The sequence below is a fragment of the Triturus cristatus genome, chromosome 9, assembly GCF_964204655.1.
Source record: "Triturus cristatus chromosome 9, aTriCri1.1, whole genome shotgun sequence".
Lineage (NCBI taxonomy): Eukaryota > Metazoa > Chordata > Amphibia > Caudata > Salamandridae > Triturus > Triturus cristatus.
The window spans coordinates 1,057,022,415-1,058,074,362 of record NC_140592.1 but is presented as its reverse complement, the minus strand read 5'-3'; the positions used below and the strand labels follow the sequence as shown (position 1 = coordinate 1,058,074,362).

The following is a 1,051,948-nucleotide window of genomic DNA, read 5'->3' as shown; positions in this document are numbered from 1 at the left end:
GTATTTAAAACATTTAACATTTAACATTTAATGAACAACAATGATGGCCATTTAGGGAACTAGTCACTAAGCATAATACTCGACACTAACTAGGTAATTCTGAATTATATACTAGACATACTAGATATACTGCTAAACAGTACAGATACACTGCTGAAACAGTGCAGACCGGATTTGTGTACCCAAACCCGTCTTGACCGGCACAACCTATGTGCACGTCAGAACGCCTCCCCGACAATGGTACTCACCGGGTAGCTCGGAACGGAAGGCCTCGGAACTGAACTGAACTGGACTCGGACCGGACTGGACTCGACTCGAAACTTCGGAACTTCGGAACCTGGTGGGCCTCTGTATACCTCGGATCTTGCTCTCTCAGCTAGGCTCTGGTCGGGATACTTCGCACTTCTCACCGCCTCGTCTGGGTGTTGATCGCAGCCTCAGTTACCCCCGCTCGGCAGGAGGGAGATACAGGAAATCCTGTGGGTACGCGTTGTTGTCCGTCCAGCTGTGGCAGGAGACCGGGCCTGCAACGCACCTCCGGCGCGTGAGATGAGAAAGTGTCCCTGTTCGGGCGCCATTTATGTGGTAAATAATTTAATTACCGGTACTTAATTTGATGCGGAAAATCTATAATAATAGCTCAGTAAAATAAGAGGCAGAATCCGTGGTATTAGAGGTTCGGAACGGGCTTTATTCCAAAATCAATTTGAATTGAGGACTCCATATTCCGTCACCACGAAGGTTCAGGAAGTGAAAGACAATACTTTATTGACAGATAATCATATTTATAGAAGAGGCATTATAGTGAAACAGATGCAGGAGGCGTAACAGTTGATAACAGAGATAAAAACATACATGCGTAACTAAAATGGGTGTAACTAGGCGTAACTAAAGAACGTCATTAGGTATGATGTCACAAATGGGTGGTTCCATGAAGGAATTTCGCAATGTCAGCAAAAATACTTGGCAGAGATGCGCGCGCAGCAGCATGACGTGTGAGTTGACGTGCAACTAGGGGGAGAATGGGACTTGACATTTAGCTCTACATGTGGAGACAAAAAGTCTGGGGTTATGTCAACCTAATCCCGAATCATATCTAACATCCTATGTTTAAAGAACTATGTTATCCAAAAGGAGAGGTCTCTTATGATAGAATCTTATTCTATACTGACTATACTGACTGTTAGTGCGTGTACAAGCGTCTAAGTGTCTACATGAGATGCAAGGGCAGAAATCTTCCATAGTAACAGGGCTATGAATTACTTGCATAAAGACAGAGAAGCCGGGCCCTTTTACACGGTAGCTAGAGGAATGTTTACTTAAACTGCTAGACAGGAATGCATTGGATGAGGAGCGGAGCAGAGCAGATAATCTTGAAGGTGAAATACAGTTTTTGGCAGGCAGATAGGCCGACAGGCTGAGTCAGGCACCGTTAGCCGCGCAGGGAGTAGGACAAAGTTCATGGATACAGATGCGAGCTCAGACTGGAGCTTTCAGAGGCAGAAGGCAGGAAAAGGCTTAATGGCAGAATCAGGGCCTACTCGCCTGGACTGTAAAATGGGATAAATGAACCATATAAAGCCGGTGGCCTTTCATACTTAGGAATAGAATATCCGGCCCATTCATGGCGGATCTGAAAGAGGACATGTTGACGGTGGACGCACATGTGTTTGCGTCTTCATAACTGGAACTGGAGGGAACATACATGTACTTGTGATTTATACATGAAACCGTTGGGGTCCAAGATAGGGGACATAACTGATCATAAAAATCCATATTTCCACATTCCCTCCTTGTCCCCTACTTGCCCTTAAGAGATATCAATCTTCATCAATCCGTTGATCTGTTCATATAACATCATTTGTTCTTCTTTCTTCTTCCGGAATCTCGAACGAAAACTTAGATGTGGGATACACGAGGTGGCACACAGACCACAAATCGCTGGCCCACATTGTAGACATAAGCAGCAACTGAATAGTATGAGAAAGCCAATACCTAGGAAGGAGAGCATTCTCCATCCCCAGGCTGACAACACGCCCCAGAACCAACCGGACCAAGTCCAGGTGCCTGGATTCTGGTGTATCTGGCTTACAATCTTATGAAGGCGGGTTATGGCTTTATATACAGACGGCGAATTTTCTGGTATGAAAATGCAACAACTTGATCCGATGACCCTACAAGCTCCGCCCCTATCGGCCAGGATGACGTCAAGGACAAGACGATTCTGAAGCACAACAATCCGCATAGCAGACTGCTCTTCTGTTAAATTGCCTAAGGCGGAAATAGTTTCGTTCACTACTGCTTCAAGGGTTCTGGTTAATCTACGTATCAACTTACTATTAGTGACTGTACCTATATAAGGAAAGAAACCTTTATTGAAATCTGTGTATTTTTCCCATGCTGTTTCAGTATAATCGACGATTGGGAGATCTCTCTTCTGTCTATTGTGTACTAAATGAGTATTTCTATGATAATCAGGAGGAGCTAGGAAAACAGGTGGTAGAAGGAATGCTATGTAACAGGTACCATCCCAATCTAGAGGTAGGCGTATATATGCGGTCTGGCCACATATAAAGTAGGAATGACGAGAAGCTCTAAATGTAGACTTGCCTTGATCACTGAATTTTATCACAGTGGTGCATTTACTATGGCCCATGTGTATGGAGCCATTCTTTCTTATACATAGTTCCCCTTTAACTGGGAATACGGACATGGCGGGCAATATTGGCGTAGCTTCAGATTCAACGTTCAGGATCATGAGGTTAAGTGTAAAATTACCTAATCCATATACTTCATTTTCTAGATCAGTTCCTGTTCTTTTGGGAAGTCCCTCCTTGTTAGGGTAGCAGACTTTAAGCAAAACTAAGTTCAGGTTTCCCCATACCCAGTTGTCTTGATAAGCTACTGAGTTTGAATCTAAGGAATTAATTAAACTAAACCATGCTCCACAGGAGCCATTGTGTGTGAACGGATAGGGAAAGAGGGGCAAAACTCCCTTATAGTTCTGATAGGGAGGGAGTCGGCCACATATCCAACAATTTGTAGCATTGCTAGTCTGATGGGAATGATGTAACATACTAATAAAAGTGTTATTGCGCAGCGCAAATCTATATGACAACTCATGCGGAGGAAATTCACTAAAAGAATGTTCAGCAGTAACATTGTAAACATGTTTAGAAATAGGATAATATATGTGCAACAATATACTTGCAGCGATTATTAAAAGACATAAGAAAAACAAAATTAACAACGTCACTGTGCAATGACTACGCAGTGATTTACAGTACGCATGTTTTTTCAACTGCATTTGATTATTTCTTTCTCTATTCCGGTCCAGAGGATACATGTCAGAGACAAATTCAACCGATTCACCTTGGAGAGGACTTAAACAATCAAATTGTCTGACTGACTGGACCTCAATTTTAGTCTGTATAGTTCTGAGTTTGATTGCTCAACCAAAGGGAGCTTTGAGTCTGTCTTTGAGGAAATACAGGGTTTAGTCTCTATATCGGATGGTAGTCCATAAAATTTCTTGATATGACTCGAGTGTATCCAACCCTTGCGACCTTCGATCTTCACGGCTGTCCTCGTGGTGAGCAGTACAAGTTGAGGCGATTTTCACCTAGGATCCAGCTGAGTCTTCCGGTCAAAATTACGCACTAACACCAGGTCCCCGGGAACTACGTCATGGGGTTTCACCTCGGTGTTGTCGGGAAAGGCTGCAGCTACCTGTGAACGACAAGATTGTAGTGCAGACATCAAGGAAGCCAGGTAATCTGTCAGCATATTACAGTCAACGTCAGTGATTTTACGAGGTATAGGCGTCCCCCACATATTTGGTGGTCTACCGAAGATCACCTCATACGGGGATAGCCCTGTTCGAGAATGTGCTACCATTCTCATGTAAAAGAGTGCAACTGGTAAGGCTACTACCCAATCGACACCTTTCTGTCTACATATTTTGGACAATCTAATTTTCAGAGTTTGATTATGTCGTTCCACGAGACCTGCTGCCTCGGGGTGTCGGACACAGTGAAATCTCCATTGATAGCCTAACAAAAGTGAAACGTGTTTCATTAGTTCGGATGAGAACGGCTGGCCGTTATCTGAGTAGACAACACGTGGTAAACCGTACCGTGGGAAGAATTCTCGAACTAACTGTTTGGCAGTAGTCGGGGCAGTGTAATCTGAGACCGGGTATGCTTCTGTCCAACGGGAGAGAGCACAAACAACTACAAGAACATATTTGAATCCTCGACATCGTTCCATCTGGATATAATCCATCTGGAGGACTTCAAAAGGGTGATCAGGAGGCTGAAATCCACCCTGTTCTACGGGAATGCTTTTACCTGGGTTAAACTGACAACAGATCATACAGGTACGAACTTTTTGTTTAGCTGCTGCTCGTAAATGTTTGTTGAACCAAATGTGTTGAATGCTGTCTAGCATAGCTTTTTCTCCTAGGTGCGCTGGACTATGTATTGTATTAATGATAACTTGGACCATTGAGTCGGGAAGAAACCATATAGATTTTTCCTTCGTCATCCATCCCTGATCGGTTTGGATCCCTCCTAATTCAGTCCATTTCTTTATTTCATCTGGTGTAGCGTGTGTCTGTATGTCAATTACGTCAAGAGCGGGATCCTTAACCGTCATGCAATGTGTTGGTGTCAGAACTATTGTCTTTGTCATGTCAGATGTGTGAGTTTTATTCTGAGCAGTCTGTTTAGCTGTTCTGTCAGCTAGGTCATTGCCTTGGGAAATGATATCAGTAACTTTCGTATGAGCTTTACATTTCATAATTGATATTGCAGTGGGTAGATGTATTGCATCTAATAAGGCATGAATGAGGGGTCCGTGCTGAATGTGGGCACCGTGAGAAGTTAAATAACCTCTCTCTCGCCACAGCACGCCGAAGTCATGTACAACTCCGAATGCATAACGTGAATCAGTGTATATGTTGACTTTCTTATTTGTGGCTTGAATACAGGCTTGTGTCAGAGCGATGAGCTCTGCTGCTTGAGCTGACAAGGTATTAATACGATTTGTTTCAATGACTTCAGTGTCTGTTGTGACTGCATACGCGGCCACTAGCTCTCCTGTACTTGTTCTCATACATGAACCATCTACATACAACGTCAGGTCTGGATCTGACAATGGGACGTCTGTCAAGTCTTGTCTGGGTTTCGTCGTGATAGTAATAACTTCAATACAATCATGTGCTAGTGGGTCTGTTCCATTTACTGGCAAAAGTGTGGCAGGATTCAATGTACTACAACGTCTGATTTCTATGTGTGGCTGAAACAATGTCAATTCGTAACCGGTGAGTCTTGCTATAGTCAAGTGTTGTGTTTGTGTGCGGTTCAAGAGAACCTCTACTGCATGTGGTACTTGTACTGTCAATTGATGTCCTAACACTATGGCATCGCTTTGTCTGATTGCTAAAGCTGTCGCTGCCACTGATTTCAGGCACGCAGGCAGAGCCTGAGCTACGGGATCTAATGTACTAGAAAAATAAGCACATGGTTTGTGTGCTCCTGCTTGTTCCTGTGTGAGTACTGACAAGGCAGTACCTTCGCGTTCTGTAACAAAGAGTGTAAACTGTTTACTGTAACATGGTGTTGCTAGGACAGGTGCTTGACATAAAGCTTTCTTTAAACTTTCAAAGGCGTGTGTATGTTCTTGAGTCCAAGGGAGGACAGTCGATGTGGCTGCCTCCTGTGTTGTCAACTGAATGAGTGGTTTTGCTAGAAATGCATACTGAGGGATCCACTGCCTACAATATGAAGTGAGGCCTATAAAAGCCCGCACCTCCTTTTGTGTCTTGGGTACTGACATGTTATCAATTAACTGTATGCGGTCGGGTGTAAGCTGCCTTCCCTCCTTGGACAGCGAGTGCCCAAGGTAAACAACTCGCTGGACACAGAATTGCAGCTTAGAAGGGGACACCTTGTGCCCCTTTTCGGCCAAAAATTGTAAAACCGTCAGTGAAGCTTTTTCACATTCAGGTTCGCTTCTAGCGGTGATCAGCAGATCATCGACGTATTGAAGCAGGGCAGTGTTGACTGGCATGTGGATACTGTCAAGTTCTCGTTTCAGTGCTTGGCTATAGATGCTGGGGCTTTCTGTGAATCCTTGAGGTGCGCGTGTGAATTTAAAGCTTCGTCCATTTAAACTAAATCCGAACAAGTATTGGCTTTCCGGATCTATTGGGACGCTGAAAAAGGCATTCTTGAGATCAATTACAGTAAAGAATGTTGCTTCGGAATCAATGGCTGTCAGTAATGAAGAAATGTCTGGAACTACGGGGTATTGTGGTACAATACATTTATTTAATTCGCGCAGATCAATAACCAATCGATATACTGGCGGGGCTTTTGGATCAGTTCGTTTAAGAATCGGAATTATCGGGGAATTACATACATTGGAGTCAGTTTCCACAACCACTCCTTGGGTAATAAGCTCGTCAATGATTTGCAGTAAAGCCACTACAGCATCTGGGGGTAACTTGTATTGTCGCATTCGTGGTAGTACCACTCCTGTCTTTAGTGTGACTCGATATGGTGTAATGTTCATGCAACCAACATCTGTAGGGCCTTGCGCCCATAAATGTGTGGGTAAAGTCTGCAGTCGGTGATCCATGTCTTGGGACACATAGTGCCCTTTGAAATCACGTAAAAACAATCTTACTCCTTCCGGAGAACAACATATTATAGCTCCTAGAGCTTTCAATGTTTTTATACCTAACAGGTTTTCTGGACATGATTTAGTAAGCAATAAATCTGTAGTTCGTGTCAAGGGACCAATCGTAAGTGGAAGAGGCTGTGACACTTCGTTAATGATAGGTTTTCCTGAAAAACCAAGGGAAATATTCTGTGAGCCTGAGAGGGGTGCCCCTGGAACTTCACTACGTTTTATGGTTGTTCGGCTTGCCCCTGTATCAAGTAAAAATTTTCTATCCTGGCCTAATAGTTCACTGTGTACATAAGGTCCTTCTTGATCTACAGGGACCTCGATAAGGGGTAAGCCAACTTCCCTCTCTAGGCTGTTTCATGAGTATCGTTGATAATCAGGATAGTCATACTGTGCAGTCTGGTACATCTGTCGTGTCGTTGTTGGTGTGGCAGCAATAGGCTGCGGTGGTGGAGCTGGCATAGACTGTTGCGGAGCTGGCATGGCCTGTGCATGCTGCGGGGCTCCTTGTTGGTTCTGATCCTGTCTAAATGGCCGTGGTCTTTCTTTTGTATTACCTATGGCGATATTATGTTTTAAAACTGGACAATCGTGTACATAATGACCTGGCTGTTTACAATAGTTGCATGTCCCTTTTACAGAAACTGCTGAAACACTGGACTGTGTCATACCCTTTTTATGACCGTCAGCTGGAACTGTCTGGGAAACTAGCATTTTCATTTTCGTGTCTTTCATGCGTCTTTGTTCATGTTCTTGTTCCTCTCTAATTCTATTGTGATGGTACTGTAGCATTTGTAACATTTGTGACGGAGTGTTACCTTGCCAGGTACTCTCGAATTTCAATACTCTATTCTTAACTTGGGGCAGGGCATTTTCAACTAATTTTGTCACAAACAGATGTGGATAAGATTCGCTACTTGCTTTTATTCCACTATTTATACCAAAACATTTTTCGAATCGGGCATAGAAATCACTAGTGTCTTCATCTTGCTTTTGTTTACAGGCTGAGATTGCACCCCAGTCTTCCTTTTTCGTAGTTAATAAACGTGGCAGTACCTGTACTAGTAAACCTGGTAGTATTTTGGTCTTTTCCCCAAGCCCTAAACCTGGACCTCGAGCTGTTTCTTCGTTTTCTAATGCTGTCCAATCTATCTTTTGGTCTCCCACCTCCCAATCCTTTTCCTTGAGTTTTTCGTAAATGCCCGCAGGCATTAATACCTTTAATATTTTCATAATGTCGGGATAGGTATACTCTCCCATGAGCAACATGTCTTTAATTTCACGGTGGAAACCCGCTGGGTCTTTGTCATGACTGGGTACCACTTTCTTCATTTCTAATAGTTCCATTTTGGATATGGGTGTGTATACAAACACACGTTTAAACTGATTGTCATCACCTTTTATCGGGTGCACTTCGCGTAAGGGATTCTGTCTATCCATATAATACGTCGTTCTTTCCTTGATGGGCAGTGAGACATGTTCGGGGCATACAAAAAGAATGTACTGCTTTCTGGATTCTAGTATTTCTCTAATTAACTCAGTACCTGAACCTCTCCATTTATTCGTGAGTAATTCAGTTAACATATCAGGTAAGGGACCAGGATCGAAGTGTTGGCTTTTATATAATATAAGGAGTTGTTGAATTATGTAGATACCAGCTAGACGCTGTTCATCTGGGGTGAGGTTCAAAAACGTGTGTGCTAGTGTATCATCACTATATTTTCCGGGACTGTCAACCCAGTGAACGGCTGACCTGGCTAATTCTTGTTCGTCCATAGAATCGAGTATATGATAACCCCTTCGTTCTCGGAGTAATTTGTCAGCGGCTTGGAACGCATGTTCGGGGGACCTTATATTTATTATAGGTGCTTGGAAATTTCTGTTATTATCTGGACGTATCGGACGTATCGGATCAGTAAAGCATCTAGTATTATTGCAAGATCTTCCTCTACCTACATAGGCCATTGTTTCTAACTGTCCTGTGGGCAGTTCTAATTCTTCCTCCTCTTCGGTTTGTTCAGGCTGGTCTACTGCTAATCTTTCTTCGTGTATTCGTTCTACTTCTTTGCGGATTTTTCGGCATATAGCTATTATACTTAATCGTTTATCATGTCTCCCTTCTGATATATTCCGACTCCATGTGGTAAGAATTTGCATTTCTTCCGGATTTACTCCTGGTCGGTCTTGATTTCTGATCACACAATTTATGAGGAAACGTAACAGTTCCCCCTGTATTTCCACTTTCTGGTACTCCATGGCTCTATTAATACTCTCAGAATCTCGCCCTGACTGGACAAAATGATATATATTTTCTAAATGTGTAGTCATTCCTGGTAGCCTCCCTAAATATATTGCAGCTCGTCGGATACGTAATGATGCCAGCAGCATTTCGTCCTCTTTGCCGGGCACAGGATCATATCTACAATCTATTAGAAGTTCCTTAAGCATGTCGGGAGTTACTAGTTTGGGCGTACGTTGGTGGGCTAATTCTTGAAAGGAAAGTTTATTTACTCTGGGTGGCGTGGAAAAAATGTTTGTTGTACCTCCTGTAGCACCGCCTGGGGTGCTGGATGTGAAAGGATTCGTTGAACGTGATATAGCAACCATAGGTGTGGGTACAGCTGTAGAAACAGATGTGCTTGCCGGAACTTGTATCGGAGTTTGTTGTTGCGGAGGTACAGACGGAGGAGGGTCTTGGCGTTGAACCCCCTCGGCAGGCGGTCTATGTGGCGCGGTATTAGCATACTCGGGAGCTGCGTCGTCTAAATAAGAAGAAAGGAAAACATCTTCTGCGGTTCTGGGATGCCCTTTGGGATGTGCTTTTATCGGAAACAATGGGGGTGGCAAGTCTTTTGGTATCTCCGGAGTAGCCTTAGGTAACCCTTCGGCCAGAAGAGGATACATACCATTCATAAGGGCATTTCTTTGTCTGTCTACTTGTTCTGATTTTACTCGAGTACCTTCTTCAATTAATAGATTTTCTCGGACTTTATTTGAATTCTCCTTACTCTTCTCTTCCTGTCTACGTGCTTTTTCTGTACGTCTATACGATTCTTTACGCCATAATTCAATGGCATCTTTCTGTGATTTTCTAGCTTTCTTTTTCCATAATTCTTCCTCTACTTTCATGATGCAATCTGCATCCCAGGTCCCAGTTGCGGGCCACCCCTGACTTTCTGGTAATTCCTTGGTGTAGTCTACCCATAAATCAAGAAATAATATGGCGTCTAGGCCATGTTTATGATACATGAAGTACCCTGGAGTGTCCCTAGGAGGAATGGGAACAGCTTCTTCGAGTACCCCTTTTCTAGTTTTGATCTGTCTTAATTTCGAAAAGAGCGGCATATTGAGAACTGATCTGATACCTAATTTTGAACACGTTTAATACAACAAAACACAATAATGAACAGTCATTCATACCACAATATGCAGAACGTATTTAAAACATTTAACATTTAACATTTAATGAACAACAATGATGGCCATTTAGGGAACTAGTCACTAAGCATAATACTCGACACTAACTAGGTAATTCTGAATTATATACTAGACATACTAGATATACTGCTAAACAGTACAGATACACTGCTGAAACAGTGCAGACCGGATTTGTGTACCCAAACCCGTCTTGACCGGCACAACCTATGTGCACGTCAGAACGCCTCCCCGACAATGGTACTCACCGGGTAGCTCGGAACGGAAGGCCTCGGAACTGAACTGAACTGGACTCGGACCGGACTGGACTCGACTCGAAACTTCGGAACTTCGGAACCTGGTGGGCCTCTGTATACCTCGGATCTTGCTCTCTCAGCTAGGCTCTGGTCGGGATACTTCGCACTTCTCACCGCCTCGTCTGGGTGTTGATCGCAGCCTCAGTTACCCCCGCTCGGCAGGAGGGAGATACAGGAAATCCTGTGGGTACGCGTTGTTGTCCGTCCAGCTGTGGCAGGAGACCGGGCCTGCAACGCACCTCCGGCGCGTGAGATGAGAAAGTGTCCCTGTTCGGGCGCCATTTATGTGGTAAATAATTTAATTACCGGTACTTAATTTGATGCGGAAAATCTATAATAATAGCTCAGTAAAATAAGAGGCAGAATCCGTGGTATTAGAGGTTCGGAACGGGCTTTATTCCAAAATCAATTCGAATTGAGGACTCCATATTCCGTCACCACGAAGGTTCAGGAAGTGAAAGACAATACTTTATTGACAGATAATCATATTTATAGAAGAGGCATTATAGTGAAACAGATGCAGGAGGCGTAACAGTTGATAACAGAGATAAAAACATACATGCGTAACTAAAATGGGTGTAACTAGGCGTAACTAAAGAACGTCATTAGGTATGATGTCACAAATGGGTGGTTCCATGAAGGAATTTCGCAATGTCAGCAAAAATACTTGGCAGAGATGCGCGCGCAGCAGCATGACGTGTGAGTTGACGTGCAACTAGGGGGAGAATGGGACTTGACATTTAGCTCTACATGTGGAGACAAAAAGTCTGGGGTTATGTCAACCTAATCCCGAATCATATCTAACATCCTATGTTTAAAGAACTATGTTATCCAAAAGGAGAGGTCTCTTATGATAGAATCTTATTCTATACTGACTATACTGACTGTTAGTGCGTGTACAAGCGTCTAAGTGTCTACATGAGATGCAAGGGCAGAAATCTTCCATAGTAACAGGGCTATGAATTACTTGCATAAAGACAGAGAAGCCGGGCCCTTTTACACGGTAGCTAGAGGAATGTTTACTTAAACTGCTAGACAGGAATGCATTGGATGAGGAGCGGAGCAGAGCAGATAATCTTGAAGGTGAAATACAGTTTTTGGCAGGCAGATAGGCCGACAGGCTGAGTCAGGCACCGTTAGCCGCGCAGGGAGTAGGACAAAGTTCATGGATACAGATGCGAGCTCAGACTGGAGCTTTCAGAGGCAGAAGGCAGGAAAAGGCTTAATGGCAGAATCAGGGCCTACTCGCCTGGACTGTAAAATGGGATAAATGAACCATATAAAGCCGGTGGCCTTTCATACTTAGGAATAGAATATCCGGCCCATTCATGGCGGATCTGAAAGAGGACATGTTGACGGTGGACGCACATGTGTTTGCGTCTTCATAACTGGAACTGGAGGGAACATACATGTACTTGTGATTTATACATGAAACCGTTGGGGTCCAAGATAGGGGACATAACTGATCATAAAAATCCATATTTCCACATTTTAAGAAACCCCTAGAGAAGCGGACTTCTCCATGCGGCCTTTAATCATAATTGATCAGGATTTGCTGCATTTATAATTTGTAATAAATGGAAAACCTACCTCCTTCCTTATTGTTACTTATATGAGTCTATCAACCCGGATTAACTCGTTTTTTTTATGTTATTTTTTTACTATCAGGCAAACAAGCAATGCAGTTGGCATAACATGCTTTCCCCACTCAGTTGTCAGTCCTGTGTGTATTTCCTTTAATCATAACTCAGATCACTAGGCTTTCCTTCTGAAACCTGCCTCATGAGCTTACTTGCTAGGGTGGGACCTTTGTGTAATTCAAAATGTACTGTGTATTACAGTAGTGATGGTATATCTTTAAAAGTTCTAATTGAATATTATAATGCCGTTTCAGCTGTGTTAAGTGAAATTCAATGTTCCACTACAAGGTGATGATGTCTTCTCAAGAATTGTCAAAATGTTTCAGTGCAAGTTCCTTCATCTTTATAGTCTCAACAAGCTAATGATGTAGGCTGTATTTTGACCATTGAGTATTCTAAGATTCAACTGCCCCCAATGACGAAGCTCCCCTCAAACAGTAGTGCCTTCTCTGGCCTGAGTGGGTGGAGGGAATCCACATAGACACTGCTGCCCTAATGATGCAAAAGGTTTGATCCCACTGTTAGAATGTGCAATACTCCTACTCTAGCCATCAAAAAGCCTAGTAACTCTATTGTTTTGTGCAAAACATGTTGTCCATTCATGCTGTTGTAGTACCCAGTTTTCCTGTTGTACCAAATCCAGACACTTTCCTTTTATGAATTCCGACCACAGCCCTCTTTTTTACAGTTATTGATTTATGTTCTGCTTTTGTTTTCTGTTCTAATAAATCCTGAAAGCCAGTTTGTTTTTGCATTTTCATTCAGAGGCTCTCAAATGATGTGGACTCCACTTCCAGATGGGTAAGAGACAACAATATTTTTACAAGCACTCAAAGGATAGGACGATGGTCCTACCATGTGGTTCTACCCAGGTTCAGAATGTTAAAATCGTGCTGGTAGCTTCTGATTCCATGGACCAATGTGAAGGTGATTCCAGTTCTGTTTGTCCTTTGTTTGATATTTATGTTAGAACAACAATGCAGAGAAAGGCTGCCTGTGTGCTGGCTGTATCCAAGCTATCCTTAAGTTAATCCATCTAGTCACCATATCTCAAATACACACTTTTTAGGATTGGTAGGCTACTATCATTCTACCATTGTGAACCTTACAGGGGAACTTATGAAAAAATATACATTTAATCCTTTGCTATAGTCTACAATATCAAGCCAAGCGTTTGTGCCTGATTCACTAAGGTAACTCCACCCCTCTGTAGTTCACTGTCTTGCTTTCGCCTCTCAGATAATACAGAATCTTACACACGGTAGCTCAAACCCACAAGGCGAAGCAGGAGACATTACACAGTACCTTTAGAAAGTGTTTTATTTTACAAAATGCAAGGACTCTCTCTTTTAGAATAAGGCTTGGGATTTTATTTTACACAATGCTCTCTAACAGGAAGGCTTTCCCAGATGCCAAATGCACAACCTTAAAATATATGTGGAGATATATATGTTTATATGCAAGCAATAATCTAAATGCATCAGTAATACTGATTAATAAACAAGCAGCAAATAATATAAGACTCAAGCAAATATACTGGGACGTCCTGCAAGAGATCAGAAAGCTATTTATACATCAAATGATTACTTTGGATGTGCACCTCAACTTACTCACACATCACAAAGAAAACACCTCAAATAATCAAAGCCATGGGCCAAACATCACAATGGCAATAACCAAAATTCAATGCTTCACCAGGTGCAAACTGTTAGGAAGTCACCCACCTGCTCTTCTGATTGTTTCTTCTTTGATGACGATAGATCCCAAATCTCTTCAAGGCTAGACAGGGTGGCAAGGAAATGTACCGACCACTCTGAAAAACCTCCAAGGGAAAGGGGATTGGGAATGAGAAAAACAGAGAGAAACTGAGAAGATTCTTCAGTTTATCATCTGGTATAAGATGCGCTGTTTTCTCAAAAATGAAGCGGCACTGAACCAAAGGGACGTACATCTACGAAAATACAAATAATACTGATTAGGCTTCATCCCTACTGTGCATTAAACATTAACATTCTTTTTCTTATGCATAAAACATACCCTAAAAGGATTGGTTCATTGTTCGCTTCGTAGAAACAGAAAATGTCACTGCTATCAGATTTCAAGGTGTCTCCCCTTAAGAAATATAAACAACATAAAATGTCACTCCAACGTAAATGTAACACTGTTAGTTGTTAGTTGGTTAATTGCCGCGCTGTTAGCTTCCCAAACTCCCCCTGCAAAGGAAGTCCGCCCTCCGCCTAAATCCTTACAGCCATGTATTCAAACCGCACCCATTCCCCACACATCAGAACTTCAGCCCGCACCACGCCCCACTGATTCTAACTCCTACGGGAAGACACCTGAACCCTCATCAGGGACACAAGGCATCGACCCTGGATACAGGTCAATTCACTTGCCCCCGGAAGCAGCCCCATATACCATCATCCTAACTGGCATCCCTGAACTTCGTCCCTTTGCCAAAGAGCCAGTCGATGCCTTAAAAAATAAGGTTATCCACTGGCTCTCTCTAAACAGACCCCTACCTCAGGGTATTCATAGCGAGGTCCTTATGGTGAGGAGGGTTCCGTGGCTAGGGTCCACCAGCAAACTCATCAAGGGAGACTGTGTACTGATTAACTTCCGAGATCCCCGGACGGTGGCACATATATGTAGGTGGCCCCAAAACACCCAGGGTTCTTCCATCCAACCCCAACCACTTACATTCTTCTATCCGGATATATTGCCTGCCCAGGAGCAAGAACGCTGGACATTGGTAGGCAGGAGAAGGAATTGGGTTGGCCAAGGGCTTAGCGGGGACTCCCGTCCCTTGGTTCCTCCTTGCTTTGACTATCTCCCCACATATAATAGGTTCAGTTCCTTAGGTATGGTGGATTGACCACCCACTCGGGGGGGGGGGAGGCGTAGCCCTGCACCAAACCCTTCCTTGCATCCCCCCTCTGCTTTCTGACACTTCGATTGCGCAGGAGGATTATTCTACTTATTTAAATATAGACGGTCCTGTGGGGACTACCTGCCCTTTGCCCATCTTGGCTATGGCCAGTAATGCCCAAATTTCTATTCTCCCTTCCAATCCGCACTTGGAGCCATGTTCTGGTTCAGCCTGTAGCCCAGTCTCACAACCCACGACGGCTGCTTTGTCTCCCCTCAAGATTTTATCTTGGAATGTCGCGGGCCTTGCCACCAAATGGATCAACCCGGCCTGGAGCTCCTTTATTGGGGGCAAAGATATTTGCCTCCTACAGGAGACCTGGGCAAGGGAAGATGTTTTCCATACTGGCTTCGCCACATTCTCAGTACATGCGACATGGGGGGGAAAAGGTCGCCCGTCCGGAGGATTAGCCATATGGGTGGCTATTGACTTGGGGTGTAAGGCCTCTATTTTTCCAACTGACTCAGAAGATATTTTAGCTGTATTGTTGGAATGGCCCAACCTCCATAATCTCCTTCTGGTCAATATCTATGCACGGCCAGTGAACACAGCACTGGAATCGCCCACCATCGCGAAGCTAGTGACGTTCCTGGAAGCAATTCCTGAGGACACCCCATTCATTATTGGTGGCGATCTAAATTGCCAGTATGAGCCCCTCCCAGGCATACTGGAGGGGCTGACCTCGGACGAAGATCTCCTGTGGTCCATTCCCCCCCCACACGCCCCGGCCGTAAGAGCATGCTCCCCCCTAGTTTTACAAATCACCTCCTTGTCCTTGAAATTTGGTCTCAGAGCCTGTAACGGAAGGCTAAAGTCAGACATCCCCTCCAGGTGCACATTTAATCGAAAGGGCAGCGAATCCCGTATAGACTATGTCATGGTTCCTTTGTCTTCATGGATATGTCTAAGGGATTTTAGTGTTATTGCCAGGGAGGACAGTGATCATAATGCCCTTGAACTAGTTTATGACCATCCTGGGCTGGAGGCCAGAGGTACCCCAGGGACTCCTGTGGAGAACTATTTGGACATTGCTAATAATAGGCGCAGACTAAAATGGGAACACTTAGCCTCACACCAAGAGAAGCTCCCCTTACTATACGCACAGGTCATTCCTATTTTTGAAAAGCTTGAGGCACTTAAAATAGAGGAAGCTTCCCAGATTACTTTCATGCAATTGGGTCAGATCCATGAAGACCTGGTTAAACACCTTTTTGAATGCCTAACTCAAAAATCAAATAGGCTAGACAGGAAAAGTCCCCTTCCCCTATGGTATAATAACACTTGCCGGAAGGCAAAAACCGAACTCTTGCTTTCTATTAAAGAGGGAAAGGATAAAAATGAAATCAGGGCAAGAAGAGCAGCCTACAAAATTCTGATTACTAATGCCAAGGGGGAATGGGAGCACGATAAGTGGGAAAGACTGACTACTTTTCTGGCCAGAGGAGACTCTCGCAAATTTTGGTGTTGTGTTAACTCTGGCCTAGAGGAGCTGGCTCCGGCCACGCTTTCAAACATATCACCAAAGGTCTGGCAAGACCATTTCCAGTCCCTTTATAAATCTCCACAGGATGCCCACAATAGTACGACTCCCACTTTTCACCAAGGGGGGACGATGGAACTTTTTAAGGTCGGCGAGGTGCGTGAGGTTGTAGTTGGCCTGGCATCTGGGAAGGCTCCGGGGCTGGATGGCATCCCCGGTGACCTACTTAAACAGGGGCCGGATGTTTGGGCGCCCTATCTCATGATCCTTTTTAATGCTATCCTTGAAGGCATGGCTGTTCCTGGCAGTTGGCTGGGCGCAGAGATTGTCCCAATCTTTAAGAATGGCTCCCCTCTGCTCCCGGCCAACTACAGACCTATTAGCCTTATTGATGTCCCCCAAAAGATCTTTGGTAGACTCATGTTAAACCGCCTCCAGGATTGGATCGAAGACAACGAGATTATGAGCCCGTACCAGGCAGGGTTCCAAAAGGGGATTTCGACTACTGACCAAATTTTTCGCCTGCACCTCATTTACTGGAAAACGGTTCTTTTCGAGGGCGGCAGTCTTTACACGATTTTCGTGGATCTGCGGGCCGCCTGCGATCTGGTCCCAAGAGACAAACTGTGGGCAGTCCTAGCGGACCTGGGGGTTCCGCCTGACATATTAACAACTTTGAAGAGACTGCACCAGGGGAATTTTGCCAGGGTAAGGTGTGGCAGGGACGGCTCCCTGTCTGAGGCCTTCCCCGTTGACAGGGGGGTACGCCAGGGGTGCGTTCTCGCACCTACCCTCTTTTGCCTCTTTGTCAACGGGGTTATAAGCTTCTTAAATGAGCTGAACAACACCGATGCCCCTAAGCTAGATGGCAGCAGGGTTCCAGCAATTATGTTTGCGGATGATACCCTGCTGCTTTCTAAATCTCCCATGGGTCTGCAGAGAGTTCTAGATGGGTTTTTGTGTTTCTGTGCGGACCGTGGATTGGAGATCAATGCCGCAAAAACGAAATACATGATCTTCAATCCACCCCCCAGGACCCGAGCACCGCCCTTTATAGGGACAGTTAGGCTAGAACGGGTATATACGTTCGAATACCTGGGGGTGGTACTAAATCAGTCCATGTCATGGGACCCCCATTTAACCAAGATGAACATGAAACTTTCCCAGCTTGTGGGGGGCATTGCAAGAATGGCGAAGGGATTAACGTACAGGCCGTTTGCGCCTCGCTTGCAAATTTACAAAACACAAGCAAGAGCATCAGTGAGCTGAGCTATGGGGTTACACCATGGGCCAGAAACTCCAAATCACGGAGAATGACTTTCTCAGACGTCTGACTGCTTTACCGAATAGCACCACACTCATGCCGCTTAGATTGGATTTGGGCCTAAGACCAATTTCAGAGGTCCTCGGTCTTAAACCCTTGACCTTCTGGTGCAAACTTTGGTCGTCTCAGCATCTCCTGAAATACAGAGCTGAGCTGATGGAGATCTTACGGTTGTGCAAAAGTACTCAAATTCCATGGCTCAGCTATATCAAACGAATTTGTGAGGCACTCGGCAGACCGGAGCTATGGTCTGATCCGGCAACGGCCTGTCTCAAAGTTTCCCGCAGGTCTATTTCCAAGGATTACTATGACTACCACCTGAGTGTTGCCACTACAAGTGCCCGAGTGGGCTCTCAAACAGCATATTTCCTAGGCTTTAAAGACTTTTTCCAACTAGAGCTTATTTACGACGATATGGGCCCGCCCTTAACGAGGAAACTCTTTATGCAATGGCGTTATAACACACTGCCATTAAGGGCCTACACAATCCGGTGGGCACATTCAAACCACACTGCTCATTGCCCCATATGTTTACTCCCTGAGGAAACGGATCTCCATATCATATTTTTCTGTCCGACCTATCGCAGAGCAAGGAGTTACTGGCTCAGGCCCCTCCTCAGCAATATGGGTTTTAGACATTATGCCCCCGCTTTCAGAATATTAAAAACAGACCTTTCCCCTCCAATAGTATTTGCGGTGGCTAAATTTTTAACTTCCATGTGGTTTACTCGCATGCGCCATATCAAGTATTTGCAAACGAGCTAATTGCCTGATGTTCTTAAAAATTTGCTGTTCATGGAATTTTATTGTTTTTTTTATTGTATTGTAATGTTGTACTTTGTTATCTTTTATGGCCCTGGTGGCCGAAATAAAGATTTGATGAAATATATATGTTTATATGCAAGCAATAATCTAAATGCATCAGTAATACTGATTAATAAACAAGCAGCAAATAATATAAGACTCAAGCAAATATACTGGGACGTCCTGAAAGATATCAGAAAGCTATTTATACATCAAATGATTACTTTGGATGTGCACCTCAACTTACTCACACATCACAAAGAAAACACCTCAAATAATCAAAGCCATGGGCCAAACATCACAATGGCAATAACCAAAATTCAATGCTTCACCAGGTGCAAACTGTTAGGAAGTCACCCACCTGCTCTTCTGATTGTTTCTTCTTTGATGACGATAGATCCCAAATCTCTTCAAGGCTAGACAGGGTGGCAAGGAAATGTACCGACCACTCTGAAAAACCTCCAAGGGAAAGGGGATTGGGAATGAGAAAAACAGAGAGAAACTGAGAAGATTCTTCAGTTTATCATCTGGTATAAGATGCGCTGTTTTCTCAAAAATGAAGCGGCACTGAACCAAAGGGACGTACATCTAGGAAAATACAAATAATACTGATTAGGCTTCATCCCTACTGTGCATTAAACATTAACATTCTTTTTCTTATGCATAAAACATACCCTAAAAGGATTGGTTCATTGTTCGCTTTGTAGAAACAGAAAATGTCACTGCAGATTTCAAGGTGTCTCCCCTTAAGAAATATAAACAACATAAAATGTCACTCCAACGTAAATGTAACACTGTTAGTTGTTAGTTGGTTAATTGCCGCGCTGTTAGCTCTTTGAACCGTGCTAACATACCTTGAATTTTCAGCAGACTTGTCTTCAAGGATTCGAGAACTGAAAGATAATAAAATAAACAGACAACACAAAAAATACTAACTGTGCACTGAATTAAGTACTTTCTCTAGACCTTACAGTGCGTTTTCGTTAGCGCTACAATGCGCTTTCATAAGCGCTACAGTGCGTTTTCATAAGTACTACAATGTGTTTTCATAAGCGCTTCAATACACTCTCAAAACATAAGTCTAAAATATTAACACATGGGAAAACTCAGAGAATTCCTCTGACTATTGGCAGTCTCGATTTTCACTAAACACAGAAGTCCCCGTGAATGTGGCAGTCTTTGTTTAAATACAATAATAGTTGCAAGAAGTAGTCTTTTAAGTGGCTCGAAAGATTGGTAACCCAGCTTGTTTGAATTGCGCTTGGTTTTTGTTTAAATAAACGATGCAAGTCTTACCGCTTTTCTGTATTTGAAGTAGCAATTTAATAATTGCAAGTTACTGTCTCGTAAAATAACTTCTTGTTTCTTCCTCTCTTTTTTCCGCAGGGACTGAAGCTGCCAGGGGAAGAACCGGAGAGGACGTCAGGTCGCAGGAGAACCCGGAGCCAGCTGAAGCCAACGCGCTACTGTTTTCGGATCAGGTAAGTGATGCGCCAGAAAAAGACGCGCTGCTGTCTTTAAATCGGGAAGGGGAGATGCCGGTAATGGACGCGCTACTGTCTTCGGATTGAGCAGAATCCCGGAACAGGTGAGTGATTCGCTACAAGTAAGCGAAGCATCGGGATGGAAACGGGTGAGTTTTTTATAGTTGGACGGAATAAGGGCGTGCTTCACGTTTTGTGATTCTCACGTGTCTGCATCCGTGGTCCTGATTTGAAAAACACGTGAAGCATGTCATTCATTGAAGAAACGTGAGTCAACAAGTGCTTCCCAAAAAACGGTTAACACGTGTGGAGACTGTGCTTCTCGTTTTAGCAAACAATCATTGGTAAAGGCAACAGTAACCCACAAACAATCATTAATACAATCAAATATTATCCCATAAAAATTGGTATTAATCTTTGAGCAAATGAATTTGTTCCTTTTTGGAGAGTGGTGATTAGTATTCAGGAAACACATAAATTACTTTACACGTGGATTGGGTTACTAGGCCATATTACAGAAGGGAGGAAGCAACATAGATTGGGTAAATGCTGACGATTGTTTTTTGCTCATAACACAAACACTGCATCTCAGCCCACTCCTGACTGGGGAAGTTAAACAGCTGTGGTTGAGAGCCTCAGCAACCAGGGACCACGCTCCGAAGTCTGTCCCCGTTCGGATTCCAAACTCCCGGTTTCTAAGTCAACAACCCTCATCTTTATAATCTCAAAACACACTAGAAGGTTCAAGAGGGACCTCTCCCCACGCCAGAGTAATCTTACTAGAACTGGCCAGGTTCCAGCAAGCACTCCCATGGCAGGAAGGAGTTTTCACGTCCCCTTCTCTAATCTATACTGTTCCAGCCTTTATCTTGACGAAGCTCACAAAGCCTTCCGGGTACATTAAACAATCTCTCACAAAAACAATCCTTGAACGTGATTAACCCAAACAACTTTCAAGCACTGCGGTGCACGCAGGAAAAGCTGAAGCAAGGCAGTGTCAGAATTCAGGATGACATGAGGCCATGTCAAAGCCAATGATAAGAACTTCATAATTCACATTCAATGTACAACACAATGCACAATTGTGCACAACTGCTTATAGATTCACATACTTCATCCCTCAATGTCCTATAGCATCACATACTTCATCTCTCAATGTACAACACCGAGCACATGTGTGCATCACTGCCCACAACACTGCACTTCAGGTATTAGCCATTCCTTTGTAGCCTCTGACCATAACACGCTGCATGAGATGAGCCACTCAAGTTGGTCTCACAAAACTGTCCTTTGTATGTGTTTGTTCTGGTCAGAGGCTAGCAGACTTGCCCAGCACCTCTCTGGGTCCTTTTTGCGCTAAGGGGGAGATGAGTTTGCCAGAGAGCCATCTATTGGACCGCACTCATGGTCAGGCACTGATCCCTATGCACCATTTATATGCTCATTTTGCTCATCATGGGTCAATTTCGCTTACTGGCGGGAATGATAACTGTTAGTCCCCTTTCTGTCCAAGGGGGATGATTTTGCCCACCACAGTGTGAGACCGTAGTCGGGCCCCAACCAAGCGTGTCCTCTCCACTGGGGTCTGTTCTCTCACATACCCAAAAGCATCGGCTAGTTCCCCTCATGCTCATTGATGTTCGGGGTATATTCAGCTTGAGCGTCAGCGGGTGCACCGCTTCTTCACCCCCCACGCACCAAGGGTTATCGCTTCTCTCATTGCATGCCTGTGCCTCATCATCACTGTACCTGTTCCCAGGCAGAAGCCTTACGTTACATGGCCATCAGTTCAAGCTAGGTGTTCCGCAACAAGGCCACTGGCCCCTAGGGGTGTCAGGAAGAGGACTGCTATGAAATCTACGCCAATGTTTGTAGAGTCAGGACGGAGATTGGCAGTGTAGGGGCTGGGCGCAGAGATGCAGGAGGGTGCTTTCACTCTGTCGCCATCTTGGTCATGAACCCATCTTTAAATATTTATAGGATAGACATACCATGTCTCTTTCTTTGTATACACATGCTGGTCTTCCATGACTAGCTACAAATTTCTTTTGATCCAGTTTTGCCTTAACTAATGGTACCACCGCCCTCTTGTGTGTTTCTTGAATTATTTGTAACAACTCCTTGATAGAGGGGAATGAAGTAGAATTACTTGGGTAAATTCCCAAAGTACGGAAAAAGGGAGAGTAGCCTGTAGAAGTGTGCATGGAATTATTGTATGCAAACTCTTCCAGTGGAAGCTGCTTTTCGCATTTATGAGAACATTCCTCTCCTTGCCCAAAACTGAGACAAGGAGACAAGGAGAAAGCTGTTTCTCCTCTTTCCCTGAAACTGTGACTACACAAATATATAGATGCGAGTTTAGAGTGAGATCTAGGGAGAGTTAATTATTTGATAGACAACCAAACTTTGTCTCACTTCTGATAATCTAGTACCTTTCGCCTGTGTCAAATCAACAAATCATTTAAAGGCTGCTTTTTCCTGCAACAAATGTTTGTGTGGCTTTCTGTATGCTTTGAGATTTTTCCAAGAGGGTGATCACAGAGGGAACAGTTGAAGTGGATGTCTTCTGGGATAACAGTTGAGTATGGTAACATAGGAACAAAAGCAGGGTGATCTTCCCAAGCTCAAGTCAAATGTGATATGTAAATTTAGTTAAGACAAGTCATTGATATGAGGCATAGGGTGCTCCATGAGCAAACATCATCTTAACTACTGTGACTGAATCACTCATTCTGTTTGTCCATCGGTCTGTGGATGATGACTGGGAGATTGAAAGTGCCTAGCAACTACTCATTTTTATAGTTCTCTCCAGAACAGTGCTGTGAACTTCTGTCAGTAATGATGATTTTAGGAAGGCATGGAGAAAACAGATTTGGATAATGGAGAATTGGACTACTGTTGGAAGATTCTTCAGTGGAATGAAATGTCCTCCCTTGGTAAAAAAGCCAACTACAACTAGTATGTTTGTATAGCTATGGGATGGAGGTAGATCAAATGTAAAGTCCATAGATATCATTATTCATGTATGATGGGGAGTTTGGAGGAGTTGAATTACACCAGCTGCAGTTATTTGACCAGATGTCAGGAATCACGGGAGGTTTCCTCCTCTTACTTCCTCCATAGCTACTATTCTCCCATTACCAACCCAAAGAGCAGCTAATCGCTTTAGTTGGAGCGCTAGTTGGCACCGTAGAAACTCCAACATGGCCGCTAACGTCCTGACACTGCAACAGCATACTGCTGTTTAGCAATCTAGTCTTTCAGCGAATGACAGTTGGTGAGGTGTGCTCCAACATTTTACTGCGCACTTCACTGAAGACTCTTCTGGAGCTGGACTTGTTTTCCTTGCGTCGTGAAAGTTAGTCAGGGTAGTGGCGGAATTATCGGGTTTAGTCTCGGCGGGACCCGAACCTTGTAAATCTAAGGTTAGTGTAAAACCCTACTACAAATTCCTCCCAAAAGCCTATGAGTAAAATTAGTAAATTAAAATAGGTGTTAAGATACTTTTCCCCAAATAATAATAAGGATGTTGATGGTCTGTAAGATTAAGTAGAACACAATTATTTTAGATAATTCTTAACTCCTTGTTACCAGCCGAGTGAGGGAAAAAACGCGGACGAGCTTATCTCTCGCCGCATCAGAGGATATTCATTGGTTGATGATTTATTGTATTTTCCCAGACAGGACAAACGCGGGCACAGTTCCTTCTGTGTCGCGTTGTCCAGAAGATCTCGATTTTGCCAAGACGCGCGCACGTTTCTTTCGTGCGCGCGATAAATATACAGAAACTGCAAACCTCTCTGGTAACATTTAACGCGCTGTCTCACAAAGTCGCGTTGGTTGTAGTGCGGAAGGAGAGCGAACGAGAGACAGGGTTCGCTCGCTTAATATAAATAAAATAAGTGGAAGATTCCACCGGCAACATTCATACGCGGTTATCTCTGTATGTCACATAAATAGAAACACGGAGAGAGAGAGCTTACGCTGGATTGTTGTCGTTCGTTTTTTCTTCTAAATGAAAGTGAGGCAATAATAAGAATTAACACACATCTCTGCAGTCGTAAAACAAGTGGCTAAAACAATTTTCAGAGGCATTGACAGTCGAGTAGCACCTTCTTCAATTGCCTGGACTAATAATTCTGGAGCGTTCCTGATGGTTAAAATCTACAATTAAGAAGCAGCCTCTATTCAGACACCATTAATAAAAGACTCCTCTTTCACTTGCCTAGTGAGGATAAATTAGGAAGAAATAGGAGAGAAAGAAATCACATTTACATCAAAGCAGAATTAATGTTAACTTACCTTGTTTTCTTTTACATTTAGACAAAGCAGAGTTGAGGTAGAACGACCTACGAAGAAAAGAACAAGTGATTAGAGTGAAGACTTCTCTGGGTAGACGTACACAACACTTAAGAGAAGTAAGAAGAGCAGCAAGCCCAAAACTACTCTGTGGTGAGATAAGTTATCCTATATTAAAAATACTAGTAAGTCAAAGTAATAAACCACATCTGACTATGTAATGTTTTTAGCTTGAACAACAAAAGAAGAAGGACCAAGCAGGACCAGCTGAGTTTTGGAGCTGTCTCTACTCTGTCCCAACCCCTTTCCCCCCTCAGTACTTACCTGCAATGGATTAATACAAGACCTAGCAGGAGGGGTTCTGAGAAGGGCATTGGGATATAGCGTCATTCTGTTCCTGTGTGGTTAAACTAGTTCTAGTACAGTCCCGACACCAGAGCACATATGGTACACTTTTATATGTGTTCTTGGATGGCTGACTTAATACCAGCCCACCAAAAGTCCCTCATGAAAAGTTCCACCATCTTTCTATAACCAAGTTGTCCATCTGCCAGAGAGTCATAACACCTCTTCATTAGTTTAGATTGTATTTGCTTCATCTCAGGGCAAGTGTTCACTTTGAAGGGATCTTTTCGGTGGTTCTTGCTGTGTACATTGCTGTGCCAGTTCTAACTTTTGAGTTTGCCTGATGCTTTCTAAAAGATCTTTTGTGGGTGCTGAAGAAAGGGTCGAGGTACAAGGTGCATTATCTTTAATTTTGTAGTCAGAATCCTTCTGTTAAGAATGGTATTACATTGCCAAAGCAGTAAAAGAATGGGGTCCTTCTAGCATGGCAGGCGTTATCACATTTCATTGTTGTTAGATACACCCAGATTTTTATGATCACTCTATGCTCTGATTTTATTACAAATGTCTCTAACAAGAACATGCCTTTTTAATCCTAGGAATTTCCCATCAGAAATGGTGCCTTTCTTCTTTGTGTCAGTCAGTGCTTGGGAATAGTGTGCAACAGCAATACAACTCACTGGTCTCTGAATGCCTTTGTGACAGCAATGCCCCAATGTAAAAAAAAAAACATCAGTTTCCACCACAAAAGGGAGCAGATCCTTGGGATATCACCAGACAGGAGCAGATGGGAATATTTCCTTCAAGTGATTGATGGCTTGTTCCTGCTCTTTACTCCATTAAAATGTCATGTCCTTCTTGGTTAACTGCACAATGGACCATGTGCTGGTTGGAAAGTTTGTATACATTGTTGATGTAAGTTGGCAAAGTCAATTAGTTGCTGTACTTTCTTCACATTCCGTGACAAGGGGTGTTCTTTATCTGGCTTGACATTGGAAGGATCCATACCAATACCTTGCCCAGAGATATTGCAACCTAGAAAAGTAATTTTAGGTACCTCTAACAGATACTTTTCCACATAAAAAATGCTTCCTCGATCTTGTGCATATATCTCATTAATGACAGTAATGTTCTACTGAGGTGGTGGAATAGGTTAGGATATTTTCCAAATAAACTACCTTAAACACACCCTAGTCCTTGGTCCAGACTCCTTGGTCCAGATTCCTTAGTTCTCTGCCGCCCTTTACCTGTGTGATAGTCATATATCACACTAAAAGGCGGCAGAATGACAGAGGCCTGTGGCGTGAGTTTTCTTTTTGGAAATTTACCATCTGCCTTTAACAAGGCAATGATTCACCGTGACTCGCCTCGGCTGGCCTCTTTCCCGCCACCTGCGACGCAGACAGGAATCCAAATGCCCTTTCATCAATTAGCGCAGCTGCTCCTGGCAGGATTGATGTTCCTCTTTTGTTTGGCCCTCGCTGGCATAAATTACTGCTATTCCATTTTTATTTGCACTAGTTCGACACGGGAAGGTTTAAATCTCAGTCTACAATTGTTTTCTAACCAGTCTGTATTTCTCCACATCTTTCATTGCTGCAAGATTACCCTTTGCTTTTCTCAGTTTATTCAGTAATTGGCAGTATCATCTCATTCCACTTCATTGCTGGTGCTGTTTGCTCTTTTTATGGTTCTATATGCTATTATATTGGCAGTGGGGGGCAGCATAAATATGAAAATACCTCCTTCATCAGCGGATCCTCTTCTTCCCACAAGGAAGTTACCGGTGGAGGAGGTAAAGGCCTTAAAAAGACTCCCATTCTGAAAGAATCTCTCCTTACCCTATTACTATGGAGGAACTGAAAATGCTAAAACCTTTCATGATGAACACTACTACTACTATTCTTCAACGTCTTGAGGATAAGTGGTCGACTCTTGAGTCAAGGGTTTTCTGTGACACACGACGTTACCTCAAAAATTACTAACATGGCTCAGGAGATTGCATCCCTCAGGAGACAGAACGAGGACTTAGAAAATGCAATAAATAAAACAATCTTTGCGTTTATGGTATTCCAGAGGGGGCAGAGGGAGGTGACATCACTGCTTTTCTTCAGTTGCAACTACCAAAGTTGGCGGGCCTCTGCAGCGGCTCACCATTGAATATTCAAAGAGCCCACGCCTTGGCCCCAGAGCTTCCACTACTAACTCTAAAGCTAAACCCAGAGGCATAATCATCCTTTTCCTCCAATATACAGATTTGATGTAGGTTCTAGCTGCCTCCAGCAGTGCAAACTATTGATCTGGGCTGGACACAAGGTTTTTATTTAGTAAGACATCTCTTCTGTCACACCACCTCGCTGTAAAGAATTCCAACGTTTGCCCTTCGTTGCATGCTATGAATGCAATATATGATCTTCTTCACCCTTGCACAGTCAAGGAAGCCTACAATGTCAGAACCACTTCTTTTGACTTGCCTGCAAAACTTAAGAAATGTATTCACCTTCACAAGAATGACTCTATGGATACCGGCTTCTCTTAAAATTATTTCTACATTCGAAATCCTTTTCAATTCTGTTTTAATTCATGAATGACTTGTTTTTGTTCTTTTTGTTTTTATTGTATTCCGATTTTGTGTTTTAATAGTGGTATTGTCTCTTTTTCTTTCCAGGTCCTCTGTTTGTCGTCATTAGAGTCCTTGCGTCGCTTCCGTGTTGACTAGCCTTTTCCCACTGAAAATCCCTTCCATATGTTTTCTTCTTAATAGGTAAGATCTTCATTTTTAATTTTACGGTTCATTCATGTATTTATGGTCGTACCTCATTTACATTTCCGTCTTTTTTCTTCATTCTACTCCTCCGGTCTTTGTTGTTTCCTTTTCCTTTTATCTCCGGACTGGGTTCTCTGGTTGGTTCAGATCATATGGTTTCTCCCCGTGCTTCAATTCACAATTGTTCTCTTTCCTTCTTTTTCTTTTAATGGCTCTGGTCTTTCAGATCTTTAGTCATCCTTCTACTGTTTGTTTCCTTGTGGGACCTATTGGAACCCACATCCTCCCCTTTATGTTTTTTTTTTTTTACTTCTGGTCCTTCCCTTTTCCTTTCCTTCTACACATATTCATGTTTTGTTTGTTTGCATTGGATGCTATTTAGCTATGATATTTCCTTTTCTTTTTTATTAATGTGGGGTTATGTTATTGTATATAATGCTTTACTGTATTTCTCATTAATAGTTTTCAAATTATTTTTTGGAATGTCGAGGGTCTCAGAAGCCTTATTAAGAGACCGAGAGTTCTTACACCTCTCTAAATAGTCCTGTCGTGTTGCTATGTTGCAGGAAACTTATCTCCTTGAAAAAGATATTCATATGTTAAAGAAATGTTTGGTAGGTTCTGTTTATTGTTCTCCTGCTGGTAATAAAAAAATGGTGTGGTTATTTTGTTCCATAAATCTTTAAATGCGACTGTTTTAAAGTAAGAAACCAATTCCAATGGCAGATGGCTCCTTCTCCTTGTTAATATTAATGGTAGTCCATTTTCGTTTTTTTTTTATAAACTCTTTTTATTATTGATGCTCATGAGACCAAACAATACAAAACAGTGTCTATATATCACATTGGGAATCAATACCACTGTAAGCAGAAAAGTACAGATCAGAGAACCATAGGGACAATCCATCCTTTGCAGTATTACAACTCCTCCAAGAGTGCCCCCGTTCCCCTGTATTTGCACCAGGGCGCCCACACTTTCTTCCATTTCTTAGCGTAACCCCTACCTTTGTATATAGTTTCTTCAGCTCTCTGGCACCAGTCAAGATCAAGCTGCCATTCCTCCCAGTGCGGGAGCGCCTGCACCCCCCTCCCCCTGGCAATGTTCCGTTCGCTACTCCAGCGGCTAGGGCCAACCATATACCCACATATCTCGACCTGTCAGTGTACACCCTAATCAGCAGTAAAAGCCACTTCGGCTCCATCTGAACCGTTGCCCCAGCACCTTGGACATGATGTCCGTGCCCTTCGTCCAGTAGGGAATGATCTCTGGACACTCCCACAGGATATGAAAGAAGGTGCCCTCCTGTTGACAGCCCCTTACGCAGGACGCCGACTGGCACCTTCCACATTCATAGAGGTGTGTGCGAGGATAGTAGGTGCGGTGAAGGATTTTAAGCTGCACTAACCTGAACCTGGAGCGGATTGCAATTTCTCTAGGACCCTGTAGCGGGTCCTGCCATACTTCATCGTCAAGACACCCAAGGTCCTTGGTCCAGGCTGCTCTGAGGTTGAACAAGGGGTCAGGTATATTGTTTATCAATTTGCGGTATATTGTTGATGTGGGTTTCTCCGCAATGGGGTCAAGTAATAACCTATCTCCCATTGGGGAGTATTCCGGGATGAGCGTGCCACTAGGTATATGGTATCGTAGGGCGTGCAAGAGTCGTACTTGCTGATATCTCTGTGAGTGATGTAAGTCATTCTCCTTTTGGAGGTATTCGAAGGTGCGGGGGGAGTCCCCTTTCCATACATCCCCAAGGTAATCTATGCCTATCAGTTGCCACCCTTTGAACCCCGTCAGAGCCTTGACCTCGCGCAGTTGCTCACCCTGCCACAGAGGCGTTCTCCCGGTCAATTTGCCAGCCCAGCCCAGATGCCTTTTAGCCTCCTTCCAGCATTGTAATACTAACTTAGTGTGCTCAGGCCATGCCTTCTGCGGACTGCGGGCATAGAGAAGATGTTCACAGTTGCCCCTTGGCATAGCCATTCTATCCACCCTATAGGCAGGCTCGTCCCTATCCGTGTTCCCCCAGTCATGGATCACCTGCAGTTGTGAGGCCCAGTAATATAGTTTAACATCCGGGATCGCCAGCCCTCCATCGAACACCCTCCTATGTATCTTATGTAGCGCTATCCTAGGGGACCCCCCGTCCCAAAGCACGGTCCACACCGCCTGCGAGACCCTTTTAAATACGCTTGTGGGGACCGGATATGGAGTGTTCTGCAGAACGTAGAGGAGTCTCAGCAGTGTAAGCATCTTGAACAGAGCCGCTCTACCCATAAGAGATAACGGAAGAGTACGCCAATGAGTGAAGTCTGCACTCAGGCAAGCCAACTGGGGCTCGAGATTTCCCCCCCAAAACTCCTTCCTATCACACGTGATGTACACACATAGGTATGTAAATCCCCCTGAAACCACCGGGATGGAGCAGCGAGATCCGAGGGGGAGAGCCCGACAACGGGAAAATCACAGATTTCGACCAATTGATGTTGTAACCAGAATAGCTGCCAGACAACTCGAACAGGTGTATCACTTGAGCTATCGAGTGGTATGGTCTTGCCAAATATAGGATGATGTCGCCGGCGTAAAGGGATATCCTCTCCTCCCATTCGTCAGTTGCTGCCAGGCCCCAAATCGAGGGGTCCCTCCTGAAGAGGAGGGGAGACAGGGGGCATCCCTGCCGAGTCTCCCTCCGCAGGGGAAAGGCCCTAGATACTGCCCCATTGAGACGCACCTGGGCCGTCGGTTGTTCGTATAGGAGCCGTACCCAGCTACAGAAGATCGGTCTGAATCCGAACCTCTGGAATACCATGAACAAGTATGGCCACTCGATGCTGTCGAAGGCCATCGAGGCGTCCAGCACCATCAATGCCGTCTGGGTTTCTCCAACGTCCTCGGTCATGTAGAGCACCCCATACAGGCGCCATAGGTTATGGCGGGTACTTCTGTGGGGCATAAACCCGGATTGGTCTACGTGCACCGAGTCCGTAACAACCAACAACAATCGATCAGCCAGGACCTTGGCCTCCTCATTTAATAACGATATCGGCCGGTACGAAGCACATTGGTCTGCCGGCTTCCCTGCTTTATGGATCACTACAATCATGGCCTCTCTCTGGTCAGGGGGGAGCTTCCCGGACTCGCGCGCCTCCTTCAGCATCTCGAGCATGGGGGCTGTTACAATTGTAGCCTGCTGTTTATGAATTTCAATCGGGAGCCTATTCGGCCCAGAGGCTTTCCCCGACTGCAGGGAATTTAGAGCATTACTGAGCTCCTCCACCATAATGTCAGCCTCTAGTCGTTCACTCGTTTCTTCAGACAGAATGGGAATCTTAAAGTCCCGCAAGAATTCCGCGCAGTTGCTTTTGGTTCTTGTGCTTACTGGGGAGTATACGTGCTCGAAATGAGCCGCAAAGGCCTCTGCTATGTCCATGCTTAACGAGCAGAGCGAGCCCAACGCATCCCTTACTGTAGATACCCATGGGCGCTCCCTATCCCGACGCTCTAGCCATGCGAGTAGTTTTAGTGCTTTGTCACCTACGTCGTATAGCTGGTGCTGTGTGGCCAATGCATAGGCTCGTGCCTCACCCTCGGCCAGGGCCCTAAGGTCTTTCTGTTTCAGCTTTAGTCTGTGGCAAAGTTCCACGAGGAGGTCGTTGCATTATCTCTTTCTAGCTGCTCGATTTCTCGCTCGAGGAGTCGTATTTGGAGAGACTCCTCCTTCTTCTGTGCCCCAATTAATGACTGGGCCAAGCCCCTCAGCACCGTCTTGTAGGCCTCCCACAAAGTAACTTGGGACTGTACCGACCCCATGTTATCTTGGAAATAAAACTTGGATCCCTCCCAGAGTTTGTCCCCTACTTGCGGGTCACGGAGGCGACAGGGATCGATCCTCGGAAAGGTCGCCTTGTTAACAACCGGACCTCTAAGGGTGGTACTAACGGGGGAGTGATCTGAAATCCCCCGAGCCATATGTTTAGTATCGCCGAATTCCCAAATTTGAACATTGCGGGTAAAGAAGTGGTCGATCCTGGAGAAGGACCCATGCCGCGCTGAGTGGAACGTGTATTGACGAAGTGAGAGGTTGTGCTCTTGCCATAAGTCACCCAAACCCATAGCCGTGACAAAGTCTGACAGACCCCGCTCCCCTTGTCTGCCCGCCGGGGAGTTGGACCGGTCGTATTCCAGATACATGACAGCGTTCGTGTCACCCACAACGAGGAGCACTCCCGTGGGAAGACTTGTCAGGAAAGCACTCTGTTTTTGGAGACACACGGTGTGAAGGCCCGGAGGTATATAGCAGGAACAAAATACCAATAAGCGTCCCCCCCATCTGCCCACCATCGCAATAAAACAGCCAGCATCATCCGCTCACGTGCCGGAAACAACCAATGCTAGGGCGTTGGGCACCAGGATTCCCACCCCTCGTGACCCAGAGGTGAACCCCGAGTGGGCCACCAATTTATAGCCAAAGTGATCATGGGCTTTGCATCTATTCCCCCGTAGGTGTGATTCCTGGATTAGGACTATGTCTGGGGAGTGCGTCTTTATGTGTTGCAGTACTAATGTGTGTTTAATTTTGTTGCCCAGCCCATTGACATTCCAGGACCAGGCCTGTATCGTAGCAGGATCACCCATCACCCTAGAAGTATGCCCACACTCTCAGAGAGACAATTGTCCCTGTCTCGTCCTCAGGATCTATTCCCAGTGAGTGATGAAGATGAAGGCCTCGAGCAAACTTCCCCTCACCCCAAAGTTCCCCCACTCCCCAAAACATAACAATCCCGCAACCCAACACCCCCCCTCCCCACCGCCTTGCCAGGTGAGTCCCCAACTTCCCACCATGTAAACTCGCAGAGTGCCTGTCGCCCCAATAACACTAGAAAAAACATTTCTGAGGAACCGTGGACTCGCAGTCAGCAGGAAGAAGTATACATAAATTAACGGAAGGTACATACCCATACTATGACTATCCAGTTGACACCTCGTGTAGCAGCTCACCTGCACATCTCCAACCCCAGAACCACCTAGGGAACTACGAGTGTCTGTCAGCCATGTAGTGTTCAAGTCAATAATAAAACCAAGATTACCGGTCTCCGCCACCCAACTCTACCGACCCATGCCGCCCACCACCCCACAATCCGAAATTCATAAGAAGGGCTCACACCAGGCCTACCGTCAGGCCCGACAATGTTTGAGCTGTCCCAGAGTCATTCAGTTGTCCACTGCTCTCTGCCCCCAGCGGTCTGTCTCTCCTCGAGTTCAGTGACCTCCTCATTCCTGTACGATACCGGGTGTTGCTGTCTTCCCTTCCAACCAACAGTCCGCCAACCTACCAGCCAGTCGTTGGCCTCTTCCGGCGCATCGAAGTAGGCTTTACCACCATCCAGGATCTTGAGTCTGGCCGGGAAGAGCATCGTGTATTTCACTCCCGGGTCTCTAAAAGCCTTCTTCACCCCATCAAAGGAGCGCCTCTGACGTTGAACCCGGAGTGTGAAGTCTGGAAAGAAATGGATGGTGGCATTTTCAAGCTGAAGATCTCCATGGGCACGTGCTGCCTGCAGGATGGCATCCCTATCCCTAAAATTCTGGATGCAGGCGATGATCGTGCGGGGGGGAGCCCCAGGCCTGGGCTTACCCCCCAGGGCCCTATGAGCCCTTTCGACCGAAAAAAAGTTTGATAGGAGTTTGGGCTTTAAGTGGTTCTGTACCAGATCCTCTATGAACCAGTCAGCCGAGGGCCCCTCCATCCCCTCCCACACCCCCACTATACGTATGTTGTTACGTCAAGCTCGACCGTCCTGGTCCTCCAGCCGAGCGTATATATCAGCTTCGTTTTAGTGAGGGCAGCAACTTTTTTTTTAAAACATATTTTTATTGATTTTCCCAATAACACAATCATCTTGTTCTTCCATTTTTATCTTAATCATTTTCGTTATATACGAACAAGACAATCCAATTACCCCACCCACCCTTCCACCTCCCCATTCCTGGCTCAAACTAACATTTGTATGAATGATAAAAATGTATCATCCGTGCAAGTTCAGTGTTATGTATTATATAAATCCGTTACATAGCATTAGCAAGCATCATATATACAATTTTCAGCATTGCATCTTGTTTAGTGGATACCCCAACTGACATTATTTACAATCCCGATCTGTACCTTCCCTTCATTCCTGTAGGTTTTTGGCTACAAATTCCTCCAGTATTGCATTCCAGTCAAGCGATATTGGTACCCTTCTCATCCCCTTCTGTTCCTCTCTATGTAGCTCCGCTCCTTCTGCCCTCCCCCATCTCACAACTTCATTATACCAGTCTAACAATTTGGGTGGTCTGTTTGCTTTCCACCTCATGGTTATATTTCTTTTTGACAATATCATCGCAAGGTTCACAAACCTGCGCGCAGGGGTTCCCTTCTTCCCATTTGGGCCTAGACCTAATATGCAACAGTCCAGTGATTTGATGTTCCCTGTCGGTGCCACACTATTAATCAGTTCCTGCACCTTCAACCAGTAGTTCAGTAGTCTAGGGCAGTCCCACAGCATGTGTAATGATCCCGCATTTGGAAAACAGCAGCGGGGACAATCACCTGATGACTCTGGGAACATTTTGCTTAGTTTGTGTGGGGTTAAATACGCTCGGTGTACTATCATGAGCTGAATACATTTAAACTTCGGGTTTCTAGATATCTTACATGGGTGTTCTAATATTAACCCCCATTCTTTGTCCCTGAGTGTGCGGCCAATCTCCATGTCCCATCTATTTTGAGGCAGTTGTAGTGACATAGACGTGTGTGTGCGGATACCCCGATACAACCATTTTATCAAGTGACACCCATTACCCATCAGGTATTGCAAATGTGTCAGTGCATGTGTCTGTGGCTCATCCCCCCCAGGGGCCCACATTGTTTTGATATAGCGGGAAATGTGTGTATGCAGCAGGAACAATCTGTCTATCACACCCTTCTCCCTCACAAAAGTATAATGGCTCACTAGCGTGCCGTCAGTAAAGAGGTCGCCTACCGTGGAAACTCCAGACTGACCATATCCCTATATGTCTAAGTGTCACCCGTCCCGATGGAAGCGGAAGGCCTAACAAGGGAATGTTCGGGGCGTAAGGCGCAGAGATTTTGGTATAGCGTGTAGCCCTTTTCCAATAATTTAGGGCGATGCGTCGTAGTGGGGACGCTGTGGACGAAATTTTACTGCCTGGCAACAGTAATACATGCAATTCCCCATGTTCCCATGCGTGAGGGCGGCAACTTGTTCCTCAAGCCTCTTGGTCTTGGACTGAAGGCCCCCAATCCCAGTCTCCGCTGCGGAAACCTTCTCGGACATCTTCCTGAAGTCCGCACATAGGAGATTTACTTCTTCCGTCACTGAGTCTAGTTTAGGTTCCAGGGTAGCCTTCATGATATCTTTCAGAGAGGGGTCCGGGCCGCCGTCTTCAGGGTTGTCTAGCGGGCCACCACCTGTTGCTCCTTTGTCTCGACCCATAGTCACAGGATACTTATCTGTTTGGTTGGTCTGGCTTGGGCCCACTACCCTGTTGCGGCCCATGGAGGATCGTGGATGATTGACTGCTGCCCGCTAACAGTTGGAAGAACGTTGTCAGGACCCTTGGGAACTGTGGGGGCTATCCAGCGGGTACTCTCCCAGGTCACCCTGGGCTCAACCAGGACCAGCCGGGTCCGTCGCACACTATAGGCCGCAGCTACCCCACCATGTAACAAAGTAAGGGTGTTCAACATCAGCCCAAGGCCAATATTCGTGTAGTCGTGGGGTAACCACCAGGAGGGCCCCCCAGCGTATTTTCAGATCGCAGTGTTTGTGCACGGGAAGGCTGGAAGCTCTACTCGCCACCACCCTCCAGACCAATCAATGTGCTGTGGCAACACCGTTTGTGCTCTTCACCCCCCTTATGTGATGGAGGGTGCTCGCACCAATATTTGGGGGTCCAGGGTGTGACATGGGAAGCCCAGTCCAGCAACCAACACTATGGAAAGGTCGATGGGGAGGGGCTGCTCACCGGGCTCGTTTCACTTGTGGCTCCAGCTCGCGGGAGGTTGTAGACTCAATCTGCCACCATCCGGTATTTCACCAAGTGTCAGACACCCCTCTGCGAGGAGGCACAGGATCACACGGGTCACACGCGCACCGCCGTGACAAGTTGCGGCCGCGATGAAGTCCGCGCTGTATCTGGGCCGTGCGCTCACTAGCACTTCTCGGGTGTCCTGCCCTTAGTCACCGCAGCTCACAAGGTGTCCCAGGGGGAGTCCGCTCACACTCAGCTGCAGATTGCGGGCCAACAGGAGGGGATCGGCGATCTCTGATCACGGGTGCAGCACCGGCGCCATCTTAGCTCTCCACAGCCCCAGAGCTCTGCTCGATATTTCGGCGATTACAGCTGCGTTTTCGGCCGTCTCACACAGCCTCGTATCGATGCCACACTCCGGTTGCGATTAATGACCTCGGCCACTTCAGAGGGGTAAGGATTATGCCGGATGTATGGGTTTAATTCCGGACTGCTAGCGCAGCTCTAGTAGGAAGCCGCCATCTTCCGCAGCTGCAAGCCACCCTCCCCCCAACCCCCCAACCCCCCATTTTCCTTTTTTTTTTAAAATGTTTATGGGGCTATTGGGACGGATACATCCTTTTGGGATTCTCTATCACCCAAACTAATGTCTGTAATGCATGCCAATTTAGTCTTAGGAGGCAATTGTAGCTAACTTATGGACCCCTTTTTTCGATTGCAAGTCTATATTTAAATATATCCCTAATAATATGCAAAAGTCCTTTTACAGAACTATAACACATAGAGGATTAGTTGATGTTTGATGTCTTTATAACCCTGACCTTTTAGAATATTCTTTTATTTCTCCTACCCATCAATCCTCCTCCAGAATTGATTATATCTTTCTGGATAAGAACCTTTCTCAACATCTCATACATGCTGAACTAGGTCCTATCTTGGTCTCTGACCATGCACCGGTTATTATTGACTTAGAGCCCTCTCATTCTTCCACTTGTTCTAGCAGATGGCGTTTTAACAATTGGCTGTTACAAGATCAGCAATTTATCACGGGTTTTGAGAAAGTCATTATTGATTTTTTTAAAGTCAATATTACTCCGGATACCAATTTTTCACCATGTTTGTGACTCTTTCAAGGATTCTGTGAGTGGTTATATTATAAATTACGTATTGGAAAAAAAAAGGCACTTCCAAAGAAACCTCCAATCTTTTACAACATATAAAGAAATTACAACATGCTTATCACTCTTCTACTCATAATGTCTTAGATCAGCTCATTCAAGCCAAACTTGATTTTAAGAGAGCTTCCATCACTAATGCTAGCAATACTCTACTTAAGGTAAGTTCAAAATATTATAGTGCCTCTAACAAAGCAGGCAAGCATCGGGCCAATTATCTAAAATTTAAAAAACAGAAATCTAAGAGAGAGATAATACATGACGCCTCTGGTAATAAATTATTTAAAGATCAGGAAATGTTGTCTCATTTTGCAGTATATTATACCCAACTCCATACCGAGGACACTTTACTATCTGATTCTATGGATTATTTTTTTGATTCCGAAACCACAAACCCCACACGTTGACTTTTCTCCACTTAAAGCGGATATTTCTCTTGCAAAGATACGTGAGGCCATTATGGTCTGGTACTGCCTGAAACCCCTTCCCCTTATTAACCAAAGACCCTTGGGGTGTGGACCCTCCCAGCTCCCGTGGGGCTCACAGCCCCCGCATTCCCCCAAGGCAATCAATTCAAACACCACCACTGTTTGGATTAGGGGTTGTCAACCCCGGCCGTATTTTTCTTACATAAAATAATCAAAACATTGAAATTATTATTATATACATTATGTACAATACGCAGAAAGTTCAATACATTGATAGGTACAAGATGTCGATTGGCTAACCTTAACATGCCTCTAGTACATAGCCATTCCTATCGTAATCTAAGCGATGAAGATATTCTCTTTCTGCGTATCCCTGTTAGAGCCTACGGCAAGGTCGATGACTGCCAGCCCCTGATCCCGATCAAACTAGTCCCAAACTCCTACCGGAGTGGCGTTGCGCAGATGGTCTAGCTTACCGGATGGATACCTCCCATGGCCCCCCCACACCCTCAACGTTAACTCCATAAAAGGGGCGTTGCAGTTATGCATCCTTGTGCCCTTGTGCGCATGCGGGAATTGGCCAACCAGCCTACTGGAAGCGAGACTTCCCTTCCCTGCGCACCCTTCCAGCCTACCGGCTGTAACTGCCCCTGGAGTTCCATGAGAGACCCTCTGTCTCCCCCTCGGACGTCCCCATTTAACAATGGTGATGCCCGCTAAGGACCGAAAAACTATGCTCACCAATCATGACCTTACGCCTGACCAAGGGAAACACATAAAATACGACAAAATAACTTTCCTGAAAATTGAACCCTTTAGTTAAGAAAAACATTTTATTCGGACATTACCACAACTCAGACAAGTACATTCCATCACATTACTCCACCTGAAAATAGAAAATTCATACTGTTAACACAATACATCTGCCTTAGGGGATGGTGGGTGGGGAAAAAGAATCGTTGGGGCCTCCGACTGATGCCCTGACCCTTCCTTGACCTGCAGGCTGGTGAGCGGAGACGACAGAGCGTTCGTTCCGGTCCCCAGCCCTTTAAAGGGCAGTGTCAGGCAAACCGGTTCCGACCCGCCTGCCCGACGTTTGCTGTACGCTTGAACCGGAAGCACTTCCAAGTGGTTCGGGTCAAGCGCGCTCGACCAATCATCTGAGGGGACGGGGGGAGGTCGGGGCGCCACGTTACACACTTGTGCGTAGCGCGCCCCGCCTCCGGGTGCGACCGCCATAATGGTGGCGCGCCTGAGTCCGTGCGCGCATTCCAATATGGTCTGGTACTACCTAAAACCCCCACCCCTCATCAAACAAAGACCCTTGGGGTGTGGACCCTTCCGGCTCCTGTGGGGCTCACCGCCCCCGCATTCCACCAAGGCAATCAATTCAAACACCACCACTGTTTGGATTAAGGGTCGTCAACCCGGCCATATTTTATTACATAAAATAATCAAAACATTGAAATTATTATTATTTACATTATGTACAATACGCAGAAAGTCCAATACATTGATAGGTACAAGATGTCGATTGGCTAACCTTAACATGCATTTAGTAAATAGCCATTCCGATCGAAATCTAAGCGATGAAGATATTCTCTTTCTGCGTATCCCTGTTAAAGCCTACAGCAAGGTCAATGACTGCCAGCCCCTGATCGCGATCAAACATGGTCCCAAACTCCTACCGGAGTGGCATTGCACAGGGGATCCAGCTTACCAAATGGATACCTCCCCCGGGCCCCCATACGCCCTCAACGTTAACTCCATAAAAGGGGCGTTGCAGTTATGCATCCTTGCGCCCTTGTGCGCATGCGTGTGCTGGGATTGGCCAACCAGCCTACTGGAAGTGAGACTTCCCTTCCCTCCGTACCCTTCCAGCCTACCGGCTGTAACTTCCCCTGGAGTTCCATGAGAGACCCTCTGTCTCCCCCTCGGACGTCCCCATTTGACAATAGTGATGCCCGCTAAGGAGCGAAAAACTATGCTCACCAATCATGACCTTACCACCACAGGCCAGTATAGTTGACCGACTATCTTGCCTCCCCCTTCCGCCTCCTCGAAAGGTCATGCTTCATTCATTGCACCATTTAACCATGCCAGTAGGTTTTCAAAAAAGACTCATTACCCAGTCTAGAGCGGTGTATGCCATCTTGTAGGAACAAAGGATCGCACTGGATGCACCCATGACCTATTGTTCGCAATTTCGTGGTCCTGAATAATTTAACCAACCGGTTAATAATTCTTTCCACTGGGTGATTTAAAGGCCCACACGGACTCACCCCTTTTTCAGTGGAATCTTCCCTTTTCAGTGGAATCTCGGACTCCTGTGTGACCCTACAATTGGCGCCTCAGGGCATCCTTTGCCAGTCGCCCACCCTCTGTACGTAGGGTCTCCACTACGCCCTTCCTAACCAAGTGCACTGGCTTTTTACTCCCTAGGTAGCCATAAGTAGCTTGTTGACCGAGCACCTGTCCCTGTGCGAAGAATTGTGGCTTGCAACACCGCCTCTTCTTTCTTCCTCTCTGAAAACATTTGACTTTGCCATTGCCAAAAGCATTTCTAGGCGTACACTATAGAACAGTAGATCATATTATCGCTAAGATGCCAGGCCCAATGAGGCTTAACTATGCACTTTCTGAGCTGAATTACTTTATGCGGAATTAGTCATTCTTGTCACTGGCAGGAAGGCTGGCCCGATATTACTCGAAATAACCCCGATCAAACCGCTGTCCAGGGTGCTGTATGGCACACGTAACCCAGGACACTCTGGGAAACAGGGTCGCCTTGTGCAGACCTCTAGAATGGCAAGGTCCGTAGATACTTGAAGGTACCCTGGCGATGGTGTCGAGGGGAGACCCGAGCTTGAAGTGGCTGAATTATAACCTGCTGCCCTGGAAGTATTGAAGAATATGTCGGAGCCACTGTACATTTTTCTCTTCAACTTACTGGTACCAAATATTGCCTGGCACATGCCGCACTACCCTAATAAATCCGATAATACCTGACGTGCTCCATGCCATAGGCAGTCAATCGCAGAAAAACATCCCTCAAGTGGTGATATCGTACAATACCCCATGGCAAATGATATTCCCTTAGCCAACTATGTTCCCGGTGCCTCTATCAAATACTAGTTACAGGCATACTGCCTGTTTTTTGGCATGGCAGGAGCTGGCTACCTTATGGGACTTCTTTACCAGCTGTACACCCATCCATTTAACCTTGGGCTGCATTAAGAGGATATCAACAGACTATCCGGGAGCTGGCTAGACGCCCGATCAGCATTGAGGGACTCCCGGCCATCATAGCAGCGTTAGGAAAGATATTTAGTTCCAGCAGTGAGGTCCAGTTATTCAGACTATCTGGGAGCCAATAAATGGCTTAAATTGATAGAGACAAGTTATGCCAAACAGGAGACCCATTGCTAGCGTAATTGCACCAACCTCAACAGAGTTGGTGCCATACCGCAAAAGTGGGCCAATCCTGGAAAATTTAAAAAAATTGGGATTCTGCTTCCTTGCTTCTGGAGCGCTACCGCAGGAAAAAACCCATACCACGGAGCATCCCAATGCCACACAGCACCCGCCAAGATGGCACTCGCATGTACAAGCGCAGCAAGATATTGTTTAGTAGCAGATCCCAGTTCGAAAAAAGGCCGCTGATGTGCTGTAGCTGTATGTGGCCCCTGAGTTTGGTCATGCTCCTAAGATGGCACTCATGTGTACAAGCGCAGTAAGATATTGCTTAATAGCTGATCCCAGTTCGAAAAAAGGTCTCTGAGGTGCTGCAGCTGTACGTGGCCCCTGAGTTTGGTCATGCTGGCAAGACATGTACTCTTGTTCGCAATGGAAATAACCCTGCTGACGACAAATTCTGGTTGCCTCATCTATACCCAACCAAAGACAGTTCATGGGCCGCAGCATCTCACCCATGCATGCTGGCACCTTGGAGCTTCTCCTTGGTCGCTCACCACACTTGGTGCCTCTGCTTGCCAGATCTTCAGCTCCAACTTCCTGAAAACATCTTGCGATCATTGTGGTGTGGTTCACCTCCCAGGTATCACCGTCATAGATCCATGCCATAAAATTAAACACAAACACAATTGATCAGTGCTCTTAGAATTTGGAAAACGGATAGAGTTCACATGCCAGCTCCATTGTTTACATCATGAGACTGTATCCCTTTATAATCGTTAACCCACAGCAACTCAAGCCTTAGTCCTACAAGAAGACGAAACACAGTTAGGAAAGGTGATACTCCTATCCGGTGGTGTAGCACCTAGAGCAAGCGACAGTGTGAGAAGTCGGTGTGCAGCTATATAGAAGATAACTGGAGGTTGGGTGTTCCCCTGTATTTCATGTGCTATGTTGCGTCTTCATTATACCAGTCCTACAGATATGCGCTGATCCCGGTAGCGGGCCCTGTCTATCTAACTGCCCACCTATTGGAGAAACGTGACACGGGACAGGCCCAGTTATCTGTGACCAAAACAGCGACCCCAACAGACCATCTGGTGATACATTATCTCGCCTCATGGCGTAGCATCCACAGACACCGTGAGCACCTAGCCTGCGCCACCATTTTGGGGGCAATGTAAGGTTTTCATGGAAGGGTTCAAAACATGTAAACCAGTACTAATAATGTTGACCTAGGTTCTCCGCTTGGAGTGTTCACTACATTTCATAACAATGGGACTTGCGTATTTACAAACAGACCTGGAGAGTAACACTGTGCTCATCAATGAGTTGTACGCTGAAGTGTATGCTTTTGGGAGTTCAGTTTGCTATCTGATGTAACACCCAATTGTCAATGAAGTCGGACAATCATGTTGGAATGCGAACCGAGCAAAGGAAGGCAGCGGAGCCTCAGCGGTAAACCTTAGGAACATGCCCAAACAACAGCTCCCATCTGATGTTTCCTACTGGCTGAACAGTTTCAAACAGTTCAGTTCATTTTAGTGACGGTGACTTAGACATATGGGAGGTTCCTTGAGTCCTGCGGACGTCCGTATCACTCTCCCCATGAATAATGCGGGCCTGCCTTCTGCCAACACAAACATCAATAAACAATATATCTTACAAATGTCAGAGATGAGCCTGGGCAGCAAAGGTGTCCATGTGGAAAGGATTAGCCTGTGTTTATATGCCAATCTGTTCCGGAAATGAGCCGGTCATGCAGAGAAGTTGAGAGCCTCCCAGGCTCATCTCTCTGTACAGACCCTCTAAGCCCTCCCCCTGGCTTTCCCACGGAGATAGCATCCCCACTAAAGCATTACTTGCTTGGCCGCAAGAGACTCGGTGTCTCATGTAAGTAAGAAGACCCAGCAGGGGTGCAGATGCATGAAACGATAGACGATGGGCGGTCTGTAACCATATACAGATGAAACCTAACTCAACATGACAGCACTGGAGTAGCATTCCATCAAGGCACGCACTGCTGAGGCACCCATATACTGGAAAGTAAATGCCTGCAGCGTACCCTATATATATTACCTGTGTGTACACAGACTTGATCCACAGAATCACCCCTAGCAGCATATTGGCACGTAGAGTACGTTTGTACGCAATCTAAGAGGAGTTACCTATAGGGGTGGCGGGTACATGAAACACAGGTGAAGCCTTAACAAAAGATGTGCTCATGAGATCTACACTTATGTACAGCCACACAATCTATGCATGTGCACGATGTTTAAGTGTTTAGCACATGCAGCGTACACTATATATATTGCCTGTGTGTACACAGACTTGATACGCACAAGCGGCCTGTATTTTAGGACCCACAGCATCACCCCATATCAGCATGTGGACACAGAGAGTACCTCTAAGAGAAGTTATCTGCAGGGGTAGCAGGTACACGAGACACAGGCGAAGCCTTAACAAAACATCTGCCCATGAGATCCACGCTTGTGTACCGCCCCACAATCTATGCATGATGTAAGAGTGGTTAGCGCACGTGCAGATTGAGCCTAAGGAGTATTTGAGCACAGAGAAAGTTATCTGTGCATGTTCAAGATGAAGTAGAAAGCTGTGCATATACAAACTCTCACAGTAATCGATACCTGCCCATTGTATCAAACATACCCAAGGCATGAGCACAATAGCCCAGTAAATCCATGCATTACACACATAGAAATGACACCCTGTGCTTGTAAATAAGGAGCTTTTGCCGCCTGTACCTGTCATATATATATATATATATATATAGCAGTAATCACAATGCATGCTGTGGGTATTACTCTATGCTTGAATGAACAGCTCATTAGCAGTTCGTACAATCATAATATAACTTCACTTATAAACTATCCATGATGCGTATACACTGCCAAAATCATTTGTCAATGCTTGGCGCGGTAAACTACACTTCGCCGTGGTGCAAGACGCGTCTGTGCAGTAGTCCTTTCCCCAGAGGGCAGGCGCTGCTAAAACCAGCTTCAACAGGAAGGCATACCAGCTCGCGGGCACCTTACATCAGCACAATCTTGCAACTCTGCCCTCTGTGCAAGACAGGATGGAGGCACTTGTAAAGTATTGCTTTCCCCCACAGTGATGGACAGCAGCCAATGCAGGTTTCAACCTTTCTTTATTGTATTTATGCTGCTAACACCTAAGAGCGCCGGGCAGCCGCCTCAGAACGCTTCGTTTCTTTCTCGCGCGTCTCGCGCTCTCTCGCGCATGCGCAGACGTGCCCAACATGGCCGCCACGCGCATTCGCGTGATGACGTAGTGCCCGGTCAACTAGACCGCGACACTACATATCTCCCCTTTTTACCCCACACACAAAACTATTTACATAACTGAGACGGGGTTACCGTTCATAGTCTGTTACTCCAGTTCATAGTCCTTAAGCTTGGCTGGTCTCACCACCGCTCTCCCAACTCGGGTGTATCTTACCAGGGTAGCGTGTCCTTCTCGACCCTCTGCTGCGACAGGGCTTCCCCTTCTTCCTTCTGGGGTACCTTTCCCTTCTCTTCCTCCTTTCTCACCCTCTTCCCGGGTCCTTTCTTCCCTATGTAGTCCTTCTCGTTCATCCTCTTCGTTGATCTGATCTTCCTGCATACTCTCTCCCTTTTCTCCGTTCGGTGTTCCTTCTTCGTCCCTCATGTCCTCTGGGGCTGTCACTCCTTCATTGTCCTCTCGGGGCCACTGTAGGACTTTGTTGTACTTGGCCATGCGGTCTTGGGACCATACATTCCCATCACTGAGTAGTGCCGCTCTGTCATATACCTCTTCCACTCTCAGCGGTGGGGAGTATTTGCTGCCTCCCTTCCTCTTGAGGACTGCCAGCTTTACTCTGACCCACTCCCCTTTTTCCAAAGCTGTCTCCTTCACGTTCTTTCTGTTGTTGTAATGGTCAGTATATATCTTCTGCGCTTTCTCCAGGTTATGTTGCACCACTTCCGGTGACCACTTGCTTGTGATTGTCTTCTCCTGCCACGTGACATTGTCTTTCGTGAAGGGTTGCCTTCCACGTAAAATTTGAAACGGGCTGTACCCCGTGCTAGTGGTGGTGATGCGGTATGCCCATAGTGTGTTTAGTACCTCCTTTTCCCAGTCCTTGCCCCCGGAGATAGCTGCCTGTATTGAGCCCATTATCCCCCTATTGAACCTTTCTACTTGGCCGTTGCTGGCTGGGTGATATACCGCCGTGTGTTTAAGTCGTATGCCATTTCTTTCTGCAAATCGGTTCCATTTGTCCGAAGTAAACTGGGGTCCGTTGTCGCTTATAATGGCTCTGGGGATGCCTTCCCTGAGGAATACCATTGTAAGGAATCGAATGATTGTCCCTGTGTCCATTTCTTCATGAATGTGTACCTCTGGCCACTTTGAGTATTTGTCCACTATCACACATATGTACTTCGGAATACCTATGTTGTCAAGTACCGGCCCCAAGATGTCTACCGCCACTTCTTCCCAGGGATTACATGGGTTCGTGAATCTCCCTAGAGCGGGTCTCATGGGTTTCAGAATTTTGTCAGCTCCTTGGCACTGCACACAGTCTATGACATGCCTCTCCACCTGTAGGTCCATGCCTGGCCACCAATATGTTTGTTTAGTTAGTGCTTTCGTTTTCACGATTCCCAGGTGCCCCTCATGTATTATCTTCAGAAGATGTGGTATTATCTCTGCTGGTGGTACCACACGGTTTCCTCGGTATACAAACACCCCATCATTTCCCACCGACAACTCGTCCCTGACTTAATAAAATTGCCAAATTTGGGGCTTCTGGTGTCTCCTATCGGGCCACCCTCGCACTATGCATTTCTTGACTTCCTCCAGATCTCCATCTGCTCCGTAGGCTTCCTTCCATTCTCTCCTGCTTATTGCCCTTTCCGGATCCTCCATCAAGGCTACCATCTCCTCATCTTCTTCCGTGCCCGTGGTGGCACTCTCCTTTGCCGCTGCCCTGCTGAGATAATCCGCTATCTTGTTCCTTGATCCTGGTATATATTCCACATCATAGCGATATTCCAATAGTTTCAGTGTCATCTTCGCTATTCGGAGAGTAGCGCCGGCATGGCCGCTGGACGTTAATACCTTCACCAGGGGTTTGTGGTCTGTCTTCAGCAGGAATCGCGTGCCCCACAAGAACTGGCGATACTTCCTCATGGCCCATACTGCGGCCAGCATCTCTTTCTCAATCACACTGAACTTTTGTTCTGAATTCGTCAGTGATCTAGATGCAAAGCTGATCGTCTCCTTCTTGCCATCTTGTCTCTCTTGCATGAGCACTGCTCCCAACCCCTTTTCACTGGCATCTGTCATCAGTATCGATTTCCCTAGGGGATCGTACCCTTGTAGCGGGATAGCCTGGCTTATTTCTCGTTTTACTGTGTCAAACTCTTCTTGCGCTTCTTCCGTCCATGCGAACGCTGTTTTCTCCCTCATGATCTGCCTCATGTGGTGCGTTTTCGTGGCAAAGTGTTGGACGAACTTACTATAGTATTCCGCCATCCCTAGGAAGGATCGTACTTCCTCCTTGGTGGCGGGTGGAGGAGCATCGCATATGGCTGTCACGTTCCCCTTCTTTGGTGTTATCCCACTCTCTCCAATTTCGTGCCCTAGGTAGGTGACCGACGACATGCCGAAATGGCACTTCTCCCATTCTGCTGTCAGTCCGTTATCCTCCAGGATCCTAAGCAACACCTCCAGCTTTTCGTCGTGGTCTTCTTGTTCCTTCCCCATCACTAGGATATCGTCTTGGAAGTATTGTACTCTCTCTATGTCCTTGAACAGTCGGGCCAATAGCTTTTGGAAGACTGCCGCTGCCGATGCCAACCCAAAGGGCATGCGGCAGAACTGAAAGCACCCGAAGGGAGTTATGAAGGACGTCAGTTTCTTACTCGTGTGGTGCACGACTACCTGATGGTAAGCTGACTTTAGATCGATGGTGGAGAACCACTTCACTCCTCTTGTTCGTGCCAGCATCTCCTCTATACGTGGTAGCGGGAACTTCTCCACCACAATACACTTGTTGAGTTCTCTGAGGTCCACACATAAGCGCACCTTGCCTGACGGTTTCATGGCCACCACTAATGGTGCCAACCATTCCGCGCTATCAATGGGTTCAATGATCCCTTCTTTTTCCAGTCGGTGTAACTCCTGTTGCACTGCCTCTCTCACAGCGATCGGTATGTTCCTCACTTTGTGTGTGACCGGTTGGACGTTCTCCTTAAGCACGATTTTGTGGGTAAACTTTTACAATTTTCCTATCTTGTCCCCAAATATTTTCGGGTGCGTGCTTCGCAGTCCCGCTGCCTTTGACCATTTTCCTTCCAACGCCACTAACACTTGCGTGTCTCCTCCCGGATGCAGTTGTATGCCCAATTCCCCTTGGTCCATCCACCCCAGGACCGAGGGTCCCTTCTCTGCAACGTACAATTTGCACTGGGCGCTGCGTTCTTTGAACTGGAAGAGCAGTCTTCTAAATCCCACCATTGGGATAGGCTCCCCCGTGTAGGTGACAGGTCGTATGTCGGGTTGTTCCAGATGTGGGCCTACTGTCGGTTCAAATTTCGCTTCCCACACCGACCTTTGGACGATCGTGTAGGGGGACCCTGAATCCGCTACTATGGTGATTTCCACTCCTCCGATGTGGATGTCGCACTGGGGTTTTCGAGCTCTTCTGCAGTCGATACCTAGTACTTGGTCTTCCACGCACAGGACTTCGTCGTCTTCTTCCTGGCCCTCTTCTTCTTCTCCTGGGTCTTGTGCCACATATTTCACCGCGCGCTGTTTCCACTTCCTGCGACACACCTTCTCGTAGTGGCCGACCAGGCCGCAGAATACGCACTTAGCTCTGAAGGCGGGACAACGTTTGTCGTGCGCCACATGGCTCGGGCTCCCGCACCTGTAGCACTTCGACGTTCCTTCTTTGTCCTGTTTCCACATTTGTCCCGGCTTTCCTTTCCCTTTGTACGTTCCCTTATTTTCTCCTGGTGCCGGTTTTCCTCTACCATATTGGTCGGCGTCTTCCACCTTGTTTATCGTTGGTCTCGGGGCCTGGTCTCTCTTCGCTGCGTCTGCGCAGCGCTTGGTCAGTTCTGCTCTTTTCACGATAGCTATTACGTCTTTTAACGTAGCGTCTCCGCTTGCCCACATTTTATCCTGCACCGTTTTGCTTGTTGTGTGCTTGACAATTTGTTCCTTTATAAAGTCGTCGTGTAGAGCTCCGAACTTACACGTTATCGCCAGCTTCCTTAATGCCGCCACGTAGTCGTCTATCGTTTCTCCCGCTTCTTGCTTCCTCTGCTGGAAATTGTAGCGGTCGATAGATGTGCAGACTGCAGGGCGATAGTGGTTGTCTAAGTCTTCAATGGCGTGTTTGAACACATCATCGTCCGCTGGTGGACGGGTGACCGGTGTTAAGTTTTGGACTACTCGTATGCCCTCTGGTCCCAGATTATGCAAGAGTATCCTTTTCCTCCGGCTGCTGGAGAACGCTTCTTCATTCTCGTCTTCCAGTGCTTCGAGGTAATTTTTTTAATATTCTCTCCAGTCCTCCCATTTCATTTGAGGCTCCCCTGGTCTTGGTAGGAACGGGACCGGCGTCGTTAGCGCTGATGCCTGTGCGCACACCTTGGTTTCCACCCGTTTCCTGGGACTACCTGGTGCCTCCGTCCCTTTTCCCTTTCTTTGGGTCGTCTGGGCCTCTTCGGTCCCTTCTGCGCCGTCCCTCCCTGATTCCGCCAGGGCCTCTTCTATCTCTTGCCCCTGTGTCACTTACCACGCTTCCTTGCACTTGGTTGGCACTCCTGCTTATTCTCGTGCCTCCCTCTGGCTCGCGTCTGCCACTGCCGCGCTCTCTCGGTGTCCTGGAGTCTGTCCTGTGACCCCCTGGTGTTCCTGCTCCTGTAGGGCGTTGTCTCCTCCGGTTCTCCTGCTGTTGGGGGGCTTCCTCTGTCCTTGGTGTCCTTCAGGGTCCTCTGCGTCCCAGACTCGTCGCCACTGTAAAGTATTGCTTTCCCCCACAGTGATGGACAGCAGCCAATGCAGGTTTCAACCTTTCTTTATTGTATTTATGCTGCTAACACCTAAGAGCGCCAGGCAGCCGCCTCAGAACGCTTCGTTTCTTTCTCGCGCGTCTCACACTCTCTCGCGCATGCGCAGACGTGCCCAACATGGTCGCCACGCGCATTCGCGTGATGACGTAGTGCCCGGTCAACTAGACCGCGACACTACAGCACTTACCAACTTCAACAAAGTTGTTGTCTTCCAAGGCCGCCCCCAGCGAGTCATCGTGGCCCAGCAGCCCCCAGGCCTTTGCACCTCTAGACAAAGAACTTGACTTTGTCCACCACTTCGAAGCCCCCGTTGTCCGGCTTGTTCTTGACATAGCGCCGCAGGGCCTCCTTCCCCAGCCAGCCCACGGTGTCCGAGTCTTCATGACCGGGCACGGCCAGCCACTCGCCACCCGTTCGGACAGCTGATGATCTTTGTGCAGGCTCTGGAGTGGGGATATATTAGCTGCGGTCCGAAACAATGCTCTTCCCTTCTTGCCCCTGCAGTGGTCTCTGTCTTACCAGATGCCTGTAGGGGGAAACAAAGAGAGCAAAAATGTGCTGGATCACGCCCCAATGAGCAGGAAAACAACAGCTGATTCCCCGGCCGCGCTGTGGCCGATTTTAACCCGACCGGAATTTGAAATGCCAATTAAACAATGCATGCGACGGTATCTCAACCCAAAACGGAATGCTGGCTGTGTCCGATTTAAACGACACAAAACAGAATGCCTGGAGCTCTCGCCACCCAACTACTCACCCGGGCTTTGCCTGGTGCGCTGTGGCTAATTAAAAATACTCTGCCGGAATGCCTGGGGTACTTGCCAACTCGATCGCGCTATACCTACGCACGGGAAAAACAGCTGAGACGCTCCTCTGCCTAACCGCCAAAATCAATCTCGACCTCTTTGTCAAGAAAACAGCTGACCCGCTTTTCATCAGCTGCTCCATGAACTGCTGTGGACAGGTCCGGCTTCGTCCCACGACTGACTCACTCGTTTTCCTGCAGATGGAGAAAGCAACAACAAAGGAAAAAGGCGCGCTCCTCCTGCCGCTCTACCCGAACGGAACCTGCAGAGAGAAAAAGAAAAATAATCGTTGGGGCCTCCAACTGAGGCCCTGACCTTTCCTTGACCTGCAGGCTGGTGAGCAGAGACGACAGAGAGCCTTCGTTCTGGTCCCCAGCCCTTTAAAGGGCAGTGTCGGGCAAGCCGGTTCAGACCGGCCTGCCCGACGTTTGCTGGACGCGTGAACCGTAAGCACTTCCAAGTGCTTCCGCTTCGCGCGTGCTCGACCAATCACCTGAGGGGCGGGGGGAGGTCGGGCGCCACGTTACACTTGTGCACGGTGTGCCCCGCCTCCCCTGGGTGCAGGGGCCCGGTGCGACCGCCATAGTGGCGGCGCGCCCAAGTCCATGAGCGTCTTCCAATTCTAAGCTCCCCAAAGATAAAGCTCCAGGCCCAAATAGCTTTACTGTTGAATTTTATACTATATTTTCTTCTCTTCCGGTTCCTCACATGTTTTCTTTTTTTCAACACATTTTAGCTTTTGATACACAGGCTGATTCTTTTACTGAAGCCATGATTTGTTTGATCCCTTTGTTTGAAATTAGAAAGATAAAGATTTGGTGGAATGTAATAATTATAGACCAATTTCCCTATCAATACAGCCTGCAAAATTTCTCCAAAATTCTCGCTATGCGGGCAAAGAATTTGATCCCTTCTTTAGTCTTCATTGAACAGTCCGGTTTCGTAAAGAGCCATAATATTGCCGATAAATCTTGCACTTTCTTAAATATTTATTTATGATGTGAGCAAAACTAAAAATCCTTTGACTGTAGTCACCTTGGATGCGGAAATAGCTTTCGACCGAGTAAACTGGATTTTCTTTTTAGAGCTCTCAAATGGCACAGCTTTGGCCCTAAATTTCTACAGTACGTTAAAACTCTATATTCTTATCCATCTACCTCTGTATTTCTTAATGGTCTACAGTCTTCATATATTCCTTGGTATCTGGGTATCGATAAAATGTATAAGTCTGAAGTTATGCCTTTTAATACAGTTTGTCTTAAAGATACTGGATTCTTATGGAATTCCTCCAAGATTAAATGCTTAGGAATTCTTTACTCCTCATCCCTTAAAGAAACACTCAAGGTCAATATAGAAGCTCTAAAATTGAAACTTCTCTCTCTCACTGCCAAATGGTCCCTTCTTTGTCTTTTTTAGTGGGGCAGACTAGCCACTACTAAAATGATGCTCTTGCCCATAAGCTTTTATTTACAAATGCTCCCTCTTCGGCTTCCTCACATCTTTTTCCGTTCTATAGATAGTTCACTATCTAAGTTCTTATGGAACAAACGTCCAGCTCATATTTCTTTATTCAAACTCAAGAAGTAGAAAATATATGGTGGAGTTAACTTTCCGGACTTCTCACAATATCAATAGGCTTTTCTTTGTAAACAGATCTGGTCCTCATTAGGTACTTCTAACTCTTCTTCTTCTCCCCTTTGGCAATATCTTGAACTTTCTCTCATCTCTCCCTTTACTTTTCTTCAATTTGTTCGTATTCCTCAAAAACCTAGGCCTTTGCCTTCCCCTTTATTAAACCATTCCAGTAACATCGCAAAAAGTATTTTTCCCAGAAATATTCTCCCTCTCAACTCTTGTTTATATCCCCCGTTTGGTACAATCATGCTATCACTATATCTACTAAAGGTCTTAATTGGCCCACTTAGCTAGCTTCTGGTACAACTTCCAATTTTCCAAATCATTTCTAACAACAAGTTTATTGGTTTTGAGGAATTACGTATCCTTTTCGTATTGTTCTTTCACATAGATACAAACATTCTTTCCTCATACATACTCTTCATCAAAACATTATTGATCTCTATGCTTTCCCAGGAATTCTCTATGGGTGTTAAGGCTGCTTTCGTATACAAGCAATTTTCTTTCCAAGCTCCAGATAGGATCAAAAACAAAACTGGGAACAGGACCTTCTGCCTACTTTTTCAATCTCTCTATGGAGTAAACTATGGCATGGATCCATTATACTTCTTGTTCAGCTAGTACCACTCAGACCATGTATTTCCTTTAGGCTGTTTTACCTCCTTCCTCTCTTTTAAAACGAAACTTTTACCTAAGAATAATTTCTGGTCTTGTGGCTCCCCTAATGGCTACTATCTTCACATGTTTTTTCTTTGCCCCAAAATACTTACATTTTGGCAGCAAGTATGGCATAAAATCTCTTTTATTCTCAGTCTCATCTCTTTTCCACATAGTTAGTCATTATATTGGCACCTTTTCGGATATATGGTCAAACAAGAAAACCAAAGGTGCGTTAGCAGATCTATTGGCGGTTGCTTTCCAGATTATTGCTTCTAATTGGAAAAATTATGTCCGGGTTTCTTATTTGACATGGTGGAACTTTGGGGCTCATTATGATGGCGGGAGGATCGCCACCGCCGGCCCAGCAGTGGCGATCCTCCTGCCATCACAATGAGATTTGCCCACTGCCAAATTAGGATGGCGGTGAGTATCACGGTGGATGCAAAGTCTGTCCGCCACTTTTCCGCCGGAGGCATTCGTTATGATTGCCTACCAGGCGGAGCATGGCCACTAATATGTGCACCGCCCGCCATATTAGGATGAGTGAAAATAAAGGCCTTTCCATGGCGGGAATGCCGCCATGGAAAGGCTGGCAGGGATTGGGTCTGGGGGCCCGTTGCGGGTCCCCCTTGTGTCTGGGGGAGGTGGGGTGCACTTGGGGGGTACCTATGGTACCCCCCTACATTTCACTGCACCAAGTGGCAGGCTCTGTGTGGTGTCTGCTATGTGGTGCAGTGAAATGCCAGACTTGCAATTTTAACATCGCAATGTTAAATTGCAGAATGCAACCGCCATGGTGGAGGTCGCATCCTAATCCACGGTGCGGGACCGCCGCATGTCTGGTGGCCAGTCCACACACTGCAGGGATGGCAGGCAGACTCAGGTCCGCCCGCCATCCTAATGAACCCCTTAGTATTTCATAATCATAGATTGGATACCTCTTGCTCTTCCTTATTGTACACAGCCAACAAGAGAGTTTTAATTAGTCTTCCCTTGGTGTCATACCTTTTCACGCCCTTTCTCTATTAACGTTCAAACAGTCGAAGTCTCCAAGCTTCCTTGAATTCATTTTTACTTGCATCTCTCCTTCATTCATTTCCTAATTCTCTACATAGCATTTTGTATACTTCTCATGCTCACATTTTCATTCCTGTGCTTTTTCTTTATGAGGTGATATATTATTTAGTTTCTCATTTTTCTTTTTTTTTCTTTATCAACCCTTTTATTAAATACAAAACATTTATAAAAATGCTTTTTATATAGTGATGCAAAACTGTTTTCTGATTTTCATTATGAAATTTGTCTTATTTTTTATAGCCTCTGTCATTGAATTTTATGCATTTCCCTATTGTTTATTTTCCTCCACAACTAATACTGTTTTCCCTATGACATGTCTCAGTTTTAAGTTTATCGACATATTTTGCTGTATATTCTCTTGAATGTTCTTAAATAAAGCATCTTAAACTAAAAAGGATTTTTTTCCACGTCTTCTCTGTGTTGTCATGAACAATGGTAAACTGTTGTGATACACTGCCCCCGATGTTAAAGCTGTTCCCTCAACCCCTTAAATCTCTTTTTGCATTAGCTTCTTTGAATTTGTTGTGGGGCTTGAAATTTGGAATCCACAAAGTACCCGGATGCCCCTAAAATCCACTTGGGCGTGTAACATGATGGGGCCTTGATGTTAGCAATAAATCTTCCAACCCTCCTCAGAGCAACGCAAAGAAAACACAGACAGGCTCCGACACAGATGAAATGTATTTGCAGCTACCAATTATTATTGACATGCCAAGGCAGACGGCAGACGCACATCTCAGTGTTACGTCTTGGAACAAGCTTCTTCTGCCCTGGTCTGACTTTTCAGGGAGATATATATGTAAGAAAGTGCCGTCACCAGTAAAAACTCCAGAAGGGGACAAAGTCCATATACAGATATATAGAAAATAGATTTGCCATGCAAGCACAAGACATAGGGCAAAATATACTTGTTGCAATATAAGCAACAAGGGAACAGAAAATAGGTTGAGCTAAACTTGTAAGAAACAGAGTCCTCAGAGTGTGTATGTTGACAGCTGTTAACCAAGACGGTGTCAGAGAGGGCTGTAAAGGCCCTAGGGCCAGGGTGGAATAGATTTGTAAAGGGGAGGGGGGGGGGGGGGTGGGGGGACTTTGGAGGACAGAGCACGCAGTTTGGCCAGAGACAGACATAGCTAGCTCAATGAGTCTGAGATAGTGAAGGGGAGAAATGAGATTCCCCTATCTGGGTGATGCATACATATGGATATATATTTTTCGCCACACTTGAGATGTGATAATCACTACTTGTAAGAAATAATGAACTCAGTTAGTAACACATTAATGTGCCAGCTTATCCCTGATCTGCTCCACGCAGAAGGTAACTTGTTTCCATAAAGCTACAAGCAACTTATCAATAAACACTCCACCTTTCCACTGTAGAAAAAGTCTTCTTCTAAAGACATGGTTTTTCTGAGTTGTATTCGTTCATCTACCATGACCACCATTTCACTACTTTCAGATACCTTATACGTTCACATTTGGGGGTAAAAAGGTCTCTACTCTGCCCTGCTGAGGCTTAGTTGAGCGTCTATGTTGAATGTTAAATCAATTAACAATCTGGATGCAATCTGTCGATTTACAACCAAATGGCCGAGCATCTTTCAAACTAGTAAAATGTAGTAGCCACTAACTCTTCTGTCCATGTGGCTTCTGCCTCCAGCTATTTGTACCAACTATTACAGACAATGAGTTCCTGGCTACCTATTTTAGTATATTTGAGTATTGGAAAATTGAGTTGTATGTCCCTTGTCAAAAGTAGGTGTGGGCTGCTGTGAACTGGGTGCAATTTTGTAACCACTCTGGTTCAAAATGAGAAGCATGGCCCATGCTAATGTATCAATATTTAAAGAAGTTAATAAGAAGGCTATTGTCGACTCCTGGTAAACATCATGTCCACCTTTGTTCCAAAAACATAAGGCAACCTTTAGCTAAACATTGGGGATGATGTGTTCGATTACAATGCACTTTTGGAACTTCAGGTCCCACAATTCCCAGTGCTGCAGCCATCTAGGGCACCTCCCTGAATAAAAGGGAGCTATGCCCCCAATTACTCATGCTTGCATTGAGAACCTCCAGAGGAGAAGCAGGTTCTGCTGCCGCGCCCTAGGACTCCTGCTTGCTTTTGAGAACCTTTAGAGGAAAAGCATGTTCTGCTGTGTGTTTGCAACATTGAAGAAAGAGTCAAGCTGCTACTGCGTTACTGTGGGGTAAGCGTGCCAACGTCCTTTGAGTTTTCTTTAATTCATACTTAGTAAAAAGGATTGCGTCCAAATAAGAGTACACTGTATTTCTTCACAAAGAACTACTACTGATTGGAATCTTCTTGAGAAAAAACAATATTTAATATTTGACTTTGTGACTTCTTAAAAATTACAATTGAACGTTTTTTTTGGTCTGACAATTATTAAAGATAAATTTCAATCATTTTAAAGGTTCCAGATTTTGTTTAGAACCCTTGCTGTTGAAGTAATTAACATTGCATTTTATCGAAAGCTATTTGGCTATGAAAAAACACATGCATTTGATGTTACCAATGACTCTGGAATTTCCATCAAAACTCAAGACTGCAAAGTGAAATAAACTACTGCTCAGGGTGATTTTTGTTTGAAGATTAAAAAATGCTTCACAGCGCACAGTTTGGTATGTTAAGAGTCTGAATAAACATTGGCAAAACCATTGGCCATTGGCATTGCTAATGTGTTTTAGCCATGTACACCAGTGTGGCTGCTGTTCAGCATGGCTAAAAGTTAGTGATGTAGAGGAGAGTGGCGTGGAGTGGAGTGGAGTGGAGTGGAGTGTGGTGTGATAGGGGAGTGGCATAGACTGGAGTCGCATAGAGTAGACTGGACTGGTGAAGAGTGCATTGGCGTAGAATGTTGTAGAGTATAGTGTCATAGAGTGCAGTGAGGTAAAATTCAGCAGTGCACAATGCAGAGACTTAGAATGCAGTGGCATGGATTAGAGTGTTGCATAGTAGTGTGCAGGGGTGCAGAGTGCAGTGGCATAGAGTGGTGCAGAGTAGAGTGGCGTAAAGTGGTGCAGAGTTGAGTATAGTGCGATAGAGTGCCATGGCAGAGAGTGCAGAGTGCAGTGGTGTAGAGTGGTGCAGAATAGACTGGCTTAGAGTGCGTTGGCATAAAATGAAGTACTGCAAAGAAGAGTGGTGTTGAGTACAGAGGCATAGAGTAGTGTGGTGCAGAGTAGAATGCAGTTGCGTAGAGTCAACTAGTGTAGAGTGCATTGGCATAGTGTTGCAGAGTATAGTGGCGTACAGTGCAGCAGCATAGAATTCAGTGGCGTACAATGCAGCATCGCAGAATGCAGTGGCATAGAGTGCAGTGCAGCAGACTAGAGTGGCGTAGAGTAGCATAGAATGCAGTGGAGTAGAGGGCTGCAGAGGGCAGTGGTATAGAGTGCACTGACATAGAGTGCAGTAGTGCAGAGTTGAGTGGCATAGAGTTCAGTGGTGGAGAGTGCAGTGGTGTAGACTACATTGGTGCGCCTGTTGAGGAGAGCGTTTTCCTTCCTTCCCCTTTCTGCAAGGAGAACCTTGATACAAGCGTTGGTCTTCAGCTGTTTAGATTATGGTATTGCTCTTTTGGCCTTTCCAAAGGAGATGATGCTTTCCAAACTTCAAGTAGTGCAATAAAACGCAGCCCGTCTCATCTGTATTCTTCCATCCGGTGCTGCCTCTTTCCCTCTTTTACAGTCATTGCACTGGTTACCAATCTGTAAAAATATCATCTTTAAAATGTGCTGTCTGACACACAATTCCTTGCTTGGAATAGGTTCCAGTTACCTATCATCGAGATTATCGCAGCACCGCCCTCCTAGACAGCTTAGATCCAGTGACAAAGTGCTGCTTACAGTGTCAGAAGTCAGAAGGATCCGCACAGGAGACAGATCATTTTCCTACTTGGACCCTATGTACTGGAATAGGTGTACGGATAATCTCCAATTCCGAAAATTACTGAAGACATTGCTCTTTTAATGCATTATTCTCTTTCCTGGCTTCAGGGTTCTGTTCTTGGTGCTGAGATACCCCTCTCGGGGTGATGATTCATGGCCATATATAAATTATAGTAACATAAGCTCCTAGGACAAAATTAATAATACAGTCATAACTTCAATGGGAAAGTAATGTGTCTGTTCCCAATTTACTTACATCAGCAAAGGATTGATAAAATTACAGTATCTGAATTTCTGTGTCAGATTTTGATACAACAAAACACCTAAATGTTTGAACACTCTTGAGACCAGGGAGTGGAAAACAATGTTCATGGAAACCTCTGGATGTGAAAGAAAAGGTGCAATTTCTCCAAATCACTATGTAAGCCAGGTTATCAATTAATTAAACAATGATAGCTTCATCATGCCCTACTTCAGTGGGTATAACTCCTGAGTTCCTCAAAAGACATTTCCCTATGTTGAAGGTGTTCCATCAATGCCTTGAATAGACCATGACCCTACTTCCTTCTGCAAACGTATACAAGTTTTAGCATGAAATGTTTGATGCATAGAGCAACCTATGGCTCCGCTGTCTGTTAAGGCCACAGTTTGAAGCAGAACTGTGGCTGTAGCTAAAGGTTTTTAAATAAGGAAAATGTCTCTATTTCAAACTCTTCTTTGAATGACGTCAAATCTGGGCTTGCTAATCAGGGTTGGGCTTTCCCATATCTTGAAAGCTGTGGTCAAGATTTCACAAAGTCACTTGTTTGGGCACAATACAAGAATAACCCATCTGCGACAGTATCGCACTGGGGTGTAGCAGAAATGGGTGGTCTTTTCCCAGATGGGCAATTTTGTGAGAGAATAATCTCAGGTACAGGCGAACCTTTGGACTCGCTTGACCTTTTCTCCTATTTCCATTTACAAGTGAGACTTCAGGATCACTACCCTGAATTCCCAGCAGCACCACCTGAATGTAAGACGTATACCATTTTACTCATGGCTCCCTCCTTGCGACATCTTCCCCCCTTGCGTCTTTACGCTTCTGCCCAATCTGAACTGCCACTGGGTTTGCTGCATGCCAAGGCTCGCTCGGAGGCACATCCATTTCTGACATGGATTGGGCCGTAACGTGTTGTTTGGCTCACTTTTACCCAATGGCGAGCTACGTCTTATAAACTATTGCCTTCATTATCAGACATACTACACCCTATCCCAACTATATACAAATAAGTTACGCGCCCATGACAACTGTGACGGATATCATGGGGGTCGGGCTGACTTCAGGTATTTAGCCTTGCTACGCCCTCCCATTGCAGCCTCTTGGACAAAGGTTTTTTCCATGCTCTGACATATTGCACCCTCAATTACGCCCTTTGCCTGGACTGGTGCTTTCGGGTCTTCTGACAGAAATGCCCGATGAGCATAGAAAGCTGCTTGCCTTGGTATTACTTCTTGCTAAGCGTTGGAAGGCATGCAAGTGAAGTCGGGCCTGAACTTCTGAAGCCCTCTATTCACACTGGCTACTAGATTTGGCAATAAGTCAGCAGCAAATGGATGTACACTATTCTACGCTACCCCTGTCTAGCAGGCCCAGGGATATATGGGGCCCATTCCAAGATTATTTTTTATCACGAACACCAGATCCTTCAACCTGAACCCCCAAAATCCTGTTACGCTTATGACATTCACTGCTTCTTGATTATATCTGCTGTCATGTTATATATCCTTCCCGATATTGATTTGTTCATAGCTGAAATGACCTTCTTACTGCTTCTGCGTTTATGTAGTGAACTTGTTGCCTCCGCATTGTCAATCTTTACTACGCCTAACATGAATTGCTGTATGATCATCTATATATCTGTAGTACCCAATTGATTCCACACTATTGATTGTACTTCATTTGGAGACACAGCTGGTTCTACTGTTGTATTGGTTTTAACTTGAAAGCAATAAATACATTTAAAAACAAGCATTTACAATGCACTAGGTCTTGCATTTGCGAGAGTTTCGTAAATGCAACACCTATTAGATTGAAGTTCTTGTTAGTAAAAGTGCCCTATGCTGCGCTTTCATTTTAATGGCGGTCTCACCCCTTTTCTTAGACTCGGCTTATTTAAGGAAAGGGGCGCGGCCACCATCAAAGTGTAAAACAAGCAAATATATATAATATTGTGCTGCTCACCGAGGGAGAGGATATTGCTCAGTGGCCAGAGCTATGACTCAGAAGCTGGGAACCAGTGTTCAAGCCTGGGTATCGGCTCAGCATCAAATCACTTCATCTACTAATGTAAATGTTAAAGAAAAAAAACTGCACGGTGGGGTGGAAGAAGAGAAAAGAAAATCTAATCAGACCTCGGAGAGGTGGTTGAGGCAGTGAGGGGCAAAGGAGTGGAGCTGTAGCCAAGGAGAACAAGAGCAGCTGTTCCTGCAGTAGGAGAAACTCATGAAAGAAAATAGTGCTTACAGACTAAATAAAACATACCATGTAAAAACAGAAGTAAAAGGGCCAGTCCTCATGGGAGATTAGAAATGAAGACAAGGCGGTATTATGGAGAGACTAACAAGCCTATTAACGAATCAGGGAAGCCAGTGTTTACGAAGGACATTAACACAAGCCAATGAAAAATATGGGCGGAGAGTGGGTGGTGCTTCAAGTCCATACTCGAATACAGCATGCCTCGACCTAAAAAGTTACTAAATATAAGTGGGTTTGGTCAACAAGAAGATTCAGAAACATTGAAGAGGACTTTGACTTGCATAGGACGACATGCCAGGCTATTGCTTCTAAAAGGAGCACTGGCTAGCATGACAGCAGCACCTTCTCTCTAGCAGGCACAGTTAAATACAGCACTTTAGAAACTCCCCATAGTAGCACCATGAATGCATAGAAATACATCTGTAGGACAGTAATAACATACGGAAGAGGTGTTCACTGTGTAACCTTTCCATACACAAGTACATTATATTCAAATTGGGGAGAGGAGTTGGCCTAAATGCTAGGGCGGTCAACATCGAATCTGATGAACTGGGTTCGAGTCTCGGCAATGACGCTGAACATCCTGTGATTCTGGATAAATCACTTACCCTCCCCGTGCCAACAAAACAAGCATTGGCATAGCCAATAGGTCTCACCTTTGGGACCTTATAAGTATTTAGTTATGCAGTACAATATCCTTGGTGCAACAACATCAACTGTTGCATGGCTAAACAATTATAAGGTCCCAAAGGCGAGACCTACTGGCTATGGCAATGCTTGTTACATATGCTAGGGTATGGTGACCAAGTCTGGACACCTTTCTTCAAATCGCCATTTCCATGATAGCGGTCAGGAGGCGATAGACTGCAGAGCACAGCAGCACAAGGTTTGCAACATGCCTCGGTAAGCGTTGTCTTGGAGGTTTCTTTGCATGTTTCTTTACTTGGATTCAGTGACAGACACAACAAGCATTTGCAATGCAATAGGTCACGTATTAATTGGATGCGGAGCTATTGTCTTTGCAAATCTAAAAGTAATATGGTGTACAAAAATCTTTTTTTTTTCTATGTATTTATTTTTGTAAGAGCAGTGGCACGCTGCACGGTGTGCAAACCTTACTACAAAAGTCAATAAATAAAAAATAAAGTAAAAAAAACAAAATAATAATTATCTACCCGCCATATTACTTTTCCATTTGCAAAGCCAATAGCTCTGCATTTAACTAATGCGAGACCAATTGCATTACAAATGCTTGTTTAGCATAACGTTACAATGTGCTCTTATGCACTATAAGATTATTATTGTATTTGTACATTTACTTGAGCATTGCCCATTTTCTATTGACAATACACAAAGCATAGTTCATTTGATTCTATGGACTGAAAGAGACCACTGCCATGCCATTACAAACTGCAACTATATGGCTGTTCTCTAGGTATATAATACAAGAATGAAACCAATGGTCCGAGATAAGAAAAAATATATAGTTTTACTTAAAAATGTAATAAAAAGTCAGCGACACCAAAATCCCCATGAAGGGGAGGTAAGATTAAGCGCAGGGTCAGGCCAGGCTGCTAGTTAGAAACAGGAAATTGAGGATTAATGCTAGGTCGGGCTGCCCAGATTCATGGGAGGACACGTGATCCCAGGGGCCTTCACGACACATGGCAGCATCTTTCTGAAAAGTGACGTCTCCGGTATAGCATGGAGATGAAACAGGAGCTCAAACCAACTGAGAAGGAAATTGAGCAAGGACGAGCAGGATCGCTCAGTACAGTCGTAAGCCTGGTGTGGATTTTATTTATTTTTTTAAACCCCTTTTCAGTGCTGATTTCTTAAAGTCATTCACGAACACATCATCTCACACTGCCACTCCATGATCTCACATAGAGACAGCCGCCCCAATAATCGACAAACAAAGTAAAGTATGCGTGATTATCCAGCGTTTAAGCTATGGTTATCGATCAATGCAACTTATTTAATGAAGTGCTAGATTCTGCTGCACAAGCATCGCTGAGAGATGACGTAGGCTATTACATTCCCACATCACTGAAAGTTCAGGTTTAGAATGGCTAGCTTGAAGCCGGAAATATAGCAGTGTAGAGCGAAAAGTGTCACCTGGTGAAAAACTGCAACGAATTGATACATCATAAACTAAAATGCCCACGAGTCAAGAACAAAGGGTGGGAGAAATCAATAAACAAGCTTGAGGGAGCGTGGCGGCGAAAAGTGTCGCCTGGTGAAAAGCTGCAACGAATTGATGCATCATAAACTAAAATGCCCACGAGTCAAGAACAAAGGGTGGGAGAAATCAATAAACAAGTGTGAGGGAGCGTGGCGCGGGGCAGAGAGGTTGTGAGAGAGAGGGGGAGCAGGAGGTGAGCCCGCGAGTGGTGCGCGCGCGCCCGCTTAGCAGAGCAGTCTTCACTTTTCAAGCACTGCACTCGTGCTTGTGGCGCACCTCTGCTCGCTCCGGCAAGGTGCATGCCACCACAGGCACAAGTGCAGTGTTCGAAAAGTGAAGACCGATGGCTAAAGGTCCTCCTAGAGCAGCGCATGCAATGCAATAGGTCTCGAATTTATGAGAGTTTGAGCTATTGGCAATGTAATAGCTTAAATTCTCGCAAATGCGAGACCTATTGCATTGCAAATTACTAGCGCCCATGCAACACTTTCACATTCATGGAGGCCGTGCCCCTCTCTTTAGACAAGCCACGTCTAAAGAAATGGGCGTGGGCGACATTAAAGTGAAACCGCGGCGTAGGGCGCTTTGACAAAAACTAGTATCTGTTTGTCAAGTAAGGTTTGATTACTCAAGATTGGCCTTGTTATTTTTTGTTCAAGCGGATTCTTATTAGGAGAATTAAGGCTACTTATGATACTTCTAGTAGTATTGGTTTTAAATATGCTTATGCGCTACATAAAATCGAATGCCATAATAAACATTTCTATTGTGCGGACAACTGCAATAAGAAAGAATTGCAACCAAATAATTTATTGCCCTCTAATACTAAAGTTCCTTGGCAACATATTCCAATCTCACAAGTGTATGCAAAGGATCGTGTCATATTTTCATGATGCTTTTTTCACAAACACCAAACACCTCCTCTAACTGCTACCCATAGAATGGTACAAATGCCAGAAAAATTATAATCAACTAATAGGTCACAAATGGGGCCCGACTTGTAAAATGTAGCTAATCTTTTTAAAGTACATAATCCTGATGTTTAGCCTGTCTGAATGCACTCTAAATTTTCACGATTAAGGGAAGACAAGGCACAGGGAGAAAATATTATATGTACAAGATCGCACAATTTTGGTCAAGTGAAGAAATGAGGATCAAACTCCAATCCATCTGGCTCCATAGTCTCAGGATAGTTACTAAAATACATCTCTTTTGGTGGGTATGGAACATACATAACTTCACTCATAAGTAAAAAGAAGCCTATTGGGCAAAACATACAATGAAATACACTTAGAAAGTCTCTGCACCTCACAAATGAAATGTGAGCATGTATGGACAAAACACTTCTGCGGTTGCTGGTATTCCGTACCCAAGGTGTATTTGGCCTTAGTTGAGGCTGAGCTTTTCTACTCGGGGCAGAGCCGGGGCTAATATGAATGTTTTTTTGCAATCGCAGGTACAAGCTAAAAACAATGGAATGGAATGAACACAGAGTGAACACGGAGTACTCACCAGTTTTTTCCGACCAATTCACCCATTTCCTCTTACTATGTTTTTAGCTAAAAGGCTCATATCACATTTTAAAATTTATTATTCAAAGCTTCCCTTGTTCCTGGACATTTCACAACAATAAACTCTTTTCCTGTCATTGCCGAAGCGAGGCTTGGATTTCAGCAGATTGGTCTTCAGTCTCTTGGAAATGTACTCGTGACCTCCTAGTTCTTATAATTAACACTGCGAAAAGACTCGCTGATGCTTTGTTATTACGGATACAAACCGCTGAGTCCAATATGAAATCTGCAGTGCCTAACAGCACTTACAAAACCAAGTTAGCTGAAATCAACTCAGAAATAACGGAGAATAGGGAGTATCTTCTTAAACAGAAGATAGCTAAGCTGCAGAAGGACATCTCTAGGTTTGATAGAGAAAAAATCTTCCCCTACCTGAAACCAGACTTTACACCTAACAGGAACAATTATTCCAGCGATGAAGAATCTAGCAATAATAGCAGGAGGGGTTCCAACAACAGCAACTCAAGCTCTGGTAGCTGGGATTTTCCTAACCAGAGAAGAAAGAACAACCGTTCCTTCTATAATCGAGGGGAACCAATATTCCCAGGTCCACCACCACAAACTCAATTTTGGCAATACCCGATGTTTCCCCCGTGCCCTCCCCAATTCTACCCAGGAACCAATCCCCAACCTTTTTTAGGCAGAGGCTGGGGCAGAGGAAGAGGGCGAAGGCGAGGAACACAACATGTTCAGTGGCAAGACCAAGTTCAGCCACCGATGGAAACCCGGAGCCAACGCAGGGGCAGAAGGACCTAGTGATCAACCTCTCTGAAAGACCACTCGACAACATTGAACTACGAGTGATTCGCAAAGGATTAGGCTTTGTACCAACTCCTAAGGTTGATAAATTCAGGGAAGCATGCGAATTGCATAGTTTCTTTAGAAAGATTCGCCTAAAAGCCTTCTTTCACAACAAATCTGGTAACGATACAGAACATACAGACACTGGGCTACACAATCCCTCAACCTTTACTCCCAACGCTGGCATGGTCCCCCCAGAAGTCCTAACCTTTGAAAAAGCAATACTAAAGGACTTAGCCGTGACACGAGATAGGTCTAACACTTTCTATAATCTCTCTAAGGAGGAAATGAATGCAGCCAGGGCCCTGGCAGATGACCCCTCAATCACCATCAAACAAGCAGATAAGGGTGGGGCTACAGTCATCCAGTCCACCCTTGATTACGAGAGAGAGTGTCGGAGACAACTAGGTGATCGGAAATACTATACCCCGATCACTTTAGACCCCACTCCCAGGCTGAAAGACACCATCAACAGCCTCACGCTGGAGGCTGAGACAAATGGGTGGATCAGAAAGAAAGAGGCTGACTTCCTCAACACACTGAATCCCGTAACACCATATTTTTACACTTTGCCAAAAGTCCACAAGGGAACCTTTCCCACCCCAGGTAGGCCCATTGTGTCCGGAATTGGCTCGGTTCTGGAGCCTCTATCCAGATTTGTGGATCACTACCTACAACCCCTGGTCCAAAGGATACCATCTTATATCAAAGATACTAGTGACATCTTAAGAACAATAGAAGGGTTGGCACCTAATGGGGATATCAGCCTCCTCGTCACTTTAGACGTGGAGGCACTCTACACAAATATCCCACAACAAGCCACCCTAACTGTGATCGAAGAGGTCCTACGTAAGGAAGACTGGACATCACCCACCCCGGTGTCTTTCATTATGGACCTAGCATCCTTAGCATTAACAGAGAACTTTTTCGAATTCAGGAATGAACTGTTCCATCAATGCCAAGGGACTTCTATGGGCAGTACATTTGCCCCTAGCTTAGCCTGCCTTTACATGGCAGCCTTCGAGGAGGAGATCATTCAGAGCCCAACTAACCCCTTTAATGAGAGTCTGATTATGTGGAGACGATTCATTGACGACATCCTCATCCTTTGGAAGGGGTCTATGAGCAGATGTGAAGAGTTCTGCCAATGGATCAATACCCAGAATCCCTATCTGAGATTTACCAACCACATCTCCCCCTCCCACATTGCCTTCCTGGACCTAGACATCAGACTGGAGTCCGGAGTTTTAACCACTAGTCTCTACAAAAAACCAACGGACAGGAACAGCCTGTTGTTGTATAGTAGTCACCACCCCAAAGCACTGAGGGATAACCTACCGTTTGGCCAGTTTCTCCGAGTGAGGAGAAATTGCAGTTCTGTGTCGGACTACAAGAAAGATGCAGATACTCTGGCAAATAATTTAAAAGAGAGAGGGTACCCCTCCGCTACTATCAATAACGCAATGAAACGTGCAAGGAATAACCCTAGAGAGGTTTTACTAGAGACTAAGACCCGTGAACAAACCGAAACCTTGACATGTGTGACTTCTTTTACCCCATCCTCCAACAACATGAAAAAAGTCATTAAGAAACATTGGGGGATTTTGGCGGCTGGGGATCTAACTCTACCACAACCAAGGTTTGCCTTTAAGAGAACGCAAAACCTTAAAGACATTCTGATCCACACTAGACCCAAAAAAACAGCGCAGAACACCCAGGCCACCCTTTGGGGACTTCCACCAGTCACAGGACATTTCCCTTGTGGCAATTGCACATCTTGCCATCAGACGATGACCGTAAAGGAATTGGTTTTGTCTGATAACTTGACCTGGAAATTGGGACGTCACACAAATTGTAATTCAAAGAATTGCATCTATCTGTTACAATGCCCTTGCGCTTTGTATTACATAGGGATGACGACACGATCAATCAAGACACGCATCACAGAGCATAAAAGTAACATCAGATGCTCTAAGGAGACCACAAAATTGTATTGCCATTTTAAAAATCTCCACCACACAGCAGACTCCTTAAGATGGGTTGTTCTTGAATCACATCCAGGCATGACACCACAAACATTGTTCAGATTAGAACAAAGATGGGTCCACAAATTGGCTTCTGATACACGGGGTCTAAATGATGACATACCATGGGTTTCTTTGACTCACTGAGACCTAGATGATACCTACACTTCACTATAGTCCCTATCAGCAAGTAAAACCCAAGCAAGGGAGGGGCACCATCTCATAAATAGTGATAGTGACTGGGCATATCCAGCAACCCTCACTAGTTTTTTCTGGCATACACCGACATGTCGGAGTCACCTCACATGTTTTTTCAAAGCGCACTCCTCCCACGACATTATTACACTAGTCGTGACCTTGCTATACTGGTTGACAGGGATATCGGATGACGACGTCCTGCAGCCCCTTGTTACCTTTCATGACTTTCCACGACTGTCACATAACGCATTATCCCATCTCAAGATGGCGCCCGTAATCAACCTCTATGATGAGACTGCCGTCTGAATCATTAAGTCAGTGTCTAAATACACTTATCATTATTCTCTCAGACCTGACGGTATTGGCCTCTAACTGATAAGCGGGAATTAGACCCGCCACATCTCCTGTCACACTTAGTTATAAGACGCATTCCCATGTATGTATCTGAGTTCCATTCATACGATCATACATACGAAGCGTGACTATTCATTGTTTTTGATAGGGTCACATCAGATGACTAATCTTGTCAGCTCATTGTTATCTCTCAAGGACCCTCTGACCTCCTTATGTCCAATACACGATCTATTACATAGTGATATACCCCTCTCCAAGATGGCACCCATGGTCACCCAGGAAACAAGGCTGCCTGTCTAACTTCCTCGCCAGTTTCCAGTGACCAATCAGTACCCGTCTAGCCTCATAGGATTGGCTCTTAACTGATCAGCGGGAAGCAGACCTCACTTCCCGGTTTCGGCGGAGCGGGGTAGGTCTACAAACCACCCTTGGGCGACAAAACTGTGAGTAGTTGCATTCCGTTCGTAAGACTCCATTTCACGCGCAGAGACTTACTCGGTCTCGGTGATCGGCGAACCGCGGCTGTGGCAGCGGCCCGATCCCTAGACTCCTTCCTGTCTCCCCCGTGAGACACTTGGGTCCGGGGGTCGCGTCGTTCTACGGTCGTTGTTTCTCCTGTCGCGGGCTCCGAGGGTTATTTTGCCACCTTTGCCCTGATTGGACATAGCAAATAGGGAGTATGCCTCTCCTACATGCATGAGCCTCTCGCCTCTTCACTTTGTACCATTACTTACAGTAGGCTATCACGCATTCCCAAGAGGCTCGCCAAGTACCGACTGGAGTGGCATTTTCTAATACGTTAGGTGAGCATAACCGCATTTAACGTAATAATCTGAGTGTTTTATATTTTAGATTTGATCACCTGACACGTACCTGCACCATGCATCCACCTGTGCATGATCACTATTATTTAGCGCAAATTGTTTTCTCAGTGAACATGCATATGAGGAGTCCCTGGCTCCTGTTTTTGTAATGTATAGTTTTGACTAAGTGTGCGTCTTAATGTACTCTGTTGGCCTGTTTTGTTTCTTCTTTCCTTTTTCTATAGGCCTGTCCAGCACGTAAGAGTCTAGTTTTTCCGACACTTACCTAGGGTAGTTTTATCTAGACATCACTGTAAATAATTAGCAACACACCCTCACAAACTTGTAGATAGTTATAATCACCGGTCCTGATGAATTGCCGCTGGATCCCCCTGACCTTGTAGGCATGAAACATGTTGTCCACCTGAGCAGAGTAGAGTAGTCCCTGACCCATTTAGTCAAGACTACCACCTCTCATTTCATTTTTAACAGGGTGGTTTACTGACCGAATAAAATCATACATTCAGACTAACCAACCCCTTTTTAACCACACTCACAAACATCTACACTTACCTGGCCCTCACTTGCACTCACCCTCGGCAAGGAACAAAAGATCTCCGCCAAAGAGCCCCATCCCTGGGTGCCCGTCGGGAATTGCAGCGCCGACCCGACGAGGAGCAAAACCCAGATGATGAAGCATGACACCTAGCTTGCTGGGTGTGTGAGGGTTTTAGTTCCACCAATGTGGGTTCCCCCACCCCACACAGTCTAAATACCCTTCAGGCTTACTAGACATTACCCCCCACTTAGTCTGAATTCCAAGGAGAGTGTACTCTACACTCTCCTATACAAATAGAGGAACTGTATACCCTTTCCGTTTAACCATTTCAGGGCTTGTATACTGGACCTCATTAAATATAGCCCACTCGTCTTTATCATTATTTTTATTTTATTTTCCTTCATTTGATTGGATTTCAGCAGGCAACATTGGAAGAATGAATTTAACCATTCCCGTAAAAACATGAACTCTGAATGCATACAGGCTAACACGCCCATAAACAGTTCCAGAAAAGGTACCATAAAGTCATAAAGGACAGCAGAGGAAATTATCTGTCGCGCGCGCAGATGTACTCCTGCGCCCCACGTGTCAGATTTATGGAAGAGCACAACTCGCTAAGCTAAATGCCATTCTGTTTCCAATAAATTTGAAGGGCGGGGAAAGCCAAACCAGTTGGGCTGTTCAGATCAATGCAATCCACATATAGATTATCTTCATATGACATCGCTCCTCAGTAACCCAAAACCTATCGCGCAGTGAAATCCCCCAATACCGGCTCCGTTTGGGAACTGAAGATTTATTGATAAAACACTTCATAATTTTCCAGAGGAGGAATGCAGGTGAGGAGGAAATGAAACAAGTGTCCAGCATGCCTCCTTCCCGATGTTTTATTCATCAGGGGAAGTGAAATTGCATTTGCTCCCTGGATAGTGAGGGGACGTCGAGGGTTTGACAGGCATGTTCCAGTGAGTGTGGTGCGGCGCGAGTGAGCGAGCGAGCGACGGTCGTTGAAAGACAAAATCCATACAGTGCCGCGTGAGAAATACCAGAAGTGGCAGTTGTAAAGAAGAGGGGGCGCAGGAGGTGAGCCCGTGAGTGGCGTGCGCGCACGCTTGGGAGAGCAGTCTTCACTTTTCAAGCACTGCACTCTTGCTTGTGGCATACCGCTGCTCGCTTCCGCAAGGTGGATGCCGCCACAAGCACGAGTGCAGTGCTTGAAAAGTGAAGACGGATGGCTAAAGGTCCTCCTAGAGCAACGCATGCGCGCTGCCTAGGCGAGACCTAAAAAAGAATGTGTCCTCATGTAACGCAACAGGTGCTATGTAAAGCACTCTGATACCCGATACTTTCGAGTCAAGTTTGCGCTTCAGAAAAAACTGTCAAATAAAAAAAAAAAATTAAATAGGTGAATACCTCATTAACTGTTGGGGCAAGGGCAGCATTGATGAAGCTATATGATTGGATTACTGGGGGCAGTGGTTGGGGTGCATAACCTTTTCTCTTCTGCCCACGTGTATTTGATGTTACAAAGGATTGGACGTCTCACGCAGTCTCAGTGAGAACCCTTCGGCAAACATTGCTCTTTGCACCTCTGAGGAAGTCTGTAACATTATGTTCCGCACAAATAATGTAGAACACGACGCAAAATAACAGCAATAAGTATGAGATACTGCCCGTAAGAGCATGCAGCAGGTATGAGAAACTCTGAGAATAGGAAAGTACAATGGAATTAAACTCGTAATTTGTTGCAAATATGCGGGGCACTTGCAGAACCTGTAAATCATCCAACCAACATTGGAGTAATGAATGCCGCCTCTCAAATATTGGTCCAAAATCTGCGCCAACGTGACTCCAACAAGCTCCGGCAGGACATTTAGAGGAAACAAATCTAAAGTGATTGATTGTCCCAACGCTGCATTCATTTTGAATGGCTCTTCGGCCTTTATGGGGGAGAAACAACAGTTATAATGAACAATGAGAAAGAGGTTTCCTAGATTTGTAGATTTCGACAATAAAAAAGTAGGTGTGTGTATTGGAGGGATTAGTGAAACCTCTTTTTGGACTAAATATTTACCGTTAACATAACAAAACCTACTTTAAAGGGTAAAATTAGTAAATAATTGCCAGGGTGCAGTAGACATAACAAATTGTCCCTTTCCTATCTTCTGAAGTTAGGCGGGGAGGAAAATTGAAAAATATAACCTGCTTATGTTGTAAAGCCTTTTTAATGCACTTTAAAGCGAATTACCCTGTATGTTTCAAGTTAAAATGCTAAAAGTCTTACCAGGACCATTTGATTTTCAGTGTTGGCACAGAAGCCTACGCGATGGAAGACAAGAGTGAGGTGTTGAATGCCATGGATGGCAACCCTGCATTGGCTATACAAGATTTTTTTTCTTTTCTTTTAAATGCTACTGAATTGCAAAAATACTGATCATCAAGGAACATACATACATATTCATCACATGTACAATGTATGATTATGTAGACTTGTCCACAAATTGCATTAAAGCAGAATGTGACTTGCCGCTCCCACGCCCCCTATTTTGTCCAAAACAATTCACTGTGAGAAAATGTCACATACAAACCAATACATTAAGATACAAATCCATTTGCTCATTAAATATTCGATTCATAAATATGACAAACTCGATTTGGTCATGAGAAGCATTGCGTGTTTTTTTTTTAACCAAACACAAAACAATTTGTGGTAAAAGAACGCAATTTAAAATGTGCAATAGTAGCGAAAACGCTTCCCAATGAAGACTGTAGCGAAGAAAAATATTATTGCTGATTTTTAAAGTAGTCCGTAATTCGCTAAAAAATCCTTCACCTCTACACATAAGCAATTGGGTATAAATAATCATGTGTGCTCATCAGTATGCTTTCATGTAGGCCACATTAGGTTTGGTTGCAATTACAGTGAAAACAACAGTAATTAATACATATGATGTAGGACACTTTACCTTCCTGTCCCGGGGGAGAGGAGAGGGAAGAACCTCTGATGGGTCTGTGCTCCATGAAACAACTAAAAACAAGTAACATTCCACCTATAACAAGCTAGGCCTATTGGCTTTGTCAATGGTTGTTAGTTGCATAAGATAAATAACAACTATGGCTTCCTTGTATATAACATTGAAATTGCTTCAGTTCTTAAAAGAGGAGACTTTGAAAGATCTATAATCTCTTTGAAGTTGCATCAAAGGCAGTAACGGGTGGTACTGCTGCAGAGCTAAGATTTTTAACCCTGAGGGTGTGGGCAAAAATTAAGAGGCGAAAAGAGACCCATCTCAGCACCTGCTTTTTAAAACTGCCGGTGCTGAGCACCGGCAGCACCTGGCCCACTTAAAGCCCTGGGGCTGTGAACATGCAGGTTTTTTAATGCCACAGCGTGGTTTCGGCTGCCACAGAAAGGGCCACACAGGCCCTGATGGTACAGGCCGGCACTTGATGCAAGGCTGAGGCCTAGCAGGGGTCCAAGCGCCACCCACAGCAGACCAGAAGCACCCCTCAGTATGCAGCGGGCAACGCATGCAGCCTGACAGAGCCCTGGTCCGAGAGGGCCTCTCCTCCCAGGACAGCTAATTCCTTTCCGGTGCGGCGACTCCATGATAAGTGCTGTCCCTTACGCCATAGTCAAGTGACCTCTACGTTAAACATGCAAACCCGTGATGACTTCCACAGCCATGGCTTTAGAACCCTGTGTGGTCTGGAATTTGTACCACATTTCAAGTAGGTGACTGTCCGGCATAACAAGCACGGTTATAGACATAATCAGACTCTTTTTGAATTGTTTCTGATACATTTTTTCCCTTTCTTTCCATATCTCATGTATTTTCAGATTCATCATTAAACGAGGAATTTAGGTAAACGTATATAGCTTTGGTGAAATTTATGGCTGTGGAAGTCATCACGGGTTTGCATGTTTAACGTAGAGGTCACTTGACTATGGCGTAAGGGACCGTTCTTTTCACTCATTTTTTACGGAGCACGAGATTATTATCTCCGGTGGTTTTACGTCTTTATTTTTCCTTTCTCTCTCCATCCTTTTGGGGTCATAGCCTCAAATATTTGGACTCACAACTTTTGCCATTCCACTCATTGGTTTTGTGAGATTTGTAAGTGATATGTTTAACTCAACTGATGGATTTTCTCTCCACATTGTGTATCCTATTTATTCACGATAAGAAACCCTTTTAATGGGGATTTTAGATTCCATGTACTGGTCTTTATAAATGTTTTTTACTTGTACAGCCTTGAGGAAATCGTGGGACCACAATCCCTACACGACGAAACACGTGTTGGCTGTGGAGTTTCTTATGAAGGCTTCTTGAATAAAAGAAAAGAAGAAGACTTGACTCATGACTCTTCGACTTGTTTGGCTTGCTATGATTGTCATTAACAGACAAAGACTTTGATGTTTTTATATTCACGTGTGCTGGGGAATTAGAATAATTTGTGCTATCTTTGCTTCCCTCTGTAGAGTTTGTGGTTCTCTACACCTTACAGCACCGTCATAGAAGTAGAGAACAGGAAACTAGAGTGTAAATCTTTTAGCGGCGCCAACATACCTATGAACAATACGAAGTTGCTATTTGTAAACAATTTAGTGGGATGCTGAATTATAAAATATCTAAGATTATGACCTATTAATTCCCTGCTTTGCGAAATACTGCAGGAAAACTGCTGTGGCTGCCATCATTGACTCTAGGTTGGATTATTGTAGGGCCCTATATTTAGATTCAGCTAAAACCCAAATTAAGACTTATGGTTGCTCATAATCATGCCACCCGGGCCATTCTACTAACTTCTCGCTTCACTTCACCCACAAAAAGATTATAGAAGCTTTACTGGCTTCCAGTGAGAAAGAGGATCATTTCAGTAATTTGCCTTGTTCATAAATGTATTTTTGGTTCTTCACTGAATTTCCTTAAATCGAAGTTAAACAAGTAAATACCACAGGGCAACTTTTGTAAGCTTCTGATTCTAATATTATTTTTTGTTTACAATTTCACACACCATGAACTTGGCCTGTGGGCATTAGAGTGCTTTACAAGAGAACCAGATTACAATACACATTTTTTATGTTTGGGGATATTAATTGAGTTACCCAGAATTGCTGGATTTTGATAAAAGGCTCAATTTGTACCTTGTTCCCCAGTTCCAAAGTTGGCAGCTCCAGATGTTAGGCCAAATCTCCTCCCTAATGTACTCATAGGAAGAGCTGGGGCCCAGCAGCTACAGCCGCTGACTCCAGAACCTGTTGATCCATGCCACAAAATGCAGCCACAGAACCAACCACGAGGTGTCCCCACACTCTAGCTGAAGAGCATACAGCCCCAGCTCGCTTTGCTTCCAAAAATATGGTAAGATTTCCAGGAGATATTGAATGGCCTCTGAGGCGATGGCCTTGGGGTCATCAACGCCATGTGTCTGGTCACCTAATTCCTTCTTGCAGTCCTCGAGGATTCAGCTTATGATATGTGGTACCTCGAGCAGTTTATACAAAATGGGGGAGCAGGAACATGTCTCATTTATAGTAGTTACCTGACTTAATTTTTTTCTTCACCGCTCCTTCAACTGCAGCTTTCTTCGGTCAATCCAGATGACGACATTTAGGGCATTTAAGGATTCTCTCAATACTTGTGTTTTTCCCATCTAGGGGCAGATTTATCATTCTTTCACGCAGAGTAAAGCAGCAAGCCACCTTGCTACACTGCGTGAGAGGGAAAGGGAAGGGCTGGGGCTGTGGCTGTGTGATTCAGATCTGTGGGCTCCCAGATGTTCAGGAAACATCGCTTAGGTTCAGGCAGAACAGGACTAGCGCTAACCTTGGTAATGGTGTTCATTACTGCCGTCCAATACAATTTGATTACGGGCATTCCCAAAGTGTGTGGTAAAAGGTGCCTACATCACAGAATTGGCGCAGGCAGTACTGATCAGTGATTTTCCCTATCTTGTATAATGTCACTCTAGTAAAGTAGGTCCTGTGCAGCACTTTCAATTGTATGAGGCGTAGCCTAGAGTAAACCACAACCACCCTAGGAGATTCTATTGTCTCCTGCCAATCTGTGTCGTCCAGTTTGCACACTTCAGTCTGCCATTGGACCCTCAACTTTTGCAGCGGGTCTAGCTGATTGTTGACGATCTTCCGGTACGTGAGGGAGATCGCTCTTTTGTACATGTGGTCTGTCAGGAGTCTGTCCTCTAATGGAGAGGCTTCAGAAGGATCATGTCTCGTGGGATGGCCACCTCCACTGCGTGTTTGATCTGTAAGTAGCGAAAAAACTCAGTGGGGGCCATTTCGTGGGCAAAGGTGAAGGTTTTTCCCCCTTTCCAGAGGTCGCCCAGTCAGGAAATCCCTATTGCATCCCATTTCTGGAATCCCTTACTCTTGCCCAGAGTGCCTAGTTTGCCTGTGCTCCAGAGCGGCGTTTTTTGCATCAATTTGTCTGCCCAGCCCAGGGATCGTGTTACTGCGAGCCAAACATGGACAGTGTGCGCAGTTGGCCCTAGGAAGGTTAATTTATGCATTTTGTTATAGAGCACTCAATTGAACCCTCCCGTACCTAGGGAATGCCTATCTATGCGGTACGCGGGGTCGGTATGGGGCGAATGGACCTATTGATTGATCACTGCTAATTGAGCAGCCCAGTAGTATGTCTGGACATTTGGAAGTGCAATACCGCCGTCATACCAGCTTCTGACCAGTTTTGACGCTGCGATCCTGGCAGGTTTCCCATCCCATAGAAGATTGGTGATCTCTGAGTCTATTGCTTTGAAATAGGACGCGGGAACCCTGAAGGGAGTGTTATGAAGGGCATAGAGAAACCTGGGGAGCAACGCAAAACCTTGATTAATATGAGTCACAACTTGGACAAGTGTGAAGTCAGTGCTCCAGCTATTTTGTGTAGCATTCTGCCCAAAGCTTTACTCAGGCCCAAAATGGGTTGAGGAGGTGGGGTCTCAAATTCCTTGGTGAGCTCTTGTTTAACCTTATCATAGTCTAAGGAGATGGTGGCTCTAAAGGATCCTCTCTGGAAGAATCCATCTGATTTATTCTTGAACGCTGTAGGCATACATCATTGTTGCATTTCATGTTACTCAAATCATCATCTATAGGGAAATAGTCCAGGGTCCTATAGGGACCTGAGACTATACCCTCTTTGATCATTAACCAAACAGCAGTAATCATGGGCTGATCCTTTTTCGTTGATTGACCGGTTCTTTGGATTACTTGTGACTAGGTTAAAGGCCATGGTCGAGTCAAGGACGCTCCTCGTGTTTAGTGAATTCCTACCAATACTGCATGATTTTTCTAGTTTTTAATGTCTGTTCCAGGAGCGTCCTGCTCTAGGGCCTTTATTGGAGTTTCAATGCTACTAAAAACGTAATTCACTGGCTCTGATAAGCATGGGAGCCTTGTATCTGTGGCTGATTATTGCATAGGCTGGTTGGATAGAATATATTGGTGAAAGCTGCTTAGATAACTACTGCTGCAAATACTCTCGATTAGAAATAGCTTCAGAATCATTATCCGGTACTTTCAGGGGAAGGGTTCTAAAGTAATTTGTGATTGTGTTGACCGCTGGTTGTCTTTGGTTTAATTTTGACTTTTCAATTATAGTTGAATCATGAACAGGAATTGTCCCATTGCCTTCCTTTCCCTGGACGGTGCCTAGGGTGATTCTAGCAGGGCATTTTACATGAGTGATATCTGCTGTTCGCTCACCTACAAAAGATGAGGCAGTACTTTCTAGGAGGTTGGTTTCAAAGTTGACAATATTAAGGCTGTCAAGAAAGGAGCTAGCACATTCAAGGCCAACAGTATTACTGTAACAAGCTTTGGTCGAAGTCATTAGGCTGATGCTGTTGCTTGCAGCCCTATTTCTTCATTATAATTGATTTTTATTTTAGCAGCCCGTGCCTTACCCCTTGTTTAACACATGATGATACTTAATAAAGGCTACTTAGTGCAAGGAAGAGGGACTGTATGACGTTACTATGGAGCTGGATTATAGATAAACACGTCTTGGCTAAATAGGGCAATGCATCAACAGCTCAATAATCCTTCTTGCAGTGTCTGAATCCTCTGTGAAATTGTCGTCATATACTACTTCTGTTGGCGGCTGATGTTTTTAAGCGCAGGAGAGGGGACACAACGTACTAGATAGAGAAGCAAGTAAGCTATTATCAAAATTCCAATCCAGTCCTGGTCCTATTGTCGCATTACTGGGGAGCCTTCCTTCGTCCTTCATAATTAGATATTAATAAAAATATTTTAGAAAATGCATTAGAGTCAAATTTTTGAACTACGTTAATTGCTTAGAGATACCGGGAGGGTAGCAAAATATAAGCTGAAGGCGCCGCCACGCCTTCCCTTTAGTGACACTATGCAAACCAAATGAGCCATTGGGATGTCACTACTCTACATATGCTGCGGCATTACTGCCGCCTTTGGGGAGTCCGTTCGGTAGGTGGTAGCAGGATGGCAGTAGCTTTTGCAGTTGTGGGATGCCTCGAGCACCACGAGCTAAAAATCTTGAACAGTGGCCTCAACTGTCCCCTACGTAGTGGCAAGTGTACCACCACACAGCAGTAATGTGTAGGGGGGCAAAGGCAGAGGTACAGAGTCAATCAGGCAAGGCAACAACAACAGGCCACCAAAGACAGGTAGATGCAAGTAGGGTCAGCTATAGGTAACAGCTGGCTGGGGAACAGGTAGTGGCCGTGCAGACTCCTCTGTGTGAACAACCTGCGCCGACCTAATGCTAGCTGTCTCCACTCAATCAAGGTTTGCCACTAGTGTCTATGCACCAACCGTCAGGCTGCCCTGCTGTCCCGCTGCCCTTGGCCCCTCTACTGTTCAGCTTTCCGCAGGGGGCCCGGCAACCCACAAGGCGACCCAAGCGGAAATTCGCAGTAATCTGCCAGACTCACACCTTTCTGACACTTGCTCCTTGTAGAGCTCGTCGGTTCCTCCGCCCTCTCGCAGGTCTCCTCTGATTTATCAAAGTTTGTTTTGTTTTAAGACACTCAGGGCCTAATTCTCAAAGGTAACTTACACTTTTCAGTAAGTTTACCACTTTTTGGTATTCACAAATTGCACTTTCGTAGGTAACTTATACTTTTGTAGGAACTTACACTTTTGTAATAAGCCCAGCATTGCACATGGCCAACCGCTGTGGTACTGTAACGCCCTGCCATAGAAAATAATGGAGGTAGGGACTTAAAATAAAACTCCATAGAAATGATGTTAACCTAAACTATTTAAAATAGTTAAAAATATAAATAGTAAAGAATGTAAATAATTATAAATTAATGTAAAAAAATATTTTACAAAGTATGCTTGTTATTTAATTTTAAAATGGGTCATTAAGTATTCTATAATTAAATTATAAATATGTACTATTTATATATTTTACCATTAATTTGGTGCAGTTTGAGAATACTGAAAAGTATTAAACTTACTCAAGAGTGGTAAACTTACTCAAAAGTGCAGTTTGTGAATCAGGTCCTACGAGTTGAGGTTGCTGTGAAGAAGCTTGCATGTAAAAATTAAGCTCTCAAAAACAGATCTACAATTTGTGGATATCCAGGAAAGAGAAGAGGGTTCTTTGGATTTTCCAAATTAGTTATGAAAAACTTTGATCCTTAATGAAAAGAAAGGCATTCACGTTTGAGACTACTTCATAGTAGGAATGCTTTGAGTGCTGTTTAAAAAATCAAAATCTGAGGGGTTCCCCTCGCACATGTTGGTCTTAATTTCAAGATTAATAAATAAATATAAATCCATGTTAAAAAATATAGGAGTACATATTTATTATTTAATTATGAAATATTTAATAGCTCATTAAATATTCATATTTAAATAATAAATATGTGCTAGATTTATATATTGTTACCATTAATTTATACTTATCCATATTTTAAATAATTTAACATTAGTACCTAAGGGGTTTTATTTTGAGTCTCCAACTCCATTATTTTCGATGGGAGGGTGTTGCAGTACCAATGGACGTCCATAGGTAGTGCTGGACTTACTACAAAAGTGTAAGTCACTACAAAAGTGCAGTTTGTGAATACTGAAAAGTACGAAACTTATTCTAAAGTGTAACTGTATGCAGAAGATTGTGAATCAGGCCCTACGAGTCAGAAGTTGCAATGAAGAAGCTTGCAAGTAAATATGAAGCTCTCAAGAACAGATCTATGATTTGATATGCCAGAAGAGGGTTCTACGGACTGTCTAACTTTATAATGGTAAACTTTAATCTTTTACGTTTGAGACTTCTCCATAGGAGGACTGCATGGAGTGCTGTTTAACAAATCAAAATCCGAGGAGCTCCCCTTGCACAATATTGCCTTACTTTCAAGATTACAGAAAAAAAAATGCACCAACAGAATTTTCTTTCCAAGATCTCCTCAATATATCATGTGAAACAGCACGACGAAGCAAACTGATGAGGAAACAAATCCAGAATTTTAAAGGTGATAGTGCACACGCACAGAACATACAACAGTCAAGACTGAAAAACTTTAGTAAGGAGAATTTAAAACTCTGCTTGAAGGAAGGACGCAATAGACTTCCTAAGGTGAATTAAAAAAGATATTGAAAAGATATATTGAACATAATAAGTGAGAATTAAGAAGTGGGTATCTTTGCAAAAATTATTTTTGAATATATCATTGCCAGGGTAGGGTTCATAAGTTAGTTGTTTATAATGAAATTTGGTCGGTATTCAGGATGCTATTTTAGTTAATATGAACGTTTATACTTTTATGGAAAAGAAGGTACAGAGGAGACAGAAGATGAAATAATTGTATACTGTGCATCAAAAAATTTAACTTTAATTATATTTGCGGCCGGGGATCCACACCTCCCTAGGTCAATGATTCTCATACTTTTAGAACCACAAGCCATTTTTTAGAGCAACACACTTTCTCGACCCACCTACCTTTAAAGGACATGAAGCCAGGGGATTTTTTAATGAAATTAAAGCATTGTGTGGTAGCACATTTCCATTGAATGGCCACTAAATTTGCACAGACATACAGTTTTACTGATAAAACTATATAGCACAAAAATTATATAATGTGTGGAAATCGAGTATCTGTGAATATTTATCATTTGTGCATCACCAATTAAGTGTCTTGATTTGTTTTGATTCTATTAAAATAATAGTTTCCAGCACTCAGAATTACAAAAAAAATTGTGCTTCGTTTTTGCTTTCCTAACTGCTGGATGCTTTCATTTACGGCACTTGCATTTTGTAGTGTATTGCAACAACAAAAACAGCATCCTATATTGTCACATAATTCACTTTAAAATCTCTTCTCACTTTGTAGTCAGTGAAAGAAAAGTAAACACTATTCCCCATGTTAAAAGAATAAAGCAGCCTGATTTCTGACCTGTCTTTGAATATCAGGGCAAAGGTGACAAGTCAAACACAGAAGTTAACAGCATCTTTATTTATTGCTCTGACTTTCGTGACCCAGCAACAATCAGGTTGAGACCCCGAGTATGGGAAACACTGCCCTTGATAAATGTTGAAAACAAAGATTCTTGGTGTTTGGGGGGTGAGCCTTATCACTTACCCTTAAGGTGGTAAATACTGGAGGTTTAGTGTATTTGGAATCATTTGATGGTCTTAGAGGAGTAGGGATGAGATTGGAGGAAGCTCAAAAACATGGGCTGTAAAGAAGGTTATAGAGAAGCTGGAAGAACAAAAAGAGTCCTTGTGCATGAAAAGAGGTAATTACAACATGGCAGAATTGTAAATCAAATTCACTTAAATAAAAAAAACAACAACAAAAAAAAGAATTGTAAATCAAAGTCATCTCATGTTAATGGATTGAATGGTATGCAAAATCTCTATTTTACTCTTTTTAGAAAAAGGAAAAAGCAGGTATCTTTTATTACATGAGGTAGATGGTGTAGAGAGATTAAAACGGAAACCGGTGCAGGATGTGTAGCATGCTGCTATGAGGGTGGCAAAAAAGGGGTAAATGTATTTTTCTGGGTTAATCAGAAATGTTCAAGCAAGGGCAATGGATAGCAGCATAGTACGGAGGATAAAAATGTAAGCGTGCTGTTCTGTCCTGCCACCTTTTACGCTTCAATAATAGACGATGACCTTTGCAAAACCTAGCACTACTACTCGCTCAGTACCACATAGCAATCATTTGAAACCAAAAACACCAGATTGCCTAGTTGATATAATGAAACATTTAAGACTCAAATATATATATATATATATATATATATATAGCCATGTTAATAAGAAATACTGAAGTTATTTGTGGACCATGAATTATGTAGACTTGAACTTCACATAGATGATATAGTGGTATACCTAGAGTTATCATCTGCAAATTTAGAAATAACAATGTCACATATAAACAAATGTAGACAAATGTCTGAGCATAAAATCAATGATAATAACACATAAATTATCACTATCCATTTTAAGTGAAACTATTCCTTGGGACTTGAAATCTGTTGTAAATAAAATCTGTCAGATATTAGAGTTTTTGGTTTTCTGCAACTATCTGAATTAAAATATAAGCCCTTGAGGAATACATTGCAGAAACATGAGATTTGATGACGGGGGCCGGTTAGAACCTTACTAAACCAACAGTTCTATTCCAATAGTTTGGAATATTATTATAATTTTTATAAAATCACAAAAGTATACACAGTAAAAAAGCATTACAACCAAAAAAATGAGTGAATCACTCTAGATAAACGCCACTGTAGAAAAAACAGAACAGGTGGATTGCCATAGGAGTGCAGAAAGAAAATACTCCTTAACAGGCACAGTATAAAACATCATACATTCCTCATGCGAGATCCAAATTAGTAGGAGGGCTCATGAAAACACAACTACAATCTATTCGAAACAAGAAGAGTGCTCATCGCCATAAATTGTAGGAGACTGAAGCAGTTGAAATGATGGAAATGCTGGTCTCACTTAACAAAAGTACAAGGTAAGGGGTAATGGATGACTGTACCGGTGGCGTAAACTGTTAAATCTTGGCCAGATCATAACAATATGAAAAGTGTACAGGTGGAAATATTATCACAGGTACATGCCTAAAATGCTGAAACTTCTGACCAAGACCCCCCTTTGGCAACATCAGCTGGTAAAACAAATGTAACCTAAAATGGGTTAACAACCTGTGATGATAACTGTTTTAACCATGATAAAATGGCGCAACGAATGCTTGCACAGGGCAGTGGCCTCTCACTCCACTGCCACCCTTGAGAGAATAGTCTGCTTTATCCAAGGAATATCCCCATTCACTATGCACTCGCGTTCTACGAAGAGTTCTGGGTGGCCCAGCATAGTAAGATTTAGTTTAATAAGGAGACCCATGGAAAATGGGACATATAATCCAGGTTGAAACAATTTTGTACTATCGATCTGTTAAGATTCAGTTCCTCCTTTAACCAAATGGACAACCATAAAAGCAAGGGTCGTAACCTGATAAAATCCGAGATGTACCCAAGCCCTCTTTTACTTTGTGAACAATCTCACTAGCTGTGCCCTTAGGGACTTTTAAGCGGCCTTTTAAGAAAGAATTCTCGATAACCTGGACTGCAGACACAAACCCCAAATATCACACCCAAATCACACTGTAGAGATATACTTGGCCTTGTATGCTTTAAGCATAGCTTCTATATGTGTCTGGCCTAAACGTCTTGAGAAAGTGCTAATGCCATTAATGGCTCTTTTGAACCTTAGAGTGTTTGAAGCAAGGGTTGCCAAGAGAAATTGGAATCCAGTAGGATCCATGGATAGGAAAAATACTCAACCCTGCTGATAGGGTGACTCTTTATCAAAAAACACTTGGAACTGGTGTTTCTAGGGCCAACAACCATAACATGAGACTTGGAATAATTAGTGGTCAAGCCTGTCCATGAAAGAGACAAAAAGGTCTAAAAGGGGCTGCAAGCCCTTAGTCATGCGTGCAATTAAAATGGCGTCATCTGCATATAAAAGAACAGGCAAAGGACGACCGCCCACACCCGGTACATCTAGCCCTTGATCCAATAAGGCTGACTCCAGACCATTAATGTAGAGAGTGAAGAGAAAAGTGGCATGATACACCTTTGACACAGCCTTCTCTTCAAATTAAATAGCTGAGTGCATTCACCATTTGCTTTGTACCTCACAGAGCCAGTGAGGCCCTCATGGAGGTCGCGCAAAAAAGAAACCAGGCGGGCTGGACCCCCATGAACCACAGCACAACCCAGAGCTTAGCTCTGTTAACTCTATCAAAGACCGAGCTGAGGTCCAAAAAAGCCAGATGAACTGCCCCCTCCTTTGCCCTAGGGTATTTCGAGATCAGCAAAGATTCAGGTTCTGTTCAACAGTGCCCTGCCTTACCTGGAACCCACATTGGACCTCCGATAACACATTCTTTCTTTGGCCTAGGTGGCAAGGCGATCTAAAAGTACCCACTTAAACATGTTGACCTCACTTGCCACCACGGAGATGGGTCGGTAACAAGCGGGTCTTACCTGTTTCCTTTTTTAAAGATAGGAACAATTTACTGAAGGGCGCCAACTATCAGGAAGCGAACTACGGGTCGCAGCATTTTTATACTGAGTCAATATAGGGGCCCAAAGTGCTAGGGGTTCATTTATAAGCCCCTTGTGCCGCCGGTGCGTCACTTTTTATGACGCTCCGGCAGTGCAGAGTGCAGATCCATATCTATGAGTCCATGCATGGTTTTTTGTAGCCTTGTAGATATGGTGTTAGGCAATGCTGTGCAAGTTGCTGCGTTGCCTTACACTGCATTATGGGGGCGGTCCATGGGCGTTGCTGTGGGTTTTCCCACGAACACCCATGGCTTTTGACATATCCCCAGATGTACAAGGATCTGTAAACCTGGGAATGTGTCAAAACTGTACGTCTCCGCAGATGAGGCGTAACGAGGAGAAATGCATTCCTCCTTGTTTTTTCCTCTTTCTTTGTGTGCTGCATTCTGCAAGCCTCCATGGATTGTTTTTGTTCAGCAGGGTGTTCCTTCCTGCACAAAAACAATCCTGCCAGCAACTCAGACACCCTTGCACCATGCTGCAAGGGTGCCTGTGTTGGCGCTACGCACCAAATTGAGCGCTGGCAGAAAGTACAGGAATGCACAGTATCTTTTAAATAGGGTGCATTCCTGCCCTTTCCAAATTGACGTTGAGCAGCGCAGCAAAAAGACTTGTGGCGCTGCCTTTACCAATTCATTGTAAATGAGGCCCTCAGTTTGTAATAGTAACATAATTTGTTTTTCTATTTCATACTGTTCGTATTTGCTGAAGAAAGGTTTCTGTATGCAATAGAATAAAATGATAGTTAATTTCATTTGGGCTGGAAAAAACCCTAGAATTACCAGGAAAATGCTGCCTCCATCACTCATTGGTCATAAAAATAATTAAATACAAAGCACTGTGCATCGCCTATAAGGCTTCCCAAAAGCCCGGTCCTGCCGTCTTCAGACGAAAGCTGGTGTGGTATCTTCCCAGCAGAACTCTTCGATCCTCCAGCACAAAGCTCCTGACAGATTAAAGAAAAGCGAACTGGGGAGGTTGTAGTTTCATCCTGGGAGCTGCTAAAACCTGGAATGCTTTACCACTTTCCATTCATTCCTCCTCTAGTCTCCTGGCTTTCAGGAAGGACTTGAAGACTTGGCATTTCTCCCATTAGTTTGTCCAGGTCTGGTACTAGCAGCAAGCGACGGGATGGCATTGGGTAGCTGCACGCTATATAAAAACCCAATAACATTAACATTGGTGGCAGTCGGGTTTCACTTTACTTTAAAGCACATTATTTGATGTATTTTGGTATCCATTTATCTAGGCTCTTGCATTTACCAACTTTGTGATCAAATAAAAGACTAAGGGATGTGTTCAAATTTCTGAATCTATTTTCTTTCAAGAATATTGGGTACAGGATGATAATTGCCCTCTTCGAAATCTGGGGGCTGATGAGAATTACTTGATTATATTCCATTATAGAATAATCTGTCAATCCTTAAACATATTTTAGGGGAATTTACTACACCCTGGATTAACTATGGGCTACAATCTCTGGGACAGCTTCTAGTAGAAGGCGAACTTAAGGCATATTCAGATTTACAATTAGAATTTGATTTACCCCACAGAGCAATGGTTTGTCAAATATATCAGATGTATTATGCACAAGATCATTGAAAAGGGCCTGAATTCTTATCTTTGCCATAACATGCTGGCCCATCACCTCCCAGATTACTCCGATATCTTAAAAAGACTTGAAAGGATAAAAGACAGATAGTGGTCTAAGAGGCTGAGTGGAGTACATTTGCACCAACCGACACAATTTGTGTTTGTTAGAACCTGTAATACACCTAGTATTACTACTTGTACAGACTATACTAGCTTAACTGTTAGGATTCAAATATTTTTGTCTGTGAACCGCTGTTATTGTCTTGGATGCCAAAATATATATTGAGAGTACACAACAGGATAATATCTATCCTTACATTATTTTTGGGTCAGTATATTCCAAATGTTATAAACAACCTTAGAGGTAACTAAAGACTTCCCGTTGATCCTAAAATATTTTTGGGGCTTACAACATGAGAAAACAATTTGTTTGACACGATGAGAAAAATAATTGTTTGACTCATTAGATGACAAAGTTGATGAATTTCTGAAGCCCTTTGGAGGCTAGGTCATCAATGGCTCAATAATAGAAGAACCTCCGATAATCACAGAATGGGTGATCAAAATGAGATGGGTAATGTTTACTATGAAACAAATTTACTATAGGCAGACCAATAGAGAAACATAAGTTAAGAATTTGGAGCATTTGGAAATGAGAATAATATGGAAATTGTGACAACACAAACTTTTAGTGGTTAATTTTACAAAGAATATGAACACTTTAAAGTTTGTGCATGCAAGGTTTATGCTTATACTTTTGCATAAACTCCACCACTGAAAAAAGATTATTAGATGCATATTACCATGAAGATATATTGTATAATCAATTTCTCTGTGCAGTATCCCTCTGTGACTCTAATAAAACCCATTTTCCTCTAGTTGCCAATAGATAGCCTGCCCAATACCTGACACAGAACAAATGGACAGGCAGAATATTACCAGGGGCAGCTCCTCCGTTACGGCGGAGGAGCGTTACCTCAATGAAAATTAAAATGATAATAAAACCAGTTTATTATTTTTGTTGAGCCAGCATTAGGGTGGGGCCATCCTAAGGAGCATCACTGAGCTGCAGTGTGGAGGAGAGTTGTGCACTCTAAGTGCGCATGTCAGTTTGGCTGGCCATCTTAGGAGCCAAACTGACATGAGCACTTACATTTCTCCACCCAGCTGTGTTGACAATCCCAGTGCCTGAGCGAGCGTTAATTCAGGCTCCTTAGGCCAATCACAGTGCTGCTCTCACGTTGGTATTACCAGCTGGAGAGGAGCACCGAGATTAGCCCCTGGGAGCCTATGCAGTGTGCCCAGCTTCAGAAGAGTAGCACTGAGGCGGAGACCGTAGCAGCAGGTAAGTGCTTTGGATTTATCAATTCCACCTCCCCCCCCCCCACCCAGGCGTTCACGTTGCCCCACTGCTTCCAGGATAGAGCAGCCACCATTGAATATTACACCCACCATTAATAAGGCAGGCTTGCAGGAAAACCACCCTCTTATGTAGCTCTCACAAGGAATCCCAAATAATAACACCTCACTGACCATCGTACGTCTACCATACACACTACATACATAAAATTGCAAAAACCGTGGTAAAGTGGGCTTATATACCATTATACAGAAAGTCAGTAGATCTTGTGTAGTATTTGTTCCAAAATTTCGACTTAGAACTGGCATCTTGACAGTTCCAGTAGCATTTCTTCACAGAAGAAGCATGATTCGTTAACATACATTGACTGGAATAGTACTTCGCATGTCCTAACTTGAGAAATTTAGGTTAAAAAATATTCTGTCAAACATCAATGCTGTTAAAACAAAATGTATTTCTGACTGACACCTAATAAACACAAAGGGCCAGATTTAGATCTCTGCAGATGGGTTACTCCTTCACAGCGGTGACGGATATTCCGTCCTTCGAAAAATAAATCCCATTGAATCTTATAGGATTTCTGTTTCTATGGACGGGATAGCCATCACCATTGTGACGGAGTAACCAGTCCGCTAAGATCTAAATCAGGCCTCAATTTGTTTTCTGAAGTCAGTAAAAGAGCTGTTAAAATGAATAGGGCCCCTGTCATTCCTGCTCTTCTGAGATGTATATCTACATGAGATAGGTGACACAGTACAACATGTAGATTTAAAGTAAAACACTACAGGTTCAACTGTAAATCGTGCCGCCAGTTTCTGAACAATTTCTTTTTTTATTTTATACATTCAGATTTTTCTACAAGTATCAAATAATTAGCTTTTAAATTGTTCCTCTTCAACAACAGTATAAGTAACTATATTTGCAAACTGTCATTACTAAATTGTAACTATATTTCCATGTCCTTACTTTATTGTATTTTTGGGACAAACACTTTGGAAAGGGTTGTTTTTTCAAAATATATTTTAGGTCTAGCCTAGAGACATATTTAGCTGTCTACTATTGTGTAATTTAAAATAGTGAATACATTTGGGATAAAATAGATCCTATTGTACACTATAAGGATATTGCAAGACACTGAGGAGTTCCATGACCATATAGAGGAACGAGGCAGAAGGCCAGCTTCCTTTATAAGGTCATGAAACTCTGAGGTGACTTGCAATATTATTATAATACACAGCAGGGGGTATTTTATTCCTTATAATACATGTTGACTGTATCACCCCTCCCATAAACCATTACTTTGTGACTTTTTCTTTATATGAAAGGGATAGTAAAATTGCAGACATGAAAAATAAGGATCCTAGTGCGAAATTAAACACATCAAAAAGAAGTTTGTAATTTGTTGGAAAAATAGATCATTAAACTGTAAGTCACATTAAAAATATTCTGAGGCTCAGAATGTGTAGAGGAATCCTGAGAAATTAATATTTTCCTGTAATGACGTTTGGTGTGCAAAAAATAAACATACTGTCATACATAGTTCCTTTCTGCTCATCACTGTTTGTTTTAGAAAAACATATTAGAAGAAGTAAAAGGCGGTTCCCATTTTCTTTGTTTAAACTGCAGCTATAACTATACTCCATGACTGGCCTATGACCGGCTTTGGCAGCAGGCATTGTAAATTCCAAACCCAATTATAATAACTTATTACAGTTGAGTCACTACTTCATTTAATTATTACAGGTGATTAGAGACATCACGAGTCGCCTGTATTAAGGAAATTATAGATGGGCTTTTATACAGGGATTGCAGACTCGCAAGTATTATATCTTAGTCCTAGTAATGCTACAATCAGTCAAAGCTTTTGGTTCAGCTGTCCTCGGTCATTGACTGCTCTGTGTAATTCCCTTTGTAGTTTGGCCCACAGGACAGCAAACATACATGTGGAAACTCAGTTTGCCCCCTTCAGACATTGGCTTGCGGCAATGTCACTCACATTTTGAATCAGCCCACAGGTCAGCCATTCAGTGTTTCACTTGTTAGGCAATTTGAATTGCAGCATTTTGCCTGCTTACCATGACATTTTATTTACCACTGAACTTCAGAAAACTATCATACTCATAAATTCGGATGCTCTTAGAATTTTCAGGTAGGTCAACATTTACATTTTTTGGCTTGACCAGGGGTTGGTGGATTTCCTTGTGCATGGGTGATTAGATTGTGAACTTAACACTGCTTTGCTTTATACTTTTTGCAGATAACTCCTCAGCTTTATTGAAGATCACCTCCCAGAAACTTCCAAGGGATGATTAGGTGGTCCGGCTATTTGGAGGATTTTCGTAATTCAGTTGCATTCCAATCATATACCCTCTTTAGGGTATGATACTGTTGAAAAAGAAGAACTGAAGCTGCTGGTTAGAAGGCATGAGAATCCAAACAAAGTACTGCAGCACTTTTCTCATGTTCCACACCAACTGTAATTCCCAGCTCTCATGTCCTCTTACAGTTGCTTTTGTGTGGAGTGCACACAATGCAGGGATGTCTGCCCATGCCTACCTCCCCACCCAAAATGGCCAGGCTGGTAAATTATAGAGAGCAAGACACATCCTTCACTGAGCATGGCAAGGGGTTTCAGTACAATTTGAAAATGTAAAGGTAATGATATTCCAACTATAATCTGGTGGTACAGCAAAAACAAAGTTCCTACACAGGAGAAAAAACACTACATGACATACAACTATGACACATACTATGCTCCCAGCAAAGCCGAAGGTTCTAGTGGGGTTTAGAAACACTTATTCACTGAGCCATCGGAAGCATGGGTTTTGACAGAGGAGTGTGCATACTGTAACGGGTGGCTGACATACGCACGCACAAAGAAAAATAAATGAAGCAACAACTCCAAACAAAGCCTCAGAGGGACTTGGAAACCATCATTGAAAAAGACAGCTGTAGAACAGGTCAAGGCGATTGGAAGAGAAGATGTGGTGCAACCCACAGGAGCTCCAACTCCTTCCTCAGACTGTGAAGTGCTGAAGGAGACATCTGAAGATGGCAGAGACTCCTGGCTCATCTATTACTCAACAACTCCTGATAATATGAACTCTGCTTAATTATCCCATTTGGAGCATTCCATGGGACATGACATTTGGAATATGGGTGATTCTTGACACCTGTACCCTACTGGGCACCCGATATACACAGTGCACAGGACATGGATGGGGAGATTGATAGGCCTATATAAATCCTTGATGATGTGACCCTCTTCTCTTGGGTTTCCTTCCTCTTTAACAAGACTTAGGGCCTGATTTTGTTCACTGCAGACGGGTTACTCCATCACAACAGTGACAGATATCCCGTCTACCGAAATATAATTCCTAATATATCCTACGGGATTTATATTTCGGCAGATGGGATGGAGTAACCCGTCTGCAGAGATTTAAATCAGGCCCTCAATCTCCAGGAACAGTGACATTTAGTGAGCTACAGGTTGACCAAAAAAAGAGTGTGGTTATGTTACATAAATTGAAAGGCAGCAATTGGAAGGCTATTCAATGGAAGCCTGAGGTGGATGGGGCTTAGTTGGAAGGATGTTGACAGGGAGGGGGAGGCATTTGTCTAATTTGGTTCAGGCTTAGCTTAGGTTTTTCTCATGTTGAGTAACAGCTGATGATGGCAAAGAAGTGACAGAGAGGAACCTGAGTGTCTGGCCTCCCTGATGCTATGGAGGACGAAAGCACAAGTTGTAAGGTTGTGATTCTAAATGCAGGTCATTGATGGTAAGTGTTAGAAGTATTAAGACAGGCTATCACTTGATGTGGATGATATTCTTGAGGCAGGCCATGGACAGACTATCTGAAGTTTGGCAAGTTTCTTTATGTTTGCATAGTTAACTAAAACCATTGCAATGTAACACTTAAAAGAATAAAAATAATTTAACCAAACGTTCAATGTAATTTCGTCCACCATTGCTGCCTATTTAGGCACTGGAGTTGTAAAACCACAATCTTCTAGGAAAACCAGATAAAACCCATAGATAGGGAAAGTTCCTTACAGTCTAAAATCAAAATTGATAATGGTGGTATTAATAAATGTCCTTAATTTGCTGGGTTCTCCCGGAAGTAGGAAAGATACCTTTCCGTCTAAAATCTGAGTTAATGATAATGATATTTGTAAATGACCTTAGTTCGCTGAGTGCAACAGTCACAGATTTTATCCTCCCGCCATGCTTATCCATTGACCAGTATTGTGTTGTCTTAAGGTCGACCTGCGGCTTCAAAGCATTACGATTGATGTTTCAATCTTGCGTTATTTTGGGCATTTTTTTTCTGCCAGTGTAAGGAATTTTACTAGTCTACAATTCAATTGTGTGTTTTCCGGGTTTAAGCAGTCTAGCACTGCTTGTCTCCTGGTGCAGGTGCCTTTCTGCTTGAGTGGTGCTTTTAGGAGCTGTCGCCGTTCTTGGTGCAGTTTCTTGCATGAGCAGATTGGATGTAAAATATCTCCCTGCTTGATGTTGCACAGCCTGCACGTATCTTGAACTGTTGTCCTCAGCCATGGTGGAAGATGCTGAGCACACGGAAAAATCCCCAAATAAATGCCTTAGAAAGTTCATTTTTAGGGCTTTAGGATATCCCTGGTTGAAGAATGTTTGTGAGGCGGGTGATTTGTAAGAGTTCAATGTCATCCAGGCATGAAATATCTTTGAGAAGCTAGCCATGTCCTCCACCAAGGAAATTTGTTTTATGGACTTCCAGACTAGTTTTTTGAACGTTCAACTACCGAGTTGCGTGTCCCAGAGTCCCAAAAGTTGGGTAGTTTCCAGGGCCAGCTGAAGGTAATTTCTAGTTTGGGAGTGCTCCCTGTGCTGCATGTCTTGCCACAGCAGATGATTTAGCGTGTTTGAACTATAACCTTATTATGAGCAGGTGATGTGTAGTGCCGGATGCTGAACATTATTGTGTATGCTTTGACCTGTGTGTTCCTTAGCGTCTCTTCCCCTCATTGCCTCGCTGCCATTGGCGATAGAGGGGAGAAGTTTGGCTTGGACTACCTTCAGCAGCGGAGTCAGAGTCGGCCCCATCAATTTATTTGCAAGGTTTTTCATTGTTAGGGCTATCAGCAGGCCTTTCTTTCTTATTTCCTCCTTCTGGCGCTTAAACGAACCTTCCTTGTCGATTATGACACCTAGGTACTTGTACTCATGGGCTGGGTCAAGTTTATTGCCACCCAGGAACCAGTGTCTCTGCAAGTTTTTTTTTTTATTGTTTATTGACATTGTCCGAGTCTTACTCAGATTTATTTATAAGTTGTTTTCTGTAGCATAGTTCTGCGTTTCTGTCAGTAAACGTTGGAGACCAACGTAAGTGTGACTAAGCAGAACTACATCGAATGCATACATGAGATTGGTTATTGTTTTTCCTCCTATTTTGGGTGAATGGGAGTTACAGGTGTCAAACGCCTTCAGGAGGTCGCCCATGAATAGGTTGAACAAGGTTGGTGCAAGCACACAGCCCTGTTTCAGTCCTTTTGTTGTGGGAACTTTTGAGGAGAGGTGGGTGCCACCACTTAATTTCACCTGCACCCAGGTATCCGTGTGTAGAAGCAACAGAATGTTTAGGATGGGCTCTGGTATGTCCCATTTTGCCAGTTCCCCCCATAGCCTGCCCCTCTCTATGTTGTCAAATGCAGCACTAATGTCAATGTAAGATAGGTGTAAAGGCATTTTAGAGATTTTTGCTGTGTTGATCAGTAGAGAGACAGACTATCTCTAATACTGTCCACTACCTCATTATTCCGGTTTCTGGGTGTACCCTACTTTAAATTCTTCCCTTTGATCTCAGAGAACTACAGAGGATCCAGATGTAAATATTGAAAGCTCCATTTCGATACCTGAAAAAGAGATCCAGTAAACTTGTATCCTCTGTTTATCTAGTGCAATTTAAATGTAGGATATGCTAGTTTCATGGAGTATATGTGACCACTGTCTAACCGGGTGAACAGCAATGCTCATAATTAACTCACTATCCAAATTTCTTGTATTACAAAATACTCCTTATTATTTCCCTGAGCCTTTCTTATGGAGAATGGAAGTAAGAGCTTCAATCCTTGTTACAGAAGGGTAAAGCACTGAGGATTGCACTGTCTATCATAAATGGGCCACTGTGAAAGGAAGCCATTTCCCTTCTCTCCTCCAGATCCAGAGCTATTACTGAACTTCTCAACTTGAAGTCATCAATGATTGTACCTACCCACTAATGGAAGAACTATCTCTCAGATGGGCTATGGGGAAAATGTGTATAATATTTGTAACAGGGACAAGCCTATCACAGATCTTAACTACAGTTGAAAGTGATATATAAATGGGGGATTATCTTACATAAACCTCAGAGAAGCGGTTGCACAAGTACTACCCCTGTAAGACTGTGCTCACTAAATTATATTTAAGGCTTTGAGTTTTGTGTTTACTTATTTTAACAGTCAGAGATAGAACCATAATTATTTCCATGTCGATATTTCTTCTTAACTATAGAAACAGAAAATAGGTATTTTCTTGAGCGATTCACAGTGCTATCAACACATTGACCAAGAGCGGTAGGAAATACCTGAGCAGATGCAGGGCAGATAAAAAGGGAGAATTTTTCCTAATGAAGCTAACAAGGTGAAAACCCATCATGCATTCAAGAATGAGTGCACATTTATTGGTTGAATTAATGTGCAAATATACTGGTTGCAGCTTAAGTTTTTCACAAAACCCAAGAAAAATATGGCTAAGCAGAGATAAGGTGAGCAAAAAATAAATATGGATAAATACAGACAGATATGTCCAAAAATAAATACCATAAAACCGAGAGCCATAATTATGTTTAACCTTGGAATGCTGACATACTGCCCTGTATCGCAACTAATTTTAAGATGTAGATCATATGGTTTTCCTATTGTAACTCAGTCTGACAACCTGCAATAATGCATCAAAATGTTATAAAAAGAAAAAGGTTCAAGAAATGTTGTTCAAATAAACTACCAGCAAATTGATTTATTAGCTTTATTTTTAAAATGCACAGTGAGCAGTACAACTTATTTCCTCAACTCTTTCTCATCCCAGAACCTAGTTCACTTTAAATGTGTCGACCTCCTCCACACACCATTTGACCTCGCTAAAGTAAAAACATCCATACTCTCTTTGTCTGACCTCCCTCCAAGTTCATTTTTCAAAAGAAGGCACTGTAAAGTGGAGTCCATGAATCATATCTCATTTTTTCTGCATTACATCAAACTAAATTGTGTCCCTGTAGGGGCTGGGGTACTTCCTTGTATCTTTGTGGCTTTTTTCCCCAAACCCTGAGAATATACGGCATTGAGGGGGGCTCACTGCCAATGAGCTGGCATGAAGGTTGGGCTTATAAACTCGGGGCCATATTTATTACGATTTTGCATTGCCCTTGCGCTATGCAAGGGGGTGCAAGGGCAACGCAAAACCTAAGTGAGGTTTATCAAGCCATGCAAGGCCACCTTGCGTGGCCCTGCATGGCTTGATAAATCTAGAGTAACACAAGGCAGCGCAAATCGCTGTGTTGCGTTATTCTGTTGCATTGAACCGCACATTCCAGATTTACCATTAATAGTTGACTTGGAAATGTGTCAAAATGCTACGCGTCCCTAGATGAGGTATTACAAGGAGAAATATTTTTGTTTCTCCTCGTTTTTTCCTCTTTCTACTTGTGCTGCATTCTGAGGCACATATACATAGAGGAAAATGCCTCTCAGGATTGTTTTTGTGCAGAAAAGTGTTGCTTCCTGCACAAAAACAATCCTACCTAAAACGCAGGCACCCTTGAAACATGATGCAAGGGTGCCTGCGTTGGCGCTAAGCAGCAAAAAGTGCACCTAAGAAAGAACATGTTAGAAGTGCGTTTCTGGTTGGCTAGTGTTTGCACCTAAGCCAGGCAGAATCCACCACTCTAGTAAGGGCAAGTAGATTACACAACAAAGATAACCTGTGCTCACCCCCTGGTAGGTTGGCACAGAGCAGCCAGGCTTATCCCCAAAGGCAATGTGTAAAGCGTTTGGGCAACACACTCACACCAGTAACACAATGAATACACCACAAAAGAGAATCCACACAGGAATATATAAACATATATAGTATATTGTACATATCACATAAACCAAAATGACATACATCTTAAATACTGCACATATTTTGCAAATCCGGAGTCAATACTTGTACAAGATGCTCTGGAACTGCGATGCTTGAGTAAACAGGAATGTGTCCAAAAGCAAGATGTTACACTGTATTGCAAGTGAAGGCTAATGTTTCAAACCCAATAACATTGGTTTAAAAATGTCTGTGGAGGTACTGCTGCACTGCACTTCAAGGCCAAACTAGGGTCTTCTTCCCCCTTTTCCTTTGGAGCCTCACCCTGGTGGAATTGTGCAGTTCCACTGCATACCCTTTCCCTGTGTTTTATGCTATTCCTTCTGGTTCGGCGTTAGGGTTACCTTGCACTTCTCCTCCTCTTGTGGGTTTTGGTAATGGCTGGGTGTAAGATTGTCTTTGGATGTTATGTTAAAGTGGATTTATAGAGCACGGCTACTCAATAGAGTGTCCCGGCGCTAAGACAGAAAAGCACACAAGAGGAACCAAGAGGAGGGGAAGAGAAGAAAGGAGAAGAGGAAAAGATGATTTAAGATGTTTTTTGGAACAGCCAGGTTTTCAGTTGTTTCCTGAAAGCAAGCAAGTTGGTAGTTTGCCGAAGTGGGAGAGGAAGCTTATTCCAAAGTCCAGACACTAGCACTTGAAAAGAGCGACCGCCTTTGCGGGCTGTATGGTACTTGGAAGTGACCATAAGATGTAAATGAGCAGATCTGAGAGATCTGCTGGGAACATAGAAGAAAACTCTTCTGCTTATGTACTTTGCTCCCACACCATGCAGGGCCTTAAAGGCCAAAACCAGGGCTTTGAAACGAATTCTACTGCGGACAGGTAGCCAATGCAGATTATTAAGATGGTGCGAAATCCGCTCTCTAATCCCGAGACTCAGGACAGCCCTGGCTGCCGCGTTCTGCACCACCTGCAATCTGTTGAGTAAGGACTCCGGGAGGCCTAGATAGAAGATGTTGACATAGTCCAATCTAGAGATGATAAGGGCCTGAATTACAATTTTTCTGTGCGGTATCTGTAATAGAAATAGAAACCTCCGAAGCATCTTCAGGAGACCAAAGGAGGTCCAGGTTACTGACTGCACCTGGACTGCCATAGAAAGAGTGTCATCCATTTTTACTCCCAGATTCTTCACAGTCCTTACAGCAGCCTGCGGAGGAGACAGATTGATTCCACCATTGATTCCAAGCGGTCAGCGGGAGGCAGCCGAAGAAAATGATCTAGGACTTATCTGAATTACATTTCAGAAGGTTAAAGTTAAACCAAACAAAAAATTTCTTAAGGCAGTTGTTAATCTTCTCCCCATTGAACTCTTCTCCCTTCCTACAGGTGAACAGCAGTTGAGTGTCATCAGCATACAATATTATTGCGACCTCGTACTCTTCAGCCAAAATAGCCAGAGGGGCCAAGTACAGATTGAAAAGTAAGGGGCTCAAAATAGAGCCCTGTGGTACACCCACACTCAAAGATGGTATACTGGCCGAGAAAGGGGGTGACCATACCTCTTGATTTCTGTCCTCTAAAAGGAAGCAAACCACTTCAGCACCGTGCCCTCAAAACCACTCGCCCTCAGCCTCTGAAGGAGGTGGCCGTGGGGCACGGTGTCAAAAGCCGCAGAGAGATCTAAGAGAACCAGGACCGACCTGCCACCAGCATCCAAGGTCTCTTTGATAGATTCAGATGGATGTATGACGTAACAACGCGTGCAGTTACATCGCGGTTTTTACAACGAACCGATGTAACCACGCGATGCCATTACAACGCAAGTCTTTACATCGACTTGCGCTAGATGGCGTGCTAACATTAGAAAAGCGTAATTTACTATTCCAACTCCAGTCCACTTAACAGTAGGGAAGGTGTTGGGATAGTAAACTACACTATTTGTAATGTTAGCACGCCATCTAGCGCAAGTCGATATAAAGACTTGCGTTGTAATGGCATCGCGTGGTTACATCGGTTCGTTGTAAAATCCGCGATGTAACTGCACGCGTTGTCAAAGTTTTGTTGTAAAGGTTGTTCCCCGATTCAGATACTTCCAGCAATGCAGTCTCTGTACTATGATTCTGCCTGAAACCAGATTGACTAGAATGAAACAGATTATTGGCCTCTGCAAAACTGCTGATTACTGTATGAACATATTTCTCAACTGTTTTTGCAAAGAAATGGAGAAGAGAAATGGGTCTATAATTAGCGAAGACCATAGGGTCAGCCGTAGGTTTTTTTAATAGAGGAATAATTTTCGCGCTCTTCCAGCATCTTGGTACCTGGCCGTTAAGAAGGGATGTGTTTACCACACAGTTGACAATAGGATTCAAAATCTCTGCCATGGATGCCAGGAATTTTGCTGGGCATGGGTCTACTGGCGAGCCAGATTTCAAGCCCTTCATTATTGCTAGTGATGTCTCTAAAGGCATAGGCGGGAAGATGGAAAGGCAAGCCCTCTCTTCCTGGTACTGAGTAACAGTCTGAATAGTGGCGGACCCATCATTCACACTAGGGATGTCAAACGAGGATTGTATGGTCACGATCTTTGTGTAGAAGAAGTTCGCTAAATTACCAATCCACTTGTTGGAGGGAGGAGCTAACCTGGACATCGCCCTAGGTGAAGAAAAACCTTTGACGATGTCAAAGATTTCTCTACTTTTGTTTCCTGCCGATTCGATTTTAAAGGCAAAGAAATTCTTCTTAGCTACCTGTATCTGTTTGTGGTAATCTCTTAGGGCCTCTTTGTAGTTCCTTTTATTTTCAGCCTTACAATCCTTCCTCCAAACTCTTTCCTGGCGTTTACAGTCCTTTCTGCTCTTACATAAGGTGTCGTTGAACCAAGGGGCTGAACGTCTAATTGTTCTAAGTGAGACTGGGGTAGGAGGGGCAAGGGTTAAAGTACCCTGTGCAATCCACTTAACCAGAGCCTCTGCATCCAACTCTATGTCACCAGTGAGTAAAGGAGGGTGTAGATCTAATTAATGTTTAAGAGCATCCGGAGTAACCTTATGAAGAGGCCTGGAGGTGGAAGATGGCTGCTTAGGCAATTTAGGTAGCCTGAAACCGACCAGATAATGATCAGACCAGAGAAGGGGTAGAGGAGGCTCTGTCTGAATTAAGCAATTTGCACATACCTGATCAAGGATATGACCTTTCTCATGCGTAGAGGCAAATATACATGGACTGATAGTGAGTACACCCAGTGTTTCTATCAAGGAAATCGTCTCTAAGGCGACCTGTTGATCCATATGTATGTTAAAATCCCCTAAGACGAGGAAATGTTTAAATCTAGAAGCCACAGGCGAAATTACATCCCCGAAGAAAGCCCCTGCCGGCCCTGGAGGTCTGTACAGGAGGACTCCTGCCAGGCACTGATGGGGGGACAGGGTAGCCTGAAAACATAGATATTCTGCCCCTTCAATTTTCTCCAGGGGAATAAAAGTAACGGTAATATCCGTTTTGCTAATAATAGCGATTCCACCTCCCTTGCTTCCAACCCGATCTTTCCTTATAATAGAGTAACCAGGTGGAATGGCTGAAGCTATGGTTGAATTGGACGAAACCGAAAGCCAAGATTCAGTCAGAAAAAAAAAATCAGGTTTGGTTTCAGATAGTATATCATAAATGTGCAAAGCATGTTTATTCAGCGATCTACAATTTAACAGTAGGGCCTCGATGTGTTGTTGTTCCTCATCCATAGCAACCCGCTCCTCCTGTCTATATGGATTGTACTTGGGATGTGTGTTCTCTTTCCTACGTTCACTGTTGGTTCCGACATTACTCAGGCCTCTGGTCCTTTCTACCCACCTGGTTCTATGGAGCTTCCGGATTCTTGCACTGGGGCATTCAGCTCTGCCAGCCTACTGTGCGTATTCCTCTCTTGGCAGATGGTGGGAGGAGCTGTTTTTCCTTTTGTGGCTCCAGCGATGTCTGTTTGCTGGGCGTCCCAGATTTCCATCTCTTTGCCGGATTTTTCTTCTCATTGGCTTGCTCCTCCAGTGATGCCTCCATTTGGGCGTTGGTAAGATTTTGGTTTTTGGGCTTCTTTTGTCAACCTTTGGCAGGGCTTTCCTGGTATACATACATGTTACATACAAACAGAGGCCTAAATGGATGCCAACATGGAGCGCACTAACTCTTTATAGTGTGTGTGTGTGACTTACAGCCTAAAAAATAATACTCTAAATGGTGATGTTAACAACACGTGTGAGATCGCCATATTATTTTGGCTGCCAGTTGACATTAGCTGTGCTAACACAAAAGAAATCAAACACAACAGAAAGGAATCTTCTGGTCTGGAGCAGTGCAGTGAATAACATTGCAAGGCCATCCTGCTTCGCAGAGCGCAAGCTTATAAGGACAGAGGACGCATAATTGATTGACGTCGCTTGTCCTTAACAGAGACATTGTTTGCGTTCTGAAGTGCAGATATGAAAGGATGCACAGAACTTTCCCTACCTTCTTCATCGAAAACCACTGGGAAGAATGGTAAACAGAGACCCGAGAATTTGGGCAGGGCAAATACAGAGACTGATTACTAGAGGGGACATATCACAGCACCATTATTCAACTGCAGCCCCAACATCTTTCTGAGGTATTTGGGGATAGTTACATGGCTTGGCATAAAAAATGTAAGCAGATTACTAATAGTTCAGCCAATGCAATAACCATGAGGCGGACAACATGTATATAAAAATATATATTTTCATATTCTATTTTCACAGGTGATGGGCAGGGAATCAATGAGCTGGATGTATGGTCGCTTGTGCACAGGAAATTATAATAGTATGGACACTCAAAGATGGCTCTGTATTACAACATGTTTCCTTCCTGAAGCTTTATTGATTTTCATACTGATGATGCTTTTTAAATGTACACGGTTTTGGTGGGATGATCACCTGTGATCAAGGCTGTTGCCGAAAGGCATGGGTGTTTATGTTCAGCTGCACTGTGTGAATAGACACATTTCTACAAGAAACCCTGAAGTGTGATTTTCCAGTACTCGATGCTGGACTTTGTGGGGATTTATTGTGCGGGTTCCTCACACCCTTAAATTGCACCTACAGCACATGACCTGAGAGGGGGATCATGTGCGAGGCAAAATGAGACAGACTATTTATGTAAACAATTATTATATACATTATATACATATATTTAGGTGTTCAGTACAGGTTAGACATTTTAGGAGGAAGTAAGGATGTGTGATGTAAAATGCATTGGGTCTTCCTAATGTTCTTTTTCTGTTATATAAGGACTGCTGAGATTACAAAAATAACTATCATCTTGTGCTCACAGTACATAATAAACTAATGAGAGGGCCCTCGGATTGTCCAAGATAGCTTTTATACACACTGGGATTTTCGGTACCCTGGGAGTAGTCCTGGTCACAAGATCCTGAGCCCTCTGTTTGGATAGATGCAACCTAGAGATATATAAGGAGACAGGCAAAGGGCAACCCAGAGATATATAAGGGAACAGGGTAACGACACCCTGACCTACTGAAACTTGTGGGGGGGTCCAGAGGGACCATTTTAGGGACAAAAATTCACGCAGTCCTCCCGTGAGGTATTACGGATCTACCTCCAATGGGAGTACCATTGGTAAAGCTCAACCCCCATGATACTGAAGTACCATGCAAGATTCCTTGAGGAATCTTGCACTGTATTGTGGTACCATTGGGGTGAAGCAGTACAACTGCATTACCTGCAATAAAACAACAATGTGAATTGAGTGTCTGCCTGTGGTGAGATTGGACGCCTGTTGCGTGGATGAATGCAAAGGCTAGGCCTTGCGGCCAACCTGCAATACCTAACTACAATGTCACTGCAACATACATACATACATATATTACCCAGTGTCGCTTGCCACTGTTTAGTTCTAGTTAGTGTATAGTTATTGTCTCCGAAGGAAATTCCTTTTTTGTGTTGTTAATAACTTTGGCGCCATTTGACGGATCTGAAAAAACGTTCCCAAAAAGTTCGTCTTTTTGACTAGTTTGCGCAAGGAAAGTATTGGGGTGATCCGTCAAGAGGGGTCCGAGAAAAAGGGCAAAAATGCATTTTCTTCATTAATTGTTCCTTAGGAACTTTATACACAGCTACAGCCCAAACCAATGGATTAAACAAGATTTGGCAGAAATCTAGATTTTGGTCGAGAAAGAGTGATTTTTGTGATTTGGTGTAAATGTTTTCAGTAGTTTTTGAGCAATTAATGCCCCTCACCGCACCGCCCCAAACAGAAACAGAGCGGTTCACACTTCCTTTGGTCTGCTCATCACCAGCTGCCTGGTGGAGTTGTGCTCTTGATTTCTCACTGATCCTTCTTTGCGGGTCCTTTCAGTCTGTTAACGTTGCAACGTTGCCCGAGAATAGACCAATGTTTTTACCTCGGGTTGAGTCCTCTTTTCATCTAGCCCTGGTGTTGGTGCTTGGTTTCTTTGCAAGGTGAAGATTTCTGTTTCTTTGCATTTCTGTGCTGTCCAAGAATGGTGCTCTCTGCCAGTCTTGAGGTTGGACTAGCTTCTGCTTCCCTGATGTGGTGCTGAGTAGAGTCATATTCTATTCTCTATGCCTCCCAGGGGCCCCTATCTGGGTGATCTGTTGAGATGCTTCTCGGGCTATTTGTCGTCATCTGTATGGGGTTGATGAATGTTGGGGTTGGTTGAACCCCAGTTCTCCTTTGTTGGGGTCGGTATTTGCTCCTTTCTATTCTTCTATGGTGTGTGCTCTTCTTGGCCTTCCCACTGTGCTCCCTGCTGGGCTTTCAGCTGACATTCCCTGTCTTGTAGTCTCTTCCGTAGTTTGTGCCTCTGACTTGATGCTGTGCTTGTTGGGGCCTTTGTAGATTTACTTCTGCTATTTGGCCTGGCCTTCCCAGGTTCCATGCTAGATGGGGGTCTGGGTGTGCTTGTCTCATGTATGCTTTAGTGCTGCTGGCTGGCCATGTGATTCTGTCTGTGCTCCTTGCTGGTCGTAGTGCTCATAGGAAGAGTCCCCTGCCTCGAAGTCTTGGTGTCTTCTGTGCTACTCTGGCTTCTAATTGGGCTTGGAGGGCTGTGTGGTGCTAGCTCTGATATCAGAGCTTCTCCCTACGCTACCTGCTGGGCTTAGGGCTCATGGTTTGTTTGCTCTGTCTCTGTGTCCTTTTCAATGCACTGCTGCCTTGCTGATCTGGATGGCTTTGTTGTGCTGGGTCTGATGATAGACTTTCCCTTCCCTGGCTCATAGTTAGGCATGGTGCTGGGGTAAGTACTCCTTATTTGTGGTCTTGTGACCATAAATGTGACTTTGGGTACTTGGGAATTAATCCTTCATTATACGTTCCCTGCTGCGCTAGGGGGCTGGGGGAGGGAATTCCTGCCCTTTGGTTGTGGAGGTTTGTCATTGGTACAGTGGATCTGTGTGTGGCACCCCAACCCCCTTTTTCTACGAATTTGGCTCACCTTGGGTTCTGGAAGAGAAAACAGAGCTGTGAATAGTGGGATCAAACATGAGTCGCAGAGAGCTTCGGTAACAAAGAAGATCCATATGCGAAGCACCAGTGAAGGTAAGGAACTTCCTTAAATAGTGCCAAAATAAGAACATGTGAAAACTGTTTTTAGAGTAGTTTTCAAGTTGCTGGCACCTGGAGCACTGCTCCCTTTTTCATTGGTTGGATTCATTTTTCAAACAGAATTCTAGTGTGCAAGGCAAGAATGTCCCCACCTCAAACTCAGGGTTCAAACCATGCAATGACTGTTGTAAACAGGTGTCGGTGATGGACCCACGCATGGTGTGCCTCTGGAGTTTGGGCTCGCGCACAATTCCAATTTATGTGAGAAATGTGCCCTAAAGCACCTGAAGGTGATACTAGAGAGTGAAGCGATGCAAACATTGAAAAAAAGCCACAAAAGTCCCACTCTCACTCAAATTCAAAGGCACAGACCCATTCACATTCTTGTGGCCAATCCTGTAATGGGTTTCAGTGTGGTCAAAGGTCATCCTGTACGTTGAAATCCAAATCCAATTGAAACACAAGGTGAAGCAGGACTCCACCTCATCCCGCACCTCTTTATCTAAAAAGAAGTTGCAAGGGCATCAAGGTGCCATTCCATTGTTCTCCAGATTTCGGATTAAGGAGCTGATCCGACAGTTGATCTTGAGCCCTCTGAATTATCTGAGACACTGCAGCAGGTAGAGGCCTTTAAGGAAGCCATGCTTTGTAATTTTGGTACTCTTCCAGCTTCCTCTGGTGTGCTTCTGGGCCTCAAGGATCCACAGAAGCCTCCAGTTGGGTTACTGCTGGTGGATCCGTCCTCTGTGCTGTTTAAGCCCCTGGAATCCACCTTGTGTTCTGTACTGTCTTTGATGCTGACTTTCATTCCAGCTCCAAGACCTTCACTGGCGCCTATTTTGTCAACACCAGTCCCGATTTCGCCGGAGGGGAATCGTCTGCCAATTCTGGTGTCCGACCTGGAACCAAATCCTTCTTGAGCCCAAACAAGGCCACGCTCCTACTCCACTCCAGAATACCCAATTCCCATACAGTCTGATTCACTCTATCACCGAGCCGTCCTCAGATGCTTCACCAGCCTTTCCGTTCCAACTCTGACCAAAGTTTGCCACCATTAGGAGATGACAATGGTGATGATGGGTATGATTTAACCACACATTATGACAATGACAGTTTATGCATGGACTTGCAAGAAGTCAGTGGGCTTGATACTTGCCCTGATACAGGTTTGAATTCCTCTTGGACTACCAGTGGAAGAGAGTACTTCTTTAGCTGTAGTCATCAGTTGTGATGCTGAGATCAGGGATCTACAACAATCTTCTGCTGGAGTTGAAACAAATGTATGGTCTACAGCCTATGCCGGCTTCTTCTGAATCCTCATGAACATTCAATAAAAGCCCTAACTGATACTCTTATGGGCACTTAGTCTAATTGTTTTTCTTGCCCACCAGTGAACAGGACGGTGACACACGTCACAGACAGGCGCCTGCCGACCCTGATTTTCTTACACAGAATCCTAATCCTGTGAGGTTGGTGGTCAAACTCCACCAGCAAGGTGACTCTTCATTCGTACCCCACAACCCTTCATGACAAGGAGTCGAAAAGGTAAGGCGCTCAGGAAATGTTTGTTCTGTTCGGCCAACCTTGAGAACTGTCAACACAATTTGACTACTAGTCCATTATACACACACACTCTAGGACATGGCCAGTGAGACCTGTTGGAGGGTCCAGAAGCGTTTAAGGCTTCCTTGTCTCAGACCATTCAAGATGGCCAGGATGCATCCAAATAAGTGATTTGGGCTGGCCTGGATACTACTGATTTTTTGGGGTGAGCAGTCAGCACTTGTGTGGTACTTTGCTGACAGAAGTGGACGCAATACACAGGCTTCTCTGCAGATGTGCAGTATCCCTTATGGATATGTCTTTTGATGGATCCCACTTTTTTGGTAAAAAATCAGATTCTGTCGTGGAGCACTTCAAGGAAAGCCGGGTCAAAGCACATTCTTTGGACCTTTCAACTCCTACCAGACAGTTTCCTTCTTAGTTTTAGTTCTTCTAAAGGTACTCAAGGGGTTTAGCTTATTGGCTATGCCAGCCTCTCTCCTTGCACCTGCTAGTCACCTCAGTACTTTTGTGGCTGGGACAGAGAACAGACAGGCAATGTGCAGGTCACCTTGGGCACTGATTTTCACAGTCACCCCTCTCCTGTGGCCTCAGCCTCCAAGCCACTTTAGTTTGCCCTTAGCAGTGCAAAACCACCATGTGGGGGAGGCAGGATTCAACACTTTCTCACGAAGTGGCAGTCCACTGCACCTGACAGATGGGTCCTCCAGATCATCTAGCAGGGCTATGTACTTCAGTTTCTTTCCGGACCATCACAGCTTCCTCCCACATCACAGCTTCTTTCAGAGTACCTACCATTCTTTCTGCATGATATGTGAGCACTACTGTTCAAATGTCCAAAGGTGCCCTCAAGAGAGTACTGGCCTCAGAACTAGTGGTGATTTGTTACTGCTGTTACTTCCCTGTGCCAAAGAAGGATGGTAGCCTTCGTCCTATTTTAAATTTTCACCCACTAAATGCCATCCTGCAGAAGGACAAATTCAAAATGCTCACACTCACCCAAGTTCTGTCTGCCCTGGATCTGGGCAAATGGATTGTAACCTTGGACCTGTAGGATGCGTACTTTCATGCGCCTGCCCTGCAGAGCCACAAACATTACCTGCGTTTCAAGGTTGGCCAACAGCATTTTCAGTATGCTGTGCTACTCTTCAGCCTTACAAATGCGCCTCAGGTGTACATGAAAGTCATGCAGTGGTCGATGCCCATCATTGAAGGTTGGAGATACCGGTTTGCCCTTACTGCAACATCTAGCTATTCAAGGCAAACTTACAAGTCGGAGACCACTTCCAGCCAATGACAAACCACCTGCCATTGTTTGGGCTCTCAATCAACGATCCGAAGTCACATGACTCCTTCGCAGAGGTTTCCATTTATAGGAGTTGTTGTGGACATAGTGCAGATCATGGACTTTCCTCCACCACGAGTCGAGGATGTTTGAGCTATGATCCTGATGTTTTAGCCTTAATCCTGGATCTAGGTGGGATCAGCGCTGAGGCTTGTTGGCCTTATGCATCCTGCTTTCCCACTTCCCCAGGTGTCATAGCCAGGTTCTGCGGTGAAATCTGAATTCTCTGTGGGGCTCTGCGCCAAGGAAACCTGTTGAATATCATCCAGGCTTCGGAGGAGACAGTATGAGATCACCAGTGGTAGCTGCTTAACCGCAATCTGACCAGTAGCAGAATGCTCTCCCTTCCCCACCCCGAACCGACAGTGGTGATATATGTGTCACTGCTTGATTGGTGTGATCATCTGGGACAGGTGGAGATCAGAAGACTCTGGTCTCTGGCAGAACACTGCCTCCATATTAATTTATTGATGTTGTGGGCGATTCACTTGGCATTGAAGGCCTTCCTACCATTCATCAACGGTAGGCTGGTACAGTGGTGTTGAGTCACTGACAACACGAGTGCCCTTTGGTACCGCAACAAGCACAGCAGAGGGAAGTACCAGGTCCGGTGCTAGGAGGCTCTATGCCTGTGGAAGTAGTTGGAACATCAGGGCATCTCCCTGATTGTAAACCACCTGGTGATATCATTGAATGCCAGGGTGGGTCAAGCTCAGCCAGCGGCACCTGATAAATCACGAATGGCAGCTACACCCAGAGGTGGCACAAGCTATCTTCCGACAAAGAGAATAAAAGTTGCATTGTGACTAGGGTGGGACACTCTGCCTCGCCTGCCCAGAGTTTTGAAGAAGATCAGGAAAGACCGGGCCTGAGTCATTATAATGGCCCCGGACAGAACCAGGAGAGCATGGTACTCTGAGTTTCTGAGCATGTGCAGCTGTAACAAAGCTACCACTTTGGGAAGACCTTCTCTCACAGAAGCTAGCCAGGGTTCTCCACCTGAACTTGCACAATCTACACCTCCGTGTGTGGAGATTAAGCTGCGACAGTTGGCGGAATTTGACTTGCCACCCGAAGTTGTGGATGTCATCCTGCATGCGAGTAGTCCTTCTACAAAGTCTATTTAAGTGGGGCCCTGGTACAAATTTGCCCCTGGTTCAACACCCACAGGAAAGATCCTGTGCAAGCCAAGCTGTCAGATATTTAGTTGTTTGTTTTGTTTTTGGCTCATCAAGGCTTTGCGGTGGGCACTGCTAAAGGATATTTGTCAAGCCCTTCAGCTTTTCTGTATTTACCGGACCAAATGTCCTTATTTAAATGACCTGTTGTGATGCGGTTTAACACACATGTTCCCTCTGACACTGTTTATGATTTAACAGTGAAACCATAATTTGGTCCTGACTTTTTTCATGTGCACTTGCTTTGAGCTGATGCACAGCTGCTCATTGTGTATTTTGACAACTCCCTATTCTGTGGACTGGTCTCTTTTTCCCATTTAAAAAGGTCCCTAAGTAGAGATCTGCACACTAGTATCTCCAATTATTTTTGCTCTGCAACTGAGTCAAGGAAGAAACTAAATGGCTTTTACACTGTAGTGATCATGACCGCTCTGTGAAATGATCACGGTTGTCCATTCATTTAATTATTTCACCATGCTGTACATGTATTGTTTTGAGCATATGTCCATTGATCATTATGTATGCATGCCATACAAGCCAATATTTTAAAACTACAAAGGAGATTTTGAAAAAAAAAATGGGAGCTTCGTATTCTTCATTAACAACATACAATGAAGCAAAGGCAATTTTAGGTGGGAGTCGGCTAAAATAAAGTCATGTTTGACTTAACACATCGGGAGTTTCCCACCTGAATCGGGGTCTGTTGGCATGTATGATGTGCCCTTACTAGTAATAGATAAATCATTCCATGGTTTGATCTCTATTCATATGTGTGTCAGTTTCTTCTTTTACTTACACCCTTAATGCATTGTTTTATGTATCATATATATGTTCGATGTTATGTTATGTGATTTATAGCCCATATCACCTGTGGCGGTATCCTGGCTATGGTTTACACCTAGCATGTTTTATAGCAGCATAATTAACCAGTGTTTTAAATGCCCCAGCCGGTACAAGAATTAAAAAATATATTTTTTTGTCCTTCTCAGCACATACTTCAAATAGCAAAAGCTAGAATGTTTTCTACGACTGTATTAATGACCCTTGATTGATAATTAAAGTAAACAACGACAGTAAGGGCATGTTAAAAACAAGCATTGACGTAGCCAATAGGTCTCGCCTATGGCTTTGCCGATATGTTTTAGCTAAGTTGTATAATAATGTGGCTGCTATTTAGTATGGGTAAAAGGTACTGGTGTAAAGAGACATGGAGTGAAGTGTTCTAAAGTTGATTAGAGTGTAGTGTTATGGAGTTGCGCAGAGTAGAGTGGTGTAGAGTTGATTTGAGTGGTATGGTGTGTTATGGAGTGGTATTTAGTGTTTTGCAGTGTAATGTAGGAGGTAGTGTTTCATATAGTGTAAGTGTGTAGAGTGGAGTAGATTGTTAGAGAAAAGTAGAGTTTTAGAATGGAGTAAAGTGTTGTGGGGTGCTTTAGAGTTTTGTAGAGCAGAGCAGAGTTGAGTTGTGTAAAGGATGTTGTGTAGATTGGAGATAGAGTGTTGTAGAGTAGACTGGCCTAGAGTGGCTAGAGTGGAGTAGATTGTGACAGTGGAGTGGTGTAGAGAGGGGTAGTGTCGGACAGGGAAATGGTATAGAGTGGATTATCCTGTTGTAGAGTTGAGTGGCGTTGAGTCTAGTGGAGTAGCATAGTCTGTTTATAGTGAAGTAGAGTGGGGTAGTGTGGATGTGTAGTTTATTACTGCGTTGTAGAATACAATGGTGTAAAGTGCCATGGTGTGCTGTAGAGGGATTTGCGTAGAGTGTTGTTGAGTGGAGTTGTTTTGCAGTTTAGTAGAGTGTTGTTGAGTTGAGCAGTATTGAGTTGTGTTGAGTGGAGTGTTATAGAGTGGAGTAGAGTGTCAAAGTGGTGTAAAGTTTAATCGATTTGAGCTTTATAGAGTGGCATTTTGTTGTTTTTTTTTTTTTTTAGAGTGGATCTAGATTGGAGTTTTGTAGAGTGGAGTGTCTTAGAGCGGACTTGGGTGAATTTGTGTAAAGTACAGTGGTGCCAATGAGTAGTTTTGGTTTGACTGACGTGGTGTTGAGTGCATTGTTTTTTAGTAAATCCGTGCTAATAAATTGGACTTTTGTATTTTTGTACAACTCATGTTTTTTTCTCTTGGTTGTTTTATTGCATATAATTATATTATCATATTAAACATGCACATTTATTTCATATTAATATATTTTTTATTTACAATCCAAAGCTATTTTCATTTGTTTTGCTGGGTTAAACTAACTGCAATGTTAAATGTTGAGAAAGCTCTGAATACAAAACCTCGAGACTGACAAAGCAAATAGGTGCATAGCTCTTATTATTACAGCAGGTGCAGTGGCACCGGGGCTCTGGGGTGTAAGGGCCCATCACACGTCAATAGATACTGTTTTTTGCTTCCCCACAGGTAGGTGTAGGGCCCATTTCCTCCTGCTTGCATTAGGACCCATGGTGCCCTTGCTCCCCATGGAAAGCAAAAAAACAGTAAAGAGGTATTGCAATAAAGTCATGAGTTTCAAAACCTGCAAGTTAATGAGTACCCTGCTGAGTATACTTGCGCGCAGAAAAAAACACATCAGAGAGGGCAAAGAGAGAGAGGTGGGGAGACGCAGGGGGGCTCGAGTAACCATTATTCAGGAAAGAGTCCCAGCAGCCCCCTCCTCCACTTCAACAAACCCCACAGAAACTGAGAGGCAGGCTGGGGTACAGCGAGAGAGAGAAATCTTCCCACACACTCCAGACAGATGTTGTGTGAAAGAGGGGGAAGAATGTAATGTCCCCATATATGTGAACCAGACTGAGAAATACTAAGATTTAGTCAAAGAAAATATTACGGTTATAAAAAACAAGCTGCCAGAAAAACAAGGAGTCCCATTCAAGAGTATTAGGTGCCACCCGACAATGCAAAGTGCTGCTTAGGATAAAATGCATTACGCAGGAGTTTGGAAATACTTTTTGCTAGGCAACTTTAAGAAAACATGCTTAGATAGCCCACTGTAAGCACGCACTGTCTTTTGAAGGCTCACACAAACACATACGCAATATTGACTGAAAGGCAAGCTTGGGGGACAAGCCTTTGCCTCAACGTGCCCTGTTGTGGTTGAACGAGCAGCCAGCCTTATGCCAACAGACCTGGTTCTGGGGTCTCGAGAAGCCCCCACAGCCAAAATATTTCTGCTTCACCATCCAGTCTTCGATCCCCTTGCGAGCCAGGCAGACTTTCACCGCAAAACTGTCCCCTGTGAGGAAACAATGAGACAGGCACTTCAGGGCTTTGGTGAGGGAGACCATAAAAGCAGAAACACAACAGTGAAATGTGGCTCTCCAGCTGCAGACCTCGTGGTTCTCAATGGACCCACACTCAACTTGCTAGTCACAAATCACAGTAAGAAACGAATCTGTGAAATTAACTACTATATCCTGCACAGATCATACCTTAGTCCTGAGACGATAAGGAGGTATTTTCAGGTGGATGAGGTCGTTAGCCCTAGAAGTGGGAAGAAAGACGCACACATATTGCTCATGTTTTGGGCAGGCCCTTCCCTGCACAATTTTTCCGAGGAGATCATGGCAACGATCAAGACTGTCATTGAGACTTCCCTGTTCCCCAGGCCATTGCCTGCTAGGTTGGTTTATACATACAGCTATAACCAAAGTTACTGGCAAATTTCAGGACCTAGCCTACGTACTAGCCAAACATGAAATTGCAAGACACTGGAAGTCACCAGGTGGGCCCTGAATAACTGCATGGAGGAGGGATATGGAAAAATGGGTGAGATGTGAGGGAAGGGTACTACTCACGGAGGCTAGACGTGGCATTGGCAAACTAAAGACAGCCAGGGCCTGGAAAGTGCTGGTGGACGGTTTTGTAACCCCGGAATCTGAAACCCCGGTGGCGTCGCCTGCAAGAATGTAACAGCAGGAAATATGACGGGATGCTCTGGGCCCCCATTGATGGTCTGGCGAGCCTCCTGCTACTTCTGCACACTGCCAAGCATGACACTGAATACTAGACCTATTAATCTACATTAATCACCAGTGTACACGGATGTATTACCCTTACTACCAATTTTAAGATATTGTACTGACTCACTGGGGGTGTGTAAGGGGAGAAGGGATGTGAATATTTGATACACTAAGGGTCTAGATGTGCAATGCATCGTTAACACTGTCATTGCTTGAATGTGTCGACTGCCTCATCGCAGTACAATGTATTTTCAGAAAAACCCTAATAAAGTTTGTTGATTTTTTTTTAAAACAGAAACCTATCTCTGCCCGCTACTGTCCAAAAACTATTCTGGGCAAAATAAATTCAGTGTAAAAGTTGAAAAAAGGGGTTAAACTATATACTGTAAAAAACAGTTTAAAAGATTGCCAGGATAATGCTATTAATGTAGTCACACAAATGGTTGCAAGTTCCAATGACCACAGGGTCCTTTCTCTAGAGAAAATGGTACGGCTTGGCTAGCATTTTCAGGTAAAATGACAATTTTACATATTTGACAAGCGGGGAGTCAGCATAGGAAATAGTGTTCTTAAAATGAGGACAGTCAATAGGGGTAAAAAAAAATCTAACTATTCTAAGCAAAAAGAAAAGTTTGCTGAGGAGAATAATAAAGATATTGTACTTTCAGGATTTTCTCTGTGTTTGCACACAACAGCTGCTCATCAGGGCCCATGGAAGAAAGAGTAGTGGATGAGATATGCCAAAACAAAAAAGATAAGGGGGTAAAGTTAAACTCGGTTTATTGAATGCATTATATGATGAAAGACAAGAGAGAAGGCTGGTAAAACGAGAAGAAAAAAAAAAATCACTGACCACGCTTGAAATGAAGTTACCCCATGTCTCTGAAATGGTTCCCAGTTGAGAATTATTGGACACCTCCGCTGTGGATTATGCATTCAAGGATACCTTCGCTTTATTTCCTCTTTGATTTCTTTCAGTAATCCATTTGGACTCCTTTTGTTCCAATTTCCTGTAAGCAAAAATATCAAATCATGCCCAAAAAGACAAGACGAAGAGAGCGAGCTGGCACTGAAAACTCCTCCCCTCCCTGCAGTTTGTCTCATTTTTAAAGAGGGAGCGGTTGGGGAAGGGAGACCTACTAGAGGGGCATGGATATGAGAACTTGCTCGACCAGTCGCCAAGGAAGCGCGACCGCTCAGGAAAAATAAAATGAAACCGGCAGTGCTGAAAAGGCAAATATGCACTTTTGGGAGCAGAAAGCGCATTTCTAAGCTGAGCTCTGCACATCGCCAAGCAACAGCCTGATAAAGAAAGTAAACAGGTGCACTCGTGGGAACAGCCTATGACAGTTGATCTAGTCATTAAATGAACAGCAAATGTGACGAGATAAGGTCAAGATTAACAGTCCTGTTTACAGAAATGTTCATGGCTACTCAAGCACGAACTGCTCTTTCAGAATTCAAAAAAAGAGTTCCTCAGGCAGTAACTAAAATGGGAAAGTGGAGGGCTAATGGGTGCTGCTCTGTGGGAGTGAACAATCGAAGAAAAGGAGGAACAAATAGGGTAGATTAACCACTTGAAAGCTAGTACACTGAAAGAAACAAATGAAAAGCAATGGGATGGCTATAAGCCCACAAAGTATATACAACATGTCTCGAAGAGCCCGCACAGCACTGTGTAGACTTGACCTAACTAGTACAGACTATTTCATGTTCAGACCTTTGCAGAATCTAATCATGTAAATAGATAACCTGTATTTTCGATGGGGAATGTGGCAACCCTGATCCTGGGGCTTTTCAGATCTGCCCAGTCTTTAGCTGCAATGTGGAGTTCTGTCTGCAGTGGTATCCATATTCTTGCTTTAACCGATTGGCGTAATAATTACTGTTGATCTAGATATAGTGCTCTAACCTGGCTATTTGTACACGCTATGCAAAAATAACAAAATAAATAAATTTACTATGATGCCACGGTTAAGAACAATTTTACATAAAGGGAAAAAAAAACAGCTGTGGTTAGGTACCGAAAGTATTTTGAAACAAAACTTGAATTTTCTAAGAGACCTTCAATATTTTCCGCGAGAGGTCTTTGGGTAGGCATACCCCACCTCCTGCGCCAAGAAGCCCTGCTATGCAGTCCTTCGTTCATTTCTTACGACGTCACAATTTCTCTCATCCGGAAGTGAATATCGCTTCATCGAACTGACGCTTGAGCTCCGACAAACAACAACACGCCCATCTACCAGGCCCAACCATGTCCTCACAGGGGAGGCTAGACAGATAGCCTGAATTGAGCGCCTTGTTTCAGCAGAGCGTACCAGTGTGCCTAGCACACATTTAGTGTAAATATTACTAAAGGAATTATGAAGGTAGCCGGCAGAGGAGTGCTTGGCAGAAGCCTAATTCTTATCTGAATCATTCTGGCGTCCCCTCGGCTCTGAGTGGATGCGCCGACAGGGCAGAGAGGAAAGGCGGCCCCGCCCCTCTTTGGCCGCTTGTCATTGAATGTTGTTGTTGTGCTCTCAGCCCGGAGCCCAGCGGCAGCAGGTTGTGGCAACGCCGGGGGTGTGCGGCTGTCGCGGGGAGCCCATGGCCGCGCTGTGCGGGGAGGTGGGCGCCGCGTCGCTGCCCAGCGAGCTGATCGTGCACATCTTTTCCTTCCTGTCTGCGCCCGACCGGCTTCGGGCCTCGGCCGCCTGTTCGCGCTGGCGGGACTGTCTCTTCTACCCGGCGCTTTGGCCCGAGCTGCAGCTCAGCTTGCGGGTGTCGCCCGCCGAGCGGCCGCGCCTGGAGTACCTCATGCGCAAGTGCGGTTGGTTCGTGCGGGAGCTGCGGGTGGAGATCGCCGCTGAAAACTATCCGAACGCCACTTCCACGGGTGGCGGGGACCTCGCTGGTCCCGACCCGCAGCACAGCTCTCGCTGGATGGACGTGCTGCGCACCTACCTGGAGCTGGTGCTGTGCGTGCTGAGCAGCATCAGCAACAACAGGTAGGCATGATGCGGCTCGGTAGCCACAAACCTATTATTGCCACACCTGTTACGTTTCGGTTTGTTGTTCCCTGAGTATGTTTATTTCACGGTCCTGGTTGCGTGCATTGTAATGTTAAATATACGTAGTTGTTTATCTCAACGTTGTGACTATTATGTTTGCATTTGCACGGAAATATTCTCCTTAGTAGGTTTACGAGGTGATACAGACCACAGGAATTCGATTATTGGTGTAGTGGAAGCTAATGCACCCGAAAGTAGGAAATTTCTCCCGCCTGTGTCTGAGTCGCTGCAGCTCCGGGGCCAGCTGGGCCAAACCCTCATGCTGCCAAGACTGAACCACGACATATATTCGATGGGACGAAGAGGCTATTTAGCAATGTTTATACTCAGCAGCCCTCAGTTCTAACGAGGATCGTCACACATTGAAACGCAGGCTCACCTTCGACTCTTTTTTTCCCCCCATGAAAAACAATGTTTTGGATGCATTGTGAAGGGTAACAGAAAGGCACTAAATGGCAAGCATTTGCAATGCAATAGTCACTCATTTACGAGAGTTTGAGTCGTTGGCATTGTAAATGACAATGCTTTTTATTTATGTTTTCAAAACCTGCAAGCAGTGTGTAAACACGCACTTTGTTCTTATAGTTGTTGCTTACGAGAAGCAAGGCTGGCAGTAACTGCCTCTTTTACTGCCAACCCTCTTGTGAGCAAGGACTAAAAGTACAGAGTGAGTGTTTACACATTGCTTGCAGGTTTTCAAAACACAAATAAAATTGGGGAGAGGTGTTGGCCAAACGGCTAGGGCGGTCGAGCTCGGAGCTGGGGAACTGGGTTTGAGTCGCGGCAGGGATGCACAACATCCTGTGGTTATGGGCAAATCACTTAATTACCCTGTACCTAACAAAAAATGAATGTGGCGCAACTGGTGCTCATGTAAAGCACTCTAATACCCGATACCTTTGGGTCAAGTTCACGTTATATAAAACTGTAAAAAAAATATATATATATAATCATTGTCATTCACAATGATATATGTATATCATTGTCATTCACAATTCCAATAGCTCAAACGTTCGTAAATGCAAGACCTATCACACTGCAAATGCCTTTTTGTTTGTTTTGTTTTTGCCCAGTGAGAAGATCTAAGTGTGACAGGTATAGTTCGACCCTGGGCCAGTGGTTTTGTGCCTCAGGACTCAAGTCGCAACCCACAGATGAGGCCTAACAAGGTGGAACAAGTCTGAGCTGGCTTTTGTTCCCTTTTGGGAGGAATGCCAGCTTGCAACTTGGCTTGGCTAGATTCGTACCACTGAGTCTGGGCCATGGGAGGTTTGCCTAGTTACATAGGGGCAATGGAATGGAATGCATCCTATAGGAATTGCCAGTGGTTGACCTTAATTTAAGAATTTCGCTCATAACATCCCTTTTATGAAAAAATATATATTTAAGAGTTAAACAATGTGTGTGTGACAAGCATGTCCAAACATAGGTCATGGTCGCTGTTGTGCAGGGCTCAAAGAGTACTTCACTGATGAGGCCCACTAAGGGCGAAACTGGTCTGTGGTTACTTTTGTTCCAATTCTGAAGGATCTAACCTAGTAGTTCAGGCTGGACGTTCCCCATTGGAGAGGGATACTGATGTGCATATATCTAAGCCACTATTAATTACCAGTGCCTGAGATTAAATACAATAGTTCACTCCTCAGTTTTTTGGTTTTCTTGTACATGTTAGTGACACCTGGAGCCAAGCCAGCCTTGGTATTTTTGCCAAACACACTATTTATGCTGGGTATTTTAAGTCTATATACAGTACAACTACAAGTCCTGGAGTACAAATCTGTTGGATAAAATGTCAGGAATGACTGAAGGTTTTATACTAAACTCCGTAATGTTCATACTCCAATACACAATTCTGGAATAAACAGATTTGATAAGAGCTTGTTTAAATTGAAACTTATCAATGGTACCTGTATTTTCAGAGACACTTTGCAGTGAAATGCATATACCTCCATGTATGTTATGCTGTAGAGTAAATGAAGAGCAGCGAGGATAGCTAGTGATGTGAAGGAAATATGTTACAGCAAGAAGATAGCGATGTAAAGAACGCTAAGGATAGCTGCCATCAATCATTCATTCAGATCAGGAAGGAGAGGCCGGCTATTGTTAACCAGGAAGGAGTGCCTTTCTTACTTTCAAAAGCTTACATTCCAACCACAGTATGCTTTTGTGCCTGTATCTCAACCAGGCTCCAAAGTTAATAGAGAGGCCCCCATAAAATAACACCATAGCATACCTATATGGTACTTATTTCATGAGTCAGACACCGTATTGCATGTGGCTGCCATTGTTTAAGGGCAGCGTACCGGGCCACTGCTGACCCAAAAATGAAACTGAAAGTGCGCCGAAAATAAAAACGAGAAGCGGCTGCTGCAGCCATTGTAAAATAAATAAAAAAGTGGGCTCAGTTTTATTTTCATTTATTAAAACGGGTTGCCTCTTATAATCCTCCTGCTGAGCAGCAGCGCAGGTGAAATAGTTTTTATTATATTAAATTAAGTGGGCACCATAATGCGCAGCACCCATGCATGAAACTGACTGGTACGATGCCTATCCTGTCAGTTGTCCTAGGCTAGTGGTGTTGGCGGTGGGCCCGCCCTCAGACAGAGCACTAGGAGGGCCGGGTTTATTGATTTCTAAAAAACAATAATGATCAAATGGGTGCTGCGTGCCTGTGCATATTAAATTAAGCAAGCACTGTGATCTTGCATTGCGCCTGTGCATATTAAAATAAGTGGGCGCCGTGATCATATGCGTTGCCCTTGCATATTAAACTAATTTAAGTGGGCACCATGATAATGCACAGTGCCCGTGCATACAAAAGTAAAGAGTGCGTCGTGTTAATGATAAAGCACAGTCTGACGCGCTGTGAAAGAAAAATAATGTTTTACGTACGCATTGCCCCTCGCATCACATGTTTCTCCTTGTGAGTGTTTGCAAGCAGTGAAACGAGGCTGGGTTAAAAAAAAACGGTTGTGGGAGAGAATGTCCTCATGCGTGCAACAGCTGGTAGGAGAAAGTCCTTTAAGAAAATAGTGCTCACAGTCTGTAATTAAATCATCCTGAGTAACAACACAAGTAAAAGGACCAGTCCTCATGGGAGAAACCAAAAGTAGAAAAGGCGGTACTAAGGAGGGACTATACTAAGCCTATTGACGAATCAAAAGCAACCATTTATATAAATATAACCCGGTATTTGTAAAGTAAACTAATCACCTCTAAGGGTCTCAAGGCGCTGGGGGCTGTCGGGGTGATTAAGCTAGCTATTGCCCAGTCACAGGGTGCTGGGCTGAGCTGGCGCCAGGAATCGAACTGTGAGCCCTGCTCTCCGGAGTCAGCCATCCTGGCTGCTGTGCCACACCTCTCCTTGAGAAAGGACAGTAACCAGAGCCAATTGAAAAGATGTGCGGAGCTTCAAGTCCATACCTGAATACAACATGTCTCGAAGAGACAGCGCAAGCGCTGCCTAGGCAAGATCTCAAAACTGGTCCTGACAGGCCAAATGAAGGACCGCTTGACTTGTGCGCCGAATTCATGCAAGAACGTTATGCCCCTTTATGTGTTCTTGCACAATGCATAGATACATAGATTTTGTTCCGAAGAACCTATGACTTTGAAATCCTTTAACCTTCTGTTAATTACTTCGCTTTTCCTTGTCGCTGTATTTACATATGAGTATTGTTCATGCCTACAGAAAAGCGCTCTAGGTTCAAAGATAAATGGATGTGTTTTTTAACTTCACCTATTTTAGGAGTACAAAAATACATGTTTTGGTTTGTTTTTGCCTAACAGACCTAGCCGTTTTTTTCCACCAAATATGGATTACCAATTGAGGTGGCTATGACATGGTCTTCACAGAGAAAGGTTTGTTGATTCCAGTTTAGTGGCACTGTGGGAGGTTGTTATTGGTGCTCTTTTTTTGTTTGCTTTTAGATCCTTCTGGGACTTGCTTGAATTTTCGTGGATGATAACATCTGTTTTCGGTGTCAAGAGACTCCTTGGTATCTGATCAATGACTTTAAACATTTGTGTCTATGCACTGGTCTTTTCTCCATGGGCTTGAACATCACGATTCTTGTCGGGCTTTACGAGATGAAAGCACAGGTCTGCTGCAGAACTAAACTGTTGCCACTTCTCCAGACACAAGGTCGGGAAGTGGGTAATTGTAATACATTTTTAATGGGAAAACGTTTTAGATGGTTTTGGTTGGGCCTTAACCTGAAGCTTGTAAGAGGCCCAAACATATGATTCACCGTCTATCCTCTGGGCCTGCAGTCTAATCTCAAAAGGTACTGTGATATTCCTGGTGGCGAGGATGTTTCATTTGAGGGACATACATGTTTTTTTTTTTTTTTTAACTTATTTTTATTGCCATTTTTACATTAGACACATTGTACATCATATAGATCTTTCAGATAGTTATATCAGATTGTACATTCAATAGTGGTACACATCAACTGAGGGACATATATGTTATATCCTATTATGGAAGTTTACTGATGTATGTAGGCTTCATCTGAAGCGATGATTGTTTAACCTTAAAGCCGGTGCATCCAGCTGTGGATATGGGAATTATTTCCAGTGGTGACCAGTATATGCTGAAGCGTTCATTGTGTCGTCGTTCCAAGCAAGCTGTGGGAACAGTATGTTTTATTTGCTCTGGATCCAGTGTCCAATACTGACAGTGCCTGTCACACAAAGTTGCCTTCAGTTACAGAAGGATATAGCATTGCATATAAAACTGTTGGGAAATTTAGTGTATGCTCCATATGGGGAGATTGAATACAAAGGACCTATCCGCTCCTCATTTCCCCGCCCCTACTACCATACTTCAGAGGCAGCACCAAAGATTAGAGGACACCCTGCTACCCCACCTACCCTACCGTGTCAGGTATGAGTCTGGGTGGGGGGGATCACACCAGGGGACCAAGATCATCAAAATCGGGTAAGTACTTTTTAAAATAGCAGGTTTAGAGAGAGCAGGTTTTTTATACTTTAGATCGTAATTGAAGCACTTCGCAGCAATGTTAACCTAGGAAGGAAACATACGCTGCATAAGGTCACTTTACTGCAACTTGCAGGACCCTTCCCCGGGACTTAAGGCGTGTATGGGACAAGGTCCAAGGCAGCACCAACAAGTCACCTTGGGAGACAATGGGGTGTCCGGGTGCAGAGGTGTTTTTCAGCATCAGGTGATTTTGATACTTTAAATCGTGATTGAAGCTCCTTGCTGTAATGTTAACCTTTGGAGGCAAAACATGTTTTGCATTCGGACACTCAACAGCGACTTGCAGCCCAATCTTTTGGACTTGAGGTGAATATGGGGCAAGGTCCAAGGCAGCACCAACTGTTCACTTCAGGCAGCACTGGGGTGGCCGGGTGCAGATGTGCTTTACAGCGTTGGGTGTTCCATTCAAGTCTATGGAGATGGGTCACTTGGAAAAGAGGCTGCAGGCTCGGACTAGGGGACCAGACGGGCTGAACCAACAAGGGGGATCAGGCCTCACGATGCTTGGGGACACCTTCAGTCCTCTTCTCCATGGGCCAGGGGCAATGGTTGTAGAGGTGTCCATAGGCGTCAGGTTTTTGTCACCGGTAGCAGTCGTGGTAGAGGGGGGCCTGCGAACAGAAGCTACTAGCAGTGTTGGGGAGTCCACAGTGGGCAAGTCCAAGGTAGCCTTGTCTCTGGAGTGCCAGGGAAACTCACTGGCACTAATGGCCCACTTCAGCTCGGGCCAAGGAAGCTGGGGTGCAGTGGTGCCTTGCGGTGTTGAAATTTTGCATTTCCGGAGTCTTACAGTGTTGTTTGGGTTGCATCCTGGATGAAAGGAAACAGCTCAGCTGTTCCACATATGGCCCTGGTTCTTTGTTGAAGGCATGCAGGCCACCCAGGCTTTGGTAGCACAGCAGCTGCAGGACGAGGCAACTTTTGGCGCACTGTGTCGGGGACAGCAGATTGGCATTGGGTCAGTTGCTTCTTTCACAGTCTGTGTCCTTCGTATTTCGGCAGGAATCTGCTTCTCTGGTGGCAGGGTCTCCCCTAAATACTGAATTATGGGGCATTAGGGGAGTGTGGCATAGTAGTAGCCAATAGGCTACCTATCCTTGGGGTCAACATGCCCCCTATACAAGCATTTCCTGTGGGAAGTGGGCATAAACCTGTCCCAGAATTCCTAAGTTTGCTATCACCAAGATGTCCAACTTTTAAATTTGCCTCACCTTCAGGTAGGTGTGGCACTAGCTTAAGGGTGGACAAGCCTATCTGAGTAGCACTCTGGACATAGGGGGGTTGTCTTCCTCTCCTGTGAGAAACCTGATTCGCATACCAAAGGCAGTGGGCACCTTGAAGCTCCCCTGCCTTGAAATGCTAATCTGCAGGGAGTCAGGCTTGGTTTCTGGCCTCATGATAGCAAAGGCCCTCACCCCTGGGAGTCAGAAACTTGTCTCTGGTGGCAGGCTGGTGAAAACCAGTCATTCGGCACACCAGTAGCTGGTAGGTCTCCAGAGGCTCCTCTAATGTGCCCTCTGGGTTCATGTATTACTATATTCAACACTGACATCGGTATGGGTTCATTAATATCAGATGCTTGATAACCGACATCCCTAATTTCAATGAAGCAGTCATGTAGCTGGGGAACTCTGTTTTCACCAGTGTCCAGCACATGCTTTTAAAATGGCTTGCCTGATCACTTGTACTGGAAGAAATGTAACTGACCAAGTAGGGTGGCATATCTGCTCCTGCAGTTATGCCCTCACATGTAGTATAGTACACCCGCCATAACGTGGTAAGGCCTGCTGTAGGGGTGACTTACCTATTTTGCATGCAGTGTCTGCAGGCATGGTACACAAGCTGTGTGCCATGTCATGTTTCTTTCTTGTCTGCGCCAAGACACACTGCCTGCAGTGACAGTTTGCATGAGCTTGGTGAGGAGTCCCTTAAGGTGGCACAATTTGTGCTGCAGCCCTTTAGAACCCTCTTTAGTATCGCAGGCCATGGCTATCATTTACTAGGGACTTACAGAGGGTTCTAAAGGTATCGCCAATTGGGGTAAACAATTGCACAGTTTTGGGAAAGCGGGCTTGCACTGGGGACCTTTTTAGCAGGAACACTGTGCACTTCCAAGCGAAATCACTTCAAATACCAGGCAAAAAGTGGGGGAGACCATGTCATAAAGGGGCAGTTTCCTTCACAGGTGTTCAAAGGAGTGCTGGAATCTAAAATACTCATTCTTGGTGGAAATGTCTCTACTATGAGTAGATGGCAATAAATCAATGACTGATTAAAAGACGCAGAGGCAGCGGTTGACTGATTTCGCAAACTCTACCACACTCGGCCAATTGGTGGATAGCATACTGACTGACAGACAATACAATACCCTAATGCACGCCAAGCTGGAAGAAATACAAGGGCAATCAAGGTGAAATAACTTGCACTTGGTGGGGGTGCCTGAGTTGACGGAGGGCCCAGTTTAGACCTTTTTGTGGGACACCTCATCCTAGACATCCTGCAACCCCGGGGGCCTCTCTAAGTTTTTCTCTGTTGAAAGAACTCCTACAATGCCTGGACCACCTCCCAGACCAGGAGTACCCCCCCCAAGAACAATAATAGCTCGTATCTTCAACTATAGAGGCTGGTATGTCATCCTCCAGGCGTCCAGCCAGAAGCCTGCACTAAAATTCTAAAACACAATGATAAGCCTCTACCCTGACTTCACCTTCAGGGTGCAAAAACCAAGACAGAGCTTTGCAAAAGCGAAGAAAGAACTGAGGAACGTGACGCTTCATGCCATCAAAAGTGCCCCACAGAGAGAAGCAATACAGAGCAGTACCTGGGACGACTGCAACATGATCCCGAGGACAGTGGAGAGTAAGGGGTAAATGTGAGATCATTCATGAATATCTTTCTGATGGACTCCTTAGAGGGGGGAGTGAACTTGCCCAATTGGCACTGCCAACAACAAGGCACGCCCCGAGTGTGGACTAACACTCACATTACTAGACATGGGCAAGACCTATTGGTGCCTTAGTCGAATTGGCTAAGCTCTACCCCAGTTAAAAGTTAAACTACCATGTTTATTGGGGCGACAAGTCCTCTGCAAGTTGAGGGAAGGTGGGCAGTTCTGAGCTCAGTGTGCAGCGTGGCAGGGTGAGGATGTTCTCTGGGAAAGTTTGAAATTTAAGAATACAGGCGTTCATGATTCATTCCACATATGTTCTTGCTTGGGAAAGGAGAGGAACCCACTAATGGAAAGCAATAGATTACACGATGCAGGAAACTCAAATACCCACAGCTTCACACCGCCCATCAATCAATCAATTTGGATTTGTATAGTGCAACTAATCAGCCCTGATGGTATCCAGGCGCTAAGCTCTTGCTGGGATCAGCGGAAAAGCCAGGTCTTGAGTTCCTTTCTGAATACCGGGAGAGAGTTTGATGTCAGGCGAGGTATGAGAAGGAGCATCCTCCACTGTAGCTTCGGTGGATGCAGGGGGTGTGAGCGAGGGTGAGGGAGTTAGAGCACATGTGTCAGGAGGGTTGGTGGTAGTTGATGCAGTGTTTGGTGAATGCTGAACCTTGGGTTGTGGATGGCCTTGTTAGCGTTTATAAGGATCTTGAATTTGCATCTCTTCTGGATGGGGAGTCAGTGGAGGTTCCTGATGTGGGGGTGATGAAGGTCTGTTTGAGGAGGTCGTGGATGAGCCTGGCATTAGAGTTCTGTATCGTCTGTAGTCTCTTAAAGAGTGGGTTGGTGATTCCTGCGTAGTGTGTTGCCGTAGTCCAGCCGGCTGGTGGACTGTGAGCCATCTGTAGATATTTCGAAGCATGCACAGGGTGCGGAGGCAAGCAAAGGAGACTGCATTGATCTGACATTTCATGGTGAGGGTGCTGTCCAGGATAATGCCATGTTAGTGAGCGTGGTCTGTAGGCATCGGTGTGGGTCTGATTTCGGAGGGTCACCAGGTGGTCTTCCACAGGAAGGTGTTGTACCCAAAAATCAGCACTTCAGTGTTGAGCTTCAAGCAGTTGGTCTTCATCGAGTGGCTGACGCTCGCCATGCAGTACAGGAAGTGGAAGTAACAGCCAGAGCCCACCCCCTGCCAAGAACGTCATCTGCCTGACGCTTAGAAATACGGTTAATAGATGTGACAATTGTTATAATTTCTTTTATCATAAGCTTGAATTTTCTTTTTTTGTGATATTGTGTTTCTTCTTGTTGAAGCTGATTGTTTTGAACATACATTGATTTTATGACTAGGGCAGTGGTTGGCATAGAATTGTTCTAGAGCTGAATATTTCTTGCTAGTTCTAGCCAGGATTCCCCTTGATGCTGGTCTTTTTGTAGTCTTAGAAGTGTAGGGGTCTTCAGACAGCGAGAGTATATATGAAATGATAATGACCAGGATTTCTAAAGAGCAGCAGATGCCCATAGGCGTCTTGGCTTGGTGTCGTCTGCGTAAGACATGATGTTGCGGCCAAGGGCTCTGACGATGTTGGCCAGGGGTGATATGTAAGTGTTGAACAGGATGGGGCTTGAGGGACCCTGCAGATGATGCTCTTTAGTTCTGAAGTGAAGGGTGGTAGATGCATTCTCTGGTCTGTCCTGTGAGGGAGGATGCAATCCATTTGAGGGCGTCTCCCTGGATCTCCTGATGTGGCAAAGTCTCTTGATGAGGGTGTGGTGGGATATGGTATTGAACGCTGCAGAGAGCTTGTGGAGGATTAGGGCTGTTTCTCCCCGGTCGAGAAGGGTTCTGATGTCGTCCGTGGCAGCTTAAGGTGATGTCCTGGAACATTAAAGGCCTTGGGCATTAGCTGAAAAGAGGTATAGTCCTGCAACACATCAAGCGACAGAACCCCAATATCGTATTACTCATGAGAACCAGCTCCGAGGCAACTTCTGCAAAGCGATGTCTAGCTGTGGCTAAATCTGACAGTTCATGCTGGCCACCCCCAGGACTGCAACTCCACTGGCTACGCTTACAGGGGCTCTTGGTCTTGTAAACACTTGGCATCTCTTCCACCCAGAGGTACGCAAGTATACGTTCCTATCAGAAGTAAACAATAGTTCCTCACGCCTTGATCACATATTCACACTACACTCCCACATAACCCAAGTAGCTGCAGTTAAACACCTAGCCAGGGGCAAATCTGACCATTTGCCAGTATGGTTAGATCTGAGGTGGGACTCCAGCCCAAGAACCATCCACACATGGTATTTGAAAGATCACAAGGTAATGAAAGTCTTAGGACAAGTGGCAGACCAATACTTAACCACTAATGTGGGTTCGGTAGGGTCGGACGCAAGTATTTTTGAAGTCTTTAAAATAGTGCTCCTGATGAACAATGCCCCAGACGCTTTACAACAGCTCAGGGCTAAATTGAAACCAGAGGTGGGGGACTTTGATGAGGTAAATGGGAGCGTTAGGAATGTCGCCATCAAGTCAGGGTTCTGATTAGTGCAACTCTGCATACTCCACAGCTCCTACTTCTTTCGAACTGCCATCCATTCCATAGACAGATGCCTTACAGTAACCTGCTTGAGGGGGATGTGGTGACGTGGGGACATTCCTTCATGTGGTGTGGAGCTGCCCCAGGGTACAAACATAGAGGACATCCCTTAGGGCAATGATGAGTGCCGTAACTGGGTGGCGTAACCGGATTCCCCATACCAGACACAGCTAAATGCTGTTTATTGGACATTTGGGGAGATGATCCTCCGCCCAGATACACAAGCTATTGCTGTCCTTGGGCTGAGGAGTAGCAAAACGGAGCATTGCACAGGGGTGGGGGGGCGATGGAAACCCCGGCATTGCAGGACTGGAAGAATGATATGAACTGATGCATGCTGGTTGAAAAGACAATCTACCAAAGCAGGGAATGCCCCTGGAAATGGGAGAAGGAATGGTATCCTTGGCAGGACTACAGAGGGTGTTGTGGGTGGGGCAGGGGAGCCAGAAGCCTTTATTATGCTGAATGCTATGTTTTACCTTTTTGTTTGTGTTTAAAGCCAATAAAAATAACAAAAAAAATGTACTTCCAAATACAAGGGCACACAAACTGCTATTAAATGTTTATTTTAATTTAGGATTGAAGCCGCAAAAGCAGTGTGGACAGGCTATTGGCTGAACCTCACGATAGAGAGTAGAGCGTGTTTTGTGGAGGTGTTGGTTGGCGCTGTAGTGGCGGTTGGAGGCAGGACCAGCCCCTACAAGCATGCAACATGCCTGTACAGGATGCAGGCAGTGGTAGCGGTGTTAACGGGGCTTGTACCATGTTCCGACACTTTCTTAGGACCCGCTGGGCACATTTCTGGCTACATCCCTTGCTGCGTACGTAGCCAATTTCTACCTGGGCCCAGAGGTAGCAGGAAAGCTGAGCTCCCTACATTCCTTATTTATTTTTCACCAGCAGTCTTTGGTCTGACCTTTTGTCGCAAGGAGGGCTACAGTGGTGGGCAGTAACTCTGCAGTGTCCCAGGAAGCGGCTGGTGCCTGCTCTGCATGAGGAGCAGTTTGCTGCTCAATACATGGATGATGCCTGACCCGAGGAGGGATTTATAGACAGTCCTTGTGCAGGCCTGATGATTGTAGGACCTGGTTTAAATCAGGGTAGTGACAGGAAGGACAGCCTCTAGTTTCTTCGAAGCACTGTTGTAGATGCTTTGTGAATGTGCCTTTAGTTGTCTTTTGAAGGAAGACTTTGGCCCACCTGAATAATACCTACTTGATTCCCCCCCCCCCTTCCATTGTGACTCAATTAAGTTTCAGAGAATAGAAGTGGAGGTAGAGGAGAATACAACACTTCTGCATGGCATAAGGGAAGGGAGGGGAGCTTGAGAAGACTGTGCAGATGCCTCAGATAATAACACTAAGAAGTGGCCAGGGGAGCTCGTGCCATGGAATGCACTGTCTGGTTTGGTGCTTCCCAATCTTGAAAGTCAAGGCTCCTATCACTCTGTGTTTTTCACATCATGTTTTGGGCTCTACATTGACAGCAAGAAAGCTGCACTCCGGAAGATTATTATCGGCAAGATTTTTCAGACAAACAGTAATCCTCCTCAAAATAAATACTCTTGTTAAAATATTCTAAAAGGTATTGCGTCCATCCCAGCCTACTTATTAATATGAGAAGAAAAAATGGGTTCCTCCCCCCGTACTCAGTTTTTTTTCTCAGCAAAACTCTGAAGTTAAACAATTTCAAGATCTTAAAAACTTTAATAATTTGGCTGTGATTAAGGAGCCTCCAATTGAAGAAATTTCTTTTTCTAAGTGTGGGACCATCAAACCATCTATTGCCGACTTTACACTGTCTGATATTGATATTAGCAGCAAACTTTTGTGCGTTCAAAACAAGCGACATATTACTCCTATAACCAGTAAAAAAACATCTTTGAAACTGGTCAGCAGCACCCCTAGTTTTAAATAGTCTCTGGTTTTAGATATCTGATTCACCTGTTATTGATCTGATATATATTTTTGGGGGTTATAAATCTGTTTATTAAGTTCTACCCAACAAATACTTGCTTGGAGAAGCCCACTGTAGTTTGAGGCCCACTTTCACAGCCCAGACCCTCCTTAATCCATGCACCTACTTCAATAACAAATATGAAGCAATCTGACACATCCAGCTCCCCCACACTTACTCAAATCTAGCTTTTGAGAAGGCCGCAGTGGCTCTATCCTTGCTAGAGGCAACGTTACACCGGCAGGTCCTCAGCCCTGTCTCATTCCAAGTCATATTCTGCAGTTCCTCTAGGGGCTCCACACCTTTTCAGATTTGTGGGGGTTTCCGCTGGCCAAATAGATCAACTCCTCAGACCTCATGCACCAGTTAAATTTCGATTCGACAGGATCAATGCCATCCTCCAGTATCGGACTATGTCCCGCCTAACCACCATCCGTTCTACTTTGCAGAAAGGGCGTGTATCTGTCCCGTGTTTTGTTATTTCCAAATACTCAACAATATTTGTTGGGGAGCGAGTTCTACAGTGCCACCAATAGCTGATGTTATTTTACTGTGGTCCTTACACTCTCCGTATCCTTGTACCCTTGGGCAATCACGTGGTGTTTAGCAGCATATCTCACTGTCTACACCCTCTCATACATTGGCCAATCTTAATCATCCTTAATAGGCTAGTTCTCATAAGGTATTCCCTGTGGAGTATTTGTAACTGCACTAGCTGGAATCTTGCACGTATAGCTACCTCCTAGGGGTACTGGCACCAGTGACAAGCGACCGACCGAAGAAGACCGGGATTCTGCCTCCGGCTCCAGGAGGGAGGGACGGACCACATTGGAAAGGCGGGACCGGACAAGCCCGGGCAACAGGAGGGAAAGATACCGGTCCAACACTATCCAAGTAAGCAGGGCGGCAAGTAAGGGCCCGCACAGAGTCCCGGAGCAGGGCGCAGGACTGCAGCGAGGGGAGCCTGGTGGAGGACCTGACAACGGAGGAGGGCAGCGCACGGGCACTGTCCAAGGGAGAGGCCCCGGCTTTAGGTGCACTACGGAAGCGTAAAGGCCAGATGACATAAGAGGCAAGGAGGAGTCCCGGCAGAAAGGGGGCATTAAACACTTTCAGGGCATAAAAGAGAAAGCAAACTTTCAAAGCCCATTCTGTGAAGCAGCGCAGGGAGAGCGGAGAACTCACAGCAACCGAGTGGACAAGGGTGCCTACACACGGGAGGTCAGTAGGGCCTAGGGAAAAAGCAAACGGAGAAAGCGCCCATGCATTGTTGCCACCTGCCAAATGCAAAGGCCCTGGACAAAGCGGAAAGATACAAGGGCACACGGAGACTGGCCCGGGAGAAAAACGGAAGGCAGCAAGTCCAAGCAGACAAGGGGCTAAAATAGTGCACCGAAGTCGCGGCCGGGGCAGATACACTGAGCAGTAGGAAATTGGAGAAACCACTAGTCAGTTGTGGTTCAGGTGGAGAAAAGGTGAACAAAGATCCCTTGACTGCCCATGGGCTGCCAACGAGCAAAAGGAATCCCTTGCCGCAGACTAGAGGCGGAGGATTTCTCCTAGGAGACAGGAGGTCCACCAGTAAGGAGGACAGAAGAGGGTTTGACGAAGAGGCGTATCACTAGCGAACATGACCACAGTGTGGGTGAAAAAAGACAGAACTCTTAAGGATATGCTGACCAAGACCCCTACAACAAATAGTGGAGACAGGTGCATATCCCCCAACCCTCAAGTGGGACAAGATGCGGAAGCTCCTGAGGAACCGGTCACACGTGCGTTCCTGGAAACGTTTTCCAATACCCTTCGGGAGGATTTTCAAGCCCTGAGGGGTGAAATAGCGTCGGAGCTGAAAGAGGTGTGCAGAGACATCGATGTGGTGGGAAGAGAGTAGCCAGCATGGAGGAGCAGAATCAAACCTGGGAGGACGAAGTGGAACAACTACAGCAAGAGGTGATATGACTTAAGGCACAACAAATAGACCTCCAGGCCCAAACGGAGGATTTGGAGAACCGGTCACGCTGGAATAACATCCAAATCAAGGGAGTTCCATCCAAAGAAGAAGGGTCAGACTTTACCCAGTACCTACAGAAACTATTCAGACACATATTGGAAGCCCCCCAAGACTTTGAAATTAAAATTGTACAAGCGCATGGGGTGGGTTTGCAAAGAAGAGCACCAGCACCCCCACCGGATTTACTAGCCTATTTGCCAGACTTTCAGATGAAAGAACAGATAATGCGCAAAGCCAGGGACAAGCATCTACTTAAATACCAGGACCACACTATTGCCCTGTACCAGGACTTGGCCATGATAACCCTACAAAAAAGGAAAGGGTTTCGTCCGGCAACAACATTTCTGAGGAGTCAAGGGGTGGCGTACTCATGGGGCACCCCTTCAGTCTGATATTCAAGTGGCAGGGCAAGCTACACCAACTTTGTTCGCTGCGAGAAACGTGCCGTATTCTTGGGATTGAGCATTTAGAGCAAGAGGATGATGCGAACCGAGGACAACCGGCACCCCAGGGCAGTTGGCAATGGGTCGTAGGAGGTCGTTCCAAAGCATTCACAATGAAGCCGGACACTTCCACGATTGCACAGGAGAGACGAGCAGTTTTAGAATCGCTGACCAAAGAGTAGACATCCCCGGAGGGCATTTGATGGACCGAGGGCCAGATAAGGGTAATAAAATGGCTCAGCAGGTGGCGGGGGGGCCTTCTGGAGATTGACCACATTATGCAACCAACTCTTTTGTGCACCAAGGACACGCAAACTCGATCTGCAGGTCCTGTACTATATGGGGAATTGTTGAGGGCTCAGTTGGGGTTAGGGTGGGGGAGGAAGGGTTCTGGGAAAAGCTTCCGACACAATAGGGACAACACGGGAGAAGTGGTGTGTTGGGAATGGGGGGCGGAGAGGAGGGATAGGAAGGTAGGGAAGTCTCCAGCTCGCATGAGTCTCACTCACATGCAATATCGTACTCCAACCTGAAGGTACTCGCACTTAATGTGAAAGGGCTCAACAATCCCATAAAGAGGAAAGCGATCCTCTCATACCTGGAGAATTCTGATGCAGATGTGTGCCTCCTACAGGAGACCCATTTGCTAACAAAGGACTGACACTGATTAAGGTAGCGAATCTTCCTCCAGCAATTTTTTTCCTCCATAGCGGAAAAGAAGGCAGGAGTGGCAATCTTGATTGCTAGACGATTCCGCTGGGAGGTGGGATATAAAATAGCGGAGATCAAAGGGAGGCTCTTAGCTTACACATCAAGGGTGGGGCGGCCACACCATAGCGGTCGAGTCGGTGTATGCCCCCAACACGGGACCAGAAGAATTCCTAAAGTCAGCCTTCTCAGAGGTTTTGGATAGCCAAGTATGCATGACACTAATAGGGGGTTATCTCAAAAATAGTTAAGCGAGTGGCTAAAGATAGATCTGGAAATCGTTACACACAATCTAGTGAACTCTCGCGGGAAGGGAATAGGTGGCTCCGATCCATGGGACTGGTAGATCTATGGCAGGAGAAACATCCTCAAAGGTTGCAATACTCGTTCTACTCTCACACCCATGGTACATATGCTTTCCTGGACTACCTAATGAGCACGTCAGAATTGAAAAGGGTGGTGGACGAGATATGCATAGTGCCGGCAGCGATCTCCGATCACAACGCCGTGATGGTATCCCTGCAGCTACCTCTACAACGAAAGTATACAGGGGGGCGGAGACTGAGAGAAAGTATGCTATATTAGGACACAGTAGTAAAACAAATCACTACACGCGTCAAAGAATATTTAGAGCTGAATGACACTGCAGACATCTCCATAGCTACGTCTTGTATGGGAGGCCCTGAAAGTGGTGGTCAGGAGGGAACTGATTGCTATTTCAGGTGCAGAAAATAAAGAGCAAAGGGAAAAAAGGGACCAATTGTTAGCACAAGTCTCGGAGCTGTAAAGGGTTCATAGAGGGACAGGAGCACCTAGGGTGTGGAGGCAGCTAAAGGCGGCAAGAATGCAGCTGTCGGGGTCGGATCTCGATAGGGCAGAATATGCAGCATTAAGGTTAAAATATTCCTATTATATAGGCGGAGACAAAACGGGCCGAATGCTGGTGAGCAAACTCAGGTCCCGGAACCAACAGACAAAGATCCAGGTAATTAGAAAGAGTAAGGAGGAGGAACTCCCAGAAGACGAGGACATAGCTTACACATTCAATGAGTTTTATGCAGAATTATACAAAGGGGAGAATAGATCAGAACAACTCATTTTTTTTTTGTTTTTTTTTTGTTTTTTAAAAGATTTTATTACGTTTTTACACCCACGGCCTTACAGACCAACATTACACATATGACCAGCAGACGAGGAATCCCCCCTCCAAATACACATCAGGAGAAATCTGTTCCACTGCATGTCTACCCTACATCCCCCACCCGCCGCCCCCTCTACCCCCACCCCCCCAGCAGCCACCTTCCATCTGGCCCTATGGCCTAAGACATCCCCGCTCCGGGCAAACGGGCAAACCCCTGCTAGTAGTCAGCCCGAAAGAGAGGGCCTCGCCGTGGCCTCCCTCCGCAGCCCTGTTCCCACCTGCGCTCTTCAACCGCTGCCCAGGTAGAATGCAGATAGCAAGTCCTCCATGAGTGTAACTAAGTGACCCCGTCCTGCATGCACTCCCCGGCAGCCCCCACCGACCCCGTCCCAGGTTCCACTCCCCCTTCCCCGTCTACAGAAGATCAGAACAACTCATGACGGCATATTTAGAAGGGGCCCATACGTGTAGCATAGCGGGAGATCAGGCAGAGATGTTAGACACTCCTATCCGGCTGGAAAAAGTGACTGGAGCAATAGCACGACTTAAACTTCTTAAGTCACCAGAGCTGGACAGCTTTTCAGCGGGGTTTTTTAAAACATTCTGCCATATCCTTGCACCAGGCTTGACACGTTTATTTAACTCATTGGAGGGACTGGGATCAATACCTTCTGGAATGTTAGCAGCGGCCATTGTGGTCCTGCCCAAACCTGGGAAGGACAAAAATGTGTTTGGCACGTACTGCCCGGTGTCACTTCTCAATGTGGACTTGAAGTTATTCACAAGCGTATTAGCCTTGTGATTAAGCCCATTAATGCCCGGGATAATTGAGCCAGATAAAGCGGGGTTTGTTCAAAGCCGGCAAAGTGGAGACCATATCAAAAGGATTCTAGATTTAATAGATAAGGCCCACCAGACACGAATGGACGCTTTATTATTGACAGTCGATGCCGAGAAGGCGTTCGATCGGGTAGACTGTGGATATCTTGAGCGTACCCTGGTTCATTTCGGTATAGGGGAGCGGTTCAGGTCCTGGGTAGCGGGTTGCTATAGCTCCCCCACAGCCACCATTAGGGTAAATGGTGTCTGTTCTCAAACTTTTTCTATTCAACGGGGCACCAGGCAAGGGTGCCCGCTGTTGCCACTCTTATTAGGCCTATACATCGAACCCCTTGCTCAAAAGATGAGATAACCCTGAGGTCATGGGTATCCCATTCGGAGGGGAACAACATGTAATAAGCTTATATGCTGATGATGTACTAGCTTCACTGGAATCCCCAGGGAAATCACTCCCAGCTTTCCTGGATGAATTGGAAGCCTTTGGGCCGGTCTCTGGGTTTCGGGTTAACGTAGGGAAATCGCAAATCCTCCATTTAGCAGGCTCTATGATGGGTCAGTGGACATCGGAACATAACCTTTCAGGGATTCAAGCAGCGGACTCTATCCTCTATCTAGGGCTTGAATTCGCATCAACGGTGACACAAACAGCTAAAGTCAATTATGCTAAATTAACGCGTCCGATTACGAAGGAACTGTATAGCTAGAAACAACACCATCTGTCGCTTATGGGCCGAGTGGCCGCTGTAAAAATGTCAATACTGCTGTAGGCTTTATATTTATTGCAGACACTACTGGCCGCCCCGCCCAAGGGAACTCTTATGAAATTGCAAAAAGACATACTCAATTATATCTGGGCAGGTGGACGACAGCGCATTCGGAGGGAACTGGGGTACATGAAGCCTGAGGAGGGAGGCCTAGGGATTCCGAACCTATTCGAGTACTTTAAAGCGGCACAGATGAGATACCTAGTAGAGTAGAACAGAGGAGTCAGAAAAACACTGGTTATTCCACGATAGAGCACTAGCTGGACTCCCTCTGAGGAAAGTCCCATTTTTAGGTCTCGCGAGCCAAAGGCTCGAAGAGACATTTTATATGTGGGATTTTCAAAGTGCTACCCACAGTCTTTTGGCTGGCCTAAACCTTGAGTGCACGATCACATGCACGTGCACAGCTGCTCCTCTGCTCATTGCATTCCCCCTCCCTTCTCACCCAGCCCTTTGATGCTCTGCTCGATTACTTTCACTTTCGCCGCTTTGACCCTTGCATTCCCCCCTCCCTTCTCACCCAGCCCTTTGATGCTCTGCTCGCATCTCCCTCCTCCCTGGGTGTGAAGTGGAGACAGAGCCATCCTGCTTGATTAATGGCTTTGCATTCCCATGTGTTCCCGTAGTAAACATGCCCGAGGCGCCAGCCGAGCACAAGGCTCACGGAGACATTCTCTTTACCCTCGTCTCACTTGCATTCAGGCTCCTCGCATTCCCCCCTCCCTTCTCGCCCGGCCCTTCTTGTTTGTTTTTACCAGAATACTTCTGTGCCACATGCCTTGTCCCAAACGGATGCAGTTTGCCAAAGCTGGTGTTCTTTAACAATAAGCAATTTCTCAGGATATCCCCACATTGCGCAAACCACCCCATGCACCCACTTTTCCTCCCGTCACTTTTTAATCTTCTCCTTTTGGAATTGTAACTACACCCAAAAAAGAATTTGGGTGCATTTATTTCTGAATTTGGACGCATCTAGTGGACTACAACGCTCGACTGCTGTCCCGTATCAATTTACGTGCTTCTTTTGTGTCCTACCAAACGGGCTTTTTTTATTTATTATTTAAGATAAAAAACAAACATCTTAAATTATGAACACAGTACACAGCACTTTCATCATCTTGTCGGGCATTGGTCACGATCAAACTACACTTAAACCATTAGGTACGACGAGATATCGCCGTTCGCTCACATTTTTTTCTCTTCATATTTTCAGTCTACATCAAACAAAGTGACTTAGTCAAACTTCCATTTTGGAATCTTGGCTGCATACTGCAGTTCATTGGGTTTAGGCTGCATAATGTCTACTTTTGTAGATCTATAGTTTAGAAACAATTACAATTGTCGGGTCAAGTTTGCGCTATATAAAACTCCATAAAATAATAAAATTACATGGCATACATATTCGGTCAAACTATAGACCTAATTGACTGACCGTTTAAAAATGGCATGCTGTACTTTAATAAGTACATTCCACTAACTGTATCAACCTGTAATTTAAGGTGTACTATTTACTTGTGCGAGTGTACTGTAGTGCAAACCTTATAAAGATTGACCTGCTGTTCGGTTTTTTAGATCAGAGGATTGTGGTAGGAACGACGAGCTGCGCTGACCAGCTATGAACGTACATTAACGTATGCATGCCCTATTCTGCATCCAATCTTTAACTTGTCAGGCTTGAGGTAGGATTTCAGCGTGCAGTAATGCTCTGCATCGGGCCTCATTTCAACATTGCAATACTCTGTTTCAGTGAGAGGTCAGTGATTGCTGCGGTGCATGTGGCAAGGGGCGCTTTTCATTTCCCAGCTGCAAGCCTCTAATAGCAGACGTGAGTTTGAGGCAAGGGCTTAATGTTCCCGTCTTCTAGTGTATTATAGATGTTTTTATAGTTGCATGACTCCAAACTCGAAGTTATTGTGGAGTTGTGATTTAAAAGTACAAGACTTAAACCCTGATGAAATGCGTTTATTTTTTTAAGTGACATGCTGCAGTCCTCCCACAATCGTTGATATGATCTTAGGAACAATGATCACATGCCCCTTGGCTGTTTTATTTATTTATTCATTTCTCATAACCTATTGTTCGTGTCCGATTGAAGATACCGGTTACAAAGAGGGCCTTGTGTCATGACAGAACTGTGATAACGAAATGAATCTCGGTTGCTGCATTTACCTCCCATTACCATGTGATTAGAGACATAAAAGCAGTCGAACCTTCGACGTGTCCTCTGAATTACTTTCTTGGGATCCTTGCGATTTCGGGTGAGGGCACGTGGTTTGCTGATAGGATTAATGTACTGAAATTATGCCTAAGCCACGTTTTATGGCAACACAGTTAAAATGAGTTCAGTTTTCAGGTTGAAATCTAGATCTGATGTTCTGGGCAAGCTAAGTACTTGTGTGTGCCTACACCTACACATCTTGATGTGCCTGTCAGGTCTTGGTCATGTGTGAACATGCAGCATGAGTTACCATGGGCAGGCCTGTCATTGAATATTGGGTGTGCAATTGCTCCACTGATGGGTATTTGCTGTATTTAAAAGCTTGCATATGTTGTGGCGAGGGTGCACACAGCTGTAAAATCAAATGGTGACGAATGTTATACCAAAGTTCGACATTTTGTAAATCAGAAGTACCATAAATACTGTATTCTCTCATGATTACTTTGCCAATCTCCTATTGGTGCAGCTATATTTTTGCACAAGGCCACTGTAATTGCTTTTGTGAGCAGTGCTGGGTGTTTGAGCCATAATGTAGACTGGCAACTGTGTTCTTGAATGTACAAATGGGCTCGTGTTTGGTGTACTTAGGCATCTTCAAAGGCATATTTAATTTTTTTCCAGATCTGATATGCACATTTCAATTTATCTGTAGTTTGAGTACACAATGTAGCAAGTATATATTTAAAAAAAATCCCAATGTAGTTTTAACCCCTACTAAACGAACAAGCATGTGCAATGCAATAGGTCTCGCATTTATGCGAGTTTCAGCGATTGGCGTTGTAAATGACAATGCTTTTTATTTATGTTTTAAAAACGGAAACAAAAATAAAAGGCATTGTTATTTGCAATGTCAATAGCTCAAACTCACGTAAATGCGAGACCTATTGCATTGCAAATGCTTGTTAAAGATAGCGGCCAGACCACAAAGCCTCTTGAGATCACCGGTTACAAAATCACTGATGACGATATGGGAGTGGGTGGCTACCAAGAAGAGACTTGCGCATTCCCATCCCCAATGACGCCACTGTTGGATAATAGGGAGTTTGCACCAGGGCTAGATACACAGGCATTTGTCAATTGGCAAAATACCCAGTGTAAAGCAGCAGGTCACTTGTTTGACATAGAGGGGATTATCCCATTTATAGAATTACAACAAGATTACTATATGCAAGATTCGACACTGGCTGCTCCACACAGACGTACACCCACAGGTCAGTCGTAAGCTGTCCAGATACGAGAAAGGTGGTTGGTCACTAAATCCTCTGATTAAAAAAAACTGGTTTCTGAGCTATATGATGTGTTGCAACATGTGGACCCCATACAGCCCATTGCCAGTCAGAAGCGATGTGAAAAAGAACTTGGGAGGAAACTATCAAGAAAGGAATGGAGAGAGATTTACTATAGGGCCAAGCATACGGCGCGCAACACATCTAGCAAAGAAATGGCTATTAAAATAGCCGCATATTGGTATTTGACTCCCGCGCGCCTCAATAAAGGGAACCCAGATCGTAGCCACACATGCTGGCGAGGGATGAGGAGGAGGGCACCTTGCTGCACTTACTGTGGGACTGCCCAAATTTATCAACATACTGGGCTAAAATCCTGGGCGAAATAGACCTAAGGTTTGAGAGACCGATTCCACGATTCCCGACATAGACTGTGCTCGGACTGCCCAATCCTTTAACTTGTCCATTGAAATCCCGCAAAGGGAAGCAGATGGGCTTGGCTCTCGGGGCTGCATTGCAAAATATTCTAACACACTGGGGAACACAGACAACACCCACACATTTAGGTTGGCTCCACAGAATGTGGTACACGCTGGGAATGGAGTTCATACATGCTTCGGTGACAAATTCAGAATCAGCATTTAAAGATACATGGAAGACGCTCCTTGCTCTTCTGTCAACGGAATTTCATGAAATAACGTGCCCGAAATATCTCCGGCTTCTCTGGATAACACATACAGGAGAACCCCAAAACACACAACAATCCCACAACTAGGAAGTAGGTAATAAAGCCGGATATCCATAATGGAAATAGATAATACTTCCCCTCCAACCCTCAAACCTCCGTTCTGGCACTGGTATTATCTATTTCCAGCCTGTGAAGCTGTGCTTTTATCTTTCATGGATACTCGCTGTGTGCTGCTCTCATTTACAACGCTGCGCATAGGATGGATGTTACTAAACTGGGCCTGTTGGCGGATATTGAGCTGTTTTGCAGGTGGTGGAACACATGGCGTCTTCGTCGCCACAGTCCCCCACCTTGCTCTTTATGGTGCTGGGCTCTTGCGCGTTGTGGCTGCTGCCATGTAAACACATCTGCCTCGCACCTGCGGCTCAAAGCCAGTCTGCAGCGATGGCAGCTGCCATGGTTACTGGGCTTTGCAGCTCCTGAGCCAGGCACAATCTGGTGGGTGCCCAGTTTTTGGGGAGCTGCTGGACCAGCTGTTGGTCCATGGAGACGGAGAGACCTTCTAGCCAGAGCCCGGTTCCACCGCGGTGCACGGTCTTCGCTGCTCTGCCTGGCGGCTTGTTTGGAAGCATCAAAAAATGAGCTCCAATAATCCCTGGTTCCGCACCCCCCTCCTGCACACTCCTCCTGGTGTGTGAGCGATGTCATTCCTCCCCCTCGTGTTTCTGCTGGATCTGTTCCGTTACGTGACATGATATGGTTGTTTCACTGCGTGCTTGGCAATGATTTCAAAACCTGCAGTGCATGCAGATTAACTATATCATCCCATGAACTATGTGCTTCATCTTGAAAGTTAAGCTGCATTATCAGACTGCAATATATGATCACACTACATGCTCACTGTGTTCTTTTGTTGTTGTGTGTATATTCACCAGGTTTCAGGCTAGGGTTGTTTAGTTGCCGATTGAAATAGAATTAATATGTTTACATCGCATGCGTGTCTTGTGAGGCTTTGGTCCCAAAGTGTCATGCAGGAGGCTCAGCTTCCCGTCCTAAAACTACAAACTAGGAACCGGATCAGACTAGGAGATTCCATCTCTGTTTACTTTTCAACCCGTGGCGCCGCAGAGCGTTTGAAACCAGGGCACACCCCTTGCCAGCATACATTGGTGGAATGCTGTTTGGACGCAACCCCCTGCATGGTGATTGGTAGTACAGATTGTCGTTCACGTTCAAGACTTCTACCCTAACCCCAATCACCCCCATTTGCAGGTTTTTCCCTTTGTGAACAATAGCAGGGCAGAATGCAAGGTAGGAGGACTATTTGTTACCCATTCCGTAAATCTACGTATGTTGGTGACTTTAGTAACAGACAAAGTCCACCCCCTGCCAAGAATGTCATCTGTCAGAGACTTAGGAATACGGTTAATAGATGTGACAATTGTTATAATTTTTTTATTTTAAGCATGAATTTTCTCTATTTATGATAGTGTTCTTGTTGAAGCTGATTATTTTGACCATACACTGATTTTATGACTAGTGCAGTGGTTGGCATAGAATTGTTCTAGAGCTGAATATGTATTGCTAGTTCTTCTAGCCAAGATTCTCCTCTATGCAAGTCTTTTTGTAGTCTCTGTGTCCTTGCACCCATCTCTTCTTATCACACTGCATCCAACCACTAGCCTTAGTTTCACCACAGGTGTAGTCCTCCTGTTCCTCATCTTTAGCACCAGTGTAGCCTTCTTCATCCTCATTTTCATTCTAGAGCAGCCCTACTCGTCCTTGACATTACCTTTGGTACACACATCTTCAGCTTTACCTTCACCAGAAATTCAGCCCTTCTCATATTCAGCACTAGTGTAGACCTCTATATCCTTATCTTCACACTATTGTGACCTCCTTACCCAATCTGTCACCACAGGTGCACCCCTCCTAAACTTTCCCTTCACCACTAGTGCAGGTCTAACCATCCTCCCTTTTGCCCCATGGCAACCTTGAGCAACCTCACCTTCACCTCTAATGCTGCTGTACTCAACCTCATTTTCACCAGTAGTGTAGACCTACTCTTCTTACCTTTTCCACTGGTGCAACCCCCTTCACCCTTGCCTCCACCGCTAGTGCAGGAACAGACTAGTGCAATTGGTTTGTAATAGGTAGAATATGCAAGCTTCACAACATTGTAACTAATTTTTATTTCTCAGATGCTAATAATTAGTTATTTTCTATTGGTTACCCACTAACAGTATCTTAAAAAAAAACTTTAAAAAAACAACATTAAGGTAAACCCTAAGTGACGTAGCTACGTGGTCCTTAGCAGTGTATCTAGATGATAATGTTAACGCTCTTTTTTTCCAAATAGGGCTCCGATTGTTACACCTTTTTGCCGTTAGTGATTATTTGGAGATCTAGTGGCTGGCAAGTAGAAATACAGATGCAGATAAACAGGATAAAAGAATGAGACATTTTGTGATGGTTTCAGTTTTCTATTGCCACATAGCAAAACTACTTCAGATGAAAGCAGGAACATGAAAAGAAAACTTCGTTAAAGTTAACTCAGTTAAAGAACTCAAATTTCCTTATCTTTTTTAACACCAAAAGACACAGATTTGGAGCTTGGCTTCCATACGTTTTCTTTTTTTTGCGTCACCAAACAGGCAAAGCTATCCACTCTGTTCCATGCCACACAATTCAGTCTCAGTCTCAAAAACTTTTATTCGATTCAGAACAAAGGAATCATAAAAGTCAAACAATTTCATTTACAAACATTATTTCAAAATCATTTTTTAAAAAGGCATTCTTACAATTATAACACTAAACTGTTAAAATTCATTAGCTAAAATAATCACAAATAAAACCCCATAGCTGTTACTTCCAATCAAATTAAATGATTTCATTGGTTCTTCATGCCAGGGCATACATTAAAGTGCCGGTCAAAACAAATAGAGAATCAGAAAATCACGATGCAATGATATACAATATAGATAATCAAGGGTCAACTTCATGGTGCCCGATTTAGCCGTAACGTTTCCTGATCAAAAGTGACATCCGTATAAAATTTAGCATTGCACAGCAAACACCAGGTGAAGATAGGGATAGTAAATGATCATAGCCCTCTTCATAATGGCATGGTTGCTTTTCCTTAAGGATCGGCTTAATAAACCTGATTCTCGGGTCCTTATATAGGGAACAGAAAAGAACAATGTGCATCGTGCTTTGGCTATCTTTGTCATTACAAGGACAGGGTGGCAGTCTCTCACACCAACCCCCCTGTTTAGGAAACGCAAAGAGAAAATGCAGGGTGTGTAACCTAAACCTTGTCAAGTAGAATCGCCATTGCACATGGTTTGTAAAAGATAAATAAAACTGGTGCAGCAAAGTAGCCTTAGGGGCATAAGGGCTAACCAGGGAATTCACAAACGGTGATTTCCAATAAGTTGTTTTAATTACAGCTTTGATGTTTCCCTGTATATTTTCGGGGTTGTCAAATATGTCACCCAGGCCTAATTTATGAAACATTTCATTTACATAAGATAGCCAGGGGATCTGTTTCATGTTTGCCAACTTTAAACAATCCCGGAGGATATCTCTAGTAAGCTGTAAGTCCTCTGATTGCCATATTTTGCCCCATAACAATAAAGGGGAAAGGCGAATGGTGTCACTCACGTAACTTAGACCTAATTCGTTGTGGACAAATCTGTTTGAGGAGCCTGATGGAGTAGCCAATACACGCTTTAAAAATTTATTCTCCATAATCTGTAGTGAGTCAGGGCTTTCAATCCCCCAAACTCCTGCCCCATAAGTAGCAACCGACAAACATTTAGCTTTATACAAAGTTTTTAAATGTGTGACAGGTTTTTGTCCTAGTTTGCCACAGAAACGGAACAGACTCTCTATAGAGCGACTAGCACTTTGAACTCGGGTCTGCATTAACGGGGCCCAACTTAGTTTGTTGTTAAAAAGGTTACCCAGATAATTAAAGTTTTCAACCTTTTCAATGGTAGAGTTGTTAACTACAAACTTTCTAGTCTTAGTGCCCTTTGGGCCACAGACCATGGCGAAGGATTTGGCAAAGTTAACCTTAAGGTCTAGGTCCAACATGAATTTGTGGAAGGCATCAAGACAGTGCTGCATACTGTTTCCTGTGAGTGTCATAAGTACCGTATCGTCGGCGTAAGAAAGCATTGGAATGCTCCTGCCGTTGACCTTTGGAAAGTCATTACAATTATCCAACAGATATTTTTCCAGGCCATTGGTGTACACAAGAAACAGAAAAGGAGCTAATATGCATCCTTGTCGGCCGCCCTCAGTTGAGAGGATAGACTTAGTTTTCTCTCCCCCTGGCCCAAACCTTATGGCTACAGTAGTTGATTCATGGAGTCTACGGAGCAAGGTGACCAAGGGTTCCTCGAAGCCCATGACCTCCATCATTTGCCACAACTTGCTCCGACACACAGTGTCAAATGCACTTGAAAGGTCCATGAAGGCAAGGTGGATGGAGGATTTCCTTGCCTTCATGTATTTACCTATGATCAGGGCCAGGTTCAGGCACTGTTCTACAGTACCTTTACCTTTCCTGAACCCATATTGGGAATCCACAATAAGGCCCACCGAATCTGCCCAAGTTTCCAATCTAGCTAAAATGACCCTACCCAATATCTTACACGATGCATCAATTAATGAAATTGGGCGATAGCATCGGGGATCTGATCTATCGCCCTTCTTAAAAATTGGCACCACTATTGCCTCCTTCCATGATGCCGGAATACGGCTAATAACGACTGCTCTAAAAACATTTAATAACAGGGGGGCCCAAACCTTAATATTATGTTTAAAAAAGTCCAAAGGCACTAGATCAGGGCCGGGTGCTTTTAATGGTATGCCTTTCGACAGAGCATCTTCCACTTCCTGTAAGGTGAACGACTCGCTCAAGGACAAGGAAGACTGAGAGACCACCAAATCCCTAACATCTCCTTGTGATGGTTCATTGGATAGAGTACCATGTGGGTTAAAAATCTTCCCAAAGTGTGATTCCCATGTTTCACATGCAATCTGCATCACAATGTTATCCTTGCCATTACTTGTAAAAAGGGGGCGATTAATAACTTCCCAAAAGAGCATGCTGTCCTTCAATTCCGAGGCCTTCTCTAAATCTTCCCAAGCTTGGTTTTTTAGGTCCAGCTTCCTTGTTCTTATGGCTTCTTTGTATGCCAGTCTAGATGCTCTAACCACTTCTGTGTCCCTGGGTTTTTGTTTTAATGCCGCTTTCAAGGATCTGTGTGTTGCCGAACATGCGGCGTCAAACCATCTAGGACCAAGCATTTTGCTTTTACCAATTGGTTTTGTGAGGCGTTCGGCTACATACCCACATAAAGATTCAAAATTCCCTATAACCTTTTCAGGTGTGGTTGTAGGTGTTAAACATGCCTCGAACTCAGAGCTATATCTATTTAGGATCTCAGCCTCAAGACCTACCGCGTCTATTTTGCCCCATTTAAGTGTAATACCTTTGTTCCTACTATACTTTACAGGTTGCTCCCAGACAGAGTGTTTGGGTTTAACGGGACAAAGCAAGGATAAATTTAGAGGATTGTGATCACTGGCAGCATTAGCGATTACTTCCAGCTTGTCAACATGATGGAGGTGTCCACTAGAGACAATTACAAAATCAATAAAACTCATCATACCTCTACTTCCCTGAAACGTCGGTATTGGAGCAGAATTTGGACCAACCCAGGGTTCCACTATACATAGATCATTTAAGATAATGATGTTGTTTAGAGCGTCCCCCTGTGGTGTATGTTTGAAGTGTAACAGGGGTTGGTCATGGGAGTCACTTAAACCACACGCCTTCGAGTCCCCGTAGGTGCATAATGAGCAGTTAAAATCTCCCACCCAAATGACAAATAGTAGGGGTTGCGCGAGGCGTGCCCTGGCTATGGCCTCCTCCAAATTCAACATTACGATTGTCTCTTTGTTGTCAAAGATGTTGTAATACCAATTAATCAGCAGCAATGGTTCAGGAAACAAATTAACCAACATTAACACTTGAAACCATGGGGAATCAACTATCTTAGAAATTACAAGTTTACATAGTTTTAAGGATGTTGCCATCATTAGGCCCCCTTTTGCCCTACCCGCTTGTGAGGGTATCGCAAGGGTATTAAAAGCTTGAAAGCCCTCGATGTTCTGAGTGGATCGGCTCCAAGTTTCCTGAAAGCACAGGATGTCATAGTCACCCACAAAATCTAGCCATGCCTCGTCCTCCAATCTTGAGGCGAGCCCAGCGATATTCCAGGAGATAAGGCGCATCCTTACAGCGCTTTGATTTTGTCTACCTAATTCAGTTAGTGCTTCCGGATTATGCCTTAAGATAATTGGACTTGATTCGCTTTCTTTAGTGTGGCCAGCCTCAGGAACTTGGGGGTTGGATGTACAATCATCACCAACAGAAACATTTTCCCGTGAATTATCAACACAGTTTTCTCCCTTCTCCCTCTGGCTCGGCTCTCCTGATATCAGAGCATTTGTGTCGCCGGGAGAACTCAATGATAGTCAGTCTATCTCTTCCAACCCTGCAAGTGCATCAAAGCGGTTTCTTAGGGGGATATTACTAGGAAACCGTCCTAGATAGTCTTCCCCTTGGAATCGTGGTCTCAGATCATTATGCCGGGTTTGCAAGGGGTTGTTATTGTTATAAATTGATCCCCTAAAGAAACCGTCGCACTGTTGCCGGGGGCCCCAGTTGTTTTGGATTGGCCAATCGGCTCTATTTCTCCGGTCCCACCCATGGTGTGTTTCACTGTTTGATGTCTGCCCAGTGTTTTTATAAAGCAAAGTCGCGGGAGGAAGATGCAAATTTGGATAAAAATATTCTAGACCTATACATTGAATATCCCCAGCTCTAGCAAATCTTGGTTTACCGCAGATGATATTTTTTACCCAAGTATCACTGAAGTTGATCAGAATACAGTCCCCCTCTAGGTCCTTATCACTTGGGCCCACCCAGGGAACTCTGCGTACGCTAAGTATTTTTGTTTTAGATTCAGGAGGGAGTGGTCTGTTGTTATTGAGCCAGTATATTACTTTGTTTTTTAATTCCTGGTTCGATTCCATTTTGTTGAACAAAACTGGGGGTACTCCTGTGAGTATTGCCATAAAAGGAGCTGAATCTGGAGGCAAATTTACAGGTGGTGGTTTCCTTTTAAGTGCTCTCTCGTTATCATTATTTCCTGCAGGCCCCTGCAAAGATGTTTGTTTTGACCCTTGGGTGGTTCCCTGTTTGGAAGTAAGAACTTCTGATGTTAGTGCTGTGCTACCCATATTTTGGTTAGGGGGCCCCACAATGCCCACCACTGCAGGTTTGGTACGAGCTAAAGGAACAGATTTTGTTCGTGCTAAGGGGACCGATGCTGCCTTAGGGTCAGCAGGTATAAGTGTTTCGGGTGGTTTGCTGGCATTTTTATTTACTTCCCCTTTCTTTAAATTACTATTATTGGCGATACTGTTTTTATTATAGTTATTAGTACCCCCCGCCTCGGGTAATTTGTTTTTAATTACTAGAGTTTCAAGGGAGTCAGCATTAAGAGAGATAAGGTGTTCCAGTTGGTCTAGTTTTAGATTAACAATTTGAATTTTCTCTAAAACAGGCAACAAAAGCATCTGAACCGATTTCTCAATTACCCCCAAGAGACGATCATTATTATTAGTGTTGAATGAGAAGATTTTCTGTCCCGCGTCAGCTGGGTGAGTGCCCTTTTGTTTGGTTAGATTTGTCGGGACTTTAGATGGCGTTGGCTTCGCTGACTTAGTTCTAGTTCCTTTTCTATGGTTTCCCCCTCTTTTACGTTTGTTCAGATTGTTTGATTCCCGCTCACAGTCTACTACTTGATCTTGTATATGGATGGGCCCATTGCTGCTCAAATTGCCGTCTAAGGCATTATCCCCCATAGTACCTGATGAAATAGGTATAAGAGTAGATGTGGATGCTTCAATTTGGGAATCCCCTGGGTCTGCTATCATAATTGTCAGAGAGTGCCACTAGGTTTGGACTAGCCTCTAGGTTGCTATCTGCACTATCAGCATTCTTCTCGGGAGTGGGTGCCTTATTGGGTGTGATTTTAAAGGCAATATCTCCCAGGGATGAGCGTTTGCCTGTTATTAGATCTAAGGACAAGCGCTTTTCGGTAAGGGTTATTTCTTTTTCCAGGATAACAGTTGCCCGAGTTATGAAATCGTCTAAGGTTCCAGTGGCTTTCCCATTGTTCGTTTTTACGGTAACCTGTCTACCCTTCCCTGAACGCAAAGACATCATATGGGTTCTGGGAAACAACTAAATGAATAGTAGTACTATAACTTACAATCAAACAGTTTAAAATGAGAAGTCTGGGATGAAGAGGGAGAGCAGCCCAGATGGAGCGGGCGTGGGTGCCTGGGACACCTAGAGAGTGGAGTCACAGCCCACTTGCTCGCAGCCCTCTGCCCCTGTTTTTCCCCAACAGCAGCTTTAATCCAGTGAGGAAAGCGCCCCTCTGCACAGCGGAATCCGGGCTACGGTTTCCGCGAGGCGTGGGCAGAATTGCGTTAAGTGACCTCAAGGAATCCAAGATGGTAGTACCAGGTTTGCTAGGAGGTCCCAGAGAGTACAAGGTAAGCCGGTATTTGCTCACCCGGTCTTTGGGTGCGGGGGTGCGGGGGTGGGGAAGGAGGGAGAGCAGCCCAGATGGGGCGGGCGCGGGTACCTGGGGCTCCTAGAAAATGGAGTCCCAGCCCTCTTGCTCGCAGCCCCCAACCCTCAACCCCTGTTATATCCCAACAGCGGCTTTGACCAATGAAGAAAAGAAAAGAAAAACGCTCCTCTATGAGGCAATGCCCACACAGCGTGAAGGAAGCTGGAATTAATGACAGCAAGCAAAGAAAGGAGGGAACAAAGGAGTGTAAAATGCTCCCACAATGAGAGGCAAGAGAAATTTTCACAGTACCTTAGTCAACAGTCCTAGTGGAAGGGCAGAATCCAGGAACATACATGGAACATACAAGTTAAGGGGGGTGGCCCTGCCCTGGCTCCAACTGGCGATGACGGGCAAGGACGGGCCCGCCCTTGGCCCGGGCTTCGCCCGGGCGCGTCCCGCGCAGCGGGGCGCTTGGGAGGCTTAAATGCAGCCCGGGCGCTGCGATGACGTTAGCAGTGGGCGCCCGGGACTGAGCACTCTGGGGGTTGAAGTTTTTCAAAGGGCCGTTCCCCTCACGGCAGTGATGGTAGCAGAGTTCGTGGTGTCCGTGGTGCAAGGGGCGAACAGGTGAGCCCGTGTGTTGAGCCGTTCTCCTCACGGCGTGCTCGTGCAGTTAATAAATCTCCACCAGGTCTAGGTTCATGTACTCACAATGCGACAAGCAGCAATGCTCTTAATGAAAGTTCCAAAATACGTAATCCCAAAAAAGGCTCCACACTGAGAGATAAAGAGCAGGTACCACGGGATTAAATGTAAGGCAGAAATAAAGTCACGCAAATCACTGCGTCAATGCCCCATAAATGTTCCTTTGAAATGAGCACACAATTCAACTCCGCTCATTTCCAATCCACATCACATAATCCGACACCAAACCACATAATTTAACTCAGCAACGCAATTGCACAACACACCACATACATCTAATCCCCACCACAGAATTCCACATCATGCCACAAAATTCAACAGCACACCACATAATTAACCACCACTACATACCTCTCTCCAAAACAAAATACCATTCCACTCCATAGCTCACAATCCCACTCCACATAATGCCACTACATTTAATACCACATAATTACAATCCACATAGTTCTACAGCACACCATGTAACATAATAATTACACACCACAAATCCACTCTACACAATTCCATGCCACATCTAACTAATCCAACCCTCATAATTAATTGCACCACATACATGCACTCCATAACACATAATAAAAGACCATTGCCATTTACAATGCCAATAGTTCTAACTCCCAAAAATGTGAGACCTATTGCCTTTCCAATGCTTGTTTATTTTATAGCCCAGAATTTCAAAATGGAAAGTTTTGAAAATGTAGTCTTGATTAAAGATTTCAACGCAAGTGCCCAAGCGTGCAGTAAGAGTTTTTGTGTACACAGAAGTTTTTAATATCCCCTCAGTGACACTTCCTGTTGTTACGAAAACGGATTAACAAGCAAGAATGCTCTTGAGAAAATATGAATGCCTGATTGCAAATGGGAGAATTCATTGTGATATTCCGTCGAATTACACCAATATTTCTGCCCAGGATTCTTCTCTTACTGATTACCTGACTTCTTCTTATTCCCTTTTTACCTCACTGACTTTTTTTTTTTATTTTTTTTTATTTTTAAACCTTTATTGAGCATGAAGAAATAGTACACAGCTGTACGCCTACATCCTGAGTGATCAGGCCGGCAGCGACAACATGCAGTGGGGGGGGCATCATTGAACACATTTTGAAAAGCAATCTCTGGTTTACACAGCATGTCGCCTACAACCCAGACGGGCCGGCCGCGTAGCATAGGAACTAGAACTGTGTGGGCGTGTAGTAGTGGACAATCAGAGCTGCCTGAGGTGATCCAATAGGAGGAACATGAGGTTTCATTCAACTTTAATAACGGAACCAAACAAGTGCTACATAAACTGTGCTCTTCCAGCAAGGATCCAGAACTCCCAGCCCTAGGCATCCATGGCAGTGTGTCGCCTGGCTGTGCAGGTCGCGCATCATGCCATGGCGCGCAGGCATCAACCAGAGAGCCGACGTCCCGCGCCCCAAGGCGCTGTCCAGTTAGCTGGGAGGGCATGGCAATGGTCATATTAGAGAGCATGACATGATGCGGCATCCTGTAGTGTCGTGAATGCTATGCCGTAGTGGGGGGGGGGGGGGGTCACTATAAGCTCGCGGCTCCCTCCGCCCGCATAACCCGGGAGTGCTAGGTGATTCCCCGGGACGCGTGAAGCCAGCTGAGTGTAGCGAGAGCGCCTGCGTAGCATGCATGGGGAACTAAGGGAGTGCGGGAGGGGAGGGGTCCAAGCCAGTGTCAGCTGGTAGCGGAGTGGGTGCCGGAGCCGGTGAGGTAGGACGACCCTCCACTGGCTCATCCCGACTCGCGCCTGTCGTGGGCTCGTCTGGGAACTGTATTTTTAGCAGATACGCAGTGAGGGGACCCCAAAGGTCCTTGGGGCGCGATTTGTGAGGCAGAAGATCTGAATAGTTGTGCAGTTGTTCCTGCCAAGTTGTCATCGTATCCAGCCAGGTTTTGAACTTAGGCGCTCGCCCCCGCCCCCACCTGCAAGCGACATGTCGCTTTGCCAGCAGAAGGCCCATCGCGAAGAATTTCCGGTGCGTCTTAACCGCGTGGCTGGAGTGGCCCAGCAGGGCAATCTTAGGACAAGGAGCAATGCTTACCCCAATCATTGCAGTGAGGGCTGTGAACACCTCCCCCCAATAGGCGGCAACTGCCTGGCAGGACCACGCCAGGTGCATGAAGTCCGCCCCCGGCCGTCTGCAACGCAAGCAGCAATCATTGTCCCGGAGTCCGAAGCGGTGCAGTTTAGCGGGTGTAAAGTAGAGGCGATGCAGAAATTTAAAATGAACCAGGCGGAGGCGGGCATTTCCCGTCACCGCGCTGGTATGGGAGCAGCTCTCCTCCCACTGGGCGTCCGAAAGTGGCTCCCCCAAATCGCAATCCCAGTCATTACGCGCTCGGAGTGTGGGGGGGGACGAGTTAGCCTGAGCGTGGGTATATAACATGGAAACCACATGTGTCGGGATCCCCTTCTGCAGTAGGGCATGGAGGGGCGCCATAGTGTCAGGCTCGCTGGGAAAGTCGGGGGTGACTGCCTTGATATTTTGCCGGAGCCGAATGTAGAGAAAGGTATCCATAACGGAAGGAGCGGTGTCTCTAAAGAAGTGTGTAGCCGTGCGGAAACTCCCCTGGTGGTACAGATCTCCCCAGGTGTGCACCGCAAGCTTTGCGAGCATTCTACGGCCAATTTCCTCACGGGCCACACTCACCCTTGGATCGTGGGCCAAGGTCATACGTGGAGAGTATAGGAATTTCACTCCCATGTGGTCCGCCAGTCGTTTCCAGGCACGGACAGTGCAGTCGACCGTGGTGGGGTCTCTATGTTCTATTCGGGCTGACGTGTACAAGTATCCGGAAGGTTGTTCCGGCCTCATATACCCATCTTCGACTGCCAAGTGAGCCATAAAGGGGGGGGGGTGAAGCCAATAAGCGGCAAAGTGACCTTGTGCGCAATCATAATATCGCTGGAAATTGGGGACATCAAACCCCCCTTGGTGATAAGGTAACATAAGGGTTCGCAGACCGAGTCGGGCCTGCTTGCCTCCCCAGATAAGTCGAGATAGCTGAGAGTTGAGGGCACGGAAGAAGTAAGCGCCTGGACTATACGGTATGTTTGTAAAGAGATACAGCAGTTTAGGGAGGATCACCATTTTAATCAGTGAGATCCGTCCCGCCATCGACAATGGGAGACGGATCCATTGGGAGACTTTGTCCGTGAGTTTGTCCACAACAGTCCCGTAGTTGGCTCGAATCAGGGCTTCCCGATTTCTAGTCACCTGGATGCCCAGGTATTTGATCTCCTCTTGCTCCCACACCAGGGGATAATCAAGAGGGAACCGTGTAGTGTTGTCTGTCAAGGGGAACAGGGCGGACTTCGTCCAGTTTATCTGAATCCCCGAGATGGCCCCGAATTTAGTGACCTCCCGCAGCAGAGGGTTCAAGTTTTCGCGCGGCTTATGCACATAAAGAGTCATGTCGTCGGCATATAGTGCAATGAGCAATTGGCGCTCAGGGTAGATAAGAGACCGGTGATTATGATGTTGCCGAAGCTTGGCTGCCAAGGGCTCTATGGCAAGTGCGAACAGCACCGGGGAGAGGGGACATCCCTGTCGGGTCCCTCTGTGAATCAGGAAGGGGGGGGAGCGGGCACCATTGAGCAGCACCATTGCTTGCGGCCGGCAGTACAACAGTCGGATCCAGTCCAGGAAATTGAAGGGCATGCCCATCCGTTCCAGCAGGGCCAGGAGGTAGTCCCACTCAAGGGAATCGAACGCCTTAGTGGCGTCGAGAAAGACCGCGGCCGCCTCGCTCTTCGGGTCAATATCCTGTATCACCGCCTGGAGAGTGCGCAAATTGTGAGAAGTTGCACGGTTGGGAACAAACCCGGCCTGGTCAGGGAGCACGAGACGCTCCATCAGGAGATTAAGGCGAGTAGCCAGGACCTTCGCTAATATTTTAACATCTGTATTTAACAGCGAGAGGGGCCGGTAGGAGTCGCAATATTCCGGCGACTTACCAGGTTTTAGCAAAGACGTTATGAGGGCCTCACGCATCGTGGCAGGCAGGGATCCCTCCTCTAATGAAGAGTAGTACACCTGCTGTAGAATGGGGGCCAGCACATGCTTGTAGGCTTTGTAGAAGTCGATCGGTAACCCGTCCGACCCTGGCGCCTTTCCCGACTTCATGGACATGATTGCGTCCGTTATCTCATCTAGTTCCAGTGGATGATGGAGGAACTGCTGCTGTGTGGGGCCCAGCCATGCAAGCGCGGTGTCGTCCAGGTAATCATGCAACACTATCGGAGCGGTCCTGTGGGAGGAGTAGAGCCTAGTGTAGTGGTCCGTGAGGACCTTGAGTTGGTCAGCAAGATCCCGTTGTGGGGTACCATGCTCATCCAGCAAGGCGGTAACATAATTGCTATACCTGGGGGAACGAGTCGCGGAGGCCAGTGCCCTGCCAGGTCTGTCGCCCTCGCCGTACATTCGGGAGACATAGGGTCTCCCCAGAAACTTACTCTCCTTGGCTGCGGCTTCCGTGTACTCATTTAGCTTCTCTCGCATCTGTGCCGCTGTGCCGGGCTCTCGCCCATTTCGCTCCATTTCGGTCTCCAACTGACGGAGTTCAGCCTCGAGCCTGCTTAACTCTCCGCGTAGAAACTTAAGTACCCCGCCTCCCTTAGCTATGCACCAGCCCCGCACGGTAACTTTGAACGCCTCCCAGACTGTAGTGAGGCTGGAGACGGAATCCACATTTCGCTCAAAAAAATCCTTTATGTCCTGTTCAAGTTCCGCGTGAAACAACGAGTCTGTGAGGTGTGCTGGATTCAGTCGCCAACTCAGGTATGGGGAGACCGCGAGGGGAATACGCAGGGACAGAAGGACCGGAGAGTGGTCAGAGAATGTGCGGGCAAGATGGAGTGCTCCACTCAACCAAGGGGAGAGGCCAGATGAAAGGAAGACTTAGTCAATGCGCGCCCAGGTGGAATGTACTGCGGAGTGGTGGGTGCCCTGCCGGAGCGCGGAGTGAAAGTGCCTCCAAGCATCAATTAAACGGTGCTCGTCCACTATGTTCAGTAGCGCGCGTTGTGTGTGCGTGTAGTGCGATGCTAGCGGGTGCGACCTGTCCATCCCAGGCCTGAGTGCAGTGTTGAAGTCGCCCCCCAATATAATGTGGGAAATACCTAGGGACTGAATCTTACCCCACATAGTGAGGAGTGCAGAAGGGTCATCCGTGTTGGGGCCGTAGAAACAGGCGAACAATATCGTATGCGAGTGTAGTGTCCCCCAAGCGATGCAGTACCGACCACCAGAGTCCACCTCAGAGCCTGCCAGTGTAAACCCCATCCCCCGTCTCACTAGTATGGTCACCCCTCTCGCGTAACTCGAGTATGACGAGAACACCCTGGTCGAAGCCCACCTAGACGCAAATGGGGGGGTCACCCCCGGGTGTAGGTGCGTTTCTTGGAGCATAGCGACTGACACTCCATGCCGAGTCAGGTAGCTAAGGACTTGCCTCTTCTTCCTCGGGTTGTTTAACCCGCGCACATTCCAGGAAAGCAACTGAAAGGTCTGCGCAGGGCGCTTATCAGTTAAGTCCCCCATTCCCCCGTGTAAAGGCATAAGTGGCATGCTCTCACAGCTTGCAATTGCTCGTAGCACTTAGTAACGAACTCCATAACAAAACCCCATTGAACTACCTCCCCCACCCGTCCACCCGCATCTTGCACTAAGGAGGCAACTAAGCCAGATGCAGAACAAATCATTCGACCACCCACGCCGGCTACCCCAACTGGCCGGGTAAACAGTACCCACCCGTCCCCTCCCCTTCCATCCCGACCCAACAAACAGAAAAAATACAGCAACTACCCCTGCCTTGATGAGGAAAGGGGTACTTTGGGGTGCGCCCATTGGGGGGATCGTACTCTAGGGGCGCCAGACCTGCCAACCACCTCCCTACTTGCACCCACGGGGACCCAGAGTCACCCCAGGTCCACAAAGTGGGACGGAGGTGGGCGACCGGGCACAAATTACAACAACGACCAAGCCAAATGATATTGTCATGAAACAAAGAGAGGTACCTCACCAGGAGTGACGTTGATTCAGTCGGGCAAGTGCTGTCTCAACAGCAGCGTGAGTTAGAGGGGGGAACAGCATCCCCGATATGTTCAGTCCTGCTGCTCCATCGGCGAGGGCGACGGCGTCCGAGAGGGCCGCGGCCCAGCAGTCCCACCAGCCGAATCCCCGCGTTGCTGTCTGAGGAAGTCTTCCACCTGCTGCGGCTGCTGAAAAAACAATTGTTTGCCCTGGTGTGAGATCTTCAGTTTAGCAGGGTATAGCATTGCATACGGAATCTCCCGGGCCTGCAGCTTCTTTTTTACGCCAGCAAATTTCCGGCGGGCCTCCTGCACCGACGCAGTGAAATCGGGGAAGAAGGACAGCGTAGTGTTGCAGTAGGGCACCGTTCCCATCTCTCGCGCACGTCGGAGCACCACATCCCGGTCTCGGTAATTTAGGAAACGTGCAATTATGGGCCGGGGCTGACCGCCAGGGGGGGGGCGGGCAGCAAGGGATCTGTGGGCTCTCTCCACAATGAAGTGAGGGGAGAAGGATTCTCGCCCGAACAGGTCGGCCATCAGGTTCTCGATGAAGACCTCCATCTTCCCGGTGTTGGTGGTCTCCGCAAGGCCCAGGATGCGGACATTGTTGCGACGGGACCTCGCTTCTAGGTCCTCATTCTTATCCGCAATGATCTTGAGGAGACGATCCATTTGGGAAACATGTCGGCCTGCAGAGGCGGCATCGTCTTCCAGTGTGGAGATCCTATCCTCCGTCTCCTTGATGCGGGTATCGTGTCGCTCCAGTCTGGCCACCACACCATCCAGCCTGGTAGTGATGGTGTCAATTTTCGAGTCTATGGTTGTTAGGCTTTGTTTTAATCCCAGCAGGAGAGATTTCCAGTCCTCGTCTGGGGGGGCAGCGGCGGGCGGGCCAGGCTCGGACGCCGGCGCGGGGGCCTTCTTGGCATCAAATGATAGCTTGGACTGTCGCGCGTCGTTGCGCCCCATGGCGCTCGGCGGACGAACCCGCCCAGGTCACCCCGACAACAGTCCAGGCGAGGGGGCTCCGTCCAAGCCAGGCCGCAGCCCCGCGAGTGGACAGGGGTGGTACGGCTGCCTCGAGGATCACTGAAATGAGGGAGGCGGCCAGTCCAGGGGGGCAGCCCCCAAGCGAGTGAGCGACCAGGGAGGCCGGCAACGGGGGGGAGGGGGGTGGCAACAGTCTCCGGGCCCCGCGCTCACGGGATAGCAGATAGTGGGCCTGCGGAGGCCAGCAGCAAGGAGTGGCCGGGCTAGCGCGGACGTGACCTCTGCAGCATATGGCGGGTCAGGGGCTCCACGCAGTCACAGTCGCCGATGAGGGGGGGGAGCAGACGACGCGGCTCCCCAGCCCATGCAGCCGGTCAATGCAGGACAGCAGGCGCCGACAGAGCCACGCTACGAAGTCCCCTCCGGCGCGATCCGGCAGCCAGGTCCCAGGTAGGTGTCACTCCCCACGTAGAGGCTTGTGGGGGAGGGGGAGGGGGAGGGGGAGGGGCAGGATAGCCCCCAAGCCAGCGCTCGGAGATCCAAAATGGGGGCGGCGGCAGCCTGCGAGCGTGCGTCTCGGGTGTAGGCCTCAGCCAGCGGAGGCCAAGCGGGCGGAGGGCCCCTCGGTTCGTCACAGCCCCAGAGATGTCGCCACACGCCTGCTGAGAAGCAACTGTACCTTGTAGGGATTGCCGCCGATCCTCCGGCGTCTTTTGCAGCCTCGCTGGTCGGAGCCGTCCAGAGTCGCGAAGGCCCCGGAGCCCCGGGCTATCGTGGATCGCGCCTCCCACAGCTCGCCGGCCGCCGATGTGCTCTCTCCCTCGGCCGCGGGAACTCCGTCGAATATCTCCGCACACCGGCCAGCTCCAGAGACGTGGAGGGTATCGGGGAGCAGCGTACGTCACTGCGGACACAGCTGTGGAGGTGAGGCAAGGGAAAGCCTGGTCAGGATGGTAGATAGGATCGTGTAAGCGCCCGGTCTGGCGGGAGCCTCACTCTTGTGCGGCCATCTTGGTTCGGCGCCCTCTAGCGCCCCCCTTACCTCACTGACTTGAATGTAACAGATAACCCCTTGAGTGACCACAAGTTACTTTTATTTTGAATTGATTTCCCTTTGGTAGGATCGTGGGCATGCATGGGGGGGTTGTGAATTGTAATAGGCTAAATGGGAGAACTCCTTCGAAAACCAACAAAAAAGTTGTCTTGAAAGAAAAGCTCCATGTAATAACTGAGGATATTCAAGCTTTATATCAAGTCCCTCTTTCATGTGAAGTCCTTTGTGTGCGAACCTGACTTCTTGTGCAAAAAAAAAAACTTCTAGGAAATGGTCATCAACTGTTGAAATCATAAATTGGGAGATCAATAGATTAGTTAGATTAGAAGGCAGTTTCTCTATAATTCCTTTGAAACCCGGATCATTGTTTATTGCATTCATGGATCGGTCCTCTGCCTTTAACAGCGTGAACAGATCCAAGTTGTGGCCCATTTTGCTACATATGATAATGGAAGTAGACATTGCCTACTTCCTTAGTGAGCTGCACAGGGCGGTCTTTTCCTTTTCCTCTTGAATCTATACTAAGCCACTGGGCGCATTGATCAAGATCTAGCAGGCCAAATCGGTCTCAGTAGCCACATATGGCAGTAATGTATTGGGATATATAGACTCACTAGAGCTCCAGGTAGAGAAGTAAGGGTTCTGTAGACGCCTTTTGGCAGTCCCAGTATCTACCCCTGCTTTTATGGTTCATGAGAAGCTGGGGCTGCGTTATTTGTCAGACCTCATGCTCTGCGTCCCTTGATTAGTTGGCTTACCATTTGCATGAGACCTGAGAATCACTTTAAAAGGGAGATACTTATTGATTATATGCAGCTTCAAGGGTAGCAGTCAATTAAATGGCTAGCATACATACGGGATGTTAAGCTATATAGAACAGCTTTGTTTGATTCTCCGCAAAATATTTTTGAAACAGACTTTTCTTGGACACAGAAGAACTTCCTGCCATGGTGGGAAGCAGTGAGAGGGTGTAAAACTTGATAATCCTTTGGTGCGGGGATAGGCTCAGATCTTAACGGGGTCAGTTATTGAACCCTGTTTGCTTAATATATCCATCGGTCATCATCTGTTCTTTCTCACTGGATTTGGATTCCATCAATTTCATCTGTTACTGATCTTACCTAGGCTTATTACTGGGAATGCGCAGTTGAGACCCTGTACATGTGATAAATGTTCTGCCTAGGATCTTGTGCATTTTATGTTCTTGTGTGGTTTTTAGGTCTCGGGACCATCCGGTCGGCAGACCGGAAGTCCGGAGATTTAATGTCTTTGAGAAGAGGGGCTTGCACCCGCCCCTCTTCTCTCCTGTTCTCCATTGGCTGTCCTCTTAAATGCTGGCCAGCCACTGGAGAAGAGGTCCAGTCACTCCGATTATGCCCCGTCCTTTTCGGATCGGGGGGCGTGTTTTTTGCGAGAAGTCTCAGGGAGGAGACAACAGCAAAACACGCCCCCGAATCCGAAAAGGACGCTGCGTTTCTCCGAGGCAGTTCTTCTCCGCCTCGGAGAAAGGCGGTGGTGTCTTCTGGTGCCCTAGCTTGAAAACAGACTCCGTGTCACTGAAAGCCTGTAGTGTTCTGTCCTTTTTTTTAAAAAAGATTCTACATTATACATATCCCTTTTTGAAACCCAGGAGTTTACTTTAGTGAGCCCTTACTGTCATTGTATTGGTTTTACGTTACATTTGATGGTTTTATCCATTTACTGAACACTGAAATATCACTTTTTTTGTTGAAGATTTATATCGCGCTAGCTCGACCCGAAGGTATTGGAGCCCTTTACATGAGCATCAGTTATGTCACACAAAAACGAATACATTTTTGGTAGGCACAGGGAGGAGATTAAGTGACTTGCCCAGAATGCTGAGCCGACGCCGAGAATGGAAACCGACCCCCCCAGCACCAAAGTCAACAGCGCTGATCGTCACGCCACATCCTCTCCCCATTTCACACCAGTGTTGGGCAGAGGCACTACAGGGAAACGAAACTCTGCTGATGCTTAACGCTGCTGCCTGCCATGGGCTAAGAAGCCTGGATTCCATGAACAGATGCAGCCATTGAGGTGCGAGGAGCGGTGCTTTCCCTAACCACAGTGACTGCACCGGTATGCTGGGATTTCCCCTGGTTGGCTGAGGCCAGCTTTTGGTTGTTTACAGCCTACAGTGTCCTCGAGCAAGTCGAATAAAAATCAAACCCCCTCCCGCCCTCCCCTTGGATGTGCTTGAAGGAAATGTTTTTTTTTTTTTCTACAGGGCGAGCGAGTCTGTGCTGGAAAACAACGTGCCACGGTATTTTCCCCGTGAAACCCAGGAGTTTACTTTAGTGAGCCCTTAGTGTCATTGTATTGGTTTTATTTTTTATCCATTTACTGAACACTGAAATATCACTTTTTTTGTTGAAGATTTATATCGCGCTAGCTCGACCCGAAGGTTTGGGAGCCCTTTACATGAGCACCAGTTATGTCACACAAAAACGAATACATTTTTGGTAGGCACAGGGAGGAGATTAAGTGATTTGCCCAGAATGCTGAGCCGACGCCGAGAATGGAAACCGACCCCCCCAGCACCAAAGTCAACAGCGCTGATCGTCACGCCACATCCTCTCCCCATTTCACACCAGTGTTGGGCAGAGGCACTGCAGGGAAACGAAACTCTGCCTACGATCACACGTTTTCAGGCATGTCCTCTGACCTGGCACGCGTGTTCTCTAAATACAGCTGACTGGCTCTCACGCATGCCTTTATATAGCACCTAAGCCTTTCAGAATAAAAGCAATGTAAATGCAGGTTTATTATTCATGCAATATAATTAGTGCTAATTCTTCCCATTTCGGAGGATTACATACTTTGAAATCCAACGTGCAGATGTGCGGCCCCGCATTTTACAAATGTTGACACCTTAAGCCACCCAGGTTTGGAGGGGGGGGGCATTCTGAAGCTCGTAGTATCTTTGAGTAAAGGCTAAAAGAATTCGATCTAAGAATTTCATTGGTTTTTGGCTAAAAAACCAAACCTTACGAAACGTTTCACTTATGACGTGGAGTCAATTGGCAGCTGTGGTTGAGGTGACTCCTACCACAATTTAAAAGGGTTCTCCCACGGGCTGGGTGGAAGGGTTAGGCATAAACACATTTCCTTTCCGTTCAATGCAGAGCTCTTGTTTACTGACCTCCGCTTCTTTCGAAAGGGGGCTGGCGCTTGCACCCGTCGCATCTTGTAAACAATGCAGGGAGGAGCCTAGAAGGGGCCGATTTTCTGCAGATGTGGTGGGACAGCGGCAGTGATATCGTCACGTTATCGTAACACTTCGCTTTTGTAACAGATGTGGCACGATGTATTGAGGGGGCCTGAGACCAGCGAGTCACCTCCTAGCTGGTAAGATAGTACAAAGTGGTAAAATGCCCGGCGCTGGCTTCCTTTGCTATTTGACGACTTGCTAGTTAATGTTCCCCCATGACCCTCCAGCTGGTCCGACATAATTCCCAGGCCTACTTTGGGGTTCCAGTTCGGCCCTGTTGTTGAGTATCCTACCCAGGGCTTTAAGTGGGATAAAAAAACATGGGTGGGGGTGGGGGACGGTGTTGCGCCGGGTCGATACGAATTGTATTTTGCTGTCTCTTTTGTCATTGCAACCAGGCATATTGATACAGCAAGTAACATGCTACCTACAACAAGTTAGGACTATTGGCTTTGTCAATCGTTGTTAGTTGCATAAGATAAATTAGCAGTAACTGTGGCTTGTATATAATATTGAGAAAGCATCCACTTGAAGCCCTAGTGACACCACGACAATGTTACTGCTCCTGAGTTTCAAAAAGAGACAACAATATAATCATGCAGTGGCTGAACTCGACAGATTAAGAAATATATCCCAAATTATATATAACAGTCGGTAGACGCATGCCTCTACAGTGTTCTATTGTATTTTGAAAACAGAATTGCTCAAGTTCGTATCCTTTCAAAGTTCCCTTTTTAAACAATCATTATCAACGCCAAGTCTGGCCCTGGCACGGTAGTGCGATTTTTGTTTAGTATTAATAAAATTTGACACTTCAGAGAGCAGTTTCAGCAGAGAGGACAAAGAAGGAATGGGCATGGGATCCAAATACTCTTAATGCATCTTAGTCTGGGCCACGGGCATTTTGCGATGCTGCAGCGTTTTCCTCATAATTATGGGTTTGCCAAACTTCCCAAATAATGCTCGCATAATAAATCTCGCTTTTGAGAGTGATTAAGCTATTGACATTGTAAATAACAATGCCGTTTCTTTAAATGCAACGGTCTCTGCATTGTTAAAGTTAGAGCTATTGGCTCATTGCTCATGACAATGCCGTTTCTTTAAATGTTTTAAAAACAAACACATAAACAAAAATAATGTCATGAGCAATGCCAATAGCTCTAACTTTACCAAGGCCGAGACCATTGCATTGTAAATGCTTGTTATGATCTTGTAAAATGTTTTTTTGTACCTTTTGTTAAAAATCCCTTAATTTGTCCAGGTTAATCCTGCTTATTTGTATCTTAAGTTACTTCAAGATGTTCACGTCTTAAGCTGTTGCCTCTTGTTGGCCTTGTCGCTGAGGCTGAGGAAGACGCTTGATTCGGGGTCTGGGCTGACCTGATCTGTTATTTAGTATGCACTTTATTGATGCCACAACATTCTGCATGATTGTTTTATGCCTTGTAAGGCTAGATATACCCAAATGACATGCACTTTAATGTGATTTGTTGCTTCTTTGATGCAGTTTTAAGGGGTCTTAGTCAAGAATGTTCTGTATTGGCCATGATTTGCCTGGATGGTTTTTACATTTGGCTGATTTGCACCATGTCAGTTTTGATTTTAACTATGTATAGTACAGGAATTAATTGTCTTGACCTGTTATTTGATTGTACTGTCTTGTATTCGTTTTTTAGGTCTCGCCTGACCCAGCGCATGCGCTGGTCTGGCGAGACTTATTGAGAGGGCTCCAAAAAATGCTACCAGGCCAGCCTAGAGCTACAGAGTATGTGCGCGGGCGCGCGCGCCGCGCTTTACCGCGATTACTTTCGCTTTCGATCGCGATCATAGCCAATAGGTCTCGCTTTTGGAACCGTATAAGTATTTAGTTATACAACTGTTGCATGGCTAAACACTTATAAGGTCCCAAAGGCGAGACTTATTGGCTATGATAATGCTTGTTTTATGTTGACTTTGTTTTAAAAATATTGATGCACTTTGTTATTATTGTCTGATGAATACAGTGATGTTATCATGTACTTTTATAGCCCCTTTAAGACCAAATAACGTTTTTTCAATGATATGGTAATAGCTAAATTAAAGCATAAATTAGCAGAGCCCTCTCCTTTGTCACTGATAGTTAAAGGTTGTAAAACCTTGTGACACCTTCGCTGACTGAAAGGTATGATGCAGTGTTTTGATTAATTTATATTATTTTATAGATTTTTCCCAGTTGCTCACCCTTTGTTCGGACAGTTAGCCTATTCCATGCCATTACAAAATGTTTGCTTCTGTTTAATGTACGTTTTCTGTGATTAAAAGCTGAAGGAGTCTATTTTGGACATAAATGCATTTTAGATGTAAATTGTGGCTGCCTTGTCGCTTAAGATGTACTTAATTGTGTTTCAGAAATCTTCAGAAGCTGAGTCTGTTTGGGGACATTGGCATTCTGCAGCAAAATGGTAACTTGACAAATTCTTACTTTAACAAGGTGGACCCTGGCAGCAAGAAAATTAAGCAGTAAGTATAAGTTATATAGGGTCAAGTACGGATTGGTGCTAAATTAGTATGAAAACAAATACAGAATAGTTGAAGTGAAAATTAAATCTGTGGCTTCACATAAAAACAGGTGAAATCCGACTCTACCTGTTAGTGTCACTATAGGTTGGACACCTACAAGCGTCGGTTATGGTACTGTTTAGAGCCATTTGATGTCTGATGGAAAGTTGTGGCACATTTACAGTAACAGTTCAAGCCACAGTCCACATGTACAGTTATGCATGTTAAACAACTCACATTTGAAGGTTTCGGCAGTTGGTGCTTCCGCTGTCGATAAAGACACATGCTATGTTCTGGATGGTGAAAAAGGCACTAAGATTCCCACAGTAGCTGCAAGACATGAGGAACAATGCAGTATACTGGGTCTGAAGCCCACAGGAGTAAATCGGAGTAATGCATCGCAAAGATGTATATTGACTGGTACAAATATGGTTGTGTTCATAATGAAGACATTGAGCTGATCTGATGCAGTCGCTTGGCCTGATGATGGAGCCACCTGGTTGCCTTACTTACTGTTGCAATGCTAAATGTAAGTATGTTCACGTGGTATTTGCATGAGGAGATTATTAGAATGTTTGAGGTATTTTTTTTTTTTTAATAGCAGCACAAATTGTGTGTGTTGTATTTATTTTTTGTCATTTCCCTCCCCATTTGCCTTTTTTTTTCTTTTTCTCCCAGGTTTGATATTTAGGTTTACGGTACATCCGCATCATTACATCGAGCAACAATTACTAGATCTCTCAATAGAATTAGGATTGAACACCAAGCGGCGCTAGCTTCCTGGCCTCTGTGTGGACGAGTGCGCAGTTCCTACCAGCCTCGTTGGTCGGGTAGCCATCGCTCTGGTCCAGCCACCCCCAGCAGCTGCAGCCTCCAAACTTCCCTAAACTTTAGATTATGAGCGGCCATTTGGTGGCAGGATCTGCCGTCACCTCCAGTACTGGCAGTCCCTAACATCGGACAGGTGGGTTCTGCAGAGTGCCCAAAGGGGCTACTCCTTCCCCTTCGAGACTACCCCTAATTCCATACCACCATTTTACAACTGGCTGACTGAGGATTATATGATCCTGCTCTGGGAGGAAGTCATGCCTCTCTTGGGCAAGGGGGCCATAGAGAGCGTTCAAGTGCCAGAAGTAGGCTGTGTTTGCTATTCCCGCTACTTTCTGGTCCCGAAAAAGGACAGGGGCCTTCGTCCTATCCTAGATCTCCAAGCCCTCAAGTACTTCCTCAAAAAGGAGAAATTCTAGATACTCACATTAGCTCAGGTATTGTTTGCCCTGCACGTAGGAGACTGGATGGTAGCATTGGATTTGCAGGACACCTGTTTTCATGTTCCCCTCCTGCCTGCCCATCGGTGTTACCTGTGGTTTACAGTAGGCCGGAAGCATTTTCAGTTCACTGTGCTCCCTTTTAGCCTTACCAGTGCTCCTCAGGTGTTCATTAAGGGTCGCGGCTAATCTGTGTAGATCAGGGGTGCCAGTCTTCCCCTACCTCGACGACTGGCTACTAAGGCAGGCTCGCCCCAGGCTGTTGTCTCTCTCCCACCTCCAGGCTATGACAGACCTCCTGCATTCGCTAAGGCCTCTTTCCTGCCACAGGTGGTAACACCATTTCTGCATTCGCTAAGGCCTCTTTCCTGCCACAGGTGGTAACACCATTTCATGTGAGCCAATCTGTCACCTTTCCCACTTTCTACGTTTCTCCTCATCCCTCTAAAAGAGTATTGTCGTTCTACCTTGACTGCACAAGGGAGTCCCGGGTGATGACCAACTCTTTGTGGGTTGCTGGAGCGCCACACAGAGGCGATCAATGACACCTACCGGCGCATGTGTGCTGCTCACGAAAAATCTCCTGCATGCAGTCTGATGCCTGGTGAAATTTAAAGGTAAGGAATATGCGGCTAGATATTGCCTTTACCAGAAAAGCCATTAGCGAAGGTAAACAACTTGTTCAACTGTGCCATAGTACTCCAAAAATACAAATATATTAATAAAAAGGATGACATTGAGGATTTTTGTATATTGATCATGTGACATTTAAAGCACCCCATCTTAAGGTTCTGTGGCTTTACATATCTGATTGAGACTTCTAGCTGCATATCCCCAGGAATCAAACTAGATACAGATATTTTTACATGAGCAGTACACCTGCGCGCCGGTACTTGACATTGTTTGACACTGCATTTTTTTGCATTGTCTGCACCTTAAGTGACGTGTGTGTAGTGCCTACATAGGCACCACCCCGGCGCGCTGACATCAATTCTTTCTGCGACAGTCAGCGCAAATCTAGAGCGCTCTCCCCCGTCATTTTTTGTGTTTAAAGTATTTTATTCAGCGTGACACATCCAGTCTCATATACAGCAGTATAAGATCGGCAAATGAAAAGGATCGACAGTCCGGCATGACACAACATTTTAGTACCAACGTCCCCCGCCACCCCAACGTCCCAATGCCCCACCCAACACACCCACAGTCCAGTGTGCTACTAGCATACAGCCTATCTCCCAAAGCTATAGATAATTGGGGAGGAGGGTCTCATCCCTCTCACTGATCTGGCGCTAGCGGGCTCGTAAGCCGCAGGAGGCGAAGGTACCTCGGGCAGGTGAGCTCCCGGAACTCTGTGAGCAGCAGAGAGTGGAATGGTTGCCACAGCTCATTAAATTGCGTTACATCCCCAGCCACCACCAAAGACAATTTCTCCATACCCAGCACGTGCCAAAGTCTGTGGAGCCAGCCCGTTATCGTGGGTACTGTGTCAGTACGCCAGTATATCAAGATATTCTGAACGGCAAAGCCGAGTGCAATGGCGATCTGCCTGCCTCTTCTGGACTTAAGGGGATACATTAGATCGTTTGGGAGTCCTAGCAGGGTATATGCCGGGAAGCGCGGGAGCTCTATGCCGAAATGAGAATCAATTTCATCCAGCACTTCCTTCCAGTAGCCAGTTAAGAGAGGACAGTCCCAGAGAATGTGCGTGAGTGTACCCCGTTGTCCGGACCCCCGCCAGCATGTGTCTGTCTTACTATGGTCGAACTCATGGATCCGCTCAGGCGTATAATACCAGTAAGTGGACACTTTAGTAAAAGTATCAGTGAGGCCCATATGATATGCTGAGTGGCGCGCCCTATAAGATATGTGGTCCCAGTCCTTGGGGCTCAGTGTCCTCCCAAGCTCCCGTTCCCATCGAACCCTCCCTGGATTGTGGAAGTGTGTGGAAGGTAGTTGCAAAAACTTATACAGGTCCGAGATTAATTTCGAGTCCGATGTACGGGTCAACAGCCATCTCTCACACGGTGAGAGCCTCCTATCCGCCACATCCCTCACCTGTGGCTGGAGGGCCCAATGCCGAACCTGCATATAACGGTGTCTCTCCGTTTCGGGGAGCGAGAATTCCAGCCGAAATTGTGTGAACGGGATGACACCCTCGGGGCCGTACAGGTGACATAATGCTCTGCATCCTGCCTGCCGCCAATGTGTGAAGGCTCCCTTCTCTATCCCAGGGGTGAAGGCAGGATTATCCACTAGTGGCGAAAGCGGCGAAGGAAATGTGGTGAGGTCATATCTAAGGGAGGTCGCATCCCAGACCCGCAAAGGTACCCTAGTAATGAAAGAGGCGTAGAGATTCTTAGGCCGGTGGGACCGGTGCAGGAACGGTATCTTCTGCAGAGGCCGCCCCTCCACCGCTTGGTCCTGGAAAAGCCAATGCTTATCCGACTCCCACCTGCACCATTCGACCAAGTACCGCAATTGCGTCGCCTGAAAGTATTTACGGAAGTTGGGAATACCTAGGCCTCCAGCGTCAGGAGACAAATGGGAGAGGGTCCTGCGTAACCTAGGCTTTTTCCCCTGCCAAATGAAACGGGCTACGTCCGACTGCAACTGCTGTATCCACCCCTTCGGCGGCAGCAGCGGCAGGGCCCTGAATAAGTAGAGCACTTGTGGCAAAATCGTCATCTTGACGGCAGCAATCCTACCCAACCAGGCAAGAATGCCGCGATTCCAGCGACCTAGCTCGTCCTTGATCTTGGCACCCAAGGCCAAGTAGTTGGCTGAGACCATGGCTGGCAACGTAGGGGCAATCTGAATCCCTAAATATGGTATCGCCTCTGAGGACCAAAGTAACGGGAACCTGTTCTGCAAATATGCCTTAGTATCAGGCGCCAGGGAGATATCCAAAGCCACCGACTTCCCCATATTTACTTTAAAGCCCGAGACCGTGCCGAACGCTGCCAGTTCTTCCATACATGCCGGAAGTGATGTCTGGGGTGTAGCCAATGTGAAGATGACATCATCAGCGTAGAGACTGACCGCATGGGTAAATCCCCCCCCCATCCGTATCCCCTCCCCTCCACTGCCGGCCGCGTCCGCACCCTTTGAGCGAGCGGCTCCATGTAGAGAGCAAAGAGCAAGGGCGAAAGTGGACAGCCCTGCCTGGTGCCTCTCTCGACGGGGAAGGCCGTGGAGGTGTGGCCGTTAACCCGGACCACCGCGGAGGGCTCCTTATAGCAGTTGAGTATCATCGTGCGAAACCGTTCTCCAATACCCGCCTTCACCAGCACTTGTTCCAAGAAGGGCCAATGCACGCGATCAAACGCCTTTTCTGCGTCAACCGCGAGCATCATTCTCTCACCCGGAATCCGGGAGGCCTTTTCCAGCAGGTGGACCACCCGTTTTGTATTATCCACCGTCTGCCGCCCCGGAACGAAACCCGCCTGATCCGGGTCGACAAGGCCGGGAAGATGGAGCGCCAGGCGGCGTGCCAAAATCCCAGTATAGAGTTTCAGGTCGACATTCAGGAGAGATATCGGCCTATAAAATCCACAGTGTTTAGGATCTTTCCCCGGTTTGGGGATGACCGTGACAGAAGCCCGCAGGAGGTCAGGCGAGATGGCTAAAGGTTCCGCAAAAGAGTTGAAGAGACGAGTGAGGATTGGGGCTAACGACCCGCAGAACGTCTTATAGAAGAGGGCCGAGTAGCCATCGGGACCTGGAGCTTTGCCGTGCTTAAGTCTGGCAATGGCTGTCACTACTTCCTCTATGCTAATGGCCCTGTTCAGATGGTCCGCCTGTAGGGGGTCCAAGGAGGGCAGAGTGACTGAGTCCAGGTAGGAGGTCATAGCCGGTACATCCGGCGGGTCACCCGCGTAGAGGTTTCCGTAGAAACCTCGGAACGCGGCTGAGATGCAGGCATCGTCTGTTACTGCACCGCCCGTGGGGTCAGAGAGTTCTTTCACCAACTGGCTCTGCCTAGTGGCCCGAAGTCTATTGGCCAAAAGTTTGCCACAGCGATCCCCCCCCAGTATAAAAAGCGTGGCGCAGTCGGAGGGCCGCATATTCCGCCCGATCCACATCTAAGGCGGCAAGAAGTTTCCTTGCTTCTTTAAGCTGCTGCCATATCCTCGGAGCCCCAGTTCTGCGGTGGATCAACTCCAGTTCCCGGACTCTGTCAGTAAGCTCATCCCTCTTTATCTTGCGCTCCCTATTTTCGGCCGCGGAGATTGACAAGAACTCTCCCCGGAGGACCGCCTTCAAAGCCGCCCACTGGGTGGCTCTGGTGGTGTCTGCGTTATCATTGTGTGCCAAATAATCACTAAGTACCTGCTCAATACGGTCCGTTACCGTTTTCCTGTGAAGCAGCGTATCCCGGAGGCGCCAGACCCTCGCCGGGGCGGCAGACGGCGGCACGCAAAAGGAGGCCACAACAGGGGCATGATCCGACAAGGAAATAACCCCTATGTCCACGGCAGACGCCAGGGCCTGCACCGGTGAGGTGACCAGGAGGTGATCAAGCCTCGCGTACGTCTTGTGGGAGTAGTAGGAGTAATCCCTGTCTACGGGGTGCGTATGACGCCAGAGGTCCTGGAGGTCCACCTCCGCAAGTCTGGCCTTACAACCAGCCGAGAATTCCCCGACCTGCGGGGGAGCGCTGCGCCGACCTGTCGACAACCGAATCAAAGACCATGTTAAGGTCTCCCCCGAGGATAACATGCCTATCCGGCGAGGCCGAAATCTCTTCGACCGCAGACTGCAAGAACCGCTCTGTTTATCATTGGGACTATAAAGGGAGCCTATCGTGAATGTAATGCCCCCCACCCGAAACCTATGTGCCAACATCCTCCCCTTAATTTCTGCAAATTTGTGGATGTGCTCCCCCCTGAAATGTCGAGCCACTAGGATCGCCACCCCGGCCGTCTTGGTAGTACCGGAAGAGAAGAACTGCGTCGGAAATTTACAAGAGCGTAGCCTATGTGTGTCCTGTGGTAACAGGTGGGTTTCCTGAAGGAGGTATATGTCCGCTTGGGCGTTTTCTAACAGGGAAAGCACCACTCGCCGCTTAACGGGATTGTTCAGACCCCTGACATTCAAGGTCACGATCTTAAAGGTATGAGGAGGCATAGTAGGAAATGTGTGGAAAGGCGCAAGTGTCCGGCGTGGCGATCATAGTAGTCGGGCACCCTCCCCCCAACTCAAACCGCAAGTCAGTCTCCCAAAAACAGTATACAAAGCCTCTCCCCCCTGCGCGGCGCAGCCTAGTACCAACCGCCAGTCCCAATGTGACCAGGTCTTCCATCACACACCCGCCAACCCCACACTCCACCTCCCCATGCGCCCCCCCATCGTCACCGAGCAAGACAAGGTGGAAAAACTCAGGCAAAGCAACCAACCCTAGCACAGCGCACTGGACAACTCCTTCCCCCCCCACCCAACTCCCACGACCCCTCCCGGTACCCCAACACCCCAAAACAACCCCTTCCAAACCCAAAACACTGTCCCCGTCCCCCCAAGAAAGGAGTCCAGGAAACCATTGTCCAAGGCCGGCCCGAAAAGGCAAGTCTATAGAAAAGTCTCGAAAGTGGACGTCCAGCCACTACACCACCCCTGCTCCCCCACCCCCCCAGGCCCCCAAACCTGTAGCTCAGAAAAGAAGAAGCGATGTCGATCTCCCCCCGGAGAAGTCCTAGGCGGTCAAGGCAACCTCTCTTGTCGCCGTTTCTCTAGCGACCTCACGCACGGCATTATCCATGTCAGCCCGGATAGTAGGCGAGTCCGGTCGCACTGATGAAGTCGAAGACCTGCGGCCAGGGACCGAATGCCAGCCATCCCTGGTAATCCGGCGACGGCGTGGAGTGGGGGCATCTTCTTCAGTCGCCGTGATGCCCAATACAGTACAGGTGTCCTGAAGGGAGCGCAGCTGATGCAGTATTCCGTTCCAGCGGAAGATAATACGAAAAGGGTGGCCCCAAGAATATTGAATGTCATGCTCCCGCAAGAAGTCAGTCACAATTTTAAAGGACTTGCGTTTCTGTAGGGTGACCACTGAGAGATCCTGAAGGAGGGCTACCCTATGGCCTCTGCACTCCAAGGAGGGCTTAGTGCGAGCCACCCTTAGAATCCGTTCCTTCAGGGGATAGTCCGGCAGGTAGGCCAGAAGATCGGGGGGAGGCGCCGGGGCTCTGCGTCGTGGGCCCACTCTGTGTGCCCTATCGATCCTGAGAGTAAAGTCTGTCGGCTCACCCAGGACTTCCCGGAACAGATCCTGCAGGTAGGAGGCCGCATCTTCCCCCTCTTCTCCGAGCGGGACGCCCCGAACCCTGATGTTGTTTCTCCGGGAACGGTTTTCAAGGTCCTCCACATGGGATTGTAGATCAATCTGCTGGTCCCGGAGCCTGACCACTTCCTGCTGGAGCTGTGTGAGCTCCTCGTCCCGGGCATGTCCCGCTTCTTCCACAGATGAGACCCTTTCTCCTAGGCCATCAACCTCTCTCCGGACCTCTCGCACCTCCCCCGCCACTTCCTGCTTGAGAGTCTGGAAGTCCTCTCGTAGGGAGCTAAAAAGCGACTCAAGGAATGACCTGGTAACTGGCGGCTCCCCTCCGTTCGCCCCCTGTGAACTGCTAGCCCGACTCGGGGAGGGTTGTCCGCGGTCTTGCCGTGCAGTGCTCCTGTTCAACATTTCCGGTAGGGTGCGATCACCCTTCCTGTTCCCCTTGTGGCCGGCCATCTTGGGCGCCGAATGGAAGTGCGCAATCCCCACCAGCGACAGTAGCATACACTACACCACCTAGCTACCCGCTAGGTGACCGCTCCAGCTGGGTAGGCCGTCCGTCCGCTCCTGTGGTGCAGTCCAGCACCCGTTCTCCACCTCCTCGTGCTCCTCGAGCGTCAGCTCCTGCCTGCTCCACCGCAGTGCTAGGCCGGTGGGGCGTAGCCTCCAGACCAAATGGCGTCCACAGTCCGTAGCACGCTGCCTCGCAGGTAGCTCCCCGAGCGGACCCCAACTCGCTCACAACCAGGGAGCCAACAAGTCACCGCGGCCACCGCGGTCAGCCGCTTCAATGGCTTCTGAGACCCCACTGGGCCCGAGTTGCACCACCTGGCACACACCACCTCCTGTTTGGCGTCAACGGGTGGGACGGCAGGGCCCCCCGAGGTCCTCGGCACCGCACCAGTCCCACCCACGGCCGAAGGCGGCCGTTCTTCTTGGCGGGGCCCCAACGTCTCGCTGCCTCGTTCGCTTTCGCTCAGCGCCACAATCGGCGACTCCCCTCCAGGCCGCACCGGCGGCCTCCGCGCGGCGCCTCAGGCTCGAGTATACGCGCAGGGCGGACCCAACTGCACTTCCGGTCGGGCCGCAGCCTTCGAAGGTCTCGACTCGGCTTCCACAGTCCGCCAACGATGCCTTCTGGCGCACCGATGTTCCTCCCAGCAAGGTCCGCTAGTTCTCCACTGCACCCGCCGTCGCCGGCCAGCGACGATGGGGGGAGATCAGCAGTGAATAAGGTGCTCAGGGGCCTGGGCCGGAGGAGCTCGCCGAGGTCGCGTCCTCCTACACCGCCATCTTGGCCACGCCCCCCAGTCATTTTTTGACTGACATTTTTCGACTGTTTATCAGTGTCTTTTTGAGATTTTCTCCTGGTGTGGCAGGATGTTAGCTAGGATGGCCAGCTTCAAGCCCTGTGGTGCCCGTCACCGACAGATGTCAGTGATTGATCTGCATCTTGTTTGCCTCTGGTGTCTCGAGTGCACCCACGACGTGAATACCTGTGTCGACTACTGCACCATGCACCTCGAGGCTTTCAAGCTCCTTGATGTGCGATTTTCTTGATCCCAGTTGAGAAGAAGGTCCTGGGATTGGCTGCAAAGCCCAAGATCCTCACCGCACTAGAAGTTGTCCACAGGCAAGTCCCAAAGAAAAGAAAGAAGTCAAAGAGGGCTTTGACCCCACCACTGTCTGGCGAAGTTATCCGACGAGGCGAGTAAGTGCGTAATTAGAGGTCTCCCTCCGTGGTTTCTTCCGTGCCTGGGCAGGCTCCACACGTTCCGGAATTTCCAGGAGCAGCAGCGACCCCTCCCAACTTTGTGAGTTCTATGAGCTCATGCATCTCAACATTGGGTAGCCTGTTCCTGCTGGCACACCTTTGGGCTCGCGGGGTTTGGGAGGGGCCCCCATTTGTTGAGTACCAACAGCTCCGTCTCCGGCTGCAGTCGGGCTCCTTGGATCCACGGATGGATCCCTCCTTGACCTTCCCCGGCACCCGCCCCGATCCGACGCGCTCTGCACCATCTGGTGGCGCTGACTCTGACATGGAGCCGGGGGGGTGCTGTCGACTGGAGCCATGCCTTCCAGGCTGGACCTCAAACCCTATTCCTATGGGCTAGGATTCTGGGAGGAATGGGAGGGGTACCTAGACCCTGACGAATACCAGTCCCTAACCCCTAACATAGCCTGGTGTGAGGAAGGGTCCGACACTAATGGACTGGAGACCTCTCCAGATACTGGCATGGTCACTCCTCCTTATGTGGTTACAGAAAAGGGAGCCTCTTTTGCTATCGTGGGGAGAAGGGTAGCCGGGCAGTAGGACTCCCTCAGTGGCAGTCAAGACTAACATCTTGACAGAGGTGCTTCTTTCAGGAGTGCCCCCCCACCCCCTTCATCAGCTTCTCCCATTTAATGACTCCTTCACAGATGTCCTATTTGGGACTTGCATGCCACCACCCGCCTAGTGGACTCCAATAATTTCTTCACCCAACACTATACCTTAGAGAGCTTGGTGGTCCAAGCTCCACCTCCAGTGTACATCCTTGCACTTTCCCTTCCACTTCACTGGATAGGGAATCCAAGAGGCTGGACCCCTTAGGAAAGAAAATAGGTGCTGCCCATGGTCCCGTAGGTAGCTCAGGCCCTACTTTCACAAGCTATTGCAGACGGGAGAGATGCAGCCAAGTTCATGATCCGATGTGGTCTGGATACGATTGACTCGCTGGGCCTAATGGTTTCTTAGCCAGTGACCTTAGGGCGACACTCATGGCTGAGAAACACTGACTTTTCTGGGTATGTCCAAGCTTTGCTTATGGACTTGCCTTTTGATTGCTCCTGTCTCTTCGGAGACCTGGCGGAATCAGCGCTGGAGCACTTCAAAGATAGCAGGGCTACGGTCAGGTCCTTGGGCCTTTCCATGGTCCCTCGTCAACCCCAGTCCGCCTTTTGATCCTTTGGTGGTCTTTATCTGCCCAGCCACCACAATGCGCAAGCTCCCCATCCTCTGCGAGGATGCGGTCCTAGTCATTCAGTTGACTGTTGCTGTAGTTCTGGCCTTAGGCAGATAGTAAACAAACCTACCCATAAGGCTAATGATACCTGTGATGGAATTTTCACTAATAATTCAGCAATAAAATTTGAGAAAGCGTTACCTTTGACATGGATAGACCACAGAGCAGTCTTTTTTAAACTAGCTGTTCCAGCCAGTAAATCCTACCCTTCAAATTTGGGGAAATCCATTAAAAACGCCCTTGACGGAAAATTGATAAACTTAATTTTGAAACTGCCTTGAGAAATCATAGCCCAGTATTGGATACTAAAATTGAAACTGCTGCTTCAAACTTCTCTGGTTGAAGAGACTCTGGAGTTACTCGGCTAGCCCCTGAAATAAACATTAAAAGCAATAGGAAAAGGCCATCTACTTCATGGTATTCCCCTGAATTAAAAAACTGAAACACAAATGTAGGGCACAAGAACGGAGATGGAGACAGGATTATGGCACAGAAGAGAAAAACAAATCTAAATTTGTTATTGAAGAGTACAAAGCGTTAAATATTACAAAAAAGGTAAATATTTTTCTGAAAAAGTAAACTCTGCTAAAAACTCTACAAGAGAGCTATTTAAAACAATCACGTTGCTTTCAAATTTTGACCAAAATAAATCCTTTACCCTGCATCAGGTTTTCTGTGAGAAACTTGCAGATTTTTTTCAGATGAAGGTAAACCGCTTTTATGACAGATTTTCGCCCAATCAAAATGTGAACCATGCAGTTGATTCTTTTAGCTCATCTTTTGTGGGGCTTTATGATAATTCTGTTGATGTTCCAAATGGTTTGATAATTTTTTCTCCTCTAACTGAAGACAAAGTGTTAAGACTGCTAGAAACTACCAAATCTTGTTCTCCTTTGGACCCCTGCCCGCCGTATGTCCTACAAATGGTTTCAATTGCATTTGCAACTCCTGAATATTTTGATTTCATGTCAATTTACAGCAGCATGGAAAAAAGCATTGGTTTGTTTATTTTTTTTAAAAAAAGACCTTCTCAGGACTCTGATACCATCAAGAATTAGCTGTCTATTCCCCGCCTACCGCATCCCGCAAAAAATATTGGAAAAGGCCCAACATGAAGATTTGATGGCTTTTTTGGACACGAACAATATTTTGGATCCATGACAACATTTTTTCAGACCGAAATATTGCTCTGAATCAGCCTTAGTTTTCTCCACTAAAGGAGATTTGACTGTTGGTAGACAAGGTACTGGTCCAATCCCATATACTTTCGAGGCTGGACTACGGAAATGCACTATATCTGGGTGCCCCCATCTCAGTAGTCTCCAAATTACAGTCCGTTCAAAACAGCGCCGCCAGACTTCTGACGGGAGCTGCCAACAGACTATCGGCAAAACCAGCAATTCGCTCCCTTCACTGCCTCCCAGTGCAGGAACGCATCAGATTCAAGGCCCTGTGCATAGCACATAAATCCATGCAAGGGATTGGGCCCCCTATCAATTCAGCCATGATCCGTCCTTTCAAAGCTAATAGGAAACTTCGGTCAGATGAACTTCATCTGCCCGAGGTTCCTAGGATCAAGAAGGCCAGAAGCGGTGGACGGCTCTTCTCCTTGCCGCTAAACTCTGGATTTCCCTGCCACTTCATCTTCGCACCATTCCCAACCATCTGGCTTTCCGTAAACAACTGAAGACTTTCCTGTTTCCTTAGTTCATCTGCCTCCCCCGAGTCGGTTCCTAGCGCTGGGACGCTCCCGGTTAGCCATGCGCTTTATAAATGCCTTTTCATTTTAGACAAGGGAGGAAGGGCTGCGCTTATCCTTTTGGACCTGTCGGCTGTGTTTGATTCGGTTAACCACTCAGTGCTTCAACCAGCTAGGGAGGGTGGAGATTGAGGGGCGCAGCCCTTGCTATTCTAAGTTCCTTCCTATCCAACAGGGAACAAACCATTGAGTTTGGAGGTTGCACCTCAAATTAATTCCGTCTTCCATGTGCTGTGCTCCAGGGATAATTGTTCTCCCCCACGCTGTTTAACATGTATGTCGCCCCCTGGTAAAACTATTTCATTCACATGGTTTTTCGGTGATATCCAATGCTGACAATACGCAAATAGTTGTATCAATCTCATCTGACGTAGACATTGTTGCTAAAGCTTTTAACAACTGTTTGGATCATATTTGAATCTGGATGCAGGAAAACTGTCTTAAGTGAAATACTTAGAAAATCGAGGCGCTTCTTTTTGAAAACAACATTCTGTTCTGGAATGATTCGTGGTGGCCTGCTAATCTTGGCCAGCCTCCACCCCCAGTTCGGAAGGTGAAAAACGTGGGTGTCCTATTTGATATGCAGCTCTGCTTTTCAGAACTAATAAATCGCATAACCTCTTCTTGTTTTTATCTGCTTAAGACACTAAAAAACACTAAAAAAGTATTTCCTTTATTCCCTTTGGCATGCAATAAATCTACGATAGACTACTGCAACGCGCTTCACTTGGGAATTCACAAACGTCTTCAATCACTGTAAAATGCGGCAGCCATCTTGCTCTTAAAAATCCCCAAATGAATTCCCATCTCCGAGAGCATACATGACCTTCACTAGTTGCCTGTCTCTGAAAGGGTAAAATTCAAGGCTTTGTGCATGGTGCAGAAAGCATTGTGTGGAATTGGCCCTCATTATTTTCAGAAGGCTTCAAAGTGGTATATTCCACGTCGTGACTTAAGATCATCCTCATCTAGATTTGTGGTCATTCCAAAAATAAAAAAGACCAGTTGGGGAGGCAGAAGCTGTTCATACTTAGCTTGCAAATTCTGGAAGTCTTTGTCCTTGCCTATGAGATGTCAAACAAATCTGATTCCTTTCAGGAACTCTGTGAAGACACGGCCCTTCATTTCTTGTACTAAGTAGGCCTTTGTCTTTTGTCAGCTGAATTGTAGTTCTCTAGTGCCAAGACACTTTTTACTTACTCCGTGGCTAGTTGTCTGTCAGATGAACAAGTTTACCTTTGGTAACTCCTTATCTGCTAGAGAGTCTATCGTTCTGCAGATTCCTTAGTGACCCACCCACCCATCATCCCCACTCAGTGTTCAGATTTCTAGGGACAGGGCTGTTCCCCCTTTCAGGGCCCTAGTTTTCCACACCAGTGGTCAGTGTTCTTTGTAACTCCACGCTCCTGGTGTGAAAAGTCGCAAAAACTGACCTCCGCTTGTGGGGTGGCACCTATATAGGGACTGCATATGTCACTTCTAGCGTGGACGACTCCATGCAGAGCCGAACAACGCCACCTACCAGCGTGCAGTGGTACTGCTCACAAAAAAAAATCCTGATCCAGTCTGACACCTGTGGATAATTGTAGGGTCATCTCCGACTAGATGGACTCCACCAGATAAGGCATTATCGAAGGTAAGTAATTTGTTCATTAAGACATATCTGACCTTAATCTATACCCCACCAAGTCCTAACAATAGATAAAACTAACCTCATTGACAAATAAGTCTTACCGATGTCACTTAGTCATTATTAAATAGAAAGATCGGCTGCATTCAGGAGTCTTGTGTGAAAAAGTGCACCGTGTGATTGAGTAACTTGTGAAATTCCCTCTTATTGCAATACTTTCAAGTAGCTGTTTCATGTAAGTGATCATCATGTATTCACATTAATGAATTAAAAAGTGAAATTTGTGTTTGCTCTTTGTCACAAATGGTTTTCGATTTTAGTTACAGTTAGGATTAGAACAAGACTTGGTGAGGTTAAGAGATAATGTGTAAGGTGTACTTTCTTTTTTTGCATCGCTGTAGTTTCACATACTTAATTCTCGGTTTCATGCCACATGTGAATGTAATTTGGGAACTTGAATACAGTCCTAACAGCAACAACAACAAAAAATAGTACTCCAAAAGTAGTATAACAAATGAATATTCTGTATCCTTGGGCCTTACTAACAGATGAGATACCTGTTTCCATGTAGTTTCTTTTTTTTTTTTTTTTTTTTTTTTTGAAAACCTTTATTTCAAAATGCAGGACACAGCTATTCAGCCGACAGCCCGGAGGTTCGGCAGCATTGCAAGTTAAATACAGTGATGTGTCCCCAATGCAGTTCAAAGAGTAATGCAAAGGTCCAATTTTAAGTAAACACAGAAAAAACTAACAACAAACCCCAGCAAGGCAAGAACATTGAAAGCCCATGGCGGAGGCCCCCAGGGGAGGCCGGACCCCACTCGTCTAATAAGTACAAGACTGTGTACGGAGGAAGAAGGGGAACAGCAGAGGCCCAGAACAGTTACTAAAACCAAACTGTGCTGGAAAGTAGGTCAGGGGGAAAGCTGTTCCTCGGGAGGTTCCAGGTCCGGGGCATGACATATTCCCCCCCTGTATTGGTTCCACCGCCCCCAGATGGCGTGCCACTTCCGGGGGCGACCTCTAGAGCAGTAGACCGTCTTCTCCCTAAACATGCTCTAATCCATGTTCTCCTGCCACGCGGTCAGTGTAGGGGGTCCCGAGGAGCCCCATAGTCGCGCGATATCTCTTTTAGCTACCATGTTACCCAGAGTCACCCATTGGGTCTGCGCCTCATCGAGGTCAGTGGGCCCCCAGACGTTCAGGAGGCAACACCGCGCCTCCGGCTGTACCACAATGCCCGTCACCTCCCCCATAACTGCATGGACTCTCCTCCAGAACTCCACGATGACACCACATTCCCAAATGATGTGCAGGAAAGTACCCACCATACCACATCCCCTTCTGCACAGGCCGTCCCCCGAGAATCCCATACGGACCAGCCTTGGCCCCGTCACATACACCCGGTGCAGTATTTTAAGCTGCACCAGCCTCAGACGCGACGGGATCGCAACCTCCTTAGGCGAGGAAACCGCTGACTGCCAGTCCTCATTATCCAGCTCAAGGCCATCCCTGGTCCACTGTTCTCTCAGCCCCAATAGCAAGTCTGCCCGGACGTTTATCAGCTTCTTATATATGAGTGAGATCGTGCTCTCGGGCATATGACCATCAAGGACTCGGTCCTCAAGGGGAGAGGACTCTGGCACCTTCTCACCCTCCACGAGGACTGATCGGAGGGCGTGACGCAGCTGGATGTACCTGAAATACTCTGAAGGCCCTAGCTCAAACTCAGTCTGCAACTCCTCGAAGGACTTCACCCTCCCCTTATGCAGCACATCTCCCACCTTGGATATACCTATCAGATCCCACTTATCAAAACCCTTCGTGTGCCAGAGTTTTCCCAATCTTTCCGATTCAAACAATGGGGTAGCAAGGGTTAGCCTATCCTTCCAGCCCAACGAGTCAGTCGCCATCTTCCATACGCGCACCGCCACACCTGTGGGCCCCGTGAGGGACGAGTCTAAGGACCGCGAATACAACGCCCTGTAGTAGTTGCCGCCGCGCAGCAGCCACCTATCCATGGCATACCCAGGGCTGAGGGCAGGGCCATAGAACCCATGGTTGATCGCGCTCAGCTGCGTGGCCCAGTAGTACCGTCGGATGTCTGGGAGCGCAATGCCCCCATCGTACCATGGGAGCGTCAACTTTGAAATAGCTATTCGCGGCCGCCCATCCCACAGCAACGTCCTTTGGAGGCCTTCGACCTCCCGAAAGTATTTGGCCGGTACCCAGTCCAAGGTATTCTGGAGGGCGTAGAGGAAGCGGGGAAGAGACATCATTTTGAACAGGGCCGCACGCCCAACAAGGGAGAGCGGCAGCCTCCGCCAACCTTCCACATCTCGCCTCAAGCGTGCCAAGTGGGGGAGCAGATTCCTCTCATATCGCACAGCAGGATCCATGGATATAAAAATCCCCAAATACACAAAACCCTGCTGGGCAACCTGTATCGGACATGTTCTAGGGATCGGTGGGACTTCGCCACTAAGAACGTACAAGTACGATTTGCCCCAATTAATCACAAGTCCCGAGTTCCTACCGAACGAGGCGAGTACGTCACAGACCACTATAAGTGACTTCTTAGGTGAGGCAAGATACAGTAGGATATCGTCGGCATAAAGCGAAACACGGTCCTCGTGATCAGGCGACCACCGAAGGCCCCGTATATCCGGGTGCCAACGTATCCACGCAGCCAACGGTTCAAGGGCGAGGGCGAACAACAAAGGCGACAGGGGGCAGCCCTGCCGAGTACCCCTACCAAGCTGAAACGGAGTAGATGCCCGACCATTCACCACAACATTCGCTAGTGGCCCCTCGTACAGCAACCGAACCCAACTCACAAAACCGCGACCGAAACCCAACTTGGCCAGCACGGCCCATAAATATGCCCACTCCACCGTGTCAAAGGCCATCGTGGCATCAAGAGATGCCACAACAGCCGGTTCACGCAGCGTGCTCGCCCTGGCGATGACGCCATGTAGCCGCCTAAGGTTCAATGCTGTGTTTCGGTGCGGGATAAAGCCAGATTGATCCGGGTGGACCAAATCGCCAAGTACCCTAATCAAACGGGTGGCCAGGAGTTTGGCCAGAATTTTCGGCTCAGCGTTGAGGAGGGAAATGGGCCGATAGGAGGCGCATCTATCTCGGGGTTTACCCTCTTTATGTATGACCACAATCGACGCCAGCCGCTGGTCCAACGGAAGGATCCCATCCCCCCGCGCCTCCAAAAACATGGCGCGCAGGTGAGGGGCGACCCTATCCGGGAACAGTTTGTACAGGTCGATCGGCAGTCCATTCGGTCCAGAGGCCTTACCCGAGTTCAACGCACGAATCGCCCCCGCCACCTCGTCAACCGTGATGTCACCATCCAAATCGTCCCTATCTATGTCAGAGAGGCAGGGCAACTCGATATCACGGAGGAGATCAGACGAGTCCTCGGGTGGCCTGTCCGACACAGAGGAATAAACCCTATGAAAATACTCCGCGAAACACCTCACAATCCCCTCAGGTTCCACAATCGCCTCTCCCCCCTCTCCAATCAACTCTGGCACCACTCTATTGACCCGTTCTTTCCTGTCCAACCACGCCAGGAGTTTCCCTGCCTTATCCCCAACGTCATACAGGCGGCCCTGTTGTTCCCTGCTGAGGGTCTTAGCGGCGTTCGTCACCAGGTCCCTATACTCCGCCTGCTTCAGGCAAAGCTCATGCAATGAGGACTCTGTAACCTCCTCCTCCATATCCCCTTCAAGGGCCGCAATCTCCTCCTCCACTTGCCGCACCTCGCCATCCCTCCGATTCTTGGCAGCCACCACCAGGGAGAGGGCTTCCCCCCGAAGCACGGTCTTAAAAGCTTCCCACAGCGACACCGCCGAGTCCACGGTTCCCAGATTGTCCTTAAAGTAATTATCTACCTTCTTTACCAGGGCGCTGCGCATCTTGGGGTCTCGGAAATACCATGGGTTGATGGGGGCCCCCCTCCCTCCTCCCTCCCGACCTAGATCCAGCCGGATCCACACTGGCGAGTGATCAGAGATACCGCGTGCCATGTGCCTCGCCTCGGATATCAAAGAGGCATGTGCTGCCAGAGTGAGCAAGTAGTCAATCCTGGAGAGGCTACCATGCGCCCCGGAGTGAAACGTGTATTGACTCTGTGTGGGGTGCCAGAGTCTCCTGCAGTGGATCAGACCAAACGTATCCAGGAAGTCTGGAAGCCATTTCTGAGCCCCCCCTGTGTCCCTGGGCGGGTATCTATCCAACAGTCCTGAACCCACAGCATTGAAATCCCCTCCCACTACCAGCATTCCCCCCGGGAGAGTCAGCAAAGCCCTGCCCAGTTCAGCAAATGTGGAGGCCTGCAGGGCCGGCGGGACATAAACCGAAACCAAAACCAAAGTCCTTCCTTCCCACCGCCCCGCCACCGCCACAAACCTCCCCCTATCGTCAACAATGGTGGAGTCCACCTCAATGGGCAACGATGCTCTAACGAGGATGCCCACACCCCTGGACCCTGAAGAGAATCCCGAGTGTGCAATGAATTTATACCCCTTCCTATTCAGGGCATAGCACGTATTGCCTATGAGATGCGTCTCCTGCAGCAGGACAACGTCTGGCATTGAGCGTTTCAAAAATTGCAAAACAATCCCCCTCTTGATGCGATCCCCCAAACCATTAACATTCCAGCTTATAACACTTAAGCCTCTACCCCCCATCCTCAAACGGAAAGAGGCCCACCCCACACCCGAGGCGCCACCATGGAACAGCCCTGAGGATAATCATCATGCCTTGCAGAAATAAACCCCCCAACAACAAACTCAAAATCCCCAAAACTCCCCCCACCCTGCACCCCTGCTGCAGCTTAAAAAGCCCCCCCAACTTGCAGTGTGCCTGTCGCCCTACAAAAACAAAAATCTACAAAAAGTACCCTAAGGGAGGAAAAGAGCACCCCTCGTCCTCCCGCAACCCTCCACAGTTACTGCACTCTGTTCAAATCTTCAAGTATGAGTAAATCAAGTCAGGCCGGCTTTGAAGTATCAGCCCTGTCCATCCCGGCCACTGTCTCCATGCTCGGCTGTGTCGTCCCCGGTCCGTCGCTGGGGCAAAGCGTCCAGCCATTCGTTGGCCATAACAGGAGAGTCAAAAAAGAATGTCCGGTCTTCATGCACCACCCGTAGTCTGGCGGGGAAAAGCATGGCATACTTCAGGTCCAGTTCCCGAAGTCTCCGCTTCACCCCCAGGAAGCTCTGTCTCTGCACCTGCTGGGTGAAGTCCGGATAAAAATTCACCGACGCATTCTGGAAGGGGACTGGGCCCATCACCCTCGAAGCTTGCAGGATAGCATCCCGATCTCGAAAATGAAAGAGCCGGGCGACAATCGGCCGCGGCGGGGCACCCGCCTTGGGCCGCCCGCCCGGCACCCTATGGGCCCTTTCCACCGCAAAAAACTTTCCAAGGCCCTTAGGCTTCAGATGATTGAGGACCAAATCTTCCACAAGCAGGTCTGTCGAAGCCTCATCCGAGGACTCCGGAACCCCGATGACGCGCACATTGTTGCGCCTGGACCGGCTCTCGAAGTCCTCCAGCCGGCGGGCGGCGAGGTCACTCTCGGCCCTCAGCTTCCGGACCTCGTTCTGCAAATCCGCGACATCATCAGTGAGGCCCGTGGTCTTGTGATCCAGGTTCTTGACGCGTTCGTTTGTCTTGCCCAGGTCCGAGCGGATCAAATTGACATCCACCAGGATGGCATCCACCTTATGCGCCAGGGCCTCGAATTGCCTCCCCATCGAGGTCTGCATCCCATCCAGCGCGCCCATGACATCCTGCAGGGATAGCTCCGGTGTCCCAGGCGAGTCCTCCTTCTGTGCATCCGGCGCCTGGCTCGGTCCACCAGGCGATGTTTTCAGGAGGGCGTAGCGGTCCATACTGTTGACTTGGGAATACGTTCCCCGCCTGGTGGACTTAGTCTTCAGCCGATCCCCTTCTGCCTTGCCCGACATAATGGACTCCAGGCAGTCCAATGCAGTGAAGACCGTTCCCTCTCAGAAAGAGGAATAAGGAGTGAACGGGTCCGCCTTGTGCTGCCAGAGTAGCCCGCCGAGCGTCCTTGGGGTTGTAAAGCCACCCAGAGCTCTACAGTGTCCGGGCAGACAAAGGGATCGAAATCGAAAGTGAAAGAGCGAAGGCCTCCGTCCGACAGTTCACACCTCACCCGGCCGTTGTTGATCAACTAGGAGTCGGGCATCCTGCCAACTCTAGCCCCTGGCATCTCCGGGAGTTAGGCCGCAATCTTTCGCCGGTCGTAAGTCCGGTTCCCGATGGGCGATCTGACCGCGGGTAGCATCAATCGCCTCCCTGACAACTCAGCTACACGGTGCCATGCATACCATCAGGATTTGAGCCAGGATAGTCGACGGAGGGCGCGAGGGTCTCGGGAGCTCTAAGCTCACGCGGCCATCTTGGTCAAGCGCTAGGCTCCTCCCCCCTCCATGTAGTTTCTTAGTCAGTATTTGAAGAGGTTTCCACACAATTGTTCCAAAATAACATCCAACATGTGCTTTGTTCCATACATTATCGTTTTGAACGCCCTTATTGATGGAAAAGGAAGAGAATAGTTTTATTAACTAGCCTGATCTTAGTGGTATGTGATCTTGTGGTTTCAAGAAGCATGCTTCATTAGTAGTAAACATGAGTAATTGTATCCAGCAGTCCACTTTGAGGTATCCGTGTGTAAATAATACACGCTGGTTTGTACTAGGTCTAAAGCTCAGCAACATATCACAAAAGTAGTGTGGAGCGCTCGCAACAACAGTAGGTTCTGCACTTTTTCCTGTCTGGTAACGGCCTGATAATGGTTAAATCATATTGTGTATTGCTCCAGATCACAGGTTCGTTAATCACTTGTGTTATTAATGGTATGCCTCTGCAATTATGTAGTCGGCCTGGAGCAGCTGTATGCTTAAGCCTTTGTTTGAACATTGGTAACTGTGTAGACTTGGTGCAGCTCTGTCACAAAACTGGGCTGGGTGTAGGAGGTAGTGGATTTTTCCAACTTGTATGGAGTCTGGCCTCAGGATATATCAAATGAATTTGCTATACCATTGTTGGTCTTTCTACTTTTTGTGAATTTTGGTTTATGCAGATGAAGTTATTGTTGCACTTAAATTTTTGTCTAATGTAACCTGAAGTTAGGGTGATTGCACCATTTGTATACATGAGAGACTCAGTTTAGACATTGGTGACTTGGAAAGTGAGCAGCTGTGTCCGAAAAGCTTTGTTTTTGAAAATAGGATTTCACAGTGTTTGATCTGGAAGAAGGTTGCTGTTTTATTGAATGTTTTTTTTTTCTTCAAATTTATTTGTAACCATTAAATTTCAAGTAATGGAAATGTAATATTTTCCTGCCCCCTTTGTTGCCAGCAAAGCTTCTTTACTTTGTAAGAATGATTGCCAATGTAAAAGTTTATACTGTAAGACACTGCCTCATATATTCGTATGTTCAGTTGTATAGCACTTGTCTATTTAGAATGTTATTTTCTACCAGGGTATCTAATTCGATTTGTTTTATGCTTGCAGAATACAGCAATTGTTTGAAGAAATACTGGGTAACAGTAGGCAATTGAAATGGCTATCTTGTGGGTTCATGCTGGAAATTGTGACACCCACTTCAATGGCATCTCTATCAAATCCCGTTGCCAGTACCATAGAGCACTTAAGTTTACTTGACAATCACATCCCTGGGGACACCACTCTCATCACTGCCGTAGAATTGGAGCGATTTGTGAACCTTCGCTCTCTTGCCTTGGACTTCTGTGATTTCACTGCTGAAATGGCACGGGTCCTGGCCAATAGCAACCACGTGCCTTTGCATCGCCTGTCTCTGTTGGTTCACTATATTTCCCTTCAGAATAAGACTTTGGTCAGGATGCCAGAAGATGAGGACTGGAAGGCTCTAACACGAAACAGCACTAATCTTCGGGTCTACATGATGGCATTTGACATCAAGAGCGAAGACATGCTGAGAATTCTTAAGCCTAGCATTCCACTGGAGCGAATTCATTTTGATACCAACATCACTTGTGTGTCTGGAGCTGTTGTTGACCTTATTTCCAGACAGTACAAGACCCTCACTCATTTTATATTGATGAATGACATGCTAGACGTGTCAGGATTTCCTGATCTCAATGACAACCGGACTGAAGATCCATTGGTTCTGTTATCTTGGAGGTGCACAAGGCTATCTCTGCTAGCGATTCATGGTAGGTACATTTTATATTTCAATGCATGTCGAAACTGATGTGTTGTAGTAGGTACTGCACTACATTTGAGACTGGGATATATTTGCATTTCCAGAGTTTACTTTTCTATTGCATTCCTGTTTAGATATTTTTTTGTATAGTAGTAGTAGCTGCGGTGTATTATGTCATGTCTATCGTGCAAATTTGCAGCATATCAGTGGTTTTTGTGTACACAGATTCTCCGTCTTATTGATGAGTTTTGTTGAAGTGATGGGACTACTCAAATGCTGTGGGCAGGAAATTGTAAACCTTTGTGACCCAAAGGGGCTCTTCGATAGGAAGGTGAGGAGTAGCAGTCTGACAAAGAATGGCGATGGGGAACATAGTAAGCTCTGTTTTAGAGTTTAGGCTAGCATATTGTATTTCCTGACAGGGACCAGTGGTCTTATCTAGTTGTCATAGATACCAGAGATGAGGGCTGATGACCTTAAACTGATTGGAAAAGCCTTGAACCGGGAAAGCTATGTGGGCACGGTTTTTGGGTGACTTCTGTCTGTGGGTTGATCACAGAGATGGAAGACTGAGCTCTGCTCCTGAGCTTTGCTCTTGTTTCTCATCACATTTGTGCCATTGTCTTTTGTATTTAATACTTTTGTGCAGAGCCATATTGGATTTTGTGTACGCATTACTATGCTAGGGAAATTCCTCCATCATGATACAAAGGAATCATCTGTACTGTGTGAGGAGGAGCAGCCGTGTACATATTCATATTCTGAAAATTCTTGGTAAATTGGAAGAGGTGCTGTGGTGAAGAGGCAATACCAAAAATGTTGTTTATATAGCTCTTGATCTATTTCTGAGTGCTGTAAATACCATGTGTACGCCAAGTGTTGCTGTTATGCTGTTAATCGGTTGAGCTGTAGCCTTCTGGAGAGCCAGCTGCAATGTCAGGGTTTCAGATAGCCTGAACCAGGGCCACTGGATTTATGCAGCAGGAGAGTGCTAAATTATGCAGCTTGATTGACTAACTAATGTGGCAAGAAAAATGAAATTATGTGGCGTGATGCATCACATTTTATGGTAGTATCCCTTCGTTATTTTGTCATTTTTACACTTATTAACACTGTCTGGGCATAGGTTGCACCTCATTAGTGACAGTTTAACACCTAAACATAGCCATAAGCAACAGAAAGGTGACCAATCAACGTTTGCAAAGGTCCTTCCACTGCTCAGCAACGTGTGTCACTGCATTTTTGTAACCTTTGGACCATTTGAGCCAGAAACATAATGTTTTTTCGTTAAAATATGCAGGTTATGCAGTGGAAGATGGATTATGTGGCAAATGCGGTAGATCCTTCACTATGCAAAAAATGCAGCGGCTGCATAATCGCATAATTCCAGTGGCCCTGGCCTCAATCCACCCATGGGAATAACTCCTGTCTGGTGCTACACATGGGGTCTGACACAAGAAAACCTGCTCTAAGGGGCTAAGAGAGCCTCATACCACAATACTCCCTCCCTAGTTTCCTTTCATGGTACCCTCCCTAGTTTCTCGACTGTCTCTAATGTAACTCACAAGGACCTCCCTTCCCTTGTTTGTGAGTGCCCTCTTTACATACACAGATCCCTCAGCAGATTTAAGTACAGGGTGCCAGGGTCTACCCCCACTAACCTTGTATTCACTGCAATGTGCAAGCCCTAACATGTATAAGATGAACGTATTGCTCTATTATTAAAAGTTGAAACAGGCTTGTGCATCACCGCTGGGTGGCAGTTGTCGGAACAATTCCCAGGGGACCGAGGAGCAAGCAGGAGCTACTGGGCCACAACCGTGAGTTTTGAGGTTGTTGGTCTCTGAAATGCCAGGGTCGGCCCTACTATGGATTTGCAAACTGGGCCAAGTACAGCCCGTCCGCACTTGACTCTGTGGCATAGTTAATGATCTGTCACAGACTTTGTTGGGAGGTAGCGCTGGGGCGCTCAAGCTCGAGGCTAAGTGATTGTCCAACCCAGTGTTTTACTTTTAAGAAGAAACTTACTTTTTTGCATTCTAGAACTAAATACTACGCATTCAATATTGATAGGATGCAATTTAATGTACTAGGTGCTGGGCTTTACTGCTGCTTTTCTCCACTTAGCCCCCCAACATTCAGTGACAAAGTTATGGCATAAGTGTCAAAGGCAGATTTGCGAGCACCACTTATATTTGATTGTTATTTAAGAGGGGGGAGGCCAAATGCACCAATGGTATTGCAGTCCCTAAATTGTGATTTCCTATCAGGGACCATACGTACCTGTGGCCCTTAGGCCCATAGGTATGAATGTTTTTGCATTTCCTAAATTGCAATTTCCTAATAGCGATTTTAACTCCATAGGAATCGCTATTAGGACATCACAATTTTTGGACATTCCATTTTGCATTTCCTAAATAGGGATTTCTTAGGATTTTCTATTGAGGAAATGGAAATTTGGTACATATGGCCCAAAAACTCTACAGTCTGTAACACACAAACTAAAAAAGAAGGTAGTCACTGCTTGAAGTTAAAACAATTTACTGGTCAGTTAACAGAAGAAATTCCAAAACAAACATACATGCAGCTTTGTTCAAATCATTCAAATGATCAGGAGTTTGTTCACAAAGAGTGCAACCCCTTCCACACTCGTTAAAATAAAAAAATAGAATATGTTTTTCCTAAGTCCAAGGAGGGCTTTACAGATTCATAACATGTTAATCAGAGAGGCATTTTCTTCTAAGTTGCCTAGTTGACAAATTGATGCGACAGATAAACAACTTTCCCTCCACCCAATATCTTGGTTGCACTGCATTCTAAGTTTCAAACGTTTTTGGCTAAGAATAGGTCTCAAACATTTCTGAGATCTCTCTGGTTGGTGAAAACACTATGGGTCCAAAACAAATGCCATACGAGGGAACACCTTCTCAACCCAAGTTGATGTAGGAAAGGAATCCTGACTGTACAATGACCCTAAAAGGGCCTCCTCAACCCCAAAAATGAGGAGAGAGACTAAGATCAACATCATAAAAATGACGATTGTTGGGAAAATGAAAAGTCATAAGCTCAAAGTAAAAATGGGGGCGCTTCTGAAGGGAGACAGAAGGATTTTGACGAAGGTCACAAATTAACAACCAGGGAACCAGAGCAGTAACAACAACAACGCGAGCTTTAACGACATCCTATGTCTTGAACCCTAAGAGTAGGAACGGAAGGAGTTCTACTAGGTTGAGGAACTTTTCGTTAACTCTGTGGCTTACACAGCACAGGATCTAGATACTTGGATGCTGGATGCAAAAGAACTACAACTACAAAGTCTATCTGAGATTGTGGTAAACAAATCACATTATCAGTTCAAAGTACTGCCCTTTGGGATAAAGTCAGCACCAAGGTTATTCACAAAATGCCTCCCGTTGGTTGCAGTTCACCTCACGAGGAAGGGATTATATGTGTACCTCTCATCAGGTTTTCCTAGGGGTGACTGGCAACTCTAAAAATGGGATGTATTTTCTGGTACAGAGGTGAATCGACACAAAAAAAACGGAACAAGCTCCTCTTAACTGAAAGGACAGTCTCCAATAGAGAGAACAGTGACTAAATTGAACATGGTAGCCCCTTCTCCAGGTTGCACATGAGACCAGTCTAGGAATGGTTACAAAGTCAGTGGGACTTGGAGGATCTAGTGGTTATTACAGAGTTCGAAGGGAAATGCAGTTATGGAATGTTCAAAACATTTTAAGGGGCAAAATATTCAAGCAACCATCTTTCTTCTTGACCATCATGACAGATCCATTACACAAAGGATGAGTAGCACACGGGGATATTAAACATCATTGGCCAGAGGACCTCTGAAGAGACAATCAAGCATATAAACATCATGGAACTCAGAACTGTGTTCCTGGCTTTACATGGCTTTTACATGCATATCAAGTGGAAGACAGCACTGCTCCATATAGACCACACACAGACATGGTTTACCTCAACAAGCAGGGAGGGCCGAAATCGTATACCTTATGCAAGCTAGCACAATAGATTTGGAAATAGGATGTAATGTTATTAGCCACTCATCTGCCAGACATCCAAAAGGAAGAGACAGACAGACTAAACAGGCCAGGAGACTTGTCATACGAGTAGAAACTTAAACAAGGTATTCAAAACATTTTCAAGAAATGGAGCATACCACTCCTAGACCTGTTTGCCACTCTTCACCTGCAAGTATCCACAACACTAGTTTTAGGGAATGCCCTGTCTACTGTTGGGTGGATAACATTTGCATGCGCTTTCCCACCAGTTTTGTTAATACTGCTAGTCATAAGCCAATACAGACAGGCCTACTTAACAATGATACTCATAGCCACACAATGCGCCAGACAGACATGGTATTCAGACTTGGTGGGAATAGCACAAAGTAGAGTAAAAAGGGTGCCATCCTCATAAGACTCGTTAACCATATAGAAGGGAACAGGTGTGTCACCCAGAACCAAAGAGCCTCCACTTAACAGCATGACTCCTGAAGAAATAGTTTGGACATTGGGGGCTTATCGCTGAAATGCATGGAAGTGCTAAGGGAATACAGTAAACCAATGGCTGAGAAACGTTACAGCACCAGGTGAAACCGGTTTGAATACTGGTGGAACAAAAGAGACACCACAGTGATTAGGTACTTCACATGTTTATTGGATGAGAAATAAGCTACCCATCTTTAAAAGAACACCAGGAGCCATTGTGACAAACACAAGGGAAAGTCCAGGCAAGTTTTTTTTTACCTCGACAATTGTCAAGAGGTTCTTCAAAGGGGTGAAAAGAATTGCACAGCCAAGATGTGGACTTCCACAACCATGTGGAACCATAACTTGGTATTAACAAAACTGCTGAAAACCCTATTTGAGCCTATCCAATTAAAATTACTAATCCTTGAAACATGTTTTCTATTATTAATGAATACCCCCCATCATTATTATTGATTTCATTCTAGGTTATTTCTTTAGTTTTGTTTTCATTTTTTCTGGGATATTATGGCAGTACACCAACAAGTCTGCAACAGAACTAGTAAACCCATTTAGAAAAATCTTGAATAGACTTCGTGTGAAAATGTAACTGTTAAAGTAAATATGGGTATCATTTAATATCTGAGTACAGAGTAGGCGGCAAACTGCCAGTAACCATGAATCTGGCAGTACTACAGTACTGTCAAATTCTGTGTTAACGTTTAATTAAAAAAAAAAATGAATCCGTAGATGCTCATAGAGCCTGTCCTTTTGACAATATTGCCAGATTCCCACACCATCTTTTCACTGCCAACGACCATAGCTGCAAGTGCTCGTGGCACTAAGGTAATAATAATGTCTGCTCAGCGCTACATGATTTATCACTCAGCTTTAAAAATATTTTGGAAATTCAGCCGTTTTTCACGAATTATATTCTTCTGAGTTTTGGAAATACAAACATTTTCATCTCAAATAAACACTTTTGTATTTTGGTATAATTATATTACTTCTGCCAAGTAAAAGCTTCTTAATTAATGAGCTGGGCTGCTTACAGGAGAGCTACTCAAAGATCGCTGGAGAGCTACCAGTAGTGCAAGAGCTCCTCTGAGAAGCCAGAGTTAAAACGCTCTTCCCCTTGGGCTCTGTTAGCTCCCAAGTTGCTCACAAACTCTCACATCAGCGGTAGTGTACCTGCTCAGGCTGGGGATCCAGCTCTACTCTTATTTGAACAGTTGTGTCACAGATGTGAAAACACACTCACTCTTCAAACCCCATGAAGGATACTTCCTTAGACATACTCTTCCTGGAAATGCATCTCGACTTCTGGTTCAGGCTTCTTATTGGCCCTTTGCCAGTTGTGCAGCAATGCAATAGAAGCTAAGGGGGAAGAAAGGCCAGGCCGCCTCCCACTCAGTGCATTATAAACAACAAATAGCCTGACCCTCAGAACACCTAATACTAAGAATGCGACACGTAAAGGGTTTCCAATACTTTCCAATTCCCTAGAGTGTGTTCCCTACCACTACTCAGTGTCGTGGTATATCAAATTAAAAAATGTCATAAAACCATCATAACGCAAAACCCACCCAGAAGTGACTAGAAAAAGTGTGGGAAAAGAGAGAGAGCACCTCACGGTAGTAAGGCCAAGGGGTATTGCTGGCTGGTACTCGCCGGCATACCCACTTATCATTGGTTACTCTCTCTCCATACAGAAAAAGAAAGTGTGTGTATTCTTTTAAAGAAATCTCAAACCCAGTGAAGTAAGAAAAGATAGTAGACGTAAATGAACTATCGGTGCCTAATCTCTTTACAAGTGCCCATTGGACCCCTGTGAGAATATAAACGTATAATTCTCACCGTTAAAAACCGGTGAAGCTTCCTGGCTCAGCTTTCTGGCTCAGCTTAGCTTTATTAGGTGCTGTACGCTTCTCCAATTAAAAATGGTTTCAATCAAACCATAATCAATTCTCTAAAGCCAACATGTTTCGTTGCTGAATCGTCATGCAACTTCTTCAGGGTTGTTGGGGTTCCAAATATCAACTTCACATGAGATTCACCTAAAACCAATTGGTTGTAAAGTCTCCTCGTACCTGCAACCGTGTCAGACTGGTACATGCGTCCTCCAATCACGTGCCCCTGGGGTGACTGTCCAATGTCTAGTCCCCCCTGCCGCGTCCCACCTGTGTGTGCACCTTACAGCACCTAATAAAGCTAAGTTGAGACAGTAAGCTTCACCGGTTTTTAACGGTAAGAATTATACGTCTATATTCACACAGGGGTCCAATGGGCACTTGTAAAGACATCAGGCACTGATAGTTCATTTACGTCTTCTATCTTTTCTTACTTCACTGGGTTTGAGATTTCTTTAAAAGAATACACACACTATCTTTTTCGGTACTATCTTTTTCGGTATGGAGAGAGCGAGTAACCAATGATAAGTGGGTATGCCGGCAAGTACCAGCCAGCAATCCCCCTTGGTGTTACTACCGTAAGGGGCTTTCTGTCTTTTCCCAAACTTTTTCTAGTCACTTCTGGGTGAGTTTTGCGTTATGATGATTTTATGACGTTTTTAAATTTGATACACCACGACACTCTGAGTAGTGGTAGGGAACACACTCTAGGGAATTGGAAAGTATTTTAAACCTTTGCCAGTGGTGTCAAGGCTCATATTTCACAGGAAAGAGGTGGTGAATTCATATAAGTGATATTTATCTTTCCTAAACAAATTAAAAAGTTAAACATAGCATTTCGTCTTTATTTTAGTGCTGGTAAAAGAACAAAATGCTTTCACAAGGCCAGTACTGCTTTGCTCTTAGAACATTTATTGGCACACCTAACAAGCTCACCATTGCATGCTCATTCTTGATGCTTCCATCTACCATTGAACCTTCCCTTTTTGTGTTGCATAAAATACATTTTAAATATTAACAAAATTCCAACAAAAACACTCATTTCTCAAAACATTTACTGAAACGCATGCAGTCTCAGGCAAATGATGAGTAGTAAATGGATGACACTCCTATGTGATCAATTGTTCTAACAAGCATGAAACTCAATTGATCATGTGATATTAAAAACATAATGAATAGATATAATATGGGCCTAAATTGCCATCTTGGGGGTTATGTGACATCTCTCTCTCTCTCATTCTCACACTCACTCTCTCTGCCTCTCATCAAAGACCGAGGCTGTAGAAAAATAAATATCTTGTGTATAAGGGCAAATCCTCTTTAGATTGGTGTAGTTTGTAGGTCCGCATGGAACCCTTCCGTTACTTCCCTATAGATGCTGTGCATCTAGGTAGCATGCTTTAGGTCTGACTAAGACAGTGCTTTGAGTTGGGATCACAGCAGAAGTAAGGAGGAGCGGGAGAATGTGACCACAGGTGAATGTAGGAAATTGCTGTTGAGTACGGCTCTGTTTAAGTAGAACATATTTTTCTTTTGAGGACTTCGGATTAGCACGGGGGAATGTTACTTACAGGAACAAAACTTAATTTACAATCCTTGCCGCATAAAGACTAAGGTTCCCATATTTAATGCCTAAAGTTGATAGCTGTGTTCTGTCCTTGAAATCATAATGGCTTTTGTTATTAATTGGAAATAGGGTTTTGACCTATACTGGTAACACCACTGCGAATGTGCAAGGGCATATACACCATGGTGCTGACTTATCTTTTGGGGGGCAAAGTTCATATATGGAAATTGGCACGGGCAAGTTGAGTATCAGCGTGCCACTTAAGGTAAATCCACTTACTCGTGCTTACCACTTGTCCTGATTGGATTGTGCATCACTCATTTCTCCCCATGCATTGATAAAATAGCTGCAGAATTGTTCAAAGAGGTAATGTATAGTGAAGTGCTACAAAGGACTAGAACAAATATAATTAATTATTATAGCATCTTTATTCGATTCACAGAATCATAAAAGCAAAAATACAAAAAGGTAAAAATGAGAAGTATATATACATGTGCAAGATTTTAGTCCATCCATTAATAATTTATAATACAGTGGATAACATTTAGTTCAATCAATAGCAGCAACATAATTATTTCCATAGGATTCAAAGTGCATAGTGCGCAAATACTTTCATTAATGATACTTTAACATGGGTTACTCCGTAATACTTAGAGCCAGGTTTTACAAGTAGCCAGAATCTAATTATTTCCATAAAGTGCGAGGTGCAAACTGCAAAATGTAGGAAATTGTACCATTTACATGGCACCGTATATTCATCATTCTTCTAAATGTAGTTGTATACGATAGTCAACGATAGTCAACTATCACAATTCTACGCTTTCAATTTCTATGTAGAGCTCAAATAGTTAAAACATATTATAAAATTCATAGGGTTAAAATTTGAGCCCTTTCTTCACCCTTGTAAAATTTACGGCCAATACAAATCTACTAATACCAAATACAAATCTACTAATACCAAATACAATAAGCTTTGAAGTGTTGGTTTTTAAAATACGCAACATTTCATTAAATTCCCTAATACATAATTTCCTGCCCAAAGGTTTTATCCATTTGTTTCTATGGTGTCTATATGCAGGGCAGAAAAATAATACATGCGCAATATCCTCTTTACTTCCTGTATGACACTGGGTACACCTACAATCATTTTCCCCTTTCTGAGCTGTCCCCCACTTGAAAGTAAAAGACTTGATCTGAAGAGTGCCGTACCTAAATTTTAGATACAGTACCTTAGCAAGTAGGGGTTCAATCTCATCTAAGAATTGTTCAAAATAGGTGATTATTTTAAACATCAAAAATTGAGTAGAGAGTGTGCCAACTCCACAATTTAAAGTGACCTTGTGCCTGATAAAATTCCAATAAATGGCCTTGATTTCCTGTTTTGAATCGGGGGTCAGCAGGTCCGGGTATTCCCAGAACCTGCTCAAGCCCAGATTCAATAGCCATTTACGGATGTGGATCAACCACGGAAAGGTAACATGTATGTCAAGGGCCAATAATTCACTCAACGCTTGTCTATAGGTGTGGAGTTCCTCTGTGGTCCATATTTTTATCCAGTATGACAAAGTCATCCAAACAGCCCTTTGACCAATTCGTTTAGTGCCCATATCAAGCATTAGGGGGATCACAGGTGTATTTTGGGGGAGAGCAACTAGTTTTCTCAATATCTTGTTTTCCCCCGCGGTTAAGTTCAAAAGAGCCCACCCCCCACCCCCTAGAGTTCTGAGCCGTATAGGGCAGCAGATTGGGCCCTGGACTTATAAACTTCCAGGGCTGGAGTGATGGCCTTTGTCGTGGTTGCAAAAAGTTTCTTTAAAACTTGTGCCGAATTTTGTATTAAAACTGATCTTGATTTCATTATCTGTGGATTCCAAGAAAGTTTGGAATCTATAGACACTCCAAGATAAATCAAATTAGAGACACGCTCTAGACTCGCTCCATCCAACTTTGTATTCTTAAAACACTTATGGGGCCTTATCGACATGTATTTAGTTTTTGCAGGATTAATTTCCAGGCCTTTTAGTTTGCAATATTCGTGGAGTGAGTTAAGAAGACATTGCAAGCCCTTTGGCGTTTGCGACAACAGTATTGTGTCATCAGCAAAGGTTAATGCACAAACGTGATTCCCACCCAGTTTCGGGGGAATCATGATTGGATTTTTGCAAGAACTCAACCATATCATTAACATATAAATGAAAAAGGGTTGGCGCCAGGACTCAGCCCTGGCGCACACCTCTCTTGACTGGTATCTCTTCAGTGAGTTCACCCCCCTTGGCCCCAACGCACTCTTGCAAAATTATTCTCATGGAGCCTGACCAGCTGCACTAGGATGTTTTTAGGTACCCCCTGCTGTGGTAGATTTAGCCATAAAAGATCTCTAGGAATTTAATCGAATGCAGCCTTTAAATCGATAAAGGCCACAAATAGATGACCGGGTCTTAGCTTTGTATATTTCCAAGCAATAGTTATCAATTTAAACACCTGGTCTATGGTGCTTGTCCGTCTTCTAAAACCTGCTTGGCATGGAGAGAGTACATCATTTGTTGTCATCCAATCATTCAACCTATCTAGAATCTGTTTAGCATAGACCTTTTGTAATATATCCATCAAGCTAATAGGTCTATAATTAGCGGGATCGTCCCTACTACCCTTTTTATAAATGGGGACAATCTCCGCTCCCTTCCAGGATTCGGGTATGGGCTGCCCTCTGGCAATTGCATTGCATAGCAAGTTGATATATGGAGCCCACACCTCCGGTGCATGTTTGAAAAGATCGCCCGGTATCTTGTCAGGGCCAGGTGCTTTTGATGGCTTGATAGCAGCCAAAGCCAAGCTGGTCTTTTCTATGCTAAAAAGTAACTGGACAATCTCACCGGATGACATAAGATCTTCAATACTACAATGGTGGTCTCTCATCATTGGAGCCAGGGGAGCATATAAATGAGCAAAGTGCCTATGCCATGTGCCAGGATCCAAGTTGTAATCTTGGACTGGATTGCTTAATTTACTGCCATTTGTAATAATCCGCCAAAATGAAAGTTGATCACCCAATTTTAATGCAATTATCAATTCTTCCCAGCTTGTATCTTCCCAATTTCTACGAGCTGCATTCAAGACTTTATTATATGTTTTCCTTGCTTCCCTGATAACCATTATATCCTTACCATGTAAAGCCTTCATTAGGCATTGTTTCATTAGAGCACATTCTTTATTAAACCAGGGGTTAATTAACCTTATCTTGTTATTGTGTTTGGGCTTTGCAGTCACCGATTTAGTTGAATATGGTGTTATATTTTCTACCAATTTTAGGTGGATCTGTGTTATGGGTGTGATCACAGGGCATTCATTTAAATAGGACGATACCAGGTCACTAAAAATAATGTAGATACAGGTTAGTGGTTCTATCTTCCCCAATATGGAAGGCCATTTTACTGCCCTCCTGTTGTTGCTCACTGTAGGCTGTGTAACTTCTATCCCTGATCCAGGGTGAATCAATGGATGGATTTGAAAATATTCCTCTGTGAGATCTAAACACAGAGGGAAGTGGTCACTTTCTCTTCTGTCATCAACTTTAAAATCTTTCACATAGGCCCAGTGAGCAACACTTATCATAATATAGTCGATCCGGGATGAGGAAAGGCCTCTCGAAAAGGTATTAGAACATCCAAGGTCAGACGGGGTTCTACCATTACATGACCTTAATCCTTTCTCTGCATTGAAATTGAGTAATTGTAATGCAGAGACAGAGCATTTAGAAACTTTTTCCGTCCTTAAAGATGGAATACCCAGAGCTATGTCTTCTTCCTCAAAGATTTCATTTAAACCCGACAACGGTTCATAACAACAATTAAAATCACCATAGTGTTATAGATTCCTTTGAGCTTTCTCTTGGATATATATATATATATATCTCCAAGAGAAAGCTATATATATATCTATCCATGATTTGTTTGTGAATTTAAAACTTAAGCCCAGGATATCCTCTGTGTCAATAGGTATAATTCCTATGGAGGCATTTATATTATTCCTTACCCAGATTAGGAGTCCTCTTTTATGTAGAGGTTCCCTTGAAAGAGGCAGAGGTCAAATGTATCAATGTACTCCTGCCAATCTGGTTCCTGGAATTTTTTTTGTAAGACTAGCTATATTCCAAGACCCCATCTTCTCACAATTTAGGGATGGGCAAGTAGGTTTAATAATGGGGCCATTGCAGCCTGGTATTATGTGTGTTAATTGGTTAGTAAGGTAACTATCACCGTTATTGCGTTTAGAACCTCCAGGCTCCACAATATTGGTTCTTTCTCTTTCCTCCAAGCATGATATCTCATGAGGTATATCCGCATCAAATTGTGCGACAGTTAGACTTCGGACCTCAGGCGCTACAAAAAGTATCCCCCCCCCCCCTCCCCAGGGGGATGCTGGTTCCACACTTGATTCAGTCAATCTATAGCTTCAAGATTCCTTTGCTCCCCACGAATGTATGACTCGGTGTCCTTTCTATATATAAAAGTTCTTTTTTGCCTAATGCCGATTTTGGAATTAAAAAGAGAATGGGATCTTAAATTCATAGTTATTAGATTCTCAGCAATGATTTTAGAATAGAATGTTAACCTTATGTCATCTAGGTCTCCCTCATTTTGCTGAATCCGTTCCACATTTTTTATATCAGATCTTATTATAGAGAGGCACTGCCGTTCCTTCCTAATCCAATGTATGACTTTATTTGCAAGGGAATCCTTATCCTCCCTGCTACCCTACTTTAATCTTGGGACATTTGTAAGGAACACACTACCAGGGTCCGAGTCCTCCCTTATTGAGGGGTAAGGAGCCCGATCTAAATCATGTTTTTGCTCTAATCCCCCGGACCCCCTCCAAGAATCCTGGGCAGTTTGTGATAATCCATTTGGGCGTAGGGTTCCTAAGCTTACATGAGTACGTTGTACCTGATGTTGCGAGGTAAGCGTACTAGGATGGTCATATCTATTAGCCAAATTTCTTCCAGAGAATGATGGAGAATGTGACTTTGGAGCTATATTTCTACTCAAAATTAAATTTCGATTTGGGGGATGATTTAAGGTTACTCTAGGTAGTGGTTTGGTCAAATGATCCTCCATATTACTACAGTGCGATTTCTTCTCTATTTGAATATTCTCCTCCAATGCAGAAGTTAGGCCTCCTGGATATCTTGGCAAATGGGAAGTTAGAACCTCAAGCATTCTTCTAATTGTCCTGACCTCTTCTTGAACTGCGTTGAGTTTTTTGTGAAGGTCTACCACAAGTGTATGGGTATCATGTGGCTGTGCCTGGTTGTGATCCTCAATCATACCAGAGTTTGTTAGACCAATTCCATCCTTCCTGCTCGTGTTGTCCATATGGATAGCCCCTGGGTTATCATCTAAGAGTGAGTATCTTTTCGAACACTCTACATTAATCACCTCTCTATAGGTGGTATTTCCTAGGTTCCTATCTAGCTTATCATTGTTGTCTGGCCTAGAGGAACATGTCGTGTCAGTACCCAGGCTTAGCTTCAGGGGCGATGTAGTTAGCAATTGTGACTGAGCTTTGGTGTGGGTTTGGTGGACTATGACAGTTGGACTACTGGGCTTTGCTGGTACCACCTTTTCTCTTCTGCCATAGTAAGATGAAATTTTATTTTTTCCCTTAGTACTAGGCTCTTTGCCACATGTTAACATGTTTTCAACTTCCTCTATCAAATCATCAATGGCAGCCAAAGTACAGTTATTTGCAGCAGATTTAACCAATTTTTGCGTTTTTGCTATTTTTTTTTTTCCCCCGTCATTGGCTCTGCTGCTTTCCTCTTCCCCATTATTACCCTAAAGGTGATGTATACAATTTTCAGATTTAGCTATTAAGGCTCTTTAGCTATAGCCAGATGCCAGGAGCCAAAAGGGTGCCGTACCTAATAGTATGACCGAAGTGGCACCCAAGGTTAACACATCGGTCAATCTATTTTAGTGGACTGAATTCAAATATTTATGCCTGAGTACAACGTGTACATCCCAATGATAAATCAATATATAATTCTATTAAAAAGATGCTAGAATAAAACGACAATAATCGCTCAGTCAATTAGTGAGTAACATAAATAAAATTCAAAGTAAATCATGTCCCGCGTAAATATGTAGGTAATCTTGCCACTATTTTACCAATAAATCTTGTTTAAATGTCAAGAGGTGTGGCCCAGCCCAGTCTTATCCGGTCTTTGACGGGCGCTGACGGGCCAGCCCTTGGCCCGCGCTGCAGGATGCGTGTGCGGCTTATGTTGCGTGGCGATGCCGTGTCACAGCTGCGGGGGCTGCTGGGAACAGTAGTCCAGTGTTGGGAGTTGCCCGTTCCCCTCACGGCGTGGAGCAAGCAGCCTAGCCGTTCCCCTCACGGCGTGGAGCAAAGCAGCCTAGCCGTTCCCCTCACAGCGTCTGGCGGCAGCGACAAAGCAACAGGTGAGCCGTTCCCCTCACAGCGTTCACAGAACAAATATAATGGGGGCAGAAGTGTGTTGTGACCGCTCTTTCAACAGATACAGTCCACACTTGTGATTGGAAAAAGATGTACTGAAGTCCAGAACTATTTTTTTTAGCAAAACACCATGCCCGTACTACTCTGGGTATTTAGGCTCCAAACATCTTAGAGTATTGAATGGAATAAATTATTTTTTCAGAATTTAACAATTGGAAAAACTGATATTAATAGCCGGATTGTTCTTCTGGGTAGGAAGTTCATTTAGTAAAGCATTTGTTATTACTGTTACATACCAAGTTATTTATATTAAAGAAACATTAATACACCAGCATCTGTTTAGATTTGTGGAGCAGAGAATGTATTCAGTGTATTGACATTACAATTCATAAATACGTATGCTACTAACACATGCCTACTTTCATTGATACTTAACTAGTATCTTGTGTGTCTCACCAGAGGCTTAAATCCAGTTAATTTGTATTATGCAAGGGAATGCTATCAATCCTGGTCTCTCATGAGATTTAATCTGGATAACCTGCGTGGGATTTCTCAAAATCTAAATTCAGTATGTTGATCCTTGGCGTGAAATCCGCTATCCCGAAAGTCTCACCGGTCTACGATCTCATTATGATAATGTAAAGTACAGTCCAGTGTGAATGTAACGTCATGTTCTCCTTCCCTTCCTTTTCCCCGGAGCCTGCCTTTGCAGCTACATGTTCTTGTATATACAATGAGTTGATCTCACAGGCTATGCTCTTTGGGATTTTTGGTTCTAGGAGGATGTGTCCATCGATCCAGTCCAATCCTTCTGTAGTACATGAAGAGAGTCATGTGCCCTCTTTCTGATTGCAATATTCCAGTGAGATTCACCTTCCAGAGGTCTGTCCAAATCGTTTCACTGCAGGAGCATGGCTCCAGAACGTTGAGTTTCTGATGGATACATCTGCCAGTGGATTCCTCACCTTGTGAATATCCCCTGCGCCAGCATTCTACGGAACTTTTTTCCCCCAGCTCTCTACGCCGACGTGGACGACGTCATAATGCATCGGCTCCGCTCGCGATTTAGTATGACGTCACCGGAGCCATAAGAGAGCCACGTCGGCATGATGACGTCAGTTCCCTTTTTTCCGCGCCGTCGACGCGCAACGGTTTTTCCAGTACTCTCCTGCTACTTTGTAGTTGTTAGGTGTTACTGTTGGTGAAAATCTGTTATGTCTTCGACGAAGAAGTCGGGTTTTAAGCCCTGTAGGGAATGTGGGGGCCACATGTCTATGACGGACCCCCATGATGACTGTTTGTGGTGCCTTTCATCCGACCACGACGTCGAAGATTGTTCAAGCTGCAGGAGGATGAATCCGAAGGCGTTAAAGGAGAGGAAGGCGAAGCTTTTTATGGCTAAGGTCGGGAAGGTGAAGAGAGGAAGAAAGAAGGAGAGGTCGAGGCCGGAGTCGTCTACTTCGAGATCATCGAAGTCGAAAAAACATCATAAAAAAAGGAAGCATTCCTCTCGGCGCCGGTCTTCAAAGAACAGGAAGTCGAGGTCGACTTCGCCTCGACGCGGCCGAAGTAAGGATTTGTCTCCTTCTCCTTCGAAGTTTCCAGAAGGATCTCCTTCGCCGAAGCGGGCTCCAGTGCGGTCCCCGGAGCAGTCCCCGGCGCAGTCACCGGCGCCTTCACCGGCGTCGTCTCCGGCTCCAGTGGACTCGCCTGTTTCGGATGGTGAGCGGGAACAAAGGGAAGAGCCTTCTCCAGCACCTGAGGATCCTACGGCTCCGGTAGAGGACACTGCGGCGCCGTTGCCAGGTACTCCGCAGAAGGATGCAGGTTTGGTTCCTTATCCGCAGTTCCCGGCTCCAGGTACTGATTCTTCGCATTTTTTAAATGCCATGTATGGAATCTTCAATCTGGCTGCCTTCCCATCCGGTGCACCGACTGGTCCCGTGGGTCCTATGGCGTATACTTTAGGGGTGCCGCAGCATTACGCTCAGGCCCCGTTTATGCCCTTTCTGCCGATGGCGCCTTCGTGGCAGTTTCCGGCACCGTCTGGGGATCCATCACGACTTCGGCTGGATCGTCCTGCTTCGTAGCCTTCCTCAAGGCCGTTTCCGACTCCCTCGGCGCCGCGTCCGACGCCGCCGACTCCGTCTATGGCGCCGCCGACTCCATCTCCTCTAGTTCCACCGACTCCGCGTACGACGTCGACGACGCCGGCTCCACGGATTCGTTCAAAGGAGGGAGGCCCAAAGGGTCTAGGATGAAGAAAGGTATAGAGTGGAGGTAGAGGAAGGTGAAGTGGACACGTCCTCAGATGAATTTGAGGGGATACAAGAGGCTAGTGGCCTGGATACGACCCCTGAGTGGGAGCATACTTCGTCTAGATCCTCTCCACCACAGGAGTTGACTCCTTACCATGTGGTAATAAAAAAGGCCGCAGAGCTGTTGGATTTACAGTTACCTTCTGCGGAGTATAAATCTAACCTGCTGACAGAGGTGTTGCATTCACCTACTTAAACATCTGAGCCTTTACTGCCTTTTAATGAGGCTATTTTGGAGCCTGTTTTGGAGGTATGGCGGAAACCTCTTTCTTCTCCGGCGGTTTCCATGCAGGTGGCGAGAAGATACAGGGTGGCGCCTGGGGATCCGGATTTTCTTTCTACGCACCCGTCTCCAGAGAGCCTGGTTGTGCAGGCGTCCTGCTCTAAGCATGCTTCGGGAGCGTTCCCTCAGTCTCCTACGGACAGGGAGTCCAAAAAGGTTGACCAGGCGGCTAAGAACTTTTTTTCTTCAGGAAGTATGGCACTTAAGTCTACCAACGCCACGTGCTTGCTGGGTCGTTATGTGCATGCCTTAATGGACTCAATGAAGTCTTTAGCCCCTAAGCTGCCTGAGGGTGATAAGGCGTCCTTCATGGAGGTGGTCGCAGATACTCAGGCTGCTGCTAGATAAGTGATTCAATCGGGGCTTGATACAGCAGATTCAGTGGCGAGAATAATGGGCTTGTCTATAGCCACAAGAAGGCAGGCATGGCTCCGTTCATCTGGCTTCTCCACGGACGTTCAGGCCACATTGGTGGATTTGCCCTTTGATGGACAGAAATTGTTTGGAGAAAAGGCTGACTCCGCCCTACAAAGATTTAAGGACAGCAGGGTAACAGCTAAATCTTTGGGTCTGCAAGCTCCTGCTAAAGGATTTGGTTTTAAAAAGTTTAGGGGTTTCGGAAGGTCTTCATTTCGCTCCTTCCGACAGCCTCAGCCTCAGCAGCAGCAGCAGCAACAACAGCAGAATCCCCTCTATAGGTCCTATAGAGGGAGACAAAAGGGTCAGAGAGGTTCTGGACGTAACCCCTCTTCTTCTTCCTCCTCCTCTGCTCCCAATGGGGCTTCAGGGAATCAGCCCTAGATCCCCCATCCTGGACCATGTAAGACCTGTGGGGGGTCGGGTGTCCTACTTTCTGCGGGGTTGGAAATCTGTTACGACCGACCTTTGGGTTTTAAACCTCGTGGAGACTGGGTGCGCCCTTCCCTTTCGGGAGTTTCCTCCCCCCTTAACCTCCTTGCCAAGGTTACTGCTCAGAGGACCATCTGCTTCTTCTGCAGAAGGAGGTTCTGGCTTTGCTTCAAAAAGGGGCGATAGAGGTGGTTCCGGAGCAGGAAAGGGAACATGGATGCTACTCCCGTTATTTCCCGATTCCCAAAAAGGAAGGCAAATTGCGTCCGATACTGGACCTCAGAATCTTGAACTTTTACCTGTAACAGGAGAAATTCAAGATGCTGACCCTTGCGCAGGTTCTTCAGGCGTTGCAGCAAGGAGACTGGATGGTGTCGCTCGACTTGCAGGATGCGTACTTCCATATCCCGATCCTGAAGTCGCACAGGAAGTATCTCTGTTTTACGGTTGGGTCGCAACATTACCAGTTTGCGGTCCTCCCCTTTGGTCTTACTACCGCACCTCGGGTCTTCACGAAGGTGATGGCAGTGGTGGCTGCTCATCTCAGGAGGTCGGGTATTCCAGTTTTCCCCTACCTGGACGACTGCCTTCTGAAGGCAGAGTCCTCAGAGATGGTGCAGCGTCATCTGCAGGTAACATCTCAGCTGTTATTTGACTTGGGTTTTTCGATCAATGTGCCCAAATCTCACCTGGGGCCCTCTCAACGCAACCTGTTTATAGGGGCAGTACTGGACACTACTGTGTGTCGAGCATTTCCTCCTCCTCAAAGAATTCTCGACATTCAGGAGATGGTCCCTTTTATTCCACAATGGAGCGGTTGTTCCAGTTCTGGAGGTCCTTCGCCTGCTCGGTCTGTTCGCTTCCTGCATTCTGTTGGTCAGCCATGCACGCTGGCACATGAGGGCGCTCCAGTGGTGCCTCCGCAAGCAGTGGTATCAGCACAACGGAGATCTCAAGGAGTTGATCAGGATCTCCAGAGAAGCTGCAGCGGATCTATCTTGGTGGAGAGTGGAGGGCAACCTGTCTCAAGGAAAGCCCATTCATCTTCCTCCATCGGTGGCCACAGTGATAACGGATGCCTCTACCCTAGGGTGGGGTGCTCATCTGGGGGATCTGGAGATCAAGGGTCTTTGGTCTCCAGAGGAAAGGTTGCTTCACATCAACCTTCTGGAATTGTGGGCGATTCGTTTGGCGATCGAGGCCTTCCTCCCTTCCCGGTCAGTCGATTCAAGTCCTGACAGACAACACTACCGCGATGTGGTATGTCAACAAGCAGGGAGGAGTGGGGTCTCTGTCTTTGCAGAGAGGCCTTACGTCTATGGTCCTGGGCTCAGGACCATCGGATTTGTCTGATGGCAAATCATCTGGCCGGGGTGCTGAACGTACGTGCAGACAGTCTCAGTCGGCGGTTCTCCGCCGATCACGAGTGGAGGCTCCATCCGGATGGACCTGTTCGCCACCCGCAAATACGCGCACTGCCCGTCATTCTGCAGTCTCCAGTTTCCGATGCAGGGGGCGTTGGGGGACGCGTCTCAGTTGAGTTGGAGCTCACAACTCCTTTACGCGTTTCCTCCCATATCCTTGATTCCTCGGATTCTGAGGAAGATTCGCCAAGACCGGGCCCAAGCCATATTGATCGCCCTGGATTGGCCAAGAAGGGTGTGGTACACAGATCTTCTCCACCTCTCCTCGTGCCCTCCGCTCCGTCTCCCTCTGAGGGCAGACCTCCTCTCGCAATCGTAGGGGCAGGTTCTACACCCCCACCTCCAGAGCTTACACCTTCATGCCTGGAGATTGAACGGGGCAACCTGAGTTCGTTCTCTCTCCCGCCTGATGTGGTGGATGTTATTTTATCGGCCAGGCGACACTCCACCAAGTCCATTTACTCCTACAGGTGGTCGAAATTTGTTAAATGGTGTGGAGAGAGAGATCCATTGACCCTTTAAAGGCCCATCTTTCTAATGTGCTTCAGTTTGCTCTTTCCCTGGCTCAGCAGGGCAGTGCTGTGGCCACGGTTAAGGGCTATCTATCTGCCTTATCGGCTTTTCTATCTCTGCTTGATCAACCGTCACTATTTAAATCTCCGGTTGTACTGAGGTTTATCAAGGGTCTTACAAACATGTTTCCTCCTACTCCCTTTGTAATGCCACAGTGGGACCTTAATCTTGTCTTGACTTTTCTGATGGGGTCCCCGTTTGAGCCTCTTCATAGCCGTCCTTTGAGGCTGTTGTCCTTTAAGGTGGTCTTTCTTGTGGCCATAACCTCGGCAAGGAGGGTGAGTGAGCTTCAAGCTCTTAGTTCTAAACCCCCTTTTCTAACATTACATGCTGAATGGATGGTACTCAGGACCAGGGCTGCTTTCCTGCCCAAAGTTGTTACTCCGTTTCATTTGGGGCAGTCTATTACTCTCCCTGTTTTTTATCCACCTCCTCATCCCTCCAAAGAGGAGGAAAGACTCTATTGCCTGGATCCAAAGAGGGCTGTGAGTTTTTATTTGGACAGAACTAAAGACTTTCGTCTGGACGATCAGCTCTTCGTGGGCTATGTTGGTCATTCGAAAGGAAGAGCGGTGCACAAGCGCACTTTATCGAGATGGATTATCCTTGCCATCAAGATCTGCTACGCCCTGGCTGGTAGGACTCCTCCTGAGGGTATTAGAGCTCATTCAACTAGAGCAAAATCGTCTACATCTGCTTTGGCCAGGGGTGTTCCTGTGGCAGATATTTGTAAAGCCGCGACTTGGGCCTCCCTTCATACTTTCGCAAAGCATTATTGCTTGGACTCTGAGATGAGGAGGGAGGGCCACTTCGCACGCTCTGTCTTGCAAGATTTTTTGGTATAGGAAGATGGACACCCTCCTCCGGGAGTGGGGACTGCTGTGGGAATCTATTCACAAGGTGAGGAATCCACTGGCAGATGTATCCATCAGAAGAACAAGTTACTTACCTTCGATAACGCTTTTTCTGGTGGATACAGTATCTGCCTGTGGATTCCTCACTGGCCCACCCGCCTCCCCGTTGTCCACCTTTGTATACCTTAACAGTTGTCTTGCTTGAGATGTTGTTATACTTTTTTGTATATTGGTAGGAAATGCTTGTTTTATTTAGCTTTCCTTTTCATTGTATACTTTGTGTATATGATTGTATATTGTCTACTGTGTATACTTTGTATCTGTCGTTGGTCCACCTGTGCGCCTCGGAGGCACGGAAAAAATGGGTGGAACTGACGTCATCACGCCGACGTGGCTCTCTTATGTTGAGACGTCATACGGAGTCGCGAGCGGAGCCGATGCATTATGACGTCGTCCACGTCGGCGTAGAGAGCTGGGGGAAAAAAGTTCTGTAGAATGCTGGCGCAGGGGACATTCACAAGGTGAGGAATACACAGGCAGATACTGTATCCACCAGAAAAAGCGTTACCGAAGGTAAGTAACTTGTTCGTTTTGCGCATCCATGTGCTGAGATATCTGATCATCATGACCTGTTCTGCTTCACTCTCCCATACAGATACTATTAGATTGACTGCGATCAGTCAATGGCCTGATGCATACGCGGGTGAATTAATAGTAGCTTGTTTTAATTGGGCACACCACTAAATGCTGACCATGCGATTAATCCATTGCAGCCAGGCTGAGACATGGTCAATGGCATCACTTCTGCCAAAAGCAGCCCTCCTTAAATTTGCACTCGCCCATGTTGTCGTATGATGAAGGATCAAGAGGCAGTTCATGTCTCTGGTCAGTTTGCTACTCCCCTCTCTACAGGTAGCCTCTATGCTGACTATGCCTTATTGTATTTGCATGGTGGTATTGCAACGTTAACTGAAAAGCATTCACAGTTAATTGCTGTTGATCCAATTGTAGGTAACTTGTAGATAGCTGATGGTTTAATGCTTTAACTACTTCTTTTGCCAAATTGTTGATCCTTTCGTTTTTAATTACGGGCCTGTTGAATTCCCAGTTACCCCTCCTGTATTGTGTACATTCTATAACTCTTTTTCTTTCCTCACTGTTTCACTTTGTGGTTCAGGTATTTGATGTAAAAATTTAGCTCTTCTTCCCATATCCCTTTTGAATGCCTACACTTATCAGGCATATTATGCATAGAAGAATTGAATTCTAGCAGTTGTATGTGGATAACCAATGTTAAAATATACAAGTGCCTGCTTCCTAAGACTGATCATGTCATTCTCTGACCAAACATCCATTACGTGCCCCATACCGTGGGGGGTACAGGTTCAAAGCAGTATAGCTATTTTCAAATATAGGTAGCTCTTGTTCCCTATCTGTCAGTTGTCAGATTGTGAAGGTATATACCCTTCCTTGTCATAATTAGCTACATATTTTTTTCATATAACGAATCATATATGCGAGCCTTTGCTGATTCCATGGGTACATCATGTGAATTTGCTGTTACAGCAGTACACACTCAGAATAGACATGCAAACTACGGTTAACATAGAAAAAGGTTTACATGTGCTGGAGTCCATTTTCTACTTCCATCTACAACTGCACTGAATGGTACGAGGTTTTCTCCCACTTTTATATTACCATTTATAACCTGTACTTCGATATCTTCATTTCAGGTTAATTGACACTGGGCCCTTCCTCACAAAACCACTATTCTATGGGCTTCTCCAAGGCTTCTGTCCAGTTATTGTTGTCTCAGTCATCAATGTTGGCTTTTCATGCCACTCAGAGGGCAGGCAGTTTTGTTGAGCTATTAGTGACTAATGATAAACGTTATGAATTTTAAGGTAAATTTGTTAACTAGCACCCTCAAGGGTCTCATTTGTAGCTTCATCAGTCTAAATTCTCTTTGCTCTTTTTTAATCTTTTAGGTGGTCCATGACTGTATTGCATATGATGCCTCTTATGGCAGCAATACTGCTTTTTATTACATAGACCCACTGCCTGCTACATTGTACAGTTAGTATGCATTTGCTGTCCTTAATTTGTCTTCTACTTACCTTCCAGGGTAAGTTTGAGTGAAGTTAAGACTAGTAAATATAGACGTACCTTAAAATGAAGCAGTATGTTGGAGGTCATGGCCAAGCAAGATGGCCAACCGGACGTAGAGCACTTTAGCGTGCCCCACGTTTAATCTTGCAGTATTCTGCATGTGAATGAGCCTTACTCTAAGTCGATGGCGGAGAAATGGTCTTCTTGATTTTAATCTGCTGCGGGCAGACCTGCGGAAGGTGGTGGCGTGAGTGCAAACAGTACAGGGCACGACAAAGGATCTGCTGGAGGAGATAAAAAAAATTGAGAGGGCAAGGGGCTGGTCTGACGAGGGTTGACACCTTCCTGGAGTACTGCTTGGAGGACTTAGTGAACCGATCCAGGTGAAATAATCTCTGCTTCCTGTAGTTCCCAAAGGAGACCAAAGGTGGAAGCGTTCCTAGACAACTGGATACGATTGGTGCTTAACCCAACAGGTCTGTTGCTCATGTTCTGAACTGGCAAAAACTATGGCCCCATACTTGTAGATGAGACTTATCTGGGTGAGGGACTTTACTGTGCGCTGGACTGGAGGATGGATTAAAATCCCCACAGGCCGAGCGTCAAGCCACACATGGCGATTGCCCTCCAGAAAGTGATACAGGTTTTACAGTTCTTTGCCGTTTGGCTACTCCACCATCCAGTGGACCGCGTTTACTCCTATTACTCTCCGGTTTATAGGGGCGGGGGGGGACATAGCTGGTTAGAATATGTGCTGGGGTGCAAGGAAGATGTGGAGTTGTATCAACATTTGCCATACTTGAACCACTACCTCTCCGATCACTACCCGCTGCTTTACACAGTGCTACCTTGGAGGTCCAGGCCCAAGATCCTGTTGTGGATGCTACAGGCTGAGATTCTGATGGATGGGACATTTGGAACTCACATCCTGGGGCTTTAAGAGCCTGTTTTTCCTGGATAATTGGGAACTGCTGCAGGTAGTGCCGTGGATTGGGAGGCCTATGAAGTGACACTGTGTGGAGAATTTATCACAAATGTATTTGAAGTGCAGCAGGAGTTAGAACAGGAATTGCAGGCACTAAAGGGGGAGCAGGCGGGCCTGGATACAAAAGCTGATCTGGAGCCATATGAGAGACTTCAGTTGATAGCTCTTAAGCCACAGATAGGGGAGGTTTGGAGTACACTGGAAAGATACACATACATGACCTACCGCCAGGAGTTATTCCCCGAGGGAGATAAGGCGGGGAGGACGCTGGCGTGCCTGCAGTGGCAGGAGCGCTCACAGACACACATCCTTAGCCTACAAGGGGGTACAGGAGAAGATATTCTAGACCACAATAGAATAAAAAATAGGGCTTTTGCACAGTACACTGATGCTGGGTTGGCCAGGGCACCTGCCATGATAGAAGAGACACTAGAGGAGTAACTTATAGAGGCTGAATTGAGAGGCCTGACAAAGGCCCAGCGACAACTAGAGGCACCGTTGGTGGAGCTGCAGTAAGAGCTTGAGACTCTGCCGCGGCATAAACTCTGGGATCAGATGGCTTCCCTGCAGAAATGTATCACTTAATGTTGACCAAATTCCTCAAAAGCCTGCTGGAAGATTACCTTGAGGCGCAGGAGACCGCGACACTGCCCCCAAGTAAGCGGGGGGCATTGATGGTGTTGATTCCAAAAGCATGGTGAGACCCCACTGATCTGGCTTACTACAGACCATTGTCTATGCTAAGTTTATATTAAACTGCTCTTCAAGGTTCTAGCAAACAGACTGCACAGGGTAGTGGGTACTCCTATACTCTTCGATCAGACTGGGTTTATACCCGGACAGAGCACAAATATTTAATATCCGGAAACGCATGTTAAGGATTTTGTGCTACATAAAAGATATCACCCCTTTTGCCATGTAGTCGTCCAGTAGTCTGTCCTCTAGGGGAGAGGATTCCAGGAGTTCCTCCCCACCCTGCAGCGCTCGCCTCCGCGCCTCACTGATCGGGAGATAGCGAAAGGCTTCAGATTTGTGCCAATTGTTAGTCTCTCTGGAGGTTCGTAAAGGGAATTAATCTGTGCATTTTTGCGCGTCTACACATAGTCATAGAGTGAGAATCTTTACCTAGTATTAATGTTGTTCATTGTTCAGGTTCTGTATGCTTTTAAGATACAGAACACTTGTGCAGATGTCTGCCTAGGATAAATATCTACTGAGGCTTCAGTCACTACTGCGCAAGGACAGTTCATAACCATTTGTTTCTCATATTGTCAAATAACCCGTTTTTTTTTAACTATAGAAATCTTTTTATTACTGTTTTATAGAACAAAACAGAGATACAATACTTTCAATTGTCAGATACACTGGAGGTGAAAGTCAGGAGCAACCTACATCCCTACTGTAACTGCAACCAAACATACAAATGATCACAGTTTGACATAAAGGGTAGCAAGACCGGCCCAAGTCAATTTACTCACGCACTATAGCGACTCCACTTTGGCCCCCAAATCCTCTGCTACGTCTTTATACAGCCACAGACCTTATAGTCTTGACTACTCAGCTTTTGATCACCCATCCATTCCCCTGACCCACTCTTCCAGTGTTGGGGCTTCTTAACTTTTCACTTGCGGGCTATAGCTCTCTTAGCCACCATCAATCCCTCTCCCAGGAGAGCTTAGGGTGCCTTTGGTTCACCGATTCCTCCTTTATTCATAACTGAGCAACTTTGGTGTTAGGAGTGATAGACTGCTCAAATGCATCTGCCTGTAATTGGTGGACTGACTTCCAGTATTTTTTGTCAACCTTGCAGTCTCAAACCACGTGCACAAAGATGCCAATTACTGTTTTACAACAGAAGCAGGTGGGTTTGGGAGTCCTACCCATTTGCCACAGCCTGCTGGGAAACAAGTCGGGTCTATAAGTATTTAAGCTGTATTACTTGTATTCCGGCTGATATGGCTAAGGTATGGGAGCCATCCTCTCCTTCTTCCAATCTCAATCGTCCTGTTTGCTCCCTTTTCTCCTGGAGATTCATTGAGGGATTGTGAGTATTAATCATTGGTGACCGGTAGATTCTGGGGATAAACTTCTTGCCCAGCTGCTCCTATGTTATTTTTGTTTCTAAAAGACTGCATTCGGGAGCAGTATTACTTTACTGTTATGTCTCCAGGGTATGGCAGATTTTTAAGTTGTGGTAAAAATGTGACATAGAGATGAAACTCGGCGGGCAACTGCTCGAATGATTTTTAGGTAGTTAGAGGCCCACTTCTGAGAAACATACAAGATCCCAAGAATAGAAGCCCTGTTGTTGTGTAGCCAGCGCTAATGATGGACCGTGCCACATGAGGGATTCTCCAGTCCGGGTTTTAAACCACTTTGTCACTGTTCTGCTGGCATTAGAGCACAGATAGCTTTGTAATATAAGGAAGTGGTTGGGGGAGGGTTGTCCCATAAAGTAGCGAGAGCACTCTTGTGGCTTTAACAGTTCAAATTCCAAACTAATTACCAGATTCTCTCTGCTACCCATTAATTGGGACCAACTGGGAATCCCAGTAATATAACCAAATATCTGGGTCCCCAAACCACCATCGAACTCTGATTTCAAGTATTTCATGCAGGAAACACTTGGTGTACCGCCATCTCATAAAAAATTCCTCAATAAGGATTGAAGGTTCCGTAACAGTCTGCCCAGTTGTGGAAAATTCAGAAACGTGTTTAAGAATTGGAGTAGTCGTAGCCTATGAAAGATGTCATTATGCCCCATAATGATAAGTGAAAACACAGTTCACCCCTAATTCCCGTCTTGTATGTTGAAAGGTGTTGTAACATTCAGACCCCTGCCCGTGTCTGGGTCACTTGTCAGCCACATCCTGGGTATTTAAAAGAGATGTCCTTCACCTTTCTAGCGCTATGATGCAAGCACGGCTTTGGGTCCCTGCATATATATGATTTTGTTCCAATTTACCTCCAAAAAAGAGGCATGCTGCAGATTTGTAGCACCTGCAATACTCTGGGGAGGCAAGTACTAGGCCATTGAAGTTGGAGTAAGAGATCACCCGCATGAAAGAATAGACTATCATCTTGACTATTCCTCCAACAAAATCCCAGAAATTATGCATCCCAGTGTAACCAGATTGCATGGGGTTCAATTACTAATGCGAGTACGAGTAGGCAGGCATGACAAGCGCCCCTCTCAGCCATGAATGGTGAAGATAGCACCCCCTTTACCCAGCTTTGCACCTAGGAACTAGCGTATAACATTTTCACGTATTGGAAAAGTGGAGCAAAGGTCAACTTATCTTGCACTAGGTGCAGGCAAGGCCAGTGCACCGAATCAAAGGCCTTTTCAAAGTCCAGCAATAATTGAGGTACCTCCTGCAGTCGGTGGGCTAGGACCACGTGAAGTTGGCTGAGACAGTGGTGAGTGCTTCAGCCTGACCTAAAGCTGTTTTGGTCATGCTGATTTGATAGGGTGTATTACTTTGGACAGCCCTGTGGCTAAAAGGTTTGCCAGGCTCTTGCTACATTTGTCAGTGACTTTCCTGGTTTAAGATGGAAGAGATATTTGCACCCTGTAGGCTGTGTGGAAAAGACCCTCCTTCCAAACCCCGCCCTCTCAGTGAGCCTCTTCAAGCCGTGAGCAGGTGTGGAGTTGGCAGCGATGCGCATCTCTTAAGAAACTTGAGTGTTATTCCGATTGGGTCCAAGACATATTTATTATTGCTTGTGGTATCTCTTCAACCATGATGAGGAGAAAATGGTCCGCCTAATCTGTGACTGAGCAAGCAGGAAGATAATTATTGAATGATCCCTTTCCGTTTGTGGGGTACATTCTACACATACTAAATTTTACAGTAATCAGCAAAGGCATCCGCTATGTGTATGTTATCAAAAGTCTCCTGATGAAGATGGTCTCTCATTAAGGGAACAATACTTCCCTTTGTCTTACCTCTTAGCCAACCAAAATAGCAATTACCTCATCTTGTCTCCCCATTCATACACTCTATGTTGAGAAAAGATCCACACATTTAGGGCACATTCCAACATAGTCAGTTTAAAGGTAGTGTAAGCCAGCTCCAGCTGCCTGAATGTGTCCTCCGAGTACCCAGCAGAGATTCTTCTCTCTAGAGTTTCTGTTTCTTTTTCCATCGAGTTCCCCGCCAGGTCCCTGTCCACTTCTAAGATAGGACATGACCTTCCTGAATACGCTTTGTTTTGTAAAACGTATGTTTATTGGCATTTTGTTAGGTAAACATTAGTTGCTTTACAATAACAGGAGCATCAGTATCATATAGTACAGTACACCATAGCTCATGAAATCAAGGCGGAGGACCACATTCCGTACACTGCTGTGCCAAACTGTGGAAAGGGGACAATCCATAGTGATTTGTACAGTTTCAAATAGTTCAGAGGCTTAGTGAGTCCTTCCCTCCACTATGCAGATTCACAGTCACTAGCGTTGTGCCTTATTGACGCTCTACCCTTCCAACCGGGAAGGTGCTCCAAAGAAAAAAACAGAAAAGGCAAAACAATTAACCCAATAATCCCCCTATGCACTCCCCCTCCCACTAACCAGGTGTGTGGTGACGGCTCTACTGATGGGGACTGGGTGTATGGCTGGGCAGAAATGTATGATGTTAGAACTGAAAGAGATGCATGTCTCTAATAGTCGGGGGCACACTGCCAGCGGTAGGCCCCGCGTAAGGAAAGCGACCAAAGGACCCCACTTATATTCAAAGCTTTTATAGTCATCGCAGAATATGTCCGCCATTCTTTCTAGGCAGAGGAGTTTCCAAAGTCGCGCATGCCAGACTGAGAGGGTAGGGGATGTCTTCCTCTTCCATGCTGCTGCTAATGTTACTTTCACTCCACCTGTACATGTCCACATGATGGCTTTGTCGGCCTTGGTCTGGTGTTCTAGAGCGGGGTCTCGAATACGTAAGAGGACTCCTTCCATGGAGGTTGGTATAGGACATCCCAACATGGTTTTAAGTTGAGCTAAGATTTCCTCCCAGAAGGGACGTATAGTGGGGCAGTCACACCAGATATGTTGGAAATCGCCCTAAAGCCCACAACCCCTCCAACAGCTATCAGACAAGTTTGGGAAGAGTCGTTTGAGTTTGGCCGGGCAAAGGTACCAGTCCATTAGAGTTTTTAAATGTGCTTCTCGGAGTTCCAGGGAGTGGAATTTTGGATTTTAATGCCTCACAAAGAGTAGTAGTCCAGGGAAGAGACTTTGTATTGAGCTAATATTCCGTGATTCAGCCCGGATTAGTTTGCCCAAATGCTTATCTTTAAACCACCAGGCTTTCATATGCCAAATCCGCAAATGCCCCATGATTTGTATCATGAAATATATTTTCAACTGGGGAATGATCAGAGATCCCCCTAGGGAGGATACTGACCTGTTTAAATTCGTAGGTCGTAGGAAGCATTCCATCACCAAACCCTCAGAAATGCCCAATATCCAGATTGATTCTTCGGGGCTGTTCCCTCTGCCTCCTCCACCCTCTGTTCCAGGTGCCTCAATACCTCCATTCATTGTGACAGCAAGGTTTACATTAGCTGTGTTCTATCTTACACAGTTAAATATGGGTTTCAGCCTCCAAAACCCTTTTAATTGCCTTGCGCAATTTGTGTCACAAGAGTGAGACATCCCCTTGAAGCTGGCAAGTTCGCCTTCACCGTTAGTCACAGGTGACTCTCTACCTGCACATCGTCTCTTGGGTTCCCGATATACCTCTCAATTTTGACTCAAGACTGGTGAGATGCTCTACCCCTGTCTTTCACCATGTCCGTGTCATAAGGGGTCTGGGTAGACCTCTGCCCCTTCAGAAGGCAGCTGTCAGAGAAGAGGAAAAGGGGGGGAATCCCAGTGCAGAAATCCAGTCAGACCACAACAGCAGGCTTCCACCTCTATGCAGAGGTCCACAGAAGTCCCGCAGAACGGTGAGACCACTGTTGATGGAAGAACCAGATCTACACACCCGCTGGCTCACTGATGATCATGGGGCGGCGCCAGGAGGCGAGTTCTTCGTTTTTCCACAGGCAGGGTGTGTTTTGATGGAATGTGACTGCACCCCCAATGTCTACCCCACTCTAGACACACTATTAAATCAGGCACTCCTTGCTTCTGCTCAGTCTTGTCTGCTATTTGAACAAGTGTGGGCTGGGTTGCTCCCATGTGCAATCCCCATAAGTCCTCGGGAAGAGCACTAAGTGTGGGGGCATTTTTCACCCCCTCCACAGCGCTCTCTAGTCTTCTGTGACAGATACCCCTGAAGTTGGTCCCATTCGCCACCTCTCGGCCCTCCAGTGAAGGGAGCAAGAAGACCAGGTGTGCCCTCCGTCTTCCTGGCACCGGAACCTCCCTCGTCTCGCAGGTCCCTACTGGACTGATTCAGCAAAGTGGGGGGGGAGCACCCGACTGTGCTCAAGTCTGCTCTTCAATGCGGAAAGAAGGCACGGGGTGTCTCCTGAAACTCCATACACAGGGGAACAGACTCCATCTCAACGTTGAGTGTTTTACTGCACCAGACACCATGTCAGTGTACTTGAGCAATAAATACTTACCTTAGTGTGGCACAGGAAGTGTTTTGCATGAAACTACAAAACAAGAGTTTACAGAGTTGTAAGGTTTTTCTGCTAGTAGCATGTGTTCCCGTAGATCTTAAGGTGTGCACTGACTGACTGTAAAGCACTAACATCTTCCTTTCAGGTGGCAATTTGCACACAGAATCTAGAGAGGAGACAAATGTAAGCATTTACAACAGCGTGACCACCTCTGCCTCCTTCTTAGCTTGTATATCCCCATGTCTTATAAATGTGTGGTCTGACCTCCATGTGGCTATTCTGCAGTAGTAAAATGGTACCTAAGAAAGCCAGTGTAGCTCATTTCTTATGACTAGAATGAGATGAGTCTCCTCTTCCCCTGCAAGATTGGCCCATGCGCATACATGCCAACATTTCAGAAGAGCAAAGAGGGAGATTCTTTAAAAAAAATCGGGAGAATGGGGCCTTGAATCGGGTTACTGTCATGTATGGGCCTTGGAAGTGTGCTGCTGCAGGATCGGACATTTGAAACGCAAATGCACGCTTTTAGGTCTCGCCTGGCGAACGCAGCACGAAGCGCTGCTGTCGCCAGCGAGATCTATTGTTGCTGACTTGCCTCGGAAGTGGGACAGGAGATGGGCACGCGCAGGCTTTTGGCGGATTGGAGCCTGTGTACGCGCTTACAGGCACGTGGCGTGCACATCTCCTGTCCCCCTTCCCTTGCAAGCCAGCATGCAGTTTCACTTTCGCTTGTGTTTTTTGTTTTTTAAACTCGCTCTTTCGTTGGAGCGGCCCGCAACGGCGGGTCCGCTCAGGAAACAAACATTGACACTGTGCCTTCATCGGCACAACCACTGGACAAATGGAGAATCCCCCACTCACCCGGTCTGCGGGGTGAATCCTCCCAAACGGCGGCTTCCGGAGCACTCCAGCTCCACTACTGCCAGCACGACGCGGGGCTCTCTCCTTAGGCATGGGAGCCCCGCACTGCTATCTGCCGCTCTTCACCCGGGCCCCCTCCTGGGACCCGGGACTTCAGCTCCCACACTTCCTCTCTGGCAGACAGGCGCTGTCTGCACCGGCTGCACGCGAAAGTGACGGGTACCGCGCATGCGCGGCCAGCCCTCGCCCTCCCAGGTCTCCTCCCCAGCCCGGAGCTGCTTTCTGTTTTACTTGTTTGTAAATGTCATGACTTTTACCAGTTGTTTTTATTGCGTTTATTGAAGAAATGTTGCTTTATTAGATGTAGACCTGCTTTATGCTTCTTACAAATGCTTTCCACAACTGAAGTCTGCGCCTCAGTAGCTCTCTTTTTAAAATCTACCATTCGACCCTGTAATATTCTGCTTTTTTAATTGCATTCATGTATGAAATATTTTATCTTGTAAAATTATGTCCATCTATTTTAGCTGCTATATGGTCATCTAATATCTAACTGAAGGTCATTGTGCATGTTTTATTATTAACTTCGTTCTGTCCATATTTTTTTATGAGCCGTTTTTCAATAATCGAGTCAAATATATTGATTGGTTATGGTGTTCAAACTCCTCCAAAACGAGCCGCTATAAAGAAAGGACTGTAAAATATACTATTTCCCGTTGAAAAACCCAGAATGGAGCAAAAGCAAAAAATGATAAATGTATAAATATAAAGACATTTCAGGGTAAAATAGAGCTTTAAAACCTGGCATTGTAAAACAGAGACTGTCAAAGTAGGTACAGGTGGTGCGCAGAGGAAAATAAACCTAATGCTACAAATGGCGCCATGGGCGACATTGTATGAGTCAAAAAATAATAAAATATATTCTGAATTTCTATCACTGGGCCAGCTGTTCTGTCGTGGCTAGTTGAAAGCTAGTCGTCATGGCACGTTGGGATATTTGTACCCCCGGAGAATGGTGTGCCTGGCCCCTCTTGTGAACATTCACATACGAAAAATACCTGTAAATGAGCGCGTTCTGTTCAGGCGGAATCACTTATTTTATTTCAGATCTTTGTATTGAAAAATTAATGAAGGACAAATTAAATGCAAACACGCTGTATGCAAATTACGTGATTATAAATGAAGGGCAAATGAAATACAAAAATGCTATACACAAATGAGTGATGATAAATGGAGGGCAAGTGAAATCCACAAATGCTACATTCAAATGAATGATTTTAAATGAAGGGCAAATCGAAACCACAAATGCTATATTCAAATTAGTTGTTACTGATCTCTCCTGTGAACATATTTGGAATATTTCGAGCTTAAAAAGCGTGTTTCCGTGTTTTTCGCCTTGCTTGGGTTTGGTTTGTGTTTGTGTTTATTTAAAATAGAACCTTTTTGCTTCTCCTTTTATGCACTGTGGACGCTTCTTTGTACTGCTCTCTTGAAGCTGCCGAACCCACCGGGTTGTCGGCTGAATAGCTGTGTCCCTGATTTTTGATGAATAAAGGTTTTAAAAAAAAAAAAGCGTGTTTCCAGAGATCTTAAAAATGGTTTGGTGTTCTTACCCATAAGAGAAAACCAAGCATTTGCAATGCAATAGGTCTCGCATTGCTAGAGTTTGAGCTATTGACATTATAAATGACAATGCCTTTTATGAATGTGTTTTGAAAACATGGAAGCGGTGCTTATGAGAAGCAAGGCTGGCAGTAACCGCGCCTCTTTAACTGCCAACCTTGCTTCTCGTAAGCAAGGACTGTAAGTACAAAGTGCGTGTTTACGCACCACTTGCAAGGTTTCAAAACATAAATAAAAGGCATTGTCATTTACAATGACAATAGCTCAAACTCTTGTAAATGCGAGACCTATTGCATTGCAAATGCTTGTTGTCTTACCTTTCAGAAGCATGGAGCGCAATGGCGAGCAGAGAGAGGGTGATGCAAGAGTTCTGAACTCACTGGCCTGGCAGGTTGCTGGCAGTGCATATACCCCCCCCCCCCCCCCCCCCCCACCCACCCACCACCCGTGTGGCAGCCCAGGTGCACACACACAGGTCTTTAACCCCATCTGTGCCCATGACGAGTCCAGCTCGTCATGGCACCCACCCACGGGGGAAGCGCTGGCGCTCCCCCCGTGAGAGGGCTTTCTTTTTTTTTTTTTTTTTTTTTTTTTTTACTGGGAAGGCAGGGGAAGACCCCCTCCCTCCCCGCATCATCAATGACGTCCGCGCGCGAGCCACGCGGACGTCATTGGAGGTTTCCCGTTTGCTCTCCGAGGCGCAGGAAGCCATTTGCTTCCTGCGCGTCGGAGAGTAAAGGTGAGTTTTGGGGCTGGGGAGGGGTTTTTTTTTTTTTTTTTTTGCATCGGTGGGTTTGGGTTAGGGTGGGGGCACTTTGGTATGCCCAGGCATGCCACGAGGCTCGGCTTCGTCCGTGTGTGCCTGTTGTTGCTTCCCTGTGAAATGGATCCAAATTTGAAAAACGCTCGTCTTTCTAGTTGCTTCCCTGTGAAATGGATCCAAACATGCAGAGAAATGCCCTTCTTTTTAATGTTTCAAATCCAAAGTGCAGCAGCATGTAGAGAAATAGAATTTCTTATATGATACCTAACTAATAGCAAGACAGAGGGGTTGCAAAGTGGCCAGATTGGTTTTTTTTACATCCAAATATACCAGCATCACTTTACAGAGTTTGCGAGTGAAGTGCTACTTTCATTTTCTCGTCTTTCTTTGAAGAGCATTGTTGTTTCCAGGTTGGGAGAGTGTACCATTCCTGGAGGTACTGCAATACCTGGTTGATGGGTGGATTGGAAAACACAATGTGTACCATGGCTCTGTGTTTATGGATGTGGTCTTTTTATACCATACTGCTTACGTTTTGTAAGGATGTAACCAATGGACAGTGAAACGGTTCCCTTCAGGGCCCTCTAGTCATGTCTATAACTTTTCAGGTGAAACCACTCGCTGATTTCTGAATAGTTAGTGAGAGATCGTTTAGGTAACCATGTTGTTTCTGCTTACATTTCACATGCTTTGCATTCCCTATGAGTGGTTGCTTTTTTTCTTTTTTTTTTTTTTTTAGGCAGCATATTACTCTTATCAAGTGCATAATTTGAATTGTGTCACATCCAAGTGTTTATAGCGGGCACAATTAGGTTACAGCTGAAGGCAGTGCGAGTTTCAGTGGGCAAGTATGGTGTTCAGTGGGGATGTGGCACTATGGCCAGAGCTGTGGAATTTGGAACTGGGGAACCGGGTTCCGCATTCATGACCAGTCCACCACACCACACCACTGTACTGAGGGAGCACATTCCCATGCTAGACCGTAGAAGGCCCCACTAGACCTTAGAAGGCTTGATGTCTTAGCACAAGCAGGTGTACCGTAGTGGTGTCAATTGTGGGTTAACTTTGAAGGCCTGTCCACCACAATCCATACTGAAGTCCATCTCAAATTTCTCACCTCCCAGCGTTCCCCTGGGTCTCCCGGTAAAAATGGTGCCACACTTGTGTGGGAGGCCCAAGTACCCGCGACAGGCAAGGGCCCAAAACGTAGTGAGGTGACATCAAAATTGCCTATCTCAAAACCACCTGGTTTTGCAAGGGGGTCACTTGGGTTTTTGGCCCGGTGCTCGGCGGCAATCTAGGGAAACTACCAAACGCATACATTTCTGAAAACTAGACACCCGGGGGCTTCCAGGGAGGTATGGCTTGCATGGATCCCCCAACGTTTCCTTAACCAGAATCCCCTGCAAACCTCAATTTTAGCAGAAAAAATCACTTTTTTTCCGGGTGTCTAGTTTTCAGAAATGTATGGGTTTCGTAGGTTTCCCTAGATGGCCGCCGAGCACCGGTCCAAAAACCCAAGTGACCCCCCTTGCAAAACCAGGTGGTTTTGAGATGGGCAATTTTGATGTTACCTCACTACGTTTTGCGCCGTTTCAGATTGCGGGCACTAGGCCAACCCACACAAGTGAGGTACCGTTTTTCTCGTAAGACTTTGGGGAACGCGGGGTGGGTGGAAATTTGTGGATCCACGCAGATTCCGGAACTTTCCACCACAAATGTGGGGAAAATGTGGTTTTTTTGACAATTTTTTAGGTTTGCAAGGGTTTCTGGGTAACAGACCCTGGTGGGAGGCAGTCAAGTCACTCCATCCTGGATTCCCCTGGGTGTCTAGTTTTCAAAAATGTATAGGTTTGCTAGGTTTCCCAAGGTGCCCGCAGAGCTAGGGTTAAAAAACTAGAGCTAGGCACTTTGCCAAAAAAGGGTACATTTTCACTGCGATATTGAGTTGTGACCACGTTGAGTTTTGCGCCGTTTCCTGTCGCGGGCACTATGCCTACCCACACAAGTGAGGTACCATTTTTATCGGGAGACTTAGGGTAATTCAGATTTGTAAAGGAACTGTTATTATCTATTGACTTTCGATGCATTTCTGCCTTCCAAATGAAAGACATTGTGTAAAAAAGAAGTCTTACTAAAAAATGACTGATAATTCTCATGCTAGTATGAGTATTCCCAATTTCAGAAATGTGCAAATATCTACTGTTTCTAAACTATATTTTGTTCCCATTTCAGAAATACATAGGTGCCTTTCATACCGATTTTTCCATGTACACATTTTTACAGAATTACTATATACCCGGTACATAATAAAAAACCATTGCAAGTTGCTGCTCAGTTTTTGGCTCTGGGCTCATCGGGTTCTTGGTGAACCTACAAGTCCTATATATCCCCACAACCAGTAATGTCCAGCGGATGCAACGGTATATTGCTTTCAAAGAGCTGTCATAATTAGAAGAAGTTACAGGTGAAAACGTTGCCACAAAAGGCTGTTTTTTTTCAACTAATTTTCAATTTATCCTATATTAAACTGTTTGTTTCTATAAAAAAACCTTGATGGATCTACACAAATGACCCCTTGCTGAATTCAGAATTTTGTCTTCTCGAAAATGTATAGCTTTCCAGGATCCGTTATTGCTTTTGTACCCATTTCTGCCATTAACTGGAAAGAGGTCAAAAGCACAAAAAATAGCAAAAATAGGCTATGTCCCAGAAAAATGCCAAAACTGTGTAAAAAATGTTGGGTTTCTGACAAAAGTCTGGTATCCCCGAAAAGCTGGGAAAATGGTGATTTCAACCCCACAATCCCTTTTTTAGGTCTCGGCTAGCGAAGGCTGCGCTTGCGCAGTCTCGCTCGCGAGACCTAATGACTTGGAGAAGAGGGGCTTGAACCCGCCCCTCTTCTCCCCTGTTCTCCATTGGCTGGCCTCTTGAATGCTGGCCAGCCATTGGAGAAGAGGTCCATCACTCCGAACAGGCCCCGTCCTTTTCGGATTCGTGGGCGTGTTTTTTCCAACTTTTCTAATTATCTCCTCCAGCCAATGGCAAGAGGAGAACACGCCCCCGAATCCACCACTGCCTTTCTCCGAGGCATTTGTGCTTCGCCTCGGAGAAAGGCAGTCGTGTGCTTGTTTCCCCACTTCGACCACTGCCCTTATCAAAGTTGAAATGATGGCATGTATGCTCGTCATGCATGCTGATGCACATAGCGCGTTTGTAACTGGAGTTTACTCATGTGGTACTATAGCTGTATCCGTTGTGTATACAAAGGACGCTTGCAAGTCTTCACTGCTTCTGTCCATGTTCATTCCTCGTACCACTTCTAGTATTGGCCATAAGAAATCAACCTGTCTTGTGTGCGTTCGCGAAGCTTGCAGCAACATTTTTATTATACCACTGTAAAGTGTGTACGTTGTCGATGTCCATTTCTTTGCTGTGACGCAGTCACTCAGTTTAACTATGTGAACGTGATTGACCCTTCCCGACAGCCTACTTCCGCTGCGACGCCATCTTCCTCATCGTACAGGCCCAGCAGTTGTCGGACACGAAAGGGGGCTGCCGTCTGTCCGAGAGACTGGGAAGCCGCCCGCCACGCTATGAAGAGGGGCCATCTAAGTCCCTTACAATACTGAAACCCGGCTTCGACGTGGCCATTTAAGCAACCTACCAATCAACAAGGAACGGAGCTGCCCTACACCCCTTGTCCTTTGAGTATGCTGACCTCCGGACCCGTTTAAGCACCTTGTTCGTCCTCGCACCCGAGACTCCCCAGTGCCCGGCTGGGCCACAGCAAAATGCCGAAGTTCCAGGCTAACGGGTCTGAGGCGTGCCGTCTTGGGCGGGCTCCGAGGGGTGACGGGATGGATGGCCCCAGCACTTCTCCCGGACGCCCTGGTGCCTGGTTCTGCGCTCTGACCCGGCTTTTTCGGCCGTTAGCCCGCCTTGTCGCTGCCTCTTGCTGCTCCCTGCGCCGCTACTGGGCTGCCTGCCCCTGCGCTCCTGCTGGCTTACTTTATGAGCCTCACACCGACCGCGTTTTAATATAGCTCAGGAGGAGGAGGTTAAGTCACCGGCACGATACAGGTATGTTGCATGCTGCAGTTCTCGGGGGTATCATACCAATAAGGTGGCTTATGCTACTAATGCACTTGCGACTGTCTTGTCGTTAATCTCCAGTCGCAGGGGGGTGAGGGGGGGTGGAATTTGCGCTTCGTAGACAGATGTACATCTCGTAACTGTCGGGGTATGATATGGGTAATGTAGGTCAGATAGACGGTTCACTGGCTGCAAATATGTAATCTCTGGTCGCGGGCTAATAGATATTATCATAGCTTAGTTTAAAGGTGTTATCTCCCTTCTCGAGCGTTGCATGAAATTCGCAGGTTCCAGGTATGTGACCTTGTAAGGTTACTCAATGAACTCGTGCACTTGTTTACAAAATCCTTGTGTAACCTCCTGTTCCAAACATCTCCTCTAACGTGTAGTTGATATGTTACATTCCCTGCCGGTTGCATCTCGATATTTCCTTCTTCATAGGCTGCTAAAGTGAGCTTCCTTGGGTTGGGTAGAAAGTAACACCTGTCGTTAAGGTCCATAAACAACTAAATTTGCACGGGGTGCCCTCAAATGGTCACTGTACGTGTAATCATGGACCGATCTATAGGCAGAGTTTAACTGATTGAAATTATTTAATTTTTCTGGCCAAATTGCCACATGACAAAGTTTTTTGTTGTTGTTTTTCCTGATGTTTTTTTGGATCTGAGAGACTTCTACTGAAAAGCTGTAAGTAGGTTAATTTAGACGATCCAGTTTATCATTTTTCAAGTACAGCCAAATTGTTTTTGTTAAAAAAAGCAAGTGAGAGAGGGCAAAATAAATCTGAGTCAGATCTGTTTTTTTGTGTAATATGGGCTAGGGCAAGAGTTTGCAAGTGCTTTAATGGAAGAAGTTTTCCACCTCTCACGGATGAATGTTTGCCACATGACAGGAAGAGGGCCTGAGCTAGCATCAAGTTTATATAAAGAGCACAGAAGGTCAGTCGGCACCATAAAACTAGAATCTGAGCTTTAACTTGCAATGTGGTGGTCAGTTTCTTTTATACATGTGCGGCCGTAAGTACGTCCTACGTTTGCATGTTTGATAAAGCATTTGCTTAAACACATTATATCAAAAAGTGATACTGCCTGCAAAAACAGATAACACGTTTATGGAATGCGACTCGTTCACGTTTGTTGCGCTTCCTCACCACTGCTTGTACTATTGGTTGTCCATGGCTTGTCTCTTTAAAGCCTAGCAATGCTCTACTCCCCACATGTCTACTGCTCTACAAGGCCTGATCTCCCACCTAGCCTTTGCCTCTTTGCTACTTTATCTACATATTTTCTCAGATATGTTACTCGCAATACGGACATGTAACTTGAGATTTCTGCTATGTCCAATTAAATTTCTCTGTTCTCGCGATGCTCATGTCTACTGCCCACCCCCTCTGGTCCTGACTCTATTATCGTTTTCTGTACTACTAGCTTAGGCCTGTGTTTCTCCTTTAAAATGTCCATCTATACACTAATTTCTGCTAATGCTTTCATTGACATGAGTGGGCTGTATTCATTTTCATTTTCTTCATTTACTATAACAGTTGTCTGCCATTTATGGATCACCAAAGGAATTAAAGGTCAATTGCTTTCAGCAAAGAGGGAGGTATAGTTTCAGATAAATTCTGGTCTCGGTGAATATGAGTAGGTAAAGAAAAAGATGTGCCCAAATACCTTTGACTTTAGGCATCTGCATCCGGACAGGTCACAACTCAGACGAAAAGGATTGCTGATTGTCCTTTAGGTGAAATATTTTAAAGCTGGACTCTTGTTTGAGCAAAAAAGAGTCTCCAGTGCGTTCGAGTGACCTTCCACTGCATGCATCTTTGTACAGTGCATACACACTTGATGTACGGAGGAGGAAATGTGTGGGTGGGGGGGTGGTATTCTCACATCTCAACAACAACCGAGGAGCAGACTCCGTTGCATTTTGTGATCTATTATTTCTAAAGTGCGCGTGGAAGCCTGTTCGAATGTGTCTGACTTCGTTTTGAAAGAGGTGGCCATGGGATTTTACGTTTTATAGCCTGATCATATAATAAAACTCTTTGATTTAGGCTTCAGAGCCCGATCCCAATAACATTACTGGCACTTTGTTATCTTGTATCAGTAGAACCTATTGTGATGCTGTAGAAATATCTTTTGAAGTATGTGTATGTATGTGGCTCTGTCTGTGTGTGTGTGTGTGTGGCTCTGTGTGTGTGGGGGAGGCTCTATGTGTATATGTGTGTGTGCCTCTGTGTGGGTGGCTTTTTTTGTAGGTGGCTCTATGCGTGGGTGGATCTGTCTGTGTGTGGGTAACTGTGTGTAGGTGGCTCTATTTGTGTGGGTTGCTCTATGTGAATAGCTCTGTGTAGGTGGCTATGTGTGGGTGGCTATATGTGTGTGGCTCTGTGTGGGTGCAAATGCAATAGGTCTTGCATTTGAGAGAGATTAAGCTATTGACATTTAAAGAAACAGCATTGTTATTTACAATGTGTTAAAAACAAAAACATAAACAAAAACAATGTCATGAGCAATGCCAATAGCTCTAACTTTAACAATGCCGAGACCATTGCATTGTAAATGCTTGTTGATAACATTTGCAGGGAAAAACCCAGATGCTTTCATTTGCAGCCCATTTTTCCAATTTTTCCGAAAAAAAACAAAATTTTGCTGTATTTTGGCTCATTTCTGTGACCCCTCTAGGGGAATCCACAAACCCTGAGTACCTTTAGAAACCCCATGATGTTGGAAGAAAAGGACGCAAATTTGGCGTGGATACCTAATGTGGTCAAAAAGTTACAGGGGCCTAAGCGCGCACTAGCCCAAATAGCCAAAAAAAGGCTTGGCACAGGAGGGGGGAAAGGCCTGGCAGCGAAGGGGTTAAAAGACCATTCGCTTGTTAATGGGGCTTTGTTGGTTTTTCACCCCTTCTATAGCCCCTGCATCGCCACTCTGACTATTGCTGGAAGAATTAGCACGTTACACAATACCAAGCCCTGTCTGCTGAAACCCTGAGGAATCTGGTTTTTGCTTGCAGGAATCGGGAGGCGGGAGACTAGCCTTGAAATCGGTAGTCTCCCGCCGGAATCTGGAGGGTTGGCATGTCTGCATGCGTGCTGATCGGTCACCTGCCATCTCGCTCCCAGTTCGCAAACACACTCAACCAATCTGAGGAACCTTCCTTGCCCCGCACGGCAGCAAACAAGCCCACCAGTCCTCTTTGTTAAAATGATAGAGCAAGGATAATACATTTATTACACCCGGTGTCAGTTTTTAGGACCTAATTGATAAGTGGTTCATGCAGACATCAATTGTATATAGTACTGTTTTTATTCAAGCCAAAGTCAGTTTCCCAAAGTAAAAAAAACTTACAACAAAATTTCTTGGATACTAATTTGCTGATCACACTTCTTTAGTACGGTGCTAACTTTTACAAAACTGTTGTCTTTACCATAAGAACTGTACTGGTTAGGGTTATTAACCCCAAGGGCAAAACTGTTATGTTATTTTGTTATATTATTGCCATTGATAACTGATGAGTAAATTACCTGTGTGCTGAACGATTTTTTTTTTTTTTTTTTAGTATTAATCAAAAATGCTTTACGTTCAGAAAATCTGCTTGTAAATAGGTTGTTTTTTCCTTCGTGAAATGTATTTTTCTTGCATTGCTCTGATTTGCTGTTTGACTTTGTCTTACAGGTTACACGGTCTGGGCGCACAATCTCATTGCGATCGCCCGCCTCCGTGGCTCCGACCTGAAAGTGCTGGAGGTGACGGAAGACAGCATTGATTTCGACCAGGGGGAGCTGACCGACCAGGACGTGGACCCCGTGCACAACCTCATAGAGCAGGTGTCCCTGGGGCTGGGCCGGCCTTGGCACGCCGTCATGGACATCGAGCTGCTCGGCGTCTTTGCCGAGCCATTCCGGCACTTCTACAGGGAGATGCAAAGCTTCAGCGAAGGCATTTAGCTTTCTTTGGTTTTTTTTTTTTTTTTTTTAGTATTATTTAAAGTTCCTGTGGTTACATAAGCAAGTAGGGTCCTATTATGTTTTCTCAGTAGTGTGAAATAACCCTTTGTGCTGTGTTTATTCAGTATTAGCTATATAGAAATATATATGTATATTCTACTTCTTGATCAAAGAGTGTAGTCGGGTATTGGTTTAGAAGTCGAAAGTGACACTGTTTAGGGCTTTCACGGATAATGGACGTGTCCACCACCACACCTTTGGAGAGATCCACCTGAAGGTTGTCTGAGATTGTATTCTATTTTTTACCAAGTAATTACGCGTAAGCTGTGTTTTTACTATTATGTATCAGAATGCTGTGCTCAGGAGCCAAACCTTTTATTTTAATGAAAAGTAGTCCAGGAGGTTTATCTGCAATCCACTGTTGCCATGCATTCTAGTAGCATTTTATCAGCTTGGTGAAAACGACGACAGCACTTTGTAAGGACACATCTTGACCTCTGTTATCAAAGAGAGAGATATCTTTCCTTTAATCAACTTTGGACAATAAGTTCCACCCTCCCAGTACTCCGATTCGGCCATTTGTTTTCACGCTATAACCTAAGAAGGTTAGGTTAGGCAGTTTTCCAAATGCCTTCCCTTCGTTAAGTTCCCAGCCTGTTGATTCTTAGGTCCGATTTTGTAGCATTATCAATTGATCCATTCAGATTAGCTCAGGACGTAGTCTTGATATATATATATAAACGTACAGATAGAAAGAAATACTCCGAGGGGGTATTCATGTTATGTGAGCTGAAACTTACTTGCTAGCAGACATTAGTCGTGAAATCCCTAGCAACCAAGTCACTGGATTTTCTCTGTCAGCGCCTGTGTCAGCTGCCAAAGAATAGGTTAGACATGAAGAAGTGCCCACATGCTGGCAGGGAGGCGGGCCAACACCCGGCCAGCCGGATACTGCTGGATTGTATATTAGAAGGTCGACTTTCGACCTGTGGTACACAGCTGTGCTGTGGCTCGGTCACAACCTCAGAACTCTAAAACAAACATGCACCTGTTTCACTGTGACTAGTGAATGTAAGGAATCGAAAGAGGGAAGAAAAAAGCTTGTTCTATCACAGGTTTGAGCTGCTATGATGCATGAAGAACATTCCATGAAGTTTGTTTTAAAATCTCGTTATATCTGAGAGGCTTTAAAAGCCGATTTAACTGTTTCAGGGCAACCGCGGTACAGACGTGGTCTCTGTGAGACTTCCACCTGACCCCAGTTTTAAGTGGTACGAATGTTGTGCATTTAATGATAAAAGGACAGTCTGCAATAATAACGAAGTAAAAGTGGCCGACGTGGGTGCCCAGCAGTGCTGAGACCTGGCTGCTCTCTTGTAAGCTTTGGAAAACATTTATGCAACAGATGTCCAGATATGATTCTATTTATGGAAAAAGTTTATATGTGTTTTACAAATGGTTTTACCATCTTATATTAAAATAAAAGACCTTTGACAGGCGTGCGCTGTTTTGTCTCCAGTGAGCACATACCATGCGGGTTTTATATGTACATCAGTAGAGTGAATCCACTGGCACAGAGTGTGAATATGCCAGATGTGGTGAGATTTTATCTAAATGTGATCAGATAGCGTAAACTAACTCCTGACAGAAATTATATGGAAACCAGCTGAATGTTTGAAATGACTGATGCTGTATGGTTTATGTTAAATGTATATTTTAATCAATGAATAAAGCATTACAAAATGTCTGTTTGCTATATATTTTATTGTATGAGCAGAAGATTTTAGTTTAAAATAAAAAGTAGCAATCATGAACATTGTTTTTTCAGCTTTCTTGCGTTTACCGTAGTAAATCAAAAGGTAGAAGATGTGTTCTGGTGTCTGTGCTTGCCGTTCTTGTATTCTGGGTACCAGGGGTTTAATACCGACCTCAGAAGTTGACTGAAAATTGTGATTTTTGGGCAAATTACTTAATCTCCCTGTGCCTGAAGTGTAAAAAAAATGTCAGATGCAGTTATACACACATAAGATGTAATTCAAATATATAAATCTCCACTTAAGGTACACAATTTTATTTCGTCTGACAACACCCCCATAATGTAGAGCAGTGCATTGCTCACCAGATACTTTGGTGTTCTAGAAATAGAAGTACTTCATTTATTTTGCCAAGATCTATTGGTGTTTTTTACCCCATGTGTTTGTTGGGAATTCTGTCTTGAAAACACATGGAGAGGCAAACATAAGTAGGAACTTACTGAGGAAGAGTGTTCTAAGACAATAGGTAACCAACCCTCTTGTAAAATGCGAGATTTAAACTACCATTTAACTTCCATCATCAGATGTATATCGCGCTGAAAATGTTGATGAATATACCTAGGGGTGCAAAAGGTTTTTTCAATCCAACGCTTATTTTTATCATATGGTATGGCCGTGCCCAATCATATCGGCATTCTGAGAGATGGTCAGAATTAATGGCGTTCTTGCTTAGCAGAGTGCCTAAGTGTGAACTGATGAGGTATTTGTGGGAATATTATCAATACCCAAGAGTGTGAAGGCCAAAGTGAGATTTGTAGATTTGGGGTTCTTGCATTGCAATAGCCTGCTGGTTGCCAGTGCCCCTCAGCATCTGCCTAGGTGGCACAAGATGCAAAAACGGGTAACAGGTAAGTGTTCTGTTTTGGAAACTATGGCACCAACCTGCGGTAGGCCTATATTGGCTACTGTGCCGGAGATGGTAACTTGCTTAAACCTGCGACTAGGTCACACATTTACCCAACCTGAATGACATGACACAATGATTTAATATTTCTGGAATGGTCAGTTTCTTAATTACATAAAGGTATTGCACTTCCAAAGTAATTGTATGCCGTTGGTACGATATTATTGTATGCCTGTTTCCCTTAATGCAAATAAAATTGACAAGTTATTTCTTGCAATTACTGTTGAGGTCACTGACAAAATCACACCATAGTTCTGTATGTGAAAGTTTGTTGTGAATATACTGTTTAGTTCATTAGCGCGAGTACGATGATGCAGCATATTGTGCGAATTTCTGGTTCTTTATGGCAATAAAATGTAAATAGTTAAAATAAGGGTTGTTGGGTATTCTGACTTTCCATAATTTTTTCCAGCTTGGAAATACCAGATGCTCATGGGGATAGATGGCTTATGATAACACAGATGATCGAATAGTATGTTTTCCTGATCCCTACAAATGTAGTCTTTCATTAGAAGAAAAACTAATGCTTGTAGCACATGCTGTTGCAGGCACACATGCTCTTTATGGTCCTCTTGACACTGACTCACTGATGATCCTTATGATTTTAATGTTGGCCGCCCTAGTGATTTGGACTTTGAGAACTCCCCAATAAAGACGTCACACCCTGATGAAACCACAGCCTGTCATGAGGTTATACAAAGACTTTCACAAGGTTGCTATACAGGTCACCCATGAGGAAGACAACACATCTCCTGAAGAAATATAAAAGCGGAAGATGTAATAGTGTCATAGGGCAAGACGATCACTAATGCCAGTATTTGCTGTGGATTAGATGGTGCGACACAGCCTCTAGAGACATAAATCCCAGTATCATCCTCCAGTACCACACTTTGCTTGACCTCGGGCTTAAACCTAGAGATACAGAGCGACCTGTCCAACCATCAACCTTCTGTTTGATAAGGAACATCTCTTTGGGCCCCGGGTTGATGAGATACTGGAGATAGTAAAGAAAAATACGGAGACATTGAATTCTAAGAGGGTGCTGCAAACTATACCGTACAGGGACTCATTTAAAAAAAAAAAAAAAAAAAAAATGCATCTCAAGGGGAGAAAAACCGACCTTGCCCAAACAGCCACACTCATATCGGAGGCAGCAGTCTTTCCTCAAGCAAATGAGGGGGGGGGGGGTGTTTGGTACAACAAAGACTCTTACAGTGATAACAACAGGAGTAAGGGGAGAGGTGGCTTCCATAAAGGAGCTGCCAGCTCTAGACAGTGACACCCTCCCTCCCGCCCACCTGATCAAACCTCACCTGTAGTTTCCCACAATGCACTAGGCAATTTACTTTTGAGTGATCCCTCGACAGGCCCGGTGGGCTGTGATTCTTTGGTTTCAGGAGCGTGCTTTACCTCTAGGCTGCCAAGGACTAGTACTGCTAGTCCAAGGGAGTTCTGGAGTTCTCTTTGTGCCTTTGGCCCTTAAAGGGTTTCCTCTTTCCTTTGGAGCCAATTTCTGGTTTGGGTCAAGTCATAGTCGTGCAGTTGCAGGGTGGTTGCCACAGGGGCATGTTATCACACCTTTGCTTTGTGCAGGTCCTGAGGTGGCAGACTCAGGTCTTCTCTTTGTCTTTGGTAGCAAGTGGATTCAGATTTGATGGTCTGGTGCCAGTGGTGCCCCTTAAATCCTATCACTTGAAAATCTAGGGGTGTGGGTGCAAGTAGCCAATGCTGCCAGCCTCCGCAGTTAATCCGCTCCTGAGGTGACCAAATCAGGGGGTGTGTGCCACCTTTTCTACCCATAACCCTCTATTTTGCCACTTTTAAAAATGGCATAAACCTACCTTGGCTGTACAGACCAGGTAGCCCAACCTAGGGATTTGGCTAGCCTTTTGGAAGTGTACACCTCCTGACTACCTAATTTTCCCACCTGCTCGGGAGCAAATGTGCCTGGGGCAGGGGGATGGCTGTTTCCTTCTTTGGGAGGCAGCCTGGTTGCATATCAGAGACAGTGTAAGCTTTGAAGCTCACCTCCTTGATGTGTCCTTTAAATAGCCAACCTGTCGGGGAGGAAGGTGTCGCCTACTTTCCAGGCAGGCCTTTGTTTCTGACTCCTGGCAGTCTTCACACCTCCTGGAAGGAGGTCAGATTCCTGTCTTGGCAACAGTCTTTGCAGATTGTCTGCCAAGGCACAGGAAAGGCTAGGGCAACCTTTAAGGTAGCTACCTGCGTGCATGTCATATTCATTCTGACTTTGGGAAGAAGTCTGATTCGATGAGACAAGGCTCCAAGGCACTTTCAGAGTCCTAACCATCAGCATTGAGGGGGGAGGAGGGGTAACCATACAAAAGGGTACTATCCTACACCTCCTCCAACCTATGCGCTGGCACTGAAGCTGTTTGAGCCGAAACAGACACTAACCGCCTGCTTCGTGGAATCTGTCCTTCAGAAGCTGCAGGACAACCTCGAAGCCTGCCAGCGGCTCATCATGATCCACCCCCACACAGAACAGATCCTTGCCCACCCACCAGCTCTCCCCATGCAGATATCTATCAGACAACCCTGTTTTGAGGAGGCTCTAGAACTTCCACCGCCAAAATTGAGAAAGCGGCTCGACAAGGCTAACAGCCTTCTTCCACAGCCTCAGTCACCTGTTCCTTCACTGCCTTCTCCCCAGCCTCTAAGCTCACCTTTCCCACCTCTCCACACTGACCCCCTTCTTTACACATCAAGGCCTTATTATGTATAGTGCGCACTTTCCCCGTTTGCGCCTGGAACCCCTTACAACAGGTGTGACTGGCTTAAAGAGGAAAAGTGCCACCTATTACATAAAATGTGTGGATCCCAGGGCAGCTGCAAACTTGTGCTGCCCTGGGGGCAACGCAATCATGTGAAAAACGGTGCAGCTTTGAAGCAGCTGCTCAGTCTTTCACTCTGCAGGCGGCAACCCTTATGCACTTTTAACGGGGATTAGAGAGCCCCTGACAGGCGGGTGCAGTGAATGACTGAACCCACCTGCAAGGGGATGTGATGGGGGTTCTATGGACCCCTTAACCCCCTCCAGAGTGCTACCATCAGGGGGCGCACTGACAGTGTGCCACCTTTTGCCCGCGTCTTTATTATGGCGCGGGCGCAGAGGCAAAGGGATTTCCTCAATTGCATGGGGCAATGGCCTCATGCAAATGAGGGCATGCCCTCTTGAGAAAGCACCGGTGGTGTGTGTGTGCCAGCGCTTTCAGTATTACAGAAGGTGCCGCACAAGCGTATGAGGCCCCTTCTATAATAAAGTGCCCCAGGGGCGAGCAAAGTGGGCACTTAGTGTAATACTGCCCCACAGGGATCCCCATACTGACTTTGGGGATAAACACCCAAGGATGCTTATGACATGCCCCCACATGATGACACCTAGGATTTGTATGATTTGGACCCTCCAGGATCATGTACCCCGATCTTATCCCCACTTGGCTGTCACCACCAGATGACACCACCATGAAGCCCTCGGTAGAGCTGCCCCATTTCTTAATGTAGGCCTCCATAGGGATGCCATTGAGGAGTATTTTCTGCTAGAAACCTTATCCCCCTCACAACGCTCCATGCAGTACCTCCTGATGCTTAAAGGCATGTTTAAATCGGCCGCAGACATCCTTGGGGAGCCGGTTAAAGCTCGTGTAGTCTCTGCTTGGGTAGAGAAAGCCTCCCCTTCAGACCCACTCTACATCTGGTGTCCTCTCCCTCCAGACTCTTTAGTGGTGCATATGGCTCGCAAACGAGCCAACACACACAGTACCGGAGCTGTGCCACTGCCGGACAAATAAAGCAAGCACATCGAAACGGCTGGTAAGTGCATCTCAATAGGCCAACCAATGGCGCAGCGCCAACTCCATCTGCCTGCTTTCCCGATATGACCAGACCCACTGAAACGAGATGATGGTTCTCCTTCAACATCTCAGAGGAGTACCACAAAATAGGGTATGAGCTAGTGTTGGCAGGCCAATGTATTTCTAACACTACAGTAAGATGTGTCTTTGATGCAGCTGACTTCACTGCTCGCAGCATCAATTTGAGCGTGCTTCTACACAAACACGCTTGTTTCCATGTCTCCGGCTTCAAGCTGGACGTCTAACAGCATTTCCTCAACCTGCCCTTTGATGGGGGAGCACCTATTTGGCCACAGGTAGATGAGATTATAAAAAAGAGAAATAAAAAGGACAAAGAAGCCTTGAAGGCCATGGGTGCCCTTCAGACACCCTCCCCTTGTGGGTCCTTTCGCATGTCAGCCTACCAAGGCTGCTCCAAAGCTACCTCCCCAGACACCTTCACTTTCGTTCCATGTGCGCAGGCTCAGCAACTCTCCACAAGGGGCTACTTCTTAGGAGCATACTGGGGTAACCACTCCAAAGGTACAGGCAAGGCCAGCTCCCCTAAAGTAACTATCCACACCTTGCGCTCCCAACCACACAACACCTGTCCGGGGATGATGACTTCAGATATTCTTTCCCACGTGGCAACATGTCTCCTCAGACCATTGGGTGTTGGGTATCGTTCAACACAGTAACTGTTTGGAGCTCACCTCCCAACATACCACCACCTGTCCTTTCCTCAGAACACCGTCTGCTCCGGGAAGAGGTTCAAGTGCTCCTCACAGTGAGCATAAAGCCTGAACTACAAAATCTACATGGCTCAGAGATATATTCGCTCTACTCCCTCATTCCAAAGAAGGACAGGTCCCTCAAGTATATCCTGGACCTCTGGCCCCCAAAATGAATGCATCCTGTAAGAACACTTCCACATGGTCACTCTTTAGGATGTCATTCCTCTGCTAGAGCAAGGCAACTTCATGGCTGCACTCAAACTCAGACACCAACTTCCACATCCCCCATTCATTCAGCGCCTCATCACTACCTCAAGTTTGTTGCAAGGTGCTACTGTTAGGAGTTAAAACCACACCTTCGTACCTGGACGATTGGCCGACACAGCAGCAGGGTTGTGTGCACACACACACACACACACACACACACACACACACACACACACACACACACACACACAAGCCACCATAAACCTCTTACACTATCTGGGGTTTACCATCAGTGCTGTAAAGTTCCACCTAAAACCCTTTCAGATCCAACCATATTAAGGGGCAATCCTCAATACAGAAGTGGGCAAGGCCTATCCCAACCCAACAAGAGTCCAGTCCGTACATGTGTTGCTTCCTCTTTCATCTAGATCGACAGGTCTCAGTCCGGATGGTCATGTGCCACCTTGGCATTATAGCCGCCTGCATCGCCATAGTTTCCCGTGCAAGGTTACACATGGGCCCACTACAAGAATGCTTAAAGAATGCTTAAAGCATCAATGGTCTCAGGCAGAGGGTCTTTAGGATGATTTAGTGTTGATCAGCCACTGCACCCATCACTCTTTGCAGTGGTGGAACACCAACAATTTGTTGCATAGGCGGACTTTTCTCAACTCCATTCTGCAGATTAACATTACAATCAACGCATCTCTTAGGGGGTGGGTACCGCATCTACAGAAGCAGACTGTTCAAGAGCAGTAGGATCCTAGTCACCAGGGTCTCCACATCAACTTTCTAGAGCTTGTAGCTGTCCAGCTAGCGATTAAAATCTTCATTTTCACATTGTGGGCAAGGTAGTCCTTATCCGAATGGACTACACAACAGCCATGTACTACCTACAAAAACAGGGAGGCACTAGCTTTCCCTGCTACCTCGGACCATTTGACAGTGGGCTTTGAACCACAGGAGCCATCTGTTAGCTGAGTGTTGTCCACAAGTGAACAACAACTTTGTAAACCTTCTGATTAGGATGCAGCAACAACCATGAATCAGAACTCCACCTGCAAGTCCTCTTCCCATACTTCCAACAATGAGGGTTTTGCGATGCGGACCTCTTTACCACGGCAGAAAACACAAAATGCCCAAACATGCCTCCAGATTCCCACATCTACAGTCCATGGGCAAGGCACTATGGACAAATGGCCAGGAATACTTGCCTACCCTTTTCCCCTCTCACTCTCCTTCCATTTGTGGTTCAGAGGCTTTGACAAACCTCTCATCCCAGTGGCTTCCACCTGGACCAGACAGCCTGTGTTCACCACTCTCATAGAGCTCTCTGTGGTTCTGCATGAGAGGCTCCCAAAGAGGCCGGGTAATCTCACGCAGAACCATGATTAAATCTGGCATCCCGACCACAGGAGCCTCAACCTTGCGGTCCTGAGGTCTTTGGGGCAGATTTACCAGCCCCCTGCGCCACTGGTACTTCACTTTTTGTGACGTACTGGTGGCGCATGTTACGGCTCCATATTTATAAGGACAGGAAAAACCACCCTGCGTGGCTTTTCCTGTGATTGTAAATCTGGCTCCTTTACACGCAGCACTTTGCGTGAAAGGGGCATTCCATGGGTGTTGCTGTGGGTGTTCCCACGCAACACCCATGGAACACGACACATTTCCAGATTTCCGATGAATTGTAAATCTGGAAATGCGTCTGAATGCTACGCCACCATAGGGGTGGTGTAGCGAGGCACGAGTAGAAATATTTTCATTTCTCCTAGTTTTTTCCTCTTTCAATGCATTCTGCAGCACGCATTGAAAAAGGAAAATGCCTGTAGTGATTGGTTTTGTGCAGGAAGGTGCCCCTTCCTGCACAAAAACAATCTCCCCATGACGCAGCCATCCTTGCACCATGGTGCAAGGGTGCCTGCGCATGATAGCAGTTTGTGCACCAGCGCAGGGGAGAGCACAGGAATGCGACATATTATTGTAAATATGTCGCATTCCTGCGCTTTGGAAGTGGCGCAGCCAAAGGGCTTGCGGTGCCGTGCTGCAGCACTTCCTTGTAAATATGCCCTTAGAGTGCAGTGGTTACCTCAGTCTACCTCCTGAATGCATAAATATTCTAACAGAGGCACACAAACCTACCACTCATGCCTGCTACTGTGCCAAATGGAAAAGGTTTGTTTGTTAGTGCATTTCAAAACACATTGAACTCTTAGCAGATAGTGTCCAGGACATTGTCTGCTACACTTACAAATCTGTGAACTAGTTTTCCCCTCCATCCGGTTCATTTAGTGGCTGCGGCTGCTTATTTCCAAAACAGGCAACACTTCTTCCTCTTTAGGATTCCGGTCATCAACTTTTATGGAGGGTCTCAAGAGTCATTTCCCCTAGCCTTGGTGTAGTATCTCAATATTGTCCTTACAAGACTCCTGGGTCCTTCATTCGAGCTTGTCAATGCATGCACCCTTCAATTCCTCTCTTGAAAGGTGGTGTTTCTTGTTGCTGTCACCACAGACTTGTCAGTGAGCTCCAAGCTTTAACATTGGAAAAACCTTTCTTTCAGGTTCATAGAGATAGGCACTAACCCTAAACTTATTTTGAAGGTTGTGTCTCCATTCCACTTTAATCAGTCTGTAGAACGTCTCGTTTTCTTTCCTCAACTTGACTCAATTACAGAACGGGCCCTTCATACCTTCAATGTTAACTAAGCCCTATTGTATCATGTGGATAGGACAAAACCTTATTAAAAGATTTAACCCATCTTTGACTTTGACAAAGCTTTACCTTTATGTGGTTTGCAAAAAGTAGCAGACATAGCCAAACATGTTATGCTAAATCTAAGAGGGCTTTGCTGTTCCTCTAAGAGTACACTCTACCAGGAAAAAATGGGCCTTTCCTAGGTGACATCCCCATAGCTGATATTTGCAAAGCAGTTACTTTGTCCACACCTCACACTTTCTCTTACAACTATTGTGTGGATGTACTAACATGCCAACGTTGGTCAAGCTTTACTCTGTACCCTTTTTAAGTCTTCAGCAACACCCATAGGCTTGCCACCGCTAATGTGATGACTGGTTTACAGTCTAGGCACAGCATGTGTACCTACAGCCACGCATGCCTCGAGCTGAAAATGCTACTTACTTGGTAAGCATCTGTTAGTGGCATGTAGTGCTGTGAATTAAGATGCGCCCACTTTTCTCCCCAGAAGCCTCTGGCTGTTGCAGTTATCATTCCTCCTTACTTCTCTTTCATGGTGATCTTTTTCCTGTGTTGATTTGCCCCAGCTTCATCCTTACCTGCCATGCGGATAACAATTTAATAGTGGAGCCGATGACTATGTGCATTACTTGGCTGGCAGATAGACTGTTGGCACAGCTCCTCCTCAGATAAGGTTCTAGTTTTGGCAGGCAGAAGGCTGGTGCTCCAGGCTCAGGATGAGTGACTTTCTGGATGATGTACCCTCGCCCAGCAGGTAGACTGGCAGACTTTGGCCCTCAGTCCTGGTTCCAGTAGAAAGACGTCTTGGCTATTTGCTCCCTCCTGATGAGAAGGCGCTGTTAAACCCCTGATGGACTAATGCTCTCACTGTTCCAGTCCAAATTCCTACACATGTAGGGATTTGGACTCATGAAAGGGGAACCGACCCAAACCTCTTTTCAAGAATGTTGGACCCGGCCTCGTGGCATGGTCCTTACCCCCGTGGATTGTGCCCGTTCCCCGCCCCGGCCTTCACGGGCCACCCTTCTGAACTGCACCGAGGCCCTTCCTCCTGAGCGGCACGAGGTCGCATACCCCTCGTGGCTCCGCCATCTTGTTTGCACCCACGTGACTCTGTGCACCAGCCAGCGCGACCCCGCTCAACCCGGCCTCGACCCCAGCGAAGCCCCGACATCGAGGCACCGCGAACTGGCCAGGGGGTGCCGCAGGAACCATTCATCGCCCCCGGCGGAGGACAGTATCGATGGGACCCCCAACTGTCCTCCCCTCTCGAGGTGTGATCGCCCTGCAACTCCCTTGGGCCTGGCGCCTCTCCTGCTGGGCGTCTGGCCACCTCCACCCGGCCTCTCCGCCCCCACCGGGTGCCTGGGTCCGGACATCAAAGGGCTCCAGACCTATATCTGGGGCGACCCTGCCACAGATCGGCAGTTGTATCCCGGAGTCGAGAGCCCTGCTGATTGAATCGCGGCTGACCCTACGGAGAAGAACTCTTGTCTGAACCATCACGAGCCCTGCTGACTGCGTCGCGGCTCCTTCTTGTGAACACTTTGAAGCCACCTGGAACATCGGAGCCCTGCTGACGCTGTCGCGGCCCAACCTCTCTGAAACCTCCCTCGGAGCCCTGCTGACGACGTCGCGGCTCGAGCTGAGCAGAAACCATCTTGAGAGCCCTGCTGATTGGATCGCGGCTCTCCACGAACTGTCCGCCAGAGCCCTGCAGACGCCGTCGCGGCTCGACCCCTCCGAGATCCGGAGGTCCTCCAGCTTGAGGATAAGAACTGGGCCCGAGGTACCCTCGTACCGCACTCCTGCCGAGGACTGTCCCGCTACCCCTACCCTTCCAAAGAGACACTGAGACTTTTGGTGGATCCCTCGATCCCTTCGTGTAAATATTGACCTCGTAACCTTTTTATTGCTGATAAAGAATTGCTTGTCTTGAGACAACCTCCTTGAGTCCTGTGTGGTGGTGTTACTGTGCTAGTACGGGATAGGAGAAGGATCTCTCAGGAGACTTCTCAGCAGCGCTCGGCTACTTCGTACAGTGTGAGGGCCCCCCTTGGTGGTCTCGCCGACTCCTCGGGGTCCGCCTTCCAACAAAGAAGTAATCCTGTAATACACATCCTCCATATGTATAAACCAGTATAAAGATGGGAGCTCAAGACCCATCGTCGTTGTGGTCTCTTCTACCGAGGCGAGGGTACTCTGCAGAGGACTCGGACTACTATGCAACCAAGTGTTGGTCTTGCACTGACAGTCAACTCCTCAGAGGCGAGAGAACATTGCCTGGTGGAGGAATTACTGGACTGACCTTGGGGCCAAGATATTCTAGCTGTAAGCAAGGTAAGGAAGCGCCAACCCTGCAGGAGGGGGGTGCTGTAATTGACACTGATGTAGAGTCCGTCTGACAGAGATAGCTAGGCAAGTGTGTCAAAGCACTTGCGGTGCTGCCTGATCGGGCAGTGTGACCTCCTTTATCTCTTTCGTTGCCAATAGGCACCTAGAGCGGTGTGCCAATGTGGTAGAATCGACTGAAGCTGGGATCTGTGCCTTCTGGTAGCCCATGTGGTGCACAAGTGGACTATGTGACCACGCCATTGCCAAAAGTGTAGCTAGATTGGAGCTAACTTGGAATATTAAGCGACCCAAGACACCTCATGAACTGAGGTGGTTACCTCGAGGCAGTGTGTGCTGAAGCTAGCATCTGGTGTGCCAAAGAATTACCTGCGACTCTGTGGCCGTCACTATCAAGAAGTGCAGCCTGGGTACTAAGACTTGATCTGGGGGGATGCAAAACTGTCTACTTTGTAATATTTCCTTTTTTTTTAGTAGATTGAGTTTTGCGTCAACAATCAGGAGTGGTTACATGGAAACGCCAATGCACCCCCCCATGGAACGCCCCCTTGATTCTAAGTAATGCAAAGCCGCACTCAGCACTGCTTTGCGCTACTTTCAGGTGAATTTCCAGTGCATAACCTGACACAAAATCTTAGTAAATATACCCCTAAGACTCACACCTGTGAAGCAGGTATTCATGCATTAATGATTGTGACATTCTGTTTTCTGTGTAATAAAGTACTTCTCATTTCTACAAAGAGCAGCACTGGGGCATTATCTTGATCTTATTGCACTGTTGGGGGAGGGTAGTATTGATGCTTGAGTAAACCCTGCCACCGCCACCTCTACCCCATCGCGACCGACCTCTCTGGGAAGCCTATGATTTCTTGCCTTTACTACTGAGAGTCAAGTGTGGCAAGGGTTGTATTTGGCCCTTTCTGCAGAGCAGGGCAGGCCACAGGACAGCAGTGCTAAAAGGCCTAAACCCCTACAATTGTGGTCCAGTTACCCCTGATTTCCCAATGGCCTCCTGAATGGGAGGGTATGACATCATTCCTTTCTCTAGCACTATCTTTATAGGGCACCTTTGGAGAGCTATAGGCGCATCTCCTATAGCAGGATGAACATTTGCTCTTCCGAAATTCGGTCTGGTGTAGGAGGGATATTGGGCAGGTAGGAGAGAAAGGGCAGGCATAGCCTTTTTGAACAGTTTGCAAGACCCATCTGTTGAACATGATGAATCGCCAACTTGGGAGGAAGTGCTGGATCCAGCCTCCCACTGGGTCAGCCTGCACCACCAAAGGCAAACTAAAGCAGTTTGCTTGCCAATGTAGCAAATGAGGAGCAGTTGGATGACTGGTGTGCCTTCTGGCTCGCTCACTGCCTGCTAGATTAGTGGCCCGAAAGGACTAAGCTACATCACTGGCTGGGAAGACTGTCTCTGTCTACATGACAGTCCTATTGAGTGACCTACAAATTTCCAAAACTGGTGTGGAAATTTTTGGGCAGGGGTGAACGGTCTCAAGCAGCATGCTGTAGTTCTACCATCTTTAAAGTGTCCCAAGGCTGAATCATCCTCCTCTGAGGAGGTGAGACCCATTGAAAAGTATGTTCCCACTGCCGGAGAACCCAGTGGACCTCATCTAGGCATGTCTATGCCAGACAAGGTGGGTGGGTACTGGGCTCCCTGCCAAGGTATGTGGTATCCAAACTTGTACTGATAAGGCCGTTTCCAGCTCCTCATGTATCATCTGGTACAAATAATGCTTTAGAGGCGGCAGGCAAAATATCACTGGCCATGTCCTAAAGGGAATGTGGATATCTGCCCAACTGCATTTTCGGATAGCAGTGTCAAGACTGATGGAAGAAAAAATATGTTTGAAAAAGGTGTTCATTCGTTTGGATTCTCTATGCGGAGTAGTGGAAATTAGTTGGGATTCATCTTACTGGCTGAAGCCTGTACTGTAAATCAGGGTCACCAGGCACCTTTCTATTACGTCTGGCCACTTACCTGTCCACAGGCGGGCAAGACTGGTATGGACCAGGTAGCCACCAGAGAATATGTGAAGGAATCATTAAATAGAAGTAATGGCTCCGATGTTGCTGCCCTACACTTTAGAATTTGTCAAAACATTTGTTTCAGTCTCAGTGAGGGGCAGTTCTAATTATAGTACTTGAGCTGCACCCCAAAACCACTACTACAAATGAGGTACTTTCTGCAATTGGTGGCCCATGTGGCAAGTCAAGCTCTGAATCAGGAGAGATATCTGATCCTATGTAAATGAAGGTATAAGGCACCATCAGTGTAATGAGGGGGCACTAGACACCCTCTTCACCATCATCATCAATCTCCTGGGATGCACCCTGCTCTGGCACAAGATCAGAGAACCAAAAGAGAAACATCCTGTATAACCACTAATGATTTTGTAATTTGTAGAGTGACATTTGGTCAAGCTCGAGCCAATATCTGTACTGAATCATCCCCTGGCTCCAGTATGGATGCTTGACCAAGAATGGAACTCTGTACGGGCCTGACAATGGGTCCAAAAGCGGCAGATGGTGTTGGGGAAGGACCTGCTGTGGTAACGTGACTGGAGGCCCTTCTGGTTTCATGGGGCTGAGGGAGGGAGAGGAGGTGCACTGAAGATTTTCATCGTGGCCTCTTTGAAGGTCTCTGTCTGCTTAGGGTCGATGACGGCCCTCGGAACTTAGTGCATTTCTAGACCAACTAAGGAATCTGTTAGATGGAGTGCAACTAACATCTTGAACGCCTTCTCTTTGAAATTGCCGTGGTGTGATTGGGTCAAGTCCTGCGTTGCTTTTTTATGCTTGTGTTTGAGCCTAGCAGAGAACTTACAGTGGGAAGTTGAATGGTCACTGAAATGGCCTGTGACGGAGTATGAGCTCACGACCTGGAGCAGGATCTACATTAACACTGCAACCTTTTCTTGCGTTCAGTGACAAATAACTTCACCTCCTGGTCTAGAATCTCCTTCGGAAGCATGAGAGTGCACTCGTCACACAACTTAGGGCCATATTCACAAGGAGCTATCGCTGAATTAACGGCCCTTTATCGCAGCCAAAGTCGTGATAAATTTACCTCCCCATTCACAAGCTGGTGTTAACAGCCCACAGCACCAGTTTACCCGCGATATCAGCCGCAAAAGCATTGCCACCGAGGCCCCACGCAACTATCGCTAATGAGATGCAGAGTGGGCCAAAAGCTGCGACCACACCACTCCTCAACATTCTTAACAACCAGACAGATATGCGATAAAAACACAAAACGGGCGATAAGGCACATTAGAACCAGGAAATCTACACCTGCTCTGACCTGGTGTTAAGTCGGACGGCAGCCAGCACCACAAAAGGGAGACCAGCCCAGGGCCACATCGGAAGTGCAACAGATGTCAAGGAGCCACCCATCATGCGACCCGGACACGCAGGAGGGCCAAAACACCCACAGGAACCCACTCCACACCCAGAACACTTCAAATACACAGCCAGTGTGCATGATTCCTCCATCCTCCGACAGTCCCTCAGCAACCAGCGTTCCCAGGATGGCACTAAGGGAAATGCACAGCCCCTTGGCAAGTTCCAAATGAACACCCCACTCGCCTCAACTCCACACCCATGCAAATCACAACTCTGGCAATACACCCGTTTCAAAATCACAACCAACATGCACAACAACATGCCCACCTACCAGACACAACAGAGCAATTCACAATGGTTACCTGGCCAAGCCGTGAACATGAGCTGTCAACGGCATGGCACCTCAGCCACACAACAGCTGAATGTGGGGAGAGGTGGCATTCTGATGGATACATCTGCCAGTGGATTCCTCACCTTGTGAATATCCCTAGCGCCAGCAACATTCGGAAACTTTTGTAGCAGTCCACGCCGATGAGGTCGAAGACGACGTCACAGAGACACTGCTCCGCTCGCGACTCCGCTGACGTCACAGGCTCCATAAGAAGACCTCGTCGGCGTGATGACGTCAGTTCCCTTTTTCCCGCGCCGTCTAAGCCAACGGATTTCAGGAATCGCTGTTAGCGTCGTGGATACTTTGTGTATTTTCATTGTTGTTTCCTGTCTTCTTTGAAGATGTCAACGAAGAAGTCTGGATTTAAGCCTTGCCGGTAGGGTGGCAAGCATATGTCCATCACTGACCCACATGAGGACTGTGTGTGGTGTTATCCTCGGATCACGATGTGGATGGCTGTACCAGCTGCCGTAAAATGAGCTCAAAGGCTCTGAAAGAACGGGAGGCAAAACTCTTTATTGCCAAGATGAAGAAAGAGAAGAGAGGGAGGAGGAGGTCGAGGTCTCGATCGAAGTAGAGGTCGGCGTCGAAGTCTACTTCGGGGCATGCTTCGAGAGCGAAGAAGCACAAGAAGAAGAGAAGGCACTCCTCTCTGCACCATTCTGACAAGAGCACGGCGCCGAAGCCGCCTGCTCGGCGTCGAAGGGACTCCGTCTCTCCTTCTCCTGTGCCGGGTTCGCCTGCTGGTCCTTCATCTCCAGTGGTCTCTTTGTCTCCAGCTTCGCCAGTTCCAGTCCGGACTCCGACGCCGGTTCCATCTCCGGCTCCGTCTCCGGTTCCATCTCCGGCCCCGGAAGAACTTCAAGCCCCGGGTGAGCCTGCGACGCCGTTGAATCCACCGTCGGCGCTGGTTGGCCCGAGTCCGGTGGGGCCTGACCAGTATCCTGCCTTTCCTGGGCCAGGTCAGGACCCCTCGCATTACTTAAATGCGATGTATGGGGTATTTGCTCGTGCCATGCATGCCCCTGGTGCACCTACGGGTCCGATGGGTCCTTTGGCCTTTAACTTGGGGGTGCCGCAGGTGTATCCTCAGGCCCCTTTCTATCCATTTTATCCAGCGACGCTGTCTTGGAATCCTCCGGCTCCGAGAACATCGACGCCGCTTCCATCCTCGCCGGCTCCGGCTCGACCTCGTTCGACGCCGATGGCTCCGCTGGATCCACGTTCGACGCCAATGGCTCCACCGGCACCGGCGCCGTCTGAGTCGATTACGGCGCCGCCGACGCCGAGGATTCGAATTCGCTCCAGGAGGGAGACTCAGAGGATTATTGAGGAGCAGAGATACCTTCAGGAGGAGGCGGAGGATGGAGAATTGGTGGAGTCGGATGAGGTTTTTGACGAGCTTAAGGAAGCTAGTGGCTTGGACCTTTCTCCTGAGTGGGAGATTACTCCGCCATCTGATGAGCCATCCAAGGATGTCGCACCCTACCATGCAGTCATAAGGAGAGCTGCGGAGTTGCTTGATCTCCAGCTTCCTACAACAGAGTTTAAGTCAAAATTTTGACTGAAGTGCTGCATTCTCCAACGGCGGTATCAGAGCCTCTGCTTCCCTTTAATGAGGCCATTGTGGAACCTGTATTGGAGGTGTGGCGCAAACCTTTTTCTGCTCCTGCGGTCTCAAAGACGATCGCTAGGAGATACAGAGCGGCCCCAGGAGATCCTGAATTTTTGTCGTCTCATCCGTCACCTGAGAGCCTGGTAATTCAAGCGGCTTGTTCTGGAAAGTCTAAGGGGGCTTTTCCACAGGTCCCTGGGGATAGAGAGGCAAAAAGGCTGGACCAGTCGGCAAAGAAGGTGTTCATCTGCCAGCATGGCCTTGAAGTCGACTAACGCCACATGTCTCTTGGGACGCTATGTTCACGCGCTGATGGACTCTGCTAAGAAACTGGCGCCGAAATTGCCTGAGGACGATAGATCTGGATTTAACGACATCTTGGCTGATGCTCAGGCGGCTGCGCGGCAAAAGTGATCCAAAGTGGGCTGGACACTGCGGATTCTGTTGCAAGGATCATGGGGTCGTCTGTTGCAACTAGGAGAAGTGCTTGGTTGAGAACATCGGAGTTCTCTCAAGATGTACAGTCAACCCTATTGGATCTACCGTTTGATGGGTCTGGCCTATTTGGGGAAAAAGGCAGATGCTGCTCTGGAAAGATTCAAGGAGAGCAAGGCAACTGCTAAATCTTTGGGACTCCAGTCTCAGTCGAGAGGGTCTTTTAAGAGGTACAGGGGTTTTGGAAGAACATCTTTTCGTACCTATAGGCAGACTCAGCAGCAGCAGCAACAGCAGCAGCAGCAAAGTTCCTCGTCGAGAGGTTACAGTGGAAGAATCAGGGGTCGCACACGTGGCTCACGTCAGCTCTCCTCCTCCTCTTCCTCTTCCTCAGCCCCTCCCACCACCGCAACACAGCCCTAGATCCGACATTCCGGATCATGCTGGTCCTGTGGGGGGGCCGGCTTACCCATTTTCTACAAGATTGGGAATCTGTAACTACAGATCTCTGGGTTCTAGATCTTGTAGAAAATGGGTACGCCCTTCCCTTTCGGGAATTCCCTCCAAATTACCCTCCTTGTCAAGGGGCTTGCTCGGAGGACCACCGTCTTCTCCTGCAGGAGGAAGTCCTGAAGTTGTTTCAGAAAGGGGCGATAGAGGTGGTTCCAGAGCAGGAGAGGGGTCAGGGATGCTACTCCCGGTATTTTCTGATTCCGAAAAAGGACGGCAGGTTACGGCCGATATTGGACCTCAGAATCTTGAATCTTTATCTAAAGCAAGAGAAGTTCAAGATGCTCACCCTTGCTCAGGTTCTTCAAGCGCTGAATCAGGAGGACTGGATGGTGTCCATCGACTTGCAGGATGCGTATTTTCACATCCCAATCCTGAAGTCGCACAGAAGGTATCTCCGTTTCACAGTAGGGTCGCAACATTATCAGTTTGCGGTCCTACCGTTTGGTCTTACTTCTGCACCTCCGGTCTTCACGAAGGTGATGGCAGTGGTGGCAGCCCATCTCAGAAGGTCAGGGATCTCAGTTTTCCCCTATCTGGACGACTGGCTGATCAAAGCGGAGCTGTCGGAGAAGGTGTTGCATCATCTGCGGGATACAACTCAACTGTTGTACAACTTGGGTTTTTCAATAAACGTGCCCAAATCTCACCTGGTGCCCTCTCAGCGCAACCTGTTCATAGGTGCGGTACTGGACACTACTGTGTGTCGAGCATTCCCTCCTCCTCAAAGGATTCTCGACATTCAGGAAATGATTCTTTATTTTACAACGGAGCGGTTGTTCCGGTTCTGAAGGTCCTTCGCCTGCTTGGTCTGTTTGCTTCCTGCATCCTGTTGGTCAACCATGCACGCTGGCACATGAGGGCACTCCAGTGGTGCCTCCGCAAGCAGTGGTATCAGCACAAGGGAGATCTCGGGGAGTCTGTGAGGATCTCCAGAGAAGCTGCAGCGGATCTGTCTTGGTGGAGCGTGGAGGGCAATCTGTCTCAAGGAAAGCCCTTTCATCTTCCTCCATCGGTGGCCACAGTGATAACGGATGCATCCACCTTAGGGTGGGGTGCTCATCAGGGGGATCTGGAGATCAAGGGTCTTTGGTCTCCAGGGGAAAGGTTGCTTCACATCAACCTTCTGGAGTTACGGGCGATACGTTTGGCGCTCAAGGCCTTCCTCCCTTCCCTTCGCGGTCAGTCGGTTCAAGTCCTGACGGACAACACTACTGCGATGTGGTATATAAACAAACAGGGAGGAGTGGGGTCTCTTTGTCTCTGCAGAGAGGCCCTGCGTCTGTGGTCCTGGGCTCAGGACCATCAGATTTGTTTATTGGCAAATCATCTGGCCGGGGTGCTGAACGTACGTGCGGACAGTCTGTCGGCAGTTCTCTGCCGATTACGAGTGGAGGCTTCATCCGGAGGTAGTTTGTCACGTCTTTCGGATGTGGGGGGCTCCTCGGGTGGACCTGTTCGCCACTCACGAGAATGCTCACTGCCCGTTATTCTGCAGTCTCCAGTATCTGATGCAGGGAGCGTTGGGGGACGCGTTTCAGTTGAGTTGGGGCTCACGACTCCTTTACGCGTTTCCTCCCATACCCTTGATTCCTCGGGTTCTGAGGAAGGTTCGCCAAGACCGGGCCCAAGTTATATTGATCGCCCCGGATTGGCCAAGAAGGGTGTGGTACACAGATCTTCTCCACCTCTCCTCGTGCCCTCCGCTCCGTCTCCCTCTGAGGGCAGACCTCCTCTCGCAGTCAGAGGGGCAGGTTCTACACCCCCACCTCCAGAGCTTACACCTTCATGCCTGGAGATTGAACGGGGCAACCTGAATTCATTCTCTCTCCCGCCGGATGTGGTGGATGTTATTTTATCGGCCAGGCGACACTCCACCAAGTCTATTTATTCATATAGGTGGTCTAAATTTGTTCTCTGGTGTGGAGAGAGGTCCATTGATCCTTTTGAAGGCTCGTCTTTCTAATATTTTACAGTTTGCCCTTTCTCTTGCCCAGCAAGGCTTTGCTGTGGCTACTGTGAAAGGATATTTGTCGGCTCTATCGGCTTTCCTTTGTTTGCCGGATCAGCCGTCGCTGTTCAAGTCTCCTATTGTTCTTCGTTTTATAAAGGGCCTTACAAACAAGTTTCCTCCAGCTCCCTTTATTATGCCTCAATGGGACTTGAACCTTGTATTAACCTATCTTATGGGTTCTCCCTTCGAGCCCTTACACAAGTGTACCCTGAGGCTCTTGTCTTTTAAGACGGTATTCCTTGTCGCAATCACCTCGGCAAGGAGAGTAAGTGAGCTTCAAGCTCTAAGTTCGAAACCCCCATTCTTGACCATTCATGCTGAACGAATGGTACTCAGGACCAGGGCTGCGTTTTTGCCTAAGGTGGTAACTCCCTTCCATTTGGGGCAGTCCATTACCCTTCCTTCTTTCTATCCTCCCCCTCACCCTTCCGAGGAGGAGGAGAGACTTCACCGCTTGGACCCTAAGAGGGCAGTGAGCTTTTACCTGGACAGGACAAAAGACTACAGGATTGATGACCAGCTCTTTGTGGGCTTTGCTGGCTGCAGGAAGGGTCGTGCGGTGCACAAGCGCACCCTTTCCAGATGGATTGTACTATGCATCAAGATATGCTACTCCCTAGCTGGTAAGGAGCCTCCGGAGGGTTTGAGGGCTCATTCTACCAGAGCAAAGTCTTCTACATCTGCCTTATCTAGGGGTGTTCCTGTGGAGGACATTTGTAGGGCGGCAACTTGGGCCTCCCTCCACACCTTCGCAAAGCATTATTGCTTGGACACCGAGGTGAGGAAGGACGGACACTTTGCTCGATCCGTCCTTCAGAACTTTCTGGTATAGGGGGATGGACACCCTCCTCCGGGAGTGGGGACTGCTGTGGAATCTATTCACAAGGTGAGGAATCCACTGGCAGATGTATCCATCAGAAGAAAAAGTTACTTACCTTCGGTAACGCTTTTTCTGGTGGATACAGTATCTGCCTGTGGATTCCTCACTGACCCACCCGCCTCCCCGTTGTCCATCCTTCTATACCTGCAATTCTGTTGATGGTATTTCAAAATGTGTTTGGTTACTGTCAAGGGCATTATGTTTTTCTTGTGCCTTGTTATTTATTTTCCACACTGTGTGTGTTGATTTGCATATCATGTACTGTGTATACTGTATATATATATATATTGCTGTCAGTCCGTCCGTGTGCCTCGAAGGCACGGAAAAAAGGGGTGGAACTGACGTCATCACGCCGACGAGGTCTTCTTATGGAGCCGGTGACGTCAGCGGAGTCGCGAGCGGAGCCGTGTCTCTGTGACGTCGTCTTCGACCTCATCGGCGTGGACTGCTACAAAAGTTTCCGAATGTTGCTGGCGCAAGGGATATTCACAAGGTGAGGAATCCACAGGCAGATACTGTATCCACCAGAAAAAGCGTTACCGAAGGTAAGTAACTTGTTCAACAGGCATGTGTGAAGGATGCAGTAGTACCTTGATTGGGAAAGTACACAATGCCAGAGTGGCGGAGATGTGCTGGACAGCCCGCAGTATGGAGCACCGACCCATATCCATGGCGACATACACCTCTGGTGTATGGAGTGTAGTGGACAGTGGACGCAACCATGTCACCACAGCCAGTGGGGGACCTCAAGGAATTCTTGCCTGTTACGCACCCCTAAGTGTGACTGGAGTGGGATGGCCCGGCGTATGCCACGCCAGCGTAGGGGTGTGAATAAGTAGCACATAGCCCTGGGCGTGGTCCTCTTCCGGAAAGACCTCGTCTGCCAGGGCGGTGCTTCTCACCCCGCCACGAGGCCGACGCCGTCCTCTAGAGTGGAGGTGCCTGCGAAGCTGTGCGCCTGCTGGACCACAAACCAGTCAGGCCTGCCCCTGCGCAGCCAGGCCTCACTGATCACCTGCCCACACCGGCGTGTGTCAAGGAGGGCCCACCACGTTCCAGCTCAAGCTCCAGGCCCAAGTACCCCGTCCTTGGCAGCCTCCTCAGACCATCGCGGCCTCCTCTACATGGGCCCGCTTGAGTCCTTTTTCGTTGACGTACTCTACTGCCGCCTCGGGCATACTCCTCGGCCCAGTAGGTCCCATGTGTGAAACTGTGTCCTGAGTCATGAATGACAGTGACCCCAAATTCGGGCCACCGGCAACAGCACCAGACTCCCTTAGATCAGTGAGGCATAGTTCCATATGGGCTTCTTGTGACACGTGGTGCCACTGAGCGACAAGTAGTGCCACTAACCCTGTTCAATGCCGGCTGGTGACACGTGGTGCCACTAACCCTGTTCAATGCCAGCCGGCGACACGTGGTGCCACTAACCCTGTACAACGCCAGCCGGCGACATGTGGTGCCACTGAACCTGAACTACGCAGGCCGGTGGGGCCATCAAACCTATTCCGGCGATACTCGGTGAATGGGCCGTGCTGACTGCTGCCGCAGGCCTACACCACGGTCAGGTAGGTCACACATTTGGAACTGAAGATCGATCATTCAAAAGGCAGAATACATGTCATCACACGCACGGAGAGGCATAATAGGATGACGCGTTGCAGTCCGGAGGGAACAAGATCATCTTTACGGAGGTGTTGGAACACTACCGACAACTGCCCTTGTGTCACTAACTCTATGCTGCGCCAGCCAACGACACGTGGCTGTGGGCCACTGCTGACTGCTGCCTCCAGCCTACACTGCGGTCCTGTAGGTCACAGAGTCTTTATTTTGCATTGGCTGAGTTCGTGTCAGTGTACCAGCATCATCGCAGACAGCATCCCCTCTCGGCCCCGGTGCCACTAAGTCTGTTCCCCGAAAATCATGGACACTCTGGTCGAACTTTGGTGGCGTCTGACTGAGCCTATGGCCTAGGGGGCAGTTTTCATCCTCATGTAGCTGATACCTAATTGGTGGTGGCAACGAGGCTGTCGCATTCCACCCCTCTTTTTTTCTGCTTCTGGATAAAATCAAACCTTTCGGCGTCATGCCCTGGAGGACACCTTCCACTGTCCCCCGATACCCTCCACAACATACACCTCGAACATAGATGGTGACCCGCTCAGGTCACATGGCCCATCTGACTGCACCGCAAGTCACCGTCCCGTGGCTGGGTGCCTGTGCCGGCCGTGCATCCGGGGCCACTAAGTCTGTGCTAGTCAGGTCCGGGACCCCTTCTTCTGAGATATTGGATCGCCCCTGAAGTGTTGGCCTTGGGGTCATCAACGCCATTTCTCTGTGGCCCTGCCCGCAGCCTCCGGGCCCAACAGCATCCCACCAGGGCTCACACACCAAATCAAGTCCTGACCACAGAAGGCACATGCCCCCACCGCAAGGACCACCTCCAACAGCCATCTGCCAGAGTCGAAACCGTGGTCCTGACAGACTTGCGGAGTTGCTCAGACCTGTCGTGGATGCCATCATCGGCCTGACACCCTGCTCAGCACTCCAGGTGCCAGTGACTCAGTGCACCGCAGGCCATTGTCCGTTACTGATTGAGTTATGTGGGGAATATGATGCAGGTATGACACACCCCACTGCATCTGCATCAGGTGTCTGTCTGAGGGACACGATCCGAGACTTTTTCTTCACATGGGCGCGCTCATCTCTAGTGTCCCATCCCAAGTGCACTGCAACTCACGGACACTTCTGTTTGCATGTTGGCTGTCCTCTGAACTTCCTCCGGCTTCCTCCAGGTTACTCAGCAGTTGACTCTTTTATGCATGTGTTTTTTGTTTCCGTTGCACTGGTGTCTAATGTTCAAGTGGTTGCCAGCACCAGGCATTCCGTGCAGAATGGCTTACACCCACCCCACACACATCCAGCACAGGTGTCACTGTATATGTGGCCCTGCCAATAAAGGGGCCGGGGACATGTGCCCGTAGCCAGTTCAACATGGTATCTGCGTGTGTCCCTGTGGTCTTGTTGTATGCATGAGGGCCCTGGGGCCGACACCATTACATTGTGCTGTGTACATTGGATGCAGACGTGTCACCACAGGCAGCGGGTTAGAGCTTGGACATGTAGCTTTGTCGTCCCCTACTCAATTCGTAAGGGGAGTGGCCAGGGCTGTCATACGCCGAACCAAAATGGGTGTGTGACTGGAATTTGAGCGCCCCTGCCCGTGGTTCTGTACTGTGAATGTGCAACTGCATGCGTCTCTATGGCAGTGTGGGTCTCCTTAGTGGGGTGTTGGTGGCCCCTGAAGGGTGATGGACACCTACGTGTCCTGGTTCGCATTCCATGGCTTCAGCCCCCACCCACACCTGTTGGGCCACCTCCTTTTGGCGTGCAGGAACATGGCATTGGGGTGCGATGTGCGGGTGGGTGAAGTGTCATGAGCCAGCTGTGCTTTCGGGTGCTGCTTCCTGCTGTGTGTTTCAGGCAGGGTGTTCTCTTCTGAGTAGCTTGGCTGTCCGGGTCCTGGTGGGGGGTTGCGTGGGATATCCATGTGCTGTTGTAGGGCATTGGTGTCGACGGTGTGGTGGTCCTCTCCGGCATCACTGATGTGTTGTATTCTGTGCTCTGCTGAAGGTGTTGTGTGCCCCTCTACGATGTGAAGGGGAGGTGCGTATTGACTTTGCGTTGACATATATGTTGGTGCATTGTGCAGGTTTGCATGCTGACTGTATGGCAATGTACACTGTGACTGTTTGGGGGTGCTGGATTCTTCTGCGGGACAGTGTACATTTGGTCTACATGACGGATGTGATGTCGTACGCATACATTTCCATTTCACAGTTTCCGGCACCGTCAGATGTAGTAGGCATGTTTCTGTGCATCTGCGGAGCCAGTTGCGTCCTCTGTTCAGCAGTGTCGGCTATGCACGTTGTTCCTCGTTGTCGTCAATGTGAGTGTGCTGTTTGTGCTATGTGTGTGTGCTGCAGTGTGCCAAGGGGATTGGGCACATGGACCTGGGTGATTGTGGGTGTGCAGTGTGCTACACCTCGTTGTGCCTGTATGCCATTGTGCCCACTCCCCCCGTCCCCCCCCATTCCCTGTTGATGTTGTGTCAGGTCCTCTCGAGCGGTGTCCGTACTCCCTACTCCTTGCACCGTCTCCACACTGATGACTGTGGCCTGGTGGCAGCGGGTTTGTGCCTGGTTTAGGTAGTCACGTCATGCCGGCGCCTATTGGCCTCCTGGGCACTCCGACTGCAATCCAGGTGGGCTGCTAGTGGGTCAGTTCCAGGTAGTGTTCTGTCAACTCGGTAGCACTGGTCTAGTTTTCCTACGGTCTGCACCCAGTCTTCCTCTCCCTCTTCTCCTTGGCCTTCCCCGACCCCTGTTGTTCGTTGCTGGTAGTCTGTTGGGGTTGTGGGGTTCGGGTTGGCCCCTGCGCTGTCAGGGTGCATCCATGTTGCTATGCACTTTGGATTGTTTTGGTGTATTTTTTTCTGTTTTTTTTTTATAGGGCATAGGTCTGTGGCTGGTTTTCGCAACTCTTTGTACCGCGGTTGGCTTAATCGCATGTTTTTATGCGTTCACGTATCGCATTTATGCGGCCTGGTGTTGGTTTTGACGCGGATATTTGGCACGTTATCTGGTGACTATCGCATGCTACTGCCTTGTTGTGAATCCCACGTTGTCACAGGGTTATTTAACCACAATGGGCTGCGATATTGAAAGTTGCATTACGCTACTCTTGCGGTAGTTATCACACGTTCTTGTGAATATACCCCTTAGTTGTGTCTCAAGCCCAGCCACGAGACATACTTTGTGTGGGTCTGTGACTTACTTAGGATTCCAGCTGTCATGAATGTAGGAAGCAGGTCGTTTCTGGTGGTGGAATCGTTCCTTAGCACACTGAAAATGTTTAGCTCTAGATCTATGTGGGAATACAAAGATAGAAAAAGGAACTTATGCCAGCACCCAGGGGTGGGACTTGTGTACAAGGTAGCGTGGAGCCACACTATTCCATCTAGTGGCGTGTAGGAGCACTGCTACAAAATAATCTTCAAATACAGCCTGATGCCTGGGGGAAGTTGAGGAATCTGTAGTTAGAAGTATCCAGCAGAAATAAAGTTGTATCATCTAGTGCTGAAGGTTTAATGGGTTATGTCTCCAAAGATGGGTCATCTGGAGGGTCCACGTGGTAATCATGCCTAGGGGCATCCTCATCATCAGTAGGCATTAGGTCTCCATAATGGTTTGTGATTTGACTCTCTATGCATAGACTTTGCAGGTTCCCTTGTATTTTTCTTTGGTATTTTAACCCATTCCATGCGCCGTCCGATGTCACAGTGGATGTGTGCGGAGGACGGCCAGGGGCCGTCCGAACCCCGCCCACTCATTAATTCTCCAGCACAGCGGCGGAATTTGCGCCGCGTTCAAGGTGTTAAAGGAGCCAAGTTCCTGATAGCCTCTTCAAATGTCAGTCGTGTTTTTTTTGTCAAGGACTGGTGTGATGCTGGAAGCTGTGCCAATGTTTTAGCCAAAGACAGTGTGGATATAAGGAAAATGCTACTTACCAAGTAAGCATCGGTTTGTGGGATGTAGTGCTGTAGAATCACATGCTTACCACGAGTCCGCCATCTAGTGTTAGTCTTGGAAGTGTGCAAGTTGTTATTCTTCAAAGAAGTCTTTCGAGTCACAAGGTATGGTGACTCCTCCTGTTGCTTGCAATGCCCACAGCCCTCAACTCTATTTTAATATTGTTTTCTGTACGGCAGGTGAGGATGGCGTGTGAGTATGATTTATTCTAGTGTGATGACCATGCAAAGTAATTTAATGATTATACATATTTGTATTTTCAATCCATACCGGTATCCAGGGAGGAGGGTGGTCGCCCGTGAATCTACAGCACTGTGTGTCACAAACAGATACTTATTGGGCAAGTAACATTTTACGTTTGAGGCATGTGTGGCTGTAGATACACATGCTTAGCATAGACTGTAAAGCAGTTTTCCTTCATACGCGGTAGCTAATGTGTGGGTTGCAGTTGTTTGAAATCAAGTTCTTAGACTCGAATGATCCACATTGGCTTGTTGTCATGCCATGATATCTACACCGTAATGTTTTGTAGATCCATGTAGCTGCCTTACATATGTCAGTCATGGGTATATTCCCTTAAAAAGCCATAGAAGCACCCTTTTTGCAAGTGGAGTGAGCTTTTGGAGGGAAAGGTAGATTTAGTTTGGCTTTAGCGTAACCAGTTTGGATACATTTTACAATCCAACGTGAAATACCTGATTTTGAAATCGCATTTCCCTAGTGTGGTTAAGTGAACACAATAAAGAGTTGTGTTTTCCTGGATGATCGTGTTCTGTCACTGTAGTACATAAGAGCTCTTTTTACATCCAGTGTGTGTAAAGCTCTTTCCCCAACTGAGTCTGGTTGAGGAAAAAACACTGGTAACTCAATAGATTACAAATTACAAACTGAGGCAGTGGGAGAGGTGTAAAAGTGTAAGCAAATTTCCCTGATCAACTCATCCATAGTGCATTGCCTTTGGACTGTGGGAACCTAGATGCAAAGTTTTGGTATTTGGCTTTTTCTGCTATGGCAAAGAGGTCTATGTCTTGGTGAACCCATTGTTTGAAGAATGGGAGGGAGGAGTACTTGTGGGTTGAGCCCTCATTTGTGAACTTGTTCACACCTCCTACGAAGAAGATCTGTAAAGTTGTTGTCAGCTTCCAGTATGTACTCTGCTAATAGATGAATGTTGTGTTGAAGAGCTCATTTCCAAATGGTCTAGGCTAAATGTGATAGCTGAGGTGACCTGGAGCCCCTGTTTTTGCAGATAGTACATGGTAGTCATGTTGTTTGTTTTTATAAGAACCAACTTGTTAATGAGATGAGGAAGAAAAGCTTTAATCGCTAGATGAACAGCATGAGCTCAAGGTGATTGATACGGAGATGGGTTTGACTAGGCGTCCAGCGACCCTGTATAGTCATCTCCTGTGAGTGCCCACCCCCAACCGGTGAGTGATGCGTGTTACTATGGTTCTCTGCGGTCTGGGTCTAGGGACGGATGTCCTTTTAGAAGATTGTTGGTATTCCACCACTGCAGAGTGGCAAACGTGATGGCTGAGCAACACTAGATTTTTTTGAGTCCATTGATGTGCTAGGCATTCCTGCAACGGGCGCATATTGAGTATGGCACGAGGTACTATGGCTCTGCATGATGCCTAGCAGACTCCTGACAGCTCTTTCTGTTATCGGCTGATAAGGCTGAAATTGTGGAATTAGTGTTTTGGAGGACCGAATACCGGCTGCATTTGGGTAAGCTAACCCTGTCTATAAGTTGAGGATGAATCTGAGGTAAGGTTGTATTTGAAGAGGTTGTAGGTGGGACTTGACTGCATTGACTGTTAAACATAAATAATCGATCAAGCAAGTTTATGGTAGTTTGAGGGTGTTGAAACTGCTAAATAGGGGGAAACATGAATGTTTTGTCTGAATAGTGAGCTGCTACTACTCTTCTAGACATTCGGTGAACACCCTGGGGGCTGTAGTGTCCTCAAAAGGAAATACTTTTAATTGAAAGTGTTTTCCATTTAGTACAAATCTGTGGTACTGTCAATGTGCTGGTTGAATTGGATTGTGAAAGTATGCATCCTTTAGCTCCAATGCAGCCATGAAGACGCTTTGTTGTAGTAGTGGAATGATATCTTGTAGAGTGACCATGTATGTGGAAGTGCTCTGATAAAATGTACCTGTTTAGGGGTCTAAGTTCTTGGATTGGCCTTAGGGACCTGTCCTTCTTGGGAATGAGGAAGTAAAGTGAGTAAACTCTCGTACCCTGTTGGTGTAGTGGTGCAGGCTCTATTGTTCCCTTTTGTAGCAGTTTTTACTTCATCTCTGAGCAGCTGTTGATGGTCTGTTGGCAGTCTGTGTGTGCGGGGTGGAATGTTTGGAGGTGTTGAAGTGAGCTTCAGGGAATAACCATGTTGGGTAATATCCAACATTGGTCGGACGGGATATTCAACCACACGATAAAGAACTGTTGTCTTCCCCAGACAGGTGTGGTATGATCGGGGGAATGGCAAGTAAGTCAAGGCTTTGTGGAGGCAGCTGATGGTTTATTGAAACAGCCTCCACCTCAGAAATTATTTTCGCTGTAGGAAATTTATAATATCCTCTCCGGGATGTATTTTGTGAGGGGGGACGCTGATATGAGGCGGAGGTGTCTGCAGATGTATCTTGCTGCGCCACGATAGGGGGAGCGACAAATCTTCCCTCTTTACTTTGATGTTTGTAACACCCCCATATCTTTGGCTGTTTTATTGTCTTTCTTACTTTTCTCAAGTAAGGTGTCTACTTGAGTTCCAAAGAGACTTTCCCTATCAAAAGCAAGTGCAAGGATATTTTGTTGCACTTCTGGCTTGAAGCCTGAAACCTTGAGCCAGGTATGTCTTCTTGTGAGGACACTGGTGTTAATGCCTCCTGCTGCATCAACTGCATCTAGTGCACAGACGATCAATGTGTTAGCTATTAGTTTGTCTGCTGAGGCAATCTCAAATGCTCGTTTCTTGAATTGTTCTGGGAGATGTTGGGGAAGCCCGTCCATTTCGTCGCAGTGTGCCCTGTAGTAACGGTAAAGGAGCACAAAGGAGTTGGCTATCCTCCAATGGTTGGCTGATTGTGCTGTCACTCTCTTCCCTGCATCATCTATTTTCCTAGCCTCTTTGTCTGGTGGGGGGTGCCTAACCTGATGTTTGTTAGTTCTCCCTCTTTCTTGCTGTCGCAACCATAAGAGTCTGGTAGTACTAGTTAATTGGGTAACAATAAACATCTGTTATTCAGCGCCAAGATGCCCACAGGTGAACGTGCGCTTTACATTACACATTGCTATGGTGGTAGTTAAACCCTTTATGTATGTTGGATCAGTAGGGGAAAGCTCTATTTTTTTAGCCAGTTTTACTGGGTCCTAAAAATATCTGTTGTCTGTATTAGCATACCTTTAAGCATCGGCAGGTATTGTGCTGAGCGTTGAGTGGATGAAAGTGTGTCGAATGGGAAATCATCCTCCAGTGGTTTGTGTGGAGCTGAACCTTATACTTAGCTACCCTACCTATGGTGTCATGGTATGTGGTAGTATCATCTGGAGGGGAAGGTTTCGCTAGTTACAGAACCGGCTTAGTGTCTGCAGGCGGGTTTGTGTCGTAAGTGTCCCACAGATTATCTTGAGGGGGAGTGAGTATAGGTCCCCATCATCCCCATGCCCCCAAACAAATTAATAGAACCCTCTGCTTCTGGGGAGTAGTGTGTATCTGCAGGAGGTGAAGGTGGCGGAGCGTGTGCACTTGGTGTTGTTGGTGGTGGGTTCATGGGTGAAGGACTGGTGGCCTTGTCCACCCTCTTTCTGGGCTTTGGTGGACAGTGGCTTTCCAAGGCTTCTTCAAATGTTAACTGTCTCTTTGCTGGCTTTCCCTTGGTTTGGGGAGGTGTAGGCATGATTCTACCAGTGTCAGAGTGAATCGGCAGTTTTAGCCTGGCATCCAAATGTTCTTGTGAACGTTCAAGTGCTGGTTCCACAGTTTTGGAGCTGGCCTTCAGTTTGGCTGAAGTATAAGACTTCGGTTCCGAAGTGGCTTTAAGCACCAATTGTTTCCAAGCGGTGCCTCTGGTCCAATGTACTTGGTTTTGGCTCCAGGGCTCTTTATTCAGAGACTTGATGCCGATGACTGGTGGGCATGGGCCTTGTGCTGTTGTTTCGGCGTCGGGGCATGGTGTCACCAGAACACCTGTTTGGCGCTGACATGGCCCGAAGGCATTGGTAGCCCATGTGTGGGTTTCAGTTGTCCAAACCAGATGGCCAACCCTTTGGGTTGGTTGATGGATGAGACACAGTACTTGCGGTTCTCCCGGTGGAACATCCTGGATTTCGTGCCTGGAACCCAAACTGTCGCCATGTGAGAAGGAGCCCTCACCCGCTTTTGAGGCCTGAGTGTGTGCCTTGTGATGGTACTGTTCGGATCCAAAAATGTCCGGACTGTCGTCTACTGTGTGTCTGGACTTTTCGAGGCATCTTTCATACCGATGCACATAGTCTTCTTTGAGTGGAAGGACTTGCATGCCTCACAAATGGAATTTTGATGATCCAGAGAAAGGCACAAGTTACACACCAGGTGATGGTCTGTGTGTGGGAACTTTAGCGTCGGCAAAAACAAAAGGGTGTCTGTTCCATCACCAGATGGGCACGGTGTGACGGAACTTGGAGAAGGATTGTCGTATAGCTTAAGGGTCCTCGTCGACATTTGCTAAGTTAGCATGAGCTTCGCTGCTATGAGGCTGCTTTTGCGCACGACACTGCAAGCATATATTTTGCAAGACTCTGTTTGTGCACCTTTCACATGAGAACTGTCTGCTTTTCGCGTTCTCTGCTGTGCTCTGAGGTTTAGTCTGCACACGAAGTACAAGGTTGATCAACCGTGCCCCTTGTTATTCTGTTCTGGTCAGTCCCTCGCACCTAGACCTAACATATTACCCACAGCTGCACTAGTGGAAATCGTGTGCTTTAATATTGCAAGCTAAACATGTTTTGACACACTTGGAGAGACACCTTTCCAGAGAGAAGAGCTGTGCTGTCCTGCAATGTGAACCTTTCCTCTAGGCCTTGAGGTATGGGGTCTGCTGACACAGCCCAGAAGGTCTTCTTTTTTATAATAAACTATTTCTTACAACTGGGAGGGTGGTTAGGTCTCTTAGTCCTTTTTCCACGGTCTTTATAAAATGATATCCCCGTTTGTATTTGTACCATAGAACGCGTTAGTTAAAATAAACATTTTAAACTATACCCCGTTTCTGATTACTCGCATTGTGGACAAGTATGAGTGAGTGAACTAAAGAGATGTCAGGCTCCTCCGATTCCCAAGAGAGAGTGACGTGTTCTGGGTTGTCTAATCATTGGTAGCTTCTCTGTAGATGGCGAATGAATGAGACACTATATCTAGTCGGTTAGGGATTTTGGGTACTAATGTGGTAGGTTGGTACACCCCTATTCACTGAAGTCCTGTTTTCCTGTGCATAGTTCTGTATATGTGCAGAATCCCTGCAACATGGCGCCCAACGTTTGGTCAGGTTCTGATCTGAAAGATGCTTTGAGTAGTGCTTGTGCTTGTCCACAATACCCTCACTTCTGACTCCGGAGACAGCTGTGACGGTGTAGCCTCCTATATTGACTTTTTATAGGTTCTTTCAATCTTTAAGTTTTAAAAAAGGTTTCTCTCTTTATTCTTAATCCTTGTTGTGCTACCGATTTTTAAGTTGTAATTCTTTGCTTTTCGTGATGGCGCATAATATATTGCCACATAATAGCACTCCGCTCGGGGATTATTTACGACTTCATGGAGTCCCTGATGCTGAAGTGGACCTGATTTTTGTAGTATAGGTGGACCCCGCATACCGCTTCGAAGTCTTTTACTCTTGGGTCACCTTTCTGGCGGTGGACGGAGAAGATAATCTGTTCCATGAATACACTGCCACGGCTGTTCCGATTGCGTATCAGCCCTATCGGACCCTTAAGGTTCCGCTCACAGCTAGGCAACATCGAATTTGGTTTCATAGAGCCTTCCACACTCGTACACGCCGGTCCGTTTAGGTCCTTTATCAATCGAAGGGGCCACTTGGCCGGTGTTGGCTGGGTGTACCCCTCACCCACATGGGTTGACGGTAGCTACGGTGCACAAACTCCGCGTGTTACATGCTTCTTTGATACAAGTGCATAGAGCTGTTATTCAGTTCCTGTTGCGCAATTTCCAGGTGGCTCCACCTGGAGTTGCTGTGCAGCCTGCGGTACCTGGTGGAGTAACAATTAGTCCCGTCATGGTTAATTCGGTGATAGGCAAGTGACCAACAAATAAGGATGAATTACCTTATTGGCTTGCCGAAAAATTTGGACAGCTTGAAGCAGTTTTTCCTAATACCTCTCTTGTAGAAAACACTGGATTTTGACAATTAGTTTGCCTAAATACTTACTTCCCGAGTTAGCTGACTGTAACACCTGGGGCAAGGTGTTTGCAGCTGTGTATTCAAAGTGTTTCTGCACTCCCTCTATGAGTGTACTCCCCTCTGTGATTAAGCGTGTTCAAGATGAACATGGTGCTGAAGCGGCTGTGTAATGAGACTGATGGGAGTATTCAACGTGGTTGCTGATCTGATCCTTGCCAATGTCAAGGGCGATGCAGTAAGCTTACAAGTCGCTAACGGCTTAGAGGCTATCCCTGATGTGGACAAACCAAGCAAATTACCAAAAAGTATTGCAAAGGCTTATAAAACCATTGGCCGCAATAGTTTGGGACTTAAGCCTTTTACTGAGATGCAAACACAGTCTCAAACACAACAGAAAGCTCAATCTGAAACAGATGGGCGCCCAGTCTTTTCTAAAGAGAACTCAAAAAATAAAAAGCGGGGACAACAACAACAGAAGCAGGGGTCGCGTGCTGGGTCACCGACTCCTGAGGCTTTAGAGTGTACTCATGACTTGCGAGACTGCATGAAAATTAAGACTCCTGATAGATTTCAGGTCCCTGATCAGCGTTCTCCTCGTTCTTCACAGGACTCATCTGGCTTACTGATCGGTGGTGGGGAGTGCCAAGATCGTGGCAAAAGTCATCCTGTGCCACAGGGACGTGAACAGCCTCGTCAGTTTGACGGCAAGGGGAAACAGGAGGAACAACCACACTTCCGTGCCCCATTTCAAAAGATAAAAGTTGCTGCTTTGATAGCGAGATATGCCTCAGACGGTGAGAACCAGACTGCTGGACTGGCGGTAACCATGCTAGACAGTGCAGCGGAAGTTACAATAGTGCAGGAGGCACTGCTTCCTTGTCTGGAGGAGACAGCAACTGAAATTTTCATTACTGTAGAGTGCAGCTGACACCAGGGTTCGTATTCGTATGTTGATGATATTTATATCACAGATGACGAATTATGGCCGCATCTATGCCGTGTTGACCGCATAATTCTGGAATTTGCAGACTACGGATACAAATTTAATTTAGCAAAATCACACATCGCTTGTTATGCAGTGCTCTTTTCGGGCAATGAGCTCATTAATGAAGGTTGGGTCTTAGCGCCCCACTTCCTGGAGAAATGCGCACGTTTTCAGTCTCCGACTACCCTGAAAAAACTTCAGTCTTTGCTAGGATTTTTAAATTTTGGGTGGTCTTACATTCCTGAATATTCCCAGCATATCAAGCCTCTTTATACCTTGATACAACCTACCTTTTCAAAAAGCCAGCTGGCTCGAGGAACATTCTGCTATTTTGCATTCTTTGCAACCTGATTTGCTTGAATCTAAGTACTTGTGACACGTGATAATCACACAAACCTGGTGATACGAATCGTGCCAGGTGCAGTGGGTTTCACTTACTTGACATACAACGAAGGTGACACAGTACCTATCGCATACAAATCGCACTTGTACGCTTCAGCCGAGATGCGGTTTTTGACTGTTGAAAAAGTTTTGACAGCTGTACAGATGGCAGTCCTGAAGGAACGCGCACTGGCACAGGGGAAACGCATTTTTTGCTTTGTCACTGCTTTAGAAGCAGTGACAAAGGAAAGTGTGCCTAACTCAAAAGCTTTACATCCCTGTTGGATACAATGGGCTACTTCTTTGACGTCTCCGGATGTCACGTTTAACTTTGACCCCACTCTTCAGACACAGGAGTTCTTGCAGTATGAACACGTTCATCCACAGGAGTTCTTGCAGTATGAACACGTTCATCCGCCTGCTCTGTCTTTGATTCCTTTGGAGGAGTACGCATGTATCATTTACACAGATGGTTCGGCGCAACCGGCCACTGGTTCTAAACATGCTTATTCAGCGCAGCGGCTTGTGCTATTGTGGCTGGTGATTTCAAGTCTCATATAGTGCATACTCGGGCACAAGGAAACTGTATCGCCCAATTGGCAGAGCTGGCTCTCCGGGTCTTGCTCTCGAGTTTACTAATCCAAAGGTGTCAACCCTTATTGTATGTGACTCGTATTACTGTGTTCAGTCTTTCAGTGCCAACTTATTTTTTTGGTCTCAAAATGATTATCGAGATTCTAAAGGCAGCACAATTAAGCATAAAACGCTTTGGGTTTGAGTGGCAGATCTTAAACGACGTCTGCCACTCACACGTTATTCATACTCTTGGCCATCAGCGTGTGGGAGCACACGCTCTTGGGAATTGTTTGGCTGATGAAGCGGCCAAATCTGCAGTAGCCACGTGTTCTGTTGCAGCCGTTACAAGGTCCATGACTAAGATTGATAGTGACATTTTGGCAGCAACAGCTGCAACTGCGGAGGGCTCTAATTATCCACAGGGCTTCCCTTCAAAATATTCTTATCAGTTAACTCCTGAAAAAGGTCGTTTTCCTAGAATTCCTGCCATTGGAGATCGGCTGATTCCCAACGCGGATCGCAGACACACTTTAACCAAAACCGCACACAAAGGTATGGCTTCGGCCCATGCCAGAGTGTCTGCGACTGTTTCTATCTTGCAACAACGTTACTGGTGGCGTGGTTTATATAAACAGACCCATAATTATGTACTTTCTTGTGACATCTGTCAACAGATCAAGCCTGCTCCGGGAACACGTCCACCACAAACACCACTTTGCATTGCCAATTGCCCTTTTGCTTGTGTGTATTTTGATCTTCTTGTGAAATATACATACATTTTAGTTGCAGTTGATTCGGGCACTAGCTTCCTTTGGTTTTGGCCACAACGCAGTGCTGACGCTCGAAATGTCATCAAGGATTTGGGTGGCTTTTTAGGTATTATTGCCTGTGGCGCCTTTCGTTCTGACCAAGGTCCAGCCTTCGCCTCTAAGGCGTACAAGGATGCGATGAAGTCTTTGGGGATGCTGGTGCAGTTTTCGTCTCCATATAGGCCTGAGCGCAACTCAATTGTGGAGCGAATGAACCGTGACTTAAAGCAATCCTTGACAGCTAGAGTCTTAGGTACTGGCAGGAACTGGTTAGCCCATTTGTATGGCGTCCAACGTGCACTTAATAATCAACCTAGAAGACCTCTGGGTGGGCGGACCACAAACGAGATGCTCTTTGGCATGAAAACGTTTGTGCCAGACCCTGATGTTCTAGACGTTGTGGCGGCTGACGCAGCCTTTGATGTAGATAATCATTCTACTATGTTACAGAACCTACAAGAGACCCGAGACAGTTTTGCTACTGAACATTTGTCCTCAGCAACTGATGCAGCACTCCTAAATCCAGTGGTCGGCTGGCTTCCTAAAGTTGGAGATCTGGGCTGAGAAAAGGTGGAGAACAAAAAAGAATTTGGTCCCTCTTATCATGCACCGGTTCCAGTGCTTGGCCTAAAGTGTACCGGAACAGTAATTTTACCTCCTCTTCCTGGTCGCAAAGACGACCGATTCATTTCAGTGGAAAATGTCAAGCTACAACATCTGGCAGATTCTAAATAGTGTGACGCCTGCTGTTTTGTGTCCTACAATTTCAAGGATTAGTGAGAGTGGCACATCTTCCAATTCACCACACGACACGGTCATCGAGATGGACCCTGTTGTTGACCATTCTTCTGTTCCCCCAGCTTCCTCCTGCAACGTGGAGGCTGAATACACATATCCCACAAGCGAGTCTTTGCATAATTTGCCGGATAGTCCTTTACACCATGGCAGTTTTTCCAACGACTCGTCCTCCACCTCCTCAAGTGGCCCATCCGCATTGTCTATTTTTTTTCTCCTGGTTTAAACAGACTTATTTGGTACTTCCATGGACATACGTATGGTTGGTCCTTATTCTGATTTTTCTCTTCATGTCAATTGGATTTATAACAGTTTTTTTCCCCTACTCATCAATGGTCACTATTTGCCTGAACGCTCTGCTGTGAACTTGGTTGATGGTGTTTTGGCCCCCCACTCATCTTCCCCCATCATGAAACGTGACCAGCTCTTGTTAACATTTCAGCATTCCCAGTTTCTGATGGTATTGTCTGGGATAAAGTGAATTGTCAGGTCCATGGTCCGACTGAGATCATCAATGTACCATACATATTTAGTGTTTCTATGGGTGATGAGGTGACACAGGACATACGTTCTGATGATTGGGATGTGCATGCGATACAAGCCTTGTTTTCTGATTTAAAATATGATGCTGCTTTTGATGCTGAAGAGGTTTATATGAATTCTGCCAATCTGTTGTGTTATCAACATTATGGGCATCATTTCCTACACAAGACTAATACATTGCGTCCTGTGGTTAATTACACTCAGTGGTAACATTGCCCAACACCGTTAAAAGGAAGCTCAAAAACACTTAAAAATAAGTTTACATACTTTACAGACTTTGATAAGTCAAATCCTGAGTCGTGTTATTTTAAACTGAGTTGTTCTTCCTCTCCAAAAGTCATGTTGACCCATAGTAAATTAATGTATTCCACTTCTTTTAGACATGATCTGTCTCTAAAAGGTTATGATCATCAGTAAGACACAGTTGATTTGAAATCAATCTGGGGTTCTAAGGACTAGCAGGTGCAAGGTACTGAGACATTACATCATGCCTGCCTCATCTCATCACCGATTTTATTTTTAAATACTACAGTGTACCAAACTACATGCTTTGGTTTGGCTACTGCAAAGAAAATAAACGCCACAGCCATTCCCTCTTAAGCTGAATATAATAATTGGTGCTCATACTCAAATTGTACAATTGAGTCATTATAGGCTTTATTTCAAAATAATTCCTATAATGTATCCGAAATGGATCCTCTAGGGTGGTTAGTTTGGCAGTCAAATTCAAATGCCTGCCAGCTCCGTTTTCATAACACTGCTTTAGGCTATATGCAAGACAGACTCGACCCAAGATTTCATAATTCCCATTCTGTAACAACCTATTCGGTTGGTAAATTATGTCAACAGTGGTTGCAGCACTCTACACTTTTTTCTGTTAAACAACATTCATCGTTGTTATCCAACAATATTAATTTGGCCGATTTTGTCTTGGGACCGAGGGCTACTAGGACAAAAAGATGGATATACACTGCTTACAATGAAATTTGGAAACTTTCACAAATTGAAGCAGCATCTAGTTTTCGGGAAATTGACCAGGCTAACTTAGAAATAGTTCTAGCTGTTGTCGACAACAGTATTAATACACTGTCTTCCCGCATTTATACATTAGACAATATTGTTTCCTCGGTTATTGACATTGTACAAGAAGATGTGCCTCTGTTAGATCATGGTCAGAATCAATTGCATTCTGTAATGCAATTTGCATAGACTTTGCAAACTCTGAAAATGGGAAAAGTACAGTGGGATTATTTGAATGCGACTGCTTTGTTCGTACCGTTTAATTTAACAGACAAACAGCAATTTATGTCCATGAAGGATGCTATCTACACTCTTCTGCACATGTAAAAAATAGATCCTTTACCCTTTTTCTGTCGCAGAAACTGACTCTGCTGTTTGGCTAATCCATGGGCTTATATCTTTGCCTCTGTTGCGGTTTCAATTAAATTCTTGCATGAAACATTACCCTTTAGACCTCTTGGAAGCGCTTTTCTGCTTGAACTATGGTCTTTGCCTTTCACCTATCAATGTTTCAGGGACGATACGGAAGTATATCTTACGGGGAGGACTGTGATTCCACAGTAGGTCATTCCCTGGTATGCAAAAACATAAAGGTGCGCAGAGCATGTAACATGTCAGCACCGAAACTTGCTTGTGTTTTGAAAGTTAACCCAGTTCCCACAATAATTCCCACGTTCACTTACTTTGCTTACTAACGGTAGTCATCTTATTTTAAATAACCAAGAATGCTGCGGCTTGCTTGCTGGCATACCATACATTGTTACGGTTTCACAGCACGTAATTTGTTGAAATAATGTGCTTTATCTGCCCCCGCATGGGTTTCTGGATAGTACTGTCTGGCCTTCAATACCAACTTTGAAAGCAGATTTCAACAAGTTGAGCAGATTAAAGGCACTTTTAACCCAACAAGAAGTACCCCTTACTTCTGCACGAGAAACCTTCAACTTGCAGGTGGCTAGCACTACTACTGAAGTTCAAATGCTTCTCAACACTAACCTCCCACTACATTTTGGGGAGCTTATCCATTGCATATTTAATGCATCGACTACTTCAGGCCTGGCACATTCTTTTAAAGCTATCGGCTCTGGCGCTGTGACTTCTTTTCAGACTATATTTGGTATAATACCTGGATTCATTCATTCATTCATTCTATCTCTTCCAGCGTCTTTGGTGGGTTTCCCTTAATATTGGCGTTAGTCGCTGGAATCCTGCTTCTGCTGTGCCTGCTGCGCAATGGCTGCTCCTCTTGTGGTACTACGCAGACCGGGCTGGCTCCAATTGCACCGTGACTAAATGCATGGATGCTTCGGTACATTACCACTGGCAACACTCGGTGTGTCTTATGGGTTGTCCTTCAGTTTTGCATAGTTCATGTGGGTGCAACCTGTCTTTTCGTGCTTGAGATATCCGTTTACATGGGCGATGGATTTATGCCTTTCCAATACGTCATGTCCGGACCAGGATTTCGACCAGCTAATGGGCCCCTTAGTGGCTCATGAGCAGGACTGTTCTGGGATTGGCTTAGTGGCGAGTGCGGCTGCACTTGGAATTTTGGCTCAATGGGATATCTGTGTGGCTGCACAGAATCTCCTACTTCAGAGTTATATTGAATATCATTCAAGTTATCCAGCGATGCTAATGGAGGCCCCCGACTATGAAGAACACTCTTGTTCATTCACCTTGCTAAATTGGATGGTGTCTCTTTTTCTACTGACCACAATGATGTCCTTTTGGAGGGTGTTGAATTCTTTTGCTCCTACACTCTAATGCATTAAATGCATAAATAGCCAACAGTCATCATTTTGGGTTTTGGATGCCTTTTTTCTGCTATATTTTTTTCTCTTCTTCCAGAAATTGTATTTTTTCCTTTCTCTTATTAGACTTTCGTCTTTGATTTTTTTTCCAATTTATGGACATGCCTGTAAATCTCTGCTCAAGCTTTTTGAACTCTGTTTTCGTCCTATACCTACATACGATGGACTTACCAGGGGGAGGGTGTAGTATAGCTTATGGGTCCATTGTCGACATTTGCTAAGTTAGCATGAGCTTCGCTGCCATGAGGCTGCTTTTACGCACGACACTGCAAGCATATATTTCGCAAGACTGTTTGTGCACCTTTCACATGAGTAGTCTGCTTTTCGCATTCTCTGCTGTGCTCTGAGGTTAAGTCTGCACACGAGGTACAAGGTCGATCAACAATGCCCCATGTTATTCTGTTCTGATCAGTCCCATGCACCTAGACATAACATACTACCCACAGCTGCACTACTGGAAATCATGTGCTTTAATATTGCAAGCTAAACATGTTTTGACACACTTGTAGAGACACCTTTCTAGAGAGAAGAGCTGTGCTCACCCTGCGATATGAACCTTTCATCTAGGCCTTGAGGTATGGGGTCTGCTGACAAAGCCCCGCGGTCTTTTTTTTCTTATAATAAACTATTTCTTACAACGGGGAGGGTGGTTAGGTCAGGTCTCCACTGTATTTATAAAATGATATCCCTGTTTGTATTCTATGTAATTGTGTCAATGCGGACTATATTGTGTTTATGCATTTTGATACTAGTAACAGCACGTGTACTGTACCATAGAACGCATTAGTTAAAATAAAAATTTTAAACTATACCCCGTCTCTGATTACTTGCATTGGGGACAAGTACGAGTGAGCGAGCGAAAGAGTTGTCTGTCTCCCGTGATTCCCAAGAGAGAGTGACGTGTTCTGGGTTGCCTAATCATTGGTAGCTTCGCTGTAGACGGAGAACGAATAAGACACTATAGCTAGTCGGTTTGGGATTTTGGGTACTAATGTGTTAGGTTGGTATACCCCTATTCACTGAGGTCCTATTTTCCTGTGCATAGTTCTGTATGTGTGCAGAATCCCTGCAACAGGATCTGCCCCGAAGAGCGAAAGCCCTTCATGCCTCAGTCAGCTAGAGAGGGTCGACGGGCGACCGATGTAAGCTATGAGTAACCGTGATTGATGACAATACCAACGGTAAAGGCCTAAATGTTAGTTTTTTGATGATGTCGAGATGAAGCAGAAAAGTCCACGACTGAACCCGAAGGCGGAAAAAAACAGTCTTCTTACAATCGAATAGAGGACAATGCGCATTGCAAGCAAGAGGAGTCACAATACCTCGTGACTCGAAAGAAAAACAACTTGAACACTTCCAAGCCCAACACTAGATGGCAGACCTTTGCTAAGCAGGTAAATCTACAGCCACACATGCCTCAAACATCCCCCTCTGCTATACATCTGTTTGAATCCCTATGTTTTCAATAGGACTGGTCACTACACTGGCCTCAGGGGGTTTCTACGGACTCTATCTCAAATCAGAGACAAGCTGGGCAGACTCTTGGTGCTGAGGTTTGGTATTTAAGCATTGAGGCTACCGCTCTAGGGTCTCTTGGTGACTACACACTATGCTGTAGATCTTGCCCTCCAAGCTTGGTCTGTTGTGCATCCAGTACCGGAACCTTCTTTCAGGGTCAAACTGCCTCAGGAACAGTGGGCTGAGAGTCTGTTTCTTCTAGGTTGGTATTGGGCTTGAGGCAGTGCTGTCTTTGGACCATCTACTCCAGAGCAAGGAATAGCACCATCGAGATTGAACCCGGGGGGGGGGAATATCCTTTGTGCATAGTCTTTGTGTAAACCTTAGCGTTATCGTTCTCCTCCGAGTGGGTATAATAGAGGGCCCCAGAAATGGCTGCACTCTGAGGCCAGAGTCATTAGTGGATACATACTTGGTGCTTTGCTCCCCACACATCTTCAGACGTCACACCCCTTTCTCCATCCGATTTAAGTTCCCTTGACACCTTGTCGCGACTGTGGCTCTGGAAAGCTTCAGTGCAGTATCCTGTAATGGACCCCTTTCTATCTCTTCAAGGATAGTTTTCTTGCACCAAAAAGCCTTGCAATACCAACAGCAGACTTGTTGTGTTCTCTTGTTAAACAAAGGTTGCATATCGGCTGCTGGTATGACCACAGGAATTTGCTGTTGAAATCTGGACAGAATTGTTTTATATACCCTCTCCCTGAAAGTGTCTGTGGTCGTATCTGTCATGCTGAAGTGGTCGCTGTCAGCACAAAAGTCTTGTATGTGGGAGTTTTTGGTCGTTGATGTTGGTTTTCTTGAGTGACTGTCCCAGAGCACATGAAAATGAATGTATGACAGTTTTCCGCATGCGTTAGCCTGCATGCCTTCGGAACACGATCATTAGAACAAACTACTCTTCAGCACGCATTCTTTCAGCACGCAAGTTGTTATAACGACTTGCTTTAAGGGGCGCTGGATTTTGGAATTGTTTCATTTACTATTCCATCTCCAGTCTGCAAAACAGTACAGAAGGTGTTGGGACTTTAAATCCAACACCATTCCACCAATGCACCCCCCCCCCCCTCCTTAAAGCAAGTATTTGTAATGACTTGCATGCTGAAGGAATGCGTGCTAAAGCCACATTTGGTATATTGAAGGTGCTGTGAAGGCGCAGCGTTATTCTGGCTTTGTCCTAAAGGACATTTCCCCTCGAAAATTATGAAAATACATCTCAACCCAATAGCAGAAGAAAATAGTCTAAGGTTAAATCTATGTCGCTGTGCATTGTGAGTTTCATGGGAAGGATCACGAATCACCTCACAACCCTCACTTCTAAGAAAAACTAGCAAAGTACACATCTAGCAGTAGATTGCAGGAGCACGCAAAGAATGTGATCTTCTGCAGCACATGCTCCAAACATTTTCCTTAATATAGTTAAAGTTGAATTTTCAACAGTCCATCAAGTGCTATGTACAGTGTGTCAAAAACCTTGACGGACAAGTTACTTACCTTCGGTAATGCGCATGACATGAGACATGATTTAGCCACAGATTTCTTACCTTTGAGGCGTCCGGCTTAATCCAGAAGATTTTAGATATCAGTACCCTTGGGCACCGATAGGTGGCGTAAGTCAACTCCATGTGACATCGTAGGCGTCAGGTTCAGTGTGAAGTCTGCGTCGTCTATATAGGCGCCACCCCGGCGCTGACATCAGTACTTTGCGCGACTTTCCACACCAGAAGTGCGGAGACATGAAGTCACAGACCGTGGTGTGTCAAAAAACAACTAGGGTCCTGAAGGGGAAACAGCCCTGGCACTAAACCAATCCGCTGTGCGGGAGGATGGGTGGGTCGGTAAGGAACCTGCGGCTAGATCATGTCTCTACCAGATAAGGCGTAACTGAAAGTAAGTAACTTGTCCATCTGATGGAGACATCTAGCCGCAGTTTCCTTACCTCTGAAACCTTTCTGCAGTCCCTCCTCTGTGGCTGGTATTGCTTGAGTATCTGTTCAGACTTAAGAAATCCTGCAAGAGGCCTTCCCAGCGGACCTGAGAATCCAGACAGTAGTGTCTGACGAATGTGTGCAGTGATGCTGTGGTGGTTGCCTTTGCCCTGATAGAATGGGCTACAGGGAGTTGTTTCTTTGCCAAGGCGTAACATATCTTTATGCAGAGAATGACACATTGTGAAATGGTCCTCTTCTGAGCAGCTCGCCCCTTCTTTGCTCCAATGTACCCTTCAAAGAGTTGTCCGTCGACCCAGAACTATACAGTGCGATCAAGGTAGAACGATAACGCTCTTTTTGGATCCAGATGGTGGAGACATTCCTCTTCCTTGGGAGGATGCAGAGGTGCATATAAGGGGGGGCAGATTAACATATTGGGCCAGATGGAAAGGTGTAACCACCTTAGGCAGAAAGGATGCCCTACTGCGGAGCACTACTCTGGCCAGAAAGATGGTCAGGTAAGGAGGCCGAGATGACAGTGCCTGCAGCTGGCTCACCCTCCTGACAGAAGTGATTGCCCCTAAAAAGGCTGTTTTGATAGTGAGCAGCCAGAAGGGGCAATTGTGCAGAGGTTCAAATGGTGCACACACACATCAAAAAGGTAAGGACCAAATTGAGGGCCCACTGGGGCATAACAAAAGGAGAAGGGGAAACATATGGGTAAGCCCCTTTAAACATCTCTGTACAAGAGGTGTTTTAAAAAGCAATGGCTGATTTGGCAGCCAAAGAAAAGCACACCTCTTCAGAGTGCCCAGAGCAGAGCCCTGCTGGGCCAAGGTGAGAATGAAAAGAAGAATATCTGATAGAGAGGTAGTCAAAGGGTCAACAGACTGTTCTGTACAGTATTTACGAAATTTGTGACATTGGCAGGCGTATACCGACTTAGTGGGGGGATCCCTGGCTGCCAGAATAACCCTCACAGACTTTGGCAGGAAGGTCAAAAACAGTCGACTGTTGCCGCTCAATCTCCACGCAAGGAGGCGGAGAGTAGACCGGTTCGGGTGGAGGACCCTCCCCTGCTGCTGCGACAGAAGATTCTCCCGAAGAGGCAGCCTGATCAGAGGTGCCATGCTCATTTGCAGAAGCTGGGGATACCAGAATGTCCGTTCCCAGTCCGGAGCCACAAGGATGATTTGGGGTCGGTCGCTCCTGATCTTCTTGAGCACTCTGGGCAGGAGTGGTATAGGCGGAAAGGCATGCAGGATGATTGTGCTTTACTTGTGATGAAAAGCATCACCGAGCGAGAACTGGCTTGAAAACTCTAACACACAAAACTGCTGATAATTGTGTGTTTTCTACGGAGGCGAACAGATCTAACCAAGGCTCTCCCCACTGTTGAATGAGACCTTGCACCACCTCTCAATGGAGACACCACTTGTGACCCGCAAGGCACCTGCAGCTGAGTTAGTGTGCTCTGGCGTTCAGAGAACCAGCCAGATGTTGAACCACCAGGGAAATGTCCTGTTGTTTCAGCCAGGTCCAGAGACGCAGGGCCTCTTGACAGAGGGTCCATGACCCCACTCTGCCCTGCTTGTTGCAGTACCACATGGCGGTAGTGTTGTTTGTGAACACCTGAACTAGCCTGAGCTTAACGGCTTTCAGTGCCAATGGGATGCCACGAAGCTCCAACAGGTTAATAAGGAGCTTGCCTTCCGCCTGATACCAGAGTCCTCTGATCTCCACCTCTCCCAGATGGCCACCCCACCCCAGAAGGGACGCATCCGTCACTACTGTGAGATCTGGGTGGGGAAGGGAGAGGGTTCTGTCTCTGACCCAATCGTGGTTTGTCAGCCACCACCACAGGTCATCCGCGCCGCCCTGCGATATCTGAACTAGGTCAGTAAGATTTCCCCCGGTACTTCAGGTCTCACTGTAGGGCCCGCATGTGCCATCTGACATGGTTCACTAGCAGGATGCAGAAGGCCATGAGGCCCAACAGCCTCAGTCATTCTCACCAAAATCCAGGATTGAGGCTGAAACATCTGTATCATAGCCTGAATATCCTGGACTCAGGAGAATAAGCCCGAAACTGCAATGTGTCCACAACTGCTCCGATGAAAGGGAGCGTCTGAGAGGGAGTCAGGTGTGACTTCGGCCCATTGATAGTGAACCCCAGCGTATGCAGGTCCGGCATAGTCTGGAGGTGGGAGACGACCATAGCCATCACCTTGGTGAACACCGAAGGGCACTGGTGAGACCGAAGGGAAGTATGGTAAACTGAAAGTACTCGTGGCTCACCGTAAACCACAGATAGCGACGATGGGCTGGCAGCATGGGGATATGCAAATGGGCTTCCTACTAGTCCAACGCTACCATACAGTCTCCTTGGTCCAGAGCAGACAAGACCTGAGCAAGGGTGAGCATCTTGAACTAATCCTTTTTGAGGAAGTGGTTGAGGGCCCTGAGGTCTACGATAGGACGAAGGCTTCCGTCCTTCTTTGGAACCAGAAAATAGTGGGAATAGCAACTACAGCCTATTTCTGGCCCGGCAACCCTCTCTATAGCTCTCTTGGCCAAGAGAGTCTTGACTTCCTCGCAGAGTAAGGCAAAGTGATCCTCTGTCAGTTGATTGTAAGTTGGAGGCATGGTGGGAGGGGTAGTCTCGAAGGGGAGGGAGTTACCTCTTCAGATTATTTGCAACAGCCACCTGTTCCAGGTAATATCTCGCCAGAGGTGGAGGTGATGGCGTATCCTGCCACCAACTGGACGTCCATGATCCAGAGGTATCAGACTAGGAAGGTTTTTCAGCGGAGGAGGGGTTTGTGGCTTGGCTCACTTCTGGCCACCCAACCCATGGGGTTCGGGTGAACCACGTCCGCGTCCCCATAAAGGCTGCTGAACTTGCGGGGTCCTCTGGCTGGAGGAGGGTTGGAACCCCCTTCCGTAGCTGCGAAAGGGTCGAAAAGCAGAAACAGGCTAGGATGATATAGTGAGGCCTAGGGACTTTGCCGTAGCACACGAGTCCTTAAAGCGATCAAGAACTGAGTCTGCCTTGTCTCCGAAGAGACAGGAGCCATTAAAGGTTATGTCCAATAGATTACCTTGGATATCCCCTGAAAAACCAGACATCCCTCCTCCGTAGTCAGGTTAGGGGGAGACAGCATGCCAGAATCTGGAGAAGTGTCCAGGCCGCTGGCATCACCCAGGCCCTCACACCAGTCCAGGTCTTGATTGGGTTGTGGGAAAACATGATACATTCCTAACCCTTCAGAATAAGACATGTTGAACAGTATTGTGCCCAACCAGCTCTGCGTCGTCTCGAATGACGATGGGGGAGGTGGCGCTGGTGACGCTGAGGGCCTCAATGTTGGATGCAGCGGTGGGGAAGGTTGCAGAGATACAACCATCGCCGGTCCGGATCCAGGGATGGATACAAGAGGAGGCCGGAGGCACGGAACACACAGGATCTCCTGAAGCTGAGCCGGCAGGGCCAAAAGGCGCCTCAGCAGGGTTAGGCCACCCAAATATGCCACACATGGCATCATAAAATTCTTTTAATTGGGCAGGGGTAACTCCTGGCCCTGGAAAGGGAGGAAAACGCGGAACCATCCCAGACACCCGCTCCGCAGAGCGAGGCCTCAAACGCAGAGGGACCTATGTCTCGTTGCGCTGAACACAGGGCGAAGTCGAAGCATGCTTCGACTTCTTGTGCATTTTATGGTGCTTCTTACCTGACCGTGAGAACTTACAGGAAAAAGACTTTGCCCCCCCCGCCCCCGAAGCGGTGCTCGGACCTTCCTCTCGCCAGACACTGGGACCGAGAGCGAGATCAACGAGGTGACCTCCGTGGCGCCGTACGCTGGCCCGCGATTAGCTTTAAGGACCGCTCCCTCAAAGCCATGGCCCAGCAATCAGAGAATAACATCATGTCGTGGTCGTGCTCGGAGTATTAGAGAGACACCAAATGGGGGTCCGTGACTGACATGGCGCGGTGACAGGCGCCGCACAGCTTGAACCCTGAGGTCTTTTTGGACATCTCTCCACACAAAGGACTTGACAAAAAGTCGTACAAAGTCTATCAAGAAGTGATGGGGGAGCTCACGTCGACAGATCTGCTCTGACTGGCGCAGAAAGAAAAAAACTGACAGCGCCGGGGTGGCGCCTATATAGACGATGCGGATATCATGATGTCAACGAATCCTACACCTATGACGTTACACAGAGTCTACCGACGCCACCTATCGGCGGGCAGGGGTACTGCTATCAAAAATCTTCTGGATCCAACCTGACACCAAGATGTTTATAGGTAAGGAATCTGTGGCTAGATGTCTGGATCAGATATTTCCAATCAAAGTTGTCATCTGTAGCTGGGGAATCAGATTTTGGAGTATTTATAATGTTAGCAGAAAAGAGAAAGGTTAAAGTAAAGGAAACTGAAAAATACTTTAAAATAGCTTAGGTTTATTATTTTAAATACACATTGTAAGTTGGGTATGTCGTAACCTATTTAATTACATGTTAACAATTTGTACAGAAATACAGCAGTTAGAATGCAGAGAAAACTTTTTCTCAGCAAGTATATTCGGAAATCCGCTTCCCAAAAAACAAACTTGTTTTCTTTTTTTGTAAACTTCTTCGATCCTTTTCTCAAAATAAATTAATATTTAAATTTAAAATAATAAGCAACAGAAAACAGCTTGTACAATAGAGATTATTTATTGACAATATTCACAATTAAATCACCCTTATGTACAAACTTCTATCCTGAGAAATATTCTATTTTAAGCTTCAATTTGAGCAAAAATATTTTAATTATATTTAAGTAAAATGTTACTTAAATTTAACAAAAGGCTTTTTAGAACTATAGAAAACTACTTTCTCAGTCTATGTTCTCTTTCTAAAAAAAAAAATATCAAGTTTCCTCCTGAGGCTTTGGGTCTTCTGTTTGTAGAGCTTCAGGTGGCTGCGTTAATCCAGTCATTGGCTCGCTTCGTGTCTCTGGAGGCAGTGGCGGTGGAAAATATCCAGGTCTTTGAAGAGGAAAAGGAAGATAAGGCCGGGGTGGGAAAGGAATCCTCACTATATAAAAAAAGATCATAAACATATTTTAGTGTGAAACAGTCTGACATTTAGCAATTATAGCAACTAACATAAAAATAAAACCTGCCTTTTCATAAGAGAACACCGTTTTTGTTCAGATTAACACCTCTTCCAATTGGGTATTGTATCAAACTGTGAAATGTTCTAGAATTACAAATACTAAAACAGACATGACTATTTGTTATCCCACACAAGAAGGAGGAAAACCTTCCTGCCCACCTAATCTCACATTCTAAATAAATCTGCCACATTAATCTGAATTATATTTTTACACATCTGAAATTTCCTTGGCAATGGAGCACCCAGGACCAGTGAGATGTTTTTTATGTTTAACTTTTTTAGCACGTTACGAACGGTGTACAGTGGTCCCTCAAAGGTTTACACTCTCAGAACATCTAACCGTGAAGGACTGCGAATACAAGAAGTCCGTCTGGCACTGGAAAATGTTGCAGTGACCACCATTACCCAATGTGAGAGATCAGTGATAATAAAAAAATGAATGAATACATTGGAAGGGCTGTAAGTGGATGGGAGAGCCTTTCCTGTATCCAGAAAAAATGTTTTGAGCGGAACGGGGGAGGATTCATGGAAGGGCAGATCCAGCCTTAATTGTTTTTTTAATTATTTTGTGTCAAGGATCTGGTGATACAAAAGGTACACAAGATAGACTAAACATGCTAACAAGTTACATATATACAGTTACAGTAGATAGGCTGAACACGCTAAAACGTTACATATATGCAGTTACAATGCTAACAAGTTGCATATTTATATTGTAAAAAATATATAAGGTGTCAGCGTTTAGTTAGAATAGGAGTAAAATACATATTTACAAAGTTGACCTCAAATGAGTGCGAGGTAAATTACAAAAGATACACAAGATAGACTAAACACGCTAACAAATTACCTATATACAGTTACAGGTACACAAGATAGGCTGATCACACTAACAAGTTACCAATATGTAGTTATAACGCTAACAGGTTGCATATTTATATTGTAAAAAAATTAAAGGTGACAGCGTTAGGTTGAAACAGAAGTAAAATACATTTACACAGTTGTCCTCATGTGAGTGCTAGATAAAACAGCCGAATTTATGTGTTGTATGTGTTTACATGTCACTTCTACGATGCAGAGGTAGTTTATAGGATGTTGGGATTAGTGGGATACCAAAATGAATGTGGCATTTTCCCATTCTTTCCCTTAGAGCGGTGCCTCCTTTTTTCCCTGAGCTGCTGCCAGGTGAGGTGAGGTATCCCCCTAATGCATTTCGGGTAAGAACTATTTTTGCATGTACTCATTATTGGGTTTATTTAGATGATCAATATAATGTCACTACAATGAATGTTTTGTTTTGAACGTGTGATCTTTGTGCATACTAAAATTGTTGCGCCTATTTCCTTCACTGTGTTACAGAAACCGTCAGCAGTACGGGATTTGCAGAAGGAAGGAGTGTACATTCCTGATTGCAGGTGACTCGGTTGTATCTGTTCCAACCGTTTCAAGTGTACTTATATTGATAATATCTTTTTAGTTATATCATATTTTTTCACACTTGCAGTAGCAATATAGTTATGGTCGTGAAGGCGGCACTGGATGAAAAGTTCTCCATATGTGAACAACAGACAGTTATTTGCTACAGACTGTCGTTTGCAATGTTTTTAGTTTGGGCTGTGAGGAACACTAATAAAGGCAGGGTTTCTCATAGGTCAATTTTAAACTTGCACATCACATTATTGTGCACTGCATTATTTTCCCACTCATACTCAATCGCTCTCCTCTGGGAGGTTAGACAGGAGTTTGGTTACTCTCTCACAAAACATCCTCGGGCTCCCCCATCCTTCTGATGAGGTTGCAGCCCTTCGTGTCACTAGTGTGACATCAATGAAGAGACCCAGATGATGAAGCATGTCACCTGGCGATGAGTGATGGGAATCCGTTTACTTAAATAGGACTTTCCATTTTAATGATCTTAATTAAGATAGCTGGCGCATACCCAAATATTGTTCTGCTCTAAAGTTCACAGCGTTCAGAGTTTTGTTCTTAGACCCTTGGATATTTGTGTTGTAGATAAGTTGTTTTGGGGCAGGTTATCCAGGCTAGGTCTCTAAATATTGCCTCAGACCCTACTCATAACTGTGTTTTTTCTAATCTTGTAAATTGACCTTGCTCCGATAGGAAGCCAGCGAAGAGACCACAGTATGGGTGAGATGTGATAATTTCTTTTAGCCCCATACACAAAGCGAGCTGCTGAGTGGAGGATGGATTTTAGTGGGGAAAAGTGGTATTTGGGGAGGCCAACATGGAGAGAGATGCAGTAGTCCAATCTAGAAAAAGAATAAATGATTGGACCAAGGTTTTTAGGTCTTGTTCAGGAAAGAAGCGCCGAACTCCCCAGAGAAGGCGCAGTTGGTAACCTGCATCCTTGGCGATGGAATTGATATGGGACTGTAAGTTGAGCCTTTTATCTAGGCTGACGCCTAGAGATTTGTCACTGTCAACAATGATAGGCTTGTTGTTGAGAATGTTCAGATTGTTCATCCAAGATTGTGTAGGAGGAGGAGATATTGAGGTTGAGAGGAGAAGGAATTCTGTTTTGGAAGGATTTAGTATTAGTTGATGATTAGACAGCTAGTGGTGGATGGAGTTGAGTGTGGTGTTGAGGATTGAAATGTCATGAGTGGAAGAAACCTTTAGGTAGATTTGGGTGTCATCTGCATATAGGTGATAATGGATCCAGGATTTTTCTTGGGCGAGTACCCAGCGGTTCAATGTAGAGGTTGAACAGAGTGGGAGCGAGGATTGAGCCTTGAGGGACACCTATTCCAACAGCCATTGAAGTGGAGAGACAATTAGCTATTTTGATCAACTGGGATCTGCCCGAGAGGAATGATTCGAACCATTAGAGCACTGTGCCTTCAAAACACATTCTTAGCTTTAAAGTGTTCAAAAGAGTGTTGTGATTAACAGTGTCATAGGCTGCGGATAGGTCAAGTAGGATCAGGAGACAAGATTCACCAGAGTCAAGCACTCGCTCACTTGAAGTAGGGCTGTTTCGGTACTGTAACCTTGGGTAAAACCAGATTGGAATTAGTCAAGGAGTTGATCTTGATGTGTTTGGAAAGTTGCTCCGCCACACAACTTTCTGTGAGTTTAGTAAGAAAAGGAAGGTTGGTGATAGGGCGAAAGTTGTTGAAATCTTTTACATCAGCAGAAGGTTTCTTAAGAAGTGGGGTAACCTGTCCTGTTTTAAGGACAGCAGGAAGGGAGCCTTGGTTGAGGAAGAGGTTTATCAGACTGGTCCAGTAGAGGAGTGTGTGGGTGTAAAAGTCAATGGCAATGTCACCGGGAATGGGGTCAATGGAATGGTTAGAGGGTTTAGTTTCTAGAATGCGTCGTCCTTAACTTTGGTGCACAATCATTAGTGCTGTCTCCTGGTGTGCCGCATCCTGTAGTGTTCTGCCATTGAGGCGGAGCGAAGTACTCTATTTGAATCTGCCGTTTAGCGGGCGCCGACGCCGTGGGAAGAGAACCGCTAAGCGCAGCAACTCTATGGTATATATATATATATATATATATATATATATATATATATATATATACACACACACATACACACATACACATACACACACACACACACACACAAACAGAATAGCAGTAGGAATACATATTCACAACGACGAAAAGGACAATATTGTATTTGAATAGTATTTAGTTACATGTACCCCAAGTTAAGACATGTTGTGATCTATTCCTAGGGTTCTTAACTAGATGGTTTTGTTTCTGATTTTGTGGGATTAGTTGAGGTACTAATGAGGTATGTTTGAAATATGTTTGTAGTCTGGATGTAATTTTAGTATGATAGAGGAGTAGGTTGGGATCAATCGTAATAAAGGAATATGCTACTTACCAGTATGCATCTGTTCTTGGCATGTAGAGCTGCAGATCTACACACTGTGCATAGATCGCCATCTGGTGTTGGGCCCGGATGTTGCAGTTGTTTTTCTCTTGGAAAGTCTTTGGAAGTCACGAGGTATGTGACTCCTCCTTTGGATCATATTACGCATGGGCTTCGGCTCCATCCTCAGATTGTTTTTCGCCAGCGGGTAAATGATAGAGCTTTGTAAGAAAGAGGAAAGATGCCCATGTGTGCTGTATCTAAATAAGATAAAACTGGAACAGATAATGGTAGCTGGGGAGGCGGGTGGGCGTGTGTAGATCTGCAGCTCTACATGCCAAGAACAGATGCATACTGGTAAGTAGCATATTCCGTTTGAGGCATATGAGCTGCAGATTACACACTGTGCATAGATTATATAGCAGTACTCGCTCCTAGCGGCGACCACCAGTATCTGCTGCAGTTGTTTGAAACAATGTTTTGAGGACAGCCTGGCCCACACTAGCTTGTTGCTTAGTTGGCACATCTACACAATAGTGTTTAGTGAAAGCGTGCAGTGTAGACCATGTAGCTGCTCTGCAGATATCATCTAAGGGGATGTTCCTTAAAAATGCCATGGAAGCCCCTATCTTACGTGTAGAGTGGGCATTAGGGGGAACAGATAGCGTTCGTTTTGCTTTGTGGTAGCAAATCGGTATGCATTTAACAATCCACCTAGCTATCCCAGATTTGGAGATGGGGTTGCCTTTGTGTAGTGGTGAGAAAGACACGAATAGTTGTTTGGTCTTACGAAAAGGTTGTGTTCTCTCGATGTAGTAGAGTAAAGCTCTTTTGACATCTAGGGTGTGTAGAGCTCTTTCTGCAATGGTTTGTGGCTGCGAGAAGAATACGGGCAGTTCCACAGATTGATTGAGGTGAAAGGGAGAAATGACTTTAGGAATTTTGGATTAGTGCGGAGAACAACCTTATTGTGATGCATTTGCAGAAAGGGTTCCTGAATGGTAAGTGCTTGTATCTCACTGACCCTTCTGAGCGAAGTAATGGCTACAAGGAAAGCAGTTTTCCATGTTAAAAATTGAAGCTCACATTTATGTAGAGGTTCAAATGGAGGCCCCATTAGTCTTGTGAGAACGATGTTTAGGTTCCACACAGGTGAGGGTGGCACTCTTAGGGGAATTATTCTCTTAAGACCATCCATGAAGGCTTTTATGGCAGGTACTCTGAAGAGTGATAGATGCTGTCTATTTTGTAGATACGCTGCTATGGCAGCAAGGTGTAGTCTAATAGACGTGTAGGCTAGGTTGCATCTTTGTAGGTGTAGTAAGTAGCCTATGATGTGTTGGATAGACACATCTAAGGGATTGACTTTATTGCTGTGACAATAGATCACGAAACATTTCCACTTGGCTGCGTAGCAAGCTCTAGTGGTAGGTCGTCTAGCTTCTTTAATGACGTTCATACAGTCAGGGGGAAGATTAAGGTAACCAAATTCTAGGATTTCAGGAGCCAGATTGCAAGGTTGAGCTGAGCTGGGTCCATGTGTCTGATCTCTCCATGGTTCTGGGTTAAGAGGCGTGGAGAGAGGTGTAACTTTTGGTGCGGAACTACGGAGAGTTCCAGCAATGTGGTGTACCACGGTTGTCTGGCCCAAGTCGGAGCAACTAGGATGAGTTAGGGAATGTTGCTGTAGTTTGTGCACCACTAATGGAATGAGTGGGAGAGGCGGAAAAGCGTACGCAAATTTGCCTGACCAGTTCATCCATATCGCATTGCCTTTGGACAATGGGTGTGGAGATCTGGCGGCGAAGCTTGGGCATTTGGCGTTTTCGTGGGTGGCGAAGAGGTCTATCTGTGGTTGCCCCCACATTTGAAAGAATGGTTGAAGAACTTGTAGAGGGAGTTCCCACTCGCGGATCTGTTTTGTTTGACGGCTCAACAGATCTGCTGTCATGTTGTCTGTGCGGACTAAGACAGCCTTGCCTGAGACGTGTGTTTGAAAGGCTTTTAGGGCTAGGAATATGGCCAGTAACTCGAGATGGTTGATGTGGAGTAACTTTTGTTGAAGTGTCCACCTGCCGTGCATGGTGTGATGTAGCAGGTGAGCTCCCCAGCCGGAGAGCGATGCGTCCGCAGTTAGAACTATTTGAGGAACCGGCTCTAGGAACGGTCTCCCTTTGGAAAGGTTTTTGGTGGTCCACCACTGCAGAGAGCGATGGGCACGACCGTCTACCAACACCAGATCTGATAATTGACCCTAAGCCTGGTTCCATTGACGTGCTAAGCACTCTTGGAGAGGACGCATCTGGAGTCTTGCATGAGGTACTATGAATATGCAAGAGGCCATCATCCCTACAAGTTGCATAAACACTCGGCTGGAAGAGAGTGTTGTGGTTGAAATTTGGCACGAAGAGCCTGTATGCTTGCTATCCTGGCGGGACTGGGGTAGGCTAACGCTCGAGGTGTTTATGGTGGCACCGAGGTATTGTTGTGCGTGGGACAGATGCAGATGCAGATGGGACTTGGCGTAGTTTACTGTGAAGCCCAGGTCATGAAGTAGTTGGATAGTGGCGTGAGTGTGTTGTACACACTGGTTGTATGAGCTGGCTTTTATGAGCCAGTCGTCTAGGTATGGGAAGACGTGGATGTGCTGTCTTCTCAGGTTTGCTGCCACTAACGCTAGGCATTTGGTAAACACTTGTGGTGCTGTGGTGACTCAGAATGGGAGTACTTTGAATTGGTAGTGCTGATCGTCCTCTATGAATCTGAGAAACTTCCTGTGAGCGTTGTGAACGGGAATGTGGAAATAGGCGTCCTTGAGGTCTATGGTGGCAAGGAAGTCGTTCTGGGAGAGCAGAGGAAGTACCTGCTGGAGTGTGACCATGTGAAAGTGGTCTGAGTGTATGTATTGGTTTAGGGGTCTGAGGTCCAGAATGGGTCTTAGAAAGCCGTCCTTTTTTGGTATGAGAAAATATAGGGAGTAAACTCCCTTGTTTTGTTGGTGGGTAGGAACTGGTTCTATTGCACTTTTTCATAGGAGGGAGATCACCTCCTGCTTTAAAAGTGACAAATGTTCCTGTGACATTGGGCGCTCTTTGGGTGGAATGGTTGGGGGGGGAGGATGTTAGTTGTAGACAGTAGCCTGATTGAATTATCTGTTGCACCCATCTGTCTGAGGTGATGGTAGCCCAGACAGGAAGGAAATTGTGGAGTCTGCCCCTGACTGGAGTGGAATAGTCTGGGGGGAGTGGAGGGAATTCACTGGGTGGGGGTGGAGGCAGAGCGGGAGGTGTTAGTTTTGCCTCTGCCTGTGTTGTTGTTACCCCTGTAACTGCCTCTTTGGTAACCCCTACTGAAGGTGGATTGGGTAGGGGCCTTGTAGGAAGTGGAGGCACTGACAGAGGAGTAGCCTCTGGTGGTGCTTCTAAAGGAGGAACGGCGAAAGGAGCGCCTGGGAGCTTGTGACTGCAAGGCTCCCATAGAGTTTGCTGTGTCTGTGTCCTTTTTCATTTTTTCGAGGGCTACGTTGACATTAGGGCCAAACAGGTGTTTCTCATCAAAGGGGTGGTTGAGGATGGAACTCTGAACCTCAGGTTTGAACCCTGAAATGCCTAGCCAGGCATGCCTACGCAGAAGGACGCTAGTATTTATTGCCCTGGAGGCGGTGTCAGCTGCATCAAGGGCACAACGGATGGAGGTATTAGTGATTGTTTTACCCTCCTGAATGAGTTTGTTGGCCCTATGTTTATATTTGTCAGGGAGGTGTTGCATTATTGACTCCAGCTCATCATAATGTTCCCGGTCATATCTGGCTAGGAGCGTTTGGGTGTTAGCAATGCGCCATATGTTGGCCGCTTGGGACGCTGTCCGCTTGCCAGAGGCGTACAGGAGTTTAGACTACTTATCTGGCAGTGGAGCCTCACCTGATGCCTGGAAATTGGCACGTTTCCTCGCATTGGAGACTACCAGGGAGTCTAGAGGTGCGGGGCCTCTAATGTAGGTTGGATCTGTTGGGGCGGCCTTCTATTTCTTCTCAATGCGAGGGTTGAGGACCCTTGCCCTAACCGGGTCTTTAAAGACCTCTGGTGCGTGCTTAATAACCCCCTTAAGCATGGGCAGAATTGAGGTGGACCTCTGTGCAGTGTCAAATGTATCTAAGAGGAAATCCTCCTACACGGGGTCTGTGTGGAGCTCAACCCCGTGGTAGTGGGCAGCCCTATGGAGTAGCTGGTTAAAGCCCATTGTGTCCTCTGGGTGGAGGGGGGGGGGTCTGGAAGGGTAAAGATCGTCCTGCAGGACATTAGGGACGTCTGGGATGTTGTAGTTGTCCCATGGGTCTGGGGAGCCTGTAGGAGTAGGGTCCCCTGTTGGTTGGTTGTCTGCTCCGTCCCTTGTGTCGTAGATAAATGTCATCATCATCATCCTCTTCATCTGGAGATGGTGTGGGAGAATGATGGGGTGGGGGAGGCGGAGGAGGAGGAGGTGTAGGAGGAGGTGAAGGAATCCTCAAAGGGGAGGTGGCAAAGTCTCTCCTTTTTTGTGGTGGAGCAGGCTTGCCCAGTTGTCTTTTTCTGGTGCTTAGCGTCAAATGCCCAGTCTTTGGATCCTTTACGAGGGTGTTTTGGTAAGGATCGGGTCGAAACAGTTGATCTGTAGGGGACAGATCCTTCAGTGCCGATGGTGTCGGAGCCGTTGGTTGTTTAGGCGCTGATTCGGCACTGTTTCTTTGTTTGGAACCGTGGGGTGTAGAAATGTCTTTTGTCTTCCTCGGTTTCGAGGTGGGTTTCGGCTTCGAGGCTTGGGAGTCGAGGCTCTTCGGTTTCTTGCTCGACTCCGAGGAGCGGGCGCCAGTCTTCGGCGCCGAGTGCTTCGGTGTCGAGCTCAGCACGGACGAGGAAAGGGGCGTTTTCTTCTTTGGTGCCGGTGTGGATGAGAGTTTTTCGGCACCGAGGGTAGGCTGGCTCGAGCCCGAGCTGCCTGAAGGCTTGATGGGCTTCTTAACCGGGACCGGAAGCGAGGTATGGGAAGCAGTCTCTCATGCATACCTAGGCGCGAAGGCGTGACCGAAGCCTTTTTTAATGGCGTGGAGGGGGGTTTGGGGTCGGGGTCGACGTCTGTACTCGCGCCCCTCTGTGCCGGAGTGATGTCCTCGACGCCGGAGTCGTCCGCTTCGGAGGCGCTGATGAGGCCTTCTTCGGTGTGCGGTTGTTCCGGAACATCGACGCCTTCTTCGAAGATGTCGTCGGGGATCGAAGTCGACGAGTGAGCCATAGTTCTCCTTGCTCGTCGGTCCCGAATCGTCTTCTTCGATCGGCGCAAGCTGGACAGTCCCTTGCCTCGTGTTCTGGGGAGAGGCAGAGGTTGCACACCTCATGTAGATCGGTGTGGGGAAACTTCGACACACATAGAGGACACTTTTTAAATGGCGTCCTTTCCATCAGCCAGGACAGGAGGCCCAGGTAGGCCCGAAGGCCTTCGTCGACGATCGTCGACTACCGGAATCGAAGACTTTGATCGTGGAGAGTCGCGTCGAGTGTGGAGAACGCGATTGAGACAATACCGTTGAACGGGGAAGGATTGCGTGCCGAACGGGAAAACTGGAACGGTTCCGAACTGGAGCGCGAAGAACACATCCGAGCCCGATGGCGGAAAAAAACAATCTGAGGATGGAGCCGAAGCCCATGCGCAATATGATCCAAAGGAGGAGTCACATACCTTGTGACTTCCAAAGACTTTTCAAGAGAAAAACAACTGCAACATCCGGGCCCAACACCAGATGGCGATCTATGCACAGTGTGTAATCTGCAGCTCATATGCCTCGAACATATAGTTAAGTACAATGCAGTATATACCAATAATCATATAAACCTATATGTCCTTATTATTTGTTTATGTAAAGTAGAGTAACAAAATGCACTAAGAGGAGAAATATTAAAAGAACAATTCTAAATAAATAGTGTTAGAGATAAGTGTAGTTTCTACATTGTTTCTGTATATGTGTGGGCTCAAGATATATGTGATATAAATGTGTGAGAAGTATATCCATTCAAAGTATTAGAGTTGACAGCTGCTGTTTACTGTTTTGAGCTTATTTCCCTGGTTCTGCCACTCTACATTAAATGTTAGAAGGCCCTCTTATGTTCTTTAGCGTCTTGAACTCTTTCCTAATTTAGAGCAACCTTGGCAACGTCCTGCTGGATACAGGGATGTTGTTCCTGATCCATGGTGCATAGATAGAAAACTCTAACAGAACGATGGAGCAGGGGCTGTCGGAGGTAAGCCGTCCTTCCCTATTTAGAGTGGACCATCAGAAGGCTTTTTACTGTCTATCACCGTAAGACACACCATGGCGGTGAGGGACAGTGAAAAGTAAAAAAAAACTCTATATCATGAGATAAAACTTGAAGGTGTGGGCAATCATTAGTTTTCAAAACAGACAGATGGCCGTCATGTTTGATGGAGCTGTCCGTCAAACTTTTCCTACGTTGACAGGAACCTCCATGAAAATGATTCTGCCAATGTATAGAGATTTCCGCAGGGTGGGCGACATCTGAAAATTTAGAGGGAGGAGTAAGGGCAGGGTGGCAGATGTAAAGTCCTCTGCCACACTGTCCTTACTTCATCTACCAAACCCTAATTTGGGACCTCTATCAAGTGTAGCCCAGTCGGTGAAAAACAATGGGTTGGAATGCTATCCTGAGTGACTGCCTGTGGTTAGACTATTTGTAAGCATTCCTCCCATTACCTTTTGGGCGTTTGGTTGTGAGTAGTATGCCCGGAAACCTAAGACTAGTGCAGCTTTTTCATGCCTACTACGGTCAATGTTTATGAATTCCAAAATAAAGAGTACATTTTCACCCATTAAAGGCGTAATTCTATAGGCAATATTGAGTACTTATTTTTGCGACTTTTTTTAGTAAACCAGTCCCCATATATTTTTAAGTTCCTGATCATAAACAAATAAACTTAAAATCTCTTAGTGAAATCAGGACGACGAGAAGACAACACAGACTCGACCCAGGGTCTCCATACCCAACTACCAAGCGAAGAATGCAATTATTTGGGGGTGTCACGCCGCCCCTTCCCAGAAGTTACACCCTGGGCACCCACCACCATCCCCTTTGTGAACACCCATGGGAATCTGTTGAGGCCAAAAGGAAGCACAGCAAACTAAAAGTGCCCACAGTAAATCACATGGAGTGCCTATACACCTGCAGGATTGCAGATGTGAAAATAAGTGTCTTCAGGTCCAAAGCTACATCTAACCTCTGAGTTCAAGGGCAGAAAGAACCTGGGCCAAGGTAGGCATCTTAAATTTGTCCTTGCACAGAAAGGTGTTCAAAGGCCAAAGATCTGGGATAGGGCACAGGGCTTGGTCTTTCTTCGGCACACAGACGTTGCGGGAATAACACCAGGCCCCTGCTTCTGAGGTCAGCATCTTTTCTATGACTGTACTTCCTAGTGTAACACTGACATATGGTACTCTGAGAAGTGGTCTGTAGGTGGGATGTGCAGCAGGTTGAAAAGGAATGGCAGGGCATAGCCTGATGACCAATCTGCAGCTCCCATCTGATGGATATAATTTGCTGCCACTCCTGCAGGATGTGGCTGATCCTGCCACCTACCGAATGGCAGTGCACAGCTAAGAGTGCACTAATGGGCTTGGGAGTTGTGACCAAAGAGACAGAAGATTGAGACAAGGGCTGCCCCAGTTGGCCAAGTCACTGTCTGTTGGACACACAGCTCCAACCTCGAAAGGACTAGGAAACCGGTTGTGCGGGGAGTGCAGCGAGACCCTGCCGATATGTGAAGCCTCAGGCATATCGCCCAAAAGGCCCAAGTTGTTAGGGGGGATTGCCTGATGGGAGCTCAAAGGCCCAAGGAGCATGCTGTGGTCCGTGTCTTCTTAAAACGCTTAAGGAGCATGCTGTGGTCCGTGTCTTCTTAAAACGCTTCACAGACGAATTTGCCTTCTCACAAAACAGGTAGAAGCTGACTAAAGGCATGTCCATCAAGGATGCATGGTCATCTTTTGAGAAGCCAGTGGGCTTCAGCCAGCCGTGGCACCGAAGCACCACGCTGGATCCCAGAGCCCTACCTAGACAGTCCGTGGGTCTAGGCCACATCCCAACCATCTTGAATGGTTTGGGCCAAAGAAGCCAGTAAGTCTTTGGGGACTAGAGGTAAGCTCTCACTCATTTCCCACAATGCGTGGTTGTAGCGACCTAGCAAATGTCCTCAAAGTGAAGGTAATGGAGGGCAATATATGCTTTCTGAACGTGTCCATTAGTTTTGACTCTCTGTCACTGTGTGTGGTTGGAAAGGCGTTAGGGTTGACTCTAAGACACCTGTACCACCATACTTTCAGGTGTTGGATGCTGTGTTAGAAAGTTTAGGCCTCTTGGGGCAGGTCTGTGGCAGGAGGGCCTCTTGGGTGACTGGGGGCCAGAACGTGGTTGAGCCTAAGTGCCCAGCAGTCAGTGAGGGCTTCTTTGAAGGGCAACAGAGGTTCTGTTGGTACTTGGCCAGGCTGTAGGACCTCTGTCAATACGTTTTTGTAACCTCTGTAGTGAGGAGGTGAAGGTCAAGGAGCTCAGCAGCCCTCCTGACAACTTTAGCAAATAATGTGCTTTCCTCTGTTTGTGGCCCAGACTGTTAAACCAGCCTAGTATCAGGGGAGGTCGCCAGACCACTGACATCCTTCAGTTGTCATCATAAAGTGGGGGCAAACTCGTTTCTGTCCCTACCATTGCCATCTTCATAAGGCTGGCCCTGGTCAGAGTCTGAGCCAAAAAGTTAGTGTAATGTCTGTGCCTAGCAGCGCGGCAAAGGAATCGTGTAAGTCAGATAGATTCAGTAGAGGCCACGGCACATCAAGATCTGAATGTCTCCTTGGTGAAAGTGATGTCAACTCTGAGCCAGACACTCTGATGGGTTGCTACTCTTCCTCTGGCACCAGTGGAGTCTGTGCCGGCATTGACACATGGGGAATCAGAGCAGATATAAGTCTGTTCCTGAAACGAAACCTGAAGCAGGTTCAAGGGGCCCAGAAGGCACGTGAGTGAACCTGTCAGCTGTAGCCAGATGGAGAGTCCCTGCAAATCCTTGGGCCCGAAAGGGCACCAAGCGGAGCTGGAAGCGTTGCCAAAGATGCGCAGCACGGCTTCTCAAAAGGCTTCGACATACTGCAATGTTGCTGATGGACCAGGAAACTCGTGGTGCAACAGGACCAGAAATTAAATTGGCTCCTCAGTGCAACAGGAGAAAGAACTTGAGGCACGGTGATGCCCTTAAGCCTTCTCTGCAGAACAAGAGTAGCAGGGAAGGAGCAGAGTCACGCTTGGATTTCTAATATTTCTTGAACTTACATGAAGACTTTGACTGGGAGGAAGATCTGCCTCGGGCAGGAGTGTTGGAGAGGGGTCCTCACCTTCGACTTCAAGTGGGACCGGCACAAAGCCTTCTGGTATTTCAATATGAACAGCTATGTCTCACGCCCTCGAATCGTCTTGGGATTCATATGGGCACAGTCGTCGCAGACCTTGGAGTCGCGTGAAGAGCCTAAGCACTAGAAGCACACCTCATGTCTATCCGTCACAGACATTCAGTAGTGGTTTCTGCAAACAGAGTTGTAGTAACCTAGCAAAAAGAGAACTACTATCCTGAGAGGTAACAGGCCTCATGAATGGGATCGGTTGCTATTCTTCTTAGTCTTCCTCAGATGATAAAAGGGAATGGTGGATTCAAATCATTTGAATGAAGTGGTGAGAAGGGCAAAATGTTATTTGAAAAAACATATTTCAAAAGAAACTGATGTGCTATTAGAGAGGCACAATTTAAAGCAGGCACCAGATTCCAGAACCAAATGGAAACCATTTACCTTGCACCTAGACTCCATTCTATAAACAGTTGGTTGGTAACCCTTATATTGTCCTATAAAAGCATCTCATGGGTCAAGAGATTCAACAACAAGAGCTTTACTCTGGCTGAAAATACTGTACATTGATCCATTTACACTGAATAACCATTTCAAAATATCTGTGGGTCTCGATTTAGGAAAGTACAAACACTTTGATAGGCTCTTAAAGAATTTCTACGATAAAAGAAATCAAATATGAAATTAAATGGTGGATAGCCTTTAAATGTCAGTAAAATTAAGATACATTGTTCTACAAATAAAGTACAGACTAATAAATGGATAACTTACTTTCTGCTGGATGACGTGGTATGCCAGAAAAATCTGGCAGTGGAAAATATTCCCGAGGCCCATACATGTCCATCATGCGAGGAGGAAAAGGAGGAATTCTCAGGAAAGGTCCTCTAGGATCCATTGGCAAAAGAGGGCCTCTCATAAGAGGGGGTGGAGGAGCAATGCTGGACCTTACTGCCTCATTGTCAGGACGGAGAGAGTGATCAGCAATGTTTACCGGATTCTACAAAACAATAATTAACAAATAATACAATTAGAACAAGTTGGTTTTAGACTTTGGGGTGAACCTCCCAACACATGCTGAGGGTTTGACTTCCTAGAACACCGTGCGAGCACTGACATTTTTCATGAATGTTCCTTCAGAATTGCATTTAAAAGAAGTGGCTTTTTCATTTGAAATGTTACTGGAAATACACTATTTGCCCTTTTTCTCAAACCGGGTTCTGGGTGGTGTGGATGTACTAAAGAGGGGGCAGGAGGGCAAGTGTGTTTGTTTGGGGATTTGTCAGAGAACAGCGCTTCCAAACACTCCTGAGAAAAGTTGTACTCTGGTCCAGTTCAGGGCAGTTGATTGTTCAAGGGTCACCTCTTTTAAAGAATGAAGAATAAAAATAGATTCTATATAGGACATGTGGAGAGGTGTGGCTCACTGGTTAGAGGCGGCAGACCCGTAAGCAGAGAATCGGCCAGGGACCAGGGTTCAATTCCCGACGCGGCAGGGTCGTGGACCAGGGTCAAAACGGACTCGATAATTCTCGCCTCGGTACCTACTCTAACCAGGAACACACTCGGCAACTCTGGGCATTAAGCTTGCCTCATCTCTACAACGGCCCCCCACAGATGCCGGGGATGCCTGGTTTCACCTTGGAGATACCCAGAAAGGGACCATCTCATAGGGATAGCCAGGACGGGTTCCCCAGCGGTCTACAGCGCCGGGACGCCCCGTTGCTGGGGCAGCTGTGTGCTTTACAAGTCTACAACATTTACAACATTTTTACATAGTTTGCTGAGGCATAGTCAATGTAAGTCAACCAAAAAACCTCAACAAGATCAAATGGAATCATGGTTGGTAATTATTATTTTTGTCAAAACACACTAAGATCTAGCCTGTACCTTCCTACACTGGCATCAGCAGAACCTTAATACCTACAATAACCAGCAGTTCAGATTAAAATTAACTAGATTCTGTTCTGTCACTGCAGGACTTGTATCACCATAGGAACTCAAGGGATATTCTAGTCTAGTTTCCTTCCTTGCAGCTTGTAAAAGATTTGAGAGTGTGGAAACAAGCAGGAATAAATGATTGACAATGCATGATAAACAATATCCAAAGTGAAATGAAAGCCTTTGAACTCTTTCCTATCAGATGCATTTCCACTGCAAGTCATGAAGAGCCTAGTAGTGCCACTGAATGTCTTGAAGAGGTCTTTAAGAGGTCCCTGTAATATCACAGATTGTCCCTCACATTCTGTGTTGGGATTTCTTTGCCCTAAAACATGCAGCAGTAGAAAGTAGACATGTAGAAAGATGACCGGTTTTAAATGGAAATATGCAGTGATTGCAAAAATGTACAAACACCCACTGTATCTGTGTAATTATAATCCATTTCTCAACAGCAGAATGAATTTTACAGGACAATTGCAACTTTACATAATTTTCCCTCTCAAAGACACAGTTAAGAAAGGATGTGTGTTAGAATGGGGATTCTGGTTGGCTAGGGTATACACTTAAGCCAGGCAGACCCCTCCTCTCTAGTCAGGGAAGGGAGTTACACACCCTAGATAACCCCTGCACACCCCCTTGGTAGCTTGGCAGAGCAGTCAGGCTTATCCCAGAGGCATTGTGTAAAGCGTTTGCGCAACACATCCAAACACTAGTGAAACACAATTTAAACTACAAAAAGAGACTCCACTCAAGGTTATATAAAATATACTTTGCATTATTCATAAAAACACATTAGACCACAATCACCTACTAGGCGCTTATCATAATGTCACATAAATCATAAATTACTTGGTAGTATGTAAAGCATATTTAAACCACCACTCACATAAATCACTGTGCCACTAGGCAGGTGTCATAATACATGTAGATCATATAAATCACATTCCTCCAAATTGCTCCTGCAGCTTTTGAAGAAGCACTCGACAAGCAGGTAAGTGAAACCACTTTATTGCAGAAGATGGAAATGTCTTTTCATCCGTTTCTTTTCGTCTTTCTGCCTACGCGTTTCGGAGTTGTGCACTCCTTCTTCTTGGGCTGGTTGGTGAGAAGCGGAATTAGCAGTCTTAGATGGCTTCCCGTGATTGGTTGCACTTAGTAGTGAGCAAGTCCAATTAAAACTGTAGTAGCTGCAAAGTATGCTGGGGCGTGTAGTTTGCCATCTATCATGCTTTCAACCCCACGTGGGTCCCGCAAGCCACCAATACTTTTAAAAGGTTTCAGGGATTAAGTACGAGTCCTCTGAATTTTAAAGCGCTCCAGTGCGCCCCGGATGAAAGGGCACATCCATTAGTGTAATGCCCCTGCTGTGCCGGTTAAAGCAGGACACTACCTGCTTTCACGGCCCCTGTTTCATCGGCTCCTGCCCTCCATAGGTGGTGCTCCTTCCACGACCAGAGGCAGCCGTGTTAACATATTCCTCCAAATTGCTCCTGCAGCTTTTGAAGAAGCACTCGACAAGCAGGTAAGTGAAACCACTTTATTGCAGAAGATGGAAATGTCTTTTCATCCGTTTCTTTTCGTCTTTCTGCCTACGCGTTTCGGAGTTGTGCACTCCTTCTTCTTGGGCTGGTTGGTGAGAAGCGGAATTAGCAGTCTTAGATGGCTTCCCGTGATTGGTTGCACTTAGTAGTGAGCAAGTCCAATTAAAACTGTAGTAGCTGCAAAGTATGCTGGGGCGTGTAGTTTGCCATCTATCATGCTTTCAACCCCACGTGGGTCCCGCAAGCCACCAATACTTTTAAAAGGTTTCAGGGATTAAGTACGAGTCCTCTGAATTTTAAAGCGCTCCAGTGCGCCCCGGATGAAAGGGCACATCCATTAGTGTAATGCCCCTGCTGTGCCGGTTAAAGCAGGACACTACCTGCTTTCACGGCCCCTGTTTCATCGGCTCCTGCCCTCCATAGGTGGTGCTCCTTCCACGACCAGAGGCAGCCGTGTTAACATATTCCTCCAAATTGCTCCTGCAGCTTTTGAAGAAGCACTCGACAAGCAGGTAAGTGAAACCACTTTATTGCAGAAGATGGAAATGTCTTTTCATCCGTTTCTTTTCGTCTTTCTGCCTACGCGTTTCGGAGTTGTGCACTCCTTCTTCTTGGGCTGGTTGGTGAGAAGCGGAATTAGCAGTCTTAGATGGCTTCCCGTGATTGGTTGCACTTAGTAGTGAGCAAGTCCAATTAAAACTGTAGTAGCTGCAAAGTATGCTGGGGCGTGTAGTTTGCCATCTATCATGCTTTCAACCCCACGTGGGTCCCGCAAGCCACCAATACTTTTAAAAGGTTTCAGGGATTAAGTACGAGTCCTCTGAATTTTAAAGCGCTCCAGTGCGCCCCGGATGAAAGGGCACATCCATTAGTGTAATGCCCCTGCTGTGCCGGTTAAAGCAGGACACTACCTGCTTTCACGGCCCCTGTTTCATCGGCTCCTGCCCTCCATAGGTGGTGCTCCTTCCACGACCAGAGGCAGCCGTGTTAACATATTCCTCCAAATTGCTCCTGCAGCTTTTGAAGAAGCACTCGACAAGCAGGTAAGTGAAACCACTTTATTGCAGAAGATGGAAATGTCTTTTCATCCGTTTCTTTTCGTCTTTCTGCCTACGCGTTTCGGAGTTGTGCACTCCTTCTTCTTGGGCTGGTTGGTGAGAAGCGGAATTAGCAGTCTTAGATGGCTTCCCGTGATTGGTTGCACTTAGTAGTGAGCAAGTCCAATTAAAACTGTAGTAGCTGCAAAGTATGCTGGGGCGTGTAGTTTGCCATCTATCATGCTTTCAACCCCACGTGGGTCCCGCAAGCCACCAATACTTTTAAAAGGTTTCAGGGATTAAGTACGAGTCCTCTGAATTTTAAAGCGCTCCAGTGCGCCCCGGATGAAAGGGCACATCCATTAGTGTAATGCCCCTGCTGTGCCGGTTAAAGCAGGACACTACCTGCTTTCACGGCCCCTGTTTCATCGGCTCCTGCCCTCCATAGGTGGTGCTCCTTCCACGACCAGAGGCAGCCGTGTTAACATATTCCTCCAAATTGCTCCTGCAGCTTTTGAAGAAGCACTCGACAAGCAGGTAAGTGAAACCACTTTATTGCAGAAGATGGAAATGTCTTTTCATCCGTTTCTTTTCGTCTTTCTGCCTACGCGTTTCGGAGTTGTGCACTCCTTCTTCTTGGGCTGGTTGGTGAGAAGCGGAATTAGCAGTCTTAGATGGCTTCCCGTGATTGGTTGCACTTAGTAGTGAGCAAGTCCAATTAAAACTGTAGTAGCTGCAAAGTATGCTGGGGCGTGTAGTTTGCCATCTATCATGCTTTCAACCCCACGTGGGTCCCGCAAGCCACCAATACTTTTAAAAGGTTTCAGGGATTAAGTACGAGTCCTCTGAATTTTAAAGCGCTCCAGTGCGCCCCGGATGAAAGGGCACATCCATTAGTGTAATGCCCCTGCTGTGCCGGTTAAAGCAGGACACTACCTGCTTTCACGGCCCCTGTTTCATCGGCTCCTGCCCTCCATAGGTGGTGCTCCTTCCACGACCAGAGGCAGCCGTGTTAACATATTCCTCCAAATTGCTCCTGCAGCTTTTGAAGAAGCACTCGACAAGCAGGTAAGTGAAACCACTTTATTGCAGAAGATGGAAATGTCTTTTCATCCGTTTCTTTTCGTCTTTCTGCCTACGCGTTTCGGAGTTGTGCACTCCTTCTTCTTGGGCTGGTTGGTGAGAAGCGGAATTAGCAGTCTTAGATGGCTTCCCGTGATTGGTTGCACTTAGTAGTGAGCAAGTCCAATTAAAACTGTAGTAGCTGCAAAGTATGCTGGGGCGTGTAGTTTGCCATCTATCATGCTTTCAACCCCACGTGGGTCCCGCAAGCCACCAATACTTTTAAAAGGTTTCAGGGATTAAGTACGAGTCCTCTGAATTTTAAAGCGCTCCAGTGCGCCCCGGATGAAAGGGCACATCCATTAGTGTAATGCCCCTGCTGTGCCGGTTAAAGCAGGACACTACCTGCTTTCACGGCCCCTGTTTCATCGGCTCCTGCCCTCCATAGGTGGTGCTCCTTCCACGACCAGAGGCAGCCGTGTTAACATATTCCTCCAAATTGCTCCTGCAGCTTTTGAAGAAGCACTCGACAAGCAGGTAAGTGAAACCACTTTATTGCAGAAGATGGAAATGTCTTTTCATCCGTTTCTTTTCGTCTTTCTGCCTACGCGTTTCGGAGTTGTGCACTCCTTCTTCTTGGGCTGGTTGGTGAGAAGCGGAATTAGCAGTCTTAGATGGCTTCCCGTGATTGGTTGCACTTAGTAGTGAGCAAGTCCAATTAAAACTGTAGTAGCTGCAAAGTATGCTGGGGCGTGTAGTTTGCCATCTATCATGCTTTCAACCCCACGTGGGTCCCGCAAGCCACCAATACTTTTAAAAGGTTTCAGGGATTAAGTACGAGTCCTCTGAATTTTAAAGCGCTCCAGTGCGCCCCGGATGAAAGGGCACATCCATTAGTGTAATGCCCCTGCTGTGCCGGTTAAAGCAGGACACTACCTGCTTTCACGGCCCCTGTTTCATCGGCTCCTGCCCTCCATAGGTGGTGCTCCTTCCACGACCAGAGGCAGCCGTGTTAACATATTCCTCCAAATTGCTCCTGCAGCTTTTGAAGAAGCACTCGACAAGCAGGTAAGTGAAACCACTTTATTGCAGAAGATGGAAATGTCTTTTCATCCGTTTCTTTTCGTCTTTCTGCCTACGCGTTTCGGAGTTGTGCACTCCTTCTTCTTGGGCTGGTTGGTGAGAAGCGGAATTAGCAGTCTTAGATGGCTTCCCGTGATTGGTTGCACTTAGTAGTGAGCAAGTCCAATTAAAACTGTAGTAGCTGCAAAGTATGCTGGGGCGTGTAGTTTGCCATCTATCATGCTTTCAACCCCACGTGGGTCCCGCAAGCCACCAATACTTTTAAAAGGTTTCAGGGATTAAGTACGAGTCCTCTGAATTTTAAAGCGCTCCAGTGCGCCCCGGATGAAAGGGCACATCCATTAGTGTAATGCCCCTGCTGTGCCGGTTAAAGCAGGACACTACCTGCTTTCACGGCCCCTGTTTCATCGGCTCCTGCCCTCCATAGGTGGTGCTCCTTCCACGACCAGAGGCAGCCGTGTTAACATATTCCTCCAAATTGCTCCTGCAGCTTTTGAAGAAGCACTCGACAAGCAGGTAAGTGAAACCACTTTATTGCAGAAGATGGAAATGTCTTTTCATCCGTTTCTTTTCGTCTTTCTGCCTACGCGTTTCGGAGTTGTGCACTCCTTCTTCTTGGGCTGGTTGGTGAGAAGCGGAATTAGCAGTCTTAGATGGCTTCCCGTGATTGGTTGCACTTAGTAGTGAGCAAGTCCAATTAAAACTGTAGTAGCTGCAAAGTATGCTGGGGCGTGTAGTTTGCCATCTATCATGCTTTCAACCCCACGTGGGTCCCGCAAGCCACCAATACTTTTAAAAGGTTTCAGGGATTAAGTACGAGTCCTCTGAATTTTAAAGCGCTCCAGTGCGCCCCGGATGAAAGGGCACATCCATTAGTGTAATGCCCCTGCTGTGCCGGTTAAAGCAGGACACTACCTGCTTTCACGGCCCCTGTTTCATCGGCTCCTGCCCTCCATAGGTGGTGCTCCTTCCACGACCAGAGGCAGCCGTGTTAACATATTCCTCCAAATTGCTCCTGCGGCTTTTGAAGAAGCACTCGACAAGCAGGTAAGTGAAACCACTTTATTGCAGAAGATGGAAATGTCTTTTCATCCGTTTCTTTTCGTCTTTCTGCCTACGCGTTTCGGAGTTGTGCACTCCTTCTTCTTGGGCTGGTTGGTGAGAAGCGGAATTAGCAGTCTTAGATGGCTTCCCGTGATTGGTTGCACTTAGTAGTGAGCAAGTCCAATTAAAACTGTAGTAGCTGCAAAGTATGCTGGGGCGTGTAGTTTGCCATCTATCATGCTTTCAACCCCACGTGGGTCCCGCAAGCCACCAATACTTTTAAAAGGTTTCAGGGATTAAGTACGAGTCCTCTGAATTTTAAAGCGCTCCAGTGCGCCCCGGATGAAAGGGCACATCCATTAGTGTAATGCCCCTGCTGTGCCGGTTAAAGCAGGACACTACCTGCTTTCACGGCCCCTGTTTCATCGGCTCCTGCCCTCCATAGGTGGTGCTCCTTCCACGACCAGAGGCAGCCGTGTTAACATATTCCTCCAAATTGCTCCTGCAGCTTTTGAAGAAGCTACTACAGTTTTAATTGGACTTGCTCACTACTAAGTGCAACCAATCACGGGAAGCCATCTAAGACTGCTAATTCCGCTTCTCACCAACCAGCCCAAGAAGAAGGAGTGCACAACTCCGAAACGCGTAGGCAGAAAGACGAAAAGAAACGGATGAAAAGACATTTCCATCTTCTGCAATAAAGTGGTTTCACTTACCTGCTTGTCGAGTGCTTCTTCAAAAGCTGCAGGAGCAATTTGGAGGAATATGTTAACACGGCTGCCTCTGGTCGTGGAAGGAGCACCACCTATGGAGGGCAGGAGCCGATGAAACAGGGGCCGTGAAAGCAGGTAGTGTCCTGCTTTAACCGGCACAGCAGGGGCATTACACTAATGGATGTGCCCTTTCATCCGGGGCGCACTGGAGCGCTTTAAAATTCAGAGGACTCGTACTTAATCCCTGAAACCTTTTAAAAGTATTGGTGGCTTGCGGGACCCACGTGGGGTTGAAAGCATGATAGATGGCAAACTACACGCCCCAGCATACTTTGCAGCTACTACAGTTTTAATTGGACTTGCTCACTACTAAGTGCAACCAATCACGGGAAGCCATCTAAGACTGCTAATTCCGCTTCTCACCAACCAGCCCAAGAAGAAGGAGTGCACAACTCCGAAACGCGTAGGCAGAAAGACGAAAAGAAACGGATGAAAAGACATTTCCATCTTCTGCAATAAAGTGGTTTCACTTACCTGCTTGTCGAGTGCTTCTTCAAAAGCTGCAGGAGCAATTTGGAGGAATATGTTAACACGGCTGCCTCTGGTCGTGGAAGGAGCACCACCTATGGAGGGCAGGAGCCGATGAAACAGGGGCCGTGAAAGCAGGTAGTGTCCTGCTTTAACCGGCACAGCAGGGGCATTACACTAATGGATGTGCCCTTTCATCCGGGGCGCACTGGAGCGCTTTAAAATTCAGAGGACTCGTACTTAATCCCTGAAACCTTTTAAAAGTATTGGTGGCTTGCGGGACCCACGTGGGGTTGAAAGCATGATAGATGGCAAACTACACGCCCCAGCATACTTTGCAGCTACTACAGTTTTAATTGGACTTGCTCACTACTAAGTGCAACCAATCACGGGAAGCCATCTAAGACTGCTAATTCCGCTTCTCACCAACCAGCCCAAGAAGAAGGAGTGCACAACTCCGATACGCGTAGGCAGAAAGACGAAAAGAAACGGATGAAAAGACATTTCCATCTTCTGCAATAAAGTGGTTTCACTTACCTGCTTGTCGAGTGCTTCTTCAAAAGCTGCAGGAGCAATTTGGAGGAATATGTTAACACGGCTGCCTCTGGTCGTGGAAGGAGCACCACCTATGGAGGGCAGGAGCCGATGAAACAGGGGCCGTGAAAGCAGGTAGTGTCCTGCTTTAACCGGCACAGCAGGGGCATTACACTAATGGATGTGCCCTTTCATCCGGGGCGCACTGGAGCGCTTTAAAATTCAGAGGACTCGTACTTAATCCCTGAAACCTTTTAAAAGTATTGGTGGCTTGCGGGACCCACGTGGGGTTGAAAGCATGATAGATGGCAAACTACACGCCCCAGCATACTTTGCAGCTACTACAGTTTTAATTGGACTTGCTCACTACTAAGTGCAACCAATCACGGGAAGCCATCTAAGACTGCTAATTCCGCTTCTCACCAACCAGCCCAAGAAGAAGGAGTGCACAACTCCGAAACGCGTAGGCAGAAAGACGAAAAGAAACGGATGAAAAGACATTTCCATCTTCTGCAATAAAGTGGTTTCACTTACCTGCTTGTCGAGTGCTTCTTCAAAAGCTGCAGGAGCAATTTGGAGGAATATGTTAACACGGCTGCCTCTGGTCGTGGAAGGAGCACCACCTATGGAGGGCAGGAGCCGATGAAACAGGGGCCGTGAAAGCAGGTAGTGTCCTGCTTTAACCGGCACAGCAGGGGCATTACACTAATGGATGTGCCCTTTCATCCGGGGCGCACTGGAGCGCTTTAAAATTCAGAGGACTCGTACTTAATCCCTGAAACCTTTTAAAAGTATTGGTGGCTTGCGGGACCCACGTGGGGTTGAAAGCATGATAGATGGCAAACTACACGCCCCAGCATACTTTGCAGCTACTACAGTTTTAATTGGACTTGCTCACTACTAAGTGCAACCAATCACGGGAAGCCATCTAAGACTGCTAATTCCGCTTCTCACCAACCAGCCCAAGAAGAAGGAGTGCACAACTCCGAAACGCGTAGGCAGAAAGACGAAAAGAAACGGATGAAAAGACATTTCCATCTTCTGCAATAAAGTGGTTTCACTTACCTGCTTGTCGAGTGCTTCTTCAAAAGCTGCAGGAGCAATTTGGAGGATCATATAAATCACAAAGGCAATTATCATAATATCACATTTAGTGCACTGAGGTAAGTACCCCTAACTTGCACAGTCATAAAAACGTTTGTGAAAACATCATACAGCGCCTGAACATAGTATGTGTTATTTTGGCCAGTCTGAGGCCAACACCATACCATTATGGTCTGAAAATGTAGCAGTTACCCCACACATGATCCCCAGATATCATTGTGCAGATATTACCATCTTGTACCTTCAAATATGCAGCCCCAGCGCTTCTGCGTTTCTTGTATAGGCTGTACGGTAACTACCAAATAGCATGATCAGGATCTAGACCTCCGTTGAAGAATGCCACCCCGACCTGCTATCAGAGTTTGTTTGTCAAATGCCCCCAAAGGTTTTGATCGCACAGTGCAGCTGAAGATTCAAGAACACGAACAAGACCTCTCCCGGTCTCCAGCGCCCAACCCCGGCAATGCCTACCCACCTGTGAGGCAGCTGCCTGTGATTACACAGAGGGGCAGTTGTTTCAGGGTATCACAGCCGCAGCCGGTGAGGGGACCTCGCCAAGTCCCCCCCTTCTTATAAAACAACCAGGCTCACCCGCAATCTGGGCTCGTTGGACCCTGCATGGTCGAACAGCACGGCCTCAGGAGTCTCCCACCTGCGCCTCTCCTGCTACGTGGGTTCTGGCCTCTGTGGAGAAGGCTCCCAGGGGCGACAAAGAAGTAGGGCCAGTAAGCCAGGCATTGGCCCGCCCGGGGTGACTGGTGTGGAGAGGGCTGGGCTCCTCTTCCGTCACATGGGGAGTGCCCTGCACCGCCCCGAAGCAGGCACTCCTCTCTGCATTTCCTGGTGGTTGCTGGGGCAACGGTCAGGACTCTGGCAGATACGTTAGTTGCCAGGCAACACTGGGAGCTTTTCTTTGTGCTGGCTCCCCTGACAAGCGGCAGCGCTGACGGAGGGGTCTGCTCTGCCCTCGAGGACTGGCAAATATCGCCCTCACTGCGCTGGGAGTCAATTTAAGTGCGCCACACGTGCTTTGCTTTAAAATCAAGGAATGAAAAACACAGCGCTCGCCACACACTTTGCTTTAAAATCAAGCAGGTGAAGAAGACAGCACTCACCACGCGCTTCCTGCAGGACAAAAGCTCTTCACATAATTTAGTCTGGAAACTCCAATGCTCCTGCAGGCTGTCTTTTTACTAAAAGGGTAAAGAACAGTGCAGTCCTTCCCCTGCTCCAGGCCGTCCTACCCCACACACATCAAGGGCAGCGCTCCTCACACAGCTTTGCCAACTCTCCTCCCAGGCATGTCCTTCATAGATGTAGCAAAGATCTTAAGTCTTTTGCATCCGTTAAACTTCCAACAGGAGGCTAGCACACACAAGCCCTTTAAGATTCTTTACAAGCAGGATACCACAGCAGGGCAAAAAGAGTCAGTCCTTTTCCTCCACAACAGACAAAAGCAGCACCTGCAGGCCAACCTACCCCTCACTCAGAAAAGGCAGCGCTCCTCACACAGTCCTTCCGCTCTTCTTCTTGGCTGGTTCCTCTTGTTCCTTATTATAAAATCTGTTTATTGGCATCTAACAAGGTTTACAGTACACTTTGAAGCCAGAGCAACTTACATTAATAGTGGTATCATTGGTATTTACCCAGGCATGTGTACATTAAATTAATGGGAGGTGGGTATATCTCCGAGTCTCATATCAGCATTAGAGGCCGCTCAACTGTGGCGGTAACCATAAAGTCCCTGTCAATATCTTACCACTGAGAGAACCCCCCCATGGGAACCTGTTAGCACTCCACCCACTCTCCCCAGGTGCGTTTCCATAAACAGTTAGCGAACCAAGAAATAATGGGGTAGAACTTCAGATACCCAATCAAAACAACAACCCCAGCAACATCCGGCTTGTGGTCTAGCATCACCTAATTCTGTCCCCTGGTCCGTCCCCCCATTCCGATGCCCCTTATACAAACTGCTTTATTGACATTGTCATATTTACTTTGCGCCCCACCTGGACAGCTAGGCCCTCGCTGCAATACTGCATGCCTCACTTCTGGCTTGGCTAGTGTCTGGCCGCTCTAGGGGAGCGCCCACACCGTGCTCGTGACAGATTCCTGCATGATCCCCGTCTAGTCGCACCATGGCCTGCAAAAGTGCCTCCCACTGATTCGCTATGGGCGTCTTCCTGAGGCCTAGTGTTTCTTCCCTTGAGAGGGCCGTGCCCTCCGCTCTGGCCCACATCAGGAATGAACCCCGCCATGCCCGCACATGGGGTGGGTCAGCTGCTTTCCAGCGTTTAGTGAGCAGCCGCTTCGCCGCCACCAACCCCAGGTCGATAAACCGAGAGGTGATCTTCGTGGAGGGAGTTCTGTGGAAGAGGTGCAACAGGTAGGCAGGCCATTCGAACGGGATATTGTGACCTGTGCATGCGTGGAGTGCTTCTTGCACCACCCGCCAGTACGAACACAGTGCGGGACAGCTCCACAACATATGAATCAGTCCGGCATCTAGCTCCGCACAGCGAGGGCAGCCCGCGTCCGCACGACGGAAGTATCTGTTGATGGATTCGGGCGTGAGGTACGCTCTGTGTAGAGTAAAAAATTGTATTTGGCGGAAGCGCATGTTCCGGGGAATCTTAGTTGGGCCCAGCAGCGCTCTGTCCCACTCTCTGTCGGTCATGGGTCGGGCCAAGTCCGCCTCCCATTTACGACGCAGCGGGGCCAGGCTTATCGCTGCATGCGTACGCAGGGAGGACGCAAACCATCGAACCAGGTGTCTCCCTCGTCCCATCACATGGAGGTATTGCATCGTAAGATGTTGTTCCGGTTCCTCCCAAAGATCTCCCCATCGGCTCGTTAGTGTCGCTATCAGAGACCGGTGGCGAATGAAGTGGCCAGGTGATAGCCCCGTCTCCTCCGCTAGAGAGGCGAACGAGAGGAGGGCACCTTCCCGGTAAAGGTCCCCCAGCGTCTGTATGTCTGCCGCGGTCCAGTCCGCCAGTTCCGAGGCACTAAGCACCCCCTGTCCGCTAGGGGAACCCTCAATCGGCATGGCCAGGGCATAAGGTGTCCGGGCCCGGGTGAGGTAGAGGGCACGGTGGTAGCATTTGTAGGCCACCACCACAAGGAGGGGCACAGGCCTCGACACTTTCGCGGCCGGGTGGAATAGTTTGATGAGATCAGCTAAGGGGAGGGGGGATGCCGCAGTCGCCTGTGTCGTCCCGCCCTCTATCCGCTAACCACCGGGCTATCCACTGTAGCTGCGCAGCTAGGTAATAATGTTCAAAACACGGCAGCGCAAGGCCTCCCTGGTCAGTGGGGAGGTACAGCTTGGGCAGCGCAACTCTGTGGCGTGCAATACCCCATATAAAGTCCTGAAGGGACCGTGCAAGGGCTGCGAAGAAAGAGGCAGGTATATAAGTGGGCAATTTAGCGAAGTAGTACAGGAGCCAGGGTAAAATCCCCATTTTGACTAAGGCGACTCGCCCCGTGACCGTGAGGGGGAGGGTGCCCCAAAACCGCATCTGAGTCCTGACCGCTGCCACGGCTCTGCCCAGATTGCCCTCCAAGAGATCCGCCGGCTGACGATATATCTGGATACCCAGATAACGGAAGGTGTCCGGCTGCCATTGGACCAGCACGCCCCCGAGATGGTAGGTCGGATCCTGAGTGTCGGCTCAGAACGCGTAGAGGCAGGACTTAGCTGCTGCTAAGTCGAGTAGAATGCGCTCCAGTTCGACCGGGATGTGTGCCACGTCTCTGACAAAGACCAGAAGGTCGTCTGCGTAAAGAGATACCTGGTGCGTCGTATCCCCCAGAGGGATTCCATCATTCAGCACCTTGCGGAGCGTGGCGGCAAGGGGCTCTATTGCCAGCGCAAACAGGAGGGGCGAGAGCGGGCACCCCTGCCTGGTGCCACGGCAAATCGGGATGGCGTCGGAAATATATGGCCCGGTTCTCACCCTCACAGTGGGGTCCTTGTAAAGGAGGGCTGCCATCTGGAGGAACCCGAGGCCCAACCCATAGTGCGACAGCGTTACCACCAGGTACCCCCACTCCAGGCAATCAAAGGCCCTTTCGAGATCTAGGACCAGGCAGCCCGCCCTAGGCCATTGCTGCACACTGTCAGTGGCCACCCGGAAAAACCGCTGCAGATTGAGAGAGGTGCTACGCTTGGGCACAAAACCGTTTTGGTCACCGTGTACCAGCACCAACACCGTTGGAGTCAGCCGCTCCGCCAGCACCTTGGCCAAGATTTTGAAATCAGCATTAAGCAGGGCAAGGGGGCGGTATGACCCCAGATTGGTGGGGTCCCGTCCAGGCTTGAGCAGAGACACCAAGTAGGCCTCTCGCATGGAGGCGGGCAAGGTTCGCTCCTCAAGGACCGCGATATAGAGAGCGTGCAGCCTGGGCACCAGTGACTCCCGATTGGCCTTGTAGTACTCCGCTGGGAGACCGTCCGGCCCCGGCGCCCTCCCAGAGGCCAAAGAGGCCAGCGCGTCTCCGATCTCCTCCATGGTGAGGGGGCACTCGAGCAATTCCTGATGTTCCTCTGGGACCGTGGGCAGACAGGCAGCCTCCAGAAACCGATCCAGGTCCTGCGCCTGCCGGCGCCCCGCCGAACGATATAGGGCCACGCAATGTTCCGTCATTGCCTGATGGATATCCCACTGTGTGTACACGAGCAACCCATCGGGCCCACGAATAGCGTCTATCGGGTCGTGAGCAGCTTCCTGTCTGAGCAGCCAGGCCAGTAACCACCCCGTCCTGTCGGACGTGGCATGAATTCGAGCTGAGTGAGCCACATAATTGTGGCAACGCAAGCGCTCCAGCAACTCAGCATGGCGTGCCCGAAGCCGCGCCAGTCGGACCGAGTCACGACCCCCGCCTTCGCCATGATGTTCGCACGAGAGAAGGCGAGATTCCAGGCTAGCAAGCGACAGTGCAAGCTGCTTACGAATGTTCCACGTCGCGCCCAGACAGTGTACCCTGATAGTGGACTTATGAGCGTCCCACTCTGCTAGTTCGCTGCTCGCCGTCCCCTCATTCAGTTCAAAGAACTGCTCGATCGCTGTGCCTAGGGAGGCACGAAATTCAGCGTCCTCCAGAGCTGCCGGCTGGAGTCGCCACGTGGGGACGGGAGGCCGACTGGGGTCCCACCTGAGACGCAGCCTAAGAGGGTTGTGGTCAGAGTGGGTCCGACCCAAATATTCTGCCTGGTCTAATAGGGGAGTCAAAGAGTGGGAGCCCACCACCCTATCGAGACGGACGTGAAGGTCATGTACCACCGAATAATACGAGTAGATGCGATCATCGGGATGCAGGGTGCGCCACATATCGTATAATGCCCAACGCGACAGCCAGTCGGTAAGGGTCCACGCGTTTGAGACCGCCTGCGTGCTGCGGAGGGGCGGAAAGGATCTATCTAGGCGCGTATCAAGGACAGAGTTAAAGCCCAGTAGCCAGGGAAGACCCACATATGGTGCCAGCACCGTGGACAAGTGAGCCAAAAAACGACGGCTGCTCGACATTCGGGGCGTATAAGGAGCCTGGTAGTATGTGTTGACCATTAAGCCTCCCACGAGCCAATGTGTATCGCCATGCCGGGTCAGCTACTACCTCTGTGCATGTAAACGGTGTGCCCGCCTTCACCCAGATCAGTGTGCCGCGGGCATGTGCGGAGTACGTGGTCCCGAAGAGCTGGCCCCCCAACGGGCACGCAGCCGGTCGAGGTCATGTGAGTCTCCTGGAGAAGGGCTATGGCTATGCCGCTGCAGATAAGCAAAAATGGAATAACGACGCGTTGACGTGTGCATTCCCCGTATGTTCCATGTGATTATGTCAGTAGTAGCCATCTAGAGCAATTGAGGTCTACAGGGGCCACGGGGCCAGGGTCGGGTCGGTCGGAGGGGGGAACATAGGCTCTGAGTGTCATGCCGGTGTGTTGCAACCAAAACCCCAACAAGGTAACATTTGTGTACTGCTGAGTACATGTAATGAAAATCGGTAACAGTGTAACTACCGGGGCAAACCCCCAAATGGGCACTCGGATATTCGGGTAGAAAAAGAAAAGTTTCCGTTGCTCTTACAAATTTGATTAGTAATGATGGTCTTACTGATGCATGGGCCTATTTGAAGCCCAAAGACCCCGGTAGCACTTTTTTCTCAGCACCACACAAGGCCATTTCAAGACTGGATTATTTTTTTGTATCGTACCAGTTTATTTCTAATTTTAGGATCGTGAAATACCCTTCAATACTTTCAGATCATAATCCATTGGTTCTCACAGTTACCCTCACTGGAGGGGCTAAGCTAACTTGGGGTTGGACTTTTGAAAAGAGACTTCTACACGACCCAGAATATGTGTCTCGTATGAAGGGGTGGGTCAAGGAATTTTAATCGGGAGACCGCTAGCACAGGGATAGTCTGGGATGCTTTTAAGGCGGGGGTTAGAGGGGAAACAATGAGCTACAGTATGCACCGTCAAAAGAAGGAGGCACAACAAGAGGAAACAATTAGAAACAAGCTGATAAACAGAAGAGGAGCTGGCTCTGGCTGTTAATATTGGTAGACCAACTGAGGATATAATTTTACAGCTGATTGTAAATAAAGCTGAAGTGGGAGAACGGATTGCGGCTACAGCTGCAGAAACTTTTTGGGCAAAGAGAGCATTACCATGAGTTTAGTGAGCGGGCGGGGCATACCCTGGCTGTGAGATTAAGACAAAAGGCTGCTGCAGGAGAGATAACTGAAATTTTGGATAGTAATGGGAACATAGTAGCTGACTCTCTGGGAATTCGGGAGGTCATATTATCAACAGCTTTATAGCAAAGAATCCTCAGAGGCGCCGAATGTAATACAAGAATATTTAGATAAGGGGGAGGAGCCTAGCGCGCATCCAAGATGGTCGCGTGAGCACAGGGCTCCCCGGACCCTTTCTGCTCCTCGGAATAAATCCTGAGACTATCCTGAGTTGGTGTATGGAATCTGAGAGAAGAAGACCAGCTGACTATATATCTCTTTCCAAAATTCTAATCGGACCTGGGAATCCTGAGTTATCGTCGCCGGAACTTTTGGGACCCACCCGACGGAGGAGGCCGGGGTGGAGGTGACCCGTGGGGCCGGGCTGCAATTGAACAACAGCGGCCTCAGCGCGGTGCCAGTCACCGATTCAGCACTTTCGGTTTCGATTTTGGCCTTCAGGAGATCAGCTGGCGTGCGTGCTCAAGGTGGCGGGGTGCCTCTTGGGCCTCTGTCCGAGGTTTGCTTCCATCTGCTACGGACGGGTCTGACGCCTCCGACCCCTACACCGACAGTTTGTGATCCTTTCTCTGGCACCCGTGCACCCCTTGATCGGAGGTCCCAGTGAGTGACGGCGCTCACATGGCGGGCAAAGGGGGACCGGAGGGGCGCAAGACCAAGGCCTCACTACGCGGGGGAGCGGTCCAGAGCAACAACATGGACCGCTATACCCAGGGCAGGGGGTCCCCTGGCGCTGCTGGCCTCTCCCCGGATGCTGCGGGGGGAGGCACGACCGTCGCTGCGGAACCTTCCCTACAGGACATTATGGGCGCCATCGAGGGCATCAGGGAAACTATCGCGACGCAATATGAGGCCCTGGCCCGTAAGATCGACACTGTCGCGATCGACGTCACCCTGATTCGGGCCGACCTCTCTAAAACCAACGAGAAGGTCCAGGCCCTTGATACACGGACCTCCACCTTGGGTGCGGAGGTGTCGGATCTGCGGGCCGCGCTTGGGGACATTAGAGTGGTCAACGACCACATGGCCCGGCGGCTTGAGGACTTCGAGGGACGGGCCCGACGCAACAATATCCGTATCATTGGGGTACCGGAGTCCTCCGACAGCCGCCCGGTGGACCTCGTGGTCGAGGAACTTATCCTGCAGCAGCTGTCCCCGGTTGGCCTAAGTAAATTCTTCGCTGTGGAGCGGGCCCATCGGGTTCCTGGCGGCCGGCCGCGGCCGGGGGCCCCCCCGAGGCCTATCGTGGCTAAACTGTTCCACTACAGGGACCGCGATGCTATTCTGCAGGCTTCACGGACCCGTGGCCCGGTCCGCTACGAGAACTCGATCGTCAACTTTTACCCGGACTTCACGCAACTGGTCCAGAAACAGCGGATGGGATTCCGGGGGGTGAAGCGCCGTCTCCGCGAGCTAGGCCTGAAGTATTCGATGCTCTACCCGGCGAAACTTCGAGTGGAGCATGGAGAGCGGACAGTCTTTTTTGACACTCCTGTGGCCGCAAGTGACTGGCTGGACTCGCTGCCGGACGGGGGTGGCCGGCCCGGGCCCTCTGGGGGCACCGCAGGTGACGGGTCCCCTTAGACTGACCTTTGGTCCTTGCTTTTGCGTTTTTGCACTGTACAGTTGGGTCTTACTTCTTTTGCATACTGTGTTTTACCAGGACTGTGAGGGGTGCGGGCGGGTTCGGGTCCCTTTCCTCCTCCGGGGTCTTTTTGTAGAATGGGGTTAGCGGGGCGACAGGCACACTGCAAGTTGGGGGGGGTCTTAGGCCCGCAGGGGTGCAGGGTGGGGGGCGGTGGACTTGGGGTGGGGTTGGGGGGGAAGAGGGGTTGTTTAGTTGTGTGTTTTTTGTTTACAGGGCGAGGAATTGATTTTTATCCATATTTGGGAGCGGTGCTGCGGGCTGGGGGCTTCTTGCTCTATTGGAGGGGATGGGGGGAGACGGGTTGAGGCTTATGTCGTGGAACGTCAATGGGTTGGGGGACCGTATTAAGCGGGGTGTTGTACTGCAATATTTGCGCCGTTTGACTCCTGATGTGGTGTTTCTCCAGGAGACGCATTTGGTCGGCAATGTCTGCCATGCGATGCACAGAGGGGGATACCGCCTCGTAGCCCATTCTGGTTTCACAACTGGCTCCAGGGGGGTGGGCATTCTCCTGCGAACCTCCCTTCCGGTGGAGATCACGAGGATAGTCTCGGATGACAGAGGGCGCTATGTGTGTCTGATTGGGAGGTGGGAGGGGCAGCCCCTTACCCTGGTTTCAGTCTACGTCCCCCCGGGCCTCCAGAACTCCACCTTTGCTGATTTGGGTCGAATGCTGCTTGACCTCCCGGACGGCCTCCTGCTCATGGGCGGGGACTTTAATTCTGTGGTTTCGGGTGAACTGGATCGTCACCCACCGAGGACCCTCCCCGCTGCCCAGTCATGGCTGGGTGGGATGTTGGAGACCTTCGGCTTGGTGGATAGTTGGAGACTACTGCATCCGACCCAGTGCCAGTTCACTTTTCATTCGGGGGCGCATGGGAGTCTCTCCAGGTTAGACTACTTCCTTATGCCAGCGGCGCAGACTGGTCGGATTCGAGAGGTCAAACACCTGGCGCGTGGTATCTCCGACCATTCTCCGCTGTGGCTTCTCTTTGACACCGGGCCGCGGTCCGCAGGGCGGATAGCTCCCATTAACCCCTGGTACCTGCGGGACCCTGTGACCCGTGACAGCCTGGTTAAGGCCATGGACCAATACTTCAGTGAAAACGAGGGGTCGGTGTCGTCTGCGTTGTCCCTTTGGGAAGCCTTTAAAACTGTTATACGCGGACACGCCCTCGCCCAGATAGTGGTGGCCAAGAAGGTTAGGAGCGAGGCGGTGGTGAAGCTGGAGACTGACGTCTCGGGGCTGGAGTCGGCCTTGGAGGCGAATATTACTCCGGACGGGCTACATGCCCTTAGCCTGAAACAGTTCGAATATAGGTCCCTGGTCACTGACGCGGCCCAAACTATGTATAGGGAGCAGCAGGGCCGATTGTATGACGCGGGGGACAAGGCGGGAAAGTTGATTGCGTGGCTGGACAAAAAGGAGAGAGTGAATCGCGTGGTCCCCGAGTTGCGTGCTGCGGATGGTGGGTGTGTGACTGAACCGGATGAGATTGTGGAATGCTTCGCTGACCACCTCCGGGCGGTGTACTCCCCGGTGGCTGACAGGGACGAGGATGACTCTCGCCTCCTATTGAGAGATATTGCTCTGCCCGGCCTGTCCGTTGAGGACCGGGAGCGGCTGGACGCCCCCTTATCGTCGGATGAAATAGCGACCGCGATTCGTTCCCTTCGCTCGGGCAAGGCTATGGGTCCTAACGGTCTGCCCATTGAACTATACAAATTGCGTCCTGATAAGCTTGCGCCCTTCCTCGGCCGCATGTTCCGCGACTCTCTTGCGGCGGGTTCCCTTCCGGCCGACCAGCGCCTGGCCACTATAGTCGTTCTCCCCAAGGAGGGCAAGCCGCGTGACCGCTGTACCTCTTACCGGCCTATTTCACTGCTCAATGCAGAGCCTAAAATCCTGGCGAAAGTCCTGGCCAATCGATTGTTGAGTGTCGTGTGCGACCTTATTCATCCGGACCAATGCGGCTTCATCCCGCACCGCAACACCGCTCTTAACTTGCGGCGTCTGCACGGGGTCCTCGCCAGGGCGGAGCTCCTCACCGAGCCGGCCGTGCTGGTCTCTTTGGATGCCACGATGGCATTTGACACTATTGAGTGGCCATTCCTCTGGGCCGTCTTGGATAAATTCGGCTTTGGGGAGGGATTTATTGGCTGGGTGAGGCTCCTTTACACGGGACCCATGGCTCAAGTGGTGGTGAATGGGCGGGTCTCTCGGCCCTTTGCCCTCGGCAGGGGCACGAGGCAGGGGTGCCCGTTGTCCCCGTTGCTTTTTGCTCTCGCCCTGGAGCCACTCGCTGCCTGGCTCCGTTGGGAGCCCTCGCTTAGAGGGATCCGGTGGGGCCCGGGCTTTGAAGATCGGGTCTCGCTGTATGCGGACGACATTCTCCTGTACCTCACCTCACCGCGGCAGTCACTCAACGTCCTCTTTGACGTTCTGACCTCCTTTGGGAACAATTCGGGTCTCACGATCAATTGGTCTAAATCCTGCGTTTATCCCATCGCTGGTGGTCCTCCTCTCCTGCCGCCTCGGCTCCCGATTCAAATATCTCTGAGCGGCTTTAAGTACCTGGGGATATACGTTTCGCTGGACCCGGTGGCTCGCTACGAGCAGAATCTTCTGCGTCCACTTCGGCGGCTGCGGGAGGACACGGCCCGATGGTGCAGGCTGCCCCTGTCCCCGCTGGGTCGGGCCGCGCTGTTTAAAATGATGTCCCTTCCCAGGTTCCTCTATGCACTCCAGAACTCCTTTGACGTTATCCCAGTGGCCTACTTTCGGGAGGTGGAGAGCCTGCAGAGGAGACTGGTGTGGAACGGCCGGGCGCGTATTGCTCTTGCCAAGCTCACTCTCCCCTGGTATGACGGGGGCATCGCGCTTCCTGACATTCGCAGGTACTATTGGGCCTCGCAGCTATCTGCCATTAACCACGCCACGTATGCGCCCGGCTTGAATCCGGCGTATGAGATGGACAAGTTCCTGCTTCCCGGCGGGAACTACAACAGGGCACTTTATTCCCGCCTGGCTGACCGGACCCTTACGGGTCCTACTAAGATTGCTGTGCGGACCTGGAGGGCTGCCACTGCGGCCATGGGCTGGAGTGAGCGAATGACATGTGCTACTCCCTTGTTTGCCTCCGACCGCCTGGGCAGCTTGTGGACCACCAAGGGGTTTGACCAGTGGGACACGATTGGTATCAGCAAAGTGGGAGACCTGTGGCACAAGGGCGCGGTCAAGACTTTCGCGGTGCTCCAGGCCGAATACGAGCTGACCGACAGGGAGTTCTTCCGCTACGCCCAGGTTCGACACGCCCTGCTCTCGGTCTTCGGGGAGGGGACCAGGATCCCTGTTTCCTCGCCCCTCGAGGACCGCGTACTTGACGGACATGTCCCTGATAGTACTATTTCTTTAATTTATAAAAAATTGATCAATCACCGGGCGGATCTCCTGGTGCGCCTTCGGGGGGCTTGGACTGGGGATGGGGTCGAATTGGACGACGAAGACTGGCAGTCTGCACTGTCGTCCCCCAAGGAGGTTGCCATTCCGGCTCGTCTCCGGTTGGTACAGCTCAAGATTCTCCACCGGGTGTATGTTACGGGTCCGCGCTTGGTCGCGATGGGATTTTCCGACGACGGGCTCTGTAAACGAGGCTGCGGGCTCAGCGCCACCTTTCTTCATATCCTTTGGGAGTGTCGCGAGGTGGCGGACTATTGGCGCCGGGTCCACACGGTTATGGGACAGGTCACCGGGGTTGTACTGCTGCCGGAGGTGCGTCGCTGTGTCCTGAATGTGTGGGAGCCCAATGACTACAACGCGGCTCAGACTCGGTGGGCGGCCCTAGGGAACATGATTGCCAAGAGGGATATAGCGCAACTTTGGGGCGCTCAACGGCCGCCCACCGTGTCAGTATGGAAGGAGAATATGGACTGGTGTATGTTTCGGGAGAAGACAGTGTATGTGGCCCGTGGCAAGCCGGGGGCATGGGGTAGAATTTGGGGCCAATGGAATGCGTATCGCGGAGGCATCTGTACGCCCCCCCTGGTAGACACTGATATCGCCATGTCCCCCTGACCCTCGACGGTTCCTGGCGCTTTTTGTAACAACTACATAGGGACGTTCATCCTCCTTGACCCCCCTTTCCCCCCCCCCCTCCGTCCCCGGCCTCCCGGTACTCCTCTCTTTAGCGGATTGCTCAAATGTTCTGACTGGAGTTTCCCGGGGGGAGCCTGAACCGCACTGGTATCCCTCGTAACTCGCCTTTTGTTTTTATTGTTTTTCTTTTGTTTCTGTTACTGTTGGACTGACGCTTGCTGTTCTTCGAGAACTATCTTGAGCCACTGCGGGGCAGTGCCCTGGGGACGGATTGCAACTCTGATATGTGTGTATTTCCTTATGTACCTAGCGGCCGGCCCGGGTGGTTGTAGGCCCATACTTGTGACCGAATTGTTGCTCAATAAAAACTTTTTCAAAAGAAAAAAAAAAAAAAAAAAAAAAAAAAAAAGAATATTTAGATAAGATACCTTTGCAGCGGATTGATCTAATAGATAGGGAGACACTTGAGGCCACTTTTACAGAGAAGGAAATAATGGGTGCTCTGCAAAATTTACCATCTAGTAAAGCCGCTGGTTCTGACCAGATACATCTAGAGTTTTATAAAACTTTTATAGATATAATAAGATCGATATGACCGAGGTTATTCGGCAGGCTCAAAGGGGGGGGGGGTCTGTTCGGGAGTCTTGGGCCGGGGCAGATATAGTAATCTTTTTGAAAAAAGACAAACCACCGAGGGAGCCAGGCTCATACTGGCCGATAACTCTTTTAAATAGTGATGTTAAGATATTTTCAAAGGCTATGGCAACAAGGCTAAATTATATTATGAGGAAAACAATCCACCCCTGCCAACATGGGTTTATAATCGGTCGGGAAACAACGCAGCATGTCCGCCGATTGATAACATTCTTTGATGCAACAGAGATCTCAGGGGACCCTATGGCCGCTTTGCTATTGGATGCTGAGAAGGCATTTGATAGGATCTCCTGGGATTTTATGTGGGAGGCCATGAAATGATTTGGATTAGGGGAAGGATTTATTAAAACTGTTCAGGTGTTATTTAAGGCACCCACAGCTCGCCTCAGGCTAAATGGTGGTCATACTGCACCCCTTAATATCTAGCGCAGAACAAGGCAGGTATGCCCATGTTCACCCCTGCTATTTGCTATATATATTGACCCATTAATTCGGCTATTTGAGACGAATAATGGAATTAACCCCATTGAGTGCCAGGGCCTCGAAACTTAAGTCTACGCGGACGATGTTGCTATCATTACAGCAAATCCTTCTGCTGCGCTCTCGGTGGTGGAGGCGGTTGCACAGGATTTTGGTAGATTCTCAGGGTATGCACTAAATAAAAATAAAACTCAAAGTATTAAGAACAGGCACACCAATATGGCTGACCATCGAGTAACTGAATCAGCAGTGTATTTAGGTATTACGATCACGCCGGACCTGGGGAGCCTGGTTACCAGGAACATTGGGCCGGTAATTAGAAAGGCGAGAACTGATTTTGATTAATAATCTACATCTGTCTCTAGTGGGCCGCTGTAATGTGGTGAAGATGATGTTTCTACCAAAAATCCTTTATCTGTTTAGGGCAATTCGGTTGGAATTCGAGAAGTTTTGGTTTGCAACTCTGGAGAATATTGTGAACCGATTCATCTGGTCGAATGGGAAAACTAGGAGGGCTCTCAGGTTTATGTCACTCCCACAGGAACGCGGGGGCTTCGCCGTTCCCGATTTTAGAATGTATTACTGGGCAGCTGCACTCCAGTATATAAGTATATTATTTGGTGCACCCTCCAGCAACTGTGAGGAGGAAGTAGGGCTTCCTGATGTTTATAAGTTTTGCTCGGGGACCATCTTGAGAACTGTTTCATGAAGTTTAGTGAGCCCACTGAAGAAATTCAAGACACTTTTGGCTGCCTTTAAAATCTGGGCGACACTTTAAAAAAAGACTGGCCTTGGGAGAATTAATTATTATACCCAGCTCTATAAAAATCCCATGTTTCCTGAAATATTTGCAGATGGGATCATGTCGGATTGGTCAGAGAGGGGGCGTGGGTCCGGGACGTTGGGGTTTAATACAGGAGGAGGGCTTTCGTCAGTTTAGCGATATTCAGCTGGAATTTTGATTGGATAGATGTAATTTTTTAAAATTTTTACAGCTGCAAAGTTTTCTTAGTAAGAAGGTGGGGTGGGGAAGGGCCTAGCGAGTTTCGCAGAGTTAAAATCATAGATACTATTAGAGATAGCAGGAAGGGACTCATTAGGCTTTTATATGTGGAACTGGCTGCATTGAAGCAAGATGATCTGGCCAAACATGCGGGAAAATGGACGGAACGGGTGGGTGTTGAACCAGAGAGGTTCCTTGATTCTTTAGAATTAGGCCAGACAGTCATGTGCGCAGCCGGGCTTCAATCACAGCATAACACTACTTTTGCACTGTATTATAACCCGGCGATAATAGCACAGTGGGGTGTGTCGGTAGGAACTAGCTGTCCGCGGTGAGACGCACCTGCGGCGGATCTTATACACATGTTCGCTTCTTGCCCACGCCTATAAAACCTGCTAGACTCTATTGAGAAGTTCTTTGACTTGTCACTGGGTATGAAAGTTACGTTAACCCCCGCCTTGATCTTGCTCGGAGTTAGTAGTGGTGACTTACAAGATCCGGCTTATCAATTTCTTTTTCTGGCTATGGCCGTAGTACGGATTACCATTGCTTCTGCCTGGCTGGATCCTTTGCCACCTACATTCCAGCAGTAGTTGTCGCGATTACTTTCAATGTTTACTCTGGAAAGAGATATATATGAGAGAAAGGGCAAAAAGGCGCGCCTGCTGGGTCGGTGTATCTGGGCTCCTCAAGCGAGATGGAAGGAGTCACAAAAAGTGAATTAATTTTGGTTTGCATGGTGAGAGGGACCAGAGAAAGTATCTGGTGTGATATTAGACAGCAAATGTTTTAAATGCCGTAGGTAGGTGCATGTCAAATTTACGGAAGAGTCCTGCTTAACCTAATTCTTGGATTATTTTATGGAATGGATGCATTATTGCTCATTATTGGTTGTTTTTTTTATTGATTGTTAATTGAAATAGGAGGTTTCGAATGCTCATCTCCTTTACTAATGTAATTTAAAAAAAAATCTGGATGGAATCTCACTGTATAAACATGCTTTTTTGAGTTTGTGCTGTTCTCCTAAAAACTTAAAATCTGAATAAAAAGAGAAAAAAAAAAGGAAAGTTAGAGGCAAGATGAAACACTACGCAACATTACTTGCTTGCTTACATTAACAAGCATGGCATCTAGGTGAATTTTCTCAAGAAGATGCGCCCAACCTTGACATGGAGATGGGATACTCTTGGATTCATCTAGAGTGGAGGTTTAGTCTTGGGTTGGCTGTCACTTGATGGCCCTGCAAGTACTGGATGCTAAAACTGAATTCTGGGACATCCTGGATCGACTAAGGTGATCTGGATTTTAGGAATACACTGCCAGGAAAACATGGCAAAACCGATGTCTGCTGGCAATTAATGATTTTTATTGAGGTCTTAAGATTGAAATCACATGCCTGTCGCGTGCAGAAGTCACATGCCAGGGCACTGGAAAACATCTGAAATATCTTTGAGGTATAATAGAAAGTGTTTTATGTCCAACCTTTAATTGTTTCACACAAATTGCAGTGATGACTACCTAGAAGTCTTGAGTCTTGACTTCTCCTAAATATCCAAGTCCTCAATATGCTGGCTATTGAACGACTGCAAAATACAATGGAATTTGGCTTATCACTGAAATAGAAAAAAAAAACAATAAACAAAAACACTACTGTGCCCATATCGCCTACAGTTATTTCTACATTCCTGCACCAATTCCTGGCTCAATTATTTGGAGACGGAGGCTATATTAGTGGTATGGTCTTTGAACACCGGGGAAACCCAAGCAATTGTGCATCATGTAAGCCTCTCCCCACTTTACAGCACAATAAAAGATTTATAGCGAGTTAATGGCAAATAGAATTTGATGGGTGGTTAGTGATGTGGTCCCTCAAGACTGGACGTCATCCACATAACATTCCCCACTGTGCTGTAGTCAACCGATCGGAGAACAAATCTGTACAGAAGGCGGTATATAATGAAAACTTGAATCTGATTGTAAACACTGTAAACCTGCTAATTTAGGCAGCCTCAAAAAGCCATTTCAGCTATAGTCTGGACAAGGAAAAAGCATTGATATCCTGAGCTCCAGGGCCAGGAAAGGGGACATTTTGTTTATGCGAGACTCTCATTGATTCAGCTGATATACAAATCACTAACTGCTATAGTCAGGGAAGGATGGACCTTCTTGAACTACTGGCGGCTGGTCCAGATGGGCAGGTATCTGCCCTACATGGTCCACTCTGGCATTGGAGTCATTTACTGAGAAAAAATAGTGGGAGCTGTAATCATTTAATTCATGTTTTACACAGCAGTACAGATTAGAGGGTGGTAGTGCTGAAAAAGAGCCAAGTCTTAAGAAGGTTGAGGAAAATTAAGTGGCTTGGTTGGTTAAGCAAGCAGAACGGTAGGACATTCAAATGTTTAGAAGAGGTTTAGGGAATTTGTAAAGCGCGTGACTACCCTTGGGCATCTCAGCGCGGAGGTGATACAGGAGAGGCAGATGTTAGCACTTGGGTTTAGGGGAAGAGCCATGTTCTGAGTTTTTTTGAAGGACACTTCATTTTCAATTAGTCGGAGTTCTGGAGCCATACTGTTCCACAGTTTGAGTGCCAGATGAGTGAATGACCTTCCACCCCATCTGGCTCTCTTGAATCTGGTAGGATTAATCAGGAAATTGGAGCTTGACCTAAGGTGGCGGCAGGGTGAGTAATGTGAGACCAACTTTTGGATCAGGGAGGGGCTTCTCCCATCAGATAAGAGTGCTACAAGATGTAGGTGGAGATCCAACCGAAGGCTGCCACCAAGCCATGGATGAGGATTTGTATTTCAGTCTCATCAATCTTCAGTCTTAAAGAATTGGAATTCACCCAAGTGGCAATGGCGGACAAACACAAATGGGATTTACTCCTAGTGAGGGAAGAAGGAGTAGGCTTTGGGAAGGAACCCTGCAATGTATTGGTTTGAAGGTAATCTGCAGGGGCAGGTAGTAAACTGCCTAGGAATGGATCAAATATAAGGATAATGTTACTTACCCAGTAAGCATCTGTTCTTGCCATGTAGAGCTTTAGACATGGACATCTCTTTACCACACTCACTTCATTCTCAACCTTTGGGGGAAAACAATCTAACAATGGAGTTGATGCCTGTGCGCACTATCATCGAAAGGAGTCGTCACCTTACCTCGTGACTGGAAAGACTTCTTAAAAGAAAAACAACTAGCAAACATCCGGAACCGACACTAGATGGCAGGAGTATGCAAAGCATGTGCATCTACAGCACACATGCCTCAAACACCAAGTTAACCATTTTGAACAGTGCCTCTAGCTATAATCTCAGAAAGACTGTCTCGGAGAATAGAGTTAGACGGTGTGGGAGGCAGGAAGAACTAGGGTGTTACTAACCTTACACATCAAGCATTAGCCAAAGATAGGCAATGGCTGCCACTATCACGGAGTCTAGTACTGCGACAGGGACAAACCCCAACTTGCATGGAGTTGAGCAAATGTTTCTTGTCAATAAATCTACAGGTCTCTGTGTCTACAGAGATCTGAGGGATTAGAGATGTGCTGAGTAGTAACAAGACATGTTGATAACTGGCCAGCCGGTGGAGTCTGCTTTGGGCTTCTTATGGAAAGGGCTAAAACCCACTTTCAAGCATTGGGCACAACAGAATTCCCTAATGATAGGGGAAACAGTAATAGCAAGTTTTAGATTGATGACCGAGCAGACTTCAAAGGTGGAGCTATTGCTAATGTCTTAGGCTTACTTTCTGTAAAGATGATGGTGAGAGGAGAACGATTCAAGAAGTAGAGGGAAAGGAGAGAATGGAAAGCTAAGAGCAGGTGGGTGTGCAGAAGACAATGCTAGTGAAGAAATAGGATAACTTATAATCTTGTCTAGTTTAACAAAGATGAACACAAACAAGCAGCCACATAGATCTTGTAATCCCTGAACAGCAGATTGACTACATGCTGAAAATGACAGTCCTTGACCACCTTAAATATTTGGCTAGTAGGATTGATTTTACTGGAGGGATGTATTTCTGATGCTGGCATTACAAATTTGTAATTAATTTTGTATTCAGTCTTTTTGGCAGGATTAGCATAATATTTATGCCAAGTGAGACAATGATGTCTGGAAAGAAACGTGTGCCCCTTTTTGTAGAGGATGTGTTGTTATGTATCAGTAACCCTGGCAGCAGTTTGTGAATGCTGTGAAGGAGGTGCAGTAATTTGGCAAGTTTTCTGGAAGAAGAATAAACTGGCAGGATTTATATAGCTTTTACACCAGGCGATCCAATAATGCTTTCTGGGAAGAAAATCTCTCAGTTTGTAGAGGATGTATTTAACCCTGGCAGCAGTATATACATGCTGAGGAAGAAGTGCAGCAACAGAAACTGCTTTGTGGAATAAGAATCAACTGAGGTAAGTGATGTCTTTTCTCAGGTCTTGTTTGAGTATCGTTGAATGGGAAAAGCTGCCAATCATCCAACTGTGCTGAGGCCAAATATCTGCCACTGCCTGGGTATACAGATATGCCATCTGGATGAGATGGTTGGACAAGAACACCTGTTCAAAAGCATTTTGTGAATTAAGTTTGGTTGAGGTGGCCAGTTTCAATAAAGGGTAGAGGGTGATGCTCTCAGACAATACTCCACACGCACTAATGACAGTGAAAAATGAAAGTGTGTGAAGTGCATCACTGGTGCACTTCTCTTACAGATTAGTGTTACTGTGAAAGTAGACATGTAAAGTTCCTTGCAGCTCCCTGTATTACTCTCATCCCTTCCTTTGTGGTTGCAGGAAATGTCATTAGGAGCAAAAGCCATCCGAGCTAGCAACGCTGTAAGCAATGAAGCTGGGTAGGACATGGGGAACCCAGTGACACATTTGCTGGAGTCATAACGGTTGTAGACTACCCTCACAGCCTCTGTTGCATTCTGGGTCTCTCAACTGGCAGCTCCTACAACTGTATAAGAGCTCTGTGTGGAGCAGGTCGTGGGCAGTCCTTCTGTAACTGTTAATCAGTTACAAATGGAAGCACAGAAGTAAAAGGGAATGAGAGACAAAGGTTGGAGTCTCTTCAATTTATACTAGAGTACTTACTATCAATGTGTGCCTGCTGAAGAGACTGCTAGCATTTTCAATCATGTTAAAAATAAGTGAGAAAAGTATTTATTGTTCATTTCCTATTATTGCTTTGTCCGAGTACTTACACTGTGGTTTTCATTGGCACCATTTCTATTTGAGTCATTTAATAAACTGCTTTCCATAGACAACTGTCCATCTGTAAATAGAGAGAGAAAAAGAGACTATTTAATGTATAGAAATACACAGTAAAAGCCAGCCAATTTGTTGCCAGATTTAAATAGAACTGAATGCAGCACTTTAAAGTCATAGGACACACCGTGACCAGAACATCTTTCGCAATTAAGTTTAATAATCAATAATTTTTCATATCAAGCATAAAAGTCCCAGCTGAGATTATCAAAGTAAGATTGTTTTTATCAGTGAAAAGATAAATAACTTACCTGAAGATAACAATGTTTTTGATCAATCATCTGCACGTAGAGAGGTACGACAGAACCTAAAACCTCACTGGAGGAAACCACGGTGGCTCAACTTGCACCCCTACAGTTTTTTGAGTCCCCGAAAAGGCGCGACTATCAAACCCCAATTACTTTCAAGTTTATTGCATAGTATTCATTGAAGCAAAACCATCCAGAACAGAATTGAGGGAACCTTACATTAAACATACCATCTCAGCCAGACTAGACTGGCTGTATGGGAAACACTCTAGCCAGCTGAGAGCAAAGTGGGATGTTTAAAGGTTTGAGGGATTCTCAGCCCATTCAGCCCTAAAAATAGCATGTGGGACTGAATCAAGACTTTACACAATGATAGCAACGTACTTGATTTGCTACTGCACAAAAATACTGCTGTCCAGTATTGTGGCAGAATTTGAAGCATATGAATATTATAGAACTGCATGTAAAACATACAGCTTTCTAAAACTGGATTGTAAAATGTATTGATGCCCCTCCCCACCCCTTGACCTAATTTCCCCTCTCTTGAAGAAAGAACCTGCAGAACCTTCCTAGAGAGGGTGTAGTGCAATATGTAGATGTTATTAAAATATGTTGTAAGTTATCTTTTAGTGCCCTCTACAACTCTGACAGTATGCTACTTTCCAGAGGGGGCACTATCTGGCAATTTCCGCCAGTTCACATGTTCCGCCTCCAGTACCGATTGTATTTATGGATCTGAGTGTAGACAAGTTGTACTCTACTTAATATATATATTTATTTATTTTCTCCAAATTTTCCGGCACAGTCATCCAGCCAGATCTGACGACACCGTTTCAGTTTCAAAATATGCTTTTATTGGGCAAATATCAGGGCTGTAACGCATTTCGGTAGGAACCCCTGCCTTGTTCACACAGCGAGCTGTTCCTTTGTGGTGAGTAATAAAGTAAATCAAACAAGGAACAATCGGTCACATGGTCTAATTGACATAAAGAAAATACTGTCATGGTCTGTTGACAAACACATCGGATTACATTATATATATACATATATATACACACACACGTGTATGTATGTGTATATATATATATATATATATATATATATATATATATATATATATACACACACACACACACACACATACATACATACATGCATATACATATTGGATGTATAAAAGTCACTTCATAAGAATTCTCTCAATTCTCGGAGCTGGGCGTTTTCTGCAGGCGATCTCCCAATCATTAATCATCTGGAACTGGGAGGCCCAGAAAAAAGCCTCTATATATCAGAGTGCAATCCCGACTTTGTATGGTGAACTGTGCATGGTCTGCAGCGCTAGCCTAGCTTTACCTCCATTTCACAACAATGTAGGTAATGTTTTGGTAAGCCATGCAAAGAAGGAGTCCAGGAATTCAAAGTTGGTATTTTGCTTAACATACAACAGCGGAGTAATCATTTTTAAAATGGTTGCCCTCCCTAATATGGTGAGAGGAAGTGTTCATCTGTTTGAATGTCTTCTAGGACTACCTCCAGATTTTCTCCCAGAAAGAGTGCAGCAGTTAATGTAATATTTATGCCCAGGTACCAAACTCCTTTATTGTTACAACAATATCTACGGGGGCCTCTATTAACATTATACAGTGCTGACTATCCCCAGTTTATTTTGAGCCTAGAGTATTTTTGGAATTCTTTAAAAATGGAGAGTACTGGAGGCATTGTCCTCTGGGGAACCATTAGCTAGAATGGGACTTCGACCACGTATGAGGTCTACTCTATCTCTCCGGATATGTCATGGAACTCCCTTATGTCTGAATGAGCTATAGCCCAGCATGCACACGGAGCTACACAAATGGCAAATAGCAGATGCAAGAGCGTGCATCCCTGCCTAATCTGTGTTGTAATGTTATACCTACTTATCTGCAATCTTAATTCCTCTAAATTGAAGACTTTCTCATCATGTTCCTTATGACAGGAAGCAAATCATCATCCCAGCGACTGGCAACTCTCTCCCCCTTTATTAAGTTTCTTGCATCTGGTTTGGTATACAAACCCACAAAACTCACTCAAAAATCCTGGTTAGAAAACAAAGCAGTAAATCGAGCAGCCTCACTTCTTGAGAGGAAAAGAATCAAGGGACTGTTGCAAGGATTAAGAGAGAATACAAGAAAGAAGAGCAAGTTACTTTGATAAAGCTCTTTCTGGTGGATTCGCTATCTAACCAAGGATTTCTTCCTGCTGGAATATCCCCTAGCGCCAGACTGGATCCGAAAGATTTTAAAAGCATTGTTCTTGCACACCAGTAGATGGTGCTATGCAGCTCTGCGTTGATTTCGCATCACCCTGGAAGGGACAATGGAGGCACATATATGCACCACCCCTGCGCATTGATTTCAGTTTCTTTCTTGACCCGGTCAATTCTCTTGGAAGTGGAGAACAACAATATTCAGAGACACCAGTTTGCAGATCTCTAATATGGGACCATTGTAGATGAAATATCAGATCATTCCACAGACCAGGGAGAAGATAGGGTGGTGAGGAATCTGTGGTTAGATAGAGTATGCCCCAGACAGGGCATATACTTGTAACCACAGTACTTCTCAAGGTGGTGGACCTGTGTAATGGCTCATTCCAAAAAGACATGAAGGACCAAGTAGAAAAAATGCCCTATCTGGCAGTCAAGGCATTGGTGCTTTGTCAAAGTGTACCAACGTCATGTTGCAGCCTGACAAATGTTAAGGACAGGCACTACATGTGCCAGTCCAGTGGTAGCAACACTGGTCCTGGTTAAATGGCCCATCAATCCCTACTGAGGCTGCTTCTTGGCAAGTGCATAGCAGATTTTAATGCAGAGGACTATCCACCCTGATCGAGTTCATTCTGCACTGCCTTGCCGTTCTTTGCCCCAGAGAACCCCACAGAGAGATGACTGCCCACCTGATGGTCTTTGGTGTAATCGATATAAGGGGGTTGAGCGAAGCAAAGAACTTTGGAAAAGTGATTGATTGGCCACTGTGAAACACTAACTATTTTTTGGCAAAAGTGCCACCCTGGTCCTCAACACCACTTCACCTGGGAAAAAGGTGGTGTAAGGAAGTTGCAGCGAGAGAGTTTGGAGTTCAGTCACAAAGTAGGCTGAAGTTACCAGGAACACTGTCTTCAGTGTAAAGATTCGTAGTGGACAGCTGTGCATTGGTTCAATTCATGTGCGCATGAATAAAGTGAGGACCAAAGTAATATCCCAATGTGACATCACAAAGAATTTTGGAAGACACAAACAAGTCAAACATTTTAGAAACCTCATCACAACAGGTGATTCGAACAAAGAGATTTGGATTGGTAAACGTTGAAAGGCTGATAGGGCCAACAGAAAACCTATAAGGGCGCCCACTGCAAGTGCTCGCTAGGCCAGCGATAAAATGAACAATAAGAAAACTAACAGTTTTGATTGTAACGGATCAATACTGTGGTTGGCATACCAGATTACAAACTTGTACCAGTGCCCGGCGTAGTCAGATTTTGTAGAAGGATGCCTGGCAGCCAGGATGACACACACAACTTTGAGAGGAAGATCGAATGCAATCAACTGTTGCTGCTCAGTCTCCACGCCTGGAGGTGCAGATTGTGCAGGTTTGGTTGCAGAACCCTGCTGCTGTGACATGTTGATAGGTATCTGTGCCTACAAGGGATTTCTTTTAAATGCACTTAGTTAAACATTTAATACACAGAACAGTGATCGTAAGCTCCAGTTGATAGCTTACAAATGATCAATCTAAAATTTAATTTGCTCAGTTATATCAGAATGAATCTGCTACAAATACTCTTCAGACAGGTGTTCATGTTTCAAAATACAAACTTTTATGATGAAAAAAGAAATTTATCAAAGGGTACAAAAGACTAAACCAACGCACAGTGACCGAGGTTTACAAATGATTCGTGATTACGGATACCTCATAGTCACTAGTGTGAGCATCTATTCCAAACAATATACATAAACGGAAAATGAAACTGATCAATACAGAAAGCAATTCCTTAAGGAAAATAAATCACTGAGGAAATAGATGTAGTTGTCCACGTTTTGGTCTTTTTGGTGTATGCATCCGTTAGACCATCTTCAGGACGATGAGTTAGAGTGTTGCCGCTGTCCCGGCAGTCGCCGACTGCAGGGGCAGTGGCAGAAGCAGCGCCCAACTTCTAGCTTGACGGTTGCAAGCACGAGAATAAGCAAATCCTTGATGATTGCTTCATAAGAGTCTTACAATTCGTTTGGACATATATCAAATTCGAGAGCTCTTCAATAGCTTCTTTTTTGGTGTCAATGACTAGGAAGATTTAAACAAACAGACTTAGCATTGATTAGAAATTCCCCATGGAATGCTCATAAGGGTCATACAACACTAACTCATTGTCCTGAAGATGGTCTAACGGATGCATACAAAGGTTTTGACATTACACATTCTTAACGGTGGTGAAACGGTCTAGCTATGGTTTTCCCCACTATTGGAAGATGCCCTGTGCCACCTTACGTGTAACCGCAATTTGTGATCGACCAGCCATCTCCAACAGATTCCTTCCGCCCTCGCATTCAAAGACCCCACCAGGTGTTTCACAATCAGGAGGGGGTAATGCCTTGACCCTCAAGACAGCGCCAACAACGTAGTGCCTCCTGGCACAGGATCCGGGACCTCATCTGCTGAGCTTGTTGCGGTACCACACAGTGGTGGTGTTGTACACGGGAACTTGAGCCCTTTGATGGAAGATAGGAAAACGTTCAGTGCCAAGCGAATGACCCGCGACTCCAACAGGTTGAAGTGGAGATAGGCCTCTGCTGAAGGCCAGAGTCCTCTGATCGGCACCCATCCCAGATGATCTTCTCATCCCGTAGTGGCACATCTGTCACCACTGCCAGTTCCGAGTGAAGAGGGTTTTGCCACCAGTCCAACTGCAGCTGAGCTGACCAGAGCCATCATTGCAGGCTTTCTGCTCTCTCCTCTAAAACCCGGATGGAATCAGACATGCTCTCCTGGTGCTGGGCCCACTGAGACTTTAGATTCCACTGTAAATCCAGCATATGCCACATGACATAGTTGACAAGCAGGATGCCAAAAGGCCCATAACCCTCAGAGCATCTCTCTTTGAGACGCAGGACCAATGAAGAAACATCAGGATCACAGCCCGAATGTCCTGGACTCGTAGTGACACAGGCAAGGTGCAAAGCTGCACAATATCCAGGATGGCTCCAATGAAGTGGAGCCTCTGAAAGGGAGTCAGATGTGGTTATGGAACCCCAGCGATGTCAGGAGGTTCACCATCATCTGTAGGTAATCCACAACTGACTGTGGTGAGCTAGTCTTCAACATTCAGGTATTGAGGTAGGCGAAAACTAGAATCCCAAACCTCAGAAGGTCTGCTGCGACCACTGCCATTCCTTTTATGAACATCAGTGGGGCACGGGTGAGACCGAAGGGACGCACATAAAATGTTCCTGGCTCAGTCTGAACCGCAAGTAGCATTTTTGGGACTGCAGGGTGGGTACATTAAAATAGGTGTCCACAGACACCATCCAGTCGCCTGAATCCAGTGCAGACAGAACATGGCCACTGTTCGCATTTTGAATTTTTTTATTCTACAAGAAGGTGTTCAGTGGCCAGACATCTAAAATGAGTTGAAGACCACTGTCCTGCATAGGCATGAGGAAATAGCAGGAGTAACAGTCAGTCTCTATTTCTGAGGCAAGAACCCAACTATTGGCTCCTTTGTCCAAAAGAGGCAGCATTTCTCGGAGCAAGAATGACAGATGCTCCTCTGAAAGATGCTCTGATATAGGATGGACGTGACGTGCGTCTAAAAGTAATGGCAGGTCAAAGCCTTGCTGAACCATCTGAAGGACACACTTGTTGGATGTTATGTTTTGTCACCCAGCGAAAAAATGTCTGTTCCTGCCTCCCACAGGATGCTGTGGGCCACTAATGGTAACTTACAATGGCTTGGAGGCGGGGGCGCTAGAGGGCGCCAAACAAGATGGCCGCACTTGCGAGAGGCTCTTGCTGTTTGGGCAAAATCCTTAAAATATCCTGCCCATCCTGGCACCTATACCTTCTAAAATCACAGCCCTGACGCCGCCGGCGCAGCTGAGAGACAAACACCGCCATCTCTGTCGGAGATCGTACCTGTGAGCCTGAGCTCTGGACCGTCGGCCTACAGGACCGCGCTTCTCAGTCCCAGGGCGGGAGAGGCTGACTGTACCCGAGCGGGAGGCCCCGCTGTGACCTGCTGCTGTGCTGCCGCCGGTGTGGGCCTCGCGGGGAGGGGTCCCGATTCCTGCCTGCTGTCCTGCGGCCGTCCGGGAGGCGGCCGGGGTAGAGACTGCCTGGAGGTCGGACCGGGCTGGAGGCAGGGCACGGTGCCGCCGGCGTGTGCGGAGAGCTGAAGACGTTCACGCTGTGCCCTCTGCGGTGAGCGCCTTTGCTGGTGGCCCCCAGCGTCGGATGCCGATCGGCGCCTTATTCCCGTGAGTGGCTGCAGGGTGCAGCGCGCGGCGATCGGCGCGGACAGGCCCCTTGGAGCCGCGATCCCTGGAGGTGGCGAGCCGGACCTGGGGTAAGTGCCCCATCACCAGTGTGCGATTGGCGCGGACTGGCCCGTCGGAGCTGTGAACATTGGGAGTGGCGAGCCGGTCCTGGAGTAAATGGCCCATTACCAGGGTGCTGCATAATTGGGGGGCCTCTGGGGTGGCGGGCCATCTCGGGAGTAACCGAGGATCGGTCTCTTGGGACATCCCCGCGGCGGCCCCTGCTTCATGCCGGCTGGAGAGGCCTTACGCCTGCTATAAAATACCGCTGCGTCTGTCACGGCGCGGGGTGCTCGAGAGTATTGCGGGGGGGCCCCCAGACCTGCAGGGGTCCCCAGTCTCTGCTGAGTTTCACACACATTGGGGATACTCTCACGGCCTTCGCTTGCTCCGCCCCTGCACTGATCGCCGGGATCGGCTGGGGCTGTAGCGAGCGGCCGCACGCTTCGGACATCGTGGGTGCGGCAGGGCTTCGCCGCCCCGTGTTCTACTGATGAGCATCGAGGACAGTTGAGAGGTCAGAGCTGGTTTGCTTGTCCTGGAACATCGGAGTTGGGCGGCCTGGAAGGGAAAATGGAGGGGCGTCCGATGTTGAATAGCACTCCCCACTGCACACTTTAATCGACCATGATACGGACATTGAAGCTGCCTCTGTAACTGTTAGGATCCGTGCTGTGGCGCGGATCCTTGCCGGTGATAGCCCCCTGCTAAAACACTGAACCTGTGGCCACCACATGTATTTCGCAGTATAACTTCGTAGTCTGTGCCCAATGCTTTGTGTCCTATCACTCCAATCAAGGGCACACTTTCCACGCTACTGGATAGCCGACAACTGCGCCCTGCCTGAGATCTGCAAGTGGTGCTGAATGCAGGCGCAAAAGGGGTGTAAGAGAGGCACCAAAACTCATTGGTCAAAATGGTGAAAAGACAACCTGGGACTGCTTCTCTGGCTCTGTGCCGCCCTGAACGACTTACTACTTCTTTGTAACCACATCACGGATTGGCTGCTGTAACACACAAATCGTTCTGTCAGGATGGACCCATGCTATTGTACCCGAACACCCTCGCTGCCGCGAGGAGCACCTGGTCGCCATCTGGCTGCCGCCCACCAGGTGAACCCTATTACTGTACCTTCGTGAAAGGTTGGGGGGGGGGGGTATTTACTTGTCCCCAGTTGGGATCAAGGGATGTGGGCTGGGGTGGGGTGTGGGAGGGACAGGGCACAGCAGGTTGGGGTTGCTGTTGTGGGAGGGCTCAATGAGTGTTTGTTTTGATATTATTTGCCGCTACGCCATGCCAGACGTACACTGGGTAAAGGTCTCACATTGCCCTACGCACTTGACGTCACTCCAATCCATGATGACATACTAGCAATGGAGTCTAGCTCCGGACCATTCAAGTATAATTTTTTAACTTGGAACGTGCGAGGGTTAAACAATCCCCGGAAGTGTTGCCACATACTTGCATATCTGGATAGTCACAACGTGCACTGTGCTATGTTGCAAGAAACACACTTGTGCCCCAACCCAACCCCCTCATTTGCCAAGCGCTGGGCGAGCCATCGTGGATTCTCGTGTTAATCGTCATATGCCCGGGGCACTACCATCCTGGTTAGGCACACGCTACCATACACTCCCATTGGGTTCCATGCCGATTCGCAAGGCCGATATAATATTCTATGGGGACGATTATTCGGACAGTCTGTTACTATGGTCTCATGCTATGGTCCAAACGTGGACAGCCCGGAGTTTTTTCGGGTATTATGGGGGAAAATCCAGGACATGGGCACCACACATTTGATATGGGGGGGGACTTCAATGTAACCATTAATCCGCACTTAGATAGGTCGAACCCGCAACCGCAGCACTACACCGCCGCACAACTAGCCCTTAAACACATTGTTGAGGAGCAGGCCCTTATAGATCCATGGAGGACCCGTAATCCATTATCTTGTCAGGGTTCTTGCTACGCCTCGGCCCATGCCTCTTGGTCGTGCATCGATTACTGGCTGGTGGATAGGGGATTGGACACATGGGCATCATGCTCCTCGTATCTGCTGCGTACACATTCAGACCATGCTCCCGTGTTGTTAACTCTTATCCCACCGCCGGCGGAGTCTCCGTTTCTTTCGTGGCGCCTTAATCCGAAGTCGGTTCTGGACCCCGTGTTTAAGACTGAGCTAGAACAGGAAATATCGGACTTTTTTTACCCGTAACACCGGCTCGGTCTCCCAATACTCTACACTCTGGGAGGCCTTCAAGGTGACGGTTCGCGGTATATGACTTGCGAAGAGTGGGGGAGTCTTGAAAGACATTAGAAATAGACTTCAAAAGTTAGAAACGGATATTCGCAATATGGAATTGGCTCTTCAGAACGCGCATTCTCCGTCGCTGCAAGCGCACCTACGTGCATTGCTCACAGAATATCACGACACAGCTGAGCTTGAATGCAAATTCAGAGGTAAATACCACAAAGCTCGATGTTACAGGGAGGGAGAACGCCCAGGCCGGGCGTTGGCATCCTCTATCCGACCCCCCCCGCTTCGCGAATACTGTTTCAGAAATTACCGATGAGGACGGCCTCACGCATAGAAATCCCTCAGAAAAAACTCGGGGTATTTAAGAGGTTTTTATAAAACTTTGTACTCCACGCAGCGCCAGACCCCGGTAAATTTTGACACCTTTTTTGAGGACACTACGATCGCATGGTTGGGCGATGGCCAGAGGGAACACCTCTTAGCACATCATGAGGATGAGGAGATTATCTAGGCCATTATGCAATTACAGTCGGGTAAAGCCCCAGGGCCGGACGGCTTACCAGCTGAGTTTTACAAGACATACCGGCACCTCCTTATCCCGGTCTTGAGGCATGTATTCGAGGAAGCCCGAGAAACGGGTATTTTGACTCGATCATTGCGCGAGGCACTTATTATCTCACTACCTAAACCGGGTAAGCCGCCTACGCAATTAGATTCGTACAGGCTCCTATCCCTTATTAATGTTGATGCCAAAATCCTGGCCAAACTAGTCGCTAACCGTATAAGCCCTCTTATGCCGGGGCTGGTCCTCCCGGATCAGTCTGGGTTTGTTCCGACTAGGAGTACAGCCCATAATCTGCGCACCTTGTTTGCCCTGCTTCATGACACAGTGGTGCAAATTATCCGGCTCTACAAATACTTTTTGACAGATAGGGTTGTGATTGATAAACAGATCTGTTCTAGATAAATGTTCTGCAACTGTTGACTTCTGGGTTAGCAGAATGTCAGCTGTTGCTTGGCCATGCTCATGGGGATCCAACCAAACATTTGATGCCTTGTGCGGCATATTTTATTCCAAAATCTAGGCAATGTGTTTTACAGGTTGACCAGCCTGATGCAAAGAAAATGTTAAGGCAGGTGTGAACAGCCACAGAAATCAGATGAGGTCAGGTAGGATGTGGAGCTTCAGGATAACGCTATGTAGACTCTGATGGTGCTGAGCTAAATACCATTTGTTTGAAAGACTATTGCATCCCTAGTACTAACTGGATGTGTAATGTTTTTATTGTTAAAGGTTTCCTTTCATGCTAGGGGTAGAAAAGAAACTTAACACTCACTTTTGTGTCTGTAATAAAATGCAGGCCTTCTACATTACATACATTAGTACACAAAGTGTCAATTAATGATGGCAGGAACCAGATTTAATATGACAGTGACTGTGATGAAACGAGGATTTAAAGATGTTTACCTAGATGCAATCTGATTTTGGCTTCAGAATTATTGCATTCGGCCATAGAGAGAGGGGCTCTCATTTGATGTAAACCTCCGCCACACTGGAAGCTTTTCTAGACCGAAAAAGCTTCTTAATGCAACATAAATGAAAAGAACATACGTAGTTCTGGTTCTTTACAGGCAAGAAAACAATGTTTTGGTTAATAATTGTGTACAAGAAATGGTGACCTTTCATCACTAGGTTCATATGCTGCACTTCAACTTACCTGCTCTGTCAAAGGAATGCATATTATAGCCTCTTGTAAGTTCTGCAGGTCCAGAGAACCTTCCAGAAATTGGGGGGTTGGCGTAATATTTGTCTTGCCTTCGAGGGTGGATGGATGGATCAGGGTAATGCGGACCTGAAAAAAAAGAAATCAGCTAAGTAAATTATGCAGAAAAAACAGAATGACGTGAGGTACACCATGAACTACCACCAAATATGGTCCAAGTTGCAGCAAATTACTAAGGAGAGAGGAGGATATTAGTGTTTGCAATACCTACACCTGGTTTTAATGAAATTATATTGTTAGTAGATAAACTTGATTAATTCAAGTTCAGTTAGCAAAGAATGGAAATAAGGAATATGCTACTTACCAGTATGCATCTGTTCTTGGCATGTAGAGCTGCAGATCTATACACTGTGCATAGATCGCCATCTGGTGTTGGGCCCGGATGTTTGCAGTTTGTTTTTCCTCTTGGAAAGTCTTTGGAAGTCACGAGGTTGGTGACTCCTCCTTTGGTTCGTATTGCGCATGGGCTTCGGCTCCATCCTCAGATTGTTTTTCGCCAGCAGGGAAAGATGGAGCGTAGTAATAACAGTATTTATTTATTTATTTATGAGATTTTTTGTGCGCAAACTAATACCCTAAGGTGTCTAGGCGCAGCGAGATACTCCAGATTACAGCACAGATCAGACCGCATTATCATTGATTAAAAAGCCAGGTCTTTAATAATTTGCGAAAGTTAATAAGTAAAGAAACCCATGTGTGTTGTATCTAAATAAGATAGACTGGAACGGATACAGGTAGCCGGGGAGGCGGGTGGGCGTGTATAGATCTGCAGCTCTACATGCCAAGAACAGATGCATACTGGTAAGTAGCATATTCCGTTCGAGGCATATGAGCTGCAGATTATACACTGTGCATAGACTATATAGCAGTACCCAACCCTAGCGGCGACCACCGGCATCCGTTGCAGTTGTTTGGAACAGTGTTTTTAGTACAGCCTGGCCCACACTAGCTTGTTGCTTGGTTTGCACATCTACACAGTAATGTTTTGTGAAAGTGTGCGGTGTTGACCATGTCGCTGCTTTGCAGATGTCATCTAGTGGTATGTTTCCTAGAAAAGCCATAGAAGCCCCTATCTTCCTTGTAGAGTGGGCTTTAGGGGGAACAGATAGCGTTCGTTTTGCTTTGTGGTAGCAAATCTGTATGCATTTTACAATCCACCTAGCTATCCCTGATTTAGAAATAGGGTTGCCTTTATGTGGTGGAGAGAAAGAGACAAATAGCTGTTTGGTTTTTCTGAAAGGTTGTGTTCTTTGGATGTAGTAAAGTAAGGCCCTTTAAACATCCAGTGTGTGTAAAGCCCTTTCCGCAACTGTTTGAGGTTGTGAGAAAAAGACTGTTAATTCTACCGACTGGTTTAGATGGAAGGGAGAAGTGACTTTGGGTAGAAATTTTGGGTTGGTGCGGAGTACAACCTTGTTCTGATGCATTTGAAGAAAAGGTTCCTGTATGGTGAGTGCTTGTATTTCACTAACCCTTCTAAGGGAAGTGATAGCCACTAGGAATGCTGTTTTCCATGTGAGAAATTGCAGCTCACATTTATGTAATGGTTCGAAAGGGGGTCCCATTAGCCTTGTGAGAACTATATTCAAGTTCCAGACAGGTGAGGGTGGTACTCTGGGTGGAATTACTCTTCTGAGGCCTTCCATAAAGGCCTTGATGGCAGGCACCCTGAAAAGTGATAGGTGCTGCCTGTTCTGTAAGTAAGCAGCAATTGCTGCGAGGTGTAACCTAATGGATGTATATGCTAGGTTACACCTTTGTAGATGGAGCAAGTAACATATGATGTGCTGTATGGACACATTTAGAGGGTTGATTGTGTTGTTGTGGCAGTAAACAACAAATCTTTTCCACTTTGCAGCATAGCATGCCCTAGTAGTAGGGCGTCTAGCTTCCCTGATAATATTCATGCAATCAGGGGGAAGGTTAAGGTATCCGAATTCTAGGACCTCAGGAGCCAGATCGCAAGGTTGAGCTGAGCTGGGTCCGGGTGCCTGATCTCTCCATGGTTCTGGGTTAGGAGGCATGGTGAGAGGTGTAGCTTTTGGTGTGGTACTACCGAGAGTTCCAGCAGTGTGGTGTACCACGGTTGTCTGGCCCATGTTGGAGCTACTAGGATCAGTGTTAGAGAATGCTGTTGTAGCTTTCGCACCACTAATGGAATTAGTGGGAGAGGTGGAAAAGCGTATGCAAATTTGTTTGACCAGTTCATCCATATCGCATTGCCTTTGGACAATGGGTGTGGATATCTGGCGGCGAAGCTTGGGCATTTTTCGTGGGTGGCGAATAGGTCTATGTGTGGATGCCCCCACTTCTGAAAGAACGGGTGAAGAACCTGTGGGTGAAGTTCCCATTCGTGAATCTGTTGCGTTTGTCTGCTGAGCAGATCTGCCACGGTGTTTTGGACTCCTGGGACATGTTGGGCCAGGAGAAAAAATTTCTGTGAAATTGCCCATCTCCATATGCTCTGTGCTAATTGAGAGAGCTGTGGAGAGTGTGTGCCCCCCTGTTTTTGAATGTAGTACCTGGCAGTCATGTTGTCTGTGCAAATGAGGACTGCCTTGCCTGAAATCTGCGTCTGGAAGGATTTTAGGGCTAGGAAGATTGCCAGTAACTCCAAATGGTTGATGTGGAGTAACTTCTGTTGCGGCGTCCATGTGCCCTGTACTGTGAGATGTAACAGATGAGCTCCCCAGCCGGAGAGCGGTGCGTCTGTTAGGATTAATTGTGGAACCGGGTCCAGGAACGGTCGACCTCTGGAAAGGTTTGTGGTGTTCCACCACTGCAGAGAGCGATGGGTTTGACCGTCTACCAACACCAGATCTGTCAGTTGCCTCTGGGCCTGGTTCCACTGGCGTGCTAAACACTCTTGGAGTGGACGCATCTGGAGTCTTGCATGGGGCACTATGAAAATGCAAGAGGCCATCATCCCTATCAGTTGCATAAACACTCTTGCTGGGAGAGAGTGTTGAAATATGAATTTCTGACGCAGAGCCTGTATGTTTGCAATCCTGGCAGGATTGGGATAGGCTATGGCTTTTGAAGTGTCTATGGTAGCACCGAGGTATTGTTTTGTGTGTGATGGTACCAGGTGGGACTTTTGGTGGTTCACTGTGAAGCCTAGCTGGTGAAGTAGTTGGATTGTAGCGGCGGTGTGTTGCACACATTGTTCGTAGGACGTGGCTTTTATTAGCCAGTCGTCCAAATATGGGAAGACGTGAATGTGCTGTCTTCTGAGGTGTGCCGCCACTACTGCTAGGCACTTGATGAATACCCTTGGTGCTGTACTGGTAGTGTTGCCCATCCACTACACATCTGAGGTACTTTCTGTGAGCATGGTGTACTGGGATGTGAAAGTATGCGTCTTTCAAGTCCAGAGTGGTGAGAAAGTCATTCTGGGAGAGGAGTGGAAGAACCTGTTGAAGGGTTACCATGTGAAAATGGTCTGAATGTATGTAAGTATTTAGAGGTCTGAGATCTAGGATAGGTCGTAGAGTCTCGTCTCTCTTTGGAATCAGAAAGTACAGGGAGTAGACCCCTAAATTTTGTTGGTTGATGGGGACCTGCTGTATGGCTTGTTTTTGCAGGAGGGAGATTACCTCCTGTTTTAGTAACGTGGCATGTTCTTGAGACATTGGGCGTTGCCTGGGTGGAATGTTTGGGGGGGGTAGATGTTAATTCTAGGCAATACCCTGAATGAATAATTTGGGTCACCCATCTCTCTGAGGTGATTGTCTCCCAGACGTGAAGGAAATGTTGTATTCTGCCCCCGACCGGAGTGGAATGGTCTGGAGGGAGCGGGGCAAAGTCATTGGGTAGGCGGTGTGGCAGAGCGGGCGGTATTTGTCTTGCCTCTACCTTTATTATTATTGCCTCTGTATCCGCCTCTTTGATAACCCTTTGTGAGGGTAGACTGAGGAGGGGATTTGTAGGACGTGGATGCACTATCCGAGGAGTAGCCTCTGCCTATGCCCCGAAAGGAAGAGCGGCGAAAAGAGCGCCTAGGAGTGTGTGACTGTAGGGCTCCCATGGATTTCGCCGTATCAGTATCTTTTTTCATCTTTTCGAGGGCTTCATCAACTTTTGGGCCAAATAAACGTTGTTGGTCGAATGGGTGATTCAGTATGGAGGCTTGTACCTCAGGTTTAAAACCTGAAACTCTTAGCCAGGCGTGGCGACGGAGAAGGACACTGGTGTTTATGGCCCTGGAGACTGTATCCGCCGCATCTAGGGCACAGCGTATAGAGGTATTAGTTATAGTTTTCCCCTCTTGGATCAATTCATTAGCCCTATTCTTGTATTTTTCAGGGAGATGGTGCATGATGGTCTCTAACTCATCATAATGCGCCCTGCCGTATCTGGCCAATAGCGCTTGCATGTTGGCGATACGCCATATATTGGCGGCTTGTGACGCAGTGCGCTTCCCTGACGCGTCTAGGAGCTTGGACTCTGTCAGGTGGTGGTGCTTCGCCTGACGCCTGAGAATTTGAACGCTTCCTAGCTGTAGATACCACTAAAGAATCCAGTGGTGCAGGGCCTTTAATGTATGAAGGATCTGTGGGGGCGGCTTTGTATTTTTTCTCTATACGGGGGTTTAGGACCCTAGCCCTGACTGGGTCTTTAAAAACCTCTGGTGCATGTTTGATTACCCCTTTTAACATAGGTAGAATGGCAGTAGACCTATGTGCATTATCGAAGGTGTCTAGCAGAAAATCTTCCTCCACTGGGTCAGTATGTAACTCCACCCCGTGATAATGTGCCGCCCTCTGTAGTAGGTGGTGAAAGCCTAACGAATCTTCTGGTGGGGAGGGCCTAGATGGGTAAAGGTCATCCTGTGGGACATCTGGGATGTCCGGATTGTTATAATCATTCCATGTGTCTGGAGATCCAGTAGGAGTGGGGTCTTGTGGCACATCTGCTGGATCATAGTAAGGGTCCCCTAGATCATCGTGGTCTGGAGACAGGGTTGGAGAGCGATGAGGCGGGGGTGGAAAAGGTGGAGGTGGGGAGGGTGGAGGAGGTGGGGAAGGCACTCTGAAAGGGGAGGTAGCAGTGTCCTTCCTCTTTGGAGGTGGAGGTAGAGCTGGTTTGTCCAAGTGTCTCTTTTTTTAAGACAGTGTCAAGTGTCCAGTTTTTGGATCCTTGGTAAGTGTCTTTTGCAGAGGATCCGGTGTGAAAAGTTCTTGCGACACTGGTTGTTCGGTCGGCGCCGAGGGTTTCGGGGCCGACCGTTTTTTAGGCTTGTCTGAGCTGTGCTTCTTCGGGACCTCCGATTTTTTGTTCGGTGCCGAGAGAGGCTTCGGCACCGGAGTGTCGGTGCCGAGGGCCTTATGATGTTTGGTCGGCACGGAGATGGCAGGTTTCGACACCGAGGGCTTTGGTGCTGGGCTCGGTGTGGAGGTGGAGGCCGATTTTTTCTACGGTGCCGAAGGGTGTCTTTCGGTACCACTGGTAGGCTGGCTCGATCCCGAGCTGCCGGAAGGCTCAATAGGCTTCTTTACCGGGCCCGAAGGTGGGGTGTGAGAAGCAGTATCCTTGGTCTTGCCTAGGCTCGAAGGCGAAGGTGTGACCGAAGCCTTTTTGGGCGTGGGTGTGGGAGGGGGTATGGTACTCACGACCCTCTGCGCCGGGGTGATGTCCTCCACATCCGAGTCATCGGCCTCGGAAGCACTGACGAGGTAGTCGTCTTCTTCTTCGATGTTCTGCTGTCCCGGAGCTTCGACGTCGTCCCCGAAGATGTCGACTGGAGCGGAGGTCGAGGAGTGCGCCATGTTGCGTCTGGCCCTTCGATCTTGAATAGTCTTTTTAGATCGAAAAGACTTGCAGGCGGGACAGTCTCAGGCCTCGTGTTCAGGGGAGAGGCAGAGGTTGCACACCTCATGAAGATCGGTGTGGGGAAACTTGGACCCACATCGAGGGCACTTCTTGAATGGTGTTCTTTCCATCAGCCGAGACCGGAGCCGGAATAGGCCTGAAGGCCGCCGTCGACGACCGGAATCGAAGAAGTGCCGAAGAGAAGGTAATTTAGATGATTTATTATTTGAAGGATCTCGATGAGCAAGGATCTTTGCGTCGATCGTTGAACTGGAAAAGTTCGGAACCGGAGCGCGAAGTATTACATCCGAGCCCGATGGCGGAAAAAAACAATCTGAGGATAGAGCCGAAGCCCATGCGCAATACGAACCAAAGGAGGAGTCACCAACCTCGTCGTGACTTCCAAAGACTTTCCAAGAGGAAAAACAAACTGCAAACATCGGGGCCCAACACCAGATGGCGATCTATGCACAGTGTATAATCTGCAGCTCATATGCCTCGAACATAATGTTTATTAGGAAACATCACGTTCTGATTGCTTAGACACCCATACTCTGTGTGTTGAAGTCTATTAGGCGTGTCTCAGTTTAACCTTCAGTGATTCCACTGGCACAATACAATGCCAGACCTAATGTGAACAGTAACACAGGGTTAAAGAGTAAAGTGGGCACATGAAACTGATGATAAAGAGCCTAGATAGTGTCTGAATGTGCTGACAACCAACCAAAGGCTGTTGAACTATGTACTCTTCAGAGAACTCTTGAAAAGTGACCTAAACACGAACGCAAGAGACTGGTTAGAACCTCAGGTCGGTGGGGCAAAATAATGTAATATGGGTGATCTATCCTTTAGTCTGCGTTGAGCTGTACATAAAGCTAGTTATTATTCCCTCACTTTATAATGACATTCCGCATTACTGTGAACTAACATTGGACCTTGGACTGATTTTACCTTCTACCTAAACAACAAATCAGTTAACTACTACCCTGGCCCAACTACCATGAGTTAACCACTATCCTAAATGTCATTCAACTGCTTACCTAACTCAATTAGTACTTATTTCAAAAGATTATGAAGAGGCCAAAAGGCAGCATGATCAGTACCCGAAGATGCGTTAGGTCAGAAGACTAAATGTAACACTAGAAGATAATTCTAGTTTACCTACCTTGTTGTACAAGATATAACACTTACAGAAGCCAACACTTCAGTGGTAGAAGTAATATAGGCAACATTTCAAGCTCAAACATCCCCAAAATATCTCACAGCTTAAAAAGACAACGTTAGTGATAGCATATTTTTTAAGGTAAAGAAAGTAATGTGCAGAATCAAACTGAGCCTGACTGTTAATTGGGAGAACAGAAGAACACAGAATTACAAGATATCACCAATAACTTAGAAAAAATTAGATGTGAGATTTTACGGTCTGTGCTCAAAAAATACTCCACCGTACTATTGGTGTTATGGTGGGTGTCTTCTTTTAATAGATGTTCTCCGTTGTTAAACCCTGTTCCTGGATTATTGGAAAGCATTAAAGATTTGTAAAAATAAATTCAAAAACAATAAGTGTAGATATTAAGGTAGCAGAACTTCACCCTCACGCTGTACGGCAAGTAATTTTGGTCAAGATGTCTATTCTACTAAAGTTTTCATACTTATTTGACAATATACCTTTAGAGCTTGACAAGAAAGCTCTTACAAAGGTACAGGGGAGAACAACATCTTTTATTTTGGCCAATAAGGGGGTCAGACTCTCTTGGAAGAAGCTGAGAAGGAGAATAGGCAGTGGAGGATTGGGGCGCCTGGATTTTCAACTGTACTGTTGGGAGTAACAACTAAAGAATTGCAGAATGCTTATGCTCCACCCAGATAGCCCAATTGGTGGGTCTTATGTATAATGCAATGCTGAATGACCTGCTGAGATGAGGCTTCATTTATAATTCTGGAGCTTCTAATTTGTCAAGAAAGTGCAGTTTAAGTGCTCTAAGGCAGCCGTGAAATGTGGTATGGGGCTCGATCCCTTATGGGGATACCATACTATATATATATATATATATATATATATTCACTGAAAAAACCATAGGTTTCACACATGTTATAGTTAGCGGAAATTTTACTGATAAAAAAACAATGAAATTCCCCCGTTATAGTTAGTGCAGGCAACTATAACTCACGCGACCGCAATCCTCTGCTGATGCTAATACTGTATTTAGACACTTATTTGCCCATGTCTTCTTCCATACATTTTTAGCTATACATATATTACAAATATTTTTTTTTCATAAAGACACATATGTCATCAGCAGAAGATTGCGGTCGCGTGAGTTATAGTTGCCTGGTTTTTTATCAGTAAAATTTCCGCTAACTATAACATGTGTGAAACCTATGGTTTTTTCAGTGAATTTGCAAGGTTTTTTAAATGCTAATTCCCAACTATAACGTGTGTGAAACCTATGGTTTTTTCAGTGAATTTGTACGGTTTTTTAAATGCTAAGTTACTTTACGCCATTCGTGGCGTGCGCGCCCACTTAACGCAGTTCGTTCCGTGCGCGCACAGTGAGCACGCGGTGCGCTTCGCGCACCGCGCGCCCACTTTACGCAGTTAGTGCCGTGCACGCACGGTGGGCACCGCGTGCCCACGTTATGCTAGATGGGCCATGTACGCACGATGCGCTTCGCGCACCGTGCGCACATGGAGGACATATGATGCACTTCGTTTTGAAAGGTAATATTTTAATTTGTTTTTTTTTTTTTTTTTTTTTTGAAACCGTTTATTACAGGACTCAAAAAAATTGTACAAGTATGGGCCTACAACCTTCCGGCCGGCCGCTAGCAATATAAGGAGCATACGGTATACATTTGTAAAACACATGGTGCCGCTGCCGAGCTTTTACAGGAGATAACATCGTTGCGTGTCACATTATGCAGACCCCATCATACGGTTCCATTTTAAATTTAAAGCACAGCAAACACAAACAAACCCACAAGGCAATCCTCAATCGAAATAGCAACACGTGCTCCCCTAGAGGGGGAATCTAGCCATCTATAGGAGTCTCAAGAGGGGGGGGGGGAGAGATCAGAACTAGGATTGGGGACACCCGATGCCCAGGTACCGGGGGGATGAGTTGGCTAAGGGGACGGGGCCGGCGATGGATCAGGCAGTAGGGGTGGAGCACAGATTCCCCCGCGGTAGGCGTTCCAGGGGCCCCACACTTTCACCCATGTCGCAGGCTTACCTCTCGCCACATACACCACCTTTTCCCGAAACATGCACCAATCCATATGTTCCTTTCAGGCCGAGACTGTCGGGGTGCTCTGGGATCCCCACAGCTGGGCAATATCACGCTTGGCAACCATATATCCCAGAGTCACCCACCACGTCTGCGGCACCGAGTAGTCGGTAGGCTCCCACACATTCAACAGGCATCTCCTCGCTTCGGGCAACAGCGCCACATGCGTGACCACTCGCAGCACCTCATGCACACCTCGCCAGAATCCCTCCACCTGCGGGCACTCCCAAAGGATATGCAAAAAGGTCCCCAGCGCACCACACCCACGCTTACACAAACCGTCCTCAGCATAGCCCATACGCAGGAGCTTTGGCCCCGTCATATAGACCCTGTGGAGTATCTTGAGCTGGACGAAACGAAGGCGAGCCGGTATGGCCACCTCTTTCGGGGAGGCCACCGCGGAGATCCAGTCCTCGTCGTCCAGCTCCAGCCCATCGGCTACCCAAGCCTCACGAAGGGCAGTCAGCAAGTCTGAGCGATCGTGGATTAGTTTTTTATAGATTAGTGATATCGTGCTGTCAGGGACGTGTCCGTCCAGCACTCTATCCTCCAGGGGGGAGCACTCCGGGATGGAGGCGACGTCCGGAAAGACGGAGCCCAGCGCATGCCGGACCTGCAAGTACCGAAAGTACTCGCTGCCCTGCAACTGAAATTCCGTCTGCAGCATCTCGAACGTTTTAAATCCTCCCCTCGTCCAGAGATCCCCCACTCTGCTGATGCCTATTAAATCCCATTTCTCAAAGCCCTTCGAGGTCCACAAGGAGCCCAACCGCTCAGATGCGTATAGTGGTGACGCCCGGGTCAAACGGTCCTTCCACCCCATTGCAGCATTAGCCGTGTGCCACACTTGCACCATGACACGCGTGGGGCCCGTCAGGCGAGCGTCGGGCGCGCTAGAGTAGAGCGCTCGATTATAGTCACCACCTGGAAGTAGCATCCTATCCATTTCAAACGCAGGGTTTAAGGCTGGCCCATATAGGCCCTGATTAATTGCGGCTAGCTGGGAGGCTCAATAATACCGTTTAATATCCGGGAGGGCAATCCCCCCATCATACCAGGGGAGCGTCAGCTTAGCCAGGGCAATACGTGGCCTCCCGTCCCAGAACAGGCGGCGCTGCAAACTCTCCACTTCTCGGAAGTAGCGCGCCGGGACAAGGTCCATCGTGTTCTGTAACGCGTATAGGAAACGCGGCAACGACATCATTTTAAACAATGCCGCCCGGCCGAGCGGCGAGAGCGGCAAACGCCGCCAGCGCGCGACATCCTCTTTCAGACGCTGGAGGGGGGGAAGCAAGTTCCGATCATACCGAGCCTCCGGGTCCAGAGTAATGAAGACACCCAGGTACCTAAATCCCTGCGGGGCGACCTGGATCGGACAGCCCCGCGGGAGGATAGGAGCCTCCCCAGAGAGAACGTACACACACGATTTAGCCCAGTTGATGACCAGACCGGAGTTACGACCGAATGAATGCAGAACATCAACTAGTACTATGAGTGATTTACGTGGGGAAGCTAGGTACCAGAGGATGTCATCAGCGTATAAGGATACACGGTCCTCATACTCGGGGGTCCAGCGGAGACCACGGATGGAAGGCTCCCACCGCAGCCACTCCGCCAGGGGCTCCAAGGCAAGTGCAAAAAGGAGCGGCGATAAGGGGCAGCCCTGTCGAGTGCCTCGGCCCAGCTCAAACGGAGCCGATACTCTTCCGTTCACCACCACCTGCGCCAATGGGCCCGAATACAGCAATTTGACCCAACTGATGAACCCTGGGCCAAATCCAAACTTCGCAAGCATCGCCCAGATATATGGCCATTCAAGCGTGTCAAACGCCATGGTGGCGTCTAAGGATGCCAAAATGGCCGGCTCCCGTATAAACGGGCACGTGCGAGCACACCGTGCAAACGCCGCAGATTAAGGGCCGTGTTGCGATGAGGAATAAAGCCAGACTGGTCCTGATGAACCAAATCGCCCACCACGCCGACCAGCCGATTGGCCAGTACCTTAGCGAGAATCTTGGGCTCCGCATTCAGCAGCGAGATGGGCCGATAGGATGTAACCCGGTTCCGAGGTCTCCCCTCCTTGTGGATGACCACGATTGTAGCCAGACGCTGGTCCGGCGGGAGGGAGCCCACCGAGTGTGCCGCCAGGAACATAGCCCGGAGGTGGGGTGCCAGCGTATCCGGTCGTAACTTGTACAACTCGATAGGGAGACCATTCGGACCCATGGCCTTGCCGGAGGCAACCGAGCGTATGGCGAGGGCGATCTCGTCGGAGGTGGGAGCGGCGTCCAACGACACCCTGTCCTCCCCAGAAAGGGAGGGCAGCGCGATATCACTGAGCAGGGCGAGGGAATCCTCTTCCGAGCAGGAAGACACCGGGGAATACACCCCATGGAAATAATCCGCAAAGCAGGAGACAATTTCTTCTGGCTCGGTCACGCACACACCATCCGTTTTCTCAATCTGCGGGACCACACGATTCGCTCTCTCTTTTTTGTCCAACCACGCTATAAGCTTACCAGCCTTATCACCCACATCATACAAACGGCCCTGTTGCTCTCTACTGAGGCCCCTGGCCGCCTCTGTGACGAGGGCCCTGTAGGCCGCCTGCTTGAGTTGGAGGACATGTAATGCAGCATCCGTCACCCCACCTTCTAGATTCCCCTCCAACTCGGCTATTTCAGCCTCCATCCGGGTCACCTCCTCCCGCTCGCGCCTCCGGGCATGGGAAATGAGGGATAGGGCCTCTCCTCGGAGTACTGTCTTGAAGGCCTCCCATAGCGGTATGGCCGAAGGCACAGACCCCACATTCTCATCAAAATATCGCTGAAGGGATTTAATCAATGCAGCGCGAATGGAGGGGTCGCGCAGGTACCAAGGATTGATTGGGACCACCCTACCCTCACCCCTCGGAAAGACATCAAAGTGCAGTAGGAGCGGGGAGTGGTCCGAAATACCCCGTGGCAAATGGCGTACCTCTCCCACCCTCCCAAAATAGGCCGCCGGGACAAGGACATAGTCTAGTCGTGAGAGACTACCATGGGCTCCCGAGTGGAAAGTATACTGTAACTGCGCGGGGTGTTTTAAACGCCAGCAGTCCACTAATCCAAATGTATCTAAGAGGCCGGGGAGCCACGCCTGTGCCCGGGGGAGGTCCCTAGGGGGGTGACGATCCAAAGATCCAGATACCACCGCATTGAAATCCCCCCCCACAACCAAAAGCCCCCCCGGAAGGCCAAGGAGAAGGCGCCCAAGGTCCGCAAAGGTGGTCGACTGCAGCCCCGGCGGGATGTATATTGACACAAAGACAACCACTTTGCCCTCCAGTCTTCCCACCAAGACCGTATAGCGTCCCCTATCATCGTGGAGCACCTCATCAATCTCCAACGGGAGCGAGTTCTTCACCATGATGCCCACACCCCGTGAGCCGGACGTAAAGCCCGAGTGAGCCACTAGGCGATATCCACGCCGATTCATGGCGCAGAAGGAGTTACCAATGAGGTGTGTCTCCTGCAGAAAGACTACATCAGGCGAGATTCGCTTCAAAAATTGCAGGACCACACCCCGTTTGATCCTGTCCCCCAGTCCATTCACATTCCAGGATAACAAAGTTAGTTCCCTACCCCCATCATATACAAGAGCCATCATTCGTACCCCGGAGAGCACTTTAAAACCAACACAATAATACGTTTGCCTTGTGGTAAGAACGAACAACACCCCATCCCAACCCACCCACCCCAACAGAACTCCCCCCTCCCTGCACCCCTGCATGAGCCCAAACAGCCCCCCCAACGTGCAGTGTGCCTGTCGCCCCATATATAGTTAGACTAACTAAGCCCCCTAGAGGAGGAGGGAGAACCCCCAAGAGACCCAACACAACCTCCATAGGAGGGGAACTTACAAAAAACTGATGCAGAATTAAAAGTGGCATCATTTTCGTCCAGAGTGAGGCCCATTATGAGACCCTCAGTCCTGATCCAGCGTGCCGTCACCCCCCGCCGCCCCCCCACCGCCCCCCCGATCACGATCTCCGGGCAGAGTATCCAGCCAGTCCCCGGCCGCCTCGGGACGATCAAAGAAATGCGTGCGACCATCCACCTCCACACGCAACTTGGCCGGGAAAAGCATGGCATACTTGAGGTTTAGGTCCCGAAGACGGCGTTTGACACCTAGGAAGCTCAGTCTCTGCTTCTGGACCGCTGGAGTGAAATCAGGATAGAAATTAACCTCCATATTGTCTAGCTTGACCGGTCCATGCAGTCTGGAGGTTTGCAGGATAGCGTCTCTATCCCGAAAATTGAAAATCCGGGCGATGAGAGGTCTCGGAGGGGCTCCGACATTAGGCCGACCCCCGGGAACCCTGTGAGCCCTCTCCACAGCGAAGAACTTGCTCAGCCCCCGTGGCTGGAGATGGGTAGCAATCAGGTCCTCCACAAAAAGATCCGCCGCCGCCTCCTCGCGTCCCTCGGGCACCCCGATAATGCGGATGTTGTTCCTCCGTGCCCGACTCTCGGAGTCCTCCAGGCGCCGATCCATTAGCGCCGTCGCCCGACTAAGCCGGCGCACCTCCGTTTGCAAGGCCGCCACATCTGTCGTTAGGCCCGATGCGGTGTGGGCCAAAGAATCTACTCGGTCATCGGTTTTGGAAAGATCGGCCCTCACCAGGCCAACATCCACAAGGACCGAGTCAATCTTCTGCGCCAGTGTATCAAACCGCTGGCCCACCGAGGCCTTCATCTCGGCAATGGCGCCCATAACATCTCGCAGAGTCAAATCTGCGGGCAGGTCTGGGGCATCAGGAGGACTCTCAGGGGGCTTGCGCGGTCCATCGGGCGATCCCTTCTGGAGGGTGTAGCGGTCCATACTGTTGGCCTGATGGACGGCACCGCGCCGGGTCGATTTGGTCTTTACCCGGTCTCCATCTTGTTTCGTGGCCATTGCCGCCAGTCTCCCAGTCGCACCAGCCACGCCGTGTAGGGCAGGAAAGCAGACAGGCTCCGGGGGGGCCCAATATTTAAATTTTTGATATGTTTTATAAGCCATGCACAAATGGTGCCCTTCGGGCACCATTTGCACACGGGGTGGAGAGAGTGTGGATAATTTTTTTTTTTATTATTTTTTTAAAAAATATTTTAGTTTATCTCATTGGTAAAAAATCATGCACAATTGGTGCCCTTCGGGCACCAATTGCACACGGGGTGGAGAGAGTGTGGATAATTTTTTTTTTTTTTTTATTTTTTACCGTACGCGTACGGTAAGCGTAATCGGCAATATTACCAAAAAAATAAAAATTCAGTTTTTGGCCTTGGGGGATCTTTGGGGACTCCCTCAACATGGCTATGTGTGTGGGAGCTGTCTAAACAGCCCCTTTACATGTTTTTGGGCTTTATAATTTAAAAATCACTCTCAGTGCGAGAGAGAAAATGGCGGCCGCCGCTTCCTGGTTTCGGCCGATTCGAATGTTTACTAAGATCTAAGAGCCAATCAGAATCGCGCTCGCGCACGCCACCGTACGCGTACGGTAAGCGTACCGTAAGCGCACCGTAAGCTGGCTCAGATATATATATTGATTTAAAGGCTATTTTCTCAGAATCTACTGAACAGATTTACACCAAACCTACAAAAGGCACTTCCTTGACCTGAGGACTACCTCTCTGCCAAATTTCAAGTAATTCTGTTCAGCCGTTCGGGCTGTAGCCCTGTCTAAAGGTCCTATGGAAAAATGCATGGGAAAAACGCGTTTTGGGACCCCCCTTTTATCTCAGCCCCCGCTTGACGAATCCCCCCGAGACTTTCAGGGTAGGAGCGGAGCGTAGCGCCCCACCTATTTTGAAAAATTCGCGAGGATTCGTCGACCGGCGCCAAAGTTATTCAAAATAGAATGTTGCGGATTTCCTATGGAAACGTGGTCCTAACTATAACTACCTACTGGCGACCGCCAGTAGGTAATATATATATATATATATATATATATATATTTTTTTTTTTTAATTATTTTTCTTTATTGCCATTAATAAGTACAACAAAATTGAGCCATACATCATCATGAGTAATACCGTTATTGGGTAACATCACATACCGGGCGCTATCCATTTACATTCCCAATTAAATTGAAATATATTTAAATCAAATCTCTTACAATGCCATTCGCATATCGCCACCTTTCTCCCCTCACAGAGACCCCCCATGGGTAGCACGGCGTCAACATTTAGTCATTCAAGTCTGATTCGGAGTCTTTAGGTGGTGGGGCACATACGTTTCCCCGAAAGGTATTCCAGTTACCCCATACGAGTTTCCATTTTCGTGGACATCCCCTATTAATAAAAACTGCCTTTTCTGCCATCATGGTGCTATCAAGGTCTAGGCACCATTGCTGATGGGTGGGGGCCACCTGTGCCCCCCAGTGTTGTGCGATGTTCCGCTTGGCCAACGTGAAGGTCAGTGTCACCCATTCCTGCGCCGCGCAGCAGAGATCTGTTGGCTCCCACACAATAAGTATACATCTACGTGGCTCAGGGGGGACATCAATTCCGCAGACCTGGGTCACCGTGGCCACCACTGCCCTCCAATAGTGTTGAATGCTGGGACAATCCCAGATGGTGTGATAGAATGTGCCTATAGATCCACAGCCCCTAAGGCAAAGTGGCGTATCTGCCTTCCCTATTTTGTGAAGTGTCAATCTAGTGAAGTATGTTCTGTGCAGTATTTTCAACTGCACGCGATTTAGTCTGGAGGGGGTCGCAACCTCTCGCGGGGACACAAGCGCCTCCTGCCAACCTTGCTCGTCCATCTCACCTATCTCCGCCTGCCATCTCTCCCTAAGGGTCTGTGTAGGGTCTTTCTGATTGTTAATCAGTTTGCGATATGTTAATGAGATCGCTTTTTTAGTCAGAGAATCAGTTGGCAAACGGTCCTCCAGAGGTGAGGACGCGGGCAGATCACTTCCGGAGGTATGGCCCTTGTAAGGGCATGTTTTATTTGTAAGTACCTATATTGCTCGGTCTCTGCCATCTGGTACGTTGATTGGAGTTGCGCAACCGTGACCACCTCCCCCTTTTTCCACAGGTCGCCCACCCTGGAGATGCCTATCAGATCCCACTGTTTAAAACCTTTGCTCTTACGTAGCTTACCAAACCGGGGGAAGTCCCACAGTGGTGTATGTTGAGTTATCACTCCCTCCCATCGCACTGCTCGCTGTGCTCTAAACCAAACCTGAACCGTATGGGCCGTAGGGCAGATCAATTTGCTTATTTTTGATTTATCATATAGGGTGCCCATTATTCCGTCCGTGCCCATCATATGTCTATCCATACGTAAAGCCGGTTCGTCCTGGGGGGCGTGCAGCCATTGATTGATCACTATAAGTTGGGAGGCCCAGTAATATAGATTGATGTTTGGCAGTGCAATGCCACCGTCATACCAGCTCCGCATTAGTTTACGCAAAGCTATACGATGAGGTTTCCCCGCCCATAGCAGGTGACCCACCTCCGCCGCAATGGCTTTGAAATATGAGTCAGGTATTGGCATGGGTGTATTCTGTATTGCGTAAAGAAACCGGGGGAGGGCCATCATTTTAAACAACGCAGCCCGCCCCAACATTGTCAGCGGGAGGAAGTGCCAATTCTTCACATCACTCTTTAGCCTCTGCAGCGGCGGAAGTAGGTTACGTTCTGTAAAGTGTGCGTGGTTTGGTGTGATGTGGATGCCAAGATATTTAAAACCATTCAATGCTATCTGTATCTCAGCCCCTCTGGGCAGGCGTGGGGGAGGGCCGTTGAGTATATATAGTACAGATTTGTTCCAGTTAATGGAGTAACCAGAGACCCTGCCGTAGGAGGCGCAAATGTCTAATAGGCTATTGAGGGAGCGCTCTGGTTGTGTTAAATATAGTAGAATGTCATCTGCATAGAGGGAGATACGGTCCTCCCAGTCCTCTGTCCATTTCACTCCTTTTGTCCGGATCCATGCCGTGAGCGGCTCCAGCACTACCGCAAACAACAATGGGGAGAGGGGGCATCCCTGTCTGGTTCCGCGGCCCAGCGGAAAGTCTTTTGACAGTCGCCCGTTGACCGCTACCTGCGCCAGTGGCTGCGAATATAACAGCTGTATCCATGCACAGATTTTGGGTCCGAACCGCAGGCGCGGCAGTACCGCAAAAAGATATGGCCACAGATACCATATTATAGTAAATGGTCACCAGTGTGGGATTCACCGGGGACTCTGGAATGCTTGCTAGATGGTCTAGAAAGACCCCTGAGGGAAGCCGGTATATTGTACTGGTTGCAGATGGTGGAAAGGGGCAAGGCCCTCTCTTGGGACACTTAACAGCAATTGACCAATGGAACACTGTCTAAGTTTAAGTTCTACCAGATATCTGCTTGGCTTAAAAATCAGGGGAGAATTGATGCTGAGGTAAATTCTATGGTAAAGGATCTTCAAGATCCGAAACCAAGAAGGAAGGAGGTTTCATGCTGGTATGATACATGGTGGCAGCAGCGGAAGAAAGCATGCGGCCCCCTCATTTGGTCTGGGAAGGATACTTGTCAAGTGCGGAGTTGGAAGAGCTGTGGAAAGTATAAGCATGCTTTATTCTGTGATCAAATCTGTTGCTCTAAGGAGAAACCACTTCTTCACTTTGCATAGTCTACTGGATCTCGGTGAAGCTGGGGACCTAATGTAAGCGGTGTGGAGCTCTTGAAGCGGATGACGTCCACATGTTCGCCAGCTGCTTCACCCTGGAAAAATTCTGGAAGACTGTGGGTAAGAAAATTTCTAACATCTTGGTATGGGATGTGGAGGTACGACCCACTTTCGTCATGTTTGGTGTGGTGCAGCAAGAATCCGGTTCTGGGAGCCACTCAAAATTCCAAAGCCTCCTAATATTTTACTTGATTCTTTTGGCACGGAGGGAGATATGTAAAATGTGGTGCCAACCTCTACCTCCAATTGGGCAGGAGAGTTGGAACCCAGTGAGATACTTTATGGAATTGGACAATAAGTCCAGTCGGCTTAGGGAAAATGAGGAATCTGGGTCATTTTGGAATTTGTTGGAATCGGATGGACGTTTATGATGTCTGATTATACCTCTTGGTCAGCTTCAGGTGTATGGTGTTGGGTGGAGCCTCGACTCTGACATTGCCTGAAAATGGACCCAGATATAAGCAGGAGGGGCAGACGGATCAAGAGGATGCCTGCTTACCCGAGGTTACTGGAGGAAAATATATAAATGAATATATTACATTTTAGGACTAATTGTTGAGCCCATCTAATGTTTCTAAAAAATCAAATTTTGAGTCATCATTATCCGTGAAATATGGCAAAAAAGGCATAGTGGATGCAGTGATGATACACACACAACATTTACATGTGCTGAAATAAAGTGCTTCAGGCAACTAATTTGTAATTGCAGCTCATGCAAATCTGTGTACTATAATTTTGCAACCATTTTTATTTATTCCCAATTAGTGACTAGTTGTAAAATGTATACTTGAAGGGACTGTGAAAGGTAATCTTAGTGGCTGCAGTGTGCAAATCAATGCACTAGTGCTAATCGAAGTGTAAGTAGGAAAAAGAGCAGTGCAACCAGCAAACCCCTGAGGTTTTGTTAGCTTAGTACAGCTTGCAAGCATCTAAAACAGTGCTGAGATTTACCTACCAAGTGAAAGCACAGGTACTGACAGATTATCTGGTTAGAAGAGCAGACCCAACGTTCTAATTTGCTGCTGCCAGATTCTGGATTTCCCCTTCCCTCATCTCTGAGCAAGTAGTCCGTTCTACTTAAATAAAGGGGTTAAAAGCCTTGGCTCTGGGGTGACACTTTGTGCTGTGTTGTGTTGTATGCACCTTTATTGAAATTTATAAACCAACATACCTAGCCAAACGAGGATTTTGGCCCTTCACAATATTGCAGATGTAACTGAATGCAAGGGCTGTAACTGAATGCAAGGGTTGTAACTAATTGCCCTGCACCTATGATATGTAAATCAGAAGCCTTGCATTTTATTATATGTAAAGCAGAAAGTATTCCATAGCGCGAGCAGATCTCATAGCATGACCAGCTCTAGCAACAGCCACGGAGCATCATGCCCAACTGAACAACCAGCTGAGATGCTTTAATTTCAGGGCCTATCAGGTCACAATGCCTGCAGAAGAAGACAAGCCCGGCCACCAGTTATATGTCTCCGGAGGAGCACAATGCAAGTCACCCCTATCGCCATGATTAGGAAAACACTGACACAACTGGTTACTAGCCAAGTGGACATACATGCAGCATGCACCACTCACTATCAAACCCTCTATGATCTTCCACCTGTAGACCGCCACGCCCACATTTGAGACTTTCTCAACAGGGTCACATTGCCGGTCATCGATCCCCTAGTGCAAGTAAATACACCTATAGGAGCGCTGCCACGAGTAAGACTCCAGGATTAGATGGTCTGCCCGTCGAGTTCTATAAAGCCTATGAGACCTACTGGCTCCTAAGATGCTGGAACTATATTGGGCTGTGTTAACGGAAGGGCCGCTTCTGCCAGCACTCCGTGACTCATTATATTGCTCATTGTCTATGCTTGAGATAGATTACAAAATACTAAGCAAAATCATAGTGGTACGACTTCGTGATCGCTGTCCCCACCTGGTTCATCCCGACCAGAATGGCTTCATCCCCGGCAGATCCACCACACTCAATGTCCGTAGGCTGCACAGAGTGATAGAGCTAGCCCCTATCGACTGGCCCCATACGGCATGTTAAGTATTAGACCTGGAGAAGCAATTTAATACAGTAGACTGGGGATTCATGCTCTCGACATTAACATCCATGGGCATAACTAGCAGGCTCCAAAGATTATCACTCTTCTACACAGATTCCACTGCTTGAGTGAAGTTCAGGCAATTCATTTCTGCCAGATTCTCGGTGAGCAGAGAAACGCACCAGAGATGAGATCTGTGTCCGCTCCTCTTTGCCTTAGCAATGGAGCCCCTGGTGAAGCGGCTCCAACAGCAGAGCCAGGTGTGGGGCATACCGTTAGAAATAGAGACACATATTGCCTCCCTGTACGCAGACAACGTACTGATCTATGTCAGCGACATCTGAAATGGTATTTCGGAGATCGAGGGCATCCTGATGGAATTCCAGACTGCTTCTGGCTTGGGAGTGAACTGGGCAAAGCCCTGTCTCTTCCCGATCCACCCAGAATGCCCGCCGCAGCACTTAATAGTGGGCTCGCACCTCCTCCGCTGGGAGCCACGCACCTTTTGATATTTCTGCATTAATATCATACCACACATACTAGGGCCATCACCTCCCTACGTCCCCAAATGGCATTCTGGAGCATGCTTCCATTCACTGTCCAAGGTAGGGTATCCCTGACTAAAATGGTGATGCGCCCACATCTCCTATATTTTCCACAATTTTCCAGTGAACATATCCAAAAGCACGTTCTGCGCCCTTCACGCTATGCTGGGGGGCTTCCTCTGGAATAAAAGTAAGAGTTGAGTCGCTCTGTACAAGTTGCTGCTATCAGTTGACAAAGGGGGCCTCTCCTAACTTTGAAATTATTACTTAGTGGCGCAACTACAATGCCCTGCCCGCTGGCTAGCGGTACGACTACTGGAAGAACTGGGACTGTCATAAACCGACCGCGCACAAGTGGTATGAGAGGCCTTATTATCACAAGGGAGGATTCCCTGAGAAGCCAACAATCTGCTGCTTGTAGCACATAATAGCTGTAGCACATAATAGCTTTCGCAGGAGCCTGCGTCTTATGCAGACTATATCACAGTATTACCCGGCGCGATCTGCATCAGTTCCATCGGGCCTTTTCGGGAATTTGTCAGGAGGGAGGGAGGGACTGACGACATGGGAGACTGCCGGTGTTGGCACCCTGAGCACTCTGTTCCATAATGGCATACTCATACCCTTCAAGCAGTTACAGACTGAGTGTGAATTACAGGCAGGCCATTTCTTGGCCCATGGCCATCTGTTGGCCAGACTGTGGCAGACAGCTGACATGAAGCCTGAGCAGCACCGACTGGTTCACACGCAGCACACTAAAGGCGGGGGCTGCCGGCTCATCACCTGCCTCACATGAGCCCTGGCATATACATCTCAGGACACCTTGCTGCCAACCCATAGGTGCTGGGAAAAAGACATAGGCCGGGAATTGGCACAAAAGGAATGGAACAGGGTTCTGCTATATCCACATTAAACTTCCCCTTAATGCCAAGTTTCAACATATTCAGTATAACATTTAACACAGAGCCTATCTCACCCCAGCACGATTACTTAGGGTATGTGGGTGTACTCCGCATTGCGCTTGGTGTCAGGCACCGGATGCGGATATGGCTCATATGTTTTGGCGGTGTACTGTGATGGCAGCCGTTTGGCGGAAGATCACAGTCGCACTGATTGATATCATGGGGCATGGAGATCTATACACCATGGCAAGCGGAGTCCGAGGCCTGTTTAAGCGTAAGAAAACAGGAAGCACTACAAACTGTTTCATAGACCTGGTGTTGCTTATAATTCGCAGGTTCATCGCCATGCACTGGAAGGCTAACACGCCACCTGGGTTAAAACACTGGTGCACAGGACTTTGAAGTAAACTGGCAATGCAGGTAAAATAGTTGTTTTGCCTTGGCTAGTTTCCACTTCTCAAAATTGTGCCACCATGGAGACTAAAAGAAATGAAGAGGCAACAGAATTGTGAGGAAGAAAGTTTAAATCAACTATGTGTCCACAAATAAATAGTGCTTTCAAAAGCGAAGGATCCTCAAACAATATGGAGATAAAAAAAGAAAGAATACTTTAAAATCATACTGCATATTGGGAATCTGAAGCAGCCTATCTCCCTTAAAGAAGCAGAGTCCTTTATAATTTCTCTTCCCTTTAAAATGAGGGAAAAAGCTGTTGCGTAAAGTTGTGAACTGCCTTTAAAAAAAAAAAAGAAATACTGTAATTTGTTCTAAGATTCGAAATGCAGATGGAGATAATCCATGTATGTGAACATTGACGACTGCATGACACAGAATTTCCTTGTTTTTTCTTAATTCAACAAAGTAATCGTCACCTAAAAGGATTGCATACATAAGGCTGCAAGTTGACACAACAGATGAGATAAAAGATTCACCTTCTTTGAACACATTAACAACAAGGGAATTCTACATGCATACACATTTAGTGAGACCACTGAGTGAAGATTGGGACAGCTATTCTTATGCTCTCACTCTTCTTTTCTAAAGTTTAACAAAACCTTAAATATCTTGATATTTCCTTTTTCTTCTGATGAATAAGTAATCCTGGCCGATACCTATTTAGGTCGAGCATTCGAGACCTCTAGTATATACTTTAGTATATACTTACCTATATGTGTATGTACTTTGTGGGTTCTGGAGATCAGCCCTAGGACTGGTCTGCTTCCGCTTAGGGACTTTTTTTCTGTTCAACTGCCTCTATTTAACTGTCTTGATAGAAAACGACTAGTAGAGGTAAGTAAAATACCAGAATTGCTTTCTGCTTGTTTAACTGCCTCTATTTAACTGTCTTGATAGAAAACGACCAGCAGAGGTCAGTAAAATACCAGAATTGCTTCCTGCTGAGAAACTTTCTTTTTAAAAATTTTCTGGCAACTGCCTCTATTTAACTTTCTTGATAGAAAACGGCCAGCAGAGGTCAGTAAAATGCCAGAATCACTTTAGCATTCTCTAGATTCCAGTCCTTAGAAATGGTCTTCCACTAGCACCCTTAGACAATAATATTTTTTTTCAAATCTTGTATGGTCAGTGATATGACCACCGAAGGCCCGGATTTTTTATTAAACACAGAGCTTTGGACAATACCATGTCCCACAGAAAGGCAATATTTCTCTCCATGTGTTCCCATACCTGGCGTCTCACGCAGTTTTGTGCCTAATTTCCCTCCATTTTAAAGAACAGTAGATGTTTCAGCACCCAGGCAAATGTGCTGCATAGCTAAATACATATAAGGTCCCAAAGGCGAGACCGATTGCATTGCAAAGGCTTGTTTGTTACAAGCACTGGTATTGTTTAAGCAACATGATACTTTTTTGGGTGAACAACTGCACTATATTAGAAACTATAAATACAAACAAATAAAATAGTGAAGTGTGGATTTATGTTCTTCCCAGCTATTGAAGAATACATACGAAAAGATACAAAAACGTAATGACTCTAGCAAATATGCACTTAATACAACACAAAAGGTCTTGTAATCCACATCATGTCATGTTCTAGCAAGCCAGCTTTAGTCCCCATTCTCCTGCACTGCAAAATACTTTACCCTGTAAGTCCAATCACCTAATTTCCCAGTCATGACAAAAAGCAGAAGGTTGTTAGTCATGCCGTGTAGTAGAACAAGTGGGCGTGAAGAGTTTTGAAAACTATGTATTAGATGGCGATGAAGACTGTTATATAGCCTTCATTATCTTATGTTCAATTAGGGGCATGTAGTGCGTGCTGCTGAATAAGTTGACTGGTGGTGTGTGCAGAGGGTTTTGGTCTTTCTTTGTAAAGGCAGGTGTGTGGTTTTGGAGTTAGCGATGAGATTGACATTTCATGGAAGACATTTTGGTTTTATCTGTATTCAGATAAAACACTTTAAAGTTAATACCCAACATATTTATGACAGACCCTAAAGTTCTGCTGCATATAGTGTAATAGAACTCCTAAAAGATTATTTGGGCAACAAGGTTTTCGCAAAGTAGAATACCATAATCTGCCTCCTCTTTTATCAATATTGGCCACATATGAAAATAATTCCCAGGTAACAAACTGTTTAATATCAGGAAAAGAATCTTGTTAACATGCAATACGAATGTAATCCACTACTTATGCCAACGGTCTTCCCTCGTAAAAAGGTATCCTTTGCAGGCTTCATATTTGGACATCCGCCCCAACTCCTGATTACTTCAGTGCTCAAGTTCAAGTGTTTTTGGGCGGGTAACTGTGCCTCTTCCTTCCTGGATGCAAAAACTTGGAATGCTCTTTCACCGCATTTAAAACAATTATCTATCCTCTTTTACATTTGTTACCAAATTAAAACCTGGTGCTTTAGACATGAATGCAGACTGACTGGGCTTACCATGGAACTTTTACGGTTAGAGTCTCCTTCAATAGCACCTGCTCTGAAGGATGAATGCCTGAGCTCTACAGAAGTTTACCGAGATAAAGGATTACCTGAAGGATAAAAATTTATTCTACGCTCTCTTTCCCAGGGAGGTGAGAGAGAGCCCGTATCAGAATGGGCTCCTTGATGATCAGAACCAGATTCTGTTCGTTCATGTGTAGTAGAATACTCTGCATTGTCTCCTGGGCTTCTTGAGGCTAAATGTAATGGAAAAAGCAAACATATAATGTTAGGGTTACATATTTGAAAATGAATTAGTAAATGGCTGGTATAGACAGATTAAGTCTAAGTACTTTATTCATATTATCATATATTAATAAAGATAATTCAAGCCAGCTAATTTCAATTCTGAAGTTACAAATTGTAACATGCACAGTCTGTGCAACATTTGGTGTTACTGCTTGTGGTAACGCCTGACAAAGTACAGAGTTCTCCAAACCTCTATACAATTGATAATGTGGGTGTTGGTTTTCACAGTAGCATGCCTTTGCAGAAGACATTACACTTTCATTATTGACCATGGTAGTAACAGAGCATGTAGAAGAGTGAACACTTTTTCCTAATCAATATATAAGGAGCACACAGTAAAAATAGTGTGCAAGTGTTTTGTTCCATGGGTGTCTAGCACTTAGTGCTTTTATCAGTGATATCAATAATAAGACGGCCATGTGGCTCACTGAGTTAAGCATTTGCTGAAGACATCTATGTGTGACTACCTTGTTATGCGTTTGAATGCTCGCATGGCTAACTCAATCTTTGGAAATTGATAAACAACATTCCATTAAATGGAAAAATAATAACAAGTATTAGTAACTTGCCCAGAAATACCCCAGCCATGGTATTCAGTGCTACAACAAACAAATGATGGACGGAATGCTGACAATGCATACATTCTCCCCCAGTCAAGAGATCTGGGTTAAATCCATCCTTCTTTTGCCCACTACACCACCCCAGTTTAGACATGGCCATATGCAAATCAGTCTTGACCCTGTGCCTCATGGGAACAGTCCAGCCCGAACTGCCAAGCCATGTCTTCCCTGGACCTTAACCCAGATCTCTTGACTGGGGGAGAATGTCTGCATTGTCAGCATTCCGTCCATCATTTGTTTGTTGTAATGGTATTCAGTGTAACATAAAAAATAAATAAAAAAATGTATATAATTATTATTTAAATAGAGGGTGTGACGGAGTTGGTGTCTATACGTTAACAATTTCACATAAGTATTTTTTAAGAACCATACAAATTATTTTTTTTAAGAATAGGAGAGTTGGACTGAGGTTTAAGGAAATATCTGTATTGAAGAAGGTACTGAAAGGGGAACAATATGTTTTAGCGAACAGAATTCTTTATCTCTGGAGTTGAGACTTTGAGGCACATGCATCATTGTAGGCAATTGCGATTCCATAATTGCGATTATTAAGGAATCGCAATTATGGAATCGCAATCGCAATTGCCTATGCATATGCCTTAATTGCAAATTCAAATTGCGATTCGCAATTAAGGAATAGCTTCCAATTCATTCCTCGAGGCCCATAGGAATGAATGGGAATGGCAATTTTGCAAGTACCAAATAGGTACTCACAAATTGCGAGTGCATTCTCAAGGGTGCAAGGGGGCCAAAAGGCCACCCTGATGCACCCCTGAAATCTGCATGTGATCACATGTTGCGCACAGCACAACATGGCACTTTGAAAAATGCACTTTTGTGCATTTTTCAAAGCTTTCACAATTTACCATCAACTTTAAATTGATTGTAATTTGCGATCCCAAATTGCAAAATCGCAATTTTAAAGTGCATCTTGTATTGCATTTAGGGAATCGCAAGTTGCGATTCCCTAAATGCATTCACAATTTAGGTAATCGCAAAATTTGCGATTACCTAAATTGCGAGATTGTATTTGGGTTGATGCATCCCAAATGCAAAAATACCAGTCGCGCTGCCCCTTAGCGACCGGTATTTACCATGATGCATGTGCCCCTATTTTGTCTTCATTCTTTGGTTCATATAAAGTGTTCAAATTAGGAGTAAACATATTGTTCTTTCATGGATTTCTTACAGAAGCCAGATGATAAATATCCAGACTACAAGAAGAATGAAAGGACACTGCACAGCTTTTCTACAATATTCTATAGGGTTTTAAATAATGAGCCATCCCCATACTACCAAAGACAGTCTCTGGCTGAATAATAGTGTAATGAATGCCTGACGGTCATGGTCACTAGGAAACACGTTGTATGTGTGTTTGAGTATCTGGAATCACTGGGTTAGGATTATTAAATGTGATATCACTTTTGTGCAGGGCAAAGATTTTTGTATTGTTCAGAATTTTAAAAAAAATCTGTGCTATCAGTCCCAACCTTAGGGCTCTGCTATTTTACTTAGGGGGGCATTGCCACACACAGACCTGATCTATCATTTCTCTTAGGCAGCTGCTCCACTGATAATTTAAAAGCAGAAGAACACAAGAAAAGAGTGAACGTCTGTGGTGTTACTATAGTGCTAAATTGAACTCCTTGCATCAAGGTCATAATCACTAAGTGGAATGCCCCACTGAGTACGCAGGGATGCGCTTGCACAGCGAGTCGTATTTCATAATTACATGCAGAATGAAGACATGTCAATGGCCTGATGAAAGATCTGGCATTGGTAAAGCAGTCAAAAGCCTCCGTTTTTGTATGAGCTGATAATAAACACGTGATGGTATAGCCATCAGATACAACAATATTTATAATAAAAATGTCTTTACTTCAATTATACAACATTTGGACACATGTTCTATATAGATATTTAAGAGGAGAGCCATAAGCACGAGCCGAGCTCCATGGGAGTGTCATCCTAAGAAGAAAAGGTTTTTAAAACCAGGATATTTAAAGAACAAATCCCTGCGAACATTACATCTGGTAAATGCTCAGCCCTGCCTCGTCTTACTGGATCAGATGTCAGCCAAGGGGGAACTTTTCCCTAAAACTATTGACTATTAGTCACCGGCATAAATAAAGAAATTGCTTGTTGTGAACTTGCAAAGCATGTTTAAGGTAACTCCCTCTCACTGGATGTGAAAGAAAACGTGTCACTCAGGCCAGAGTGCGGCTATGTACTGCCGAGGGCCTACTGCTTGCTAATGTATCTCGGTGAATTTATAGTCACCAGGAAAAAACAAGTAACTTACCTGCACACTGTGGTGCTCCAATATTGATATCTTTCAGAGATTCACATGCTTGAATCTTCCCCGTCATCATGGTGGGAGTCCCACAGTAATAATAAGCAGTGCTATACCTAAGCATTGAAAACCATAGAAAAGCCAAGTGGCATTGGTAACCAATTAAATATTGTTTTATTAGAACCAAACTTCAACCAATCAGAACCCAGACCATGAAGCACTCGTCCCCTGAGAGCCACCACACCTCAGATTTCGAGCATAAGGGTAAAGTAAAAGAACATAAGAGGTATACTGAGAAATTTGTCAGTGGCCTTCAACACTGCCCCCACTCCAGGCTTTTAGCGTATCTCCAATCTAGCTGGGTAGTAGGAAAGGCATTGGACTTTCTTCTTGGAGAGCAGAGAAGAGGAAGTATGGGTCCCCTCTTTTTCTTCAAAATCCCTGGAGCTAATAGTGGAGGTGCCTCAGGCCTCTGCCTTGAGTCCCACACTGTTAATTTCACACCAAAAGCCCAGCTGGCGGAAGTCTTAGGGGCAAAAGTGATTTAAATATGCTGAGGACATACAGCTGCTGTTCTCCTGTGAAAAGAGAAGTGATTGCAGGTGAATCCATTCAATCTTGTCTAGGAGGTGTATTTCATTGGATGACCACCAATCAACTGAATCTGGGTGTCAAAGTTAAACAGCTGTCTATCTTTCCAAACACAAATTAATTTTGTGGTAGGTGCGTGATTTGGTTTGCTGCACATTTTCTGCTAGGAAGTTGGTCGTCCAAGGCCTCATAACTTCGAGGTTGGATTGTGCGAATGACCAGTATCTATGACTACCTAACTACCTGACCAATAGACTGCAGATGGTACAGAACACAGCACCCCAATTTCTTCTTAGCCTATCTCCAGGAACGCATGTGTCCTCTCACCTTTGTGCCTTCCACTGGCTTCCAATAAGGAAGACGATCCTGTTTAAAGTGCTGGTCCTATTCCACAAAGCACTCCATCAGACAAGTGCGGGCTAGCCAAAGGGCAAGAATCAGCTATTACGTTCTCCCTAGGAACTTTCAATCAGCCAACAGCCTCCAGGCAAGGATCTCCAAGATTCGCCATGCCAGAGCTGGGGGACGGGGGTTCTCTTATTTGGTGCCGCCCTCCTGAGTTACACTCTGTGGACTCTATTTTCCTGTTCAAAAAAAGGTGGAAAACATGTTTTTTTACAAGGAATACTTTGGCAAACATTATGTTCCCCCCGCTTGGTGAGAGAGAACATGGTTGTGGTATTGTACGTCGTTATCAAGGCAGAGGAATTGCATATTCTGGGAAGAAAAAATTGCAGGTCTAAGAAAATGGCCTTAAATTACACAAGATTAATATGAATCCTTCCTTCTTGAGAAGACCATTTTCAATGAATTTCTAGGTCCTGCAGGTGAGCTCTCCAACCCTCTAGACAAAGGTTGCTGTCATTACGGTTTGGGTCTGCACAGGAATGAATAATAGGCCCTAAGAGATGTTTCATATTTTTCCCCACCAAGCCATTGCTAATTTCACAACTGTGGGAATTGTGGTTGTGTCTTTTAAAGTTCCCTGGGCTTAAACCCATTGTGCATCCAATTGCTCTTGTAAGGGTCTCATGCGCAGATGGCAATTTGGGATTAATGAAACGCAAGGTGACATCATTCCCAACTTTGACTTGAACGTACGAAAAGAAGTGAACTTTTTTCCTGAGATGGTAGCTGTTATTGCTTTTATACATTGAATTATTTTTGCAGTTGGGTATGCCTTACAGATGTTCCTATCAGAATTACCCAAAGGAAATTCGACCAACTGGATGGAGTTAAGGCTGACTTTTCTTTGTTCAGCTGTAGACCTAAAGTTTTGAATAGCCGAAAACCAGCGCAAGTAGATCTTCTTACTGATGGCAATGTGAGGCCCTTAATAAGCCAGTCGTCCTGGTATGGGAACACCTGATGGCCGATTAGTCTCAAGAAAGCTGCCACAAGGGCCATGCATTTTATGAAGACTCTGGGAGCCGAACAAAGTCCAAATGGAAGCACTTTGAATTGGTAATCACACCTTGCCCCCCTCAACCTTTAGAAGCTTCCGATGTTTCACATGTATGGTGATATGAAAATATGCATCTAGGAGATCTAAAAACGTCATATAATCCCAGTGTTTAATAGATGTAAAAGTGTCGTTCTGAAAGGTCTCTTCGTTTTGAAGAGAAAGAAGTTGAAATAAAAGACTTTGTTGCAATGTATTAACAGAACCTCTTCTATCGCATCCTTGGAGATAAGCAAATACATTTCCTGCTTCAGCAGAGACAGATGACAATGAGACCTTTTGCGAGGAGGTTGACTGGGAGACTTGAACAAATTCCAGGGTGTGGCCCCTGTTGTATCACGTCTAACACCCATTTGTCTTAACAGATGCTCTTCCACTGATCATAAAAGTTGGAAAGATGTTTTCCTCAATGCCATTGATGACAGACTGAGGCGGCTAGTGCATGCAAGTTGTCACTGATACTTCGAGGAGTCTTGGGGTTTCCCCGGAGCCGGACGTCTACGTGCAGGTTGTTTTGAATAGTAAGAGGCTGAGGTGACCCTGCATTACTGATGTGGTGCATATTGAGGACAATACCCCTGTTGGGAGTAGAGCTGCTATCTATATTGTTGGTAAGATGCTTGGGCGTAAATTGGCCTCTTAATCTGCCTCCTCAAAAGGGTTGAAAATAATGTTAAAATGTACCCAGGGAACATGCCATATTCGTCTTGATGGAATGAAGGGCATCATCAACAGGTTTCCCAATCAGATACTCCTCATCAAAGAGCTAATCTAATATCTTTGCCTGTACTTCTGGTCGAAAGGCTGTGGCTTTCAGCCAACCGTGATTGTGTAGGACTGCTGCACCTGCCATTTATCGAATAGCTGTTGAGGAGAGATCCATCGCTGTTGCAATAATTTTAGAGGAATCTCCCTCACCTTCTTGAATAATTTCCTTAGCTCCTTTCCTCTTATCCTCTATCAAAAATTTTAGTAGGGCCTATATGTCGGTCCACATTTGTCTGTCATATCATCCTAAGATGTCTAGCACATTGCATTCCCTGATAAATGTTGCCGCCATAGCTTAATGGAGGAGTTACACACACTTTATACCATAGCGTTGGAGAAAGGCACGCTACCCCCTCGATGCGCGAGGCATACTTAGTATCTCTGCTGAAACCAGACCGGGATCCCACAGCCCTGGGATCCTATAGGCCGTTAGCGCTCCTCAACGTGGATTATAAGATACTTGCCAAAGTACTAGCGGAGCGTTTGGCGTCCGTGGTTCCTGACCTGGTCCACAGGGATCAAAATGGATTCGTGCCCAAGCGGAGCACACCACTGAACCTGCGGAAATTTTTCAGAGTGGCCACAGACCGTGTGCAGGAGTGGCCGAGTTGCCTAATGCTGGACCTGGAAAAATCATTTGATTGCTTGGAGTGGAGTTACTTGTCGGCATTGCTGCAGCGTTATGATCTGGGACTGGGATTTCTGCAGATGATGGGTCTCTTATACAAGAACCCCACAGTTCGGGTACGGCTAGGTCCGTACATATCTGACATCATACCAATCTGCAGGGGTACCAGACAAGGATGCCCGCTGTCGACACTCCTGTTCGCGCTGGCGATCGAGCCTCTAGAGGTGGCCTTACACGTAACATTATGGAACGACATACCCCTAGGAGATGCAGTACACCAAGTGTCGTTATATGCAGACGACCTGTTGATATACGTGAGGGACATAGACGATATTCCAGACCAGTTAGCCTGTACTTTACAAGACTTTGCCACCATTTCGGGACTCTGGGTGAATGCCAGTAAGTCCTGTCTTTACGCGTTCGGGGGTGGGGGGGGGGGAAGAATGGTTGAGGGGAGGCAAAATCCAGGATACACTCTTAACGGCACGAGGGTACAGTGGAGGGGGGGGGGGACACATTCTGATACCTGGGAATCCAGATATACTGTCAACCAACTGATTTATTTGATGGTAGCCTGGGGAGGGCCTTCACGGCCATCAAATCGCAAGTACGCTTCTGGGGCACACTACTGCTAACCGTCACTGGCAGGGTAGCACTATCCAAAAATCTGCCTTGACTCCTTTACTACTTTGCTAACATGCCTTTATATGTCCCCGTGGCCTTCTTTGCCACATTTTCTAAACTGCTCAGGGACCTCATCTGGGGGAGCAGCCGACATAGGATGACACTAGTGAAGCTATACCTCCCCACGGACCAGGGGGGATTGCCTGCGCCTAGCTTTGAACACTACTATTTAGCTGCGCAGCTGCAATGGATAGCCCGCTGGCTTGCGGATAAGGGTCGGGAAGATACAGCATCCACACTGCCCCCACGATCCCTAGAGCAGATACTCACGCTCTTCCACCCAGCCACCAAGTCTGTGATGCCGACTCCGCTCCTTCTGGCGGTGGCGTACAAATGCTATCGTAGGAGCCTATTCCTTACCAGAGCTTTGGTCCCTTACGTGCCGGCAATACCACTGGAGGGCTCTCCTAGTGGGACACGGACGCTCACTTCTCTTGCACTCACGGCACTGGTGAGACGCTGACATTCAGACCCTGGGCGACCTATATTGCGACGGCACACTTATCCCGTATGACTCTCTGGTCGATGATGAGGGATTACCACCGGGGCAATTCCTACTACACCGCTCACTGATTACGACTCTGACCGCTAGATGGGGAAAAATGTCCACGTATGCATGCGGCGATTACCCTAGAACCCCTTCGACGCAAATGGGAATTAGATCTGGGGAGTCAACTGGAAGACAGGGAATGGGAGCGGGTATTGAAGAGTCCAGTGCGCATACCCAGAAATATGCGGTTCCGACAAATACAATTGTTCATTGTACATAGGGCATACCTTACACCTGAGACGATCAATAGGTATTTCCACTGCACGGATGCAGTGTGCCCTGGATGTGCCGAGCCCGGAGCTGGTCAAGTCCACATGTTATGGAACTGCCACAGATTACACACATACTGGCGCACAATCAGCGAGTTACTACACGTAAGCCAGGCCGCGACATACTCTTTGACTGGACTGTTTACCTGCTGCACCATTTCCGTGGAACCCCGGCCACAAGAGTAACATCCCGGTTCCTTGACCTGGGGCTAATGGTCGCCAAGAGACTCCTCACCAAGAGGTGGAAAGTGCAAGACCCACTTCATACGCAAGCATGGAGGCACTCGTTCTCTGCATGGGCTAGGGCAGAGAGAGCTGCCATCCGACGGGAAGAGACACTGGGATTGAGGAAGGAGCCCATAGCTACTCAGTGGGAGGGACTGCTCCAGGAACTTCAGCAAACTGAGGACGTATGCTCAAGGGGACAGTGGTGTTCCATGTATATGACTATTTAAATAGACACCAACAGTAGGCGCACCTGTCGCCAATGTAGGGGAGTAGCAACCAAGTTGGCGTAATGTGACGCGCTGTTGGGGAAGCGGAGGGGCGGGGACACTTGCACTAGCACCGGTCTAAGTTGCGGTTGTTGGTTTTGACTGTTTAATTACACAACATCGGTTTTGTAGTCCACACGGATTCATCTGAAAGACTTTACGTGTTGGACTAATGGAACTGTAACCTTTACCATTCATGGAATGAGCTGCATACTGGACTGGTCTAACAGGCACCCTATGCACACTTGCAATGCTCAAACCTCATGTACCGATAGTATGTTTCCACCACCGATGAGTGATCTAATGCCTGGATAAATATAAGTGTACGTTGCCTTTTATGCACATGTAACCCAAAAATCAATAAAACAGATTTAAACAAAAAAAAATAGATTAATGGGGCAGAAGGGTATCTGGACTGCCTTTAGGATGCCTGCCTGACAACAGCGTGAGGGTGTGGATGACCTGACCTATAAGACATGTAGGTGAATTTTCCAGTGCCTTATACTTTTTATCCAGCCGAAGAACAACTGCTGCGACTGTGGCAGGGGTCTTCATGAGTTTCAATCCTTCCTCCCAAATGTAATGTACAATGGGAATTGAGTGAATCAATTTTTGAGCTGAATCTTCAAATTTGTACAGGAAACATACAGACAGTTTCACTGGTAAAGGTAAGTTAAAATGCTTAGAAGTCCGCTCCAAGAGCTCATGAAAAGCTCCTATGTCACCTGGAGGAGAGTTAGTAGGTGATGGTGTGGGCAAAACAAGCTACAAAGCTTTATAACCATCCAATTCCAGGCTAGAACCTGTAGGGTCCTGAGGAATTTCACCTTCTTCCGGCTGTTCCTCCATATCACTCTCAATAAAGTCATTGCTTATTGTGATGGGAGGTAAACCTCGTTTTTCCTTTTGCGGGCCCAAAGGACTTTTTGGAAGAGCGCCTGCAGGTGGAGTTTCAGAATGCCCTGAAGTATGTTGTTCTGGAGCATTTGCTTCAGGGAAGCTCCTGTAATAGTCGTTCAATATGTGGCATAAATCAGATACCAGTGATACATATAGGTACTGAAATAGTGTCTTCATATGAGCTATGATGTTCCTCATTCTGCTCATCATTTGGATAATGTTCTTGAAAAGAGTCCTAGCCATGAGCAGCAGATTGTTCCCTGTCTTGAAAAAAAAATCCCCTTTCAAATATGTATATGTGTCCTTACCAGAGTCAACGTCCTCAGTATCTTGGCATTTGACGCTTAACTGAGTGGGAGTATAGGCTGGCCCAAATGGCCCCTCATCACCTGACTTTTCCATCTCAAGGAGACACACAAGAGGCAGAGGAGACACACTGACTCTTCCATCTCAAGGAGACGTACAGGGGGTAAAGGAGACACTTTGCTTGGATCTGGTTGTAAAGCCACAGAAATTCCTTCTTTCGATATTAGAATTGTTTCATTAAGGGTCGTCGACAGGTTCGTCGATGTCAAGGAAAAAACTGGCTTCTTGGTAGGTATGAGAGCAGTAGGTATGGTCGAAGTGGAAGTTCCTGTCGATGGTAATGTTGTCAACATTGTCGTTAGTGTCTTCATTGCCGAGGAAGATGTCGTAGTACTCGTCCTCATTGAAATTACCAACGCCGTTGTCTTCACCGGCAAGGAGGGTGAGATCTGCGTCTATGATCTCCACGTCGATGCATCAGCCGTAGACTAAATGATTCTAAGCAACAGGTTCCTCAACGGATGGATTTTCTTAGTAGAAACGGTTCTGCAATGCTTACACTCCTTAGGTGAGGGTGTAAGCAGTAAAGGAATTCTTTATGGGGATCCTCAGAAAATAATCCTGGTATCTCAGAAGATTTAAAGGCTTGAAAAGCCCTTTCTTAGATCCTCTGACATGGTGCTAACAAGGAAAAAGAACCAAAATGTTGTTACCTTTGAGTTGCCTGAATGTCCAAATATCACTTTTAAGAGAAGGAAAGGGCCAAAAGTTGATAAAAAGCATTAAGACTGAGCAGAGCTCAAGGAGACTCCGTCACACACATCATGCGGCTAGAAATCTGAGGTGTGGTGGTTATGCAGAGGGAAGAGTGCTTCCGGGTATGGGTTCTGATTGGTTGAAGTTTGGTTCTAATAAAACAATGTGAACTGGTTACCAATGCCACTTGGCTTCTCTATGGTTTTCAGTGCTTAAGTACAGCACTGTTTACTGGATAATTTACTTACTTTCAGCAACGCCTTATCTAGTAGAGACTAGCTAGCTGCAGATTCCTTAGCTTACAATTATCCCCAGGCATCTGTCTGGATCAGAAAAGTTTTCGTAAGCAGTACCCCTGCGTGCTGGTAGGTGCGACGCGTCGTCCACCATGCTTTTATAGGCACCATCCCAGCGGGCAGACGTGTTACTTTTTGTGACTTTCCACAACAGTAAATCAAAGCCACAAAGAACACAGACGACTGGTGTGGAAAACTAGGGCCCTAAAAGGGGAAAGCTCTGTTCCTACAAATCTGTTCGCAGAGTGGATGGGTGGGTCGGTAAGGAATCTGGGGCTAGATAGTGTCTTTACCAGATAAAGCGGTACTGAAGGTAAGTAAATTGTCCATTTGATAGAGACTTCTAGCCGCAGATTCCTTACTTTAGATTAGATATGCAAGCAATGCTTTCTTGGAGGTAGGTCTGTGAAACAATTTCATACCAAAAAGTCCTGCAGGACCGAATGGGCAAAGTACCTATCCAGACGGACCCGACTGTCCATGCAGTAGTGTTTTCTGAATGTGTGAAAGGAAGCCCACGTTGCTGCCTGGTGGATGTCCAGGACCGAGACTCCGTGTGCTAACGCAGTGGTCGCAGCCTTGGCTCTGGTGGAACAAGCACAGAAACCCCCAGTGGGTTGCTTCTTGGCCAGTGCGGAGTAGATTTTAATGCAGAGGATGATCCAGCAGGAGATGGTCCGTTTTTGCACAGCCTTTTTTCGTCTTCACTATGACATAACCCACAAAGAGTTGGTCATCCAACCTGAACTCTTTTGTGCGGACAAGGTAGAACGACAATGTTCTTTTTGGGTCCAGTCAGTAAAATCGCTCCTCTTTAGAGGGATGTGGTCGAGCGTAAAAAGTAGGCAGAGTGATGGACTGGCCTATATAAAAGGGAGTGATGACTTTCAGCAGATAGGAAGCTCTAATTCAAAGAACCATCTTGTCTGGGTGGATGATTAGGTATGAAGGCTTGGATGACAAAGATGCGATTGCCACCAGGAAGGCCGTCTTCATGGTAAGGAGACTGAGAGGACAGTTGTGCAAGGGTTCAAGGGAGTGCACATCAGGACGAGACTATGCTCCCACTGAGGCATGATAAAGGGAGAAAAAGGAAACCTATGTTGTAAACCTTTCAAGAACCTGTGTACAATAGGGGATTTGAAGAGGGATGGCTGGTCAGGGAACCGTAGAAAAGCTGAGATAGCAGAAAGATAACTCTTTACGGTGCCCAGAGCAGAACCCTTCCGGTCAAGGAAAAGAATAAAGAGAAAATCCTAAGAAAGGGGAGCAGAAAGGGAGTCAACCTGCTTTTCTGCACACCATGCCCCAAACTTGCCTCAATGACAGGCGTATAACGTTTTGGTGAAAGGACGCTTGGCTACCAGAATAGCATCACAAACTTTGGGCAGAAGGTCGAAGGCTGTCAACTGTCACAGCTCAACCTCCACACAAGAAGGCAGAGTGTTCAGGTGACAGGTGGAGAACCCTCCCCCTGCTGCTGCGACAGAAGAACCTCCTGAAGGGGCAGCCCGATCGGAGGACTGATGGTCATGCTCAAAAGATCAGGATACATAACTCTACAAAGCCCAGCCCGGAGCAAAAAGGGTGACTAGGGCCCGGTCGTTCCAGAACTTCTTGAGACATCTGGGCAGGAGTGGTATGGGTGGAAAGGTGTACAGGAAGCCTGAGCTCCACTCAATACAAGAACCACTTCTGAGCGAGAGCCGTCTTGGAAACTCCGGGGCACAGAACTGCTGACAATGTGCGTTCTTGGTGGAGGCAAACAGATCTAACCAAAGGCTCTTCCCACTGCTGAAAGAGACCTTGCACCACCTCTGGATGGAGATGCCATTTGTGATCCGCTAGGCATCTGCAGCTGAGTTTTTCCATCCTGGCATTCAGAGAGCCCACTAGGTGTTGAACCACTAGGGAAATGCCCTGACGTTCTACTGATGTAAAGAGATAACAGAGCACCTAGACAAAGGGTCCAACCCGCCCTGTTTGTTGCAGTACCACATGCCAATGGTGTTGTCCGTGAACACCTGTACTAGCTTCCCCTTGAAGGAGGGTAGCAAGGCTTTTAATGCCAGCTGAGCCGCCCAGAGTTCTAGAAGGTTGATGTGGAATCCAGACCTCTGATCTCAACCTCTAACAGATGGCGGCCTCATTCCAGGAGCGACGCATCTGCCACTACTGTCAGATCAGGTTGCGGAAGGGAGAGGGTCTGCCGCTGACTCAATCACGGTTTGTTAACAATTGCAGATCTTGTGCAGTTTCCTCTGAGATCTGTACCATGTTATGGAGATTTTTCTGATGCTGGGCCCACTGGAACTTCAGCTCTCACTGCAGAGCCCACATATGCCTGTGCGCATGTATCACAAGCAGGATGCAGTCGGCCATGAGGCCCAGCAGCCTCAGAGTCAGTCTCAGCGAAATCCAGGATAGAGACAATCTTCGGTATCAACCCTGAATATCCTTGACGCACAGTTTGGAAGTCAAGTCTGACTTTGGCACGTTTATAGTGAACCCCAGTGAATGCTGTAGGTCCAATGCAGTCTGGAGGTGGGAGACGACAGTCTGGGGTGAGGCCACCTTCAACAGCCAGTCGTCGAAGTAGCGGAAGACTGAATGAGCTGCCATCACATTGGTGAACATCTGAGAGGAGCTGGTAAGGCCAGAGGGGAGCACAGTATACTGAAAGTGCTTGTTGCCTACCTTGAAACACAGGTAATGCCTGTGGGCAGGCAGGATGGGGATGTGAAAATAGCCATCCTGCAAGTCCAATGCTACCAGCCAGTCTCCTTGGTCTAGGGCATGAAAGACCTTAGCCAAAGTGAGCATCTTGAATTTCTCCTTTTTGAGGACGACATTGATGGTTTGGAGGTCTAGAATAGGTCGAAGACCTTTGTTCTTTTTTGGTATCAGAAAGTAGCGGGAACAACAACCACTGCCCACTTCTGATATCGAACCCTCTCTATAGCCCCCTTGGCCAAGAGAGCTGTGACTTCCTCTCGTAGTAAGATCAGATGATCCCCTGCCAATCGTTTGTGCGATGGTGGTAAAGGAGGAGGTAAAGATTGGAAAAGGGAGTAACCATTCCAAATGATCTGCAAAACCCATTTGTCTGATGTTATGTACTGCCAGTGAAGGAGATGATGCTTGATTCTCCCTCCAACTGGACACCCATGGTCTTGCAGAACCAAACTGGGAGGACTTGGAGGCTGCAGCTGCCGGGGGGTTGGTGACGGACGACTACTGGTTACCATTCCCACAGGGTCGGAATGCACTGCATCCACGTCCTCGTTCAGCTTGGGATGCCTGCGCAAGACAGTAGCCGGGATATGGTTAGTATGGTGGCACGCCCCTTTCGTAGCCACAAAAAGGGCAAAAGGCAGACTGGGGGAAAAGTGTCACTGAGAGGCCCAAGGGCTTGGCTGTAGCCCGCGAGTCCTTTAAGTGCTCCAACGCAGATTGCGCCTTCTCTCAGAAGAGAAGAGTCCCATCAAAGGGAATGTCCACGAGGTTGGCCTGGACATCCCCCTAACAGCCAGATGTTCCCTACCAAGCTTGGTGTCCTAAGTCCACCATCGACAAAACCGCTCTGCCCAGCGAGTCAGTCATATCCAGACCACATCTATTAGTGAACTTTGCTCAATCTCTGCCGCCTTTAACTGCTTGGGAGAGGATGGCCTGGGCCTCCTCTGGGGCCTGCGGCAGCACTTGTGCAACTTTGTTCACCGACGGCAGCAGGGAACACACCATGGGACTTCGAGGCTTGGACTACCCAGCTCTCAGAGGTGGAGTGTTGGCTGAGGAAACTAGGATCACCAGGGGTAGGGCGATGGCGGAGGGCAATTGTCCTGTTAACAAGAGCCCCTGTGCTAGGCTTGGACCAAGTTCCTAGGAGGACATCAGTCTGTCCTTCATTAAAAGGCAATAGTGGTTCAGCTGAGGAACTCAGGCTGAAGCACTTCGGTCAAGAGGTTAGTCTTAACCGTCACAGAGGGAAGTTTGAGGTCAAGGACCTCCACTGCCCTCTTCACCACCATTGCATAAGACGCTCCCTCCTCCGTAGCTATGGTAGGTGGAGAAAGCAAACCAGTATCTGGAAAGATATCCAGCTCACTGGCCTCTCCTAGCTCCTCATACTGGTCCAAAGTCTCACCAGGGGTGTACACCTCGTGTTCTAAAGGGTCCAATGACCTCTTACACTCTTCCCCAATGCGTGTATGCACCACAAAATGCTCAGGCAATGCTCTAAAGCCAGGATTCATCGTCCATAGAGGACATTCTGACTTTGAGTCGTCGGGGAGGAGAAAGGTCATGTTGGCACCCGTGCCAATACGGATCTGAGATCGGATCCATGAAATCCCATCGGAGCAGAGACCTCCTCCGATGATGCGGAACCTGATGGGGCCTTCTCTGACCCTGCGGGCCTGAAAGTGCACCGGAGGGGTCGGCCTGCTCAAATACTCAGAGCATGAACTCGTAAAACTCTTACTTGAGCTGGGGGTCGCTCGGGTTCACAGAAACGGGGGGAGGTGCGGAGTCGGACCCGGCAACGGCTCCCCAGACAATGCCTGGAATGTCGATGTTCTCCACTCATCGGACGAGGTGAAGTCGAAGAGACTTCTTCTTCTTGTGCCTCTTCCCGGAGTGTCCCGAGGACTTTGAGAGCGATGAGGCGGACTTGGGCTCCTGGAGTGGTCCAGCGACCTTTTTTTCGATCAGGACCGAGACCTCCTAGGAGTCGCTCTAGACGGGGCAGACTGCTGGTCCGCAAGCAACTTTAGGGACTGCTCCCTCCAGGCTTCGGTGCCATGATCCGGCAGACCGAGCACGACTTTAAGTCGTGGTTGTGCTCAAGACACCATAAGCACACATGGTGCAAGTCGGTAACCGACATGGTGTGGTGACAGGCGACACACGGCTTAAACCGTTACTTCCTATATGACATTTGACACACAAGATAAAATATTCAACAAAATGCAGAAAAAAGTCTGTCAAAAAGAGGTAGAGGAATATCTCTTCTCTGGATCAGTGCTAATTGATGCGGAAAGAAAAGAACTGATGTTCATGTACGTAGGTGGTGCCTACATAGGTGACCACAACATGACTTCCGGTGCTAACGAGGACATTGCGGGGAACCGAACAAAGCCATCCGAAGGCGTGCAGGGGTACTGCTTTTGAAAAAGTTTCTGGATCCAGTCGGACACATGGGAAATTCAAAGATAAGGAATCTGCAGCTAAAAGTCTCTATCAGATTGAATGATTAAATATTTATGGAGCATGTCAGCAATATATGGTCAACAACCCATAACAGACTCATCAAAATAATTAGCAGTTAATAATGGAATTAGTATAGATGCATTTGCTTACCCTGAACCAAAAACAAAAATCAGCCAATGCTGGTAAAAAATATAGGCCTTCGTGCAGCTGCTTTTAAGTCTTGATTGAGGATAAACAGTGAAGAAACATGTGGCTAGTCAGCCGGTTTAGGCTTCGAATTGAGTAAATAAGGGTCATACCTGTTCACTGACTTTCTGTGAGCTTAGACAAACACTATCTCATCCCTTTGCCTTAATCAATGTGCTAGCACTTGGAGGCGGTCTTTGTTTATTTACAGAAATATACAAATATTATCCGAAAAAGTTTGACATATGTTTGCCAAATTCTTGCTAAAGGGGTAATAGCATGAGTATCCCTTTGATGATGTGTTACACTAATTCTGTTCGTAGATCGACCTTTCATCAAGATTATTGCTACCGAACAGAACCAGAACCTGAAAGTGCACAATGAAAAATAAATAGCTGCATCAGACTTAACAGGGCAGAAACACAAATCGAGTACTTTTGCCCCAAAAACGTTTCCTAGGCCCTCATTGCAAGTTGGGGTATATCAACCGGAGTGATAACTCTGGGTCAAATACCACAAGCCGCAAGTTCAAGTGCATTTGGGCCCCTATGATCAGGTCTGAAATTCCAGAGATAATAATTTCAGGCTGGGGGGCGCCAAGCCAGTCACAAACACAGCAGGGGCTGCAGGGGCTGCAGCACAGCCCAGACTCTGCCCAATGTCTGCAGCTGTCTGAGGGGGAGAAGACAGTGCCCCCCTGGACAGGCCCCAGCTTGCTTCAAAGGACACTCTCGCTCACATATTCCACCTGCTCTGAGCAGACCGAAAATGACAACTTTTATTTTTTTTAAACAGATTTTTTGTCAAAATAACACATATGACGCAGATCTCTGAACCCCAGAGACAACTGCGGCATGAAAGATGCACAAATTTGACCATTTTACATATCTTAAAGACAAGAGAATATGAAAGGTAAAACAAATAAAATCAACCCCTCCCAATAACCAACAACCTCCCCACCCTCTCCACCCCCTGGCGCACCGTCCCCCTATTCCGGAGCAACATAGCACTAACTCGAACTGCCATAAAATGACAACTTTGTTTGTTTTGTTTTTTCTTTACAACTCCACTGTAAAGTCCCATCATAACTCCGTGTCCATCTGGTTAGTTCTCATTTCGAGGGCAAAAGCTCGTAAAGGCCACCTTTTGGTGTGGAAATACCGCTCTCAAAATTAAATTCCAACCCCTCTATCTCCGCACCACACTCTAGTCAAATGATTTTCCTGTCCTAACCATTTGGTGCCTTTTAACAGAAAACGACACAGAAAGGCACACTAGGAAGCGATAAAGGGAGCTACAATGCACAAGAGATAAACATGTTTGCCAACATACCGCGCTCTCCACCTGGAAGCATCGGGGAAATTCTCAGTGGGCCTTCCAGTAAGGTTGGAGGAGAAAGAAAGGCTCTAGTCTCAGGTGAGGGCCGGTTCAGAGAGGAGGGTCCATAGGGAGAGTTCTCTGCAATTATAGCACCAGAGAAAAAATAACCAAGTAGAAGTAGAGGCAAACAATAAAACTCCATAAGGAATTGACAGACTCAAACTGTGATATGCTTGTATAATTAGACAGAATACATAAAGCAGAAAATATCTTAATAATCACAATCAGTACCTCTTCCAAACACCCTGGGGACATCAAGGGCATAGGGATCTTTCTCCAGTAGTTCTAGTTTAAACTCCATTTCTGTTAATCTGTGTAATTAAAAAGATATTATTTACACAAAATAATGAACAGCAAAGCTCCTAATTATGCTAAGTACACAGTCAACTTTCACAGTCTGCCAAAATTATTTATGTTAATGAATGTGCAGTGACACCTCGTGGTCTACATGACAAAGAATAATGCTACATTTGTGATACTAAAAGTTTTGGAAAGCACTGATACCACTTAAGAGACAAAGTGGTAAGTCTGCCATCCTATTTGCGGGAGGACATATCGATATCTTAAGGAAGATAGCAAAAGGGTTGGTTTCCTGGAAATAAAAAGAACAGCCAAAAACTCAAATTGCTGCACTCTGCTCTGATCTGTGCAGTTCTGATTCTGTCTGAGAGAAAATGTTGGTAGAAGACGCATTCTGAATCTCTCTTGAATAAAACAGAAGGACAATTCCCATTGGTTCGATATCATATTCTTCAGGATAAGAGAAAATTCTCAGTGCAAAAGCACCAACATGTGTATTTCAAAACGATTTAGCAGACAAAAGTGTGGGAATCTGCTGAACTCTTTATATGCACCCTTAAATCCCTTCCCTTGCTGGTGACAAACTTGAATCCATGAACTTATAGCTGTCTGGATAAAAGAGACAGAGACTCAAAGAGACAGAGATAGCAAGCAAACAATGTTAAACTGAGGAAGTTAAGACTTGAAGCACTGCACTGGAGGTGCAGTTTTCCTAAATCTTATGTCCAGTTCCCTCAATATTTTGGGAAAAGATAGCAAAGCATGGAATCCCTTGGGACTGGAGAGGTACTGCTGTGCCAACTTCTCTCCCAGTCACCGTCCTTCTCCTGCCAGGGTATTTTCCTCCGCTCTGACTTCCTCACCTAATGACAGCATTCCTTTCAAACTTCCCAATGTTCTTCAGCAGGCTACTCTTCTTTCGCCTCTTTGGTTGCAGCACCGCCTGAAGGTGAGAACTTGCTCTTAGATATTTGTCTAGTCCCTTACAGAACTCTTGGGCTCATCCTTACAGACTATCAGCATCTGATGCTTCTGTCTGCTGACTCCACTTCAGGACTGGAGCCACATCTTTGAGCCAGGGTCAGCGATTAAACAAGAATCATTACAGGGAACACGGAAGAAGGAAAACAACTTACTTGTAGTCCTGGTTCCCCGTCCTCTGAATCTTTGCTAAAATCGTTAACACTGAAATGTCCTACCCAAGTGTAGAGCGTCTTATCATAGAGCATATATTCAGAGAACAAAAATGTTAGTTACGGATTATTGAAGCAGCTGGAAGCTTTTAGACCCATTTACGTTGGCAGAACATCTACACTGCCAAATCTGAAAAGCACGGGCATTTCCTGGTAGCTATTTAACATTAACCCCTTCCCCCCCATTATGCACATGGTCATAATCCTCAACGGCTCACACAACCCACCCATGGGCAACACCGAGAGGGTGGTTCTCAACCCTCCCCTGACCCTTAGAGGTTACAGGAGATGAGGGAATGTCTTGAGGGGGATGCAACATATTCTCCACTGAGCCACTGGCAATGAGTGGAAGGATTTGGTTTCAGAGCAGCCAGAACCTTGGGCAAGGTTTGGGTGCTTTAAGATCTCTTGGTTCTGGGCAACCATGATTGGCGGATGTGAAATCATGTATAAGCGAAAAGTGTGCAACACGTCGAAAGGGAACCACTGTGTTGCTGTTTTTTTAAAATTTATCCTGGTGTTTGTGAATATAGGAAGTGTTTTCTTCCCAGCTTAAATAAAACATGATGGAGCAAGCACATCAACCATTTCTGACTGGGGTAGTCTGTATTTTTGTGGGAAAAGGAGAATATCAGCATATCTCCTTTGTGTTTTTAGGTCTCGCCTGACCCTGGGTCAGGCAAGACTTTAAGTAAGGGCTTCAAAAAATGCTACCACCGGCCACAGCTTGCAGTGCATGTGCGCGGGCGCGCTCTTGAGCAGAGGCGCCATATGGCGTGATTACTGCTGCGCGCGCACATGCACTGCAAGCTGTGGCCGGCGGTAGCATTTTTCCACCGCGATCACTTTCACTTTGGCCCCGCGGTTAACTTCCTTGTTAAATGTGCAGCGCCAAATAAGATAATGCATTGTTTTGAATTCCCTCATATAACTCTCGTAAAGACGGCCCTACTCAGTGAGTTCATGCTTCCAACCTTTGTTTGACTCGGCAATGGAAGAATGATGCGAATCACTTCACATTTGAAGTAAAAAAACATAAAGCCGGTATTTTATCAGGCGTTGGAAGTCACTTCACATAGTACCCAAAGCAATGCTTTTGCACACACCCAATAAATGTATAGGTTTGCAATGAAGCGAGTTGTATACATTATACGTCTAAGGACTGCAGGCAACACATTTACAAAAATGTGCAGTGTGCTGGTTCCACTCACTGGCCTTCTATGTCTCTCTTTTTATTGATGTCCTCTTTCCCTCGCCTTTCCCATTAGTTTATTTATTTCTCTACAATGCTCTCCCTCTTCCACTCCATCTATCACTCCCTTTGCTTTCATCTCTCTTTCTATCTCCTTCACTGTTTCCGTTCACTCTCTCTGCTTCCAATGTCTCGCTCGTTTAATACATCTGTCTTACCTCTGTCTCTCTCTCTCCCTATTTCACCATTCTCTACTTCTCCCTCGCACTTCCTCTATATTAGCCTCATCTCTCTACCTCATCTGCACCTCTTTCTCTACTTCTCACATCTTTCTATTTTTCATCCCACCGGCTCTACCTGCCTCGCTACTTTGTTTACCTGACCTGTCATTCTGTGCTTCCCCTTTCTATTTGTGCTATCTCATTATAACTCACCTCTCTTCCTATCTTATTTCTCTCTAGACCTTGCTCCGCGGGTTGGCACCTTTCTTACCAGCCTACATTTAAAACTGCATGCCAGGCCTCTAAAAACAAGCATTGGCATAGCCAATAGGTCTCGCCTTTGGGACCTTATAAGTTTTTAGCCATGCAACAGTTGATGTTATTGCACCAAGGATATTGTGCTGCATAACTAAATACGTATAAGGTCGCAAAAGTGAGACCTATTAACTATGCCAATGCTTGTTCATTTATTTGGTAGGGAAACATCTTTGTGTCCGTGATCAAATTCACAGAGAATGAAATGGCTGTTAGCACAATTGTTTCACATGATTGCAGCAAATCATTTTTGTTTGTTTGTGAAGGATCGGATGAATGCAACTAATAAGCGTAACAGAAATATAATTTTTATATAATCTGTACTGACCAGCTACAAACTAATATTCACCAAACCTGAAAAACGCACAGATTGAGGCCAATTTTCCTTACACAGAACAGAGTTCTGGGATTTACACTCTTTAAGCACCCTTGGTAAGTCTACACCATATTTTGCAAAATCGCATAGACATTTGGCTGCCCTACTGTTTTTTGGAAGGCCCGGTGCCCATTAGTCAAGGGAGGGACGAAGATATTTGCAAAGAAAAACATGTCATGTCATCTCAACTGCCGGGGCAAGAATGCAGTTTAAACACTGACAGGATCAAGTTTTATGAGGATTTGTTTTTGTTTGAATCAGTTTATTAAGTAACATTTTTTCTTTTTTTTTTTTGCCTTATTATTTTTTTATCTTTACATTTTCTTACGGTGTGGGTAATTTGTTCGTTATACAATACAAACAGTTTACAATCAAACAATACTATAAACATCATCGTGTCGGGCAATATAACACTCAGCATGGCATAGAGTTTAAAGTATCCCAACTGTAATACAAAGCGAGAAAGATCCATGTATTGTATGTTTCCAACTTGTTCAGTCTTAAGCAGAGGTGTGTCTATGAGTTAGAAAATAGGGTGTTACACATTGAGGAAGAAAAGCTCTTGTGCATTGGGTACTTCTAATTACAACTGTTAGTCCTTCCATAGGGCATTTCTCAACATGAGTATTGCTCATTTAAAACATCACATAGATTTTCGATTATTATTAAACATTGAGCCATAAAACAGCGAGCTATTGTCCCCGTTGCTTTCTCTGTGCGATCGTTGTATAAGGCGGGGAGGAGAGTGTCCTAGTATGTGGCAATACGATATTTTTGCAGACCAAGCGTGTCCTCTCTATGTAAAGCCACACTTTCAGCTTGTGCCCTGTTCATTGAGCGCTGCCAAGTCACAAATGTAGGGGGCGTGGGGGATTTCCATCTTCTAGTTATAAGACGTTTGGCTACAATGAACCCCAGGTCCCAAAACCGGAGGTCACCCTGTCTTTTTTACTCCTGCGAAATAAGTCAAGCAGTCATGTTTCCCAATGATGTAGGTCTGGGCGCTCAGTGCAGCCAGATAAGGCTGTCGTGACGACATTCCAATATGTATGTAGCGACAGGCAAGTACATTAAATGTGCAATAAGTTTGCATCAGCATATAGGCAACGCGTGCATGCAGCATCTGTTCTATGATAGTACCTACTGATATTACTAGGAGTAATATATGCCCTATGTATTATGTAAAAGTGTACAAGTTTGAAGCGAGTATTGTGAGGGGACATGCAGTGGGCCCTGTAGAAGTGAAGTCCATTCCCAATCAGTGCTGGGGTAGGACAAATATGCTTCATAGTGCTGTCGTAGCTTGTGGAGATCCGGGGCAGTGTGTGAGCGCATAGAATCTGTGAATCAGCGCATGAGTTGTCTGCCACCCCCCTTCACCTGTAAATATTGTACTGTGAGGTGTATTGAGTGTTCTAGGGTCATATCCCTCAGTGATGTCGTAGTGTGGCTATCAATGACTAGTAGAGTAGGAAGTGACCCAGGAGTAATCCATTGTTATACAATGAATGTATTATGCTGTTTCAGACCTTTGTGTTTAGTTTTAATGGCAGAGTGCACAGTTTTATTTGTGAGATTTATAATGATCTCAAATTCATTCACTGCCCGCTCAAGATCTTAGTTAGAATTCTAGAATGTAGGGTTGATTTTGGCAAATTCTCTACCTTGGCAACTGGGAGGATTGGATATTGCACTGCACATGTCCTGGTTTGCACAAATATCTGCTTAACACTGCTTGCCTGGGATATGATATTGTCCCATATCTGGGCACAGTAAAGATGAGCCAGGTAATGTGGCACAGGAACCACTGCACCTCAATAAAACTGTGCTATCCACAGTTCAAACAGTATCTGCAACTCTGCTCTCACTTGGGACCGCACTTTCTTTGCTATTTTGAATCAGGGTTCAGGAAACAGAGCAGCACTAATTAGCAGCATCAATCCCAGTATGACATAGCCTCAAAACATATAATTTTGTAGCTGTGTAAAATTGTTGGGTGCTGTTTTTGTGAGTGTTACTCCTCCAAATGTCTAAGCAGACATGCTACATGCATACCCACCAGGACTTGAACAAAGACCCCCAAACACAAGTGAAATAGAATGTGAAACAAGCAATTGGCAAATCTGAGATTTGTAGCTAAAGGTGGCATGCTTGTAACATATTAACTATTAATGTTGAGCTCTCTCTGTCCCCTAGACCCACAGTTTTTTTTTTTACAAGCCATTATGGTTTCACATTTTTCCGAATAGATTAACAGTACTTACTTCTGCCTACTGTGTGCATTTTCTTTTTTAATATCATTTAGGTGTCTTTCAGCTGCTCGAGCTGCAAGCTGGAAAGAAGAACAAACGTAAATAGCAATACTATATGTTTTATTATGATGCCGCAAACCATTAGATCAGAATGCATAATCAAAAACATAGATCTAGCCATGAAATGACAAAATAAAAATCCATTCCCTCAGATTGTAATGTATCTGCCATTTTAAACTGATAGCGGGCCTATATGGCGTACAAGTAGTCGTTATATGGTACCTGTTTTGTGTAATATACAGTAAAGGGCAGGCCATATTACTTCACTCATTAATATTAGAACTGAAATAAAGAACATTCATTCTACAAATAATTGTTTAACTTCTGCGGATATAGAAGAAAGAGAAAAGCTAGAAAGGTAATTATAAGCATATTATACTTGTTTCAGCCGTCCCTTCTTTTAGTTACTTTTTCTCTAAGATTTTGAAGGCTCTGTAGAGCAAGCTAGGGAACTGGTATAATTCTGATACTAACATCGATAACTAGGTTATTAATAAGATAAAAAAATATGTTTGTATGTCTGTAGCCATCCGTTCCCTCCAAGTACTAAATAAAACTACTGCCCTTACCGACGAAGCTTATGCAGAGTCTGACAATGTCTTGCACTGACCCTCTGAATCTGGGAGCTAATTGGAGTACACCAACAAACCCTTGGAATGTCATATCATAAGGTTCCTTTGAGTGGATCCCTTGGTTACACTAACACGATCAAACCACCTGACATTGTGTTTTAAGATTAATTTAGACAAAAGTAAAAGATCTGGTGCAATACCAGTTAGTGTGCAACAGATCTTTTATCATTTTATTTGCCTGAATTTCCAATCGGACGGTACCATCTAGAAATTGTAAGCAGTTTTGAAACAGTCTCTCTGCAAGCAGCACCCCCCAACAGAAGTCAAAGTCAAAAGTAAAAAATGAGCTTTATTCGGTGCAATAAAATCACCATAAAAGCATATACATACAAGACAAACTAAGATATTAAGCATCATAATAATACTACAAAATGAAATAGCGTATACAATTATTACCACGGATAAGCTACATAAAATCCATGATAACAATAATAAGACATCCATAGGGGTTTAGGGGCATAAGAAGATAATTCATACCAATATAACTGGTGATCATAAATACATATTAATGTATATAAAAAGATTAGAAAAATACAAATATTTCTAAGAGTCGTCAGCCAAATTTTCATATAACAAATCATCCAAATGTGTGTAATCTTTTCCTTTTCTTATTGCAGACTGCACGTATCTGATGACAAAACTTACATTTTTCATGTTTTCCAAACTACAAACAAAGTTAAAAGCTTGTTTATAATTAAATATCATGTTTGATACAAAGAGAGGCTTTAAAAATACTTTCCGGATATCCTTATAAAAACTACAAAACATAAAATGCAGCGTAGATTGCGGTGTCTTTCCGTCACAAGGGCAGTTTGGTAACTTGTGTTACCATTTTTCCATATTTGGGAACGATACTAAAAAGTGCAAGGTGCCCAGCCTTAGCCTGGCTAAATAAAATCTATGTTGTGTGTTGCCTAACAGCAGTAATCACAAGATAGCCTTTATGGATCTCTATATCATTGCCCATAACGGTGGACTCTACACCACTCTGTACCGTAAACCTACCGGTAAAAACACTTTACTATCATACCACAGCCACCACCCAAGGGCCCTCCGCGATTCACTCCCATACTCTTAATTTCTCCGCTTACGGCGAAATTGCTTCCTCAAAAAAGACTACTTCTCGGAGGCTAATACTCTTTCCAAGAAACTCATAAGGAGGGACTATCCACGCAACTTGTTAAAAAAGCACTGAAGAGAGCATGGTATTGCCCTAGGGAGACCTTACTCAGTCCTAAAACTAAAGCAAATGACGAAAAAATAGTGTGTGTCACCACATTTTCACCTGTATCCAATACAGCGAGGAAAAGCATTTTGAAAAATTGGCCCACTCTTAATGTTGGCTACCTCAAGCTGGAACGCCCCCTTTTTGCTTTAAAAAAAAGCAAAAGTGTTAAAGACCATCTGGTCAGGGCTTCTCTCCCAGATAACAAACTGGTAGCCACCATTAGGACACTTTGGAATCTCCTTCCTCTAGTTGGTCATTTTAAATGCGCCGCATGTAGTGTTTGTAGTCTCACCACAGACACAAAAAAATTTGTGCATGGTAATATTGACATCACCCTCTGTCACTTTTCCAATGTAACACCTCCAATGTTATATATGCTATTATGTGTCCCTGTAACTTGATCTATGTTGGGCAGACTACACAGAAGGTCCATATCCGGATCTGCCAACAGAGAAGCAGGATCCGCTGCAAAACTGCCAATGCCACACTTGTCGAACATTTTTCTGCTTTGAACCACACTGAAAACGACTTAAGGTGGCAAGTTATCAGTGTGATCCAACAACCTGCGAGAAATACTAACATTGCCGCTATTTTGAACAAAGAAGAACTCAAGTGACTAATTCGAACTGACACAGGGCTGAACCGCCTAGAGGATTGGTCGAACCTGCTTTAACTTTCCTATGCGGATACTTTCCTATGCGGATACTTGTTTAACCTGTCATGCCCTATGGTCTTCATGCAACCCAGTTCTGTTGTTCCAATATTCTCTTTCCTTTTCCCATTTTTCATTTTTCGCCCCCTTCCTTTTTTTCCCCCTCTCCCCTTCCCACCCTTCTCCATTTCTCTACTTGATTATCCTCTTGTCTATATTTTTTAATTAACTCATTTTTACCTCTAACCTTTCTTGCCCCCCTTATATCCACTTCTTTCACCTCTCCTTTGCTCCTCTTTTATTCCCCTTTATCCTCTCTCTATTTTCCTCCCCTCCTCCCTACCTTTTTTATCTAGTTTTGCCTTCCCCAATGGGGGTTTTAATTCGTTCCTTTGTTCATTTTTCCTGATCTTTTATTTCCCCCCCTTCCTCCCCCCCTGGGCAGCCTGTACACGCTTTGATTTCGGCTCGCCTCTACTTTTCCAATCCATCATGGCCGGACCCACACTCGTCACCTCTTCTATCTTCACGGGCCCCGTCATATAGACCCACCCTCCGCTCACCTTCACCTCCACTCTCCTTCGAGAGACCGCACCATGTGACCTGTCTAACCTTGGTCCCGGAAGTCCCGAGCTCATTGCAGGCTCCGACTCTTTCACCGCAGAACTTGGCTCTCCAGCTCTCGGTTAACACGGCGTTAATTATTACTCCTTTACCGCTCCGGACCTTTTCACTGCTAACAACGGCAACCGGCGCTTATTCCACGCAGCTAAGCGTCACCACGATCTTCCCCTTCCAGCGATCCTTCGTCCCACAGCTGCCACGGTACTACCTCCCTTCTCCCCCTTGTTTTTCAGCACCCGTGAGTTTGTCTCATTCGCTGTCCTGCGTCTCTTACTCGGACCGCCATCCTTGCCATCCGCACAAGCGCTACGGCACCCGTAGGTGCGGATCACGGACACTCCTCCTCCGCCTCAAATCGTGCGGTTCCCCAGCACCTGAGGCTCCTCGGCCACTCATTCCTTCTACCTGTGGCTACTTAGTAAGTCCTACTCTGTACCAGTTGGGACCTTCTAGCACTCTGATACTCGGCCATTGCTCGCCCATTGCTGTGCACCCTCGGATTCCTGTTTTTACCCTTACTTCTTCCCCCACCTTTCCAGCTCCTCACCTCTGGCATCCGCCACACACATGCCCCCCCTTGCTTATACCCTCCCTACTACCCCCACCCCCCTTTTTTACTAACTCCTGTTAAAACTCGCTAGAACCCCTTCCCCCCTCCTCACCCACCCTGGTTTTTTCAATCGGTACTCACCCTACTACTTCTCTATACATATTCTGATCCCGCGTTATTCTATCATTTCATCCTAGACTTGCTGTTTACCTAATTTCTCCAACCTTTCTTCCCTTTTACTCCCCCTCCTCCCTTCCCTTCCCACCCTTTATTTCCCCCTCCTACCCAGGGTAACTTTCCAGGTATCCTTACCTCCGTCTTGTCCTGAAGAGATCCCACCATCTGTTTGGGGATCGAAACGTCGTCGACCTACGTCTCTAAACTCAAAACTTTACTGTACATTTGTTTTCTGAGTATGAGATGTTGATTTGACTTTTCGTATTTGCATTGTTTACTTTAAAGTCACTTTTTTAAGTCACCAGCCTGGGTTAAGGAAATCGGCAGATTTCCTTTTAAACCTTCTCACGGCTAGCTCACTCATTTTTGTTCTTTATTATAGTTCTTAAAATCAACATAAAAACCTTCTTTCATCACATGCATTGTTCATTCTTTTGAATTCCAATTCTTATTGTAGTAATTGTGATATTTTTCTTGACTTCTCTTGAATGGGACCACTGTTCCTTGACAATACGTGTGTTGCCTACCAGCACTAAATAGGGTTGTAAACCCTTCAATATTGGACGTTTGCAGTAGGCAACAATGCTATTTTTTAAAATAGCGACCCTATAACCTTTCTCTTTCTGTAATACTTAAATATCTAGACTTTAGGTCTTTTTTACTGAGCTACGTTATTGATGTTGGGTTCATTTTATTAACATCTATATTACAATATTTTAATAATTAAAAAATATGTTCCAGCCACGGTATTTTCCTGCTATGATCCAGGGTTAAACAGGCCATTATTAGATCTTTAGTAAATTTGGTTTCTTCTTTAACCCATAATCCTCGCCAGAGGGTCAGCCCAGCCAAATTTATCAAATCGCTTAAATACGAGGCTGACAATTCCTTGTGTACAATAAAATTCGCAGTAGATCTAGGTACTGCCAATAATCTTTTAATGAAATTATTTTCCAGGGTTTGTAGGGAGGCCATATTCGCTCATCCCCATATTGCTGCCCCGTAACAAACCCCTGTAACACATTTACTTCGATATAGTGTTAGAATTTCTCGTATTGGTTTATTACCTAGCTTCGCCGAAAATCTAAAAATACTCACAGTGCTTCTTAAAAATCTCATATGGCACAGTTCTATACGAGTATTCCATAAGCCTTTCCTGTAAAAAAGCATTCCCAGATATGAAAAAGTCAAAACCCTCTCAATAAGGGTCCCGCCCACATGATGCTGTCTAGACTTCAGTCTGGTACTCCCGCATGTCATGACAAAAGTTTTCTTTAGATTTAACTGTAAATCTATATTAGTCATAAACAATGCAAAGTTTTCTATAAGGAGTTGCAATCCATTTGCTGTTCTGGACATTAACACTGCATCATCTGCATATAATAAAACAGGCGTAGAACGTATTCCTAATTTTGGGAGATCTGCATTTAAGGTTTGTAAAAGAGGGTTGACATTATTATTATAAAGGGAAAATAAAAGTGGCGCTAACACGCACCCTTTTCTAATGCAGCGCATAACTCTGAAGACCGATGTACATTCTCCCTTTTTCCCAAAGCGAACCTTAGAAGTTAGAAGATTATAAATCTGGGAGAGATATGCTATAATGTCTATCAGTGACCCTAGATCTTTCAGTATTTGCCATCATTTATGGTGATTAACTAAATCATAAGCGCTGGTAAGGTCGACAAAACATAAATGAAGCGCCCCTTCCTTTGCTAACGTATATTTCCCTATTGATAATTCTAGATTCAAACATTGCTCTACTGTCCCTATACCCCTTCTGAACCCATACTGGGCCTCTGTTAGGATATTTTGCTCACTAACCCAGTTTTCAAGCCTTTCTAAAATCATACGGCCCATCACTTTCGAAGAGGAATCCATAAGGTATATAGGGCGATAGCAGCTTGCTTTCCCTGTTCCTTTTTTAAAAATAGTGACGATAATGCTTTCAGTCCATGTAACAGGTATTGACCCCCCACAAATAGCATTAAAAACGTTCAATAAAATGGGTATCCAGAGATCCATATTATTTTTAAAAACATCAATTGGTAATCCATCTGCGCCCGCTGCTTTACCATTAGCACTTTTATATAGTGCTAGTTAGTTTAATTTCTTCTTGACTTATTGGGGCAATACCAGTTGGCTCAACTTGTATAATTTCACCAGTTTTCGCATCAGCTCTGCTTATTGCTTCAGGATTAAAAATACTTTCAAAATGGGATACCCATTCTTTAGGGGCTATTACAGTATCAATTTGAACTGCATTGTTCTCTTTGAAAAAAGGGTGGTGAATTGTTTTCCAAAAAAGAGCTTGGTCATTTACCTCAGCTGCTTTGATTAGCTTCTCCCAAGCCTTCTCACAAATCCCCTTTTTCCTTTTAAACAAGGAGATTTTATACTCTTTCCTCACCATTCTGATTCTAGCACTATCCCTAGGTATTTGCTTCAGTGCCATTTTTAGTTCTCCATTCAACCTAGTACATTCATGACTGAACCATCTTGTGTTAGAATCATATGGTTTCTTCCCACTCTTAATTGTCAAGTCGGCTGCGATTGTAGATGTTATCTTACAAAAAGCTGTTATGATTATCAAGTCAGGGGAGGAACCATCTGAACAAATATCAAGGTCTTTTTGTATTTTACCTAGGAGCTTGTCCATAAAAATTATTGGTTCACTCCCGACCACTTTACAGAGATACCATTATTTCCTTGGGTACTAATATCCATATCCATTCTTTTCTCCTGTGCTTTTGCTGTCATATTTAATCTTAGGGACACAATTAAAGGATGATGGTCGCTGTAGAGACTAGCATTAATTTGTGTATTTACCACCAGGTCATAACAGTTTGATAGTACTATAATATGATCTATATTCAAGGAGGAATGACTCCCTACGAAGGTTTGTAGTTTAGTTTTCCCATCTTGGCTCGAGGGTTCTAGAAGTACTAAATCATATTTATGTATGACATTATTTAATATCTTCCCATACATATTATGAACAAAATGAGGGATCCTATCTCCTAGGTGATCACAATACCCACAGGGCTCTCCCACTTCATATTCACAGTTAGCACAATTAAAATCTCCTGGCCAAACTAAAATATAGTCCCCTTCAAAACCCTTTAGAAAATTATCTAAATCTAATTCTAGTGCTTCAATTACATTACTTTTAGTATTAACAAAAATGTTATTATAAACATTAATTACAACAATGGCCTCTTTCCCTTCTAAAGGAAGATGCAGTAACTGATAATATTGTGATGAGACAAACTTTTTCTTTAGAATCAAGGGTGTATTTACTGCGATTAAGGCGGCTAGACACCCTTTTGCTCTGCCCATCCCAGAAGGGCTGGCGTTAGTACAATTTGATTGATATCCATTAATGAAGAAGGGATCAGTACACCATGTCTCCTGGATTAAAACGATTGCACACCCATCCAGAGTTTTTAGCCATTCATCATCACTAATCTTATTTCTGATCCCAGCGACATTCCATATCATGATATTTAGGAATTCGCAGTAATGTGTAGACGGACCATCAGTTGTGGAGATTTCCATTAATCGCGGTTCATTTTTGCCCAGACTAGACTCCGTCAATAGGTCTTTATTTGTTAATACGAATCATGCGGCATTTTCATAATCAATATTTAAATTAATGAGATGCTAAATATCCCTATTTATATATAACTCATCTTCTGTCTGTTTATCCTCTAATTAAATTTGTATTTTTGTCGCTGTTTCTGGAGGGATGTGTAGTATGTTTTGGTCCTTTTCCAGGCCATGGGTAGCCATTTCCATTCTAAGTCAGTCCAATTCACTACAACGTCTCACAGGTAAATATCTATTGGTCAAGGGTACATTTACCAAATTATTATTTCTTATGTTGGTCTTACTATCATCACTTTCTGGCCTATAATAGAAACCCTAGGGTACAGCAAATATTTGGTCAGGCAAGAGAAGTATTGAGCATGGTTGAGGTCCCGTCCTGGCAAGGCCCAACTCCTTAAACACCAAACTGAATTGAAATGTTACTCTAATGACAACCCAGCTCAGTGGTGCAGGGACAATTTTAGAGTGGTGGTGCTGCCATTAGTGTTACATAACTAAAGTTATAGAGATTGTGAAAAATCCCAGTGTCACACAAAGAACAAATGTAGTAAATGTATTCAGTAGGAGAGTTGTAAAGGTGTGAAGTACATTGCTGGTGGTGCTTTTTGAGAACACTGTCTCAAACATATTATAAAAGCAAGGTATGGTGGCACAGTGTAATTTACTGACAACACATCTTCTATTGAAACTGACTCAGACAACCAGTTTTACTGATAAAAAGTGCACAAAAGAAAATGTGTGGAAACCGGGTTTCAGGAAATGAGTATGGTAGGATTTATTTTGATCCTACTAAAATCTGTTTTTCATCACACTTCAAAATTACAAAAAAACAATGGGGCTCATTATGATGGCGGGCGGACATCAGTCCACCCCGCCATCATAACAGTTTTGGGACCGCCCACCAAACGTGCGGCGGTCCCACTAGTGCAATTAGGATGCGCCCGCCAGTATGGCCTTTTAACAATGCGGACGGTGCTGCTGGCTGCAGCACCGTCCGCAATGTCAAAAGAGCATGCACAGCATTTCCCTGCACCATGTGGCAGGCACCACGCGGTGCCTGCCACGTGGTGCATGGAACTGCAGGGGGGTACCCCCTCGGAGCACCCCCCCCAAACACACACAGAGGGGGCCCACAACATGCCCCCAAAGCCAGTCTTCCCCCAGTCTTTTTGCAGCAGCATATCCGCTGCAAAAAGACAGGTGGAAGGGCATACCCTAATCACTACAGCTGTGCCTGCAATGTTGCCCTGGTTCCGGGTTCCGCAAGGTGGGCGGAAAAGGACTGTCTTGCGGAACCGTGCCGGTCAGACTTTCCATCCACCGCGGAACCATTGTGATTCCCACCGCCATCCTAATTAGGATGGCGGTGGGAATTTTCAGTATGATGGCGGAATCATAATGAGCCCCAATGTGCTTATTTCTGCTTTCCGAACTGTTGATATATTTTAAAACATGTGTACAATTTATTTACAGGTATTTACATTTTATTATACATCTTTGCAGTTAGATAACGTAAACACCCATCCCCTTGCTAAAAGAATAAACAGCCATTTGTCAGAAGATATTGCCTGACATTTGACCTCTGGTCTTTGAGGCACAAGAAAAGTGAGCATGATAAAAAATGTATGGCCATCTTTATTGCTCATCTTTATTGCTCATTCATCTTCTGAACTCCAGCATGGTTACTTTGGAGGGTGCTGAAACACTCCCAGGAAGCCTTCTTCCAGATCTTATGACTCAGCTGCTAAATTAATGTCTGTAAGCTAATCACACAACTACTCTTCACAAAAAGAAAGTAGACCTGCATTATAAGAGAAATGTTGTAAAAAAACTGTTTAAGAGTATGAAATATTTTAGGTCTTCAGTGGCTGTTGGGTCAACCACTAGTTCAAGGCTGAAAATGTTTAAGCTATAAAGTGCCAAGATTATTATGGAATGTCAGGAAGAACAACCCCTTGACTCACTTGTGATGAAATATCCTTAAAAGTCTGAGAGCTTTTCTTGATTGCTAGCAGATGACCTGACAGAATATGTAGAAAGTAGATGGGGCAAGCTAACACAAAACAACACTCACAGGGATTTATTACACAATACCTCTCCCGTAGGAGAATATTGGGTTACCTTATTGCATTTAATAAGTGACAACTTTTGTGTGGGACCAGGTAGGAATGTCATGTTTGGAGTCTGATGTTTTGAAATTTAAAACCCTCTTTATTGGTAAATTCGGATTTTAAATGACAATTCTGAATATGTAACTTTTTTTAAAAAAATTAAATTTTCTTGTCCTAACCATTTGTTGCCTGCAGCCTTTATCCTGGTGCTTACTCTTGATTGGCACATTTAATTAACTTTACATTTGGTACCATGCCACATGAGTATATGTAGGTGGCCTTTGTGTATTCCTTCCCCGACAGAACCACAATAGAGGGTTTGGGTATTGGCAGGATGGGTCATCCTGACTTAATAGGTGGAGGGGGGATAAAGCGGTCATCTACCTACTTGCACTTCAAGGGCACTGGCCCAGCACACTAACAAAGGGATTCACACTAGTCTATTGTGCCCCCAGACAGACTGGGACCAGGACAGGAAGGCAGGAATTTCCAGACACCTCTGTAAGGGAAAAGATACAGACACTTCTCCCACATCTAAGGGGACATCAGGTATACAAATAGGAGCCTTAGACCCACTCTTCACTACACTCCTGAACCTATGGATACTACAGAAGAAGGACACCATACTGCCCTGCTGCTTGAGGCCAAACCCTGCTTGCTGAGAAGGAAGACTAGACCTGCACCCTTCGTCCCAGGTTGAAGTGACCCCAAGCGTCAACTGACTGACCTCCTGGTTTGAGCACCAGGGACACAAAAAGCTCCAGAGGCCTAGATTACTGGACCTGACACTGGACCTACCTGAGCCCTGCTGGCCTCTGCTGAAGTTAGTTTCGAATCGCAAAGAGGTGCCTCCCAGGTCCTGGACCCTTGGTGTGGCATCAGTTTTTACTTGAAAGAAAAGAAGAAATCCTGAAGTCTTGGCTCTTCACGACTGTGAAACAGGCCTGTTCATGCCCCGATCTTGCCACCCACGCCGACCGCGAACGCAAAGCTCCAGTTAACCAGACTGTTCATGCTACAGCGACCAGCAACGCAAGTTCTGTACATCGTGCTCCAGCATCAACAGCCTGCAGTGACCACCCACGCGAATCGCCAGCAATTGCCATCTATGACACCGGCCTGCTCTTCGTTGTACAGCAACGACCATCCAAAATGCTGTTCCTGCTCCTTGAAGCCTCCTCCACTGCAAATGATACTCTAGTTGAACTTTAGAAGGTTAACTCTTTCAGTGGGACTAACCTAGCCCTGTATCCGGCCCATACTCCATCATAGCTGGGCTGAACTTGTGACTTTCACCCAGTCTCGCACAACCAGATAGGTGAGTGGTGCTTTGGGCTTTTAGGCGCCTTACGTACCTGGCATCTTTAAAATTGCAATTTTCTACTGATTGTATTTTTGTCATTTTGGTGTCAAATAATTTACATTTTACTCTATTTCTTTAAATTGCTGTGTAATTTTTCTTGTGTTGTGTTTTCACTTTATTACTGTTTAAATTCTGCTTAAACACTTTACATATTGCCTCTAAGATAAACCTGAGTGCTTTTGGGCAAGCTACCAGAGGGTTAATTACAGGTTATTTTATTGACTTTTTGTGGTTCACGTTAACAAGGATTGTGGCTGCTACTTGAGTAGGGTTTCTCCCCCCTTTAAAAAACACAATTTCTCATAGGATTGGGAAAGATTAATCAAGTGAGGGAGAATGAACAATAGACTGAACAACAGACTGAAGGGATGAGTGGGGTAACAAGAATGTCTTTGGTAGAGCTGCAAAAGCGTAGGTCTGTTTTCTGGCAATCTTGCCAAAGCAAAAGGGCTGAACATAAAAGTACTGCAATTCAGCAGTAATAAGTGAAATATCATATCTGGAAAGGCTACTCAAGTTGGTGGAAATGGACATTACTTCTAATATGCGATACAACACATGAGCGGTTGGAGGAGCCCAAAAGGCTTAATCAAGGACATTAGAAGCTGACTCAGTGAGAACAGATTTAATCAGCTAGTTATCCATATACAGAACAATCACTGGCAAAGCCAACGATTTAAGCCTTGGCAAGCCGGTACAAAGGTTGATTTGTTCCTTACTGTAAGCATAGGTCATAAGAATAAAAACCAGAAAAAGCAAAACGAGAAAACATTGCAGCCTAATTTGACAGCAATGTAATTGCCATAAAAATGTAAAATAAAATAAAAATATTCACCTGCTTTCTAGTAGGCAAGTGTATTTCAGACATATATAAAAGCCATGTGAGTTAGTTGTGCAAAGAAAAGACACTTTTTGTTTTAAATTATCATAACCTACTAGTTTAAAACACACAAATGGATCACAAAACATATACGGCTGAAGAATGGAACTGTATGGTACTGACCCTTCGTGCTGGCAACGAAGTCCACAAATTTTAACTGGGTTTGAAGGTGTAATCAGGGAAAATGCCATCACTCAGTGCAAGACAGCCAGTGGCTCAAATGGACTGGCTCATACTGAAGCAAAATGTTAATGAGAGCTGAACAGACTGATGAATGAAGAGGGGTTTCCCAAAGCCCCTCTATGTATGTATATACAAATGTATGATCTATTATTTTTTACACATCAAGCTGACAAAATTAAAGCTGCCCCTATGCCAGTCCTAAAATGTGAATGCCTGTTCGCTGCTGGTGCAAGAACTAAATATTTTGTCAACACACTCTGCGGAGATCTGAAGCTAAAGGTAAGTAGTCTAACTATAAACTGAATATGATGGTCATCTGTCATAAATCACAAAATATCTGCATTGGAATGCAGAAGAAAGACTCTTGAACAATATATTTTACACAGTTGACTCCACAAAGTGGTGTTTTTATCCATTAGTGATCACTATTGGAGTCTCTAAGTGAAAAATTAGGCACAGCATTTTGTATTTAAAGATTGGTGAACAGCTCTAGGGTTTTCATTTACAGGGCAGCAATGTGTAGGTAATGTGTAAAGCCCCTCAACATTAAAGGTTTTGATGGTTGTATCACTAAGTTAATATCCTTGATGTAAAAAATGTATCTACTTCAGAAGCATCACAGCAGGGCACTTCAAAGTGGAAGAGGCCTGGAGTGAAAAACTTGCTTGGGAACAAGAAGACGCGCAGGAGCAGGTCTTGTGGGGGAGGAAAGTGCATGTCAAGGTTCTGAAAGAACACACAAGATATCTTGGTTACATTTCTAAAACATGAGAGGAAGGAATACTGTGTCCCCATGTGAGCTTCCAGTGAGTCAGTTCTGGAGCATTTTTAAATAAAGGCCTGTTCTCTGTCCAATAAATGAAACAGCCGGGCAACACATTAAAACTTGTGATCCTAGGAAGTGTAGAATGCTGGTTTTGTTGTAGTTTAAGAATCCTTGCACTGAAAGCTTCACAATATTTCTAGCTGATCTGAGAAATTACAAGGCAGACTAGTTTACATGTTAAAGAACAAACTCAAAATATGAATTTACTCAATCATCATGGAACTTACCCAATTATCATGGCCTTTTTTCTCGTGAGAAACGATCTGTTATATAAAAGAAACATTTACTTTAGAGCAAACATTGACACGAATACATGATTCTTTCCAGATACACTTTCATGGAGGTCTGGTATATTTGCACGAGAAGGCGGAGTCACAAGAATTAATTTGCCTATGGTGCGTTCAAATCCAAATAGCTATTCTCAAGAACAGAAAGAGAGAGAGTGCAACAGAATCTTCTTTTGAATTAACAGTCTTTAAATAGGTCACTTTCAGATAATTACTTACTTTTGTTACTAGTGGTCCATTTCTTATATTTCAGACGTGCAAGTGATTGGTGAAAAAGAAAATTGGGGAATGCAGAAAGCTAAATTTTACTTTCCAGATTACCAAGTACTCACCATGCACAGTGTTGTCATCAATTAGGTTACTTTAGATGTCGCATTGATGTTGTCAATGACCTCATAGAACATGTAATGGGTGATGTAATATGTGAGGTAACAAGAATGCATTGCAGGGGTGAGAGTTATATCTACATCAGTTAACTATAACAGGTGATTTTCAAGTTTTGTTTCAGTTTAAAATGCTATGTTTTAACCGACATATTCACCTAACTATAATGTCAATTTAACCTTTGTGTTTTTCCAGTTAATTTCTAAGGTGTTTTTTTTAAATGTAAAGTAAGATAGTATTACCGCATCTAACTATTATGTCACTTAAGCCTTTAGTATTTTTCTTTCTGTGAATTTTTAGATTTTTTTAATGTGAATCCTTACTCAGGTGGCAAACATCTTGCTTTGTCATAGGGGGCACCATATAAATAAATAAAAGGCAGGCCGAGCTATTGGCTTTGTTAAGAGGTGCCTACATCACTATACAAGACAGCCTATTAGCTTTGTCAAGCAGTTATCACATTATTATATGAAGTCCTATTGGCTTTATTAAGGAGTCATCACATCAATATGTAAAGACAAGCATATTGGCGTTATCAAGGGATTACTACCTTTATGAAAAAATAATGACATGTAAGGATTTACCATTAAAATTAATAGATTTTTTTTAACCATGTTCAAAGATATTTATATTAAATAACAAGCATTGTAATGTTTGTCCAAAACCTATAAATAAAGCATTTGTATTCAAAACAACATTAAAGGTGTTACAGTCTTACTTTACACACCTCAGGTCACACAATGCAGCCAATAACACAACCACTAGGAGACTCTGCACTCCTGCACTGAAAAGCAAAAGCTTCAGATCAAGGAGTGCTTACAAACATCTTACACCTTTCCTGGGTCTTATTCTACTGACCCTAGGAGAAACAGGCATAATTTGATAAATGATTATTGGGGAACACCAGCACTCCCTGCATCCCTCACAACAACACATAGAAAACATGTTGATGGTGCCCCTGCCCAGACTGTGGCACTACCATGTATTCGAACATCTGCAAATGGGCCCACCAGAGCATTATGGGGCCCTCCTTTCCAGGAGCTGTGAAAAATAAATGAGAGGCTTCGGCCATTCATTTATTATTCATTCTCATGGCTTCCCGCTATATTTTGTATACATTTTTGGGTGCCCATGTTCAACCTGAGACACCCACATATTCACCACTTGTTGGGAGCCATGGGGAGAAACGGAAGGCCCTCAAAAGCCCGCCAGCTCTCAGCAGGCAGTCTTGTTCCTCCCAGCTGTGCAGAAGCCGGCTTTCTGTGTGTGCCCCTGCCAGACAGGAGCAGCTTACCTTTTTGGTCCCGCAGACGGAAGAAAGGAAAATGCTACTTACCAGTATGCATCTGTTCTTGTCATGTAAAGCTGCAGAATGACATACTTGTGCATAGATTGCCATCTGGTGTTGGGCTCGGATGTTTGCAGTCTGTTGTTGTCTTGGAAGAAGTCTTTGTAGTCACGAGATAGGTGACTCCACCCTTGGACTACAGTGCGCCTGGGCATCGGCTCCATCCTCAGATTGTTTTTCGCCATGAAGGGGAAATGATGGAGTTTGTAAGAAAAAGAAAATATGTCCATGTGTAATGTATCTAAGTATGATAACACTGGAAGAGATAGAGGTACCGGGGAGGAGGGTGGGCGTATGTCATTCTGCAGCTCTACATGCCAAGACCAGATGCATACTGGTAAGTAGCCTTTTCCGTTCGAGGCATATGAGCTGCAGAATACATACTTGTGCATAGACTGTATAGCAGTGTTCTCCCTTAGCGGTGGTCACCTGTATCTGTTGCAGTGGTTTGAAAAAGTGTTTTAAGAACAGCCTGGCCTACAGAAGCTTGTTGTTTCGCCTGCACGTTTACACAGTAGTGTTTGGTGAAGGTGTGTGATGTAGACCATGTTGTTGCCTTACAAATGTCATCTAAGGGAATGTTCCCTAAGAATGCCATAGACGCCCCTAATTTGCGTGTTGAGTGCGCTCTAGGGGGAATTGTTAATGTGCGTTTTGCTTTCTGGTAGCATATCTGAATGCATTTGACTATCCACCTGGCAATTCCAGCTTTGAAGGTGGAGTTTCCTTTATGGGGTGGTGAGAAAGCTACAAACAGTTGGTTTGTTTTTCTAAAGGGTTAGTTCTGTCAATGTAATAAAGTATAGCTCTTTTGACATCTAGTGTGTGAAGAGCTCTCTGCTACAGAATCTGGTTTTGGGAAGAAAACGGGTAATTCTACAGATTAAGTGGAAAGCAGAGATTACTTTGGTAAGAAATTTCGGATTTGTTCTGAGAACCACCTTATGATGTATTTGTAAGAATGGTCCTTGTATGGTTAAAGCCTGGATCTCACTTACTCTTCTGAGAGAGGTGATCGCGACTTGCTACTTTCCATGTCAAGAACTGCAATTCGCATTTGTGTAAAGGTTCAAATGGAGGACCCATGAGCCTAGTAAGGACAATGTTTAAATTGCACATCGGAGAGGATGGGATTGTGGGAGGAATTATCCTTTTAAGTCCTTCCATGAACGCTTTGATAGCAGGCCCCCTAAACAATGACAAATGTCTGTATTGTAGGTAAGCGGCAAGGTGTAGTCTTATGGATGTATATGCTAGATTGCATCTTTGTAGATGCAGTGAGAAGCAAATAATATTTTGGATTGAAGCATCTAGTGGGTCAATTTTGTTGTTATTGCAATAAATGACAAATCTTTTCCATTTGGCTGCATAGCAAGCTCTAGTAGTAGGGCGACTCGCTTCTTTGAGGATGTTCATCCAATCCGGTGGGAGGTTAAGGTAACCGAACTCTAGGACTTCAGGAGCCAGATTGCCAGGTTCAGTTGAGCTGGGTCTGGATGCCTGATCTCTCCATGGTTCTGTGTAAGAAGCTTTGGGGAGAGCTGTCGTTTTTGATATGGTACTACTGAGAGTTCCAGGAGTGTTGTGAACCACGGTTGCCGGGCCCATGTTGGAGCAACTAGGATCATTTTGAGAGACTGTTGTTTGAGCTTGTGTACTACTATGAGTGGGAGTGGCGGAAAAACGTACGCACATCTACCTGACCAATTCATCCATATCGCATTGGCCTTGGAAAATGGGTGTGGATACCTGGTGGAGAAGGTTGGGCATTTTGCATTTGCGTGTGTGGCGAACAGATCTATGTCTGGGTGGCCCCACATCTGAAAAAATGAAGAACTTGAGGATGAATTTCCCATTTGTGTATCTGCTGTGTCTGACGACTGAGCAGATCCGCAATCTGATTGTGTACGCCTGGAAGATGTTCTGCTAGAAGGTGTATCGTTTGTGGAATGGCCTATCTCCATATGTTTTGCACTAGTTGAGAAAGCTGAAAAGAATGTGCCCCTCCTTGTTTTTATATATAATTAGGGCTCCTGGTTTTATGGTATTTATTTTTTAGCCATTTCCGTCTGTATTTATCCACATTTATTTTTTGGGCATTTTTTCTGTATTTATCCACATTTATTTGGGCCACAAGCAAAAGACGACGCAACAGCTAGCATTTTTCCACATTTTTTAAAATTGACAATGGAAGGTGTTTGAGGCTTCCCAATTTACAGCCTAGATTTTTTTGTATGCATCAAGAAACAGTACATTGGTAAATGGAGAACGCTCTTAAATCACAGAGATTAGTTGGAGAATGTGGTGGTAAGGCTGATTTCATTGGTGTGTGTCAGCCCAGGCTGAGACAGCTTCCCGGGCACACACACACAGCCGCAACAGAGTACTTCACAGGTCTTTAAAATACCACTTGCCTGTTAATGAGGCTTTGTTGTTTTTTCACCACTTCTTAGAGCCCCTGTTCTCCACGCTGCTTACTGCTAGAAGAATTAGCTCCCCCCCCCCCGAAATTTGCCTCTAGTTGCGCCACTGTGCTGTTATCTTTATGTATACCAAACAGTTTAGGATTCAATGAAGAAGTTCGCTTTTGCAAAAGGTGAACACCCCTCATGTATGAAAGATGTGCTTCCACTGGTTCTATCGATATGCCTCCTTTCTTTGCCTAGCTTAAGCGTCCAAGTCATGGACATCGAAACGTAATGCCCTACAGCTTGTGAAAGTTACTACTGCGGTTGCACAAACAACATTCATGGCATGTAAATAATCTAATTAAATATGCGCTCTTGGTCGATTAACAATTATGCGCTGGAACTACACACAACTGTTACCTCGTGCACCATCCCTGGCTTGTGCACAGAACCTGGATAATAACACCCTCCCAACAAACACGCCCCAAGAACACATGTGCAACTGCAAAAACTCTGCCAGTGTTTCTACACAGAGCTGTAAAGTTCTACATCGAGGGACCTGTAAAGAGCAGAGGGAGCGACTAAACTGGCAACTTAAAACACACCCATCCCAAAGTGAAAAAAACACCACAAGACCCCCCACCCACATGAGGAAGGAGGATAGAGGATCCGATTTCGGACTCTGGTGCTGCCAATTCAAACGGGGGGGGGGGGGGGGGGAGAGGAGCCCAAGGCTGCAGCGGGACAGACTGTGTCAGGAGCGGCTTTCTCTTGGTAGTGTCCAGGCTTTTATCTCTCTTCTGGAAACACGGTGGTCAGGTGCAGGTCATCGTACTTTAGGCAAAAAGGAGGAAATAGCAGGGTAAGCCCCAAAAATAAAGGGCAAATGTTATGAGGGTGGGCTGGAGGTGTTGACACGCCCACTCAGTGATGCTTCAATCTGACCAGGATTGGTTCAGGGGCACAGCAGTAGGTCACCTAAAGACCCTGATTGGAAGGATTAGAAGGAATTTCCCCAGCATCAGAAAGAGGGGCGTGTCGAGATAACTCTGGATTCGAGCACAGCAGCGCGGCAAAATTTACTAGTATTTTGCCATTTTTACATATAAATACAGACAAAGGAAAAATAGTTCTCCATCTGTATTTATATGTAAAAATCTGTTTAAACGGAAAACTGGGAGCCCTATATATAATACATTGCTGTCATATTGTCCGTGCGGACAAGGACAGTTTTGTTGATGAGATGTGTCTGGAAGGATTCTAATGCTAGAAATATTGCCAGCAATTCGAGGTGGTTGATGTGGAGCACTTTTTGTTGAGGGGTCCACCTGCCCTGAATTGTATGGTTTAAGAGATGTGCTCCCCAACCGGTGAGCAATGCGTCTGCTGTTAGCACTATCTGTGGAACTGGTTCTAGGAACGGCCGCCCCTTGGAAAGGTTTTGTGTGTTCCACCACTGCAGAGAGTGATGTGTGCGGCTGTATACCAACACCAGTCCCGAGAATCGACCTTGAGCCTGGTTCCATTGAGGTGCTCAGCATTCCTGTAGAGGGCGCATCTGAAGTCTTGCATGAGGTACTATGAAAATGCAAGAGGCCATCATCCCTATGAGCTGCATAAACACTCGAGCTGGTAGTGAGTGTTGGGGCTGAAATTTTGTTATGAGATTTTGTATACTGGCTATCCTGACTGGATTGGGGTATGCCAGGGCTTTGGATGCGTCTATTGTGGCCCCTATATACTGATGTTTGTGGGACGGCTGGAGATGTGATTTGGTGAGATTCATCATAAACCCCAAGTTGTGGAGCAGATGAATTGTTTGGTTAGTGTGGTGAACACACTGACTGTATGACTTGGCTTTTATTAGCCAGTCGTCCAGGTATGGAAACACATGAATTTATTGTCTTCGCAAGTGGGCATTTACTACTGCCAGACACTTTGTGAAGACTCTGGGTGCTGTGGTCATTCCGAATGGGAGGACCTTGAATTGATAGTGCTGACCGTCCACTACAAACCTTAAATATTTCCTGTGAGCAGGGTGTATAGGAATATGGAAGTAGGCGTCCTTGAGATTTAGACTGGCAAGGAAGTCGCCTTGTTGGAGCAGTGGGAAGACCTGTTGAAGAGTGATCATGTGAAAATGATCTGATTGTATGTAGACATTTAGTGGTCTGAGGTCCAGTATTGGTCTGAGAGTACCGTCTACCTTTGGGATGAGAAAGTAAAATGAGTAAACCTCCGTACCTTGATGCTGGAGGGGAACTGGTTCTATTGCATGTTTCTGAAGGAGTGATCGAACTTCTTGTTTGAGAAGCGTTAGATGTTCCTTGAACATTGGACGTTGTTTGGGTGGTATAGTTGGGGGAGTTTCGGTAAGTTCCAGTCAGTAACCATATGGGATAATTTGTCTTACCCACATGTCTGTAGTGATGGAGTTCCAGACCGGTAGGAACTGTGATAGTCTTCCACCGACCGGAGTGGAAGGTCTGGAGGGAGCAGAGGGAAGTCATTGCTTGGTAGTAGGGGAGGTTCGGTTGTTGTTACCTCGACCTCTCCCTTTGTTATTATTTCCTATGTACCCTCCCCTAAAATATCTCTTTTTGGGGGATGTTTGTGCAGGACTCTTGTAGGAGGAGGAAGTAGTGTCTGTACCAATGTTTTTGGATCCGCCCGTATAGAAGGAGCGACGAAAGGCACCTTGTGTGGTCTGAAATAGTAATGCTCCTATAGATTTTGCAGTGTCCGTTTCCTTTTTCATTTTTAGGTGTCGCCTGGCGAAAGCAGAGCGTGCGCTGCTCTCCGCCATGGAGAGGACCTTTTGTAATCGATTCAGCCAAAGCTGAATGAACGCGTGTCCAGATGGACAAACATGGCTGCTCCGCCGCCCGCAAAGCTAAAACATGCACGCGTAGGGACAAATAAATGCACGCGCATGTGGACATCCCGACGCCATCTTTGTGCACATGCACATGCATTTTTTTTGTCCGCACGCGTGCTTTTGCTTTTCCTCCCTCCCCCTGTCGGCCCTCTGCACCCTTGCCACAAGTCCTGCGAGGGAGGTATGGGGCTGCGTGCAGTGTGTGCTCATGTGGCATGCCGTGGTACACTAACCTCCTGCACGAGGGACAGCAACATGTATCCCCCAGTCACTCCCTGCACACTTTAAGTATTGCACACTTTAAGTATTGCGCACACGGTGTGTATATGTGCATAATAAAATTCTAATGAGAGGCGCCTGCAACTGGATCTGCGAAGTGTGTGAGGGCTTGCACACTGTGTGTGTGCATGTGTGTATACCTGGTACGTCATGGCGGATTCCAGACTTATTGCACACTAAACACTACTCACCCCCATCAATACAACAGCTGTATAGGATGGGCAGTTAAAACCATGCACGTATGCACACGCAGGGTGTAATACTTTCCACAAACTGTCATCCTGACTTTTGTATACCGCCCTGCACTTGTGCATACAGAGCGGTAGCCTGCACACAAACACTACCCTCTGCACAGATCAAACATGGAAAGATTGACAGTGCACAGCGCCACCCGAGGCTTTCCACCATGTGTGCACACGCCCACCATGTGTGCACACGTCCAATAAGTGTCCCCTCCGGTTTACTCCAGCTGTTCCCAATTCTCAAACTTAACAGGGTTGCCTATCACTCGATACTACTTCAGCTAGAACGAAGTACACGACCATAGTGCCTAGTAACTCCCCCTACTCACCCAGCTGCCCTTCCCCACACTAACCCCACTACCCACTGACAGAGGCCTCTGCAACACAACATATCCCCACACAGTCAGACCCCCAATACATATACTGAGACCCCTGCTTCCCTCGACTTCACCTTAGGGCTGGCACACTTCGTGTACAATCACTTATCGACCAAGGCTGTCCTCCTCTGCATGTTCAACACCGCATAGTCTTCAGCGACCCAAGGGGCAGGCCCGCCACAGTTATTAATGAGGTGGACATACAGGTCTTAGTTATCACACACCATGGTTTTTTGTGTGGCCCGCTCCGTGTCAGCGTCCCTCGGTGCAGTGTGCCAGCCTGCTGTGGGCATCAAACTTGCTCGGCGCACTACAGCCTCACGTGCACAGTGACTCCACTGGACATGCCTATGGTGCACTTATTAACGGTGCACAGCAGGCAACCGTCGTAGGACATGGTGCTGCTCCATCCCTGTGCACATTCATGCTATACCATGGATTGCCCCCCATCCCCCACGATAGCAAAGAGCGTCCTGTTCAGAACACTATATGAGGGGCACACTTGTTTACCTGTGCCATGTCGGTGGTGGACATTAAACGCACGCCACAGCAGGTCCCGGTGAGGTCACTTCTCTCACGCACACTGGCTGCGAGTCTGGCAAAGCGTTCACATTTCTATCACAGGCCTGGCCTAGGCCTGTAGAGACCGTCGAACACCTAATATATTATGAGGCCCACCTCCTGCTCTTCTCAGGGACTACCTGCATTACCAGGGCTTTCCCTGCAGTCTGTGCTCTGCAAAGGGCCTGTGTTATGGGGCTTGCATTCCGTGTAACAAAAGGAAAGCAAGTACTTCTGGGGCTTCTGTGCACCACACGGGCCTGGTACTTCATGTCATACCCTGCATTCCATGGTGCTAATATGAATAAATGCAGTCTGCCCTCCCCCCCCCCCCCCCTCTCATTCCTTACTGGCAGGGGCATCCCGTGCAGTCCTTGTGGCACAGAGGACTTTCGAACTGCATGTGGTTTCCTTTCGTTGTAGGTAGCACAAGGGACCCACTACCTGCCTCAGGCATTGCGTACATCCCAGTTGATGCAAGGGACCTGCTTACTACCCACGGCTCCCATGCATTCCGAGTAACTACTGTATGGGAATTCCGTGCGTACCATGTAACACAAGGGGCATACCTACAGGTGAAGACACATACAGGGGCCCCATATATTGTCTGGGGTCTTCTCCTGCACTAAGTGTACTTACTACAAGGAACCTATGTACTTTGCAAGACTACATTAACATTCCAGTGAGCCTCTACTATATGGGGTTTCACTCAAAGGGCCTAAATACAATCCCGTGCTTCCTTGCATTACAAGTAGCACAAGAAACAACGTTCAAAGGGGGCACCCTACCTCCCTGAAACTAAAGCCGCCATTCCCAGCCAAAGGCGTCCTTTTGCGTTCCCGGGAACACAATGGGCGTATATGGTGCCTGGGCTCCTCACCTACACTTCCTCTAACACCTGGAGTCGACTCGTAATACTGCACAACATTCTAGGAAATACAAGGGACAGCTACCACCAAGGGCTTCTTACATTTCAGGTTTTGCAACAGGCCATCTACAATCTGCCACTTCCATACATTCCAAGTAACACAAGGGGCCATCTACCACCTGCGACTTTCAAACAGCAGATCTTTCTATTTCTGGGCGACGTTCTTTGCAGTCCCTTCCTACGAGTCTCGGTTGGGGCTTGGGGTGGGAGTGAGCGATAGATTGTAAAATAAAACAAGCACTGAAAATGCAATAGGTCTTGCCTTTGATTAAGTTAAAGCCATGCTTTGCTAATAGTATTGTATAGCAAAGTAAATCGCTTTAACTTAATTTAAGGCGAGACCTATTGCATTTTTAATGCTTGTTTCTAGAGCTGTCCACAGCTGGACCAAACAGGTGTTCTTGATCGAACAGCTGATTTAAAATAGTTGTTTGCACTTCCTGTTTAAACCCCGAAATGCGTAACCATGCATGTCTGCGGAGTAAGACACTGGTGTTGATAGATCTAGATGGAGTGTTTGCTGCATCGAGGGCACATTTGATGGATGCATTTGTAATTAACTTGCCCCTCCTGGACCAGATTGTTGGCTTTGGCCTTGTATTGGACAGGTAAGTGTTGGATAAGGTCTTCAAGCTCATCATAGTGAGCCCTGTCATATCTGGCAAGTAGTGCTTGCACGTTAGCTATCCTCTAGTGGTTGGCTACTCGTTTACCTGATGCATCCAGCAGTTTAGACTCTTTGCACATTTTCTTGCATTGGACACTACCAAAGAATCTAAGGGGAGTTGTCCTTTGATGTATACTGGATCTTTAGGTGCAGGCTTATATTTTTTATCAATCTGAGGATCGAGAATCCTGGCCCTGACAGGGTCTTTAAATATGTCTAGTACATGTTTAATGACACCTTTGAGCAATGTGTGTATTGCTTTTTGTGACTGAGCAAAAGTGTCCAGTAGGAAGTCTTCCTCCATGTGGTCGGAATGTAGTTCCACACCATGGAATTGCGCAGCCCGATCAATGAGCGGACTAAATCCTATACTGTCATCTGAGGGGGATGGCTTAGATGGGTATGGGTCTGGATCAGGAAGGTCTGGAGGATCTGTGGGGTCATCATAATCGTCCCATGTATCCTGTGGTGGGGTAGAGTCACCATCATCCGGGTCATGTAAGGGATCCTTACCATGTCCACCGTCATCCCCTAAATCATTCTCATCCTGTGGTGGTAAGGGTGAGCATGGAGACAGTCTAGGAGAGTGTGTAGGAGAATCTATAGGAGTCAAATGTTTAGTAGGAAGAATAGAAGAGGGTCTCAGGGGTGAAGTTGAAAAGTCTCTTTTCTCCACAGGTGCCTCAGGTGTGTGTGAGGTATCAGATTTCCTCTTCTTTGTTGGAAGACTAACAATATGGCCTGTTTTAGGGTCCACATGTAATGTTTTTTGTTTCGGATCGAAAGGATCTGGCCAAAACAGTTCTTCCTGCTCGTCTCCTTTCGGTGTTGATTTTTTCGGTTCCGAGCGTGGTTTTGATTTTGATTTGGTCTCTGTAGCTGTAGGAGGATTCCTCTGCTTCTTTGGCTTTGAAGTCGGTGCCGAGTCGGAACTTTTCTTCGGATCCGAAGATTTTCGGTGCTTTTCCAGTTCCGAGGCCTTATGGTCTTTCGGCACCGAAAGGTTCGATGCCGAGGCCTTCTTGGATGTAATGGAGATGTGTATCCCCAATTTCGGTACCAAAGGTGTTTTCTGGGTACTGATATGCAGCTTGCTCAGTCCCGAGCTGCCGGAAGGCTTTTCCTTGGTCTTCGGAGCTGGACCCGCAGGTGGGGCTTCTGAAGTTTTCTTTCGGTCTCGACTAAGGCCTTCAGGCGAAGTTTTGATCGGAGCCTTCTGTTTTTCGGGTGGGGCAGGGACGTTTGTACTCACTCATTGACCTGGAGTGATGTGGTCATCGGAGTCGTCAGCTTCGGAGACTATGTCGAGCTCCTCCGAATCCTCTGCCTCTGGAACGTTGGGCCTTCATCGAAAATGTCTTCTGGCACCTGTGCAGCCTGTTGCGCCATAACGTGTCATCGAGCCCAGCGATCACGGATGGATTTCTTTGATCGAAAAGAGGCACAGGCTTGGCAATCCTTTTCTTCGTGTTCTGGCGATAGACAACGGTTGCAGATCTTGTGGTGGTCACTGTGTGGAAATTTAGCTCCACATTAGGGGCATTTTATAAATGGAGTCCTTTCCATTAGCCGTAGGCCCGAATGGAGTCAATAGGCCCAGCGGCCCGCGTTGATGACCGGAATCGAGGATATGGGAATGAGCGCGTCGTTTTTTATTTTTTGTAACTGCGATCCTGTGGAATCGCAGTGAAAAAGAATTTTCATCTTTTAGCCCCAACACAAGGGCTGGGGGAAGGGCATCCCTACCATACTCACTTAAATTATTTTAAAAAATATATTTTCAGGACCGAAGACCATGGTCCTGAGTGCTGCAATGGCTGCCATAACATTTCTTTCCATGTTGCGGCCAACCTTGAAAGCCCCCTCAGCCAATCAGAAGGCTTCATTTTGTTTTTTAAATTTCAGCCCAACGTTTTAGATCGACATACATCTTGAACCTTAATTTCTCAAAAACTACTGAACAGAATTACACCAAATCACAAAAAGGACATTTTCTGGATAAAAATCTAGCTTTCTGTCAAATTGCGTATAATTCTGTTCAGATGTTTGGGCTGAAGTGGTGTCTAAAATCCACAATTGGGTGGCCAAGATGACGGCAGAGTAAGTCTCACTTCGTGCTCCTCCGCTGCCCAGACCATATAAGTGGTGATCTGAGGTGGTCCAGACATAAAACCGCTGGCAAATCCCAACAACCACACATCGGAGACACCTTAAGTGGCGGAGTGACTAGATCCGTTAGGTGGATTGCCTCCTGGGTGTCCACGGCCCCCGGAGTGGCGCGTAGTGGTCCCATCAAAATGGCGGCTGCCTGACTGCATGTCCCTGGAAAACTAGTGCTGCTGCTGCACAGACGGACTCTTGCGGCCGGGCACACTGGGATATGACTGTGCCACCGACTGTTGCTGGCCCCTTTGGGGATCCCACCACTGAGGCACCATCCCTCTGCAAGCAGGAGGAGGGAGACCGAAGGTGGAGACACCATCTGTTGAGGAGTGGCCCAGAGTGCAGATGCCTCCGACAGCGTGGCGAGGTCCCATTCTCCAGAATTTTGTGAAGGCATCTGGAAGCCTCTGCATCTCTCTATGGCAACATACCCCCTGCAACCGAAGAACTTCGGGAGACCACACACACAAGGTCCCAGCCACATCTCCCCTCACTGCGGGTCCTATATTGAGAAATACCCTTCTGACATTCCCCACCTTATATACTGAGGACAACTGAGGAAGGCAAGAGTGCCATCCACTGCGGAGCAGCCCAGGACACAAAAACCTTCCATATTGCTACAAGGTCCCAGGTCATGGACTTCATAGGCTGCACCTGGGACAAGTGCCTCTCTCTACAAAGATCGCTCCCAGACCGCTTCATCGCCCCTGCTGGGACTTACGACTCACTGCTACGGACAAAGAGGATATGGGAGGCCCCCTGTACTGTCCCCCCCACTCCCTGCCCCCCGCACCCTCCACCCCTCCAGACCCCCCCCCCCCCATCCCCAGCAGTGTGAACCACCAGCATGCATGGGTACAGTCCAGAACAGCCATACAGATAAGGTTGGTGAACTGCCCCGGGGATGAGTGGGGGGGGTGGGAGGGGAGGCGAGGAGGTCGGGCAGGCCTGGGCACCCATACCTGCTGCACCCCACGAGCATACTCATGAGGAAAGGGAGTGCGATCCACCTGGTCCACTGTCTTATGTGACCTCTACAGGATATGCATTGCCTCGCTCAATGTGACCTCCGTCGAATTCCTGCTTTTGCCTTTTTCTGCGGCACCCTTAACTGTTTTGCATACGCTTGCTGGTCATCACTTCTCCGTCTTATCCGAGCATTGTAGCTGATGGGATAGGCTCCTTAAGGGAGAGCCTAGTCAACTGCTGGGACACAGGACCCCAATGCACAGTGGGGCACCCAACTATGGCTGCGGCTAAAAACAATGCAACCAATTGGTGCGAGAGATGTTCACCAGCACCACTTCGACCTCTGCAAAAGACTCAGTTGCCAACCTATAGCCTCTGTCGCAACCTGATGCCAAGGGATCTCCTGATTCAGACCAGGCCAAAGTGACCCAGGCCTTCTTGGACTCCCTATTTGATTCCCTAAAATCTGAAATTCAAGACCTCAATAAGAACCTTTCCCAGGAGATGAGAGAGTTGAGACATGACCTGATCTCAGTAGGTGAGGTGGTCAGCCTGAAAGATAATGAAACCATGCGGGGGAAGTAGTGGAGCTGTTATGCTAGTAGATCATTCGCCTAGAAGAGCAACAGGGCGGCCTTTAAGCCTAGGGAGAGGATCTCGAAAACTGGTCCTGCCGCAACAAGTGTCTCCGAGGAATCCCCACGGCAGACCCAGACGATCGAATGTCAAACCTACAGATATTCTAGCCTGTGTACATGACTTTCAAATCCTAGAGGACATTCTTCAGATAGTGAGAGCCAAGCAACCTACCCAGTTTCAGAGCCACACCATCGGACCTTTTCAGGACATCTCCCTTCTCACCATTCAGCGCCACAGGGACTTTAAACCCGTTATCGACTATTTGCGCTCCAAGGAGGTGTCCTACAGTTGGGGTCATCCCTTTAGACTGGTTTTTCAATCAGACGGTCAACTCCACCAAATCAAATCCCTCACGGATGCCTGCTGGCACTGGTGGTACCACTTCATGAGACTGACCGTGCCTGCGGTATGTGCCTGGACGTCTCCTACCGGAATGAGCCACTCTATATCCCAGGTACCCCAAGTTGGCACTGGAAGGGGAGCCCCATGCCCTTCTCCCAAATAAAATAACTCCTTCCCCACTACAGGGGTTTGTAAATAAAACAGGGGAGCCCATTTTTTTTTTGTTTTGAAAATACGATCCTGTGAAATTGAAGTAAAAAAAAAAATTTTTTTTTAAATCTTTTAGCCCCAACACTAGGGCTGCAGGGGCAGCGTATCTCTACATGCTCCCTTAAATATATTTTTTTAATGCTGAGGGCCACCATTCAACGGTGATCTTGACCAACTGCTTTGACCTTTTTACACCTCATACTAACAGCCAAGGACAATGGACTTTCCCACAGCTCCTAGGGGATGCTTTTTACTGGTTTTCACTCCTTCTCTGTTGGCCTGCTTGTGGCTTTCTACGGCAGGCTACATTGGTCCGCACATTGTTAGGTTGCTTTCCTGTATCAATGCCCCTCACTTTGACTTGTGATAACCCTCCACAAACTGTCCCCCTTCCTTGCTCTCCTGGAACTTAAGATGATAAGCCTCAATGTTTAAGACCTCAACAATCCTAATAAATGAGCGGTGATCCTTTCCCTTCTAGAGCAAACGGGCAGTGACATATGCCTCTTAAAAGAAACAAACCTACTTTCCAAAGATATCCCTAAAATGCGGTCCCATTGGTTCCCATGCCAACTCTGGCCCTCAAGCTCTTCTATAAAGGGCGGGGTGGTGATTTTTTTCTCAAATGGTTTTAAAGGGGTGATCCTATGTAAGGTAGCTGAAGTCAAGGGACGCCTAATGGCATACAGACTTAGGGTAAGTACCTTTCATTTTATCCTTGTCATCTATGCGTCCAATTAACACCGAAAGACATTTCTTACTTGCGCCCTGGCGACTGTGCTCAACTCCCCTGATGCTGTCATACTGATCTGCAGCGATATAAATTTAGTAATGGACACTGACATGGAATGCTTCGGTCAAACCAGGGCCATCGAGGCTCAGGGTCTACGCTGGTTAACTGACTATGGACTGTAGGATGTCTGGCACAAATTACACCCCACCACAAGAGATTACCCATTTTACCCCACGGAACACAAAACCTATGCCCATATTGACCACTTTCTGTCAACTCCAGCCATACAAGCCCTAGTATCGGATATATACATTGCTTCCGGTCTTTATCCGACCAGGCTCCGCTGTCCTAGTTAACACCTCGACTCCAGCCATCCCAGGACATCATTCTGGTGCCTCAGGGACTACCTGCGCTAATCTCAGTCCATGGCGGACTCTCTCCGAAGGGTGATCGGTGACTATCTCCACAATAATGACACAGGGGAGACATCTTTATCCTCCTTTTGGGAAGCTTTGTAGCTAGTAGTAAGGGAGGAATTCATGGGTATCTCAGCAGCAGACAATGTCGGCCAAAAGAAAAAAGACAGAGCTTGGAATAGACAGTCTCAGAACTTGAAGCTATATAGAAAAGAATTGATTGGACCCCAGGGTATGGAGAGAACTGGAAAAGTCATGGCTACTCCTCAAATGCTTAGACCTCGACAGAGCGAAATATGCAATGGCACGCTTAAAACAAATTCTATCTAGGGAGCAATCGCTGTAGGCGAATGCTAGCACACCGCCTTTGGGCCACAATCCATTCTGGGTCAGTTCGGGTGATGCAAACTGGCCCAACAACTGAAGCGAGCACCAACGCACAAGTAGCATCTGCGTTTCAGACTTTCTAATGCACTCTATACACAGGCTTCGATAGCTTTGGCGAGTACCCCTTGTGCTACTTACACCATGTCACACTCACTCCCCTCCCGACCGGGACTCTGAGGGACTGGAGAAGCCCATTTGAATAGAGGAAGTGATCTCGGCCATCACCCGCTTAAAATCGGTGAAGTCCCCTGGGCCCAATGGCTTCTCACCACAATTCTGCATAGCTTTTTTCCCAGGAGCTGGCTCCCTTGCTCACACGCCCTTACAAGTCCTTTGCAACACAGCCTCCCTCACTGACTTCATGCTCAAAGCCGCAATTTCCATAATTCTGAAGCCTGGCAAGGACCCAGGACTTTGTGGGTCCTATAGACCTATTTCCCTTCTGAATATAGACACTAAACTATTCACTAGCATGTTGGCCCTTCGCCTTCACCCTTAACCTCAAATGCCTGGCCTAATTGAACCAGACCAAACAGGCTTCATTCCCACTCACCAGTGTAGCGACAACACCAAACGCATCTGGCAAAAAATGGATAAAACCCAAAGATCCCGGCGAGAGGCTCTACTTCTCAAATTTAGCAGTTGGGTCTGCTGTATCTACAGTGCCCCGCAGGCTTCAGTAAGAGACAACTGGGTGACGTCCTTGCCCTAGCCTAGGCGACAGGGTACTCGTCATGGGGGTCCCCTCTCCCCACTTCTTTTTGTCTTGTATATGGAGCCCATAGATCAGCGGCTGTGGGACAGCTGTTCCTGGGATTCCCTTTGACCACCATCTCTTAAGCCTTTTCATAGTTTATGAAATCTTATCTATCACTGACCCGATGTCCTCGCTCCCCATAATTGTGGAAGGACACCAGGCTTTTGGGGAGGTCTCTGGATTTAAAGTAAATATGCTGAAGTTTCGGATCTTGAATCAGTTTCTTTTAGAATGGGCAATTGACTCCATACCTTACCTCGGTATCAAGCTGGCTGGATCTATTCCTAAGACCATATCCATCATCTATGTCGCCTTCACCTCGCAAATCCGCTGGGACCAACTGGAGTCGCCTTCGCCTTTCTTGGAAGGGCAGAATATCGGCGGTCAAAATGACAACGCTACCACACGTTCTCTATCTCTGTCAGACCCTTCCATTAATCCCGCCAAAACACACTCTCTGTTCCTTTCGACTACAAATTAACAAATTTATTTGGGTTGGAAAGAAAGCCCACCTCCACAAACACCTACTCTATCGATCGACACAAGAAGGCGGAATGGCAGTGCCCATGCTACTGTGCTACTACCAAGCCTCCTAGCTCAGTTTCCTAGGAGAATAGAACTGATCGCTCTCTGAAAAGCATTGGTGCTTCATGGACCAAGCCGTAGTGGGCTCCAACACATAGAAGGAACCCTGGCTTCCCCCTAAGCATCGGACAAGTTACTTGCAGGTGACTAACCCATCATTCACAGTGTGGGACGCTGTAGCGATTAGTGCAGGCTTGACTACCTTCCCCTCCCCTAGAACCCTGATTCTGTCCATCACAGATTTTACCCTAAGGATGCAACAAGAGGGGTTCCGGCGCTGGCGGGAGATCGGTTGCAGATGTATAGGATGCCTATTTGATACCCAAGGGATCGTCTCCTTTAAACAATTGAAATCTGACTACGTCCTAGAAGAAACAGACCGTATCCAATACCTCCAGGTACAACACTGGGTGATGCAACCCAACATTAAGCCCCAAGAAGGAAGACCTATGATACCCTTTGAAAAGTAGGTACTCCTTAACAAGGATGATTAGCACCTTATTTCAGAACTTTACGCCCTTCTAGGTAAAGGGTTTTCACTGACAACATACAAGGGGCAGATGAGATGGGAGGCTGAGCTGGGCAGAACTCTTTCTCCCAAAGAGTGAGAAGACATCTACTATAGAGCCTAACACATGGCACATTACCACACAAGCACCGAAACTGAATAGAATATAGTGTCATACTGGTACCTGACCCCAGCGACACTCCAGGCATGGGACGCTCAAAGGAGTACTGGAGGGGATGCGGGGAAACACTGGCACGTTAATCCATCTTCTGTGACACTGCCTGAAATTAACCAGTTTCTGGGATCAAATCCTGACAGATACTGACCACGCCTCCAACACCTCAATTCCAAGATTACCTGTCAACACTATGCTGGGGCTTCCTAACCCCTTGAACTATCCGCTTTGCTCGAAGCCAGGGGGCAAATGACACTAGATCTGGGGCCAGCTCATCAGGGGAGTCTTTCCCTATGCAGTACTGAAAGGATCCATGATTATACCACTTAGCTCCACAAACTGTGGTTGTTCCTGTGGAGACACTGTCTTTAACGGTTGATCCAAAACACAACTCTTACCCCGAATTGTGGGTGCCTTACATTAACATTCCTTTCTACGAATTTTGCTAACTGACATGCCCGACCTACCTAAAGTTGCTTCACCTGCTCGCAGAAGCCAAATCCACTGAAAGCTCGATTCTAACCCGACGTTGCAGAGCACTATATACACGTGAATCCATCTAGTTAATCCCAATATGCCACCACTACAGGCCACTTAGCTATTTCTAAGGAAGGATATTGGGGGGAGGGGGCATGTTTGATTGGGGTATTTATGTTCAATTATAAAATGCCTAAGCGACGCTGCCGGACCCAGGGTTGTAGGCAGATAGCTGTGTTAATGAACATACTCCTGCCTCAATGAATACTGGTGCCCCCCTGGGTTGTTGGTAAGTAGCTGTGTATATTACTGACCTGCTATGGCCATCATAAACAGAATTGATCCATAAAATTCACTATGGGGAAATTGTGTTTTGGGCCTCCCCTTTTTCTCAGCCCTGCTTGTTGCATCATCCCAAAACTTTCAAGAAGAAGTTATGCAAGATTAATTAGATGCAACAAAGTTATTGGCAAACTAAAAAATCTATTTCCTATGGCAACTAGGTCCTAACTTGTGCAATATATATGGCAGCCTTTTGCTGCAGAGGGAGTTTTGAAAGTGTTTCTATGTTTCTACTGGTTGACGTAAGTAGCAGTCAGTGATCATCTTACTGTACCAGCCTTTTTAAAATTTCTTTTCCAGGGATATCAAGCATCAGTCCAATGGTAGTTTGAGCGTTGATGATTGTAAGAGTACTGGCTCATCGCACTGATATGAATTTGAGGCATGTTCAAGCTTAACCTATTATAAATGAGGAGCTTCTTAATTCTAAAAGTGTTTAAAATATGATAATCTAATACTGCTGTCGGAGGATTACAGTGAGAGCACCCCGAATAAAGGAAACTTTTAGCATAATAGTTAAGCAGGAAACTGGTCATTATGGAAGCCATATAGATATGTATACCTGATTTTGGTATGATCGAAATGTCTTTTCAAGTTCTTCTTCGAGGTCTTTTGCTCGTGTTCTGCAAATACAAAAATAAGTCAAAACAAGATAACAAATTGCTTCAAGAGCATTCTGAGTTAGAGAAGAAATACCTATAAGTGTGCAGCTCTTCAGCAGCATGATAAATCTTTTCATCAACTTTAGAAAGTTTTTCTTCCTTTTGTAAACGGTCTTTCTCTTCCACTGTTAATTTCCTAAAGAAAAAAAATGGTTATAACTTAGAATCAAATGTAATAGTTTTACCTGTGCTGTAATGCACTGCTCACCTTTCATTTAAAAACAGATAGTTAGTTACTTTTCAACCATATTATAAAACTAAGGTTAAATACTACTTCGATGCACTCAGTGCAGTCCAGTGACAGGATTCTGGAAAACCTTTAAAAAAAGAGGTTTTGAGTACCGTTCGACCTGCTAAAAATGTGTGGCAAATTAACACCATTTGGCACTGTCCTAGCTTGAGTTCTGACTTGTCTGTTCCGAAGATTAAAACCATTCAAGCCTCAGACCAGGAGGGATGAGGGTGGGTTGAATGGATTATTGAGTACTACAGAGGGTAAAGTGACACTAGTAAATTTCTCCTGCCTCTAGACTCAAGGGGTGCCCAGAGCATCAAGACCAGGCTTCAGAACATATTTTGATAATCAGAAGTAACATTTCTGGAGTCATGATCATCGATGAATCTGCTCCCACAACTCAGACTTTCTCTCTTGGTCTATACCTAAAAATACAGACAGATTAGGGGAACAATTGAAGAAAGGGATGGGTTGAGTCTACAGGAAGGCATCTAAAGTAAAGGGCCGGCAGAGAGTAAGTGGAACATATTAGTTTGTCCAATCCCATTCACTAAATGAAAAATGTTGCACCACTCAAATGAGCAGTTTGTGAGGAGTGCCCGAACAAACTAAGTGCCCGCTTGTGAACTTATTTCTTCACAGCTTTGTTAACATAATGGCAAAAGCATAGTCCATGCTCCCAAACATGTGAGGAAAAGTATACTGTGCTGAGCATCTCCACTTGAAAAAATGTATTATCTAAAGAGTGGGTATCGCTGCCCATGCATGACTCAAAGTACTTACAATTTAGGTTTTGCCTGTCAATGAACACATCCAATTTTGGAGATCTCAAAAAGTGTAAAGGCAGTATTCTATTTTCAATTTCTATAATGTGAAGCATTTTCTTGGGATCCCAGGGCAGTCAATAAATGTTAGGGTTATTGTCATTTTCTGTGTTCTAGAATATAGTTGCACTGAAATTGTCTTCCCAACACTGCCATTCAGCACTTTAGTCTCTTAGGGTAGAAGAATTCAAAGATTACTCCAAGAGGTAGCATAGGGGTTAGAAAGAGTAACTTGAAAGTACAGGCAATTCTTAAATTTTAAATAAAATATATTTTACAGATAAGTCGTACTATATCTACACAAGAAACCCAAGTAAGCACAGAAAAACAGAAATGCCTACTACCTTTACGGCCAGCATACAGGGGTGACCTAATGTATGGCCAACCAAGTTCTTCACTAGACTCAAAGTCCAGGAGCCACTGGTCAATGAAGGGGGTAATGGCTGCTTATGTGTCCTATACTCCAAAGGTGTGATGTTTATGTGGTCTGTGGGTAAAAGAGCCTGCTGTGATTTTCCAGTTGGTGGTGGTACCCAAGGAACAGGGGCTCCCACACTGGGCCAGGGCAGTAGTGAGTTGACTCCAGCACGGGGCCTTGGCCATCACTTTAAACTGCAATGTCTTCAGAAGAGCATGTGATAGAAAGGTGACCAGGTGTCAAAGCCACCTGGCGGGCAAAGCTTTGAACGACTTGTCCTTGCACCTCAGGACCAATCGCTCCGGCAATTCAGGACTCAAGACCTGGCTGTTCGAATGAACACTTCACCATGAAGCAGATAGCAACTCCATCACCGGTCATGTCACCGGTGACATGACATGCTTTACAAATCCTTGACTAAAAGTCAGAATTTCTCAAAACTCATCAGACCAACTGGAGAGGCAAGTACAGGCTACTCATCGGCATAGGGAGTGTAGGGATGATGCAAGCTCTCACCTTTCTCAATTGTGAAGGTGATGGATCAACTCCTCATCCCAGATGGCTGTTTTGGTTCCTAGATCACAGGTCAAACAGCAAGATGACTCCACAGACACCTCGGACACAGGCCCAGTGTGGAAGGTTAGTAGCAATGGAGTACTAGGAGCTCCTTAGCATGAACCAAATCTGTGAACCAAATACTCGCTGGGAATCCAGTTTTGATCTTCCTTTGCTGGATGGACTTGGCAGGGAGGCTGCACCTTTTGTATTCCATGGGACAGCTCTGAAGTCTATTAGTCAGTAAACAGGAGGACTCATGAGGGGCTTGCATGATTGTCAAACCCAACGGGGGAAAAAAGCACAAGGTTGGTTAGGACGTCCATGGGATGGGCAGAACAACTTTACCAAGCCATTCACTGGGCTTTCAACCCATCAGCTAGAGGAATTTGGAAGGTGGAATCTGTCAGAGACAAAAGTTTTCACTCTTACATCTCATCTTCATAGCCATACTCCGGAAGGGTGTCAGTGGGGAGAGGTGATCATTGCCTGTAGTCAGAAGTATGTGAAGGACAGTCCCAAAGAAGGTTTACTGTTTGAGGGAAGACAGAAATTTTTCTAAGATCTTCTAAGACATTAAGATAGACCAAAGCGAATACTAGATGCAAAATGAAAGTAAGCCCAACTCCTGCTGTACCTAAACTAGTTGCTCAGAAAAGTAAGTTTTTGCACAACTGCAAGCCTATGAGTAATCAAAGTGCTCTATCCCTTAACAAACCAGTTTTATGCTGCATCTTGCCATTTCAGTCAGAGGCAAAGTCCATCAAACAGGAAGAACCCCAGGTATCTGTTGTATCTCCTCTTCAATGTGTATACGCCGCCTCTGTCCCATACCCTCTTATCTTGACTTATAAAGAGCATAGCTACCTTAAGGCTTCCCATTGCTGTGAGAGTCAGATTGTGCACCTATGGTACTAAAAAATGACCCAAAACTACTGGGAGAATAGACATGCTTGGAGACGCTTTCTGAGTCTGATTTCCTCCGACACCCTCAATTCAATGGGTGCATTATTTTACACGTATGAAGACAACGCACAAATGATTTTCAGACTGGCAGACCTCAAATCTTCATCTACCAAGAAATGAAATTAGAGATTTTCTCCCCAATTTCGTCATGATTAAATGGATGGCCACAGACTTTCTAAACCTTAACCCAATAAAACAGAGCTCTTAATACTTAAACATACCATTGACAAATGGAAACCTAAATTATTTTAAATACCATGGGGTGTCCACCACCCCAGTTAAAGTGGCGCACATCTTACGGATAATTACTGACTCATACATCGTTGGAGATCCAGATTTACAAAGTCGTTATCTTTTACTTGTGGCACATAAAATGGTTGGGGAAATTCTCCAGTCACCAGATCAGATTGATAATGGCCCCGATACAATCACACTTGAACTATGGAAATTCTATATATCTGAGTCTCTTTTATAAATGGTTACATCTTCAGCCTACAGATAATGTTACACCTAGGCTCTAACAAGAACCAAGCATCAAGATTATATTACTCCTATTCTAAGGTCCCTACTGTGGCTACCCAGTGGGAAAAGAACAGTCTTCAAATCTCTTGTCATATTGCATTATATCATCTATTTACCCACCCTGAATTTATGACTGCCACATTTCAGCTGTACATTTCTAAATGGGTTCTGCGTTTCTCCACTTAAATCTTGCTAAGCATCCCTAGTTTTTAAGCTGCCACAGCTCAAGAATGAAACAACCTTCCTCTTGAATTATGATAAATCTTTTCTCTACTCAAAAAAAACAGTTCTAACCTTCGAGGTGTGTGTCAACTCCTAGATTCATCTCCTAGGTAACCATGTTCCAGCTAAGGGGCAGTGCAGGTAACTTATTTCTACTGGCCTGAATTTACTTACCATGCTCTTCTGACATTTAATTCCTACTTAGATATTGTCTACATTTACCTGGGTGAGGTATAGAGAGGTATTGTATAGCAATTATTCCCACATTAATCAAGGAGTGTGGCCTTTTAGTCAAGCGGTGCGTAGACCTAAGAAACTGGGTTCTTACCGTAGGTTATTAAAAGAGTACATTGTTCCTTCAGGTACCTGCATGTGCTTGGTGTGAATTACTTTGCTTACCACAGGGGATGTGCATGGCTTCTTCATCTTGATAATTTGAGGGTGTCAACCAGCAGAGGCTTGCACGCTTGATCTTTCTGAGGACAACAGTGGACACAGACTCTCTAATGGAGAGGGAGGCCCTACCACAAACGCAATCAACTCTATGAAATCAAGCCATACAAAATTTAGAAGAACTTGCCTATTCAACTTTCTCTTCAGGACTCTCCAATACCCCATCACCATCTTAATCAAGGTCTTCTGAGATGAAAATGGTACAGGGTTTTTAACTGACTCTAGGACTGTTGAAGCTTAGTGAAACTACTGTTGCAGGCAAAATGATAACATTGTTGCCAAAGTTCTCATCAGCGAGAAGGCACGCAGTACGAGAACGGATGCAGAAAAGAATTTCAGCTCAAACTCATACTATGGGGCATGGAAGTTACCATTAAACTGAAAATCAGAGTTTTTGAAAAGACAAAGGAATCGGACAACAATTTAGGCTCTGCACCTGATTTGTTATGGAAAATTTCCACTAAGGACAAGTTCAAATTACTGAAGACACGACCATGTCAAAGTCCTGATGAAAACCCCACAACTATTTCAGGGTTTGAAATGAGTTGACCCAAGCTTCTGGAATAAGATTCCTGCAGTGTGCTTTAGGAGGATTTCACATTATTAGTACTCTCTTTTTGACAACACTTCAAATCAAAGTTTCCAGAGCTACATACACTGGCAGGAGAGAACAGACATTCAGTTGGAGAAATTTAAACTTTCCGCCCAGTGTTTAAGATTTTAGTAGGGACTGGTCACATATGTCATAAGTATATATGTTTATATTGTTTTTTGCACATATGATTCTTTGGAGATTCAAGTGTCGTTTTGTAATCTGTGTATTTATATTGTTGACAAATAAGTTGTACAATCATGTGTTGCCCTTTATTATGACATGACTAAAATGCATCAAACACTCTTCTGAATAAAATGAAGAAAAGTTAAATAAATCACACGGGCCTGTGAATTAGTGACATCGGCTCGTTTATTGTGAAAGTTTTGGATAACTAATGCAACTAGACACAGAGTGTGTATACAAAGTTCTCATCAAAGCATTCCATTATGTTCCTAATTTTTGGGGGGGAAGTTTCACCTATACTTAACCAATCTACTGCATGTCCAAAGTAGTATTTTTTCTTTAGGCCACAACGCGTCTGTTGGTTCGGAAGACCAGCAGTGGCAGTTGGTGCACTACTGAGTGGTCCTGGGAGCTTTATCTGCTCACCAGGACAGACAGGGAGAAAAAGGTGCGTATCTAATGTTACAAAATCTTCGTGAGACGAGCTGACTTAAGAGAATTTCTTCTGAGATGCTCTTCTGTAGTACACCTCATTCAAGCTACTTATTAGGTTCCAGAGAAGACCTAAGGGCATTCGTAAATCAATGATGGCCACACTCTTTACCTAGCAATTCTGTAACCTTGATTTTTGCATATTTGTTAAAAGGAAGAGTGAAAGTGTTAAATGGGGGGGGATACGGCTGGGCCCCTAATATTAGGAGATTCATATTGGAAAAAGCAGCACATAGTCCAATAGCCAGGACTATTAAAGGCAATCACAACTATTGCAGAAACCGTAATCGAGCTTCCTGCTGTTGCTGTGCAGAAAAAAAACAGAGGCCATGAAAATGTGGTCTATATGGCCTCCAACAAAAAATTAATCAACTGAATGAACTTTGCACTTGTTCACCAGACTAGGAAGAGAAATTATTGGCAGAGTAAAGGAATTCTTTGTGGAACAGAATAGTTGTTTAAGGAGTAGCAGTCAGAGTGCATGAGACTAAAGTGCAATCTAATATCTCCCTCTACAAACATTGGCAGGATTATTTCGAGCTTGCAGACAGAGTTTTACACCACAAACATGGTTGAGAATCCGGTTCGCCACATTAACAGTCCCCCCACTCTCACTAGAGTTGTGGAAACCATCATGTGTCTGACAACAGAAAAATTTGACCAAAGGCACAAGTGACATTGGGCCATAGATCTATGGATATCAGACCGTCAGCACTGTTGAAGGAGGACATTCCAACATCATACGTTCCTGTTTGGGACATTTACGGAAAGCCGGTCAGCCCTGAACAGGAAATAAGATTAATAACCCATGGGTTACACAAATACTCCTATCAAATAACAAGCATTATTTTTTGCTTTTCAGAAACAAACTCTTGCTTTGGGGGATTGTTTTTGAAAAAAAAACAAAAATATGCTCTTAAGGCTTACTAAACATGGCGCCTGCATTGCAAAGCTTCAGTACTTTTTGAAGAGTTGCTGTGTATCCTCAATGTAAAGAGTTCTTCCCCGCCTGATTTAGATTTCTAAATTCAGCAGCCTGTAATCTGCCAAGCGAGTGGAGTACATCCCTAGACTGACTTAAGCAGAATGTAGCACAGCCTGTCATAAACTTAATAAGCCCCCAAGTCTCTTGTGACCAGTAAAGAGATGGACTACATTCTGTGCAGACATGTAAATTAGACTAGCAAAACCAATAGTGGAGTATGTCTAAACAATGATCGCTCCAGCAAAAAGGGTTATTTGCAGACATACCGAGTACTCTCTGCCTCTTCTCTTTCCAGTACCTCTGAAGGAACAAATGTCATCACTATCAACCGCTTATGAGCACTGTGCATGATTTGGGACCCTTAGAGTCTCTTGGTGTCAAATAATGTCTTAGCTTGAAAAAAACCTTAAGTTCATCTCAATGCCTAATGGTCTTTATGTTTGACATATGTTCAATCTATTGCTTTGAACGAGGATTTTGATAGCGATGGCTGAGAAAGATACATCCGTAAAGCTAACCTCCCCTTCATTGTGAAAAATACCAATGCAATGTTCAGATAGGAAATGAAACCCTTTGCAGCAGATGGCATCAGGACCTGCATGAATACAGTTAATAAAAATAGATACTGAGTAAATTAGTTTGGACAACGACACAGAGAAAAAAGATTTCAAAGCAAAGATTCTACTGATGCACACAGATGATGCATAAGATAATGATCATCAATGCAGTATTCAGACGGATGTCCACAAAGCTGAAGAGCTTACATTTCTTTGATGATACAGTCTCATACAGTTCTCTATTATGATTATATGTGCCAACTTATCATCAGATCTGGAACCTCAACACTCAGCCTCAAAATACGTATCTGAAGAAGAACAAAGTAAGGACTCTTCTATACCCTCTCTAATCTGAGTCTTTTGGGCTTGAGGCTTTTCTGGCTTCACACCGATTCATGGTTAAATGTCAGAGAGATTAAATCAGCATGCTTATTTACAATCATGTCTCCCTCAAGCAAATGCTGCAAAACCAAAAAGGAGGCAAACTAGTAGAAAATTAAAAACATACCTCAAAATCTTCACCCACTTTTCAGACAATTCCTATACACTAATGTCTACACGTCAAACCCCAAGGAAACTCTAATGCCTAAAGAACTACATGTTATGGCGCAGAATGGGCAACAATGACAACAGATCCTCCTGTACTTAAAAAAGTTAGAATAAGCGGATGGATTTTAGTGGCTTTCAAAATAATTCTTTTCAACTGAACAAGTGGCAACGCTTATTGGAATATCTTCCTGATGTAATATGTGACTTTAGTGAAGATTTAAATTTGGAGAATAGCAGTTGAATTAGTTTCTCTCAGGGTCCTGAAACATAGATTAGTAGTGAGAGCTATTTTTTTTAAATTCATATATTGACTGAAACTGTGAAAACAAAAAACTTTCCATGTAATAATGTGCCCTAACAAAGGAATGACCATAGTTAGAGCCCTGTGTTTAAAGCCAATAATCTGTGAAATGCATCAAAATGAGGAATCAAGTTTGTTAAAGATGAAGCTTTTGCACTACAAATATTTCCCTACAGAAATATACAATTATTTAGACACCCTCTAAAGTAAGAAAATACAAAAGTCTCATCACTTTGACGGCGTACTGAGGGGGCTATCAATCCTCTATATAGTAGCACACCGTTTAATATTTCCATGTGCCATCACATTTTTTTCGCTGACTATTTGCAGACAGACAATCATCCTCTGCGAGACACTCACAGTAATCACAGTCATAATTGCATGGTGTTTATGGTGCAGTCTCCATTGTATGGTTGTTTGCTGACAGAATGCCATCAGCACCTACTAATTTCTTTTTTTTTCATATTCTTAGAGAACATACACTAAACTGATGTTGGGTCCTGATTCTCTTATGATGAATGAGTTGTTCTGGAGGGTTCTCTGCCTCATTTTAAGTAACCAATCCAAAAGGTTTGTTGCAGCTGGGCTTATCTACTTGGTAGTATTAACTTTTTAGTCATGTTGTGTTTACTTCCAGCAGATTATGAGGTGCTAGGGCTTTTAAGTAGAAATCCTCACAATGATGAATATTTTTTTTTTCCATGAACATATCTCCATGAACTAAGGCCATAATATAACAAAAGAAGGTAGACTGTACAAGCAATCCTTTGTATTTATTCCACCATCATCAAAAAAAGTGAATATGAAAGTAAATATGGGACACACTATTGACCGAATCATTACTAATCACCAGAAAGGCACCCACAGCTTGAATCACAGCACCATATCTGGACTATACTACACCCATTCTAATGTTTTGCATTTGAAAAGCTTATCAACCTAACACATAAGGTGGTGATGGTCAGCAGGTAGTCAATAGATTTAGGAGCTATGTTTGCCATTTCTATTGCTTCATAATAGCTCTTAACCAGAAAACAATGTTTACGGAGGAGAATAAATCGTCTGAAAAAATAAACCGATGTAATAATAAAATAAGATGTGCCAAAATGCTTGGAGTAAGCACATGTTTTAAGAAACAAAAAGACAAAACAAATATGATGTAACAGTTATGTAACAAACAAACACAAAGCACTAAATGGGCAGCATATCATAATACTGTGTACACTACAAGCAACATCAAAAATATAAAATACAGTTTCAGCATCATAAGAACAACTGAGATTAAAAAAAAACAATAAACGTGATGTGAAACTCAAATGCTGTGACAATGAAAATATGCCCACGCATGTTGTGGTACCTGTGAAGTTTCAATTCATTTTCTTGATACATTTCAGTCATGACTTTCAGCTTCTGCTGCAGCTTCTGAACATCAGACTCAAAATGGGAGTTTTCGGAGTCTAAAGTCGTTTGCTCTTTTTGAAGTTGGTCAATGCGTTCTGCCAAAAAAACATAACTTTAATGTCACTTGACATCAAGGAGAATTTGGCAGTTGTGTAAATTCTGAACTATGCTGTTCTATGGGAATCGTCCCAGCTGAATAGAATGCTGCACTTACCAGTAGAAGTTCTGTACTTCTGTTTAGTTTGTTTGACAATCCAGCTTCTGTACGTAAGGCAGATAAAATCACTGTGAAACGATTGTTTCTAGACAAATGTTATATGGAACGGGAATGTCTAGAATTGTGCAAGCTTGTCTAGAGCCATATTTAACATATGTGACCAATAACTGGGAAAGAGCTCTACTGTTAAAACGCAGGGCAAGTATTATGTGTCATATCTTGTGTTTTCCACTGGCTCATTATGGCAGTTTAACTGATGAGAAATGTGTCTGTGATAATGTTTCCACTCAATTACACTTTATGATATTTTGCACATTATATAAATCTTTTAGGAAACTTTATCTATTACCTCTTTTAAATCCTACAATTTTAAACAATGTAGAGTCACCCTTAAAAGACGTTTTAAGGCATGAGTAAAGTGGGCTCCGGCCCAGGCCCCCAGACTTTCAGAAGGCCCCTGACAGAGCTAGCTCTGTTCTGCAGAGAGTCTTGCCCTGATGCCTTTGAAACATTCTTAAACAGAGACTGTTTTAAATAGCGTTTCCCTTTAATTTATTTTTAATGTGGCTGATGTGTGAGAATCTATTACAGAAATTTTGCAGACAAATAGTGTTTATGCAACATCCATACAAATAGTTTTTTTTATATCAAAACAGGACATTACATATGAGAAATGGAAGGGTGTCACAGATTATTTGCAGTAATATGAGTGAGCTGCTGCTGTGTAACAATATTGAAAACACAGGTCACTATCCCTGAATATTAGATGTAAAGACATTTAGAATTTGGACGAGTGTGCCTGTGCAAGGTCAGTGACCTGACCAAAGAGGGCATTAAAGAGCTGAAACTGGATCATACAATTAAAGCTGTTCCGAACAGTGGCCAACAAATTACATTTGGCCCAGGGGCACCAAAATCCTTAAGACGTTCCTGTCTCCCTTAGGTTCCTACAATCATTGGCAAGTAGTGATGTCTGTTTTAGAGTAAGCAGTTTTCTTAAGGCAGTTGTGTTTTACCGTAAAAGTATTTCCTTTAGTTAATGTATCTATATATTGATGCAAATTATTGTCATGTATGTTTGAAGAATCTTTTATGTTTACATTTTATGATTGTCTCCGACATTCAAATAAAATGAATTTGAATGTCTGTACACATAGTAGAGTACATTAATGAAGGGACAATTTGTTTGACTATTCGTTTAGTCTGTTAAAATTCTATTCTGGAAGTTTCACCGTGAACTCTGTTCACATTGCTCCATACCTCCCTCCAATTAAATCCTTGCTGTTGACTCAAAAGTTAAATCGTAAAACAGAATTTACATAACTCACAAATGATTTATGGAAAATCTCTCCCAACAAATAGGCAACTGTCACATGTTATGCTGTTGAGGGAATTGGCACAAGCAAGGGGCAGGTCATTCTATCCACCGATTGCCCATTCCAAGAATGGCTCATTAATGCATACCAATGGTCTGCCAGCATCCCTCACACACCATACATTACACACACATCAGCAACAGTCACACTTACACAGATCGGCCAGCAGCTTGGTCTTTTCAAACAACTGAAAATATTCAGTAGGAAAAACAGCAGGGTGAGTACAAGACAAGGGAGATGATGCATAATAGCCAGCCGGTGCTTTAGTTCATGGACTGACCAGACACATACCAGGAGTTAAGTGTCAAAATGGTAACGGTGAGGAATTGAGCAATCTGGGGTGTATTACAGTAAGGGCGCACTGCCCCTGTTTGCACTGCGGCACACCTTTAACTAGGTATGCAAACAGGAATAGCGTGCCCTATTACTGACAATGTCCTCCCCCCTGGGCAGCTAAGAATGTGAGTTGCCCTGGGGGCAGTGCATTAGTAAAAGACAGATGAGGTCATTGAAGCATCTGGTCCATCTTTCACAGTGCAGGTGTCTCCCGGCCTACATTTTCATGGGTGGCAGTGATCTCCCTGAAGAGTAAGGCCTTGGGGTGTCAACTGGACCCTCTTCATCACTCAGTCTCAGTCAGTCAGCGCGCCTCCGGATGGCCTTTTTCTCTCGGTGCCAAAGTCCTGTATATGGCAGGGTGCAGAGGAGAAGTGTTTCCCTCAATTAGATGAGTCCATTTAGGATAGTGCTGGCAATAAACGTGAATTGGTGCTATCTGTATATTAGAAGGGGCCGCACATGCGGATGCGGCCCTTTCTGTAATACCAATGTGCCCCACGATTGCAGGTTGCACATCCCATTTGTGCCCTTGGAGCACATTGCATAATGTGGGCCAAGGTCTGGTTTTATTGGGGTTGGGTGGAAGATCAAGGGGCAAGATCTCTGGATAAAAAGAAAGGAAGGCTAGAAACAGGGTGATCAGAGAGAATAGCTTTAGAGGGTGCAGCACCCACTGGTGCTATGAAAAAGGAAAAGGAAGAAAAACCACGGTAAGGAACGAGAAAAGAATGATTAGAGGAGTGAGGACATCATTGGGAGACCGTGGGGTCAGTAGGAATTTGAAGGAATTGGGTGAAATCCACTAGACTACAGGGTAATCCTAAAAGAAGTGAAAAGTGAAGATTCCCACACTAAGTACTAGCATTGCAATAGAAGAGGCTGAGTGTGCATAGTTTTACACTTGAGAGACAAGTAAAAGTAGTATACAAGGTGCTTCTACCCACCATCACTGTGGTCATGGATGATTCACCAGGGTTATAGCTACCAGAGTGTGAGTCATGCCCTGCAGATGTTACATTCCCCTGTTTTTTCTTTCTACCTCCTACCTTGCTGTCCTGAGTATTTGGAAAGTCCTTGAGACTCTGAACGATGTTCTGTGGGATCTTTTCTGGGGCTTTGGGCTTATATCAGTGTACTCTGTTTTATGTCATTGATGGGACTAAACAAAAACATGTGTTTTAGGAATTTGTTTTTGATTCTTTCGTCCTGCTGGCCTGGGTACGTTGGTGGAGAAAAAGGCAAGCCTTGGTAATAAAAATAGTTGTTCCATGCAGTAGCACTCCCTGCATCTGGCACTTGGACACAGGCCATATCAGAACCATTGCCCAACAACTACTGTTTCAATAGCTAGCGAAACTCTACTTATTCGATCAATTTTTCAACCCAGACCAACCATTCCAAATATTGCACTCCTCACGTCCAAACTACCACAACCAAGATTACTTTAATTGCCAAGCCTTTCTTCCTCTTGATTGCTGTGCTACCACCATACAATTTCTTGCATCCTATCTTTTTTGAGTTAACTGCCATCCTTCCTTTGCATTTCTCTCCCACTATACATCTATAAATATAAATGAAATGTATAAAAAGACAAGAGCACCAAAGATATCTGTTAAATAATTCTTGCATTTACATGTAAACCAATTGTCATACCTGCAAGTTCTTCTTTAGATTTCACTTCATCAGAGAGTTTGACATACAGATGATTTCTTTCTTCTTCCAAGGTTTTCAAAGACGCATTTAGCTGGTAAAATATGATTTATTAGTAATATCACTAGACATTTGTACATCTCCAAACCCTTAAAATAATTTAGCTTTCTTATTTTGAAATTCTAATGGCTATACTCTAGCCTCACCTATCACCAACAGATTAAACCGGAACAGGTTGGATGTGAAATTTTGGCCCAGAAAAAATAATTTATTAAGAATATAGTGCAAACCTAAAGTTAGAGTTATTAGGATTACTATAACTCGCACTAGACCATAGGCATAACTCACACTATTGAAATTATTTGGCACAGCAATTGCAAGATGGATTTCACTCTATTCTGAAACAATTCCCAGATAATTACATTAAACGCCTTTATCAATTTACATGTGATCAGCTTAAGTGCAAAAGCACATCACCTGCATTAGCTTCCCCCAAAACCAAAGAACCAGTTTTATCATAACTTAATTTACATTAAAATACGACACAGCGTTTTCGGCATCTTGGAGCAGTTTAACATTTCAGTTTAAAAATATTAAAATATAAGAAATGTTTGTTAGAGTTATTTGAAAGATAGATCTCAATGCAATCACCTTTTCAGATAATTCTATACTGTGTTGTTATTAGTAGTGGCATAGGCTTTTACCTTCATTTTTAGTAAGTTCATAATATGATGACATAAAATGCGTTCTCAGTAAAATGTTAACTACAGTTTACAGAAGGCATGTAAGACCACAGATTAAGGAGTAGAGAGGATACTAGACTGTAAAGTGCTTGTAACTCCATGAACAACCCCGATGCCTTCAGTGTTCTTCTCCTCACACCCATGTAAGTTCTGCAAAATAGCTCTCACAGACTGAATACTGCTAAAAACCTGTTTTACCCCCCCAAGATCAGCAACTGTCATTCTGCCTGGAAGTCCTAGAGAAGCTTAGGGTCCTTCGGTCACTAAGTCCTTTTTTACCTTCAAACTGGCTTTTTCCCTGGCAATGGTACGGGTTGAAATCAGGATACAAAAGATGAGTCCATCTTCTATCATTACTTTTTCTTATGATCTACAGCCCATAGGATTCTTTCCAGATTTTAAAAGTTACTTATTATTTTCCTGAAACATTAAACAATTTATAAACTCATTTTAAACTAATTGCTACTTTAAAGGTGATTCTACAAATACAATATAATTTAGTACAATGTTTATCAAAACATAGAGCAAATAAGCAGATAACCATATCTCCGGTCATCTTTGTTTTCATGCCTCAGTCAGAATGTGGCAAAACACTGCAGAGCAGACACCACTGGAAATGACATCCTTTCTGTCCAGAGCTTCCATGTAAAACAAATCTTTGAAACATCCCCCAAACGGTGGAAGAAAAGTCACAGCGCATGGAGAAGCATTACTTATGCTACTACAGAAGAAGTACCCTTATCTGGAAAGCGAGCATACTATATTTTGTAACAATGTAGGTGGCATTAGGTCCACCACGCATGCCAGCATGGCAGACTTTCTGTACGCACCAGCTAGTACCTCAACTGCTTGAAGGATCAATGCTTGGCCCAAGATTCACCCAACTAAATGGACATTAGTCTTAACATTCCATGAGCACTAGTTTCAACAAGAGAAACATATCACTGGCCAATTCAGTTTTACCTTTCAGACATGGAAGAAGGGACTTCAGATCCATCTTGATAATGTTTACAATGAAGCTGTTTAATCTAAACTAAAATAAATAAAAGATAAGCTGATTTCTGATGGCTTAAGAGTCGACCAACAATGAAAAGGCCTGAAACCAATCAAAGACTACACCGTGAATTAAAATGTATACTAGCAGCGGAAAATATCATGCCAGCAGTAGCAAATGAGTACAAGTAGATTAATGAACTGCATTTGTCCTCTTGATTGGGGCAAGATTCTTCCTGTTGCCCTGCTGTCCTCCCGACGATAGTAAGGATACTCTGGACACTGTTGCTCCACGGGGATAGCCACTTCGGGAGTGCCCGAGGCTGCTGGGGGCTGCAAGCTCCCCAACTCCCTGGCCTGGATACACCTGAGGATCTTCTGGCTGGCGCTACTTCTGGTGCGCTACAGTCTGGCTGTGCGGGTCTGCGTTTGTCCTCTTGATTGGGGATAAGATTCTTCCTGTTGCCGTTCTGTCCTCCTGACCGTAGTAAGGAGACTCTGGACACTGTTGCTTTACGGGGATAGCTGCTGCAGAGTGACCGCAGCCGCTTGAGACTGCAAGCCCCACAGCTCCCTGAGCCTAAAACATCTGAGGCTCATCTGGCCGACCCTCTAACGGCAATCTTTTGCTAACAGCTGAGGAGTCATGGGGAAGAGGAAATGCACCGCTGTGCCTCATCTGGTTACCCCTACCTTCAAACTCAAACCCACATGGATTGACCTAATGCTGCAAAAGGTCAATTGGGGCTGTGGCTATAGAAATTGATCTGGCGAAAAGGAGGTGTTGAGCAGGGGGGCCGTTGCTAAATTATTCTTGTTCATCTGAACTAGCAGATGATACCAACATTGAGGAAGTGGAACCAAGTCTGGAAACTGGGACCACAGCTACAGTAACTGGTGCTTTAAACAGTACGCCTAACCCATAGGCCTGCCGTATTGACCATGAAAAATCGGAAAAGGGTCGTTCGTAGTAAACAATCAAAGCAATTAACGCAGGCTGCTTCTTCACCTGATACCCCTGCTCCTGGCCAGCCGTTAACTGCCAGCAGCAGTCCTATTTGTAATGGATTTCATTTACAACCAAGTTGGTTGTGCAACAGGCAATTGAGATAGCTGATAAGGTTAAAGCCATTAAGAATGCAGAATTGACACCAATCTTGGCACACCTTGAAATTTTAGAACAAGCCCAAAAGGCTACTTAAAACTCAATATCACAGGGTCATGGAACTTGTGAAGATGATTCCCCATGCAACTCTAACAAGTCCATCACAATTCCCAACAGGAGGTGCATTTGCAAGGGACCTGCTCCCACCGCTTCTTTACCATCAATTAAAATGAACCAAGCATCTTCTAGTCGGCTGACTGTTGAGAACCAGGGAGAGGCTTAAATGCAATGGAAGGGAAGTAGTAATGCGCGCACCGGAACTATAGTATAAGATACTTTTCAGAAGTTAACAGTCATCGATTTACTACCAGAGTCCTGCCCATATGTGGTAATTATGTCTGGTGCTCCCGAACTGCAAGGAGGCCAGACTGAAACACCTGAGGAACAAATGTTTGGATTGGCTTGTGAAAAATAGGAATTTCTCACTCTCATTAGCACACAAGATTCTTTTCTCATGCAGAGTGGGATGGATTGGGAAGAACAGACAGCATCATCCAGGGGATTGTATCATCATTAATTTCAGGGACACTAATATGGTGCAGAAATTGCTGTTTGATGATGTACAGTGGACAGATGGGCACTCAAATATCATTCTCTTGCCCCCAGGATATTTTGTAGGTCTAATGCCAACAGGGCTGCTACCATCCCTTGCCAAAGATGCCACTTTATAGTGATCAACAATGATTCAGGAATTCCACCATACCAGTCTCAAATAGCTATGACGCATTGGAAATGGTTGATTGACTGAGTGCTAAAGAAATCTCCCTGCACAGTCTGAGCTTTGAGGGGGAGGTTAAAGGATCTGGTGTGAAATGGGGTTACTTTCACTGTTTGTTGGGGGGGGGGGGGGGGAGTATGACACCCTCTAACTTGATGACGAATATAGCCCGGCTCAAAGGCTGTTGTATGGTGAGCCAATGAGTATTCTTAGCATTTCTGGTACTCTGTTGAAGGCACAGGCCTGAGAAATAGAACAAAAAGCAGGGGTGTGGAATTTAATCAAATATCTACTTGTCCATGGGGCAGGTCACTTCATAAATCTACTTGTCCTGTAACAAAATCCACGTGTCCCTTTTGTGCCATATAATGCAGCGACAAATTACGGCAGCAATCTCATTACAAAAGAGTTCAGATATAGCCTCTCTAATTATGCCAGGGCTAGTACCATAGTAGGGTTTGAATACTAGCAATTCGCTTAGGTTGCTACGTTTATGCAGGTCTACATACTGGGGCTGAAGGTAGTGGTAAGCAATAGTTCAAGGGTTGGAATGCCCTTTTGAGTCTGTGCAAACCTACTAACTTGCATGTTTAAAGGGTTTTCACCAACTCTTTTCTGATCTTTTCCTATACTGGAAAAGGTTGGACATTTACTCCTGACAGTGGCAGACATAAAACTTTTTCCAGGGTTGGGCAAAAAGTGGTTGGAGGAAAAGTGAACCTGAAACATTCAGACTTTCACATGAGCAAATCTACCATGCACAGGGCTACTTCTGTAAATTCTTGTGTAACTGTATATATGCACTTAATGCAGGGATCTATACCATGAATGCACTTTTGTGAATTTCTTTAATAATTGGGCCTCTAATTAGGCCTGGCGTTAACCATGACCTTTTGTGTATAATGAAATTCTCTCTCTCCTCCCCTCTCCTCTCTCCCCCCCTCCAACCCTCCCGGCTTCACTGTGAGTGACAGTATTCTGCTCTTTTACAAGGAATATATTGGCACACAAAGTAGTTTTGTTCAGTGCCTGGAACTGCTATGGCAGTGGGGGCTTTTTGAGACCAAAAACAATTTTTGCTTTTGCCACTGCTTGTTAGAAGTGTGAGGGCCCAGCAGCTCTCACACCGATAAGGTTTTACAAAAACCATGCCGAAACAAGTCACACACTGACAAAACCAAAAGGCTGACCACCAATTTCAGACCTACTGGCTTTGCCAGTACTTGTTTATTTTTGTTTCCCATAATCGTATTTAAACTGGTTACACTGATTTTCCATTATGAATATTTTTGGGAAATACAAGTATACGTCAACATGTTACTAAATGATGCTGCAAAGATATGGTATCTAAAATCTTACAGTAGTTTAACCAAAAAAAAAATTCCTACTTGCATTTTTTTGTGAACATTTTATTTTGAAAGCAAAGAATCATCACTCTTGCTTTCAAGCTTCTGCAAATATTTGCATAAAATCGCAGCATTCTGGGAGCATTATACATAGCCTCATATTACTAAATTTTGAAAATGTGTGTACACATTTATACTGGAACCACTGTCAGTAGTGCAGGCCGAGCTTACAACATTTACTTTTAGTGCACACCATAATATTAAAAGCTTTGCATTAATGAAGCATAAATACAAGTTTGAACAGCATGAACACACACATTACCTTAACTGTAGAAAATGCCCTTCCCTGATCCATAATGTGGTATTGTAAACTGGCAGCCAAAGGGTTTGTGTTGTAGGGGGTTGGGCCTACTTGTCCCAAGGACAAAATACACATGAAAACTTGTTGCCCTTGACCCCAAACAATATGTCCTGGTCGTCGGGCTATAGGAATTCCACATCCATGAAAAAGTGACCTCCCCTATTTTGCACTCTACTTCCCAACCCTTGCCAGGATCTGACGATCCTGAAAACGAAACAGATCCTCGTGCATATGATAGTTTGACTCTGATGTCATGTAACCTTCCTCTAAACTTTCCAACCCTGATTGGATTATGTTTATTGGTAAAAATGGCATGTGTGCTTTTCAGGAGACATGGGCAGTGGATAAAATGTATGTAAATGGTTACTCTACATATAGTGTTGAACCCAGCCCTCTGGAAAAAGCTCGGATAGCGCTCAGGGGTTTAATAATTGTAGTAAAAAATTAGACTGCCTGTACTCACAAGCAGTTAAAAATGGATTTCCCTGACATAATGGGGCTCTAGCTCAAGTTTCCTCCCAGTTTAAAATTGATTGTACTTAATGTTTATGCAAGATGGGTCTCTTCGGTATTGACTCATTAGTTTTAGCTATGTTAGATGATCTAGTAGGTGTTTATCAGCAACAGGCTAAAATTGTGGTCGCAGGGATTTCAATGTTTCATTTGAGCCATCTCCGTCAATTAATGTCTTGATAGAGGAGGAAGATGAGCTCTAGGGTATCCCCTATTTGTCTGGTAAAGCACAACATGTTTTCTTCTAATGCTGCCCTTTAGCTGGCTTCCCTAGTGTTTGGGAGAAGTTTATGGGTCTGTAATGGCCAGACTAGTTATGATCCAGACAGACAGCCTACCTTCAAAAGGGGAACTAGTAGTAGTGTTATCAATTATACCGTGCTAGACATAAGACTCTGATCACTACGTAGTGGCATGGGAATTGTTTTTCGATCAGACAGCGACCACAACCCATTGCTCTCATCTCTGGCTGGTGACTCTCTCAAGAGAGGTTTGTCTCCTTACTATACTTTGCTCAGGAGCCCCTTCTAACAAATAATTGCAGAAGAATCACTTGACTGATTTTAACAGAATGCAGATTGCACTCTAGGATTTATCATTTGTCCTTGCAATTTTTTAATAAGTATGAAAATGCCACTCTTTCCCCTGCATCATTACTGGTTATTCATGGGGATTTTTTTTAAATGTTACGCCAGGTATTTCGTAAGGAGGCAACCCAAAAGGCTCCCGCTTTCCGTACGGGGCATAGATGGTATAATGCAGAGTGTAAGTTGGCAAGAAGTGATTTGAAGAGGGATATTAGAGAGTGTAGCCGCTTGGACATTTCAGCAGCTTAGCTTAGATATACTTGTCAAAGCTAAAAACGAATGGGCTGAGAAAAACCAGCAGAACTAGCTGATAGCTGCTCCTTCTGGCACTTTGTTTTGCACCGAAGTTTAGATAGAATTAGTACCCCTTGCTACCATATTCAGCCAAGAAGTGGGTTGATAAATGAAAATGATACTATTGCTATTACACCTCAGTCAATAGTATTAAACCCTCTTCCCCATGATACATCTACTGATGTTGAACTAACTTTCAGCCTTGAAGATACATGCATGGCCATCAACTGATTAAAATCAGCAAAAGCTTCTGGCCCTGATCATATTCTTGGTAACCTGTTTAAGTCAGATCCACTAATCTAGACACCGCATATTAATCTTACATCAAACGCAGTAGCAGCACGTGGATAAATTTCTGATTCTTGGAGAGGTGCAGGGATAACGGCATAGTACAAGAAATGTGATGATACAGCCCAATGAATTACAGGCCCATAAGCTTAATCGACAATTTGGAGAAACAAAATTCAAGACAAGTGCTGGACAAATTGCAGGCCTGGAAGGATACAAACTGTATTCTTTCACATCTTCAGGTAGCTTCTGTGCCGAAACAAGTATTTGTGATCAAGTTTTTAGGTTCACATTATTAAACTGAAAACATGTATTGTTAAACAACCAGAATCTGTATTTTGCTTTTGTCGACTTAAGATCAGCTTTTTATCTTACTCCTCGAGAAAGCTTATGGAATGTACTTTTAAGCATGGGAGCCCCTATTAACTTGGTAACCTTGATAACCATGATGCATGAAGCTAATTACGCTCAGGTCCGCTAAGGGAAATACGGAGAGCTAACTGAAAGAATACCCATACAGCGTGGCGTTTTGGCACCAACATTATTTACCCTTTATCAAAATAGGGAGGTAAATGATCTTGCTGATTGTAGGAATGATTTGTCATGACAGAATGAGAGGAAAATACAAAATCTGTTTGCCGATGATTTCTTATTGATATCCAAGACTCCTGCCGGCTCCAGAAACTATTAGATAAATTATTTTGTGAATGTAGGGGACTGGAACCCAACACAGCAAAGACATAATTTATGATGTTACAGTTAAAGTTGACAGAAAGCCCATTGAGCAGGTTCACAGTTTTGACTATTTTGGGTTATAGGACGTTGGATAAGTTAAATTGGGAGCCACAACTTAGCAAAAGCCACCTGTTTATAGTTAAAAGATCAAAAGCTGAAATGTGTTGTTTTAAACACACCCTGCTGCGTCTAAGAAGCCCAACTCTGGAGGTTTATCATGCTGAATACTGAGGTGCCGAGCTTTCTGGAGCTGAGATGGGGGGTGTGCTAACATTAATAAATTGGAAGTAGGGCATAATAATTTTGTAAGGTCTCTTGTTTCGGTCGCCACTAGTCCCCTTGTTTTATGATATAGGCATTTAAAGAATTGCCGGTGTTGCCTCTCTTAAGCCATTGATGTACTGGTTATAGCAGAAAAAAGATTTCCTGATTGAAGCATATGGCAACTTGGTTTATCACCCGAGGGAATAAGTACGGCAGTGCTACCTATTGTACAAACTAAATACTGGGAATATGTGCACGACCAATATACCTTTAGTACAAAGGCAGGATGTTTAACCAGTTAATTTCTGAGTTTTGATTCCAGATCCAAATTTGAACAATTTTTTATATGGTTTCCCTGCCATTAGCAAACAGTTTGTACTTAAGATTTCATTTGGGCTGCTTGCCACTAAGGGCCTTTGAGGATTGGGTTAGAGAGCAAGCTTCAGATAAGTGTCCAGCATGTGGCCTAGTGTTAGAAACAGAAGAAAATGTCCCTTTTTCTGCACTGCGTATTATCATCCTCACAAGTGCTGGATACACCCGATTTGTTTAAACTTGAAAATTACACGCTATTTGTTTTATGATGAAAATGCAAATAAAAAACACATTTTAAAAAAAGAAAATTACACGCTGTTTGATTGCACATAGAATTCTGAAAACAGATACCTTTGGCCCAATTATCTTTGCAGTAAGTAATTTTTTGCTGAATGCTTGGATTAAACGACTGAAGATTAGGTCTTAAAAGTACAGCAATATGTATGCTTTTTGTAATAAATTATGACTTGGTCTTACTTATTTACAGAGTTTATCTGTTGGGTATTCTTTTTATGATAATCAATATGAGAGAATATGCAATTCTATTCTTGTGTTTTAAATACTGTATTTTTGGGAGGCGGGGCACAAATGCATTCATATACAAATAATTATTCAGAGAGATTTCAAAGTGATAAAATAAATATATGGGTGAAAACGTATACATGTAGCAGCAGCCTTACTTACATACACAGCATTTTCAAATCAAAATTACTTTTACAGATGATTATTTAGACAGATTTCTTGGAGATAAATAAGACATTGGGGTAAAAGAAAACCTAGACGTTAATAGTAGCATTAATTTCATATTCAAAATTCCAATTCATTATTATTTCAGGGGTGCCCAACCTCCACCTTCCACCGATAAATTGGAGCCCATATTGTTTTCCCCAATTTTGGGGCCTTTCGGTCTTTTCTTTCATAGATTCCTTTCTCAAGATTAAAAGTGAAAAGGAGCCGGGCTAGCCATTGCAGGAAGGTTGGGACCACCCAGATCTAGCCAGGCTGTGGCAATACAGATTTTAACAACTGCCATCGCCAGAAACATGAAGTATGGTTGGGTACCATCTAAACCTGAGCTGCTTACCCCCAATAGCATTAAATCTGGGGTTAGTACCACATTCACCTTCAGTGTTAATCTTTCCTACTACTGGATCTTTTTATGTATGAAGTTTTTAGATATTTCTAATTAGCCAGTGATTGTAGTTTTGAGGAGTTTTAAACTCAGTATCTTTTTATTAAATGTGTGTATTTCATCTGTATTTGGTTTTGCTAGAATCTATTTATTTATACCAAATTAGATTTCCAAAGCTGTTGGGTACCAATGTAAAATCTAATAATCTAGTACAAAAAAGTCTGAATGCTTGGATGATTTTTTTAAACTGAATAAAGTTCTATTGAGTAAACATTAATTAACATCTGGACTGGTTTCATGCACTAAATCCAGCAAGAACACAATGACGGTGTTTAAAGATCTCTTATTGCAAGGCACCGGCACTAGGGAGACCAGACTAGGCAAAATATCTAAAGTCACTGAAGAAAAAAAAAACAATAAGAACATATGAAATGTAGATACAATTTATGTGGACATAGACCATATTTATACCATACTCTTATTAAGACTAATCACTGACATAAAGATAAGATCTGTTTACACTTACACCTAGCACACTTGTCCCACCTACAGGTGAGGTACATTATCTCATCTATGACTATGACTACGACTATGACATATGACTACGACTACCCATGTGAAAAGGGTTCTTAAAAAAATAGATGCACCCAAAACTATTGTAACGTCCAATTTATGTAGTATTCTTTCTAAGAAAGAGATTTAAGACATTTAAAAAAACCTGAAATATTTAGAAAGAAGACCTTAAGACAACATTTGGATTTTGCCCTATGAGCTCTATTCAGTGTCATTGAAAACCATACCAGAATATCAAGGTTAAAAGCGGTTATGTGTGATGTGCGTTGACAATTGCATTGCAAATTGTATCTGCCCAAGGGAACACATCCATAGAAGTACTTGAATCAGGTGGTCTTCTATCGTGCAGAAAGGATTTTGCAATAACAGAAGATGCAGCAGTTTTTTGGGGCTTGTCCTGCATAGCATCCCGATCTGGAGTTTCATAAGGCCAACTATGGAGAATGTTATCTTTCTCAGCGAGCCAGAGGGAGTATAGAGCGTGCACACATGGAAGAAATGTTCCAATTTGAAGCAGGATCTCAGACTTAAACATTACGGTTCATGACTGACACGGACTAAACTACATCTAGCACGCATGTGCAGGAACATGGATCACTATAAAAGAAGCGCTCCTGCTTCAGTTAGAAGCTTTAAAACTGGTTCCTCTGTTCAGAAGTTTCCACTGGTTGCATCTCCTTTTGCATGTAGCCCTGCTATTTTTCTTGACCATTTCTGTTATTTTTTGTCCTCACCATGCATCTCTCGATTGTGTTCTACTCTCCTTTCCACCTGCCTGGATACTTCTCATTGCTCCATTCCACTTTTGCAATTCTCACAATATAATTTCCACGGTCTTGTTCCAGTCAAGTATTTTGTTTACTTTGTGTATTCTGCTGTGCTTAGTACTCTATCAAACATCAAACTTACTTTGCAACTACCTTCAATTTCTACTACAGTCTACTATAGAACTACCTTTGATTATTCCAATAAAGGATCAATCAGGAGTAATTATAGCTGTCATAATATATGTTAAGCTCATAGGTCAATCCTACAGCCAGATAAGAGCAGCAATCAACATATTCATGCACAGTAAAAATTCTGAAAAACATCAAGAGTAGTGCTTCAGAGAAGGGTAGGTACTGCTACACAATAACAGAATTTGGCATGTGCAAACAATCCCGTCAAAAGTATCCAGGCTTATGGGCAAACAGACTGCAGTTCTAAGGATTAAGCTACTGAACAGAAAATCATTTAAAATTAAATTCTGGCCAGCTGAATTAACGAACGCATCACTCCCTGTCACAGCACTTGGACAGGGGACTGAAAATATCTGAAGCTTAACACATGAAAATGACCAAAAAAAAAAACACAGTAACAGCCTCCAGAACACTTGCATTTGCACTGGTGGGAGACAGACCAAAGAAGAGGCGTGGGGAGGAAAAGCCAATGTCATATACAAGGAAACAGTACATGCGAATCAATGGGATCACATATCTCCCAATAATGGAAAGTACATAAGAGGGCCTAAACCTTTCAAACTGCGAGAGCTCAAAAGAGGGATGTGGTGGGTTAGAAAGAGCATTTGGTTCCAGTGCCCAGATGAAATGTATTGTACAGAATGGAAGTTTTCAGGCGGGTCAGATGGAGCCCATGTGAGGGATAATTATTTACCATCACAAGTATCTGTGATGTGAAGGCTAAAGAAAGATGAAGAATATTTCTTTAGGTAGTTAAAAGTAAATGTTTTAGGCGTCTCTATGCTGTTTTGCAATTTGCATGTTGTTAATTCACAGAGGGCGAGAGCACAGACATGTAGAATATTGTGCCTGTTTGGAAACTCGGATAGGCAAAATGTCTTCAACAAAATAGGTGTCTGGTGAGGAACTTTAAGAAATGGTTACCAGCATTGCAGGTGATGGGCGATATCTAAAGCTAAAAGTTAATATGACATTAATTTTGAAGTTGGCTGGTAAATCAACTGTTACAAAAAAGTTGTAGATAATTCAATTAAACCAAAGCCTTTCCCTTGTGAAACTGTGTGTCTGAGTGCTTCGTTGACATGATGCACATAAAGCCAAACAGATACTGCACTAAGACATCTTTGTTTGAATGCTCTTTGTTGTAACTTATATGAAAAAAAAACTAAATAAATACCAGTTTTATGATTATACAGTTTATCTTTTAAGTATCGTACCTTAGCTGCGTAAATCAGCTTCTTTACAGTTCGCTTTTGAGTGTCATCTAAAAAGAGATATTAAGGGGAAAATGGGTCAGGCAAAATAATGTACAGGGAATAACAGCAAGCACTGGACTTCAACACCTCTTCAGGGGTAGTAAGAGCTATATAATGCAATTCAATATATCAACAATGCATGGATTTGGAATGCTTAAATTGAACTTGGAATTTTGTTTATATGACAAAAATCCACTTTCCAATTTTGTCATAAATAATCAACGTTGAGCACAGTGGTTCAATCACAAAGAAATTCAGAATATCCAACAATGGATTGACTATTAAAGCGGTTACACGAAAGTGAATACATAGCCCAATCCTTTAATATACACCCATTATCTGTTCTCTGTGGCACAACAATCTGTTAATCTGATTTAGATAGCATAGCCTCCAAAACTGACACATGGGAAGAATGTAAGTTTTAACAATTTGGTATTCTATTTGTAGTCCTCTCTTTGTTGATCTTTCAAGCACCATGTAAGCACACTTTTGGTTTAAGCCCTTTTCAGTAAGGCCAGAACATCAAGCAACATGACACTTTACGCCACCTCTGCTGCAGTCACTAAGGATCAGACTCCGAATAAGTGAGCTCTACGGTGTAATAACAGGAATCCAACGTTAAAGCTCTGGGTGGTCTGCAAGCATTCTAGTTGATGGGCACCTTGTTCACATTATCACCTATACGTCTAATATACTTCTACAGTGTAACCAAACACCTACAGCACCCAGAGCCGCCTGCCACAGTTAACATTTATTTCTACCCCTTTATGCACCCCTAGTAAGCTACATATACATGTAATCTTGCTCGATGCTTAGCTCTGGTTATGCAACAATGACTAACGTGGAACATTCCATATACAATTTGATTGTAAGAATTCATTACATTAATCTGTTGATCTCAATCAATCCTTCCACTTCCACCTGTCTTTACTATTATATGCTCTTATGTATTAACACTCACATGGATGATAAAACAACCAGGTATTTTTAATGCCACTGGTCTCTTCATCTTATTTTTGTTACTCTCTTTAAACTAAACTTAGCACCAACATGTTTTGATTTAAGGGAGCCTGGCCATGCTTCTTAAAGAGACTACAAGAAACCATTCAGTCACTCAACATCAGTTTTATCTGGTTAATAACCATAGAAAACAAATCAAAACTATCAAGAGTAATCATTAATACATGCTACATAATGGCTAAGAAGATCAGAGGCAACAATCCAGCTGCATTTTCAAAATGAAATAAAATACGCTGCCTCAGCATTGTTTTGCCAAACTACTAAAGGGGGATACTGCCTCCGGCTGGGGGACTTCAACCGGTATAGACCCCAGCAGTAGTTGGAGTTGTCCATTGGGCTAGTATTGTCCTTACTCCTTTGATTTCAATTGTAAGGACCACCCATACACTGCATCACCATCATTTTGCATCACTGTTGAAGGAGGGGGCAGATACTGCCTTGTGATGGGGAACTTCAACCTCCATAGTCCCAAAAGCTAGTAGGTGTTGCCCATCTGGGCCTTTATAAGCCTTTGATTCCAGTGGCTTGGGAAGCCCATACTCTGCCTCACCACTGTTTTACCTGACTGCTGAAGGAGGGGGCCAGGATATTGCATTGTGCTGGCGGGTCTTCAACCCCCATAGTCCCCAGTGCTAGTAGGCGTTGCGATCCTGCCTGCTAAAGTACTTAAGTGGCCTTTGATTTCATGGCAGGACCGGAGGCTCAGATTATTCCTCTTTTTCTTTACTGCAATTTCAAGAGCAGCCAATAGCGAAGTAACAATAAAACTTCAAATCCCATAAACAGTTACAGAACTACTTCCTCTCTATCCGCTAATCACATTGGACATAGGCTCACAAAACTCTGAGATGCCATCTTAGATCCTACTTCATTACTACTCTCTCAACTAGATACGTGTTTCTCAGAGTTTAATTCTTTCCTTGTGTGCTTGGTGTGTTTTTCCCTAGTTTGCACAAATATTTGACAAAAAAGTGTACTAGACCTTTATCAAGATGTACACAATATCCAGGGGCAGTTACAAATTGCTTTATAAAAGCCTTTTAAACTGATTTCTTCAGCAACCTTTTTTACCTGGGAAAGCAAGCTTGTGGCAGAGGCAGCCAATGAGGTTACACGATTTGGTGCAAATTCAGCCAGAGAAGCCATGGCCTCAAAGACATACTCTTTAGGTTCCAGATTAAGGGACATTTTCAGTGCAGTGGACTGGTCTTCAGAGTCTATGTTTAAGTAAATTGATAGCTAGACAATTGTTAATGTAAGGTCTGTAGTGGTAGATAAGCATAATCTGAGCCCCTGGTCCTAAAATAGAATAAAAAAGTCTAGCATTTGTATCAAGATTTTTCAATTCTGTTAAGGGCACAGAGGCGAGGATTATCCCACCCAAAGGATACATGTAATGGGTGGCTATTGAAAGGCTTATCGATCAATGTGTATTTTTATTATGATGTTCATGATGTTGTATAGCTTCTTTTACCAACTACACCCCTGCCCCCTGACTGCTGATATGCGTACAGCGACATGGAGATTACCACTATCCTTCTGTTTTAGGTTCAGATCAAAAACAAGAAAGACAGAAGATGCTGGCTCAGAAGGCGTCACAAGAAGCTTGATTGCCATGTCAGGAAGATGTTCAACCTGCGACCGTTTAGCTGTGGCAGTATTTATTGTAGACTTGGTTCATATTATCTGTTGTAGATCTTCAAAGCAGAAGGACCTAAGATGGTGTTTTAGGATTTTGTGAGCCTAGGTCCAATGTGATTGGTGGATGAGAGGGAAGTAGTTCTGTGACTGTTCTTGGGATTTGTAATTTTATTATTTTTGTTATCGGCTGCTGTTGAAATTGCAGCAAAGAGAGGCCTAATCCTCAACTCTGTGTCCTTAATAGAATTGAAAAATTTTGACACAAATGCTAGAATTCTTTTTATTCCCAAGGCGCAGGACACCAGGCAAAGCCTGGGCCAAGCCCAGGCCTATCCACAGCCTATCAGAGGCTGGGCCCTATCACTTTGCAGACTGCTTCGAGGGCCCGTTTGACACTGTGGAGGCTACAGTCAACAGGGGCAAATGGAAGGTCTATACTCTACCATCCAAAACATATTCAGGTAAAATTGGCCTTTCTTCGACACTATGGATAGTTTTTTGGAAAGGGGTTCTAAATAAGGACTTTGAGTACACTGTCTCCCATATTAATGCTACTCAACTATAAGAGTGAGGGGAAAGTGAATTTGCAGAGTCACTTTGTACATGAACAAGCTGTAACTTGCGGCAGCAACTCGGTAAATCGGATTAGAAAGCTGATGTATACAGATCTGTACCAGATAGTCAAGGAAACTTGGGAGGTATGATATCTACCTTCTGTAACTCATAGGCTGGCAAAAGGCAAGACATGAAGAAAGAAAAATTACATATGGAGCTATCTGGGCCTGGTTTCTTGCCTAGGTTAGATAAAATTGCACAACAATTGTCAAATGTGGAACACTCTCCCACTTGTACATTATCCTTTTTTTTAAACTTAATTTCTCAATTATCAAGATAATAAAGAAAACAAACCAAAGCTACATCAGCCATACGCATATCAGGGGAGATGATACAGTGTCATGTCAGACATATATGGTAAGAGTAGCAATTTGCAGAGAACTTGCAGTTATTTGTGGAAACACTTTAGGGGGAGGGAAGAGTGGGCACATCTCGATAGGCATGGTCGCGGCTGGCCCCGTGCGGAGTGGGCCCAGAGACCTGCAACGCAACAGACCGGGAGCGGGCATTACATATCGATCACCAGGTTACCAGGCATTCCAATCAGAGATACCAGTGTACAAAGTCAGTAAATAATCGCACCATTGCTGCCAGATGTCTTTGGGTCTGTATGTGGGGGGTTTGAACGAGACGTATACTTCACTTGTGGTGTCGACTTGTAACTTATCTTCAAACAGTGTTCCTCAGGCTACTCAAACATAGGCTTATCTTGTCATGACTCAGCATGCACCCGCAGTAGATTCCTATGCAGTAATGGTTGCTCAGCTATTTTAATTTAATATGTGTAATTCACGCAAAAAATTCATTTCAGCAGGTCACACTACTAAACTTACCAAGTTTAAGAATGTACAAACCGATAAAGTAAAGCATTTGTATTTATATTTATTAAGCGCGACATTCATCCTGAGGGACATCACGGCGCTAGGGAAACATTATCCTTATATGGGAAAGGCAATTGCAAACAGTATAAAAGGAGGGGCTTCAGTCAGACTGGCAGTAGGTAGCTTTGGTTAAGTTCTAGGGAACATTGGTGTTTTTAGTTTCTTTCTAAAGGGCAAATATGTGTCCGTTAGGCGAAGATCCAATGGAAGTTCGTTCCAGTGAACGGCCCCCAGTTTAGAAAAGGAACGGCCTCCTACTCTGACCCTGTTGGACCGCTTGATCTTGGCCAAGGCCTGATGGCAGGATCTCAAGTTTCGTGAGGGAGCATAGAATTCTATTTTATAATGCAAGATGCCGGGGCCACTTTTATGTGGCGCTCTGTGTGCGTAATACAGGAGCTTGAACTTAGCCCTTTAGCATACGGGCAGCCAATGCAATTCCCTCAAACTTTCAGATGCCGAGCTGTATTTGTTTTTATTGCAAACCAGTCTAGCAGCAGCGTTCTGGACCACCTGTAGTCAGGAAAAGAGATACTCCGGCATACCCAAATATAGCGCATTCCTGTAGTCAAGTCTACTAGAAAATAAAGCCTGGGTGATGGACTTTCTGCAGTTTAGGGGGATCCAAGCAAAAAGTCTTTGTAATAGTTTCAGTGTAGCAAAGCTTTTACCGCACAGTGCTTGGACTTGGTCCTGCATTGTCAATGAGTATGCCCATTTTTTTTGCAACTTGCTCAGGTTTTGTGGCGGCTCCCAACGCACGGGGCCACCAGGTGTTATCCAGCATTCAAATTTAAGCAGTGTTCCATCATCCAGGTTGCTGTTTCTGTGAGATAGTTAATTAAATTATTTTTGGTATCCTCATGCTTTTCTTCAAAGGCAATTAGTAGCTGTGTATCATCTGCATAGGAACAGATATCGAAGCCCCATTTCCTGCTAATCACAGTTAAGGAGGAGACAAACATTGAAAAGAGTGGGGCTCAAGGAGGCCCCCTGCCGGACTCCATATTGATATTTGAACTGGAAGAAAAGGGGCCCATTTGGAATTTTTTGCGTTCTGTTTAGTAGGAAAGAGGTGAACCACTGAAGAGCTTTTGAGTGTATTCCTTTTTCATGTAAAATACGCAGCAGGTGGTCGTGAGATACAGTATCAAAAGCCGCCGTTGGGTCCAAAAGGATCAGTGTAGCAGCTTTACCTTGGTCCACAAAGGATCTAATGTAGTCTGATACAGCAAGTAGGGTGGCTTCAGTATTGTTGGCAGCTCTAAAACCAGTCTGAGAAGGATCTAAAAGTTGTTTGGTCTCTAAAAAAAATTGACCAGTTGTTTATTGACCAGTTTCTCCGGTACTTTAGATAGATATGGTAGTGGAGAGACTGGTAGGTAGTTTGCCTGATCATCAGCTTTCTTTACCAGTGGAAATACAAGGGTTTCCTTCCATAAAGCTGCGAAAGAAGCTGAATCCAGAGATTTATTGAAGATATGGGTAACATGCTGGCTTAAGACCGATACAAGTCGTGAGAAGATAAAGTGAGGGCAGGGGTCAAGTGGGATCCTGCTTTAATCTCGGTCATGGTTTGTGCAACCTGTTCTTCCGAGAAAGGGGCCAGTTTGCTTAAGTATTTCGGGCTGGACTGTTCCCATGAGGCACAGGGTCAGACTGATTTGCATATGGCCATGTCTGAACTGGGGTGGTGGAGTGAGCTAAAGAATGATGATGGATTAAACCCAGATCAGTTGACTGGGGGTGAGTGTTTGATTTGCTCAAACGCTCCGTCCATCATCCCCTTTGGTATCGCTTTGTTCACCCTAAGTTGGCAGGGTATGCCACTGGATTCAAGATAGCCTTGCTGATGAGGGTTATGAACCCGAAACCGGTCCCAGGATGCTTGTTTCCGGTCCAGGGAAGACCTGGCTTGGCATTTCGGGCTGGACTGTTCCCATGAGGCATAGGGTCAGACTGATTTGCATATGGCCATGTCTGAACTGGGGTGGTGGAGTGAGCTAAAGAATGATGATGGATTAAACCCAGATCAGTTGACTGGGGGTGAGTGTTTGATTTGCTCAAATGCTCCGTCAATCATCCCCTTTGGTATAAGATTGCTTAAGTAAGCATGTGCTTTGGGATGTGGTGCTAATGTTTCCCATGGTCTGTATTATTAGTAGTGGGCTGGCTATTAAAGGAGGAGTAGATTTTGGAGACTTTATCTGTGAAGAAGCTGTTGATTAACACACAGTTATCGGTTGCAGGAGTCGAGCTATGGGATATACTAGCTGGTTTGCAGAGTTCTCTCACTATTTTATATAGTTCTTTAGAAAGTGTTTGGCCCCCGGGTCCGTAGAATTTTCAAAATGAACATTGAAGTAACCAATAGCTAGGAAGTGTTTATGTTTTAGGCAGGGGGCGAATAGTTGGGGCAGCAGTTTGGTGCTGAAATCTGGCTTGTAACCGGGGAGATTGTAGATTACTGGTCCACCAAGTAGTTGGTGTTCCCCACTGGAAACTGAAAAAGCAAGGATCTCATGTTCGCCCAATTGGGCCACTGACTCGGGAACGCAGGTAAAACAGTCTTTGAATAGGACAGCTATGCCCCCTCCCAAGGATGTTCTACAACTACCTTCCCAGTCAACTCCAGATGTTCATAGTGTTAAGAAATGTACCCGCCCCTTAAATTGGTCTCAGAATGAGAATTACACACAACTAAAAAATAGTTTGTTCTTTGGTTAAACATGAATATTAATGTAAATAATGGGATATTACTTAATCCTAAATATATAAAAATGGCTTAAGACATTCAACTAAATGTTCTCTTCGAGGCTGTACTGCTGTAATTATTAAGCATTTCAGATCGGTTGGCAATTTGACTGCTTATTTCAACAAAATACCAGTCATTGTTCCCTCCGCTCAAGCCACTCAGCTTGGATATTTTACAGGTATCAGCTTGTTAGACCAATAACACTTTCCTTCAACAGAAAAAGTTGGGCTTACAACCACAGGAGATCGGAGCCATGATTACCAGGTTCACGCCATAAGAAGCTTTGAAGGATCTTGATTGACCAGCAGCTGTCTCTCCAAGGTGCAAGGATCTCATAGCAAATAGTTTTGCCTCTCATAGCAAAAAGTTTTGCTTCTATCAGGCATGTTCCATTAGTTACCAACAATCATAAGAGTATTAATCTTATTTCACACAACTCTGCTGGTTTTCACAAGAAGCTCTGTGATAAAGAATTGTTCATTAACCAATTTCAGATTATAATATTATAAGAAACCTGGTTGGGGCACACTGAACATCTGGATGGCTTTGTACTGTTTGTCGTGCCTAGGACTTCATCTCTATCGGGAAAAGTCAGAGTTGCGCTACTTGTAGGTGCTGCTGTATCAGTAAATAGCGTTGTGAGTGAGAAAGATGACAAACCGTGCCCATATATGAGCATAGGACATAAATGTATAAAGGAGGCACTTTTTACCTAACTTTTACATTTTGCTTAATGCATCTGATGCTCATTTTTTCTTAATTATCTCATTTTATAGATCACTTTATAAATCATGATTCCTGCTCATTAGGAAGGCATAATTCCATAATTCTTGCTGGTGCAACCTTAACGATATACAAATATGTACATTAAACTTTGTCTGGACTGATGAGTCACTAAGAGTGACATAACTTACTTCATACAGAAAACCAGCTGACGGTGGACTAGGTCTTCCTGGTATAGCGAGATAGCTATAAGCTTCTCAAATAATACTAGCTCCAGACTGGATGAATGACGGATGCCTAAAACCATGAATCATGGGTAAGGAGAATTATGCCTCTATTCCCTTGAGTCATTTGTTATGGTTCCCTGTGCAGCTCAAACGTCGGACAGGAGATATTCTTCTGGACACAAGGACCTTCCTTCATTCCTTGGATATTCTAGCAAAAAGCAGGAAAGTGATGACCTTCCCCTCCCAGATGACACCCATATCTTTTAAAAGAGAGTTTACTCCAGAGGTTAATGATCTCACTTTTTCAGCCCCAACTGCACAATGCCATTGCATACAAAGATTTTTCTTCAGGAGCACTAAGAGACAGAATGAATTGCATGGAACAGTTGAATATATAACTCCAAAAGAAAGTGGTAAATTACCGCAAGCCCAGCATTGGGCGACCTCTGGGTAAAGTAATCTCCCAGGAAATAGGGAGCTTACTCCCTATTAAAGTAGGGAGAGTAGAGAATTAATTATTACAACCTTCGCCACACATGGGGATTGCAATTCTATAGGTGTCATGATTATACAATTGGATGGTAAAGAGGCAGGAAGAACTGGGCCCAGAATCATCAGAAGATGTATGGACTATAATATAGTGCAAAGAAAAAAAAAACGACAGACAGACAGACAGACAGACAGACAGACAGACAGACAGACAGACAGACAGACAGACAGACAGACAGACAGACAGACAGACAGACAGACACACACACACAATATTTTTCACATGTTAGTATCAGACTAAAGCTATGGTTGGGAGTCCAGACTTATTCTGGCGACATTGCCAACTGCAAATTACCATGAAGCACGTATTTTGGACTTGCCCGAATATCAAATTCCAGTGGGCTGCAATCATCAATCTGGTGAGAGATACCACAGGGGTGACTGCCCCCCTTGATCCTGCAGTAATTTTATTAGACTTCGAGGAGAAGAGACTGAAAATTCTCAGCACAATCCTCTGGGTGGGCTAATCTCTCACCTTAGATATCCGATACATTCTAGCTTAGCACTTGAACCCTCATCCCGCCCCCCCCCCCCCCTCCCTCATTACCGGTCTTGACCACTCTCTTAGGGGACAAAAAGCTCATTTTTGAGTGAATCTAGAAATTGTTAAAAACATTTATAAGGAGTCAACTGGGCGAATGGCTGATGTTCCAACATATCCTAGACTTGATATAAAATTAGGGATTTATGCCGTGCTGAATTGTATGTGATCACTTGAAACATCAGTAAATCTAATACACTCAAATAAAGAAGGATTATGCTACAGGAAGCAACTGAAGTTGTTCCACCTTTAGCCAGGAATTTGTTTCAATTAAATCTTCTTCTAGGATAATGCCTGATCTGAATCTGGTTTTTAAGATACAAGAATGTAATGTATTATGTAGATTCAGAGTTGGAATTTCACATCACCTGGTATCATTCCCAAATTAATGGGGGTGTTTGATGAATCTGTCCATATGACAAATTATCTGTTCATACTATGATACATTTTATATTTTTACGACATTTATAGACCAGCCCTCATTAGACACCTCATTCGATTTCTTGTGGCAAGAAAGATTTACCATCAGCGGAACTACCTTTTTATATTTACAATTGCTATCCTCAACTCTGACTGGTCATGCTGGTAAAAAAAATATTTAATGATTCTCTTGGTTCGAGTACCTTTTCTGTTAACCTCAAAATGCAGTGCCCTCAAGTCAAATATTGCACAAACTGTCTAATTTCCTTCTTTGGTTCAATTCTATACTACGATGTTTTGCAAAAGAGTTCTTGAATAAAATTACAAAGACGCACACCAGTCGAGAGATCGTTGTCAGGGGGATGATGTTTCTAAAAAGTGTATGTAATCCAGTAAATTAAAATTCAGAGGACTTAATTGATGGTAAAATGGTATGAATAGGTTTGTCGTACACAGTTTAACAAAATGTAATCCCAAACCCAGTTGACTTTAATTTTAACAACACTGAACGTTACCCAGGTGCTCTCCATTTTCAGTTTGGCTTGTTACATCTTCTTCCCAGTTGTTATCGTCCATGTTGTTCTCTTGGCCCAACTCTGCACTCCAATCTTTCATTGTCAGCAAACATTCAGTGAGGGACTAAGAAGAAATAACAAAATAACTGGCCATATTATCAATCTTGCATAGCAAAAAAAAAAAGTGCAAAATTTGACTTTCTGAAGCAGGAGAACATATATGACATATGGCGCAACATAAAGCAAAATAACAAACCATCTAGTGTTTAGGTTTGAAATTATTCTTGAAGTAAACAAAGTTTATCTTTGATGCATCAAGCATAGGCTGAGTTAGAAGGAGTCTCTTTGACATCGACCACAAGTCTACAAAAAACAGTTGTTTTTGTGATTAGCTACACTGCTATAAATGGCCTTTCTTCTTTTATGTATGTATGTTTACTCTGAACACTAACTCGCCTCCTTCACCAGAGTGATGTTCATGTCAAGTAGTTCAGGCTGCAAAACTACAGTTAAAGGTAACTAGTTTCTTTTTCAGCCACTTGGACCTATTCTAAATTCACATGCTGCACATCGGTTAAGAAGTGGTATTTTCAACGTGTGGAGGACAGTTTGAAGGATGAGTGGTGCTAAACAAATATGCAATTACTGTGACCGATGTGAGTTTCTTAATGAAAGGGGAAAGCAATAAAATTAAGCAGTAATGTTTAGTAAACCCATGCCTGAGAGACCACTTTGTAGCTGCACTTAAGTCATTAAATCAAATATTAAATGCATATTAGCATTGCTCTTTTTGTGCATATGTGTCTTTGGTCTGACTACTGAAGTCTCATTAGATAAAAAGTAACAAAGTTGGATTGTTTGCACAATTCATCTTACTATAATTCCCTTAGAATTCGGTGAACCCAAAGAACAAGTTACTTATCTTCGGTAATGATATATCTATAAGAGACATAGGTCAGTTATAGATTCCTTACCTTAGAATTATCCCCAGGCGTCAGACTGGATCCGGAAACTTGTTCGGCAGCAGTACCCCTGCGCGTCAAAAGGTGGCGTCTATCAGCTCTGCATTCATCTTTGGCGTCGTGGTCGGCGAGATGACATCACGGCAGCTACTTAAACGCCGCCCTCGCACGCGGACTTCAGTTCTTTACACGACATTCCACGCCAGAAGCGCAGAGCCATGCAAGACAATGACCACTGGTTCTCAAAACGGATTCCCTTACCCTAGAAGTCAGTTCGCAAAACGGGGAGGAAGGGTGGGGCGGTAAAGAATCTATGACCAATCAATTTCTCTTACAGATATATCGTTACCAAAGGCCAGTAACTCTGAAAGAGACAATTAGTTATAGATTCCTTACCTTAGAATAGATACCCCAGCAATACCAACCTCGGAGGTGGGTCTGCAACTAAGTTCACACCACAAAGTCCTGGAGAACAGAACGGCCAAAGAAGCCATCTCTCCGGACTTGGCTGTCCAGGCAGTAGTGTATGTGTGCAGAGATGCCCACGTAGCTGCCTGATAGATGTCATTGAGGGGAACTCCCCGTACCAAAGCAGTGGTCGCTGCCGTCGTCCTGGTGGGATGGGCGCGCAGTCCCACTGGAGGCTCCTTCTTTGCCAAAGATTAGCAAGCTTTAATGCACAAAACGACCCACCTAGAGATGGTCCGTTTGTGCACGGTCTGACCTTTTTTGGCACCCACGTAGCCAACAAAGAGCTGGTCATCCACCCGGAATTGTTTGGTGCGATCCAAATAAAAGGAAAGCGCATGTTTTGGATCCAGACGGTGGAGCCTCTCTTCCTCCTTAGAAGGATGCGGAGGTGGATAGAAGGTGGGCAAAGTGATGGTTTGATCAATATGGAAAGAAGTAACCACCTTTGGAAGAAAGGAAAGTCTGGTTCTGAGGACAACCTTGTCCGGATGAACTGCCAGAAAAGGAGGTTTCAAAGAAAGGGCTTGCAGCTCACTCACCCTGCGAGCAGAGGTGATGGCAACCAGAAAGGCAGTCTTTAGAGTAAGGAGCCTGAAGCGGCTCAAAGGGAGCGCACATAAGGTAGGTAAGAACCAAGTTCAAGTCCCACTGAGGAATTACGAAGGGAACAGGAGGAAAAAGATGTGTAATGCCCTTAAGGAAGCGATTTACAACAGGGGACTTGAAAAGAGAAGGCTGATCAGGAAGCCAAAGAAAGGTTGAAATGGCTGAGAGGTAGCCCTTAGGAGCCCTGCTGGGACAAAGAAAGGAGTAGCATGAAAACCTCAGAAAGAGGGGCAGAAAGGGGATCCACAGCCTTTGCTGTGCACCATGCCACAAATGTGTTTCATCTGCAGGCGTATACCGTCTTAGTGGAGGGATGCCTGGTTGCCAAGATAACATCACAGACTTTGGGAGGAAGGTCGAAGGCTGTCAACTGACGCCGCTCAATCTCCACGCAAGGAGGTTGAGGCTGGACAGGTTCGGGTGGAGGACCATCCCCTGCTGCTGTGACAGGAGATCCTTCCGAAGAGGCAGTCTAATCAGAGGATCGATGGCTACGTATAACAGCTCGAGATACAAGGCTCTTCGTGCCAGTCCGGAGCCACAAGAATGACTTGGGTCCGGTCATGCTTGATTTTCTTCAGCACTCAGGGCAGAAGTGGTATAGGCGGAAAGGCGTATAGAAGACTGCAACTCCACTCACGACAAAAAGCGTCACCTAGCAAGTGCCACCTTGGAAATTCCAACGCGCAGAATTGCTGACATTTTGCGTTCTCTTCCATGGTGAATAGATCTAACCAAGGCTCTCCCCACTGTTGAAAGAGACCTGGCGCCACGTCCGAGTGAAGACGCCATTCGTGATCCATCATGCACCTGCGGCTGAGTTAGTCCACCCTGGCGTTCAGTGAACCTGCCAGGAGTTGAACCACCAGGGATATGCCCTGATGTTCCAGCCATGTTCAGAGACGGAGAGCCTCTTGACAAAGGGTCCATGACCCCAACCTTGCCCTGTTTGTTGCAGTACCACATTGCTGTGGTGTTGTCCGTGAACACCTGCACCACTCTTCCCCGGACAGAGGGAAGGAATGCCTTTAGTGTAAGACGGATCGCCTGAAGCTCCAGAAGGTTGATGTGGAGCCTGTATTCCGACGGAGTCCAGAGGCCTCTGATCTCCGCCACTCCCATGTGGCCACCCATCCCAGAAAGGATGCATCTGTCATCACCATATACGCCGGTTGGGGAAAGGAGTGGGATCCGCCGTTGACCCAATCTCGGTTCGTTAGCCAACACTGCAATTGACGTGCAGTGCCCTCCGAGATTTGAACGCAATCAGACAGATTTCCCTGATGCTGAGCCCACTGGAACTTCATCTCCCACTGCAGAGCCCGCATATGCCACCTGACATGATCTGCCAGCATGAGGCCCAGCAGCCTCAGGGTCTTTCTGACCGAAACCCGAGATGAGGGCTGAAAGATCGGAATCATAGCTCGAATATCCCAGACACGGTGTCGTGTCCAGAATCACTCCGACGAAAAGGAGCTTCTGAGAGGAAGTCAGAGACTATTTTGGCATGTTGATGGTGAACCCCAGCGAATGCAGGAGGTCGGCTGTAGTCTGGAGGTGGGAGACGACAGCATGGGGCGAGCCCGCCTTCAACAGCCAGTCGTAGAGATTAGGGAAGACTGGAACCCCTGATCTGAGCAGATGAGCTGCGACCACCGCCATCACTTTCGTGAACACCTGAGGGGTGCTGGTAAGGCCAAAGGGGAGCACGGTAAACTGAAAGTGCTTGTGGGCCACCATGAACCGCAGGTAACGCCGGTGGGCCGGCAGGACGGAGATGTGAAAGGAATATGCTACTTACCAGTATGCATCTGTTCTTGGCATGTAGAGCTGCAGATCTACACACTTTTGCATAGATCGCCATCTGGTGTTGGGCCCGGATGTTTGCAGTTTGTTTTTCCTCTTGGAAAGTCTTTGGAAGTCACGAGGTCGGTGACTCCTCCCTTGGATCGTATTGCTCATGGGCTTCGGCTCCATCCTCAGATTGTTTTTCGCCAACAGGGAAAGATGGAGCGTAGTAATAATAGTGAAGAAACCCATGTGTGTTGTATCTAAATAAGATAGACTGGAACAGATACAGGTAGGAGGCGGGTGGGCATGTGTAGATCTGCAGCTCTACATGCCAAGAACAGATGCATACTGGTAAGTAGCATATTCCATTCGAGGCATATGAGCTGCAGATTACACACTTTTGCATAGACTATATAGCAGTTCCCAACCCTAGCGGCGACCACCGGTATCTGTTGCAGTGGTTTGAAAAAGCGTTTTTAGTACAGCCTGGCCCACACTAGCTTGTTGCTTGGTTTGCACATCTACACAGTAATGTTTAGTGAAAGTGTGCGGTGTTGACCATGTAGCTGCTTTGCAGATATCATCTAATGGGATGTTCCCTAGAAAAGCCATAGAAGCCCCTATCTTTCGTGTAGATTGGGCTTTAGGGGGAACAGATAGCGTTCGTTTTGCCTTGTGGTAGCAAATCTGTATGCATTTTACAATCCACCTAGCTATCCCTAATTTAGAGATGGGGTTGCCTTTGTGTGGTGGAGAGAAAGAGAGAAACAGTTGTTTGGTCTTTCTGAAAGGTTGTGTTCTCTGGATATAGTAAAGTAAGGCCCTTTTAACATCTAGCGTGTGTAGAGCCCTTTCTGCAACAGTTTGAGGTTGTGAGAAAAAACCCGGTAATTCTACCGATTGGTTTAGATGGAAGGGGGAAATGACTTTGTGTAGGAATTTTGGGTTGGTACGGAGGACAACCTTGTTCTGGTGCATTTGGAGAAAAAGGTTCTTGTATAGTAAGTGCTTGTATCTCACTGACCCTTCTAAGGGAAGTGATGGCTACAAGAAAAGCTGTTTTCCATGTGAGAAATTGCAGTTCGCATTTATGCAAAGGTTCGAAAGGCGGTCCCATTAGCCTTGTGAGAACTAGATTTAAGTTCCACACAGGTGAGGGTGGTATTCTGGGGGGAATTATTCGTTTGAGGCCTTCCATAAAGGCTTTAATGGCAGGCACTCTGAAAAGTGATAGGTGCTGTCTGTTCTGTAGGTAAGCGGCAATTGCTGCGAGGTGTAGCCGAATGGATGTATATGCTAGGTTACACCTTTGTAGATGGAGCAAGTAGCATATGATGTGCTGTATAGATACGTCTAGAGGGTTGATTGTGTTGTTATGGCAATAAACAACAAATCTTTTCCACTTTGCAGCGTAGCAGGCTCTAGTGGTAGGGCGTCTAGCTTCTCTGATGACGTTCATACAGTCAGGGGGATGGTTAAGGTATCCGAATTCTAGGATCTCAGGAGCCAGATCGCAAGGTTGAGCTGAGCTGGGTCCGGGTGTCTGATCTCTCCATGGTTCTGGGTTAGGAGGCATGGTGAGAGGTGTAACTTTTGGTGTGGCACTACCGAGAGTTCCAGCAGCGTGGTGTACCACGGTTGTCTGGCCCACGTCGGAGCTACTAGAATCAGAGTGAGGGAGTGCTGTTGTAGCTTTCGCACCACTAATGGAATTAGTGGGAGAGGTGGAAAGGCGTACGCAAATTTGCCTGACCAGTTCATCCATATCGCATTGCCTTTGGACAATGGGTGTGGGTATCTGGCGGTGAAGCTTGGGCATTTTTTGTTTTCGTGGGTGGTGAAGAGGTCTATCTGTGGATGCCCCCACATCTGAAAGAACGGGTGAAGAACCTGTGGGTGAAGTTCCCACTCGTGGATCTGCTGCGTCTGTCTGCTGAGCAGATGTGCCATGGTGTTTTGGACTCCTGGGACATGTTGGGCTAGGGTAAAAGATTTTGTGTGGAATTGCCCATCTCCATATGCTCTGTGCTAGTTGAGAGAGCTTTGGAGAGTGTGTGCCGCCTTGTTTTTGAATGTAGTACATGGCCGTCATGTTGTCTGTGCGAATAAGGACTGCCTTGCCTAAAATCTGTGTCTGAAAGGATTTTAGGGCTAGAAAGATTGCCAGTAACTCCAGATGGTTGATATGGAGTAACTTTTGTTGCGGCGTCCATGTGCCCTGCACTGTGAGGTGTAACAGATTAGCTCCCAAGCCGGAGAGCGATGCGTCTGTTGTGAGGATTATTTGTGGAACCGGGTCCAGGAACGGTCGACCTCTGGAAAGATTTGTGGTGTTCCACCACTGCAGAGAGCGATGGGTGCGACCGTCTACCAACACCAGATCTGTCAGTTGCCCCTGGGCCTGGTTCCATTGGCGTGCTAAGCACTCTTGGAGTGGACGCATCTGGAGTCTTGCATGGGGTACTATGAAAATGCAAGAGACCATCATCCCTATCAGTTGCATAAACACTCTTGCTGGGAGAGAGTGTTGAGGTATGATTCTTTGACGCAAAGCCTGAATGCTTGCAATCCTGGCAGGATTGGGGTAGGCTATGGCTTTTGAGGTGTCTATGGTGGCACCGAGGTATTGCTTTGTGTGGGATGGTATTAGCTGGGACTTTTGGTGGTTCACCGTGAAATCTAGCTGGTGAAGTAGTTGGATTGTAGTGGCGGTGTGATGTACACATTGGTTGTAGGACGTGGCTTTTATTAGCCAGTCATCCAAATATGGGAAGACGTGAATGTGCTGTCTTCTGAGGTGTGCCGCCACTACCGCTAGGCACTTGGTGAATACCCTTGGCGCTGTTGTGACCCCGAATGGGAGCACCTTGAACTGGTAGGTTGCCCATCCACTACAAATCTGAGGTACTTCTGTGAGCATGGTGTACCGGAATGTAAAAATATGCGTCTTTCAAGTCCAGTGTGGTGAGAAAGTCGTTCTGTGAGAGGAGCGGAAGCACCTGCTGAAGTGTTACCATGTGAAAATGGTCCGAATGTATGTATGTGTTTAGAGGCCGGAGATCTAGAATAGGTCGTAGAGTCTCGTCTCTTTTTGGTATCAGAAAATATAGGGAGTAGACCCCTAAATTTTGTTGATTGGCGGGGACTTGTTCTATTGCATGTTTTTGTAGGAGGGAGATTACCTTCTGTTTTAATAATGTGAAATGTTCTTGTGACATTGGGCGTTGCCTGGATGGAATGTTTGGGGGGGGTAGATGTTAATTCTAGGCAGTACCCTGAGCGAATAATTTGGGTCACCCATCTGTCTGAGGTGATGGTCTCCCAGACGTGAAGGAAATTTTGTAGCCTGCCCCCAACCGGAGTGGGACAGTCTGGAGGGAGCGGGGGGGAAGTCATTGGGTAGGCGGTGTGGCATTGGTTATTGTTATTGCCCCTATAGCCGCCTCTTTGATAACCCCTTGTGAAGGTGGATTGAGCAGGGGATTTGTAGGAAGTGGACGCGCTATCTGAGGAGTAGCCTCTGGCCGTACCCCTAAAGGAAGAGCGGCGAAAGGAGCGCCTAGGAGGGTGTGACTGCAGGGCTCCCATAGATTTCGCTGTATCTGTGTGCTTCTTAATTTTCTCAAGGGCCTCATCTACCTTTGGGCCGAATAGATGTTCTTGGTCAAAGGGATGATTTAATATGGAGGCCTGTACCTCAGGTTAAAAGCCTGAAACTCTCAGCCAAGCACGGCGACGGAGGAGGACGCTAGTGTTAATGGCCCTGGAGGCTGTGTCTGCTGCGTCTAAGGCACAGCGTATAGAGGTGTTAGTTATAGTCTTACCCTCTTGAATTAATTGATTGGCCCTATTTTTGTATTTTTCTGGGAGATGGTGCATGATGGTTTCTAATTCATCATAATGCGCTCTATCGTATCTGGCCAATAGCGCTTGAGTGTTGGCGATACGCCATATATTGGCTGCCTGTGACGCAGTGCGCTTTCCTGACGCGTCCAGTAACTTTGACTCTTTGTCAGGTGGTGGTGCTTCGCCTGACGCCTGGGAGTTTGACCTCTTCCGTGCAGTGGAAACCACTAGGGAATCTAGTGGCGCTAGCCCTTTGATATAGGCAGGATCTGTGGGGGCAGCTTTGTACTTTTTCTCTATGCGTGGGTTAATGACCCTAGCCCTGACTGGGTCTTTAAAAACCTCTGGCGCATGTTTTATTACCCCCTTGAGCATAGGTAGTATGGAGGTAGACCTATGTGCGGTATCAAAGGTGTCGAGGAGGAAATCCTCCTCTACCGGGTCAGTGTGTAGCTCTACCCTGTGATAATGTGCCGCCCTCTGAAGTAGGTGGTGAAAACCTAATGAGTCTTCTGGTGGAGATGGCCTGGACGGGTAAAGGTCATCTTGTGGGACATCTAGAATGTCTGGATTATTATAGTTGTCCCATGGGTCTGGGGATCCTGTAGGGGTGGGGTCTTGTGGCACATCCCCTGGATCGTAATATGGGTCCCCCTGATCATCATTGTCTGGAGACAGGGTCGGGGAGCGATGAGGCAGGGGTGGAGAAGGCGGAGGGGGCGGAGGAGGAGAGGGTGGAGGAGGTGGGGAAGGCACTCTGAAAGCGGAGGTAGCAGAGTCTTTCCTCTTTGGAGGTGGAGGCGGAGCCGGTTTGTCCAAATGTCTCTTTTTAGAAGAGAGTGCCAAATGTCCAGTTTTTTGATCCTTGGTAAGTCTTTTGCAAGGGATCCGGTGTAAACAGTTCCTGTGACAATGTTTGTTCCGTCGGCACCGAAGGTTTCGGGGCCGATGACTTTTTATGCTTGTCCGTGCCGTGCTTTTTTGGAACCTCCGATTTCTTGGTCGGCGCCGAGGTAGGCTTCGGCGCGGAAGTGTCGGTGCCGAGGGCCTTATGGGGTTTGGTCGGTACCGAAAGGCTGGGTTTCGACACCGAGGACTTTGGTGCGGAGCTCGGTGCCGAGGTAGAGGCCGGTCTCTTCTTCGGTGCCAAAGTGTGTTTCTCGGCACCGCTGGCAGGCTGACTCGAGCCCGAGCCGCCGGAAGGCTTATTTGGCTTCTTCACCGGGCCCGAAGGTGGGGTGTTTGAAGCAGTGTCTCTGGTCTTGCCTAGGCCCGGAGGCGAAGGCGTGACCGAAGCCTTTTTGGGTGTCGGCGCGGGTGTGGTAGGGGGTATAGTACTCACGACCCTCTGCGCCGGGGGGATGTCCTCCACATCCAAGTCGACGGCTTCGTAAGCACTGACGAGGTCCTCTTCGGTGTGCTGCTGTCCCGGAGCTTCGACGTCGTCCCCGAAGATGTCGACTGGAACGGAGGTCGAGGAGTGCGCCATGTTTCGTCTGGCCCTTCGATCTCGAATAGTCTTTTTCGATCTGAAAGACTTGCAGGCGGGACAGTCTCGAGCCTCGTGTTCAGGGGAGAGGCAGAGGTTGCACACCTCATGAAGATCGGTGTGGGGGAATTTGGACCCACATCGAGGGCACTTCTTGAATGGAGTTCTTTCCATCAGCCGGGACCGGAGCTTGGATAGGCCCAAAGGCCGCCGTCGACGACTGAAATCGAAGATGCGTCGAAGAGAAGGTGATTGAGGAGATCTGGATCAGAACAATACCGCGATGAGCGAGGATTCCGCTTTGATCGTCGAACTGGAAATGTTCGGAACCGGAGCGTGAAGTATTACATCCGAGCCCAATGGCGGAAAAAAAAAACTGAGGATGGAGCCAAAGCACATGCGCAATACGATCCAAGGGAGGAGTCACCGACCTCGTGACTTCCAAAGACTTTCCAAGAGGAAAAACAAAGTGCAAACATCCGGGCCCAACACCAGATGGCGATCTATGCAAAAGTGTGTAATCTGCAGCTCATATGCCTCGAACATAAGCGACCTGCAAGTCCAACGCTACCATCCAGTCTCCAGGGTCGAGGGCAGACTGGACCTGAGCCAGTGTCAACATTTTGAACTTCTCCTTCCGGAGGAAGCGGTTGACGTTCCTGAGATCCAGGATATGACGCAGGCCTTTGTCCTTCTTGGGCACCTGAAAGTAGTGGGAGTAGCAACCACAACCTACTTCTGGGGCAGCAACACGCTCGATGGCTCACTTGGCCAAGAAAGCCGTAACTTCCTGTTGGAGAAGGGCCAGACGATCCTCCGACATGCGACGGTACTGAGGTGGCATAGCTGTGTAATCTCGAAGGGGAGGAAGTAGTCCCCTTGGACTATTTGCAAAACCCACCTGTCTAACGTGATGGTGCGCCAGTGGGGGAGGTGATGGCGAATCCTGCTGCCCACTGGCAATCAGTGGCCCTGAAAGGTCAGACTAGGAGGGTTTGGAGGCTGTTGCAGAGGGGGCTGAGGTGGACTGGCCCGCTCGCTGGCCCCCAGATCCACGACAGTGGTTCCCACCTCCTCGCCACGCAGAGGCTGAACAGCTTGCACCAGCTGGTGGCCCTGGGCAGGACGTGGCGGGGCACCCCTTCATAGCCACGAAAGGCAGACTGCGTAGGGCGGGTGGTGGAGAGGCCCAAGAACTTGGCTGTAGCCCGAGAGTCCTTAAAGCGCTCTAGCGCGTTGTCTGCCTTGTCACCAAACAGGCAACGGCCATCAAAGGGCATGTCTAGAAGGGTAGCATGGACATCCCCAGTCGACCTCAGCCAGGCATAGCGTCGAAGGGCTACCGATGTGGAAATCGTCGGCGGTGGCCAGTCCACAGCGAATGGTAAACTTTGTAGCGTCTCTCCCCTCGGCAACTGCACGGGAGAGTACGGTCCGGGCATCCTCCGGGCACTGGGGCATCACCTGCGCCACCGTATCCCGCACGGAGTGGGTATAATGGCTCGAAAGACATGCGGTGTTTACCGAGTGCAATCCCAAGCTGGAGAAAGGAAACATCTTCTTCCGAAGGTGGTCCAGCTTTTTGGATTCACTATCAGGTGGTGCGTTAGGGAATGCGCCTTTTGTCGTGGAGGCTTGGACCACCAAGCTCTCAGGGGTGGGGTGTTGGGAGAGAAAAGTGGGGTAGCCTGGGGCCGGGCAGTGGCGTCGGGCAATCATCCTATCCACAGGAGCCCCTGTGTTGGGCCTTGATGAGGTTCCCAAAAGGATGTCAGTTAGGGCTTCATTTAACGGCGGCAGGGGCACCGAAGAACTCACTGCCTGTTGAAGCACCTCTGTGTGGAGGTTAGTCCTGACCGCCACCATAGGAAGCTCTAGGTTGAAAGCCTTGTTCGCCCTTGCCCTTGCACTGCATAAGATGCTCCCTCCTCCGTATCCACGGTAGGAGACAACATGCCAAGGTCTGGTGAGGTATCCAGACCACTGGCTTCCCCCAGTTCCTCTCTCCAGTCTGGTTCGTAACCCAATTGGCCAGTCAAAGGGTCTCCAGACCCCTCCCAGTCCTCCTCACCCTCCTCTGGTTGCCAATCCGGCCTGAAAGGACCAGGGGAGAACAGGGGCACAAAAGTACCCATCGGCGTCGGGTCCGGCGTCGGTCGACGCCGGCCCGGCTCTGTGTCTACACTGGGGTGGAGGCCGGGGTCGACGCCGGCTGGGGACATAACCGGCGTCGGCTGCGGATGTGGTGCCGGTGGAGGCGGCGCCGAGGAGATTTAGTCAGGTTGACCGATCCGGATCCAGGCCTGGATCCAAGGGAACCCTGCGGTCCCGTGGCCGAAGCCGCCGGCCCAGGGCCCCCAGCCGAGTCCACAGGGCTCGAAGGCGGAGTTGGGCTGCCCAAAGATGGCATGCATCGCTTCGTAGAAACTCCGTAGCTGGCCTGGGGTCGCGCCAGGTCCGAGAAAGGAGGGAAACCCGGAGTCGACCCAGCGGGCTCAGCACGCGGAGCCGCGGGAAGGGCACCACCCGCATCACTCATTGCGTCGGCCGGGGAGAAGTCGAAGAGCGACAATGCTTCTTTGACTTCTTCCTGTGCTTCGACTTACCAGAGGAGTGCAAAGACTTTGAAGAAGATTGGTGGTGGTGGTGGCTCCACGACCGGTCCCTCGACCTCCCACGCGACCGGTACCTCGAGCGGCACGGAGTGGACTGCTGGGCCTCGAGAAGTTTTCGGGACCGCTCCCGCAAAGACATTGGATTCATGGTCTGGCAGTTGGAACACGACTTGGAAACGTGGTCGGGTTCCAAACAGAACAGGCACATGCATGCAGATCCATCATCAACATCAACCTTCAGCAGGAATGGCAAGCCTTGAAACCGGGCATCCCTGATGTGCACCAGGAGTCGAAGACTCGAAAACAACGTCAACAAAAGCCGACAAAATGTCAGTCAAAAAGTGACTGGAGGTACCACTCTCTCCGGATCTGCGCTGGCTGGCGCGGAAAAAGAAAGAACTGACGTCTGTGCATGAGGGCGGCGTCTAAGTAGCTGGTGCAATGTCATCCTGGCGACCACGACGCCGAACGTGGAGCCGACCGATGCCAATTTTCGACGCGCAAAGGTACTGCTGACAAAAAATTCTACGGATCCAGTCTGACGCCTAGGGGTAAATTCTCTTTTTTTTTTTTTTTTTTTTTTTTGAAAACCTTTATTGACAGTTCTATCAAGAACAAGTATGGGCCTACAACCCCCCGGGCCGGCCGCTAAGCAATCAGAGCAAAAAACAGGCAAGTGTAAACACAGGCAGCACTTCGGGGAGCAGAATCGTAATGCTACTACCGTGAGCAAAGTAGGTAGGGCACCAGGAGAAAAAGGTTTTCATTTTATAATGAAACAAGGCAGAAGGATCAGGTGCCAAACAATTTTCAAACAGCAATTACAGATATGCAGAGTAATAAACGTAAGCGGTTTACAGCAATCCATTAGGTCAATGGCGCAAACACAAGAACATCAGGATGGGGAAAAATATCATAAGCAGTTGCGCCTGCAGTCCTACGCCAGAACTCCCGGAGAGCGCCCCGGAAATTGCGGTACACACGGAGCGGCAACGAGTCATAGCAAAGGAGGTGTATCACGCTGATCCCAGAAAAGAAAAACAAAAAGAATCAGAGAAGAAAAAGGAGGCCATGGAAAAAGAGATAAAAGACTAAAGAATCCCCTCCCCCAACCCCCCACCCTGCACCTCTGCAGAGGAGTACGGCCCCCCCCCCAGCAGTGTGCCTGTCGCCCTGGAACCAGACCCGAAATATAGGAGAATAGGGAAAAAGAAGTAGGAAAAGAACCCCACCAGACGGGGGGGGGGGGGGGTAGAGTAAGTATTAAGAAACTGGAGGAGGGCCTTCAAAACATACCCCCGGCTTCTCCCTCCCGCACGGTAAGTTTCCCCCAAAGTGAACAATAAACGGCACAAAATCTATCTTCTCAAAGAAAAATGGGGAGCATTATGCACCTATTATGCTGTTAGCTATGCCAGGAGAGCACGCAACCCCTGAGCCCGCCCGTCCACTAGATGACCACCCCTGAAGGATCAGCCTCATCCCTGACCACTCTTTGGGAGTCTGCCCATGCCTACCCCTCGACCCAGCACCATATCCGATGTTCCAAGGTAGAGGATTGTCCAAAAACGTCCGAGAAGCGACGCACACAGGTGGGGTGGAAGTCCCTGAGCATCAACACAGTCCGCAGCGTGGAGAAACAGGCTTCCCAGTGCTGCACAAGGATATGCACTGCACTCCAGGTCCAGGAAGGCAGAAGCAGCCAAAGCAGACAATAGTTGCTGGAGTTGTCTCTGGGTCGCAGGAGGGCACGTACGGGACGAGGCTACCACATCCCACTCAGGTCTAGTGCCTCCGGGGCAGATCAGGTCCTCAGCTGGACGAACACACTGTAGCATACTGGCCGGAGTGTCCAGCTGTGCACTAACCTCAGGGGTGGCCGCCAAAGTGTCCTCCTGTGCGCAGTGTGGGTAGTCCCTGTGTACGTGCGGACAGGCGGGCCGCCACTGCCCCAACGCCGACGCCACACCGTCGAGCTTACTCCCCAAGACCCCGACACCATGAATCAAGGAGGAGTGAAGAGCACCAAGGGCCTCGAGGAGGTCGCCGTACCCCAGCACAGCTCTCTGCGATCGCGCCGCCACACTCCCGAAAGTCGCACTCTCACAATCCCGCTGCGGCCCAGCGGACAGGATGGTAGGCTTCATTGCAACAAGATGGCCGCCAAGTATGCCCGACCCTCACCGGGGCCGGGACCCTCGGACAAGCGTCTCGATGTCCACGTTGCTGGTGACCGGGTTCCGGGGGCAGGCGAAAAGTTATCCGTTGCGTGGTCACGGGCAACAGTCGTCCCCACTACGGACCAGCTCCCGTAAAAATTCTGGGGCGGCCCGCAATGATCAGGGCAGGATACGGGCGGCGGCCGGGCAGCTCACCATCAAAGGCAGGGGCAGCCACCGGAGGGTCTGAGAATTGCACCCCCGGGCATGCACTCGGTCCGCTACGCATGACAGTAGAGACGACCACGACGAAATGTAGGCCGAGTTTGGCACCGCTCCGGTGGACCGACTCCACCCAGTCACAACAGGCCGCTGTTGTTGAACTGCCACCCGGCCACGGCGTCCACTCGAGGTCCCGGCTCCAGGGCCGCACAGGCCGCAAAGTTCAAATGCACATTTCTCCGGCGATACCGCAGCCAGAAACCTCGGAGTCACACAGTCGGGTGCCTCTCTCCTTCAGAAACACGACCGCGTAGCACAGGTTAAGGATCTCGTGCAGGATATCCGTGCGGGATGCGGAGGTTCACGGAGCCGGGAGTCTACGCTGCCGTCCCGGTCGCCATCTTGGCTCCTCCCTCCTAGGGGTAAATTCTAAGGTAAGGAATCTATAACTAATTGTCTCTTTCAGAAACTTGTGACATAAGCGCAACAAAAACATTATGTTTTTCTTATTGGCTTACTTTTCTGCTCTTCTACCATTTACAATATGTAATTGCCTTTAGCAGAAATCAATGGATTCCGAAAAATGAGGTATGTGAAGAGTCTCCAGTCGTTGGTTCAAAGGATGCCTTCATAAGGCCTGCCAAGCCCATCCTCAAATTTTATCTTGGTGCATGTGGAGAATATAGCCACTTTCCTGAAACTGTTTAATAACTGGTATTGCAAAAATTATTTTGGTTTATGCCCTATTTAATACTGTGATCACTTTTAAGGGGACTAATAATGAACATTTACTTAAATATATAATACAGAAGACATGAGCTATAGCACCATCACCCTTTCTTATGTTACTTCAGCTTCCAATGTCTCTACACCACATTTAGTACCATGTCCATTTGGTAGAATCACATTCTCTAGTAAATGGCTTTCTCACCTGTTTGACAACCATCATACATTTCTCTAGTAAGTTTAGAAGCGGACGATATGTGGACTAGTGTAATGCTACAAGTTGCAGCCAGTTTTGATCATAGTGATAAATATTTCCTTTTACATGGTTAACATGTTGAATGAGGCTTGTTCTATTGTGACATCCTTACTGTATATAGTATCATAGTTGTCTCACCCACTGTGGAGATATTTGAACAGTGGCCATGCTTAAGATCCTGCAATTGTTGATTAACAGAGGAACCAGTGGTAACAGTGGAAAAGTATACTCAAGACAGTGGATTCCACAGAGGCTGTGGATACTTAAAGGGAAGGTATTGTGATTTTTTGAGTGTTCACCTGATGCCAAAAGATCTATGTTTGGTGTTCCCTAATGTTTGAAGATGTATGGTTACTATAAGTTCCTATTTAAACTTCTATTTATGAGATATGCCCATTTGTGTGCTTAATGCACCCGTCAGTGCATTTTCTTCTCCTGGGAAATGGTGTGATTCAACTACTTAGTAATGGACCAGTGCCAGATGTCTTGTTCGAGTCTTGGTAGCATGGAACACTTTGTGACCACTGCTTGTTTAAATGCAACACTGTCATATTATCTGTTAGAATGTGTACAACGTGTTCGTTTACTTACCTTGAACTGCTTTTAGGCCTGCAAAGACCGCTTTTAGTACTAGATAACTGATATGTTTTATGTATCCCCTGATTTGCGATGCGCCTGGAGGTGGATCTCATCCCCTGTGTGACTGATCTGTTGTGTTTATGGATGTAGGAACTGACTGTATGAAACTTCTTCTCTTTGTCATGTTGCTATTTGTCCACCATGTTAGCTTTTTTTGCAACTCGTTTGTGACCATCAATATATCTTCCCATTCAGCTAGCACTTGTAACCATTTAGTTGTATGTTTGGTAAAATATGGATCATCCCCAGCAATCTTTTGACAGGTCTAAGATGTCAAAGACTGAAGGGTCTGGTAATGGCAAGTTTGTTACACAAATGGCAACACTTTTTTAGGTCTCGCCTGGCGAAAGCAGCGTATGCGCTGCTCTCGGCCATGGAGAGAACCTTTTGTAATCGATTCTGCCAAGGGATTTGCATGCACGCGGCTGCATGGACAAACATGGTGTCAGGGTTCGATTGGTGACACTAAATATATCAATGCCACTAACCTTTGTCTGGTACTCAGCAGGAACGATAGTAGCTGTGCGACCCCCACCTGCCGTAAACGCCCTCTCCCACAGAAGGAAGACACCCTACTGTGTGAGGTTGTGCCCGGGGGAAATGGGGAAAGGGACAAAACAACAAAGGGTGTTGCAGGTGTGGTGTTCTCCCTGGTCTGGTCTAGAAGACTAGGGACCTCTTCCTGTTGGGATTCACTGGAGGAGGGAACAAGAAGACAACAAGAAAGAGGAGTTATCCTAACTGCTCGGTGAATCACTTCCCCGGTATGATTCTCTCTATCTTGATCGCACCACTCACCAGGATTTCCCTGCAACCAGGACGTTGCTCACTTCAGTGACACTGGTAGAGCGCCAATATATATGTGTCTGAGGTCACCTGGTAGAGCTAATGCCAGATGATGCGTGTGGAGTTACTGTCAATTCCACACAGAATGTCACGCAAGAACCTCACCAGTACCAAGGTGCGGAGTCCATACCAGTGCAATACTAAATAAACGAAATAGGATTTGTCTCCTGAAAACGGGTACTGTTCCCTTAAGAATACTGGTGGTTCAACGTGGATTGGGATCGACAGCTCTCCGGTAACTAAGAAGCGGTTTCAACACCGCTATGCTATACCCCGGAAAGCTGCAATAGTTCAGCAGTGCCTGATTAACGATATCTCCAGGCTAAATGCGGACACGGCAATCCGCGAGTAGGGAAAGAAAAAGTACGCGCTGACTAATGCGCGGTCTCTGTTGCACTACGGGAGTTACGTTTGTATCCAAGGTCTCGCACGTAACCCCTGGGTTCCTTGTAAACGTGAAGCCGGTTCACAACCGCGGTAGAGGGAAACAGAGAAGGCAGCACGCCGGCACTTCCTCCGAATACCTGAGACTCCTCCGCTTCTTTCTTCTCACGGAAGGTCGCTTCGCTGTAAGCGCGGTTCGGCTTCGATGACAGGAGAGACGCTGCATATGCTTCCCGCTGGTATCCGGAGGGGAACACCATCCGCCATTATCCTCTCGGTTTAGATTGTCAAGCACCTTCCTCTTGAGGAGGTGGTGCTTATGTACAGGGGTTGTCCTAGCCTCCTTTTGAGACGGCACACGGCATGCTGGGACATGTAGTATCCCGGGCCTTTTTTCCACCAACCTCCTGGATTATGAACCTGTTTGGGTCCGAGTGGTACCTGCCTAGCGGTTGCCCCACGGGTGAGCGCTACACATGGCTGCTCTTGCCATTTGTCCATAGCAGACAGCATGCGCGTGTTTGGAGGGACTGTGGACAGTCCAACGCCATTTTGTTGCCATAGCAACGAAAATGCCGCTTCTCATGTGCTTTGCTTTTTTTTTAATGTCAGTTCCCCCGGGGCACAAGCAGGCATCCACTTCTGTGTTTTTGATCCGCCTGCAGTCCCTCCGGGGCACAAGCAGGCATCCACTTTTGCTTCGTTACTGTCACCGGACGAAAAGGCGAAAGGAGCATTCGGAGCTCGTCCCGCTCCAACACATGGTTGCTCGCCAAAATTTATTGGTGCAGTTAAGAACAACGCGTTGTGATCCTCGTACGGAGGTGTCAGTGACCTCGGCAAATGAACGGCCTCCTCTGTGTAGTTTTTTTTCTTTTTTTTTTTACATTATAACAGGGTCCCTTAAAGTTAGCCGCATGGATTCCAAAGCGGAGAAGGGGTGCCAGCAGCTAGAGGCTCAGTTCTTTGCAAAAGCGCTTTAATAGCGCGCAAAGCCCAGAATACAAAACACAATGCTGAAAAATGCACAAGCAACAGTACAAACACATATATAAAGTTGTTTTTGAGCCTGGAAAGACTCAAGTGAGGTGCCCGCTGATGGTTTAACATTAGCATTGTCTCTAAAACCTGGTTGGGCCCAAACAAGGTTTTTAAAATCCACGTTAGTGCTTAAGGGACACGCTCCGGGAAAATCAGGATCAGGGTCGCAAATGGTACGCCCAGCTAATCGAAACTCGTCGTCTGGGATTGAATCCGGGAACTGAAAGTGGTGGCCCAGCCTGGCCTCTTCCCTGCCACGGACGGGCACACACGGCCCGCTCCTGGCCGGACTATGCCCGCGCCACCAGAAGTTCAAAGCACTTTTATGCCCTGGGTGCAGCATGCCCCTCCTCCGGGTCCTCCCGGGAGACAGCTGAGGGACATAGTCTCACCCCAGCAGGATGATTATGGCACCGTCAAAGCCCTGCGCCGCCGGAAGATGCAAGCAATTTTAAACGCTGTGTACAGTATGCCCTCCTCGTCACAAACCAGGACACAGCCGAGGGACATAGTCACACCCCAGCAGGATTATTATGGCACCGTCAACGCTCTTTGGGTCTAATTTCGTTATTTATTTATCCCCTCCACCCCAAACATGTTTCGTGACAGGGAGACACATTACATCTGTTATCTTCCCCTTATCTAATTTCCCATCTCCAGTTATCACCATCCCTTCCTGTCCTCGGTGCTTCTGTTTATGTTAGTGTTTCAAGGAACTGCTCCTGCCAGTCACAGTCTACCTCAGTGCTTTTTTTTTTTTTAAATACATTTTTATTGGCATTTATAAACATTACACACATAGGCACGGTTGGTAATGCAGTTGTTATTATATAGGCGTACAAAGCAGGAGCGCCCATTCGTGTCCCATGCGGACTCTCAGTCTCGTGGGCCTGCGGGCTGCGCGTCTCTACTCTGTGTTTGGCTTCAGGCAGGTGTCCGGGGCCTGCGTCTGGGTATGCCCTGCTGGTGCGCACGGTGGTCGCCGCGCCGTATGGGGACCGTGCAGTGTGATTAATCCCCTGTGAGGTGTATCATAGAGGCTATAGGGCTGCAGCCATAAACTAACCGTCAACTAACTAGGGATAGATAAACTGGGGGAGGGGGTGCATTATGTCGCGGATAATGAACAATAGTAGCTTTGCGCCTGAGAGCTGGACCGTCGTATGGGACAATGTCGGGGTGTTCGCAAGTGCGGGGGGGGAGGGAGGGGAGTCGGGAGCGCTGATCACTGCTTATATTGGGGAGTCTACCTCAGTGCTTGTGGTGTGTCCCAGTCTCCCGCTCTTGCTAATCACAATGTATCGGCATTTCCTCTGACGAATTGTGACCCTAGATGCAGCTAATCAATGAATAAACTAAACATTGATCAATTTTATTACATCAATGTTTCAGATTTTTCACGGTTTTGCTATTGATCTTTTAACTTAATTCATCTCTGATCACCGTAGTGATAAAACAACAATTCAACAGAGGTATATTTATGTTATAGGGGCCTATACAGAAAGGCTGCTGTAGGAAAGCACAAGTGCAATTTTCATCTAGTGTACACACGATTTCATATATTATTCATGAGTCGTTAATCACTTTGGCATTAATTATAGCTGATGAATTTCCGTATTCTATATTTGAAATTATTTTAGCATTTGTTATGTTAAATATTTCTAGAAATGTGAGGCAAATCACATTACACTTGTTTTGTTTGTTTACTTTTGGAAACGCACAACCCCCCGTTCTTTAATCATGTTTTAATTAATGTTCTCGTTTTTAAAAAAAATATTATTATATTATATAATTATTTTTTACATTCACGTTTCAATTAGGAGGGAGAATACAGAAGGTCTTGACCCTTCACTGTTTTCTTTTACCCATATCCCTTTCCTTATGATATACTTTATCCTCCACTTAACTCTAACTCTCACCCTTAAACCCTTATATCTACCCGTGCCTTTTATTTTTTCCTCCCACATGTTTTAAGGTCCGCACCTCAGCATCACCTCCCAAGCATCATGGCATGGCAGGTATTTTGTTTTATTTACCATTTGAAGATATTTCCACCTTGGAATGCTAAATAAATTAAAGTTTGCTTAAGCACATTTTAACTCAAAATGGGGGGCACAACTGTGGAGCGGTTTGTGAAGTCAGCGGCTGGGGAAAGCATTGGAGGAGCTTAGTTGATGGGGGGGGGGCAGAGGTGGGAATACATTACAAGCATTGAAAATGCAATAGGCCTCGCCTTTTATTGAGTTAAAGCCATTTTCTTTGCTATACAATACCATTAGCAAAGCAAATGGCTTTAACTTAATCAACGGCGAGACCTATTGCATTTTCAATGCTTGTTTTAAGAGTTGGAAACATTATTGATGTCTCTGCATTCAGTTCTGCTTCCTAACAAACTTTGTGGAAAGTAGCGATGATTTCTTCATCTTGAATCTAAACCCCCAATCAAATTAGGTTCCCATCTGTTAAATGCATGTCTCACACTGCTGAAGCAAATTCCCCTCTCCCAGCCAGTTCTCCACGTATGGGTATAAATCACTGAGCTACTACTTTAATTGCATCTTTTAAATCTGTTTCAATTTGTGGTCAGATGCATGGCATTGAGAAGCAGTGCCTTCTGAAACTGGTGTGTCTTGTTCAGGAAGCACAAGTCCAAAATTAAGTTATGTTTAAGGAGAAGATATACATAGTATATTCCCTTAGAATAATTATTGTGTTCTCTCTTTTTGAGGGGCGTCCTTTTCTATCGCCCCTTTAGGTATTAGCCCCTCTATCTCCTTATGTAATAGAGATATATGTTCTCTTTTGTATACTTAGTTTTGGGGTCCAATCGTTAGTGAGGTCTTGATGAACTCAATAAAGCATCCATGCATTATTAGAGCCATTTTTCTGTTGTTATCAACCGCCGCTGTTTTAGATTGTTCCTTATCTTGCCTCTCAACCATATTTGATGTGGTAGACTGAAATAAGTAGAGCGTTTTTGGGGGCTGGGGAAGAAGAACCTATTGAGCTCTTTCTCTCACACATAAAGAGATGTCTTGGTGGCACGGTTTGCTCCCTTGAATGTGTGCTTGATAGGAAGTTGAAGATGGCTTTGTCTGAAACTGAATAGGCATGAAAGATTGACGCCTTTTCCCTCTTCCTTTACTAGATGCATATCTTCTAAAGCACCTCTTGTGTGTAATGTTCTCATTATTTTGGTGTTGTCATTTGCCAATATCTTGTGTTGAAGGATTCATCTCCACGCTAACCAAGTGAGTATTCCCCTCTAATGTGCAATACAATAACTTTAGGTAGCACTTCATGTTTGAAATAGGAAATGTGTATCCCTACAGGTCTGTGTGACACTCTTCCTGCATACAGCCCTTTACTTGCTTAGTCATGTGATGATTTCAATCATGCACCGGTAAATGATGGATTAAGTAATCAATTTCCCCAAACACCTGACAACCGTAAATACTTGGTATAACATTTAAATTAATTAACAATTCAACACTGTGGCTGCTGCTCTCTCCATCTTCCTTCCCACTGACTTTTCCTGCTTCTCCTCCAACTGTGCACCGTATGTATCTTACTTTAAAGGTGTAAAATCTATTGCTACATAGTCAAGAGGGGATGTATTAAAAGAATACACGTATTTTTCGTTTTTGTACATGGAATCTGTGTCAGTATTGTGGCATGGGTTTTAATCATCTCACTGCAACTGGGCAAATGAACTTTTATGGAATCCGGAGATTGACAAACAATTCCCCACTGCATATGTAGTGTATTCTTCTGATTCTTCATTTTGTTTTAAAGGGGCATGAGTAACCACCTCTTCACTTTTTGTGTTTACACTTCTGTATCCTATCTGTCCTCTTCAGTCCTAATTTGTGACATACTTTATAAGAAGAAAGAGCTGATAGCTTGTGTGCTGTCCTTATTGATTTCTTTCTTTTTGACTTAGAAGGGTGCTTTGTACACTTCAAAAGGCCTTCTCTGGACTTAGGTGCCATTTTCAGCTTCCACTGCCTTTTGCCATGAGGCACTGGTGACTTCGGGTCTTTTGGCATCATTTTAAGAATTTATTCAGGATTGAATCCAGGTCTATTAATATTTTCTGAGAAACCCATTTCTGTCATGGATGCTTGATGTTGTCTGTCTGTGTGCCATTGATAGTGACTCCTTTGACAGCTTTTAATGTGCCCAATGTGCCAATGCTACTTTTCTAGATTTCATTCAAGACTTTAGATTTAAATGATGAGCAAGCATAACAATCCTATGGCTTCTTGCCATTCGATTATCAAAAAGTACATATGAGATGCTCATCCTCTACAGTAAAGTTTGAAGGGCTATTTAGGCAAAAATTGAAGAATATTTTACATAGTCTAGTCCAGGAGTCTCCTACCTTTTCTGTAATAAGAGCTACTGGTGTTCTCTAAAAACATCCCAATCTACTTGTATTAGTATTGTAATAGAGACCACATCAGACAAGATTACCTTGGTGGTCACCCTATGCCAGATTACTAGCAGTGATCACCTCAGTAAAGCAGAAGGTTGCCAGCAGTAATAGAAAGGTCTGGTCAATTTGGAAAGCCTTTACATGGGTATTACATAAGAGCCATAACTGCAATGTCGCGGGCACCAAGATAATGATATTAGTAATAAGTTTCCCCAATACTAAACACAATTTATCAATGAAATAACAGCTTTATATGTTTTGAAAATCCAGCCATTTTCTCCAAATATCAGCTTAAAAGTTCTGAAAATGGGGAGGAGCCTAGCGCTTGACCAAGATGGCCGCGTGAGCCCTGAGCTCCCGCTACCCTCGCGCCCTCCTGCACTTATCCTGTCCTAAATCCTGATTTTCATGCACGGAATCCTGCAGATGAGTCACAGCTGGGGCGACTGACGCTGTCCGGGCGAAGATCGCCCACCGGGGACCGAAGTTGTGCATGGCGGAAGACTGCGGCCTACCTCCGAAGGATGCCAGGGGCTTGCGTTGGCAGGATGCCCGGCCACTAATTGAACAACAGCGGCCCTGGGAGGTGTGAACTGACGGACGGATGCCGCCGCACTTTCACTTTCGCTTTCTCGCCCTTTGTTTGCTCTGGCTTGGGAGCGCTTCACGCATATCCTCCTCTGTCTGGAGGACTTCCACTCGGTCCTGACTGACTGTTGTAGTCCTATTTGACCCTGTTTCCTCTAGCTGCGTGAGGGACGTCCTTTGGCACTTGCTTGTCCTGCTGTTCGGGATGTCGACCAAATCGGAGGCGGACAGGTCGAAGTCTAAGACTACCCGGCGGGGAGGCTATACCCAATCCAACAATATGGATCGTTATGCCCAGCAGAAGGGGTCGCCTGGTGGATCGGGACAGTCGCTGGAAGCGCAGAAGGCCGATTCATCCCCTGCCTCGGAGCTATCGCTGCAAGATATCAAAGGGGCGATAGATGGGATGCAATCTTCGATTGGGCGACAGTTTGAGACCCTGGCGCACAAGGTGGACATGATTCTGATTGATGTCAACTTGATTCGCGCGGACCTGGGCAAAACCAATGAGCGGGTCAAGTCCCTGGACCTCAAGACCACTGGTCTCGCGGACGATGTCTCGGAACTTCAAGCTGAGATTCGTAAGTTACGAACCGCGAGTGACCTCTCCGCCCGCCGGCTCGAGGACTTCGAAGGTCGGGCCCGGCGCAACAATGTGCGCCTTATTGGGGTCCCGGAAACTTCAGAGGATCTCTCCGTGGATTTACTTGTCGAGGATTTGGTGGTGAATCATCTTGCGCCTAAGGGCCTCAGCAAGTTCTTTGCGGTGGAGCGGGCTCACCGAGTGCCTGGAGGACGGCCCAAGGTGGGAGCCCCCCCGCGACCGATTGTTGCCCGGATCTTTAATTTTCGGGATCGAGACGCTATCCTGCAAGCATCGAGGGTGACAAGTCCGGTCCCTTTTCAGAACGCCTCTGTGAGTTTTTATCCTGACTTCACCCAGTTGGTGCAGAAACAGAGGCAGAGTTTCCTGGGGGTGAAGCGGCGGCTCAGAGATATGGACCTGAAGTATGCCATGCTTTTCCCCGCCAGGTTACGTGTGGTGTATGAGGACCGGACTTTCTTCTTCGAATCACCGGACATGGCAGGGGACTGGTTGGATGCGCTCCCTCGGCGGCAGCCCGGCCGGGACAGCGTGGACGGAGCGGAAGGCGATCGTGATAGACAGAAGTGATACCTCCGGTGTTGGCACGTATTGACTCAGCCCCGGACAGTGACTCGCACCTTCCTGCAGTAATGGGAGGGCGGCGGGGGGAAGATAGGAGCTCTTTCCTCCCTTGGGGTACTTTTTGTAGATTTGTTTTTGATAGGGCGACAGGCACACTGCAAGTTGGGGCGGCTTTGTAAGCTGACGCAGGGGTGCAGGGAGGGGGGGGGGGATTTGGGTTGTTGGGGTTGTTGTTGGGGGGTGTGTTTTTCTTCTTGCAAGGCGTAGCAATTGTTGTCAGTATTGTCCGATCGTGGTTCTCCGGGGGGGGTGGGGGTCTTTTTGTGTTTGGGGATGGGGGATAGGGGCTTAAGCATAATCAGCCGGAATGTTAATGGCTTAGGGGATCGTATCAAACGGGGGATAGTCCTGCAATTCTTGAAACGGACCTCGCCAGATGTGGTCCTCCTGCAGGAGACCCATCTTATAGGGAATACGTGTTGTGCACTCAACAGAAAGGGCTATAAATTCATTGCTCACTCGGGGTTCTCCTCGGGCTCCAGGGGTGCGGGCATACTTGTTAGAGCTTCCCTGCCATTCGAGGTTGATTCCACCATTGCTGATGACAGGGGGCGCTTTGTGGCTGTGGCGGGGAGATGGGAGGGCAGAACGTTGGTATTGGTTTCTGTTTATGTCCCTCCTGCCCTGCAGGCCTCCACGTTTGCTGATCTGGGCAAGGCCTTGTTGGAACTCCCCGAAGGGATGCTGGTGGTGGGAGGAGACTTCAATGCGGTTGGTTCTGGAATGCTTGATAGGTGTCCGCCCAGGGACACCGGGGGTGCTCAGAAGTGGCTTCCCTATTTTATAGACACTTTTGGTCTGGTAGACTGTTGGAGGCTACGGCACCCCACTCAGAGACAATATACCTTCCATTCCGGGGCCCACGGGAGTCTCTCCCGGATTGATTACTTGCTCACTCTGGCTGCGCACGCCTCTTTGGTATCTGAAGCTAGGCACCTGGCACGGGGCATTTCTGATCATTCACCGGTGTGGGCCCGTTTGAATATTGGCCGGGTGGCGGGGGGCAGGGTGGCTCCCATTAACCCCTGGTATTTTCGTGACCCCAAGCTGCGCAGTGCGTTGCTGAAGTCAGTTGACCGCTATTTTCAAGAGAATCAGGGTTCAGTTGAATCTGCGGTGTCCTTGTGGGAAGCTTTTAAGACTGTATTGAGGGGGGAGGCCTTTTCCCTGGTAGTGGCCGCCAAGCAGCGGAGAGATGCCGAGGTGACGCAAGTTGAGGACGAGATAGCGGCTTTGGAAGTGGCCTTGGAAGAGGATGTTACACCGGCCACACTGCATAATTTGAGCTTGAAGCAACTGGAATATAGGGATCTGGTGACGAACGCTGCTAAGACCCTTCATAGGGAGCAGCAGGGTCGACTGTATGATGTCGGCGATAAGGCCGGGAAATTGCTGGCGTGGCTGGACAAAAAAGAGCGTGTCAATCGAGTGGTGCCGGAGTTGTCTACGGATGGGGGAGAGGTTGTTACTGACCCTGACGGTATAGTTCAGTGTTTCTCGGACCATTTTCGTACGGTATACACCTCGGTCTCGGATAGGCCGACTGAGGATTCGTGTGACCTGTTGCGGGATATCGCTCTGCCCTTCCTTTCTGCCATTGATAGGGATGACCTCGATGGTGATATAACTGTCGACGAAGTGGCGGGTGCCATCCGCGCGTTGCGCTCCGGTAAGGCTTCGGGCCCAAATGGTTTGCCGGTTGAGCTGTATAAGCTTCATCCGGATAAGTTGGCTCCTCACCTGTGCGCCATGTTCGTGGAGTCGCGGGTGAATGGGTTTCTTCCGCTCGACCAACGGCTGGCGACGATTGTGGTAATACATAAAGACGGTAGGCCCCGTGATAAGTGTGGCTCCTATCGGCCGATATCACTTCTCAATGCCGAGCCGAAAATCCTTGCTAAGCTCCTTGCTAACCGCCTGGTCCGGGTGCTTGGCGACTTGATCCATCCGGATCAGTCGGGCTTTATCCCGCACCGTAACACTGCACTGAATTTTAGACGCCTTCATGGTGTGATTGCCAGGACGGGCACGATGCGGGAGCCGGCTGTTGTGGCGTCCCTCGAAGCCACGATGGCCTTTGATACGGTGGAGTGGGCGTACCTGTGGGCTGTGCTAGCCAAGTTCGGCTTTGGGCCTGGATTTGTGGGCTGGGTGAGGTTGCTCTATGAGGGACCTCTCGCCAGCGTCGTGGTGAACGGGCGGGCGTCGGCACCGTTCGAGCTCGGGAGAGGCACCCGGCAGGGTTGTCCCCTGTCGCCGTTATTGTTCGCTCTTGCTCTTGAGCCGCTGGTGGCGTGGATACGATGGCACCCGGACATACGTGGGATTCGCTGGTCGCCTGACCACGAAGACCGTATTTCACTTTACGCCGACGACATTCTGCTATACCTCGCCTCGCCTAAGAAATCTCTGATAGTGGTTTGTGACGTCTTGACTTCTTTTGGTAGAAACTCTGGTCTTGTCATTAATTGGGGGAAGTCATACTTGTATGTCCTGTGTGGTGATGTCCCGCGCAACTGCCCGCTCCAGATAGCCCAGCAGGGCTTTTTGTATTTGGGGATCTATATTTCCATCGATCCCATTTTGCGATACGAGAAGAACTTGCTCCCTCCCTTGGCGTGTCTGCGGCGGGACGTGGCGGGCTGGCGGCGGTTGCCGCTTTCCCTCCTTGGCCGTGCCGCTCTGTTCAAGATGATGTCTCTTCCCCGTTTCCTCTATGCCCTGCAGAATACTCTTGACTGGGTCCCGGCCAGTTACTTCCGTGAGGTTGAAAGCCACCAGCGCGCGCTATTGTGGGAAGGGCGTCCGCGTATAGCGATTGCTAAGTTGACGCTTCCGTGGTACGACGGGGGTATTGCGCTTCCGGACATCCGACGTTATTACTGGGCCACCCAGTTGAGTGCGATTAACCATGGTGTTTATGGTCCGGCGCTGAGCCCTGGTTTCGCCATGGACCGATGGTTGCTACGTGGGGGTAACTACTCTAGAGCGCTGTATTCGAAGTCGTTAGACTTAACCCTGACGGGGCCCACCAGGGTGGCTGTGCATGTATGGAAGGTTGCGACGGATTCCCTGGGCTGGAGGGGTAAGCTTACCCTCGCCACCCCTCTGTTTGACTCCGATATTCTGGGTAAGCTTTGGCATACAAAAGGGTTTGAGAAATGGGACCTGATCGGCCTATCCAGGGTTGGAGACCTCTTGGTTAAGGGCAGGATAAAATCATTCGAGGAGCTGCAGAAGGAATATGAGCTGGGGAGCACGGAGTTCTTCCGATACGCACAAGTGTTCCACGCCTTGCGGTCAGTTCTTGTAGAAGGGGAGAAGGTGCCTGAGTCCTCTCCGTTAGAGGACCGGATCCTGGATGGCCATATGCCAGAGAGTACGATCTCGCTCATTTATAAGAAACTTATTAACGTTCGGGCAGATCTTCTTCTAGGGTTACGTGCTCAATGGACCAGGGATGGCCTTGAACTAGATGACGAGGACTGGCAGTACGCAGTTTCCTCTCCCAAAGAGGTCGCGATCCCCGCGCGCCTGCGGTTGGTGCAGCTTAAAATACTCCATAGGGTCTACGTGACGGGGCCCAGGCTGGTCCATATGGGTTTTTCTGAGGAGGGCTTATGTAAGAGAGGCTGTGGTATGGTGGGCACCTTCCTACATATTATTTGGGAATGCGGTGCGATTATGGAGTTTTGGAGGCGCATCCACGAGGTGATGGGGGAGGTGACGGGCATCGTCATGCAGCCTGAGGCGCGGTGTTGTCTTCTGAATGTTTGGGGTCCTACTGATCACGACGCGGCACAGACTCAGTGGGTGACCCTGGGTAACATGATTGCCAAGCGCGACATTGCTCGTCTGTGGGGCTCTAATGGGCCTCCTACATTGACAGCATGGATGGAAAACATGGATTGGAGCATGTTTAGGGAGAAGACAGTGTATTGTGCTCGAGGGCGCCCTCGGAAATGGCACTCTGTATGGGGGCGCTGGAACCAGTACAGAGGGGGCATATGCCTGCCCCCGGACCCGGATCCGCCCGAGGAGCAGCTTTCCCCTTAGCTTTCTTTCCGGCTTTGAACTTCTTGCTGATATGTGTATGTTTTCTTGAGTCTCTGACTTCCCCTCCCTTCCCTTACTACAGACCTGTGCCTGTTAGACGAAGTGGGGCTCGCTTCCCCTGATGAGAACCCCTTCTGGTGCTTACAGTACTCATCGCCTTGCTTGTGTTTCGGTTTGGGTTTGTGTTTATTTAAAATAGAACCTTCGATTCTTCTGTCATTGGAATGTTGACGCTAGCATGTGTTGTTTTTTAAAGCTGCTGTACCTCCGGGTTGTCGGCTGAATAGCTATGTCACTGATCTTACAGACTAAAGGTTTTTACAAAAAAAAAAAAAGTTCTGAAAATACACGTTTGTCTCAAATACACACTTTTCAATTTTGTTGTACATTTATTAACTCAACCCAGTAAAAGCTTCTAATTCAGTGGGCCGAGGTGTACACAGTAGAACTACTTACAGGTAGATGGAGAGCTACTAGCCGCTCATGAGATACTCGTTGAAGAAGCCTGATTCACGCCCTCAAAGCAGAGCTGAAGGGAAACAAACTCCCTGTAAACATTGTTAATTGACTTTATCCAAAACCTTGGAAAAGCCTGTACCTTTTGATACGATTATGGTTGTTAAACTTCTCTAGGGATGCAGCCTTCGTCCTCTATACTGTAATTACTGTTTTTTTTCTCCGACAACTCTCCTTTCTTTCTTGTCTGAACCCACCAGTGGAAAAAAAAAATCTAAAGATGGTGGTTGTGCACTGCTGGCATATAGGCTCATAGTCAATGTCATAGTCAGTCATAAAGACTCCGACTAGAGCTGGAGCCCAAACATAAAACTGTAAATTCTAGATCCTAGGCTGCAAAAAAAAGGCACACCAGGTGAATTCAAACTAGGTTTAGGCTGGAAGACAAGTGACATGTAAATCAGGCTGGCAATGCTGCTTGTACTAACATCAAGCTTATGTACAGGACATGCCCAAAACTGCTATACATAACTATGCAATGAGACTTCTGGTGAAACAACTATGATTTATATACCTTGGGAATGTGGATTCTTGTGCACAATATAGAACAGGGGTCGCCAACCTTTTCAGCAATAAGAGCTACTTTTGTTCAATTAAAACCATCCTGAGCTGCTAGAATTAGTGTTGTAATAGTCCCCACATTAGACAAGAATACCTTAGTGGTCACCCTAATCAATATTGCCAGTAGTGATCACCTCATAGCAACCAGCTTGGTTGTCAGCAGTAATGTAAAAAATGCTTTGTCAGTTTGGACTGCCTTTACATGGGTAATACATAATAGTCATAGCAGCTATTCCCCTGGCACCAAGGCAATCATATTAGTAATAGGTCTCCCCCATCACCAGATGAATGATCACTCAAATATCAGCTTTAAATATATTTTGGAAATGCATACATTTTTCTCCAAACATCAGCTTACGGGTTCTGAAAAATACACACTTTTCAATTGTGGTAAATATAAATGTATTCACTCAAGCAAAAGGTTATAATTTAGTAGGCTGGGCTGCAACCAGGAGAGCTACTGAGAGGTAGCAGAGAGCTACCAGCAGTTCACAAGCTACTCATTGGAGAAGCCTGGTATAAGATATTTCAACCCAGCTATTCTAAGTTGCAAACCTTTGAAGGGCACACCAAAGACGTTTTTTCCTGCTTTTCCACAATGCAGACTTAGGCAAAGCAAATTTCCAATTTATGCATCAACTTAGTACTTTTATCAGGCTGAACATGCCTCGATGGGATTTCCGGAAAGTAGTTAATGAATGAACAAAATCACATTAAAATGTTGAAAAAACCCAAATCACATAGAATTGCCAACTAAAGAGTTAAAACTATTCAACTAAAAGACCAATACAGAGTTCTGAATTTAAAGAAACTACTCTAATATTTTAATATTTTCTTCCTTATTTCTCACCTCAGAGCTGTGTAATACAAAATCTAAAACTCTACTGATTTACCTTTACTTGACTTTCCTTATTGTGTAGGGCTTCCTCCAGGTCCCTCTTAGATGACTCAAACATTTTAGTTTGTTCGGTAAGCTCGCTGAACCTTTCACCCCACCCGTCAGCTTCTTGTAGAAGCTAGAGAAAAAGAGGTACATAATATATTCATTACATTGTAAAATCTATAATTACAAAGGCATGTTTAAAGGCAGAGATGATAATCCATTACAAGCAAGGGCCCTGCCCTCGACCCCGCCAACAGCAAGTCTTTGGCCTTTTTACATGTGCATATTCAAACCTCAACAAATGTATTTTAAAATGTTTTATACCCATATAAAGTGTATGTCCATTTCTATGTTTCAGGAGAGGTGTTAGATCATTCATCTCACCTTTTGTTCCCACTCATTAAGGCTTGGAATCCTGAAGCATACTGTAAAACCACATTAGATCCTCGATCTAATGAAAAAATCAAACTAAAACAAACATAATAGAACCCTTGTTCTCAAGGTACCCACATTGTTTGGAGTGTAAATATGGTCTCTAACAAGTCAACTTTCATAGATTAAAAGTTGGCTGAAGGTCAGAACTACAGACACCCTAAAACTGCTCAAAGACTCCATGTTAGGAATACGTTTCAGAAATGTTTATAAGTGTACGATAGTTATGACAAAATCAAATGGGACTTTGGTTTGAACGAGTGGGTTGCTAAGAGGCATCTGGAGTACAGAAAGTATATGGAAGAAAGTACTATAGAAACAAGCATTTGCAATGCAAATAGGTCTTGCATTTGTGAGTTAGAGCTATTGACGTTGTAAATGGCAATGTTTTTTACCTACACGTTTATTTTTGGACTGAATGTATGTAGTGTGCAAAATCCCTTGGAAAGGTCCTGCACTTCGTAATAAATATATTGAAAAAGACGCAAAGTGTGGATTGTGTCAACAATTGTTTGGAAGTGTCGCCACACATGCACACCGTGGTGCTTTACTAATGCGAAACTCATTAATAAAAGTAGTGCTTACAGACTAACCAACGCGATCGGATCGGTGCATGTGAATCCGAATCCCGGCTTCTCTTTCATTTTCTAGACTATTTCACTCACTCTCCTGCGTCTTGGTTATTCTCTAAACACTGGGAGGCAGTGAAGTTTGCCAAGGGGGCGGGGGCGGAGGGGCTTTGGGGGTACATGAAAATGTATTCATTGCCTAGCTGTTAAAGGTCGCCCGGTGCTATTAGTTAAAAGTGTGCAGATTTTATTAAGATATTAAGAGTACTTTACTCGCATCTATGAGAAAATCGACATTAACTAAGCAAAATGCCAGAATGCGTGTCAGTTTTCACAGTGTTTTAGACAGTACTGGTTGCTTAGTTTCATTGCATTAATTTTTGTATTTACTCTTTTACACAGCATCCAAAGTAGGTTACCTAACCCCAAATCCCCGAGTTGTTAAATGACCCATAGAAGGGAATGTTTTACAGTTGAGCAAATGTGTCCAAATGTAATTTTGGTGGTGCCATGGAATGATCAGCCAATGAGGGACTCGATGAGCAGGTATTTACCCACACGTTCAAAACGTACGGTATTGTGGCTGTTTGTTTGTACACAACCACCTCTGTGAATGTGTTTATTAACACAGAGCTCCATCTACCAGACAGTGCTCACAGAGGGGCGACTAAAGCACAGAACAAAATGTATTCATTTATCCTGAGTGTGAAGGCACACGGAAGGCTTAGGTGCCCACCCAGAGAGGCTAGGGATCCCAGCGCTTCTACAGACTCTGCCGTGCTCCTCTGCACCAGCAGGGCACCGCTCAGAATATTCAGCTTCTGCTAAGAATAAGTGAGGGGGGTGAAGTTGGGGCATGCGGGAGTTGCCGGCAGATTTACAGGTTATTGAAAGTGATGATTCTGACATGAGGCAATGGAGACTGACTTTGTCTGTTTGTCTGCACCAGTCTATTTATTTACCATCTACCGGGCTCCCTGTCATGAATCCATTCATCTCTCTTTGTTAGAGGTGCACAAGCCAATATATTAATTAGCAGGTAGAGCCAGCCTAAGATGAGCCAAGCGTATATGAGCCAGTGGACGAGCCGTGAAAATGATCGGCATGTTAATCATAAAGTAAACATGATATAAATGTGCAATAATGTCTCTTCAGAATTATAAAAAAGTGAATTTCTTTAGCGCTTCACCTCAGTACACAAGATTATAGCACTGAATTGACAGGAAGTTATTAAAATTGCTCGTTTTAAGCATGAGTTAAAACACTGCTGCTCCTCCCGCTCGACAACAATGCCATTTGTGAACTAAGAGGCGTCAGTTGCCATGCATACCCCGAATGTTGCCTAAAGTCTTATTATATTTAGAGTAACATTAAAATCTAGTTAATTAAAAAGGAGACGTTTTTGTACAGCACGCATCTTGAACTCGCATATTTCACAGTGGCAATAATAAAGATGAATACGGAAGTGCCGGCAGGCAAGAAAACACGAATAGGAGTGGGGGGGCAGGGGGGTGCGGGGGAGGGTGAGAAGTCACAGACTGAGGGAGGGGGCGGTGGGGTGGGGAGACAGGGAAGAAAATAGTATTAGGAGTAAAGGGGCCAATAGCCATGGAAGGATACAAATGATGAATGAGGAGGGACTAACAAGCCTCTAACCAATCGGAAGGCAGCATTTAAGACAAAAGCCATTGGGCAGAGAGTTGGCGGAGCTTCCACAAAGCTTCCACACTACAGTGTATACTGCATGCCTCGCAAAAGCGATGGCAGCGAATTCACGCTGCAACGCTAGGCGAGACCTAAAAGAAAATAGTGTTATGAGTAAAGGGGCCAATAGCCGTGGAAGGATACAAATGATGAATGAGGAGGGACTAACAAGTCTAAAACCAATCGGAAGGCAGCATTTAAGACAAAAGCCAATGGTCAGAGAGTGGGCGGAGCTTCCACAAAGCTTTCACACTACAGTATATACTGCATGCCTCGCAAAGCGATGGCAGCGTATTCGCGCTGCAACGCTAGGCGAAACCTAAAAAATGGGATATTCTCGAGAATAGAGAAAATAAAGATATTAACCATATGGTATGAAAATGTATGGACACAAAAATGCTTATGAATTAAGACATAAGGAAATTAATTTGTTCATAATTCAGTGTGTGGATATTAGTGGAAAAAAGGTTTCCAGATTCCTCTATTAGAAAAAGGTATCCAATCTGCATTTCAGTTAGAGAGCCAATCGAATCACACTGTACATTTGTATGTGGTATTTGCATACTGCAAATGAAGACAAATGGCAGCGATGTGTCAAAGGGAAAGAAACAGTCTAATACTAATTGCAGAGCAAGTGCGGTTCTGAGAGAGGAAGTGGACAGTCTGTTGTGATGTAGTGCTCTATAAAGAGGTGGGTCTTCAGCTCTTTCCAAAATTAGAGAAGGATTGGGTCAGTCCTGTTGGATAAAGGAATATTGCTCCAGACCCTGGGAGGACACATGGAGAAGGACTGTTGCGTTGTCATTTACTTTTTGCTCTTTGTTATCTTCAGACTGACGGTTGTCTGGAAGTGGGTGTGCTGAGAACCCAGATAGGCTATGTTATGTTAATGGGTTTTATAAAGCGCGACAGCTGCCCAGCAAAGAGGCGTCCCGGCGCTAACAGCAATGAGGTGGACAAGCTCAAGAACGGGCCACACGGTGGCCTACGAAGTGGGAAAGAGAAAGGTTTTGATGGCTTTTCTGAATTCTAGATAATTGTTAAGGTCACGAATGTGGGCAGGTAGCGAGTTCCAAAGAATGGCCACTCTGTGGCGGAAAGAGTATGGGTGCTGGTCATAATGACTAAGTAAATAATGCAGCTGGTACTGAAGATGGTGCAGGCTGGCAGGGGGAACCAATAGAGTACCATGATTCTGAGGATGATGTGATTGTATTTCTTTTTTTTTTTTTTTTTTGAAACCGTTTATTACAAGACTCAAAAATATACAAATATGGGCCTACAACCTTCCGGCCGGCCGCTAGCAATGAAAGGAGCATACGATATACATTTATAAAACACATGGTGCTGCGGCAGAACATGCATAGGAGTTAACATCGTTGCGAGCCACACCATCCAGACCCCACTATACGGTTCCATTTTAAACTTAAAGAACAACAAGTACAAACAAACCCACAAGGCAATCCTCAATCGGAAATAGCAACACGTGCTCCCCTAAAGGGGAAATCCTAGCCATCCATAGAAGTCTCAAGAGGGGAGAGAGACCAGAACTAGGGCTGGGTGAACCCAATGCCCAGGTGCCGGGGGGATGAGTTGGCTAAGGGGACGGGGCCGGCAACGGATCAGGCAATAACGGCGGAGTACAGATTCCCCCGCGGTAGGCGTTCCAGGGGCCCCACACTTTCACCCATGCCCCAGGCTTACCTCTCGCCACATACACCACCTTTTCCCGAAACATGCACCAATCCATATGTTCCTTCCAGGCTGAGACAGTCGGGGGCCTCTGGGATCCCCACAATTGGGCAATATCACGCTTGGCAACCATATACCCCAGGGTCACCCACCACGTCTGCGGCACCGAATAGTCGGTAGGCTCCCACACATTCAACAGGCATCTCCTCGCTTCGGGCAACAGCGCCACATGCGTAACCACTCTCAGCACCTCATGCACACCACGCCAGAACCCCTCCACCTCCAGGCACTCCCACAGGATATGCAGAAAAGTCCCCAACGCACCGCACCCACGCTTACACAAACCGTCCTCAGCATAGCCCATACGCAGGAGCCTTGGCCCCGTCATGTAGACCCTGTGGAGTATCTTGAGCTAGACGAAACGAAGGCGAGCCAGTATGGCCACCTCTTTCGGGGAGGCCACCGCGGAAGTCCAGTCCTCGTCGTCCAGCTCCAGCCTGTCGGCTACCCAAGCCCCACGAAGGGCAGTCAACAAGTCTGAGCGGTCGTTGATCAGTTTTTTGTAGATCAGTGAGATCGTGCTGTCCGGGATGTGTCCATCCAGCACTCTATCCTCCAGGGGGGAACACTCCGGGATGGAGGCAACGTCCGGAAAGACGGAGCCCAGCGCATGACGGACCTGCAAATACCGAAAGTACTCGCTGCCCTGCAACTGAAATTCCGTCTGCAGCATCTCGAACGTTTTAAATCCTCCCCTCGTCCAGAGATCCCCCACTTTGCTAATGCCTATTATGTCCCACTTCTCAAAGCCCTTCGAGGTCCACAAGGAGCCCAACCGCTCAGACGCGTACAGTGGTGACGCCCGGGTCAAACAGTCCTTCCACCCCATAGCTGCATTGGCCGCATGCCACACTCGCACCATGACACGCGTGGGGCCCGTTAGGCAAGCGTCGGGCGCGCTAGAATAGAGCGCTCGATTATGGTCACCACCTGGAAGGAGCATCCTATCCATTTCAAATGCCGGGTTTAAGGCGGGCCCATATAGGCCCTGAATAATCGCAGCTAGCTGGGAGGCCCAATAGTACTGTTTGATATCCGGAAGGGCGATCCCCCCGTCATACCATGGGAGCGTCAGCTTCGCCAGGGCAATACGTGGCCTCCCGTCCCAGAACAGGCGGCGCTGCAAACTCTCCACTTCGCGGAAGTAGCGCGCTGGGACGAGGTCCATAGTGTTCTGCAACGCGTACAGGAAACGCGGCAGCGACATCATTTTAAACAATGCCGCCCGGCCGAGCGGCGAAAGCGGCAAACGCCGCCAGCGCGCGACATCCTCTTTCAGACGCTGGAGGGGGGGAAGCAAGTTCCGATCATACCGAGCCTCCGGGTCCAGAGTAATGAAGACACCCAGGTACCTAAATCCCTGCGGGGCGACCTGGATCGGACAGCCCCGCGGGAGGATAGGAGCCTCCCCGGAGAGAACATACACACACGATTTAGCCCAGTTGATGACAAGACCGAAGTTACGACCGAATGAATGCAAAACATCAACCAGTACTATGAGTGATTTACGTGGGGAAGCTAGGTACAAAAGGATGTCATCAGCGTATAGGGATACGCGGTCCTCATACTCGGGGGTCCAGCGGAGACCACGGATGGAAGGCTCCCACCGCAGCCACTCCGCCAGGGGCTCCAAGGCAAGTGCAAAGAGGAGCGGCGATAAGGGGCAGCCCTGCCGCGTGCCCCGGCCCAGCTCGAACGGAGCCGATACTCTTCCGTTCACCACCACCTGCGCCAATGGGCCCGAATACGGCAATTTGACCCAACTGATGAACCCTGGGCCAAATCCAAACTTCGCAAGCATCGCCCAGATGTATGGCCACTCAAGCGTGTCAAACGCCATGGTGGCGTCTAAGGACGCCAAAATGGCCGGCTCCCGCATAAACGGGACACGTGCGAGCACACTGTGCAAGCGCAGCAGATTAAGGGCTGTGTTGCGATGAGGAATAAAGCCGGACTGGTCCTGATGAACCAAATCGCCCACCACGCCGACCAGCCGATTGGCCAGTACCTTGGCGAGAATCTTGGGCTCCGCATTCAGTAGTGAAATGGGCCGATAGGATGTAACCCGGTCCCGAGGTCTCCCCTCCTTGTGGATGACCACGATTGTAGCCAGACGCTGGTCCAGCGGGAGGGAGCCCACCGAGTGAGCCGCCAGGAACATAGCCCGGAGGTGGGGTGCCAGCGTATCCGGTCGCAACTTGTACAGCTCGATAGGGAGACCATTCGGACCCATGGCCTTGCCGGAAGCGACCGAGCGTATGGCGAGGGCGATTTCGTCGGAGGTGGGAGCGGCGTCCAGCAACACCCTGTCATCCCCGGAAAGGGACGGCAGCGCGATATCCCTGAGCAGGGCACAGGAATCCTCTTCCGAGCAGGGAGACACCGGGGAATACACTCCACGGAAATAATCCGCGAAACAGGAGACGATTTCTTCTGGCTCAGTTACACACACACCATCCGTTTTCTCAATCAGCGGGACCACACGATTCGCTCTCTCTTTTTTGTCCAACCACGCTATCAGTTTACCAGCCTTATCACCCACATCATACAGTCGCCCCTGTTGCTCTCTACTGAGGCCCCTGGCCGCCTCCGTGACGATGGCCCTATAGGCCGCTTGCTTGAGGCGGAGGACATGTAATGCGGCATCCGTCACCCCACCTTCTAAATTACTCTCCAACTCGGCTATTTCAGCCTCCATCCGGGTCACCTCCTCCCGCTCGCGCCTCCGGGCGTGGGAAATAAGGGATAGGGCTTCCCCTCGGAGTACTGCCTTGAAGGCCACAGCGGTACAGCCGAAGGCACGGACCCCACATTCTCATCAAAATATCGCTGAAGGGATTTAATCAATTCAGCGCGAATGGTGGGGTCGCGCAGGTACCAAGGATTGATTGGGACAACCCTACCCTCACCCCTCGGAAAGACATCAAAGTGCAGTAGGAGCGGGGAGTGGTCCGAAATACCCCGTGGCAAATGGCGCACCTCTCCCACCCTCCCAACATAGGCCGCCGGGACAAGGACATAGTCTAGTCGTGAGAGACTACCATGGGCTCCCGAGTGGAAAGTGTACTGCAGCTGCGTGGGGTGTTTTAAACGCCAGCAGTCCACTAACCCAAATGTATCCAAGAGGCCGGGTAGTCACGCCTGTGCCCGGGGGAGGTCCCTAGGGGGGTGACGATCCACAGTCCCAGATACCACCGCATTGAAATCCCCCCCCACAACTAAAAGCCCCCCCGGAAGGCAAAGGAGAAGGCGCCCCAGGTCTGCAAAGGTGGTCGACTGCAGCCCCGGTGGGATGTATACTGACACAAAGACAACCACTTTGCCCTCCAGTCTTCCCACCAAGACCGTGTAACGTCCCCTGTCATCGTGGAGCACCTCATCAATCTCCAACGGGAGCGAGTTCCTCACCATGATGCCCACACCCCTTGAGCCAGACGTGAAGCCCGAGTGAGCCACTAGGCGATAGCCACGCCGATTCATGGCGCAGAAGGAGTTGCCAATGAGGTGTGTCTCCTGCAGAAAGACTACATCGGGCGAGATTCGCTTCAAAAACTGCAGGACCACACCTCGTTTGATCCTGTCCCCCAGTCCATTCACATTCCAAGACAACAAAGTTGATTCCCTACCCCCCATCATACACAGAAGCCATCATTCGTCCCCCGGAGAGCACTGTAGAACTAACACAAAAGTACGTTGGCCTTGTGATAAAAACAAACAACACCCCATCCCTACCCACCCACCCCAACAGAACTCCCCCCTCCCTGCACCCCTGCATGAGCCCGAACAGCCCCCCCAACGTGCAGTGTGCCTGTCGCCCCATATATAGTTAAACTAACTAGCCCCCTAGAGGAGGAGGGAGAACCCCCAACAGACCCAACACAACCTCCATAGGAGGGGAACTTACAAAGACTGACGCAGAATCGAAAGTGGCATCATTTTCGTCCAGAGTGAGGCCCAATGTTAAACCCTCAGTCCTGATCCAGCGTGCCGTCTCCCCCCGCCGCCCCCCCCCCCGCCCCCCCGATCACGATCCCCGGACAGAGTATCCAGCCAGTCCCCGGCCGCTTCGGGACGATCAAAGAAGTGCGTGCGAACATCCACCTCCACTCGCAGCTTGGCTGGGAAGAGCATGGCGTATTTGAGGTTTAGGTCCCGAAGACGGCGTTTGACACCTAGGAAGCTCAGTCTCTGCTTCTGGACCGCTGGGGTGAAATCAGGGTAAAAATTGACCTCCATATTGTCAAACTTGACCGGTCCATGCAGTCTGGAGGTTTGCAGGATAGCGTCTCTGTCCCGAAAATTGAAAATCCGGGCAATGAGAGGTCTCGGAGGGGCTCCAACCTTCGGCCTTCCCCCGGGAACCCTGTGGGCCCTCTCCACAGCGAAGAATTTACTCAGCCCCCGCGGCTGGAGATGGGCAGCAATCAGGTCCTCCACAAAGAGATCCGCCGCCGCCTCCTCGCGTCCCTCAGGCACCCCGATGATGCGGATGTTGTTCCTCCGTGCCCGACTCTCAGAGTCCTCCAGGCGTCGATCCATAAGCGCACTCGCCTGACTAAGCCGGCGCTCCTCTGTTTGTAAGGCCGCCACATCTGTCGTTAGGCCCGATGCGGTGTGGGCCAAAGAATCTACTCGGTCGTTGGTTTTGGAAAGATCGGCCCTCACCAGGCCAACATCCACGAGGACCGAGTCGATCTTCTGCGCCAGTGTATCAAACCGCTGGCCCACCGAGGCCTTCATCTCGGCAATGGCGCCCATGATATCTCGCAGAGTCAGATCTGCGGGCAGGTCTGGGGCATCAGGAGGGCTCTCAGGGGACTTGCGCGGTCCATCGGGAGATCCCTTCTGGAGGGTATAGCGGTCCATACTATTAGCCTGATGGACGGCGCCACGCCGGGTCGATTTGGTCTTTGCCCGGTCTCCATCTTGTTTCGTGGCCATGGCCTCCAATCTCCCAGTCGCACCAGCCACGTCGTGTAGGGCAGGAAAGCAGGGTCACGAGCTCCGGGGGGGGCCACCTCAGAGCAGCGGGGTGGATCACAGCCTGCAGGCAGGCAGGGCCTCCCAAGGCCACCAACACCAAGGGCTCCGCAACTCGACCTCGCAGAGACGGCAAGGGGGTGTGAAAGCGAAAGCGAAAGTGCGGGGTACGCGAGTCGCCAGGCCCTGCCTGCCGCTGTTGTTCACTTTGTCACTGGATCACCCCACAGCGCAAATCCGGGGTCCGGCGAGGGGAAGGCCGCAAACCTCAATCGGTGCTCACTCCGGTGTCCGAGGTCCGATTCGGAAGCGGGAAACGGGTGCCACCTCAGCTTAGGTTCACCAACATAGTCCCCTCGTCCAGGGCAGGATAATTTCAGGATAATCGTAGGAGGTTGCGGAGGTCCTCGGGAGCCTCGCACCTACGCGGCCATCTTGGATGCGCGCTAGGCTCCTCCCCCAGTGATTGTATTTCTTGAGGTCCCTGATGAGATCTGCTGTGGTGTGTAGGGTGTCCTTTAGGGGAGTCAGTCGTGAGTCTAAGAAGCTGTGAACTAGGGTGTTGCCGCCATTTAGCTGCAAGAGTATTAGGGCTTAATTGGCAGTTCTGAAGTTGTGCTCTATGAAGAAAGGTTTCACTTTCTTAAGCAGACATTGCTGGTACCAGCCGGTCTTGGTTTTCTTTGGGTTATTTTCTTTGAGGGTGAGTTTGATCGCCAGAGTGAATCTAAGTGACTTGGTCTTGATTAAAAGTCAGGGTTCAAATCTATTCAGGTTCATGTGATTCAGCTAGGTTTAGCCTAGTTCTAGTTGGCTGTTCTAGGTGAATAACAGGAATTTGGTTTCAGTGGGGTTGAGCTTCAGGTAGGTGCTCTACATAGAGGTCTAAATGAGTTACACACAGTGTTTGATTAGGTGGATGTCTAATACGGAGGAGGCTTTCAAGTTCAGCTGTTACATTTTTGGAGGGTCTTGACGTTAGAGCTTCTTTAGTATTTGGACCTTAAGACACAGCAACCAAACATACTGAAAACATAAAAAAGTTAATTACAATTATGATCACAAAGTGAAATAACATCAACTGATCAAAACGGGTCATTATATCATCTGTTAAGTCATAGAGTTTAGTTAAAATGCTAAATAATTTGATATGGTGTAAGACATTTTGCTCTAATCACCAAGGAGGAATATATATAGTGGGACAGAACAAATATCAAGGGAAAAGATGCATCAGATTTAGATATGCTAAAAACAATCTTATGGCTCTGTATGCCCATATTCCAGAACATTGGGACAATCTATTACAGCCTGTGTTTGTCATAACGTTGGGTAAAAGAACAAAACGTTTATTTCTGTATTTCCTGGCAATGGAAGCAATGGGTTGAAAACAAATGTCTGTGAGCATACCATGGGTAGTTTCCAACAATCTGCTCTGGTCTACTGACTCACACTAAGTTTTTTTTAATTCTCGGGATGCAGTAGTAGTTGTTGAGTCTGCAATGTTCCAGTAATGTGCAATGCCCAATCTCTCAAAACATAAACCTGTGTGAAGGAAACAAGGTGCATTGCTGATGGTCTGCACAGCTTGATGTCCTTCAGTAGACCATTTCCCTAAACCAATACAATAACAGCCTCAGTTGTGCAACAGGATTCATATTTCTGATCCCTTTGTGTAAATCTTAAAATTTCAAAACGTTTTACACTACCTTCAGTTTTCCTAAATGAACTAGCCACAACAGGTCAGAGCCATAAAGAGCTACTCTCTGTACCAGTCACTACAAACAACAGGGGAACCCTACTCACAAGGAACCAGGGTATTACGTTATATACAAAGAAACAATGGTTCCAGTGGATAATAAGGAAATAATATAAGCAATAAATCTGCACAATCGCAATAAATCTGTAAGGACTATAATGTCAGGGGGAAAAAAGAATTCTCTACACAGTATATTCAAGATGATATTTTATAGAAAAACAGCAATTAGTATATACACTTCTTTAAATCAAAACCGCAAAACTTTGTGCATAGTGTCCCCAAGTGAAACATGGAACCAAAAAGTGACTATACATTGTGAAACAAACACATTTTTTAGTACAGGGTTTCCATAGATTTATAAAGAACGGCCATTTAGACAACAGTCCACATATACAATGATGCAGGCTGGGTAATGGTCCATCCTATGTACTGGTCGATGGCGTTTCGACCCTTCTGCAAATGTAGGGTCTCTTCAGGACTATCAATGTAGGGACATCTAGAATAAATTAATAGGAATTAGCAAAAGGCCCATATACCGGCACAGATGCGAGAAACTATAAAAAGGACTTGAATATGCACTAATTACCTGGATTGTAAAAAGGAGCAAATCTTAGTGAAGGTGTGGTGCCTTGGTGAAAAGTGAAAAAAGAAAAGAACTTACGTGAGGACCCAGCCGGGTTCTTGAATAGTGTGTTCAAGGAAAGGGAAACAAGGAATAATATTGCCGCGTGAATAACTAATGGCAATTGATTGAATTACTGAGCACAGAAGCCATAGTACTCCATATAAATAATAAAGATACCTCACGTGATGGAGCGCTGGCTCTACGATGATGTGTATATGTCAATGTTATCTTCAAAAGTTCTTGCTATCGCTGTGATGCTCAGTCTTCCGTTAAAGAGCTCCACTCAATGTAGCCACATAGTCACAGTTAGTGGAATCGCAATAGGATAACTATGAAAGCTAAAAAATTGTGTGAGGGAAAGTAATTAAAATCGAGGGGAATTAGGGCTGACGCAGTGCCTGTATCGCGTTGTCACTTACTTTGTACAATGCGAGCGGACGAGTCTCCGCGATTAACGCTTGTAATTCCCTGGATCTGGGTTTGTTCCTGGTACGATGACCACGAGTGACTGCGCCGCTGCGTTAATATACAAAAAGTCAGGCCTATCGGTCGGCAGTTCGAACAATGGAGCGCCGAAATTGTGAGCGATCTATTGCTCAGGGTGCCGCGAGAATAAAAACAGAAGACAGACTAATGCCTAGACGGCGATAATGCAGAACAATGCTCTAAATGCTATAATTGCATTTTCTAACGTGGATTAAAGTAAATGTATTACTCTTTGCGTATACTAAGGGAGAAAAACCGCAACAATAAGCATTAGATAGCTCTGTCTAATCAGAGCAAAATTACAATGTGTACATAGTGTCACAGCTCCTTAATAGGTACATTACATTTCTGTTTACTGCATGATGTCTGTCATACGCCCTCATATACGGGATATTTGCTCACATTCTATAAACCCTCATTACTACAATGTACAAACAATAATGAAATTTATGTTATACATACTTTTATATCGATATGAAGGATACCTAGATAAAAACCGGTTTCTCTAACATCGGCTGCATACACGTGGCGTCTGTGCTGTTATCTTTGAAATATAAGCAAAGTGTAAGGTGGTTACATAGCCTCTCCATTCCTCAACGGAATTGAGGCCCTGTTCGATTGAATTAATCCTATCTAATGGGAGACCATTACATGGAGAAAAATCACACTGCCAATGATTTCAAATGGCAGGTGATTGATATCGTCTGCCTACCAGTGAGAGGAGGAGATATTACAAACATACTGCAACGCACTGAATGCAGATGGATAGATAGGATTAATTCATTCGAACAGGGCCTCAATTCCGTTGAGGAATGGAGAGGCTATGTAACCACCTTACACTGAGAGGAATCACAGTAGCAGAGTATTATTGTGCTATGAATGCCAGGCAAGGCCTCTAGTTCCAACACTGGGTCTCCTTTTATCCTCAAACAATTGTTTCACAGACTGTGATCAGTGTTATAGTGGCTTGGGGATCAGGTACAGCTAACTTTTGTAATGTTCTCTCATTTCAAGCTAAATGCCAGGGGTTCATGGTCGCTTTCAGGCAAAATGATAACCTCAAAACAACATGTGCAAAAACACAAGGTGATGGAAGAAATGTGTGAATTAATCTAATCTGCTGGGAAACGCTTGGGCCACATTCTAAATCATAGCTTTTCACCCACTATGCCATTCTAGATGGAGACTGGGCTTATGCAAATCAGTCTTAGTCCTGCTCAAATGGGAATATCCCAGCCCTAATTGCCAGGCCCTGTCCCCTCAAGATGAGAAAACAAGCAACCCCAGACCGGTTTCGATCTGATTAGGTTTTACCAGTGAGGTAAAGTTTGAGTCCTATGGCACATTAAGCAGAGGACTCACATCTGGGTATACCCATAGTGCGTGGGGCATCTACTGCAAAAATCAAGATTATGGAAGGAATGCTTGAATTAATCTCAGCCACTGGCAATCACTTGTGACTCCACAACATATATCAGGGTATAATCTATTTGACTCAACCACCTATCATTCTTAAAGTTAGGACGAAGGGCAACAACTGAAGGAGCTTGACTATTCCCAGCGGTAAGCAAGGCAAGTGGAAAGGCCAAATAATTTGTTCTCTTCAATGTGAGTACAGACAATTCAGGAATATCCCAAATTTCATCATGGTCTTTTAAGATATCTTGTATTAAGATAATGGATTTAAATGTAACACTGAAGTCTCCAGCAGCCAGTACAAAGCTTGAGAGCCCCTGTGCTGGCCAACAAGTGTACTGAGTTGCGGGTCACACACCTAGTTCAAAACTCAATTAATAAGTCTAGCTTTAGCTTGATCCAAAGAAGAAAGCCTCTGCTTTGGATAGAAGATTCAGTGCTATAATTCGAATACCCAATCAAAAAAACTGCTATGGTAGTTGAAGTCTCCTAGAATATACAGATGGCAAATGTATTAATAAAAGTCACCAAGCTACTACTTTATGCCTGACCCAGCTATGTTACACAAAATAATCTTAAGTGATTGTATTTAGAAGCCTGCAAGTCACATGGGGATGGTAGAAAAGGGAATCAGGGTAATTTGGGGGCCACTGATGGGTTAAAGAGGTCGTGGTCTCTCCGTGTTATGTGCCCAAGGAGAACTCAAGATCCCTTAGCATACACCATGAGGCTGCTACAAATTTGGGATAACAGGTCTTTGCAGCTCATTTCCGACAGAGTCTAGATTTTAATTGAATATTGGTGTCATCTGTCGAGATGGTTCTTATATGGAGGGCAAATATACAATTTCTCACTTCCAGACTACGGTTTTTAGTCTAACTGCAATTTTAAAGTTGGGTATTGCTCAAAACGTCCATTACATAAGTGATATCTGATCTGAGCTGCAGTGTTTTACACTGTATATCTAGTGAATCACTTTATTAGTCAGCGAGTTCCGATTTTCTAATGTACCACAAGTTAGCTTTGAATCCTCTGTCATATAAATTCGGCCTTCTGATTTTTTATAAAGTTGACTATCCTTTTCAGTTATGTTTCTGGAAAAATTATCTTCCCCCTTCAAATGTATTATCTTACAGCCTTTAATAGAGCGGTTACTCAGGAAATGAATTCCATCTCCTCCCCTGTTATCAAATGGTCTAATAATAATTAATCTTCTGATGACTAATGGGCAGTCTCTTCGGATACTTAGTAACATCTTCAGTTTCACATAGCTGATCGATCATTCCTAGAATGAAGATTTCCAATTGGTTGGGTTGTTGTCACTACATTAGCTGCCGTTTGTTTAGTTTAGATGCTGTGAGTTTTCCTTTGTGCATCTCATTTACTCTTACTCAATGCTTTGAGTACCAGGTCAATTTTTAACTACCATAAACAGCGTCCCTCTTTCTCAGACAACTTACTGGATGTGTCTTGGGTGTTAATGGGGTTTTCATCTACTGCCAGAGCTAAGAGCAATTACTACATTCAACAATATATACACTGAGTAAACCAGACTGAACTGTACCTATTAGTAAAACTTCAAACCTGGTAAGTGATATGTTCATCTTTAGCAGATCCATTGGGTCTAGAGGCTCTTTGTGTTTCTCTAGCTCTTTGCTTGATGTGGGACTTAGATGAGCCTCGATAGCTTTTTACCGCATGTCATTTCATTGGCCTCTCGTCTTACTTTTGGAATACACCCCTCTGCCTTTATCCAAGAGGGTTCTCGTAGATATGGACCCAACTGCACAGTGTGGGTTTTGCAGAGAGTCATTCAAAATACAGGGTTAAGAGGTATTTGACTTCTTCTAATAAAGTAGACATTTTTGATAAATAGGTACACAAGTCATTTTTTCACATTAGTTCCTGTTGTAGTACTGTACCCCCCCATCTCGCTAGTGCTTACTTCCATCGCCCAGAAACACAATGCTAATGAGAGTTAAAATTAATTTTGGTCACACAAATTTGATAAAAGCACATTTGAGATCAAGGTAACCATTAAGACAGTATAGCAATAAAATATAAAATATTTTCAAAGCAAAACAACTTATAGCTTTCAGGGGCATCACTTGATTGGCTTAGGTGGTTGGGCATTCACAGTATACGAGGACCCTTCTCCTGAACAGCTTGCATTTTACTGATGTAGACCGAAAAATGATCCAAGTAGAAAAATAGGCAGTCAGTATGGAGCACAAATTTAATAGGAAGTCTATGGCTTAGGGGTTGGGGTGGTAGAACGCCCAACTAGCTCATTGGCCACTTTTAGTCCTAAGCTTGGATTTACGTGGGAGAATGTGAAAAAGGAAAAGTCTAGACAAAAAAAAAAAAACAATCAAGAACAAGGCCCTTTAATGGAGAAGACTTTGAAAATAATTAAAGAGTGTTCAAAACAAATATGAAAGCATTGGACAGGAAAGTCAATCTCACTGATACTGGTTTACACAGTAGAAGCAGAGCAAAATGTACCTTGTGTGCTTCTGGGTAGCTCTGGGTGAAGAATCAAGGGAGAGGCACTGCCAGTCTCTGTCAAGTGTAGATGGGCCTGCCCTTGACCTGGGCAGCAGCCGTCTGCACCTTTGCACTGCCCGCGTAGCAGGGGTGGTCGGCGTGTCTTAGGGTGTGTAATTCATTTTAAGGGTGAGGCCACTTATAGAGGTCATACCAATGTCCCAGACTACTCATAAGCATCCTCGTGTTAGTCTTGAAATTAAATATGGATTGCTAAGCAGTAATATTGATAGTTGCCAGTGCCTTTGATGGGGAAGCTCCCTAGGGCAAGGGTTATTATTGTAGTCTCAATATACAAGAAGGAAACCAGATAAAGACCTACTTTTTATCAAATAATGAAATTGCTAAATGTGAGAATGCTTTTGGAAGCTTGATTTTGGTTCAGTGTCAAACATAAGGAAATGGTGAGAAATTAACTACTCCCACCTTTTCAAGGAGGCTTTCGAAGTGAACATTTCAAACATAACCAGGCGAACATGACCAGGCAGTAGTCAGGTTCAAGATTATTGACAGGTCGAACATCATTGTTCATCGTCAATCAAATTATCAAAACGTACACAAGTAAATATAACAAAAATCAACTCAAAGATATTAAATACAAAACAATAAAAACATCCATTCAAATATCAGGGCAATGCTAATAATATTCATCAAAATAAAATGAAAGCTACCCATTTCTTTCCACTAAAACATTTGCATGGGAGGGCCTTAGGTAGAGGTGGTTGCTAGTCGAGCGGTCATTTTAAGTCTAATAGACCATGCAGACAAAAAGAAATTTAGATACTGCAGGCACTACTACACTAGTAAAATTGCTTTTACAAATTTTAAGAGTGCTAGTATAGTGTGACATCCCCAATAAATGACACAAAGGCACAATCCACATGGCCATTGGTCTAGAATAATCTCTCCCAAATGGCTCGCCCATCCCAGGGGTGACGCATCTCTCACTACTGTAAGATCTGGTTAGGGAAGGGAGAGTGGTCTGCCACTGACCCAATCGTGGTTCGTGAGCCACCACTGCAGGTCCTTTGCAGTTTCCTCCAAAATCCAGATATGTCAGAGAGATTCCCCTGATGCTGCGTCCATTGGAACTTCAGGCCCCACTGCAGAGCCCGCATATGCCAACAGGCATGTGTCAAGCAGAATGCAGGAGGCCATGAGGCCAGGCAACCTCAGAGTCAGTCTCACCAAAATCCAGGCTAGAGGATGAAATATCAGTATCATAGCCTGAATATCCTGCACTCACGGTTCGAGAGCATAGGCCCGAAACTGCTCTGTGTCCAGAACAGCTCAGATGAAAGAAGTGAAAGGCGGATTGACGGGTGGTGATGGGCCTTAGAAAAGCCCAAGGACCTGGCCGTAGCCCTGCTGTCCTGAAAGCACTCCAGCACTGAATCCACTAAAGAGATGGGAGCCATCAAAGGGCATCTCAGAAAAGCCAGTAGTTCTCAACCACGCATGGCATGCAGGGACACTGTCAACATAACCGCTCTGCCTAGTGAGTCGGTGGTGTCTACTAGCCCACAGCGTATTGGGAACGTAGCTGCATTCCTCCAATTGGCGACAGCCTGGGAGATACTAGGCTGGTGGAAGAAAACATTTTCTTGGCTAAGTTGTCCAGCCTCTTGGATTCCAGATCCGGCTGGAACAATTGGTAATGTGCCAGGATTTACGTGGGTTGTGGAGGCCTGGACCACCAAGCTCTCTAGAGGGGGGTGTTCGGTGACAAAGTCTGGTCCCCCTGGAGCGGTGTGGTGGCAGCGAGCAATCGACCTGTACACAGAAGTCCCTGTGCTGGGCTTGGATCAAGAACCAAGCAGGACGTCAGTAAGTGCCTCATTGAAATGGAGAAGCGGTTCTGATGGGGACACTCCCGGCTGAAGCCCTTCCATCGAGACAGCAAGCCAAGGTCTAGGATCTCAGCTGCCCTCTCCACCACCCATACGAAGGAAGCGCCTTCCTCCGTAGCCACGTATGGGGGAGAAAGCATGCCAGTATAGGAAGAAGTATCTATTCCACTGGCTTCACCCACATTCTCACCAGTCCATTTGATCTTCAGAAGGCTAGTAGTCTTCAGGGTCCAGCGACCCCTCCCATTCCTCCCGACTTCTAGCCCTTAAGAATAGGGCTCAGCCTCCCACCTGGAATGCAGGGCACCAGAGCCAGCATCGGACAATACCCGTCTGACGCCACCTTAGAGTTGGGGATGAGGATGGCACCGATGGTGGACGCCAGCCTCAGAGAAGGTTGAGGTGGCACAACCAGCGTGATCCGGATAAATCTGTGGATCATTGGGGCCCGACTGGCACCAGAACCGCCAGCGTGGATCCAGTAGGGGCCTCTCTAGAACCTGCAGGGCCCAAAGGCGAACCATAGTGACCAGGCTGCCCAAAGAAGAGGTGCATGGCCTCATAGAATTCTTTTAACTGGGCAAGGGTCGCTCCAGCTCATGGAAAATATGAGGTACGGAGCTGACCCAGGTGCTGGTTGAGCTGCGGAACCAGGCCTCCCTCCCACATTTTGTTGGCCGACGGATGGAGTGAAGTAGAAGCACAACTTCTTTTCCTTCCTGTGGGACTTTGACTTACCCGAGTGGCTGGACGACTTGGAGTGTGACGACGACCTCGGGCTCCAATCGTGGCAGCGTTGCAAGTCGAGCCACTAGAAACTTGAGAAACCACTCTTCCAAGGCCTTCAGGGACATGTCACAGCAGTCAGGGCAGGCCTTTGGGTCGTGGTCCCGCTCGAGGCACCAGAGGCATACAAGGTGTGAGTTTGTTCTTGACATCTGTCGATGACAAGCACTGCAGGGCTTCAAGCCGACCTTCTTTGATGACATTTCAGCCACGCCAGGAGGTAAACCTCAATAAGTCTTTGACAAAACATCAAAAAAAACTAGTCAAAAAATGACATCTCTGATCTGCGCTGGCTGACACAGAAAGAAAAGACCTGACGCCAGAGTGCGTGGGTTGCGAATATATAGGCACCGTGAACGCCACTTCCGGTGCCGACGATGGCAAGCGAAGCTGAACGACATACCTACCGGTGTGCAGTGCTACTGCACATGCTAGATTTCCGGACTCTGTCTGCAGCCTGGAGATAGTTCTAGGATAAGATATCTGCGGCTAGAAGTCTCTATCAGTTATGCCCTTACCAAATCTTGACTTGGTACCCATTTCTCAACACATTTAGCGATTTGGGAAAATATTTATCAAAGCCTCTAATTTACCGATTGGGAGGGTTTGTGAACTCTGAAACCCCTGGTACATCTGGCCCATATTTCTGAGCCCTCTAATTTTGTGCCTTATTCTCTTCTTCTTTAGATTACTGTAACTTTCTTTATCTGGAACTTCCACAAGCACCGTATTGAGACTACAACTGCCACTCGCACATCTCATTTGAAAACCCTTCAATGCCTGCTTATTCATAACCGGTACCTGCTTAAGTCCCTATGCTGGGTGGAGTGACCCCGCAGATATCAGCTAGCCAAGAGATTGGGTCTCTGGCATGCGCAAAAAGCAGCAAGCCCGCTAACTGGAAGGTGCTTGCCAGGACCTTGGTCTGACTGCATGCGCTCCTTAACTAACTGAGGGACTCCCAACTTCCTCAGAGGGCAGGTAAGCTTGAACTGCTCGCAGGCGGAGACAAACTCCTTGGTCACAGCGGCAGACTTAAGATACCTTCGCGAGTCTGTTACAAACTGGGTAGAGGGCCTTCGCACAGGCGTGGGGAGATCTAGGGGAAGTGGTCAGCCAGCCGCCCTGACTCTCAGAACCTCGCAGTGATATATCGGGCCCCTCGGGGATGAATTGGTAGACTCGCACCGACAAAGTGGTGAGAGTGGTGCGTGTGTGCAGAAGGTGGATCTTTGTAGTGGTATACTCCAACTAAATTGTGTGCAGACGAACTGGCTTATTCCAGCACTTTATTGACTAAGAACCTAAAATTGTTAAACCCAGCGGGTCCATGCACCTTCCAACCCCCGCCAAGGACATCCTAGCTATTTTGGCAATGCCATCACAAGGTGGTAGCACGTTTAGCCACCTTGAACCAACTCTTGACAGACACTCGGGGCATTTGAGAAAATACTACAAGCGATTCTGGATAAGAGGTCATCACTAGAAACTAAGATCACGACAGTTAATGTAGAGGCCAATCTTCTGAATCACTATCATAAGAAGTTGTCAGAGAGAGTCGATAAAATAGAGTCAGCACTCACTTCAGTGCAACCAACATTGAAAGAGGTGCTAACTCATCTGCAAACTTTGAAGGCGGAGGTACACAAACTACAATGGAGGGTGGAAGACCACAAAATGCGATACGGAGGACTACAAAGTGTCATGCAGGTGCAAAAACATCCACCTTCTGGGCTTCTCCGAATGCACTGAAGGACCAAACACAGAATTATTACTGGAGAACTGGTTGCTGAACACTCTCCTTGTGGGCAAGGCCCCACATTTCTTATCCATTTAAAGGACACACAGTGTACCAGGGCGCCCCTCGCGGCCTCCAGCTGCGCCCAATCATTGCGGGTTGCTCAACTACAAAGACCACATATCACAGTTATTCAGGTCCAAGGGCCCATGACAATTTGAGGGTGCCACAAATACGCCCTACCTGGACTACAAGGTAGAGGTACAGCAGTACAGAAGCTCCTAGACCATGATCAAGCAACAGTTTTGCCATATAAGGCTGGAATATGCTCTGCCTGGCAAGTTGCGTATGGTAGAGGGAGAAAATATGCACTTCTTCCAATCGCTCGAGGAAGCGTGGGCCTGGCTGCTGTCAAAGGGTATGGAGGTCCCACCAGCGGACGACCCATTGAGTGGAGGATGTGAACACAGGAAAGTGAGGAAGAGGCAAAGTTGAAAAGAACGGAGTTACCCCGCAGACACAAAGGCAGCCATAGAAAAAGCGCATGTGGTGACGGATGCGGTGTGACTTAACTGGAATTCTTTAGAGGTCCTGGCCCTGGAATCAGACTCAGGCTCTATTGGGTCCCATGGCTCTGGTGCACTGGACTGAGAAGGACCACTCCTAACGTCCCGCTTGGTGGACGACCAAGCCTGACGGGGCATCAAAGACTCCGTTTGTGGCGTGGTTACCCAAAACACATAAGCATGGTGTCCCTGGATGGGACCGGTGTAGGGCATGGCACTGTTGGGCTGCACTGGGGCCTTTCTTTTACCGGGGCATGGTAATGCTTACAGATCATCTCCCTCATAACTCCAGAGTTAGACATGATTTTTTAAAATGTTTTATTGACAGCTGAAGATTTAAGCAAGCATATATAACAGCCGATTGGCAGTGTCCCTATTGATCACACTGCCATGGAAGTGGTGTTGCGAATTTTATCATTTATAATGTTAAGTCGTTGGCCGTGGTATAAGGTAAACTGCGAGAGGCAATACACAGAGACGCATAAGCTAGGGGAACAATTAGGTCCAGGGAAGGTCTCGAGCTTGGTGCAATGAGGTGGCGGTGGGTAACAAATAAAGAGGATTTGAACGCATGACCCCATGGCCATGACGGCCAACGGCGCTGGGAAGCAGCACTAACAGAGTGGGATGGGTGACGTAGCTAAGACTAACTCCTAAATACAATGTGTAGACCTGGCATATGTGAGGCATGGCTCCACCTAGAAAACAGCATAAAGAATACATGCACCTCAAATGCGTCACATTCAAATAGCATGTTAACAAGAAACACGTTTGGCGATCTTGAAACTTCAGCAGCTACACAAGAGATGGAAAGGGCAGATATATGGCACGTCCTTCTTGGCATTTGCAAGTAGTGCGTGACTCTGGATCACTCCGAATGTCCCATTTGCAGTTGAATCTAACAGAGTGGAGGGCAGGTGGTTTAGGGATGTTAAAATTGGAGATCTGCTAACTTTGATAGCCCTATATGCCCCAAACACCAATCACTCAGACTTTCTCAATAAGATGACACTGGCGTTACTGTGTACCCCACAGGCACCTTGCCTATGTGGAGGTGATTTTAACTGTGTCCTAGATGTAGAACCGGACAGATCAGTCTCTCCAGCGGGAGGAACTTCTGTAGAAGGATGCAACATTTTGAACGGTGGATACAGAGTAGACGAGCATATGACACATGGAGGATGATGCACCCCACCCCTTAGAGAATACTTGCTCTATTTCCCAGTACATGATGTCCATACATTGTTAGAGCTGTTCTTTAGCACAGACACGCTATGCCCACTTATAAAAGACACTGAATACCTGGCGCATACCATCTCTGACCATTGGCCACTTAAAATGACGCTTCAATTGGGCTGGGGTTAAACATAATCTCAACCTGGAGGGTACACATAGAGGCATTAAACAAAGCAACCTTGTGTGTGTTAATAGGGACATGACTAACACAGTAAGTCACTGAAAACGAGGGGTCGTCCTAAACCACGAAGGTTGTTACACAAGGCCAATTCATAACAACCACATAGGACAGGTTTTACGTAGCTCCACTGCTGACATTGAGCAGGAAATGCGCCAGACGGAAATTATGAAACTGACACAACTCTCAGCATTGATATGCCTGCAGGAACTCACATAGAACTCAGTGACAGGATAGAAATACTCAACTACAGAGAATGTATAGCCCGCCAGAACGAAGACTGTGAGAAGGCTGGACATCTTCTGGCATGGGTGCTGGTGGGGTCGGGGGGGGGGGAAGGGGAGGAAGAGCGCACACACCAATAGGATAGGTGCCTTCAGATATGCTACTGGTGCAATACTTAACACCCATGAGAGGATAAATGTGGCTTTTGCAGATCACTGTGGTGCACTAAATGCGAGGGGTGTTTAACCTGCTCCACACCACCTACATGACTACATTCAGAGGATACCCATCCCCGGCTTAACCAAAATGCCCGTCTCGAGGGACATGGCTGTCCAGGAAGTAGTGTTTCATAAACGTTTGCAGAGAAGCCCATGTTGCTGCTTGAGAGCTAGCCATTCACACCAAGAATTAAATCAATAATGACCCATGATTTTATGAACCAATGTTTTCTGTTTTCAGTCATATGTATTTTTTTTTCTTTTTGGAATAACATTTTATTGATTTTGTCAAGTATACAAATATATTCACATTTATGTCCGCAGCACCATAGCACACCAATATGAATAACATAAAGAAGACTGCATTCACAATGTTAACACTTCTCTGAGTTCCTTCCGTCTTAATGTCAGGTCTACCAACGGGGATGTGCATAGGGACCCTCTATAGCTATTCCACGCCTTCCATTTCTTTTCCCACTTTCTAGGGCACCCTCTAATGATAAACACTTCTTTTTCAGCTATCATGCATCTGTCGAGCTCCTGTACCCACACTCGTATGGATGGTGCCCCAACAGCCCCCCAGTGGCGTGCTATCTCTCGCTTGATCAAAGTAAAGCCCAGCGTTACCATCTGCTGCTCGATCTCAGTGAGGTCTGTGGCTTCCCATATATTAAGTAGGCATATCCGAGGCGTGAGGGTCAATGTTTTCCCCAGCGCGGTTTGAAGCTTAGTCGCCCCCCCCTCACAAATTGGTTTGATCGCAGGGCATTCCCAGACCATATGATAGAACGTGGCCTCCTTCCGACATCCCCTGCTACACAGTGAATATTCCTTGGCCCCTATTCGTGCTAGGACCACCCCTGTCATATAGGACCTATGGAGAATCCGTAGTTGGATCAGTCGGTATCTAAGGGTAATCGCTGCCCGTCTAGGAGACATCAGTGCCTCCCTCCAGTCCTCTTCCTCAAGGGGTCCTATGTCCTGTTGCCACTTCTCTCGAAGCCCCTCGAATGTATCAGGGAGGTTATTGCAAAGCTTTTTGTACGTCAGGGAGATGGCCTTCGATTGCAGTTGGCCATCTAAGAGTCTGTCCTCCAGGGGCGAAACGTCTGGAATGTTATGCAAGTCAGTAAACGCCCTCCGGAGGGCATGTCGAACCTGAAGGTAGCGAAATAGCTCACTTTGCGCCATATGGTAGGTTCCCTGAAAGTCATATGTATTTTTGATCTGTAGTCTGAACAGTAATAACTAATCCATTAAATGTTTTCATTATTTACTCTAAGAAATGATCATTGTCCAGGATACTGTGCTTGTAAATAATATACTATGATGATTATTTTTCTACAACTCTATATATTGTATTTAAAATAATTTATATTGAATATGCTACTTACCAGTATGCATCTGTTCTTGGCATGTAGGGCTGCTGACATTCATATCTGTGCATAGATCGCCGCCTAGTGTTGGGTCCGGATGTTTGCACGTTGTTGTCCTGGAAGAGTCTTCGAAGTATCCTTGGATAGGTGACTCCTCCCCTGGACTACAGTGCGCATGGGCATCCTCTCCATCCTCAGATTGTTTTTCGCCATTGTGGCAGTGATGGAGTAGATACAGAAAGTGATGACCATGCTTACAGTAATTCTGAGAGCTGCAGCTGCTACAGGCGCCGGGGAGGAGGGAGGGCGATATGAATGTCAGCAGCCCTACATGCCAAGAACAGATGCATACTGGTAAGTAGCATATTCAGTTCGAGGCATGTGGGCTGCTGAATTCATATCTGTGCATAGAATGTATAGCAGTGCCCTCTATTAGCGGCGGCTACCAGTGCCAGCTGCAGCGGTCTGAAAAAGGGTTTTGAGAACAGCCTGTCCTACAGCTGCCTGCTGTTTTGATTGCACATCTACACAATAGTGTTTGGTAAACGTGTGTGTAGTGGACCAGGTGGCTGCTCTACATATATCATGCAGGGGAATATTTCCTAGAAAAGCCATGGAGGCCCCTAACTTACGTGTTGAGTGGGCTCGTGGGGGAATAGTTAATGTGCGTTTTGCCTTTTGATAACAAATTTGGATACACTTAACTATCCATCTGGCTATCCCTGCTTTGGAGATGGCGTTACCTTTGTGGTGTGGGGCAAAGGCAACGAACAGTTGTTTTGTCTTCCTAAAGGGTTTGGTCCTGTCGATGTAGTACATGAGGGCCCTTTTTACATCTAGTGTGTGGAGTGCCCTTTCCGCGACAGTTTGTGGGTTTTGGAAGAAAACGGGCAGTTCAATAGTTTGATTCATGTGGAACTGCGATATTACCTTGGGCATGAATTTGGGGTTGGTACGTAGTACGACCCTGTTGGCATGAACCTGTATAAATGGCTCTTGAACTGTTAGTGCCTGGAGTTCACTAACTCTTCTTAAAGAAGTGATCGCTACCAGGAAGGCTACTTTCCAGGTGAGGAATTGAATCTCGCATGAGTGGAGAGGTTCAAAGGGTGGACCCATCAGGCGTGTGAGGACCAGGTTGAGGTTCCACATTGGAGCTGGTGGGTGGCTTGGTGGAATAACTCGTTTGAGTCCTTCCAAGAATGCTTTGATGGCAGGCACTCTGAATAGAGAGAGGTGCTGCCTGGTTTGTAGATAGGCTGATATTGCGGTCAAATGGACACGTATAGAGGTGTACGCTAGATTGCATCGGTATAGGTGTAGGAGGTAACAAATGATGTTTTGGGTGGATGCGTCCAGCGGGTTAATGTCATTATTACCGCAGTAAATAACAAACCTTTTCCATTTGGCTGCATAGCAAGCTCTTGTAGTGGGTCTTCTGGCCTCCTTGATGATGTCCATACAGTCAGGTGGCAGGTTGAGGTAGCCAAACTCTAGGACTTCAGGAGCCAGATCGCCAGGTTCAGCTGTTGCGGATCTGGGTGCTGAATCTCTCCATGGTTCTGCGTCAAATGCGCGGGTTTGATCCGCAGCCTTTGATGCGGCACCACGGAAAGTTCGAGGAAGGTGGTGTACCATGGCTGGCGTGCCCACGTAGGAGCAACTAGGACGAGTGTCAGGGAGTGTTGTCTGAGTTTGCGAGCCACCAGCGGTATCAACGGTGCTGGGGGAAAAGCGTACGCAAATCTGCCGGACCAGTTCATCCATATCGCATTGCCCTGCGACTGCGGATGTGGGAACCTGGCGGCAAAGCTTTGGCATTTTGCGTTTTCGCTTGTGGGGAACAGGTCTATCTCTGGATGACCCCACTGCTGGAAGTACGGCTGGAGTACTGATGGGTGTAACTCCCACTCGTGCATCTGGTGGCTGTGTCTGCTGAGCAGATCCGCCATTTGGTTGTCCTTGCCGGGGAGGTGTTCCGCCATGAGGAACATGTTCCTCTGAATGGCCCACTTCCACATGCTCTGAGCCAGATGAGACAACTGTGGAGAGTGCGTCCCTCCCTGCTTCTGTATGTAGTACATTGCGGTCATGTTTTCCGTCCGGATCAACACGACCTTGTTGCACAGATGTACTTTGAATGCCTTCATGGCTAGGAAGATTGCCATCAGTTCCAGAAGGTTGATGTGCATTTTCTTCTGTTGTGTCGTCCATAGTCCCTGCACTGTGTAGTGGAGTACATGAGCTCCCCATCCCTGGAGAGACGCGTCTGCTGTCAGTACTATTTGTGGAACAGGCTCCTGGAACGGTCGGCCCTTGCAAAGGTTTTGTGGATTCCACCAATGCAGAGAGTTGTATGCCCGACCGCTCACCAACACTAGGTCTTTCAATTGTCCTTGAGCCTGATTCCACTGACGTGCCAAGCACTCCTGAAGCGGGCGCATATGTAGTCTCGCGTGTGGGACTATGAAGATGCAGGAGGCTATGATGCCTATCAACTGCATGAACACTCTCGCCGGAAGGGAGTGTTGAGGTTTGAACTTTGAAATCAGCATTTGCATGCTGTTGATTCTCACCAAATTTGGCTGAGCTGTGGCCGCCAGAGTGTCTATAGTCGCACCTAGGTACTGTTGTACGTGTGCGGGCTGTAGATGGGATTTTGGGTAATTTAGTGAGAACCCCAGACTGTGAAGGAGGTGAATGGTGCGGGACATGTGGCTGGCACATTGCTGGGCTGACTTTGCTTGAACGAGCCAGTCGTCCAGGTAAGGGTAGACGTGTATGTGCTGCCTCCGTAGATGTGCCGCCACAGTAGCTAGGCACTTTGTAAACATCCTTGGTGCCGTTGTCACGCCGAAGGGAAGGACTCTGAACTGGTAGTGCTGCCCTTGAACAGTGAACCTGAGGTATTTTTTGTGTGATGGGTGAATGGGTATGTGGAAATACGCATCCTTGAGGTCCAGTGTGACCAGAAAGTCTCCCTGCTTGAGCAGCGGGAGGACTTGCTGTAGAGTGAGCATGTGAAAATGCTCGGAAAGAATGTATCTGTTTAGGGGTCTCAGGTCTAATATAGGTCTGAGTGACCCGTCCTTTTTCGGTATTAAAAAGTACAGGGAGTACACCCCCGTACCTTGCTCTTGGACGGGTACGACCTCTATTGCGCCTTTTAGAAGCATACTGTGCACCTCCTGCTGTAAGAGCGTTAAGTGCTCTGAGGACATAGGACGGTTTTTTGGAGGTATTGTGGGTGGAGTGGAGGTTAGTTCTAGACAGTAACCGTATTTGACAATATCTTTGACCCACCTGTCCGTGGTGATGTAGTTCCACGTGGACAGGAACCTTTGTAGCCTTCCCCCGACAGGTGTTATGTGGTCGGGAGGAAGGGAGAGGGCGTCACTGCTTGTTCTTGGGGGAGGACCTGGTGTTGCCGTAGCCGCGTCCTCTGCCCTTTGTACTGGAGCCACGATATCCACCCCGGGTGTTTTTATCGTAGGTGGTTTGGGTATTGCCTTTGCTGTATGTCTGCTGTGACCCCTGCCCTCTACCTGCTCCCCTATTTCCGGGGCGACGAAAGGAGCTGCTCCGAAAGGACTGAGTCTGGAGAGCCCCCATGGACTTTGCAGTGTCTGTGTCCTTCTTTATTTTCTCAAGGGCCGTGTCAACCTCCGGCCCGAATAAATAGTCGGGGTTGACAGGTTGGTTCAGTATATAATTTTGCACCTCAGGTTTGAACCCGGAGATTCGCAACCAGGCATGTCGTCGCAGCATGACGCTTGTGTTTATGGCCCTGGCCGCCGTGTCTGCGGCATCTAGTGCACACTTGATGGAAGCATTTGTGAGTAGCTGTCCCTCTCTGATAAGAATTTCTGCACCTTCTTTGAACTGGTCAGGGAGATGTTGGAGTAGTTGCTCCATTGTATCATAGTGCGCTCTATCGTAGCGAGCGAGGAGCGCTTGAGTGTTGGCTATGCGCCATATGTTGGCAGCCTGTGCGGCAACTCGCTTGCCAGAGGTCTCTAAAACCTTGGACTCTTTGTCCGGGGGAGGAGCGTCACCTGTTGATTGCGAGTGTGCCCTCTTGCGAGCATTCGCAACGACAATGGAGTCGAGAGGTAATTGGCCTCTGATGTAAGTAGGGTCCCCAGGTGCTGATCTGTACTTTTTGTCGATCCTGGGGTTTATCACCCGTGCCCTGGTGGGTTCCTTGAAGATGTCCTTGGCTGGTTTGAGGACTCCTTTCAGCATGGGCAGAGTCTTTACATGCCTTTCCGAGGAAGCAAAAGTGTCCATAAGGAAGTCGTGTTCCACGGTGTCAGAGTGAAGCTGCACGTCATGATTATTTGCAGCACGTTCAATAAGAGCGTTGAACGCTGCAGTGTCCTCTGTCGGAGATGTTTTCGCTCCATAGAGTTGAGGGTCCTGTGCATCTAGAGGTGCACTGGGGTCTGCAGGGTCGCCCCAAGTTTGATCAGGGTCCTGTTGGTCATCAGGGTCCATGTCTCCGTGGTAAGGGACTTGGTCATCCATATAGTCTGCCAACGCATCCGTGTCAGAGTGTGTGGGAGAGAATGATAGTGGGTCTTGGTAGGGCGAGTCGAAAGATTCGCAAAGCACAGGTTCTGAGTCCACAGGCAGCTTTCTCTTTAGTGGGATCCTGAAAGGGTCCAAGGGTGGCTCTGAAGTTATCCTCCGGTCATGGATAACCATCCTGCCGGTGTTGGCGTCGATGTAACGTGACGGAGACGTCTCAGCAGGTGTAACCGTGGTGTGGGTGACCCGTGTCCTGAGTTGGAACATTTTCGGGATTGTGGATGGCGGCAGGCCAAAAGTTATGTTGGCTGGCGCCGAAGAGGATGTTTGAGCTTTTAGTGGGCCGGAGCCCGATGTGTCCTGGAGGACCGCTTGGGTTTTGCTGCTTTGTGCTGCAACGGTTCGCGCGTGAAGCGCTTTCGAGGCCTTAGCGCCCACCAGGTTTGTAGAGGCGGCCGTGGACTTTTTCGGCGCCGGTGGGTCATCGGGTCGAGGGGCGGAAATGGCCGTCGACGTCTTCGATGCAGGAGGCTTCGGTGTTGCCGTGGAAGCGACGTGAGACGCAGCAGGTGGTATGACCTTTGGTTTAGGAGTGATGGCGTCGGCGCCGAGAGCCGAGCAGGTTTGATGGCACCGAGGGCCTTTTTCCGAATGCCGACTCCGGCGTCGGCCGCTTCAAGTTCGGCACCGAAGTCTCGCTTGGTGCGCTCGGTGCCGATGCGTGTCGCTGGCGTCGAAGGTGTGGAAGGCCTCGATCCGACTAGCGCCACTTTCGGTTTCGGTTTCATTTGTACCGGTGCAGCTTTCGGTTTCGGTTTGGTAGAAGGGAAACCAGCCAGTGTAGGTAATAATGGCTGCCGCTGAACGTCCGAGGCCGGGCCCGAGGGCGGGGCCGAAGAACCGCGGGATAGGTCTCGGGTAAGGCCCGAAGGCGATCCCTCGACCGGAGCCATAGACTGTGGCACTGGGCCCTCGTCAGTCTGAACGGGTAGGCCTTGCTCGTCATTGGAGCTACTCTCTTCGGCCCCTAAGGCCTCATCGTCGTCTCCTACCTCGGCGTTGTCTTCATCTCTGCGAAAGAGTGATTCGTCGACGTCGTCCGAACCGGAGTCATGTTCGGAACCCGGATTGGAGGGTAGGATTTCCAACTCCTCGACATCTTCGGCGTTGAAGATGTCTGCCGGGGCCGGTGCCGCGTGCTGCGCTTCGAGTCTCGCCGCTCGACGATTCCGTAGAGTCTTCTTGGAACGGAACCGGGCACAGGCCATGCATGTCGATTCGTCGTGGTCCGGCGACAAGCATTTGTTGCACACCGGGTGGACGTCGATATGGGGATATTTCGCATTGCATACCGGGCACCTCTTGAATGGTGTCCTCGACTCCATCGTCGGTGTCGTCGATGGTCAGGTAAAAAGCGAAAAGTTGTTTCCGAAGTTAGTAAGCTAACAGGTAGGGTCGAAACCGATCGAGTGAACAGTACCGACGCGAACTAAAGGCCTTTTGGCCTCGACTAACTTTTTCCTAACTGGAGTTAAGATAGCACATCCGAACCCAATGGCGGAAAAAAACAATCTGAGGATGGAGAGGATGCCCATGCGCACTGTAGTCCAGGGGAGGAGTCACCTATCCAAGGATACTTCGAAGACTCTTCCAGGACAACAACGTGCAAACATCCGGACCCAACACTAGGCGGCGATCTATGCACAGATATGAATTCAGCAGCCCACATGCCTCGAACACATAAAAACAATTAAAATACATTTTGTGATATAAAAATACTAGAGGTTTTCTCAGTCATTAGATGAACTTATGCTAATGTGTTGATCACGTTAATTGTATTGCTGTACGCATGCACTTATATTTTATTTGTTTCTTGCTCAAGCCAGTTTCTAAATATTTATCTGGTTGACAGATATACAGGACAGGTACTCTGGGAGCAGTGGTGGCAGCCTTGGCTCTGGTAGAATGAGTTTGCAAACCTTCAGGAGGCTGCTTTTTGGCCAATGTGTAGCAGATTTAGATGCAGAGCATTAGCCATTGTGAGATGGTCCATTTCTGCACCGCCCTTCCTTTTTCTTTAGCTCAGGCATACCCCACAAAAAGTTGATCATCGACCTGGAACTCTCTTGTAAGGTCAAGGTAGAATGACAACACTCTTTCTGGGTCCAGTCAATGGGGTATCTCCTCTTCTTTAAGGGGTGAGGCGGAGTGTAAAAGGTAGGCAGGGTGATGGACTGGCCTAAATGAAAGGGAGTTACAACCTTCAGTAGGAAGGATGCTCCAGTCTGGAGCAGCAGTTTGTCTGGGTAGATGGTAAGGTACGGAGGCTGAGATAACAGAACTTGTAGCTCACTGACCCTCTGGGCAGATGTTATTACCACTAGGTAGGCCATTTTTACAGTAAGCAATCTGATAGGGCAGTTGTATAAAGGCTCGAAGGGAGAGCACATAAAAAATGTGACTACTAAATTTAGGTCCCGCTGTGGCATAATGAAAGACAATGGTAGAATAGGGATGGCTGATCTGGCAAATGCAGAAATACCCATATAGCAAACAGATAGCCTTTCAATGTGCCCAAAGCAGAGCACTGGGCGAGGGAAAGAATAAACAAAAAAAACCTGGGAAAGAGGTGCAGATAGAGGGTCAATTCGTTTGTGTACAACATGACATGAACTTGCTCCAACGGCAGGCATATACCGTTTTGGGGGAGACTTTAGGTGGAAAAATTTAAAGCGGTCAACTGTCGCCGCTAAATCTCCACACACTAAGGCCAAGCGTTTTCAGGTTCCGGTGCAGAACCCTACACAATTGCTGCAACAGAAGATGCACACTTAGAGGCAGCATGATCGGAGGGCCTGTGCTCATGGTCAACAGCTTGGGATACCAGATCCTCCGTGCCTAATCTGGAGCCACAAGAATGATTTGGATCTGGTCGTTCCTGATCTACTTGAGAACTGTGGGCAGGAGTGGTATTGGTAGAAAGGCATAAAGGAGGCCTGAGCTCAACTCAAGACGGAAAGTGCCTCAGAGCGAGAACTGCCTTGGAAACTCCAGCGCACAAAACTACTGACATTGCACATTCTCATCAGAGGCGAACAGATCCAACCAAGGTTCTCCCTATTCTCGGAAGAGACCTTGCGCCATCTTCAGATGGAGATGCCATTCATGATCCGCTAGGCATCGATGGCTCAGTTAGTCTGCCCTGGCGTTCAGAGAGCCTACAATGTGTTGAACCACCAGGGATATGCCCTGACGTTCCAGCCAAATCCAGAGGCATAATGCCTGTTGATAAGGTGTCAAAGACCCTACCCCACCCAGTTTGTTGCAATACCACATGATGGTAGTGTTGTCGGCGAACACCTGTACCAGCCTTCCAAGAAAGGCTTTCAATGCCAGCAGGATCGCTTGGAGTTTCAACAGGTTGATGTGAAGTCCCGATTCCGCCAGAGACCAGATATCTCGGATCTCCACCTCTCTCAAATGGCCACCCCAGCCCAGAAGTGACACATCTGTCATTAACTACAGTCAGCTCTGCTTCAAACCACTGATGGTGGAGAAAGACCAGAGGGGCGCTATGTATTTATGGAGGGTCACCTTGTTGGGCGTCCGCTACTGCTGGGTAGCATATATGCGCCAAGCGTAGGGTAACTGGCCTTTTTAGCCCATCTCACGGTTCTGCTTGCAAGGTGGAAGCATAGTCCCTAGCTTATCGTAGGGAATTTCAACAACGTACTAGCCGCTGAGCTGGATCGCTCTGACTCCCCACTACAGACTTCCACTGTGGTGACGTCCATAATGGGATTGGCAGAATGGATAGCGGACTGGTACCTCTTAGAATCCTGGCGCGCACTGCGCCTGGGCGAGAAGGAACATTCATATTATTCCCCACCTCGTGAACTACATGCCCGATTGGACCAGATTCTTTGTCATCCAACTATTTATGCACAAGTAACGGCTGGAAAGCACTTAGGCCAGGTTTTTTACGACCACAATTCACTGCTATTACACACAGATTGGGGTGCCCCCCGCCCGTCTGTCCCCACCTGGCGAATGCAGCCTGCCACGCTGGAAGATTGCGTATTTCGAGACAGGACGTGGGAAATGTTGATCTGCTACATTGAGGAATACAATGGTGGGGGTACAGACGAACCTGCACAAGAATCTAGTCACATTGGAGGCGTCCCTAGGTGCCTTGGAGGCGGAGTCTCGTAGGACTCCCATGGGATGAAGCATCCTTGCGGAGTTGTTAGTGTGTGTTTTTAATGTAGTATGTCACACTATATTTATCACAGATCACGTGATAGCGTTAGAAGACGATCATCGCTCACTTCCTTTTCAGATCACTGTTTTAAACACGACGGAATGAACGTCTATCCTTATAACAGTAATGTCTTGTGTATCTCTCATTTCATACCATTTTCTCCATTTAGGTTACGAGGAGTATGTAAGACCCAGTGGGGCGGTACCAACTTTTGGAGGCTATTTACCTCCTATGTTTATTATTTTTTCACCCACTATTTTTCACCACATCACAGTGCATCGTTGGAAGGGATCTTCTTAGGTCCTGACGAAGAAGCTTGGGGTAAGCTTCGAAACATGTCGACACCAGGAGGTTAAGCTCATTGAGGCATACACCCTCCATCCCCCACATTTTTACTAATACCAGCTTAGATGGCAGAATAAAAATTTTTTCCTAGTCCAGTGAGCCAGGTATTTTTTAAAATCACTCTCCACTCACTCCTGACCCTTCCTTGCACACCCCTGCACTACACATAGTAGTCCTACCAAGAACAGTGCTCCCACGTATACGCTGGTCGTAGCACGCCCCGTCCCGTAGAGGGGCGGGAAGACCCCTATGATGAAGCATGACACCAAGGGCCCTTTTGGTGTGTGAGGGGTATTTTAACAACTGATGTGTATTCTCCACGACCGTGGGACACACATGGTATGAACGGGAGTCTCTTGATATATTATACATGCGGGTGGATCCCTTTGTTTAAGTGTGCATCCTTGCGGACGCCAGGGAGCGGCATGCACAGTTGGTGGCTCAGCTGCAGAGATTTGATTTCAGAGCAGATCAGCCCAGGAAGCATGCTGAGGGAGTACGAACCTGCCGGTAGCGATTACTGCAATCCGACAATCCTGGATTAGTACTGTCACTGAGCACTTGGGCATGCATGACACATTCACTTCATACTACAAAGCATTATATGACCCTCACCCTGTTACCAGAGGGCTACATATACCCACCTTCTTGGTGGCCCTTGAGCTACCCTCCAGTGATCATGCGGCCCTGGAAGAATTACAGTAACCCATAACGTAACAGGAAATAAGGGCAAGGCGGCTACACGTGACTTCGTTACCTGTAGAGCCCCTGGTCTGGATGGTCTCCCGGCCGAGCTTTGTAAAGCTTCTGAGGTTATCATGGTGCCAAAATTGTTGAAGGTATATTGGACGACCCTGGAGGAGGGAGGGTCACTGCAGATACTCAGTGAATCCCTCATGATCTTGCTACTGAAACCTGACAAAGATCCGCTTGAGGTGACATCATATTGCCCCCTGTCAACGTTAGCCAAGGATTATAAGATTCTCAGTAAAATCATAGCAAGTGGCCTAATAGAATATATGCTAGTACATTTCAAATTGCTGGACCACCCTCAACATACGTAGACTCCACAGTGTTGGGGCTGGCCCCATCCCACTGGCCCTTTGCTGCTTGTTTGGTGATAGACCTTGAACGAGCATTTGATACAGTGGACTGGGCATACCTGTTTGCGGTGCTTTCGTGGTTTGGCCTTCCGGTGAGATTACTCCTTCTCATCTGTCTATTTTACACAGCCCCCTTTGCCAGGGCCAAGACGGGCCAACTTATCTCGCCCCCCTTTGAGATCCGTGAGGGAACATGCCAGGGTTACCCTCTGTCGCCACTCCTCTTCGCGTTGGCAGTAGAACCATTAGCCCAACGGCTACAGCATGATAGAGAGAAGTGGGCTATCCTACTGGGAGATGAGTGTCATGCTGTCTCCCTGTACGCGGATAACGTCCTCATTTACATATGGGACATCCGGCAAGGGCTTGGAGACATTGAGCTGGTTCTGGAGAAGTTTCGGAGAGCCTCGGGCCTGGGAGTGAATTGGGCCAAGACCTGCCTGTTCCCTGTCAGCACAGCATGCCCTCCATAGTGCCTCATGGTGTAACCTCACCAGGTACGATGGGAGCCATCCCCGTTCCGTTATCTTGTGATCCGTATGTATCACAACATGCAAGACTTAATAGATGTTATTCTCACCAGGGGAATAACCTTTTAGTGGCCACAGATGTCTTTCAGGGGCACGCTGCCACTTACGGTACAAGGACGTGTCTCTTTTGCTAAGATGGTGATGCTCCCCTGACTCCTTTACTTCTTCCATAACCTGCCAGTCCATATAACACGCTCCACATTCTGTAACTTACATGGAATGCTGGGGTCCATTTTTTGGAAGAGGGGGTGCAGATGAGTAGCCTTACGGAAGCTCCAGCTGGCAGTTAATAAGGGGGAACTGGGGGCTCCTAATTTTGAATATTACTTTCTGGAGGCACAGTTACAGTGGCCATCACGCTGGCTGGATGGTCGACACCTGGTCGAATTTGGCTTCCCCGCACTGGACTGAGCTGCACAAGTGATCTATGAGCTGCTACTACCATCCAGTAAACTTCCACCGCACTCTAATAAGCTCCGGACCATTGCCCACAACAGTTACTTTAGGAGCCTCCGACTAACTCCGACCCTGACACCTAACACACTGGAGATCCGTGTTGGATCCCTTTGACCATTCAGGGAACTGCTTGGGAAAGAGGAGGTAGAGCTCTGGCAGAGGGAAGGGGTGGATACCCTGGGTGCCCTGTTCCAAGATGGCGCCCTCTTGCTTTGTGAACAACTCTATGAAGACTGTGGCCAGCCTGCGGGTCATTTCCGAGCACAACGAACACTGATGGCCGAACTACAATGGCTTTGGCATATCACGAACACAGAGCCTGACATTCATCTGCTATTACAAGCACTGCACGTGGTGGGTGGTGGTAGGTATCTTATCACGTGGTTCACACGCACGGTGGCCTCTGCCCTGCATTTCACTAGACAGCACTTGGAACAGGACCCTGGTTGCGAACTAATGCAGAAAGAGTGGGACAGGGCACTCATATATCCACGCAGACTTTCTTGCAACGCAAAATTCCAACACGTCAAACATATAATTTTACACAGAGCATACCATACACCAGCAAGATTAAAGAATATACATAGGAGTGAGTCCACATGCCCTAGATGTGGCGCTGGCACTGCAGAAGTGGCACGTATCTTCTGGGACTGTCCGGAGAAGCAGCTACAGTGGGGGGCGGTCACAGACACCTTGCTGGCAGTCACATGGAGGGGGATCTACACACTATGGAGGTTGGCCTGTTGGGGCTGTATAGGCGCAGGAGGAGAGAAGGGGTCACTAATCGGTTATAGACTTGGCCCTGATTAGAACTATACTGATATGCGGCAATGCTGAAGTGGAGCAAGGCCGAATCTGTGGCACTCCGCAAGGAGGAAGTGAGAGGATTGCACACGGTTTCCACGGCACTGGAGTGGGATACCCTCACACACAAATTGTAGGTCCTCTCTGAGGAGCTATGGGGCAGAGGGGCCAGAGTGGGCAGTTTGATTGCTCACTATGAGCCGACACATGTACCTCAAGCTGTCGTCCCGCCTCATCCACTTTCCCTTCCTCTATTCCCCTCTCCTCATGTCCCCATCTCCCTTCCCTCCTGTTTTTATTATGGCCATGAGCCTACACTCTCTCTTTTATTGAAACGTGCCCTCAACCGCCCTGATGCTGGAGCACTGTTCCCTTGTATGCTGTCTGCATGTAGAGTGGTGCTATAGATACTTCCCAGCCTGTGCCACGAACATCTCCTCTTCTGGAAGCATAGCCCTTGATGGAACAACTGTTAGTGTCCTGCTAGCTACTCGTGTTGCATGTGTCGCTTGTTGAGTATGAAAAAAGGAACAAATGTCTCCTGTCACAACTTTCATTACTGTATATGCTGCTCTAACCTATTGGGAAAATGTGATCTCTGTCTGTAAACATTAACATACTGAAGTAACTACATCTTGTATAATTTGCTCATAAAACTGGTTAAAATTAAAAACTACAGTCTGCTCTGGTTGGGGAAGGGGAAAGGCCACTAACCCAATAGCGATTCATAAGTGACCAATGCAGGTCTTTTGCAGTTCCCTCGGTGATCTGGACCCTGTAGTAGAGAGTCCCCTGATGCTGTACCCACTGGAACATCAGGTCCCACTGTAGAGCCCTCGTATGGCAACGGGCATGTGTCACAAGAAGGATGCAGGAGGTCATGAGGCCCAACTGTCTCAGAGCCAGTATCATAAATTTCCAGGACAAAGATTGAAACATCAGTATCAAATTTTGAGTATCTTGAACTCAGCACTAAGGATGATAGGCCTGAAACTGCACTGTGTCCAGAATAGCCCTGATGAAAGAAAGCGTCTGAGAAGGAGTCAGGTGTGACTTCAGCACATTAATAGTGAACCCCAATGAGCGCAAAAGGCTCATCGTGGTCTGAATGTGCAAGAAAACTGCCTAGGGTGAGCTGGCCTTCAACAGCCAATTGTCAAGGTAGGAAAATAATGGAATCCCGGACCTCCGCAGAGGAGCTGCAACCAGCGCCATCACTTTTGTAAACACCCGAGGAGGGCTGGTAAGGTCGAAGGGGAGCACCAGCAAACTTAAAAGTAGTCTTGGCAGACCGTGAACTGCAGGTAACGCGCCCGTGGACAGACAGGACAGGGATGTGGAAATAAGCGATACCATCCAAACTCCTGGGTCCAGGGTAGACAAGACTTGCCGGAGTATTTTTTATTTCTCCTTTTTCATGAAGAAGGTGAAGGCCTACAATAGGACGAAGACCTCCGTCTTTCTTGGGCACCCGAAAGTGGCAGGAATAGCAACCACAACCTACTTCTGATGCCGGCAACCTCTCAACAGCTCCCTTGGCCAAGACAGCCAACACTTCCTTACGGAGCACAGAGAGGTGCTCCTCCTTCAGCCTGTCGTAAGTGGGTGCCATAGGTGTGGAGCGGAGGGGTCACAAAGGGGATGGAGTAGCCCTGTTGGACTAGCTGAAATACCTAATGGTCTGAAGTTATTGACCTCTAGTGTTGCAGGTGGTATATCCTGCCCCTCACTGGATGACCATGTCAGAGGACATACTAAAGGGGTTTAGAGGCTGTGACTGCTTGGGGGGTGGTGTACTGGTTTGACCTCTGGCTGCCTGTCCCACGTGGTCTGTGGGAACCGCGTTCTTGGTCACAAACAGATTGTGTTTTCTGGCCAGGGTGGATGGGCGTGTAAAGGATCAGTTGGAAGCCCCCATCCAAGTGGCCACGAAAGGTGCGCAAGAAGGATCGGAGTTGGTGAGGGGCCATGGAGATGCACAAGAACCTAGCTGTAACTCGGCCGTCCTTGAAGCGCTTGAGAGCTGAGTCTGCCTTCTCTCAAAACAACATAGAGCCATCAAAGGACATGTTCATGAGCAAGGCCTTGACATCCCACAAAAAGTCAGTAGTTCTCAGCCAGACGTAGCACTTAATGGCCACCAACAAGATAATCGCTCTGTCCAGCCAGTGTGTTGTGTCCAGCCCGCATCTTATGTTGAACTTGGCTGCATCCTTCTCATCAGAAATTGTTTGAGAGAGTATGGCTTGGGCCTCCTCAGACACCATGGGCAGCACTTGTGCAACAGACTTCCAGATGGTATGGAAGAATCGGCACAAGAGGCATGCGGTGTTCACCGCCCATAGTGGGAGGCTGGTAGAAGAGAACATCCTCTTCCTAAAGGTATCCAGCCTCCAGGTCTCCAGGCGGAGAAGGGAAGGCGCCGGGGTGAACTTTGGAGGAGGAGAACTGGACCACCAAGCTCCCTGATTAGAGTGCTGAGTGAGGATCCTGGGGTCCCCTGGGCATGGCAATGGTGACTAGCAATTGTCCTATGAATAGGAGCCCCTATGCAGGGCTTGGACCAGGTCCGAGTAGGACAACAGCAGTAAGGGCTTCATTGAATGGGAGAAACAGCTTGGTGGGGGAAACTCCCGGCTGAAGCACCTCTGCCAAGACGTTCATCTTAACACCCACTGAGGGTAGCATAATGTCCAGGACCTCAGCTGCCCCCCACACCACCATTGCAAATGAGGCACCCTCCTCCATAGCCACGTTAGGGGGAAAGACAAGCCTAATGTCTGGGGAGGTGTCCATTCTACCGGCATCTGCCAGATCCTCATTCCAGTGGTCCTTGGGATCTTCTAACTGGTATCTATAAGGGTCCAAATAACCCTCCCATTTGTCTCCCTATCCAGGCCTGTCATGCAGAGGCTGCCCCGGTTGGCGCATGAGCCGGCGTCGAACAACACCTGTCCAACTCCGTGTTAGAGTCGGGGAGATCAATGGGGATGGTGCCAATCCATCAACAGATCCAAGAGGCCAACTGGCACCGAGGGTGGATCGGCCGGCGGAAGACCAGTAGAGGCCCCTTCCGAATCCACTGATGCTGAAGGTGCTTCAGCGGTGACAGGCTGCCCAAATAGGAGGTGCATTGCCTTATAAAATTTGAGTAGCTGGGCGGGGGTCCCTCCAGCTCCCGAAAACTCTGGGAGGAGCAGAGACAGCCCAGGTGCAGGTTACACCACAGAGCTAGGCCTCGAATGCCGATGCTTTCTCGTCTCGTCCAATGACTTCGACGGATGTGGCAAAGTTGAAGATCTCTTTGACTTCCTGTTCTTCTTATGCATGTGGGACTTAACAGATTGCCCCAATGACGTAGACTGCGACAACAAGTTGCTCCGAAACCGATCTTGGAACCTTCTTCTTCTCGACCAAGATCATGAGTGTCGCACTTCGAGCGGCGAGGAGCTTGAGGGACTTCTCCCTTAAGGCCTTGGGGTGCATGGCATACAACTGGCACAGGTCTTGGCATTGTGCTCGCGCTCCAAGCACCAGAGGCGCAACAAATGTAGGTCTGTCACAGACATCTGTTGATGATGGGCGCCACATGGCTTAAAAACCAGCTTTCCAAGCTGACATCCTACTCACCAGCATGCAAAGTCTCGAAAAAATCTTGTCAATAAAAAAAAGCCTTGAACTGGCACAGTGAGTCAAAGAGCACTCTGACTTCTTTAACTTCTTGTGGGACTTATCTGATGACTTAGTGAGTGGTGACAAGCACCTGGAAAGGCACAGCAATCGGGCCCGGGACCTTCCTTGCGACCGGGAACATCATGGAGGTAGCTGAAGCTGGGCGATACGGAGCTTCAAAGAATGCTCCTGCAGCGCCCTGGGGTTAATGGCTTAAGTCCTCACAGGCCTTGGAGTTGATGTTTGGCTCCAGGCACCAGAGAAAGACCAGATGGAGGTCCGTCGCAGACCTCTGTCTGTGACAGGAACTATAGGGTTTAAACCCCACAGTTTTTTGGGAAAAATCCCTCACACACTGGGAGACAAAGTCTCAAAAAGAAGAAATGTTGAAAAAAGTTGTCCAAAAGAGGTAGCTCTTCTTAGGATCTGCTTCAACTGGTGTGGAAAGTAAAGAACAGACGTCAGGGCACTGAGGTGGCGCCTATATAGGTGCCGGGTACGTCATTTCCAGCACCGCTGATGCCACGCAGACCCACGAGGAGACAAATTATGCCACCTACTGGCTCGCAGAGGTACTGCTCATGAAAAATGTCAGGGTCCAGCCTGACGCTCTGGATTGTTCGAAGGTAAGGAATCTGCGCCTAGACGTCTCTATCAGATATCGATCCATAGCTCCCTCCCCTTTCTTTATCGCTATCACACCCAGGTCGGCTGGCGATAGCCAAAATGCTGATACTCCCATAATTATTATACTTTGTTGCGGCATTGCTGGTGGTCCCCACAAAAATCACTCTTCAAAGGACTACAGTCTTTTGTCTCAATTGCTATAGGGGACTGGGAGGCGCAGTGCCGCCCAACTCAAACTACAGTGCCCACTGGCAGAAGAGGGACTTGGGTTTCAAATTATGAACTATGCTACGCTGCGGCACAACTTCAGTGGCCTATTTGCTGGTTGGGTGATGCCATAAGCATGGAACGGGTGGCCGCGGCCATACCATAAGTTCTGAACTGTGGAACATATCATTACAAGGACATCACACTATATGAAAATAATCCCTGACAAACCAACCCTGATGCGAGTGGCAATGAAATGTGGCATAAGTGCATAAACTCAAAGGAGTTGCCCCTTACAAATGCCCCACAACTCCAGCTCTGGGTGGTACCCAAATAACATGCTGTAATGCAGAGACATGGTGTACACTCATGGGCAGAGGCGGGAGTGAAACTGTTGGGAGACCTATACACAGAGGGCAGAGCATACACCTTCTAGGACATGTGTGACACATAAGGACTACAGACTGATCAAGGTTTGACACACACATACTGAATGCACGTTGGGATAAGGGTAGAACAGAATGGGACACTTCAGCACTGCTGCAGAGACCGCCTTATACAATCTACACACTACAATAAAACTAGCATGGACAGTACAAACCAATGGTCAATAGACCTGAGAAGGATGTCCCCATTAAACAGTGGAAGAGTATGGCACAACAGGTAAAGATGATCTTACTTACATCAGACCTATCTAACACATATAACGCCTGTTCCCAGGAGCACCCTCAGAGTGCCCAAGATGCCACAAACCCAAGCAGATTTCTACCATGTGATATGGGATTGTCTAATAATCCACCAAGCATAGAAGGTAGGTGGTTGAGAATGTCTCAGAGGTGGTGGATAGCACCAAAACCTTAGCACCGGTAGTCTGCTTTCTGGGCCTGATGCACAGACCCAAACCTGATAAATATCTATGTAGGTTCGTAGAGCTAGCTTTTGAATTGTTCAGACATCATATAGCCATAATATGGAAAGCCCGTGCGGTACTCTATATCTGGTGCTGGCTACGTAATCTACACATGTGGGTGGACGCAGAAATGGATATGCTCATGCTGGCACCACTGAGGGGGAGCAGCCAACCGGTTAGGACTAAATGGGATGTATATTTTACGAAACTTGAGGCTAAAAGCGACCTCAGACCACGCTGGAACCCAGATACGATGCCCCACAGGGTCACGGAATAGGAAGTACTGCAGGTGCGAAATAGACACGTTAAAGCAGGGCACGTCAAGAGATGGCCGCTTCTGCAAGAATACATCACACATACATTGCCTATTGCTGACTTCATCGAATGGGTCAACCGTCAACCACCTACAACATCTGGAATGATAAAGACACTGCATCAACTGACCCTGAGGGGTCGACCCATTCCAGGACACAACGAGAATATTGCCATGTCACACTGTAGTTTTATATATATGGTGCTCTAATGTAACTCCTGTCAACTGGGACAGTGCTGGTCACCCGGCTATAGAGCACAACTCCCGACAAGTGGAGGGAAAAGTATAAAGCTTATGTCTGCAATGGACAAGAGGAACACCTGTCTCGCAGAGGGATGCAATAATTAGTGTAGAACCACACCAATGTTGTACTTTGTGCTTGCATGCAAGTACCTGCAAGGTTACCATTTTGTTAAAATGAAATAAAGAAATGTATCCCAAAAAAGTCCCTGTGTGTCTGCCATAAAACTGTACGATCACGCTTCACTATTTTTACAAAGATTGTTTTCTTTTTATAATCATGCATGGGCTCCTTGCTCCACAAAGATGGCTCTCCTCGTGGTACCTAGATTCAAACATTCACGGTCCATTGGCTGTGCGTTCTCAGTGGCTGTAGCTAAGGACACTGGACGAGTGAAATTGTGCTGCCACACGTTTTTTGCACAATTATAGATTTGTGACATTTGCAAAAAAATCACTCATCTGCTGCATAATTTACAGATTCTAACAACAAAATGTTTCTAGCAGAAACGGTTCAAAAGTTAAAAAATGCAGTGACACATGTTGCTCTGCAGTGGAAGGCCCTTAGCAAATGTTAACTAGGCACCTTTCTGTTGCTTATTGCTATATTTGGATGTTAAACTGGTACTAATGAGTTGCAACCAATGCTCAGACAGAGTTAGGTGTAAAAATGACAAAATAATGAAGTGATACTGCTGCAAAATGTGCCTTTTCTTGGCGCATAATTTACTAAATCCTGCCACATAATTATGGCCCTCCTCTGCCACGTAATTCCAGTGATCCTGGCTATAGCTATAGCCGGGAACAAAGTTCTTTTTACGCTGTGGGTCAGCACAACTATGGGTCTTTTCTGAAACTTTTAAAAACCTTTCTTCTCGCCTCTACAAATCATTCATGCATTCAGACCTGTTGGCTTTGCTTTAAACGGACTGAAGAAAAGCACAAGGGAGAAAGTGTCCCTTTCTTAAACAAATCATGACTCACATTCAAGTGTGCTTCTGCTGCAGTACAGGAAACTCGCTGTGGGGCCTAATACTTTTAAAAATTGTGTGCACCCACATGAACTCAACAGTTTAGGTAATGCGAGGAAGGGCATATGAGCATTATGAAAATAAATAGCAATAACTTTGGTTCAAAGTGCCATGTCTGTACACTCATGCATTTGAATATTTTGTCTTTTTATAAAGATAACTCACATCGTTGATGTTACACATGGTTCATCGGTTACACAACTGGCTGGGATGATGTGCAGTAAAACATGCAGCACAGTGACACTTTACATTTCACCCGAGAGAACCGTCTAGGTACAACAACTGCATAAAGAGTACGTTAACCACACAGTACCTGTTCATTGCTCTCTTGAAAGCGGAGATGTTCCTCTTTTGCATCTTGCAGGGCTGTCTCCAGCCTTCCTTTGTTGATCTGGAATACTTTCAATGTTGTTCTAGCCTAGTGAAAAACATAACAGATCTGTTAAATGTGGCCCTCTTTCCTGGCTTCACCTGCTAACTCGTGTAGACTATATTGAAGTGGAGGTTTAAAAGGCACTGCAAAGGTGAACACAACTTCATTCTCATCAACAAATCTATAACGGTCTATGATTTTATCTTCCTGATGTAACATACTTCCTTTCAAGGCTTAAAGGCTACTTACCAGCATCACTTCTGGTATTCATTTTATAAAGTTTGCATAGTTTTGTGGTAGAACACATACAGAGAAAAAGAAAAACGGGCATAGATATAAAAAAAACACCTGCAGATTCAGCCCCATGCCCCCCCACCCACACTCCATCACAAACAAGACAGGACAATTTCTGAAACCAAAGCGCAAGGTTCATGCCCTCCCAACCCCAACAGATCCCATGAACATTCGAATTCCATCATTCACCATTTGTCTCATAGAACAAACAGGTTCTAACTACATCATCTGTAATTTCCCTAAGCCTGCCAAATCTTGGGGTGCTTCTGCGGACAGCCTCAAGCCATGTATACCGTCTCCTCCAAGACAATGGAATGATCGATCCTCTTCTACCATACCTCCAGCGACGGAGGGGAACCTGGGTGGGGGAAGGGGGCGCGGCCTTCCACTCTTTCGCTGTGTCCTGTTTCTCCAGGGTCAGACCCAGAAACAACAAGATCATTTATATCTGTTACCATCCAGAGTGTCAGTGATGTATACAAATCGACCGGGGCAGGACCCCACCAAGGCATGACTTCTCCCCACAGCAGAACCGGTCATGTGCAGGACATCCCCATACCATGTGTAAGAATGTTCCCGAAGCCGCATCACAGTGGAGACAGGTCAGGGAGGCAATCACATCCATTTGCCATAAACAACGGTGCGTGAAATACAACCTATGGAAGTATTAAAATTGGATCAATCTAAGTCGGGCCACAATGGCAGCTGTTCAGGGTGCTCCCAGAACTTCAGTCCAGCCCTCATTTTCCAGGAACCCCACATCTGCCTCCCACGCCCCCCAGAGAGCAGAGAAACGGCCTGGCCGATTGGAGATAAGCGGCTAGAAGATCGTAGCAATCTCATGGTCTCGCAGATCACCCATGACTGGTTTACCCTCTATGTGATTACATTCAGGGAGGTTAGACAATACCACAATTTATGGAGACAGGGCATGGTGGAACTACGATGGAGCTGGTATTCTCCCTGTAGAGTCTCAAAGGACTTGAGGAACATCCCATCTTCTGGTATTATTAAGCAGTAGGTCCACTTCCATTACGACCTGGTAGGACATATCTATCGCAGAGGACAGCCTGACACTGTGCCACTCCAATAGATGTGCAGAGGATCCATGATGAATGGTTCACCTCACTCTTACCTGATCCAAGTTCAGGGTGTGAAGAGCAAGCTTAAAGAAACACCACAGCAAGAACCGAGAAGTTACGCATGGTGTTCCTTTTTAGGTCTCGCATAGTGTTGCAGCGAATGCGCTGCTCGCTCGGCGAGACATATTGTTAATGAGGAGATTTCAGAAGCGGACTTGAAGCCCCGCCCCTCTGTTTCAATGGCTGGCATCACCGTTGATGCTAAACGGTGGCCTGCCATTGGAAATTAGTTTTTTTTGTTATCGCCCTTTCCCCTTTACCTCCGGCCCATCCGGACAGGATCGTCTGCTTTGTGGCTGTCGCGAAGTTTATTTCTTATCTTTAGGGGGGCCACCTGTTTCTAATTAGCAGTATCAGGTTACTTGTCTTGTTTTTGTTTCGCGTCCAAGTCTGCGCACGCAGGGGCCATCTGTTTTTTCACATCCGTGTAATGCTTGTTTTGGGTAGGCAGCGCGGCAGCTTGTTTTTCTCCTGAAGTGGCTCTGCGGGTCACGTGACAGGCTGGCTGATGGGAAGTCATCGGATACATTTAGTTTCAGATGCCTGGCACTGCTCGTATTAACAGTCCCGCGGGGTCACTGCGAGGTCAGGCGATGCTTCACACTCTTTGCACAGCCTCCGGTGCAGTGCGAGTACTAAAGTAACCTCCAGAGCAATATATACAAAATCAGCACAACAGTTTCGGTATTTCCTAATCGTGTGCAAAATGTCTCTCTCTAGGGCATAATGAATCAAAACAATTGTCGGAGAGAAAACCACCTCTCACTGAAAGGTAAGCGCCCATCATATTCGAGCAGCCTGTATATCAGCCCAAGTTAGTGTAGTATTTGCTTGTTCACATCTTTAAAATTCTTGTAAATAAGTTTATTAGATAAGGTCCAATAGAAAAATCCAAAAGGGAATATTATGCTCCATCCAACCAGATGTACCATTTTAAGCCAATCACAGGCAGGTTTACAGACGCACACTTCCAGCTAATGATGCATTCCAACAGTAGGTGCCGAGAGTTAGGGAGTGAGAGAGAGTGGCTGCACAGACAGTTCAGCACCTGCAGTCACATCCTGGTTGTTGTCTGGATGTGGGATGCAGTGGGTGTAGCTCTGGGCACGGTACCATCAAGGCAGCCACAGACGTACATCTTGGGGGAGATTTTGAAAGTGAAGTTCAGCGATTTGTTGGAACTCCTATGGTAAAACCATCGTCCACAGCAGCCGCAAAGTTTCGCAGAACTTTCACTAGCTGATAAAACTTGTACAGACCTGACGCTGGGGACCCCTGGATGCACTTTGGCTTTGTAAGTCGCGGGAGGTGGTCTCTATGAGGGGCAGAGTGTGTGCTGCTTCCCGGCTCTGCCTGCTCGGATTCCGCTGGGATGACTCGGACCCTCGCTGCCGCCGATTCTTCTGTTCTCTCCTGGGCTCGACTCGCCTTCCTCCTGACCCTGCTCGGGCCTGTGTCTCCTTCAATCTGGCCACAGACCGGCCCACACTGTGTACTCGGGGAATGCGGGCAGTTACTTTGGGTTTGCCGCGGATTTCTATACCCCGGATCCTGCATCGTGAGTACAGCCGGTTCTGTTCATGAAGTTGTCGTGTGATGTATTGTGCTGTGAAGTGTGTTGGATAAAGTGTAGCGCTGTGTTTCAGATGTTATTTGTGAGTATGTTTATCCTGCGTATATTGTGATGGAGGGAGCTGCCGTTATGTGTGTGTTAGTCTCACTGGAATATCCACAGATGAAGCTATAATTGTGTTCAGGACATGTTGCCAGCGCCGCTGTGTACATGAAAGCTTGTAACAGCAGCAGCGTTATGAGTGAGGGGCTTAAAGGGACAAGGAAGAGGTCGGAAATGTATCACTGAGTGCAAACATCGTGCCGGAGAGCCGAAGGGCGTGTGAACTGGCGGACATCCAGACTTGGGTGTGAGGCTCTCGGCCAAACACGGAGCCAAGCATGGAGGGCGGGAGTAAGAGAAGAGGGGAATTCCACCCCCCCGCAAGCTGTTCCCTGAAACCAGACTTTTTCAACATCCTTTCCGATAGCATAGTCGTCACATATATTATGGGCGATGGAGCTGAGCTCCAAAGCCTACGGCACCCCAGAATGCCCAGTGGAGCATTGTCATGTTATTGTTAATATCTGCAAAGTTGAGTTCTGCATTTCAGTTTAATTGTATAATTTTACACTGTAACCAAAACAATGTATTCGATAATAAACATGTTGCTGTTTTCAGGACCGGCATTAGCCAAGACCTTTTTCATTACACGAAAATTATATATAATATAAAGGTTGTTGTGCCAGTCCGTTTTCTTCCCCCACTACAGCAGACAAAATGGGGCAAGGGGTCAGCCAAAGTTTGACTATCGTCACTGTGGGTGAAGCAGTCGGTTCTTTCACGTTGACACATCCACACACACAGCAGATCCCAATCAATGACAGGGACTACGATGGCAATGTGTGCTTGTTGTGACCAAAAACTAGTTTTGCTTTTAGCCACCGTTTCTTCTGCTCACAGCTGCATGTACGCACCTCACTTTTCTTTTTGTTCTTTTTTTTTCTTTAATGAGCGCGGTGCCGTCTTCACGGACACTCTGCTATGCAATGCAATAGGTGTTGCTTTTGGTATTGTAAATAACAATGGCTTTTAATTTTTTTAAAGGCATTGCCATTTACAATACCAATAGCTCCAAAATTCACAGTTGCGAGACCTATTGGATTATAAATGCTTGTTTATATAAGGCAGTCTGTGGACAAAGGGTACCTTGGAGGAAGGACAGCTCAAGCCATGAATCGGGTTATGTACACCAAAGGGCTTGGCTACAATGAGCAATTCAGGGGGGCGTGACCAAGACAGCAGTGGAGTAGGAGCTCCTCAGCTCTGTGCTCTGCCTCCCCAAACTGTCCACATCTGCCCCGTATCTGGACTGCAGAAAGGATGCGGCAGGTGGCGCACCGCCTCGGGCCCCATGAACCCCGCTGGGGGCTCAAGTGGCCGACTGCAGTGCCGAAACATCAGTGTTTCTGGTGTCTGAGGACGGTTCAGCATGTAGGGGCTGCCTCCGAATTAGCCTAGCAGCCCGCATCTACCCTTGCAGTGACAACACAGCCAACAATTGTGACACATAAATTTAAAATGGACTCCAACTTAAAGGACATGCTACCTAGGGTGTCCTCTAGGACCTCCCTAGAGACCAGAACATTGAGTGTGTGGGTTGAGGTGGGGTGGGAAAAGCAGAGACCCTTACCTGCAAAGGTCTACGCAACACCAAGGAGAATCCCCCGACCACAGCGTTTGGACTTTTTGGCAAACTTCAGCTGAATATCTCCTCTCCTAGGGAGGAATCAAGCAACGCCAAGGAGGAAGAACTGGATTCCTTTTGGAGGGAAGTGGGATATCTCAAGCAGCAAAACCTCTCCAATGGTTTGTATCATGAGAGTTGAGGGCGGGGGACGGGGGGCACTCCGGCATGTAGGACAATCCCTATCAAACTCCACACGCAGTCACCAACAGTACACGAGGGGACTAACACCACACAAGCGTGTCTCAAGGCCCTAAAGCAAGTTTCAAGTTCCTTGTCAGTAAAGGTCCTTAGCCTTAATGTCTGGGGACTCAACACCCCCTCCCCCTTCCAAGTACATATCAGTGCTCAGTTTACTTAGGGAATCAGATGTGTCTGTTGCAAGAGAACCATCTTATGAAGAAGGATTGGGGACACTTATGATCCCACTAGTTTTCCAGGCAGCTCTTATCATTCAACCCCAGCAAAAGGGGTGGAATAGCTATTTTATTAGCCAATAAATTCAAGGGTATGGTTTTCCCCCCCTTTGCTGAAATAAAGGTCAGAATGTTGGCTGTACGGATGGGGCTACAAACACGTCTTTACAGATGGCAACGTATACACCCCAAATAATAAGCAGGAGATGTTCCTGCAGGACGCACTCTCGCAAATCATGACGTCCCCTGAATCAGAGATTCTGATTGGAGGGGGATTTTAATATAATGGATTCGGACTTGGACCGCTCAGCCCAAAACGTGAGATAAACAGGGGTATTCCCTAAAGTTGGACTAATTTGGTTGAAAGACCTGGGTCTATCCGACATCTGGCAAACTCAACAACCTGCCAGTAGAAATCTCACATTCTATTTGGCCTCCCACCAGACATACTCCAGATTAGACTACTTTCTGGGTACACCACAGACCTTCTCAAAAACACTTCTAATAGACATTGGAGTCTCCCAACTCTCTGACGAATCGACTGTGGCTCTCACACTTTGGGCCCCTCACAAGTCCCTCCGACTGAGACTCTGGCAGGTAGATGGCAATCTCTTGAAGCATCTAGGTAAAATCAAGTCAGTCCACGAGTGAATTGCCATATTACTCCGAGATATGAGGAAGTGGTCACTCAGATAGCTACTTTAGGAGGAGATATGATCTCTATAACGGTGAAGTGTAATGCGGTCAAGAGGGCCAAGCGATGGGAACTAGAGGATGGGGTGCATAACTTGAAGCGACAAGATAAAACTTCTGGGACGCAAAATATCTGGTGCCAACTCACACTGAGACAACCAAAGGGCTTCCCCATACAGTTATTTAGGTGCAGGAAAAGGGGGAATTAATAGAACCATGAACAAAACATATGAACTACTGCTGAACCTGCATTTCTTCCAATTTTGAATAAATCGAACAGTCACTGATCTGAGATACTATCACATATATTTATTAAATTCTCAATAATGTTATAGTTTGTCCAATTTTTGCATAACGTACACCATGCAATCACAGAATGTTGAGGTCTTCATCATATACATTTCAAAATTGTATACAAATATCAAATTTAATAACACAAGACAGAATAGAAAACAATAACTCACCATCACAAAAAACCTCTATGCAGCACTTCTCACCCATACCATTCAGTCACACTTGGACAACCTCAAACACATTGATAGCGTATAACAGACATGACAGCTAGTCACCATCAGATAATTGCCCATACTTATGTCTTGGGTGAATGCTTTACGATATTGGTAGCCAAGAACAGACCCCCTTAAACTTGTCTTGAAGGAATATAATCAGCATTAGGCCCTAAAGAAGGTGGTAGTAAATTACTGACTCCACCAAAACGTGTGTTAACTGTGATCTTTTGTGGAATCCCCTAGACACAATCCAACAGAGGAAGAAATATTTACCTTGTTGCTAGATTGAGAAGGACTTGTTTTGGGGACAGGAGTGTTTGAGTTTGTGTGAGTATCATTGAATGGTTATGGGTGAGAAGTGTAAAAGTGCTCCTCTGCATATCCTTAGAGACAAACATTTCTAGACTGTGCAGGAAGAAGTAATGGATCTACTAGTAACCTACCTCTTTAAAATACAGAAAAAAATACACTTATCAACGGGCAAAGTATGAACTCGACTAAGGCCCTCATTAAGAGTCAACTGGCACGGTAGCCTCAGGGGATATTGCCCTGGCTGATTCAGCTACCAGAGGCTCTCAAACTTGGGATTACTGGAACCAAGAATACCAGGGACCATCTTACTGAAAGGGCACACTTTCCCTGTTTGTGCCACAGTGCAGCAGGTCCAAACATGGAAATTGATCCCGAATATGAAGAATGTGCTGCCCCATGGCAGCCGCAAACTCGCACTGTCCCCAGGGCAGCACATTCAAGAGAAATAAGAGGCAGCTATTTATAAGCTGCACCAGGTTTCTCTGTGCAGGCGGCAACATGCCTGCATTTTCAAAAGGGTATGGAGATTCTCTTACAGGCGGGTGCAGTGAGTGACGGCACTCGCTGCACGGGGATATCCGGGGAGGGTCCATGGGACCCCCTTTCATCCATCAAAAGGGCAGCCCTCCAGGGGCACACTGACAGAGTGCCACCTTTTTGTAGTGCACTTTCAGTGCCCCTCCAAAAGGCATGTTTGCCTCTGCCCCCAAGTCGGTAATACAGCGCAGAGACAAAGTGATTACCTCATTTGCATGTGGCCACCCCCTCATGCAAATGAGGGAACGCTCTCTTGAGATAGTGCTGGTTCTACATGTGTATTACAGAAGAGGCTGCACAAGCGTCTGCAGCCCCTCCTGTAATACCAAAGTGTCCCGGGGGCGTACAAAGCGGGGGTAAATGCTTGTTGCGCCCCGGGGCGCTTTCTGCAATATGGACCTAGATCTGCTCACTGTGCGACTGAAATCAAGCAACATACAACTGAACAGCCTCAATCAGAGTGAAACCGGTCTTGGGTTGCTGGTGTTCCACTTCAAGGAGGACCTGACCAGGCAATTCAGGCTGGACTGTTCCTTTAGGGTCAGAGGCAAGCTGGTTTTGCATATTGCTGGGTCCAAAGTAAGATGGCATGGTAAGCAAAAGAACAATACCCAAAGCGATTGCCAGTGGATAGACAAATTGCAAGCATTCCTCCGATCACCTTTGGCATGGAAGACAATGTATGCCAGACTGCAATATTACCAAGTAGTACCTAGTAGCAATCCAATCAACAAATCTAATCAGGGAGGTGCCTTTAAAACTTGTGGAGAAAGGAATGGCTCTGCCCACATGCATGTGTTAGAGAACCAGGTATGTGTTTGCCTCTGAAAGGCAAAAGGGATTTGGGGCTATTTGGACATCTAGATGAGTTTAATCTTCAGACTTTAAAAAGTGATAGAAAAGTAAAGTACTAAAACTATTTCCTTGGAGATCTAAAAATAAGAGATAACCTTTGGAATGATGTCCAAGTGCCATTTAAAAAAAAAAAAAGCAGGTTTCAGAAGCCAACATGACAAAAAAGATAGTCTTCATAGTCTTCAATGGTAAAGAACTGATTAGAGAAGCTTTAAACTGCCATAGCATGGATAGAACAATATTAAAATGTCAGTGTGGATGGAGCTACACCATGGCGAAAAAAATGAACAGACCTTTAAAATGTTGCTTGGCCTTTTTGATTAAATAAAGTCCTGTTAAGAACAGTTCTGTTGATTTCTCTAAAGCTCCGTCTGCATCTATCCAACTTTTTATTTTATGAACAGTCACTGCTATTCAGTTTGAGATGTCAGAGACTTTGATGAAGCATCAAATCTTCTCTTCTTTCTTTGTTCTAATGACCAGTCATGTAACATTTTTGTCAGTGGAAATTTACTTTTGTGGTTTTTGTGCACTACAGAAAACAAACAAACCTCACCCACAAGAAGCTGGAAAGTACTTAAGTTAGATGCCAATGTTCAGATGAGCAAGTTACTTACCTTCAGTAACGCCTTATTTGGTAGAGATTATCTAGTCAAAGATTCCTTACTATGAGATTATTTCCCAGGCATCAGACTGCATCCGGAAACGTTTCGAGCAGTACCTCTGAGTGCCAGTACCTGGCATTGATAGGCTCTGTGTTGGAAGTGGCGTTTGCAGTACCTACATAGGCGCTACCCAAACATTTGGACATCAACTTCTTTTCGCAACCTTTCCACGTGAAAGCACAAATCCAGAAAAGATGCTGATGTACCAGTGTGCAGACACTAATAACCTCATAGGGGTCACCCTATATGGAAAAATCAATTCACAGAGAGGAGAGATGGGAGGGTTGTTAAAAAAATCTGCAGCTAGAGTCTCCACCAGATATGGCGTTACTGAAGATAAGTAACATGTTTATTTGATAGAAACTTCTATACGCATATTCCTTACCTTAGAAGAGGTACCCAAGCAATACCTCCCGGGGGTGCGTCTGTGAACCGGGTTAGACCAGGAAGTCCTGGAAGGCAGAACAAGCAAAGCGCACATCAAGATGGACCCGATTGCCCAGGCAGTGGTGCTTGGTGAACATGTGCAGAGATGCCCACATCATGGCCGAACAGATGTCCAGGACAGTGATTCGCAAGCTAACTTCGTGGTCGCAGCCTTGGCTCGGGTTAAATAAGCACACAAGCATTTAGGAGGTTGCTTCTTGGCCAGTTTGTAGATTGTAATGCAGAGTACGATGTATCGCGAGCTTGTCCTTTTCTGCATGAGTTGATCATTCACCTGGTGTATCTTAGTTAGTGTAGACCGACAATGCTCTTCATAAGGTCCAGGCTATGGAATCTCTCCTCCTCTTTGGAAGAGTGAGGCAGAGCAAAGAAGGTCAGCAGTGTAATGGTCTGGCCGGCATGGAAGGGAGTCAACACATTTGGCAGGAAAGAGGCAGTGATCTCAGAACCAGTTTGTCTGGGAAGAATGTGGTGCATAGAGGATGCACGGATAGTGCCTGCAGTTTGCAACCCTCCTGGCCGAAGTAATGGCCATTAGAAAAGCAGTTTTGAACCTCAAAAGACGTAATGGACAGTTGTGTCGAGGTTTGAAGGGCTAGCACATCAAGAATGTTAATACCATAGCCCTGGCAGCAGAGTACTCCATCCAGAGGACTCCAATTTTACTGATAATGGAGGTAGGTGTTGCGACACAACAGGTGAACTAGGTGCCTACATTGCTGATAAAAAGGGGTCTCCCAAGGGCCCCAGGCATTAACACCATTTCTTTACAGACCTTCTCCAGGGGCAGAGGAGCCTATTTCTCACAGGAACCAACCTGAACCTGGCACCCTGCTCCACAGTGGCACAGACTGTCTGAGGGAACTTGGTCCTGAATCGAAATGGGGTCACCGACTGAAGAACACCCCATCCCACAGGGACTATTTCCTAGTGTAGGGGTTGTACTGTAATGCTTTCTAGTTGGGGAGGGTGACAGACCTCCTGCGAATGGTGAGGGGGGGAGCAGTTTTAGCCCTGCAGCGCTGGGTGGGGGGTAGCTGGGTGGTTTCATAGAGGGTGTTTGATGTTACATATACAACCACATAAAAGGCCCACTCCTAAAGTTATAATGCAGCTTGAGTTACAGCACACTAGCTGCTCTGATGCCACACTATACAGGGACACATGCTGGAATCTCATACCTCCCCATCTGAACCTCAGACACTGGACATTCTATCATGGAACATCAATGTGCTGGGAAACAAGGTTACGAGAGGAGTGATTATGAGTTATTTAAAGACAGGGGCCCAAAATAGTACTCCTTCAGGAGACACACGTTAAGGGTACCTCATGCAAAATTCTTTTTAGAGGGGGCTATAAGCTGCTTGCTCATGAAGGGTCCCCAACTGACTTCAAGGGAGTAGCAATCCAGATTACAAAGTTGGTTCCCTTTGTAAAGGACAGGAAGTGGGTAGACCCCCAAGGCCGGTTTGTGGCAGTGACTTGTTCCTGGAATAACAAACGGCTCACCTTCTGTCTACTTGCCTCTCCACCTACAGGGTCTAACTCTAGACAAACTTAGGGCACATATGCTCAGCCTTCCAGAAGGGACACTAGTGATGGCCGGTGATCTGAAGCTGCCACTGTAGTCTGAACTAGACAGATCACACCATCTCAATGGGAGGGGAGTGGGGTAATATCTGACCACTCTCCCCTTACTGGGTGCAATGGTGGCGACACTATAGGAAGTTTATAAAATCGTTATATGAGGCCAGACTAACTCTTTGACAGCAGCCCTATATAATTAACATCTGGCAGCGGCTGCCCAGATTGAGGTGGACATTCTCCAGTTGGAGCATTTGTACTCTACCACCCATGATGAGAGTAGTGAACATGTCCTCTGCTTAAAGCAACATGAATTTAGAGACTTATTACAATATGAAGCACAGACCCAATAATTGGCCTCGCAGAGACGTCTTTATAGGGTCAGAGATAAGGCAGGCAAGCTGTTGACCTGGCACAGTAGACATAAGAGGGGCCTCAACCGAGTGGTGTCCGTCAGGAAGGCAAATGAAACCTTGGTGTTGGAACACCGAGATTACCAACGTGTTCACAGAGTTCTATAGAACCTTCTACTGTTCCACAATAGGCAAGGGGGTGGTGGAGGCCCAGGACTTCTTGAAAAACGCACCATGCTCCAGCTACTCCAGGATGACAGGTTGGCCGATTAAGCTCTTTTGACTGAGCGGAAAGTAGGCAAGGCCATTAAAGAGCTGCAATTTGGCAAAGCCGCTTGGCCTAATGGATTCCCTGCAGAATTTTATACGGGTATGACAAGTAAGGACTGATCTCCCTACCATGTTCAAGGGTGAACCCGATATAGGAGTGTTGCCATACAATCTTCGTGTAGAAACAATTGTGCTGGTGCTAAAGAAGGGCCAGGAGCCAGATGACTATGGCTACTACCGATTGATAGCACTCCCTAATAAAGAGCTGAAAAAACTAAAGAAAATTCTGGCCCTATGACTCAGACGAGTTACCATGACACTAATCCATCCATATGAAATGGGCTTCATGCCTGATCGGTGCACTCGTCTCAATTTCAGGTGGCTGTTTGGCTGCGTCACCTATACTGATGACAAACAGAAGTTGACTGCGGTTCTGTCGCTAAATCCCGCTAAAGCTACTATCAACCAATATCGGTCCTTAATAAAGAGCCGAAAAAACGAGCGAAACTACTGGCCCTATGACTCAGACGAGTTACCATGACACTAATCCAACTAGATGAAACGGGCTTTATGCCTGATTGGAGCACTCGTCTCAATTTCAGGCGGCTGTTTGGCTGCGGCACCTATACTGAGGACAAACAGAAGTCGACTGCGGTTCTCAATAAATTCCACCAAAGCGGTTGATAAGTTACAATGGGCGTATATGTGGGAGGTACTGAAACACATAAGCTTTGGTCCCCAGTACTTGTCATCGGTGGATCTGCTTTATACAGGGCCCCTTGCCAGAGTAAGACTGAATGGATCTGTAGGAAAGGAGGAGCTGCTTTCATGGTTACCCCCACTTTTTCGTTGGTTTCAGTATGTTTTTGACCTAGTCTGACTGGAATCCTGCTGATCAGGACCCCAGTCCCTGTGCTTTCTCCCTAAGTTTACCATGGCAAGTCCTTATTTACATTCACAATTGGCTACTGGTTTACCCTGGTAAGTCCTGAGTATATGGTACTAAGGTGCCCAGGGCATAGGTACACCAGGGGTCTCCCATGGGCTACAGCATGTATTGTGCCACGCATAGGAGTCGACTCACTGTGACTACAGGCCTGCCATTGCAGCATGTGTGAGTTGGCAATTGCACCTCTCACGACATATATACGTTTCCTTAGATCTAAGGTCACTACACTTAAAACCTATGAGTCCCTCGGTCCCACAGAGCAGCCTTTTAAGAAGGAAAAAGGGGGAGGGAAAACAACTAAGCCAACATCTGCTGCCCTTCAAGGCCTCAAAGTTACACCCCACCTCTAACGGATGATTTGCTAATAATAATCGAACAGTCAATAATACTTTTATTGCAACCACTGTTAGACAGGTTAACCAGAATCGAGGCTTGCATAGAGACTTTATGCTCAGTACAGGAGGGTACAACTTATCCTAACTTGATGGCCCGGGCAGCTGAGTCGATTATTCATAGCGATTTGTCTGATACACCCTTGTGTCCCTCCAGTAATTGTTTGTCCAGTTCGGGCCCAATAAGAGGGGGTGATGGTGGCAGCAAAACAATCACCTGCCCCCTCAACTTACACAAAACTCAATACTCCATTACCTCAGGGGACATCCAGCGCCCCTTCACAGACGAACTTGGGATCTATTTGAGAACACTTGCTGGAAAGAGGGGGCCAAGCAGAGTGTCATATGAGATGGGGCCTTCCCCCATTCGCCTGCCCCTACGTGATAATTTTGCCAAACGTTCCTAAGCTAGATACCATGCAGAAGGAAACCACGGACCAGCTCATATCTAAAGCATGCCACTGCATCTGTAAACACGGGGCGGGGGTAGTTACTTTCCTGCAGTCTAATGGCAAGAAGGGTGTCTTGGGTAGAAGACTCAATGACATCTATTCAGGGGGATTGTGTGGTAGTCAATTTCAATTTGCACTATCTGGTTCAGCAATTGATAACTCGGTTACCCCCACAGGGCCTTCAATGAATACCCAAATGTTTGTGTTACCGCTGGGCTTTGTTTATAAACTGGTAAGGCCCACCCGCTGGGGGCAAGTCTCCGTGATCCCCCACAGAAATCTTTAGCGTGAGCTCCTACACCTTCCACTAGGACAACCTACTACCCACTTCCCCACTCAATCGATTTAGTGCCTTAACAGATTTAGAAGGCTGTGATTGAGGGAGAACAGGAGCACTCCAACTCCTGTTCGAAGTCGTACAATATCAAGGTCAGAATTCCCTGTGCCTTCCACAGCAACATGTAATCATACAGATCATGCCAAATAATCACCTGGAATATTGCCAGACTGAGATCCAAACAGTCTGATCCAGACTGGTTAGCAATTGTCACCACCTATGACCTGATCTGTTTTCAGGAAACATGGGAAATAGGACCTATTAGCCTAAATGGCTATCGCTCTTTCCATACTTCAGCTCTTCCATCTAACTCTGGTCGCGCCAGGGGTGAGATTCTGACCTTGTTGAAAAACACTTTAAAACTAGAAGACCTGTCATTTCGCAACGTGGCCATTCATGCGTAAATATAACTTCACACAATGCCACCCAGGAATGTATTTCTTACAATCACTGCCTGATCATTTAGTTTGTTATTCCGTGGTGTCTTTTTTACTTCTTTTATGGAATACCCACGCATGAATTTTACATTGTATTCTGTTTTTATCTGCCTTTCTTAACACTCTGCACTTTGATTAATGTTTTATGGTTGTTTTTTATTTATCTTTTTTACCACCTTGTACTATGATGGATGTCTCTTTATATCTTGTACATTTGTACTTTTATGATATTATTATATAAGAATCGAATAAAGTGATTTGACGGACTGTAAGTCACCCCTGTGGCAGGCTCTTCAGTCCTGCGGGCAGGGTGCTTGGTTATAAGTGTGAGGGTGCCATTGCATGAGCAGGACACTCCTACAAACCCCAGAGTCAATTCTCCAGGTTTTTTAAGAGCGGTCAGCCATTTTCATACACATAGTGGACATCAGTCATTACGAGATTTCTAACTATATAGTGGCTGCACTAAACCGTGTCATGTTTGGTATCAACCTCGACTGTTGGAAGTATGATCCCATGTACTAGGGTTCTCCCTTGGGGTACTCCCCCCCCCCCCCCCCCGTAATCCTGGTAACAACCTTTCAGGGTCTGACAGCAAGCTAGTGCTGCTGCCGATCACAGACATGATTCTGCCCTCCTGCTGCTGAGCCAAGCTCGAGCAGGGGAAGGTAGAATAATAGGATTCCTGTCATAGGGAGGTGGCCCACCCCCCAGATAGGAATTAGTGTATTCAAAAGACACACAAATGATGGACAGAATGCAGAGCAAATCAAACATTTACCCTCAGTCAAGAGATCTGTGTTAAATCCATCTTTCTTTTGCTCACCATACCACCCAGTTCAGACCCAGCCATATGCAAATCAGTCTTGACCCTGTGCCTCATGGGAACAGTCCAGCCCAAACTGCCAAGCCAGGTCCTCCCCAGACCAGAAACCAGCGTCCTGGGACCCGTTTCGGGGTATTACCCCTCATCAGCCAGGCTAGCTTGAATCTAGTGGCGCAAAGAGCCCAGAACCCACGTCTCAGCATACCCGGCGTACTTAGGGTGAGAAAGCAAAAGACACACAATTGATTGACAGAATGCAGAGCAAATTAAACATTCACCCCCAGTCAAGTGATCGGGGTTAAATCTATCGCTCTTTTGCTCACCATGCCACCCCAGTTCAGACCCAGCCATAGTGTACTGGGCTGGGGGCGCTTGCCAGTGACACCAAACTGCTTTGAAGGGCACATTTGGTGCCTTCCTTGCATACTACAGTTTGAGCCATCGCATGGAGCTCTTGGCTCCCACTCTGGGGTAAAACTGGACAAAGGACATGGGAATATCCTCCCCTCTGTCCATCCCCTTCTCTGGGAGGGACCCTCGAGTTGTTCCAACTATTTCCATAGGGTACTTAAGGATTTACCTGTGGGTGGATCCTAAGATTCGTTGTGAGACAAGACTCAAGACTGAAACCATGTCACTCTTCGACCGTCTGTACACTTGGATTTCGCCTGGAACTGACACTGCACAAAGAAAGACTCCTGCTGCTCCTGGTCTCGCTGTTCTGCAAGTCTTCTTTTTTATCTGTGTCTGTGCTTCATCTAGGTTCTTCGACAGACCTGTGGGCATCAATAACACCCGAAGTATTCTCCCTTGGAGTGAAGGAGTCACTCCCCTGCATAAGCTGACCGGTCTGCTGCTCCCGTTATCCTACGGACTTCCTGAGCCTCAGCAACACAGGTGGTGGTTTTTCAACTCCCGAGGCCTGACCTGTCCTCTCTGCATTTTGAGGCCAGTATCCCTCATCGGAACCTCTGGGACCGAACCCATGTGCACCGCGTTGACTTGCTGTTGCCAATGCTTGTTGGCTCTGCACACCAGAGATCTTCGGGCTACAAGAAGCTCCAGCCTCCAGCATCTCTTCCCTCCTAGCTCAGTGTCCTCACCACATCCTCTGCCCCGTTGGCCTTTCTTCTTGGTGAGCTGCTCGAGATGCTCTTGCGACTCCTGTGCCATTGGCCTGTGGGTTCTCCTTAGGGTCTTTTTCTGCTTTAGTGGGCTCTCCTGCTTGCTCGGGGCACGTTCTGACTCTCCTGCTTTTGGTGAGTCCCTTGGACCTTGCGGTCCCAACGTTGCTCCTTGTTTGCTCTCCACGCCAGATGCGGCTACCAAGGCTTGCTGGTGTTCCCGCTGGACACGGACCACCTAGTCACTGACATCCGACAGCTTGTGCACAGCTCCTGGTCTTCCTCAGCATTGCCTGGTCCTCACAGTAGCAGCAACAAGGTCACCGTCAACTCGTCTGAATCTTCCGACATCGGTGGGCATGGCCCTTCCGTGCCTCCTGGTCACTCCTGAGTGGCATAGACTCTGTCCCCTCTGCTTGCAGGTTCTTCACTTCCAGAATCCACCCTTGGAATCCATTGGACTTCTTCTCCAGAGGCCCTTTCTTCTAAGTCTTCCATTGTCGTTTACAGAGTCTTCTGACTTCTCTTCACCTCTATTCGCCTGGCTTTCCTGGTGTAGGTAACCTGGTCTTTGTGGCATCCATGGGTGGGGTGGCTCTCCAACCCTCCGTCCTCTAAGGGAATTTTTCCGGGTCCTCTGGGAAGAATCCTTCTGCAAAACTGCAACTGCGTGTTCTCCATTAACTTCCATTGGGTACGCAGCTGTGTTTCCACTCTGCACACAGCCTTCGTGGGGTATCTGGGTTCTTACCTTGGTGGTTTCTTGTGTCCCCGGCTCCTCGGGGTCTTCTGGTCCAAGTCCCATCCTCTTCTGCAGTGCACATTCCACTTTCTTAATTAATGGTTTGGTCTCCCCCTGGCAGCTACTGCATTTTGTGCTACTTAAGTAATTGCATTTGAACTATTATTGTGTATTTGTGTAGGAGATATACCAATGTCTTAGTGAGTGCAGTGTAATAAATACAAATATTTTTATATAAACACTGTGTGGTTTTCTTTCATTAATCAATCAAGCTTTATTCGACAGTTGAGTCATAAAAGCACATTACAATCATAACACAAATAACTTATAAATTACCTAAAATTTTTAAAACTAGAATTAAATTCCTTATACAACCATCACAAAAGCTAAAAACAATCTAAAACTCCTGCGAATGTTCACAAAATAAAATAACACGTTGTTAAAATTACTGTTTCTAAAAATTGCCATCGTATCTCAAGGCTTTGGTACGTATGCCCCAAGCCCACCCTAAGAACTTAGCCACTGCTATACAGATCAAAGGAGCAGTGTCAGTGCTCAAAATGCGAAGGGCTGTGCGGTAGTCTCTAATACCCAGTGATTTACAGACGGGTTTTATCCAGGTTTTCCGGGGTAGCATATACATTGGACAGAAAAATAACAAGTGTTCTACAGATTCGCATTCCTCTGTGCATCGATAACACTTGTCACTTTTATTTTGGGGACCCCCCCAGCCAGCAGTGAATTCTGCGACCGGTAGGGTACCCACCCGTAGCTGGAAATATAACTTACGGTCAGAAGGCCTCTCTATTATGTCCCAGTACCTCTCAAGCAGTGAACTAGCTTTTAGGTCGAGAAAGCGACCTGTTAAAAATTACGCAAGGACTCTCTACTCACCTATCATAAAAACCCATTCCCAGTATATAGCTTTCAGCTTATCCTTTGAAGGGAAGGTAGCATTTGATGGGTCGTTCCATAGTTCAGTCAATCCTATGCTACCCAAGAGGGACTTAATACTACGCAGCCAGTGCATATTATGTGATAGATCGGATTTTAATATATCACTGAAGCCACTCCTGTAGTGTACAAGTTCGTCTGTGCACCAGAGCCGGCGCCAATAAAGTAGTGGACGAAGCTTCACAAGGTGGACTAGTGGTTTGATCCCAAGATCTAACAATAAAGGGTGCAGTGGTGTGCTAGCAGGAAGGCTTGTAATTTTGCGTAAAAATGCATTTTAAAGCGTCGTCAATTTATTCAAATTACTAAAGCCCCAGAGCTCCGACCCATATAAGCAAGTACTCAATACTATTGTCCCATATACTTCAAGGACTGGTGAGATTGGTTTTGTGTGTGAGCTTTTAAATCTGGTTAGCAGAGCACCTGATTTTTGTTTATGTGATAATACCGCTCGATTCAAATGGGAATCCCAGCGCATATCCTACTGTATTGTGATACCCAAATATGTGAAGGAGGTTATCTCCTCCAAGGGCAGATCATTCATAAGGATTTTCCCTCTAAAGGATTTGTGTGCGTTAAAAGACATAAACTTGGTTTTTTCAGTGTTGACTATCAATCCCCTCATTTTGCAGAACTCTTCAAAACGTCCAAGTGCCTTCTGTAGACCACTTGGGGTCTTGGAAATAATTAGCGTGTCATCCGCGAACATGAGGATTGGAACGCGTGATCCAGCCAAGACAGGTGCATCAGTGGGGGTCTGCGAGAGAAAGTCGACCACCCCATTGACAAAGAGCGAGAACAGGGTTGGCACCAAGACACACCCCTGCCTCACCCCCCTGCCAACGGGGAAGTCTTCCGTCACCTCTCCTACATCCCCCCAGCAGACCCGAGCTACATTACCCTCATGCAAGCGAATGACTACAGAAAGAAGTTCTGGTGCCAGTCCCATCTCCCGCATAACTTCCCAAAGTTTCGTTCGTGGGACCAAATCAAATGCCGCTTTTAGGTCCACGAATACCACGTATAATGCGCCCTTACCCAAGATTACCGTCTTCCAATATAAGATGACAAAGCGGAAGATTTGGTCAATTGTGCTTATCCGCCTGCGGAAGCCTGCTTGCACAGGGCTTAGGATATCCTGCTCTTCAGTCCATTATAAAATCTTGTGTAGGAATAAGCGGGCCACAATCTTCTGAAGCGAGTCTATTAAGCTAATTGGCCTATAATTGGCCGCAATAGACTTGTCCCCCTTTTTAAATACAGGGACTATTTCTGCACCCTTCCACGAATCAGGGATATCAGCGTCCTGGGCGATTGCATTTGCAAGGAGCATGATATACCTGCACCATAGGTGTCTATCACCAATAAACACATCTGCAGGGATTCCATCCATACCGGAAGCTTTTCCCTTAATCACTTTGTCTAAAGCCTGTTCCACATCTTTTAAAAGAAATATTGCTTCTTCATAATACACATGGCAGTAGGTAGATCCGGAATTTGCATCATCAATGGGGGCTGCATACTGTGGTTTGAAGTGATCAACCCACGCATCCTTGGCCACATTATTTTGGGGGCGTTCTGGTAACCCCCCCCTGTCCCATTTATATGTGTCCCAGAATTGCTTGCTATTCCTACACCTGCAAGCATCAAGGAGATCTTTCCACTTGTCATTTTCCCACGTTCCTTTTGCTTCTTTCATTGTCCTCCTATAGTGCAACCTGGCCAACCTTACCGAAGGTACATCTTTCGTCCTTAAGTTCAGCTCGAGCTTTTTTGCAGTCAATGTTATACCAACCCACAGTATTGCAATGCTTAGAACGTCTTTTGGGAGTGGTTTTAACAAAATACTTCTTCAGACCCTCAAAGAGTTTATTGTGTGCTACCACCACAGACTGGTGGGAGCTCGTGTCTTCTACCACTGTTCCAAGGGGTTGTAGAGCTTCAGTTACTTCTTTATTTATTGCAATCAATGCTGTTGGATCTTCTATAACCCTGTCCCATTTTAAATGACGCAGGTTGTTGGACAAAAATTGGTCCGATGCAAAGTTCACTTGCCGAGCCGGTTGTCCACCTTGTAGAGGTAGATCAAACAGTGCTACAAGTGGATTATGGTTGCTCTCAATTCGATTAATAACATCCATATCAATGAGATATGCCCATAGCCTTACATGGACAAGTAGGTAGTCTATGCGACTCACCCTAAGACCATTGTCAAAAGTATTCTTTGCCAGTTTGTCTGACTTACTTCTACCATTTGCAGCCCTCAGATGATGACCGAGGCACAAACCTTTTAACTGGATTGCTGCCTCTGTCCATCTTTTTATGGGGGCAACCTCTAAGGGAGGAATTCCCCAGCTAGAGTCTTCTTCTACAGTGAACTGTGATATGTCGTGGCCAAGGGGTTCGAAGGAGGTGTTAAAATCACCTGCTACTAAAGGTAATATATTAGATGGCAGGAGCTCCAGAGTGTCTTCAAGCTCTTGTGTGACTGGAGACTTTTTGCCCCCCGGAAGACCACGTGCATATACGTTAAAAATTACCACTTTAAGTCCAGACTGCAAGGTTATTTGTATTGATAATATATCATTGCAGAGTCTCGGGCCTACTTTTATATGGCTTCCCATGTCCTGCTTTACCCATATAGTTAGGCCACCAGAAGAACGGCCTCTTATAATTTTTAGTGCAGGAACATAAAAATTAAGGTAGCCATTGCAATGTATAGGGTCAATTGACCAAGTCTCTTGGAAGAGACAAACATCATGTTTAGTCAAAAAACCCATCCAATCTGGATTATCAATTTTAGAACCTAATCCAGCGATATTCCACGATAAAATGGACAGGGTGCCCTTCTCACTGCTTTCCCCCGTGTTAATGACTGGGCTCCCTAGTGGGATGTTGGTGCTACCTCTCTCAGAGTGGTCCAAGCTGTCTTTCGTACTGGCACCCATATTAGATTTGTGGCTCTCTATAACAACTCTTCCTAAGCCATTTACACTGCTAGGGGAATATGACAGACTCCCCATTTTATCCCCTATGGATTTTTCGCGTGCCACCCCCGTCTGGTTCATATCTGTTAATAATAGTCCAATTTGCAGGTATGAATCATTACCAGAACAACCATCTGTATCATTTACATTTATGTCTGTGTGATTATATCTGATGTCTTTCTTAGGGGGAACTTGGCCTAGCTTAGGTGGCTTTTTCCCGGCCCCAGGTCGTCGTCAGTCACAGTCCTCTAAACCAGAGGACCTAACTGACCCACACTGTACATTCGAATGACTATAGGACCTATCTTCGTTATCTAGAACAGTTTGGCCACACGCAGCTAGGGTAGACTGTGGGTAGCCACAGTAAAAGAAGGACAGGGGTAATGAAAAGATAGGTGTATTGGAGTTTGGCCTCTGCCATTTGCAAATATAATCGACTGCCCTCTTGTCTCTAAAGTTAATTACAATGCAATCTCCCTTAATCGTTTTGCTCTTAGGGCCTACCCAGTCCACTCTTCTAGCATAAAGTATCTCCGTTGAAACGTTCTGGGGTATGGGGCGATTTAAGTTGAGCCAATAGATACATTTATTTTTCAATTCCCAATAGTCTTCCCCTTTGTCTCCTCCTAATGGTTTAACCCCAGCCAAGATCACTACATAGGGAGTAGACTCTGGAGGAAGGTATAATTTGGTGGTTTTTTTTATATCTTACTTGGTAAGTCCCTCCTTTCAAGCGTTTCAACAGGGCTTTTGTTGTTTACTGTCCCCCTTACATTCAGCGGTTTACAGGTAATGTCCCTATTAAGATCTGGAGCTCCCTGCCCTGGTGTTAATGGAGTGGGATTAGTTGGAGTTGGGGTGGGGATAGAAACAATATTCTCTGTAGTAGAACGTCTAGTTGGCATATTACCAGGCACAATAGCAGACTCTTGACAGTTACTAGCATTTTTTTTCTTAAGCAATGCTGAGGCATAAGACAACTCTAAACAAGCCAGTCTGTTTTCAATAGCATCCAATCGATCATAAATTGGGAGACACGTTTTATAGAAAATGGATTCGATCTTCCCCCAAAAGTCAGCATCTCGATCTTGCGGCAATTGTAAGGATGGGGTCAAGGGAGAGTGTGCTATTCCTCCATCTTCTGTATCAGGAATAGATTTTCCGGTAGGGGCTTGGCTCTCCCTTCGACAATCGTCGGTGATTGTCCGCCTGGTTTTGGCTTTTTGCCCGCCATTTGGCAGATCGCTGCATTTTCTTTTGGGTCTCTGGTTCTTGTTGGTTCCCCTTTTGGTTGGCATTGAGATTATGTCTTTGGACTTCTTAGCAGAACGGGTCTTAACACAAGGGGGGGCACTATCATTTTTGCTGAAGTTGACTTGTCCTGCTCTTGGTCTTGAATTTAAGTCTAGCCCTTCAGAATAAGGTAAGCAGCGAGAAGGCTCTTCGCCACAAACATAGTTATTTGTAATCTCACATGGCTCCGAGGTGACCTCATTTCCCGGTCCCGCTCTTGTAATAGGTACCGGGGATTTGACGTTAATTAAATGACCCAGGGAAGAGCGTTTTTCAGCCAAAGACCCCAGAGATAGTCGTTTTTCAGTCTGGTCGATTTCTTTTTCTAGGATTGAAGATACTCTTACCAGGAATTGGTCGAGCGTTCCCACAATAGATTTTGTAGCCGCCATTATCGAGCACGATGTTAATACGGTTGCAAAAAGTTAACAACAGCCACGAGCAGGTCACTGTAGCAAGTATTCAAACACACAACAATGTTACGTTGTCACTGACCTTTATGTTGTGGTTAGGGGGGTGTCCCATCCCAGCCTCGTCCGGCCTCTAACGGGCACAAACGGGCCCGCCTTTGGGCCGGGCTTCGCCCGCGCGCGTCCTGCGCTGCGGGGCACCAGCGACGATAAAATAGGAGCCAGGCGCTGCTTGATGACTGCAGCGACAAGCGCCTGGCGCAGAGACTTCTGGGGGGTGTAGTTCCCTTCACGGCGGCGCAGATGGAATATTCGGCGGATTTAGCCCTGTTCACCCGCACTGGCCGTTCCCCTCACAGCTCTAGGGTGCTTCTGGCAGGTTCTCCACTCTGCAGGCTCCTACGATAAGCGGTTTTCTTTCATTTAACTTACACCCTAAGGTTAAACTGGTAAAAAAAGTTTCTTAACACTACTTCAAGATAAGCCCGAAGGCTGCTCTCCACAGCTACCACTTAGAGAGTGTTCTATGGTGATCAAGGACCACTAAAATCACCATAAGGGTTGCCTGGGTTAGTGCAAGGTGCATCACTTAAATAAGTGTGCACCATATATTAAGCCAGCCTCCTACAGGAACATTCTCCAAACCCTTCCATTTGGAATGGGGAACCAGACAGAGGTGCCCGCTATCCCCAATGATATTTGCCCTTGAACTCTTGCTAGCTGAGAAGCCATCCCTTGGTGTGCAGGCTCCGCACCTGGAAGGAAGGTTTATCCTTGTGCACCGTCCATGTCCTATTGTACTAGAATAAAAGGAGATGACAGTAGCCTATAAAGAATGCAAGCACATACACAGTATTTGGGAAGTAAGTTCAACAAACAAAGTGTGCTCAATGGAACAAATAACACCACATCACCCCAATAGTGTAAGATATATAGGAGAAAAACACCAGATATACCAAAAATATGAATTGAATGTCCAGAGCACCACCAATTAATGAGTAAACAGTCCATCAATTTGACAGGTCTAAATTCGTACAGGGGGATCCAAAACAATGAAGTTAATACAAGAGATTGATGGTTCCAGTTGTTTTAATAAATTCTTCACTTTCTTTCACAAACTGGTATAAAAAACAGCCGATCGTGTTTCGTCGCATTCTACGACTTTTTCAATGCTCTGATAAATTGACACTGTCAGAATACAAGATCATATCCCACTTAAGTAAGTAGTTAAAATCTTGATCCTCGGAACCCCGAGGACCAAAGGTAACAAACGACCCGTAGAAATTCACTCCTCATGTGGACTAGCACAGTAAGTGTCCACCACCTTCAATGCAGTAAAAGGTATCCAAGGGCAGCAAATATGGCAATGATGAACTTCTCAACTGCCTGTGACTTGACCAGGTTGGACCTTATGTTCAGGGAGTCCTGGGTGGAGGGTTGGCGGGGGTTCTCTGCAGACAAAGGACAAACACATATTGCCATATCTGCATGTAATATATGGGTAACCGGCCGAACCACTGTGAAGTGAGGCAGGGTGTGGTCTTTTCGTTTGTCTTTGATAGCTTCAATCAAAAGTTTTTAAAAAATATGTCAATAGCAGATTCAAGTCCCATTGGGGCATGATGAAGGGAACATATGTTGCAGTCCTTTGAGGAAAAGAGTCGCAACAGGTGACTTAAACAGACAGGGTTCATCCAGAAACCACAAGAACACTGATATGGCCAAAACGTACCATTTAACTGTGTCCAACGCAAAGCCTTGCTGGGCTAATGGGAAACCAGATAACAAAACCTCAGGTAAAAGTGCAGAAAGGGGATCAACATTTTTGTTAGCACTCCAAGCCACAAATTTGTCCCATCGTCAGGTGTATACTGACTTGATTGGGGGAGGCATGGCTGCCACAATGACATCATAGGCTTCTGCAGGAAGGTCAAAAACTGTACACTGCCAAAAGTCAATTTCCATGCATGAAGGCAGAACATGTGCAGGTTCGGGGGCAGGACCCTGCCCTGTTGCTGCAACAGTAGATTTGTTCAAAGGGGCAGTCTGATCGGAGGACCGATGCTCATGCTCAGGAGTTTAGGATACCTTACTCTCCGTGCCCAATCCGGAGCTACAAGAATAACTTGGGCCTGGTAGTTCCTGATCTTCTTCAGAACTCTGGGTAGGAGTGGTATCGGGGGAAAGGCACACAGGACAAAACGCATCTCCCAGCAAGAGTCGCCTTGAAAACTCCAGCGTGCTGAAATGCTGAAATTGTGCATTCTCAGCAGTGGCGAATAAATCTAACCAAGGTTCTCCCCAATCTGCGAAGAGATCTTGCACCACCTCCAGATGGAGAAGACATTTGTGATCGAGGCATCAACGGCTGACTTTCTCTGCTCTGGAGTTCAGGGAGCCCGCCAGATGTTTAACCACCAGGAATATGACCTGACCTTCCAGCATGTCCAGAGATACAGGGCCTCTTAACACAGGGTCCACAACCACATCTCTCCCTGCTTGCTGCAATACCTCATGATGGTGGCATTGTCCGTGAACACCTGAACAAGCCTTCCTTTGATGGAAGGAAGAAAGACTTTCAATGAGAGTCTGATCGTTCTCAATTCCAACAGGTTGATGTGGAGCCGAGACTTCACCAGGGACCAGAGTCCCCTGATCTCCACCTCTCCCAGATGACCGGCTCAACCCAGGAGTGATGCATTGGTCACCACTGTGAGTTCTGACTGGGGAAGGGAGAGGGATCTTTAGCTGACCCATCACAGTTCATCAGCCACCACTGCAGATCTTCTACAGTTCCCTCCGATATCTGGCCCAGGTCGGAGAGATTTCCCTGATACTATGACCCCTTTAACTTCAAGTTCTACTACAGAGTTTGCATATGCCAGCGGGCATGTATTGCCAACAGGATGCAGAAGGGTATGAGGCCCACCAAACTCACAGTCAGTCTCAGAGAAATCCAGGATAGAGACTGAAACATCGGAATCATACCCTGAATATCCTGGACTCGCCACTTCGGAAGATAGGCCCGAAACTGCTGTGTGTCCAGAAAGGCTCTTATGAAAGGCAGCATCTGAGAGGGAGTCATTTGTCACTTTGGCACGGTGATAGTGAACCCCAGCAAATGCAAGAGGTCCACCATAGTCTGGAGGTGGGAAACGACTGTCTGGGACAAGTCCGCCTTCAGCAGCCAGTCGTCAAGGTAGCGGGACTGGAACCCATGGTCTCTGTAGATGACAACCGCCATCACCTTGGCGAACACCCGATGTGCGCTGGTGAGGCCAAAAGGAACCCTAGTTAATTGAAAACGCTTATGGTCCACAGTGAGCCACAGGCAATGCCTGTGGGCAGGCAGGATGAGGAAGTAGGTGTCATGCAAGCCCAGCACTACCATCCAGTCTCCAGGATCCACGGCGGACAGAACCCGAGCCAACCTGGATCCTACATTTCTCCTTCAGAAAGTAGTTGAGGGTACTCGTCTAAAATGGGGCAGAGGCCTCTGTCCTTTTATGGTACCAGAATGGAATGGGAATAGCAACCACAATCTAACTATGCTGGCACGCTCTCAATGGTTCCTTCAGTCAAAAGAGCCTGTACTTCCTGATGGAGCAGAGAGAGGTGCTCCTTCGCCAACCATTTTGTAAATGGTGGCATGGGTGGCGTGGTTTCTAAAAAAGGGAAGGAATTACCCACTGAACAATTGACTGCGAGCGGGGCAGGTGATGTTGGAGTCAGCTGCCCACTGGGTGCCCGTGACAGACTAGATCGACCGCTGGCTGTGTGTCCCACAAGGTGTGTTGGACCTGCGATCACAAAAGCGTTGGAAAGTTTGTGAACGTTGGTGGCTGGGCAGGAATGCATGTGGTTGGTAACCTCAACTGTAGCCACTAAAGGGGAGAAAGCCAGAACGAGGTTGACATGGAGCCATGGAAAGACCTAGGGACAGGGCAGTGGACAGACAGTCCTTAAAGCACTTCAGTGCGGAATCTGCCTTTTCGCCGAAGAAGCAGATGCCATCAAAGAGCATGTCCATAAAGGATGCCTGGGCATCCCCCAAGCAGCCATTAGATCTCAACCAGGCATCAAATTTGAGTGCTACTGAGGAAGCAATCACTCTGCCTAGCAAGCCGGTTGTATCCAGTCCATAGCAAATGGTGAACTTTGCTGCAACTCTGGTGTCGGCAAGAGCCGGGGTCAGTATAGCTCAGGCCTCCTCCGAGACCATGCTCAGCACCTGCGCAACTGAATCCTAGACTGTGTGGGTGTATCAGCCCAAAAGGCATGAGGTGTTCACAGACAGCAATGCTAGGCTTGTGGAAAAGAACGTCCTCTCGCCAAAAGTATCCAGCCCCTTGGTTTCCATAACCAGTGATGTGGTAGGGAACGTGTCAAGGTTGACTTTGAAGGTGGAGGCCTGGACACCCAGAATCTCTGGAGTGGTGTGCTGGGTGAGGAAAACGGGGTCCCCAAGAGTGGGCCGATGGCAGCGGGCAATTGTTATGTTATGTTATGTTATGTTAATTTATTTCTTCTATAGCGCTCGGCTACTCCGAGGAGCATCCCGGCGCTTTGATGAAGAATATCGGCAGGCAAAACAAGACATAACAACTAAAAAAGCAGACAGAAGAGAAGGATCAAGTTTATTTAGTAAAAAGTTTATTTAGTAAAAAGCCACGTTTTAAGCTCTTTTCTAAAAACAAGGAGACTGGGAGCCTGTCTGAGAGAAAGTGGTAGTTCATTCCACTCCTTCGGGGCTAGGTAGCGGAACGATCAACCTCCCATCCTTGCACGCCTGATAACCGGGACTGTCATTTTGGATAGACAAGATGATCTCAAAGACCTGCTGGGTACATATTGGGAGAGACGTTTCCTTATGTACTTAGGGCCAGATCCTTGTAAAGCTTTGAAGGCAAAAGTCAGGCACTTAAAAAGAATTCTTTTAGCGATCGGTAGCCAGTGTAAAGAATTCAGTAAAGCCGTGGCACCTGCTCTTCTCGGGAGCCCGTAAATAGCACGGGCTGCCGAGTTCTGGACCACTTGCAAACGGGTCAAAAGATATTTTGGCTCCGATGGAGGTCGTGTGGGGTCTGTTGGGGGCTTCCCTCCTCCTCTGGGGGACTAGTTAGTTTTTCATCTATGGGGCGACAGGCACACTGCACTTTGGGGGGGCTGTCTGGGCTCATGCAGGGGTGCAGGGAGGGGGGAGTTCTGTTGGGATGGGGGGGCGGGGGGGGTGTGTCGTTTGTTTGCACCGCAAGGCAAGCCCTTTACTGTATTGTTGCTCTCGAGATGCTCTGTGGGGGACGACTGATTGCTTCTACGTATGATGGGGGGTAGGGATTTGACTGTGTTGTCATGGAATGTTAGCGGTCTGGGGGACAGGATTAAGCGTGGTGTGGTCCTGCAGTACCTGAAACGTATCTCACCAGATGTTATCTTCCTGCAGGAGACACACCTTATAGGTAACTCCTTTCATGCCATGAATCGGCGAGGCTATCGTTTGGTGGCCCACTCGGGCTTCACCTCGGGCTCGCGGGGGGTGGGTATCATGATTAAGAACTCGCTCCCGTTGGAGATTGATGAGGTGCGCCATGATGAGAGGGGACGCTACACTGTTCTGGTGGGTAGAATGGAGGGTAGAGTGTTTGTTTTTATATCAGTGTACGTCCCGCCTGGGTTACAATCTACTACATTTGCGGATTTGGGGCGCCTCCTCCTGGACCTCCCGGGTGGCCTGCTGGTGGTTGGGGGGGACTTTAATGCGGTAGTTTCTGGGTCTCTGGATCGCCATCCCCCTAGGGACCTCCCCCGGGCACAGGCCTGGCTGTCCGGCCTTTTAGATACTCTGGGCCTGGTGGATTGCTGGCGACTAAAGCATCCCGCGCAGCGGCAATACACCTTCCACTCGGGTGCCCATGGTAGCCTCTCGCGGCTTGATTACATCCTTGTCCCGGCGGCCTATGCTGGGAGGGTGGGAGAGGTGTGCCATCTGGCGCGGGGCATTTCAGATCACTCCCCAGTACTGTTACATTTCGATGTCTTCCCTAGAGGGGGGGGCAGGGTGGCTCCAATCAATGCTTGGTACTTGCGTGACCCCACTATTCGTGCCGACTTGATCAAATCCTTACAGCGATACTTTGATGAGAATGTGGGGTCTGTCCCTTCGGCCATCTCCCTGTGGGAGGCTTTTAAGGTAGTTCTCAGAGGGGAGGCCCTCTCCTTTATCTCCCAGGCCCGGAGGCGCGAGCGGGAGGAGGTAACCCGGGTGGAGGCCGAAATTGCGGAATTAGAGGGTGACCTGGGGAGCGGGGTAACCGACGCCAAGTTGCATGTTCTGCACCTCAAGCAGGCGGCCTATAGGGCCCTCGTCACGGAGGCGGCCAGGGGCCTCAGTAGAGAGCAACAGGGGCGACTGTATGATGTGGGTGATAAGGCTGGTAAATTGATTGCGTGGTTGGACAAGAGGGAGAGAGCGAGTCGTGTGGTTCCTTTGCTTGAGGGGATGGATGGTGTGCCTGTTACCGAGCCGGAAGCCATTGTCTCCTGCTTCGCGGATTACTTCCGCGAGGTGTACTCCCCGGTTTCTCCCTGCTCGGAGGAAGATTCCCATGCCCTGCTTCGGGACATCGCGCTGCCCTCCCTTACGGTGGAGGACAGGGATTTGCTGGACGCCCCTCCCACCTCGGACGAAATTGCCCTGGCTATTCGCTCGGTCGCATCCGGCAAGGCCATGGGCCCCAATGGTATCCCCATCGAGCTCTACAAGCTACGACCGGATGTACTGGCGCCCCACCTGCGCGCCATGTTCCTGGCGGCCCACTCGCAGGGTTCCCTCCCGCCGGACCAGCGTCTGGCCACAATCGTGGTGATCCACAAGGAGGGGAGACCCCGTGAGCGGGTTACATCCTATAGGCCTATCTCGCTCTTGAACGCGGAGCCCAAAATCCTCGCCAAAGTACTGGCCAACCGGCTGGTTGGCGTGGTGGGCGATTTGGTCCACCAAGACCAATCTGGCTTTATACCCCATCGCAACACGGCTCTTAATCTGCGACGCTTGCATGGGGTGCTCGCGCGTGTCCCGTTTGTGCGGGAGCCGGCCATCTTGGCGTCCTTAGACGCCACCATGGCGTTTGACACGCTTGAATGGCCATACATCTGGGCGATGCTGGCGAAATTTGGATTTGGACCGGGATTCATTAGCTGGGTCAAATTGTTGTATTCGGGCCCATTGGCGCAGGTGGTGGTGAATGGGCGAGTCTCGGCCCCCTTCGCGCTGGGGCGGGGCACGCGTCAGGGTTGCCCCTTGTCACCGCTCCTGTTTGCATTGGCCTTGGAGCCCTTGGCGGAGTGGCTGCGGTGGCACCCCTCCATCCGTGGTCTCCGCTGGACCCCCGAGCATGAGGACCGCGTGTCCCTCTACGCCGATGATATCCTTTTGTATCTCGCCTCCCCGCGTAACTCGCTGATTGTCCTGGTTGATGTTTTGCGCTCCTTCGGTCGTAACTCAGGCCTTGTCATCAACTGGGCGAAATCCTGCGTGTATGTGCTCTCCGGGGAGGCTCCGGCCCTACCACGGGACTGCCCGATCCAGATTGCCTCCCAGGGGTTCCGGTACCTCGGTATATATATTACTCTAGACCCGGAGGTCCGCTACGAGCGGAACTTGCTGCCCCCCCTCCAGCGCTTGCGGGAGGACGTTGCGCGCTGGCGGCGTCTTCCGCTTTCGCCGCTTGGCCGAGCGGCCTTGTTTAAGATGATGTCCTTGCCGCGCTTTCTGTATGCGCTTCAGAATACTATGGACTTGGTTCCGGCGCGCTACTTCCGTTGAGGTGGAGAGCCTTCAGCGGCGCCTGTTCTGGGACGGGAGGCCGCGTATTGCTCTGGCTAAATTGACGCTCCCGTGGTACGATGGGGGGGTTGCCCTCCCGGACATTAAACGGTATTACTCGGCCTCCCAGCTAGCTGCAATTAATCATGGCCTTTACGGGCCCGCCCTGAACCCGGCATTTGAAATGGACAAGATGCTCTTGCCCGGTGGCGACTACAATCGAGCGCTCTACTCTGGCGCGCCCGACTCCCGTCTGACGGGACCGACGCGTGTCATGGTGCGTGTCTGGCACGCGGCTAATGCAGCGATGGGGTGGAAGGACCGTTTGACCCGGGCGACACCGCTATATGCGTCTGAGAGGTTGGGCTCCCTGTGGACATCGAAGGGCTTCGAGAAGTGGGACACGATCGGAATCAGCACAGTGGGAGATCTCTGGACGAGGGGGGGATTCAAAACTTTTGAGACGCTGCAGACGGAGTTTCAGCTGCAAGGCAGTGAGTACTTTCGGTACTTACAAGTCCGCCATGCGCTGGGCTCCGTCTTCCCGGATGTCGCGTCCATTCCGGAGTCTTCCCCCCTGGAGGACTGAGTGCTGGATGGCCATGTCCCAGACAGCACGATCTCCCTTATATATAAAAAGCTGATCAACGACAGATCGTGCCTGCTGACTAGTCTCCGCGAGGCCTGGGTTGCCGACGGGTTGGAACTGGACGACGAGGACTGGATCTCCGCGGTGGCCTCTCCGAAGGAGGTGGCCATCCCGGCTCGCCTTCGCTTCGTCCAGCTTAAGATCCTCCACCGGGTTTACGTGACGGGGCCAAGGCTTCTACGTATGGGCTTTGCTGGTGACGGATTGTGTAAGCGTGGCTGTGGTGCTTTGGCAACTTTCATGCATATTCTGTGGGAGTGCCCAAAGGTGGAGCGATTCTGGCGTGGTGTGCATGAGGTCCTGCGTGTGGTTACGCGTGTCGCGCTGTTGCCTGAAGCGAGGAGATGCTTGCTGAATGTGTGGGAACCAAATGACTATTCGGTCCCGCAGAAGCGGTGGGTGACTCTGGGATACATGATAGCTAAGCGTGACATTGCTCAATTGTGGGGATCCCAGAGGCCCCCGGCGGTGTTGGCCTGAAAAGAACATATGGATTGGTGTATGTTTCGTGAAAAGGTAGTGTATGTGGCGAGGGGTAAGCCTGGGGCGTGGGTGAAAATCTGGGGCCCCTGGAACGCCTACCGCGGGGGTATTTGTGAGCCGCCACTGCCACCGGCCGCCTCACCAGCTCCGTCCCCCTAGCCGACCCCCTCCCCCAGCCGCGGGCATGTGGTTCCCCTGTCCCTGATCTATTCCCATCCCCCTCTTCAGAGTTTGGCTGCTGGTTGGGATCCCCCACTTAAGGAGCACGTGCCGTCACTTTGGATTGCGGATTGCCTTGCGGGTGTGGTTTTTTGTGTTGTTCTGTTTTGAAAAAAAGGAAACCGTATTGTGGGCTTGGGGTTATGTGGCCTGCGCTATTGATATCTCCTGATTTACCGATCTGCACCGCCAAGAGACTCTTACTGTAGGTATGTTATATGCTTCTGCCACTCTAGCGGCCGGCCGGATGGTTGTAGGCCCATACCTGTAACCTTTTTTAACATGTAATAAACGGTTTCAAAAAAAAAAAAAAAAAAAAAAAAAAAGATATTTTGGTAGACCCAAGAAAAGGGCGTTTGCGTAGTCCAGTCGAGATCCGATCAAGGCCTGAACAATAATCTTCCTATGCTGGAAAGACACTAGAGGGAGAAACTTCCTCAGCATCCGTAAAATGCCAAAGCATTTACCTGAGAGGCACGAAACATGTGGCCCAAAGGACAATTCACTGTCCACAATCACTCCCAAATTTTTAGCCTTGAGAGACACGTTGTCAGGTGGAAACAGATCTTGTGGCCACCAAGCTTTCCAGTCTGGTTTACAGGTGCAACCAAAAAAGAGCAGCTCCGACTTATCGGAATTGCACTTTAATCCATTACACCTGAACCACTCAAAAACCGCACCAAGGCAATCCCTGATCTGTACGCCGTCGAATGACCCGCCCCTATCACAAGTGAACAGGAGCTGGGTGTCATCGGCGTAAGATACGATCTGGGCGCCAAAAGACTCCGCGACTACCGCCAGAGGGGCCATATGTTAAATAGCATGGGGCTAAGAATGGAACCCTGCGGTACCCCTACCTCTCGTGGAGCCATATCAGCGGAGAAAGGGGGCGCCCAGATCGTTTGCCGGAGGCCGGCCAGAAAAGATTTAAGCCGATTCCACACCGTTCCCCGAATGCCGCTCTCCCAGAGTCTTACAAGGAGGCGATCATGAGGGACGGAGTTGAAGGCCGCCGACAGATCTAACATTACCAACATGGCCCTTCCTCCAGAGTTGAGTACTTCCCTGATGGCATCCGTGACCTCGAGAAGAGCCGACTCCGTGCTAAAATTAGCACGTAACCCAGATTGCGTGTCATGCAACAGGTCGTTTCCTTCGATGAAATTGGAAATCGTCCGATGTGCAAATTTCTCGGCCATTTTCGCCAGGGCAGGGAGAAGGGAAATAGGCCTATAGTTGGCATGGATGAGGGGGTCCAAGGTAGGCTTCTTGATCAATGGCAGGATCAGAGCATGTTTCCATGCCTGCGGGACCACTCCCGTTGACAGCGAAGAATTCAGAAGGGGGTTCAGCAAGGCATTTAAAGCGGGTGCCACCTTCCCCAGATGTTTAGCCGGGCACGGATCAAGTGGAGAACCTGATTTCAAGCTTGACAAAAGCTCGAGAGAAGTGTCAAGGCATAGATGTGGAAATTGTAAAAGAGACGGGCCTAGACCCTCCCTACATGAAGGGGGGGATGAGGGACCCACGACCGACTGAGAGCTAGGGTGGAAAAGAGAGGCTTGAAAGGTTGTGATTTTACTGGTGAAGAAAGTTGCAAGCTGTTTTATCCATACTTCTGAATGAGTATGAGATGGTGTACAGATAGCTGGAGAGGTGAAATCCAGAACAACTTTAAAAATTTCTTTACAGCCATTTTCAGCCTCATCAATTCGACGCTCAAAATAGGCCTTTTTTTCATTCCAGATTGACTGGTGGTAGGCTTTAGTTATTGCTCGAAATTTCAATTTCTCAGTCATATCATAGGTCCATCTCCAAACTCTCTCAGCCCTTTTACAACCCTGCCGCTGCTCCCTTAGCTGGGGAGTGAACCATGGGGCCGACGCTCTACGTTCGCCTGATTTAAGCTTTTTTTCGGGGATTAAGGTCTGAAATCTGGCTGTCAGCCAATTCTGAAAGAGACTAAGATTCTCTTCCAAATTGCCCAAAAGAGGACATGGAAAGGTGGTAAGGGCCTCAGATAACATATCCACCGAAAGCAGATGGAAAGGGCGCGAAGTTCGCGTGGTCTCTATTGATTCTCTCACCCGAGTAAGAGCAGTGGCAGGCACAAAAAAGGAGATCAAAAAATGATCAGACCATAATACTGGTTGTATAGACGTTATTGTAATAGATTTTGTTGAAAAAATCTGGTCAAGAGAATGGCCTTTGTTGTGCGTCGGTTTCTGCAGAAACGGAGACAATCCTAATGGAACTGTGATGTCACTGAGTTTCATTGCATCGAGGTCCGCTGCATTATCCATGTGAACATTGAGATCCCCAAGAAGAATACAATGCTCAGATCTGAGACAAGGGACTGAGAGAGCTACTTCATCAAAGAACGGCCCTGCAAGTCCCGGGGCTCTATACAAGAGAATCCCGGTACAAGCCTGGAGGGGGGAGAGCTGAAGGGTGAAACCCAAGGCTTCACATCCCTGAATATTCTCTACCGGGAAGGTTGAGCAGGGAATGTTTTTATTTACCACAAGAGCTACACCTCCCCCTCTGCCTGATATTCTATCCCTCCTAAAGATGTTGTATTCCGGAGGGATGGCGTTGGCTAAATCAGGTGCAGAGTAGTCACTCAGCCAGGTCTCAGTAAGAAATAGGCATGATATATTGGAATTCTGTAATAAATTCCAGATATCAAGGGAGTGACAGGTCAAGGATCTAGTATTAAGAAGAAGGCATTGATAAGGGGCCGGAATATTGTCCAGCGCAGTTCCGATAGACGTTGAAAGACGCCAACCGCAAGTTGGACAACCTTTTCTTAAGGCCCGGCTGCCAGGAAAGAAAGAATGACATTGGCCACTAGGGGGGCGTAAGGCAAGTAAGTCTGCCGAAATATAGCAAAACATATCTGTGAGATAACACAGAAGTACTACAAGCAAATAAAAAAATAGGCACCCCACCGTCCAGCTCCGGCCGCTGCCGAGACGCTGACGGGCGCAGACGGGCAGGACTCTGGCAAGACTCAGGCAAAGCGGAGGCCGACCCGCTGCGCGATCCCGCTGCGCTCGGAGGACTGGTTTAAATAGTCCCTCCAGGTGGGGAGCAAAACGACCCTCCGGTACACCCAAGATGGGGCTGGAAGAGCGTCAAAGCCCTTCTCAAGATGGCGCCCGCTAGGAAGTAAAAAGAAACCCTCCACAACCCCGAAACCGGGCCCGCACAAGCGGCGGTGTTCTTACCAATTACAGTGCAAGTAAGGGGTGAGCCCCAGGAGTACTGCCTATTAAAATCAGGGGAAAAATAAAATAAACAAACAAAAGTACAAAACGGGCTTTTTAAAAACAGAACGCGCTCACTACGCTGCGCAAGAGCTGTTACTAGCTGCCAATACCTGGCCAATCGTTTCTATCAAAGTGTTCAGTGCCCAAGGACCGCCTTAAATAGTCCCTCCAGGTGGGGAGCAAAACGACCCTCCGGTACACCCAAGATGGCGCTGGAAGAGCGTCGAAGCCCTTCTCAAGATGGCGCCCGCTAGGAAGTAAAAAGAAACCCTCCACAACCCCGAAACCGGGCCCGCACAAGCGGCGGTGTTCTTACCAATTACAGTGCAAGTAAGGGGTGAGCCCCAGGAGTACTGCCTATTAAAATCAGGGGAAAAATAAAATAAACGAACAAAAGTACAAAACGGGCTTTTTAAAAACAGAACGCGCTCACCACGCTGCGCAAGAGCTGTTACTAGCTGCCAATACCTGGCCAATCGTTTCTATTCATAGGAACCCTTTTTCAGGGCTTGGATCATGCCCAAGCAGGACATTTGTGAGGGCTTAATTGAAGGGGAGGAGAGGTTCTATGAGTGAGACTCCCAGCTGGAGTACCTAAGTCAAGGTCCAGGACCTCAGCTTCCCTCTTCACCATCATGGCAAAGGAAGCCCTTTCCTCCGTAGCCACCCTAGGAGGAGAGACTAAGGCAGTATCTGGTGAGGTGTCCAGATCACTGGAATCCGCCAGTTCCTCATATCAATTATTCATGGGCTCTTCAAAGGGGTTCTGGTAACCATAAGGCTCCTCATAGCTACCCCAAGCATAATGCCCGGAGGGCCTATTGCAGAAAGGAGGCTTGGCTCCAACTCGGAAGGCGGAGTTCAGAGTCAGTGCCAAAGTCGATGTCTGACAACGTTGATCCGGCTCCATATTGGACTTGGGTATGACAATGGGGCCGGCGCTGAAGTGGGGCTATGACGATGCCGGGAACGCCTTCACTGGAACGGGTTTCGGGGAAGGTCGCAATCTGAGCCATTCTGGATTCAGAACTGGATTCAGGGGACCCCACTGGCCCCTAGGGCAGACTTGCCGGCAGAAATTAAGAGGGGGCACCCACCGAACCCTTGGGGCCTGACAGTACTAGAGAGTGGTTCGCCCACAAAAAAATTAGATGCATGGCCTCATAAAACCCACTTAATTGGGTGGGGTTTTCTCTGGCTCTGGAAAACTCGGGGAGGCGAGGAGTGGATCCAGGTGCAGGCTCTGCGTGAGAGTAGGGCCTAGAGTAAATTAATTCCCATGCTTCGTCCGCTAACTTGGACCAGCACCGCGAAGTCGAAAAGCAATTAGACTACTTTAACTTCTTTGACTTCTTGTGGAACTTACAAGACTACTTCGAGTGCGGTGACTAGCACCTGGAACGACTCCGCGAACAGGCCCGGGACCTTACTAGTGACCGGGACCTGGGACATTGTGGAGGTGACCGGCATCGAGCAATGATGAGCTTCTAAGAATGCTCCTGCAGCGCCCTGGGGTCATGGCCTAACAGTCCTTGGAGTCGTGGTCCAGCTCCAGGCACCAGAGATAAACCAGATAGCGGTCCATCACGGAGATCTTTCAGTGACAGTAACCACAGGGTTTATACCATAATGGTTATTTGGGTAACATCCCTTAGACGCTGGGAGACAAAGTCTAAAAGTCTCGACAAAATGTTGGAAAAAGCTGTCCAAAAAGTGGACAGAGGTAGCTCACTCCAGATCTGCACTAATGGCATGGAAAGAAAAGAACAGATGTTGGTGCACAGTGGTGGTGTACCCTGCCACTGCTTGAAAAGTTTCAAGGTCCAGTCGGATGCCTGGGGAATAATCTAATATAAGGAATCTGGAGCTAGAAGTCTCTATCAGATAAAGGAAATACAGCAGGTCTATGGTTCACACATAAGTAAAGAAACAGATTCCCATGAGGAGTTAAAATTTATTGCTCAAGTGCTGACTGGAAATCTTCTTTTCATTCAAGGGAGGAGTCCAACATTATCCTGCTTCAACTTAACAGGCAAAGTGCTTGAAGCGTTGGCATTGCTATTATCTGAGCTGAATGACCAACAATAGACACGGTAATCATTAATATCACCGGCTTACATTTTCCAGTGATTGCTAACATACCTGTTGAACAGCTTTTCTCAAAGGCTTCAAGTGATTCAAAACACTGATGATTAATGCCTATCAGGAAAACAAAGGGGGGTGGCATTTAAGATGTCTGCTAGTACATGATATGTACAAGCTCCATCGGCCCCCATTAGATTGTTAAATAAATAAGCTCATATTAAAAAACTGTCTGCCTTTAAAGAAATGGAAATGAAGTGGCAACGATTTGCTGCTCTTTGAAAGGATTCTGTACCTGTTTAAGACTACTACAGCAGGAAAAACTATTGGAGGTGGGCTCTTCCATTGGGTTGCCATGCTGTAAAATAAATTAAGCTTACCTGGTGCTCCCAGGACAGAAGGCATGCTGAACTGATCATGCCGTCACTTCCTGTGAGAAAGACCAAACGTGCCTCTTGTGGCACTGAATAGGGTGCAGCTTCCTGCAGGGATCGAGATACGTGCATAGAGTGGGGATCTGTGCACCTTGCGGACCGAGATAGCACCATATGAGGCTTTGAGAGAGAACAAATAAAATGGGCAGGGTGGGGCCTCTAAGTGACCGAAAACCCAAAACACTCTGAGGCACTCAAGAAGTAAAGTAGAGAGGCTTCTGAGTAACTGCTGATGTAAGTAAACAAAAAGTAGAAGATTCGAACAGGATAGAAATGAGCACCCAAGTGGTTGAAACCCGAGGACGATTCCCACCTCTGAAAGTGAGGTTTTGAGCAGAAACATGATGTTGCCCTAACACCTGAATGGGGAACTTGAGCAGAATGAGACACTAACCTCGCGCTTGGTAAATAAGTGAACAATCCCCCCCACTGCATCACCTTGCTGGGCTCTCGCCCATGCATGCACTTGCATCATCCTGCAAGAGCTACTGCAGTGGCCCAGAAGTAGCCCCTCTCAGCAGTGAGTGCCCAGGGGGCTGCATTCTACTTGGAGGGCTCCGACATTCCACTGGCGGCCTCCTATAATCCTATGGACCATTCATCATGCAGTCTTGTGCATGGGGCTCTGGCTCTGCTCACTTCAGTACTCTGGAGCCCCCCTTGTCCCGACATCACTGTTGACCTGCTCTGAGCTCCACTTGCCCTGGCTTGGGAGACTCTTCTTTCTGCTGATGGCATTTCGATGCCTAACCCATTTGCGCTGAAGGTGACTAGGTTTTTTTTTTTTTTTTTAATTGGTTGTTTAGTGGGGATCTTCATGACCTTGCTGCATCTCTTGGCTAGCCCTCCATTTTGGGGGTCGTTTTCCCCCTCCCAAAGGTTCCTTCCAAACTTAAAATGGTGCCCCTAATCAGAATAGGATGAGACATGGGACCTGGTTGAACCATTTCATTGACAGTAAAGAAAGACTCAGGGGCTCAATAGCACATTAATAACTCCAAGGGGGCGGCCATCTTGGAATGGTGCAGTTTCCTAATCTCTTGAACATCTAGGACGTGACAGATTATGGAGTCTAACAGCCATTTATTCCTGCTCATATAAGTGATGTCACACAATTCCTGTTCAGAAGAGAACAGAAATGGATTTTTAGACTTCGGACGGACATACAAGGATTGAATGATGATATTCCTTGGGTATCACTTTAGATCTACTATCCATTCTAAATGCGCTTCTCACACATACCTTCTATTATCATCTAGAGGGAATGAGACTCTTTTCTGACTCGAGAAGGTCTCTTCTATTTACTTTTGCTACCCCGCATGAGCTTTCTTAATTCTTGCTAAATACTTCATATGTATTGTGCAGCACTGATCCTTGTTGGTTAAGTCAGATTCGATATACTGAGGTTTTAGCATCTAAACAAGACCCCTTCTTGTTTTATTTAGCATTGAGAGCTAGACATTGAGCAAATGTCCATGTCTTGTGTACATGGTTTGTTCCTGTTCTTTTTCTCTTTTTTTGCTCCTGAATGGACTTTGAGAGGCGGTAGTAACATTATGTGTGTACTTGGATATTGATATCTGCATGTGGCGAAATGCCAATTCTTTGCTGTAGGTACCCTTATCTGTAGAGGTTTTCCATTTTCACTCCTTTTACACTAAACATGGAGCCAAAACCGACAATGGTAGATCCATTAGTACGAGCATATCGTCCATCTGGTAGACAACATTACCCATGATGCCTGGTCGCATCAGTCCCACATCACTAGATAGCGCGCGGCGTTATTTGCTGCACTATTTCAACATGCAGGAAACGCGCGCGTCTACCTCCCCGTCCTGCTCTGTTATGCATCGAGGTACCGACGGACAGGTTAGTCCTTTATTACTGGTCAGCCGGTTTTTAATCCTTCTGACAATGTGCGAGTTGCTTTTGGAACATTTGGTTGAATATGCTCAAACTATTTAAACCTCTTTTCCGCTTCATGCGAATGGAATGTTGATTGTTCCTAATTTAAAATGGAAGCATTTTTATAGATACTTATATCCAGAGCTCTAAGTCTGTGTATATCCTGAAGTTATTAGAACTGTTGGCTTTGAGTAACGTACTGCTCAGAAAGCTCGAACTTCACTACACCAAGTCTTGTTGCATTAAGATGGAGTTCATACATTTTTGGCTGAGTGCTTGTACTACAATGAGATATTAAATTATATATCTCTGAGATACATACTATGTCTATTCACACGCTGAGATTTGACGTGTGATGCTCATCTTGGTTTGGGTGTTTATCTGTGTGTGCTTGTGAACAAAAGACAGTATGTTTATATCATCCTAGCTTGGTCTTGTGATATAAAGATTCAGTTCATAGAGACTTTGTTTTGTGCCTTTTTTTTTATAAGATATTGAATATCATAGCTTTTTCATACGGACTATGCCTATCTATACATATGGATATTGTATATATATATATATATGTCTGACGCTTACTTTGGTTAGTGTGATATGTGTGTGTGTTTTTAAACCGAAGACAGGAGGTTCACAAGTCTGCTGTTAATCACTTGTCTTCATATAGAGCGGGGCCTCTTTAATCTGAGCGGATGCCAGGTGAGGTGAGGCGTTCTCCCGTACTTTTGACGGGTAAGCTTTTTTGATTAATTCATTTTCTTTATTCATTGAATGAGTTGAGCATTTGGCTCTTTGCTCCACACATATGTTTAGAGTGGTATGCTGCATGGTTTGCATAATTGGTAAATCATGACTGTGTTAGAATTTCATTGTGGTACTATTCTTGTTATAATGAGCACTGTCTCTCCTGTACTTCATTTTCAGGATTTGAAGAGTTATTTCTCCTACAAATAAATCAGGAGTAATCTTTTTCTCAAGTAGGTCATTCAATTTGTTTTTTCTGGTGTTTTTCACTTTTATGGAAATTTCACAATATATACAGCAGTAGCACAGGTTCTTGTTGGTCCTGATGAAAGCCGGATTATAACTTGGTCCTTAGGCTGAAACATGTAGACCTCTTTTGTTCTTTCGGACTTGAGCAGTTATTTTGTCAAAACTGCTACTACACTGTTTTTAACCTTGTCACTCGGATAGACAGTATTAAAGGTTGGCTCTATCCCAGTAGATGATTTTATCACTTTCACTTTATACTCTTTCTGCACTGCTTCCATCGCTACCACCAATATATTAGATAGCCTAATAAGTATCTAGGGCACATACCTCATCCTAGATGACCGGAGAGGTTACAGTTGCCCCTCTTATCTGCAGTCTTGCTTATTTTGGAGGCTCAGGACGGGCTACCGAATCCCAGATGATGTGGGCTGCTATCTTGGTGGCTGATGGGATTCATCAGTTTCTCTTTTGACTCTGCTTAGTGCTCATTCTAGTCTTGTTTTAGCCCACAGTTTGACCCTAGATTGCTCTGGTGTGATAAAAAGATTATGGAGTGTCCCAGCTTGTTTCTACACACACACTCCCTTCCTCCATCTATTGACCGCCACAAGATTCCTTTCCTCTCACAAAATCGTGGTCAACCTCACCTGATAACCATACAGTTTTGGTTTGATTGGAAAAGAGCCACTATTATGTCAGTTCCTGTAAGGATGTCTCCCTTCCCCTCCAGAATAGCTGATGTCCACAGATTATAAAGAGTCATGCGATTCTAATCTTTTGGAAAACAGAAAGATAACCCCATCTCTTGACAGACATGGATCCTAATTTACAGACAGTACTTAACACCAAGCTCGAGCTGGTGGGCCACAATGCTTTAAATATCCGTGTAACCTATCAAAAAATGCATACAAATGCCTCAAACACAGACTTCTTAAATCTTATACAGAAACCCTAAACTCTGATCCATACTTCTGTTCGAAAAAAGGAACTACAATAAGTGACCTCATCTGGTACATGAAAAGAAGAGCTCAATGGAGGAAGGCACTCCACTCCGTACTCCTGATCACTATCTCCAAGAGATTCCCACATGGTCTAAGACTCTCAGTAGCCCCTTCACCCACCTACAGAAGATGTTACCATTTCCATATAGAACAGGATTATCCTCATCTAAGCCTCAAACCGCAACCCAGAGGTTTTTCTTGAAATTGTCTCCATTATCAAGAACTCCGTAACGAGCAATGACTGAGACACATCCAATAGGTGGCCTAGCTCTTGATTCAATCCGCAGGATCCTCAAGCAACTTCCTTACATAGTCCCACCAACCTAAGCAATCCACCCCTTTCCCCTCTTAACTCCTCCACCAAGAGCAGCACACAAACTCCCAACTTGCCACCGCTTCTGGGGGTATATGAATTTACTACCATGATCCGACAATCTAGTTAGCACCCTTATCACTCATCTAAAGCAGGGTTCACTGGCATACATAACAATGGAACTCACTCAGCCAATCCGTACCTACCAGCAACCTTCGAATGTACCAGCTTACACACTACTAACTTGCCTATGACACTTCAAATGGTCATACATTGACTACCTTGAAGTCTGAACCACCAATCCCGAACATCATTACCCATATGATCCTAGTGTCTCTACTTATTCGCCCCCTTGCAAGCTTAACTTCCTCTCCAACTCAACCTCTCCTCCTTTGGTCCTCTCAGGCCAGCAGTACCCTACCACCACTATCAGTAACGCCCCGTCACCTCCTGGCCCTAATCCATTCCACAGCTACTCATCACCACTCCTTTCTTGAATCCAGTCTAGAGGAGATCACTCTGTAACTTCAACAACTTAAGGCCGCTTACAAAAGCCAATGAACCTCACCTGACAGAGCTTGCTAATGACTGGTCAAAAAGGGTTGTCCGGGATGAATAGACACAATCAAGCACTATCTACTACCTATCACACTAAGCTGGCATCTCCCCCTTCAGCTAAGGTGATCGCCCCTAACTATGCGTCTCCCCTCCTGAGTTGGAGAACCACACCCTACCTGAGCGCCACCTCTAGACCCTGTAGACTGAAGGGTTCCCTAATAGTCAGCGACATTCACTTGCCTCCCTCCTGCTTGCATACAATCCCACACAATTACACAAGTATATATAAGCGGGTCCATACACAAACAGTTCCCTCGAACCCTCAGAGAACCCAGACACAACTCTAATGCTATAAAGACTTCCAACCTCAAGTAAGTTCTCATCACATGACTGCTTCCACTGACACCAATCCACACTTGAAATCCATGTTTCTCAACAGCAGGTCAGCAGCGAAACATGCAATGGACATCACAGACCTCATCCTAGCTCCTGAAATTGATCTTCTAATCCTTATAGAAACTTGGCTATATGTTGTTTTGGACTTGTCCTGTACACCCTAGTCCTTACTAACCACAACATCATTAGATTAGACATAGCTAACAGACCTGGCTGGAGGCATCACCTGTATACCACAATTGTCAAAGCAAAACAGGCACACACTGCAGTTCTCTCCTCCTGTGAATAATTATGGCTAGACATCATAAGCAACCACAGGCCTTTATGCAAACTGCACGCGATTTATCATCCACCAGGTGACAACCTCCCTTTTGTTGAACACATTATGGAAACCATCTCTTCCAACAAGGGACCACTTTGTTCCCAGATCTTCTATGGAGACTTCTACACTGAAACAATCCGGATGATCCTGCAGAGAATAGCCTTAATTCCTTCCTAGTTGACCATAACCTAATTCAAATCTGCAACAGCCCCATGCATATCTTGGGTTTGACCCTGGACCTAATCATTGCTAAACCCAATTCCATTCAACTTGAATCGATTGTCCCATGTGACTGGACTGATCTCTACATCACCTTCCACATCATAGCATCTTGGACTGCAAAAGGAACTCAACTAAATAAACCCAGACACTGGAAAAGATCCATGTGAAATGCAAACCTGAATGAAAGGATATTCCTTGACTAAGCAATAAGACCCTGCCTCCTTCTACTGACATTTCTGAGGTCCATGACCTAAATAAGCATTACAACTATTTCATGTTAAAATTCTAGATGCTACTGCCCCCTTACAACTAAAAAGAATGTCCACCAAAGACTCCAAACTATGGTTCAATGGTAGTTTAAATGCAGAGATGCTCTCCGTCCCTTGAACACCTTAAGCTACTGAGATAGAGGAGGAGCTCTTACAATAAATGCATCAGAAGTGTGAAAGCAAATGCCTTCAGAAGCCAACTAGATAAAGTCAGAAATTGCCCCAAAAAACAGTTTGAATTAATAAACTCCAATCCACTAATCTTCCCATTCATTCACCAACTGTGCCCAGTTTGCAGCCCAACTGTGAGGATTTTGCCTACTTCTTCCTTGAAAAGATGAATAAGATTGAAACTGATCTCCGGACAGCAATGGACCAACTTACAGTCTTATCCCTTATCCCCCCAACCGTCCCCTTCCCCATTAGCCTCTTCCTTTAGTATGACCTCCCCCACAAAAAACAGCGCTTCCTAGAGCCAATTCAAAACCTTTGACAAAACCTCCATACTCAATATTTGTACAGCACTGAAATACTCAAACCACTTCACTTTTCCTCTACCTTCAAATTTCTTCAATGAGATGAAGATGTCCATATTCCCACTGTAGACCAAGATAGTAAATGCCTCCCTACTGCAACGTGTGATTCTGGATTGCCTGAAGTCGGGGCAGGTTACTCCCATTCTCAAAAAACTCACTGCAGATCACCAGGTCCTAAATAACTTCTGTCCAATCACTAACATTTGAACTGTGGAGAAGCTCCTCGAGAAATGTGTTCATGCCCGACTATGTAACCACATAGATCATTTCCAGCTAATAGATCAATTCAATCTGGTTTCCGTCAAGGTCACAGCACTGAAACGGCCCTTACTCACATAGTTGATGAAATGCTAAAAATGCTGGATCCGAACGAATCTTGCTTTCTAATCCTCCTAGACCTCTCGTCAGCCGTTGATACTGTCAAACATGACAACCTCCTTGACCTACTGGAACGTAGGATGGAACTATCAGGGTCAGTGTTAAATTGGTTAGCCTTGTTTCTCCACATTAGAACGCAAATAATTAAGGTCAACAAGTCCCTTTCTAATTGCACACTGATCACACTAGGGGTTCCACAGGGATCCTCACTCTCACCCATGCTCTTCAACCTGTTCATGAAGCCTCTAACTGAAATTCTCAAAGCTTCTAACATCCACTATCAAGTGTATGCTGACGACACTCAATTGTACCTGAAAACCTCTTCCTCTGATGATATGCGGTCACTCAACCCAAAACTGGCTGAACTCCAACCATCTCAGCTAAATGCCTTCAGAACAGAATTCCTCCTAATCTCCTCACCCAAGCAAGCTTCCACTAATGAAGAATATATGAAACAACTAACAGCTTTCAACTGAGTACTACACATTATAGATTCCACAAGATCACTGGGAATAATACTAGATAACAACTTGAACATGCAGGAGCACAATGGCTCAGCCACCAAAGGAGCAAACTTCCAAATGAACATTCTAAGAAAAATAAAATCCTTCCTCCCCCTGATGACTTCAAGTCTGCTGTTCAAGCCTTAGTCATTTCTAGGTAGGATTATGGTAGTGCAACCCTTTGCAGTTTACCTAGCTACAAGTTGGCTCCACTAAGGGCCGCGTTTAACTTGGCTGTGAGGCTCATCACAGGATCCAAAAGAAACAACCACATCTCTCAGGCTTTGAAATCCCTAAACTGGCTTCCATATGAGGTCAGGATTCAATTAGAAATTGCCTTCATGATGCACAAAGCCCTACACTTCAACACCTCTCTGTATCTCATGCAAAAACTGGAACCATCTGGCAGTTGCAGATGCTCCAGGAGTTCCAGCACCTTGTTGTTGAAACCACAAACATTTTAAAGAAAGAAAACATATACACATGCCTTCTCGGGTATGGGCCCATGAATTTTGAATTCCTTGCCTCCTGAAACCAGACTGAATCCCTTCAACAGTATTTGTCAAAAAAGAAGTAAAAGTACTACTGATGAATACTTTTATGAACTAGAAATTCACCAACTCCGCCCTTTGAACCATGTTATAATGCTTGCTCTTCACACATGTTTACCTCCAATCTACACCCTTGTATATTGACTTGGCTTTGTGACATTCTGTATCGTTCCTGCACATTTGGTTGTATTCCCCGCCCATGTTTTTTTACCTCCTACCAAGCTCCTGTATATAAACGTATCGGCTTTGCTATATATCGGTCCTCCTCCACCAACTCAGATTTGTGACTTCCTGTATCTCTCATGATCATGCTGTTGTTTTTCCCTACTTGTTTCCTTCTCATTTGTTCCTGATTATTTGTAAAGCGCTCCGATACCCTGTTAGGTCAGGTTTGTGTTATATGCAACTCTATAAATAAAGTACTTCTATAAGAAATATGCTTTCATCAAATGTATGCAAAATAAAGAACACTTACTAAACTAAACCTTGTGTACTCTGGAGGCCCAGAGGCACTATTGGTCTACAGATGGAAATAGAAGTACATACTTTATTTTAAAACAACATGAGCTACTTGACCTCCATTCAGGTAATGTATCAGTGATCCTTAGTATTTAGATCAAATAATATCAGAGAACCAAAGTAGATCTCCTGTTACTGACCATATTGTGCTTTGACATCTATGAGGCATGACACCGACACAAAATATTACTCTACAGGTCGACAGTGGCAGATCAGGACCCAAAAAAGTCATGGCCCTCATTGCAATGTTCAAGGAGAGAAAATAAACCATAAAATGCTGACATCCTGACAGCCATTGGAGACTCTACCAGTGTTTAAGCAAAATATGTACACGGATTCAGTAGAATTAACACTGATTATACTTGAAACATTGAATTAAAAAAAGACAAATCTGTCGATTGAAAGGCACCATTAGCATTGGCGCCTTTCCCAAATTCAGGTGTTAGGTCACAGACAATCACTGGCCATTTCATGAATTGTCTTAATAGGGATGCAAAACTGTAATGAGCAAGAAGCAAGACAGCAGCCCAGTTCAAGGGTCTTTAGCGTTTCTGGACAACATCCAAACAGTCCAACAGCAATGGAAACCTTTTAGCTGTAAAACAGAGTAGGAGAGACAAGACTAAAGTATATGCTATATAACTGAAAGTAATTAAAGATGGTAAGACACATTTCTTTGAAAACCTGAGAAGGCATGATGGGGTTGGTTGGAAAGATGGGAAACACAGAGGACAGCAATCAAAAATAAAGGATTCCCTAAGAACTATCGAGCTGAGGTAGGGCTCATTTAGGGTTGAATTGGTGGTAACGAAATGGACAGAGGACCTGCAACTCCCACTAGAAGACATGGGGAGGTAAGCGAAATACTGGTGCTGGGCAAGAATTACCCATTTTTGGATCACTGTGATAGGAAAGAAAGACTGCAAAGAGCAAGGATTGAGGCTGCGGTACAGTTTGAAGGCCTGCCTATCTGAGTTATTCTGGACTACACCCAAATGGTTCAAAATCAATGGAAAACCTTTGAAGCAGTCAAATGAAGCGGAAAAGCATATTTCGTTGAATCACTTGAGATGGCAGGGATTGGTTTCTAGGATGGGGTAAACAGGAGGAAAGCACACACAAAAAGGGTTCCCTAAAGAATGACTTGAGCCAAGGGTGTTCATCTGGGGAACAATTGGGAAAAACTGGTGGCAACGAGACAGAAAAAGAACCTGTAACTCACTCTGCAAAATGTGTGGTGGTGAGCAGAACTGCACCCCTGCATTGCATACTGAAATTCGGTGTGGTGAGATATCAGAAAGCGAGATGAGACTGGACCCATTGGAAATGTGGAGGGCCACTGTGATAGCTCACATGTTACACTCTCTATTTCAATGTGAACCTTGCTGGCCAGAGATCCGACAACCCGGACACCTCCCAAGATGGTATGTGCAGTTAGGGATGCACTGATGTAGTGTCCTACTACTGTTTGATATTTATACTTTGTTGTATTGTTTTGAGTGTTGTGTTTGAAGCAGATGGAAGAGTTAATGAAAGGGGAGTGCACTTGCGATCCCAGACTGGTAGCTCAAGTGGATATGTGAGAGATTGTTTATTTAGTAGTACGCTGCTGGGTTTACAACTTGGGTATCCAGCGTGGGGAATGCAGAGGTTTTGTTTGCTAAGTATACGGATGCTATAGACCATGAGAAGAAGTAATGGGGTCAGGCTACAAATTGGATGGTGGCCATAGCCCCTCATCAGAATAATCTAACGTATCGTAATGGAGTAGTTGTTAATGATGGTACATCTACAGATTCATATGATGGAATATTAAAGGCCTTAATAATTATATACAGATATGAAAGGTGTGCACATTTCACATGAGAATAGCTTTTCCACAGGAGACACCTGTTGATGTGCAAGAACACATGCTACTGGTGAAAAAATGAACACGTAATCCATACTCTCAGGGCTGTGGAATTCCTACAGCACAACTCCCACAATATACTGTTTGCGGTCAAGAAAAACAAGTTTTCATGTTTATTTTGTCCTTGGGACAAGAAGGCCCACCCCCCTGCAGCACAAACCCTTTGGCTGCCAGTTTACCACATTATGCATCAGGGAAGGGCATTGTCTGTAGTTAAGGTAATATGTGTGTCCACATGTTAAGGTTGTTTGAACTTGTATGAATGAAAAATCATTTATAGAGTGCACGCCTCCTCCGAGGAGTGTCCCTGTGCCAGTAGCAGTTTCTCTGCAATACAGACCACTGGATGGAGTTACCTTATTTGCAGAACAGCCAGGTTTTTAATTTCTTTCTGAAAATTGCGAATTCCAGGGTGGCCCGGAGTGCCAGCGGGAGTTGATTCCAGGCTCTAGCACAGAGATACGAGAAAGATCAGCCACCGATTCTAGACCGGTGGATTTTAGAGATGGTGGCCATAAATTGATTGTAAAGTCCTGGAGGGAGTATAAATAGAAAGCCTCTTCCTAAGATATACTGTGCCCTTCAAATGCAGTGCAATATGCGCCAGGACCAGTGTTTTAAATTGAATCCTCTTTTTCATGGGAAGCCAGAGAAGTGCGTACAGATGTGGCGACGGACAGGTCCTAGGGAACAGATTAAGAATCAGGCTTGTCACAGCATTTTGAACCATGTGCAGCCTGTTCAAGAGATATTCTAGCAAACCCAGATACAGGGCTTTTCCATAATCAAGTCTGGAAGGGATCAAGGCCTGGACCACTGTTTTACTGGATTCAACAGAGAGAAGTGGCAGAAATGTTTTCAGAGTGCGTAGTAACCCAAAGCAGGTGCCCACCAGGGCTTGAATGTGGGATTGCAAAGACCAGCCACTATCAATGTTAATCCCCAAATTTTTTACCATGCTCTGAAGAGTGGCCGGAGGAGGGACTTTCTGGAGCTACCATGATGTCCATACTTACGACGGAGTTGTAGCAAAGAAAACTATCTCCGATTTGACTGGGTTGCTTTTTAGTTGGTTGATGGCCAACCAGTTGAACCCTTTGGATAGGCAGGTTTTGAGCATTTCACTCGCAAATTATGCCCCTTTATCGCAGGAGAAGAGAAGCTGCGTATCATCAGCATATGATATCACTTTGGTTCAGTGTGATTAGCAAGAATGGCCATATAGGCATTAAAAAGCATCAGGCTCAGTGCTGAGCCTTCGGGGACACCCACCTTCAAACTCTATATAGGGGAGGCAATTATATTTATTATATTTATGGTTCATTTATACAAAGCCTTTCTAATCAGAGTGAGCGCTCTAAGGAAATGTTGTAAGCTCAGCCTGCACTACTGCCAGCGGATCCAGTGTAAAAATGTGTACGTGCATTTGCACAGTTTAACAATATGAGGCTACATACAATTTTCCAGAATGCTCTCTAATTAGATGCAGATATCTGCAGAAGCTTGAAAGAAAGATCGATGATCCTTTCTAAATAAAATGTTCACAAAAAATGCAAATAGGGAAAAAACGGTTTGCCTAACTACTGTACAATTGTAGGTTACATTTCTTTGAATTATCATTTAGTAAAATGTGTTCATGCATACTAGTATTTCCAAAAAATAGTCATAAGAGAAAATCAGTGCAACCAGTTTCAATGGGAAACATGAAAATAAACAAGCATTGGGAAAGCCAATAGGTCTGATATTGGTGGTCAGCCTTTTGGGTTTGTCAATTAGTGTGTTATTTTGAAATGGTTTATGTAAAACTTTGTGAGAGCTGCCAGGTCCTCACTATTATAACAAACATTAGCAAAAAGCAATAATATTTGTTGGTCTCCAAAGCACACATTGCCCCAGTAGTTAGCCCCTGGCAATGAACAAAAATACTTTGTGTGCCGATATGCTTCTTGTGAAAGCGCTGAAGCCAGTCGATGACTAGATTGATAAAGAGAGACTTAGAATTTTAATAAAAACAAAAGGTCTTGGTTAACTCCAGACCTAATTAGAGGCCCAATTCTTAAAGGAAGTCACAAAATCGTACCCATGGTATATGTCCTTGCATTAGTGCACTTTATGGCTTTCATTAATTCACAAGAATTTACAGAAATTGACCAGGAAATCATCAGCCTAGAAAAAATTTGTGAACTGCTTTTTAATTTGAGCAATTATGCAGGTATACATTTGCTCATGCAAAAATCTGTTCAGTGTTTACAAATGTACTTTCCCTCCAACCACTTTTTTTTCCCCAAACCTGGAAGAAGTTTTTCTTCTATCATTGTCAGGAGTACATTTCCAACCTTTCTCAGTATGGGAAATGAGAAGACAAGAGCTGGCAAAAAACCCTAAAACATGCAATTTGGTAGGGTCGCACACAATTAGAAGAGCATTCTAAGCCTGGAACTATTGCTTAACTCTACCTCCAGCCCCAGTATGTAGATATGTGGAAAGAAGGCAAAATAAGGATATTGCTAGAATTCAAACCCTACTATAGTTTGATCATGGCATAATCAGAAAGGCTAATATCAGAACTTTTAACAATAAAACTGCTGCCATAATTTGTCGCTGCACTATGTGGCACCAAAGGGACAAGAGGATTGTTTTACAGGACAAGTAGATTTATGAAGCAACCTGTCCCAGGGACAATTCAATATTTGATTAAATTTCACACCCCTGACTGCCTCATATTTCTTCTAGTCTAGGATGGTCCCATTTCAGGTCCATTTCAGGCAAATGCAATTTCGCAAGACGCTAAAGGTTCTACATTAGTAGACGTAGCGTCACAATTGTTAGGGCTCGCAACGGAATGGATGGTAGCCATTAATAGTCTGACAGCGGGCACAACAGGGAGATATCCTCAGAAGCTGGGCCTTTAACAAAGATTCTCAAGCCAACTGTCAATTCTATTCAAAAATATTGATAGGAAAATTGCATGGCACTAGAGCACACAGGTGGTCAGGTGTTAATTGTATATCAATGTTGTTTATATAGGCTGGAACGCATCCCAGAATAAAGCTGTCCATCATTCATCTTACTTACGAACTTAGCAGACTTTGGGTGCTATTTTTCATCCTCACAGAGGCAACACCCAGTGATGTGGCTTGATAACTTGGCTAACTGGGAAAGATCCATACGGAGTGGATGCCAGAGTTGAGTCTTTGTGGGTCCCGTTTATATTTCCGAGGTAGACATGCCCGGAAACTGTACTTAATGGCCTTCAAGTTCAAACTAAGATATAGGACAGTGAAGAGGGTGATGAGGAGAGCATCATTTGAGCCTATGCTCTGAGATTTACCTTACCTTTTATAATTTTTGGAAAGAGATGTATGTAGTGACATAGAGGGAGGCAGTCGAGTACTGGGCAACATCTATAATGGAGGTGTTTTTGTTACATCTAAGGAGGCAAAAGCCTTCTTTGTGATTGCAGGCATACTAACCAGGGCGGTACTACTTTTTACATGGGAAGCTACATGACTCAATCACTTTAGTTACATTTCATTTGTTAATAGCGTTGGGGGCAGAGCAGTATCAACACTTTATAGAACACTCTGTGCTGATTGTCATTGGGTGACACTTCAGATTAAAGAAAAAAGGGAGAGACATTAACGGACCAATATCCTAAGTTGACTGGCAAAGAATGATGTCTTACACGAAGGTGACTAGCACTGCTCGAATCCAGTACATGCAATATAAATGTACTACTAGGGTATATGTTACTCCCCTGATTGTGCACAAAATGTAACCCTACTTGATGAATGAATGCCTCAGATCCAAATATTTGATATGGTTGTACCCAATTGTGAAGGAATTTGGGAAGGGAGTGGAAGCACACATTTGAATGACAGCAGAAGGTGCAAAAACGTATCATTCTAAGCAGTATATACTGGGTCTACACCTGAGACAAAAGAAGAGAAAGACACAACACAAATGGATAGCACTTTATCTCAAACTTGCAAAAATAGGCATATTGCGATGCACTTGGCACACAGTACTGGCTGTTCATTCAACATGTGGAAGATGGCTTTAAGTGTATGGCTTTTGGCAGGTTAGACTGACAAAGGATTAATGGAAGATTTGCAAGATTTGAGAGAGATAACCGGTGTGCTGGATGATTGCTAGGATAAGACACCATCTTCACTGTAATAGGTTATGAAAATAAAGACCTTTTACCACTGAAAACTACTTGTGAAATATAAGTAGAATTGAGAGACTAATGTGGTAGCAGAAGGCCACAATGGCCTTAAATGTTAACTTCTGCAAAACATGTTAACATTGCAACTTATTCTGGAGTTCTAAACGTCTTTGCCTGATATAGGGATGTATTTGTTTGTTGTTTATTAACAATAACAACTTGTTTTAATTAAACAAAAAGGGAAGAAATGATAATCATCATTTAAAACCATTAATACCAGTGAAAAAGGAAAATACTTAAACAAGATATCCAAGTGAAAGCAGGTGAGAGCAGCTGCCCTGGTATAATGGAAACTAAAAGCAGACAATTGTACAAACCTTCAGCAACCCTTACTCTTTGATGATCAACAGCCCTACCTCTGAATGTTCCAATTATTTTAACTATGTGACTGTGACTGTATTAGGAAATCAATAGCGGAGAAGGCACATTTTCCACCAATAACAAAATTCTTAACAATGACAAATAACACAGAGATTGTGCTTTCCGTGAAAACGTATTACAAAATATTTCATATTAAACAAGATATTAGTATGAGAACTACAGGCTCAAATAATCAGATACACTTACTTCGTCTGCCTGAGATTTGATTGACTTCACTTCTTTTTCCAGTGTCTGCATTCGTTTCTGAATTTCGTCAATCTGCAAAATTGCATACAATGGACCACAAGTTTAGTACCAACTTTATATTTTTATTTGTGTTTAAATGTTCTAAGTGAGTTTATTTTCGAAACAAAGCAGAGTATCAAAATAAATAAAGCAGCATTAAATCTTGCCACTAAAGTTTCAAAGGTGTGGTTTCCAGTCAGGAAATAAAGGAGTTGTGATTTTTGGATCAAGTCAATAGTTTGGCAGCAAGAACATGACTTCAAGTGTTGGTTCTTTAATAACACCTTGGGCAGATTCATAAATCCTTCTGGCTTCCAAGTAAATTTAACTTACACATGCAAGTGACTTGACGTAACAGTAATAGAAATTCACAAAGGCTAAACTTGCAGCCATAAAATTATATCCCAATAAGTATGATTATCATAAAAATATGTAATATTATGCATGAGTAAATGATTTGGAAGAAGAGTAGTGCAGCAGGGATGCCTTGGAAAGTTTGGGTACACCCATAACTTGAGTGTCACAAACATTTTCTCAACTTATTCTCATCCAGGAAATAGATGGGGGTATACATCTGTCAAGGACAGGCGTAAATCCCCTTTAAGCACAAGAACGTGAAGGGAATACTCCCAGAATTGTGAGGGTACAAGGTCAGGGTTTCTCCAGAGGGAAAAATATTTTCAATGACAAGAAAGAAAAAAATCAGAAAAGGGTGCTTTTGCACTATTATGGTGCCACTTTCCTCTGCATTACTGTAAAGCATATACATATACATATAAGCATGTTTAAGCCTTTAGGAACTCTCAAAACTTTCCATGAGTACTTCTGGAAACTAGCGACTGTTACGAATATATTTGAGACTAGAGCCTGCTGTCTTTGGATGTTTCAGTCATTTAACTAAATTTCAAAAGTGATTCCACTTAAAATAGCTAAGAGAAAATGATCGAATGTTGTCGCAACAAAGGGATTTGGGATTAAAGATCAGGGACCAATGACTGGGCAGTTAAAGGAGACAAGATGGGTCTGTCTGCATCAGCAACGAAAACGTTACGCTTGGTTTTGGGAAGTGTAAAAAGAACGAGATGTGTTACAAAAAAGAACAACTATAAAAAGACATGCACACCAAGCAAAACGTCTTATCGGGGGGCTCCAGGTGCTTGAGTAAACTGCCTAAACTGTAAAACCACTATGACTGCCCTTGAATATAAATCTGAAATGTAGCAAATTGTAAGTTCACTTGCTAGGTGAGCATGTGGAAATGAAATAAATATTTACAAATCATCAAAATCAAAGCATGAATGATATAATGACCTCTACAAACCAGCGATTTTAGAAGAAAAGGATACATCAAAGAGAGAATCTCCTTTATTTGTGCCAGGATGTCATTCCAATATGGTTTAATCGAGGGGCAATACCACCACAGAGGTCTAAAATCCCCCAGGAGCCCCCCCCCTCCGACATCGATCGGATGCATTGAGATATATTTTGTGGAGTTTTGAGGGGCAGAGACACCAGTCGTATAAATATTTATAATGGGCCTCTCTTAGACCCAGGGACCAATTATATCGAGGGATATCATTCAGCAATCTATTCCAATGTTTTGTATTAATCGTACTTCCCAAAATCTGATCCCATAAGCCCCTGTGTCTCGAGATATGTGCAGCGGAAACTGTGTTAAAAAGAGCGTATAGAAGGGAAATATTCCCCTCAGGACCCTCCGCCGGACAGACACATTTCTCGACGGGGAGCAATTCTTGGGCGGCTGCCTATCTGTTCTCAGGTTGCGTTACCGAGTGTATGAGTTTATTGTAATGAAGTTTAAAATCTCTACAACAGTTGTTGAATGTGCGTATAGACCAGTTGTGATACAGATCTGAGATAGTGAGGCACCCCCCTTCTCGCCGCAGATCAAAGAGCTACTGTGTGAGGGCAGGCAGGCAATCTTTATTGCCGTGAATGGGGGTGTAAAACGGGAAGGTCCATTCCAGCGGGTCACCGCATCCCACACTTTTAGCGTGCTTATAGTGAGTGGGTGTATACTCGTAGCCATGGTGAGGGGGGGGCAGTGTTTATCTGACTCCCTCAGGGACCATTCTGGGACTACCTTGGATTGCGCTGCTTTACGATAGAACGAGAAGCTTGGAAGTGTAAGTCCCCCCTCACCTCTCGCCATCGTCAGTGCTTCATTCGAGAGACGAGCTCTGCCCTTCCTCCAGATGAAGGACGCGAGTTGGGAGCGCAAAGTAGCAAAGAATTGTTTGCCACCTTCCACTGGAAGACCGCCTTGAAAGAGATAAAGCACTTGTGAAAGCACCGATCATTTTTTTTCTTCGTTTTTTAAAATTATTTATTTTTGCATTATTGTGAATACAAGAAATACGCAGTTTGACATTTGTGGATTTGACTATACTGGAGCAACTCCGTCAAGGGGTGCACGTCACTCGAGGTGCACGAGTTACACCTGATATCATAATACGCTGAAGAGCTGCAGGTAGCAACCAGGAGCCCCAGTCCCAGTGTTCACAGATGATCAGCTGAGCCATTCATGTAAAACACAAGTAGAAAGAAAAGAAGAACAGAACATAGCTGGAAGGAGAGAAGAACAGTGAGGTGGGGTGAAGGGGCAGAGCTCACTGGCTTCCAGAGGGAGCAGTGTCGTAGGCCGCGGGTGCAGGTTCTGTCAGCATGCTGAAGGTGCCCACCAGCTGCTCTATCAAGCCGCCAATCAGACAGGCTAGGCCGAACCGGAGGGGGGAGGTTAGGGTGGTACCTTTCTAACGGTCCCCAGATGTCCCGGGGTCACGCTTGCTCGGGTACCAACTCCCAGTATTCAGTCAATAATTCCCAACTGTGCACCGCATCTCTATTCAAGTCATTAACGCGTGGCCATCTGTGGCAACCCCAGCACATTGCTTTTTGGAGCATGGCCAACAATAGAAGCATAGCCACCAGTCTTCTTACCGCGACAGGCACAAAGCGCACATCTCCAAGCAACACAATCAGGGGGAGCGTTCAAGCACACATTCCAACATCACTCCCAGCGCCTCAAAGATGCTACCCCAGTATCGTGCAATTTCCGGGCATTCCCACACTGAGTGCAGAAATGTCGCATCCTTGGCGCCACACCGCACACAACTCGCATCTTCCCTTAAACCAACTCTATGCAGCCATACCGGGGTTCTGTAGAGTCCGTGTATAAACTAAAAATTAATCAGCCTCAATCTATGGTTGGGGGACAGCGCTCTGGCCTGCGCGCAGCAGTACTTCCAAGTTCCCTCCTCAATGGAAGCTCCTAGGAGCTCCTCCTACCTATTTCGCGCCTCAGGAGTTCAATTTGGCGCGGTACGTTGCATGCCTGCATATAGCCGGGTAATAAGTTTGCGCAGCGAGGGATTGCCCAGGAACTCCTCCAGGACTTGAAACACTGGGGGGGGGGGGGCACTGGGAATGAGGTAGTTTAAGCTCGCAATGCAGCATGGAGCTGGTAAAACGTCATTCTATCCAAAACTCCTGAGTTCTCTTCTACCAGTCCCTCATCAGGCGTGATGAAAAGTCCCTCTGGGAACCCATCTTCCAAAGGGCAAGGCCGAGCCTTCCAAGTCTCCGTCAGACCCCTCTGTTCTCCGAAAATGGTAGATCCGGGTGCCACAGTAGTGGCACTGAGGGGGTGAACAGCTTCTCCATGTGCGTCCTTCGTCCCAACTCCCACCATGCCCGCACCGTGCATCCCATTGTGTTTACCGTCGCACAGGCATGGACCGGTTACACAGTGGGAACGACCTTTTCCCACGATACGAAGATGCACTGACAACATATTATAAATTATTTTGCAAACAGAGGTTTGAGATATTTGATAATTTGGTGACTTATAGGATGTAGTACCTGTTACAGCGTAAAGGCACATAAAGATTACTTTGATGCCCTGATGAAGTCTTGTTTTAAATTAAAAACAGACGAAACACGTGTTGGCAAGGAGCTGTATTGATGGCAAGGAGTTTTATTGATAAACGGCAATGTGAAATACCTAGATTCCAATTGTGTCTCTTTTGCTTCCTCGCCCTAAGTGCGCTGGGTATGCCCAGACGTGGGTCCCAGGCTCACTGTGCCACTGGATTCAAGCTATCCTGGCTGATGAGGGGTGAAACCCTGAAACCGGTCCTAGGATGCTTGTTTCCGGTCCAGGGAGGACCTGGCTTGGCAGTTCGGGCTGGACTGTTCCCATGAGGCACACGGTCAAGACTGATTTGCATATGGCCAGGTCTAAACTGGGGTGGCATGGGGAGAAAAAGAATGATGGGTTTAACCCAGTTCTCTTGAGTGGGGGTGAATGTTTTGATTTGTTCTGCATTCCGTCCATCAATTGTGTGTCTTTTGCTAGATTCCAATTAAGCATCGAGGAGAAGTTCTATTTTCCAATTGGGGAAGATTCGGTGGCTGTCCCTCCTCCTGAGCACCGACTAAAGTATATGGACATTGAGATATTTAGCAAATTACTCTGTACCAGTAGGGTGTGAGCGCCGACTTTCCCAGCAACCACCCTATTTTTGTAAATACTGTAGTGGCGTCGAGAAAAATTGCGGCTGCAGGAAGACACAGCTCTATTTCTTGCATTGTCGCAAAAAAGGTACACAGGTTGTGCATTGTGCTCTTACCGAGGTTGAAGCTGCACTGCCGTGATAAGTTTGGGCAGAATTTTATTATCTAAATTTATCATTGAGAGTGGTCTATACGAGTCGCACAACAATTGGTCCTTGAAAACTGATTATACCCCGGCACTCAAGTGAAAAGGATTTGGGTCTCCACTAGTGAAATACGTTTTTTTGGACACCATCTACATGGACTTACTATAATACTTTTTTGAGCTACATTTCCACTTCACAAATGAAGAAGCAGGATTAGATATAGTCGCAGATATCATTGCTTATCTCGAAAGCCTTGAGGAAGTCACTGGATGTGACGAAACAAGTGTCGGCTGTTCTCGTGCATCTTGATAGGAACTACAAAATTGATAACTCTTTGCGCAAGCTTTCCCCTTTCAATATATTTCTTGCAATAGGGGTCTGTTTACAACTTGGAATTGTACAACTGTGAACTTTCTGTACAAAATTTCTCCTTCCAAAAAAAAATGTTTTTTGTAACAGGGGTCTGCTTGTAACTTTGATTCAATTATCCTTGTTTCATGAGTAAAGAATTGAGAAATTTATTTATGCTGTCTGACCAGTGATGTATTAATGACGGAGTATACTATGGAAAAAGCCTATTAAAGCAATATATGAGAAGAGATTTAACTTCTTGAGTGCCGGGGTATAATCAGTTTTCATTGTGTTGTACAGTGACTGTTCACAGTACCTGTACATTTGTGCACCCAAGGTAGTAGGGTACACCTTTACCCCTAGTGGCACCACTAATAACTATATTTTTGCTTGTTCTAAGAAATATGATACATAACCGTATTTGTAAACTCCCTTTCTGATGTAACACATTTCTGAAGTGCGACTGTCTAGAAAACACTGCTACCTCTTCTGTATTGTAACAATTGGTCTTTGTTGGGTTTGAGAATCGTGGTAAGAGCTTCTCAGAGAGAGGGGGGGAAAGCAAGCCGTGCTCCAAGGACTCTCCGTACATTGTTAGGAGATGAGGCATGAGCAGCGGGCGTACTGTTTATAAAAAATTGTCCGTCAGTCCGTCCAATCCAGGGGCCTTTTCCCCTGGCATCGCGCAGATTTCCTTAATCACCTCTTCCTCCGAAAAGGATTCATCCAAGTATATGCGAAGACCCTCATTCAACCACAGTAGCTGAATAGAGTCAAAAAAGGTGGACAGATCGGGAGGGATAGAAGACTGTCGTGCTGCATAAAGCAAGGAGTAAAAGGACATAATTTCTGCTTGTACGGCTACTTGCCATATCGCCATCTCATTGTCAGATGTGCGGAGCTCGCAGACATAATCGTTGGCCGACGTTTTTTTAAGGAGTCCCGCATTTTGCCTACATGTTCCCCTTACCCATATCGCCTACCCCGCCTTTCGTTCCCCAAGTAATGGGTTTCCCTTAATGCAGCCTCCTCGTACTCCGTGATTTTACTTTTAATGTTACCCAAGACCTCTGCATCGGTAGTATTAAAATAGTCAGTTTCCAGCTCCCATATTTCTCCCTCAAGGTGAAAGAGATCCCTGTGTAATGTGCGCAATACCCCTGCCTGCTTGGCCATGCACTCACCCCAGATCACAGACTTGAAAGCCTCTCATTGTGTGGAGGGAGATGCCACTGAGCCCTCATTCAGCATGAAGTATTCTACTATAGCAGCTCTGATTTCCTCGCGAAATACCTGGTCACGTAGAGCCCCGCTGGGAAGCCGCCAGATGAGTGACCTGCTTGGGCCTCGGGACACGGAAAACTCAAGCAATACCGGGGAGTGATCAGATAGCGTTCTAGGAAGATGGGCTACATCATGAATCCACGACACCGCATCCTTCGAGACCAGCCAGAAGTCTAATCTGGACCTAGTCGGGCCGGCTGAGGACTCACAGGTGCCCTCTTCTTTTGACCCATTACGGTGGCGCCAAATATCCATTAGAGCGTAGTCAGCCATGATGGTCTGCAACTGCACCGCGGCCTGCGAGTGAGGGCATCTGGTATCTCCCGACACCTCCTTGTCCGGGTCCAGAATCACGTTAAAGTCCCCTCCCCACAGGATTGCTCGAGCGTTTCAATCATTCTCCATACTTACCCCAAAGAAGTCCGGGTTATCCACGTTGGGCCTGTACACCGAGGTCAGCCTAATTGGGTACCCACCCAACGTCCACGCTAGTAGCATATATATATCCCCCGTGGATCACGTAATGCAGTGCAGAGACGTCAAGGCAGTCCCTTCCTGAGGATAATCGCAGTCCCCTTCGCATAGTTAGAGTACCATGCTATGTGTTTCTCCCCCATCCAACATGCGCGCAGCTGCGCACAGGTGGTCCCTGTCAAATGCAGCTCCTGGAGGAAACAAATGTCCACCCCATTGCGGTCTAGATACGCTGCCATCAATCTCACTTTCCAGCAGTCATTCAGTCCCCGGACGTTCCAAGTTATCACCTCCAATTTAGCCATTATCATAGCGGGCGCACTCATGTTCACAAAGGTCGTCACACCCGCCGGCCCCGTCATATCCATTCAAACAGCACATAGTGGAAGGAAGCCAGTGTGAAGGGAAGCAGGGAGAAAGAAACCAGAGACAGAAAGAAACAAAGTCACAACACATCAATCAAACCTCAATACCATCGCCCTCCACCCTACAGCCACTCAATTTGGCTGAAAAGCAACCCCCTCCCCCCCACAGTGCGGCTGAAGATGGCCAAACAACAACAACAGGTTGGAAGTCATTCCTGAGGGGTGTCCGCTAGGGTCCGGCGGTCTCCAGCCAGAGGGGCTGGGTGGCCGGAAGAAGAACTCGCAGCAGGAGCTCCTACTGCATCCTCGGCAGACACACTGATGCAAAGGCGGAGTTCTTAAAGAAGTGGGTCAGTCTAATGTGTAGAGTGAATGGCCAAAGTGCCCTGTAGATTTAAGTCTTATTTAACGTGTAGACAGCATGAGGGGGCTATTAATCATTATCACTGACAGGGGACTCCCTCGTCCACATTCTTTTCCAGACGCGAGTACAGCTTGCCCGGACGAAGACTCTGAGCAAATTTAATTGCAAATTTGCGGTCTGAATGGTAGGAGGTTTTGCCCGCATGGAAAATGTGCAACTTGACAGGGTAGAGCAGTGAGTATTTGATCTCCTGTTTTTGGAGAAGTTTTAATTGGGACAAATTCACGTCTGGCAGCCTGCACAACGAGGGTGAAGTCCGGCTAAAAGGACACATAATTTCCCTGGTATGTTGTTGCTTGCAGGTCTCTGCTTCTGCGCAGCACTGTGTCCCGGTCCCTATACTTTAGGAGGCGGGCTATGATTGGCCTGGCTGGGGCACCCAGAGGGGGTCTCGGGCCAAGCATTCGGCCAAGCATTCTATGGGCCCGTTTTACTATACAGACCGCCAATAAAAAGTCCCCAAACAATGAGCGCAGCATCTCCTCGATATAGTCTCCAATCGAGTCACGGCGGTGGATTCTGGTATTCCCACAATGTGCAGATTGTTACGCCGCAATCACACTTCTAAGTCCTCATTCTTGTTCTTGATAATCTCCAATACTTTTCCCATCTTGAGTAACTTTTCTCGAGTTGCAACACCTTCATCCTCGAGCGCCGATGAGCACTGCTCGACCTGTCCGAGGCGTTCATCGCGATTGGCTACCTTATCCTTGAGCCTGTCCAGCCGATCAGACATGGAATCAATTTTGAGGTCAATAGCCGTGAGGGATTGTTTGAGGTCTTTAAACATTTCCCTTATGTTTGGCTCGTGTGCTGACTCAGCGCCCAGGTTATCCTCTCTCTGCCCTTCGGCCAGGGGGGCGCCACCCTAGGTAGCCCTGCGTTGTTCAAACATCAACTTTGGTTGGCGAATGTCTGTCTTGCCCATGTCCGCCACTACGCCCTAAGTTCTGAGAGAGCTATTGCAGACTGATGCAGCAAATGGTAAGTATCACAACTACCAGTGAAGACGCTCTCTTCTTCCCACTGCCATTGAGCCACCTCCACACAGCCGCACGTTGCACCCTCCACCTGTACCCCAGTGGGGAGTCAGTTCCCACACTAGGGGGGCGCAATCTCCACATGGCAACTTGCCCATGGCCTCCTAGAGGTGAGGGAGGCTTGTTAGAACTTAACAGTGCCTATTCTGTCCTACAGTAGGGCCCTGTGTACAGGGCCAAGGCACTCTGCGTGTGTTACTCAGGGCTTCTCACAGGGCCTGCTAGCTTGCCCAGAGACCCCCCCCCCCCCCAGGGTCAGACTCCACAGTCCTTCCAAAACAATAGCCTTTACTCGGTCGAATCACCTGCGGGTTTAAGCAGTGGACAGGGGAAAGACGGAACCTTCAGGATCTCCACTCTCCCGCCGCATCCCAGGCTCCCTCCCCCGCCCTGCTCCTCACCTGGCTGACTTCCCACTGCAGGCTGGTGTTGGTGGTGCAGGAACCTCCGCGGCCTGGCCAGACCGTTGCACGATACAGCACCGCCTCCTTCGGTCTGCGGGACTGGTTCACTGCCTCTCCCGGCCAGCCGACATCCACCAGTGCCCCCCAGGCAGAGCTGCTTACCTCTCGAGTCCACGCCTGTTCGCAGGAGCCAGCACCGCTCTACTTTGCTCTCTGGCAGCTCCGGGCCGCCACCAGCACACCGCCTGGGGCTCTGCAGTCACAGGACCAGACCCTGCTGCCCGCACAAGTCCACTGTCTAGGCCATGGGTCACTGACTACAATTCCAGGACCTGGGAGGGGGAGTGAGGCAGTCGCACCCCGAACAGACACCCGACGCTTGTAGCCTCACTCCGCTGCCACACTTCTCTAGCGCACCAGGTCATCAGCAAGCCACCATCTTGTGCCTCAGCTCACAGCCGTCGTCCTCTCACTGAACAGCGGACATCATGCCCCGGGGCTGGAAGGGACAGCAGTTCAAGATCCATGTAGCAGTCACCCACAAGCTTGGGGACTCGATGTCTGCCAAACGTGCTGGATTAGTAGCGGATTGTCCGTCTGGCCTGCAGAGCCTCACACGGTGGCGGCCATCTTGCAGCCGGCTCTCAAACGCCCCCCCCCCAAGCACCGACATTTTAATGGCATTTATTCTACACAGCCAGGTTAAATACAGGGGGACCATCTCTTCAGATCAGGTTGTAGTTGGCGAAGTAGAGGTGGGCAGTTGGCTTTGTTGGGATCAATGACCCAGGGTGTGATCTTGATACCTAGATATGTAATCTTTTTGTGTGTTATACAAAAGGGAGTATTAGCGGCTACAGTTCTCATTCCACTGTTGGGATTGTCAAATTAAGAAGAAATGATTTGTCCAAATTCACCTTAAACCCAGCCGGTGGTTCAAACTCTCGTAGTTCCTATTGTAAGGCCGACAGTAAAGTCTGTGGGGAGGTGAGCGTCAAAAGCACATCGTCTGCAAACAATGAGGTCTTGTGATTGACTGACCCAAAGGGAATCCCTTGTATATCTGGAGAGGCACTTATCCTCACCACCAAGGGTTCAATACTGAGCCCAAAAAGAAGATGGGGCACCCCTGTCGTGTCCCTCCTCTCAATAGAAGAAATTTGAGATCATTCTGTGAACCATAACTCGCAAACGGGGATTGGCATTGTTTGCTTGAATCATTTTAATGAATTAGTTACCAAAACTGAATCGTCGTAGGGTGGAGAAGAGGAAGGAGTAATCCACTCGGTTAAATGCCTTTTTAGCATCTAACGCCACCAATATCACTGGTATCTTCCTCTTCTCCCCCTTCTCAATCAGGTGGACCACCCGTTGTAGGTTATCATGGGTCTGCCTCCCCTTAATAAATCCGGATTGATCAGGGTGTATCAGATTTGGCATGATCTCTTCTAGTCTATTAGCCAAGACCTTGGTATACAACTTTGCGTCTACATTGAGCTAGGCAATCAGACAATATGAGGAGCATATGCCAGGATCCCTTCTGGATTTTGGAATCACATGGATGGAGTGACAGCCTGAGTGTTGTCAAGTGGGGAGTCAAATCTGAACTAAATGTTTTGTAAAACTGAGCTGTTAGCCCATCTAGGCCTGGGGACTTCTGCAATTTTAACAAATCTATCGCTGACTGGATTTCCTCTGCACAAATTGGTTCGTTAAATAGTTCTTGTTGGGCCGCTGAGTTTATGGGTAACTCTGATTCTGCCAAATACTTCAGCAGCGAGGTGGGTGGAGCCTTATCTTTAGCATACAGAGCTTTATAGAATCCTCCAAAAGCCTCAGTCTTCCCTCCTTCAATATGAATCACAGTCCCCTCAGCTTCCTGAATGGAACCTATATATTATTTTTCTTGCTTTGCCCGCAGCTGTCGGGCGAAGTAGAATCCCACCTTATTACCCCTCTCATATGCAGATTGTTTAAGTCGTAGAAGGGTGAGTTCCGATCTATTCGAGTATATAGAGGTCAGTTTACCCTGGAGAGCAGCCACCTTACGTTGCAGCTGAAATGTGGGTGAGTCCTTGTGGGCGAGTCCTTGTGGGCCCTTTTGACACGTGTTAGCTCAGCTTCTACTGTCAGACATTCCCTAGTTTTTTGCGACATAAGTGTAGTCATGAGAGATTTTCATTTCCCTCGCACTACCGCCTTAAAGGCGTCCCAGTGCGTAACATAATTAGTATCGTTTAGTATCCTGGGGTTGCTTTGTATGAAAGTAGTCTCTAATCGTTGACCTAAGTTAGTCTCTAAATTTACGATCTTGTGTCAGAGAATTTGGAAAAAAACATCTACGGAACGATGACTTCTGGCTTGGCCAGTTTAGCACTATTTCCAATATAGCATGGTCCGAGATGGAGATTGGGTGTCTTTAGTGGAGACAGTGTTTGGCTGTAGTGCCTGTCTCAAAAATATATGGTCTATTCGGGAGTACGTCTTACGGTTGTGGGAGAAAAAATTATAATTAGGCTTTCGTGTTTTCAGTTTCTATTTTTGGCAAATTCTGGTGGGTTTTTTTGTGTTTAAGGGATTTCAATACCTTAAAAAAACAGTGGTTACACATTTTCGCACCATTAAAAACAACAAAGTGTTTTTCCGGTGTTTTTTATACGGTTTGCTTTTATTATTGCTTGCTTTCTGCACTGATAGTGCATGGTATATAGACAATGTACGTACAGTGTATATGAGGTCCAAATTGAATATGCTACTTACCAGTATGCATCTGTTCTTGGCATGTAGGGCTGCTGACATTCATATCTGTGCATAGATCGCCGCCTAGTGTTGGGTCCGGATGTTTGCACGTTGGTGTCCTGGAAGAGTCTTCGAAGTATCCTGAGATAGGTGACTCCTCCCCTGGACCACAGTGCGCATGGGCATCCTCTCCATCCTCAGATTGTTTTTCGCCATTGTGGCAGTGATGTAGTAGATACAGAAAGTGATGACCATGCTATACAGTAATTCTGAGAGCTGCAGCTGCTACAGGCGCCGGGGAGGAGGGTGGGCGATATGAATGTCAGCAGCCCTACATGCCAAGAACAGATGCATACTGGTAAGTAGCATATTCAGTTCGAGGCATGTGGGCTGCTGAATTCATATCTGTGCATAGAATACATAGCAGTACCTCCTATTAGCGGTGGCCACCAGTGCCAGCTGCAGCGGTCTGAAAAAGAGTTTTGAGAACAGCCTGTCCTACAGCTGCCTGCTGTTTTGAGTGTACATCTACACAATAGTGTTTGGTAAATGTATGTATAGTGGACCATGTGGCTGCTCTACATATATCCTGTAAAGGGATGTTTCCCAGGAAAGCCATGGATGCCCCTAACTTACGTGTTGAGTGGGCTCGTGGGGGAATCGTTAATGTGCGTTTAGCCTTTTGATAGCAAATTTGAATACATTTAACGATCCATCTGGCTATACCTGCTTTGGAGATGGCGTTGCCTTTGTGTTGGGGAGAAAAGGCAACGAAAAGTTGTTTTGTCTTCCTAAAGTCTTTAGTTCTGTCTATATAGAACATGAGGGCTCTTTTGACATCTAGTGTATGGAGCATTCTTTCAGCGACATTTTGTGGATTCTGAAAGAAAACAGGCAGTTCAATAGTTTGATTTATGTGGAACTGCGATATAACTTTAGGCATGAATTTGGGGTTGGTACGTAGTACGACCCTGTTTGCGTGAACCTGTATGAATGGCTCTTGAATGGTTAGTGCCTGGAGTTCACTAACTCTTCTTAACGAAGTGATTGCCACTAGGAAAGCTACTTTCCAGGTGAGGAATTGAATCTCACATGAGTGGAGAGGTTCGAAGGGTGGACCCATCAGTCGGGTGAGGACCAAGTTGAGGTTCCACACCGGTGCTGGTGGGTGTCTTGGGGGAATTACTCGTTTAAGTCCCTCCAAGAAAGCTTTGATGGCAGGCACTCTGAATAAAGAGAGGTGCTGCCTGTTCTGGAGATAGGCTGCTATTGCTGTCAAATGGATACGTATTGAGGTGTATGCCAGATTGCATCGGTATAGGTGTAAGAGGTAACAGATTATATTTTGAATGGATGCGTCTAGCGGGTTAATGTCATTGTTGTTGCAGTAAATGACAAACCTCTTCCATTTAGCTGCATAGCAAGCTCTGGTAGTGGGTCGCCTGGCTTCCTTAATGATCTCCATACAGTCAGGTGGCAGGTTTAGGTAGCCAAACTCTAAGACTTCAGGAGCCAGATTGCCAGGTTCAGCTGTTGTGGATCTGGGTGCTGAATTTCGCCATGGTTCTGCGTTAAGAGTGCAGGTTTGATCAGCAGCCTTTGATGCGGCACCACGGAAAGTTCTAGAAAGGTGGTGTACCATGGCTGGCGCGCCCATGTGGGAGCAACTAGGATGAGTGTCAGTGAGTGCTGTCGCAGTTTGCGTGCCACCAGCGGTATTAATGGCGCTGGGGGAAAAGCGTACGCAAATCTGCCGGACCAGTTCATCCATATCGCATTGCCCTGCGACTGTGGATGTGGGAACCTGGCGGCAAAGCTTTGGCATTTTGCGTTTTCGTTTGTGGCGAATAGGTCTATCTCTGGATGACCCCACTGTTGGAAGTACGGTTGGAGTACTGACGGATGTAGCTCCCACTCGTGCATCTGGTGGCTGTGTCTGCTGAGCAGATCCGCCATCTGGTTGTCCTTGCCCGGGAGGTGTTCCGCCATGAGGAAGATGTTCCTCTGAATGGCCCACTTCCACATGCTCTGAGCCAGATGAGACAACTGTGGAGAGTGTGTTCCTCCCTGCTTCTGTATGTAGTACATGGCAGTCATGTTGTCCGTCCGGATCAACACGACTTTGTTGCACAAGTGTACCTTGAATGCTTTCATTGCCAGGAAGATTGCCATCAGTTCTAGAAGGTTGATGTGCATCTTCTTTTGTTGTATTGTCTATAGTCCCTGCACTGTGTAATTGAGTACATGAGCTCCCCATCCCTGGAGAGACGCGTCCGTCGTCAGTATTATTTGTGGAACAGGCTCTTGGAACGGTCGGCCCTTGCAAAGGTTTTGTGGATTCCACCAATGCAGAGAGTTGTATGCCCGACCGCTCACCAACACTAGGTCTTTTAATTGCCCGTGAGCCTGATTCCATTGACGTGCGAAGCACTCCTGAAGCGGGCGCATATGTAGTCTCGCGTGCGGGACTATGAAAATGCAGGAGGCCATCATGCCTATCAACTGCATGAACACTCGCGCAGGCAGGGAGTGTTGAGGTTTGAACTTTGAGATCAGCATTTGCATGCTGTTGATCCTCACTAAATTTGGCTGAGCTGTGGCTGCCAGAGTGTCTATGGTCGCACCTAGGTACTGTTGTACGTGTGCGGGTTGGAGATGTGATTTTGGGTAATTTAGTGAGAATCCCAGACTGTGAAGAAGGTGAATGGTGAGGGACATGTGGCTGGCACATTGTTGGGCTGACCTTGCCTGAACAAGCCAGTCGTCCAGGTAAGGGTAGACGTGGATGTGTTGTCTCCGTAGATGTGCAGCTACTGTAGCTAGGCACTTGGTGAAAACTCTGGGTGCTGTTGTCACACCAAAGGGAAGGACTTTGAATTGGTAGTGCTGCCCCTGAATAGTGAACCTGAGATATTTTCGGTGTGACGGGTGTATGGGTATGTTGAAGTACGCATCTTTGAGGTCTAGTGTGGCTAGGAAGTCTCCCTGCCTGAGCAGCGGGAGAACCTGCTGTAGGGTGAGCATATGGAAGTGCTCTGAGAGAATGTAGTGGTTGAGGGGTCTCAGGTCTAGTATAGGTCTGAGGGACCCGTCCTTCTTCGGTATTAAGAAGTACAGAGAGTACACCCCTATCCCTTGCTGGTGGACGGGCACGACCTCTATTGCGCCTTTTTGCAGCATACTTAGCACTTCCTGCTGTAATAATGCTAAGTGCTCTGAGGACATAGGAGAGACAGTAACCGTGTTGGATAACATCCCTGACCCACCTGTCCGTGGTGATGGTATTCCACGTGGACAGGAACCGCTGGAGTCTCCCCCCGACAGGTGTTATGTGGTCGGGGGGAAGGGAGAGGGCGTCACTGTTTGTTCTTGGGTGAGGACCTGGTGTTGCCGTAACCGCGTCCTCTGCCCTTGGTGCTGGAGCCACGATATCCACCTCTGGTGTTTTTATCGTAGGTACTCTGTGTGCCCCCTTTATTGTAGGTTTGCTGTGACCCCTGTCCTCTAGCCGCTCCTCTATTTCCGGGGCGACGAAAGGAGCCACTACGAAATGTTTGCGTTTGCAGAGCCCCCATTGACTTTGCAGTGTCTGTGTCTTTTTTGATCTTTTCTAGGGTGGTGTCAACCTCTGGTCCGAATAAGTAGTCGGGGTTGACAGGCTGGTTGAGGATGTTATTTTGAACCTCAGGTTTGAATCCGGAGATTCTTAACCAAGCGTGTCGTCGTAGCAGGACGCTGGTGTTTATTGCCCTCGCAGCTGTGTCGGCGGCATCCAGTGCACACTTAATGGATGCGTTTGTGAGAAGTTGTCCCTCTCTGATGAGGAGCTCCGCTGCCTCTTTGTACTCGTCTGGTAGATGTTGGAGTAGGGACTCCAACGTGTCATAGTGTGAGCGATCGTAGCGAGCCAGGAGCGCCTGTGTATTGGCAATGCGCCAGATGTTTGCTGCTTGGGCTGCAATCCTTTTGCCGGAGGTCTCCAGCACCTTGGACTCCTTGTCCGGGGGAGGAGCATCACCAGTTGTCTGCAAGTGCGCTCGTTTGCGAGCGTTAGCAACCACAATGGAGTCTAGAGGTAACTGGCCTCTAATGTACATAGGGTCCCCGGGCGCAGGATTGTATTTTTTCTCGATCCTGGGGTTTATCACCCGTGCCCTGGTTGTTTCCTTGAAAATGTCCTTTGCTGGCTTGAGGACACCTTTTAACATGGGCAGAGTCTTTACGGTCCTCTCTGAGGAGGCGAAAGTGTCCACCAAGAAATCGTCCTCAATTGTGTCCGAGTGGAGTTGCACTCCATGATTGGCTGCGGCACGTTCAATGAGGGCGTTGAAGGCAGCAGTGTCCTCTGTGGGAGATGTTTTTGCGCCATAAAGCTGTGTGTCCTGGGTATCTGTAGCGGCACCCGGGTCTGCAGGGTCACCCCAAGCTTGATCTGGGTCCTGCTGCTCCTCAGGATCTATATCCCTGGGGTAGGTGGTGTCATCACCCATGTAATCCTCCATTGCGTCGGTGTCGGAGTGCGTCGGAGAGAAGGACTGGGGATCTGAATAGGAGGTGTGGAGGCGTTCATATAGAACTGGTTCCGATTCTGCTGGCAGTTTTTGCTTTAGAGGGATTCTGTAAGAGTCCAAAGCCTGGTCGGAAGTGACCTTCCGCTTTCGGAGCATGAGCCTGCCGGTGTCGGCGTCGATGAATTGGGACGGTGAAGGCCCAGTAGGAGAGTGTGCAGTAGATGGGGACCTTGTCTGGGTGACACGTGTTCGGATCTCGAATAGTTTTGGCGCTGTGGACGGCGGCAGACCAAAAGTGATGTTGGCTGGTGCCGATGGTGCCTTTGGAGCCTTTTTCAGCTCGGAGCCCGACGTGGCCTGGAGGGCTGCCTGTTCTCTGATACGTTGCAAGGACGCTGCAACTTGTCGCACCGAGAACGCCGAAGGTTCTTTGGTGCCGAGGGGTTCTGTAGAGGTAGGTGTGGACTTCTTCGGAGCCACAGGGTCATAGAGTCGAGGAGAGGTAGTAGCGGTTGACGGCGTCGATGACTGGACCACAGTCGCTGCCTTCGAAGTGGATTCCGATGGAGCGGCCATTTTAACCTTGGTGGTCGGTGCCGATTGCTTCGGTGCCGGGGGCCGAGGCGCTTTGGTGGTACCGATGGCCTTTCTCTTTGGATCGGTGCCGACATCCGCCGCCGCGAGTTCGGCGCCGAAATCCCTTTTGGTGCGGTCGGAGCCGATGGTTTTGGCTGGCGTCGAAGGAGTGGAGGTCTTCGAGCCGACCAGTGCCAGTTTCACTTTCGGTTTCTGTTGAACCGGTGCGACGATTGGTTTCGGTTTCGTTGAAGGGAAACCAGTCTTTTTCGGTAATAATGGCTCTCGCTGGATGTTCGAGGCCAGGCCAGAGGGCGGGGCCGAAGAACTGCGGGATTGATCTCGGGTAAGGCCCGAAGGCGATCCCTCGACCGGAGCCGTAGACTGACGCACTTTAATAGCCTCCGTTTGGACGGGTAGGCCCTGCTCTTCACCAGAGCTATCTTCTTCGGCCCCGAAGGCCTCATAGTAGTCCCCTACCTCATCGTCGGCTTCTTCCCTGTGAAAAAGCTCTTCATCTGTGTCTTCCGATCGGGAATCGTGTTCGGAAGCGGGGCTGGAGTTTGTTTTCCACGCTTTCAACATCTTCGTCCTCGGTGCTGAAGATGTTGGTCGGGGCCGTTGCCGATTGCTGCGCTTCTAATCTCGCAGCTCGTCGATTCCGGAGAGTCTTCTTGGATCTGAATCGGGCACAGGCCATACATTTCGATTCATCGTGATCCGGAGAGAGGCATTTGTTGCACACCGGGTGGACGTCGATATGTGGATATTTTGCGTGGCAAACAGGACACCGTTTGAATGGGGTCCTCGATTCCATCGTCGATGTAAGGTCGATGGTCGGATGAAACGGATCCGAAAAAAGTTATTAAAGTTGCTAAACTAGTAAGTAAGCTGTCGATACCGATCGGGAACAGTACCGACGTAAACTAAAGGCCTTTTGGCCTGAAACTAAATTTTCCTAACTTGAGTCAAGATAAGCACATCCGAACCCAATGGCGGAAAAAAACAATCTGAGGATGGAGAGGATGCCCATGCGCACTGTGGTCTAGGGGAGGAGTCACCTATCTCAGGATACTTCGAAGACTCTTCCAGGACAACAACGTGCAAACATCCAGACCCAACACTAGGCGGCGATCTATGCACAGATATGAATTCAGCAGCCCACATGCCTCGAACACATTTTTACAAAATCAAACTTATTGTAGTACACTATACAATACTTCTTCAGTGAGTCTTTGGTCATGCACACTCGCTCTTTCCTTCCCATATAAAATTTTATTTGTGAAAAGGCCCCCTCAACATTGGTACTTGAGACAGGCAATGCTAAAACAACCAGTAGGCAATTTGCTAACTCTGGTCACTGACATAGCTTTCCATGCCAATGCTGATGAACCTGAAGATTGTGATTCTCTAGGACAGGTTCTGCAACAAATGCTTTGAACTAGGTGCATATGCCCTCAGAGTTATTGAAGCGGTCAAAAATGAAGCAGCACTTTTGAAAGTCCGGATAAAAAACCACTTTACGGAAGGGATCTAGAACTTGTGCAGAGTACCGCAGTGTGGCTTAATTTATTTCAAATGCCATGTCTGGTGAAGGGACATTTCTATGAATCATTGCAAGCCATTTCTCATACATTGTAAAATAACATTTACTGAATTGCTCCTTAACATTTCTTTGCTTAACAAGTGGCAAGCACTCAAACATGGAACATGTTGTAGTGTCAAAGTCACTAAAAGTGTCGCTCAGCCTACTCTCTAGGAGATTTTTCACATCTACACCAATTATACTGAACACTTGGTAGACAAGAGTGTTTATAGACTCTAGTTATTTTATTCTGTCCAGTACAGCAGTCATGTGTTCCTGTAAAAATCTAAGAATGCAGTAGAGTGTACTTTTTTCACATCACTATCAATATGCGACTCAAGGTCCTCACATTTTTTGCCTTTGGCATCATCATTTAGCAAAGATTCTGTAAAAGGGTTGGCAGGTGGATCATATAGCACTCATGGCTTCTAGGACTGAGAACCACCAGCTTAATGACACAGTTGGGACAACTTTTTTTGAGGCTACACAAAGCACAAAATGAGAAACATTTGTGTTTTAGTTCCCACGCATAACGCAACAGTGCACCAGAATGGACTAAAAAGTCAATAGCATTATTCATTAACTCTGAGGATTGTAAAGATGCTTTCAGCATACCATCTAGCAAGTGGCAAGGATCACTTCAGCTCAGGTATCGATTTTGCAGGTCATCACACAACTTTTTCACATATGTAGCAGAAACACTGCAAATACAAACAATATCACTCCAATCTTTGTTGAACTTGTTAAGAACTTTTTACAGCAGCATTCCAAGTGACACTACACTCCATGTTTTCCAAAAGACTGGTGTCATGTTTTCACCACCATCCAAGATGCTTGGTGACCGCACTCTTTTTACATATACCTGTCACTACACCTTGCACTGAATGTTTAAAGCCTGGGGTGTTTGGCAGTTCACCTACTATCAATACTGACGTGCTACAAAAGGGGGCTGATGTATGAAGGTATTTAACCCATTCTCTGTGGGTAAATGTGATGGTACAAATTGGGAAACATGCTTATGAAACCAGCCATTTTACCTATCAGTGAAAGAATCAAATGTAGCCAAAATAGCAAATATGATTTTGTTATTTCCTGATTCTCTATAGTTTATAAAATAATGATACATGACCTAAAACATACTTCCAAAACCCCCATCTTTAGACCAAAGACCACACAACTGAAAAAAAGCAAAAGGATGAAGAAACAATATTTTTATGACATCCTTAAACAACAAAACTAAAGCAGAGTAGTGTTAGCCCAGTCTTTTTTTGCTGCTACCTTGTATAACAAAGTTACATGGTATTGGCCCCTTCGGGAAGAAATAAAAATGACTTTTTTACTCTCCTTTTCCTTTCTTTGAATGGCATTTAGTTTGTGGTTGAGCTGGTGTTTTTTCAGTGTTTATATGTTTACACTGGTGAGGGCTAGTTCCCTTTCAGCAGTGGGGTTTTATCAGTTAATATAGGTTTAAAACTAAAACTGGATAGCCTAATTATAATCTTTGGTATTGGGATTGAACGTACGCCATGCATCAACCAGACCTAACTGTTTTACTGCTTGCCTCTCCTGTTAGGAAAATACGCTGGTGCGTGAGCGTTGGGGGAGCGCTCTATCTAGAGCTGTGTCTCAAATGAGATTAAAGTCTCCCAAGGCTACTATCTCGCCCTCTGTGAATCCTCCCAGTTGGTCAAAAACGGAAAGGAGAAAAGTCTACTGATTTGAATTTGGGGTATAGACCGTAGCAAAGGTGCAGCGGCGTTCCATGGAGATTCACTTTGACCATTAGCATCCTACCTTCCTTATCAGATTTAAGCTCCTTAGTCTGAAATTTAAGAGAAGAATGAAATAGTAGTGCCACCCCATTGTGTTTAGCGGTTGTAGATGACTTTAAAATAATGGATAGGACCTATTCAGCAGTCTGTGCTCTTTAGTGCGTTTCAGATGGGTTTCTTGTAAGGCCACTATCCCAAGCCCATGATCCCTAATGTATTTCCAAAATGTACCTCTTTTGTGGGGGAATTGAGGCCCTTAAGATTCCAGGTACCAATGTAACTGAAATGAGGGTACTTATCCATTATTGTTTTAAAAGAATTCGACACATCACCATACAGTCACCCCCTTCCCTAATATCTTGGGTCCTTACTGCACCCTTTCCTTGCCCCGCCCTGTCCTCCCGCCAATAAACAGCAAGTAAAAACTACTAAACCTAGGGGTCTTAACCCATTCATAGGTCCAAACACTTAACTGTAGGAACATTGATCGGAGTAATGAGGTCCAGTTCCGCAGTCCGACTATGTTGCATCTTTTGAAAGATTATAATCTGTATACTTTTGGAGAAGACCAGATCAAGCTGCCTAGGGGTCCCCCAGAGATCCTTTCCACGTGAGTGCAGCACCCCTACCTCCCCAAGCAAGCCAGAAGGAGTCCATATTCTGCGGAAAATGATCAGAGCAAGATCTTTGTTTAGTCCCTCTTTAAAACGCTCATCCCTGTCAAGGAACTTCAAGGCTTTACAGATGGTCTCTCACTTCCCAGTATGGTGGCCCTTGCGTTGGTGTTGCCACTGCCCACCCAGCCGTGTCAAATCTGCGGGTGTTTTTTTCCATTTACCGGCCTCATCTTGCAGATTAGAGATTTCAATCCACAACGGTTCTGCTGTCCCTTCCAGCTCTGTAAAATGGTGTGATTTGTCTTGATATTCAAAATATATGCCAAAGGGGTATGTCCATCTATATCTAACCTGATGTTTCTGCAGGTGTTCGGTGACCGGCTTAAAATGCAATTGCCTCGCCAGAGTAGCAGGGGCCACATCTTGATAAAGAGTACAGATGCCTCCCTCGAACGATATGGGTTCCTGTTTAAGGGCCTCTAGAAGGATCTTCTGCTTCACCTTAAATTAGTGCAACTTGGCTAACACATCTCTAGCGTTAACGTTGATTCCAGAATTCTGTGGTCTCACTCTATGGACCCTTTCCAGGTGCACTTACGGGTGCTGGTCTCCCAGGATGTTCGAGAACAGGCCCAACACAAAGGACTCCAGGTCAGGCCCTCTGTCCCCTTCCGCCAAGCCCCTTATGCGGATATTGTCTAGTCTGGAACGATTTTAAAAATCTTCGCATTTAAGTATTGTGTTATGCAGCTGGAAGCGAAGATTACCTGCTTCAGTTTCCAGAAGGGGCAGCCTGTTCTCCAGATCAAGATGTTTTGTTAGATGTTCTATGGCCAGATATAAGACTGGGGCATTTAGCGATTCGCAAATTGCGCTCAATTGCGAGTCGCAATTTGCGAGTCACTAAACGCCATGTACAACAGTGTCAGAGGCACTGTTTGCGATTCCCAATGGGGTCGCAAATTGCATGCCTCATCAATATTCATGAGGCACTCGCAAATTGCGACCCCATTAGGAATGGCTGGCCTTCCCAGGTATGGTGGCCTGCTGGGCTCAGCAGACCTCCATGTTTGGGACTGCTTTTCAATAAAGCTGTTTTTTTTTTTTTAAATGCAGCCCGTTTTCCTTAAAGGAAAATGGGATGCTTTAAAAAAAAAAAAAAAAAAACGTTTCTGTTTCATTTTTTAAGGGCAGGCAGTGGTCCTTGGGACCACTGCCTGCCCCTAAAAAATATTTTCCCCTGCATTTGCAAAGGGGAAGGGGTCCCCTGGGGAAACCTTCCCATTTGCGAGTGTATTACCACCCTCTTGAAGAGGGCGGTAAATTGTGAGTGTTTTGCAACCGCAATTGCAAAACATTCTTACAAAGGGTAGCGAGTCGCAATTATGAAGGGACGCCCTTGGAATGCACCTTCCTAAATGCGAGTCGCAAATACATTGTGACTCGCTAAATAGGGTTTGTACATGGCCCTACTGGTTTTTGAATGTGCAAACGGGTCGCTAACCCGTTTGCGCATGCAAAAATGGGTCGTACATCTGGCCCTTAGTCTTCTTGCACCTACGGCTTAGAGAGAGGACAGGTGAGAATTTATGTCGCTTGTCAAGGCCTCCAATGATGCGTGAGGTCAGCTTTTCGCTCCTACCGTAGCGCTTTTTTAAAGTACCTTAGGGATGTGAGTACTTGCTCCTTTGTGAGTGCCATGTTGCTTCCGGTGTTCACCTGCATGGCCCCGGCTGGTTGCATAAAGTAACTAGTGACTCCATTCAACTGAGCCTTTTTGGGTGGTATAGAAGCTACAAGGGCAGTTGTTCTGGTAGCCCTTCACTCTGAAACACCACAGAGGTGTCCACCAGACCAGCCACCCGTCCGAGTAGGGAACTAGCCGTGAAGCCTCTCAGTCAAGAGGGCTCATTCTCCATAGTGCCAGCTATTATGGCCAAAGTTTGTTGGGTCATGTTGCGCCGGAATTCACAGTAGTGGGAGCCCCCCGTAACCAAACCATGGAGGTCCTGTGCAGGTGTTTCCTTGGTGTCCCCCGGAGGTTTCGTGGGGAAGGGGGATTAATGTAGCTTCACTATAGACTGCCCGGTCCACCTCTCACTCTTGCAGCCACCCAGCGGGCCCAGCAGTGATCTGGTGACGGTGCGTAACTCCAAACCTCCCCAGGAAACAGATTGATAGACCGCCTCCCCACCACTCACATCAAGACCAAGTCACTCTGAGCTTCGTTTATGGCCTCTCCTTCTCTGTCGCCGCTGAAAAGCCTCTAAAAGACATTGGACATATGGGAAAGAGGAGATAGCATCTTGTGTTGAGGCAACTCAGCATCTCATCTTCCCTGCAATGAGAGTCGTCACAGGTTCAAGAAAGGGGTTTCCGTGTGCCTTGTGTTCAGATTCCATTGATTTGGTAATGAGGCAAACTCACAGTACACCAATCTGGGCTCAGCTCGTGTAGGCTGAGTATCGTTCAACAGGCCTCTTCAGCGCTGCCTCACTTACGGCTCAATTTTGAGGTCAGGTACGGACTCAGCTATAATACGGTTCTGTATTTCTCCCCATTGTACTACACCGTGTCGGGCAGATGGAGTCTTCGCTGGTCGGCTTCCACCCCTGGACGCTCTCTGGATGAACAGAATCTCCTGCCGGTCCTCCTCACCGGAGTAAACGCGTTCACAGCCGACAGTCTCAGCTACCAGTTCCGGGCGCTGCTTCACAATGTCTGTTGGTGTTTTGTAGGCAGCATGTGCGCTTCCTGTCGTCCTCGACATTAAGCAGATCCTCTCGATTCCACCTGGCACGAAGTCCAAGCCACTTGCAAGCGGTAAAAAGCAGTAGGAAAACGCGGAGTATCAGCGGTTACATCCACTCAGTCATGACGATTGGCCACGCCCTCCATAAATAAATAATATTTTTCAACTTTCCTTCAAATTTGCAATGCAAACTGTTTAGATGAAGGAAAACAAGGCCTCGAGGGGTACTGGAGCAGCTACCACGATATAGGGATAATGTAGGTACCCCAGCTGGCTGATGTGCTAGCCAGTAGATCTTCTCAGAATGAAATAGCTCCCATTCAGGCACAAAGACAATGTATCTGTTATACTGATAATTAAAAAGAAAACCAAAACCGATAGTGTGGAAGAATGCAAGATTCAATTTCTTCTGAAAGCATTGTAGTGCTGCTCCAAGATGAAAGTAAGTGACAGAAACACCTCAACCACGAGTCCGGCATTTACACTTCTTTTGTTTTAGGAAAAAATGCTGGACAGAGCAGTAAGTTCCAGACAACAGATCTGGATTGGAACCTAACTTATCACCTTTGAAATGGGTGCAGAAGAAAGGCAAATAAAGGAAAAATCTGAATAATAAGTACTATTACTAGGTTGCTTCTAAGGGAAGAGAAGTTGGCAATATCTGTTTAAAAAAAGCTGCTATGATGTGTGAGGCCCTAAGTTATATGTGGAGGTTCTCCTACCCATTCAAAAGGTTTATTCAAATATTCCTCAAAACAAGCATTTTTAATTTTGAGTAAAAAAAAGTGTGAGTGCCCAATGCCGGGGTGCTCAGAGTTTGATTCCACTTCATACCTTTTTATCCCACCAATCTACACTCGCCGTCTATCTCATGCAAGTTATTTTTTATCCCGGTTTTGAGGTCTTGCCTAGCGTCGCAGCGCATGCGCTGCTCGCTCTACAAGATCTATTGTCGTCGGGTTGCTTTTGGAAGTGGGGTTGGTGACCGCCTGGTCTCCCTTAGGCCCCGCCCACCTGGACTGGACTCGTCGTCTGTTGCTCATCATGCGCGTTGCGTCTCTTTTCCTAAAGTCACTTCTAATGAGCACTAGTGTGCGCCTGCCGCATTGCAACTTTGCTCCCTCCTCTTGTCCTCTGTTCCCCTCCTGCCAATTCCCCGTGCTCACGCTTTGTTCTGCCATGACAGTGCCCGTTCAGTGTGTGCGTGCAAAGTGAGGGGCACAGGAGGTTCAGCGGCGAATCTAGTACCTGCCACTTTGCTGCTCCTTCTGTGGCTCCTCTTATGTTGTGCATGCCTTCTGCCATGTGCGCGCCCCGCCCTCTCCTGCTCAGGTTGTGGGTTGTGGCTGTAGCGGATCCAGTAAACAGCCCCTCCCGCTGTGTGGGCTCGGTCAGGTAGGCGTTACTGAACACTTTCCACTTATGTTGCCTGCCGGCACAGCAGAGTTTCTACTCCTTTTACGTTAAGGTTTCAGCAGGCCCCCCACACACCTTTCATCAGTCTAACTGCTGTTACATTTGAAAGGAGTTTCTTAAATTTAACATTTTGAAATACCATTTTTCTTAGTTGGCTTTAGTGACATCTGTTTCTCTCAGGCAGACAATGAAACGGCGCATATTTCACTCTAAAGGGACCACACTTACTGGGGCCCCGGTGCCTAGGGGATAATTTGATGTTTATTTATGACTTCAGTTGCCCTGCTAACTGCACAGCGTGCACACCCCACAGCACCCCGTAGCCCTACCCTCCCCACATAAAAATATTTATTGGTTATGCCATTCTGACGCCACTTAAAGCCGATACCGGAAGGCCCTATTATGACGGTGCCATTCCGACGCCACTTAAAGCCAATACCAGGAGGCCCTATTATGATGGAACAACAAGGAGCTACCAGATTATAAATAAAGCCTCAAACATGTTCCAAGGGGATTGGGAGCTCCAAAACGCAGAACAAAAGGTAATTTTGCTTGGTACTTTGAAAGCCCTTGCATGGGACCTGCAACAGTAGGGACTGAACTCTTAGAATTTGATGATCTGCAAGATAGGGTGAGAACCGAGGCAATCAAAGCTTTTCAAAGCGCAAGACTAAATAAAATGTTGTGTCATGGAGCACTCTCTACACACCTGCTATATGTTCCATTTACTGAATCTAATGCTTCACTGTAAGAAGCATTTCTCGCCTTAACAACAACTCCCCAAAATGCATTTGTCAAACCGTTTGTGGTAATTTTACACCAGTTGGGGCCTTAAGGCTTATGCGTCATCTCGATTTATGGAAGTGCTGACCCCGATATCTGAAGTTTCACCAGTGTTTTGGTAAACACTCCCAGGCATATTTTTTAGTTTGGTGGGTATCCTGACAGCCCACTGAGACTTACAATGAAAGTGGGGAGAGGGTGTAGCGTAATGACCAGAGCTGCCAACTTGGAGCTGGGGAACCAGATTCGAGTATCGGCGTCTGCTAAAGCATCCTGTGATTCGGGAAAATCACTTAATCTCCACGTAAATAATGTGTCCTTATTATGAAAAAAGCTGTGTTGATGATGAAGTGCTGGTACAGAGCGCTGGAGACCACTGGCACAAATCACACACTGGCCGCCCTACCTTTGCTAGTCTGGTAGAGGATTTGGTGATCTGTAACGTTCTCTTCTAGTCTTTCTTTCCTCTCTCTCTCTCATTCCTCCACTCTGTATTCTAGAATGCTTCCTCTGTTTGTATTCCTGCTTGCCTTTCTACTCAGCAACAGCTATTCCCCTGCGGGTCCACTTTGAGAACTTTAAAGAAATAAAGAAGAATAACTAGCAACGTGAGTCTGGAGCAATTTATTCTTCATTACATATTTTGGTACCAGGAGTGGGGTGAAAAAACGTCTCGCCTTCGCACTGCCCTATTTCGACGAATCTCGTTTATGATAAACGACTACTTCATGGGAATGATCGACTGATGGAAACTGTTGCCACTACGGACCCGCAGGACACGCTCTTTCAGGTCGGATTATTAACTTTTATTCCGCGCTGGCTTGTATCTATTTCAATTTAAACTGTAGCGCGAGACAGGAAAGAAACGTTTATTAATCCTTACGCGCTACGTTTAAAACGCGTGTCTTAGCAACCGACCGCGTTTCAAGGCAAGCTCTGCTTCAATCTATCACGCGCTGTGCATATGCGCTCCTAGCAACGCAGGATTTCCTGTTTCCCGGTCAGCGCGAGTGCTAATTGTTCAGCGCGAGCTCTCCTTCATTTGGTGAGGCACTGTGTATACGCGCATCCTAGTAACTGAGTGTTTCTTGCTTTCCGACCACCGCGAGCGCTAATTGATTCACGCGCCTTGGAACTCTCTTTTATTGCTGGTGCGCGCTCACAGTTAAAACATTCTGGAAACCTGTATACCACTTTTAACAAAAGCTACATGGCAACAGAATTGTTTCACAAGATGTTTGTTGCTTTCAGAATTTTTCAATAAAGAACATTCTTTCCTTGAAACATCTTTCCAGCATTTTAACCTTCCAATTAAGAAGGTTGATTGTTCTACTTTGAAAGACTGACTGTTCTACACCATTCTTCAAGAAGAATCTTAATAAATATAAGAAAATAATAAAAGACTTTTAGAAGAGTAGTATAATTCATAATTTTTTTTTTTTTAAAGATAAAAATAGATAAACACTTCAAAAAACTCAATTCTTCATCTGATCCATGTCTTCTTCGGATAGTGCATTACATCCTCCACCATTTCTACAAACACCAGGCAAACCAGAAATCGAGTGGAAACAATGGATCCATATTTGTGAAAATTATTTGGTTGCCATTGACGGAAAAGAATACTCTCCAGAAAGGAAACATGCTCTCCTTTATAATCATTTGGGTGTTGCTGCACAAAAGATGTTCGACAATTTACCTCCATTTCCAAGACCCTCCGGTGATGGCACCTGGAATATTTACATTGAAGCAATTGGAAAGCTTAAGAAACAATTTTCAGACGAACCAAATGTTCTCTTGGAGAGACACAGCTTCTTTAAAAGAAAACAAGCCAGTGATGAATCCGTCGAAGAATATGTGGCTGCTCTTTGAGTTCTTGACTCTTACTTGTGAATTTGACAACTATACCGACATCTCTATTAGAGACCTATTCGTTTTTAAATTTTTTTTTTTTAAATGCAAGAACGTCTTTTAACTTGTCGTAATCCATTGTTATCCGAAGTCATTGATATTGGGAAAAGTATTGAGCGTTCTATAGTTTCTTCACAAGCGTTGTCAGGCCAAGAGGGTCATTCTCCTATTTCCTATGTTTCTGACAATACAGAATTTTCTACTGTCTCTGCCATCAAAGTTAACAAAGAATATAAAAGGTCCTTTTGCTTTCGCTGTGGTAACAAAAACCATATTGCAAATTTTCCATCTTGTCCTGCCTTGGGTAAAAAATGTGGCAAATGCAAAAAAACTGGGCACTTCCAAGAATTTTGTAAATCTCGACGTTCATTTTCAATTATTAAAATCCACAATGTTGAATTACAAAATAATTCTCCTTCATCATCTGCATCTTCTGTCTCTGACTGTACCAATACTTTCTCTAATCTCATGTTATCTATCGATGAACCGTTTGATTCTACAGATTTTGAACGTCCCCTCTGCCAAGCTTTCATAAATAACAAACCCTTACAAGTTATGGCTGATTCTGGAGCTCCGATCACTGTATTGGCTGACACCACTTTCTTCGATACCTGGGGCCATTTCATCACACTTAAAGCTCCTGACATTTCTCCCAAAGCTTTTGGTGAAAAAGATATTGATTTGCTTGGTTTCTTTATTGATTCATTACAGATTCTTGGGAGATCTACTGATACTAAAGTATATGTTGCAGTCAGAGGCAGAGATCCTGTAGGTTGGAAGGATTTAGCCAGGTTAGGCATTACCTGGTCACAAAAATCCTGTTGTCTTAGGAGATCTTCCTTTACTGTCCATTGACGATTGTGTTGAAAAAAATTATTCCATTGATACTCTAAAGAAAGAATTCCCTTCTGTTTTTAGTGATAAGATTGGTAACATCAAAGGGTTTGAACATGTCATCAGACTTAAGAAAAATGCTACACCTGTAACCCACCAAGTCAGACCCGTTCCCATTAGTGTCAGGAATGATCTTAAGAAACAAATAGAGAAGCTCTCTGCAGATGGTATCCTCACATCAACTGATTCCTCTGAGTGGGTTTCTCCCATTGTTCTCGCTAAAAAAAAAAATGGGAATCTTAGTCTTATGTGTGGTCCTTAAATCGTAATATTATAGTTGGATTGTCATCCTCTTCCTCACATTCAACAGATGCTTTCTAATATTGGTCATGCTAAGTATTTTTCAACAATTGACCTACACTCAGCATATCATCAGATACCCTTACATGCTGATTCTCAAGAACTTACTACTTTTGTCACCCCTTTTGGGGCATATAAATACTTGAGACTTCCCTTCGGCTTAGCCTCAGCCGCCTCAGTATTTCAGAAAGTTTTGGATGTCCTGTTTAAAGATGTTGAAAATGTTCAGGCCTTTCAGGATGATATCCTTGTTTTTACTGAAAGTACAGAATCACATCCAGATACTTTACATAAAGTGTTTTCCATTTTGCGTGCAAGAGGTATTACTGTTCAACCTGATGAATGCAAAATTTTAGCTGAGCAGATTGATTATTTAGGCCATACTATCACGCCGGAAGGTATTAAGCCAAAATTTTGCAACGTAGAGGCCTTCATTAAAGCTCTGCCTCCTCCTGATAAAGATGCCCTAAGATCTTTTCTAGGTCTCTGCGAGTACTATGTTCGCTTTGTACCAGACTATTCTTATTGTGTTCAATCATTGAGATCTCTTCTTAAAAAAGGAACTGCATTTGTCTGGTCCAATGATGTTAACACAGCTTTCAGCAATATCAAAAAATTAGTTGTAAATGCTCCTGCTCTCAGTTCATTTGTTCATGGTCTTCATTGTACTGTCACTGTAGATGCTAGTCTTAATGGTCTTGGATCTGTTTTTGGTCAACAAATTTCAGGAAAAGACCATACAGTTGCCTTTGCATCTAGATCTTTGTCAATTGCTGTAATACAGTACAATAGAGAGGGAGGCATTAGCCTGTGTTTGGGCTATTTCCAAATTAAAAACCTATCTCTGGGGCTGTCCATTTACAATCTTTACCGACCACAAACCTCTTGTCTACCTTTTACAAGGTGATGGTCTTGGTAAAGCCTCTGCTCGCCTTGTACGTATTCTGTCTAAGTTACAGGAGTATAATTTCACCATCAAATACATTCAAAGCGGGAAAAATTTCAGTGCTGACGGCCTTTCTCGTCTTCCTTTACCATTAGTTGAGGACACTATTGACGAATTTGATTGTGTTGTTGCATCCATTGATACTTCTTCTATTTCTAATGGTACTATTTCAGAAAAAGATTGGATTGAAGCCTCTTCCACTGATCAAACTCTTTGAAAAGTTGCTAATTTCATCATTAAAGGTTGGCCTCCCATTCGTAATATCTCTCATGAATTACGATCTTATGCTCAAGTTGCTTCAGAATTGTCGTTGGAAAATGACATTTGCACTAGGAATGGTTGTTTCATTCCTCCTTGTTCTATTAGGAATAGAATCATTTCTATTGCACATGCAGGCCATCTTGGAGTTACAGCCACTTGTCAAAAAAATCTGAGAAAATTATTGGTGGCCTTCATTGAATGCTCATGTTTCATCTTTTATAGAGGTTTGTCCTCAATGTGTTATCTCGGATAAACATTGGAAAACTACTCAGAATCCTCATCGTCCAGTTCCTCTTCCTGACAGTCCCTGGTCAAAAATTGCTTTAGATTTTGCAGGTCCATTCATTCTTTTACCAAACTCTTCAAAATGTTTGCTAGTACTAATTGATTATTTTTCAAAATGGATTTATTTTTCTTTTGTGGAGTCAGCTTCAACTCATTTTGTGTTGCAATTCTTCAAGTCTGTTTTTTCACTTGAAGGTCCTCCAAAAGAGTTGGTGACTGATAATGGGATCCATTTTGTTTCACATGCCATGAGAGATTTTTTTAAACCTATGGATGTCAAACATATTCAAGTAGCTTTATATAGCCCTGCAGCTAATGGGCTTGTTGAAAGGGCCAATCGTTTTCTTAAGGAAGGAATTTAAACTGCCCTTTCGTCTGGTTTAGATGTTAACCTTTTTCTTAAAGAAAAGGTTAATTCTCACCACATTTCATGTCTCTCAACAACCGGTTTCACACGCTTTGAGTTGTTGAGGGGCAGGAAATGTCGCACTTTACTCTTACCCTCCTGGTAGAGAAGTATTCCTCCTTTCCTAACAATCTCAATAATTCAAGTAAAAATGAAAAAAATACGTCAATCTGTTACTTTGGCACAAAATAAGCAAAAATCTCATTTTGATGTTCTCAAACATTCTCAATGTAAAGATTTTATTCCAAATTCATGGGTCCTAATTAAAAAACCTTTTAGTGTCAAAAAAGGAGAATCTTCATTTACCTCTCCTTACAAAATTTTAAAGGTTGGTCTTAGTTCTTGTCTTCTTCAAGATGGAAGATGGTGGAACAAGAATAGACTTGTTCCCATGTAAATGCGTATGTAAATGTAAATGTAAAACAATGTAGAACAAGCCAAGATTCATTTCAAAACTGCAGTTACTTCTGATTCAGAGGATTACATTTTGTTTGAAACTCCTGTGTCTTCCTCTAACACTTTCACTTTAGTTTCTCAGAATAACACGTCCATTTCTGTTCCTCAGGACAATGCTGTGTATCTCGATTCTTCAACAAGTTCTTCTTGTGGTAATTTCAACTTAGCTTCTAGAAGAATTTGAAGGCTACCTGCTAATTTTAAGGATTTTGTTATGTCATAATTAAAAAAAAAAAAATTCTGTACTAGTTTGAATTGCTTAGTTTGTTTATACTAAGGTAACTATATTATTTTGTTTGAAATGTCAATTGTATTTTGTTATAAATATTGGAATCCCTGTAAATTTTGTTTCTCCTATAAGGGGAAGATGTGTAACATTCTCTTCTAGTCTTTCTTTCCTCTCTCTCTCATTCCTCCTCTCTGTATTCTAGAATGCTTCCTCTGTTTGTATTCCTGCTTGCCTTTCTACTGAGCAACAGCTGTTCCCTGCGGGTCCGCTTTGAGGACTTTAAAGAAATAAAGAAGAATAACTAGCAACGAGAGTCGGGAGCAATTTATTCTTCATTACAGGATCCCAGCTGTTTTTAAAAGTGATCATTTTCACCCAGAGTATTTCTGCTATAAGACGGAGTTATTTTGTTAAAAATAAATGTGGAGCAGGTCACCATGTGATTGATGCCTGCTCGGCATGTGTTTTATTTTTTCCCCCCGAAATAAATGACCAGGCAGGGAGCTGTTTCGGAAAAACTAGATACAAATGTCCCTGGCGTCAAAGGAGTTTTCTCAGTGTGTGTCCGGGACATGTTTTGATGTTTACATTTTGAATGGGGGCCGAAAATTCTGCATCTGAAGGCTGGCCCTAAGGAAGGCAGTCATTCCAGTGTTCTATAGCCAATGGACCTAAGATGGTTGGGCCACCAGCTAAAAGTTCCTGAGCGTGGAGCAAGCTGGGCTCTGCTGTCGGAAACCAAGCAGTTCCGCTACCTGTAAACGAGGCTGAAGAACCCCAGGTTTGGCAAATGGGACATCCACTGATTTAAAGAGGTGGTCCCATATCCACAACACTCCTAAAGCCCTTCTCTGTCTGTCACTTTCACCTGCACCCAAAGTGTTATAGTTAGGGAGGGTCCTCTTTGGGGTTTTTGTGTTATAAATATAACACAATATAACAAATGCAGGGCAGGTGGCTGCGTCCCCTTGGAGGGTGGTGGTGCATAGCATTGCTGATAGGCTGTAGTGGCACCTGAATCCCTATGCACATCAAACCGAAATCAGAAACACAGTAGGACCTTGATTATGGATTTCAGGCACAGCTGTGGTGGCATATCGTGTGCTTAAAATATCTGTGCCCATATTAGTGAAAAGGTGCACTTCCCAGGTATGTGATAGGTGCACCTTTACCTAGTGCACCGGTAGCAGGCTGGGTTAGTGCGCCCTTCCACAAAGAATACACGGTTTGTAGTGTAGGCGCAAACCTGTGCCAGCAGTGGGAGCCACTGGGTCTGGCCTTCATTGTGTAGGCAGCAACGCAGCCCGCATTTTTAAGGGGTTCAGTGATCCTCCAAAAGATGGCTACAGTGAGAGACTGCACAGGCTTGCAGTAGATGTCAGTGGAGTCCATAGGACCTCCTAATCCCCCTTCAAATGAAGTGCCTCGGTGGGGGCCCACTGACTGTGCACCACCTCTATATGGCTCACAATCAACGTGCCCCAGGCAGCTTATTTACCTCAGTGCCTGCATCTAGAATGCATCGTGGTCACAAAGGTAAAGGATTTCATAATGTGCATGTTGCCACACCCTCATGCAAATGAGGGAATAGCCCCTCGAGATGACACCAGCACACATTTAGCACTGCATGATCTGCAATGCACAATAAACCTCACAAACATCTGAATCGCCTTCAGTAATATCAAAGTGCCCCAGAAGTGCAGAAACTGGGCACACATTCCCATTGCATCTCGAGACAATGTTCTAATAAAACCCCTGGCATGGTAATCAGGCAGTTAAACGTTGTCTTCGGTAGAACATCAATTAGCGCTACATAATCTCTGCTGTTCATCCGACCGTTCAATGCAATAAGTTGCTTTGGGTTGGAGAGCATCTGCAAAACCACCTCATGGCTGCAGTACTCAGTGGAAGAACCATACCAACATTTATTAAATACATTCAGCTAGTATTAGAGATCCCATGCCAGTGCTGGAACCTGTCCTACATGTGGACAAGCAGAAGAACCATTTATCCATGTTGTCTTGTTACGCCTAGTAAATAATGAAATCAGGACGTGGAAAATAGGAGATGGAACGGGGAGCTAAAAGTAGTCCTGGGAATGTTTTCAATACCAACCTTATATTGGCATGAGTAAGAATAGGGGGGTGCACTGTTGATTACAGTGTTCTGTGGTTGCAAAACTTGCAATGGCAAACACTAATTAAAGCTCATGTCTGTCACTGAATGTTGCCGGTCTTGTTACTAGGCTATTCAACAATAATGCGTTGATGGGTTTAGAATTGAAATATTCTCTCTTTGTTTTTCATTGTCATGTTTTGTGCAGTCTTTTTATCACTTGGAGTGGGTTGCATTGGGCGTGTGGGGCGCTCGTGTGAGAGATGTTGCAATATTTAAGCGGAAATGTGAAAGCCTTAGGAAAATAATAAAAGCGTTCAGTTTTGTGTTTTTTAATGTTTATATGATGCCAACACTATGTGTTGGAGCACTTCTGAGGAAGGCCAAGTTCAGAGAAGAGTATGCTTTCTAAAATCATCGGCATGAGTGAATGGTACTGGGAAAGGAGAGGAACTTGCGGAAGGGGCATGGCGGATGTCTACATCATGGAACGGAGCGTTTTAGAGAATACAGAGCCAGGTTTTTATCCTGGCTGTGGCTGAGCATTGTGCGATTCTGGGCAGATCAAATGGTTTCTTTCCCCTGAAACTGCTTTTGTGATGCCAGTTGCTTCCTCTGACAGTGTGTTGCTAGTTTTGGTGCCATGATCGGTCAGTGAGTTGCGTTGCTGCTAAGTGTTGACCTAGATGTGATCTGTGGTTGCACGTCCCGAATTGAGGCAGGGCCGGCTCACCCTTTCATCCTTCCGATGTCACTATTGATTAATGGCAGCTTCTATTGTGTAGAAAGCTTGTAGACTGCAACTGCCCCATTGCATGGGGAAAATATCGGATTGTAGATTGTTCACATCCACCTACAAATTGTTCCTTTCTCTTCAGTCGCAAAGCTGGTTCAAAGTATGCTTTTTTTGTTTGGTGTATTTTTTGTAATAACTTTACATATACCTATTTTTTCTTCACTCATTTTTAACATTTATGTTAAAAAGTGTTTAAGCGACCTTGTAGCTGTCTGCAATGTGAGAGGTTGGTTAGGTGGGGATTTATTCTGGTCTACTGTACATATAATAAAACAATGCATAGCAGAGCTGAAAGACTTCTTATTTAAATTTAAAACTTCACTAGTAAAACCGCTGCATTGGTGAATGTTGCATTTATTTGGTTGGTTTTGTTTGCAAATATAAAGCAAGTCATGCTTAGGTGATCGCGTAATATTTTTTTTATTTTAGCATAATTTATGTTTTTATTTTGCAGCATATGCTTGCAACAAAAGATAAACCATTGTGCCAGCGCGCCAAGGTCACACCTATTGTCTTTGCCAGTGTTTGTTTCTCTTGTGTCAATATTTTTGGGTTATCCATTTTTAAGTTGCAGACTACCAAACAGCACAGCTGTCTGGTTTGCTAAAGACATCATGGGGACATTCAGAATGCATTCCACCTGTTGGTTACCATTGACTTTGTGGTTTGTAACTTTCATTTTCTGGCTTTATCTGCTTTTTTATTGGGGCCAGTTCAAACCTTTAGTTGGGATGTCACATATTGACAATTCTGCACTACACAGCATATTTACACTCCACACAATACCACTCAAAGCCACATAATTATACTACACATAATTACACTCTAGTCAACACAACGTAAATACACCCATACATTAATGCATTTTATAACCATAACACATAATTCCAATAAGCAAAATTTGGCTCAATGCCACACAGTTCCACTCCACACAATTCAACTCCACGCATTTTGAATACACACCACATAATTCCACACAAACCCAGATTTCAAATACACAACACAATTCCACAACACACCACATACCTCCAATACACACCACACATTTACACAACATACACCAAATAAAAACTACAACACAACTCACATAATTCGACTCCACACCACATCGTCCACTACACTCCAAACCAAAACGCATAGGTAAAACACATTGTCATTTAGAATGCCAATAGTTTTAACTCTTGCAAATGCGAGACCTACTGCATTGCAAATGCTTGTTCCTTTTGTCACACCTTTCACATCTTACTCATTCTTCTTCTTCACCACCATAGTCTGTCAGAATGTTTCCTGGTTGCCCAGTTTCTTCAATTAATGCCTCAAAACAACAGATCACCGACAGAGTGCAGCACGATGCAGGTTGCCCAGCGTGCAAACAATCCACTTCTAACAAGTACAAGAATTGTGATCTTCCTATCAATCGGGAGACACATGTTACAAAATCTTTGTTTTTTTAAACATCAATATTCCTCAAAAACAGTTTTTACCCTATCTGATAATAGCTTCTCTCCATGTACAACTGTAGCCCTTTGAAGGAAAAAAGAGTCAGTCAGAACATACCATCCTATTCTATGTAAAAATGTTTCCAAATGCTATAAAATTACATTTGGAGATTGTTAAGCGACCTTGTTGAATATTTATGAATAAAGGCAAATAAAGCTGAAAATCGCTTACAAAATCCTCCTGCTGGGATCGCACAGATTTCTCTTCTTCCAGTTCTTTTTCAAGGTTTTCAATTTCTTCGCTGAGCAGAGAGTTTGATTGATTCAGCTCTTGGCATTTTTCCTAGGGGAATATAATTCAAACAAGAGGAAGTCAGTCCGAAACCTATTGAAGGGGAGGTATACATGAAGGAACTCGGCACTTTCATTGCTGTTTCTCAGTTTTTACTAATACCCTGCTAGAACGCTCAGAGGGTCCTGCTGAGATGCTTCTCGCTTCTACCTATGGTGTCTCTGCGCTGTCCCTCACCCATGGACTGCAGTAAGAATATGTAATTACCCCCTTTCCGGGCCCAAAAACTCACAAATATGTTCTATAAAAACCTTCCTAAGTAATGTTCTCATAAACCGAAAAACAAAGCTAGACATTCTTTTGATTGAGTGACGGGTATCACTGGTAGTCTCGGTAGGAGATTCCTTAGGTAAAAATACCATCTCCAGTTATAGTGTTCCAAATACTCCACTTCCTTGAACAGGAATCATCTACAGTTCCCCATTAGGAGTGCCACACCTTCATCCAGCAAAATGCTCAAGAATTTACACAATCTCATGATGATTTCTTCCAGAGATGTTCCAAAAACAGCACTGTCATCCTGAAAAGCAGTCTAGCTTCTGTGTTTTAAAAAACGATTGTTAATAAGTCTCTTTCTTGAAAGCAGAGCCGACGGATGCCAAACCAAAAGGCATGCACAAATAACAAAAGGCACCAGTTAGGAGTGACAGTGGTCAGACGTCTACAATTGGGAGTTAATTGAATATGGTGGAAAGCTGCACGCAAATCGAGGGTTGAAAAGCATTTGGTCTCACTCATGACTGCGCACAATTCTTGGCTCTTGGACAAGGAATGGTAATCCACCAGAATCTGTTTGCTGGGGGATCTGAAAAGAGCACAATGATAACCTGCCTCTCTTTTTTTAACACCAGAACTATAGGGGAGACCCATTACGCAGATTCTACTGGTTTGATTACACCTTCTTTGCACGTCTTTCAGCGTGTTTGATCATTCTTGTCTAATGTTGAAAGGTTTCTTAGAGTCCGCTTTACTGGCATGGCACTCTTTAAGATTAATCTTGTATGAAACGTTTCACACTTACTAATTTATCCTTAAACACCTTCCATATTTTTTGATATTAAGAGATCCATTATTATTTTGATCAGAAATACATGAGAGGGTTTGAAGTGCCTGGTATAGGAGTAATGATGATATATTCAAAATAAGGGAATACCCAATACTTCAACCAGAGACCAGGAGTAATGAAGCGAAACTAGACAATAATTCATGTAGTAACACTGCAGAGCAATATTGCACACTGAATGCTTAGTCACATTTTCTAGGCGTACCCTAGGACAGATATACATTTAACAATAGAAAAAACTTTTCATAATGATGTAATGCTTGGTTCCTTTATCTTTTTTGGATTCAAAATTACTTAAACACGGGGGAATAGCAAATAATAATTGTATGAAAAAAGTGATTAGATTGATTGAAGTACACAAAAAAGTGATGGATGGAATGCTTGAAATAATCTCAGCCACTAGTAAACACTTGGGCCGCATCCTAGTCCATATTTTGCACACCTCTGTTTGGACCCAGTCATGATTCACATTGAAGTACACAAAAAAAGATTTTAATGGAATGCTTGAAATAATCTCAACCATTGGTAAATACTCGGGCCCCATACAAGTTCATATTTTGCACACTATGCCACCTCAGTTTGGACCCAGCCATGTTAATTACAAATCAGTCTTGACCCTGCTCCAATGCCAATAGACCATTCTGACCTCTGTGACCCATGACCGGTTTTGCCTTATTAGGGCCATCATCCGAGTACAGCCTGGTTCCTGTGGCAGAGTATGCACAGGGTTGATTGATTCACCTGACACATCAGAGCATCAAAAAGTCTGAAAAGAATTCCTGGGACTAAAACAAACTCTTGTGTTTATCAATAGTTTTGCAAATTAAAAAACAGACATTGAGCAAATCAATTTGCAATATATGGGACAAAGTGGGCAGTGTTTCAGCTCAAGGAAACGTGCGGATGACAAATAGAACTGTAACTTAGTGAGAAGACCCAAGGAGAGAATCAGAGGAGGGCCGTTGGTCCTGCTTCAGGAGGGTGTAGAGCAGATTTCTTTATGGGAAACAGGATTTCCAGTCTACCACTACTACTTTGGCTTTCAATTCAAGATAATATTCTGTTGTCACAGGTATTTGACGGTCCAGACAATGATGCCACAAACCCTTTGGGAGTTACATTGTCTGGATTTCATCCTGCCTAGGTGTCAGGATTCGCCCCTTCCCGACCCCGTGGAACACTCTGGGGACTCGCCCTTTGTAAAACCCTCTTGCTTGTTTTCAGCTCCCGGACATGGAGAGTGCCGATAGCGATCCGGGAACATCTAATATCCCGGGCTTCTGGCCCTTTAACACCGAAGCCAGCCTGCAGCAAAGCCCCGCCCCTGGAAAGGATGCAGGAAAGGATTCGTCCGCTTTAAAAAGGTGGAGCCTCAACCAGGAAGGTGAGGAGAACCGAGAGGACGCTGCCGCTGAGACGACCCTTAGAGAGGCGGAACTGGAGGAAAGAAGGATGGCTGCTGCAGAACCGACTTCGGACCGAGTATCAAGGAGCCAGGAGGCTTTCCCCGCTCAGCGCCCAGCCGCGGACCAGGAGGTTCGTGGCTACAACAGATCGGAGAGTCCGTAAGAGACAACGCAACCCCAGCAGAAGCGAAGAGCTAATTCCCCGAAAACGTACAAGAGCGCCATCCATTGGATTTTCTTTTTTTTTTGTTTGTGTATACACTCCGGGACTTGCCTAAAAACTTAAATAAACCACCCCTGTGAAATAACTCTCTGCCTCGAGCATTCGCTTACCTCGCAACACATGGTGGAGAACGCGGGCATAAGACTCCATTGACAATTACAAATGGAGGCACTCATCCAGCACCTGGTGGAAGGGCAGAAAAAGCTGGAATGGGCAGTGGAGCGCCAGCTTAATAGCGCCCAGGCAGATAGGGATACCTTTAGGGACCAAATGAAAGCCCAGCTGGATACGCTATTACGCGTGGCCGATGAGTCTCCATCTTACGGGGCTGCCCAGAAACTAGCACGAACCTCAGCAACTGCAACCACGGTGTCCCTACAAAAGTACATTCCAGGAGAAGACCCGGATGCTTTCCTGCTAAATTTTGAGCACGCAGCACAGGCTTCAGGCTGGTCGGTGTTAAAATGGCAGTTTTTTCTGGCCCCTCTCTTGTCAGGGGAGGCCCAAACCGCCTACCAGGTGGCCAATGCAGGAGGAGTTACCCCCTATGAGGAGGTGAAAGCGGTGATCCTCGACCATTTAGGAATGGATGCAGAGGCTTAACGCCTGAGGTTCCACCGAGAAACATTGTATTTTAAACTGAAGTTAGCTGCTGAAAAATGGTTGAAGCCCAACGACCAAACAAAAGAGGACATCATGAATGCTATCGTCCAAGAACAATTCTTGGAAGCCCTCCCGTATGCCACCCAAAGATGGCTGAGACAGCATGCCGGCTTAACCATGGACAAAGCGGTTGAGATGTCAACGTCATTTGTTCGGGCACAACCTCGCGCTATCCCTTGGGAGCCGGAGAAAGGGATGAAAACTAACCCCTTACCCAGGAGACCGCTCAGGCCTATTAAGGAACCTGAAAAAGTCAGAGCACCAGAACCCCTCATTCCCCGAACACCTCAGTGCTTCGAATGTGGTGAGTGGGGCCTCATTGCCAGAGTCTGTCCCCGAAGGAAAACAGACGAACCAATGGACGCTTGCTACATTCCTCGCAACCTCATGTACACAGCTGAGATGGGGACCTGTTTTTACGTAAGTGTTACCATTAACCCTCACTCAGGTACTGCATTGCTAGATTCAGAGTGTCGGCAATCAATGATCAGAAGCCACCTGATCACGCCAGAACAGAGGATTCCAGGGGGACAGGTAGCGATACGGTGCGTCCATGGAGAGTCGTATCTATCCCATAGCCAGAGTACCCATTCACTGTCAAGGGAAAGAGGGCCCATCACTAGTCACTGTAGGCCTTATGGCTAACCTCCCTGAGGACATTATACTAGGTACCGACAACCCTGACTTTCTTTCCCTCTTTTGGAACACAGTGCGTACCACAGCCAATAAAGACAGCACCCCTGCCTTTTTGACTCAGGAGCCGTGGAAGATAGATAAGAACTTCCACTGGGCTCAAACAAATTACGCCACTCTTTCCCATGCTTGGTAAGAGGCCAGGAACCCTCCGCCTGGCCATAAAGTGACTTATCCCACTTTTACAATACAGAACGGTCTTCTCTACAGAACCGCTCGCCCTACAATGCCTCCCCAACTCTTAGTTCCCAAAGAATTTAGGGAACAGGTTCTGTTTTTTTCCCACTCCTACTTGTTAGCCGGTCACATGGGAGCACAGAAAACAGAAAACATCCTAAGGTACTTCTATTGGCCTGGCATCTATGCACTAACAAAGAAATACTGCCAGGAGTGTTCCGTCTATCGTCCACCACAGGTTCCCTTACAACCCCTGCCCATCATAGACCAGCCCTTTGAACGCGTAGGCATGGTTCTTATAGGCCCCGTTCCCTGATCCTCAAAAGGATATCAATACGTCCTGGTCTTGGTAGATTATTGTACCCGTTTCCCCGAGGCCTTTCCCCTTAGAACCCCCACGACCCCGGTTATTGCAGACAAGCTGTTGGAGCATTTCTCCCGGGTCGGTTTTCCCCAACAGATTCTGACAGATCAAGGAACCCCGTTTGTCTCGAAGCTAATGTCTCAAGTGTGTAAACTGCTGGATGTTAGACACATCAAAACTTCAGTTTACTATCCACAGACAGATGGTTTGGTTGAGAGATATAACGGTTCCTTGAAACGGAACCTAAAGAAAATGTTGACGAGTGAAGGGAAGGACTGGGACCGTCTCCTTCCCCTGGCTCTCTTCGTCATCCGAGGGCAGACTCAGAGCAGTTTGGGGTGTTCTTCCTTCGAACTCCTCTATGGTAGACAGCCCCGGACTCTGTTAGAGATGACAAAGGAGACCTGGGAAAAGGAAGAAAACAACACTCAGAGCCTTCTAGAATACTCCCTACATTTACGATCGGTAAACTACGAGACCTGGCTCACCAAAACCTAGAAAAGAGTCAGGAGAAACAAAGACACCAGTACAATAAAGGAAAAAAATGGCGTTCCTTACAGATTGGGCCTTGGTTCTGTTACCTTCCTCCTTGTCCAAGGTGAAAAGCGAGTGGAAGGGCCCCTATAAAGTAGGAGGGACCATAGAACGGACCACTTACCGTCTGCAGATAACCCCTCAGAAAACCCAGTCCTATCCAATCAACCTCTTAAAGAAGTGGCTGGGGGCCCCTCCACAAACCATCCAGTTGTCTCTCCCTGAGGAAAGATATCCTTGTACCCTGGAAAAATTAATAGTAAAGGAGGACCTTCCCAATGAGAAACTCACTGAACTAATAAACCTTTTCCTTCCTTACCAAGATCTCTTTTCCGATAGTCCAGGAAGGACTAGCCTAGTGGAACATCACATAGACACCAAACCGGGTGTGGTGATAAAACAAAAACCCTTTAGAATCCCGGCGGCCCGTAGGACAGCCGTCTCAGAAGAAATATGCAAAATGTTGCAGATGGGTGTAATCAGACCATCACAGAGTGAATGGTCATCCCCCATCGTCTTAGTTCCCAAGCCGGACAGTTCCATTTGTTTTTGTATCGATTTTAGGGGGGTTAACGCCATCTCTAAATTGGACGCCTATCCCTTGCCCTGGGTGGATGAGTTGACTGAAAAACTAGGGAACGCCCGGTATATCACCACTCTGGATTTGACCAAGGGATACTGGCAGGTACACCTGCGAAACAGTGACCAAGAAAAGTCCACCTTTTCCACCCCTGACGGTCTGTTCGAATTCACAGTTTTGCCTTTTGGTTTGCACGGTGCCCCCGCGACCTTTCAGCGGTTGATGAATAAAGTCTTAAGGTCCCATCAGGCATACTCCTCTGACTACCTCGACGATATAGTGATCTTCAGTCCTACTTGGGAAAAATATATCTCGAACACTGTCGTCTGGTGGTACAGGAGTTACAAGCCGCAGGCCTTCACATCAATGCCGGAAAGTCTCGTGTAGGGTTTCACCGTGTGAAATACCTAGGGTATCTGCTAGGAAACGGATGTATTGAACCCCAGAAAGAGAAGGTCAAGGCCATTACTGAAACACCTGTCCCTACTATAAAAAAAGAAGTTCGTGCTTTTTTGGATCTCCTAGGATATTAGACGCTTTATCCCACAATACTCAGAGATAGCGGCGCCCTTGACAGATCTCCTAAAAAAGTCCATCCCCAACAAAGCAGTACTCCACCCCTCTCCTCAAGAGTTAGAAGCCATAAATAGACTGAAAAAGGTGATCACTAGCGGGCCTGTTTTGGTATCTCCTAACTTCGACCTGCCATTCATTCGACAGACAGACGCCTCAGAGATCGGCAGAGGAGCTGTTCTGTCCCAAATAACCCCAGACGGTGCCGAGAGGCCTATCCTTTTCGTTAGCCGGAAACTGTTTCTCCGAGAACAAAATTATCCAGTTATCGAGAAGGAATGCTTGGCGGTAAAATGGGCCATAGAAAAACTACGGTACTACCTAGAAGGCAAACGTTTTCAGTTGTATACGGACCATGCCCCTCTAGTATGGATGAGCAGGAATAAAGGTAATAACCCATGCGTTGGTTTCTTTCACTACAACCTTTTGCTTTTGATGTCTGCCATAGAAAGGGGTCAGACAACTCTAATGCGGACTTCCTCTACCGGATCCCATACGTCCCCGAACGGGACCACTCATGGGGAGGGGCGTGTCAGGATTCGCCCCTTCCCGACCCTGTGGAACACTCTGGAGACTCACCCTTTGTAAAACCCTCGGCTTGTTTTCAGCTCCCGGACATGGAGGATGTCGTTAGCGATCCGGGAAAATAGGATATCCCAGGCTTTTGGTCCTTTAACACCGAAGCTAGCATGCAGCAAAGCCCTGCCCCTGGAAACGACGCGGGAAAGGATTCGTCCACTTTAAAAAGGTGGAGCCTCAACCAGGAAGGCGAGGAGAACCGCGAGGACGCCGCCGCTGAGGCGAGCCTGAGAGAGGCGGAACTGGAGGAAAGAAGGACGGCTGCTGCGGAACAGACTTCTGACTTCGGACCGAGTACCAAGGAGCCAGGAGGCTTTCCCCGCTCAGCGCCCAGCCGCGGACCAGGAGGTTCGTGGCTACAACAGATCGGAGAGTCTGTAAGAGACAACGCGACCCCAGCAGAAGACAAGAGCTAATTCCCCGAAAACGTACAAGACCGCCATCCATTGGAGTTTCTTTTTTTTTTTTTTTGTGTATACATTCCGGGACTTGCCTAAAAACCCCAGTGAAATAACTCCCTGCCTCGAGCATTCGCTTACCCCGCAACACTAGGCTATTTCTATATTGCACCACTAGCATGTTGTCTATCCTGAGGTGGGTACAACATCCCGTTGACCTTCAATTCCAATCCGCAGGTGTCCTATACTACAGCCTGTAAGGAACTGAAAATTGTTCTGCAAATCCAGGCCCTAAAGGTGAATCAGTCACAACTGAATTGCCTGTTTTATTGATATTGCAATCATTTACCAAGAAAACATCTGCCCCTCCATAGATAAACAATTTGCAATCTTTTTGGAGACTTGAGAGAAAGTAGATTGTTAGTTGGGGTGGATGATAACCCTCCACAAGTAATAATGTCACTATTCTTGTTAGGTCCATATAAAGGTTTCAGAAATTTAAAACTTAACTCAACCCCTGATAACTATGCCACACACCAGACAGGCTTAACTTAAGAAAACGTGGAAGGCATTTGCAAGTACTAAAACAGTTAAAAGTTGAAAATACAATAAACACTCCACTTCAAATTTTAAAAATAGAGAATATTTAATTAACAAAACGACACCAAAACAACAGACATCAAATAAGGGAAACAAGAGATGAGAATTTTTAAAGTTTTAAATGAAAGAGCGCAAAAAACCTCAAAAATCCAATGGCAACCAAATAGGCGCGCTAAACCGGCTCAAGGTCAAAGGTTACGGCCCACTGCGATGGATCGCAGTTTGGATTCAGTGACCGGATCGCAGTTTGGATTCAGTGACCAGATCGCAGGTTGGATTCAAGGACCAGTTTGGTACCAGTCGAAGAGCTACCTTCTGACTTAGAAATGTTTATAGAGAAAAAGCCGTCATTGACAAGTCGTCAGCAGGGCAAGCTACAGACCGAATCCAAAGCTGGGATTGATGAAGAAGAGTTGCTAAAGTGCGGGATCCCAGTGCAGTAGTTGATGATGCGGGAAATCTCTGTGTGTGAAGTCTTTGCCCAGAAAGACCTTAATGTCGACTGGATGCTGCTCGGCATCGCTCCCAGCAAAGGCCTCTATGTTCAGACTTAGAAACGTTTCTGTAACTCAGATATCCTTCAGTTATGCAAACCAGTAAGTTAGCCCAACTGGCACAATTCAACGTCAGCGGCTGAGGCTTCTGCAGCGACTCCTGACTCGGTTGATTCTCCAGGCAGAAAGTTGGCAAAAAAGTTTTAAAGTCCCAACTTTTGCAGTTTGAGCTGGGGGAGTCAACTCTAACACCCTCCAAGGGTTCCAGGACTTCAGGAGCAGCACTTATGGGCCAGGACTCACTCCAACAGAAGCAACCAGCAGGGTCGAGCAAAGGTCCAGTTGAAAGTGGTCAGTAGGGCTCTTGCAGGAAAGGAGTCTTCTTGCAGCTTTGGTGTTCCTATAGTGTTATAGGAGGTTAGCCAACTGACCCTTGGATAACATTTCTTTGTCCTGGGCGCAAGTGGGAGCAGGCTTAGCCCTTAGGGTTCTCCTCACAAGTCTCAACAGTAGGTGCAGTCATTCTTCTGTCTTTCACAGGTCCAGCAGGGTTCTGAAGAAGGTACCCAGAGGTGGCACATTTATACCCAGCCTGGCACTAGACGGTTGGTGGGGGGTGACTCCTTGCCGCTCCATAACTAATAGGGAAAAGGTTCCCATGGGTAACTCTATTAACTTTTGCAATATTTCCAGCGTGCCCTACTGCAAACAATCCCACTGTGCCCCTCCTTTACCTAACTTAAACATGGAAGAATCTTTCCTCCCTTGTGCAGAGCCCCTGTGCCCACCATAGGGGGATATAAGCAAATACTCCCCTGTGGTCATTCAAAACCGGTTCGGGGGCAGCTCCCATCCCAACTGGATTGGTGCCTGGCTGGTTGGGACACTAGAGGGGTGGCCCAGGTGTGAGCTACATCTGCTAGTGATAAGGTAGGCATCCGTTGAATATATCCAAGGAGCTGGGTACAGCTTCAATTCATCCGGTCATGGGAAGGTCAACTTCTCCCTACACCTAAGGCCTTTATTTCAGCTCTAGGAGCTAATGTGCATCTAATCAAGGAGCAATTCAGCTCCTAGTTGACAAATAGAAGCTGAGGCAAATGGGCTTCTATGGGCTTTAGGCTGGCTAAAGGTCACTTTTTAAAAGTGCCTAGTATAAAATATGTGTTACAATTCCGACCTTCCCAATTAATTGGATTGGTAATATTCAGCATTCACCATAATTTAACCTGTCAATGAGCTGTATACTATTTTCATTGAGTTTTGTGCTTTATCTAACACTGTGAAAATCTGCTTCACTATTTAATGAAAGAAAAGTAAGCGCTAGGTCTTCCTTCCAAAGATGCTAAATTGCCCAGTTTCTTAGGCACTTGTAGGAAAACAGATCATTATGTCTCACTAAAATGGCACAGTGGGCACTACCTAAAAGACGTACCGCTCTCTGCACCCACCCTGTTAAAGTGTTTGGGTCACTCTCAGTGCCCTCCTCTCTTTCTGAGACTTCAAGTATTGTCGTAATAGGACCTGCCATATACAAAAATTTGTTCTGACAAGAATTCCGTGACTTGTCTACTCCTTTGTTGGGACTCTCAAACATTTGCCCATTGAGGTCATCATTTTGAGATCCATTTTAGGCATTGTGGTAAAACTGTCCCCAGAGAGGGTCTGAGCCAATCAGTCTGAAAGTGGTTCCGCATCTCCTGGTCACATATTTTTCTTAAGTGCGCTAGCATGAATATATCCACTTTATGTAATGGAACCCAAGCTGATGACAAGGGTAAAAAGTGTTGTCAAGAGTTAAATATATTGTCCAGGATGGTCTTAGAACCTGCTTTGGTAATGTTATGAGAATTAAGGTAATCTATGAACCTCATTTTCTAGGCTTTTTCTTACAGCCAGCATGACTTATGCATTTTTTCACACCCATCATCAGATTTAAAGGAAGTGTCACCATCGAATATGAGACGTTATTTCGCATGCCATTACTTCGCATGCTTTTACTACGCGGTTATTACTTAGCAATAACCGTTACTACGCAAGTTTTTACTTTGCATACCATTACAATGAAAGTGTTATGGTATGCGAAGTAAAAACTTACCTAGCAATAATAATGGTATGCGGAATAACATGTCATACTACACTTAACCCTAAAACTCTACACTACACTTCACTAACACACAACACTACCCTTAACCATAAAACACTAACCCCCCGACACTACACTAAACCCTAAAACACTACCCTAGACTTCACTAACCCACAACACTACCCTAAACCCTAAATCACCAACCCCACGACACTACACTAAACCCTAAAACACTAACCCCACGACACTACACTCAACCCTAAAACACAACCCTAGACTACACTAATCCACAACACTACCCTAAACCCTAAAACAATAACCCCCCCCCGACACTACACTAAACCCTAAAAGACTAACCTAGACTTCTATAACCCACAACACTACCCTAAACCCTAAAACACTAACCCAACAACACTTCACTAAACCATAATACAGTACACAACCCTGCACTACCCTACACAGCCCCTTCACAGCCCCACTTACCTCTTAACACACATGGTTCAAATCTTCTCCCCCTTCATGCTTCCACCGGCTTCCTCCGTCAGACTCTCTTTGCAAATGTCCGCCGTGACTAGTACCCGCCCCCTACGCATGCGTTGTACAATGCATGCGATGTAACAGCATGCGTTCTAAAGGGACGCGTTATTACATCGCATGCGTACTAACGCTTGCGTAGTAACGGTACGCGAAGAAATGTCCGCGTACTAGTGGATGTTTCCCGTCACCAACACCATGTTTTTCACGTGGGGTGGAAAGAGCATCCTCTCTCTCTCTCTCTCATCAAGGATATTGTCTAGTCTGACTATGTTGAGCAATGAAATGGTGCTTCTGTTGACTTGTTTATGGCAAGATAGACCCTCTTTAGTTTTTTCAAAAGTATCAGATTGTACTAGTTGTAGTTTTGTACCTTGGCCTTGGTATGTGGTGGTCTCTCAGACTTCTTGGGATACTCTAGGGTTCTGACCCGTCCTTTCTTTCTTCCCTCTGGATGAGGGGTGACAGTGAGTTAGGGGTACACAACTGCTATTCCATTGATTAAAGTTTAGATGCATATTGAATTGTTGAGGTCTTTTCAACAATGGCCAAAATCATTGTGTTCAACAGCATTGGGGAAAAATGGTTGTAGGAGACAAGGTGCTCTTTTACCAAGATCTATACTGGAAATGTTGGTTAAATTAGCCTGCAATAGCTCATGAAGTGAAAATATCCAATTTCTCCAAAATTTCTGCAAAATAAGAGGTTTGTAGTTGCCTCTTGTGGTGAATCAGAAGTACATCGGCGTATCCATCACCCAGTATGACTGCACAGCAAGTGAGGTCTTTGAACATCAAAGAAGACAGAGCGGCAGAGAGAAGAATTGGTGGCAGAACAGAAACTTCCTTCTGTGTTGCTGGTACAATCCTAAATGCAAGATTGCCACAGCAGAAAGAGAGAGCGACATAGAGAGAGGATCTCTGACCAGGGCTGCTGACAGCATCCCCTTTAACTCCACCTCCATGCTGGCTCAGTGTTCTCGCCTGCTATTAGGACATTAAAAAAAAAAAAAAAAAAAGAAAAGGAATCCGGGAATTGAACAGTTATAGCATGTCAACCAACCATTCTACTGAAGTCTCAGGATTCAAGGACATAAGGAAGATTAAGGGATTTTTGGTAAGTCCCAGGCCTTCTTTCTGCATCCAAAAAGCTTAGGTGAATGGTATTAACAAACATAACCGTCTGCATGAACATGCTGCACTAGCTACTGTATGGTCCGGGACAACGATCCAAAGGTAAAAGGCAGGTGTTATAAATATTCTCAATTTCTTGTCAAAGTTAGCCAACAAAATATTAGTGAGTTCAGAAACAGGAAGTCATTTTCTTCAGCCTTCTCTACTTAGCTGGTACAATGGTTTTATTGGATCATGTCAGAAGCAAGTATTGACACGACCAGATTTGTCACCCAATTACTCAGAGGGGAAATGACGACCAAATCCTTTGCCTTACAGGCCAGAATGCAAGACATTGCAAAATCAACTGGATTTCCTGCAACAGAATATTCCATTTTCTAACTTTCGTAGACAAGGTTTTCAATTCTATTAAAGATACTGATGTGAGTATTATGCCACCCTATATATGTACTACTGGCTAAAGTATAGTTTGTAATTGCCCTACATAGTGAATGCATATATAATAATTTGTTTCATTGTTAAAATATAAGGGAACGAGAAAGGTTTAGCAACACAGTACAATTAGGACCAAAACAGTGGGAATTAAATCAATTTTGGACTAATAGATCTGAAAGGGAACAGGAAAGTAATTGCAAACAGATTTTGGGTCAATCTAAATAAGTATAAATTTAAAGTAGAAAAAGGTAAATAGTATTTTAAAATACAGGTAACACAATTAAAAATATAATCAGGGAAAGCACAACTCAGTAGATGAAGTAACATTAAAACCGTTATTTTTAACAAAATCAGAGGATTATCTGTGAGATAAAGGTTGTTGACTGTGTGGGGTGTTAACCCTGCTCAAACAACAGCCACAGTCCCGGATAGGGTGAGTCACAAAAGTCACTAAATGAACAGGTGCTTTACCCTCCGGTAGATTGGCACAAAAGCAGGGAGACTTGACTTAGCGGCAATGTGCAAACACAACACAAGAAAAATCCCACAGTAATTTTGAAAAATAGAGTACATTTTTAATAAATCAATACCAAAATGACAAAAATCCAAACTGTAGAGCCAGAATTTTTCAAGTTTAAGTTCAAAACTAGCACATAAAAGATCAAAGGGCCAAACACGGACATCTAGTTGCGCAAGATCGGCTCAGTCAAAAACAATAACCGACCGCGATGGAGCCGAGTCAGGTACAAGAAGTGGATTGGGTCTGGTCGGTGCTTAGCTTTGACCTTAGAAGAAATTTAGACAAAAAGTGACTGGAAGGTAGAAGCTCAGCGAGGCAAGGCTGCAGGTGGTGTCCGAGGAGGAGGCGTTGGTACGGTAGAGATCTCCACATTCTGACATAGTCTCTTTTTCAGCAGTTGAAAATCCTCGGAGGGGGATGAGGCTGAAGAGTATTACCAACGAGAACACCAAGAGGCCGGATACCTCTGCTGCAAAGGACCGGTAAACGGGATTTGCTGCTGCACAGAAGAATGTAGTGGGAGCTGCTACGAAGTTAGGACAACTGCCGAATCACCTTGGGTGGATAGCCCAGGAGGTTGCTCCCAGTCTCCTCTTGGTTCTCAGAGCAGTTTCTCAAAGCAGGATTCAGGCAGCAGAACAGTCCTTCCAGGTGCAGCAAAGTAGTCTTCTGAATGTAGTGATGGAGGAGCATCACCCCAAAGCCCACGCCAGCAGATCGTAAATAAAATGACAATAACACAGTTAATGTCATTTTATTTATGCTGTCTGTCCAAGCCCCGCAATGACTATGTTTCCTCAACCTGGCTGTGTTACACAGCAGGGTTGGAGAAAAGGTACAGGCTGCAATGTACCGTATGCGCAGCTAACAAGGCTGCTCAGACCAATCCTGGTGCTGCTCTCATGTGAGAGCAGCATCTGGATTGGGTGTTGAGCCTGTGCCATGAGGGCTCATCCCCTTCCGTTCTGACGGTGACGAGAGGAGCAGTGAGGCAGCCGTCGATGGAGCGGCAGGTAAGTCTTTTATTTTATTTATTATTTTAACCCCTCCCCTCTCCCAAAACTCCTCCCCATCTCCTGCGGCTGCCCTACCACTCAAGTTAAGCGGCTGCCGCCACTGTTTCTGAAGAATGTTACAGCAGCAGGCAGTCTTCTGGGAGTCCCACAGCAGGTCCAGAAAGTGAACTGAAGATCGGGTCAATGGGTCTCATTTTCATACCTGGTGCCTTCCTTCTTTGAAGTAGAAGTTTCCAAAGATCTTTTTTTTTTTAGTGCTTGGAATTTCCGGCCTTCTCTGCCCTGGCTCCAGCCTGACTACAGGAACAAAGAAGTGGTGTGAAGTCCTTTGTGTAAAAGCAGGCCATTGCCTATTGATCTACATGTGGGGCTCTGCCCAGTTCCGCCCCTCCCCCCATCCTGCCAGTGATCGCCCATCCAGGCACACCTAATCCCTGTATGGTGTGGCTGTCTAGGAGGAATAAACTAAGTCCAACTGCCAATTACACCTAGTCATGTGACCCAGAACGGATGCAAACACCAAACAGGGCAGAAAAATGCCAACTTTCTAAAACTGGCACTTCCCGAATTGCGACTTCAAATCTGACTTTACCTCTCCTTTTAAATGACGAACTGTATATCATGATATCTGTACATGACGAATGTTCTCATTCTCAATAAAAAATTTCACCCCCAAAAAATCTGACTTTACCATTAAAGAGGAAGATTACAAGATCTGAACAATGAGCTAAGGATTTGTGTGCACGAAAACGCTCGCTCCACTCGGTTCCAACCTACAGCACAAAATCGGACTGGGGACAATACGCTCAAGTCACAAAGTCAGAAGCACCAAGGTCGCGCTGAAGAAGCAACACGTGCGAATGGTAAATCGAACCCTTATTAAGAAAAAACAGATTACACCATGGTTCAGCCGTGACTAAAACCTGAAGTTATTGGGGGATTGGAAACGCGTAGGCATTTCCCTTTTTTTAACCTATGAGGGATTCAAACTAAAAAGGACACTGCAGTGGGTTTTGGTTAATTCAAATATATCCCCGCAGAGCCTGCCATAACCTTGTCTCTAAACTGAAGCCAGGTATAGGGCATTTAGAGAGAGTGTTATGTTTGACTAATACAGACTGGTGTAATTGTTTCCAATGACATAAATGTATTTCACACATGTTTTGTTTCAATTTCACATTGTTTTCAGTATTGTTTATTTATATGTTTCAAATTTCTCTGTTAAATGAGTAATGTATCTTTTGAATGGCACATTGAACAATGTAATGGTTGGAAAAAATGTTTTGAATAAGGCAAAATGTTTAAGCAGGGTACAGTGACTAGATGCATTGTTCCTTAGTCTGCTGAAATAAACGGCAGCCTTAGAAATTGGTGGCCCGGTTATCCTATCTTTTTCTAAACTTTCTAAAACTGGCATTTCCCGAATTGTGACTTCAAATCTGACTTTACCATTAAAGAGGATTTTAAGTTATAATTTCTCAGACACCAAAAATGAACGTCCTACCTGCTCCCAATCAAAGGTTAGCTCTTTTTAAATGTAATAAGGCAACAAATGCTATCCTATGGGAGAGGTAGGCCTCACAGTAGTGAAAAATTAATTTGAGAGTTTTTCACTACCAGGACATTTAAAACTTAAAGGCACATGCCCAACCTTTCAATTACAATGCACCAATTCCTACAGACTGTCTAGAGCCAACTTTAGGAGGAACTTATATGCAATAAAAGGGGAGTTTAAGGCTTGGCAAGAGAGTTATTTTGTCATGTCGAACTGACAGTTTAAAGCTGCATTCACGCTGCAATGGCAGACCTGGGTCATGTATTAAGTGTCTCCTTAAGCGGTGACACAATATCCACCATCTACAGGTACTTCGAGCCCCAACCCACCGACCTCCACAAGCACTTCCCTCCAATGAAAGCCTCCACCGATCAGCATCTCACCACATGGGAACAGCTCACCACACCCAACACCACAGCCATCATGAACTCCATCCACTTGGGAGCACCACGTCCCCCTGTCCCCATCACCTCTTCAACCTAGGAAGTAAGAAGATCAACTTCTAACTCACCACCAACTTCAACGCATCCATTGCCACAGCCAACTTTCCCGACACATGGAAACATGCATAAGTCAGACCTCTCCTCAAGAAACCATCCGCCAACCCAAGCGACTCACTAACTACTGCCCCATCTTGCTGCTCCCTTTCCCTGCGGAAGTCTTGGAAAAGGCCATTAATCGGCAGCTCACCAAGCACCTGGAGAAAAACAACCTGCTAGACTCCTCCCATTACAGTTTCCGCGCCAACCACAGCACCGAGACAGCCCTGATCACTGTCAATGAAGATATTTGCACCCTACTCCACAGGGAAGAATTGGCAGCCCTGATCCTCCTCGACCTCTCCGCAGCGTTCGGCACCATATCCCACCACACACTCATAAAGAGACTGCACCAGATCGGGATCAAGGGACATGCACTCAGATGGATTGCATCATTCCTCATGGAACGAACGCAGAGAGTCCGCCTACCTCCCTTCACCTCGGAACCCAAGAGCAACATTTGTGGCATCCCTCAATGTCCATACCTCAGTCCCACCCTCATCAACACCAACATATGAACATCATATCCTACGCCAACGACACCGAGCACATCATCTCGTTCTCAGCAGACCCCACCACCACGGAGACCAACTTCCATAACTGCATGAATAATAACAGACTGGATGAATGCCAACTGTCTGAAGCTCAACTCACAACAAAAATACAAAAACCCAGCCATACTGAGGAGACTAACCCTCCGCTGGAGAAAACAGAGTTTTCATGTAAAACCCTCACCCACCAGGGTTACCCCTTGTTGGCATGCTTCATCATCGGCTCCATCCTGTTCCACTATAGAGCGGGCGTGCTGTGACCTATGGGTTATATGGGAGCACTTGAACGTTTATACAAAGATAAAAGATTATATAAAATGTAGGAGTGTGGGGGTTGGTGTGCTGGAGTGAATCTTAAAAATACCTGGCTATTAGGTTTGTTTATCCCATTTATTCGGACCTCTAGTTGTATGATTAAAAAGGGGGGATTTAGTAGAGAAGGGTATGATGTAACCTATTTCCTAAAAGGTTGACATGTTTCAATCCATACCCCTATAGTCTTTCCATCAGGACCTAGGAAATACATTTTATTATGATGATGATTTGAAGGATGAACCGAGTATATCCTCTCACTCCCCCTTTTTAGGTCTCGGCATGCGCAGTGTCGCTGGCGAGATTTTATGTTTTTGGGTAGCTTTCACTAGCTGGGTTTAAGCTCCGCCCCTCTTTTCCATTGGCTGGCGTCACCGTTTATGCTAAACGGTGGCCAGCCATTGGAAAAGAGCTTCCAGTGACGTACACTTTTCTCTTTTAGAGCCGTCCCACTTGGACTGGCTCGTCTGACTTCCTGCTGGCGTAAAAGGTTTCTTATCTTCTTTATGGGGCGAAACAGATGGCCCCGTAAAGAAGATAATAAACCTTTTACGCCAGCAGGGCAGTCCATCCAAGTGGGACGGCTCCAAAAGAGAAAAGTCTCTGTCGAGGACAGGCACACGCAGCAAACTCCATCCTGGGCATCCTCGTCGACTTTCACCCCGGTCATTCGGAAATTGCGGTGCAGTGAGGCGCATTTGGTTCTCACTCACTGATTCTGTAAAAGTCATATCTCTGTATCGTTTCCTTTCCAAACTGAAATAAGGAATGAGATGTAAAGGTGCCTTCCCGTATGATGGAGTCCTCCCCCCCTGCCCCCCCACTCAGTGTTATAGTTAGAAAATAAATGATCGCGGTGTCCTGCAAGAGAAACTTTAATTTCTCTGGCGCGGCGTGTTGCGGCTTGAGCTTCACATTCAAACCCCCGCGTCTTCCCCTCCCTCGACCACAGCACAAGCCTTGCAGGACCTTCAAAGGCTCCGGAGCGGGCACCAGCCCATGGGGGTCCTACGCCCTGTGCTGAAACAGCTGCTCCGAGGCGGCTAGGCAGACGCAGGCCCAAACAAAGGGAGGAAAGAGGGTGAAAACAACAAACACGCGGGCCCCTCCCAGGCCGAGCTGCTGTTCACCCCTGTCCAGGGGCACTTCAACGCCCTTCATTGGAAACTCAAAGTAGCCCCCCAAACAAAACAAGCAGCAATAAACATACAGCCCGAAAACTCAAAGCGAATATCATACGCTCCGGCGGGCCGTAATGCCCCGCTAAAGCCTGACGCGGGAATAATTATCAAGGGGCTGTTTAGCCTGGTTTGTAGGGGTGGGGACGTCTCTCCCCCTTTTTTTAATTAAACAAAGTAACTTTCCCAGCGGATTAAGGGAAAGGATAAAGGTGTGATAACATTTTAGGAAATTGTTACCCTACCTGAAAAAAGACTTTTCTTCCCGGACAGTGGGGGAAACATCAAGGGGCTGTCTTCTGTAAACACCCCCCTGCGGGTGACGTGGCCTTTCCAGTTGGCTGGCTCAACGAGTAGTGCATGGTTCTCATAGTGCAGCATGGCCACCCCGACGTTGTAAGAAGTGTTCCCTCGGAGGATGATGTGTCCCCTCCGACCAACAATAGAGGCAAGCGTTTGCTGGTTTGTTTCTTGTATTAGTTAGATTACCACAGTCCTTATCGAGCGTTTGATTGATTAGTAATGCCTGCCGGTCAGAGTCAATCGAAGGCAACGGTAAAGCTAAATACGGGGTACTTTGTATTTAAGGTCACCGGATAACTTCATGTTCCCCACTCTTACATTGTTTTAAGATGCCGATTTGTTTCAGCTGAAATTCATCTAGTCTGAACTCCCAGAATTGGAGGATGTGGCCTAACGGCCAGAGTGGGGAACAAGGATCGAGCCTCGGCATTGGCTCGACGTCCCGTGATTCTGGGCAAATCACTTAATCTCCCTACCAAAAAGAAGTGTGTTCCTTGTGTAATGCAACTGGTGCTCATGTAAAGCGCTCCAATACCTCCGGGTTGAGTTCGCGCTATATTAATATGGAACAAAAAAATGCACAGGGCTGCTGAATGGGAACCGAAGACATGAAAACACTGACGCCATTGAGTCACGTGGTATTCACAGTTCTTACACCAGAGTTCGAAAGGATTATGACTTCAAAATGGACTTTGTAGTAAGTTATAGAAAGCAATACTATATTTTTATACTAAAAGCAATCAATTAAACGAGTAAACAGTCATAACTGTGTATTTTTAGCCACAGAGAATCTTAAGCGTGGATTTCGATGGAGGACAAGCATCTAGGAACAGAGTTCAGATCGCATTACACATATGCTCTGGGGAGCAATCTAGGCCTAAACAAATACATACTTTTGAAAAAAAAGCCAAAGGGCCGTCCCCAAACACCTTTGTATTTTTTTTTTTACTTTGGAGTGTTTTACGTAGATGGATAGACAGAAACAGTGTTAACAATTTAACACAGACGAGAACAGCCTGTAAATTAAGTGACGGTCAGCGCACTGTGCAGGGTCGAGTCGGGGGCCTGTGCCTGCACAAACGTCAAGACACGGAGTGCAGCTTCTAGTGGGGGCATTATGTACCAAAATTACGGGCAACGCAGGGTATCATGGCTGGGATGTGCGGCTTTATGACTCTTTAACAAATAATCTGTCATTGGGAAAGTGTTTTTCTCTAGAATTTCTAGAGTGAGTAAGCAAAGGCCACTTAAAGTGTAGGGTGTTTAGAAAAATAGATATGAGGTGGAATGAAAACTAGCCAGAAACCAAGGATGACCAGGCGAGTGAGCCCTCGTGAATGCCCAACTTTATCGAGGACTAGATATCGCTTCGGGGGGATGGGGTAAGAGATCTCGCACTGACGGAGGGGCCAAATGGCCACTAAAAAAAAAGACTTTTCTTCCCGGACAGTGGGGAAAACATCAAGGGGCTGTCTTCTGTAAACACCCCCCTGCGGGTGACGTGGCCTTTCCAGCTGGCTGGCTCTTTCGAGTAGTGCATGGTTCTCATAGTGCAGCATGGCCACCCCCAACGTTGTAAGAAGTGTTCCCTCGGAGGACGAGGTGTCCCCTCCGGCCAACAACAGAGGCGAGCGTTTGCTGGTTTGTTTCTTGTATTAGTTAGATTACCACAGTCCTTATTGATTGATTGATTGATTAGTAATGCCTGCCGGTCAGAGTCAATCGAAGGCAGCAGTAAAGCTAAATATGCGCTTGACACAATCTAAGGCTGGGCGGCCAAAACGGGGCACTTTGTATTTAAGGTCACTGGATAACTTCATGTTCCCCACTCTTACATTGTTTTAAGATGCCGATTTGTTTCTGCTGAAATTAATCTAGTCTGAACTCCCAGAATTTGAGGATGTGGCCTAACGGCCAGAGTTGGGGAACAAGGCTCGCGCATCGGCGTTGGCTCAACATCGCGTGATTCTGGGCAAATCTCTTAATCTCCCTACATCTACCGTGAGGTGAGTATGATTTGCTTCATGCTTCTACACGGAGGCACTGCTACTTTTATTTATGGCATAGACGGGCTGACGTGTTATAACGATTGCCATTTGCTACTGAACACCTTCAAAGTCGCTCCAAAAGTGTCCTGTGTAGGTCACAAAAAGACACTGTTTCATTTCTTTGTTTGGTTCCATGAGCTGGCGTTTCCTGCTTTGCATGCTGGTTAAATAGGCAGTCCGCTTTAGCAAGCGCATGCAGCCTTTTAACTTTTCCTGAGGGCTAATTCTTGACATTTTGTTATGGCACAGCAGTCCAGTACTTCAATATGCCTAAAAAATTTTAATGTTACACCTCCTTTTGTCGTACGATAGCCAGCCACCTGTTCGGCCAGGTAACACTGAAACTCACACTTAAATCTATACTGTAGGAACATGGAAAGGCCGAGTTTACATTGCGTTTTTAGATTCTGTGCATGGAGACTCTTCGCTTATATAATTGTCGTTTGGTGGCCCTATTTAGGCAAACAGTGTTTACAGGACTTGTGAGTCATGCCTGGATTGAATGGTAAAGCATAATGATAAGCATCATTATTTGACATCGGGTGAATTTGTCCTGTCATTTCTTAAAATGACTTCTAGGCAGATGTTTTAACCATACCTTCAACTGTATATACAAGTGGTACAAAATACATCACGTCTATGAGAGTTCACCTGGCAACAGTGAACATTGTATGTTGGCCTAAATATCGACGAATCACACACTCATTCTTTACTTCAAAGAACAATGTCTTGAGTTTGTACCAACAACTGTACTACTCTGTGCCACTATACTCCGTGCCAAGCCACTCCACTCCACTCCACTCCACTCCACTCCACAGCACGCCACTGTTTTTCTACACCAATCTACTCCACTTTACACCACTCCAATCTGCTCTGTGCCACTCTACTCAACTCTATGGCATGTCTCTCTACTCCACTCTACTACATTCTACTCTACGCCACTTACTCCACTCTGCAATCTGCCACTCTACGCCATTCTGTGCAACTCCACTCGAAACCACTCCAGCCTACACCACTCTTTGGCACTCTTTGCCATTCAGCGCCATTCTACACTCTATGCAACTCATTTTAACTCCACTATACGTCACTCTGTTATGCCACTCCACTCTATGCAACTCTACTCTACGCCGCTCTACACAACTAAATTGAACTTTACGGTGCTCTACGCCCCTCTACTCCACACTACTATCACTATCTCCCTCTCACACTGTCTCTCCGACCTTTCTTCTCTCTTCCACAATCTCATACATCCCTTGCAGTTCCTTCCCCACGCTGTGTCTCCTCTCTCTCGCTCTACACTGCAGCCTCCCTCTCTGAACTCAAACAAGCAGGCCACGCCTGCTAAAATTATATACAAGAAAAAATACATAAAACTTTGTTGAATTTGAACTAAACAGCCCCGCCGACTTTTGGATTCTGTTTTAACCGATCTTTGATTCTCCAGGTAGGTAGCATACATTTTCTGACACTGCACTGTGGCTTACTGCTAAAATTATTCGGCGTGACGTTTTCCGTGTTCAGATCATCTCGCATTCCTTCTACCCGTTCAGCAACAGAACTGCTTCAGGGAAGGTAGCGACTGCATGATGACTCCCCGTAGGAAAGTTTATTTCTTAACCTTAGCAGTTTACAATGGTAAGCTCCAGGACTGTGTTGTTAGATTAACATAGAAGAATAGCTTTCTTGATTGGGTGTGAACTGAACCACAGAGAGCACAGCTAGCAACAAAACAAGCATTGGCGTAGCCAATAGGTCTCGCCTTTGGGACCTTATAAGCGTTTAGCCATGCAACAGTTGATGTTGTTGCACCAAGGATATTGTGCTGCATAACTAAATACTTATAAAAGGTCCCAAAAGCGAGACCTATTGGCGATGCCAATGCTGGTTTATTCTGGCTCTGGCCAGGGTGATTTTGCTGGGTCGATCGACTATTACACTACCCAAATGGCTTCGTTTCTTTCAGCATCTTTTGAAGCAAGGTCTTTTTGAAGGGACTACAAAACCGTGCTTATGCTCTGCAACTGGGACTAAAAGACCCGACCATCAGACATTTCTTATACAGACTATTTAAAAAAAGTTTCAAAAGACAAAGGGCCTCGAAAAAGCTTTGATAAGGACAGGGAACAGCTCAAAACTATGGAATGTTAGTGGAATTGGCTACAGTTAACTGAATACAACCCTATGTAGACTTAGAGTTATTATGTTAAGATTTAGTGGTCTCCCCTTGACTGCCACAACAGAGGCATGGACAGGCACCCCTCTTGCAGTATATGTTTGAAACATTTGCATGAGAGGCATTCAGGATTTTAATTACAGGTTTTTAATTTGCCAGACCATAACAACACCGCCTAGAGCTTTCGGTCATGTTCTTTGTTTTTAAAATATAATGCTAAGTCTTCAAGTGAGGCATTAAGGTTTATACAGGCCCCTATAAATTATCATGTTTGTTAAGGTATTTTTTATTTTTTCAAACGCTTTCTGAGTTTGCATTGGTTTCTTGAGTTTTAATTGGTATGGACAACATTATGTTACTGAATTGATCTCAAATGAGGTCTACAAAAATAAAGAGTTTTGATGCCTTAAAACATTTGCTAGACCTGCAGGTGTGAAGCAAAAACTATTCACTCAACCGAAGCGTAATTTACTGAACGCTTGAAGTGGATACAATACTTTTCTAATGAGAGTCACAGTAAGTCATCCTGGCAGTGGCCATACCTAAACTGGCTGATAAAATAAAAGGGCCACCACACTCTTGGTGGGAACCATGAAACGTTTTCTACTAAAAAACCTTAAGTACCAAGCATTGAAAATGCAATAGGTCTCGCCCTCGTTTAAGTTAAAGCAATTTGGTTTGTAATTAGGTGGCTTTTTAGCTTTGCTTTTATTAGTGTTTTTCAAACTTTCATGTACATAACATGCATATATGTATATGTATGCATTCATTTATATTTTTATTTATTGATATGCAGATATATATATATATATATATATACACACACATAGATATATATAAATGCATATGCATATATATATATACACACATATATTCACAAAGCACCTCCGACTGGGGAGCCCCCGACCCTTCAGGACGGCCTCTTCAACCGGGCACGTATATGTGCATATGTGTGCACGTAGAAAGGTAGAGAGAGAGGTAGAGAGAGTAGTAGAGAGGTAGAGAGTGAGTAGTAGAGAGTGAGTAGTAGAGAGTAGTAGAGAGTGAGAAGTAGAGTAGTAGAGAGTGAGTAGTAGAGAGTAGTAAAGTGAGTGGTAGAGTGAGTAGTAGAGAGTGAGCAGTAGAGAGTAGTAGAGTGAGTAGAGAGTGAGTAGTAGAGTGTGAGTAGTAGAGATTAGTAGAGTGAGTAGAGAGTAGTAGGGAGTGAGTAGTAGAGAGTGAGAAGTAGAGAGTAGTAGAGTGAGTAGTAGAGTGATTAGTCAAGAGTAGTAGAGTGAGTAGTAGAGAGTGAGTAGAATAGTGTGAGTAGTAGAGATTAGTAGAGTGAGTAGAGAGTAGTAGGGAGTGGGTAGTAGAGAGTGAGAAGTAGAGAGTAGTAGAGTGAGTAGTAGAGTGATTAGTCAAGAGTAGTAGAGTGAGTAGTAGAGAGTGAGTAGAATAGTGTGAGTAGTAGAGAGTAGTTGAGAGTAGTAGAGTGAGTAGTAGACAGTAGTAGAGAGTGAGTAGTAGAGAGTACAGAGTAGTAGAGAGTACAGAGTAGAGTGGTAGAGAGTGATTAGAGAGTAGTAGAGTGAGTAGTAGAGAGTAGGATCCCTAGGAAACTCCTGGTAAAAGAATTTTATGAATTTAAATTATCAAAACTTATAGGGGCTATAAAGGAGGGGTCTCTTACTAACTAATTTGTTAAAACGAAAGATGTGTACCACCAAGAGAGAGTTCTTGACAATATTAGTCCGGTCTTGACCAGAAATTGTTCCTTCAGTGGAGACACAGCTCACTCCCACTTAGATCATACACAAAGCAGTGGTCCAATCCCCCCTCATCAGAGCAATGCTCTCTATGCACCCAATCCCGGGAGGATGACCTACATATGATCTTTTTCTGTAAAGCATACCGTAGACCCAGAAATTACTGGCTTGTTCCCCTTCTTAAGAACCTGGGTCTTAGGCATTATCTACATGCATACAGAGTGTTAAAAACAGATCTCTCGCCCCCGGTTGTGTTTGCGGTAGCTAAATTTTTAAGTGCAATGTGGCACATTCGAGCAAGTCATATAAAGCAGATTGAGGCTGGGGATAATAGAACTATTGAATGAATTGTATTTTGTAACTCGTTATTTATACTTCTGCTCAAAATGTTATTAGTAGAGAGTTAGTAGTAGAGAGTTAGTAGTAGAGAGTGAGTAGTAAACATACCATAAACATTGAAGGACACCATTAAAAGTGCAAGTTTTGATTATTTTTCTTAATCCAAACGTTTGCGTGTTTTATAACCTGCAGGAGATTGGTTTAATTAGAACACGTCATGCAGAGAGATATTTTCTAGTCAACCCGGTAGCTCCTGTGACTTTTCTTGGGGAGTTATGCTCTTGCAGCGATATTTGCAGGATCACTGGAATGTATTTCACAAAATAAGTGTAATTTTGCAAACGTTACCCACATATCATTACAAAAAAATCGGATATCTACTTCTACACAAACGTGATAATCATTTATGTATTTTCATTGTGCTGCATTTTAAGCTTGGTGCGAGCATTGATGTGGCAGGAATGGGCCTTCATGCATCTATACATAACTTTTCTTATTGTTCAATTTCAGTGTGAACAGAGTTCTTTCAGCTACTCGGTGCCAAAGACAGGATGTAAATATTTGAGCAGATGACAAACAGTGGATGCATCTTTCCACAATGTGCACAATTTGCGTGTTGGAAAAGCAGTAGCTGCGAGCCCGGGCACAATATATAGCACCAGCAAACAAGACCTTTCACTTTCCTCAATTAGCATTTGTTGATTTGGAAATTTAAAAAAGAAAGATCTAGATCAGCTCCTTGTCATCAGCAACATCCCACTCAAGTACAGTTTTTGTTGGAGAAACCAGTGTAATGTGGCACTTTCACTCAATGATGGTGAACAGGGACTATGACATCCAGATAGGAAGTCTTTGCTCCTTGCCAATCCTTGTAAAACAAGCGCAGGTTCTTTACAGGGCGGACAGAAGATGTGCACGCGGGGACTGGCTTTACTGGCGGCGAAGAAAAAGTCCCCAGAGTGTCATGCCGCCAGTAAAGCATCCAATTCAGGCGCGCACATCTTTTGTCTTGTTTGTCTCCCCGCGTGCATGCTGGAATCGTATCGATTCCAAAAGGTCCTCTGCATGGCAGAGCAGCGCATGCGCTGCTTTTCGCCAGGCCGAGATTCACTCAATTATGGTGAACAGGGACTACGACTTCCAGATAGGAAGTCTTTGCTCCTTGCCAATCCTTGTAAAACAAGCGCGGGCTCTTTACAGGGCAGACAGAAGATGTGCACGCGGGGACTGGCTTTACTGGCAGCGGAAAAAAAAGTCCCCAGAGCATCCAATCCCCGCGTGCACATCTTTTGTCTTATTTGTCTCCCCGCATGCACGCTGGAATCGGATCGATTCCAAAAGGTCCTCTGAATGGCAGAGCAGCGCATGCGCTGCTTTTCGCCAGGCCGAGACCTAAAAATAATTAGGCTAAACCTCATTTCACACAGCACCTAAAAACAATATTTGGAGCAGTTGGGCCATATAATCCACAAAATAGAGCGCATGAGTAGGTCCTTAACAGACTTCTGGCCAGTTGCATCCGTGTAATGATACAAAGTCAGACCAGTAATTCTTGTCAACAATGATGCAGAGAAAGGAAAACATTACTTAGCTTTAACACCTTGGGCACTATGGACAAGACCTACACGTCCTTAGCGCTCCCAGTCAGACGCTATGGATATGGATGTCACGTATATAGGACCTCTACTGGAGCAGCAGCCGTTGTGTGCTTCTCCAGTGAACCCGCCTTGTCACCCCCCGCTGTGTCAGGACCAGTAATTCCCATGGATCTCATTTAAAAATAGGAGTTTTTTGTTTTGTTTTTTTAACAGTGAAGTCACTGCAAACAGTCAATGCATAATCACAAAATACAGGTACTAATTGCAGAGAATGTTTAAATACAGCATAAATCAAACACAGACCATGTTCATGATCAGGTAAGTGCAGGGTGACCCGAATGAAAAGAATAACCACAAGGAAGTCGTGAGAGAAAGTAAGAGAGTAAGCAATTATGTGTTGCTATAAAAACAACTTAATTTTTATCCAATTTTTATAAAAATGTGACATGCAGAAAATCGCCTGAATTCGGGTCAGATCGAGAGTGGAAACAAGTTTGTTTGCACTTTAGTGTAAATGACGTTTTTACCCCTAAACATAATTCTGGGGTCTCTTCAGGACATGAAGATAGCTGGGGGGACCTGCGAGAAATACATTTCTTTTTGCCTCTCATTTCTTAGGTATTTAAAAGAAAAATCAAACAATATTGAAATCAACAATATGAAAAAGTACTATTTATATACGTCGCCTGTTCTTTCTTTATACTTATTTTGGTTAGTCAAAATCATAAAGGTACATAGAATTCACATATGAAATATATCACAAGCCATGTACTTCCAGTATGACAATGTTTTCTATATGCTAGCACTTGTGCAATATACAACTCATTCCAATCCGAAAAAACCTCGTGAATGGTCCAGTCAGGCTCCTTGTGAGTAACTAGGCAATCTTCACTGCTGGTGCTTGCATATGTCACCTGTTATATTAAGGGTTTCCTTCCCATGGGAGACAGGCATAGACAACTGTCACTTGTGATTAAAACTAGAGCAGACCCAGACTAGAGTCAGCATCCGAGCTCGAGTCGCCCACGTCTCGCAACTGAATCAGAGCTTCAGATATTGTACAACCACACCGAAGATATAAGAAAGGTCTCTAAAATATGAGAGAAAAGAGGGAAAGAAGAAATGAAAAGAAAAAACAACCCGAATGACCATTAACAAGACGATGAAGCATAAGAGTTTAGCATGAAAGAACAATAACTAGCAGCCGAAAAGCAAATACCCCATCATCTGTGAGGCATCAGGTAACAAGTAACCAATAATCTTCGAAAATGATCAACGTGGTTTATCAATCTGTTATGTACAGGTATACTATGACTTTACAGGTCGGTACTGAAAGTATCCCAACATACACTCACAGTTTTCTACCAAGTCTCATTGTGTGTCTGTAATGTGTTTCAGGCCTCAGATCAGAATGTACCTCTGTTGAAAACTTGCCCTACACCCCTCTTACTGGGGAGTCTATCATTTATTTGATAAATCAGTTTTTGGAAGGTCACCATATCATGTATGCCTTCCAGCCACTCTCGAAATGCAGGGGTTTGTTCATTTTCCAGCACTGTAAGATCATCCATCATCCTTGCGACTCTTAAGGCAGTGGCTAAATATAGTGTAAAGGAAGAGGGCAGATTAGAAAGGTCACTTGTATCGGGTAGTAGAGCCAGTCTCCCATTTAAGTCACTTGTGAGCATCAACGTTCATACAGGTCCAGAGATGTCTCCTGTATCTGTGCACATTTGAGCATGACCACAGAATATGTACGATGGCACAATCTTGTTCCCCACATCTCCAAAATTTAGAATCAGATTTTTTTATATTATATATAGATATATATTTATATTTTTTCTCAATAAAAGACTTTGTACCACAGATTGAAGCATCTGTAAAAGATAGTATAATACTAATGTCAACATGCTGGTGACATTAGATATAGAATGTATGTACACCTACATGCCCCAAAAAGAGAGCATTCAGGTCATTCAACAGATTCTGAACACATATCCAAACCTCATACAGGTTTCGACTTAATTCCCGATAGATCTTTTGACAACTCTGCAAAGAATAATGAGCACTACTAGCAGTGCAGCAGCACCTCCAGGCTCTGAATCTAGTGAACCTGTACGTGGATGCTTCTGAACTACAGTTTGCACTCACCGTTATGCCAGAGAAGTGTCGTCCCTCGTGCCAGCATTTTCAAAAGTTTGAAAAATACAATGACAATAAAACAAACTGGTTTAAAACCAGTTTTATTTTTCTTGTGCAGAGTCTTGTGGGCGGGGCCAGGGTGGTGACACGCTAGAGGGAGAGTAGTGGGCACAGTCTTCACTGCGCATGTGGGTTTAGCCGGCCATCTAATGCTGGCCAAACCCACATGGTCAGTGAAGCTCTCTTCAACCCTAGCTGCTTTGCTAGTGTTGGAGAGAGCAGGCACAGGCTCCCAGTCTGTTCTGGAGTGCAAATCATCAGTGCTCAGGCCAATCCTAAAGCTGCTCTCATTCATGAGAGCAGCTTCAGGATTGGCCGCAGGGTTGGCTGGGAGCATGTGCCTGCCTGGAGAAGAGAAGAGCAGAAGAGCGTGATGCGATGCTGGAGGGCAACAAGTAAGTTCTTTTTATTATTGTTTTATTATTTGTCTCCGTCATCCACCATTCCCCCACCTCCCCAACTGCCTCCCCGCCTCTTTTCCTCCCCGACACGAGCCGCTCCTGGCACTCACTGACAATAACCCTTTAAGAATGTTTAACAAATGTTGGAAATGGTATACAGGTGACATCTTTAGTATCTGGTCTGACTCCTAAACTTTGCTGGAGAATTCTGCTAACTAAATCAATTATAGACACTTCTGAAAACTAGACATCAAGGGGAGTCTAGGTGGAATGCCTAGTGTGGATCCTACAACGTTTTCTTACCTACAATTCCCTGCAAACCTCAAACGTTGACTAAAATCATGCATTTTTCTTGAATTTCCATGATGTAAGCTTTTGTAATCCGCTGGGATCCACAATATTTCTACCACCCAGCGTAAACCCACTTGTCCTGTTAAAACACTACCTCACTTGTTTGTGGGGGCCAAGTCACACCATCCTCGACTCCCCCAGGTGTCTAGTTTTCAGAAATGTCTGGGTTTGGTATGTTTCACTGGGTGCCGTCTAAGCCAGGGCCCAAATATACACATGCACTCACATTGCAGAAAATGGCAATTTTTAAGTGAAAAAATTGATCTGTGTATGTTGCATTTCGGGCCCCCTTTCCTGTTGTGGATGCAAGGCCCACCCTCACAATACGGGTACCGTTTTAATTTGGAGACGTGTGGGAATTCGGGTTGAGAGGAAATTTGTGGCTCCTTGCAGATTTTGGAACTGTGTGTTTTTAGCAAAGTATGAGCTTTGCAAGGGGTTCTAGGTAAGAACACCTTGTGAGAACCACACAAGTGGACTGGGAGTGAGCAAACATACACTCCCCTATGCATGAAAGGACCAGCGAAGATTTTTAGTGCAAAAGCAAACATCACTAGTGAGGCCAGCAGCCATGTCCATAAGACTTCAAACACGCACTAAGAGGACAGTGCCACTGAGATAGCAGACATCATCTCCGACAAAAGAGGAGAGAAGTTTCAAAGTTTACCTAGACGTCTTTCAAACAAGGAGCTTGCAGCTCTGAAAATGATGTTTCCGAGGGCCAAGTTTGAGGAGTGTTACTCATCACACTTATGAGCAAACAGACTTAAAAATGTGGAGGCCTCCAAACCCCGTAGCTCTATTCATGGAATGTTACATATATTCACCCTTTTTCAGAAATATTCTGGATATACCATTAATTGGGACAAATCACTCGTATATATATCTTGGCTGGGGAGGGTTTTATTCCACCCAGAACTTGCGAAGCCAGAGTAGTTACTGATGGCTTTCGCTATTTGGGGATTTATGGGACTTCAGACCCAGTAGCGTTTTATGATTAATACTTGGCCCCCCCACTGCGTCCCCTACAAGATGACGTCAAACACTGGAAGACCTTGCCACTTACGTTACTAAGGAGAGCAGCGCTTTATAAGATGATGGCCCTGCCCCGTTTTATTTATGCTCTACAGAATACGCCATACTTTGTCCCGGACAAGTATTTTCGGAACGTGGAATCAGAAGTCCGGACCCTGCTCTAGAATAACGGCTCCGCTCACATCTCACTGCCACAACTGACAAAAAGCTGGTATGACAGTGGTATTGCTCTCCCAGCTATCAAAAGCTTCTATTGGTCACCAATCATTGGGTGCAGTGGCCGGTATATGATCCTGCCTATAGGATGGACAAATATAATATGACACCAGGGACATATCAGAGGGCATTATATGGGGGAAAGACACATAGTCCACTGTATACGCCCACAGTGACTACGGTAATGCTTTGGCACGTGGCCATTTCCGCATTGGGATGGAAGAACAATATTACGTAGGCCACCCCCCTTCTTGAGACTGAACGATTAGGGCTCTTGGCAACTTGTGTTGGATTTGATAAGTGGGAACTTATTGGGCTCTCGAAGGTCAGGGATGTCTGGGCAGGAGGTAAAGTAGTTCCCTTTGCGGACCTCCAGCGTGACTACGAGTTGAGTGAGGGGGAGCCCTTTCGATACCTACAGGTCAGGAGCGCTTTGTAAAGGGCTATCCCCAAAGGCACAGATCTGCCGGCTGCTTCGCCCCTAGAAGACAGACTCCTTGATGATTACCTCAAAGACAAAGCAATTTCCTTGACCTATACAAAGATATTGAATAATACACCTGATGCGCTAGAGAAGATCAGGGTCAAATGGGTGGAGGTGGTGGGCGATTTAGATGAGGAGGACTGGCAGGAGGCAGTGGGTCCCCCCCGGGAGGTGTCAATTCGGTCCAGGTTCAAGTTAATTCAGATCAAGCTCTTGCATAGTGTATACTATACCATTGCTGTTGGTGAAGATGGGTATCTTGGGCTCCCCGTTATGCCCCAGAGGGTGTGGTCAAGAGAGGACGTATCTCCATCAGTGGTGGGACTGTCCGGTGGTACAATCATACTGGGGTAAAGTGACAAGGAAAATGTGGGAAGTCTGTGGGAAATCAGTGGATGTCATGCCCCGGCTGTGTCTTCTTAATATTTGGTAGGCGACGGATGTCAGCAAAAGAGAGGACCTGGGTCCCCTTGGGCAATGTGGTTGCGAAACGCAACATTGCAAGAACTTGGAAGGGAGTCACCTTGCCCAAGTTCCGCGGCCGGCAGACCAACGTGGACTGGTGCATGCAGACAGAGAGGGTCATATATGAAGGAAGAGGGTGTCCGCAGAAGTGGTCCAAGATTAGGGGAAACTGGAACAAATATAGAGTGATGTTATGTGCTCCATTGAACCCGCCCCCCCCCCACCCCTCCTCCTTGCGGGAGTGAATGCTGCCTGGCCACAGTGTGGTCGCAAACTAAGTTGTAAAATAGTATTGTACGATGGGGTTGCTCAAACAAATAGAAAACGATTGTGATTGTCGCATGCACTGTATAATTTCATCCTCAACTCTGGTTAACATGTTTTCTTCTTTAATAAAAAAAGAGTTTTAAAAAAAGTGCAGAGGCCAAGTCAGTGGTATTAGTAGGGATATAGGCAAACATAAAATGAGCCCAAACACAATATGTGAAGTTTAAGTGTAGCACCAGCACCGCAGCGTCTACGGAAGCCGAAGGAACTAGACTGCTGAATGAATGCCAAGCTGCAGGCATCAGAATCGTAGTTTCTGCATCTTTAGATTGTTACATGGACTCGAACGGCAGCCTGGGAAGGCTTGAGCTGCTAAAGACCATGAGAGTCCAGGAGAGGCAGGCAGAAGAGGGATAGGTACAGAGCTGTAGGAAGGTGCACTCAGAGTGAATGCAGAAGCAATTCAAACTGCACAGAGGTGTGATTATGTAATTGTTCCCGGATACAAGTCCTGAAACGGTGCTGGGACAAAGGGACTGCAAATATGAACAATCAGTCCGAGATACCGGCTTCCATGTGGCAGGCAGGGGCGGACTGGCCTTTAGGGCGATCCGGCAGCGCCCGACGGGCTGGTCTGACAGGTCATTTTGGCTATTTGTCGGACTGCTCTATGATCTGCTGGGCCAGTTTTTAATGTAAACGTCCCCTGTATTAAAACAAGCATTGCCTGCAGTAATTTTAAATCCAAGCAGTCTTTTACCTTGCAAAGCACTTGTATAGCGTGTTTGTACAAGTTCAAAGACTCCCCCAACTTTCAAACACGGGCCCGCGCCGATTTTCGGTCCCAATCCGACCCTGGGGGCAGCCAGCCAAGCTCCCGTCCAACAGAAAGAAATCACACACAGATGCAGACAGATAGAACCTGCATTGCGCCCCCTATTCGAGCTGAACTCGCACCTGTTCATGAAAGAAAGCGCGTGCAATAAAGTCGGAGCTCTTACAGCCTTCGCAGAGTTCATGGTTTATCTGGCTTTCCCTCTAGGACTTCCATTTTCCAGTTATCATGAAAGGGATAGTTTAATTTGTCCAGAACTTGTTACCTGTAAGCAGTGGTCGAAGTGCATTTTAAAAAGTATGGGGACTATGATGCTGTGCGCAAAGGGCGCAGGGTGAGGGAGAAGGGGACGGGTCAAAGTCGAAGCTAAATAAACAAAAAAATATGTAACTTTTTTCGGTCTTTCACCTTCAGGTAACTACACATAAAATAAGGCACGGATTCAATTAAAAAATAAATGCAAGTTGTCAATCAGTGGGAAATGCACTATCGTACATTATGAACCCTCTATTAATGCACTGTAGCGACATATATCTGTAACCAGAGAGCCAAAGAATTGAATCCTGGTTGATGCAGTGGAGAACAGTGACTTGCGAATGTTTAGTGCTACGAGGTCCCAGTCTGTGACCAAAAGCACTAGGAATATGAAAGTCATTATATTAAACTTGCATTACACGCAGTATACGATAGGCTGCGACAAAATGCGCAAAAACGTTTAAGATTAACAGGCACATGCATCATCATAGGGTTTTGCGATTCCTTAATAGCGATTATTAAGGAATCGCAATTAAGGAATAGCAAAACCCTATGCATGTAGGAATCGCTAAAGAAATAGCGATTCCCACAAATTCCTTAATTGCGACTAGCAAATTGCGAGTCGCAATTAAGGAATGTCTTCCCATTCATTCCTATGGGCCTCCAGGCCCATAGGAATGAATTAGAGATTGCGGGAGCAATTTGCGAGTACCAGTAGGTACTCGCAAATTGCTCCCGCAATTTCGATGGTGCAAGGGTGTCAAAATGACACCCTATTGCACCCATGTATGTTCACTCTGCACAAATGTTGCATACACACATGCTCTAAGGGCATGTGTGTGGGCAACATGAAACTTAGAAAAATGCAAATAAGTGCATTTTTCTAAGTTTTCGCAAATTACCATGAGGTCCAGCCTCATGGTAATTTGCTCACGCTAATAGCGAAATCGCTATTTTTTAAACTGTAATGCATTGCATTTAAGGAATCTCAATTAGGGATTCCTTAAATGCAATCGCTATTTAAGGAATCCCAATTTTGAGATTCCTTAAATAGCGATTTTTGCATTTGGGATGATGCATCCCAAATGCAAAAATACCGGGAGCAAAGGGTCAGATTCTGAGAATCTGCCCGTTTGCGACCGGTATTTTGCTTGATGCATGTGCCTGAAAGTGCTTCAAAAATATAGATTTTAGTAATACCCAGCGTGTATGTACAAAGCGCAATTTTTTTTGTAACTGCCCCTTAAAAGCACACACTTCATAGCTCAGCTGGTAACTCCCTTGCAATAAAACTGCCACCAGGAAGTCGTTCTATCTTCTGAAGCCAATACCGGCTTCCAAGAACCCGGTAGGTTTGCATATTAACCGGTTGTGCACATTTAATTTCTATCAGGCAAGCAGGCACCCAGGCAAGCAGGCACCCTGGCAAGAATGCTTGTTTAGCGGTCTGCTCGTCCCTCGGTTTCAAAGCGCAGGAGAATGCATTACACTTATGCTGAAGTATTTCAACTGAACTCTCGGAATTAAGTGCTCGGCAACGGTTCTCTTGTGTCGAAAATTATGGTAACTGCTTTACTTAGATTAGAAAAGTATTGGCACGCCGTGCCCCTCTGATCCCGCCCACTTCGACCATCCCCTGTAACTATGACTTAAGAAAAAGGACAGGGAGACCATCTGCTAATCCATTGTTTATCATCTATGCATGAAATGTAAATGCAAGAACATTTTGTATGTATTGACTTTGAAGCTGTCAATGACAATTCTCTTAACCCAACCTGCACACGCGCAGGCTCTACAGAGGCTGCCCCCGACATTAGCACACATTGGAATTCCCCACTTGCCTCAGACTGCTGAGAAATTCACAAATAGAAAATGGACTGCTTCAAGCCACGAGCCCTCTTAGGAGGACGGTGTTTTTTGTCAGTTTGATATAAAAGAATGTTGATGTCCTTCAATTAAAACGGGTTGTGGAAACGTCAAGCACAGAGCACTGCTGCAGCAATGACGACACACATCTACAGCCACCTCCATTTTCAAAAGTGAAGCACAACCACAGATGTGCTCCAAATATCTGAGACACATTTAGATGATGTCAATGGCAGGAGTGGGCAAACATCCACTGACTGGTTTCCTTCTTGAGCATCATTTGGACACATTTCAGAGATACACGTAAGGTTTTCAGAATTAGACTTTTAATTAAGGTAATCGATAAAGGAAGCCATATTTCCTAAATGTATCATTAAGTGGATGTAACATTTTAAATAGAAAGCCCATAAATCCGTTTTCTATGATGCTCCCTCTATAGCACTATTCACCGCAATAGCCAAGTCCTCTGAATTTAGTACAGAATACAGGCCCACCAACTTTCACACAACAGAGCAGCGAGTCCCGTCTTGGAAGAGGAGACTAGAGAGCACTCATACAATTAAACTGAGCAAAACTGAAAGGAAGCTGGGTGTGGAAAGAAGGTGGCAGACCACCTCTGTCTTAACGCAAGCAAATCCGCGATACTGTGATCCTAAGGAGAGTGACACAATCGCATCAGAAGTCTTGGAGAACATGGCATGGTTTGAGATAGTGATTTATCTGCAGGTTTTTCTTCACACCCACCACATCATCAGTTTGCAGAGCGCAAAATGCTGTTGACTGGCTAATTTTTAGTGTAATAAAATGACAATCGATGGCGACTGTTTTGAGAGAGTCAACAATTCCCTTTTAAGTCAAGGGTGGCTGTTAATATTCTTTGATCAACAAATAACACCACAGTGTGACATCAGGATGAACGACTGTTCTCAGTACCCAGATCAAGGTTTGTGACGCAAGGATTCCAGACCTTTTGAGTATTGGCTACAGGACTATGAAACGATCTCCCAATGTATATTTGAACTGTTCTTTTCCCTTTGTGACTCCATGAAACTCTAACATCTCAATTAGGATCGATCTCTTTTTTTCTTTCTTGCGACATTTTCAGCAGCTATGTAGCACCTATAAACGAAAGATGTTTTAGGGTGTGTGATGCAAGACTCGAAAGCGTAATCACAAACCGCACAAAATTGCCACTTCTATTGGCTAGCTGTCATCAAAATGTTTACGGCGATAAAAACCTTCTGTCCCCCATCCAATACATTCCAGTCTTAGGGATTTTCAAAATGATTTGATTGCTAGGTCTTAAATGTCATTCTAGTAGTTACATAATAGGCGTATCCTTTAGATACGTAGGGGCCAATCCATTCAAAAAACATGACCACCAAACAGGTTATTTTTAAAGCAATCCATTTATCCACTGGTAACCAGTGCAAAGCGTTCAGTCTGGCCCTAATTTGGTCCGTTTTTTTTAGCATAACAGCAAGCCTGCTGCCAAGCTTCGGACAGATTGCAGGCATCCTATATTTTGTTCGGCAGCTCTCCAATAGCATTGAAATAGAGTTTTCAATCCACCAATATTAACATCGACCAGAGGGATAGGTACAAGGAGAATAGTCCCACAACAAATAATACACTGTGTTCCTTTCCCCAAATATCCCTAATTGAGACTGAATACCTTTACCGGAAAATCAAATCAGGTTCCCTAGCTGATCCACTGAAACCAGCTCAATTCTGTTTATTTCGCAACCACATTCTACCAGTGGCCAGGGAACCGATTAACGTATCCCTGACCTCAGCATGCCTACCATTAGCTTGGAAGCACGCTAAAGTGACACCTCTTCTGAAGAAGGCAACGTTAGATCCTTCTGACCTGTGTAACTACCGTCCCATCTCCCAACTTCCTTTTTTATCCAAGGTTACTGAATCCCATGTCAATACCATTCTGACGAAGTTCATAGAGGAAAATGCCATACTAGATTCCTCGTAAAATTGTTTCAGAGCCCGTCACAGTACAGAGTCAGCCCTGCTAGTAGTGACGGAAGAAATCCGGAGTAACCTTGACGAAGGAAAGTCCGCAGCCTTAATCCTGCTGGATTCAAGTGCCACCTTTGACACTGTCTCACATGAAATATTACCAGGCAGGCTACAGGAGATAGGGATTGAGGGTTTAGCTTTGGACTGGTTTCGTTCCTTCTTAGAGGGTCGAACTTTCCAGGTCATTGTCCCACCCTACCACTCCCAGGTTTCAGCAATCAGACACGGGGTCCCACAGGGATCTACACTGAGCCCCGTGCTCGTTTAACATTTATGTTCAAACCTTGGCAGAGATGGCAAAAAGTAGAGGGCTGTCGTTGGTCTCCTATGCGGACATCCAATTACTCATCGCCTTCTCCAAGAACTGCAAAAACGTATTAAATTCAAGGAGGACTTGCTGGCCGTCGCCAACTGGCTGACAACGAACTGCTTGCAGCTAAATGCCAGCAAGTCAGAAATTCTGTTGTTCGGAAGAGATAGTGAGATGTGGTCAGAACAATGGTGGCCAGATCAACTCAAACCTGCACCACTGCCAAAGGAGGCGGTTAAGAACCTGGGCTTTTGGTTTGACAGAGGTCTTTCTTTCGACGCTCAATCCAAAGTAGTCGCAGGGACCTGCATTGGGCTCCTGAGAGGATTAAAACCCATACTTGTTTTTTTCGAGCCCAATGTCCGGCAGATTATAGTACAGGCTACAATCCTATAGAGATTGGATTATGGGAATTCCCTTTATTTGGGTGCCAATAAATCCTGTATTCAGCGCCTTCAGAGAATACAAAACGCAGCAGCCCGTACTCTATTAGCGCTGCCGAAAACATATTCTGTGTCTAGGTCCCTAACAAAACTACACTGGCTACCAGTGGATAAAAGAATTCAGTTCAAGATCTTATGCATTGCCCATAAAATCCTAACTCAACGAGCCCCTCCGGTTTTATCTGACCTGCTAACACAGTATGTCCCAAGACGCTGCTTGCGGTCAGAGGACCTAGCGCTGGCATGCACTCCCAGAGTTCTGAGAGCCAGAGCTGGTGGGCGTTCTTTTAAAGTTCTAGCGGCAAGACTCTGGAATTCCCTTCCGGCTGCTATAAGGGGGCTTGGAGATCACCTAGCTTTCCGGAAAGCTATAAAGACCTGGCTCTTCCCAGCGTAACTCTCTTCTCCCTACCAGGCTGTCACATCGTACGGGTAATGCAGAGATAGCGCTGGGACGCCCTGCTGCTGGGGCAGCTATGCGCGGTACAAATCTGTTTAATAATAATAATAATTCAATATGGAGCCGATTAAAGAAACACCACAATTACTCAATGGGATTTTTAGTAAGGAAGGGAGAAAGCCATTTTTAACTGTTGCAGGAATACTAAAAAGTCAAGCGAACCACTGACCGTATGGGTTGTTCAAGTGAGGTTGGAATCTAAAACACCAAGATTTTTTAGCTGTTTTCATGAAAAAAATGATTGCAGGCCATACAATTCTGGTTAGGAGCAGTTACTTAAAGCTTTCAGTTTGGCGCAGGAGCCCAAAAGGAAGACACTCATTTAAGCTCCTTTAGGTTTAAAAAAATCCAGTGTTTGTAAAACGCGAACAATTACCTGAAGGTGTCAAGGCGCTGGGGGCCGTCAGGAACATTAAGCGAGCTATTGCCCAGAGTCACATGGTGCTGGGCTAACCTGCTGCCGGCAATCGAACCGTGAGCACCCGCTGCGCCACACCTTTTCCCTAAGAACCTTTAAGCCTTCTGGGCTATTTGATGTAAACCACTTTTTAAATTTTAAACCATTCACCCACAAGTAAACCGGTAAATCAGCAGCCTAGGGGGTGAAAATGAAGTTTTTGGGCTGTTATGACGGAGAAAAGTGATTTAATGAAGCTGTTAGATAATAATGGAGATAGCATGGACCTTGGGGCACCACACACTGTGTTCGGAGAAGTTATTTCCTAACTCGATCTGCAGAGTGCAGCCTTGCAGAAAGGATCTAAACCAGCCTAGCACATTATTTGACACAGCAATCACTGTACCCAGTCTAAAAAAGGTAGTATCTACCATGTCAAATGCGGCTGACAGGTCGAACAGGACAAGGATGGACATAAATCCCTCATCTGTAATACCACCAAAACTGTTTCACTCATATGATCGGTCTTAGGCCCAGCCTCATTAAAATCTACCCTTTGCTTTGATTCCATGAAAATCTGAATCTGCAGAGAAGCAACCCTTTCAAGGATTTTTGACAGCCGTGGTAGGTCAGCCATGGGGGGTGGGGGAGTTCTGTAAAGCACGCCCGTATATAGAGTTGCTTTTTTATGAGCAGCAGCAAAACAAATGGTTTAAAATCTGAAAGAACATAGCCTGATCTTAATTAATGAGTAAACATTTATATAATACAAAAGAGGCAATGTCCTTGTCCCTACTATCCTGGTCGGGTTAAGTATACATAGCACGTGGGCTTCAGTTTCCTCAAGATCTTCAATCAGAGATTCCTCCACCACCTGAAAATGAAACCGAGGTATCCCTCGTTTTACATCAATCTAAATACGTTGGACCATTGAAATGGCTGTGGAGGTGGATCATTCTTCCCGTATTTCTGGCTGGATATAGGTACAATTCTGTACAATGAATCTATTGTAAGCTTCTACTTTCTCCCAGGAGCATCAGGCTAGCCATACAGCATTTCAGATTAAAGAATGCTTCGAGTTTTGTCAACAGGTCATTCGGTTTATTCCTAGCATTCAAAAGTTTCTTATCACTACCTGCCCTCTACCTATGGGGCTCTAAAAGGAAACTTGAAGTATTCTTTGAAAAGGGGATAGAACCTTTGATAAAGGATATCATTTGTGTACTGTCTACTCATTTCCTGTAAAAGGGCACTCTGATGCTAATTAATAGAGTAGATGGAAGGCCATGGCCAGTATCCAGGAATCTACAGTAAGATGCATCATTGCAATAGTATTTCAAGAAGATCCACATTTTCCACTTTTAAGATCTAAAAACCGCAATTCTTCGATTCACAGTGTAATCTAAAAAGGCAATGGTTTCATTGAAACCTCTAACTTCAATTTTCTAGATAAACACTGTGGCAGTGGAAATAGAGCGTCAGTGCCAAACATGTAGTAAATTACCAAAGCACGTTGGACAGTTTGTACTACATAGGTTCTACTGTAGGAAATATTATGAAGACAAAATAATGAAAAATATATTAACATTTCTTCTGATATGTCGTTCCAATAGCAACACCCTTGAGAATGTAAGTTCATGTTAAAAGATGCTCACTGTAGTGAATCTTGTACCAGAAGTCCTAGGTCCCTGCCTTACAGGTTCATGGCATGTCCAGAACAAGTTGGATCAAAGCGTATTTTTGCCCAGAACGGAACAGGTAACATTTGATGCCTGCAGCATATACAGCCTCTTATGAACTCAGCCCCTGTATTCCCTCCTACACCCGTAAATGTCCTTTTCACTTGAGAGTCCCTTGCCACACCAACCAGACCATTACTCAAATTGAATGCAGGGATGACATGAGGATTGACACAGGAACGGGCACTTAGCATATCAAGTACAGGAGTCTCTAGGGTGAACAACTAGTACTTACTTAAAATTGTTTTGTTCTCCAGACAATGTCCAAGGAAAGATGAGGATGGAAGGTCATTTAATTTGGTCGGGCCTTTATACTTGTGGCACTCATACCAGTGGCGATTCCAAATGTGAGCATTAGGTTTTTGTTCTAACATACTTTTCACAGACCATTATGTTCATTATACATGCATGCAGCATTTGCATGTAGGCATATGGTATTTCTATACCACAATCCTAGTGAAAAGGCAGTGGACGCCGTGCCGGACATGGTCTAAGACAAGCCTAAAGACAATGATGAGTAATAAGAGAGGAAGCTGGGTTGTGGATGGCTAATGCATTGTGATGTAGTGTTCTTTAAAGAGGCGAGTCTTCAGCTCTCTTGAATGGTAGAAGCGTTAGCGCGGCTCTGGTGGATACCGGAATGTTGTTCCAGATCCTGGGTGCATTCATGGTCAGTACAGTGCAACAGCCCATGCAATCAGGCTGTATGATCCTTTTTGTTGATTTCTGAGCTCACCAAGTACTGTAGCATCTATATGGCCTTGGTGCAGAATGGCCAACTACATGTGAGTGGCATAGGGTATGAGGCACCCTTCCGATCCCCAATAAATATCTGGAATACCAGTGCTGAAACGTTAAGTCCTGCTTCGGGCACAGTGCTAACAATCAATGCCTAGAGACCAATAGAGGCAATGGTTGCTGCTCTGCTCTTCCCCTCACTTTCTTACCTTCTGACAGAAAGCAGTATGGTCAAATAGGTTTGCAGACCCACTTCAGCATGTGACAAGATGTTTAAAGTGAAGTCAGAGGAAGAGCCACTAACATCACCATACTGATATTGTTACAGGCTGGGGTGGGGTTAGTAATCTAGTTGACCTTAGCCCAGCCTGAGACACGCTGGCAAAGAATGAGATCAATGTGAACTCTAGGGCTATATTGGTCTACTCCTCCAATCAAGGATATAGGTTTGCAGGAGCTTCAATTTGCTACTGGAGGCTGAACACTGTGCGTGTGACGTGTTATGTTAAGTTTATCTGTAAAGCGCACTATCACCCGTGAGGGTGTCATCCATTAATATAGCCCAGCTCAGTGACTTTTCCCTTTCCAGCAACCTCCAGGTCCAGATGTAGTTAAATTATGTCCTCACTAAGCCTTAGTGTGGGATGAGTTGACGAGCCAAAAAATCTCCAAGCTGGTGACTTTTGCCATTTAGTTGTCAGCTTTGGTCGGTGAATGCTATGGATGGCTCCTTTCTGTAAGTTCCTCATGTGCAGATACTATGCAGCCTAGAACTGTTTGTTCAAAGAGTGCCATTGGCTAAGGACAAATAGAGCTCTATGTACTTTGATTTTGTAGGAGTTTGCTGTGTAGAGTGCAAAAAGCTTCAAGCTGTACATGGTGGCAGCAGAGGCTAATGTTATCACAACCCCTGCTGGGTTGATCTGCTAGCCTAGATTTGGCAGAGCTGCAATATTGGACTTGTAGATTCTGCGAATCTTGGTCTTTGCTAAGGGAGGGTTTGCAGAGGTCGATTCATTCAAATCAATACCCAAATGAGAATGGGTTCACATTCATGATTTTGTTCAAACTTTACACCTCATAATCAAGCCACAGAACACGCTATGGCAGTGTTTTCTAACATCTTTCAATGTTTTATACACCTGCTTAGAAACAGGCTTTGAGCAGGAAGATGTTGGATTTCACTGAGGTAACTCTGCAGTCACCCCGATTGCTCCGTCTTTTGTCTAAGACTGTTAGAGCTACCAGTAAACATGATTCTTCCCACTTTAAGATACATCAGCAAGCAGGAAAGACAACATCAGAAGCACTGTTTCTCTGCTTTTGTGGCAAAAGGAAATGAGCTAGGAAATTTAGGAGCATAGCTTCGTAATTTTGAAAGCCTCGGATTCATATGGCTCTCACTCATTTGACCCAAGGACTTTACCAAAGGGACCTGTACAACACAATCTATTGTTAATACTGTTGGGTGTATGTCCCTATGGAAGGGTTCAAGTATGTATGTTTGTGGTATTTATATAGCCTGAATTAAGTCGAAAGGCAGCAGAAGTCTCAATAAGGTCTAAGAAAAAGGCACAGTCAGTGTGCGATTGGAGAGGTAGCGGATTTCTAGAAGCTTAAGTGGTTTGTTACTTGGATGTGTCTTCAGCTCATTCCTAAATTGAAGCTGGGATGGGGCAGCCCCGATGGATATAGGGATGTTGTTCCAGATCCTGATTACATAGATGGATAAGGCCTATTACCTAATTTGTTACATTTCTTTACATATCATTTACAGTCTAATGGTGTCCTAACTGTGGATATGCAGAGAGCTGTCAGAAATAGTGTGATTGTGAGTCAGAAAGGCTAGGGTGCCAGTTGTATTGGATTTGTAGATGATGAAGCTGACTTTAAAGATGGTGCAGGATGTCAAGAGCAGCCAGGGGAGTTACATCAGGGTGGGAGTGATGTGGTCATATTATATCATGCCCTTGATGCTCTATTCCTGGTACAGCAAAAAGGGGGCATCAGGGTGGAGCCTGGTAGCCCATGGAGCAGGCTATTGCCACCAAGGAGATGCAAGAGTACAATGGTTTGAACAACAGTTCTGAAATCGCTTTCTGGGAGGGATGGTTTCACTTTCCTTATGAGAGAGTGCTGAGACTAGGCCATCTTGGTTTTCTTGACAATGTGTTCCTTGAGGGCGAAACCAGTGTTCAGGGTGAAAATAAGACTTGGCTTTGGGTGAAAGTAGGGTTTGAATCCATCCAAGTTCATGTCACTGAGCCAGGTTTGGACTAGTTATTACTTCTTGTTCTTGGCCAACAGCAAGAACTCTGTTTTGATTGGGTTAAACTTCAAATAGGGGGTAGAATTCTAGGAACGAATGAGGTGCAAGCATTGTTTGAGGGGCTGGAGGTCTAGAGCAGAGTAGACCTTCAAATACAGGTGTGTGTCAGAGTTTTGGTGAATGTATATATTGTTATCTTGAGTAGAGCCCTACGTAGAAGTTGAACATGAGAGCACAAGAGGGAACCCTGTAAAGCCAAACAGGAGAGGAGAATTAGTGATGGGTGTTTCCTATGAATCTCATTTAAGTCTTCAGGGTGTGGATGAGTGTGGGGTAGTCAACAGTCAAATGCGGCTGAAAGAATCAGTAACGGACTAAGGCAAGACTCATCTATATCTGTTGCTAGGAGGTAATCGTCTACGATCTGTTAATGTGATCTCGAAGTTGTGTATAGACCATTTTTTTTTAATGATCTGGCTAAGGTAGGGTGGGTGAGTGATTGGCTGGTAGTTGGTAAGGTCATCAGAATGGTTACTTCAGCAGTGGCACCAGTTGGCCTGTCTTGAGAGCTTCGAGGAAGATGCCTTGAGTCATGGAGGTGTTGGCAATGGTAAGTGGGAGTGAGAGAGCTACTCCAGAGAGGAATTATAGGTGGTGGCTTTGAGGGAACTGGGGGTCTCTACAAAGATTTTGACAGACAGGGGTTTGGAGGATGACCACTATGAATGAGTACGTGTCAGAAGAGGAACCAGTTTGGTTTTGTCAATGCGCTGTTGACTTTCTGTATTTTTTCAATGAAGTAGTTGATGGGATCGGTTGATGGAGTGCTTGATTATTTTGAAGAGCATTCTGTTTGGGGTTGTCAGTATCATTAATGGTACTGGTATACAGTAATTACCTTTGGCTGATATGATGAGTTGTCTGCATGTTATGAGAAGGTATTTTAGTAGAATGAGGTTGTCGGGGTTCTGTTTTTATTCCATTTTTCTCCTGTCTGCAGTGTACCGTTTGTTGTCAGCAAGAGCTTTGAAATACCAGGGTGATGAAGGCCTCTGTCTGCATATTAGTTGGAGCATTTTAGTTGGACCATAGGTACTCATATCATTTTCCAGAAATGCACAGAAGAGTGATGACGTCAGAGCTGAAGGTGGCAGGGCAAGAAAGGAGTTTGATCTTTTGGTTGTATGTGGAGACTTTTTTGAACACATCTACGAAGGTTTGCTGTTTTCTTTTGGGTTGACCCTCATGCATTGTTTGGAATCTGAGCAAGGAATTCCAATGAGTACAGTCTTTTAGCATGGGAAGCTTGCCCTAGATGGTCAATAATGTTGAAAAGACGAGGTCTAGCATGTGGCCTTTGTAAAGTACTGATGATGTAGCATACTGTACCAAGTCGAGTGTACCGATGGGGTTGAGGGTGGAGAATCTTGTATTATTCATGCGTTAATTATCAGTGAGGCTGAAGTTTCTGAGAATAGTGGTGTGGGTGTGATGAACAGATGAGGTCATAAAGAGGTATGAGAATTCATAAGTGAAGACCCTGTTCTGCCCAGTAAGCCAGTAGATGAGACTGAATGTGGCAGACTGGCTGAGTTGGGGAGAGCGGAAATTGGCATGATAAGAGCTCTATGGAATGGAGTGTTGCTTGCATATGTTGCAGACTAGGAGGACTTCTGGATGATGGTGAGGCTTCCTCAATTTTTATGAGCCCCGCCCACATGCTGGATGCTGTTGCCCGTGAGACGAAGGGCATCTAGGTGGATGAACGATGTGACGGTGAGCACGTTTCTGAGATGAAAAATGCATCAAGATTGTGATATGTTATGAGGGCTAAACCATGGTGTACTGTAGACCGTTCATTGAGGAGTATGACCTCATAGGTCACAGTGATGCAGGATTTCTAGGCCAAGCCCCTAACAGGAAAAAATATTGTTTGTGGCTGCCCTTTGCTGGAGATTACCAAGCAGAAGGACACCCAAAAAGTGGATAAAAGTAAGGAAATGGCATGAAGTTATGCAGCGGCATGATACCCAATGGTGGAGCTGTAACACTTCTCTACACAACATCAACTTGGGAAAACCAGAAGCTCCATCGAAGTCATCCTCTAAGGATACCTACATACCCAAGCTGCAAACATAACTGCCTTTCCAGTACATCCCGTTTTCTTAAAAATAAATACCCCCCCACCTCCCACAAAGAATAGGAAACAAATAGAAAGCAAACTTCTAATTGCACAAGGAACTAAATACAACATCTAACATCCTGGCACATGTCTGCATTGAAAACAATTGTTTTAATCACCAATTTTCATATAGAACATCCAAGCCAAGTCGAGGGAAAATAAAATGAGTGAAAATTTTTAAGAAATCCCAAATGTTACAAGCTAGCAGGAACTATTCTCAAGACTAGACACAACACTTGCCAGAGGAAATACAGTCATACAAGAGTCATAAGTAAGGCATCTGAAATACAAATATATCAGTAACATGAAGATAAAAGCAGTTATTTCTGGTGAGCATACCTCAAGGCAACTCGTTTCACATGACTCTTTCAATAGGTTGACATCATTTAAGGACTGCTCAAGTTCTTCATACTGAAAACATAAGTGAATAAGTTAACATGTATATATTTAAAATAAAATACAGCATTTCGCAAATCAAAGCACTCAATATGCCACTTCTGTTAGAGTAATGTTAAGAAGACAAAAGTGTCCTGATCTTTATTTACCGCATTCGAACAGTATTTGTGGGCTATTTTAATCAACCATAAATAAAGTAGCAGGTGAAAACACGTTTATAGTTGTGCCCCTCGCCTAACCTGCGCACTTTATATTCCATTTATATTCTATTTATTTACATATTGGTGATTTCATAAAGTGCTGCATTGTATCTAGGCCACTTGAGGGTGCTGAAATGAGCAAAGAAAATAACAAGGTGTTCTACGTTTATGAGAGGTAAGGCCATATGTACGAAGACCTTTTCCCCCAAAGACATGGGATGGGGAAAACCCTTTGATACATCTGGCACTTAGAGTCTTGCCATATGTGTGCGATGAAACTAGACCGGCCAATCTTCTGTCACTTTCATGTGGACATTGGGTTTAGCTGAAAGCTTGTTTGAAAACTCGGTTTTCAGGAGTTTCCTCAAAGGGAGGTAATCTGCTTCAAATCGGAGACTGGGGCCCAGACTCTGACATGGCTATGGACTTTGAACACCTAGGAATCTTCAGCCACGTTTAAGTCTCTTGAATAAGTGTTTTTTGATCGGGTGCGCAGAGGTGAAACATGGATTTCAGGTTGGAGCGTATCGGCATTGTGGCAGGGCCTTTTCCCCCCAAATGCATTGTGTGTGATAATAGGCCAATATAGATTATGTTGCAGTACTACAGACAGGGCATTTATATACTTAATTCAGTGATCAGTTTGTCGGTGTAGAATGATTTTATGGAAGAAAGAACTAGAATATAGTTCAGAATCGAAAATGAAACCTATATCTCTCTATCTTTCTGATTTGCTATTACAAGGTGGACGGGGTGCAGAGTCAAAAGACCAGCTAAAAAGATGCGATTTCTAGCTGCCCCTCCTACCAGTAGAACTTCTAATTTTGACAATTCCAAGAAAGAAAATGATCCTTCATCCAGAAGAGGAACAGTTCTAGGCGATGTCTAATATCAGCATGGTTTGCCACAATGTTTAAAAATGGATGAGTTTCTGGCTATCATTAGCATACATTTGGAATTTTACCTAAAAAGTATTTGCGCAGAAGGTGCCTGTGTCACAGAAAGGTGAAAGTGGGTGAAAAACGTGACTTATTACAACAATGTGGTGGACACATTTGTTACCAGGCTTCAACTTTTAATCCAAGGCATATCTGGGATCCTCTTCAAACTAACTGTCTAACCACAGGGATGCTCCATCGCTGCGATTACCCTGCTGATGTGAGAGTCTGGAATGGGCATTCTTGGTGTTTACATCCTGCCTTCCAGATGAGTGTCTTTTAAGGTCGAAACTACCAGACAGCACAGCTCTCTGATTTGCTAACAACATTTTGGGGATATTCGGAAAGCTTCCCTGAGAATGCATTCCACCCATTGCTTACCATTGGCTTTGTGGTCTGTAAATCACATTTGCTTGCTTTATATCTGCTGGCTTAATTTGTTTTAGGCTGTACAGTTTGAATTCGTCCCTCCCATGGACAACAGCCTATTTACTGTATTCTTCTACAGTGCTCGATTGCTGTAAACAGGCCTTTACATCTTCTTCTTATCTCGTCATATGTGCTGTGCATTCAAAGAGAGAGGTCGAATGTCAGGCTCAGTCTTCCGGTGTTTTCTATTCCTACTCTGACACATAAATCCTGTCACTTTGTATTCAATCTTGCTGTGAAAGGATGGGCTTTTACTAGCACACAACCAAATTTGAATGTCTGTGAAGTAACTGTGCTGATATTTCAGAATACATCAGAATTAGGAAAGCACGAATGAAGCACATTTTTTGTAAGTCTGAAGTGTGTCCTGGAAACAAATATTTTAATACAATCAAAACAAATCAATACACTAGGTGATGACATTTCTACACATTATCGTTTGTGTGCTGTATACGTTTATCAGTAAAACTGTATGTCTGTGCAAATGTTATGGTCTTTTCAAATGAAAATGTGTTGTCTGTAATGGCAGAGCACTACCACACCATGCATACTCCACACTAAGCAACTACACACTACACCACGCCACTCCCTTCCCCTCCCCTCTACACCATGCCACTCCATTTTACACCACTCCACAACATACCACTCTACAACACTCCACGACATGCCACTGCACTCGACGCACCTCCACTCAAAGACACTCTTCGCCACTTCATTCTAGGACATCCCCCTCCACTCTATGCCACTCTACGACACACCCCTCCACTTTATGCCCCTCCAGTCAATGCCCCTTTACTCTACAACACTCCACTCAATGCAACTCCCTCTATGCCACTCCATGCCACTTTACTCCTCTCTACTCTATTACACACTACTTCACTCTACTTCACTTTACGCTACTGCACTATATGACACTCTGCTCTATGCCACTCCATTCTACAACACTCGACTGTCCACTTAACGAGTCCCCAGTCGATAACACTCCACAACACACTTTCCCAATGCACTCTACTCCACTCTATAACACTCCACGATACTCCACAAAACTCTATGAAACTCCCTCGATATCACTTTACTCCACTCTATGCCATTTTACTCCCTCCATGAAACTCCACGACTCTTTGGTTCTCCATTCTATGACACTGTACTCCACTTTACAACAATCTATGCAATGCCACAACACTCCACTGTACGCAATTCCGTCTACGCCACTTTACTCCACTCTATGACATTATGCTGCGCCACTCTACTCCCCTCTACACCACTACACTCTACTCTACTCCATGCTAGTCTATGACACTCCACTCGAATCTACCCCATTCCACAGCACTCCACTGTATGCCACCCTACACCACTCTCCTCTGTGCCACTAACTTTAAGCCATGCTGAGCAGCAGCCACACTGGTGTACGTCATGGCTAAAATACATTGGCAAAGCCAATTGCTCATGCATGGGCAAGACCTATTGGGTTTGCTACTACTGAAAGGTGTCAGCCTACACTAGTTGGCTGCATTTGCATACCAGTCTCTATTTGACTATTACACTGCTGAACACTGCGGTTTACAACTTGTGGCTGCGAAGGACAATTGTTTCAAATTCCTGAAATTGTTGATATGTATATGTTTTATTTAGAAAAGTAAATGAAGTTTTCATTCTTATAAAAAAGTGCCTGAGCTAGGAGAATTATGTAAATGTTAAATAGTAGCAGGGTGATTAAGAACCTATAAAGGACTGTGAATGATACCTCACAGGACAACGAAACAGAGGATATGTTGTTTCCAACAATTAAGATATATGTCATCCCTGATAAACATAGCATCCTGCTGAGCGGGTGAGGTTAACGGTATCACACACCGCTGAGGGGTTGAGCAGGATAAAGTTTGCGTGATGGCTTGAGACGGTCTACTCTACTATTTGCCAGTGCTGTTTCTGTGACACAGGAAGGTCTGAAGTCAGTCTGCTGTTCTTTTAGAATGAAGTTCTGCTCCACATGAACGGCGCCTGGCCCGCCCAAGCCTTTTCAATGTACATGGATATAACAGACAGAAATTGAACTTCTCTGTGAGGCTGGAAAGATATAACATGTTGCCTTTAAATATATAACATGCTGCTTTTGTATAACTTAAATTTTCATTAAGAAGGTACATGCTTACATTTAGATTGTATTAATAAAAAGAAATGCTTCCGACTGCTGCAATTCCCAATATATTTGATAGGCTCTACAACGTTTTCCACCAAAGGTCCACCATACTCAACAAGGAGTAAACTCATCACCAACATAAGCTCTGGTATCGATGTGAAGGATTAAAAATTGTCTCATTTACAATCGATATTTTTGCCAACTGGAGCCTGCTAACAATGAAGAAAATCGAAGTCTTTTTTCTCTCTATTTGGCCACCCATGCTATCCCACCCTTCTACATACAAATGAGAATTCTCTTGCCCTGCATTAGGAGATCACAAGTTGTCCATATGCTTTCATTTGACCGGAAGCAGTTTACATGGCCAGTGCTTTCAGAATACCTGCTGTGTAAGATGTCGGAGAAGGGTAAGGAAGACAGAATGGTGGAATGTAGTTAGAAAGGTGTTATGAAGATATAGCAGCGACTCGGTTTGATACCACAAAAAAATAATATTTAACACAAAAGAGGAATAAATGTGACGTACACGATAAAGGACAATAACGGAGACAAAATCAAAAGTGCAAAAACGTAACTACAAAAAGAAAATTGAAATAAAGAGCTATAAAAGTGCTCCCTAGCCTCATTTTTGCTCATGGTCACAATGAAGTCCTCCTACAACCATGAAAATGTGAAAGCGCACGACCCGAATTAAACAGCCGTTTTGCGAGTGCAGCAGTGCCGAGAGCAGTTTTTATAATGCGACCCATGCTGCTCCGATTCCTTTTTAGGTCGAGGACTACCGGTCTGCCGAAGGCAGAACCGGAAGTCGAGATTTAATGTTTCCTAGAGTGGCTCCTTAGCCCGCCTCTCTTTTTGCCTCTCATCCATTGGCTGGCTTCCTAAACGGAGGCCAGGCATTGGAGGAGAGAGCCGTCCCTCCAAATAGGCTCCGTCTTTTTCAGATTCGGGGGCGTGTTCTTGCTGTTCTTTCTACTTTTTAGCCACGCCCTTTCTCAGGCGTGTTTTTCTCTCCTCCAGCCAATGGCAAGAGGAGAGAAAAAGAAACACGCCCCCGAATCTGAAACGGCCGCTGCCTTTCTCCGAGGCATTTCTTCTTGTCTTGAGAAAGGCGGTGGTGTTCATGGCGTCCTCTCCCCCTAGCTAGGACAGTAGCACCTGCGTTTTACCGGTTTATTAAGTCCTCTCATGTTGAGCGTACAAAACTTTAAGTGGCTTGACCTGCTTTAGGAGTAACCAGGTAGGTGTTTGTTATGTGATGCAGCCTCATGTCGAGCCTGAAGTTATCGCTAAATTGTATGGAGCTCTCCTACAAATCCCTGCCTGTTTTCCGTTGTGTGGCAGGCGACATCTGCCTCCAGCGCGAGGCGCTTCAGCTTACAGCGAGCGAGTGATAAGGCGTAACATAACGTCAAGTCGGGCCCGCCTTGAAAAACGGGGGCTGTGATACGACACAGCACCACCATCCGAGTGTAGGTTGCCCAGCGTGGTTACATGCAGTTTGCACACTAAAATAAACTGTGCGCAGTGTCGAAATGGGATGCCTGTCAAATGAAAGGTCTTTGGGTCCGTGTATGAAAGTAGGTTCTCCAAAGAGTGCATGAACTTTCGGCCAGCGCCTCCCTTTCCGAGAGATTGTCCTGCGTACCCCGCCGCAGACCGCAGTGCGATGTTATTATCTGGGAACAGACCCGCCGGGCAGAGAACTGCGCCGTCCACGAACTCCGGCTTTGCTTGTGTCTGCGCTGTTCTTGGCTCGTCGTGTGTTTTCCTTCATGTTTCGGTGCTGCTGCTTTCACCGTTTCAGAAGTGATAGCTACGAACTCCAGTCCCCCTATAGAGTAATGTACCTAGCTGCAAGCGAGAGCAGGGGTGATGAGCAATAAAACAATGCTCGGACAATCGATATATATTCAGCGAAGGCTGCTGCAGAAATTCGGTAGTCATGAGAGCTATGCGTTATTTCTTTTTACAAACTCCCTCCTCAGAGAAATTAGCAGCAGGGAAAAGTTGGATAGTACATTTTATTTCTTCTGGCTTACTTTAGTCACAGGCAGGCTCTGTTTTACACTAGGTTACGGGGTAAGGCACCAGTTGCAACGATCGGTGCGTATCCAGGACTTGTTGGGTGGAAGACGGTGACTGTGGTGTTAAATGCATTTGCAGGAGTGACCTGCGTGGGCTTTCATCTCATGTTTAGCTCTTACAATAACACAGCAGGTTAATGTTCCTGCTTCACAGCATCGCCTATAAATGTCGGTTACAGATGTGTTTTATGTAAGACAGCTGAGCTCAGTGGGTTAATGTCTTTGTTGCATAGATTCGTATGGTACGTGCAGGCAGTGCAGGAAGTGAGGGGGTCAAGCTAGATCAGGGAACCAGCAGCTGTTATGGAGCCTGCTCTGGTTCTGCTGGCCTGATGGAGTATGCTGAATTTGCCAACACCGGGATGCATTCTAGATGTGCTTGTAGCATGGTATGCTTTCCGTAGAGAGCAGCAGCCTGCCGGTGACGAGGCGTCTCTCCCACTTTCACTTACAACTGGGTCCAAACGCACAGGCCTCACTTAAAGAGCCACCAGTCTCACTTGTGTTCCAGTATCGTCCTGGCTGGAAGCGATCTTGATCGTAGCATCTAAATGCCAATGCAATGGAGGGAAACAAAGGCTCTTAGGTTATCACTTCATAAATTCTTAAAAGAAACTGTGATTTGGAGACATGTTTTTGACTTTGTGTGTAAGAGATATGCATTCACTGTAAGAATATCAGATATATCTGTCTGTATGAATACCAAAACAAATAACAAGTTAAATGCACTAATTTATGTTTAATTTAATTCTTTAATACCTCTCTCATCCCAATATGGGGCATCTGAGCACTTTAGAGCATACGCATACATTAGAAAGAGACAATAAATCATACAAGTGTGCAAATCAATGTTTTGTTAAAGCCCTGTTTTGCTCCAGACTGAAACACACGCCATGCCACCATCTGTGCGGCATTAGCTTTGCTGCTTCGCCCGCTGCCAGGGTGACTGGCTGCGCGCGCTGCCACGTAAATCTCCACAGAAGTGGGGCTGCCCCGCCCGTAATCCACAGCTGAAAGGACGCGAACGAGGCTCTGTGAAAAGGCCGTGCAACGAGTCTCTGTCAATCAGCCCGGGTCTATTTTCTGTCCCTGCCTGAATCTGACCCTGCAACATCGACGCCCTAATTGTTCGCGCCTCGGCAGGTTTGAGGCGCTATGTAAACGCACTTACAAAAGCCATGCAGCCCACCACCACCTTAGGCACGCCCCCGCCCACACGGGAGCACCCCCACTGTATCCCTAGCGACCCCTACCAATTTACCTCACAGTGAGCTGCTAATGACCGCCCACTGTCCCTACTGGGAAGTAATCGGCGCCATCTGGATATAAACAAAGCCCGGACCCCCTGGAAAAGGGGCTTTGACATTCAAGAGATGCCCCATCCCGGAAGGGCATCTTCGCACATTCCAACACAATGCCCTGGTCTTGCTGAGTCCTCGCCGGGGTTATTCTGAAAACCGAGGCGTGTGTTGAATGAGTCTGTGCCAGTCTACCCAAAGTACTACAGAATGGGCACATTTTGCCAATACAACAAACATGCAAATCCTAGCGCTTCATTATGAACATGGGGCGTCTTTAAAATCGGTACTTGTGTACCACGAGTCCCACCGCGTGGGTAAAGTTAACAATATACCACTCTCATCACATTACACCGGAGCAGCGAGGTGCATGTATGCAGCCCACGTAAATACCACAAGTGCACACTTTCAAACAAAATGACAAATAAATACTCCATATGGCATTCAAATGGAAAATTAAGATTTGCGAAAGTAACTGTTACAGTTTACAAGAAATATTCATTATATCACAAAAACGACATTTTGACTAAAAATTGAGCTGTGGTCAGTTTGCGTCAGTCATACTAACAAGTGATGCGCCGTCGACACAGTTTATATCAGTGTTTAACAAGACTGAGCACTGAGGGTGTAGTGTCCCCGTGACCATTACAGAGGGGCTTTCCCTAATGGTTACAGTTTCCATAAACTCCTCTAGCGCGTGAAACCTAAGAACTGACGTGCACGTTGTGCAGTTATCAGAGTAGTTTAAGTGCGGACGAGCGGCGCGTCTATGTCCAGTGTGTGTGAACCAGCAGTCAATGCCCGCTTGAGTCGGTTTCAGGCAATACCTAATTTCTGATGTTGAATATGAATTTTGAGCTGAGTTCAGGCCCCGCATGCGTTACAGACAGTACTGAGAAAGCTACTAATCTCGTCGCCACAATGTCCCCCTGAGGACTGAGCTCTGTTGACACAACTGTCTATCTCCCTCCTCAAAGGGGCACGGAGTGCGCAGTTTCCTCAGTCGGACCGCGCCTTCGTGCCGGATGCGGATATCGAGGCTTGCCCCCTGACTGAGCGGGGTTCACAGTGTTGTTATTGTAGTCAGTGTGTCATGGGTCCTAGTGCAAGGAAGGACATGCCTCCCCGGCTGCTGTTTGAAGTGTGAAATACAATAATATTCAAGGCTCAGTGTGTCCCTGGTGCCACTGCACCTGCTGCACCAATGGAAGCTTCACCCCTGGGGGTCCTTTGCAGGGACGCCTGAGTGAAGTCTGTGAGGTTACAGTAAATGGCGGCAGATAGGACTTGCTTGCTCGCACGAAGATCACGGCTTGGGAGGGAACTCTGCCTTCTTTGGCCTGCAAGGCAGACAGCCCTGGGCAAGTTTTTGGGGCACAAGCTCTTCTTGTCAGTGGTTATTGGTCAATGCTTCTTGTGAAATACAGGACTCGATTATTTGCAGTCAGCCTCGCATAATGCACGGGGGTAGCTTCTTCAGGAAGATTGGGGGGGAGGGGTATATACGTCAGATTTCCCAACAATCACGCAGGTTAAAATACATTATATGCACTCTCTCTCTATCTCACTACCTCACTCTCTATCACTACATCACTATCTATTTCTATCTCACTCTCACTACCTCACTATATCACAACACACTCTCTCAAAACTTCACTACATCACTCTCTCACTACCTCGCAACTTCACTCTCTCTTTCTAACTCACTAATTCACTCTCTCTATCTCACTACCCCACTCTCTCTCTCAAATACACTAAGTCACTTACACTCACTCTTTCACTACCTCACTACATCACTATCTGTTTCTTTCTTAATACCTCACAACATCCCTCACTACCTCACTCTCTCTTTCCTTACCTCAATCTTTCTCACAACATCACTCACTGTTTTTATCTCACTACATCAGGAAATACCTCACTCACTAACTCACTCTTTCACTACCTCACTCTCTACCTCACTCTCTCTCACTACCTCACTCTCTATTTCAATACCTCACTCTCTATCTGCCTACCTCACTCTCTCTCTGCTAATGCAATAGGTATCACATATGCAAAAAAAAAAAAACTAATGCCAATAGAAATGACAATGCCATTTATTTAGGGATACAAAAATGATAAAAAAATAATGAGCAATACCAATAGCTCTACCTATAATATTGCCGAGACCATTGCATTGTAAATGCTTGTTAAAGTTCATCCTAACACAAGAAAGTCGGTCATAAAGGTTTCTTAAAAACAATAAGGGGCAACTCACCAGGGAAAATGTAAATCTGAGTAACTAGCTGCATGTTTAAATTATGCTTGCTGAATTATTTCATTTACTTATTTTTACTAATTTGCATACATTTTCTTGGATAACATGTACATGTGATATTAACTGCTCATACACGTGCAAAGTCAATTCACATACACAAATCTTCGCCACAGGCACATGCATGCCACAAAACGTGGATAGATATTCTGCATAAAGACAAACACTTGGCAAAGTTTGCTTTTACAAAGGTGTAGAGCAGGAGGCCTCCAACTAGGGAAGTTCAGGCTAGTTTGTCAGGGGTGTAAGTTTGTGGAATGGGTGTGTGTATTTATGTGTGCCTGTGTTGGTGTATATGTATGTAAAGGTTGTGTGTGTGTGTGTTTGTTTGTGAGAGAAGGAGTGCATGAAGGGTGCATGTGCATTTTAGTTTTTTTTTCTTTCGTTCATTTATGTAATGGCTTTGTCTGGGGACGTTTGCCAGTGTGACTGATGGCTGTGGTGGCTGTTCTTGCACACTGTGACTTCTCCCTGCCAGAAGCCCCTGGCATCAATACCTATCCTATCTGGTGCTTCATCTGTGGCAAAATGAAACCATTCCTGGCATAATGTTGAACCCCCGTGGAGAAGGAAGATCCTGGCAAAATGGGTGAGCCTTCTAGAACACTTTGAGCTTTTAGGCATAATCATGCACCTTCAGTTGCATAGCAGTGGTCATCCTCATCCATAACATATTCTGACCATTCTTGGGCCAACTGTGGCACCCTTTAGCCCAATGGTGGCCACTCCTGGCAAAATGGTGGCCACTCCTGGCATAATTGCGTCCAGCCCTGACATTATAGCTGCACTAGTGATGGTGGCCATTCTTGTCCTAGCTGAGGCCATATGCTGTATAGAGATGGTCATCATTAGCATTATGATATCCACTCCTAACACAATGGTGGCTTTGGCATACTGGTGATCAACACTTGCACGTTCTGTGCTTTCTTGTCATTATGCCGGTCACCCTTTTTAGAATTCTGGCTAGCAATGGCATGTGATAGTAAGACATGGAAGGAAGAATTTACCCAAGTGAGGCACATACACATGTGAGCATTTGTGATCCAAATGTGACATGTGAAAAATGGTTTGTAGGGCAAAAATGACTTTTTCTCTACAATTAGTAATAGTAAAATGTGTGTATTTTCAAAGACTGATAAACTGATGTTTTCTATGGCAAGAACACCTTATAACGCAAGTATCATGGCACAGCTTTTATATGGAATATAGATCCGTAGTTAAAATCATTTTTTTCATTAACTCAATTAAATGGAATAGGTGGAAAGATGAGGCAGATAGTTTTGGGTTTAGGCCGAGGTACTCATTGGTCAGTGACCAGCTTGCAACTAGGTTTGCTGCCACTGAGATATGAAGTAGACACAATATTTAATATTTGCTTCAAGTAAAGGTGGAGGGGAGGGTCCATGGACAATGTGGTTAAAAGAAATGGAGTTAGCCTCTCAGCTTGCAAATTCACAATATATACCTTAATGGCAAGCGGAATTTTAAACAAATATATGAACTGGAATTCTGGAAAAGTTAAAATCACCAAATTAGAAACCAGATGGTCAAATGTAAATGTTGAGGGAGAAACATTTTGGGAAATATAGATTGCAATGGTTCTAAATCTAGCTCGTGTCTGTAAAATGATCTAGAATGCAGTAGTTTGAGACATTGTTTATGGGTTATAGTCTTGAAATAGCTAAGAACAAAATATGACCCGGAGACAATGGTGGATTAAACACCTTCTGTATTAAGAGAGTTGTCCAATGTTCTCCCATTGTATAATGAAACTTACCTGTTGGGTCATTGGTGATTTATTTATTGGCTCTGTCTAAAATATCTTGATAAAAGGTCAAATGGTATTGGAAGCAGGTTAGGTGCATAGTCATTCCTATTACTGAAAAACGGCTGTACAGAAGTGTATAGGCAGCAACCACATTTACTGAACTATTGGCGTAGTGTTGTGTGAAATTTTTGAATTTTATACACTTGAAGTGAAGGCCAATGATCCACAATTAGTAAAAATCTATAGCCATTATTGTTTCATTAATGTTTTATGTAAACATGCTTTCCCTTTTCTTTCGTTGTTTTTATTAGTTTGTTTTTACTTCTTGTGTTTTGAGTTTAAGCGAGCCTCTCTGTACTCTAGGGATCCTCTATATGAAGAGCTTCTTCTCTGCAAATAAGGCAACCAATTAGCTGGGAAGGGAACCGTCAACCAAGCATATTTCAAAAGCGCTATACTATTTGAACTAAACCACACCAAGATCCATGTATTCTCTGAGCTGACATACCTTTTAAACAACTATTTGTAATTCGATTTACACACCTCCTTTGTTAACTATAATATTAAATGACAACAAAGTTGCCTCTTAGAGGTCGCAAATTAGGCATCAATACTAAATTACTTTCTAGGAAGGAAGATATCTGCAAGGAGATGTTGCAGGGATATATCTCACATAAGTGGGGGACTTGGAAAGTCTCAACATTTTGGGTTCTTATTCTTGTATCGTGTTGTGCCTTTTTTTTTTTTACTAGAGTTTAGATGGTCATAGTTCTGCTTAAAATGTATCAGCAAAAGGTCATAGATACATAGTTGCATCCCAAGAAACGCATATTTCAAGAAAGGAGGTTGGGTGATTTAAGTCTAGCATTTACAACCGACAATTCCTCAACAGCTAGTCATAAAACAAGCAGGGTTGTTCTTCTTTTTTTACAATGGAATCCACGTCACACTGGCTAACTCACTTGCAGTAGGAGAAGGATGGTAACCCTGAATAATGGCACGAGTTGTCAGGCCACTGCGAACTTTGTGGCCAACTATGCTTCAAACCAAGGACAGAACAAATCATTTTTGCAAATCCTCAACAAGGTGGCAAGATCATCATAGGTGGAGACAGTCCTGTTAGGAGATTCTAATCGGGACATGAATCTTCTACTCAACATATCTGGTGGTTGGTCAGCCTCTACGAAAGTGGCATCCCTGTAATTTGGAGAGGGGGATGTTGGCCTTGAGCTTGACAGATATCTTGAGGGAACTACTTGAAGGGGAGAAAGACCATAGTGTTTTATTTCACGTATGAAGACCAGTCTCTAGCATTAACTATATCTTGATTTCAACCAGCCCCTTGGGGAAACAAAAGGACCATGTAGAGGGTATTTTCGATATGTGACCATGCTCTGGCAATGGTACAAGAAAGGCCTTGCAAGCTGTGCCTACAGCTCTTTGGTGGAAACTGAACAGACACATTCTGGAAAAGGCTGTCTGCACAGCTGAGATTTAAGCCACCATCAAATTCTTCCGTAAACAGAAAGATAATCTGGAGGTCTTAAGGGCACACTATGGGACACCAGAGAGGCTGTCATATGGGGTAAACTGATTTCATTTGCATCTTTCGTGAAAAGTACACTGGTTCAGGAGAAACTGGAAAACAAAGTGGCTTACAATGGGATACTATATGAGGTATTGGGAGGGAGGGACCAAAGAAAGATGAGGAGTAATATAGGCCAGTTTAATAATCACTTAATCACTTAATCAGTAAATCAGAGCAAACTCTCTTTACATTAGGTCAGGAATTTTATGAAAAAGGTAACAAACTGCACGGACTGCTGGCTAGAAAATTGAAAGCTAAACTTACTAGAGTGCATATTAACGCCATAGTCTCAACTGAGGGAGAAACGCTACATGGTTAAAGGTGAACATCTGACAACTGCAACAACTACAATGCACCTCTTTACTAAGTTGGAAATGAGCAGGACGAACCAGTAAGTAGGAAGTCTCAAGCTAGCCAGAGTGACAGAAGCCAAGTCTTAAACCCTAGAGGCCCCATTGACACAGGGATAGTCTCTGAAGATGATAAAGTGTCTTAACCACAGTACCGGGTCCTCATGGTTGTCAGTTGAATTCTGGAAGATCTTAAACGGTGAACTGGTCCCAAAGCTGACAGAACTTTACAACTCCTTTAGAACCACAAAACAAACCATTGCCGAGAAGTCAAGTGCTGATGTGGTGGGGATTCACAAATAGTGCAAGGAACAAACACTCTACAATATGTTGAGGCCAATAACACTGTTGAATGTTGATAATAAAATAATCTAGTGTGTTTAGCAACCTCCCTTTAAAGGTCTGTCACTTTACAGGTTGCAGCTTGTCTTGTTAGATTACCCTTTCTTTCTTTAATCCTTCATTTAAATAATACTTTGCAGGAGAGCAACTTGGGAGCCAAAAAGATACACCTCCACTTTCCTTTGATCCAACAAGCAACATGACAGTGCTGCTCTATTGGAGATTTCCCCTGTGGCAGACTCGCAGCGTCAATGGGACACCTACATCCAATAACGTACAAGATCCGTCTGGATTCTAAGTAAAATCATGAATGGAGGAGACGAGCGCTGCACAAAGGAGCCAAGATGGCAGCCGACACCTTGGTCCAAGAAATGAAGCCCGTCCAGACAGAGTAAAAATCCAGTCCAGAAGAAAAGCATTAAAAAGACTGCTTGGTAGTAGCTGCCCCCTTTACTCAATTTCCCGGAAGAAAGGGGTGTACTGACCAACTGAGGAGCAGTGGTAAAAAGCAAAACATAAAGCAGGCACAGACTGCTTATTGACTCAATAAGAGCCTAGTGAAAAGGCAGGCCCATGGAAGACTGAGGGAGGTGGTCTTCGGGGACCCACACAGACATCAACACGGAAGACATCAACCAGGTCAATCCAAAATAAGAGGGACTTGCAGCACAAATTGGCCATATTTCTGGAATTGGAAGACGCAGAAACATTAAAGAGGTAGAATGAGCAGTTTAAACAAATGAGAAGGAAGGCGGGGGGGGGGGCTGAAATCTACCTCTTCCGGTGAGAATGGAGGGAAGAAAAACAAGGCAAAGGATATTTAGAACATGAAAGTCCCTAGTTTGCAGACCAAGTGACCAAAGACTCATATTTACCATATTTGAAAGAGTCGAAGGGAACTGAAGTGAAGAGCAGAAGACTAGAAAAGAAAATGCTGAAGACAAACAAAAAAAAGCGTTGCCAAATTAAATAAATCAAGCATAAAAGACGGCTGTGAAAGAGAACAGGTGACGTCCACAAGCCATACTGAAAGTTGCAAGTGAGAGAGCCAAGGCAAGTGGCAGAAAGACAACATGATCAGGGACATGATGGGCAAAGTGCTGATACAAATACAAGTGAGGATCACGGCAGGGAGGGTGGGCAGATTCAGTGGATACTGAATCATCTGGCGACAACGAAGAACCCATCACAAAGCAGTATATGGAAAAGCTATTCAAGGAGCTCTGGGAAGACTTCACCGCACTTTAAGATATGGGCCACAATGGATACGGAGGAAATCTGATATTCCATATCACAGACATAAAGATATTAGAAAATCTGGGCCTCTTTCTTAGCCTTTCTTGTTAAGGCATTCACTGAAAATACATGTCCAATATAGCCGAGGGTTTTACTAATCACTTCTAAGGAGGAGTAGAATCAAATGGCCAGAGAGTTAGCATTGAAATACAGTCTAATCTGTCGATCAGACTCTGAGATACAAAGACGCACTCATGGACTCTAGTGTGGCATTGGGGAGAGGGGTATATTGGAGTAGTAAAGTAAACCAAATTTATTCTGACTAAGTTCATTTTCAGCCAGTGGCTGTAGAAAAAGTTTATTCAATTGATACTTAAAATAGATTTGTTAAAGAGAACTCTAGTAACATGTTTTTACTCTGGTGACTTTCTTTTTAGACTAGAAGGTTTTAGATGAAAAAATAAGCAAAATCAGGCCAATACAGCTGGAACATAGACTACTAAAATATATTCTGTTTTCTTGTTTCGAAAATTGGCCTTCTAAGGACAGGTTTTAAATACATACATTTTATATTCTTTTATCACAAGTGAGTGAGAGAAAATTCAGTGCTTATGTCTAGCAACGATCATCCTTTCAAAAGAGACTTTCAATTTCGCCTGCTTGACCTCTGGGTTACAGGAGGCTGCCGTTGGCAAGTGAAGTGCACATTTTGTAAGAGGCTGGCAGCATTTTTTTTCCGTGCATCAAGGACATCTGCAGGGCCATTAAGATAACAAGACATGGGACCGCTACCAGCTGATGTAAACAGCATCTACAGACAATCGAAACTGTGGGTTTCGGATGTAGTTATGCAACAGACAAGTAACTCGGAGCAGAAAAAGACGGACTAACTGATACAGGTCATAAAAAAGATGGCATAAAACAGCCAATTGCTAGGAGTCTGCGAAACAAGGGGTCTGCCACAAAAGGTGTGCAAGAGAAGATAAGTTATTAGAAGGTAAAATATATTAGATTGCCCACAGCATGACATTACCATGACATTTTAAAGAATGAAAAATTGGTTGGCGTTCGTTTCACTTTCAGCACAACCAAATGTGCTGGGATTTTAAGGATCCAATTAGTAAGATTTTTTTTTTTTTTTAATGTACAGAAACTGTTGAAGCAGGTAAAATGAAAACTATACACCAGCTGTGTGACATAGGACGCAGGTATCCACTGACTGGGTTCAATTATTTGTTTGATATAATATGTAGTTTGAATTAAATCGTTCGAACTAACTACCTAGTTTCAAAGTAACTAGTCATAAAGTAAAATACATATCAAAATTAGGGAGCAGATTAGAAAAGCATAACAAATGATGGGGGAACAGAGTAGGAGAACAATTGGATATGCCATATATGAAAGAGAACAGAAAGAAGCAAATGTGAGAATAAAGAGTGAAAAAAAGAGACACTGCAACCCTGTTAGAAGGAAAAGTGAGAAAGCAGAAAAGGGGGAGGTGAAAAAGACAAGCAAAAGAGGAAATGAAAAGACAGGGTAATGAAAGGAAGAGGATGGATCAAGAGGATACGTCCATTCTTATGAAAAGAAAATTCACGCCTCAATTTTCATTAATTGATTCTAACCAATGTCCTTTTCAATGCAAACTCACATTTCAAACTATGGTAATTCAGAAAAACATATAGACTACGCACATACCCCAATAGTCAAACATGCAAAGGCTTTAGCGGAAGGGACGGAGATCCAAGCCTTTACAATTACAAACACAGGTGTTGGATAATTGTTGCAAGGCCCCAGCAAACTTACAGTGTATTCAGTAGCGCAACTTCTAAGCTTCTATCTACATACACAGATGCTGGTGGGGGTTTCCGTGAACATAGCCACAGGATTCCACTATGGGAGCACGTCCTAGAGCTAAATCATACCCTGGTGTAGGGGAAGGTTTCACCCACTTTTAGGGGGGAAAACGTAAATCACACAGGTCATCATTGACTGCCTACACATACATCCATGTTGGGAGTAGACCCAACCATCTTACAGGCTCTACCATACTTAAACCCAGATCTACTGAGTAAATGACATCTGGCAAGGGATAAGCAGGTGTTCGTGAAGGTCGCAAAATGGAATCCTCTATAATGATATCGCCATATGCTACTAGCATTGCCGCATTCTGCTAGCAAAAACAGCTGCTGGCTTAAAAACTGGCATAGGTTAGAAAGAGGTACGCAATAAACCCCGTTTACAAGCTTTCAAGAGCGATTTCATAAGAAAAACGGTCCAATAATGACTCACCTGCTTTTGGAAGATGCTAAGTTGTTCAAGTTCTTTGCATTTGCTTTCCACTAGCTCTGCAACTTTACTTGCTAGTTCTTTTTCTCTTCCTAAAAATACAATCCACATTTTAAAAATTAATACAGGTCTTCTGCAAACAAATAATGCTGTAGTTCACTACTCTAAAGCTCTAAGCCGATATTTACTTTTGTAATTTGACCACGAGACTTTAAGCATTGTGGGAATAAAAAATGAAAAAGCTAAACAGAAAAGCAGGACAACACATGATAAAATTACTGCCTTGTTTGCTTTCTTAAGTGGCATTTTTTTTTTTTTTTTTTTACTCGGCGGCAGCAGTTATCTACAGTACTGCAGCCTTTGAAGGCTGGCTGACCTTTGATAAGTTTGATTCAATTAAACAGTTAGGACAAATATTGATTGAGCATGGCTGGTGCGCTAAAGAATGAACAGTTTTTACTACAGGAAAAGAATGGACACCTTTAGAGCTGTGTGACCAACACGTGTGTTGCAAAGGCAGCCTAAAATGGCAAAGCAGAGAACGGACATGCTGTTGAAGCAGCCTAACTATGAGAACATTATTTCTTGGCGTAGGAATCAGACTCCTTTTTGAGTGTACTCAAAGCATGTTTGACTTGCAAGTACAGGATAAAATTTACATATTGCCTAAAAGTCAAATACACAATGTGGGAAAGAGCAGCAGATGAAATTTGAAAAACAAAAAATGGGAAATGGGCTGACAGACTGTCCAATAACAATGCAGTTAAGGTCCCAGTGCTAACATGGGAAACAAATCATTCTTTTTGGATTCTTAATGAAGAAACTGGACTTAAAAGTATGTTAAACTAAGTGTGCACTGAAACTGCAACAGCCAGCCCGGTGGGCACCGGGAGATGCAAAATAAATTTATAAAGTGAATAAAAATTGAGTAGCAAGATCCACTCTGATTATTCACTGCTCCTAGGAAGGAGCACCCCATAATCTCCTAAGGTATTTTAATACACAATATTTCTATGCTTGTGGTGCCCCTAGAAGAGGCAGGGTCACCCCAAAGCTTTTTTCTAATGTCGTGGGGGCTGCAGGAAGTAAAACAGCCTGTGCAACATTAAAAAAAATAAACCAGTATCGCTCCTAGGTCATTAAATCCATGACCCCATGAGAAATTAACATATTTTTGAAAAGCCCTCCCAGCTGGAGCTCTATGCTCCTCAGCTGGAGTGCAAGACACTCTTGTGGTTGTGTTTAAGATTGCATTTTGTGGACTATAAAATGTTAAAAGAAAGACTCCGAGACATGTTGGTTTTATTTTACAAATCAGTAAGAGTCTTTCTTTCAATATTTTTCAGCCCACAAAAAGGAATCATAAAAACAGTGTTAAGAGAAAGACTCAGACTTTATTTCTTCTTTTATTGAAGCTTTACGAAACATTTATTAAGCATTGCACTGTATAAATTACTAACATATACATTTGATTACAAATATTGGTGAATTTGGAGAAAGAATATAAATCTGCTTAAAGCCAATAGGCCCCCTTCTGATATTTTGGTGTTGTGACTCTTTGGCAAAGTCGGTAATTCTCCCTGAGTGTGGCCAGAACCGGGGAGACTGCATACTGCGCCTGCCAGATGGCAGTGTGTAGAATGTGGTGGCTGCTCGCAATGGTTTGAATGCAGGGCCTGGCTACAGGCCGGGTCCTGCATCCAATCCCATGCAGCACACAGCCAAACATTGTGCACAGCGAGTGTTGGTTACCCACGGGGGGAGTTGGATGCTGGGCTTGCTCACAGGCATGGGGTTGCCTGTCTGCGATGGATTGGCCGCAGGGGCTATGTGGTGGGTTGACTTTATGTATGGTAATAAGATATTAGTTTACGTTAAAAAACGCCCAAAAATTCACTAACAAAAACAAGTGGCGTTATAGTTAGGTAAAACTTTCAGAGAAAACAATGTTTAAAATTTTAAAAACCCTGAAATTCACCAGTTAGAAATATCTCAATTAACTAGAACTCATACCCTAAAGTAACTTTTAACTCTCGCCCTCGACATGCACAGTTAATAACCACACATATTTCATCACTTATGAAATGAGGCTTTTCAGTTTCGCCCTATTGATTGGAAATACCATATTAGTTATGTTTTTAACTATACCATTTATAATCAACTATTATTGAGCATACTATCTATATAGGACGATCTGAGCATCACTGGCTCCTAGGATTTTATGGAGAGATTTATTATGTCTACAAACTCACACAATATGGCTGCCATTATTCACCTTCTAAACACGAGCGCGCTAAGGCATTGTTTGATCGTTATTTACCACTTAAACATGGCCACCGAATTCACTGGCTTCCAAGATTTTTAGGATAGATTTATTATCCCGACAAACTCTCAGAATAAGGCCGCCATTATTCACCCTCTAAACACGGACACGCTAAGGCATTTTTTGATCGCTTATTTACCACTCAAATATGGCAGTCAAATTCAAATATTCTAGGCTAATAGATGTGTTCAGTACAGTTGAATCAGATTCAGACATTAGAGTGTCTTATTTTTAATAAATTTTTTGTATTTTTGGGTGGTTCCATTATTTTAGAAACATATTTAATTCCTTATCATTTTGATCGCGTGCCAGTTTAGAATATACTTGGTGTCTTTTAAAGATGGCCACCATGGTGTCGACATCGGTACGATCCTCCGCGTTAAGGACATCACGTCATAGGCGCAGGTGTCGGTCCTTAGGGTGATTGAAGAGGTATAAAAATGGTGCGAGCCATGAGCACTTTTAATGGCGTTTCTGGAAGGAGGCACGGCCGCTTATCACGGTATGTAACATTTTAGGAGGTTACCTTAAGCGAGAAATCCTGGTTATTTTATTTAATAGGGAGGGCACGTGGCTTCCTCTCCAAACCTTATAGAGGCCATCCGCTGGACCGATATCGTCAATTAGGGAAGGGGGCAAGTGGTAACAGATTGTGTGGGGAATAAGAGGGGACTACGCTTTAGAGCGCTGTAGTGTACTTGATCAAATCCATTGCAGTAACAGATATTGGTACATTGAGATATGCACTTCCTATTAGGTTATACCGTATGTGTGAAGTTATTACATAATTGTTTAATTTATTTTCGTGATACATATGTTTTATCCAGGCGCTAAGATTTTTCCTCAGTTCTCGTGATAGATATGTTTTATTAAGGCACTATGATTTTTTTCTTCATACCACGTTATATCGTATGTGCTAAGTTGTTTCCTGTTCAGCACGTCATGTTCATTGTGACAATGGACGTTGGTTTATTATCTGTACTAGGATGGGCATTGGTTTATCATCTTTGCTAGGATGTATCCTGGTATCCAGGGACTTTAGTCCCTTTTAGAGTAGTGCATTATAGGAAAATATGGGAATATTTTGTCTAACAACTAAAACCTAGTACACAAGGTTTAAAAACAGTATTTATCTGTTGTTTAGAGGGAGGATGTGAGAGCGGTATACACTTATTGTTAAACAGACCTAAGATTTCATACAGGTCAAGAGTTAAAGTGTAACTTTCTTCTAATAGGGAGAGTTATCAAGTTACCATTGATAAATCTACACAGAATAAACTCAAAGAGGTGGTTGTATACACTCCGCTCCATATCATGTGGTCGCATTACGTGGGTATCGTATCTGGAGAGAACGTCCCTATTCGGTTACTGGATGTTGTCAAAATGGATGTTTCTCTTGGCCTTTTTATTAAGAATTGATATCCACCCCTCACATTTAGGTGGCTGAATCTTCACTCTTTGGAGATCAACTTCTCCGCAAGGACTACTTTGTCTATGCCTTTTCTTGAAAGCTTACTTGCATCCGGATACAAAAGGTGAAGTGTAAAGACTTTAGGGAGTCCAATGGATTTATTTCTTCTCTGTTGTTGTTTACGAATTAGCAAATAAGTTATCATTCTCTGCTTGGATGTCAATTATTGACAATTTCTTGTAGTTTCTTTTCACCATAAGTAAGATAAAATTTTCCATCTTACAATGATTCCATTTAGTCGCAAATAAGGTGTTCTGTTACCGGACGTTATCTTAATGTATATGTATCTTTGTTGGGGTAACTTTATTTCCAGTATTAATACCTGCTATATTTGGGTGTCTATATAAAATTTCTCATTTGGAAGACGAGTTCTCCATAAGGACTATTGTGTTCTATTTCTGGATGGTCTGAACATATTTCTATATAAAGGGTGAGGTCCAACAACTTCAGGGAACCAATCTGTTTATTTTTATGGTTTCCTTTCCGAGAAACCTAAACAATTAATATTCTTTGTTTAGGTGTCAATTATTGTCACATTTTTGGAGCACCTCTCAATAACAAGAAACATCATACTGTATTACCATATTGCAAATTCACATTATGTCACAAAAGGCGAGGAGGCTTCAAATTTAAAGATAGCAATCTCTTTAGGTGTACCGAAGTCTGTCTGTCTGTCTGTCAGTGTCTCTCTCTCTCTCTCGTATTTATTCTTACTTCTTCTCCTCCTTTTCTTATTTCTTGGTATAACTCATAATACAAATAAATGTTTTTTCGCATTTGGTTGGTTTGCTTGCACTTCTTTGTTCTTGTGCCTTTATTTATGCTTCTGGTATTTATATTTCTCCAAAGTTGGAAACAAGACTTAATAGATTATATAAACGATTTCAACTCTGTTAACTATTTGTGTGTAATGTGCTAGTCCTTTGTATACATGTAGAAAATAGTTTTACTTTTATAAAAAGAAATTTTAAGAAATAATTTTTATGTTAGAACTATTGTCTAGTCGTGAAAATGCATGTAATGTCAAGATTATAAGTTATGTACGTCAGTTATTGTTATTTCTTTTTTTAAACAATCTTTATTGAGTTTAAGACATAACCCTAACCCCCCCCCACCCGACAGGTTAAAGGCTTTACAGTTGGTTTGCATATATATACACATTTAACAGAAGTAGACGCAGCTTCAGTTGATCTTAGTTATTCAGCATCTTCAATCCAAGTTCTTAGTGGATCCCAAATAGTTAGACCTTTCTTTTTCTTATTCAAACCCTTACATTTATAAATTGCGATTTCAAAACTATAAATAGCAAGTAGGCGTGCACGCCATTGGTGGAATGAGGGTGGTTGTTGATCTAACCAAGCCGATGCTAGACAAATTCTCAATATTGACATTGAAATAAATATAAATCCCCTTATTCGGATCGGTCGGGAATCCCCCACGACGCCCAAAACTATTTCTGAGGTTGTTATTTCAATATCTTTTTTAATAATTTTGGAGAGAAAGATCGAGATATCCTGTCTAATAGCAGAGAGTTCATTACAAGTAGCAAACATACGTATTAGGTCCGCTTCGGGCAACGCACATCTTGGACATTTCGTCCCCTTTCCATGACTCCATTTTGCTATTTTTTTAGGGGTGTAATATAGCTGAAAGAAGGTCTTGTAATATTGAGCCTGTAGTTTTGTTGAAATTAGAATTGATTGCGAAAGATTGAATGCCATCCGAATTGAATTATTGGTAATATCTAGTTTATCCTGCCATATCTGAAAATGTTTGTCAAGATCATCAGGCAAATTAGTGATTAAGTTGTTGTAGATTTCACCAATTTTAATTGTATTGTTCTTTATAATGATATCTATAATTGGTATGGTCTGAAAAGCTGAGTTACCGCCCCCTTTTTTCACCCAAAAATCTCTGACTTGCAAATATTTATAAAAATCACGATGGTCTAATTGGAATTTATTCTTTAGTATTTCGAATGTATTAAGCCCAGATGTGTTAAAGAGTAAACCAAGTTTTGTAATTCCTGATGTAACCCAGCGTTTCATACATGAATCTGTAAAAATTGGGGGGAGGTTTTGATTACCATAGATGGTAGTATAGTATGAAAATCTACCAATCCCCAATAATTTACGTACGTTACACCATACTGTGTAGATTCCTTTAAGGGTTTTGAACCGAACCTTTTTAAAGTGACAGTCGTAGGTCAAACGCCATAAATGGTCTCCCGAAGCGGTCCCTAAGATAAGTTCTTGTGGGGTGGGAATTCTACCTGCAAAATTCAGAGTGGGATTTGGGATTAGGAGCTTTCTGCAATAATTGAGTGTGCAAGCCCACCAATATACCTTAGGGTTAGGCAAGGCGAGACCGCCTCTATCTTTAGGTAAATTAATAAATTTCATTGCTCTTCGTGGTCTACTATATCCCCAAATAAAGCCGGAAAAAATATGATCCAGTTCTGTAAAAATATGTTGGTCAAAAATTAAACAGATGCTTCTAAAAAAGTATAAGAATTTAGGGAAAAATAAATTTTTTATTAAATTACTCCTTCCGATAATTGTTAGATGTAAATTGTGTAATCTCCTCAGTGATGAACTTGTTTGTTTCAAAATTGGTTTCAAATTTAAACTAACTAGATTGTTGAAATTAGCTGTCATGTTTACTCCCAAATAGGTCGCATTTTCAACGATCCTTTCATCAGCACAATTAATTTGATTATTAATAACTATCTGAGTTTTATTTTCATTTAATTTAGAACCTGAGATTTCGCCAAAGTATTTAGCCTCTGTTTCAATTAAATGTATTGCGTTGGTAGGATTGGTTGTGGTTAGGGCAATATCATCAGCATATGCTAGTGTTTTTGTGTCCCCATGAGGCGTCCTCACCGGTGTTATTGCGACGTTTGATTCTAGCTTCCGAATAAAAGGGTCTATGAATATAGCGAAAAGCAAAGGAGAGCAGGGACAGCCCTGCCTCGTTCCTCTTGTTATTTTAAAGTTTTCTGATGTGTCACCATTTATCATCACTGCTGCTTCTGGATTAAGATACATCATACGAATTGCATTGATGAAGTTTTCCCCTATTCCACTCTTTGACATGGCTGTCCATAGATATTTCCAGGAGACCCTATCGAACGCTTTTTCAGCGTCGAGTAATATCAGTGCCATAGGGTCTCCTGTCACCTCGGTGATGTCAAAGAGTGTGATAACCCTCTGTATGTGATCGATGGTAGATCTGCCAGGAACAAATCCATGTTGCCGACCCGATATAATTTTATTTATAAGTGGGGCAATCCGACTGGCAAGTAATTTAGAGTAGATTTTGGAATCGTTGTTGATTAGGGTTATTGGACGATAAGCCCCTAGTTCAGTTGGGTCTTTATTTTTCTTTGGAAATACAATTATTTTTGCTAGTGCCCAGGATCCTGGTGGCCGTCCACCATTAAAGACCTGGGACATCAACATTGTAAGTATCCCTTTTAACTGTTTGCTAAATCTAGCATAAAATTCAGAGGGGATTCCATCAAACCCACTTGCTTTGCCCGGGGGAAGACTATTAATAGATAGCAATATTTCGATCCATTGTGGAGCCTCAGCTAGGCTATCTCTGTCGGGTTGGGAAAGCTCAGTCCATATAACCGTATCCAGGTAATCATCAATTTGAGATTGGTTTTTACAAGTTTCTGTATAAAGATCTGAATAGTATCTTTTAAAGCAGTCTCTTATTTCTCTGGGATCTTGAATGAGACCTTTAATCGGATCGTTAATTTCTTTAATGTTACTATCGGTTTGTTCTTGTCTAGCCCGAATTGCAAGATGATGACCGATATTTTCCCCCATCTCATAGATTTTTTGTTTGTAATGGGTAGCTTTCCTAGTTGCTTTATTAGAGAACACTTCTACTATTGAATTTTTGGAAATGGCTACATCCCTGATTGCCTTTTCAATATTAATATTATCCTGGATTGCCGTAATAAGTTCTTCCTCTTTTTCGGCTAGTTCATTTTGTAGATTTTTTAATTTTTGCTTTTCCTCTAGGTTATTATTAATAGAAAACCTCAGAGTTTCTCCTCTAATACCCGCCTTGAGGGTGTCCCAAACGATTTCAAGTGATGCGCTGCCAAGATTATTTTCTAGAAATTCGGGAATCCATTTCTCTATAACTTTACAATATTCTGCGTTCAACAGAGTGCCCTTTCAAAAGTCCACCGATTGTGTTTAGATTCTATTTTACAGGTGTCAAGACATATAATTAAAGGGTTGTGATCGGACAACACTTTGGGTAGTCGATCAATAGAGCTATGTATGGCTATATCATGTGAAGCAAATATGTAGTCCAATCTTGCAAATTTGAGATGTGGGTTTGAGAAAAAGGTGTAGCCTGGATTATTTGGGTTCTTCAATTGCCAACAGTCAAATAAACCATGTGTATGACATAATTCATCAAGTGCTCTGAAAACTTTCGGTTTTCGACCTACATACATAAACTTATTGCACCCCAATGCCCAATTTTGAGGAAGATTTAAGTTAAAATCACCGCAAATAATCAAAGGTAATGGCCAATGGGCCAGTTCATTAGATAAGAATTCTAAAGGTCCTGGGTCATCATCAACACACCCATATACTGAACAGATGGTTAGTTTTTTCCCCATACCATATTTGCATTCGGTGATTGCCCAACGCCCAAATTTGTCTGCTATTGATTTGCCAAATTGGAGACCCCCGCTACGGGCTAAAATTGCAACTCCCCGTGTTTTATTGCTCTGAGTTGTCGCCGTGATCACTTTGTATCTAAGAGTTTTTAAAACTGAAATTTGTGACCTTTCAATATGAGTTTCCTGGAGACAGACGATGTCTGCTCCGATTGAGTTGAGACCTACGGCTGTTCTCTGTCTTTTATTTGGGTCATTTAGGCCACATATATTAATGGTTAAGATTTTAATTTTGCTCATTTTGAAGCTTTTAAGAGTATCGGTTTACCGGTCCAAATCATTACGTCTGTAATCCCTCCCTGTCTTGCTTCCCCCCCGAACCCCATAAAACAAATGAAAACTGAAAGTGTAATTATATGAAAAAAAACCCGTGTCCCATTCCCCACCCCCGGTTCCCACCCCCCAATTCCCTTAAGTGAGGCTACCCGGTTCAGGCTGAGCCGGGTTGTGGGCATCATTGTAATCAAGGGGCAGCAGACGGCGGCTGACCTGATTTATATAGCATACCTATGTATATTTCTGTACACCCCTCCTACTGGTCGTTTATATCATATTTTTTATTAACCGTCCCCATATATCTAGCTAAGTTTGGATTAGAAAGTTCAGAGAGGTTGCAGTTATTTGTTAGGTTTGTTTTTTTGCTAGGGTTGAGATTTCTCTTAAATATGCTTCTGCTTGGATCTCGCTGGTAAAGCTTCTTGTGTTGCCTTTAAAGATAATCTTTAATCGTGCAGGATTCTGCAAATAAACAGTAGCCCCAATCTTTTCAAACGGTGTGAATAATTGTCTCATCCTCCACCTTCTTTCAACCGTAGTGTGGGTAAAATCTGGTCTGCAAAAGAACGCAAAGTCTTTGAATTCTCTTTATTTTGTTGGGCGTGCAAGATCAAAAACAGCTTCACGTAGCAGGAAATTTCCGAAATTAACAAGGAACGCACGAGGGTATTGTGTTGAATTCTGCGTTTGTTTGGGGGGTATCAAAGGAAAACGATGAGCCCGATGTATTTCCTTGTTAAAGTCCCACATTTGTAATTCCGGAAAAGATTCTTTTAGTAATGTAATTATAAAGCCCCGTGGATCATGTCCCTCAGAGTTCTCAGGAATCCCAAGAAATCGTAAGTTGTTACGTCTGGCTCTGTTTTCTTGATCTTCCACCTTTGTCATTAGATCTTTGATTATACCATCTTGTTCCTTCCCAAGCGTTTGTAGATTAGAGACGTCTTTTTCCAGGTTTTCCGTGCGTGTTTCCACGGAGGCCATTCTGTCCGAGATCTCTAGACAAGTTTCTCCAACTTTTTGTATTGCACCTTGTAGTTGCTGAATAGCTACATGATTTTTCTTGTTATCATGTTTGACCTCTTCGTGAAAGTTCTTAATTGATTTCAAGACATCGCGCAGGGAAAGTTCTGGTTGATCTCGGTTGTCGTCGCTTATCTCGGTTTGAGATATCATAGGTTTTCGCAAAGCCTTCCCCATGGGACTTGGATTGATATCGTATTCTTGTGGTAAGATATTCTTTGCTTTAAAATTTGTTTGTTCGGTGTTACTCCCTTGGTCTGTAGTATCTTCCGGTATTAAATTAATTTGTCTCCTTTGACTTTTTTGTCTTTTTTTTTTTATTTCCTTTTGTTGTTTTTTTTTTGTGAAGCTAGCACTGAAAGGGGTGTTTGGTTTCTTTAACTCGGATTCTGGTATTTCTGAATCTGACATAATAGAATCGGAGCTTGTCTGTTCCAGTTTCCGTTGCTCACTTGAGGTTGAGGTTGAGGCGCCAGTTTCATAGACTTCAGAATCAGAGCTGGAATCGAAATCAGGCTCCTGTGACACAGAGTGAGGTTTATTATGTGTATTCTGCTCGTTATTCCGATCAAAGTTTTGAGGGTAGCTGGTTTGATCCAGGCCCTGACTGGCCTTGGAGTTAAAACGGTCAGGATGAAGATTATTTCCGGGGCTTGGCTTTTTTAGAGTTGCGATGACCGTAGCTTTTGATGGGGTAATTTCTATTTCCTGTGCCCCTGTGCGGATATGGTCTTGTATTGTTCATCAAGTTCATCTAATTCATCAGGTTCATCAGGTCCGTTCGAGCCGTCTGGTTTGTGTGTCTCTTTATGTATCTCTTTTGATTCTCTTTGTGCAATGTTCAGCGCTTTGCACTTACGGGATGGGCTCTCTTCACACCCGCTAGTTAGAGGACCGGTGCCGGTGCCCATTCCTCCTGGCCTTATGCGGTTAGATTTCAAATCATGACTGGACTGGAGATGTCCCTGCACAGGGCCAGAAGGGATTTTGGACACAGAGTTGAAGATATTAGATATCCGGGGCTGGGTGGTATCTTGTTGTCCACTGCTTCTTGCGGCAATTTTTAAATTTTTAATTGTCTGCAGCCGTTTCGCTTTTTTCTCAAGCAGATCTCTACTTTCATACTCGTCGCCAGGCTTGTCCAGGTCCGTGTCCGTTTCCTTTTCTTTACCCATATCCGTATCTTTATCCTTGTTTTTGTTTTTGTCTCTCTTTTCCTCTCAGTTTTACTTTGATTTTGGCCTTATCCTTATCGGTTTCCATATCTTTATCTTTCTCTGTCATTTTCTCCCTCCCCATCTTAACCTTCAGCCCTCTTGTTTCTGGTCGACTATAACCGCTTTGTATCTCCAGGGCAGGTTGAGTGGGGACGGGTTGGAAGGAGGCAACCTTACACGCCGATGATTCCCCTTCAATGCTAGCGCCGTTAGCATCGCCACCAGAACCTGAATCGACCTTTTGCTCCCCCAGCTCCCTCGGCTCCTGGCCCTGGTCCTGTTCCATGCTTCTAAGTGACTTTATATTTAGGCAGGTGATTATAGTTTTTAGCGCTACCCTCTGTGTTTGCGCGCCTCTAGTCAAACACTCACCTCCAAGCAAGTTGTGTAGAAGGGGTCTTAACTGCTGACTCCACCGCTTACAGAATCGGGCTGCCCAAGCAAAAAGTGTATCCCCCAGAAAGCAGGAGAAGTAGGAAAAACGAAGGCTGAGGCGCAGCTTCAGCCAGCTCCAATCACTGTAGCGCACACTGCAGAGCCAACGTCAGTGCACCGTCAGTGCTCCGTCAACACCGTCTCTCCCGAACGCCGATCGCTGATTGTAGAAGCAGAAACGAAAACAGAGGCGGACACAAGCCGTCACCACTGCCGCCGCTGCATCTGACACCGCTGCCGTGTTTAGACCCAACAAGCAGATTGATAGGTAAGGCCTCCGTCAGACTCCGTCAGATTTTCCCGGGGGTTTTTCTCTCCTTTCCTTTGAAACAGTGGACGCGGCAATGTAACTGCCAGACAACGGTTCACCCGCCTTTCAGTGTCCGATATCCAAAATCCACAGAGCGTTTCTGAAATTTAGCGTCACGAAACTCGCTAGATTCGTATAGGCTTGTATGGCTTGTATGGATGCAATCACACCCAATCCATTACTAGTACAACCTCAGGGTGTCTCCGGAGACAAGGAGAGTGTCCAGGTCAGCCATGCCTGCTCGAGCTCCACAGTCACAATGACGCCATCTTGCCTAACACTTCCCCCATGTCAGTTTGCAGTTATTGTTATTTCTATGTTGCTTATATGTGGTTTATGTTATTTGTTACAGCCCTGATGAAGTTCCAAAACGTTCTGCCTTTGGGGAACGAAACGCGTTGGCTGTTTTTATTAACTATTTTGAAATAAAAGAAGAGATTAATGAAATCACAACGGACTACATGTGTTGTGTTCGGTGCACCTCCTTTTGTTTAAATCACTTTACTCAAGGAAGTGCCTTTATCTATTTTGGAATAAATTTGTTCAGCAGTTTGTTGAAAAACTGGCTTTAAAAAATATAATATGGTGGGCTTGAAAGAGCTATAAAGTTATAGATAGCTATACTGTTACTTCAAGGATGGTCTGCAAACAGGTTAGTGGACCATATACGGACTAATTTGTTGTACGATTTCTGACCACAAACCTTATGACTTGCTGGATGCAATATAGAATAACCAGTCGAAGCTGCAAATTACAGGACACAAGGCACAGGCCTCGTATCCGGAGAAAAAAACAACTGAAGAAGCCATAATTGGGCAGAGGGAGCAGTCTAGTAACGTCTGACTTAGTGGGGGGGGGGGGGGGGGAGGAAATTGGGCAGAAACGGGACTCCCCACTTTGTGGTGATCACAGAAGTCAGTCATGTTCCAGGATATGCAAGCCGCTGGCAAGGGTTCTCGGTGGAGCCATTCTGAAACTCTTGGGTATGTGAACCCTGGCTAGAGGTAAGGAAGTTAGCCTTGTCCTGGCTAATGTTAAGGAAGTTAGCCTTGTTCTGCCTGCCTGAAGGTGATGGGCAGGGGTGGTTGCCTAGTAGGTTCAGAGGAGAGCATGGCTAAAGGCTGTGCGCAGCAGGGGCTTACTGCCTACGACTGGTTGGGTGCAGAGCCTGGCCACAGGTCACATCCTGCAAACAACTCTTGCTGAGCATGGTCAAATGCACACTGACTGACCATATATACTGCTTATGGCTAAGCTCTGTGCCATAACATGCTACGCAATGCATTTAGCTCTACTTGTGTCCAACCGGGTATGGCTAACTACCACTGCTCACGCCTTCGTCCCATGGGCACCTCAAAGGACAGGGCCAAATCCTCACTCTGAATGGCCCTTTACCCACCCCTATAACTTTCACCCCTTTGTCAGAGCTAGTCAAAAACTGAGAATGCTGCAAGGCGCTTAGTTTGCATGCAGCCTTTCAAAGTTCTTAGCAAATGAACATCTTACCCCCATTTCCCACCTCCAGTACCTCTTGAAGGATTTGTATGAAACTTTCCTAAATAACTTTGGCACCGCTTGACAAGTCTGCATGAAACTTTCCAAACCACAAGTACATCTAGGTTGGGTTCCTCATGGCTCGTTTCGTTAGCATCTGTCAAACAAACCTAAAAATCACAGATTGGGAAAAGGGGGAACATCTTAAAATTAAAATGTTACCTGCCATAGGTATCTTGCTCCTCGATAGGAAAGAAAACTGTTGAATGAAATATATAAGCAGAACTTGATTCAAGGAACACCCTTTGCGTGGGTTGCTGTAAATTTGTTCAATAGTTTGAGAAAGTGGCGTTTAAAAAGTTTTTCAGTCTGGGCATTAAATTATAGAGGTATCAAGACTGTAAATTATTGAAACATCGTGCCATATACCCCCAACCCTACCCTGCACAGAGAAAAATCTGTTGATGGGTCATTACAGAACTCAGTGCTTCGGTCACACAGTTTTGAAAAATAAGATGAAAAGAGACAAGGGGGGCAAAGGCAGCATCCACTTGCTGAGGTGAGAGAGCCAAAAAGGACTTGCAAAATAACAAAGTTTTAAAAAGATGCATTATTTTGCACAGTTCACGGACCCCACTGCAAACTGCGGGTCCCAGTACGGCATGACCCCATGCTCATGAAATCTAGCCTCACGTCCATGAACCATGGGTAACCTTGTTGAACCGCTCATAGGATATGCACTAAGTGAGAAAGATTTGCTGCATGTGGTGGAAGGGTATGGGGCCTGGCTGGGGCCAGGTCCTGTGGCCAACCCTTGCTGCAAGGGTTTGGCCGTCCTCTGAGAATCGGGCGTAGGGCCTGCGCAACTGGGTTTACTGGGATGCACAGGGTGGTCCGCAGCCATAAACCAGGCTCTGCAGCCAACCCCTGCTGCCCACAGGTCTGCGTAGGGGTTAGCCACCTGCCCAGGGTTGTGCATAGGGTGTTGCCAGGCCGTAGGTAAGTCCTGATATCACTGATGACATCTCAGATGACATTGATGACACCACCGCTAACATAAATGATGGCTTTAGCCCCGATACTGCAGTTGACATTACTCTAGTTTTTTTTCCAAAGATGTGAAACACGAATTTAGATGTTTATATTATTTGTAAACCCTATTTTGTAATACTTTGTTTTGGATCTACTGTTTTTGAGAATAATTTAAAAGTAATTAATAGATTTGTGTAGGTTAAATGTGTTATTTTGCTAGATAACGGTGGGTCATTTCTTCTGTAGTAATTATTGAATGTTTGTATAATGGTTACACAGCTGTACATTGCACTTTTTGTGATTATAGTGAGGCAGGGGTATGGGTTGGGTTTTGTGGCTTGTTTGCTTAAGCATATGTTAATAAAGATTATATGTTGATAAAGTATGGACTGCTATGTTTGTGATAGTTTGAACATGTTTTTCTTTGTATTTATCAGTGAATGTGTTGTCATAAAATACTAGAGGAATGACTGCATTACACTGTGTCTAAATCACAGTGTAGGAGTTATGTTGTGTGATAGTGAGTGGGGTTTTCTTTTTACAACAGTTGTGTGGTTTTATTGTGGTGCTTGCTGTATGTGGTGATGGTAAATGTGTGCTAGTGTGACAGTGGGTGTTAGTTAATTTTAATATTGCTGCATGTGTTTTAAGACAAACTATTTCTGATAAGATAGTAGGACGATAATATATAACAAGCATCGGCATAGCCAATAGGTCTCGCCTTTGGGACCTTATAAGTGTTTAGCCATGCAACAGTTGCATAACTAAATACTTATAAGGTCCCAAAAGCGAGACCTATTGGCTATGCAAAAGTGATCGCGATCAAACATCAAAGCGGTAAAGCGCACGCGCCTGCGCACATGCACTGTAGCTCTAGGCTGGCCTGGTAGCACTTTTTGGAGCTCTCTTAATAAGTCTCGCCAGACCAGCGCATGCGCTGGGTCAGGCGAGACCTAAAAACAAGTTGTGTTTTTATAGTAGTGGATGCTGCATAATTGTATGGTGTTGTCAAAGACAAATGATGTGGATTATTAATTTAGTTTAGGCAAGACACTTAATACATAATGATTAGGTAATCTGGGAGGTCATCAATGATATAATTTACCAGGTCACAAGTGATGTAATATGCAAGGTCAATTGCAGTACGTGACCGAGCTCAAGTTATGGTTAGGTTACAAACTAGAACTGGTGAATTTCTGTGGTTTTGGGGTTTTATTTTATAACTATAACTGCATGTTAACTGTTGTTTTTCTAGTAAGGGAAGGGTTTTTAAAACGAACATTGTACTTTTACAAGTAAAGCTAACCAGAACTTCACTTTAACACTTTTTTTCCAGTGAACATATATTACATATGCAGATGCACAGAGTATATCATGCTATTTATTACCACTGCTGAGTGTGGGGAGAGGCTATCTCTCGACAATAGGACTCTCTGCATCTACATACATGGTTCATGACATGGCGTTTTCCATGTGTATTTGCTTTAACAAATTTATTTAGCCAAAATCAGGGTGCAAGGAGTTACATTTGTGCATCAAAGTAACATCACACTCCGAGACATTGTAACTATTAGGAGGATTGTTTCGCTCTATAAATTAGTTAAAGCATGAAATCTGTGAGGCAGCAAAAAGCATTTTTCTCATGTCACTTTTGCTATACTGTGGTAATAAACATGAATTTGATGTTTGCACTTTAGAATAAATGTGTGTTTATTAGTACAATTGCTATAAGTAGCATGCTGCCGGGATGGAGGCCCAGATAAAAGTATCCAAGATGTAGAGGTCCAAGGAAATCATGTCTGCGCGGACTATTAAGGTATTGAGTCAACCGGCTGCCTGGTCCAGAGAATGGTTGAAACCGGTGGAGGTAGAGGCGGACGTCCTTCATGCTCTGCAATACAGGGGAGGTGGTGCTGTGAGCATAACTGTGCGAGATGCCACGATTGTGGCCCTGAATGGGAAAACTGATATGCAGCCGAACCAGGGCGGCTCCTCCGCTAAGGCAGAGTAGTGTCGCCCGCTAAGTACAAAAAGAAAAGGAAAAAGGAATGATAATAACGCAACGTTAAAAAGTTACGTTACTATAATTTTCTTTTTGGAACCAGCAATGTTGGGGCAGGGCTGTGAATGCCTGGGAGAGGGAGGAGGAGTGGTTCCTGTGCACTTAAGTGCGCATGAGGGTTTGGCCGGCCGTCTCGGACTAGCCAAACCCTCATTCGCATTGTGCATGTTCTCCATTCAGGCTGCATTACAGCCTAAGTTGAGAACATGCCCAGCCTCCCAGTACCCATCTGAGCGCTGAACCCCGGCACTCAGACCAATCCACTGGTCAGGGGATTCTGGGTGGCTGGGTGCTTCCTGTTCCTGCATTGGAGGATTAGAGGTGGCAGCTGGCGACGATTAAGTACTTTTTTGTTTTCCTAATCCCCCCCCTCCGCTCCCTTGCCACCATCCTCAACAAGCCGCCACAGATCACAACATCTCAAGAACTGAGTTTGCTGTGTAGACAGGCACCTTCTTCAAATTGTTTTTTATTTGCCTGATTGATCCTGCACTACCTGCTTTGAACCCACAATGTGATTTACCAATGGCTTAGGCAAATATTGTGCCATAATTGATAACCGAACTGTCTTCTCCCTCATTGTATATCAGGTCCATTCTTTTCCCTACCCACAGAGAAGAGTATTTTCATTTATGAGCAAATATATCTTGCGGTATTGGAGAAATGTCGCTGCAAGCTATTTATGCCAGGTCTTGCCTTTTAAATATTATTTTAGTGAGTTATTAAACTGTAACATATGGATGGGTCTGAACTGGTTATACAGTCACAGACTTTCCTACTTTTATCGAGAGCTCCTCGCATTTACATTTTACTGTTCATGGTATTAACTTCTTAAAAAGTAAAAATACATTAAAATAACATTGAAAGTCAAACTGAGAATGCATACTGGGTGTTCAAGCTACGAAGCACACTACCCAAAAACTATTTGCGGGAAAATTCAGCAGCAGCACAAAGAATGCAATTTCACTAGCACAGTCAACCCAGTCTTTCAAAATCCCTCCACAGCGGAAATGTCGAACAAGTTACTTCCCTTTGGTAATGCCTTATCTGATAGAGACTATATCTAGCCACTGATCCCTTCTGTTAGAATTACCCCAGGCATCATACTGAATACAGAATTTTTTTGGGTGAGCAGCACCCCTGCACGCAGTTAGGTGATGCTGATCTGCTCCGCATGCGTCTCCAGAGTCGTCTGTGCTGGGTGTGACGCCACAGTACCTATATAGGGCCCACCGAGGCAAGCTGAAATCAGTTACTTTTCATGACTTTCCACACCAGAAAGGTGGAGCTTGAAATGCATTGACCAAGGGTGTGAATAATTAGGTCCCAGAAAGGGATCCCCCCTGTCCCTAGAAATTTGTTCCCAGAGAGGGGAGGATGGGTGGGTTGGTAGGGATCCTGCGGCTAGATATAGTCTCCACCAGATAAGGTGTTACCAAAAGTAAGTAACTTGTTAATCTGATAGAGATTCCTTACCATATAATAAATACCCAAGCAATACCATGCCTGGGGTGGGTCTGTGGACGAATTTCAAACAAGGAAGTCCTACAGGACCGAATGGGCAAAATGCCCATCCCTACGGACCAAACTGTCCAGGCAGTAGTGCTGGGTAAACATGTGCACAGATGCCCACGTTGCAGCCTAATAGATATCCAGGACTGAAATTCCACGCGTTGGCACAGTGGTTGCAGCTTTAGCTCTGGTGGAATGAACTTGCAAGCCTTCAGGAGGTTGCTTCTTGGCCAAAGCATAGCAGATTTTGAGGCAGTGCATGAGCCATCTAGAGATGGTTCGCTACTGCATCGCCCGACCTTTCTTCACACCAACATATCTCACAAAGAGTTAAGTCCCCTACCCGGAACTCTTTTTTGCGGTCAAAGTAGAACAATGCTCTTTTTGGGTCCAGACAGTGAACACGCTCCTCTTCTTTAGAGATATATGGAGGAGTGTAAAAAGTAAGCAGGGTGATGGAGTGGCCTACATGGAATGGGTGACTACTTTCGGCAGGAAGGAGGCCCCTGTGCGAAGCACCACTTTGTCAGGATAAACTGAGAGGTAAGGTGGCTTCATCGATAATGCCTGCAGCTCACCCACTCTGCTAGGAGCTGTAATTGCCACAAGAAGGCGGCTTTCAATGTGAGATGCCTGAGAGAACAATTGTGTAGAGGCTCGAAAGGAGAACACATCAAAAATGTCAGAACCAAATTAAAGTCGCACTGAGGCATAATATGTGGTGAAGGAGGGAAGAGATGAACAAGAACTTTCAAGAACCTATGTACAATGGAGAACTTGAACAAAGAGAGATGGTCAGGCAGCCAGAAGAAGGTAGAGAGAGCAGGCAGACAGACAGATAGCCTTTGAGAGTGCCCAGAGCAGAGCCCTAATGGGTAAGGGAAGGAATGAAGAGTAAGACAGAAAGGGGATCAACATGTTTCTCTGCACACCATGCCACAAATTTCTTACAATGGCAGGCATATACCGTCTTGGTGGAGGGATGCCTGGCTGCCAAGATAACAGTACAGCCTTCTGGAGGAAGGTCGAAAGCTGTCAACTGTTGCTGCTCAATCTCCACGCAAGAAGTCAGAGCGTGGACAGGCTCGGGTAAAGTACCCTTCCCTGCAGCTTCAACAGAAGATCCTCCTGAAAGGACAGCCTGATCGGAGGATCGATGGCCTTGCTCAGTAGCTCAGGATACCAGACTCTCCGTGCCCAGTCTGGAGCCACAAGGATGACTTGGGCCTGGTCCTTCTTGATCTTCATGAGAACTCTGGGCAGGAGTGGTATGGGTGGAAAGGCGTACAGGTGGCCTGAGCTCCACTCTACCTAAAAGCGTCTCAAAGCAAGAGCCTCCTTGGAAACTCCAGCTTGCAGAACTGTTGACATTGCACATTCTCAGTGGTGGCGAATAGATCCAACCAAGGCTCTCCCCACTGCTGAAAGAGACCTTGCCCCACTTCCAGATGGAGACACCATTCATGATCTGCTAGGCATCTTCGGTTCAGTTTCTCTACTCTGTCATTCAGAGAACCTGCCAGATGTTAAACCACCAGATATATGCCCTGGCCTTACAGCCATGTCCAGAGACGCAGGGCCTCTTGACAAAGGGTCCACAACCTCACCTCACCCAGTTTGTTGCAGTACCACATGGCGAAGGTGTTGTCCGTGAACAATCGTATTAGCCTTCCCCGAATGAAGGGCAGAAAGGCTTTCAATGCCAGTCAGATAACTCAGCGCTCCAGCAGATTGGTGTGGAGACTGGATTCCGCCAGAGACCAGAGTCATCTGAACTCCACCTCTCCAAGATGGCTGCCCCATCCCAATAGTGACACATCTGTCACTACAGTCAGATCTGGTTGGGAACGGGAGAGGAGTCTACCTCTGACTCAATCGTGGTTGGTTATCCACCACTGCAGATCTTTCGCAGTACCCTCCAAGAGTTGGACCGTGTCAAAGAGATTCTCCTGATGCTGCACCCACTGGAACTTCAGTTCCCACTTCAGAGCCTGCATATGCAAGCGGGCATGTGTCACTAGCAGGCTGCAGGAGGTCAAGAGGCTCAGCAGCCTCAGAGTCAGTCTCATCGTAACCCAGGATAGAGGCTGAAACATAAGTATCGTAGCCTGAATATCCTGGACTTGTCGCTCAGGAGGACAGGCCAGAAACTGCACTGTGTCCCAAACAGCTTCGGTGAAAGGGAGCGTATGAGAGGAAGTCAGGTGTGACTTCGGCATATTGATAATGATCCCAGTGAGTAAAGGAAGTTTGACGTAGTCTGGAGGAGGGAGACAACTGCCTAAGGCGAGCCCGCCTTCAACACCCAGTCGTTGCGACAGGGGAGAAGGGCACCCCTGATCTCCACAGATGTACTGCAACCACCACCATCACCTTGGTGAACACCCGAGAGACACTGGTAAGGCCAAAAGGGAGCACCGTGAACTGAAAATGCTTGAAGACTACCGTAAATCACAGATAGTGCTGAAGGGCAGGCAGGATGGGTATGTGAAAATAGGCACCCTGTAAGTCAAACTCTACCATCCAGTCTCCTGGGTCAAGGACAAACCAGATCTGAGCCAACGTGAACTTTAAGAATTTCCCCTTTTTGAGGAAGAAGTAGAGGGCTCAGAGATCTAGATTAGGACGAAAGCCTTTGACCTTTTTGGTGACCAGAAAGTAGTGAGAACAACAACGACCGACTACTTCTGCCACCAGAGCCCGCTCCATGGTTTCTTTGACAAAGAGAGCCGCCACTTCGAAGGGACAGATGATGCGCCATCAGCCAGACATGAGATGGTGGCATGGAGGAAGGAGTAGTCTCGAATGGGCAGGAGTGGCTCCTTTGGGCAATCTGCAAGACTCACTGTCCGATGTTATGGACTGCCAGTGGGGCAGGTGATGGCAAACCCTGCACCAACTGGATGCCCACGATCGTAAAGGTGCAGATTAGGTGGGCTTGGAGGTTGCAGATGCCGGGGGGGGGGGTGGGGGGGTGGAGAGGGTGAGGGATTAAAAGGGACAGACCGCTGGTTATCAGACCGAAGAGGTCTGTGGGTACTGTATCATGGGCCCCGCAGAGGCTGGGGAGCATGCGTAGCTGGGAGGAATTTGGCATGGTTGGAAGCCCCTTCCGTAGCCACAAAAGAAGCAAAAGGTATATTGGGGGTGACATACAGCTGCTGAGAGGCCCAAGGACTTGGCCGTAGCCCATGAGTCCTTAAAGAGCTCTAGCAATGAATCTGCCTAGTCTCCGAAGAGACGGGGGCCATCGAAGTGCATGTTCATAAAGGGAATCTTGGACATCCTTTGAAAAACCAGTCATCCTAAACCAGGCATGACGCCTCGGGCCACTGTCAATGAAATTGCTCTGCCCAGCGAGTCGGTCGTGTCCAATCCACAGCGCATAGTGAACTTTGCTGCGTCTCTCCCGTCGGCAACAAACCTGGAAGAGGATGGCCCATGCCTCCGCAAGGACCTGTGGCAGCACTTGCGCAACCATGTCCCACCGAGTGTGGGAGTAGCAGCCAAAAGGCATGCAGTGTTCACAAACCGCAAAGCCAGGCTGGCAGAAGAAAACCTTTTCTTCGACAAAGTTTTCAGCCTTCTAAATTCCCTATCTGGGGGAGCTGAAGGGAATGTGCCCTGGGAAGTTGAAGCTTGGACAACCAAGCTCTCCGGGTTAGGGTGCTGGGTGAGGACGTTTGGGTCACCTGGCACGGGGCGATAGCGGCGAGCAATAGCCCTATTCACAGGAGCCCCTGTGTTGGGTTTGCAACAGGTCCTCAACAGAACATCAGTGAGGGCATCATTGAACGAGAGTAGAGGTTTAGATGAGGAGACTCCAAGTTGCAGCACCTCTGTAAAGATGTTAGTCTTGACTGCCACCTAGGACAGCTGCAAGTAAAGGAAATCAGCCGCCCTCCGCTTCACCACTGCATAGGAAGCTCCCTTTTCCGTAGCCAAGGAGGGGTGGTGGTGAGGGGGGGATAGCATCCGGAGAAGTACGCAGTCCACTGGCGTCTCCCAGTTCTTCACACCAGTCCATATTACGTTGTGCCTTCAAGTGCTGGTATTCCTCATGGTGGTCGAGCAACCCCTCCCATCCTTCCTCAAGTCGACACCTATAGGAATAGGGTTCAGTCTTTGCTCTAGAGAGAAAAGGCCCTGCCGGGTTTGGCTGCAGCATCGGGCGCTGCCCCTCCGGCTCGATGTCGATGTAGGGGATCAGGATGGGAACGGCGCCATCGGTGGACGCTGGCAGCGCCAGGGGCGTCAGCATCGGGGAAGGTAGACATGGTGCGACTGGCGCCGGTCCGGATCCAGGAATGGATCCAAGGGGGGCCACTGGAGCCAGAGCTGCCAGCGCGGAACCAGAAAGGACCCCCTTCAGCCCCGCAGGGCCTGAAGAAGTGCCAGCAGGGTCGGGCCACCCAAATATGAGGAGCATTGCCTCATAAAACTCTTTAGGTTGAGCAAGGGTCCCTCCGAGTCCCAGAAAATTGAGGTGATGCAGAGGCGGCTCAGGTGCAGGCTCTACTGGGGAGCCAGGTTTGGAATGCCGATGCCCCCTTGTTTCGTCAGCCATGGGAAGTGGAAGACCTCTTCGACGTCTTATTGTCCTTTTTTTTACTCTTACCTGAATGACCAGAGGACTTGGAGTGGGACGAAGAGGAGTCCGCAAACACTCCAGGGACCTTCCATACAACAGTGATCTCAATTTTCATGGAGTCGCACATCGGGCCGCCATGAGCGTCCAGGGCCGCACTCTCAAAGCTTTCAGGTGCATGGCGTGGCAGTCAGAAAACAACTTTGGGTCGGTGTCGCGCTCTAATCACTACAGGCAAACAAGGTCCATCACTGACATCAGCCAGTGACCAGCGCCGTAGCGCTAGAAGCCTGCCTTCCAAGGTGACATCCTGCCACATCAGGAGGTGAATACCAAAAAAAACACAACAAAACATCTAAAAAGGCCAGTCAAAAATTCACTGTGGGGTAGCTGTTCTCCGAGTCCGCGCCACCTGGCACGGAAAGAAAAGAACGGACATCAGCTCACCTGGGTAGCGCCTATATAGGTTCATAGGCATCACATTTGGCGCAGAATATGCACAAGGAGCCTATCACCCCACCTAGCAGCGTGCTGGGGTATAGCACACAAAAAATCTTCCATATCCAGTCGGGAGCCTGGGGAAATTCTAAGGTAAGGAATCTGCGGCTAGAAGTCTCCATCAGATTAAAACAAAACAAAAGGAAGACCAAGTCACTTTGCATTTAGGACCAATTGCATATGTCGAACATTTATAATCTAAAAACAGCAGACTACAAAGTAAATAAACAAGTTGATGAAAAATCAAGAAGGCATTTTTTTGTGGGATTGGACTTATAAAAGTGATAGAAAATACACCCCTAGATGACAGCTAACAAAGTTCCTCACACAGTCAATGGCAAGGGAAGCCACCCACAGTTGAACATAAGTGCACAACAAATTTGGCAAATCATTGCCCAGGGCAACCTACTTACGAGAAAACCCTAAAACAATTTTAACACCCCGCTTTAAAAAACAAAATCCAATATAGGAATATACTGACGACCACATAGGTGTGGGTACATTCTGGGGATCAACATGAAGTCCATCACACAGTGTTGACAGGAAAGACACGCTTGAGGAAACGTGTTTTTTTCACCACAGCAATTATTTTGTTTACGAAGGCTTACAAAAGGAACAATGCAATTAAAGCCAGCAATATGCAAGGTCAGTAAACTGAGTAGAGCTCCAAACTATAATTGTCTCCTAGGTGTGTGCTGAAAGATAATTGAAGCTTCTTAAAAAGATTAGTCATGGCAAAAAGGCAACGTCAAGAAAACTGTTCTTATTCCCCGAGTAGTGAATTAGCCAGTCTGCATGAAAGTGAAGCCTACTTTCACATAAAAATAAAATCAAACACTCATTCATTACAGAGAGAGGGTAGCTAAAGTCCACAAACTCGGTGTGTGGCAACCTGCACCAGTAACACACAACAAAGCGACTACACAACAAAAGCATTTAATGAGTTTTCCTCAAAACATAATAACTAATTGCTTAAAGGTTGGGCAGGAGGGACGTTATAAAAGAATTCCGCGCATCTAGTCTGATATTTGAGTATGTACCTGTGTCTTTTACCGGCACCATCAATAGGTGCAGCACTCAGTAGTGAATTGTGCAGGAAAACAAAGTTTTAGTCCCAGTTTCCCCAAATGACCATCACTTCAGTCTCTTTGGCTCAGTTCCCAAAATGCCCAAATTAGAGCATTTTATGGCTACACTAAAAGAGGTGGTTTACCTGGGTACCACATATAATCATAAATTGTGTGATGTAAAGATTTTCACAAAAATCCTGGCCCGCTGACTTGGCGAGGGCTGGTGGCGGCTGGTGTCTCTGTACCAGGTGGGCATTGTTAGGAACAGACAAACAGGTGTTAACATCAGATTGGCCACTCCTTCTCTCCCTTGACGCAGAGAAGGCCTTCGACCACGCTGACTGGTCATTCTTAGTGAAGACTCTTGACAAGACAACTATGGAACCGCGGATGAAAATGTTTGTACTGGCTAATTATGCATCTATTTGACTGCCACTTCGAGCGCATGCCTTGATTTCCATTCCAAGGTGGACCATTAAGACAACCCTCCACTACTGAGGAAGGTCCTGAGGACAACAGCGTTAACAACTTAACCCTTCCTCGTTGACCTAGATAGCCATGTACCCAGACTTCCCGCCAAAGATTACAGACAAACATTACCAGACATTGGGGGCGGAGGGGGGAGGGTGGGACAGCACTATGCCTAGGGAAGTTAGGATTCTTAAGATCCACAATCAGTGTGCCAATTACTTTTTGCTAGGCTCTAAGGACTTGCATCGGATTACTGTAGGAGTGAGAGCCACATGTCCACATACTAGGGGCACGTAACACCATCAAAGTTGAAGATATGTTCACGGAGGGGAGCACTACCAAAGTGCTATCCTATTTATACAGAGAGCTAGACAATTCCACCCCTACACTACAACTTTCGTACATGCAAAAATGGGCTAATGACTTTGGCCTAGAACTGACTGAGGAAGATTGGATTCTCACGTTGAGACAGGCCGCACACTCCTCACTCTGCCTCCAACATAGGATAAATGCTTTTGAAATAATGCTAAGTTGGTACTCAACATCAGTCCGATTAAAAGCCATGGTGAATACCGCTGTTGCACGTTAAAGGGGTTGAGGGGCAAGGGGGACATACTTCCATGGGGAGTGCACGTATACACAGCAGTTATGGATTCAGTTGATGGAGGTTGTAAGAAATATTACTAATGTATCCCTGCTGATAACTTGGCTATTGAGGGGGAGCCCTGTGCAGGAAGGAGGCTGAGATCGGGACCTTTTTGTGGTGAATGTTTCTACGTTGCTACTGGAGGGTTTAGCTTTGTGATTGATGGTCTGGAGGAGGGCTTAAGGGCTCGTCGGATTTTCAAAAAGTGCTGCCTGCCTGTACTTGAAATCTGAAAATGTTAAATAAAGTTATTAAAAAAATAATCGTAAATTGCAATGCCTTGCCATCCTGGAAGTGAATAAATTATAACTGTATCACCTAGAGACCTTTCAAAAACTCAGATCATGGGGAGTGTTCACATCCTACTTCACGTTTGAAACAACACAAAGTAAACTGATGTTGGACAGACATGTATTGTTCTGCATCCACTAGATAGCAGACAATTGGATGGATCCGATATATCCTTCTGGTTCAATCATCTCATCCTCTTTCCCAATGTAAATAAATGCCAGGCAAGGCAGGACAACGCTCAACACAGCTCAGTATGGGCAACAGACGCTGCCTTGCTGGGTGTCATCATTGATTCCTACCCAAATCATAACATTCTCCAAATGTATTTAATTCACTAAACAGATTAGAGCAGTGGTTCTTAACGTGTGGTCCGCAGACCACTGGGGGTCTGCGATGCCTTTTCAGACGTCCGCAACAGTTTAGAAATTAAATAGTAAGAGATTAATAAAGTATATATAAAGAAGTAAAATGTCACATTTGAAAAATGTTCCGTAGGTGTGAAGAAATTTGAAACTGGAGGCTAAAAATTAAGTTGGTTGCCTCAGATTGATTTGTGAGAGCCGTGCAAGTACATCAAACAGAATATAGTATGGACAATGGCTGGTCTCCTATAATTTAGAAAAGTTCCAATCTTCCCATTAAAAATAAAATTTAGATTTTTGTTTATATTTGTTTGTGAATTAAATAAATACAATATTTAATAATTTGTGTGATGAATGCTTGTTTTTACATTTGTGCATTGTTTTGAGGTTCAATCATTCAAACGGCCTAGACCAGAGTCCACGGCTTCCTGTGATGTGTCAGGGGGGTCCCCGGATTCCAGTAATGATTAAGTGGGGATCCACATAAGTCAAAATGTTAAGAACCGCTCACAGACCTAACATACTAGTTAACTATATTACACCGCTGATGCACGTTGAAGGGGTTGAGGGGCAAGGGGGACATACTTCCATGTGGAGTGCACGTATACACAGCAGTTATGGAGGCAGTTGATGGAGGTTGTAAGAGATATTACTAATGTATCCCTGCTGATAACTTGGCTAGTTATTGAGGGTAAAATTATTCTCCTCTGAGCCGATTCAACTTATACACAGCAGATGGGAGTTTGCTTAACGCCATCCTCAAACTGAGATTAGGATATGTCTGTCGCAAGGAGAGCTGCAGGTGTGTTGTTTGACTGGGACAGAAACGTCTCAGAGGGGTAATAGGTCAGTACAGTGGGAAAACAGTACACATATAAACTTGTAATTTTAATGCATGTAGATGATGGGTATTTAAGTCCTCAAGAGCATGATCATATTATATTTGAGCTGGATCAGGATGAGTATCTTAATAATTAGCAGAATCTCTTTTTTAATTATTGTGTCATAAGATGATGATATGAGCTGCTTGTTGAAAAACACAGTGTAGACCTTAATTCACTCAGTGACAGAAATTGAATCATTTTGTAAAGTAGCTGGCTGACACATGGCAGCTGCAATGGCAATAAAATTGACTTTGAACAAACATTATCCACTGACAACTGGAGCAGTTACTTCATTACTTAATAGCCATCATTGACCATGAGGGTTTACCAACTGTCATACTATTATGACCTTCCTTTTCAGGTAAGACATGGCGCCCTCTGTAGCTTTACAGTGGATAAGAAATGTGTTTACCAGTAAGAGTGTGACATGGATATACTCAACCCTAAGATTCTTAAGGGCTCATTTAACATACATTATCCGGTTTACATTCCCTCCTTGACAAAGGAATGTAGGTGGAAATGTTAATCAATCCCTGTCCCAGTTCTGGTCTGTTGCAGGGTCTCTCATGGTACCTGTTTTATCTACACTTTTATTCAGTTTATAAATGACATTGTATGGAATGGTCTAGAGTACCACGGATATTAGTATTCAGCAGTATGCAGACAACCACAAATTATACCTTCTAATGTTGTATTGGAGGACATCAAGCATCTGGCATATCTCTCAAAAAAGGAAATACACAAAGATGGAGGCTAGAGGAGATTTGGAGACCAGGAAGGGTATACACCCCTTAATTAATCAAACACACAAGAGCCCTCTGGTGTAGAGGTCTAAGAGGGTATTTACTAATTACCCAGTAGGTGCCACGGGCCGAAACATGTTGATCTCCAAGCAACACAAGTTGGTCTAATGGTTCCTGCGGTGCTTCTTTGTTTTTGCTTTTAATCCTAGCACAGAGTCGCCTGAATAAAGACAAGTGCTGAACCCGGTAGCTAGTTTTAAATTCACCTCACTTTCTGCACTGTGCCCTTCACCACGCCTTTCAGCTCGCATTGGGTAATTAGTAAATACCCTCTTAGCAACTAAAACATCCCTGAGCTCCTCCCTCTGTGAGGAGGCTGAAGACTGCACCACGACTAGGCTTAGTGGTGCAAGGAGGTTCCCCAATGATGAAGCATTGGTAGGTGAGGGAAACCGTCCTTTAAAGGGAGGCCTTTTTTCAGTCTTGGTGTTAAAACGAGAAGGAAGGGAAAATGTGCTCTGTAATCTTAAACAGTCAAAAAATGTGTAAAAGTTTGGTGCCTACTGAGCAGGAAGTCAGGGCACAAAGCTTCTACGCTTCAAGAGTTACAGTGGGCACTGGTCATCCTCCCCCACCCGTGAAGATCTTAATATGATTGAAGATTCATTGTGCACTATTTCACACACTCACCTATATGGCAGTTATGAATGAGTTTAAAGTCTTTCACTGTGTGGGCTACTCGCTAAGCTCCTGATGTTTGAAGCCGCATGGTGTTCTCGGATACCTTCTGCAGTTCTCATGAGCTGAACAAACCAGGTACTGACAGAAGCAAAAGCTCATACTCAGGCCAGTTGTTGTCTAAAAGGTAGCTCTCAGAAGTCTTTATGTAAGAAGCTGGATTATTATTAGGGGTGGGTGACTACCCACCTCTCAAAAGAATAATCTCAATCCTTGTATGGGCAAACCCTCAAAGTCACTTAATTTACCTGAGGTCAACCCCCGGGTAGCTACGACACAGAGCAGACAGGCTAAGTTAAAATGCAGAATAATAAATATCTCAAACCAAAGTAGAAAAGGAGAGTAAAATCTAAAACAAAATGACACCAAAATGACAAAAATCAAATAAGGAGAACTGGAGATTAAAAAGTGTTAAATAAAAGTGACGCCAAAAAAGTGACATCAGGCATCAGGGGAAGCACTAAGACTCGCAGGGTGTCAGGAACAGCTCAACAGCAGGCTCCAGTCCAGGTTCAGTTGTCACTGGTCAGCTGGGTACTTCTAAGAAAAGGCTTCTTACACCCTGTTCACTCCAGCTAAATCACTCTTGGAATCCAGGTCTTTCTCCTGAGTACAGGAAGGAGCAGGTCCAGTCCTAACGGCTCCTTCAGGTAAGCCATAGACAGCAGGTCCAGTCCTCTTCCGATCTTCTGCAGGTCCAGAAAGTGTTATGAAGTGAGTGCCTGGAGGAGCACATGTATGTTTGACACCAACTGGTGAGGAGACTCCTGGCCATGTCCTAATCAATAAGTTAAAAGCTCCTAGGGCCAACTCTACCCACTTTTTTAGTGGTATGCGTTTGCTTTTCTGTGAACAGGCCCAAAGTGCTAAGCATCCGGGCATTTACAAGATGGAAAAAGTGTTCAGCCACACTAAACTTGAGCTCTGTGTGGGGAGAGGGGGTGTATATATGTATGGGTGTGTGTATGTATATATACATAAAAATACATATATACATACATACAAATACATACATATAAACACATACATACACACATACAAATATATATACATACACACATATACATATACACACACACAAATACGTACACATAAATATATAAATACATACACACACATAAATACACACACACACACACATAAACACACACAAATACATACGTACACATAAATATATAAATACATACACATACACACACACATATATAAATACATACACACACACACATAAATATATAAATACATACACACACACAAATATATATATAGATTTTCTTTTACCCTGGGAACCTTAGTATCCTCCCAATAAAAAACTGAGAATTATCTTGCCATCCTCTTCGCTTCTTTTCCAGTATGCCCTACCTGTTCCATGTGGCTCAAAAGACCTGCCAAGCAGAATTCGACATTGTAGTGTCAAAACGGACGCCCACAACCCCCTCCCTGCATATTCTGTGGAATACAGAGACGTTCTCTCTGTCCAATCAATCCAGCCTATAGCTAAATCCCGGTAGCCATTACACACATTTTTCACACCTATTCACAACTGAGCACAAGTTTAGAGCTGGCAGAGACTTAAGTAAATTAGCCATCTGACAGTTTAGGCAGGTAAACTTTCTAAAAGTTATTTTTCCTCAATAATTATTAAAAACCAACTTGACCGCTGAATTGGATTTTTAATAACTATTAAAAATAGTTGTTTAGTTTCTTTCAGCTAGCCCCATTCCAGAGATACAGGATTAAAATTTTAATCTGTACTCAGATTTTCTACACAGTACAGTTTGGCCTGCCACAGCGAAAATAGCTTTTAGGATCTTGTCACTGCATGGACATGGCAATATTAATTTCCTACATGCTCCATTTTTAAATTTCATACTCCCTACATTGTGGGTCACAATGGTTCACATAAACCAGGGAGGTTTACTAATATTTAAAAGACAGGTTTTACCTGCCAACAGGGTTTATTTCTACAGATAGCAGAGCATGTTTTGCACTGTTACTGTAGTAAGCCATGTTTGCACAGCCACTATAGTGGATAGCACAATAAGTGCTGCAGTCCTATGGGGATATTTACCTTCCAGACCCTGGGTATATGTATTACCATAAACTAGGGACTTATAGGCTAGTTAAATATACCAATTGGGAACATACCAATCAGATAATGTTTGAAGGGGACCACAGGTGTTTTATCACTGGTTAGCAGAGCAACAATATAGTGTCCAACCAATGGCGAAAAATCAGGGGAGACTACGCAGAAAAGGCAATTTTCTATGCTTTATAATTTAAGATCTATTTGGAGCCAGCTGTCAGTAATGCAGAAGGTGTCCAGAAGTTTACATCAGGTCTTTAATGCCATTACACATCACATATCACATATACAAACTTCGCTCAGCAAAGCTTTAATGTTAAATTCTGCATGGTACTGTCCTGGCTTCTTAGGCCGGAACCCTATCAGGTAACTCAGTCTTTCGCCAAGATCATTTGAACCACAAGAAGTCATTTAAACAACAAGCAGCAATAAAGAACATAAATACACTGTAGAAAAAACAAACTGTGTTAAGGGCAAGACTTCAAGGACCAAAGCAGAATACTTATGCATCAAAAATACAGAGATAAACAAACACTTACCCACATAACACCGGCTTCTGATCTGTAAGAAACAAAATTCATTTATATGCTGAAGAAATATCTACTTTGTGCACACTTTCGAGCATTAATTTTGCACAGTAACAGTTCATTGTATGACTACATTAGCTGATACAGTAACAATTGATTACCAATTTATTTTTATTCACTGACAGATAGCAGTGGCAGGCATTCTGCAAAATGTCAACTGTAAAATATGCTGCATTTTCCACATCTGTGATGTGATTTAAACATGTGTTGTTATAAACATCGTTCATAATTTACAATAAGGGCCCGATTACAAGCAGCCCACGTTGGCTGCGATATCAACTGGAACCAAGGTGTTTGAAATTTATCAGATGTCATTTCTATCACCTATTATGGGTTTTTGGAGAAAAACATACAATGTTGGTGCTAATCACAACAAAATTCACGTGTCATGGTGAAAACCAGGCCTTTTTCCCCCTGTTAAATTCAGGAAGACTTGGTCTCTTGAAATTTAATGGAGGGTGAGAACTTATCGTAATTATTTGATGCGATAAACCTCACGCTACTTAGATCTGCGATCCCTGCGCAAAGAGGTGACTGCCTAATGATTGCAATTAAATGGGAAACTTGTAATCAGGCCTTTTGAGTATGCGACAGTTAGCCATGACAGATCAATCATCTCTTTTCAAAAGGTGCCTTTCTTCTTTGGCTAAAAAGTATTATATGAAAATGATCAGATAGTAGCACATTTAATGGATAGCAAAAAAGGTTTGGGAGCCTCTAAATCAAAGTCTTGACTTTGCTCTTCGATTGTGATTTTAATCTTTTTGCTGTTCACAACAATTAGTTAGTCTTTAAGAAAGTGCTAGTCTTACCTCTACATCAAGAGTACAAAATGTTCATTAAACATAGAATATATAGTGGTCAGAAATATGTGAGGTGCAAAATATTTCTGTAGAATAAAATACAAACAGGAATGGGGAAAAACGTATATTACAATGATAATTTAAAAAGATCATCAAAGAATACATTGGCGAGTGGTACACCAAACAACTCTGTCCTCGGGGCCCCCTCGCATTACCATATAATGGAATGTTTTTAGGTCGAGGCTGCGGCAATGCATGTGCTCTTGCTTGCAAGACATCATTGTTAACAAAAAAGGTCTTGAAACCGGCCCATTGCTTATCATTTGTTCATTTGTTAGCTTTAGTCTCGCTCTTCTTTGCTGCCTCCTAATAGGCCAGCGCAGGCCAAGCGTCACTTCCGTTCCTTTCTTTGGAGCATGGACCAAGCACATATGATTTCACTTAATCAGTGCCCATCTGCTGCTTCCAGTATGATAGAGGTACTATTTCTTCTTTCCACACCCACCCAGTGGTGTTACTTCACCAACACTTTAAAAAAAACAAAAAACATTTTGCACTGCAGAACAGGCTGCTGTGCAGCATGGCTAAAAAAAAGCGATATGGCACAGTTAACTATAAAGAACAGCTCTCTTATACACCTGACCAGTCATATTCTGAGGTCCCATGAGCTGCACACTACGAGCCAAGGTACAACTAGTGCCGCTCCCGTGAGGTCGACCTAGCCTGCTGAGGAAAAGCCCATAAGGTTAACTAGCTGGAGCGCAAGGTTGTAACTGTTGCCACATACGCTAGTGACTGTGAAGGTGGAAGCAAGCACCCACCATAGCACCTTAAATGGAGACTTTGGAACATGGGAGTCCCAGTCTGCGAGCCCCGGGTGCAGGGAGAACTTGACCCCCCTTTCTAACGCTGACACCCTTTTTAAGGATGAACTAAAACATTCCATCCCTAAAAGGATGATGCATACTCTAATCACCTCAACATGCTGCTGCCCTTTCCAGCATACAAGGAAACCCATGCTTACTTAGCCTCATCTGTTGAAAAGGCCCTCCCAATGGAAAAAAGACCACGATAAAAGTACAACTAGCGAAGCAAAAGACAAGAAGCACTCCCCATTGTAAAAGCACCACCCATGTGGGAAACCTTGTCAAGCCTCCCCAGTCTCAGGGTACCTAAGCCCCCTGGGTATCGACTGAAGAATGAGATTGGGCGAAGTGAATGCAAGGGGTGCACAACAGACTCAAGGCTTTGGGGAACCATTTTGGGCACAATGCAGGTAACAGAAAAAATGCTTAACCATCAAGTAGATCAGATAGATATACAGGTTGACCTGCTAAATACTTTAGCGGTGTTTGTTTCAGGTATTGATGACAAGCTGCAAAATCTTAACAAATCTAATATCACGGGTACAGGCCAGCAAAGGCACAACTTCATGATCTGTACATACAGAGAGGCCATCAACAAATTGGCACAATTACCCTCATTACTAAATGGGATTGTAACAGAAGTTAAAGCCACAGCAAAGAGGGAGGATAAAATGATGCCAACAACCACAAACAAGCACATGGGACCCGGGGATGGGTCTGAAGTCACAACTATTGGAGTAGGTAGCCTGGACCTGATTGTTGCAGAAGAAGTGGCACCAGGAGTATGATGCCCAAGTGCCAAGGTTGCACTGGTTCCATCTACGGGTGAGACAGATTGGAAGACAGAGGGCCAAAATACAACTGATGGCACGGCAAGCAGAAACTGGATGGGCTCAGAGGACAGTACCCTATTAAATCCTCTGGTCGGATCACAAGATTGGAGTTCATACCTCGATCACAGCAACCGCCAAGAGGGATAGAACAGGCAGAAATTGAAATACAGTTAGGATGCATATGTTCATAAAAAGAGGTGAGGCCTAGAAGACTGGGTGTAGGAGAGGACGTTCGGTTTGTTCTTGAGTCTTGAAGCTCATGGTCCTTGAATCTTTGCTATAGCAACCCCCTCAAGGGGAATTATGTGATAGTCACAGAAATATTGCTAATGTAGTACAGCATATGAAAGGAGGACGCTGGGTGTAACCATTAAAACCTAAGTACCTCAAAACCTTGCTATGTTTAAACAAAAGAATACATGAGCGGAGATAAGCCAGAACGAGGCCCCCTATCAGATGGTGCCCAAAGATCAAAGAACAAGGATGCCAGTAGACCTGTGACGCAAGTGGATAAGGACATCTCTGCCAATGCACCTGAGGCGCCAAACATGTACAAATCAAGCCTGCTGTGGGTTCATGAATATCCCTCGAGAGGGAATTATGATATTGTAAGCCGTTCAACCACATTAAGGTTGATCAAAGAGCTACCAAGCCTGTCCCAGCTGGAAATCATCTGATATCTTATAAATAAAATTTCTCTCACCTTGTGGAAACCAAATTGCGGAGTCCAACTTAGTCACGTTTAATGAGCCAAGATTACACATGCAGCTGAGAAGCCGGGCATTAAAGTGCCATTATTCAAGGAACAACTCTACTCCAAAGTACTGCGGAGACAAAAAGAACAGTTGAAGGAGAATAGGCCAGTCTCTTTGATACTCGTAGATGCAGTAGGTAGGGCTCAAAACATGTGGGCAGCAGGGCCTAACAATTAAAATAAATGCTGATCCAGTAGTGGAGACACAAAAGACTGTTATTAAAAAGGACAAACTGGCAAATTGGAGCTGGCTCCCTCTGGCCCTGTCAAGGGTTCGAATCCCAGATTGATGCTCAGTGGAGACCACAAACACGATGCAGAGCACAGCAAATTACAAGTATGTTCCTTGAATGTGGGGGTCTCGTAGAAAAGTAAGAGGACATGGAACTGGCACAATATTGGAAGAACTTTGACATAATACCTCTTCAGGAGACATGGGCCATAACGAGCATTCCCCTTATTGGCTTTGTGGAATTTTGGACGCCCGTCCAGAAAACAAGTAAATATTGAAGAGCCAAGGGTGGACTATCTGTATATATTAGTTCAGACTCCTTGATAAAAGTGAAAATGCTGGACCTGGAAGAACTATGGATATTGACCCTGCCTCTGGAAGGCTGTTCCTGGCAAGTGAGCTCCTCACTAATATTCATAAATATTTACATCAATCCCAGAGACAAGAAAGCCATGGTGTAAAAGTTGTCAGACTACCTAATAGACCTAAAATGTTTGAATGCAGCATACAACATAATAATTACTGGCAATTTCAACCGTAACCTTTTCCAGACACCAGAAGTGGCCCCAGAGGACACAGGAGGGCCCCTTTGCGAGCTATACCAGAGCAAATACACCCCAATAAGGTGCAGTCAGATAAGATAGACGAAAGATTGTCAAGAAATTGTGAATACGCAAGGCTGATAACACTGAATGGAAGATTACAGGGCGACATTCCTACATCCTAGACAAGAGCCTCAGCGAACACGGTTTCATACCTAGATTATACTATGGTGAGCGCTAGAATTAATAACAACGTCATTGATTTTAGGACTAGTAACCATACCGAAAGCAACCATCAGCCCCAAACATATGGTTATGGGCCAAGCCTCATAGGCTAGGGGTACGCAAAAAATTCTGCTTGAGCTAGCAAACACAGAAATTATTTAACATGGGGTCCAGGTGACATCCAAGAAGTGGTTAAAACCTTTCTAAAATCTCTAAAAGTTGCCTATAAGAACAACCGAAATCCTTTAACAGCATGGTCATCATTCACTGAGCAAATACTGGAAAAGTACCCACTTAAACACTCTCTGAAAGGCACTAACATCCTTGGAACAAGGAATGCCAGTTTGCCTAAAAAATACTCCTTGTAAAGTCTAAGATCAAAGTCTAAGTCTATGTGCCAAATAAGGCATAGCCGCAAAATTCTCTCCTCCTCAGATCTTTGAGGGAGGATCGTAGAAGTCTTAAAAGAGAGGTATGGGCTTTAAAAAGAAGTAGAGATGAGAACTTCTGGACAAGGCTCCTAAGTGTGTCTACTAGCAGTGACCTGAGGAGGTCCTGGAGATCATTAACTACCTAGAAAAAGGCCCGCAAGCTGCTAACAATGCCAATATCAGCAAAGAAGTTTTGGACAGATTACCTCAAAGCTCACTTTCAGTGAGCAGGGTAACCCCAGAAGACACGAGACCTGAAATATCCACAGGGAGTGACAATCTGCACAAAGATGAAGTATTAGAATACTCAACTGGAGCTATTATGAGAGTGATAGAGGGCTCACGCCCTAACTGCGCACCGGGCCCCAACGGCATCCCACACGGCCTGATGGAATGAAGCTCATCAGTTTGGGCAAAGTATTTAACAATAATGTTCAATAAAATTCTACAAGTAGGGAAAGACTATCATCCATCCCACCTTCAAAGGCTACCGTCTCATAGCCCTGTTAGATGAGGAACTAAAATATTTTTCACCCCTATTATTGAACAACCTCTCTGACTGGGCAATCAGCACAGGAAGAATCCTAATAAATCAAACAGGTTTCACAAAGAAGCAAGGCACCCTCACAAATGTAATGACAGTTGGACTGCTAATGGAAAAATCATGTGACTACAGCACACCCTTGTTCATGTGTTTTGTTGACTTCCAAAGGCCTTTCACCATGTGGAAAGCTGTGGGCTAAACTGTCTGGCATACCACCGAAGCTACTGAAGGCCATTAGGATGCTTTTCTCCAAAACATGGATTAAGATCAAGGTAGGGGACGGAAGGCATTTGTCAAGGGAAGTACCAACATCAATGGGGCTGAAACAGTGATGTGTGCGCGCACCATTCCTGTTTAATTTATACATCTGTGATCTCTCAAATGACCTTGACATGGTGGCCTCCCATGCACCCAACCTGGGAGGAAAATCTATATTAAAAGTTCTCTATGTGTGCGATCTACTACTGATGTGCAAAACTCGATTGGGCCTGCAAAGACCGATTGCCAAGCTTACAGAGTACACAATGGGTAACTCCCTGGAATTTAACCTCAACAAGACCAAGGTGATTTCATTCCGTAAGCATATAATGAAACAGGGCAAGTGGCTACTCAATGGTCGGCCCATAGAACAAATATCCACCTACAATTACTTAAGTTTCACTCTAGATGCATGGGCATCCTTTGTCCTACAGAAGGAAATTATTAAGAGAAAGGCCTCTGCCCTTAACCTTTGCATTTACACCCCTTTTTTAAAAGACTACAGGGACCTATTCTGAGCCCACTTCTAGCTGTGGTAAAATCAAAATTCTTACCTGGTATATCCTACAGAAGTAAATTGATGCTTAGGCGGGGTGCTAAACTTCTGGATACCCTTCTGATAAGGGTGTACAAATGTGTATTTCGTTTCCCCAGATCTGCCTTCCCAGCAAAAACAAAGGCTTGAGTTTGCCCTGGCTAAACAAACCCTGGTCAGGAAAGGGACCCTCTTAAAATTCTGCCATAAGATTCGGACCGCCACAAATAACACTCTGGATTATTATATCTGGGCAGAAATTAACACTCAGAAAGGAAAGACACGTTATAAGAGTTACTTGCCACTGAAAATGTAGGTCTTGGGGAGTTATGGCCCCTGTCAACAAGCCATGCTGTGTTTACAAAAGCTGTGATAAGCCAGATGGAGGACAAAAGGGACCTTGAAAAGCGGGTCATGGATAGTTGGTCTTCAACCTTTATAGAGACAGGTTGGAGCAACCACACTTGGGGACCTGCTACTTCATACATATTAGAAGAAAACTCATGACTCTGCTGCGATTAGGGTCAATCCCAACCCTGGACTACACTCCAAAGTGGCTGGAAGAAGGCAGTCTTGTGAATAAATTATGTTGGCTTTAAAAGCTCACAGAGGAAACCATCCTACACATATTCTGCATCTGTCCTTGTATGTTGATTCATCAGAGGTCAATGCTGCGCAAAGAACTATTGGCCCTGTGGGTGCGCTCATTGAGTCAATAAACCTACTGAACTTTATGTTGAATATCAGAACAGTGCAATTTTTTAGACATGTTTAACAAGGAGGTCCAAGTTGTGCTCTGCAGGCTCATATGGTGGGTGCTACACAGTGCTATATTAGACCACCCATCATAAGTCCTCCCCCCCACCCCTTTAATAGCTTAGCGCACCTGTTTTTACCCACAGGGGTCAGGCTATTAGAGGACTGTTTTTATATGGGTCATATCATCCTTCATCCTGACCTCTTTTGGTTATTACCTTGTTTTACTCCTAGGGGCCAGCCTGCTAGAGGACTCTTTTTTTAGCCGGTTCATTGCTACCCCCCTAAATATGTAAAAACATATGTGATTATCCACAGGGGGCAGGCTGTTAGAGGACTGTCTTTTATCTGGGTCATGCTGTCCTCTACTCTGACACCTTTTGGTTATTACCAACGCTTTATTCCTATACCATCTTAACATGGTTTGGGGGCTTCCGTCTCGAAAGGAATGGGCTGAGGGGGGATCGTCTCCCTGGCCTATGGTTTCAAATAGTCTGGTATGAAATTTGCTCTCTAATACTGGGAGGGGGTAATTGTGGGATTTAACCTCACAGAATCAGGTTTCCTTTTTAGGTTTACTGTTGAGTTTGGAGTCAGTGCCCAATACAACCTCCCTGAGAAGTATTTGTCTGCTTGCCCTTGCAACCCTGAGAGTCAAGTGCAGAAGGGGAGTAACTGGCTCCGTTTACACAGCGGTAGTAGGACCCACCTCCGGGGAAACCACCAAAGGGAGCGGAGGTACCGTATTTGCCCCCTTAAGGAGAAGGGGTACTAGGAAACACCCTTGTGTGATGAAACAAATAGGGAAGGCAAGGAGGACACTCCTTCTCTTTGCAAAAAAGAGAAGATAAAAAAAAGGAGAACCTAGGAAGACTGTGTTTAAATACAGGTAGTAGTCCACCAACAAAAATTAAATAAAAGTAGCTGTTCCAAAGAAAACATGGAAGAGCAGCAAGAAAACCAAAAGGTAAGTGGGGTAATCTGCGATGAGAATAAGAATACTAACTGAAACAGAGATATCACTGCAGATCAAACAGCCGAGTACAGTGTGTCAGTGTATGTCCTATAGTGAACTGTCCACATATCTGAAGGATTGCAGGCAGTGGGACACCTATTGGATTGTGCCGCTGAGGAAAAATAAGATCAAGAGGGAAGGGGCAACCCAATAACCCTTGTGAGCCTGGGTGTGCATCTACAGCCAAAACAAAAAGGATCATTCAAAATACATACAAACAACACAATTAGACATGGATCCCTCATTCAGTTTCTGGTTGTATTTGGGTGTGTACTGACAGACAGAAAAAAGAAAAGTAAAATCTATTGAAGTCATACATGTGAAAAGAGTAGTTTTACTAATTACAATGAATTTAAGCAAAAATTAGCATGCACAATTGAAATTACATAACCTATTTCAAGTTCAGCAGATGATTGGGGGGTGGGGGGGGGGGGGGTGTTGTAGCAAATAACATTCAGATGACCTGAGGGAGTTCTCCAAGACAATTCAACAAAAGAGGTGAATGCTGATCTACTTGCTGAGTATGAAGGCTGGTTGTCATCATCCTTCCTGAAGTGGCACTTAGGTAAAGACAATAGAGCAGGCCCTGCTTTGAAGCCTTCCTACCCTCTAAGAACAGATTCTTCTGCCCCACTCCGAAACTTCTACCATCAACCAAGTGGCACTGCTGAGGAAGGACTGATAGGCAATTCCCTGCTAAAAGGTCCTCATAGAATTTCGAATGGAAGCCCGGTGTCTCCATCCTTTCTCAATACAGTGATTGGGCTGCTCCTTCCTTCAGCTCCATGTTTGTAGGCAATCCACATCCAGTGTCTGGAGAAGCTGTACTGTCTCCTCAATCTTGTGCAATGTCAAACCAGGGTCAATCCAAAATAAGTCCCGCCAGTCCCAGCAAACATACTCTCATTCCACCTTCACCAGAACCAAAGACTGTTCAGTTCTATAATCCACAAAAAAATAGTATGCCACCACCTCTTTATGTCAACAACCCAGGTCATGGACAACAGAGAAGTCATGCTTGGTGTGCACCTTTGGGTCTAAGAACAGGTTCTGGAGCTCAGAATCATCATGGCTTTACCTAGGCCTCTGCACACCTGCTAAATTAGCATTTTAGTCTGCCAAATAAAAAGTCAGAATATCAGTTTCAAATGGAGCCAGTTTACTCAGGACAGGGGTACATGTTCATTTATCATGCTGGGTACATAACCGTCCCGACACCTGTGCTTCCTCACATTTGGCAACAGGCCACTGAATGCCTGATTATAGACAAATACTCATCACATATTTAGCAACCGTTCTTTTCAGCATCTTTACATCTTCCTTATAAAACCTAAACAAAAACTGGTGAGACACCTGATAAAGTGCAGTGTAGCCGGCTAGCAGGCGGGGGATAGTGGGAGCCAGGATGAGAGTTGACTTTTTGTGCGTTTGCGTGCATGCAGCTCTGTTGCGAGTATTTCTCTTTATCATTCTGAGCATTTATGCAAGTGTGATGGCCAGAGCATCAGCTTTGACTGTGTTAGGTAGGTCAGTTGGTATATGTTTTGTTAGAATGAGTGCATAGGTACATTAGGGCCACTGCAGGAATATGTTGGGTATGTCTAGCACAAGGGAATCATTCCTGGCAAGCGGTGGTCATTACCAAACATACAACTGCCATAATATTAGGTTAAGGCCGTTGCAGGGAAGCTAAAGCTTTTCCTACCAAAGCTGATGGCTGGCAGAGGTGACAAAATCAGTCTTCTAAATGTTGTAAAACAGTGGAAGGAAAAGTAGCTCTTATGCCTGCAACCGTGGATTTCTATCCACCTGTATCTTAACAACCATCTCACACCTTTTTCATGCCGGAACGGCTACTTCTCACAGTTTGGGCTGCAAGCTGCCATTCAACTCCCATAGATACATCATGGGAGGCTTCCTCCCAAGCACCTGGCAGTGACAATACTCTCTCGGCTGTAGCGGACTCAAGTTTTAGAAAGAAGGTTGTCCAAGACCTAATATCACCATCATGTACCAACAGTGCAGCACTAGTTATCGTCTGTCTGGATCCAAACTCAATATATCATCCTCACGTTTCACTTCTGCCTCCACAACCTGCCACATTCATGGCTCCACATCAGGCTTGCACCACAGGTCTCCTGTATCAGGTGCCTCTTTCTGACCCCCACTCGCGAAGTGATCCACCTCACTCTCCCTTCCTGGTCAGTTCGCTCACACCAGGTTGTTCCCTACTCCGTGGTTTATATTTCAACTTTAGTGTCAACCCATCGCTCTGTGTTCAACCCACTTTCTTGCCCATTCCACCCACTCATTTGGTACTCCTGGTCCTTTCCAACTTCTGTGGCACCATCAATAACTCCAGTTTAGCAGTTAAAAAGGTGTTAAAGACTTTGTCCTCTCTATTGGCCCTTCTCAAAGCTTTGTTTACCATTCAAGAATATTATCCTGAAAAATGCTTTCTCTTGTTGCAGCAGTTGAGTTGATATAATCTTTTTAAGCTCAATCACCTACAAAGAACCGAATGAGCTACAACATTGAGGGCCACATTTATCAAACAATTTTGCATTTGTAAACTGTGTGAATTAGTCATTTTACCCGGTTTCAAATTCAAAATAGCCTTTCAAGATGTATGAAGGGCTTTGTAGTCTCAATTTTAGGTAATCGGAAATATTTTGCTTACCTAAAATTGCGACTACAAATGGAGAATCGCAATTTGCGATTCCCTTAGCATATGTACCAAGTATTTTATCAATGCAAACTGTGCATTTAAGAAAGGCTATTATCATCGACTCCAAGTCATTGGACACTGAGAAAGGACTGTTGAACTCTTGTGGGTTTTTTCCCCTGATGTTCAAGAGGAAAGTATTTTTCGGTCTCGCCTGGCGAACGCAGCGCTGTCGCAAGCGAGATCTATTGTTGCTGACTTGCCTCGGAAGTGGGACAGGAGATGGGCAAGCGCAGGGCGATTGGAGCCTGTCCCCCTTCCGTCCTCAGCAGCCTCATGCACTTGCACTTTCCATTCCCCCAGTCGGCTCCACGGAGACAGCTTGTTCGGTGGGTTGGGGCACATTTAATGCACGTTCTTCATGCTCTTGGCGTGCGCCAAACGCAACGTCACCTCTGATTTTGTCTGCCGAGTGCCCTTATTTTATAGAATCGCACCGAGCCAAGCCCCACTATGTCCTCGAAAACTGCATTGGGCCCCCTCTGATGTTCACTTGGCCCCAACGTGCACAACACTTGGATTACTCGCTTCCATTTCCTTCGTAAAGCGTCCTTCTAAAGATTATAAGCGCCACCAACCTATATGTATTCTCATCTACTTTTCAAGTTTTTCAACTGCTTTCTTTACATTACGAATTACATGCTCCAGCCATGCTAAAGTACCCCCCATTCTTAGAAACCCCATTTTGCATGACCTCCGAGGTTTCTCGCACCCCCTCCACGCCTCCAATTTCAATTGCACCATCTCCTGGGAACGTCGCAGCTGTGCTTAATTTGCAATGCACTGTGCTCCTTTCCCGATATCTGCGCCATGCGCGTGCCCCTCGAACTCTCTCCCGACCGCTGCAGCCTGCGCTGCCGTGGGCCTCTGTGAGCTCAGCACAGTCGCACCAACTTCCAGTGCAGCTAAGGAAGGTGGGACCAGACCCGGGTCGGACGGGGCTGGCCACGTAGAAGCAATATTAACCATGCGGGGTACTCTCTTGCTCCCCAACGTCTGTAGCGCACTAGAAGCTCCCGCTCTGGCACCCACCTCACCTGGATCCCTTTGCAGGATGGATGAGCTCTTGGCGGCCGGACTTGTTTTTCTCGCTCCTTCAGCCACTTCTTGGCCCGGGAGAGCTGAGCCTGCCTGGATTGGTCTGTTTGTTTCTCTTGCCCCCCGCCCTTTGTCTGAACAGACTTTGTGAATGGAAACCCCTGTGCAAGACGCCTGAGCCAATGGGAGGGTAGGGCTCGCCTGGACGGGCTGAGTTGCAGCCAATCACCGCGTGAACCTGCAAGCTCCATTTGCAGCTTCCCCCTCTCATTCATAAAACAAGCATTGGAAATGCAATAGGTCTCGCCTTTGATTAAGTTAAAGCCATTTGCTTTGCTAATGGTATTGTATAGCAAAGCAAACGGCTTTAACTTAATGAAAGGCGAGACCTATTGCATTTTTAATGCTGGTTTGTATTGCTTTAATGGCTGCCGTGATGTGATTATGTAATTAAAGCGAAGAAGGAAAAGCATAATCCTCGCCTGGCCTCCGTGTCCTTAATAGAATTGAAACTTACCTTCACCTAAGCTAGGCACATTTTCATTCTGCATCCTTTTCGGGTACATCCTCTAAAATGGTCTTCTAAAAAACTGTTTCTGAATCTCACTGGACCTGGGGGAATAATTCTAGTGATCAACTTGGTACAACGCTGTATCACAATGAACTGGACCAAAGAAGCATCTATTTAGTTTTCAAGGGCATGAGACTGTCCCTAAGCCAGACACCACCCAGTCTACAGTCCACTAAACAATTGAAGCTTATCTGTACAACTCGTGGATATAATCCAGGGCGCTAAGTCTCCATCTGGAGAGAGAGATCATGCTGCTTCAGAGTGTCCTGGATCTGACGCCATTTTACCTGCAACCCAGTCAAAGATTACAAAGATTTTGAAAGGTGCTAAAGAAAGATGTTAGAAGCCACATTACTCAAAAACCGTTCTCGTTCTTATGTTATTTAGAGAAGGTTTCTGGGAAATTTCTAAGTGACAACCATTCAAAGCAATGGACAGAATAAGGAAGTAGCTTTCAGCAAAAAGGATTGCAGTCTGTGAGGTGGTCTAACTCAATTGTTTTCTTACTTCTCCCTCATTTCAGAACATTACCCTTAATCTTTCCTCCACAGTTTACTTTTCTATGAAGTGGCATGCTACATGGTCTAAACTGTGCAAATACGTAGCAACATTTGAAGGATAATCCCGCACTGGTAAAGCTGTGTGTCCTTGAGCAGAACCAGCAGTCAAAACAAATATTAACAAGAATTAACAAAGTTTTCCCTGGTGCAATGATCAGTCCAGTGAAGGTATCAGTAAAAGGTATGCAATTAGGTAAATGTTTGCTCTTAAACCTCGATTTCCCTCATACTTTTCCTGTCAGCTCCAAGAATTGAGAGAAATTGAGCAAAAGCGTGGCCGTACTGTGAACTTCAAAGTGTCAGTGATCAATAGCACTTTGTGTGCTCATTACACCCCAATATTCACCTTCCAGAGAGGGCTCTTTTACAGAGCATCTTCCCTTGTGGCCCCCACATTTGGCAGTGGCGGATCAGCATTAGGGCATCAGATGTCAACCACATGTTATGCAGGCACCGAGTTTGTGCAGAAAACAGAAGGAAAACTAATAAAGAAAACAAGAGAAGTTACAGCTGGACTAAAGACACTAATATTGTTATCCCTGCACAAATCCATTTCATGCAAGGATCACAATTTTATGTCCTCCTGAGCTGGATAGGTGTGACTACTACCTGCTGTTTTTAGGGATCACGCTGGCCTAGCTTGACCTGACCTCCATGAGGATAGACTCCCTGACAGTAATTCCTACAAATGTTTCGGGATCCACGGTGTGCCCACCTGTCCATCACTTAATTGCTTCTGCAGCTCTCAGTATCGACAAAGTGTCTGCTGGGTCCAAGGCCTGCTCATGCCCTCCGCCAGAGGTCTGTAGGGTGTGATAGGGCCAAACGCAACGGTGATTCAACCCACAGCAATTTTTCACGACAAGCAGGGTTTCAACTGAGCACCAACCCTAGGAGCAGACCGCCGTGAGGCATCCACTCTACTGGTCAGTGCGTGTGCATTGGTCCTGCAGAAACCTTGGCAAACACGATACCAGGCAGTCTAAATTATCCTTTGAGGGCAAGCGTACAACTCGCCACATTGACCATGAAGCACATTCAGAGACAAATCCGGAATCCCTATCAAGTGGCGACCCACAGGATCTAGACATTAAAGAATTGCTAATTAATGTCAAAACCAGTCTCAAAGCTATCGATGCCAAACAGGGACGCGCTTACCAACAAGGTAGAACATATGAAACAGAGAGTAGACAAGCATGATACTAGACAAACTCAAGAATCGCATTTCCGACACAGAAGATGCGCAAGCGGAGTCTAAGGAACATATATTGCGCATGGACAAAATCCTCATTCTTATCAAGGCCAAAAAATGCCTTGAAGCAAGGCCACGATGCAATAACCTTTGAAGTACAGGTATTTCGGATTCAACCGCTGTTACCACTATTTGGCTTTCTGGAGTCACTTCTCCAAAATAAAGCATCACACAGGATGGCAACCCATACTTCTTTATCAATGCTATGTCGACCCTCAAACTTTCAAAACATTACCAAGCGGCGAGACTCACTGCCTTTTCGTTCCTCCGAAGACCCTCTCAACGAAAATGACTGAATGGTCCCTGGCGAAGGGAACACATAGCAAGTTCGTCACTGCAACTTTATGCCCCCCCTAGCGCTAGGCAACAGGCACCGTGGTCCTCACGTATGTATGTGGCCTCCTACTGCCTATTGAACTGCAGCTCTCAATTCTCAACTGTGTCGTTCTATTGGATTCTATTCCCATCCGTTCACCCAGCCTATATTGCAGCAGAGTAAGTTCAGCCTTGGTCTGCCCCTGGGGATGCATCCTGTTGTAGCGGTTGTTGATGTAAAGGTGAATTGGGGAGGGTTTTTTTTGTCTCTCAATCATGTCCGGAGGTTGGTGTGGGTGGAGGGTGGGTATGGTTCTTTCAAACTACTGTTATTCCTTTTGTATTCCTTAGATCTTCCTTTGCTCTTAGGTGATGGGCTTTTAAGCATGCTGTCCATTGATCCCATTTTAAAACACAACCACTGCTAAGTACATGCATCACACAAACACATTCTAGATGACAATAAAATGCCTCACCTGGAATGTTCGAGCCCTCAATGATTACTGAAAATCTCGACTCGTACATACATATATTGCACGCCACTGAGTAGACATTTACTTTCTCCAAGAGCTGCACCTTGCGCACAACGCCAGGGTTGAGGGCAAGATGGTGTGAGGACACATACACCTCAATAGACTCCAATTACGCCAGAGGAGTGACCACTCTTATTCACAAGGGCCTACCGTGGCTTCCCAAAGACAGCAATATAGATAAAGATGGTTGCCATGCTATAGTAACGGGCATACTACACAGACGGCCAATAGTCCTAGTAGCAGTTAATGGACCTAACACAGATGCTCTGGAGTTCTTCTCTGAGCTGTGGAGATTGGTGGCGGGGTTGAGCCCCGGGGCGATACTCTAGGGAGGAGATTTCAATGGGGTCCTGGATAACAGATATAATAGACTCAGTGTTTCGGGAAGATATAGGCGCAGAGATAGTTGCATATTTTGAACGTAATGTTGGGGGCGTGGTTTCTCCATCGACGATGTTAGAGGCGTGGAAGGTGGTGTTGCGGGGAGTGTGCATCTCCAAGCAGGCAGGCGTGCTAAAGGCAATGCGCACACAACTGGCTAGACTTGAGCAAGACATTCGCGGACTAGAGTTAGACGATCATCAAACAAATGATCCAAACACATTAGCGGCTATACGAGAAAAGATGATATAATACTCTGCTGAAGCTGAGCGGGCAGTTAACTATTTGGGTCTAGATGCCCAAGCTCGCCGCTATGGAAAAGATGACCGCCCTGGAAAAACAGTAGCGAACATCCTCCGTAAACCACATGCCTCCACATATATAGTTGAACTACTAGATGAACTACTAGATGGTGATGAGTGCCTCTAAGAAATCTCTTCAGGACTACTACAAACAATGCTCACCTTCTACACTCGTTAACGGAAACCAAGACCCAGGACAAAACTGCTTAGTAAGCGTACTTCAACACGATCGAGCTTCTCTACTGGCAGAGATCGTCCAGACCATAAGTTCACTTCTAGGTGACAAGGCACCAGGCCTTGATGGCTTTACTACCTCCTTTTATTAAGAATATGCAGCCCTCCTGGCCCGCATCTTTTGGCCATGTATGAGGTCTCCTTGAAGGCAGGTAGCCAACCTCCATCACTCATAGAGGTACTGATTGTTTCACTCCTCAAATCTGACAAGCCGGCCTCTAGGTGCAACTCCTATCGGCCACTGTTGCTGATCAACAAAGTTCTAGCAAATCGACTGCTGCCCTTATTACCCACCATTGTGAGACCAGATCAATCTGGCATCATTCCTGGCCAATCAACCGCACACAATCTGTGCACCCTATTTGAGGTCATGCATCACCTAGATCCACAAATACAAGCATTAGCCGCCTTACTCGATGCTACCAAAATGTTCGACTCACTGGCATGGGGCACATTTTCCCTCTAATTCAATGACTAGGTCTCATCCCTACCTTTATCCGCTATATACAACTCTTATACACACACCCAACAGCGCAAGTATGCCTGAACATACTCCTCTCCGACTTCATTCCAATAGCCCATGGAAAGCGACCGGGCTGCCCACTTTCGCCACTATTATCCGTCATAGCAATGGAGCCCTTAGCTGATAGGCTGTGGCAACATCATATGCACCGCGGTATCGGTTTCACTTCACACGGGCTGATTATCTCACTGTATGCAGATGATATATATATATATATATATATATATACACACACACACACACACATGCGGTCCACTCGTAAATCTAGTGCCGATAACACGCAAAGTGATTTGCTTTGGAAGCCTCTCCAGCATACATATAAATCGGGCTAAATCCACACTTTTACCTCTTACATACCAAATACATCCGTTCAGCATAGATTACCTTTTGAAATGGGCTGAGGGTCCAGTACAATATTTAGGTATATGGCTCAGTCGCAACGAGCAGGAACTGTAAACAGCCAATTTTAGTTGCGCGATTGAATGGCTTGAAAGTCAGGATTCTTATATGGTCCAAAGTGCCTCTCTCTCTGGCTGCCAGTATCGCTACTGCCAAGATAGTGGTGCTCCCTAAATTTCGATACTTATTTCTTAACGTCCCCTAATTGCTCACGGCACCTTCCTGCGATGTCTTCGATCTGACTTAATTACTCGGACATGGGAGGGTGGCCAACCCCGCATTTCTTGGGAGATACTCACATTGCCTCTTGCTCAAGGTGGGATGAGGCACCAGATATGTCCCTCTATGCATTACACACCCAGGTACAATTCTTACACTTCTGGATACACCCAACCCCCTATCAAACCCATGTGGTGGTGGAAAAAGACAGAGCGGATACCTGGCCATTGACCACAGCACTGTACGCTCCATGTAAGACACCCAGAGTAGAAGTAAACTCGGTAGTAGTGTGTGTCCGGTGGGCATGGGATGGTTTACATAAGAGGGCAGGACTCACTCAGACATACGCTCCGTCAATTCCCCGATGCGATAACCCCTGATGCCACAACTACAGGATAAAGGTGCCAAACAGAGAGCCTCAACAACCTTACCTTTTCTGAACCATACCCTGGGGGCACGTTCCTGCAATCAATTGTCACAACCCCCCTCACCCACCTGCTGTGCTGGACATCTTCTTATATTACCAAATCAGGGCCAACTGTCGCACCACTCACGCAACCTTTCCAACACAGCCTCCAACACTTCAGGCACTCAAACTTATCTTCAACATGCCCTCTCCTCGCAAACTGGCATACACTTCAGTTCAACAAGACTCTGGTGACAACTTCCCGCGCCATAGCGGTATGGGCTCTGGATATCGGCCCAACCCTGACAGACTCACATTGGACATTTTGCTGCAGGCAACTGGAGCTGTATCCCCTAACTATAGATTACGACTGATACACTTCAAATTCTTACACTGCATAAACCATACCCCAACATAGCTGCACAGGATGGGCCTGGCCTGTGACCCTAGCTATCTTCGTTGTACAGCGCCATGGGCTTCCTTCCTCCACCTAGCATGGGAATGCCCAACGGTGGTCAGATTCTGGAAGGAGGTGCTCTCGACCATTCAGTCGATAACAGAACCGGAACTTGACTGCACCTCACTGGTGGGATTACTGGGCTACGTTAGGGACATTCCAGCTGGACATCGAAAGGCTCACAGCTATGATGCTTCTTTTAGCCAAGCGCAGGGTGGATATGAACTGTGGAAGACGCCCAGCACAGAGGGTGAAAAACTGGCTGCGGGACACTGCATAGTGCTTAGAACAATTGTCACACTTCTGGAAATTGATGCTTCCCATTCCAAAAATATATGGGAACTTTTCCTTGTCTACCTAAGATCAAGGGACACTGTCACTCTATCACCACTGACAACCTTCCACGATGTGTCGCAGAGCCCAGATACCACACATGATCCCCTCCCCTTAAATCTGGATCAACCGGACCGTTAGTCATCAGCCTATTAGCTCGCCCCTTTGTGCTGCTGGCGAACTCGGTAATGGAGATTACTCTTTATTTCAGCTGGCATGCATTATAATGTACCAATGTGATACTATCAAAGATGGGTGGTTGTGTAAGCCAAGATTCAAGATTACTGTATAAAGAAGCATGTTTCTTCTTGTTGCGATTTCTTTCTCATTTACTTTTGTCCTATTCCATTCTTCTTCTCTTTCCCATACACTTTCAAACTTTATATAAAAGACATTGTCTGTAATTGATGATAATATCGTATGTACTATCACAAAATGTCTCTCAGGCTTGCAGCAGGGTGCGGAGGAGAAGCACAGCCCAAGCAGCCGACAGAGCGACATCTTACAGGTTTGAGAGAGAAGGCTCTGGGTGTTTTAGGAGATAGATACATCCATGGGAATCAGTGGAAATGGGTTTGTGACTCTAAACGTCACTTTCCCCTATCTTTTCCCCAGTTAGACAGTATGTGCACCCAATAGAAGTTTGAGGAGACACAGGTATAGCCATGTGACCCCCCCCCCTTAGTGAGCTGGAAGCTGAAGCAGCCAGCACAGATGAGGCATTATGAGTGCAGCTGGGATCAGCTTTCTTAAAACTCATGTTCTATGCAGGCAAAGTAGGGATAGGTTGGGGCAACCACTGCCAGGATTAGTGGACAGGAAGGGAAAAGCGGCCCTGGTAGTTTGGCGATTACCTTGGGGTTTGGGAGGCTGAAATGGTGGGGAATAACTGATGCAGTTCCTGGCAGCTGGAGTGCCGGTCTGGGAATCATTAAAGGTAGTAATACACAGTAATCTTATAGCAATCTCTGTAGGTGAAAACAGACTCCGAAAGTAGCAGTGAAGCCAGACAGAAGCCGCAGTAGCAGAATTAGAATCAATCCATAAAAGCACAGGTGCACCCCGCATTTGGAGAGAACTTGAAAAGAAACGCTTAACATTGCACCTCTTAGATCTGGCCAGCGAGGAATATGCCCTGCTGCGCCTTCGGCATCATTTCTTACTTAGTGGAGATCGTTCGGGCTGCATGCTAGCTCATAGAATGTGCCAGAGGGAGGTCTCGGGGTCGGCATCGTCGATTAAAATCTCTGCTGGGTTCACAGTACATTCAGACTCGGAAATTGCTGAGCCCTTCCGAGACATCTACAGTAGGCTGTATGCGGGAGACGATTCTCCTCCTGGAGACAAACTCATATCTCCAAGAAGTACAGCTAACCAGGCTCCCAAATTGACCGACCCATCCAAATAGAAGAGGTGGTGGCGGCCATAGCCCACCTCAAAACTTCTAAATCACCGGGCCCTGACGACTTTACCCCACTATTTTATAAAAGATTCTGCCAGATCCTGACTCCTCTAATGGCCAGACTTTTTAACTCATTCATTGACAGCGGAAGTTTACCCGACTCCCGCTCTGAAGCTTCTATCTCTGTTATTTTAAAACCCTCTAAAGACCCTGTGGAATGTGCTTCTTATCGCCCAATTTTGTTGCTTAACGTTGATGCAAAAATATTCTCGAGCATCCTAGCCGCACGCATTAGCCCATTATAGGACAGGACTAATTGACCCAGATAAGGCGGGGTTTATTCCCTCGAGACAATGTGGGGACAACACGAAACGACTGATACACTTCACAGATCTAATACACCGCTCTCAAGAGGAGGCTCTCCTACTCTCCGTCGATACTGAAAAAAGCTTTCACCGGGGTCCATTGGCCGTTTCTATTTGAGACGCTCCGTCGATTCGGCTTCGGGGAGAAGTACCTTGATTGGACGAGATGCATCTATAAATCCCCAAGGGCTTCTGTTAGAGTCAAGTGATACTCCTCCGGGCACTTCCCTATACACAGAGGAATAAGACAGGGTTGCCCCTTGTCTCCTTTGCTATTTGCCCTTTATATGGAACCAATGGCACAAAGAATTAGAGAAAATCCACTGATCTTAGGGACCCGCCTGGGGGCAGACACACATACTACAAGTTTATACGCGGACGATGTGGTCCTATCCTTGAAGAATTCTGCATCTTCACTTCCGGCTTTGGTGGAAGAATTCAGTTACTTTAGCAAGGCATCAGGGTTCAAGGTAAACCTCTCCAAATCACAAATATTAAACCTCTCAACTACCCCTGATACGGTAGCAGTGCTGTCTTTTCAATTCCTGGACGGAGATCACATACCATATTTAGGTATTATGCTGGCGCATAGCCCTGAGAAAACGCTAGCAGCCAACTACAGTCCACAGTTGGAACAAACAAATAAGACTTTGCCCACTTGGTCCCGGGCAGGCCTCTCTTGGGCAGGATGCATCGCTGCAATCAAGATGACGATCATGCCACGTATACTCTACGTCTTTCAGACTATCCCCCTGACCCCCACCCTCCGTTACCATGCGTAACTTGCAAGGAGCCATCAATTGCTTCATATTGGGCAGGAAGCAACCACGACTCAACTTTCATCAGATTACTAAGCCTAAAGCTGGAGGGGGAATGGGGGTTCCAGTGGTTCAGAAATACTTTCAAGCATCACAATTATGCTTTATAATAGAATGGACCCGTCCCCTATCTGAGAAGCACTAGTCGTTCATGGATCAAGCGATTGCGGGAGTAAATATCTGGAGAGAGATTTGGCTTCCTCGTAAACACAGGGCATGGGGGCTTTAGTCCTCTCCGATAACGGCGACTACCTTAAAAGTTTGGGATGCAATAGCAACCCGACTTAGCCTCACTACATTCCACTCCCTGATGACCCAGTTACTTGATCATCCTGAATTTCCCCCCGGATGCAAGTCAGAATCACTTCAGCAGTAGCGTGAGAAGGGTTGCAAGTTGGTGGGTTTCTGTTTGACCAGAATGGGATCATTCCCTTGGATCAGCTTCAACAAGATTACACACTCCCAGTTTCCGATCTCCTCATATATAATCAGGTGCTTCACTGGGTAACTTCCCCGGACATAAGACCAGGGGCTTCTCGTCAATTGACTCAATTTGAGAAATAGTTTGTCACTAAAAATAACGACAAGCGCATCATATCAGAAATCTATGCTCTACTTTCAGCAGCAACCGCATCCACAAAATCTAGGGGCCAGCTGAGGTGGGAGGAGGAAATAGGCAGAACACTCACAGATAAGGAATGGCAAGAGATATTATAGAACCTGCCACACAGCACATGATATCCGGGGCACAGAGGCAGCGTACAAGGTGGTATCTTATTGGTACTTCACACCGGCGAGAATAAATTGCTGAACTAAAGATCGTTCAGCCGATTGTTAGAGGAGGTGCCAACAGACGGGCTCATTGGTACACTTACTCTGGTATTGTCCCAAACTGGTGAGAAACTGGGAACTGATTCTGAATTGCATTAATGAAGCCTTTAGCAGTGATATACCGCGCTTCCCAGCATATATTCTGCTAGGTCTCCCCAACCCCTTGACCTTACCCTTATGCTCACTTAGAGGGAGACAGATAGCTTTAGCTCTTAACACTGCAAGATTAGAAATACTAGCTCACTGAGGTTCCACAGTGGTTCCTGACCACACAGCATGGTTGAGATGGTTGTGGACTGCACTAGCGATGGAGCACATGTCCATGACGATGTATAATAAAGCTGATGCATATATGGAACTCTGGGCTCTATTTATTGCTTTGTTAGTAAAGGAATTTAGGGCGTCTGAAGCTAGTCTGCTTTCTCTTTTCTGCTGTCCCTGTAGTAGAAATAGGATCGCAGTGGTCGCACGGTGGCAGTAAGAGACAAGGGTGTGACACATTTTCCCTTATGTTCTGTTCACTCCCCTTCACCTCAGTAGGTGTGGTCAGTTTGAATATATAATGAAAATGTTTAGGAAGATGCACTTTTTTTGCCATTTTTCCCCAATTCTTCTGGAGGGTTGAGGGAAGGAAACCTATTGCAGTGGTCAGGCTCACTGTGCATGGGGACTGGTCTGTCTCAGTTTTTGTGTTCTCTGGTTCTCTACTCTCCAGTATGTCTTTTTTTTGGTGTTCTCTGTAAGAATGTCTATGGGTATGACTGGGTATCGTGGTGCACTGTGAGGTCATCATTTACAAACCAGCAAATGGACAAGAGCTAATCATATGTAACTCTCCCCTTGCAGGAATAACAATAAATACAAAGTTCCTCAAATTGTGAACAACCAGGAGTCCGAGTTAGGTGCCGATCTGTGGATCAAAGGGTGCAGTATGAATGACTGACTGTCAGTACCCGAAGGGGATTCGGTAATTTATTGCCCATGGGTTATTGTTGGCTAAGAGAGAAATCGCATTTAAATGGGGTCAAAGAAATGCACCGGCACTGAATAGCTGGTTAAACAGCTTGGCACATTGCAACACGAATAGCGATCTGTACTATCGTACGGTCGTCCCGTCCAAAAGACATCTGGTGCCCCCTAAACAGCTATGTCGCAGCGTCACACTCACAATCCACTCCACAACACGAACATGGGATTATCCCTAAGGGGTGGGTTAATTGGGCTATCTTACTTACGGTTGGTAGTTACAGCAATGAATGCAGAAACCCGAGATAAATGTTGTCCTGTAGGAACCAATGTAATTCGCATGTTGTGTTCGGTCAGGAGGGATAAATGGTCGGATAAGAATTTTTTTATATTCTCTTATTACTCAAATTTGCAATCTGTTGTCAAGACTGCATAGTGGTGGTGATTTAACTTTCGTTCTTTTCCTACCATAGATATCGTAATGTAATACTAAATGAATATTATTGGATCCGGTGTTATGCTTGTGAAACTGGTAAATAAAGGTAAAAAAAAAAAAAAATGACTGACAGTTCAACATTACTCAGCGCAACCAAATAAATCAATTCACATTTTTTGCAATTCTCCCAGTGAAACCTTATCCACATTACACTATAATTCTTGTTTGCGACAAACTGCTTGAATACTTACCACTTTACCGGCTTGGCACAGAAACAAGAAAATAGTAAAGACTCCAACAAAAGCAGCACATATCACCATGTCCCAGGAGACTCCGTAAATGTCAGGGCCAGGTCTAACATCTTCAGGGAGAAAGGCCACAGCCTAGAACAAAAGGAAAATAAACAGCTTCACTAAAGCACTCACAGGAGAAGGCATGTCAAGCTGCTGAGAATGACTGTTGCAATCATCGATGCTTTCATTAAATACAACAACAGAAAATATCTCCGGCGACATGCGAGACTACAAAACACTTTTTACATAGAGAAATATCTCTCAGCAAAAAATGTTGCATGTTGTCCGAAAGAACATTTCAAGGCAGCCAAACTAGAATAACAAGCATTAAAAATGCAATAGGTCTCGCCTTTCATTAAGTTAAAGCCATTTGCTTTGCTATACAATACCATGAGCAAGGCAAATGGCTTTAACTTAATCAAGGGCGAGACCTATTGCATTTTCAACGCTTGTTTGAAATGTAGCACAGCAGTACTGGCGGCTGTGCAACATGCTTTAAAGGGGAGGGAAGTGATATGATGCGGTTCGTGTTAGCTGCGCCATAGGGCTTTTTTTCTTTTTTTAAGCCATGTTGCACAGCAGCTCGGACTTATAAATGTAAAAAAAACATTGACAAAGCCCAAAAAATGCATAGGCAAAACTTATTGGCTTTGCCAATGCTTGTTACTTTTCCTCTCTTTCTAGCTCTACCGATGGTTATGTAAATGTCCATGAGGTTCCATATGCTTGAGGCAAAGGCCAGAGAGCAATTTATTGCCCCTGGCTTTCGATGGCACAGGGGATGACGACCCTGGGTATGAGCTGTTTTCCACTGGCATTGGCCAGGTTGGCGCAAGGGATAAAGCTCTGTGAATGTTCTTGTTGCCACCACAAGTGGCGTGTATCCAGGTCTGAAGACCAGGAAGCATTCTCACCGTCACCAGCATTTACTGGCATCAGAAGGGGGAAAACGTCACATTGTTCCCTAGGCCCTACTCTCACAGGGGCCCAACACTATGGGTAAGCAGGCAGCAAGTCGCAGGCGCAGCGTGTTTCCCAGCACAGGTCCCTGGTAATTCTCGCCTGCACATGCTGCATCTAAGCTGCGAGAGTCAGGCAAGCTGCACTCACTGCTGACTGGATGTGCGCTCGCTCATAGGCCCTGCCCACACATGCCGCGCGCTCAACACCCAAGATTCTCCTGCCTCTCTCTCTCAGCCTAAGGTGGGAGTGATAGCGATGATTCGGTTAGTCCTATAATTCTCTGCAGCGGGACCAACTTTGTTCTATCCCGTAACAAGATTCCTGTCTGCAGGAATGGAGCAGAGACTGAGGAACCAAGACAACCTGTTCTTACCCCAGACGTGACCTCCAGGCCTTCAAGTGTCACTGATGGCCACTAAGCCGATGTATCCATTTTCAAATTATATAGGTGTCTTCTGTAAAAATGTGGATTGTTTCACTTCAGCATATTAGATTAGATCATCGCACTGAACGCCCTTTAACACAACTGATGTGAACCACCACCTTTGTGCGGTGAGGGAATTTTTTTTAAAATTGGTGACTAAAGAAGCAGGTCGGTAGTTGTGTGCTTCCTATACCAGCCTTTAATGTTGTTAATGAAAGAGCAACATTATGGTCTACTAAACCATATATGCGAGAGGTTTTTGCACACGACACATTCTTAATTTAATTACTTTCATGTGCTCTTAGATGTGATAAGCATCTGAAACCAGATTCTTTGGGGCAGGCCTCCTAATACGTTTTTGCCCCGGCCCCCACGAAAGCTTCTCGCTGGCCCGCCAGCATTGGCCGCCACGGAGGGGGATGGACGTTTGACCTATGTTGGGCCCTTTTCTTGTCTCGCTAGACATGAGCTGGTGCAGCCGAGCTTCGGGCCCAGTGACTGCAGCCCACTTTCCGTTAGCTAGCAGCGCCCGACCGATGGTTGTGCTTCGGGCTCGCTGCCTGGGTCCCCTGGCGCTGAAACGCGATGCTGATATTCCATTCTCTGCTTCCCGGGCCGCTCACTTTCATTTCTGCAATTTTCATCCCTGGGAGCTGTTCTTATTCTTTAATCGCAGCAATCACGCCCCCCGCTGCTCCCTGGCGACGATGGAGCAGGCGGGCCTGAGACAAGCGAAGCACCGCGCTGCTCCTCCGATGTGCACCACCAGTGTAAGAACCGGAGGCCATGAGAGCCTGAACCGGGGGAAGGTGGACCGGGAGTGACTAGATCTGGCGGCGCCGCCAAAGCATCTCTACCCGGACTTCCAGTATCCAACTGGAAACATTCTGCTGCCAAACAGAAACCAGCAGCCTAGTGCATAAAAAAACTCTCTACTAACCATACAATCTACCACTGCCCCGCCGACGTAGCCCTGTGATATAATAACTACAAAAACACAGATGCCGAAGCATCTAACCGAGAATGCTTCATAAAAAGCCTGAGCAAGGCTCGCGAAATCTCCAGTCTGGGTGGGCGGGGCCTAATGCCGACAGGGCGGACACCAACCACACTTCCACAGAAGCCGGACACAAAAGCAACGACAATAGATCTCGCCAAGGCGAAGCAGCGCATGCGCTGCATCACAGGCGAGACCTAAAAAGCAAATTAAAAAAGACAACTAGTCTGGCTTTAGTCCTTCATACTATTCTACCCTTTAAAGGAAAACTGCAGCAAATGAAATCCTAGAAGGAAAGGCAGAGGACTCCACCCATAGGTTAGTGAAAAGCAATTTGTGATTAGTACTACAATAGTATGACTTTGCAAACTACAAAGAGCAGTTTGTGAACAGGTCCCCATATCTCCCAGTAGATATATTTCGATGTTAACAACTATAAGGTAGTACCTATATCTGCATAATTAAAATATCACTAAAAATCTCCTTCTGATGTCATATACGTGCTGCCTGGGGGCTAGCGTTGGTAGTGTGCTCAAGTCCTCACCTGCTGCTGGGACCACATCGGAGTGCAAAGAGTGAGTCCGACCTGTAACCTGGAGACCTGCTTAGTGAAAGCTGGGGTGTAATGCTGGATATAAAGAGAGTAAGAACTACCGAGATCCCATCATTTGATACATGAACCATAGCATGGAAAACACAGGGACAGACTTGCATCTCCATTCAATCCTCCACTTAAAACTGCATTGACCTTCCCCCAGATTTCATTGTGGTCTAGTTCCTCCGTGGACATACAAAACACTAACAAAGAAGCATAATACACATGACACAAAGAGGTAAGGCCTGATGAAAATAACCACCTGATTTCTACCACTTTGTGAATAAGATGTTATGCTTCAACCCAGTATCTGCATTTTACTCTAAGACAGCTGCTAAGCCACTAAGCATGCAAACTGTTTGCAGTTACAGCTGGGTGTGAGCTAAAGGAGGACTGCAGTATGTCCTATTTTTAATCTGTAAGGAAGTTTTCAAGACTACTGTTTCAAAGGTCAAATTTAGGTAATGCACTTTATCCATATCCTATATCCATCTTCAATTGGCTTTTTTTTCTCCAAAATTGCTGAAGTCAACCTGTTGGGAGGAGAGAGTCCCCTACATAGTGACGGGTTGCACCCTTGCCCGGAGTGATTCAGCAGCAACAGTATCTGTATCCTTGGTACTGATTTTTGGTCATGGGCAAACAAGGGTCATACATGCGAGCAATCACCTATGCCTCTTGCATTGATTGATTTCTTGTTAGACCGGGAGGGGCACTCAAAGCGCTACCTCGTAGTGTTAAGTAGGTACTGCCTTTGCCAAGAGTTTATTTTTTTTAAAATTTGTTTTTATTGGCATTTCTCAAATACAACAGCAAAGAGCACCTTTGCCAGAAAGAGAAGATAAGACATATCATGTCCATTTTAGCAGAAAGCAAGTGATATATGAATGACAAATACACAACCAATCTCTACAACAAAAAAAAAGAAAACAAGCAACAACAATGCAGGGCTACATGAGTGTAGAATCCAGATGTTGTGGGTTATCATATTTGCCAGCTGGTGCATTTCGTGAGAAGGGCGCAAAAGCCTTTCAGTCTGCGAGTTCAGGGTGTGATAACAGATCGGCACGGAGTTGTTGCCAAATGCTTTTGGGTCGGGAGGCAAGGGGTACCAGTGTCGCATCAACATCACTAGTGGTATCGTAATACATCAGGTCTCTCAACCACGCCTTAACAGTTGAGGGTGTAAGGCCCCCCCTCGCTAGTGCATGGATACCAATAAGGCGATCGCAGTAAAGCGGCGTATTCCAGTCCCCAGAGGGTGGACATATCCCAACAATACCAACAGTGGGGAGGGTGATAGCTCGGAGTCCACCATCAGTACTAGCTGATCAAAGATTGCTTCCCAGAACGCCAGGACCAGGGGGCAGTTCCACGCTAGATGAATGAAGTCAACCTGCGGTGCCGCATGCCTCCTACAGCTGTCCAGCCTAGTGGGATCCATTTTAGCAAGAAGCTTGGGGCTGATATAGGCCCTATGTATGTGTTTAAAGTGGAGCAGCTTATGCCTGTAGTTGTTGGAAATATAGCGAGTTTGCTCGCAGTAAAAAGTATACATTTTGTCTGTCAGCGGATGCCGCAAATTCGCCTCCGAAGCTGCCCACATCTCACCGCCCCCACCCCGGGGAGAAGAGTCTGAGCGCAGTGGTACAGTCTTGAGACCAAATGTGTGCCATCGGACGATGTAACTATTGTGGGTAAGGGCGGAAAATCCTGCGGTTCCAGTACCGAGTGGCGCATTGCAGCAATTGGCCCTTGCACTGTGTATTAGAAATTTATCCAGTATGGATATGTTGTGGTTCTCAACCATGTCCGCAACCGAGCGCACCTGACCCTCCTTAAACGCATCTCCAACCACCCGAATTTGGCAGTGTGGAAGTGCATGCTGCGCTAGGCTTTCAGTGGTCGGTGGTATCAACGGATTGTTAGATAATGGCAAGTGCGGGAAGTACAGGGAGTCAGCCTTCAAATATTGACAAAGTCTCTCCCAGGCCTAACAAGTGGTTTGTAACGTGTGGATTTCTGTTGGCGTCCCTTGTGAGGCCCTTCGGTAAAATAGCAGAGAGAGGGCAGGGGCGTGCCAGAGAGTGCTCAGGCTTTAAATAGTGCAATCATGCATCAGGGTAGTACGACAAATAAGCATAGCGTGCCTGCACTATGAGATGATACAGATAAAACTCCAGTACTCCAAAACCGCCCCGCAAAAAAGGCATTGAAAGTGTCTGCCACCCCACCCGGGCCAGTCCCAAGAACCTAACCAGCCGAATCAACAAGCCTCTAAGTGTCGCAAAAAACATTGTGGTAAGTGGAATGGGAATATTTAAAAATAGATAGAGCATGCACGGCAAAACCACCATCTTGATAAGGACTATCCGGCCAGCAACCGACAACGGAAGCATAATCTAACGATCGATCTGTGTGGATAAGCGGTCCATGGCCGGGCTGTAATTAATACAGATCACCTCAGAAGCCATGTAATGCAGCAGGATACTGAGATATCTGGGGAGTTCATCGCACCAACGTAGAGAGAAGTCAAGCGCAAAGGGCAGGGTAGCATCAGTCAATGGGAAGACCTCTGATTTTGCCCAGTTAATGACGAGGCCGGAGAAGGCTTCAAAACGGACCACCTCACGTACTATTGGAGAAAGATTAACAACCGGATCACGCACGAAGAGCAGAATGTCATCCACTTATAACAAGGTAAGGAGAGGACCCTGATAAAATCTAATTCCCAGCTGGAGATGGCGTTCCTGTAGGTGCCATGGCAATTATAAATGAAAGTGGCAAGAGAGGGCATCCCTGCATGGTACCCTGCAACAGGGGGAACCGCTCTATGAGTTCTCCATTGAGACGGAGGCACGCCACAAGGTGGGTGTACCGCAGGCAGACCAGGGCACCAATATTGCCAGGGAAACCCAGTTTGTTGAGTGTTGCATACAAAATAGACCACTCCAGGGAATCAAAAGCCTTTTCGTCATCCAGCAATATCGTCGCGGCTGGGAGTTCTGGGTTCACCTTTGCCAAGAGTTAAGTAGCTTGATGGTGATGGCAGTATACCATGTTTTTGCAACATAGATAAGTATTGTAAAAAAGACTTTTTAACTATTACTGGAGTGAGGTTTACCGTCTCACTCATATAATGTTCTGCTGCTGGGTGCATAATTGGCCCTTGGCCTACATCATGCTACCATGTAGTGCTGTGCAGCATACTTGTGTTTGTGTGTGAGTGCTGTGATGAAAGTGTGGCTTTGAGTACTACAATGCACGGAGGCCGGTGGCTGGTGCCCTATTGCAAACCATTGGCCTTGGATTGGCATGTGGAGGAGCCTTCTCAGATTTATGGACTGACACATTCTTAAGACCTGGTTGGGACATATACAGGAGGATGAGAGAGCCAGACTTGCAAAAGGACTCGTTGATTCTGGGAAGGCCACTAGTCAGAGGGCATGGCAACACCTCTAGAAGAGGATGGGGTGGTTGTTAAGGGAAATGCTACAGAGACAGGGAATCATCAAGAGCAGGGCTGTGACCTTTGTAATGTTTTGTTAGGCATATATAAGCGAATGTGATATTCAGGTGTGATCCTCGAGGCACTCCCATGGCTTGTCTTGTGGGGCTATCAAGGTTAAAGTCGCTCTTGCTGTGAAAAAACTACTTCCTTGATAATAGAACAGAGGAGAAGGCACTTGAAATGAAGCAACATGCATCACCCAAATTTCAAAGAGAAGGAAATGTCTGTAAATGGATTATAAAAAGGGGAACCGGAGTCTCCCAAATTTTCAACTGTCAAGCAATGATCTGTGGCTGTTTGTAGATGTGGAGACGCCCAGCAAGACTTCTGCCTTTTGAGACCAGGACAGGGGACCACGGTCTGTTAGTCTCCTTGCTGGGTGAGGGGACATCATCCAGGACACTCAAGACCACTTGCTATAGAGTATCAACATCTCTGCTTGTTTGTCTAGACCAGAGGACCCTATGAGTTGAAGGAGAGTACCTGGAGGGAGCTAGGTACAATGGGGATCCTTTTGAGTGGACACCTGAAGCTAAGTGTTCGGTTCAGTGTCCAGACAAGAACTATTAAACCAATCAAGCCGTACACCCATGTATGAGTCAGCAACCAGTTTGCCAGAGGAGGCCTACGTGAAGATTAGCATTGCTCCACCAATCGGACCATCTGCCCGTGCGCTACTTAAGTCGGCAACTCCGTATGCCAGAGGGAGCCTCCGTGAAGATAAGCAAAGCCACACCGATTGGGCCATTTGCCCGTGTGCCACCCAAGTTGGGCGACCAGGTAAAGAGCAAGCGCACTTACTCTGGTTCACCCCTATGAAGTGTGAGGGCTGTTACCCAGGTGCAGCTTGCAACCAAGAAGCGCTTAGTTCTGACCCATGCACCCAGAGCACCAACTTAAGCATTGGATACATAGTAGCTGCTCAAGACCCGATGTCGGAATCAGAGGAACTTACCACATCTATGTAGGAGCGCTGTGGAGGCCTAGCTTCCTTGCCAGCAGCGAAAAGACAACAGCTCTTTGTCAGCTTCGGCCGCAGTCTACCACAAAGCTGGACTGCTGCACACTCCCAGGGTCTTTCGTACTGCAACACCAGCTAGAGCTGGTAATACTTATTTCTGAGCCACACAGTCCATGGGGGGAGCTTGCCCCAACTAATACAGTAATGGTGCAGGGACACTTTCACTTCTAAAAATCCATTGTAGGACTTCTAAGACTTGTACTCACTAAAAAAGCCTAAACTGAAAGTTCTCTCACAAGAATGGGGACTAACCTCCACCAGTAGACAGGGGAGTGTGTCTCGGGACCTTGTCAGGACAGAGCTAGAGTTCCAGCCTTACAAAGAGTGTGGATATTGCGTGTGTGTGCGCCGTATTTCAGTTTGTGTTTGTTTATAAATACTACTCTTGTCATAAAAGTGAGGGTTGCTGGATGTAGTTTGAGTCTTGTGCCTGTGTACACCTTGCACCTACCTCCCCAACCCCACACCCCTCAAGAAGCCTTAGACTGCTTGACCTGCACTACCACTGAGAGTCAAGTGCTGAAGGAGTAGTACTCAGCACATCTGCTCAGGAACCATAGAAGGCAAGGCCCTGGACATTCAGAGCAAGTGGCCTCAAAGCCCACAGTTGCACTGTGGCCATCTGAAAGGGGTTCTGACACAACCATTTTCCTCAAATTAAATGATAACCGTCCTGTGCACCTGTATTCTCAAATTATATGATTACTTCCCAAAAAGAGTTTTGAACTGTTCTTTTCTAAACTCAGGTTTCAAACACAATGTTGCTTTTATAAAACCATTCCCACAACCCCTAACCCCTTCTATTTTGTGTCTTAAATCTTAATGCCAACAACAACTTATTGGAATGTCATCTCCAATCTTTGCTGTTCAGTTACCCCCTTACCAACTCACAGTGTTTATACACCCAACTCCAGAAGGAACCATCTCACCCTGAGGAATCCTCCTTACCAAAAGCGAATTGTTCTCCCCCCTGAGCACCTCTGTTGGACAACTTCCTCATTCATAAGCCCATCCCAGCTCTCTCCAGCCCCTTCACCCTCATGTACTATCCGCTCTTACATTACTTGCACATAAAAGCCCTGCTGCTATTCTCTCTCCCAGCTTGTTGACTCAATCAATGATGGTATCCCTACACCTTAGACACCCCTCACAGATTTCGCAGTCACACTCAACTCAAATGCACATCAGCATTTGGCATCTTTTGTATCTGCCCTGTTGACATTAAAGCAAAGGTGTAACATTCCCACCACAGAATGCCAGAATTCATGAAAACTATACTCGAGTCCTTGCGTTCTATACCTTCACCCTTAACCAAGACTAATTATTTAACTTTGAAACCAACTCATGCTATTGAGGACTCCTCAAATTGTAATTGCTGTATGGTCTTTTAGAAATCAGTGAATTCACACTTTTTTCAAAAACCCGCTTTAAAACGCAAGCAGGGAACACCACCATATAGAGTATGTATTTTGCATAAAATTATATAATAAAGTATTAAGTCTCAATACATTTCAGCAAGAGATACAGAAACAGAACACACCTCCCCTTTAAGAATTCAGGTGTCATGGGCCTACATCGTATCCACCAACTTCCACCATATGTTTTCAAAATTCTGTTGGCCTTCCCTTGTCATGAAAGCCATTTTTAGGTCTCGCTGAGTCAGCGCGCATGCGCTGCTCGGAGAGACATTTAGTAGGTTAGTTTTCAAAGTGCTGCTGGCTGGCCTAGCGCTTGCATTCACGCGCGCAGCCGCCATCTGCCTCCCTTCCAGCACTATCACTTTAACTTTTTCGTGCTGCTGCGCGCATCACTAGAGTGTTTTTTTTATTTATACGTGCGCGCATCACTAGCGTGTTTTTTATTTATTTAAACGCGCACGCATCACTAGCGTGTTTTTTGTTTTTATTTATCCGAGCGCACATCACTAGCGTGTTTTTTTTTGTGTTGACTCGTTAGACTCGGATGCAGTTTGGGGTGTATCAGGAAGTGATGACCTTTGTTTCACTATGGATATTCTCAGAAGAACTTTGGGCATCAGTGTGTTCTCACTCTCCCTTTTGAAGCTGTCATTCTGTGCTGCATCCGTAACGGTCTCCCAGGTCTACTGTTACTCTCGATGCAGGACGTGTTCCCAGCCCTTGCTCCTCTTCTCCCCTTGCATCAATCACCTCAAGCCTCAGTCTGTTGTCGGCTTCGTTTGCTCTGCTCGTGCATTACACAGTTTATCTGCGCCATTGCACTCGTCCAACATTCGCACACGCTTCCACAGGAGGCCTCTGCGTCACTGCCGGTTCCAGTTCTGCATTCTTATCAGCGTGTAAAGATTCACATGGCAGGCCCTGCCCTCTTCCACACCTGCGCTTCCAGGTCTCCTTCCGGTCACGTCCTCTCTCTCCCTGCTCTCTCCAGCTCCACCGCCTCCGCCCCCGCCCTGGCTCGCTGCATCGATGCCTGGCACACGATCCCTCTGTCCGGGACACTGCCTTCTTCTCTCTCTGGCTCACTGCCCCTGACTAGGTCTACACCTCACGTCTGGAACGATGGCCACTCTGCCAGGCAAGCTGTCCCCCTCTGCCCGGCTCTCTGCACCCTCCCTTCAGCATTATATTTACCCTCTCTCTGGCACGATGACCCCTCTACTGCCTCTCTACCCCCTCTAACTGTCTCCCTGCCCTACTATTCTGTTACTTGTCCATCTGGCTCTATAGCTCTCTGTCGGGCACGATGCCTGCTCGGTCTATCACAATTCCTCCATTGCCGGGCTGTCTGACCCCCCTCTCTCTCTCTGACCCTGCCCCCACCTCTCTTTCTGGATCTCTGCCCCTCTATCAGGCACACTGTCCCTGCCCTCCCACTATCTCACTCTCTTCTCGCTCTATCTGGCACTCTGCAACCTTTGTCTTGTACTCTCTGCTGTCTGTATCCAATTCTCGCTGGTGAACTCGCTTCTCTTTGCTCCGGATTGGTTGTTTGTGCTCCACTGTCCAGTTCATTCGGCTCCTCTGTCCTGTTGACTGCACGCCTTTGTCCGGTTTACTTTGCTTCACTGTCCTGTTCTTTCTACTTCTTTCTTGTTCACCCGGCTCCTCTCTCCTATCCACTCTGCTCCATGTCCATGCCCCTCCACTCGTCCTTCCATGCAACTCAGCTGCTCTATCCTGTTCACTCTTCTCCTCTTTCTATGGCCCTCCACTTCTCTGTCTTGTTCACTCTGACCCTGCCCCCACCTCTCTTTCTGGATCTCTGTCCCTCTATCAGGCACACTGCCCCTGCCCTCCCACTATCTCGCTCTATCTGGCACTCTGCAACCTTTGTCATGTACTCTCTGCTGTCTGTATCCAATTCTCGCTGGTGAACTCGCTTCTCTTTGCTCCCGTTTGGTTGTTTGTGCTCCACTGTCCAGTTCATTCTGCTCCTCTGTCCTGTTGACTGCACTCCTTCGTCCTGTTTACTTTGCTTCACTGTCCTGTTCTTTCTACTTCTTTCTTGTTCACCCGGCTCATCTCTCCTATCCACTCTGCTCCATGTCCATGCCCCTCCACTCGTCCTTCCATGCAACTCAGCTGCTCTACCCTGTTCACTCTTCTCCTCTTTCTATAGCCCTCCACTTCTCTGTCTTGTTCACTCTGCTACCCATCCACGGCCCTCTTCTCTGTCCATGCTGCTCTGTCCTGTTCACTCGGCTACTCTGTCCTGTTCACCCTGCTCCTCTGCCCTGTTCGCTCTGTCTTCTGTCCTGTTCTTTCTACTTCTTTCTTGTTCACTATGCTCCTTCGTCCTGTTCACTCTGCTCCCCTGTCCATGGCCCTCCACTCCTCGGTCCATGCAGCTCTGCACCTCTATCCTGTTCGTTTTGCCTTCTGTCCTCTCTTCTTCTTTCCTGTTCACTCTTCTCCTCTGTCCTGTTTACTTTGCTCCTCTGTCCATTACCTTCCACTCCCCTTTTCATGCCGCTCTTCACCTCTGTCCTGTTCACTCTGCTACTCTGTTCTGGTCGTTCTGTCCTCCGTCCTGCATTCTCTTCCTCTTTCTTGTTCACCCTGCTCCTCTGTCCTGTTCACTCTGCACCAATGTTCCTTTGACTCTGTTCCTTGGCCATCTCCTCTCCTCTGTACTGTCCATTCCTCTTGCATGTGCTATTCACCAGTCTTCTCGGAGCTGTTCTCTCTGCTCAATGCATCACAGCTATCCCAAGAAAAACCCCTGCCACTGTCTTACCACATTCAACCACCAATGGAATATTGGAGTTAACCCCTTCAGCGCTGCGCGGATTCCCCCGCGGTGCTGAAGGGTTCGAGCGCGGGCGGGGCCATGACGGAACGGTTCCGTCATGAGCACAGCTCAACCGATGCTCATGACGGAACCGTTCCGTCATGGGCATGGAAGGGGTTAAAACAGTACTAAGGGGCATGCCAAGGTGCAATAACTAAAACTAAAACACATTAAAATACTAAGTTGCAAGTATAGAAACATCTCACAACAGATCATCTACGATAACAATGTTCAAGGATTGGATTGTCCTTCCTGAAAATTGAAGATATTACACCTGAAAGTGAAACCTGCAGGTTATTTAAATGAATAATTTACTAAAGAGTTTTTGAGATGCACTACATGCCGCTGTTACCTGCCTCAAAGTGTGTTGTTGCGGGAGCAAATGTTTAATACGAGTTGGCTCGCACTGTGGCAAGGAGTGAAACTGGGGTTTGCCCATTGAGATTTTACAGCGCTACGGCCTTGGGTGTGATGAGATGGTGGCCGCGCTTTAAAAGCACAGACATATCTAGCTTTAACTGGCTCTACGCTGGACTACTGCAACGCCATTCTCACTAGTGCGAGCAAGCGTAGTATACATAAACTCCAGATGACTCAGAAAGCCACAGCTAGAGTCCTGCTCGGGCTCACTCGCTATGATTCGGCCTACAAGGCTCTCGCAGAGCTACATTGTTTGCCCATCAGCAAACGCATTCAGTTCAAAGCTTTATGTATTGCGTTCAAGGCTACACATGGTCTGGGTCCTTGGCAACTGTCACAATTTTTCAAACCCTATATCCCGGCCAGATCATCAGACAGTGGCAACCTGACCATCCCCAGGGTACACAAAGTAAAAAGCATTTGCATAGCCAATAGGTCTCGCGTTTGTGACCTTATAAGTGTTCAGCCATGCAACAGTTGATGCTGTTGCAGGAAGGATAGTGTGCTGCATAACTAAATACTTATAAGGCCCCAAAGGCGAGACCTATTGGCTATGCCAATGCTTGGTTCTATTGATGCCTTGTTTCCGTTTGTGAGTTGTAGGGGGGCAGCCTTTGCTCTCCATTTCTTAGCAATGTCCCTTTTAAATCCAACGCCTTGCTGCTATGGTGTCATCTATCCCCTCCATAATTCCCAGCAGTGCAACCTTAGGCATCAATTCAACCCAATGTTCGTCAAGACACCGCTGACCTTCCCCCCAGTTCCCTTGGATATTGGGGTAGTTCCATACTATATGCTTTAGGCTACCCCTCACCTCAAGGTATTTAGTACAATCTGTGAAGGAACCCGTATTTATTTTCCACAGTCGCTCAGGCGTATTGTGTAAGTATTTCACTTAAATGAACCTAAGACAAGAGGAGCTTGCCAAAATTTGAGGGGCCACCTTAGCCTCTCTCATAATCATCTAGTGTGCCAATATCTACTTCCCAGATGGCTTTTAACTGGGCCAGAGGATCTGGTGTGTTGATGACCAAGGAGCGGTACACTCTCAAAATGCATCCCTTGCCCAGATGCTCCATTGTCAGTTTAGCTTCTAAAGTACTGAATTCTGGGGGAGAGGGGTTTACCAACTCGGTCTTTAGTGGGCCTAAAGTGTATTAGAGTTAGAGAAATCCAGGGAAATTGTGATTTGTGCATTTGATATTCTTCACATAAAGTGTGTGAATGGTTTTATCTATTCCACATTACAAATATTTCCAAACTTTGAAATCCGTTTTTTTAGTCCCATGCTTTAAATTCATACGACTTTGCTGCTAAAGCCAATTTACTGCCATTAAAGTGTCTCCAAAGTAGGTAATTTCTTCCTTCAGATATGGCACGTGGCTTTGCGTCATGTAGTTAGTGTAAGGGTTTTGACGCTTGAGAGATGAGTAGGTTGTTCAGATTATTATAGGAAATGTGAGGGATTAGAATCTTGGAAGCATTCAAGCTCCAGCCGGTAAGCAAGTTTGTCACGCTCGCCAAACATCCATTCATTGAGGATTGTAAGGTGGGCTGCCCAATAATATAACTGGACATCTGGCATGCTAATCCTCCATCATATGTGGCCTGCGCGCTTTTAGCCCAATACAACCTTAAATGCTTACCCAACTATAGATATTTCCACAGTGCAGCTTTGAGTTTATTGCAAAATGACTGCAGAACAACACCGAGGGATTATGCCACAATAGGAAGCCTTTAAGGGACTGTACTCAGACCCCCGTGCACCTTAATCTGGTGAGTTAGTACATTACATGAACATAGCTAAAGGACACTACTGTTTTACGCTGGGACTATCCGAACTTACCAAAACACTGATTTCGATATATCAGAAGATTACAGCACATTACTATTGGATACTCCTACCTCTTGCAAACATACTACGTGGACTACAAGTTAAATTCCGTTGATGACCTTTTGAATATCCTTAAGTACCTACCCGAATGGTTCGGCAGAACTACTTCATATGTGGCCTTATCGTGCCCCCATACAGGCCCTGTAATCATACTTACAGCCCTGACAAAGTCGCTAAAATCGACAAAACATGTGTTGGCTACGTGAACAGCGAACAAGATCTGTGCGGACGTCAAAAATATTTGGATTATTCATATGAAACAATAACTTATTGTCCATATTACTATATGAATTAATAGTTACTAACGTACGGAGATCATCCGTTTTGTGTATTTGGTGTGTGCCCAAGGTTTGCTATGTCTGTGCAGGGCTCCCGCGGAGGGGATCTTATCTTTAGCAGCGTAGGGTAAACACTCCTATCTTGTGTGCATCACTCTCATTCACTCCTCCAAAATACTTGAATCTTACTGTCCACAAATTTAACAAGGCGATTTTCAGAACATAGAGAAGCATCTCGAGGGCGATCATTATGACTAATGCAATCTTCTCAGTGATCGCTGGAGGAACATGTTCCCATTTATTAAGATTTTTGTTAAGTTGTGTCATGACGGGGATGATATTAATGTCCCATGCCTTTTAGTGCACTCCTCGATATTTAAAACTCCCTATGTGAACCTGAAGATGGGCTGCCACGGTATAACCTTCCCGACCTCATGCAGTGGTATCAGTGTTGATTTGGTTCAATTTACAACAATCCAAACGCATCTCCGTAAAGTTGCAATATTTGCAATATATATATGCTCCTGTCATTACAGAGTCAAGTAGGAAAAGAAGTGCATCGCCCGCATGCATGAAGATGCTTAGGTCTGCCCAATACAGCTGAAGGCCTCTACCAGCACAACCCTCCTGATTCATTCCACAAGAAGTCAATCATAAGTCAAACAGGAGAGGAGACAATGGACAGCCTTATTTATGGTCCCCTTCTATAGGAAAAGGTCCTGAAAATCCTATTGACTCGGACCTCTGCCCAGGGGGACAATAACAATGTTGTAAAAATATTATATAAAACGAGGACCAAAGTTCACTGAAATCACACTTACACATACACACTTACATCCAACAACTTTACAACATGCTTTCTGTAATGATCTTGCCTCCTCTTTCAGATTGCCTATGCATCATCACATTCTCTCTCTCACATCAGGAATGACCTAGCGTGTCATTACGTTCTGTATTCTAGAAGCGGAGTAAGACTGAATACCTTTGGGGGCAGTTGCTGTCTGTTTAATGTGGATAGGACGTGTTACTTTACCTGCTCAATTCTACTTGTTAAATAAATTAATCTTCTTCTACTCACCACCAGTGTACTTACTTCATTACACTGGCAACGAGGATGGGATGAATGAGAGGGGAGAGTTTGAATGAAGAGATGAATTTGACTCCTAATTCTAGAAAGTTGTGTTGTGATGTCAGTACGGCTCCTGGTTCAGTTTCTTGGCAAGCCAGTAAAGACTTGAAAATCGCTAAGATGAAGGCTCTTCCTCCCTGCACTCTGTGCGTGTTGGAAAGCTCCCAACGAAATTCAATGACTTTGCTTTACATTAACGTTTTGGTTGTTGGTTGTTTTTTTTTCTCTTTCTTCCTCCCTGCACTCTCAACTCTTTTCTTCCTTTTCTTCTGAAAGGGGGAAGATGTGTAATGATCTTGCCTCCTCTTTCAGAATGCCTATGCATCATCACATTCTCTCTCTCACATCAAGAATGACCTAGCGTGTCATTACGTTCTGTATTCTAGAAGCAGAGTGAGACTGAATTTCTTTGGGGGCAGTTGCTGTCAGTTTAATGTGGATAGGACGTATTACTTTACCTGCTTAATTCTACTTGTTAAATAAATTAATCTTCAACTCACTGAAATGTGTAAATTCTTATTAATAATAAAGAATAAGCCAATGTAAACAGGAACAAAGTTGATGTCGTAGGTTTATTAAAGTTACAGCAATCACACCACTGGAGTGCGTCCTTCCTCTCTGAAGTACGAACGGCAACTGTCCACTGATGCCGTTCATAGTTCAGAAAGGAGGTTGAACGCACGGGGATGCATCTTCAAGAAATGCTCATTTCAAATGATAATCACATAGCATGCGCGCGTAACATGAACAACGCGCATGCAAGTTACAGAATGTTGAAGAAACACGAGCTCATCAAAAGAATGTGAGCACGTAACAAAGCAATTAAAGACATGTATACAGTATATTACATCACCCTTCTGCTTTCACAAAGAAAAACAAAAATGATGTTAATGAAAATAAAAATCTTTGTATCTTGAAGAAAATGTACAATTACGAATAGGTCTTGTGGAAATCGGTTCAGAAGACGTAGGAGTAACAACATTTTGAGGGTCAATAGGAAATGAAGATCTTGATACAGAATCTCCTGAAACATCATTGTTGAATAACATTAATGAATCTGGTGAGGTAGAACCATCTAAAAATTATGAAAAATGTAAATCATCTTGAAGAACGTTTCTTTTCTTTAACAAAATTTCACTTGCTTGATGCGGAGTTAATTTGATTAACATTCTCTTACTCCACCAACCTTTATGACCAAGAAACGCCGAACCTTTGGATAATTTGAGAATTTGTACAGGAAGAGATAGTTTTGAAAGACCCTTCTTGACTTTCTTAGGAGATTTGATCATGACCCAGTCCCCAATTATAAAATCATTAGCATAGTTACAAGCTCTGGTATCAAAGTTTTACTTTTGTATAGCTTGTTGAACTGCAACCTTTTTAAGCATGTTTTGTTTATCTTTGCAAACCAAACATGAATTATCATTCTTCCTCAAGATTCTAATCCATGACGGACAAAGAGTCCCATTTGGATCTCTCTTCTTGAGCAGTCTAAAGGGTGACACCCCAGTTGAAGAATGAGGAGTTGTAAGGTATGAACAAATCTTTTTTTTTTTTTAAAACAGGTCTACAGGTACATTAGTAGCTAGAGCTGATTGTATTCCCTCTCTTATAAATCTATTCATTCGTTCCACTAAGCCATTGGCCGAGGGAGAATACAAAGCGACCTTTAAAATGTTTAATAGCATGAGCTGACAAGAAATTTTCCATTAAATTTGAGGTAAAGTGGGAACCATTGTCTGTGACTAACTCTCTTGGAAATCCTTCCGAAAGAAAAATTCTAGAGAGAAAATTAACCACAGATGACGTGCAAGGAGAAGAACAAAATTCAACCTCCACCCATTTTGAATAATAATCTATTAATACTACATGTATTTTCTGTCACTAGAAAGTACTTCAAATGGTCCTGCAAAATCCAAAGCTAATGTTGTCCATAACTCTTCTGGAACATTATGCAAAGGTGTTTTTACCGTTTTCCAGTGTTTATCAGATACTAGACAAGTTGCACAAGAGTTTATCCACTTGGTAACATCTGAGTCTAAACCAGGCCACCAAAAATTTTCTTTCAACCTCCTTGAGGTAGCACCTATACCCAGATGCCCTTCATGTGCTCTTTTAATTTTTTTTATTTCGCAACGATGTTGGAGGGATTGCGAGATCACCACGCATGACCAAATCTTAAACTAGGGAAAGTTCTTGATTAATTTGTGCAAAGGATTTTAAAGGAGAGGGAAGAGAACGTTCTTTAGGCCAACCTGACACGATCATGTTTTTTACTGCCAACAGAATGGAATCTTCCCCAGACGCTTTCACCCAGTCATCTTGAGTAATATGAGGCAAGTCATTGACAAAATCCTCAACGGAAGCTACCACACATTCTACGTCACCAAATCTGGAACATGATGAGTTATCTTTTAATGATAACCTAGAAAGGCAATCCGCTCTTGCATTACGACCACCAGGTATGTGTTTTATAACAAAGTTATATTCGTGTAAGCGTGATAATAAACAAACAAGTCTCGAGGAAGCTTTTCCTGTCCCATTTCCATTTAGCAGATGTATTAATGGCTTGTGATCAGAAAAAAAATCAATTTGATTACCCCAAATGAAAGTTTTAAATTTTTCCACAGCCCATGTACAAGCAAGAGCTTCTCTCTCTCAATTGTACTGTAGTTTGACTCTGCAGTAGAGAGAGATCTGGAAGAAAAAGCAACTGTATTTTCCTTGCCGCTGACCCATTGACCGAGAACAGCCCCAAGCCATTTTGACTCGCATCAACAGATAAAGTAAATTTTTCACCAGGTGAGAATGGAGAAAGAGCAGGAGCTTGAATAATGAGTTTAATTAATTCAAAAGCTTGTTGTGCTTCAGTCCCCCACGCAAAGCATGCGTTCTTTTTCAACAAGACACGTAGGGGTTGGACAACCTGAGCATAATTTAAAATGAACTTCGAGTAGTATTCTGTCATGCCCAAAAATTACCTCAACAGGTCTTTATTTTTGGGTACCACAACTTCATCAATAGCTTGAGTGAGGGAAAACGTAGGCTTGATTCCTGAAGCAGAAATAGTGTGCCCTAAGTAATCAATGAATTCACCCATAAATTTACATTTATCGGTACCTAAAGTAACTCCATATTCTTTGAATTTACAAAGAACTTTCCTGAGAGTAGATAAGTGCTCAAACTTATTTTTTGAAAAAATTAAAACATCGTCCTGATAAGCTTGGACTGACTCAATACCCTTTAATATGTGATCCATAAATCTCTGAAATACGCTTGCCGCTGATGCTAAACCAAAAGGCAGTCTAAGATATTTAAATGCACCAAAAAGTGTTACAAATGTGGTAAGGTCCGTGGACGATCTAGATAATGGTCTTTGATGATACGCTGACCTTGAGTCCAGAATGGTAAAACAGGTTGCACCAGCTATGTTGGATAACAAATCCTGAATTTTTGGTAAAGGATGACAATCCACTATAATATTCTTGTTAAGCGTGCGCAAGTCAGCACACAAACAAATTGAATTGTCCTTTTTTCTTACTATTACAATTGGACTAACCCATTCTGAAGATTCTGTAGGTTGAATAATACCTTCTTTGACCAGTTTATCTAGTAATATCTTAAGGTCATCTCTAACAGTTAATGGAACTGGTCTCGCTTTATGAGAAATTGGTATAGCATTTTCTTTTAGCTTGATGACGTGCTCTACTTTTTTGACTTTACCAATGTTTGGGGTGAACACCTCAGGAAATTCTGTAAACATGGTTTCAGAAATATTTGGAAAATCAAGCAAATTATTACCATGAATAGAAGAGATAGAGATTATCATTAATTTGATTAGGATTTTCAGAGCCAGGAACTAGTTTCAAGCCCATCCTACCTAAATCCTGCCATCCAATAATATTCTTCCCTTTAGGGGCTACATATACTTTGGTAAAAATTTTGCGATCGAATTAAGTAATGAATTCCATAAAATACCCAAGCATGTGGATTATATGACCACCATATGCTTTTGGAATAATGTCTAATGCTAGTAAGGGTTTCTTAAATGGCCAACACTCATCCAAAAGAGTGTCCGAAACAATAGTGACTGGTGCTCCAGAGTCAGCCATCATATCAACCTTAACATTTCCAATAATGACTTCACATAATGGTTCCTTAACTTTCTGAATGGGAGAAGTAAAATCTTTAGAATCAATAGAAAGCATACGTCTTTCAATATTATTATCCAGTGACTGAATAGATTCAACATTAACATTACTAGAAGTCTCAGTGTCAAGATTACTGACCCGGACCATTTTCTTGCTTCTACAAACCGTATAAAAATGACCAGTTTTCCCACATTCAGTACATTTCTTACCTAGTGCCATACAAATGTGATTTCGAACCACACCTAAAACAAAAAGCATTAGTTTTGACCTGCTTTTGTGAAAAAGATTTTACAAATTTTGGCTTGTAAGAAATATTGTAATGTGAGGATCATTTTGAATCATGTTAACAGGTGAAACATTGTCATTGCTTAAACATTTTGGCGTTATAATAGATCTCAATTCCTTTTGTAATGTCAATAACTTCAGCTAACGAAGGATTGTTAGAAGGCGACCTCAGAGAGGCCCGGAAGGGGCCCTGACTGCCCTGAGACCCACCCTCGAGGTATCGTAGCCGGGCACTGGCGGGAGACTCCTCAGGGGAGGAACCTCGTATCTAGGATCGTACACTCGGCACCACACGACAGAGAGACAGTACACGAGAAGTTCTTAAGAGCAAATCTTTATCAGATCGGAGGAGTTGTAGGATCTTTATGATCAGCCAGGCAAAATATATACAAGTAGAGCGCGGGCTCACAAAGTCTTGGAGGGGGGGGGGTTAGGAGGTAGCGGGACAGTCTTTGGGGATAAGAATCAAATGCAGGGGCGTACCCGGCGCACAGCTCACAATCCTCGAGCTGGGGGATACGCTTGTCGTCGTGGGGTCCGGCGGGACCAAGAGAGTCTGTGGGAGCTGTGAGTCACTCAGCAGGCTCGAGTATAAGTTCGGAGGTCTTACGATCTTCGGGGAGCCGCGAGTCGCTCAGCAGGGCTCAAGCACAAGTTCGGAGGTCTTACGATCTTCAGGGAGCCGCGAGTCACTCAGCAGGGCTCAAGCACAAGTTCGGAGGTCTTACGATCTTCAGGGAGCCGCGAGTCACTCAGCAGGGCTCAAGCACAAGTTCGGAGGTCTTACGATCTTCAGGGAGCCGCGAGTCACTCAGCAGGGCTCAAGCACAAGTTCGGAGGTCTTACGATCTTCAGGGGAGCCGCGAGTCACTCAGCAGGGCTCAGGTGTTCCAAGGCGAATCTGCCGGACGGTCCCAGAGCACCCCTTGTTATAGGGCGACTCCTCTTTGATGTCCGGAGTCTGTGCAGGCAGGGGTCTTGTCACCTGGGGGTCGCTTGTTGGGAGTTTCCTGCCATTGTCCTTTGATCCTTTCAGGGCCGGGTCGGGAGGAGCCCCAGACACCCAGCAGGCGTGGAGCCAGCCCTCGGGGAGGCCGGCGGGTCGATCGAAACCCACCTTCCCAGGGAAGCGCAGAGGTGTGATGGAAACTGCTCCTCCCTTTCTTATCCCAAGGGGAGCGCGATGTCCTCCAGCCGGAGTGGCGCCTCGAGGCCAGGGTCGCGCTGGGGCCGGGCGGCCATCTTGGTGCATGAAGTGGGCACGCGGGCCCGGGGTGGCCGAAGGAGGAAGGCCACGGATGGGGGAAGTCCGGGTCGGGTGTGTGTGTTCTGGTGGGAAGGATCGGCTAGGCCGTGGGCTCGGGGCTGGTGTGAGGTGCAGGGGTCAGGTCTGACTATGTTACGAGGGCCGGGTCTAACACGCGTCCCCCCCAGCTGAAAGCCGGAGAGAACTACCCATCTTCTTGGGGGTTCTCTTCGCTGAGGCGGAAGAATCGGGAGAGGCCATCGGCGTTGGCGTGGTCCGTACCAGGGCGATGTTCCACGGTGAAATCCATCCCCTGGAGGGAGATTGACCACCGCAGAAGCTTGGGGTTTTCTCCTCGCATCTGCATGAGCCATCGCAAGGGGCGATGATCGGTTTGGACCCTGAAATGGGTGCCGAACAGGTAAGGGCGTAGTTTCTTGAGGGCCCAGACTACGGCGAACGCTTCGCGCTCGATGGTACTCCATCTCTGTTCCCGGGGCAACAGCCTTCGGCTGAGGAAGGCCACGGGCTGGTCTAGGCCCTGGTCATTTACCTGGGAGAGGACTGCCCCGATGCCATGCTCGGAGGCATCAGTCTGTACCACAAACTCTTTGGAGTAGTCGGGGGCCTGGAGGACGGGGGCCGTACACATGGCCGTTTTCAGGGCATTGAACGCCTCTTGGCAGGCAGGGGACCACTGTACCTTCTTGGGCTGTTTCTTGGCCGTAAGTCCCGTGAGGGGACCGACCAGGCTGCCGTAATTCCGGATGAACCTCCGGTAGTAGCCCGTGAGGCCCAGAAAGGCTCGGACCTCTGTTTGGGTAGTGGGGGGTTCCCAGGCTAGGATGGCGTCGATTTTGGGCTGTAGAGGGGCGACCTGCCCGCTTCCGACCTGGTGCCCCAGGTAGGTTACCGAACCTTGCCCAATCTGGCATTTGCTGGATTTCACGGTGAGGCCCGCCTGGCGTAGGGCGGTTAGCACCCTCCGGAGGTGCTGGAGGTGCTCACTCCATTCGGAACTAAAAACTGCAATATCGTCGAGATATGCAGCGCTGAATTTTTCCAGCCCGGCCAAGACTCTATTTACCAGTCGCTGGAAGGTGGCCGGGGCATTTTTCATCCCGAAGGGCATCACGCGAAAGCGATAGTGCCCATCCGGGGTGGAGAAGGCGGACCGCTCCTTGGCTCCCTCTGTGAGCGCAATTTGCCAGTAGCCGCAGGTGAGATCGAAGGTGCTGAGGAACCGAGCAGCCCGAGCCGGTCAATGAGCTCGTCGGCTCGGGGAATGGGGTGGGCATCGGCTCGGGTGACTTCATTGAGTCCCCGGTAGTCCACGCAGAAGCGGAGTTCTGGAGCGACCCCGGGGGCAGCTGCTTTTGGGACCAGGACCACGGGGCTGGCCCAGGGGCTGTCTGAGGGTTCGATCACGCCTAGGGTCAACATCTTTGAGACTTCGGCTTGGATACAGGACCGGACCCGATCAGGGACTCGGTAGGCTCGGTGTCTTACTGGCGGGCTGTCCCCGGTATCCACATCATGGACACACCAGTCGGTGACCTTGGGGACCAAGGAGAAAAGGTCTGGAAACTGCCCTAGGAGCTGGCGGCAATCCTCACGTTGCTGGGGAGTGAGAGACGGGGAGAGGTTCACTCCCTCTACGGAGCCGTCCTTCTCTTTGGTGCACAGAAGATCAGGGAGAGGATCTGACTCTTCTTCGGACCCGTCGTCAGTGGCCAGTAGGAGGCTCAGCTCCGTCCGCACAAAGTGGGGCTTGAGGCGGTTCACGTGGAGGACCCGGAGGGGGTCCCGGGGTGACTGGACGTCTACCAAGTACGTGACCGGGCTCTTCCGCTCAACTACTTTGAAGGGCCCGGTCCATTTATCCTGGAGAGCGCAGGGTTTCACGGGGGCCATGACCCACACCAGCTGGCCCGGCTGAAACTCGACTAGCGCGGCGTTCTGGTCGTACCAGCGCTTCATCTCCTCCTGACTCGCCTCCAGGTTGGCCTCTGCCATCTCCCGGAACCTCCTAGTCTGATTTCGGAGGGTCAGGACGTAACAGAACACGTCTCGGGGGGGGCCTCGGGGCGCCGCCTCCCACTCTTCCTTGACCAGGCTGAGGGGCCCCCTGACGGGGTGCCCGTAGAGTAACTCAAATGGGCTGAAACCCAAGGATTTCTGGGGAACCTCTCAGAATGCGAATAGGAGGCAGGGGAGCAGGAGGTCCCACTTACGCCGGAGGGGCTCTTCCAGGCCCGCGATCATCCCCTTCAGAGTCCGGTTAAACCGCTCTACCAGGCCGTTTTCTTGGGGGTGGTACGGGGTGGTGAACTTGTAGGACACCCCGCACTGTTGCCATAAGGACCTCATGTATCGGGAGATCGGGTTGGTACCGCGATCGCTCACGACCTCGCGGGTAAAACCCATGCGGGAGAAGATTCCCATCAACGCCCGGCCCACCACGGGGGCCGTGACGGTACGCAGGGGGATGGCCTCAGGGTAACGGGTGGCATGGTCCACCAGGACGAGGATGAACCGGTGCCCCTGGGAAGTTGGGGGGTCCAGAGGTCCTACAATGTCGATCCCGACCCGCTCAAAAGGGGTACTGACGACAGGGAAGGGTTGGAGGGGAGCCTTGCGCTTCCCTCCACTCTTCCCACTGGCCTGGCACGTGGGACAGGACTTGCAGTGGGCTTCCACATCCGCTTTCATTCTGGGCCAGTAGAAGTGAGTCACGAGGCGACTGTATGTTTTGTCCTGACCCAAGTGGCCTGCGAGGGGAACGTCGTGGGCCAAGCCCAGGAGGAGGGTTCGGAAGCGTAGGGGGACCACCAGCACCCGGTCGGACCCTAGCTCCACCGACTTCTGTTCGCTGTACAAAAGGTCATTCTCCCAGTATACCCGGTGCGTCCCCGTCTGGTCGCCTGCGGCCTGGGCCTCTGCCTGCTCCCGAGGCCCGACCAGGGAGGGACAGGTAGCCTGCTCTCGGCAGAACTCCTCTCGGGAGGGGCCCCCCTCGCGGCGCCACTGGGCTAATTCGGGCAGATCGCCTAACTCGGTGTCTGGGGTGGAGTCGGAAGGCGGGGGTTCGTCACTGGCGATCGACTCTTCTGGTGGGGGGATGTGGGGACCCTCGGCCGGGACCATCCCATCTCCAGGGGCCGGGGCGTCGTCGACGTCCCTCAGGGGGGTCAGTCGAGCCGCCATGGATCGAGTGGTGGCGCACACCCACTCAGGGAGACCCATCATCCCTAGGTGGGTCTTGCGCTCAACTTGTCCCCAGGGGGAGCTTTCCATGTCGCTCCCCAGGAGACAGTCGACGGGCTGGGAGGTTCTCACTGCGACCTTCAGTTTGCCGACCACCCGTCCCCACTCAAAGGGCACCAGGGCTACCTTACATAGGCTTTCTGTGTTGTCGGCTGAAATGACAGGGCAAAATACGTTGGGGAGGACCTGGTCTTCGTGGACTAAGTGGCTGAGGACCCCGGTGATGCTGGCCCCTGTGTCACAGAGGGCTTCTACTTGGTGGCCATTGATCGTTACGAGCTGCCCATATTTCTTTGTGTTAGAGGGCAAGAGGCTCCCAGGGACCATCTCTCTATCTCCTAAGCATACTAGGGCCATAGCGGCGGGTTCCCACTCCTCGGCCTCCTCAACCTCCTCCCCCAGGGCTACATTGGCTATCTGTCTAGCGGGGGTGCTGCCTGGGTGGTGCATGGGGCCATGGGGCATTCAGGGTCGTTGGCGTAATGCCCGGGCTTCTGTCAACGAAAACAAGTGATGGTTACCCGGTGCCCCCGTCTCAGGGGGTGGCCGGATACAGCTGGTGGGGGTGCCGGGAAAGGTGGAGATTGTGACTTCGGGGGACTAGCCTGGGACTCTCTCTGCCCTCCCTGGTTCCCCCCCCCTCTCTGGCGGGGTGGTCCCTGACTGGCTCGGGGGTACTCTCCTACAGGGCCCCGGGAGACCCGGGTGTTGGTCCAGCGATCCGCCTCGACAGCCAGCTTCCTCGGGTCCGTGAGCTTGCTGTCGAGCAGATGCTGGCGTAGTTCCACAAAGCAGTTGGCAGCCAGGTGCTCCCACAACATAAGGTCGGTTAGTTCTTCCAGGGTGGTTACCTTGCTGCCCTTGATCCACCCATCGAAGGCGCGGCTGAAGAAATTCACATATTCCACCCAGGTGGTACCCGGGATCTTCCTGCAGTCCCGGAACCGCTGGCGGTACATCTCCGGGGTGAGGCCGTACCTTGTGAGGAGAACCGCTTTCATGTGTTCATAGGAGGTCTGCATGGAGGTGGGTAGGTCGAGCAGGGTGTCTCTCCCTTCGCTCAAGAATCGTCCCCATAACCCAGCCCCCCAATCCTTCTGTGGGACCCGATGGGAGGTCATGGCGACCTCGTAGGCCCGGAACCACTGCTGAATGTCATCATTTTTGTAATATTCTTTGACCACATCCTTGGGGATGTGGACCTTCTGCTCCGTCGGGGCGGCCGCCTCCCGGTTCCCCGGGGGCCGCGCTTCTTCGCTTCTTGCTTTCAGTTCTATTTCCTTCAAGCTGCGTTCATGTTCCAGTTGAAGTCTCCTTCCCTCGTGTTCTCGTTGGAGTTTCTTCTCTTCTAGTTCTCCCTGTACTCGCAACTGTTCTACTGCTAGCTTTTTCTCGGCTAATTTCAACTCGCCCTCGATTTTGAGTTTGGCTAATTCGAGCTCGTGATGGCGACTTTTTTCTCTGTCTGCGAGTTCCTCCGGGGATAGGCCCCTGTCTGGTACGAAGCCTCGCACCTGGTTGCTGCTGCGTTCTCCTTGGGAGGGTCCAGCTTCGTTGTGGGGCTCCCCCGCTCCTTCTGGGCGGGAGGCTCCAGAATCCACCCAAGCTTTCAGTGCCTTTTGCATATCTTCTTTGGTGTTGAGACCAGTGGTAGCGATTCTGAGTTCCTTACAAAATTGCTTTAGTTCTTTGTGAGTGTACTCTTCCAGTTGTTCCACCTGGAACACGGTACTGGCGTCGTCTTCTACGAGAACCACGGTGTTTCCTTCTGCCATCTTTGTCGGTAGTGCGTCAGCCGTTCCCGGTACGATCTCTAGATTATGGGCCCGAATCCCGTCGCTTGCCACCAATGTTAGAAGGCGACCTCAGAGGGGCCCGGAAGGGGCCCTGACTGCCCTGAGACCCACCCTCGAGGTATCGTAGCCGGGCACTGGCGGGAGACTCCTCAGGGGAGGAACCTCGTATCTAGGATCGTACACTCGGCACCACACGACAGAGAGACAGTACACAAGAAGTTCTTAAGAGCAAATCTTTATCAGATCGGAGTTGTAGGATCTTTATGATCAGCCAGGCAAAATATATACAAGTAGAGCGCGGGCTCACAAAGTCTTGGAGGGGGGGTTAGGAGGTAGCGGGACAGTCTTTGGGGATAAGAATCAAATGCAGGGGCGTACCCGGCGCACAGCTCACAATCCTCGAGCTGGGGGATACGCTTGTCGTCGTGGGGTCCGGCGGGAACAAGAGAGTCTGTGGGAGCTGTGAGTCACTCAGCAGGCTCGAGTATAAGTTCGGAGGTCTTACGATCTTCGGGGAGCCGCGAGTCGCTCAGCAGGGCTCAAGCACAAGTTCGGAGGTCTTACGATCTTCAGGGAGCCGCGAGTCACTCAGCAGGGCTCAAGCACAAGTTCGGAGGTCTTACGATCTTCAGGGAGCCGCGAGTCACTCAGCAGGGCTCAAGCACAAGTTCGGAGGTCTTACGATCTTCAGGGAGCCACGAGTCACTCAGCAGGGCTCAAGCACAAGTTCGGAGGTCTTACGATCTTCAGGGAGCCGCGAGTCACTCAGCAGGGCTCAAGCACAAGTTCGGAGGTCTTACGATCTTCAGGGGAGCCGCGAGTCACTCAGCAGGGCTCAGGTGTTCCAAGGCGAATCTGCCGGACGGTCCCAGAGCACCCCTTGTTATAGGGCGACTCCTCTTTGATGTCCGGAGTCTGTGCAGGCAGGGGTCTTGTCACCTGGGGGTCGCTTGTTGGGGGTTTCCTGCCATTGTCCTTTGATCCTTTCAGGGCCGGGTCGGGAGGAGCCCCAGACACCCAGCAGGCGTGGAGCCAGCCCTCGGGGAGGCCGGCGGGTCGATCGAAACCCACCTTCCCAGGGAAGCGCAGAGGTGTGATGGAAACTGCTCCTCCCTTTCTTATCCCAAGGGGAGCGCGATGTCCTCCAGCCGGAATGGCGCCTCGAGGCCAGGGTCGCGCTGGGGCCGGGCGGCCATCTTGGTGCATGAAGTGGGCACGCGGGCCCGGGGTGGCCGAAGGAGGAAGGCCACGGATGGGGGAAGTCCGGGTCGGGTGTGTGTGTTCTGGTGGGAAGGATCGGCTAGGCCGTGGGCTCGGGACTGGTGTGAGGTGCAGGGGTCAGGTCTGACTATGTTACGAGGGCCGGGTCTAACAAGGATCTCTGCAGCTGAGAAGACGTTCCTGAATTTTGTGAAAACAGCTGTAAACAAACTGATCCCTTATGTAAGAATCTAGTTCAGCCCCAAAGTTACAATTCGCAGCCAAGTTTCTTAAAACTGATATGTAATCTTCAATGGATTTATCTGAATTCGGCTTTCTTTTCATAAAGTTAAATCTCTCAAGCTTGGTTGCTCTAAAAACTTTTTGTTCAATCTGTTGACAGCATCAGTGTAAACGTTCCATCCATCTCCTTCACCTGGTGGTGGGATGGTGACAGGTAAATTGTCAAAAGTTTCACGCCCAGCACTGCCCAGAAAGCTGTAAAGAATTGCAAGTTTGCGTTTGGGTGAATATTCCTCAGCATCTATTGCCACCAGATAATTTTCAAAGGACTTGAACCAGAGATTCCAAGGTTCTTTTGGCTTTCCTTTTCTTGGGAGAAACTTATCCAACTGACATATTTGCTGAGAGGCCATTTAAAATGTACATAAATAGTGCTGATCAAAATGCTGTTTAAAACAGGGATGTAATAAAACGCTCATCTAAATTTTGCCTTGTTCACATACAAAAATAAAGTTGCACACGTGTGGACCGTATATAAAAAAAAAAAACCGTACTTTACTTAAAAGCGAGTCCCTGGTGAGCTTCCTTAATTTTCTCAGTTACTGGTTGAACACAACACACGCGCACAAGACCAATAGCGGTGCGCGTTTAAAATGAGCAAAGTTCAATGATGTTTTGCGTACGTGTATAAAATATACACACGCGCTTGAAGCCAATCACAGTGCACGTTTTAGAGTAACAAAGAGAAGCTGCTATGCGTACCAATCAACCAGCTCCTCTTAATAAGCAGGAAAAGGCGGATCTCACCGTGAAAGAGGTGCGTCACTTTAGGGGATGGTCCTTCGCTAATCCGGAAACTTGTCTTCTGGATTCCGATACTGGATTTGTAAGAGAGTTTCCTTAGCAGGACGAAGGAAGCGAGATGAAATGCTTGAACAAAGGCAGGATTAATCCTCTAAATGAATGCCGATAGGAGGCACAAATCGTTGTGGTGTTGACAATTTGAAGATAAGTGACTCGTCGCCAAATGAAATGTGTAAATCCTTATTAATAATAAAGAATAATCCAATGTAAACAGGAACAAAGTTGATGTCGTAGGTTTTTTAAAGTTACAGCAATCACACCACTGGAGTGCTTCCTTCCTCTCTGAAGAACGAACGGCAACTGTCTACTGATGCCGTTCATAGTTCAGAAAGGAGGTTGAACGCACGGGGATGCATCTTCAAGAAATGCTCATTTCAAATGATATTCACATAGCATGCGCGCGTAACATGAACCACACGCATGCAAGTTACAGAATGTTGAAGAAACACGAGCTCATCAAAGGTATGTGAGCACGTGACAAAGCAATTAAAGACATGTATACAGTATATTACACTCACCACCAGTGTACTTACTTCATTACACTTTCCTTTAAAAATTAATGAATCCTTGGATCAATGTAAAAATAAGTTTAATTCAAAATAATGTGGGTACAAAATAAAGAAAAAAGAACCTTAAATGAAGTAACGAAAATCATATAATGAGATTCTGATGTATAACAAACGAAATGACTCTAAACATGCAATTTGAAGGGGTGTGGCCTAGCGGTCCAACATATCGGACATGCTCTAGGCGAGCTCCGGAGGCCCTCTTCAATATCCTGCAAATATCCGGTCACATCAATCTAGAAAGCACTTCCCCGGTACCCTAGACTGCGGAATACATACAGCCGACATTAATCCTGGAGGAAATACCGGATCGGGGCTGACGCTGCCGGGCGGGGACGTTGCCTAATGGCCTAAACGTGGAAGTCTGGGCCCAAGCTGCATGGTGACGGTCTCGGCCCCTACCGCACAAGTGATTGCCAATTTGCTGTTGATCGGGGTGCCGCTTGCTGCGAGAGGGGGACGGACCGGAGGTATCCTGGGCTGCACAGCAGGATTCTGGCCAAGAAGAGACGCGGGGGCTGCGGAGACGGAAAGGACCCCTGCCCGCAGAAGAGGTCGCCGCAAGGCCTGGGCAGTGGCGACCAGACATTGATGCTAGCGGAACTGCACCAGCATTACCAGACAGGTCACCAGCGTTACCTTGCCGGACAGGTCAACTGCGGCCGAAGATCCCTGCATTGGTGGGCACTGAATGAAGACGCGCGGCCTGCATATTCGCACCGCATAAAACGCTGCTGGGCCGCAGCGGGCCGAGGAGGTACTGTGGCCTACAAGGCGGAGGACCTCTGCGGGGGTCGATGTGGCCACAGGGAGAGTCCGCAACTTCGCCCATGAAACAATAGCAGATGCGTGGTGCCCAGGATACGTCCTGCAGACGAGGGGCCACAGGCTTGTGGCTAATTATACCCTGTGCGGGCAGCGTTCACGGATCCTGGGTTGGTGCCGGTTCAGAGTGCCTTTGCGTGCGGCTAATATATTACACAGGCCTTGTCTGGACTCCCTGCTGGTCCCCCTGACTATTCATACTGCGGTGGTCTGTGGCCCGCGCTAGGCCTGAATACCCCTGAAAGCAGCCTCTTTATCTGCAGTAAGAGACAGGGTGGCAGAGGCCAACTCAGTGGCTAGAGGATTGTCGTGACCCCGTGGGCCCAGTGTACCGACGCGGGCCTCCCTGGACAGTGGGACAGCGTATTTCAATGGCATATCTCAGAAAAACAGGAACGTCCAGAGATTGCAGAACTAGAAGTGTTTGACCGGACTAGGGGGACGGGATGGTGCCAGCTCATGGAGGCGGCCAGGCTAGGTCTTGGTGCGGCTTGTGTGTGGTTCGCTTTCTTGCCGGCCTTGAAGCAGAGCTGGACACAAGACAGGACTGACTGATGACCCCCCCCACTCTGAATACTGCCGCAGCAGTGGCTTGCCTCGGATCGTGCTGCTCGTTGGCCTGGTGGCCCTCGATTACATACTATCGTGGTGGGGCCTGGCCCATGCGGCACCCTTGCTTCCCTCTTAAGATGACGCAAGATAAGCCTCAGCGCACCAAACTAAGCATGAAGGTTCGGTACATAGGCTCTGAGACTTCGGTGGTGGATCAGACGAGCGAGGCTCTGTCATCCCGGATAATGCTGCGCTGATGGTGGCAATAACGCAATCTAGGGACACATTGGAGGCCAAGATAGGAGCTGTGGGGTTGGATGTCATGCTGATTCGTCAAGACCTGCGAAAAGCGGTTGACAGAATAACAGAAGCAGAAACCAGAATCTCAACTTTGGAGGACACTGTTACCTCCCTTCAAAAGAAAGTGTCCGCTTTGGAGTCCATCACTAAAGGACTTGCAACCAGAGTAGAGGATGCTGAAGGGAGGGCCCACAGAAATAACCTTCGGTTTGTGGGTTTCTCGGAGGGCTGCGAGTGTAGTTCCTATTTCCCTTATAGGCTCTGCCCATTGGAATAATATACACTATAGTTTTTGCATAGGACTAAGGTCAGTATGCTCCTATCGAGTACATTAAACTTAATTACTTGTGTGTGCCAGCTAATTCAGAGGTCACTAGAAACTTCTCGAATGAACAAGAAGGGATTAGTTTCTGACAACTGCATAAACATGACAACTTTGTTTCCCTTAGAATCGGAACACGTCTCAGATTCGTGGAAACAATAGATAACAGTTTCACTCAGTCAATCGTGCATGCTTAGTTTCTCCACAGTTACACAGAAATAGATAGACGGGCGTTTCAATAAAAGGATTTATTGAACAGTCTTGTTTCTCGTGTAAGAGATATGAGCTGTTACAATCATTAGAAAGTAAGCAAAATATAATACGCACAGCATAAGCAGTAAGAAGAAATAATACTGCAATAGCATTGTCTTTTAGCTGACATATATTCATATATACATAAATAACACAGGCTAAAAAGTGAATACTCGTCTGATGCTTCTAAATAGTTGTACCCCAGTGTACCTAACCTAAGTGTAGTACGAGGTTAGAAGTAGGTGCTGTTTTCTATAGTATGGTATATACTAAGTTTAGTATGCAAGAGTCCCTCTAGGTTCTAATCAGCTCCATACCTTTAGAATGAGAGAGGTGGGTATCTCTTTACGGGTCTCAAACTCTAACACCCCGCAAAGGAAGTCAGAACACTGGAAGCTGGATTCTCTGCGAGCAGGGATGACAGCGTCTGGTCAGTGAGTCAGGCTGGGATATGGTCTCTTCTGAACTTGCCGTGGCGAACCGTGCAGTCAAGACGTTCTGAGTTGTGCCGTGGTTTGCCATGGTAAGGGATGGTATATTTATACCTGGAAGGTGCTTAGGAATGCTAGCACTGACGTAAAGTCAGGCAGAGGAAGACGTCATGGATGAACCCCTAAGGAATAGTAGTTCATGCATAATAGATGAGTTCTTGGAGAAATCAATAATCCTAGCTAGGGAAAGTCTCGTCGGCTTAAGGGTCTGGTTTTTAAGAACTCGTTGTGACGTGGGATGGACGGATGTAGGTGACCATGCCTGTATTTGGATAGCTTGGCTAATGCCTAAATAAGGACTGGGATTCTTATGCCTAAATAAGGGCAATACGAATTGTGCCTATATAAGGACATGATTCAGGGAAACCTATATACGGGTATCTAAATCGAAACACAACATCACAACATGTTTGACGGGCTAGTTTCCTTCAAATTCCCTGTCTCAATGTTTCATCATAGAACGTGCACTTCGTGCTCTGATGCAGAAACCGCCCCAGCGGGCCAGGCGGCGTCCGATCATCGCAAGGATTTTTTATTTCCACAACAGAGATATCATCTTAAAGCAAGCCAGAATAAAAGACAAGTTTCAATACGACCCACATCATGTTTTAATTTTCCCCGATTATAATATACTTGTACTGTAGCATCGACACTCTGTTGTGGCTGCTATGCCCGCTTACTGGATCTGAAAATCTCCTACGCTTTGCTGTACCCGCCCTGCCCAAGGGTCTCATATCAGTTGCGTTTGCTTATATTCGACACATCGGAGAAAGTGTTTGCCTGGACGGATGAAAGGCAAACTCAAACCACATACCCCACCACGACATGATTCAGTCTTCTTCTGGAGAAACCACTCACAAACCCATTAAAAACCAAAGGGAAAACAACTCGCAGATCGCAATTGAGGCAACGATCCAGGACAAGATGTTCATCCAGCATTGGAACAACTGAACACCGACGTGACGCACCTACGTCATAATACGAAGCTAGGAGGCCAATATAGACATATGCTGCATACTGATGATGATAAATATTGAGGGCCCGGTGGGGAACAAAACTCACCCATCCCCTTCCCTTTAGAACTTCGCTCCGTATCGGAGGGACTCATTGTTGGGAACAGTTCAATGGGGATCCCTCCCAAATTGCGCTCGTTTGGGAAGGAGCAATACCCCATCCACGACAGATGCTTCAGCCATTTTGAGGTACTGGGAGGGGAGGGAGGGGAGGGAGTAGGATGGAGAAGAATTGTTCAGTTTTGTTCAATGTGCTATGTCATATGCTTTTCCACATGATATCTCCATAGATGACCCCAGACCCAGCACAATGACAGGATTGGGTGGCAGACTTATGATAGTTAACTGGAATGTGCGTGGTGCTCTTGATCAGATAAAGAGAGGAACCATACTTCACCAGCCCAAGCATTACAGTGCAGATGTCCTGCTACTGCAGGAGAACCACCCCCTCTGCACTAAAGCGCCATGTCTTTCACATTTCGGATACATACAGGTCTTCCACGCAGGTTTGAACGGAGACTCACGAGGGATGGGGGTCCTAATTCACCGCACTGTCCCATATATTCAAATCAAATTCTGGTCTGACCCCAGGGGAGATATATAATTATCAGCAGCACAGTATACAGAGAACAAATTATACTAGGCAACATTTATGCGCCCCCATCTCTAGCATGGCCTTTTGTGGAGCGCCTAACAGGACTCATGCTAGAAGTACCTAAGGGTCTCTCTATAGTGGGGTGGGGGGGTGACTGGAACGATGTCCTATGCAAGACCCGAGACAGATGGCAACCGAATGGTGGATTGGGGATTGCGCGGGCAACATTGCTACAGGCTTTCGTGGACGGTATAGGATGGAACTGATGCATGGAGGCATCTCCACCCGACCATACAAAGCTACACGTATTACTCTAGTTGCCATGACTCATTTTCCCGTTTGGATTAAATCTTTGTGCCCGCCTGCCATTTCCATAGAATCACGACTACGAAAAAACAGCCCAGGGGCTTATCAGATCACTCCCCAGTGGTGCTGGACCAGCGGCTGGTTGTGGTTCGTCCCCCCTTACGCTGGCCCCAATCGACATGGCATCTACAGGATCAGCAATATATAATACATTACACCGGGCTATCACAGATTATTTCACAACCACCTTGGGAACGGCAGACTCTGCAGTGATTACATGGGTGGCTATGAAGCCAACCCTTAGAGGTGTGGAAATATCTTTGTGCACCATCCAATGTAAAAAATGTCGGGATGCACTGCTCCAGACCGAGGCGCGGCTAATTAATCCTGAGCGGCTTAGTAGAGGAGAGGAGAGGAGGGGAATCAGGTACGCCGACTATTTCTACACACACAACGAATACATGTAGGTGAACTGTTGGATGAGGTTAAACAGGCTTGGTTGGCGTCCCGCACTAGAATATATCAATCGAGGGGACAAATCGAGCTCGCTTCTGCATCGCCTGTGTCAATACACACTCCACCCACCAGCTGTACCAGGTATCCGTGGAACAGACTGTCAAACACTCACCAACCCAGTCCAAATTGCTTCTAGTTTCGCCACCTATTATGCAGAGTTATATGCCAGAACCTAGAATACAGCTCTTATTTGATGAATTACCCCCGAAGGTTCTGACTGACTCAGCGCATGCAGAAATAGATGCTCCCCTTATGACTGATGAATTGGGCCCTGCCCTCGCGGACTTAAGTACAGGTAAAGCTCCTTCCCCAACGGCTATCCGTGTGAATTCTATAACATCTTCCTGCCCCAACTCGGTATCCACTATCTGGCTGTAGTCAATGCGGCCCTCAAGGAGGGCAGACTCCCACCAGACTGGCGGCACGTGGAAATTACGGTATTCCCCAAACCTGGGAGACCCCCTGATCAACACATCATACCGACCCTTATCACTGCTAAACGTCGAGGCCAAGCTATTGGCCCAAGCCCTGGCTAATCATATACTACCTTACATGGTGGACTTGGTACATCCGGACCAAGCAGGATTCATGACCCATCATGCAACTCACAATGCCATCGCAGCAATTGATCACTTAAGAGGGCCTGGCAGCGCTGCTATTGGCCGACATAGACAGGGCTTTTGATTCCTTAAGTTGGACTCATTTATTTGCCCTCCTACAACGCCTAAATATTAGACTCCAGTATACCTTGTATATTCACTTGTTATATACAGACCTTACTGCCTCTGTTCTTGTGGCGGGTGCAATCTCTGATACCTTCTATAATGGGCGCGGTACCCGGCAGGGCTGCCCCTGTCCCCATATTTATTCGCACTGGCCATGGAACCACTGGCCTCATGGGTCAGAATTGACGCACAGGTCAGGTGGTTTGAGTGGTCCGGTGGGTTAGCCGATCAGATAGCCCTATACGCAGACAATGTCCTTTTCTTTCTTTAGGACTGCCAAGGGGTACATGGTTGAGGGAGGTAACGATAACCACAACAGGGTTTAAATATCTTGGGGTTTATTTGTCGACATCTCGACCTCTATCCTGGGTGAAAAACATCACCCCCCAATATGGGCACATACACAGGCCGAGAGGAAGAGGTGGGTGAGCCTACCTTTGTCTATTCTGGGGAGATCGGCCATCTTCAAAATGGTTTCGCTGCCCCGCCTCCTTTATCAGATACAAAATCATCCCTACCCGATTATGCCCGCTTGGTTTCGCCAGGTTAACAAGGAGTGGAGTAGCTTCCTCTGGGATGATCAAACCGCTAGAGTTGCACTAAAAATGTGTTTTCCATCAACCTACTGCGGGGGGTTAGCGACCCCTGATATTCAATCATACTATGCATCTTCCCATCTCTTGGTCCTGAATGAGTGGTGGTACGGGGATAGACGTGATCCGGCATATCGTTTGGAACAGTGGTTAATGGGCGACATACTGCCTCACTCACTCCTGCACGACCCAGGGGAGCTTCGACTCCTGCCACCAGCTACACGGGTGGTGATTGGGGTATGGAAACAATCATTGTGCAGATTAGGATGGTGGGGCCGGCTGACGCGAGAGACGCCCCTGTGGCAGAGTGGCCTTCTGCCCCAATTGTCCATATTGTCGGTTTTCCAAGGCTGTGATGCTATAGGTATCACTAGACTGGGAATCGTTATGCGGGGAACCACGCTGAAATCCTTTCAGGATCTTCGGAAGTAATTCGACATGCCGCATTCGCAATTTTATAAATATTTGCAATTTTGCCACATACTATCTCCTTATATTGCACATCTAGAGTCCCTGCCAGAGTTTAACCTGATAGAGGCCAAGGTATTCATGGGTGATTTAGGGGAACATAAATTTTAAAGATATATCAGTCCCTGGTGACAAACCTTCCCACCACAGTCGACTCACTCCGAGATACATGGCAGAGAGACCTAGGTCCCCCTGATAAGGACGATGGAGGGAGGCACTGGAGTTCCCCCCAGGGTTCTGCAATAGCTTCTCAACTAAGGCTAATACAGTTCAAGTATCTGCTCTGTGCTTATTTTACTAGGCACAGGTTGTGGAGAGCGAGACTGATACCTTCCCCTGCTTGCCTGCGCCGTGACAGCATGGAGTGTACATTCATAAAACACGATATGGCAATGCACAGCGCTAACAAAATTCTGGAGGAGGGTCACAACCTGCCCTTCGAAAGTATTGGGGTGGGATATACCTTTGTCGCCAAAGCTTGTCATACTGCATATCATGGAAGAGATAGGCGACAAACGCTACAAACGCCATCTGCTGTTCCTGGGCTTCACCTTCGCAAAAAGGGCTATAGCTCAAGCATGGAAGGCCCGGGATCCACCCAGGCTGAGAGCCTGGAAAGCAGGTCTTGACTTTTGTGTGAGCCAGGAGCAACCCATATTTAGGGCAAGGGGTTGCCTGCAGAAACACTCAAAAATTTAGAAAAGGTGGGCAGATTATAGAGGTCTCTCTCTGTGTTGAATGGTAAAAAACGTATTCTGTTAAGTTAGCCTCTACTCCTCTTCCATTTTGTCTACCAGCCCCCATTTTTGTGTTTCTGCTGGGACTTTCATAAAGTCAGAAGTTACATGTTCACTGGAAAGCTGGTTGTACTGATAATACTTGCGTGCCACAGTAAGGAGTCATGCCCTGCTGAAGGGCCAACGTGTACAGATGTCTAATCTGTTAGGCATGGGAGGTTACAGGCGTTGGTGGGCTATCTACAAAGATGACGTGGGTAGGGGTTTATCAGGATTCAACAGTTCAGCATGTACACATTATGTAAAAATGCTAAAAGGGGTTGTGTAAGGGGTGGTGTAAGCATTATGTAACAATGACAAAGTGGTTTCAATGTGTTTCACGAGGCACCGAAAAGTATAAATGCCATGTTTGAACTTGTACTTGTTAGTTCCCTCCCTTTGGCACTTGTTGTGTCTGAGTGATGGGACTCCTTTCATGAGTGAAATAAACTTGTATTTTGTTTCCTCTCCAGTGTTGATCCTCATTTTGTGAACCCATAGACTAATGGTGTCCCTGCACCAGTGAGACTTGTAGGAATCTCACTTCTACATCTGGAGCCTCGCTGTCGGAGGAGGCCGAGGTCTTGGAATGAACAGACTTGAAGGGATCAGTCTATGGATTGGTATATTGGGCATGGCACAATGTGTTGAACTGTTGTGAGCCAACGTTTATAGGCTTGCTGTGTTTAAATTTGTTTTCTTGTGAATTTTGTACCTATATAATGGATGTCGACAGACTTGATGTCACATTACTGAATATGTATTACTGCAAACATCTTGTGAGTGATGTAGTGACTATTGCTGCGGACACAATAAAATTTGTTTTGAAAAAAAAAAAAGATATGCAATTTGGAGAATTTTTTTTAATAAATACTAAACAGCTTTTTTATACAAACATACCTTTTGTCAATGTTTCTGCTCTTCTACACACCATAAATGAAAGTTTGCCTATTTCATTTAGTACAAAGGGAAAACTACTCCTGCAATACACGTTTTATCTCGGGACAGATTCTCTGATTTTATAGTCTTACTATGAAGACTTTCGCATAAAAATGAACAATAAATAATTTATATCAAACAAAATCAATGTAACTAATGTAATTTACTTCAAAATTCCAAAGCTTCAGAAACGACACTGAGCAATTATAGAACAAGTCCACAGCATTCATCCGCATAGGTATTTATAAACCGGAGTAAAGGAGTCCGTGTCAGTGTTCATTATTTTTGCATAATGCATAAATACAGGTGACAGGCTCACTTTACATGCACGGTTGTCTCAAGACACTCTCTGCACACAATCAAAAATTGGCACACTAAGGGGCAATTTATCAGCGATCGCTTTATGCTCAACTTAAAAAATATATATTTTTCAGTAGTTGTAATGGACTGCGTGGACCTGGTTAAAAAGCCCATTAGCAGCATTAGTATAAAAAACCACAAGATAGTAGCTCAACCAAATGATTCGGTTTAAATATTGGAATATCAGACTCCAGCAAAATGTTGCATTATTGCAGTTGATATTTAAAATCTATATAGGAAATTGCTTCCTGAAAAAGAAATCAACAAGGAAATCAAAGGCTTCACATTAAAAAGCAAGTTTATGTATTCCAAGAAAGTGAAGGTACATTAGGTCTTTCGGCAAATTAGGGAATTTATCTTTTTAATCCGTTACAAATTCTAATAAATAACCATTACATGTATAGTCTCCAACCCTGCTCTGTACTGCAGAAGTGATACTGGCATGGTATTCCATTAATCCAAACACTTCCTATGCACCCTCTACACACACCTTCCAAGCAATGTTCCCAGTAGCCTACAGTGGGACTCTGTAGCTGGTAAATGGGTCAGCTTTGGTCTCGTACACTTTAAATAATTAGGGCTAATATATATTATCTCCTTGATACAACATATATTCCAGTCACTATATTATGAGCTATTTTAAGCTTGAGCTGAAACAGGAGTATACAATTTTAGATATTCTGAGAATGTAATTCCCAGGTAACAAAAGCATTTTGCCGTTGCAAAGGCACTCTAACAGAAGCTTACACATCTTCCTAGTTAATTTGTTTCCCAATCACGTGATCTCGGGTTTTACTTTGATTATACATCACTGAAGAACAGTGGTATTAATTTTTCCTTGCCATGGACCCATCCTTTGTATTCTTCACTCAACACTAAGTCCAAGGATGAAAGTACCTTGAAATCTTCAGTAGAGAGATCCAACGCACTAGTTTTGGGCATATAACTCAGCAGTAGTCTTCTCGTTTTTCTCTTTTTTTTCCAAAGGTTTTAGGTCTTGTTTTTTTATTTGTTTCACAAGGAAGGCAGTGATCCCTTTCGATTTTATTCAGAAACACAGTCTCTTCTCGCCTGATCCCCAGTCCCCTCTGCACAGGGCACCGGGGAATCCTTCCTGCCAGGCATGGAAACACTAGTGGTCGAGGGTGGGGCACCTTCACTGCAGATCAGTATTTCAGCAATGGGCTGACTAGCAGAGGAGTGGGGTTCAAGTGCCTATCGAGGAAGCATACTCAGTGTTATTTACTTTAAATAATGCCTAAAAAAAGCTTCAAAATGTTTTCTTCAATCCTGTTATTTTTAAAATCTGGCATTTGTTTTTTTTTATTTGTAAATTACATATGTTTCGTGGATTATTGTGGCTAACTACCCATCCAAACAGATCTGCTCTTCACCGATTAGTCTCCACTGCTCGCTTTCCACGTTTGACCCAAACAACCCTCCTTATGTCCTCTCCCATCAAACTCATCTCTGCTCTCCACTGGGTGAATGCTTCATGCACTTAATCAGATATTTCAGGACTAAATAAAAAGGCTACTGCTGGCTTCTACAGGTCCCCTAACGTATTACAGTTATTAGACTTGCAAGCTTGATACAGTTCTCTTTAAGTAGGAGAAGAATTATTTTTTCAATCTGTCCAATTTTTTGCGAACATAAATATGATGCAGTAGTGTTGGGACGGAGTCAGTCAGCTGTAGAATGGTATGCGAGAGATGACTGGCTATTGTATTGACCTGTTAGGCACAAGATTGCCACATGACACATGACTATGACCCCCGCCCAATCGGACTTTCAGGGGTGATACGGACATGTGACTGTCTTTTTTACAGCACTACAGCTTTTCAATCACTGGTTCAGCTTGTAACTAAATCTGAACGAGCATAACCAGTCTTTCAGAGAAACATCTGTCATATGGCTGAACCTGATGCAGCCCTACAGGAGTCTCAGAAGCTATCCAGACATGTGATCCAATATTCCTCAGTCCCGCCAGCCTGTCAATCATAATGCTGACATGAAATAGTCTCTGTTCCCATCCCACCTGCCTTTGTAAAACAGTGGTTCTCATTGGCATCATTTAAAATTTCATTTCAATAATCCGACAAAATTGAGGTCAGCGATGAATGCCATGAAGATCAATAAAGCCAGGCCCGTTATACGCAAAGGAATTTATATACAACAGTTATCATACAATAATAAATGTCCAACATTGGTTTACCATTGAATTAACATCATCAGTATCGTGTGTTCCAGTGAGAAATAAAAACTATAACGAAAAGTAACAGAAAGACAGTGACCGTGATATAAAGACCTCTTTTTGCGTTTATAACAAACAACAAAACAAAAATCAAAAATTGAAGGACGGTGCACCAGAATAAAGTTGAGAGAGATCCGGATGTTTTCCAAAATATATATTAATTTATTGATGTCTCTTAAAATTAAGATTTGAGCATCAGCCAACGCGTTTCATTCCAAAAGGAACTTCATAAGGTCTGAAAAAATACACAAATAGAAACAAACTAATACGACATAGAGAACATTACAGACATAAATATAAAAAAAAATTATATATAATATATATATATATATATATACACACATATATATCCACATACAACATACACATAAATAACACTGACATAACAACTAACTAGAATTACAAAGGATTCAATTCTGAAGCAAAGGCCTCATCGAAAAGCATTTCCTTGTCAACATCAGTATTCATTTCAGAAAGCAACCAAAAATAACTAACAGGGAAAGAGAAAGTGAGAGAAAGAAAAAAGAGAATCAATCTGCTATTCTGAAACAGAGAAACAAATAATAACCATCCAAAGTTAGAAAAAACTAGACAAATCAAAGTACGAAAAATTATTTGAAATAATAATCAGACATATACAGACTAGTCAACTCAAGAGACCATCTGCAAAGTACACCCATTGTACAAAGAGGAGAAAGAGAATAAAAGTTCCATAGAATACCCAAAGAGCTGGAAAAGGCGCGGAGGAACAGAAAAAGGTAAGTATATATCTCTATTTGATGTGGAAGATACATTTAGAACACAATCTGCACCATAAATTCAACTAGAGCTCTCCCCAAGAAACTTCATATCTGGTATCACGAATTATTATTTGTTAATAGATAGATTTCTTAAAGTATAAATTCTTTGTACGAGAAACGGGCAAGAGTATACAGAATAAATCCACTATAAGTAATTAAAATAATCATCCACTCACCAGTTTATAACAAAGAACCAAATGAAAATTCAATTTCTATACTAATATTCTCCCTGAGTCCAGTCAAAGTCACACATAAATGTGAGACTTACCAAAATTGATATGATATATTCATCATCCCACTGGGTTCCAGTTACAACAAATCTTGTAGAAATCAAATCCTAACCGCAAGATAAAAATGTAAAGTTATACCATGCTGCCAACATCTTATCCAAATTGGCTCACACAATTCTTAAGTGATAGCTAAATCCAGAGCGACCTATCTTGGTGATAACCTTGGTACTGGTCAAAGGTCTACAATTTTATAACCCGAATAGGTAAGGAAGCATAAAAACATCATCTTACCTTCGTATTTCACCATCAAAATCTCATCAAAAAATATATAAGGTGGCTCAAGTATTCAGTAATTGTATAAATATATCATATGAATTTTGGTAAGTCTCACATTTATGTGTGACTTTGACTGGGCTCAGGGAGAATATTAGTATAGAAATTGAATTTTCATTTGGTTCTTTGTTATAAACTGGTGGGTGGATGATTATTTTAATTACTTATAGTGGATTTATTCTGTATACTCTTGCCCGTTTCTCGCACAAAGAATTTATACTTTTTTAAAGAAATCTATCTATTAACAAATGATAATTCGTGATACCATATATGAAGTTTCTTGGTTAGAGCTCTAGTTGAATTTATGGTGCAGATTATGTTCTAAATGTATCTTCCACATCAAATAGAGATATATACTTACCTTTTTCTGTTTCTCCGCGCCTTTTCCAGCTCTTTTGGTATTCTATGGAACTTTTATTCTCTTTCTCCTTTTTGTACAATGGGTGTACTTTGCAGATGGTCTCTTGAGTTGACCAGTCTGTATACGTCTGATTATTATTTCAAAGAATTTTTCGTACTGTGATTTGTCTAGTTTTTTCTAACTTTGGATGGTTATTATTTGTTTCTCTGTTTCAGAATAGCAGATTGATTTTCTTTTTTTTTCTTTCTCTCACTTTCTCTTTCCCTTTTTTCTTTCTCTCACTTTCTCTTTCCCCGTTAGTTATTTTTGCTTGTTTTCTGAAATGAATACTGATGTTGACTAGGAAATGCTTTTCGATGAGGCCTTTGCTTCTGAATTGATTCCTTTGTAATTCTAGTTAGTTGTTATGTCAGTGTTATTAATGTATATGTTGTATGTGGATATATATGTATATATATATTTTTTTATATTTATGTATGTAACCTTCTGTATGTCATATTAGTTTGTTTCTATTTGAGTATTTCTTTCAGCCCTGATGAAGTTCCTTTTGGAATGAAACGCGTTAGCTGATGCTCAAATCTTAATTTTAAGAGACATCAATAAATTAATATATATTTTGGAATACATCCGGATCTCTCTCAACTTTATTCTGGTGCACCGTCCTTCAATTTTTGAATCACTTTATCTGGCTCTCCAGTGGAGTATAAGTGCGGCGTACTCCTGGACAAGATTGCACGGACAACATATTTAATCGTTTATTTAAGAAGTAGAGGTGCAGAACCTTGGTCAGCCGCAAGTTGTTTTTTTTTTTTTTTACAAAACAAAAATCAACCGATAGGACAATGTTACAATGTAGGTTTTTGTTATCATGCATGGAGACAGCGTTCCGATGCTCAACGAGATCATGGGGTCTCATCAGGACACGGCAACAAACACTAAATGAAAGCCAAGAAAAAAACATGCATGCACCGAACTTCAGGCATGCATGCTTACTGAGTATTTTAAGGCAGGTATTATTCCTCTAGGCCTACTGGTGAGAAAAGTACCAGGCATATTTAGAGAAAGTAAAAACTCCAGATTGGCACCACTTGCTCATGACACTGGATGGTCTGAGAATTGAGACTGTCCTAGACCGTGCAAAAGAAAAATTAAATGGGATTGACCCACGTCTGGGCATACCCGTGCTCTCCATGCCACTGGAATCAAGCTATCCTGGCTGAAGAGGGGTGAAACCCCGTAACCGGTCCTAGGATGCTTGTTTCCAGTCCAGGGGGGACCTGGCTTGGCAGTTCGGGCTGGACTGTTCCCATGAGGCACAGGGTCAAGACTGATTTGCAGACGGCTGGGTTCAAACTGGAACGGTATGGTGAGCAAAAAAACGATGGATTTAGGCCCAGATCTCTGTACTGAGGCGAATGTATGACATTATTCTGCATTCTGTCCATCAACGGTTGTTTTTGCAACAACATTAAAGACCACATTTTCCATTCATCGAACAACCAGAATACACCCATACACCTGGAGACGCTTGGGACTAGAACCAATAAAAGGCTATGAGTATGGAAACTGCAAAGCCTGTAAGTTTACTCAGAGAACCACACTTTTCGTTCATGATGCGATAAGTGTTGAAGTTATGCATCTTACAAATTGTAATACATCAAATGTGGTTTACTGTGTTTGGGCCCATACAAGTACATCTTCATTAGACAAACAGTGCAGCAGATAAAAGCATGGATTGGCCAGCATCAAAGTAGGATCAAATGTAAAGTAATGAATGCTCCGTTGGTCCTACATTAAATGGAGAAAAAAAAAATCACATTGCAGAATAAATCAAGCAGGAAGTGATTGATGAGGCACAAACAGGAGAGAGGGGTGGAGATGTGTCACTGATCCTACAGAGACTTGAATGTAACTGGATTGCCATATGTTATTCAATAGAGAAGGGACTGAATACTGTTGGAGAATGGCAGATATATGTGTCACTATCTGGTGACTGAACAATGGTACAATGGACTTACTATCCTTAAGGATTGTCTGAAAATGTTTTGGGTATTAAAGTGTGGTTGGTAGGAACAATGATTGGGGATACAAATAAATACACTGGTGTATCCCTATTTAATACTTACTGTAAACTATTGTGCAGTACTTTTAATTCATATTGTTGAAACTGTGATATGATTGCTGTACAGTAATTGTTACTTTAACTTGTGAATTAGACCGAATGTTTAATGCTTGAAATATACCAGTGGATCTCCGGTATTAACTTTGGGTGTATTTTAACAGATAGAAATTATTGTTGAATCTTCTCCGAAACAAAGCCCCTGACAAACCCCCTTTCTCCCCACACAGGCACCCCATACCCGCCCTCTCTTCTCCATCATGAATGCTAATCTATCGTAAACTCATCCTTTGATCGCCAGACTCAGTAACAATGTAACTTCTGAAACACACATTGTGCCCCAAACTAGGGGTGGGCGGAATTTGCGTAGTCGCGCTACGCAAAACTCTGCGAAATGGTAAAAATCTCCACGAGCACGCAGAAATTCCGCGAACACACGGAATTGCTAGTTTGCGATGATTTTTTGTGTTAAGGGTTGTGTAGAATTTCCGAACTGTACTTACATAACTTGAGATGGTAATAATCATATTGATTTACATCAACCTAGGTATTCACTACCTTCTGAGCAAGTACATACTTTTTATTAAGTAACACTGGTGAGCACTATCACGTGTCACCCCACTTTTGAACCAGCACTAATCTTGTAGGTTATCCTATAAGCAATTCCTTTCCTCTAGATCACGGCTCAGACTGTATACTCCCTAACATATATCAATTATCCCTTGCAGATGTCCCATTATGTTCTCTGCCCTGAAGAGACCCAGTAACACATTGAGAGTTGAAACAGTGTCGACGTACATAATAACAAACAAAACACTAACACTGTCCTATCAGTTAATTTTGTTTCAGAGAGGCACACATGCATAAAAAATGTTTTCTATAAACACACAAAAAGGTCTTTATATCACAGTCAGTTTCTTTCTGGTCCTTTTGGTTGTGATTTTCTTTTTCACTAGGACACACTGTACTGATTTTGTTAACTAAATGTTATACCAATGTTGGACGCTGATTATTGCATAACTTCTTGGAAATAAATTACTTGCATTTAAAGGGTTCTAGCCGTTCACTTAATTGATTATGACTAAATTCATTGCAGATAGCATGTTTGGATTATTACTGAAATGAGATTTGAAGGATACCAATGAGAACCACTGTTTATGAAGAATTATACATTTCCCAGGCTCCCATAGGTCTACGGGTGGCTCTGGTTTTGTAATTGCATGAGTTTTTCAGTTTGGAACTTAACAGGTGACTTCAATGCTACCCTCATGTGACACCTACAGCCAGTCCGAGCTTATTATTCAGCAGCACACTCCTTTTGGGGCAGTGGTCTTCAAACCCTTATGTGGAGCCCTCCTGAGCACAACATTTTTTTAATTGGCCCCCTCAAATTTTCAAATGGTTTATGGAGTCAGGTGTAAGGATTACTAAATCGTCTGCACATTGGGAATTTCACTGGGGCAAAAGTAACATTCAGGTCCTCATCAAAGCTGAGTCTAGCCCTCTTATGAAACGTGCCTTCCTGGCCTTTCCCAACAAAGCCGTATCCGGAACTCTCTATAAAATTCCCACCAAATAATAATCTACAAAGCCCTTTTGTTACATTATGTTAGCTGATGCCTTTTAATGCCATGTATAAGTTAGCATTCGCTACGCCATTTTTCCTAAATATGCTCCTTGCTAAGTTTAGTTTCTACAACAAAGAAATGTTAGTGCCAGTGAATAACTTTCCCCACTCAGTAAAGGCCCTCTCCCACCTGTCTAGCAGTTTTATCGCAGCGGAGGGTGGAACCGCCTTGAAAATGTTCAAGATATGAGAGTAGGAGTTTTTTTGTCTTTACGCTGTACATCCACATCTGTCTGGAAAATTCCACTGTGGGCATGTTGTTAGTTGACCTTGCAATACATATAATGTATCTTTATGCTTGCAGATTCTCAGTTCCCTCTGTAACACTCTCTATAGGCTGTGCAGACTGGGCCCCGCTCTGAGCGTGTAGAATAAATGATTATTGGTGTATATTCTTCACTGTTTTCCCCGACTCATCATTTGGTACGGAAGGCTGTGAGGTGGTCAGTGGTGACCCGGGTGGCCCTAGTCAGGTCACTTCCTTCAATTGGCATCCGAACAGGGACTCCTTCAGGGTGTGAAACACCCATTTTCCACAGACGGAAGGGAGGACGAGAACATTATCAGGTCGGACTAACGGCTCAGGGCTCCCTGCACGAAGAGATACATTTCTCGCAGCTGCTGCCTCTGTCCCACCGGAGGGTGCCTCGCCCAGTCGTCGTCCCGACTGGAGTCCTGAACGGCGAACATGTGATCTGACTGTTTGGTCCAAAGAGTCGGCAGTGGAGAATAGGTTTATCGGTACGCCTGATACCAGGTGAGTATGTTTCAGTTTATGTGGTACCACTGTAAATGGGTTTTGTTTCAGCACTAGGACTGTAAAATAAGAATATTGTTTCTCTTTTCTTTACAATGCCTGGTTTCAGTAAGATTAAGAGTTTATGCTGTTATTGTTGTTCTAAAGATGCACGGTTGGAAGAATCCCAGCCTGCACTTCCTGAAGGTAGTCCTAATTTTGACATGTATGAGAAACATGGCCTTGGCCCTATTATGTTGAGTACCTTGTGGCACAAACATACGAGGGACAATGCAGAGTTACAGTGGCCTTTGACAGGTTCTTTTGACAAACAGATGATAGGATTTCTTCACGAACAGTTGTTTAAAAGATGTAGTAGACAGTCTATGTTTGACTCCCTTCGTACTTGGCAGAAGGAGGCCAAGCAGAGGCGATTAAAAGTGAAGAAAGATACCAGAAAAAGAAAAATGCAGACCCTTACACAAAAGGCTCTAGCTTATGATCAGGAGACAGGAATAGAACGCGAAGACTGAAGATTTCGGTTGCATATTGATAAGTCCTATATGGCTCAGGAATATAGTGATACTTTTATGGAGACCTTATTAGATACCCAACCCCCGCCACCATATGCCCCAGAATGGATATATCCTGTTCCCCAACAGCAACAACAGCCCACACCAGGTGCATCAGTCTCTGAAGCTGCTACACATACAGCCCCAGTCAACGTATCCCCTACTCCTTCTCTTCCATCACAGAATATGACTGCTGCAACGCCTGTTACAGTTACTCATCCTTCAGCAACGCGGCCCGGACGATAGAGATTTAACAAGTTAGGTCCGTTAATGCGATCTGGAGTGGGGGTGGAAGAGAAGAAAGTAATAGCAGAACAGGCAATACGGTGGACTCGCAACCCCGTTTACAGTCTTGAGCATGTATGGCAAGTAGTGCAAGACTTCGAACCCTTCTTACAGCAACATGCCCTTAAACATATGTCCTCCGCACTAATGGACCTCTGGGGAAAACACATCAAAAGCAAGCACCCCAAATACTATTTGATATTAGTGAAGTCATTTATATAATTAACATGGAGTTGGCCCAAGTGTTCAGGAACATTTCAACTCTAATTACTTATAGAGGCAGACTAAATGATAAGAGTCCCACTCAAATAACTCAGTTCCCAATGCAAGAAGTTCACCCAATTTACCACCCGGAAATCCCCGTAGGACGCATCAACATGGGGTGATTACCAGACCGGCTGTGGCTGCCCGCTTTCAGGAACAAAAGGTTTATACCCCATGGAAAAGAAGTGAGGTTCTGGCCCTGAAGGCTACCTTGCCCGATCCTAGAATAAATCATACTGCTTAATATAAAGAATTGACAGAAGCGGCCTCTTGATGACACTTGCGGATATTGGAATGTGTTTTGGCCTACTAGTCCCAGTTGATATTTGGCGACAGGTGCATACTCAAGACCACACTGCTGAGTTGGGAGGAACATGGGACGCAATTAAGGGTTGGGATCGAGACAGATAGCCTGGAGACAAGCCAGGTGCTAAGTTACTTGCCTTACCCGGTCGTATAATAACATACATGCAAACACTTACCCCTCCAAAGAAGGTTAGTTGGGACAGACTGACTGCCTGTCGGCAGAAGAAAGACAAAAGTGTTTCTGATTTCTTCACCAGGTTTGAAGAGACGTTTTGGATTATAGAGGGCAGGATATGCTACAGTAGGGGGAGTCCGTTTATTTGTGGATCGGTTTGTCACTAATCTCTTTCCCGAAATAATGTCTAGACTTCAAGCACCTGAAAGCACCTGGTCCACGTCTTCCCCCTCTGTGCTTTTGAATATGGCCCAATATTATGAGCACAGAGATAATGAAGAAAAAGACAAAACAGATAAAAGAAATAAGGATCTGAAAACAAAGGTATTATTTCAACAGGCATATCGAGGTAATACTGGAGGGCGGGGACCCCAACGATAACTTCCACGCACTAGACAGCCACCCATGACACCTTTGGGACAAAATCAGTGTGCTTACTACAAGGAAGGAGGTCACTGGTGCAGCCAGTGCCCTGTACTTTTGCACAATGTTTTGTCCACTAGAGGAAGGGGTTCTGGAAACAGGGGCCATGGGACCAACAGACAACACACTACTGCCTCTGTGGGCCATCTCGACAATTATTTCAATGACACCAGGGTAGGACAGTACTGCAATGACGATTATGACGTTGATGATGTGCCAGGAAGGTCTTTCAGCTAGGACAGCCAAGGACAGGGAAAGGGACCAGTTCATATACCTGTAGATCAGCGTGGCCCTTATGTCAAAGCAGAACTGCAAGGATCTACTAAGGAATTTTTGGTTGACACGGGTGCCACAAAGAGCTATTTCCCAACACATGGTCCCTGGGATGGCCCTGTCTGGCCATAATAATGTTTTGATGGGTTTTTCAGGCGTGCCGGTTGTAAGCCCCATCTTGCGCCCTCTTGCTCTTACTGTTGGCCCTTTTACTGAGGACTCCCCATTCCTTTTAACATATAATTGTGGTGAGAATGTAATTGGCTTGGACTTACTAAAGAAGTTGCACGCTACCATATATTGTTCGCCAGATGGTGTTTATATTTCCATGGGTCCTGACGTGAGTACTAGACAATACCTATTCAAAGACGCTCCCCTCCCACCCGAATTTGATCCAGTACCACCCACATTATGGGCCACTGCTGAAACGGATGTAGGCTTATTGCACATATCAATAGTTTCTATCCAAGTGAAGGACAATGCCATACTACCACGCATTCCCCAGTATAAAATACCAAAGGCAGGAGAACAAACACTCCTTGATATTGTTCAGGACCTCATACAAAAGGGGGTTGTTGAGGAGCCCACTGGTAACATATGCAATAGTCCTATTCTTCCAGGTCCTAAAAAGGGCGCCCTAGATCCTGCCAACAGTGCTGGTGATGTATATCGTTTTGTGATTGATTTGCGCGAGGTCAATAAAATAGTGGTCCTGCAATTTCCAGTGGTCCCTGATATAACAACACTTTTAACGATGATTCCATCTGCTGCTAAGTTTTTCTCCGTCATTGATTTAAAAGATGCATTCGTTAGCATTCCCATACACCCAGACAGCAGGTATTTGTATGGATTTTCATTGGCTGGCAAAAGTTTCCAATTCTGTAGAGCTCCTCAAGGCCATACTGAAAGTCCCAGCATTTATAGTCAAGTATTGAAAGGTCAGTTGGATTCGCTCTCTTTTTCTCCAGGCAATGCATTGGTACAGTATGTCGACAATTTGTTAATTACTTCTAATACTGAACATGGTTGCAGAGATAGTACAGTGAATTTATTGTTGCACCTGGCATACTTTGGTGACAAAGTTTCTCTTTCGAAGTTTCAGTACTGTCAATAGGAGGTCCCCTATTTAGGTCACCATCTGTCGAAGGAGGGTAGAAGGGTAACGCCAGAACAAATCAGTACCAATAATAAAATGCCATGTCTGAAAACTCAGAAGGATGTGTGTGCATTTATATGCATCACTTCCTACTGTCGCCAGTGGATCCCCAATTATTCTTTACTAATCAAACCCCTGCTTGCATTAACAACGAAAGACGTCCATGAGCCTTTACCTTGGACGCCAGATTGTCAGCAATCCTTTGAAGAATTAAAAACTGCTATTTGCTCTGCTCCAGTACTAGGCATGCCTGACTACAACAAGCCTTTCGTGTTATATGTCCACGAGATGGCTGGTTGTGCTCTCTCGGTCTTGACACAAAAATTTTGCAAAAGACAGAGACCTTGCGCTTATTTCTCTGCTTTGCTTGATCCTGTTGCAAGGGCCCTCCAAAGTTGTCTGCGAGCAGTCCACTGGCCACTTCCATTAGACAATTGACTGGACTCGTACTCGATACTGACCTCACAGTTATGGTACCTCATGATGTGGACACACTTTTAAATAAAACAAGGACACAGCACCTCACCAGTGCACGTCTTACCGGCTATGAATTGATATTGTTTGCCAAACAATTTACGATCAAAAGATGTGCCACTCTGAATCCAGCCATGTTATACTACCCGTCCCTTCCGAGAATGATGCAGTTGACAAACATGATTGTACTTTCCGAACAGAGGAAGAGACGAAAGGACAGCTAAACCTGATTGATGTTCCCTTATCTGATCCCCAAGGAGAACTATATGTTGATGGCTCGTGTTTTAAATTATCAGATGGCACCACCACTGCAGCTTACACTATCACTACATTGTGCACAGTCGTAGAAACATCGCGAGTTCCCTATCAATATGCCCAGGCAGCAGAACTTGTTGCCCTTATATGAGCTTGAGAACGGAGTGAAGGATTAGTTGACAATATTTACACAGATAGCCAGTATGCATTTGGGTTTGCACAAAGTTTGAGCGCCTGTGGGTAGCGAGAGGGTTCCTTACTTCGCATGGTACTAAGATACAACACAGACAATTAATATTACGATTACCATTTGCACTAGCACATCCTAAGAAGAAGGCTTTTGTGAAGTGTAGTGCTCACAAAAAAGTGACAGATAACGTATGCAGAGGGAATGCGTTCGCTGATCAGACAGTTCAAGAAAAGGCTCAGAGTAGGATGAAGAGAATGTTTTTTGCAGGCCCAGATAGATGGGTTCCCGAAAACACTTTTTTGAAAACACAGTTGAGAGTGTGAAAGAGATACAAAGCGTGGCCACAATAGAAGAATTAGCTGTGTGGCAAGAGAATACAGCACGTTTTGAAGAACGGTGTTGGATTGATTTGTCAGGAAAGCAGAAATGGATGCTACCTGATGCATATGTACTCCCTTTGGTTATTATGGCTTGTGGCACAGCTCATATCAGTGCAAAAGGTATTATTAAACTATTGGCCCTGGTTTGGTGTAAGGACATGATTTCCAAATTTGCTGCACACTTAGTGAAAAATTGTATGATTTGTTTGATGCACAATCCTGGGAAAGGTACCCCTACATCATCCGGTAACTTTGCACCACCAACATTCCCCTTTGGAGCCCTTCAAATGAATTTCAATTCATTGAGTTAGAACGTTGTAATAATCTCAAGTATGTTCTAGTGGTCATATGTGCATTCAGTAAATGGGTGGAGGCTTAGCCTACTAAAGACAATACAGCTATCACAACAGCAAAGGTACTTTAAAGAGTTCTTTCCTCGATTTGGAATGCCCAGAGTTATCTGTAGGGATAATGGCTCTCATTTTAATGGGAAAGTGATTAAGCTAACATGTGAAGGCTTGCACATTAAGCAAACGTTCCATGCTGCCAATCACCCGAAATCAGTGGGGCTCGATGAAATGGACAATGGGACACAAACTGAAATTGGCAAAAATTCAGGAGACAAGAGGGTTGCAATGGCCAGATTGATGCTCTTCCTTTGGCCCCATTGTACATTAGGACTACTGCACATTCTAGAGTAGGTCTATCTCCCTATGAAATCATTTCCAGCCGCCCAGCAAATGTCTGGGGGGTCCCTAGGCCGAGAATATTCTCTGATATTGAATATCAGGTATTACTTGATTACTGTGGACAATTGACGGAACGTTTGCCTTCTATTCACCAACAGGTGCAAGACTCCTTATCTCCTAAGCCAGAGGGTCCCGGCCACAGTATCCAGCCCTGAGACTTTGGGCCATATGTAGGTGGCCTAACATTTACCACTTCATAAATACCGAATTTTACCAATTCGGTATTTATGAAGTGGTAAATGCTATGTAGGTAATCCATCGGTAATATTTACCGATTCGGAATGGGTCGGTATTTTAGAATCGGTATTTACCGATTCGGTAATGGTAACTGGCTTCCCATTGATTCCTATGGGCCAGGAGGCCCATAGGAATCAATGGGAAGCCAGTTACCATTACCGAATCGGTAAATACCGATTCGGTAATGGGGGGAGCACAATCAAGGGTGGCAGGGTGTCACAGTGACACCCTGTTGCACCCCTGATTCCTGCATGTGTGCACATGTGGCACACATACATGCCCTAAGGGCATGTATGTCTGCCACATTGCACACTTCTAAGTGCCCAAAAATGCTTTTTCAAAGCCATTCGTCATTTACCACCAACTTTTAGTTGGTGGTGAATAACGAATCCACACAACACCCACACACTCCCCCTACATCTCATTTCTGGATTCGGTATTTACCGAATCGGTAAAATTACCGATTCGGTAATTTTACCGATTCGGTAAATTACCGAATCCAGAAATGTGCCCTCTACATACCAAAAGCCTGAATACCGGTCGGTAACGGGATTTTTACCGAAAATCGGCCGTTACCGACCGGTATTGGGCTTCCTACATATGGCCCTTTGTGCTTATTCGTAATTTTCAGAGGAAGAAAAACTTGGAGCCCAGGTGGAAAGGTCCTGAGCAAGTCCTTCTGGCTACACAGACGGCTGTAAAGGTTGCTGGTCGAAATAATTGGGTCCACGCAACTCACTGCAAAAGAATACCTTTGCTGTTGCCTTACAACCAGTGGGTAAAGGAGGGAATAGGAGACGTTGAATGTAAGCAGGTGCCCAGATTTGTGACTTTTAGTGATGCAAAGTTAATCTGGACCCAAACAGACAAGGAGAACGACAATGTTTTGAACGAGGCTGTCCCACCAGAAATACGAGCTATCCTGGAGCCTCTGTTCAGTGATCATACTGTGCCTGGCGCTGCTAGGTACAACTTAGTCCTAGGCCGAGGACCACCGAGTCAAAGGAAAAGAAAGACTTGGGATGGACTACATGAGGGAGGAGAAAGTGCTGAGTAGCAGTACCAACGAGGGAGTGGACACATGAAAGAGTTACCTCCATTTTGCTCTTGTTGTTTGAACATTAGTTAGGAAAGCATACTTCTAAAAGTATACCACCTTTATCGATGTGGGCTAGATTAGGAAAGAGCTTCGGACAGAGCAAGCTCCACCGCCGGTGCTCAAGAGCGCCAACTGATGGACGATAGGAGCCTGTACCAGCGAGGCTCCGACAGACACAGGGAACATTTATATTTCTTATCATTTTTGTGCTTTATCCTTTGTTCCATTATGCATCCTTTTGGTAGGCAAATTATTGAGGAGCAGCCAATTGCCCCTAGACAACACAGAGTCAAACCAGATAATACCACTCAATCAGACCGGCTTCCACAAAACGACTGGAACATCTACAAATATCCTCGCAATCTCACTAATAATTGATGCAGCAAAATCATCCAAGATTCTTCTACATCTGTGTTACATTGACTTCAGTGCTGCCTTTGACAATGTAGAGAGAGGCAGACAGTGGGGAAAACTGGCGCAATGGGGCATACCACAGACTACCCTAAATATGCTGATGCTCTTACACATGGATACCTGGGTGCAGGTGAAACTAGGCGATGGTACCCACCTGTCCTCAAAAGTGCCCACTACAAAAGGACTGAAACAGGGTTGTGTGCTTGCACCAACCTTGTTCAATCTTTTCATGGCGGATCGTCCAAAAGTGCTCGACGTCTGCAACTCCCACCCTCCAAGGATAGGAGGGAAAACTTTAACCAATCTTATGTATGCAGATGACGTAGTGCTGCTTAGTCACACTCACATCGGCCTTCAACATCTACTGACGGAAATGCAGAAATACGCCACAGAAAACAACCTAAAAATAAATCTTAGCAAGACACGGACAATGTCAAATAACAAAAATAACCCACAGAGGAACTGGTTCTTCTGCGGCATAAAAATTGACCCAGCTTGTGAGTATAAGTACTTGGGAGTCACATTCGACAAGGAACGGTCGTTTGTGCGTCAGAAACAGGAAATAAGAAGGAGAGGTCTACTAATTGCGATGACGATGAAAAACCTTGCAAACCAACTGATGGGCCCGACTTTGACCCCGCTACTGAAGGTAATTCAGGCAAAACTACTCCCCTCGATCACTTATGGTAGCGAGGCGATGCAGGGAAGAGACGCTAAAGACCTGGATAGTATGCAGGTTAAAGCTTATAGAACAATGTTCTGCCTCCCGCTTTATACATCACCGGTTCAAATAAGGCTGGAGTTTGGCCTTCAAAAACAAGTTTTAGCCAGGTACGGGCATATATCATCTGTTGGCACAAGATAAGAAGCGCCACTACAAACACGCTAAACTATCTGCTGTGGCGCGATATAGAGCACAGGGATTTCTCTGAGACGAGAAACCATCTTCAGTTAGCCTTGGAAGCCACCAAACTCTCTGATCTCTGGGATGCACAACTCGGTCACCCCAACTTCAAAAAATTAGTCTGGAAAAACGTAAAATCAATTTCCTTACTGGAGGACAAGGCGAGTTTCTCAAAAATATCTCACGCATGGATGATCCTCAACTCCTACAAATCACTAACTCCACAAACATACTTTAATCAGGGCTATCCCAAAGCCATAGAAATGAACTTTTTAAGGTACAGACTGGGGATTCTTCCATGCGCTGAGCACCTACCACCATGGCTGAGGACAAATTGACATACTTGCAAGCTGTATAACATCAACAACGGCGACATCCTTCACGTAATCTGCCTATGTGAAGAGTTGTACCAAGCACGGCAACAGTTCCTTAAAGAACCATTTAAGCAGAAAGGCATCCGCACCAGAAGGCAAGCGGTGCTGGCCTGCTTAAATCCATCAAATATCAAACTAAATTGCAGATTTGTAAAATTTCTGATGGTGGCAGAACGGAGAATGCCAAAAATATCGCAAAATGCTCTACAAAACCCGTCGACACAAGCTGACAAGCAGACGGGCAAAAGGACTTCGCGGAACCTTATCAAGGATGACTACCAGCAGCAGAGGGACAAATTTTGCAACAAGCAGAGTCCACGTGGAAGACACAACTAATGGTTAAGCTGGGCGAGAGCAAGGGAAATCTAAGATACGCACTTTCCAGCATCCAGCGAATTAATGTTTGTCTCTAATTAGCACAATTGAACTATCATTTTAAACTGCAATGAATTTTTCACTCTTTGGTTTTTATTGCTTTTAAATATGGATGTTTTATGAATTTTGGAATAGTTTTATTGCAATGGTTTTAATTAACTATGCAAAAATAAAATAAGCTTAAACCTAGACAACACAGCGTGATTTGGTGTATGCAAAGTAAGATTGTGTGTGTGACTGTTCTGGTAACTGTGCTAATACTAGTATGTGGGGTATAATGGTTCCTGGAAGATGCACATAGTGTACGTACACTTAAAGTAACAGAACACCTCCCCATGAGACGCAACAGGAGGGCTGCCACAAATAACGTGTTTGTGAATACTCATAAGAGATTCTTTGGGAAGGGGACTGCTTGATATCCTATCCGGTCTGTTACCAGCCTTTGAACTGCGTACCCATTGTGCCTTGTTAACTACAAGTACACTCGGTCACCACAGTTTGTGTAGGTAAAAGGAACAATTGGATTTGGTCACCTCGGACCATGTCTATATCACCAAAAGCCAAAGGGTGAGGGTTACCCTGGCTGTGATAACACATTTTGTGATAATTTTTATGTGTAAGAACAGAATATTACTCTTGTGGGTTAGCATGATGAAGAATGAACAGTACCTCGAGAAGCTGGTTATTATGCTGCCTGTTGTCCCATAGTGAATTTTACAGACAATTTTTTGTACATTAATTGTTCAGGGACAATACTGTTTAAAAATACCCTTTCTTTAGTGAATAAACTAGATCCAAATACTTATGGAATCTATACTAGATATGCTTCAGTGAATTATAAGGGACTGATACATGTTCACCCAGGATTTTTCTTACTGTCCAATGGGACTTAAATAATGTTTACAACGGTACCGATGACGTGGCTCTCGGAATGGTACTGTCTTTGGGTGTACCATGTAAAATGTCAAACCTAAAACAAGATGGGTAAAAAGGACAATGACAAACAAATTTTGGGAAGGGGTAACAGACTTGGAAGTGAATAGTTATAGCAACGGTATAACATTTGGATACATCCTGTCCTCCATATTCACCTTAGGTGGTACTGCTATGGCCAGGGGTGAGAAAGCTACAGAGTATTTTGGATTGAAATTGCAGATTCTATCCAACACTAAAGTGGCAGATTTATTAGATATTACTACTCAGTTAGAAAGCATGCAGGTGTATTCAGAACAGACTAGAAATGCAGTGGATTTTATGTTGGCCAAGAGTGGTGGTGTTTGCGCAATAATTGGTGACCAGTGTGTTATGGGTACAGAGAACTTGGAAAAGAACATAACACAGCACATTAAAGATGTCATTGATAATATCAAAGGCATGGAAAGCAGAAATTGGAGTTGGTCTTTCTTAGGTAATTGAGGTTGGAGCCTGAAGGACATAGTTTATTTCCTAGCAGTATTAATACTCTGTTGTATTCTCATCTAATGTCTCCCGCTTTGTTGTTCCTATTGTCACTGTTTTAACACCCAAACAGAAGATATCTGCCTCTGTTACAAATGCCGCCATGATGTTACAGGATATTGATGATCTTATGAATATAGATGAGGGGATATTCGAAGAAGAAGAATCCAACAACAAGAGAGAGAGAGGGTTAGAACACACTCTTGTTCCCCCTGGGAAAATATTATTAAACAACAAGAGTATGGGCAAATCAAAAGAGAGAGAGTAAATAAAGCCAGTACACAGAAAAATCAATCCGATTTGTTAAAAGAGCCCTCCCTCACCAACCTGGTTGGTGACATGCTTCATCATTGGGCTCCCACCAGGGAGGTCTAATACCTCCCCGGTGTGCTACTACGCCTGTTTACAGCGGAGCTGGTGATTGAGTGTAATGTGTAAGTGCAAAAAAGTGAGTGCAAGGTGAATAAAAAATGACTGGATTTTAAACCAAAATTATTTATTGTGGTAAATCTGGCATTAGTTAAAAAAGGGGGGTTATAATAACGATTTACCAGATCTGGTTAGTTATCCCTTAAAGAGAAAAATAAGAAATGGTCAACATGTTTCTGCCTTTATAGTGTGCTTACCAGGCATTCGTCAGGACCTCACTACCATGGTGGTATGCACACGCTAAGGCGCACCCAACCGTTGGTAGTAACATAAAAACAAAGACTCACGTTTTTTTACCGGAAACTCTAGGATTTCTGAAGAATAAATGTGGCTGTAAAAATAAACAGAAACACAGACAAACATGTATAGTTTGCAAAGGGCGCAATACATAAATCAAGAGTATGCCATTGTGGGATACAAAAAGTACTGGCGTAGAAACTCCCTTCACCAAGTAAATACCATAAATTCAATAGATAGGTATTTTGCAAGGGCTGTTAGACTAAACAGCAGGAAATACTCCAGAACACATTGGGATGAGTATACAGCACCGCAGGATGGATTCAAAACCATTGCTAGACCCAAGGTGCTTTTAACATAAAAGCTGTGAAAAATATACAGCATGTGTTTTATCAAGCTTATTCAGAAAGAAACAACTACATATCGCCCATATATTGAGAGCATGCTTCGTAGTGGTTATTGAATATTCAGAAAAAAGAACTGAACTTATAGGTCACGTAGCTAAAAGGTGTAGAGCCCCAAAGAAGTCATAGATAGAATCAGACCAATAAGAATGACCGTTTATAAAAAAAAATAAAAAAAAAATAAACACAGGATCAACCTACTTAGGACTATAGTAAGCCTCACATCATAGATCCAGGAGGGGGGTGCGCACTTATTGTCACACTCTGAAGGAAAAAGTAAGTCTTGTGAGTTACCTTAAAAAAAAGTAACCAGCAGAGGAAAGGGACGCTAGTAGTGACATTGCGCCATCTCACTTACTTCATCAAAGCGCTGCACCGGCCGAAACACCTAGAGCTCCCTCAATCAAGGATCCTGTGGATACCGGCATTGGTTAATCTATTGGTTTAAATGTCAGAAGTAACCAATCAATGCCTGCAACCTCGTGCATCACCTGACCGTGTGAAAGGCGGAAGTTGAATTACACTGAGTAGCGTCATTCATCATGTGACTTGGAGGCGTGCAAGAAAGCGCTAGACCGCTCACCTCCTCTTTCCTCCGTAATCGCTTCAGACTCAAGATATTTGAAAGAAACGACAGATTTGTGCAAAAACCTGAGAAAAAAAAAGGAAACAGAATTCATGTTGGAAAAATGCTCGCCAGCATCTATAAATGTGAAATCCAGAAATCCCCGATATCTGGGATTCGGCATGTCTTGTGATGCGTCACATGACGACCACATTGTCTCGTGAGGGGAGAAAAACAGAGAAGTCAGAGTTAATGGAACACTAAACTGCTAACTTCTTTTCACTGAAGAAACTTTATTTTAATAGAAAGGTGAACATGGACAAGCCGGCTGGTAATAAGCAGAGGCTGTCTGTAGATATAACTTTCACCCTCTATCTCTCCTCAAATTAAGGTAAAACAAAAGCTCATACAGAGGATTGCGACAGTCACAACAGCCAAAAAAGATACATTTCTGTTTAGTGGTGCATAACTGTGCTCCAAGGTATATTATCGTTTAGTCCAGAGGTATGGGTAGCTAAACGATAAACCCAACGTGGCTCCTTTTCAAACAATCTTTGGGCTATGTTATTGCCTCCTTGTAGATGTTCAATGATAGTCCAAGTCAAATCTTCAATTGAATGGTTAGACCGGAGATAATGGTTGGTGAGTTTGGTAGTACTACGCCAACACCTTACATTACTCCGATGTTCGCACACTCGTTGTTTGATCTTTCTGGTTGTAATCCCTATATACCGCAGTCCACATGGACAGGTTATAAGGTAGACAACATTGCTGATATTACAGTTCGTGTGTAACCTTTGTGTCCAAACTTTATCAGTTTCTAGGTTCAAGGTTCAAAGAGACATCCCTATTAGCTGTTCTACTATCAGATGACAATGGTAAAGAGTGCCCATAATCCCACCTTGATCACATGTCTACTTATGATGCTGTATCAGCTAATTATGTCCCAGTTATCCTTGAATATGGGCCAGTCTTATTTACTTTTCCAATAGAAAATGTTTTAGCTCATGCTAAAAGGAGGGTTTGGTAGATTATGTTCGCTGATGCCTTTTAATGCCTGTATAAGTTAGCATTCGCTACGCTATTTTCTTTTAGACGTCATTTTCTTGCTGTTCGAAACTAATCCTGCTGAATTCTGAGAAATGCTCATTGCTAAGTTTAATTTCTGCAACAAAGAACTGTTAGAGCCAGTGCATAACTTTCCCTCTCAGTAAAGGCCCTCTCTCACCTGTCTGGCAGTTTAATCGCAGCGCAGGGTGGAACGGCCTTGAAAATGTTTGATACGAGAGTAGAAGATTTTTTGTCTTTGCGCTGTTCATACACATTTGTTTGGAAAATTCCACTGTGGGCGTGTTTGTTAGTTGACCATGCAATGCATATAATGTATCTTTATGCTTACCGTTTCTCAGTTCCCTCTGTAACACTCTCTCGATGCTGTGCAGACTGGGCCCCGCTCGAAGCGTGTAGAATAAATGATTATTGGTGTATATTCTCCACTGTTTTCTCTGGCTCTTCATTTGGTATGGAAGGCTGAGAGGTGGTCAGCGGTGACCCAGGTGGCCCTAGTCGGGTCACTTCCTTCACTTTATCAAATTCCTGTGTAAAGCATTACCCAGACACCAGCTGTAAAGTCCTTCCCTGGCCACATTCTACAGAGCACCATTCCGACATCAAGCTTCAAGACACCATTTAGGGCCCATCAAAATGTCCCATAAAAATCTCCAACTAAACCTCCCCACAGAGGAGTCTTCTTTGAAGCCATAACCAATCTCTATCTTCAGACTCTGATATTGAGTAGCTGGACTTCTTTAAAATGATTGGGAAAGTACCAGCACTTCTCATTAGCGAACATTTCCTTTGGGTAGTGCATACCTGCATTTTTAGAATTCCATTTTGATCTGTGCCAGTCCAGAAATCCCATTCTTGAAATTGTGTTCCAGCATCCTCCCCCCTCTAAGTCCTATCCAGTCTCTTCCCTGAAAGATGTGGTTGTGCCTCTTTTCAAGGCTACCCAGAACCCCACAAAACACACCCCACACCTACAGCTTTCAACTGCACTGCTTTTACCTGCATGACCAGTATTTTAACATTGGTGCCGGTACAAAAAAAGAGAAAATCATCAAATCTGGTATCCCCCCCACATCATTACATATTTAAAACAGTAAATAGAAGAAATCACTTTAAAATGTATTCTAGAGCACCCTTAACGTTCCATGACTGAAAACTAAAATAAGCAAAGACAGAAAAGCAATGTTGAAAATGAATACAGGCGAATTTATGTAAAGTTCTTTTTCAGCACCATGTCCAAGCTTTTGCAGAATCTTAAAACGTGATCATTTGGCCGTTATTTTACATTGATGAAAGATTGCATCTCAACACACATCAAAGCCCTACCTCCATTCAAGGCCCAGAAGTACGCACTCTGCACACACATTGACATGACCCCAGTAATGTCACTGTGTGTTATGATTTTCAGATATTTTTTTTCCAATGGACACGTACACATCTTGAACGTGCGAACTACACTACAAGCCCAAACCCTTAAAAAAAAAAAAAGATATAATCCATTATAACAAAACCACAAAAAAAGTGTGTGCGAGTTTCCATTGATGCTGCCAGCCCTGCTCCTAACAAACGCTCTTGTAAAACAGCACCCACTAGCTCTTCTTTTACATTGGCGAAGCCAAGAGCTCGGTCATTTAAATCAGCATATCTACCTTGATTTGACCACTCGGCAGTTCTTAGAGGTTCCAAATCAGAACTTCATTTTTACTACAGCGTGTGTGATTAAAAACATATCCAGAGTCCCAATGTTGACATTTTCGAGAAGTGTGTTAAGTATACTGAATAGTAACTGGTAGGGAGGAAATCCACAATAACCTCCCTTTCAGGCCGAACATTGGGCCTTCTCTCTGCCAGACTCTTGGTATGTTTGATTCTTCAATCCAGCTCTCACCCAGACCTCCATCAACCCTGCACCAGTCATCTACCTCCACTCTCTGGTTCTCTTAGGATGTTTTACTAACCAAATGATGGAGAGCAAGGCAGGACAGCATGTCTTTCTTACAGCTCCTCTTTCATAAACCATTTCCCCCAAGTCAGGTTGTTTAAATATTCAAAACGTGCAGAGGTACCTGCATAGTTAGGCCAGATATTCTTAACCTGCTACTTAAACCAACATAATTGACCTTCTGCTTGATCCTTGGACAAGCTTAGTGATCATAAGTGGACGCAACCCTAGTTTGCAATTTAAAGACAGCCATGTAAATGGATCATTGCTCCATTATGTCATTCAGCATCCTCAAATCGACAGCCAGCTTTCCAACCACCTTCCAAAACAGTACCTGCATTAGAAAATGTGGTTTTATTTTATTTCAAACCCAGGGGTACACAATGTTTTTTGAGTCTGTCTCAAGCATGCATAGGCCAAACCATGTTTCAGGTGTTGCCAAAAGGGATTCTTCATAGTATGCGAGACCCTTAGCGTCCTTTCTTTTCCCTGAAGCAAAGGCCCACCCTTAACAGTCTTGAAGCCCACATGCTGTACAAGTTCTTCAGTTAATATGTAGCACTGTCCGGTATGTAAGCATTCTTTACATGCGAGAACTTCGCCTCTGTGTACACCTCATCATTTATCAGAGCATAGTGTATTGCTGTCAATCATTCAAATACCTACTACCTTATGAATCTCTTATTAATGGATACAACACTTATGTTCAGACATCTACTCAAATAAACGCACAAACAAGGAAAATAATCAAGTAAATTTGGACTCAGTCATCAGCATCAGAAAAGATAATACCTGACAAGATTATTTAGTATGCTGCAGTAAGGTAATCTTGGGGAAAAAAGAATTGACAACCCATTGCTGCTCATTTGTGCCTACTCACAGATACCGAGCGTTATACTGCTCTTTCGATTTCATAGAAAAACCTTAGACCTAATTTAGAACGTGCTGGTAATACAACAAAATGGTTAAAAAGTCTAAAGGTACCAAACATATTTACCACTTTCCTCTATTTCATCCTTGATTACATTAAAGCAATACCCGACTCTAATAACTTAGTTGACAACTAGAAACTGAAGAACAGAGGGGATAAGATGCAAATGTTACCAGGTATAACCTCATCATCATGAGTTACTTCACAGCTTTTCCTGCAAACCTCTAAAAGAGAAACAATGCCTCAAGGTATTTTTTGTTACCACTTTAAGAAACAACTAGTTCTTGAAATAGAATTTTAAAAGAGCAGAGCGCTGGCTTACTAAACAGAAGTTAATTTATTTTACATTCTTCATTAGTTCAGCTTAACCCACGCTGGGTGTCAGTGCGCTTTACAAATGCAATAGCTTTGGATGCCTGAAATCGCTTTACAGAGAAATCAGAGAATACTGAAAACGAAGTGCTACAAAAAATGGAAATCATATGTAGAGTGCGTGTACAAAATATTAATACTCACAGTGCTGCCCATGCTGATACTCTCCCTGTAAAAAGAGTGCCTTCCTGAGGAAGAAGGGTGCAGAAAGAGGCAAGAGGGTGCAGAAAGAAGCAAGCGAGGTGCAGAAAAAGGCAACAGTGGTGCTGAAAAAGGCAAGACAGGTGCAGAAAGAGGCAAGAGAAGTGCTGAAAGAAGCAACAGTACTTTCTCTTTTAAATTGAAGAATTGCAGGAAAACTGTCCTCATCACCACAAAAGATGACTTCCGCATGACTCTGGACAGAGGACACAGTTCCCCTCATCCTCCTAGACCTCTCCGCAGCATCTGACAAAGTCTCCCAGCCCTTCCTCCTCCAACACTTACATGACATCGGAATCCAATGATGCACTGGATCTGCTCCTTCCTGACTGGAGAGACCTAGTCAGTCAACCTGGCACCATACATCTCAGATGCCCGCGAACTCATCTGCGGAGTCCACATGGATCCACCCTAAACCCATCCTCGTTCAATGCATACATGGTCCCTCTAGTCAGCATTATCCGTTGTCACCTCTTCAACGTCCTCTCCTACGCCAACGACACACTACATTACGGACAAGACACCCAGTACCCGGATTAAGTTCAATCCCTTCATGACTGAAATCACCCACTGGGGGTAGACCAACTCTCTAAAGCTGAACACCAACAAGAACGAAATTGTGATCTTCAGGAACAGCATATCACCATGGGACTCTACCTGGTGGTCAACAGAGCTAGGATTGTCACCCGCCTCCACCACCCATGTCAACAACTTCGCGATCATCATCAACAGCAAACTCCACATGATGGCAAAATCAATGCCATCATCGCCTCATGTTTCCATACCCTGAAGGTGCTAAGAAAGATTTTCAACTGGCTCCCAATCAGCACCCTGGTCAAATGCAAGCTGGACTGCCGGAACACCCTCTTATGCCAGGCTCAACAAAAAAAACTCACTAGAAAGCTTCAGAGCATTCAGAACTCAGCAACCAGAATCACTCTCAACCTCCCACGCCGCACTCATAACACACCACACCTGATGGCCCTCCACAGGCTCCCCATTCACAAAGAAGCACAAGTCAAACTCATCACACACACACACACACTTTCAAGGCACTACATAATAGCAGCCCAGCATACTTCATCAATCGTGTCTGCTTTCACAAACCTTCCAGACACCTCCACTCGTCTAGGCTTCTACTTGCACAAATCCCACACATACAGAAAACCAAACCATATCTGGCAATCGAACCTTCTCTTACATCACTCCTATAGCATAGAACGACCTGCTGCTACAGAGAAGAGCCTCCTCTTCCTCACTTCTTGAATTCCACAGGAAGCTGAAGATCTGACTTTTCAAGTAGTCCCATAAGGCCCTAGGTGTGGCTAGACTCACACCTGTTCAGCTCCAAGATACCCTCCCAGGCGAAAGTGCACTCTACAAATCTACTTAACATAACAAGTAGCTGAGTACATGAAAGTATCTGCCCATTTAAAGCACAGATGACAGCTTCTAAATGAGGGCATACCTTCAGATCTTCATCCTTCTTCTTAATGGGCAAGCGTGTCAGACAAACTGGGAATTGAACCTCTGACCACAGGAGACCTTCACAGCTCTGAAACAAGTGCATTAATGCACTGACATATTTTACCTGCCGATGGCCATATTTAATGAACCTCAAAACGTAGCAAGGACTTGTTTCTATGAACCAAAAGGGGCAAAGCTAGGAGTGATGGACAGCCAATGTGCACGCTTGGGGGGGACATAAGGTAAGAGGCATCCAGCCACGGTGCTGTCTCTGTCACGAAGCAGCGGTTGCTAATGTCCCTGCCATGTCGGGACTCTGTCCCAAGCACCCATCACAGAACCACCTCCCATACTACCTATGGAGCGTCCACTCAGGAGGCCCCTCTGCGGAGGACCATCTAGCGGTTCCCCTCGGAGCCTTGAACCGCTTACCGCTTTCACCATCTCGGCGGGCAGCAGGTAGAAGCGCTTGGCAGTCCTCTCCAGTACCGCACATAACTCCTCCGCGGCCATTTTCCGCTCTTTCGATGGTCAGCCTGGGAGAGAAGAGTATGCAGCCATCAGCTCTCGGCGGCCGCTTCTAACCCAGCACGGACATCTCCTGTCACTACTAGCAGACCTACTGCCGGGAACTACCATTATGTACGCCGGAGGGGGGGGGGCGGGGGGCGAAAAACTATGATGATAAACGCCAGCGGCAGTCAGCCCGGGTACAATCAGGTCTACTGGAATTATGGTAGTGGCTCCAACTAATAATTAGTGTTTTCTAATAAATGTTTGCGCTGTAGACTACAATCTCTAAATTACTAGAGTACTGTGCCCTCGCTGTCCCTTTAAATTCAGCAGCGCCTAATGAACGTCGTCGCTGTATGGTAAGAGAGACGGAATATACCAATGCAACGGGAAAGGGGGTTGCTGTGGCCAGGGCATAGTATCCCGATTCCCTTCTGCGTCAGCATTCGTGCACTCTTCGGCGCTGTCCTCTAAAGCCCCTCGGCCTGTGCTTGTGCTCGCTGGCCAATCATTATTTTCCTATGCCCGAACCACGCCACCAACTATCACGCATTTGTAAAAGAAATCGGAGCACTCCATTAAGCAATCTTTTATTTGTTTTCTGCGTAAGGCTATTGAGCGTATTTTTAAACCTGCTGGTGAGTGTTTTTTGGGAACTACATTAGCCCACATCTGTATACAGTAAGTAAGAGCACGATGGTGATATAGAAGGCACCCCTTCAGCTTTGACTGCAAAATTTCATTCACTCGTTAACACTTTTAATGGCAAGGAAAAACCACATGTTCAGAGGTTTCATGATAATAGTCTCCAAATTTCCCTGAATTTGATGTGGCTTATAAATATTACAAGAAAAGGTGAAACTTTCTAATTCTGTTGTAAAGCGCTCTAATGCTCTCGGTAAAAGGTTCGCGCTATGAAAAAAACTACATAAAAAGACACAGATCTCAGATATCCCAAGTTTTAAGGTCATACTCCCACCCCTCCCCCTTTGAATCTCCTTGGCATGAATGAGTGTCGTGCCTCCCAGTTTTCCCGACACCAGCCCCCATGTGTTATTGAAAGGCACTATATTAGATCTCCCCAAAAATAAATGTTTGAAAAGTCTTTACATTTTTCGACAGTGTCCTTAAATATTTTTGAAACATATGACTATGTCTCTGAACTGTGGGATAGCCCCACATGTCCCTCAACTGGATTGACTGACACCCACCAGGCGAAGTAATCTCTCTGGGGAATTTCAGTATACACATTATGCAAAGGCGTTTATTTGCCAGTTTCCTTCCCTTCCCGGATTCAACTGCACGAAGCGGAGCTCTCTGCGATTCACTAGCTGTTATATCTGCTTTGAAGCAACCCTGCGGTTATTTTGCAATGCTCTCTGGCAGATCCGAGGTTGTAGGCGTGCAGAAAAGCAACTGTCAAGTTCTCCATGTCGAAGGCGACAGGTGCAAGGGCTACTGCGGGGCCCATCACTTCGGGCGCCAGACACACACTGCAGTTACACTAGAAAAATGTCTTCTGATTGGCTAAGTGCACAAGATGACTAGGAGTACAGCATATACAACCTTATGCTGTAGTTTAGAATGCTGGTACTCAGACTGTACCCGAATGCTCCAAATTTGACAGAAAATAAAAACACTAGTATGTAGTGATAAACTGATTCTCAGAAACACGCAATTTAGTCAGGTGTGGAAGCGAACGTGGCTGCATCGTGCATAGGCTACTACAGAAGCCTGTGACGCCTACCCAGGGGTCCGAAGGTGTTTAGAAAATTAAATAGTATTAGCAGATTAATAAAGTACACATACATAAAAATCAAAACAGAAGATAGAAAGTTTTAAAATGCTCTGTAAATGGGAAGGAATTCGAAAATGGAAGCTAATGATTAAGTTGGAAACATTACCTTGTTTTGTGGGAGCAGTGCAAGTCTTGCAAACAGACTCTAGTTTGGACTAGATAGATGGACTATGAGGCCTCAAATTAAACAGTCGCATACACGACAAAAAGAAAGCATGGATTTGGAGCAAAAAGGTAAATTGATATACCATAATCTACAATACTGCTTCATCTTTTAGAAGTAAAACTACATTTTGAACGTTTCCAATAAAATTAAAATACAACATTTCACATATTGGTTAGTTCATTAAGTTCAATATTTCTTAATTTGTGTGTTTGTTTGATGTATATCGTTTCTGTATTTTTGAGTATTGATTTGAGGGTCAAATCATAGAAATTGCATAGGTGGGGTCCCCAGCTTTTATTAGTGATTCAGAGGGGTCCACACACGTCAAAATATTAAAGAACACGCATCAGGGGTCAGATTAACGCATTTTAGTGCTGGTGTCTGCATCACCACACTAAAATACATTATTAGAACATTATAGCGCCCAGGGGACCACCCAGTATGAGGCCCTGAATCAATCAATCAATCATAACACTTGTGCAGCGCACTACTCACCCGGAAGGGTCTCAAGGCGCTTGGGGGAGGGGGTCTGCTACTGCTCGAATAGCCAGGTCTTGAGTTGTCTCCTGAAGGCGAGATGGTCCTGGGTCAGCCGAAGGTGGATGGGGAGGGAGTTCCATGTCTTGGCCGCTAGGTAGGAGAAGGATCAGCCTCCGGCGGTTGGTCTTCGGATGCGTGGTACGGCGGCAAGGGCAAGGCTAGTGGACCGTAGCTGGCGGGTGGGCGTGTAGAAGGTCAGGCGGTCGTTGAGATACTTGGGGCCCAGGTCGTGGAGAGACTTGTGTGCGTGGGTGAGGAGCCTGAACGTGATCCTCGTGTTGACGGGGAGCCAGTGCAGGTCCCTCAGGTGGCCGGAGATGTGGCTGCGTCGGGGGATGTCCAGGATGAGTCGGGCGGAGGCGTTCTGGATGCGTTGGAGTCTTTTCTGTAGCTTGGCTGTGGTTCCGGCGTAGAGGGTGTTTCCGTAGTCCAATTGGCTGGTGACGAGGGCCTGGGTGACCGTCTTCCTGGTTTCGGTTGGGATCCATCGGAAGATCTTGCGAAGCATTCGTAGGGTGTGAAAGCATGATGAGGAGACAGCGTTGACTTGTCTGGTCATCGAGAGGGAGGAGTCCAGGATGAAGCCCAGGTTGCGTGCGTGGTCTGTTGGCTTGGGAGCGGTGCCCTGGGCTGGGGGCCACCAGGAGTCGTCCCAGGCGGAGGGCGATGGTCCCAGGATGAGGACTTCCGTCTTGTCTGAGTTCAGTTTCAGGCGACTGTCCTTCATCCACTCGGCGACGTCTTTCATCCCTTCGTGTAGGCTGGTTCTGGCGGTGTCGGGGTCTCTGGTGAGGATCAGCTGGGTGTCGTCGGCGTAGGAGATGATGTTGAGGCTGTGTTGCCGTGCGATGGCGGCAAGAGGTCTCATGTAGACGTTGAAGAGTGTGGGGCTGAGTGATGAGCCTTGCGGAACGCCGCAGATGACTTAGGTGGCCTCGGATCGAAACGGGGGGAGGCGGACTCTCTGTGTTCTTCCGGCGAGGAACGAGACGATCCACTCCAGTGCCTTCTCTTGGATGCCGATGTTGCTGAGGCGCTGGATTAGGGTGCGCTGGCAGACAGTGTTGAAAGCTGCGGAGAGGTCCAGGAGGATGAGTGCCGCTGTTTCCCCGTTGTCGAGCAGGGCTCGGGTGTCGTCGGTGGCTGCGATGAGGGCAGTCTCGGTGCTGTGGTTGGCTCTGAAACCGGACTGTGAGGGGTCGAGGGATCCGTTCGTCTCGAGGAAGGCGGCAAGCTGTCTGTTGACGATCTTCTCGATGACTTTGGCAGGAAAAGGAAGGAGCGAGATGGGGCGGAAGTTTTTGAGGTCGGTGGGGTCCGCTGTAGGTTTCTTCAGTAGGGCGCTGAGCTCGGCGTGCTTCCAGCTCTACGGGAAGGTGGCGGTGTCGAAGGAGGTGTTGATGACGTCTCGGAGTTGGGGTGCGATGGTGGAGTCGGCCTTGTTGAAGATGTGGTGGGGGCAGGGGTCAGTCGGAGATCCGGAGTGGATGGTGTTCATCGTGCGGGCTGTGTCTTCGGTGGTCACCGTGGTCCAGGCGCGGAGGGTGGCGGTGGGGGGCGTTGTTGCGACGGTTGGGTGCGTGGATGGTGCGCCGAAACTGTTGTGGATGTCGGCAATCTTGTGGTGGAAGAACGAGGCGAGAGAGTCGCAGAGATCTTGTGAGGGAGTGATGTCGTTGTTGCCGGTGCTGGGGTTGGAGAACTCCTTGACGATGGTGAAGAGTTCCTTGCTGTCGTGGGCGTTGTTGTCCAGTCGTTCCTTCAGTGATTTCTTCTTGGTGGTGCGGATGAGCTGGTGGTGCTTGCGGGTGGTGTGTTTCAGGGCGGTCATGTTGTCGGTGGTCTGGTCGAGGAGCCAAGCTTTCTCAAGGGTGCGGCAGGTCTTCTTGGAGTCCTTGAGTTCATCGGTGAACCAGGAGGCCTTCTTGCTTCTGGGTCTGCTGGGAGGGTTTTTCAGTGGTGCGAGGTCGTCGGCGCAGGCGGTTAGCCACTGGGTGAAGTTGAGGGCTGCTTTGCTGGGGTCCGTTGTGCTGGCGGGTGAGTTCTGGCTGAGGGAGGTGGTGAGCTGGTCGGCGGTGATCTTGCTCCAGCTTCTGTGAGGAACCTGTTGCGGGTGGTGGTGGGTTGTGGTTCTTCTGAAGCTGAAGTGGACGCAGCTGTGGTCGGTCCAGTGGAGTCCGGTGGAGTGGCTGAAGGTGATGTGCTTGCTGGATGAGAAGACGGGATCAAGCGTGTGGCCGGCGTAGTGGGTGGGGGAGTTGACCAGTTGCTTGAGTCCGAGGTTGGCGAGGCTGTCCAGCAGGGCGGCGTTGTTGCGGTCCTTGTTGTTCTCCAGGTGGAAGTTGAGGTCCCCTAGGAGGATGAAGTCGGTGGAGGGGAGGGCGCGTGGGCTGATGAAAACCGTGATGTCTTCGCTGAATTGTGTGCGTGGTCCCGGGGGTCTGTAGATGAGGCTGCCTCTGAGGGTCGTCTTTGGGTCGGTGTGAATCTGGAAGTGGAGGTGCTCTGCGGCGGCGAAGGTGTCGTTGGAGTCGGTCGTGATGCGGATGGTGTTCTTGTGGACGATGGCGATGCCTCCTCCGGTCTGGTTGACGCGGTCCCTCCTGATGATCTTGTACCCGTCCGGGATGGCGATGGCGATGTCGGGGGCTGAGGAGGCGTTCATCCAGGTTTCCGTGAGGAAGGCGACGTCTGGTGATGTTGTGTCGAGCAGGTTCCAGAGTTCCACGGCATGTCTGTGGACGGAGCGGGTGTTGAGCAGGATGCACTTGAGGTTGCTGCTGGAGCTTGGCTTGGCGGGTGCGGTGCAGGTTCGGAGGCAGGTGAACTTGCAGGTTCTGCAGGTGAAGGGTCCGTGAATGCGTTTCGGGGCGGCCCGGCAGCAGGCGGGGTTCCGGCCGGTATTGAGTGCGTTGAGGGAGGCGGCGTCGTAGGTCTGTCGTGTAGTCTTGCATCAGCGGCAGGGGCCAGGGGTCCTGGCGCTGGGCGCGGTCCAGGCGCGGATGGGCGCAGACGGGCTTGCCTTTGGCGCGCCTTCGGCGCACAATCGGCGCGCCCGCTGCGCGTGGGCGAGGGCGTCATAAGAAGGAGCCGGGAGGGAGGAGCAGCTGGGTGGCGTGAGCGGGGCGGCGAATGGGCAGGAGGGGGGCGGGGCCGCAGGGAGGCAGCGGCGGGAAAGGAGGGCAGGGGGCGGCTCAGCAGCGGCTGGGTCGTCCCGTCCTGTGGAAAAGAAACAAAAAAAGGCAAGGCAGCAAGGAAGGGGAACGGGGGCACAGCAGAGTCACAAACAGCACAATAGATGAACGAGGCAGTAATACGAGGGCACCACAGAATAAACAATACGAGGGCACAATAGATTAAACAAGCGAGTCAGCAGAACGAGGGCACAATACAATGAAAGCGAGGCAGCAAAACGAGGGCACAGCCGGCAACAAGGCCAGTGAGGCAGTAGCAGGGGTGTGTGGGGGCGACCTCGCCTGGTAACAGGCTCAGCAGTCGTTCCCTGCGCCTCTGTGCTGTCTCCTTAAGAAGGAGCCGGGAGGGAGGAGCAGCTGAGTGGCGGGAGCGGGGCGGCGAATGGGCAGGAGGGGGGCGGGGCCGCAGGGAGGCAGCGGCGGGAAAGGAGGGCAGGGGGCGGCTCAGCGGCGGCTGGGTCGTCCCGTCCTGTGGAAAAGAAACGAAAAAAGGCAAGGCAGCAAGGAAGGGGAACGGGGGCACAGCAGAGTCACAAACAGCACAATAGATGAACGAGGCAGTAATACGAGGGCACCACAGAATAAACAATACGAGGGCACAATAGATTAAACAAGCGAGTCAGCAGAACGAGGGCACAATACAATGAAAGCGAGGCAGCAAAACAAGGGCACAGCCGGCAACAAGGCCAGTGAGGCAGTAGCAGGGGTGTGTGGGGGCGACCTCGCCTGGTAACAGGTCGCTGAAGGCTAAATGGCTGCATTTCACAAAGCAGCCAGTGCAAATTTGATTTGTAGAGCGGTGCTGTTGGCACTGGATTTCTACAGGTTATCTGTCACATTGAGCTCTGCACGGATAGGGGGCGAATTGAGCTCTGCCATGCTCTGTTTTTTCCCATTTTTTTACAGTAAAGCCAGGGTAGGCTCAACTTCTAATGAGCCCACTGCCCTTCCACACAGGGTCTCTGGAACTATGTTCCATATGATGATAACTGAAGTTCCAGACATGCGCACAGTCTCACATGGATTCAATCTGGCGCAGTGCCTTGCATCAACAGTATCCTAAAACTTTCACCCAACAATCATGGACATTCTGAATGTCGGATGCTGTGGAGGGCAGTCGAAGGGGCAGTGATCGGGACCCCTCAGACTGCATGAGGAGATCACCTGCCTGATACCCTACCAGGACCTGGTGTCAGAGGAGAGCCGCCACAGGCCACTTCCGTGGTCCTGGATCAACCAGACCTGGCGGGGCCTCCACTTAAATTTCTGTGTCTGCAGGGCCTCAATGTGTCCCAGTGGAAGAAGCGACAGCCTAACCAGCATCTGGACAACATAGTGTGTTTCTGATTTAGAGCAGATGGCACAGTAGGATGCGGATTGCTTCCCAAGCCACCACAAGCTGTTCCACTGCGAGCAGGACCAACAACCCCTTTGCCTGGTGAGTCAAGAGTCCAGGAAGCACGGGGCGACATCCTGGTGCCCGTAGAGGAAAGCAGCACCAAAGAGTACAAGGTAACATCACTCCTGGTTTATATTTTCATCATTATCATAAACTTCCTTTCGATCACCAAGATCATAAAAGTACATCACAAATTATATATTACACATAAATATACATACAATTATGCTAAAATGGATCATGAGCACAAGAAATTCTCAGGACAACCACACAAAGGAATGAAAGTCAAATCACATTAGCAGCAGAATAAGCGTATAGTATCAGTACTTGATCCCGGACCTATGCTATAGGTTAATCCTACTCATGGGTTTAATAAAGAAATGCACCTAAATCCTTAATAGATATATAGAAAACAATAGCAGCATACAATAGATGCAGTCTGTGTGACATGGCCTGTGTAATTACAACTAATATTGATTAAGGACACAGGCTGTTCAAACAACATCAACACACAATAGACAATTTCGATTAAAAGTAACCTGTGCAATTATAACTTGTGTTGATCAGTAACACAAGCCTTTCTCTCAAACTATATAGAAAATCAGAGGTAGACAACATACATTAGACTGGCTCAAGGTAAAGTGACCCGTGCAGTATCTGCTTATTCCACTAGATGAACTGGGGAGGAAAAAAAACTGTTTCGCAATCCCCAGGACATTATTTCAATATATTGTAACCACAAAAAATAAATAAAACATATATTAAAAATCATCTCGATATAAGTTGGTCATACACTTGCATCGTAAATTTAGAAAGAAACTCGAGCCCAGAACAGAGTCATCCATCCATCCTACTTGTTAGTTTTAAAACTGGCACATACCTAACAGTAAAAATGTATAAAAACCAAGGACAGCAATAGCAGCATACATTGAATTATCTCTAAAAAGGTTAGCCCATATAATTGCAGCATAAAACAATTTGTGAACTAAGGGGGACTGATAGATTCTCAGTCCCCACATCAATTGGTCAGTTTCTTAAGGTACACTTAGAACGCCTAATACACAAAGCCATCAAGTATTTAGCCATGCCAAAGACCACCACTCTACTTGTATCAGTGCTAAGTATTCTGTAGGCTTCTAAGTGCCCATGTTCCAGCAAAGGACTATCTACTTTGCCCAAAGACTGTAATAACATAGGCAAAATAATAAGATGTGGATTAGTGTTTCAGGCCCCCCTAAACAGACTGGACACAGATCATCTGATATTTCATTCACTTGCCATTTACTACAAAACATTTTAATGGAAAGAGTTCTATATCTAAATTGGAGATGCAATTTCCGAGCAAGAGGAGGAGCAATTTCATCAATGGTTAGTTCATACCAGGGCAATTATATATTTTCACAATACATCATGTATTCCCTAGACTGTGTAAAACACTGTAACAATCGGTATCCCGAATTCTGTAAGGTCACAGAGTTGTGTAGAACAAGCAATTAAAATAGTTAGGACCGGATGCCACCCTTGTACATGTATCCAGCAGTTTTATTTTGGGTAAATCCATTTCTTTCAAACTTAGGGAGTATTGCCAATTGATCTGAAATCCAAAAAAGCGCTTTTCCATCATTCTTCTTCTTTAACAGCTGAGGATGATTTGACCTCAGTTTTTTCTAAGGAAGTGCACTTAATGTACATTATTATTAAGAGTGTCACTGGTCTCCATTCTTCTACATCTGTAGTTGAAGCTTCATCCAAGCCAGGGGGCAAATGCCAGGTTGCATATTATGCCAGTCATTCTGAACTCTATTGAACACTATACTCCCCTTTACTACTTCTCCCACTGTCTGCCTATTTGCGCATTTCATCATCATCATCAAATAACTTTATTTCCGATCACAAAGATCTTACAAAGTACGTAACATAACACAGCACAAGCTAAGACAACATTAGAATAAAAATCAATTTACAGAATACATAACACAGCGCAAGTTAAAACAATATGAAAATAAAAGTCATTATTCAGAAGTGGACAGGGATTCCATAGATACAGTTTAAAAAGTATAAAAAGACAATTCATATGATACATTTAAAACGTTTGATCCACAGTGCATGCCAGAATCCGGCCAAACCAAAATCTACCACCCTGCAGGTGTCAGTGGCTAAAATTCTCAGTACCTCAAGATAATGGTCAGGTCCAATTAATTTACACAGCGGGATGATCCACTTGCCCCTTAGACTCCTATAGTGAGGACAAAAGAATAACAAATGGACTATGGATTCAGAACTAGCCTTGCACGCTGGACACTGGTCATCAGAGGGAACATTACTACACCAATTATTACAAAACAGATTGGTGGGTAGAGTCTTATATCGAAATTGTATAGATCATTTGTGTGCCGGAGGGGTGGAGGGGGGGGGGGGGGGGAATGTCATAAATGGTTTCCTCATAAAATGAAACAAGTTTAACATTCATAAAATCCTGGGTCAGTGTACCCATCGATTTGGCCATCTCCTGATCCATTATAGTTTCCCAGTAGATCGCTTTAACCCTGCACCATGGTATAAGGGACAGTCGTTCGAGAGTAAACCAGTACTCCTCCATCCCAAGTCTCCTAAGGAGATTTCTCAAAGAGCTTAACCATTGGATGGAATTACCTGGGGTCACTTCAGGTGATCGATTGTCGCAGTTCGATAGGGGGCAAGCACTTTGATAGACCACAAACGATGCCAAAACATTATCAGCTTGTAGACCAACTTACGTTGGGCCTTTCAAACAGCGGCGGCTCCTTCGCTATGGTAGATGAGTGTCACCCCATCAAGAGCAGCTTTGTAACGCCCTGAACGTCTCAGGATCGTTTAACAGACACGACAATGAGGACGCAACCACTTGTGAAGGGTTAGTTCTTTTAATGAAGGCACATAAAATACAAAGAACAAACAAAAGTTATAGTCACTGGAATCCTCCAGGCTAAGTACGTTACCAGCCCACAGCACGGATGGTCCTAACCGTCCTCTGCATATACGCCGATCCCGGCGTATGCCAACAGAGGGCAGAAATGAAATGGCCGACAATGCCAATCGGTAGGCTGTGAGGGGCACGAAGAGTGTTGGGGAGAATCGAGGAGTCAGGGAAACACCCAGCCGGGATCTCTACCTGAAGGGAGCAGCCGCTCAACCTCTTCCTCAGACTGCACCGGGACGCGGAGTCACCTCCTGGTGATGCGTCACCGATACCCCAATCACAAGCAAGAAGACTGAACCGAGAGCAGCCGCTCGATCGATCCTGTGGACTTCCGAGTCTGTAACGCGGCAAACACCTCCTGGTGTGCGTTACAGCTGGCAGTCCCTGTGTCTCTGGTCGGGCTGGGAGTTACGACTCCAACCAGCAAAAGCGCCACTGCGCTTGGACTCAGCCGAGTCAAAAAGCGAAGCTCAATGGTTGACCGGTAGAGCTTCCGGGTCCTTCACAGGTGACGATGGGGCAAGACACGGCCCAGGGAGTAACGACTCGACCTACCTCCGTTCTTGCCTTACTGGAGCACCACTCCGGAACACTGCTCTTCACGAAGCAGGTACGTCGGTGTAAACACAATATCCGACAGCCTTGTACCTCCCGGTTCCTCCCTTTATAGGGCGTGTTTTCCTTGAGTTATGTAACAGCTCTCCTGTTTACATAAGGGTGTGTTTCCCTTGAGTTATGTAACAGCTCTCCTGTTTACATAAGGGCGTGTTTCCCTTGAGTTATGTAACAGCTCTCCTGTTTACATAAGGGCGTGTTTCCCTTGAGTTATGTAACAGCTCTCCTGTTTACATAAGGGCGTGTTTCCCTTGAGTTATGTAACAGCTCTCCTGTTTACATAAGGGCGTGTTTCCCTTGTATGACAGGAATTCTTGACAGTACATCCTCCCTCTCAGCGGCTCCCCACGGGTCCAGCGCTGGCAGGAAAACGCCGATGGAACAAGGAGACCAAGCACGGAGCATGAACCCCTTCAGCCGGTTCCCATGAATGCTCCTCCGGGCCATAGCCTTTCCACGCAACCAGGTACCACAGCTTCCCCCTGCGCCATTTGGACGCCCGTATGCCCGACACTTCATACTCCACCTCCGACTCCACGCATACCGGCCTAGGTGTCCCAGACGGCTTGGAGGGTGCTGGTTTGAGCAATGATACATGAAAGACAGGGTGTATCCGCAATGACTGCGGCAAGCACACCTTCACGTTCACAGGACCCATACACTTGGTAATTCGATAGGGGCCCATGTACTTGGGATGGAACACACTGTTCTTTCGAAACCTCATGTTTCTTGTGGATATCCAGACGTAGTCTCCAGTGCGGTACAGTGGCCCGGGCCTTCTCTTCCTATCTGCCGCAGCCTTGTATCTTCTCTTGGCCTCTATTAGGACAGCCCTTGAGCGCATCAACGTGTCTTATGTGTGCCACCCTGTCCGCTGTGGCGGGAATCCTGTCCTCTCTGAACGGATGTAGAAATGGCAAGAACCTGGGATGTTGGCCATAGTTGCTATAGAACGGAGATGACTGTGTGGAGCTGTGAGTGGCGTTGTTATAGGCTATCTCTGCAACCCATAGCAAGTCGACCCATTCTTCCCTGCCCTGGTCCACAAAACATCGCAGATACTGTTTGAGCGTTTGGTTCAGGCGCTCGGTTTGGCCGTCCGTTTGAGGGTGGTAGCTGGTAGACAGGGCGGTCTTAACATGCAGCGCAGTGCACCAAGTCTTCCAGAATTGCGCAGTAAACTGCGACCCCCGGTCCGACACGATCACCCCAGGTAATCCATGCAGTCGTACCACATTCTTTAGGAGTAGTGACGCCAATTCCCCGGCCGTAGGGACTCTCTTGCAGGGGATGAAGTGCCCCATTTTCGTCAAGTAATCCACCACCACCAGTATTGCCGTCATCCCCTGGTCTACCGGTAGGCCCACCACGAAGTCCAGTGATATGCTATCCCATGGTCTATCCGGGGTCGGAAGTGGATGTAAGAGCCCTTGGGTTCGGCCATGGTCGGCCTTCATGGTAGCACACGTAGGACACTCCTGTCCCCACCTCCTGACATCCACTCTCATGGTTGGCCACCAGAAATGCCGTCCCATGCTAGCCACCGTTTTTTCAAAGCCCAAATGACCTGCGCATGGAGAGTCATGGCACCAGATGAATGCTTGTTTCCTTAGCCTAGGCGTGGGTATCAATAGGCACCTGCCCTTCAGGGGTATCCCGTCCTTCAGCTGCCATTCTCTGTGACTGAGGAGCCACCTCCGCCATGCGAATGACCTGATCCCTCTCTTTATTCCCCTCAGGAAAGTATCCGGTTGGATAACCCCCAATACCATCCTCGGGGAAATGATGGAACGCTCGGTTGCAGGCAATGGTTCCTTAACTGCAGATTGACGGGACAGGGCGTCCGCCTTCCGGTTTTCCGTCCCCGGCCGATATGTGATGCGGAAGTTGAACCCCGCAAAGAAGATCATCCACCGCAGCTGCCTGGGAGAAAGGTGTCTAGTGGCCGTCATGAACTGTAGGTTCCGATGGTCCGTGTACACCGATACCACATGTCTTGCCCCCATCAACCAATGCCTCCATTCGGTGAAGGCGTCCTTGATTGCGAGAAGCTCCTTCTCCGCAATATGGTAGTTGCGTTCGGCGTCGTTGAGTTTGCGGGACATGTACGCAACGGGATGAAGCACCCCTGTGTCGTGGTTGCGTTGGGACAAGATAGCCCCCAGCGCCACATCCGACGCGTCCGCTTCCACCACGTAGGGGAGATCCGGATCGGGGTGAGCCAACACCGGCGCCTTACCAAAGGCGCTTTTCAGGGCCTCAAAGGCTTTGTTCGCTTCAGGGGACCAGACAAACTCCTTGGACTTCCTCAGTAGCTGTGTGATTGGGGCCACCACTCCTGAAAATCCATCTATAAACCGCCTGTAAAAGTTGGCGAAGCCAATGAAACTTTGGACGTCCTTCACGCTTTGGGGCACCGGCCATTCTTTCACCGCCTTGATCTTTCGTTCTGCCATCTCCTGTCCCTCTGGACTCAGCATCACTCCGAGGAATTCCACGGATGTGACGTGGAAGTCACACTTGCTGAGTTTACAAAACAGCATGTTTTCCCTCAGCTTTTGGAGCACAGCTTTGACGTGGTGTACGTGCTCCTCCACACTGGACGAATAGATGAGGATGTCGTCGATATATACGACCACGTAGATATCCAACTCCTCTCTGAATACCTCATTCAAAAAGTACTGAAAGGCTGCCGGGGCGTTGCACAGACCAAACGGCATGACGAGGTACTCAAAAAGGCCGAACCTGGTCTTAAAGGCGGTCTTCCACTCGTCTCCGTCCCTCATGCGCACCAGATGGTATGCCCCTTTCAAATCCAACTTGGTGTAGATACGAGCTTTCTTGACCTGTTCCAGAAGTACACTGATGAGAGGCAAGGGGTACCGATTTTTTATGGTTATCGCATTCAATGCCCTAAAGTCCACACAGGCTCTCAGCTCCCCATTAGCCTTCGGGATGAAGAAGAGTGGCGAGGCGGCCGGAGACTTGGACGGGCGGATGAATCCTAGCTTGAGGAGTTTATCCAGGTACCCCCGGAGATGCACGTTTTCAGGCTCCGTCAGGGCATACAGCCTGCCGCTGGGAACGCTGGCCCCTGGCACCAGGTCGATCTGGCAGTCAAACTGTCTATGTGGTGGTAGCACTTCCGCCTTCACCTCATCAAATACATCCTCAAAACTGTGATAAGCCTGGGGGAGAGCCACATCTTTTTCTGCCGCTGTAGCCACCGCCTGACTCCCGCTCTCATCTGCGTCAAGGGATTCCGTTCTTATTCCACAATGCAGGATGCAATACGGTGACGTCATTTCGATGCGATGTGTTGGCCAATCCACAAAGGGGTTGTGTTTCTGTAGCCACGGCAATCCCAATATGACGCCATATTGGGGCGCTCGGATGATGTTAAAATCGATTTGTTCCAAATGGTTCCTCCCATATCTCATCGGAAGGACCCCCGTGTGCTGTCCGATGGGCCCCGTCACCAATCGCCTTCCGTCTACCGCATAGACGTCTTCGGGTACTGCTTTGGGAAGAAGCACTAGCCCTAGCCTGCATGCCTCGTTGTGGTCCATAAACATGCCAGTGGCCCCTGAATCCACCATGGCCACAACGGGTATCCACTGGTCATGCACTCCCACGTGCACCGTGATAAACAGGTGTCGTTGTCCCTTAGTGACCGAGTTGGAAAGTGAAGGGATGGATGAGTGACTCCGAGATGCCCCTTCTCTGGTCTTGGAGTCCTCTAGTTTTCCGCCGGTATGTCCACCACGGCTGTTACCGACCGGTTGGCCCGATAACGTGACGTCTTCGGTTTGGCAGGGCATTCACGTACGTAGTGGCCTTTTTTGCCACAATATAGGCACAATCCTTGTTTACGGCGTGACTCTTTCTCCGTGGCTGTGAGGCTCGCTCGTATTGCGCTGATGTCCATGGGTTCTCCCTTGGATGCGGTGGAAGTTTCAGGACTTCCCACCGTCACATAGGATGGAAGGGATTTTCCTTTTCTCCCATGATCCCCCTTTCTTTCACTTAGCCTATGTTCCAGCCGTAATACCAGGTTGATAAGGCCCTCACATGTCTTGGGTTGAGGGTCAATATGAGCCACGGCGTCCTTGAGCTCATCGCACAGCCCTTGATGGAAGAGCGCCGTCTGTTTAGCAACAGGCCACTTGGTTTCCGCAACCAGCCTTCGGAACGCGTTGAGATACTGCACCAGGTCGTTGGATCCCTGTCTCAACTCAAGCATTTCACGGTCCGCCGTGTACGAGTCAGCCCTTCTGTCGAATACCTTCAGGAATTCCTCGCGAAAAGCACCCCAATCACATAAGAGGGGGTCGTCCCTGCTCACCAGAGGTACGGCCCATTGTGCCGCGTTTCCAGCCAAATAGGATATAAGGAAAGCCACACGAGCCTGACTCGTGGGGAACGCCTTTGGTTTGCACGATAAATGTAGCGCCACTTGTGTGAGGAATACCTGCACTGTGTTAGGATCCCCACTGTACCTCTCTGGTGTTGCCAAGGGGATGGCTACCGGCATTTCCACTACTACCGCAGGGGTCTGGTTCGTGAGGGAGGTGCTGGGCGTGAGCGGGTCCAATTGGATAGCATCCAGTCTGGCTTTTACATCGGCTGTTTCTTGCCTAGAGGCAGCCACTTCAACTTGCATGGCCGCTAAAGCAGCCAGCACATCATCAAGTGTTGCCATGTCTGTTATCGACCGGGAGACAGTTAGTGTTATTAAGGTCGGATATTTTGTAACGCCCTGAACGTCTCAGGATCGTTTAACAGACACGACAATGAGGACGCAACCACTTGTGAAGGGTTAGTTCTTTTAATGAAGGCAAATAAAATACAAAGAACAAACAAAAGTTATAGTCACTGGAATCCTCCAGGCTAAGTACGTTACCAGCCCACAGCACGGATGGTCCTAACCGTCCTCTGCATATACGCCGATCCCGGCGTATGCCAACAGAGGGCAGAAATGAAATGGACGACAATGCCAATCGGTAGGCTGTGAGGGGCACGAAGAGTGTTGGGGAGAATCGAGGAGTCAGGGAAACACCCAGCCGGGATCTCTACCTGAAGGGAGCAGCCGCTCAACCTCTTCCTCAGACTGCACCGGGACGCGGAGTCACCTCCTGGTGATGCGTCACCGATACCCCAATCACAAGCAAGAAGACTGAACCGAGAGCAGCCGCTCGATCGATCCTGTGGACTTCCGAGTCTGTAACGCGGCAAACACCTCCTGGTGTGCGTTACAGCTGGCAGTCCCTGTGTCTCTGGTCGGGCTGGGAGTTACGACTCCAACCAGCAAAAGCGCCACTGCGCTTGGACTCAGCCGAGTCAAAAAGCGAAGCTCAATGGTTGACCGGTAGAGCTTCCGGGTCCTTCACAGGTGACGATGGGGCAAGACACGGCCCAGGGAGTAACGACTCGACCTACCTCCGTTCTTGCCTTACTGGAGCACCACTCCGGAACACTGCTCTTCACGAAGCAGGTACGTCGGTGTAAACACAATATCCGACAGCCTTGTACCTCCCGGTTCCTCCCTTTATAGGGCGTGTTTTCCTTGAGTTATGTAACAGCTCTCCTGTTTACATAAGGGCGTGTTTCCCTTGAGTTATGTAACAGCTCTCCTGTTTACATAAGGGCGTGTTTCCCTTGAGTTATGTAACAGCTCTCCTGTTTACATAAGGGCGTGTTTCCCTTGAGTTATGTAACAGCTCTCCTGTTTACATAAGGGCGTGTTTCCCTTGTATGACAGGAATTCTTGACAAGCTTAAAAACATGAAGAATAAAAGGATAATCAAATGTGTTTAATATTCTTTTATTTCTCCTTCCTGGGCAGAGCCTTTGGGGGTGAGGCTATCATGGTAACAGTGACGGAGGTGGAGGGGTGGGCACTGTTGTCAGTAGGCATGTTCGATTGGCTGGCCGTTTTAGGAAGGCCAAACTGACATGCGCACTGAACTTTCACCATCCAAGCTGAGTTGCTGGGTTGGAGACAGCAGGCACAGGCTCCCAGTCTCCCTGAGAGAGCAAATTGAGGGCGCTCAGGCCAATCCTGACACTGCTCTCATGCTGACCAGCATCTGGATTGGCTGCAGGGGAGTCTGGGAGCCTGTGCCTGCAGTGGAGAAGAGGAGCGCGATGCAGAGGGCAGCAGTTACGTTCTTTTGATGTTTTTTTTGTATTGTCGTCCCCCTCGACCGTCCACCACTCTAACCTGACACCAGCCACTCCTACTTTCGTAATACAGTATTCCTTTGCCCACTTCCCCTCTTTGCACATTTTCACTTGCTATCCTGTCACCAGCTTTATCCATTTCCACTATAAAAAAATTTGACCCGCTCAATCACTTGAATCCAGGGGTCTAAAATCCATTGGTGCATCAGGTGCAGAGGTACTGGGGCAGAGAGGCCTGAGGGGCCCACTGAACCCCAATTGTTGATGTATTTTGCAATTCAAGCAGGAGCCACGGGGCCAATTTCCTTCCTTGCACTGGGGCACATGACATACTGTCTAGGCCACTGGTTGAATCCTTGCCATCTCTTCCTGTCTTTCCTGCAGTATGGCATCCCCACTCTCTTTCATCCCTCTCTCCCTGTTTATCCATATCTCTTCTTTGCTCGCTCTCTGCATTCCCTCGTCTGTAATTCCATTTCACTTCCCACCCATTCCCCATATTTCTCCTTTCGTCCTTTGTGGCACAAAATCTATCTTTAATGCCACTCCACTTTTACTCCTTTTTTGGCCCTTTTCATCTTTTCCCATGTCACATTTGCCCTCTTCTTGTGGTTACTCCAAGCTTTGCCCATTTCTTCCCCTTCAGCTCGCCAAACTTTTGTTCCTTTTTTCTCACATAGCATTCCCGCCCACTCTCTTCAGATTTACTTCTTTTCGCGGTATTCCTCCTCTCTCACAATATTTACTCATTTGGTCAACTTTGAGTATTCTCCTGCTCAAATCAAAACAGTTCTTCGTCTTTCTAGCTCAGGAAACAGGGCTGGAATCAAAACCTGCAACTAGTTATCTTTTCAAGGTGCACAGATGTACTCAACCTACATTTCGGACCATTGATAGTGAACAGAAAGATGAGCACAAAGTGAATAAAAAAGTGGGGGGAAAAAGTGGAAATCGGGACGAATGAATGCAACAATTCATACATGGCAACGTTTTGACATTAGAAATAGGGAGATTTAGGTGGAAAAATCAGGGGACTTCATTTTCCCCATTGATCCAGACTGAAGCAAATGCAAATTTAGGCGGGAGACAGGTAAAACAAAACCGGGTTTGACTTTAAAAACTCGGGAGTCTCCCGCCTGAATCGGGTGTGTTGACATGTATGCATAGGTCCAGAATTATTTTTGATGGTAGGAGTAAATTCCCGGGCGAGCACATGATGGGAAAGTATTTTGGTTATCGACTTTTTAAGCAATATAGGTGTCTATCAAATGTTTTAAAGCTATTTCTAAACCTTTACATAGGACAAAACTTGGTTATATTTTTTTTGCATCTCATTACATGGCTATAACAGCTTTATCCCCCTTGCGACAAATTGTCACTCGAAGTGTCACACAAAAGGCCTTGCAATGTCACACCTAAGGGCATTATAAACATGGATATGTCACAAATAAGTTAAAGAAAACTTGGCCGCTATGGAGTGGACTCGAAGTCTGTTCAGCTGAACTCCGTGGGCAGTAAAATGTTTTCTAACTATAGTCAAACAGGCATCGTTTACCAGGGCAACGTTCCCTTTAACTGCAATTGGTTTCTCTTGTTCAGACTGTGTTGTCCGTCACCAAAGAAGTTGTTTCCATATTTGATTGGTGGGAAGTCCCACTCACGTATATGCGACACCTGTGCGCCCCATCATTGAGGTATGTTTTTGGTATCGTTTTGTCTGTAGTCATGGCTGGCTCTACAGTCAGCGCTGCTCTGAATACGTCATTGCCATTGCTTGCGTGCTTTCACAACCTATCTACGTGTTGTCTAAGACTACCACTTATAGTGCTTTGACAAGTACATATCTTTAAAGAATAAACCCACGGTGGAGTGTGGCAGGCATTGGTTGTACAGACCTGTGCTGTTGCCAATAAATATTTCTAAAAATTTAACCGAAACAGCAAGCAAGCTAGCACGTGACAAAGGACGCACTGTGTTTGCAACATTGCTGCATCACCGAGACTGAAGCAAAACAGGAAGTTAAACACTGCAAGGCAGAGGAGAAAACAGAAGGGGAAAAAACTGCCGACACAAGACAAGTGAATCCCACACAGAGCCACGTAGGGCTAAAGGGTGTGTGCAGAGAGAGAGGAGCGTGTCCCGTGTCCTTACCTCCTCCTCCCCAGCGGCTGAGTCCATTCTTCGGGCACCTGCGAGGGGGTACAGCAGGTCTGAGGCCAGCCGGGGGCCTCTGACCTCCACAGGCAGAGTCAGGCCCCCTGGGACGGAGCTTTTCAGCTTCCTTAAAGCTGCCAAGTGGAGAGTGAGCCTGCGAGGACAGGCACCGTGAACAGACGGGGTGCCAGTGGTAGATTCATGACTGTCAACCGAGCGGCTGCTTTCATTGCCCTCTCCGCCTTGTCCACAGGGAGCGCACGAAACAATACGTATTTGTTTTAAAGCACAATTAAACATTTCTCTTTTTAAACGGACACGATAAAGTAGTTTCATAAACTAGCATTGCTGCCAGAAACACGTGTATCTTTGCACCACCAGGACGGTTTGAACACAGAAAATGTCGGAAAAGAGAATTAAGTCATCAAAAAATGACCATTTCATTATTTTTGTACTCATTTATAGGCTTAGCCAAGCACCCGGCATGTAGGACTGGTAGGTAAGTATCGCTAGCTCTGTACGCATAGGTCGGGTGACCAGATTGCTCCATGTCACCGGGACACTACTTTTCCAGGCCTGGACTTTGCTTTTACATATATAGCATTGTTATCAGATGTGTTGGTTCAATTGGTGCAATTGCAATGATAGGAGAGGAGTGAGGCGGTGGGGCGGAAGGAGAGGGGAGGAGTGTGTGGGGTCATAGGGATGAAGGAGGTTTGGGAGGAAGAGAGGGGAGGGGGTTGGAGAGGACCTGGCAGCTAAGTGAGGTGGCTGTGAGGGAGCGGGTATCAGGCAGAGTGGGGGTGATTGGGAGATAGGGAAGTTGAAGAAAGGAAGTGGTTCTGCTATGCCCGAGGGAGGTAAAGGGTTACCAGGGGGGGAAGAGGGTAGCACAGCAATGCTGGAGGAGTGTGGGGAAGGAGAGAGATGGGATGTATTTGTAGGGAAATCGGGGTACATGGTGAGGGGAGGATGGGGAAGAAAAGCAAAGAGGAGGAGGGAATAAGGGGAACGTAAGGAAAGTTAACTAGGGGAGAAGGCTGGAGGGGAGGTGGTCTAGGGAAGGGGGTGACCGGTAGGGATAGGGGGGAGGAGCTGCGAATGGAGTGCCGGGACGGTGCAGAATGGACGAGGAGCGTGTTAGCTAGAGGTAAGGCAGAAGTGAAGAGGGGGGGGCATACTGTGAGGGGGGAAGAATAGGAGGGGAGGGCAGAGGGGAGAGAAGAGGGTCGACCTGAGCCTCCCAAGGGGGCAGCCTATTGGAGAGTGGGAGGGTCAAGGGAGGAGAAAGGGAATAATTGGTGGAGCTAGATGGAGAGTCAAGACATAGTCCGATCGCAGGGGAGGGGAGAAGGGAAGGGAAGAGGCGGTCAAAGAGAGAGAGACAGGTGTCTTTGGCTTGGATCATAACAGTACCGTTGTTATAGAGTGAGATAGTGAGGGAGCTGTTAAAACCCGCAGAGGGGGACATTTTTAGCTGTTTCCCATGAGGGATAGAGGAGGAGGAGGTGACGTTAAGGGAATTGTAAAAGCTGGTAGACCAAGAGGGTATGTCGTGCGTGAAAAAAATGAGATCGTTTTCGAGCCTCCCATACCGACCATTGTAAAACTGATCAACAAAAAGGGAATCAGGGAAACATTCAATGGTGTTATGCTTGAAACGTTTTGCTGCAGCTTTAGTCAGGTTAGAAGGGTAAATGATTTTGTAGCAATTAATTCCAGACTTAATTCGAGCGGTGGCCATGATGGGAAAATGTGGAGGAGGAGGGTGGTGGGGATAAGGGAAGGGTGTTACTAGGAAGGCGGTGGTGAGGAGAAGTATGAGGACAAGAAGGGGGCACATAATCCAGACGTCGGGAGAATGGAACTGAGTTATTGTGGAGACAGGAAAGTGAGGCGGTTAGGGATAGGTTGTTACTTCAGAACAGGGCTGAACCAACAAGATAGGACTGAAGATGGAATGGTGTAAGAGGAAAATCACTGTACTTATCATCCTGAGACGTAAACCACATTATGCACAGCATCACAATAGGCACCAAACACATTGTACGCCCAAAATCTCAACAGTCTGATATTAGACACTTACCTCCTAAGTATCACCAACATTATGGGCAAACAGCACAGGGTGGAACATAGTTTCACTAGCATAGACCAAAGTGTGCAAGACAACCTCAAAATCATAAAAACACAATTTAGAGGTAGCCAGAATAGGGTCTGAAAATCAAACTACATGAAATACATTTCCTAGCATCACAAATACACAATGGGGCTTGGCGCCCTACAAACCACCAGGTCCCCCTGGTCAACTGGCCAACTCAAAGGGGCTCAAATGCCCTGTGTCCAGAGTGTCGGGCTGCTGCCAATGCAGCGAAAGACCAGGGTGCGTACTTGCACAAATCTAAACGTTGCAGCTGGCACTAGGTGCTGCACAGCTGTGAGGAAATGGGTCAAGGAGTGCATCTCACTCCTAACTCAGCCAGAGCTACCCCCAAATGCCCTAAGAGTCAAGAACCATTGTCTCCAGATTACTTTGTATATAGAGCAGCGGACGTGAACAAAAAGAACGTAATCAGTCTTTTTACATTTCTTTTAGTCGTTTATCATCAATTTCTACTGGTGTTGCGAAAAAAAAAAAGCAGCCAGCGTGGTTCGTGCAGTACCGCATATAGCCCAGATAACTTCTTTAGTGAAGTATAGAAGAATTTTGAGACCTTGATGACTCCTCTCCTATCGCCCCCTAATTTTGTCCTTAACTCCTATCCTTCTTGCAACGCCAACAATGACAACTCTCCTCCCACCCCCGGTGCACCTACTCCTGCTCCCATCCAAAACCTCTCCCCACCTCTGAACCCTATTCCCCTACTCCGCTCCCGTTCCCTCACCACTCCCTGCCTGCCACCGCCAAGTGCACCCCCTCCCGCTTCCATGGAGTCACCCAACATGCCGTGCTCTGCCTTCCTCTCTCTGGAAAATAAGCTAGGCTCTCTAATCACCTCCATCTCCCAACTTGAAGCTACCATTTCACTTTTAAGCTCCAAGATCTCGACTTTTCCATACACCTCAATTCCTTTGGAAAACACTCACCCTCCCACGAGATGCACCTCGCCCCCACAACCCATAATAGCTAAGCATAGCCTGGCGTCTGCAAATTCACACAAGCATTCAAACGCCTCCCTTCCTCCACTTTCACTTCCCAATAACCCTGCTATCTACAATATTCCGACCATCTCCTCTGTCAGAAACACTCATCCACCTAAACCCTCCCAAGCGCCCTCATATAAGTTCAATATCCCCATCACCCCTCATAGCCCAAGTGCCCCCGTCACCAAAACAGTCTCGACAGAGCTGCACTGTATGCTCCACAACTGCAGATCTGCAATAAAACACAAACTTGAAATCTCCGATACCATCAACTTGCACAATATTGACATGCTCTTCCTCACAGAGACCTGGTTCAATGATACCTCTCATTTTATGTTTGATCTCCTTGTACCAACAGGCTATTCTATACTTAGAAATGACAGACTTGACAAAGTTGGGGGAGGTGTTGCAGTCATCTTTAGAAACTCCCTTCAACTTAAGGCTCTTCCCAACAGCTCCTTCCACACTTTTGAATGCCTATCTCTTGAGCTTCAATTGCACCACCGCGCACCTCTCAGATTCCATGTTATCTACCACCCACCTGGTAGCAGCCCTTCGTTTATGGAGGAACTCACGGACTGCATCAGTGACCAATACTCGCAAAGTGATAATCAGATCTTCGTGGGTGACTTCAATGTCCACTGGGGCTCGCCTCAAGACACCTATGCGAATGCGCTGGCCACCTTCCTCTCTGCAAATGATCTTATCCAACACTGCACTGAAACAACACACTCTAAGGGTTCAACCCTGGACCTTGTTATCTCTAAAGCAGGCTTGCTGACCATCGCTTCCCCTATTCATGTAGACTGGTCTGACCACCTCCTCATCCCATTCTCTCTTCACCTATCACACTCTATAACTCTTGGCCAGCCTAAGAGGGCTACTTCCTGGTTCCGTGACACTAAAAATATTGACATCAGTACCCTCTGTGAGTCTGCCTTGCTATCACTTCCAAGGCTTGACCCGGACCTAGATGTTAACGAACTCACCTCCCAATGCCTTACAGTCCTTGCAGTCGAAATCAATAATGTCGCTCCTCTCCAAAGCAAAAAGAAAAGACCCACTCCCTCAGCACCTTGGTTCAACAAATCCCTCTATGAAGAAAGGAAGTACCTAAGAGTCCTTGAGAAACAATGGAGACAAGCGCCCTCCACCGAAAACTTGGCGACGCTGCGTTCAGCAAGATCCAAGTACCACAAGCACATTTTCCTTGGAAAAGCGTCGCACTTCAAATCCCTCCTTGACTCAGCCAAAAATAGACCCAAAAAACTATTCGACCTCCTCAAGAACCCTAATAGCTCTCCCCCAACCTCCAAATTGGAGGACTCAACAAAGAAAGCTGCGGATTTCGCTATATTCTTTGACAAAAAGGTGAAATCACTTGTAGATCAGGTCATTCATCCTACCCCTACAGAGGAGCGCAAATCCTTAACCATTTGGCAAAACTTTGACCCCATCTCTGATGACGCCCTCCTTAAATGCATCCTCGATAGAAAGCCCTCTAGCCACTCTCTTGACCCCATCCCTAGTGCCATTGCCATGGACTTCTATACCCATTCTCTTTCCTATTGGACCACTCTGGTCAACCTCTCCCTCAGTCAAGGCTCCCTTCCTATTTCCTTCAAAAATGGACAGGTCAACCCTTTGCTTAAAAAACCCACCGCTGATGCGAACGACCTCAACAACTACCGTCCCATCACTAACCTACCCTTTCTTGCGAAAATCACAGAAAAATGTGTAGCGAAACAACTCTCTCGCCATATCAAGGACAATGATCTTCTTGACACTTTCCAGTCCGGCTTCATTCAAAACTGCAGCACTGAAACAACCCTGCTGCTAGTGATTGATGACGCGCTGCGGATACTCGATTCAGGGGAGTCTTGTCTTCTAATTCTTCTTGACCTTTCTGCAGCCTTTGACACAGTCAATCACAACACTCTCCTTAACACTCTTCAACAGAGAATGGGCATAGAGGGCACTGTGCTCAAATGGTTTGCCTCCTTCCTCTCTGATAGATCCCAAATGATCAAAATAGCGAACAGCCTTTCATCTCATTTAGCGGTCAGCCAAGGTGTCCCTCAAGGCTCTATACTTGCACCCACACTATTCAATCTCTATTTAGAACCTTTGGGAAATCTCCTGAGTAAATCCGGGATCCATTATCATCTATATGCGGACGACACTCAAATCTATCTTAAGGTGGCCTCCACTCACGATCTCTCCTTCCTAAGCTCTACTCTCGACTCCATTCAAAACTGGATGTTAACTCATCAACTGATCCTGAATCCTTCCAAAACTGAATTCCTCCTCCTCTCCTCCTCACTTTCTCCTCCACCAGTGCAATCATGGATGGATCAGATTAATCTACTGAACAATAAACCCATCATTGTCGAGAGCGCAAAATCCCTTGGTGTCATACTCGACAAAAAACTCAATCTACACTCCCACATCGATTCCATTGCAAAGTCTGCTCGATACCAACTGCGACTTCTTTGGGGGATTCGTCGCTTCTTCCCGGAGCACGACCTTAAAACCCTGGTCCAATCGCTGGTTCTCTCCAGATTGGACTACTGCAATTCTCTTCTTACTGGCCTCCCCAAAACCCACCTGTCCCCCCTAAAGTCCGTTCTCCATTCAGCAGCTCGTTTCATTTATGGGGCCAAAAGAAGCGACCACATCACACCCATTTTATCCACCCTCCGTTGGCTTCCCCTAGAGGCAAGATCTATCTACAAGACTGCCTGTATCACCCACAAAGCCTTGCACTCCTCCTCCCCTCGCTACCTGGCGAATAAACTGAAACTCTCTGGTGGCTCCAGACCTTCACGTAATGCAGAAAATGTATTGCTTGAACCTCCCACTTTCAAGAAGGAAAGATCGATGGCCCAATCCTTTTCAGGCAATGCGGTGAGAATCTGGAACTCACTTCCGCCTCATCTCCGGACCACCACCTCTTCTCAGGCCTTCAAATCTGACCTCAAAGCTCTCCTCCTTCAAAGACACTTCCAAATTTAATTTACGCCCTCTATTTTCTGAAGGAAGTCCTGCCGTTATAGGAAATTCTGTTCTCCATGCCTATAGAAGTGCCTTCCCAGTGTGTTTTTGTGTGTTGAGTGTCTGCCATTTAGTGCAGTAGTATACCTCCACTTGTACTTTGTACTCTTGTATAACATGCAGACGTCTCCTTTCCTTTGTAACGTATCGTTTGCTACCTCTTGTATTTTGTTTGCTTTTGATACTTGCACAACGGTCACCACTGCCTCATGTAACGTAACTCTTATTTTAGTGTTTTGAGTGTCTGCCATTTATTGACCTCTGTGTACTTTGTATGCTCTTGTAACCTGCACACGTCACTTTTTTTCCTTTTGTAACGTATCGTTTGCTCCCTCTTGTATTTTATTTGCTCCTGATACTTGCACAAATGCCACTATTGCCTCATGGAACGTAACGTTTGCTTTTGTAACATGCTCACTTGTAATTTTTCTCCTTATGTATCATTACTGCTCCTATTGTGAAGCGCTCTGACACCTTCGGGTAAAGTCCGCGCTATATAAAAACGCATTAAATAAAATAAAATAAAATAAATAAAATAAACTCCCAGAGCGCACTGATATCTAAAAGCCTCGGCCAGACATTCAAAAAATGGTATCCCGGCGACATGGGGCAATCGGACCCGGTCAACCTAGCACCAGTATCGGATTGGGATCACAATTAGGCCCGGGCACTCCCAAAAACGTGGCCCACATTCCAGAATCGTTAATTTTTTGTAGTTTTACCTAGAGTGAACTCCGCCTCTGACAGGAAACGGAGGAGAACGAGAACAACAGAGACTAATTTATGCCCCCCGCCCCCGCTTTCAATGGAGTAAGGGGGGACACAAATAGACCGAGGACCACCTTAACCAGCCCCCCCTCCATCTCCCATCCTAACCTTCCAGTCCTCCTCCATACCCCTGTGCTCTGCAATGCAAGTGCTAATGGCTTCACATCAGCAGCTCTGAGGCCACTGTCACACCTTGAGGGGGCCAGGGGGCGGGGACACCTCATGCTGTGACAGAAGGCGCAGCCCATTGTCATCTGTCTCTGACAGTGGCCTGCCCGAGATGGGTCACGCTCAGTATATGTGTCGAAAATCTGTAATAACACCCTTTTACCTCATGCACTTGCAGTGGAGACAGACGGCCCTGGCTGATTGGACTGCTCAGTCCACCCCAGTGCTTTAAATGGGAAAAATAAGTGCAGGTACTCATTAAAATGAGCTAGAGGTGTAGTGAAGGGGCGGGGCTAAGGGTAAGACATGATGATACTTAACAACTTCTATATTAGTTGCAGCACATGCCAAAACACATGAGAAATGTGTTTATATAAACAAAGCAGGTTAACTCACACAAAATGAAAGAGAAATATGATAATATCTTAACATTTCTTTTTTTTGCAGTAGTTGCACCTTCTTAATGTCAGAATGTTAATTGCTGTTTGGCACAATACTATATATTTTTGAGCACGCGGGTAGGGAGAAACTGAAAATACCCCCACGTCGCACCAAAGCTCTTATGACACCAAGCAAATGAGCAACTCATCATGACCCTCCCCAGAAGATTTCTCTTGTCTCTTCCATCAATCGATCAATTCATCCTTTTATCCTACCATTTACCTGCTGATGTCCACCATTTAACCTTTACATTCTATTGTCTATTCAGTCTTTCATCAATCATTCAGTTTTTCACCATTCCGTCTATCCACCCTTCATATCCAAACCTATACATCCATCTCCAAACCTATCCATTCATCCTTTCACTCATCCATCTCTTTATCCACCCTTTCCCTCATCCATCAATTCTTCGCTCATCCATCCATCAACCCTTTCAACCCTTTATTCTATCCACCCTTTCACTCAATCCCTCCTTTCACTCATCCATCATCCACCCTTTCATCCATCCTCCCTACCTTTCATTCATCCATCCAAACTTTCACTTATCCACCCATCATCCGCCCTTTTATCCTATCACCCACCCTCTTTCACCCATGCATGCTTTCAATCATCCATCCATCTATACATCCACCCTTGCTCACTCATCCATCCACTCACTCATCCACTCACCCACCAACCCTCCCTTTAACTTTATTTATAAATCTTTGTCTCAGAACAGACATGTATAAAAAAAGTGCCACACATTTTCTTTAAAACACCTCCTTAAAGTGTCTTGATTCTCTCTCTTTCTTTCACTTTTTGTCTTACAAAAACAGGCATACACACAAACATAGCAGACACAGAAAAGTCTCGGGTATGATAAAAGCCATCTTTTCTCTTCACCTACCATGGCTTTTTTGATTACCACCAGGGCCGTACTGGCCGTAGCCTGATTGCCACTGCCAGGGAACTGATATGATTCCTGTGCTTGCACGAACGCACAGGATAGTGTTGTGAGAAGTTGGCCTTGTATATGCTGTCCACTAGTTATAGTGGGCACCTTGCACCGTTCCAAACAACCCTTATTGATGATTAGGTTTAAGACAACCTTTATTGAAAGGTATCCTAGTGGTAGCTATGGAGAGCAGCCTTCAGGCTAAGTCTTGAAGGAGTGTAAAGCAGCTTGGTTTACCAGATTATAACCTCTTGAATCACTAAATGAAAGTATAACCACACAAGGTATATATAAAATATATGTATTTATTTCTAAACACTCACTACTAATCTCTTTATGAGATTAGAATCCAAGATACACAATAATACAGTTCTAAATTGACAGTAAATAGCACAATCTACAATGGGCCCCAGGGGGGGACCAAACCATATATTAAGAAAATGGTGTAAGAACCACGACTTGACTAGACACAGTGCCTAGAGCACGTAGAATCGCTGGGACCCCAAGAAACCACCCAAGGTAGTGACACAGGAGACCCACGGGGGACGCGTGCAGTGTGAGAACACAGGCGCGAGCCCCGTACTATTCTATATGAAAGTCGCGGTTGGAATTTTAGAAGTTAAGGACACTAAGGAGAGGACTTTGAGCAAACCCCTTTAGACTTAGGGGGTTCTAGGGCCAGCACCCACGGGAGCACCGGAGTACTCGAGTTACCTCACCCAGGGAAGCCGGGTGCATAGGTGTCAAATGGTGTCGGGAATCGTTGTTGATTTCAATGGTGATCTGCTGCAAAGTGCTGCTGCCGGGAAGAATAAAAGTGTCCGGTGTGATCCAAGCCTGGATCGAAGATCAGAAGAACCTGAAAGAAGAGGGGACAGAGTCTGGGTCACTTGCCAGTGACCAGGGGCACGATAGACGAATGCCCACCGATGTCGGGTGTTTCAGGTGCGAAGAGGTGAAGCTTGACTCTGCAGCCACGAGGGCCAGGAGGTGTCAACGACGACCAGGAGCTGGATTCGAGACGTCCCACAAAGGGTGTCGAGTGCTGTGGTGACGGTGCTCAGATTGAACTCAACAAGCCCTGGCAACAGCAACCCACGCAGGAAGAGAAAAGATGCTTTGGTGCGGACCAGCAAGGTCCTAGGGACTCCCCAAGCGATGGAGAGTCAGAGCACGTCTGGAGCAACCAGGTAAGCCCAATTAAAGTTAGATTTGCCTTCACATGGACCCACCAGTCGACGGACCAGGGATCGCGAAGGGACCTCGAGAGGAATCACACAATAGCAGCCCACGGGACACTCGGTGAGTGTAGGCCAGTAATCTCCGGTGGAGACACTGCTCAGGGTGTGGACTACAAGTAGCCCAAAGCACAGCCTCAAGGATCGACGAGAAGCATATGCACTCGCAAATGTGCACGGTGTCCAGAGGTTCCGGTTCCACGGTCCCCACGAGGGCTACGGGTCTCAGCTTTGCTGGGAGTTCGGGTCGGCCTATGTGAAGTCTGGGAACCCACCTCCTGTGTTGCAAATTCTTCGGAATCCGGCGGCATCACAAACAACCCAGGACGAAGGGTTCCTAAAGCTGCAGAGGGGCTCTGCTCATGCAGGGGCACCCTCTCACATGAAACCCAGCACCCTGCCTTCAGGATAGTTAAGGCCTTCCATAGGAGTGACTGATAGGTTTACAGGTGTAGTGATATGGAGAGATATAGGTAACCTATATCTCAGTAAGGGGTGCATACACCACCTTACCCAGGCTGCAGTAGTAGACCTGTGGTGTCATTTTGGAAGGTTTCTCAGGGGTGGCACAATACATGCTGCAGCCCCTGGTAGGCCTCTGGGGTACCTATGCCCTGGGTACATAGTATACCATATAATGGGAACTTATAAGGGTACCCCAGAATCCAATCTGGAGTGTACCTAAAGTACTTGCAATCAATTTAAAGGGGGAAGCAGATAGGCTGGGGTCCTGAATAGCAGGACCCAAGCCAAACTAAGTCGAAAACCAGCAAAACACCAGGAAAAATGTGGGGGCAACCATGCAGTCAGATTCCACCTTCCTACAAGTGTGAATGTGATTGACAGTACAGGGCCTGAATGGACCCTGCTCTGTCAAGCACAGCGTGATGGTGCGCACCCGGACAGTATTTAAATGAGCCCTGCTGAATAGCTCAGCAGGGGTTCAGATCGGTGCTGCAGAAGTGGCGCCTTGGCTGCCAGAGACAAGTACTACTTCTGCTCACCAGCACTGCCAATGAGCCTACCTTTTCATGAGTATGGGTACTCTCCAGGGCAGTAGAGAAATGCCGGTACTCAGAGCTATAAATCTAAGAAGTGCCGGTACTCAGTACCGGTGAGTACCGGCCCATGTAAAGCACTGGTCCACCCCAAAAATGGCCCACCAACTGGCCTCAGCAGCAGGCCCATCGGCCCATGTCCGTTTGCCTGCCTTGGCAATCCGAGCCTAGGGCCCATGGTGTCATCTAAAAATATTAAGTTCGGAGGAGGAGTCTGGAGAAATATAACAGTCTACTGTGCCCTTACACCAAGCAAGCCCTTTGGTTCTAGACTCTGTGTGCAGTCACATTTAGACACTCATTTCCCGAATCCAACAGAAAGCATTACAAGAACATCACACATGCAACCAACATAGTAATGGTACATTACTAGCTGAGTATCACTGCCCCAAAACTGCACTCTCTTCCAGACAAAATCACAGAAGCACCCAACACAACACCTTGCACTGTACCCTGCACACCCATCCAACACAGTTCAGATATTCCATATTTATATATAGCTTTTAGTATGACAATCCTTGACCTCAAAAGTGTTTACAAGCTGCAGCACAGTGCCCTGTCACTCCTAACCATCCTATCCATACTTCTCCAATGCGTGACCAAATAGGCCCAGCACAACCTCTTCTTAGAGGAACTGCCCTGAAGAGTAATTGCTTGCATTAGGGCCCATAAGAAACTTTCTACACCACCGCCATCACATGAGTAACTGGTCCTGTGACCCTTGTCCCATGTTTGGCCACCAGTAGAGAGGCAGAAACCTGACTGGTAATTGATTCTACACATATGAACCACAGTCTTTCAGTAATCAAATTCCTGACATATGGCTGACCATGAACAAAACTTTGAAAACTTTCAGAAGTATCAGTCTGACAGGCGACTGGTTGTTCCCATATCCTGATAGTTACCTGTGGGGAGCAATGTGACGTAACTGGCTTCAATGCTACTTACTAACCTAGGATAGACACAATGGGTCACAAGATTGTTCATCCAATCTCCTAAAAAAAGAGCAAATATCACCGATTTTTCGCCACTTATATTGTTTGCCAGTCCAATGCAGGGTATGAGCATTGTTCATAGGGCAGTGTACTAATGTACCGCATAATTTTTGGCCAATACATTCTCCTTTCACATTCCAAAGAGATCCTTACGCTCAGCTCATGCCTTCCACCTGACAAATCCCCAAATCCAGACCTGCGAATTTGGTGACTAAAGACTGGAGCGGTCTTCCTCTTAATTCTGGCTGATCTAATTTTCAAATGTACCATATAGCAGATAAGCAGGGGTCAATAGTTACAAAATAGGAATTTCAAGAAAAAATATCTGCATATGAAGAAACAGACTCAGGAAGCCCAGAAGGAGAGGGAAGCCTTCCAAACGGCTCTGAAAGAACAAGCAGCCTTGTTGACTACAAATGAACGAGTTCAGGACACTGCTATATTGCACCTAACAGATGCTATTTTCAAGTGCACAGGTGCATCCTAATGTCCCGGGTTCAGTCCTACAGAAGTTGCAGGAAGGGGATGACCCAGACTATTTCTTCATAAATTTTGAACAGGTGCCAACAACTGCAACATAGCAAACACAAGCAGATGATGGACAGAGCGCTGAAACTTTTCAGACACTCACCCCCAGTCACAGACCTGGGTTGAATCCATCTTTGTTCTTTAGCTCACTTGCCACCCCAGTTCATACCCAGCCATATGCAAATCTGTCTTAACCCTGTTCCTAATGTAAACAGTCCAGCCCGAACTGCCAAGCTAGATCTGCCCTGGACCGGAAAAAAGCATCCTGGGACCGGTTTCGGGGTAACACCCCTCATCAGCCAGGCTAGCTTGAATCCAGTGGCAAGTGACTCACGTCTGGGCATACCCTGCCAACTTGGGGCGAACAAAGCAAATGCAAGGAGATGATGGACAGAGCACTGAAACGTTTCAGACACTCACCCCCAGTCACAGATCTGGGTTGAATCCATCATCATTCTTTAGCTCACTTCGCCACCCCAGTTCAGACCCAGCCATATGCTTCAGTCTTGTTCCTGTTCCTCCTGGGCACAGTCCAGCCTGAACTGCCAAGCCTGATGTTCTCTGGACCAGAAACAAGTGTTCTGGGACTGACGATGGATTCAACCAGATCTGTGACTAAGGGTGAGTGTCTGAAAGGTTTCGGCACTCCGTCCATCATCTCCTTGTGTTTGACAACTGCAACATAGCTACAAGAGAGATGGTGTCAGTATATAGCACCCCTACTATCTGGGGAGCTACAAGCTGCCTACCAAGCTGCGAATCCTGATGGAACCACTGAATACATTGACATTAAGCATGCCATCCTAGAACACCTGGATTGTGATCTGGAATATTACTGGGGAAAGTTCTGCAAAGAAAAGTGGGGCACTGGGGTAGGGTGACCAGATTTTGAGGACCAAAAACCGGGACAGGCTGGAAATAAAAGTAGGACTAAAGCCTTTAGTCTTACTCCTATATCTGGCCTGTCCCAGTTTTTGCGTCCCCTTGTGAATATGTGCCTATATACAGTAATACAGTAGACTTGTAACTGTGTGTAGGTATATATATATATTACCTACTGGCGGTCGCGAGTAGGTAGTTATAGTTAGGACCTATTATCCATAGGAAATTCGCAACATTCTATTTGGTATATATATATATATATATATATATATATATATATATATACACACACACACAATATATATAACTATATATACACACACACACGCATGCACGCACACATTCAAGGCTCGCTCCCTTTAAAGGGCAGAGTAGGGTCACACTGGTGGCTAGCCTATTTAGAAAGAGAAGGGAAATCCAGAAACAAAATGTGTCTCTATAATGTATTTCCCTTCGCGCTACACTTATCCTTCTGCAACAAGGGCTCCAATGGTATGCTAAATCCAGGCACTAAACAAAAAAACAGGAAATGTTTCTGCTACACCCAGGCAAAAAACAAAAACAGGACATTTTCTTAATTTGGGGGATAGTGTCGGGACACTGGGACACATCTCCCAAAACCAGGACCGTCCGGGGAAATACGGGATGTCTGGTCACCTTACACAGGGGACAACCCCAGAGCCTTATACTATCTGATCAGGGATTTGGGAAATCAGCGGTTACAACCAAGCACTTCCACAGCAGACAAAATAACAGAGAGAATCTACCTGGAGCAATATCTGGAAGCCCTACCTCCCCATACCAGATCTTGGGTGAAACAACATCCCAACTGGACTGTAGGGTCATTAGCAGACCTGGCTTGTACATTCCACCCTTACCCTGAGTTCAGAGTACAACCCCAGCATCCCCTTGGCGGGAATATGAAGGATCCAAGTAGGGGAGGACGTCCCCCAGTAGAGACCAGGGGATCATGCCCACCTAAATTTCCAGCCAAAGCCCCGGTGAGAGGGTGTGGGTTTCCCCAGGGACCCCAGTGCTTCCATTGTGCTTTATGGGGTCATATCGCCTGACACTGTACCCACAAGGCTAATACTGGTGAACCTATGGAAATAGGATATAGTCAAGGCAGGGTTTTGTATACAGGGATGGGGACAAAACTATAGGAAGAAAATACACCTAAATGGCAAACCTAGTGATGCCTTATTGGACATGGGTATCAATATACTGTAGTAAGTGGCAAGCTTGTTTCCCCGACTCAGATTAGGCCAGGTGAGTTTGTACAGGTGACCTGTGTACCTGGGGATTAAAAGGCCTATCCACTGCCAGAAGTGTTTCTGGAAGTGGAAGGAGACCAGCGACTAAGAGAGGTGGGGATGGTACATGCTTAACCGGAGAAAGTGATTTTAGGGTGAGACTTATCCCACTTTGACAAGTATCTATGCAATCTGACCCAACAGACAATAGCTATAAATTGGTTATGAGAAGCCCCATTCTGTGAGATAAAACTAAACATCACAAAACCCCAGCAAATCATAAACAAAGACAGAGGAAAGGGGGGCAAGAAGAAACATTTTCACCTAACCTCTCCTGTAAATGTTTGTGTCCTCGCCTCACCAGAAGACCTGCAGACTACCCCTTGGAGTTTCTGGTCAGGCCAAAGAGATGATGGCTCGTTGGTGCATGCATGGGAGCAAGCCATGGAGCAGAGACCCAGACAGGGAGGCCCCTATTTCTTTGTTAAGAATGCACTGTTATATAGGATAAAACAAAATGGGGAGAAGGACACTGAACAATTAGTTGTACCCATGGCCTTCCGGGAACAAGTCCTACACCTTGCACACAGTCAAGGATGAGGAGGGCATTATGGCCAGGAACACACCTTAAAGTACTTATTGGAAAAATTCTACTAGCCAGGGGTGTTTAAAGAAGTGATGACATTTTGTTCTGCCTGTCCTCACTGTCAGCTAGTGAACCCTGCAGTGATAGCCTAGGTGCCCCTTCGGCCTCTCCTTTTATTGAAAAGCCTTTTCGGTGGGTGGGTATCGACCTTGTAGGTCGCCTAACCCCCTCTGCTCATGGCCACCAGTACATACTGGTTTTGGTGGACTACGCTACACGTTACCCCAAAGCAATTCCCTAAACCAGTATGACTATTCAGTCAGTGGCGCAAGCCATGGTCTCCTTTTTTTCTCGGGTAGTGTTTCCCCACGAGATTTAACTGACCAAGGCACTCCATCTGTGTCTCGCCTAATGAACCAAGTGTGTAACACCTTAGACATCCAGCAAATTAGCATGGCAGTGTATCACCCCAAGACTGATGGGCTGGTGGAGCACTATAACAGAACCATCAAGACCTTGTTGAAAAAGATCCTAAACGAAACAGGGAAAGACTGGGATAGGAAACTTCCTTCGGTTTTGTTTGCCATAAGAGTTCACAAACAGAGGTCCATGGGCTTTTCTCCTTTCAAATTATTGTTTGGGAGAAAACTGCGTGCCATTCTGAGTATGGCACCAGAGCAGTGGACTCAGGAGGAGGATGAAGGTAGACCTTTGATAAGCTATTGCTCAAGGCTAAAAGAAACTGTGTCCACACTATGGGAGGAGGTGCATGCTAATCTGTCTCAAGCGCAACAATAACAAAAACAGGCCTATGATAGAGGGGCCAAGTTACGAGAGCTCGCTGTAGGAGAGAAGGTGCCTATACTACTCCCCACTCTGGAGAAAAAAAAACTGTTGGCCACCTGGCAGGGTCCTTATTCCGTTCTAGAGAAATAACCCCTATATAGTGGATGTTCCCCATGGAAAGGTCGTGGTACAAGTATATCGCATTAACCTGTTAAAAAAATGGGAAGAACGCCCCGATCATTATGGACCAACAGTTTCTATTGGTCTTATTACCACCAGCACTCCCTTGGACATACCGGTCCACCCTTGTACCAAACCAGACAGGGCAACTATAAACACGGGGAAAGAGTTAAGTGGTCAACAGAAGAAACAACTGTCCACCTTATTGCAGCAGTACCCGGGCATTTTGGCCGGCAGTCCCGTTCGTACCACCCTAGTCACTCAGAATATTGTAACTGATGGTACCTGAGTAGTATTGTTAAAGCCATACCACATCCCAGAGACCAGACGACAAGCAATTGAACAAGAGGTACTGTCCATGTTGAATGCCGATATCATTGAACCTTCACAAAGAGAGTAGTGTTCTGCAGTGGTCTTGGTACCAAAAGGGGATGTCAGTTTAAGATTCTGTGTGGATTTTCGACAGTTAAACGCCATCTCTCGCTTTGACACATATCCCATGTCACAGGTGGATGAGTTGGTGGAGATATTGGGGGGGGAGTGTGATGTCTACCTTAGAGCTCACTAAGGGATATTGGCAGACACCCCTGGCCCCAGAGGCTAGAAAAAAACTGTCTTCGCCACCCCCACAGGTCCATACCAATTCAAGGTTTTACCCTTTGGCCTGCATGGCGCCCCAGCAACATATCAATGACTGATAGACAGATTACTCAAAACACACCACTTGTATGCTGGAGGTTACTTAGATTACATTGTGGTATACAGTCCAGATTGGAATACTCATTTATCACACCTAGGGTAGGTCCTGCAGACACTACAACAGCTATGACTTACTTTGAACCACGAGAAGACAGTATTCGCCACCCACCACATTGACTATCTAGGATACTCCATCCATGGTAGGGTCATCGAGCCCCTGATAAACAAACTAGAATCAATCTAGCAGATCTCACAACCTTGAACCAAAAAGGAAGTCAGATCCTTCTTGGTGCTCATGGAATATCACTGCCGATTTGTTCCACAATTTTCAGAGATAGCTAACCCTCTCACAGAACCTTTGACCAAAAAACACTTAGGAAAACTGATTGAATGGACTCAGGCCCATGAAAATGCCTTCAGCTGTTTGAAGGAGTTGCTGTGTAGCTCTCCCATCTTGGTCATGCCCTGATTTTGACAAACCCTTCATCCACCAGACTGATGCTTCGGGGCCGAAGACTCCGAGCAGTGTTGTCTCAGCCCGATTGGCGGAGTGATTTACGACCTCTGCTATATCTCAGCCACAAACTGTCCCAAAGAGAACTTCACCATGCCACCACAGAAAAAGAGTGCCTTGCCATCAAATGCACCATTGAGGCCCTTCAGTACTACCTCCTGGGTCAAACCTTCTATTTATTGACTGATCATGCTCCTCTCACATGGCTCGCCCACAATAATTCTTTATAGCATTGCATCCGTCCTCCATTTTCAGACCTTACACGTACCTGGCAAACTACAAGGGAATGTGGACTTGATCTCTCGCTGTCCTATCACTGAATGGCTCTCACGTCTATTCCTGGAAGGGAGGCAAAGTGATCAGGTAGCCGATGTGCCTGAGAATTCAGATTTGGCTGCCATGATGTTCCCTACTGTAAAATTCGACAGCGCACCGGATGGCTGTGATTACGTCATGCGTTTGACTCCGTTGTGAGTAAGAAGGGAAGTGCAAGAGACAGAGGCAGAAGGACCAGCAGGACTACGGGAGACAGAGGAGGAATTCAGGACCGGTGAGAGCCAGCACAGGAGACACCACTGTCGGCATTATCAGCAGGTGTGAAGCAGAAGAGCGACGCCTCAGAAGACCACATTGCTGCCAATCATGCCAGCAGTCTTGGGACACAGGAGCACACAGAGGGCCCGGAGTGCCGTGGCAGAAGGTAAGTACAGGAAGGCACAGGGGGCATTTGGAAGTGGTGGGCGGGACTCCGGGCACAGCACAAGGCACATCTAAAAAATGAATCACCTGATAATATTAGCCAACCCTACAGAACTATAAACCTAAGCACGGTGATGAGCACCATAAGGATAGTGTACTCATCCTCTGTTGTACAGATAACTGACCGCGACCATAACATTCTTCTGAGGGCCACTTTACTGCTGATCATTGGCTCACAAGAAGGGGATGGACGAGACCCGGAGGGGACGACCTGGGAGAGAAGGCGCATGATTTAACTTGGCAAACCAGAGGACGAGGAAGAGACACTGTCCTAAGCATTCTCCTCATTGTCCACAGACTACTGCAATGAATCAAGGTGCAAAGATATGTGTCTCAGTGCCTATATACCTACATCAATAGAGGTAGGACCTACAGGGGTGACCCCTCTAAGCATTACAGACCCATTTTGAACCAACTATTATTGATTCAGTTGTGGATTTAGGGAAGCCATATATATAGCATTCCTATATTTTAACCTGGACTGAAGCACGACATTTACAGTTTTAATGTGGGAGTCTAACTCTATAACTGCTAAAAAAGGATAATTGCTTTTTTAACTGCCAAAGCCATGTCTTCACTAAATGATTTACCTGAGGTTTCATAGTCAATTTGTCATCAATCAAAATGTCTAATTTGGGAACCAGCTGAGATGGTAAGGGACAGCTACCCCCAGTTTCCGGCTATGAACAAAGGATTGATGATGTCATATTGTTTGATACCAAGAGAACCGCAGTTTGGCAGGATTACATTTCATATAGTTGACCGCCAATCACCAGCAAACGATGGCTAGGGAATTAGACACAACAGCTGGGCCGTCCGTCCAGGTCGAAGCCGGGTTTGACAACTAAACAATTAGTTGTGTGTCACGTGCATACATGTAGAAAGAGGTTCCAAAATCAAACAGTTATTTTGCTAACTGAAGCATGTAGATGTTAAGTAATAAAGATGATAATATGGACTCTTGAAGGACAATGCAGCTGAGACTTTATAACTTTGATCCAGAAGGTGGGATTGCAGTAATCTGACTTCAGTCAGACAAACAATTATCGTAAGCCTCTTCATCAAACATGCAGGTACTATATCATCTGGGGATCCCGAGGCATGCTTAGAATGTTGTTAGTGGGCACTGCTCTGTAACCAACTGACATTGCTGAAATTAACACGTTTAAGTCCCTTTTTGTAGGCTCTGAGGAAGACAAGAAGGCTCTGAATCCAGACCTTCTATATTTCACATCTAATTTTGTGGATTTTATTCTCAAAATGGTTTGCTAACTTTTCACATAATTTCTAGGAAGGTCTAACAGAAGACATATCAAAAGTATGTTATTAGAGTTTATTTAGGACTTGAAAGTGCTCTTTCGAGACTTTTGGGGCTTTTAGCAGCCAATCATAGTAATAAACATATTTTTCCAATTTAATCCGAGGAGGACCTGGCCAGGCAATTCGGGCTGGACTGTTCCCATGGGGAGCAGGGTCAAGACTGGTTTGCATAAGGCTGGATCCAACCTGGAATGGCATGGTGAGCAAAGAAACAATGGATTTATGCCCAGATCTTTGTGCTGGGGTGAATGTTTGACATTGTTCAGCATTCTGTTTATCAATTGTTTTTTTTGCATTCATTTTACAGTGGCAGAAATAAATGCATTTTGTTAGACGACATGAACGTTCTTTCTACATGAATGTTTCTCTTCTGTCTCTTTCCATTTCAGAAAATAACAAAATAGAATACATTTCACGCTGTTGTTTGCTTATCCAGCTGAAATGTGTACATTTGTGCTTCTTGAGAAGAAAGTTATGTACAGAATGTTTATGTATTTGCCATAAATTCAAGGCTGTTTGTCCGAGTCTATTCAAAAAATTGTTCATCAGTTGTACTGTCTATTGTTTTTATCTGTTGCACAATTGCCAAGTTATTTTCTTTATAAGTACAGCCCTATCCTGTCAGATCTCACCATGTCAAATGTGTGGCTTTCACTGCCTGAAACCTATCAAATGTGCCCCTTTTGGGAGATGTGCCAGACTTTTTGCTTACTTTCTCAAAGGTAGACGCCACATGATTTATATTCAGACTTTACGTGCTTTCCAAACTTGGCAGACTCTGCGCTAGTCTGTCTTTTGAGTTATACTTAGACTTTCGTTGACTTTTATGTTATCCTCTTCTTGAACAATACTTTGGTTCTGGCTATTTACTTTCTGTGGATGTTGACCTTATGTTAATCCTCTTGCAATTTGTACTATTTGATACATTATGGAGGCTGATCTGAATTTAAATAACTAACTACTTTTTGCCTTCTGTAATGATTCTTAAATGTGATGGTTTTGACTTTGAATTTTTTTCTGAAAAGGTTTTTTTTATTAGCACAAGGGCCATCATCTTATGAGGCACATACAGACTTGGCCCTGCATCTCAATCCCTTTAATTTATTAATTAAAAGCTTTGACAAACATTTAATGATCTTAAATATTACCACCACTGGTGTAGAAGGACAGTTGTTAGAGCAACAGTGATCTTGATATCTGCAGGGTAAGGTTTAATCAGCAAAAAAATAATTGGTAAGGCATCACCTAGAATATTGTGTCTAATTACAAGAGTCACGTCAGCATGTGAAACCCTATGAAACAAGGTACAAATATGTAGGCCTTATTCAGAAAATGGTGGTAACATATAATCCTCCAATAAGCAGTTTCATTATAATTTCCTCCATACGTTTACATTTTAACAGAGGATTCCCAACTGGAGGAATTGTCGTCACTAATTATGTTACCACTGTTTTCCATAGAATTATACTTAATCACTCTCCTATAAGTCAGGTGCTCTAGTACTGTATAAGCAGTAGGAAAGACAGGAGAGAAGTAATGTGATACAGAAATGTCAAGGTCTTAGAAGTTTCAATTCAGTAGTAACATAGAATATATTTGGTGGAATTGTGTTTCTATAATAACATAGGATTTTTTGGGAGTGGCTTGGGAGTTACCCAAGTAAGTTTTTCTTTATAAAAAGATTTGTGAATACATGTAACTTTTTACACTTGAGCGTGTATGTGTATAATCAGTGGCACAATTCTATAACACCATTGACAGATATGGGATTGATTGTTATCATGGAGCATTATAAAAAGGGGTTGATTGTAATATTAGAGAAATATAAAAAAAAAGTCTGCTAAGGGGCACATTGAAAGTCCTGTGAAAAAACAGGTGTGATAATAGTGCAAAGACAGTTTTAAATACCAGTGAGTGTGGTATTTCCCAGGTGTGCCATTACTGCTCCATTCTGATTTCCTCTCTTCAAAATGGAGTATCATGCGGAAATTGTCAGTGTTTTCACCAATTCTGAGGTACATGAGCTCAGAATGTTTGCTAGCAAATATTTTGCCACATTGTACCTTGTCATTTTCTGTAGGTGAACAGCAAAGGTTGCAGTTGTTGTTGCAAACCCTCTCGTCCCAAATCAGACACCAACTCCATTTTGAGTCCAGATATGAGATTGCACGTGGGTCGGAATGAAGATGTGAGTAAGTATTATATTACAATAAGAAAGGAAGTAAATTAGGGTGTTGCAGTCAAAAGCTGCATGTCTTGACTTTGACTTTGGGAATCCTCTGTTACAACATAAACTTATGGAGGAAATTATGATGCAAATGCTTATTGGAGATCTGAAGATAAACTGAAGAATCTAATTGAGCCCAGTCCTGAGAGTACAGCAGGGAAGGATTTGAGAACAAGGAAAGGAAATAAATGTCCAGCACCTTAAAAGACCTATAAAGGAAGATGCCTTTTCAATTGAACCCCCATACTAGTTCCAAGAACGAAGGGCGTAGAATCAGCACAGAGAGTGACCCCAAAAAATAAGTTGGACAGTCTGGAAAGTGAGGATTAGTGCACCTGCAAAACACCTTGAGAAGAGATTAGAAGGAAACATATTGTGCAAAGAGAGCTGCACAATGAGATGAGCAAAGATGCAACTTTTATTGAAGAAATTGGAGAATATTGTGGAAGAACCTTATGGTGGTGACTTGTGCTTACTTGTCAACAAAGAAGTTTAACATCTTTCATTAAAATACACATATAACTAAGAAAAAAACTTCCCCTCAATTGAGGTAGAAACTCTCTTGGGTAAAGGCCACAGAGAAACAAGTGTGACAGAAGGAAGACACATTGTCCTGGAAAGAGAATATCGATAACAGAGCTGCCCAAGAACACGCAGGGAGTCAGAGAAGAAACAAGATCAAATGGGGAAGCTTTGCACAAGATAACACAGAATGTTTAAGCCTAAGAGGAAGAGGTACACAAGAGGCAATTCAGGACCCAGAATAACTAACACCCAGTTCATGCAAGAGATCCACATAATAAAATTGATATTAAAGGGAATATTGGGTAAAGCACTCGGAGCTGTCAAACGGTAATGCTGAAGCTCAGTTTGTTTCTCGCGCACAATTGAGGTTAGAGATACTGACTGCAAAATATCTACATATAGGACAACCTGGAAGCAGAGCCTGTAGACCTAACACCTATGGTGATAAAAAAAGGCAATTCTCACAGTGGACGAGAAACACCACAAAGGTTGTCAGTTGCGCCCACGAATCCTGGCGCTCAAACATGCTAGAAGATAATAGCAAGAGTGGAGTACTAAACATATTGCCGGAAAAAACAATGCGCTAGAGGGGAACAGTGTGTATTAGAAAAAAGGAGAGTAAAAAAAGGGAACACTTGGTACAAAACAAGGACACAAATCACACTTGAAACAGGCAAATAAAGCAGCAAGGATAAGATAGTAGGAAACACTAAAATATAATGCAGAATCAGGGAAAAGGGATAGCGCTAGCTGGAGAATCTGGCATCTCTGAAACCAGGTCAGAAAATAAGAAACACTGCTACAATGACTATTTGCTGGACAGGAGGAAACAGAGGCTTTAAAGAGCTCACTAATTATCATGTGCCTCGGTTGAGATCCAGCTAGCACCTTCCAGCTATAAGTGAGCTGATTTCTTAATTCATCTTTGGCCAGCAAGTGTGGAGGTGTGGAGATGAAACAGTGAGCACTGAATTCTACAGATGGGGGGCTTTGACCAAAGAAGCATACAGGCAGCCACAAAACTCTGCATGAATCCAGAATGTGAAGTAAATCCAGAAGGCTTATCAGGAAGCTGTAAACCAGCATATGCTAAAAGGTCAAGGATTGTGGAAAACGTGGAGTATGTGAGAAATAGCATGCAGGCTGTCACAAAATCAGACATGGTCCAAAATGTGTGTGAAGTCCAGAATAATGTCCAGGAGGTGAAAAGTCAGTACAACAAGGTCAGGGAACTTAAATGGGCACTTGAAATTACACAAGACACAAATCCTAGTGGTGGGCCAGAGTTCATAGAATGCAAATTGTGACATCTAAAGACCAAAAGGGATGTGTCAAAATCAGGAAGGGTGACTGAAAATAGATGGTTGCAAACCTACAACCAATATAAATGGCTCAGTGAAGTAACTGGCTGAACAGAATTAGTCATTAATTTTTCATATTCTTAAGGTGACCGTGTTCTTATTGACCTCAATTTGTGGTGTAGGTTCTACTGCCTGTTCACTATGCCTGTGTAGAGTTAAGTGCACCAGGTATGCCGAGACGTGGGTCTTGGGCTCACTGTGCCACTGGAATCAAGCTATCCTGGCTGAAGAGGGGTGAAACCCCGAAACCGGTCCTAGGATGCTTGTTTCCGGTCCAGGGAGGACTTGGCTTGGCAGTTCGGGCTGGACTGTTCCCATGAGGCACTGGGTCAAGACTGATTTGCATATGGCCAGGTCTAAATTGAGGTGGCATGGTGAGCAAAAGAATGATGGATTTAAACCAGATCTCTTGACTGGGGGTGAATGTTTTGATCTGTTCTGCATTCCGTTCATCAATTGTGTGTCTTTTGTGTAGAGTTAAGGACAGAACTGAAGATCGTAGCAAGAAGTATGATCCAAAATATTTGTAGGATGAGCCTTCCTACACGGAGAAGCTGAGAACTTTCCAAAGAACATTTTTATTGTAGCAATAGTATCAGTGGTGGCTCCTCTGCTAAGGCGGAGGAGCATCACACCACAACTATTTGAGCAGTTTCATTATAATTTCCTCCATACGTTTACATTTTAACAGAGGATTCCCAACTGGAGGAATTGTCGTCACTAATTATGTTACCACTGTTTTCCATAGAATTATACTTAATCACTCTCCTATAAGTCAGGTGCTCTAGTACTGTATAAGCAGTAGGAAAGACAGGAGAGAAGTAATGTGATACAGAAATGTCAAGGTCTTAGAAGTTTCAATTCAGTAGTAACATAGAATATATTTGGTGGAATTGTGTTTCTATAATAACATAGGATTTTTTGGGAGTGGCTTGGGAGTTACCTAAGTAAGTTTTTCTTTATAAAAAGATTTGTGAATACATGTAACTTTTTACACTTGAGCGTGTATGTGTATAATCAGTGGCACAATTCTATAACACCATTGACAGATATGGGATTGATTGTTATCATGGAGCATTATAAAAAGGGGTTGATTGTAATATTAGAGAAATATAAAAAAAAAGTCTGCTAAGGGGCACATTGAAAGTCCTGTGAAAAAACAGGTGTGATAATAGTGCAAAGACAGTTTTAAATACCAGTGAGTGTGGTATTTCCCAGGTGTGCCATTACTGCTCCATTCTGATTTCCTCTCTTCAAAATGGAGTATCATGCGGAAATTGTCAGTGTTTTCACCAATTCTGAGGTACATGAGCTCAGAATGTTTGCTAGCAAATATTTTGCCACATTGTACCTTGTCATTTTCTGTAGGTGAACAGCAAAGGTTGCAGTTGTTGTTGCAAACCCTCTCGTCCCAAATCAGACACCAACTCCATTTTGAGTCCAGATATGAGATTGCACGTGGGTCGGAATGAAGATGTGAGTAAGTATTATATTACAATAAGAAAGGAAGTAAATTAGGGTGTTGCAGTTAAAAGCTGCATGTCTTGACTTTGACTTTGGGAATCCTCTGTTACAACATAAACTTATGGAGGAAATTATGATGCAAATGCTTATTGGAGATCTGAAGATAAACTGAAGAATCTAATTGAGCCCAGTCCTGAGAGTACAGCAGGGAAGGATTTGAGAACAAGGAAAGGAAATAAATGTCCAGCACCTTAAAAGACCTATAAAGGAAGATGCCTTTTCAATTGAACCCCCATACTAGTTCCAAGAACGAAGGGCGTAGAATCAGCACAGAGAGTGACCCCAAAAAATAAGTTGGACAGTCTGGAAAGTGAGGATTAGTGCACCTGCAAAACACCTTGAGAAGAGATTAGAAGGAAACATATTGTGCAAAGAGAGCTGCACAATGAGATGAGCAAAGATGCAACTTTTATTGAAGAAATTGGAGAATATTGTGGAAGAACCTTATGGTGGTGACTTGTGCTTACTTGTCAACAAAGAAGTTTAACATCTTTCATTAAAATACACATATAACTAAGAAAAAAACTTCCCCTCAATTGAGGTAGAAACTCTCTTGGGTAAAGGCCACAGAGAAACAAGTGTGACAGAAGGAAGACACATTGTCCTGGAAAGAGAATATCGATAACAGAGCTGCCCAAGAACACGCAGGGAGTCAGAGAAGAAACAAGATCAAATGGGGAAGCTTTGCACAAGATAACACAGAATGTTTAAGCCTAAGAGGAAGAGGTACACAAGAGGCAATTCAGGACCCAGAATAACTAACACCCAGTTCATGCAAGAGATCCACATAATAAAATTGATATTAAAGGGAATATTGGGTAAAGCACTCGGAGCTGTCAAACGGTAATGCTGAAGCTCAGTTTGTTTCTCGCGCACAATTGAGGTTAGAGATACTGACTGCAAAATATCTACATATAGGACAACCTGGAAGCAGAGCCTGTAGACCTAACACCTATGGTGATAAAAAAAGGCAATTCTCACAGTGGACGAGAAACACCACAAAGGTTGTAAACCCCGAAACCGGTCCTAGGATGGTTGTGTCCAGTTCAGGGAGGACCTGGCTTGGCAGTTCGGACTGGACTGTTCCCATGAGGCACCGGGTGAAGACTGATTTGCATATGGCCAGGTCTAAACTGGGGTGGCATGAGGAGCAAAAGAATGATGGATTTAACCCAGATCTCTTCACTGGGGTGATTCTTTTAATTTGTTATTCATTCCGTCCATCAATTGTGTGTCTTTTGCTTTCTCGCCCTAAGTGCGCCAGGTATGCCCAGACGTGGGTCCTGGGCTCACTGTGCCACTGAAATCAAGCTATCCTGGCTGAAGAGGGGTGAAACCCCGAAACCGGTCCTAGGATGCTTGTTTCCGGTCCAGGGAGGACTTGGCTTGGCAGTTCGGGCTGGACTGTTCCCATGAGGCACTGGGTCAAGACTGATTTGCATATGGCCAGGTCTAAATTGAGGTGGCATGGTGAGCAAAAGAATGATGGATTTAAACCAGATCTCTTGACTGGGGGTGAATGTTTTGATCTGTTCTGCATTCCGTTCATCAATTGTGTGTCTTTTGTGTAGAGTTAAGGACAGAACTGAAGATCGTAGCAAGAAGTATGATCCAAAATATTTGTAGGATGAGCCTTCCTACACGGAGAAGCTGATAACTTTCCAAAGAACATTTTTATTGTAGCAATAGTATCAGTGGTGGCTCCTCTGCTAAGGCGGAGGAGCATCACACCACAACTATTTGAGCAGTTCAAAAAATAAATATAAAATGTTAATAAGAAGACATTATTATCATTTTATTTTTCTGTGCGGGACTGGAACCAGTTCAGGGCGGGGCTGGGCTCGCCAGAGCAGATTGAGAAGTGGTTTGCACTCGCTTAGTGTGAATGACTGTTTGGCCAGCCCAGTTGGGCCGGCCAAACAGTCATGCACACATATCATGTTCTCCACCTGGCTGTGTTGCACAGACCGGTGGAGAACATGCCCAGGTTCCCAGGCACTGCCTGATCAATCACGACACTGAATGAGCAGCGTTGTGATTGGCTGGGAGAGTCTGGGAGCCTGGATGCTTCCGGTGCTGCCATTGCAGAGAGATGAGGACAGAGGAGAGGCATGCGGTGGAGGAGGTGGCGGTGCCGCAGGTCCTTTTTTTTTATCCATTCCCCCTCACCCGCCTCACCATTCCCGTTCTGAGGCAGCCGCCACTGAACAGCATCTCAAATATTTGGTACTGTACATAGACCAGTATGGTGTGGCGTCTGGTAGACACCAGATTACAGAAATGTCCCAAGGCCCAGGATACCTCAACAGCCGCCTCAACTTCTACGCTCCCAAATGCCAGCTTCGATCGACCGGCCACGCCCTCGCCACCGTCCCCCGCATCCGAAGAGCCACCACAGGGGGACGGTCCTTCTCCTTCCTCGCCGCCAGGACGTGGAACTCCCTCCCGACCCACCTCCGCCTGACCCAGGACCACCTCGCCTTCAGGAAGCAACTCAAGACCTGGCTGTTCGAGCAGTAGCGGACCCCCCTCCCCTAGCACCTTGAGACCCTCTGGGTGAGTAGTGCGCTATATAAATGCTTTGATTGATTGATTGATTGGATGTGGTTCTGAAGGTAATAACAAGTAATTGGGACTTCACAGTGCACATGATCTTACATATTCATATTACAAATTATTTACACATTTTTATGTTACACACTAACATATTTATCTGTTTGAGACACAGGGAGCTATAGTGTTTAATCCACAATTTTGTGGGTAACATAAGCAACACAGGAGAAGAACTGAGGTTATCAAGTTCCAAAATCAGAAATGTGGCACTCAGAACATATTTTGCAATGTATTTCAGCAAGTTTGATATCCCTCTTCTGTGATGTATCCAGTCATAACTCATATTTTCTTCAATAAAAGCAAATCTAATTAATTGAAGTAGGAATTAACAATTGTGTGATACCATTGTGGACGAGAAGCAGCTTTGGCAAATTGAATAAAATAGGTCATTTTCTAACTCATCGTCCACATTCCAGTGTCTTAAAATTAACCATTGAACACATTTAACAAGTTCTGACTACTACACGTACTTTCAGAAATTGGTTCTCTTAGAAGTTACAAAACTTTAGAAATCCTTACCTTGTGAACAACAGCTGTCAGTGTTGCCCAGATAGCATTCAGGTGACTGGGTATATCTTGTGCTTGCAGATACTGAATTACTCCAAAGTAAAGTGCATTTTCTGCTAGAAAGAGGAAAGAAAACCTACATTATCATTTCACGTCATTCATAGCAGATGTAGTTCGGCAAAACTGTAAAACGGAGGGCATTCCATACTTCATATATAAAAGAGGTGCTCATGGGAGTGGAATGCCAGTCTGAGATGTTGTACGGAGAAAGAAAAACGAAATGAAGGTAATATTATGATATGAGAGTTACAAGCAGTTCATTTGTGTTGCTAGTGTGTCCCCCCCCTATAATGAAAAGAGGTTCCCTGTTGTGTACTGCTTGTGTGAGCTCAAAAATGTCAGATTGCATTTGCAGTACTTGAATGCTTTGACAACTGGGCTCTGGATTGCCTGGCCTGCCTCTGCACCATGTGCTCCTTTAATGTTAATTGAAAGAGGAGGCCGTGGAAGATGCCACTTTAAGTAGACTGCACGGGGTCTGCCGAGGGGCTGGAGGCTGGAAGGGTTCCAGGGCAATGCATGGTTCTGAAGGGTTCACTGCTTTGTATCCTTCATGACACGTTTCCTGTCGCATGGCAATGAGGGACTAGTCTATTCCTCCCTCTTTTTTAAATCTACTTCTGTGCAGATTTTAAATATCGAAAAATACTCTGCCTCCCTCCTTAGCTCCTTCCCCGCCTGGGATCCCTACCCTGTTAGTGTCCCAGGAGAGATAGACCAAGAGAGGCGCTGTATGTAAGGCCATCTCTGTGTACAGACACACTACAAGTCCAGAAGCTTCCGCTTCAAGCCGATCCATGACAGAACCAGGTGGCCACAAATTTGAGGTTTAAAATGTAAAAAAAAGAGTTGCAACGTCGGATCAACCCATGCTCTTGTGTAGGCTTACCACTGAATTCACAACAATTCTGGAAGGTGCGCCTCCAAAAAATAAATTATTTTCTGGGCCATTTGGAGCGTACTGTAACTGACAGTGATCCACACATGGAGCAAACTCTATAGGGTCTCTCTAGATGTTGGTACGTTACCCCACAGACAAGTAAATGCACATCTATTGATACTGCACCGGTGAGCCTTGTGCAGTGTACGGCCGAGGCACCGTTTTACCAGGGGCGTAGCTTCAGGAGGGGTGTGTGGGGTGTTACACCCCATAATAAATGTATTTTCTGATGAATAGTTGGGTACAGGTACTTTCAGTCTGGTATGGTGAGGTGCCTATAGGATTTCACCAGGGATTTTCTTATGCACACATTGACAAAAACACAAACACACACACACACTCTCTCTCTGATCTCTGTTTTGAAAGTCCTAAAATAGGTTGAATAGTTAACAAAATATTGTTTCTCTCAGTTAGTACTCACTCCTAGCAATCCGCATTCCTCTCCCTTTCCAATGCCTCTTAAGCCCCTCTCATGCGCCCTGCTTGTTGTATAATAGGAGTCAAACTTCTCAGTTCCCAAAGTGTAAGCGGGGAAACACTCTTGCACTTCCTAAGGTTTAATAAGGTAAAGACTCCTTACTGCCAGTATTCTTAAAGAGAGGCTCCTCTCTCCTAGAGTACTGTGTTTGCCCAGGTGTTGATCTTTCCACAGCTATCTCTACTTCTGTTTCTATGGGTATACATTCTACACGTGTGACGGATTGGCGCTCATACACATAAAATTCCTCCAGTGCACTTATCGCCCGCTGTTGGCCTGCGGAGAGGATGGGCCTTGCCCAGGAGGCGAGATGCGAGCGTTGCGGTGTCGCGGGGGCGACTTCCTGCACCTCGCATGGGGATGCATCAGACACTTTGAATACTGGAATGCTTGCTAGCTTCAGTTCCTTGGATTCGATGATCGAGAGTCTGGTGCCCCGGAACTCTGCTCATGACCCTATTGGGGTATGTCAAAGATATTTCAGCAGGCATGCAGCACCTGACAGCAATGCTGCTGGAAGGGTGGCGATGCACAGTGGAAGGTGCCAAAGTCCCAAGCATGGCTACTGGCTGAGGGGTGCAGTGCATTGTCAAGAGAGACTGGAGGGCTACTGGGCATTGATGCCGGTGAAATGTCGCCCCAAAGACTTTTGAAGCTCCCTTAGATCCTATTTGTCACTTCGGGCAGATGGAGACACCCACTCCTTGGTGCCCTCATAAATACTGCTACATCAGCATGAATATTCTGCATATGATGTCCCTTCTTTATTTGTATCAGAATGCTAGCGCGTTACTTGTGTATTGTAAGACTATCGAATGTGATGTGACACTTCTAATGTGATTATTGCAATTTCAAAGGGTACCTAAAGTGTTTTTTTAAATCTTTTTCTGTTGTACATTACTGCAAAAGTCAATAAACTCCCCCAAAAATGAAGAACACTTGGGCAATGGAGCGCCAGGGCTGTTGCGCCATATAACAAGCACACTTCTTCAACATCTGTGAACACTTTCAAATGTCATACCAAAGCAAATCATCTCACACAACCAAGAGTACACAACCAAGTTGTCCTCTCCTATTGTAAACAGTTTTCACTTTCACTTTCAAAGTATGTGTGGACCCCTTGTATAAATGAGTTGACCATATTGTTTTCCCTTCCACTATTATAAATGTATTTGTCTGTTCAAAATATGGTTATGCAATTAAACTATAGCTTAGAGTTCTCATGAATTGGCACAGGTTTTTTTTTTTAAAAGCTATCCCATGGTAATTGACATTGTTAATTTTAACCAACAAATTTAACACGATCATTATCTTGTAAATGTTGATTAGGGTGTTCATAATAAGACAGAGAGGAATTTAACGGGTTAGCAGGCTAGAAATTGAATCTTAAGGCTTAAACCTGCTGTAGTGACATAGCTGAACAAAGGCTTCAACTTAAAGTGTGCCAATACTGCACTGGAAAGGCAAGGAGGGAAGGAGCAAGTCAGGGTAGTCAAGGCTACAGCAAGAAACGTAGTACACATTGGAAGGCGAGGACTGAAATCCGAGCAAGAAGAATCCGATGAGTCAGAAGAGCAAACCAGAGGCACTGTAACATAATGAGCCAGGACTTGAATAAACAGCCTAGCTGTATGATCATATGAGGAGCATGCAGAAGTTTCTGGGAGAATCAGCACAAATCGATGCATTGAAAAAAGCATGACGGGCATTATCATCGCAATAAACACCAAACGTTGAAGCACGAACTCCCTGGCAAGCACAAAGTCCCACCACAGTAAGAAAGAAACACCTGATGGGCAAAAGAAGTACTACCCATATCAGCATGCAGAGTCTGTGATGTCACATGCTTGATCATTCGTTCCAACGTAAAGAATTCAAGGCTCTGTGGAGAAGGAGGTACGCTCTCATCTCTCTCGTAGGTAACTGTAGGGTTTTCATCTCATATCTGTTCCTCTGGCTTTTGTTATTCAGATCTCCACCCTCATGCTGATCCTGCTCTATCAATAGCCTGCTGTGTTGTTTCTGAGGGTATGCAAACCCAGAATCATACAAAGGCCATTATAAATTTACAGGCTTTGATTGGTTTTGTACAATTGGGTCAGTTGGGTACACAATCAATCCTTTGGCTATTTGCAAGACTTTTTCCAAAAAGCTAACCAGGTGATGTTTCCCAACGCGATGGCTCTAATGAGCAAATGGCGGTGCGGCAAGTGTTGCACCATGTGCTTGGGATGACGAAAGGGCATGCTCCCAGTCGGGGTTGTGCTAATCCTAATCCAATAATGGACTAAATCAAACATTTGTTTTTCCCCCTAGACTGTCTATTTTATGCACCTTTTTTCCTGACAATGGGCTTTGAGTAGCTTCTGTTGATAAAAAGCCTGATTTCGTCTAGATCTGCAATTGGTTCCAATTTCTGAGTCAATCATTTATTGCACCATTGATACCTCTATTGCTCATTCCCTTTAGTCAGTGTGGACGTTTACAAATGGGGATTTATATTTTGAATTTCCCAGGCTGCCATCAGGATCTTCAATGTATAGAAGTCCAGCAGCCCTGGTGAGCCACTTGATCCTGCTGCTCTTACAATTCCATATTCTCTTGGTCTAGTATAGGGTTTTCGAATGAGTTCCACACTTGCAATGGTGAGCAGAAGGCAGTATTCCTTGGGATTCACAGATTCCTTCACTTCTAGGTCTAAACTTGTTTTCAGCTCTTGGGGCTCATAGTTACTGACCTTGATTCTATTGACCAAGAGAGTACTTTGTTGAAGGCTGATGATGGGAAGTAGCTGGTTCCACTCACTCCAGGGACTATGCACTTAAATCAGTGTTGCTTGCTGCAGCAGACACAGCTGCTGCACAACTATGGCGCTCTGATGCCTGTGGTAAGCTGCCATCTCATGACTGTGGATGACGTTAGTTGGGGGCAATAAATACAACAACGTGGACGGACCTGTTAATTAATTCTTAGGTTTTTCCGACTCAGTGTCAAGCAGTGGAGCACAAGAATCAAAGAAACAGTTAGTTGGGGGCAGTCATCTATATCTTAGTTTTTGCCACTAGCAGGGTAAGGTTTCTTTTGAGCATAGCAGATCTGGTTGTCATGTCATTGTTTCTCCTGCCATTTGATGGTCATATGTCCATGACCTGCTTGTTCTTCCCTCCATCTACCTGGCACAATGAATAGCTGTAGCCATCCAGCAGTGCCTTGACAGACTGGGAGTATGAGGCAGTCTTCATCTAAGCTTCCTCAAGTGGGTAACTCATTGGTTCTAAGGCTATTTGTAGCTGGTGTCTAGGTCTTAGCGTGCATGTAATCTGTGGGAGTGCAAACCTAATCATGCTCCACTTTGTCATGTTTGCAGAGTATGCATCTTGTTGCTGTCTGTGTTATGATAGGCTCTCCTTTGCATGTGTAAGCTCTTGTGCATGCAGCGCCTTTGCCAAGCAGGTATGGATTTGAGGCCAAACTATTAGCTTATAGATTGTTTGATAAATAATATATGTGGTGCCCGCCCCCCACCCCCCGCTCGCCCTCCCCAGGACTCTGTGGGACCCTGCCATGCTGTCCTAGAGGCTCTCTCCGGGATCCTGCTATCCTGGGGCGATCTGCGCGCCACCGTAGTGGGCTTGTGGCCTAGTGCAGAGTGGGAGAGGAGGCGGCAGCTGCCAGGAGTGGAGGCCGGATCCAGCGGTCTGTGAAGCTGCCTAACACCAGTGAGATCGGAGGGGGCTGCGAGACATTAAAAGCGGCCCGGCAATTCCTGCAGGACGACGGGGGTGTAGCTGCGAGCCCCAGAGGTAGGTCAGCAAAACTGTACTGGTGAGGAGCCATGGCCTCGTGTACGCTGACAGCGGGGGCCTGTGATACCTGCCGCCCTCCTCTCTTCTCCCCTCATATTGCCCCACTTGATCGGAAATGCTCTGGGCGCCCCTTTGACAACCGGCTGAACTTGGTCCCCACCTGCCTCTAACCAGGCTGTGGTAGCTGCCACGAATACCACTGATGCCAAGAGGCTGACCGCGGGGGGCCAGGAATGTGGTAAAGGGGCCTGTCATGTGGGATGGGCAGTTAGGCCTTGCGCCACAGGAGGCCCCCCTCCTCCTGCATAGCTGATTTGTGCCCCCCCCCCCGGGAGCGGGGACATGTGGGCACATAATAATTGGACTGATTGGTGCCCTGCTGACGCCCCCATAACAGGACCGCTGCATATTGGATGGGACTTTGCTCCCTGGTGGTGATCATCAGAATACTGCGCAATCTTGAGGGGTGAGGTATACATGGAACTGATCTGCTGGTTGGCGCCCATTGCTACATTCCACTCTCCCCCAACTATTGAACTTTAGCTCTCCCGCCATCTCCGAAGCCTATGTTTGGCCATCAATTCTTTGGATGGTTGGGGCTTGGGACGCGAGAATCTTATACTGGATGGTGATTTTAATTGTCACTTATGTGCTAGTCCTCTAGATCCTGGTAATGTGAGTTCAAGATGAATGATTGAGGAGGGTCTCCACATGGCTCATACACCCGATGGCAGTGCTCCTAATACTTTTTTACATACTTGCTGGTAAACTCAATTAACCCCCACATTACCCCAGCATTCAAAGGGAGGGTTTATGCGTCAATTATAGATTATATTTTGTTTCAGCTCCTCTGTTGCTGTTTATCTCAAGTTTTAATATAATGCACAGCCCCTACGTGAATCATAATCCTTTGGTTTTATATATTGGGGATGTTAGGTGGAGGGCCAATCTAATACCAGCGATATAGGCTGTGCCCATCATCGTAGATCAGGGGAGAAGGCTAAAATGTTCTCTTGTGGACCCCAAGGGGTTTAACTTGTCGCTCTTTAGTGAGTGTTGACAGGAGATCTCCACATCTCTAGACCTGGGTGTCTCGGATGAGCGATTTTATAGGCATTCGCAGTGATCACACGGAAGGTCTCAACCCTACTTATGGTTCCAGTAACTAAGTCTAACTCTGACCGCCCTAGATGGTTTGACCAAGCCTGCTCGAACTGTCTTCACCTCCTGAAAGTCACTTTCAAACAGTCCCCTAGAGATAAGGAGATTGTTGTGAAATGTCGGAAAAACTAAAAGATGGCTCTTATGAATCGTTTACAAATGTTATGTAAGGCTGCTTGGGAGGACTTAGCCCAGGCGTACGAATTAAAAGATAACATTCTTTTTTGGAGAGTGATTAACAAGCCTTGTTTTACTAAGCCATCAGGTCGTGCTTTGTGCTATCATATCTCGGAACAGCAGTGGGTGGTTCACTTTAAGGGCGTATATAATGTAGGCCTCAAAGATGGTACGGTGGATCAAACACGCTTCATGGTGGGGAGAGCTAACGTGGTTCTTACCGTGGAGGAAGTTTCCCAAAGTATACCGGCCTTATCCTGTAACAAAGCTCCAGGCCCTGGCGGTATAACCCCGAACTATTTCGAGATAATATTGTTGTCTGGGGACCTGTCTTAACCTTGGTTTTAAATGTTACAATAAGGGAGGGGGCTCCTCTTTAATGGTCATCCGCCATCATTGTACCGATTTTCAAAAAGGTGGACAAGGATAATCCACAGTGCTACCGTCCAATATCGCTCATAGATGCTGTTAAAGTGCTGGGGAGGATTTTATGAAATTGGCTCTTATCGTGGGCAGACTTGAACAACATATTGTCAGAGATCCAATGTGGTTTTCGGCTGGGCAGGTCGACCACTGATCAGTGTGTCAGCCTATACCTACTTATAAACAAATACACTGTTGCCCAGTCCGGCTTGTTGCGTTTAGCATTTATGGACCTCACGTCAGCATTCAAAAGGGTAAATCGTAATAAGCTCTGGGATCTGCTACTATCGATAGGGATGGACCCAGAAATTGTTTCTGTCCTCTCGAATCTCCATGCCAGCACCTCAGCTGCAGTAAGGTACTCTCAGGGGTTGGAGCTTACCGAGTCTTTTGGCACTAGTAGGGGGGTTCGCCAGGGCTGCATATTCACACCTTTTTTGTACACCCTTTACATTAATGGGTTGGAACAAGTTTTGGTGTCAGCGCAGGTGGACTGCCCTAGGGTAGGTGCAAGACCATTGCCTGTTTTGTTCTATGCAGACGATGCGGTGCTTATGGCACGCACTGCAGTGGGTTTGCAGTCCTTGCTGGACAGTTTCACCACCTCTATGGATAGTTTGGACCTGGTTATTAATTTTTCCAAGTCATATGTTTTGGTAACTGGCCCTTGGCCCATACGCTCTAAAACCTTCAGGGTTGAGAAACACATTCTAGCCTTACCTGGGGGTATTATTTGATGCCAAGTTGAGCTGGAATCCCCTGGTGGAGGTCAATATCTGTGATTTGACAAAGACTACAGGTGCAGTTGCTAGCTGTGCCCAGAGGCTGGGCTTGTGGTCACCGGCTACCCTAATTAAACTTTATCAGTCTAAGTGCATCTCCAAGGTGTTATATGGAAGTGAAGTCTGGGGCCACAGGTGGGTGGAGAGGATTCAAGTAGCGGAAAACACCTTTAGAGGCAGATCTAGCGGGTGCCCCAAAGCATGCCAACATTCTCGATGCACGAGGAGCTGGGTCTCAGATACATTAGTGATCTTATAGCTCTTAGGCCTCTGCTTTGTTGGTTAACATATGCACTGGCGACGGCTAGCATATGTAAAGGCAACTTTAACTAGCCGAGGGAGGGTGGACATGTTTCATAATCATCATTTGTTATATCCTGTGGAGAAAAAACGGCTAACGGATCTATTCTTTGCACACGCCTCCATGTAACGTGAACAGCGGGAACTGGGAAACCCATGGTCGAGGGCATTTGTTACTAAAAACGGTGCAGGGCATGGAACCTTTTCTTTCGCAGTTATCTAACGATAGGGACAGATTTGTGGTGTCTCGATTTACCTTTAACTTGTTATGTCACCTGCTAGTCTCTCCGAGTAGCTGGGTCAGCCCTGGTGCATGAGAGCCCTGTGGCTGCGACAATGTGTCTCCACAGGATACCCTTCATTTTGTATTGCTGTGTAAATATTTCTGTGTTCCTAGGAATCATTTTCTTTAACCAATTCTGAAAGCCATGGAGTTTGCACAAGCCTGCCCGGCGCTTATGTTTTTACAACTACTTCCTAATGCATATGTTCTTGCTGCGGTCTCAGGTTTTTGCGTGCTGCTGTAAGATACAGTGGCTCCAGGCCCAATTAATGGGGTTAGGATCTCAAAGCTGTATCTTTCATCTGTACATTAATGCATTTCAATTATAAATTATTTTTAACGCTGTTATATGAATGTATTTATGGTCTTATGTTATTTTATGATTATATTTACAATTGAATAAAGGTTTTATGATGAGGTATGTATTTGACTGCCATCTAGAACAGCGGACTACTATTTGTGGTGTTTGCATTCATTTCCATTTTCTGAACTTTGCTGGTCTTCTATCACAGTGAGTAGTTGACATTTGAAGAACTTTTTTACACTACTTTAATATTACCATTGTTCTATGTTTCTGATTTGATTTGGGAAAAAATGGTAGCTCCCGGAACTGATACCCAAATATACTTATATGTAAATACAGAAACATGCAAAATATACTTAGGAACCAAACAAAAAATGCCATGAGGGTAGACAGGTTTGGAATATCAGGTCATAAAGAGTGTTACCTCCTGAATTCCTGCACTGTTTGCCTGCAATCCACGTATTTGATTATACGCTACAGCATGTGTGTTTCATGTATCGCCCGAAGCATGAGTATGCCCAGACGTGGGTCCTATGCTCACTGTGTCACTGGAGCCAAGCTATACCTGGCTGATGAGCCCATAACTAGGCCAAAACCGGTCCTGGGATGCTTGCGTTCCGGTTCAGAGAGGACTTGGCTTGGCCGCTCGGAATGGACTATTGCCATGAGGAGCAGGGTCAAGACTAATTTGCATATGGCTGGGTCCAAACTGAGGTGGCATGGTGAGCAAAAGAACGCTGGATTGGAGTGCTATCCTGAGCTAATGCCATAGTTAGACTTATTGCAAGAAACCGCCAATTATATTTTGTGTGTTTCATATCCAATACAGCACACCGCATTGGAAGAATGGAATCCTGGCTTCAGAAGTTCGCGTAGGACCCCCTTTACCACCTCAAAAGGTGATAAGTGGAGAGGATTGGGGTACCACCATCCCTTCAGGTGAGACAGAATAAGGCAAAGCATCTCCGTAATTCCATAACTGAAGGAGATGTTATTTCAATAATTTAAAAGCCCTCAAGTGTAAAAAAGCAGCAGAGGGAATAGGAAGCGGGTGAGAGGGTAAAGAGGGACCAGGATTAGTAGAGGGCTCCCCTATTATGCAATCCTTGATCAGATTGTACTAGGTAGACTGTTGGGTTGTAGGGTGGTGGCGTCACCTAACGGCCTCCTCCAAAATTAAATCTATCTCCATGTCATCGGAAATGCACCCTTTGAGTTCTGCTGCCACTTCTTTCTGCTCCTCTGTTCATTAAAACGTGCAACTCTCCATGTTTTTTGTTACTGCCCTCCACTTGCCTCTTCCTTAATGGGAAACATCCGTTACAACGCATGGTTTCCAATGCATGTTTTTACCCCGCATGGAATTACAAGAAATGGCTTGCTGTAGGGGGTATGAGGTGTTGGATTTAACTCCAACACCTTCCCTACTGTTCCACAGACTGGAGTTGGAATAGTAAATGATACTATTCCAAACTCCAGTGCACCCCCGACAGCAAGTCGTTGTAAAAACTTGCATTGTAACGGCATGTGGGGTAAAAGCATGCGTTGTAAAGTCACACAACCCTTCCTTAACTGCTAGTTGCTAATTAATCATCAGCAAGCAGCTCTGGGCCTGGTAACCGCAGCGTGGTCCAGCTAGGCTGTTGGACTACAGCCAGATGCCCGAGATTCACGGTGGGCCATCACACAGCCTCAACATTAAGGGGCTATCTGGTGGTAACGCTCAACGGGAGGGCCCAGTCCTCGGGTGGGATCCATGTCTGCTTGTGAAGCCATCAATCTCCTCGTCTGTGTTACTAAAACTGACAAACATGAACCGTGCAACTGGACCGTATAAATGTCTTCTGCCCAGGGTCAACAACACATCAGTCCCATCCAGCGATGGACTGGGACAGAAAAGAGGCCCAGGCACGAAAATGAAAATAGGCTCTTATTAGCTAATCAGTGAGCTAAAAAAGTGGCCCACATTTGAATATTGGGGTCGTTTTAAACTTCTCAATGCAAGCTTTATAAGTGTTTTGCAAGATAGGGGAGACGGCATGAATTATTGCTTGATGCAGGCAATTTGTATTGTAATATCAGGGAAATCAACAGTAAAAAAAGGTAGGAAACGGCCTACCAGACTATACAGGCCTGCAAACAGCCAAACAATGGCACACACACTTACCTGTCAGCCCAGCCCTTTGGCCACTGCCAGATTGCCCAATAGCTACTCACACAAAGAGAAGTAGGACTGAGAGATTTGCTTAAAGAGTTTTTTATGGCAAAGTCAATATGTTGGAAAAACTGCCCTCACCCACAAAATTGTGGCATGCTTCATCATTGGGCTGCTAAACACACCCCTCCGCAGACCAACGCATGGGGTGGAGCAATAGGGTGGGGAAAAACAATACAAATACAAAGAAGAGTAGGGAACAAGTAAAAATTAAGTGCAGAAAATCAGATGTTAAAACTAGCTCAGGGATATCCAATTCCCTATTTTATTCCCGTACTCCCTGGCCAAGATTAAAAAGGTATAGAAAACCAAAGAATGGAGGTGAACAGGGTAGATTATGAACCATTCACCCCTCCTCTCTGCATATGAGTCGACATTTTTCAGCTAGTTGTTGTGTCTTCCTCGGCTTTCATCAATACTACTAGATCCACGTAATCATACCCTCCTTTCCTACCTTTATAAGAGGATCGGGGACTAAACCTGTATTCACATATGGGTCATGTATTCACACTTTGGATAAAATCAAGTTTCAGAGCAGTTTGTGCTCCAAAAAGCGTAGGAGCGAGGGCGGCTCCCTGTAGTCACACATTCATCAAGGTGAGTTCACCTCTGTGACAATGTCTCTCCATACACTGTGAAGGTTTAGTGGAGGTCGAAGTAGGAGATTCCCCTCCTCCCCCTCTCTTGTGAGTGGTACAGATTGCCCAATAGGCCAGTTAGACCCTGGTTACATCTAAAACAGATGGCCTGTGACTGTGTGCCTGTTGGTAGGAGCCTTGGATTACAAAGCTAATTACTGTAATCCTAGAGTCAAGGATAGTTAAGAATGTACTAGATGGAGAAGACTACTTTACGACCTGAACGCTGTTCAGCCGTAAAGTACTCCTCGACTACACATACTTGCGAAGGTACCCTTTACTCAGGATATATACTCATTATTAGATTTTCAGATTTATATGCGGTATGTGCCATTTCATGAAGACTCTTACACATACTATCACCTGGACTGTGTGGGTGGAACAGAAGGGATGTATCTGATGAAACCTCTCTTCTATGTCCTTGATTGCTTGTTAATGACATGTATGTGTCTTCTTGGTCTTCCACAGCCGCAGTGAGGTCTTCCTTAGTCTGTTGGCCCATCTGCTCGTTTTCCACTAACGAATGGTCATTTGCATCCTGTTTATGCATTGGTTCATCATGGGTAGTGTTTGCAGAGAGCTGAAAAGTTGAGTCATTTGTTTTTTCTGCCTCATCCTCTGGCAAAACGAGGTTCACTTCCTGGGATTGTTCATTCTTCTGGTCAATGTCCCCACTGGAAAATGAGTTTTTTTCACTGCTAGTCTTTCGAGGAGCTTCACCTGTAACTGAAAACAGAAATGGATATTGAACACAATATTTACATTTTAAACATATTATTAGGTAAAATATTTCAGTACCAGTAAATGAGATACCACAAGAATGTATGAATAAATTCACACAGATATTCATAGTATGTAATGTTACTCTCTAAAGGGGAAAGGGGGATATTTTCAATACCATGCAGAAAATACAAAAAGAGAAGACTTATAATGCGACCATCATTGGGCCCCATGAGTCCATCGGTCGACCTCGACCCGAACTTTGAAACCACGGTTAGGTGTTAGGTGTATAGGGACCCCCCTATGTTTAACAATTTAGTGCTTCGGCGTATTTGTTGGTAGCAGCACGCCGCTGTCCATAGAGGGCAGGGATGTACCCAATGATGAAGCATGCCACCAAGGGGCAACCCGGGTGGGTGAGGGTTTTATGAAAAGAAGAAACATTTTCTTTTCTCTTGTCTTTTTTGTATTTTCTGCAGGGTGTGGAAAAAATCCCCCTTTAGAGGGTACCTCTCTTGATTATTGATATAGTGCTGTGGAGGAGAAGTTCCTACTCCAGCCTACCTCTACTCTGCCCCTTTTGCTTTTGATATGTAATGTTACTCTGCCAGGTGCTCTCTATACTGTTAGGATTTTCAATTATTTTATATAGTTACAAATATAAATACATTTAACATAATGTTAAATTTGTTTTTAAAATAGAACATATTTACTCTTCATTTTAAAGAGTTTAACAACCATTTGTAAATGTAAATATAATGTAACATTTTGTTATATAATTAAAGTTCTTAGAATTAATTTTTTACATCACTTTTAGTAGTTATTATTAAAAATATTATTTTTTTATTTATGGGGTATTTAAACTTCAGCAAAATATTTTTAATTTGGTGCATGAATCCAGAAAATAGCAGGAACACAACATACAGGTGAAAGAAACTGCCAGCAAAAATAAAAAGGCCCACACAATGCCAAAAAGGTATGAAGGAACTCCCATTCAAAAAAAGGAAGCACAGGCCAACGTCCTACTAAAGGGGAAACATAAAACAGGACAATTCTAGGTAGATGAGTTTCTTTGTAGGCACACCACAAGGGAGTGAAACCTGTTTTCTTTTAAGTAGGTAGGTATGGGCACATCTTATATGTATGGACTGGGGTGAGAAAGTAATTAAAAGGTAATGGTACCTTGCCTGCCAGCTGATGGAGACTACATAACAATAAGATTGTGTGGTCTGTCGCATATAAAGCCATAAAGTGTGGTACTCATGGTAGCAAACAGTTGCTCAGCTCTACGCTCTGTGCCCAGATGTGTACAGTAGAAGTTACATGGTGCATGACTTTCTGAGGTTTGAACTTCATTGTGGCATAAACTCTGAGGAATTACAATGCCACTGGAAACAGTCGCACTAGAGATGATCTTAATAAAGAGATCAACTAAGATGTTGAATATATTTTCTGCTATTAAATGGTCCTGGCTGTAATTTGTAAGGTTCCAATATTACATTATGGGAACCCCTAAACCTATTTGCTTTCGCTGCTCCTTGATTGTGACCTCCATTGAGGTGCTCAGTCAGGCTGACAAAGCAGAGAGAGAAAGATCCTATTGACAGAGAGTTCTACTTCTTTTTTTGAGAAAGAAAAGTAGAGGTATATATTACACTGTTTTAAAAGTGAGTAAAAAGGCTTAAGAATACACCATGCTGGGGCCCTCTAATTCTATAATAGGTTTAGATCTTGAAGACTTTCCTGAGTCCCTGATCAAGAAGAAGAGAAACGCTGTCCTCACTTGTACCATTCTACTCTGAACTTGAACACCCCTTTGACCAGTGAGTAGCATTACCTGATGTTGGTGCGCTGCCTACCTGCTATTACAGACACACAAGTCAGAAGCCGGCATGGTTTGGTGGCTGTGGAGGCCTTCACAAACTGAGGATCCAAAGACTGCTGTGGGGTCTCTTGGCAGCTGATTACCTGGCTGCTCTTAGCCTTGGCTGGTGACGTTTACGACAGTTTAATGATTCTCCAGTGGCTAAAAACGGAATCTCATAGATTTTCCTGTTTACATTTACTCCCAGTGATTAATATTGAATAGGTAAACTATTTTCCAGTTTCCCTTTATCATTTTTTTACCATTTTACTTCAGTTGTTTTTGACGTTGGCAGTGATGACACACGTATGCATTATTAATACTGTGCTTAACAATTAAACTCTCAAATTCACATGTGTATACTGACTTTGAGCTATTGCAGTTGAAACACATTTGCTGTGACCTGTCGGAGTGTGTGTTTCCTGGTTTATGCTAACTAGGCCTCAGTTAAGCCTCAACACCATCTTGTCCATAATGGATGTCACAACATAGACTTTATTTTCTGTTCATTCTGCTACATGGAGTCAAGCAAGATGTTGAGTTATTTATTTCTGAATGACCCTGTTTTCGAAGAGAGCCTGCTTGAGGGCCTAATCCACCATTTTCTCAAGGACCTTCCGCTTACGTGCGACATTGCATTCATTCAAATGGTTTACTGTTGTATATGTAACTAGTTTGTTTTGACAGCCCTGGATTACATAAGGCCAGAGTGCTGAATCAATATTCATGTAGTGGGTTAGTGCTAAGGTGGAAGGCTTATGTGACCTTTGGTATTTCTATGATTTTATTTGTTGAAAATGTAATTATTTTCTCACACAACTGTGACTTTGCAGTTCTAATGAAATACAAAAAAAGAAAAATATATGGAGAAAATGCCTATATAAACTCTTGAAATTGGGAGTGAACCAGAACTCTTGACAGACCATTCCGTGCTACTGGGGATGCTGCCCAATTTCTTACTGATTTTGCTGCACATTTGAGTCTTAGCCTACTATTTATTTTGCCTATTATTCTGCATTCTTCCTATTACTGAGTCTTCATGGCAATTATTTTATGCATTAAAATGAGATTTGCTACATTTGCACTGTATTGTATTGCTGAATCTTGTAATAAACCATGTTTTTCCTAAATTCCACTGTAGAACCCACTTTTGATCCAGTCCTTTCTTTACTGACTGTATTTTGAAATTATGTTTTGTACCTTGTCTCTGGGACACATTGCCTCTTGAAATTGGAATTAACACTGTCCTGATCTACCCAACTCCTGGCTGTGCTATTGAGCTGTAAAATTGTAGGAGCAGAGCACACCCACAGTAGCTAATACAATTTCCTATTTTATGAAGGTGATGTGGACTTTTAACCATAGTCCTTATTTCAGTATTTGATAACTGCACATCCAGTAACCCCTTTAAGGATTTGCCTTGAGCTTGGTACATGTACTAAAGTGTGAGACAATGATTTCTAAGTTTTAAAGGAGTTGGATGGTTTGTCGGTATGATGCCTTTTTGAGAATGCTGTTGTGAAAGTGTAGCGATAACACCTGAATATATTTAGCTGCTCTCCCCTCTCAAACTATCCACCGTTTAGGTTGATTGAGGCTAGGAGTAAGGAACCTCACAAAAGTCATGAAATGCAGCATTTGAGGTTGCCAAGCAACTGTAACTCCTTTCATAATGCACATCTGGTGATAGTATAAATTATATTATAAAAATACCTAATTGATTTCATGGATTGCCTCATATAGGACATCTTTAAATACATGATTCAGGCGTGCAGTCTTACACCCATACAAGAAATGCTCCATACACTCATAGTGACTCAGACATAATCTATATCCAAATGACAGTGGGTGAGACCTTGCATGGTGGTTCTCTGTTCAGCTGAGCTGGCACCAGACAGTGTGTGTATGTTTTCTTTGTGATCTTTGTAATGAAAGACAGGTCTGATTCAAGGATAAAACTAAGGGACTTTGTGTTCTAATGTCAATGACTACCGACCATGGAAAATACCTTAGATGTACTGAAACATTCTCATGTCTGAATGTAAATGCTGTGCCTTTATTGCCACTTTACTCCATAGGATACACAGGTTTGGTGTAGGTAACAATATTGAGGTCAACAAAATATTGCAAATATTGCATCCACTATTGGCCTTTCCATTACTGTTCAGAACTCTACATCCACTTACAATAGGTTTACCATGTGATGTATTAGTTAGGTGGATGTAGTGGTTGCAAAATATTTGTCATGCCATATAGTGACCGTTTACCCACAGGATGAATATCCACCCAGCATGGCACTCCTGAGGCTACAAAAACTTGAAGGTCAAAGTCAGAGGGAGGTAACTTACAGCAAAAGATTTAAAAACATCAACTACACTGACATTATTAAACAGCAACACATAACCCCTGTTATAAGGGACCTGTAAAATGCCGATCCCTACGCAACTCCCTGATGGCTCAAGGATCAGAATTCCGAGGAATGTAGATTTTTCCACACCCCTTAATCACCACGCATTGTTGGTATTTACCAAGTCCGGTGAATACCTCATGCTTCTTTGCCCTGTTTGCGATCGAGATCACAGCCAACATGAGGATAATGTTTTGACAAAGTCAACTTTTTAAAGCAGAAATCTACCCTTTTTAATTAAACAAGTGACAGCACAGTTGATATTTGGCTTGTCGAAGGGACGGGCACAAAACGAAAATCCGGCCCTATGGGCCACCAAGCTGAAAGGGGATGCTGAATAAAATCTGGCCAATGCAAATGAAATTCTGACTTCCATAAAAATTCTACCAAAGTGTCAATCTATCAGTTATAATAAATTATAAATTGTCTGTACCTGCTAATTGTATTACAAGCAAGTTATTTATCAATTATTTTGAAAACAAAAACACTATTTTAAAGAAATGTATAAGTAGCTTTTACAATGTTACTAAAACAAAATTAAGATGGATCAGAAAATATTTATAATTAAATTAAATTAGCAATAACATTTTATAAGTTTTTCAATAAATATCTAGGTTTTTTTGTATGTTTAAAACAGAATTCAAATATCTATTCTAACAATAACCACATTGTGCCACAGTTTTTTCAAAACCCCGAGTACCTACAATAATAGAAAAGCACATTTAAAGTGGGTTGGCAAACATGTATAAATACATTTTAACATTGTGCTCAACATTGTTTAATCTTCTAAAAGTTATGCATATTTTTGGCCCATGTTGTACAAAGAAAAGTACTGTCAACGAGAAGCAATTCTGTCAAAGAAATAAGTGCCCTCTCCAACAAAGGAGAATGAGGGAAGTCAAACATTCAACCTTTTCGCTTTGAAACAGTCATTTTTTTTTAGCTTCCTGATGATCTGTTCTAATTTGATATTGGTGATGTTCAAAGCCACTGTTCTTCTCTAGGATAGGTTTGGGTACTTAACCTAATAGCTCAAAATATGTTTTACAAATATTGTGCTGTGAATATATATGACTTACTTTTGTAGTAAAGGTTGTCTGACAGAGTACTGAAGACAAAAATATTGTGTGGGCAAAATATAATGTCAAAATTATTGAAGACTAAAATATCATGAAGTTCAGTGCAAATAGGGAAGTATGGATTTACTACACTTAACCCCACATCTACATACCTTGAAGATGTATATATCATCAAGGTACATAGAGATGGAGTTAAGTATAGTAAAATCTACCCATAGAAACTTACCTTACTTGAATTCAGAAATAAGCCAGGAATACTATAAAAGGAAGTCACAGCAATCAGATCCAATAGTGATTAACAATAAAGTTACATTTTACAAAAGCAGGAAAGCACAATATGTGCTACTTTTAAAATCTCTACAATAACTTATTAAAATCCTTGATCTATATGTAAACAAACGTGCCTGTTTTCCATTCTACTTCCCCTTACATTATTGTATCACATGTGTTTATACATTCTGCATCTGTCTAAAGGATAATTTTACAGTTTTTTAAGAATGTATCCATAACTAAAGCTTTCTTTGAGATAAGCCCTCTGACCTTTTAGCATTTGTCACAGTGGATTGTAAAAAATGTATAACAATTGTCACAGAGAAGTGATAACATGATTCTCAAAACATTTTAAAGAGCAGTACTTTCAAATTAACAGTGTAAAATGTGATAATACACTATTACTACACTCCGAGCACTCCGAGTTTAGTTTACATTGGTCTACAACCACATCTCACATACAACATTGATTTCAGTACACTGCACTGCATGTTTATTAAGTAAATTGATGTGTTCAGTACCTGATTCTGCTTTTGACAGGTTTTCTTGAGCTGCACATTTGAGTCTTATGTGAGACAAAAAGTGTTGGCACGTTTGAAACCATTTCATTTCCTCGTTCTTCCATCTCTCACAGGCTGTGTCCCAGATGTTTCCGTATGCAGCAAACGGAGTTCCCTGAGTGCTTGCCATGAAACCACTTCCACATGAAAAAGTAGTAATTTCTTCTTGCACATTTTCAAGATTTTGTTGGAGTATCTCTAGTTTATTATCTTTGCAGAGACTCAAAAAATGAGCAAACTCTATATTTGTCATCTCTGAATGCAATTGCTGCACCACTCTGAACACTGTGATTACTTCTGGACTAGCCTGATTCAATATTACACTTTGTCCAATTATCTCAGAAGAAGCCTTGCATGGAATTGCATCATCCTTTTCTTCATCTTTCAAAGACTCTTTTATCGCCACTTTTTCATGGAAGTTCATCAAACCCACAGGTAAGTTGTCATTGGTCAGTGTTAATGCATTGCTCTTGGGTAAGTCTTCTGTGTATGCCAGTTTAATGTCAGTGTCGATGAAAGCAGGTTCACTATGTACATCAGTACGTTCTCTCATTTGTTGGATATCATTGTCATCTTTCTTGTTCAACTGATTGTCAGATACCTCTGTTTCTGAACTTGTGCTAGAAACCTTTGCTTCCGTATTTTTTCTAAATAAATTGCCCAAAAATCCAGATGTGTCAGAAATTATGCTACCTATAATTCCCTTTTTTGAGACAGGTATTTGATGTCCTAAACTATGGAGTTCTAGCCTTTCTTGTGTTTCCCCATTACTTTCACTACCATCTATATTTTCTGAAGTACCTGTCATAATTTGATCATGTTGATGCCCGGGGTTGAAAACATCTCTTTGTTCACCATTTATCATTATAACATCAACTGCATGTAAACTTTCTAGATCTCGATCCATTTTCAATTCTTGTTCGCAACTAGGTAGTGAAGGATGATTTAAAATGTCACTTTCCTGAGCATCGGATATTGACTGTTCATGTAAGTCAGCAGATCTTATTGTGTCTGAATCAGAATCTTCGATCAGTCTTTGAGCATTTTCAAATCTTATGTCTTCCTGGGTGAAATGTTCTTTGTGTTGCAGGGAGGGCTGTCCACTAGTTTCCACTACAGCTAGTAAACTATCCTCAACAAATGTATCATAGTAAAGGCCATCCTCCTCCTTTGAATTATTGTTAGCTTGTTGAGGATGGAAATGCTCATTCTGGAGCTCTGGTGATATGTCGGGTTGTTCTAATACTTTTGTTTCAGTGGCGATAAAAATACTGTGGTCTAAGGCACGGTCCTCTGATTGAGGATCTGCTGTGTGTTGTTCCCTAGGACTACTATTGTCAATAAGAATTGAAAGGTCAAATGGGGGATACTTTGGTGCTTCTAGACACTCATCTGAGTACTTGTTAGCATCTTCCTTGTTGGGCATTTCCTGAGATGATCTCACATTGCTGTCTGAAAAGTCTTCTACAGACTCTCTACTAAAAACATCAACTCTTTCTGATATGATGCTTTCCATGTATTCATGGTGACTACAGTGTCCAAACTGTGGCTTATCTAAATCTGATGGAATACAAGTGTCCTTCATATGGCTGGTTTGCTTTTGAATCTCTTTTTCTTTAACACTGCATTTAATATACGATTTGATGCTAACATCAGATCTCTCAGTGGATGGCAAAAGGTCAAATATTGTGACCAAATCATTCATACTACTTTCTTTCTGAATGCTATCTTTGTTGAGGATTCCATCAGTATACTGTCTTTCAGTTTGTTTTTTCAATCTCAATTCTTCCTCTCCAAGAGCTGTTTCAAGTTCTATGTCAGGTTTTTGTGATTTATCGTCAACTAAGGTATCACCGAAATCCAAAATATCTCTAACTGCTGGATCCTCAAAATAATGCTCCTTTGCATTTGATTTCAAAAGATCTTCTTCTGGGATGCGTATGTTTTGCAATCCGTCTTCTACAAATGTCTCTAAAGATTGTATTACAAGTATTTCACCAGGATCCTGATTTAATACATCATCATGAATAGAAGGATGGGTGACATAATGGGAAGATTCCTGTGTTTGAAGTATGTCTACGAAGCTGGACTCTTCTGTAGTTGGTGCAGTCAAAATTGCTTCATTTAATTCTTCTGTACTTTCATTACCTTCCACATTTTCTGCTTTGGACTTCAGCAGGTCATCATTTGTCTCTAAAGCATTGGTGGAAGGATTAACACTGTAGTTTGATCTCTTCTTTTCATTATGAAATGCTTCTTCGATAAGTACTTCCTCATACATGTTTGTGGCTTGAGAAAATGTGCTGTTCAGTGATGAGCACTGGAGGGAATTGTCACTGTTGTTTATTAACAGTTCATTAGATTGCAAGGGAGAATCTGTAATTTCCTTAAAAACTACCATTTTATTTTCAATTACAGCATCTTCTTGCATAGCGAAATCTAGTTTGGGAATCTCCCCGAAAGAAGAAGTTGCAGCTGCAGATTCTTGATTTTTTGAGCTTTCATTATCGTTGAGTTTCTTATTCGAAGATACTTTTGCAGGAGTGTTATGTTGGGTAGCCAAGTCTTCAGCATTTGAAGAAGGGTGATGTTGCCGGTCATTTGAACCATAATCACCACCATTGACAACATTTCCCTGAGACACTCCCTGCCTTTCATTAATTCTAAGATTAGGCTCACTGAGATATAACGGTGTTAGGGTATCTATTGGCTTCCTGTCAACATATGCTTTATGTAAGACAGGGGATTCTAGAGGTATACTGGGAATAGAAACCACATCGTTTACTGCTGTGCTTTCCACTGTTTGTCTGTCACTATCTTTGTCAGTTTGGATGCCTACTACAAATGAGGAGTCCTTATATTTTGAAAGGTCAATATTATTAGGTGCAATCACGTGTAAATGGCTAACAGGTGGCATTTTCAAGCCATTTCCATTATGATTTTGTAAAAGTTTTCTTCCATTATCAAAGTGCAATTTTACTTCAGATACATCACCCAAGGTTTGCTTTTTGGTATAGCCCACAGATTTTGATGTAAAACTTTGGGCAATCCAAAAAGTCTTCAAATGATTTATAGATACAAGAGAAGGTAGCATTCCCACCTCACTCTGAACCTGCTCATTGTTTCCTTCTGTCTCAGTTGTGCCCATTCTATGGGAGTGCCCAACAGATGAGGATTGTGGAGCTTCAGCTGATTCCTCTTTGGTCTCAGTATTGATAGACTTCTGACCGGGACCTCGATCGGACGGGTGCCTGTGAAAACCAATGATGTTACCATACATATTTTCATACCAACCTGGTTTGTTCCATTTCCTTTGTGCTTCTTTAGTTAGTTCCTCCACTGCTGCTTGTTGTGTCACGTGACTTTCCAAAGATGTTTCATCATTGTAAACTTCTGTAGACTGCTCAGCGTAGGTAATGTCAATGGCTGATTCCGACTCATCTGCTCCTGCAGAGATCTTGAAATCCAAAATGTTTTCTAAATAGTTTGACAACAACTCAGATGTGGAAGGGTTATTTTCAGGTTTTTTAGACTCTTTTAGAAGTTGATCTGTCTGATCGTTCATTGTGTCTTCTATCACTGTACTTCCCATTTCAGCTGTGTCCTCACTGACTGGGTCTAAATCTGCTTCTCCTAGTGTTGACTTCAGAGGTACTTCTTTCATTTTCATGTTCGCTTCAGTTTGTTTCTCTTGCAAAATAGTGTTGTCTTTGTTACTTTCCTGGACGTTAAAAATCTTATCTATGCCCAATTTAAACCAACTAGGAGTCGGAAGCTCTTCAACCCCCTTTTTAAGTTCATATAGTTCTGATGAACTATTTTCTTTAGAAGCGCTGGCTTGATCTGAATACGATAATTCATTGTAGACACTGCCTGCCTCATCACTTTGCATTTTGCCTGCCTCTGACCCATCTATTTTTAGGTTTCTTTCATGATTTGTGCTAATATCAGGTTCTAATGAGTCTAAGATCAGGTTTGGTTCACTACTATCTGTCGGTTCTATGTTTTTGTCTTTTTGGTTTTCTTGTTTATTAATTGTTCCTTTGATTACCTGACCCAAGTTAAAAACATTATCAAAACCCAAGCTTAACCAGTTTGACCCAGAAGCTGCATTATCACTTTCCTTTTTTTCTTCCATTTCTGTGAAGGGGTCAGTTCCTATAGAAACTGCATAATTTCCTGAATCGCCATCCATGGTATTTTCTTGGTTTTCTGTTTCAGTTATCATGTGTTTTTCCTCTAATATGTGTTCTGTTTCCTTTTTCCCAAAAGGAAGATAGTCGCTGAAACCACTACCAAACCAACTGGATTCCTTTTCACCTCTGTCACCTGGGTTGATCTCATCGCTTAGTGCAATTTTTCTACTGTGGAATGAGGTCTCTTGTAAAGGATCTTCAGTAGGATCTAGTTCTTTCAATTCTTGTTTGCCACCCATACCAAGCCATCCAGTAAAGCTTGAAACACTCCATGCATCATTGATTGGTTCTTGCAAAATAGCTTCACCTATACTCCCAATGTCCTCTGTTTCTTCAATGGGATCATGTTCAGAATTCTTTGTAGCTACCCTTGAGCTTTCTGAGCTTTGTGATTTGTCCTGCGTGACTTCCTGGTTATAGCTTTCTGCAGTGGGATGAATTATTTCCTTCATTTGGAAGGACATACTTGAAGGCTTTAGAAGCTCACCTTCTGCCACTGTAAGATATGGCTCCATATCTGGGTACATATAGTCCATTTCCGGATCAGTATCGTGTAACACACTATCTTCATTTTCAAAAACATATTCCCCTCCATCAAGGCAAATGAAGTCTGTTTCCTAGAAAAATAAATGGTTTTTATTAATGGCAGTAATATGAGTGACTAATAAAAAATCATGATGCAACAGTAATTATAGATTCTTTTGGAACAAACTTAAGCAAAAATGTCATTGTCTGTTAGCTACCTATCATGGCAAAATGCAAACAGTTAAAGTGCAAACGCCTTGTTACAAGTTGCACACAGAGGTGTCCACATTCATGTGCTATGGAGTACATTAATGCTCCGAATAACTATAGGTGCCCCTGTGTTTCTGGACCCCGTTATCCCAGGTTCAGAAACACTAAATGATTCCTGGCAGGGCCTATGTCACCACCAGGCCCACAGTCGCCCGGATAAGGCTTCCCCTAGCATTGCCTTGTTTGCCCTCATAGCCCCAAATATGCAGGACATCTTCGATGGCCATCTACCACCTGCTAAAAGCAGGTGGTAAATGGTAGTGTTAATAGTTATCCATTATTTGACCTGTAATTTGGAATGAGATACAGAAAATGACCCATTTTACCAGGTCTGCATGTTTTCTTCCCATCCTGAGGTCAATGACTTGTAATGCCTATTATTTTGGTGAGGGATTAGCGACCAAAAGTGGAGATTCCAGCCCTGCAATATCTCTGCCTGTAATGAGTCCCAAAGTGCCCAGTTCTCCAGCCTTTGTCCAGTGGCTAGCATGGTGAATGTTTTGTCCACAGGCAGCTAATCACTGGTTCATGAGTATGTTGTGTACATTAAAGAGTAAGCATTATGAATGGTTTACATCTACATCAATAAATACAGTTTCTAAACTCCCTATGTTGCTGGGGATGCTCATGTCCTTGGTCCTGGATAATCCATTTACTTCAGTAAACATCTGCAGTTTCTCTATTGCATTTCTGGAAATACAAATGTTCATTCAGTGATCAATTCACCAACTTAGATGCTTCCTTTTGCACCGACTATATCGCTCCCCTATGTCAATGCATAAGATTGGCCTACTCGACCACGATAGGTGTGCTCCTGGCGCAAACTTTGCCCATCTGGCGTGGCTTTGCCCAAGGGTTTCTGCATTCTGGCAGGAGGTTTGCACCACCATTAGCGACATCACACTTGAACGCATTATCCCTGATCCACTGGTGTGTCTCCTGGGCTATGTTAAACACACATCAGATGCCAATCGCAAACTCACCACGATGCTCCTCGTCCTTGCTAAGCGCAGAGTGTCCATTCATTGGGTGCGTAGACCGATGCCCACGGTAAAAGCCTGGTTGGGTGACGCAGCCCATTGCCAGACACTGCTGGGCAATTCAGGGATCTGATGCCAGCAGCCAGCAGACCCCCGCACATATGGGCTCCTCTCATCTCCTACCTACAAGGCTTGACTGCCCTAGATGACGCCCCTTCGGTCTCCCCCAGAACTGACGTACCAAACACTTGGGATGATGTGTCGGCAACCATTGAGTCCACCCTTGTGTGCCCCCCCGCTGTGCCTTGATGGCCACCCTCCAGGGACTGAACTGTGCGGTTTGCTTCCTCTGGCTGGCCTTCCCCTTTTTAAGACAGGAATGGTGAACGTGGTGCAGATGGGACTACCTCTCTGTTGTAATAACATACCTGTCAATGAGGTGTAAATTTCTTTCAACACTGGCTTCCGTTTTCAACGTGCACCGCACATGTATATGCTGTTGGGACTGCGTCACTGTCGCCATACCAACTTACAAATTGGTAGGATATTTCTTTTAGTCCTCCATCCTCTTCTGACGGAGGTCTGTATCTGTCAATACACATGTGACTGTAATACTGCCGCAATGATAACTTGTCATGTATGGTGAGGTTTTTTTCAACAAAGCTTTTTGAAAAAAAAAATACTTAGTTGCTTCCTTTCTCTTGACAACTTTGGTGTGAATTCCAATTGAGCGAAACTGCTCATGTGGTGATTTTGCACTCTGAACGCACGATACCTTTTAACTGTCTTGTCTTTTTACAATGATGCAAAAGTTTATATGGGCAGGCTATGAAACTCTCACACCCAAAGCATTAATTAACAGAGATAGAAGTCCTGGACTTGGTCAGAGAGCAAGATGGTGGCCGTGTTAGGACGGCTGTTTTCTGCCCTCCTCCCTATCGGGCCTACCATATAGCTAATCAATCCTCAACAGTCTTTCTGGGTGATGAGAGCAGGGATTTGGCTTTGCTAGCCTTTCGCTAGCTGTGTGGTCATTTACAGCGAAAGGATCATCCCCGCTGCATCGTGTTTAGAGGCAGCTGGCCTAGCGAGCGGCTTGCTGTGCATCCACAACTGCAAGACACTGGGCAGAGCAGGGGTCGGCAATGCCTCCGAAAGCCAAAAACATACGGAGGTGTTGGAGAAGCAACGGGAATGGAGTCAGGTCTGCGTTGTTTGGATAAGCCTTCAGTGAAAAAGCCGGCAGAGAAACAGAGCTGGAAGACGGGAACCCATGGGTCTGCAAAAGCGATAGTTGCTGTGGGCTCTGCAGGCTCCATGGCGGATTTCTTTAAAAAGCCTACGCGACCTTTAGGTTCAAATACAGGCTCAACTACAGGCATGTGGTCAGCTAGCCCGGCTCCTGCTTCAGGTCTAGTGTGTTCTGCACGCCCCTCCTGAGTTTGAAGCTTAATGTCACTGGTGAAAACTCCTGGGAAGGGGGCATGGAGTCACCCTCTTCTCTAGAAAAACTAGAATTGTCGACGCAGTGCCCGGATGGACTAATTGAGCTAACCACTAAAGAAGGTATGGCTGCCCCAATTTCTGTAACAGGGGCGAATGTGCATGACAGGGAGGCTATACCTCGGAGCCCGGTAACAGAACCAGATGTAGATGGCAAGTTAACTGAGTACACCTTACGACTTTAGCAACTGTCCTCCAGCGCCGTTATTAAGGTGTGTGTGGACTCAAGGGATCATCTTTTTTCACTCTGGCTGGTCGAATGAGGAGAGCCAGGGATTAGCTGGAGGGCGCTCTAGGGTTAGCTCACTGGACAGCATGCTGAGTGATATAAGCAGTCAGGATGAGAGACAGGGGCCTCACATCTTGAGGCATCAACTGTACGGGCACAGTCAGGAAGAAAAAGACACTGCAGAAGGAGAGGCCTAAAGTGGAGGCAAAGGGGCATCTCTGGGATTACTCTGTTTTGCCCCGCCTAGAAGGGGATGCTTTGGAAGGGGATGCTTTGGAAGGGGAGAAGTCCACTCAGGAGGCTTTGGAGGCGGCATCGCTTAAGTCAATATATCAGAGCATAATCGCACACCACAAGGAAATGCACACAGAAAGCTGTGGAGCTCAGTCTGCATGCCGTAAGCTACAAGGTGCCATCCAATGGGTTGCCAAGACCTGCAACAAACCTTGGAAAGGATGGGGGAAGCCGAGAATAGGATTGTAACACTGTAGAGTGAGGCATTGGGGCATACGAAAGTGATTGAAAACCTGAAAGCTCAAATGGTCGATACCCAGTGAAAATTGGAAGACTTTGAAAAGAGACTCAGACAAAATAATCTTAGATTTCTGGGTATCCCCGAAGGACTGGAGGGAGAAGACGTCCGCAAATAAATAGTGGGGCTCTTCAGTGGAGCCTTCCTGGAACTATCTAACTGGGATTGGGACCAGGAGGTACAGCAGGCCCATAGAATCCCCTTTAGGCAGAGCCCCTGGGCTACGCAGGAAATAGCAAAACCCAGGGCAATATTGAGCTATCTTGACAATTTCTTGCTGCACCAGGCAGTGTCGGATCTGGCGCGCCCAGATTGAAAATGGTCAGCAGAGGGATGTACATTTTTTGATAGGCTGGATTTTTGTCAGTTTACGGTCTAACGAAGGTGGCGTCTGCATCAACTGACACAACCCTTCCAAGCTAAGGGAGCACAGGCCTATCTAATTAATCTGGTTGTGCTTAAAGTGGTCTGGTAAGATAAATTACATTTTTTTACATTAGAAATTACATTAGAAATTAAGGCGAAGGAGTTTTCTACGTTCAGGCTAAGGTATTCTAACCCAAAGATTCTAAGCTATAAATTCTGTTTTGATGGTGTTGGTGGTATTTCAGGCTGCTCTTAGTTATTTTCTTGAAGGAGTATTGATATACCCGGGCGGAGGTATGGTCATATTTATACATGCTATATGGAACTGGGGGCTGGGTTTTGCTTTATGGGCACTGGGCTTGTGGTTTCTCATTTATATCTGTGCTGGGGAGCAAGCTGATTACTGTTTGATGATTTGCAATTGGGTCTCGGTGTGAGCAAGGGGGGCAACACACCATCTGTGGATCTGGGTGGTCCAACTGCTTTCAGGAGTTGGCAGGGAAGGATTGAGGGTGGGGGGAGGGTTGGGGTGAGGATGATGGTGGGGCTTCTGGGGGAAAGGCAGGTCGGGGGCTAATGGTAACAAGCATTTGCAATGTAATAGGTCTCGCATTGACGCGAGTTAGAGCTATCGGCATTGCAAATAACAATGCCTCTCATTTTTGTTTTCTTTTTAAAAACATAAATAAAAGGCATTGTAATTTACAATGCCAATAGCTTAAACTCGCGTAACTGCGAGACCTATTGCATTGCAAATGTTTGTGTGCGGAGACTAATCCGATGCAGGGTGAAAGGTCACCGGTTCGGAAGGCATGTAAAACCAAGATCACTTACACCCTGTATCGGGGTAGCAAGCTCAGCTCGTGGCGACTTGTAGGCAATGGTTATCCCCTAAACAATAGAATGTTAATTGTGTAAACGGATAGTTCATTATTTAAAGGCGACGTATTTAAAAACTGGCAATGTCACAAAGGAAACTGAGAGATTAGTAGAGGGAACGTGTATCCCTTTGAAGTAATGAGTGTGAAAGGGCAGAAGGGTAAGGCATTCAGAGGAGCTGCTCCTGTGTCTCAGCGATAGAGCGCTTCATGCATGCCTTGTACTCAGTGAGTGAATTCCGCGATGGAGCGCTACATGCCGGCTTTGGGTCACTCAATGAATTCTGTGATGATCGGGCGCTTTCTGTATCTGGCACACTGAATGAATTCTGCATGGAGCGCTTTATACATGCCTTGGGCCCACTGAATGTATTCGGCGATGGAGCGCTGTATGCGTGCCTTGGTCTCTCTGAATGAATTCTGCAATTCAGCGCTACAAGCGCGCTTTGGGTTGACTTAATGAATTTTGCGATGGAGGTGTCAGATGCGTGTGGGGCTCGCTGAATGAATTCTGCAATGGAGCGCCTGAAGCGAACATTGGGATCCCCGCAATTACTTCTGCGATGGACCACTGCAACTGAGCTCTTCATCATCCATTGAGCTCATTGAAAGAATTCTGCGATGGAGCGCTTTCTTGCGGCTTTTGGCCTCACAGCACCTCCTGCGCGCCTAGGCATCGCTGAATGAATTCTGCGACAGAGCACGTCATGCGTGTGTTGTGTTCACTTTCTGAATTCTACGACAGAGCGCTTATTGCGCACCTTGGGCTCACTGAATGAATTCTGTGAGGGAGCACTTCAAGGAAGCATTGCGTTCACTGAATATAATATGAGATTAAGCTCTTTATGCGGGCATAGGATTTACTGAATGAATTATTAGATGAAGCGCTTTATACGTGTGTTGGACGCACTGAATTCATTCTCCGATCGACGGCTTCATACACGCTTTGGGCTCACTGAATGAATTCTGAGAGATGGCATGGTCATGCTCACTGAATTAATTCTGAGATGTAGCGCTTCGTGCTCGCTTTGGGTTTGCAAAATAAATTCTACCACGGACCTCTTCGGTGCGCCTTGGGTTTACTAAAAGAATTCTGCGAAGGAGCGCTCCCTGTGCATGTTGGCCTCAGTGAATTTATTCTGTGGAGGAGCGCTTTAAGTGAGCCTTGGGCTCAGTAAATGAGTTTTGCGACAAACCGCTTTATGCTCTTTTTGTTGGGCTCACAGTGCTTCATGAGCGCACTTGGCTCACTGAATGCATTCTGAGATGAAGCGCTTCATGCGCGCCTACAGCGCTTTGACGCGTGTGGGGCTCACTGAATGAATTCCCGCGTTCGGGGCCAGGAGCGAGGCCCGGCGTCGCCGCAGTAGCGGTGTGTGCCCTGCATCCCGGATGCCGCCCTCTCCAGCCGGCCAGATTACCGTTCAAGGTTGGAGCAGCCACCTTCCCTCCACCCGACTTCTAATTACACCACTCTCCCGGAAGGCATTATACGGGGCACGTCAGCGATAAGGACAGGGCACGGACAGGAGCACACGGGGCAGGGGTAACATTTCAGGAACAACGCACAGGCTGCCGGGTGTGTGCATAGAGCGGATGGCAAACTTCCACCGAGTGCATGATCGGTATTCTGCAGGAGTCGCCTGGCGCCATGCACCGGTGAGTGCACACGGGCATGAGCGCGGCAGAGTCAAGAGAGGGGTGAGGGGGGCACAGCCATGCCACTCTCTCCGGCCTCCAGCACGCTGCCTCCTCCCACCACATCCACAGCATCTCTCAGCTCCTCTTCCCCAGAAAGTCAGATCTGTCCTTTGGCATTTCGTCTCCTTCGCACATCACCACCTCGCATCTGTCTCCTCTGAAAGGACGAGTGCTTGCCATTCCCGCTGTTTATTTTTGCATCGCGCTTTTACTTTAAAGTGAAAGCGAGATGCAAAAATAAACACGCTGCGCCACGTCTCCTTTTTTGTCCAGCCCATCCGAACTGGATTGCAGGGCTTGTTTACATAACACGCCTCCTTGCGATAAGAAACTGCTTCACGACAGCCGTGAAGCAGGCGATCTAGTCCGGATGGGCTAGACAAAAAAGCGAAAAGGAGGCACCCCAGAAAGCTTATTTCCAATGGCTGGCCACCGTTTAGCATAAACGGTGACGCCAGTCAATTGAAATAAGGGGCGGGGCTTAAAGCCCTTTTGTCAAACTCCTCATTAGCAATAAATCTTGCTGAGCGAACAGCGCATATGCGCAGCAACGCTAGGCGAGACCTAAAAAGGGAGAATCTCATAATAGAATATCAGAGCAGACAAGAAAAACTAAAAAGTAAGATGTGGTTGGTAATGGTTAAGATAAGATTTTCATTGAGCAGCAGAAGCAGCAGCAGCAGAAAACTGCTTGTAGAAGGCTGAATGGCAGGTTTTAATTTATGTATTTGTACTATTAATATTTGTGACCTTAATGATAGGGCCAAGAGAGGCAGGGTTGCTCTGGGTTTGAGCCACATTCCATGGCATAAGCGGGGTGGTTGAAGGATCTAGGTCTCTCATTTTTGGCATGTACATGGCAAGGGTTAACATCCAGTGGAATGGCGACTTTAGCAAAAACATCTATCTGTTCCTGTAATTGTGTAGAGGTGGACATATTAGGTTGCTGGGCCATTGCTGAATGTGGTGTTGGCAACGGGTGATACACGGTCTGCTCAGTATATAGTTCTAATTACCGATGAGGCGGCAGTGTTTTATTTATGAATGTAGAACTGGCTTCATGGCCACTGCCTCTTATCTTCTGTGGGGATTTAAATATCCATTTGGATGTGCATGATGATTTAAGTAGGAACCAATCGTATTTAGGGAGGAAACCCGGGGTGTGCAGGGCTTTGCAGCATGTGGTGAAAGATCATGGCCCTATTGGTGTATGGGCTAAGTGTAAGGCCCCATATCCAGGCTTCACATTTTATTAATCCAGCACAATAAACTTGTCTGGTTGGGCTATTTTTTGTATCTACTGCTCTGGTTAGCCAGGTCGGTATTGAGATGTTTCCAAGGGTCCTGTCAAATCATAGTCCTCTGGTTCATGAAATTCCAGTAGCAAGTATCATCAGGCATAGGAGGACTTGGACCTTCAACAGGAAGCTTCTGACAGATATAAAGTATTGGGATCATATTTGTAAATGGATTCAACAGTTTCTAGAAATTAATAGAGGAACAGCCCTAGTGGACATGGTGTGGAATTGCTCTTGACGCAGGGATAGAGACCCTCAGTTTTAGCTTGCACCAACAAAAGCTGAGACAGGGTGAGACTCAATAGTCTATATAATCAGCTGTTGTAAGAAAGTGCCCTCTTATGATAGATCATTGCTAGCCCCCCTCCTATCCCCGTTGGCCTATTTAAGGTGGAACACAAGAAGCCAGGTGGAGTGGCCTCACTAGGTCTGGTCCTGAGGCCTCATGCATCCAAGTTTCCGTGATAAATGTCAGTTTTACATCTTGCTCCGCCAGGAGTCAAGCGCACTCAAAGCTATGCTTCACTAAGGATCTAGCATTCACCAGAACACATTTTATCACACAATCCTTGGGTTTTGTGTTGCCAATCCCAGAGGAAATCTCACTAGGTCTGCTGGATTTAACTCTCTGATAGAAGATCCGGGGAAGTGATGTGTGGCAGTTTGGACATGTGTCGATTGTGGTGGAAGCTTTAGATTGCTCACAGTTACTCTTACATTTTGGTATACCTCTACCCACATTCAGATTCAGCAGTTGGCTTCTGGAATATCTTATAAAAGGTCCATTTTCCTGCAGAAAACGGGCAGCATGGCTGGCACTGAACGCGGTCAGTCCGTGGATGGGCGCAGATGGGCTTGCCTTAGGCGCGCAGAAGCTCGCCCGCTGTGCGCGTCTGCTGCACGTCCGCGTCAGCACGCACATTTGTAGTGTGTCAGGTACGAAAAGACTAGCCTGCTGACCTGACAATGGCGGTCCTGCACTGCCTCACGGGAAGCGCTTACTCCAAAGGATGTGCCCCACCTTCCCATGGCGTGCATCAAAACTCTGAGCAGACAGTCTAGCAGGATTGCATCAACAATAGCAGCAAGAAATATTTAAAGAGGGTGAGTCAGATTCAAAGGCAACAGTGATTAATGTTTTAAGAGTCTGTCCGTCAGAGGGCCGTCAGAGCGGGTTGCAACACAATTTTAAAAGTAATTAAAAACAAGATTGTATAAAACACGATATAGCAGCAGCAATAAGGTTAAAAATGCAATAGTCCCTGTCAATTATCTCTCGGCTCAAGCCTCAGGAGTAAACGCTGCGCGTCCACGTCAGCGCGCACATTTGTAGTGTGTCAGGTGCGAAAAGACTAGCCTGCTGACCTGTCAATGGCGGTCCGGCACTGCCTCGCGGGAACCGCTTACTCCAAAGGATGTGCCCTGCCCTCCCACGGCCGTCAGAGCGGGTAGCAACACAATCTTAAAAGTAATTAAAAACGAGATTGTATAAAACACGATATAGCAGCAGCAATAAGGTTAAAAATGCAATAGTACCTGTCAGCTATCTCCCGGCTCAAGGCTCATGACCCTATATTGCTTGCCCCATGTCCGGCTTGGTCCCAGTTCGCTCCTTTGGCAGCGAGTCTCCCTTAGGACTCAGAGTTTGAGAAGGTCGCTCCTCTGCGTATTTCCAGCAGAGTCCTGTACCGTTGATGGGTTTTCAAAGATGCGCGGTTTGCGATTTACATCCACGCGGAGACGAGCCGGGTAAAGCATTCCATAGCTCAGCCCCAGATTACGAAGTGTAGCTGTAACTCTGGTGAATTTCCATCTTGCTTCTTACACCATTGGCGTGAAGTCAGGGAATATGGTCAAGGTGGAGCCAGTATTAGGTCTTGCCCCCAGTGTGCGGTGTGCTCTTTCCGCTTTAAAGGTGGATGTGAAGGATTTTTTGTCTCACTGTCCAACGGCTGGCTCTCTATGAATTGGTCCAGTCAGCCAGTATTTGTGGTTTCAGCAAGGCCAATAATGCGGATATTGTTTCTCCTGCCCCTTGCCTCCAAATCTTCATTTTATAGGGCCATGTTTTTCATGACTTACTCTAGGCAGCCCAGCTTCTTGGTGACTTGCGTCGCCCCATCCTCCAACTCAGAGATCCTACCTTCCACCGTGTCTAATCAGGATTCGGGTCGGTCTAGCCGTTCGCCCATCGCATTGAGTCGTCTGTTCAGGCCGTCAAAGCGTTCCTCCATGGCTCGGAATCTGGATCGTAATTCAGTCATAAGTGTGGCCATTTCTGTCTTCTGGGCTGCTGGGGTCTCTGGCCCCCCCCTCCGCCATTTCAGACTCCTGCGTGGTGCTAGTGTTCTTGTTCTTGTCAAAGGTAAGGCATCGCTGCTTGGGGTCCCCTCGTGCCCCTAAAATCTACATCTGTGTAATGAATGCAACTCATCACTTATGGCTGATTGTGGAGATTAGGTTATGGGCCCACTGTAAGCTATTCGGTATTCCGCTACTATGTACTTGCTTCCATTGTGCATCTATGTACCTTCCATGTTCTTGGTTACTTTTCTCCTGAAAAAGCATATCCAATACACTACCCTATTGCTCATCCTGTACCTCTATCAATATCTTTAATCTACATATACTTACCTCCTTTATGCATTTATATACTTTCAATGTACTTATGGATCTATATATTTATCACTTTCTTCTAATTTAGCATTTCCAATGCACTACCCTATTTCTCAGCCTATACTTCTCTCAATATATCTTCTAGCCCAACTTTCTGACTCATCTCAAACTTCTTTCTACTACTCTTTCCAATGCACTACCCTATTTTTCACACTATACATCTATCAATATATCCTCTACATCAACTCTCTCATTTATCCCAACCCCATATCACTACTATGAGCCCCAAAATAACCCTTACTAGACTCTCCCCTACTCTACCCCTCCTTGCATCATCTGACACCTCTTTTTACTATACCGATTCCCCAAAACAAACCTTTCTAAACTCTTCCCTATGACTCTTCCCTTCCAAAGCCCCTTTTTACTCATACAAAAGCCTCCTTCTACTGCTATGACCTCCAAACAAAAAAAATGTTTCAACCCCCCATCAGGGTTACAAGCGCTATATAAATGCAAACCTTTTACCCTTTTTTACCCCTCCCCAACCCTTCTCAATCCAAATAATTGACTAACATATCCACCACTCAAATTACTTTTATGTTTCACCATACCAATTCAACACTAATCCTTATTGGTTCCAGTGTAGCGTGCTACTCACCAAAAAAGCGCTTCAAAACCCCATCAGGGGTAGCAAGCGCTATATAAGTACAAACCTATTTCCCTCTTCTACCCCACTGCCTACCCTTCACTATCCAAATAACTGAATAACATATCCACCACTCAAATTACTTCATATTTCACTACACTAATTTTCAACACTAATCCTTTATGGGTTCCGGAGTAGTGTGCTACTTGCCAGAAAAGCGCTCCAACACCCATCAGGAGTAACAGGTGCTATGTGAATGCAAACCTTTCTTCCCCTTCTATCCCTCCTCTATCCTTCTCACTCCAAATAACTGACTAATATCCACCACTCAAATTACTTTAATGTTTCACCATACTAATTCACCACTAATCCTTTATGGGTTTCCGGAGTAGCGTGCTCTCGCCAAAAAAAAAAGCTTCAACACCCCATCAGGGGTAACAAGCGCTATATAAATACAAACCTTTTTTCCTCTTCTATCCTTCTGCTATCCTTCCGAATCCAAATAACTGACTAACCGATCCACCACTTAAAATTACTTTCATATTTCACTATACTAATTCAACACTAATCTTCTACGGGTCCCGGAGTAGCGTGCTACTCACCGAAAAAGCAGTTTGACGCTTCGTATGGGGTAGTAAGCGCTATATAAATACAATTACAATACAATAGTCCACGTAGCTGTGGGTAGCAGGTTGAATGTGGGCAGGTGGGAGCAGGCTACCCAGTTGCACTCTGAGGCCACTGCACCGTGCCACAGCGTTCTCTAGTATCATCCACAGCTCCTGAGGCCCTACGTGCATCAGTTTCCTCTGGTATATCTTTCCCTTGGGTTTACGCTACGCCAGCCCGGTACATTTGCTGCTTTTTGCCACAGGCCGATATCCTACAATGGGGAAGGGGAGGTACTTGTGTTACGTGTACCTGTGTTGTACTCCTAGCTTGTGTTTGGTCCCCAGCAGCGCCGGTCCCCTTCTGGACCTTTAGCCAATAGGCCCCTCTTTACCCCTGGCAGAGGCCTTGTGCCTAATCACAGATGTGGCTATCTCAGCACTCTGTTTGTGGCAGTTCACTGTTGGCCGCTCACTTGACGTCCCACTTCTCTGCCGCCAGCCTCTGTTTCTGCTGCAGCAGGGTCTGGAATAGACAAAGGAGTCCCCCGCTCCAAATGCCCCAAGCACCGATGCAGTCAAATTCGGGGGGCTGAAATCTTCCGTCTCCCCTATCCACTCCCAAACACTGCGTTCCAAGTCGGTTCTCTAGGCTCGGCCGATGCCCCTGTGACAGTGGGGCCTTTGGTGAAGCGAAGGGCTGCTCTTACCTCCTCTGGTCACCAGCGGGTCTCCTCTGTTTCTTTCCGGACTCGAATCTTTAGCACGGGGAGGCGGGTCCAGCCGCGGTCTCATTACGACTTCCTCGATTTCGCCACTGTGCGCCTTCTTCTCTGTGTGGAGGCCGCTCAGGGTGTTTCGGCCCCAGCATGCGCACGCTTCCTGGCCAGCGGACCTGCCTCGCGCGTGTCCCAGTGCTGGGCCCCCACCTCTCGTCTCGCCTCAGTAGGCTGCAAGTCCACTCCCGACTACGGCAGGCCCGCCGTCTGCTGTGGGATCCGAGCATCAGCTCTAGCCCCCTTATCCGAGACTTAGAGGGCCCCCTTTGGGACTGTGCACTGGCCTCTGGCCTGAGAGATCCTTACTGTGTCCAAAGTGTGGGGGCCCCCGCTATGTATTTTGCAGGGGGGTCCCTTCAAGGTTCGTTACGCCACTCAAAGGAGCTCTTGGTTACCCGATTCCAGCTGATCCACACATGCAATGAATGGGTTCAAGTTAATTGTATTCTTCTGATTGTGTGAGAACAGCAACCTAGCTTGCTGTGGTCGTGCAGATAAAAGGGTTGGCTTGGTCGTCTGCTTAATGTTCCCTCTAGCTGCATGTACTAGTTAACAGCCATACTGAAGGAGTTCACATATTTTATTTTGCCCTTGCTTGACTATGCAGATTGAGCTTCTATTGGCCTACCTCACACTCATAATCAGACACCCAACCCGCCTACTGAAAGCTGGTATTAAATTGGAGGACTTATATTACTCAGGGATGACGTGACCCAAAAAATGCTCAGGAGCAGGAAGATGGCAATGTTTGTAAAGGAGGAAATTGAAGCCTAATGGAGGAATGGATAGGAAAAGTGGTAAAGATTTGTTGATTTTCTATAGCATCATAAGACCTTGCTGGGTTAAAGTGTATAGTTCTTTACAAGAAATATGTAATATATAACAACATACTGCTCATGCTATACCATCTCTGAGAGTGCCACAGGAAAAGCTGGTTGAGTAAATGAGGAAAAAGATGACCCATGGATGATTATGGTTTATTCAATGGCACATTTGACCTGGGAAAATGTGCTTGACATCAATCAATCAATCAGGGATTTGTAAAGTGCAGCTACTCACACATGAGGGTCTCAAGGCACTAGGAGTGAGGGCGCAACTCCGTTGGTTGCTGGGGTCGTCTGAAGAGCCAGGTCTTGAGGTCTTTCCTGAACTGGAGCAGTGTAGGGCTTTGCAGGAGGTGGAGGGAGAGGTCATTCCAGGTTGTGGCTGCAAGGTAGGAAAATGACTTTCCACCCGTTCTGGTCTTGTAGATGTGAGGGATGGTGGCCAGGGAGAGGTCAGCTGATCAGAGGTTTCTCTTGAATGCGTGGAAGGAGAGGCAGTTGTTTAGGTATGCTGGTCCGATGTTGTGGAGGGCCATGTATGCGTGCGTGAGGAGCTTGAAGGCTATTCTTCTTTCAATGGGGAGCCAGTGGAGATTGCTGAGTTGTTGGGTGATGTGGTTGTGACAGGGGATGTCTAGGACCAGTCTGGCTGCGGTGTTCTGGATGGTCTGGTGCTTGCAAAGGAGTTTTATTTTGATTCCAGAGTAGAGGGTGTTGCCGTAGTCCAGTCTGCTAATGATGAGGGCGTGCGTGACATCAGTAACAGACCACTAACATGCCAAACTTTGATGTGAAAATCTCTTTTTCAGCATCCTTAGCAAACTGAAATATTACCATCACTATTTAGTGCAGGCCCCAATAGACCGTACATCCATTGAGTATGAATATTTGTTAGCTATCTATGTTGACCAGTAACCCACCTTTGAGTTGTTTTAGGTTGAATTGCACTTTTGAGTGTCAGATGTTGTGGTCGGATTGGGCATCCCAGTTTTGGCTGAGACCTGCTGGAGGTTCTTCCCAGCACTGAAAATTGCAGAAACTAGCTCAAAGCGCAGCCAGGGATTGCCACATTGATTCCCCGGGTCTGGTACCCAGATTCCACTGATTAGAGGTTAGGAACTAAAACTTGGTAAGCTTGTAAACCCAACTAGACCAAAGGTACTCTATGTTTTTGCGATCCCTATATAGAGATTAAAATGACCAATTAGGTTCAAATGTAAAACTGATTATTAAGCATTAGTACTTAAGTATTATAAAAAAAGGGGGTCGAATCTTGGCTCTAGGCAGTGCAACGACCTTTTTTTCCTATGTTGTTCATCATTTAACTACCCTAGCATTCCTTTCTGTTAAATAATTCTGACTAGCCCTATAGCTGTACAGTGTGCAATTACTCTGTTATATTGTATCTGACTAGCGCCTTCTGGAGTAAGCCTTCACTGCTCACCACATCTACCTATAAAATGTTAGGAGAATAAAGTGAGTTCTTGGTTATGATTAGTATCCCAGGCCATTGGACAGCATTGGGACATTTAATCTGACTGAAAGTGTATTTTAAAATATTGTTTAATGAAAAACAGCATGTTTGGCATCTGTGGTCAGAAACAGAAATACAGCATTTTTAGGACACACATGCACTAAAATACATTATTTAAATCCACCACTATACCTGTACACAAGTATAAGAGGAAATCATGTTTAGATGCTTGTTCATGTCTAGTCTGATGCTACTTACCATAGCTGGTACCTCCACTTCTTTTGAAATGAATACTTCTTCAACTTTAACTGCATCCTTTGGAAAATATCCATATTTTTTTCCTTGCTTTAAAAATACAGAAAACAAAATGAATAAACACATTTGTTATATTTTTCTATTATATTGTGATATACTTTTAATAGACTTACTTTAAATTTTCTATCTTAGATTTTTAATATTTCTCAAACAATTTTGGAGACTATTTTTTCTTAAATCAGAATCACTCATTTGCAACCCACGAAAAAAACAGAAAGAATTATCAAAGAGAAAATTTGAAAGAGTGATTTACTTTACATTTCTAGGTTTTGGAAAGAGAGGGTAGGTTTGTGGGAATATGAGCAGTCACATATTAACGCCAAGAAACAAAGTAAAACAGATGTAATGCACACATTGTGGCCATAATGGAGTGGACCATCTGATATTACAGGAGAAATGAAGTTGTTGGTAGGTGGGATCGAACAGGGGAAAACATATGCTTATGATGTAAGTTAGGAAACAATGTTAAAGCAGGCTAGAATCATCTCGACCATTGTGACGCTCCTACATGAAGCATAAGTGAGTGTGAAAGCTTATGTATTGCTTTATGCTTGCACACTATGTTCTTTTTTGGCAGATCCTACAAAAGAAAGCATATTTCCCAAATATTGTAGTAGTTCAGTCTTAATGCTATTACAATGACTTGTTGCCCTCTGAAATACTCACACTCCCTTGCCACAGATCATCTCGTTTCCCAGAGAGCTTATAATACACAAGTATTTCTTCTCCAGACTTGAAGTTCAGATATCTGCAGTCAGGCCCCTTATAGTCGCGAGAAGCTTGAGCTCTGATCATCAAACCTATGTCATGGTATGAAGAAGAACAGTGTGAATATTCAACCATTGCCATAACCTTCTGAAGTCACAAAGTTGATCGTTTTACGACATGCTAGAAATGTAGTGACATGTAATCAACATTCAAAAATAGTATTACACACCATATATTTGATATATGTCATGATATGGACAACAACCGTAAGATTAGGAATAGACAGACCTGAATATATGTACAAATAATTATATTTGGTTAGGCCGGTTATGCTTTAACAGCGATATCTAAAATATCTAATTTGAGAGCATCTCTTCTTCAATACTGACTCTTAAGTTCCCATCACATTTGCTGATTTTGATCCTCTGACAACTTTCTGAAAATTCTATTAGAAATGCTTGCCCTATTCTTGTAATGTTGCTGTTGTAATTGGATTTTTATAATGTTTGCACTTTATTTAACTTCACAACAGTGTCGATAAAGTATGAATGTTGAAAGTTCAAATGATATGATCTGGAAGCTTTGTGTGTCAACAGAGTCCTTGACATTAGGAAATCAAGGTGCACCTAACTGATGAGACCCAATAAGGACAACATTTATTTGTATCTCACGGTGCCGCCATGTACAGATGGTGTAATCTATTTTGGCCTGAATTGCTTCTTTTCAGCCTGCTTAACACTGATTTGCAAGGTGTTGGAATCCCTCGTTACCAGAACAGAAAAGGTAAACATTGGTAAACTGGAATGAAGCTCTACTCAGAGGAATCTATTGATTCAGAAGTATCGTCTCAACCATTTCCATCCATCAAATTCCAGTTGTCTTCAGTCCCTTAGCCAGACACTCCAGGATAAGGAGGTTTCAATATAAAACATTTGCTACAGGTAATACAGCTATTACACTTACACCATTGCAGCATAAGGGTCCCTAGAGTGGCTATCAAGCTTACAGGGAGGCAAAATGTATTCCTTTTATTTCGTCACTATATGAATCTTCCAACTTTATTATGGCCAATGTCATGACAATTATTTCTAGTGTAAGTCTCCTCCCACCGAATAAGTTCAGCGCAAAATGTTGCTTCTTGGCTGAGAATGACAAAAATCAAACCATCTGTAAATGTAATTTGTGTGTAAATGATTCACTAAATAGTACACTAAATATAGGCCGGGGCACATTTTGTTCCTCCTTTTTAGGTCTCACCTGATCGCTAGCGCATGCCCTAGCTCCTGCGAGACCTTTAGTATCGGGTTTTCAAATTGCTACCAGAGAGGCTTTTGCTGGCCTAAAGCCTGCGTGCATGTGAACGTGCACAGGCCTCTCCTTTCACGCACACCACTCGCGTGTTTGCACCACTCGCGTGTTTTTTGTTTTTTTTTGCACGTGCGCGCACACAACTCCCGGGCTTGTTGATCGCGTTTCTTGTTTCTTTTATTTATAAATCTCCGTTGTGATCTAAGGCCGATATATATAAATTCCAACTGAATACATGCAAACAATGTTTCACCCTGGTAAACATTGGTAAAATGAGTATCACCTGACACCAGTCAGGCCTAACAGCTGCTACTTCTGGGATAGTGATTTTGATTTAGAAGTGTGCATTTGAATTTAATCACTGGTACGTGGGTTCAAAGCCGCTGACAGCCTTCTTCAGTTTTAAAAGCTTGTTAAGAAAACGCCCAAATTGTTTTGACAAGCGACAGTATGTTTTCGAATGCAGCCCAAGTTCCCCCTCCCTTTGTCGAGCCATGCTTCATGGGTGTGGTCTTCATCCCTGTTATTATGACTCTCAGCATCCCTGCTTCATGTCAGAGAGCAGCTCATCACTGTGTAACATTGCCCTCACCATGCCTGTTCCCGTCTTCCCTGATGATATCTCTCCTCTGATCCACTACATCACACCCGGTGCTGAGCCCAAACCTTGCTGCCACCTTCTCTGCAGTTGTGCCACACCAAACTTTTCCTTGTCTTCTCCGCAGGCTATTTACCTTCAGTCTGGCTGCTCCTTCCACACCAGTGTATTGCATCCTCCTGTGTTCTGCCCTCTTCCTTGTCCCGCTGTGTATACGCTGCTGCTGTTATGAGGGCGGCAGGTTCCAGATGCACCATCTCAAAACTGTTTATAAATGGTATGAACCACATTCATCAAGCACATTGGCTACAGATGCTCTTTATATCCTGACCTTAATGCAAAGAAGAAGACCCATCGAAATGGGGATAATGGGAGACTAATTCATGTTGCAAATAGTGGTAAGAACAGCACTGTAATTGACTTTTGACAGGTCAGAGCAGAGCACCTTTCTTTATGGGTGTGAGATCAGTTACCGGAGTCAGTGCACAAGATTACAATATGGCTTAATTTTCCCTACTCTTTCTTTTGTAATGCTGCAGGCCTTCACCCCGATAAAAAAAATCTCTGTATCAAACCTTAGGTGGCCATACAACTCAGATTTCAGATATATAGAAGTTCTTTAATATATTGCATAGTGCTTAACACATTTATTGTAGGGTCTCATTTTGATTGATGTGATAAAAAGAACTCTTCTGTTGACTGGCTGGATGTCACAGCTATCTGAGTGAGATAGAGCTCGATGAGCAGTCTGTGCTTCCCCCGGTTCGAGCAGTTAGTTGGTTCACTTCTGTTAATTGATTAACTTCGTTGTCATGGATTGTAGTGGCGAAACAGTTGTATCAACATGCTAAACAAGCATTGGCATAGCCAATAGGTCTTGCTTTTGGGACCTTATAAGTATTTAGTTAGGCAGCACAATATCCTTGGTGCAACAACATCAACTGTTGCATGGCTAAACACTTATAAGGTCCAAAAGCGAGACCTATTGGCTATGCCAATGCTTGTTTGGTTTGCTTCTACTTTCAGCCAATGGGATCTCCTGCTGCAGTGAAGCATGAGGTGCTTCTTAAATCCATTTGAAACCTTAGCTGTGGGCGGCTATGACACATTTGTACAACTGATGGAGCCTGTGGCCAATCCCCTGCTAGTTCAGCTTTGTTCCCATCTCAGCTCTCTTTTCTCCATTAGACCATGTAGACTGCTACCTGTTTCGTGCCCTCATGATGGATAGGGTGTTATTACCCCAATTTCAGCAAGCATGTTGACCAGGATGCCCTGGTCTTCCTTTCACATCACAGGAAAACAGAACTTTTTAAAGGCAGAACAAGTACATAGGGCTTCCCATGGTATTCTGGCAGGTAATACCACAACCATTATATACTACAGAATGTGATATTTACTAGGTTTAGTATTATCGATTAATTAATATCTGCGTCTTGACAATGGAAGCTCACAACGTACATTGAGTTTTCCCCTTTCTGAGTGGTCTGAACTCAGAATGCTTTGGCTTAAGTTTAAACAACGTTGCTCTGACCACGTGGTCTGGACATGAGGTGGGTCGCTGGTACACGAGGTGAGGCGAAGCGAGCGGGCGGAGAGTCGGAGTGCTCCAGGTCCGGGCTTGGGGAGGAGGGCCGAGAGCACGAAAGCACCCATACCAAATTGGTGAGTGATTGCTGGTGAGTGTCGGTGTAAGGGCACGGCGGGATTTTGGCTAGTTGGTGCAACGCGGGGGGTTCGGGATTGCCCTGCGCTCTCCCCCATGCTCTCCCCCATGCTGGTCCCACCCAGGGCCGGACTGGCTACTGGGCGTTTTGGCATGCTGCCGAGCTGGGGGCTGATTTTATTGATGGGGACCTGCGTGTGATGAACGAAATTAGTTTTGCTTTGTTTATTTCGAAGCACACGCAGGTCTCCAGCAATGAAATTATCCCCCACCGCAGTGACATCAGCCCCCAGCTCGGCAGCATGCCAAAACACCCAGTAGACAGTCCGGCCCTGGTCCCACCTGCGCCCAAGTCTGTCCCAGCACCCGTCCCGGTTCTGCTCGTGCCTCGGCGTGCCCCCCAGCCCGGAGCACAGGCCCTCTCGGTGTTCACTCTGGCCATCTTGCCGGCCGTATGTGTCTGTTCCGGTGATCACTTTTTGATCCAGTAAGTAAGTGCCAATAAGTACTGGGGCACATCGAACCTTGGCGAACGGAGGAGAAAGCACGCACTGGGGCCCATTTGACTGGGGCAAGGACACCCACGCTGTGTATTTCGCTGCTGCCGATTTGCGATCCACGGCGGCAGCGCAGGACTATGCAGGACTACACAACCCAGCCTGCCTAGCGTTATTGGGGCACTTCCGCCCGCCGTCGTGCCCGGAGGCGCTAAAAACAGCGAGGCTTCCTCTGAGGAGCGGGGCACATCGAACCTTGGCGAACGGAGGAGTAAGTACGCACCTGGGGCCCATTTGACTGGGGCAAGGACACCCACGCTGTGTATTTCGCTGCTGCCGATTTGCGATCCACGGCGGCAGCGCAGGACTACGCAGGACTACACAACCCAGCCTGCCTAGCGTTATTGGGGCACTTCCGCCAGCCGTCGCGCCCGGAGGCGCTAAAAACAGCGAGGCTTCCTCCGCATCGCGGGACGCGCGCGGGCAGTGCCGGGAGAAGCCCGGGACAAGGGCGGGACCGTCTGTGGCCGTCCGGGACTGGCCGTGGCTGGGCTGGGACATACCCTTTGCATTTTGTGCTGGATTACCAGGACATTGAGGACTTCGTCTCTGGTAAAGTGTTTCCCTGTCATATTGTTCCAGTGGTGCAAATGATATTTCATCCATTCCATTGCTGCTGATAACTAATATATCTGCTAGTGTTCACAATGCCTATAGGACTAAAGGACTCACTTACACCGGGGTTAGGTCCTCTTGATAATTATTTGGTGAAAAAGGTAAATAAAATAAATAACGATCGAAGGGCCTCTCTGGGAATGGATAGTCCTTCAATAAGTACCCAAGTTCCTCTGATACCTGTAGAGAGCCCGCTGGAACAGGGTATCTGCGAGCCGGCCTCTATAGCTGCTTTCACGGATACAGCCCAGGTTCACATGGATTCTTCAGCTTCTGATACATTCATACCGAGTGAAATCACTGATGAAGTCACCTCTGTTGCTAGACCAGTCAGGAACTGTAGGAAGCAGCATAGCAAAAGGGGGGGGAGAAGTCTAGAAAAATAATGTTAGGCCCTTCTTTTGCGGGGGAGAAGAAATCTCACGAGTGAGAGTATTCACCTACCTAGGAGTAGTTTTCGATGACAAAAGTTCTTGGTCCCCCCAGCTTTTATTAAAGGCAAATTCCACGAGAAACTCTTCTGCGGCAGTACTAGGTTTTGCAAAAAGGCTGGGAGGAAAGCCGGTCGAGGCAATATTAACAATTTATAAAGCCAAAACCATATCTATTGTTAGGTATGGGGTGTCAATTTGGGGCTACATTAAACATGATGTGATCCAGACGGAGGAAAACAAATTTTTGCGCTCCCTTCTTGGCCTCCCACAATCAACCGCTTCCTATTCAGTCCACTTGGAACTTGGGTGCGGTTATATAACAGACATAATTAAACTAGCACCATTATTGCTATGGATGAAAACATGGTTAAACCCGAATCTCTCCCTCAACCATAAAATCCTAAAGGACTGTATTAGATTAGACAATAGGAATAAAATCCAGTGGTTGTCTAATATTGAGATGCTAGCTGCATACATGGGGAGACCAGACATTTTTTCTAACCCAGAATCCCTATGTAAGGCAGATCTTGAGTGGGTAAAATCTAATTTTATCAAATGAAGGGAGGCCGAGCGAGAGGGAGTTGAACTTTGTAAATCCTCGGTCAGGGGGCATGTCTTGGTAACCCCGTCCCCGGGGATGCCACTATACCTGACATTAGTCACCAATTCCTTCCATAGATGGTTGTTGACTAAACTACGGTTCAACCAAATACATATGGTACTATGGGAGGTGGAGGGTTGGAGTAGACCAGAAGACGCTGTACCTTGCAAGTGCGATGACTTTTCCCCTCAAGACACCATGCACTTTCTGTTCTTTTGCCCATTTTTTAAATACGCTAGGAAAAGGTTTCTCATTCCACTGTTAAAAAGTATGAATTTTATTCAGTGAAAGCCAGCCCTAATGTTTTTAAACCTGTTAGAGTGTCCATTAATCATGTTCTGTGTTGCCAGCTTTCTAGCAGCATCTGTCAGAGAGAGGAGGGTCAGACTAAAAACTGTACAAGATGTTGATCCCCTCTAACAACTGAAAATTGAATCTGTATTAACTACTTAAGTTGGCTATCCACAAATAACGAAGAAAGACCTCCTCAGTATACAATTTGAGGTGAATAAACAGCAACCCAAAATGGAAAATACATTAACAACATGGAAGTCATCAACCCTTGCTAACATGGTTCTAAGAGAAAAGATTACTTTTGATAAATGGGGCATAGTGGTTTGTGAACTAGATGAAGAAAAATTCCCATATGTGGTAGCCACAGAAGACGGTGGCCTGACCAAACAACATTGAAACCATCCAAAGGCACAAAGCTTCCTAAAAGGGCCTCACCCCGTAGACACCGAGTTGAGTTTTCACAACTTTACAATTGAAATCAGTGAAAAAAAGGGTCCCAGTGAGAGGAAAATACTCAAAAGGAACACAGGTGATGGAAGCCGGCATAGACCTCCGACAAGAAGGATACCTAGCAAAGCTACCTCACTGCGTGAGGGCAACATCATGCAGTACTCCTAGCCCCGTAGCATAAAATAAGTCATACGCTGCTATTCCACCACAAAAAAACTTTGAGGGTCTGGCAAAAAGAGACCACATGACAAGCCTGAGGCTCAAAGCATGGAACGTGGCAGGAATTCTAAACACAAGAAAAAGTGTTTCTGCAATGGAAAAGATCCAGAAGGGGGACATTCTTTTCCTGCAGGAAACAAGGGCCCCAGATATGACCCACCTAGAAGGGTTCGCCGATATTCATCTACCAGCCAGAAAATTCCATTCTCATGGTAGGCCCTCGGGAGGCCTCTCAATCTATGTGAATCACGCAGTAGAGATCTCAATTAAAGAGACTGGAAGTTCAACGGACACTGCACAGTGCATCGTGATAAACGGCTTATGGGACGGTAAATCTAGAAAAGAACTCTTAATCATCAACGTATATCTTAACCAAAAGGGAGCTTAAAAAATGGCAAATACCAAACGGATTATCGCAACCCTAGAGGAAGTGCTCTGTGAATTCACCCATCTGGATTCGATGATCACTGGAGATTTCAATCTCCACTACCTGAGCCCAGACAACGGCCAAGGCCCAGCTGTGGAAAGAGAATTCAATCATTTTCTAAGGTCATTCGTTCTAATCTAAGTTCAGGCTTGGACTGAGCAACATAGCCCCAATGCTTTAAATCTCTTGACTTTTAATAATCAAACCACAATCGAATATATTTTCATAAGGAAAAGTACGAGGAATAGAATTCAGGACTGCCAGATACAACAACATGAAACAAGTGAACACGCAATGCTTATCGCAGAATTAAACCTCCAGTGCGACTGCCGTGAGGAATTGATGCCCATAAGTAACACATCTTGGTGGGAACAGCACAAATTAGTGAAGAGGATTAGATGGAACCACTTCACGGTCTCGAATTGGGAAAGCTGTAAGCAGGGACTAGGGACATAGTGGACTTCTCTCCCCTACCGTCCGGAGTTCGGACACCTGGATCGAAGCACTGCGGGCAGTCTTACTGAAAGAGGCTAGGAATACAAACCACAAATAGGTGGGGCAATAACAATGAACCAGGAAATATAACATAAAGTTGAAGAACTGCACCCGCACCCTCAGATATACCAGACGGGCATATCGAAAAAGAGGCCAAGAGAGCCTATAAAGAAACCCAACGGTACCACAAACACTTAATGTGGAATAAAAAATGTCAGACGATGGAAAAAGAATGGATCATACTATTCGAACTATGCAAACCAAATAAACAGAAGCAATTGTGGGAGTACATAGCCGAGATAGAAAATACAAACACGGACAGGCGGAATGCAGTCACAGCAGATGCCTGGCTCGACCATACGGCAGAAATATAAACAACAAAACCAGGTGGCCAAAATGTCAGCTCTTTCCCCGGATCAGATGGGGCTGAAGCGGAGGATGACGACCAGATAGACGAGGGGGGATAAGGTCAGGAGCCGAAAGAAGTTATAAAGGTTTTAAAAAGGATAAAATGGAACGGAGCCCCTGGCCCGAACGGCCTACCGGGCGGACTGTTCAAGCAGGATCCTAAGGAGTGGGCCGACCTGTTAACACCTCTGTACAGGGAATGCAGAGTCCTGGGAGATGTGCTGGATGCCTGGCGAGGCTCGCTATTGCAGTCACTACATAAGAAGGGAGCGAAAACCGACCCAAAAAATGACAGACTCATTGCCTTGTTAGATATCGAAGGCAAAGCATATGCTAGTACCTTGCTACATGAATTAACAGCCTGGATAGAGGATAATGAAATACTACCTTTTTACCAGACTGAATTCCGAAAAGGCTGTTCCACTATAGACAACATTATGGCCCTTTTGTTCCTGGTATATCAGGCAAACTCCAGTAAAAACCTGCCGGTATTTGCATGCTTCGTAGACCACTCAGCTGCCTTCGACGGGGTTAATCGAAGTAAGCTGTGGCACAAATTGTCCCGCTGGAAGATCCCTGGTAAACTACTGAAGGAAATGATGTCATTGTACACCAATACGTGGGTGAGAATCAAACTAGGGGGGACACGGTCATATACAAGATATCAACTGACCGTGGCCTAAAATAGGGCTGCGTTTTAGCACCCACACTCTTCAACCTTTACAAGGCAGACCTTGGGAAAGCTATACAAAGAGCAGGTTTGGCAATCCCAAAAATCGTACAGCAACGATTAAATGTACTTGGTGATCCTTGACCACACCAGAGTAGGTTTGCATAGAGGGTTGGATGCATTAAACAGCTACAACCTGGAAAACGAACTCGTGGCCAACCCCAGTAAAACAAAAGTTGTGGTGTTTGGCAAACACCTGAAGAAACCAGGCTTAAGGTGGAGACTGGGCAACAACAGCATAGCCACAGAGAGAGCATATCACTATCTAGGTGCGTGGCTGAACGACAAAGGCTAGGTAATCTTGCACCAGGACAAGACGCAAGCCAAAATACAAGCCACCATCTACGCCCTGTGCAAACTTCAAGGCAAACTTCATAGCCCTACGACGAAACCCATCATGAGAGTCACAAAATCTAAACTCCTTGCGGTTGCTGGGTATGCATCACAGGCATTCCCAGGTAAGATGGACAAGATGAATGAAAAAGCCCAGTGCTAGTGTTACAAAAGGCTTTTTAGGCTCCCAAAGTACACACAAAACGCCCAGATTCGGCTTGAGTTTGGCCTTGTACAACAAAAATGCGAATGCAGGAGCACACTGGTTAAATTTTGGTTTAAGTCAACAAAAGCTCAGAAAGGATCCCTCAAGGAGGTACTGAGAACTATATTTGAGGGGGCATCGAACCCATGGCAGAAATACTGCCTGGAGACAGTGGCAGAGTTGGACTTATCCACAACATCCAGGTCCCAAGAAGAACTAAATGACCTTGCAATAAAGAGGGCGGTAAATAATCAGACTTCCCAGACTTCAAGGAGCGAAGGTATAGCAAGACTGAAGGTAAACAGAGGGCTGGCCGGCTTAATTAAAGCATATGAGTCGCATAAAATCCAGCCATATATGAACAATCCTCTGGGAAGGAAGTGTTTGAAAGAAATTCAATGGGCACGCCTAGTCCCCCTGCCAATAAAAGAATTGAACCCAGCCTGGAAATTGTATTGTATTGTATAGAATTTTTGTATAGCGCAACTGTCACCCAACGGGTATCCTGGCGCTTAGAGACCATGTTGACCTATGGCAGCAGAAAACAACTGAGCTATCAATCAGGAGTGTTGCTACCTGTTCCTGGCAAATAGCCAGGTCTTAAGGTTCTTCCTGAAGTTCAGCAGGGAGTCAGCTTGTCTAAGGTTTTGGGGTATCTCATTCCAAAGACATGCTGCTGCTGTGCCAAAGGCCCTACCTCCCATCCTGGCCAGCTTTACCCTAGCAATAGACACCAGGCTTTGACTAGTGGACCGAAGGAGTCTTTTGGGCTCATACCAGGAGAATCTCTCACGCAGGGGTGTCGGACCGGTGTTATGTAATGCTCTGTAAGCCATACAAAGAGACTTAAAGCTGATTCTGTCTTTGATGGGCAGCCAATGAAGGTCCCTCAGCGCCACGGCAGCGGAGGAGCCACGCTGTCTATTAAGAGCTAATTTGGCTGCCATGGACTGGACTCTTTGCAACCCCTGCAGGATGTATTGAGGGGCACCCAGATACAGGGAGTTGCAATAGTCCAGTCTGCTCAGGATTATGCTTCTAACCACCAGGGGTCTAGCCTCACTGAGTAGAAGGGGAAGAATTTGCTGAAGAGCTCTCAACAAGGCAAAGCAGATGCTGATTGTTTTATTGGCCTGAGATTGCATCATAACCCCCAGGTTGCGGACCGTTTTTGCTGCCACTATGGGATCATCCTCTGGCCTGAGCCTGAAATCGCCCAGCAGGGGTTTAGGTACTCTCGCTGCAGAAAAGTACAACAACTCTGTCTTCCCCCCGTTAAACTGCAAGGAGTTGGCCTTCAGCCAATCCGAGACCTGACCCATACATGCCTGAAAAGTGTTCATAGGCAATGCATGCTTCCCTTCCAGGGAAAACAACAGTTGGGTATCATCGGCGTAATTGACCAAGTCGACCCCATAAGATTTTATAATAGGGATCAGAGGGCATAGATAAACATTAAAGAGGATCGGACTGATTGCCGAGCTCTGGGGCACTCCGTAGCAGACCGGAGACCAGGGGGACGCAAATGTCGGCTCGCATTCGAAGTTTATCCAGCACAGTTGTCAAGGCAGTGTCCGTTCCATGCCCAGGCCGAAATCCAAACTGGTCCCTGTACAAAATATGGTTTCTTCCAGGTAACATGACAAGGACTTGCTAACCATCTTTTCCAAGATCTTAATGGGAAACGGCAAAAGGGATATGGGTCGAAAATTGGCTGGTATTGTTGGATCCAGAGATGGCTTCTTCAGCAGGGGGGTAACCACTGCCTGCTTCCACCCCTCAGGGACTACTCCTTCGCTCAGGGATTGGCAACATATTTGGCGCAGCCATGGAAATAGGTCGGACCATACTCCTTTCAGATATTGTGAGGCAGAGGGTCAAGGGGCGATCCAGAGGATATCTCCTGGGCAATACTGTTAAAAAGATCTTCAGTAAGGGGTTGGAAGTACTCAAGAGATATATCAGTCCTGACTTCCTCATCGGTCAACAAGGTACTAGTGATACCCTGGTCAAACCCCCCCACAATTTTAGCAACCTTGTCATCGAAGAAGGTGGCAACTTTGTCACAAAGTTTTTGTGATGCCTGGACTCTGTTAGCCAGGCACCCGGGGTTGGAAAGGTCCCTCACGATATTAAAGAGAGCCTTTGTGCCATTGGGTGCCTGTAGAATAGAGCTGGCATAAAATTGTGATTTGGCCCCGCTAATGGCCAGTTTATATTGTGCCTGTGCTAATTTCAGTGCTTTTTTTATCTATTTCTGAATAGGATCTACGCCACCTTCTCGGCCTGTCGGCAAGCAGAACGTAGCGATTTCAGCTCCTCGCTGAACCAAGGTGCCGATGAACTTTTCCTAGGGACACATCCGTCAAGGATATTGATGACAAAGTTGCTATATCTATTGTAATTCTCATCTACTGACTCAGCCGCTTTAAAAAGGGTCTGTTTTGGGAAGAGAAGGACTGGGCTATCTTTTGAAAGTTTCGCCCAGTCTCTCCCCCACCGGTAGGTAGTTTGATCTTTCCTATTCAATGTGACCTTAGGTATAGTCATCCTAAAATGTATGAGAAAATCGTTGAACAATATAGTCAGTTGCAGGCTGTGTAATTATAGGTCAGAATCATTGGTACACCTACTATGCTGCTGCCCTGCATTACTACAACATCGATGTATACTGTTAAAACCAATGTTCCTAAGGCATGGGACTAAAACATGCGCCGACGCAGTGGCATTGCTTCAGTCAAATACAGAGCCTTCAGACCTGGCCAAATTTGGCACATATATGAATATGACACAAAGGGTCCTAATCTAAAACAGCACAGAGGAAAAGTGTGCGGTTGCAACTGTTGAGTGTCTGGTAGGAACAGAAGGAGCAGCACGGTGAATAGCCCCTTCCAGGAAAGAACTGTACGGCACCCATAAGCACCACAACAAACTAAGTATCAATTTCCCATAAACATATAGGGACCACGGACCTTGCTAATATTTAATTTTTAAATCAATGAATTCAAGAACAAGACCACATTTTAGAAACGGTCTGGCATTACTGACCAAATGGCATTCCTAATCTTTTACACATGCTCAGATATATGTATTATAATGGCGCAAGATACCTATTTTTTGTGTAATTTTGGATAATGTACTGCAATTTTGCAATGATTTTAAGTAGTTATGAAAAAAAATAAAAATTCATTCATAGTTTAAACAAAATGTGGCAGGTTTCATCTGGAGAAAATTGTGATGGACAAAACGTTAATGGTCTGGCATTTACTGCAAAGCTCAGAATCTAGCTTCAAGAGCAAACTCCAGTTTGCTTCCAGACAGGAATAGGGCTGGAGTTGGGCTGAGGCCCTTTGCATGCTGTCAGTTAGCAGCATCTTTTGGTACCCAGTCGAAAGAATGCTCTAACTATTCCAGGCGCTTCTATCTATTGCAGAGCTACGACTCCCTTGCGGTCATCCTTCCCAAAGCTCTGCACTGTCAAATATTTGGGAAATTGTAAAGCATTGGGCAAGAAGTGCATAATCAGCACCCATGTGCAAAAGATGATCAAGGGTACATTTTATAATTAAGGATGTATTTTATCTGTGTTATTATTGTGACTATTGTCTTTTATGGATTGTGATAATCCGATTAAAATTTATTTGACTTGCCTTGATCAAGGGTGCCAAAGTGGGTATGGTACAAGATGAAGTTGGCGTACTCTCATTTCCCCAATTACATTGTTGGGCCGCTATGGTCGAGTCTGGCCTGGGACCGAAGATAGAAGAAGCATTTTTGGGAAGTAGCAGAGGTTAAATCCTGGGAACTGGGCTAATAAACACCCAATGATGTCTCATGTGGCAGATGTCCCAATCAGGTGTCTTCCTAAATTTCAAGATGTTGCTAGCAGAACTATTACCAGAAATTGACCTGCTGCAGGCTAAGAGGCTTATATGATCTGGGGGATCCTCTAATCAACCAATCAATCAATACTGTTTATTCGGGTTTTAAAAAAGTAAAACCATAAAAGACAAAAAAGAAAAAAAAAAAGACACCATAAAAACAGAGATTTCTTCAGGCTGACAGCGCCAGATAAAAAGCAAACAACATAAAAACACATGTGAGCATCAGATAACATCTGTATGTGTAGCAGTGCAGGTCTAACCAGTTTAAAATCCCTCCAAGCCCCCAAAGGATATAAAAATGTCAAAAGCAATTATTTATAACATGGACAGAGCATAAGAAAATGCAAAGTATCCTGTTCAGAGACCCAATCACATTTACAAGGTTCAAGGATCAAGTCTTTTGTCCAGCCTTTGGGCACAATTTATAAGAAATTGAACAGATTAGACCAAAAGCAAATTAATATAAAAAGGTGAGGGGTGGACATATTTAACAATAAGTAAAGCTCAATCGATGGGGTCGTTTTAGCATATAACTCCTTCCCATCCTTTTTCCAGGACAAAAAAGCCATTTTAATCCAGGCTACGTCCACCTTAGCAATATATTTAGTATGGTCGTAAACGTCGGGTCGCCCCGAGGTTTTAAAGCAAGATTCGACATAGGTCAGCCAAGGTATTCTTGAGAAATGATCAAGGCTCAGACAATCTTTAATAATAAGACAGATGAGACCAGCTTCAGATTTCAACAAACCTAAGAGCCATAGGATAAGTGGTCACACCTGCAGGATATCAGATCGATACCCTGTCCCCACTTCCTCTGGGTGATAAATGAGGGTGTGATCTGAGGGAAAGATAACAGGCATTTCAAAAACATATTTTTCACTACTTGCAATGTGGAAAAATGTACATATCCCCAGATGTCACTACCATTACAAGTACATTTAACCTTATAAGGCTTCACCATAGCATCCAAAGACATGTGATCAAGCCTAGTGGCAAAATCAAAAGTGATGCAAAACTCCTTCCAAGGATGTCTTTTAGAAGTTAGTAGAGAGGACCAATGAAGAGCGGAATCAAACATCACCCCCAAATATGAGTCAACCTTGCTAATACAATGACCCTTAATGAAATAAGCTCTCGATTTAGTGTCTCTGCGGCTGACCACCATGAGATGAGATTCCTTAAAATGAGTACTAAGGTCCAGGCTATCCCTAAAATAGACACAGGAGTCAAAAAAACACTGTAGTTCGAGTGCTGTTCTGGATAGTAGACCAGCATCATCGGCATACAACAAAGTATGCATTGGTTACCTACCCACCAGGGGCATATCTCGCCCACCACCAACCAGCGGCTGCTGCAGGTTATTAATATGAAATGTATTTATTTATTTATAGGGTTTTGTATAGCGCAAACTCGACCTGAAGGTATCAGAGCGCTTTACCTATATGGCAAAACTAAGTTACATGAGTTACACATGGGTTAAATACCATTACATGTATAGGCACAATACATAGCCACAGTATACATGAGAAGTGTACGGTAAACAGTAGCAGTTGCACAAGTTACCTTTGGAGAAAATGCATGGCCAACTGTATACACAAGAAGTATATGGTAGACAGTACCAGTAGCAGGAGCTACATATGGAGTAAATGTAGTTATATAGGGTACACACAGATACATGGCAACAGAGTATAGGCTGTAAACGGTGGACAGTAGATGCAGTCCGTATGGTTCTGAGGTAGTTACGCTAGGGTGTGTTGACTTAGGAAACAGTGTATGCAACATTTTACAGTGGAGGTATACGATAGACAGTAGCAGTTGAACGATTTACATATAGAGTGGGTGTGGAATGTGCAAAAGTGCATATAGGCACAAATACATAGCTACGGTGTATACACATGGAACCTACAGTAGACAGTAGCAGTTACACGAGTTACATCTGTAGTAGTTGCTGTTACATGGGGTAAGCTGAGATACATGGCACCATAGTAAATAACAAATATACTATGAACAGTAGGAAGTGTGGGCCGTATAGATTTGAGGTAGCTATGGTAGGGTGTGTCACTTAGGAAACAGTGAAGAGGTATGCAGTGGACCATAGCAGTTTCATGATTTACAAATGGATGAGGCATATAATGAAAAAGCATACAGGCATAGAGTAACATATAGGCATAGAATAACTTTGTAGCCCAGTGTTGACATAGGATGAGCAAACGAACATATGGGCATAGAGTAAAAATGAGGTCCTAAACACATGACAGTCCCTTGGTCAGCAGTCATTGAGGACAGTTCTTTGGGCGCCTACCAGATTTGAACACCAAACGCGGTAAGGTCAAGCGAGCCACAGGAGGATTAGGAGCAGGGGTCCCCTGCAGGCTCATCTTGTGTTGATGTCATCCATTTTGGATGCCACAGTCTCACAATTTCCCCAACCTCGGGTCCAACAAGCCGGGTGCATGAAGGGGGTTGCATGTGGGGTGGGCGAGGGGACCTCTACTTGATTCTGTAGATACGTAGTTATCCCGGGTTCGATTTCTGAGATGCGACCGGCCGTTCATACTTGTCGGGGGCTTTTCATCCAACACTTTTTGCTGCCCGCGACACCACAGGAGCGCTGGGGAGCCCGGGCGGGACTACAATGCATTCGGGGAAGTAGATTGGTCACACGGCCCGGGGCTGGCAGGGAGTGGGCCAAGTGGTCACCAGTCCAGGCGGCAGCGGGCCCGCTTTGTAGTGCACACGTCTGCCTTACCTCACTGCACCCACAGAGGGAATGTCTCCAAGTGCAGCATGATGGTCTCCTGACCCGAGAGTCGGGGAGACCCCACAGTTGAGATGAGGGGTTGTGGAGGGGTGAACTCTGATGGGGGATCACTGTAGCCGCTAAGGTGCTGTGCTTCATCCCCTTTCTCACACACTGGGGCTGGAAATGGTCCCTCTAGCCCTCTGATCTCGGGTGGTGAGCGGAAAGGGTCCCCTCTGCCCTTCAGTCCTGGGCGGTATGCGGCAGATGAGGCAGGAGCTCCCAAGCATCCCGAGGGCCTAAACAGGATCCTCTGTCGCGGGGTCAGGGAGCTTGACCCAAGGCTCGATAAAGGGGCTTTGTTGGGGATTTACGCAATATGTCGATCCCTAGCCCGAGAGCTCCTTAACAGATGGCAATTTTATGTCAATAAAAAGGGTGTAAAAATGCAACCCTGACGCACACCTCGTTTAAGGTTAAAGGGCTTAATGCATTCGCCATTCTCGCCATATCTAACAAAGGTAGATAAATCCAAGTGCAAAATACGCACACAGTGAACAATGTTGGCCTCTACACCAGGTTCAGCATAATAATCCAGGAAAATTGTTCCTATTAACCTGATCAGAGGCAGCACTTAGATCCATAAATGTCATGTGTAGTGCACCTTTATTAGCCACTGTGTGTTTATTAACAATTGAATTCTAATTAAAAGCCTGATCCACAGCTCCTAAACCCAGTCTAAAACTGTACTGTACATTGGATAATATGTGACCGCCATTAGTCCAGGTTATCAGTCAGTTGAGAATTATCCTCAATAACAACAAGGGTCTTCTCTCTAACCCTTTTTAGGTCGAGCCTACCGGCAGCACGCAGGCATGCTGTATTAGGGTATGCAGTGGAAGCCCCGCCCACCCTCCGCCCATATTTGTCATTGGCTTGTGTCATTGTCCTTCGAAAATGCTGCCTTCCAATTCATTATGAGGCTTGTTAGTCCCGCCTTGGTACCGCCTTGTCGCCATTTGTTACCGCCCATAAGGGCTGGATCTTTTACTTGGCTAGTTACCCGGTCTGCTGTATCTACTGGGTGAGCACTATTTTGTGTATTGGTACTAATAGTAACAATGTCTGCAGTTTTTTTTAATTGGATTTGCATGCTGAGCGCTGGGTGCCTGCTTTCGGGACACCGCGCTCAGTTTAAATTTGACTTTTTAAAAGTTTAATGTGGAGCGCGGCGCCCTGCTACAAGGACACCTTGCTCCGTTTATTTTATTTTTTGAAACTTTATCCAGCTGAGCGCGGCGCCCGCTTTTGGGACACCGTGCTCAGTTTATTTACATTATTTTTAAGTTTACCCAGCAGGGTCCTTGCAAACAAAGGTGGCGGAGTTCGTGAGGTGGTGAGGTCTTCTCCGCCCGAGTGTCTCCAGTCTGAGGGGGTTTGAGAACATTCTGTTCATGTGACATTTCGGAGGCACCAGGGAACACAGATGTGGTGCCTTTGATTTTCCTAGCGACTCTGCAGGCCCTCTGGCTCTTGTGAGTGGATGCATAGGCACTTTTGTGAATTTCCACCTCTCAGGAACTGATGACCCAGGATTCTGTGACAATACATGCATGATGGAAGGGACATCATTTAGGGGTGACCTGGGGTAACAGCTAGGACCTCTATGCTACTCCTTGAAAACTAATTAACTACCTTTTATCTCCTTCGGTGTAACTAGGAATTCACTTATTATTTTTAAACTATAGGATCATTTTTGTGTGAGATGTCACTTTTTACCATGAAGTCAAACTTCATGCAACATCACATCCCACAGTATCATCATTGGTCGAGGGAAGTGTGTTTTTATTCCTTCTGTCATTATGACTTTGGTAAAATGAGCCCAGAGGTGTATTTTTCTTAGCACGGATGTTGTGCTTCTTCTCAAAGGACAGGCAGCTGAGCATTTCACTTCACAAGAGTAGGTTTTAACAACCTTTTGAAATGCAATAAGTCCCGCATTTACGCGAGTTAAAGCTATTGGCATTGTAAATGACAGTGCCTTTTATGTTTTAAAAATCAAACATAAATAAAAGGCATTGTCATTTACAATGCCAATAGCTCAAACTCGCGTAAATGCGAGACCTATTGCTTTGCAAATTCTTGTTTAAAGATGGGAATGATCTTTGATTTAGACCAGGAAAGCGGTAGATCATTCTTGCTAATGTGTTGAGGACTGCCCGCTTTAAATATATACAATTTAACTATTTAGAGTAAACCCCAAAATGTCGGTGTAAAATATTCTGGCTTCGTAGGATGACTGTACCAGATGCCAAGAAAGGCAGGACATTATTTGGAATATACTATGGGATTCTACAACATAGAGAGAATATTACCTTTTTTGGTAGAAGGCCTATGCCTGCTAAGAGAAAGCTGGCAAGTAGATTTGATGGGTTTTTAGGTCTAGCCTGAGCCAGCGCAGACATTTAGTAGTGCGGTTTTTAAAGTGCTACCCCAGCATTTGCTGGCCTAGTGCTTGCGTTCACGCACACATGCACGTGCGCATCCGCCAGCTTTCAGCGCCCGATCAGGCGCCATCTATCCTCCGCCCCTCCGCCGCCGCGTCTTGCGTTGGGCCTATGGTTGGCGTCCTTGCTGCGTTACTGCTGAAGACTTGCCCAGACGGGAACCACGCAGCGCTCATAGATTGATTTCCCATTCACAGACCTGCGTCGTGTTCCCGGGCACATGAATCCTGTCACCGTCTCTTCAACCTGGAGGCAGTCTCGGCTCAGCCAGACGCTCTCGTCCTTGTTGCCTGGAAACCGCGCAGCGCTCACAAATTGATTTCCCATTCACATATCCTGCATCGTGTTCCCGGGCGCATGAATCCTGTTTTGCCAATATGCAACATTCCGTCCATCATCTTGTGTGTTTTGCTGTTCCCCCTATGTGGGAAGGGTATGCCCAGACGTGGATCCCGTGCTCACTATTCCACTGGACTCAAGCTATCCTGGCTGAAGAGGGGTGAAACCCCGAAACCGGTCCTAGGATGCTTGATTCCGGTCCAGGGAAGACATGGCTTGGCAATTCGGACTGGACTGTTCCCATGAGGCACAGGGTCAAGACTGATTTTCATATGGCCATGTCTGAACTGGGGTGGCGGGGTGAGCAAAATAACAATGGATTAAACCCAGATCTGTGACTGGGGGTGAATGTTTTGCCAATGTGCAACATTCCGTCCATCATCTTGTGTGTTTTGCATGAATCCTGTCACCATCTCTTCAGCCTGGCGGCAGTCTCGGCTCAGCCAGACGCTCTTGTCCTTGTTGCCGCAGACCCGTTTTAATAGGGCACTAAAAACCGTCTCTCTGGGAACCGAAGCATTTGCTAGATAAACAGCGTTATTAAATGATGCAGAGATAAATATTCTAGCACGAGTTACTTCTGCTTTGCTCGGGGCGCTGGGTAAATAGCAGTGACGTAGCAGCGCCATATCCTCGTTTATCTGAAATTAAGTATAGTGGTCCTTCTCAGCAGTAAAATACTTCCGTAATTTGGTGCAGAGGGCCCTCACTTCGTGGGGCCCCAGTGCCATTGCAGCTGCTCAGGGATGGACTAGGAACCAAAGCATCCCTGGCAAATACGATCAAACGTCTCTCTCTCTCTCTCTCTCTTGTTCTCTCTCTCTCTCTTTCTCTTTCTTTCTCTTGCTTTCTTTCTCTCTTTCTCTTTCTTTATCTATCGCTTTCTCGCTCTCCTCCCCTGTCTCGCTCTCTCTCCTCCTCTCTCTCTCTCTTTCTCTCTCTCCTCCCCTCTCTCTCTCTTTCTTTCTCTCTCTCCATCCCCCTCACTCTCTCCTCCTCTCTATATTTCTCTCTACTCCCCTGTCTCTCTCTCCTCCTCCTCCCCCCTCTCTCTTTCTTTCTCTGTCTCTCTGGGAGAAATGAAGGATGAAGGTAAGAATTTCAAGTCCACTCTAAGTTCAGTGTTCAGTTCAGTTTTCGGTTGGTTCATTCACTTACCTTGCACCCTTAGACCCACCCCAGCCCCTTTCCATTTTGGAGACTGCTCAGCCCTTGCAGCTTTAGCCTCTGACTGACCCCATCTCCAGCTCCTCTCCGTCCGGTGTCCCTGAGTGCAACACTGCAGCTGCCTGGTTACCATCCTTCTATGCCCAGGACACGTCACAGTGCAGACTTTCAACGTGTCATCATACATCATCACTTTGTGGGGGAAGCCACGTGTTTCATTTTAACAGGGGGAGCAGGCATTGCACAGGTATTATTATTCAATTTCTTAAGACAATTAAACTATTTATTCACAGAAATGATCCAGCAGTCAACCTGAAAGAAGATCCCTTCCTACCCGACATACTTTCCCAACAGTGGTCTCTCCTTTTCCCTCAGCTGCGGCGGAGGCCTCCCCTCTGCACGTACCCTGGGCCTCCTGACGTCACACAGGGTTGCTTATCACGTCATAACTGTTCTGTTCACAGGATTCTGCTCCTGGTGCTGCTGTGGAGGCAGGGACCTTTCTACATATGAATCTTAGAATGTGGATTTTTCTCAGTATTCGTTTAAAATAAATATTTTCATAACAATGCTCATTGTCACAGCTTACTAGCTCTGCCTTTCGATGTACCTATTACATTACTTTTACTCTGTGTCTGCCTGTTCCTCTCCTCGGGTATTGTCCAGGTCTTCCCCTCACCCCTTTTAAAAAGTGCAAATATCAATAAAAATGATACCTTTAAGAGTTGTCAAAGGGTGATTTTTGAATCCAGTGAACAGAATGGAAGAATGTTTGAGTGTGCCCTCGGATGCCTGCAGTTTGAATGTGGGGCAATGGTCAAGGGTTGTGGTCCTGAGGCCACCAAACTGGTTCTTAAACAAAGGCGATCAGTAACTTTCCAATGCTTGTTGCCAGCAGGGGAAACCCCCGTAATGCCTCGTATACCCTGTGACGTGCAAAGGATGTTGGCATTGTGGGTGACAAAGACATTAGCAGGTCACAGTGTCCCTTTGGTGCTCTGCGCTTGGGTTTTTATCCATCACCAAGTCTGCCAAAACAGTCTTCCTAAGGATGCAAAAATGTAAATAAATGACGCCTGTTATCTGTAAATTGTACTTGGACTTGCTCTTGTGGTGCGATATCTGTTGTAGACTGTGGAGAAATTACCTATTTCAATTCGATGAGTTCCTGGAAGAATATTTAACAAGCATTGGCATAGCCAATAGGTCTCGCCTTTGGGGCCTTATACGTTTTTAGCCATGCAACAGTTGATGTTATTGCACCAAGGATATTGTGCTGCATAACTAAATACGTATAAGGTCCCAAAAGCAAGACCTATTGGCTATACCAATGCTTGTCTTTTCTTCTGGCCAAAAGACTAATCACAATGACGTGGAAATCTCCCAATGCAGCACTGGTGGTATCCTTGTTTGAGAAAGTTAGGAAGTTGAAAATGCTCTGATGGTTATGCAACAGAGATGTTTAGGCAACAAGCATTGTCAAAGCCAATAGGTTTCACCTTTCAACGGTGTTACATGGCATTTTAGCTTTGCCAGTACTTTCTGTTGATGTTGTTGTGCATCAGTAAAAAGCAAAAAAAAGAAATGCCTGTTTTTGATGCAAAACAGCATTGGAAAAATAAAAATAAAACAATGAGGTCTACAAATATGTGTATTTCCAGGAATGTATGTGTTGCGCCATGATGCTACTATGGCCACAATGTCATAGTGCCTTGTCAGGGAAGCAATTACATTTTTTGTTCAGTTTACTATTCCAAGATGGTGGACACCCATGTTGGAGCGATAAATTAAAAAAGTATGAAAAGAGTGCCAAGGGGCATTTTTGTTTTTTAGATTAGAAAGGAGTGAACTGACAACAAATTGAAGCTACCTGGTCCTGCAAATAATATTTTTTATAAAGGTAAGAGTCGTGGAGAGGACGGAAAATAGTGAAGCAGGTGGGCAGGACTGGTTGTAAGAGGAGATGAGTAGGGGGAGGCAATAGACTAGCTGATTTGGGAGACTGGGTGGTAAAAATTCAAAAACAACAGAAACCAGGCGCTATGGGGAAGCAATGGTCCAGCTGGGTTGGGAGGAAGGATCAATATGGAGAGCGGGGTGGGGTGGGGTGGGTTTCTGTGGGGAAGCAGCATCTGTGAGAGAGCAGCAAAGCACATGTTCTCACATGGAGTTCTGAATGAAAAAGCAAAAGCAAAAAATAGTTCCCAGAAGGTAAGCAGGGCACAATACAAGGTATGCAATCAAAAAAGAAGGTAAAGAAGCTAAACCACCAGGGGAGGGACAAACCTAAGATGATGAAGGAAAGCCAAGGTGAATGTTGCACAACTTTATAAGTGTGCCCTTTTGTGATTTTAACTAAAAAACAATCAAACATATTTTAAAAACATAGCTGTTGTGGGGACTGGCTTGCTTGTAGAAATCAGTAACTTCTTAGGAGAGAAATACATCACAAAGTGCACATGAGGCATGGTGTTTCCTGTGCACGTTTCCAAGCCCAGACCAGGGAACAGTTTATTGAAGGGAATTTCACTGAACTGGTTTCAATTGAAGCTGTCTTGAGCTAGCAGGCCACCACTGTAAAGAAAAAAGGATATCTGAAAATTCTTAGATGGTATCTATGCTCCAGGTACACATCCATCAGCTGGAAGAACAAACTTGGAGCACATGCCAACTGAAGCATCTATGTAAATAATGTTGCACTGAGATATTAGCATTAAAGTGATCTTTGTGATGCAAAATAAACATTAAATAATATTCTTGGTAACCCATGCAGGGTTTGTAAGGGGGTCTCGGGTGTTGCGATCTTGATTCATCGTCGGGTTCCCTACACACATGTCAAGACATGAGGAGATACTCAGGGCAGATATCTGTTCCTTCAGGGTACTGTGGGTGAAGAAACTATGGTGCTGGGGTGTGTTTATGCCTCCCCCCCCACTCTCCTGGGGTATGGTAGAGAGACTTATGACCCTGTGGGTAGATATACAAGATAGGACGCACGTAGTGGGGGGGATTGGAATGACATGATGGATCTGGCCAGGTACCGCTGGAGGCCCGGGGGATCTACAGATGTCCGACAACCTACCAAACTGCACTCTGTGGTGATGGGGCTTGATTGGGGGGACCCTTGGCGCCGACTGCACGGGACAGCGCAGTGATACACGTATCTCTCCGAGGTTCATGATTCTTATTCCCGCCTTGATTATTTATTTGTCCCCGGGGTGGCTGAAGACAGGGTGGTAGAGGCGAATATCCTTTCATGGGGGCTATCAGACCACTCACCGGTGGCCCTCACCTTGCAGGTGGGCCTGGCACGATAGCCATTTCGGTGGCGCCTTTCGGCCTGGAATCTACATAAAGATGACTATAGGGAGCATATGGAGGGTGCTATTGATCAATATATGACACTTAATATAGACTTGGTGGATGGGGCTGAACCTCTATGGGAAGCAATGAAGCCCACAATACGTGGTGTGGACATTTCCTTCTGCGCGGCAGCCTGCAGAGCGCGTAGGGAGTTCCTTGTACAAGCTGAGGCTAAGATTATCAATCTGGAGAACCGCAGTAGGGATGGCCGGGACAAGCAGGTCCGTCAAGAATTGCTGCTGGCACAACAAGGCTATGCAGATCTCCTGCTGGACGAGGCCCGCCAGGCTTGGTTAGCAACCCGTAGCAGGATTTACCAGTGGGGGGGATGAATCCAGTAAGCTGCTCCATAGACTGTGTCAGGGAACACTGTGCCCCAGGCCCTCCCTGGTGTTGTAGGCCCAGATGAGGTGTCCCTTACGAATTCCTCTACAATTGCGGAAAGTTTTGCTACGTATTATGCAGAATTATATGCCCCCAGAGAGTGTTTGCATGCAGGCCGCTTCTTGGATGACCTTCCGCCCAAGGCTTTATCCAACGAGGCGAGTGCGGAGCTGGATCTTCCACTCACAGAGGAAGAATTGGGTGCCGCTTTAGGGGACATGCATACAGGACAGGCCCCAGGGCCATTTTCCATGTGAATTTTTTAAACAATATTTTTTGCAGCTGTGACCCCATTACCGTAGAGTGGTGGAGGAGGCCAGGGAGCAGGGCTGTTTGCCTCGAGACTGGAGACACGCGGAAGTGGTGGTGTTCCACAAGCCCGGTAGACCTCCCGATCAGAAGATTTTGGCTAAGGCCTTGGCCAACCAACTTCGTTTTCATATCACTTTCCTAGTCCATCCCGATCTTCCGAGTTTATGCCCCAGAGGGCGACTCGTCACAATATTCGTCGAGCACATGTTGCTCTTGCGGCCGTTCAGGGGTTAGGAGAACGAGCAGCGTTGTTACTGGCAGTTATGGATAGGGCATTTGATTCCCTTAGTTGGGTATATCTATTTGCGCTCCTACGCAGGCTGAATATTCGACCTCGCTTCCTGTCCTATCTGACATTGCTCTATACCTACCTCACCGCGTCAGTGCGCGTAGCGAGCTCTATCTCCTCCACGTTTTATATTGGACGAGGCACCAGGCAGGGTTGCCTATTGTCTCCATACCTGTTCGCGTTAGGTATGGAACCCTTAGTCGCTTGGGTGCGGATCGACGCTCAAGTGACGGGCTTTGAATGGGCACATGGTCTGTCGAATCGTATTGCTCTGTACGCCGACGATGTGCTATTCTTCCTCACCAATTTAGACAGGACGGGACCGAGGCTGCTTTGCATCATGCAGATTTTTGGGGAGACCTCTGGCTTATAAATGAACCCTCGATAGTCCACCCTCTGGGTTCTCGGGGATGTGGTGGGTCTCGGCTCATGGGCATCCTTCGTTCAGGTAGTTTCTGGGGGGATTAAATATTTGGGAGTGTTTATCGGACTCACCTACCACATCTTGGGATAGAAATCTGGCTCCAGTATGGGACCGTGTACGGGAGGATTTTAGGACTTGGTCCCATATGCCATTATCTATATATGGCAGGTTGGCCAGCTTTAAAATGGTCTCACTCCCCCGCGTACTCTATCATCTGCAAAATCACCCATTTCCGATTCCTCCCAGATGGTTTTGAAAGGTCAAAACGGCCCTGGGACAGTTTCTGTGGGCTGGTGGAGTGGCCAGAGTTGCCCTACGGACTTGTTTTCAATCTACATACAGTGGGGGGCTGGCGACCGCGGATATCTTATCGTACTACATGGCCTTGCACCTGCTAGTCCTAAATGAATGGTGGTATGGGGATAGGGCCGACCCTGCTTACGCTGTGAAACGGAGATGCATGGGGGATCTCTCTTTACACACTATACTATACTCTGCACCACTGCGCAACTCCTTGCGGCCTGTCACGAAGGTTGTATTCCAAATCTGGCGGCAGGCTCTATGGAGGATGGGCTGGTGGAATAGGTTGACACAGGAGACTCCCCTCTGGCACAATGGGCGACTGCCGCAATTGGCTACTTTACCTGGTTTTCGTGGCTGGGACAGTATTGGTATCTCTACTCTGGGTGACGTAATGCGGGGGCCGGTCCTGAAGTCCTTTCAAGATCTACAGAAGGATTTCCATATGCCAAAAAACAAATTCTACTGATATCTTCAGTTCAGACATGCTATTTCCCCTAGTTTGGAGGGCTTAGAGTCATTAGCCGAGTTTAGCCCGATTGAGGCAAAGGTGTTCATGCGAGATCTCCAAGACCACAAGATCTCAAAAATTTACCAATCCCTGTTATCCATAGCTCCCCAACGATGCAGAGGCCTGGGAGGGTGACGTGGGCCCGCTGTAGGAAGAGGACTGGACGGAGGCCCTTGCCTCCCCGTGGGGGGCTGCCATAGCCGTAAGTCTACAACTCATCCAGTTCAAGTACCTTCATCGGGTATACTTCACCAGGGTTAGGCTGTGGAGGGCAGGTCTGGTGGCTTCCCCTGTGTGACTCAGATGTGAGTGGGAGGAGGGTAATCTGCTGTATACAGTCTGGCACTGCTCTGCATTGGCACGTTTTTGGAGGGGAGTTATGGCCTGCCTCTCTGAAGTGTTGGGTTGGGATCTTCCTTGCTCGCTGACGCTGGTACTCCTACATGTTATGGACGGGGTTGGGGGGATCATATACAAACGCCATTGTATGCTGCTAGGGTTCACTCTGGCTAAAAGAGATATTGCTAGGGCTTGGAAGGCACCGGTGGTGCCCTCAGTGTCTGCATGGAAGAACTGGCTGGACTTTTGCATGGGGTTGGAGATTCCCATCTTCACAGCAAGAGGGTGCCCGCTTAAACATTTTAAAATCTGGAAGCGATGGGCGCACTACCAAGGCTTGGAGTTGGAGCCTGTTTCGAAGGCGGGCCCCTCGACTCGGCCTAACTTTCTATTTTGTTGATACAGGACATAGTGTTTTGTGCGATGACAGACCATGCTTTTGCAGACGATGCCTTTACTTTTAATTTGTTGCTCTGGGGTGGACGTTAGTGTGATGGGGGGTGGGTTCGTGGGATTATGGTTACTTTGTTGGTTTTTCATTTGTATTGCTTTCCATTTTTCCTTGCTTTGCTCATGTAAACAGTCAAAGTCAGGATGATATATGTTTCTTATACAGAAGTTTCTGGGGTACAGAGCTCTGCTCTATATGTGCTATTTGACAAATAAAATCTGTTTTAAAAAATATATATATTCTTAAATTGTTATGGAAGAATCCAAAATGTTCGGTAAATAAAAAGGCAAGGGGTTGAGGTGTCAATTGGCCTTCTAAAGTTGGTTAGATCCCTAGCCAAATCCCCTCTTTTGGACTGTAGTCATCATTCGGTGTCTACATGTCAAAAGGTCAAAGGCTGCTTAAAGGACATGAGGGGCCACATTCTCTGAAATGCCTACCACCAGCTCCCCTCCCCATTGTGTTCCTCGGCACAGCATCTCTCCATCTCGTTACTACTGACTTCTTGGCTTGTTCAACTTTCTTCATTCTACCTTGGTCTTACCCACCTCAATGTGTAGAGTCCCTTGGGCCTCTCTTACCCACTGTACAATCCAAGGACACCTCCACAGAAAGTCTTTATGCTGAGCAATATCTAGGGTGTGTTTTATCTTCAGACAAACCCCACACTTGGTGGTATTTCTTGTGGTTTATTTCACTGAAAGACGATGAAACATTTCACTTTCTCCCTCGATCTTACACTTTTGTTTGCCAGAGCACTTATAAATAGGATCTTAATGCTGGTGCCAAGAAGTAGTGCCTTTTGAACTTCAATTTTACATGTGACATTTAACTCATCATGGTTTTATTCAGGGGATCTCCTAGGCATCCTCTCAATGGATTCTTACATGGACATAAGTAACAGTAGTTAATGTGGCATTATAAATGTCTATCTAGCTTGCATGCACTTGGATATTACATTCTTCTCTCCTCCCAGACGAAAAGGATCGCCCGACCATTATACATTCCCGACATGTTATCTCACCTACCCTTTTTACCTCCAAACAAGGAGTCCACTTTGTCAGTGACATCTGTCTTTTCCCCAGGTGGGGAGTCACAGCATCAAATTTTTATTATCAAGGCTTTATTATTGAGCTGCATAAGTATTGACTCCACAGTAGCAGTTTGCAGTGTATTGTCAGGGTCAATTGATGTGGAGTAACTCTGTCCTTCTCTATATATTCTTACCTTGATAACATAGTAGTAGTCGATATCATGGAGCCTATAAGCCTGTTTTAGAGTTTCGCAGTCATAGCATATTATAATGCACTTGCAATAAGGTAGGCGGAATATCTTTTGTGATGGTGTAACCCGGCTGCCAAATTCTAAATTGGGTCCTATATGTCTGTTGGTCCGTATTTCTGTCCTCGATATTGTGACATACAGCCTTCATCATTTATCGCCAGTGTAGCAGTGAAGTGTGACTCATTCTACTCGACAGCTTGAAGATCTGACCCTTCTTGTCTACTAAAGAAAATCTCATGATCAAAGCACTATTCACCACCACACCTGATTATTCCTTAATCTCTCCTAAGCCTATTCACAACACACCTTTACTGCTTTCAACAGGGGAAAAGTCCACAAGTTCATCATCTGCATGCATTTCAACCTTCCAAGATCTATCTCACATTCACGTACTACCACCAGGCAGACAAGCTATTGATGCAAATCAGATTAATTACCTTTATACAGTTTTACCTTTCTTTGAAGTGCTCCAGCCTTTGTTAGTAGGTGAGACCTAAAAAATGAGGTTAATGAAATCTGCAACATGGTTATTTTACTATTTCAGCAAACACTTTCAAATATTTCATGAGTCTGTAAATGTTGATAGTAGTTTAAATAATGATTGTAATATTATGTGATTGATAAGTTGATTTTTAAGTTATGAAGTTCAAAATGGTGTCTACGTAACCAAATTAACAAACCAATTTAATCTATTTATTTAATAAATACCCGAAAGTGTTTATGAGGAAGAAAGTTCCCAAAGGTCTGAATTTCAGTGATTTGCATACTCTGGTTCACTTTGCGGTAGCTGCACCATAAGTTATCATATGCCATGCTTGTTGCACTTAGTAGATATACACAATAATGAGAACTTGATCAGTAATACTTGAGGTCAAATGAAGTGTTCACTGTCTAGCTTTCTTTTGCACTTTGCTCTTTTGATTGGCCTACACCCCATGAGGCAATCTCTTGAGACTTTTTTTTAGATGCAACCGGTGGCCTCATTTACATTAAGCACTGGCAAATCAAATGAATCTAGCAGATAAATAAATTAAATGTGTCTTTAGTCTTGTATGGGTTTAGGCACTAAATGAGTTATCATATATTGAATCTGTCACTGATCTTTGCACTCATGCTTCAATTCATCAACCCACTTACTCATTCTTACATCCACTCACCTACACAACCATAATAATACATACACACAAACTCAACACTATATTCAAAATTAAATTAAAAGAATCAAAGTAGAAAAAAGAAAAGATTCTGCAGCCTAAAAAATGTTGGAATATACTAGTAATAACAAATACAATTAAACATAGTGGGTTGCCGTCTTGCAGTGGTCTTGTACATGGTGCATTCTTGTTAAAAAATGTCACCATGACTGCTGATATAGAACAAGTGTAAAACAATGATACACTATGGACAATATATTCCGTGGTGGTCACCTGGTTTAGAGGCAGTGGCTGCATGGGATTGAAAATGAGTATGTAACTCACACAAAGAAGGGTCTAAGGAAGGACTAGGCTACCTCAAAAACACTAATGTCCTATATATCTTCCAAATTGAATAATTCTCACATGTAATATAGGGTAGCGCACTAAAAACTGTAAATCAACCATCTATTTGGGCATATCCTAGTTATGGACGAAAACCCTTACTCACCCGAGGGTGACATGCTTCATCATTGGGTTCCTCCAACACACGGGGACCGCAAGGTACCCTGTGTGGGCTACGACTTAACCCAAGAGGAAAGGAGCAGGAGTGAAAAGCACGTATTGGATCTACCAACTCAAAATGGTAAGGAGGGGCAGAGTGCAAAGTGGTGAAATAGTAATGAAAAAGTGAGGGTTAAAAACTATCTACTTAGGGGCAACAATTTTATTCTTCCTGCCTAAGTGATAGTGATTAAAATGCAAGTGAATATAGGGTTAGGGATACCCTATCTATTGATCAACATGTTTTTGCCCAGGCGACATAACTGTTCAAGGCATTCGTCAGGATCAAGAGATAGTCACTCTGCTGTATCAGTGCACAAATAATAATGAAATACTTAGGCCTCAGGTTCTTGACCATCAAACGCAAAGTCGATCAACATGATAGGTCAGAGGGCTCTAAAGCATATTATGTATGGGTCAACTCAACCAACTTCAGAGTCTCACATCATGCTCGATATGTTCGTCAACGCGTGGTGCTGCTTCCAAGGTGTGTGTGTGGTGTGTGTGTGGTGTGTGTGTGTGGTGTGTATGTGCATGTGGTGTGTGTGTGGGTGTGTGTGTGTGTGTGTGATACTACAAGATTGACAAACCTGCCGGGACATCTGAACAGATTCTAGCTAGAATTATTACAGTGCAAATCTTTTAACCCCAGGATAGATTAAAGGGCCTATTGGCTTCAACATCTACGTTTCATAATAAATCAATCACACCTAATGCCTTTATCAAAATGTTTCATAATAAACAGATCCGATCTATGCCATCTGATATAACTTTAACCAATGAACCAATCAGGCTACAGTCTTTATCATTGGCTTGCCATTATAATCAACCCAGACCTACTGAATTCAGTATAAGCTGGCAAACTTCAGGCACACAGTTATATAATTGTAAATATGAGCAAATGTTACAGTTTTACAAGAAATATACAACCCTTCTCAAAACCACCTAACTGTGAAAATCTTCCACCCCCCGGATTTCTCAGAGGGGGGACCAATAACAAAACCCTTCCCTATAGTCGTAATGTGTGAGACTCCATAAAACAAAATGCCCATCTAGCCTGTAACACAGTTTAATAACAATACAACATTACCCTGTTTAAGCAACATTGTCTTTAACAAATTCTGTTGATAACGTTAAATAAATAAGCCCTGCTGTCTTCATCATAACTTTTCACAGTAAACAAATCAACCGTATGACATCTGAAATAACTTTTACTGGTGAACTAATAAGGTCTTTAGCCTTAATCATTGGCTTGTCATCACAACCGACTTCAGGCTACCTGTATTGAGTGTAAGCTATCCCACAGGCCAACCATCAGATATACAGCCCTAAAATTACACACATATATACACACACACACACACACACACAATTACACCTGTCAATCAAAATAATATCTCTCCTAAGAAGACCTACCAAGGATTATTAAAGTGCAACAATTCTACCCCCATGCTTTGCCAGAGGAGGTAACCACTACCATTACCCTTGCCTACTATGGTAATCTCTGAGAGTCCATGTAAAAAAATACTGTCTGCAGGCTTTAATAAGGATTAATAACAATTCACCCTTAAAGGCGTATTGACTGTAACATATGGTTTAACAATAAAAATGTCAGGTTCCCGCCTTTGATGTAACTTTTCGTAATACACATTTCAGGCCTCTAGCCTTGATCAGTAGCTTACCACCATACTCAACTCAGTTCTGCTGTATTTGGTGTAAAATCTCCTACAAGACAAAGAGTGCAACACAAGTATTGCTTTTCAGTGAAAGTAGACATTTTCTATCCATTGAATTGCTGTACTCAAAAATATTGACTTGTATGTAGGCGAAGCCCAAGACGTTCTCTCAGTAGCACTTTTGTAAGCTCTTTTTCTGTTGATCACATAAGAACTGACAACAGCCTTACAAACCGTACACTTGCACATAACATTGGCGTAAAGTCGCCACTTTTGGGGAATTCACTACAACCCCACATGCCATAAACGAAAATATATGGAACTGTAAATCAGAGGATTTTCAGCAGGCAAAAACATGGTAGTTTAGGGTTAGGAAAACGATACAGGTGAACTGAAAACTGATAATATTGGGCTGTTAGGAAATATTTGCAGACATATTCCAACAAATACTCCAACCTGTTTTGTCTCATTAATAGACTGGTGCAAACACTAGGTGCAAGAATACTTAGGGCCTAATTACGAGTTTGGCTGTGTGTGAGTGGGCCGGCATGCAACCGCCCCACTCCCACACCGTCAAACCCAACCGCATCACACCCACCAGATTACGAGCAATTTCATTGTCTGGTGGGCGGACGGCGTGACAGTTCTGCAGTGGTGCAGTTTAAAGGCTCATAGTGAGCCTTATAACTGCACTGCCGTAGGACTGGTAATGAACGTTCCTGCATGGCATGGACTGAGCAGGTCATGCCATGCAGGGAACAGGGGTGCATTCACACAGGGGGGAAAATGCACCCCTATGCACAGGGGCAACAGGGGGCTCTGTAGGGCCTCCCTTTGTTTCTCCACCAGCAGTCTTTTCATGGCAGGCTCACCTCCATGAAAAGGCCGGCAGTGCGAAAACTCGTAATATGCATGGTGGTGCCACAGCTGTACTGCCATGCATAGTGCTTCCCCCGGCCACCGCACCACCGCCAGGGATCGCAGATCCCTGGCAGTTGCAGCAGTCCCAAAGCGCTCCGACCGCCATACTCGTAATACAGAGGTCGGACTGCTGGTGCGGGGACCGCCACTGCACCTCCAACACGGGTTCGGCTGCCCAATGGACCACCAAACTCGCAATCAGGCCCTAAGATGCAAACACAATTTACTAACAATGTTCTCTGAATATTTACCCCTGATTTTATTATTGCTGCAAAAATATCTGTGCATTCCAATTTTTTCATTTGTGGTAATCACCAGGGCAAACCTGGTGGTAGAGTGAATACAAAACAATAAATAAGAACTATGTCCTCTCAAGTCTAAGGGCGTCATTCACAAACTGACTTTGCAATGAAATTTGTAGTACAACTAAATGTACTTACAAAATGATATTCACTAACAACGTGCGGAGTTTACATCTCTAAAATTACCTACAATTAATGTGAGCGGAGTTTTCCTCACCCACTGCACAGACCCTGCACACATATAAGTTTTAGTAGTAAATGTGGGTGGGATACAGGGGAGTGGCTTTTGAAAGTGGCAGGCGTACTCCAAAAGGGGATGGGATTAGGGAGGAGTAAGAGGGGTTTACGGAGGGTCAGGTAGGGGTTTAGGGAGGGACGTCACCCACCCAGCGGCAGCTCCTTCACAATGACGGAGAAGTGTCGTCTCACTGCCTGGCTCAGAGCCAGCAAATGAAAAAATGATGTTCCATCATCGTTTAATTTTTCATTTACTGGCTCTGAGCCAGCTTGTGCAGGGAGGGGCATGGGAGGAGGAGTGCTATGTGCACTCCCTAAGTGCGCATATGTGTTTCGACGGCTGTCTCAGGCCAGCCAAGCACACAGGCGCACTTAGGTTTGTCCAGCCCGGCTGTATTGAGCAGCAGGGCTGGAGAAACCCTAGAGACTCCCTGGCCTAAGCGGAGCGTCTATTCACTACGCCCAGGCCAATCCTGTGCTACTTTCATAGCATGAGAGCAGCGCGGGGATTGCACGGGGAGTCTATCCCAGGGGCTCCTGGGACCAGGAAGAGAACAGGGTGCGCGGCGCAGGAGGCGGCCGGCACCTTAAGGTAAGGTTTAAATTATTATTATTAACACCCTCCCCACCCCTACACCCCCCGCCCTCTATCCACCCGCCTCACCACCCTTTGTTTATGGCGGCTGCCATTGCTCCCTCCCACACAAGAGAAAGCCAGAGGCATGTAACTTACAATATTGTTTTAAATTAAGGCCTGGAGTTTGCGAATACTGAACAGTAGTACATTTACTCGATAGTGTAAATTACTCAAAAGTGTAAGTTACCTTTGTGAATCAGGCCATGAGAGTCTAGTGTATGGAGGGAAATTGAAGTCCTCCAAATTCTGGATGAAACCCTAACTACAGAATACAATTTACTGGTTGAATTTCCTTCACACTAATATTGCTGTGGTAATCAAATTTCACATGTGAATTATATACTTATTATTTAGATTTTCCTCCAGAATTGAGAAATTTTAGTTCCCTTGCGGCCCTATATCCTGTTTGCTCACATTCTGAGGGCTGCACAAACATAATATGATGAATTAAGTGCAGGTGCTCAAATCGAATGTCATACTCCATTGGAAATGTTATTACATGCCCCCACATTTACAACTGTCTCTCCTTCACGAGTGAGACAAAGAGACAGGGAGTGTAGGGTGGTGGAATGGAGGCCCGGCAGCCTTGGTACTCAGGAGTTCGGCAGCAGAGCGCCCCTAAGGAAAACATTTGGGCGCCTACATTTCATTGATTCTTATGATTTTTTTGTATACAGATTAAACATTTACTGGCCCATCAAGCAGTAAAATACTTGCAGTGTCTTGGCTTTTAGGTATATGCTGAGTCATTCCGCTTTACTTTGACAACAAATCAGGTCTCATTGTGCTTTACCTGTCTAAAAAAAAAGTGATTAACTTACTTTCGCACCCCGGATCCCCGCATCGTTTTGTCTCCGACAAGATCTTTTCACCTCGAAAACCTGTTACAAATAGCAGGGCTAACAACACCAGGAGTCGGTCGCCCAGACCTCCGGTGAACTTTCCGCTTGCCATGAGTGAGTGCTCCAGAAAGATCCGACAGGTCCCAGAGTGTCCCGCGTCCCGTTTTTGTTCACTTTAGCGCGTCCGGGAGGCCGCCGATCTTACCACGGAATAATTTTCCAATGTCTGCAAAAACAGATTTCAAAAGCTGATCGTGATTTCATCTCGATGTGAAGGAGGATCGTGGGGGAATTATCTTGCCTGCGGTACTGTGTGGCTACAACTCACAGGGTCAGTTTACCACATCACAAAATGTAATGATTAGCCAGTTCTTGCAGACTTTGCCCCAGTTCACATAACGGCAGACAGGTTTGAATGTATCAGGCGTGCTTTAGCAGGCTCTCCAGCTTCATGCAATCACAGAAATTCATTGGTATAAAAATAAACACACTCAAGTCAAGTCAAGTCAAGATCCACTTTATTCGATTAATTAAAATCATAAAAGTATTCTACAACAAATATCTTACGTTCATATGATTTAAGAAACAGATTAAAACAGTATTAAACAGTAGGTAGATTTAAAAAGCAGGTTAAAAAGGCATTATTTACACAAAATTCATTACAATTTGCACTCAACACTACAATAAACATGAATTCAAGTATCTGTCCTCAACTGTGATTCCAGTCTTAACCTTGATCTCTTACATCTAACAGATGCAGCCAAAAAGCTAGCAGTGCAAAACATGATTACAGGGGAAAGCAACATCTGTAAGTATAACAACGCAGGCTTGTACTGCATAAAACCCAGCTCCTTCAAAATTGATTTTAGATATCGGGTACGAGGTTCGTGATAAAAAGAACAGAAGAACAGAAAGTGGGCATTATCCTGGGTAGAGAAACCATCACATTTGCATGGGGACGATTCCTCGAGCTTGCACCAATCTTTCTCGTCCCGCAGCACCATATAGATTTGATTAAAACGGAATTTGGATAGTAGCCACCTATGAAAAGAATTAGTGACCACTGACAAATAAGGAGCCAACTCAAAAGATGGGGTTATCAATACATGAGCCCTCACAGAGGGTTTACATAGATCATCCGCTTCGCGCTCGGCCATACGTAATCTGGTGAAATTGGTCTTCACCCACAGCAAATCAGCTTTACACAGGGATTCTGGACACACTCATATATTTATGCATGTATAGCATGGCAGGGGTGATTTTAGGGTTTAGGTTGGGTGTGCGTTTTTGGGTGGCAAGGTTATTTTTAGGGTGGGTCTGGGTTTTTGGGTGGCAAGGGTTATTAAGGTTTAGGGTGGGTATGGGATTGTGGATGGCAAAGGAATTTTTACAGTTTAGATAGCGTATGGGATTTTGGGTGGCAAGGGAATTTTTAGGATTTAGTGTGGGTATGGGTTTTTTTGAGGCATGGGTATTTTCAGGGTGAGTATGGTTTTTTGGGTGGCAAGGGAAGTTTTAAGATTTAGGGTGGGTTTGGGGTTTTGGGTGGCAAGGGAGGTATTAGGGTCAGTTTTGGGTGGTAATTAAAATTTTAGGATTTTGGGCATGTTTGGGTTTTTAGGTGGTAAGGGAATTTGTAGGGTTTAGGGAGGGTTTGAGTTTTTGGGTGGCAAGGGAATTTGTAGGGATTAAGGTGGGTTTGGGTTTTTGGGTAGTAAGAGATTTTTCAGGGCTTAGGGTGGTTTGGTGTTTTTGGTGGTAAGGGAATTTTTAGGGTTAAGGTGGGTTTGGTCTTTTGGTTGGTAAGGGAATTTTTAGGATTTTGGGTGTACTTTATTTTTTTAGGTGGTAAGGGAAGTTTTTAGAATTTAGGGTGGGTTTGGGTTTTTGAGTGTCAAGGGAACTTTTAGGGTTTAGGGTGCGTTTGGGTTCTTGGGAGGTAAGGGAATTTTTAGACTTAATGTTGGGTCTTTGGGTGGTAAGGAACTTTTTAGGGCTTAGGGTGGGTTTGGTGTTTTGGGTGGTAAGGACATTTTTAGGGTGGATTTGGGGTAAGGGTTGGGGTTGTTAAAAGAAATATATATATATATATATATATACATAGTAATATTCATTAATTTTATTTTATATATATATATATATAATATATATATCTATACATGATTAATTCAAATAAATATGTATTTTAAATATATATATATGTAAAAATCTATACACTCATACATGCATATATGTATATGTGTATACAAAATACATATTAATAAACATATTTATTTTTCAAAACACATATAGTTTACCACGCATGATAAAACAATGAAAATGTAAGTATTTCACAGGTAACTATAATGCATCCAAATATACACACCTATATATATATATATATTATCTACTGGCGGTCGCCAGTAGATAGTTATAGTTAGGACCATGTTTCCATAGGAAATCTCAAAATTCTATTTTGAATAACTTTGGCGCCGGTTCACGAATCCTCGCGAAATTTTCAAAACTAATGGGGCGCTCCGCTCAGCTCCTACCCTAAAAGTCTCGGGGGGATTCGTCAAGCGGGGGCCGAGAAAAAAGGAGGGTCCCATAACGCGTTTTCCCCATGCATTTTCCCATAGGACCTTTAGTCGAAGGTACAACCCGAACGGCTGAACAGAATTACTTGAAATTTGGCAAAGAGGTAGTCCTCAGGTCAGGGATGTGCCTTTTGCATATATGTAGTCAATCTGTTCAGTAGTTCCTGAGAAAATTGCAGTTAAAGTACATAAATATCTATAGCCGCGCACCGTGCGCGAACCGTGCGCGCACCCTAACGTGCGCGAGCGTAATTCTGATTGGTGGTTACATGTCAGTCAACGTTCGAATCGGTCGAAATCAGGAAGTGTCGGCCGCCATTTTGTTTGTTTTGAGTGCGAGAGTGAAAAAGAAAGGTGGCGAACGTGAAAAGGGGGCAGGGTAGAGAGTTTCTGACCCCCTAGCCTTTGTCAGGGGGTCCCTGAAGGACCACGATGGCAGAATTTTTTTTTTAATTTAAAAAAAAAAAACTCGCGGGGTGCCATAAAAAAAAAAAAAATTCATACGTAGTTTATTGTAAAATAAATATCTAAAAAATATAATAATAAATACATAACTTAGCATTTAAAAAACTGTACAAATTCACTGAAAAAACCATAGGTTTCACACACGTTATAGTTAGGAATTAGCATTTAAAAAACCTTGCAAATTCACTTAAAAAACCATAGGTTTCACACATGTTATAGTTAGGTGGACATTTCACTCGTAAAAAAACAATGAAATTCCCCTGTTATAGTTAGTTCAGATAAGTATAACTCGCGCAACCGCCACTCTATCAAAAGGATGATGTCATCAGTGATGTCATGAGTGATGCCACTGACCATGTCATGAGTGATGTAATATGTGACGTCATGAGCAGTGGATTGCGGGCGTGCGAGTTATAGTTATCTGAGCTAACTATAACGGGGGAATTTCATTGTTTTTTTACGAGTGAAATGTCCACCTAACTATAACATGTGTGAAACCTATGGTATTTTAAGTGAATATATATATATATATATATATATATATATATATATATATATATATATATATACATACACAGGGGCTGGCATGGCTCGCGGATGGGAGCAGGTGCGGGGGCCACGGGGGATGGGGGAGGTGTCACTGGGGTGTGGTGTGTGGGGGGACTGGGGTTTAGATATCATTAAAAAAACCTTACCTCAAGGGCAGGTCCTGCGTCTTCTGTGCTCCTGCTCTCCTGAGTCCTCTTCCAGGTTCAAGAAGTAGGCAGCCGGGCTCGCTTTCCTAAGCCAATCACAACACTGCAGTGCAGCATTGTGATTGGTCTGAGCGCCATGACACAGTGCTCAGCCAGGGGCTGTAGGGGTGGGCATGTTCTCCATGCAGGCTGTAATTCAGCCTGCAAAAAGAACAGGGAAGTTTGCATGACTGCTTTGGATCGAACTGTCATTGTGCACTTGAGTGGGCAAACCCCTCCGCCCCTGCCCTGCTCCGTGAGCAGAGTAGCCCCGCCAACCCTGCCGCCAGCCCGCAAAGGAAACATAACATGATAATAACTGAAAGTTATTATCATGTTATGTTTCCTCTTCTAGCACTGCTTGAAAGCAGTGGGGCGACGGAGCCGCCACTGTACTTACATATACATAAAGGCATAATTCTTACCTGCGAAATACTTACATTTTAATTATAAAGTCATGCGATGTAAAGGCATACGTGTTAAAGACACGGTCGTGGTAACATCACTGTTTACATCATCCAGTGAGTGTAAGTGTTTTGTACAAGTTTCTGAGGCTCAAAGATATAGACTATGCTACTGCATAATTTAAATTACTATTCTTTTTGTACTACTAATGAGTGATACTGTTTCTAATATATGTCATATTAGTGGAACTGTGACTCTGTATTAGTGTGGGAGTATGTATCTGGCTGTATGGATGTGTGAGTGGCTGTATAGGTGAATAAGTGGGTGTGTGAGTAGCTTTATGGGTGAGTGAGAGAGTGACTGTGTGAGTGGCTGTATGGGTGGGTGACTGTGTGTGTGAGTGGCTGTATCTGTGAATGAGGTGGATGTGTGAGTGGCTGTATGGGTGGATGAGAGCATGTGTGAGTGGCTGTATAGGTACTTGAGTGGAGTGTGAAAGGCTATGGGCGAGTGCCTGGGTGTGTAAGTGGATGTATGGGTAAGAGAGTGGCCATTTGAGCAGGTGTATCGGTAAGTGAGTGGGTGTTCTGCACAGTATGTATTTGTGTGAGTGGCTGTATGGATGAGTGAGTGACCGCGTGAATGATTGTTTTGATGTGGGAATAGGTATGTAATGGTTTTGTGGATGAGTGAATGGATGTGTGAGTGGCTGTATGGAGGAGTGAGTAGCTCTGTTAGTAGCTGTTAGGGAAAGTGAGTGGCTGTGAGAGTTGCTGTATGGGTGAGTGAATGAATATGTGAGTGGTTGTATGGGTGTGCAAGTGGCTGTATGGGTCTAGTGTGTGAGTGGTTTTGTGGGTGTGTGAGTAGCTGTATGGGCCTGTGAGTGGCTGTATGAGTGAGTGGTTGTGTGAGTCGCTGTATGAGTGTGTGTGTGTGTCAGTTGTATCAGTCTGTGAATGGTTTATGTGAGTGGTTGTGTGAGGGGGTGTATGAGGTTGTATTGGGTGTGAGTGGGTGGGTTCTGTGGATGATGTTATCAGTGATGTCATTGTAGATGTCATCAATTATGTCTTCAGTGATGTCACTGACCATGTCAAGAGTGATGTAATATGTGAAGTCATACGCAGTGCATTGCTGGGGCATAAGTTATAGTTAGCTTAGGTAACTATAACTGCGAGTTTTTTGTACAAGTGATAGCTGAGCCTACCTATAACATCCCTGTAACTTCTGTTTTTTCAGTGAATTTCTAAGGTTTTATTAAATCCAGAGAGGTGTGGCTTGCATTGATCTCCCAACATTTTCCTTCCTAGAATCCTCTGCAAACCTCAACTGTAGCTATAAATTCACATTTTCCTCTAATGTATGTGTGGAAAAGTTATGGGATCACTGCAAGGCCCAAATTTCCTACCACTCAGCGTTCCCCTCAGTCTCCTGATAAAAATGATACCTTACGTAGAAAGTGATTGTCATTGCAGAGAAACCACAGATACAGCCTCTGGAGCTGGGGAAGCCCTCCCCCAGCTTCAGAGGCTGTTGGGGAGAAAAGGAAATCCCTCTGGTGCCTGCACCAGAGGGATTTTTAGTGCCATGTGCACAGGCGGCCGGGAGCAGTCCGACACACATGATCAGTGGTGCGTCGGACGGCTCCCGGCTATCCGATGCATGGAAGGGATTAAGGAAACTGCGGCTAGATGTCTCTATCAGATGTCTATTTTGCCTCGTTCTACTCGCTGCTGATCTTTGTACTGCCTCTTTCCGCTCATTTCTGACCGTTATTCTGCCTTTCTTCTTGTTTCTCACTTTTATTTTGCCTCTTTCTGATCGTTGCGGACCTTTATTCTGCCTCTTTCCGCTCATTTTCTGACCTTTATTCAGCCTCTTTCTGCTTGTTTCACACCTTTATCTTGCCTTTTTCTGCTCGTTCCTTACCTTTCCTTCTGCCTCTTTCTGCTCATTTCTCCACTTTCCTGCCCTTTTTCCCTGAACCGCACAGGGAAGCCTCAAGGCCCCTGATGTCCCTGCCGGCTCCCCCCTCTTGCGGGACCAATAAAGCAAACATGAGGAGCTGGACAGAGCACTGAAACGTTTCAGACACTCACCCCTAGTCACAAATATGGGTTGAATCCATCATCGTTCTTTAGCTCACTTCGCCACCCAGTTCAGACCCAGCCATATGCAAATCAGTCTTGACCCTGTTCCTCATGGGAAACATTCAACCTGAATTGCCAAGCCAGGTCTTCCTTGGACCGGGCACATGCATCCTAGGACCGGTTTCAGAGTAACACCCCTTATCAGCCAAGCTAGCTTGAATCCAGTGGCAAAGTGAGCTAGGGACCCACGTCTGGGTATACCCTGCCATCTTGGGATAAACAAAGCAAACACAAGGAGATGATGGACAGAGCACTGAAACTTTTCAGACAGTCACCCCCAGTCACAGATCTGGGTTGAATCTATCATCATTCTTTAGCTCACTTTGCTACCCCAGTTCAGACCCAGCCATATGCAAATCAGTCGTGACCCTGTTCCTCGTGGAAACAGACCAGCCTGAACTGCGAAGCTAGGTCTTCCGGGGACCAGAAACAAGCATCATGGGACCAGTTTCGGGGTAATACCCTCCATCAGCCAGGATAGCTTGAAACCAGTGGCAAGTGAGCAAGGGACTCATCATGTCTGGGCATACCCTGCCAACTTAGGGCGAACAAAGCAAACTCAAGGAGATGATAGACGGAGCACTGAAACTTTTCAGACACTCAACCCCAGTCACAGATCTAGGTTGAATTCATCATCGTTCTTTAGTTCACTTCGCCAACTCAGTTCAGATCCAGCAATATACAAATCAGTCTTGACCCTGTTCCTCAGAGGAACAGTCCAGCCCAAACTGCTAAGCTATGTCTTCCCTGGACCAGAAACAAGCGTCCTGGGACCGGTTTTGGGCTAACAGCCCTCATCAGCCAGGCTAGCTTGAATCCAGTGGCAACGTGAGCAAAGGACCCACGTCTGGGCATACCCTACCAACTTAGGGCGAACAAAGCAAACACAAGGAGATGATGGACGGAGCAGTAAAACTTTTCAGACACTCACCCTCAGTCACAGATCTGGGTTGAATGCATCGTTGTTCTTTAACTCACTTTTCTACCCCAGTTCAGACCCAGCCATATGCAAATCAGTCTTGCCTCTTTTCGTCATGGGTACGGTCCAGCCCAAACTTCCAAGATAGGTCTTGCCTGGCCCGGAGCAAGTATCCTGGGACCGGTTTCGGAGTAACACCCCTCATTAGCCAGGCTAGCTTGAATCCAGTGGCAAAATGAGCAAGGGACCCAGTTAGGATTGTGTTTCCATAGAAAATTACTTTTTGTGTTGCTAAGTTTCGGGGTGATTTGTCAAGCGGTCTGAAAAAAAGGGGGGGTATTAAAACGCATTTTTCCCATTCATTTTTTCAATAGGAACTTTAGACACAGCTACATCTTAAACAGCTGAATAGATTTATACCAAATTTGGCAGAAAGCTAGATCTTGGTCCAAAAAGAATGCTTTTTGTGATTTGTTGTAAATCTTTTCAGTGTTTTTTGAGCAATTAAATCAAAAAAACCTTGTATATCTTATGCTGTGAAGGCTTTGCGGATCCAAGAGATCTCCTGCTGAGATCTGAGTGAATGCCACCCCATCAACCAGGAAGTGGTGGCAGCCATCTTAGGATTCAAGACACAGTCCCAAGTTCTAAAAAATTGCAAAAAAGACATGGTGGGGCCTGAGGTCCAGAAACGTTTTTTAAAAAAGAATTTGCTACAAATTTGTGGAGGATTCACAAATCTGCAGCAAATTTAAACGAAAAAAGGAAGAGTGGGATCCCAATCTTCTTTTTAAAAACCTCTACGGGGTGGGCCAGGGCCTGGGAGAGAAGGTAGGTGTTTTATTTTGGGGAGGGGGTGCATAGTCCCCCTCACCAAGCCTCTGACAGGTCCTTGTGACATAATCCACGGGGCCGCAGTAAAAAACAGAAGAGAAGAGGGCATGTGGCTCCTCTTCTGGAGGACCCCAACAAGGCCCCGGAGACCCCATCCATCGGGACCTAAATGTATAATAAAAGGGGAGGGGGATTGCGTGGTACCCCTGCCGAGAGTCTAAAAAGGCCCATGGACCCCATCCCCCGGGGCAGAGTAAATAAATGAAGGAGGGGGGGGCATGCAGTCCCCCTATTGGAGCCTAATTAGCCCCCGGTGACCCCAGACCCCAGCCCCCAGGGCGTGAAAGTATAACAAAAGGCGTAGGGGGCCGCACAACCCCCTCCCTAAATCTTCAAAGGCCCCTGGAACCCCATCCCCCAGGGTCGGCTCTGTAACATGGGTCCTGGAGAGCCCACCGCTGTGTCAGAGTTTGCTCCCACCTGGCAGGAGCATTTTTACGGCTCGTGCCAGATGGGGAGGAATCATGCCTTCCATGCCTACAGGAGTGCCCTCAGGGAAAGCAAGTCTGCTCATCCCCAGCAGGAGATTTAAACATGCTCCCGCTGGTTGGGAGCTGACTTCTGGTCTGTTTCCCTGAGAAACAGAACAGATATTGCTATGGCCCAGTGGTTGCATGCAAAAAACAGCTGCTCCTTCCGGGTAGGAGCAATGCCAGCTTCCTCAACATGCAGAGAGTTGGGTGGGGCCGCGGGGCTCTGGGGCTCCCCAACCATGTGGGTTGTGGCTAAGTGCTCTGGGTGGATGGGGTTCCTAGGCCTCTAGAAGGCTCAGGGAGGGGGGCTACATGACCTCCTCTTCTTTGTAATTTCAATTCAGCCCTGGTGTAAGGAGTCCCTGGGGTCCTTAAAGGCTCAGGGAGGGGGGTTGTGCGGCCCCCCATCCCCTTTTATTATACATTTAGGCCCCAGGGGATAGGGTCCCTGGGGCTAGGCTCAGAGAGGGGGAAGGGCGCCCCCTCCCATCATTTATTTACTCGGATCCCGTGCCCCCTCCCCTTTTAAATCTAATTTGGCCCAAGAATTTGACACTGGGAATCAGGTCATCCGGGGCCTAATGAAGCTTGGGGAATGGGGCTGCGCATGCTCCTCCCCTTGAAATGTGTTGCGTGGTGGAAGCCCCCCGATAGTCACCGGGACACCTACCTATAATTTAAAAAGGCCCCGGGATAGGGTCTCCGGGGCCACAGTCGGCTTGGGGAGAGGGGACACACAGCCCCCTTCCCTTTTTATTGGAATTTGGCCCTGGAGAATGGGGCCCTTGAAGCCAATTAAGGCAGGGGTGTGAGCTATAGTTACCTTAAGGCACGAGTTATAGTTACCAGAGCTAACTATAACTGGTGAACTTCAGAGGTTTTGCACATTTTAAATGTTACATTGTCACTGAAACTCTCAGCTAAATGTAACATTACTTTAACCTTTATGTTTTTTCAGTGTGTGTGTGCTGGTGTTGTAGGGTGCTCTATACAGGAGCTGCTCTCCACCTAAACTTGGGAACTACCCAGAGTTCTCTGCTTATTTTTTGTATATATATACAGTTGCTCTGTGGCAGGCATCCCACTTGGGAGTTACTTACCTCAATGGACTACTTGTCCCATGATGCTTTTGTGGCTCACTTGAGACAGACTTCCTGTTTGTATAAATTAAATGAAATAAAACTTGGACTTGCCGTAGGTATTGTTCCCGAAACGCGTCGGATCAGCGCACAAGAGGGGGCGACGCTGATCATTGCTAGCTTGACAAGAGTCTAGCGCTCCGTCCATCATCCCCTTTGGTATCGCTTTGTTCGCCCTAAGTTGGCAGGGTATGCCCAGACGTGGGTCCCTTGCTCACTTTGCCACTGGATTCAAGATAGCCTGGCTGACGAGGGTTATGAACCCGAAACCGGTCCCAGGATGCTTGTTTTCGGTCCAGGGAAGACATGGCTTGGCAGTTCGGGCTGGACTGTTCCCATGAGGCACAGGGTCAGACTGATTTGCATATGGCCATGTCTGAACTGGGGTGGTGGAGTGAGCTAAATAATGATGATGGATTAAACCCAGATCAGTTGACTGGGGGTGAGTGTTTGATTTGCTCTAGCGCTCCGTCCATCATCCCCTTTGGTATCGCCAAGAGTCTTTATCTTATCTGCCCGTGAGTGCCGGCCACATGGGTAACTCTTTGTTTCACACATATATATATATACATATATATATATATATATATATATATATATGACGGGGATTTCGCCTGGAGCACTCCTGAACACTCGCGATCTCGAGGGAAAGCAGGAACAGACGAGAACCGACCCAAGTTGCAAGTGAGTGAATTATTTTATTTCGTTCACAGCAATGCCTGCATGACGCGTTTCAGCCTACCAGAGGCCTTGATCACATGACGCCATGGGAGTTGCGATCCCGCTTTTTAAAGTGCTAAGTGCTGATTAGAAAAATGACACAATTGGCTAGTTCAAACTTTGCACATTTAGACATAGAAAAAATACTTGATCTTAGTCACCAGCGGTAAAGGGCAACATTTTAATAGCACATACATTAGATGGTTAAAATCCTAATAAAACAGATTTCATGTATTAAAATGTTTAAAGAATATAACCAGATGTAAAACAACTCGGAAAGACTTTTAAAAAAAAAAAAAAAAAAAATTCTAAAAAATTGTTGTTGCTTTCCTACGTGTGCAAAACGAGCATAAGTTGTGCAAAATTAGCAATATAAAGATCTAACCCCAGTGGGTATAATCTAACAATTTTGAGTAAGACCTACAATGCCACCGTTACACATTGTTGTAGGCTAGAACATGCTTTACGGCCCCAACTATTTACAGTATAAATACATTGTGGAAGCCTGTCCCAAAAAGAAAAAGGGGTTGCAAAATGGTGCCTATAGATGTTGCCCTGTTGTAACTAGACTGTCAGTCCAAATTTAGACAACTATCTGAATATGTCTTAGTGCAAAGAAATCATACAGAATTACATGCATAGTACAAAACGTGTCAAAAATGTGTCATAAAAATTATTAAAACCAATAAATGGTAAAGGAGGTGTGACCAACACACATTACAGATAAACATACGGGAAGTCATGTACTGAACCCAATTAAAGGCAAGTGTAAAAATCTTCGCTAGAGTTAAGGCCCTGTGGCGTCTTAGTATCTAATTCTAAGATGTATCTCGTTTCGAGTGCACGCAACAATGCTTCTCTATTGCCTCCACGTCTCAAAGGGAGTACTGCATCAATGACAAAGAACTTTAAAAGTTCGCTTTTATTGTCATGTAGTTCTTTAAAATGGCGTGCAACCGGATAGGAAGCATCACTTCCATTGATTGCCCGTATATGCTGGAGTATCCGTTTGTGGACCTGCAACTTGGTACTACCAACATATTGCAGGCCACATGGACACTCCAGCACATACACAGCAAACTCGGTCTTGCAGGTAAGTAGTTTCGTGATGGGGCGAGGGATGTCACAGAACGGAATAGAAAACTGTGTTCTACTGACACCATGTCTACACGCTTTACAGCTAGGACATCTCTTAAAGCCCTTACTTGACTGCAACCAAGTTGTATTGGAGCCTATCTCAGGGCTGGATTTGACCAGAGCATCGCTCATCGAGCGAGCTTTCCTGAACGTGATTTCTGGACTCACTGCCACTAGATCCCCAATGACAGGGTCATTGCAAACCAAGCTCCAATTTTTCTTTAAGATTTTTCTGAGTGCTTGGTGTTGACGATTATATGTCAAGATCAACCTGACTGGCTCTTTAGTATGGACCGATGTAGCTGGTGATGCTTTGTTGATCAGGACCTCATCTCTAGACAAACAATTAGCCTTGCGAATTGCACTATCAATTGTAGAGGTAGAGTAACCCCGGCTAAAAATCTCAATTTGCTCATTTCCTGTGCTCTAAGGCAATCCAACTCCGTGCTACAAATGCGCCTGATGCGCAGCATCTCCCCATAGGGTATGCTGCAAATAAGGTGCACTGGATGATGGCTTGTGGCGTGGAGCATGGTGTTGCCCGCAGTGGGTTTCCTGAAAAGGCGTGTCATGAGTTTGCCATAGTCGACAAAGATTTCTACATCTAAAAAGAACACTTTGTCTTGACTTATATCAGAGGTGAAACTGAGATTTAATGTATTGCAATTAATCACCTCAATAAAGTCAAGGGCCTGATGTTTTGTGCCTTGCTATATCATAAAAATATTGTCTATATAACGATACCAATGAATTACATGTTTTGCAAATGTGTCGTGATGCTGACCATAGAGGACCTGCTCCTCCCAGCAGCCCATGTGAAGACAGGCATAGCTGGGAGAAAAACAGGCCCCCATGGCAACACCTCTGACCTGCTGGAAATACTGGTTGCCAAACATGAAAAAGTTATTGTGCAGACAAAAGGAAATCATGGTTGGCAACATTTTGTTATGGTTGGACATATGCATGGGTCTGCTGCCCAGATAGTGTTTGACTGCTTTCACACCATCAAGATGGTGAATGCTGGTATAGAGGGATGTTACATCCAGCGTTATCAGCCAAAATGAGGGGTCCCAAGTCAACCCGGCTATTTTCCTTAAGAAATCACCTGAGTCTTGCACATAAGATGGCAAAGCCTTAACATGCTCCTGTAAAAAGGCATCAATATATACAGAAGTATTTTCACATAACCCACTGCGTGCCGATATGATTGGCCTACCTGGAGGCTTCTCAATGTTCTTATGGATTTTAGGAATAAAATAAATAACAGGAATTACTGGAAAGTCATTTTTGAGGAATTTAAGTTCATCTTGACTAAGTAATCCTGTACTCCTCCAGGCAACAAGATGGGAGTAAAATTCAGTCCGTGCTATTTTCACTGAAGCTGCATCACAACGTCTATAGCATTGGGAATCATTAAGCTGATTGTAGGCTTCCTCCATGTAAAGATCCCTGGGCCATAGCACTACGTTGCCGCCCTTGTCTGATTGGCGGACAATGATGTTGTCATTGGCCTGCAGTTTACTGACAAGTTGAAAGTAGCAGCTGTTCTGTGCAGTGTGTTTGAATTTTTCACGCAGGGTAGATGAATACAGTTTTTTAATCTCTGAGATAGACAGTTCGTGAAAAATATCAATGTTATCATGCAGCATTAAAGGAGTGAAAGTAGATTTGGGTTTGAATTAGGTGTGGCCGGGCATATTCAAAACTAAATGTTCTTCTGTGAAATCAGAGCTGGAGCCTTCTTTGTGTAGTTGCTGAAGGTCTTGCATTAAATCCAGATCATTGGCATTCAATCCTTGTTGCATGCCCACCATTGTATATATATAAAAAGAATCCCTTGATATCACAAACAACAACTCCTTCACAGAAGCAGGCACGGACTCCGGAATGGTGCGGGGCAAAAATTACTTCTTTATTACATTACAATATATATGTATAAAAAATATAAGGTTATAGTAATGTTATAGTTAGTTGAATTCGGCAGTGACAACATTAATGTTTTTTTTTGATAAACAAGTTTTTATTTTGTCATATGCAACAGAAAACAGTGAGCCTTTCGAGCCATCAGCATGCACTAGCCCCGCCTGGGAATCACACCCCCTCTCCGCCCCCCCCCCGAACTCCCCCCCACCCCCGCCCCGCCCCGCAAATTCACAATACATTTCCTAACCATTTCCCCCAAACCCTACGGTACTTTTTGTGGCAGCCCCGTGCCTGGTAAAGAGTCCGCTCCTGCGCCGCACACCAGTCCACTCCGGTGCTCCATTTGGTTAGACTGGGTGGTTGCGGCTGTTTCCATGCCGCCGCAATATCCCTCTTCGCCACCATTAACGCTGTCATAAGAAACACCTTCTCAGCACGCGTGCCATCTAGGCCGTCAGTGATACCCAGTAAGATGTGTTTAGGGTTATGCGGCACTTCCCACCCCAAGACCTCCGTCAGATCAGTTTCTATGCCATGCCAATACCCCTCCAGTTCCGGGCATGACCACACCATGTGAATGAAGTCGGCCGGGTCAAAGCTACAGCGGGGGCAAGCTGCGTCAGTGGAGAGGCCTGCACGGCGCAGGCGCGCTGGTGTGAGGTAGGCCGTGTGAAGGTAATAGATTTGGATAAGCCTCAGCTTGGCGGAGGCCGTCACCAGCCTGGGAGCCATAAGGGCGTCCCGCCAATCGATCTCGTCCAGGGGACCCACCCATTCCTCCCACCGCTCTTTCAGACCCTCCCGGGGCGCGGGGGCATTGTTAATAAGAGAGCGATATATCCTGGATATACCCCCCCCCTCCCCAGGTTACCCATCAGAACCTGAGCCTCCGGGGGGCTATGGTCCGGCAGCCTGATGTCCAGCGGGGTGTATGCACGTATAGCGTGTCGCAGTTGGAGGTACCTATAAAATTGGGATGAATGGAGAGAAAAGCGCGCCTGCAGTTCTGAGTACGAGCACATGCGTCCCCCCCGCCAGACGACCCCAAGCTGGGAGATGCCGAGCAAGTCCCATGGCGCAAAACCCTCCAGCCCCGCAACCTCCCGCAACCATGTCCCATGCCAGAGGGGGGTGGCGCGAGTCAACTTCCCGGTCCACCTGGTGTGGCGGAGCGCCGCCCGCCAAGCCAGGAAAATCGCCTTGGTGATGTCTGGGCAGGAGGCGGGAATAGGGGCACCGTACATGCGGTTGTGAATACAGGAAAAACCCAGGGCCTCCAATTCCACCCTGTAAGCCGGGTCAGACCATCCCCCCCCAAACCAGTCGTGAATGACCAGGAGCCGGGTGGCCAGGTAGTAAAGATAAAGGTTGGTCATGCCAAGTCCCCCATCAAAGGTGGGGAGGCGACATATCGACAGGGCCAAGCGTGGCCTCCCACCACCCCAGAGGAATCTGGTGGCCATCCCGTCCAACTCGCGAAACCACGTCCTTGGAAAGGACACAGGAGTGTTCTGCAATACATACAGGAACCGGGGGAGAGTCATCATTTTGTAGAGCGCCACCCTCCCCAATGGATTTAGCGGGAGCGATTGCCACAGGGCGAGGTCCGCTTTGGCTTTCTTGACTAGGGGGGTCACATTGAGTGCCCAGCTCAATTCCGGGAGGAGGGAGACCCAGATGCCCAGGTATTTGAAGGACAGCCGGCGGAGGGGAATCGTGTTCTGCCAATCAGAACATTCCCGGGAGGGGTGCAGAGGCACGAGGACCGACTTGTGCGAGTTTAGGTGGAGGCCAGAAGCGCGGGCAAAGCGGCCCAAAATGTGGAGAGCCCGAGGGCCCGAGCGTGCCGGGTCACCAAGGTACAACAGAACGTCGTCCGCATAAAGGGCGATCTTGTCTGCCTCAAGGCCCGGCCATTCCCATCCCCGAATGAGAGGGTCCGCTCTGATCAGGGCAGCAAGGGGCTCCATTGCAAGCGCAAAGAGGAGGGGCGAGAGCGGGCACCCCTGCCGCGTACCCCAGCCGATCCGAAACGCTCTCGACAGCGCCCCATTAACCAACACTCTGGCGCGAGGGCGCGCATACAGGACCCGCACCATTGCAACAAACTTGGGACCGAAACCCATGTGGGTCAGGACATCGAACAGGTAGGGCCACCCCACCGAGTCGAAGGCTTTCTCAAAATCGGCAAGCAAGAGAGTGAGGTAGGGAGGTATGCGATGGCGATGTGCCAATGCCACATGAAGGCGGCGGAAGCAGTGATGAGTGCCCCGGTCCGGCATGAAGCCGCACTGGTCCGGGTGCAGCAGGCATGACAGAAAGGGCCGGAGCTGCTGGGCCAGGACCACAGCGTACAGCTTGATGTCGGTGTTGATCAGAGAGATCGGCCGGTAGGCCGACCTGTCACCGGGCGGAGGAGTGGACTTGGGCAGAACCACAATCGTGGCTATGTCGGCCTCCGGGGGGAAGGAGCCTCTTTCAACCGCCTCCGCATACAGGGCACCCAACCGTGGGACCAGGTGGTCCTTGTAGGTGGCATAAAACTCCTGGGGGAAACCGTCCGGGCCCGGGGTCTTCCCGGCGGACGTGCGCCCTATCGCGTCCCCGATCTCCTCAGGAGAGATAGGCACCTCCAGACTCTCCCAATCACTCGGCCGCAGCCGGGGAAGTCTTAGATCATCAGCGGCGAGCAGTGAAGCCAGGGACAGGTCCGATGCCCGAGCCCGGTAGAGTTGTGAGTAGTACTGAGCAAATGCTTCCGCTATAGCCACGGAGGAAGACTGGAGCGTGCCGTCCGAATCGGTCACCGCCGGGATGATGCGCGATGCCCTGGGGTAAGTGGCCAACCGATGCAGGAGCGCCCCATTCTTGTCACCCCATCCGTATACCCTCGCCAGCGAGGATTGCCAGAGGAGCTTGGCCACGTCAAGCGACCGCTGACGAATCTCCTCACGCAGGAGTCGCAGCTGCCGGGTCTCGGCCGGATCACCAGATTCAGAAATGGATTGCTCCAGGTGCAGCGCCCGAGCCTCACAAGCGGTGAGCTGCTGCAGCTGCGCTTGGCGATGTTTCACCACCTGTGCCTTGGCAGCCCCCCTAACCGTAGCCTTACAAGCCTCCCAAAGGGTGCCCGCCTAAGAGACCGACCCGTCGTTGTCGCCAAAGTAGAGTGCCAGCGCGGACCCCACCTCCTTACGGAGCGTCTTTTCCTGAAGGAACCATGCATTAAAGCGTCACATTTGGCGAGCCCCGCGGGGCGGGTGGCCCAGACCTAGTAGAAGCGGAGAGTGGTCGGATATCCCCCTGGGGAGGATGCGGATGTCTTGGATGCCCAGACAATCAGCAGGGGGGACAAAGATCGCGTCAATGCGTGCATGGGTGTGGTGGGCGGCTGAGGTGTGTGTGTATTGCCACGTGTGTGGGTGCCAGATTCGCCATACGTCGCACAGGCCCTGTGCCTTCGTCCAACCGGCCAGCTGCCTCGCCCGCGCCGCGCGGGAGTCCGAGACCAGACCCGAGGAGTCAAGGTGTGGGGCAGAAACGGCGTTAAAATCCCCCCCAAGAACAATAGTGCCCAGCGGAAAAGTCGCCAGCAAGGATGCGGTCTGAGATAGGGCCGGAGACAGTCCTGTGGGCGGCGAATAAATCGACAAGAGGCTGAGCGTCCGGCCCTCAAGCGTGCCGCTAACGGCAACTCCCCTCCCCTGGGGGTCGTGGATCACCCGGGTCAACACAAAAGGGAAGGAACGGCGCAGTAGGACAGCAACCCCCCGCGACCCGCGCGAGAACCCGGAGTGCCACACCCGATCATACCCGAAGCGCGCCAGCAGGTGAGTTTCTTGAAGCAGGAGCACGTCTGCTCCCGCGCGCTGGGCATATTTAAGGACGGCGGTGCGCTTAAGCCTATCCAGCAAGCCGTTCACGTTCCAGGATAAGATGCGCACATGGGCTTTGGGAGCTAAATCAGCCATGGCAGCAATGGGTACGGAGCGCGCCGGGGTGGAGACAGCCAGGGAGCGCCGGGAGGACACCCCTGGACCCGGGTGCAGGCGGAAGGGGGCAAGGAGCGCGCAGGCCCCGGAGGGACCACGGATCTCACCCCAGGGGAAAGCAGCGGACGGCGGCGGAGGGTGAGCGGCGGTGGAGCGCACCTGTGCATCTGCATGAAGTGACACAACGCCACTCGCTGTGTGGTGCTGTGTGAGAGGCTCAGTAAGTAACAACCCCAACCCAAAGAAAACAGTCTCGCATGGAGAAACAGCCAACAAATACCAAACCCCAACCCCCCCCCCCCCTACACTTCAAAAACGGAAGCATCTGTCGCCCGAACCAAACCAACAGTCACAAGACCCCAAGCTCAGGCGCTCGGGTATAAAGAGCGTGGTGGACCCCTCCTGGAGTACGGATTCCAATGTCCTAACCTGGGCTGCTACTGGGGAGTGCGAGACTGTGGAGCCCCCCACCCCCGCCCTCGGGCAAGGCCGTCGCCCCCCCCCCACGAATACAAGAAACAAGGAGAAAAATCATATAGCAGGACTGCGGGAAAGATTTGATAAGTCAATGTGCGTGTTGAGAGGGGTCGGAGACCCATCCGGCCCAGGTGACGCTCGGCGCCGGGCCCCCCCGGCCGCCTGGGAGGAGGTTTCAGACGAGGCGGAGGAGTCTCTCACTGTTTTGCCAGAGGCGCTCGCGGATCGGGCTTTGGCGACCGCTGCACCTCGCCGCTGCCGGGAGCACGTGCGCTTCCCGCGCCGCGGCCGCTGGGACCCAGCCACGACGGGGCCCCTGGGCCCAGCCGCGGGCGACCCCCCACTCGGCTGTCGCAGAGGTTGCTCCTCGGTAAGCCATGTCCAGGCGGCCCTGGGGGTGTCGAAGAACAGCGTCTTGCCCTGGAAGGCAAGACGGAGGCGGGCCGGGAACTGAAGCTGGTACGGGAGGCCCAGGGAGCGCAGCTTTTGCTTTACCTCCGTATAGGAGCGGCGCTGCTCCTGGACCTCCCGGGTGTAGTCCGGGAAGATCATAATGGTGTGATTATTATAATTCAATGGGCCACTCACCCGCGCCTCCCGCAGGATAGCATCTCTGTCCCTGAAGTTAAGGATCCGAAGAATAAAGGGGCGTGGGGGGGCTCCTACCGGAGGCCTGGACGCCAGCGACCGGTGCGCCCTCTCCACCACGAACCAAGCTGACAGGCTGTCCGCCGGCATCCAGGACTTAAACCAGGCATCCAGGAAGTCGTCGGCCCGGCCCGACTCAACCCCCTCCGGAAAGCCCGCCAAGCGAAGGTTGTTGCGGCGGGCGCGGTTTTCGGCATCCTCCGCCCGCCTATGCAGTTCCTTGGAGTGGTTCGTGAGCTCCCGGGCCTGGACTTGTAGTTGGCGAATGTCATCCTCCGCCGTGGAGATCCACGATTCCGCTTCCGTAATGCAGGCCGTGGCGTTGCGGAGGTCCTGCCGCAAAAGTGCAACGTCTACCTTCACCTCCCCAACCATCCCCTCCAAAGAGGTGCGAGATGCCTCAATAGCTTGTAGGATGGTGGCCAAGTCCTTGTTTGGGGCAGGCGCCTCCCCTCCGCCGGCACCCGGTGGGTCCGAGGTCGCAAAGCGGTCAATCCTCGTCTGGTGGGACGCCGCCGGTGGCCTGAGGCCTTTTTCTTTGCCCATGACAGGCCCACGTGTCTCCCGCTCCGGATCCGGGGCCGGGTCAGCACCGCTCCACCGCCGGTCCCGCGCTGCGGGCAGCTCCCAGAAGCGGCCCCCAGCCAAGCCGCGGCGCACGGGCCGCTCCAACGCCGTCCCCTGCCTCAATCTGCAGGGCCGATCCAGCAACGTGGAACACCGCCACTTCCCCAGCTCAGGGCCAACAGCCGGACCCCTCCGGGACGCAAGGGTCAGAGAGCGCCCCCTCCAGCCCAGACCCAGCGCCGTGGGCAACCTCGCCGGGTTAGAAGGATGAGGGGCAAGATGCAGGGGGGGCCTCTCCGCCAGCAATGGCCCTCAGACAGATGGCGCCGGGTGGGAACAGTCTAGCGTCGCGTCTCCCTCAGGTCGCCGCCGTGGGTGCAAGGGAATGGTACCGCTCCACGCGCGGAGGCCTTCCACAAGTTCCGGGGGGACCGCGCCCCCGCGGGAGTCACCCCGCCAGCACCAGATCCCCCATCAAGGCGTTCAGGGCAGGAGAGCGAGAAGGTTAGGGGGAAGCCGTCTCCCGGAGGATGCACCGGTCCGCAGTCCAAACTGCTGTGGAAATATGGATTTTTCTGGTCAGTTATGTCCCCTATCTTGGACCCCAACGGTTCTATGTGCATGTCACAAGTACATGTATGTTCCCTCCAGTTCCAGTTATGAAGACGCAAATACATGTGCGCCCACCGTCAACATGTCCTCTGTCAGATCCGCCATGAATAGGCCGGATATTCCATTCCTAAATATGAAAGGCCACCGGCTTTATATGGTTCACTTATTCCATTTTACAGTCCGGGCAAGTAGGCCCGATTCTGTCATCAAACTCTTCTTGCCTTCTGCCTCTGAAAGCTCCAGTCTGAGCCTGCATCTGTGACCATGAACTTTGTCTCATTCTCTGCGCGGCTCACGAAGCCTGACATCAGCCTATTCTCTGCCAAGAACTGTATTTCACCTTCAAGTTATCTGCTTCCCCCCAGCCGATGCATTCCTGCCTAGTAGTTTAAGTAAACATTCTTCCAGCTACCGAGCAAAAGGCCCGGCTTCCCTGTCCTCATGCAAGTAATTCATAGCCCTGTTACCATGGAATATCTCTACCCCCTCGCATTTAGTGTAGACACTTAGACGCTTGTACACGCACACACAGTCAGTATAGAATAGATTCTGTCCGAGAGTCCTTCTTTTGTGGATAACATAGTTCTTTAAACATAGGATGTTAGATATGATTTGGGATTAGGTTGACTTGACCCCCCAGACTTTTCGTCTCCACATGTAGAGCTAAATGTCAAGTCCCCTTCACCCCCTAGTTACACGTCAATTACACGTCATGTTGCTGCGCGCGCATCTATGCCGAGTATTATCTTATAGATCCACCTATATATGACATCATAACCAATTATGTTCCTTTTTACTCCTTATTACACCCATTTTTGGTTACGCAGACAAATCGTCATTTTCCTTATCAATTGTTACGCCTATTGCATTCGCTTCATTGTAATGTATGATCTATAAAAGTCATTTCATGTCAATAATGTATGTACTTCACTTCCTGAACCTTCGTGGTGACGGAACTTGGAGCAACCGATTATAATCGTTCATTGGAATAAAGCCCATTCCGAACCTCTAATACCACGGATTCTGCCTCTCATTTTACTGAGCTGTTTTATTATGTTTCCGTATCAAATTAAGTCCCGGTAAAGGAAAATTATTTACCACATGAATGGCGCCCGAATAGGGACACTTTCTCATCTCACGCGCCGGCGGTGAGTTGCAGGCCCGGTCTCCTGCCACAGCTGGACGGACAATAACGCGTACCAGCAGGATTTCCTGTAGCTCCCTCCGGTCAAGCGGGGGCGACTGAGACTGCGATCAACACCCAGACGAGGCGGTGAGAAGTGCGAAGTATCCCGACCAGAGCCTAGCTGAGAGAGCAAGATCCGAGGTATACAGAGGCCCACCAGTTTCCGAAGTCCCAAGTCGAGTCCAGTGTCCAACGAGTCGAGTCGAGTCCAGTCCGGTTCAAGTTCAAGTTACCGAGGCCTTCCGTTTCCGAAGCTACCCGGTGAGTACCATTACTGGGGAGGCATTTCTGACGTGCACATAGGTTGTGCCGGTCAAGACGGGTTTGGGTACACAAATCCGGTCTGCACTGTTTTAGCAGTGTATCTGTACTGTTTAGCAGTATATCAAGTATTCCGAAGTATCTAGTTATTGTCAAGAATTATGCTTGGTGATTAGTTATGCAGACGATCATCATTGTTGTTTCAGTTAAAGGTTTAATGTTTAATGTTTAATGTGTTTAAAAACGTCCTGCATATTGTGGTATGAATGGTTGTTCATTATTGTGCTTTTGTATTAAGTGTGTTCAAGATTAAGTATCAGATCAGTTCTCAATATGCCGTTCTTTTCGAAACTAAGACAGATCACTACAAGAAAAGGGGTACTCGAAGAAGCCGTTCCTATTCCTCCCAGGGACACTCCAGGGTACTTCATGTATCATAAACATGGCTTAGATGCTATATTATTTCTTGATTTATGGGTAGACTACACCAAGGAATTACCAGAAAGTCAGAGGTGGCCCGCAGCGGGGACTTGGGATGCAGAGTGCATCATGAAAGTAGAAGAAGAGTTATGGAAAAGGAAAGTCAGACAGTCACAGAAAGATGCCATTGAATTATGGCGTAAGGAATCACATAGACGAACAGAAAAAGCACGTAGACAGGAAGAGAAGAGTAAAGAAAATTCTAATGAAGTCCGAGAAAATCTATTAATTGAGGAAGGTATCCGAGTGAAATCAGAACAAGTAGACAGACAAAGGAATGCCCTTATGAATGGTATGTATCCTCTTCTGGCCGAAGGATTACCTAAGGCTACTCCAGAGATACCGAAAGACTTGCCACCCCCGTTATTCCCAATAAAGGTACATCCTAAGGGGCATCCTAGAACCGCAGAAGATGTTTTCCTTTCCTCATATTTAGATGACGCAGCTCCCGAGTATGCTAATTCCGCCCCACATAGACCACCTATCAGGGAGGTTCAACGCCAAGATCCGGTACCCGTATCTCTACAGCAACGAGTTCCGGCAAGCACATCTGTTCCTACATCTATTCCCACAGCTGCTTCTATAGCTGTGTCCACACCTATGGTTGCTGTATCACGTTCAACGAATCCTTTCACATCCGACACCCCAGATGGGGCTACGGGAGGTGCTACCAATATTTTTTCTACGCCACCCAGAGTAAATAAACTTACTTTTCAAGAGTCAGCACATTCACGTACACCCAAACTCATAAATGCCCGTACGCTTAAGGAACTTCTGATAGATTGTAGATATGACCCTGTGCCCGGAAAAGAGGACGAAATGACCCTAGCATCATTACGTATCAGACGAGCCGCAGTGTATTTAGGGAAGTTACCAGGAATGACTGCGCATCTAGATAAAATATACCATTTTGTCCAAACAGGGCGAGATCCAGAATGTATTAACAGAGCTATGGAATACCAGAAAGTGGAGATACAGGGGGAACTGTTACGTTTCCTCATAAATTGTGTGATCAGAAATGAAGACCGACCGGGGGTAGACCCGGAAGCAATGCAAATTCTTACCAGATGGAGCCAGAATATATCAGAAGGTAGACACGATAAACAAAATTGTATAATAGCCATGTGCCGAAAGATCCGTAAAGAAATAGGACGCTTACACGAAGAAAGATTAGCGGTAGATGAATTCGAGCAAAACGAGGAGGAAGGATCAGGACTGCCCACAGGACAGTCAGACACTATAGCCTATGTAGGTAGAGGAAGATCTTGTAATAGTAATAGATGTCCTATTGACCCGATACGTCCGATATGTCCAGACAATAACAGGAGTTTCCCAACACCGGTAGTCCATATGAGGTCTAACGAGCATTCGTTCCAAACCGCCGACAAACTACTCCGAGAACGAAGGGGTTATCATTTTCTCGATTCTATGGATGAACAAGATTTAGCCAGGGCAGCTGTCCATTGGGTGGACAGTCCCGGAAAATATAGTGATGATACAGTAGTACGCACATTTTTGAATCTCACCCCAGATGAACAGAGGTTAGCTGGGATTTATATGATTCAACAACTCATTATACTATATCAGAGTCAACATTCAGATCCTGGTCCCTTACCTGACATATTGACTGAATTGCTTACGAATAAATGGAGAGGTTCAGGTACTAAATTAATTAAAGAAATTCTAGAATCAAGAAAGCAGTATATTCTTTTTGTATGTCCAGATCGTGTCTCATTACCCGCCAAGGAAAGAACAACGTATTACATGGATAGACAGAATCCCTTACGAGAAGTGCACCCAATAAAGGGCGAGGACAATCAGTTTAAACGCGTATTTGTATATACGCCCATATCGAAAATAGAATTGTTACAAATGAAGAAAGTGGTACCCAGTCATGACAAAGACCCAGCGGGTTTTCACCGAGAAATTAAAGACATGTTACTCATGGGAGAGTATACCTATCCCGACATTATGACAATACTGAAGGTATTGATGCCTGCTGGCATTTACGAAAAACTCAAGGAAAAAGAGTGGGAGGTAGGAGACCAAAAGATAGAATGGTCAGTGTTAGAAGCGGAAGAAAAGGCCCGAACTGCAGGAGCAGGACTTGGGGATAAAACTAAAGCACTACCAGGTTTATTAGTACAGGTACTGCCACGTTTATTAACTACGAAAAAGGAAGATTGGGGTACAATTTCAGCCTGTAAACAGAAGCAAGATGAGGACACTAGTGATTACTATGCCCGATTTGAAAAATGTTTTGGTATAAATAGTGGCCTAAAAGCAAGTAGCGAATCATACCCACATCTGTTTGTAACAAAATTAGTCGAGAATGCTCTACCCCAAGTAAAGAATAGAGTATTAAAATTCGAGAGTACCTGGCAAGGTAACACTCCATCACAAATGTTACAAATGTTACAATACCATCACAATAGAATTAGAGAGGAACAAGAACATGAACACAGACGCATGAAAGACACGAAAATGAAAATGCTAGTTTCCCAGACAGTTCCAGCTGAAGGACATAAGAAGGGTATGACACATTCCGGTGATTCAGCAGGACCTGTAAAAGGGACATGTAATTATTGTAAAAAGCCAGGTCATTACGTACACGACTGTCCAGTTTTAAAACATAATATCGCCATAGGTAAAACACAAGAAAGATCACGGCCACTCAGACAAGATCAGAATGAACAAGGAGCTCTGCAGCATGCCCAGTCCATGCCAGCCGCACAACAGCCAATACAGTTTGTGCCAGCTGCACCACCGTTGCCTGTTGCTGCCACACAGACAACAACACGACAAATGTATCAGACCGCACAGTATGAATATCCTGAGTATCAGAGATACGCATGAACTAGCCTAGAGAGGGAAGTTGACTTACCCCTTATCGAGATCCCTGTAGATCAAGAAGGACCTTATGTACATAGTGAATTATTAGGCCAAGACAGAAAATTTTTACTCGATACAGGGGCAAGTCGAACAACCATAAAACGTAGTGAAGTTCCAGGGGCACCCCTCTCAGGCTCACAGAATATTTCCCTTGGTTTTTCAGGAAAGCCTATTGTTAATGAAGTGTCACAGCCTCTCCCACTTACGATAGGACCTTTGACCCGAACTACCGATTTGTTGCTTACTAAATCATGTCCAGAAAATCTATTAGGAATAAAAACGTTGAAAGCTCTAGGAGCCATAATATGTTGTTCTCCGGAAGGAGTGAGGTTATTTTTACGTGATTTTAAAGGTCATTATGTGTCTAGAGACATGGATCCCCGATTACAGACTTTACCCACACATCTATGGGCACAAGGCCCTACTGATGTTGGATGCATGAATATTACACCATATCGAGTCACATTAAAGGCAGGAGTGGTACTACCACGAATGCGACAATACAAGTTACCACCAGATGCTGTAGTGGCTTTACTACAAATCATTGACGAGCTCATTGCCCAAGGAGTGGTTGTAGAAACAGACTCCAATGTATGTAATTCACCGATAATTCCGATTCTTAAATGAACAGATCCAAAGGCCCCGCCAGTCTATAGATTAGTTATTGATCTGCGCGAGTTAAACAAATGCATTGTGCCACAATTCCCTGTGGTCCCAGATATCTCGTCATTACTGACAGCCATTGATTCCGAAGCGACATTCTTTACCGTAATAGATCTCAAGAATGCCTTTTTCAGCGTCCCAATAGATCCGGAAAGCCAATATTTGTTCGGATTTAGTTTAAATGGACGTAGCTTTAAATTCTCACGCGCACCTCAAGGATTTACAGAAAGCCCCAGCATCTATAGCCAAGCACTGAAACGAGAACTTGACAGTATCCACATGCCAGTTAACACTGCCTTGCTTCAATACGTCGATGATCTGTTGATCACCGCGAGAAGTGAACCGGAATGTGAAAAAGCATCACTGACAGTTTTACAATTTCTAGCCGAAAAGGGGCACAAGGTGTCCCCTTCTAAGCTGCAATTCTGTGTCCAGCGAGTTATTTATCTTGGACACTCGCTGTCCAAGGAGGGAAGGCAGCTTACACCAGACCGCATTCAGTTAATAGCTAACATGCCAATACCCAAGACACAAAAGGAGGTGCGGGCTTTCATAGGCCTCACTTCATATTGTAGACAGTGGATCCCTCAGTATGCATTTCTAGCAAAACCACTCATTCAGTTGACAACACAGGAGGCAGCCACATCAACTGTTCTCCCTTGGACTCAGGAACATACACAAGCTTTTGAAAGCTTAAAGAAAGCTTTATGTCAAGCACCTGTTTTAGCAACGCCATGTTACAGAAAACAGTTTACACTCTTTGTTACAGAACGCGGAGGTACTGCCTTGTCAGTACTCACACAGGAACAAGCAGGAGCACACAAACCATGTGCTTATTTTTCTAGTACATTAGATCCCGTAGCTCAGGCTTTGCCTGCATGCCTAAAATCAGTAGCAGCGACAGCTTTAGCAATCAGACAAAGCGATGCCATAGTGTTAGGACATCCATTGACAGTTCAAGTACCACATGCAGTAGAGGTTCTTGTAAATAGAACGCAAACACAACACTTGACTATAGCGCGACTTACAGGGTACGAGCTTACATTGTTTCAGCCACATATAGAAATCAGACGCTGTAACACATTGAATCCTGCCACACTTTTGCCAGTAACCGGAACAGACCCACTAGCCCATGACTGTATTGAAGTTATTACTATAACGACGAAACCCAGACAAGACCTAACAGATGTCCCATTGTCAGACCCAGACCTGACATTGTATGTAGATGGTTCATGTATGAGAACAAATACAGGAGAATTAGTGGCTGCTTACGCAGTCACAACAGATACTGAAGTCATTGAAACTAATCGTATAAATACCTTGTCAGCTCAAGCCGCAGAGCTCATCGCTCTGACACAAGCCTGTATTCAAGCCACAAATAAAAAAGTCAACATATACACTGATTCACGTTATGCATTCGGAGTTGTACATGACTTCGGCGTGCTGTGGCGAGAGAGAGGTTATTTAACTTCCCACGGTGCCCACATTCAACACGGACCCCTCATTCATGCCTTATTAGATGCAATACATCTACCTACTGCAATATCAATTATGAAATGTAAGGCTCATACGAAGGTTACTGATATCATTTCCCAAGGCAATGATTTAGCTGACAGAACAGCTAAACAGACTGCTCAAACACAAACATCCGACATGACAAAGACAATAGTCCCGATGCCGACACATTGTATGACAGTTAAAGATCCTACTCTTGACGTAATTGACATACAGACACATGCTACACCAGATGAAATAAAGAAATGGACTGAATTAGGAGGGATCCAAACGGACCAAGGATGGATGACGAAGGAAAAATCTGTGTGGTTCCTCCCTGATTCAATGGTCCAAGTCATTATTAACACTATCCATAGTCCAGCCCATCTAGGAGAGAAAGCTATGCTAGACAGCATTCAACATATTTGGTTCAACAAGCATTTACGAGCTGCAGCCAAACAAAAGGTCCGTACCTGTATGATCTGTTGTCAGTTCAACCCAGGAAAAAGTGTTCCCGTAGAACAGGGTGGATTCCATCCTCCTAATCACCCTTTTGAAGTGCTCCAGATGGATTATATCCAGATGGAACGATGTCGAGGATTCAAATATGTTCTCGTAGTTGTCTGCGCTCTGTCCCGTTGGACGGAGGCATACCCGGTTTCAGATTACACTGCCCCGACTACTGCCAAACAGTTGGTTCGAGAATTCTTCCCACGATACGGTTTACCACGTGTTGTTCACTCAGATAACGGCCAGCCGTTTTCATCCGAATTAATGAAACATGTTTCACTTCTGTTAGGATATCAGTGGAAATTCCACTGTGTCCGACACCCCGAAGCAGCAGGTCTCGTAGAAAGACATAATCAAACACTGAAAATTAGATTGTCCAAAATATGCAGGGAGAAAGGTGTCGACTGGGTAGTAGCACTACCAGTTGCACTCTTTTTCACAAGAATGGTCGCACATTCTCGAACAGGGCTATCCCCGTATGAGGTGATCTTCGGCAGACCACCAAATATGTGGGGGACGCCTATACCACGCAAGATAACTGATATTGACTGTAATATGCTGACAGATTACTTGGCTTCCTTGATGTCTGCACTACAATCTTGTCGTTCACAGGTAGCTGCAGCCTTTCCCGACAACACTGAGGTGAAACCCCATGACGTAGTTCCGGGTGATCTCGTATTTGTGAGAAATTTCGACCGAAAGACTCAGCTGGAGCCCAGGTGGAGGACACCCAAGTTGGTTCTGCTCACCACAAGGACAGCCGTGAAGATCGAGGGCCGCAAGGGCTGGATTCATTCAAGTCATATCAAGAAATTTCATGGACTATCCTCGGATATAGACATTGTGCCCTGCACTCCCTCACAGACTGATTCAAAACTTCCTTTGGTTGAAAAGACCAAAACCGAACTCTATAAAGTAAAATTGAGGCCTAGAACGTCAGACAATTTGATTGTTTAAGTCCTCTCCAAGGTGAAGCGGTTGAATTTGTCTCTGACATGTATCCTCTAGACCTGAATCATGGACAGTCGCGGAAAATGTTGAAACGACAGGCGTATTGTAAATCACTGCGTAGCCATTGCATAATGACATTAATAATCTTGTTTTACTTAAGTCTTTTAATAATTACTACTAGTATATTGTTGCACATATATTACCCTATTGCCAGAAATGTTTACAATGTTACTGCTGAACATTCTTTTAGTGACTTACCTCCGCATGAATTGTCTTATAGACTCGCGCTGCGCAATAACACTTTCATTAGTATGTTACATCATTCCCATCAGACTAGTAATGCAACTAATTGTTGGGTGTGTGGCCGGCTCCCTCCCTATCAGAATTATGAAGGAGTCCTGCCATTCTTTCCACATCCATTTACACATAATGGCTCCTGTGGAGCATGGTTTAGTTTAATCAATTCCATAGACTCAGACACAGCAGTTTACCAAGATCATTGGGTATGGGGAAATCTGAACCTAGTTTTATTCAAAGTCTGTTACCCTGACCAGGAGGGTCGCCCCAAAAGAACAGGAACTGATCTAGAAAATGAAGTATATGGATTAGGTAGTTTTACACCTAATCTCATGATTCTAAATGTCGTATCCGAAGTTGAACTAGTCTTACCCACCATGTCAGTATTCCCAGCGAAAGGTGAATTGTGTGTAAGAAAAGTTGGTTCCATACATATGGGCCATAGTAAATGCACTACTACAGTAGAATTCAGTGATCAAGGCAAATCTTCATTTAGAGCTTATCGCCACTCCTACTTTATATGTGGTCAGACTGCATATATGCGTCTACCTCTAGATTGGGATGGTACCTGCTACATTGCATTCCTTTTGCCACCTGTTTTCCTAGCTCCTCCTGATTATTACAGAAATATTCATTTAGTACACAATAGAGAGCGGAGAGATCTCCCAATTGTCGATTATACTGAGACGGCATGGGACAAGTATGTAGATTTCAATAAAGGCATCTTTCCCTATATAGGTACTGTTACTAATAGCAAGCTGATACGTAGATTAACTAGAACCCTTGAAGCAGTAGTGAATGAAACTATTTCCGCCTTAGGCAATTTAACAGAAGAGCAGTCTGCTATGCGGATTGTTGTGCTTCAAAATCGTCTTGTCCTTGATGTCATCCTGGCTGATAGGGGCGGAGCTTGTAGGGTCATCGGATCAAGCTGCTGCGTATTCATACCAGAAAATTCGCCATCTGTATATAAAGCTATAACTCGCCTTCACAAGATTGTAAGCCAGATACACCAGAATCCAGGCGCCTGGACTTGGTCCGGTTGGTTTTGGAGTGTGATATCAGCCTGGGGATGGAGAGTTCTATCCTTCCTAGGTATTGGCTTTCTCATACTATTCAGTTGCTGCTTATGCCTGCAATGTGGACCAGCGATTTGTGGTCTGTGTGCCACATCGTGCATTCCACATCAAGATTTTCATTCAAGATCCCGGAAGAAGAAAGAAGAACAAATGATACTATATGAACAGATCAATGGATTAATGAAGATTGATATCTCTTAACGGGCAAGTAGGGGACAAGGAGGGAATGTGGAAATATGGATTTTTCTGGTCAGTTATGTCCCCTATCTTGGACCCCAACGGTTCTATGTGCATGTCACAAGTACATGTATGTTCCCTCCAGTTCCAGTTATGAAGACGCAAATACATGTGCGCCCACCGTCAACATGTCCTCTGTCAGATCCGCCATGAATAGGCCGGATATTCCATTCCTAAATATGAAAGGCCACCGGCTTTATATGGTTCACTTATTCCATTTTACAGTCCGGGCAAGTAGGCCCGATTCTGTCATCAAACTCTTCTTGCCTTCTGCCTCTGAAAGCTCCAGTCTGAGCCTGCATCTGTGACCATGAACTTTGTCTCATTCTCTGCGCGGCTCACGAAGCCTGACATCAGCCTATTCTCTGCCAAGAACTGTATTTCACCTTCAAGTTATCTGCTTCCCCCCAGCCGATGCATTCCTGCCTAGTAGTTTAAGTAAACATTCTTCCAGCTACCGAGCAAAAGGCCCGGCTTCTCTGTCCTCATGCAAGTAATTCATAGCCCTGTTACCATGGAATATCTCTACCCCCTCGCATTTAGTGTAGACACTTAGACGCTTGTACACGCACACACAGTCAGTATAGAATAGATTCTGTCCGAGAGTCCTTCTTTTGTGGATAACATAGTTCTTTAAACATAGGATGTTAGATATGATTTGGGATTAGGTTGACTTGACCCCCCAGACTTTTCGTCTCCACATGTAGAGCTAAATGTCAAGTCCCCTTCACCCCCTAGTTACACGTCAATTACACGTCATGTTGCTGCGCGCGCATCTATGCCGAGTATTATCTTATAGATCCACCTATATATGACATCATAACCAATTATGTTCCTTTTTACTCCTTATTACACCCATTTTTGGTTACGCAGACAAATCGTCATTTTCCTTATCAATTGTTACGCCTATTGCATTCGCTTCATTGTAATGTATGATCTATAAAAGTCATTTCATGTCAATAATGTATGTACTTCACTTCCTGAACCTTCGTGGTGACGGAACTTGGAGCAACCGATTATAATCGTTCATTGGAATAAAGCCCATTCCGAACCTCTAATACCACGGATTCTGCCTCTCATTTTACTGAGCTGTTTTATTATGTTTCCGTATCAAATTAAGTCCCGGTAAAGGAAAATTATTTACCACACTGCAATGAGGCAGCGGGTGCGGGCAGCGGCGAAGCTGGGTCCAGTCCCACGAGTGGGCCCTCACCGCCCGGGCCGATCCGCCCGTCGATCAGGGCCTCTCAGCTGGTGGTGGTCCGGGGAGGCGCTCAGGGTCCGCCGCCCCCCCGACTCACCCGTAGTTCGTTGCAGGCAGAGGCTCCTCTCCGCGGACTCCTCCCGCCACAGGTCAGCCGCCGGCAGGGTCGCGGCCTTCTCCCCTCGTGTGGCGCCGAGGAACCGGCCGGGTGCGCGCCTCTTCAGCGGTGCCGCTCACAGGCGGCAGATCTCAGTCCCCGCGGCTCCAAATCGGCCAGGAGTTTCAGCGAGGGTAGGGCATCGGCTCCGTGTCAGGCGACGTGAAGCAGAGTGCGCCCAGGACAGCGACGGCGGAGTCAGAACGGATGCGAGGGGTCAAGCATCACGGAGCTTCACCTCGGCGGGCCATCTTGGCTAGCGCCACCTAGCGCTCTCCCCCAACATTAATGTTTTAAACAAAAGAAATCTACAGAAATTCACCAGTTAAATCTTGCACCCACGCCATGCTCTGCTTGTGACCTCTATATTACATCACTCATGGCAAGTTCTATGACACCATTTATAACATCACTGATGACGTCTCAAATGTGGGAGTTCAGTGGGAATGGGGCTAATTTTGCTGTTTTGGTTTTGGCCCCGGGAGGGTCCCTCTGGTTCTCCCCCATGAAGCCTAGAGGGTCAGTATATCCCTACTGTGACCGTTTATATATATTTTTTAAACATGTTCAGGACAGGTCATCAAGTCTCATGTTCTTCTGGCAGACAATCAGAGCTCCTGCATCAGTCTGACTTCACAGTAGCAAGAAGGCCCAAGGGAAAGAAAGCTCGTTGGGCCAATTAGAATGCTCTATTTTGAAATTGGCACTCCCGCAAGAGTCTCTCATGGACTCTACCATCCAGATATACAATTATTTTTCAAACTTAATTTCTCAAAAAGTACTGAAAGGGTTTACCCCAAATCACAGAAAGCACACTCTGTGGACTAAAATCTAGTGTTCTGCCTAATTTGGTGTGATTCTGTTCAGCAGTTTTTGCTGTAGCCCATCTTAAAAAGGTCTATGGAAAATCCATGGGGAGTTTGTGTTTTAAGACCCACTTTTTACCTGGCCCTCGTTTGACAGATCACCCTGAAACTTACTAGCACCTTTTTTAAAGTGTTGTGGAAATTCCTCAGACAGTGCCAAACTTATTAGCAACACAAACAACGATTTTCCTAAGGAACAGCTGACCCAACTATAACTACCTAGTGGCGACATATATATATGTGTGTGTGTGTGTGTGTGTGTGTGTGTGTGTATATATATATATTTATATATATATATATATATATACACAAGCATATATATGCATTTTTACACATGCATATATTATACACATATATATGCGTGTATAAACACATATATATTATACATATTAATGTGTTCATATACATACATGTGTATATTTACACACAGGTATATATATATGTATATATATTTTCACTAAAAAAAACAAATGGTAAATGTTAGGTACGGTTTAGGGAACAACATACACCATAAATGACACCCCAGTCATGTCCAGTACACTCCTTTGCTGAAGGCATGTGAAGAACAAAAGCTGTGTACCAAGGGTAAATGTGCCAGTTTATTCAGTGAATATATTTTATTTAAGAAGTATTGCATTCAGTTGTTTGTTTGCACAACCATGCCCAACGCTCTATCGCACATGGCCTTCACCCTGTCCTTTCAGAGTTTAAACTGTAGCGATATCGCTAAATTTTAAGTCTGCATTGCCGGCCCCACAGATATTTCAAAGGCAAGTTTCTCAAAAACTACACACACCACATAAAAAAGTTGGTTTTCTCAGTAAAGTTCTACTTACATGCTGCCGTAAAGAGGCAAAGGCCAGACTCTACTTTCTGCTCCATCATTGGTCTGTTTACCTTTGACCTAGATACCATCGCCCCTTATCTTTTGAAAAACCTTTGAAAGTGTCCAATCATGCAGGCCTTGAGAAACCTCCTAATGCAACATCAGTGTTATCTATATTTCAAGGTCAGATAGCAAATATAACATAATAATGTAGCCTTAATTGATGTACTTTTGTCATACTTGTTTGTCTAAGACCATCATTTGGTGCATGCAGATTATATCCGGATTTTAATGGAAATGCTCCAAAATTCCCAAGTTAAAAGGTCAGTGGCCAATACCATAAAAGCCCCGTGAAATGGCCACTGAGTCAGACAGGTCTTTCACCCCAGATTATTGCACCAGATTCTGCCAGAGATCCTGACCGAGGCGGTTGTACTACCGCAGCATCCATTCCTATGCTGAGAGCTGAAACTGAGCCCTCTCAGAGAGGAAAGGAGCTGAGCCAAGTTGATGTGTGTTTTCCATTCGAGGGAGCACTCTCTTCCGGCTTTCTGATAATGACAGATTCTTGCTGTAAGCAGGTATGCGGTGCGCTAAATCCCAAGAAACTGTAAATGGAAGTTAAGCTACTCCATTCTCTCATATTATAGCGCGTAGAAGACGTCTTTAGGGTGCTAAATGACATTCCAACTATGTTAGAAATGTTCATAATATTCTCGTTTTTAATGACATGCATTAGTGCTGTTTTTTTTAACCCCTTTACTTATAACTTTCAAGTGAGACAACATTGCAGCATTTAACAGTCGACACATTATGCAGTGTATCGAGAAGAGTACAGAATCACATCACTATAGTTGACAGCAGCTACCCACATATGGCTAGTCTATCAATCTATGCATAGCAAAAACATCTACCAGCCATGATGCACCCCTCCAGCCCCATCCTGCTCGGGGCTTTAGTCTTCCATATCAGTAGGATATGGAAGAATACCACCACAAAGGAATGAAGGCCGTCGCCGACTGGATGAGGAACAGCCGACTGAAGCTGAATTCGGACAAGACGGAGGTCCTCATCCTCGGCTCCACCACCTCAGCCTGGGACGACTCCTGGTGGCCGACGGCACTAGGAGCACCCCCTACACCCACCAACCACGCACGAAACCTTGGGATCATCCTCGACTCCACACTCTCCATGACAAAGCAGGTCAACGGCGTCTCTTCCTCCTGCTTCAACACCCTCCGCATGCTTCGCAGGATCTTCAAGTGGATCCCCACCGAAACTAGGACGGTCACCCAGGCCCTCGTCAGCAGTAGACTGGACTACGGCAATGCACTCTACGCAGGAGCCCCGGCCAAACTCCTGAAACGACTCCAGCGCATCCAGAACACCTCGGCACGCCTGATCCTAAAAATCCCCCGCCGCAGCCACATTACACCCCACCTGAAAGACCTGCACTGGCTCCCCATCAACAAGAGGATAACCTTCAAGCTCCTCACCCACGCACACAAGGCACTCCACTACACCGGACCAGCATACCTCAACAGATGACTCGGCCTCTACACCCCTGCCTGCCAGCTCCGCTGACCACGCCCTCGCCACCGTCCCCCACATCCGAAGAGTGACCGCTGGCGGCAGATCATTCTTCCACCTCGCTGCCAAGACGTGGAACACCCTCCCTATCCGCCTACGGCAGACCGAAGACCTTCTAACCTTCAGGAGACTCCTCAAGACCTGGCTCTTCGAACAGTAGCAGCATTCCCCCCGAGTGCCTTGAGACCCTCACGGGTATGTAGTGCGCTTTACAAATGCTATGATTGATTGATTGATTGATCTCCTTGAGTCACAAATCCGTCTCCCTGGGCCCTCCATGCATGCACATCATCCTCTACTTTCTCTTGTTTCCCACGGGCAAGAACTAGCACGAGCTGGAGATATTTATATGCCATCTTGCGCCCTTTGGGCCTGTTTATATTGCTCAGTAGACAAAACTGTGAGGGGAGGGAGCCCTGAAGTGAAGTTGTGTGTGGAAGTACAATCTTCACAAGTTTCTGCCATATGTGTGCAGTTTGTTGGATCACGTATGGTGAGCAGGATGGCACACCTTCAACCTCCACCAACAATGCTGGGAGATCCGCTATGTCCATCACTCCTGCTAGCATACGTTTCTCATAGCTATTTCCACCCCTCCAAGCTAGCAAGCCGCATGTTGCATTTGCACAGCGCAATTTCAGAATTCCAGGCGCTGTACTTCTAGTCCTTCCTCCTGGTAACAACGTGTCAGGGTGGTCAAGGCCATCCTGCTGCATTTACCAGCCCAGATAAGCAAAATCAGAATAGAGTCCGATTTCCTGAACACCAAGGAGGGCTGTGGACAAGGGGAATTCTGTATGACATACAGGCAATGCGGCAGGAGCACCATGTTGGAGATCGCTACCCTGCCCATCAGTGACAAGGGCAGTGTGTTCCAGAAGGTGACCAATGAGTTAGTCAGCCATCCCACATTAAGGTGACGCTGCTTTTCCTGGGAGTGTGCCACCATTATGCCCTCCAATTCCCAACGTAAGCTAGATGTCGGGTAGATGTCCCACTGGTGTCCCCACCAACAATGCAAGAGGAAACAATAACAACTTATTGCAGTTGATCTGTAACCTCGAAATGGCCCCGAAATCATCTAGCAACCGTTGCAGGATTCCTAGGGGTTCTCCAAAGGCCCTGAGAAAAACAGAGCATTATCAGCATCAAGTGATAAAATACATTGCATTTCCCCCAGAACTATGCCCCAGTCGTGCAGCTCCCTCAAGCCCACACCACCAGGGGCTCCATCGCAAGAGTGAACAAGAGTGGGGAGAGAGGACATCCCTGCTGTGTCCTTCTACTCAGTTCCCACCTCTCAGACCTGCATCGTCCCACCCGGACTCTGGCACTTGGCTTGGCATGAAGCGCCATGACCCAGGCCCAGAACTGGGGCCGAAGCCCCTTGATTCTTAGCAGATAACCCCAATCGACCGTGTCGAAAGACTTCTCCAGGTCTATTGAAACCTGAGCCATTTCTTCAGTGCTGCCTTCAACCTGATGTAATACATATATCAGTTGTCTGAGATTGATTCATATGCTATGCCGAGGATAAACCAGCATTGGTCCTCGTGTACAGAGCCTTTCATCAAGGGATCTATCGGTTAGCCAAAAGTTTGTTCAAGACCTTGACATCGGAATGTATCATTGTTAACGGCCTATAAGCCGTCGGGTCACTTCAATCCTTGTCCGGCTAGGGCAACTTGCAAATCTCCCCCTCCCTCATGGAAGGATGCAAAAAAAACCTTCTCTTTTGCTTCTAGAGAAACCTCCAAGAGGCCCTATGTAACCACTGCCAAAAACTCCTGGTAGAACTCCTCCAGGAACATCCCTACCCGGAGTCTATGCCCACGCGAGGAGTCACTGTATCTCCCCCGGGGGTCACCAAGTGTGTGACCGGGGAGTTTGTAATCTCGCTATGTATGATCCAGGCCAGTAGTCTCCCCGGCTTATCACTCTCCCTATGCAATTGTAGCTTATAACGCCGCAGGGTGTACCTGTCCAGCCTGTCTCATGTGTCAGCTATGCGCTGTCGCATATCTGCCTCCACCCACCAGGTTACTCGATCAGCCAGGTCTCTCTCCTGCAGCACTGCCAGCTTTGCCTCTGCTTCCAATAGGTCCGCCTGCAACTAATGCTGTACCCCGCATGTCAGCCCTAGGCACTCATGCACAGCACTACCTTCATCGCCTCCCATTCCGTCGCTGTGTTCGCCGTGGAACCCAAGTTGGACCCAATGTATTTAGTCAGCACATATGACAAGACTTTTCTCCCTACCGTATCAGGCAAAACCTCCACTGGTAATCTCCAAAGGGCTTTCTGTTCCTCAAGGCCACCTCATCGCAATGTTTAAAGCGCCAGAGAGTGATCCGAGAGGATCTGAGGAAGCTGGCTATGGGGTTACTGTGATGCACTCTGATAAAGGGGTCTCCCTCCCCTATCAATAACCTATCTAGCCTGCTGTGGGTGGTGTGCATTGGGGAGCAGCAAGTGTACATTGTCTGCTGTGGGTGAAGTGTCCGCCACGCGTAAATTAGCCCTAGGTTGTCCATCACCACCCAGAGGGCTCTGGTCATTTAAGGCTTGGCCCCCTCCTTGGGTGGAAGTCTGTAAAGCGCCTCATCTGTCTCCCAACCAGAACAGGGGCATATCCGCCTATTATGCCACCAAATCTTGCATTGCATGGAAGAAGTTGGGGTCATCCACGTTCAGGGCGAATTTGTTGAGCACAGAAATCTCCCTGTCTACAGTGCATCAATCACAAGGTGGTGCGATCATCGATATAGACAGTGACAGAGGGAGTGAGAGGCCCTATGTAGTTGTGTCTTGACTGATGGAATATGAGGAGGCTGCATCTGGGGGAGAAGGAGGAGTTGAGCTCTAGGTGTCTGGCTCCAGTGAGAGTAAATAAGTTCAGAGGGGTTGCCAAATATCTTTGGGTCTAAGGGTGGGGGGTTGTTACGTGGCAAATACTTTACTGGTCAGGTCACAGTAAGTCATGCTCCGAAGCCAGGCCTTAGTGGTAGGGCATATCCCACTTCCCCAGTGAAGTGTGATCTATCTCTTCACTAGCAGCAAAGCGATTGCTGTGAATCTGCGGATGCTTTTAGGGATGAGCACCATATTACCAAGAAGCGCCATTAGGGGAGAGGGTTCGAGAGTGATTCATGCGGGAAAGGATAGTGAATACATCAGACCAAAACATGACAGTGTGTGGACAGGTCCAAGTCAAGTCTGACTCCGGAAATCTGCTGCACTTTGGACACAGGGATGACCTTGAGGGGTTGAGTTGGGCTAGACCAGCAGGGGTAGTGTAGGATTTGTGCAAAACTCGAAAGTAAAGTAGCTTGTGGCGGTGATTAGAGCAGATCAGTTTAATCTTTGCGCAGAATAGGACCAGTCCTTGTCAGATGTAGGGTGGCCCAGATCTTTTTCCCACTGCTGTTGAATCTTGCTGTCATGGGCACGTCTGATGGGCACGCATGCACTGTAGAGTTTAGTCACCATATAAGTTCCCTAAGAATCGCTTACTAACAAAGAGGGGGAGGGAAGTCATCGGGGGCAAGAGGGTCAGAGAGGATGTGGAAGCATAATGTCCCAAGCAGCGGGTAAAATACAACGTATCCATGTATGTGGCATCAGCAAATCTAGCGTCCACCGAATGGGATAGCATATAGCCGTCTGGGAATAACTCACCCAGTGTGTGGAGGTTGTGTCTTGTTAGTGTGCATTGAACAAGTTTTTCGAGGGTCAAAGGCAGCCATGGATTTTGTGAGATAGGAAGTTCAGGAAAATATAAAAAAAACACAGCCCCAGACCTTAGTAAGTTTTCGCCATGCCCAGCATGTTGTAGAAAAGGTCTTGATATCCAAAGGGTCTAGCTTGAGACCATGAGGCAACTGAGTTGCTAGCGTTGTCGGGTCTGCCAAGTCTCGTTCAGGTTCAGCATAAGGTAAAAGGGGCATCTGGATGATACCAGTGGTATCTGTGACTGTGAACCCACCCGGTCATATGGGAGGATAAGAGTATTCCAGGTGATCCAGGGCCTGCGACCTGCCCAGATCAGTTTCAGAAGGAGGCTACACAAGGTGGCAAAGAATTAATTAGTCAATGGAATGGGTATATTTAAAACAAAATACAGGGGGGGCCAAACTATTTTAATAATGGCAATACAACCTGCCATGGAGAGAAGAAGCCGAATCCAGCGCTCGATTTGGACTGCAAGTCTGTTGATGGTGGGGCCGTAGTTAAGACAAGTCACTTATACTTTGTCCCTATGTAAAATAACACCCATATATTTGGTAGAGACTGTGCACCATTTAAGGGGATACTCGCAAGGTGAAAGCCCAGTGACGTCTGTAAGGGGAAAGACCTCGGACTTCACCCACTTAAAGTGCAGACCAGAAAGTCTACTAATGATTTATTGCATCAAGGGGGCTAAATTGACAGAGGGATACGGAACAAATAATAAAATGTCGTCTGCGTACATCGCAATGAGGAGTCATCTAGGTTAAAATGTAGGCCATGGTGCATGTGATGTTCTTGGAGGTGGCGGGCCATAGTGTCCATAGCTATAATGAACAGCAGGGACGAAAGAGGACACTCCTGTCTGGTGCCTCTGGATATGGCAAAGGGCTCAGAAAGAGAGACATTTACCCATATGTGGACTGTAGAGTCTGAATATAGGAGAGATATGAGGGTGGTAAATCCAGCTGGAATCCCAAGGCACCACAGCGTGGCATGGAGAAAGGGCCATTCGAAAGAATCAAAAGCCTTCTCCGCATCGAGAAGGGCAACCACAGTGGGTATTTCTGGGGAGACCCTATTTAAAATGTAGAATACGGAGAGCAAGTTGAATGAGGTAGACCAATGGGGAACAAATCCTGAGTGGATGGGGGAGATGATTTGTTCAAGCAGCAACAATAATCTGGTGGCCACTGCTTTGGTTAAGATCTTATTGTCAAAATTGAGTAAGGAAAGAAGTGGCCTACAGGGTGCACAGAATTTAGGGTCTTTACCTGGTTTAAGCAGTAAAGAGATCACCGCTTCTCGCACAGTGGATGGGAGGATCCCTTTGTCTAGGACTTCAGCATAAACATCCAGTAGATGAGGGACGAGTATACCCTTGTATGCCTTGTAAAAGGCACTGGTGTAGTCATCAAGGCTCAGCACCTTAGAGCCATCAAGGGAGTCGATCACCTGGGTGATTTCTTCAGCAGTGAAGAGTTGACTCAAAAATTGGGATTGCCCGGTGTTGAGTCAAACCATGGCTATTTCCTCAAAATAGGACGCATGCAATGTTTTGTCAAGATCTGAGCGTGAAGTGTATAGAGTCTTATAATATGACATAATTCTGGGCGAATGTCTTCATTAGCAGTAACCCAGGCGCAGATGTCCAGATGAAGTTCAGTAATGCACTTGTGACCCAGATTGGGGCGTAGGAGGCAATCCAAAGTGAGACCAGGGCACTCACCCTTGCCATATTTACAAGCCACAGAGTATTTGCCGAGATAAGCGGCCTCCCTAACGGCAAGGTCCTGGAACTCCGCAATGATAATCAACCGTCTGTGTAGGGAAGAGGACTTAGAATGGGGAGAGTTATACTTGTAGATTTCAACAAATTAGGCCACTATCCATGCCTAACTGTCGCGAATGTCTCGTAGCACATCTGCATGTTTTGAAATGCAGATCCGATAAATATATGCCTTAAAGGCATCCCATAAAGATGGCATGCCTACCCAAGGAGCCCAAGTTAATTTAGAAAAATTTGAGGATGGGTTGCATAGTTCTGAATGAAAAATTGCATCCAACAAAGCAGTAGTGGGGAAGGACCTCCGCCTCTACCAGCCCCCACCATAGGGGAGGGTAAGTAGCAGTTTAACTGGCACATGGTCAGACAGTGTACATGATTATATATGTACATCCTTAAGCCACGGACCAGCACTATTGGATAAATAGGATAAATACCAGTAGTCTAGCCATGTCCACACTGGATGAGATGCAGAGTAGAAAGTGTATCCTGGTGTATAGAGGTGATGGAGATGCTAAGCATCTTTGAGAGTATGTGAATCAAGAATGTCCCAGAGAACATGTAACAAAAGCGGTTTACCACCAGAATATGCACTGGTCGTGTCTAATAAGGGGTCAACAATTCAAGTCAGATCCACACCCAACAATATGGTGTCTGTGTCAAATAGGCCGAGGACGGCTGACAGCTTCTGGAAGGATCGTCCACATAAGGGGCCTAAACATTCGAGAGGACCCTTCTCATCAGCAAAGTCCCGACAACAAGGACATAATGCCCATGTTTGTCTGCGATAGTGGTATGATGGCTAAGCAGAAGACTTCTGTGAAGGAGTATGCACACCCCACAGGAATACGTGCTATAACTGGGGCCCTCAGGATGCTGCAAACGCAGGAGAAGATTGGGGAGGGAGATGAGTTTCCTGTATGCATGCCACCTAAACACCATGTCAACTGAGATATGATAATACCTGTTTACCCTTTCTTGGATTGTTAAGGCCATGAATATTCCACATAAGGAACGTGAGTTCTGCTGGTAGTCTATCACCTTTCATTGTCAATGCAAAGGGAACGGTTGTGGAGGTCAAGTCGTACATGTGAAGCCATGAGTGGTCTCGTCCAACATATTTAAAGAAACAAAGGTAACAGAAAACAATACCCACAAAAACTAGCAATGACTCCCTCCCCCACCCACACTGGGCATTAGAGATCCAGTGAATCCCAGAGACACCCAAACAACAAACATAAACCCAAACATATGAGACATATTGCTACGGCAATCAATGCCCATAATGGAAAGTAATAACTTGTGCTTAAACAAAAGAATTTAGAGTTACAGGTCGAACGGACATTGAGGCATAATATGGTATTGGTGAGTTACAGCATTAGTCAGCCCTCAGAACAAATGATAAATGGTAGGAAATGCGAAGAGGCCACTGAGCAATTCAGCCAGGGGGGGGAAAAGGTTGGTGCTAGCTGAAACCTGGAGGTCCGAAGAGGAACGTTCCAATGTAGTGCAGGACGAGGAAGGTCTATTAGGTCCCAGTTGATTGTAAAAAGAGAGCACCTCTGCCGGGGTACCAAAAAAAGGGCCTTGCCATCTACAATCACCCAGAGCCTAGCTGGATACAACATACCATACTTGAGTCCATGCTTGCAAAGTTGAGCTTTTGCGTTGAACTTCCGCCTCGCCTCCTGTGCAGCAAGTGTAAAGTCAGAGTAAATAGAGATCGTGGTGCCCTGATACTGCAATGGACCATGTTCAAGGGCTAGGCAAAGTATAGTATTATATTACGGTCTCTGTAATTTAAAAGGGCAGCCCCAATGGGGCAAGGGGAGGTGCCTGGAGGTGGATGGGGACCCAGCTATCTGTGGGCTCTTCCGACGACGAATGTAGACGTAAAGTGCTGGGAGCCAAGTAGTTTGGTGAACAGGTTTTCTACAAAATGGTCAGGACGCCCCATATTTGTGGATTTCCCTGGGCCAACTATGCGAATGTTGCTCTGGCATGTGCTGGCTTCAAGGTCCTCGTTTTTAATAGCTACTGTTTTCAGGAGATGCTCCGTTTTCTCCAAACGCCGAGTGAGGGAGGTCGTGCTGTCATCCATGCCAGAGATACTTTCCTCCACTGCATCAAGACGAGTGCTATGGAGCTCCAGGTGCTCCGCCATGCAGTCCAGCCACGCGGCCAGGTTGTCAAAATGGGTGTCAATGGCGTAGAAACCAGCCCGGAGTTCTGCAATTATGGCCGCAGAACCCTCTGGGGGGGGGGTCAGGGAACTGCGGTGCGCTGTGCCCATCTGACAGGGAGCTGGACCTCCCCCTTGCCTTTGCGCAGTCAAAGGTAGGTTTGCACGGTTTGGGGTTCCCACGGCCCATGTCAAATGGATCTCCTGGTGTACCACAGGCGAAATAGCAGTAGGATTAGTGGGCACGAGTTCCTTAGGAGCCTGATATCCCTCCCCTTAGTACACCCCTTCTCCCTCTTAAGCTTGATATGGGTGTCAAGTCCATCAACGATCAAGCGAGGCTCTGCCCACTGTTGTTTTGGCATAGATTGGCCTCCACTCCTGATTTGGCACACTATGTAGCTGCTTTTTGCGAGGTCTCCTACTTGGGACACCGCTAATAAAATTGGTTGGATTAAACATGTAAACGCCCTATGGTCTAGAATTGGTTAGCCAACTCAGGCTATCAGCCATCCCCTTCATACTCAAGAAGTCAAGTAAAACATCTGTTATTGGGCTTGGGTCAAAGAGAAAAACCTTCGGAAAAGTCAACCTGGCAGCCTAACAGATGCTTTCATTGATCTGAAATCAAATTGTTATTTAGAAAGTTACCTTGACATCATTAAGATGCCAGCCGATAGGAAGCTGTATACACAGTTCAGACATGGCAGCTTACCAATTAATGCTTTTACTAATTCCTGGCAGAACAATAAACTTCAACCCAAGGGCTGTCCTTCTTGCCCATGTCCACATGAAACTATCAGGCATGTACCATTTGCCTGTAAAGCATACTCCAAGCCAAGAAGCAAATGGTTAGCTCCTGTGTGCAGACAATTAGGGACACGAAGCTCTAAAGATGCCCTACGGATACTAAAATCAGATGCTAGACCCCTTTTCGCCTCTGCCACTGCGAAATTCCTGGGCTATTTTTGGGCGATTAAAAGGAGGGCACAGCTGCCAGGGCCGATTGGTATGAACAGTTAAAATAGATTATGCTGACCAATCAAGATTACATTGACCAGTTAATACTGCTATTTTATAATTCTTAAATAATTGTTTTTATCGTTGTATTTTATTATGTCTTGTGACTAGTGCTAGAGCCTTGTTCTGAAACTAGGGGCAATCCCCCCCTTTTTTCTGCTTAATGTGCGGGCTACCAACCTGGAAATGGATTTGCACAAATCTCGATGATGCACTTGCACTTTATTTCCATAATCATGTTAGAGAGACCGAAGTCATGAATCGTGTGGAATTGTTTCACTCATATGATGTCATTGTCATTTCATTGTGTCAAATTGAGCGTTTTTATTCCCCATTTGTACATTTGCTTTCCGGAATGCTCTTTCAACCTAAAATGACACACTCATGATTTGTATGGTTGCTTCTTTTATGGTTTGTTAAACCGAAATAAAGAAGTTTGGTATAGTGGGCACCTTATACTTGGGGAGCTGGTTAGAAGCTGTAGGTAGGCCAAGAACACCTCCAGGCCCATAGGTGGGAGAAGAGGGCTCACAGGCAGAGGCACAAATAGGAGCGGCAGCAACCAGCAGGGGCCACAGTGTGGGGATAGCTCCAATCCTACCAGCCAACGTAGTTGCAGTGAACAGTGGTGAGGCTACAGAGACGGGGCAGGCCCAACCCCAGTGGACAATGAGCTGATTAGGAAGCAGAAGGGTCTCACAGCATGATTTGAAACGGCGAGGGAGAACAGCAGGGTGACTACGCTGACAGAAAGTATAATGTGGAGCGTCAATGGCCCTGAGGCATCATGGAGAAACTGGAAGTAGCTCTAAGAGGGACCTGCAGAACATTATAGGACTGCCAGCAATGTGCTCACATGACACAGACTTCCGTAGGCTGTACCGTGGGGGGGGGAGGGGGAGGTCGAAGGATCCAACCTCCTCACAGAACCTTGGAAGGGGGCAGAGTAAAGGGAAGTCCAGCAGCTTTGCGCCCCCACAAAGCCAAGGGACGCCAGTAGGAGTGGCAACACCAGCTCCATGCCCCAGTCTCACACGCCAGGCCCCCGCAAGCGGTCATACCTGTCGAGTGAGGCAGCCGCATGGCCCAACACTGGGCTGCAAGGGACACTAGGTAAGGTGGGTGACGATACGGAACACACAGCACTCCCCCAATCGAGTTTCAATCAGGCCATGAACCTCAAGGCCTAACGGCTTACGCTGCTGCGAGGTTCAAGGTGGGTACGGCCGGCCGGCTGGAAAGCCGCTGGAGAAGGAATAGTCTTCATCGGTCTGGAGTGAAGATGAGGAGAGGTGATGGGGTGTGTGGGGGGGGGCGCCAGCAAGGCTCAGGAGCCTCCGCCTCACCCATGACCCCTGTCACCTCGGGGCCTCTGAGGCACACTAGGCTGCACCCTCCAGTCCCACGATTCATGCAGCATACTGCATCACCAAGTAGCAAACGGTACATCTTGCCCCCGGCCCGGGACTATAGGGTGACAAGTTTTCACCCTTTTGGAGTGGATGGAGCAGGGTGGAGCACCATAACCCACAGGATACGTGCTAACAGTGCTGGAGCATTGGCAGGAACCGTTGTTATGGCAGTTCTTGCCAATACTGTTTACAGTTGGTGCACAGCTCTGCCAAAATGACGGAGCCGTGCACTCAACTGTTTTCTTATTTTCTTTTTACACAAAAACAAAATCCCAAAGTGGGATTTTCATTTTTTGAAAATAAAAAATAAAATGCTCTCCTTGCTATGGGAGACATATGCAAAAAAAACAATTGATGGACGGAATGCTGGACAATTCTAACATTCACCCCCAGTAACAATGATCTGGGTTAAATCCATCATTCTTTTGCTCACCACACCACCCCAGTTTGGACCCAGCCATATGCAGATCAGTCCTGACCCTGTTCCTTGTAGGAACAGTCCAGCCTGAACTGCCAAGCCAGGTCGTACCTGGACCGGAAACAAGCATCCTGGGACCGGTTTCAGGGTATTGCCTTTCATCATCCAGGGTAGCTTGAATCCAGTGGTGTAGTGAGCACGGGACCCACGTCTGGGCATACCCTTCCCACTTAGGGCGACATATGCAAAAGAAAAAATTGATAGACGGAATGCTGGACAATGCAAATATTCACCCCCAGTCACAACGATCTGGGTTAAATCCATCATTCTTTTGCTCACCACACCACCAAAGTTTGACGGGTATGCCCAGACGTGGGTCCTGTGCTCTCCATGCCACTGGAGTCAAGCTATCCTGGCTGATGAGGGGTGAAACCCCGACACCGGTCCTAGGATGCTTGTTTCCAGTCCAGGGAGGACCTGGCCTGGCAGGTCAGGCTGGACTGTTCCCATTGGGCGCAGGGTCAAGCCTGATTTGCATATGGCTGGGTTCAAACTGGAATGGCATGGTGAGCAAAAAAATGATGGATTTCAGCCCAGATCTCTGTAATGGGGTAAATGAATGACATTTTACTGCATTCTGTCCATCAATTTTTCTTTTTTGCATTTGTCACCCCGAGTGGGACGGGTATGACCAGACGTGGGTCCCGTGCTCTCCATGCCACTGGAGTCAAGCTACCCAGGCTGATAAGGGGTGAAACCCCAAAACCGGTCCTAGGATGCTTGTTTCCAGTCCAGGGAGGATCTGGTCTGACAGTTCGGGCTGGACTGTTCCCATTGGGCGCAGGGTCAAGCCTGATTTGAATATGGCTGGGTTCAACCTGGAATGGCATGGTAAGCAAACAAAACAATGGATGTAGGTCCAGACCGCTGTACTAGGGTGAATGTATGACATTGTTCTGCATTCTGTCCATCAATTGTTCTTTTTGCATTTGTCACCCCGAGTGGGACGGGTATGCCCAGACGTGGTTCCCGTGCTTTCCATGCCACTGGAGTCAAGCTATATTGGCTGTTGAGGGGTGAAACCCTGAAACCAGTCCTAGGATGCTTGTTTCCAGTCCAGGGAGGACCTGGCCTGGCAGTTCGGACTGGACTGTTCCCATCGGTCGCAGGGTCACGCCTGATTTGCATATGGCTGGGTTCAAACTGGAATGGCCTGGTGAGCAAAACAATGGATTTAGGCCCAGATCTCTGTACTGGGGTGAATGTATGATATTGTTCTGCATTCTGTCTATCAATTGTTCTTTTTGCTCCTTGCTATGGGAGACATCTCCTATGGCGAGGGATGCATTTAGCAGTTTTCACTGCCCCTTACTGCCAGGGTTTTCCTGGCAGCGGAAACTGACCACTAATTCCGCCTATCTAAATTAGGTTGGCAGAATTAGAGGTCTGCCTCTGACAACCCTTACTCCGTAGGGCCGTCTGAGAGGTTCAATGACGGGAGAGACAGATATGATTAAACCTAAGGTCTGCCTGCATTTAAATTTGGTGGGCGGACCATAATCTTGTGATGGAGTATCTACACCGTCAAGATATAAATCGGCCCCTAAATTGGATGTTTCAAAACAATACTTTCAGTGTTCCTTTATCTGAATCGGATTTCACTGGAATCATTTGATTTCATACTTGATTTATGGAGCAAAACTGATCTACAAAGCTACAAAATAAGCCTCCCATAACAAACAGTCTAAATTACTGGTCTGGAAGCAATTAATTCTCATGGGCTCATGTTTGGATACAATAAGGACACAGTATCTTTTTGTACCCACACAGTCTCACATACTGAATATCAATGGAGAAGATGTAAGTTACAATGCGATCTCTACATCAGTTATAATATAATAATTTGAAAGTATCTCTTTGTAAATAGATTTGTGAATATTTCCTTATCATAAAAGCTAAAATTATTGACCTAATTTATTTTTCAAACTACGATACAAAAATAATATGCAGTCTTTAGTCCAAGACCAGCACACTGTTTATTTTCGAGTTGTGTAAAAATAAACATGTCAATAGAAACTTTCATAATTATTATATAAAGGAAAAACTCCTCATGATGAATCCAAGTAGTACTAAATTTCAAAATTTCCTAGTCAAACTTAAACTAGAAACAGTAATCGGCGATGCATCTTCAGACAGTCAGTAGGATTCATGCAGGTAAACAACAATGTTTCTAATTGGAGCCCATATTTTTATCTTATAGATCAAACTGGCCACCACCAGGTGCTTGCAGTTTTTTACCCAAGATTTCTATACTTAAAAGCTACTCCATAGTTTCAAATCTGGTTTGTCAGTTTAGATGTCAGTTACATTACCGATATGCTTGAAATGTATTTTCTGAAAATATATTTTTATAAAAAGGAATTCACTTTTATTTTCAAAATGTCACAGGACAGACTCAAACCTGTGCACTAGAGCAGCATTTTAATGGGTAGAGCTATGTAACTGACCACGGACCCAACTCTGATCTGATCAGTTGGCACTATTCCTAAGCCATCTACATTCTTTCACAATGTCTACGCTAGAAAAACATCCCACTGACATGTTTTATTCCCATCTCTTTTTACTTTCTATCCAAGTAGGTTTCCATAATGGCCAAATTATCTCAGTGTAACACTTCTTCCGCGATTCACACTGTGTAAAGCTCTCTTGCCAAGCCCTGCTCAGTCAGGTGGGTTGCGTACTTGAAAGGTGCGGGAGAGACCAGCAGACCGTTACAGCAGCTGGCCCACTGGTGTTGCCCTTGGAGACGTTACTCCTTGCACTGAGGAGGGGGGGGGGGGTAGAGTTTCCAACTTGATGCTTCACCTCTTCCTGTCCAAAGGTTTCTTGTGATTTATAGGTATCCGTTCCAAGAAGGCCACCACATAATCCCTATCCATGGTTCATTCATAATCCAAGATGGAGTACCTGTTCTTGATGTAACTTACTGTCGGTTTTTTCTATAAAAGGGGAAGGAATTCAGTGGTTCCTTGCGTTGCAACACTTTGTGCAGTGGATTTGCATTGTTCCTCGCGCCTGGCTGTTCTTTTCTCCTATATTTTGCAAGTTTTCCTCCTTCCTAGTTTTTTCTGTGTCATCCAAAGACTTTAAGCCATCTTATTGTCTCCTGTTCCTCTTTTGCAACTCTCCTTATCTTATTCCTGGAACATCCTACAAGGTGCTGGTGGTTCGTCTGTCGCTCTGTTTCTACCATCCTGAAGCCCCTCTTCACGAACTACAGGGGGATTCACTAGTCGGCAGCATTGTGGCTACTGGAAGGGGTCGCCACTACTTCAAGCTGGCCAAGTCGGTGAAGTTCTTATCCTCCAGAGTTGGGATCAGAATCAAGAGCTCATCAACCAAGTGACAGTTTGCGACACCCGCTTTTCAGTCTTGAAGAGACAAAGAGAACCACACTCAGGATCTGGCTCTGACCATTCAACACAGGCACAAGAACTTCAGCCCCTGCAGAGTGAAAACGCAGTCTTACGTCAAGCTCCAGCAGCCAGGGGTACAGTTGTTCTGGTAGTGCCACCTAGCACTTCTCATTATTCCGGTGATCCTAAAAAGCTAAAGGAGTTCCAGGATTCCTTGACGGTATTCTTCATTTTCATCATGGCAAATTTTCGTAGGTTGGGTATCTTGTCAGTGCCTTGGCTGGGCCAGCATAAGCTTGGGCAGACATTTTAGTAACCACTGAAGACCCCTATTTATCGCATTACTCCAATATAAAGAGGCTCTCTATGATAATCAGCATGGTAGTCGAGATGTGCTGACCTATATAACCCAGTTCCATCAAGTGGTGGCTGAGACTACTTGGGTAGAATGAGCCATGCTTACCCATTTTTGCAAGGGTCTTAAATTAGAGATTATGGACAAACTGATGCATTCGCCCAGGACAGAATCTTTTCCTAACTGGTTGATCAAGCCTTTTAAGTTGAGCATCGAATTTGAGAACGTAGGATAGAATGACAAAGGAGTTGCCCATCTTCTGCAATGAGCAGTTCACAGATCCCAGTTCAGAGCTTAGAACCCACATTTAGAAGTTCCATCGAGCTCATCTATTGAAGACCCCATGCAAACAGGTGTGGCCCAGGGACCACTTTCTGAAGCAGAGCAGGATCATCATCAGAAGCATTGTTTGTGCATGAATTATGGATCCCCCAAACATTTAGTGAAAGTGTGTCTGGTACACCCCCAGAAAATGTCAAGAAGCTCAAAGTACCGTCTTTTGGGAAGGGAAAAAAGATGGGAATTTAGCAAGTCCGTTTCATTGATATGTTTGGAATTAACCATGTTCCACTTTTTTTTACTTCCTATTTTAGATGAATTGCCAGATAGAAAGAATGAAAGAATTCTGGCACTCATTGACTGTGGAGCAGTGGCCTATATTTGAATAAGAGTTGGGCGAATAAATGACACATTCCCTAAATGACATAAGAATCTCCTGAGCAGGTTCAGATAGTGGACATAACAACCCTGACGTCAGGGCCAGTAAAGGAACTGACAGCATCCTTGAAGATAACTCCAGGAAACCATCTGTTTTTATCTTATTGCGCGCCTAATCATACTGCCATATTCAGAATTTCATGGTTGGCGCGCCATAGCCCTTATATTAATTGGGAAACCAGAATAATTTCCTGTCATCTCAGTTCTGTCGTAAGAATCGTTACTCTTCTGAAGATTACTGGAGTCCCAAGCAATTGGTGCCAAATTCTGCTCCAGACATCTGTGTGATAAACCTTCAAGAGATTCCAGCTCAGTTCCATAGTTTTACAGATGTTTTCGAGAAGCACAAAGAGTTAAACTTGCCTACTCATTGGAAGTTTGATTGTGCCATTCCTATTGAGACAAAAAACAGAAACCCATTCCCCCCCACTAGCACAATAAATGTAGGCAATACGTCCATAAATTAAACTGTGTCCACAGACCAAGCAGAAAGAATTTTTTAAATTATTTTTTCACATTTTGTTTTATTTTTCTAAAAATGATGGTGTGCATATTACTGTAACTGTTGTAGCAAAAATGCTACTGATATTCAATTAGTACATATACATCAGGTACATTATAAAATGGACTTTAACACAATAGAAAAAAGACAACAATCATATGCGTAAACCGAACTGTAATAAGCAGCCAAACAATGTTTAAAGTTCGTTCAGACCTATCAAAACAACAGCAAAAAATACAACATTATTGAGAAAATACAACATAACCAAGACAGTGAGGCGCTTCAGTTACAGTAATATGCACACCATCATTTTTAGAAAAATAAAACAAAATGTGAAAAAATAATAAAAAAAAAATTCTTTCTGCTTGGTCTGTGGACACAGTTTAATTTATGGACGTATTGCCTACATTTATTGTGCTAGTGGGGGGAATGGGTTTCTGTTTTTTGTCTTGATTATTCCCTGACCTCCTTCCCCTCCCATTCATTGCTTCAGGGTCCCTCTTTGTTGTATTAGTGCCATTCCTATTGAGCCCTGAGCAACCATTCCTTTTGGAAGAATCTATTTTTTTCTGAATCTGAGTAAGACGTTTTTGCCTAGATACTCTTTCTCTCTCATGTCTGATGTTGACCTCCTAATCTCTGTTTGAAACTCGGTGGTAGGATCCCTGTCACGTCTCATAAAATGTTCGATGATATTATACTAGTGATATATTCCAGATTTGTAGGATTTCTTATGTTGCAAGTCTATACCACCACCCTTGTCTGCGGGCTTGATTATAAGTGATGTGTCATGCTTTATTGTTTCTAGTGCTGAGCATTTATGTATTATATGATGTAAAGACCTTCCTCTGTTGTAAGATTTGGATGTCCTTCAAAACAAGATTCGGCATGAATGTCACTGACTAGAGGGGAGAAAGTGGATGGTGGGCAGAGGCGCATCACAACTATATGATTGCTGTTGTTGTTGCTATTTCTGGTTTCCTTACGATCTAACTTTTCTTTATTTCAGGATGATTCTCGGGCTCAGTTATATCTAGAGCCCTGTTTTCTCCTTCGGGATCGAAACGTCAACTGAAATCGAAGACCCTTTCCCACATTGTTGACTAGCCAGGATCTGGCCGTGCTATTCTTGTTTTTAGATTTGCACTTTGGATCACTATTGCCATGTGTGTATAACACCTATGAGAAAACACCAAACACGTTTTTTCGCTCACACCCGCTGCTTCTATTACAATGCTTTTATAAAGAATAATTTTTGATTATTACTTGGAACAAATAACCATTTGGTAGTTAGCATTGTTGTATTCACATGTCTAAGGGCCATTGTTTTGTTTAGTAGGGTTTACCCAAGGCCCCAGACGACTCACAGGTTTCCTTGTTGTGTAGAAACGTACAACACTGCGGCTTCTGGTATTTACATTGTTGAACAGCAGACTCGAAAGCAACAAATTCTATCAGACTTGAAGAAAATGCCGGAGCAAGTCCCGATGGCAGAGGAAACCCCTTTATCCTCAGGACCAGTGAAAGAAATATGTATTTCTTTTTCTGTTTCTTTGGGTACTAATACCTTTTTCTGTTTCTTTGGGTACTAATACCGAAAGTTTTAAATTGACTTCACTGCTCCTTCTAACTATGCCATTTTATCTGGTCTGAAGTGACTTCACATGAGAAAATCCTTTCATAAACTGCTTGGCTCGAATATTATTACTCTGCCTCTAATCTCAGTTGTATCAAGACAATTGTTACATTTCCGGTTCACACTTGTCATTGGTAAAAGACTGTTTACAGGAGGCTTAGCACTCTTATATTATTGCTATTTTGGCACATATTGCACAACAGTATCTTGAAGTTCTGGGTGAAGTCCAAAATCCAACTATATTCTCCCTTCTTCCAAAGAGGGAGTTTGTCTACGCTATACCCATTGTGGCTGAACCTTCTTTTCCTTTTGGGTATATTAATTCCCTATCAGAAAAGGAGGCCCTCAAAAATATCTTGAGGAAAATCTGTAGAATGGTCTTACTATTCACTCCACCTCTCCAGCTGCAGCCTCCCTATTTTTATGCCCAATAAAATCAAGAGTTACAATGATGTATTGATTACCAAAGTTTAAATAAGTTTACTATTATAGACTGATGTCCCTTGCCTTTCATAAAAAATGTCCAGGAGTAACTCGGAGGTGGCGGTTCTCCTATGGGACAATAAACCGGCAAGAGTGGCAACGGCTAAATTGGTGAGGAGCTGGTATGATGGCGGGATAGCCCTTCCTGATGTCAAAGCATACTACTGGGCCTCACAACTTACGGTTATTAATCAATAGCTTCATGTGCCAGATATAGACCCAGCCTACCACCTGGACAGAATGACTTTAGGGAAAGGCGGTATCAATAGAGTGCTCTATAACACTCAAAAAACCCATAACCTTATAGGCCCAGCATCACACACCATTCGCATATGGCACACAGTGAACAGACACTTGGGATGGACTGACAAACTTACGAAACACACACCCTTGTGGGACACACGCAAACTTGGAAAGCTAGGCAATAGTAAAGGGTTTCAAAAGTGGGATCTGATCGGCATATCCCAAGTGGGGGATCTTTGGCATAACGGGAAAGTCGTCAGTTTCACTCACCTGCAAGACAGTACTTAATGGCTCCAAGCGAACGGTTAAGATATTTGCAGATTAGACATGCGATTGAAACAGCCCTCCCCACAACGGAGACACTCACGGAATCCTCCCCCTTAGAGGACCGATTACTCACCGACTATCTCCACAAAAGAGCAACCTCACTGACATATAAAAAAATAATCAACAACCGACCGGACCCACTTCCTCGACTTAGGGAACTTTGGCAGTCTGACATTGGAGATATGGACGATCCTGACTGGCACGATGCGATCGCCTCGCCCAAAGAAGTAGCAATCTCCTCCAGACTACAACTGGTGCAGTTTAAAATATTACACAGGACCTATTACACACGGACGGTATTACACAAGATGGGAAGGGCCCCTGACCCAAGCTGTCTGCGCCTCTGCGGCGACATAGGTACCTATTATCACACCATATGGGACTGCCCCAAACTTGCGCCATACTGGGAAGAAGTGGTAAGTAATAACAGATGTTATCGAGAAACAGGTTCCACTTGGGACCCAATGTTGTATCCTTAATATATGGGACCCGACAGATCTTACACACCCTGAACGCCTCTGGGCCACGCCTGGCATGACAATAGCTAAGCGGAACATAGCGCAAAAATGGGGAGTGGGGACAGTACCAACAATAACACAATGGATTAGGGACATGGATATGGTCATGGCTGCAGAGAAGGTCACATTTATACATAGGAAATGCCCTCGCAAATGGGTTAAGGTGTGGAGAAAGTGGAGCGTGTTCAGAGGGAATATTTGCTCCCCCCCCAGAAGATGAGAGTGACTCGGTGAGGACATGTAAAGGTATTGACTAAACTGTATTAAGGTAGAAATGTGTAACAGCTGACTGTATAGAAATAACATTGAGACTGTATAATACTGTATGCAGGTCTGTATTGTTGCGTTAATAACTTTAATAAAAAGTTTTTAAAAAAATGTCCAGGAGTCTGTCTGGTGCGCTAAAGTATTCACTAAATTCGAGAGCCATTATCTCCTTTGTATCAAGGCCTGTTATGAGTGGAAGCTGGCTTTTTTTGTAGCCCATTTCATCACTTTGAAAATAGACTGATGTTGTTTGGGTTGGGCAGTGCTCCAGCTTTCAAAGATTCATGGACCATATTTTTCCTGACTTTCTTTATTATTACGCTGTTTTCTACCTAATTGGCAATATGATCTACTCTCAGAATTTGGCGGCACACAGACAGCTTTTCAAGTTAGTTATTGTTAAACTTTGTTAACACCAGCTCTCCTATAAAATTGATAAATGTGAGTTTGAGAAGGATTATATTGAATACCTTGGTTATTTTCTATCTTCTCAAGGATTATCAATTGACTCTGAAAAGATATCAGCCATCACAGACTGGCCTTCCTAACTTCTGTAAGTGTTTCCTTGACTTAGTAAGTTTTCATGAACAATTTATTCAAGATGTTTCCTACAAGATATTCTACAATTCTCATACTTTAAAAAAGAAAATGCAACCCATGGATTTCGTTGGCCCCAAGAAGTTGAAGTAGCATACCACAAAATGAAGAAGGCATTCACCCAAGCTCCTGCCTCTGACATCCTGACGCCAACAAGACACTTTATTGTTGAGACAAATGCTTCTGAAAGAAGAGCTGAGGCAGTTCTGATGGTTCAGCCTGGTGAAGGATTGGAACACTTGTATTTTATCTATCTCAGGTCTTCACACTCTGGGACTGAGTAATTCTTTTAGGTGTTAACTTCTAGCCATAAAACATGCCTGTATTGAATGGCGGCATCTTTAGATTTTTATACTAAATACATTCCCAGATCTCAGGAAATAGAAGTCGATGCTTTATCAAGCAACATAATTAAGATCAAGAAGTCAGAAGGCCCCATCTTCTCTTACCAAGATGAGCAATTAGCATTGTACAATCCTACCTTCAGAGCTTAAGAAACATTCCCACTCTAATGGACAAGTGAGAGTTGGAAGATATACTTTGTAAAACTCCTTTGACTTACCATCATCATCTGTATTTCCAACAAAAGCCTTTATATTTTCCAACCCGCTCCCTACACAAAAAAGTTCTATACACGTGTCATGACTTTGCAATTTTAGCTCACTGCGGTATCAAATCTACCGGAGGCCTACTTCATCATTTTTTTTGCTGGCCTTCCGTCAACCAGGATGTGGAAGTATGTGTCACAGCTTGCCCAGTTTGTACTCAGGGAAAATCTACTCATCTAAAGCTTTTTAGATATTTGCAGCCATTTGTTATTACACCTCAACCATAGCATACAACGCCCACTGACTGTATTATTGATCTTCCTCCATCTGGTTGCGGTTGAGGAATCAAGTTTGCTGTAGACACTTTTTTAAAGAATGCCCATTTCTCCTCTTTCCAGTCCATTCCTTTTGCTACTGAAATGGCTAAGCAATTAATTCTTGATAGCTCTCAACTTCATGGGTTGCATCATACCAATATCTCTGATAAAGATACTCAGTATATTTATCATTTTTCTGGATGGTCCTTTGTTTTTCCTGTGGAACAAAACAATCAATATTCTCTGGGTTTTGTTCTCAGACTAATGATCAGATGAAATGTGCGAACAAATATGTGGAACAACGTCTTCATTGCTTAAGCCATGCCACTCATAATAACTGGTTTAAATATCTGTGCGACTGTTTGCCTATTACACCAACCAACGTTTCATCTTTCTTCTGCTTACAGGGTTTTCATCCCAAAACTTTTTCTTCAACACTTAGGTTGTATCCTCTGGTTGAAAGAGCTGACGATTTCCTAAAATAGTCACAAGAACAAAGACCAATTATAACAAATAATCTACAAGCTACCAAACACACCATGAAAGTTCAAGCTGATAGCATTAGAAGGGCTACACTTAATTTTCATCCTGGAGATAAGGTTTGGTTGTCTTCCTGTTTTGTACCAGCCAGATGAATAGCAACTATACTAAAAAACCATGCTATTTTGGGCCTCCTTTTTAAGCTTCTTGCACCTAGGAAAATGCATACTATGTTTCCTATTTACCAACTGAAGGTATTTGTGAATGATCCATTTCACCAACCTTCACCTCCTCATTGTCCTCCTCCTTGCATTATGGTGGATGATCAACATGAACTTGAAGAAATGTGTGACTCATATTTTTTGCAACCATTCTTTATAAAGAGTCTATCCACCCATTGATTGCTCTTGGGTTCCCACCCCGATTCTGGTCTGTCTTTTTTACCACACTTTCTCAGATAAACTGGGTACACCAGGGAGGGCACACTATTGTGCCTGTCAGATGGAGACCTGTTTTTCTGCATTTAGGTGTTAAACTGGTACTGAGGTGCAACCAATGGCCATACAGTGTTACCAAGTTTATAAATGCCGAAATAACGTAGTAATAGTATCACAAAATGTGCAGCGTTATGCTGCATAATTTGCATTTTCTTGCTGCATAATTTACTCAACCCTGCCGCAAAAATTGCCCATCATACCTCTTCAGGGTAACAACTTGGCAAAATTTAACAATCATATCCAGCACTTTCGAATTTCCAGAGGTACAAAAAAAAGCAACTTGTCATTTAGTGACTGGAACTGATAATTAAAGCACAATTTCAAATGTTTAGAAATCATTTTTTGTTTGGATGTGCCAGATTGAGATATTTCTATGCCCAGGTATGGGAGGTTCATTTGGGCATGCCCCATAGTGTTCTTTTGGTAGATTTAGATATTTCTGCACAAAACTGAAATATTTGGGTCATGGAGCAGCAGGCAGGATCATGCTAGGCAGTCATTATTTGAAGTGAAAAGTGCACAGTTGTGGCATCTGCCTTCCACCCACGCTTCAACCTCATGTGCCAGGAATTAAAAACAATGCATTAATATTTGATGTAAAACAGAATAGATAGGAACAATAAAGAGAAGTCCATCTAATGGCTGAAATGAACAATGCAAAAGTAGAAAATCTGGGCTCAATTCCGCCTTCCGCTTTTGACCAAATTCTGTGATCCCAGGCAAATCTCTCATGTTTTATTTAATAGGCTGTAATATTGCACCATGTATAATAAGAATCTAGGATACAGGGGAAGGAGCAACCAAATAGGTTCACGGCTGGGAAGTCAGAATACAAGGTCAGATGAGGAGAGGAGTTGGCCTAACGGCTAGGACGCTCGACCTCGGACCTGGGGAACCGGGTTCGAGTCTCGGTAATGACGCTGAACATCCTGTGATTCTGGGCAAATCACATAATCTCCCCCATGCCTAACTAAGAATGAATGTGTGTCCTAATGTAACGTAACTGGTGCTATGTAAAGCGCTCTGATACCCGATTGGATTCGGGTGAAGTTTGCGCTATATAAAACTCTGGCCCAGTTTTGACTCAAAGTAGCATAGAGGGTTAATGTGTCTCCTGCAAAGCACGTCTTGTAACATGCAGATGGCAGATTTTATTTTACATAGATAGGTACGGAGGGTACTACTTTGAACACAGAGATTCTTATGTTACTTGCAGTTAAATTGTAATCCTTCTAATATAGCAAAGTGAGCTATCGTAGGACGCTAGACTTCTCTTTGCAGATGTTCCCCACTTTTTACCTCCATTTGAACTACTAGGTGTTGGTTTTCGACTGACAGTGCATTGAAGCCTGCTAACCAGGCACCAGTGCCATTGTTCTTTATCTAAATCTACAACATACTAAATGGTACCCCAATTGGCAAGAACTTTAGCACAGTTGTAAGTCACCGATAAATTGTACCTATGATAACCAGGGCATGTATTTTGCCACCCAAAGGGAGACACAGAAACTGAATGCAGTCAGCCCCTGCAGGGTGTGTGAAAGGGTGCAAGCCCTTCTGAAAACACAACTTTGCACACTCCCTGTGGGTAATGCCCAAGTACACTGCATGTCTTATATGTAAGTCACCCCTCCAGCTGGGTTTAGAGCATTAAGGCAGGGTGCAGTATATTACATGTGAGGGCACATCTACATGATCAGATATGCCCCTGTAATGTCTAGTACCATTACTAAGACATTGTAAGTAATCAGGAGGCCATTTTAAAGGCTTGTACTGGGCACTGGTCATTATGAGTTACCCAGCTACACAATGGCTTCACTGAAAATAATGGTTTTAGGTATCAAACACCTCAACTCAATAAATCTATACGGACGACAATATCAGATTTATAGTGACATGCACTTAGAGGGCAAAACCTACTGGTCCTCTGGTGTACGGGCTGACTGGTATAATCCAACTTGTCACCACAGACACGTTTCTGACCCCTTGTAGGTGAGAGCCCATGCTCTGAGGTCAGAAACAATGCCAATGGCTACTGTCCCCTTGGGTGACTACACTCTTTAGGTTCCCCCTCCCTTTGGGGAGAGGGACACATCCCTGTTCTTATTGGGCCTAATTCTCCAACTCAAGATGAAGAATTGCGGAGAAGGGTTCATCTCAGCTCATGGCCTACTCTGTTGGCTAATTTTCCCACCTGTCCTGAGGCCAAAAGTGAGGCTGAGATAGTGGAGCGGGCATCTCTACTAGTTGGAGCTGTCCTAATCAGCATAACACAAGTTGAGAGCTTTTGAGGATCACCGCCAAGTGCTGCTGTTCCTGCAAGAGGGAGGTGTGAAACCCCTCCACCCAGAACAGGCTTTGTTTCTGACCTCTGAAAGTATAAATGCTCTCACCCAATGAGGACAGAAAGCTTGTATAGCAAGTTGTGGCTCTAATATGTGGGGGAAGAGAATTTCATATGTTTGGGGCAATCACAGCCACCCTTGTCCCACCCAGCCTCTTTTTGTTGTACTTGGAAACCTCGAGCATATTTTGATGAGCTGATCTAAGGTTACGTTTGGGGGTATGGATTTGGATTCTGGAGGTCACAAAGGTATGATTTGTGCCATGACAATATTATTAAAAAGAAATGCACCCAGTTTTAAACAAGGTCCCCTGGGTGACTGTCAGCCAGTGTAGTTTTGCCATCAAAGGTTTAGTGTGACAATATCTAGGCTGGCGCCAGACCAGCCTGGCAGCCTGATTTTGAATTAGCTTCAGCGTGTGACTCAGTCCCTTAGGAAGTCCCAGATAGAGTGAGTTTGCATAGTTGATATGGGACATGACCAAGGCGATTATAATCTGAATAATCGCCTCAAGAGTGAAATATTTCTGGATTTTTTTTGATTTTCCAGAGCTGGAAAAAGAAAGATGAAATTACTGCACCTATGTGAGGCTTCATAAAGTCTTCAGCTATGATAATCCCAAGGATCTTGACTGCTTATTTGGGGAGGGGAGGAGCACCCATCTCTAATGGCCAAATGGAAGGGTTTCAGCTATGCATTTTGTTTTTAGTTGTCACAATTTCAGTCTTGTCTGAGTTCAACTTTGACTGATGACAATTTATCCAGCCAAGGATGTACAACATGGTGCTTTGGAAAAATTCTGCAGATTATGTTCATCAGAAGGAAGTCACTGTCATTCCAGGAGGCCAGCCCCATCTCTCCAGTGAGTTGCGAGACACTAGACCCTCCAGGAGCCTTCCAGCACAATACCCGGAAGACCGGAGCATTTGCCGCAACAAAGGCTTGTTGAGTGTCCAGTCCAGACACCACCACCGCAAAAACAGCCCTGCTGACAAGGGACTTCAGGACACATGCAGCTCACACCGAGAGTGGCCCTCCTGCCCAGTTTTCTTCCCCTCTCCAGGTCACCCAGAAACCACAATAGCCTCGAACTCAAGCAACCCGCCAAAGAAAAACCCCTCTGGACTCGAGCCCCCCAGCCCAGGTCCACAGAAACCAACTGTGTCCCTTTGCTCGAGAGACTGTCATGAGCCGAGCCCCCCCATTTGGGTTCTGCCAAACTTGTCCCCAAGTTCCCACTTGCAGCCTTTTTGTTACAGGTACCCTTCCATTGACTTTAACGCACAAGTTACTTACTTTTGGTAACAATCTATCTGTAGGAAACATAGGTTAGTTATAGATTGCTTACCTTAGAATATTTACCCCCCCAGGCATCAGACTGGATCCGGAAAGTTTGTTTTTTGTCAGCAGTACCCCTGCTTGTCGGTAGGTGGCGTCTGTCGACTCCGCGTCCCTCATCATGTTCGCTGCGATGATGTCGCAGAGGTTACTTAAACGCCGCCCTCGTGCGCTGACATCAGTTCTGTACACAACTTTCCGCGTCAGGAACGCAGAGCCACGCAAGACACTGACCACTGGTGCACGAAACTAGGGCCCTGAAAGGATGTCCTTAACCCTAGAAATCAGTTCAAGGAACGGGGAGGATGTGAGGTTCTGTAGCGATCCGAACCCGTGAAATCGGTATCGTAGTACTGACACGATTTTGGTACCAATGAACCGTAAATGATCCATTATATGCATAACAGTGTTTTCGCTACGCAACTAGCATGAATTCACTGAGAAATAGGGCATTCTGTTGTAAAGTCATGGCATCCATTTTAGTTACGGCATCCATTTTGTTTCTTGCCCTCACATAGTCAATGAACAGGCGATGACCCCGGCAGAGTCACCTTGTTAAGGACACGTAAGCTCAAGCCCCGAGAAAGGCTGACGCTACATGACTAGGCAGAATCAAGCTGCCTCCCCTGCCTGAGGCCAGTCCTGCTATACTGGTTCTCGTGTCCGTTGTCCTGACTGAAAGGCCGAAGACGGTAGCCATGCCCGTTTATGATCCATAAACACCTCTTATCCTACTTTTCAATCCTTTACACCTGGCTCTGCTCCTCTCCTTCTGGGCTTTTACAATGGGGAGGTTACAATTTTTATGATGGGGAGGATCGGACAAAGAATGGAAAACTGTCAAGGGAACCTGATCGAATACCGAAATCCTACGACTAATTATTGTTTGATGTCTATTTACTGTTTGTTTGGGATACCGGGTTGGGCATGAGAAATATTCGTGTAATGTTGCCTAAAGACATTTTGCGTGTATTTAAAGAACAACCCACTTAATGCAATTTGAACAGTCTCGTAGATTCTGCCTCTGTGTGGTTCCTATGACTTCTGTGTCCCTGCAGTAAATAAACCTTGGTCTTTGACGCCACCATCGAGAAGCCTGTGTCTCTGTTTATTTGTGCACCGAGACAGGAGGAACTCAGGGGTCTTTGGGTGTTGTTTCCCTGACACCTCTGGACTCTTAAAAGTCCAGAACCTCAAATTGGCGCCCAACGTGGGTCGACGTCATTCGGTACCGGTCCAAAGCCTGAAAAGTTCGAGAAGTTTCGTGTGAAGATTCCGGAGGGAGGTACCCCGCTTCATCGATCCCTGCATGTCGTAAAAGTGGCCCGACGATCTCTTTCACGAGGGTTCCCGTTCCCAGACGGCTACAGAGGACCGCTGCCCTGACTGTCACCCTGTCTTGGACCCGAGGTGCAGACCTTAGTACGGCGAGACGTAGACGGTTTCTCCTTGGTGACGTCTTCCACATTTCAGTTAAGTATTAAGTGGGTTACGCTCAGTTTGGTTGTTCCTTGTTGCTCTGGTTTAATTCGTAGATTATCATTGGTTGCTCTTGTTTAGATAATCTTTGTTTTGGTATTAGTTCATTTTGGTAGGCCTAAGTTCTTTGCGCATTTTGGTTGGAATTTGTCTTTGTTTGTCATGACTACCAGTAGTAATTGTTTCCTGTCCTGGTTACGTTGCAACGGGGATTCCCGGTTGGAGGATTCGTGTTCGGTTCCTCCGATTGGAACTCCTACATATGAGCGCTATTGTAAACATGGTGTTGGTCCTATTACGTATAATGAAGTATGGGTCCGTTATACCAGAAAAGATGGTGTCCTTAGTTGGCCACCGCATGGTAGCTTCGAAACCGAAATTCTAGACAATCTAGAAATTAAGTTGTTTAAGAGAAAAGCCCGGCCGGCAATGTTTGACTCTTTTCGCGTATGGCGCAAAGAAGCCAAACAGAGAGAAATTAGGAAGACGAAGAAAGAACAGAAAGAGAAAGGGTTGACTTTAATGGAGTCTGCTAGGCAGCTGCATGTCAACGAGACCGAGAAAGCAATGGAGATGGCAAATAGAAAATATAATTTGGCAATTGATAAATGTTACCCTGTATTGCCATCTTGTCCTACTAAGCCGATGGAGGATCATGAAAAGGATCCTCTGTTGTCTTACCTGTTGAATTCACCTCCACCGTATGCACAGGGTATTACAGTACCACAGTTACTACCTGTTGTACAGCCAGCTGCTGGTCAGCCTGGAATAGTTGCTCCACTTCCTTTGATTCCAGCTCCTGTCCTTCCCGTGGTTAATGTTCCTTCGGCACCCCCTCTTCCTGGGTCGCCTGCTCCGCCTTTGCCTGTCGTTACGCAAACTACTTTACCTGCTACTCCCACCCTTACTATTTCATCTGCTCCAGCTGCCCTATCCCCGAACCCTGTGAACATTCTGACTCCGCTTTCCGTTCGTCGGAAAATAACCGACTCTGTAACTAATATCTTAACTCCTCTCTACAGGTCTTTAATTGAGACCCCCGTTTCTGACTCTATACAGAGACGTAGCCAGCTTCCTGGTCCTCAGGAACGAGACATGTTAGACTCGACAGCTCTTAGGTGGATGTCGAAAGCTGTGAAGTATGATGCACAAAGAGTGTTAGATACTTTTATGCAATGGAATGAACCAACTCAACGTTATGTTTTTGACGTGATGTGTTCTCTTGTGCGTGAAGAATGGGAAGATGATGACTTAGATTCCGTCCCCTCTGATAAATATTCAACAGAAGTTCGCCGCAGGAATGGTGATAGGTTCAGAAGTAAGAGGAGCGATAGAACTGATTTTAGCTCATAGGGATGATTCCCCTCTTCGAGCGACAAGAGACCCTGACGGTTCACCGATTACTACTAGGAAAAAACGAGGTCAATATCCGATGAGGGAAGTTCCGCCGATATGGCGTGATGCAGTTCAAGCTGATGGGGCTAATAATATTGTAGCTGCCCCGGCACATTTCCAGAGAGTGTGGATACACATCCCTTGGAAGCGGGTCGAAGTATTAGCTGTAAAACAAGCGTTACCAGACCCACGTAAAAATCCTGCTGGTTATTACAAAGAGTTAACGCAGACAGTTCAAGCGTGCATCATGAATTTGGCAGACATTGAAATGTTATTTGGTAATGTAGTGCCACAGCCTATATGGGCCAAGATTCGGCAAGAGAACCACCCAGTCGCCTTAGGAGGTGATTGGCCAGCTATTGTAGCAGCAGATGCGCAACAAGTTGGCGGTGCTAAACCTGAACCTCTGATTGCTGCCCTACCTGGCAGAATAATTAATCTGATGAAAACGCTGATGCCAGCATTACGAGTCAATTGGGATAAACTATCGGCATGCAAACAAAAGAAGGACGAAAGCGTCTCTGACTTTTTCACTAGATTTGAAGAGACATTCGTAGACCACAGTGGGCAAGATATGAGTACGGAAGGAGGCCAGAGATTGTTTGTCGACAAGTTCGTGTTTAATTTACTACCTGAACTTAGTAACAAGTTAAAGGATTCTGAAAGTGCATGGGCAGTGTCGACAACAGCACAGATACTTGCAACTGCTCAGTATTACGAGAATAGAGAGAAAGAAGAGAAGGAAAAGTCAGAAAAGAAAACAAAAGATTTAAAGACTAAAGTTCTTTTGCAACAGGCGTATCCGCCTCGTTCGAATCAGTCAGATTCACAGCAGCGACCCCAGTTTCAGCAACAGCCACAATTCCAGCAAGGGACGTCCCAAAGATTTAATTATGGTTTTTCTCGACAACAGTTAGCATGGAATCAGTGTGCCTATTGTAAAAAGGAGGGCCATTATAAGAATGAGTGTCCGGTACTGCACGCACAGACTAGTGGTGTCCCAGCTCAGAGAGGTACTGTTGGATCTATGCAAACTCCTAGAGGTAGAGGACGTGGTACTATGACACCACAGGCCGATCGTCTATCGAATTATTTCGATCAGCGGAATGCACAATCTGCGCAAGCAGGTAGATCTCCACAGTATCATGTTGAAGATTATTATGAACATAATGAGGAGATTCAGAGAAGCGAGTACTAGGACAGCCACAGGCAAAGAGAGGGAGTAGTATCAGTTCCAGTTGATCAGAGTGGACTTTATGTCGCAGTAGTTACCTCAGGCGTGGTCGAACTGTTTCTGTTGGATACTGGTGCGGCAAAAAGTTCAATTATGCATGCGAAACTCCCTGGCGCACCTTTGTCTGGCTTAACGAACACTTCAGTAGGTTTTTCAGGCGCCCCTGTTCACAATCCTGTTTCTAGTCTGTTAGACCTGTCAGCCCTTTGGCAGTTCCCTCCTCATTTTATTATTTTTTTTATGTCCCTTTTCACCTTCTCATTTTTTTTGTCTACCAAACTTTTTGGGGTGTGGACGTAGAGGCTCTGGGCGCCCCATTCTCACTAATTGAGGGTGAGGCGCAAGGTGTCTCACTAAAATGGAAGAGGGGATTTAGTGTTGTCACAAAATGGTGGATTAAACTGTCACCCTAGGACCTGGGCCATAGACTATCATGAGGGGTTCCGGAACCTTCTGGACCACTCTGGTCAGTCAGGGCCCAGGTTATAAATAGGGGTGAGGTAGGTCGGCCATTTTAGGTTGATAGGTGGGCTGTGAGGTAGACAGGAGTAAGGCATCTGAGTGGGGAGGTGGCTGCGCTAGAGAGGGAAATTGATAGTTCTGAGGTTCTGCGATCCTTCCCTCCTCAGCCGATACCACCCTCGACCTTTTGACCTGTCCCTGTCCCCGGCCACTGTCTGAGGTCACCTTTACCCAGGACGCTCCTACTTAATCAGGACCTCTGAAGAGAGTCAGGGAAGCGAGACCCCCTCCTGGACTATCACTCCTACATCCTGGTAGACCCCTGGGACACTGGACTCCAGAACTATCGACTGATCATCCTCCTGACAGAGAGGAAAGAGACTTGGCTGTAGTCCCCAGGAGTTGGCTTATCAATGTGACCGCCTGGGTGTGCAGATCGCCTGTTTACCTTTAACCCCCCCCCCCCCCCCCGTCTGGAACCTTAGTTGGGAACACTCACTGCCGCGGACCCGGATCTAGAAGCGTCCCTGAAGTCTCTTGGGGCCTTGTGGGGAGATCTGGGGCTCTAGTGTGCCAGTTGCCGGTCAGCGACGCAGCCGGGGGTGTGAGGAGGCTGCGCTGAGGAAACGGGGGCTGTGTCGAGCTCTGAAGCGGCCTGACTAGTGTCACGTGACGGGGGTGGATTTTGGAGCGCCGCCCCCGCCGCTCCTGGGTGAGTGAGGAAGCCGCGCCCCCCGAGAGCCGCGCTGCTCCTGGCGGCGTCGGGTGCGCCTCTAATCGAAGCGGAGGCTCGAAGTACTGGTGTCGGGGGTGTGAGGACAACGAAGAGCTGAGGATGACCTCCCCCCGGCGTTGAACTCCTCCAGAGATCATTACTGAGGTGAGGCCGACGGACTGGGAGGGGAAGCGCTGTGGAGCGGGGCCTCCACTCACTTGGGAGCCTGCAAGTCGCAAAGATCCCGGGGAGGCGGGCGGAAGAAAAAGGTCCCTGGTTTCGCCCTCCACGAGGAGAACTCCCTTGAATGTCAAGATTCAGTAGAAATTAGCCAGAAACTCGGCCCCTGTCTCCGTGAAGCACCCCGTGAGGAGGAAGCCAGGCATAGTGTAAGCTGGGCCTCCTGGGGGTAAACTTTCAACAAGAGGACAAGAACTGACAGCCTGCATAAGACTATCCCTGGTACATCAGAGTATAGAGCGTAGTGCATCCAACTGTTTCCGAGCGCATTGTGGGATGTGAGAATAGCGCTGGGGGTGCCCTTATCGTGTATACCCTGGAGGAAACTTGCTAGAGTAACAATCTGGTCCCAAAGACCTTGTAGGATCTCGAAATAGCTGTAATGTACTCATCTGCCTTGAAGATTGTACAGAATATATAACCATTTGATTGCCAGTGGGATGTACATGTTATATGTGGTACTGTAATAGGGGCTGGAATTTAAGGCGCTGGGTTACATTATCCTGTGTTGATGAATTATCTGCCAATCTGATGTTGACTAGTATTACCATTTAGAACATAATGCAATGTTGTGAAACTGGAATGTAGAGGATAAAAACCAAATTGATTCATTTGGAAAGGGAAGATAAACTTTTCTACCTTTTTTTCTAAAAAAAGTACAGTGTAGTGTCCTTTCTTTTGGGTGGTGCTGCGCAAGATTGTGAGCTGAGTAGGATGCAAGCATGAAAGGCCAAGTGGAGATGTTAGCCTGTTGACCTGGGCCAAGCTACCCCTAGGACATAGGTCCAACAAGTTGGTGCTCAGCGGTGGGATTACTTATTCAGTGCTTGCATCCGCTTAGTGGCAATTTTGCGCGCATCACCACCTACACTGGATTGTTTTGACTGGAGTTTTCTCCAGATTGTTTTCTAATTGGAGGATTTTTTTTTTTTTTTGAAATTGTCCTGTGTAGGTTCCCTTCTTGAGTAAAGTTCCTGTGTTGGGGTCCCATTTGGTAGGATGGAATTCGAATTGGGTAGGCTGGAGGAGTACACAGCGGCCCAATTGAGGGAGTTCTGCCAGGAACGGGGGGTATTCTTTAAGCAGGGGGTGAAGAAGACCGAGCTCCAGGCAAGCTTAAGAGCCTGGGTTATGGCCCACCCTAGCGGGAAACGGGAAGAAGAACCAGGACTAGATCTCCTAGAAGAACCGGAAGTCCTTCTACCCCCTGGGAGCGGTAATATGGACGTGGGGTCCAGGGCCCCATCAAGAGTGGGAAGTAGCGCCTCGGGGGGGAGCCTGTCCTCTGCTGACCTAGTTGATCGGAGGGAAGAGAGACAGCTTAGAATGGATCTGGCCCGGTTGGAAAAGGAGAGGGAGGAGAGGAAGTTCCTCCACGAGCTTCAATTAAAAGAGTTAGAGCTCAAAGTCCTTCAACTTGGAACCCCCAGCAGTCCTAATGGTGGCAGCATACCGAGAGAAGTCTCGAGAGAGTCCAGGCCCTACCTGCCCAAAGACGTGGTTGCTAGCTATGGCATAGGGGATGATATTGTAAAATGGCTGGCTGCCTATGAGGTTTCTCTAAGAGCCCATGGGGTCCCTGAAGCCCAGTGGGGGGGGTGGCCTGTATAGGTATATGCCTCCGGTGGGGAGGGATGCTTTGTTAGCGCTAGAACAGCCAGACCAGACCAGGTACCCCGTCATGAAGGTAGCCCTAGTAAGGAAATTCGGACTGACCCCTGAAAAATTTAGGCAGAGGTTTCGGGGCAGTCAGAAGTTGTCCACTCAGAATTGGGTGGACTTCTTGGATTATGCCAGGAAGGCCTTAGAGGGCTGGGTGCAGGGCAGTGATGTCAAGGACTATGAGGGACTGTACAATTTAATTTTAAAGGAGCACCTCCTAGAGAAAAGTTTTCCAGAGCTGCGTCAGCACCTGGTAGACAGCAAGCTAACTAATCCCAGGAAGCTTGCGGAGGAGGCGGATATCTGGGCGAGTACCCGGGTATCCTCAAAAGGGACTGGAGGGAATTTCCAAAGGACTGGACAGGGCGCCCCCCAGAAGACAGAGGGGGGAGACAAAAAGAGGGAGTTCTCTAAAGGTCCCCAAAAGAGTTCACCAGGGAAGGGAGTAGGATTCCCTCCTAAGGTTGGTCCCCACAAACCCCCTTATCCTGACCGTGGTCAGCAGCCTAGGGTTGTCCGATGTTACGAGTGTGGTGAGGTTGGGCACTATAAGGGGGATGCCAAGTGTCTCAAGAGACCACACCCTCCCATTGGAGGAAAGACCCCTGGGGTGGCGAGTGTAGTGCTCGGGGAGGAGTTGCCCCTAGATAAGGGAGGTGAGTGGGCAGGGCTAACCTTAGTGTCCTTAGGGGATTGTGAGATGGTTCCTAAGACCCAGATGCCCTCGAATACTACTAAGTACAGGCAATGGGTCACCATCAATGCCCAGAGGGTGGAGGCTCTGAGGGACACAGGAGCCAGCATGACTATGGTAAGGAGTCAGCTGGTGTCCCCAGAGCAGGTGGTCCCCAATGTAGTCCACCCGGTTGTGTTGGCTGACAACCGAGAGGGTCACTATCCGGTGGCCCAGGTTCCCTTTGAGTGGGGAGGGGTTGCGGGTCCTCTACGAGTTGCGATCAGCCCTGCCATGCCGGTTGACTGCCTGTTGGGAAATGACCTTGAACACTCGGCGTGGAAGGAGGTTGAGTTCAGGGCCCACATGGAAATGTTGGGGACCCCTGAATGGACGTGTGCCCACACTCGGTCCGTGACCACCCGAAGAGGGGATTCACAGAGGTTGGAGCCTGGGACAAAGGCCCAACCAGCTGCCGGAAAGGGTAGACGGGGTCGGGGAAAGCCTGCCCCGGCATCTGACCCTCCAAAGGTGGATGGGGCAACTAAGGTGGTCCCGGAGTCTACGGAGGGGGATGTAACGTCCCTGGAGGGCTTGCCTACCCCTGCAGACTGGCAGGTGGAGGGAGGACCTACTAGGGAAGAGTTTTGTCGGGCCCAGAAGGAGTGCCCTACCCTTGAGGGTTTACGGCGGCAGGCCGAAGCCCAGGCAGCGGGTAACGATTCGGGGAACTTCCACATATACTGGGAAGATGGACTCCTGTATAGCGAACCCAAGGCTCCGGTGCATGGTTCATCCCGGGCCTTGGTAGTTCCCCAGCGTTACCGAGCCTTCCTATTAGGACTGGCTCACGAAATACCCTTGGCAGGACACTTGGGACAAGACAAGACCTTTGCTCGACTTGTCCCTCATTTTTACTGGCCTCAGATGAGGATTACGTCCGATACTTTTTGTAGGACGTGTGTAACCTGCCAAGCTAGTGGGAAGACAGGGGTGAAGCTGAAAGCTCCCCTGGAACCACTGCCTGTCGTTGGTACCCCCTTTGAAAGGGTGGGCATCGACATTGTCGGGCCATTGGATCCACCAACATCGGCCGGTCACAGGTTTATCCTGGTCCTGGTGGATCATGCCACACGGTACCCAGAGGCTATTCCTCTGAGGACCATTACTGCACCTGCGGTGGCACGGGCCCTTATGGGAATTTTTACCCGGATGGGATTCCCCAAAGAAGTGGTGTCGGACAGAGGTACCAACTTCATGTCGGCATACATGCGGGCTATGTGGAAAGAGTGTGGAGTTACCTACCGGTTCTCCACTCCTTATCACCCCCAGACTAATGGTCTGGTGGAAAGGTTTAACAAAACCTTGAAGGGCATGATCCGGAGTCTGCCCGAGAGCCTGCGGAGGAGATGGGACATCCTCCTACCTTGTTTGCTGTTTTCGTACAGGGAGGTACCACAGAAGGGAGTGGGCTTCAGCCCCTTCGAATTGTTGTACGGGCACCCTGTGCGTGGACCCCTCAGCCTGGTGAAGGATGGATGGGAAAAGACTCCCAGAAAACTTCCCCCGGATGTGGTGAGCTACATGCTGGCCTTTCGTAGCCAAATGGCTAGGTTGTGGAAGCAAGCTTCTGAAAACCTAGAAGCCAGCCAAACGGTCATGAAGGAATGGTATGACCGAAACGCTCACCCGGTGGAGCTGGAGCCTGGCCAGAAGGTGTGGGTGATGGAACCTGGAGAGCTTAGCGCCCTCCAGGATCGCTGGTCAGGTCCCTTTGAGGTGGTTGAGAAAAAGGGCAAGGTTACCTACGTGGTAGATCTTAAGAGCCCCAGGCAGCCCCATCGGGTGCTCCATGTCAATCGCCTCAAGCCTCACCAAGAGAGACCCGAGGTCACGTTAATGATGGTGACTGATGGGTCAGAGGAAGAGGAAAGTGAACCTCTTCCTGATCTGTTTGCGTCCCAAGAGAAGGATGGATCGGTGGAGGGAGTGATCCTTTCACCGTCACTAACTCCTGAACAACGGAAGGACTGTCGCCAGGTACTGGAGCAGTTTGCTTCCTTGTTCTCCCTTATCCCGGGAAGGACTCATCTGTGTACCCATGACGTGGACACAGGGGACAGCCCACCTGTGAAGTCCAAGTCCTACCGACTGTCGGATAAGGTGAAGGCTAGCATCCATGAGGAAGTTACCAAGATGCTAGAGCTAGGAGTGATTGAGCCTTCGAGTAGTCCCTGGTCCAGTCCGGTGGTACTGGTACCCAAAGCTGCCCCACCGGGCACTACCCCAGAACTCCGGTTCTGTGTGGATTATAGGGGACTGAATTCTGTGACAAAGACAGACGCTCATCCAATCCCGAGGGCGGATGAGCTCATTGACCGGTTGGGAGCTGCCCAATATCTCAGTACCTTTGACCTCACCTCCGGGTACTGGCAGATTTCCCTGACGGATGGAGCCAAGGAGAGGTCAGCCTTCTCCACACCCGAGGGTCACTACCAGTTCTGTGTGATGCCCTTTGGGCTCAAGAACGCCCCTGCTACGTTCCAGCGATTGGTGAACCAGGTCCTCTCTGGAATGGAAGCCTTTTCAGTTGCGTACCTGGATGACATCGCTGTCTTCAGCCGCAGCTGGGAGGACCATTTGTGTCACCTTCAGGCTGTACTTCAGGCTCTGCAGCAGGCAGGTCTGACGATCAAAGCCAGTAAGTGCCAGATCGGGCAGGGGTCGGTAGTGTACCTCGGTCACTTGGTGGGTCGGGGCAAGGTGCAACCCCTCCAGGCCAAGATCGAAACCATCATGGCCTGGGAACCCCCCAAGACACAGACAGAGGTTCGGGCCTTCTTGGGCCTCACTGGTTACTACCGACGCTTTGTCAAGGGATACGGAACCATCGTGGCCCCCTTGACTGAGCTCACTTCCAAAAAGCACCCTCGACGGGTGATCTGGACCGAGGGATGTCAACAAGCTTTTGACACCTTGAAAAAGGCCATGTGTGCGGCACCTGTTCTCAGGGCCCCTGACTTCGCTAAGGAGTTCATTGTCCAGACAGACGCGTCGGAGCACGGTATTGGAGCAGTGCTGTCGCAACTTAATGATGAGGGACTAGACCAACCGGTGGTTTTCCTATCTAGGAGACTACTCCCCCGGGAACAGAGGTGGAGTGCAATTGAGAGGGAAGCTTTTGCGGTGGTGTGGGCTCTGAAGAAGCTGCGGCCATACCTGTTTGGCTCGCACTTCCTGGTTCAGACCGACCACCGGCCCCTTAGGTGGCTGATGCAAATGAGGGGCGAGAATCCCAAGCTGTTGAGGTGGTCCATTTCCCTACAGGGGATGGACTTTAGGGTGGAACATCGCCCAGGAGTGGACCACGCCAATGCTGACGGTCTCTCCAGGTATTTCCGCCTTAGTGAAGAGGACTCCCAAGGGGTTGGGTAGCTCTCCCCACTTTCAGCTGGGGGGGACGCGTGTTAGACCTGTCAGCCCTTTGGCAGTTCCCTCCTCATTTTATTATTTTTTTTATGTCCCTTTTCACCTTCTCATTTTTTTTGTCTACCAAACTTTTTGGGGTGTGGACGTAGAGGCTCTGGGCGCCCCATTCTCACTAATTGAGGGTGAGGCGCAAGGTGTCTCACTAAAATGGAAGAGGGGATTTAGTGTTGTCACAAAATGGTGGATTAAACGGTCACCCTAGGACCTGGGCCATAGACTATCATGAGGGGTTCCGGAACCTTCTGGACCACTCTGGTCAGTCAGGGCCCAGGTTATAAATAGGGGTGAGGTAGGTCGGCCATTTTAGGTTGATAGATGGGCTGTGAGGTAGACAGGAGTAAGGCATCTGAGTGGGGAGGTGGCTGCGCTAGAGAGGGAAATTGATAGTTCTGAGGTTCTGCGATCCTTCCCTCCTCAGCCGATACCACCCTCGACCTTTTGACCTGTCCCTGTCCCCGGCCACTGTCTGAGGTCACCTTTACCCAGGACGCTCCTACTTAATCAGGACCGCTGAAGAGAGTCAGGGAAGCGAGACCCCCTCCTGGACTATCACTCCTACATCCTGGTAGACCCCTGGGATACTGGACTCCAGAACTATCGACTGATCATCCTCCTGACAGAGAGGAAAGAGACTTGGCTGTAGTCCCCAGGAGTTGGCTTATCAATGTGACCGCCTGGGTGTGCAGATCGCCTGTTTACCTTTAACCCCCCCCCCCCCCCGTCTGGAACCTTAGTTGGGAACACTCACTGCCGCGGACCCGGATCTAGAAGCGTCCCTGAAGTCTCTTGGGGCCTTGTGGGGAGATCTGGGGCTCTAGTGTGCCAGTTGCCGGACAGCGACGCAGCCGGGGGTGTGAGGAGGCTGCGCTGAGGAAACGGGGGCTGTGTCGAGCTCTGAAGCGGCCTGACTAGTGTCACGTGACGGGGGTGGATTTTGGAGCGCCGCCCCCGCCGCTCCTGGGTGAGTTAGGAAGCCGCGCCCCCCGAGAGCCGCGCTGCTCCTGGCGGCGTCGGGTGCGCCTCTAATCGAAGCGGAGGCTCGAAGTACTGGTGTCGGGGGTGTGAGGACAACGAAGAGCTGAGGATGACCTCCCCCCGGCGTTGAACTCCTCCAGAGATCATTACTGAGGTGAGGCCGACGGACTGGGAGGGGAAGCGCTGTGGAGCGGGGCCTCCACTCACTTGGGAGCCTGCAAGTCGCAAAGATCCCGGGGAGGCGGGCGGAAGAAAAAGGTCCCTGGTTTCGCCCTCCCCGAGGAGAACTCCCTTGAATGTCAAGATTCAGTAGAAATTAGCCAGAAACTCGGCCCCTGTCTCCGTGAAGCACCCCGTGAGGAGGAAGCCAGGCATAGTGTAAGCTGGGCCTCCTGGGGGTAAACTTTCAACAAGAGGACAAGAACTGACAGCCTGCATAAGACTATCCCTGGTACATCAGAGTATAGAGCGTAGTGCATCCAACTGTTTCCGAGCGCATTGTGGGATGTGAGAATAGCGCTGGGGGTGCCCTTATCGTGTATACCCTGGAGGAAACTTGCTAGAGTAACAATCTGGTCCCAAAGACCTTGTAGGATCTCGAAATAGCTGTAATGTACTCATTTGCCTTGAAGATTGTACAGAATATATAACCATTTGATTGCCAGTGGGATGTACATGTTATATGTGGTACTGTAATAGGGGCTGGAATTTAAGGCGCTGGGTTACATTATCCTGTGTTGATGAATTATCTGCCAATCTGATGTTGACTAGTATTACCATTTAGAACATAATGCAATGTTGTGAAACTGGAATGTAGAGGATAAAAACCAAATTGATTCATTTGGAAAGGGAAGATAAACTTTTCTACCTTTTTTTCTAAAAAAAGTACAGTGTAGTGTCCTTTCTTTTGGGTGGTGCTGCGCAAGATTGTGAGCTGAGTAGGATGCAAGCATGAAAGGCCAAGTGGAGATGTTAGCCTGTTGACCTGGGCCAAGCTACCCCTAGGACATAGGTCCAACATAGTCCTTTGCCAATATCTGTTGGGCCATGCGAACTAGAAGCACCCCTTATCCTAACAACCGGTTGTAATGAGAATCTGCTTGGTTTAGATCTGTTGAAACGCCTGCATGCGACACTGTACTGTTCTCCTTCGGGAGTACAGCTCACATTAGGCAAAAGAGTCATCTCTCCAATGTATATGTCGATGGATAAGCTCCCACTGGAGCTGCGTTCTCTCCCTGATACTCTTTGGGCAACTGGTCCTAACGATGTAGGCCTCTTGGAAATTCCCCCTTATGTGGTAAGTCTGAAAGCGAATGTTAAATTCCCACGAATCCCACAGTATCGGATTTCGAATGAAGGTGAACGAGCACTCTTGCTGATTGTGAAAGACTTAATACAGAAAGATGTGATTGAGGAAACTAGAGGAAATATCTGCAATAGTCCTGTTCTGCCGATTTTGAAACGTACTGACCCTTCCAAGCCTCCAATCTACAGATTTGTGATTGACCTCAGAGAGGTTAACAAAATAGTGATTCCACAGTTTCCTGTAGTCCCAGATATCACTGCATTATTGACGTTGATTCCTGCCTCAGCCTCATGGTTTACAGTTATCGACTTGAAAAATGCATTTTTCAGCATTCCGATAGCCGAGGAAAGTAGAGACATTTTTGGTTTCTCCTTAGGAGGTCGCAGTTTTAGATTCAAGCGCGCTCCACAAGGTTATTGTGAGAGCCCTTCAATTTACAGTCAAGCATTGAAGAGTCAATTAGATGCTCTTGTACTTCCTCCTGGTGTTGCTCTGATCCAATACGTAGACGATCTTTTACTGGCTGCTGATGACAAGGAAACTTGCAAAGCAGCTACAATTTCTTTATTACGTCATTTGTCAGACTTACATCACAAGGTGTCACCTTCTAAACTGCAATATTGTTGCCAAGAAGTGACCTACTTAGGTCATCTTTTGTCAAAGGAGGGAAGAAGGTTGACCCCAGAGAGAATCAAAGCAATCTCGCAGATGACTGTACCAAGCACACAGAGAGAAGTGCGTGCGTTTTTGGGTATTACGTCATACTGTAGGCAATGGATCCCAAATTTTTCTCTCATGGCAAAACCATTGGTAGCCCTGACTGGAAAAGGTGTTCCGAGCCCTTTGCCATGGTCTGATGAATGTCAACAGAGCTTCTCTGACTTACGTGATGCGCTGTGTTCAGCTCCTGTGTTGGGTACTCCTGACTACAGTAAGCCGTTTACTTTATATGTCCATGAAAGAGAAGGTTGTGCATGGAGTGTTTTAACGCAACAATTTGGTGACAAACAGCGACCTTGCGCATATTTCTCATCCACATTAGATCCGGTAGCCAGAGCATTGCCAAGTTGTTTGAGAGCTACAGCAGCAGCTGCAGTGTCTATTCGACAGTCTGCTGGACTAGTCATGAACAACATGTTAGTAGTCATGGTTCCACATGCTGTGGATACACTCATGAATCGAACGAAAACTCAGCACCTCACCAGTGCTAGACTATCAGGCTACGAGCTGACGCTTTTGGCAAGTCACATTCAGATCAAGCGATGCAACATATTGAATCCAGCAACGCTGCTGCCGACTACTCAGGAGTCGAGTGATTCAGAGCCCCATGACTGTTGTTTCAGAACTGAGGAAGAGACAAAAGGTAGGATTGATTTGAAAGATACTCCGTTACTAGATCCAGACGGCACCTTATATGTCGATGGGTCGTGTTTTAAATTACAGAATGGTGATGTGACGGCCGCGTATGCAGTTACGACTTTGAGTACGATTGTTGAGACCGCAAGAGTAAGTCAGAATTCTGCCCAAGCTGCAGAATTAATTGCACTAACAAGAGCGTGTGTTTTAGCTGAGGGAAAGAGAGTGAATGTGTTTACTGATAGCCAATACGCCTTCGGCGTATCACATAGCTTTGGACGTCTCTGGAGAGAAAGAGGTTTTCTCACGTCCCATGGAACTAAGATCCAACATGGACAGTTAGTCAGTGATCTATTGGAATCTCTGACCCTACCGAATGAAGTTGCGATTGTGAAGTGCAGTGCACATCGGAAGATTACGGATGATGTTGGCCGTGGGAATGCGTTTGCTGATGAGGTCGCCAAAGAGACGGCCAAGAACATGACGAGCCGAATGTATGTTGCAACGTCTGCAAGATGGATTGCTGAATCAGGGATGTGTGAGAATACGATTGAAAGTGTGAAGGCAATCCAGAATGAAGCAACTGAAAATGAGAAGAATGAATGGAAGGAGAAAACGGGTAAAATGGATTCAAGTGGATGTTGGGTTGATTTGTCTGAGCAGCAACGTTGGATGTTACCTGATGCGTATGTACTTGCGGTAGTCACGATGGCGCATGGAGCGGCGCACATCAGTTCGAAAGGGATCTGTAAAATGTTAGCTCCAGTATGGAAGAACGATGGAATTACTAAGTGTGCGGAAAGAGTGGTGAAAAATTGCATGATATGCCTGATGCATAATCCTGGCAAGGGAACCCCAACTGGTCATTTTGCTCCCCCTTCTTGTCCCTTTGAAGTGATTCAGTTGGATTATATCCACATGGATAGGTGTAACAATCTTAAATACGTCCTAGTGGTAGTCTGTGCCTTTTCAAGATGGATTGAGGCATATCCGTTAAAGGATAACACTGCTATGTCCACTGCCAAAGTCCTCCTCAAAGAATACTTCCCCAGGTATGGTATGCCACGGATTGTTTGGTCGGACAATGGAAGTGAGTTTGTAGGGAAAGTTATGAAGAGTGTGTGTGCGGGTTTAGGTATTACCCAGAAATTTCACAGTGCGAATCACCCACAGTCAGCGGGTTTGGTTGAAGGGTACAATGGCACCCTGAAGCTGAAACTTGCTAAAATTCAAGCTTCCACTGGTCTCTCTTGGCCAGACGCACTGCCTTTAGCTCTACTGTCCACCAGAGCGACTGTACACTCTCGAGTAGGGCTTAGCCCATATGAGATTGTGTTCGGTCGTCCTGCTAATGTTTGGGGAGTCCCTAGGCCAAAGGAATTCAAACAGATTGAATACCCAATGTTGATTGATTATCTTTATGATCTGACTGCTAAATTAAGCCTTATTCATCAACAGGTATTCGAATCCTTGCCTAAACTGCCAGAGAGTCCAGGCCACACGTTGAAACCAGGCGACCAAGTTGTAGTTCGGAATTTCGAACGAACTCGGAACCTCCAGCCAAGATTCGTGGGTCCGTTCCAGGTACTCCTCACAACAAGAACTGCTGTACGCCTAGCTGGAAGGAAAAATTGGGTGCACGCTAGCCATACGAAGCGTGTCCCTCTCCCCTATGACAATTGGGTTTGACAGGGATTTGGTGTATCCGATACAGAACCTGTTCCTAGGCACATCCCTTTCAGTGATGCAGAGTACATAACGGACCACCCACGAACTGAAACACAGAACTTTGACACCTCAGCAGGAACCGCTCCTTTGAATCTTGGACCGAGTATTGTACAACGTGAACATTTGTCACCTGTGGAGTCGAACATTTCCGCACCTGTAGACCAGCTATTTCAAGATCAGACAAGCCCCGGAAAGTACAGATATAATCTACGTTCTCATGTTATGAACTAATGACATTGCATAATTACCTTTCTGTTTGAAAACAGTTTTTGATCTTACTGCATTCCACTCAGTCAGGAAGTTTGCTCAAAATTTTTATCTTTTTGTTTTTATTGTTTCTCTCACCTTGCCGTCTGGGTTACCGTAGGGTCGTAACGTGTGCCTTGTTTTAATTTGCAGGGAATCAGACATAAGGTCGGTTTCTTCTGTCTATCTTGGGAACTCCCAGGGTAAACAGAGGCAAGTTTTTAACAGGTACAAACCATCCGTTGCGAACGGTTATAGAAGATGGAGCTTCCTGAACTGCGACGGGTTAATGTCATAAATGTGCACAAGACAAAGCTATACGACATATTATATAGCAAATGTTTTCTAATGCAATGTACTCTGACACTTCTAATTGTTTTGATAACTTTGGTAGGCGGAATTATTTTTGGTATTCAGTTGATCTTTACACCTGTTACATCTACAGTATCTCCCCACGTTCCTGTTTCTCCGACTGTTGTTTCTCTTCATTCTTTCCATCCTTTTCCTGCCCACGAGCAAGCTCGACGCTCTGAGTTTATAAATAACACTTTCATTCAGCTCTTGCACCAACATCAACTAGTGGTTAACACAACAAACTGCTGGGTGTGTGGCTGGATACCACATACCATGGACAAGGGCATCTCTTATCTGGTTCTGCCCTTTAGTTATAATGGATCATTCTGGGCATTTCAGACCATGTTCGCTTATGCCCTAGAGACCTATCCTCCACGACCTCCGCGTTCCACTCGGTATAACTCTGCTAATAGAGCCTTGGTAAAAGGAATCACTGACATGGTTAGAGATGTCAATAATACTCCGTTCATTCCCAAGGATGAATTGCGAGTTTACATGGGTTGGAATGTTACGGAATATGGCATTACTCTGGGTGAGAACAAACGTAAAAGCTCGACTCCGATCTGGGTCGTACCCCACCAAGGTCAGGTCTGTTTGCAAGGAAATGGGAGGAATCCGAAAGCTCGACTAGGGAAGAGTGACTGTATCGAAACATATGTTTTCCCGTCACAGTCTTCCCCTGCATTCTTAGCTGCTAAGGGTACCCATTTTGTTTGCCAAGACAGAGCATACACATGGCTGCCTGCTGACTTCTCAGGCTCATGTTATATCGCTCAACTGCTACCTCCGACATACACTGCTGCACCGGACTATCACAAAACTAGAGTTGTGAGAGGGTTTTTCAGTAAAGAAGATACTGCTGGCCAAGAAGCAGGAGACTTCTTCAAAGGTTTCCTTCCGTTCTGGGGGCCTATGGCCAACAGTAGAAACTTACGTCAACTAACACGGGTAGTTGAATCCACTATCACCGAAACTGCGGGTGCCCTTAGTAACCTAACAGCTGAGCTTCAAGCGGATTGCCTCATGACGTTACAGAACCGTATGGTTCTTGATGTGTTACTTGCAGATCGAGGTGGAGTGTGTAAGATGATCCAATCGAGTTGCTGTGTTTTTATCCCAGATAATGCGCCAACAGTATACAAGGCCATCTCTAAGTTACACAAAATCTCTGACTCTATTCATGTAGAGGAAGGTGACTGGTCATTAATGGGATGGTTCTGGAGCCTGTTGTCTGCGTGGGGATGGAAGGTTCTGATAGTCACTGGTGTTGCGTTGGTATTTTTATTTTCGTGCTGTCTCATTGTTCAGTGTGGTCCTGCCTTATGTAACCTCTGCATTTCAACATGCGTAAGAAGACCACCTGTTTTTAGAGATACGCCACGGGATAGAGTAATGCTTCAACAACATATCAGTGACCTGATGAACATAGAAATGGATTCTGACATAGAGTGAGTTATTGCCTATGTAAGGGCAAAAGGACGGTCTGAGGTTCTGTAGCGATCCGAACCCGTGAAATCGGTATCGTAGTACTGACACGATTTTGGTACCAATGAACCGTAAATGATCCATTATATGCATAACAGTGTTTTCGCTACGCAACTAGCATGAATTCACTGAGAAATAGGGCATTCTGTTGTAAAGTCATGGCATCCATTTTAGTTACGGCATCCATTTTGTTTCTTGCCCTCACATAGTCAATGAACGGGCGATGACCCCGGCAGAGTCACCTTGTTAAGGACACGTAAGCTCAAGCCCCGAGAAAGGCTGACGCTACATGACTAGGCAGAATCAAGCTGCCTCCCCTGCCTGAGGCCAGTCCTGCTATACTGGTTCTCGTGTCCGTTGTCCTGACTGAAAGGCCGAAGACGGTAGCCATGCCCGTTTATGATCCATAAACACCTCTTATCCTACTTTTCAATCCTTTACACCTGGCTCTGCTCCTCTCCTTCTGGGCTTTTACAATGGGGAGGTTACGATTTTTATGATTGGGAGAATCGGACAAAGAATGGAAAACTGTCAAGGGAACCTGATCGAATACCGAAATCCTACGACTAATTATTGTTTGATGTCTATTTACTGTTTGTTTGGGATACCGGGTTGGGCATGAGAAATATTCGTGTAATGTTGCCTAAAGACATTTTGCGTGTATTTAAAGAACAACCCACTTAATGCAATTTGAACAGTCTCGTAGATTCTGCCTCTGTGTGGTTCCTATGACTTCTGTGTCCCTGCAGTAAATAAACCTTGGTCTTTGACGCCACCATCGAGAAGCCCGTGTCTCTGTTTATTTGTGCACCGAGACAGGAGGAACTCAGGGGTCTTTGGGTGTTGTTTCCCTGACACCTCTGGACTCTTAAAAGTCCAGAACCTCAGATGGTTGGGGCGGTAAGGAATCTATAACTAACCTATGTTTCTTACAGATATATTGTTACCGAAGGTAAGTAACTTGTGCATCTGAAAGAAACAGTTAGTTATAGATTCCTTACCTTACAATAGATACGCCAGCAATACCAACCCCGGAGGTGGGTCTGCAAACCAGGATCACACCAGAAAGTCCTGGAGAACAGAATGGCCGAAGAAGCCGTCTCTGCGGACTTGGCTGTCGAGGCATTAGTGTTTTGTAAACCTATGCAGCGATGCCCACGTAGCTGTCTGACAGATGTCATGCAGAGGGACTCCTCGTCCCAAAACAGTAGTGGCTGCCGTCGCCCTGGTGGAATGGGAACGTAGCCCACTGGAGGCTCCTTTTTAGCCAGAGAATAACAGGCTTTTATACACAAAAATGACCTATCAAGAAATGGTGCGCTTGTGTATGGCCCAACCTTTCTTGGCGCCCCCGTAGCCAACAAAGAGCTGGTCATCCACCCGGAACTGTTTGGTGTGATCCAGATAGAAGGAGAGCGCATGTTTTGGGTCCAGATGGTGGAGACGCTCTCTCTTTAGAAGGATGCCGAGGCTGAAAGAAGGTTGGCAAAGTGATGACCAAATGTGAAAGGAGGTGACCACTTTGGGAAGAAAGGATGGACGAGTTCTTAGGACAACCTTGTCTGGATGTACAGCAAGAAAAGGAGGCCTGGATGATAGAGCCTGGAGCTCACTCACTCTTCTGGCAGATGTGATGGCTACCAGGAATGCAGTCTTAAGAGTCGTAGAGGACAGTTGTTAAGCAGCTCAAGGGGAGCGCACATCAAATAGGTCAAGACCAAATTCAAGTCCCACTGAGGCATCACGAAGGGAATAGGAGGAAAGAGAGGAGTGAGGCATTTTAAGAAACGATTTACAACTGGGGACTTGGAGAGAGAAGGCTGATCAGGAAGCCTTAGAAAGGCAGAAATGGCCGAAAGATAGCCCTTGATAGTACCCAGAGCAGAGCTCTGCTGAGCCAAAGAATGGAGGAACAAGAGAACCTCAGAAAGAGGGGCAGAAAGGGGATCCACAGCCTTTGCTGTGCACCATACCATAAACTTATTCCATCTGCAGGTGTATACCGTCTTAGTGGAGAGACACCTGGCTGTCAAGATTACATCACAAACTTCAGGAGGCAAGTCAAATGACGCCAACAGCCGCTGCTCAATCTCCACGCAAGGAGGTGGAGGCTGGACAGGATCGGGTGGAAGACTGTCCCTTGCTGGTGCGACAGAAGATCCTCCCGAAGAAACAGTAGAATCCGAGGATCGATGGCCATGTTGAGCAGCTCGGGATACCAGAGTCTTCGTGCCCAATCCGGAGCCACAAGAATGACTTGGCCCGGTCGCACTTGATCTTCTTGAGCAATCTGGGCAGAAGTGGTTTAGGCAGAAAGGCGTATAGAAGACCGCAACTCCACTCGCGACGAAAAGCGTCACCTAGCGAGTGCCGCCTTGGAAATTCCAACGTGCAGAATAGCTGACATTGCGCGTTCTCTTCGGTGGCGAATAGATCTAACCAAGGTTATCCCAATTGTTGAAAGAGACGTTGCACCACCTCCGAGTGAAGACACCTTTCGTGATCCATCATGCACCTGTGGCTGAGTTCATCCGCCCTGGCGTTCAGTGAACCTGCCAGGTGTAGAACCACCAGGGATATGCCCTGATGTTCCAGCCATGTCCAGATGCGCAGGGCCTCCTGGCATAGGGTCCACGACCCCGCCTTGTTTGTTGCAGTACCACATGACGGCGGTGTTGTCTGTGAACACCTGCACTACTCTTCCCCAGACAGAGGGAAGGAATGCCATCAGGGCAAGACGGATCGCCTGAAGCTCCAGAAGATTGATGGGGAGTTCGGTCGCCGCCAGAGACCAGAGGCCTCTGATCTCCACCTCTCCCATGTGGTCACCCCATCCCAGAAGGGATGCGTCTGTCACCACTGTGTGATCAGGTTGGAGAAGAGAGAGGGATCTGTCGTTGACCCAATCCTGGTTCGTGAGCCACAACTGCAATGGTCGTGCAGTGCCCTCTGAGATCTGGACGCAATCGGACAGATTTCCCTGATGCTGCGCCCACTGGAACTTCAGGTCCCACTGCAGAGCCCACATATGCCACCTGGCATGATCGATCAGCAGGATGCAGGAGGCCATGAGGCCCAGCAGCCTTAGGGTCATCCGGACAGAAACCCGGGATAGAGGCTGAAACATCGTAATCATAGCCCGAATATCCCAGACTTGCTGTTTGGGAGGATAAGCCAGAAACTGCGTCGTGTCCAGAACCGCTCCAATGAAAAGGAGCTTCTGAGAGGGAATCAGGTGCAACTTCGGCACGTTGATGGAGAACCCCAGCAAATGCAGGAGGTCGGCCGTAGTCTGGAGGTGGGGGACGACTGCCTGGGATGAGCCTGCCTTCAACAGCCAGTCGTCGAGTAAGGTGGAAGACAGGAACCCCTGATCTGCGCAGATGAGCTGCGACCACCGCCATCACTTTCGTGAACACCCGAGGGGCGCTGGTAAGGCCAAAGTGGAGCATGGTAAACAAAGTGCTCGTGGCCTACAGTGAACCGTAGGTAACACCGGTGGTCCGGCAGGACGGGGATGTGAAAATAAGCGTCCTGCAAGTCCAACGCCACCAACCAGTCTCCAAGGTCGAGGGCAGACAAGACCTGCGCAAGTGTTATCATTTTGAACTTCTCCTTTCGGAGAAAGCGGTTGAAGTTCCTGAGATCCAAGATAGGACGCAGGACTTTGTGTCCTTCTTGGGCACCAGAAATTAGTGGGAATAACAACCACAACCTACTTCTGGAACAGGAATGTGCTCGATGGCCCCTTTGGCCAAGAGGTCCGAAACTTCCTGTTGGAGAAGGGACAAGTGATCCTCCAACATGCGATGGTACTGAGGAAGCATGGAGTGAGAGGTAGTCTCAAAGGGGAGGGAGTAGCCCCTTCGGACTATCTGCAGTACCCACTTGTCCGACGCGATGGTGCGCCAGTGGGGGAGGTGATGGCGAATGCTGCCACCCACTGACGTTTGGTGGCCCTGGAAGGTCAGACTAGGAAGGTTTGGAGGCTGATGCAGAGGGGGCTAAGGTGAACTGGCCCATTCGCTAGCCCCCAGAACCATGCAAGTGGTTCCAACGTCCCCAGCCGTGCCGAGGCTGAACAGCCTGTGCCGGCCTGTGGCTCTGGGATGGACGTAGTGGGGCATCCCTTCCGTAGCCACGAAAGGGGCTAAAGGCAGACTGCAGAGGGCATGTGGTGGAGAGGCCCAAGGACCTGGCCGTAGCTCAAGAGTCCTTAAAGCACTCCAGCGCGTTGTCTGCCTTGTCGCCGAACAGGCGACGGCCATCAAAGGGCATGTCCATAAGCCGAAGGGCTACTGAAATCGCAATCGTTCTGCCCAGTGCGTCGGCGGTATCCAGCCCACAGCACATGGTAAACTTCGCCTTATCTCTCCCCTCGGCGACAGCATGGGAGAGCACGGCCCGGGCACTGAGGCAGCACTTGCGCCACCGTATCCCACACAGAGTGGGAATAACGGCCCAACAGACATGCGGTGTTTACCAACCTCAGTCCCAAGCTGGAGGAAGAAAACATCTTCCCAAGTTGGTCCAGCTTCTTGGATTCCCTATCAGGTGGAGCTGTAGGGAAGGCGCCCTTGGACATAGAGGCTTGGACCACCAAGCTCTCAGGAGTAGGGTGTTGGGAGAGGAAAGTGGGGTCGCCCTGGGCCGGCGGTGGCGTCCGGCAACCATCGTATCCACAGGAGCCCCTGTGTTTGGCCTGGCGCAGGTGCCCAAAAGGATGTCCATTAGGGCTTCATTGAACGGCAGGAGGGACTCCGAAGAGCTTGCTGCCGCCCGAAGCACCTCTGTCAGGAAGTTAGTCCTAACTGCCACCGTAGGAAGCTCGAGGGGCAGAGCCTCGGCCGCCCTACACAACACCACTGCGTATGACGCTCCCTCCTCCGTAGCCACGGTAGGAGACAATGTGCCTACGTCTTGGGAGGTATACCCCTGTTCCTCCCTCCAAGTCCGGCTCATGCTCTAGCTGGGCAGTTAAAGGGTCCTCAGACCCCTCCCAGTCTTTCTCACCTTCCTCTGGCTGCAAATGGCCAGGGTGGAATGCAGGCACAAAAGTACCCATTGGCGTTGGATCCGCCGTCTGTCGGTCCGGCTCTGTATCCACATCGGGATGGAAGCCGGGGTCGATGTCAGGTGGAGGTCCAACCGGCGTTGGCTGCAGACGTGGTGCCGGGGGAATCGGCGCCAGTGGAGGTGTCACGAGGTCAACCAGCGCCGATCCGGATCCAGGCCTGGATCCAAGGAGGCCCTGTGGAGCAGAGGCCAGAGCTGCCAGTGTCGAAGGCCTAGGGCCCCAAACGGAGTCCGCGGGGCCCAAAGGCGCACCGGCAGAGTTGGGCTGCCCAAAGATGGTATGCATCTCTTCATAAAATTGACGAAGCTGGGCAGGGGTCGCTCCTGGTCCCCGGAAGGGAGGGAAGGCTGGAGTCGACCTTTAAGGCTCTGCATGCAGAGCCATGGGAGTGGCACCACCCACACCCTTCGTCTCGTCGGCCGACAGACGAGGGGAAGTCGAAGAGCGAGGATGCTTTTTTGACTTCTTATGCTTCGACTTACCCTACCCCGAGTGCAAAGACTTCGACGAGGAGTGATGATGGCACCGCAATCAGTCCTGTGACCTCCCACCCAACCGGGACCTTGAACGACGCAGATCCGACTGCTGAGCCTCGAGGAGCTTTTGGGACCGGCGTTACAGCTCTCTCCGGATCTGCGCTTGCTGGCGCGAAAAAACCCAAAACAGAACTGACGTCAGGGCGCGAGGGTGGCGTCGAAGTAACCTACGCAACGTCATCCCGGCAACGCAGACGACGAGTCGACCGATGCCACCTACCGACACGCAGGTGTACTGCTGACAAAAAAACGTTCCTGATCCAGTCCGACGCCTGGGGGGGATATTCTAAGGTAAGGAATCTATAAGTAACTGTTTCTTTCAGATGTGTAGCGCTCAAGGCTACCAATGCGACCAGCACCTCGACACACCAGGTCAGGTAAACCCGAACTGCTAGTGTCCCCTATGCACCTTAAGTCCTAGAAGGCACCCTCAACAACTGTTTGCAAGTATAAGTATGCAGTGTATGTTTCTCCCATAGGATAACATTAACGCGTTTAAGGATCATACCTCAAAAACCATTATTTGAGCATTTTACTCTTTTGCTGTAAAACCTATATCTCTGAAAGTACTTTACTGATTCTGATGAACTTGGTGTCTAAAATTATATAAAAATCTGTTATTGTTCTAAATTGGCCTTGAATTTCTTCTTGAGTGTGTCTCATTTATTGACTGTGTGCGTGCAAAAAAAATGCTTAACGCTTCCCTAGGACCACACTACCACAAATAGAGCACTTGGGATTATTAATCTAAGCCCTGTAAACCAATAAGCATCATATGGACTTTTTGCATGGTGTGTCTTTACATCTGCACTACCACATAAAAATCCAGGTTCCTACAGCTATGAAGGGTGATTTGTGACTTCTACACCTTGTAACTTCCTCTGCCTTATGTAACATATCCTGTACACTGATTTACAAACTTATATGATTTACTGTATATGTAGTGTTTACATGTGATGTAAAGCACTCCGACGCCCTGGATTGAGATGAGTAGCGCTATAAAAGATAAAATTGTGGTATTTAAATTATTTTAACGCCTAGTCAGGGGTAGCAAGCGCTATATAAATGCAATTTATTTTGTGTAAATACTGGGAAAGAACAACACATTCGACACTCTTACAATGCCTGCGTATCTCACACACAGCGACTGAACAAAGTCAAAAGAATGCATTTCTTAAGTGTGCATGAAGTGCTAATGTGTGTTCTTTGTTTCCCTTCCACTGCATTTGCATCCAAGTGTATCTAGGTGTGAGGCTTCAGATCGCTCCCAGCCAGGAGATTCGAACAAAGGGGGGGCCTGATGACTCCTCAAATTCGGCCTTTGTTATGGGCCCAGCTGGAGTCTGAAATAAGAAGGCTCCCTCCCCGCATGTTTTTGTAGAATGAGTTGTTTCGGAATGAAAGCAGACAACATGCAGGTGCTGCTGAATTTATCCCGGTGTTAGAAGATTACACCAGGATGAGTTCAGCATATTTTACAGGGCTGCATCCACCTTGTAAAAATAGTAGGTGGATGCTGTCCACATGTAATACAGTGACTTATTCCCATTCTTCTCTTACATCCCACGCCAGTTAGATACTCAGTTGCGCAAGTCGTTCTGCGGGCTAGCATCCTGCTCAGTCTGCGAGCTAACAGATGTCTGCTCCAGTACGTAGGATCTGTAAGGTTGCCAGATATCCAGCGGCCTAGACACGGGGTATTGTAACTGTGCATATATCTCACTAGTAGTATTACAATAAGACATGCTGAACATCCAGCCCCTTAGTGTTGGCGGGTATTTACTTCCCCAGTGAAGCGCCACTTCCTTTTTCGCTAACAATGCAATTTCACTGAAACGCTTATACGGCTTAGCAATCTCCTTCACATACCCAAACAGTGCCTGGGTGGGTGAAGGGGAAAGGTCCAAACTGGTCATTCGATAGCTCACTAAATACCTGGCGAGTACAGCAACTGTGTTCCTGTAGTTAGAGCCAACTGCATCCAGGCCCAACTAGTGGTTGACAACATCTGTATGTCCACCGGGTCCCTTTTTATACCAGTTGGGAGCAGCACAGACAAGGGGGTGGGATGTGCTAAATCGGACTCAGGGCGTAAATATGGATTCTTGAATCGAAGTGAAACCAGTGTCTGGAAAAACTACACTGCGCAACTAAATAGTATATGCGGAAATGGGCTTTGATTTATTTTCTGAAACAAAACCACTGCTTTAGGGACTTTCTTCTGTCAATTAATGTTTGTCAACAATGGAAACGTGCCACGTCACTGAACAATGCTTGACCAGCCAATGTCAATTTTTAAATAAGGGAGTTCAGCCATGCTTCTAACTTGTGAGATGACTGGAGACCGATTTGCCAAACTCTAAATGAGGGAGTCAGTGACCAGCTCCAAATGGCTACTGATTGGCAAATCATCAAGGGTAACTCGCATTACGATCCCACATACTCACCTTTAAGAAGGATTAGACTACATACCGGGCACACGTCATTTCATAGATTAGCTACCAAACCGTGCCACTGGCGATTCTGGCAGACAGGGCATGGGAAACTGGGTCTGCAAGTCAGGACGGAAATAAACCTCACCAAGAAGAAAAGGCATCTGGGTACTAACGAATCAGAGACAAGCATGCACCAGCGCTTTCCGGGGTACCATGGGCTGTAGAAACATAAGACAAGACTCCACTCAGTAGACTGTAGCAAGCCAGTTAGGCCTTGGGCATGCGTTTAGCTTCACCACACAGGACCCCCCCACCCAAAAAAGAATACACATGCACACTGTGGTGGTATTATCGGCAATAGCCTTGAGCGACCATCTGCCCTTTATATTCAACACCTCACACCGAATCTGGCCCTCGGCATGATGAAATGGATACTTTGTAGTGTAGAGGCCGGGTGGTCTCCATAGACTACCTGGCAGGAGCGACTGAATGGCTACTCTTGCGCTTGACAGTTTGCACCATTTGCGTCCCTGCTCCTTTGTTATTTTGATCCTCGTCAGGATCCGTGTGGTTAATTATTGTAGTGTAGGGCTACCCGCTTTACCTCTTGACTCCTTACACCTCTTACTAGATGACCTGTTGGAACCAACAATTTGCCTCGTCAGTGAGTCACCATTTCTAGGCTGATTCCAGGTAGCCTGGGGATTAGTCACAGCACTCCCTCATCAGTCTATAAGACTTCCCCTTTTTTCCCAGCTAGCCACTAGAGGCTTTTCTTCATTAAGTTTAACTAGTGGTCTGGACTTGGAAGGTATGAAGGTCGACAGCAGAGTACTGTGGCATACTCGATAAACCAGAATCTCAAAGTGGCATTGAGAGCCTCATTCTCCACCAGCTTACGCAGGGGCTGGTTAACTCTTACAGCAGAACCCTCTAGGCTGGTTACAGGCAGAAAGGACAGGCAGAAAACTGAGCAACACTATCAGTGGCAATTAGGGTCGCACCGCCGAGTGACTGGAGACCCGTTGCTTTATAGGAGCTGTAATCCACAAGCAGAACAACTTTCTCCAGAGTTCCTTTTATGAATGGGGGTGCAGCAGTGGCTTGCCCTGCTTCCCACATTACATGCCATTAAACACTGGATGTAAGCAACACTCATTTGTCTAATGTTTTCTCTCATTTCGATGAAAATTAAAACTTAATTATTGGCATAACTAAACGTACATCTACTGCTGCAAAACTGTAACCCTTCACATATATGGCTCAATTTACCGTGAACTGTTATTTTTTCTTCTTCCTCGATTTTGCAGTTGAAGTTAAAACTGAAGGATCGACCAACCATTCCAGCTCTTTTAATAACTGGGGCAGTTGCCAAATTAGGGTTCAAAGATTGAAGTGATCTGTTGGGGGTATAGGAGGTGATGAGCCGGCATATAATAAATGGACCTTGACCTTGGGAAGCTCGGTGGGCAATAAGTAGTGAATTAAATTCTAATATTTGGGCGATGGGAAGATCATGGAGGTCTCTCAGTCCTAGCCTAACTGACTATGATCTGGGAATTCCAAGCAGCGTGTGTGCAGCTTCATTTTGCACAACCTTGTTGCGGTTCGAGCTAGAGCGCGCTCGATAAACCCCTCCCGCCAGAACTACAGTACCCAGAAAGCCCGTGCGCGCCTCACGCACGACGCGTGAGGAGTCATCACGCCCGAGCAGCCGCTACAAAGACGTTGACGCAGCCCCACCGAGCGTCAGAAATTCCTTTCTAGTACCAGATCCTTGTGTAGCGGTCGCTGCGGAGCCTGCATACCCCTGGTGCAGAGATCGTAAGGAGGAGGTAGAGCGTTTGCCTGTTGGGCTTCTGTCCGGTAAGGGTGCAGTGCACCAAGTCCAAACGCTGTCCACGGTCCCGTCCTCTTTTCTCACGTTGGTGAAGCTGGGCTCAGCTCATGCGGAGAAAGGGGAGTTCTTTTTGATTGCACTCGTCGTCAGTGGTGCAGTTCCACCGACTCCTTGACTCTTGATATTTACTCAAGTCCGGAGGCTTCCGGCTCTTCTCAGTATCTTGCGAATCACCTGGCAAATTATCACAGGCCAGTAGGTGGCAGTAACTTTGGCCTCATAGCTTTACTCAATGCTCGTTTTGTTGTGTCCTTACGTCTTTATCGCAAGCTTTGCAGGATGTCGGGATTCTGACAGGTGGTTGAGAACCCTTTGGCGAATTACTCTGTTGTTGCTCCTAAATGTTCAATGTTGTGATGTACTGTGTGTGCTCTCGACTCCATCTTTAACAGGGAGCCCTTTTAAACGTGCGGACAAGCACGCTTCCTGTGAAGCAAGGTGGAGCATTGCTTGGGGTAGGTGCGGGTAGAAACCTAAACTGTGATGTAACATGTGTTGGGGAAAACCTGTGCTTAGTTGAGACGCTGTGTTGTTGTCCTATGATTGCATTGTTACTCTGTATCCTCTGATGTAGCACACCACAGAGAACAGCTGTTAGGAACACCCAGAGTGACGCCATAAAGCTGCACATTCTTTTCCTTTACAGGTACATCGAATTGGTAATATGTTTAGGAAGCATATATAGATAAAGAGGCATACCAAGAAGTTAGGGAAGATAGGTAGGGTATTAATCGTGTTCTTTATGTCTTACAGGTCTCCCTCCCTGCTGTCCCCTTCCTTTCCTTCCCTCACTTGATCCTCCTAATGACCTATGCCATTACGGCTATTTAGGCTTGGGTAGATCAAGAGGTGGACCTCAATTAGCAACAATCTGATCCTGAGGGCTGAACCAACGTGACAAACCTGCAATTTGCAGGTAATGCCTTCAGGAGACCCCAGGTACAGTGAGTTGCCATAGTCCAGGCAGGATAAGTCGAGGGCTTGAACCACCACTTGTCTCGAGATTTGGGGAAGCAAGAGTAGGGTCTTGCGCAACATCCACCAACATTCCAGGACAACTGGTAGAGGTTTTGGTGGCCTGGACTTTCATTGTCAGAATCTTCAAGCCACATTCCCAAGCTTTTTATAACCGCTTTAGGGGTTGGGGAGGAGGGCGGTACCAAGACCAGTAGGCCAACCCAGACCTTGTTGGACAGAGGAATCGTTCCCAAGAATCATTAGTTCGGTTTTAGCTCAATTAAGCTTCCGACAGGAACTTATTTATACAGCTATCAACTCCAGAAAGGGTCACAGAGTAGATGCTAGGGGATTCGAGTCTGGGGCAAGGGGGAAAAACAGCTAAGTGTTGTCCTCATAAGAGACTATACAGATCCTAAAGGGGGCTACAATATCTGCCAGTGGTTGTAAGTATATATTAATGTGGGACTAAATGAGGACCTACTGCACCCCACAAGCCATGGGCAGAATTTCCAAGGAACAATCTTCTCTGTCAAAGACCTGGAAGGTTTTTTCCTTTAAGGAGCTCACCAATCCAGGGCTTTTCCTGTGACTCTGGCCTTGCCACCTTATCTGAAAGTGTAGGGTGGTCCACAGTATCAAAGGCTGCAGTGAGATCCAGGAGCATAATGGCCACTGGGGTCCCCTGATCCAGTCTTTTTTGCTACTTCACCACCGCCAATAGGGCGGTATTTGTACTATGCTTAGGTCGGAAGCCAATTAGTGTGTGATGGAGCATCGAATTAGTTTCCAGAGTACCTGACAGAAATCTATTCATATGTTTTTCTGCCACTTTGCTTAGACCTGGAAGCAAAGAAATCGGGCAAAAGTTATCTAAGCAGGCAGGGTCAAAGTTTTTTCTTTTAAAGGTCAGTTCTGCCCACCACCCCTATTACAAAAAATCCGGACTTCTCCCCAGGTCTTGATTGGAACGCATTCAGCCTTTGGGACCTAGCAGAGTGCAAGTCTTTAGGGTGTTTTTTTCAATCCAAAGGGCCCTCAACCCTTTGAGGACTTTAAAACGGACTATGATGTACCCGAACCAAAACGCTTCCACTATTTCCAAATAGGACACTGGGCTATGCAACCCCAAACCTGCCCCAGTGCAGAGAGGCCCCTCACTCAGTACGAACGTTGGATACTCTCAAAACACTCTACAAAGCGACTTTATCACAGAACTCTACCATATCCTGCGTCCTCCAGAACCAGTGGTAAAGTCAGCGGGTCAAAGATAATGGGAGGCTAAGCTGGGCCGGACCTTGACCACTAAAGAATGGTTGGACGTCTATCATAGAGCCCGACACACAGCACGTAATACATCTACCATCGAGGCGGCTAGTAAGATTATGACATATTGGTATCTCACTCCCTCCAGACTCCATAAATACAACCCAGACAGCTCCCCTACTTGCTGGAGAGGCTGTGATGCTGAAGGTACACTCTTGCATCTCCTGTGGGAATGTCCTACTCCTGCCACTTACTGGACAAATTGCTGGACGAGATTGACAGGCACTTTGACACGACGCTCTTACGCTTCCCTGCATATGTGGTCCTGGGAGTGTCTGACAAACTTAAGTCCCGCAAAGGTAAACAATTAGGTATAGCCCGAGGGGCAGCACTACAGAATATTTTATCACAATGAGGCACCGATAGAATACCAACCTTGCAGTGATGGTTGCATCTTCTGTGGTTTGTTCTTGGCATGGAGCGCATCTCGTCTACGCTCCAGGGGGATGAGGCCTCCTTTGCTGATGTGTGGCAGCCATTTGTCACCTTGCTGTGCACTGAACTCCGTGAGCTGTCCTGTCCTAGATATTTACGACTTCTGCGCATACCCGAACTCCATCAATGCACAAGTTAAGCATTATAGCATTGTGCAATAGAATGTGGGGTCTGCTCTTTTTTTTTTTTTGGTCTAGCTCTTCTTTGGGGAAGGGGGGGAGGGAGGGGGGTTTGTTTTGAGGTTATTTTTGATGCTCTGCGAAGCAACATGTGGCTGCCAACCTGTGACATGGGCATTATCTCTTGCTGCATCTTGTTTGTTAATAATCCAATAAAGAGAGTTCAAACTAAAGGTCAGTTCTGATCATCACATGCTTCCATGGAGAGGCATCATACCCGTTTCCAGGGAGAGGTTGACCAGGACTAAAAAATAAAAATAGAGAAAATAATTTCAGGTTCAAGAGCAAGAACTCTCAAAGGTCCCAGGTCCAGAGGGGATCCAGTTTTAATTTTCCCAAAAAGAGCAATAAAGTCGTTCAGGGAAAGGGAGGGGTGAATTGGGAAAGGGTAGGTGAACGTCCATACCCACTAATCTTCAGTGGAATGAACATATCGCTTTCAATGATTTCTTGAAACGACAGATGTTCATCATTTTGGTATTTAAGTCGTTGGCTAAGGCCTGACATCGGTCAGTAGAGGCTACTTCCGCAGGAGCCTTAGTGGTAGATTCCAACAGGGACTTTGTGATTGTCAACATCTATCTAGGTGAATTAGCTGCATCTTTAATTTTAGTTTAAAAACAAAAAACGAATCATTCTGCTTGGTTTATGTAGTAGAATTAAGATGTGCCTCAGGTAAGTTGAAAAGGAGTCCTAGTCGAAGGAAAGGAGAAATATAGTATCCCAAGAAGCAAGCTGGTGCGTAATCAATTTGCTGATCACAAATGTTAGCTAATGGTTTAGGCATTTCCACCTCAAAGGACCATAGTGGAAGGATTGTCCATATATTGAGAAATTAATGGACTACCATACTCCTTGTTGAGAGGGTATTTGTGTAAACTGGGCCATAAAAGAAGGGAAAGAACAAGATAGAAGAGAACAAGATTTGGGAAGCAGCAGCGTAAAGGTGGTAGGAGAAGTAAACGAAAAATATGTTGGTTTTGAAAAGAGAATGGGGACAGGTACTGATCACGGAGGAGGATGCTTACTGGAAATGAGGCGAGAGGAGACAGTAAGAAACACCTGGGTATCGAGAGAACAAGCAGTCAGGGATACGCAACACAAACCATTTTATTGCTGTATACACAATGCCTAAAAAGAAACAGTTGATGGGGGTAAGGTTATCGACAATGCAAATAAAGTTGAAGAGTACAACAGAAATGGCTGCTGTGGGGTAAACTGATCGCATAAGTAAAGACTCACTAAGGAGTGGATCTGCCAATTAATTGGTTGACTGGAAAGGAAATTGGTGGATGCTAAAGAGCAGCTGCCAAAGGGTTGAGAAAAAGTTAAGCCATAGTACTGCAGAGCAGAGGGTAGAATGATTGAAGGAGAGGAAGTGATACAAGGACAGCAGATTATATAGCAAATGGACTGGAGAGCTGTAGAAAGAAAGGAACAGAAGGGCACAGGTTGCGCTTGCAGGTTGTGGGACTTCAGAGGGGAAGATGAGAGCAAAGGATTGTATCCGGGCTGTGAATGAGGAGATAAAGTGAGGCATGCTATGTAAGTGCTTAGTGAGTTTGTGGAGAGTCTGGAGAATAAGGCTCCAAGTGGCTAGTTAGGATTTAAAGAGGGGGACACAGTAGGATATGGAAGGGAGAAGAGAGTGGAGGTTGCAGGGGAGGTCACATGAAAGCGGTTGCGTCAACGAAGAGATTCACATACTATTTGGATTTAGCATTTTCAAGAGTTGCAGTCAATTTGCAAGCATCTTTGTACTCCTGGAGGTATTTCATAGCGGCAGATTTAATCTTTCTAGGGAGAGTATGAATACAAAGTGATACCTGTGGTTCAGAATGAGACAGGGATTGTTGGTTTGTACCAGTTAATGGCTGACTCGTGCTGCTTTAAATATTTATTTTAACTTTATTTATAACTTTTTAGTGCGCTTTACAATACACTTATCAAACATTAGATGATTGGGGTAATATACATACATTCGAAATTTGACATTGAATACAAAAGAGGTAGACAGTGGTATATGGATATCATAGGTGGCTAATAGTCAAAGACCTAGAGTCTCAGGATGTGAATTTGTTCATTAGAAGCATTTTTACTTTTTTTTTGGAAGGAGTCAAAGGAAGAGATAATGCGTACATCTGGGAGGTAAGGAGTTTCAAATATTCGGTGCGATACCGGAGAATGCTCTGCATCCAGTTCTCTTTTTGTGGAAGGATTGTGGTTTTAGAAGTAGTGAGCTTGAACTTCGTGATCTTCTGCATTCTCCTGACCGCTCTAGCTTTTGGGCTAAGTAACTGGTGGTGTTGCTATGCAGGGATATATGGGTCATGGAGGCGATCTTTAGTTGTAGTCTCACCTCATAGGGTAGCCAGTCCAGAACTTTCATGGCCGGAGGGATGTGGTTATTTATTTTTGTTCCCGAGACCAGTTTGGCTGCAGGGTTAAGCGATGCCCTCAGCGTGGCCAGCTTGTATTAGGGAAGACGGCATAGAGTGGTGCTTCCATAGTCCAGTCTTGGTAACACTAAGGCTTGTACCGCCATTTTTAATTCGGTCTGTGGGAGGAAGGGTTTAAGTTTCCTTATGATTCTCATCAGTTGTTTAGCTCTCTTGGTAGCATTATTGATTTGCGCCTGCATATTTAAGTGTTTGTCTATGGTGACTCCCAGTGATTTCACGGAGTCAATGATGTGGGGAGAGCAATCAAAGGAAGTTAGATGCTTCAGCCATAAGCATCTTTGGTGTGTGATTTTGAGAAGGAATTCTGTTTTCTTGGTGTTAAGCATGAGGTGGTTGCCGTTGGGCCAACTTTGAGTATTATGTAGAATAGTGTTGCGGGAGATGAAGTCATCTGGAGAGGAGATTTTCATATACAGTTGTGTGTCGTCTGCATATAGGTGATATAGAATGTTCGCAGAGTTCAGCACGTTTGCCAGGGGTTCCATGAGTAGATTAAAAAGAATTGGTGATAGTGCTGAGCCCTGTGGAACCCTTGGGTGACCATGGAGGGTTGAGAAAGTGATTGCTTCATCTTGATTCTTTGGGATCTGTTATTTAGGACGGAGGTGAACCATTGTAATACTGGGCCAGTTTATCCCATCCTTCATTCGAGTAGGGACAGTAGGTTGTCATGCTTAACCATGTCGAAAGCAGAGGATAGATCAAGAAGTATCAAAAGAACAAGTTACTTACCTTCGGTAACGATGTATCTGTAAGAAACATTAGTTAGTTAGATTCCTCACCTTAGAATATCCCCAGGCGTCAGACTGGATCCGGAAGATTTTCACCACTTGCGCGTCGCTAGGCGTCGTCTGCGGCTCCGCGTCCGTCGTCGGCGTCGTGATGACGTCGGAGTACTTAGACGCCGCCCTCACGCGCTGACGTCAGTTCTTGTACATAGCCTTCCGCGCCAGGAACGCAGAGCCATGCAAAGACCGACACTGGTGCCAAAAATAAAATCTAGGGGCCTGAAAGGACAACCTTAACCCTAGATGTCAGTTCGCAGAACGGGGAGGATGGGTGGGTCGGTGAGGAATCTAACTAACTAATGTTTCTAACAGATACATCGTTACCGAAGGTAAGCAACTTGTTCATCTGAAAGAAACACGTTAGTTAGATTCCTCACCTTAGAATAGATACCCAAGCAATACCATCCCCGGTGGTGGGTCTGCGAACCAAGATCACACCAGAAAGTCCTGGAGGACAGAACGGCCAAAGAAGCCATCCCTCCGGACTTGGCTGTCAAGGCAATAATGCCTGGCAAACGTGTGTAGTGAAGCCCACGTCGCCGCCTGACAGATGTCCTGCAAAGGGACACCCCGTCCCAAAGCAGTAGTAGCCGCTGTGGCCCGAGTAGAATGGGCGCGCAGCCCAACAGGAGGCTCCTTTTTTGCCAAAGAGTAACAAATTTTGATGCACAAAACGACCCACCGAGAGATGGTCCGTTTGTGCACAGCTTTCCCCTTCTTAGCACCCACGTATCCAACGAAAAGTTGGTCGTCTACCCGGAACTGCTTAGTGCGGTCCAAATAAAAGGAGAGTGCACGTTTTGGGTCCAGACGGTGGAGCCTCTCTTCCTCTTTGGAAGGATGCGGAGGCGGAAAGAAGGTGGGCAAGGTGACAGACTGCCCAAGATGAAATGGAGTCACCACTTTTGGAAGAAAGGAGGGACGAGGCCGAAGGACAACCTTGTCCGGATGAACAGACAGAAAAGGAGGCTTTGAAGATAAAGCCTGGAGCTCACTCACCAGTCTAGCCGAGGTGATGGCTACCAGTCTTAAGAGTCAGAAGACGAAGAGGACAATTGTGAAGAGGCTCGAAGGGAGCGCACATCAGGAATGTTAAGACAAGATTCAAGTCCCACTGAGGCATTACAAAAGGGACAGGAGGGAACGTGTGAGTAATGCCTTTTAGAAAGCGTGTAACTACAGGGGACTTGAAAAGAGAAGGCTGATCAGGAAGCCGTAAGAAGGCAGAGATGGCAGCAAGATAACCTTTCATGGTGCCCAGGGCAGAGCCCTGCCGGGCCAAAGAAAGAAGAAAGAGGAGAACCTCAGAAAGAGGGGCGGAAAGGGGATCCACAGCCTTTGCTGTGCACCATGCCACAAATTTGTTCCACCGGCAGGCGTATACCGTCTTTGTGGAGGGACTCCTGGCTGCCAGAATGATATCACAGACTTCAGGAGGCAAGTCAAATGGCATCAACTGCCGCCGCTCAATCTCCACGCATGGAGGTGGAGGCTGGACAGGTTCGGGTGGAGGACCGTCCCCTGCTGCTGCGACAGAAGATCCTCCCGAAGGGGCAGACGTATCGGAGGATCGGTCAACATACTGAGTAGCTCGGGATACCAGTACCTTCGTGCCCAATCCGGAGCCACCAAGATGACTTGGGCCCGGTCGTGCCTGATCTTCAGCACTCTGGGGAGAAGTGGTATAGGCGGAAAGGCATACAACAGACCGCAACTCCACTCGTGACGAAAAGCGTCGCCGAGCGAGTGCCGCCTTGGAAATAACGCGCAGAACTGCTGACATTGCGCGTTCTCTTCGGTGGCGAATAGATCTAACCAAGGCTCTCCCCACTGCTGAAAGAGACCTTGCGCCACTTCGGAGTTCAGACGCCATTCGTGATCCATCATGCACCGGAGGCTGAGTTCGTCTGCTCTGGCGTTCAGAGAGCCCGCCAGATGTTGAACCACTAGGGTGACGCCCTGGTGTTCCAGCCACGTCCAGAGGCGCAGAGCCTCCTGACAAAGGGTCCACGACCCCACCCCGCCCTGTTTGTTGCAATACCACATGGCGGTGGTGTTGTCCATGAACACCTGCACGACACTGCCCCTGACAGAGGGAAGGAAGGCTTTCAGTGCAAGTCAGATCGCTCTCAACTCCAACAGGTTGATGTGGAGACTAGACTCCGCCGGAGACCAGAGGCCTCTGATCTCCACCTCTCCCATATGGCCACCCCATCCCAGGAGGGACGCATCCGTCACTACGACATGCTCCGGTTGGGGAAGGGAGAGGCTTCTGCCCAAGACCCAATCGCGGTCCGTGAGCCACCACTGCAACTGCTGTGCAGTGCCCTCCGAGATCAAGACATGGTCGGACAGCTTTCCGTGATGCTGGGCCCACTGAAACTTCAGGTCCCACTGCAGAGCCCGCATGCGCCGCCTGGCGTGATGCACTAGTAGGATGCAGGAGGCCATCAGCCCCAGAAGCCGCAACACTAGCCTGACCGAAACCCAGGATTGAGGCCGAAAGATGAGAATCAGGGCCTGTATATCCCGGACCCGCTGTTCCGGTGGATAGACCCGGAACTGCGCCGAATCGAGAACCGCTCCGATGAAGAGGAGCTTCTGAGAGGGACTCAGGTGTGACTTCGGCACGTTGATGGAAAACCCCAGCAAATGCAGGAGATCCGCCGTAGTCTGGAGGTGGGAGACGACTGTCTGGGGCGAGCCCGCCTTCAACAACCAGTCGTCGAGATAGGGGAAGACTGGAACCCCTGATCTGCGCAGATGAGCTGCGACCACCGCCATCACTTTCGTGAACACCCGAGGGGCACTGGTGAGGCCGAAGGGGAGCACGGTAAACTGAAAGTGCTCTTGGCCCACCGTGAACCGCAGGTAACGCCGGTGGGCCGGCAGGACGGGGATGTGGAAATATGCGTCCTGCAAGTCCAACGCTACCATCCAGTCTCCGGGTTCTAGGGCAGCTAGAACCTGAGCCAAAGTCAACATCTTGAACCTTTCCTTCCGGAGGAAGGCATTGACGTCCCGGAGGTCCAAGATAGGGCGTAGGCCCCCTTTGCCCTTCTTGGGAACCAGAAAGTAGTGGGAATAACAACCACGACCCACTTCTGGACTCGGAACGCGCTCGACGGCCCCCTTGGCCAAGAGGGCCGAAACTTCCTCGTGGAGAAGATTCAAATGATCCCCCGAGATACGGTGGTGCTGCGGTGGCATGGCTGGAGGGATCGTCTCGAAGGGGAGGGAGTAGCCCCTTCGGACGATTTGCAGCACCCACCTGTCCGATGTGATGGACCGCCAGTGGAGCAGGTGATGGCGATCTCTGCCGCCCACTGGCGTGGAATCGGCCTGAAAGCTCGGACTAGGAAGGCTTTGAGGCGGATGCTGCCGGGGTGGATGTGGGCTGACCTAGTCGTCCTCCAGAACCGCCTCGGCGGAAACAACGTCCGCGACCGCGCGCAGGTTGGTTCTGTAGCTGGTGGCTAGGCGCACGTGAGGAGGCACCCCTTCCTTGGCCACGAAAGGGGCGAAAAGCGGAAGATTGCAACCGCGGGGCCGAGAGGCCCAAGGACTTGGCCGTAGCCCGGGAGTCCTTAAAGCGGTTCAGCGCACTGTCCGCTTTCTCGCCAAACAGGCGAGTGCCATCAAACGGCATGTCCATGAGAGTGCTCTGGACATCGCCCGAAAATGACGTGGACCGCAGCCAGGCGTGATGTCTAAGCGCCACTGTGGTAGAAATGGCCCTACCCAGCGAGTCCGTGGTGTCAAGCCCACATCGTATCGCATGTCGCGCGGCATCCCTCCCATCGGCCAGAGCCTGGGTAAGTCGTGTCCGGACCTCCTCCGGACACAGGGGCAGCGCGTCCTCCACCGCATCCCACAGAGAGTGGGAATAACGGTCCAAGAGACAAGCGGTGTTCAAAGACCGCAGGCCCAAACTAAGGGAAGAGAACAGCTTCTTGCCAAACTGCTCTAGTCTCTTGGAATCCCGGTCCGGCGGGGCGGTCGGGAAAGAGGATTGGGAGGTGGAGGCCTGGATAACCAGGCTCTCAGGGGTAGGGTGTTGGGACAGGAAACTGGGGTCGCCCGGAGCAGGGCGGTGGCGCCTGGCGACGTTCCGGTCCACAGGAGGAACTGTGGAGGGCTTGGACCAGGTGCCCTGCAGAACGTCAATGAGGGCCTCATTGAATTGCAGCAGAGGCTCAGTGGAGCTTGCTGCAGACTGAAGCACCTCAGTAAGGACGTTAGTCCTCACAGCCACGGCAGGCAGCTCGAGCCCAAGGGCTGCGGCCGCCTTGCGCAGCACCACAGAGAAAGCAGCGCCCTCCTCCGAAGCCACAGTCGGAGGAGAGACAAATCCAGTGTCTGGAGAGGTATCCAGGCCACTGGCCTCCCCCAGTTCATCTGCCCAGTCCTGGGACAGTTGAGCCTGAACGGCCATAGGATCCTCAGATACCTCCCAGTTGTCCCCATCATCCGACTCCTGGTATAGAGGAGAAAGTAACGGAGCCGGGCGGTAGACATAATGTGTCTCTAGCGGCGATCTCGGCGTCCATCGACGCCGGACCGGTGCCGGGCCCGGAGCGGGACTGAACTGGGGCTCGACGTCGAGCGGAGTCGACGTCGGCGTCGGGGGTGGTACCGGTGTCCACGCCGGCGGAGGAGGCGTGACGAGGTCGACCGGCGTCGGCGGGGACTCGAGAACGGGTCCCTCGGGCGCTTGCGGCGTCGAGGCCGGAGCCATCAACGGCGCCGGGGCCGGAGCCACCGGCAGGCAAGGCAGCCCAGTCGGGTCCGCGGGGCCCGAAGGCACACCAGCGGGCTCCGACGGCGGAGCCAGGTTCCTCATGGCCGAGAGGAAGGCACTGACTTCCGCCGGCGTCGCGTTAGTCCCAGGGACCGGAGGGTATGGGAACGGGCGCGGCGCCTGCGGCTCCGCCGGAACCGCGGGGGTGGAACCACCCTGACCCTCGGCCGAGTCGCGCGACCAGCGAGGGGAGTCCGAAGAGCGATGTCGCCTCTTGGACTTCTTGGAATGCTTCGACTTACCCGAAGACTTGGATCCCGACGACCGATGGTGACGTCGGCTGCGGCTCCGCGACCGATCCTTGGACCTCCTCCTGGACCGGGATCGAGAGGCGCGCGGAGCCGAGTGGCGAATCTCGAGAAGCTTACGGGACCGCTCCCGTCTAGCCTTCGAGGTCAGGGCCTTACAGTCCGAGCACGACTCCGCGTCGTGGTCGAGGCCCAAGCAGTACAGGCACCGGCGGTGATGGCCCGTAACCGACATCAATCGGGTACAGTCCTTACAGGCTTTAAACCCAGGCATCCTACCGGCACCGGTGTCGATTGACAGGATCAAAAAGTTAGTAAAAAATTGACTAAAGGGGTAGCTCTCCCGGATCTGCGCTTACTGGCGCGGAAAAAAGAAGAAACTGACGTCAGCGCGCGAAGGTGGCGTCTAAGTACTCCGACGACATCAACCCGGCGCACGACGCCGACGACGGACACAGAGCCGCAGACGACGCCTAGCGACGCGCAAGGGGTATTGCTGACGAAAAATCTTCCGGATCCAGTCTGACGCCTGGGGATATTCCAAGGTGAGGAATCTAACTAACGTGTTTCTTTCAGATGACATGATTCGTTATGATTAACATTTTTTGTAAGTCATCCATTATATGGGCGAGTGCTGATTCAGTGCTGTGACCTTGACGGAAGCCGGATTGGTGTTTGTCTAGGAAGTTGTAGTTCTCGGTGTGGTTGCATAGTTGAATTTGTACACATTTTTCCAGCAGTTTCCCCAGAGTGGGGATGTTGGATATACGGCGGCAGTTGTTGAGATCTGTGGAGAGGGAGTTGGCTGTCTTTAGTATAGGTGTGGCCTGCCCTACTTTAAGGCAGTCAGGTATGAAGCCTTGCCTCAGAGAGGAGTTTTCAATTTTTGGCCATAAGGGTAGAATAGAGGTTTTTATCATTTTGAATAAAGAAGGGGGTAAAGGATCAGAGAAGTGATTGGAAGGGTTGTTCGCTAGAAGAGTGTTATAGATTTTGTGTTCAGGGATGGGTGAGAAGGTGTGCCAATAGGCATTGTTTTTTGGAATTTCGATCGGAATGCTAAAATGGTCCTTGATTTGTGTGTAAAGAGTAGGCTCATCAATAGTTTGTGGAAGGGTATTCTTAGATTGAATGTTTTATTCAATGGTTTTTGTCTTTTCTAGGAAGAAGTTTGCAAGCTCATAGCAATTTGGGGTAGCTGGGTTGCTTAGTTCCATAGCGTTAGGAGAGTTGCGAGATTGCTGTTTGACAATTTCGAATATTTTTTGGGGACGGTTAATGGCTTGGCTCAACTGGGTTTTGAAGAAGTCTGCCTTGGCCTTTAGGATTGTTCTGTTTTATGTATTGCTCAGTGCTCTTAGGTGATATAGGTGATCAATGGAGGGTGCTGATTTCCATGTTCGCTCACCTGATCTTAGCTTGCGCCTATCAGAGTTCAGGTTCTCATTGAACCATGGTTTGGAGGAAATTATTTTTTCTTGGAGGGGCGCTGTAGAGTCAAGAATTTCAAGCATGGGGGGAGGAGCCTAGCCTGCAGCCGAGATGGCCGCCTAGCTCTTCGGCTCCGCCGACCCTTGCGCCCTTCGTCGATATCCTGGCAAGAATCCTGCGCCTCCGAGCCCCACGCTTACCTGCGCCACGTTCCTGACCACGTTACTGTGACTCCGGTCGAGAACGGAGCTGCCCCGGCGGAGTTGAGCCCCGGTTTCCATTCCGGCCTTCCAAGCGGTCGCAGCCGGGCCATTGTTTAGTGGGGACGGCCGGCGGCGACAACGATAGCAGCGGCCGCTGTGGAGAGGGAGGAGCCGGTGCACCGGACCTGGAGCGCGGCGCTGGGATTCTCACAGCAGCCTTTTCCAGGCTCGGCTGCCCAGCGCGCCCCGCTCGCAACATTGTATCCGGCTCTCGTATACTGTATCCCGGCCCAGCTGGGAGAGGGCCGGGATCGCTTCTTTGTTGCAGCCTACAGCAGCGGACGCCATCTTCCGCATCGGAAACCCTGGTCTTGCCGGTGGGTTTCCCTGCACCACAGATTCCCCTGTCCTTGAAGCCTCTCCACGACCGGCTGCCTCCACGTTTCCGGCACCACCAGGGCCCCGCAGAGAGCTCATCACTTTCCAGATACTGATGGCTGGTGAAGGGGGCTTGCTTCCCGGGGCGCTCGATGGTTGCTTGCCTAAGATGGCGGACGCAACGGCACCCTCCATCCTTGATCCACCGCTGGGGCTTCGCGACATCCTGGCAGCACTGGAGGACCTGCGGTTGGCCTTCCACGACTCTGCCACTGGTTTGGAGGACCGGTTTGATTGGACTTTTTCAGCTGGCCATGAGGATTCTCCAGTGCGGCATGCTAAGCCACATCTTCAGTCGACTGTCGGTGGATCACCCGAGTTGAGGTATGTGGCAGTGACGGGGGGACGTGTCCCAGTGCCCGCTGCGGTACTCTTCGGCTCTGCCCTGGAGGAGTCTGACAATACTGCTCCCTTGGTATGGCCGGAGCTTGTGTCTCAGACGCCGTTTTGCCCATCTCTTTTGTCCTTTGGTGCCACGTCTCTGAGCGTCCTCCTGGACTTGCTTCCTGTACATCGGCCGGCCGCTACTCTGGAACTTATGTATCGTCCTGCTCCCTGTTGTACTAGCCACGGCATGGCAGTGGCGCATTCTGTGGTCCTTTACTATCGAGCTTCACTCCAGTTTGACTTGTCTTTTACACCTCGACTTCTGCAACGGACTCCATGGTGGCCCATCCCGTCCAGGTTGGCTGTACTGCAATTGGATTCTGTTGGACTGCAGATTCGAAGGGGCCAAGGCTGAGGAAGGGGGTTTTTCTTGTTGCACATTGATACGTATATGGCTGGGACTGGGACTTGTGACTGTTGGAGGTACATGTAGCATGGGTGTCAGGTCGGGGCCTGGGGTTGGGTGACCGCGGATAATCGATTTTGCTTGCATTGAATAGATCCTTGGCCCTCCTCCGATCAACCGTGACATTCTTTTTCTTTTTCTTCTCTTTCTCTTCTCCTACATTTCGGGTACTCTTTCGGGGCGACAGACACACTGCTAGGGGGGGTAGGCCGTAGCCTCTGCATGCGTGTAGGGTGGGGGGTATAGTTCCTTGTTGGTTTTTTTTTTTTCTATGGGCCTCCTTTTTCTTTCTTTCTTTTCTCTTTTTCTCTTCTCCCTTTCTACTCTTTACCTTTCTCGCTTGCTCTTTCCTTTCTTCTTTCTTGGGTCGATGGGAGGATTGGGAACGCGTGGGTAGTGCTTGGGGATCGTCATGTGATATGCTTCTTTTCTATCCTGATTTCATTGAGTGCGATTGATTACCTTACGGATAATGCTTGCTGACTCTTCTGATGATCGTTGCCCACTATAGTCCTAACTGCATTGCTTTGATTCGGATCCTTCCAGACCAGTTGCTATGGACTTATTTCAAAACTTTATAAAATTAAACCTCATCATCCTGGCGCTCGGCGGCACAATTGTGTGTAACGTGACCGGGTCTATTCGTGCTTGTACTGATATGCTGCTGAGTTGTATAATTGCTTGCTGATGTGCCCTTTATTGTCGAGGCCGGCCTGAGGGTTGTAGGCCCGTATTTGTCTGCACATACTGTTAAATAAAGGTTTTCCAAACAAAAAAAAAAAACAAAAAAAAAAAAGAATTTCAAGCATAGTGGAATTGTAAAAGTCTGAGGTCATGGACATCAACCATGCTCATCATGGGGGATCAGGACGGGGTTGCATTGGGTTACCAGGGCACTGGATTTAATATTTTGGATATTCCTTTTCCATTGTTTTGTTTTTGTAGGTTGGCATCTTTTTGGGATTACCTCAATGCTGATGGAGAATAAGATGCTGTAATGGTCGTTCCAGTCACATGGGATAATGGATTCTACTGATACAATGGTTTCAAAGTCCTCTGGGGAGATGCTGAGGGTCCAAGATTACTGAGAGTCTGATCTAGAATCAAGTTGTGTGATTTTCTTTTTTGGTTTTGAAATAGAAACCTTGACCGAAGGGCTGTAGGGAGGCAGGGTTTGTGGGAGATGCATCTATACTCAACTGGGTGCATGTACCAAGTGTATGCATGCCTGAAAGGAATACATTACATGATAGATGTAGTGCTGTGCAGTGTGTACGCAATGAAAGCATGTGTTGGGTGTATGTTAGATAATTCCTAACACCCATTTGTTTGTGGTGATAGATTGCCAAATGGGGAAGAATTGTAGAAGACGTTCCCCGACATGTGTTGAATGATCGGGGGTGGTGTAGACAACTGCTTGTTGGGGGGAGGGGGAATTAAGTGGTGTGGAACCCCTGCCTCGACCTTTTTCGTTGTTGCCTCTGTATCATCCTCTAAAGAACCACCTTGTAGAGGAATATTGATTGTTGCCCTTGTAGGAGGCGGCAGTATTGTCTGAGGACATGGTTTTTGACCCTCCATGGTAGAAGGAGTGACGAAAGGCACCTTGATTAGAGGGAGACTGCAGAGCTCCCATAGACTTGGCTACTTGTGCCTTTTTTCATTTTTTCTAATTACTTATCTACTTCGGGCCCGAAGAGATGCCCCTTGTCAAAAGGAGTATTTAAAATAGACTGTTGTACTTGAAACCAGAAACCCTCAACCATGCATGTCTCCTTAATAACACACTAGTGTTTATCTCTCTAGCTGCGGTGTATGCAGCATCTAAAGCACCTATAATTGAGGAATTTTACATGAGCTTACCTTCCTGGACTAAATCCTGGGCTTTTGCTTTGTGTTCATCTGGGAAGTGTTGAAGCAATTGCTCCATTTCACCTCAGTGTGACCTATCATATCTGGCTAGCAGGGCCTGGGTGTTGGAAATGCGCCAATGATTTTCTGCTTGGGCAGCTACTCGTTTACAGGAGGCATCTAAAAGTTTTGACTCTGTCTGGAGGGGAAGCATCCCCTGTAGTCTGTGACTTGGCCCGTTTACGGGCATTAGACAACACCAAAGAGTCTAGTGATAGCTGTCCTCTAATAAAGACTGGATCTAAGGGAGCTCGCTTTTATTTTTTTATCAATTCTGGGGGTGATAATGCGAGCACACACGGGATCTTTAAAGATATCACTGGCATGTCTCATCATACCTTTAAGAATAGGTAGAGTGTGGCTAGCCCTTTGTGTGCTACTGAGCGTTTCAAATAGGAAATCTTCCTCTAGAGATTCCTTGTGTAACTGTACCCCATGATATTCTGCAGCTCTAGCAAGTAATTCTAGATATCCTACATTGTCCTGAGGAGGGGAAGGCTTTGCAGGGTAAAGATCTGGGTTGTTATCTGTAGGTGAATCTGGGTGGTAATCCTTCCAGGGGTCTATTGGTAAAATATTGCCTTCTCCCCCCCCCCCCCCCCCCCTCCCCTCCCCCTCCACTATCAAGCAGTGGTGAGAGTTGGTGTAATTGGTAAATGCTGCAAAGGTGGAGGAGTTGGTGTAGGGGAACGTGGAGAGGAGGAGTTGAGGGGTTAGTACCTACATTCTTCCTCTTCAAATGAATACGGTAGTGTCCTCTGACTCAGGTTTGCGTTTGAGGTGATTTAGTCCGAACACGTTCTGTATCTGGATTTATATTAATTTCCTTTTGTTTTGGGTCCGATTTGGGTGTTAGGTTGTCAAAAATCAGATCCTGCAGCTTCGAGGAACAGTTTTAGGTTTCGGCACCGAGGATTTCGGTTTCGGGGTAGAATGACTACTCAGCACTGAAGGTTTCGGTGCTGAAGGAGGCTTCGTTTTTGGTGTCAATATTTTGGCTCCAACGCAGTTTTCGGCTTCGAGCCTACAGGTTTTGGCTAGATGCCAGACTTTGGCCGGCTTGATCCCAAGCCGGAAGGCTTAGTGAAGTGTTTCAGTGGCGAGTGGGAGTGCGGGGCATCAGAAACATCATCTTGGTGAAAACTGTGGCCCGAAGGTGTGGGTGGGACCAAAGCTTTTTGGAGTTGGAGTTTGGGTCAAGGAGCGTTCGGTACTCATGGGACGTTGACCTTGTGGCAAGTCTTCTGCCATCTCGGAATCAGATTCAGGAATGGAGACAAGTTCTTCTTGTTCTTTCTTGGCTCCTTGTGCGTCGAATTCATGCTCGGATCGTTCGCCGAAGATGTTCGGCGTGTATTCGACATTTTGACTGCATTTTGCAACATCGAGCCAGACTGTCATTGAGCGTTTTCTTCTTCGATTTTTATTGAATTTTTCTTCGATGGATACAATACACAGAGAAGTGGGATATGCGTTCGAAGCAATACCGACGCGGGTAGAGTGGATTGTGCACCGAGGGGAGCCTGAAGAAACAGTTTCGAAGTGGAGCGCATCAATACACGTCCGAACCTGACGGCGGAAAAAAACTATTTAATAATGGAGTTGATGTCCATGCGCACTATCACCGAAAGGAGGAGTCTCCTACCTTTTGACTGGAAAGACTTCTTCGAAGAAAAACAACTTGCAAACATCCTGACCCAACACTAGATGGCAAGAGTATGCAAAGCATGTGATCTACAGCTCACATGCCTCAAACAGATTTTCCTACTCCAACTATCCAGCCTCTTGGAGTTTGCAGAAGGAAATGCGGGATGGGGGGGGGGGGGGGGGACATCAGTCCAGGCATAATTGAATGGCAGGAGGAGTTCCGAGGAAGAGACTCTCAGCTGCAAGACCTCTGTCAAGATGTTAGTCTTGACTACAACCGAAGGGAGCTGAAGGTCCAGGACCTCAGCTGCCCTTTTCACCACCTTAGCATATGAAGCTCCTTCCTCAGTAGCCACGGTAGGCGGAAGAAAGCAGGACAGAATCCAGGGAGGAATCCAGGGAGGTATCCAGTCCACTGGCCTCACCTAATTCCTCATACAAGTCCATTTCGAGTTGAGGCTGATCTTGTAAAGAGCCCAAAGACCTCTCCTAATCTTCCTCAATTCTTAGCCCTTTAGGCCTAGGAACCGAAATAGAACACATGGGTGCTGTCGATGCCAGAATCGGTGTCGATATGCACTGATCCTGCTCTGGGTCGTCTGGGATCAGAATGGGGTTGGTGCCGGCAGAAGTGCCAGGGCCGGCACCAGGGTTGTCTTAGTGGCACGACCGGCGTAGGTCCAGATCAATGTGTGAGGGGGTTGGTCATAGACGCCGGGGCTGAAGGCACCGGTGCAGAACCGGATGGTGGCCTTCTCCGAGCCTACGGTGCCCGAAGGCACGCCATGAGGTTCAAAATTTGAGGTGTATGGTGTCATAAATTTCTTTGGGTTGGGCAGGGGTCACTCCAGCTACCGGGAAAGCGGGGAAACTCAGAGCCAACCCAGGCACAGGTTCAGCCGAACGAGGCCTAAAACACAGACTCCTCTGTCGATTCTTGTGCTTCTTACCTGACTGACTTAAGGACTTTGAGAGCGAGGACGAAGACTTGGGTCTCTCGGAGTGGCCTTCCTCTCGACTGGGACCAAGAAAAGAGACCACCCGCACAAATTACATGGTGCCAAGCCAAAAGTAGCTTAAGGGACTGCTTCCACAAAGCAGTAGGAGGCATGGCCTGGCAGTCGAAGCACGACTTCGAATTGCAGTTGCTCTCTATGCACCAAAGGCACACCAGGTGTGAATCCGTTACGTGGTGACAGGCGCCACATGGCTTGTATCTGAAAGCCTTTAAAAACATTTTTTTATAAAGCCCATCAAAAAGAGAGGGTAGCTCTCTTCACGGATCAGCTCTAACTGGCGCAGAAAGAAAAGAACTGACACCAACGCGACAAGCGGCTCTTATATAGGTAGCAAGATGTCACAACGGTGGAGATGAGACAGACGATGTCATGAGGAGACGACCAACATTACCTACCAGCATGCAACTGTATTACTCGAAGAATACCCTCGGATCTAGTCTGACGCCTGGAAAATTCAAGGGTAAGGAATCTGCAGCTAGATGTCTATCAGATGGAAAGGAACAGTTCTTTTTACCCAGTTCTGCATCACTAACAATCACCAACAATAAGCTTTCTAGACTGCTCTTTTGTGTGAGGATGATGCTTTGGGTTTTGAGGCATATTGTGATATTCCTCGGATGGGTCCTAACTCTAAACATAGGAACTGCCCTCTACCCCAAATTCAAACTGCATTGTACTACATTCTCCAGGTTTTCATCTGGTCAAAGATCCTGGGTAGAAGGTGTAAACCCTGGTTAATACTTGCAGTACACAGATTTCTTATAAGCATACACAACAGTGCTCCGGGGAAATGTGACAGATTGGAATCATGGGTTCTTCTTGTGAATTACTAGACATATTTAGGCAAAAGAACATTTTAGAACACCATTTCATTGAAATAGGATATAACTTAGCCTTATGGATCCTAATATAGTGGGTTTGAAAATAAATATGCACTTACACCTTTGTCTAAAAAGCCATGTTTATTTTGCACAGGAACAGAACAGGAAAACAGTATAATCTAAAGTAGTCATACAAAATTATAAAACAAATACAATTTTGATAAAACACTTTGCCACCATAACACTTCTGTTTATGTCTTGCATTTATTTTGAACAGATTTTTTGTTTCCCAACCACTTTCCCAACAGTGCATTTTTTTAAATGATTTTTCCAGGATGAACTTCATACACTGAAAGATTTAACAAGAATAAGGGCCATCTGAACTGAAGCAATTAGGCCACTGAAGCGAACCCACTAGATTTTTATAGGACCAAAAATAGTTGGGTAGTGAAAACATTTACACTGGACAACGTTATGAAAAATAAAATCTTTATACATACACCTTGCTCCTCTCAGCCCCTCCCACCCAAAAAAACCATTCAAACTGTCAAAACAAAATAAGGTAATTAAAAAATAATAATTAAATGTACATTTATTCTACATGGAACTATGTTACAGAACTGGAAGCAATCACAAACTTCAGAAAAAAGTCTGTCTTTAAAAATACAAAGAATAAGGTTACGGTCGTTTAAGAATAAAGAAAACAAGACAAAGGAATGTAAATGCCTTCCTTTGTTTTATTACAAGTTTTTGATCGTTACATAATTTGATACATAACCTTTTACAAAACTATGAAAAAAGTACAAGAATGTCTGGTACTTTTAACAGCCACCGCTTTCCCAAAACGATTTTACAACATGCAACTGTTAAGGCAGTGTCCTCTTTCCATAGTTGGGAAAGGAATACTTTTCATTCCTCAAAGTCTCTCTTCTGGTGTAACGAGTGGGTCTCTTCCGTCAATGTCTTTTGTCTTTCCTGTCTGACTTGCGATCTCTTTCACTTCTGGATGGTCTCTTGCCTGGTCGACTAGTTTCTGACATAGATCTCTTCCTGGTAGTCCTTTCCGACCTTGAACTTTTGTCCTTTGATCCTTTTACATCTCGGCCACTAACTTTTGAAGACTTGTGACTTCTTTCTAATCCTGTGGCATCCCTTCGCTTCCTATCTGCACTCCTTCTGCGCTTCCTGTCCCTAGCATGGCCACCTCTTCCTCTGCTACGGCTTCTACTCTCACTACTGCTACTGGTGCTGCTGCTGCTGCCTCTGCTACTGCTGCCGCTACTCGTGCTAGTGCTACTAGAACTGCTCCGACTAGAACTACTACCAGTGCTAGAACTGCTCTCACTACTACTGCTCTCACTACTGCTAGTGCTGCTGCTGCTACTGCTACGGCCTCTAGTCTTCCTGATCTTGTTTTTAGTTCGACCCCTACTTCGGCTTCTAGCTTTACTTTTATGTGGTAAAGGTGGTAATGGAATATCCTGTACCTGCATCTCAGCCAGTTTAAATGCTGATAAAACAGCTTCTTCATCCACTGTTTCGTGTAATGTATGGATAGAATGAGGAAATGGCTCAGCCTCCTGCTCAGGCTCAGCCTCCTGCTCAGGCGCAGTTTCCTGCTCAGGCGCAGTTTCCTGCTCAGGCGCAGTTTCCTGCTCAGGCGCAGCTTCCTGCTCAGGCTCAACCTCAACCTTAACCTCCTGCTGTGGCTCAATCTCAGGTTGATTCTCTACTTCAGGCTTGAATTCTGGTTCAAGCTCCCTCTCCTGCTTCTCTGGAGATTCAGTTTCCTTATCAGGATAATCATTATCTCTCTCCATTTCAGCAACAGATTCATTTTCAGGCCGAGTGTCATACTCTGCCATACTATAGTCTATTTCTTGCCTAGCCTCTGCTTCAAAGTCATCATCATGGTTATTTTCAGTCAGGCTTTGATCAACTGCTGAATACTCATTGTTTTCATCCCTTGCTTCCTCACTTTCCTCATACACTAACATACTTTCCTCATACACAAGTGTACTTTCCTGGTAACTACCTTGGTAACTATCTTCCTGCTGCTCACATTCACGCATATCCACTTCATCCTCTTCTACTGTAGCACTAGCTTCCAATTTATGATCTTCCTCCTCATGCACTACCTCCTCTTGCTCCTTTTCTACATCACTATGAGTTGGACCCACTTCCTTTTCTTCCTCTCTTGCTGCCTCCCTTTCTAGATCATTGCTCTGGTTACCTGTTACCTCCATCACCTCTAGAACATCCATCTCTTCCTCGAGTTTAACCACCTTACCCTCTTCGCGTTCCTTGTTCTCTTTGTTCTGCTCTTCACTCTGTTCTTCCCGCTGTGCCGCTGGTTGCTCCTTTTCCTTCAGAGACTGGCGCCTAGGCCTCGCCTCCATTTTGTTAAGTTGATCTGCAAACTCCAAGCGCCTTTTCTCAAGTAATGCTGTGAAATCAAAATCACACAACATAGTAAGGCAAATGGACAAAAACAGTAAGATATAGGTATAATAAAAAGATTAATGAGTCAGATAGGTTATTGCTGTTATTTTACAAAACCTTTTTTCTGGGTATCTAAAATATTTCAAGTGACCTACAAATCCACTATGTTTTCTACAGTAACCACTGCAGTGTTAGCAAGGACATTACTGGTGATTAAACAACTCAAATTACATACATCTCTATTACATTAAAACTCTAAGTGCTCTTAAACAGTCTAAAGATGTGATACATCAGTAATGGCAGTATAGTTTTGTTCAGTTCCAGTAGAGAGGTTTTCTTAGTTGTTAAGTTGGGACTGCAGCACATTTCAACTTTAATCCTTACCTGCAAGTTTGACTTGCACTCCAATAACACTAACATACCCATTTCTAACTTGGATACCATTTCTAACTTAGATACCATTTGCAAAGTCAAAATGTTTATTACGTTCAATAGAAAACAAAATCTGTTACTTGTGCATACCTTGCACAGTGCATACTCATAAGCAGGATTTGAGAAGAAGTGTGCAGCAGATGGAGTTCAGCGGGTGCACCCCGTGAACCCTGGGTAATAGAAATGAGAAGCAGTCTTTACTTTTAAAATGCACTTGCTAAATTTATAGAAGGCTCAACCATGCTCATAGAAACAACTGGTGATGTGAAGGAATATGCTACTTACCAGTATGCATCTGTTCTTGGCATGTAGAGCTGCAGAGTTGTACACTTAGCATAGGTCGCCATCTGGTGTTGGGCCCGGATGTTTGCAGTTTGTTTTTCTTCTTGGACAGTCTTTGGAAGTCACGAGTTTGGTGACTCCTCCTTCGGTCCGTACTGCGCATGGGCTTCGGCTCCATCCTCAGATTGTTTTTTCGCCAACAGGGAAATGATGGAGCGTAGTAATAACAGTGAGAAACCCATGTGTTGTATCTAAATAAGATGTACTGGAACGGATACAGGTAGCCGGGGAGGCGGGTGGGCGTGTACAACTCTGCAGCTCTACATGCCAAGAACAGATGCATACTGGTAAGTAGCATATTCCGTTCGAGGCATATGAGCTGCAGATTGTACACTTAGCATAGATTATATAGCAGTACCCAACCTTAGCGGCGACCACCGGTATCCGTTGCAGCTGTTTGAAAAAGTGTCTTTAGTACAGCCTGGCCCACCCTAGCTTGCTGCTTGGAATGCACATCTACACAGTAGTGTTTTGTGAAGGTGTGCGGTGTAGACCATGTGGCTGCCTTGCAGATGTCATCTAAGGGTATATTCCCTAGAAAAGCCATAGAAGCCCCTAACTTTCTTGTAGAGTGGGCTTTAGGGGGAACAGATAATGTTCTCTTTGCCTTTTGATAGCAAATTTGTATGCATTTTACAATCCACCTAGCTATCCCTGATTTTGAAATGGGGTTGCCTTTATGTGGTGGAGAGAAGGAAACGAACAATTGTTTAGTCTTCCTGAAGGGTTGCGTTCTTTGTATGTAGTATAGTAACGCCCTTTTTACATCAAGTGTGTGTAAGGCCCTTTCTGCAACAGATTGGGGTTGCGAGAAGAAGACAGGTAATTCCACTGATTGATTGAGGTGGAAGGGGGAAATGACTTTGGGCAGAAACTTCGGATTTGTGCGAAGTATGACCTTGCTGTGATGCATTTGTATGTAGGGTTCCTGTATGGTGAACGCTTGTATTTCACCAACCCTTCTAAGGGAAGTGATAGCTACAAGGAAAGCTGTTTTCCAGGTGAGAAACTGTAGCTCACATTTGTGCATTGGTTCGAAGGGCGGACCCATTAGTCGTGTAAGAACTAAATTTAGATTCCATACAGGGGAAGGTGGTGCCCTGGGAGGAATTACTCGTTTAAGGCCTTCCATGAAGGCTTTAATAGCGGGCACTCTGAAGAGTGATAAATGCTGCCTGTTTTGTAGATAAGCAGCGATCGCTGCTAGGTGTAGGCGTATGGATGAATATGCCAGGTTACACCTGTGAAGATGGAGTAGATAGCATATGATGTGCTGTATGGATGCATCTAGAGGGTTGATTGTATTGTTACGGCAGTAAATTACAAATCTTTTCCACTTTGCGGCATAGCATGCTCTAGTGGTAGGACGTCTGGCTTCCATGATGATGTTCATACAATCAGGGGGAAGGTTAAGGTATCCGAATTCTAGGATTTCAGGAGCCAGATCGCCAGGTTGAGCTGAGCTGGGTCCGGGTGCCTGATTTCTCCATGGTTCTGGGTTAGGAGGCATGGGGATAGATGCAGTTTTTGATGTGGTACCACTGACAGTTGTAGTAGCGTGGTGTACCACGGCTGCCTGGCCCACGTCGGAGCTACCAGAATGAGTGTGAGTGAGTGCTGTTGTAGCTTCCTGACCACTAATGGAATTAGTGGGAGAGGTGGAAAGGCGTATGCAAATCTGCCTGACCAGTTCATCCATATCGCATTGCCCTTGGACAATGGGTGTGGGTATCTGGCGGCGAAGCTTGGGCATTTTTTGTTTTCGTGGGTGGCGAAGAGGTCTATCTGAGGATGCCCCCACTGTTGGAAGAATGGGTGAAGAACTTGTGGATGCAGTTCCCATTCGTGTATTTGTTGCGTTTGTCTGCTGAGCAGATCTGCCATGGTGTTTTGTACGCCTGGAACGTGCTGTGCCAGGAGAAAGATGTTTTGAGGAATTGCCCATCTCCATATGCTCTGGGCTAAGCGGGAGAGCTGGGGAGAGTGTGTCCCCCCCTGTTTTTGGATATAATACATTGCAGTCATATTGTCTGTGCGAATGAGGACTGCTTTGCCCGAAATCTGTTTTTGGAAAGATTTTAGGGCTAGAAAGATCGCCAAGAGCTCCAGATGGTTGATGTGGAGCGATTTTTGCTGTGGCGTCCATAGACCTTGCATGGTGAGGTGTAGAAGGTGCGCTCCCCAGCCGGAGAGCGATGCGTCCGCTGTTAGAGTCACTTGAGGAACCGGGTCCAGGAACGGCCGCCCTTTGGAAAGGTTTGTGGTGTTCCACCACTGCAGAGAGTGATGTGTGCGGCCGTCCACCAACACCAGATCCGTCAGCTGACCCTGGGCCTGGTTCCACTGTTGTGCTAGGCACTCTTGAAGTGGACGCATGTGGAGTCTTGCATGGGGCACTATGAAAATGCAAGACGCCATCATTCCTATGAGCTTCATAAACACTCTTGCTGGAAGAGAGTGCTGAGGAAGGAATGTTTTGCGTAAGGCTTGAATGCTTGTGATTCTGGCTGAGTTTGGATAGGCAATACCCTTGGAGGTGTCTATAGTGGCCCCGAGGTATTGCTTTGTGTGAGATGGTATGAGGTGGGACTTTTGGTAGTTCACCGTGAAGCCTAGCTGGTGGAGCAGTTGGATGGTGCTGTTTGTATGCTGCACACATTGGTCGTAGGACGCGGCTTTTATTAGCCAGTCGTCTAGGTAAGGGAAGACGTGAATATGTTGACGTCTGAGGTGTGCTGCTACTACTGCTAGGCATTTGGTAAACACCCGTGGTGCGGTGGTGACCCCGAAGGGGAGAACCGTGAATTAGTAATGTTGCCCGTCCACCACGAACCTGAGGTATTTCCTGTGAGAGGGGTGTATTGGAATGTGAAAGTATGCGTCTTTCAGATCCAAGGTTGTGAGAAAGTCTCCCTGGCAGAGGAGTGGGAGGACTTGTTGTAGAGTGACCATGTGAAAATGGTCTGAGTGTATGTAGGCATTTAGAGGCCGGAGGTCCAGAATGGGTCTGAGGGTCTCGTCTCTCTTTGGTATTAAGAAATATAGAGAGTAGACCCCTAGATTTCGTTGGTTGACGGGGACCTGCTCTATAGCATGTTTTTGCAGGAGTGAAAGTACCTCTTGTTTGAGCAGTGTGGAATGTTCTTGAGACATTGGACGGTGCCTTGGTGGGATATTGGGTGGGGTAGATGTTAGCTCTAGACAGTACCCTGACCGAATAATTTGGGTCACCCATTTGTCCGATGTTATGGACTCCCATACGTGGATAAAGTTTTGTAGTCTGCCCCCGACCGGAGTGGAATGGTCTGGGGGGAGCGGAGGGGAGTCATTGTGCGGGGGGGGGTGGCAGAACGGGTGTTGTTGGTTTTGCCCCTGCCCTTATTGTTGTTATCCCTGTAACCACCTCTCCGATAGCCCTTTGAAAAGGTATTTTGAGGAGGGGACTTGTAGGAGGAAGAGGCGTTATCGGTGGAGGAGCCTCTACCTGTGCCACGAAAGGACGAGCGTCGAAAGGAACGTTTGGAGGCTTGTGTTTGGAGTGCCCCCATAGACTTTGCTGTGTCTGTGTCTTTCTTCATCTTTTCGAGCGCTTCGTCTACCTTTGGCCCAAAGAGTGTTTCCTGGTCAAAGGGGTGATTGAGTATGGATGCCTGGACTTCTGGTTTGAACCCTGAGATCCTGAGCCAGGCGTGGCGGCGAAGCAGGACACTGGTATTTATGGCCCTAGAAGCAGTGTCGGCTGCATCGAGGGCACACTTAATGGAGGTGTTTGTGATTAGTTTACCCTCCTGTATAAGGTCATGAGCCTTGTGCTTGTATTTTTCTGGAAGGTGCTGCATAAGAGCCTCTAGTTCGTCATAGTGTGCTCTATCATATCGCGCAAGCAGTGCTTGTGTGTTTGCAATGCGCCACATGTTTGCAGCTTGGGAGGCGGTGCGTTTACCAGACGCGTCCAGAAGTTTAGATTCTTTGACTGGCGGTGGGGCATCTCCTGAGGATTGGGAGTTAGCCCGCTTTCTAGCTGTGGAGACAACTAGGGAATCTAGGGGAGCAGGGCCCTTGATGTAAGCAGGGTCTGTGGGTGCCGCCTTGTACTTCTTCTCTATTCTAGGGTTCAGTACTCTGGCTCTGACAGGGTCTTTGAACACCTCTGTAGCGTGCTTGGTGACACCCTTAAGCATGGGTAAAATGGAAGTAGATTTGTCTTGTATATCAAATGTATCCAGTAGGAAGTCTTCTTCTACTGGTTCACTGTGCATGTCCACCCCATGGTAGTGTGCTGCTCTCTGCACTAAATGATGAAACCCTAAGGAGTCCTCTGGAGGAGACGGCCTTGATGGGTATAGGTCGTCCTGAGGTACATTGGGTATATCAGGGTTATTGTAATCCTCCCATGGATCTGGGGTCCCTGGTGGAGTGGGATCCATTGGGGGGTCCGCCGGGTAATTGTCCGGATCCCCATCATCTGGATCTGGGGATGGGGCCGGATCGTAGTGAGGTAAAGGTGGCGGAGACCTGTGAGGTGGAGGCGGTGGAGGAGGTGTGGGTAGGGGAGGCGGTGGTGGGGAGGGCACTCTGAGGGGAGAAGTAGCAGAGTCCTTCCTTTTGGGTGGAGGAGGAGGAGCCGGAGCATCAAGGCGTCTTTTCTTGGTAGTTAAAGTCAAAAGCCCAGTCTTTGGATCTTTGGACAAAGTCTTTTGTAAAGGGTCTGGTGTAAACAGAGCCAAAGGTGTCGAGTCGTCTGTCGGCACCGGTGATTTCGGAACCGGGGGTTTCGATGGTCTGTGTGCGCCATGCTTTTTTGAGGTCTCCGGGTGTTTCGGCGTCGAATGATGTTTCGGCGCCGGAGCGTCGGTGCCGACAGATTTGTGTTTGTGTTTCGTCGGCACCGAGTGTCCAGGCTTCGGCACCGGTGGTTTCGGAGTCGAGCTGGATTTTGCAGTCTTCGGTGCCGGATGCTGTTTTTCGGCACCGGGTGTCGGCTGGCTCGATCCCGAGCTGCCATGAGACTTTGGGTGCTTCGACACCGGTCCCGAAGGTGGGGTGATCGAAGTTTTGGTTTTGCCCAGGCCGGCAGGCGAGGGAGTAACCGGAGTCTCTTTGGTTTTCGGCGCGGGGGTGGGAGGGGGCATAGTACTCACGGCCCGCTGCGCTGGTGTAACGTCCTCCACGTCGGAGTCGTCGGCCTCGGAAGCGCTGACGACGTCTTCCTCCTGCTCGGTGTGTGTTTGCCCCGAAGCTTCGGCGTCGTCTCCGAAGATGTCCGGTGGAGCTGCCGAGGATGAGTGCGCCATGGTGCGTCGAGCTCTTCGATCTCGGATGGTCTTCTTCGATCGAAAAGACTTGCAGGCGGGGCAGTCTCTAGCCTCGTGTTCCGGAGAGAGGCAAAGGTTACACACCTGATGGAGGTCGGTGTGGGGAAATTTAGACCCACATTTTGGGCACTTTTTGAACGGAGTCCTTTCCATCGGCCGGGACCGGAGTCGCGGAGGGCCCGAAGGCCGGTGTCGATGTACGGGATGGAGAAAAGTGCCGCTTCGAGAGATGAAGATGATGAAGGAACTCGAAGAATCGAGGATTTTCCGTCGAGGCTGGAACCGTAGAAGTTCGAAGCCGGAGCACGAAGTATCACATCCGAGCCCGATGGCGGAAAAAAACAATCTGAGGATGGAGCCGAAGCCCATGCGCAGTACGGACCGAAGGAGGAGTCACCAAACTCGTGACTTCCAAAGACTGTCCAAGAAGAAAAACAAACTGCAAACATCCGGGCCCAACACCAGATGGCGACCTATGCTAAGTGTACAATCTGCAGCTCATATGCCTCGAACATGTGTGTTCACATCTACAATGGTTTCTATAATAGCAGTGTGTGTAGCAAGGAGTTGAGTCAATGGGAAAAGTTTTATTGTACAAAAATGAAATTGCATTAAAAAAATTCCCGAAACTACAACAGTCAGTAAATATTGCACGGTTCCTTTTAGTAGATAAAATATGGGAACGCTGTGCATGCTTAGCCTGAGAAGCTAATGGAAGTGTTTATGAATTTAATAAAAACATGTGAAACAAATTACTACCACACACAAGCATGAAAATCCTACAAATTGAACAGTGCAGCACTTTTAACACCACCAGAGTGAATTAGGCTCACTATATTAACTTAGAGATATTTTTAGATTACAGGTTTGGGCAGAGTCGCGGAGGAAAGCAAACAAAGATATTGCATATGACAAGGAAAACACGAATTCACATTGCATGTTTGCATTCAGGAAGAAAAGAAAGTTTAGTCCCATGTTTTTATTTTTGTGGGCAGATAAACGGGTCAACTTTCATTCCGTCACATTTACTACAAAGGACTAAACTATGGGCGACTTCTAAATACCTCATAGAAAAATATTAGCAAAGCCAATAGGTTTTGTCTTTTTGACCTACTGCCTTTGCTTTTTGCAGATGTGTCACATCAAGGAAAAAAAAGCTGCAATGATGCAGGCATGAACAAGTATATGTCACAATGCTGCTGGCATGTGTCACGAGGTACACTTGTGCAGGCTGAAGAGGGCACCATTTTATTAATAGTTTTATGTTGCAAGATTGTGGATGCCACTTTGAGTGATGCATTAAAAAAAATATTTACTAGCACAAAAGACCTTCTTCCAAAAAGCAACAATAAGTTTGTTAAACAAATTGGGCAGTTAGGGGAAGAGGCGGGGCAACAGAGGATAAGGTTGGGGTGGGGATGTTGGGGCAAGTTAGACTTGGAGATGTGATGGAGCAAATAAAAATGAACTGGGGAGCAACAGAGGAACCTGGAATGTCAAAAAGAGAACACAAATTAACAAAAAAAACACCAAGTGGAGGGAACTACAAATAAGCTGGGGTATGGGGCAAGGAAGAACAAAGAGCCTGAAAGGAGCGTGCAGGGGTGAGGATTTGATAGGGGGAGGCTGCAGGGGGACATAACGCAAGGGTGAGAGCAAGAACACATGCACTTTCATGCAGTGCTGAAAGAAAAAAAAGCATTTTCCTAAATATGAACAGTGGAAGGATATGACATTTAATCAAAAGGAAGCTAAAGAAGCTCTGGGGTGGGTGGGTCTTTGGGGGTTGGACAAATCCTCAAAAAGGAAATAAGGAGCAAGCAAATGTGAGTAATACGAAAGCCAACTAATGGCAATCAAGGGGTGGATCTAAGCCCACCACAGGTTTTTGGTACAGTCCATAAGATGTCTTTTGCAAACAGATATCTAAAAGCAGCCTGAAGGCAAGAACTGAGAGGGCATATTTTCTAACCGTTCAATGTCTTAAGGTCAGAACTGCAAAGGCATCAGCTTATGTGGCAGAGAAGAATAACTAACTTTTTCAAAGGCTGGCACAATGAATGGTATAGATTTGGGTAACATTAAAATAGGAAACCGTCTGAAATAACTCTGGACAGCGTCACTAACACATGTTAGTGTCAAGAGAGGATTCTGTTACTTTCCCTATAAGCATCTGTTCGTGGCATGTAAAGCTGCAGATTCACATGTTCTGCATACCCCTACCATGTAGCGTTGGGTCTGGAGCTGTGCAAGTTTTTCTTCAAAGAAGTTTTTCGAGTCACAAGACCAAGTGACTCCTCTCTCTGATCATGCCCATGGGCATCCACTCCTTTGTTAAATTGTTTTCCCGCAGGCAGGTCAGGAGTCTAAGAGTGTTAGAATGAGGCTGTCCATGCTAATTGTAATTGTATCACGCAAGTATAAAATGCAACTACGGGCGCCAGAGAGCAAGATGGCCGCACCTGTGTGAGGCTCCTGCGGTTAGGGGTCATCAACCGGCAAAAACCTGTCCCAGATGGCTATGACTTGCCACTTTAAAGCCAGCATGACATTGCTTAGGCATGGTGCCTATTTTGAGCGCCAGCAAACCGGCGAGGCCCAAACCGAAGACAAATAGGCAACCCGCGGAAGGAGGACTGCGCTTCAAAATGGAAGCCATGATGGAGACCAAGCCGGCTCCCTTCATCGCGCTGAGGTGAATGGGGGGGTCTGCGGCTGGGCAAGCAGTGGCAAGGGCAATGCAGTCTGTTGGCTGGGCCACTCTCCGCTGAGAAGGCATCCCAGTTTCGCTGTGGAGTGGGGGAACTGCACGCAGCAGCTGGAGGAGAGCCCAGAAGTAGCCTGTTCATAGATTGGTCCGTGATCTATGGCCCGCACTGCTACTCGGCTGCCCTTCATTGGTTTTGATCTTGCCAACCGCACAGTGCGGTCCTGGCTGCCTCGCTTGGCGTGGAGTCGCCGTGCCTGGGCTGCCCGGGGACCCAGGAGATTTGACCCCCCCCACTGTCACTGCTGCACGACCGCTTGCTGGCATACTACGCATGACTGCCAGTGCATGTTGCAGACCGGACGATACGCTGCACCACCTAGTAGTTTCCTTTGCTGCTCCTAATTTGTGTGCCATCTTTTTCTGCTGCCCGGAAAGCTTTTGGTCTGCTCTAACACTCCATACAAACCTGGGGAGGTGAAGTGGGGCCGTGCGCCTCCCGGACCTCTACTCGAATTCTGGGTGGCTAAATTTGCCCATTTGCTGATTCCACATTGCGGATTCCAAATGACAGCACTGCCATAACTAATGCTATGGACAAGACTGAGGGCAGGCAGACAAAACTCCAATTTGATACCCGCAAACCACCCTCGTGCAGGGAAGCAGTGCTGACCAAAATATGCCTTAAGACTTGCAGCCTGAGGTGCAGACTGACACCACGGATATGAAGACACTTCTTGTAGCAATGCAACATAGCCTTACCTCCATGGATTCCAATATGGACTCAATGTGATCCTGTATGGACTCCACAACACAAAAGCTGGAGAAGCAGGATGGCTGCATGGGGGAGGCGGAACACAGCATCTAAACTCTTGAAGACTCGACCTCTCATAGAACTGAACTCCTCCTCAAAATGGAAAGGGTTCTGAAAGTCATCTGCTAAAGAGCCCCTTCGCGGGTGCCCGTCAGGCATTGCAGCATCGGCCAGACGAGGAGCAGGCTCAATGATGAAGCATGACATCCTTTGGGGTGTGTGAGGCACTTTTTAGAAAAGACCTGTCTTCCCCTCCCCACCCATAGGAACTGCACACCCTCTTGTTTCTCACCCTGGTCAGGGACACATCTGAAATACTCGATACTTTTTCCGCCTCCTACTCTTTACTCATTTTGCAGGACACACAACGTAGATATATCTGGGAGATGTGGCGCTGGACTGGCTGAACGACGTGCAGACGGAGTTCCTCTCGGCAGACAGAAGAAAATTAAATCAGAGGCCATAATGCTTTTGCAATTCAGCAGGGCTACTGGTCCAGATGAACTGCCAGCTGATATTGGTCCCGTTGTCCCTATTCTCAAGACTATTTAGAGGGTGAGGGAATCGGGCCTTCTCCCACCCTCGATGAGGGAAGCAATGATCATATCCCCCCCCATAAGCCTGGCAACCAGTAGAAAAATGGGAATCCTATCGCGCATCAAATGTAATGCCAAAATACTCGAAGATATTAGCGATTGAGTCTGCGGATAGACTTCCTAGTCAGTCCTGACCAATCTGTTTTTTAATTAGGGCGCACCACATCGCATAACTTGCGCACACGCTCTTCGCTGCTACAAGACAGACCTCTGAGCTGGCCGCGGTAGCAGTACTCCTCGATGCCACTAAGGCGTTAGATTCTCTCGAGTGGGACTATCTAATGAGGGTGCTCTGGCATATGGTTTCCCCCCCTCCTCCCTTTCCTGTATTGGCGACCAGCAGCAAAGGTGCAAAAAATGGGACCAACTCTCCTTTATTCTCTTTTTTGCGTGGCACCAAGCAGCCAACCAAGCCCTTTGTCGCCCTGCTGTTCGCACTGGCAGTTTGCAATGGCAGTGGAGCCACTCAAGGCCAAATTAAGACATCAAAACTATGCCATCTGCTACACTACTAGGCACTTGGTGTCGTTATATGTGGATGACATCACATTGTATGTTAGAGAGACACGAGATAGCCTAATAGCATCCTGTGTGAATTTGTCCACTTTGGAGGCCTGTAGGTTATCCACATTAACTGGAAGAAATCTCAGATCTTACCCCTGCCACTCTGCGAAACACCCTGCACTACCCGCTGGTGTGGTGTGAGTCGGAACTCGTAGAACCTGGGAATGACAGTTACTAGAGACGAGGATGAACTGCTACGGGCAAACTATGGTACAGCCTTGGACACAGTAACAGATAGCATCACATGCTGGGTCTGCCTTCCCCTTTTGTTGGCGGGCAGAGTCTCTAATGAAAATGATAGTTTTACCAACATTTCTTCATCATTCCTTAATATCCCTCACTCATGGGGTCGCCATTTCTTCAAGGCCTTAAAAACACAGCTTATCAGACTAGCATTTGGAGGGAAACAACCGAGGCTGAAATGGGGGATACTCACACAACCATTTGCAAAGGGAGGGTTTGAAGCCAATGACATGGAAGGAATATGCTACTTACCAGTATGCATCTGTTCTTGGCATGTAGAGCTGCAGAGTCACACACTGAGGATAAGATCGCCATCTGGTGTTGGGCTCGGATGATTGCAGGTTGTTGTTGTCTTCGGAGAAGCCTTTGGTCACGAGGTTGGTGACTCCTCCCCTGGACAACAGTGCGCATGGGCATCCACTCCATCGGCAGATTGTTTTTCGCCATGTTGGGAAAAGATGGAGTATATAGAAAAGAAAGAAAGGATGTCCATGTGTAATGTCTAAGTAAGACGGATGCTGGAACAGATACAGGTCCCGGGGAGGCGGGCGGGCGTGTGTGACTCTGCAGCTCTACATGCCAAGAACAGATGCATACTGGTAAGTAGCATATTCCGTTCGAGGCATATGAGCTGCAGATCACACACTGAGGATAGATTATACAGCAGTGCTCCCCTTAGCGGTGGTCGCCTGTATCCGTTGCAGCAGTTTGAAATAAAGTTTTTAGGACAGCCTGGCCCACGGAGGCCTGTTGTTTGGCCTGCACGTCAACACAATAGTGTTTAGTGAAGGTATGCGTGGTAGACCATGTGGCTGCCTTGCAAATGTCTTCTAAGGGAATATTGCCTAAGAAGGCCATAGAAGCCCCTATTTTACGCGTGGAGTGCGCCCTAGGGGGAACTGTGAGTGTACGTTTAGCCTTGAGGTAGCATATTTGGATGCATTTAACTATCCACCTGGCTATCCCTGATTTGGAGATTGGGTTGCCTTTGTGTGGTGGCGCGAAAGCAACAAATAGTTGTTTTGTCTTTCGAAAAGGTTTTGTTCTGTCGATGTAATAAAGCAATGCTCTTTTAACATCTAAGGTATGTAGGGCCCTTTCAGCTACCGAGTCTGGATTTGGGAAAAAGACCGGTAATTCTACTGATTGGTTAAGGTGGAAAGGGGAAATCACTTTTGGAAGAAATTTAGGGTTTGTCCTAAGAACCACTTTGTTACGGTGTAGTTGTAAGAAAGGTTCTTCAAGTGTAAGGGCTTGTATTTCACTTACTCTGCGCAGGGAAGTGATTGCGATAAGGAAGGCTACCTTCCATGTTAGGAATTGCAATTCACATTTGTGCATAGGTTCAAATGGGGGGCCCATGAGTCTTGTTAGGACCACATTGAGATTCCACACTGGGGCAGGTGGCAATCTTGGGGGAAGAATCCTTTTGAGACCTTCCATAAACGCTTTGATGGCTGGTACCTTAAAAAGGGACAGGTGTTGCCTATTTTGCAAGTAGGCTGCCAAGGCTGCTAGGTGTAATCGTATAGAGGAATACGCTAGATTGCATCTTTGCAAGTGTAGTAGATAGCAAATGATGTTTTGGATGGAAGCATCCAATGGATGTATGTCATTATTAGCGCAGTAGATGGCAAATCGTTTCCATTTAGCGGCATAACACGCTCTAGTAGTAGGGCGTCTGGCTTCTTTTATGATATTCATACAGTCTGGAGGGAGATTGAGGTAACCGAACTCTAAGACCTCAGGAGCCAGATCGCTAGGTTCAGTGTTTGAGGATCTGGGTGTCTGATTTCTCCATGGTTCTGGGTTAACAGATCCGGGGAGAGGCGTAGCTTTTGATGTGGAACTAAAGATAGTTCCAGAAGTGTGGTGAACCACGGTTGACGTGCCCAAGTGGGAGCCACTAGTATTAGTGTTAGTGACTGTTGTTTCAGTTTGCGTACCACAAATGGAACTAGTGGGAGAGGCGGAAAGGCGTACGCAAATCTGCCTGACCAGTTCATCCATAGGGCATTGCCCTTCGACTGTGGGTGTGGAAACCTGGCGGCGAAGGTTGGGCATTTTGTGTTTTCGGGAGTGGCGAACAGGTCTATGTCTGGTTGTCCCCACTTCTGGAAGAAGGGGAGTAGAACCTTGGGGTGTAGTTCCCATTCGTGGATCTGTTGTGTGTGGCGACTTAGGAGGTCGGCCACTTGGTTGTGGATCCCTGGGAGATGTTCTGCTAACAGGTAGATGTTTTGGGGAATTGCCCATCTCCAGATTTGCTGTGCCAGTTGGGACAGTTGGAGAGAGTGTGTCCCTCCCTGTTTCTGTATATAATACATTGTCGTCATGTTGTCTGTGCGTATGAGGACAGTTTTGTTCTTTAGGTGAATTTGAAAGGATTTTAGTGCTAGGAACACTGCTAAGAGTTCCAGGTGGTTGATGTGGAGCAGTTTCTGTTGACTGGTCCATCTGCCCTGAGTGGTATGGTGAAGGAGGTGGGCTCCCCACCCCGTGAGAGATGCGTCTGTAGTTAGCACAACTTGTGGAAGAGGCTCTAAGAACGGTCTCCCTTTGGACAGGTTGATGGTGTTCCACCATTTCAGTGATCGAAGTGAGCGACTGTCCACCAACACCAGATCGGTAAGTTGTCCGTGAGCTTGGTTCCACTGTTGTGCTAAGCATTCTTGTAAGGGACGCATTTGAAGTCGTGCGTGTGGGACTATGGAGATGCAGGACGCCATCATGCCTAGGAGCTGCATGAACACTCTTGCTGGAAGAGATGGATGAGTTTGAAATTGAGAGATGAGATTTTGTATACTGGCTATCCTGGCTGTGCTGGGATAGGCAATGGCTTTGGATGTATCTATGGTTGCTCCTAGATACTGATGTAAGTGGGAAGGTTGTAGGTGGGATTTGGGGTAGTTGATAGTGAATCCCAAATCGTGGAGAGTTTGAATCGTGCGATGAGTGTGGAGAACGCATTTTTGGTATGTATTGGCTTTTATGAGCCAATCGTCCAGATAGGGGAAGACATGGATCTGTTGTCTTCTGAGATGCGCTGCCACGACTGCTAGGCACTTGGTGAACACTCTGGGTGCTGTTGTTACTCCGAATGGGAGAACTGTAAATTGATAGTGTTGCCCATCTACCACAAATCGTAGATATTTTCTGTGAGCGGGATGCATAGGGATGTGAAAGTATGCGTCCTTGAGGTCCAATGTGGCGAGGAAGTCTCCCTGTTGTAAAAGTGGGAGGACTTGTTGGAGAGTGGTCATGTGAAAATGATCCGAATGTATATACTGGTTTAGTAGTCTGAGATCCAGTATGGGCCTTAGTGTTTTGTCCTTTTTGGGAATGAGGAAGTATAGAGAATATACCCCTTTTCCCTGATGTTGAAGGGGAACTGGTTCTATCGCATGTTTTTGTAACAGGGATTGAACTTCTTGTTTGAGGAGAGAGAGATGATGCGAGGACATTGGACGTTGTTTGGGCGGTATGTTTGGGGGGGATTGTATGAGTTCGAGGCAGTAGCCAGACTGGATAATTTGTCTTACCCACCTGTCTGTGGTGATGGAAGTCCAGACAGGCAGGAATTGTTGGAGTCGTCCCCCGACCGGAGTGGAATGGTCTGGGGGGAGTGGTGGCAAGTCACTGTTTGGTGGCTGGTGAGGTGCGGGTGTTGTTGTTATTGCCGCGTCCTCGACCTTTGTTATTGTTTCCCCTATAACCTCCCCGGAAGTAACCTCTGTTAGGGGATGTTTGTCCAGAATTTTTAAAGGTGGACGTGGTCTCAGTTGATGTGTTTTTGGAGCCTCCTCTATAAAAGGAGCGACGAAAGGAACCCCGGTTCTGTTGAGACTGCAGTGCTCCCATAGACTTGGCAGTTTCATTATCCTTTTTCATTTTTTCTAATGCAGTATCCACTGCAGGGCCAAATAGCTGCTCTTGGTTGAAAGGTTGAGCAAGAATTGCGGTTTGAACCTCCGGTTTAAAACCGGAAATACGGAGCCAGGCATGTCGTCTGAGTAAGACGCCAGTATTGACCGCTCTAGAAGCAGTGTCTGCTGCATCTAAGGCGCATTTAATGGAGGCATTAGATATTAATTTGCCTTCTTGGATGAGGTCAGAGGCCTGGGACTTAAAAGGTTCAGGCAGATGCTGCATAAGGTCCTCAAGTTGGTCATAATGCGCTCTATCATACCTTGCTAACAGGGCCTGGGTATTGGCAATACGCCAATGGTTAGCCGCCTGCGCGGCGACCCGTTTGCCCGAGGCTTCTAAAAGCTTAGACTCCTTGTCTGGGGGAGGCGTTTCTCCAGTTGTCTGAGAGTTAGCGCGCTTCCTGGCATTTGATACGACTAGGGAGTCTAAAGGGAGCTGGGCCTTAATGTATGCAGGGTCTTGCGGGGCTGGTCGGTACTTTTTTTCGATGCGTGGGTTGAGCACCCTAGCTCGAACAGGGTCCTTAAAGACTTCAGTAGCATGCTTTATAACCCCTTTGATCATGGGCAGTATGTGGACAGTCTTTTGTGACTGCTCAAAGGTATCAAGGAGGAAGTCCTCTTCAATGGCGTCTGTGTGCATTGTAACGCCGTGGAATGTTGCTGCCCTATTTATAAGTTGGCCGTACCCTAGGTGGTCATCAGGAGGGGAGGGCTTGGAAGGGTAGGTAGTGGGGTCAGGCATGTCAGGTATAGGATAAGACCAGTCATCCATGGGTGCTGGGTCTGGGAACGTAAAAGGGTCGTTTGGGTCAGCAGGATCATCAAATAAATCAGGGTCCGCCCCTCCCCCTAAGTCATCATTATCATCCTGTGGAGGAGGTGAATGATAGGGAGATGGTAAAGGTAAAGGTAAAGGAGAAGCAGGAGGAGGAGGGGGGGACGGGTTAGGAGGTAAAACAGGAGAGGAAGGACGAAGTGGTGAAGTAGCACAGTCCTTTTTCCGTATGGGAGCTGGGGGAGGTGTAGTGTCCAGCTTCCGCTTTTTATATGGGATGGCAGTCACATGTCCCGTTTTAGGATTGATGTAGATCCGCTTCTGAGTAGGATCTGGTCGAAAAAGATCATCTGGCTCCGAAGGTGGTGTCTGTGACGTCCGCTTCGGGTCTTTATGAGCTTGTTTCGGCGGGGACGCAGTGTGCCGACTGATTTTTCGGTGCCGACTGATTTTTCGGTGCCGACTGATTTTTCGGTGCCGACTGATTTTTCGGTGCCGACTGATTTTTCGGTGCCGACTGATTTTTCGGTGCCGACTGATTTTTCGGTGCCGACTGATTTTTCGGTGCCGACTGATTTTTCGGTGCCGACTGATTTTTCGGTGCCGACTGATTTTTCGGTGCCGACTGATTTTTCGGTGCCGACTGATTTTTCGGTGCCGACTGATTTTTCGGTGCCGACTGATTTTTCGGTGCCGACTGATTTTTCGGTGCCGACTGATTTTTCGGTGCCGACTGATTTTTCGGTGCCGACTGATTTTTCGGTGCCGACTGATTTTTCGGTGCCGACTGATTTTTCGGTGCCGACTGATTTTTCGGTGCCGACTGATTTTTCGGTGCCGACTGATTTTTCGGTGCCGACTGATTTTTCGGTGCCGACTGATTTTTCGGTGCCGACTGATTTTTCGGTGCCGACTGATTTTTCGGTGCCGACTGATTTTTCGGTGCCGACTGATTTTTCGGTGCCGACTGATTTTTCGGTGCCGACTGATTTTTCGGTGCCGACTGATTTTTCGGTGCCGACTGATTTTTCGGTGCCGACTGATTTTTCGGTGCCGACTGATTTTTCGGTGCCGACTGATTTTTCGGTGCCGACTGATTTTTCGGTGCCGACTGATTTTTCGGTGCCGACTGATTTTTCGGTGCCGACTGATTTTTCGGTGCCGACTGATTTTTCGGTGCCGACTGATTTTTCGGTGCCGACTGATTTTTCGGTGCCGACTGATTTTTCGGTGCCGACTGAGGTTTCGGTGCCGACTGAGGTTTCGGTGCCGACTGAGGTTTCGGTGCCGACTGATTTTTCGGTGCCGACTGAGGTTTCGGTGCCGACTGAGGTTTCGGTGCCGAATGAGTTTTCGGTGCCGATGGACTTTTAGGCATCGATGTTGAAGAACGTTTCGGTGCCGGTGGAGACTTCGGTGCCGAGGAACGTTTCTGTGCCGAAGGAGATTTCGGTCTTGGAGCCTGTTTCGGTGCCAACAATGAGTGTTTGGGTGCCGAGGGTGTTAAAGGCACAATTAGGTGAGGTTTGCTCGAGCCCGAGCCACCCACAGGCTTAGATGTCTTCGGAGCCGGGCCCGAGGGCGGGGCTTCTGAAGAGGATTTCCGGTCGCGACTGGGCCCAACTGGCGGAGTCTTGACCACTGCTTTTTTGGATGGGGCAGGGGCAGGGGGGGTGGTACTCACACGCTGCCCTGGAGTGATGAGGTCATCGGAATCGTCGGCTTCGGACACGATCTCGAGATCTTCGGTGTCGTCTTCGGGAACATCTTGAGCAAAGATGTCTTCCGGTTCTGGAGCTGGTTTGGCCATAATATGGCGTCGAGCTCTTCGGTCCCGGAGGGTCTTCTTCGAACGGAAAGCGGAACAAGCTGGACAGGTGGACTCGTTGTGTTCCGGCGACAGGCAGAGGTTGCAAACCTCGTGGTGGTCACTGTGGGGGAACTTCGCTCCACACTGGGGGCATTTTTTGAAGGGTGTCCTGTCCATCAGCCGCTTCCGGAACCGGTCCGAGTTGATGTCGACGTCGATGGAATACAAATCAAAGAGTTAAATCGATTGCTGGAAGTTTTCTGCTGGAGCGGAAAAAAGTTCATCCGAACCCAATGGCGGAAAAAAACAATCTGCCGATGGAGTGGATGCCCATGCGCACTGTTGTCCAGGGGAGGAGTCACCAACCTCGTGACCAAAGGCTTCTCCGAAGACAACAACAACCTGCAATCATCCGAGCCCAACACCAGATGGCGATCTTATCCTCAGTGTGTGATCTGCAGCTCATATGCCTCGAACCTTTATTTTCGGTGTGCGCAGGCCCACTGTGTGAGCTTACTGGTATGGACCGATCCCCCTGCATGCCAAATTTGGCAATAGACATAGCTGCTAAGGTTTCAGATAAATGTGTGATATTTTCATAATTTCAGTGTAATCATGAATGACATTCAACAACTATGAGTGACTATCTCTTGCACGGTAGTGTGTCACCAACACTTGGTAGCTGCATGCCACTTAGCAAGTACCATAATACCCTCATGGCCTATTGGGGACATTTTGTTTCACAGACAGTAAATACAGCGAATTGCAGGATGAAGGAGCCCATTTCCGAGACTTTCACATGCGAGTGCTCACATCAACTGACAAAGCAAACTGTTAGTCTACATCAGCAGTTGTCAGTACTGAGCAAGACACTTTGGAAGCAGACGTTTACATTTGAGACCGCCCTCGGAACACGTATGCAGCTTGACTCAAACGTTCAGCTACAGGCATTATCATACACATTTGCACGTAGAATGCCAGTGCCTTATGAGAAATATCTAAAAACATTGTGTATTGCTTTAATGAAAATGTATTAGTTTTAACAAAGCGTGGCTGTATTGGCAGTTTGCGAACAACCTAAAAACATGCAGCCTGGGGATTTCTTGCCAGCAGAGCATACAGTCAACCACGTGAAACTGATAAAAAATACAGAGGGACAGGCTCCCACTACCAACACATGCATTGGCAGACTAGATTATATAAATAAAAACAAACTAGTGGAAAACTTTGCGCGAGAGCGATTAAAAGTTGACATCAAGTAGCTTGCCTAAATAATACTAACACTATAACAATAGCACAATGAAAGTACAACTTTACAAACTAGAAATCCAAAAATTCAAGTGTGCCCCTTCGGAGGTGCCCTGTCAATAGTAGTCCCTTTGTTAGTCACAGTGGGACCCTGTTTCTTCAGGCCACACACCCCCGGAGACGCTGTAGGAAGAGTGGCAGGATAAGCAGCAGCACAGAAGCTCAGTTGCTCCTGGGGAGGAGAGAGCCCATTCCTGCAGGAGCTGTAGGAAGAGGCAGCAGCGACCAGCACTACCGGAGGAAGGATACAGGACGAGGAGGCGGCGGCGAACTTCTGAGAGCAACACCACATGCATGCTCTCTGCTGATGCTCCAACTAAATGCCACATCCTCTACAACTCCACTTAGCAGTGCTGCTCTGGTAGCTGTACACTTGGGTGAGTTTTAGAAGTAATAAAACTAATTGGCCTTTTGTAATGTAACTGGTGCTCTCAGAAAAATGCACTAATACCTTTGTGTTGAGTTCGCGCAGTATAAAATTGCAAACAAAGTAATGCTGCGAGCCCCAAGCCAGCGGGAGCAGTTCATGCATGGCGCTCTGCCACGGACTCCACAGTTCTATTTAGGCAGTGTTAATAAACGGCTTGTCTTGTGACCGCTGAGGCGCTATGCATATGTGTCGTGATGCGGAGCACCCCAATGAAATGAGTTAGTCTAACGCCTGATGTGTGGAACGTGGCAGGACTGCATAGAACAAGGATATATGGCCATTGTTCCCACAACTGCGTTTGTGGGAGTACAGGTGCAGACAAGGCATCCTCTACTGTTGCCTGCACGATTGATACCTGGGACAAAATCGGCTAAACGACTAAAGAGGCCTATCCTTTACTTCCCGCTCATCTGGTTCCCTTACCATCCCCTATTCTCAGTGACATGAGATGGCATCCAGAAATAGGTTACACAGGGCGGGTGTCACAGCTTGGGGCGGACCTGTACCCCGAGGGACTGTTCGTCACACGCAGCAAGTTCTTTCCTGGAGAGGCATCTACTCCCCTGGAGGTATTTCTGTATTTCAGGCTCCATCATAAATAATGTTAGGGCGGACACTCCCGACTTCCCATGGGATCCTCCCACACGCAGCACTGCACTACACTGTACAGCTGGAACACAGATGGCGAGGAATGCGCGTTGCGATGGGAAAATGAGTTGGAGGCACTGCTCAACAACAAACAATGGCTCTACTGATGCCAGAAACCTGGTTGCATAGCAGCAATTAGCCAACTACGCATCATTCACTTTAAATGTTTACATCAGCTTTACTACACCTGTCAGACTACACAAGTACAACTTGCAAACAGATGATAGGTGTGCAAAATGTGTGGTGTTGGGTGCAGACTTTCTCCACCTGGCCTGGGTGTGCTGGGTGGTCGGAGAGCATTGGAGAAAAGTTACTAATGCTCTGGCCCAGATGATGGGTAGCCCCCTGACCTTTACACCATTAGTTGAATTGTTGGGCTACTCCCTTAGGTTTGTGGCACTAGGCCTCCTCATGGCCGTACGATTGGTTGCATGCAGATGGGGGGGGGGGGGGAAGAGGTCAGGCCCCCAAATGTAAGGAATGGTGACAGGACCTTATATAAGACCAGGTAACGACCTATGCAGAACTGCTCTCCCCGAGCTCTTGACCGCGGGACATATAGGACTCTCCAGGCTTACCTGATAGAGATCCACCCCGCCCCCCACAGACCGACTGGCGAGCCTTATCCCTTAGTCTGCCCCCGCAGCTTCTCATTAGGGGTACGGCAATCTAGTACCAGGGCTGCGCGTGGGAAGGATGACGAGATTATGTAATGGACTGTCTTCTCCCAATCATGGACTTTGCTATGAATGAGCTGGAAGCCTGGTAAGGGAGATTCCACCTGGACCATCAAGTCATGGAACTTTAAGGCCTCTGGGTCAGATAAGATATGGATTGGGATAGCATACATGTAACAATGCTAGATGTTGAATGCTGCAAATCTTTGGTAGTAAATGCAAAATACCAATAAAGAAATTAAAAAAAAAAAATTTGGCATGCAACTACAACTGCCACAGGTGTTCCCGGAAAGCAAATTTTAATCTACAGCACTATATGCCAGAAACCGATGCTTACAGGGTAACAATCTGTTCGATGGGAAGTGTGGCTGTATAGACTGTAAAGCAGACCCTCCTAAGAAGCGGTGGCTAGCCTGTGTACGAAAAAGGGTACATAGCACTGCCTGACCTACATTGGCTTGTTGGCATGCTAAAACGTGTTCGTGTTAGACCATGTAGCTACCTTAGAAATGTCAGATATTGGAATGTTTCCTAATAAGGCCATAGTAGCTCCCTTCTTATGTGTGGAATGTGCTCTGGGATTAACAGGTAAAGGTCTTTTGGTTTTAATGTAGCTAGTTTGAATACATTTGACTATCCATATTGCTATGCCCGGTTTGGATATAGGGTTGTCTTTATGAAGTGGAGAAAAAGCTACAAAAAGTTCCTTCGTTTTTCTGAAAGTTTTAGATCTATGTAGAGCGCGTGCACTCTTAACATCTAGAGTATGAAGAGCTCTTTCCCTTACAGAATCGGGGTTAGGGAAAAAAAAATGGGAGCTCAAGGTGCTGATTGAGGTGAAATTGAGAGACTACTTTAGGATTAGTACAAAGAACCAGCTTGTCTTTATGTATTTGAAAGAATGGTTCCTGTAATGTTAAAGTCTGGAGTTCACTAAAACGCTCTCAATGGCAACCACAAATGCCACTTTCAATTAAAGAAACTGAAGGGGGCATGAGTGAAGAGGCTCAAAAGGAGGACCCAAGCGCCTGGTTAGAACAATGTTAAGGTTTCAAGAGGGAGCTGGAGGAACCTTAGGAGGGATGACTCTTTTCAGACCTTCATTAAAAGCTTTGATGACCACTATTTTGAACAATGATAGATGCTGTCCATTTTAGAGATAGGCAGCTAGGGCAGCAAGGTGTACCCTAATGGAAATATAGGGTAAATTAGCCTTTTGCACACCGCACACTAAAGACACGACTCCAAGAAGCCGGCATCCAAGAGAAGGCCCTGGACTGGACCACGTCCTTCCTCTCCGGCAGAACCCAGAGCGTCCGCCTCTCTCCACCCCCCCCCCACCCCCCTTCGCTCCTCAGCCACCGTCATAATCTACGGCGTACCCCAGGGTTCCTCCCTCAGCCCGACGCTGTTCAACGTTTACATGGCCCCCCTCGCTCAAGTCGCCTGCCAGCACGACCTCAACATCATCTCCTACGCCAACGACACCCAGCTCATCCTCTCCCTCACCAAGGACCCGCACACCACCAAAACCAACCTCCACGAGGGAATGACGGCCGTCGCCAAATGGATGAGGAACAGCCGACTGAAGCTGAACTCGGACAAGACGGAGATCCTCATCCTCGGGTCCACCCTCTCAGCCTGGGACGACTCCTGGTGGCTGACCACACTAGGAACAGCACCAACGCACACCGACCACGCACGCAACCTTGGATTCATCCTAGACTCCTCCCTCTCCATGTCGAAGCAGGTTAACGCCGTCTCCTCCTCCTGCTACAACACCCTCCGCATGCTTTGCAGGATCTACAAGTGGAGCCCCACCGAAACAAGACAGACTGTGACACATGCCCTCGTCAGCAGCAGACTGGACTACAGCAACGCACTCTACGAAGGAATCCCGGCCAAACATCTCCGACGACTGCAACGCATCCAAAACTCCTCCGCTGACTGATCCTCAACGTCCCTCGCCACAGCCACATCACCCCCCCACCTGAGAGACCTACACTGGCTCCCCGTCGACAAGAGGATCACCTTCAAGCTGCTCACCCACGCACACAAAGCACTCCACAACATCGGTCCAGCCTACCTCAACAGCAAACTCAGCTTCTACACCCCCACCCGCCAGCTCCGCTCCGGAAGCCTCGCCCTTGCCGCCGTCACCCGCATCCAACGTACGACTGGCGGAAGATCCTTCTCCTACCTCGCCGTCAAGACCTGGAACACCCTCCCCACCCACCTACGGCGGACCCAAGACCTGCTCACCTTCAGGAGGCTCCTCAAGACCTGGCTCTTCGACCAGCAGCGGCACCCCCCCCCCCCCCCCCCCCCCCTTGAGACCCTCGCGGGTAAGCGCGCTCTACAAGTATAATGATGGATTGATTGATGGAGCAGTTAGCAGATAATGTCTTGCACCATGGTCCAGCCTGTTGGGGAGCTTCTTATTTTCAACTACTGAACGATCTAGTGGTGTTGTGAGCCAGTGTTGATGTGCCCAAATGAGAGCTACTAGTCATGGTGAGAGATGTTTACCCGAGTCTCTGAACCAGACATGTAATGAGGGGGAGAGGTGGAAAAGCGTAGGCAAATATCCCTGACCAACTCATCTATAGTACATTGCCCTTTCACAGTGGATGTGGGTACATGGAGGGGCAGTTTAGGCATCTTGTATTTTTGGCTGTTACTTTTAGAAGGAAGGAGGACTTGTGGTTGGAGTTCCCACTCATGGGTCTGTTGATGCATCCTGCTGAGCAGGTCTGCCAAATTGTTGTCTGCTCCCGGAAGATTTTCTGGCAAGAGATGAATGTGGTGGTGAAGAGTCTAGTTCCATGTGGTCTGAGACCGTTGTGAGTTGACCAGACTGTTTCCCCCTGTTTCTGTATATAATACATGGCTGTCATACTGTCCGTCCGAACTAAGGCAACCTTGCGAGGTGAGTGAGGAAGGAAAGATTTCAGTGCTAGGAAGATCGCCTGAAGGTCCAAGTAGTTGATGTGTAGAGATTGATGCTTGGTATCCCAAAGACTTTGTACTGTGAGGTCTAGTAGACTGGCACCCCAGCCCGTCTCCGATGCAGCTGTGGTGAGGGTGACGTGAGGAACAGGGTCCAGAAAAGGCTACCCCTGTAGTAGGTTGTTGGTGTTCCACCATTGCAGAGAACGGTGAGTATGGAGGTCTATCAACATTAGATCTTCGATGACCCTGTGATTGAGACCACTGGCGACCTAGACATTGCTGTAGGGGGAAGCACATGCATGGGGGAACTATGGCAATACAAGAGGCCATCATCCTCAACAGACATCACACTTCAAGAAGTCAGAAATGAGTTGGGTTGGAAATGTGAAAGTTACCTGAACGTTCTTAACTCAAGCTGGATTGGAATAAACCAATCCAGACTGTGTGATGAGGATTGCTCCTAGGTAGGGTTGAATTTGGAGAGGGTGGAGGTGAGACTTGGAAACATTTATTGCAAACCCCTAGCTGTGAAGCAGATCCACTGTCAACTCAGTGTCCTACTGGCACTGTAGGTAGGTACTGGCTTTGATGAGCCAATCATCCAGGTAAGGAAATACGTGAACATTTTGTCTGTCTTAAGATGTTCTGCCACTACTGCCAAACAGTTTAATGCCACTATAGGTGCTGCTGTCACCCTGAAAGGTAGAACTTTGAATTGGTAATGTTTGGCTGCTATGACAAATCTCATGCAGGGTATATTGGTATATGAAAATATGAGTCCTTTAGGTCCAGTGTTGCCCTAAAGTGGAAGGACATCCTGTAGGGTAAGCCATAGGGAAATGTTCCGATAGGATGTATTGATTGAGGGGAATGAGATCTAAGATTTGTCATAGTGACCATCTTTTTTGGGAACAAAAAAAAAAAAATAGAGAATTTACCCCTGCTGTCGAAGCTGGACAGCTCTATAGCTCCTTTGAGAAGAGTTTGAGGATCCTGTGACAACCTGCGAGGTGGAGTGATAATGAGCTCCATACAATAGCCATGTTGGTTAATGGCTAGTACCCATTGGTCTGTAGTGATGGATTCCCAGACAGGGTAGAAAGATTGTAGTCTGCCCCCTGACAGGTGTGTAGTGGTCATGGGGCAAGGAGTGGGTACTCACTGCTTTCTAGTGGGTATTTCTCCGTGAGTGGAGGCACCCCTGCCTCTTCCTTTGTTTCAGACTCTGAAGGAACCCCCAAAAAGGCGTTATTGTAGGCTGACAAACATGTTTTTTGTTGGGATGTGGAGGTGTCTGTGGTGTTCGATCTATATCCACCCTAGTAACTTTTGTGACGAAAGGACCCTCTAGGCGTTGTCCTCTAACGCTCTCATAGCCTTCTCTGTACTTTTATCTTTTTCCATTTTTATCAAGGGTGGTGTCTATTTGTGGGCCATAGCGGTGTGCTTTGTCAAAAGCCATATTAAGGACTGCCTGCTGGAGCTCTGGTTTAAAGTCAGAACACCTAAGCCATGCGGCGTCTAAGTAATACACTGGTGTCGATAGCCCTAGCAGCTGTATCCGCTGCATCTAGTGTACATCGGATGGGGTTATTGGTGATGGCTTGACAGTCTTTTACAATCTGTTGTCTCCTTTTGCGATGGTCCTCAGGGAGGTACTGCAATAGTTTATCCATTTCATCCCAATGGGCTCCATCAGAGCGTGCCAGAAGAGCTTGGTGTGAGAAAGTGCCATCTTTCTTACATGGTATGCCCCCACTTTTTGCTGAATGTACTTTGACTGAGTGTGCCCTGGACTCCTGCCAATCAGGTGCCCAGGGCCTATGTTCCTTCCCTAAACACACAAAACCCAAATTGGCAAACCCTGGCCACATGTTAGCCCTTGGTAAATGGTACCCTAGGTACCCAGGGCCTTGTGACCAGGGAAAGCCTCTAAGGGCTGCAGCACTCATTGTGCCACCCTTAGAGGCCCTGTACCCTTACACACACACACACACACACACACACACTGCCCTTGCAGGCTGGGCGTCTGGGTGCAAGACAAAACAAAGTGTCGACATGGCACACATCCCTGTGTGCCATGCCCATCACCTACACTGCCATGGCATATATCAGCCACCCCTCTTGCTGGGTGCCCTATGCCAATGGTGTGGGCGCAGGAGCCCTGTGCCCCTACAGTACCCAGGTCCATTCCCGGACACTAAGTGCAGTGCTGCCATTTAAGAGTACATGGTGCTGAGAGCTCGTCAAACACGAACTCCACAGCACCATAATGGCAACACTGAAGACTGAGAAGTTTGGTATCAAACTTCTCAGCACATTAAACCCACACTGCCAGTGTGGGATTTAATGTACCAAGCATCCCAGAGGGCATCTTAGAGATGCCCCCTAAAACCTAACCTACAATCCACGTCTGTTTTGAGGCTGCCTAGGCTGCCACACAGCAGACATGTTGCTGGACCCCTGGGTAGGAGAGCCCCTGCTCTCCTGGGCCTGCAACAATGCACATCCTGGGCGAGGTGCTAAATCTCCTCCCCCAGGATGGGCAGGGGGAAGCTTCAAAGGCATGCCGCCTCTGTGAGCTTCCCCAGGCCACTGCAACCCCCCCACTCTGGCAGGAAGCTTGGCCGGAAACCCCAAATAAGGACAGGGGATGTGCCAGCCTGCCAACCCCACCCCTCAGGTGGAGGAGGCGAGGTGAAGCACATCTCCGGGCTCTCGCCATCTTGAAGATGGGAAGCCCTACCCTATAAGGACTAGGCTACTGCCCCCCTCCCACAGGAGAGGGGCAGGATAGGGGGGGTGTACCCACCCCAGGACAGGGACCCATTGGTCCCTGCCCTTCACCTACCTGCAACGCCCCTAAATCTAGTATTTAGGGGCACCCTGAACCTTCCTTCCCCAGATTCCAAAATCCGAAGAAGAGCTAGAAGAAAGAAGACCTGCCCTGCAGCTGCTAAGAAGAGGAAGACACAAACTGCTTTCGCCCCAGCCCAACCGGCCTGTCGCCCCTCGAACCTGCTCCTGCTCCAACCCGGCATCTCTTGTGGCCAGTAACCTCACAAACCTCGGATGACCTGGCTACCTTTTGACTCTAAGCCCCTGGGACTCCCCATGAGTAGAGGCTCTACTCAAAATCTACTTCTAATCCCTGGCAGCAGCCCGGAACCGTGAACCCAGCACACACTGCACCAGCCAAGCCTGGGCCGGAGTGAACAAAGACCACGAGGACGACCCCACGGCGACTGTGACCCAGAGTTCGGCACCCAAGGACCTCCCTCGACACTCCTGAAGGAGCCTGCAGCCTCAGAACAAGGTGCCCCCCCAACCGCGATCAACAGAGGGTAAGATTTCCCGACACCAAAAGGCACCCCTGCACCCGGTGCCCCGCGGCCCCCTGTGCCCAATCCCGGGGTACCTACCTATCCTTCAACTACCCAACTTACCTCTCGAAGTGGTGGTGGCACCTGAAGAATCCTTGTCCCCGAGCTTGCAGTCTTTCTAAACCAGAGATTTCCCATTGAAATCAATTGAGCGCCCAAAGGCTCAAAAGCACCCTGCACCCAACCGCCCGAGTGGCCCTGGCAGTGCAACCTCTACACCCATCTACTTCCCCACTTGCCCTGAGTAAGTGACCAGGAGCCAAGCTCCCAGAGCCGCGTGGCCTGCTAGTCAGCAGCCACCAATCAAGGCCCCCCCTACCTCTCATAGGATAACATTGGGCCTAACTCTCTCTGCACCCGGTCGCCCTTGTGCTGCTGGGGGTGAACTAACTGTACCTACCTGACCCTGGGAGACCCCTGAGTCTATGCCCAGAACCTTAACTCTGCCAGTCGAGTACTTACCTTTAAACCGATAACTCAATTTTCTCCATAGGGTAACATTGACTGGCTTTTTCTGAAATTTCTTCTAAGTGTGGACTTTTCAAAAACTTAAAATATTCACCAAAAATCAGACTAGTAACGAAAACAAAAATACTCACCTGCTCTTAGGTGAGCTTCCAGTGCTAGATCTTGGTGCCCAGCACGGACTATGAAAAATACTTACAACTGTACTTACCAGTAACCCAATTTTCTCCCATAGGAAATCATTGACTGTTTTTCTGTGAAATTTCTTCCAAGTGTCAATTTCTGCAATCTTTAAATATTCTTTAAAAATCGTATAATATCTGAAACCATAATTACTTACCTGTTTTGGATAAAGGTCCCAGTACTGAGTCTAGGCACCCAGTACTGGATTACAAAATTAACGAGAACATACTATACCTGCAACTTGAATTTTCTGCCATTTTCTGTTTTCTATGAAATATTTTCTAAGTGTCAACTTTTAAAATAGAAAAATATGGTCTAAAAATCACAGTAATTAAGTCGACTTTTATCAGTTGATTCCAAGTACTGACCCAGGACTGAATCTAGGATCCAGTCCTGGAATTCCAAAAGTAATCCTAAAAGTAATCTGTGGCAAATAACATGAAATTTCCATTGAACTCAATGCATTATTGTGTTTAAAATAGTGTTGCCTATTGCAACCACTTGTAACTGTTTACAAAAGTCAATTGCATATTGCAAAAGTATTTATATAAAGCATCTCATTCTGAGAAAGTATATTTTAATGCCAAGTGTTGGTTCTAAAATAAAACAAGCATATATTTTTTATATATAAACCATTGGCCTAGAGTTCAGTTATTGAGTGTGTGAGACCATTTGCTGACTGAGTGTGTAGAACAAATGCTTTACACTGTCCTCTAATACTGCCTTACTGCTCGACCAAGCTACCACTTTAGAGAGTAAGGTTATATCTAACTTTAGCCTCTGCCCAACCTCCGTGGACTGTGTACACCCTGTACTTATTTGGGAACAGTATATACAGAGCCACTTTCTCACACTTGGTTATTCGCAATCCGCCAATAATTAGCTGCCACTAGATCTATTTCTCTTATTTTCTTTCTCAGGAGGTGGGGTATCCCCAGTAGCCTGGATGTTTGCTCTTTTAGGAACTGTAGTACTAACTATAGAGAGTCGGGATGAACTTAACCCTTGTTAAAAAAATAAAAAATAAGGGGGTGAGAAGGGGCCGCTTTGTATTTTCTGTCCATGGAACTGAAGTAAATAAGGTTGGATGTTAGCTCAAACTCCAAGGTCGATCTTGGTCTGAAGGTCAGTCTCAGTCCAAAGAGGTCAATTTCGAAGGCTTGGCCTTTGGATCAGTTTGCGGTGCCAGGCCCAAGAGGAGGGCATCCAAAACATTCTTCCGGATCCAACCAGGACCCGAAGGCAGTGGTTATCCGGCTGAGTATGTATTGAGGCCTGCTTGGGTAATGGAGCAGGGGCCATAGTACTCACTTGTTGACCTGATGGAAGTTGCTCATCTCTTAGTCGATCTCCGAGTTGGAGCTTTCATTAGGGGGGGGGGGGAGAACCCTCCTTGTTCTTCCTCCAAAGCTAACTCCTCCTGGGCGTGCTTCTCACTTAAAATGTCGAGACATTTCCATACAACGCACCCTTCGATCCCTAAGGGTCTTCTTGGACCTAAAAGGACTTTCACACGTCATAGTCGGTCTAACAATGGTCTGGCAAAAGACTAAATTGCACATGAGATGTTGGTCAGTGTGTGGATTTTTCGCATGGCAAAGCAGGCAAAATCAAAAGGGTGTGCATTTCATCAGAAGTGCATCTTAGATGGAAACAAACAAAAAATTAAATATTTAATGACACCCTCAGAAAATGTACTTTTTTTTTAAACTCAAAGATAAACTTTTAGTGATGTGTTCGTCTGTTTCATATTCATAGTCGTAAGTAGGCTCTGATGTTTTCTATTAGCCCAAATGCGCATAACTTTGTTTAAAAATAAGGGCCTCAAGTTCTGCAATGGTAAGGAGGTATTAAAACAGTAATTTCTTCCTGCTTTACTGGAAGGTCAGGAGATACAACAGAAAGTTTAAAAGGGGAAGGGGGCCTGCAAACCATATCTTGCAAGCCCAAAATACTTCTTGGAATTAACTTGCCGTTCCAGGAATTTTTTTAATTGTAGAAGAGTAATAACCTAAGGGAATCAATCTCCGACGGTCCAACATTCACTGCTCTAGTTTTTTTTTCACATTATTTCTTCTCTACATTTTCAGAGATCATTAATGGCTGCACTCTAATTATATTTTTGGAAGAAGATTCTCGCATGACACTGGTCCAGTGTCCCAGGGCCCAGAAAATAATTAATCACCTTTCGACCACTAAATCTATGCGGCAAGAACTAGTGATGAGGAGTCCTGAGATGGTCACACCAGAGACATGGCCAAAGGGAAACCCAGAGTTTCAGCGCTTTCACAAGGGCAAGGCATGCTAACAGTTTTAACACCAAAGAGTACACTTCATTCTGAGTGAAGGAAAAAGTGAATAGATAGATGGATGTGTTACAGGGTGGATTGGATTAGGGAACAAAAAGGATGGGTAAATGAAAGGATGGGTAAATGAAAGGATAAATGGATGGATGAGTGGAAGGATGTAGTGAAAGAGAGGGTGGATAAATGGATGGAGTGAAAGAGTGGGTGTATGGGTGAGCGAAGGATGGATGGACGGATGGCTGAAATGGATAGGTTTGAGATGGATGGGTAGGTTTGGATATGGATGAAAAAGGCGGATGAATGGATGACAATGTAAAGGTAAAATGCTAGATATCAGTGGGTGAATGAAAGGATGAATTGATAGATGCTTGGATGAAAGACAAGAGCTCTTATGGCGAGGGTTGCAATTACATTCTTCACTTGCTTGGTGGCATAAGAGCTTTGGTTCCATAAGGGGGGGGGGGGCCTTTCACTTTTCTTGTTACTCGGCCTGCACAATGCGCCTTGCTCTACTTGTGGCTTATCAGGTAGGTGTGATGCTGTTTGCCAGCGGTTTGCCAAGCAGAATTGATCTTGAGTTTCACAGCTTTATCCAGCACCATTGATCGTTATGTCCAATCAACTATCAAAGGCCTTCTCAGTATCTAGCGATAATAGGGCCAATGGCTACTGTCGACGCTCTGCCACTTCCATTAGCGCTACCACAAGTTTCGAGTTGTTGCTAGACTGCCTATTCCGTGTAAAACCTGCTTGTTGAGGGGCAATAAGAGTCAGCCAGATAGGTTGGAGGCGGGCCGCAAAAATGGAAGCAAAGAGCTTTACATAACTATTTAGCAATGCGACTGGCCTATATGAAGAGTATATCATCAGGGGTTTACCTGGTTTTAGAAGAAGGGTAAGGTGGGACGCCACCATCCTAGCGGTAACTATCCCTGACACCAAGAAGGAATTTAAAACTTTGATTATGAGCTCAAGAGGGCAACAGACCTTATAGAAAGTGGCCGGAAACCCGCCGAGGCTCGGCACTTTGCAGGAGGGGAGGCTGTGTATCGAGTCCAGACCTCGTCCAGTGTGCTATCTTCCTCCAAAAGATGCAGCTCGGCCTCTATTCAGGGGTGCATAGTCACAGAGGTAGCTCTCTTGTGCTGGACTTCTAAAGCCTAAGCCTGGTACAAGGCCATATAGTAACGTTGGAAAAAGGCAAGAATCTCTGCCGTCTCTTGATGCAACCGAATCTCCTCATCTCTGACCTCTGATAGGATTAAGTGCCGCTCATATGTGCACAGTTCATGGGCCAAGAATCTATCCGCCTCATCTCCCCGCTTGTAACTGGTATGGTTATGGTAGAGAAGCTGCTTACCCTCCATCAAGATCTGCTCCAGTTCTCCGTGGAGGTTGCAGAGAACCCTCAGGGTTCTAGGCATGCCCCCTCCTTATGCTGTGTCTCAGCCTGGGATACTTGTGTTTCTAGTTCTCGTTTGAAGAGCCTGGTCGCTCGCTCAAATGCCGTTGTGTGGGAGATCAGTTCGCCCCAGAAGACTGCTTTAGCCACATCCCAAGGGTTCCAGGTTATCCCTCCTCATTGTCGTTTTTGGCAAAATAGAGTTCTTTGGTATCCCTGATACAATCGTGTAGGGCTGGGTCACAGAGTGCCACTTCCTCCACGGTCACAGAAATGGACACTGTGGATCTGCGGGTCCCACCACCAGTCCAACAGAGGCATGGCCAGGAAGGATCTTCACATCAATTGTGGAATCAAGCAGTCTGGGAAGCCAGGATTGGGAGACCAAAAACTAATCTAATCAGGAATAAGTTTTGGGGACGTTAGAGTAAAAGGTTTAGTCCCGCTCCCTGGAGTGATGACGCCAGGTGTCGACCAAGGCCATCTCTCACAATCCGTGGAGAAGGGCTGTAGGGGGTCGTGGTTTGTGGTGGCGAGGATGGAAGCGGTCAAGCTCAAGGTCTAGAGAGGTATTGCAATCACCACCCATCACTGTATCTCCTCGGGCAAAGTGGGAGCCTCTTGGGAAAAAGTCAGGAAAAAACTCCTCATGGTCCCCATTTGGCCCATAGACCAATAGTATGCTTGCTTGGGTGGAGCCCAACTTGCCAAATATCCCCAACCTATCGCACCTCCCAATCCCTATGCGTGCTGTCCGAAGTGAATGAGAGGTTCCTGCGTAGAAGGACTGGGGGTGAATGTTTTGATTTGTTCTGCATTCCGTTCATCAATTGTGTGTTTTATGCTTTCTCGCCCTAAGTGCGCCAGGTATGCTCAGACGTGAGTCCTGGGCTCACTGTGCAACTGGAATCAAGCTATCCTGGCTGAAGAGGGGTGAAACACCAAAACCGGTCCTAGGATGCTTGTTTCAGGTCCAGGGAGGACCTGGCTTGGCAGTTCGAGCTGGACTGTTCCCATGAGTCAAGACTGATTTGCATATAGCCAGGTCTAAACTGGGGTGCATGGTGAGCAAAAGAATGATGGATTTAACCCATATCTCTTGACTGGGGGTGAATGTTTTGATTTGTTCTGCATTCTGTCCATCAATTGTGTGTCTTTTGCCTGCGTAGAAGGATCACTACCCCTCTTGGCTTATTAGTGTGAGAGGAGTGAAACTGTGTCAGATACTAGTAAGGGCACAGGCGCTTGATATCTGTTTTAAGAAGGTGGGTCTCCTGGAACGGCGGTATGTCCAACTCCTTCTGTTGAATTCAGTTCGGTAGGGCTAGGCACTTCATTCGGGAGTTTAAGCCCTATACATTGACAAACTATAAGGAGGGTGACCATCATCAAGCAGGGTGTCCCAGCCTACGTGAACGCTAACTTGGAAGAAACATGCATCCTCGTGTTGATGCTGGGCATTCCGCAGAAGTATCACAGAAATAGACAAACAAAACCATAAAAAATATTCTTGAACAACTGAAAAATTTGAGATGGGGCAGACTTCCAAACCTCACTAGAGGCCTGGGTCAGAAATCAAGAAAGTGGCATAAAAGACTAGCATCAACAAATATAGTCCAAAGAATAAAGGGAAGGCTCCTTGGACCACCTGGTGTCGCGAAGGCTTGTATACACTAGGTGCGTTCTGTCTAGGAGGACCGGCTGATTGACAGGCAACTGCAGCAGGTGAGCAAAAGGGGACCTGTACATGGGCCTCCAGGTCCATCTGAAGGACTGTAGCAGCTATAGCAGATCCCCACATTGTTTGAGGTAGAGTTTACCGCGTAGCATTGTGTGACCCCATTCCAGTTTTCACTGCAGGCCACGAGGTCCACATGGTCATGTGTAGTCTGCAACCGGGGATTCAATTTGTGTCAGACGGGAGTGTGTTTGCCCTAAGGATTGGTCATGGTCAGTGAAGGCTCTGGTGAAATGCTGGCGAAGAGAAGTGAGGTGCCTGCGGAATTCAGAAAGTAGTAGCCGAATGTTCTTTGGTCATAGGGTCCCGAGGGTAGGTGCTCTCTCCTCAGTCACCAGTTGCAGACTTGGAGATTTTGCCTTGGGGGGGCTCGAGGACTCCGGCCTCTACAGCATGTCCCAGATGGAGGAAGATAGAGGAGCCTTCCCCTTGCTGGTCACCATCACGGTAAAGGTCTCAGCGCCAACACAGATGTAGATGCCCCGGTGGCATATCGTGCTACCCAGTCTCACAAGACTGCCAGAGCCCTACATTCTCCCCCAGGCTTGTGGTGTATCAGGCCCTGCGCCCTGATAACTGAGCTCTCCCGGTCGGGCAACCAGCAGCCTTTGCTTGCACCACAGTAGTCGAGGGACCTCCCCTCCGGTTTGTGCCTTTCCTCTATGGCCCTTGCATTTCCCCAGGGGCTTGTCGAAGTTGCTCTCCCAGAGACTGCAGGCCAAGGGAAGATCAGAGACCCCTCTGTGTGTGTTGGGGCCCGCTAGTGCTTTCGGAGCCGCATCTCTGCCCTTGCGCAACAGGAGGCCTCCAGCAGGCTTAGCTAGATGGTGACTGAGTGATGGTGTGCGTTGCAGTGGGGGATGCAATGGAGATGGGGTAGTAACGGTGGTCATTGCAGGAGCTTGGTCGGTCTCTCGGTCTCTGTCTCTCTCTCGGTCTCTGTCTCTCTCTCGGTCTCTGTCTCTCTCTCGGTCTCTGTCTCTCTCTCGGTCTCTGTCTCTCTCTCGGTCTCTGTCTCTCTCTCGGTCTCTGTCTCTCTCTCGGTCTCTGTCTCTCTCTCGGTCTCTGTCTCTCTCTCGGTCTCTGTCTCTCTCTCGGTCTCTGTCTCTCTCTCGGTCTCTGTCTCTCTCTCGGTCTCTGTCTCTCTCTCGGTCTCTGTCTCTCTCTCGGTCTCTGTCTCTCTCTCGGTCTCTGTCTCTCTCTCGGTCTCTGTCTCTCTCTCGGTCTCTGTCTCTCTCTCGGTCTCTGTCTCTCTCTCGGTCTCTGTCTCTCTCTCGGTCTCTGTCTCTCTCTCGGTCTCTGTCTCTCTCTCGGTCTCTGTCTCTCTCTCGGTCTCTGTCTCTCTCTCGGTCTCTGTCTCTCTCTCGGTCTCTGTCTCTCTCTCGGTCTCTGTCTCTCTCTCGGTCTCTGTCTCTCTCTCGGTCTCTGTCTCTCTCTCGGTCTCTGTCTCTCTCTCGGTCTCTGTCTCTCTCTCGGTCTCTGTCTCTCTCTCGGTCTCTGTCTCTCTCTCGGTCTCTGTCTCTCTCTCGGTCTCTGTCTCTCTCTCGGTCTCTGTCTCTCTCTCGGTCTCTGTCTCTCGGTCTCTGTCTCTCTCTCGGTCTCTGTCTCTCTCTGTCTCTCTCTCGGTCTCTGTCTCTCTCTGTCTCTCTCGGTCTCTGTCTCTGTCTCTCTCGGTCTCTGTCTCTGTCTCTCTCGGTCTCTGTCTCTGTCTCTCTCGGTCTCTGTCTCTGTCTCTCGGTCTCTGTCTCTCTCTCTCGGTCTCTGTCTCTGTCTCTCTGTCTCGGTCTCTGTCTCTCTCTCTCGGTCTCTGTCTCTCTCTCTCGGTCTCTGTCTCTCTCTCTCGGTCTCTGTCTCTCTCTCTCGGTCTCTGTCTCTCTCTCTCTCTCTCTGTCTCTCTCTCTCTCTCTCGGTCTCTGTCTCTCTCTCTCGGTCTCTGTCTCTCTCTCTCGGTCTCTGTCTCTCTCTCTCGGTCTCTGTCTCTCTCTCTCGGTCTCTGTCTCTCTCTCTCGGTCTCTGTCTCTCTCTCTCGGTCTCTGTCTCTCTCTCTCGGTCTCTGTCTCTGTCTCTCTGTCTCGGTCTCTGTCTCTCTCTCTCGGTCTCTGTCTCTCTCTCTCGGTCTCTGTCTCTCTCTCTCGGTCTCTGTCTCTCTCTCTCGGTCTCTGTCTCTCTCTCTCGGTCTCTGTCTCTCTCTCTCGGTCTCTGTCTCTCTCTCTCGGTCTCTGTCTCTCTCTCTCGGTCTCTGTCTCTCTCTCTCGGTCTCTGTCTCTCTCTCTCGGTCTCTGTCTCTCTCTCTCGGTCTCTGTCTCTCTCTCTCGGTCTCTGTCTCTCTCTCTCGGTCTCTGTCTCTCTCTCTCGGTCTCTGTCTCTCTCTCTCGGTCTCTGTCTCTCTCTCTCGGTCTCTGTCTCTCTCTCTCGGTCTCTGTCTCTCTCTCTCGGTCTCTGTCTCTCTCTCTCGGTCTCTGTCTCTCTCTCTCGGTCTCTGTCTCTCTCTCTCGGTCTCTGTCTCTCTCTCTCGGTCTCTGTCTCTCTCTCTCGGTCTCTGTCTCTCTCTCTCGGTCTCTGTCTCTCTCTCTCGGTCTCTGTCTCTCTCTCTCGGTCTCTGTCTCTCTCTCTCGGTCTCTGTCTCTCTCTCTCGGTCTCTGTCTCTCTCTCTCGGTCTCTGTCTCTCTCTCTCGGTCTCTGTCTCTCTCTCTCGGTCTCTGTCTCTCTCTCTCGGTCTCTGTCTCTCTCTCTCGGTCTCTGTCTCTCTCTCTCGGTCTCTGTCTCTCTCTCTCGGTCTCTGTCTCTCTCTCTCGGTCTCTGTCTCTCTCTCTCGGTCTCTGTCTCTCTCTCTCGGTCTCTGTCTCTCTCTCTCGGTCTCTGTCTCTCTCTCTCGGTCTCTGTCTCTCTCTCTCGGTCTCTGTCTCTCTCTCTCGGTCTCTGTCTCTCTCTCTCGGTCTCTGTCTCTCTCTCTCGGTCTCTGTCTCTCTCTCTCGGTCTCTGTCTCTCTCTCTCGGTCTCTGTCTCTCTCTCTCGGTCTCTGTCTCTCTCTCTCGGTCTCTGTCTCTCTCTCTCGGTCTCTGTCTCTCTCTCTCGGTCTCTGTCTCTCTCTCTCGGTCTCTGTCTCTCTCTCTCGGTCTCTG

The 1,051,948-nt window shown here is 46.1% G+C and overlaps 3 protein-coding genes across 8 annotated transcripts in view; 1 reads left to right on the top strand and 2 right to left on the bottom strand.

Moving 5' to 3' along the window:
* The first annotated feature begins 111,484 nt into the window (after positions 1-111,484).
* Positions 111,485-223,530, top strand: FBXO33 (F-box protein 33). The gene is made up of 4 exons (XM_085626935.1): positions 111,485-112,033; positions 157,686-157,796; positions 179,341-180,023; positions 221,445-223,530. The coding sequence occupies exons 1-4, from the start codon at positions 111,549-111,551 to the stop codon at positions 221,714-221,716; spliced, it is 1,551 nt and encodes a 516-aa protein (XP_085483061.1). The 5' UTR covers positions 111,485-111,548; the 3' UTR covers positions 221,717-223,530.
* Positions 223,531-270,309: 46,779 nt separating this feature from the next.
* On the bottom strand, positions 270,310-905,863 carry MIA2 (MIA SH3 domain ER export factor 2). 6 transcript variants are annotated; one of them, XM_085626929.1, is made up of 29 exons: positions 905,476-905,863; positions 871,509-871,642; positions 870,786-870,872; positions 851,064-855,915; positions 844,554-844,928; positions 832,648-832,751; positions 720,418-720,549; positions 697,259-697,280; positions 666,480-666,568; positions 649,444-649,515; positions 603,621-603,731; positions 567,540-567,611; positions 515,070-515,174; positions 471,298-471,420; positions 440,965-441,088; positions 431,039-431,085; positions 418,839-418,929; positions 415,210-415,348; positions 406,030-406,131; positions 405,896-405,956; positions 386,499-386,534; positions 373,389-373,456; positions 367,759-367,838; positions 367,480-367,605; positions 349,935-350,081; positions 325,579-325,713; positions 314,721-314,791; positions 285,072-285,297; positions 270,310-270,945 (listed from the first exon to the last, which is right to left on the bottom strand). In XM_085626929.1, the coding sequence occupies exons 1-29, from the start codon at positions 905,606-905,608 to the stop codon at positions 270,779-270,781; spliced, it is 8,031 nt and encodes a 2,676-aa protein (XP_085483055.1). In that variant the 5' UTR covers positions 905,609-905,863; the 3' UTR covers positions 270,310-270,778. The 6 variants fall into 6 exon arrangements, with proteins under 6 accessions (XP_085483055.1, XP_085483056.1, XP_085483057.1 ...); XM_085626930.1 differs by having other exon boundaries at positions 844,566-844,928; XM_085626931.1 differs by having other exon boundaries at positions 832,648-832,748; positions 844,566-844,928.
* A 107,621-nt stretch (positions 905,864-1,013,484) lies between these two features.
* The window catches only part of PNN (pinin, desmosome associated protein), a 126,300-nt gene continuing 87,836 nt past the window's right edge, over positions 1,013,485-1,051,948 (bottom strand). The window contains exon 9 of the mRNA XM_085626928.1: positions 1,013,485-1,015,808. Coding sequence (XP_085483054.1) covers positions 1,014,319-1,015,808 — 1,490 coding nt within the window. The 3' untranslated portion in view covers positions 1,013,485-1,014,318. The remainder of the gene's footprint in view (positions 1,015,809-1,051,948) is intronic.

Bases quoted from the DNA above. Each gene is read 5' to 3' on its own strand.
- MIA2 (XM_085626929.1), bottom strand. From the start codon at position 905,608: ATGGCAAGCGGAAAGTTCACCGGAGGTCTGGGCGACCGACTCCTGGTG. The intron at 832,752-844,553 runs GTAAGAGTCTTC...TCCTCTTTCTAG, and splicing joins CAGTCCAGGTGATAGTATGT to CAGAAAATGCACTTTACTTT. The intron at 367,839-373,388 runs GTAAGTACTGTT...TTAATTACACAG, and splicing joins AATGCACACAGTAGGCAGAA to ATTAACAGAAATGGAGTTTA.
- FBXO33 (XM_085626935.1), top strand. From the start codon at position 111,549: ATGTTGTTGTTGTGCTCTCAGCCCGGAGCCCAGCGGCAGCAGGTTGTG. The intron at 112,034-157,685 runs GTAGGCATGATG...ATTGTGTTTCAG, and splicing joins AGCAGCATCAGCAACAACAG to AAATCTTCAGAAGCTGAGTC. The intron at 180,024-221,444 runs GTAGGTACATTT...TTTGTCTTACAG, and splicing joins ATCTCTGCTAGCGATTCATG to GTTACACGGTCTGGGCGCAC.